A 1,153,433-nucleotide genomic window follows, 5' to 3' on the forward strand; every position below is an offset into this window, starting at 1 on the left:
GTACCTATCAGAGAACTGGACATGGCTGGGAAGAAAAGGTTCTTCATCCCTCCATCACGTTCATTATAGCAGCCACCTCACTTTACCTAATGGTAGGCCTGGCCCTGTTGGGCAGGGTCCTCCTGCTCACTCCATTGAGTAAGACCCGAGACTTCTGCCACAAAGGGACCGCTGCTCAGGATGTTGGGAGCTCTTCAAAGGCTCTGTGCTGCTGCAGTTGACCTGAGTGGATGAAAGCACAGCTAAGCCAGGACTGCGGAGCCTGACATCCTGATGTGAGCTTGAATGGCGTAAACCCACAGCAAACGTGGCAAAGAAAGCATTGCATTCATATTTTCCGCTCAAAAGCATATAGGGTTTTTAAAAAGCTGCTATACTATGATTCTGTAATTCTGTGACTCTAAGTTGGTGGCCACCACTGCTTCCTTGTATCTGTCCTAAATCTCATGTTTTAATGTATTTTTAATCTCCTGTTGGAAGCCAATCAGGAAATAGCTGCAACGGGTACTGATACAGCTTTTGTTTCAAGGGTTGTCATAGGAAGAGTGCGGTACTTCAGAAAAACAATTAGGGTATACATATAATCATGAGGCAAGGTTCTGACATATTTAGTGGTCATATTGTAGTGGAGAAGGAATGCCTGGGAGTGGAGCTCTAGGCGTGGCAGGGTAATTATCAGATGTAACCGACGGTGATATTGGCAAGTGAATGAGGTGATAATGAGGCTTTCAAGTTTGCATAGCAAACAAGGAATTTCCAAGAATAAGGATGGTGATGGTGATGACGATGATATTTGTACCCCGCCCATCTGACTGGGTTGCTCCAGCCACTCTGGGCAGCCTCCAACATATATAAGAACATAATAAAACATTACACATCTAGAGGAGGCCAGATATTTTTCTTTGATGGGGTCCATACATCCCATTAGCAGTTTAAACAGTAACACTTCTTGCCAAGTTTGCATTCTTAATTAAAAGCTACAGGTTGCATTTTAGCTGTCTGAAGATCTTTTGTTAAAGCTCAATGTGTTTTACAAGTCGAACCTCTGCAATCTGAAGTATGCACTACTGAATCCAAGAGCCCTTGCTCCCAGGAAAATAAGCCCAGGGCAGATGCAGTCATGTTGACCCTCATGAAGTTGGGTATATAATAATGGATCGATACAAAGCATTTCTGGACTTGAGGGGCTCTCCTGAATGAGGTCAACCTCTTCAAAATGTCTTACTGTTCCATTGTTCAGTGGAATTTACTGTATTCTGTTTAGAGCCAAGGGAATTGAAAATACCAGAGTCTGGAAGCAATAAGAAATGCTGTATCCACAACGAAAGAAACATCCAAAGTTGTTGATCACTGACAAAATTCTGCGCTTGATTGTCTTCCTGCTATTCACCTTCTGCTGCATTACAAACCTATGGGGATTCCCTAAACTGCAGGATTGTTTATAGAATGAATGAGAAGAGATTGCAAGAGAGGGATGCCATGATTTCCCCTTCAATGGGCAATTGAAAAATTCATTCTGGTGCTAAGACAGATGGATGGTTGCAAAATATAGTAGATGGATCATGTTTCAGGATTAACTAAATGTGGCAGTTCAGCCGTCTCAGCTGTAAGCCAGGGACTTTTCAAGTACATGATGGCTTTTCAAGATTCCCTCTGATTGCAGGATGTGTGCTCTCATTTCATTATCCCGTACCAGGCCTCACTTTTGCACTATTACACTGATGAGGTGCCGAGGCTGAATGGAAATTGAGGTTTGACTTAGAGCCAACAGCAGCAAGCAATCTCTTGCTGGAATCCACAATTTCATTTGAAAGGACGTCGGTTAGATCTTGCTCGCCAACACTGCTACATGCAGTGTGACTTCCAGATTCTGGGGGTCCTTTGGGCATGATGCTCTTGGTGCCCCCCTCTGTCCATTCATGTGTCCTCTCCCCATCAGAGCTGGAGAGCCTGTAACCTTCCAGATGTTACTGGAGGTCAACACCCCTTCTTCCCTGATCTTTGTCGATATTTGTGAGGCCTGCTGGCAGTTGGACTCAAGCAGGTCCTGGAGGGCTGCTGGCTCCCCAGTCCTGCTCTAGACTGATCCACACCACTGCCCAGAAGGGGAATGCCAAGTGCACAGAGGCTGCCACTCCTCCTTGCACTTGTCTCTGCAAGCGCACGTGGAGATGGCAGGCAGCAACTCAAAATAGGAGGAGTAGAGCCAAGTGGCCCCTTTGCTGGGCGTTGGGTTTCAGCAGATGCCCTATAAGGCCAGTTGTTGGTGATAGCCCTGTGTACATGCAAGGTGAAACCAATGAAAATCTGGGTTGAAGCCATTTTGGCTAGTAAGTAAGTAAGTAAACAAACAACAAACAATATTTGTGGCCAGTCAGGTTTGTGGTTTTATTTCTCTTGGTTTTATAGCAATTTTAAAATTGAGTTTTTAAATGTCCATAATTAAAATATGCAACAAAACAATCCCGTTAAAACATTGAAATATGAACACTCATAATTAAAATATCCCGAAAAAGAATCCCATGGAAACTGATGGAGGGATCAAGAGAATGCCTGGGTAAACATGTCATCAAAGAGTGACTGAATGCCCATACAAGTGGGGCCATGTGTAATTCATCAGGGTAGTCATTCCATAGCTCCACTGCCACAGGTGGAAAAGCCCAATTCTATGTCACCACAAGCCTATCATCAGTACGCTGTGGCAAGAGTAACTGTGTCTCATGGTGATCTTGCTGCTAAAACTAAGTACATATGCATGCTACTTAACGATCACTTGACCACCTCTTGCATTTATAGTATGCATTCCAGGCATTCTTCTCCTCTTCCGAAATGGCTTTCCTCCATTCATTCATTCATTCATTCATTCTCTTTTTCACCAAGTTCCTCCTTGTTCTTTCTCCAAGTCTTTCCCCATTTGTTTTCTGACTACATGGGAAGGGCCATAGCTCAGTGGTAAAGCATCTGCCTTGCATGCAGAATGTTCCAGGTTCAATCCCCAATATCTCCAAGTAGGGGTGGGAAAGATCTGGAGACCCACCAGCAATCAGTGTAGACCATACAGAGCTAGGTGGACCAAGAGTCTGATTCAGTAAAAGGCAGCTGCTCATGTTTCTACCTTGCTTCCATCTGTGCCCCCTTCCCTCCTTTCTCATCCTCTCTTCACCCTATTCTTCCTCTCCTCTTGTGAACATTCTACATTTCAGCTCTTTCTCATTCAACAGCTTGCACTCTTGACCCTTTTCTGTCATCTTTTTGGAATCTATCACTCCAGCTATCCCGTCTTCTCCAGATCAGATCTTTAAATCTTTCCTTAGCACTCAGCTCTTCGCCTTCTTGGACAATGTTTGCCCTTGTTGCTGTGAATCTTTTAAAGCCTTTGACCTTTTTTCTTGCTAACGAATATCATCTTATCTCTTTGCTTCCTTCTCTCTCTAGTTCTCGATCTGGTGGTATTACCTCAAGCCCTTTCGTCTTTATCTGATAATTCTCTTCGTGATCCCTGTCAGTTTGGATTTTCATCAGCTTACTCAGCGGAAACAGCTCTCACCTAGATTTCTGATTATCTTCTGGGTGATAAATATCAAGCTCTTTCTCTCGTGCTGATCTTTTCCTCCTCTTGGATTTCTCTTTGGCTTTTGATACCTTACACCATTTTCTTCTCTCTGTACTCTAGATTTCTCTGGCTGCTGTTATAATTTCTGTTAAACTCATTATCAGTGGGGTCAGTGTCACATGCAACCTGACCTCAAAGCTGGTAAGAACCAGTTGAGGAGGAACCTAAAGGCTGAATATTAAAGAAAACTACATATATGGTACAAGGGGAATTCTGATACATACAGTAAAAATAGGTTGAGTGAGTTGCATTTCAAGGGCTGTGGTTAGCTGAGAGATGGTGAGGTGCTGGGGTGGCTGAAAGTGGTTGGGTATAGGATGAAAAGCTGGCATACATTTTTCCTATAAAGTGTGTATCCTAATGGAAAGTTCTTGCAGAACTCTGTGCTGCAATGCATTACTGAATAAAGCCCCGCCAATTGGGGATTTGGTGTGGGCCTCCCTACTTGAAACCCCCAGGGAATTTCTTCCCACACTTTTCTGTTGCCTCTCGCATTGATTGTGCTGAAAATTTCTTCCGTGTCTTAGATCATTCTTCATCAATTACAGAGAAAATAAATTGCATTATGAAATGATCAACAGGGAAAGTAAATATTGCTGGAATTCTCATGAGTGAGATGCAGAATTTCTGCTGTGCTTACCTTACTTTTTTTGGCAGTTGAGGGGTTTGGCGAGTGCCTTTTCTTTCATTCTACAGATGATCTCATCAAAGGTCTGCACTGCGCAGACTTCTTGGGTGGGCACAGCCTTCAATCAAAGCTCAGGAGCTCTTAATTGTGTAAGGAAACTACCTGAGTCAAGCTGGCTCCCTCAAGCACACATTAAGCCCTCAATATGTGAGGAGGGGACAGCAGGACCAGCAGTGGGGACACATGGGATGTTGTGCAGCCAACAGACTTGTCTCTGCTCTCTCCTTTGCACGATGATAATCATGTGTGAGGATTGGAATGACTTAATAAAGTTTTGGTCTCACATCCAACTCCACAGAGAGCTCTCCGTGGTCCTGATCATTTGGTGCTTGACCTATACCCTTCCCACATCCAGTCAGTCAGAAAGACCATACAGAGCAAATCCTGTATGTTTTGACTTCCTACTATACTGGACAGTGGAGGAAGAAAAATGGGGGAAATTACTATCTTTGTTGCTCACCCATGTGAAGCAGTGACTATGCTTCCTTTAAAACAAACCGACAAAAGACATAATTTTTTCAGCTGGTCTTCAGCACAAGAGAGACAAGTGAAGTGCTTTTGCTTTTAAAGAAATAAGTACTGATTTTTAAAAAACAAAAATGAAATGAAGGATTTCACTTAAAAACAAAATCAGCAAGTGCGACCATCTCAAGTGCGTGGTAGCCAGCCTCAACGGATACCTGCACTTCAGTTAAAGCTCATTCCTCCAATTGAGCTGCAAACATCCGCTGGATTATGAAGAAAGCTAGAGAGTTCCAGAAAGACATCTACTTCTGCTTCATTGACTATGCAAAATCCTTTGTTGTTGTTTTTTATAAATATTTATTCAATTTTCCAATTTTATACAAACACAAAAAGAAAAATAAAAAGAAAAATATTAAAAACAAATCAATTTCCATATCAATTTTTCAATAACATGTTTCTTTGACTTCCTCATACCTCCCCTTCTTGTTTTCTAGTTCAAATTGTTAATCCAGCAAATTCTAATCTCTTAACATTCCTTTTAACTAACACCTTTTTTTCCAATCAACTTTTTAAATTTTATAACTTAAATAATACTAATCCTAGTTCTTTTTATCATAACAGCTAGAGACCACATAAGTTCAATCCAGCATCTTTCAAAGTTCATTAATTTTGCAATATTTCTGTAAATAGTCCTTAAATTTCTTCCAATCCTCTTCTGCCGACTCTTCTCCCTGGTCGCGGATTCTGCCGGTCATTTCTGCCAATCCCATACAGTCAATCAACTTCATCTGCCATTCTTCCAGAGTGGGTAGATCTTGCGTCTTCCAGTGCTTTGCTATAAGTATTATTGCTGCCGTTGTAGCATACATAAAGAAAGTTCTGTCCTTCTTTGGCACCAAATGGCCGACTATGCCCAAGAGAAAAGCCTCTGGTTTCTTCAAGAAGGTATACTTAAATACCTTTTTCATTTCATTATAAATCATTTCCCAGAGAGCCTTAATCTTTGGGCACGTCCACCAAAGGTGAAAGAATGTACCTTCAACCACCTTACATTTCCAACATTTATTATCGGGCAAATGATATATTTTTGCAAGCTTGACTGGGGTCATGTACCACCTTATGCAAAAGCCTTTGACTGTGTCGACCACAGCAAACTATGGCAAGTTCTTAAAGAAATGGGAGTGCCTGATCACCTCATCTGTCTCCTGAGAAATCTCTATGTGGGACAAGAAGATACAGTTAGAACTGGATATGGAACAACTGATTGGTTCAAAATTGGGAAAGGAGTACGGCAAGGCTGTATATTGTCTCCCTGCTTATTTAACTTATATGCGGAATTCATCATGCGAAAGGCTGGGCTGGATGAATCCCTAGCCGGAATTAAGATTGCCGGAAGAAATATCAACAACCTCAGATATGCAGATGACACAACCTTGATGGCAGAAAGTGAGGAGGAATTAAAGAACCTTTTAATGAGGGTGAAAGAGGAGAGCACAAAATATGGTATGAAGCTCAACATCAAAAAAAGGAAGATCATGGCCACTGGTCCCATCACCTCCTGGCAAATAGAAGGGGAAGAAATGGAGGCAGTGAGAGATTTTACTTTTTGGGGCTCCATGATCACTGCAGATGGAGACAGCAGCCACGAAATTAAAAGATGCCTGCTTCTTGGGAGAAAAGCAACGACAAACCTAGACAGCATCTTAAAAAGCAGAGACAACACCTTGCCGACAAAGGTCAGTATAGTTAAAGCTATGGTTTTCCCGGTAGAGATGTATGGAAGTGAGAGCTGGACCATAAAGAAGGCTGATCGCCAAAGAATTGATGCTTTTGAATTATGGTGTTGGAGGAGACTCTTGAGAGTCCCATGGACTGCAAGAAGATCCAACCTATCCATTCTTAAGGAAATCAGCCCTGAGTGCTCACTGGAAGGACAGATCTTGAAGCTGAGGCTCCAATACTTTGGCCACCTCATGAGAAGAGAAGACTCCCTGGAAAAGACCCTGATGTTGGGAAAGAGAAGGGGACGACAGAGGACGAGATGGTTGGACAGTGTTCTCGAAGCTACCAACGTGAGTCTGACCAAACTGCGGGAGGCAGTGGAAGACAGGAGTGCCTGGCATGCTCTGGTCCATGGGGTCACAAAGAATCGGACACAACTAAATGACTAAACAACAACAACTGTAGTTCAGGAAACACAAGTAGACAGAGAAAGACATGCATCAGCTACCAGCCACCTCTCAAAGATAATTTACTCCCAACCCCCATATACATGTGTGTGTGTGTCTTCTAAATAAATTCTAAACCGCCCTGTAAATGAAGCATGAAGCAGAAATCTTTTTCACGGAGGAAGAAAACTTTAGAGAAAATGGAAGCTTTGACACAGTAGTAGCTTATGTTCCATAGCTGGCATGCTACCCTGGGACAGATTTTTCTCTCTCTTTATGTACCCTAGCTCTTTTTTCAACCACCCCTTCCTTTTATCTCCAACACTAAAACTGTGCTGGTAATCTTCAGCGCTACCATTCCTCGTACCTCTCACTCTTTCTTCCACCCTTATGGAACATTTCTCATCAGTGATGGTCAGTGAAGTGGTTCACTGGTAGGAACCACCAGCTACTGATGCGAGGCACTCAAAAGGATGTGAATTCCTACCTTTATCAGTAACTATCTTGATGAAGCAATCATGGTGGGGACAAAAGGATGCCACAGTTAGAGCCATGCAAGGGCTCAGTTCCTCAGTGTTTTTGGCCTGCCCAGGTGGAGGGTAGAGAAACATCAGTTTGTATAGAAGCTTGCCTACTGTACAAAGGTAAAATTTGCAACTTCAAGCACTTTGGCCTCTCACCCACCCCTCACTGGCATGTGGTCCTAAGAAGTTTGCCCAAGTGGAAATGTGGCTGCTGGTCTGGAAAAGGTTCCCTGCCATGGGTTTGCTGATGCAGGATGCTGATCCGTGTAGGTCAGCCTTTCTCAACCTTGGGTCCCCAGATGTTTCTGGCCTACAACTCCCATAATCTGTAGCTCACAGGACCAGTGGTCAGGGATGATGGGAGTTGTAGGCCAAAAACACCTGGGGACCCAAGGTTGAGAAAGGCTGGTGTAGGTGACTAGCCAATCGGCAACCACGTACTTGCAGTGCTGATAACAGCAAAAGCAGCTAGCCAATTAGCAACCATACCTTTGCACAGTGCTGCTTGGGTGCCCCCTCCTGCCACCAACATCTCATGGACATTAAAGAGGGGGTGAGGAAATCCATCTCCTGCCTCCTTTGATTAACCCAGTGTGGCACCTAGCAGTTCTCGCAAATAAACTGGCTTCCATCCCTGTTTCTCCTTTCTCTTAACTTTCTCTAGGAAGGCTTCTCATATCTTAAAGATGAACACCAATAAAAATGTGCTAGTTTCACTCTTCTGCTCCTCACCCCTCTAGTGGATCATTCCATTATTTTTTCCCCCAAGCTTACAACCCCAGGGTTATCTTCGATTATTCTCACTTTCCCTCACTGATGCTTACATATTTCTGGTAGCTGAATGCTGCACATCTTCTGTGCAGAGAAAATCTGTTGCAAAAAAAAAATAAAATTAAGGAACTTATCTTTCAATGATGGGGCAATGTTGAGAGCGTGAGTGGGTAGCCTTGCACTATTTTTAAATCACTTTTTTTTCTTCTTCAGAGATTCACATATCTATTTCATCTTGCTAAAGAAAAAAGCTGGCAAAGCTTGCTTTAAGCCTTGCACTATTTTTAAATCATATTTTTAGAGAGAAACATACCCATTTCATCTTGCTAAAGAAAAACAGAGGATGAGCTTCATATATATATATATATATATATATATGCAAAAATGCTTTAATGATGCAGATAGGGGGGTGTTCCTTTGGTCCAGTGATGTCGTGGGTGTAACACAACAGGTGTGTCTGTAATAGCCAGCCTATGTCTTCATTCTGAAAGAAGGAAGCAACATGCTTTGTGGGGTTGGGGAATTCAACCTGATCTGGACTTTAGTGAAAATCTGAAGATCTCGTTTGGGAAGAGAGCACAGCAGGACAAAAACGTGTGAGCATTGCGGGTAGTGATGACCCATCAAATAGTAGTTCCGTACAGAAATCAGGTTTTTTTTTCTTTCTGGCTCAACCCCCCCCCCCTTAATGTGATCTTCTTAGGATGATCTCAATGTTCTTTTTCCAATGTTTCACCCGTGCACATAAGCACCTGTGTACAGTGGTACCTCAGGTTAAGTACTTAATTCGTTCCGGAGGTCTGTTCTTAACCTGAAACTGTTCTTAACCTGAAGCACCACTTTAGCTAATGGGGCCTCCTGCTGCCGCCGCGCTGTCAGAGCACGATTTCTGTTCCCATCCTGAAGCAAAGTTCTTAACCCAAGGTACTATTTCTGGGTTAGCGGAGTCTGTAACCTGAAGCGTATGTAACCTGAAGCGTATGTAACCCGAGGTACCACTGTATTAGTAAAACACTACTCAAGAAAAGCCTTGGTCCAGTCATCTGAAGAATCACATCAACATTTTCTCTCTCTCTGTGTGTGGAGTTTAGTTCATGCACACCTGCACATCAGCAACGCAGACTGCTGATAAGAGGAAAGGAAATATACCCGCAGTGCCACCTACAGAGTTTGTGGAAACACATGGAAGAACCATGGCTTTTGGGGAAGGGCTGTAGCTCAGTGGTTGGGCATCTACCTTGTATGCAGAAGGTTGCAGGTTTGATCCCTGGCATCTTTAGGTAGGGCCAGGAGAGACTGTCAGGAGTTCAGCCTACACTCGAGTAGGACCCTGGCAGAGACACATGCCCGACTGGCATGTTCTCTTCCTCCATGTCGATCGTTCGGGAGCTTCAGAAGCTTTCTTCAGCCTGAACATCACAGCGACCGATGCCAACCGACACCGGCACACTTAGGGATCCGCAGAGTTTGCGCAGTTGCGTAACAGACCTTAGCAACTCAGCATTTTGGCTAATCTACTTTATTTACATATAAACACACACAGAGCACTGCAACATGGCTCCCCCTCTCTCTAGCATCAGACAGCAAAGAGAAAAAGAACAAAGGACAATAGTCCCACTTCACGGAACACAGTAACACAAACATCCTGTCTGCGTTACTTCCCACTCTGTGGAGTCAAAACATATACCGTCATGTGATAGACAACAATCCCATGACTGCAATCATTGAGCAGGAATTCTAACAGAGACTCCCTGCCTGAACCCCTAGAAAGTTGCTGCCAAGTAGGCAATGTTGAACTGCGTAGACTAAAGTTCTGATGTAATATAAGGCAGCTTCCTGTGTTCCTGATGGTCTATTTATATATATATATATATATATATATATATATATATATATATATATATATATACACACACACACACACACACACACACACACACACACACACACACTTTTATTGGTTTTTGCATATATTTTCCAAACAGAACATATCATCTTATCTTATACATCATTTGGCTATTTTAGCCTAAGGCCTCCATCAACCACATCTAATGATTTTCAAACCTCCTCTTTTAATCTTACATTTATTGCCCTAACTATTACTTTTAATAGTCCATAACTTCTAATCCCTTCTCATATGTCTTTTCTGTAATATTTCATATAGTTCTCCTTACAAAAATTCTTGTAGTCCTACAAGCATAGTAAGTTGAGTACAATTGTCTTTCAAATAACTCGCATATTTACTCCAATCTTTCAAGAACTTCTGGTCCCACTGGTTTCGAATTCTTCCTGTCATCTTGTCCAATTCTGCATAGTCCATCAACCCGATGGTCCATTCTTAATGGTTCTGCCACCAAAACAAAAGCAATTAATTCCAAACTCCTAAATTTGGTGAGAATTTCTGGAGAAGATAATTTCAGAAGTGTCCTGTTTCCTGGGCTACCCCACCACATTCTAAGTTAAGAAGGACTAAAAAGAGGCTCTGTGGTTTAGACCACAGCGCTACCCACGTCCCCACTATGAACGAATAACAACACCCTAACTACATACAAGACCTTCCTACTCTGGCTTTAAGAATAAGTTACATGTGCCTGAAAGCAAGAGAAAGTCTGAATGAACAGATTTTGATGCAGAAGCTGGCAGTTGTCCCACTCACCACCACCCCCACTTGCCCAGAGCACTCTCTATGTGCCAAGGATCACTGTTCAATCATGCTGTGATTCACAGCAGGGTCACAATTATCCCAGCTGTATCGGAAATACGGGGTGTGGAGAGGCTCCCCGTGTTCCTAACATGCAAAAGATCACTGTCCAATCACTCTATGATTCACAATTGCAGCAGGCAGGGGGGCAGTTCGGTCTCTGCTGGATTAGGAGCGACTGGGGTCGGGAAGACTAAAGGGTTCCCACCTATCAATGCTTCTGACGTGCATAAGATTGCTGTCCAATTGCCCTGTTAAAGAAGCACATTAATAGTGGTCTCAGCTGGGTTGGAAGCGCTGGGGGTGGTGTTAGGCTGTAGCAGTGGAGAAAACTGACAACAACCCCTTATGCTCTTTGCATGTTTCTTTGCTCTTTACTTTGTTGTTACTATGGTGACGGAACAAAAATACAAAATTGTGTGTCATGGTTTACCGTAGGTTGATGATGTGTGCTTTTTTATCTACATTGGTGTTGAACGGCGGAGGCTTTCTGCTCATGCACATGTCCGATTCGAAGTAAACCCCACCTGATTTGCACCCAGGACATATGTCACTGGGGCCGCTCATATTCCGCTATTCAGTGTGTGCAAAAATAAATACAGTGAACGCTCGTGTTGCGAACGTGATCCATGCGGGATGCATGTTCGCAACCCGCAGTGTTTGCAACCTGCGTCTGTGCACGCGCGGGTTGTGATTCAGCGCTTCTGCACATGCGCAAAGCGCGATTTAGTGCTTCGGGGCATGTGCGACCTGCAAAATCCGGAAGCAACCCGTTCCGGTACTTCCGGGTTTCGACGGTCCACAACCTGAAGAAACGCAATCTGAAGCGTCTGTAACCTGAGGTATGACTAAATCCAGCCTCATTTATTGCAGGACTCTCCTCCATGAATCCGGATATAAATTTCATTTATTAATTTAAGGTATTTCTATACCACTTAATCATTAGCATTTCTAAGCAGTTTAAATAAAATTGCAAAAAAAAAGCTATGAAAGAATAAGAACAATAAAAATTCGTCACAAAACCAAAGAGTACCTTAAAAGGTCTGCTGAAATAAGAAAGTCCTTGCCATGCACCTGACATTTAGCAAGGAGGGGTCCTGTCTAATTTATTTTGGGAGGGAGTTGGGTCCAAAATGCTGAATGCACAACTTCTGGTAGTCACAAGCTATGCAGAAGCATGCAGGGGTGTGGGCACCAACAGTGACCCCCCTGAAGGCCAGGCAGGGGTACAAGGGACCAGGCAGTCCTGAAGGCACTGGGACCCAAGTTTTTAATGGCTTTGTAAATTTATACAAAAACCTTGAATCTGGCGCAGCTGACATGTTCTGGCAATTGTCTGTCTTCATCAGTATGCAGTATGTGCCAGGGTTGCTACTCTGAGGAGGCCTCATGTGGGTTTTGTATGAGTTAGTCCTGAAAAATAGTACTAGGGTCATCCGTGTTTGCTTAGTCAGTCAGTCCAATTTAGAAATATTCCTGTCCTTCTTGATGTGCAGTTTCAATATTTTCTGTGGACTTCCAGCTTGTTGTTGTTGTTGTTTAGTCGTTTAGTCGTGTCTGACTCTTTGTGACCCCATGGACCAGAGCACGCCAGGCCCTCCTGTCTTCCACTGCCTCCCGCAGTTTGGTCAAACTCATGCTGGTAGCTTCGAGAACACTGTCCAACCACCTCGTCCTCTGTTGTCCCCTTCTCCTTATGCCCTCCATCTTTCCCAACATCAGGTTCTTTTCCAGGGAGTCTTCTCTTCTCATAAGATGGCCAAAGTACTGGAGTCTCAGCTTCAGGATCTGTCGTTCCAGTGAGCACTCAGGGCTGATTTCCTTCAGAGTGGGTAGGTTTGATCTTCTTGCAGTCCATAGGAATCTCAAGAGTCTCCTCCAGCACCATAATTCAAGAGCATCAATTCTTTGGCAATCAGCCTTCTTGATGGTCCAGCTCTCACTTCCATACATCACTACTGGGAAAACCATAGCTTTAACTATATGGACCTTTGTTGGCAAGGTGATGTCTCTTCTTTTTAAGATGCTGTCTAGGTTTTCCATTGCTTTTCTCCCAAGAAGCAGGCGTCTTTTAATTTCGTGGCTGCTGTCACCATCTGCAGTGATCATGGAGCCCAAGACAAGAAAGTAAAATCTCTCACTGCCTCTATTTCTTCCAGCTAGGGAGAGACAAATCAGTCAATGTCATTTCCATTTAGCTTTTCTCTTTTTTCATATTCAGTGGGCCCCATTTCCATATAGATTTGCAACCCCCTCACCTCAAAAAAAACCTGTATACATTTTGAAACACATTTCCTCTTATAGAGGCAATTATTGCCTAATATACAGTCGTGCAAGCATTTCTCCCTTATATAATGCATTTTAATACTGGGGTTTTTTTTACTAGTAAACCTCATTGGGGTTTTTCTACAGTCAAGCAGCATATAAATTTTATGAAATATATAAAACAAAATAATACTATACACAGTGTGCCATACAGTTTTTGGTTGGAGAACAGGGTTGAGAAATTTGCAAAAGTGAAAATTTTCAACTGGCAGCTGCATTTCAGTTTGTGCACTGGTTCTGGAAGTAGATATTAGAGGGGCTCACATTGAAATGCAAACCAAATGAACTCCCCCCACCACGCATCCCTATCTCCAACCATGAACCACTGTTACTGCAAAAAAGTTAACAAGCAAGGGGAAAGATCATATCCTCATGCCATTAATAAATACATCGTTCAGTTCATTATCCATCTGTAAAAATAGCATTCAATTTGATGCTTGCATTTGGAGAGTCAGGGGAATTTGAGCAGGATGTAAAGAAGGGAGGGGGACCGGCATAAAGATGGATCGGAGCAATCAAAACATGATAAAAAACAAAGCAAGGAAGAGAGCAATGGGAGGGGAACGGGGTAGGAATAGATGGAAGGATAATGATGAATATTAAAGGGGCAAGGGGAAGAGACGAACAAGAATGGATGGAGAAAAATTACCCAAAACTGAGAAAGGTGGAGGGGCAGAGAGAAGTTGGAATGAGCAAATAGAGGAAGAACCTCTAATCCTCAGCAAAACGAGGAGATGAAAATGCTATTTGCTGCAAACTCTGAACGAGTTTAATGGGTTTATATATTAGCACGAAACCGAGACCATGTATTTGTGCAGGGAAATGGATGCTTTCATTTGGCCAGCAAATGCCTTGGTGTTATCATTTCTGAGTGCAGGTGGGAGTTCTCATGATTTACAGCTCCTCTATGGGGAGGGGAGAGGGACACGGGTGGCACTGTGGTCTAAACCGCTGAGCCTCCTGTGCTTGCCGATCAGAAGGTCGGAGGTTCGAATCCCCATGAGGGGTGAGGTCCCGTTGTTTGGTCCCAGCTCCTGCCAACCTAGCAGTTCGAAAGCATGTCAAAGTGCAAGTAGATAAATAGGTACTGCTCCGGCGGGAAGGTAAATAGCGTTTCCGTGCGCTGCTCTGGTTCGCCAGAAGCGGCTTAGTCATGCTGGCCACATGACCCGGAAACTGTACGCCGGCTCCCTCAGCCTGTAGAGCGAGATGAGCACCGCAACCCCAGAGTCATCCACGACTGGACTTAATGGAACAGACAAAGCCTCTTACTACAAGATACAGAAGCCCCACTCCTGCTAAACTGTTTATCATTGTCCCTGGAAAGCCTGCAAGCAGAATCTAAGTACAGCAGTACTTTACCCACCAGCGATTCCCAAGAGCTGGTAAACCCACTTTCCTCTTGAACAAGGGCTATATACCTGCAAGGGGGTGGAGGGAGAGAGAACACACTGAAAGCAGAAGCCCACCCTCATTTCACTTTAGCATATACCTGGTTCAAAAGGTTTCCTTTCCCCTCCTCGTGCTGCCTCCTTTTCATGTAAATGGAATTTTGTTTCTGTTCTGTGCTTCTGGGCCAAGAAGAGAAATGTTCCTTGTTTCTTTTTCCTTGTGCTGCCAGAAGTAATTTTCCAGAAATCTCATTTAAAAAAAACAAACAAAAAATATAAACAAACAAACCAAGCTCCCTTGTTTTACGTTTATTACCAAATTTGTTTTGTGGACTTATGTGGAATAGCTGCCGGACTCAGAACAATAATATACCCTACAATCCAGCATAAAGTGCAGGTTGGGGGGGGGGGGGAATACGGACCATAAACGTGTAATCTCTTTCGAAACAATTAAAGAAGAAGATAAACTTGATTATAATCTAAATTTCTTTTAGATATCAAGCACACACAGAGATCCAACCAACATAGGGTTGTCATATTTCAAAAAGTAAAAACCAGAACACCCCGAAGGTTGTTCTAGCTTTTTTTAGGAAGACCCCAAAGGTGTGTTTTTTTTTACAAAACCCCACCAAAAAGTGATTTTTCGATTGGCTTGTCTAAAATCCAGGACAAAGCATCATCTTTAGAAACCCCCCCCAACATATGGCAGCCCTAAACATTAGTCATACTTTAATTCCACTGTAGCCAATGTTGCAAACAGGAACACTCAGAAGTCCTGCTGAATTCAGTTGGGCCTATTACCAGGTCAGTGGGTTTAGGATTGCTGCTAAAGTATTATTACGAATTTCAGTTAAGGTAAGGGCCAATTTTTTGTTTTGTTCTTTCTTTTTCTTATCTTTTTTAAAAATATTTTTATTAGACAATTTCAACGTAACAAATTATCAGTCCAAATAATCAATTTCATTATTTTTCCCTTCCTCCCCACCAAGGACTTCCCTCAGCTCCCCTCTCTGGTTTGTTTGCACATATCATTCTCTACATGTTAAAAATTGGACCTATCATTGCCTTATCTATCATGTTGTTGTTGCTGTTGTTTAGTCGTTTAGTTGTGTCCGACTCTTCGTGACCCCATGACCAGAGCATGCCAGGCACTCCTGTCTTCCACTGCCTCCCGCAGTTTGGTCAGACTCATGCTGGTAGCTTCGAGAACAACCATCTCGTCCTCTGTCATCCCCTTCTCCTTGTGCCCTCCATCTTTCCCAACATCAGGGTCTTTTCCAGGGAGTCTTCTCTTCTCATGAGGTGGCCAAAGTATTGGAGCCTCAGCTTCACGATCTGTCCTTCCAGTGAGCACTCAGGGCTGATTTCCTTAAGAATGGAGAGGTTTAGTCTTCTTGCCATCCATGGGACTCTCAAGAGTCTCCTCCAGCACCATAATTCAAAAGCATCAATTCTTCGGCAATCAGCCTTCTTTATAGTCCAGCTCTCACTTCCATACATCACTACCATACATTCTTTTAAAGTGCCAACTTTTTGTTTGTGTGTCACACAAATGTTTTCTGAGGTTTGTCTTCCATGACTTCCAAGGTTAGGTACATGCTACACAACACCAAAACAAAAGTACAATGGAAGAAATGAGCTATGGTCCCAGGAAAGATATTCCCCATATGTGAGAGATCTGGGAACCTTAAGTGCAGCTAGTGACCAGCTAGTACTTGCTTGACTATTTTCCTCCTCTTCCTCCTCCTCTTCTACACACTGATTTACTCATAGACATATTTTTCATCAATATTTATTTGAAAGGGTTGTTTATGCTGCTGGCAAGAACCATGGATGTCTGGCAGATAACTTTATTTCACCAGCAGCAGCATTGCAGTCCCTTCCATGGCAGAAACTGCGGGATTCCTTCATTCTTTCTTTTTCTTCTATTCAGGGAGAAGGCTGGAGTATCAAATCTAGCCAGTTAACATATGTTTCTGCTAGCAAAGATTTAAAGTTCAACTTCTCCAAGCACGTACACACTCCTGGGTGCCACTGTGATCCCTTTACTTTCCCAATTCAAAGCTTCTTTCTTTCTTTTTAAGAATTCCTGCAGCCATGGATCCCAGCCTACCTTCTGTGCCTTGTCTTACACTCTGACGGACAGCTGGTTAATGGGCTGGCACAGGTTTCACATCCTGAGTTTGGAAAGAGAGAGAAACAGCTCTTTTTCACCTTCAGATGAAGGGTGGTATATAGATTTAATAAATAGTAAGAATAATTTCGAAGGGACGCAGGTGGCGCTGTGGGTTAAACCACAGAGCCTTAGGACTTGCCAATCAGAAGGTTGGCGGTTCAAATCCCCATGACGGGCTGAGCTCCTGTTGCTCGGTCCCTGCTCCTGCCAACCTAGCAGTTCCAAAGCACATCAAAGTGCAAGTAGATAAATAGGTACCACTCCGGTGGGAAGGTAAACGGTGTTTCCATGTGCTGCTCTGGTTCGCCAGAAGTGGCTTAGTCATGCTGGCCACATGACCTGGAAGCTGTACGCCGGCTCCCTCGGCCAATAAAGCGAGATGAGTGCCGCAACCCCAGAGTTGGCCACGACTGGACCTAATGGTCAGGGGTCCCTTTACCTTTAAGAATAATTTCAGACACACCCGCAGTATGTACTAGCAGAATGCTACAGAAGAAATGTGTTTTGTTCCAAACATTCTCCCCCACAGAAGAGACTTTATCAATATGCAGCACATACAAGTGGGGCCTGCATCAAAATGTTACACTTTGGGGTTTGGGGTTGCAGCTAGCCAACCATGCCCCTTTCAAAGAATGTTGCACAACAAGAATCGGCTGTTGTGCAACAAGCTTCCACTAGCACAACTGTTGCCTTGGATTCATTTACTGCATTTCCTAGCACAATGGCTCTTGAGGTAGAGAGGATGTTTGTTCTGCCAAAAGCAGGGGCACTTTTTGCATTCAGACAAGGCAAAGAGTCTACCAGGTCTGTTCCTTAAGAAACAAAATTTTATATACAGGCAGGATGAGAACACAAAAAAACGAGCAAACCAAAAGCTAGGTAGCTTGCATCCCTTTGGTCAGTAACAGCAATGGATGGACTCCTGTAATGGCCAGTTTCATGGTCTAAGGCAGGGGTCAGCAAACTTTTTCAGCAGGGGGCCAATCCACTGTCCCTCAGACCTTGTGGGGGGGCTGGACTATATTTTGGGGGAAAAAATGAATCAATTCCTATGCCCCACAAATAACTCAGAAATGCATTTAAATAAAAGGACACATTCTACTCATGTAAAAACACCAGGCAGGCCCCACAAATAACCCAGAGATGCATTTTAAATAAAAGGATACATTCTACTCATGTAAAAACATGCTGATTCCCGGACTGTCCGCAGGCCGGATTTAGAAGGCGATTGGGGTGGATCTGGCCCCCAGGCCTTAGTTTGCCTACCCATGGTCTAAGGGTCTATGCTGAGGGTCATGGGAGATAATTTTCAAGCCCCTTTTGTATGTTGCAAACATAGGCATTCTCAGGAACCGAGGGCTCATCCTGGCTTCCTTTTGTGACACGTTAAGGTCTGGGCCCAAAAGCTCTGTGTTCGAGCAGTTTTCTGCAGATTGCTGTTTGCTCTGATTCAGCAGTAAAATGTGAGTTTCACCAGGGAAGGCACTGGAACGGGGGAAAACAACACCCTGCTCGGACACAGAGTTTTAAAGTGTGGGCCTGGGCCTGGATAGCACGGCACAAAATGGAAGTCTGGATGAGGCCTAAGTGACTAGACACCAGTGCTCCTATAAAAAGTGACTCACCTTGAATCCCTTTCAAGAGCTGCCCATGACTCAGCCATAGATCATCAGTTAGCCATCTTATCAGCAGATGCCCAAGCACAAGTTAAGAAATGGGGTTGGCTAATTAAAGGGTCCCAGACTCCCCCCACCAAAGTAAAAGACAGGGTGGGCATGAGAGGAGTCACTGCTGTACACCACTAATGCCTCCCAATACAAAGGTCTTTGTCAGGATGCCATCAGCGACTCTCGGCTGGTTGCCTAGGAATTATAAAGACAAGGAAAAGTTTCTTACTGTCCTTTTTTTTATTTCAATCTTTACAGAGAGAGGTTCTAGAACCCAGCTTCTTGGATAATGGTGTTGTCCTAAGTGAATCTCCACCCCTGTCTCTCCCACTTCCTCATTCATCTCTTCTATGGGTGCTGGTACGTGCCCTCTGTCTTTGAGTTCTTTGCTCTCCTACTTTTAAGGCTCACCGGGTTCTGGGAGATGGAGGGTCTGGAATGCTTTCTAGTGACAACGTGTCAGCTGAGTGTTGTTCTGGCTCTCCCATATTTCCCAACTTTTCCTGTCATCTGCCTCTGAGCTGCTACCTCCCCCAAACCCCTGTTGTAAATCTATACTGTCTTCCTCTTCCTCCTCCCTGGAAGGGTCAGGATGGGGAGGCGGTCTCCACCATTCCTCCTCTGCCCAGTCCCTGACAGTCTGCCACATTCCTGCCTTTGGATACAACCCCTCGTAAACTGCTAAAAGTCCTTTTTTGCACTAAGCAATATGATGATGTTGATGATGTAATAAATTAAAAAATCAATACTGCATTGCCATTTCAAGACAGCTCAGGTCAAATGACTGAGGTGGCCACTGAGTTTATCCTAATGCTAGGGTCCTACTCTTGGACCCTTCAGCTTTGTCCTGCTTTGATGTGTCACATGTCACTCTCTAGCCAAACTGCACTTTCTGCTCTGACCATTCAGTCGGGAAGATGTACTTGTGATGCCCTCTCCAAAACAGAAAAGTGTCATGTTGAAAAATGACCTCAAAGTTATCTGTGATCATTTCTTCTCGCTGTGATTCTACCCTTGGTGAAGGTCTAGCTTCAACAGCTTGGTATGAATAACTATTGAAATTTACAAGACACCATATTCATTTCCCCCTGCAATTGTTGAGGTGAAAATGCACTGTTAAAATTAGAAGTGATATTTAATAAGATGGGTTTGTTTGTTTTTTACTTGTTTTGCAGTTACAGGTTGCTCAAACTTCCTACATTTTTGAATCTCGTGAGAGAATCTGTAGGCAGCACCTTTGCCAAGGCCAGAACTTTAGGAGAGAACTGTGATTTATGACTCCTCCTTGCATTTTGGAGGAGTAGGGCTGTGTATTGGAAGTGGCTGGGGCCCAAACCAAATTGGGCAAATCCGGAGAGACTCGGGCATCAGACAACTTGGGTAGGGACAGCCATGTGTTGGGTTGAATGGCCCAGTGCAGGCATGGCTGTCCAAGGGCAGGGCATCAGGCAGGAAGGAGAGGTAGACATTGGGTTGGAAACCTCAGAGGAAAAGTTGAGATCTAACCTGACTGCTGGCTGTGTATTCCTGGGGAAAGGGGACCATATACCACCTGACTCTCCTTCCTACTGGAGGCTCATCCTTGAAGGAACAAGTCATACAGGATTGGTGGCTCTGTCGGCAGAGGCAATGATCCTATGTAGCTCAGGGTACTCCTTTGCAAATGGCTTCCCTGCAGTGAAACTGTTTCCAAAGGAACAACCTGCAGAATTGATCCACCATGTTATCAGTCAGGAGTGCAGTGGAAGGAGACAGGACATCCCCCCCCCCCATCTCCTTCTCTGGCTGTATGTTTAATTTGGGAATTTATTTAAAAAATAACCTAATTAAAGATTAGCCCCTTGAACTAATTCAGAACTTGATCCAGGGTGGAGTAGTTGGCCCAGGGCAGGTTACCATGATGGGGGCCTTTTTGGGCAGATAGAGGGGCTGAGCTCAACCCTGTTAAGGAGCGGGGGGGGGAACTACTTACAATCTTGGAATGATCATTTTGCATGACTGATAGACAATGGCCAAATGGCTCAAAGCTGGTGCATCGGGCCCCACTCGCATCCAACTGCCCAAACAGCAAAAGGATTTTTATTTATTTGTTTGGACCTTTGCATCCCCCTCCTTGCATATTGAGGAGGCTAACCAAGTCACCCCTGAGGACTATTGGATGGACTTTATAGGCAGGATAGGATATATATTTTACAATTTATCCTTCCTATTACTCACGTGTGTGAGCGGAATGCTTAAACTTGAAACAATTAGTTAGCAGTGTTCTAAAACACCATCCCTTGTGGCATCAAAGTGGAAACTTTGGGACTAGGCTTTGTAGCCTTATTGCAAGTTATCCAGGCTGTGGTAACAGATTGGATTTTTGCCTCTTCCTTTTTAATTAAACCAATCATGGAGCAAGCTGTAAATTAAGCATAAAAATTGTGTTTACTTACATTAAAAAAATGCATTTGATTTCAGCAGTAACAGTGATGAAAACAAGACTGGCAAATACTACTTCTAGATTACTACTAGATTACAAAATAAATAGTTGAGTTCAAAATGAAGTATCCACTTCAAACGGAGACCAGACAGACATCTGTCTGCCTCAGAATCATGACAAAAAGGAGGCTGAGCTCTGAGGCAAGGAGAAGGAGAAAGGATTAAACCCTGTTGTCTTTTTCTCACCAGAGAACTCAAGGGAAGTGACCTCACACAGTGCCCTCTCTAGCAACCAGAAACTCTGTGAGTCTTAACTCCTTCAGCTCTTTGCGTGCCAAGGCCCCATGCCCTGCAGTTCCCTATTGATTAATAAACACACAGACATGAGTATTTTGGTTTATGGGCTAAAACAGACCACAACTTTATTGGTTACAGATGTGAGCAGTTTGGCTTAGGCATTGGGTGAAGCCAGACTATATCTCGAGTCCCGCCCATCTGCAGGGAGTCAAACTAAGGGTAAACCATCAAAAAGGACTTTGTGTGGGCAACCTTGTGTGGAGGACCTGTGCCACTTTTTATTGCAGTGCCTGTTATATATAGACCCAAGAGACCGATTCATAAAACCCCTGTTTCCAAATGGAACTCACTTGAATAGGGTGGAAAGGGTGAAATGGCTGCTGAGCGATACTGATGACTTTGTAACATAAAAAGTAGTACTCTATGCATTGGCAGCTAAGAAGATCAGGAGGAAAGAACTAGATAAAATAGCGGTCAACTGCAAAGGGGATTCGGATATTTAATTTGGCACATTTTACTAGAGAATCTTCTGCTATTCTATTTTACGCAACAAACCATCTTAGTAGTTGTGACTGTGGTTTATATTGTATGTGTGGTGCCTGATGATTTTTATGGTTCTTGCTGTTTTTCCTTTTGTTATTTTTCTGAATGATGACATGGCCTATGGCTAGAGCAATAAAAGTCTATGATGAGGATGATCAAAAAGGGGGAGCCCTCTGACTTACATGAAATAGAGGCACCCTGAGGGGTCCCGTTGGGGTCGTGGCATGGCCCTAGCCCATGTCTGGGCTTCAGACAGGACCCACACCCTTGGATACCTTTATCGAGGAGGGGCAGGCAGAGGTTACAACCTCCCCTCCATTAAACAAAGGCTTAAGGTAAAGGTAAAGGGGCCCCTGACCATTAGGTCCAGTCGTGGACGACTCTGGGGTTGTGGTGCTCATCTCGCTTTATTGGCCGAGGGAGCCGGCGTACAGCTTCCGGGTCATGTGGCCAGCATGACTAAGCCGCTTCTGGCGAACCAAAGCAGCGCACAGAAATGCCATTTACCTTCCCTTCGGAGCGGTACCTATTTATCTACTTGCATTGGCGTGCTTTCAAACTGCTAGGTTGGCAGGAGCTGGGACCGAGCAACAGGAGCTCTCCCCGTTGCGGGGATTCGAACCACCAACCTTCTGATCGGCAAGCCCTAGGCTCTGTGGTTTAACCCAGAGCGCCACCCATGTCCCTTTTAAACAAAGGCTTACCGAATGCCTAACTGCTACTTGAGCCCAAATGGCTCGCCACCAGCACCCTCACACCTGCAACCAACCTCTAATACCCTCTACAATCCAGGTATCATTTCCAGCATCGGAAAGGTGTACTCTATCATTACAAAACAAGGCCTTCTGGTCGAAAGTGATGGCAGGGTGACTCATCCCCTGGCCATTCAAGTGTTGCACCTTCTGCACCTCTGCACGATTAGCTTTCTTTCTAGCCCTTTTGATGGCAATTGCACCAGCAACACCACTCCAATAGCTGAGACCAAATTATGGGTTATTCCGGGTACAGGGCAGCAAGCCTATAACAGTCCTCTTTAATGTTCCAGGACAGGTCAATGCACTTTCTTAGAACCAAGTCGTTTTCACCCACTGAATGACCAACACATCAGGGGGGCCATGTAGCACAGCTCTAGATGTCACCGTGAGGGCCCGAGATGCCCGGCCTCACCACAAAAGGTGAGTGGTCTTATTTAGCAAAACACGAAAAGTAATTTTGACTGCAAATTCCCACAAGGACCCTTTAAAACCTCCTTCTTATTTTTTTTTTTTTTTTTTTTACAAATATAAATTTATAACCATACCAAATACACATCCATATAAAGAGATAACTCTGAATCTCAAGACTCCCCACCCAATCCCCTCCATGGGTCAACATTTTCAACTGCATATTATTTTGTAATCTATATTTAATATCTATACATATTGTCCATAATATCTGATACATTACAAGTGAGATTAAAATACTGCTAATGTTTTCATCTGCTTACAGTGGTCTCCTAAATAAATTATAAAGTTTCCCCATTCTTTCTTGAATTTCTTTTCTTCTTGGTCCCTGAGCTTTCTGGTCAGTTTTGCCATTTCAGCGTAGTCTAACAGCTTAGTTTGCCATTCCTCTCCGGAAGGGAATCTTTCTCCTTCCCATCTCTGGGTTAGTAGCATCCATGCTGCTGTTCTTTAAAACCCCTTTAAAACCTCCAATGATTGCTCAAAATAATGCGAGGTGGGGAGGAAGGGGAAAGGGAAGTTTTTCTCCTACTCCTACAACGCTGGAATGCAGGGTACCCAAAGAAGCTGAATGTTGGGAGATTACAGACTGAGAAAGGTTTTTCCTCACAGTGCAAGTCTAAAATTGTGGAATTTGTTCCTACAAGAGCAAGTGACTACCACCAATTTGGGTAACTTTAAGAGAGAATCAGACAAATTCATTGAGGATAAGTCTATCAGTGGCTGCTAGCCACAATGGCTATGTTTTCCCTCCATGTCGAAAGCAGCATGGTTCTGAATACTCCTAGCCGGAAACCTCTCAGACCACCTCCCTAAAGTTACTGTTGAGCAGAGGTAGGACATTACCCAGAAAAGAATCTCCATAATAGCCATCACAACAATCCCATCAAGGTGGCTTTTCTGCAGTGTGTTATCAGGGCACATTTGTAGTGGTCAAATTCTGCATGAAAAGAAGCGTAGAGATGTACAAAATTTTAAGCATTTTTTAAAAGTTCCTCTTGAATGTCACTCCAAATTGTTTAATATAAACACACTCCCACCACATATGATACATGGTTCCTATCTCTGTTTTGCATCTCCAGCACAAATTAGATTTTGATTTATAAATTATCGCCAATTTGACTAGGTGTGCTGGTCCCCGGGGGTTACCCAGAGGCGAGGTCCAAGTCCAGTCCAAGGTCGATGGTACAAAATGATGGCAGTCTGCAGAAGTTGAAGCTGGGTGCAGGGCAGGGCGTCGGGTGAGGTCAGGAGCTCTGGCAGGGAAGCAGGTCAGGGATCAGGCTGGAACTGACAACCAACAATGTTGCTCCCACAACTTGGGACTGGGGCTGGCTGGCTTTTATCTCCCCAGAGGCATAGGGTGGCCCCGGTCCTCAGGTGACTCGCCTCTCCTGGCCTGGAGGTGAGAACTCCTCCTGCGGGAACTTAGTTCCCTCCGCCTCTCTGCCCTGAGCCTCTGCAGGTCAGGAGAGGCTGGAGGGTTACCAGACCCAGCGGCAACCTCAGCTTTCTCTGACAGGGCTGAGAGTGGAGCACCTGCAGGCAATGGGTCCTCCATCACCTCAGGAGCCAGAGCAGACTCAGCTGGTGGATCTGCACCTGAGGATCCAGCACAGGTGAGGACCCTTCAGGCTCATGCCCCAGCCCCGGCTCAGCTGGTTCTGGAGGCGGGGAATCCTGTGCAGGCTGGGATCCCTCAGGTTCAGCATCCGAATCAGAATTCCCAGGCCATCACACCGGGGTTAAGTACCATTGATATATCATTTTCATTATATTTTCTCTGATTGTGACGCAGGCTGTGAATTTGATATCATATCTTGTAAAAATAAACAGAGGCGTACCTCTTGGGAAGTATATCGGCTGACATTCCTGCCTCTAGGAAAAAAGTTTTCTTATATGCAACCGCTGCGGCCAGAATGATTATAGCAAAAAATTGGAAGGGAGAAAAAACTCCCTCAATAAGAGAATGGCAAATAAGATTTTGTGAATATGTAGAATCAGCAAGACTTACAGCAGTGGTAAGAGGCCAATCAGACCAAAAACTGATAGAGGAGTGGATGTGCGTGAAGGAATACATTGTTCTGGTATTAATATATCAATATGAAATGAATGAAACTTATAGAGTAAAAAATTAAGAAGAAATTGGTATAGGATGAGATAGTCAAAAATAACATTGATAACACAGTGAAAAGAAAAGACACAAAGGAATCCACATATAGGTGCAGGGAAGTCAAAATTTATGTCTGTATGTTTAGTTTGTACGTTTGTTTTCTTTTTTTTGTAATCTAAGTTGAGAGGTGTATGTATCTATGTATAATAAGTTTGTTTAGTGTTCTGGTTTGTGTTTGTAAGTATTGCTTTTATCAATAAAAGTTTTTTAAAAATTAAAAATAAAAGAAATTAGACCTGCTGTGGATAAAGGGGACAGAAAAAAGTTTTCCTCTCTCACGACACTAGTATTCAGGGAGATCCAAGGAAGCTAAATCCTGAAAGATTCAGGAGAAAGAAATTACTTTTCACACTGTGCGTAAGCTACAGAATTCACTTCCTCAAGATGGCCACCAAATTGGATTAGACAGATGTATGGAGGAGGGGCTGCTGGTGGCTGTTCGGTATCCTTCTGAATACGATTTGATGGGACTCACAAGTGAGGACAGTGCTGCTGCACTCAGTTTCTGCTTTCAGGTTTGTCATGGGCATTTGGTTGGCCATTGTGAGAACAGGATGTTGATCCAACAGGGCTCCTCTTAGGTCCTTGTCTTGCTATAATCTCATTTTACCTTTAGCAAAGCTAGCGCATTCCTGGCGCCATTCGGAGTTACTTCATCCCCTTTGCCTATCCTTTGAGGAAGAAGAGAGAGTGCCACCTAGTGGTCTCTTCTCTGCAGGAGCAGGGTTGTTTTTTGGGGTTTTTTTTATTGTCTTTGATATACGTGTGAGATTTTACGCCTGCTGCTTTTGCCAATACAATCATGGTGTAGCTGTTTTCTGACTCATTGCTTTGTAGTCTGCTCAGAGATACTTGGGAATACAAAAGCCAAACATGGGTCATGAAGGTATAGCACTGGCATTCTTCTCTAATGGGCTTGTATTCATGGCAAAGAAGGGAGAAAAAATGCTCTCTGTCACTCGCTTACACACAAACGCACACACCAAAACGATGAAACCCCAGAGAGCAGGGCTATGTACAGAATGTGCAGAATTCCAGCTGTGCCAGGATTATTAGGTAAGGGTAGGAGGAGGGGATCCTATTTGAATGGGGGGGGGGAGAGAGTCATCCTTGAACATAGCAATCCATTATTCTGCATTGCACTAAACAAACAGCTCAGCTGGATGGCTGAACTTTGAAAAGCTCCAAGAGTTCTTCTAATACTCCTTTTCACTGATTCACAGGAACAGAAGAAGTTGTCTTATACCAAGTCAGACCTTTGGAGCATTTAGTAGGGCTACACAGATACTATTGGTGTTTCGCAACTTTGACCTGTTGCAGGTTCTCAGCCAGACCCAGTTGAACATAGCAGAGCATACGCAGACTTCCAGAAGCAATCAGTTGCAGGAAGGAAGGAGCAGGAACAAGGCGCTGCTACCAGTAACTTGATTACTTAGAGGTGTTTATTATTTACAACAGACTCTACAAGTTACTATAGACAAGAACAGATGCGGATCTTAACTAGCTCTCTTAACAAATGCCAAACAACTTTCAGAACACCACACTGACCAATACACTATCCAGTCAGGAAGGTCATGAGTCATCATGCCTGTGTGGAGACCTTAACCAATCGTAGAGCTGTATCCAAGGTCCCTTATCTCTAGGCAGATTAACTCCCTCTGCTCAGTCTTCTTGGCCTGCAGCCAACTCTTAATTGTCTCTGTGTAAAGCTGCACATAGGCAAAATTCCAACAGATACCCTCCCCCAAAAAACCCACACCCTGTGGCCCTAATCTGTGGCCCCCAGATTGGTCTGATTCACCCTGTAGGCCACCCATCCCAATCCTGCAACCATCTCCAAAGCAATTTGAAGAGTTTTGTAAACCCTGTTTTAGTGTACAGTTAAAATAGGGTTTAAAAATAAGGTCGAGAGGAGGTGCCTCAGCACCACACAGGATCAACTCCTCCCACTTAAGAGCTGTTAAGGATTGGATCCTGCACAGTGCTTGAGTGGCTTCTCTGCACGTGACGTTAGCCGATTATAAACGATCTTCTACTCCCAAAGGAGCAGCAACCAGCTCTGTGCAGGACTCAGAAGTATGTGAGGCAAACATGTTAGTTAACTAGAAACAGGGTCTTTTCAGTGGTGGCCCACCTCTTTGGAATCCCCTCCCCCACGACCGCATTGCTACTGCCTTTTAAGCAGACCTAGAAGGCCTTTCTGTTATTCTTGATGCAGGTTGCTGCATGTGCTCCCTGATGGGGGTGGTTTTTTGTCAACGGTTTATTTGATCGGATGTGATTCCATCCACCTTTTTGCACACCACCTCGCAAGGACTGTGCCCTCAATTTTAGCGAGTTAGAAAACACATGGAGGAGGGGTGCGTGGCCTGGCAGTGAACACAATGCTGCTGAAACATACAGGCTGGGGGTGTCATGCAGCAACATCGAGTGCACATTTGTAAACTGCTGACAGACTCGATTTTGTCAGTAGCCTGACGATCTTACTTAGAGACATTGATCTCCCTCACTGGCAACAGCAGCAGCTCTTCAAAAATTTATACATTATGCTACTAAACTTGCAAAATACATTCTTCTACTGCCAGGGGTTAGGTGGATGCTTTCATACTGGAAATGTCTGTGTGTGGTTATGAAACAGTTTGCCGAAGCACTAAATATTGGGCGGGGGGGCAGGGAGGAATCTTCTGAGAAGATCACGGAAGGAGCTAAGAACATTCTTCTAGCTTAGGAATGATGGAGGCATCCAGTGTGGTTCTGATCCCCAGCAGAAGTGCTGATATGCAGTGGTACCTCGGGCTACAGATGCTTCAGGTTACAGACACTTCAGGTTACAAACTCTGCTAACCCAGAAATAGTACCTCAGGTTAAGAACTTTGCTTCAGGATGAGAACAGAAATCCCACGACGGCAGTGCTGCAGCAGCCGGAGGCCCCATTAGCTAAAGTGGTGCTTCAGGTTAAGAACAGTTTCAGGTTAAGATCAGACCTCCAGAACGAATTAAGTTCTTCACCCGAGGTACCACTGTATACAGATAAGCTAATCTCCCACTGTCCTTTTTTAAAAATTATTCAATCTTTATTATTTTTTAAAATATACATTTATACAACACTCTGTTTTTGTTTGTAACAAAAAAGAAAATGATGGCAACTGAAGCAAAGATACTTTGTATACCTCACAATACACATGACACTACAATTTATGAAAAAAGGAAAGGAAAGGGGAAAGGAAAAGGAGGAAAAGGGGGGGAAAGGAAAAAAATAAAAATAAAGAAGAAGAAAAAGTAGTTGAGGTTTTAAAAAACACTTCCGAACATTCTCATTGTACGTTATCTATTAAATACACTTTTACTGCAGTTACTGAATATTTGAAGAACCATAGTATAAAGGGTAATCTCCTGATAGACCTAGACTGAGCCTTGTAGTATATAAAGGTGATTGACAATTTACATAGCTAATCCCCCACTGTCCTATGGTGTTGGTGGTGTTGTTCCATGAGTTTGCTCTGCCCTGCCTTTCAAGGAGAAGAAATTTCAAAATGGGTTCCAGAATGGTTGCATGCTCAGTTTGCCACTGGATTCACTTCATTTGAGTATGCAACTGCATTCTTTTTGTGCAGCGCTTTACGAATACAAATGTGCACTTCTGTGCATTGACAGAACACCATGAAACAGCCACCTCAACACGATCACACTGTGACGGCTTCAAAATGCTTTCTGTGTGGAGTTTACATGGGGCTCGAAGAGGTATTTGGTTCACTTTTTGCAGCCAACTGACCTGACTCAATGCTGCCAAACTTAACTGTGGATTGGAATGCAACTCCCATTGAGATCACACGTTTTTCTTGATGTTGTGATGCTGTTTCATGGGGGGTGAGCACAAACTTTTTAAAAGAAGTTTACAATCCATACAAAATGTGTATTTTACAATTAAAAAAGCAGTGAAAATGTGAATTTTATGAAAAAGTGTGTATTACATAAAGTGCCTGCAATGCCTGGTTTTTTTGTGTGTGATTATATATATATATATATATATATATATATATATATATATATATAATCATTTACTTTGTTTCATTTATGGATCACTTTCTATGAAATATCTCAAATCAGTTAACAGAAACAGCAGCAACAGAACAGCTCCATATCTAAACCCAGAGCTGAATCCTACTCAGAGTAGACACATTCAGACTAATGGACATGGCTAACATTGGTAAATTGATTTCAATGGATTTACTCTGAGTAGGGCTTCGTTTGATACAATCTACAGTGTAAACAATTTCATGTAGGGAAACAAAATGAATCCAGTGTAGACAGAGATTTTTTCAAAAACGCAGACTTTTTGTGCGTCGGAAAAACCCTGCAGAAAACAGCACAGAACAAACCTATAATTGAGCACCAGCAAAACTGTAGTAAGGTGGAATTAAGTTGCTCAGACCACCCCTAAACCTACTGCTGCACACATGACCTGCTGAGCACTCACAGAGAATACTGATAATCACCTTCACAACAAACATGTCAAGGTGGCTTTTCTGCAGCAAAGGGCCAAATACTGAAGACTAGAGGGCTGAAGTTCCCCATCCCTGCTCTTGCAAATGGAGTGGAAAGCAGTGGGGATGATTATCTACCATTAGGAAGAATGCTAGTGCTGTGAAATGTTGTTGTTTAGTCGTTTAGTCATGTCCAACTCTTTGTACCCCATGGACCAGAGCACGCCAGGCACTCCTGTCTTCCACTGCCTCCCGCAGTTTGGTCAAACTCATGCTGGTAGCTTCGAGAACACTGTCCAACCATCTCGTCCTCTGTTGTCCCCTTCTCCTTGTGCCCTCCATCTTTCCCAATATCAGGGTCTTTTCCAGGGAGTCTTCTCTTCTCATGAGGTGGCCAAAGTATTGGAGCCTCAGCTTCAGGATCTGTCCTTCCAATGAGCACTCAGGGCTGATTCCCTTAAGAATGGATAGGTTTGATCTTCTTGCAGTCCATGGGACTCTCAGGAGTCTCCTCCAGCACCATAATTCAAAAGCATCAATTCTTTGGCGATCAGCCTTCTTTGTGGTCCAGCTCTCACTTCCATACATCACTACTGGGAAAACCATAGCTTTAACTATACAGACCTGTGAAATAGGTGGCAGTAAAAAAAGCTAAGCAGGGGACTATTCTGTGCCCCTCTTTCCCCCACCAAGCCTCAAAATTTCAAACTGAGTGTTCTGCTTATGGCCACACACCTGCCAGCACAGCTCACTGGCCAGCCTTGATTGCTTCTTGGAGACTCAGCTCCCATCAGATGATGCACTTGGCAGCCCAGCTGATGAAGACGGATCCTGTCAACAAAATGGATAGTGATGGGCTCGCCGTGAATCTTTCCCTTCTAATCTCCGAAAGAAAGAAGATGAATGTTGTTTCTGTTTTGCCTCACTGATCCCCTGTCTTTCCCCTAAATCTCTGACACTTTTGAAAAGTAGGAATTAACTTTGAGGACCTTGCGTTTAAAAATAAATAAATAGCAAGCCAATGTCTTTTGAGGTATTTATAGGGTTCTAACAGGCAGTGCCACTGGAGATGTTCCTTTTGATATGAATGGGACAGGAGTTAGAGCCTAGAGAAGTGTTTGCTGCTAATTGTTCCAAAATTAAGTTCTATGGGTGGTTTTCAACTACATTGTACCTGGAGCAGATCCACTGAAATTAAGCATCATGATTAAGCTGTAAGGGAGTTTAGGTCGAGAGGCAGTGGCTCACCAAGTTCCAGATGGAGCACCTGTATCCTATGGTTTGGTTCCAAGACTCTATCTTCAGCATTCAAGGGTCCTACCTCACCTCACACCTGGGGTATTCAAGTGGTGCACTCCCTCTCCCACTGGCTTCTACCCAAGAGAGGCCTAATGCCCATCATTCTTGTGGGCTCTTCCCCCAATAACGCCAGCTAAGAACCTCCCTTCCTCACTCTCCCACCCAGCAAGATATGTTGCTCCAAGGAGGCTCCCCCAAGCAAGGTCCCAGAGGGCAAAATAGATATTTCTGTATACGTTTCCCCCGTAAAAATATGCATCTGTGTGGGTTGGGGTTGGGGGTTAGCCGAGCCTGCATTGCAAACTTCAGAGAAGTGCACAGAACTATGAAGTAGGTCAGTTCCCTTTAAAAATGCAGACTGAACAAAATTCTCCACCATTCCAACCAGGCTGTTAGTCATGAGACGGCCTTTCCAGCTCAAGTGGGAGAGAGGATGGAGAAGCCACTTGCCTGCTGCTTCCATGACAGGGCAGCTGTTCTTTCCCCCTCCCACTCTGCCTTCCAGCCTGGACTTTCCCCTGCATTTGGGGGCTTCGGTAAAGTGGGGAGTGGGGTGAGATCCTGCACCAACATTCTCCCTTTCAAGATTGAAAGGCATGTCGTCAACACATTTCCTCCAGCTGCAGTTTCACTTTTGCTGGCCAGGCTAATATATCTGCACACACACACACACACACACACAGTGTGGTTCCCCCCCCCCCCGACAGTTTGCCTCCTCTCCCTCCCAGCACAACCCAGCTCCATCTGTCCTCTAAAAATACCTGACTCTTTCAGAGTTAGAGACAGAGAGAAACTGTGCCAGTTTCTCATCCGCATTCAAACATGTGCTAGAGCTCTCCATGGCTACCCCAACAACCAGCGGAATTGCAGTACTTCCAACAAAGCACTGCTCCTGTCGAGAATGTGCTTGCTTTGTTTCTGCTTTCTACTTCTTGGGAGTCAGGGTGGCTTTGTGGTTTAAGTATGGATGGGGACTCTCAGGCCCTGGGCCCAAAAGCATTCTTCCTGGCCCCTCTCTGTCTGACCCCTGGAACTCTCCCAGGCTCCACCCCCTGTTCCTAGGACACACCTGTCAGAGCTGCCCGAGATCCCAGCTCACAAAGGACCAACGCCACTTCGTTGTTAAGTACGAAAGTCTTTATTGAAGTTCAGTTTCACTTCCAGAGCCGCAGCGTGCAGCTCTACGTCTCAAACTCTAGACCGCTGAAGCTCCGTCTGAATCTCCTCCCCCCAGACACCAGTTTAAGACTCTAGCCTTGCTCCACCTCTTCCTCTGCTCTTTCCTCCTCTGGTTCCGCCTGTCCGTCGGGGTCTCGCCCTTTCTAGACTCTTCTGACGCTGATTCCCCTGAGTCTTCCCCCTCCCTCCGGCGGGCTTTAGGAGCTGGTTCCCCATCCGGGTCTCCTGCTGTCCCTCGTGCCTGTACATTTGAACTTGGTGCGCGCGCCCAGCCGGTAACTTTCCTCCTGACCGTTTCACTGCTGCTGTCACTGCTTCCCCCTTCGGGGAGGCTAGCTGCAACTGACCTCCCCTCCGTTCCCCCACTCTCCGATGGAGGCGTGGTCAGCCCTGACTCATCTTCTCTCCCCGCTGGAGGAGACGCTGGTCCTGACACATGTGACTCTTCCCCCCCACTACGCTCTGGTGGGGAAACTGGTCCTGATCCCCCGCTGCTGCTTTGGGGGTCCCCGCTGGCTCCTTGTTTCTGGTGCGTCCCCCCTGGGACCCCCCTTGCCCTGACCATCGGCGCCCCCTTCTGGGAATCTTCTGATTCGCTGGAGAAGCTCATGGAATCTCTCGGGTCACTGTCATACTCCCCTACGCTGCCCTCGGATTCTTCCCCTTCGCTCTCCATTTCCTCTCTCCCCTGTGCTCCTGCTCCCGAGCCCCTGACATTCTTCCTGGCCCCTCTCTGTCTGACCCCTGGAACTCTCCCAGGCTCCACCCCCTGTTCCTAGGACACACCCCTCACTGCTTTTCCCTCCCCTGAGCATTTTTGCATGACAGGAATACATCTTTGAACTCTGGTAATGCCTCTTGCTTGCCTGCATGGTTGACAGAGAGGTGTGTGTGAGAGTGTGGCCTCCAGTGCAGAGATAACATATACATTAGTTGTTCTGCCCACATCTGCCTCTCACTCTGCCCACCACTGACATGTGACTCGCAGAAGGTTGCCCAGAAGAGAATAGGTACTGAGAAACGTTCTCCACTCCTATTCTTGTCCTGGTAAGCATAGTGCCACTGCTACCAATGGAGGGACAACATTGCCTCCCACTTCCTTTTTGAGATGATAGTCAGGACCCAAGAGCAAGTTAGGATGGAAGGACAACCCAGAGACAGGAGCAAAAAGCAAGTCAGAAGTCAGGAGCAAAGAACAAACATGGGCACAGCAACACATCAGAGCTCAGGAAGGCCTTGATTCTCAAGCAAATGGAGCAGGATGACCTCTTACAGACCATCCTGGCCAGGAGGACTCAGTGGCCAACCTGGGTGGGCGGAATAAGTCCCAAACCTCATTTAGAAACTGCCACCTGCAGTTCAGTGGCTCACAACATGAGGCTGCCGTCCACAGATTCAAGCAGTTGCTAAACAAACTTGGGTATTGGGTTCTTACTGTATAAAAGTGGGTACTTTTGTTTGCATAAGGGACGCGGGTGGCGCTGTGGGTTAAACCACAGAGCCTAGGACTTGCCGATCAGAAGGTTGGCGGTTCGAATCCCTGCGATGGGGTGAGCTCCCGTTGCTCCGTCCCTGCTCCTGCCAACCTAGCAGCTCGAAAGCACATCAAAGAGGTGCCGCTCTGGTGGGAAGGTAAATGGTGTTTCCGTGCATTGCTCTGGTTCACCAGAAGCAGCTTTGTCATGCTGGCCACATGACCTGGAAGCTGTACGCCGGCTCCCTCGGCCAATAAAGTGAGATGAGCGCCGCAACCCCGGAGTCGGCCACGACTGGACCTAATGGTCAGGGGTCCCTTTACCTTTTTACTTTTGTTTGCATGTATGGAATGTTAGAAGCTATGTTAGAGTCCCATTCAGAATAGGCCTCGGGTTCAAATCCCCTCAGTCATGAAACTTAGCAGGTAGATGCCAGGCCAGTGTCTTGCTCAACCTAGCTTACCTGACACAACTGTGAGAATAAAATGTGTGTGTGTGTGTGTGTGTGTGTAAATGTGTGCCTGAGGGATGAGGAACCTGTGACCCTCCAGATTTTGCTGGACCCCAACTCCCAGCAATGTGCTCAACTGAGGAGAGCAAACATTTGAGGCTCTGAATCCTCTCAGGAAAAAATGGGCATGGAAGAAATTAACACAGGCTGGTAGAGCAAAGTGCCCATACCCCCTACATCTCACTGGCTAAATCCTCATCAGATTGTTATAAATAAAGCATATGCATGCCTGGGATATTTTTAGCCCTCTCGCATCTGTCTAAGCAAACAGCGATGGCCCACAGCCACGCTTCAGCTGGCAGAGAGTGCCTTGCATAGCCAGGCATGTTTAGGCAATATTCAGAGGTCCACCAAGCAAAAGCTGGGCTGGGCTCTGCTGGAATTCTCATTAGATGTTCAATGGCTGGAAAAGGGAGGCAAAGAACCAGACCAAAACTAGATTTAGATTGACTCTTGGGACCATTTTGCTCCTGCTGACCTATGTAATCCTCACCACCCACACCTGCGATTTTGTGCCCATTCTTAAGTGGTGTTGTGAGAAAGTCTTAGCATGGGCTCAAACTACAGCTGGCCGCACTGCTTCCACTTAGGCTAGGCACATGTTAACAGCCTGAAATGAAGCAAGGTTGTTTCTCCACACTACGCCGCTGAATTTCAAGTTGCATTCTTGCATTGCTGTGCAGAGCAGAGGTTTGTTTCCCCACACCAAGCTCCAGTTTGCTGATGCTCTCAACTGAGCATGCAATGGCTGCCTGAATTGTACACACCTCAGCTAAACTGTGGCTTCCTTTTTCAAATAGGAGGGAACCTAGTTTGTGGGGAAATGCATCATAAAGGAACATTATGGTACGGCACCTTGTGGTATGGCACTTATGGTGGACCTGTCCATTGGTCAAGACTTTTTTGCACTGCAGTTAGCCCTCAACATATAGAGGCAGAGGGATGCAGGAATAGCAGTGGAGACAATAAGGAGATTGTGGGGCTATTTTGCCCCTCCTCTCTCCCTCATATGATGGTTATCATGCTTGAAGAGCTCTTTGATCTTGTATCTAGCTCCACATAGAACTATCCATGGTCCTGAACACTTAGTGTCTGGCCTCTACCCTTGGCACACCCAATGCACCCCAAGAGGACTCTGTTTTTTACTTCCTACCATGCTGGGACAATGGGAAAACATTGTTTGGCAGGAGGGGGACAACTGCATTATCCCCTTTGCTCACCTGTGTGAGGTAGTGTGGTCTTTCAGTTCTCTGTTGCAGCAGGAGGGATGCTACCACAGCACAAAGGAATCTAGGAATATTGGTTCCTCTGACTCAATATTGTCTATACTGATGGGCAGTGGGTTTCAGACTGGGGATTCTCCCAGCCCTACCTGGAGGTGCCAGGGATTGAATCCAGGACTTCCTGCATGCAAAGCAGATGCTCTACCACTGAGCTAGTCCTTCCCCCAACACCATTGCAATGCAACTATGCTGCCATAACGAAACATGATTGCTGGAAGACTTAATCTCCAGCCTGTCCTACTCAGCTGGTAAAACTGCAGGATGAGGTCATGCTGTAAGTTAGAAAGATTCATGTCAGGCAATGTGTGGTATTTCAACTCCATAAAAATCCAAGGAATCCGAAGAGAGTGAGATCTATGAGACCTCCCCACTAGATAAAACTTTTTAGCTCTTGTTTGTTTTAAACTTTGCCCATTTTTATGAGGAGTGCAACAGAAAAGAATGTGTGAGAAATTGGTTCTTTCCCCATCAGACTAACACACACCACTCTTCGGATTGGCCATGGAGATTTATTGAATGTCAGCTGCTGTGCAGAAGCAGTGAATTTCCATAAAACTCCCTTTATTGACATGTATCCCCTTGTCAGCCTTTTGTCTTTTTTACACTTTGGTTTTCCGGCAAGCTTTACAAGAGGATTTTGTTTTCATTATGAGGAATGATTGCCCAGCTTTCTCCCCGAATGAAGTCTCTGGAGTGGTGGGGTCTGGTTGGGTTGCTCTCAAATATATTATCAGTACCGGAGCAAGCCTGCCACAGAAAATTCCAGGGGGTGGGGCAGCTGCCTCCTTACCCTGACTCACCTCCATCAGTGGTGAGTCCCAGATGAAAGGAAGAGGTTAGCCTGAGGTTGTGTATCCATTGGTTCTGCACAGGAAGCCCCTGAGCAATGGATGTGTGTGTCAAGACTGTGTTGCGGGCAGCAGTCTAAGGTTATTCAGGAGCCATGGAACTCAGCAGCGAGTCAGGACTGGACTGCATCCCAGGAGGCAGAGTGAAGGAGCAAGGCAGAAGTCTGGACCAAAAAACAACAACTAAAGATACAGAAATGCTCAGGAAGATACAAGCTTAAAAAGCTTTCTTATACCCTGTCAAACCACTGGCTTATTAGCAGCAGTTCTCCATGATTTCAGACACAGTTCTCTCCCAGTCCTATTTAGAGATGCAGGAGAATGAATCTAGGACCTTCCACATGCCAAGTAGATGAACCACCCTAGGCTGTGGCCCTTCCCCTAGGTCTTGTTGATGAGGCAACAAGGGTGCCCTCTTCCTGTCTAAGATGAGCCAATGGCTAGCCAGAGTGGAAGGAGTCAGTCCGGGACCTGAAAGTACTTTATTGGGATTTCAGTGGTTCACTGCACAGGGAAGCTGCATGCAGATAGGAACTTAGGGATCTGCCTTCTACCGAGCCAAACCATTCATCCATCCAGCTCCAAATTGTCTACACTGACAGTCAGCAACTCTCTGCAGATTTGGATAGGATTCTCTCCTAGCCCTGCCTGAAAATTCAAGGGAATGAACCTGGGACCTTTGGTGTGCAAAGCAGAAGATCTATCACTGAGCTATGGACTTTTGTCTAATCCTATCAGTGAGGAAAGGGATGTGGGTGGCGCTGTGGGTTAAACCACAGAGCCTAGGTCTTGCTGTTTAGAATGTTGGCAGTTCAAATCCCCGTGACGGGGTGAGCTCCTGTTGCTCGGTCCCTGCTCCTGCCAACCTAGCAGTTCAAAAGCACATCAAAGTGCAAGTAGATAAATAGGTACCACTCTGGTGGGAAGGTAAACGGCGTTTCCATGCGCTGCTCTGGTTCACCAGAAGCGGCTTAGTCATGCTGGCCACATGACCCGGAAACTGTACTCCAGCTCCCTCTGCCAATAAAGCGAGATGAGCGCTGCAACCCCAGAGTCGGCCACGACTGGACCTAATGGTCAGGAGCCCCTTTATCTTTACCTATCAGTGGGGAAGCTAAGCCTTTAGCCAGTGGCGTAGCATGGGTTGTCAGCACCTGGGGCAAGGCAAGTAATTTGCGCCCCCTAACCTGTGGATTTGCGCCCCCTAACCCTAACCCCCAGATGTTGCGCCCGGTGCGGCCGGCCCCCCCTGCACCCCCCGCGCTACGCCACTGCCTTTAGCAGCATAAGACCCATCTGCACTATACATTTGAAGCTATATCATATTACTTGAAACAGCCATGGCTCCCCCACTCCCAAAAGAATCCCAGAACTGTAGTTTGTTAAGAGGGCTAAGAGTTGTTAGGAGACTCTGTGTCCTCCTCCCAAAGCTACAGTGGTCAGAGCAGCATGTGGAGCTGGGAAAGGCAAGAGGCAGCACCACAGAAACCAGCCTCTCCATCATAAAAGGTCCCAGGCTGGGTTACAATCATATAGAAAATAAAAGTTGAAAATCAGTTAAAACAATTTACAATAGAGATGGTCCTAAATATTTATGTATCTCAGGTGTCTAAGACCAGGATGAAGCAGCACATCTTCAGCATATAGCAGAAGCTCTACAATGAAGGTGCCAGCCTGTGGCGATCACACAGGGTCCCCGGACTTTTGACGGTCTATTGATCCCTGTGCCACCACTGTGATTGCTTCCCCGCTGCCACCAACCCATTTCTCTCGGGTACACACAGAGTCCAGACAGTTGTTAACATTAAGTCAAATAAGCAAGTTTATTTTATAAACATTAACAAGGTTATGGTTTCAGATAATTTTTCTTGTCAGATTCTTAATCTTAGTTTCTTTACTGACCTATACCTTCCTAATAACTTCTAACTAATTATCCCAACTGTCTATCTGACTCCTCCTCACAGTTTCTCTCACTCTCACACATCAAAACTAGACCAACCCACAGACCTATCCTCCCTCTTCCTTCTCCAACTCTCAACTGACTTTCCAACAACTCCAACTCTACTCTAACTCCTCCCCATGGGTTCCCACTGGCCAATCACTTCACACTCATTTAACCATTTTCTTATGACCCACCTAAGAGGGCGAACGCCACACAGCCTGCCAGGTATACCTCTCTGGGGAAGGAATTCCACAAATTAGGAGTTGCTGCAGAGAATGCCCTCTACTGAGGCATCATGACCACCCAAACTTCGAATGGAATTGGAAGCACTAAGAGGGTCCCCTCTGCTGATCTTAATGCCCAATAGTGCCTGCAGGGAAAGGTGTGCTATTTTAGATATTTTGGGCCTAAGTCATTTAAACTTATTGAATTGGGCCCAGAAATGAACTGGCAACCAGTGAAATGACCAATAAAGGTAAAGGTAAAGGGACCCCTGACCATTAGGTCCAGTCGCGGATGACTCTGGGGTTGCAGCGCTCATCTTGGTTTATTGGCCGAGGGAGCCGGTGTACAGCTTCCGGGTCATGTGGCTAGCATGACTAAGCCGCTTCTGGCAAACCAGAGCAGCGCACGGAAATGATGTTTACCTTCCCGCCAGAGCGGTATCTATTTATCTACTTGGACTTTGATGTGTTTTCGAACTGCTAGGTTGGCAGGAGCAGGGACCGAGCAACGGGAGCTCACCCCATCACAGGGATTTGAACTGCCAACCTTCTGATCGGCAAGCCCTAGGCTCTGTGGTTTAACCCACAGTGCCACCTGCATCCCAAAATGACCAGTAAGAGTGACTAATTCTTTCTCTCTCTCCATTGGGATGGAATTTAATTCTACTTCCATACTAGCAATATGTACCCCTCTAGTATGAAAAATGCACACATACATCGCAATTCACTTCTTATCTTTCAGGGTTTTTTCTTCAGAATCCAGGCCTTTTAACTGCTCAGAACTCCCCCCTCCCCACCCCAGGTTAATGGTAAAAGTTCTGTTACATGTGGATAGATTGTAAAGACTCTGCGACTTTGATGCCAATGTGATGATCTCTTGGAATGGTCTGTTCTGGTGCCTCCCTCTTCCATTGTTGCCATACAAGGACTGACTGGCACAAATGCAAGGAATTGTTTCATAAGCCTGTGTCAGGGAACTGCCATCGGAGCCAAGAGTGGAGGTAAGGCTCCCCAACGATGCAGGAGAAGGGACCAGCAGGGAGAGAGAGAACACTTCCTTTGGGGAAGGAAATCGGCGTGACACCAGGAAGAAAGGGGAGCAGGGAAGGACTTCGGAGACATGGCTCCAAGACTCTTCCACAGAGACCAGCGGGGAGAGCCCAGGACCTCCGCTGGCCACGCCCACTCTGCGCAGAAGACTTCCGCGCAGGGAGGCTAGGCGGAGACTTGGCGTCAAAGAGCTTTTATGTTGGAAGAAGTTCAGGAAACGCCCACTGACGGATTCTGCCAGTGACTGACACAGCCACGGAGAAAGGGCTGTCCAGCCAGGGAAAGGTTTAGCCAGACAACGTTGCCTAGAGCAGCAGCCCCCTTACGCACGAGCAACCCCCAATTCCCTTTACAGCCTGGTAGGGCATCCATCGCTCTCTGGCTCTGAAAATCAATCATCTTTACTTCAAATATACATCTTGGTGTGAGAGGCATAGATCTAACCTGTTTCTGCCTGCAGCTAGTTTTGTAGCCAGCTTTTCATTTATTTTAAAAAGCAAAACAAGGAGGGGGTGTGAGGGGGGACAGAAAATGCTTTGGAACCATGTTAATTTCCTACCTGTTGTGGCTATGGTGGAATGGCAATTATTTTGTTTGTTTATTTCTTTCACAATATTTACATCCCACTTGATTGTAATAAAAACTCAGAGCGGGTTGTCAAAAATAGCAAAACAGAATTATCAGTTAAAAAACGTGTTGTAAAACAAGTATTTAAAACATTAAAGGGAAATATTAAAATCCACAATAAATTAAGCAGAGATTGAAGCACATGATGACTTCTGCATGCATGGATATGCTTGCCTAAACAAAAACTTTTTAGCAGGCACTGAAAAAAGCACGGTGAAAGTGCCTGCCTCACTATGTATAGCTCAGTTGGTTAGAGTGTGGTGCTAATAACGCCAAGGTTGCAGGTTCGATCCCCGTATGGGACAGCTGCATATTCCTGCATTGCAGGAGATGATCCTCAGGGTCCCTTCCAACTCTACAATTCTATGATTCTATGTCAATCAGCAGGGAGTTCTGAAGTATGGATGCTGCCACGCTAAAAAAGCAACTTCTTACACGTGTCGGAGGAGTACTATTTGGCAATGGTAGCCCCTTGAGCTTGGCCTGGTGTGGGTGGCAGGTGAATGTGACCTGGCCGCTTAGTTGATCTGTTTGCACATGTAGCATTTTTTGTATTGACTCTTCCCCCCCCCCCCCCCCGATATTGTCATATTTGCAGACTGTCTCTCCAGAGTGGTGCATGCTCTAGTTATCTTCTGCTTGGACTACTGCAAGGTGCTCTATGTGGGGCTATCTTTGAAGGTGACTCAGAAGCTGCAATTAATCCAGAATGCGGCAGCTAGACTGGTGACTGGGAGTGGCCGCCGAGACCATATAACACCAGTCCTGAGAGATCTGCTTGGCTCCCAGTATGCTTCCGAGCACAATTCAAAGTGTTGGTGCTGACCTTTAAAGCCCTAAACAGCCTTGGTCCTGTATAACCTGAAGGAGCATCTCCACCCCATCGTCTAGTCTGGACACTGAGGTCCAGCTCCGAGGGCCTTCTGGCGGTTCCCTCACTGTGAGAAGTGAGGTTACAGGGAACCAGGCAGAGGGTCTTCTCAGTAATGGCCCCTGCCCTGTGGTACGCCCTCCCAGCAGATGTCAAGGCAATAAGCAACTATTTTACTTTTAAAAGACAACTGAAGGTGGCCCTGTTTAGGGAAGTTTTTAATGTTTGATGCTGTATTGTGTTTTTGATATTCAGTTGGAGGCCGCCCAGAGTACACATTATACACATTATGCTATGTGAATGGCTGTTGTTGCAAGTGCACACAGCTGATTTGCCCCATTGAGCTGGTTCAACAATGCAATGTGCCAACAACACATGCAAACAAATGGTGTGTGTTTTTACACACATGCACCTGTGCCTTGAAGCATCCTTCCCTAACCTTTGGCCCTCTGGATGACTCCGGCTCCCATCAGTTATAGACATCATGCCCAGTGGTCAGAGACTCCTATTCCCAGCTTTCGACAGTATCATAAGTTGTGCAAAGTTTCCATGTTGAATTCCTAGTGTCTCCAATTAATGCCAAGACAAGAAACCTGGTGCAGATATTCTTGGACTACATGCCTATGTTGTTGAACTCCCATCAGTTCCAGCAACAGTGGCCAGTGGTCAGAGACCATAGGAGTTGGTGTGCAAGTTATTGGGGAAGATTGTCTTGGAGTGACACTACATGTAAGGTATTGTGATGGACAGTAAAATGCTGCCTGGACCACTAATTTAGGAGCTTTGAGGGCATGAAAATATTACAAAGAAGCCATGGCAGCACTGGTGATGGTCCCACCCCCTGCAAAAGAATACTCCAAGAATATTGCATAAAAATTGTTCTCTTTCTGGGAGTGAATTTTGCTGCCTTTCCAGCTGCCAGCAGAAAATTCTCTTCTCTGGATTTTTGGCTAATCTCTAGGATGCTGCAGCCTCTGTTGTTGCATTTAATCCTGGCCATGCGCTGGGGCAAAGGAGCAATGTTCAATAACCAAGAGGGGGCCCCGTGCAGCACTTTCATTTCTTTGTACCTGCTGTCCCTTCTTTGTCCCCCCAAGCGATCGAAGAGCCTCTAAATGCTGAAAGAGACATCAGCCCCAATCCTGCCAAGCATCTGTCCCCATCTATTCTGCACAGGAGCTATAAACATGATGGACGGAATACATCAGGGAGGAAATAGAGGGATAAATCAAAGAGCCAAATACAGATTTGTATTCATTTAAAGTTTCTACCTTGCAAGAGGTAATGACTTTCTCTCCAAGTACGCGCCTGAATGCGGGAAAAGAAAACCAACAAGACAGATGCTCCTCCCTGTTGGCATTGAGGGGGTGGTATCACCAATTTAGGGTTGAAGACCTTGGGACCCAACTACTGCATGCTTGGTGTCAAGAACGACCCTCCAGAGGCAGAGAATGGTAACCAGAGGATCCCAAAGGGACGAGACAAGGAGCCATTGTCAAAAGCTGGCAAGGAGAAGAGCAGGAGTCCCATTTCAGTGCAATATGGCTCCCTGTGGTGAGCCACTAGGGCAGCCTTCCCCAGTCTGGTGCCCTCCAGATGGGTTGGACTATCAGCCTGAGCTAGTTGATTCCCATCAGCCTGAGCTAGCATGGCCAATGGCCAGAGAAGATGGGTGTTGTGGACCAAAACATCTGAAGGGCACCAGGTTGCGGGGAGCAACACTTAGGCAGAGATGCTTCTGGATCTGTGCACTGATAAGGGAGCTCTGGAATCTTCTGGTGGCTTTGTAGTATTTGCTTTATTTATTAGCATTCCAAGAAGCTGCAACTCTGCATCAAAGTAGATTGGTGGAATTCCAGTGTGGCAACCATGCACATGCCACGAGCCTTTCTATTTTCTGCACAGCATCTCTTGCAAACCCCCCATATGAAGTAAATGTAAAGTAGCAGAAAATTGTGTTATACCTATTGGAAGCAGTAGAAACCCCACATAAGCCCTCTTCACTTGTGTGCAGGCTGAATGCAAATGGGGAAGCTATTCGCTGACCCTACTCTTAACGTAGGCACTTTCACTTTGATGTTAGAATAGAAACTTCATGGATATGGCTACCTATGTACCTCCTTTTCTCGTTCTCTCCACGATCAGGAGCCCAGGTTTTTCAGGATTCTCAATCCTGTGGGGAAAAGCCTCTATGTGCACAGCAAAGTGTGTATGTATGTCCCAGCCTTGGAAGAATGCATGAGGATTGGGAAGAAGGATCTGCCTGCATTCTGCCCCACCCCACACACAGTGCATTCACAAATTGTATGGGAAAGGCTATAGATGAAGAGAAGAAGGTGTCCAGGTATAATTTTGTATGTTAATACAAGGCCCTATAAAGCACAGGGCCTCAGGCTACTTGGCTGACGGCCTTATCCCATGGATATCGAATAGGACGTTGGTTATCCTTAAAATTTCTCCTTAAAGTCTCAAAAATATCAGAATACTGCTCCAAAGTAACTCAGAGCAGGGCTTTCAGTGCAACTGCTCCTGTTTTGTGGAACGCCATCCCTGGTGAGATATGACAAGAGCCCAGTTTCTGTTCATTTCAGAAACAACTGAAGACATTTTGGTTCTGACAAGCTTTTCCAGTTGGCTGAAAAGGTCTCTGCCTTGTGTTCATTTTGCATTGTTTTCCAACTTATCTTTAGTTTAAAAAAATTAATTTTAGCTCTTTTAATGGCATGTTTGTAAATTGCCTCGAGACACATGTACAAGGAAATTCATACATACATAGGATGTCTATAGAGGCACACAGTTCTTTAAGTACGTAGCGACTAAAATATCATGTATAAATCTTGGCAAACCTTTTAAAATTCCTTCTTTACCAGGAGAGAGAAAGGTATTGGAGCCAGGTTGCTTTTGCCAATGCTACATCCTTCATCCACAGACACATCCCTGTTACTGAACATAAACCATTGGCAGCATTATTAGCAGAGATGGAAGAACAGGTGAGGAACTTTCTATCATCCCTCCAGCTCCATCTGTCAAAGGCAGCACATTTTCTGTTTGCAAACCAAAAGGTGAAATAGAAGCTCAAGATTTCTTTCGAAAATAAAGCTCACAACTCATTCCTGCTCTCACCCCTCTGGTCTAATGTGTTTATATCTTTTCATCTATCTGCCAGTTCCCAACTTCTTTATCTATCTCTCTTTCTCCCTCTCTCTCAATTATCTCCCTTGCCCTCTGTAACACCATTAATCTTACTATAATATCCTTTGCTTTCTATCTGGCTCCTTTGAACTGTCTCTGCCTTCTTGCTTGTATCATTCTCTCTGCATTTATATTACAGTCCGGCTGAAAAAAAATATCTGGGGGGAAATACTATTGTGAGTTTAGCCATCTTGATGACTGTGAATGGGCCTGTCATCAGATGAAAGAGAGGCCAAAGGCTTTAAGAAAAGAACTGTCACATTACTTGATAGTGAGAAATATGTCTACAGGTGTTGGGGTGAAATTCCCACCGGAACTTGCGAAGGTGACTCCTCCAGCTAGTCTACCGCATGAATTTGGGAGCAGAGATCTGGGAATTTTTACCTGAGATTAGCTAGCCTGAAAGTTTCTGGGGTGCTGTGAGAATCCACGCCGTTGCTGCCAGGGAATATGTCCTGGTCAGCTGGAACTTGGGGTTCGCAAGGGAAGTGGGCACAGTTAGGCCCAGTCTCTGCTGAGTATATCAATTCAAGGCAGGCCTCTTCAAGCAGAAATCAGGACCACGGATAGCTCCAATTAGGCACTGCTGGCTGAGCTATGGAAAGAGTTTGTCTTAACAAGGAGCTGAAGTCAACAAGAGCCTGTTCTCCATTAGGCCACACATCTTTTAAGGAGGCAGGTGTGTTGCCCTTGTCAGGTTTCCTATGCTTTGTTTTCTGCAAGGTCTAGGAGATAGAGAGGCTGCTGGCATCAGTGGGTGGTGGTAAGGCAATGTCCTCCAACTTGGAGGCCACGGATGAAGGTACTGAAGGTTCTCCTCTGGGGAAAATGAACTGACACATAATTAAAGCAGGTAGACAGCAGGGAGGGGGAGGAAGGAGGAGGTAATGCAGGCAAGGGACACTCCTTACTGTGACGTTAACATATGAGAGTACTGGAGGTGAAATAGTTAAACAGGTTACCCAATCAGGACCCAAGGGGGTGGAGTCAGAGGGAATATAAAACCCCTCTGGGAGGGGCAAAGGGAGGAGTTTGTTGGGAGTTGGGTGGTTGGTTGGAGTGGGAGTGAATTGGGATAGAGTCTGGTGGTAGGTTGAGTTAGTGTAGTGAAATAAGTTGAGTCAGGAACAGTTAGGAGCTAGGAAGACAAGTCAATATCTGAGAGGTGGTTTAGTGAGGGAGAGCAGGTAGCGGAAGTTATAGCTCTGGATAGGCAACCCATGATTGTAATTGACCGATACCGTTTATGAAACCACAGGCTTGTTAAACTGCAATAAATAAACAGAAGTTTATGTTCCAATTTAACCCTGACTGGACTCAGTATTGTACCAGGTAGGCCCTGGGTGGTGGCAGCGAGAAATCAAGTGGTGGCACAGGGATCAATAGATGGTGAAACATCCGGGGACCCTCTGTGATCGCCACACCTACATGATCTCATTCTTCCCTCTGCTCACCACCCAATCTCCTCCACTTTCGACAGCTCTGGATCACTCTGCTGAACCCAACCCACAGTGATCTAGGGCTACCATGACACCCACTCTGGACAAACCTCCGTTTAATCTGAACCAGCCTAATTAATCTAGAGATTGTCCAGAGGCATAGCTCAATTTTTTTACAGCCTGTAAATCTCCTGCGCATTCTCAACCAAAGGTAATAAGACCCCTCACTTTTTCCTCTGGACAAGTTCTCACAACTTGGGGAAATAAGAAAAATACCACACAGAGAGACACACAGACACTGAGGAATTGTCATGATTTTAAAAAAAAGATTGAAAAGAAAAGAAATGGAAAATTGCTTTGGAAATGTGGAGAACTGCAAACATTAGCTATGGCCTTTTAAACTGTGGGGATATTGTTTTTTGCATTGTTGATAGGTTTTGTTTTTTGTGTTTTTATGCTGTAAACCACCCTGTGATCCTCGGATGAAGGGGAGTATATTAATTAATTAATTAAAGATGGAAAAAGTGAGAAACTGAGAGAAACCATAATTCCTCCATCCCTACTTAGTTCCTTAGTCGCAAGTACTTAAACACATCACAAAGGTGCATAACAGTAATAAGACACAGAAGGAACTCAAGTCATAAAAGTATTAATGCTAAGCAACTTCCAAACTGCAAATGTAATGATCCAATTTCAGAACAAGCCCATAATAAACTGTGTATTCTAACTGACATCTAGTGTTGCTTTGAAATGTATGCAGAGAACTCTGTTCACCACATCATATTATTTGCTATTAGAAACGTTCAAGGTTCCTTTAAGTCGGCGGATGAGCTCAAAAAGGCTTGTCGCAGGCATCTCAGATTCATTTTGCTCACTTCTGACCTCAGTTTACTTTCTTCAGGCCTTCACCGGTCGGGGTGCCTGATAAGGAATCATTTTCCAGCCAGGGAGAGACATCCCTTATGATTGGATTTGTGGGTGTCCATATTTTACACGGGCATTTTGGAGTCCGGGTGGATGCTCTGGGCTCCAAAATAGGCGCCAATTGATCCAAAAGGTTTATAATCCTCATTGCACTCCTTAGGGCTTTCCTGGGAGGCACAAGGTCTACTAGTGTTTGAGTTTTCACTTCCTCTCTTGGAACACATTGTGTGCTCTTAATTGCCCTGTCATTCATAAATGATTGGCATCATGAAGGCAAACAGTGGCAAGCTCCAAGGCCTCTAGAACTTGGCACCCTCCTGATAATGTAATTGGGGGGAGGGGAACCAGGGTCTAGAAGCCTTCTGGAATTTTTGGGTCCTGTAAGGGAGTTCACAGATGATAGATGATAGATAGATAGATAGATAGATAGATAGATAGATAGATAGATAGATGATAGATGAATAGATGATAGATAGATAGATAGATAGATAGATAGATAGATAGATATAGATAGATATTAAAATATTTTTTATTTAACAAATTTAACAAATCAAATTATAAATTAAATATAACTAATTACATTTCCCCCTCCCTCTCCCACCCTCCAGAGACTTCCCTCAGCTCCCCTCTCTGATTTGTTCATACATATTATTCTCTGCATGTTGTGAAATTGTACCTATCATTACCTTGTCTCTCATATGTTCTGCTAATAAATTTGTGGATGTTTATTCAAAACCCGTCAAGGAGTCCAAATCCTTTTGTTGTCTTTTTAAATAGTTTGTAAATGCAGTGGTACTTCGGGTTACAGACACTTCGGGTTACAGACTCCGCTAACCCAGAAATAGTACCTCAGGTTAAGAATTTTGCTTCAGGATGAGAACTGAAATCGTGCAGCGGCAGTGGGAGGCCCCATTAGCTAAAGTGGTACCTCAGGTTAAGAACAGTTTCAGGTTAAGAACAGACCTCCAGAACTAATTAAGTTCTTAACCTGAGGTACCACTGTAATTCCCATTCTAGGAGTTCACAGATATTTTGAGTCCATAATAAGCCCCAGAACAAACACCAGGTTTGTTGGGAGAGCTTTGGTCTATTGTATCATATGGAATTAGGGAGACCAAATACTCCATCAAAGTACAGCAGTCAGCCTTGCAGCAGAAAGAGCACTTTACAATATACAGGTATCTCACATCTTATGTGAGGGTTCAGTTCTATGGGTCCACATGTATATGCAAAAACACATTATGCCAGGAACCCCCAGTACTGCACACACACCCCAAATGGCTGCCTACCTGGGCTTCAGGTGGGAGGGCTCTGGGATGCTTCCAGAACCTTTGTGCCCCCTTCCCAAAGCCAAGCAAGCCTGCAATCACAGCTTTGAACAGGTGGAGGGGAAAAATAAATTGAGAGTGGGGTTTCTCCACTCTCAATTTATTTATTTATTCCCCCACCCACCCACACACCTGTGCATAACTGTGATCACATATGTAAGGTAAGTGTAAGATGTGAGTTACCTGGATTCAATTATTCTGGTATGGATTTAGTGATTGTTCTTATGTTCTTTGGTGTTTACCAGTAATTTTATTTGATATTAAGAACACAGCCCCATGTCCCCCAGTTTCAGAGGATGAAAGTAGTATTGCTTATAATGGGTTGACACCCCCAGAGACTTATTCAGAGTCTTGCTAATAATGGGTTGGTGCCCCCCAGAGATGGATTTTGACCATGTCCACCTACCAATCTCCTGGCATCATATATTATGACAAGTGTGAGCAGGTATAATGTTGACTGGGTTTTGGATGTGCCCCTGATCAGCTGATTGGCAATGCTTCAGAAGCGCTGCACACCTGACTTCTGAAGGAACTTCAAAGGGCTGTGTGGGACACTTTGCAAGTCCCTATGCACCCCTTTGAAGTTCCAACAATCTGCTGGTTGTCAGGGCATCAAAGCACCGTATCCCCTGATGTCCTTGTGACATCAAGTGATTGACAGCTCAGTGGCCCTGCCCATCTGTCAAATTTGGCCCATACAAAGGGAGAGAGGAGATAACAAGTGGCCCACCACTCAGATCCAGTTCCCCAGTCCATCACAGGACTTGCTTTCCTTACCTCTGACCATCTCTGCTGCTCTCTGCACCCACTTCAGTTTCTCAATCTTCTTCTTAATGAATGTCATCAGACTGACGAACTCAGAGCTACTACTTTCTTGGGCTCAGAGGTTGCTGCTTCTTCCTGTCGCATATGAGGTTCAGGGGTGTACATCTGTGACAGCAAAGGAACACAGAACGGAACATGGTAAGGAACGTATATGAAGACGTTCCCTGGATTAGAAAGCACCGGGATGTTCTGTGTCTGGTACCGTCATCGAGTAAGCGGTTTTAAATTAGCAAATCAACAGCCTTCAAGAGGTGTGAAGAAACCATTTCTCCCTCTAGTAAGTGCTATAATGGAGCACCTGGTGGGACTTTGGCTAGCAAGACGCCAGCGGAAAAAGAATCTGTCAGCTTCTATGAAGCCAATTACGGAAACCTTTTTTCTTTCCTTTTCCTTTTTGCTTTTTTGCTAAGCGGGGATGCTGAACGGGCTTTCCTGCCCCCATTAACAGTGTGAGCGGACTTCAAGAAGCAAGCCTCCCGCTGGGGTGCTCTGCACTTGCTGAGTGCTGCCAGGTTGGGAGTACGATGAGAGCTGGATTACGAAAGAAAACCTCACAGCTTGCAGAGCACATTTCAAAGCCTGTTATGGAAATGTATTGTGGTTGTGGGGGGTGTCAGGGAAGGGAGGGGAGCTTTGATTAAGGACACTTAATTAGGCGCCCACAGGCAAACTACTGATCCACAGGGTCAGCCCAAGCAGTGCAGAAGCTCTTGCCCAAAGACTCATCTGGTGGCCAAGGCAGCCACCATCCTGTTTGTCCAGGAATAAAACACCATGGACGGTCATCAATGGATGCGCAAGACAACTTTGAAATTGTTTTTCGATTCATTTTAAATCTTAACTAGGTCAGGACAAGAAACCAGAAAAGTAGGGGGAGGAACCCCTCAGACTGGTGCTTGGAAATAGCAATTTATGATTACTTGGAAATTGCCTGATGCATTTCGAAAATGATGCTCCTCATGGACTGCCCACCTCCACACACACTTTCTTCTGGCAGGACAACAAGCGCCAGCTCTACAGCAGGGATGGGGAGCTTCTGGCTCTCCAGATGTTGCTAGACTGAAACTACCACCACCTGACTACCATATCTGGCTGGGGCTGATGGGAGTTGAAGTCCAACAGCATCTGGAAGGCTACAACTTCAGCATTCCTGCTTTACAGAGAAAGAGGCCGTAAGAAGCTGTCTTACACTGAGTACATCTATTTGTCTATCTAACCCACTGATGGGCAACCTCCGGCTTGCAGTCCATACAGCTGTGGAACTCTAAGAGGTACGACCAGCTCCTGACTTGCTATTATTTAAGCAGGCTCTAAATATATTCTTACTCATTATTGGGTTTGTGGAAGTTGCATAAGAGGTAGGGGCTTATGTTTTTATTGTTGGCAGACAGAACTGGATTAGAAGTGATTTTACAGGGACTGGGAACCTTTAACCTTCCAAATGTTGTTGGACTCCCATCTGTAGGGATGATCTCTGGGTGCAGAGAACACTCCCCGCCCGCGGGCAGCCTCAATTGCCTGCACGCGTGACCTTGGGGTGCGGGGCACACTCCCCCTCACAGATAAAGCCACAGCTGTCTGAATGAACATCTTGCCCTCTGTCTAACCTTTTGCGGTCTCAGTAGTCTGCGGTGTCCTGTCTGTGACCTTTGTCTCTGAGACCTTTGTCTCCTTCATCATACATTGTGCAAGGGGAAAATAACGCGGTGGGAACAGGTGCCAAAATAACTTTGTACCGCCCTACGATCTTGGGACTGGAAGATGTGTAATGGTTACAGCCCAAAATGTATCTGCCTGGGTTTGCATGTTGTGTCAATAAAAGGAGCCTCCACAGAGCTGGCCGGCAGCTTGCTTGCAGCTCACCTGTGTGCAGCTCACCTGCATTACCAACTCCTGTCTCATGTCCTTCACTTCACCCATCAGCCCCAGCCAGAATGGCCAATGGTCAGGGGTGATGGGAGTTGTTGTCTAACAAGATCTTGGAGGGTCTCTAGTTCACTGCTATCACTATTATTATTATTATGCATTCTTTGATATTTAATGTGATTTTTTTTGCCTAAAGAATCTTAGAATTGTAGAGTTTGCTTGGAAGCAATTGTTAGAACACCACCATATAAATGTGTTAAACCAACAAATGAATGAATGAATGAATTCTGCCTATACATTCCACTCAACCAAGCCATCTGAAAGATTTGCAAAACAAAACAAACTAATACCACCTTACAAATACAATGAAATCACATCACAAAACATATATTACAGCCATCTTAATGCGACACACACAAAACCCCACAAGAAATCAGCATGACTTGGCAAGGGGCTGCTGCCTCCCTAGGGCATGACAAGGAAGTGGGGAAACAAGCTATAAGGGGATGGACTAGATGTTCCCTGGACACATTTTGAAATTCAATGTCATTTGAGAGTCACCGCAATCCTTGCATTTCAAGCAGATTGTGTCCCCAGAGAACCCCACAGATTCTACTTTTGCTTCCGAAATAAAGAAGATTTCAGCACATCAGGCTCCTTAGTTCAATAATGGTGCAATTGAAACCATGATAGCCCTGGAAGTAATAGGAACTGCAGAAGGATTACGAGTCCCTCCGTGAGCCGTCCACGTACTATATCATTGTCTTCTACAGCAATACTTTTCGTTTAATATAATTATTTGGCAAGCGTTTCTTGACTTCACATTTGCATAGCAGAGCACATCATTTAAAAAAAAAAGGAGAGGAAAAACTGCAACAAAATGTTTTAAAGGCTCTGCTTTTTAATGAGAACTCCACATGCTAATAGCTTACATTCCTGAAATCTTTTCAGTGAGGTTTGCTTTGTTTCCTTGCTTGATGTCCCTTGGGAGCTGTTGGGGAAAAGAAATTGTCTCCATAGCTGCACGGCTGCATCTGACAAAGGGCCCTTTTTAGATGTTGTAAGGCCTAGCAGACTTCCAAAGGATTTAGGGCGAATGCTGAAAGGCACCAAGGGAACAGGGCTGCAGTAAGCAGAATTTGCTTTGAAAGCCATGAAAGATGTTGAGCTCCCCAAACAGAAAGAGCAGAAGAAAGAGGCGTGGTAGGAATGGGAATAGGAATTTCCTTGGTCCACTTTTCACAGCACGCCGGGCCCATTTGGATGCTCCCAAACTGGCTTGTAGTTTGGAGCACAGCTCCCAGTTGGATTACACACTTTTCCGGATTTCGCAAGGCAATTTCAGTGCAGACAAAAAATATTGCATTATGTGGTATCAGCTGATTGGCACTGACAGCAAGCCCTGCTTTGGCAGGGATCAGCTGCACCACAGCTGATTAGAGAAATTCAGGGAGGATAAAGCTGTCAGCTAGTCACAGTGGCTACGGTCTACCTCTGCTGTTGGAGGCAGTATGCCTCTGAATGACAGTTCAATCACAACTGTGCTTGAGATCCTCTTGTGAGCTTCTCATCACCATCTGGTTGCCACAGTGACAACAGGATGCTGTAGTAGATGAGCCTTCGGCCTGATCTAGCAGGGCTTTGCTTATATTCTTTTGGAGTCCCCAATCAGGAACTGTTTTCCCACCAAGTAACAATAAGGAGAATGCTTTCAGGGTCCTAATTGCTCCTTTTCAGCCACGCTTCTATGTGCCCCCCACATGCCTTCACACTTGATGTCAGGTGAGGCATGTTTTGGGGGAAATGGCCTCATCAGTCAAATTGGGGCCTTTGCCAGACCTAATTTGGCCTGTGGGATATAGGTGTGCATATTATGAAAAAGGTGCATACAAGATGCATATGATTTAAATTAATATTACTTATTTATATACTGCTTACATGCCAAAATTAGTGTTAGAAACTGAGATATGAAAGTTAGGAGCTAAATGGCACCTTAAACCTAGGTTATGGGTGCCACAATGGAGTGTTTAGGCGTGCTTTTTTTAATAACAAGAATACAAAGCTGAAAATGAACTGCAGCTAAAACCTTATGTTCATTTTTCACATGGTCTAGTCCTCATCTGAAGACTGCCAAAAACAAAGCCATGCTTCCCTTGCCCACCCCCCACCCCCTAATATTCTTATGAGGGTCCTTTCCCAGTCTTCAGAGAGTGACTGGAGGTGGGGAGGCAGAAAAAAGGTCCTCCTTTTCTTCCTGCAGTGGCAGTCTTAATCTGAAATCTTAGGCACAGTACTGTGCCCAGAGCTCAGAAACTGCTCGCATTAATGAAATTTCCTGTCGCAAAACGCGCCTAGGACAATGGGGGTTTCGAAAACAGGCCTAAATGCCCTGTATAAAAGCAGTTATAAAATACACACACCATTAAAATATGCAATAAAACAGTTCCCTCAAAGCATCAAAAGCATCCTTAATTAAATTATACTATAAAACAAACCGATTATTAAACATTACAACAACAGTGAAACGTTTTTCAAAATATATATACTAAATCAAGACGTTCAAATTCAGGGGAACACTTACCTAAACAAGAGAATGCCAATATGGATGAAGACACTCAGTTTGCAAAAACAAAATTACTGCCTTTTAGATACCAGACCAAGGTGCATCTCTTCCAGAGGGCATTTGAGGTGACCAGGTATTTGTTTTTCCTGGATGACTAGAACTATTGCTGCACAACACTGTTATAAGAAAAAAAACTGCTCTTTTTCCTTTATGGGGTACCCAAGATAAGGTTAACAGATGTCCCCATTTCCCAGGGACAGTCCCCGGATTTGCAAATCAGTCCCCATACAAAATCCATTGAAATTTAAAAGTGTCCCCGGATTCATTGAAAACAATCTGGTAACCTTAACCCAAGAACCCATATAGGGTCCTCTTTTTTGGTTCTCTATTGGTAGTAGAAAATAACAGAGGCCAACCAGAGAATATTGAGAAGCAAGGCAGCTAGTAAGCCTGAACTTTATTAAAGCTGTTGCAACAGGGTGCTCCCCACACACATGGGGTGGAACCCAGGACAAAGATGTGCAAGCCCTTATATAGACATTTGAAATTGCCCGCCCTGGAGAACAAGACCACCCCCAGAAGCATCCTAAATACATCACAGAATACATCACAGAAGGGGTGTGGCCCAGACCACCCCCTTAATCCATCAGAGAAGGAGCAGAAATCTGGGTGTGTTGTTTTTCCCGGCAGGTTGTTGTTGTTTAGTCATTCACTCATGTCCGACTCTTCATGACCCCATGGACCAGAGCACACCAGGCACTCCTGTCTTCCATTGCCTCCTGCAGTTTGGTCAAACTCATGCTGGTAGCTTCGAGAACACTGTCCAACCATCTCGTCCTCTGTCATCCCCTTCTCCTTGTGCCCCTTCCCAACATCTTTCCCAACATCAGGGTCTTTTCCAGGGAGTCTTCTCTTCTCATGAGCTGCCAAAGTATTGGAGCCTCAGCTTCAGGATCTGTCCTTCCAGTGAGCACTCAGGGCTGATTTCCTTCAGAATGGATAGGTTGGATCTTCTTGCAGTCCATGGGACTCTCAAGAGTCTCCTCCAGCACCATAATTCAAAAGCATCAATTCTTTGGCGATCAGCCTTCTTTATGGTCCAGCTCTCACTTCCATGCATCACTACTGGGAAAACCATAGCTTTAACTATACGGACCTTTGTTGGCAAGGTGATGCCTCTGCTTTTTAAGATGCTGTCTAGGTTTGTCATTGCTTTTCTCCCAAGAAGCAGGCGTCTTTTAATTTTGTGGCTGCTGTCACCATCTGCAGTGATCATGGAGCCCAAGAAAGTAAAATCTCTCACTGCCTCCATTTCTTCCCCTTCTAGTTGCCAGGAGGTGATGGGACCAGTGGCCATGATCTTCATTTTTTTTTTATGTTGAGCTTCAGGCTCCTGGCAGGTTAGCTGATTGGACTAAATGGCATCCTGACCGCTCTTTTTTTTATGATAACTAATTGCTGAATCTAAGTCACAGGTCACAGGCTCACACCCTGTTCATATCTTGAATGTGCCCTTAAGACAGGATTTGTGAGGACAGGACTTTTGAGGAAAGAGACAATGGGAAAGTTTCCCACTTTGACCTTGCAGAGAAATATTTGAGTTCAATTTGTTCAAGACCTTTTCTGTGGGGTTTCAGACATGTGGTTTATATATACAGTTATGAGCATTTATTTTTTTATATGTGACCTTAAAATTCTTATAACAACACCACAAGGCAGGCTTGGTGATTTCCTTAATATGTCATGTTCCTTCATCCTTTTTCCAGCTGCATTTCACTCCTGTGAAATAATGGAACAATTAGTCCGCGGGGTGTTTTGCACACTCTACATTTTGGCACAGGCTCTTAAAACAATGTCCACTGGATCTCATGAAGCTTTATGGCCAACAGAAAGGAAGTAAATCTCTCCTTCCATTAAGGCTATGCTTCGGGATTATTAAAGTTGAAAGCTTTTGGAACAGGAAGTGGGACCACTTTCCTTATCTTGTTAGTAACTAGGTGGTTTAAAACTTGACTTTCAACACCACATAATTGTTACTTGAAGGCTTATGTAACACACTGGCCAGGAAGCTAGACTAGAACTTTTGGGCTGTATTTTTATTTTTATTTTTTATATTTCTATGCCACTTTTCACTCCCACAAATCATATAGCAGCTCACAAAACAATAAATGGAAATAACAAAATAGAACATGCTGGGCAAAAGATTTCTGCATGGCTGGGGGAGAGACTAAATGACTCTCGTGGTCCTTTCTATACAATTCTATGGTTCCGTGAAATACAACATAAATTATGTAAAATAACAAATCATCAATGAAACAATTACAAATAATCCATAATACAACCACATTCTACAAAACACTACAATGGTACCTCGGGTTACAGATGCTTCAGGTTACAGACTCCGCTAACCCAGAAATAGTACCTCGGGTTAAGAACTTTGCTTCAGGATGAGAACAGAAATCGTGCTCCAGCGGCGTGGCGGCAGCAGTGGGAGGCCCCATTAGCTAAAGTGGTACCTCAGGTTAAGAACAGTTTCAGGTTAAGAACAGACCTCCGGAACGAATTAAGTTCTTAACCCGAGGTACCACTATATTAACATAACTAAAAAAAATAAGCTAAGCAGCAGAAACCACAACAAAAGTCATATTGTGAATTGCACCCTTTTGGGTGTGAATGGCGCCATTTTGTCTACATAAGGATCAGTGTTTGGACAATTGAGATTGGATTGGGATTTGAACTTTTTGTTCGTTTTAGGTTGCATTTCTATGCTCCCTTCCCTTCAAGTAAGTCCATCTGCACTGAGATTAGCTTACTTTTGAAAAGTGCTTTTTTCTGATGTTTATCCTTGTTTAATAGAACTGATACTGGCAACTCTATATGTTGGTGGTGTTGTTTTAGTCGGGGGGCAGAAGAGAGAAATCATAGAGTCATAGAATTGTAAATTAGGTTGGAAGGGACCCAGGGGATCATCTAGTTCAACCTCCTCCAATGCAGGAATCTCAACTAAAGCATCCTCGGAAAATGGCCACCCACCCTCTGGTTAAAAACCTCCAAGGAAGGAGAGTCCACAGTCTCCCAAGGTAGCTAATTCCACCATTAAACAGCTCATACTGTTCATTTCCCACTAATACACAAAAATGCAGATGTGCCTACCCAACAGAATAAATGTGGTGTCTTTTTAAACCCATACGGTTTGCCAACTCTGCAAACAACTTTTCTCATTTTCTCCGCGCTGATTGTGGTATCCATGCAGTAATTAGCTTCTTAGGTTGTCAACCTGTCAGCAGTAGGTTAATTTTTATTTAGGCTTTGTTAATTTTGCTCCCTTTGGCAATTTCACTTCAGCAACCTCTGCTCTGGGTAGCAAGGGTTGCTTTTAAAAGGAAAGGAAAAGAAAAGGAATTATGAACACTGAAACAATGCTTCTCACGTATTTGATAGCCGGCATACACGCCCCCCCTCCCCCACAAAATGTCAAGCACACAAGCTTAAAAGTGTTACTTTTAGAATTTAATTTTTATTTATGCATTTCACAGATATCTAGCCTGCTTTCCAGAGTACAACCACCTTTACGATAAAATTAACATGCTACTTAAGAGCCAAAACAACAGCAGTTGAAAACAAGAATTTTAGAGAAATGCAATTTTGTCACAGGAAGCCTCCCCAAAGCCCAGAATGGTTTTGACTTTTTTAAAAGTGTTATATCTATTGTTTATTTCTGTAATGTATTCATTTATATTATTTTGTTAATTGAGTTGCTCGCTTTAAATATAAGAATATATAAGCTTACTTGATACTTGTACATTTGATTTATGTATTTAATTGCATTGTTATGCATTACTTTCTTTTCATGTGTAAGAATGTTTGGATTTAACTAACTAGCTAATAAAAATAGAATAATCAAACCATAAAATCCATAAACGATGCTCATTAAAATAAGAAATAAGGCAGCAATGGCAGATCAAACCTTCATTCAAAGCATGGTGCTCTAGAATCAACCCAAGGCAATCTGGGATTTTTAAAAAGTCTTGAAAATCCTCTAAAAGGCCAGCAAAGAGTGGGCCAGATGCATTTTTTGGAGAGATTGTTTCAAAGATGTGTGGAGCCACCACAGAAAAATATCCTGACCCTGTTGCTCTCTAATCAACACATCGCTCATCAGCAGAGGAAAGAGCAAGGCCTCATAAACCAATCTCAAAGCTCATGCAGGCTTGTCCTTCAGGTAATCTGATCCCTAACCATTCTGTATTGGGCCCTGCCTATGTGTACCTCCTCTGTCAGAGGCATGGAGGGCAAGGATTCAGCACCCCAAGATGATGGAACTTTATCCTGGTGGGGAAGACTCATTTCGCCCTGACTTGAAAAGCTAATGCTATTCTAAACGGAATAAATGCTATTCTAAACTGTCTAGTGTTGACAGAAGCAATAGCACTAAGTCCAGTTCTAGGTGCCACAATTTAAGAAGGATATTGACAAGCTAGAATGTGCACAGAGGAGAGCAACCAAAATGATAAAAGGGTCTGGAAACCATGGCTTATGAAGAACAGTTGAGGGAGCTGGGTATGGTTATTTAGCATGGTAAAGAGGAGATTGAAAGGAGATATGATAGCCATCTTCAAATATCTCAAAGGCTGTCACAGGGAAGATGGAGCAAGCTTGTTTTCCCCTGCTCCAGAGGCTGTGACCTGAACCAATGGCTTTAAGGTACAAGAAGGGAGATTCTGACTAAACCTCAGGAAGAACTTTGTGCTGGTCCCATAGGTTACCCAAGAGGGGAGGTCCAAGTCCAAGTCCGGTCTGTGGTCAAAGGTGCAACGTGGAGGCAGTCTGTAGTAGCTGTAGCTGGGTGCAGGGCAGGGAGCCAGGTGAAGTCAGGAACAGGCATGCAAGTAGGGAGCCAGGGCAGGTCAGGAGCTCAGGCAGGAAAGCAGGACAGGGTTCAGGCAGGAACTATCAACCAACAATGTTGCTCCCGCAACTTGGGACTGGGGCTGGCCAGCTTTTATCTGCCCTGAGGCATAGGGCAGCCCCAATCCTCTGGTGACTCGCCTCTCCTGGCCTGAAGGCGAGCACTCCTCCTGCAAGAACTTAGTTCCCTCTGCCTCTCTGCCCTGAGCCTCTGCAGCTCAGGAGAGGCTGGAGGGTTACCAGACCCAGAGGCAACCTCAGCTTCCTCTGACGTGGCTAAGAGTGGAGCACCTGCACGCAATGGGTCCTCCATCACCTCAGGAGCCAGAGCAGACTCAGCTGGTGCCTGCACCTGAGGATCCAGCACAAGGGAGGACCCTTCAGGTTCATGCCCCAGCCCCAGCTCAGCTGGTTCTGGAGCTGGGGACTCCTGTGCAGGCTGGGATTCCTCAAGTTCAACCTCCGAGTCTCAATCCCAGGCCATCACAGTCTGGCTCAATCACTAGCAGAATCTGGGAGTGGTCAGTCTTTGTACCTCCCCCAGCATAAAAGTCGCATCACCCCCAGCCTTTTCCGCCCCTCCCTGCACTGAAGCCTACTGCGCAGAAGGGACGCTGGCAAAGGGGTACTTCCCTCCTCTCTGGTTTGCTCAGGCTTGGTGTTGAGGCTCTCCCTAGCATCCCCTGGTCCCTGCACCTCCTCTCCACTGGAGGTGGGGCTTCCCTCCTCACCGGAGGAGGAACTGCTTCTCAAGAATTTCAGAGGCTCCCTATAACACAACTGCCCTTCCCCCTCTCGCCCCTGAGCTGATGGCAGTTCCCTGACAATAAGGTAAAGGGACCCCTGACCATTAGGTCCAGTCGTGACCGACTCTGGGGTTGCGGCGCTCATCTCGCTTTATTGGCCGAGGGAGCCGGCATTTGTCCGCAGACAGCTTCCTGGTCATGTGGCCAGCATGACTAAGCTGCTTCTGGCGAACCAGAGCGGCGCATGGAAGCGCCGTTTACCTTCCTGCTGGAGTGGTACCTATTTATCTACTTGCACTTTGACGTGCTTTCAAACTGCTAGGTTGGCAAGAGCAGGGACCGAGCAATGGGAGCTCACCCCATCACGGGGATTCAAACCGCCGACCTTCTGATCGGCAAGTCCTGGGCTCTGTGGTTTAACCCACAGCGCCACCCGCGTCCCTATCAATAGCCATCTTCAAATATCTCAAGGGTTGTCACAGGGAAGATGGAGCAAGCTTGTTTTCCCCTGCTCCAGAGGTTGTGACCCGAACCATTGGCTTCAAGGTACAAGAAGGGAGATTTTGACTAAACCTCAGGAAGAACTTTCTGATAGTAAGAGCTATTTGGCAATAGAACAGACTTCTGTGAGAGGTGGTGGACTCTCCTTCACTAGAAATTTTTAAGCAGAATTGGATGGCTATCTGTCATGTATGATTTAGTTGAGACTCTTGCATCACAGGGGGTTGGAGTAGAAGACCCTCCACTCTACATGTTATGTACTGAAGTTCTCACCCTGGGCCAGCAGGGACATACTGTAGATAGTTCAGGTCCACATATGCAAATAAGGGATCAAAAGTGACATTCAGTGACTGGATAGTTACAGAAAATGGTTACTGTTGCGTTCTAGTGGAGCTCTATATAAGCAGGCTGGCTGAACCCTTCAGTTCAGTTCTGTTCTGGCCTGTGAATAAACAAGAGCTGTTTGAAGAATCGCTGTGTCGTCTGATATGTTCACCCACAATTTAACACTACAATTCTACACTCCCAGGTGTGTGCAGGAGTTTACCCCCTCTTCTCTTTTATTCTATTTCATATTTCTTACTGGATTGTCATTTTAACTTCATAATAATGTCTTTAAAACTAAAACAAAAAACCTGTATTAGATATGGAGCGGGTATTCTCGTTGATGAGCCACACCCCCGTATTACGGAGCCAGCTGCCTGTCAAATTAAGGTCTGTCAAATTTAGAATATTGGCAGATTTAAATGAGCTTCAGAGACCAGCCTACTGAGATTGCCTTTTGATATGAAGATATATACGTCTACTCAGAAGAAAATCTCATTTAATTCGGTGGGATTTATTCCCTCACGAGTGTGAATAGGATTGCAGTAGTAATGTGCAGTGGATTTTGGAGGTACGAGAGCACCATGAACTGGGTTCAGAAACAGCGCAAAATCAAATAAATAAATGCATATATTCATATCCCCTCTTCTCCTACTGCTTTTTCCCCCTTCCCCATTACCCACCCCTAAAGATTTGCACAAAAGCAAGCAGAGGCTGCAAAGCAGCAGCTCATTTCTGTTTGTCATTGCTTCATTTACAAGCAGCAATTTTTTAAAAAGATAAAAAGAGAAAGAGAGGAAATGCTAAGATGCAGAACAGCAGGAAGGTGTTGGGGTGATTTAATTCAGAAGAGATACTGGCAGTTTTCAGAAAGGAAAATGGCTCACCAATCATAATCCTGATTGATTTTTTTTTTTAAGGACTGCATCACGCTTTGGAAATGCACAGGGTTTCCCTTCCCACTTCTAAAGAAATGAATGTCCTTTTCATCACCACCTTTTTGCGCTCCCGGCATTTAGGAAGGGATGAGTTTGAGATGAATAGCATAACAACCAGGTTGGCAAAGGCGGAACTAGCAATTGTTTGAGCCTGGTCTAGGACAACGAAATCTGTTTGTTAACTTTATGTTAAGAAATCAATGGCAACCGGTGAGAAATGTTAATCTCTTGCAAACAAATGTAATGGCTTAGCCTACCCGGGGGCTAATGAAAACTGTCTGCAGAAGATCACCCACTATAAACCTTTGCCCTTCTCCATTGCAGGCAATACAGTAGCCAACTGGCTTGTGGGGAGAAGGGGGCTAGTCTGCTCTGTCTCTTAAGCTAATGGTCTCTTAAGCTAATCTTTTTCATTCCCTTCCAGGCAATCAAAGATGTTCAAGGGTCTGGAAATCAAGCCTTATGAGGAACAGTTGAAGGAGCTGGGTATGTTTGGCCTGGAAAAGAGGAGACTGAGAGGAGATATGATAGTCATATTCAGATATCTCAAGGGGTGTCAAATGGAGGATAGAGCAAACTTGTTTTCTCCTGCTCTGGAGGTGTTGTAAACAAAAAATCTGCCCTTTTCCCCTTACGGGGTATTCAAGAGCCCATATAGAGTCCTTACGTAGGTTCCCTATTGGCAGGAGAAAACAACAGAGGCCAACCAGAGAATATTGAGAAGCAAAGCAGCTAGCAAGCCTGATCTTTATTGATCTGTTGCAACAGGGTCCTCACTCACTACACGTAGGAGGGAGGAGGAACCCAGAACAAAAGTGTGCCTGCTCTTATATAGACATTTTAAATTCCCTGCCCTGGAGCTCAAGACCCCCCCCCTCCATACATCATACATACATCACAGAAGGGGTGTAACCCAAGACCACCACCCCCACAAACATCATACCTACATCACAGAAAAGGTGGTCTAAAACAGAAAATTGAATGTTGTTTTTCCTATCTGCCAGGTTATCTGGTTGCCTTTCCTGGTAGTCTGTCACTCATTAAAATGCTGATTACTCAATTCCTGAGACAATGGGAAGGCTCCCTGAGCCCCTTCCCTCCTTGCAGAGAAAACATTTGGTCAGTATGGGACAATGGGAATCAAAAATGGCTTCAGGTTGGTCTTCCTGTGCTGATTTATGTACCTGCTTGGTTGGTACACTTATGAACATTTAACATATATCTAAGACTTCAAAATTCCAATCACAGAGGGTAGGACTCAAATCAATGGCTTCAAGTTACGAGAAAGGAGATTATGACTAAACATACGGAAAAAAAACTTTCTGACAGTAAGAGGTGTTTGACAGTGGAACAGACTCCCTTGGGAGGTTGTGGACTCTCCTTCCTTGGAGGTTTTTAAACAGAGGTTGGGTGGCCATCGGTCATGGATGCTGTAGTTGAGATTCCTGCATTGCAGGGGGTTGGACTAGAGTACCTTGAGGGTTCCCTTCCAACTCTACAATTCAGTGATTCTATTATTCTGGTGTTTGGTAAATATATTGCAACAGTGTGCTAAAAGAAATTGTCTGGTAAGTCTGATGGTTCCAGGCATGAAAGCTACCATTTATTACACGTGGTAAACAAAGTCATTCCAGGTATCAGGCTTTACATATGCCCAGGAAGGAGCCAGTAAGTTAACACTAGTACATGGTTTGTATTAACTGAATTTGGAGAAGAAGCAGGAAGGTAGTAAAGCCTTAAAGGCTGTGATCAACTTTGACAACAAGTAGCTACTGAAAAAGAAGGACTTGCAGAGGAAGAACAACAGGATACCTGCCTATTGCCGCCTATAGTTAAAGCTATGGTTTTCCCAGTAGTGATGTATGGAAGTGAGAGCTGGACCATAGAGAAGGCTGATTGCCGAAGAATTGATGCTTTTGAATTATGGTGCTGGAGGAGACTCTTGAGAGTCCCATGGACTGCAAGAAGATCAAACCTCTCCATTCTGAAGGAAATCAGCCCTGAGTGCTCACTGGAAGGACAGATCCTGAAGCTGAGGCTCCAATACTCTGGCCACCTCATGAGAAGAGAAGACTCCCTGGAAAAGACCCTGATGTTGGGAAAGATGGAGGGCACAAGGAGAAGGGGACAACAGAGGACGAGATGGTTGGACAGTGTTCTCAAAGCTACGAACTTGAGTTTGACCAAACTGCGGGAGGCAGTGGAAGACAGGAGTGCCTGGCGTGCTCTGGTCCATGGGGTCACGAAGAGTCGGACACAAGTAAACAACAACAACAACAAAGTTCAGGTAGCTTATTGCAAATGTTGTTGATTTTCTCCCAACAGGGCTGGAGGCAAAAGTAAGTGGAGCAATGAATGTGGATCTTACCTTTGTGCAGTACAACAATGTCTACGCAGTTTCATGGATGGGAATATAATTTGGTTGTGCTAAAGTTATACTAGAAAACACTAAGGGAATCATATTGCCACACACACACGACAGAAAGACAGAGAAACAGAGAGGAAAGGAGATGTAGCTACCATAAACTGGCATAATGGTGAGGGTTACAGTTTGGCTGTTACGTTAGGCTACGGTAGATCTGAGAGAGTGCATGAGTTTAAATGGCCCTCTATGATCCCTTCTGTGGGATTTCCAGCCTCATATAACCAGCATGCTTAAGTCTAATTAATGCATGAAGGGGTTAATGCCATAGAGCAGGCTATTCTCCCAGGGTTAGCTAGGTCACTTCCCTTCACCCGGAGAGGAAGGTTATCAAGCCTATTGTTGTACTTCAGACTACCGGAGAAGCTCAAAGTGTGAGGTCTGAGCTGGTTGCTCCAAGTTCAGACTACATGGCTTTTACAAGCCATTCTTGAGTTCCTATACCAATAATCTAGGAACTTTCACCGCTGTAACTAAGCCAAGTTGTGCTGCCAGTGTTTTCTGAATGCTGTATGGAAAAGCACATGAATCTGACCTTTGAAGCGATAGTAAGTAAATCAATTTTAACTAATCAAACGTTTGCTCTTTTTCTTTGCTTGGGGGAGAGGAGACTATTTTGGAACTCATGAGGGCATATATTAAAGGTCTCACAGCCTATATTCCCACAATTTACTTTGCTGCATGTTTTGTGATTTTAAATCTCTGCTGAGGTTCTCTCACCAAAGAACACTTGCTCCAAACTTAGATCTTGGCATCCAGGAATTCTCCTTTTATACTCGGTGGGTTCCCCCCCCCCCCATACCAAGCAACATATTATTCCCCTCATTTGGCCCTTTCCCCCCTTGCCTGCTTTGCCTCTGTTCTGGTTCGGGTCCCTTCCCCCCTCAGCCTTACTTGAAGGGAAACCAGTTCATCGTTTTGAAAGGCACTGGAGGGTTCACTGTTTTCTTCCTTTGCTAGTTGTTATCAATAATTAAGATGTTGATTCAGGAGAAAATCATAAAAACAGACCTTTTTGAAAAAAGAAAAAGGAAGGAAGGAAAGAGTGCCAAAAGCAGAGCAGCAGAATTTGTTGTCTAGCAAGAAAGAGAAACTTTAGGATGGGGTGCTGCTTAACCGTTCCACACCAAATCACTCCCTCACCTAACTCAGTGACTGTTTCCCATGACCAAACTAATATTTCTCAGAAAAGGGATCTGAAGAACTAAGGCAAATAGTGTGAAGTAATAATAATAATACAGTGGTACCTCGGGTTAAGAACTTAATTCATTCTGGAGGTCTGAAACTGTTCTTAACCTGACGCACCACTTTAGCTAATGGGGTCTCCCGCTGTCGCCGTCGCGCGATTTCTGTTCTCATCCTGAAGCAAAGTTCTTAACCCAAGGTCCTATTTCTGGGTTAGCGGAGTCTGTAACCTGAAGCGTCTGTAACCTGAGGTACCACTGTAGCAATAACAATAACAATAATACCTGAGGCAAAGAAATAAAGACGCCCGCCATTTCTGTGATGATGAAGAAGAAGAAGAAGAAGAAGAAGAAGAAGAAGAAGAAGAAGAAGAAGAAGAAATTGTATCTCTGTGAAGGGAATCCTGAGTGGGGGGTGTGTAAAATGGTAATGATACTGTTATTGCAAATGAGGCTTATTTCTAGCTTTGCCTCCATCCTCTGCGTCTGGCTTAAATTGGTAGGGCATTCACCTTGATGGGCAAGTTTCCCTCATCTTTCTCATACCTGGCAGGATCTCCTAAGCCTGAGGGATGCATTCTGTCCCCTTCAATTAAATGCCTGCTCCTGGGAGGGGGGGGGCGTTCCTTTTCCAACCCTGCATCCTGTGTGTTCCGTCTGGATAGGGGAGGTAGCAGGGGGAGGCCACATGCTGTTTTGTCTCTGCACTGTAGATCAGTTGAAGTTAATTTCACACTCCCTCCATCTCAGGCCAATTTGATGCAAATTAAATTTCACGCTGATTGGCAGCAGCACCAGATGGAAATCAAGCAGTTGCATCAGATGCTGCGCGAAACTCGCTCGACCTCCTTGTTTGTGGGATCGCAAGCGGGTTCAAGGCTCCCCAATGGATTTATTCAGGTAGTAAACTGGATTTGCACAACAATGTTGCAAAATCTGCTGTGTTGCCCTGGATCCTAAGAATTTGCTTGCCCGCCCTTTTAAAAAAGACATTGCAGCTGTTGTTTTTTAAAAAACAAAACTCAACCAGAGCCAGGGCCTTTTCAACTCTGGCTCCGGCCTGGTGGAACGCTCTGTCTCATGAGACCAGGGCCCTGCAGGATCTGATTTCTTTCCGCAGGGCCTGTAAGACAGAGCTGTTCCACCTGGACTTTGGCTTGAAGCCAATTTGATTCCCTCGCCCTCTTTCTTTTTTCTTTTTCCTTTCTCTTCCTGTGATGAGGCTGCATTTTAATATTTTAATGTTTCAATATTTTAATGTTGTGTTTTAATCTTGTTTTTAAGTTGTATTCATTCAACTTGTTTTTATTTGTGCTTGTTAGCTGCCCTGAGCCTGGCCTTCGCTGGGGAGGGTGGGGTATAAATAAAAATTATTATTATTATTATTATTAAAACTGTCTGAACCTATCTGGAAATCCTCAAAAACAAAACAAGCAAAAACTTTTGAATTTGTGAGTCCAGGTAAACATGTGTAACAGTACAGTGGTACCTCTGGTTACGTACTTAATTCATTCCGGAGGTCAGTTCTTAACCTGAAACTGTTCTTAACCTGAGACACCATTTTAGCTAATGGGGCCTCCCACTGCTGTCGTGCCACCACCATGCGATTTCTGTTCTCATCCTGAAGCAAAGTTCTTAACCCAAGGTACTATTTATGGGTTAGCGGAGTCTGTAACCTGAAGCATCTGTAACCTGAAGTGTATGTAACCCGAGGTACCACTGTACTGCTTGTTATAAGCTATGAGAAGCCTGGACAGCAGAATTTTAGTTCATTGTGGGTCTGCTTTCATAAAGCACGCAGTAGCTGGGAAATGTTTGAAGCGAGCCCTCCGTTAAAGGCTTCTGTCAGGCTGCTTTGCTGGCACAGCAGTGACGGCTATTTCCAGACCGCAATTATATCTCTCTCTCTCTGCCTTGTTTCTCCCCTGCAACCTCTTCCCCTAGAGCACCAAGAGTGGAGAATTAGCAATAACACTTTCTGCTGAATAGGCCAGGCAAATGAAGAATTGGCTTAGCGAAAGGGCCCTCCCTTTGTGTGGGGCTGGGGAGGCACGGGCCAGCTAGGATGGATTGCACTGGGCTTCTGGAGCTGCCATGAATTCTGGGAGATCGGGAGGGGGGCCGAGAAAAAGTGCACTCCATCAAAAAGACCATGCACTTCTCAGTTAGGAGTCAAAAGATTTCTGGAAGATTTATATCGCAGTCTACTCCGATGAGCTCACTGCGGAAGTGCATAGCAGCTCGTTGCAACAGAGCATCAATTCCATCATAGGCCCGGGGGCAGGGGTAGGGAACCTCCTGACCAGGGGTGAAATGTGGCCCCACAACACCTCTGCATCTGGCCCTCGTGACTACCCCCAGGCCACACCCTCACTGGCCCAGATCTGCCCCCTCATGGAGCACTTTTGCCTGGCTGGATTGTGTCTTTGAACTGCGGCAATGCCTCTTGCTTGTCTGGATGGAGAGAGCTGTGCATAGATACTGGCGAAGGAAGAGGAGTGCGAGGGTAGCGCACTGCCCCGGCAGCGCAATCCCCAGGATGCCATCGCGCCTGCCCCCCCCCACCCCCGCAGGTGGCATGCCCCGCCCCCAGGATGTGTGCCCTGCCCCTGCAGGCAGCACGTCCCACCCATGGGACGCAAGCCAACTCTGCCCCCACCTGTTCTCTGCCCCCCAGTGCTGGAGCATGAAGCTCCACTACTGTGCATAGGAACCTCTGAACGGTGTGCAACTTGAAAGAAACCTTACTTCAAGAGTCACACCTGCTGCTCCACCCACTTTTGGTTTTTGCTTTTGCTTGTTTTTTGAAATATTTTTATTTGGTTTTACCAAAGTTAAATTAATTACAACACCAAATACATATCCATAAAATGAGATTTCTCTGAATCTCGAGACTTCCCCCCATGCCCCCCATGGGTCCTGTTGTCCGCATTTCCAACTGCATATTATTTCATACAGTCGTACCTCGGGTTAAGAACTTAATTCGTTCTGGAGGTCTGTACTTAACCTGAAACTGTTCTTAACCTGAAGCACCACTTTAGCTAATGGGGCCTCCTGCTGCCGCAGAAGTTAGGCTGAGGGGGAGTGACTGGCCCAACATCACCCAGTGAGCTTCAGGGCCAAGTGGGGATTCGAACCCTGGTCACCCAGCTCCCAGCTGAAAGGGATTTGCAATAGTTATAAGCCTCTCCTTGCTCTGTACTGCCCCCACCACACCCCCACTTCCCACTTGGAACCCGTTTGGGACATACGCCAGTGTATGTTCTGCTGGCTTGAGTTCTAGCCAGAGTGAGGGACTTACACCGGCATTATCTCCAGCTCAGCTTGGGTGAAATACTTTACAGGGATAAACCAGGCTGAGCCCTGGCTTAGCAAGGAAAGCTCAAGATCTGTCATCCCATCAGATCTTAGGTTTGGATTGCTCTGTAAAATATTGAAATGTAGAGAATTTTAAGTAAAACTTTGTTCTCATATTTCTATTGCCTCATTTCCATGTTGAGACCTTGGGGTTTTTTAAGCAGTGTGCCATTCTGTCATTTCAGTTGTAGGGCCATCTTACAAGAAGCCCTGACATCGAAATGCTATTTTTCTATATTCAGGGCCATCTTTACCCGGGGGTGCAAGGGGTGCGGGGCACCCGGGCGCCAAATTCTGGGGGCACCAGGCACCCGCCGCTGAAGCCACCTAAGTCCTAAGCATCTACCTGTTATGAAATAATAAATAATTTTGATCAAGCTAGAAAAGCAAAATACATATATACCTAGGTATTACCGAAATGTATACCTACTGTTTCACTAAAGGACTTTCAACTTTGTGCACTCATTTACCAAAGACGTCAGACTCAACGACAGTGCTTGTCATTCTCAATGGTGCCATGCACACAAAATTAACTCTTACATCAAAATATTATGTTATGTATCTGTCAGAGCTGCCCAAGGTCCCAGCTCACAAAGGACCAACGCTGCTTCGTTGTTAAGTACAAAAGTCTTTATTGAAGTTCAGTTTCACTTCCAGAGCCGCAGCGCGCAGCTCTACGTCTCAACTGTCAGACCGCTGATGCTCCGTCTGAGTCTCCTCCCCCCAGACACCAATTTAAGATTCTAGCCTTACTCCACCTCTTCCTCTGTTCCTTCCGCCTCTGGTTCCGCCTGGCCGTTGGGGTCTCGCCCTTTCTAGTCTCTTCTGACGCTGAGTCCCCTGAGCCTTCCCCCTCCCTCCGGCGGGCTTTAGGAGCTGGTTCCCCATCCGGGTCTCCTGCTGTTCCCCGCGCCTGTACATTTGAACTTGGCGCGCGCGCCCAGCCGGTAACTTTTCTCCTGACCGTTTCACTGCTGCTGCTGTCACTGCTTCCCCCTCTGGGGGGGCTAGCTGCAACTGACCTCCCCTCCGTTGGAGGCGTGGTCAGCCCTGACTCACTCTCTCTCCCCGCTGGAGGAGACGCTGGCCCTGACACATGTGACTCTTCCCCCCCACTACGCTCCGGTGGGGAAACTGGTCCCGATCCCCCACTGCTGCTTTGGGGTTCCCCTCTGGCTCCTTGTTTCTGGTGCGTCCCCCCTGGGACCCCCCTTGCCCTGACCATCGGCGCCCCCTTCTGGGAATCTTCTGATTCACTGGAGAAGCTCATGGAATCTCTCGGGCCACTGTCATACTCCCCTACGCTGCCCTCGGATTCTTCCCCTTCGCTCTCCATTTCCTCTCTCCCCAGTGCTCCTGCTCCCGAGCCCCTGACAGTATCGTATTGTTTTGAGCTGCTATGCGGCAGCAGGGTCAGCGGCACCTTTGACATGACTGGTCATTAGAATGCAACCGCTACCAATGTTTCTCCTAAGTAGGTGCCTAAACAATACTTATAAGTTTAAGTGTCATGGTTTTATATACTTAAGTATAAGTGTATTGTAAATAAATGAGCAAATAAAAAAGTTTCTTTTTTCCTCCCTTCTTTTGTAAACAAGAGATGAGGTGTAAGCGTGGTGTCTGATATAAGCTTAATAAAAGTTAATTTGGGGGCTAAACTAAATTTGGGGGCGCTGGGCAGATTTTTGCACTGCAGCGGTGCATATGCTAAAGACGGCCCTATCTATATTGATAACGTAAATATGCTCATGTGCTGGGATTGAGTCCTTCTTCTTTTCTATTTAAAGGTAAAGGTAAAGGGGCCCCTGACCATTAGGTCCAGTCGTGGCCGACTCTGGGGTTGCAGCGCTCATCTCACTTCATTGGCCGAGGGAGCTGGAGTACAGCTTCCGGGTCATGTGGCCAGCATGACTAAGCCGCTTCTGGTGAACCAGAACAGCGCACGGAAATGCCGTTTACCTTCCCGCCGGAGTGGTACCTATTTATCTACTTGCACATTGTCATGCTTTCGAACTGCTAGGTTGGCAGGAGCAGGGACCGAGCAACGGGAGCTCACCCCGTCGAGGGGATTCAAACCGCCGACCTTCTGATCGGCAAGTCCTAGGCTCTGTGGTTTAACCCACAGCATCACCCACGTCCCTTCTTTTCTATTTAGGTCCTTCCAATTCTTGGAAGGGAAGAGAATATGAGGTGGCACTATCACCATCAAACGACGAGGACTATTTTTGTAAGCCTTCTGGAACCACATGAAGAAATTCCTGCATGCACATTAAAGCTCATACCAATAACAAACTTAGTTGGTCTCTAAGGTGCTACTGGAAGGAATTTTTTTATTTTGTTTCGACTACAGCAGACCAACACGGCTACCTACCTGTATCTAGAAATACATGAAGAAAGTTGGGGTTTCAATGTTTTAAATAAGTAAATAACCACACACACACACCCAAAAAACCCAGGAGCATTACGGTATTAACAAAACAAAACAAAAAGAGGGGTGGTGATGAATACTCTTCACATTGTTAGTTTAAGACAGTGCAGCAGTTAAAACTGCTTTTGTTCCCCCATGTTGGAAAGTTTAAATCTAAACGAACTCTCTGTTCACCTCTCCAAAGCTTATTATGCTTATCTAAATTGAACACATCACACCGAATCCTATGGCATCTCTTCCTAGGAGGGCTGAGAGAGTGGATAAGGCACTCCAGCTGTATATCTCCAGCCTTTCAGCGGCCGTTCTCTATCTATAAAATAATAGCTTTGGGTTTGTTGGTTTTACAAAAACCCACCCTCGGTTTTTCTTGCGATGGGGAGAGAGGAGCATAGAGTCCCTGGTTGCTATTTGTGACATGAGTGTTTTGTTTTTTAAATGTTTATCTCTTTCATATCCAGTGGCGTAGCGTGGGTTGTCAGCACCCGGGGCAAGGCAAGTAATTTGCGCCCCCTAACCCGTGGATTTGCCCTAACCCCCAGATGTTGCGCCCAGTGCGACCGGCCCCCCCTGCACCCCCCACGCTACGCCACTGTTCATATTCCTCTTCCACCACCACCACCCCAGCTTCCATCTGTACTTCCTTTTCCATTTGGGTTCTTTTGTTCCTTTAGTCTGCTTTTATATCTGACTCTGGAGTAGAGGTATGTCTTTGAATTGTTGCCATGGTGAATTTTTATGAAGTAAGTGGGGGCATACAGATGCATTTTCTGTACGTTGTATCTTCCAGACACTTAAAAAAAAAACCAGCGCAGGGAAAATTCCTATCCTGCTTTTTAAATCTTGTAGACTGATTCCCATGCCACTAGGGTAGCTTGGCATAGCAGGCCAGCCATATAATTATTATTAAATTTAGTTGTTAGTTAGTTAGTTATTATCCTTTACCCTTCACCCTAAGGTCACAGCATTAAAAAAAACTTGCAAACAACTTTAAAACAGCAAAAATTCTGATAACATATGAATCAGCCCAGCATTTGAAGGAAAAATCCATCAAAATCCATTAAAAAATGCCCTCTTCCCCACCGCCTAATACTTACTGGAGTATAACTCAATATCATATGGAATCCTGTCTGAATTTTTGTGTGTGTGCAGAAGAGATCACAAGATCTTAAAATGGGGAAAATGAGAGGCCCAGTGATTCACAACTTGGGCACCAAAATTAAAGATTTAATAAAAGCATGAGGAAAATAATGCTGTTGGATTAGATCCAAGATCTATTCACTTTAGTGTGAATCAGGGCAGGAGACCAGAAGTCCTCCTGATGGACTCCATTAGTCTCAGCCAGCATTGGCAGTGTGGAGGAATGATGGGCTCTGACGTCCAGCAACATCTGCAGAATCACAGATTTCTCATCCCACAAAGCTCACAAACAAGGGAATAGTCCCTTTGAGGACCTGCAGAGATATGTAGATAGCTGCGCCTAGTGGTGAGCTACTGAACTACAGGTGGTGGATGCTCAAGGCCCTGGACTGAATCCACCCACTCAGGCTGGCCATTGGATCCTCCTGGACAGGCAGAAATAGAAAAAATACTTCCTGTTCCACTTGAGCCTTGCTTGAGCATCAAGGTCATTCTGAGCTCTTTCATATCCTTATATCCTTGGTGGCCGTTCTTCAATCCTGCCTCCTGATGATAAGAACTGCTTGACAGCAGAACAGACTACTTTGGAAAGTGGTGAGTCTTATCCTTCAACATTTCTCTGATGAAAATAGGGACATCCTATTCAATAACAATAACAAATGTTATTATTTCTACCCCGTCCATCTGACTCGGTTGCGCCAGCCACTCTGGGCAGCTTCCAACATATATGAAAACATAATAAAATATTAAACATTTAAAAAAACTTCCCTAAATAGTGCTACCTTCAGATGTCTTCTAAAGGGTGTATAGTGTGGGAATGTTCAGGGATGCAGAAGAGGATATATAGTTTGATTATATCCTTTCCAACTTGTGTTAACAAGTTCTACATTTTAGCAGAGTAACATACCCCCTTTTAAACTTGCACAGTGGATGCGTTTGCTCAGGCTTGCTAAAGCCTCTAAAATAAGTTACCTGGTAATTTCTCCTTTAATCCCTCATAAAAGAAATAGACACGATACAGTTTTCTATAAAAGTATAAAAAGAGTTTACTCACTCACTCATTCTGTTCACAGATGGATCCCAGAAGGCAGACTTAAGTAACAAAAGTAAAATACCTGGAATCTATCCCATAAGGAGATAGTCCCTTTGTCCTCTCTCGACTGGAAGCCAAGAGAGCATCTTAGGCTAAGCAGATATTGCTTCTTTGAGGAATGTAGTCAGAGAGAGAGAAATGGAGGCCAGTCCTATGCTTTTGTTACCTGCACAGGTGAGGCCATGCCCATCTCTGGTCACATGTAGAAGAAGTTTGTCCCAGCCTAGGAGGAAACAGGAAGTTCCAACTGGCTGGTCCAGACATCCCCTTTTTATGTCCACTCTAGGGATGTTGTACTTGACTGCTCTGTGTTTCACATCCCACATATAGCTACTTATCTCCTTGACTTGGGGGTCTCATAACTCCATACCCTCCAACATTTCTCCAGTGAAAATAGGGACGTGCTAAGGAAAAGCAGGACATTCTGAGATCAAATCAGAAACTGGGATAGCTTCTGTTAATCCAGGACTGTCCCTGGAATCTTCCTTCATAGGAGTTTTTATTTTTTTTAAAAAATAATATTTATTGCTTTTAAAGATTACAGAAAAAGAAGAAAAGAGAAAATTTAAAGACAAACGAAGAAAGAAAAAAAAACAAAAAAGTGAAAAAACACCACAATACAATACAGTATACAAATAATATAAACCCCAACCCAATCCCATTAAGCTAAACACATAAATAAATCTAAACAAAACAGTTTAAAATACATCTCTCCTTTTCCATATTCTATCCTTCATTTCCTTGTTTCCTCGACTTCCTCACATCTCCCTTTTTGTATTCCCATTCTTCTAATTATTTCAGCAAATCCTTTCCATCTTTCTCTGTTTTTTATCGTCTTGTAAATAACATATTTTTTAACCTTATTTCCCTTTAAGACTAAATTACTTATCTATTCTTAACTTCTTCTAACATTTCTACTAAATCCATATAATAACATTCCACGATTTTTCTAACAGTCATTAATTTTGCAAAATTTCTAAATATAAGCTTTAGCTTCCCAATCTTCCTCCACCCTCTCCTCTCCCTGGTTTCGGATTCTGCCAGTCCTTTCCGTCAAATCCATATATTCCATCAACCTGGAGATCTTATGTCCGAGGCTCTTAATTCTTTTCCAAGTCCCTTCTGCGGATCTTCTTCATATTCTTTGATGCTCAGGAGCAAATCTCGGGAAAACTCCAACCAAACAGAACTTTCGTTCCTTCTGAACAGCTCAGCCAAATTTCCATACTTGAAACTAAGGTCCATAGGGTATTTCAGAACGTATTTCAGGATTCCTCCAAGTCCATAGGCCCCCACAGCTTCAAGCTCCTCCAGGCCCCAACCCATGTCCCAGATGTCAGTTAATTCCTGGATGAAGGGGTCTTTCCAACTTTCGTTCTTCAGTCCAAGCCAGGGTCCCATCCTCAAGCTCTGGTTTTTGCTAAAATCAATCATGCAGGGCCTCCATTTGTAATCCTCGATTTGCCTCTGTAGAACTGACAATCCTTCTTGAGTTACTTTAAGTTTCACAACGGCATCTTTCTCCTTTTCCTCCACCATTTGTCTTGCCAAGATATTTTCCTGTACCAAGTCCATGTTGTTGCTTGCTTTTTGATTCAAGTTAGTCACTTTCTGTTCCCGGCTGTCAAGTTTGAAGATCATGTCATCTACATTTTTGTGCAGCTGTTCAAGTGAATGATTTATTTTGAGTAATGCAGTCACAATACCTTCTCCTATCAGCATTTTGAATAGTCCAAGGTCAATCTCTGATTCTCAGAGACTTTATCTTGCAGCTGGAGTTTACCCTGTTACACTCATGTAACAGTTTCACATGCTCCCTCTAGAGGGAAACAGTTTCAAATTGTATCAGTTCTTTCAGTCACAGAAACAGTTTCGATTTTCAGTTATTTTTCACCCTTTAATAAACTCAGAAGAGATCAATGGAAACAGTATCTTTCTAATTTTAAGTATCTGTCAAATCCATTCTGTCAGTGAACCTTCCCCAAACGTCATCAGGCAGACCGTCCCCAGATTCAGAGCAGTGGTAGTTTACTTTTCCCTCTCTCCTGCAGGTTCTCCCTAGGACCATGGCTTCCCCCCTCTTCTCCTGCTTCCAAGGGGGGTTTGATATTTTTAACCAGTGGAATTTTAATCCTTTATCCAAAAACTTTCAGAGACTTTAGTTTGTAGCGCCTTTGCTTCAATCTATTTACAAAAACGGGAGGCGGACTTCCTGTTTAGAGCCTTCCCGCTACTTTGCCAAATTAGAATATTTGAAGATCCAAATTTTCCAGTCTACTCACGGGTAGTTGTTTAAAGTCCAATTGTCCACAGGAAAAAGTCAGCGCTCTCCGGCAACAGCAATGCGGCTTCACTCCGTGAAAGAAGCAGTCGATTCAAAGCACCGCGCCACTCACCCCACGTCGCTCCGGATCCCCAAAACAGGGTTTCCCCGTGAGTAGGGGAGGCGCAAGAGGTGCCAGCCGAATCCCAAGTTCACAGGCTTCTCCCGCCTGTGATTTCTGTGGGTCTCCGCCTTCGCCGTGGCGGTCAGACCCTGCTTTTCTTTTTTTATATAAATATTTATTAGATTTTCCAATTTTATATAAACACAAAAAGAAAAAGAAAAAGAAAAATATTAAAAACAAATCAATTTCAATAACAATCTTTCAATAACACATTTCTTTGACTTCCTCATACCTCCCCTTCTTGTTTTCTAGTTCAACCTGTTAATTCAGCAAATCCTAATCTCTTAACATTCCTTTTAAAATAAGCCTAATTTTCATTCAACTTTTTTTTTTAAATAATAACTTAAACAATCTTAGTCCCCATTATCTTTGTCATAACAGCTAGAGACCACCAAAACTCAAACCAACATCTTTTCAAAGTTCATTAATTTTATAGTATTTCTGTAAATAGTCCTTAAATTTCTTCCAATCTTCTTCTGCTGACTTTTCTCCCTGGTCGCGGATTCTGCCGGTCATTTCTGCCAGTCCCATACAGTCAATCAACTTCATCTGCCATTCTTCCAGAGTGGGTAGATCTTGAGTCTTCCAGTGCTTTGCTATAAGTATTCTTGCTGCTGTTGTAGCATACATAAAAAAAGTTCTGTCCTTCTTTGGCACCAAATGGCCGACTATGCCCAAGAGAAAAGCCTCTGGTTTTTTCAAGAAGGTATACTTAAATACCTTTTTCATTTCATTATAAATCATTTCCCAGAAAACCTTAATCTTTGGGCACGTCCACCAAAGGTGAAAGAATGTACCTTCAACCTCCTTACATTTCCAGCATTTATTATCGGGCAAGTGATATATTTTTGCAAGCTTGACTGGGGTCATGTACCACCTGTATATCATTTTCATAACATTCTCTCTTAAGGCATTACATGCCGTAAATTTCATACCTGTGGTCCATAACTGTTCCCAGTCAGCAAACATGATGTTGTGTCCAAGATCTTGTGCCCATTTAATCATGGCTGACTTAACCGTTTCATCCTGTGTATTCCATTTCAGCAGCAAGTTATACATTTTTGACATAATTTTAGTTTTAGGTTCTAGCACTTCTGTTTCTAATTTAGATTTTTCCACCTGGAAGCCAATTTTCCTGTCCAAATTGTAAGCCTCCATTATCTGAAAATAATGAAGCCAGTCTCGGACTTTGTTTTTTAATTTCTCAAAGCTCTGCAGTTTCAGTCTATCTCCTTCTTGCTCCAAAATTTTCCAATATTTTGGCCAACTGGCCTCCATATTGAGCTTTTTCTGAGCTTTCGCTTCCATTGGTGACAACCACCTTGGGGTCTTATTTTCCAGTAAATCCTTGTATCTGATCCAGACATTAAACAAAGATCTCCTAACAATATGATTTTTAAATGCTTTGTGAGCTTTAACCTTATCATACCACAAATATGCATGCCATCCAAAAACATTGTTAAAACCTTCTAAATCCAAAATGTCCGTGTTTTCAAGAAGCAGCCAATCTTTCAACCAGCAGAATGCTGCTGATTCATAATACAGTCTGAAGTCTGGCAGGGCAAAGCCACCCCTTTCTTTTGCATCAGTTAGAATCTTATATTTTATCCTGGGCTTCTTGCCCTGCCAGACAAATTTAGAGATATCTTTCTGCCACTTCTTAAAACAGTCCATCTTGTCCACAATTTGTAATGTTTGAAACAAAAATAACATTTTAGGCAATACATTCATTTTTATAGCTGCTATTCGACCCATCAAGGAAAGCTTCAAATTTGACCATATTTCGAGATCTTTTTTCACTTCTGACCAGCATTTCTCATAATTATTTTTAAATAAGTTCCCATTTTTAGAAGTCATGTTAATCCCCAGATATTTCACCTTCTTCACCACAGACAGACCTGTTTCATTCTGAAATTTCTCTTTTTCAAACAATGTCATATTTTTCTCTAAAACCTTAGTTTTGGTCTTGTTCAATTTAAATCCTGCCACCTGACCAAATTCTTGAATTAATTCTAAGACTCTTTTGGTACTAGATTCTGGCTCCTGTAATGTCAAAACTAGATCATCTGCAAATGCTCTCAGTTTATACTGTTTGGCTCCGACCTGTATACCTTTAACCAACCGGTCCCTTCTAATCATATTCAGCAAAACCTCCAGGACCGATATAAAAAGTAAAGGGGAAATTGGGCACCCTTGTCGTGTCCCTTTTTCAATCTTAAATTGTTCCGTAACCACATTATTTACAATTAGTTTAGCCTTTTGTTCAGAATATATTGCACCTATACCATTTTCAAAACCTTGGCCTACCCCCATACCCTGTAAATTCTTTTTCATAAAACTCCAAGAAATGTTGTCAAAGGCTTTCTCCGCGTCCACAAATATCAAAACAGCTTTAGTATTTATGTTCACATCTAACTTTTCCAAGATGTCAATTACATTCCTCAAGTTGTCAGATATGTGTCTTCCCGGCAGAAAGCCCGCTTGGTCCTTATGTATCTCTTCAATCAATACTCTTTTCAATCTCTTGGCCAAAATGTCAGCAAAAATTTTATAATCCACATTTAGTAAGGATATGGGCCAGTAGTTTTTAAGTTGAGTTTTTTCAGTCTCTGTTTTCGGTATAAGTGTAATATAAGCCTCTTTCCACGATTCTGGTGCCCTTTTCCCTTCCAAAATCTCATTACAAACTTCCTTCAGAGGTTGTACTATCCAGTCCTTCAAGGATCTATAGTATCTGGAAGTCAGTCCATCCGGTCCCGGAGATTTGCCCAATTGCATATTTAAAATGGCACCTTCTATCTCCTGGTCTGTTATTTTACAGTTCAACAATGCTTTGCTTTCCTGTGAAATTTTTTGTAATCCATTTGTTTTCAAAAATCCATCAATGTCCCTTTCATTCTGTGGCCCTTGTGCATATAATTGCTTAAAGTACTTCTGAAAACAATTTCTAATCTCATTTGGGTTATTTATGTCTTTTCCTTCTACTTCCAAATTTGTAATTGTATTTAATTTTTGTCTTTTTTTCCAGTTGCCATGCCAGTAATTTCCCACATTTATCCGCCGATTCAAATGTCTTCTGTCTCATTTGTTTAATTTTCCATTCTATTTCCTGATTCATCAATTCCATATATTGTGTTTGGTAAATCTTTATTTCTCTCAGAATCTCTTGTGACTTCGGCCTGCTTCGGCCAGACCCTGCTTTTCACAGAGCAAGTCCCTCCCGATCAGAGGAGCTCCGCCATTGCCGGAGGCGTCAACCCGGAAGTCCCCTTCATAGGAGTTTTTAAACAGAGGTTGCCTAGCCACTTGTAAGGGATTCTTTAGCTGTGATTCCTGCATTGCAGGAAGTTGGACTACGTGGCCTTTGAGGGTATTTTCCAACTCTCCAGTTCTGATTCTGGTTTGTCTGTTGATCTTGACATTCTTTAGTCCTGACTACTGGCTGGTCCCAGAGTTCCCAGTTCATCTAGCCCATGGCTTTTCATCAACTGGTATCTTAGCCCCTTTAAATGAAAGAATCTTTGTTGCCTCTTACTCTAGTCTAAACTGTGTTCATCAGACATTTCCGCGAAAAGTTGGAGGAGGCATATTGTGATAGTAATTTACTGTTTGTGGGAAAGTGACAAAGCTTCCTTCTGCTGCAGGCTTGGGGAGCCTGTGACCCTTCTAAAGTTCTTGGACTGCAGCTGCCAAAATCCCTGACCATTAGCCATGCTGGCTAGGGTTTCTGGGAGGTGCAGCCCAGCAACAACTGGAGAGCTACAGGTTCCCTGGTCCTGCTCTAGTGGTTTCAATGGAGGAGGAAATTAGATGGTCTCTTCTGGCTGAAGACCATGCATATTTGGCTCAGACTCTGTGCTTGGGAACTATTCCCCAATCTAATTCTAAAGTATGTGAAATTAGGCAAGCATTGAATCTTCTGAACAGCATGGGTAAATGCAACATGCCACTAATGTCTAGCCTTCGAGTCCCTGGAAAGATGTCAATAGTCCTGAAAATGATGGGCAGTGCCTTTCTGGGTATATGAAAAGTAGATGGAGATTGCAACGTGTGTGCTTTGTTTCTCCCTATAGAGCTAATTCATCAATTCCTCCCTCTCTGGATCAGGAGTGATGTCTCCATGAGGCACTGAAAGCCAATTCTCTTTATTTATACACAGCGTCCCTGTACTTTGTTGAGATCAATGCTTTATTCCCTTCTTTACATCAACTGCCTGAGAGATCGATAGCTATTTGCTTTCAGAAATGGAGAGGTGTGGCCTGTCCAGTGAGATGTCTGTGAAAGAATGGGCATTCTCTCTCTTGGCTGGTGTGACACCTGGGGACTCTTCCGAGGCTTCAAGAGGATCTGAGAGGCCAGGATGGCAATGAAAAGCACCCCACGGAAGACAGAAACCTGCTGAAAGAGGATGAGCCATAGAACCCAGAGATTAGTGGTACAACATGAAAGCCATAAGCAAGGCATAGGCAAACTCCAGATGTTTTGGGACTACAACTCCCATCATCCCTAGCTAACAGGACCAGTGGTCAGGGATGATGGGAGTTGTAGTCTCAAAACATCTGGAGGGCCAAGTCTGCCTATGTCTGCCATAAGCATTCCCCAAGGAATGTTTGCGCAATTTGCAACACCTGTTCATATTCTGCTAATCAAAACTGCCATGTTGGTTTTTCTAAGTGTCTAGTCCTCATCATTGCTGGGGTAGGAGATATAATGACTGGATAGAATGATAGCAACTCTAGGATAAGCCTCTCTTTTTTGAGACCCAGTGCAAAGTCACCCCATTGACTATTCAGTATGACAATCTGTGATCTCTAGAGCAGTGGGTGGCTAAGCCAGAGGTGGTTTTAGGGTGGCACGACCGGTGCAGTTACACTGGGCCCCACGCTGCAGGGGGCACCAAAACAATGCTGTAGAACAGTGAGAGAGGTGGGGTGCATGCCAAATTTTAGCGTTGCACAGGGCACTACTGAAATTTGAGAGCCCTAAGCACCATTGGCTAAGCTATGGCCCCCTAGATGCTTTTGGACCCCAACACCCATTGTACCTTATACTTGGCCATGCTTGGCAGGGCTAATAGAATTTGTATTCCAACAATATATGGAGGGCCAACAGTTCCCCACCCCCGATTTAAGGAGGGATTTGAGTAAACGGATTTGAGTTTTTGTTACCATCAAGCTGTATATAAATCTTGTGAAATAAATGGGATAAAAATAGACAAGATAAGATAAGATAAAGACTTCAATGAGAGTAGTGAAATTAAAAAAGTTAAGGAAATTGAGGTGTGGTGGTAGAGAGGGATAGGGTAGGGTGATGGGAATTCATGAGGGGGGAAAGGATACAGTGATACCTCAGGTTACAGACACTTCAGGTTACAGATTCTTCAGGTTACAGACTCTGCTAACCCAGAAATAGTAACCCGGGTTAAGAACTTTGCTTCAGGATGAGAACAGAAATTGTGCGGCGGCAGTGGGAGGCCCCATTAGCTAAAGTGGTACCTCAGGTTAAGAACAGTTTCAGGTTAAGAATGGACCTCCAGAATGAATTAATTTCTTAACCTGAGGTACCACTGTAATTCCCATTCTGGAGTTCCCAGATATTTTGAGTCCATAACAAGCCCCAAAACAAACACTAGGTTTGTTGGAAGAGCTTTGGTCTATTGTATCATATGGAATTAGGGAGACCAAATACTCCATTAAAGTATTCACAAAGTATTTGAAGACGCAACAAACTCCTTGGCTGGTTTTGAATATACATTCACAAACTTTTTATTGGTAATAATCGGCTAAATAGCTTGAGGATCCATACAACTGTGTAACATGCAGAAAACAGCATTTTTAGAGAAATCAAAGACTGGAACTGAGGGAAGTCGGGGGGGGGTTCTGTAGGGGGAGGGAGGAAAAATGGGGAGAATAAGGATGATATATTTCTGGATAATATGCTTTGTTTTAATTTTGAATAAAAAGTTATTTAAAAAAATTCTTAACCTGAGGTAAACTATATAGGTTAATATATGTTTATGTTTATGTGTTTTTTTTCTTTTGTATTGGAAGGGTATCTTAGCCTTTTCTTTTATGTAGTATGAAAATTTAATTTTTTTAAATAGACGTTTTTGGCACAAAATCCTAGAATTGTAGAGTTGGAAGGGACCTCATGGGTAATCTAGTCTAATCCCTTGCAATGCAGGAAACTCAGCTAAAGCATCCATGACAGATGGCCACCCAGCCTCTGCTTAAAAACCTCCCAGGAAGGAGAGTCCACAACCCCCCAAGGGAGACCATTCCACTGTTGAAGAGCTCTTACTGTCAGAAAGTTTCCCCTGATGTTTAGCCAGAATCCCCTTTCTTGTAGCTTGAAACCATTGGTTTGAGACTTACCCTTCAGAGTAGGAAAAAACAAGCTTGCTCCATCTACTATGTGACAGCCCTTGAGATATTTGAAGATGGCTATCATATCTCCTTTCAGTCTCCTCTTTTCCATGCTAAACATGCCCAGCTCCTTCAACTGTTCCTCATAAGGCTTGGCTTCTAGACCCTTGATCATCTAAGTTGCCCTCCTTGGCACACATTCCAGCTTGTCAACATCCTTCCTAAATTATGCTGCCCAGAATCGGACATAGTATTCCAGTTGTGGTCTTACCAAGGCAGAATAGAGTGGTACTATTACTTCCCTTGAAACCAACAAAGCTGTCCCTCCCTCTGACTCTGGGCACCCGTTCCAGAAGCATATGCCTCAATGAGTAACACGCCTCCTGCTGAAACAGCAGCCATTTTGATATTTTATACTCTTGCTAAAACCAAGAGCAGTTGAGGATAGTGGGGAACTGTTTCATTATTTAGCTTTCCAGTGCATGGAAGAAAATGACCTTGATTTGTGCTGGGGCCTTGGAATATAAAGAATGACTGCAGCATCTTGGCTGCCCTGCAGGGAGGAGGTCCAGAGGGTGAGAGAAAAGCATGGCTGGGTAGCAGCGCTACTCAAAAAAGGGAAGCCGAGCTTGCTGCCAATGGCATACACTGAGATAGTACCTCCCCTGCTGGGGAGCAAAAGTTCCTTATTAAAGTGGTTAACTATGCGCCCCTATAAAAATGTCACATTGTTAGTGATATTGGCCACATCTGCTGCTTCAATATGTTCTTGAATGATAGCCAGGCTCCGTTCCTCTTCTAATGTATCCTCAGCCTCCAAATGCCAGGCTGCATCTGTCCCCAGAGCCTCTCTCTGCTTGCTCAATCCCAATCTCTTCAATCTTGGCAATCCTTGCTGGCTTGCATATGATGCAAGAAGATGGGCACGCATGCCCTGGCTATACCCAGGCTGGCAAATATTATTTGTGAGTTCAAATATCCCTCTTTAAAAACAGCAGCAGCAACCCTGCGAAGCCGGGATGGGCGAGAAATTTGATTGTGCTTGATTGTGTTTGATGAGAAACCCCCTAATTCACTTATCGAGCCAATACACGGCTGTCCTTTGAAATTTTCACTTCTCCCAATTTTGCAATGCGGCTTTCCTAACTAAACAAGGTGTACAAAAGTGCATGCACTTGGTGAAGTAAAGGTAAAGGGACCCCTGACCATTAGGTCCAGTCGTGGCCGACTCTGGGGTTGCGGCGCTCATCTCGCTTTACTGGCTGAGGGAGCCGGCGTACAGCTTCTGGGTTATGTGGCCAGCATGACTAAGCCGCTTCTGGCGAACCAGAGCAGCGCACGGAAACGCCGTTTACCTTCCCGCTGGAGCGGTACCTATTTATCTACTTGCACTTTGACGTGCTTTTGAACTGCTAGGTTGGCAGGAGCAGGGACCGAGCAACGGGAGCTCACCCCGTCATGGGGATTCGAGCCGCCGACCTTCTGAACGGCAAGTCCTAGGCTCTGTGGTTTAACCCACAGCGCCACCTGCATGTTTGATGGGAAACCCCCTAATTCACTTATCAAGCCAATACACGGCTGTCCTTTGAAATTTTTGCTTCTCCCAATTTTGCAATGCAGCTTTCCTAACCAAACAAGGTGTACAAAAGTGCATGCGCTTGGTGAAAGTAACATACAAAAATGCTTTATATTAGCAAAAATTCATTTGTAAAATTGTGTATATTAGTCAAAGCTGCATACAGAGATTTTTGAATGAGAAATTTGCACTGATGTACTGATAAATTTTGACTAGATATTATTTTTTAAGGAATTCACAGATTGCTGTAAATTCCAAATTGCTGTGAAGATGGAGAATGGAATTTAAGAGAAAACTGGAAGGGACAGATTCACCCATCCCTGCTGCAGGGTAGGGATGGAGGGGGGAATTTGTCCCCTTTTCATTTAAAGATGGTCTTGCCTAATTTGCACTTTCTGAAACAGTACACAAATCAAAGTGTTCCCATCCTTCAAAATCTGTACTTTTCTGAATTTTGCAATCCAGTTCACCAGCTAAGTAAGGTGTGTGAAAATGTGTGTACTAGTCCAAAGGGTATTGTCAGGGAACTGTCATCTGAGACGAAGGAGGTGAAAGGGCTCATGGAGGGTGAGAGAGACCACTCAGCGGAGGAGGGGACCAGCAGGGGGAGAAGTGGAGTTCCAAGGGAAAGTGAGTCGGAGGGAGGGCTCAGAGACACTTCAAGCGAGAACAGTGGGGAGGTTTCAGGACCTCCCGTAGGGACACCCACTCCTCGGCGGAAACTGTCACGCCGAGAGTCCAGAAGACGCGTTTCCGTTAAGGAGCTTTTATGCTGGAAGAAGTTCCGTAAACGCCCACTGTCCGATTCAACGAGCGATTGATGGAGCCATGCTTAAGGAGCTCCATCACAGACAGAGGTTTGGGAACTTAGCCAAACTCTGAGGGATCAGGATTTTACGCACAAGCAGCTCACCATCCCATCACAGCAATCGGACAGTCCCTGAAAGCAGCTTGTGCAGAGAGGCATCATGAGCAACCCAGCCGGAGCCGGAGGAGCAGCAGGAGCTGGAGAAAGTCCAAGTCTGGAAGAAAGGTACAGAGTGTTGGAACTCCAGCTAGCAATTCAAACGGCGAGGCTAGAAGAAAGGAGGGCGCAGGATGCAGAAAAGGCAAAAGGCGCTACACTAGCAAGAAAGATGCCAGGAATGGTGCAGAAGTTTGGGGGGGACCCCAGGAACTACCAAGCCTTTAGGACAGAGATGCAGTATGCTCTCAAACTGCAGTTTAACGACTTTCCCGATGAGGCATCGCGAGTGGCGTTTGTGATTGGCCATCTCGAAGGAGGGGCGAGAGACTGGGTCAGGCCCCTGATGGCAGGGAATAGTGACATGCTGAAGGACGCGAGGAAGTTTTTTCGCGCCATGGATTTGATGTTTTCCAGCGAGATTGAACAGGGACTGGTGCGCAGACAATTGATGGCTTGCAAACAGGGGAGCCGATCGGTTCGTGAGTACTGGACTGAGTTTACAATGTTGATACATAAATTGGGGTGGGACCTATCGGCGGAACCCATTCAAATGCTCTTTGAAGAGGGGCTTTCTTCGGCGGTGAAAGACGAACTTTCCCGGGCGCCCAGGGCGGAGTCTATGGACCAGCTGACCAAATCAGCGCTGACCATTGGAGCGCGCCAGGAGGCAAGAGCCTTGGAGAAGCGGGAGGGGAAAGGAGAGCGTTGGAGGGATTTCCGCATTCCAGAGATTCCAGAACCAAGTTTCCCGCCCGGAGAGCCGATGGAAGTTGGAACAGCGCGCGCGCGCGCAGTTTCAAATCCCAGTGAAGGGAGGAAGAAGGAGGGAAAGAGCGCCAAGAAATGTTATCTCTGCCAGCAGCCAGGTCACTTTGCCAGAGTCTGCCCGCAAAGAAAGGAATGGCAAGGGATGGCGGGAGCTGTTGGGGGGAAGGAGGAGGAAGTCCAGGAGCCAGTAAAAGCCAACGCCTGTCTGCCACTGTCAGGGCACTGCAGACAGGCCAAGGAGCAGTAAAAGTGCCCACTCCGGAACCTCCAAGACCAGCCCTAGTAATAGAGGTGTTGCTAGAGCTGGCAAACGGATACCCACTGAAGACCAAGGTGCTGTTGGACTCAGGCAGCTCCTGTAATTTTATGAGCAAGGAGTTTGCAGCTGAACACCAGATACAGACACTCCCTTTAAGCAACCCCCTGCAGGTCACCACGATCAATGGGAGGGAGCTGTTGGGGGGAGAAGTTAGCCTACAGACCGTCCCAATGGTTATGAGGGCGGCAAGGCACACCGAAAGGATAGCGTTCAATGTAGCCACCCTGGGAGGGGCGCCAGTCATTTTGGGAATGAGCTGGCTAGCGTTGCATGACCCGCTAGTGGGCTGGCATCAGAGAGTGGTCTCCTTTGGGTCAGCACATTGCCTGGAACACTGCAAAGAGGGGAAGGTGCCAGAAGGGGCAAAAGCCTCCCTAGCAGGGACGGAAGTGGCGGACAAAGGGAAGGTGCCCAAACAATATGCTGACCTGAGCAAGGTCTTCAGCGAAAGGGAAGCAGATAAACTACCACCGCATAGAGACTTTGACTGCCAAATTAACCTGGTCCCTGGGGCCCAGCTCCCCGTGGGCAAGCTGTACGCCATGTCAGACAGGGAAATGCAGGAGTTGAGGGAGTTTATTGACAAAAACCTGAAGAGAGGTTTCATCAGAGAGTCCAGAGCGGTGGGGGGCAGCCCAGTGTTTTTTGTGGACAAAAAAAACACGGATAAACCGAGATTGGTTGTGGACTACCGGCGGCTAAATGCCGTGTCAGAACCAGTGACTTTCCCCATGCCCAGGATTGATGATATTTTGACCAGGGTGAGGAAGGGAAAGATATTCACGAAACTGGACCTGAGAGGAGCTTACAACCTGATACGAATAAAGAAGGGGGATGAATGGAAGACAACGATGTTCACCCCCCTAGGGGCTTTCGAATATCTCGTTATGCCCTTTGGATTACAAGCAGGCTCCGCCTGTTTTCAATCGCTCATGAACCATGTACTGGGACCTTTGCTCTACAAGAATTGCGTGGCCTTCCTCGATGACGTGCTGATATATTCAGAGAATGAGGAGCAGCATGTAAAGGATGTCAGGGAAGTGCTGAGCCAGCTGCAAGCAAACCAGTTGTGGGTGAAATTGGAGAAGTGTCAGTTCCACACCAAGGAGGTGGAATTCCTGGGGTACCGCTTATCAGACAAGGGATTAGCCATGGATCCAGGCAAGGTCCAGGCGGTGCTGGAATGGAAGACACCGAAAACGAAAAAAGATGTGCAAAGGTTCTTAGGGTTTGGGAACTTTTACCGTAAATTCATCAAGAACTTTGCCCACTTAACGGCTCCCATCACGGACTGTCTAAGCAGCAAGAAGAAATTCGTTTGGACGGCGGAGGCGGAGCACGCTTTTGAGGAATTGAAAAAGGCATTCGCTTCGGAAGAACAGCTCCTGCATGTGGATTTACAAAAACCCATGAGAGTGGAAACTGATGCCTCAGACCGGGCGGTGGGGGCGGTGCTGCTTCAGCCAGGGAGCAATAAGTCGGAATGGAGACCGTGTGCCTTCTTTTCGCGTAAGCTGAACAAATCCGAGAGGAACTACACGGTATATGACCGAGAACTACTCGCCATTCACGAAGCGTTCCGGAGATGGAGACACTTACTAATTGGCGCACAGCATAAGGTGCAAGTGTGTACGGACCACAAGAATTTGGAGTATTGGAGAACGGCACGAGTGCTCAACCAACGACAAGTGAGATGGGCCCAGGAGTTCTCCAAATTCCATTTTGAAATCTGCTATGTGCCAGGTCCAGAAAACATCAGAGCGGACGCTCTCTCTCGCAAACCTGAATATTTGGAGGGGGAGGGAGCGCCAGAAGAGAGACATATTATCCCAGAGGACCACTGGGTGTGTGGTGCGGCCTGGGTGGGGCAAAGAGAACTGGTAGAGGGAACGGTAAATGATGAGTACGCCCAGGATAAGCTCAGAGGTTTAAGGAGAGAGGGAGAAGACCCCGGAGGTTTTGAAGAAAGAAACGGGGCATTGTATTACAAAGGGGCGCTATATATACCCGAAGGGGAATTGAGGGGGAGAGTACTCAAACAGCTGCACGACAATCCCACAGCGGGGCATTTTGGGAAACACAAGACCATGTGGTTGGTGACCAGGGAGTTTTGGTGGCCCAAGGTGAGGGAGGATGTACGGGAGTATGTGAGAAGGTGTGACCAATGCCAGAGAGCCAAAGGAGAAAGGCGGGCACCAGCGGGGTTATTAGTACCGTTACCCACACCAGAACGACCGTGGGAGGCGGTGTCGATAGATTTTATGACTGATCTGCCCAAATCCCAGGGGAAAACCGCCATACTAGTCGTAGTAGACCTGTTAACTAAGATGGGTCACTTTGTAGCTTGCTCACATGCAGTCACGGCGGAAGAGACAGCGAAATTGTTTGTAGAACATATTTTTAGGCTGCATGGCGCCCCCTTGAGGCTGGTTTCCGACAGAGGGAAACAGTTCACGTCCAGATTCTGGAGGAAGCTTATGAGCTTGTTGCACGTAGAGGTCAACTTTTCGACTGCCAGGCACCCTGAGACCAATGGGCAGGCGGAGAGGGCAAACGGTATCCTTCAACAATACCTGAGGTGTTATGTCAATGACAGAGAAAACGATTGGGTCGAAAAGTTGGCACTAGCGGAATTTGCTTACAATAATGCAGAGAATGTGTCCACCGGGATGAGCCCCTTTTTGGCTAATTATGGGTGCCACCCCAGGGCGTTTCCAGGGGAAGGAGGAGAGAGATGGAGTGTTCCGGCCGCTGAACTTTTTGTAGAAGAAATGGAAGCGATCCATCGTCAACTCCAACACAACTTAGAAAGGGCCAAAGAAGAATATAAGAGGCAGGCAGACAAGAGCAGAAGGGAAGGTGAAACAATTAGGGTGGGGAGTCGGGTCTGGCTATCAACCCAAGGATTGCCGTTCAAGGGGGGTTGCAAGAAATTGAGACCCAAAAGATTGGGACCATTTGAGGTCATCCAACAGGTCAACCCAGTGGCTTTCAGACTCCGGTTACCGAACCACATGAAACTGCACCCAGTATTCCACAGGTCATTACTGTCACCATACAGGGGGGAAGGTGAAGGGGTATCCACACGGGGGCCAGCCATAGAAGAAAGGGAAAGCCGCAACTATGTGGCGGAAATCATTGACTCCAGGTGGAAGGGTAATCAGGTGGAGTATTTGGTCGCGTGGGAAGGGGAACCGGAGTCGGAAAACACCTGGGTGAAGGCAGAGGAGGTCCATGACGAGATCTTGATCGAAACGTTCCACCAAAGGTTCCCCAGGAAACCTCAGCCAGTAGCGAGGTTCCGGAGGGAGTACTTTGGCACCACCGACGATGAGGAGGAACTGGAGGGATTCAGGGAATCGGAGTTGGAAGGAGGTACAGACTCCGAGGAGGAGGAGTACTTGGAAACCGGAAACAGCAAAAGGTGGAGGGAAGTGTTCGAAACTTCGGAAGATGAGGGAGGTTCCTTCAGGGGTTTTGCTCCCTCGCCTCCCGCAGAGGAGGGGAGGGAAGGGGGTGAAGGGGGCCCTGGAGGGGAGGTGGATGTCAGGGAACTGTCATCTGAGACGAAGGAGGTGAAAGGGCTCATGGAGGGTGAGAGAGACCACTCAGCGGAGGAGGGGACCAGCAGGGGGAGAAGTGGAGTTCCAAGGGAAAGTGAGTCGGGGGGAGGGCTCAGAGACACTTCAAGCGAGAGCAGTGGGGAGGTTTCAGGACCTCCCGTAGGGACACCCACTCCTCGGCGGAAACTGTCACGCCGAGAGTCCAGAAGACGCGTTTCCGTTAAGGAGCTTTTATGCTGGAAGAAGTTCCGTAAACGCCCACTGTCCGATTCAACGAGCGATTGATGGAGCCATGCTTAAGGAGCTCCATCACAGACAGAGGTTTGGGAACTTAGCCAAACTCTGAGGGATCAGGATTTTACGCACAAGCAGCTCACCATCCCATCACAGGTATATAAAGCAACCAATTTATTTGTCATAAAAATATGCAGTACTCCAGAATCTCGGACTGAAACAGATTCCAAAGTATATTAGGAAAATATACTTTGCAACAGAAAATTGGTATTTATTAATCAAAAGTGCATGCAAAAATGCATACAATGGTACCTCAGAAGTCTAATGGAATCTGTTTCGGAAGTCCGTTTGACTTCTAAAACATTTGGAAACCAAGGCACAGCTTCCGATTGGCTGCAGGAAGCTCCTGCAGCCAATCGGAAGCAGCAGAAGCCATGTCGGACGTTCAGGTTCCAAAGAACGTTCACAAACCAGAACACTCACTTCCCGGTTTGCAGCATTCAGGAGCCAAAACATTTGAGTCGCAAGGCATTCATCAACCAAGGTATGACTGTATATCAGGAGAAATTCACACAAATGCTGATTAATTTTCATATGATATGGAAATGTAGGGAACTAAACTTAAGGCTGGAAAAATAAGACAATGGGGGGAATGGAAATGGACATATTTACTCTTGCCTGCTGCAGGGCTACTGAGTAGTGATATCACTGAATTTCTTCACCACCTGACTGGGAGCCACTGGGAGGCAACCACCAAGAGGACTTCCACTGTGGCCACTGCCACAGGTATCACTGAAAAGCATGCAAATAATGCCCCAAACCAGTCAACATTGATCTTACCTAATGGAATAATGAGTGTTATTTTAATAAAAGAGTAATAGCACAATGAATGAATGAATGAACGTATGAAATGAACAACATCTCTTGCACCCCTCTGTTGGCCATGCTTAGGATTCATAGCTCTGGTGCTGTTGAGTCCACATCCAATTTCATCTGATACAGGCCAGCTAATGATTTTTTACACCTTTTTATTTTGTGTATTGGTGTTATCCCATTTCCTGTCTTAGCGGTTTCTGAACAGCAGCCAATTGTGCATTGATTAACCATTCATTTTGCTGGCCCTTGGTGAATCATCTCATTTTTATATAATTGTAACATGCCCTTGAAAGAGCCATAATGGGCCCCTGAAGAGGATGTACCAGCTGGGCAGCAGCACCACCATGTGGAGAAGGGAAAGCCATGAGCCTGAGAAAGGAATCCAAGGACAGCAGAATTTGGATGGGTCCTCAGAGGTCCTCAAGCCTAACCTCATATTACGTGCAGGAATCCTGCAGCTATAACATCTTAACAGAAGGCCATCCCACCTCTGCTTAAATCGTTCCAGAGAAACACAGCCCACCACTCGCCAAAGTATGCAGTTTCTTTGTTGAGCAGCTCATACCATTAGGACAAACTCGGTATTGTTTAGCTGAAAGTTCCTTCCCTGCAGCTTACATCAATCGATTCCAATCCTGCCCTCTGGTGTAACAGAGAATACTGCCTGCTACATCTTCCCATGAGCCAGTCTTTCAGACATTTGAAGCCAGGTATCATGTCTTTCCTTAATCTTCTCTTTTCCAGAAAAAAAAGATCCCCAACTCTTTAAACTGGATCCAGCCTCCTGTTGTCACAGTGGCCAACCAGGTGTTTGCGGGAAATCTTCAAGCATGGCCTGAGCACAAGAGCCAGACAGAGAGACCTATTCACATAGGCATATACCGTCTTTTTCGCTCTATAAGATGCACCAGACCATAAGACGCACCTAGTTTTTGGAGGAGGAAAACAGGGGAAAAAAATCTGAATCCCAGAAGCCAGAACAGCAAGAGGGATAGCCGCACAGCCTGCATTCGCTTCATAAGACGCACACACATTTCCCCTAACTTTTTAGGAGGGAAAAAGTGAGTCTTATAGAGCAAAAAATACGGTATATGTTATTTGTTTTTTAAAAGCCTGCTCTCCACCTGGAAGAAAAGTGGCTTGAATGAGCATCTGAAGTGCTAGACAGCTTCCTGGTCTTCATTTAGCTCCCTGTTTGAGGGTCTTGACCAACATATTGCACAAATGGCCAGCTATTGCTCAGCAGACCAGCCTCATCATACAATGTCTAGTGCAATAAGCCCCCCCTTCTCTTTTCACAGATCTGTCTGCCAGAGCTGTTTGGAAATCTTTTCCTATATTCTAGGTACTGATCTGCAGCTGCAAATAATGTGATGTTCTCAAACAATTAAAATCACGGATATTCATTTCATCCCTAGCAGACGGGGAAAATGAGCAAAATGTGTTATATGACGCAGGTGCTTGTCGGGCAAGGAATCCCACCAGCAAACACAAATCCAGGTGCCTGAAGCATGTGATCCATGCCTGAGATGCCTCTCAGACAGGGCTGTAAATTGGCTGTGCTGAGAAAAAGCACGACACTATACCAAAGTCACCCTGGTCTTGTGTCAACGAAAACCAAATTCTGCAATGCAAACACATTGGGCAGATTAAATAAATTAAGATATAGAGTTGCATATGTTGTGCTTCGTTTTATTAACTGGAACCTGCAGAATTGATTACATCTAGGAATGAACCACAAGGCACCCCCTCCCTCCACACATATATTCCAGCCATAGGTGGCAAAGTCGAGGGGCTTTTTGTAATTCCAGTGTGGGAAGACTCCCTGTGAATTAATTATCTCTGCAGACACCAGTTAACTGCAACCATTTCCCCTTCTTAATGTCCATGTAAGAGATGCTATGTCCTCAAACAGTATAGCCCATCCGTTTTTTTTCTGCACCTGACAAAGACATAGCTCTTTTGCCAAGGTTCAGACAGTGTTCTATGAGCTGAAAAGAAATGCCCCACCCAAATTTGCCATCCTATTTTCAGGAGTTGGTGAATTTGGGGTGCCTGATTTACTGGTTTTAGCTCTGAGGTGGGGCTGACCAGCAAAATTCTTCTTTAAGGGGGCAAGTTGAGTTTTCAACTTTATTGTGAATCATTTTGCAAGGTGGCCATGGGGACCTGTGAGTTGCCAGACTGCCCCCGAGCACAATGCAGCTCCAGGATCTTTTGTGTTTTAAGATGTTCGATATCCTGTTCTGCTGGGACTTGGAGAGGAAGTGGTAGCAATTACTTGAGCATCTTCCCACGCAAAGTCATACCAGACAGTTCAGGACCATGGGCAGCTCCCAACAGCCTGAGCTGGCTGAGCTATGGAAGGCAAAGTCTCTTCAGCAAAGAACCAGACTTACCTGAAGGTTAAAGACATTGCCAGCTCTGCCTGTGGTTTCAGTGGTGGCAGCAGCAGGCACAGAGCTCTGATTGGGGCTGTGCTTCTCTCCCTGAAATGGTACCAGTGTGGCAATGCTAGAGTGATTCCTTGGCCACTCTGCGAGAGCAAATATGATTGCGGTGGCAGTAGCACTGTTCCTGATGTTTAAGCTGCTGCCAGAATAAGAATAAGAATAAGAATTTATTTATACCCGGCCCATCTGGCTGGGTTTCCCCAGCTACTCTGGGCTGCTTCCAACAAAATATTAAAATACAATAATAAGAATAAGAATAAGAAGAATAATTTTTTATTTATACCCCGCCCTCCCCAGCCAAGACCGGGCTCAGGGCAGCTAACAACCAATAATAAAAAGAAGTTGATTAAAATACAATTTAAAAGATTAAGATACAACATTAAAATATTAGGATACAATCTCTTCATAGGAGGAGAAAGGAAAAAGAAAGAGGGGGAGGGAATCAAACTGATTCTAAGCCAAAGGCCAGGTGGAACAACTCTGTCTTACAGGCCCTGCGGGAAGAAATCAGATCCTGCAGGGCCCTGGCCTCATGAGACAGAGCATTCCACCAGGCTGGAGCCAGTGTTTAGAAGGCCCTGGCTCTGGTTGAGGCTAATCTAACTTCCTTAGGGCCTGGGACCTCTAGGGTGTTGCTATATATGGACCTTAAGGTCCTCCGTGGGGCATACCAATAGTCTATTAAACATTAAAAGCTTCCCTAAACAGGGCTGCCTTCAGATGTCTTCTAAAAGTCTGGTAGTTTTTTTCTCTTTGACATCTGGTGGGAGGGCGTTCCACAGGGTGGGTGCCACTACCAAGAATTGCCATGGTAAATGTCATGCCCCCAGAATGCTTCAGCTCCCAACCCATCTTCCAGATTTAAAGGTAAAATAGTGATTTGGGGAGAGGACCTCCCTAATCTAGCTGTGTTCATTTTATTACAATGATTGGATAATGGTTTAAATTGATGAAATTAACTGCCTTGTGGGTTCCTCTGAGGGCCAAAAAGTGGGGTAGAAATTATTTTATAAATAAGCAATTCACTGGGATATTCTGCCCCTCCCCCCACCATCGCCAAAAAGATGTCTCCTATTAGTCCTTGTAAATTTCCTTGTGAATGATTCTAGCATCCTTCCCAGGGCATTATGGGAAAATGATGGTGACTCCCAAAGTGTTTATTCAGTGGCTGTTGCCACTTCCAAGCAGCACTGGACATATGAAAGGAGCATGGGGTCAACATATACTAATTTTACTATGCAGTTTAAGCACAACTCAGCCTTTTCCCTTTCTTGGGAAGTGAGGATTAGGTAGGTTTGCATTAAGATGTGAACCAAACAAATCTCTCCCTTATTCCTATTCCCAGGCACCTTCATGCCCACATGATAGATTTAGCAACACATCTCAAGCTCATTTAACTCACATTTGCTAGCAAAGGAGTTCTGGGGACCAGAATTCTATGAGGACAGTGGAAATCTTCAACAAGGACCCTCTGAAGAACGCCAGCCTTATCCTGGCTCAGACTACTGCTCCATCTAGTTTAGTAGTATCTACCCAGGCTGGAAGCAGCTCTTAGGTAAGGGACGTTGCCAGGGTTCCAGGTGGGTGACATTCCCAGCCCTACCAGAGGATGTTGAGACTTGAACCTAGGACTTTCCACATGTAAAGCAGATGCTCCATCATTGAATTACAGGCCTTCCATTAAATTGTCCAGTTCCCAATATCCTTTGGGAGAAGCCATAGGACATGTCAAATAAGGAATCACAGTGCTGGAAAAGCTTGAGACCATTAGGAGGGACGCAATGGCATTTTGCCTCGCCTAAACTGAAGGCAGCTTTTCCTTGGCTTCTCTGCAAAGGAACAGAGGGAGAGAGATAGTCATGCCTGTGGACATTAGCGTGGCCTAGCTGTGTGTTTAGTTCAGCTTAAGCAAATTACAAAATTCTTTGATACGGCACGATGGGATTATTCACACACCAACTACTGGCCAGGCATAAAGCATTTTATTTTATTGTCATTTGGGGACATCCTATCTGAACACGGAAATATTCTGGCTGCCACTGAAATAAGATACAATTAGAAAGTGATTCCATGCCTGTAGCAATTTATCCAGTGTCAAGAAGCTCTCAAGTGTTGCTGTACGGAAGCTGGGAAGAGCACAGCATGGTGGGAACAGCTGGCTCTGCAGCCACTGGAACTGTGAAAGTGACTAAGGCTCCCATCAGAAGGCTGGCAAGTGGAGGCAGGATTAGTCATCAAAGGCTTCACGTCGCGGGGTCAGTGCCGAAGATCAAACGACCTCCGTGAATTACCAAGCAAGTTTCAAGATCTCTCTCTCTCTGTATGTGTGTATGTGTGATTGCTTTTTGATGTACATTTCCTCACAGTATCCTTTGAAGGATGTCTAATGAACTTGCAACAAGGCAGCTGGATTTTTTTCAGGCCACACAAACCGGTCCTGGTTGGAATTTCCAAAGCTGCCTTATACCAGGTCAGACCCAATAGTGTCTACTCCGACTGGCAGCAGGCCTCCAACGTCTCAGCCAGCAGTCCTCTCCATCCCCTGCTACCTGATCCATTTAAGGCGAAGACACCAAGGACTGAGCCTGGGGCCTGTTTTCTGAAGATGTTGTCAGGATTGCAACAGATATCCACATTTCAGTACTAGGTCACAGCAGAAGCAGAAATCCACAAGAGAGATGGAGGTATTTGGGGGGAAATAACTCTGCTCACTGAACCTTCTTCCAAGCAGCGCCAAAGGGAATTTATCCATCACAAAGAAGCGCCAGAAAAAATGAAAAAGAAAAGAAGGGGGAGATGAGAAGTGAGGCAACTCTCAAGCTTGCACTTGTGTACCCCGCCCTTGTGGAATAAGAATTGTGAGAAGCCTGCTGTCCTTTGATTTAAATTCTTCCTCAAGGGAAGTATCTGCTTTTTTTCTGAAAAGAGAACTCTCTTTTTCTCTCCAGAGAGAAATGATCCCAAGGAAGATTTAAGAAAAGAAAAGAGAAAGCATTGGGCTTCTCGTAACTTTTATTCCAGAAGAATAAGCTTTACCAGTTCAATTTGAAGCTTGCCTTTCTTCCAATTATATTTTTTCACCCAGTGGGTGGCCATGAAATGAGGTCTGTCACCCAGTTAATCTTACCCTGCAAGCCTCAGGTCCTTGGGAGGGCATCCCAGAGACCATAGGAAACATTGGGTCTCTCTCTTCTGCAGCGGTGGGTAACCTCTTTCATCTCTGCTCATCAGCTGGTGAAGGGAGGGTTCAGTCCTGCTGGGTTCTGCTTTGCAGCACATTCCCTGTGGGATTTGGTCCTGATCCAGCAAGTTTCTTCTTTCTTCACTGGCTCAAATGAAAATGCGAGTCAGAAAATGATTTGGGGAGGGGGTTCATTATGCTCACCCTATTTTTCTCCTTCAAAGGAAAGCACATGTTCTCATTGTTCATATCCTGAGCCAAGGAATTATTAAAATTGTTGACATCTCTGCTTTTTCATTGATCAAGGAGCTTTTAATTGATTTACTCACCCTTCTCCAAGTACGCACCTGCAGGAAGTTTTGCAGTATGATTTTCTCAGCCCCAACATGCAGAAGGTATTGGGTTCAATCCTGGCTTCTCCAAGTAGGGCTGGAAGCAAACCTTTCTTGAAATCCTGAAGGCAATACACTGAGCTGGACAGACTGGTGGTCTCATATGATACGAATTGCAGTCCAACAACATCTCAAGGGCTCTGGGTTCAAGAAATCTAGATTAACTTTGCCCAGCTAAACATTGCTGCCCCAGTTGAGATCCAGCCATGCATGGGCAGGGTGATCTTGTGGGATAGCCAGCCTCACGTAACCAACATACTTAAATCTAATTTATATTTTAAAAGCCTGTATTTCTTTATTTTGCTTCATATTTATTTTGCTTTATTTTGCTTCATATTTTGCGATTGTAAATCTCTGCTGGGGTTTTACACTCTGCTGGTGGAATTACATTTCCACATTCAGGGGAACTGGCCTCTATTTATGCCTATTTTTCCTTGCCCCCAATAGATCTCTGCAAGAGATGTTTCTACCTTTATAGCAACTGTATTTGAGGAGGCAAATAAGATAAAGGACAGTACCAGAATTGTGCTCCTTAAGGTCCACAGCATCCGCAGAGGCCCCTGTTATTTCTTCCTTTCAGAAACCAACTGGTGAGTCCTTCACCAGTTAGACCTGGGTGCCCTTCTCATAACAGGACCTGCAACATTGTTTCCCATAGTGTAACACTTCCTACACACAGCCACTAAGGTTTTCTCCATGGCATTCATCTCCTTCCTCCAGGGCCAGCCCAAGATATTTTGGCACCTAAGGTGAACCACAAAATGGCTCCCTCCTTCCTGCCAGGGAAGAAGGTGTGAGTGAAGATCTACATCAAGAACATGAGGGGAAATAAGGATCTGCTGCTGCTGTGGATCTTGCTACCTGAGGCTGTTGCCTCATGTTGCCTTATGGGTGAACTGGCCTTTCCCTCCCCCAGCCTTACACTTTAACTCTCCTAGCTCACCTTTGGGCTTACTAACCCAGGTCTGTTTCCTTGGCTTTTCCTGTACCTTGATCTCATCTCATAACCTGACTCCTCTCCTAATTTCTCTGTTTTGCTTTCCTTTCTCTGTAACCTGTCCACTGTCCTTGTTTGATAAATGCCTAAAATATCCACTTATCATGGATGGATGGATAGATAGACAATCCATTCCTGGGACCTCTCCCTGAAGTTCCTGCCTCCTGCTTCTTAAGCAGCTGCTGTGAGTGTCTGGAAGATGCTTCACAGCTTTTGCCATCACATCACGTCAACTCTGACTCAACTGTTTCATCAACTGAGCTAGCAGGGAGAGAAATAGCTCTGAAAGCAGCAGCTACTACGGTGCCCTCCCAACAGGAAGCCTTTGCCAATCAGGTGCCCTCCAGATGTGCTGGTTGGGGCTGATGGGAGCGACAGCCAAAAACAATGGCTCCAGACTGATGCAGGGAGATGCAGTTATTAGCAAGCAACACTCGTGATCCAAATCAAGCATTCCTTGTCAGGCTGTTTCATAAGGTTGCTGGTCTTTCTAGTTTGCTGTTATGTGTCCAGCAGGAACAGGGATTACAGTTTCCTTAAAGCATGTGCAGGATCCCTAACCCAACCCTGAGTAGTGTGCAAGACTCTCAAGAGTTCCACCTTGGCCAATAGGCTGAGCACGTATTTAACACATCCTCCTGCAGAATTAATTCATTTAAAAATCTATTGATTGTCCTTCCACCTCTTACCAGCGCTTCAAAATCAGCTAAAACCTTCAACCGATTTTCATGTTGCATTTTTATATTGGATCTTCTCTGTTTATGAACAAAAAGTCTTGGAATCATTTTGGCACCAGGCAGACATTTAGGCTTTCCTCAGCATTTAGGCAGCACCAGTGATAACATATTATATAGTCAACTCTGGGACGCAGATGGCGCTGTAGTCTAAACCACTGAGCCTCTTTGCACTTGCTGATCAGAAGGTTGACAGTACGAATCCGCGCAACGGGGTGAGCTCCCATCGCTCTGTCCCAGCTCCTGCCAACCTAGCAGTTTGAAAGCACAGAAGTGCAAGTAGATAAATAGGTAGCGCTGCGGCAGGAAGGTAAAAGGCGTTTCCGTGCACTCTGGTTTCCGTCGTGGTGTTTCGTTGCGCCAGAAGTGGTTTAGTCATGCTGGCCACATGACCCAGAAAGCTGTCTGTGGACAAACACCAGCTCCCTCAGCCTGAAGCAAGATGAGCGCCACACCCCATAGTCATCTTTGACTGGACTTAACCATCCAGGAGTCCTTTACCTTTTTCACCTATCATCTGTTTTTACAATGTTGTTATTGTATTATTATTTTTTACCTGCTGGTACATTATTTTGGAACTTTTTAGTGGGAAGCTATAAACAAACTTAATAAACTGAACCTAACCTAAATCTATAACACCTAGTATTAATGGGATAGGATTATAATAGATTCATCAAATTGTAAAATTGATGGGGATGCCAAGGATCATCTAGTCCAACCCTCTACAATCACAGCTGAAGAATTCCAGACAGATGGCCATCCAACCTCTGTTTTAAACCTCCAGTGACGGAGAACCCACCACCTACTGATAAATAGACCTTGCATTGGCACAGTGTTCAAGTCAGTTCTTTGGCACTGGTGTTGCATAAGCATCCAATGAGTTATTGTCAGAATAACAATGATGAACAAGAGCTTATTTACAGTCTAAGAAAGCAGGGGAGTATTGATGGTTGTCACCACTATCACATAGTATCATTGTCAAACCCTTCCTTTTGTGGAACACTCTGCAGTCAAAGCTGAGCATTAACGCTAAACACATAATTAATGTCAGAAGAACCCTTTGCACAAACCACACATAAATAATCACAAAGATGTTCATGTAGGGAACCACGATGGGGGGGGGGGCTTTTGTTTTTGACTGTCCATTGCAGGTGATAAATGTTAGGAGGAGGGATGCGGGGGAAATTCAATTCTCATTTAAAGGCAAACTTTGCACTTTCTGAAACAATACGTGAAGCAAAATGCTGTCATCCTTCAAACTGCCCGCTTCTCTGAATTTTGCAGTGCTATTCTGCTGCCAAGTAATGTTTGCAAAAGTGCATATACTTGGGGAAAACGTGAATAAAAATGTATATATTAGAGAAAATAACACAAAACAGTATATTAAGGGAAATTGCCTTGAGAAATTGGCATTTTTGTTAAAACCGCATAGAAAAAATGAGCATATAAATTTGCACTCAAATGCAGATAATTTTTATAAGGATTTTTTTTTAAAGAATGCAGATTGCTGCAGAAATATTCAGAACTAAATTGAAGACTGGGAAAATGAGTTTCTCAACTTTCCAATCTTCCAATCTTCTCCATCACTTTTGTGGGTTTTTTACTCCTCCTGAAAATTCACCAGCATTTTAGTGTATCTTTTCCTTAACATGCACTTTTCTCAAACCATTTTTTCCCAGTGTGATGTATTTTTGTATGCCGTTTTCTCTAAAGAATGCATTTTCATGAACCATTTCACTCAACATATGCAATTTTGTACAGATTACCTGGCTGGACAACTGCGCTGCAAAATCTGGGGGAGCGAGAATTTCAAAGGATGGCTGTGTTTCAGTTCTCATATTTCTTCAGAAAGTTCAAATTGGCTTTGTTGTTGTTGTTTAGTCGTTTAGTCATGTCCGACTCTTCGTGACCCCATGGACCAGAGCACGCCAGGCACTCCTGTCTTCCACTGCCTCCCGCAGTTTGGTCAAACTCATGCTGGTAGCTTCGAGAACACTGTCCAACCATCTCGTCCTCTGTCGTCCCCTTCTCCTTGTGCCCTCCATCTTTCCCAACATCAGGGTCTTTTCCAGGGAGTCTTCTCTTCTCATGAGGTGGCCAAAGTACTGGAGCCTCAGCTTCACGATCTGTCCTTCCAGTGAGCACTCAGGGCTGATTTCCTTCAGAATGGCTAGGTTTGATCTTCTTGCAGTCCATGGGACTCTCAAGAGTCTCCTCCAGCACCATAATTCAAAAGCATCAATTCTTCGGCGGTCAGCCTTCTTTATGGTCCAGCTTTCACTTCCATACATCACTACTGGGAAAACCATAGCTTTTACTATACAGACCTTTGTTGGCAAGGTGATGTCTCTACTTTTTAAGATGCTCTCTAGGTTTGTCATTGCTTTTCTCCCAAGAAGCAGGCATCTTTTAATTTCGTGATTGCTGTCACCATCTACAGTGATCATGGAGTCCAAGAAAGTGAAATCTCTCACTGCCTCCATTTCTTCCCCTTCTATTTGCCAGGAGGTGATGGGACCAGTGGCCATGATCTTCGTTTTTTTGATGTCGAGCTTCAGACCATATTTTGCTCTCTCCTCTTTCACCCTCATTAAAAGGTTCTTTAATTCCTCCTCAATTTCTGCCATCAAGGTTGTGTCATCTGCAGAAGTAGATGTCTTTCTGGAACTCTCTAGCTTTCTCCATAATCCAGCGCATGTTTGCAATTTGGTCTCTGGTTCCTCCACCCCTTCAAAATCCAGCTTGCACCTCTGGGAGTTCTCGGTCCACATACTGCTTGAGCCTTCCTTGTAGAATTTTAAGCATAACCTTGCTAGATTCACCTTTAAATGCAAACTGAATTGAATTTCTCTCCCCCATCCCTAGCTACCAACCACTATCTAGAAATGTGAGAGCAAGATTCAGCGCATTTAATTCCTACTGATGCCAACAAGCAACTTCCTTCACTTCACCCAATTTGACTGGAGCAGCTGCTATAGAGGGAGTGATGAGTGAGAAGCCCCAGCCTGCAAAAGAATAGAAGGATGGGTAGGGAGAGAAATAACTTTAAGATCCTTGAGAAGTTTTGTCTGCGTCACTTTGCTGTTGCTTCAGCCGCCCCACATCTTTCTGAACGACAATCTACGGGACCTTGATGTTGACAGCACACACCGAGAGACGTCCCTCAGCCGTCCCTGCGCACACAGCTCTGATCAGCATCTGATAGGAAGATCACATTTGAGATGACGATAAAGGAGGTAGAACTGAGAACACGCCACTCAGCGCGGCGGCTGAAAGGGAAAGCAAGATCAGTTTCCCTGCACCGGCGAGCTTTGGAAAAGAAACTTACGAGGAAAAGACAAACAAGACTCCATTTCAGTGCAGGTGGGAGTAAGAAGGGATAAAACAGTAAATGAATGGAACTACGTCTGATGGGCTGTGGCCTCTACAGGAAGGATGCTTTGATAGCATCCGTGCTACAAATGTGCTTTCTTTCTCTCCCTTCCAACAAAGGGGGCCTTGAAGCACAGTTTGTTTGTTTGTTTGTTTACATTTAGGGATAATGGGATCTGGAGTCCAATGGCATCAGAAGAACCACAGGCGACCCACCCCTGTGATCAGGAACACTGTGTTTTCTCATCCACTCTTCAGTTAGCCTATGGTTACCAGATTTTTTTCAATGAATCCAGGGACACTTTTTTTTTTTTAAAGCTGAGTAGCAACAGGGAGTCAGTAGTAGGGATGGTGAGGCAAAAGACCCCGGGCCCAAGCATACATGCATATTGTATAAAGGTGCAAAGCCCTTCTTTTGCACCCTGTGAAACATAAATGCACAGAGTTGTTTAAAAACTGGGCAACAACCACCCACCAGCGACTCCAGAGCCTCCCCCGATCAGTCAAAACAAAGGGGGAGGGGGCAGGAGATTGCACAAGACACATCATATGCGCACAAGACACATCATATGGGGACTGCTGGCAAGGGAAAATGGCGGGCGCCACGGCAGCGAGCAGCTCCTGAAGCCAGCCAGAGCCAACTGTGCTACCGGACTGGCTCTGGGCTGCTGAGGCTGCCGCTGCCATGTTTCCCAGGGACAGATTTGCAAATCTGGGGACATTCCGGGGAAGGAATTTGTCCGGGGACAGATTTGCAAATCTGAGGACTGTCCCCAGGAGCTGGGGTGACATGAACACTGGGACGTTGCAACTTAAATGGCCATCTGTATCCATTCACTGTTCACATAGGGAGCTTTGTCCACAATAAGGATAGAACCTATTAGGACTGGAGATGGTTCACATTTTTTACATGATCTTTTAAAATATCATGTCTTAAATCAACACAAGAAAAGAATAGACCAATGCCTTATTATACAAAAAGAAGTCAGGATAGAAATTTGGTCCAGTTCACATTTTAATGTGAATTTACCCACTTGTCACTTTCTGAAACAATACAGGAACCAAAATGCAGATATCCTGTCAAATTCACATTTCGCTGAAATTTGCAATAAAATTCTTCAATCAAAAAAAAGTGTGCAGAACTTTGAGGGGAGAGGATATGTTTTAAAAAATGCTCATGTTACTGAAAGTATTGTACAAAATTGCATTATATTCAAGAAAGTTGCTTGCAAAAAATTGTGTATTAGGAGAACTGCCCACTAAAAGGCTTGTGTTTAAAAATAAATAAATGTGAAAGTGATGGAGGAATGTGGTGAGCTGAACTTATGACTGGAAAGAAAATGAGAAACAGAGAAACCAAAATTGGCAGCTTCTTTCATCCCTAGAGACAACCTTACCCTTTGGCAAAGTGTAAGCATTTGCATTCTTGCACACATAATTTGCACTCTTGGTCAACGTTGGCATGATGTGCCAACATATCAGAAGGACACAAGTTACCATATAAACTTTAGAAAACATCTGAAGGCAGCCCTGTATAGGGAAGCTTTTTAATACTTAATGTCTTATTACGTTTTTGTATATGCTAGAAGCCGCCCAGAGTGGCTGGGGCAACCAGGTCAGACGGGTGGGGCACAAATATTTAAAGTATTATTATTATTATTATTATTATTATTATTATTATTATTATTCCTGTTCCAGGGCAACTATTTCTCCCCCTGAAAGAGGCAGGGACTCCAAACCCAAACTTCCCATTCTTTGGCACTGTCAGTAACACAGCTTGGATCCCTAGGCAAATCATTTCAGCCTTCTGTGCTTCAGTTTCTTCCTTAGAAGGTAGATATGAAAATACTTTTGAGATACTCCAGATGAAAAGTGCTGTCAAAATGTACATGAATTATTATTATTTACTCATTAATCTTGGATGAAAAGCAAGCTAGGAAAATGTGTCCCTGGGTTTAGGAATCAAAGATCTGAAGAAGTAGATCAAGACAAAGTCTGCTTCTTTCACCACCAGGTTGTCCCCAATGGCATGAAAGCAAACTCTGCTTGTGGGCTTCCCAGAGGCATCTGTTTGGCCATCGTAAGAACAGGATGCTAGACTAAATGGACCATTGGTCTGATCCAACAGGACTTGAAGGAATGGGTTTCTGTGCAGTCAGTTTGAAACTGACCCAAAATCCCCATTTTTCCTCCTCCAAGAGAGCATTTCTAAAATGCTCTAACTTGAGCTCTTGATCCAAAACCCAGCTGTATAAACAAGTGCTCAAAGCTCTCTCCCTTATGAGTCTGTGACAACAATGAGTGGCCTTGCCAGTTCCAGTAGAGCAGGGATGACGCATCTGGGTCTTATCTTACATCCTGACCACAAAGACCACAAAGACGCACAGACCTTGTCAAGTCTGACAAGAGACCCGGGAACGGTGCCAGGAGTTGGTGACAGGAACAACCTTTTATGGTCAAGAGTACAGGAAGAGGAAAACCCTTTTATGGTTAAGAGTACCAGAGCAGGAACATATGTGATGTCAACCTGCGTGTATAAGCTGACGTGGTTGGATTCCTGGGGAAGGGGGGAGAGGGTGCCTGGAGGATATATATACTGCATGAAATTTCTCATTTCTTTGGACTTGCTGTGGACTGACCACGCAAGTGCCTTCTGCTATCGGGAGAGCAGAATAACTCTGCTCAACTCTTTCTCTGAATCAACCTCGGTGTCATTTGACTTCCTACCTCCCTCCCAGGAGCAACGCATACCCCACCAGTCGGTAAAGTCTAATAAGGCTACAGACTCTTCTCATGTTCTTGGTATGGTCAGAGTGTTGGCTTGAGACCAGAGAGGCAGTGGTGCAGAATTTTGCTCTGCTGCAAAGCTTATGGATAAGAACCTGAGAAGAACCTGCTGGATCAGGCCAATGGCACTTCTAGTCCAGCATTCTGTTCTCACAGAGGCCAACCAGATGCTGTCAGGGCAGGCAGAAGACGAATGGTGGAGACCACCTCCCCAGCCTGACCCTTCCAGAGAAGAAGAAGAAGAAGAAGAAGAAGAAGAAGAAGAAGAAGAAGAAGAAGAAGAAGAAGAAGGCAGTTCAGAATTACAACAGGGGTTTGAGGGAGGTCACAGCTCAGAGGAAGATGAGGAGAAAAGCTGGGAAATAATGGGAGAGGAGGAGGAGGAAGAAGAAGAAGAAGAGGAGGAGGAGGAGGAGGAGGAGGAGGAGGAGGAGGAGGAGGAACCACCAGTAGGGCCACAGCTGACAGACACAGCATCTTTAGAAAGCATTCCAGACCCCCCTTCCCAGAACCTGGCGAGCCTTGAAAGTAGGAGAGCAAAGGGCTCAGGAGCAAAGGGCCCTCAGCACCACCCATTGGGGAGATTATAACCAACGAGGAAGAGGGAGAAAAAGGGCAGTCATTTGAGACAATGCCATTATTCCAAGAGGCTGTGTTCCAACCCTCTCTCTATTGAATAAAAAGCAGGTGGTAAGGACTTTTCCTTATCTTATCCATTCCTGGCAACCTGCTGTGGGAGCTGCTTCCTCTGCTGGCTGACAGATGCCTGTGGGAAGCCCACAAGCGGAACAGGAACACAAGAGCACTCTCCACTGCTGTGATTTCCAGCAACTGTCATCCAGAAAGATATTGCCTCCAACAGTGGAGACAGAGCGTAGCCATCATGACTTGAAGCCATTCATAGCCGTATCTCCCATCAATCTGTCTAATCCTCTTTTGAAGCTGGTGGCCAAGTTGGTAGCCATCACAGCCTTGTGTGACAGTGAGTTCCATAGCTTAACTATGCACTAGGACAGGATAGTAGTCTCAGGTGAGCCCCTCTCTCCTTCCACCTAAATGACTTCACAGGTGTGTTGGTAAAGTTCCTGGAAGAAGAACTGTGAGGGTAGAGACTCCATCAGGCAAGGCCTCCTTCCACCTGCCTTGCCCCACCCTCTAGTCTCTGCTTCTCAATTTGTATTGTATTATTTTATGTACAGTGGCTTGCCATTGTTTTATTGATTATAGTTTAGAAATTATTTATTGTAACTGTTGAGTGGATTTCTGTTTAACTTTTATATGTTGATATTATTATTATTTTATACTATCCTAATGATTCTTGAATGTTACTTTTGTGATGTAGGTTGCTTATTTTAAAGTTATATTTTGTGTTGTTTTTATGATGTTAGCTGCTCTGAGCCCAGCCATATTGTTGTTGTTGATGATGATGATGATGATGATGATGATGATGATGATGCAAGTTGATCTACAGTGGCTATCCGTGAAACCAAATAGGAATGTGGCCTTTATTCAAAACCCGCCAATGAATCATATCAATTGGGGGGGGGGAATTTTAGACTACAGTTGATTAACCTATTGCTTGAATAATATTTTTTAAAAAAGCTTGCTGCCCAAAGAGCAGTATTTCAAAAGTTATTTTTGGTGCAGCCTCAGGAGATAAATGTATAGCCATCTCAACATCCAGCTCGATGCAAAAGCAAGTTTCTTGATGCTATAGCATTGGAAAAAAAGTAGGTTGCTGATGTCAGGAAGAAAAGGTCTCATTTAGAGCTTCCTCTCGGAGCCTTGGCTCAATCTGGACACTAGACCCCTTCAAGTCTTTCAACATGACTGATGCCGAAGCAGCAATTTGAGAAGCTCCACGTTTATTATTTTTATATTTTAAAAAAAAAAATTCACTGGGAAAAAAATCATCCTCCCTCTTGATTTTCATCACTTGTGTTTCTTAACTTTTTGGGCCACATCCAACAGCTCCCTTAGAAGGTTAACTGAGGGTGACCTGCTTTTTTTTTTTTTAAACTACAGGAATTTTATGGAAATGAAGCCCACATTGATGGGAACTGCTGCAAAAATGGAGAAAAACGTAGAGGACAATTTAGAGATTATAATCTAACTATGTGATGGTGGTGGCTGGGTGTTATTGGAAATGTAGGTGGAGCCAGAGCTGATGATTATTGGCACTGTTGACTACTGTATTTTTCGCTCTATAAGACACACTTTTTCCCTCCTGAAAAGTAAGGGGAAGTGTGTGTGCATCTTATGGAGTGAATGCAGGCTGCACAGCTATCCCAGAAGCCAGAAGAGCACCGATCCCTCTTGCTCTTCTGGCTTCAGGGATAGCCACGCAAAGCCTCTTGAGCGCAGCGGGAGCGCTCCTGCATCTTTGCTCAAGAGGCTTTGGGTTGCTTTCTTGTTTCTTGTTTTCCTCCTCTAAAAACTAGGTGCATCTTATGGTCAGGTGGGTCTTATAGAGCGAAAAATACGGTAATTCTAGCTTTGTCTCCATCCTCCTCCCTGGTGGAGCCTACGAGGGCAAAGATGAGACTATGGAGGATGGAGCTGATCTCTCCACTCCTTGGACTGGTCGTAAGAAAGCAGACAGAGGCAGGCACACCAACTCTACATTTGTTTGAAGGGGGCCCAGCCCAATATTGAGGGGGCCTGGCGCAACATTGTGTGTCACCAGACACTGGGGGACTGGCGCAGCTACCTAAAGGTTGCACCCGCCTGCGCCATGTCTCCCATCACCTCACAGGCCTTTGCAGCCTTCCGATGGACTGCACCAGTCCCCGCTGTGTTCCCCAACACTGCCAAAACTGGTGCGGCCTCGCAGAAGGCTGCACCAGCCTGCATGGTGCCGGGCGACATGACACACCACTCACTATCTGTCTGATGTCACATACGTGCACCACACACCAACCCCTCCAGTCTTGGGGGCAACCCAGAGCCACTGGGCAGGGGTTGGTGGACTAGTGCCTCATTCACCTGAATGGGCAAGCCTCCACAGCTATTTGATAATTGAATTCTACCAAACACTGGGGAAAGGCAAAAACTGTATTTATTACACAATCCTTTTCTGTCTCTAGCCTTCTCCGTGACTGGCATGCAGCCCCCAGAAGCTTGCCCAGAAGGAAATATGGCCCTTAGGATGAAAAGAGTTTCCCCACCCCAGTTTTAGCAATATAAGAAGATGCGGGGATACATAATCACTGCTCTTGCATCCCACATCCCATTAAGTCTGGCCCTGATTCTAGGAGGTTATCAGTGTATATCCTACAAGCAGAAGTGAACCTCAAGAAATGACAAAACTTCAGCAAACTCGCTCCCCGCCCGTTTTTGGCTCTTGCACAAGGTTCCCTGCTGCTGCATCTCTCACCGTGGTCAAAACTGCTCGGAAAAGCAAGTTTCTTCAAGGCTTAATGTGCCAAATCAGCAACAGGGAAAGTGGAAAAACTTAAAATTCTGGAACAGCCTAATTTCCAGTCTTTGGACACAAAGCTCCATTAATCTTTCATATTCTCTCTCAAACTTGCCACCAGCTTGTTCAGGTGTTACTAGGAAATGTGCAGAAATGGGGGTAAGGGAGGCTGGGAGAGAGTATAGACTAGAGGAACAAACTTAGCAAGAGTAGATAAAGCTGATCTGCCCACATAACACCCGCTCTACTTTAGACAGTGATAGCAAAAAAGTTTTGTGTTTTTTTAAATTAAAATAACCTTTGTTGTTGTTGTTGTTGTTGTTGTTGTTGTTTAGTCGTTTAGTCGTGTCCGACTCTTCGTGACCCCATGGACGAGAGCATGCCAGGCCCTCCTGTCTTCCACTGCCTCCCGCACTTTGGCCAAACTCATGCTGGTAGCTTCGAGAACACTGTCCAACCATCTCGTCCTCTGTCGTCCCCTTCTCCTTGTGCCCTCAATCTTTCCCAACATCAGGGTCTTTTCCAGGAAGTCTTCTTTTCCCGTGAGGTGGCCAAAGTATTGGAGCCTCAGCTTCAGGATCTGTCCTTCCAGTGAGCACTCAGGGCTGATTTCCTTCAGAATGGAGAGGTTTGGTCTTCTTGCAGTCCATGGGACTCTCAAGAGTCTCTTTCAGCACCATAATTCAAAAGCATCAATTCTTCAGCTATCACTATCAGCCTTCTTTATGGTCCAGCTCTCACTTCCATACATCACTACTGGGAAAACCATGGCTTTAACTATACGAAAATAACCTTAATGTGCACCTAAGGGCCAAAATGCCTTGGGCCGTTCTGGCTGTGGGGGAGGCAAGGATCCAGCCCCAAGCCAACACCTCTTTTTGTGCAGTAGGCTGGCTTCTGCACACACACGCCCCTTTCTAGCCTCTACCCAGGCAGGCAACTGGTATTATCAGAGTTCAAAGATACCTTCCAATCAGCCAAAATACTCAAGGATATTTTGAAGCAGCTCTGATGGGGAGCGAGGTGCCTTGAGGAGAGGAGGTAAGGAGTGAGTGGGGAGTTTTGAGGGCCAGAGAGAGAGGGAAGGGCAGATCAGCACCGTGCTTTAACCAACCGAGCTATTCCTGGTCTTAGAGAAGACCATTTTTGGCTCCCATGTCCAGGGCCAGATTTAGGTTTGATGAGGCCCTAAGCTGCTGATGGGGCCCTTTATATGTCCAGCTGTCTTTTGTCAACAACAAATTGCCGCTGTTTTTTGTTGTTGTTGTTGTTGAATATGGTAATTTATGGACCTAATAGGTATCTAAAGCCATTTGCACATAACAAAATATATATTTTATCAAAGTAATTGTTGAACCGAAATACAATTAAGAAGAAGTATATTAATAGTGAAGTACAATTAAGAATAAGTACATTAAATATTAAATTAAAAGTATGATTAAATGTTGCTGTATGTAGGTTTTATTTTATTTGTTTTTCATCTTATATTTTGGAAATGTACATCCAGGTGTTTTTTCCTTTAAATTTTCTTGGGGCCCTCAAGAGAGCAGGGCCCTAAGTTATAGCTTTTTTAACTTATACATAAATCTGGCACTGTCTGAGGCTCCCCTGCACTTAAAAAAAGCTTTGTGAAACCCTAACTGGTATCAGAGCTATGATCCAAAATAAGAGGGGTTCCAACACTCTTCTCCCTCTAGCATTGCAATCCAAAACCGTTCCCCTGGAGACAATCTTAGGTGCTGATAGTAAAACTCAGTGTGCCTGTATGTTATCCCATCTAGGGAGGTGATTCAGACTAGGGCCAAATTGCAAAGGGGAAAGTTTAGACCTCCTCCCCCAAACACTATGGTCTCAATCCAAATAGGGACCCCTATCAATTGAGCCCCCTACTTGGTCATGCGACTGCTTTCAGCAGGAGCAAAGGACATTAGAAGATGCTATCAGAGAGGTCTTGTGTCTGCCACATCACCTAACAGGAAATATTAGCATTCTTTACTTCATAAATGTATGGCTATTCCTTTGCCATTCACCCTGCTGTTCAATAACCCAGTTGGTAGTTAATAGGCCAAATTTTAATCAATGGAGGCTAGTTAGTAACCTGGTCTCCTGATTGTTGGGAATCTCTTTATGTGTTTGAATAAGATACCCATCAGGGTATAGAGCAGGAGACGCCGCTTCTTGCTGAAGGAAATGGAAGAGGGATGCATGTGTTATTTTTGAGTTCTGATTTATCTGGACTTTCTACCCAAGCAGAACCTATGCATTAATAACTCTCTGCATCTGAATTTTGCAAACAGCGCTGAGCAAGTACCCTTTGCTCGAGTTCATTGGCATCTCTCATTTCCCCCGTGCCACTGGTGTGTCGTGTGCATTCCTAAATGCATCAGAAAAGCAGTCTCACTGTGACCACCCATATGATGACAGCAACATTATGCATAGTGGTTTACTAATGTGTCTGGGAAGGCATGCGCACAAGCCACACTGAGCAGAAACTGCTTTTGTGCAGTGTTGTATCCATGCACATGTGTGCACTGGTAACACAGAGGGGTTTCAGGAGATGCAAAGGAATCAGGAGAACAGAAAGCTGTGGCTAAGTGTGCATGCTCTAGTTTTGGAAATTCTCAGGACCAAACAAGAACTCACTAAGGCAGAACTCACTAAGCAGCGCCATGAAGCCAGGCATGGGTGCCCTCAGACCCTCCAGATGTTGTCAAACTACAACTCCCATCATCCTTGACCAATGGCCATGCAGGGTGTTATGTACTGAGCTTGGATCCTAAAACAATAGGCAAGTAGGATCCTAGAATGCAACAACTGGTTGGCTTGCAGGAAAAGACCAATCAGGCTCCAGGAGGAAGTTAATCAGCCTATTAGGCTGGTAGGATCGTAGAATGCAACAACTGATTGGCCCGCAGTAGCAGCTGAATCAGGCTCCAGGAGGGAAGCAGAATCAGCCAATCAGATGGACTCATTGTGTAAATAATGTATATAAAAGCCTGAGGCTTGGGGGGCATTTCATTCACTGTTTTACAAGCTGCAATAAAGAGCATGAAATCACTCCAAGTATATTTCACTGGCAATGAGGATAGGATACGACCACCCTGCTTCCCCGTTACAGGCACCCCTTGTGGCTGATGTTCGGTGAAATCCAACATATGGAGGGCTACTGTTTCCCTATTCCTGCAAGAAATAACATGCCACTCTGCCTTATGCTGAGTCATACCATTGCTCAGCATAATCTACACTGACCAGCAGGGTTTCAGACTGGAGTCGTTCCCAGGCTTGCTGGGAGATGCTGAGGATTGAACTTAGGACCTTCTGCAGGCAAAGCAAGTTGTCTACCACTGAACTGCAGCCCTTCCTCCAAATCGAAGATCCACAAATTCTTATGTGTGAAAAGAAACAATTTGGAAGGTCCAGAGGAAGAGGGAGACGAAATGTTCTAGCTGGAATCAGCTAGAACCAGGAGTGCAATCTTGGAGGGCACATGTGTCTTCTGCCTGCTGAATGTGTGCCTCTTTGCTGCTACCCATGCTTTGCAAATACTGCAAAGTCTCCAGCAGTCCCTCGTCTAAAGAATGGTAATCCCCATAATCACTGCTCCAGAATCTTTTCAGTGCACAGGGAAATGTGGAATGTAGCCCCAGCTAGGCTTGCCAAGATTTTGGACTACATGCGCACAAGTGAATCAAAATATAGAATAGAAAAAATTGCATCCAAGTAACCCAGTTCCACAAGCTGCAGGAATGGATGCAAGGCATTTCCAAGTGCTTGCTTCCTTGCTTTGCACAGTTCAAGCAGGATCTGCAACAAAACAGTGCAGGGTGGATAGCAACCATTCAGGGTTCCAGCCAGCCAAACAGCCATGTTCTTTTCCAGCATTCCATGCTGGCTGGAGCTGATGGAAACAGGAACACCATGGGAAGGACCCCAGTTTTCCCAATCCTGGTTTGGAGTATTTATTAAAGGTAAAGGGACCCCTGACCGTTAGGTCCAGTCGTGGACGACTCTGAGGTTGCGGCGCTCATCTTGCTTTAGTGGCCGAGGGAGCCGGTGTTTGTCCACAGACAGCTTCTGGGTCATGTGGCCAGCATGATGAAGCCGCTTCTGGTGAACCAGAGCAGTGCACGAAAATGCCATTTACCTTCCCACCAGAGTGGTACCTATTTATCTACTTGCACTTTGATGTGCTTTCGAACTAGGTTGGCAGATTGGGAGGACCTGGGACTGAGCAACGGGAGCTCACCCCGTCACGGGGATTCGAACCACCGACCTTCTGATCGGCAAGCCCTAGGCTCTGTGGTTTAACCCACAGTACCACCCATGTCCCTTGGAGTATTTATTAATTAGATATAAAAAGATGGTCCACAAGGACACAAAGGACACCAGGAAATCTGCATTTTAGTAGCTACATTGGAACGTATTAATATGATATGCTATATTATATTATTCATTTTAACAGCAGGGTAATATGGGGCCCTCTAGGTGCTGCTGGACTCCAACTCACAGCATAACCAATAGCCAGCAAAAGATGGGAGTTGTAGACCAGAAACATATCTATTTGGGCCACAGGTTAGCCATATGCATTCTACAAAGACTCCTGGGCTATAGACCGAACAAAGGTCAACAGCAATGTTGCCCACTGTTTGTTGACTTTCATCCCTAGCAACCTGAAAATTTAAGACACTTTCTCCGGCATAATCACATTGATAGCACCATAATTACTCTAAAGGAGCTTCCATTTTTGTTTATGGAAAGCTTGTATGTGTCCCCAGCCAAAACAAAACAAAACAGCCCCCCAAACTGAAAGGTGTGAAGAATTCACTTGGATTTGACTTTTACTGCACGGATATAAAACTCTGGCTTTACCTTTGCTTCTTTTATAAATGTAAGGAAATTGACTTGGGTGCTGATGGAGAAATAACTAAATAAAAAGGCTTTTAAACAATTTATGGGCCCATAAAAGGGTATGACAAAGGAGCAGAGATATCTCAGGGAAGGCTCGCTTTGTGCTTCGGCTAAAGGTGACCAAGGGGATTCAGAAGCCAAGGACACAGATAAGAATGTAAGAAGAACTCTGCCGAGTCAAGTCCAAGGTCCATCTAGTCCAGCACCTTGTTCTCATAGGGGCTAAACCTATGGGAAACCTGCAAGCAGGACCTGAAAGCAACAGTGTTCTCTCCACCTGAGATTCCCAGCCACAGATATTCAGGGAGATGCTGCTGGCCAGTCAAAATCCTGGTATGGATGGGCTTCCCTATTCTCTGCAATGACAAGGAGTGTTGTTTAAAATTAATGCACAGTCGAGTTGAAAAGATAAAGCTTTTCCTGTCAATAAAGTGAGTGGAACAACTCTCTGCACCACCACCTCCCTCTCTTTCTCTTCCCAATCCCACTTTGTTTTCTGTCTTAGTTTTGACTGAGAGTTGACATGAAAAAAAGAGGAGCATGCATCTTGAAAAACTGCACCTGCTGAGAGATGAAAACTTCTGTAATGGACTGAATCTTCCTAGGAAAAGACGTGAGGTTTTTCATATTTTAAAAAAAGAACAATTGGACTTGATTTGTCTACAAGAAACCCACGTGACCAGAGTACACCGAAAATTACTTATTAATAAAAGACTAGGACAAGAATTTATCTCATCGGACAAAGTGAAGAAAAGAGGAGTGGTGATCTATGCAAAGGAAAAGTTGGCCCCTAAATTAATTTTTAAAGATGAACAAGGAAGGTATTTGGCAATAGAAATTCAAGTTCAAGGAGAAAAATTACTGATAATAGGAATTTATGCACCAAATGAAGGGAAGTCAGAATTTTTTAAGAAATTGCATGAGACATTAATGGACTATTTGGACTACAATGTAATTTTGATGGGAGATATGAATGGAGTGGTCTCTACAAACATGGACAAAGCACAAAGACAGGTGGTCTCCAAGGATGGGAGACTACCAAAGACTTTTTTTGAAATGACAGACAATATGAACCTGATTGACATTTGGAGAACAAGGAACCCTCTTGAGAGGGAGGGAACTTTCTTTTCTGAAGCAAAAATGACTTGGACCAGAATTGACCAAATATGGATAACTAGTGGGATGGCATCAAAGATAAAGAAAGTGGAAATCTGCCCAAAGACTTGCTCCGACCATAATGCTGTAAAGATGGAGATGAATTCAACAACAGCTGGCTCCTTTAGATGGAGGATGAATGACTCCCTGTTTAGAGATGAAGAGGTGTATAAAAAGGCCCAGAAAGTGGTAAAGGACTACTTTGAGATAAATCTGAGAACAGAAGTGGAAAAAAGAGTAATCTGGGACGCAAGCAAAGCCGTTATGCGAGGATTTTTAATACAACAGAATGCTATAAAAAGGAAGAGACAGAATGAGAAGAAGGATAAGATTTTGGAAAAGATAAAAGAAGGAGAAAAAAATTGAGATCTAAACCAAAGTCACATGAAATTTTGAGAGAAATTAAGTTCCATCAGAGACAATATATGGAATTGATGAATCAAGAGATAGAATGGAAAATAAAACAAATGAGACAAAAGACATTTGAATCGGCAGATAAATGTGGGAAACTTCTGGCATGGCAACTGAAGAAGAGACAAAAACAGAACACGGTTACAAATCTAGAAGTTGAGGGAAAGAACATTTGTAAACCAAATGAGATTAGAAACTGTTTTCAGAGTTATTTCAGGAGACTTTATGCACAAGGGCCGGTGAATGAAAAAGAAATAGAAGAATTTCTTAAAAAATATGGATTACAAAAAATTTCTGAACAAAGTAAAGTGATTTTGAACCAGAAAATAACTGATCAAGAAATTGAGGGAGCCATTCAAAATATGCAATTGGGAAAATCTCCAAGACCTGATGGACTGACCTCCAGATATTACAAAGCTTTGAAAGAATGGCTTATACAACCTTTGAAGGAGGTCTGTAACGAAATTTTAGAAGGGAAGAAGGCACCTGAATCGTGGAAAGAAGCGTACATTACACTTATACCAAAATCAGAGACTGAGAAGAACCAGATTAAGAACTACTGCCCTATATCATTACTCAATGTGGATTACAAAATTTTTGCAGACATTTTGGCAAAAAGATTGAAAAGAGTTTTGGTGGGGGAGATTCATAAAGACCAAGCGGGCTTTCTTCCAGGAAGACATCTATCAGATAATGTGAGAAATATAATAGATATTATGGAGTTATTAGAAGTTAATATTAATACCAAGGCAGTATTAATATTTGTGGATGCGGAGAAAGCCTTTGACAATATTTCTTGGAGTTTCATGAAAAAGAATCTTCAAGGGATGGGGGTAGGCCAAGGCTTTGAGAATGGTATAGGTGCAATTTATTCTGAACAAAAAGCAAAATTGATTGTAAATAATGTGGTTACTGAAGGATTTGCTATTGAAAAAGGGACACGGCAGGGGTGCCCAATATCCCCATTACTTTTTATATCTGTCTTGGAGGTTTTATTAAATATGATCAGAGGGGACCAGCTGGTTAAAGGAATTCAGGTCGGAGCTAAACAATATAAATTGAGAGCGTTTGCAGATGATCTAGTATTAACTTTACAAGAGCCAGACACTAGTATGAGAAGAGTTTTAGAGTTAATACAAGTATTTGGTCAAGTAGCAGGTTTTAAGCTGAACAAACAGAAAACGAAAGTACTGGATAAAAATCTAACAGTTGCTGAAAGAGAGAAGTTCCAGAGTGAAACTGGTTTAATGGTAGCAAAGAAGGTGAAATACCTGGGGATTAATTTGACATCTAAGAATGTGAACTTATTTAAAGACAACTATGAGAAATGTTGGACAGAAGTTAAGAAAGACTTAGAAATATGGTCAAATTTGAGACTTTCCTTGTTAGGCCGAATTGCTGTTATTAAGATGAATGTTTTGCCGAGAATGTTATTTTTGTTTCAAACATTGCAGATTGTGGATAAAATGGATTGTTTCAAGAGGTGGCAAAAAGACATATCTAGATTTGTCTGGCAGGGCAAAAAGCCCAGAATAAAATTTAAAATACTAACTGATGCAAAAGAAAGAGCGGGGTTTGCCCTGCCGGACTTAAAATTGTATTATGAATCAGCGGCTTTTTGCTGGCTGAAAAACTGGCTGCTTCTTGAAAACACAGACATTTTGGATTTGGAAGGGTTCAATAACAGATTTGGCTGGCATGCATATATATGGTATGACAAGGTTAAAATCCATCAAGGTTTCAAAAACCATATTGTTAGGAAAGCATTATATAATGTTTGGATTCGGTATAAAGACTTGTTGGAAAATAAAACCCCTAGGTGGTTGTCACCAATGGAAGCTAAGGAAGTGAAAAAACTTAATATGGAATCCAAATGGCCAAAATATTGGGAAATTACAGAGCATGAGGAGGGAAAAGTGAAATTGCAGAGTTATGAGAAATTGAAGTTTAAAGTAAGAGACTGGCTTCATTACTACCAGATAAATGAAGTCTTCAAACAGGACAGGAAAATTGGCTTCCAGGTGGAGAGGTCAAAATTAGAAACAGAGCTTTTGGAACCCAATACTAAGAATCTGTCAAGAATGTATAACTTGCTGTTGAAATGGAATACACAGGATGAGACGGTTAAATCAGTTATGATTAAATGGGCACAAGACATTGGTCATGACATTATGTTTGCTGACTGGGAACAGTTATGGACTACCGGTATAAAGTTTACGGCATGTAATGCCTTAAGAGAGAACATTATGAAAATGATTTACAGGTGGTACATGACCCCAGTCAAGCTTGCAAAAATCTATCATACGCCCAATAATAAATGCTGGAAATGTGAGGAAACTGAAGGTACTTTCTACCACCTTTGGTGGACGTGCCCAAAGATCAAGGCCTTTTGGGAAATGATCTATAATGAAATTAAGAAGGTACTTAAGTGTACTTTTCACAAGAAACCAGAGGCCTTCCTCTTGGGCATGGTAGGCCAATTGGTGTCAAGGAAAGATAGGACGTTTTTTATGTATGCTACAACAGCAGCAAGAGTTCTTTTAGCAAAGTATTGGAAGACACAAGAACTACCCACGCTGGAAGAGTGGCAGACGAAGGTGATTGACTATATGGGACTGGCCGAGATGACTGGCAGAATCCGTGACCAAGGGAAAGAGACGGTGGAAGAAGATTGGAAGAAATTTAAAGTTTATCTTAAGAACTGTTGTAAAATTAATGAGTGCTAAAATGTCATGGGTAATGTAAAACAGAATTGCAACGATAAACGATTGGGTAAGAGAAAAAGGATTAAAGAAATTGAACCATAAGTAATTGAAATTAGGGGTTGCTGAAAAAGTTTAAAACAGGGATGCAGAAAAGGGAGGTATGGGGAAGTCGTTGAAATAAGGTTTAAGAAAAAAAGGTTATGAAATTATACGTGTTTATATGTTTGTTTGTTAATGTGTTATGTCGTGAATTGTTAGTTTTTGTCTGTTAATATATGTTGTAAAACCAATAAAAATTTATTATAAAAAAAAAAAGAGATGAAAACTTCTTTCCCCACTATGGAGATAGTTTGGCAGCCTCACAAAATGATGTGAAACCCTTCACCCTTTCAGAGTGAAGGCAGGAAGCATTGGCCACACTCCGGTTTGGTTTTGGGACAATAAACTGATATCATCATGGTAGCTTTGTGATCTGTTATTAGATGGCTTATATGATCAACAAAAGGAAGAAGGCAAGGTGCCAAGAAGCACAGTGAAGAAGAGTGAACTGGTGTGAAATAAGAAGTGTGCGTGCACATGAAAGCTCATACCAATAACAAACTTAGTTGGTCTCTAAGGTGCTACTGGAAGGCATTTTTTTTTATTTTGGTGTGAAATAGTTCACTCCTTAAAAATCATCTCTGCCCTAACTAATCCTTTCTCATTTATTAATAAGGTGGGGTCCTGAGAGAACCCCTTGATAACATGGGATGTAATAATAATAATACTTTATTATTTATACCCCGCCCATCTGGCTGGGTTTCCCCAGCCACTCTGGACGGCTTCCAATGAAGTATTAAAACCAACACAGCATCAAACATTAAAAACTTCCCTAAACAGGGCCACCTTCAGTTGACTTTTAAAAGTAAAATAGTTGCTTATTTCCTTGAAATCTAATGGGAGGGTGTTCCACTCCTGAGAAGGCCCTCTGCCTAGTTCCCTGTAACCTCACCACCAGAGGGAACTGCCAGAAGGCCCTCGGCACTGGACCTCAGTGTCCGGGCTGGACGATGGGGGTGGATACACACCTTCAGGTATACAGGACAGAGGCCGTTTAGGGCTTTAAAGGTCAGCACCAACACTTTGAATTGTGCTCAGAAACGTACTGGGAGCCAATGAAGATCTTTCAGGACCGGTGTTATATGGTATCAGCGGCCACTCCCAGTCACCAGTCTAGCTGCCGCATTCTGGATTAATTGCAGTTTCCAGGTCACCTTCAAAGGTAGCCCCACGTAGAGCGCATTGCAGTAGTCCAAGTGGGACATAACTAGAGCATGCACCACTCTGGCGAGACAGTCCGCGGGCAGGTAGGGTCTCAGCCTGCACACCAGGTGGAGCTGGTAGACATCCGCCCCGGACACAGAATTAACCTGCGCCTCTATGGACAGCTGTGAGTCCAAAATGACTCCTAGGCTGCACACCTGGTCCTTCAGGGGCACAGTTACCCCATTCAGGACCAGGGAGTCCTCCACTCCAGCCCTCCCCCTGTCCTGGGACTGCTAGAAAATAGTTAATGGGAAGATAAATGACGCTTGCACCTCAACTGTTATGTTAGTGAACATTCCATGACATAGCAGCAGTCAAGCCAATGAGGTCGCAGGTAACGGGCAATGAGAACATAGCATATATTATAGACAAAATATGCTTTCTGATTCTCCCACATCTGATCTTTCTGAACTGTTCTCTGGTAAACCAGAGTTTTGAAAAATTAAAAAATAGAGTGTGAGATTGGCTTCATTATTACCAGATAATGGAGGCATATAACTTGGATAAAAAAATTGGCTTCCAGGTGGAAAAATCAAAATTGGAAACAGAACTGCTAGATCCTAAAATTAAGAACTTGTCAAGAATGTATAACTTGCTGTTGAAATGGAATACTCAGGATGAAATGGTGAAATCTGCTATGATTAAATGGGCACAAGATGTTGGACATAATATTATGATGGCTGACTGGGAACAGTTATGGACCATATGAAGTTCACGGCATGTAATGCCTTAAGAGAGAATATAATGAAAATGATCTACAGGTGGTACATGACACCAGTCAAGCTTGCAAAAATCTACCATTTGCCCGATAATAAATGTTGGAAATGTAAAGAGACTGAAGGTACATTCTTTCACCTTTGGTGGACATGCCCAAGGATTAAGACTTTCTGGGAGATGATCTATAATGAAATGAAAAAGGTATTTAAATATACCTTTCTGAAGAAACCAGAGGCCTTTCTCCTGGGCATGGTCGGCCAATTGGTGTTAAAGAAGGACAGAACTTTCTTTATGTATGCCACAACAGCAGCAAGAATACTTATTGCAAAGTAGTAGAAGACACAAGATTTACCCATCCGGGAAGAATGGCAGATGAAGGTGATGGACTACATGGAACTGGTGGAAATGACTGGCAGAATCCGAGACCAGGGAGAAGAGTCGGTGGAGGAAGATTGGAAGAAATTTAAAGACTATTTACAGAAGCATTGTAAAATTAATGAATGTTAGAAGGATGTTGGAATGATGTCATGTGGCTTTAGCAGAAATGATATAAAGGATTTGGGAAAAACTGACTGTTAATTGGTGAAAGGAGGGAAAGTAAAGCTACATTATATTAAGATAAATTACAGGACTAAAATTTGAAAAGATGGAAAGGATTTGCTGAAATAGATAACTGAACTAGAATACAAAAAAGGGAGGTGTGAGGAGGTCAAGGAAATAAGCTAATGAAAGATAAGTAATGGGAAGATTTGTTGTATTTTTCTCTGTTGTTGTTTTTTGTTTGTTTGTTTGTTTAATGGATATTACTTTTCTGTTTTTTCTTTTTTATTTCATCTTTTTTTCTTTATTTATTGTGATGTGTTGTATTGTTTTCTGTTTAAAATGGTGTTTTTAACTTTTTCTTTTTGTAACCCTTAAAACTTTAATAAATATTTTTTTTTTTAAAAAAAAAATATGCTTTCTGATTCTCCCACATCTGATCTTTCTGAACTGTTCTCTGGTAAACCACAGCAGAAGTGCAGGCCCATTCTGCCATTGTTTGTGGATGACACATCAACTACATTATAATCACCTTGACACGATTAGAGCATCTCTCCACTACAAATGATTTGGGGGTTTTCAGGACTTGGGATTGGCCCCTGTTCCTTTGTCATAGGCAGGGATGGGGAAACGTTTTCAGCTCAAAGACCACATTCCAATATGGACAACCTTCGGGGGGGGGGCACGTAACATTGGTGGGTGAGGCCAGAGGCAAAAGCAGGAAGAGCAATGGATGTGAATCAGATTTCATGTAAAGGGCTGCAGCTCCTCCAAACACATTTCACTATTGTTGATCCAGAAGCATCAGTGCCCTTCAAGGACACATTCCAGCCAGGTGGAGCAGACACAGTGAGGGGTGTGGCCTGGAGAGAGTGGGTGCGTCTTCTGAGATGGGGGTGTAACTAGGCAGAGTCCTGAGGGCCATGCCTGGAGGGTTGCATTCAGCCTCTAGACCTGAGGTCCTTCAGGCCCACAATAAAGAACAGCCTTGTTCTTCTTTACACATGTTAAGAGGATGCTTGGCGTTCCCATCTGTCTTGTCTCATCTGCTGCGATCACTACCGTTGATGTCTACTGCTGCAGGTGTTGCAGCTGTTGTTTCTTATGGATCCTCCTCCTCCTTTTCCTTTTCTGTACCTTAAATCAAAAATGAGATGTAACAGGCACGGGCACATCTCTTCTGAAGAGCATGCCCGTCCCTCAGCAGCTGCAGCGTCAGTAGACACCTGTGATGCATTTGCTGGGCTGGTGACTGAAGGGATTTCCCATTTGGATTCCTCCGCCGTGGATGGCAAATGAGCAAGCAGTTGGGGCCTTTGCAAGAGTTGGGGATGGGCGGTGGGGGGGACAAAGAATCCATCAGAGAACATTCAACCAGAGAGACTGCATGTCAGCCTTTGTAACAATGACAGCTTTATTACAAAGAAAAAGCGGGCTCCCCCCCCCCCCACTCTTCATATTCCTTCAGGTCTGCTTCGAAGAAATAAGCTCAATGACTCACTGCCAGCATTTGCAACTCAACAGCAAAGCCTCTGGTCGCACCCACACCGTACATTTATTTTTAAAATTTTTAAAATTTAACTTTTACATGTTGTTCTTTAGTCGTTTAGTCGTGTCCGACTCTTCGTGACCCCATGGACCAGAGCACGCCAGGCACTCCTGTCTTCCACTGCCTCCCGCAGTGGAGTCAAACTCATGCTGGTAGCTTCGAGAACACTGTCCAACCATCTCGTCCTCTGTCGTCCCCTTCTCCTTGTGCCCTCCATCTTTCCCAACATCAGGGTCTTTTCCAGGGAGTCTTCTCTTCTCATGAGGTGGCCAAAGTATTGGAGCCTCAGCTTCCAGTGTGCACTCAGGGTTGATTTCCCTAAGAATGGATAGGTTTGATCTTCTTGCAGTCCATGGGACTCTCAAGAGTCTCCTCCAGCACCATTATTCAAAAGCATCAATTCTTTGGCGATCAGCCTTCTTTATGGTCTAGCTCTCACTTCCATACATCACTACTGGGAAAACCATAGCTTTTACTATATGGAGCTTTGTTGGCAAGGTGATGTCTCTGCTTTTTAACTTTTACATTGCTTTTTTAACTTTTACATAACAAATTTAAATTCAAACACATCATTCACCTCTTCATTTCAGATTCTCTGAATCCTTTGGCTTCCCTCCACCCTTCCATGGTTACTGTTATCAATCTTTTTTTCAACTGCTTTTCTTCTTTTCTCTAATTTGTTAAAGAAATACAGTCATACCTCGGGTTGAATATGCTTCAGGTGGAGCGTTTTCAGGTTACACTCCATGGCAACCCGGAAGTAACGGAACACGTTACTTCCGGGTTTCGCCGCTTGCGCATGCACAGACTCTCAAAATGACATCACGCGCATGCTCGGAAGTGGCAAAATGCGACCCGCACATGCGCAGACGTGCGGACGCGTGTTACGTTCTACTCAGGATGCGACCAGGGCTCCAAAACGGATCCTGTTTGCATCCAGAGGTACCACTGTAATAATCCATTTTTCCATAGTTTTTCGTACATTACAAGCATTACTCAAATCCTGCCAAAGTTTTTTGTTGTTTACAGTGTTCTCTTAAGTACATTGTAATTTTTTCCCATTCCTTCTTGAAATTCTTCTCTTCCTGGTTTCTGATTTTCCCAGTCAGTTTCGCCATTTTGGCATAGTCCATCATCTTCATCGGCCATTCCTGTCTGCTTGGAATTTTGTCTTCTTTCCATCTCTGGGCCAGTAGTATCCTTGCTCCCTTGGAATCTCTGTACCTAAAATGCCTAGCAAAAAACCCTGGTTTTTCCCACAAATGTCATTTTAAACAGAATGCTTTGGTTATCTTGCACGTCTACCACAAATGGTAGAAGGTGCCTTCTTTCTCCTTACATTTCCAGCAAACACTGGAAGCAGCTCTATACATTCTTGCTAGTTTTACAGGTGTCAAATACTACCGATACATCATTTTCATATAGGTTTCCTTCAACGCACAGCAGGCTGTAAATTTTAAGTCTTCCCTCCATAATTTCCCCCAAAGTGAAAATTGAATATTGTGCCCAATGTCTTGTGCCCATTTTATCATTACTGATTTGACTTCTTCGTTCTTAGTATGCACACTGTACATTTAAAGCACATGGCATCCCCACTCAAGAACCATTGGAACTGTTGCTTGTTAAAGGTGCTGAGAATTGGGTTGCTGTGATGAGGCAAACTACAGTTCCCATAATTCTTTGGAGGGGGCCATGTGCATTAAATGTGCTTCAAGTGGATGTGACTTCAATGGGAATCATATTGATGTGATTAGTTTCAGCGGTTTTGCTAGAATTGAATAAGACCAGCGGACAAACATGGCACAAAAATGCACAATGATCTCTCTGAGCCACATTGAGGCCAAAGTTAGGGAGTAGTGAATTTGTCAAGTTTTGGTTCTCTCCATTTTTCATTTTTCCAGTCTTCAGTTCAGTTAGCCATATCTCTGCATCCGCTGTCATTTTTTTGAAAAAGGAAATCCCTTATGAAAATTTGTTATAATAATCATAATTTATTATTCATACTCCGCCCATCTGGCTGGGTTTCCCCAGCCACTCTGGGCAGCTTCCAACAAAACACTAAAATGCAATAACCTATTAAACATTAAAGGCTTCCCTAAACAGGGCTGCCTTCAGATGTCTTCTAAAAGTTTGGTAGTTATTTTTCTCTTTGACATCTGGTGGGAGGGCGTTCCACAGGGCGGGTGCCACTACCGAGAAGGCCCTCTGCCTGGTTGGGATTTTAGTGCATATTCTCTCACCCAGTGGTCTCAGCGTTGCCCGGAACGCTGTCCTTCAGACATCAAACGCCCAGGTAAACAGGGGTGTTTTCAAATTCCTCCTGAAAGTCATTAATAATAGAGACACACGCCTCACCAGGGAGGGCATTCCAACAAACAAGGGACCACCACCAAAAAGACCCAGTCATGAATCAACACCAACCAGGCACGTCCATTAATTTCCACAGGTTTAATCTGAGTAGGACTAACACCGGCTACAATCTGAATGTCAGTGTTAGGCTTCAAAATACATATTGAGAGGAACCTGTCACTCTATTTACAATGCTTGAACCAAAATCAGAGCATCTCTTGGGAAGAACATTAGGACAAAAACGGTCAAAACAGAAGGAAATCAGATTTGTGCCAAATCCTTCGGCAGGCTTTTCTTTAGGACACTTTTTGCAGGCAGGCAGCAAATGAATTGCTTATCAGTTTTGCAGCAGCAAAGCTGTGCATTGATAGCAGCAGTTAGCTGCTTGGCCCTCGGTGCCTGGATGAAGCGCACAAGTCCCTCCCCATTCCACTCGCCTCTTGCGGGCACTAAATAACCAAACAATTCTCTCAAGCATTTAAAAGTGGAAGGAGAAGAATTACGAGAGAACATTAAATTTTGTTAACTGGGGAACATTAAACTTTGATGGCTCTGTGTTCGTTCTGTGCAAACCTGTGGGCAGAGACTTCTTTGGCAATTTCCCATTAATGCATCTTCCAGAGTGTTGCCGGGTGTGTAAACTTTAAATAGATGGCTCAGCAACTGAGAACTGAGCCTTTCATAGATCTCTTTGATAGAGCAGTTTTTTGTTTTGTTTTTTAAGGATAAGAGGTTTTTGAAAATACAGGCAGGGAAAGGAATATTCACCGCCTTCCATCCATTCAAGATGGACGAGGCTGTCAGAGAAGCTAAAAGAGTTCTTATGAATATGCTGGATCCATGAACTTGCAATAAGAAACTCACCAGCACCACCTCCCCTTTTACCTGGTGGCAATATTCTGCTTGGTCCATGGCTTCATTGTTTTCATGACATCTGGGCAGCTAGTTCCTTTGCAAGCTGTTTTCTTTGGTCAGACATTGAATCCTGCAAGACTGGGAACTGGGAACATTGTAAGCTGCCTTATATTGGCCCATTTTGCTCAGTATTGACTGAGACTGACAGCAGCTCTTCAGGAATTCAGGCAAGGGATATTCCCAACCCTACTTGATGTCAGGGAAGCACAATTTGCACCATCATATGTGATGCATGTCCCCATATCTATTTCAGTGTACAGTGGTACTTCGGGTTACATACGCTTCAGGTTACATACGCTTCAGGTTACAGACTCCGCTAACCCAGAAATAGTGCTTCAGGTTAAGAACTTTGCTTCATGATGGGAACAGAAATCGTTCTCCGGCAATGCGGCGGTAGCAGGAGGCCCCATTAGCTAAAGTGGTGCTTCAGGTTAAGAACAGTTTCAGGTTAAATATGGACCTACGGAACGAATTAAATACTTTTTTTAAAAAAATAATATTTATTATTTTTGAAGGTTACAGAAAAAGAAGATAAAAGAAAAATAAAGACAAGAAAGAAAGAGAGAGAAAAACAAAAAAGTGAAAAAACACCACAATACAATACAGTATACAAATATTATAAAACCCAACCCAAACCCATTAGATTAAACACATAAATTAAAACAAAAACAGTTTAAAATACATCTCTCCTTTTCCATATTCTATCCTTCATTTCCTTGTTTCCTCGACTTCCTCACACCTCCCTTTTTGTATTCCAGTTCTTCTAATTGTTTCAGCAAATCCTTTCCATCTTTCTCTGTTTTTTATCATCTTGTAAATAACATATTTTTTAACCTTATTTCCCTTTAAGACTAAATTACTTATCTATACTTAACTTCTTCTAACATTTCTACTTAATCCATATAATATCATTCCATGGTTTTTCTAACAGTCATTAATTTTACAAAATTTCTAAATATGAACTTTAATTTCCCAATCTTCTTCCACCCTCTCTTCTCCCTGGTTTCGGATTCTGCCAGTCCTTTCCGTCAGATCCATATAGTCCATCAACATGGAGATCTTATATCCGAGGCTCTTAATTCTTTTCCAAGTCCCTTCTGTGGATCTTCTTCATATTCTTTAATGCTCAGGAGCAAATCTCGGGAAAACTCCAACCAAACAAAACTTTTCTTCCTTCTGAGCAGCTCAGCCAAGTTTCCATAATTGAAACTAAGGTCCATAGGGTATTTCGGGACATATTTCAGGATTCCTCCAAATCCATAGGCCCCCAAAGCTTCAAGCTCCTCCAGGCCCAAACCCATGTTCCAAAAGTCAGTTGGTCCCTGAATAAAGGGATCTTTCCAACTTTCGTTCTTCAGTCCAAGCCAGGGTCCAATCCTCAAAATCTGGCTTTTGCTAGAATCAATCATGCAAGGCCTCAATTTATAATCCTCAATTTGCTTCTGTAGAACTGAGGATCCTGCTTGAACTACCTTAGGTTTCGCAACGGCATCTTTCTCCTTTTCCTCCACCATTTGTCCTACCAAGGTATATTCCTGTTCCAAGTCCTGAATTATTTCTGTATTGTTGCTTGCTTTTTGATTCAAATTGGTCACTTTCTGTTCCCGGCTGTCAATTTTGGAAATCATGTCATCTGCCTTTTTATGCAGCTGTTCAAGTGAATGGTTTATCTTATATAATACAGTCACAATACCTTCTCCTATCAGCATTTTGAATAGTCCAAGGTCAATCTCTGATTCTCAGAAACTTTATCTTGCAGCTGGAGCTTACCCTGTTACACTCCTGTAACAGTTTCACATGCTCCCTCTAGAGGGAAACAGTCTCAACTTGTATCAATTCTTTCAAGCACAGAAACAGTTTCGATTTTCAGTTATTTTTTTCCTCCCTTTGATAAACTCAGAAGAGATCAATGGAAACAGTATCTTTCCAATTTTAAGTAACTGTCAAATCCGTTCTATCAATGAACCTTCCCCAAACGTCATCAGGCAGACCGTTCCCAGGTTCAGAGCAGTGGTAGTTTGCTTTTCACTCTCTCCTGCAGGTTCTCACTAGGTTCATGACTTCCCCCCTCTTCTCCTGCTTCCAAGGGGGTTTTGTATTTTTAACTGATGGAATTTTAATCCTTTATCAAAAACTTTCAGAGACTTTAGTTTGTAACGTCTTTGCTTCAGTCTGTTTACAAAAGCGGAAGGCGGACTTCCTGTTTAGAGCCTTCCCGCTTCGTTGCCAAATTAAAATATTTGAAGATCCAAATTTTCCAGTCTACTCATGGGTAGTTGTTTAAGGTCCAATTGTCCACAGGAAAAAGTCAGCGCTCTCCGGCAACAGCAATGAGGCTTCACTCCGTGAAAGAAGCAGTCGATTCAAAGCACCGCACCACTCACCCCACGTCGCTCCGGATCCCCAAAACAGGGTTTCCCCGTGAGTAGGGGAGGCGCAAAATGTGCCAGCCGAATCCCAAGTTCACAGGCTTCTCCCGCCTGTGATTTCTATGGGTCTCCGCCTTCGCCGTGGCGGTTAGACCCTGCTTTTCACGGAGCAAGTCCCTCCCGATTGGAGGAGCTCCGCCATTGCCGGAGGCGCCAACCCGGAAGTCCGGAACAAATTAAATACTTAACCTGAGGTACCACTGTACCTACATTAGGAAGTCATAGCCAATTGCAAGCCGCCACAAGTTTATTAATCTCTGTGATTTTCCCCCTTGTCCCAACAGGTCTCTCCAAAGATGATCTGGAAAGTCTTAAATGAAGTGCTTTGCATTTAGCTGACAGCTGTCTACTCTGATTTTGTCAGGTGCTGTTTATGAAGTCTGACATGCCACCAACCATCAAATAGTGTCCATACCATTGTGTGGATCAAACCTGAGCATTAAATGCTATTTCATGTCTGCTATCAAATACAGGCAGGTCCTAATTGCCCTTCAAGTCATATATCAACCTCAAATGAAAGCTCGTTGTACATCTGATATTGAGCATTTGGGATATATTCACATCAAATATTTGACTATTCAGAGAATTCCCAGTGACTATATGACATCAGGGTTCCTGGTGGAAAACTGAAGGGAGACCTTTGGGAGCAAATTGGGTGTTTAGTTTTAGAAAGAAGACTGAAGACCTATTGGAAAGGGTAGAGCATGTGTTTGGGGTGAAGATGGTCCCAAATTCAATCCCTGGCATATCCAGGCAGGACTGAAAACCCTAGAGTGCTGCTTTTAGTCAAATGAATAGAGTACTGAGCTAGATGGACAAATGACCCAACTCAATTAGAGGACAATGAGCTATCACCATGATTTCATTGATGTTTTCCCTTGCCTAAATCAGCAAGCATATTGCTAATTTCTGTTTCTTCATCATCGTCCCCCCCCCCACATTGTTTGCAACCCAGTGATCGAAGCGCCAGTGGAGCCTGTGGAGGTCTAGTATCCTCTCCCATTTTGCTTTCTTGAAATGAACATTACTAGCAAAGTGCATTATTTTTCCATTAAAAATTCATTTTCTAGTGTATCACTTTCAGGGCAGGTAATTAACCAACAAGCAACACTGCCGTCTCCATTAACTGTCTCCAGAGTTTAAAGAGGTCCTCTGCTTCTGCTGTTTTCCCTCTTTTCTTCTTCATTTCCTCTTCATTTCATACTCTTCCAACCCATTTGCAATTTCTTTCAGCTTCTATGGCAAGGGTATCAGCAAAACTTCACCACTGAAGCTTCTTGAAGCCCTAAAAGCTTCACTGGTGATGGCATCATAATCTAATCTGATGGGTTTGGGGCCCACCAGATGCATCCATAAGCATCAATGAACCATTATCAGCCTCCTTTTAGGGCTCCCTCAAATGAACCACTTGTTATTTATTTCATTTATGAGCATTTATTGAGCAATCATCCTAATTTGCTTCCACGGAGTTTATGCATAAGTTACATTATATACTGCCTTTATTGAGCATTCATTCTGCTTCATTATACACTCATCCTGATTTGCTTGTGGGTATTTATGCATCGCAGAGGACGCAGGTGGCGCTGTGGGTAAAACCTCAGCGCCTAGGACTTGCCAATCGTATGGTCGGCAGTTCGAATCCCCATGGTGGGTGAGCTCCTGTCGTTCGGTCCCAGCTCCTGCCCACCTAGCAGTTCGAAAGCACTCTTAAGTGCAAGTAGATAAATAGGTACCGCTTTATAGCGGGAAGGTAAACGGCGTTTCCGTGCGCTGCGCTGGTGCTGGCTCGCCAGAGCAGCTTCGTCACGCTGGCCACGTGACCCGGAAGTGTCTCCAGACAGCGCTGGCCCCCGACCTCTTAAGTGAGATGGGCGCACAACCCTAGAGTCGGACACGACTGGCCCGTACGGGCAGGGGTACCTTTACCTTACTATTTATGCATCTACCTGTATAAATACCTATCATTCCTTCCGTACTCCTCAAAGCACTTCCCCATGGCTCCCCTAACCACAGTGTCAGGCAGCAGAGGATCCAACCCCCACAGCAGGTTGCCAGGAACAGATAAGACAAGGAAAAGCCCTTGGCATCTGCTCTTTATTCAATATTCACAGAGAGAGGCTTGGGAATGCAGCCTCTTGGAATAATGGTGTTGTCCTGGGTGAGTCTTCACCCTCCTGTCTCTCCCACTTCCTCATGCGTCATCGATATAGGTGCTGAAAAGTTCCTTCTGCCTTTGAGCTCTTTGCTCTCCTTCAATGCTTGATGGGTTTTGGGGGATGGAGGGTCTGGAATGCTTTCTAAAGACACTGTGTCTATCAGCTGTTGCCCTCCAGGTGCTTCCTCCTCCTCCTCCTCCTCCTCCTGTCCCATTGTTTCCCTGCTTTCTCCCTCATCTGCCTCTGAGCTGTGATCTCCCTCAAACCCCTGCTGTAATTCTGAAATGTCTTCTTCTTCTCTTGAAGGGTCAGGCTGGGGAGGTGGTCTCCACCATTCCTCCTCTGCCCAGTCCCTGACACACAAAAAGTTGGTTGTGCTTGGATGAGGTAAAGGTAAAGGGACCCCTGACCATTAGGTCCAGTCGTGGCTGACTCTGGGGTTGTGGCGCTCATTTTGCTTTATTGGCCAAGGGAGCCGGCGTACAGCTTCCGGGTCATGTGGCCAGCATAACTAAGCCACTTCTGGTGAACCAGAGCAGCGCATGGAAAGGCCGTTTACCTTCCCGCCAGAGCGGTACCTATTTATCTACCGGCACTTTGATGTGCTTTCGAACTGCTAGGTTGGCAGGAGCAGGGACCAAGCAACGGGAGCTCACCCCGTCATAGGGATTCAAACCGCGACCTTCTGATCAGCAAGTCCTAGCCTCTGTGGTTTAACCCACAGCGCCAACAAGACTTCAATTGCACGAATCTAAATTTCCTGCTTTGCACTTGAATCCCTTTTGCAAAGTATTAACATTTACCTTTGTGTCAGTATCCTCAATAGACGTGGCAACCAAAGGGCACACAAATAGGGATGTGTGGACCACAACTCACGCACAATCTGTACTTACCCATGTTGCCATTTTTACCAGTTTCCAAAGGAAGCGAGTCACTATAGACTATTCTATGATCCATAAGAACATAAGATGACTCTGCTGGATTAAGCCAATGGCCCATCTAGTGGCCAACCAGGTGCTAGTGGGAGGCATGTGATCAGAACCTGAGTGCAGTGGCTGCTATTCTCAGCAACTACTATTCAGCGGCATACTGCCTCTCACACGTGCATATCTGCTGGAATATCTATTGATACCTACATCCAGGAGACTCGCAAGGATCCAGCAGCAATGAACCTGATCTCAGAGCAAAGACAGGATTCTAAAATATACTCAGGTGAAGAGTGGCAAGAGGATTGTGGGTGAAACTGAAAAGCAAAAGGCTACAAACCAAATCTGTGTGATTGTAGGGTGTGCATCCTCAATGTTTGCAGAAGTATGGAAACAATTTTAGGAGAGAAAACCTAAAGGGCACTCCATTGAAAGAAAAGAAAGATAGCAGATTCATGAAGACTGAGCATTCTTGGTTGCCATGCAATGCTGTGTGTGTGTTGGGGGGAGGGAATCTTGGAAGATGACATGACAAGCTGGGACAGGAACCCTCTAACATTTTGTTGCAGGGCCCACTTGTACAACTCAACATGCCCAAGATACACACTCTCTGCATGTGCAAAAGCATCAGTCACCATCAACCAGGTAAAGCAAGCCTGCAGAAGGCTTTGCCCCTGGTGGAGGTAGGGTTGATGTTACACCAGCTAGTTTGTCTTAAGGACCGTGACCCACCTCATCCCACCAGTAAGCCACTTCTGCCCATTTTCTAGAGCAGAGATGGGTAACCTGTGGCCATCCAGGTGTTATTAGACTCCATTTCCCATTAGCCCCAGCCAACATAGTCAGTGGTCAGGGATGGTGAGAGCTGAAGTCAAGCAACATCAGGCCACAGGTTTCCCAACCCCATTCTAGAAATATAGAAACATCTCTCACACTAAGTATCTCCAAATGCCCTTGCCCCTTGAGAGAACATCCATTCTGCAAATCCTTTCTTCATCCAGTGACCTCATGCCTCTGTGACCTCATGCTACTATGGTAACCACTTTCAGTTCTGCAGGGGAAAACAGTTGACTTCATCTCCATGAGTCTCATTCGTTTTATGGAAAGACAGAGGAGAAGATCAAGGGAGCCTTTGGCTTCTCTAAGAAGTGTAAAGGGAATTCAAATCTGTTTGGTTTGGAGTGATATAAGACTATTTTTGTGGGACAATGCAGAAAGGGGTTTCTGCAGAAAAGGTTGAAGGCCCAACGTCCTCTGAAGAAAATATTGTAGGACTCAGGGCTTCTATCTCAACTCTACTGGTGAGTTCCCCTCCATTAGCATAATGAGGACCAATTGGAAGAGCTGGTGAAGGGAAAATCAGGATAAGGCATGATAACTGTCTTCAAATATCTGAAGGGGTGTCATGCAAGAAGATGGATCAAGCTGTGTTCTGTGGTGCTGCAGATGGAACCAAGGGGTGGGAATGGCAGGGAAGCATATTTTGGGTAAACATCAAGAGAAACTTCCCTGGCCATTGGCCAGTGATGCCCAGCAAGATGTTGTCTACCCATGGTGTAAACCATAATAAGCCAAATGGACCAGCATTCCGACTCAGTGCAAGTATATGTAATGGTGATGGTGCCAGCAAGGGCTTCCTGTTTGGCGTTGACACCCCCCCCCCTCCTATTTGTGTGCTCACCTGTTGGATTTGCATTGTCATCATGGGAAGCCTTGCAAATACCCAAGGCTATCAAGTTATCAGTAGGTATAAATGTAGCATTTTCCCCTAGCAGACTTTGGCCAGCTCTCAATTTCCCTGTCAATGATTTTTCAACCCGAAGAGATTCCTGTGCCTTGAAAATCCCATAATTTCTTTTTCAATTCCATAGGCCACAGAGCTTCTGTGATTCTGATGAGATTTGCTTAAATGGCCCCCTCTGCCCGATGTCATTGATTTTATTTCCTCAGTCCCTCTCATCAGGTTGTTTGTAACTAATTACACATTCAGTCTTGAAGCTTGTAACTAAACCTAAGTACAAATATCCCAGCTCAGGTGTCCCAATTGGAAAATGTACAATTTGAGAAGGAAGTGAGAAGAGATATATATGCACACAACATTTATATACTATTTGATTGTAATAAAACCTCAGAGCTATCATATAAACATTTTAATTGTTTTTTGTTTGTTTTTTTGATTGATTGATTGATTGATTGATTGATTTATATACCATCCTTTATCCAAACATCCCAGCGGAGTGTACAAAATTAAGTTCATAATTTATACAGCATAATACACATAATACAGCATAATACAATAATAATAATAATAATAATAACAATAATAATAATAATAACAGGCCCTCCACACCACATTTAACAAGCCATAGATTATTTAATGGCTGAAGAGCTGGGTAAAGAGGAATGTTTTCACCTGGCACCTAAAAAGAGGTAATTATGGCACCAGAACAGCCTCTCTGGGGAGAGCATTCCATAGATGGGCAGCCGCCACAGAAAAGGCCCATTCTCGTGCTGTCACCCTCCAAATCTTGGATGACAAGCGCAGGGTCCTGGTTAGTTCATATAGAAAGAGGCAGTCCTTAAGGTATTGAGGTCCTGAGCCATGTAAGCCTTTATAGTAGCACCGGCTCTTTGAATTGGGCCTGGAAACTAATTGGCAGCCAATGCAGTCAGGCCAGGATCAGTGTGATATGTTCAAACCATGTTGCTCTGTTGAGCAACCTGGCTGTCAAAATTTGCAGCAGCTGCAGTTTCTGAACCATCCTCAGAGGCAGCCCCACATATAGCACACTGCAGTAATACAACCTAGAGGTTACCAGAGCGTAGGCCACAGAGGTTAGGCTATCTCTGTCCAGATAGGGGCGTAGCTGGGCCACCAGCTGAAGCTGACAGAAGGCACTCCATGCCACTGAGGCCACTTGGGCCTCTAGTGACAGTATTGGATCCAGGGCCACACTCAAGATATGTACCTTCTCCTTAAGAGGGAGTGTAACCCCCTCAAGAGCAGGAAACCTACCATCCATCTTGTCAGGATGCTGTCAGCGGCTTCCGGATGGTTGCCCAGGAAAGTATAAAGACAAGGAAAAATTTATTACCACCCTTTTTTATTTCAGTCTTACAGGGAGAGGCTATAGAACCCAGCCTCTTGGATAATGGCGTTGTCCCGAATGAATCTCCACCCGTCTTCTCCCCCACTTCCTTGTTCGTCATTCTCACCATCTCATCTATGGGTGCTGCTACATGCCCTCTGCCTTTGAGCCCTTTGCTCTCCTACTTTTAAGGCTCGCCAAGTTCTGGGAGATGGAGGGTCTGGGATGCTTTCTAATGACAACGTGTGAGCTGGGTTTTGTTCTGGCTCTCCCATGATTTCCCAACTTTCCCCCTCATCTCCCTCTGAGCTACCTCAAACCCCTGTTGTCAATCTATACTGTCTTCATCCTCCTCCTCCCTGGAAGGGTCAGGATGGGGAGGCGGTCTCTGCCATTCCTCCTCTGCCCAGTCCCTGACAATCCGGTCTAAGGAACCACCTACTAACAGTGCCTCTGTCTTATTTGAATTGAGTTTCAGTTTGTTGGCTCTCATTCAGTCCACTACCTGAGGCAAGACAGCAGTCCAGGACTTCTACTGCCTCACCTGCAGATGTAACGGAGAAGCCGAGTTGTGTGTCATCAGCACACTACTGACAACATACTCCCAAACTCTGGATGACTCCACTCAGAGGCTTCATATAGACATTAAACCACATGGGGAATAAAATATATTTGAGGCTATTATTCGACTCCACAGCAAACTTCTTCTTTGACAGTTTTGCAGTACACTGTAGAAAATGACACGGCCCATTTGGAACGCTGAAAGCTTTTGCAATACCAATAGATCAGTCAATGAATGGTGAGGATCACCCTGTGGAAGGATTTAAAGCAATGCTCAGGGCAAGAATGGTTTGTGTAGCCACATATGAATTGCCACAAAAAGTGGACACAAATTGGCATACAATTTGCATTTGTGAATTTTATATGCATCTACACAAGTTATAGCTGAATAAGTACAGTAAGTCCCCTGTCAGGTTTTACACTGTAGGTTTTAAATCTGTATTTTACCTGCCCTAATTTGATATGGTTTTATTTAACAGAAGCCTATGCCACATACTCCACAGGAAGCCTCTAAGCAGTTTACAAAGAACAATTCAAATATTCATTAAAATAAAAAATACTGATAAAAGCAAGTGCTAAAAACAAATGGGCATAAAATGCCTGTGTGTGTTTGAATATTTGTTAATTTAACAGATTCCTTCTGAAAAGGATATAAATGCCAGGTCATGTCTTTTAATTGTGTTTATCTCAGTCTGTTAGAAACCATTTATTTATTTATATTTGGGTTTTAATGCACTGAATCAATAATTTAAAAAATTGCAATACAACAGCTGCAAAACAAATAGAGAACTCTTTCACACAGATAACTGTCCTCTGTTAAGTAGGACACAGGGCCACCAATGCAGATCACCTTCTAATACTTCACACTCTCTTATCATCCTTCTCATACTAAGAATTTTTGTCCAAACCCTTCTTTCCGTGACATATAATTGCTGTCTTCAGTGCCAGTACCTCCCAGCGGCATCCTCAGGCAATGGCAACATGTGGGACCATGAATTAACCCTGGGTGGTGAAATACCATTTTAATTCTGCAGTGTCCCCAATGTAGCATTGCTCCAAGGCACTGCGAGAAATTGAAATGCTAGGAACAATGGGGAGCTGCCATTTTAATTTCCCACAATGACCCCTATTCCCCACACAGAGCTACCTCTGGCATTGCTCACCCACTCTGGGAACTGTAGCTCTGTGCAAGACTATGGGGAGTCTCCTAGCGACTCTCAACACCCTTAAACTGCATCTCTCAGATTTATTTGTCGGAAGCTGTGACTTTTTAAAGTGGCATCATAGCACTTTAATTGTATGATTAGAAGGTGGCTGTACACCCCAGGGGAAGGTGAGCCTTTTTTATTCTCTTTTGATATATATGTATTTGCAGTTTTACTGGGTAAACCTCCCCCGAAAGGCAACGATTTGAAACACGCAAGTAAGTTTGAAAAGAACACTGCTGCTGTTTCCTCGGTGGAAGGAAGTAAAAAATATTAGATTGGAGTTACTTTGTCCTTGCAGAAATACCAGTATGTTGGGAGATGGTGCGAGACTATGGAGGGGTATTCTGGACAGCTGGCGTATTATGGCTCCGGTTGGCAGAAACCAAAAACGGAATTGCTGGAAGCGGACAATATTAGGGGAAAATATTTCACCAGAACTATGAAGATGAAAGTTTGAATAGACCAGTGGTTGCAAACTTAAATGAAAACTAGGTGGAGGATTAACAATGGAATGGTTTATTGACTAATTAAGACTAATTAAGAAATGCAATGTGATATTAGATTATTAGCATTCTGTGAAATTCAGGGCATGGGAAGTCACCTAAGGATATATAATTCGGCAATATATTTGGCTTTTTTTCTTTTCTTTTTTTGATTGTATTGTATTTTTGAATGTCATACTGTGGTTTTTATTGGATTATTAAATTGGAAAACTCAATAAAATATTATTTTTAAAAAGGAAAGAATGTAACTGTACACACCTTCTCCCAATATCTGCATCCCTACCTGTTTGGTATCCACACCATGGAGTGGGATATCCTGAAGTCCTTTTGCATTGCATCCTGGTGAACAGCAATCCTTTGACTTTGTTTCCAGAGTATGAAGAAATTGCCGATTGACAGTTCAGAATGGCAAAGTTATTTTGATGAGAGCGGCCAGTTACTCAAGTCAAGAGAGTTCATTTCAGCCAAAATCCTGGAGAGGGTGAGTGGTAGCTGGGAACCTTTGCTTGTAATGTGTGTGTGTGTGTGGTGTTTTTTATTTGCACTGTGGGCTTAGTTGTGTTTCATTTCTCATTTTATTTGCACATCACTTGGAGAGCTTTTTTTTATCAAGTAAGTGGACGCGAGTGGCGCTGTGGGTTAAAGCACAGAGCCTAGGACTTGTCGATCAGAAGGTCAGCGGTTCGAATCTCTGCGACGGGGTGAGCTCCCGTTTCGAACCTAGCAGTTCGAAAGCACATCAAAGTGCAAATAAATAAATAGGTACCGCTCCAGCGGGAAGGTAAACGGCGTTTCCGTGTGCTGCCCTGGTTCGCCAGAAGCGGCTTAGTCATGCTGGCCACATGACCCGGAAGCTGTACGTCAGCTCCCTCGGCCAGTAAAGCGAAATGAGCGCTGCAACCCCAGAGTTGGTCACGACTGGACCTAATGGTCAGGGGTCCCCCTTTACCTAAGTAGTTTATAAATCTTCTAAATAAATAAAGATACAAGACGGCAGTTTCGTATGTGCAATGTATACAGACTGAGGCAGTTTCCATTCTCATGCTTGTTGCTATCATTTGCCATTTTTTACATGCAATATTAGATCCACCCTTTAAATGTTCCCTTGCAATGCTGATGGTGTTTTTACTCTGGGTCAATATGGGGCATCGGTTAGCATGTTGAACTACAGCCGGGAAGGCCTGGGTTGAAATCCCCACTCAGCAATGAAGCTCTCACTGGGTGACCTTGGGCCCGTCACATTCTCTCAGCCACCCACACAGGGCTGTTAGGAGGAGGATAAAGGGGGGAACCATGTACACAGTGTTGACTTTCTTGAAGGAAAGCTAGGATTAAAAAAAGTCACACTCCCCATTGAATCATGTGCATATCTAGCACAGGTTCATTTTCTTACAAATTTGAAATAACTCCAAACAGACCTAAAATCAAAGGTCTGTCTCTCCACCCAACCTCCATTAGCCTGGAGCTGTTTTGTCTTCAGGAGAGACTTCATTAGCACACCTTTGTCTTCGGTGGCTTTCAAAGAAAGAAACACTCTTCAAAATGACAATTTGCAACTGAAGAACCCTCTCACATGATCTAAAGTTAAGCACCACGTGAGAGGTAGCAGAGCAGATACATTAACAGTTTATTAGTAACTGATAAGGTTCCCAGAGAGCTCTTCTTAGATTCAGTGGAATTTTCCGTGTTAAACCTTCAGCAATACACATTCAAACACAGTTCCCATTTCAATGTCAATTAAACAATTACTCTTAACATTTAAGACTGGGAAAATGTGAACCGCGGAGAACTGCAACTGTCAGATTTCTCCATCTCTAATTGTTGGACTGCTCAGTCACACTCAAGGCCTGTACTACTCTGTCTTCTTCAGGTTCTTGATCTTTAAACCAGACTTGGACCAACCAACCAAGTTGTGCTCAGTAAAGCAGACTCCCAAAGCACACACAAATACCCCCTTAGCCTGCTACAGCCCTGCATTTATTTATTTATATTTATTTTGCAAACATTCAGAATAATACTCAGAAGGAAGGTAAAAAATATAATGAAGCTGACATGGGAGAGTGGAGTGGTTTCCTGGGAGTATTGTTACATGATTCATCGCTTCAGATTTTTTTCTATAAGGAGGGGAAATAAGCCTTTTAGAGGCATCACTGGGGCAAGGACACGATGGCCTTGTTTCTACATCCCTGAATGGCCGAGTGGGACTAAGCTGTCTATGAGCATCTAATACATGTGAAAGATTTGTGACTTTCCTTCCACTAGCTCATTTAGCACATCTCCAGAGCCAAGGTGAGGTTGCCATGGTAATCGGAAGCCCCGGCAGCTTCGGAAAAGGATTCTTCTCCAGGGAAGTTTCTTTTCGTGGCAATGGAAGCGGTCTTGCCCAGCAGATGTGGGTTTGGGGTCAGAAGGATTTTCCGTTCACTGGCGTTCCAGCAGAACCTAGAGAGAACTGGAGAAATCCACCTTGGGGGATGATAATCATCAGTGTTGCAGAGCTGCCAACCAATTAAACTTGGATTAAACAGCTAGGCTTTAAACCAACTAAATAACATATGGGAGCAGCAACAAAATGTTGCCGTGTGGAGTGGTCCTTTTTTAGGATTCCTGCCATTCCCTCCCATTTCCCCCGACCACATTTTCTTCCCCACCCCAACAGTCACTCAACATTCCTTGCCCACTGAGTATGCTCATTCCTAATTAGACTTGAGTTTTGGGGGGAGGAGTTCCCCTCCCCTTATGTTCCCCCTGGCACAGTAATGTTTCTTTCTACTTCAAAAAAGCCCTTGGTTTCCTGAAGCCTGTAGAGATTTCTCTCTTGTTCATGGGTGATACTGTTTTGCCTACATAAACTATGGCACTCATAGTCTAAACTATGGGTAGGCAAACTAAGGCCCGGGGGCTGGATGCGGCCCAATCGCCTTCTAAATCCGGCCCGCGGATGGTCTGCCAATCAGTGTGTTTTTACATGAGTAGAATGTGTCCTTTTATTTAGAATGCATCTCTGGGTTATTTGTGGGGCCTGCCTAGTGTTTTTACATGAGTAGAATGTGTGATTTTATTTAAAATGCATCTCTGGGTTATTTGTGGGGCATAGGAATTCGTTCGTTATTATTTTTTCAAAATATAGTCCGGCCCCCCACAAGGTCTGAGGGACAGTGGACCAGCCCCCTGCTGAAAAAGTTTGCTGACCCCTTGTCTAAACTTTGGAAATATGAGAAATCATCATGCAGGCGCTCCACAAACGTTTTAAGCAGCATGAGTCTTGTCCACAGGCACACAGTTTAAACCATGGATGGTTCTTTCACATGTGGTGGACTTGTAAAAGGGTAAAAGAGTATTAGGAAATAATCCATAATGAATTGAAAAAAAATGTTTAAAAGTACATTTCCAAAAAAACCCCCCAAAAAACAACAACAAACAGAGTCCTTTTTGTGGGGATAATCCAGACAGAAATTCACAGGTGTCAAAAAAGATTGTTTATGTATGCCACTACTGTGGCCCATGTTTTGTTAGCCCAAAAATGGAAAACGAGCGAGGTCCCAACCAAAGAAGAGTGGCAAATTAAGCTGACAGAATATGCAGAACTCACAAATTTAACATAAAGAATAAGAGAACAAGAAGAACATACGTTTAGAGAAGATTAGAAAATGTTTATTGAATACATGGGGGGAAATTGTGTACAATTTGTGTAAATAAGGTTTGATGGATGTAATAATGGAATACTGAATGGTTTAGTTTTTGTAAAATATGCAGGGATTTAAGATATGTAAAATGAACCATGGAAAGATAAGAAGGGAAGTCATTGAGATTTTAAGGATGTTTCAATGGGTATTTTAAATGGTAAAACAGAAAAGATAATAAAGAGAGAGAGAGAACACCATGGATGGTTGTTGAACTCCTTCAGCTCCTGTCATCTCTGCCCATGACCCCTGGTTGTGGCTCATGGGGCTGAATTCCAACAGCATCTGGAGAACCATAGCTGTGGTCAAAACCTTTGCAATCCAACCCTCTACACATTGCCTTGAAATAATTCACATTAAAAACAGTGAGACGTGCTTCCAAGCAAGTGCCTTCTAGATGTTGTTGGACTTCAGCTCCCATAAAGCCCAACCAGCATAAGCCAATGGCCAGGAATGATGGGAGATCCAACAGTGTAATTTCCAACCAATCCATCTACCAATTAATCCGATGAAAAGCTTGAACATTTTGCATCTCCCTATTACGTCTTTGGCAAATTAGTTTCACCCATCATGCAAGGGGTTTTTCAAGCAGTCTACATGTTCTAAAGTTGTTTATTCAGTTGGTGAGAAGTGCTTTTCTACCTTCATTGGAGGGAAGGAGACAGCCACCAAAGCCCAGATGAACCCAGGGAAACCTAGCACTTCTGAAGAGAGCTGTGAAAATGTTCTCTCTCCCCCCTCAAGAGCTCCACAGTCTGTCATAAATGTTAGTCTTTGCCTTGATAAATTTAGCCAGTGCCATGACCTTGGCAGATCCCATTTGTCTCTCGTGTAATTTTATCAAAATTGCCAAGTTATTCCACATCTGCATCCTTTCCCCTTCTCATCTAAACCACAGCATCTGTCTTTGGGACTTGGAGAGTGCTTATTCTCAACCTCTGAACTTGTTGCTTTTCTACCTGGAAAAGCAGTTTGATTGCCACTGATTGCTTACTCAAGTTTAATTATTCTCTAGCGCTTTTAATTTGGCTTTGGGTGAAAGTATTCTATTGGTTAGTTTCTGCCGGCATCAAAACACAGCTAAGCTGTTGAGGCTATGAATGCAAGAAGGCATCATTTTCCATTCCAGCATTTATTCACATGCAGCACTGTTTCCATTCCATTGCAGTTCACCTCTCACTGGAAAGGACGTTCTTTTTTCACCGTCTGCTATAATGCAATTTACACGACATAATTTACATTGTTATTTTATTATTCCAACTCATTCATGCCAGTGCAAAGGAAACACAATGCAAAGGGTGGGCAGGATGTAATCATTTGCAGACTGAACGCAACAACAGTGAATATCCAGTGTATTGGCTGGGTTGGTTTATATTCCAAATAAAGGAATTAAAACTTCCGGAGGCGGCGCCAACGGCAATGGCGGTCTCCTTCTGAGCAGGAGGAGAAGCTCCGTAGAAAGTGGGTCTGTTCCGCTACGGCAAAGCGGGGACCCAATTTGAAATCGCAGGCAGAAAGAGCCTGCGAGCGTGGGACCCAGCAGGCACCTTTTGCGCCCCCCGTTTTAGCAAGGGAGCCCCGTAAGGGGTTCCGATGTGCAGCGGGAGCGGCGCAGTGCTACGGGTCGATTGCTGCGTCTATGGAGCGAAGCCGCGTAGCTGTTGCCGGAGAGCGCTGACCTTTTTCCTGTGAAATTCGGCTCTAAAGAGAACATCCGTGAGTAGGGGAATTTAAGAATTTCGGATTTGAAGAGTAAAAATAAGCGAATTTGGGCTCCGAAGCGGAAAGGTGCAAACAGGAAGTCCGCCTTTCCGTTTTGTAAAAGATCAAAGCAAAGACCTTTTTACGCTAGTACTTCAAAGTGGACCGTAAAATTTTAATTCCAAGCATCAAAAGAAAGAACTCCCCCATTAGAGGAGAGGGGGGAAGTTAAGAAAGTGACTGTATTTCTTCTGGGGATCTTCTGGGAACTTAATAGTTTTTTCTTTCGGACTCCCTGGGAACGGACTGTCAGATTAATGAGGACTGCTACATTTGAGCTCGCATTGACTATGGATACTGTAAATATCTAAGCTCTAACTCTGCAAGGAGACACATTCAGAGTCTCCTTTTAACTGGATACTTAGTTTTAATTAAAGAGGGGACACGGAAAGTTACAAAAAGACTTGGCTACTGACAATAACAATTTGGCTACTGAGAATCCAATGGCGGTTACTGTGTCCCCCTAGAGGACTACTGAAGTCAGTATCTGACTGGGGGAATTTTCCATTACTAACTTTGGGGACTTTCCATTGCAAGGCTTGACTCTGGGAATTGACCTTGACGGAAGATAAGGGGGAATGACTGAACAAAGAGCAACAAGAGCTAAGGTCAAAGTGCAACAGTCCACCTTAGCTTCCCAGCAACGCAGAGCATCTGTGCCTGGCCCCCCTGCGACTCAGGAGGAAGACGCAGGGCAATCTGAGTTAAAAGGAATGGCCTCAGAAGGGGAATTTACATCTGTGTTGAACAAAATTTATGAAAAATTGGAAGGCCTAAGTAAGCAGGTCTCTGATCAGTCAGCTGAAATTAAAGGGAACACAGCTAGCATCAACTCAAATACTAAAGCTATAGAAAAACTGTTGGAGGAATCTGCGACTACCAGGAAAATAGCCGAGGAGGCAAAAGAAAAAGCCGAGGAGGCAAAAGAAAATGCTGTGGCTGTGGAGGGAGAAATCAAACCAATACGTAAACAGATTGGGGACCACCAGGCCTTATTGTCTATGGTTGAATTGAGAGAGAGGCAGACAAACCTGAGGATCAGAGCGGTGCCAGAACTTGAGAAAGATAATTTGAACGACTATCTTTCACAGGAATTTGAGAAATTTTGGAATTTGGAGCTGGATAAAGATTTTAAGATAGTGAGCGCCTTTAGACTTGGAAGAGGAGGGAGGAAAAACAGGGTGAGAGACTGTTTGGTGACCCTCCGTTCGAAAGAGGAACGGGACAAAATACTGGGTTTAATTATTCTCTAGCGCTTTTAATTTGGCTTTGGGTGAAAGTATTCTATTGGTTAGTTTCTGCCGGCATCAAAACACAGCTAAGCTGTTGAGGCTATGAATGCAAGAAGGCATCATTTTCCATTCCAGCATTTATTCACATGCAGCACTGTTTCCATTCCATTGCAGTTCACCTCTCACTGGAAAGGACGTTCTTTTTTCACCGTCTGCTATGATGCAATTTACACGACATAATTTACATTGTTATTTTATTATTCCAACTCATTCATGCCAGTGCAAAGGAAACACAATGCAAAGGGTGGGCAGGATGTAATCATTTGCAGACTGAACGCAACAACAGTGAATATCCAGTGTATTGGCTGGGTTGGTTTATATTCCAAATAAAGGATAAGAAATGAACATTGACAATTTCTGCTCCTGTTTCTGTTTTCGTTGGAATTCTCTGACATTTCATCCCAGTGAAATGGGGGGATCCAGCTGTAGTCTCAGACTATGAAGCTGTTCCTTCAGGGGGAATGCAAGCCCTCCCAGGATAGGTCACCCACCTAATTTTTTGACACGGGAGCTACCTCAACCACAGCACCTCTGTCTTATCAGGATTCAGCTTCTTACATAGCCATTCACTTCTTGCCCAGACTATAGACCAGGCACCCCCAAACTCAGCCCTCCAGATGTTTTGGGACTACAATTCCCATCAACCCTGACCACTGGTCCTGTTAGCTAGGGATGATGGGAGTTGTAGTCCCAAAACACCTGGAGGGCCAAGTTTGGGGATGCCTGCTATAGACCCTTGTGGTTGGTGGGGGGTGAGGGAGATGGATGAGTAAGCTGCCTGACACACCTTTTTTTTTTGCCTCACCCCCTCCTTTGTTGTTGTTGCAGGGTTTGGATCCCTCTGTGAGATCAGAAGCATGGAAGTTTCTCACAGGCTATTACTCCTGGAGGAGTTCCTGTGACGAGAGACTGACAGTTGACAGCATGAGGCGGTATGTGGATAATGTCAATATACAGTTTAGTCACTAGATGGCACTAGACTTAGTTGTGGCTGGGTGGAGGCAGGAGCTTCCTGTGGCTGTTGTCTCCTCCCAGGAAGGAGACTATAAAGTTCTTGTATAGAGTCCTGTCTTAGATGACAGTAAGAACATGAAACAGGTCTGTTCTCCCCCACCACACACACACACACACACACACACACACACAAACACACACACACACGTAGCACAGATTGGTCCATTAGGGCAAATGGAGCAATGTCTCACTCTTCCCTCAGCCATGCCCACCAGCCTGTCTTCTTACCCACAGCCAATCAGGGTGTGGCTCTGCCTGTCCTTGGATCTGGTTCCACTTACCATTGGTCTCCCTGCCTTCTGCCCCACCAACCAATGGGCACCAGCCACTGCTGCACATATGAGCTTGGGGCAGTCCTCAAAAGAACTTCATATCAACAAAAATCCAAAATATCCCATGAGCAATAAAATCAGAGAGTGTGCTGAGTTAGAATCACAGAATCGTAGAATTGCGAAGGGACCCTGCAATACAACTGCCTGCAATGCAGCGATCTCGACTAAAGCATCCAGCTCGACTCCTTTCCTAAGAAGTGCCGCATTCATTTTAACAGACCTTTGTACAGGGGAGGAATGTGTCTGCTTTTAAAAGTTTTAAGGCACTGGGGGGAAGAGATGCACCTATGATGATCGTCCAGCTTCCTGTTCTGCCCCTGCTGCTGCCTTTGCCCACAGGAGCACAAAGAAGTGTGTCTTGGGAAAACAGATGAAGGAACAAGCAAGCCCAGTGGCAGCACTTAATTCACCAAGGCAGTGGCAGAAGTCCCAGCTGCAGGTCTGGCTGACAGTGGCAGCCTTTTTAATATCCCCACAATGCCCCCACAACATCACTTCAGTCTGGGCAGTGTAGGAAATTCAAACAGAGGAGGGGTCCACCAGAGGGCACTGGCTTATATTCTGTTCTGTGCAGTGACTATTTCCTCCCTTCCTTGCAGGAAAAGTTACGAATCTTTGTGCAACATGTGTGAAAAGATCCAACCTCTCCTGGAGACTGAGCACAGGGATTTCATGGAGGTGCGAAACATCATCAGTGAGTAGTCAGGAAGGCAGCAGTCAAAATGAAGGGAGCTTTCACAATAAATGGTATCTGGGTTTTAACTAGGTGGCTTAAATGCAATCAATGGGCATTAGGAAACTGACTGATCCTAGGTTAAACCATTGCTCCATCTAGGCTGGGGGTAATGAACATGATGCTCTACAATCCAGATGTTGTTGAACTCCAAATCCCATCAGCCTCAGCCAATAGTCAGGGATGATGGGAGTTGTGGTCAGCAAGATATGGCAGGCATCCTTTGCCTACCCCAAATTTAGCCCAATGTTTTATCGTGTTTTTAATATTCTGTTGGGAGCTGCCCAGAGTGGCTGGGGAAACCCAGCCAGATGGGTGGGGTATAGATAATAAATTGATGATGATGATGATGATGATGTTATTTGACTGGCAGCAACTCTTTGGCAGAGGTCTTTCTCATGACCTGCTATCTGAACCTTTCTAACTGGAGCTGCTGGAGACTGACCCCTAGACAAAGTACAGATTCTACCACTGAACTATGGCCCTTCCCCAGCCACATCTCTTGTAGGTCTAGCATAAACATGCTTTTATTTACCCTTGTCTTTGTTTTGAAAGCTTTCTAAGAAAGGTCTGTTAAATTGGAAAGTATCTCTGGCCACCTCCAACCACCTAATCCTGGGGCAGCTGCCATGGGGCCATCTCGATGTTTTGCAGTGCAACTCACATCCCTAACCATTGGCCATGCTGGCTGGGACTGACGGGTTTGGAGTCTGACAACATCTGGAGGGCCACAGGCTCACCACCACCACCATGATTGTTTGTCTCTGGCTTGAAAAGAGACCTCGTTTCTACAGGATTACAGCCCTATTAGTAGTGAAGAATTGTGTTACTGAATCACCATTACCTCTGAGTGGTCTGATAATTCTTTTCACCATCAGCACACCACTGCGAAACTATGGAGAGAAGAGAATCCTTTCTGTGTTCATGGTGAAGTCATCTTCATTGCAGATTCAGTGGTTTCCATCACCACAGGAACACACTTTGTCTTAGTTTTCATGGCTTAGTACGAATGTGTGGTCTCCCAGAGTTATGACTAAGTTGCTGTTTCTCGAGTCCTCCCATTGCCTTTTTGTGCGCTAACCCACAGTTTGGCTTAGCACATTGTCCAAACAGCCATGGCTTAGCCATTGTTTGGCTTAGCCACTCCTCTGGACTGGGTTATTGAAATGAAATTTTGAAATAAAAATCTGTTTAGATAAAAACAATTTTTAAAAATTGTGAATAAGTTTGAGAATACAAGAAGTAAGGTCACAGGAATCTCAAAAAGCAATTGATAAGCATAAAAAGTGATTTACAAAGAACAGTTTAAGACTACATATGACATGAACATACACACACACACACACACATGAATGATGGTTTCAAACACTTCAAATATTACATGAGATCTGCTGGATTGCATCCAATTTCATACTTCATCAGAAACAAAATGGATAATTTCTTGTAGCTGGCAGCTGTAGATCCCCCGAAAGCCAATTGTTTGATTTTTCCAAATTGTATCTTGTTCATCCAGTATGGTTCTTCTAAAACAGATATGTTCAACCTTTTCAGACCCAGGACTCCTTTCTGAAACCTTCACCCTATATTTGCCTGGTGGTTGAGCTCCTGATGTGACCCACCTTTGATCAGACGTGACCAACTAGTTGAAGACCAGTGTTCCCCAATACCTTAAATCATTGGAGCTCTGCTACAAATACTTTAATACAAATATAGTATTGCCAAATTTGCAAAGGAGCGATTGTGTCTTGCAGAAGGTCCCAGGGTCAATCTCAGTGGGGCTGAGAGAGACCCCTGCTACCGGTTGCTGTAGTCATTACTGAGCTAGATGGAGCAATGATCTGACTCAGTATAACACAACTTGCTGTGTTCCTACAGTGTTCAAAACATGTGGCTGCTGCTCAAATGATATTTCGCACATGAGTATCAGCAGTGTGGCTTTGTTTCTTTTCTCCGTCACTCTTGGGCTACTTCTCCTTCATTGTTTTGTGTGCATAAGGCTGTTTCGCTTGCCCATACCTGAAATAGAGCACCCTGAGCTTGTTAAGGGGCAGGAAAGGGTTAACAAAATGTAATTATACAAATGTAATGCACACATAAGGGACGCGGGTGGCACTGTGGTCTAAAGCACTGATCCTAGGGCTTGCCGATCGATGGGGTGAGCTCCCGTTGCTCGGTCCCTGCTCCTGCCCACCTAGCAGTTCGAAAGCATGTCAAAGTGCAAGTAGATAAATAGGTACCACTCCGGCAGGAAGGTAAACGGTGTTTCTGTGCGCTGCTCTGGTTCGCCAGAAGCAGCTTAGTCATGCTGGCCACATGACCCGGAAGCTGTATGCTGGCTCCCTCGGCCAGTAAAGCAAGATGAGCACCGCAACCCCAGAGTCATCTATGACTGGACCAAATGGTCAGGGGTCCCTTTACCTTTACCTTTTTAATGCACACATATGTGAGATAAGAGGGAGGCTCCACCTACACTGTGCATTTAAAGCAGTATTATACCACTTTAAACAAGCATGGCTCCCCCGCCCCAATAAACCCTGGGAACTGCAGTTCGTTCAGGGTGCTGAGAGCGGTTAGGAGACTAGTCTTCTCACAAAACCACAGTTCTCAGAGTTGTTTGACAGTCAATCCCCTCTTCCCAGGGAATTGTAGCTCTGTAAGGGAAATAGGGGTCTCCTCTCAGCTCCCAGGCTTTGTTGGGGTAAGCCATGACTGTTTAAATTGGTGTGGTACTGCTTTAAATGCATAGTGCAGATGGGGTCAGAGTTAGAAAATGATGTTCCCAAAGTCCAAGGCCACAAAAGCACCAAAGAGTATATTTTCTCACAAATGACAGGAAGGCAGCACGTAAGTGATTATTGTGATTATATTCAGATTCCCATGCAAGCGTCTCCCACTTGTATAACAAAAAGAATATTAAACGATACCGCAGAATTAATGTTACAAATCAATGTAATGGTCATAAATCTGGCCAAGTGAGCCTAGAGAAAGATTTACAGCTTAGGTGGGACCCAGGCGGGACCTTCAGAGGTAATAGATATTCCATCTCGGCAGAGGATTCCTTAAGCAGGTCACATACCCAGGGAAATGTTCCCCTTTATTACTGCCCTTCGTTCTCCCAGGAATTGGTCTAAAATGAAATCATTTCCCACTTTTATAGAAAAAGATAACGTGTTAGATAGCAGTTCCTCAACGATGCGCACTTCAAGGGCACTCGGGGTTTCAAGACATCTCACCTTCACCATTAGATTTTTGAAATTTCCTGTCTTGTTTTAAATCGCCTCACTGCCTTTTATTTTAGATCTCCCCCTTTTTACAATCAGTTTCTTCACTTGACTATGAACTCTTTAACCTCTAGATGTGTGGATGAATTAGCATACATAAATGAGCGGTTTTCACTTCTCTTGCTCTTCTGAGAAAGACAGCAACTCTATTGGTTGCTAACATATAAAGGTAAAGGGACCCCTGACCATTAGGTCCAGTCGTGGCTGACTCTGGGATTGCGGCGCTCATCTTGCTTTATTGACCGAGGGAGCTGACGTTTGTCTGCAGACAGTTTTTCTGGGTCATGTGGCCAGCATGACTAAGCCGCTTCTGGCGAACAAGAGCAGCACACGGAAACACCGTTTACCTTCCCGCCGGAGAGGTACCTATTTATCTACTTGCACTTTGATGTGTTTTTGAACTGCTAGGTGGGCAGGAGCAGGGACCGAGCAATGGGAGCTCACCCCGTCGCGGGGATTTGAACTGCCAACCTTCTGATTGGCAAGTCCTAGGCTCTGTGGTTTAACCCATAGCGCCACCCGCATCCCATACATAACATACGTAAAGGGTAAAGGGACCCCTGACCATTAGGTCCAGTCGTGACCAACTCTGGGGTTGCGGCACTCATCTCGCTTTATTGGCCGAGGGAGCCAGCGTACAGCTACCGGGTCATGTGGCCAGCATGACTAAGCTGCTTCTGGCAAACCAGAGCAGCACACAGAAACGCCGTTTACCTTCCCGCCAGAGCGGTACCTATTTATCTACTTGCACTTTGACATGCTTTCGAACTGCTAGGTGGGCAGGAGCAGGGACGAAGCAACGGGAGCTCACCCCGTGATGGGGATTCGAACCACCAGCCTTCTGCTCGCCAGTCCTAGGCTCTGTGGTTTAACCCACAGCACCACCCGCGTCCCAACATACATAACATACATAACATACATAACATAGCCATGCACTAATGTGTGGTTTTTTTTAATCAAACTGACTAACTGGGAATCATGGTGAGGAGGGAGTAGAGAGTTGCAACCCAGCTGGAATGGATCTGGAATGAATCTGCAGCTTTTGCCTGTGTCTGTCACTGGAAGTGGCAGTAGGGCGATCAGCTTCAACCGTAGCAGTAAGGGAGAAGGACTTCTGGTTGCAGTAGCCGCAGATCCATTCCAGCCTTTTTCTTCTCCCTAAATCTATCTCTGTCTCATGGCTCTGTCTCTATCAGAGCTCTACTCAACACCTTTCATGGACAGCAGTCTGTGGGGATGAGCAGTGCCGGATTTACATATAAGCTAAACAAGCTATAGCTTAGGGACCGACTCTCTTGGGGGCCCATAAAAATTTAACGGGGAAAAAACCTGGATGTACATTTCCAAAATATAAGATAAAAACAAATAAAGTAAAACCTACATACAGCAACAGTGTTTTGTGTTGTGTAGGTGCCTGTGATGTAAGTAATGGGCCCCGCCTGCTAGCCTGCTCCCTAAAATATCACTGCTTTGCTCATTTCTATATATAGGGTACCTACATTCTGCATGGACTGGTTGCATGTGTTTGCATTATTAAGTTTGTTATGAATAAAAAATCATTTTAAGTTAGAGCTTAATAATTATTTCACTATTAATATACTTCTTCTTAATTGTATTCCACTATTAATACACTTCTTCTTAATTGTATTTCAGTTCAACAATTACTTTGATAAAATACATATTTTGTTATGTGCAAATGGCATTAGATACCTATTAGGTCCATCAATTACCGTATAGGATATATTCAACACGCAAAAACAACGACAATTTGTTGTTGACAAAAGACAGCTGGACATATAAAGGGCCCCATTACCTTCAGTAGCTTAGGGCCTCATCAAACCTAAATCCAGCCCTGGGGATGAGGGGATGCTTTGTGGTGCACATGAAAGGAGGAGGAAGAGCTAGTTTTTATTTTTCAAGGTAAAGTTTATTTGTTAATTTCAAAAGGTATGTTTTCGTTTCAGCTGAACATGAGTAGGCATGCCACTTGACTAAGATCTCTACACCATCGTGTAGAACTCCTATGATTCTGCCTTTGACATTGTGCATAGCTGTCAACTTTTCCCTTTTCTTGTGAGGAATCCTATTTGGAATAAGGGAATTTTCCTTAAAAAAAGGGAAAAGTTGACAGCTATGCATTGTGCTGGTGGGTCCAGAGTGGCCCATGTCAGCAGAGGCAGAGCCAGTGCCATTGATTCTGCTGTTCCTTCTCAGTGCAACAGTCCAGAGGTGGGGGACCTAAGGCCAGATTCTCCCTGCAGTCCCTCTTGGGCTGTTCAGCTGACTGAGACACAGATTGTACAGTGGGCTAGATGCAGTTTAGGGAGTACAAATTTCACACTTCTGAAAAAGAAATAGAAAAGACCATGTTTCTTAGAGACTGTGCATTCTGGCTGATGAGTGTGCATATTGCCCAGAGAATGCACAAAATGCAGTTGAGATGTGTCATTCCCCAAAGCCTGTTGGAGGTCATACATAATGGCCAGATGAGGAACAAAATTCAGTCAATATATGCATATTACCCCAAGCCCTGGTTGGGGATTGTGCATAATGACTGGAGAATGTACTAAAACCTAGTCAATATATGGGCATTTGGAGTTGGAGGTGTATGGAACCTACCAAGACCCACACCTCACTTGGGTCCATTGTCAATCTGGGAGCCTCCTGAGCAATTGCAACAGCAGGGAGGGCACTCAAAAAAAGGGGGGCACTGAGAGAAGCTTGCCCTACCCCACAAACAAAAAACAAAATACCCTGGGGCCATTACTGAAATTAACAGTAGGTGACATTCATGAAAAGATCCAAAGATTAAAAGGAGACTGTTGGAATGAATTAGAAGGAGAAAGAGGAGATACTAATGTGCAAATGAGATGTTTTAATGCATGCTGTGAGACCAATCAGCAAGTGAATGTACTGCCTGGCTCACTGGCATCTACTACAGCATAAATTAGAATGGTTGAGATTGAATCCAGGTCTTTGCTTGCAGCAAGCTGGCAATATCACTCAGAGGGGTTGCAGCACCTTTCTCTCCTTGTACTCTGGCTTGGTTTGTGGCAATAGCTTCATGTGGCCATTTCTTTTCCCACAGAATCTGATGTTCAGAGGCTTTACATTAAAGATGCACAGGGCAACACACTTGTAGACAAAAGCCAGCTGGAAAAGATCCTTCTGCTGAACTATGTGTGCAATGTGAAAGCTGGTAAGTAGATGAACAGAAAATCCCATCATATCTGGCCTTTGTAGAGGTTAATTCTGATGCCATTCCCAACCCACGCTATTTTAGTTTTTTCTGGTTTTCCTCCCATTTTCCCCAGACCAGATTTCTGGCATATGCAGTTGTTGTTTAAATACAATTATATTTCCTACTTGTCTCATGGTAGACTGTTGATTTTTTTGTTTTGTTTTTAAGGCTACCATACCCTTAGTTTAAAATTTCCTGGTTGGTTGACCTGGGCTAAGTCTGGCAGGACAGCTTACTCTATGGTCTTAACCCCTTCATGCATTAATTAGACTTAAGCTTGTTGGCAGGACAGCTTACTCTATGGTCTTAACCCCTTCATGCATTAATTAGACTTAAGCTTGTTGGTTATATGAGACTGGTTATCCCACACTTGTGGCATGGGAGTGATGTGGGCTCTCCTGGGAGGAAGTCTTCAGAATCAAAGGAGGCTGGTACAGCAGTGTCCTCTGGCCTGGAAGGACAATAAGAGGCACCACATCAGTGGTGCTTGCGTGTGGGTTGTAACTGGGGACAAGCTGTAACAATGAATTATCTGGTTAGAAAAATGGGGAACTAGAATAATTATAGAACAAGAGTGATGGGCAGAACGTTTCATCTGTATCTCCCCATCCCACACTCTTTCTGCTCTCTGGCAGAATATCAGCAAGGCTTCCATGAGATGCTTTTGCTTTTCCGCCTACTTGTGGAGAAGGAGCATGAGATCTACTGGCTCTTCCAGTTCTTCCTCCAAAAAACAGTAAGTTAGTTGGTTGATTGGTTGGTTGGTTGATTGATTTGCACCTTGCCTTTGCAAGAAGAAGCGTCCAAAGCAGGTTGCAATATTTTTAACTATTCGAGAAATGTGCAAAAATCAGAATGGAGCCCATAAAAGAACTCACCAGCAGAAGAAATCAGAATACAGCAGGGAGACTAAAGACTCAAACAGAATGCTAAATGCTTGCTGAAAAGTACATTCTGTAAAGACCATCAGTGATAGTGCGCTTGGCGGCAGAGTTCCGCAGTCTGTATGCTGTTGTGCAGAAGACCTTTCTCCTTGCTTCTCACCAACCCTACAACAGCTGGTAAGAACACAAGAAGAGTGCTGCTGGATCTAGTCCAGGATTCTGTTGTAACCTTCTGGAAAGCCCACAAGCAGGGCCCAGGTGCAACAGGGGTTTCTCCACTTGTGATCTCCAGCAACTGGTATTCAGAGATATGGTTTCTATCAGGTACTGTTAGCCATTATGGGTCCACACAGTCTCCAGAATCAAAACACTTTAGAGCTGGTAGGGACTTTGGAATTTGTACTCAACCCTCCGCTCAATGCATGGTCTGCAGTGCAGGATTCTACAGAATCCCTGAGAGATGACTATCCAGCCTCTGTTTAAATGCTTGCACCAATGGGGAGCCCCCATCCCCACTTAATGCAATCCATTCCCCTGGTAGAAAGCTCTTACTATTAGGAAGATTTGCTGAAAACGACTTCCTAGCCAGTTCTACTCCTCAGTTCTAGTCCTGGAACAGCTGATAATAAGTCCATTCCATCTTCTACTGCATACTGAAATATGAGAGGCCCCATCAGTATTGGCATTCCACCGGCTCTTGAATACGCATGTTTACACAAGCATTCTCCTGACCTCCTGGCTGGAATTCCTGGCTTTGATTGTGGTTTTTGCTGTTACACTGTTTTAATAGGCTTCTTTACTATGTATTTTAATTGGCTTCTTTGTTAATGTATTTTAATTATAGATGTTTTAATGTGGTTGTTTTACTATTTATTTTAATTACAGGTAGCTGTATTTTTATAATTGGTTTGATACTCATTATTTGGCTGTGTGCTTTTATTGCTTGTGAACTGCCTCCGTATATCAGTTCTAATAACAACAACAGCCACCCTTCAGCTATTTGAAGACAGTATCCCACTTAATACCAGTATGTTGATGAGCAGCAAGGCAATTGTGCTTATACCCTGCTTGTGGACTTCCACAAGCCAAGCCACTGTGTGAAACAGCAAGCTGGATCCTATCGATAGACATGTATTCTGATACAACAAGGTTCATGTACTCTAACTCATTTATATATTTGTTAAGCCATCTTGTGGGTCCTGATGGATGGGAAGCTTGGGGTGGAAGTCTTTTTAAAGAGTGCATTTGCTTGATGTAGGAAGGTCTCTGAATTCCAAATAAATGCTGGAGATTTTCTTTATAAAACAAAATAGAAGACACGGGGCAATGCACATCTCCAGTTACAATCTCTTGGAGCAATGAGGCAAAGGACTTTCTGTTGAAGCAGAGGCACAGGAGTGCCTGTTCTGCATTCTGTGCTGGGGAACAGAAGCTAGCACATCCAGCATTTTGCTAGATATCCACAATAGGGACTTCTCCCATACAGGTCTGGGCAGAGTACAAATGTGTCCCTGGAACAACTATATATTTCGGTTTCCTGGGTGTCTTGGGGAGGACTTATTCCCATCATGTGGACTGACCTATGCAAGATCAGGACGCAGCCAGCCCGCACCATCTGGTTTCATCATGCTCCTTTGAATATTTTCACAGCCCAGGATTCTTGTTTTCCAGGAGAATAGCTGCATTATGAACGTTGGGGTGGAGAAAAACCTGATCATGCTTAGAGCCTTGATTGCATTTATGGATCCAACCTTTGCAAAGCATTTGGGTAAGTTCTGCCACCTGCCCAGTTTCTTCAGATATCACACCACATCAACATGCCTGCAAAAGTTTTGGGATTGCCAACTGCTCTAGCAGGCCACAATATATGGGTAGTGAAAAGTATTGTTGGCTTTAAGGATCAGAAGTTATACAGGCCAAGATATGTGTGCAAAGAGAGACAGATTCTTTTCCTGCTTTTCTTTTATTTATTATTTTCAATTTTATACATTTCAATAATTTTACAATCATTTTAACATTTCAAAACTCAGCTTCCTTGATCCTCTTTCTGCAGTTCCTTAAATTATTTTTTTATATTTTCTGCATATTCCAAATTAATTTAATTTACTCATTTATTCATCTACTTTAAATATATACTCTTATAAAACTGCAGGTTATTGCAACAATCCTGCCAACATTCTTATCTGTTTACAGTTTATTTATAGATACAGTGGTACCTTAAGTTACAAACGCCTCAGGTTACAAACGCTTCAGGTTACAAACTCCACTAACCTGGAAGAGTTACCTCGATGTGAGAACTTTGCCCCAGGATGAGAACAGAAATCAAGTGCCGGCGGCACAGCAGCAACAAGAGGCCCCATTAGTGAAAGCACGCCTCTAGTTAAGAACAGTTTCAGGTTAAGAACGGACCTCCGGAACAAATTAAGTTTGTAACTAGAGGTACCACTGTATTCCACAAACCATTTCCATTCTTTTTTAACAAGTTTATTATCTTAATTTCTTATTTTTCCAGTAAGGTTCACCATTTCTGCATATTCCATAAGTTTTTGTATCCATTCTTCTTTCGCTGGGACTTCTTCATCTTTCCATTTTGGGGCAAGTAACATTCTTGCCGCTGTAGTTGCATACATGAATAAATAGTTCTGTCCCTATAATTCCCAAAAGGAAAGCTACAGACAGATGTGTTCACGGTAAGAGCAATTGGATAATGGAATAATTTGCCTAAAAGGTTGAAGGTCTTCAAGCCAAGGTTGGACAGCCATCTGTTGAGAATACTGTAGCTCTGGATTTCCTGCATAGAGCAGGAAGCTTAAGCAGATGACCTACATGATTCTATGCTTCTACCTTCTGTCCTCAACACAGAAGGCAGCAGGACAGGAAGTCTTGTACCTCACTGTTCCAAGATGCCATCAGCATCATTGATTCACAAAACAACAATAGGAAGGCATTCCCAGGGGTGGTGGGTTCTCCTTTGCTGTCAGTACTTAAGCAGATGCTGGCTGGCAGGGCATCCTATCAGGGATATTGTTGTCGCATCCTGCACTGCACTGCAGATCCTACATGGATCAGGAAGTTGAACTGGATGAGCTTAAAGGTACCTATTTCTTCTGTTAGGGCAATCAGCCAGTCCCTCTTGGTTGAGATAGGATTCGTGGGTTCTAAACTTCTATTTCCTTAATATTTCTAGAAGAGAAAGGTCGAGTGGTACAGTCTTTGTTCCCTTGGTTCTGCCTGTTTTTCCAGCGAGTTTTCAAGTCTTTTGACGATGTCTGGAGACTTTGGGAGGTGAGTGGTTTTTGCTATGTACATGGCTGGAAGTTTATGCTCCTAAGAGACGCTGGATATAAAACACCCCTCAGTACCTGTTTGGGTGACTAAATGGACAAATCGTCTCACTTGGTATAAGGCAGCTTCATCTGTGCATCTTAATGCATTGGCATATTTTGCTTGCTACCATGCTGGCTAACTGGATTTAGATTGCTTCCACATGTCATTCCTAAGAGCAACAGTGATAGAGAGGCAGTTCCTAAAGCAAATGCATAATTAAATGAGAATATATATCTAGAGAGAGAAGGGGGGAGAGGGATAGGGAGATTCTCAGCACAGTCCTGGAAACCTGCATTCAGATTCCAGTGAGCAAAATCTTTTCCATGCAGCGGATGCCACAGTGGATTTTAAATGCAAAATCTGTTTCACTACGGCTGGCAGTTCTCTCCGTTTTGTTGACTCTCTGGGCAAAAATTAGGGGGCTTGGCAGCCATGCCAGACGAGAAACAGCCTCTCCGTGGTGCTGTGCCAGTTGCCTCCCTGATGCTGGCCAGTGATTCCTGCCAGCTACACAGCTGGTGCGCATTAGTGGTTGCGCCACAGCTCCTCTTAAAGCCTTTTTCTTTTTTTGCCTTTTTAAGTCGAATCCCAAATGGAGGCCAGGACTGCTGCTGTAGCAGGATGTTCTGACCCCGCCGAACAACAGCCATTTGTTTAGCAGCCTCAGCCGCCCCTCCTGTACCCCGGCGCCTTTTATTATTTCAATTAATATGTGCAGAGAATTTTTCCCTTGTGTTTGTCCTTCCTGCTGAGTCGGCTTCTGCACACCAGCCGTTTGCCGGTAATTATGTGGAAGGGAGGTGAAAGGGCAAAGCTCCATCTGGGTTGGGAAAGGAAAGTTCTTCGCTATCTCCAAAGAAGCTCAATTAATCCAGGCCATTAGGATTTGCGTTGGTGATATTGTTGTAGCAGGTCGGCCTCCTATCCAGTTCCTCTTGGGGTCTTTGGGCTTCAAGCAGTTTATTGCAAATGCTGAATATCCTTCCTAGGGTTGCCAGACCTCAGAGTTTGACCTGATCTTTTAATGTTTCAGGGTTCTTCTATGGGTCTCTAGTGGAAGGAGTAAAATTTCAGGGTGAAGGGTCAGAATCAAAGGGACAAGCTCATTTCCTTATGGCTTAAGAGGTTTCTTTTTTTTCTTTTGTAACCCCCTCTTCTCATACGTCTGTCAGTCTCTAGCACCAAGAAATCAAGCAAAGGAAGGACTGTGGACCAGTGGTGGGGCATCTGCTTTGTCAGTGTTTGAAAAGGAAAAGGTTCTAACCTCGTTTGTGAAATATACTCAGAGTCGAGAATGGATTTCATGCTCTTTATTCAGCTCATAGTGGTGAGGAGGAATGGAAGTTCCCCCAGAATGTCTGCTTTATATACATTATTTACACAATGGGCCCCACGTGATTGGCTAATTCCGGGATTCACCTGTAGGCCAATCAGGTTGTGGATTCACTTCCACCTGGAGCTGGATTGGGTGGCTCCTGTGGACCAACCAGACTGCTGCATTCTGGGTCTTATTGTTCTAGGACCAATCAGACTGCTGCATTCTGGGTCTTATTGTTCTAGGACCAATCAGACTGCTGCATTCTGGACCCTATTGTTCTAGGACCAATCAGACTGCTGCATTCTGAATCCTATTGTTCTAGGACCAATCAGACTGCTGCATTCTGAATCCTATTCAACTCAGTACATAACACTTTGCCTCCTTTGCCTAGTCCTTGAGAAAGAGTACTTTGCAGAATGCTGCTTTTATTCTTAAAAGTTGTCTTCTACAACCACGACCAACAGCTTTATACATATCAAACGCAACCAGCTTTCGACCATCCAACCAACCCACCGCACACACCATCAATGACCACTCTATATATACAGGCATACGCAGGTGAAAGGTTGTATGCGTCATGCAGGCTTTCCCAATTCATTGTAGGCCGCTGACTCATGCTGACTCAGTTCCTTTTGTATTAAAGAAACAGCGGCTAATTTTTAGCCGTTACATGCTTTGCATGTAGAAGGTCTCTCTGCCAATCAGTGCAGACAAATACTGAGCTTCCTACGTGTCTTAAGTAAAGCTTGTTCCAGCTATGCACAATCCTTTGCCCATGTCATAGTCAGGGCCGTCTTTACCCGGGGGTGCAAGGGGTGCAAGGCACCCAGGTGCCGAATTCTGGGGGGCACCAGGCGCCCGCCGCTGAAGTCGCCTAAGCTCTTAAATGTCTACCTGTTACGAAATAATAAATAATTTTGATCAAGCTAGAAAAACAAAATACATGTATACCTAGGTATTACTGAAATGTATACCTACTGTTTCACTAAAGGACTTTCGACTTTGTGTGCTCATTTACCAAAGACGCACCATGCTTGTCATTCACAACGGCAGCGCTTTTCAGACTCAATGACGGCGCTTGTCATTCACAAGAAGAGATAAGGTGTAAGTGTGGTGTCTGACATAAGCATAATAAAAGTTAATTTGGGGGTGCTGGGCAGATCTTTATATATATATATAATTTTTATTGATTTTTCCATGTATATTTCTTCTAACAATATATCTTTAACAATTTTTCATATTTCGACCCTCCTCCCCTGGACTTCCCTCATACTCCTGTTTTGGTTTATTTCCATATTGTTCACCCTGCATATTGTTTCCCCAAAATTTTCTCAATACATATAGTCTTATTTTTTGTTGTATACAGTTGTGATTGTTTACTCAAACCCTGCCAATGAGTCCATTTCTTTATGTTGCCTCTTCATATATGTTGCGGTGCATATGCTAAAGACAGGGCTGGTCATAGTCGGGTTACAGGCAGGCAATAATCAGGCAATAATCAGGGTTGAAGGACTCGCTGGAAAGCAGAGTTGAGGAGCAAGCCAGAACCAAACAACCACCAAAGAAACATGGGCACACTAGAGCACAAGAAGACATTCCTTCTCAAATAAAGCTCATCTTGAACAGGAGTCCTTTTATACTGTCTCCTGCCCAAAATGATCCAATGACCAGCCTGAATGGGCAGAGTCAACCCAGAGCATGAAGAATCCACTGAGAAGCTACCACCCGCAGCCCAGTAGTTCACCACACCTATCCAGATGTTCCTGAAAGTTTCACTAGGCTTCCACCCCTTCTGCACCAGCTGAGACCACCCGTCCCCTGAGCCACAGGAGACCTTAGTACAGGCTTCCTCAAACTCAGCCCTCAGGAATTGTTTGAGACTACAGTTCCCATCATCCCTGACCACTGGTCCTGCCAGCTAGGGATCATGGGAGTTGTAGGCCACAAACATCTGGAGGGCCAAGTTTGAGGAAGCCTACCTTAGAAGCAACCTTGTCCCTGCCCTCTTTCCTCCACCAAATAATGCCACATTAGTTTCCCCTGCACTGGTTTAGCTTACCTCTGTCTTGCTTAAGAAATAACCAAAGGTCACCTTCTCTGTTGTACTGGCTACATGGCAGAATTGGATTTAGCTAAGCTCTATTTAAAAATATGCATGCGGAAAAAACTTTTCAGCCCAGATCAGTCTGTGCTCCACAGGAAATCTGAGATTTTCTGTTCATAAAGGGCTTTGCTTCCCTTCCTGAAGGCTGGAGTGACTCAGTATCCTAATCTTGGGCAGGTCATGGAGTGGGAAAGGAAAATATGGGGGAGGGAAAGCACCTGAACAGTAAGTTATCTGGTCTCCTTCAAATCTTGAAGGTGGGCCTCATTGTGGCAGGATAAACCCACAACGGTCACAGCCACACCTAGGATTCTCATCTTCCAATTTTGTCGCTGCATTTTAGAGTTCTGGAATTGCCTGGCTTTGCGTCCAAAGTAGATTCAATGCATTCAGAATTCTCATTTTTTTTCTTGGTTTTTAAACTCTCCAAAGGTTGCATGTGCCACACACCGCATGCACATTCTGCTACAACTTTCGGCGACTCTGTTGCATTCACATCTTCCTCCCCCCCCCCCATCATTAATTCACACGCAAGCCTAGATAAAAGGTGGAACAAAAAAGCCTATTGATAACAACAATCATAAATAAGCTGTCCTTCATCCTAAGGTCCTAGGGGAGGTTACAACAATTAAAACATAAAATTAAAAGCAGTTTAAAACATATTGCATCCTAGAAATAAGGTGAGTTCTTAAAATATACATCCCACATGGCAAAAGTGTGGGTAAAGAGTTGCACCTTCCGCACCTAATTCTGTGTTGCAATGCAATAACTAATGAAGATTCTTTGGGTGTGGTGTTTTACTAATGCACAAGACCAAAGCCCCCCCCCAAAAAAACATGATTGATGTGCAACCACACCAAGAGAGCCATTTTGCAGTGTTTTGTCAATGTACCTGTGCACAGGGGAGGGGTCTAAGAGATGCAAATTCTCTGAAGGAACGGAAAGCTGTGAATGAGGCATGCTCCAATTCTGAAATGGTTGTTTGCCATTTTCCTAGTTAAACCAGAATCTGGGATGAGTGGCACGCAGAGCAAAACAAATCAGGAGAAAAACAAAGGAAGTTACAGAGGAAATTGACCCCTTTCTAAGGCTCTAGGTGCCTTGTGGTTCCTGCTGGCACCCAGCTATGTGTCAGACTAGACACTTCCTTGATTGGTGTGCTGAACTACTCCTTCTATACAGATCCTGAGAAGTCAGGGATAAGATTCTTTGCAGTGTGATCTTCTGGTGTTACAAAACAGGCATCTTCTATAATAACCGGGCATCGCAGTGTGGCTCATATCACCTTGTTGTCATCCTTTCTCCTTCAGACATAGTGCATGTCTTACACAAAACAACACTTGGGTGCACACATTGCTGTCAACCTAAAATGACTGATGGGGAAGAGAAAGTAGAATAAATGCTAAGCAGAGATTTCAAGCGGTTCAGCCCTCTCCCTCGCCCGCTTCCCCATCACATCCACTGATTCTAGTGAGGTACGCTGGAAGAATTCAGCTTCTGTGCATTCTGGTGCAAATTGATCTGATCTGCAGCAGCTCCCAGACCAATGTGCTGAGTGAGATGGAATAATCCTTCAGATCTTACACTTCTCTGAATCTTTCGGTACAATTTTCAGCTCAAAATGTAGCAAAGTGTGCCCAAAATTGCAGAAATGTGTTAAAATATGTACAGTGATAAAGAACACATACTTAAGTAAAAACTTTTGCCCAGATCTTTTTTAAAAAACAACAACAACAACCAGCAAGTGGCAAATATTTGGGTTGCAGGGAGCATTCTAGTCGCCACATATTCGGAAAAGGACAATCAATCCAGGGATTGCAGTGACTCATCTACGAGAAGAGGTTAAAGCATTTGGGGCATTTGAGATTAGAGAACCAGGCAAGGAAGAGGTGACATGCTAAGTTTATGGAATTATGCGTGGCATTGAGAAAGTGGATAGAGAAGGGTTTTCTCCCTCTCTCACAACACTAGAACTTGTGGGCATCTAACGAACCTGAAAGCTGGACCATAAAGAAGGCTGATCACTGAAGAATTGATGCTTTTGAATGATGGTGCTGGAGGAGACTCTTGAGAGTCCCATGGACTGCAATAATAATAATAATAATAAATTTTATTTATATCCCGCCCTCCCCAGCCGAAGCTGGGCTCAGGGCGGCTAACAACAATCAAAATAATCCAACATTCTAAAAACATTCATTATAAAATTAATTAAAATCAAATAAAAATCAAATTGATGGCAACCATTAAGCAAAATTCTGTGCAGATTGCCAGAGGAGGGGGTCAGGCTGTGCCCTGACCAAAGGCCTGGTGGAACAGCTCTGTCTTGCAGGCCCTGCGGAAAGATGTCAGGTCCCGCAGGGCCCTAGTCTCTTGTGACAGAGCGTTCCACCAGATTGGAGCCACGGCCGAGAAAGCCCTGGCTCTAGTTGAGGCCAGCCTAACCTCTCTGTGGCCTGGGATCTTCAGGATGTTTTTATTTGCAGACCGTAAATTTCTCTGTAGGACATACCAGGAGAGGCGGTCCCGTAGGTACGAGGGTCCTTGGCCGTATAGGGCTTTAAAGGTTAAAACCAGCACCTTAAACCTGATCCTGTACTCCACCGGGAGCCAGTGCAGCTGGTATAGTACCGGATGAATATGATCTCACAGCGAAGACCCCATAAGGAGTCTCGCCGCAGCATTCTGCACCCGCTGGAGTTTCTGGGTCAGTCTCAAGGGCAGCCCCACGTAGAGCAAGTTACAATAATCCAGTCTGGAGGTGACCGTCACGTGGATCACAGTGGCTAGGTCAGGGCGAGAGAGATAAGGAGCCAACTGCTTAGCTTGGCGGAGATGAAAAAATGCCGCCTTTGTTATAGCTGTAATCTGCGCCTCCATAGAGAGGGAGGTATCGAAGATTACACCCAAACTCTTAACGGACGATGCTGGCACTAATTGCACCCCCGCAAGAGATGGGAGTTGCCCCCTCAATCCCATATCGCTCCGTCCCAGCCAGAGGACCTCTGTCTTCGAAGGATTTAACTTCAACCGGCTCCCACATAACCAGGATGGCCATCCATCAACAGATAGAGTTGGGTGTCATCGGCATACTGGTGGCAACCCAGCCCAAAACTCCGGACAAGCTGGGCGAGGGGGCGCATAAAGATGTTAAAAAGCATCGGGGAGAGAATCGCACCCTGAGGCACTCCACACACCAAGGAGTGGCGCGATGACAATTCCCCCCCAAGCGCCACCCTCTGACCCCGACCAGAGAGAAACGAGCGCAGCCATTGGAGGAATGTGCCCTGGATCCCCACGTCGGCAAGGCAGTGGTCTAGGAGTTCGTGATCGACCATGTCGAAGGCTGCTGACAGGTCTAGAAGAATCAGCAGCCCCAACCCGCCTCGATCCAGCTGCCTGCGGAGATCATCTGTTAGGGTGACCAGAGCCATCTCGGTCCCATGACCAGCGCGGAAGCCGGACTGGAATGGATCGAGAGCCGATGTTTCATCCAGAAACCTACCAAGCTGTTCAGCAACCGCTCTCTCAATCACCTTACCCAGGAATGGAAGATTCGAAACCGGGCGGTAATTGGATAGATCTAAGGGATCTAATGATGTTTTCTTTAAGAGCGGACGCACCACTGCCTCCTTCGGTTCCCCTGGGAATATCCCGGTGCCAAGGGACAAATTGATGATATCACCCAGGGGGGGCCCACACCTCGTCTGGACACGCTCTAATCAGCCAAGGCGGGCACGGGTCAAGAGGACAGGTGGTGGGCTTTCCAGCTCGGAGGAGTCTGTCCACATCGGCTGGGGATATCCAGTCAAAGTGGTCCAATACTGGACCCGAGGACAGTCGAGGGGCCTCCAGTTCCTTTATTGTATCCAAATTGGCAGGGAGGTCATGGCGGAGCAACAGGACCTTCTCCGCAAAAAAGCTCGCAAATGCCTCACAGCTGTGTGTCAAATTGTTATTTAAATTTGGCTGTCCTTCAAGGGACGTTAAAGACCTAATTATACTAAATAATTGCGCCGGGCGAGAGCTAGCGGAGGCAATGGAAGCCGAGAAGTAGGACTTCTTAGCGGCCTTCACTGCCATCTTGTAGCTTTTCATAAAAACCCTATAAGATGTTCTTGAGGCTCCGTCACGGGCACCCCGCCATACTCGCTCTAGCCGTCTGAGGTCCCGCTTCATTTTCCGAAGCTCCTCGGTAAACCAGGGAGCCCGGTTTCTGCGGGGTCCCAGAGGGCACCTAGGTGCGATCTCATCGATGGCTGCTAAGAGCTGGATATTCCAGCCCTCAACAAGCTCAGTCAATGAGTCGCCAGGGGGAGCAAGGTCCCACAAGGCCTGACGGAATCTATCAGGGTCCATCAGCCTCTGCAGGCGAGCCCAAATTGGCTCGCCACCTAAGCAGGGTGGGGGTGGAAAATCAATCCTGGCTTTCAGAGCGTGGTGATCAGACCATGGCACCTTCATCGAAGGAGACATGATCACATCTATACCGGCGCCAAAGATCAAATCCAGCGTGTGGCCTGCTTGATGTGTGGGGCCCGAAACAAACTGGGAGAGCCCTAGTGTCGCCATGGAAGACACCAGGTCCAGAGCCTGTGAGGAGGGAATGGCATCAGCATGGATGTTGGTCCCCCAATACCAATGGGTTAGGGAACTCCAAGGCCCAGCCGGCCACCACCTCCAGCAGGCCTGACAGGGTGGCTGCTGGTGCGCTAGGTGGCTGGTACACCAGCCAGACAGCCAAGCTCACCTCGGAGCCCCACACTAGGCCAACACATTCAATGCCGGAAATCGATGGCGATGGTAGAGCCCTGAAAGAACAATCTTCCCGGATTAATAATGCCACCCCTCCCCCCCGGCCCACAGTCCGCGACTGGTGGAGGACGGAGAAACCCGGGGGCACCATCTGTCGTAAGGTAACAGTTTCCCCTTCGCGCACCCAGGTCTCCGTCACACAAGCCAGGTCAACCCCCTGTGAGGTGAAGAAGTCTCGCAGAGTGGCGGTTTTGTTGCCTATAGACCTGGCATTGCACAACACCAGTGACGGAGGTGAGTAATCCTTGCTCACCCTACCTTCGTCCCTCGGGATGGGGCGCAGATTGGAAGGGGTACGAGCATATCCGTATCTCGATCCCCTTCGCCTATGACATCTGCCCCCACCGCCATACCTCCCTCGCCCCACTACGGTAGCAATCCCAAGCCTCAAACCAACCTCCATTTACAAAATAAAAAACAAATCAAACCAAAAACAATTGTACCAACAAAACAAATCCCCACCCCACTCACTATCCAACCCCAAACCAACATAAAATGGAACAAAATAAAAATACAAACTGCGGGAGGAAGACAGGAGTGCCTGGCGTGCTCTGGTCCATGGAGTCACAAAGAGTCGGACACGACTAAACAACAACAACAATAACAAACCTGAATGATGGAAAATTCAGGACAGAGAAAAGAAAGGACTTTTTCACACAGTGCAACACAGTTAAACTCTAGAACTTGCTCACACAAGAGGCAGTGAGGCCACTAACTTGGATGGCTTTAAAAGAGGATTAGACAATTTCATGGAACATCAGGCCAATCAATGCCTACTAGCCATAATGGATACAGGTGGTGCTGTGGTCTAAACCACTGAGGTGGCTCGTTACATGGGTCTCCTGCTCCTCATTTAACCCCTGCAAAAACCCTGTCGGTGTCAGGAGCCGATACAGAACAACAAACCCCTGTGTTGCAAACTTAACACAACAAGCAACACAAGCAACACGAAGACCAGTATACTAGATAGCACTGCAATTCTTATTGCATAATATACAACAAAAACAAATTGTGTACACTTGTAAATTCTCCAATATATTTGAAATCAAATGAACACATATCTGTCAATCTTTGAAATTCCGTAGAAGTATAATAAGTCTATAGTTGAAACAAAGTAATAGATGCTATCCTGTGGGCTAAGCAGTAAAACATTTTAGGCGTTCATAGTGCTGAAGTAGTAATTGAATAACAACGTAGGACAGTGATCCCGGATAATCTGACTGTTTCGCTGGAATTTACAAGTGTACACAATTTGTTTTTGTTGTATATTATGCAATAAGAATTGCAGTGCTATCTAGTATACTGGTCTTCGTGTTGCTTGTGTTGTTTGTGGTGTCAGATGCCAGCCAGCAGTAAATGACACAGAGTTAAGTGAAGCTAACACTTCATTAGAAAAATCAGGATCGGCACAGGAGTGTCAGGCCTAATGAGCACACCAACTCTCTCTGGTAGGTCTTGCCCCTATGAGGCAGTTGTGGAGGCTGGAGGTCCCTGCCTTCACACAGCTGCCTAAGTGCCCTCCTCTCCCAGGGTTTCTGCAAGCAATCTGAGACTGCGCCAGCATGCCTGTCCTCTGCTCCTCCCACTTCATGCCTCTGCGGGTTCTGGGAGACCAGCGAGGAGAGGAGGCTGTTGCAGCAGCAGGAGACACCTGTGCCTCTTCACCAGCCAGACTCTCTGCCTCTTGGGCGCCTTCCTCTCCTGCTTCTGATTCTGGACTTCTCTCTGCCACAGACTCTCCCAGCTCACCAAGCCCTTTTACCCCTTTAGCTTTGTCGCTGTGGTCTAAACCACTGAGCCTCTTGGGCTTGCCAATCTCAGCCCCACTCACCTCACAGAGTGTTTGTTGTGGGGGAGGAAGGGAAAGGAGAATGTTAGCCACTTTGAGACTCCTTCGGGTAGTGATAAAGGGGGAGATCAAATCCAAACTCCTCCTCCTCCTCTTCATCATCTTCATCTTCTATAAAAGAATGGGAACTAGGAATTTGGCACAGGATTCTATGGTATAATGTATCCCATTATATGAAAATATGGGAATGAATGTTAAATAAGTGCAAAGATTTGTTAAAACTGTGACATAAGCTAATTTTTAAATGTCATAATAAATACACAAACACAGAACAAGCTGTTTTAGAGGTTATATAACAACAAAATGTGTTGGAGATAATATTCAAAATGTATAGTTCACACAAGAACAATCGATCATGTGTAAGCCACATTTGTTACAACACCCTCCAGAATATTTATAATGATGGTATTTTACTTTTCTTTTAACTTTTTTTGGGGGGAAATCTTCTCTGTCTATACAAAATTAGAGTTCAGATTTTTTTAATGAAAAAAAAATCACAGGTGAATGCAGAGATGGAACAGACGTATGAATGAGCACACATATAATTGGCACAAGCTGGGAATAGACTGTTCCGTTCACCCCTAATTCTAGCTTGTGTTGGTCTCCTCCAAGGTGTTTCTGACTGGGCTGCCTTGCAGAAACTTTCAAGTGATTGTAGCCTACACAATGTTGCAGACAGTGAGAGATCAGATCCTCAGAGAAGACATGAATGGAGACGACATTTTAATGGTGAGTCAGACTATCAGGACACCTAAAAGTTACATGAGATGGGATTTAAGCACCAGGACTATAATCCAGGGTACCCTGGAATTCCCACATAGGCAAGCTACCTACAAAAATCTTGGTGAACATTGTATGCTGCCCTGATATTTTACGATACAGTGGCATACACATACCCTTATAAATGAATGAATGAATGAATGCTGAATGGTGAAGTTGTAGGGTTGGAAGGAAAGCAACGGAGCATACCTAGGGAACTTCTAGATTTTTGCTGCTGCCTGCCACAGAGATGATAATGCACCAATACGACCTAACCGTATTCAGCAACCATGCTATAAACAAGGGGTAGGAAACCTGTAACCCTCTGGATATTATTGACCTCTAACACCCATCAGCCCCAGCCAGCCTGGTCAATGGTTAGGGATGATGGTAATTGTTGTCCAGCTACATCAGGTGTAGGCAAACTAAGGCCCGGGGGCTGGATCAGGCCCAATTACCTCCTAAATCCGGCCCGTGGATGGTCCTGGAATCAGCGTGTTTTTACATGAGTAGAATGTGTCCTTTTATTTAAAATGCATCTCTGGTTATTTGTGGGGCCTGCCTGGTGTTTTTACATGAGTAGAATGTGTGATTTTACTTAAAATGCATCTCTGGGTTATTTGTGGGGCATAGGAATTCGTTCATTTTTCCCCAAAAAATATAGTCCGGCCCACCACATAGACTGAGGGACGGTGGACCGGCGTATGGCTGAAAAAGGTTGCTGAACCCTGAGCTACATCTTGAGGGCCACAGATTCTTGCTCTCTGCTGCTGCCAATTGGTTACTCTCATGATAAAAGTCACCTTCAAGATCATCTTCAAGTCCATTCTCTTACATGTGCTTTTTTACTCTTTAGACTATATTGGGCAAAAAAGATTCCTTCATTGTGGGGAGTTAAACTAGACGATACTCATGGCCCCTTCCAAGTCTACAATTTTATTGTTCTGTGAAGTTTGTAATAGTTGGGGGAAATTAACAGATCACATTCCACTGTGTATGTGTTTTAATGTTTTATTAATATTCTTAAATATGCTTTATACATCAGCCCAGCAGATTGTAACAGCCTGGATCCTGGGGGAAATGCCAAAGATCATTTGGATGAACTTGAATTGAACTGTGAACTGAATGTGAATGGACTAGTTCATTTTGTGAAGGAACCAATATTCGTTCCTTTTTAAACATTTTGAAAACTAGTCCCTAAATAATAGCTTTCTAAGCTCTGAGTTTAATTCAGATATAACAATCAATGAGTGCACAGTCTGGGCACACAATAGTTGAGTAGTACAAATCAACAAGTCTAACCCTTTTATGCAAACACATGGACCTGTGTTTGGTGTAATGTGTGAACGAGACTCAATGACAGCAAAGAAGAGCAATAGCAGAGTCGGGAGGCTCCAGGGATTGGCGGTGCCATCCTGCAGGACGGTGGGCATCACTAGTGATGCTTCCCACTGGTGCTGGAGCTGACTGACTTTTAGTCTGATCACTCATCATTCTTCTTATATTCAAATATTTTCATATCAGAGACTGCAATACATTTGCAACCAAACAAAAATGGCAATATAATCTGTGAAACAGCAAGCCTGGTTGACTGATAAGCTGTCACTTTTCTTCTCTGTTACAGCTGTGCAATAACATCGTAGATCTGGATGCCGATGAATTGATCTCCAAATCCTGTAACACATATGAGGTTCTCCTGAAATATAAAGATAAGGTAAGGCGGGGGGACTGGAACTCTCCTTCCAATATAATATTTCTGGGTTCGGAGAAGGATTCCATACACAGGCTTAAGCTTTTTCTTTAAAAAAGAATTTAAAATCCTGTCCTCGCAATAACAAACAAAGGCAGCTCAAACTCAAACACAACTAGACTTTGTTACTAATCAGGCAAAAGCCTGAGAAATGTCACTGTTGGGGGTACAGCTGGTGCAAATACCCCTGTTGACCTTTGTGAGGTCATTTGTTCCCTGCCACTTCAGGCAGTTTCCCTAGTTAAATAAAGGGTGGCAGGAGGTGAACAATGACATATTCTCTTTGTTATATATATTTCTGATGTGTCCTCCATTTGTCCTCAGGTTCCGAAGGAGTTCAAGGAGTTCTTTGGTCTGTCACTGTAATAAAGGTGCCTTGTTATAAAAGTCAAAAGAGTCACGTGGCCTGAGTGGTGTTAGTGACACAGAATGGAAATCAACTGGGGGCAGATGTCCCCTCTCCGCTCCTATTGACATGGGTCAGAGCAAGAAAGGTAGACTAACTGCACGCACTGTTGCCTTAGCACCAAATGGAGCATCAGGCTAGTTGAAGCCAGACCAGATCCACAGACAGTGGATCCTTAAGAGGATACAATGTTCATAAAGATGACTGAAGCTGTGATGTGGCTTGCTCCCCTACTGCACATTACCGAGCATAAGGAATGGGCAGAGTTCAGAGGCAGAGTAACTCTGCACATGCAGAAGGCTCCAGGTTCAATCCCCTTGCTTCTCTAGGATGGCTGACAGTCACAATGGACAACACTAAGGTGGCTGTTCCAAGGGTCTGGTAGAGCAGCTTCCTCTGTTCCTCTGCACCACTTTATTTAAGATTCTGTTTCACATTTCCCCACGGCAGGATTACCTGGAAATATGTTAACAGCCCTCCTTTTGAGAAAGGGATCAGGTGGTGGCAAGGACCCATCTCTGCCTGAGCTCCCAGAGAGCTGTTCCTGTCAATGTAGACCAGGGATGAGGAAACTGTGATTTTCCAGATGTCAGCCAGCATGGTTTATGGTCTGAGATGATGGGAGTTGGAATCCAACAACGCTTGGAGGGCCACAGGTTCCACACCTCCAATGCTGGGCCAATAGGTATAATAACAATAATAATAATAATAATAATAATAATAATAATAATAATAATAATAATAATTTATTTATACCCCGCCCATCTGGCTGAGTTTCCCCAGCCACTCTGGGCAGCTCCCAATCAAGTGTTAAAGACAATACAGCATTATATATTAAAAACTTCCCTAAACAGGGCTGCCTTCAGATGTCTTTTAAGGATAGGATAGCTGCTTATTTCCTTCACATCTGAAGGGAGGGTATTCCACAGGGTGGGCGCCACTACCGAGAATGCCCTCTGTCTGGTTCCCTGTAACCTCGCTTCTCGCAATGAGGGAACCACCAGAAGGCCCTCGGCGCTGGATCTCAGTTTCTGGGCTGAACGATGGGGGTGGAGACGCTCCTTCAGGTATACAGGACTGTGGCCGTTTAGGGCTTTAAAGGTCAGCACCAACACGCTCGGAAATGTCCTGGGAGCCAATGCAGATCTCTCAGGACCAGTGTTATGTGGTCCCGGCGGCCGCTCCCAGTCACCAGTCTAGCTGCCACATTCTGGATTACCGTAATTGCAGTTTCCAGGTCACCTTCAAAGGTAGCCCCACGTAGAGCGCATTGCATTAGTCCAAGCGGGAGATAACTGGAGCATGCACCACTCTGGCAAGACAGTCCACAGGCAGATAGGGTCAACCTGCGTACCAGATGGATCTGGTAGACAGCTGCCCTGGACACAGAATTGACCTGCGCCTCCATGGACAGCTGTGAGTCCAAAATGACTCCCAGGCTGTGCACCTAGTTCTTCAGGGGCACAGTTACCCCATTCAGGACCAGGGAGTCCTCCACACCTGCCCACCCCCTGTCCCCCAAAAATGGTGCGGCATGGCAAAAAGTGGCTTCCCAATTCAAGCTGCTTCCATCCTCTGGACAAAAACTTCAGCACTTCTTTTGAGACTTTCCGGCTCTCAAGTAGCACGAAACGCCAACCGACTCCGTCACGTGCACTTTCATTTGAAGGGAGATGGGAGCAGGTCCTTGCCGAGTAAATGTTTCCATTGGCCTCCTCACCTCCAGCCCGCTCTTTCCTTCTGCCCTGCTAGCCTCTCCTCGAGCTGGAAGCGCAGGCATCGGTTTCTGTGGGCGCCTGGCTACTTAAAAGCCAAATAAACAAACACGAAAGGAAGAAAATTGCAAACGAAGTGGAGCGAGGCTGCCCGCCGAACTGTGACATGTTGAAAGTGACCTTGACAGACTCGGTAGAACCTTGATTTGACACTTATCAAATGCGACAGAGGGAGACGCAGCGGGAGGGAAGGGAGGGGCACCTTCTCAACATTCCCCCCAGGACTTGCTCAGCTCTAGAGCCAGAGTAACTCAGTGTGTCTTAGGATGCTGGTTGGAGGTTGAATCCTGACAAGACAGAAGTACTGTTTTGGGGGGACAGGGAGCGGGTGGGTGTGGGGGATTCCCTGGTCCTGAATGGGGTAACTGTGCCCCTGAAGGACCAGGTGCTCAGCCTGGAAGTCATTTTGGACTCACAGCTGTCCATGGAGGCGCAGGTTAACTCTGTGTCCAGGGCAGCTGTTTACCAGCTCCACCTGGTACACAGGCTAAGACCCTACCTGCCCGCGGACTGTCTGACCAGAGTGGTGCATGCTCTAGTTATCTCCCGCTTGGACTACTGCAATGCGCTCTACGTGGGGCTACCTTTGAAGGTGACCCGGAAACTGCAGTTAATCCAGAATGCGGCAGCTAGACTGGTGACTGGGAGTGGCCGCCGGGACCACATAAGGCCGGTTCTGAAAGATCTGCATTGGCTCCCAGTACGTTTCCAAGCACAATTCGAAGTATTGGTGCTGACCTTTAAAGCCCTAAACGGCCTCGGTCCTGTATACCTGAAGGAGTGTCTCCACCCCCATCGTTCAGCCTGGACACTGAGATCCAGCGCCAAGGGCCTTCTGGTGGTTCCCTCATTGCGAGAAGTGAGGCTACAGGGAACCAGACAGAGGGCCTTCTCAGTAGTGGCGCCCACCCTGTGGAACGCCCTCCCATCAGATGTCAAAGAGATAAACAACTACCTGACATTCAGAAGACATCTTAAGGCAGCCCTGTTCAGGGAAGTTTTTAATATGTAACACTGTATTGTTTTTAACACTTGATTGGGAGCCGCCCAGAGTGGCTGGGGAAACTCAGCCAGATGGGCGGGGTATAAATAATAAATAATAATAATAATAATTATTATTATTATTATTATTATTATTATTATTATTATATCTGGTTACAGAAATGGGCTGTGGCCTTGCTTGTTGTTGTTGCTTTTCTTACAATGAGGACACATCCTGCTTTTCAGGAGACAGCCCTCTGTTTCAGAGGTGAGCAATTAGATTTGGTCAGCAGGGTGGATCCTGATACCCCCCAACCCCTGTGGACCACTTTGACAGGTGATCAGCCCTGCCCACCTATCAATTACCTGATATCATTATGGCATCAGGTGGCAACGTCAAAGGGGCTCACTGCCAGCACCAATCAGCTGATTGGCGCTGACATTGAGCCCTTCTTTGTCCTTTTGCAGGCATGGTTGGGATTCACACAATGCCTAGAAGTGGGAGTTTTCTATCTGCAAGCTGGCAGATAGAAGGGAAGAGGGGAAATGTCCATTCGCAGTTTGAAGTGTGGTTCACTGTCATCGTCAATCAGCTGATCAGCACTGTCAGTGAACCCAGCTTGCTAATGAATAATCAAGAGCAGGCTCCAAACTCCCAGTTGTTCCTTTGTAGCTGCACTTTTACCTGCTGCATGCCAGATGTCATAGATGATGCCAGGTGTGAGGCAGGGGGACATGGTTTGGGGGAAATGGCCTTGCAGGTCAATTAGGATCCCTGCTGGGCCCAGTTACACCCTCAGGCTGGAAGTTCCCCACCATTTGTCAAGCAGTGGGTTCTCTCTATTTGAAGGACTATCTGATCCAAGTCTGGTTTGACAATAAGCAACTGCAAAAGGTGAGATCAGAGGCCTTGAAGTTGCCAGTCCACAGTTAGAACCTGGACAGCAAATGGAAGAGGCAGGCACACAGGCCAGTCTTCTGCACTACAATGAGATGCACTGAATTCCTAAATGAATTATAACAATTGCTTCTAAATTTGTAGCTATACATATGAATTAACTTGTGCAAATTTTATGCAAATCTCTTTCCTCTTTGGTGGTGTTTCCCCCCCCCCATGCATTCCCTGTTTTTTAGTGATGTGTCAGCAGCTAAGGTACTCCTGCTGATGTCTGTTTTTGTGCAAAGCAGACATTACTCAGTGACAGAGCGCATGTTTTGCATGTAGAGGATACACCCAGTTTAATCCTTGGCTTATTTGGTTAACAGATATCAGCTGGAGTCAGGAGTAGGTCATAAAAAACACCAATGTCAGTGAAGTTAACACTTTATTCAAAGAAATCAAAACAGCACAGGCCTACTGAGCACAGCAACTCTTCCCAGTAGGTCTTGCCTACTAATGAAGCAGTTGCGAGGACTGAAGGTCCCTGCCCTCCCAACCGCTCTCAACCCGCTTCCTTCCCCAGCAGTCTAAGCCTCTACAGGGGAGGGATGCAAAGCAGACTCTGGCCAGGGCGCCATTTTGACAGGTGGGCTGGGCCACCGTTTTTTGGAGTTTTGGAGTTTTTTGGGTTTGATATCCCACTTTATCACTACCCAAAGGAGTCTCAAAGCGGCTAACAATTTCCTATCCCTTCCTCCCCCACAACAAACACTCTGTGAGGTGAGTGAGGCTGAGAGACATCAGAGAAGTGTGACTAGCCCAAGGTCACCCAGCAGCTACATGTGGAGAAGCGGGGAAGCAAACCCGGTTCACCAGATTACGACTCCACCACTCTTAACCACTACACCACACTGGCTCTCACCGTGACACTATGTGACCCAAGCTTATTTTTTATGTAGCTGAAGATCCTTTGGATTGCTAACAGCAATTCCAGCTTACAGCAAGGGATGTTGGGGAATTCTGATGAAAAAAGAAACCGGAGTGGAAAGTGACAATGTTCCCTTATTCGCCCCTTCTCCAGAACAGAATTCAATCTGGCGAATCCAATCAGTATTTCCTGTTGTTGCTGCTTTCAATTGGCAAACGATACTTAATGGGTCGTGGTGGGCTTCCCCCCTCAATTTGCATCATTTCCCCTTTGCACTAAAATTCCAGGGGCCAAAGGAGGTGATCACAATGTAACTTACATAATTTATGTGATTAATTACGTATGTAAAGGTAAAGGGTAAAGGGACCCCTGACCATTAGGTCCAGTCATGGCCGACTCTGGGGTTGCGGTGCTCATCTTGCTTTATTGGCCGAGGGAGCCGGCGTACAGCTTCCGGGTCATGTGGCCAGCAGGACTAAGCCGCTTCTGGTGAACCAGAGCAGTGCACAGAAACACCGTTTACCTTCCCACAGGAGCAGTACCTATTTATCTACTTGCACTTTGATGTGCTTTCAAACTGCTAGGTTGGCAGGAGCAGGGACCGAGCAACGGGAGCTCACCCCATCGCGGGGGTTCAAACCCCCGACCTTCTGATCGGCAAGTCCTAGGCTCTGTGGTTTAACCCACAGCGCCACCCGCATCCCAATTACGTATGTAAGTTGCTGTAATTTTGCCACCACAGACAGTGAGACGAATAATGTTGTTTTTGGCAAAGGGCAGACTGCAGCAGAATGGAAATGGTGCTGCATGCGACGAATACAGGGCAGGGCAGGAAACAAGGCCTTCTTACATCACAACTTACCCCAAGCCACGCTTTGAGCAGGCTTCAATGAGGAACTCTGTGGGCTTGACATAACAGCCAATCAACATTGGCATTTCGCACCAGTCCTACTTTAGGCAGGCACTGGCTGCACTATGGAGTACCCAATGTTGTTGTTGTTGTTTAGTTGTTTAGTCGTGTCCGACTCTTCATGACCCCATGGAACAGAGCATGCCAGGCACTCCTGTCTTCCACTGCCTCCTGCAGTTTGGTCAAACTCATGCTGGTAGCTGCGAGAACACTGTCCAACCATCTCGTCCTCTGCCGTCCCCTTCTCCTTGTGCCCTCCATCTTTCCCAGCATCAGGGTCTTTTCCAGGGAGTCTTCTCTTCTCATGAGGTGGCCAAAGTACTGGAGTCTCAGCTTCACGATCTGTCCTTCCAGTGAGCACTCAGGGCTGATTTCCTTAAGAATGGAGACAATAGGGAGCACCAATCCCAAGGAGCTTGCTAGAAGTGTTGACCAGCTGGCTGTAAAAGTGCAGGGCCAGCCCTATCATTAGGCAAAACAAAGGAACTATCTCAGGTGGCAGATGTCGAGTAGCAATGGCGCATTGGACAACAGACCTGTGTGCCCCACCTACATTAAGCCAGATCCCCCCAAGAAGACACAGCACTGTGGCTGGCGTCAAAAAGTAAGATTCAACTGACATTCTGGTCGGCTTCTGTAAGTGGAAGGTGAGGAAAACAGTTCCATCTTGTCTTTAGCCTCAGACAGAAAATTGCCTTGGGCCAGTCCTGGAACCAGTAAAGCAGAGAGGGAACCCCTTCATAATTAAAATGACTTTTTGAGACATGTAGGCAGGTGTTCTGAATCCTATATCCTGGTGCATCGTACATGAAAGACCACCTCTATGAACAAACAGCTGGCGGCTGTGCCATTGCCTATTAGTGAAGCTGTTCATCTTACGTGATTCTGCAAGCATGGAATTCCATGTGGAATCGAGTATCTGGTACAGAATTTTAATTGATGAGATTCTTAACTTTACTGCTTGTTTATCCATTTGTTTGTTGAAAAATGTTTCCTCGTAGTTGTGGAGGGATGTTTGAACATGTGCTGGGGGATGCTCTTCAAAGGGAGATGCTGTACTGAGCAGAGCTGATTTATCTTTCTTCATGATCTCCAGCCATATTTTCTGACCCTTGTGTGAATTCAGCACATCTATTGCATACATGTCTTCTCCAGATGCTCCAGTGCTCCTTATGTACACATACAAGCATCTCAGCTGAGATCCTGGGTTCAATGTGCACCCAGGATGGGGAGCCTGTGGCCTTTCAGATGTTCTTAGACTCCAGCTCCCATCATCCTTGACAATTGGCTGTGCTTGCTGGGGCTGATGGGATTCAGAGCCCAACAATAATTGGAGAGGCGCCATATTGCCTACCGCTGTTCTATGTGGTACATTCCAGGCAGCCCCAGGATCCTTCACACATTTCACCCAACCTCACTGAGCAACTTATGAGTCCCAAGGAGGCACCAAAAGAGGGGGGTACGGTAGGAGATGTGTAGCCATTACAAGGTGCCTTGTGTACCCAAGCTGAAAATAAGTGCATAAGTGAAATAAGCCCATTCAAAGAGCTGGACTGGGCTGCTATTTCTGTTCCTGCAATCCTTAAGACCCTTCTTTAAAGGAGGGAGGGAGGATGAAATATACTCGGAGTGCTTAGTACATAATAGAGGAAAAGCTTCCACTTCTCTCCATTGATTAACACTGTGTTTTTAAAAGGGGTTGTGTATGGTTTCTTTCCCCTTTGCTGACTGCTGTTATTTTAATTTGCCATTCAGCAGTTTTAAGAGTTTTCTGTTTTAATGGATGCTTTTAAAAATTTCCAGGGGAAAAAGTTTTTGCATGTCACTTTGAGCACTCTTAAGCAAGCTGGGGAAGTGGTCCAAGATTTTATCTAAAAAAATACTGCACCCAGAGTAATTCCCCAGCTCTGAATAGTGTTGTGAGTCCCACGTTGCATCTTGCAAAGGCTGAGTCTACCAGATAATTCACCTCTGCTCTTACCTTCCATTCAACACATCCATTGCTACTTTTTGTTCTCCTTCCTGGGAGTCAAAGCCTTCCCTAGGGTGGCCATTTACCCATCAGCAAAAGTCTGTACAATTTGCATATAATTTACAAATACTAATTTGTATGAATAAATTTCCTCTTGTTAAATCTATATCCCTCCCTTCCTCCCAAGGAGCCCATATATGTGCATGGATGTACAATGAGAAACAATCGCGATGATTTTAATAGAAACACAATCCATCTCATATGAGGGAAGACTGCATGACCAGGTGACCTCTTTGCCTGCTCAGTCCAGAGTCCCTGTCAATGAGCAACTTCAAGGCCCCTCCTGCACTCTCTTCTCTGTTCTTTTCCTTTAACCCAGACTTGGATCAGCCAGCCCTTCAAATAGAAGACTCCTTTACATGGAGGACTGTCCTCTTCATAGAATAATGGAATTGCAGAGTTGTAAAAAAAAACTCCAAGGGTCATCTAGTCCAACCCCCTGCGATGCAGGAATCACACCTAAATAATTCCCAACAATTGACCATTCAACCTCTATTTATAAACCTCCAATGAAGGAGGGCCCACCACCTTCCAAAGTAGCCTGTTAACTGCCAAGCAGCTCTTAGTGTCAGAAAGTTCTTCCTAATGTTTAGCTGAAATCTCCTTTTTGCAACTTGAATCCATTGCTTTGATTCCTGCCCACTGGAGCAGCAGAAAACAAGCTTGCTCCATCTTTCATGGACAGCCCTCCAGATATTTGAAGATGGCTATCATATCACCTCTCAGTCTTCTCTTCTCCAGGCTAAATATTCCCTTCATTTTTTTTTTTTTTTAAATAATTTTTATTACGTTTCTTTTCATAATTTTGACAATTCAATACAATACAGAAACACCCAAATACAAGAAACAATTTTTGATTTTTTTAACAAAAAGGAAAACCATTGGACTTCCCCACACCTTCCAGATCTGCGTTCTTTGTAGTAGCAATATCAGCAATTTGTTACCTTATTTCAAACCTTGTTGGAACTTTCCATTATTATGTACCCATATTCAGTATATTGTATCTTAACTTTGTTACCTTTTAAAATAAACATAAAATGTTTGATTCACATTGACTTCTTTTCTCATTTGTCATTAATTTTACCATTTGCTTAATCATATTTGCTAAAGCGTAACCTTTCCAAAAACATGCACTGTCTTAAAGTTCATACAGCTTATAGTATTTTTGCAAATAGTCTTTAAATTTTTTCCAATCCGCCTCGACTGATTCTTCATCCAAATCTCGGATTCTGCCGGTCATTTCAGCTAGTTCCATATAGTCCATCAACTGCGTCTGCCATTCCTCCAACGTGGGTAAATCTTGTGTCTTCCAATTCTTTGCGATGAGTATTCTTGCTGCTGTGGTAGCATACATAAACAAAGTTCTATCTTTCTTTGACACTTTCTGGTCTACCATGCCCAGCAGGAAGGCCTCTGGTTTCTTGGGAAAGGTATACTTAAATACCTTTTTCAGTTCATTGTAAATCATTTCCCAGAAGGCCTTCACTTTTGGGCAGGTCCACCAGAGATGAAAAAATGTCCCTTCTGCCTCCTTACATTTCCAACATTTGTTATCAGACAGGTGATATATCTTAGCTAGCTTGACTGGGGTCATGTACCACCGGTATAACATTTTCATAATATTTTCTTTCAGGGCACTACATGCCGTGAATTTTATCCCGTTGTTCCATAACCTTTCCCAGTCTTCAAACATAATGTTATGTCCGACATCCTGTGCCCATTTTATCATGGCAGATTTAACTGTCTCATCCTGTGTATTCCACTTAAGCAGCAAGTTGTACATTCTCGATAATACCTTAGTTTTTGGTTCTAACAATTCTGTCTCCAATTTCGATTTTTCCACTTGGAAACCAACTTTTTTATCCAATTTAAAAACCTCTTGAATTTGAGCATAATGTAACCAATCTCGCACCTTATTTTTTAGTTTATCCTTACTCTGCAGTTTCCAGTTGTCTCCAATTTTTTCGATTATTTCCCAATATTTCGGCCAATAGGCCTCCATATTGGGTCTTTTTCGAGCCTTGGCCTCCACTGGTGATAGCCACCTCGGGGTTTTACTCTCTAATAAGTCCTTATATTTCATCCAGACTGCAAAAATTGATTTTCTGACAATATGATTTTTGAACAGTTTATGAACCTTAACCTTGTCGTACCATAGATATGCATGCCAACCAAAAGCATTATCAAACCCTTCCAGATCCAGGACATCAGTGTTTTCTAACAAAAACCAATCTTTCAACCAGCAGAAGGCTGCAGATTCATAATATAACCTCAAGTCCGGCAGGGCAAACCCTCCTCTTTCTTTCGAGTCAGTTAGTATTTTAAACTTTATTCGAGGCTTTTTGCCCTGCCAGACAAACCCAGATATATCCTTCTGCCATTTTCCAAAACATTCCACTCTGTCCACGATCTGTAGGGTCTGAAACAAAAATAACATTTTCGGCAATACATTCATCTTTATAGCTGCTATTCGACCCAACAAGGAAAGTTTCAATCTTGACCAAATTTCTAAGTCCTTCTTAATTTCCGACCAACATTTTTCATAATTGTCTTTAAATAAGTTCAAATTTTTGGAAGACAAATAGATCCCTAGGTATTTCACCTTTTTAACCACATTTAATTCTGTTTCTCTCTGAAACCCCTCTGTTTCTGTAGATGTCAAGTTTTTGGCCAAAACCTTAGTCTTTTGTTTGTTCAACTTAAATCCTGCAACCCGACCAAACTCATGAATAAGTTCTAAAACTCTTTTTGTACTGGGTTCTGGCTCCTGTAATGTCAAAACTAAGTCATCTGCAAAAGCTTTCAGTTTATATTGTTTCACTCCGACCTCTATCCCTTGTACCAACCGGTCCTCCCTAATCATGTTCAATAGCACCTCCAGGACTGAAATGAATAAAAGAGGGGATCAGGCTAAATATTCCCTTCAAAAAGGAGGCTGCCCTCCATAAAACACATAGCCACCTTAGGCCTTCCTTTTGACATACCCATTCCTACCAATTCTATTGCAGATATTAATATTGTGCAGCTTGAAGCAATAGGATGAATAAAAACTTGGAATAAAAATTGTCCAGACCCAAAATATGGTTTCAAAGCTTTGCTAACAGAACTTGCTTCAAACAGACTTAAAACAATAAATGATACATCCAAATCATTGCATAAAATCATATGCATGTCCAAGCACAGACTCAGCTTCTTACAAATATGAAATAATTCCAAACAGACCTGAAATCAAAGGTGTCTCTCTCTCCACAGCCTCCATTACAGCCTGGAGCTGTTTTCTCTTTGGGAGAGACAATAGCACATCTTTCTTCTACAGAAACTGAAGAACAAAGACTCCCTCAATGGCGATTTGCAACTGAATACATTACTCGTGATCTAAAGTTAAACACCACGTGACAGAGCAGAGCAGAGATATATTCTAACAGTTAATCATCAACCCATTAGGTGCTCAGAGAGCTCTCTAGCTCAATGGAATTTCTCCAATGTTCCCTTTAGCAATACTCATTCAGACCCATTTTTCCATTTCAATGTACAGCAATTAAATTTAACAGACCCTTCAATATGTTTCCTGCAAGGAGCAGCTTCTCATTGGATACATTAATCATGTATCCTGTGTGGAGAGGCCTGCCCTTTGGATGCTTTCAAGAAATGCACAACACTTTTATCTTGGCACAATCAGCATAGAGAGAAGGAACCTTCTTTGTACCAGGCCAGACCATGTTGTCAGACCAACAAAATCCAGAGGGCACCATCTCGGCTTCCCCCATCTACTCAGAGAGGCAGTGGCTTCCCAGGGTCTCTTGCCTTTCCCATCTCTTGCTATCGCAAATCCTCTCTGGGAAATCCTTGCAGTATGGCAGGCAGAACAGAAAAACTGCCGATATCATATTCAGAGCCACTAATAAGCTATGAAGGTGTCCAGTGAACATTAATATAGAGTTACATCTTCCTTTTTCTGGCAACTGGCTTTTATTATTCCGGACATTTTGCTGATGCCGGACTATTTGTTTTGCAACGGAAGCTCCCTGGGTGGGAATCAGGGGAGTCTCTGCTAATACAGCCTGACACATTTCATCTAGAAGGCAATACAAGTTGAGCAGGAGAAAGAGGCAGGAACAGGAAACTCCCCCAGGACAGAGGATCCGTCACATTCAACTCCAGGGTTGGGCAAAAGACATTGGATAGCCACACCATATACTCCAAATGTCTCTATTTGCCAGGAAGAGTATCTGTTTCCTCTTCTACCTTTGGCAAATTAGTGTTCCCATTATTTTGGCCCTTCATGCATCACAGGGCTTTTTGAGGGGGTTGCTGTGCAAGTTACAAAACGTGTTGTTGGATGGGGTTATGAGCAGGTTTGTGGTTCAGCACCTCCAATTCACTAAGGAATCAAGGAGTTCAGTCTCTCCACTGCAAGCTCCATTCTGACGTGGACTGATCTGGGCCTCAGACAAAATTGAGGGGCCATACAAAGTCCCTAATTAAAGATGCAGCCGTCAACATTGTTTTCTCCTCCTTCCCCTCCTGATCACATGCTAAATTGGGGTTTTAATTAAATTAGGCAGTGCACCACTGAATACCAGCTTCTGGGGTGCAAAACTAGGAGTAGCTTTTGTCTCCATGCTCTGTTTATGGCTGGGGTTGGGGGACCTCAAACCTGGAGGCCAAATACAGTCCTCCAAGCCTCTCCATCAGACCATCGAGACTCTCCCCCAAGAGGATAAAATGGTAAAGGTAAAGGACTCCTGGACTGTTAAGTCCAGTCAAAGGCGACTCTGGGGTTGCGGCACTCATCTTGCTTTCAGGCTGAGGGAGCTGGCGTTTGACCACAGATAGCTTTTGAGGTCATGCGGCCAGCAGGACTAAACCACTTCTGGCGCAATGGAACACCATGACGGAAACCAGAGCACACAGAAATGCTGTTTACCTTCCCGTCTCAGCAGTACCTATTTATCTACTTGCACTGGCATGCTTTCGAACTGCTAGGTTGGCAGGAGCTGGGACCGAGCAAAGGGAGCTCACCCCATCGCAGGGATTCGAACCGATGACCTTCTGATCGGCAAGTCCAAGAGGCTCAGTAGTTTAGATCACAGCTCCACCTGTGTGCTCCCCCAAGAACACACCCCAGGTAGACCCTCTTTTTCCAAGCCATTCTTTGCATCTCAAGTGATTTAGCCTGATTTGGTTGTATCCCTGAACTCTGAAATTGCCTCTTGCTTGCTTGGGTGGAGGCCAGAGAGGGCCAGGTGAGTCTGTGCAGAATCCAGGTGACTGTGCAAAGATAAAGTCTGCATGTATTATACCTCACAGTTTTGCCTCTGGCTCCACCCACCAGTGGCTTGTTGCAATAAGACAATGCAGCCCTCGGGTTCAGAAGAGTTTCCCACAGGATGCTGGTTACCACTGTGGGAAACGTACTAGACTAGGTAAGTCTTTGATCTCAATAGACCAGGTATGGGGAAACCTTGGCCCTCCAGATTTTGCTGAACTGCAACTCCCATCAGCCTTAGCAAGCATGGCCAATGACCAGGGACAGGAGTTGCAGTTCACCAACACTGGAGGGCTGCAAATTTGCCATACTTGCATTAGTCAGTGCTCTTCAATGCTAGTTCTACTCAGAGTAGACCAATAGAAATGCATGAGCCAAAGATATTCATGTTCATCAACTTCAATGGGTTAAATTCAAGTAGGTCTAGTAGTGGCTGCCACTCCTTCTGTTGACTGTGAATGTTTCCTGCCACTTTTCTTTATTATTTTAGCCACTAATACTTCGTATGCAATTCCTGAATATTTTCGTGTGAGAGAGAAAGATCTTGTCTGCCTCTCCCTTGATTGTTTGCTGCCTCGAATGATTAGGAAAGGTAGCAGTATAAATTGCTAAAGAAAGTAAATGTAAATATTTTTAAAGCGGTGGTGGTTTGTTCACAGCAGTTTTCTGTTCAGAAAATTCCAGGCAAACAGACTGTCCCCGAACCAAAAAAGCACTTGAAATCTCTGTGCAGTCCGACCCTTTGTTTCTGTAATTAAAACCTGCTTCTCCAGCTGTTTGGCATCCATGGGAGAAAGATTTTAATGAATGTAACTCTTTAAGATCTCAACAAGGGGGTTCCTTGTCTCTCTCCTCCCCTTGCCCTCCCCACAACACACACACACACAATCCACTGTGGGATAGACAAGAGGGATATATCAAAGTGAATTTTTGAAGGAGTCCAGTCCTGAAAAGGAAAAACAGCTTTGCTAGGAGATTCTCTATAGGTCCATCCAAGAGATAGATTTGGATTTCTGCATGCACACACCAGTCTCACCTCTGGCTATCTCCATCCCAGCATTCCTCAGATGCTCATTAATTGTTGCAAAGCATCCAGGCCCGTTTTAGTAATGGGCTCACCCTAACAAAAACCATTCTTCCCTGGCCCCTATCACAATGCCATCACTCCCATCTCTTGCCCTTGTAGCAAAAGACCATGCACAGCCACTGGGAATGAGGGAACGACTCGCGTGACCACCTTGTTTTCTAGCAAGGGTCCCGCTGCCTTTATCAGCCAACAATTAACAAGTATAACTGCTTTCATGATATACAGCCAGAGTAAGAGTAAAACCAGCACCAGTCGCGCAAGGATTTCAAGCATGCTTACTCCAAACACACACTTTGGACTCAAAGCAATCTAATACTGCTACTTTGTACCATTACCTCTGTCAGGCAGGAGAGGGTTTTCTGCAGGACTGTAGAAAACCCTCTCCTGCAAAGTTTCCTGGAAAAAATGGGACATCCCGTTTTTTCTCACAAAAGAACAGCGGTCATTTTTTATGCCATGATCTCATGAGATTTCACACCATGATTTCCCACCAAAAAATGACTTTTTCTGGGGCCGGAATCTATATAAAGCTGCCTTCAGATGTCTTCTAAAGTTTGTACAGTGGTACCTCGGGTTAAGTACTTAATTCGTTCCGGAGGTCCGTTCTTAACCTGAAACTGTTCTTAACCTGAAGCACCGCTTTAGCTAATGGGGCCTCCGGCTGTCTCCGCGCCACCGGAGCACGATTTCTGTTCTCATCCTTAAGCAAAGTTCTTAACCCGAGGTACTATTTTTGGGTTAGCGGAGTCTGAAACCTGATGCGTCTGTAACCTGAAGCGTATGTAAGCCGAGGTATCACTGTGTAGTTACTTATCTCCTTGGCTCAGGGGAAAAAAGCAAGAAAGCTATCACAATGAAACACAGTGGCGTAGCGTGGGGGTTGCAGGGGGGGCCGACCGCACCGGGCGCAACATCTGGGGGTTAGGGTTAGGGGGCGCAAATCCATGGGCTAGGGGGCCCAAATCCACGGGCTAGGGGGCGCAAATTACTTGCCTTGCCCCGGGTGCTGACAACCCACGCTACGCCACTGATGAAACATCAACATGCACAAATATATGTGGCATTCAGCAGTGCTATTTTTTCTAGAAAAAGAGGTGCCAGGGCCCACTATAAACACCTCCCTTGTTCTTTTTGAATGGCAATGGTGCCCACCTGAGAGGTACCCAAACCCACCTGAGAGGTGCCGGAACTGAGTTCCTGTGAACTCAGGGGGCAAACCTGAAAAAAGGCCTGGCATTCAGCACCAACAAATCAGTACCAGATGCCAGCAGGGAAGCTGTGTGCAGCTCTGGTAGTGCAATATTGCACATAATAAACACCTGGCAAGAGGGCTGTCAGAATCTCTCTTTCTCCTTCTCCCCGAACATGTAGGTCCATGAGTCTCCCCTTCCATCTTCCCAACAACCCAGCGAGGTAGGTCAGGTCAAAAGATGGGGACAGCTACATCTACCCCTAGATCTGGCACTCTTAGTTATCACACCATCCTAGATCTCTTCGCAGTCTCCCTTGCTGGAACCCCCAAGGGGTTCCTTAACTTTCTGTGCTTGGCACCAATATGGTTTTCGCTTTGTGTTTTATGGCCCTTTTATACTTATCCCCTTATTCTTCTGGCTGGTCTTCTGCATCTTGGAGAACAGGCCCTGGTTCTGATTTTGAAGAATCACCCAAACAGGAGAAAAATAAATTAAAATAACCCTTGTGACAGATCAATTATATGCGCGCTATAACTACACTGCCATAGCTCTGTCTTTTATATATCATGGTTTTATCACCCTGCAATATATTATAAGATGTACTTATAACAAGATGTGTTGTGTACATAATAGATCTGTCACATGGTTGATTGATTACTTTTCCCTGTTGGGGCGATTACTCAATATCAGGACTATTTCTTTCTTTCTGTCTTCTTTTGCAGCACTGAGAATCGCCTTTTTCCTTCTCGGTGGCTTCTGTTTTGCGCGGTATGCAAATATTCGAGAGGTGCAGTTTAACTGTATGGGTGGCCTAATTAACTTGGACAAGTGTGGCAATTTCTGACCCTCCAAGTGTCCCTATTTCCAAGGAACAGTCCCACATTTACAGGAACCGCCCTGGTTTCTGATTTGATCCCAGAATATCCTGCTTGTCCTTAAAAGGTAAAGGTAAAGGGACCCCTGACCATTAGGTCCAGTCGTGGCCGACTCTGGGGTTGCGGTGCTCATCTCGCTTTACTGGCCGAGGGAGCCGATGTACGGCTTCCGGGTCATGTGGCCAGCATGACAAAGCCGCTTCTGGCGAACCAGAGCAGTGCACAGAAACGCCGTTTAACTTCCCGCTGGAGCGGTACCTGTTTATCTACTTGCACTTTGACATGCTTTCAAACTGCTAGGTTGGCAGGAGCAGGGACCGAGCAACAGGAGCTCACCCCGTCGTGGGGATTCGAACCTCCGACCTTCTGATCGGCAAGTCCCAGGCTCAGTGGTTTAACCCACAGCACCACCCGCGTCCCATTGCTTTTCCTTAGGACGTCCCTATTTTCATCAGGTGTGTTGGCGGGTATGGAGTTATGCTCAGAAAGGAGTTGCAAAAAGGTTCCACACCCAGTGGCGGATGGTGCCCAGCCATTAGGTGTGGTGAATCCCTCCCCTATGGGTGACCTACGCAACCTGCCACCGCCACTGGCAGAGAAGCAGCTTCAATTCACCAAAATTGCACAAGATCTCGCCAGAAATCAAGGTTGATAGTGGTGGTGGAAGGGCAGGCGGCAGGCACACCATCGAAGGGAAGGCCAAGGGGCTGAGGCACCCCAAAATTTTCAAGGAGTGGTCGGGCCCCCTCAGTATTCCAGAACTTGTGACAGGCCTCACCAGGCCTACCCACAGCCACAGCCGGCCCTGCCAACCTCTTCTGTGGCTGCAACGGGCCCCAGGGAGGCCAACAGTAGGTGGCACCAGAGCTACTGATAGGTGGAGCCCACTAATTCTTGTGTTGTCTCCATCATCCTCCCTACTGAGCTCCATAATGACAACATGGAGACTAAGGAAGAGGAAGCTGACTGCTTGCGCCACCTGCTGGGCTCTGATGGACCAGCCGCCTCTGTTTTCTTCCCAATGTACAGCAAAACAGACATGGAGTGAAGCCTTCGGCAATGTGTGATTATGGACGAGGCAATGCACATCATGATCCATGGGAGAAAAAGAGGCATGTTATGAGCAGATTTATATTTTCATTTAAAAGGGACACGGGTGGCGCTGTGGTCTAAACCACTGAGCCTCTCAGGCTTGCTGATCGGATGGTCGGTTCAAATCCCTGCAATGGGGGCAGCTCCCATTGCTCGGTCCCAGCTCCTGCCAACCTAGCAGTTTGAAAGTACACCTGTGCAAGTAGATAAATAGGTACAGCTGCAGCGGGAAGGTAAATGGCGTTTCCGTGCACTCTGGCGTCTGTCACGGTGTCCCGTTGTGCCAGAAGCAGTTTAGTCCTGCTGGCCACATGACCCAGAAAGCTGTCTGTGGACAAATGCCTCGGCCTGAAAGCGAGATGAGCGTCGCAACCCCATAGTTGCCTTTGACTGGACTTAACCATCCAGGGGTCCTTTACCTTTACCTTTATTTTTAACCTGCTTTTCATCTGTGAAGCAACAGAGAGGGTCAGGCAGCTGTGGCGCCACTTCATTCAAAGGAAGAAGTAACTATCACAAAGGACAGGTTGGGCTTTAAATGGCTGCCCATCGCTGCTCTTTCGGAACAACGAATAGCTCTGACAAGGGAGAAAATCCTTTTTTCCCACCTCCACCACCTCCTCCCAGCAAACAGCCGCACAATGACCTGTTGGGATCAGGGAGGATTTATTGTACTTGCAGTTTTTGTCTGTGTTAATTGTATCTGGCCTGGCAGCATTGGAGGGAAATGGCCCTGATTTATTGTTTTTTGTTTTTTTCAGTCTGTGGGAAGGGGCGGGTGCAATCTCACCCTTTGTGATTGAGAAATGAACTGTGTGACAGCTGTGGATTTATTTTGCAGGTGAATGAGGAATTGTTCCAAAAAGAATTTGCTCATATTAATTATGTTCAATCCCCGCTGAGATTTTTTAACAAGATTATTCTGTCTGAGCAGAGCTGCTTTGCTTTTTTTTAAAAGAGAGAGAGAGAGAGGAGACAGAAAAGAGAAATTCTGGTGTGTTAGAGGTTTTCTTTTTAAAAAAAAAAAATCAATGGATAGGAATGGTTTTTCCCCCAGCTCTCCAAACGTGTAAGCAGAATTGAGGAGTGTGTAACAACTGCATGAAAGTTGAAATATGAACAGGTGTGAGACTGTCGAAGGGGGGAAATATATTGTTGTCGCCTGAAATCCGAACATTGCAAATTCATGCAGGGGCAGAAGAAAGGTTTAGAAATGTCTCCGGATGTTAGGGACTGGCCTAAGGAGGAAAGGTGGGGACTGCCCCCTTTCCTCCTGAACCTTCCCGAGGAGAGGACAGTATAGATTTACAACAGTGATTTGCAGAAGGTCATCGTTCAGAGGCTGCAGAAGGGAGAATCTGGGAAATATTGGGAGAGCAGCAGAAAGAAGAACCAGGGAAGAGACAGCTGACAGACTGTGTCTTTAGAAAGCGTTCCTGACTCCCCACCCCCACAGTATCTGGCGGGCATTGAAAGTAAGAGAACAGAAAGCTAAGAGGCAGAAAGCACAGATCAATTGACACAGGGATGACATACAATAGGAGAGACGGAGGGGGTGGGACTTTGCTTGCAGCAACGCCATTATCTGAAAGACTGCTTCCTACGTCTATCTCTGTGAATATTGAATAAAATACCTTGGTAAGAGGGACGCGGGTGGCGCTGTGGGTTAAATCACAGAGCCTAGGACTTGCCGATCAGAGGGTCGGCAGTTCGAATCCCCGCGACAGGGTGAGATCCTGTTGCTCGGTCCCTGCTCCTGCCAACCTAGCAGTTTGAAAGCACATCAAAGTGCAAGTAGATAAATAGGTACCACTCCAGCGGGAAGGTAAACAGCGTTTCCGTGAGCTGCTCTGGTTCACCAGAAACGGCTTAGACATGCTGTACGCCGGCTCCCTCGGCCAATAAAGCGAGATAAGTGCCGCAACCCCAGAGTCGGCCACGACTGGACCTAATGGTCAGGGGTCCCTTTACTTTTACCTTTACCTTTACCTTGGTAAGAGTTTCTTGTTTTTTTCCATTACTGGCAGCCTGCCGTGACGGAGGGGGATTCCCTGAAGCCTGACACTGGCCATACACTATTTGCTTGCAAAGCTTTGCCAGAATTGACTGCAGTCTCCGTCATCCTACAGCAGCAACAATTGTGAGTAGTAAGGCCAGAGTGGTATAGTGGACTCCAGGTCAAATCCACGCTCATCCTTGAAGCCCACAGGGTGATCTTGGGTTCTCTCTCTCTCTCTCTGCCTAACTCACCTCACAGGGTTCTTGGTGTTATGCTTGCATGCAAGAGCTATAAAGAAATAGCACTCTCCTGTTGTTCAGCAACATTCACACCATGCATTTGAAAGGCTATGATACCACTTCAAGGAGTCGTGGCTTCCCCCAATGAACCCTGGGAGCTGTAGTTCGTTAAGGTTGTTGATAGTTCTTGGGAGACTCCTATTCTCCTTATTCCCCAGAGTTCCCTAGGAAGAGGGGTTGATTGTTAAACCACCCTGGGAATTGTAGCTCCGTGAGGGGGAGAGCAGAGTGTCCTAACAATTCTCAACACCCTTAACAAACTACATCTCACAGAACTCTTTAGGCAAAGCCAAGACTCCTTAAGAAGGTATGACAGGACTTTACATGTATGGTGTAAATGTGGCCTTTGGCTGAAGGTCTCCAGAGCAGCAGATCTGCTTCCACTGTAAACTCCACCTTTACTGATAAGTAAAGATAAAAAGGTAAGACCAGTCAAATTTGACTATGGGGTGTGGCGCTCATCTTGTTTCAGGCCAAGGGAACTGGTGTTTGTCCGCAGTTTTCCGGGTCATGTGGCCAGCAGGACTAAACCTGATAGGTAAGAAGCAGTCAGTTCCGGCAATCTTTTGTTCTGACTGAGCAGAGGAGACTCTGACTTCACGGAGGGCCACTGCAATTGGGTCCTCGGAGTCAGAGGATGGCAGCAGAACATCCTTGGATACAAAGGACACAGAAACCATGAGCTCATCCTGCTGACTTGCCTCTGGGACTGACTCTGATTGCAGTTCCCCTTCACAGAGCCTTTAATCTCATCTCCTGAACAACGAAAATCCAGTCCCAGCTGGGAAGATAAAACTGAGGAGAGGGAGAATCTTAGATGCTGCCTTGACTTCCCTGGAGAAAATGTCATATATTTATATTTACTAAGAAGCAAACTCAAATCTCTGAATGTCATTCCTTATGTAGCCTAAATGATACCACCCGCTCACAAGAGGAAGGTTCTATCATACTCAGAAACACCCAAAAAAATATTTGGGGAATCCTCTACAGGACCTCCAAAAACAGTTCAATGAGAACTGAGTCTATTGTTGATGTTATTTTTATTGTTATGAAATCGGCAACCCTTCCAGCAGGAACCTGCAAGTAGGAAAAGGAAGTGCCAAGACTTTGGCGCCATCCAGATGAGCTGTTAATTGAGCCCTCGTTCCAATTTGTTTGCAGGGAGGTTAGATGACATCAGCTATTGACTGAGCATTCATTCTGATTTGTTTGCAGGGAAGGGCAGTAGCTCAGTGGTGGAGCAACTGCTTTGCATGCAGAAGGTCGCAAGTTCAAACCCTGGTATCTCCAGGTAGGACTGGGGATGTCTTCTCTACTGCAATGCACTCTACGTGGGGCTACCTTTGAAGGTGATCCGGAAACTGCAATTAATCCAGAATGCGGCAGCTAGACTGGTGACTGGGACTGGCCGCCGGGACCACATAACACCGGTCTTGAAAGACCTACATTGGCTCCCAGTATGTTTCCGAGCACAATTCAAAGTGTTGGTGTTGACCTTTAAAGCCCTAAACGGCCTCGGTCCACTATACCTGAAGGAGCGTCTCCACCCGCATCGTTCAGCCCAGAAACTGAGATCCAGCACCGAGGGCCTTCTGGCGGTTCCCTCATTGTGAGAAGTGAGGTTACATTGCGAGAAGTGAGGAACCAGGCAGAGGGCCTTCTCGGTAGTGGCGCCCACCCTGTGGAACACCCTCCCTTCAGATGTGAAGGAAATAAGCAGCTATCCTATCTTTAAAAGGCATCTGAAGGCAGGGAAGTTTTTAATGCTGTACTGTTTTTAACATTTGATTGGGAGCCGCCCAGAGTGGCTGGGGAAACTCAGCCAGATGGGCGGGGTATAAATAATAAATTATTATTATTATTATTATTATCTCTGAAACCCTGGAGAACTGCTGACAGTTGTAGACAATTGAGCTAGATGGACCAACCGTCTGACTCAGTATAAAGCAGCTTCCCACGTGCCTATAAAGTTAGGCACCTTTGCATCAAGGAAGTGTTATCCTACTTTTTCCATTTCCCATCACTTTCCATATTGCAAAATGTCAATTTGGGTGGGGGAGCAGAAATTAGCTTGTTGTAGAAGAGCTCCAAGTCACCTTTAATTGCACAACCTGAATTTGCTGGTGTGTGATTGAATCTGTCCCAGAATTAGTGGTCGCCTGGAAGCACCCTTTGGCCCAGCAGACATGTTACATCCAAATCATGATCTGGCCAACTAGAACAAGCAATGAGCTTGCACACATGCTCCTTCACCTCTCCTCCCTCTCTGGTGTGCTCTCCCTGGTTCACAGTAACCATAGCTTGCTACGCTTTGCAAATCAGATGAAGCACGATATGCCCCGAAACCCAGAGGAGAAGCCATGGCTTAAGGCCCAGGTCCATTGAAGTTTGTTGTTCCCAGGCTCTGATTACGACAGTTTGGGAATGACCCCCCTGAGTTCGGTTCTTTCTTTCCACCTGCTAATTTGCTTGCCGTTCCTCTACCACAGCCTGTGCTCTTTGGGGCTGATGGGAGTTGTAGTCCGAAACATCTGGAGGTGGATTAGCCCTGCTTTAGCAACTGCCAGCTGTGGGACAGAAAGGAGAAAGCAGTTTGAAGGAGGGAGGAAAGATGCTGTGGAAATAACCAAAGCTGTTTCCTGACTTTGAGGGGAAATTGATGGGTTATTTGGGGCTAATCCATTTCAAGCGAGAAGAGCTCATCAAAAACACCGATGTTTCTCTTCCTTCGGATCAGCCAAGGTGAATCTTTTTTTCTAAAAAAGCACTATGTAGAGTCCCTTTTTGTTCTCCACCTCCCCACAACCATCTTGTAAGATCCCAGCTATTCATGTCCTTATAACGCTTCAAATCTGCCTGGTGTTCGGGCAGCTTCATTGCCGACTGATAAGATACAAAGTGCTTTGCAGAATGGTTAATGAGGCGCATTCCATCAAGGCCCTTCGTCTGGATGCCATCAGAGTAAATCAAGACCATTGCAGGCAATTAAGCGGCAGAACACGTCGCAAATGCTGCCGGAGTGTGGGCAGCAGGAGGAATGTGCACGGCCTCCCTGCCTGCCTTGTCGAAGGCGACTGGCAGCTGCTTTTGCAAAGGCTTTTCCGGCTGCCAGCAGCAAGGGCTCAACGGTGTGGGGAACAGAGCAAAAGGAAAAGATGGGCATGCACACACACACACACCCTGCGCAATTGGCTCTGCAGTGATACCTTATGCTGTTCGGCATGGCTTTCAGTGGGGCAGTTGTATCATTTTAGACTTGGCTCTTGTTTGCTCTAATCTTTAGATCGGGGTGGGGAGCCTGAGCCCCTCCACAGGGCATTGGACTTCAGCTCCCAGCAGACCCCACCAGCATAGGCCAGCAGACCCTCCAAGTGTCCCTATTTCCAGGGACAGTCCCGGATTTACAGAAGCCGCCCCAGTTTCTGATTGGATGTTGGATGGTATAGAGCAGGCATAGGCAAACTCGGCCCTCCAGACATTTTGGGACTACAGCTCCCATCATCCCTGACCACTGGTCTTGTTAGCTAGGGATGATGGGAGTTGTAGTCCCAAAACATCTGGAGGGCTGAGTTTGCCTATGCCTGGTATAGATTCATCCAACCCCCGAGCCAAGGAGATAAATATCTGTCAACCTTTAGAAGACATCTGAAGGCAGCCCTGTATAGGGAAGTTTTTGAATGTTTGATGTTTTGTTAGGTTTTAATATATGTTGGAAGCTGCCCAGAGTGGCTGGGGCAACCCAGTCAGGGGGGTGGGGTATAAATAATAAAATTATTATTGTTGTTATGGAATAGGATGTCCCTACTTTCATCGACTCCTGCCAACCTAGCAGTTCGAAAGCACGTCAAAGTGTAAGTAGATAAATAGGTACCACTCCAGTGGGAAGGTAAACGCCGTTTCCGTGTGCTGCTCTGGTTTGCCAGAAGCGGCTTAGTCATTCTGGCCACATGACCCGGAAGCTGTACGCCGGCTCCCTCGGCCAATAAAGCGAGAGGAGCGCCGCAACCCCAGAGTCGTCCGCGACTAGACCTAATGGTCAGGTGTCCCCTTACCTTTACCTTTACCTTACTTTCATCGAAGAAATGTTGGAGGGTATGGGTCAGAGATGATGGGAGTTGCAGCTGAACAACTTGTGGGGGACCACAAGCCCCCCCACCCCTGCTTTAGGGGGTCATGCGTCCAACTCTACAATTCTGGGATTCTATGGTAAGGTAGACAAAATTCAAAGAAAAAGTCCTACAGGCTGAGCAGAGGAAGAGCTTGCTGTCTAAATTGTGCCAGAATTTTTTTTAACTGTGGCTGCTATCACCTATGCTATAGCTATACTTCAAAGCAAAGGGTGGGTGGGTGGGTGTCTTCAAGAGGGAGAAATGCCTTCTTTTTCTTTCTGACACTTAAAAAACGACGGCAAAACATTGCACGCAGAGGCAGAGCTAGGCGGGTGTGGTGGGTGCAGACCGCCTCAGGTGTCACCTTCGAGGGGGGTGACGAAATGCTGCACAGCAGTGTGAGAGAGGCTTTGGTGCTCAACAACTTTGGCTCCCCCCAAAAAGCTCAAGAACTCTGGCTGTGCAAAAAAAACTCAACTTTGGCTCTGTGAAAAGGGACATCTAAAGAACAAGTGTTCTGGGCTTCCTATCTCTCCCAATGGACAGGTGCAAAGTCTCTGAGCATACGGGACTTTTCTAAAGGCTCCATCCAGGACCGGCGAGGGAAGAGCCGAGCTTCTGGCGAGTGTAAAGGCCCTTCTTGCATTTCTAGATACGAGAAAGAAGAGATATGCTGCCGGTGCGGCTATATATCTCTCGATTTCTCCAATTTTATAGTTGGGGCACCTTGCGCAGTCCTGTTGTCTCTTGTGTCTAATATTCTTTGCCTGACTGTAGCTTTTGCCTGGCCCAAGCCCAGACTTAGAAGGGCTTGAGGGGCAAAACCCAGTTTCTGGAGGGTGTTCAGGACTGCAGTCTGCCAGAATTGATCGCAGAGGATCAATGGGGCTATCCCCTGGGGGAGCAGATTCAATGTCAGCCATTTGTAGATTGATGTTAGGCAGATGTTAGCCTCCACTCTCATCATCCCCGTTTCTAATCTAACCCATGCGTTTGAGACACATCTGGGGACTTGGAGGAGCGCTCTAAGAAGTCTGGGTGTCACAAGAAATTTTCCGCACTGGGTACCACCTGACCTTGCTACGCCACTGGTTGCATCTGAAAGAATATCACTACAAGGAGGGATCAAGTGTGCAAGAGCAAATTTTGATAAGCTGGCCTTGCTGCATTTGAGGGCCCTCCTACATGTTCTGCTTAATAGGACCCTGTCATTCTGCCTCATATGCCTGTCCTGACATCATGGCGCCTCCGTTTGCCAAGGGATTCCCCATTCTCTCTCCCACCCAGTGCTTTTTTTCATGGGGTACTCATGGGTACACAGTACTGGCACCTGTGTGTGTGTGTGTGTGTGTGTGTGTGTGTGTGTATTTAAAAGTGTGACACTTACTGTAACAACTTCATGGTGAGTACCAGCACCTCTTTCTCTAGGGGGGAAAAAGCACAACTCCAAACATTTTGGGACTGCTGCCATCCTACACAAACATGCCAAATATTAATTTGTCCGTTCAGTGTTGCCATTTTCTAGTTTGGGGGAGGGGCATTTTCCAATATGATCTTGGGGCTATATTTCCATTAATGAAGGGTGATTGTCAGAATTAATCTCCAGCTACTACTGAACACAACCGCCACCGTTCAAGGTTCTTTTTTCATCACAGAACAGCACTTAATGTTCCAGTAGAAGTCACCCTCTCCCTCTGCCTGATCATGTGAGTCAGCTCAGAAGTATATTGGTTGAAGAAGTAGACCAGGGGTCAGCAAACTTTTTCAGCAGGGGGCCAGTCCACTGTCCTTCAGAGCTTGTGAGGGGGCCGTACTATATTTTGAAAAAAAGAATATGAATGAATTTCTATGCCCCACAAATAACCCTGAGATGCATTTTAAATAAAGGACACATTCTACTCATGTAAAAACACCAGGCAGGCCCCACAAATAACCCAGAGATGCATTTTAAATGAAAGGACACATTCTACTCGTATAAAAACATGCTGATTCCCAGACCATCTGCGGGCCGGATTTAGGAGGTGATTGGGCCAGATCCGGCCCCCGGGCCTTAATTTCCCTACCCATGGACTAAAATGATCAGTCCCATATAAAGAGACTGAAAATCAATGCCCTGCATTTAAGAAGTGCATAAGCAAAGCATTTGGGTATCCAAAACAAGAGCAGTATCAACGTAGCTAACTTTAAACTTAAATCTAATAAGAACACTGTTGAATTTTTATTATGGTACTACAGGCCATGAGTAAGCAGTGGGGAAAGATGTTGTTTTTGAAACAGGTAAAAAGGAAAGACTTCCCTTCAAAACAGAAGCATTCAGGGGGCCAGTCCCAGGCTTATGCGTTCCCATGCTTCCATTAAAGCTCAGGGGACATTTTCATTAAGTAACTCCTTCCATGGGGCTTTTCAGCTCAGGAAGCACAGACAATCACAGAGGCTGCTGAGTGCTGGGGAAAAAAAATTTAATGGAAGGAGAGAGAGAAAACACCATTCTTGGCTACCTAGCAGTGACAAGGTACCAGCCAAGTCATGTGCAGAAAATTGCATATACTAGGGTAAACTGCATAAAAAAATAAATATATAATAATAATAAATAATAATAAATTTTTATTTATACCCCACCCTTCCCGGTTCAGAAAACCGGACTCAGGGCGGCTAACAACAAATTTAAAACACTTAATTGATGCAACAAAAAACAGCATAAAATACAGTATAAAACATGAATAACAATAAATTCAAAAATCAAAAATCAATTTAGGGGGGAAATCCATCCAATAAACATTAGATGGTCACCAGGGCTAGCTGGCTAAATTAGTCCTATTTGAGCCAGCAAGGAGACCAGGGGAGAATTAGCTGTGGGATCCCAGAGCGGGTAATCTTCATAAAAAGGCGAGGGGGAGGGAAGGAAGGGGAATAAAAGATCAGGCTAAGTTCAAGTTGAAAGCCAGGCAGAATAGCTCTGTTTTACAGGCCCTGCGGAAGGAAGTTAAATCCTGCAGGGCCCTGGTCTCATGGGACAGAGCATTCCACCAGGTTGGAGCCGTCACTGAGAAGGCCCTGGCCCTGGTGGAGGATAATCTGACTTCCTTACGGCCCGGGACCTCTAAACTATGATTATTCAGGGACCTTAAGGTCCTCTGCGGGGCATACCAGGAGAGGCGGTCCCGTAAATACGAGGGCCCTAAGCCACAAAGGGCTTTAAAGGTCAAAACCAGCACCTTAAATCTGACCCAATATTCCACCGGGAGCCACTGCAGCTGGAAATGCACTGGGTGAATATGCTCCCATGGCAGAGACCCTATGAGGAGCCTCGCTGCAGCATTCTGCACCCACTGGAGTTTCTGGGACAGTTTCAAGGGCAGCAGAGCGAATTACAGTAGTCAAAGCCTGGAGGTGACCGTCGCATGGATCACTGTGGCCAGGTCGGGGCGGGAAAATGCATTTCAGTGAACATAACCTTGAAAATGCATTTATATTAGGGGAAAATGCTTGCAAAAATGTGTGTGTTTCCATTACAAATACATGTTTGTTGGGAGAAATCCCCGCTAATATGTCAACAAATTTTCATTTAAATCTTTTCTTTTTGCATAGAAGTTGCATGTTATAATAAGAACATAAGAAGGACCTTGCCGGATCAAGTCAAAGACCCATCTAGTCCAGCATCCTGTTCTCACATTGGCCTGCCAGATGCCTCTGGGAAACCCCAAAGCTTCCATCTCACTGACTGAGATGAAAAAAATAGTGGATGAGATGTCAAACCTTCTCCATGCAAAGCAGATAGCCGGCCACTGAGCTACAGCTCTCTCCCTAAAAGAGGTACAGCAATAAAACTGCTAGCACATTTGCAAAGCTAAGCAGGGTTCAGCATAGTGCTGTCCTGCGTCCAGATTTTCCCAGAAATTACCAGAATTTCTTTCTTTTTTTTTTCTTTTTTTTTGGAATATATTTTTATTGAAGAATTTTAGCAAACAAATTATCAATCAGCATAACCATTTACATTGCCCCCCTTTTTCCCCCTCCCTCCCTCTCCCTCCCCCAAGGACTTCCCTCAGCTCCCCTCTCTGATTTCTTTGCACATATTATCCTCTGCATATTATAAAATTATATACAGTGGTGCCTCGGGTTACAGACACTTCAGGTTACAGACTCCACTAACCCAGAAATATTACCTCGGGTTAAGACCTTTGCTTCAGGATGAGAACAGAAATCACGCGGCAGCAGCAGGAGGCCCCATTAGCTAAAGTGATACCTCAGGTTAAGAACAGTTTCAGATTAAGAACAGACCTCCAGAACGAATTAAGTTCTTAACCTGAGGTACCACTGTATATCGTTGCCTTATCTATCATATATTCAACTAATAATTTTGTGCATGTTTATTCAAAACCTGCCAAGGCGTCCAAATCATTTTGCTGTCTTTTTAGATAATTTGTAAAAAAGGTCCCATTCTTCCTTGAAGTCACAATTGTCCTTATTACGCAGTTTGTATGTCAACTTAGCCAATTCCGCATAGCTCATCAATTTTTCTTGCCACTGTTCTTTCATTGGGATTTCCTTATTTCTAAGGCAGAAATGAGGTCCCGGGGGGATTTCCGAAATGTGGCTCTCTGTCCTGGATCTTAGGCAAGTCAAGCATGGTTTTTAAAAAAGCTCAATGACTTTCGGAGTGTTCTGGCTTTTACTTTTTGAAATATGGCAGCCGTAGTTTGGTATGGTTTCAAATTAGATGGGGGACCACATGCTGAGATTACTTCATTTCAGGGGGTAGGACTAGATGACCCTCAAGGTCCCTTCCGACTCTACTGTTCTGTGATTCTATGATAGTAAATGGGGTAAAGCGGACCCCTGACCATTAGGTCCAGTCGTGGCCGACTCTGGGGTTGTGGCGCTCATCTCGCTTTACTGGCCAAGGGAGCCGGCGTACAGCTTCCGGGTCATGTGGCCAGCATGACTAAGCCGCTTCTGGCAAACCAGAGCAGCGCACGGAAACGCCATTTACCTTCCCGCTGGAGCGGGACCTATTTATCTACTTGCACTTTGACATGCTTTCAAACAGCTAGGTTTGCAGGAGCAGGGACTGAGCAATGGGAGCTCACCTCGTCGCGGGGATTCGAACCACCGACCTTCTGATCGGCAAGCCCTAGTCTCTGTGGTTTAACCCACAGCGCCACCCGTGTCCCTTGTGATTCTATGATAAGGGTAGACAAAATTCATAGAAAAGTTCTTCAGGCTGAGCAGAGGAAGAGCTCGCTGTCTAAATCCTGCCAGATTTTTTTAAACTGTGGCTGCTATCACCTATACTATAGCTATACTTAAAAGCAACGCTAGTGAGGATCTCTCTCTCCCTCTCTTCAAGAGGGAGAAATGCCTTCTTTTTCTTTCTGACACTTAAAAAATGACTGCAAAACATTGCACCTGAAAGAATATCACCTCAAGGAGGGATCAAGAGTGGAACAGCAAATTTTTCCTCTATGTTATTTTCAGAATCGTATGATCAGAGAAAATCTGAAGTTGGCCTTTGCAAGCTTTTGGTTATTCTGGATCGAGTGAACCAGACTTTGGGTTCAGTCCTGCTACATTCAGATCAATGAGCGTTTTTGCCAGCAACTTCAAAGAGTGGGGAACATTTGAAGAGAAAGTGCCGTGACATGAGAAGCACACTGAGGGACGTCAAACTCTGCATCTATTTTTTTTTTTTTTTTTTTTTAAGAAATGTGGCTCCATGGTTGGAGCTTTCTGGGATATGGGTTCCTTAGGGTGATTTCAGGAAAGTCTCCTAGAATGTGGATGCCCATGTAATAAAAGGAACCTGGGAGGTTGTGGCAAATGTACTAATTTTCAAAAATGGTTTAATTTCATTTATTCAAAAGCTCTTTATCACACAACACATCAGCACATGTTCTGCTGGAATATATTTGCCATTATATTGGTGGTCTTTGCCGCCAAATGGCTGTGTCTCCAAAGTTTTTATACGTTCTACCAGTTCTGGTTCAGGTGAATAGCCAGGTTGATCTATCATAGTCATAATAAATAACAAAATGAAATATGAATTTTCATCTTTCATCTTGTTATTTATTATGACTGCCAGTTCTGGTTGGTGCCCATTGGCAAGGTGGAAACAGGGAGACCAATAGTAGGTGGAGGCAGAGCCAATGGAAGGAGGAGCCGACTAAGGGTAGATCTACACTGGTGGTTTATAATATTAAGGAAGGGTTAAGGAATGAGTCTCACAATGTAATGTTGTCAGGGGCTCAGGAGCAGGAGCACTGGGGAGAGAGGATTGGGAGAGCGAAGGGGAAGAATCCGAGGGCAGCGTAGGGGAGTATGACAGTGACCCGAGAGATTCCATGAGCTTCTCCAGCGAATCAGAAGATTCCCAGAAGGGGGCGCCGATGGTCAGGGCAAGGGGGGTCCCAGGGGGGAAGCACCAGAAACAAGGAGCCAGCGGGGACCCCCAAAGCAGCAGCAGGGGATCAGGACCAGTTTCCCCACCAGAGCGTAGTGGGGGGGAAGAGTCACATGTGTCAGGGCCAGCGTCTCCTCCAGCGGGGAGAGGAGATGAGTCAGGGCTGACCACGCCTCCATCGGAGAGTGGGGGAACGGAGGGGAGGTCAGTTGCAGCTAGCCTCCCCGAAGGGGGAAGCAGTGACAGCAGCAGTGAAACGGTCAGGAGGAAAGTTGCCGGCTGGGCGCGCGCGCCAAGTTCAAATGTACAGGCGCGAGGGACAGCAGGAGACCCGGATTGGGAACCAGCTCCTAAAGCCCGCCGGAGGGAGGGGGAAGACTCAGGGGATTCAGCGTCAGAAGAGTCTAGAAAGGGCGAGACCCCGACGGACAGGTGGAACCAGAGGAGGAAAGAGCAGAGGAAGAGGTGGAGCAAGGCTAGAGTCTTAAACTGGTGTCTGGGGGGAGGAGATTCAGACGGAGCTTCAGCGGTCTAGAGTTTGAGACGTAGAGCTGCACGCTGCGGCTGTGGAAGTGGAAGTGAAACTGAACTTCAATAAAGACTTTCGTACTTAACAACGAAGCGGCGTTGGTCCTTTGTGAGCTGGGATCTCGGGCAGCTCTGACAAATGTATTTTGAATAATGTGCTATTAATAATGTGTTATTAATATGTGACAACAGAGGGCGCTGCAGAGCAACCAGCCACCAGCAATAGGGAAACTGTGTTGTCAAAGGTAAGGAGTGTTTTTAATTTACCAGTATGCCCTGTGACGTTTTAGGACAATATTATTTAATTTAATTTAATTTCTTTTAATTCATTTCATTTATATACTGCCCTATACCCAGACGTCTCAGGGTGGTTCACAGAACAAGATCAACATATAAAACCACAATATATATAATCAAAATAAAAGCAACAACCCAATAACAGCCCCCACAAAAAGCCACATTTTAAAAGGGCATAGGATGTCCATCAGATCAACCAATGGCCTGGTTAAAAAGGAACGTTTTTGCCTGGCGCCTGAAGGTGTATAATGAAGGCGCCAGGCAAACGTCTCTGGGGAGAGCATTCCACAGATGGGGAGCCACTGCAGAGAAGGCCCTGTTCTTGTGTTGCCATCCTCCGGACCTCTCGAGGAGGAGGCACATGAAGAAGGGCCTCAGAAGATGATCTCAGGGTCCGGGTAGGTTCATATGGAAAGAGGCAGTCCTTGAGGTATTGCGGTCCTGAGCCGTTTAAGGCTTTATAGGTCAAAACCAGCACTTTGAACTGGGGCCGGAAAAGAAATGGTAGCCAGTGCAATCGGACCAGAATTGGTGTAATATGTGGTGTAATATCATTCTAATAATGTTTAAAAGGTCAGTGTCGATCCAGCCTAAGCCTCGTTTTGTCCACATCTTGCCCCATGGAGGACCTTAAGGTCCATAAATAGCAACACCCTAGTGGTCCCGGGCCCTAAGGAAATTAGATTAGCCTCAACCAGAGCCAGGACCTTTTCAACACTGGCTCCAGCCTGGTGGAACGCTCTGCCTCATGAGACCAGGGCCCTGCAGGATCTGGTTTCTTTCTGCAGGGCCTGTAAGACAGAGTTGTTCCGCTTGGCCTTTGGCTTGGATCCAATTTGATTCCCTCCCCCTCTTTCTTTTTCCTTTCTCCTCCTGTGAAGAGGCTGCATTTTAATATTTTAATGTTTCAATATTTTAATGCTGTATTTTAATGTTGTATTTTAATGTTCTTTTTAAGTTGTATTCATTCAACTTGTTTTTATTATTGCTTGTTAGCCGCCCTGAGCCCGGCCTTGGCTGGGAAGGGCAGGATATAAATACAAATTATTATTATTATTATTATTATTATTATTATTATTATTATCTTCTTCTTCTTCTTCTTCTTCTTCTTCTTCTTCTTCTTCTTCTTCCTCTTCCTCTTCCTCTTCCTCTTCTTCTTCTTCCCTGCTGAGTTCTCCAAAGGCAATGATGAAACTAAGGAGGAAACTGACATCCAGTGCCACCCCTGGGATTTCATGTAAATAAGAAGGCAAGCCTGTTGTCTTTGTCCATGGAGTTTTCTTGGCAGGGATACTGGAGTGGCTTGCCGGTTCCTCCTCCAGGTGGATCACATTTGGTCAAAATTCTCCACTATGACCTGTCTATCTTGGGTGCCCTGCTCGGCATAGTTCATAGCTTCTCTGACTTATTCAGGCCCCTTCGCCACGGCAAGGCAGTGATCCATGAAGGGGAGTCCCATGGACTGCAAGAAGACCAAACCTCTCCATTCTGAAGGAAATCAGCCCTGAGTGCTCACTGGAAGGACAGATCCTGAAGCTGAGGCTCTAATACTTTGGCCACCTCATGAGAAGAGAAGACTCCCTGGAAAAGACCCTGATGTCGGGAAAGATGGAGGGCACAAGGAGAAGGGGACGACAGAGGACGAGATGGTTGGACAGTGTTCTCGAAGCTACCAGCATGAGTTTGACCAAAGTGCGGGAGGCAGTAGAAGACAGGAGGGCCTGGCGTGCTCTGGTCCATGGGGTCACGAAGAGGCGGACACGACTAAACGACTAAACAACAAGAAGGCGAGTAGCTGGGGGTTAGCTGACAGCAGACTGAGACTGGTGGGTCATTGCCCCATTTGTCCTAAGAGACCAGCCTCCATTGCTCTCTGCTCAGGATTACAGACTAATCCTTTGGGATTGGAAGGACCATGTGACAAAAGGACGTCAGCTCCGGCCTTATGAGGGTGTCTCTATGCAAATTGGCACAACCATCCCGAAATGTGACAGTTCCGAGGAATCTTGAGAACAAACAAAAGTCCTGTTTATTGCCACCAGTAACCCGGTTCCCCACCCCCTTTGGCAACCTTGCAGAGCTCATGTTCCAAGTAATCAATCATCCAGTCGATGAGTCCTTCTCCGCCATAATGTAATTGATTGCATTAAAAAAAAATAGCAATATTGTAAAGATTAACATAATATGCATGAATACACAAGCGCAGTCACAAAACGCTCGGACTCATTAGGTGTGTGAAGTCTGCTTAATATGACATTGATGAAAGCCCTTCTCCTGATTGCCGCCGGAAATGAGGATTTGGTGGGTGGCCACCTAGGAAAGGATAAAGATTTGCATTTTGTGCCCATTTATATCCAGTGCATTAGGGTGAATGGAGCATTGCTTCACCAACCTCAGTCAGTTCTTAGCCAACTTGCATCTACCTGCCTACCTGGCTGACACCTTCCTCTTCCTCCTCCTGAGCAGGGGTGCCAACTTGAATAAAATGTTGTGGGGGCCCAGGTAAGCCTCACCCTGCACAATCAATCACATGATGCAGTGCACACACGGCATTTGAATGCGAACGCCCATCAACTTTGTGGGAGCCCGGCCCCCTCAAATATTTCACTGTGGGGGCCGAAGCCACCATGGCCCATAGAAGTTGGCTCCTGTGCTCCTGAGTCACAGTGTTCCCCTGATAGAACTCAGCAGGGGAAAGGAAGATGGAGACAATACAAGGCTTAGGAGGAATCTAGACACATATAAAAAAACCACTTTGAAAATGCCTTTTAAAAAAGCAATTTAACAAAATTAATGAATGTTAAAATGATGTTTGGATTGGAAATAAGTGGTATTTAGCAACAAAAGTTAATAAGAATATGCAAAAATGAATTGATAAATGGATGAAAATATAGAGTTATAATATGTTAAGACATAGAGTCAAGATAAATGAAAGAGGGTAAGGATTTGCTGATTTGATTATTTAAATGGGAATACAAAAAGGGGAGGTGTGAGGGAGTCAAGGAAACAAGTTAAATGAATTTAAAGTTACAAAAACGGATTTGTTTTTAATTTTTTTTGTATCTATCTGTCTTTTGAATTTTGTATTTTTATTTTTTATTTTTTTATGTATCTTTCTGTATCCTTTTTTATTATACGACTTTTTGTTTTATTTTTGTAAACTTTTCTTTTTGTAAAACCTCAATAAATATCTTATAAAAAAAAAAGCAATTTAACAAATACATTGAATTTTCCATAAGGCTCACCATCACTATCTAGTGTCACATTGTAGATTAAACTTAAAACACACAACTGCTTGCAGCCTTTCTCAACCTGTGAGTCCCCAGATGTTGTTGAACTACAACTCCCATCACCCCTAGCTAGCAAGGCCAGAGCTCAGGGATGATGGGAGTTGTAGTCCAACAATATGTGGGGACCCACAGGTTGAGAACCGCTGGAGAGGGACAAGTGGTGTTCAACCATCCAAGATTGAGCAATAACAGGTCTTTGATGCCCTTAGATGTCCGGGGCTGCATGCGCGCTACACTGACTGGCTCAGCGTCTATCTACCCTACGCCGACAGGTGCAGATAACCTGTTGAACCCCATTCATGATGGGAATCGGGGGTTGCAATTGTTCCCCATAAACAAGGAATTCCCAGTAAGTGCAGGTCATAAGCTTGCGTTGATTAAAACACAGGTTTTATTTGCAGGCGTATAGCTGAGTCCTCAGTTGGCCCTGCCTTTTCCGTGACTCTGTCTCCACCTTGTGTTTGGGCCTCCCTGCCTTCTGCTCTACCAGTTCCAATGCGTACCAGCTGCCACTGGTATAGACACAAATTTAGAAGCAGAATTGCAATGCATTTCCATTTAAACAGAAATGCAATGCAACTCACCACAGCGGAGAAGTTTATGAACCAACGGAGGTGAGAGTCTGCTCAAACTCATGTCGAGGTGGCCCAGGGGCAATTTCAAGCACCACTCTCTTTGAACGATTCTGGCAAAAAGGTGTACATTAGGTAAAACTGCAAGCAATAATTTGTGTATCAGCAGAACGTTGCACTAAAATGCTGACTAATTTTAAGGAAATAAAAAAATTCCTTCCAGTAGCACCTAAGAGACCAACTAAGTTTGTTATTGGTATGAGCTTTCATGTGCATGCACATGAAAGCGCATACCAATAACAAACTTAGTTGGTCTCTAAGGTGCTACTGGAAGGAATTTTTTTCTTTTGTTTCAACTATGGCAGACCAACACAGGTACCTACCTGTAATTTTAAGGAGTATTTTTAATAACAATAACAACATCATCAACAACAACAACAATGAATTTGCTAACCTGATGTTGAAATGCAGAGAACTGAACTTAATACTGGGGTGGGGTGGGATGAGAAGCTGAAATTGACATATTTGACCGTCCCTGGGAGAGGGTCAACAGAGGGTTCTTTACTGAGGGCCCTCTCACATCTTGAACCAGACACAAAGGGGATATGCCTTTTTCTGGTCCAAATGCTTTGCTTCAGCCTGAAACCTAGCTTGCTTCCCGAATCCACCTTGAAAATCGAAAACCCAGCTGAAGGAGAAGCCCCCAGAAAGTTACCGGAAGATTACAAAGGAGCAAAAGAAATGCTAGGAAGAGAAGCTTTGCCTTCCCTTGCGAAATAACAGTTTGATATTAAAATATTCATTGGATTTAAATCAGAATTGGAAATGAGGGCAGTGGATTTTCTGAACTAGGGAACAGCTGGGAGAAGGAGCGGAAAGTGCAAGGGGGGGAGACGACGGAAGATTGGCCTCCTCTTGCAAGTTTCATCTGGACGCAGGACAGATCATTCTGGTGTTTCTGTTTCTCTCTTTCTTTCTTCTCTGGTAGAAGGCTGCCTACCATCCAAACTTCCTCTATGCCAGTCACACACATAGACCAGATAAGAAAAGGGATGTGCCATAGCTAAAAGGAAGCCGCTACACAACCTGTGAAGCGGACGACAATCCTTGGCCCCATCTGCACTATGCATTTAAAGCAGGATACGATACGATATCTTTGTTGTCATTGTCCCATACAGAACAATGAAATTGAAAATCTACATAAAACATTCAAAAACCCCTAAAAACTCTGAAACCCCATTTTAAAATACAATATACTATAGAGACTCCTTATGCTGTGTTTAGAACCAGAATTGCATTTGCGTAGAAACTGTTTCTCACACGGCTAGTCCTGGTCTTTATAACCCTATATCTTCTTCCAGAAGGCAGAAGCTGAAAGAGATCGTTTCTGGGGTGCGTACTATCCTGCGCTATCTCTGCAGCTTTCTTATGGCACCTGGAAGCATAGATTTGATCTAAGGTGGGATTGTACTACTTTAAACAGTCATGGCTTCCCCAAAAGAATCCTGAGAGCTTTAGTTTGCTCACGAGGCTGAGAGGTGTTAGGAGACCCCCAGAGTCCCTTGCACAGAGGTGCCATTCCCAGAGTTCCTTGGGAAGAGGGATTGCTTCTTAAACCACTCTGGGAGAGGAACAGAGGTCTCCTAGCAACTCTCAGCCCAAAAGGTCACTAAACAAGGCAGAACAAAATCGGTGTCCTCCGTTTCTTAACAGCTAAAATGGAAAGTTGTCCAGATTGGAAAATGTGGGTCAATTTTCCAAATGTGGATTTCGAGCTAATGGATTCTGTGCATACCTGGAGGAAAGCATTGTCTCAGCAAAACAGGGAAGGGGGGTCCAGTTTATTAGTAATAGCAGTGATGATTTCATCTCTTTTCTAATTAGAAAACAGCAGATCTCCGACGTGAGAAAGAGGAAGCGCAAGTCTTCCATTAATCTTGCAAATGCGGGTGGTGAGTCAGACGACGCTGTTTCTTTAATGAAAGGTCATTGTGTTACCATTGAAGCTGATTTTAATGACTTGGCCTCGGGGTGGCTGTACAGTAGGCAGAGCTGAAGCAGTTTATTTTGAAAAAAAATCTTTCATTTATAAAACGTCCAGGCCAGAACAATTGACATGGTGACTTGGGTATCATTAGAGTGAGCTGTTGGAGACCCTGGCAATTAAAAACTGGGTATTAGACTAACACCATTCCTGTGCTCATGTTCTCTGCTTGCGCAGACATGTGCCTGAGTGCTTTGCTCGATTCACAGGGTCTTTGTTCAATTTCATGGTGAATGTGCATGATGTGCTCCCACAATTACTCTCTCATCTCAGATTTACTTGAGGAGAGACCACCATGGCTCAGATTTAGAGCATGCAAAAGGCCCACGGTTCATTTCTTCGCCTCTCCAGACTGATCTCCAGTCAAAGTAAATCAAGGGTTGGAAACTTGTGTCCCTCCAGACGTTGTTGACTCCAACTCCCATCAGCCCCAGTCACCAAGGCCAATGGCCAAGGATGATGGAAGTTGTAGTCCAACAACATTTGAAGGACCTTGGGTTCTCCATCGCTAGAGCCAGTGGTGGTTGGTGCCTCTTGAGACTCCTTAGACAGAAGACAGGGAGACCCAATAATAGGTGGAGCCAGAGCCAATGATAGGGAGATTCAACTCATTCCAGTTTTGACCCCATCAACCTCCCCATTGGAGGATGTCATCCTCTGAACTCATTTTGATTAAGAAGGTGGGTAGGTGGGCTGGCTGAGGTTGGTGGGGCAGAGCCCATTTGTCTTTCTTGATCAGCCTCCACCACCTGGAGTAGATAGCAAGATGGAAAAATAGCCTGACTTAGGATGGCCGTGCGTCTTACTCTACAAAGGATAGTCATCTCTTTGCAGTAGTCCTCCATTTGAAAGGCTGCCCATTCCAAGTGTGGTTTAAATATAAAGAATAATAAGATGAGAATGCTTTGGCGACCTTGAAGTTGCCCACCGACAGCACCTTAGGAATAGAGCAATCACACAGATTGACTAGTCATCATTTTATTCCTCATTACTGAGAAGTGCATGGCTTTTCTGTTTAAATGATGATGTTTATTTGTGTGGATTCCTATCTGGACATTTGGAAGGCTTATATTGATCAGTATGTTTCAGTTAAGATGGGTGTACCGATGGTTATTGTATCTTAATGTGAGCTGAGCATATATCTTTCTTTTTCTTCACCACGTTTTTTTCAGTTTTTCTTTGTTAAATTGTCATTTGGGGGGGAGATTATTTTAAAAGTCTTACAAAATATATAGCAATTTAGAAATATTGGGTTGTATCCAGTATTCGTCCCTGTTTAAGGGGCAATGTTATTCCTTCTACTGCGGATTTCCAGTTGTCCTGTGCTCATGCAAATATAGCCAAAACTGTACCACCCGTGCACAAGAGGGAGATGTCAGAAGACTCTGGGTGACCCTGAGATTTGCAGGGATGTGAAAAAGCTTAAGAAAAAGCTTCAAGGGGGTGAATACCCCCCCAAAAAAAATCCCTATAATAACTCAATGGCATTGAATGTTCGTAGACTGAGAACAAAATATTGACAAAGGGGTGGGAGGAGGAACAGAAAGAAATAACTGGACAAGGAATGATGAAGAGTAGACAGAACCCTCCCATTGTCTGGAGGTTTTTAAAAATGCCCTATGCTCCCAGGATGGAAGCCCACAGGCCTCAATGGAGAAATTTTAAAAGGTAACATAACTTGGTTGGAGCACAGGTGAGTCCATCGCTATGCTCCAGGGGGGAATGGAGATGGGGGGCCTGGCGGGGGCTGGAGTCTTGAACTGGTGTGCCATTGGATCCCAGTTGCTGGAATGTAACTGTGGGAGTCACTGCCGTCAAGTAGGGATGGGTGATTATGAATTTTGGCTTCTCTCCATTTCTCATCTTTCCGATCTTGAGCTCAGTTCTCCACATTAGTTTGCGATTTTCTTCTCAAGTCCTCGTGAAAATTTGTCAGCATTGAAAAGGCATTTTTGTCGGTCCCTTTCACTACGTACACACTTCTCCCTGGCATATGCATTCTTGTACGCTCTACTTGGCTAGAGAACTGCATTCCATCATTTGGAGAAGGGCAAATTGCAGAGGGTGGCTGTGTTTCAGTTCCCAGGTTGTTTCCGAAAACGTGAATTTGGCAAGCTCACCTTTAAATTTTTTTCAAATTTTTTAATTACATTTTCCAAATTTATAACAAACATAAACAAAAAAATCAAAAAACAAGCAAGCAAACAAACATACTATCCTAACTGTAAAAATTTCACTTTTGTTATCATTGTTGGGTGACTTCCTCGAATCCCCCTGGCTGAGTTTCCATATAAATCATTGTAGCAGTTTTCCAAAACTAGTTTCACATAAAATTTACTTGATCCATTAACCTCTTTCTTATCATTTTAACTTTTATCAATAGTACAGTGGTACCTCGGGTTACATACACTTCAGGTTACAGACTTCGCTAACTCAGAAATAGTACCTCGGGTTAAGAACTTTGCTTTAGGATGAGAACGGAAATTGTGCAGCAGTGGCGCAGCAGCAGCAGGAGGCCCCATTAGCTAAAGTGGTGCTTCAGGTTAAGAACAGTTTCAGGTTAAGAACAGACCTCCAGAACGAATTAAGTGCTTAACCCGAGGTACCACTGTATTCTACAACATCACATATTTAAATCCTAGGCCAATCTGATACTCGCAAGTAATTCTATTTAATTTATCTTAACATATTTAACTAAACAATCTTTGAATTTCTTCCATTCCTCTTGATACTACTCCTCCTTCTGGTCACGGACTCTTCCGGTCAGGTCGGCTAGGTCCGAAAAATCCATCATCTTCATCTGCCATTCCTCCACTGTTGGTACTTCATGTGATTTCCAATTTTTGGCCAGCAAAATTCTAGCTGCACCTTTAAATGCAAACAAGATCAAATTCATCCCTCCTCCCTACCTTCAAGCCCTTTTAGCCGGGTTCCCCAGAAGACTCTGCTAGGAAGTTAGACTCACAGGAAGTTAGACTCGATGGACTTTGGGTCTGATCCAGTAGGCCTCTTCTTCTAGTCTCACAGCCCCGAGGGAGATGGCAGCATCTTGTTGAGTTGGCCTGCTCTCTCCCATCTCCCTGTTGATGATGTAAGGCCAGGGACTGCAAGATCACAGGAAGAACATGTGTTATACATGATACGAGATTTAGCCCTCAGCATCTGTAGTTAAAAGGATCTGAGGTAGTCCGAGACCATTTAGAGTGCTCTCTTTAATTTTCCACTGTCAGATCTTGGAGCCTGTGAATAAGTGGTGCTAATATAGATTACTGCGCAACAGCATAATTCCTTTTGATCAGCCGCTTACTCAGAATGCCCTTTTCCTGCTGCGTGACAGGGACAGGGCGAAGAGTTTATTCCAAAATCCATCAACACGTCTTCTCTTTTCTTCACGCTAGGGTTAACTCTTAACCTGCTACTGGCAAATGGGCTTTTTGACAAAGTGTCGCTTATCACGGCAATGTCCCCTCCTCGTCAGTGGCCGCCACCAGCATCAAAGGCATATCAAGGGGGAGAAACTGAATTCTCTTCCTCCCTGACCAAAAAAATGCCAGCTAAGGAGTCGATGCATCTTTAACCGATAGACAGATATTCAACTTTTATAGCAGGTCATTTGTGTTTTTTGAGGGGGGAAACCAATGGGAACCAACTTCCTTCCGCAGGGCCTGTAAGCTATTCTGCCTGGCTTTCAATTTGAACTTAGCCTGATCTTTTATTCTCCTTCCTTCACTCTCCTCCCCTTTTTATGAAGATTACCCACTCTGGGATCCCACAGCTAATTCTCCCCTGGTCTCCTTGCTGGCCCAAATAGGACTAACTTAGCCAACTAGCCCTTTGGCCACCTCATGAGCAGAGAAGACTCCCTGGAAAAGACCCTGATGTTGGGAAAGATGGAGGGCACAAGGAGAAGGGGACGACAGAGGACGAGATGGTTGGCCAGTGTTCTCAAAGCTACGAACACGAGTTTGACCAAACAACAACAGCAACAACAATGGGAAGCGTTGCATTGCTTAGGCACATTTTTTTTAGTGTTTCAGGAGAGAGGGAGAGAGAGCAGTGTGTCATAGCGGTTAGAGTCTTGGGCTAGGACTCTGGAAAACACCAGGATTCAAATATGCCAGTTGCGTTTCCTTCGCCCTCCTGCGTGATCCCCCAGGAGGGCCGACTCCATCTGGAGTCCGACGGAGGCTTCAGATGAAGTGGGGACCAATTCTGCTAGCAGCGTCCAGGGCTGGAAGCGATGTAAGGGACCCAGGTGAGGGAGAGGAGAGAAATAATAATAAAAAAGCATGCAAGCAAAGGCAAGGTTCTGAGTTCTGAGCAGATGAAAGGAGGCTTTTCCAGCATGAGGGCCGCATTCCCGTCTGGGCAACATTCTGAGGGCCGCATAGTGGGTGGAGTGGGAAATGCAAATGATGTTTTTGTGAAGGAAGAGGGTTTCTACACATACATTTACATTACTATTTGCATTCGTTTCTCTATACAGGGCTCAGCAAACTTTTTCAGCAGGGGGCAGGTCCACTGTCCCTCAGACCTTGTGGGGGGCCGGACTATATTTGGGGGCGGGGGGAGAGAACAAATTCCTATGCCCCACAAATAACCCAGAGATGCATTTTAAATAAAAGGCCACATTCTACTCATGTAAAAACATGCTGATTCCCGGACCGCCCACAGACCGGATTTAGAAGGCGATTGGGCCAGATCCAGCCCCCAGGCCTTAGTTTGCCTACCCATGTTATACGGCTTTAGTCAAATTCACAGAAGATAGTTGCAGCCATGCCAATTAATCACAGTAGTGGAGTAGAACATCCATCTTCAAAGGCAGTTTACCTCCAAATAGCAAGAACTGTCGGGTAGCAAGGGGAAGACAATTACCTATATGACCTGTTGCCTGCTGACAATTTCCATTATGACAGATCCTGGAGAGATCTGTTTGATCGCCATGGGATGTAGGATGCTGCACAAGTTGTTCTGTGGAGGGCTTGCTCTTTTCCTTATGTTCTGATCAACTTGGAAATTTGTGGCTTGTTTACTTTTCATGTTGGAACATAAAGATTTATTTGTGGCTCCATCTGCTCCAAAATACCCTCTTCAACATTGACCAGATGCCTTCGTGGACCTTGATACGACCTTCATTTGCTTTTGGAGAGAGAAAAGGAAGCAAATGAATGACCCCTTTGCCCAGGACCTTAACTCAGCCTATAACTCAGTTGTAGAGCATCTGCTTTGGATACAGAAGGTCTCAAGTTCTGTTATGTACTGAAGTTCTCACCCTGAGCCAGCAGGGGGATACTGTAGATAGCTATGCAAATGAAGGATCGAAAGTGACGTTCAGTGATTGGATAGTTTTAGAAAGTTGCTACAGTTACGTTGTTCTGGAGCTCTATATAAGCAGGCTGACTGAGCTCTTCAGTTCAGTTCTGTTTCAGCTTACAAATAAAGAGCTGCTTGGAAGAATCGCTGTGTCGTCTGATATGTTCACCCACAACTTAACAAGTTCAATCCCCAACATCTCCTGGTAAGCCTGGAAAAAGACACCCTGTCTGAAACCTTGGAGAGCTGCTGCCCACCCGTGTGGGCAATAGTGCTCTAGAAGGCAGTTGTGAGCTTCTTCATATATGCCTCTGTCCTACATGGAGAATGTCACTGAGCCCCTCTCCCAGCCCACTCAATGCTTTCAAGGGCCCTTGCTGGTGTTTTGCAGCAAACATTCCCCGTGAAATCAGGGAGGAGGTGAATGCGGAGGCGAAGCGGGCCCACTCTGAGCCGAGGTGCCATTATTCACCGAGGGCTCATGCATAATTCAGCAAGCCGGGATTTCTGATTTCACACCCACTGTGGAACTGGAGGGGGTGAAGTAAACAGTTCCACAGGTAAGGAGCCAGAGAGGAGATGTTAATCTGAGTGATTACCTTGGGCCTTTTCCCCGGAAAACTGCGAGGCATACATGACAGCACTGTGCAATTTCTCCCTCCCTCGGATATGCGTGCTCTTATACCTAATCATCCAGATTGCCATCGAGTGTAAATTTAAAAGGGACTCTTCCCATTTCGATATTGCAAAAGGCAAGCAGCAGAGCCGGTCTGGATTTGGGCGGATTTTTTTTCTTTCCTTTTTTTTATTTTCTGAGCACCCGCCGCCATAGCAACAAGACTCCTCTATTCCAGAAAGGTAACACAAACAGAAAAGGAAGTTGCAGTCTCCTGTTCAGGGAACTACCCTGCAACGGCTTCATGAATCCGGGCTGAGGGGAGTGGGAGGGGGAGGGGGAGGAGGTGACAATAATTTATTCTCACCTAACACAAGCTTCTTTGTTCATTGATGTAAAAGGTAAAAAGGTAAAGGACCCCTGGATGGTTCAGTCCAGTCAAAGGTGCCTATGGGGTTGTGGTGCTCATCTCGCTTTCAGGCCGAGGGAGCTGGCGCTTGTCCAGACAGCCTTCCGGGTCATGTGGCCAGCAGAACTAAATGGCTTCTGGTGTAACAGAACACCATGATGGAAACCAGAGTGCATGAAAACACTGTTTACCTTCCCACCGCAGCGCTATCTATTTATCTACTTGCACTGGTGTGCTTTCAAACTGCTAGGTTGGCAGGAGCTGGGACAGAGCAACAGGAGCTCACCCCGTTGCAGGGATTCAAACCGCCAACCCTCTAATCGGCAACCCGAAGAGGCTCAGTGGTTTAGAGCTCAGCGCCACCAGCATGTATATCATGATCAAGGAAGCAGCCACTTTTCTGTCCTTCCCCAGCATTTTATCCTCACAAGAACCTAGCAAGGAGGCTTAGACTGATAGGGAGAGAATTACCCAAGGTCGCCTGGTGAGCTTCTGGGACAAGGCAGATTTGAGCACACCATTCTAGAATCAGGGCAGGGCTGATTTGGGGAACACATATCACAACTGGAGAGAGACCTGTTGGAATGTAATGTCAAAGTGCTGTCTAAAATGTATGTCATTGGAATGGGAGACAAAGGATGAGCAAGTAAAATCTTCAGTGAGACATTGGGCACTAGATATTGGTCATAATATAGACATGGAAGCCTGGGAACGATTGTGGAATATGGATATAAAATTTACAGCATGTTATGGTCTAAGAGAAAATTATATGAAAATGATATATCGATGGTATCTAACACCAAGTAGATTGGCAAAAATGTACAAATCTAAATCAAATAAGTGTTAGAAATGTAAAGAGAAAGAAGGTTCTTTTTATCATAAGTGGTGGTCTTGTAGTAAGGTTTAAAGCTTACTGGAAAATGATATATAATGAATTGAAAAGGATGTTTAAAATAATGTTTGTAAAAAAACCAGAACAGCGCCTCTGTATCTGTGGATGTCAGTCAGCTGCAAACACCAATCCTTATACAGGATGAGTCCTTTAAAAGAGGCCCCATGGATACTGAGTACACATGTTCCATGGGGCCTCTTTTAAAACACTCACCCTGTATGTTGTACTGTAAGCTATAAGAAATTCTGAGGGCTAAATACTTAAAGAAACCAATAGTTCTCTGGGGATATTTTTATATCACCCTTCCAGGAAGTTGGTTTTCATTGTCTGCAACCTCAAGCCTGCAAACTCCGTGCAAAGGCAACCAGATATTTCTCTATTCCAAACTCAGCTTTTATGACAGGATAGGTGGTGGAGAATCTAGATACCTTCGCTGTTTTCTGTATCCCATTTGGCCAATAGATCCTGCAAATTCCCTTTGGCTAGTCTGCACATTAGATGATAGGAGGGCTCAGTAAGTGAATCAGTCTTCAGAATTTTCGATCCGCATTGACATTTGATGGCTTGGAGTCTTTAGGTGAGGCAGGTGAGGTAGGAAAGTTAAATCAGGAATAATGAAGGTAAGCCCCTCCAGGTGTTATTGGACCACAACTTCCATCGACCTCAGCCAACATGGCCAGTGGTCAGGGATGATGGAAGCCGGAGTTCAGCAATGTTGAGGGCACCAGTTTGGCTGTCTCCAAGTTAAATAATTTCAGAGTACTGCTCCACCAGCCAGGATCAAACACCAGCATCTGAATCTCTTTTGTTGAGTTGCCCCGTTATTTTTCCTCCAGTTTCCCATCCGACAAACAAACAGTAAATCAGACTTGTCTTTGACAGCCAGGTGTAGAGTTGACCAGCACTGCTATTTGATCAAGCCTTTTAATGAGCTTTTCTCAGTCAATCAGGCTCAGCAAAGCAAAACCAGCAGGTTTTTAAAGAGAATGTATGGAACAACCACGCCATAGGCTGTTGTCTGTCAAGGGAAGCATCAGTGAAACATGACATGATGCTTGGCTGGCGAAATGGTGCGTAAGAATGAAACCCACCCCCAAGGAAGTCTAACTGTTCCCAAAGACAGTTCACATGGCAGATTTGATGTATCACCAGAACAGCATGCCTGCCTTTTCTCCATGGCCAGATCTCATACCTGAAGGATGGAGACAGAGTGTGGGGTGAAGATGGTGCCAAGGGCCAGACAGAGAGGCATGGAGGGCATCTGGCCTGAGGTTCTTCACCCCTGCCCTAGACCAAGCCAAGGGACCTACTTTGCCAAATTCCTCAGAACATGCCCAGTGGGGCTGTTTCCTATACGGTTTGCTACCAGTGGTCCATGTTCACTCCTGATAGGTCCCTCCTGTCTAACTATGATGCTCATGGCTGCTGAAAGTGGGTGGCTTATGAGTTGTGCGAGTATGCATTGTTGTCTTGGGAAATATTCATTAGGGCCAGTTCTGAGGTGGCTTCTAATACCTGTCTAGTTATTTTGCATCTTTCTTGTAGGACTGATGTCCAAAAGGGTTGGGTTTGGGGGCACTCCCACCACATGTGGAGATTGGGGACTAGCATGGGGACAAATAAAAGAAGACATCTTCACCCAGGATGGATCGACACACAGGAAAAAACCCTCTATAAATAGAGACTATGGAAAATCACTTAGGATTATTATTTTTTGCTCTCCGGCACCATCTGGTGTTGTATGTTTATAATACATTAAAAACACTGTTTTTTGACTAATTTAGCTGAGTGCCCAGTGTGGCTCCCCTTTATTACACACACAGCCCAACAAGACCACAAAAAGAACCCACCAACAGCATACAAATCAATATGACTAACCTGACCCAAAAACCACCCCCCTCACACATGAAACAAACTTCAATGCAGACAACTGAGAGCAACCAACCAGGCCCTGAGCCCGCCCCCCACAACCTCTCTCATTGCCAATGAAAGCTAACAGATGAATAACACGTGACACTGACACAAAAACCTTGCACATACACTATGTAAAAGAATGAAAGTTTACTGCCACAGCCTTGTATTGTCTACAACATTAATGTCTCACATCAAATATAACTGACCTGTAGAGCAGACTTTATGATCTGAAAACAGAGACAATTGATGTACTTTTGTAAACCAAGATAATCTTTAATAAAAGCAATTTTTTTTAAAAAAAACATGCTCAGTGGGGCCGTAACCCACCTGAGTATGCCCAGAATACAGTATTGAAATCTCATCTGAATCCCACTATCATTTGGACTTGTGCAAGATAATGTCAGGGACTGGGCAGAGGAGGGATGGTGGAGACCATCTCCCCATCCTGACCCTTCCAGGGAGGAGGAAGAGGAAGGCAGTACAGATTTACAACAGGGCTTTGAGGGAGGTAGCAGCTCAGAGGCAGATGAAGGGGAAAGCTGGGAAATCATAGGAGAGCCAGAACAACACCCGGCTGACACGTTGTCATTAGAAAGCATCCCAGATCCTCCATCTCCCAGAATCCGGCGAGCCTTAAAAGTAGGAGAGCAAAGAGCTCAAAGGCAGAGAGCACGTAGCAGCACCCGTAAAAGAGACAAATGAGGAAGTGGGAGAGACAGGGGGTGGAAATTCACTTGGGACAAAGCTATTATCCAAGAGGCTGGGTTCTAGAACCTCTCTCTGTAAAGACTGAAATAAGAAAGGAGGGTAAGAAATTTTCCCTTGTCTTTATACTTTCCTGGGCAACCAGCCAGGAGCCGCTGACAGCATCCTGACGGGTATAAAATCAAAGTACAGGACTTCCAGGTGGCGATGCTGAACTCCTGCTCCTCCACACATACCCCAACACACACACACACACTTCAAGGAGTGGACCTCTGCCTTCTGCACTGGGGCAGCCATGGGTTTGAGGGGTCTCTTAGCCAGCTGCCCAACACGCCCACTCATGTCTCTGGTGCCCAGGTAGTGGCAAAAGCAGTAACACTCTGATCAGCTAGGATCAGCCATTTTGCTTCTTCCACAACGCCCCCCAATGCCACAAGGGGCATTGTGGGAAATAAAAATGGCAGCTACCAGATCCTGCTGCCCAGTGCTGATCCGAGCAGCAGAAAGAAATCTTTCAAAGGGAGCCCAGGGCAGGCAAGTAGTTTTCACGGGGGCCCTGAAAGCAGCCCAGCGGAGCCATATGCTGACACAGGGTATAGTTTCATGCATTGCTGTAGTTTTCCCTCTGCGAAGACAGCTCCACATAGAGTGCATTGATGTAGGTAAGTAGCTAAAGTAGTTAAATGACCCACCGCTGGTGCATCCCCCATTTAGTAGGTTACTTGTGGTTTTATAAAAGCTCTCCCAGAAAGCGGTGTGAGAATTAACAAGGTTTTGCTCTTGGTTCGAAAGTTCAATGCGCATACCATCCCCCTCTCCTGCGATATCCCAGAGGCAAAACAGACACCTCTCTCCCCCGACGCCTATGTAATTGCTGGAGGCAGGGAGGCAGAAGTCTCTATGAACTCTATTTCTGCACAAGATAACAACCGTGGATTTGCATTTCAGGACCATTTTGCTACACTTCCCAGGCCGCTGAGGTCAGCTCAGCCTCAAGCGGAATGTTTTATGCAATCCCTCCCAGATACGCCGCATTTGCCCGCAGCCTACATCGCTGACCTGCCACCTCTCGCGTCTCCGTGCGTCATCCGTGGCATCGGGATCCAACCCAAATCTGGAGTGCGCTGTTGGATATCGGCAAGAGCAAAGAGGGGACGCTATGAACAGCAGCCCTGCCGGATCAGACAAATCCCATCTAGCACCACATCCCTGTTCTCACGGTGGCCAAGCGTGGGAAACTCACCAGGTGGAACGGAGCCCAACTCTCCCCACCCGTGATTCCCAGCAACTACCATTTGAAATGGTGAAGTGTGGATGGGTGTGGTTTGTGCCTGCACACACAGATGTGTGTGAGAGAGAGAGAGAGAAAGAGAGTGTTGTGTTGGCTGGTGTTTTGGTCTGGTCTGCACCTGTGAGTTTTTGTCTGTTGAATGTATGGTGCATGAATATGGAGCACATGGGAGAGAGGGTGTGGCCCACAGAGGGTTAGGCCATCTTTAAGGTGGTCCTTGTGCCATTCCTGCTCTAACCACTACACCACACAAGTGTCCCCCTCCGCACACCCAAAACTTGGTGCCCATTGCAACAGGACCGGTCACACTCCCCTAAATCTGCCTCTAGATCAGGAATGGGCAAAATTTAAGCTTGTAGGGTCTATGTTGTTGCTGCTTTTTTACTAGAACCCTAAGAACCACCAGTCAGTAAAGGTAAAGGGACCCCTGACCATTAGGTCCAGTCGTGGCCGACTCTGGGGTTGCGGTGCTCATCTCACTTTATTGGCCGAGGGAGCCGGCATACAGCTTCCAGGTCATGTGGCCAGCATGACGAAGCCACTTCTGGCAAACCAGAGCAGCGCATGGAAACGCCGTTTACCTTCCCACCAGAGCAGTACCTATTTATCTACTTCCACTTTGACCTGCTTTCGAACTGCTAGGTTGGCAGGAGCAGGAACCGAGCAACAGGAGCTCACCCCGTTGCGGGGATTCGAACCGCCGACCTGATTGACAAGTCCTAGGCTCTGTGGTTTAACCCACAGCGCCACCCACGTCCCTATTGCTTTTGCTTTTTTACTAGAATCCTAAGACGCTGAGGTCCAGCGCCGAGGGCCTTCTGGCGGTTCCCTCATTGCGAGAAGCAAAGCTACAGGGAACCAGGCAGAGGGCCTTCTTGGTAGTGGCGCCCGCCCTGTGGAACACCCTTCCAGCAGATGTCAAAGCGATAAACAACTACCTGACATTCAGAAGACATCTTAAGGCAGCCCTGTTCAGGGAAGTTTTTAACGTGTGATATTTTACTGTATTTTTGGTTTCTATGGAAGCTGCCCAGAGTGGCTGGGGAGGCCCAGCCAGATGGGCGGGGTATAAATAATAAATTATTATTATTATTATTATTATAAGAGCCACCAGCCAGAGACAGGTGCAAAAGAGCTACAGCCAGGATGAAAGAATTCTGCTCCCAGGAATCTGTTTTGAGTACCAGAATGGAAAGAGGCTCATAGCCCTTCCTCACTCAAAAGCATTCCTAGTTACCTTGTTCTGGCTTTCTTCCTTTCAGCAATATAATTTTGGGGGCTGGGGGAAGAAGCTGTTTTGCTCTTGTTCTCGTTAAACAATTGGCTGTTAGAAATCTTTGCTTTTCTACTTCAAGTCACCCCAGTGGCGTAGCGTGGGTTGTCAGAACCCGGGGCGAGGCAAGTAATTTGCACCCCTAACCTGTGGATTTGCACCCCCTAACCCTAACCCCCAGATGTTGCGCCCGGTGCGGCCGGCCCCCCCTGCACCCCCCACGCTACGCCACTGAGTCACCCAGAGATCAGGCAGAAGATCACGGCCAGTCTACCCCCCAGCCTTGCACGAGATGACTGGCTCAAGCCACACACAAGCTACAAGAAAGGAGAATTCTGACTAAACATCAGGAAGAACTTTCTGGCAGTAAGAGCTGTTCGACGAGGAAACGGGAGGTTGTGGAATCTCCTTCCGTGGAGGTTTTTAATCAGAGGTTGGATGGCTACCTGTCATGGACGCTTTCGCTGAGATTCCTGCATTGCAGGGGTTGGACTAGATGACCCTGTGGACCACAACTCTACAATTCTATGGTTCTAACTGCAGCTTTGAACATTGGCTTCAAGTGTGGTGTGGTGGTTACAGTATCGGACTAAGAACTGGGAGGTAAAGGTAAAGGTAAAGGGACCCCTGACCATTAGGTCCAGTCGTGGCCGACTCTGGGGTTGCGGTGCTCATCTCGCTTTATTGGCCGAGGGAGCCGGCGTACAGCTTCCAGATCATGTGGCCAGCATGACTAAGCCACTTCTGGCGAACCAGAGCAGCGCACGGAAACGCCGTTTACCTTCTTGCTGGAGTGGTACCTATTTATCTACTTCCACTTTGACCTGCTTTCGAACTGCTAGGTTGGCAGGAGCAGGAACCGAGCAACGGGAGCTCACCCCGTTGCGGGGATTCGAACCGCCAACCATCTGATCGGCAAGTCCTAGGCTCTGTGGTTTAACCCACAGCGCCACCCCTAGAGTTCAAATCCCCACTCTACCATGTAGCTCACTGGACAACCCTGACCTCTCAGACAAGCCCACCTCACAAGGTTAAAACAGGGCACAGAAGAGTTGTGTATGTCATTTTAGATTCCTGGAGGAAAAGGAGAGAGAGAGAGAGAGAGTCAGTGCTGGTTCTTTTGGCGCACCTGGATCTATGCCTCTGATTGAAGGTTTTTACTAATTCCCTTCCTGCCTCCACCCCCTGGAGAAGAATTATTTATGATACACCTCGTGCTGTCACCTTCCCGTGATCGTGGAACTCGGCTTTGCCTGTGATCTCCGGATTAGCGCTCCATGTCGCAGCAGCTGAGGATGTAACTTGGGAAAGGTGACAAGGGTTGGGGATGTTATTCTTTAATCTGGACCGGCGACTTGGGTCGCCTGAAAAGGAAGATTACATGTTCACGGTGGGATTAAGCAGCAGCTGCTGAATCGTAAAAGAAGGCACCGATAAGCAAACACTAATTCTGTCAGTAATAACAGGGGAAACAGATTATTGCAGGATAAAGCAGCTCTTTCCAAAGACTCCCCTGCTACTTCAGCCCCTCCAGAGAGGATCCAGCATTCGCTGTGAAGAGAATGCTATAATTAAGGCTGCAAAGGCTTCTTCCTGGAAATAAGTCTCAGCTTCAGCATCTTTTCAAAACAGGCTGTCTCTCTCTATATTCGTCACACCAGCTTGCTTTGGAAAAACAGCAGCTCGTAAGCATATTCCCTGTTGGATCAAACCAACCGTCCATCAACTGCAGCACCTTGCTTCTTACACTTGAGTAAGCCAAGGATGGGGAACCTATGACCTTCCAGATGTTGTTCAACTCAAACTCCCATCAGCCCCGAGGCATCATGGCCAATGGTTCAAGGATGATGGGAAGTGGAGTCCAACGAGATCTAGAGAGAGCTGGGCTTGTGGGCAGCAGTCTGGAATAAGGTAGAAGATGGGAACCCAGAGTCAGGTTCGAGAGCCAGATGACCCACAAGGTCCCTTCCAATTCTACAATTCTATTATAAGAATGAAAATAAAATAAGAATCTAAAATACCCATTTGCTATATTATATATCTGTTATATTTTATATATATATGGAGAGAGAGAGATATGATGATGGTAGATCTCACTCAACCCACCCCATTGAAAATATGAGTGGAAGAAGAGACCACAAGCATATCTAAAGGTAAAGGTAAAGGTAAAAGTACCCCCTGACTGTTAGGTCCAGTCGCGAACAACTCTGGGGTTGCGGCGCTCATCTCGCTCTATAGGCTGAGGGAGCCAGTGTTTGTCCACAGACAGCTTCTGGGTCATGTGGCCAGCATGACTAAGCCGCTTCTGTTGAACCAGAGCAGCACATGGAAATGCCATTTACCTTCCCGCCGGAGCGGTACCTATTTATCTACTTGCACTTTGCTGTGCTTTCGAACTGCTAGGTTGGCAGGAGCAGGGACCAAGCAACGGGAGCTCACCCCGTCACAGGGATTTGAACCGCCGACCTTCTGATAGGCAAGCCCTAGGTTCTGTGGTATTCCCCAAATTAAGGGCCACAAGCCTGGGTATAAATAAAAATGTTTTTGCCTGTCACCTAAAAACAGGCAGTGGTGGCACCAGGAGTAACAGGGAGCCACTACAAGGAAGGCCCATTCTGTTGTCACCACCCTCCAAAAGGGCCTCAGATGATGAACACAAGGTCGGTTGATTCATGTGAGTACAGTGGTACCCCAGGTTAAGAACTTAATTCGTTCTGGAGGTCTGTTCTTAACCTGAAACTGTTCTTAACCTTTAGCTAATGTGGCCTCCTCCTGCTGCTGCACTATTTCTGTTCTCATCCTGAAGCAAAGTTCTTAACCCGAGGTAATATTTCTGGGTTAGCGGAGTCTGTAACCTGAAGCATATATAACCCGAGGTACCACTGTAGAGGTAATCATGGAAGAATTGGGATCCTGAGACGCATAAGGCTTTCTAGGTGAAAACAGCACTTTGAATTGAACCTGGAAACTAATCGGCAGCCAACGCAGTCAAGCTCAGATTGTATTGCCCCGGTGACCAAACTGGCCACTGAATTCTGCCCCAGCTGCAGTTTCCACCTAAGCAGGCTTCAAAGGCAGCCCCACGCACAATGCATTGCTGTCATCTAATCCCAGACGTTGCCACGGCAGAGCTCACAGAAGTTAGGCTGTCCTTGCCCAGATTGTTGCATAGCTGGACCACCAGCCGAAGCGGGTGGAACGCACTTCTTGCCACCAAAACCTCCAGACGGTAGCAGAAGTCTCCCCCCCCCCACCAAAGCAACACACTCACTCCTTCCTCTTCCACCTTATCAGCACAACCATTGAACAAGCAACCTGCTCCTCTTTCTCCCCGGGCTTGTGCAGGTGGGGAGCAAGATGAGGCATGATTGCCTCCTGCTTTTAGGAACCCGGTACAGAGGAGCCTATTTGAAGAGCACTTGCCGTGTTTGGAGCTTGCATTATGCACCACAGGGCAGGGGGAGATGCAGCCAATTATCCTAATGCTGCTTTTGCGCTCTTGTTACGGAGAGTCATTGCTCACCCAGAAGCTATTGAATTAGATAAGTGCAGAACAAACAAAACTATTCATTTAAACTCCCTCCGTATTTATATACCTCCCGCCCTGTATAAATACCCACTGCATTCCGGACATTATATATTCTGTGCGAGGATCAAGACAAAAGCAACATTCATCAAGGCTGCAGGCATTGTAGCTTCTCGCAGCAGCTCTCAGGAAAATGAATGCGTGCACTTTTTTGTCCTGAGAGAGATGCCCCATATCTCACCATCCCGGCTGCATCGCTACAATTTGTCCTCAGCTTTCACAGTTCTTTGTTGTTATTATTTCTGTCCTCGTTCTGCCTTTTAGCTGCAGATATGCATCAGCCTGGTTCAGAATTCTCCCCAGACCATACTCTTTCTCTCCAGGCTACAGCCCCACACAGATTTTGCCTGGCTGGCATTTGTCCTTGAATTCTGAGGGTGCTTAGATGGAGGGTGCTTAGATGGAGGGTAGAGAGGACTGTGCGAATTTTACCACTGTTGTTGTTTAGTCGTTCTGTCGTGTCCGACTCTTAGTGACCCCCTGGACCAGAGCACGCCAGGCACTCCTGTCTTCCACTGCCTCCCGCAGTTTGGTCAAACTCATGCTGGTAGCTTCAAGAACACTGTCCAACCATCTCATCCTCTGTCGTCCCCTTCTCCTTGTGCCCTCCATCTTTCCCAACATCAGGGTCTTTTCCAGGGAGTCTTCTCTTCTCATGAGGTGGCCAAAGTATTGGAGCCTCAGCTTCACGATCTGTCCTTCCAGTGAGCACTCAGGGCTGATTTCCTTAAGAATGGAGAGGTTTGATCTTCTTGCAGTCCATGGGACTCTCAAGAGTCTCCTCCAGCACCATAATTCAAAAGCATCAATTCTTCGGCGATCAGCCTTCTTTATGGTCCAGCTCTCACTTCCATACATCACTACTGGGAAAACCATAGCTTTAACTATACAGACCGTAGTTGGCAAGATGATGTCTCTGCTTTTTAGGATGCTGAATTTTACCAAACAAAGGTAAAATCAATATTTGGGGCTCTGCCCATCACTGTGGCATGTGGACTGGATAAAGCTGCCCACCACGGAATAGAGTCTTCGGAAATGAGTGGCGGGTCCAAATGATGGAGTATCTGCAGTTGGCTATTGTAATGGCTTTAGGGGCTGCTTGTGCGTAAGTTACCGCCGCTCTGGGCTAGGTTGCCTGGTTAAACCGTTTCTCTCTGGACAGCCATCCACTCCGTGGCTGTTCAGTTCCTGGCAGAATCCGTCAGTGGGCGTTTCTTGAATCTCTTCCAGCAAAGAAGTTCTTTGACGCCCAGTCGCCGCCTACTTTCCCTGCGCGGAAGTCTTCTGCGCAGGGTGGGTGTGGGCAGCGGAGGACCTGTGCTCTCCTCGCTGGTCTCCTGTGAAGAGTCCTGGAGCCTCCTCTCTGCTTCCCCCATCGGCCCCCCTCTATCCCTGGTGTTGCGCTGATTTTCTTCCCCAGCCGGAGACCTGCCTCTCTCCCTGCTTGGCCCCTCTCCAGCATCGCTGTGGAGCCTCGCCTCCTCCCCTAGTTCCGATGGCAGTTCCCTGACAGCTATGATGACAGGGAGAGTTGGAGGGTATCCAATACAGAAAGGACAGAATGAAAAAAATGTAAAGTGTATTTGAAAAATTATTGTAACACCAACAATCTCCTGGCAGAACTCAAATGATTCTTGTGAAATAAAAAGTATAGATAACAACTCCTTTTTTTGATAAGAACAAAGAAAATAAATGGTAATTTGAAACTGTGTGTGAAACAATAATAGGAACAACAATACAATGAGTCTAATCGGAAGTCAAATTTATTTATTTATTCCTCCATTTTTCCTTTATTTTTTATTTTTTCTTTCCCTTTTTTCTTCTTTTTTTCTTCTTTTCTTTTTTCTTCTTCTTTCTTCTTTGTTATGTAAAATAGATAAAGTTAAAACATATATGGAATGTCAATCCAGTTGTTGTGACGTTTTGTAATACTATGTATTATTAAGGATGGTTGAATGTAGTGAATAGTGAATGTTGTGTTAGTTACTGTTATTGCTTGAATGTTAAATAAAAAGTTTAAAAAGAAAGGAAAGGAATAGAGTTTTCAGGCTGAAAAATATCCCCCAACCCTGTGTTAAGTCAGACCATGGCTTAACACAAATGTGGGAGCATGTGAGCTCCCAGAAGGGAAATTGCAGCCACTTTGTTCCTCTCTGGTCATTCAATTGTTGTGCTGTGCTTACCTAACCTAATCTGTAGTTCGGCTTAATTTGTTGACCGAATGTAAGCCAAGGGTTTCTCTCTCCTGAACAAACCATGAGCCATAAACCGTAGGCCAAACCTTGGAAACAGGTCATACTTTGGACTCTGCTACATTAGTAAAAAAAAATTAAAAAACACTTTGAATGCGTTATAAACATACAACACCTGATGGCACTGTAGAACAAAAGAAAATTATGCGATTTTTACATAGCTTTTTTTCTTCCTTAACTATTTAACTATTTCCTGCACCCCTAGTCTGGAAAGAGCTAAACCAGGTTCAGATGGCACATTGGCTGAGCACAACACAGGAGCAGAATGACCTGCAAAGACCAATCTGGAGAATATATATAGGTAAAAGGTAAAGGTAAAGGACCCCCTGGACAGTTAAGTCCAATCAAAGGTGACTATAGGGTTGCGGCGCTCATCTTGCTTTCAGGCCAAGGGAGCCAGCGTTTGTCCACAGATAGCTTTCCGGGTCAGGTGGCCAGCAGGACTAAACCGCTTCTGGTGCAACGGAGCACCATGACAGAAACCAGAGTGCACAGAAATGCCGTTTACCTTCCTACCATAGTGGTACCTATTTATCTACTTGCACTGGTGCACTTTAGAACTGCTATGTTGGCAGGAGCTGGGACAGAGCAACGGGAGCTCACCCCATCACGGGGATTCAAACCGCCAACCTTCTCATCAACAAGCCCAAGATGCTCGCTGGTTTAGACCACAGTGCCACCTGTGCTGTATACTCAAACATGTACACTAAGCTATGGTTTGGCTAAGGGTGGTGTGCAATAAGGCCATTGCCTTCTCCTCAGCCACCGCCTAGTGATGAGGCAGAGTGAGGTGCCTGCATCAAGTTGCACAGCCTCATTAAGATGTATCTGCATTTTAGTAAAAAAAAAATCAAATCTTGAAAACATTTTTCTATACTGTTTTGACCAGTTTCAAAGTATTTTTCCCTAATGGAATGCATTTTGCATGCTGTTTTTCATGAATATATGCATCTTGGCCTCTAGAGGACCTGCTCCCTGCCTTGCAGGCCCTTTCCCACCTGACCTGGAAGAGTGAGGCCCTAACTGATTCCAGCTACAAAAACTGAGGCTGCTGAAGAAGCCAGAGACCATCTTGGTGGTCTCAGACTGCAGATTCGGGTCATCGAACTTAAGCTTCCACAGCTACTGTCTGCCATGAGAAACCATTGGCAGGATTGGCAGCAACAGCAGCAATTATGTTCTGTGCTTAAGAAAAAAAATTATTCTCTTGCTAATTATGCTGTTTTAAATTAGCATGTTTTTTTAACTTCCTTTAGTAATGTTTTCTATTGAAATGTTTAAGATTTTTAAAAAGTTAACTTGGCTGTGTTAAATGTGTATTTTGCAGTTGACCTCCTTTGTAACGTTTTATTTTGAAATCTTTATGATAACATTTCAGCTTCCTGTTAATTACGTTGCTTTGAACGTATACTTTATATTTGACTTTATTCGGTGATGTTTTACTCTGGGTTATTTCAAATAGGTTGTAAATGGCTTTGAGATTATTATTATTTTCTTAAAAATATAAAGTGGTATTAAAATGAAATGATGATGATGATATGTTTATGCATGCTTTACACACACGTTTCTGTAAACAAGACTTGGCTGGAGAAGTCCATTGCAAAATTTAGAGGAGTACAAAGTCCCAAGGGGGATTGTGTTTTGGTTCACATGTTATTTTGGGAAGAACAATTTCACTAAGTTCACCTTTAGATGAGAATGGAATTGAATTTCCCTACTTGTGGGAAAGGCGGGAAAGTTTTAAAGGAAATAAAAGAGGCAGAATCACACAGGCATTCTGGGAGGCAGTTTTGAGGTGGTCTAAAAGGGAAATCAAGTTGTCTTTTGCTTGGGGTCTTTATTAGGGTCCAGGGAATTCACACTCATGGGGGTAGTAGATGGTTGGTGAGAGGATGGGAGGAGAAAGGGAAGATCCCAGATGAGAGCTGGGAGGGACCACTGCCTTCCATTGCAGCATGTTATTCTTTGAAGGGAAACTACTTGAAAATGATTTATAGATGGTATTTAACTCCGAGTAGGCTTGCTAAGAGGGACGTGGGTGGCGCTGTGGCTTAAACCACAGAGCCTAGGGCTTGCAGATCAGAAGGTCAGCGGTTCGAATCCCCGCAACGGGGTGAGCTCCCGTTGCTCAGTCCCTGTTCCTGCCAACCTAGCAGTTCGAAAGCACGTCACAGTGCAAGTAGATAAATAGGTACCGCTCCAGCGGTAAGGTAAATGGCATTTCCGTGCGCTGCACTGGTCCGCTAGAAGTGGCTTAGTCATGCTGGCCTCAAGACCTGGAAGCTGTACGCCAGCTCCCTCAGCCAATAAAGCGAGATGAGCGCCACAACCCCAGAGTTGGTCATGACTGGACCTAATGGTCAGGGATCCCTTTACCCTTTACCTTTAGGCTTGCTAAGATGTATAAGACTGAATCAGATAAGTGCTGGAGATGCAATGAGGCTGAGGGTATGTTCTTTCATATGTGGTGGACCTGTAAAAGGGTAAAAGAGTATTGGGAAATAATTCATAATTAATTGGGGGGGGGATTAAAAGTACTTTTCCAAAGGAAAAAGAAAAACGGAGTCCTTTTGTTGGGGATAATTCAGATGGAAATTCCCAGGTGTCAAAAGGTTATTTATGTATGCCACTACTGCAGCCCATGTTTTCTTAGCCCCAAAATGGAAAATGAGTGTGGTCTGAAGTAAAGAAGAATGGCAGCTTAAACTGATGGAATATGTGCAGCTTGCGGACCTAGCATATAGAATAAGAGAACAAGAAGAACAGACATTTAAAGAAGATTGGGAAATGTTTATTGAATATATGGGGGAAACACTTGAAACATGAATATATGGGGGAAACACATGTATACTAGAAAACATTGGCAGCATTAAGATAAATTCAACAGTGTAAACAAGTTTTGATGGATGTAATAATGGAATACTGAATGGTTTAGTTTATGTAAAATATGCAAGGATTTATGATATGCAAAATGAACCATGGAAAGAGAAGAAGGGAAGTCATTGAGATTTTAAGGTTGTTTAAATGAATATTTTAAAGTGTACGACAGAAATTTAATAATACACACACACACACAAACACACACACCCCTTTAGGAGAGGACTCTGTATTCTATTTTTACTTTTTGCAGCTGTTTTAGTTTTCTATACCTTAGTGCATTTATGGGGGGAAAACTTTAATAAAAATCTTAACACAAACAATAAAAGCACGAAATAAAAAAATAAAAGGGACATAATGTAATTATGGAATGAGAAACTTGTTGGGTGGGTGAGGGTGGTGGAGATGGAACAAGGGTAAAACAGTGAGGGGTGTATTTGTGTGTGTGTGTGTGTGTGGCTGCCTTATATCACAAGGTGACCTAGATCGAGAATCATAAAATATAAAGTACATGGTGAAAATAGCCAAATGATTTTCAAATAGTTCTAAAGCAATTACATGTGTGGTTAATGCCATAGGGGGATCTGGAGGCTGAAGCAAGCGCTTATAATAAACACATTTCTTAAATAAATAATCGCTTCCTGAAGTTATCCTTTTTCTCCTTGGAACACCCTGCCTTGCCCACCCTTAGTTGGATTAGCTAAGAGGACTTTTAGTATTAGTGGCACTCTTGTCGTTTTCTCCGAGATCACTTAAGCACGAAGGGCAATTGAATCTGAAGAGCCCTCGGGGTGTACAGTATCTTGGGTGGGTGGCCTGAGATGGACAGGTAAGATTTGCAGCATGATTCCTGCTCTGGGCAGGTGGGGGAAAGCAGCTGAGCTGCTTTAGGTATGGGGTAAAAGAATAGAAAATAAAAAGTCCTATTCTTTTATATATATATATAAAAGCTTTTGCTCTTGAAATCGAAAAGCATTAGAGCCAGGTCTGTTCTACCTTGGTCAGATCCTACCTGGAGTACCATGTCCAGTTCTAAGCACCAAAGTTTGGTGGGTATTATTGGGTTGTTATTGTTGTTTTGATCATATATATTGTGGTTTTTATGTTGAACTTTTCTGTGAACCGCCCTGAGACCTCTGGGTATAGGGTGGTATATAAATTCTAATAATAATAATAATATCAACAAACCAGAACGTGTGCAAAGAAGGGTGACCAAGGTGATAGAGGGTCTCAGAACCAAATCTTGCAAGGAAAAGTTGGCATCTTTAGCCTGGAGAAGAGAAGACTGGGAGGAGACCTGATAGTCATCTTTAAGTACCTGAAAGGCCATTGCATAAAAGGTGGAGCAAGCTTGTTTTCTCCAAGGACCCGAACCAATGGGTTCAAACTGCAAGGTGGTTTCAGCTAAATGTTAGGAAAAACTTTCTCATTATAAGAGCTATTTGACTGTGGGATGGGATACCTCAGAAGCTGGTGGGCTCTTCTTCCTAGGGGGGTTTAAAATAGGGTTACCAGTGTTCCCAGGGACACTCCCTGGATTTGCAAATCTGTCCCCGGGAAATGTGGCAGTGGCAGCCTCAGCAGCCCGGAGCTAGCTTGGTAGCGCAGTTGGCTCTGGCTGGCTTCAGGAGCTGCTCGCTGCCGTGGCGCCCGCCATTTTTCCTGAAGCCAGCCAGAGCCAACTGCGATACCAAGCTGGCTGCTGACTGCTGCTGCTGCCGCCACAGCCAAAGGGGAACCGGGGACATCCGGCGGTACAGATCTCCTGCCCCCTTCCCCCTTTGTTCTGACTGATAGGGGGAGGCTCAGGAGTCACGGGCGTGTGGTGCGCCATTGCCCAGTTTTTTAAAAACTGCGCATTTATGTTTCACAGGGTATGAAAGAAGGGCTTTGCACCTTTATACAATATGCATGTGTGCCTGGGCCCAGGATCTCGGTCCTGTATACCTGAAGGAGCGTCTCCACCCCCATCGTTCAGCCCGGACACTAAGATCCAGCGCCGAGGGCCTTCTGGCGGTTCCCTCACTGCGAGAAGTGAGGTTACAGGGAACCAGACAGAGGGCCTTCTTGGTAGTGGCGCCCACCCTGTGGAACACCCTCCCTTCAGATGTGAAGGAAATAAGCAGTTATCCTATCTTTAAAAGACATCTGAAGGCAGCCCTGTTCATGGAAGTTTTTAATATTTAACGCTGTATTGTTTTTAACACTTGATTGGGAGCCACCCAGAGTGGCTGGGGAAACTCAGCCAGATGGGCGGGGTATAAATAAATTATTATTATTATTATTATTATTATTATTATTATTATTATTATTATCTTTTGCCTCCCCATTTCCACTACTGTAACCATATTTTAAAACAGAGGTTTTCAGGGATTATTGAGCCGCGACTTCTGCATTGCAGGGGGATGAACTAGATGGCCCATCGGGTCCCTTCCAACTCTGCCGTTCTGTGATTCTCTGCAATAAATCCTGACGCTTGCCCGGTTGTTCTCTCCTCCGCTCTGTTGCTAAGCCTCCGTTCTCCCACTTCCGCAGCCGTGTTTGCCAGCCTGTCAGCTTTTGCTACTGCCTGGCTCTTTATCCATAAACATTGCCACAGCCCCGTATGCTCTGAGAGCCCCCCAAGTCATCAATATTCTTCCCCAGCCCGCGTCTTTGCCACATCATTTACTTTCTTCTTAGCGTCATCTGATCAGATCATTTCACCCTCTGTTTTTGTTATCGCAACCTTAAACCCATCCGAGGAAGTGAATACGCGGGGGGGAGAGACTCCTCCAGCAATCAAATCCAGACCGCTTATGCTCCCCGTTTGCTGAGCTCTGGCTTCCAAAACTCTTTTTGACATTCTGCGTCTCTTTCGATCGCCAAAACGGAAGGCTAAGCCTCTCCATTTGACTTGGAAATTGAGCCTGACTGCACCAGTTTGGAAAGGGTTGCAGAAAAGGAGATGCAGAGGTTCGGGTCATGAAAAGCAGGAACAGAGGAAGCTGATTTATGCAAGTCAAGCCTTGGGTTCACCTCACTTGGTATTCTCGACTCTGACTGGCAGAGGCTCTTCAGTGCTTCAGACAGGGGTTGTTCTTAGCAATTGTTCTTGGTGATGCTGGGGGTTGAGGCAGGGACTTTCTGTATTGTTATAGATTTGGGAGGAAGGACCCCCCCAAAAAAAAACACCAACCTAGATATTAACAAATGGTTGGATTTTGATTATTGGAGATCTGAAGGGAGAAATACAAGCTGCATTGGAATTCCTGAGCTAGCCTATGCAAAAAAAAAAAAAAAAAAGACATGGCCAAGCTAGGCCCTTTAAGAATCCATACAAGAGAACTGTCCTCCCCCCTTGCCCTGAGGTATGAACATACTGGAGATTTGGGAGGGTAACTGGGTGTGAGGTGACAGGAAAAGAGAGTCTTGAGCAAGGATTGCTGGGAAGAAGGAGGAGGAGGAGGAAGAAGAAAGCAATCCATCTTGGGCAGGCTGGCTGAAGGCTGGCTGGGAGAGATGCCTCAGACTCCAGGGCTGCACTGCTGTGGGGTACAAGACCCTCTTGAAATGAGCATGCTGTAAGATCTGGACTCCCTCCAGGAAGACTGAAGGCAAAACTAGGTGAATAAATCATATTTCTTAAAGCTACGACAGTCTCCACCATGTCTCAATTCCCCAAAGGACAACAGACCCTGGGGGAGTGCCTTGGAATCTTGCTTCAGCTCGGCAGAGAGAGGGGATGGCATCCAACTTTTGTAACAGTATGCAAAGCACATACTCTGCCACTGAACCGGAGCCAGTCCTCCTATGAGGCAGAGTGAGGCAGCTGCCTTGGGCGGCAAATTCTAAGGAGCTGAAAGTGGCTAAAAAGTTGTGCCATGTGATCTGCTCTGAGCTAGCTTGGCCAGAGCATCAATGAAGTGATCTGAGGCAACCAGCCCCAAGCAGCATGCTTCCCCCACCCCACTGGGGCATGGGCCCAGATGTAGTGGGGAGCGCTCTTGCCTCAGGTGCCGAAAGGTCTCCGGCTGGCCCCGCACTGAGCTATGGTCCTTCTCAACGTCATGTCCAAATTGATGTCCCCAAGAAGCATGGTGTCAAGGCTTCGGAAAAGCTATCTCTCCCCCGGTTGCAGCAAGAGCAGAGAAAACAAGGTAGAGTCCTTTTCAATGAGTTTATTCATTCATAGTAGTGAGAGACAACAGAACGCAACAAACCCTGACAATGGTGTTGCTCCAACTGCTCTCCTCCTTCCTTCCTTCCTAGCAACAGCATCTCCCAGTGGCGTTTGCCCGTTTGTTTAGAAAATGTCTGTACGGGGGGAGAGAAAGGGTTAAAATGTAGACCAATAGGAAAGCCGAAGGCAGAGCCTACCTGTTTATAAAAGGGCTTAGCCCGAGGTTTGAGTTAGTTGTTGGTGGGTAGTTGGTTGGTTTTAGTGGGTTGGTTGGTTGGGAAAAGCAGTTGGCAGGCAGTTGGAAATAGACAGTGCAGTTGGTTCTTGTGTGAGGGGAGGTAGAAGAGATAGAGACAGGATAAAATAAGACTAAGAAGGTAAAGAGTAACAATGTCTGGAATGCAGTTAAAGTTTGTTTGCGTCTGAAATAAACTACACTCTTCTTTGTTAACTTGAGAACCCGACTGAGACTAAGTGATTTACCAGGGAGGACCTGGTTGGTGGCAGCGGATTAGTGGTGTATGGGTCAATAGTCTGTGAGACGACCGGGGGCTCCGTATGAACGCCACACTCCCCTTACAGTGGCCAATTGTCTCTGAGTCCTTTGTTGCTGCACTCTCAACAAATGCCGAGTTCTAGGAGAAGGGGGGTCAGAAATATTCTCCAGTGACAAAGTGTCCGCTGGCTGCCCTGCCTCTATCTCCCCTCCCCTTCTTCTAACACTTCCCAACTCTGCTGTTCATCTGTCTCTGAGCTGTGACCTTCCTAAAACTCCTCAAACCCCTGCTGTCAATCAATGCTGCATTCCTCTTCTCCTACAGCGTCAGAAGAAGGGGAAGGTGATCTCCACCATTCCTCCTCCCCCCCGTCCCCTTGAGTCCAATCCCTGAAACAAGGATGTTGTGAGCAGGTCCACCTGGGGATGTCCACCTGGTGATTTGCACCAGGCCCCCATTCTATTGCCTGTTCCTCCTCCTGTTTTCTGACACATTTCCTAACACTAGAACTCAGGGGCATTGAATGAAGCTGAACACTGGAAGATTCAGGACAGAGAAAAGAAAGTACTCCTTGCAGTGCACAGTTAACCTATGGAACTTCCTCCCACAGGATGCAGTGGTGGCCACCAAGTTGTTGTTAGGATATTCCATTCCACCTTAAGTACAGGTATGACTGTTGTGTGTCACATGCCTGTTTACACTCCAGCACAGCTTGCTGAGAACTTCCATTTGTGTATAGCTGTTGCTTCTGCTGCTTGCTTGGACATGAAGGGGAAAAGACATGTTTTTCCTATTGCCCTGATGTTCGCTGAATAAACTGCTTGTAAATATGCTCAACACAGCCTCTCCCTGCCACTTCTGTTGCGCAGCGTTTACTCTGCTGATTAGCGCGTGCTCCAGCTTCTGAAGCTGGGGTTGCTGAATCTGCATCAAGGACTGGAGATCGCCCGGCACATCGGCTGGTGGGCTGGTACCAGCTGGGGGCTTGCAAATTGCCCCCGTTTCCTTGGCTGCATCCCAACAGTTGTATGGCTTTAATAAGTTTCTGGGAATCACTGGTGGGCAGGGTGCTGCTGCAGTCAGGTCCTGCTTGTGGAAGTCCCATATTCCCATATTCATCTGCTTGGCCACTGTGAGAGCAGGATACTGGGCTAGGAGGGCTGTTGGCTTGATCCAGCATGCTCTTCTTATGTTCTTAGGTTCCTCTGCCCTTCCTTATGCTAGATGGTATCAACTGGGGGCAGAGTGCTTCTAAGTACATGCAATAGCTGAGTAGGGTGGGGAAGGAGAAATGGGGGGAAGGAAGGAAGTGAGGGACTGTTGATGTTCTGGCATTGTCAGGCTTCGGGGAATCTGATCACTCCCACGGTGGCAGCCAAGAAGCAGATAAAAAGGAAGAGTTCTTACCAAGCCTTTTATTCAATATTTACAGAGAGAGAATGTTGGAATACTGTCTCTCCTAGATAATGGTGTTGCTCCGAGTAAAGTCCCACCCCCTACATCTCTTCTATTGTACAACATCCCTGCACCGGCTGATCTGTGCTTTCTGCCTCTGAGCCTCCTGTTCTACTACTCTCAATGCACGCCGGGTTTTAGGAGAGGGGAGGTCAGGAATGCTTTCTAATGATAACATGCCAGCCAGCTCAGGGCCGCTTACCCATAGACGCTAGGGGTGTGGGGCACCCAGGCTGAGAGTCTGGGGCCGAGATTTGGAGTCCAGGGATTAGGAAGAGCCGATAGCTGCTGCCGAGCAGAGCAGAGCCCATTGGAGCACCACAGCTCTTCTGCTGCACATGAGTGAGGCACTGAGGCTGCCGGCTGGCTCCGCCCTCCTTCACTCCTGGGATTGGCGGGCCATCAAGAGGCCCGTCCAGCACACCCTGCTCACTCGAGCCTTGGGCTTGACTGTTGTTTCACTGGGCTCTGATTGCCCCGACCACCAGGCGCCAGGCCCTAGCCTTGCTTTGCTGCCTCTGCTTCTGCCACCTCAGGCTCCTCTGTTGAAGCTGAGGCAGCTGACCAGGCCAGCTCTGCTGTGCGCGCCTTGCTGGCCTGCCCTAAAAAAAGGTCAACCTAAAAAAAGGTTGACAACTCTGGGCAACCTGGAGGGGGCGCTAGGTGGATCTTTGCACCCCCAGCACCACATATGCTTAAGACGGCCCTGAGCCAGCTGCTCCGGCTCTGCTGCTTCCCTCTCCTCTTCCATTATCTCCCAGCTTTATCCCTCTTTTGTATCAGAGTCATGACCTTCTGCAAACCACCGTTGTAATTCTATACTGCCCTCCTCTTCTCAGGAAGGTTCAGGAGAAGGAAGGGGGAGCTGTCTCCACCATTTCTCCTCCAGTCTCTGGAGAAGTCCCTGACAGGCATATTCTGAAGTGCAGACCTTCTTCTTTGCAAGCTCCATCTTTAGGTCCCTTCCAAGACTATAGAACAAAAACTAAATTTTGACCGGTGCAGGCATTATGGTGGACATTTTTTCAGCCTGAGGGTTGAATTCCTCCATCAGCAATCGTTCAGGGGCTGCTTGCCATGTGGGCAGGCAAGAGTCAATATGGAATGGATGTTGGCCACTCTGAGAACAGAATGCTGGACTAGACAGGCCTTGCCCTGATCCCCCAGGGCTCTTCTGGTGTGATTCTTACCATTGTGGAAATGGATGTGGAAATGTGTAGAACTGAATTTAGGGTTTGAAAAATGAGAACCTGAAAGAAAACAAAATCAACAGCTTTGCCCATCCATGGTTGTAGCCATCACTACCAGGCATTCCTGACGAACTCTGGAGCAAAGGTCTGAGCCCCTGTCCCCCTATTATTATTTTTTGCAATCAGGGTCTAACTTGGCTGAACATGAGAGCTTTCTAGATTTGCATGGTGCCTAGTGCACTTCCAGTTCAGCTCATCTCTGGTCTTCTCATTTCTCAGTTTCTGTAAATCCCAATTTCCTCGGGACATTGTAAATCCAGTATGCTCCTTTTGATGATTTCTGAAGCCTGACGCCCCACGTCACTATTCCCAGATCATTCTAAATCCTCAATGTGGATTTGACTGCCAACCAGGAGAGGTGGGTTTTTAAAAATAAAAATAAAAAAAGCCAAAGCAATGCTCCTAGATTCATATTAAAGCAATCACAACACCCATGGAGTTTTGCTAATTAGTAGTAGTAGTAGTAGTAGTAGTAGTATTCCACCCTCCATGGCCGAGGCCAGGCTCAGAGCAGCTAACATCATAAAAACAACACAATAAGAGAAAAACGGACATCATTTAATTAAAATACATCTTAAAATTAATTCAGACAAGTTAAAATCCGGGCAGGTGGCAATTATCAGGGTGGAATTGAGAGTGGTTGATAATTGCCAGGACCAACTGATCATACAAGGACCTGTGAGTGGGTTGGGGGCCTCCTTTGGGCTTGTTTTATACAAAGGAAAGTAAGTCAAACTGCATCCTGCTCAAAGGCCTGGCAGAACAGCTCCGTCTTGCAGGCCCTGCAGAAAGACGTCAAATCCTGCAGGGCCCTGGTCTCTTGTGGAAGTGCATTCCACCAGGCCAGGGCCATGGCCAAAAAGGCCCTGGTTCTAGTCGAGGACAGTCTAATTTCCCTGGGGCCTGGGATCTTCAGGGTGTTGTTGTTAGCAGACGGTAAGGTCCTCCATGGGGCATACCAGAAGAGGCGGTCCCATAGGTACGAGGGTCCTAGGCCATATAGGGCGTTAAAGGTTAAAACCAGCACCTTAAACCTGATCCTGTACTCCACCAGGAGCCAGTGCAGCTGGTATAGCACCGGGTGAACGTGATCCCGCGGTGAGGACCCTGTAAGGAGTCTCGCTGCGGCATTCTGCACCCACTGGAGTTCCATCTACTGGTCAGGATCCAGGGGAATATTAATCTCTTGCTTTGACTGATGTGATAGTTCTGCAACTAAAACTCCTGACATCTTTTTAGAATCCCAGAATAAGGGGTCGGGACACCTTTGTTTCAGCCTGAAGACCTCATACCCTCGATGACGATTTCCTGGGGACTTCATACCAGTAGTGGGTGTGGCCAAAGTGGGTGTGGCCTGACACACACCACTCCCCATCCTCCATGCAGGCAAGCAGGAGGTTCACAGTTCAATGACGCCTTCAAGCCAGGAAAAATTGCTAGAGGATGTCATGGAGCAATGAGGCAGTGGCTTGGGGAAGGAGCGTGGCCTGGGCAGTCCTGAGGGCCAGGTGGAGAAGGCCAGAAAGCCATGCAGGTTCTTGAGATTTGGAGCCAGCTTGCCTCTTGGTGTAGGAAACCCAAAATGGGAGCATCCTCAGCAGAACGTTCCTCAGCCTCTTTCTAAAGACCACCACTGGAGGAGAGCCCACCATCACTCTAGACCAGCCTTTCTCAACCTGTGGGTCCCCAGATGTTGTTGAACTACAACTCCCATCACCCCTAGCTAGCAAGGCCAGAGCTCAGGGATGATGGGAGTTGTAGTCCAACAATATCTGGGGACCCACAGGTTGAGAACCGCTGCTCTACACCAAGGTTTCCCAAACTTGGGTCTCCAGATGTTTTTGGACTACAGCTCCCATCATCGCTAGCTAGCAGGACCAGTGGTGAGAGATGATGGGAATTGTAGTCCAATACAGCTGGAGACCCAAGTTTGGGAAAGCCTGCTCCAGACCATTGGTTGCATCGTCAGACTCCTCCTTACTCATCAAGTTTCTCTTAATATTCAACAGAAATTAATCCTCTTGCAAAGAGGCCTCATCCTGCCTACTTAAGCCAACAGCATGGAATACTTTGCAGGCAGTGAGTGGCTTTTGAACCATGTGGGATAGTGCGATAGTCAGGTTCACGGAAGCTTCCTATTTCAAAATTCTCTAAGCAGCGTACACTGTGTACAATATAAAAACAATATCCGTTAAAGCAAACATGCAACCTGAAACCAATAAAAGAGCAAATTAAAACAAATTAAACAGAGATTTGGGGATTCAGACCCATAAAACAGTGTGCAGTCTCATGGGACAAGGAAAGCCTAGGCAAAAGAAGGTAAGTCTGTTGCAACAATTCAATGTGCTCCTTTTGTCCCTGTTTAGCAAATCATTGTGCCTGTGTTTGCCTTTTGGGAATGCCTGGTTCAACGGATGCCATCTGTTGGAGATGCTCTAACTCAGGATTTTCAGCACTGAGCTGGGATTTGGACTACATGGCAGACAAGGTCTCCTTCAGCTCTGTGGCTCCACTCTGTCTTGCTTCACGATGCAATAGCTCCATCCTTCACTGATCTGAAAGCCCACGGGTGACTGGCATTTTGTTTCTAGCAAAAGATATGCTTTCCCAACCTGGCACTGCAGATGTTGTGAACCGCAACACCCATCGTTGCTGACCAATAGCCATGCTGGCTGAACCTGGCAGAAGCCACAGTCCAACACCATCTGGAGGGCTGCAGGTTCCCATTCCATGACCCACAGGGAAGGGCCATAGCTTAATGAAAGAGTATGTGTTTTGCATACAAAAATATGTCACAAGAGACTAGGGCCCTGAGGGACTTGACATCTTTCCGCAGGACCTGCAAGACAGAGCTGTTCCACCAGACCTTTGGCCAAGGCACAGCCTGACCCGCTCCTTTGGTAATCCTCATAGATCTCTAGCCCAATGGTTGCCATTAATTTGATTTTGAATTGATTTTAGAATGAATTGATTTTAGAATGCTGTATTACTTTTACTGTTGTTAGCCGCTCTGAGCCCGGCTTCGGCTGGGGAGGGAGGGATATAAATAAAATGTTATTATTTTATTAAAAATACCCCGGGTTCAATCTTTCGCATCTCAAAGTAGAATCTGAAAACTCACCTCTCTGAAACCCTATAGCATGGGTGGGGGTCCAGATCTGGTCTAATCACCTTCTAAATCAGGCCTGCGGACGGTCCAGAAATCAGCATGTTTTTACATGAGTGGAATGTGTGCTTTTATTTAAAATGCATCTCTGGGTCATTTGTGGGGCATAGGAATTCATTCTTTATTTATTTTTTCAAAATATAGTCTGGCCCCCCACAAGGTCTGAGGGACGGTGGACCGGCCCCTGCTGAAGAAGTTTGCTGACACCTGCCCTATAGTGCTGCTGCTGTAGACCAGCTTCTCCTAGCCTTTTCCATGCTGTTAGACTACAAATCCCATCATCCCTAACAATTGACCATATTTGCTGGGGCTGATGGGGTTTGTAGTCCAAAGCATCAGGAAGGCACCAAATTGGGGGAAGTTGCATGGGGACTCTTATTGAGCTTATCTGCAATAAGTTTTTGACACCTCAAAATACATGCTTCCACCACTGTTTCTGTTTGAACCGGGCAGGTGTACACCTGCTTCATGGCAGTATTATGATGATAAACTCTGTGAGGGTATTTTCTGCGGGGGGGGGTGGAGAGAGAACCATGTGTACCGCCCTGAGTTTCTTGAAAGAACATGTAATAAATTCTAAACCCAATTTTAGAGGGCTGTGAGATTCAGGCAACTTTCTTGTATCTTATTTGATACTTGCCTTCAGCCATGAAAATATGCTGCGCTTGGGGACAGCCCAGAGCAACTTACTATAAAGTTTCGAGCCTGATTTGTAAAATTGTAGCCGGCTCCCTATAAATAAGCTCCTCCGTGGGAAACACGTTGCAGGCAAATTTAAAACATGTAATTATCTACTTTGCCTTGCTAATGAGTTCTTCTCTACCATTTCGGCAGGACGCAAGCAGGCGGGGGCGGGTGGGGGGCTCTCAGAAAGACGTCGGGGCAAAATGCAAAGGAGGCGACCCCGTCTGTTTTGACATTCAAAAGGTTAAGGCAGCAGGTGGGGGGCATAATGGGAAAGGATGCTCATCAAAGCACCTTGGGCATGTTTATCCGGGGGGTGGGAGGGATGCTGCAAATGCACTTGCGAGCCTTGTTCCTGGTAACGTGTATGGCTTGTCTCCCCTGTCAATGTGGAAATTGCTGCTAAACCTGGGCGCACCCAAAACCCCTTTGCTTTAGCATTCGGCGCTGCTAGGGAGAAATTTTTCCTGCCTGGAAGAGGCCCACCTTGCCTCGAGTTTGCCATCTCGTGGCCAGTCCTGGAAACAGCACTGGAATAAAGCAGTATTGTTGCTACCCTGCTGTAAAAAGTACTCTGTGAAGCTTCCTGGAGCCCATGGCAGTGGCATAGCAAGGTCAGGTGGTACCCGGTGCGGAAAATTTCTTGTCACACACACACCCATTGAATTTTATTATTTTTTTGGCCTGTAAAAATGGTTTGACTTTATTTCATATATTTTTTGGGGGGGGGACCAGAGTTGTTGAGCTTTTTATGGGGATCCAGACTTGGAGTCTGTCGGCCACCCTACAGCTGAGGGGGAGCCAGCGGTGTGACTATTTTGATAGTGCGAAGCCTGCGCACATGCAAAACCCACAGCATCTATCACAGACATTCCCTCTACAGTGGTACCTCGGGTTAAGAACTTAATTCGTTCTGGAGGTCCGTTCTTAACCTGAAACTGTTCTTAACCTGAGGTACCACCTTAGCTATGGGGCCTCCCGCTGCCACTGTGCAATTTCTGTTCTCATCCTGAAGCAAAGTTCTTAACCCGAGGTACTATTTCTGGGTTAGTTGAGTCTGTAACCTGAAGCGTCTGTAACCCGAGGTACCACTGTACAGGCAATTTTTTTAATGTTTAATGTTTTCTTATTTTTTATATATATTGGAAGCCACCCAGAGCAGCTGGGGCAACCCAGTTAGAAGGGTCGGCTATAAATAGTATGATGATGATGATGATGATGATGATGATGATGACGACAACAACAACAGTTATTATTGTTACTGTTGTTATTATTGTTGTTAAATAGGAGGTCCCTATTTTCATGAGAAATATTGGAGGCTATGTAGGAGCAGTGACCTGGAAACAATCCCTCAGGGCTGATAGAATGAAGTAATTCTTTCTTATTTATTTATTTATTTATTTATTTATTTATTTATGGGGGGAGCTCAGTCCTGCTTCATCGCTATCTCCCCCTGCCCAAATCCCATGGGCCAACTTTGACAGGTGGGCAGGACAAAGTTGGTCTGTGGCCGGGGGCGGGGTGGATAATAATCTGCCCCACTGGGCCAAAAACGCTCCCCGATTCTGGTCCAGATGGCCCATTGGCTTGACTCAGTATGAAGCTACCTCCTATCTTCTCCCCCCGTTGCTCATGTAAACACCCGTTGATTAATAGGAAACGGCTGCCGTTGGAGGGAGGGAGACTAATAAAGCTCTATTAATTATTGAATTTAATTTAGCTCCCAAGGAGGGAGTACAAGAGGCCTGGGGCGTGTGCCGGTTTTGCAGTGTCACACGCTTGCGCATCCCATTGCCACAGAGCCTACATTTCCCCAACAACCCTTTGCTTTGCCATGCCTTGGCTTAATTAATCTCCATTCAGCGCCAGAGCTTATGAAATATGCAGAGCCGTTGCATGTTAACCGTTCACCTATAAATAAGTTATTTCCTAGACGCAGCATGGAGTCTGCACATGGCCCAGGAACACGAGGTTCTGGAGGTGTGTTTTCTTTCCCTGTGAAGACTTCCCTCCTCTTTCTCCGCTCATTAATGGATCTTGGCAACAAACAAACAAATGATGGAGGCCAAGCACTCTGGCACTCCAACAGAGTTTGTAACAGCAACCTCCCTGAATGAGCGGTGCTGACAGATGAAGGCATGAAGTTGCGTTCTGTTGAGTCAGGCCACTCGTCCAACCAGCCCAAGGGTGGGAAAGGGAGTCCTTCTTTATTCATTCATTTCATTTCTATCTCACCATTTTCTCTAAGGAGCATAACAGGGCATCTTACATGGGTTTCCCCCTCCTCATAGCCGATCACAAGGTTGGCAGTTCAAATCCCTGTGACGGGGTGAGCTCCCGTTGCTCTGTCCCAGCTTCTGCCAACCTAACAGTTTGAAAGCACACCAGTGCAAGTAGATAAATAGATACCGCTGTGGTGGGAAGGTAAACGGTGTTTCCATGCACTCTGGTTTCCATCACGGTGTTCCGGTGCAGTTTAGTCCTGCTGGCCACATGACCCAGAAAGCTGTGTGTGGACAAACACTGCCCCCCCCCCGGCCCATAGCGAAATGAGCACCATGACCCGATAGTTGCTTTTGACTGGACTGAACCATCCAGGGATCCTTTACCTTTACCTTTAATCCCTGCAACAGCGCTGTTGGTGTCAGGAGTCAGCCAGCAGTAAATGACACAGAGTTAAGTGAAGCTAACTCTTCATTAGAAAAATCAGGATCGGCACAGGAGTGTCAGCCCTAATGAGCACAGCAACTCTCTCTGGTAGGTCTTGCCCCTATGAGGCAGTTGGAAGATCCCTGCCTAAGTGCCCTCCTCTCCCAGGGTTTCTGCAAGCAATCTGAGACTGCGCCAGCATGCCTGTCCTCTGCTCCTCCCGCTTCATGCCTCTGTGGGTTCTGGGAGACCAGCGAGGAGAGAAGGTTGTCACAGCAGCAGGAGACACCTGTGCCTCTTCACCAGCCAGACCCTCTGCCTCTTGGGCGCCTTCCTCTCCTGCTTCTGATTCTGGACTTCTCTCTGCCACAGACTCTCCCAGCTCTCTAAGCCCTGTTTACCTCTTTAGCTTCCGAAATCTCCTCTCTCCACCCCCCACAGTCTTCTCCCTCTGACCACTCATCATGATCCCACCACCAATCCCCTGATTCTGAGCCTTCTCCCCTTGATGTTTCCCAGCTGGCTCCTCCCACCATTGCTATGTGTCCAACGAGTCCATGAAAGTGAGGTAGGTTAGGCTGAGAGACTGTGATTGGTCCAAGCTCACCCAGTGAACTACATGGCCAAGTGGGGATTTGAACCCTGGTCTCCCAGGTCGTAGTCCAACAGTCTAACCACTATGCCACGCTGCACTTCTCAAGGGCTCAGGCAGAGAGATCTTTCCTGAGATAGCCCATTTTGCTGCCTTGTTTGGGGCAGGGAAATGAAGAAAGGGTACCCTTGTGCTGAAACGGGGCCTCAGGTTGTTGTCTATGAAGTAGACCAATAAATAATATTACTAATAACAATAGAAATGACCCTGTAATGGGCAGACCACATGCATGCCTGCTTTTTCATCTTCCTCCTCTCAGCCTAGCATGAAGCACCTGTATTAATTTTTCAAGAGGTCTATAAAACTGCAGATCCATTTTTAAAGAGTCTGGAACTCTTGTGAACAGCACGGGGCAGGAGAAAGGGCAAGTGAACCATCTGGCAAGATAGAGAGAAACCCAGCAGAAGGCCTGTTGCAAAGGAACTATTGTTCCATGGAATTTCAGGTAGGCTTTAAAATACACTGCTATGGGACCTCGTGGAGATAATCAGCCAGAGGTATTGAACCACCACGACCAGACACCATCTGCACTGCATGCACAAGGTCACAGGGACCTCCAGGTAGGAGAGGAATGTTCCCTGTCTGAAATCCTGAACAGCTGCTACGTAGGACACATTTCTCCTTAATATACACAGATTACAGTGACTAACTAAACAAGGGTATTATCAGGGGCGAACGAAGGCGTCGTGACACCCGGGGCAGGGTGTTGCTACGTAGGGTGCATGTGTGGCATGCGCTGTACGTAGTGATGCCGCACATGCGCTGTACATAGCGGTTTGCCAGCTGCGCCACTCCAGCGCCATACGGCCAGTGCTGGGATCCCTCCATCGCCACTACAGCCGAGAATGGAGGGTCCTCTACATGTGGCTGTAGCAGCGATGGAGGGATCCAAGCGCCGTCCATATGGAACTTGAGTGGCGCCAGCAGCAAACCGCTATGTACACTGCATGTGCGGCATCGCTACGTACAGCGCATGTGTGCGACACCGCACATGCGCTGTACATAGCGGTTTGCTGCCGACACTGGGATCCTCTGCTCACACCAGGAAGTGTTGTCCTGGGGACAGTGCCTAACTCTAGATAGAAAGTTCGGAGGGCTTTGTGTGGCCCTTGGACCAGACATGCCCCAGCCCTGCTGGAAGAACTATGGAAAAAAGAAGAACTATGGTGGACTCTTGATTAAAGACCCTGTGTAAGAGGCAGAGAAGAGAAGATCTCCCAGGGTGGGAGGGTGGGAAAAGAAAGGCCAGCTTCCAGGTGAGAGCTGGAAGGGTTAATAATAATAATAATAATAATAAAATTTTATTTATATCCCACCCTCCCCAGCCGAAGCCAGGCTCAGAGCGGCTAACAACAATAAAAGTAACACAGCCTTTCTCTGCATGGGACAAGTCAAGATTTATCTGTAAAACATTGTTTTGTATTCTTTTTCTCTTTCCTTTCCTTTTTTTTAAGGTTAATTTTTTTATTGTAATGTCTTAATAAAACTTTGTTAAAAAATGGAAAAGGAAGACACCAAGGTAAGCCTCTTCTTGCTTCTTAGGGCTCGTATTTCCTTCAAACCGCTCCATCTTCAGGAGGCGAGGCTTCAGCTGACACTTCCCGGGCAGGGATGGTTGGTACAGAATGCCCAGAGGGTTTGGAATCTGCAGGAACAAGATCATGTGGCTCCCTTCTTGCATGCTCCATGGCCTGGGGAGAGAGGGGGTGCCTGAGAAGGGTGTGTTGCATGGGCAGAAATCCTAAGTAATGGAAGAAGGTCATCTTTTTCCATGCTGTCCTGTATGCACTGAATGCAGTGCTGCTTCCATTGTGCTGCGGTTCATTTTCTGCAGTTCATTGAAAGCACTCCCCCCATCATCTCTGAGGATCACTCTCCCAGCCTGCAATGCCTTCATCCCCAGGGGACCTTTTTATTACCCTGAGTTGCCTTTTCGGTGGACAAATGCAAAAGTTTGCCTCTGTTCAAGACTTGACAGGGTGAGTGATGGCGAAAGCCAACGGCAAGTCAACTTGGATTATTGCTATGAGTCCAAAGTCAACCTTGGAAATCTTTTTGTTTTTATACGTGTGCAGAAGAAAGCCTGGGGAAAGGGAAGGCACTGTGGCCTTTTGTTAACAGCATGTACAGGTTCACGGCACACGGCAACTCTGGGGCTTGTTAAAACACAGCCATATTGGAGACCGGCTCGTAATTGGCATCTCAAATGTGAGCTTGCTGGACGCAACGCATTAAAAAAGAAAACCATACAGCACCCTGAGGACCATGTACTGATGAGCAGCTGGACAGCTCAGGAAGGCAAAAGCCCTTTATGAGAAGTCTACTGCTAAAGAATCCCAACAGAAGATGTCCAATAAATCAGGGCAGATTCATGCGGTGCTCTGAAATGCACAAGAAAACGAGGGCCAAAGGAGGTTCAGGGCAGGAGCGATGAGCCTCTGGGCTTTCAAACCTCTCTTTGTGGCCCTGTGAACACACCCCAGGTCATGTCCAGGATTGTGGATTGTGGATACAGTTCAACGCTAAAGAGTGAGCTTTTGCAGGGAAAGCACCAGGGCAAAAACAAAGAGAGGAAAGGTGGGGGCTTGGATAAGCACAGATCTGTGCCAAGAAATGCAGCACAGAATGAAATCTGGGTGAGCCCTTCGAGCATGTCCACCAATTTCCATTGTATCAGAAAGGGTTTTAAAGGTAAAGGGACCCCTGACCATTAGGTCCAGTCACAGGCGACTCTGGGGTTGCACGCTCATCTCGCTTTATTGGCCGAGGGAGCTGGCGTACAGCTTCCAGGTCATGTGGCCAGCATGACTAAGCCGCTTCTGGCGAACCAGAGCAGCGCACGGAAACGCCGTTTACCTTCCCGCCGGAGTGGCACCTATTTATCTACTTGCACTTTTGTGCTTTTGAACTGCTAGGTTGGCAGGAGCAGGGACCGAGCAACGGGAGCTCACCCCGTCGCAGGAATTTGAACCACCGACCTTCTGATCGGCAAGTCCTAGGCTCTGTGATTTAACCCACAACGCCACCCGCGTCCCTTAGAAAGGGTTTTACTAGCATCCAAAATAAGGGAATGTCACAACATCTGGGCTAGGAGACCTGTGGCCCTCCAAATACTGTTGGGCTCCAATTCCCACCAGCCCCCCCTGCATCCTGAAAGATCAGAGATGATGGAGCCCAACAACATCTGGAGGGCCAGCTCCATTTTATGATTTTAAAGCACAACTCTCTGGCCCAGAAGTTGTCTGATGTCCATTTATTTGAGGGGAACCCATGGCCCAGAGCACAAAATAGGAAACCTCATTACAGTAATTTGCCATCTATTCAATCCTGCTTTTAATGCCTACATTGCTTTAGCGGGATTGTTTGGTTGCATATTTTAATTACGGGTGTTTATATTTAAATGTTTTTAATAGGGTCTGCTTATTGCATCGTTTGATGATGGGTGTTAATATTTCGGTGTTTGTGTCAACTGTTTTAATACTTGGAAACCACTTAGAAGCCTACAATGGCATTAAGTGGTATATCAATAATTCAAGTAATAAATAAATTAAATAAATGAATATCACGCTTTGTCAGCCCACTGCTTGGTTTACCGGACATGGCACGCTAGACACTTCTAGCTTCTTGTGCATTTCAAATATGCATAGGCTGAGCCCTAGCCCAAAGTAGACTCCCTGCAAAAAGAAAAAAGGGGGGACAAGGGGGGATGTTACACCCCCAAGAGTGAATAATGGGAGGTAATGGTTCACCTAATTAGCTCCAACCACACCTCGCTGCTTCTGGAATGCCTAGGAAATGGGCTGCAGGAATAATGAAAGCAACCTCCTTTGCATGTGAATGAGCCCTCCTCTGTTTCCAACACCGGCATCTTGGCTGCAGCAGCAAAAAAACAAACCTGGCATTGCCAGGGCAAAACCAGGGCCCACATCTCACCCCAAACCCTAAATGGGCATCTCAGTTTCCTCCACGATGTGTGCGTTATCTTCTGTGTCATTTGGCTACTATGTTGATACTAACAGTAAGTGACAATTGGCGCCAGTCTAATATTGTTACATACCTTCCAACATTTTCCCACCCAAATCCAGGGCATTCCCCCCCCCCCACACACACACACCATGCCTCTGCCACCGCCCCTCGCCCGCCACCACCATTGCCCCAGCAGCTTCTGTAAATCCAGGATGCCCTGCTGAAAGCGAGACTAACAAGTGATAAGTTGTTAGGGGCCCTGGCAAGCATTTATTATTAAGCAGATGGGTGGTTAACAGCCCACAATCTCTTGGCTGATGTTTCATCAGTGATAACTATTGTTTAGGTCCTTGGATAGGTAGAACTCTTTCACATGCATGCATGCTAGCACACTAAAACTCTCTGGCAGCTCCAAATTAGGCCCCCTCCAGGCCCCTGCCTTCCTTTGTTAATCAATGACCTCCATGGGCCTCTCTCCCTTAGTGGTTCTGTGGGTGCCTCTGGCAGGGGCGGAGGAAGGGAGGTACAGTGTTAGGATATTCCCTTCCACCTTAAAAGGAACAGGCATGACTGTTGTGTGTCACATGCCTGTTTACACTCCAGCACAGTTTGCTGGGAACTTCCGTTTGTGTATTGCTTTTGCTTATGCTTGCTTGCTTGGACATGAAGGGGAGAAGGCATGTTTTTCCTATTGTCCTGATGTACGCTGAATAAACCGCTTGTAAATATGTTCAACACAGCCTTTCCCTGCCACTTCTGTTGCGTAGCGTTTACTCTGCTGATTAGAGCGTGCTCCAGCTTCTGAAACTGGGGTCGCTGATGCTGCACCCAGGACCGGAGATCGCCTGGCATACCGGCCGGTGCGCTGGAGCCAGCTGGGGGCCAGCCATTTGTCCCCGTTTCCTTGGCTGCAGGCCTCCCCCCGTGTCACTACTGAGTGGGGTGACAAAATGCCAGGCAGCACTCACCACGGCGCCTGCAGCGCACCCGACCCACACATCTCTCCTGGGAGAGACGCGGTGGCTTGTGTATGCACAGGCTTCGTGCTGCCCAAACAGTCCACCCGCTGCCTCCCCCACCATGGGGGGGGGGGTGCCACACATTTTTGTACACTATGCTTATCTGGAGAACCAAATTGAAAAATTCAGAGGAATGCAAATTCCGATGGATGGATTTTGGTTTGTCTGTTGTTTCGGATAGTGAAAATTGGGTAAATGCATCTTCAGAGGGGAACTGAATCAGATTTCTCCCCCTTCCCTGCTCTGGTCCGCCTGTGCAGCAGAGCCCAGCTTTGAGACTCGCCCAGGCTGGCTCTGTTGCCTCTTTTCGCTATTGCTCTCCCAGTGTATTCTCTGCTGCATTAACCTGATAAAACTGGGGAGCAGAAGAGATAAAATGTGACAGGATCTAAATAGCTTTGTTCTGCTGTTCGGTGTGCTCATTAGAGCAGGGTATGGATTTCTCCCCATCGCGCAGGGTATGTCTCTTTCCAGCGACAGTTCCCTAACTCTTGATGAATCTGTAGCATCCTTTTTTATTACCCCAAAGTTTAGACAAACACACCCAGCCCAAGGCAGCCTGGCTGCTCCCAACGTGAGATTGGATCAGTTGGAGATGTCGGCGCAACAAGGAGTTTGCAGCAGTCAACTTTGTTTCTCGGGAATCTAACTCCACTTCATCTATGACTTATTGGAGTATGGAGAGAGATTATCGCAGGTGAGAGCAAAAACGTCTGCAGGCAAAATTCAGTTTTTAGTTCAGTTTCCCATCCCTGAGGTGTGAATTCCTGCAGTTCTGCCATTCCTTCAGTATCACTAGGGCTGCCAGGATTTCAAAGGCGGAATTGACATCCGGGGGTGAAATTCTGAAAGGTGGTGCTTTCTCCTGGATCTTAGGCAAGTCAATTGGGAAATTGTATGGGGGGGGGTTGGCAGTTTTGTAAAAGAAAGCGCAACCATTTTGGTGGTTTCCTAAAAAGCAGCTCAACAATTTGGGGGCCTTCCTTAGAAAAAGCTCAACAACTTTCAGGGTGTCCTGGTATCATCTATCCTAGCATTACCCATTCAGATAATGGTCTCCAATTAGAGCAAGATGGGCAACTTTTTTCAGCCCAGGGCCACATTCGCGTTTCAGAAACCTTCTGGGGGCCACATGCCAAGGGCAAGTGGGGCTCAGAAGGAAAAGCAGACAGAGCAGCAAATGCACATTTTAGCTTTGTCCACCAGTAGGCTAGTTTCTACAAATACTCTCCTCCCTATCCCCCTCTATCATCAATTCAGGCAAGCAAGAGGCATGATCAGAGATCAATTATTATTATTTATTTATTTATTTATTTATTTATTTATTTATTTATACATACCCTGCCCATCTGGCTGGGTTTCCCCAGCCACTCTGGGCGGCTTCCAAAAAAACACTAAAATACAATAATCTATTAAACATTAAAAGCTTCCCTAAACAGAGCTGCCTTTAGATGTCTTCTAAAAGTTTGGTAGTTATTTTTCTTTTTGACATCTGGTGGGAGGGCGTTCCACAGAGCAGGTGCCACTACCGAAAAGGCCCTCTGCCTGGTTCCCTGTAACTTGGCTTCTTGCAGTGAGGGAACCGCCAGAAGGCCCTCAGCGCTGGACCTCAGTGTCCGGGCAGAACAATGGGGGTGGAGACACTCCTTCAGGTATACAGGACTGAGGTCGTTTAGGGCTTTAAAGGTCAGCACCAACACTTTGAATTGTGCTCAGAAACATACTGGGAGCCAGATCATGAACATTCCAGCCAGAGAAAAACACTCAAGGAGTGTTTGTGTCAGTGTGATTTGGATCTGGGTAGTTTAGCGGAGTTCAGACCAAATGCCGGCATCTAATGTCCTTTCTCCTAGATTCTAGGTGTCAAGTGAAGGCCATTTTATTCTCCCACATGTCCATGGGAAACTCACAAGGAAGCACTCTCCCCACTTGTGATTCTCAGCAACTCATGTCCACGTGTATATGGCCTCCAGCAATCCGATGTAATCTGCTGAGAGCAGTCAAGTACAACATTCCTTGTAATGCTAGAGAAGACATGTGGGGGAATGTTTGGTCCAGCCAGTCAAAACTTCCTGTTCCTCCTGGCTGGAGCATCCTTCTTTTGCATGTGATAGAAGGTGGGTGTGACCATACCTGTCCAGGTAACAAAAGGACGAGTCACACAGCACACCTCTCTCTTTTTTCAGTTCCTTCTTCGTTTGACCAGCTTTTAGCTAGGAATGCTCTCCTAGCTTCTCAGCTAGCAGAAGCACTGGGGTCATTCCCCCATATGGAGTAGATCCACATGTACATATTTGTAACTAAGTCTGCCTTCAGGAATCCAACCGTAAACTGATGTGAGTAAACTTCTTTTATTCACTTTGAATAAGACTGTCGTGTCTTTATTCTTTTAAGAGGGATTCAAGGGAACTTACCAGGAACATACAATTCGATCCGATACAGACTGAATTGTATAATAGTGAGCCTGCAACCAGTTATCTGCTGTGCATGTAAGAAAGGAAATTGTAACTCTGCTACATAAAGAAACTAGCTAGCACAAGTTAGGAAGGATATTAATAAACAATATATCCTGTCCTGCCACCCTGAACATTCCCACAGTGGCTGCCTTGCCCTGTCTGCTCATCAAAGTGTGTGCGGTGATTGCATGCTTTTGCTGAAAGGTGGGGAAGACTGTCCTCTTTCAACAAGCCTTTTCAATAGAAATCTTCATCCCGGTCTGCATCTAAGAACATAAGAAGAGCCTGCTGGATCAGGCCAATGGCCCATCGAGTGCAGCATCCTGTTCTGCAGTGGCCAACCAGATGCCTGTGGGAAACCTGCAAGCAGGATTCAAACCACGAGAACACTTTCCTCTCCTGCTGTTTTCAGCACCTGGCATTCAGAAGCATTACTGTCAATGACCACGGAGTAATGGCTAATAGCCATTTGCATCCGTATTAGAACCATACAGTGGACGCTCAGGTTGCGAACGTGATCCGTGCGAGAGGCACATTCGCAACCCGCAGCGTTCGCAACCCACAGCACCATGTCTGCGCACACACGGGTCGTGATTCAGTGCTTCTGCGCATGTGCAAAGCGTGATTTAGCATTTCTGCACATGCACGAGCGCCGGAACCCAGAAGTAACCCATTCCAGCGTCTGTAACCTGAGGTATGACTGTATACACACACACACACACCTGTTTTTAGTTGTTTTACACTTGTTTTCTTGTTTTTAAATGATGTTTTCCTTTTTCTCACTGTATATTTTATTGCTGTAAACCGCCCTGGAACCTTGTTGTGAAGAACGCATAATCTAATAAAATAAATTCTTCATTCTTTTAAATAACGGAATAGCTAAATGGCCAGCATCAGCCTTCCCCTCTCTGCTTGGGTTCAGGAGGACAGGTGTCCTTATGCTTCAGTTCTAGAACTTTTTCCACTTTCACTGAAGCGTCTTCTTGTCCTCCAAATGGGGCGGCCAGTTGAGTTGGATCTGGTGCATTCCCTTGGCTCCCTTTCCTAAGAGCTGTGTTGTATTGCAAGAACATTAAAGCAGCCCCTAGGAGGCCGAAAACCTGAGGCAGGAAGTTTGGTGGAGATAAGGGAAGGGATGTTTCTCAAGCAGAACCATTTATATTAGGGTGACATCTTTATTAAATTTACAAGAGCTGAGAGGAACCTCCAGCAAAAGCAGTACAAAGAGTCATTTTGCTTTGCAGGGCTCTGCCGTGCCACTTCCTGCTTCTTCCATTAAAAGTGTTCCTCTTAAATGTGGCTTCAAGGCCGAGCTAAATCCCATTAGTCTCAGAAAGAATTTAAAACAAATTATATATTCAACGATGGGGTTGGGGGGAAGAGGAGGTAGGAAACTTTAAGGTAGAATTGTGGCGCAGGCACTTGCATGTCTCCCGGAGTCTAAACGCAGACCCTCCAAGTGCCCCTGTTTTCCAGGGACAGTCCCAGATTTACAGAAGGCATCTCAGTTTGTGATTTGATCCCAGAATGTCCCTCTTTTGCTTAAAGGTAAAGGTAAAGGGACCCCTGACCATTAGGTCCAGTCATGACCGACTCTTGGGTTGCAGCGCTCATCTCGCTTTATTGGCCAAGGGAGCCGGTGTACAGCTTCCGGGTCATGTGGCCAGCATGACTAAGCCGCTTCTGGCGAACCAGAGCAGCTCACGGAAACGCTGTTTACCTTCCCGCTGGAGTGATACCTATTTATCTACTTGCACTTTGATGTGCTTTCGAACTGCTAGGTTGACAGGAGCAGGGACCAAACAACGGAAGCTCACCCCGTCGCGGGGATTTGAACTGCTGACCTTCTGATCTGCAAGTCCTAGGCTCTGTGGTTTAACCCACAGTGCCACCCGTGTCTTTTGCTCAGGACATCCCTATTTTCATTGGAGAAATGTTGGAGGCTATGGAGTTATGTGACCCCCGAGCCAAGGCTTCCAACATATATAAAAACATAATAAAGCACTTTAAAACTTCCCTATAAAGGGCTGCCTTCAGATGTCTTCTAAAGGTTGTATAGTTACTTATCTCCTTGGCTCGGGGGTCACATAACTCCATAGCCTTCGACATTTCTGCCTCAGGCAGAAAAATGTCTTGAGACTGACCTGCTCCCAAGCCTATTTATTTGGTAATACAGTGGTACCTCAGGTTAAGAATTTAACTCGTTCTGGAGGTCCATTCTGAACCTGAAACTGTTCTTAACCTGAGGTGCCGCTTTAGCTAATGGGGCCTCCCGCTGCCGTTGCGCTCCCACCACACGATTTCTGTTCTCATCCTGAAGCAAAGTTCTTAATCCGAGGTACTATTTCTGGGTTAGTGGAGTCTGTAACCTGAAGCGCCTGTAACCTGAAGCGTCTGTAACCCAAGGTACCACTGTATATATTTCTCTCTCTCTCTCTTTCTCTCTGAGTGTGTGTGTGTGTCTGTCTGTCTGTCTGTCTGTCTGTCCCAATTCTCCTCCTGCAAAATGGAGGTGCCCAAGCTGACAAATGAAACAGGACACACAAATAAAACCAAAAATACAAACTGGGATGGGCATCAATGAGATGTGATCCCTCTTCCAAAGCATTCTCAGTTGCCTAAAATTGTGTATGTGTGCCTTAGAGATTTTTTTTCCAACAGAGGGCAGTCAAACATAGACCTGGTGAGAGATTAAGCCAGTCATTTTTCAAGCCATATTAATATATTTCCGAAGATGAAATTTGAGAGCCCTGCTGATCTGTGGCTTCCTATGGCTCCGTCCTAGGAAATTCAATTTGGGGGAGTGCGTCTGTAGGTACTTCCAGACAGTTGCTATTTTCAGGTGGGATTCAATGACAAACCAGCAAATTCAGATTAGGCAACTGAAGTTGATTGTGCAGCAAATTCAGCCCACCACCACAACAACAACAACCACACACGTGAAATCTGACTTTGTGTAATATGGAAAGCAAGGGGAAACTGCACTGGAAACTCTGGGAGATCCCCTTGCTTGACACAACATTGTCTAACACCTGTACCAAAAAAAAAATAGAAGGAAGGCTCATCTATCCTTCCTGCAAACTGCTCAATAAAGCAGATGTCCAGGAGTGACCTACGTATGAGCACATGGCACTGAAAGGGTGCTGGTTGTATTTCCACTGAACTGGCAAAGCATTTCCCCCCCCCCCTTTATTGAGATGCAGGGATAAAGGTAATAAAGTGTGTTCCATTTAGGCTGACACACAAATGAGGTTGAAAATACATTGCCCTGCTGAAAACACTTACCGGCTGCCACGGCTGGTGTGTAGAGCTGAGAAATAGGGAAGCCTTGCCTTACAATAATGATTTTCTTGCAAGAAATCTTTACAAGTCATATTTCCCCATTGTCTTTCCAATAGGAAGAGTTAATGGGGTAGCACATGGCTGGGCTGAGAAGGCATTCATGCCCCCAGAAGGAAGGCAATGATCATCATCCCCAGTTAGGCCTTGTCTGAATCCTTGGAGAGGGGCTGGGGAGCATGTGGGTCTTCGGATATTGATCAAGTTCACACACCCCATTAGGCCAAACTAGGGCTGGATGAATCCGCCAGTTTTGGTTTCTCTCGGTTTCTCACCTTTCACAATCTGAGATTTTCTTTCATTTTAAAATCCTCATAAACATTTGTCAGCATGCTAATGCAAAGTTCTCCTAATAAAAACATTTTTGTATGCAGCTTTGGGTAACGTGCACATTTTTGCAAGTGATTTCCCTGAATACGATACATTTTGCATGAGTACATGCTTTTTTTATCCATAATATATGCATTTTTGTACAACTGTCTCACCACAAATTTGGAAACGTGCAGATTTTGAAGAACAGCTGTGTTTTGGTTCATGCGTTGGGTCAAGAAGTGCAAATGGGGCAATTGCTCATGAAAATGGAAACAAAATCACATTTCTCCCAAGAAGCGAGCTAGCAATAAATCACACAGTGCAAGTTGGAGTTAACTCTTTATTAGCAAAAAAACATGATCCGTCCAGACCCGCTGGAATACCAGGCCTAATGAGCACAGCAACTCAAGGTGCCTTCATTATGCTGATGACCCAGTTCTATTCCTCCATAATGTCTGAATCAGGTGAGGCTGTGCAGTCCCTGGGCCATGTCTGGATGCAGTGGCCAACTTAAAAATGGAAAGCGTAATGCTGGTGGTCAACAAAAGAGGTTTAGAGACTCTCTCAAGGCAAATCTAAAAAAAAAAAATGTAGTATAAACACTGACAACTGGGAAACACTGGCCTGTGAGTGCTCCAATTGGAGAACAGCCTTTTCCAAAGGTGTCATGGCCTTTGAAGACGCACAAACTCAGGACAAAAGGGAGAAACATGCTAAGAGGAAGGCACGCTTGACAAACCCTCACCGTGATCAACTCCCACCCGGAAACCTATGTCCCCACTGTGGAAGGACATGTGGATCCAGACTTGGCCTCCACAGTCACTTATGGACTCACTTTTAAAACAGTGTTCATGGAAGACCATCTTATTCGGCTACAAGGGATCACCAAAGAAGAAAGAAGAAGCAGTGGTGAAATGGATGGGGGAAAACAATACAAGCTTGAATCCTGACAAGACCCTGTTGGTGAGTCGTTCCTATGTCCAAGAAATTGGTCAGTTGCCTACGCTGGATCGAGTCACACTCCCCCCAAAGGAGCAGTTTCATAGTTTTGGGGATGCTTCTGGATCCAGATCTGTCACTGGAAACTGAGGTAGCCTCAATGCAGATCTATAGGAGCGCAACCAGTTCCATCGCAGCGCGCATGGAGCTTTGGGGGCACTGCAGCAAGCACCGCAACTATGAAATCCAATGGAAAGTGAGAGATGGAGGGCACTGGATTTTGGCATCGCCCAGGGTGCCACTGAAATTGAGAGGACAAGACCCGCCACTGCTCAGTGGCAATTATTATTATTATTATTATTATTATTATTATTATTATTATTATTCATCATCATCATCATATTTATACTCCACCCATCTAGCTAGAAATGCCTTTTATCAACTGAGGCTGGTTTGACAATGACGGCCATTCCTGCACTGGGAAAGCCTTGCCACAGTAGTTTGCGCATTGATTACTTCAAGAACGGATTACTGCAAGGCGCTCTATGTGGGGCTTCCCTTGTGCTTGATCCGGAAGCTGCAGTTAGTTCAGAATGCTGCAGCACAATTGCTGACAGGGGTGAGGCCTTGTCAACACAGTGGTACCTCGGGTTAAGAACTAAATTCGCTCTGGAGGTCTGTTTTTAACCTGAAACTGTTCTTAACCTGAAGCACCACTTTAGCTAATGGGGCTTCCTGCTGCCGCCGCGCCGCCGGAGCACGATTTCTGTTCTCATCCTGAAGCAAAGTTCTTAACCCAAGATACTATTTCTGGGTTAGCGGAGTCTGTAACCTGAAGCGTATGTAACCCGAGGTACCACTGTATATGGCACCGGCGATCGGAGATCTGCAATAGCTGCTAATTTGCTACTGGGCCAAATGCAAGGCAGGTAAGGGGCACTAGGCACTTTTTCCCTCCTAAAATGTAAGGGAAATGTGTATGGGGCGAATGCAGGCTGCGCAGCTATCCCAGAAGCCAGAACAGCAAGAGGGATTGCTGCTTTCACCGCGCAGCGATCCCTCTTGCTGTTCTGGCTTCTGAGATTCAGAATATTTTTTTCCTTGTTTTCCTCCTCCAAAAACTAGGTGCGTCTTATAGAGCGAAAAATCCGGTAGTTTATAAAGCCCTTGATGGCCTACAAAATCACCTTACCCCACATGTGCCCACACAACTGCTTTGATTGGCATAATTGGCACTACTACAGGTGACACATAATACCTGTTCCACAGTGGTAAGAGCGCGATCATTTTAGTGTGACAGCACCTACATTTTGAAACTCCCTGCCTATTGAGATCAAACAGGCACTTTCACTGTACTCTTTCTGGCGCCGCAAAAAACATTCCTGTTTAGACAAGCCTACGCAGATGCTTAGAACATTAAGGTAATTTTAATCTAATTTAGCATTTTAACTTTGGTGTGTTTCAAAGTAAGGTTGAGAGATTTTCAAGAGTGTGTGTGTATGTAATTAAATTTTATATTTTACAATTTGGAATACGCATTTAAACGTCCTTAAAATATCAACGACTTCCCTTCCTCTCTTTCCGTGGTTCATTTTGCATATCATAAATCCCTACATATTTTACAAAAACTAAACTATTCAGTATTCCATTATTACATCCATCAAAACTTATTTACACTGTTGAATTTATCTTAATGCTGCCAGTGTTTTCAAGTGTACACAATTTCCCCTGGTATATTCAATAAACATTTTCCAGCCTTCTCTAAATGTATGTTCTTCTTGTTCTCTTATTCTATATGTTAAATCTGCAAGCTGTGCATATTTCATCAGCTTACGTTGCCCCAGCTTCCATCAGCCCCAGCCAGCATGGCAAGGATCAGGGGTGATGGGAGATGGAGTCCTACAATATCTGAAGGACCACATGGTTCCCCATCCTCGTTTCAGAATTCTGCACATCAGGTTGACAAACCTATTTCGAGAAGGGTGGCGAGGATGGGTTAAATTTAAGCCCAGCTTGCCTCACCCCATGTGAGACTTATACGCGATACCACAATACTATGCCACAAATCATTGTTATTTTTTCCTTCTCTGGGTTTATTTGGGACTTCAAAGGGAAACACAAATAAATCGGGAGGGGGCTGGAAGTAGAATGGCAGGACTGCTGATGCGGAAAACAAAGCTGCCCTTTCTCTGAGTAATTCTCCATGAAATTGTTCTGCGGTAGCATATCTCGAGAATTAAATGGATCAGAAGGAAGTGGAGAAAATTCTGGGTTTTTTATTTTCTTTTAATCTTGATTGCGGTTTCTTTCGAATGCTTTTGATGATTGAGGTTGGTTCTTTCAGAACCGAGGAAGGGAAGATCAGAGCAATGGGAAAAGTAAGGTGGGGGGTGAACGCGGCCCTCCATGACTCTCTGTCTGGCCCTTAGAATGCTCCACACCTTTCACTGTCCCTGTTTTCTACCTGAAATGTTTGTTGTTGTTGTTGTTGTTGTTGTTGTGTTGCCTGGTTGTAATGTATCCTTGATCTCTGATCATGCTGCTTGCTTGACTGGAGGAAGAATGGGGAGATCTGTGTGAGTCTGTGTAGAAACAAAGGTCAGAGTTGCATTTGTTGCTTCTCTGGCCTGCACCTGGCATGTGAGACACACACACTCACCCCAAGGCAAAGCAAGATGAAGATAAATTGAACCGTGTAATTTAAAATACTCATTTTACATCCTTAAGATATCAGTGACTTACCTTCTTATCTTTCCATGGTTCGTTTTACATATCATAAATCCCTGCATATTTTACAAAAACTATACCATTCAGTATTCCATTATTGCATCCATCAAAACTTATTTACACTGCTGAATTTATCTTAATGCTGCCGGCGTTTTCAGCTGTACACAATTATTTCCCATATATCCAATTAACATTTTCCAATCTTCTTTAAACGTAGGTTCTTCTCGTTCTCTTATTCTATATGTTAAGTCTGTGAGTTGTGCATATTCTGTCTACTTATGTTGCCATTATTCTTTAGTTAGGACCTCGCTCGTTTTCCATTTGGGGGCTAACTAAACATGGGCCGCAGTACAGTGGTACCTCAAATTAAGAACTTAATTCATTGTGGAGGTCCGTTCTTAACCTGAAACTGTTCTTAACCTGAGGTACCACTTTAGCTAATGGGGCCTCCCACTGCCACCGCGCCACCGCCACGCGATTTCTGTTCTCATCCTGAAGCAAAGTTCTTAACCTGAGGTAATATTTCTGGGTTAGCGGAGACTGTAACCTGAGGCATCTGTAACCTGAAGCATCTGTAACCTGAGGCGTCTGTAACCTGAGGTACCACTGTATATCTAACTGTTGGCCACTTGTGTCTAATGGAGAGAAATATACCACCCCACCCTCCAAAGCAGCCATTTTGTGTCTGGCACCCACAGCACTTTCTCGAAATTGCAATTGTCTCCACTGGCCACAAAAGGTTGGCAACCCCTGAATTAGCTCATCAAGGAAAAGAAAGTGGGAGATCCTATTCAAAGATCCTCTGCACCACCATTTTGTTTGGCCTCGTCTCCCTTGCAGTAATGACATTCAGAAAGCCTTGTGTATTTGCAGCCTTTATCCCTGCTTGTTTCCTGCGGTCAAGATATCTGCAAGGTGATATTCTAGTTTGTAATGCTCCATATTACAGTCCAAACACCATCATGGTCTCCTTGCTGGTATCATCATTATTAATTATTATTACTTCTTACATTTGACTCTACAAAACCCCCTAGTAATTTGATAACATGATATCCAATTACTCGCCTGACTAGTTATTGCAAATTACTTCAAAATATTTAGGCAGTTAACTTGCTAAGTAATTGAATCACTTCTGATGTAAAGGAATGCAAAACACCAGCAATTACTTTAATTTATCAGAAGCTGTCAGTCAAACGGAAAGGCTGCCTGATCACAGTTTGATCATCACGCACTTTTACCTGGTGGTATGCACCTGGAAAAATGTCTCCAGGGTTTTGCTTTTAGAACAAATGCAGGTGTCATGATACTACACCTATAGTTTTGTTTTGTTTTTTTACTACTGTGCGTTTTTTAAAAAAAACTGATTTTACTTACTACTCTGGATTAAGTTTTGCTTTTTAAGTCATTTTTGTTTTTTCCAAGTGAAAGCACACACATAATGCCTGCTTTGCACGAGATGATAAGCCAAACAACGGCTTGCCAAGATTGTACAAACATGCAAACTCCTGGAATCTACAGCCATTTTGCTCCTCTCTGCCCCTCTTGGTTTAGCTTAGCATATTTGTTGTCTGAACCTGGGCTCATGGCTAAGCTCTCTCCTCACTAATCATTGTTAGCAACATCACTTAAATAATGTGAGCATTGGAAATGTAAAGAAAATGAAGGTACATTCTTTCACCTTTGGTGGACGTGCCCAAGGATTAAGGCTTTCTGGGAAATGATATATAATGAACTGAAAAAGGTATTTAAATATACCTTCCTGAAGAAACCAGAGGCCTTTCTCCTAGGCATAGTCGGCCAATTGGTGCCAAAGAAGGACAGAACTTTTTTTATGTACGCTACAACAGCAGCAAGAATACTTATTGCAAAGTATTGGAAGACACAAGATTTACCCACTTTGGAAGAATGGCAGATGAAGATGATGGACTATATGGGATTGGCAGAAATGACTGGCAGAATCCGGGACCAGGGAGAAGAGGCGGTGGAAGAAGATTGGAAGAAATTTAAAGACTATCTACAGAAATATTGCAAAATTAATGAATGTTAGAATGATGTTGGATAGAAATTAAGTGGTTTCCAGCTGTAATGCTTTAAGAATATGGAAGAAGGGTATAAATAGGTAAAAAAAAAATAACTAAAATGGTGTTGGAATGGAAATAAGTGGTATTAGTAACAAAGTTAATAAGAATATGCAAAAATGAATTGATAATGGATGAAAATACTGAGTTATAAAAGGTCAAGTTATAGAGATAAGATGAATGAAAGAGGGTAAGGATTTGCTGATTTGATTATTTAAATGGGAATACAAGAAGGGGAGGTGTGAGGAAGTCAAAGAAACAAGCAAATGAGCTTTAAGTTATGAAAAAGAATTGTTTTTAATTTTTTTGTATCCTTTTGTGTGTGTTTACTCTTATTTTTTTTCTTGTTTTTTTATTATGTGTTTTTGTATATCTGTTTTTTGTAAAATCTTAATAAATATTTCTTTAAAAAAATAAATAATGTGAGCATTCATTGTAAGGAGAGCTGAGCATCCTTAAGAGATCCTTAAACCCCTCTCTGAGCTACAAGTCCCCTTGGAAGAGAGATTGATTATTAAACCACACTGGGAATTGCAGCTCAGTGAGGGAAGTCTCCCAAGAACTCTCAACACCCTTAAAAAAATTATAATTCCCAGAATTCTTTGGGGAAAGCCATGACTGTCTATTGTAGTGTTATAAATGTATGGCATGGATGTAGCCCCAGATAAGACAGATAGTAATGAAAGCTCTATAAAGGCCACCTTAGGTACAGCAACATTTTGATCAGAGCAATTGACAAAGGCAGAAGCTGGAATGTTTTGCTATAACAGTTTAGCATTCAGGTTTTGTTAGCCACTGTAATATGATTATTCACATACACACACACAGCCCAAAAACCATGTAAAAATTTAAAATCAGACGATCCGCTAACTATTACGGAAGATATTTTCTTAGTGGTCAGCATAAGTGTGGTGGCATAAACAGTTTTTAAAAATTGAATCTGTAAAAATGACTTTAAGTTCAGTACAGATATTGACTAGGATTTTTTTAAAAAGTTATTAGTAGTTTAACTTAGAATAAATTCATCTGAAGTGGGGGGAAAACTGTGGGTTTTTTATGCATTCTCAACACAGCCAAAGAGGGGATGGGGGTTCCAGAATGTTCTAAAGTGTTCTGTGTGTTCCCAACTGCCGGATATATATTTTCCACAGAAGCCCCTCTGTTCCAGCTCCAGGTGGCCATAGGAAGAGGGAGCTCAAGGGAGCAAGAAAAGAAGGAGGCGCGAGTGAGGAGAGCACACCGAGAGGACAGGGAAGCATGCCTTGGACCACGTGTCGTGGGGATATGGTGAAGCGGCGGTACCTGTGGTGGGCTTTGGGCTGGCAGTTTAGGCAACTGCTACCACTGCCCTTCCTCGGCCGAAAAGTGCACCGCAGAACCTGGCAGGGCCCAAGCGGGGAATCGGTACTGAAGATCAACCAAGCCAGGCCATGGGGACGCAGGGAGCCCCCACAGGTCAGTCACAGAAGGATGGGTGGAGATGAGACTGAGGACGCCAACCTGGCCAGGCTGCACCACTTGTGGAGATGTGTGTGTGTGTGTCTTTGAATTCTACTCAGGGCCATCTTTAGCATATCCAGCACCATGGTGCAAATATCTCTCTGGCACACTCCCCATTTCCCAGAGTTTTTTTAAGTGGGGGGGGATTTCGGTCCAGCTTGTTTACATCATGTGGTCCAGCGCACACTCAGCGTGGCACGTAAGTAAGAGGCGCACGGATCATAGCTGTCAACCTTCCCTTTTTTTGTGGGAAATTCCCTTATTCCAGCACCATTTCCCGCTGCTTCCCGCTGCTATCCCGGATTGTTAGATATCCCGTAGACTGTCTCCGGGACAGGTGAGGCTACTGATCCCTTATTTTCAAATCTGAAAGTTGACAGCTATGGCCTCCGGGATCGCAGCCCAGATGGCCTTCCATGAAGCCTCCCTCTAAGTGCCTAGTGCCCCTTACCTGCCCTCATCCGGGGAAGTCTGTGCCACGTGAGGGCCAGCAAGCAGATCAGGTGGCTTCCCAGCTGTGCCATCCTCGCTCGGCACCGAGATCACGCAGGGCGCTTCCCTGCTCTGCTCGCAGACTCTGCAGGGAGGCGCGCAGGCAGTGACATAGCCAGAGAGGGGTGCCCCGCGCCCGCCCCCAATCACACCTGTCAGGCACCCAGGCAGCCCCGGTGGGAGGGGACGTGAAGGGGATTCCCTGAGCCAGATGCAGCGTGCTCCAATGGGTGGTTGAGAGGAGAGGAGTGGGCTGCCCCAGAGCAGGGAAGGGAGCGCACCCTGAATCTCCTTCCCTGACACTCAGCTTGTGGCGCCCTCCAAAATCTGGCGCCCTGCGCCACTAACGTCTATGGGTAAGACACCCCTGATTCTACTCAATATTGATCCAGAGCAGATTCCAATATAAAATAATAATTATTATTATTAATTAATTAATTAATTAATTATACCCTGCCCATCTGGCTGGGTTTTCCCAGCCACTCTGGGCGGCTTCCAACAAAAGATTAAAAATACATTTAAACATCAGTCATGAAAAACTTGCCTAAACAGGGCTGCCTTCAGATGTCTTCTAAACATCAGATAGTTGTTTATTTCTTTGACATCTGATGGGAGGGCGTTCCATAGGATGTATAGTTAGCATTGTAAAAACTTAAACATGTTGCCCAAAAAAATAGACCAAAGGCAATTATATTTCATCCAGCAGAGCTTTACTGCTACTGAAGACAAATGAGCATAATGGTCACAAATCCAATACATTCAAGATTGGCACTGTCCATAAAAAATCCAGTTGCAGCAGACTTAACTTAAACTTACAGTAACTTATAAAAGTTAGAAAGTTATAAGTTATATATATATAATAAGTTCAGTTCCCTGGAAGAAGGACTGATTCCTAACTTGCTGTGTGAACTGTAGCTCTGTGAAGGAAATGGCGGGGTCTGCTAGCAACTTACGGCACCCTTAGCAAGCTACAGTTCCCAGGAATCTATGCGAAAGCCATAACCTTAAAAGTGGTATAATGATACTTTAAATGTAAGGTACAAGTGTGGCCTTGGAGTTGTATTAAACCAAGTTTAATTCAGAGCCAACACACTGAAATTAATGGCCATGGTAAAGGTAAAGGACCCCTGGACGGTTAAGTCCAGTCAGTGGTGCCCATGGGGTTGCGACACTCACCTTGCTTTTCAGACTGAGGGAGCCGGTGTTTGTCCACAGACAGCTTTCCGGATCATGTGGCCAGCAGGACTAAACCGCTTCTGGTGCAATGGAACACCGTGATGGAAACCAGAGCGCACGGAAACGCCGTTTACCTGCTTGTCACAGTGGTACCTATTTATCTACTTGCACTGGCGTGCTTTCGAACTGCTAGGTTGGCAGGAGCTGGGACAGAGCAACAGGAGCTGACCCAGTCTCATGGATTTGACCCGCTGACCTTCCAATCGGCAAGGCCAAGAGGCTCAGTGGTTTAGACCACAGTGCCACCCACGTGCCATGACAAATGTATGGCAATCAATTCCCAATAGGTCTGTTCTGAGTAAATGTTAACTGATGACTACCTTTCATTTCCACTTCTCACATTCCTTAGGGAACAGAGGAAGCTGCCTTACACCAAGTCAGACCATTGGTCCACTTAGTTCAATGTTGCCTGCACTGACGGGCAGCAGTCAGGGGACATTATTATTATTATTATTATTATTTGAATTTATATACCACCCTATACCCAGAGGTCTCAGGACAGTTCACAGAAAAGACCAACATGAAATCACAATATAAATAATCAAAATGAAAACAACAACCCACTAGCACCCCTGCCCAAAAAAGAGCCACGTTTTAAAAGGGCATAGGGACATTCCTTGTCTTAACTGAAGGTAACTGTAAAGGTAAAGGTAAAGGACCCCTGGATGGTTACGTCCAGTCAAAGGTGACTATAGGGTTGTGGCACTCATCTCACTTTCAGGCTGAGGGAGTCAACGTTTGTTCACAGACAGCTTTCCAGGTCATGTGGCCAGCAGGACTAAACCGCTTCTGGCACAACGGAACACCGTGACGGAAGCCAGAGTGCATGGATACGCTGTTTATCTTCCTGCCACAGTGCTGCCTATTTATCTACTTGCACTGGTGTGCTTTTGAACTGCTAGGTTGGCAGGAGCTGGGACTGAGCAACAGGAGCTCACCCCGTTGCGGGGATTTGGACCGCCAACCTTCTGATTGGCAAGCCCAAGAGGCTCAGTGGTTCAGACCACAGCACCACCAGGGATTGAACCTAATACATTCTGCATACAGAGCAGATGTTCTAGCACTGAGTCACATCCCTTCCCCAAAAGGCCCGTCGCTTGATTTTCCCAGAACATTTAGGAAATAATAGCCATCCAAACTAACTCTTTAAGAAATGATTTCAGAGATCCAACACTCCACCAGTCCACTTTGACTGAGCATAAATGGGGCCAGATACAAATGGCTTAGATTGTTTAATGGAAAATAGTGGATGAGGTAAAGATTAGGAAAACGATATAGGGAGGGGGCACAGATTAAAGAAGAAGAAGATAGAGAGTCGGACGTTGCTGAGGTGATGAAGAGACGATGGTTGGCCAAAATTGCAAAAGAGCTAAAATGTAATTATTCTATTTGCAGGCTCAATTGTAAGAACAGTCTGACCATTAAGTTATTGATGGCACAACGGCAAGGTAGGTCATGAGTTTTTCTCTCCCTTTGAAAGTGTCAGGGTGTAGAGAGAAAATGATAGCTTCTAATCTTACCCAGAAAAAACTGTGTGGTACTGTCAACCACGTCTAGATATTTAAACTGCCACCTGCTAGGGATGCTGGAGTTGCAAGATTGCTGCACCGAGAAAAGAATTTGATTAGAGAGCTCCACAAGATCCCTTCCAACTCTACAATTCTATTGTTTTATGTCTTCATATTATTCTAATTATTGCTACTACAACTACTACCTGCAAAGTCCCAGGGCAGGCTGCAACAATTTAAAATTAAAAAATGAGAAGAAAGATGCAACAGATTATAATCACAGGAGTAAGAAAGCCCTGAGATGTCTTTTTATATAACTGGCAGCGGCAGCATCTTCAGGTTGGTAAGATTTGTGAGGCAGGCTAGGCAGAGAGAGTATGGCTGCCCCAAAGTCTCCCAGTGAGCTTTAGGGTTGAGTGGTGATCCCTCAGCTCACTGGCTCCAACTCTAAGGGGTCCCTTTGAGCCCCCAATAATACATCAGACTGAGCTCCTTGCAGTATAAAAATATAGTAACTAGAATAATGTGGGGACAGGATATTCGGGAGCATGACTAAAGACAAGCAGTACTGATGTAAAAAACTTAGGATTTTGGTTTGGGGCCCTAAAGGGGTCCGCTACAATCAGAGAAGACAGGTGATGTCCAAACAGGGAGAGAAAGCTTTCAAGAATGTATAACTTGCTGTTAAAATGGAATACGCAGGATGAAACGGTTAAATCTGCTATGATCAAATGGGCACAAGATATTGGTCACAACATTATGCTTGCTGACTGGGAACAGTTGTGGACCACCGGTATGAAATTTACGGCATGTAATGCCTTAAGAGAGAATATTATGAAAATGATGTACAGGTGGTACATGACCCCAGTCAAGCTTGCAAAAATATATCATTTGCCCGATAATGAATGTTGGAAATGTAAAGAAAATGAAGGTACATTCTTTCACCTTTGGTGGACGTGCCCAAAGATTAAGGCTTTCTGGGAGATGATATATAATGAAATGAAAAAGGTATTTAAATATACCTTCCTGAAGAAACCAGAGGCCTTTCTCCTGGGCATAGTCGGCCAATTGGTGCCAAAGAAGGATAGAACTTTTTTTATGTATGCAACAACAGCAGCAAGAATACTTATTGCAAAGTATTGGAAGACACAAGAGTTACCCACCCTGGAAGAGTGGCAGATGAAGGTGATGGATTATATGGAATTGGCGGAAATGACTGGCAGAATCCGAGACCTGGGAGAAGAGTTGGTGGAAGAAGACTGGAAGAAATTTAAAGACTACCTTCAGAAACACTGTAAAATTAATGAATGTTAAAATGATGTTGGACTGAAAATAAGTGGCATTAGCAACAAAGTTAATAAGAATATGCAAAAATGAATTGATAAATGGATGAAAATATAGAGTTATAATATGTTAAGATATAGAGTTAAGATAAACGAAAGAAGGTAAGGATTTGCTGATTTGATTATTTAAATGGGAATACAAAAAGGGGAGGTGTGAGGAGGTCAAGGAAACAAGCTAATGAGTTTAAAGTTACTAAAAACGGATTTGTATTTTAATTCTTTTTTATCTATTTGTTTTTTGTATTTTGTATTTTTATTCCTCTTTTTTCTCTTTTATGTATTTTTCTATGTTTTCTTTTTTGTATCTTTTTCTTTCTATGTGACTTTTTTCTATTTTGTAAACTTATGTTTTTGTAAAATCACAATAAATATCTTTTTTAAAAAAAACAAACAGGGAGAGAAAGAAGCAAGCAGCTTTTTAAAAGCAAAGTTTCTTTATTCACTTGCCACCAGATTCCCTACGTGAAGGTGATAAAAGGTACAAGGAACCCCGCTCAAAGGTAAGTCCAGAATTTTATACAGTCACAATTGTGGGTGGTCTTATTTCTTATAAGAAAAAACTTGCTCCTTTTCCCTTATGGGGTACCCAAGAGCCCGTATAGAGACCTTATGTAGGTTCCCTATCAGTAGGAGAAAATAACAGGGGCCAAGCAGAGAATATTGAAAAGCAAAGCAGCTAGTAAGCCTGATCTTTATTAACTGTTGCAACAGGGTGCTCTCAACCACACAGTGGAGGCAGGAGGGACCCAGAACATTGGTGTGCAAGCTCTTATATAGACTTTTGAAATTGCCCACCCTGTAGCCCAAGACCACCCCCCTGAAACATCATACATACATCACAGAAGGAGGCGGTCTACAGCAGAAATCATGTTTGACAGGGTACCGCAAAGAGACAATGGGAAGGTTTTCCCATTTTGAAACATTTGAGGTCAATTAGGGAGAAACTACCGTATTTTTCGCTCCATAGGACGCACTGGTCCATGGGGTCACGAAGAGTCGGACACGACTAAACGACTAAACAACAACAGGGAGAGTCAAAATGGTTTCAGGACTGATTTCCTGTACTGTTTTCAGACATGCGGTTTATACTGTATATATTTGAGACCTTAAATTCTTATAACATATTTGTCACAGATTCGTCAAATTACAAGGTAAGGGGGAGGTACATGGGTGCAGGGTACAAAAGGGGGGGTTGGGTGCAAGGTGCAAGGTGGGGTGCAAATCCTATCCACTTGAGTTAGGTAATACCTAGAAATCCAGGAAGAGATGGCAAATGATATGGTAATCCGTTTTTCAAGATTAGCAATAGGTATGAGAGTGTCATCCAACAGTTGGATTTTTCTCCCTACAGGGTCAAAGGAAATGGATCTGGTCCTCTGGCACTTTACCGAAGAAGGAAGGGGAGCTGAGTGGAAGTGATTAGTTTGAGGCTAAAAACAACATTTATACTTTCATGGTTACAATAAAGTGGTGCAATTTGAATACATGGGTTCCAGTTCTTATTTTCCTGAAAGTAGTTACATTCATTGAGAAGTCAAACGAATGCTGATAAGGCACAAGGATACAAAAGGGTCAGTTCCATTTGCAAAGATGCCGAATGTAACAATTGCAAAAGGGTCACCTTAGGGATTCACATTTACAAAGACACAATTATGAGAAAAATACCTAGATACAATTTAAAATTACCTGGATACAATTACAAAAGAATACTTGGATACAATTATTAAAATAGAAATAGGGTAAATTCAGGAAATAGGGTAATAGGCGGTGAAGGGAAGAAAGAAAAATGCTTTACAGTGGTACCTCAGGTTAAGAACTTAATTCGTTCTGGAGGTCCATTCTTAACCTGAGGTACCACTTTAGCTAATGGGGCCTCCTGCTGCCACCGTGCGATTTCTGTTCTCATCCTGAAGCAAAGTTCTTAACCCAAGGTATTATTTCTGGGTTAGTGGAATCTGTAACCTGAAGCCTCTGTAACCCGAGGTAGCACTGTATCTGACAGAAAGGAAAGAAGGGATTTTAAGGAGGGGAATAATGGGAGAAGTGAATTAGAAGGAGAGCAGACTAAAAGGCAAAATTCAGAACAAGGTTTATATATATCTCTTAGGTTGTCTTCATTTGGTTTATTTGGTCTTGGTTTTCAGCTTCTTTGGCTATTTTTCTACACCAGTACTTAGACAGGAGTGCATGAGATAGTCTTCCTGTCTTCTTCTCCATTCCTTCCATTCAGCTTTTGCAAAGGTGTTTACTGGTGCTGGAAGATTTCAGAGGCCCTGGAAGGACACAACCTCCACCCGTGAACCTGACCCACCGCAAAATCAACCTTAAAACCTAACAAAAGTTATCGTGGCATAAGCTTTTACAGTTTACAGTCCACTGAAGTGGCCTCCAGGTCATGGAACCTTATGCCAACCTGGTGCCCTCCTGACGTTTTGAACTATACCAGCTGGAGCTGATGAGAGCTGCAATCCATAACATTTGGTGGGCACCCAGTAGGCAAAGGCTGGCTTAAAAGGTAAAGGGACCCCTGACCATTAGGTCCAGTCATGGCTGACTCTGGGGTTGCGGCGCTCATCTCGCTTTATTGGCCAAGGGAGCTTCTGGGTCATGTGGCCAGCAGGACTAAGCTGCTTCTGGCGAACCAGAACAGCACACGGAAACGCCGTCTACCTTCCCACTGGAGCAGTACCTATTTATCTACTTGCACTTTGACGTGCTTTCGAACTGCTAGGTGGGCAGGAGCAGGGACAGAGCAACATGAGCTCACCCCATCGCGGGGATTCGAACCGCTGACCTTCTGATCGGCAAGTCCTAGGCTCTGTGGTTTAACCCACAGCGCCACCTGCATCCCTAAGCCTGGCTTATGCCATAATAAAATCTACCACTTCTTAAGGGGACACAGGACTCTTGGTTTGTAATGCTTTCAAGCTATCCATTTTATCCAGTTGTCAATTCATGCATTTTAAAACTGAGAAAAGAAAATGTCCATTTCAAAAAAATAAATAAATTAGGAACTACAGTGGTACCTCGGGTTAAGTACTTAATTTGTTCTGGAGGTCCGTTCTTAACCTGAAACTGTTCTTAACCTGAAGCACCACTTTAGCTAATGGGGCCTCCTGCTGCCGCCACGCTGCCAGAGCACGATTTCTGTTCTCATCCTGAAGCAAAGTTCTTAACCTGGGGTACTATTTCTGGGTTAGCGGAGTCTGTAACCCGAAGCGTCTGTAACCTGAAGTGTCTGTAACCAGAAGCGTATGTAACCCGAGGTACCACTGTATAGAATTGCTCTTCCTTTGAAAAAGCACTGTGAGACTTATCTCAGCTGTGGCAAATTCAGCCACAGAGACCACGTCTATGACTAGGTTTTGCTAACCTCATCCGTAATCATTAGCAGTCATGGATATTGCTAGTCAAGTAAAGCAACGCTGGGCTAGCGGCAAGGGTCCTGCCACCCTTTTTTCATTTCATTACCCAGTTTAATTGCGTTTTATAAAGGTTGCTGTATAGGGGAAAGCCATTACACATAACAAGCACAGTGGAATACCTTTTCTGCCTTGTCTCTGCTTGCACTTACACTCACCCCTGGTGGAATTCATTCTGCTCCTTGTCCCCTGGTGAGGGACTGGCTAAGATCCTCAAACTGAGCTGAATTTTCAGAAGCAGGGGAGCCCAAGTATCATAATTGAGATGATACACAATTCCTGTACCAACTGTTGAGAATTTCCATTCCACCTTAAGGAGCAGACATGGGATTATTACATGTCACATGTCTGTTTACATTCCAGCACAGTCTGCTGGGAACTTCCATTGTGTGTATAACTTTTGCTTTTCTCTGTCTCTCTGAGAAGAAAGGGAGACAACATGTTTTCTTTGTCCTGATTTTTGCTTAATAAATCTTTAGCTGTTAGTATGTTTCCAAAAGCCTCAAGCCTGTTCTGTTTGTGCAGTATGCTCTGCTAATATAGCATGCTCAGGCTTTTGAAGTCTGAGTCGCTGATTTATGTCGCACCAGAGATCGGGGGATCGTCATGGCTGGAAGGGCATGATCCAGCTGGGGGCTAGCCAGCTGGCATCTCGACCTCCGAAGGATGCTGACACCAACATGCTCCCACCAAAACATCATAAGAGCCCTTCTGGATGAGAATTTAGTCCAGGGGTGAGGAATCTGTGGCCCTCCAGATGTAGTTGGATGCCAACTCCCATCAACCCCTGCTAGGATGGCCAATGGTCAGGCATGATGGGATGGAGGTTCACAGGTTCCTCACCCTGATCAGCAGTCAGGGGGACACCTCTGGGAAGGTCAAAAGAGAGGTATGGAAGCAACACAGACCTCCCTATTGCTGCTTCCCAGCAGCTGACCTTCGGCGTCATACTGTGTCTTCTAATGCCAGTTCTAATGCGAACCAATGCCAAGAAGAAGAAGCATAGATCGCCAGTGTTGAAGCAACAATTCTTCAACATCAACTTCATTGGACTGGTCATGTTGTGTGGATGCCCGATTATCGTCTTCCAAAGCAACTACTCTACTCCAGACTTAAAAATGGAAAGCGTAATGCTGGTGGTCAACAAAAGCGGTTTAAAGATTCTCGCAAGGCAAATCTAAAAAAATGTAGTAGAAACATCGACAACTGGGAAACACTGACAACTGGGAAACACTGACAACTGGGAAGCACTCCAGTTGGAGAACAGCCTTTACCAAAGGTGTCATGGACTTTGAAGGCACACAAACTCAGGACAAAAGGGAGAAACATGCTAAGAGGAAGGCACGTTTGGCAAACCCTCACCGTGATCAACTCCCGCCCGGAAACCAATGTCCCCACTGTGGAAGGACGTGTGGATCCAGAATTGGCCTCCACAGTCACTTACGGACTCACTGTTAAAACCGTGTTCAGGGAAGATAATCTTGCTCAGCTACGAGGGATCGCCAAAGAAGAACTGTGTCTTCCCCTCTTTATTATTATTTAAAGGATATACATACCACTTTTGATCAGAAAAGGTCACTTAGCAGTTGACAAAGAACAGCATGGAACAAAAGACAAGAAATGAAACACAGGATGCCAAACAGAGGCTTAGAGGGCGTCTGCAGCCTTTTCCAATGGTGTCAAAAAATATACCCAATGTCCCTTAAATGTGCAGGGCCTCGGAATGTGACCCCTGCAAAAATGGGGAGCTGCCGGGGTTCACACTTTTCTGAACTTTGCAGTGCCATTCCCCAGCCAAGTAATGTGTAGAAAAAGGCATAACTAGGGTCAAGTGTGTATAAAGTGAAACTTTCAACAACCATCTGCTCCTGCTTGGGATATTTGGAATCACCCACTGAATGTCATATGCTGTCTACATGCTTCCTTTCTTCTGTGTTTACTGAAATTGTGGTGATCCAGATGTTTACTGCTTTACTTTGAGTTTTATAATGTGCATGCCAGGAACAGGGGAAGTCACTTAATCTAGTTTTATATGGTTTTCTCCCTTTCTCCATTCCTTCTTTCTCCCTTTTCCATTTTGCTCTTCTCCTCTGCTATCGTCTCACTGTCTTTTCCCCCTTTTTTTCTTTTTGGTATGTTGTCCCTGCTGAAAATACAATAAAATTTTATTTACCAAAAATGCATATATTAGTGAAGATAACATACAATAAATGCATTATATTATACTCACTTGCAAAACATATATATTAGGCAAAGTTGCATTTAAAAATGTGTATATTGGATGCAATTCACACTAAATTCAAAATCAGATGTGGAACTGAACTTAAGATTGGAACAAATGAGCAACAGAGAAAAACCGAAATTGACTGATTTGCCTATTATTACTGCAGCTTAAACCTATTGACAGGTTGTGGGGTGCAAGTTCAATCTTCTCATTTGGATCGAACCCTGTATATATATTTGTGTGTGTGTGTGTGTGTGTCAGATTGTTAGCCAACATAGCCAAGACCCCAGCTTTAAACTACAACATGAGCTAGAAAGAGAATTCCTCATTTAGCAATGGCAACCCAGCCTTTTCCTCCCTCTCCCCACCTCCTCTGTTTGAAAATAGGCTCACCCGCAAACAAACAAAAAGGAGATAACTTTTAGTCTGTTGCAACATCGGGACTCATTTCCAAAGTGACAGAAAGCTGAGCCAAAGGTATCATTATGCTGAGCCATATACCTTGGCAGAGTGTTGACGGCAGCTCCTGCAGAGTTCAAGTGGGCATCCATGGCGGGGAGGCCATTGTTTCTCTGAGAAGTAAACAACGGATAATGGATACCTTGCCCAAAGTCAGCTGAAAGCAGTGGTGTAGCGTGGGTTGTCAGCACCCGGGGCAAGGCAAGTAATTTGCGCCCCCTAACCCGTGGATTTGCGCCCCCTAACCCATGGATTTGCCCTAACCCCAGATGTTGCGCCCGGTGCGGCCCGCCCCCCCTGCACCCCCCACGCTACGCCACTGGCTGAAAGGTAATCATTTCCGCATCCTTTGACTGGCAGGCAGATTGCTAGCTTCCATACCCTTTCACAAAAGGAAAGGGAGATATAATTAATCTATTTCTTCTTAACCAAGTTAGGCAACTCATCGTTTCCTCTCTGTGTGTGGAAGCCAGCTATTAGGAGAAGGAGGAGAAGGAGGGTTGCACGCTCAGGGCACTTCAGACTAGTGTGCAAGCAGCAGACCTTCCCACAAAGGGCACTCATCCATTAGGACACTCTCTGGCACAGATTCCCTGTTCAAATTCCCCTCCTGCTTGCTTGATATGTTATCGGGGCAGGCCCAGAATGAAACAAAGAAGTCCCACCCTGTCAAAGGCAGCTTTCTCATCGATGGATCTTTCAACCAGCTGGACTAAACTGTTGGATTACGGCACCACCTAGTGCACCATCCTTTCCAACATGGTCAGTGTCCATCTTCGGAACCAAGGATGTTTTAGCACAGGAGGGGGAACGAGGGAGAATCCCAGGTCCCGGGAGCAGATGGGGACTTGCAAGCCTCTCTAACTGGCTCTTGGGACCCTCCCCAGGTCTTGCTTCATACCCTATCCCTCCCCCCAAAAAATGGGGAAGGGGTTTCCTCTGGGTGAAACGCATCCTTGAACTCTGATGATGCCTCCTGCCTGCGTGGATGGAGGATAGAGGTGTGAATGCATATGCGTAGAAACCAGCCTGCTGTAAGGTAAAGGTAAAGGGACTCCTGACCATTAGGTCCAGTCGTGACCGACTCTGGGGTTGCGGCGCTCATCTCACTTTATTGGCCAAGGGAGCCAGCATACAGCTTCCGGGTCATGTGGCCAGCATGACTAAGCCACTTCTGGCGAACCAGAACAGCGCACGGAAACGCCGTTTACCTTCCCGCCAGAGCAGTACCTCTTTATCTACTTGCACTTTGACGTGCTTTTGAACTGCAAGGTTGGCAGGAGCAACGGGGATTCGAACCGCCAACCTTCTGATCAGCAAGTCCTAGGCTCTGTGGTTTAACCCACAGCGCCACCCGCGTCCCTGCTGTAGAAAGCTACAAATCACATTGAGGCCTCTACCGAGTCTTGCTTCCTGCCCTACCCACCACTGGCCTATGACCTCCAGAAAGTTGCCCAGAAGGGAAAATGGCCTTCGGGTTCAAAAAGTTTTTCCACCCCAGGTCATATATACACCAATCACTTTTCCATTATTACATCCATCAAAGATTATTTGCACTGTTGAATTATCCTAATGCTGCCAGCATTTTCAGCTGTACACAGTTATTTTCCAGATAAGCAATAAACGTTTTCCAATCTTCTTTAAACGCATGTTCTTCTTGCTCTCTTATTCCACGTGTTAACTCTGCAAGTTGTGCATATTTTGTCAACTTAAGCTGTTTATTCTTCTTTGGTTGGGACCTCGCTCACTTTCCATTTTGGGGCTAATAAAACACGGCCCCAATTGTTGCATACATAAATAACATTTTCTGACACCTGGGGATTGCAGTCTGAGTTATCCCCAACAGAAAGGACTCGGGGGGGGGGGCGGGTTGGGGGAAAAGTAATTTTAAACATTTTTTTCAATTCATTATAAATCATTTCCCAATACTCTTTTACCTTTCTACATGGCCACCACATATGAAAGAATGTTCGCTCCACCTCTTTGCATTTCCAGCACTTATCTGATTCAGTCTTGTAAATCTTAGCAAGCCTACTCAGTTAGAGACCACCTATGAATCATTTTCAAATAGTTCTCCTGCAAAGAATAACATGCTGTAGATTTCAAGTCCACCCCAGGCCTTTGGTCTGATTCAGAAGGGCTCGTGTTGTTGTTGTTGTTCCTATTGTTGTCATATTTATACTCCACCTTTCCCCCTGATAACTTACTTCACAGTGGCTTGGAGTCCTTCCTCCAGCACTTTGGACTCCACACATCACAGTCTGAAAGATCCAGCTCCCCAGAGGCAAATCTCCCATTTCTAAGAACCTCCTTGCTCACTCTCTTGGCTGAGTTTCTCCTGTCAGCAAAATTAGGTCAGCAAGCTGTCCGCATTCCTTAGGAACATAAGATGCTGCCTTACTCTGAGTCAGAACTTCGCCTGGGGAATGACACCACCCGCCACCCCATGTTCTTCTTGCTCGGCAGACGACGCTTCACAGAACTATGATTCCCAGAGCAGATTAACGTACAATCCCCCTTCCCAGGGAACAGGGGAATATGGCTCTCCTGGAAATTCTCAGCACCCTTAATAAGCTGCATTTTCTTTGGAGGAAGCCATCAGTCTTTAAAGGGCTTTAAATGGAAGATGCAAATGCGGCCCTGAAAAAAGTGCCCATCTGTGATCTAAAGGAATGACCATATCTATAGTAACTGTTTTGGATCTTAAAGGTAAAAGTAAAGGTACCCCTGCCCGTACGGGCCAGTCTTGTCAGACTCTAGGGTTGTGCGTTCATCTCACTCTAGAGGCCGGGAGCCGGCGCCGTCCGCAGACACTTCTGGGTCACGTGGCCAGTGTGACATCGCTGCTCTGGCGAGCCTGCACCAGCGCAGCACACGGAAACGCTGTTTACCTTCCCGCTATAAAGCGGTACCTATTTATCTACTTGCACTTTTAAGGGTGCTTTCGAACTGCTAGGTGGGCAGGAGCTGGGAACGAAGACGGGAGCTCACCCCGCCACGGGGATTCGAACCGCCGACCATACGATCGGCAAGTCCTAGGCACGGTGGTTTTACCCACAGCGCCACCCGCGTCCTTTAGATCTGTGATCTAAAGGAATGACCATATCTATAGTAACTGTTTTGGATCTTAAGAGACCTATATTAGATCCTTCCTACTGCCACTAGCACATGGGTAGGCAAACTAAGGGCCGGGGGCCGGATCCGGCCCAATCGCCTTCTAAATCCAGCCCGCGGACGGTCCGGGAATCAGCATGTTTTTACATGAGTAGAATGTGTCCTTTTATTTAAAATGCATCTCTGGGTTATTTGTGGGGCCTGCCTGGTGTTTTTACATGAGTAGACTGTGTGCTTTTATTTAAAATGCATCTCTGGGGGGCATAGGAATTTGTTCATTTTTATTTTTATTTTCAAAATATAGTCCTGCCCTCCACAAGGTCTGAGGGACAGTGAACCGGCCCCCTGCTGAAAAAGTTTGCTGACCCCTGCATGTGGCCCCTGAAAACTTGCCCTGAAGGGAAAGCGGACCTTGGACCGAAGAAGGTTCTACATCCATGAATGGGAGATCTGGCTCACAAAATGATCTGCAGTACGAGACTAAGGGGCATTATAGCGTGCCCTTATTTCCATCAGCTGGGGGGGTGCCTCAGAGGCAGGAGTTCTGCCTGCCTGCCTGCCTGCCGTCCCCAAACTTCAGGCTCACTTGCAGTCGACTGAGCCTTGTGTCCTGTGTAACTACATGGGGAGCCCGGCTGTTGAAAGAAAACGTTACAAGAGGATTTTGTATCTTTAAACTCTGACCGTGTTTTAATTTATTTTCCCCCTGCTGCTTCCAATTCTCAGCTTGAGCGCTGGGGAATGGGGCCAGCTCAAGCAAAGGGAAGAGGGAGATGTTTGGAGGCCAAATGGAGCGCATTTGGGAAGGCCTTGTCAGGCCACCGGTTTCCTAACACCCTGGAGTGGGTTGCTGGCAGTGAGATCCTTCGGCCAAACAACAGCTCAGCGTTCAGGACCCCAAAGAACTTGGTGCCCTTGTGTGCTATTTTCCTGTTTATTCTCTCCCCCTCTCTCTTCCTCTCCTCCTCCTCTCTCTTCCCCCCTCTCCCCTTCCCCCCTTTCTCCCCTCAGGGATTGGAAATACCAGAGCTGATGTCACGAGCAGGCAGCACTCGCCAGAAATAAAATCTTGGATAAACTCACAGGCTCCAGCCAGTCCTTTTCAGCCCCTCTCTTTGCCATCTATATTCTCTTCCCCTCCCAGCGCCACTTCCCAACAAGATCTCAGTCTGAGCCAACCAACTTCCTCCCCACCCTCCCAGGAGGAAGAAATATATATTTTTAAAATGGCATTAAGGCATTTCAAGCAGTTGGTCCTAGAGGGCAGATCCCAGACCAGAAACCAGTTTTCATGTCAGAGTGTATGGACAGGAGTCACCGTGGCTTGTGCCCCGTAGCTGTGGCCCAACAGGTTTGTGGACAGCAGCCTGCTCACAGGGGTGTTGGCTAAGTACTTGAAAGAATCAGGGTACAGCCCCCTGACATAAATCTGCATATGCTAATTTATATATCTAGAGAGGTGCATATTTAAGGCAATGGATGGTTGGAGATCTCACTGGCAATGTGCTTTCTAAAATGCCCAGCAGCTTTACCATACATTTAAAGCCCTCTTATACCAGTCCTGGCTCCTCCAAAGAATCCTGGAAACTATATTTTATTAAAGGGGGTGTGTCCATTGTTAAGGGGCCACCACTGAGAAAGCCTCTCTTGTGCATCCCAGGGAAACCTCTAGATCTTTAATGGTGGGCTCCCAAGAAAGACCCCTGAGCTAGATCTTTATATATGGGAAAAATTATTTGACCGAAGATGACTGTTTAGATAAGTTACACCCATGCTGTTCAGGCTTTGAACAAAAGGGGGTAGGTATCTAATCTTTCCTTCTCTCTTCCTGCTCCTGTTGCTTGCAGCTCTTCAGCCTTGCCAAGTGATGCCTGTTACTGCGGACCAAATGCCATATGATAGAAACATGAGCAGGGCATGGCTCATATCAGTGGCGTAGCGTGGGGGGTGCAGGGGGGGCGGGCCGCACCGGGCGCAACATCTGGGGTTAGGGCAAATCCATGGGTTAGGGGGCGCAAATCCACGGGTTAGGGGCGCAAATCCACGGGTTAGGGGGCGCAAATTACTTGCCTTGCCCCGGGTGCTGACAACCCACGCTACACCACTGGCTCATATAAACCCCAGTGTCATCACACATCCTCTGCATGGGAATACATGCGGCCTGGATGACTCAATTTCTTCAAGCGTGGTGCTGATAACACCAAGGCTATAGAAAACTCAAACATTTATTTGGCTGGAAAGTAGCCTATTCTACAAGTGTCCTGCCCATCACTCTGCCCACTTCTGCCTCTGGTCCCACTGATCACCAGCATGTGATTCCTGGAAGTTTCTCCATGAAGGAATGTGGCTCTTGGGCTGGAAAAATCTTCTCCATTCCAGCCTTTGCCAGTGCCTTGAGTGGTGATGGTGGTTTCCTGACAGAAGGAGGAAACTGGCGGTGCAATTCATTTCCTACTCAGACATTAAAGATTCAACAGCCTCTGTCAGGAAAGGGAAGGTCAATTGTGAATCTGGGCTCTTAGTAATAATGTTCAGGAACATCTGGGCCAATGCCAACCCTCCCAGAAGAATATTCTAAACAAGCCAGCTATGTCAGCCCCTCAAATTCCCCTCAGGCTACAGCAGCATATTTATTGATGCTGGATTCATTCCTCCACGACGACTGATTTCCATAGCTTCCTCCATCCCCAAGGTACAATCTTCAAATTCAATTCGACGACCAAAAACACACACCTGGTTGCAATATTTCTTCTGTGCACAACTGGGTGGTTTCCATCCTGAGAAGCATCAACGCACTAAGAATGTGATGCTTTCAAAGCTGGGATAAAATCATAGGCAGAGACTAACCTCTTGAGACTGTGGCCTACAAATAATGCACAGTTGTGAGGGCCCCATTCACATCCACCCAGGGCAGCATGGGACCCTGTTCCCTGTGATGCAATCCTAAACCCTTGATGAAACCCCACCCACTCTATTTCCATCTTTCAGGTTGCATGTGCCATTGGTTATCGGGGCAAAAAGGTCAGTGGAAGCTGGAGTCCAGTAGTGTGTGAATGGCCACAGGTTCCCCATGCCTGTCTGACACAGCAACGAATTTCTCCTACATAGCAATGCTTCAACCCTTTCCCTTTACCTCCACCCAAGAAAAACCTTTGAATACAGAGTCAAATAAAGAGCAAAGTTTCCTTGCATGCTGGAAAACCCACGCTCAGCTGTATTTTCTGGGTATGTTGCGTGTGTGCATGTACACATTCATGTATAATCCTGAGGGCTTCATTTTGCCCTTCTATCATGGCCTGGCAAAACATAAGGACATGTTTCAGTTGCTCTGTCTAGTTCTTTAGGGGTGTTCACTGTTATCCCTGAAGATGGAGTTTGCTCTGAAACATTCGACTGAAGCCGTTTTGTCGAGGTCCTTTGAGAGTGGGGGGTGGGGAAACACTGAGAAGCTAACAAAATAAAAGTGGGCGGCTTTTAGGACCCTGCATACCAGACACTCGCAAAAGAGTCCTGAAACTTCCCAGCATTTTTTCAGAGCCTGTTGCTTATTCATTCAGACCAGAAGCAAAGACATTCAGCCAAGAGTAAGCAGGATCAACTGGCGTCCCCTGCGATGGGCAAAGCAGCAACGTGAAGACGACGACCAAGAGCAAGAAATAGACAAGGAACAAAACTTTCCAGGCTCTCCTGAGTTCTCAAGAGACTCGTTCATCTTCCTCTCTCCCTTTCTCTTTCTCCTCCAACAAGCTCAACATGAAGCTTGCGGGAGACCCCTGGAGCAGCTTCAAACAAACAGGGAATGGACAGAGTTGAGACCGATTCACCTAAAGAAGAAGAGAAGGCAGCAGAGAAAGAGAAAGGGGACAAGCTGTTGCCACAGGCCCTCCAGGCTGCTCTTCCACGACTTCCTCCCGTCAAAAACACCCATCAAGGTCATTGATCCCTTTCATCACCATGGCACCTCTCAGCTTCTGGGACCTGTGGGCTTTGATGGGCTTTGGGGCTGTCCTGCTGGTCCGGGGGCAACATCCACAAGGCAGCAACGTAGACGCCGGTCGATGGAGGCAGATGATCCAGTGGGAGAACAACGGCAGAGTGTACAGCCTCCTGAACTCAGGCTCCGAGTATGTCCCGGCCAGCCACGCAAGGACAGACAGCAGCGCAAGGGTCATGCTGGCTGACGCCGCCGCCAGCCAAGGCAGCAGAAGGGTCCCGGGGAACACCCGGCGGCAGGCTCCCACCTTGCCAGTCCGGGCAGGATCCGATACCATCCGGGGCCAGACACGGCATCCGTTTGGCTTCGGACAGGTCCCTGACAACTGGCGGGATGGGGCCACTGGGGACGGTCACTCCAGCTCTCCACGTCCCTGGACGCCCACCTTTCGGCAGCGTCAGGTGGGCTCCTCTTCTTCCTCCTTTGCACATTCCTCATTTGGACAGCTCTACCCGCAGGCCTCTTACCCACAGCCACAGCCGCCGTTCGCCAACCAATATGAGGCCTACGACCCGCAGGTCCCCCGTGCGTACGACGAGAGCTACACCTACTACCGCACCACGGGAACCGGAGGGGGTGCTGTCGCCGCAGCTGCAGCCAGCGCTGGGGTCGTCTACCCTTTCCAGCCCAGGGTGAGATACGAGGAACATGCCGAGGAGCAGAACCCCTACAGAGCCCAAGGATACTACCCTGCGCAGGAAAGACCCTATGTCCCTGTGCCCCAACAGCTACAGCCCTCGGACGGCTTAGACCGAAGGTACTCGCACAGCCTCTACCATGACACTGGGACTAGCTATGACCAAAGTGTCCAGGACCCTTATGCCCAGAACCAGCAGTCTGCGGGGCAAGGGGTGCCTGTGGCAGACAACTTGCACATCAACTCGGGGTCCCCCGTGAGTGCTGGGACCAGGTATGGGAACGAGCCGTGGGCAGGGCAATACCCTCCCTTTGGAGAGGCGCCCGCAGAACCCTACGTCCCTCCCCGCAACGTGGAACCTCAGCCACCTTTCCGACCCTTAGACCCCCATGGGGTGCCTAGGTCTGAGCCCTACCTTCCCATCCGGAACGCTGAGCCTCCCCAACAGATTCCAGACAACCAAGGTGTTAACCAGGCCCGGGTCAGCGTGGGCAGCATCTACCGGCCCAATCAGAATGGACGGGGTGAGTCACGGACCCCAACGATTGGTGGGAGGGGTGCTGGGGAGGAGAGGAAGCAGTGGGTTGTGGGGTGATTCCTTTCTGTAGACCTCTAGCGACGAGGCAGTTCAAGAAAGAACCTTCAGCACCTTGTCTTAGCTTGAATCCCTCCTACTCTTCTTAAGGAGACCAGCTAGGAAATGCCATGTCTTCTGGTAAAGCTGCTTGAGCAATGAGCCGCAAAGCTACTTGAGCTGCATATAGCTATAGGGTCTAGGAGAAGAGATTCTACTTCACACTGGGGCATATTTGTGCCATAGCTTCCTGAAAGTGTGAAACAGTTGTGTTGGTGTGCAGGGCCTTGCACATCTTCCCCTATGGAGGCTGTGCCATTTGCCATTATCTTACTCATTTGCTGGTGGCTCCTGCCAAGTTAACCTAATCGGCTAATGGCATTGTTTCTGGAAATCTCTTTAGATGACACCAAGTTGGGCAAAAACAGGGATGGGAAACAGATGGAGCTCTGGATATTGTTGGACTACAAGTTCCATCACCTGTGACAACCAGCTGTGCTGGCTGGGGTAAATGGGAATTGGAGTCCAACAACACCTGGAATGCCACAGGTTCTCTATCCCTGGGCAAAAGCAAATGATACCTAATTCCTAATAATTTGTATGGGATTTGCATAGGGGAGAGTTCCACCTAGAACAGGCATCCCCAAACTCGGCCCTCCAGATGTTTTGGGACTACAACTCCCATCATCCCTAGCTAACAGGACCAATGGTCAGGGATGATGGGAATTGTAGTCCCAAAACATCTGGAGGGCTGAGTTTGGGGATGCCTGGCCTAAAACGTCTGCAGACACTGGGAAAATGCAGGGACAATTTGGGCAACCAGAATATTATGGTTATGACCAGGGGAAAGCAAACGTTGTGTCTTCCTGATGTTTAGGCAACTCCCATCAGCCTCAACTATCATTGTCAACAATCACAGATGATGGGAGTTTTAGTCTACAAAATTTGCAGGGCATATTGGCTACCCCTGGTTCATAGGATCAGAAACAAGCCACAAGCGCAAGCACACTTTTCCTACTCTCTTCATTTCTGATGTGTGACTTCCCTTGCAGTTTCCTGTTTCGCATTAGCTGCAGTTTTCAGTTTCCAACATCCAAACCGAGAAAAAACATTTGCTATTGCTAGGATTGCTGTTTATTTCTTTCATAACAATTTCTACTTGCGTGGTGGTTATTTTTTTAAAAAAAAACCCTCAAAGTTGTTTACAAAGAGAATAAGACAAGAAAACGATCAGTATACCATAAATCAGTATATAAAATTATCAGCAACTATTTAAAACATTAAAAAATGGCAATAAAATAAAAACAGATTAAAGCATGCATAGGCATTCCACATGCCTGGGTAGGCTTGTCTGAACAAAAAATGTTTTTAGCAGGTGCTGAAAGGCACATAGTGAAGACGCCTGTCTGATGCTGTGGGGAATGTGCCAGAAATTCAACAGGCATAGCTTTCCCCTGTACTGGATATAGGGAGGTGGGCAGAGAAGCTGCCGTTTTTAATCTTGCCCTGCCTGTCATGCAACTGGCTGGACAGGGTTACGGAACCCTAGGCCTGGGGGACCAAATGAGGCCAACTGAGCTTCTCTGTTTGACCCTTGGGATGCTCCCCAGGCCACACATCCACACACCTGAGCCACACACCTGAGCCATACCCATCACTTGCCCTGCTTTGCACCTTGCTTGAGCATTTCTGCCTGGCTGGAGCATCTCCTTGAAACTTCAACCATGCTACTGGTTTGCCCAGATGGAGGGTAGAGAGGGGTGGGTGAGTGTGAAGAAACTGGCCCACCCTACAAAGGTATGATTTGCCTGGATTGCTCTGTCCACTTTTGCCTCTGTCCCACTAGAGATGGGAGAGAAATCAGATTCAGTTCACATTTAAAGCCAATTTATCAAATTGGCACTTTCGAGACCTGAAGCACAGCCCTCTTTCAAAATCAGCAGTGCTCCACATTTTGCAATGCGGTTCTGCAGCCCAACGTTTACAAAAATGCATACTCTATCAGGGTGGAAATGTGCATAGAATTAATATATCAGTGAGAGTCACAGACAAAAGACATTGTGTTAGGTTGCTTTACATTCCTCAGAATGCAAGCAAAAAGTGTGTTCACTGGGGAAAATCTGCACAAAAAGACGGGAGAATTTTCAGGAGGATTTACAGAATTTGTTGCAGAAATCTGGAGAAGTGCAGACTGGAAAAATGAGAAACAGAGAGAGAGCTAAAATGGACTGATCCTTCCATTCCTAGTCTCCACCAACAACTGATATGTGACCCCCCCAATAAAAAAGTTCCCCAGAAGGGAAGGTGACCCTTGGGTTTAAAAAGCTTCTCCAACCGACTTGTGAAAAACAAAGAAGGCTAAGACCCTTAGCACTATAACACACACACACACACACACACACACAAAATCCACCCTTCTCTCTTTCCTGGCCACAAAGAAGGCAGTTTCTGCACGAGCTGTAGAGGAAAATGAGGGGGAAATGGGGCTCATCAACATGGGAAAGTAGCCCATCTAGGAAAAGGAAAATGCTGATCCTAAATCTCCGCTGCCTTGTGGCTATACTCATCCCATCTTTGGGAGAAGAAAAGATTAAGGACTAAACCCAACACAAATTCAGAGTGGAGTCCCTAAGCAGTGGCAGAGCTTCATGTTCCGGCACCGGGGGGGGGGGCAGAAAGCAGGCGGGGGCGGGGCTGGCACACGTCCTGGGGGCATGGCACGCCGCCTGCGGGTGGTGGCGCCCAGCACGGATGGGGGGGGCAGCCACGATGGCACCCCACTGAGATCACGCTGCCGGGGGCCGTACGCTCCCCCCGCACTCCTCTTCCTCCGCCAGTGTCCCTAAGGCAGTTGGACAGCAACTTGTACGCCTCCTTCCGGCATCTCTTGCAGCCCAGCTGGTGCCAAATGTCTTGCTCTGCTTTTCTTTGGACCACATCAGCCTATTGTTGGAGTCAATATGTCCCTGAATGCCTGTTGCCAGCATGGGCCTAGACAGGATTTGGGGGGGGCAGGACTTTTGTTGGGGGGGCAGAACCGATATGATTGGTCAGTTAGTTAAGTATTTCTATGGTTTTACTTGATTCTGGGGGTGGGCAGCTGCCACCCCCACCCCATTGGCTGTGCTCGTGGTTGCCAGGAGTCACAAATGGAGAGCGTGTTTTTACGCTTAGGTCCTGCTTGCAGGCTTCCCATAGGCTTTCGGTTTGCCACTGTGAGAACAGGATGCTTGTCCACATGGGTCCAGCAAGGCTTTTCTGGTGTCCTGAACTTATGGAACTTTCTTAGCTCTGCAAAGCCAGCACCAATTACTTGTTCTACAGGGGAATGTGCAAAGAACATGCGCCTACAGCCTGAGGCTGTGTCTGAAGATCTGTGGGTTGTGGCAGTAATCTGCCCTTCACCATCTTGCATGTGGTCTATTCATTTCCTCTGCAATAACGCCATCCTCTGCTTCTTCAAAAGCCAAGAGGGTGATGTTTCTTTGGTTTGTTAAAGATACAGTAGGAAGCCAGGGTTGTCCTACAGTGTATTATTATCGGTTGGAAGCACAGTAGCTGCAGCTTGCAAAATGTCAGGCACTGCATGATGACTTACAGCACAAGTGTATATAGCTTATTCAAAAGTGAGGCCCACTATGTTCCATGGGACATACTCCCGGGGAAGTGTGCATAGAAGGCTGTTTTGCAGCTTTAGAGTTTGCATGCATGCATTTGCCCAAAGATGGAAAACCTGTGGCCTTCCAGTTGCTGTTGAACCAAAACACCCAACAGACCTGGCCAGTTTGACTAATAGTCAGGGATGATGGGAGCTGTAGTCCAGGAACATCTGGAGGGCCGCAGGTTCCTCATCCCTGCATTTACCTACATACCCAGTCAAATTCACCCTTATCTGGAACAAGTCCCATGGGATTCAATGGGGCTTACATCCCTGTAGACATGTAGATAATGCACCATTAAAAGGTAAAGGGACCCCTGACCATTAGGTCCAGTCGTGACCGACTCTGGGGTTGCGGCGCTCATCTCGCTTTCTTGGCCAAGGGAGCCAGCGTACAGTTTCCGGGTCATGTGGCCAGCATGACTAAGTTGCTTCTGGCGAACCAGAGCAGCTCACGGAAACGCCGTTTACCTTCCCGCTGGAGCAGTACCTATTTATCTACTTGCACTTTGACGTGCTTTCGAACTGGTAGGTTGGCAGGAGCTGGGACCGAGCAACGGGAGCTCACCCCGTCGCGGGAATTCGAACTGCCGACCTTCTGATCGGCAAGTCCTAGGCTCTGTGGTTTAACCCACAGCGCCACCTGCATCCCTTTATTGCACCATTATCCACCACCAATGCTTGAGAACAGAGCTGGACTTTGGACACTGACAGCTATAGCTAACAAAATTGAACCAGTACCTTGGAAGGCCCCAGGTTTACCAGAAGAGGCTTGTTACATCTGAACCCGAGAGAATTCCTTTCACGGTGCAACAAGACCATGCCAGAACTGTGCTTGAGTAACGGCAGGGCCAGCCTTTGGCTCTCTTTTTCTCTCCCAAGGCCTGGTGCCTCCTGATTAGATAACCCCTAGCACCGGAGTCACAAACTGTCTCTCAGACTGGTGGGAAATCCCAGTGGTCCATGAGGATGCCAAGCTCCGAGCATGTTCCTGAGATTAGACCTCCTCCTCGGAGTGCACTCCACGTTTCGTGCAAGCAAGAGTGAACAAAAGGCTAATTTCATTAGCTTGACCTCATCTGATTTGGGCCTGGCTCCAAGAGCTCTAGAGGCTAAAGGGAGCCATGAGTGTGAATATCCTTGTCAGCTCCCTCTGACATATGTTAGCTTCTCTAAAATAAAAACAAACTCCTACTTTACTCCCCTTCGTTCCACTGGTACTGCCCTTTGCACTCTCCTCCCTATATTAGCTCACACCAGTTAGGGATGATGCAAACCTTTCTCTTCAATCAAGCCCTGAGGAGAATTCAGCTGTTCAGCAGAATTCAGATTACAGGATGTGAAGCCAGGTCTGTCTTCAATGAGTCACATTCCTGAATGCCCCTGGATTTTATTTATTTATTATCAATTAACTGAGTACAGTGGTACCTTGGTTTACAAACTTAAGCTGTTCCGGAAGTCCATTCTTAAACCAAAGTGTTCTTAAACCAAGCCTTGCTTTCCCATAGCAGTGGGGGACTCAATTTACAAATGAAGCACACTCAACAGGAAGCAAAACATGTTCTGCTTCCAAGGCAAAGTTCACAAACCGAAACACCTACTTCCGGGTTTGCAGCGTTCTTAATCCAAGTTGTTCATAAACTAAGCTGTTCTTAAACCAAGGTGCCACTGTACCGTTATAAGACATCTCATCACCAAGCTTCTCTGGACATGGAACCATTTGTTATAAACAGACCCAAATATAAAACATTGACAGATCACTGCTCAGAAACCCAGCCTTTGTCAAACCAGAGCTGAGCAGAGTTCATTCCATTGCAGCCTGATTCAGCAGGGCTTTTCTTATGTCCTGAACTTATGGGACTTTCTTAGCCCTAATAATGCAATGCAAAGAGTCCTAAAACATCAATGCAGAGCTAAAACACAACATACAGCAGAGATGTGCAGCCTGTGGGCCTCCAAAAGTTGCTGGACCACAATTCCCATCATCCCTGACCATTGGCAGTGCTGGCTGGGGCTGATAGGTGGTAGCTCAGTCAGTAAAGCATGAGGCTCTTAATCTCTGGGTTGAGGGTTCGAGTCCCATGTTGGGCAAAAGATTCCTGCATTGCAGCGGGTTGGATTAGATCAGGGGTCAGCAAGGTTTATCTTGCCTGGGCCAGATCAGTCCCACAGAGATCCCTCTGTGGGCCGGATTGCGGGCATGCGTGAGTTTGTGCATGTGATGACCTGGGACTCGGGCTCGGAACTGGAGGAGTCTCGGTCTGCACCAGATCCTCTGCCTCAGGTGGCATCTGAACCAAGTCTGGGGCCTGATCCTGAAGAGCCCCAGTCTGCACAGGTTCCCCTGCAACAAGCACCAGCTGGGCTGAGTCAGGGGCCTGAGCCTGCGCTGGCTCCAGGTGCAGGGATTACCTCGTTGCCCTCTGCTGGGCAATCATGTGCAGCTGCTCCACTACCAGTTGGGTCAGGAGAGACTGAGGCAGCCTCTGGGTCCAGTAACCCACCGACGTCTCCTGAGCTGCAGAGACTCAGCTCTGAGAGAAGGAGAGACCTGAGTACTCACAGGAGGAGTGCTCGCCTTCGGGCGAAACAGGGAGATGAGTCGCCGGGGGATCAGGACCGGCCGTTACCCTGTCAGAGATAAAAGGCTGCCGGACCCTGCCCCAGATTGCAGGAGCAACGTTGCTGCTTGCTGGAACCTGCCTGTTACCCTGTGCCCAAGTTTGGTAGTTATTTTTCTCTTTGACATCTGGTGGGAGGGCATTCCACAGGGCAGGTGCCACAACCGAGAAGGCCCTTTGCCTGGTTCCCTGTAACGTGGCTTCTCACAGCGAGGGAACTGCCTTGGCCCTGTTGGACTGACTCCTCGTGGAATCCTTGGATTCAGGACTGGACCAGGACCGCATTGCTCGGGTTAACCCCCAGGCCCAGCACAGTGTGCCCATGATTTTCACACGATTTCTGGCACCGCAGAAGAGAGTCCCCGCACCGTGCAGTGCACAAGCAGGCAACAAGGTTTGGGGGCGGCTCGTGGGCCAGTCAAACGACCTCCGCAAGCCGCTTCCGGCCCATGGTCCTTAGGTTGCTGACCCCTGGATTAGATATCCTCAGGGACTATTTCCAACTCTACAATTCTATGATTCTGTGAACATCTGGAGGGCTACAGATTCTCCATCCCTGTCCTAAAACCACAGCAAGAAGCAGAGATTACTTTGCTAATATAAATGTGCTTCTTCTTTTTTTAAGCCTGGGATTTTTCTTTTAAATCTCTGTTTAAAGTACAGTGGTACCTTGGGATGCAAACAGGATCCGTTCCGGAGCCCCGTTCACATCCCGAATGGAACATAAGAAGCATCTGCGCGTGCGTGGGTCGCGTTTCTCCATTTCCGTGCATGCGCGTGATGTCATTTTAAGCGTCTGCGCATGCCCGAGCGGCGAAACCCGGAAGTAACGTGCTCTGTTACTTCCAGGTTGCCGCGGAGCACAACTCGAACGCGCTCAACCCGAAGCACATTCAACTCGAGGTATGACTGTACGCACTAGGTAAGTCTCCCTAAGAAGAGTGTTCTACAGTCAGGGAGCCAATACAGTGGTACCTCGGGTTACATATGCTTCAGGTTACATACGCTTCAGGTTACAGACTCCGCTAACTCAGAAATAGTGCTTCAGGTTAAGAACTTTGCTTCAGGATGAGAACAGAAATTGTGCTCCGGCGGCGCAGCAGGAGGCCCCATTGGCTAAAGTGGTGCTTCAGGTTAAGAACAGTTTCAGGTTAAGTACAGACCTCCGGAACGAATTAAGTACTTAACCCGAGGTACCACTGTACTGAAAAGGCCCCAAGGATATGTAACCAAGGTGCCAGGCGAGCCTCCCCGGGGAGGGCATTCCACAAGCAGGGAGTCACCGCAGAAAAGGCCCGTTCTCGTAACGCAACCCTCCAGGCTGCTCGTGGAGGAGGCACATGATGAAGGGCCTCACATCATCATCTCAGGGTCCAGGTTGGTTCCTATGGTGAGAGGCAGTCCTTGAGTAATGTGGTCCTGAACCATTCCTCTTGTTCTGAACCTATAGGCACAAACGTCTGTGCCTCTTCCCTTTTTCTTTCTTTTTTTCTTGGTGGCTGGTGCCTGCTGGAACTGGTGAGACAGAAGACAGGAAGTCCAACAGTAGGTGGCTGTGCTGGTCCCGGGGGGGTTACCGTGTGGCGTGGTCCGTGTCCGGTCCGAGGCTGAAGCGGGGTCCAAGGCAGGGAGTCGGGCATGATCAGGAACTCTGGCAGAAAGCAGGACAGGGTGCAGGCAGGAATAGGTAACCAAGGATGTTGCTCCCGCAACCTGGGACTGGGCGGGCTGGCCTTTATCTCCTCTGAGGCATAGGGCGGCCCCGGTCCACAGGTGACTCGCCTCTCCTGGCCTGGAGGCGAGCACTCCTCCTGTGAGAACTTAGTTCCCTCTGCTCTCTGCCCTGAGCCTCTGCAGCTCAGGAGAGGCTGGAGGGTTACTGGACCCAGAGGCAACCTCACCTTCCCCTGACAGGGCTGAGAGAGGAGCACCTGCAGGCAATGGGTCCTCGATCACCTCCGGAGCCAGAGCAGAGTCAGCTGGTGTCTGCTCCTGAGGATCCAGCACAGGTGAGGGCCCTTCAGGTTCAAGCCCCTGCCCCGGTTCAGCCAGCCCTGGAGACGGGGACTCCTGCGCAGGCTGGGATTCCTCAGGTTCAGCCTCTGAATCAGATTCCCAGGCCATCACAGTGGCACCAGAGCCAATGACACACACAGTCAATGGATTCTAGTTTTGTTCCTGTCCTCCTTCTCCTCCCTGCTGAAGTCTACAGAGTCAACACGGAGGCTAAGGAGCAGGAAGCCGACAGTCACCCCCTGGACTGGATGTTGTTAGGATGCTGCCAGCAGTTCCCGGCTGGTTGCCCAGAAAAGTATAATTTATTCAATAATTACAGAGAGAAGCTCTAGAACCCAGCCTCCTGGATAACGGCGCTGTCCCGAGTGAATCTCCAACCCCGTCTCTCCCACTTCCTCATTCGTCACTTCTATGGGTGTTGCTACGTTCCCTCTGTCTTTGAGCTCTTTGCTCTCCTACTTTCAAGGCTCACCGGGCTCTAGGAGAGGGTGAATCTGGAATGATTTCTAAAGGCACAGTGTCCATCAGCTGCCGCTCTGCTTATGTCCCATCCTCCTCCTCCTCTCCCATTATTTCCCATCTTTTCCCCTCATCTGCCTCTGAGCTGTGACCTCCGCAAACTCCTGTTGTGAATCTAAACTGTCTTCCTCTTCCTCCTCCCTGGAGGGATCAGGCTGGAGAGGCAGTCTCCACCATTCCTCCTATGCCCTGTCCCTGAAGAATAATAATAATAATAATAATAATAATAATAATAATAATAATATGTATACCCCTCCCATCTGGCTGGGCATCCCCAGATGTACATCAAAGGCAGGCTGAGCTTGATGGGGCAGGGCCCTGTGTTCAGTGGTGGGTCAGCCTGGGTGGGTTAGTAGGGGGTGTGGACCTACAGCCCTCAGCCTAGTTTCTGGCAGCCTGAATCTTAAGCACTCCAGAGACAAGGAGGCAAATACAGTGGTACCTCGGGTTACATACGCTTCAGGTTACAGACTCCGCTAACCCAGAAATAGTACCTCGGGTTAAGAACTTTGCTTCAGGATGAGAACAGAAATCACGCAGCGGCAGCAGGAGGCGCCATTAGCTAAAGTGGTGCTTCAGGTTAAGAACAGTTTCAGGTTAAGAACGGACCTCCAGAACGAATTAAGTTCTTAACCCCGAGGTACCACTGTAGGAGGGAGAGGGCTTTACAATCCAGCAACGTTGCAAACCCTGCCCATTTTTTACTCTGGCACCACCCACTGCCAGCATGCAGTCTTCAATAGAAGACAGAGAGCGGGGGTGGGGGGTGAGCAGTGCTGGACAGGGGTGGGGGGAGAATAAAGTTTCCCCACCCCCTGTTCATCGTGTGCCAGGTCGTATCAAAACAAGCCTAGACGTCTTGCCAAAGAGTTTAGGAACCATGGAGAAAGCAAACAAACAAACAATGGAACTTTTGAGGCTATGAAAAGAAAAAGTTATTAAATGCAACCTTACGAAGCAATAGGGGAAATCTGCCCATCTTGAAAGGCTTATACGGGAGATAGCAAACAGGAAGCAAGAGCAGGACACAATTGTTTCTCCCTGACAGGGACGGAACAGCAGCAGGAAACTCCTGACTCCACCCAGAAATAACTACATCTAGGGCCACCTAGTGGCTAAGCTATATAACAACAGTATCCACACGCTGCTCCTTTCATTTGCAATGTTCCTTCATTCAAACCTTGAAAGCACAGGAAGCTCAAACCAGCCAGGACATACATTTGATGTTTCTTCCACATTCTCTTGCATGTTGGTAACATTCAATAGCCCGAGAGTCAAAAACATTCAGTGTTTCGCCATGAGAAGCATCATTTTATTTGTTTAATAGGATTATTTAATATTAAAAAATGTGAAAGCATTTTTTAGCAGAATCTCCTCACAAAGTAGCAAACATAGGATGCAGCAGCAAACCAAATTGTAATCTTCAAATGTCTAAACATCAAATTGGGTAACACAGAGGGAAAAACCAGTGGCGTAGCGTGGGTTGTCAGCACCCGGGGCAAGGCAAGTAATTTGCGCCCCCTAACCCGTGGATTTGCGCCCCCTAACCCTAACCCCCAGATGTTGCGCCCGGTGCGGCTGGCCCCCCCTGCACCCCCCATGCTACGCCACTGGGAAAAACCAACAATCTGGCCAGCACAATTAAAAGCACTGCTTAAAATCACTTCATAAAAGTGTAAACATGTTGACTGGTACCCATTGAGACTGGTAGAGCAGAAGACAAGGAGCCCTCCAGTTGGTGGCGCCAGAGCCAATGACAGGCAGAGACAACTAATTCTAATTTGGTCCATTTCCTCCTTCCTACTGAGATCTAGGAGGCCAAAGAGGAGGAAGTTAACAGGCAGGGCAACCCCTGGACAGGCTGTAAGTAAGAAGGCAGGCAGGTAGGGCCTGGCTGAGGGCAAAGTGAAGTTGGTGAAGCAGTGTCCCATTTTCTGCTAATGGACCAGCCTCTACTGCACGACAGATGAAAAATTGTAGATGACAGCTGAGGAAGGAAGCTGTGCAGAACAGAGATTGCATGGAGATGTCAACACATGTCCAAAATGTGTGGATGTAGACTGTATATAGGTAGATGAGCTTATCAACATATGGAAAAAAATTATTAGTATTAGTATTAGTATACCCCACCCATCTAGCTGGGTTTTCCCAGCAACTCTGGGCAGCTTACAGCACATATAAAACATAGTAAAACATTAAAAACTTCACAATACAGGCTGCCTTCAGATGTCTTCTAAAATTTAGATAGTTGTTTATTTCCTTGACATCTGAAAGGAGGGTGTTCCACAGGGCAGGTGCCACTACCAAGAAGGCCCTCTGCCTGGTTCCCTGTAACTTCGCTTCTCACAGTGGGGGAACAGTCAGAAGACCCTCAGAGGAGGACCTCAGTATCTGGGCAGAACAATGGGGGTGGAGACGCTCCTTCAGGTATACTGGGCAGAGGCCAGAATGGGCTTGATGTTTATCTAGCCCTCCATACATTAATTATCCCCAGAACTGTCATCTGTGCAGGGCTCTAATCAGTCCATGCATACTTCAAACAAATTCCTAACAACATATTAAAACCAGCACCATTATGGCAATTCAGCTCTCAGAGCTAATCTACAGATCAGAGTTGCTGTTGCTGCTTTTTTTTTTTTGTCCTTCTACTGTGGTTGCACATTTTTCTTTGAACTTTTTCTCTTCCTTGTGTCCATTAATTGGCCACTGAGAAGCTGAGCTCTCGCAAGGAGCTCTGAATTGACATAGCAGGTTAGCTCTTGCAAAGCTGATCTTCTGTAAGCCTGCAGGAACAGCTTCCTCGGAAAACAAAAAGAGCAACACCGCAAAGCCACATGACAGTGGATCAGATCGAAAGCGGCCTAAAACCTAGACCAGGCCCTGCAGTGGTAATCTACCATTTTAAAAGAAAACACTTGCCTTCTATATTCAAGCCTGACCCAATGACCAACAGAGGCATTCTGCTTGAAGCTGCCTGCCTTCTCCTCTGCAGCCTCCACATGTCTCTGATTAGATTTATTTTCATTTTATTTCCGTATATGTATGAGGATCACTTAGCAACAGCTTGGCTTTGCATATTTGTCTTGGATTCCCACCGGGATTTTGATTCACCGCGTGGGCGTTGGGGTGATTTTTGTGCATGCCCCCCCCCTTTTTCCCATTTGCAAGTTGGTCTGAATCTCAGACCCGGGGATACTGGCTGCAAGATAACCAGGTCTCTACATTCCTTCCCTGTTCCCCATATGCTCACTTAAAGTGGATGGCGATTCCTTGGGTTTCTGCTGAGAGGTAACACCAAGGTCCTGACCCAGGGTGCCCTGAAAGATTCCTTGACAGTTTTCGCAGGCGGGAGAGGGAGAATCTGCGTCTCTTGGACGCTTTTCCATCTGAGTAATTCGTTTCTGGCTTATCGGAAATTCCCCGGGCAGTTCCAATTACCGAACTTCTTCTCCTATAAACAATATTTGCAAAGCACTGCTAACACAGAAGAGCTGTCCATTCCACTTAAGAAGGGGATGGGCTTAACATGCCCAGATGTTCCCAGGCTGTATAGGAAACCCAACAGTGCCCAAGCCTCATTAAGTGAGACCAGAGAAACTTGCTTTTAGGGCCCGTTTCCCACAAAAAGCCTCCCCTGTCTTGAAAGGCAAAGAGTGCCGGAAACTGCCTTATAAAGATGCACACACAGCATAAATTTAAAGCCCATCTAAAGCACATGCATTCCGCTAGAGAATCCCAGGGACTGCAGTTTATCCCCCACAGAGCTACAGTTCCCAGCACCCTTAGCAAACAGCAATCCCCAGGGCTTTGGAGGGGAAGTCATGTGCTTTGAATATATGGTGTTTACACAGGCAGAGTCTGACAACTGGTCCGTGTAGCATAGTAAGATTTATTCCAATGCAAATCACCCTGTGCAAGTTAGCCTAATTAGTCTAAATTAGCCTAATTTCCTGGAAAAAATCTACATATCCTTCCCTCCCACCCCGAAAACCCACATCACTGGTCTTCCTTCTTCCAGATCCACCGACTCCAGTCCATTCCTACCTGCTCCCAGTTTCCCATTTCCCCCCAAAATCAACAGTCGACATTAGAGGAAGCACCGTGGTTCAATGGCAGAGAATCTGCTTTGCATGCAGAAGGTCCCAGGTTCCATTCCTGGAAGGTAGGGCTGGGAGAGAGCCTTTCCTGAAAGCCCAGACAATACAATGGACCAATGGTCTATATATAAGGCATCTTCTTGTGCTCCTGTGTGGCAACTGCCCATGCTCAGTCTTTGTTAGGCTGCTTTTGCAGGTTCCCCCAAAAGCAGTACTCCTGAAAACCTTGGGGAACCCTCAACCGATGGGCATGGTTGGTGCTGTTTTCACTGTTTTAACTGAGTACCCTCTGGGCTTTTAAATTAGCAGAAGAGAGGCTATGTCAGTGTACCATACAGTAGGTGAAATACAGCCTATAGCAGGGTGAAATAGCAAACCTTCAAGACCAGGGTTGTTATATAAGCACATTTTCACCTGTAACACGTTGGGGTCCTGGTTGATTGCTACCAAGCTGTCAAAGCAAAAACAGGAACTGATGGCTCCAATACTAATCCAGGAAGAATGCAGGGCATTCAGATATCATGCATGCTGCAAAGGAATCCAGCTTTCTCCTGCTTCTGTTTCTAACCAGTTATTACAGGAATGGGAAACCAGAGGTTATGCCTTGGCCCCTGAATGGTTTCTCAAAAGTTTTGAATCATCTAGCTCAGTACTGCGACACAGATGGCGCTGTGGTCTAAACCACTGAGCCTCTTGGGCTTGCCAATCGGAAGGTCGGAGGTTCAAATCCCTATGATGGGGTGAACTCCCATTGCTCAGTCCCAGCTCCTGCCAACCTAGCAGTTTGAAAGCATGCCAGTGCAAGTAGATAAATAGGTATCACTATGGCGGGAAGGTAAACGGCGTTTCCGTGCACTCTGGCTTCCGTCACAGTGTTCCGTTGCGCCAGAAGCGGTTTAGTCATGCTGACCACATGAACCAGAAAGCTGTCTGTGGACAAACGCTGGCTCCCTCAGCCTGAAAGTGAGATGAGCATCACAACCCCACAGTTGCATTTGACTGGACTGAACTGTCCAGGGGTCCTTTATCCTTTTGTTTACCTTTTTTCTACACTGACTGCCAGTAGCTCTCTGGGAGAAATAAGAATGCCCTTGCACATCCACTTCCTTATAAATATATGTCGCTTGTAGTCCGACGCCAACCATTTGTTCTGCAGGTGGATATGGGCACTGTACCCCATCATGTGCAGCCCACTGCTGAATGTGAAGATCTCATGTTTTGGGGTCTCATGTGAGGACAGAAGCTCCAGGTGGAGTAAGGAATGCCAGAGGCATTTTTATGGGATATGAAAAGGGTCTCTACAGAGTACTTTTGTCTGAATCTGGTCAGGTGATTCTCACAAAATTTCTAGAGAGTGCTCCTGAACAGGAGAGAGTGATAGTACACACATTTCCCACAGAGGACAATTCAGATGATGATGATGATTTTACAGATTACAGTGGTACTGAGAGTGGCAGTGATAGCTCAAAGAGCTCAGTTGACACAGTCATTGAGAGGAAATCTCACACAATTGATAGACCTTCACATATCCGACAGAATATGTGAATGTGAAGGTCTGCAGGGTGGGGCACCACTCCAGGGATGGGCAACCTTTGCATCGCCCAAGTTGTTGCTGGACTCATCAGCCTTGACCATTGGCTGTGCTGACTGGGATTGATGCAAGCTGGAGTCCAGCAACATCTGGAGAGCCATAGCTTCCTCATCCCTGAGTTATTACAAATAAGGGGAGTGTGTGTATATATATATATGCATGATGACAAATCTCTCCCCACCCCCACCCTCTTAATGCATGTATTAAATCACTGAGTCATAAAGATCCCTTCTTCTTAAACACTGACAATCAGCTCAAGGAATTGGGGGGGGGGGGCGAGTCTCACGTTTCACTTTTTAAGAAGGGAATAGCTCAGTTAAAGAAACCGTTTCCCTTCCCCTCCACAACACCTCCCCCCCCCCCCCGTCTTCTCTTAATGTGAGAATCCCTTGGGGATTACATCAGCAGAAATGACTAAGCATAGAGGCAGGAAACGAGAGCCAATGTGGTGATGTGATTCCTCCGGGGAGAACAGCCCATGAAACAAGAAAGCATTGTTCTTTTTCACTCTAAGTAAAAATGAAAAAATGAAAAATGAAATCAGGGGCCAATGGTGCTCCCATTAAAATCTGGATCAGAGGAGAGCAGGCTTTCCCCTTGAACAGTCAGCATTCGTTTTCAATCAGAATCTCCATGGCCCATTAGCGGGTTTCACATTTTACACAGCAAGAGTGCATCAAGAGAGGACTTTGGGGCTGCTGAGGGGTGGGGGACAACCACAACAGAGCTGGCTCAGCCCACCCATGGTCATCTTAAGAGGTAGGTGTTGGAGACAAGATCATTACACCAGAGTTTAAGGCAGTGTGCATATTGCTGCTTACCCTGACTCCAGCATGTTCCCACTGCTAGGGGCAATGGCATTAGCCACAATCTATAGCTATCCTGTAGGTTTCTGAGAAATATTCCTGTTTGATGCACTTTCCTACAAACCAGCTTCCATCTGATTTGAAAGCAGAAGCTGCCGTTAAGTTGAGGTGTGTAATTTCAGGCAGCCGTTGCGAATGCTCATATGACAGCTTCAGGGAATGGGGAAACACATCAGGGAATGGGCAACAGAATGTGACTTGAAACTCTGCAAAGCAAAACCTTGCAAACCACTGGTATGAACATAGCCTAGAGTCACCACTGGGATGTCTTCACACTGATGGCAAAAACCACAGGACCCTCCATTGTGTTAAAGTTAAATGATGTTGTCTATTTAACGAACATTCACTTCAATTTGTTTGCGGGGCAGTCAGATGACATCTCAAAGCAAGTGTTATCCCACACATTCCAGCGGATTTTCCCCATCACTATCCTCACAGCAAAAAGCCCAATGCTTTTGAGGAAGTGGGAGAGAGAAAGGTTTCCCCCCCCCCCCCAAGTACATCCTATCAGCTTCAGTTGCATGGCCTGGATTCATTTGGTTGAAAATAACCATGGTCTGGAAGCACCCAATATCAGTAAATCTCCTATGAATATAGGGCTGGGCCAAAATGGCCCCCTCAATGTGGTGGCCCCCTTTGCAGACTGAGACATTGGGTGGGGGATTTTCAGGGTAATAACAACAATATTCAGGGCAGGGAAGGGAAATTTCTCACACGCTTTTATTGCTCCAGTCAGTGAATAGTAGTCCTCTCCCCATCCCTACCTGCCCAAATTCCCATGTTTTGAGGCTCACCCCAGGGTTGGCATCAGTGAGAGGCCACAATCCAATGTCCACAATCTTGCAGGGCATCCTGCCAACCTTTGGAGCCTGCTGGTTGGGCTGCTGCTCTTAACTTGATGTCATTGCCTGTTCACTTGAGGCTTGTTCACACATTACACCAAACACGGGTCAACACTGTCCATGTGTTTTTGTGGAAGTTTAAACAGAAATATAGTAGATCTCACCATACCAGGAAGAAGGCTTTGTCCAGGTGGACTAGGTGGCTTGTTCAACCCACTATGCAGGTGATAAGGCCTTTGAGGTCCCCACTTGCCCTTCTTGTGGTTCCTTCTCTTCAAGCCACACATGGGCAGAGAGAGCCCTTGGGACAGAGGACTCCTTCAAACAGGGGCCTGTCATCTAACAATCCTCTAACCTTAGAGAGAACGGTGACAGTAGGACTTGTAGCCACCCTGAGCTTACAGGGGGCAAAATCACCACAGATGCTCTGGATGGGGCCAGCCTAGCGAAATGAAAACACTTGATTTAATCAACTCCAGAAGAACAGCCAAGTGGTCTTGGACAAGGTACGTTTTTTATTTGCCAACACACACAAAATAAACTAAAACAGGGTCAGGCTTAGACAGGCAGGCTCTTTAGCTAAAAATGAAAGCTGTCTTCTGCTTTGAAATTTTTTATAGGTCCATCTTTGGCTGGTTGCTCTTGCACAGGGGTAGGCAACCTAAGGCCCATGGGCCACATGGGTCATTTAACCAGCCCCCGAGCTGCCCCCAAACCGAACCGCCCACTCAGCGAGTGCCTGTGTGCTGCACTAAACTGGCACTGCGCGGCGCGGGGACTCACTTCCGCGGCGCTGGAAATCGCGTGCACATGCCCTCATGTATGCGCATGATCCGGCCCACGGAGGGATCTCCTCTGGAGTGAACTGGCCCAGGTGAAGTAAACCTTGCCCGACCCCTGCTCTTGCACCTACATCACCACAGCTAACTAACTCCTGCCTCTCTCAACAGGCCTCCCTGACCTTGTTCCCGACCCAAACTATGTCCAAGCTTCCACTTACGTCCAAAGGGCTCATCTCTACTCCCTGCGTTGTGCTGCTGAAGAGAAATGTCTTGCAAGGTAATGTCCCTTCCTTCGGAACAGTCCTGTCATGGCTGCCTTCATTTCGCAACCCCCCACCCCTGAAACAACTTTCTGCTGTGCGGTTCATCTGTCTCATTGTTCATAATCAGATCTGCCATTTTAGGTTGCCCCTGGAAACATCCTTGTGATGCCTGTTTGAGCTCATTTGGAGGGCCTTCCCGGATGGGCCCACTTTTTCACCACTAATGTAGGAACATAGGAAACCATCTCATACCGAGTCAGACATCCCTCTGGCTCAATATAGCCTAGACTATGACTGGGACGCGGGTGGCGCTGTGGGTTAAACCACAGAGCCTAGGGCTTGCCGATCAGAAGGTCGGTGGTTCGAATCCCCGCGATGGGGTGAACTCCCGTTGCTCGGTCCCTGCTCCTGCCAACCTAGCAGTTCGAAGGCATGTCAAAGTGGAAGTAGATAAATAGGTACCACTCCAGCGGGAAGGTAAACGGCGTTTCCGTGCGCTGCTCTGGTTCGCCAGAAGCGGCTTAGTCATGCTGGCCACATGACCTGGAAGCTGTACGCCGGCTCCCTCAGCCAATAAAGCGAGATGAGCGCCGTAACCCCAGAGTCGGTCACGACTGGACCTAATGGTCAAGGGTCCCTTTACCTTTACCTATCTGGCAGTGCCTCTCCATGATTTCAGGCAGGGCTCTCCCCCAGTCAGTTCGTTACATCCACACTTAACTTTGCTCTGCGTTTCTGGGCACAGGTCTGGGCTTTCCAGATCTATGTTGGAGAACTTCTTTTTTTCTTCTTCTTTTCTTTTTTTCCTTTATTTTGCCCCACCACTTTCTCTGCAAAAACCCACTCTTTACAGCTAAATCGGAGCAAACGGCAATACATAGAAAACCCACATTGCTGTTTGTTCTGATTCAGGGGTAAAGAGTGGGTTTTCCTGGGGAAAGCAATGTGGGGGGGGGGGACTCAAAGTGCTCAGACATGGACTAGGAAAGCACAGAACTGTCCCTGGAAAGTGTGGGGCAAAATGTAAGTGTGGATAAACCCTAAATGCAGACATGTCTTAAAACCTACCTGCCTCTAGGCTCTAAGGTAGTGTTAAGATAAATGTGATGATACCTTTAAGGACATTTTCACTATCTAGTTTAGGAGGTAGACCCAAACATGAGGCAGAAGGAGAAAGTAGCTTAAGGAGAGAAGATGTGTTGTACATGGTTCTTTCATCAGTCTATTTCTTACTCAACTCCTCATTAAACAGAGTATGTTACAGATAGCAACCAATTCGCTAGGAAACAATGGATCTCTTCTCTCAACACCTGCCCTTGTTTCATCTGTCAGATGTTTGGGGAAATACTATATCGATGAAGCAATGTTTCACGACAGCAATATCATGACTTGCGGACCACAGACTAGCAAACCAGCAATTAATTTTTAATGCTTCTCTGGGTGTTTTTGATCGCCAGTCCAAGGCGACTAACCATCCAGAGGATCACTGAAAAGAAAGAGAAGAGCATTTTGATGGAAGATGCCTTCATGCACAGGTACAGCCTGCCAATAAGGTCTGTGCTGTGTGCATAAGTATGGGGAGTTTGTTCCATGGCTGCAGAAGATGGCACTGAGCTTGAATGACCTTGGCGAAGGGGCCAAGCTCAGTGGTAGAACATCTCCCTTGCTTGCAGAAGAACCCCTGATACAATCCCTGGTATCTCCAGGCAGGTCTTGAAGGAAACCCAGCCTGAAACCTGGGAGACCCACTGCCCATCTGTGTATAAAATACTGAGTTAGATAGACCAAGGGTCTGACTTAGTATAAAACAGCTGTCTTTGTTCCTAAGCCAGCCTGGGATCTGGATGTTCAATTTATTCAACAGCATGTCTCCAGCATTTGTGGTTACAGAGAAATTTCGAAACATCTTCGTGTTGTTTTTCCCCCATTTCCTCAATTCCCTCTCTATCACCCTTTCCTTTCCAGAAAGGTAATATTATATGAATCAATTATTCCTTATGGTCATCGACCAATAAAATTAAGCACACATTTAAAACCATACAACTAGATATAACAATTAAAAACTTAATATAGATAAACATGCATTTTTTAAAAGAAGACAACAAAATATATCTGCTAATCTGCACTGCAGAATCTTCTTCCTCTTCTTCTTCTTAATATTATTAATAATTATTATAATTGCAACTCTTAATGAGATGGAAGAAACAATACCAAAATCTTCCCAGTTCTTAACAGTGGGCGAATCAAGCTCTCTCTTCATTCACTATGCAAGTTATAATGCAAAAGGAAATGATATCAATATTAACACTAATTTTGAATTATTTTAACTCTAATCATAGAGGATTCCAAGCGCTTACATGGGAGTAAGCATCACTGAGGCCAAAGCGACTCACTCCCAAGTAAATATGCCTGGAATCACAGCCTAGGTTGTACAATAATAAGCAAGCCATGCTAATAGGTGCGAAGTACAGTGGTACCTCGGGTTAAGTACTTAATTCGTTCCGGAGGTCCGTACTTAACCTGAAACTGTTCTTAACCTGAAGCACCACTTTAGCTAATGGGGCCTGCTGCGCCGCCATGCCGCCAGAGCATGATTTCTGTTCTCATCCTGAAGCAAAGTTCTTAACCTGAAGCACTATTTCGGGGTTAGCAGAGTCTGTAACCTGAAGCATATGCAACCTGAAGCGTATGCAACCTGAAGCGTATGTAACCTGAGGTACCACAGTACATACATCAGTCCTTCTAACAGCAAACTCATGTGGCGAGTGCCAACAGCAATGGGGCCCACTGAAGAACAAGAAGGGGGAGAATCCTGATTTTTGCAGAAGTACAAAAGCATTGTAGCACCCTGCTTGTGGTTAACGCTTAGCTGGAATGAAATATTCAACGCAGCAATAGAAAAATTAAAATAATAATTTATTTGTCAGACAAATAAATGAGAGACACAGTGGTATATGGTTACCAAAGCTCTGCCCACTCCAGCCCTGATGGTCAGCACTTATATTTCCTCAGCCCAGCCCCCTTGCTCCTCCTTTGGCTGCCTCTGTCCAATCAGCCTGGTTGAAATTCCTATTGGCTGTTTGCTAGAACCAATCATAAAAGATACACCCATTTCCTATTGCCTTTTATGGGAGACAAAGAGCTATATTTCCTTCTATCTATAAATGGCAAATAAGTAGTCATATATCTTACATTTGCCTCTACAAGGCACCATAATTACCAGCTCACCTCTTGCCCTCCTTGCCCTATTGCCCTCCAAATCAGATGGCTAATGGTTTTAAATTTTTATCTTAAACAGAGGTCAGAGATCTTGGGTTCACATTCTCACACATCATCAATGAAAGATCTCCTTCTTTGGAGGTCTTTAAGCAGAGGCTTGACAACCATATGTCAGGAGTGCTCTGATGGTGTTTCCTGTTTGGCAGGGGGTTGGACTCGATGGCCCTTGTGGTCTCTTCCAACTCCATGATTCTATGATTCTATGAAATAAGAATCTAACATTTCTTACTTTCTAAATCCTTTGCATAATTACATTTAAGCCAATATATTTCATACATAACATATATAGATTTTTAGAAGCAAAGGCCTTTTCAAAGTAAAACTTCTTCAGTTTACACCCCCTTTCCTGGCCAGCTGCTTTTCCCATTAGCTCTTGCCCTTTAACCTGTGGCTCAAGTCTCTAATGGGAGACACATGGTAATTAGTGCTTTTGCAGCTTGATTGTATTCTGTAGGGTCAGTAACCTAGTAACCTTTGCTCTCAGCCTGTAATTCCCTTTTTACAACTTTGAGAATTTTGGCTCCTGCTATAAATAAATCAAGGGGGGCCTTTGTCCAGGAAGATAAACATCTGCCAGTCTTTTAGACAGCTGGTCTTCTGCCTGGCATTAAAACACACAAGCATCTGCAAATATATATATATATATTTAAGCTCATTTTAAAATACAAGTCTTGATCAGATGCCTCGGCATTTTTTTAAATCCAATGATCACCCCAAAGCTGGTGATGCTATTTTATGGCATGGAAGTAAACACAATCCCCTGCTCAAACTACAGCTTTGGGTGCACTTCGAAAGCTGGCAGTCCTTCCACATTTGCACCCAGGACTGATCCTTTCCCAGAAATCCTCTTACCTTGTCCTGCCACCTGCTTTAATGTCCTTCCAGCACCGCCTACACCCCTGAAGCAACAGACTACGACGTCCGAGTTCTCCTGCGTTTCCCGCAAAGGGTGAAGAACCAGGGCACAGCAGACTTCCTGCCCAACCGGGCCCGCCACACCTGGGAGTGGCACAGCTGCCACCAGTAAGTAGGGGGTGCTATTCATGGGACTCTCTGAATGGGGCTGGGAAAGGGCTGGGTGATCAACAGGGTTCCCTGTATAATCCCATTGCTCCATGGGATTTAATAAGAGTTTTTCATTTATTGATTACACTTTTATCTCACCGGTCCTCCAAGGAACTCAAGGTAGCACGCATGAATCTCTTTTTTTTTTATAAGATATTTATTAGAATTTTCCATTTTATACAAACAAAGAAAAAATTAAAAAGAAAAAATAATAAAAACACATAAAGTTCATAACTTATTTTTCAATAACATATTACCCTGACCTCCTCATGCCTCCCCTTCTTGTATTCCAGTTCAAATTGTTTATCCAGCAAATCCTTATCTCATAGCATTACAGTTAAAAAACCCCTTATTTTCTATCCATCTTCTTAGATTATTGTAGCTTAAACTTTTACTTATATACAAAGAAAAAAGAACCATTTTTTCATATTCTTTTGTACCATTACAGCTAGAAACCACTTAATTTCAATCCAACATCACTCAACATTCATTAATATTGCAGTGTTTTTGTAAGTAGTCCTTGAATTTCTTCCATTCTTCTTCTGCCGACTCTTCTCCCTGATCACGGATTCTGCCAGTCATTTCTGCCAATCCCATAAAGTCAATCAACTTCGTCTGCCATTCTTCCAGAGTGGGTAGATCTTGCGTCTTCCAATACTTTGCGATGAGTATTCTTGCTGCTGTTGTAGCATACATAAAGAAAGTTCTATCCTTTTTTAACACCAATTGGCCGACCATGCCCAAGAGAAAGGCCTCTGGTTTCTTCACAAAGGTATATTTAAATACCTTTTTCAATTCATTATAAATCATTTCCCAGAAAGCCTTAATCCTAGGGCACGTCCACCAAAGGTGAAAAAATGTACCTTCATTTTCTTTACATTTCCAACATTTATTATCGGGCAAATGGTAAATTTTTGCAAGCTTGACTGGGGTCATGTACCACCTGTATATCATTTTCATAATATTTTCTCTTAAGGCATTGCATGCCGTAAATTTCATACCTGTGGTCCACACCCCCTCTACCTATTTTATCTTCACAACAAACCTTAGAGGAAGGCCCAATGTCACCAGAAGTGAGCCCAGTGGGAATTTGAACCCCAAACTTCCAGATCCTAGTCCGATACTCTAAAACCACCACCCTAAGATCCAGGTCCCTTCCTTGCTAATTTTATTAATATATTATTAATAATAACATTTGCAATTTTTGTACTTAATAAGTGACTTCTGAGCCCAAGTCAACTGCAGATTTTTTTGAGGAGCGGTTTGACAAAATACCTTCTGATGGACTGCATTTATTGACTACAAATCACAGGCTTATCTGGCTGGTGGGGAAAGCTGCAGGCAGCAATTTTAAATTCCCCACCATGCCCTGGAGTGGGGGATTTTAGAAGGCAGTCCTCAGAGGGGCATGAGTCCTACTTTACAGAACACAATCCTCTCGGTGTTCTCATGTCCTCATCCTGTTTGTCTTGCACATGCTTGAAATCGAATCATAGAATCCTAGAGTTGGAAGGGACCCAAGGGTCATCTAGTCCAACCCCCTCCAATGCAGGAATCTCAGCTAAAGCATCCATGACAGATGGCTATCCAACCTCTGCTTAAAAACCTCCAAGGAAGGAGAGTCCACAACCTCCCAAGGGAGTCCGTTCCACTGTCAAATAGTTCTTACTGTCAGAAAGTTCTTCCTGGTGTTTAAAACTCTCTTGAAAACATTTTTTTTCTCTGAGGCCGTGAATCTGAATAGCTAGTTTTATTACCCCTGATGTAACGACTTGTGAATTGTACATTTTAAACTTTTGATTTTCACGGCATCGATTATTTGTTGTTTTAGATTGTGTGCCCTTTGGGGTAGAATATTTTTATTACTTATTCATTCATTTTTAATTTTGTGAAAAACTATGTACATTGATGGAACAATGAGGATGAGGATAATAATAATAATAATAATAATAATAATAATAATAATAATAAGAACAACAACAACAACAACAACAACAACAACAACAACAATTTGAAGAGGTGTCAGAGGAAAGTCCTCCGTTTGAAAGTGTCCTCTGTTTGAAATGCTGTCTGGTCCAAGTCCAGTTAAAGGATTTCTCCCACTATGGGGAGAAATATATTGCAATTCTATTAAAATTACAGCCATTGTTCCCAAATTTGCATGTATGCATAAAAATAGCATGTAGGTCTTTCCCCTTTGGTGATTTATTAGCGGCCACCCAAGACAGCTTGCAGACATGACAGCCCAGCACAGCTGCCCAATAATAGGGATGTAACAAGACAGCAAATTTCGCCCCTACCTACATTCGTCACAATCAAAGCTGTTTCCATTTTGCTGCAGTTCAGCTTCCGCCAAAAACTGTTATCCACCTCCCTGTCCACTATTTAACATAAGGTACCCAAGTTAAATAACTTACATGACTATTTACATAAAATGCATTCATTTCTGTGTAAAGGGAACACCAAAATATGGAAATAAAAGAAGTCTGTGGACTTAAAAACATCACATCGTGAATGAATACAGATTGCATTCCCTTAGGTGATTTCTGTTCCGAACCAGTGGCAAACTTGTGAACTGGAGCAATTTCCACTTCCTTTCCCGTTTTCACTGGGATTCTTTGACATCCCTACTTGAGAGTGGCAGGTACTTAGGGCTTTGGTAATGTAGAACAGTAACATGAAGAGGTGGCTCATATAATGATCTCTAGCATTAGTCACGAAATTAAAAACAGCAGTCACGAAATTAAAAGACGCCTGCTCCTTGGGAGAAAGGCGATGGCAAACCTAGACAACATCTTAAAAAGCAGAGACATCACCTTGCCAACAAAGGTCCGTATAGTAAAAGTCATGGTTTTCCCAGTAGTAATGTATGGAAGTGAGAGCTGGACCATAAAGAAGGCTGATCGCCAAAGAATTGATGCTTTTGAATTATGGTGCTGGAGGAGACTCTTGAGAGTCCCATGGACTGCAAGAAGATCAAACGTATCCATTCTTAAGGAAATCAGCCCTGAGTGCTCACTGGAAGGACAGATTCTGAAGTTGAGGCTCCAATACTTTGGCCACCTCATGAGAAGAGAAGACTCCCTGGAAAAGACCCTGATGTTGGAAAAGATGGAGGGCAGAAGGAGAAGGGGACGACAGAGGACGAGATGGTTGGACAGTGTTCTCGAAGCTACCAGCATGAGTTTGACCAAACTGCGGGAGGCAGTGGAAGACAAGAGTGCCTGGCGTGCTCTGGTCCAGGGGGTCACGAAGAGTCGGACACGACTAAACGACTAAACAACAACAACAACAACAACAACAACAACAACAACAACAACAAGCATTAGAGCAGGTGTGGTTGTCGCTGAGCTGTGACTCCCACCATCCTACACGTTCTGAGGCTGGTGGAAGTTATAGTTCAGCAGCAATTGTTGGCCAAAGGTTTTTGACACCATATTTAGAATCTGGATGCTCAAAGTACATCCCTATTTGCAAAAAAAACAACGGGTTATGTCTGCACTGGGCACACCCTAATGAACTCCTCCTGCAGATCCAGGGCCGGATTTAGGTTTGTTGAGGCCCTAAGCTACTGAAGGTAATGGGACCCTTTATATGTCCAGCTGTCCTTTGTCAGCAACAACTTGTTGACAAACCAGTGATATTTCAGGGAGGAGGCTAGCAGGCAGGGCCCATTACTTACATCATAGGAGCCTACACAAAACAAAACACTGCTGCTGTATGTAGGTTTTATTTGTTTTTTATCTTATATTTTGGAAATGTACATCCAGTGGGTTTTTTCCCCCTTTAATTTTTTGGGGGGAAGTTAAAGCAACCGACATAGACAGTATAGACTACCTATATCAAGATGGACATTCAGTCCATGCCCTGATCACTTTCACAGATCATAATCTGGTCAACTTCATCTTTAGAACAAGAAATCTATTTTTAAAGAAAGGAATAGATTTATTAAGAATCTTTGAAAACAGAGCTCCGCTAACCTCCCTACTGGCGGCCAAGGGGGAAGGGAGACCAGGAACAGAGGAACAAAACGATAGAGTGCCCTAAGCTATAGCTTGTTTGGTTTATACGTAAATCCGGCACTGTGTAGATATGTGTGTTGTATCCTCCTGCTACCGTCCTCAGACATTACCACAGCATGGATGAATTCAGCCACTATGACCTGCTAGATGCGGCCACAGGCAAGAAAGTGGCAGAGGGCCACAAAGCAAGCTTTTGCCTGGAAGACACCACCTGTGACTTCGGGAACTTAAAGCGCTATGCCTGCACATCGCACACCCAGGTGAGGACTGGGAGAGGGAGGTCCTCTGCCTCGGGACAGGTCCTCTGCCAGCTGTTGCTCACGAAACAATTTAACCCCTGTGTTGCAAACAATAGTCAGTAATATCCAAGGCAACACAATGACCAAATACAATGATACGATATAAATATACACTCTTTATATAATATGAAATATATGAAATCACATAAACAGAAAACTTATGAATCTCTGAAAGTCACAAAATATGCACCCTTAATGGATTCTCTTGAAAACATAAAACCAAATAAACGTAAGTCTTATAAGTCTCTGAAAGTCTTTGAAGACTATGCAAGTCTCTGAAAGAAGCAATGTATCAGATTCTTATCTGGTGAAAACAGGCTGTAAAGCTTTGTTTATGGCGTCCAACGCTGCCGAAGTAGTTTGCAAACAGGCGCTGTGAACAGTGATTCCGGATATACCCACTGTTTCGTGGAATTCTTCTTCAGCACAGCATAAGGATACAGAAATGCTTCATAAACCCATCTATATGTTGAATGGAAAGCATAACAACAATTGCTATGGAGCAGTGTATATTGATTTCGTATCATTGTATTTGGTCATTGTGTTGCCTTGGGTATTACTGAACTGTTGGTCAGGGGCATGCAAGTAGTGATGCCAAGGCCTCATGCTTAAGACTAAACCAGACATGTTGGAAAGTCCCAGGTTCACTCCTGGCAGTTTCTCAGGTAGGTCTGAGGGGGAAATCCTGAATAAAAACCTGGCCAGCCACTGCCAGTTAAGTGAAGACCAAGGATGGGGAACAAGATCCTGCCAGGAAGCTGATTCCTGACATTCCCATCCACCAAACACCACCGGGATGGAAGAGTGATGCCATCCATGTGTCTGTTGCCTGACTTTGCCATGGTATCAGGTAGAGCGTTTGCCTTTGCAAACTGGTTTTTCAAACCACACAGGCAAAAGACACGTCGAGCAAAACACTTCCTTTGTGTGCGCAGTTCAAAGTTAAACCCCACAGGCTAAGGAAACAGGACTGGCAGTCTTTGCCAATCAGTTGATTGATGGATGGATGCCAGCCTTGCTTTCAGCAGGGATCAACCTGGGTGAGTCCTAGGTGGACCCCATCCCTGTTTGGGCTTAATAATAATAATAATAATAATAATAATAATAATAATAATTTATTTATTTATTTATTTATTTATATTCTCTCCATCTGGTTGAGTTTCCCCAGCCACTCTGGGTGGCTCCCAACATCATCATCATCATCATCATCATGTGATAAAATATCAAATGTTAAAAACTTCCCTGAACAGGGCTGCCTTAAGATGTCTTCTGAATGTCAGGTAGTTGTTTATTTCCTTGACATCTGACAGGAGGGCGTTCCACAGGGCAGCTGCCACTACTGAGAAGGCCCTCTGCCTGGTTCCCTGTAGCTTCACTTCTCGCAGTGAGGGAACCGCCAGAAGGCCCTCGGAGCTGGATTTCGGTGTCCGGGCTGAACAATGGGGGTGGAGATGTTCCTTCAGGTATACTGGGCCGAGGCCGTTGAGGGCTTTAAAGGTCAGCACCAACACTTTGAATTGTGCTCTGAAACCTACTGGGAGCCGGTGAAGATCCTTCAGGACCGATGTTATATGGTCTCGGCAGCCACCCCCAGTCACCAGTCTAGCTGCCATATTCTGGATTAGTTACAGTTTCCGAGTCTCCTTCAAAGGTAGCCCCACATAGAACGCATGGCAGTAGTCCAATCAGGAGATAACCAGAGCATGTACCACTCTGGCTTTGTGTTTGGCGCCAAATTAAAGTTGTGTTTTCTGTGTTAGGGTCTGAGCCCTGGTTGTTATGACACTTACAATGCTGACATCGACTGCCAGTGGATTGATATCACAGATGTTCAGCCTGGGAATTATATCCTAAAGGTAAGTCGTCCTCTTCATTGTCTTTCTAAATCTGTCAGGACAAAACTGAGCTGGCCATAAAATGAAAAGCAATTTCTGTGTTCTGCTGTGCCAGTAATATTCGTAGAAGAGATTCTGCTTTTTGGCTGGCATTTTGGATGTTTCATAGCCAAAACACTTATCTCCAAATTTGCCATCTATCAGTTTCCATTCTAAAGGAAATAAAATTTCACAGATTGGGAGGAAATTTGAACATTTTTAAGTTTCTTTTTTAGAATTTTATTGAGCAACGAAAACAGACAATACACACAAAGAAAAGAAAACCAAGAACAAAATAATATAAGATAGGCATAAGGAGCTTTTGATAATAAAGCCAAAAGAAAAAAGCTAATAAAATGGATACAATTATTACATTATAAATTGGGTACAAAGCACAGCTATGTAAGAGCAGAAAAAATAAAATCAGAAGGTCTTCCTGTTTACAGACGCTGCCAGATAAAATAACATTTCTAAGGGATTTGACTATTCAAACGAATGATGGCTATACAAGACACCCAGTTCTTCATCCTGGAGACTGACTTGTTCTTTCTGCTTTGTTGCCGCAGGTTCAGGTGAACCCCAAATATATTGTGATGGAGTCGGACTTCACCAACAATGTGGTGAGATGCAACGTTCACTACACCGGGCGCTATGTCGCCACTACAAACTGCAAAATCTCACAGTAAGAGTTCTGAGAATCATAGAGCTGGAAGGGACCCCAAGGGTAATCTAGTCCAGCCCCCTGCAATGCAGGAATCCTTTGCCCATGACTTGAACTCACGACCCTGAGATTAGGAGTCCAGTGTCAACTGACTGAGAAATCCTAGAATTTTAGAGCAGCGGTTCCCAACTAGGGGTCCATGTAACCCACACAGGGGGTCTGTGGCACCAGTCACATAACAAAAACTACCATAGAGATATCAACATTTTCAAAAGTAGAGAGTCCGTGACTTGGCTTTGGAAAAACAGGGGGGACAGTACTTAGATAACTGGGACCCACTGTTTTAGAGACTAGAGGGGATCTTGTAGGTCATCTAGCCCAAATACCTGCTTCAGTACAAAAGTCCAATATCATCTGGAGGTACACAGCAGTGGTGTAGCGTGGGTTGTCAGTGCCTGGGGCAAGGCAATGCCCGCCAATAGGCTGCAATGAAGGGGCAGAAGTGTGGTGACCTATTGAGTGACAACCACAGCATCCTATGAGCATTGAGCAGGGCGGAGAGGAGGACAGGGGATTGGTCGGGAGCAGGCATCTTTCCAAAGCCCATGCGAAAGGCGCCGTAGCAAGCAGACGCTTCCCAAATCTGCTTCTCAGTCTACCTGCGCAAACATTGGGAGATTTTCTGTGTGAAGGGGAGGACACACTATTTTTAATTTGTTATTGCTGTTTTACTTTACTTTACTTTACTTTTGACATTTTGCACCCCTAAGAATTTTGCGCCCAGGGCTACCGCCCCTGTGGCCCCACCCACGCTACGCCACTGGTCCACAGCATCCTCATCCCTGAATGGCAGCATCCCTGGCAGATGGCCACCCAGCCTCTTCTTAAGCACCTCCCAAAGCAGGTCTCTTCCACTGTCAGAACAGCTCTCACAGAGTTCCCTAGGAAGAGGGACTGACAGTTAAATCAATCTGAGAATTGTAGCTCTGTGAGATGAACAGTGGGGAGGTCTCTCAGCACCCTTGAGAAACTATGGTCCCCAGGATTCTCTGGAGGAAGCCATGGCTGCATAAAGTGGCACAATACTGTTTAGAATGTATACAGTAGTACCTCAGGTTAAGAACTTAATTCGTTCCGGAGGTCCATTCTTAACCTGAAACTGTTCTTAACCTGAGGTACCACTTTAGCTAATGGGGCCTCCTGCTGCCACCACACCGCCGCTGCACAATTTCTGTTCTCATCCTGAAGCAAAGTTCTTAACCCAAGGTACTATTTCTGGGTTGGGGAGTCTGTAACCTGAAGCGTCTGTAACCCAAGGTACCACTGTATAGCTCAAATAGGGCCCAAGTCACTATGTCCCTTGAGATGCTCAGAACAAGAGGAGCTAGTGGCAATCGAAGTCCCCACCTCCGATCATTTCACTCATGACCACTAGCTGCAGTTCCCATCTTTCCTTTAGCCTCTCTGCATGTTTTGGTTCCTGAGGCTGACCAGAGTCAGCTTTTTCATGCTTCTAAAGCCTTTTCATGCTCCTAACCACATTCGCTGGACCGCCAGTATAAACAGGAGCCTTCCCAGAACTGCACTGCAATGCTTGTTGATTTTGACAAAGGAACTGAGAGGGGAAAGGAAGAGGAAGGGAGTGTTTTCCCCTAAAATTATGTAGTTGTGTTGCTGCTCTTTTTTATTTTTAAAAAACTCATAAAAATGCATTCCTAGGTTTGAATTCTCATAAAAAGTGCATTTCTAGTGTTTTGCTCCAACTTGGGTTTTGAATGGAAAAGCAGGAAGACGCCCGTGGTGGGTTGGGATTGGACCTGGGGATATGGTGGTGCTCAGAGCAGAGTTCCCTGAGCAGCCACAATCCTGGATTTGCAGGGGTGCCGATTCTGGCTCCCTAAATGTTAAGGAAGGAAGATGAATGGGAGTGGATCCACACTAAACCCTGCTGCAGACCATGTCAAACTGGCAGAGTATTCAAAACGGGACCTTTCGTGGGCTCATTTGGAACACTGACTTCTCCTGTTGAAGCTAAGCTGCTTTAAGAATTTAAATCCAACATAGCATTGGGAGGGGTGGCACGCCATGCCTTAGACCAGCGGTTCTCAACCTGTGGGTCCCCAGATGTTGTTGGACTACAACTCCCATCATCCCTGAGCTCTGGCCTTGCTAGCTAGGGGTGATGGGAGTTGTAGTTCAACAACATCTGGGGACCCACAGGTTGAGAAAGGCTGCCTTAGACTGTAATTGAGAGGTGTGACGAAGCCATGCACAGATGGGAGCATCCATTGGCTTACACACACCTGCTCAACACTGTATTCAACCGTTTTCGCTTCAGCCATGCTGAACTGCTGCCAATTGTATCAACTCCCCAGTGGGTTGTAAGCAATGTAGTTCTGAGTTAAAGTCACTCAGAGGTCTACTTTTGTCCCACTGACCAAATGATTTGCTCCAGTGGAACATTAATGCGCAAGGGGATGTGCATGCAGGTTGCTGGTAGCTTTGTGGCACAATAGCAGCAGGTTCCTGCGAGCACAACTTTTGTGTTGGATTCCTCTGTTGCACAACATAAAAAAAACTCACCGTTCCACTCATGCAAGACCCCACTTAATCCCCATACCATAGGAATATAGTTTAAAAGTGCATGAGTGTCAGGGACTGGGCAGGGGAGGAATGGTGGAGAACACCTCCCCAGCCTGACCCTTCCAGAGAAGAAGAAGACAGTTCCAAATTACAATAGGGGTTTGAGGGAGGTCACAGCTCAGAGGCAGATGAGGGGGAAAGCTGGGAAATAATGGGAGAGGAGGAAGAAGAAGCACCAGAGGGGGAACAGCTGATGAACACAGTTTCTTTAGAAAGCATTCCAGACCCCCACCTCCCCCAGAACCCAGCAGGCATTTAAAGTAGGAGAGCAGAGAGCTCAGAGGCAGAGGGCACATCTCAGCACCCGTGGTGATGATGCATAATGGAAGAGAGAGGGGAGGTGGAGACTCACTTGGAGCACTGTCATTACTCCAAGAGGCTGCATTGGTAAGCCAGATGGGCGGGGTATAGATAAATTATTATTATTATTATTATTATTATTATTATTATTATTATTTTCTGTTCCTGGCAAACTACCGTGGGGGTTTGACTCTGACACCTGACAATGAGCATCCACAAACATCAATGAAGTTGCCAGTACAAAACTGATGTACAGTTGCTGTCCGTAGCCTTAGACCTTTCTCCCTCACTCTTCCTTTTACAGGTCTTGATTCCAACCAGGGTGGTACAATGGTAGAGGCCTCACTCTTCCCATGTCCCCAGACCCTGCAAAATCCAAACATCTCTCAAGCTGGTAGCACACCCAGAGGAAACAGCTTGACCGCCACCAGCATCTGAGTGAGAGGACAACCGTTCGACTGCTTTGTTTTGAGAACACAAGTTAAAGAGTTGTCACTTTAAATACTTTTATAAATACTTTTGTCTTTAATCTCTGTGTCTGTTTTGCGCGAAGGTCATCAGTCATTTGGAGGGGGGGCATGTGATACGTGTGAATGGGACATAATAGTCCGCTCTTCGTTGAATATCTTCTATCCCAGAGCAGGGAACAAAGCAATAAGATAAACGGGGAAATGGTATATGGAAATTACAAAATTATATAAATAGGTCCAATAAACAAGAATAAACTTAACAATCCTGCCATGGTAAGCAAGCAAAACTACAAGCAGCCACCATAAGTAGCAATAATTTTGGACCTGGGCAACGTGGACCCATGTAAATTAATGGGCCCTTTACCTTCTCCTGTAGCTTTGCTCTCTTTCTGAGAGCCAGTGTGGTGTAGTGGTTAAGAGCGGTAGACTCGTAATCTGGGGAACCGGGTTCGTGTCTCCGCTCCTCCACATGCAGCTGCTGGGTGACCTTGGGCTAGTCACACTTCTTTGAAGTCTCTCAGCCCCACTCACCTCACAGAGTGTTTGTTGTGGGGGAGGAAGGGAAAGGAGAATGTTAGCCGCTTTGAGACTCCTGAAGGGGAGTGAAAGGCGGGATATCAAATCCAAACTCTTCTTCTTCTTCTTCTTCTTCTTCTTCAAGCAGAGAAGAAGCACTCCAACACTCGATTCAACTGAGCAGTGTTCACAGTGGATTCTACAGCACAGTCATCTTGCTACACATAAAATGGAGTCTCTCCTTCATGTGGTGTCTTTAGGATGCATGGTTTTATTTCCACATGCAGTCAAACCTCGGTTCCCGAACGGCTCCGTTTTGGAATGTTTCACCGAAACGCCGAAAACCCGGAAGTAAATGCTCCGGTTTTCGAACATTTTTCGGAAGCCGAACGTCTGATGCAGCTTCCGCTTGAGTGCAGGAAGCTCTTGCAACCAATCAAAGCCACGCCTCAATTGTTGAACATTTCAGAAGTTGAACAGGCTTCCAGAACGGATTACGTTCGACAACCGAGGTTTGACTGTATATAGAACCTGAGTGTAGGAGCATTAACACCCCCAACAGATCTTGGATCTGTATGAGGTTTCCAGGGGAGCCCCAAAGCCCAGAATGGAGCAAATATGTCTCTGTGTCTCTAGCTTCCTGCCTCCTTCCAACTCACTCACACACAACTCTGGCTCTGGTTTTATGTCACAGCTAGAACCCAGACCAAATTCTTTGCTCATGCTGAATCATGGAACTTAACCAGCCACGCTTGACAAAGGAACGGTTTTGGCAAGCTTTGCCCTGACAGATATAGGATCCCAAGTTTGGTAGGGAATCTGGGGTTTCATCCAGACTCGTAACAGCATTGACTGTCTGAAGGAAACCTGATGCATTTGTAACACATCGTAACACCCCGGCTGATGGCAAGGACCTCAGTATCCTGTAACTCCAAAGTGACATCTCTTGCATCAACAGAAGGTGGTCTAATTGCAGGCATTGTTCAACCTGCTGTTCGTTTGTTTCTTTAAGGTTCTAACCTTTAATAACTGATTAATCAATTTTAAGCTTTTTCAGTCAACTGAAAAGGCATCTGCAAGTCATCAGGAAACACATTTGTTTGTTTGCTGGCTTTGTTTTTGCATACCAGCTGGTTTTTAGGACAGCTAGCAACCTGGTAAACAATACAAACAAAACAGTATAAACATAAATGGACAGTGGGGGGGACAGGCTGCTTACAGTCAGAGTAGAACCAGTGTAATTAAAGGACATGGCTAACTTAGATGCATTCATTTCAGGTCTGAGTAGAACTTTGTTGGGTCCAATTCATTAAAGTCAGAAATGAACAGGGCAGCTCTGACCATGTCTGCTTATTTTATATGCCTGGTTGTAAGTGATCTGCCTTGATCTTTAATAATTGTGCTATGAATATGCATTTGTTTTTTTATTTTAAAATAATTTTTATTAAATTTTTCCTTTACAAATTCATCATCACAACCATGTTCACAAATTTCCAGTTTTTGTACTTCCACCAGCTCCTCCACCAATCATCCATATTTTCTATCTTTACGCATTTTCTATATTTAATATTGCCAATTAATATTATCCTTTCATTTCTGTTTCTTTTTTACAATACATCTTTAACTATCACAAAGCCTCTTTAAATCCCACTAGCGTTGTCTGTTCATCACATATGCTTTTCAGATAATCCGTGAACTTTCCCCAGTCCTCGATGAACTTGTGATCCCTTTGATATCTAATTTTCCCAGTCATTTTGTCCAATTCTGCGTAATCCATAAGTTTCATTCTCCACTCTTCAAGGGTCAGTAACTCCTCTTGTTTCCATTTTTGGGCCATTAATATTCTTGCCGCTGTTACTGCATATTGAAAAAGTTTATAGTCGTTTCTATTTATCTCTCTTCCTATTATTCCTAACAAAAAGGCTTCTGGTTTCTTTACAAATGTATATTTAAACATCTTTTTCAACTCATTGTATATCATTTCCCAGAAACTCTTTACCTTCTTACATTCCCACCACATATGGAAAAACGATCCTTCTTTTTCTTTACATTTCCAACACTTATTACATGTTTTAAACATTTTTGCTAACTTAAGCGGTGTAATGTACCATCTATATACCATTTTCATAATATTCTCCTTTAGCGCCATACATGCAGTAAATTTCATATATTCATTCCATACTTTTTCCCAATCAGCCAATTGTATATTATAACCAAAGTCTCTGGCCCAATGTATCATAACTGACTTTATCTCCTCATCCTTCGTTTGCCATTCCAACAACATTTTATACATTTTTGACATTATCTTATAATCATTATTTATTATCTCTGTTTGAAATTTTGATTCTTTTTCTATATATCCCCTCTCTTTAAAGTCCTTTTTAAACATTTCATTTTTTTTTTTTTTTTTATAATATATTTATTAAAGTTTTCAAATAAAGCATATATTAGATAAGCACTTATCATTGTCCATTTAACATCTCTCAATTGTTACATGGGACTCCCCCACACCTCCCGCATACACTTACATCATTATTAAATTAGTTTCAAACAAATTATCATTTAATTCATCTTAATTAGTAATCTTAATTTGGTTTGACATATAATTCAACCTTAAATCTAATTTAATGGTAGACAATTGTCTGCACTGGCATCCAATTCAGCACTCAGCCAAATTACAATATTTTTGTAAATAAATCTTAAATTTCCTCCAGTCTTCTTCCATCCTTTCTTCTCCCTGGTCTCGAATTCTGCCGGTCATCTCGGCTAATTGCATATAGTCCATCAGTTGCATCTGCCATTCTTCCACAGTGGGTAGCTCCTGAGTTTTCCAATTCTTGGCAATTAATATTCTTGCTGCTGTTGTTGCGTACAAAAAGAATGTTCTGTCCTCTTTTAACACACTCTGGCCGACAATACCCAGGAGAAAGGCCTCTGATTTCTTAGTGAAGGTGTATTTAAACACCTTTTTTAATTCATTATATATCTTCTCCCAAAAGGCCTTCACTCTAGGGCAGGTCCACCAGAGGTGAAAAAATGTTCCTTCATTTTCCTTACATTTCCAACATTTGCTATCAGACGAATGGTATATTTTAGCCAGTTTAACAGGGGTCATGTACCATCTATACATCATTTTCATCACATTTTCCTTCAACGCATTACATGCAGTGAAGTTCAGCCCAGAGGTCCACAACCTTTCCCAATCTTCAAACATAATATTATACCCAATATCCTGCGCCCATTTTATCATTGTTGATTTTACCATTTCGTCATGTGTGTTCCATTTCAGCAGCAAGTTATACATTCTTGAAAGTACCTTAGTCTTAGGTTCTAACAGTTCAGTTTCTAACTTTGACTTTTCCACTTGGAATCCTAGCTTTTTGTCATTTTTAAACACTTCTTTAATCTGAGCATAGTGTAACCAGTCTCGCACTTTGTCTCTCATCTTTTCTAAACTCTGCAATTTCCAGTTGTCACCATCCTTTTCTATTATCTCCCAATATTTTGGCCAGTTGGCCTCCATATTGGCTCTTTTCCGAGCCTTAGCCTCCAGGGGTGACAGCCACCTCGGAGTTTTATTCTCCAGTAAGTCTTTATATTTTGTCCAGACATTAAAGACTGATTTTCTGACAATATGGTTCTTGAAGGCCTTATTTATCTTAGCTTTATCATACCATAAATATGCATGCCATCCAAACGCATTATTAAAACCTTCCAAATCCAAAACATCCGTATCTTCAAGAAGTAACCAATCTTTTAACCAGCAGAAAGCTGCAGCTTCATAATACAACTTTAAATCTGGCAGGGCAAAGCCCCCTCTTTCTTTCGCATCTGTTAATATTTTAAATTTGATTCTGGGCTTTTTGCCCTGCCAGACAAATTTAGAAATATCTTTCTGCCACTTCCGGAAGCACTCTGTCTTGTCTACAATCTGCAGTGTCTGAAACAAAAATAACATTTTTGGCAATACATTCATCTTGATGGCAGCTATTCGGCCTAACAAAGAAAGTTTTAGTCTTGACCAACTATCCAAGTCTCTCTTAATCTCTGACCAACATTTTTCATAATTATCTTTAAATAAACTCAGATTTTTTGCTGTTATATTTACCCCTAGGTATTTAACTTTTTTAACCACATTTAGTTCTGTCTCTTTCTGAAGCTGTTCCAACTCAATATCTGTCACGTTTTTCCCCAAAACTTTAGTTTTTTGCTTATTTAACTTAAATCCTGCCACTCGACCAAAGTTTTGAATCAGTTGTAGTACTCTTTTCAAACTAGACTCCGGCTCCTGTAATGTCAGAACTAGGTCATCTGCAAAAGCTTTAAGTTTATATTGTTTCGCTCCGACCTGAATCCCTTCCACCAACCGGTCCCCCCTAATCATATTCAGGAGCACTTCCAGAACCGAAATAAACAGTAATGGGGAAATCGGGCAGCCTTGTCGTGTACCTTTTTCAATTTTAAACTCTTCTGTAACCACATTGTTAACTATCAGTTTAGCCTTTTGTTCTGAATATATTGCCTCAATCCCGTTCTCAAACCCCCGTCCCACTCCCATTTCTTTTAAATTCCCCTTCATAAATTTCCAAGAAATGTTGTCAAAGGCTTTCTCCGCGTCTATAAAAATTAAAACTGCTTTAGTGTTTATGTTTGTTTGTAAAAGTTCCAATATGTCTATGATGTTCCTTGTGTTAGTAAACATATGTCTGCCCGGGAGAAAGCCTGCCTGGTCTTTATGGATTATCTCACTTAAAACTTTCTTAAATCTTCGTGCCAAAACATCTGCAAATATTTTGTAATCCACATTTAAAAGGGAGATGGGACGGTAATTCTTGAGTTGTGTCTTTTCAGTTTCTGACTTTGGAATCAATGTGATAAATGCTTCTTTCCACGATTCAGGCGCCTTCTTCCCCTCCATTATTTCATTACTGACCTCCAACAAAGGTTGTATCAAATAATCCTTCAATGTCTTGTAGTAGTTAGAGGTCAGTCCATCTGGCCCTGGTGATTTGCCCTGTTTCAGACTCAGGATGGCCTGTTCAATCTCTTGTCGTGTTATTTTGCCATTTAAAATTGTTCTATTTTCTTCTGACAGCTTTGCTAATCCATTTCTCTCCAAAAATTGTGTAATCTCTATTTCATCTTGTGGCCCTTGAGTATATAACTTTTTAAAATACCTCTGGAAGCACTTTCTAATCTCTCCCGGGTTCTGAATGTTCCTTCCTTCAACCTCTAAGTTTGTTACTGTGTTTAATCTTTGTCTCCTTTTCAACTGCCAAGCTAGCAGTTTCCCACATTTATTTGCCGATTCAAAAGTTTTTTGTTTCATTATTTTAATCTTCCATTCTATTTCCTGATTTATCAGCTTGGAATATTGCGCCTGATAAAGTTTAATTTCTCTCAGAATCGGTTGGGACTTCGGGTTAGATCTTAACTTCTTCTCCAACTCTTTGATACTTTCCAGAATTTTATCTTTCTTTTCATTTTGCAGTCTTTTCTTTAAGGAATTCTGTTGAATCAAGAACCCTCTCATCACAGCTTTACTTGCATCCCAGATAGTTCTTTTTTCCACCGTAGTGTTCAAATTAATCTCAAAATAGTCCTTTAAGGTTTTTTGGGCCTTCTTTACAATTCTTTGATCTCTAAACAGGCCATCATTCATCTTCCATCTAAAGGAGCCGATTGGGATCAATGTCATATCCATTCTCAAGGCGTTATGGTCGGAGCATGTTTTGGGGCAGATTTCCACCTTCCTCACCTTAGGTGCCAGACTTCTAGTTATCCATATTTGGTCGATTCGTGTCCAAGTCAGTTGAGCTTCAGAAAAGAATGTTCCTTCTCTTCCCAGGGGGTTTCTAACTCTCCAGATGTCAACCCAGTCCATATTGTCAGTCATTTCAAAAAAGGTCTTAGGTAGTCTTCCCTCTTTAGTAATGTTCTGGTTCTGTGACTTATCCATATTTGTTGATACGACCCCGTTCATGTCCCCCATCATAATGACGTTGTTGTAATCCAGATAATCCAGCATGATCTCATGCAACTTCTTATAAAAATCCGATTTTCCTTCATTTGGAGCATAAATTCCTAATATCAAAATTTTTTCTCCTTGATACTGTACTTCTATTGCGAGGATTCTTCCACTTTCATCTTTAAAGAGAAATTTTGGTGAAAGGCTCTCTTTTGCATAGATCACTACACCTCTCTTTTTAACTGTATCCGATGATATAAATTCTTGACCAAGCCTTTTATTTATTAACACCTTTCTATGGAGCCTAATCACATGTGTTTCTTGTAAGCATATAATGTCCAATTGTTCCTTTTTTAGAATATGAAAAATTTTAGACCTTTTTTCGGGACTGTTACAGCCATTTATGTTCCAACTCAAAAGCTGCAGAGACATCCTGGATAGATCTGGTTATTCTTTCTGGGGTGGTACCTTGTTCTCCGGTCCTTGAGGATCCGAGGGGGCGGGCTCCCCTGGAAGTTCTGGCGTTGGCAATCCAAGTCCTTTGTGGAGGTCTTCTCCGTGTGCTCCCAAAAACTTGTCTCTATCTTCCACTGTTTTGATTTTGATCTTTCTCCCTCTGTAAGTAAAGGATAATCCTTGTAGAAACTCCCACCTGAAGATAATTGCGTTGCTTCTCAACAGTCTTGCCAATTCCGTGTAGTTAGATCTAAGGTCCAGCAACTGCTTAGGAATGTCCTTGTAGATTTCAATTCTCTTGCCCAAAATGTCTAGTGACTTTTCGTAGTGCAGGCCCAAAATCTTGTCCCTTTCCTCCTTTGATCTCAGTGTTATCAAACAATCTCTGGGCTTCTCTGTCCTTCTGACTCTGCCAAGCCTGAAAGCAGATACAATTTTAAAGTCTTTTTCCTCTAACTTCCAAAACTTGGCAAATTCCTTAGTTAGAAATTCAATAAAATTATCTTCTTCCACCTCTGGTATTGACCGTATCCTCAAGTTGGTCTCCCTGTTTCGCAGTTCTGTCATCAAAAAGTAAATCTGATGTTCTCCAACTTGTTTGCTGAGTGGTCTTACTTCTTTCTCAAGTTCTTCCAATCTTTGACTAGTATCTTCAGCCAGTTTACGATTTTCACCTACAGCCTCCTTTAATTCTCCAATAGACTGGGCATTCTGTGCAACTTGTCCAGTCAGCTTATTCAAGCTTTCTGTGTTCTGTTCAATTTTAGCTGTATGCAAATCAGCCTTCTTGTCCAGAGCCTCCAGTTTCTCCAAAATTTTCTCCAAGACAGAGCTACTTGTCCCTGAAGCCATATCTCCCAGGTGCAGCTCCTCTGTCTCACCCTCCCCTGCCTGTATTAGGGAGGCCGCCTCTATGTCTGGAGGCAAAGTGGAAGGCAAGGCCGGCACAGAAGATCTACGCTGTGAGGCTGCAGATAAAGTTAGAGTTGTTTGTTTAGTCCTTCCTCTTCTCCTTGCGCCACTCATTCCAAAGTTATCTGTAATCCAAGGTCAATCCAAGTTGTTCCCATGAGAAAGCAGAGTCCCAGATACAATAGTCAATCAGAGGCCGGGAAAGGGAAAGTAAAACAAAGTCACTGCTGTAAGTCCAAAATCCTCTAGAGGGAGCTTAATACGTCTTCAGGGAAAAGATCAAATCCAAGTTAAACTTATAAATTTAAATCCATGTCTATCGCCTCCACATGTATTATTTTTAGCAGAGTAAAACTTAAAGCAAAACAGTGTTTCTTACAGTGCCTTGACTGCAACAGTTTCAAAGTATCCAGTTCCAACTCAGAATGTTTCAAAATCTGAATTCAATGTATCCAAAGTTGCAAACTGGTGCTCATCCAGGCAGCTCCAGCATCAGAGATTCTTATTTATTTTATAATCCACTGGTGCCACAGAAGAAGAATATCAGTGCACCCCGAATATAACCAGCAAAAGTCAATAACTCAAAGTCTTTCACTCAGAAAACTGCTTTAACAGGGTGCCAGCATTTAGTTAACGCATAACTTTTTGTCTCCACTCCTCCTGCTCTTTGCTTAAAGTTCAGTATAGCGGGAGATGGGCTTCCTGCTTATCCTCACTCCGTTTTCAGCCAGATTTCAACTTTTTTAAAAAAGTTTTAAAAGTTTCATAAAGTTCTCAAAAAGTTTCAGAAAGTTGACAAAAGTTTCAGAAAGTTTTCAATGTCCAAATTTACTCACGGGTTGTAGTTTCCAAAGTTCAGAAAAGTTGCAGGAAGAAAGGACAGCGCTGACCGGCAACAGCAATGCGGCTTCACTTCGCTGTTTGCGCAACGACCCACAGCGCCGCTACCCCCTCCGCGATCCGGAGCCCCTTACGGGGTCCCTTCAACGTTTTGGGGGCTGCTTCTGGCGCCCGCCGGGTCCCGAGACCACAGGCTTCTGCCACCTGTGGTTTTCCTGAGTGGGTCTCCGCTTCGCCGTAGCGGACGACCCGTTTACAGCGGAGCTCCCTTCTCCTTACTCGGAGAAGGCAGCCATTTTAAACATTTCATTTACCTGAAAATAATGCAACCAATCAAACACATACTGTAGTCTTTAACTTGTTCATATGGCTTCATTTTCCATTTCCCCCCTTCTTTAATTACTAAATCTCCGTAGGTAATCCAATTCCCTCTCATGTTAATTTTGTTTACACTCATAACCTCTAGTGGAGACAACCAGTGTGGAACTTTGGGTTCTAATATGTTTTTGTACCTATCCCATATTTCTATTATGGAACTCCTGAAAATATGATTCCCCAAACCCTTATGACTTTTCTTCTTCTCCAACCATAAATAAGCGTGCCATCCAAATCTGTTGTCAAATCCTTCTAAGTCTAACAGTTTGTTGTTTTTTAGTTTTATCCATTCCTTTAACCAGCAGAGACAAGTCGCTTCATAGTATAATTTCAGGTCTGGCAGGGCAAAGCCACCTCTTTCCTTCGCATCTGTTAGTAACTTAAATTGTATTCTTGGCTTTTTGCCCTGCCAGATATATCTTGAAATTGTTATTTGCCACTCTTTGAAGGTCTTTGTCCCCTTAATTATAGGAATCATTTGAAACAAAAATAACATCTTTGGAAGCACACTCATTTTGATCGTTGAAATTCTACCCCAAAAAGAAAGTTTCATCCTTCCCCAAACTTCCAAATCTTTTTTAATTCCATTCCACACCGGTATATAGTTGTTTTGAAATAAATCAATATTTTTTGGAGTTAACCATATTCCCAAATATTTTACCTTCTTGGCCACTTCAATCCCTGTTTCTCGTTGCATTACCTCTATTATACTCTGATCCATATTCTTAACCATTACTTTGGTTTTTTTCTTATTTAGTATAAACCCGGCCACCTTAAATATGCATTTGTTTTAACTGTAACCCTCTCTCAAATTACAACTGCAATGAAGAGCAGGTAATCACAAGAGAGCCTAAACCAGAGGAAAAACCTACGCCCATGTATCCAACGTCTTCAACAAGCAGGAATCAAGTACTGATGGGCTTCTCCTTTCGCCTCATTGTAACCACCAACACAGCACAGTACACGGCCACCGACATACCTGAAGCCCTGCAACTATTGGAGAACCTCAGACTCGATTCTCTGCCAGAATGGCAACCAACAGACCCACCAACTGATAGCCATGACAAAACAACAGCAAGAGACTAGACAGCAGTCAAGAGGAAGAAGAAATTGCAAAAATGACACGACAACGCAAACCAGTACAGTCAAGCACAACTCACAGAACTGTCCCGCCGAACACACAACACAGGACGGCAAACCAACCTCAGCTAAACCAACATACCATAGATTGACAATCCTGAAACAACAACCACAGATGAATGAAGCATCCTGAAATCACCTCATCCTCCACAGAGGTCCCCCACTCCAATCCCCACCCCAATACCAACCCAGACAACACCAAACCATACTCCCCCAGCCATCCCAACAACACACAACACACACACTCAGCCCCCCATTCCAAGGACTCTACCCATAGCACAAAAAGAACCACACATACAAAAATAGACACCCCCCACCAACCGCTCTGTCTCCTCCTTCAGTACACAAAGGCAAAAAACAAAATAAGCAGGTAAAAGGAAAACAAAGGAAGAAAGAAACCCATACCAACTAAAACAATACCCCAAGCTCAATAAAACAAATCAAGAAACAGGCTAAAATCCAACACACAACCAGCACAATGGTGGCGCCAGAGCGTGCTAATACCCATATCCCTACAACAACAAACCAATAATGTTGTTAATAACACTGACAACATTGCTGATAAACCTTATACCCAACACAGGCATCACAAAATACTGCTCCAAAATCCCACAAACTCCCTTGACGTAATCAAGAAACAATGGGAGGATGACATAGGCTATGAGATTAACCCCACCTAGTGGACTAGAATGTGCTCTAAACCTCCCTTTAAATCCATCTCAGCTAAAAGAAAATAACTCACCCTGAAACTCACTTACAGATGGTACTTAACACCACGGAAACTAGCGCTGATACACCCAGGAACAACACCAAAATGCTGGAGAGGCTGCACCTCCACAGGCACATACCTCCACATGTGGTGGGAATGTCCAAAAACCCAACTCTTCTGGACATCAGTCATACAAGAAATATGCAAAATAACCAAGCAAGTATTAGAAGTCAACCTAGGTCCTACTAAACATCTTCCAAGATAATAATGCCCACTCACATTATAAAGAGCTCATAACCCACCTACTCTCAGCAGCCAGAAGCCTTATAGCCAGACACTGGAGAGACCTGTCAGGAGTAAGCATGGACCAATGGTATCAAATAGCATGGGAAACAGCCTTACTAGAAAAGCTAACCAATAAACTGGCACAGAGACAAATAGAAGAAGACTCCTTTACCCCAGTATGGCTCCCCTTTATCACATACATAGCCCAACAGGTCAACAACAAGAATCTGCCAACAGCATACGAATCAATCTGGCTAACCTGATCCAAACACATACATGCACCCCACTCACACACAAAAACAAATCTCACTGTGGCCAACCAAAGACAACCCACCACACCCTAGGCCACCACCAAGGAAATACAACAAGGAACTGTAAGAGAACCAATTCAAGTGACGCTGACACAAAACCCCACACATACACTAAGCAGAAGAATAGAAGCATAACCACCCCACCCCAATCACTATCCCCCCTCTTTTCTTCCCAACCTAATATTGCACACAACACTAATATCTCGCAAGGAATGAAACTGATCTGTAAAAAACAGAACTCGAAAAAAGAGACAATGCACGTATTTTTGCGAACGGAGAAATCTTTAATAAAAATATATTAATAAATAAATGAAGTGCAGGTAAGAAATGCAGCAAATGAATAAAAGCACAATAAATACTCAAGAGTAAGCCCTATTGGTTTCAACTGGACTTGCTCCCAGGTAAGTGTGCATAGGACAGCAGCCCAAGAGCAGCTGATTAAGGTTGCAAATCTATGCCTGATTACTAGGGGAGTTAAGTCCAACAGAACACAGCAACATTTACTTTTGAGCAAGCCTTAATAGGATTACACTGGAAATTGCAGTTCAGGCTCAGAGCTTAAAAGCTCAAAAGGCCCAGGAGAACAGAAAGGTCTACTTCTGGCACCAAAAAAAAGACGACAGCAAAGTGAGTGCCAAGACCAGACAAGCCTCTTTGGGGAGGGAGGTCCTTAAACATGGTGCTGCCACTGATTAATAGGGCTAAGCACGACCCCCTGACTATATCCCTGATCAGATCAACTCTTCCCTGGGCCAGCCCAGGGACCCCCCACCCCCACCGTGGATCTGGCCTGAATCAATTAAGGGGATGGAACTAATGTTCATGGGACACGGGTGGCGCTGTGGGTTAAACCACAGAGCCTAGGACTTGCCGATCAGAAGGTCGGCGGTTCGAATCCCCGCGACGGGGTGAGCTCCCGTTGCTCAGTCCCTGCTCCTGCCAACCTAGCAGTTCGAAAGCACATCAAAGTGCAAGTAGATAAATAGGTGCCGCTCTGGCGGGAAGGTAAACGGTGTTTCTGTGCGCTGCTCTGGTTCGCCAGAAGAGGCTTAGTCATGCTGGCCACATGACCCGGAAGCTGTACACCGGTTCCCTCGGCCAATAAAGCGAGATGAGCGCCGCAACCCCAGAGTCAGTCACAAACTGGACCTAATGGTCAGAAGTCCCTTTACCTTTACCTTTACTAATGTTCATAATTTTAAAACACTGACTAAATGAATAGTGGGGGGAGGGGCAGGAGAGGAGATGCTGTGTGAAAACAACATCCCAAAATGCAAAATCGCATACAACAATGTGCATATTGGGAGGAATTTGCATTTAAATTCTGCTGAATTTTAAATAATAATAATAATAATAATAATACAGTGATACCTTGGTTTGCATACGTCTTGGTTCGCATACGTTTTGGAATACAAACATGTCAAACCCGGAAGTGTGTGTTCCAGTTTGCAACCTTTTTTGGATTACAACCCTTTTTTCTTTTTCTTTTTTTTTTTGTGGATTACGAATAAATTTTTTTTGAGGCCCCATTGGCGAAAGAGCAGCTCAGATTACAACCTGTTTTGGTTTACAAACAGACTTCTGGAACGGATTATGGTTGTAAACAAAAGTACCACTGTAGTAGTAATAATAATAATAATAATAATAATAATAATAATAATAATAATATGGCAGCAAACTGGTGTGGAAATGTGAAGATCTGAAGACTGGAAAGATGAGAATCTGAGAGAACCGAAATGGAGAGGTTTGCTCCTCCCTAGGAGGCACCTTCAATTACGTTTTGTAGATGTCACATTCGGAAGCCCGCCAGGCCATTCTACATGCTTTCCATTCATCTAGCGCTCCTGAGATTAGACAGTAATCCTCCCCCCCCCCCCCGCCCTCCACCGCCTGCCCTCCCCAAGAAAGAGCAGCCAAGTTCCCAAGCTGCAGGGCCTGGGAAAGCAGGTCAGGGCAGAGACAGTCAGGAATGAGTAGAATGCAGTGGCCGATTCAGCACATTCCTCTCGGAGTTAACCCCTTGAAAGAAGCAGGAGAGGACACAACTCTGGTTTTATGCATAATCTCCAAAGCCAGACCTCTGTAACTGAATGTTTTAGGACAGCGATGAGGGATCTGTGGCCCTACACCCTTGTGCAAATTAATTGAAACAAAGTCGGCATGTTCAATGGCCACAGGGACAGAAGCTTCATGATTGCCACATCGATGAGTCTGTCAAGCACCCACAAAAGAAGATGTTTTGGGGGTGCTTCAGTTGTTATTTTGTCGGAAGCCTGCAGCCAATAGAAGGAATGATGCACTCGCCACAATATATTGAGGTTCTACGAAAGGGAGTTATTCCAGAGATGGAAAAGAGGTATCCTGGCAGTACTGGGATATTGCAGCAGGACCTAGCCCCCTGTCTCACATCGAAAGTGGTGAAGAAATTCATGACAGAGCAGCAAATACAGGTACAGTGGTACCTCGGGTTAAGAACTTACCGTATTTTTTGCTCTATAAGACTCACTTTTTCCCTCCTAAAAAGTAAGGGGAAATGTGTGTGCATCTTATGGAGTGAATGCAGGCTGCACAGCTATCCCAGAAGCCAGAACAGCAAGAGGGATTGCTGCTTTCACTGCGCAGCGATCCCTCTTGCTGTTCTGGCTTCTGAGATTAAGAATATTTTTTTTCTTGTTTGCCTCCTCCAAAAACTAGGTGTGTCTTGTGGTCTGGTGCGTCTTATAGAGTGAAAAATACAGTAATTTGTTCTGGAGGTCGATTCTCAACCTGAAACTGTTCTTATCCTGAGGTACCACTTTAGCTAATGGGGCCTCCAGCTGCCGCTGCGCCGCCACCATGCAATTTCTGTTCTCATCCTGAAGCAACGTTCTTAACCCGAGGTACTATTTCTGGGTTAGCAGAGTCTGTAACCTGAAGCATCTGTAACCTGAAGCATCTGTAACCCGAGGTACCACTGTACTTGATTGGCCAGGGAATTCCCCGGACGTAAATCCCATTGAGAATTTGCGGGCTATATGCAAAATATGCACAGATGCAGCAGAACTCCCAACTCAGATGAATCCCAGCAGCGTGGTCAGTAAGGATTTCAAAAGAGGCCGACTTCTGGATCAGGCCCTGTTCTCAGGGTGGCCAACCAGATGCCTCTTCTGGGAAGCCCACAAGCAGGATACGAGCACAACAGCATTCTCCCCACATCTGTTTCCCAGCAACTGTTGTTTAGAGACCTCCTACTGGCGCTGGATTGTACCCATCATGACTAGTAGGCACTGACAGCTTTATTCTCTGTGAATTTGTCTTGCCTCTCCAAAAGGGTATGGGAAGATTTGATGCTAATGACCAGGTGGGTGATCTACCAGGCTTGCGCGTTAAGCACACTGTTTTATGGAAGTGAGTCATGTGTTAGAGGGAACGTTCTTTCATATGTGGTGGACTTGTAAAAGGGTAAAAGAGTTTTGGGGAAAGATCCGTAATGAATTGGGGGGGGGGGAGTTTAAAAGTACTTTCCAAAAAAAACCGGAGTCCTTCCTGTTGGGGATAATTCAGACTAAAACTCCCAATTCATTCTGGCGGTCCGTTCTTAACCTGAAATTGTTCTTAACCTGAGGTACCACTTTAGCTAATGGGGCCTCCCGCAGCCGCCACACGATTTCTGTTCTCATCCTGAAGCAAAGTTCTTAACCCGAGGTACTATTTCTGGGTTAGTGGAGTCTGTAACCTGAAGTGGCTGTAACCTGAAGTGTCTGTAACCCGAGGTACCACTGTATTTAAAATGGGGGCTCATCACGGGCAGTTGAGCACATCAGGGTGTTGATGCCCTTTGACTTCCAAAGCACTACAGAGACACTTAGCCAGAGAGGATCCGCCCTGCCCCATACTAAACTCAGACGGCCTCCTTACCACCTCTGAATTCCAAGCAGAAAGCGCTTTGAACATGAAAAGGCATTCAAGCCACAGGGGAAAGCGGGTAAATATGGTGAGGAAATGGCTGTGGCGAGAGTGTGCAGGCAGATCAAAGAGCTTGCAAAGCACCTTTGGCAACGGCAAGCAAAGCCTGCTGAGCCCCAAAGCGGCAGGTGCAAGGTTCTTTCTCCGCAACTAAATAAAGTCACACGTACCTATTCCAATCTGTTTAAGTTACAGACAGAAATACACCCAGGCCGCATTTTGCACGTACAGTGCTACCTCGGGTTACAGACGCTTCAGGTTACAGACTCCGCTAACCCAGAAATAGTGCCATGGGTTAAGAACTCTGCTTCAGGATGAGAACAGAAATCATGCTCCGGTGGCGCAGCAGCAGCAGGCGGCCCCATTAGCTAAAGTGGTACCTCAGGTTAAGAACAGTTTCAGGTTAAGAACAGACCTCCGGAACGAATTAAGTTCTTAACCCAAGGTACCACTGTACTTCTAAACTCAATTCGGGATCTGTTCCTTGTCAGGTGACTACATGTTCTACTTTGTGGCAGACAGCCCTCCACTGGAAAGGCAGCCAGATTCAAGCCCAGGATGAAGATCAAGTGAGAAAGGAGAGCAGGAGGGGCCTTGAAATTGCTCATCAACCATCATGTGGAAGATGGAACAAGCTTGCTCCTGCTACTCCAGAGGGTAGGACTTGAATCAATGGCTTCAAGTTACAAGAAAAGAGATTCTGACTAAACGTTGTTGTTGTTTAGTCGTTTAGTCGTGTCCGACTCTTCGTGACCCCATGGACCAGAGCACGCCAGGCACTCCTGTCTTCCACTGCCTCCCGCAGTTTGGTCAGACTCATGTTAGTAGCTTTGAGAACACTGTCCAACCATCTCGTCCTCTGTCGTCCCCTTCTCCTTGCGCCCTCCATCTTTCCCAACATCAGGGTCTTTTCCAGGGAGTCTTCTCTTCTCATGAGGTGGCCAAAGTATTGGAGCCTCAGCTTCAGGATCTGTCCTTCCAGTGAGCACTCAGGGCTGATTTCCTTCAGAATGGATAGGTTTGATCTTCTTGCAGTCCATGGGACTCTCGAGAGTCTCCTCCAGCACCATAATTCAAAAACATCAATTCTTCAGCGATTTCTTTTTTTTTTTAATGAAATATTTATTAGAGCTTTTCAAATTCAATACAAAAAAAATCTAAAAAAACAAAAAATGCAAAAAAAGAAAAAAGAAAAAATTTAAAATTTACAGTTTCATATTTTCATTACCATATTTCCCAGACTTCCCCACACCTCCCTTCTTGCATTCCAATTCAAGTTGTTTGTTCAACAAGTTCCTATCCCCAATTTTTAACCTTTTTATATTTAATTCATTTTTTTTAACTTATTTTAACTTATAAACATCAATATTTGTACCTCAGTACACAAATCTTTTTCCTAAAGTCGACCCTAGTTCCATTCCACGAATTTCCCAATTTTCATATTAATAACCAAACAGTCCCTCTCTGCCGGTTTTTTTGATAGTCCTTAATATTAAACTCCAAATTTCGGAGGAGCTCTGTCTCAATAAGATCCAAATTTCTTCCAGCCAGGCCTCCATACTTAAAAACAAGGTCCAAAAGTCCATTTGTCACCAAGACTCCAGCTTCCACTTTAATCAGATTTGTAATCCATAGATCTTCCGGTCTCCACACAAAGGAATCTCTCCATTCTTCCTTCACCAATTTGAACCAGAATTTCATCATCCAGTACTTATTTTCCTTTGTAATCATCCTGTCAGGCCTTTGGTTTGATTTCTTGTTTCCCTTTATTAGCATGATGTCAGGCCTCTGGCTCGCCTTTGTCATTTGCAAAGTTACAGCTCCTCCTTCCTTCTCCTCAGGAACAACATATATCTCTTTCTCCACACTTTCAGAATTCTCAAAGTCCTCTTTTTTGTCCAGCTGCATGGGCTTCCTGAGTCAAGTCCTTATCAAGTTCCGTAATGTTATTTACTTTTAAATTCAAGGTTGTTACATTTGTAGACAAAACCTCAATTTGGCCTTGTAACTTTCCCAGGAGAACAAATATTCTGTCCAGCCCAGCCTGAATTTTCCCTTTTCCAGCCATTCTTGCAGTGTCCCAAATCCTCCTCTAGAGGGATTTAGTAACTTAGTATTCTTTCCAGTTAAGATCCAAAAGTCAGATTAATTTGTATCAGTTCTTACTTATTTTCAACAAAATGCAACCAGGTTGCAGCAACTGTATCCAGCAGAGACAGCAGAAACAAAGTTCTCTTTTTCCTTTTTGACAGCTAAATTTGACAGCTGTCAAACTTCTCTATGTTTCCTCAGCAGGCTCTCTCGCGAATCACTCCCGGGTCTGGGGGGGGGGGTGGAACTTCAACTCTCAAATTTAACTCTTATCCTCCAGCACAATTACTTATACTTGTATCGCCAAATCGTGAAATTGATATCTTTTATCGAAAAGACAAGTCTCTCGACTTTAGTTAACTAGTCCTTGCTTTAGATCTTTTACAAGGCGGGGAGGCGGACTTCCTGTTTGCACCTTCCCCGATCGTGCCAAATTCCAAAGAAATTTCCTTAAAAAGTCCAATTTCCGTACTACTCACGGGTTGTTACTTTTAGGGTCCAATTGTTCACAGGAAAAAGTCAGCGCCCTCCGACCATGGCTCGCGGCTTCACTCCCCAGGAGAAGCAGTCGACTCTCAGCACCGCGCCGCTCACCCCGTCCCCCGTTCCAAAGCCTTTAAAAAGGCTTCTTCACAGGTCGGGGGGGACGCAAATGGTGCCCGCCGAGTCACCAAGTTCACAGGCTTCCCCGCCTGTGATTTCTAAGGGTCCCCGCGTTGCCGCAGCGGCAAGACCCCGCTCCTGAAGAGCCGATTCCCTCCGGAGCTCGGAGGGAATCCGCCATTAGCCATTCACGCTAACCCGGAAGTCTCTTCAGCGACTTCTTGATGGTCCAGCTCTCACTCCCATACATCACTACTGGGAAACCCGACTAAACATTAGGAAGAACTTTAAGGCAGTAGGAGCTGTTCAGCCACGGCATAGACTCCCTTGGAAGGTGGTAGCCCCTCCTTCATTGGAAGTTTTTTTTAGCAAAAATGTATAAAACAGGATCAAATGCTTGTTGGAAATGTAAGGGAAAAGAAGGCACCTTTTATCATATGTGGTGGGCATGTAAGGTAGTAAAAGAATCTTGGGAAATGATTTATAATGAGTTGAAAAAATGTTTAAAATAACTTTTTCTAAAAAACCTGAAACTTTTCTTTTAGGAATTCTAGGTGCCAAAATCCCAAGGGAGCAGAAAAGACTATTTATGTATGCGACCACGGCTGCATGGATATTATTGGCCCACAGTTGGAAAGAAGATAAAGTCCCAACCAGAGAAGAAAGGAAGATTAAATTGATGGATTATGCTGAATTGGCAAAAATGGCTGGAAGAATCAGAAATCAGGAAGACCAAAATTTTAATAAGAAATGAGGGGAAATTATATTTTTTCTTAAAAACCATTGCAAACAGTTAAAACCAGTGCTTTTTCTGGGGGGATGTGAATCTAAGTTTGGCCTCATTGAGGGGCAGTGTTTCAGTAAGAGTAGGAGAATGAGAGTACCCCTAAACCCTTTTTTTTAGGGAAAAAGCACTGGTTAGGACTGGAATAACACTTGTAGTTTAATGGTGAATTTTGGACATAATGGAGAGATAAAAGATACGGATTTTTATAAAAGATGCAGGAGGAAATGATTCATAATAGAACCCACAAAGGGGAGGAGGGAAGTCCAAGAGATTCTTTGGAATCTTGTTTTTATGTTGTTTATTGGATATGTGATTGTAAAACATTGATCTGAAAACCAAATAAACAATTTTTTTAAAAAAGACAAGGTTGAGCTGGACAAACCAGTATAAGGTCACTTCCTACGCCTTCCAGTCACAGTGCGCACATTGGAATCCTGCACACGAGACAGCCTCCCGGTGGAAAACAGGAGTTTTGCTAATCTAATAAACTCCAAACTACCGCTAAGTGGCAGCCAAGGACAAGCTATCGCAGGCAATTTAGTTGATTTGTTAAACAGCAGCTATTCTAGCAGGAAGGCAGGAGAACCTCTTAGCTTAATGGAAGGTGGATAAACATTACTGGATAAAAACCATCCCAAGTGTCCCGCAACAGGCCCAACATGTGATTCATTATACGCTGACCTCCAGAAGCCTCTCTGGAGCATCAGCAGCAACGGAAGAGACTTCCGCAGTGATTTCAGACGCTCACATTGCTTTGCAGACAAAGTTCTGTTGCAATCCTTACAAACAGCCTGTAAAGGTAAGTCAGCTTTGTTTTCATCCTGCGCAGTTCAGGAAATAGCACCCCAAAATGGTTTCCAGAAGCAATATTCGGGATTAGTGTTGCTTGGGAAACTGAAACCAAGAGATTGCTGTTGTTTCATGTCCTATCTGACCCTTTTAAGGGTTCATAAAGCTGTGTAAGTTGTGTTTGAGTTCTACAAATGATAAGCGTGAGTCAAAGATGAGGAACCTGATGTCCTCCAGCTGTTTTACATTATATTACATTTTAAAATTACCAATCATCAATTATCATTATCATTTTGCTGCTTAATGTCGGCATATAAGTGGTTACAAAGTACAAAAAGCAGTTGGGCAAACATTTTAAAAAGAACATCCATGTTTTACTCACACAATAAAACTGGGGTGAGAAACATAATGCCCAAAAGCTGAAAGTGGCCTCCATTCTTATCTGGCCCCCAGAAAACTCTCCTTACCACCCCACCCTCTCCCCCCAGGCCACATCCTCTCATCACCAGCCCTGCTTCACACCCTCCTTGTGTGTTTTTGCCCGGCTGGAAGGTGCCCTTGAACTCTGATCATGCCTCTTGCTTGCCTGCATGGAGGATAGACAGCATGCACAGGAACTAGTCTAGTGTGCAAGGAAAAATTTACATTAGTTGTTCCACCCACTTTGGCCTTCCGAAGGTTGTGGAGAATGGAATGTGGTCTCTGCACTGAAAAACACCGTATTTTTCGCTCCATAAGACACACTTTTTTCCTCCTAAAAAGTAAGGGGAAATGTCTGTGCATCTTATGGAGTGAATGTCTGGTCCCTGGAGCCAAATTGCCCAGGGGCGAAAAGGAGGTCATGTTTTGTTTTTTTGTTTTTTTTAGAAAGAGGGAGGTGGGTGTTGAAACAAAGCCGCTGATCAGCAAGCGATCGGGAGGGAGATAAGGCTGCTGGTAAAGGAGGCTACCAGGGGAGGGGGGAGGTAACTTGCAAAAAGAAGAGACAGGAATACTAAAAACAAGCAATGAGAGAAATTAGAAGAAAAGGATGAGCAAAAAACTGCTCCAGCTAAGGAAAAGACACTAAGGCAAACAAGAGGGAAGGGGGTGTTGAAAGGAAGCAGCTGATTGTGATCAGGAGGGAGATAAGGGAGGCTAGCGATAAAAGAGGCTGCCTGGGAGGGGGGAGGTAAAAGCCCATGGATCCTCTGGATTTTTGCATTGGGTCACCCCAAATTCACCATCAGATCACATAGCATGTCCATGGCTACAGCCTGCACCCAAAAAAAAAAACCCACACACCCACTGTTGCGTGGGGCTGCAATGGTGTAAAAACGTGGTTACAAAGCACGGATCCACATGGATCCTCAGGACTTTTGCATTGGGCTACCCCAAACACACCATCAAATCACACATCATGTCTGGGGCCACAGCATGAACCACAAAAATCATATATCCACTGTTTCATTCAGAATATTTTTTTTCTTGTTTTCCTCCTCTAAAAACTAGGTGCGTCTTATTGTCAGGTGCATCTTATGGAGCGAAAAATACGGTATTGCCCTCCAATGCAAGAAAATAGATTATGCAGTTCATTTGGCAAAAAGGAGTCACTTCCATCAACTTAAAGCAAACAGGAGACAGATCTGCATATCAAAAGTTTTTATTTTCCTTTCCAGACAGATTATCGCTTTTGTACATCAATACTTCAGAGGATGGGTAGGACTGGACGTCCCAGGGCATTGTAAACATGCCAGCTCTTTTCCTGGCACCCCTTGTGCCTTCAAGAGCCACATGCCCAGCAGGAATTCACCATGCGGTTTGCCCTGGCACCAGGATGCAATTCTCATGAAGAGCTTTATCTGCTGATGTTCTGCTCTAGCCTGCAGATCTGGCAGCCAAAGAGTGAGCACAGCCAGCAGCTGTGAGCCACTCGGAAGGGATGCCAGCCCAGACGCTTGAGCGAGGGTAGGGATTTGGCAGGGCCAGAGGCAGATTAAGGGCAGAGTTCCACCGCGTCTTGCTCTTTGCCCTACACTCTTACTTCATTTCCATTCCTTGATTCTTTCTTCCCTCTGTATGCACTAGTTTATGGAACAAGTCACAACAGACCGGGTTAAATATGCTTCAGGTTGAGCGCTTTCGGGTTGCATTCTGCGGCGACCTGGAAGTAACGGAACACGTTACTTCCAGGTTTCGCCGCTCACGCATGTGCAGACGGTCAAAATGACATCACACGCATGCACGGAAGCGGCGAATCACGACCCGTGTACGCACAGATGCGGGTTGCGTTCGCTTCAGTATGCGAACGGGGATCTGGAACAGATCCCATTCATATCCAGAGGTACCACTGTATTTGTTTTGCTGTTATGCTTTATTGTACTGTTTAGATCATACAATATTCAATAAGATAAAAGGTAAAGGGACCCCTGACCATTAGGTCCAGTTGTGACCGACTCTGGGGTTGCGGTGCTCATCTCGCTTTATCGGCCGAGGGAGCCGGCGTACAGCTTCCAGGTCATGTGGCCAGCATGACTAAGCCGCTTCTGGCGAACCAGAGCAGCGCACGGAAACACCGTTTACCTTCCCGCCGGAGCGGTACCTATTTATCTACTTGCACCTTGACGTGCTTTCGAACTGCTAGGTTGGCAGGAGCAGGGACCAAACAATGGGAGCTCACTCCGTCGCGTGGATTCGAACCGTCAACCTTCTGATCGCAAGTCCTAGGCTCTGTTGAAGGGAAGCTTTGCTTCTGCACATGACTGTGTCATGATGGGAAGCTTTGCTTCTGCACATGGTTCTGCACAAACCGTTCTAATACTAAGACATTCCCTCATCACCCTAGAATGTTCAGTTCACATTGAGTTCATGAAAACATTGTACCCTGACCTGTTCTTAATGCATAGCTGACCACATCTATCGGAACGTAATTGTTATGTCCTTTTAAGTCTTGCTATATCAATCATTAGTAATTGTTTAAGTCTTGCTATATCAATCACTAGTTATAGTTTAATAAGGAGGTTTTCATGCCTGTCTAGTTCTGTGTTCCCTTTCCCACCCTTTAATCTATTCATGATTAATGCTTATATGCAACCTTTGCTTTGTACTTGTGTTAACCAATCAGCAATAAGCACATATGTGGCAATGCTGTAATATTCAATAAAAGGGACTCCCCGAGACTTGCTCGGGAGATGCCTCCCATATGACACTTGCTACTCGTCTGTCGTTTATTTCAACCCAACACTCTGTGGTTTAACCCACAGCACCACCCGTGTCCCTTATTCAATAAGATACACACACACACACACACACACACACACACATATATATATCATCATAAGCAGATTTTGTCTTCCAATATCGTACATCGGGCACGCCAACTCCAGGGGGTCATGTCTTTAGCCCCCTTGAAATCTTTGGACAAGGGGCTGGACCTCCTCAATATGTGATGTCACACACACACACACACACACACACACACACAGAGAGAGAGAGAGAGAGCACTGGTATGCTGGGCTCTTCAAATGGTGGACCTTCAAATGGTGCTGGACCTTTGGCATTCTGACACAACTCTGCTGACAAGTCCAGTGTGCCTTCCTGTCTGATACTGGCACTCTGGGCTCATCAGCAGGGTCGTACCAGATTGCCAAAAGTCAGCACTTTGGCATGACCCTGTGTATGAACCCAGCACACTTTCCCATCTCATCAGAGGTCATGCCAGAGTGCCAAAGATCTGGCACAATCCTTTGAGGGGCCCTTGCAATCTTGGGCACAACTGAGTGCCTCTGCAGTACATCACATTTAACTCCTTCTTCCCCTTTTCTCTTTTAATTTGGCCATTTGTCTAACTGTCCTGCAATAAAGGAAAAAGAAACCTGATCAAAGCATATCTGCTGCTGAAAACCTATGCTCAACAATTTTTAAAAAGAAAGATCTTACCCATGCACAATTACTTCTGTGTCACTTTTGCTTGTTTTGCAAGTACTAACTTTTTTAGCTACGATTCTATTGTAGGCCTTTTATAAACTTTTTCTACCTTTAAGTTCATTGATTTATTAACCATATGTAGTATATGTTATTCTAGTATTGCGCTATAGGCAATTATCAACACAAACAAGTGCCCATGGAAAAATGGCGACCAATATGACCTTGGCTTTCAGCACTTCAGCAGTGGAAGGAAAACTTGTGTAGATTTTGCTGAAAAGATAAGGGGGCAAGAGCTCTGGTTCCCAAAGTTTAAGGTCAGAGAGTAGTTGTGAGGTTCTAGAGCAGGATTATAACTTACCTGGGAGACCACTGTAAGCAGATGAAAACATTAACACCTGTAATGTAACAAATATGGACAAAATGGACTGGCATAACATATAGATTACTGAATAATATGCAGTTGAAAAGGTTGACAATATGACCAATGGAGGGGAAGGTGGGAAGTCCAGAGATTCAGAGAAATCTCTAAACAGGGATGCTGCTGAACTACAATTCCGATCAGCCCTACCAAACACAGTCAATGGCCAGGTATGTTAGTTGTTGCAATTCAACCTTGTGCACTGGCAAACCACAGAAGACCATTACAGTGGTACCTCGGGTTAAGTACTTAATTCGTTCCAGAGGTCTGTTCTTAACCTGAAACTGTTCTTAACCTGAAGCACCACTTTAGCTAATGGGGCCTCCTGCTGCTGCCATGCCGCCAGAGCACGATTTCTGTTCTCATCCTGAAGCAAAGTTCTTAACCTGAAGCACTATTTCTGGGTCTGTAACCTGAAGCATCTGTAACCTGAAGCGTATGTAACCCGAGGTACCACTGTATGGTTTTGAGGAGTTTTAGGTGACACACAGCAATGCTCCTTCATGCCTAGATATCTTGTGGCACCTGGGACCTTTAAGTACTTAATTCTGTTTCTCTCATTATTCTATAAAACACTATTCTCTCAAGGTTACTTATATATCAAGATGGCAGCACCTGGGAATTTTAATCTCTTGGATAAGCCCCTAGCAGGGCCTTACAGTCCCACCTGGCATAAAGCATATGGATGAACTTGAGAGATTTATGTGGGCTACATGCCAAGTGCAAAGGAGTCCTTTGCCTTACAAGAATGTATAAAATCGGGCTGCTGAACAATAACCTGAATACCAGGTGTGGTTTATGTAAACCTAACAGTATATAAGTCTGAAGAACAACTCTGTCAGGTAGAACCTGAGTGCAGGCTAGATTTGGAAAGTGATGTGTGCTGGCCAAGCTCCAGCTTCAAGAGTCCATTGCTCTAGGAGCTCCCAGCAACCAAAGGAAAGGCAGCAAGAAAATAAAGCTTTTTTAGCTTTCTTTCAGCTATTAACAATATATTCAGCTTTCACCTAATCTACGTGTTCACTGTGTTCTAAATCCAGAAATAACCTTTGCTCAGAAAAATATGGAGGGCCAAAGGTTCCCCCACACCTGTTCCAGGGGTGCATCTTGGAAAAATATTAACCTCTTATGACTGTAGAAAGAGAATAATCCCCTCTCCTTTTGCTCATTCTCGATTTAACTATCATTTCTTATTTCAGCTACCTCCAGAGATCACTTGGACACTCTTTAAACTACAAACCTACCCATTCAAGAGGTCCCCTAGGTTGGACAACACTGAGGTGGACAGATTGTTGCATCCTTTCAAGGTCAATAAAATAAAGCTCTGCCATAGATACTTGGATCTAGTGACTCCAGCCGCTGAGTCATGTTACTGAATTTGTAGACTCTAGAGAATGGAGTTAGCACAGTGTTATTTAGGGAGGGGAGGAAGTTGTCAGGGCTACCACACACTTTTTAGACATGGCACAGATGCCCATGCAACTCTTAGCATTACATTTGGACATCGCTTCAAAGCTCAAGTATCATGTGGAAATTAACAGCTGAGGAAGCTTCAGGGAAATTGAATAAGCCAACATGTGAATGCAGCTGTCATGAGTACACTGAGCAACTTAATTCAAGAGTGGGGAACCAGTGGCCTCCCAGGTGCCCCTAGAATGCACCTCCCATCATCTCCAACTATTGATCATGCTGGTTGGGGCTGATGGGCACTTTAGACCAATGGCTTCTTGGAGGGCACCATCCCACTGGCTACTCCAATTACATACTCCCCTTTCCATTACAGAAGAAGAGTGCAAGTCACAGTCCATTTCACCCATTTTTATTTCTATTTTATTTTACACAGCTTTTCCAGAAAGCTCTAAGATTGGAGTAGAATTGGAGTGGCTTTTTTTCTTGCAGGCACTGAGATATCCCAGAATCCCCAATGTCAAAGCTAGGAAGACAGTTGCTATGGACAGTCCTGCCATTGTCAACAGAGACATCTCATGGGTACCTGAGAAAGAGAAGTGGAGATTGAATATGGGCCCTTCTGCGTTTAGAGCATGTACACTACCATAAAGGTAAAGGTAAAGGGACCCCTGACCATTAGGTCCAGTCGTGGCCAGCTGTGGGGTTGCAGCGCTCATCTCACTTTATTGGCCGAGGGAGCTGGCGTACAGCTGTAATGTGGCGAGCATGACTAAGCCGCTTCTAGCGAACCAGAGCAGCACATGGAAACGCTGTTTACCTTCCCACCGGAGTGGTACCTATTTATCTACTTGCACTTTGATGTGCTTTTGAATTGCTAGATTCTCAGGAGCAGAGACCAAGCAACAAACCCCCGTCGCAGGGATTCGAACCACCGACCTTCTGATCAGCAAGCCCTAGGCTCTGTGGTTTAACCCACAGCGCCACCCACATCCCTTTACAGTCACCTACCATGGGCAAAAAGATTGCAGGGGGTTGAATTAGATGACCCTAACTCTATGATTCTAGCTCTCTAAGTGTCAAGCAGAGGTCTTTTTTAGCCCTACCTAGAGACGCAAGAGTTTGAACAGCAGACTTTCTACATGCAAAAAATGCCACCCAAGAGTGCAGCCTTACCTTCTTCCATTGCCCCTATGGTTCTTTGGTTTTCAGGAAAATGCCCCAAACTCTTTGGGACACCCAGGACAACCGGTCCTATTACCACGTCAGCCTCTGCTCTTCCCACCGAAGAGTCACCTGCAAAAGCATGAAAGCCTAGAAACTTATTTTGATCAGGTTCGAGTTAAGCTCCTTTTAACACATTTCCTCCTATGGGAAAATTATAGCCAATCTAGACACTGACGATGCAGAGGGGTTGGTGGCAGCAGGTGGGGGGGGGGGACAGGATGAGCTCTAATGGGGTTAAGTCCCAGGAGGAGGGTAGTCATTGGCTGAACATTAGGAGAAACATCTTGGATGGCAAGAGCAGTTCACTGGAACCAGTTGCCATTTCGTCCTCTGAAAAATTGGAGCCAATAGGAAGCTTTTTTGACCCATGCCTAATTGTTATTTAGGAAGCAAGGCCTCATGTCCTGGAGTCACCACCCCTGTTCCATAAGTCGCTCTGGACACAGAATTTACCATGCACAATAACAGGAGCATCTCTCTGGAAGCGTCCTCTCGTCTCTCTCCACCAGGGATCCATCCTTCCAGACCGGCCTCCAGGTGGCATACAGTTCCTCCTCTCACAGCAGCTGCAGATGTCTGCAGCACCTTCAATGGGAGTCCAGCTGCAGCAAAAGGGGGGTACAGGAATCACTCTTCCCCTGCTGCTCTCAGCTTCTCAGACAGCCCCGCCCTCCACAGTTCTCAGCTGCTTCCCTCACCTGTTCCTTGCTTTATTGAAAGAGCAAGCCTTGTTCTGAGGACCAAGAGGTTGATCAGCTGCTGTGACTTTCAAGTGGCAAGTAATGTAGACCTGGAGAAAGTAAGGGGGGAGAAAGTGAGGGGGGAACCCCAAAGAAAGACCATTGGACTTTCCAGTATTGCAGCCTATTGAGCAACTCAATGCTCTCCAAATGCCATTGGGCTCCAAGTCCCATCAGCCCCAGCCAGTATGACCAATGGTCAGGGATAATGAGAGTTCTAGTCCGTCCACATCTGGAGAACCACAGATTCCCCCAAACTCATGCTCAAACAGCTCTGTCACAGTGGCTTTACCAAGTCCAAAGAGCTAGTTCTATTATTTTATTTATATACAATATTGAATTTATAGACCGCCCTATTCCCAGAGGTCTCAGGGTAGTTCACAGAACAAAATCAAAATATAAAACCTCAAAATATATAACCAGAATAAAAACAACAGCCCAATAAAAGGCTAAAAACACAGCATGTAGCTATATCTGGTATCCATAGTGTACAACGCAGCCTCTCTAGCCATCAAAGTACAGGAGGCACAGGGAAGTTAGCTAGTTGTTGGCCCTTGGGAAGCACTGTGCAAGGGGCTTTTGCAGGCATGGACAGTCAGCTGACCGGCATTGCCTGCAAAGCCCCTTTCATCCATGTCCTGCTTTTCCTGTAGGTAGGGATGGAGGAGAAATTCAATTCTATACACATTCAAAGGCAAATCTTCCAAATTTGCACGTCCCTAAATAATATGAGAACTGAAATGCAGCTATCCTTCAAAATCTGCACCGATTTGAAAGTTTGCAATGCAGTTCTCCTAGAAACATAGAACTGTAGAGCTGGTAGGAACCACAAGGGTCATCTAGTCCAACCCCCCGCAATGCAGGAATCTTTTGCCCAATGTGGGGCTCAAACCCACAGCCCTGAGTTTAAGAGTCTCCTACTCTACCAACTGAGCTATCCCAGTTGACAATAATTACAAAACTGCACACATTAAGGAAAGTGGATTAAACCCCCCCCCAAGATATTAATGAAAACAACATACAAAAAAGCATTGTATTAGGGGAATGTCCTTGCAAGAATGTATACATTAGTCAAAACTGCATATAAAATGTATTTATTACAATAAATTCACACTAAAATGCTGGTGAGCTTTCATAGGGATTTTTTTAAAAAATGCCAATTGCTGCAAAATGTGCCAGATCAGGAAGCTTGCTGTGTTCATTAATGTCTCACCAAGCCTCCATTATCTCCTGCAAACTGGAAGGCATCAACTGTGAACTGGAGAGAATCTTGTCTGTGTCTTGGGGACACAAAGGCTGAACTGGAGTCATCTGATCTCCCATCAACCAGGCATCTAAGACAAAACACGTGGTTAGCAACATTTCCCCAGTAGTTGACAGCCAAATAAATGCAACCTAGAGATCCTGGCAAGAAAGGCAAACTTACCCATTGAAGTCAATTATAGCATAATTGGGAGAAGAGTCTCTGTCTGGGCTCAGTGTGGCCACACAGTTGTCAATGAAGAGCTTCAGAACCACGTGGTTCTCAGTGTTGACATCAGCCTGGATGTGCATGGCATCTCCCAACTGATACCTGTTAATGGTTCTCTCTGCACTCCAGTCATCTAGAATGGAAGCCTTATCTTAATACAGGGATGGGATAATACAAGTGCCCTATGCAAGCACCTGAAACACCTGGAATCTCACATCGCTCAGAGATTGGGGTAGCCTACTTTACAAAAGTTAAGATTTATGTTCATTACTCCACACTTTTGCCTCTAGCCTCACCCATCACTGACATACAGCCCTTGAAGGCAATGCATCCCTTGGACTAAAAAAAGGTTCCCCATCCCGACTTATGAAGCAGACAGTATTTTCCCCAAGGCTGCCACCTACCGTTCATCAGACGCAACGAGAAGGCCAACCTTGCTTCTGCAGAAATGGTAGAGCTAAAAGGAATCCACGTTGGCCTGATGGGCTTGCTGCTCACATTGTCTTTCCTGAAAGGGACAGCCTTCACTGATCAACCAGTTCTCCAAGGAACAGTCATTGGGAAGGTGCGATCAGAGAACAAAGAGCCACTCACCTTGGATAGTGACATTCAATAGGAACTTCAGCTGGGCTGGTCCTGATGATTTGAGAGTTACTTCCAGGATTAGGACTATAGTAGAGGCTTATGCTATAGACAAGAGAGTCTGGAGTCATCTGGAAGGAGAAGAGCAGTGGCAAATATAGATTCACAACAGGCTTCATCAACCTGGTGCTCTCCAGACGTTATGGACTCCAATTCCCATCATCTGCTCTAGTTGGGGCTGATGGGAGTTGGGAGTCCACCACATCTGGAGGGCACCAGGGTAGAGAAGGCTGCTCAAACTATTGTTGATTCATATAAACACATCATATTCCTAAAAATAAATGCCATCTTAAAAATATGGACTTGACCCTTGGATCTCTCCCAACTCTGCAATTCTATTATCATTCCATTGCTTGTTTCAATATATATTCCCTATTAAGTGTAGGGAGGTGCAATCACCCCAGAGGGATGTCCTCTCCATCGTCTGTTATAATGTAGGAGGATAGTGAGGGACCATGCAGAGGTGGCCTTGTGCAGGGCTTAGCACAAGGACACAAAGTACCTAGGACCACCCACATCCCTTTTCTCACCTTTACCTGCCCCATTAAAAAACAACACATTACCAAGCATTTTACAGTTCCAGGGTTTGTTAAAGCATTTATATTTCTGCAAATATTTAAAAAGGTAAAGGATCCCTGACAGTTAAGTCCAGTCATGAACGACTCTGGGGTTGCGGCGCTCATCTCACTTTACTGGCTGAGGGAGCCAGCGTTTGTCCTCAGACAGCTTCTGGGTCATGTGGCAAACCAGAGCAGCGCACGGAAACGCTGTTTACCTTCCTGCCAGAGCGGTACCTATTTATCTACTTGCACTTTGACATGCTTTCGAACTGCTAGGTGGGCAGGAGCTGGGACCAAGCAACAGGAGCTCACCCCATCGCAGGGATTCGAACCACCAACCTTTCGATCAGCAAGCCCAAGGCTCAGTGGTTTAGACTACAGTGCCACCCGTGTCCAATATTAGGGTTCCCCCAAAGCCATCAATACCTCCCTCTCATGCATGGGCAGTATCTTTTTAACCACATAAACAAACAGTAGCCACAGCCGGGACATCAGAAATATGAGGAGTCTTTCCACCCCCATTTTACTTCTTCACCCATTAGGCTTTTCTTGTTACTTTACGACAACTAAAAGAAGCTCAAGAAACTGAAGAAGAACGTGTATTTCATCAGTTCACCTTACCTGTAAGATGCTGCCACACTCATGGAGCCCAGCTTCAAAGACCACCAAATTCTCTGCATTGTCAAGGGAGGTGTATGGGCAACCAAGAGAGCCCAGGATCAGGTCCGAAGCTTGGATGAGCCTCCCTGTCCCAAACAGGTCCCTGTTCACAGTTACGACCACCTGAGCCTCCATGCAATGCACAGTCACGGGAGTCAGGAGGGATAAAGCCCTCAGCTGGGGAACGTCCACCCAAGCCCAGGGTGAAGACGGAGACAAGACTGAGCCACGAGGCTGTCCCACTGGAGGAACAGTCCTGGAAGGAGTTCTCCAAACTAGATCATCCCCAGACAACTCCCAAGGACCTGCAATGTCCACCACACCAATTACTACACACAACAGCACACCGCTAACAGAAGCTAACAGCCCCATTCTGACTACAAAATTAACCCACCACCCACTGTGCCCCAAAGAGGACCAGGGCAGGAGAGGAAGGCTTTAAATGCTGCAGAACCAGCCCCTTCACAGCTGCCTTACGTTCCAAGCAGCCTGGCCTCCCCTGCCAGCTGTAGAGAAGGAATAAGTGCAATGAGCCTCAGGTGGAGGCAATGCAGCTTGTCTCGCTGGGACTTTATCCTGTCTTTTTAAAAAAAAAAAAATCCTTATTGAAAGTGCAAAAAGCACATAATTATATGGGCACTAAACATGGTGAGATGTAAATAAAAGAGAGAAAAAGAGAGAGAGAGAAACAGAACCCGTGTAAAAGGGGAAATAAAGGGGGGAGGGGGAACCCAAAACTCTGTGTTTTACAAGGTTGTTACAGTGGTACCTCGGGTTAAGAACTTAATTCATTCTGGAGGTCTGTTCTTAACCTGAAACTGTTCTTAACCTGAAGCACCACTTTAGCTAATGGGGCCTCCCGCTGCTGCCGCACCACCGGAGCACGATTTCTGTTCTCATCCTGAAGCAAAGTTCTTAACCCAAGGTAATATTTCTGGGTTAGCGGAGTCTGTAACCTGAAGCGTATGTAACCCAAGGTACCACTGTATTGTACTTCACCAGATCTTAACCTATTACAGTATTTGTAAGAATGGATTCCACATATCAGTGAATTTGTCCACGGCAAGTCTGCGTTTATATGCAAGTTGTTCATATTTTGCAAGTTTGTATATAAGTCTTCCATCCAATTGTAGAAGGTATTTTATCCTAAAAACACTTAGCCCATGGGTAGGCAAACTAAGGCCCAGGGGCCGGATCTGGCCCAATCACCTTCTCAATCTGGCTTGCAGACAGACTGGGAATCAGCGTGTTTTTACATGAGTAGAATGTGCCCTTTTATTTAAAATGCATCTCTGGCTTATTTGAGGGGCATAGGAATTTGTTCATTTATTTATTTTTCAAAATATCGTCTGCCCTCCCACAAGGTCTGAGGGACAGTGGACCGTCCCCCTGCTGAAAAAGTTTGCTGACCCCTGACTTAGCCCAAGGGCGCCTCCGGATGCTTTTACTCTCAACTGCCATACATTAGTACATAGCTCTGAATAGACTCTCCAAAAGGTGAGGACTCTGATCACACAGGCACAGAGCAGGTGGAGTTCAGGGGGTTGGACTAGCTGACCCTTGTGACTCTACAATTTATGATACAATGATTCAGACTGCATAGTTGAACTATATTGTGTATTTCACACCCAATAATAATCTACCTGTGTTCTCCATGTTGCTGCAAGGAATAACCCATGAACAAGAGCTTTTGATTTAGTAAGTAAAACTTTTAAAACTTACTCAACAGTGTGTGGCCTGTGCTTTGCTAGAGGGGTAGAGAGCAGGGGCAAGACCTATAAAGCAGACTAAACAGGATCTGCAAAAGTGTTTAACAACTTGTATTCCACACTATGCTGCTGGTTAACTCTATAATAGTGTTTTTAACTTTGCTGGGAGCACTCTCCCACCAAAGAGTGTGCAGTGCCCCGTGTTTTGAATCTAGATGCTTAGCTGATTCTTTTGTTAATTGCCCACACACGGCTCGGATCTATTTTCCACTCCCACAGTTTGAACTTTCATTATGCAGTCCACTGTGCTTGTATTGACTTTTATTGGACTGCGACTGCCATAAATTGCTGTTCATTCAACTGTTTTCACAACCAAGCAAATCATTGCTTGAAGCATAGTCAACGTGGTGCTTTAGAGAAGTACATTTTATCTTACTACTAAGGTTTATATTAGGAACCCTTTGATATTAGAAATCCTTTCATCAACAAAATGCATGGATTTACTATAATTTTTATAATAATAATTTTATTATTTATGCCCTACCCATCTGGCTGGGTTTCCCCAGCCACCCAGGGTGGCTTACAGCACATAAAAAATGGTAAAACATTCGATATTAAAAATTTCCTGATACAGGGTTGCCTTCAGATATCTTCTAAAAGTCAGATAGTTGTTTATTTCCTTGACATCTGATGGGAGGGCATTCCACAGGGTGGGCGCCACTACCAAGAAGGCCCTCTGCCCCAATTATAATGCCCCACTACCACCAACACACTTACATGCCCCTTAAAGGGAAACCATGTACAGTACAGAACATCATTTATGTTACCACCCATCTGACAAGATCACATCAGAGGAAGCATAGATGGCATGGCAGCACACAGCTTGAGGTGACCCCTCCCGCATAAGATGATCCTGCCAGATTTGGCCAATGACCCAACTACTCCAACTTCCTGTTCTCACAGTGGCTGACCAGATACCTGTGGAAACTGATATTCAGGGGCATAGCACTTCTGACAGTGGAGTTAAGACATAGCCTGGTCTACCACGAATTTGCCTTTTTATGATTCTCAGTTTTATACATTTCAATAATTTTACAATCATTTTAACATTTCACAACTCGACTTCCTCCCCCCCCCCTTTTTGCGGTTCCTTAAATTTATTTTTAATATTTTCTGCATATCCAAATTAACTTAATTTGCTAATTTATTTACAATAATCCTGCCAATGTTCTTATCTGTTAACAGATTGTAAATATTCCATAAACCACTTTCATTCTTTTATTAGAAGTTTGTTATCTTGATTTCTTATTTTTCCAGTAAGTTTTGCCATTTCTGCATATCCCATAAGTTTTTGTGTCCATTCTTCTTTCGCTGGGACTTCTTCTTTCCATTTTTGGGTGAGTAACATTCTTGCCGCTGTAGTCACATACATAAATAGATTTCTATACGGTTTGGGTAGTTCTGTCCCTATAATTCCCAAAAGGAATTTCATGAATTTGCTTAATCCTCTTTTAAAGCTGACCACCACAACAATTTGGAATATGCAGAAAATACAAAAGACAAATTTAAGGAATCGCAGAAAGAGGGCAAAGGAAGTCGAGTTTTGAAATGTTAAAACGATTATAAAAAATTTAAATGTATAAAACTGAAAATCATAAAATAATTGTGGGGGGGGGGTTGACCACCACTACCTTCTGTGGGTTAAACCACAGAGCCTAGGGCTTGCCAATCAGGTCGGCGGTTCGAATCCCCGTGGTGGGGTGAGCTCCCATTGCTCCTGCCAACCTAGCAGTTCGAAAGCACATCAAAGTGCAAGTAGATAAATAGGTACCACTCCGGCAGGAAAGTAAACAGCGTTTCTGTGCGCTGCTCTGGTTCGCCAGAAGTGGCTTAGTCATGCTGGCCACATGACCCGGAAGCTGTACGCCAGCTCCCTCAGCCTGTAAAGCGAGATGAGCGCCGCAACCTCAGAGTTGGCCACGACTGGACCTAATGGTCAGGGGCCCCTTTACCTTTAGCTTCTGTGGGAGCAGGTTCCACAGTTAAACTAGAACTGAAGAACTTCCTTCTGTTGTGACTCCTCCTCCAACATGCAGCTTCACTGGATGTCTAAAAATGCTAGTTATGAGGGAAGATAATCTTTCCTTCTCCACTATCTCGATGCCATGCATAGTTTTATGGAGATCTATCATGTCAGAAGGGGTGTGGTGGCCTTAGACTAGCAGCAGTTCTCAACCTGCGGGTCCCCAGATGTTGTTGGACTACAACTCCCATCATCCCTGAGCTCTGGCTTTGCTAGCTAGGGGTGATGGGCGTTGTAGTTCAACAACATCTGGGGACCCACAGGTTGAGAAAGGCTGCCTTAGAGGCAAAGAAGCAAACTTGTGAATGGTGATGCCATGGACTGGTTAGACGCAGATGAATGGTGAGAGGTACCAGGTGGGAAACTCCAAAGGGTGGAAGGCTCAGAGCCCAGGGAGTGGTGGTGGGACAACGATGAGTGGTCACAGGGAGAGGACTGGGAAGAGGAGGTGTTGGAAGCTGAGAAGGTAACAGGGCTTAGTGAGCTGAGGGAATCTGTAGCAGAGAGAAGTCTAGAATCAGAGGCAGAAGTTGAAGTAGGAGAGGAGAGAGGGCAAGAGGCTGAGATGAGTCAGGCTGGTGAAGAAGCACAAGCTCCCCTCCTCACTTGTCTCTCAGAACCAGAAGAGGCATGAAAAGGGCACAGTCTCCAATTGCTTGGGGGGAAAACCTGGAAAGGAGGGGGCTTAGGCGTCTGTGGGAAGCAGGAACCTTCAGCCTCAGAAACTGCTTCATTGGGGCACTGTGGTCTAAACCAATGAGTCTCTTGGGCTTGCCAATCAGAAAGTTGGCGGTTCGAATCCCTGTGACAGGGTGAATTCCCATTGCTCTTTCCTAGCTCCTGCCAACCTACCAGTTTAAAAGCATGCCAGCGCAAGTAGATAAAGTGGTACCACTGTGGCGGGAAAGTAAATGGCGTTTCCGCACGCTCTGGTTTCCGTCACTGTGTCCCGTTGCGCCAGAAGCGGTTAAGCCATGCTGGCTACATGACCCGGAAAGCTGCCTGTGGAGAAACACCAGCTCCCTCAGCCTGAAGAGAGATGAGCGCCACAACCCTATACAGTGGAACCTCGGGTTGCGAACATGATTCGTACGGGAGGCACGTTTGCAACCCTCAGTGTTCGCAACCCACAGCACTGTGTCTGCGCACACGCGGGTCACGATTTGGTGCTCTGCGCATGCGCTACCACCGAAACCCAGAAGTAACCCATTCTGGTACTTCTAGGTTCGGCGCAGTGCACAACCCAAAATCGCATAACCTGAAGTATCTGTAACCCGAGGTACCACCTTTCACTGGACTTAACCATCCAGGGATCCTTTACCTTTTTTTACCTTTCATCAGGGCAAGAGCTACTGGAGAGGAGTTGCTGTGCGCATTAGGCCTGACACTCCTATATCGATCGTGTTTTGGATAATAAAGGGTTAACTCCAACTCGCAAGCTGTGATTTATTGCTGGCTGATGCAAGTGAAAACTAGAGCAGGGTTGGGAAACCTGTGGCCTCCAGTTGGTACAGTCTCCCAATTCAGTCTCAGCAAGGGCAGCCAATGGTCAGGGATCCCAGGAGTTACACATTATGTGTTCTCTTGTTTTATTCTCGTTTTAAAGGCTTTCAGAAGAATCTTAAGTAACCTGCTTATTTTTGCTATTTCCTAAAGAAAAGCTATGGTGTAGTCAGCATGGTGCCTTCTCATGGAGCTTCTACCAATAGGGGGGGGGAAATATTATGAACATATGAAGCTGCTTTAACCCCCCACCACTGCTGCATCTAGTTCAGCAGTGTTTCGTATCCACACTAGCAGCAACACTCCAGCATTTTGAGCAGGATTCTCTCCCAACATACCCCACAAAGACTTTTCCAAGACAGGCTTCAAAAAAAAAGCTGTTACAGTTTATTCAGAACTATATTTTAATACATAACATCATTCTTTGGAAATAATGGCAATGAGCCCAAGGGGAGAGGGGAGGAAATATATTGTGTTTACTAACCAGGTTCAACTTAATTACTTTAAAAGAAAGGCACTTCTGCCAAGTGATTTGGAGGGGAAAACCATTTGCCAGGGATAAAAGCCAAAATGAGGTAAAAACTGATGCTCCCTTGGAAAGGCAATGTGAGCAAAAGATACTGCGTTTCCTCAGGAGGGACCTTTTAAACCAGAGGCAGGGAACCTGTGGCCCTCCAGATATGGATAGACTACATCTCCCATCATCCCCAACCATTGGCAATGCTGGCTCAGGCTGATGGGAGTTGGAGTCCAACCCCACTCCCAGTTTAAACGAGACATTCAAAAAATACAGACATAAGACACCTCCGTTAGCAAACGTGTGAAGCCAGGGATAGACATCTTCCTCAAAGCTACTGAAAGAACCAGATTCCTGCAGTAGCAAAACTGAAGCTAAAGATCTCACCTGGAAATTAGTGCACCTACAAATAAAATCTTTTGGATCCCAAGCTGGGCTGCTGAAATGCATGTTATAACAAGTTGACTCTTTGGGATCACTGGCAGTCTGTATCAGTTTCACCCTTGTGACATCCTAGCTAGAAAATTGAACTAAAAGCGCCTCTCAAATTCCTCATGCTATAGAAACCACCTGGGTTCTGCACAAATTTGGAGGAATAGCAGCAAAGAGGCACATACTGTCAAAAGAGAGGTGTGTTCAGAGCTTCCAAGTCTACAGGTTGTTCAAGAGAGACTGTTACCATCAGATACACCCAGGGCTCTATCTGCCCCCCACCCCAAATCTGCCTACCCCCCCCCCCACCCAAGACACCTTGAGTTCTTATCCCACCAAGATCTGGTCAGGAACAGTAAACATCCAATCAGGAAAAACTAACAGAAACTAGCTTCTATGCCCTAAACATACAAAGTAATAAGAAATGTTTTAAAGACATACATAAAAGATCAGCTTAGTCATAAAAAAAATACGAGACTGCTTTGCTGGTTTGGGAGGAGAGAACTTTACAGTGAAGGCCTCAAGCATGGGCACAAGGGAAAGGTATAATAAACCTTTTGACCTGTGTGCTTAAGTTCTGGGGCCACCCTTGCTCAAAGCTACAGAACACAACCAGCTACTGCCTTGCACTCTCGTTCTGGACCATTTCCTGGCATTAAAACCTCAATTCTAGTTTTAAAGAGATGCCCAGTCAATTGAATGTGGAATTTACAAAGGGAAGCCATTACACACTCCCCTCTTTTTAAAAAAGTTTCGTTGCTTCCACAATCCCCCTTCCCAATTCTGTTCAAGACACTATACAGGAATTTTGCGTTGAGATCAGTATTTGCATTTCTTCTTCTTATGACCAGTCACCGGTAGACACCTTCCTGCATCCTCCGCCGCTCTGGCTCAGACACCATTTGATATCACATCAGCAGGCAAAAAGGCCCAACTCAGATGGTATGAAAACATCCCATCTTCATCCCAAGCCTTTGATTCTTCTAGTCGAGTGATTTTGTAGAAGACTAAGAGCATCTGGCACCATCCTGTGGACAAAAGGCAAAACAGAACGCTGTCAACTCCAGAAGCCCGCAAACTGGGAGACTTTCAATGCTGGACGCACTGAAATCCGCCATCACTATTTCAACATTTCTAATCTGCTAGAATTTAAAAATCTAAGCTACATCAAGAGAGTGTGCCTTCACAAATTATTTTGTTTTTATTCAGAAGCATGAAAGCCTGATGTACTCTGCTCATAAAAAGGAAAGACGGTGCCTTGATTAGTATATTCAGTTATCAGCACACTGCCAATTCAGATGTTGTGCTTTGGCAATGCACAAAGAAGTTTTTTCATGGCAGAAACCCTGTCCCCCCCCCCAAAAAAAACCAAGGCATGTAGTGCCATATAACCAAAATACCAAAGATTTCTAGATTCTTCAAAGGCCAGTTTGGGGAACTTTCGACTCCTTTGGAGCTGGCTGCACACTCACATTTTTCCATATGTTCTGACAGTCTGGAGTATACCTCATCCGGAGTTGGGTAGAATCCTGGGTTATCTAGTTCAAATGTCTCCACACACGCTTCATGGTCACGCCACCTGTTGATAATAATCTTGTCTCTCCGGCCACGCACCTTTCGCTTAGGAGAAGTTAGTAGAGCTGGTTAAGGGACTGTAGCCTAGCAAGTTGCCAGTTAGAATAATAGAACTGTAAAGTTGGAAGGGACCCTGGTTCAACCCCCTGCAATGCAGGAATATGCAGCTGTCCCATATGGGGATCAAACCTGCAACCTTGCATTATCAGCACCATGCTCCAACCAACTGAGCCACCCAGACTTCCAAACTAAGTGGCACTCAATGGAATAGGCTGCTCATAGTACAAAAGAAAGCTGCTTCCAGAAGGCTGGAGCAGGCATGCTCCTACCAAAGATGTACATCATTCCTACATCATAGGATCATCTGAAGATCTCGCCTAATACAAGATTAAACCTTTAGTGCTTTACCAAACCACATTCTGCCTGTAGACCAGGGGTGCCAGTTGGGTGCTCCCCAAGATGTTGCTGAACTACATCTCTTGTCCCCGGACCATTGACCAAACTGGCTGGGACTGATAGAGAGAGGACAGCCACAGGTCTCCCAGCCTTGCATGGCCAATCCCTGCAGAAAGCAGGATTCAAGTGATGGCCCACCAGCAGATAGGCCTGTGCTGTGCTCTGAAGTCTTGGTGATCATCACCGGATGTCCCTGTGCCATCAGGTGACTGACAGGTGGATAAAGCTAAAAGGTAAAGGACCCTTGGATGGTTAAGTCCAGTCCAAGGTGACTATGGAGTGCAGTGCTCATCTTGCTTTCAGGCCAAAGGAGCCGGTGTTTGTCCACAGACAGGTTTCCAGGTCATGTGGCCAGCATGACTAAACCACTTCTGGCACAACGGGACACCGTGACAGAAACCAGAGTGCACAGAAACGCCATTTACCTTCCCGCCGCAGATTTATCCCCCATCACTATTTCAACATTTCTAATCTGCTAGAATTTAAAAATCTAAGCTACATCAAGAGAGTGTGTCTTCACAAATTATTTATCTTCTTGCACTTAGACGTGCTTTTGAATTGCTAGGTTGGCAGGAGCTGGGACAGAGCAACAGGAGCTCACCCCGTTGCGCAGATTCGAACCGCCGACCTTCCGATCAGCAAGCTTAAGAGGCTCAGTGGTTTAGACCACAGCACCACCCGTGTATCAGGTTGGTGGCACTGGCCAGCGAGGCACAGAGGAGAAAAAGATCTGGTCCTCTGTCCAGATCAGGTTCTGCACCTCGGTCTTGCAGTTTGCTCAAGAACCTTATTTTCAGCACACTTTGCCTTCTACATGCCAGACTCAGAAGGAAACAATCAAAAACATTTTGTGATATAAAAAGTGATTCCTGACATGGGTGAGGGAGGAGGGGAACTCCATCAAGCTCCCACCTGACTTGGTGGGCATTCCAACTGCCATCAGGTCAGCTGCCTAAGGGAAAAACTGAATAGCAGGACCTGCCTTTGAACCATTGGACATTGTCACCTATTCTGACCCTGGTTCTGACTGGGGCGCAGGGAGGGAGATGCTCTTTAACTAGGGTAGTGTTTCATAAACTCAAGTCTCCAGATGTTTTGAACTACAGTTCCCATCATCCCTGACCACTGGGGTCCTGCTACTTGGGAATGATGGGAGTTGTGGTCCAAAACCAGCTGGATGGAGACCCAAGTTTGGGAAATGCTGATCTAGGGCAAGACAAAGCCAGAACCCTTACAAGGGAGAAGAGCAATGCAAAAAAGAATGATTGTATGGTTCATGTGAGATTCTTACCAACAGAGCCAGGATAGGAAGAGCAACTATTGCAAGGACACAGAGCACAATGATGGCTACCACATAGCCAGGGACACCTCGGTGTATAACAGGAGGCTCCAGCCCATCACCTAAATAAATATTTAAAATGAAGAGCAGTCACAGAATCATCGAGTTGGATGGTTCCTAGAAGTTCATTTAGGAAGTTCATCATCCACCACCCACTGCTAACTGCAGGGGGAGAAAGCAGATTATAATTCAGAAGTGCTTTATTGATCCAGCTTCAGATGGGGTTACAGTTCCTCGGAAGGAGCAGGTTTGTAGCTTGGGGGTAACTCCTGGATCCTTTGCTCTCACTTGAGGCTCAGATGGCCTCAGGAGTGCCTTCCATCAGCTTCGGCTGGTGGCCCAGCTATGCCCCTATCTAGACGAGGATAGCCTAACTACTATTGTCTATGCTCTGGTAACCTCAAGATTAGATTACTGCAGTGCTTTCCCTTTAAGGCCCCTTTCTGAAACTTATACTGGCATACCTGCTACAGTAAAGGAGAATGGGTCCACTTGGAGATCTGAGGAGTCCAGATAATCCTTTGGGCCAACTGAAAGAGCAAGCGTCTGTAGGACATCCTTGCTTGTTGGAGCTGGGTGCTGGAATATCACATCTCCATGACATATCAGGGATCCACCGCTGCAGTCAGGACAAAGAGATAGGCTTAAGGATAGGAACCTGTAGGAACTGAGTTTTCAACACTACCCTAGTGTAGAAACTTGGCTAAATTCCCAGTTGTGAAGAAGGGGCAGACCAGGCAAACTTACAATTGTGGAGAAGGGGTCACACAATAAGAGGCGCAGCTAGTGGGAGAGTCACCTTGGTTTTAAAAGAGATAAGCTTAGCCTTTAAAAAACAAGTCCAGTTTACCTAGGTTAAAAAGGCTGTGCAGGCTTTGCAAATGAAAGAAAGACTCAACTGTGAGTCTAGTCTTTCAGTGCCTAGTCTGTATTAGAGCAAGTGAAAATCAAGACAGAATTACTTACGTGATGTCTCGGATTGCCACTTGCAGGAGGTTTTTGTACTTCCCCAGAATATGCGTTAGCTGGAATAATAACAGTAATAATAATAATAATAATAATAATAATAATAATAATAATAATAATAATAATAATAGATGTTTATGTTGCATCTTTTTTCATCATCCAGTGGTTTCCTGCTCCTTCAAGCAATTCCATCTTACATCCCTTGCTGTTGTTAAAGCAGCAGTTCAAGTGCTTTTACCTATCTGGAATGTGTCTTTAGAGGGCAGGATGGAATGGGGCTAGTGAGAGTTGAAGGGCCAGACAGAGAGGTCTGAAGGGCCACATCCAGCTTATGGGCTGGAGATCCCCTGTCCTTGTATTAGAGACCCTACCAACCATTAACGTTTAGTATTAACATCTCATGCCTACCACATCAGATATATCCTTGGCAATGTTCTGATGCTCTACAGAAGAACGATCCATCATTCTCTCATTGAATATCCTGTTGGTTACCAAGAAAGACACTGGAAAGACCTGGAGACTTAGGCGTGACCCTGTAAGCAGAAAGCATGGGGTTAGGAGCAGAGAATTAAGCTTCCCACCTACTGCCATCATCATCCCTAAAAGCAAGCCAGACGGAGAGCGGCTACTGACCATTGATGGAGAGAGATGTGAGGTCCACAGAGTAGTTTCTAAGCCCCATCAGTGCTTTTAGAGCCCAGTCAATGTCCACATGAGCATTGGTCTCAATATAGACATCTCCATTTATATCGACACCACCTTGGCTATATCTGCAAGCAACAGAAGTTGTGTTACCCTGTGCACATAAGAGTATCCCTACCTACCCCCAAGTGGTGCTACAATACACCCTAAGGAACCCAGCCAGATGGGTGGGGTATAAATAATAAAACTGTTATTAAGCAGGCACCTGGCCAAACATGTTGAAAAACATTGACTGTTTTAATACTTGGGATTGGTTTTGATCAGGCACCCAATCAGAGGTCTTTGAGGTCCTCCTCAAAGTTACTGGTGAAAAGCATTTTATTCCTAGTCAAGTCTAAAGGTTCCATCAATACACACCAAGACTACAACCAAGGGAAGGTTATCCAGTTTTGACCAGCCTAGGCATTTAGGTACTAGATAGCTCATACCTCCAGCTCAAAAAGTATACACCAGCACTTTCTAGGGTTCAGATTATAAAGTAGGGAAGAGGAACCTGTGAAAACATCCAAAATATTGCCGGACTACAAGTCCCAACCATTGGCTATGCTGATCTGGACTGATGGGAGTTGTAGTCCAACACTGAGGACCGCAGGTTCCCCTTTCCCCATTATACAGCTTTGCTGAGAGACAAGCTGTTTGCTTGAGCCAGTACAAATCTAGTTTAGGAGATGCCATGACCACAGATTTACCTTCTTCAAGAATGGATCCTTCCCACTAGGACACAAAACAGAAGCAGACTCTTGTAAGCTGCCAAACAGCACCACTGCCCAGCCCCTAGAAGAGATTAACTCATGTACATACCCGACTTGATTAAGAGAGATATTCTGGACTGTGTACCGAGTTCCAAGCAACAGGAACACCTACAGACAAAAGTCAATGTTGTTCTTACTCAGAATTCATCAGTATGCAGATGCTAAACCTCAAAGCTGGAGCCATCACCGCCGGACAGAATCATAGAATTGTAGAGCTGGAAGGTTTGGATCCATGACCCTGAGATTGAGTCTCATGCTTAGCAGAGTTTAGGGTTTCCATGGAAAACAAGGGAAGATGAGGCCACAAGAACCCTGTGAGAAGAGCTTGGGGGAGATTCCTCTTCAATGTGCCACAACGTTGGTGGTTCAGCTGGAAGGTGAGCCAGTTGGACTGGAAAGGATAAAGCGGGGGGAGCCTTGCTGAGGATGCAGCACTGCTCTGCCCAACAGAGGATAATGGTGGGATGAGAGATACATTGGGTGTGGATCCCAGCCACTAAGTGAAGGGAGAATGGGGAGAAAGTGGGAATGTATAAGGAAGCATGAAATGGAGGAGGAACAAGCAGAGATGAAGGGAGTAAATAGGGGCAGGAACAGGGCAAGTAAGAAGAGATGAGAGCAAGGTGCTGACTGAAGCAGAAGTAAGGAGAAAGAGCAGACACGGGGTTCTGAAGGCACTTGGGACCCACAAAGAGGTAAGACAGAAATCTTCCCAAAGCCATTCAAGCCACGTCCTCCTCTGCTTCCCAACGAGGGCAAGACCTGACCATGGTATGTAAAAGCAGCACCTGACTCCAGGTGAACTTGCCCATTCATCCATTTGAAGGCCTTTTCAGATGCTGCCACTTGTGGAGGTCAGGCAGGTGCCAGTCAGAGGGGGCCTCCTCTATGGTGGCATGCCATCATTCATTCATTCATTCATTCATACCCTGCCCATGTGGCCGAGCTTTCCCAGCCACCCTGGGCGGCTTCCAACCGAATATTAAAAACAACACAGCATCAAACATTAAAAACTTCCCTAAACGGGGCTGCCTTCAGTTGGCTTTTAAAAGTAAAATAGTTGCTTATTGCCTTGACATCTGCTGGGAGGGTGTTCCACAAGGCAGGCGCCACTTTTGGGAACCTTTACTGGCAAGTTGCCCCATTTGGAGTCCACACGCTTCCGTGGCGCCTCTGCTCCCTCCGGGCTTCCAGCTCTACCAGTTAGCAGAGTAAAGTACAGCGTCAGAAGCAAGCAGCCTTGTGTGCTCAATAACTCAGGCAGACGCTCGGTTTCTTCCTTATCTTACAAAGAGCTTTAATCTCGTACAAAAACAACAGATCGTTAATCTCCCGGTGACATACAGCTCATCTTCCCGGAGCTTCGCAAACTGCGTGTGTCTCTCTCTCTCTCTCTCAGAGATACTGACCACTCCCACTTCCGTGTTCTAAACACACCTCTAGGAATGTGAAGCGTCACTCAGAACTTCTTAACCCTGTAAGTTCTGACTCTCTCAACAGCCACTACCAAGAAGGCCCTCTGCCTGGTTCCCTGTAACCTCACTTCTTGCACCGAGGGAACAGCCGGAAGGCCCTCGGAGCTGGACCTCAGTGTCCGGGCTGGATTATGGGGGTGGAGACGCTCCTTCAGGTATACAGGACCGAGGCCATTTAGGGCTTTAAAGGTCAGCTATGTACTTCCCTCTAGATCAGGAGCAGGTGCCCAAGAGATTATGTTTCGACCCCCAGCTCCCATTGGCCCCAGACAGCCTGTTTGATGGTCAGGGATGATGGAAGCGGTGATCCTCCTAACTTTTGGGACTGCAGGTTTCCCAACACTGCTTTAGACATGACTTCTGGGCTTCTTCAGCACCACAGATGCCAAGCAACCCAAAGCACTGCTTACAAAACTTCATTAGCTGCAATCTATTCCTTCCTTTTATTCTGCACCCTTTTTTCCTGCCTTTTGCTCCCATCTGGTATTTTTAGGTGGCTTGCAATTCACTAAAACCAGGGTCGAGAGCTATTGTGGGTAAGAGGGGGGTAGGTTTTTCTAAGTTGTCACCAGCACCAATAAGCTTAGGCAGGATGTGTCAGCCACTCTTAAAAGATTAGGCTACACTGCTACAGCCACCAAACTACATCTGAGAATGAGAAAGGTAAAGAGAGAATTATTTCAACCAACTCATAAGGAGAACAGCATCTTCCAGACGTTAAGTCTCCCACACCTGAAGCCAAAGGGCCTTTCACCCCCAAATTACCTTGCCTCTTAGCTTTTCCATATGTTCCAAGTTCATCATGCCATCAAGTTCATCATGCCATGCTGAAGATCCCAGCCCCAGAACAGTGAATGATATAGCCAGCTTCTCTGGTTCTAGGTTTTTCAAGCTGAACCCTAGTGGAGATACAGTTAACATTCAAGGGACATAGCAATTAATAATAATTGCTTTTATTTCTAATGTTTTCTATTTGTTTTATAATTATTAATAGAAAAAGGAACATGCTTTCTTTCTTCCTCCCTCCCTCCTCTAGCTTATCAAATGACTGCTATCACTGCTGTATAGACTGCGGTTTTTTTTAAAAATAAATTATTTATACTTTTCAAGTTTATACATTTCACTAATTTTTATACATTTCACCAATTTTACAATCATGTTGACATTCTAAAATTTGACTTCCTTCCCCCTCTTTCTGCGGCTCCTTAAATTTATTTTTAATATCTTCTGCATATCCAAATTAACCTAATTTACTCATTTATTCATCTTCTTTAAATATATAGTATAGACAGTTGATCTTGAGACAGCGTGTGTGTGTGTGTGTGTGTGTGTGTGTGTGTGTGTGTGTGTGTGTTTAGGGAGAAAACTGGAGTAGAGACCTGGGTTCAAACCCCCTACTCAGTCACAGAGCTGACCTTGGGCAGGCACTCTCCCAACAAAATCTACCCTGCAGGGCTGTTGTTGAAGCAGGACCCTATAGGACCCTTAGGCTTATATATATATATATATATATATATATATATATATATATATATATATATATATATATTATAAGATATTTATTAAAGTTTTTTTAAAAGTACAAAAAGAACATCAAAAAACATCCTTTTAAACAAAACAAGATGAAATACAAAAAAGAAAAAAGAAAGATCAAAAAGAAAAAAACAAAGAATTAAAATCCATTAAACAAAAAGAAAAATCAAGAAAAGAATACAGCAACTCTTCCCATTTGTTTTCTTTCATTAGCTTATTTCCTTGACCTCCTCACACCTCCCTTTTTTGTATTCTAGGTCACTTATCCATTTCAGCAAATCCTTTCCCTCCTTTCAAATTTTTGTCCTGTAAATTTATCTTGATATTAATATAACTTTACTTTCCCTCCTTTCACCAATTAACAGTCTGTTTTTTCCTAAACCTTTATAACATTTCTGCTAAAATCACATAAATTCATTCCAACATCATTCTAACATTCATTAATTTTGCAGTGTTTCTGTAAATAGTCTTTAAATTTCTTCCAATCTTCTTCCACCGACTCTTCTCCCTGGTCTCGGATTCTGCCAGTCATTTCCGCCAGTTCCATATAGTCCATCACCTTCATCTGCCATTCTTCCAGGGTGGGTAGATCTTGTGTCTTCCAATACTTTGCAATAAGTATTCTTGCTGCTGTTGTAGCATACATAAAGAAAGTTCTATCCTTCTTTGGCACCAATTGGCCGACCATGCCCAGGAGAAAGGCCTCTGGTTTCTTCAGAAAGGTATATTTAAATACCTTTTTCATTTCATTATAGATCATCTCCCAGAAAGCCTTAATCCTTGGGCATGTCCACCGAAGGTGAAAGAATGTACCTTCATTTTCTTTACATTTCCAACATTTATTATCGGGCAAATGATATATTTTCGCAAGCTTGACTGGTGTCATGTACCACCTGTATATCATTTTCATTATATTCTCTCTTAAGGCATTGCATGCCGTGAACTTCATACCTGTGGTCCATAACTGTTCCCAGTCAGCCATCATAATATTATGTCCAACATCTTGTGCCCATTTAATCATAGCAGATTTAACCGTTTCATCCTGAGTATTCCATTTCAACAGCAAGTTATACATTCTTGACAAATTCTTAGTTTTGGGATCTAACAGTTCTGTTTCCAATTTTGATTTTTCCACCTGGAAGCCAATTTTTTTATCCAAATTATATGCCTCCATTATCTAGTAATAGTGAAGCCATTTTCTTTTCGCACTCTATTTTTTAATTTTTCAAAACTCTGCAGTTTTAATCTGTCTCCCTCTTGTTCCAAAATTTCCCAATATTTCGGCCATTTGGCCTCCATATTGAGCTTTTTCTGAGCCTTCGCTTCCATTGGTGACAGCCACCTTGGGGTTTTATTTTCAAGCAAATCCTTGTATCTTATCCAAACATCAAACAGTGCTTTTCTGACAATATGGTTTTTAAACACTTTATGTGCTTTGACCTTATCATACCACAAATATGCATGCCACCCAAAAACGTTGTTAAAACCTTCTAAATCCAACACATCAGTGTTCTCAAGAAGCATCCATTCTCTCAGCCAGAAAAAACGGCTGATTCATAATAAAGTTTTAAGTATGGCAGGGCAAATCCACCTCTTTCCTTAGCGTCGGTTAATATCTTAAATTTTATTCGAGGTTTCTTGCCCTGCCAGACAAATCTAGAGATATCTCTCTGCCACTTCTTGAAACACTCCGTTTTATCTAATATTTGCAATGTTTGAAACAAAAACAACATCCTTGGCAATACATTCATCTTTATCGCAGCAATTCGGCCTAGCAATGATAACTTCAGGTTTGACCATATTTCTAGATCCTTTTTCACTTCCATCCAACATTTTTCATAGTTATCCTTAAACAGATTCACATTCTTGGCAGTCATGTTAACCCCTAGGCTTAGGCTTTTCATATAATCAGCTATTCATATAATCAGTTATCAGTTATCAATATATTCACATATGCTCACATATAACCAGAGTTTTACAGTGATTTTAATAATCCTTTTAAATCATAAAAGCTTTGCCTAGTCTAACAGCAAACTGCTTGAAACCGCAAGTTCAGAGATGGACCTTTCCCCCAGTGCTTTCTTGCACCCTAGAGAAAGGGGAAGCAATAAATCAGAAGACGCTGGTACAACTCACTCCCTCTAGTCCAGACTAAAATTGTACACGAAACAGGAAGGGCTGACCACAATACCCCTACATGAACAGATGCACGGGGGAGTTATCGTCAGGAGATCCCCTCCTAGCCGAAATTTCAATTCCCTGTTCCGTCAACTAGGGAAAAGGTCAGACTGTACAGACAAAGGAGAGCAGAAGTTGGGAGTTGTACTCTGTGCACGGTCAAGAGCATGGCAGAATGCGTGCTCATTGGTTATTTTTCGCTGGCGTTCGTGATTGTCTCATGATCTGTGATGCTGCACTCAGGTATATAACTCCTGAACTTGAATTCTTTGGGGTCCCAGTCTTTTGGAAAGGATTCCAACTGGGTCCATTATTGCTCAGCAATAAACTTCACCTTTTTCTCCAAATTGCTGTGTCTGTCAATCCTTTGTCTCCACATAAGTGGGTACCACTGCCTAAATTTTGCAAGATTGTGAGTATAAAAGAGAGACCATGCACACAACTAAAATACTTGCAAAGCAAGTATTACAGTGCACAGGTAACATATCAAAGCGCTTGAGTGGGCAAATATGGTGTACAGCTATCTTACAAGTAAACTGGCCTCATACTGTTAATATAAGGCTGAACATACTGTAGTTGTTCCAATATTCAACAATTACTATTCCCCCCCCCCCAGTAAATTCATTTGCTACACGTCCTTCAATTACTCATCTATATAATACACAGGTTGTGTCAACTATGCTACATCCCATATAGTTTTATTCCATTGTAAGATGTCAAATGCTTTATCAGATTTTCAGTTTCTTGCTATGACTAGTCTGGCTGCAGCAGTCATAGCTGTTGCAACTTCCAGATTCTTTATGATGGCTTTCAAATATTCCAACAGAGCTCACCTTTTGACTGAAGAGATTTCACATCCACCCTCCAGCCAAAGAAGGTGTCCATTTCCCGCCTCTCCACCTCTGTGACAATTGTACGGATGATGTCCGAGGGTGTGGGAACAGGGCCTCCAGTCTGGAACACAGCCACAGCCTCAGCGATCACAGAACCATTCCTGTGGAGAAGCCAGAACAACCACGATGTATTTGGCCACCTCTAGTAGACCTCCTAGCATAACACCATTGCAAGGAGGAAAGAATCCACCAGCCTCTGGAGTGCCATCAAATTGATCACTATGATCCCCTGTTCCTAGAAAAGCAAGTTTAGATGACGTGCTGTGACTTACCATTTTAAACTCTACTTGGAGAGCAAAGGTTTGGCCTCCAGGCATTCTCAGAATGCCAGGAGGAAATGGGCCCTGGAGTGTTCCCATTAAAATACTCATTTAAACATCCTTAAAATATCAGCGACTTCCATTCTTCTCTTTCCATAGTTCATTTTGCATATCATAAATCCCTGCACATTTTACAAAAACTAAACCATTCAATATTCCATTATTGCATCCATCAAAACTTGTTTACACTGTTGAATTTATCTTAATGCTGCCAACGTTTTCAAGTGTACACAATTTTTTTCCATATATTTCTCTAAACGTATGTTCTTATTCTCTTATTCTATATGTTAAATCTGCAAGTTGCGCATATTCTGTTAACTTAAGTTGCCAATCTTCTTTAAGTGGGACCTCGCTTATTTTCCATTTCTGAACTAACAAAACACAGGTCGCAGTAGTGGCATACATAACGAACCTTTTCTGACACCTGGGAATTTCAGTCTGTGTTATTCCCAACAGAAAGGACTCTGTTTTTTTGGGGGGGGGGGGGAGTAATTTTAAACATTTTTTAAAATTCATTATAAATCATTTCCCTATACTCTTTTACATTTTTACATGTCCAGCAGATATGAAAGAACGTTCCCTCCGCCTCTTTGCACTTCCAGCACTTATCTGATTCTGTTATTTACATATAGACTCTTCCCATTATGCAGGCTCCCCAACTTTGGGGAGAACTCTACGCCTGATCAACCGAATGAGAAAATTGAGACTTCCCCATTGAATGTGTGACGGTTAGGATGGAGCTGGTAAGCATGGGCCTCCTTTATTCGTCCGCCTCTGTTTAGACCTGGTGCCCCTCCAGATGTTTTGAACTGCAGCTCCCATCAGCAAAGCCAGTGTGGGCAATGGTCAAGGCTGACTGGAGGTGCAATCCAGCAGTATCTGGGTGAGAAAGTCTGGTTCAGATCCTCCATGTCTTAGTGCCACTTGCATTTCCAAACCACCCAATGGTATTTGGAGGTAATTCACAGGCGCATTGGTGGTGAAGACCCACCTGCTCTATACACTCAAAGCAATAATGTATTACTTAATACAGTTGTGATTTCCCCCTCCCTCAAAGAATTCTGGGAACTGTCGTTTGTTATGGGCGTTGAGAGTGGTTAGCAGATCCCTCTTCCCCTCACCATGTTGCAGTTCCTAGAGTGGCGTATCAATCAAGCCCTCTTCCCAGGAACCTCTTGGAATTGTAGCTCAATGAGGGGAAGAGGGTCTCTGAACATCTCACAGCACCCTTAACAAATGGATTCCCAGGATTCTTTGTGGGAAGCTGCAAGTGTTTAAAGTGGTAGGCTAGGCTACAGCTTGAAATGTATAGCAGTGACCTGCTGAAGAGTGTAGGTCAAGTTGCACCAAGAAACATGGATGAGGAATGAATTAGTTCTTTCTTTCTCTCAGCTTGAAGTGCACCTCAAAAAAAGGCCTTTTTCTACATTGAAGGTGAATCCTAAGTTCACAGCTAAGCGATGTGTGATAATGCTCAAGAAATGAAAGCCAGGTACTTTCTGAACAGGCCAACCTTTTTCTCTCTGGAAACACAACAGTGTGGTCGATAAAGAGTAACTTACAAGAAGCGGAGAATGGTTGCTTGAAGAAAGGTCTCATAGGTAGATAGCATCTTGTTTAACTGAAAGCAGAACACAAAGATGCTTATTTGTGCAGGGACTGTTTGCCCAGAAGAACATTTAGAATGCAGAGTTCCCACAGAACAAACAAGCAGATGGAGATGAAGCTCAGTGTTTGCTCTTCCTGGACAGAAAGAGACAAATTGGACCAGACACATAACGATGCTGTTTTCGCCTTAACAGCAGAGGTGGAGAACCTTTTCCAGTTCAAGGGGGATGTTCCCTCCTAGGCAATTTTCCAGGGGCCACTTGCCAGTTTCAGAAGAGCCAGAGCACAAAGAGAGAAGAGCAACAAGTGTAGATCTTATAGTTGTACAGTAGGCTTTCTGGCCCTCTTTAAAAAAATTAATTGCCAAGAGCATAAAGCTGAGTGGGCGCAAGTTAAATGCACGTAAGTTGCAGATCTGCTGTACAATTGTGCAAGTAATTGACTCAAGAGGCATAAAAAGAATAGTACGGATTCCTAGAGTTGGCCTCACCCATGGGTAGAGGGCCCACCACCAACAATCCTGTAGGACAAAGTGGTGGAAGGGTAGATTACCACAGTGATAATGTAAAAAATGCACCAAAATCTGATCCAAAGTCAGTTAAATAGGTGTGGTAGTGTTTGTTTTTTTTAAACCATTGTCTAGAATACTTACAGTCAACTTTACTTCTTTCTCCAGCTTCTTGTAGCTTTGAGAGGACTTATTCTGCAAGGATTCTTCATAATCAATTCCAATGAGACGGAACTGCAGAGGCAGATTATGCACAGCCAAAACAGGTGGCGTAGATGTTCTCCAGGTCAAACTCTCCTTCCTGGTGAACTGGCTCAGTGCTGGAGCCTCGAACTTTGACACTGGATGCTTTGGAGTGTTGCCGTCTTGGTTTCCAGACACCATTTGTGTAGTTGTGCTTATCAGATGCTCAGGGATGGTCTTCTTGGTGCCAAGAACTGCACTGGTCCCATTCTTCATGGCATCTGTTGACCCCAGTAGAGTAACCAAAAGTTTTCTAGTCATGAGTGCTTGGGTAGTAGTGGGAATCTGCGTTGATGCACGTTGAGACAGAGTGAAAGATGATGGGATGGTGCTCACTGTACAAGGGGCATTCCTGCAAGCTGCTCTTGACAACTCACCAGAAAGAATTCTTGGGCTAGTCAGCAGATCTGTTGTAACAGATGACACAGGGACAGCCTGGGTAGATGTGGTCTCTGGGAGAGACAGATATGCAGGGCCTTGAGAGGCAGTGGAACTTTCATACCCTGAGCTGCCAGTGTGCAAAGCCATTGTGCTAACTACTTGTGGGACAGTAAAGGCATCTGTGATCTTGTATCCTAGTATGGTCCCCAGTGTAGTTGCTACAGCAGAGACATTGAAGTCAACCTCAGAGGCCCCTGTAGACAAAAGTGTGGTTGTATCTGTAGTGTTAGCTGCTGTTTGAGAAGAAGCGGTGGCTTTCAAATCATGTGTCCATGCTTCTGCACTGGATGCAACGGGCAGCATTGTGTTGGTAGGTGTCCCCTGCTCTTTCCACCTGCTCATTGGGCCCTCAGTAGCCTCATCATTTATCTTCAAAATTGACTCAGGGACGCTGCTCCTAGAGGAGCCCATTGAGATAGAGCTTGTAGATACAGACCCACGGGTTGGAATGACCAAAAATCTTCCTGATTCTGTTATGTTTCCATGTGAAGCTGTGGCATGAGATGATGTTGGAATGGCAAGCTTCCATCCCTGGGAAGTCACACTGAGAAATTCTGCTGCAGACCTGGTTGTAGCATCTCCTGTAGAGAGATCAGCATGTACCGTACCATCAGAAACATCTCTATTTGGCAGGGTAGCCTCTGCTGTTTCTAGGTATGGGCTAGAGAAGCGCATAGTGTCACTTCTTGCTGTAAATGTGTGCACAGTGGAATCATTAGCCATCTTTGTGGTCGAGGACACTGTTAGAGTCTCTCGCTCAGAAGGCTCCTTGGACTTCAGCACAACCCTCGACGTGGCAAGAGAGGTAGAATTTGGAGAAGGGGTTGGCATCAATCCACTCCTCCTCCTGGGCAAAGCATGGTGCTCATCTGTCAGCTGAACTGGGGACTCTGCAGAAGTTAAGCTAAAGACCAAGTCTTCAGCTGGAGTACCTCCTGAAGCCATCAGTGGGACCTCCGAGGAGAACATAGGCATCAGTTGAGCAGCAGCAGTTATTTTATGGGGCTCCCTGTAACTGGCAGTGTTGGTTACACCTTCCAGTGGACCAACATTATATCCTGCTTCAGCATCCCCAGCATGCAATGTGCCAAGTGAAGAACTTGAAGCTTGCCAGGGTGGGGAACTAATGCCAAAGTTGGTCGTGCCACTTTTGCTGTTTGAGATGGTGCCATGTGTAGAGGCCTCATTGAAACCAATAAGCTCCTGTGGTACAGGAGAGGGGTCTTCCTTAAATTCCAGCCTAGCTTCTTCGCCTGCAGAAGTGCTTCTCACCCCAACAGTGGCTAAAGAGTCCTCTTCAGTAGTACTAGGAGATGGCGGCAGAGATGTGACCTGCTCTTTCATCCGAGAACTCTGGGATCCAACAGACAGGCCAGTTGCTGCATGAGTGCCAAGGCCGAGTGACATAGCGGCAAGAGAAAGGCTGAACGCTGCCTCCCCATCTGCTGATGAATGAGGAATATGTGTAGTAGTCTCCAAAGCCAGCTTGTTAACACTGCCATGAGCCACATCAGCAGAAGACACTGCTGTCAAACTATGAGAAACAGGTAAAGTAGGATTTCTAGCTTTGGACCACGGGGACCTGTTCATGGTGGACTCTGTCATTGTTGGTTGGCTTGAAGAGCTAGTCAGAGCAGCTGTAGATGGTAAGCTATGGATGGGCAGGATTGTGCCCTTACCCTCCCAATAAGGGAAGACTGAATTCAGAGGGACCTCAGTGTAGTTCTCTGGATTGACATGGGCTCCATCAGTGTCAGCCGACAGTGAAGACACAAAAGGAGACTCTGTAGTCATGGGGATAGGTCTATGTGGAGAAAAGCCAGTGCTTAGGAGTTCAAGCTGCTGCGGAGTGGGAAACCCTCTGGACTTTCTAGAGCCTGTGAAGCCTGCCAAAGTTGTAAAAGCAGGGAAAGTAACAGCTGGCAAAGCTTCATTTGAATGACTAAGTGAGGGCCAGAGGAAAGACTGGGACAAAGTTAGAGGAACAGCTGTGGGGGGCCCTCTACTCATTGATTCAGTGGTATCAAGTTTCTGGGCATTGGACACAACATTTGGCTCAGAGTCAGCCTTATGTGAACTTGCACCAGAAGACTGTGAAGAAGAATCAGGCAAGGTATTGGCAGGAGTGTGCAGCATGGAAGCCAGAGAACTATGGGATGCATGCCCACTACTTGGGTGGAGAAATTTCATCCTTATATTAGTGGTTCCAGGAGAAGTTGTTCCAACAGAAGAGGTCATTGAATCTTGATGAGTGGTATGCAGTGTCTCATAACCTGCAGATGTTAGGTCTTTCTTCCTGTACTGCTCACTGAGGAAGTCACTATGGGTAGAAGTAGCTGTGCCAGCATACTCAGCCATTATCCTACGTATACTGGTTTTGTAGACCGTTTCAGTTGAAGACAACAACGTTTCATGTAGTCCCTGCGCATCCCTGGTGATGTGCTCCAGAGCAAGTGGGCTTCTTGAAGTTAAGACCACAGTGTCAGCAGCAGTTGGCTGATCAGTAGCAGCAGTATTTTGGAAAGCAGGTGCAGACTGGTGTGTTGTATTTGGATCCAACGGCAAGGAGCTGCTCATGTCTAGAAGAGGCAATATTGGGGACAATGTAGGAGTTACCCTTATGGTGTACGCAGTCTCCATTTTTTCAGGTCCTACTGCTTGTGATATGAGAGACAGAGGTGCCGTGGTAATTTCTAGCTGCCCAATCCCTTTAGAAGCAAGCTTAAGAGAAATGCTTGTAGAATCAGGCGCGAGTGAAGTTGCAAGGTCCAGAACATTAGAACTGTTCTCGTCCATCTTCAAGACAGTGGAGTCAACACTCAGGGGTCCTTGCTCACTAAAGTTTAACTCCATATTTCCAGAGACATTACTTGAATCCCACTGGGTATTTGCAACAAAGGACCAGTCAACAGTGCCAGCCGTGCTGGCCGATAAGTTTGCAGTATACAGATCTCTCCCTGTAGCAGGAAAACGTGGTCGGCCACTGTCAGACCAATTTTGCAAGTCTTGCCTAGTCAACTGCTGCCCATCAGTAACGTTCTGGAAAGGCAAGGAATCTGAAGACCCTGGTTTTGTGCCAGGTGGAGTCTGGTAAGTCGCAGCTAAATAGCTTTCGTTATAAGCAGCAGTGCTGGCAAAAAGAAGAGGAATGATGGACAAGACAGTTTGCCATGTCTGTCTTTGGGCAGTTGTTGCCAAACCCAAATTAAAGTATGAGGATGTTCTCCTGGCTTTACTTGAGCTTCCGGAAGGGGCCAGTTTGCCACCAGGTGGTCCTGTTGTTTGACTTATCATAAAAAACCCCATCATGGTTGCTTGACTGTGAACTGGAAGGAAGAGATGATTTATTTAATCAGGAATAAAAGTATGAGAACAGTAGTTCTCCTAAATTATAAATCCTATAAGCTAATAAGGATCCACATTTTGTAGCCAGAACAGCACCAGCCATGCAAGGGATTCTGCAGATGGGTGCCATCACTGAGAAGTCTCTCTGCTGTCCAATCACCTTACTTTGGATGGCAGCAACACCTGTGCTCCATGGAAAAAAGGCTCATTAAAATGGATTTTAAAAGCATATTCCCCATCATTTTAGAATATGGGGTAAATTGTGTGAATGGGCCAAGGGATCAGGACACCAGCTCTGCCCACTCATAAAAGCCAGTGTGGAGCAGTGGTTAGAGCAGGGTTTCCCAAACTTGTAGTTCAAAAACAGCTGGAAACTCAACTCCAACCATCCCTAGCCACCAAGACCAGTGGTCAGTGATGATGGGAATTGTAGTCCAAAAAGAGCTAGAGATCTAAGTTTTGGAAATCCTGGTTTAGAGCACTGGATTAGAACCTAGGAGACAACGGTTCAAACCCCCACTCAACCATGAAGATCACTAGGTGACCTCAAACCAGTCACTGTCTCCCAGTCCAACTTACCTCTCAGGGGTTGTGATGCTAAAATGGGGAGTGGAGGGAGATCCACATATATGCCACCTTGGGCTCCTTGGAAGAAAGGCAGGATAGATTAAGAAAAAGTACTAGTCCGAACAGAAGAGAGGACTTCCCTCTTCTAGAAGCCCATTTGATTTCTATGCCAAGCACAGAGGATGGGTGCAATGCTCCATCCATGCTGTGCCAGCCTGCTCACTCGCCTACATGCAATTCCTGGTCACCCATTGCTACTAAGCACGTACTTAAGTGCAAGGTTGGAATAAGACAGCTCCCTCTGGCCCTCCAGATTTTGCTGGACTCCCACCAATCCCAGTCAGCATGGTCAGCGATCAGGGATGATGGGAGCTGCAGCCCAACAACATCTGGAGAGCCACAAGTTCCCCACCCCTGACCAAATGGGACCCACCTAGTTTTCCCCAATCTAAATTGCACACTCACAAACATGAAGTGACAGCCAAGGCCATAGCACACTTGGGGAACGGGTGGTAGAGCATCTACTTTGCATGAAGAAGGTTCAATCCCCAGCATTGCAGGTAGGGCTAGGAGAGACCCCCATCTGAAAGGATGACAGCTGCCATTGGTTGTCATCCAAACGATCTCGAGGGCACTAGGGTTGGCAGGGGAAGGCTGCCCCTCAGCTTATGCTCTGCTGCTCACACCAAGACCCAGAGGCAAAGGACCTCTTCAAAGCAACTGAGGTGTACTTAGGGGAAGGGGCTGCCTGAGGAGACTGGAAACAACAATACAGGCCAACGGATTGGGTCCTGAGCTCCCCCACTGCCCATCCCATTTCCCCATCCCTACCACAGACTGCTGAAGATACAACAAGGCTTCAAGGAACAGTTCTTCCTCATCACAAGATATTACAACTACCTCCTCAAGTTCTTCTAGACCCCCGTTTCCCAAACTTGAGTCTCCAGCTGTCTTGAGACTACAGTTCCCATCATCCCTGACCACTGGTCCTGCTAGCTAGGAATGACGGGAGTTGTAGTCCAAAAACAGCTGAAGACCCAAGTTTGGGAAACACCATTCTAGACTTGCATTCTGAGGGCTTGCCCACATGCAACCATGAGCAAGCCATTAAAGTTGTAGGGTGGGCCCTCAGCTACTATTTACTCTAAACCAGGGGTCGGCAAACTATGGCCCCCAGGCAGGATCAGGCCCACCTGGGTCCTAAATCCGGCCAGCACCCCAAAGCCAGAACCCATCTCGAAGCCGAGACTCCGGGCGATGGCAACGGGAGGAATAGGCCAAGCGGCGGTGGCTCTGCCAATCAAACGTCGCGCCTGGTTTACCTCAGTGGCATTTGATTGGCAGAGACATCCCCGTGCTGAGCTGAGGTAAACCAGGCATGGCATTTGATTGGCAGAGCCACCGCCACTCGGCCTCTTCCTCCCATCGCCGTCACCACCCTGGTGCTCCTGTGGGCCAGAAAGCGGAGCAGACAAGCTCACTCTGTCTACCTGCTTCATGAAAAGAAGAAGCAGCAGCGGTGGTGGCGGCAGCAGCCCCTGAGAAGGTAAGCACAGCACGGCCTCAGTCCTGTATACCTGAAGGAGCATCTCCACCCCCATCGTTCTGCCCGGATGCTGAGATCCAGCACCGAGGGCCTTCTGGAGGTTCCCCCACTACAAGAAGTGAGGTTACAGGGAACAAGACAGAGGGCCTTCTCGGTAGTGGCGCCCACCCTGTGGAACACCCTCCCTTCAGATGTGAAGGAAATAAGCAGCTATCCTATCTTTAAAAGACATCTGAAGGCAGCCCTGTTTAGGGAAGTTTTTAATATTTAACGCTGTATTGTTTTTAACACTTGATTGGGAGCCGCCCAGAGTGGCTGGGGAAACTCAGCCAGATGGGTGGGGTATAAATAATAAATTATTATTATTATTATTATTATTATTATTATTATTATTATTTCTTCCTCTAGGCAGGGAGGAAGCCCATTTCGCGCCACTGCCACCAGCCCTTCGGCGAATGAGGCTGGCAGGAAACCGAGAAGGGGGCCAGGGCTGGGGTGGAGAGGAGGACTACTTGCCCCTCTCACAGTGTGCATAGGAAGATAGAAGATAGATGATAGATAGATAGATGATAGATAGATAGATAGATAGATGATAGATAGATAGATAGATAGATAGATAGATAGATAGATAGATAGATGATAGAAAGAAAGATGATAGATAGTCTGGCCCTCCATAAGGTCTGAGGGACAGTGGACCGGCCCCTTGCGGAAAAAGTTTGCTGACCCCTGACCTAAACATCCCTCAATGAGAGGGATTAACTCTCTGCAAGACCACAGTTCCCCCATCAGACTACTTCCATTCTATATGCACTAATGGCATTGGCACCAAATCATGCTTTATTAATCACACTATTTGAAGATGAGGCAAATGGATGCCAGCCATTTCTAGTTAGCTACCTAATGAAAAGCTGAGATGATGCACTGTTTAAAACGCCTAACTTTATTAAAACAAAAAACACCATGGTGGCTTCCCCACTGGAGGTGATATCTCCCTTAAAAGAGAGAGAGAACTGATTGGGCAACTGATAAAGAATTATTAATGGAAGTAAAGGTAAAGGTAAAGGTACCCCTGCCCGTACGGGCCAGTCGTGACCGACTCTGGGGTTGCGCGCCCATCTCGCTTAAGAGGCCGGGGGCCAGCGCTGTCCGAAGACACTTCCGGGTCACGTGGCCAGCGTGACAAAGCTGCTCTGGGGAGCCTGCACCAGCGCAGCACACGGAAACACCATTTACCTTCCCGCTATGAAGCGGTACCTATCTATCTATTTGCACTGAAGGGTGCTTTCGAACTGCTAGGTGGGCAGGAGCTGGGACCAAACGACAGGAGCTCACCCCGCCGCGGGGATTCGAACCGCCGACCATACGATCAGCAAGTCCTAGGCGCTGAGATTTTACCCACAGCGCCACCCGCGTCCCGCATTAATGGAAGTAGAACATGAATTAAAATTAAAGAGGTTGGAAGATATAAGAGGACTATTAACTTATCGGTTACAATACCATCAGCTTAATGATATCTTTAAGATGGACAAAAAGAAAGACTTTTCTAATGAAACCTCTAACTTTGAAAAAGAGCTGTTAGAGAATAGGACTAAATTGCTTTCTAAAATGTATAAATTAGTATTAGAACAGCATGCGAAAGTCGAACAGGTCAAATCAGTTATGATACACTGGGCAAGGGACTTTGGACATAATATACAACTTGCAGCATGGTAAAGAACTTGTTGAACAAACAACTTGAATTGGAATGCAAGAAGGGGAAGTGTGGGGAAGTCTGGGAAATATGGTAATGAAAATATGGAATTGTAAATTTTATGTGTTTTTAAATTTTTCCTTTTTTATTTTTTTGGTTTTTTTGTTTTTTGTTTTATTTCTTTTGTATTGAATTTGAAAATCCTAATAAATATTTCATAAAAAAAAAAACTTGCAGCATGGGAGAAGTTATGGAACTGGAATTTAAAGTTTACAGTACAGTGGTACCTCGGGTTACATACGCTTCAGGTTACAGACTCCGCTAACTCAGAAATAGTGCTTCAGGTTAAGAACTTTGCTTCAGGATGAGAACAGAAATCATGCTCCGGCGGTGCGGCGGCAGCAGGAGGCCCCATTAGCTAAAGTGATGCTTCAGGTTAAGAACAGTTTCATGTTAAGAATGGACCTCTGGAACGAATTAAGTACTTAACCCGAGGTATCACTGTATGTTATACTCTGAAAGAAAATTATATAAGAATGATGTATCGCTCGTATTTAACCCCTAGCAAATTAGCTAAAATGTATAAAGAAAAGTCAAATACATGCTGGGAATGTAAGAAGAAGAAAAGGCACCTTTTACCACGTGGTGGACTTGTAAGGTAGTAAAATAATTTTGGGAGATGATAATAATGAACTGGAAAAAAATGTTTAAAATAACTTTTTCTTTAAAAAACAAAACAAAACCCTGAAGCTTTTCTTCTAAGAATTCTAGGTGCCAAAATACTAAGGAACCAGAAGAGACTATTTATGTATGTGCCCACAGCTGCCCAGGGAAAACAGAGCCCTTACCAGAGAAAAAAGGCAGATTAAATTGATGGACTATGCCAAAATAACAAAAATGACCAGAAGAATTAGGAATCAGGAAGACCAAAATTTTAATAAGGAATGGGGGAAATCCATAATTTATCTTAAAAATCATAGTAAACAATTAAAATTATCAGTAGGATTGGAATAATACTTGAACATTGGGCTATGGTTCTAATGGAGATTTAATAGAATTGTATTAATAGAGAAAATGGGGGGGGGTAACGTAAGAATCCACAAAAGGAAGGCGGGAAGTCCATGGGAATTTATTGAATTCTCTTTTTGTTTTGGTTGTTTGACTATTGTATATGTCAAATTTTGGGAAATTAATTTTTATTTTTTAAAAATGAATAAAACACCTGACCTAAGAATCAGAATTCCCTGGCTCAAATCTGCTGTCCACCAGGAGCTCTTTGAAGCAAGCTGCTCTCAGCCTCAGATCCCTCCATCTACAATATGGAGTCAGGAGAAGGATAATCATTAGAGCTGTTGGCAGGATAGCAGCCAGAACAAAGCTTGTGTGGCACTTTCGGAAACTTGAATAAGCTCAGTACAAATAAAGTGGTACCTCGGGTTACAGACGCTTCAGGTTACGGACTCCACTAACACAGAAATAGTACCTTGAGTTAAGAACTTTGCTTCAGGATGAGAACAGAAATCGTGCTCTGGCAGCATGGCGGCAGTGGGAGGCCCCATTAGCTAAAGTGGTGCTTCAGGTTAAGAACAGTTTCAGGTTAAGAACGGACCTCCGGAACGAATTAAGTTCTTAACCCAAGGTACCACTGTACTAAAGCACTATTTGATGTGGCTCTACCTTTGCTGCCTGGGAAGCACCCTGCAAACTGATGAAATTGGGGCGGGGGGGGGGGGGAGAAAGAAGACTCCCTACACATAAGAAGGCAAAAGGCTAGAGTAGGGCTCACCCATGGCAGGATTTATTTAGGGCATACAGGCAGGGTTGGATGAAGACCTTTAGAGGCCCTAAATCAGGCATAGGCAAACTCGGCCCTCCAGCTGTTTTGAGATTACAATTCCCATCATCCCTGACTACTGGTCCTGTTAGCTAGGGATGATGGAAGTTGTAGTCCCAAAACATTTGGAGGGCTGAGTTTGCCTATGCCTGCTTGTACTTCAAAGATTTTGGGGGGCCCACAGATATCCAATTCAAAATATAAACAATAATAAATCGTAAAATAAAATTTTCTTTTTCAAAATGAAGCAAAACCTACAGTAAGATGGAAAATAAAGTTTATATTTCTATAAATAATGTTTATTTTTGTTCAGCTGCACCATCTAGTCCATGGTAAATCTGGCAATGGAAAATTTCTGGAGTGCTTCCCTTCCCTTGATGCCCTAACCATGTGCTTATTTCGCTTACTGGTTAATCCAGCCCTGCATACAAGCACACCAAATCATGCAAATACAGACTTAAGCAGGTACAGCCCATGCACCAATTTACGGGATAGTACAAAGATTGTGCAAATATTAGGCTCAATATTTTTTGTCCCCCCTTTTGCTTATGCAAGGAAGTGCCTTCACACTCGTGTGTGCGTGTGTGTGTGTGTGTGTGTGTTGCCCTCATCCGAATTCCCCATCAATTCTGGCTAGCTGGCTTCCTTCTCTGTTTCACACAAAGGATCCCATTCAGGCAACACTCTGCACCCAGCCTTAAGGCCCCTTGTGGCAGGCCAGCCTCAACCCTTGCCCTCCAGATGTTACCAGATCCTGCCATCAGCAAGAACAATGGTCAAGGATGACGGGGAGCCCAACATATCTCAGGCCCAGATGCCCCATCTTTGGCAGGGGTGGCCAACATGGTGCCCTCCTGCAAACCCCTTCATCCCAGACCACTGATCCTGGCAACAGAAGCTGGTGACAGTTGTAGTCCAAATACATTTAGATGTTGCCTCCAAGTTAGAACATTGTGGCTCACAAACCAACCTATAGCAAACAAAAGGTGGAGAGAAGGAGGAAGGTGAAGAGAGGGGGAGGGGAGACCCATCAAGGCTTTCAAAGCTTGGCATTCATTGCCCCTAGGAATTGATGTAGGAATTGGTGCCAACTGAGGTTAGCTTTTGCTGCCCAACTCCCCAAGGGACTCGGAGTCCCCTAAGTCCGTGATGGGTGAAAGAATGGATGGAGGCAGGAACCAGCAGAAGGAAAACCAGGAAGATCTTTATTTTCCTGTTGCAACAGAGTCCCCCCCCCCCTTTTTTTTTTCGACAGGAGAGAAAAGAACAAAGGCAATGCCCTGCAAAAGCCAACCCCAAATTTTTCTACAACAATTGCAAGGCAAGTGCGGGCCCTAAACTTCAATGGAGGAGGAAGAGGAGCCAGGTATGTTTTGGTGTGCTCCAGTCTTCCCTTCATGGATCACTGCCTTGCTGTGGCGAAGGGGCTTGATTAACTCAGAGAAGCTATGAGCTATGCCATGCAGGGCCACCCAAGATGGACAGGTCATAGTGGAGAGTTTTGACCAAACATTATCCAGCTGGAACAGGAACCGGCAAGCCACTCCAGTATCCCTTGCCAAGAAAACTCCATGGACAAAGACATTGTGGTGCTGGAGGAGACTCTTGAGAGTCCCATGGATTGCAAAAAGATCAAACCTATCCATTCTGAAGGAAATCAGCCCTGAGTGCTCACTGGAAGGACAGATCCTGAAGCTGAGGCTCCAATACTTTAGGCCACCTCATGAGAAGAGAAGACTTCCTGGAAAAGACCCTGATGTTGGGAAAGATTGAGGGCACAAGGAGAAGGGGAGGACAGAGGATGAGATGGTTGGACAGTGTTGGACAGTGTTCTCAAAGCATGAGTTTGACCAAACTACGGGAGGCAGTGGAAGACAGGAGGGCCTGGTGTGCTCTGGTCCAGGGGGTCACGAAGAGTCGGACACGACTAAACGACTAAACAACAACAACAAGTCTTCCAAAAAAGCTCAAGACAACATGTCCCGATGGTGCTCATCCTCCTTCCTCAGTTCTCAACAACCCTGTGAGGTAGGTTAGGCGAGAAGCAAATTTCCAACACGCCTTTACCCAGCTGAGTGGGGGATTTGAACCTGGCACTCCTTACCTCGCGATTTGTAGAAGCTGCATCTCTCTGAACTATCTTTCTGGGCAGCCTTACAGGCGTGGCAAGGAGTTTGCATTTGCCAGCTTGTTCACTGACTTAGAATATTCCTCTACCACCACCACCCGTTAAAAAGATAAGGGCAATTCAGCCCAGTTCAATACTGCTCCAACGACAGCACAGCATTAAACTGCAGGCCATCATCGTCCTTCATTTATTATAGTTATTATTAGAAGGGGGAGCAGATTGGGAAGAGGGAGTTCTTGAGACAGGGCTAGAGCAAATCAGGTCGCCTACTCCCTCCCCTCGACCCATTTCACAGAAAATACCGCCGCCGTTTACTTACCTGCAAGGAACTAATCCAAGCACAGAAACGAAGACTTGCACCCCAGCCTGCTCCTCCGCGCCTCCTGTTATTGCATTTGCCCCTGGAGGGGCGGAGACTGAGATTTCCCAGAAACCCAATGCCTGCTTCAGGTTGCAAACCCAATTAACACCTTTTTGCAGGAGATAATCGCCTCCAGGCCTAAGGTGGGTCCATCTCAACAAAGGTTTTGCAAAACAATCGCGGCCACCCGGCGGGTCGTTTTTTTTCTGGTGTTGACGCCTCCCCGGCTGTCTGAGCAGGTTTTACTCATGAGGAGGAAGAGGAGCCAGATACGTTTTGCTGTGCTCCAGTCTTCCGAAAAAGCTGCTGTAAACCGCCTTGAAACTTTGGTACTGAAAAGCAACATGCGGGTTGCAAAACCATCACAACAGCGACACTGTAACAGAACATATGCGTAAGAGTAAGAACAGTACAGTGTTGCCAACTTTTGTGCTGCTGTGTTTTTTGTTGTTGTTTTTAATATAATTTTTATTAGTTTTTTTAACATATCATTTTCAACAGTAATTAAACATACTTTTACATCTTATTGAAATTTTTGACTTCCATCAATCCTGTCTGAAAATTTTCCAATCTAATCTCTCAGTATGCATTTCTTATCTTCCCTATTACATTTCAAACTCATAACCAATATCTCTATCTTTTTCTACTTTGTAACACTTCGTATATTTCTCCCTACAAAACTTCTTGTAGTCCTTCTAGTGTAATTTGCTGATTACAGTTGCTCTTCAAATAATTCATATACTTCTTCCAATCTTCTGTAAATCTCTGGTCCCGCAGGTTTCGAATCCTTCCTGTCATTTTGTCCAATTCTGCATAGTCCATTAATTTCATCTGCCATTCTTCTTTCGTCGGAATTTCTTCTTGTTTCCATTTCTGGGCTAACAATACTCTTGCTGCAGTTATTGAATATAAAAATAATTTAACATCTTGCCTATTAATGTCCTGACCTATAATAACAAGTAAAAATGCTTCTGGTTTTTTTAAAACCTGCTTGCTCCTGCTGCTGTGTTTTTAAGCAGCAGGAGCAAGCACTGACTTCTCTGTGGACTTCCTCGATGCCTATTGCAGAGTACTTTCACAAATAATTAAATCAGCCAAGGAGATGGATTTTGCAATTTTATCTTTCTCTTACACCAGGGGCTTTAATTTAATTTCCCCCACAACAACCCTATGTGGTAGGTTAGGCTGAGAGAGATGTCAGCCAATGAGCTCCATAGTCAAGTGATGATCTACCAGGTCTAACTTGCTAACCACGGCCTTTTCTGACCTACTGCCCTTCAGATGTTTAGAGTAGACTTTGCCACACATTTCCTCCTAGGACTTCTATTGAGCAAACCTGGTTGGGGGGGCATGTATTAACAGGGTAGGGCTCCTGTGGGATATGGCTCCTGTGCCTTTAAGTAAAATGTGATGTTTAGAGGTGAAATATGGAGCCGAATAAAAAATGCAGATCACCTGCTAATTGCTGCAAATGGCACTCCTGTTAAAAGAACAGCCTCAAGGAGGGATTCCAAAGTTCATAGCCTTAAGGAAAGTCATTGCTACAGGTCTTTTATGGGGGAAACTGCAAGACAAAGAGAAAAAGGCTGTCAGCTGTTTGGATGCAACAATAACATCGTGTCTTTCAGCATATTTTACCAAGTCAAGCTAGCTTTCTTCCTTGTTAGACATTCCAGGGTGTTAAATCCAAAAGAAAGGGAAGGTTGCTTTGGAGAAAAATGTGTTTATCTCATTTTATATGTATATGCTGATGTACACCATCTTGATATTTTCTGTCAGTGAGTAGTATACACAGATTTTTTAATAAATAAAATAACTTCCTTCACAAATGAATATTTTACTTGATAACAACAATTTGCGGGCCACTTTTAGCAACAATATCTAAGCAGTTTGTCACATTTTTAAAAACCCTAGCCTTGAACACATTCCAAAAAATAATAATTCTGGTATTGAGTACATTTTTTAAATCAAAAACTAAAGTTTCAGAGAAAAAGTTAGAATGCCCCCACAAAAAAAAAAAATCTGTGTTGGAATGTTATAATCATTTTACACGTTGACCAAAAGCTGGGTAAACAGAATCATAATGTTGAAAGGGACCTCTATGATTCTAGTCCAACACACACACACCCCCGCACAATGCCGGAATCTTTTGCCCCCCCCCCCCACTAAGCTATTCCAGAGCAGTAAATGACATGCCTATTGTAGCAAGGTAGGGAGCATGTTACAAAGTTGTAAAGTTTGTATGTCGATCACATTGTCATTGTATCTTGCATTGTTTTGTATTTATAATATGTTGCGTAATAATTTGTATCTATTTCTGTTGCATTTATATCCCACCTTTCCTTCAAGGGACCGAAGGTGGCAAAGATGGTTCACTTTCTCTTCATTTTATCTTCACAGCGACCGTGCGAGGTGGGTGAGGCTGAGAGAAGTGACTGGGCCAAGGTCACCTAGTGAGTTTCACGGCTGAGTGGGGAATTTGAACCCTGGTCTCCCAGGTTCCCGATCCAACACACTAAGTGCTACACAACACTGGCTCTCACACTAGGTATGGAAGAGACCCTGTTTGTAAATTTTATTATAGAGTGTGTTTTGCCCCCAGACCAGTATGGTTGCTTCTGGTTTTTGTCACCCAAAAGCAACTGTAGCTGTGTCAGCCCATGTAGAAAAATTCCAAATTCCAAACCAAGCTGTTACAAAATAAAGTGTGCAAGCTTTTGAGTTTCCCAGAATGCTTCATTGGACAAGAGAGACAACAGAAATGGAGGGGGGACAATGTCACATTTAAATGAAGCTCTGTGAGGTGTTTTCCACTCCACCCCACCCCCGCATTCCACCTTAAGACTGTGTGTGAATGCAAATTCCCTCTATGTCATGGGTAGGTAAACTAAGGCCCGGGGGGCCAGATCCGGCCCAATCGCCTTCTAAATCCAGCCCTTGGATGGTCCAGGAATCAGCGTGTTTTTACATGAGCAGTATATGTCCTTTTATTTAAAATGCATCCCTGGGTTATTTGTGGGGCCTGCCTGGTGTTTTTACATGAGTAGAATGTGTGCTTTTATTTAAAATGCAACGCTGGGTTATCTGTGGGGCATAGGAATTCGTTCTCCCCCCCCCAAAAAAAAATAGTCCGGCCTCCCACAAGGTCTGAGGGACAGTGGACCTGCTGAAAAAGTTTGCGGACCCCTGCTCTATGGCTCCAATATCAGCCATCCCACCACCACCACCCTCACCCAACCCTTTGTATTGTTTACCACCCATATACCCAAACTTTTACAGTGAAGGTGCCTGGATGTTAATAGCCCAGAGATGGAAAGAAGAGAGAGTCCCTACCAGAGAAGAATGGCAAATTAAGTTGATGGACTATGCAGAAATGGCAAAAATGACTGGAAGAATCAGAAATCGGGAAGACCAAAATTTTAATATGGAATGGGGAAAGTATATAACACCTTAAAAACCATTGTAAACAATTAAAATTATTAGTAGTAGGAGTGGAATAACACTTGTAGTTTAATGTTGAATTTTGGTTATTATACAGTATGTAGATTTGGATTAATAGACAAGATGCAGGAGGAAAAGGTTAATATAGGGACCCACAAAGGGGAGGAAGTCCAGGATATTCTTCGGAATTCTCTTTTTATGTTGGTTATTGGATAATGGTTTGTAAATTTCTAAAATCTGAAAAGCTAAATAAATTTTTAATAATTTTATCATTTTAATTTTTTTTAAAAAAATTACAATTTAAATTTTAAAAAAGAGAAGAAAATCTGAATGTGTGCACACTTACATTGTCACTGTTTTGGTTTCCCTAATAAAGGTGGATTTTATAATTGGTGTGACTCTCCAAGCTCTTTGCAAATGTATTCTCTTAGTGACACTGGAAGCTACCTTATCCCCAATCTGCCAAGACAACAAAGGGGGGGAAATCCCCAACCAAACAAAGCTAAAGAAACAAGACCAAAATCCATTTTAAACATGGGTCGCCCTTCCCTTTAGGAATGTGTTTCCAGAGGTGCCCAGACCTGCCGATGGGATCCTTCCCCTGGCTGTTATATACATCAAATGTGAATGGTGCTATCATTTTATTGCATTGCCCGTTCCTCATGTGAGACTTGTTTTCTGCAAACATTTTGTTCCTGTCCTGCAGGAAGGGAATAGTTTTGTTCACAACGTGTTGAAAAGCTTTTCTTTTAGCATACTGGTTTTGTTTCTAACAGGTTGGTTATGTATATAAGTAACAGTAAAGGTAAAGGGACCCCTGACCATTAGGTCCATTTGTGACCGACTCTGGGGTTGCGGCGCTCATCTCGCTTTATTGGCCGAGGGAGCCGGCGTACAGTCATGTGGCCAGCATGACTAAGCCGCTTCTGGCGAACCAGAACAGCACACGGAAACGCCGTTTACCTTCCCGCCAGAGCGCTACCTATTTATCTACTTGCACTTTGATGTGCTTTCGAACTGCTAGGTTGGCAGGAGCTGGGACTGAGCAATGGGAGCTCACCCCGTCACGGGGATTCGAACCGCCAACCTTCTGATCGGCAAGTCCTAGGCTCTGTGGTTTAACCCACAGCGCCAGTAAAACAGAGTAAAAAGCAGTGTTTTGTTTATTTGTTTGTTTGTTGCATCTCTATCCCTCCTTTCCTTCAAAGGGGCTCAAGGTGCTGTACATGGTTTGCATTTTAGGCCAAGTAGTGAGCTTCATGGCTCAGTGGGGATATGAACCCTGGTCTCCCAGGCCAACTTCCTCCACCCACTATTGTTTCTTGCCCCCTCCCCAACGCACACATTTATAAGTGTTTCTGGAAGGGGGTTCAGTCTTTGGGCTGGAAAAGCTCTCCTTCCCGTACCTTACCTGCCAGTTGTTCATGGATTTCTAGACCAGGGTTTCTCAAACTTGGGTCTCCAAAAAACAGTTGGACTACAATTCCCATCATCCCTAGCTAGTCAGACCAGTGGTCAGGGATGATGGGAATTGTAGTCTAGCTGGAGACCCAAGTTTGGGAAACCCTGTTCTAGAAAGGCCAGTTGTGTTCTTTTTATTCATAATGTTATATGTTTGGCGGGGACCCACCCCCTAAATCCTAGAAATTAAGAAACGATAGGGCTTTATTTCACCTGGGTCAAAGACCCAGTTTGGCACCAGCCAATGGACTCTTCCAATGTTCTATTTGTCCTGGAAGCATTCAAGTTCATGACAGGCCATTTGGGGGATTTTTTTAAAAAAATATGTGTAGACTTGCACTAGACTAGAGAGTCACCGAGGTCTGCTATTAAACCGAACGATGAATGAACACACAAAGAGAAGACAGCAACACACCAGTTCCAAAACAAACATTTTAATCTTGGTGAAGCACCTCTTAGAAATTGTATCCTTACAAAACTTTTTTTTATTTAAATAAAAAGGCCAAGGTGCTCTCGTTGGAACTCTGTACAAAATATACAGTATCAAACACTTGTTTCCAAATGGCTGCACAGTACCTAAATGAGGCGGAGAAAAGACCCCTTTTTAAATTGTCTGGCAGGACTGCAAGGTGGGGAAATAGCAGGCTTTCCCCCGCCCCTTTCCAAACCGATCTGCACACTCAGTGCACCACGGAAATAATAATATTAATGACAATAGCAACAACAACAATAACGAGGAGAAAATGGCAAGCGGTGCTGCCTCTAGATACTATCACATGAGCACAAGGGGCATCGCGATGCATCCCTCGCCTAAGATTTGCTTAAGATAAATCGCTTCCTCTGTGACCCAGCTTGTGGTGTTGTGTTCTGTACACACATCTAGTCTCTGAATTCTGTCCGGAGCTGGCTGGAAAGGGACTTTGTCATATCCAAAGCCTTCCAGTCCGCTGCAAGTTTCAATGTGTGGCAGGGAGAGGGCCAACTGCTGTTAGACACCCAACTCTCATAGAATGGCCAATGGCCAGGGACGGATGGGAGTTGCAGCCCAAGAACATCTGGGCAGCACCACAGTCCTGCCTTAAAACTATCTTCCATTACTGCCTCACGTCTCTTTTTCAGAACAGTAATTTTGCCACCAGCACAAACACATCTTCAGGTGTCTTGGACGATTTGCACATGACAGAGCTAATCTGTCATTCATACTTTCCTTTCCGATTCCCTTTAATATGCACAAGAGCTTCTTTAAAAAAATAAATGATCTTAAGTCCACAAACAGTACCAAGAACTGCTTTGAAAACCTGCACAAAAATAAAGTACCAAATTTGAAGCCTTTAATAAAAAAAAATTAGATCTGAACGCAGCAGCAACTCCTTATAAAGGGCAAGCTGTCACATTTCTAAAATGTGGTAGTTTAAGCCACAAAAAAACCAAACATTTAAGTACAGGAGCCATGTCCCCACTGACGTTATGGAGAAACCAGGACTTTTCAAACCTGTCTTCCCTTTTTTTAAATACATATACAGGAGGGAAACTGTCTTTTAAAAAAAAATGTATCAAGTGGTCCCCATTAGAATTAAGCATGGGTCACTGTTATCACAGAAAGCAGGTGAAATGGTGAAGTTATTCCCAGGCTGATTCTCTTCTGATGGTGACGGGTGGAGGCCACCAAGACTGAATGCTTCACAAATCTCCAGCCTCAAAAAGAAAAGGAAAAACCTGCCGCACTTAGAAAAGTAGCACATCAGGGGGAAATAGAACCATGGCCTGCTAGCTTTCTATGTGCGGTGATACTTTGCATCCATACGTATTGTTGTATGGAAGGCGTATTCAGTAACTCAGAAAACTGGGCTTCCACCTCACCTGCATGGTTTGAGCAACTGAATTTGGCAAGAGAGGCATCAAAAAAAGAAAAAGAACCAGAGTCGGGTAGGTAGCATGGCACCTCCCATGAGTGAAATTCATCTACAGGAAAAGGAAACCCATGAAATTCAGCTCTTTCTGCAATGCCAGTGGGGGAGGCAGGACTCTTGAAAGGTGCTGCCCATCTCTTTTTGGAGGCCTCAAGAAAGTAGGAAGAAGACGAAGCTGCTAGTACAGCAACAGCTCCCGCCTCCATGCTGCAAGGATCCGTTCCTCTCTTCCACCCACCCACCAGTCTTGCCTGCTGCCTCAACAAGCAAATCAACCGAACTGCAGGCCCAATCCACACTTTGTGGCAAACCAGGGTGAATGGCTTCTACTGCGAACATGATGATCTGGGCTGCTTTCTTGCACCCCATTGGGAGAAACAAACTGATGATTCTGGGCATAGCATTATGTCTCAAACTATGGAATAGCGGTCTTTTTTCCACTCAAGCAAACCCCCGAGAGATAAGCCATGAACAAACCTCAGGTGCTGACCATGGTTGGTTGGTTTTTGAACAAAACAAACCATGGTTCTTGACATGGACATAGGCTTGGATCCAGTGCTAGTCCAATTCAAAGCCAACCCGCTGAAATTAATGGACTTAAGTCCATTTATTTCAATGGATCTACTCTGACTTAGTTGGCAAGAATGCTGATCCCCAGGGATCATGGTTTGTTTCTCTCCTTGCAACAGCAAGGGGTAGCAGAGCAGCTAAAATCAATGTGTTCACAATGAACCATTAGCTATTGTTCACCAGGGTGAGCAAATAGGGCCAGTGGTCACAGATGAAGTTCATTGCCCTCTGGTGCCCCTGGACCAGTAATGCTGGATTCTCTCTTTTTGTCATGGGTGTGGAGGCAGCAGGAAGGAGAATGAACTACAAACTGCCAAGCAAAATCTTTTCTCTCCAGCACCCAAACTGGCAATTGCTTAAGAATTGTGTCTGGACCGTTTCAGAATACACGGAAGTCTCGTGGTTTGCAAGGGATCCAGGGATCCACCCCTCCTTTTTTCTCACTGGCCCTCTGAGCAGTGCCAGGCAGCTTTTCCTTTCCCACAATGCCCCTGACCTGCTGTCACTCTGGAGCACTGTGGGAAATTTAAAGGGTGACAGCTGTCTGTCACAGCGGCCAGCTATACTTGCCGGTGCCCACCAACACAAGAGGAGGCCCACCAGTGGGAAACAGACCAAGGGCATCCTCAAACCTGGACCTCAACCCTGAACGGAGGAGTTTTAAAAGACCAGTAGCCAGCTGCCTCATTCAGCAGCAAGCGCAGTGTGCTTTGGTGCTGGGAGGAAGAGCACAGAAGCCATCTTGTGAACTCTACGTCCTGTTCCCATGTTCCTCCTTTGACATGGCTGCCACCACAAACTACCGCAATATGCCAAGGTTTCCTGAAGACATGTGGAGCCCTGTGGCATTTGGCGGGCTCCACGCCACCAGAGGAACATCTGGAGAGAGTCCTCATCAGCCTCTTCAAAATGCATGGAGATTAGGCCTGGGAGATGCCCAGGACCATGGAACATAGCTATGCTTTCAGGCACCTTGCTAATGGGGTTCCAATCTGCCAGCAGGATGACCCAATTGGACATTATCTCACTTTCCCCACCCACACCAAACACACACACACTCTCACTCACTCATCCACCTCCAACCAGCCTTTCTTATAGTCCTGCAAAATCTCGAGGTAATATTGCCAATCAGGCTCACTGTCATATTGCACCGCGAAAACTGTCTTCAGAGGGTTCTTGTGGTATTTCTGAATCCGCAGCACCACTCCCGGATACCATGCTTCTGTCTTGTCCTTCTCCTCGTACAAGTGCCTGATCCGCTTGCCAACAAGGTCCGGATACTGAGGGGGCAAAGCGTAGGCCTTTGTAACACCCGGCGCCCGATGCTTGAACCTCTTCAGGAGCACTGAAGGCGGCTTTCTCCTCTTCTTGCGTGCAGCTTTTGGGGCCGGTGGCCCCTGGATATCTCGAAGGGCGTTCTGGAATTTGATGTGGACCATAGATTTCTTACAGTGATGGAGATCCTTTGAGGTACTGGCTGTTTTCCTGTCATCCGATTTGGCCAGCTTCACCTTAAGAGCCCCGGGGAGTTTAAGGGCTGGCAAAAGCTGCTCCGCAGCCTTAGGGTGAAGCGGTAGTCCTTTGGTCCTCAAGGCCACAGAGGCAGAATCTTTCTCAGGCTCCAACTTTGGTCCCTTTAATGCAGCGTCCCTTTGGGTAGAAAGTGAGGAGGGTCCCTGAGACATATCATCATCTATTTGATGGCGGGTCTTGGAGGGCAAACAAGAAGCCAATCTATATTTTTTGCCTAGCTTATGCTTCCTTGCGAAGTGTTGGGTGAGAGACTGGGCTGTCATGCCCTGTAAACATCTGGTTGCATCTGTTGACTTCAAGCCGTCTGGTGATAAAGCTTCAGTGTCGATCTTTGGGCTCTCCTCTGCAAGATCACCTGTGGAAACAGAAAATTAATAATAAACGTTCAGCCAAATTAGTGCCTGCGCCCTCAACAGACAACCATCCATCGCAGTCCTATAACCTGATCAGAAAATACACAGCCTTCACTCAGAAGATGCAACAGACTCTCACCTGGACTCCCCCAGTAGGTGGGACTGTAGATAAAAAGGTAAAAGATCCCTGGATGGTTAAGTCCAGTCAAAGGTGACTATGGGATTCTGGCGCTCATCTAGCTTTCAGGCTAAGAGAGCTTGCGTTTGTCCACAGACAGCTTTCTGGGTCATGTGGCCAGCATGACTAAACCACTTCTGGCCCATGGAACACCGTGACAGAAGCCAGAGCGCATGGAAACGCCGTTTACCTTCCCACCGCAGCGGTACCTATTTATCTACTTGCACTGGCATGCTTTCGAACTGCTAGGTTGGCAGGAGCTGGGACAGAACAACGGGAGCTCACCCCGTCACAGAGAGTCAAACCACTGACCTTCTAATTGGGAAGCCCAAGAGGCTCAGTGGTTTAGACCACAGTGCCCCCCGTGTCCCTAGGTGGGACTGTACACCTGATCTAGCTCCTGCTCTTAAGCCATGGAGAAGGAAGAAGGTCAACTGGAGTCCACTGGACAATTTGCAATGGAATACTGGTTTCCTTGCAAAGAAACTGGGGGCCAGGTGAATCTTGTTCTTGAACACACAGCTGGGGAACCTGGAGCTCTCCAGATGTTGCTGGACTCCACACTCCCAACAGCTCTAGCCAGCTTGGCCAATGGTCAGGGTTTGATGAGAGTTGTGGCCCAGCAAATACCTGGGATGGCCACAAATTCCTCATCCACGTTCTTATGCAAGAGTGCAGACTCCAGGATAACAGCATCACTGCAACCTTTTGAAATCTCCATCACAGAGGTGGCACCCGTTGATGCCCACACTTGCAGTGCTCATGTCAGGTGGCAGAGGAACCAACCCCCACGGCAGATTGCCAAGAAAGAATAAGACAAGCAAAAGTTCTTACCATCTGCTTTTTATTCAAAATTCACAGAGAGAAGCTTAGGAATGCTGCCTCCTGGAATAATGGTGTTGTCCCGAGTGAGTTTCCACCCTTCCGTCTCTCCCACTTACTCATGCATCATCGCTACAGGTGCTGAAAAGGGCCCTCTGCCTTTGAGCTCTTTGCTCTCCTACTTTCAATGCTTGCCAGGTTCTGGGAGGGGGGGTAAGGAATGCTTTCCAAAAGGACTGTGTCCACCAGCTGTTGCGCCCCCGCTTGGTGCTTCTTCTTCTTCCCAGCTTTCCCCCTCATCTGCCCCTGAGCTGTGTTCTCGCTCAAACCCCTGTTGTAATTCTGAACTGTCTTCTTCTTCTCTGGAAGGGACAGGCTTGGGAGGCGATTTCCACCATTCCTCCTCTGCCCAGTCCCTGACATCTAATGCTTTAGGACAGCTTATCACCACTTGCATTTTCCAATTGATTTCTTCAGCACCCTTCACCTGCTGAGCGGCGAGGCGACCGGCGCACACATGCCGAGGTGGCTGCAAGCCGACCATCTCTGCTCCAGGCAATTCACACTGGAACAGCGAGGTTCAAAGTATGTTTTCAAGCAAGGCTGGCATTGTCATCTGGCACCTTGGGACAGCTGCCGCAGCCCCAGCCCCTTGGGACAGGGCGCACCGCAGCCTGCTCAGGGACACCCCCACAACAAGGCTGGCTATGCACTACCATTCAAAATTTCACAAAGCGCCAGAGTAGCATCATTCCAGGGCAGACGGTAGGGCATGTCTTTCTCTTAAGGGCTGCATTGCCTTGAGAGTAATCTGCCAGGGGCAGCTGGTTGGCAGAGGGTGGGGCCAAAGGCAGGCAGGAATCTGCTTTTCTGACTTCTTCCACCAACCCCTTCTCTCTCTCTCTCTCTCTCTTTCTCTCTCTCTCTGACACCTTGAACCAAGATGCCTTGAACCCAGCCACTAGTCCATTTAACTCTGATCAGTGATGAATCACTACAGTGTTAGGACTGGGGTGTGTGTGTGTATTTTTCAGCACTCGCTACCTTTGAAGCTAAAACTTCCCACTACCCCTGCCTATTGGGTCATGCTGCCTGGGGCTAATGGGAGCTGGAGTCCAGCAACATTAAGAGTGCACCCAGTTTCCCCATCCCAGTGCTAAGCGTCAAAGCCAGGGTCCTTCAGCAAGCAAAGCATGGGCTCTACTATTTAGGGAAAGTGCAGGGGGGACATTTGGCCCTCCAGTTGTTGCTGAACTACAAACCCCACCATTCCTGGTGGGGGTTGCAACTCCCATCGGCTCCAGCCAGCATACCTGCTGGTCGGGGATTATGGGAGTTAGGAGTCCAAGCACCCCTGGAGGTCCAGAGGCCGGGGGCACCAGCTGGTCTCCACCACTATAAGCAGCTGCACACCACATAAACCCACACAAAGAACAGATACCTACTTGGAGGTATGCAGGACAGCCTGTGAAGTGGGACCTGGAAAAAAATAAAGTTACGCAAAATCATCTGGTGTGTTAGTGAAAGGGTCGGTCATAAAGTTGGCTGGCAGTGGGTGTTTGGTTGGAGCTAATCTAAGGGTGACAACCCCCTCTGCAAAAAGAAGACTGTGCCCTCTCTCTCTCCAAATATATACATACAATGGAACCTCAGTTTTTGAGCATCTCGGGAGCAGAACGATTCGGAAGCTGAACGCCGAAAACCCGGAAGTAATTCCTTCCGTTTTCGAACGTGCCTCGGAAGCCGAACACCTTCCGAGGCGCATTTTTCATATTTTTCCCCCCATTGACTTTGCAGCCAACCCATTGATCCTTGGTTTTTAAATATTTCGGAACTTGAGCGGTCTTCCGGAACCTTGTAAACAGAGGTTCCACTGTACACACATTAGGCTGCCATTTCACATCCCCCGTGTGAGGAGTTGTAGTGCCTGGATTTGTCATGAGGAGGGGGAACAGGCTTGGAAGAGCCGTGAGGCTATGGGGGACCAAAGGAGCTGTTAAGGGATGCAGCGTTCGCATGAAGTGTAATGTGGGGTGCTAGGATCGGTGAGCAGCACAAATAGGGCCACCAGCCCCTAATACCCTCCCCCCACACACGTGGATATAGACAGCTGCCTTTTACAAGGTCAGATTGTCCACTTAGCCCAGTATTGCTCTCCAGGGGCTCAGGCAGACGTATTTCCTATCAGCTGCTTCTTTGATCCCTTGGCTGGGGACTGAACCTGGCATCTCCACCATGAGCCTCGGGGATATTATTCAACACTTTGCGGAAAGGCAAAAAAGCCCACCGGGCTCACGGCGGCTTCTTTGGACCCTTGGTGTAATGGCAGGAAAACAGATTCAGAAACCACCGGTGGGGGAGGCACGGCCATGCTGCAACCAGGGCTCTCCACGAGAACCAGGTATCCCGATGGTGGCAGAGCCCATTCTGCCCCTGCAGGCTGCTTGGGCATGATTTTCACCTGCATCCCCAAGGCTAGGGAGCAGACGGAATATCCTGGTGTGCAGTGGGTGTTGCATTCAATAACTTTCTGACTGTAGGAAGAAGAAGAAGAGTTTGGATTTGATATCCCGCTTTATCGCTACCCGAAGGACTCTCAAAGCGGCTAACATTCTCCTTTCCCTTCCTCCCCCACAACAAACACTCTGTGAGGTGAGTGGGGCTGAGAGACTTCAGAGAAGTGTGACTGGCCCAAGGTCACCCAGCAGCTGCATGTCGAGGAGCGGGGAAGCAAACCCGGTTCACCAGATTACGAGTCCACCGCTCTTAACCACTACACCACACTAGCTTCCTCGGAAGGTGGTGGACTTTCCTAGGTGGTTTTTAAGCAGAGGTTGGATAGCCATCTGTCATGGATGCTTTAGTGGAGACTCTTGCATTGCATAGATTGGACCTTCCCGCCACAGCAATACAGGTTTATCTACTTGCACTGGTATGCTTTCGAACTGCTAGGTTGGCAGGAGCTGGGACAGAGCAACAGGAGCTCCCTCCATCGCGGGGATTCAAACTGCTGACCTTCCAATCGGCAAGCCCAAGAGGCTCAGTGGTTTAGACCACAGCGCCACCCACATCCCCCGGATTGGACTAGATGAGCCTCAGGGTCCTTTCCAACCCCATCTACAATTCTATGATCCTATAATTCTGACAGGTAGAAATGTTTCTGTTTAGGTAAAGGTAAGGTAAAGGACCCCTGGATGGTTATGTCCAGTCAAAGGTGACTATGGGGTTGTGGAACTCCACTGAGCCTCTTGGGCTTGCCAATCAGAAAGATAGCAGTTCGAATCCCTGTGACGAGGTGAGCTCCTGTTGCTCTGTCCCAGCTCCTGTCAACCTAGCAGTTCAAAAGCAAGCCAGTGCAAGTAGATAAATAGATACCACTGCAGCGGGAAGGTAAACAGCGTTTCCATACGCTCTGGTTTCCGTCATGGTGTTCCATTGCAACAGAAGCGGTTTAGTCATGCTGGCCACATGGCCCAGAAAGCTGTCGGTGGACAAATGCCAGCTCCCTTGGCCTGTTTCTATTTTTTTCCAGCTCAAAGATGTGCGTATGCATATGCACACATGGAGAGAGATTTCCCCCTCTCCCCCTAACAATTTCACCGTTCCTTCTGCCGACCTCCCTGCAGCCTAAACCAGCTCCTTTCTGCCCTATCCAAATCAAGAGGCTGGAATGGTCCGAGATATTTGCACCCACACCCCACCAGATTCTGAACTAGACAAGAGCTCCCATCCTACATGTCACACTCACAGTCATGCAAATGCCTAGACTTCACATCCCAAAGGAGAAGCAGCTGAGCGCAGGCACGAAAACCCAAGAGTACAGCAGATATATCATTTTGCTTCAGGGTAGAGCGGGGAGAGAGCTCCTTGCTGAAAAGCAGGTTGCATGCCATCGTTAGCTGCACTTACCAAGCTGTTGCTTGACGCAGTCGTGCCAGTGGAGGTTCAGAAGGTCTGGGTAGATATCGGGCAGCTGTTTCAAGGCCAGCAGTTTCAGCATCCGGGAGGTGCAGCTCTTTAGCTCCAGGTCCCTCAGCAGCCTCTCCTCGGATAAGGTTGTTGGACGTAGCTCCACCCTGTGGTCCTGCAGCACGTGGTCAACAGAGGAGCTGGACAGGTTGGGGAAGAGGGTCTCCTTCACCACGTGGATGGGGATGAAGATGGTGCCCGCTCGGATCACGTGAGGAAAGGGGCACCTGCGAGTAAACAGGATGGCCTCCAGCTGAGACAGCAGTTTGTTAAGGAACAGCGCCATGTCCTTGAAAGCCAGCCAGATCTCCTTGCCCTTGGAAGGCATCGGAGCTTCAGAAAACTTTGAGCCGTTCTTGTGCTTCGCCGACCCTACTGCCTTCCCTTGGCGATCCCCTTTGGACTTGGTCTTCTCCAGCCACTCCTTGAGTAGCTCTGGAGCGGAGGTAGACACGGAGCAGGAAATGATGGCGCAGATCGAAGTATGCAAGGCAGTGAAATGCTGCCTGGGGGAATGTTGCTTATCGGGCAATTCGCTGCTGGTGGAAAGCGAGGCACCGGTCTCTTCCAGGGCAGGAGACGCAGCAGGAGGCGGGGCTTTTGAAGCATCTGGCAGCTTAACATTAAAGCAATTCTGTGGCAAGAGTTGAGTTTCGGGCTGAGTCACCGCCTGCTGAAGGCTTTGCTGAACCGGAGACATGTTTTGCTGAGTCGCCGAGTGTGGGAGGCTTTGCTGAATTGGAGGCGTGTTTTGCTGAGTCACTGCATAGGGGAGGCTTTGCTGAACCGGAGGCACGTTTTGCTGAGTCACCGCGTGTGGGAGGCTTTGATGAACTGGAGGCGTGTTTTGCTGAGTCACTGCATAGGGGAGGCTCTGTTGAACCGGAGGCACGTTTTGCTGAGTCGCCGCGTGTGGGTGGCTTTGCTGAACCGGAGGGGTGTTTTGCTGAGTCGCTGCATAGGGGAGGCTTTGCTGAACCGGAGGCGTGTTTTGCTGAGTCGCCACTTGCGGGAGGCTTTGTTGAACTGGTGGGTTGCTGTGCAGATCTGTTGCTTGCCCAGAGCCTTCTCGCAATGTAGAGACATCACTGGCCTTAACAAACACATGGGAGCTCGGCTGCAAGGAGGAAGAGTCTTGTTGCACTGCACAATCTCGCCCAGCTGCATGCGATTTTTGGATTTTGAATTTTTTGTACAAGAATGCTGAAGAGCTGTGAAAACTGCTCTTTCCCGCAGGGCCGCTTTTCCCGGTCAACTCTGCCATTTGCACATTAGATTCCTGCACAATCTCCTGTCTCTTGGGCAAAGTCTCGCTCGCCTCCTTCCCTTTGCTCTCTGAACTTTCCCTTCCAACAGCCTCCATCTTCCCAGGTGACCTCCGAAGACTGGGCACTTCTGCCAAGCCTTCTGTTTTAAAGCTGAGATCCAGGGCGTGGTCTTCTCTGGCCCCGGCACTGTCATTTATACAAGCTGGTGGGGCCTGGTGACTGGGCGCAGGCCCACTGGGAGGCAAGCGTTTGACCCGGCAGCTCTCCCAAGTCCCAGCATAATCTTCACGCCCTCTCACAACCCCTGCACGGTTGCTGCTTGACTCCCTTTCAACAACTTTTGCCATCACATCACGAGCGGTTTCTTTCCTTCCGGGCAGCGGTGCCTGAGACACTTCCCCTGACCGTACAGGGTCTGGCTGCGGTGGGCTCTGAACTTCCATGCATTTGCCTGAGTTTCCAAAAGAAGTCTCCTGGGTTTGACAGCTTTTAGAGAGCGAAATCTCCGCTGACTCAGAATCAGCCAGGTAACGTTGGTAAGGCGCCAAGCTAAAGACGTTGTTGATAACAGGCATAGGAGGGGAAGAAGAGGGGAGGGGTTCCTCGGGTCTTTTAGCACCCCTTCCTTTGTCCTCTGATGGCTGCAGCATTCTTTGGAATGAGGAACCGGAATCCTCAAGGATGTTTTGGAGGAGATCTCCTTTAGGGCAGGAGTCATGGGACGCAACTGGACTGTCCGAAATCACTATACACTTTCCTGATCCAGTTTTGCAAGCCCAGAAGTTCCTTTTCTTGGCTTCGGGTATTAAAGCGGACCTTCTGGATGTGTCACAGAGTTCCTCTCCCTTAGCGTTGGCCTCTTCCGAATGGCTCCGACCCGCCCTGCAGGCAGCCTCTTGCATGGACCGAAACCTACTAAGGAAGCCAGGCAATCTGTCCGCAGGGTGGTGCATCTGCGAAGGCTGGCGTTGAGGAGGTGCCCATTGACTCGGAATGCTCTCATTGCTTAGCTTGGCAACGTGATCGCCCTCGCGACAATCCGGGAGGCCATCTCTGCTGGGGAAAGAGCCACAATACGAAGCCTTTTCCGACAGGGTGCAGCTGGAGATGGGAGCCTCGTGAACCAAGTCCGCTTTGGTCCTCGCGTTTGCTTGGGGCTCGTGTTCCCGAAAAGGCTGGTGGCTTGGCGGGGTTGCCGCAGGAGGAGGAGGACCAAGTGACCTGTAGATATAGCTGTCCAAGTGACTAGGATAATAACTCTGTGGTGTTAAGTAAGATCCTGGGAGAAGCTGGGGATCTTCGCGGCCCGGAGAGGCAAAGCCTTTGCAGGCTGGCAGAGCAAAGAGGGAATTGGGTTTCTCCGACTGCACACAGCTCTGGTGGTACAACAGCATCTGTTCGTGTGAAGTCAGCGGGTAGGAAGTGAGCGGGTAACAGGCAGGTGACCTCTCTTGATACATCAGGTTCTGGGGATTGGCCAGTGGGCTGGTAGAAGGAGGTAGCTTTGACCAGGCATGTTTGCGAGGACTTCCGCCACGAGCCTCAGGGATATTCGGCGGGCTGTGGTATGTGGCCTGGCATTTCTCAAACACTTTGCGGAACGGCGAAAAGCCAACAGGGCTCACGGAAGTGTCTTTGGACCCTTGGTGGGACGGCAGGTAACCTGATTCAGAAACCACTGATTTGGGGGGCATGGCTGTGCCGCAACCAGGCCTCTCCATGTGAACCAGGTGTCCAGATGGTGGCAGAGCCCATTCTGCTCCCGCTGGCTGCTTGGACATGCTCTCCACCTGCATCCCCAAGGCTAGGGAGCCTTTCGGGCTGTAGCCGGACTCGGCACAGTAACTGTGGTTCCGATACACCGGTTTTGGCACCGCCAAAGTCGAGAAGCCTGCCGCTGTTCGGGGAGAATGCTGTGCCGGGTAGCTGTGCACCCAGGCCTGCTGAGCAAGTCCTGTATGGCCCATGTAGTTGGCCAACTTCTCCTGAGCAGCCATGCACTTGCTGCCAGCCTTCTCGTGCCCAGAAATTTGACCCCGTGCCCCAAAACTTTCTGCTTCCGGTCTGTACAGCATGCACAGGGCTTTGTCTGTCCTCGGGGGGTGGCTGGCCGCAGCACCCGTGCAATGGGCGTAGGTCTCGGTGGGAGTCCAGGGAGACAAAGACTTGGGCCCTTCGTGGCATTGCAGGGGGTAGGCAAAGCACGATCCCTTGTAGCTGTAATGGTTGTCCGAGGTGTAGCCAGGCAGGGCGCTCGACCTGCACAAACCCGACGAGAGAACGTGGCCTGCCTCCACCTCCAGTCGAGGGTGCTTGCTGTAACTCAGGGCCCCGAGTGGCTCCAAACGTCGCTTCTCAGCCATTACACTGCCCTCACCACCTCCGGTCTTGGAGAGTCACTCTGGATACTCTGCAAGGGGACGAAAGAAAAGGCAAACAATCAGGGATCCAAGCCTACCACACTGTTTTCTTGCTAGGCAAAGATTTGCTCGAATGGCAGTTGTTAAGTTGTGGGCGAACATATCAGACGACACAGCGATTCTCCAAACAGCTCTTGTTTATTCAGAGGCCAGAACAGAACTGAGCTGTAGGGCTCAGTAAGCCTGCTTATATAGAGCTCCAGTACAACGTTACTGTAGCAACTTTCTAAAACTATCCAATCACTGAACGTCACTTTCGATCTTTCATTTGCATAACTATCTACAGTATCCCCCTGCTGGCCCAGGGTGAGAACTTCAGTGCATAACAGCAGTCATCTGCACACCAAGGCTCTCCAGATGTTGATGGACCACAATTCCCATCTTCATCCCTGGCCATGCTGGCTGGGGCCCAGGAGAGCTGTAGCCCCAAAATACTTGGAAGCCATCCGCGTTACCTATCCCTCCATAGCTGGTGCTTCTCTCTTGCGAGTGGGTGATGCCATTTTAGAGACACAAGCAACAGAACTCACAGCCTCAACCTCAGAAACAGAGGGAATTACGTTGTCTCCCTGTTTGAGTATGTAAAACATTGGGGGTATATAACCTATTGCAAATTGAGTTCTCTGGTTATGTCACCAAACTGGGAAAATTATGAGAGAAGGAGAAAATTCTCTCTTGCACTTTTCCCACTCCATTCCAGATTTCATACACCACAGTCATCTTCTTTTTCTTTTGAACTGAAAAGGTTGCAGATAGATCTGACATCTTTCCAGCAGAGGGCACACAGAGCCAGCTGCTCAGGCACCGAGAGAGGAAATCCCCTTTTCAGCACAATATAACAGAGGAATTGCTTTGCCTATCTACCAAGCTCCTGTCGTTTTTTTAACCTGGCAGTATTTTGTATAGAAAACATTTATCGAGGAAGGTTAGTTTTTAAAGGGGGGGGGGAATAATCATAAATGTACACATTCATTTCATCTTTCATGATTTCATTCTGCTTTATTTCCCATAGCCCCGAGGGGCAAAAGTCCCCTACAGTAAACCTGCTCAGATTCATCTGGCATCATCCACACATTTTCAAGATACATTCACTGTCTTAAGGACTAGAAACTTGGGTTTTTTTTAAAAAAATGAAACAAATCATGAAAGCGGAAATTCTCAGAGTGCTATGCTAACTGGCCAGTTTAGCATGTTTATTTTATTTGTATTTAGTGAACAAATGCAATATTTGGCCAATGCAATATTTGGGAAGCATGGCAGTTTTGACTTTTCTAGCTTTGTTCACTAAATACAAATAAAATAAACATGCTAAATTCACCCTCTGGTGAAAAAGTTCCCGATGCAAACTGCCATCATTTGCATAGGAACAAATTTCCATCTCCCCACCTAGCTGGAAGGTGTCCTTGATAACTTCATGGTGTCTCTTGCTTCTTGGAAAATAGAAAAGGCTGAACATGCCCAGTGGGCATGGTACACTGGTTGACTTTTGGGGTGGGGAGATGGAAAACCAGGGGGGAGGCAGAATAGAATGAAATATCCTAGAAAAGGATAGAGCTGGCTGGAATGTAAAACAGGAGCATTCTACACTAATGCATTTGGTTGGTGATCCCACTGGTCCATACTCTGATTTTTCAAAGCAGATGACAACTTTTGCAGAGGGGGTTAAGAGGAGGGGGGAGGGAGTCTGACTTAAGAGAGAAACAGGCTCTAAGCCCTGCTGGCTCCTGTTTCAAATCTTGCATCACTTAAGTGGTCCCCCTGCATTCGCATCTTTGTGGTTACACATCGCTTAAGTCAGAAAGTCAGCAAATCGACCAACTAAGAAGGAACCGTCAAACAGCACTAGGTCCCTGCGTGATTCCTTGGCAGGGCCAAAAATGTCTAGGAACTAAATATTTCAGGCTTCTCAGCAAATGCAGAGTCACCACTAAACTGTTTGGAATTTGGGATTCTCACATTAGGAAGGAGGCGCTTCTTAAAGTATCCTCTATTTTTCTTGGAAATTTCAAATCTGACCTCCAACACCTGCTCTCCTCCAGGCCTCTGAGTCTGCAGAAGGTAAACAACTTAGATGGAAACTACTTTGACAGAGCAATCCTGTGCATGTCTACACAGAAGTAAAGTCCCATTTACTACTTACTTGCTTACTAGGGAATAAGCTTGAGCAGGCTTATTCGCTAGTAAGCAAGTCTGCTTAGGATCTTAGTCAAGTTATAAACTTATCCCACAACTTGGTCACCCATGACAAAAGATGTTTGGAAGCAGAAATATAAGATTGAGAACATTCTGCTCTTGCAATTTGTTTATTGTGGACAGATTTGTTTATTGTCTCTCCACAAATTGTTTATTGTTCTGTTGGGGCTACAGTAATTTTTCTCAAACTTGGATTACCAGCTGTTATTGGACCACCATTATCCCTGACTGAGGCATCTGATCAAGGCCTGTATTTTAAAATGAGCTTAAAGATATATTTGCAAATGTTTGTATGTTTCATGCCAGGCAGAAACCAGCTGGCTAAGTAGTTTGGCAGTTGTTTATCTTCCTGCTCTCCTGAACAAGGGCCCCCCTGATTTATAGTAGTAGCAGGAGACAAGTTTCTCAAAGTTGTAAAAGGGAAATACAGGCTGGGAGCAAATGTTACACTGACCCTACAAATTACAGAATACAATCAAGCTGCAAAAACACTAATTAAGAGTTGGTAAATAGTAAGATTTATTGTTTAACAGAAAATAATACCATGTGCCTCCCATCAGACTCTAGCCATATTTTCCTAAGGTTTAAGGTATACTGTGAGAGTTAAAGGGCAATAAATTTTGGGAAGAGCTAATGGGAGAAGCAGCTGGCTGGGAAAGGGGGTGTAAACTGAAGAGGCTTCTTTTGAAGCTGTTTTTACTGAGTTCCTTTTTTTCTTTGCAAAGGCCTTTTCTTCTAAAAAGCTATCTATGTAATGTATGAGATTTGTTGGCTTAATGTAATTATGCAAAGGATTTAGAAAGTAAGAAATGTTAGATTCTTATGTTAGATTCTTATTTCATTGATGGTGTGTGAGAATGTGAACCCAAGATCTCTGTTTAGATAGAATTTAATACCACGAGCCATACAGACTCAGATTCCAAAGTTCAGAGCTGGATGCGAACTATCTTTCCTTTCCACCTCCCTAAAGAGATGCTAATTATATACCTCTCTCCAAAGAACAAACCAAGATTAGCTGTATGCACCGCGGATTGGAACTATTAACTGCGGCAAAACAGTGTGTTTGAAAAAATATATCTGGGGAGTTGAAGTGGAAACCTGCATGCTGAATCTGTGCAAGATGATAATTATAATCATCACTCACACACACACGCTGCTGTTCATCCCATGGGAAAAACACACAGGTGTCCATAGAAAGGGGTAGCCAGGTGCAAAAGGCCTTTCAGCAGGTGAAATTCTTCTGCACAATCAATAAAGGTGCAGCTCTTTCTTCCCTTCCATCCTGCACCCCTGCCCCCCTCTCCATACAATGGCCATATATTGAGCTCAAGAGAGGAAACAGAAGATGAAGGGGGAAAGATATCTGTTGAGGGGGGATACCGATACAAGAGTGTGGAGTTAATTCACGACAAACTAACCCTCCCGGCTCTATGCTTTTCACACAGGAGAACCCGCCCCACATCTTCCCACACATCTTTTCTATTTGTACTCCAAGAAACCCTTTCAGGGTGTGTTTTTTATAAATTTTATTTCGTTTTCCAGATTTTGAAATTTACAAAAAAAAGTTAACGAACAAACATATAAAGAGAGCTCTGAAGAATCTCCTGGACTTCCCTCCACCCCTTTGTGGGTCCTTATATTCACCTTTCTCTCTTGAATCTTGTCTATTAATCCAAATCTATTAAATCTTCTTTATAACCAAAATTCAACATTAAACTGTAAGTGTTATTCCAATCCTACCAATAATTTTAATTGTTTACAATGGTTTTTAAGGTAAGTTACACATTAAGGTAAGTTACATATTTTTAAGGCAAGAAAGTATACACTTTCTCCATTCCTTATTACAATTTTAGTCTTCCTGATTTCTAATTCTTTCAGTCATTTTTGCCATTTTGGCATAGTCCATCAACTTAATCTGCCATTCTTCTCTGGTAGGGACCAGAGTGTGCTTTTTAGCAGGGGGTGAACAAAGCGTGGAGGATTGTATCATTCTGGCCTGAATATAAGCCTCACTTTTTCCCCAAATTCCAAGCGTGAAAAGTTAAAGCATGGCTTAAATTCATGACCTTACATAAATGGGCTTTTATGATGTCGCTGCTGAAACAGACGTACGGTAAAACGGAACAAAAAAATGTTTTATCGCCGATTTGCGAGCTTGATACTGTTAATTTGTCATTTATGGGTGTGAGTGCCTGCGGAATTGTGGCAATTGAAGAGCAATTTGTGATTTTAGCAATTGTACGGTAACTTTAGTAGGCTTGCAAGATTGGGCTTAAATTGGCTCGGAGTTACAAGTCTACCAACCGCAGCAATTTTCAGCCTGTAACCCAATTCAAAGGGAGTGGCTTATATTCGGATATTGTCTTTTTTTCCCCTTGAATTTTAAAGGTGCTGTTTATTTGCGGGTGCAGCTTATATTTGGGCCAATACGGTATGTGTTGTTTTTTGTTTCACTGCTCCTTTATTCCTTACATTTTATATCCCATCTTTTCTCCATCTTCCCCGCCCCCCCACCCCCCGTTTCTCCTCACGCAGCACTGTGACGTAGACTAGGCTGACAGAGACAGGAAATGCATTCACACACAGGAATTGCTGTGTTTGTTTTTCCTATTATAATGCTAGCATTTCTATCCCAGATTCTAAGGCTCCTTTTACAAAGCATTAGCCATTCCATTCTGGAACTCTGGCTTTTTTTAAAAAAAAAATCAACATACTGCTAAATGTAAAATGGCACGAAAAAATGTACGTTGGAATGCCAACAGACCACATTTCATAGTATGGAATTACAATAAATTGCCATTTTCAAAACTCTTGCAATTTTCCAGGTCGGCTGGGTTGCAAACGTATGTTTTCCGTAAGCAAATAACATAGAAATAAATGCAAAACTTCCACTCGGTTTTGCTAGGTTTCCAGAAGCGACTTTTGCATCGTGAGAAAGATCACGTGAAACATGGAACTTCTCAGATGAGGAAATGTCACCAAAATGGAATAAAGTACAGGAAGAAGCACCACAGACAGAATAATTGCCACACACAGGAAGAAGAAGGATATAGTTTGAGTTCCTCACTCATGGTTTTATAAATCATTTAATGTGTCAACACGAATAGAAGTTATTAATATTGCAGTTGTTGTCCAAGGGATTATTATTATGACTGGAATGTAATGGAAGTTAATAAGATTTTGGAATGCAGAAATACAGTGGTACCTCAGGTTAAGAACTTAATTCGTTCTGGAGGTCCGTTCTTAACCTGAAACTGTTCTTAACCTGAGGTACCACTTTAGCTAATGGGGACTCCTGCTGCCACCGCCCCACCGCCACACAATTTCTGTTCTCATCCTGAAGCAAAGTTCTTAACCTGAGATACTATTTCTGGGTTAGCGGAGTCTTTAACCTGAAGCGTACGTAACCTGAAGTGTATGTAACCAGAGGTACCACTGTACAGCAAATAATCAAGCCATCAATTCTAGCACATGGGGGGCACCTTATCTAAATTATTTAATTTGGTATTTGAACTATTGTCATTAATAATTGTATTATAAATTGGTATTGTTATAATGTGGCCATTATTGGATTGCAATTGAAAACTAATAAAAATTATTATCGAAATGGAATAAAGTGCGGTCTGAATGCAGCCGGGAACTGGCCCAGGGTCACCCAGCAAACTTCATGGCTTCGTGGAGCTTTGAACTTTGGCCTCCCATGTCCTAGTCCCAACACTCAAACCACAATACCACACTGGCTTTCAGCCTGGGTTAAGTGTGACATACAATATCTATAGTCCAGGGGTCAGCAACCTTTTTCAACCGTGGGCCGGTCCACCATCCCTCAGACCTTGTGGTGGGGTGGACTATATTTTGGGGGGGGGGAGAGAACGAATTCCTATGCCCCACAAATAACCCATTTTAAATAAAAGCACACATTCTACTCATGTAAAAACACACTGATTCCCGGACCACCCACAGGCCAGATTTAGAAGGCGATTGGGCCTCATCCAGCCCCTGAGCCTTAGGTTGTGTACCCCTGCTATTATCCATTGCCTGCAAACAGAAACCTATCATGCTATAGCCAGAAGTCCTGGGATGCTTTCATAGGAGTCCACTTTTCCTGTTTACTCCACCCACCCCATAGATCATCCACTCTCGGTGTCAGAACTCATGGGGCCACTTATTTTGGCAGTCCCCTTTCCTGCTGCAGTCCTGCATGCATTGAAAAATGCGTTGATAACCGCAACTTTATTTAAATGGTTTTGCTCGTGGCGTAACTTTGGACCACACATTTCTAGGAAGAACTCATTATGAGAACACAGTTGCGCCACCAGCCTGTTATGCAATGAGGCAAGCCCATGGCAAAGGCAGCAGGCTGTACACACTTAATATGCACAGGGAGATAAGTAGGCACAGTACCTACTGAACTCATACAAAAGGTATTTTTGCCCAAGCTGCCAGTACATAGTGGCCCGACATCAAGCCCTGAAAGATTGCAGCTAGCAATGATCTCACTTGGCTAGCACCATTACGCTCAGGTTTATACTTTATAAACAGCCTTTCTCAACCTTGGGTCCCCAGATGCTTTTGTCCTACAATTCCCATCATCCCTGATCACTGGTCCTGTGAGCTAGGGATCATGGGAGTTGTAGGCCAGAAACATCTGGGGACCCAAGGTTGAGAAAGGCTGCTTTATAACAAACACAAATAAACATCTGGCATGAGAAAAACACTCATCAGAAAGCTGCCTCAGGGCCTGGCCTCTTTAGAGCTTGTGTGGAAGACCCAGGCAGCAACTGCTCCAGAACCTGGCATACTGGAACATGCATAACGATGGACTGGACTCCCCAACATCACATCCTTCTTTTCTTACTGCTAAACAAAACCTCCTGCCATAGAAGCCAACTCCTAGGGGCTGAGGAGTCTTCACCCGCCCCCTGATAAAATATTTGAGAGGGCCACACACAAACACCCCAAGTTGATGGGTATTGCCATTCTTTCTTTCTTTCTCATGCTTTATTGAAGATCTCATATAACATATATAGCAGATATGATGTACATCATCTTGAATATACAAAAAGAAAACAACTGTATAAACAAAATCCATATACAATTAATATTCCACATATTTACAGAACTTAAACTTAGGTTGTATTTGTAGTATCTCTTGTATTCTTATCTAATTACTAACATAAGATTAAATGTCTTACCTGATTAGTAACATAGATTAAATTAAATAAACTAAAAATTAGACTTCCTATCATTTCCCGGTGTATATTCTCATTCTAATAGTGCATGTACATATCATTATTATCATATTCTTTTTGTTTTTTTCTAATACATCCCTACAGCAATTTGTACCTTTTGTCTTCCCACCCCCTCATATTTGTCTTTAAACAAGGGTCATTCAAATGCTCCCATAGACATTATGCTTCTGTTATTTTTTCGTAAATATTTCTTCTATTTATCCCATTTTTGAACAAATACTTGCCTAGAGTTGCCTTTCAAACTGTTAGTCATTTTTGCCATTTCTACATATTCCTGTAACTTCTTTGCCAATCTGATATAGTTGGGACATTTTGCCCTTTCCAGTTCATTGCTACCAGCATTTGAGCATAAAGGAAGAGCTCTCTAAAAAAATTTGGTATATCATTGCCTAGAATACTTAACAGAAATGCTTCTGGCTTTTTAAAGAATGTTAGCCCCATAATGTTTTTTCAGCTCTTCATAGAAGAGACACCAAAACTCTGATCTTTCTGCATGACCACCATATGTGGTACATGTCTTCATTGCTTTCACCACACCTCCAACAGTTGTTCACTATGTTTTTGTACATCTTTGAGAGCTCTGATGGTCTAAGATACCATCTATATTGCATCTTTAGCATATTTTAGCATATTTTATTTGATGTTGTAACACGCAGTAAACTTCATAGTTGTATTCCAAAGACTTTCCCACCCACTCAGCAGTATAGGGCGCCCTATATTAGTAAATCCATTCTTTTTATCTTGTCTAAACGTCTCGTGGAGTTGATGATATTCTAGCCCTCCTGAGAGATGATCTTTAATTTCCTCGTATTTTCTAATCTTAATTTGGCTACCATCTTCTATCAGTAGTGACTTATATGTTAGCCAGTTTCCTCTCATATTTTTCATCTTTACGGCCTTAGCCTCTAATGGAGATATCCATCAAGGGGTCTTAGGTTCCATCAGTCTTTAGTATTTTCCCCATACCTTAAATAAGGCATTTCTTACTATGTAAAGACCTGTAAAGGGGTAAAAGAGTATTGGGCAGTAATTAATAATGAAACCTTTATGCACTTTAGATTTATCATAATTTAGATACGCATGCTAACCGTAGCTGTTGTTAGATGGGCATTGCCATTCAAATGATGTGCATGCACTGAGTCATATGATCGGTTATGCAGGGTATGGCTTACCTGCCCCCCCCCCAATATTTTATTCCACTCAAACAGGACTGGAAAAACTGCATCTTGCATCAATCTGCACCTGAAGCCTGAGGGTTGTCTTTGCAAGAACGTACGTTCATTCATATTTACCCTGTAAAGGGGTAAAAGAGTATTGGGCAGTAATTCACAATGAATTGAAAAAAATGTCTAAAAGCACTTTTCCAAAAAAAGAAAAGAAAAACCCAGAGTCCTTTTTGTTGTGGATAATTCAGACGGAAATTCCCAGGTGTTAAAAAAGGTTATTTATATATGCCACAACCGTGGCCGGTGTTTTGTTGGCCCAAAAATGGAAAACGAGCTAGGTCCCAACTAAAGAAGAATGGCAACTTAAACTGATGGTATATGCACAGCTTGCAGATCTAACATATAGAATAAGAGAACAAGAAGAACATACGTTGAGAGAAGATTGGAAAATGTTTATTGAATATATGGGGGGAAATTGTGTACACTTGAAAACGTTGGCTGCATTAAGATAAATTCAACAGTGTAAATAAGTTTTGATGGAATACTGAAGGGTTTAGTTTATGTAAAATATGCAGGGATTTATGTTATGCAAAATGAACAAGAGAAGAAGGGAAGTCATTTGAAAGAGAAGAAGGGAAGTCATTTGATATTTTAAGGTTGTTTAAATGAATACTCTAAATTGTATATATATATATATATATATATATATATGCACACAAAATGGGGGGAAAGAGAATTGTCTTTGCATAACAGTCTCTATAATGCAGCATCGTAACATTGGGTGGTATTCAATGACGTGTTATTCAAAATAGACGGACCTTACTTAATTTCAAGGGTGTACTCCGAACAAAACTTAGTTGAACATCACCCATCATCTCTGAAACACTCTCTACAACCTCCGTGTGTCCCCTGTGGGTAGCTTGAGGCTCCTCCGCTACTTTGAAAACCTGGCTCTGGAGCTGGTGACATGGGAAGTTCGGTACCATCCCTGGTGCATTCTGATCCGGTAGTTCCACCTCGTCCAGAGGCCCAGGATAGAGTCTCGTTAGAAGTCCAAAGTGGGATACATTTGGGGTGACTTTATTATGTTTTTGCTGTGCTGGAATCATAGTTCCTCAAATGCTTATGACCTTGTATGGCTTTGGTATATAAGACAGAGAAAGTTTGCCTTGCGATCACCAAATTTTTCACCAAGGGTTAATCTCCTGCTTGCATGGTTGGCTGTCATAGGGTTCTGTGCTTCTCAGTATTCTCCATTTATTTTTCTTTTGGCTGGCATGTCTTGCATCCCAATCCTGCCATGCTGAGCTGGAACTGTAAGTTCTGGCATCAGACATCCAAAAAGTATGGTTGCTGGGGAAATCCTTAGAATATCTCAGCTTGCCCCTCACTGACAATATTGCTGAATTCAGAGAAATCAGCTTGGTTTCTCAGACATGCACAAAGCTCATCCCTGCATTCTCGCTTCTGTCTGGCCTGGCATAACTTAAAGGTAAAGGTAAAAAGGTAAAGGTATCCCTGACCATTAGGTCCAGTCGCGGACAACTCTGGGGTTGCGCACTCATCTCACTTTACTGGCCGAGGGAGCCGGCATTTGTCCGCAGACAGGTTTTCCGTGTCATGTGGCCAGCTTGACTAAGCCGCTTCTGGCGAACCAGAACAGCACACAGAAACGCCATTTACCTTCCCCCGGAGTGGTACCTATTTATCTACTTGCACTTTGACATGCTTTCAAACTGGGAAGGAGCTGGGACCAAACAACAGGAGCTCACCCCGTCGCAGGGATTCGAACCGCTAACCTTCTGATTGGCAAGCCCTAGGCTCTGTGGTAAAGACCACAGTGCCACCTGCGTCCTGGCATAACTTATACATCTCAAAATCTGTGTTCTTCTTTGGACGATAGTACTTTGTCAGTGCACTCTTCCCTTTCATGTAACCATCACCATCTTCTGCAACTGGGAGGATGGTAAAGATGTCACACACTCTGTAGCATAGAGCAGAAGGAGAGCATATTCCATTGTGTTGCATTCCATTACCACAGCACGGAACAAAATTTCCAGTCTGTGGCTCCATTCATCCCAACAGAGCCCTACGGTTGTGTGGGAAACATGAGCATCAGTTGAGGGAAAGTCAGAGGGAGCAGCCATAGCAGGTTTGGTTTTCTATTTTCCATCTTATACAAAGCAGGAATACGAAAGGACAAGAAAGAATACACACCTATTTATACACATTTATACACACCTGTGTACCTGAAGGAGCGTCTCTACCCCCATCATTCAGCCCAGAAACTGAGGTCCAGCTCTGAGGGCCTTCTGGCGGTTCCCTCATTGCAAGAAGTGAGGTTACAGGGAACCAGGCAGAGGGCCTTCTCAGTAGTGGCACCCGCCCTGTGGAACGCCCTCCCATCAGATGTCAAGGAAATAAGCAGCTATCCTATTTTTAAAAAACATCTGAAGGCAGCCTTGTTTAGGGAAGTTTTTAATATTTAATGTATTGTTTTTAACATTCAATTGGGAGCTGCCCAGAGTGGCTGGGGAAACTCAGCCAGATGGGCAGGGTATAAACAATAAATTATTATTATTATTAACTTATGAGCAGGCATATAGAGGCTTTTGTCTGTGAAGTAGACCTCAGCCAGCACCCCAAAATCCATGTGAGTTCGTAAGTCTCTTGTTGCCATATTCTTGGCACAAATGACAGTGACCAAAATACTTTATAACAAAAAAGGCATGAGAAAAAGCCCACCGGAAATCTACAAATTCAGCTGCTTCAGGGCCTGGTGTCTCTAGAGCTGGTGTCTAAGACCTAGTCTGTAACTGCTCCAGACCCTGGTGAATTGAAACGCACATAAACCATGGACTGGACTCCCCAACATTACAATAGCTGAGAACAGAACCTCTGTTTTCAGGGGCAATCTACCTCTGAATTTCAATTTCTGGGGAGCAACAGCTGCTGGGGCAATTGGTTTCAAGCACTGATTGCAGGCTTCCTGGAGGCATCCAACTGGTCCCATAGGGAAATACGTTTGTCTAAGTGGGTCTTTGGTCTACGTTAAGGTAAAAGTACAGGGACCCCTGACCATTAGGTCCAATCATGACCGACTCTGGGGTTGCAGCGCTCATCTCGCTTTACTGGCCGAGGGAGCCGGCGTACAGCTTCCGGGTCATGTGGCCAGCATGACTAAGCCGCTTCTGGCGAACCAGAGCAGCACACGGAAACGCCGTTTACCTTCCCGCCGGAGCAGTACCTATTTATCTACTTGCACTTGCATCTGAACCAGCGATTGTGAACGGGAAGATTCTCTTATACAATTGATTGACTGCCCCCCCCCTTGTGGAACAATTATCAGGGATATTACTCATTGGGGATCCTCGGGATATATGTTTTGGTCTTGGTGGTTCCCCATTTCTGTCACTGGGGGAATTATATTGGGGCTAATATTTTTTTGTTATCACAATAAGGTAATCTTTTGTGGAAGGAATGCATATACTAGACATCAACATGATTTTATTGTTAATCCTGATCCCTTGGGAAGGGGAAGGGTCCTTGAATCTGACCAAATTTGCTAAATATGGATTCCGCCATGACCACAATATGTGGGTAGGCTTAGCTGAGATGGTAGCCAATGTTACAAATAGGACTAATTGCCTTGTTTGCTCTCTTGGGCCAGATGATTCAGAGGGAGGTATGCCCTTATTACCAATACCATTAAATGCCATTGGTATGGTAAGCGAAATGCCACACCAAACAGAAGTACAGAATTTCCCCGGATGGAACTCAACTAAACCAATACGAGTTATACCTGTGCAAGGGGAATTCTGTGTACATAAATCATCAGATGCAGCTGATTCTACCATGGTAGGCTCTTCTCATTGCCACTATACTTGGGATTATATTAAGAATAGTCAAACCTGGGCAAACGGTACTACCTATCGAACTCGGAATACCTTGCCCTGTGCACCTCTTTTTATTCATGCATGGAAAATGGTGTGGAACATAACTGTGACAGCAAAAGGCAATCTAACATACTGCACTGTGAACTCTATACCCCTTTTGATATTTCGCCTTATGCACTCCACGTACCAAAAACCTCAGACCCGATGGTTGTGGTGGATATGTGGAGAATGGGCATACAAGCAACTCCCTTTCAAATGGAGTGGGACTTGTTTCCTGGGATGGGTATTACCACCAGTGTGGATTATGCCCACTAGTTCAGCCAAGCGTACACGAAGAAACGCTGATATTTCTCATATAGCAGGAGAAAGTACCCAAAGTTGGAGCGATACTGATGATTGGCCACCAGAGCGCATTATAGCCTATTATGAACCTGCCTCCTGGAATCCTGATGAGCTCAGACAAGGGGCACGGGATCCTATTTATAATCTAAACAGAATAATTTGATTGCAAGCAGTAGTGGAACTTGTAACCAATGCAACGGCCCAGAGTTTGAGACTTATTGCACAACAGTTGGATGAAAGTAGAGCCGCCATTTTGCAGCTGAAAATGGGAATGGATTATGTACTTGCCAGGCAGGGAGGCCTATGTGGAGTCTTGAACTTGACAGGGAATGCCTGTTGCTTTAACATTTCTGATAATGGTGAGGCAATCCGTGTGTTGGCCACAAAGATGGAGAGTATAGCACATGTCCCAGTACAAACATGGGAAGGATGGGATATGGGATGGCTCACCAATTGGTTACCTAATGTTGTGGGACTCAAAGGGATACTATTGTCTTGCTTGTTTTTCTTGACGGTAGTAGTAATGGTTTTATGTATGGTGCCATGTATCATTTCATGTTTTAGAAGTACAATTAGCAAGATGATTTCAAATGAAACTCTACCTCATATCATGGCCCTATACAGAGCTTTACCTCAGGAATATGATGAAGGTCAAGCTATCAAGGACACTTGGGATGAAGGTCCTTGAGCTTGAAAGGGGGGAATGAGGCATCTGATCAAGATCTGTATTTTAAAATGAGCTTAAAAAATATATTTGCAAATGTTTGTATCTCTCATGCCAGGCATAAAGCAGGTGGCTGAATACTCTGGCAGCTGTTTATCTTCCTGTTCAAGGGCCCCATTGATCTATAGCAGTATTTCAGGGTTGTAAAAGGAAATTACAGGCTGGGAGCAAAAGGTCACACTGACCATACAAATTACAGAATACAATCAAGCTACAAAAACACAATTAAGAGTTGGTAAATAGTAAGAATTATTGTGCCTCCCATTAAACTTGAGCCACATTTTCATAAGGTTAAAAGGGCAAGAGCTAATAGAAACAGCAGCTGGCTAGGGAAAGAGGCTTCTCTCTGAAGCTGCTTTGAAGCTTCAGAGAACTTAGAGAACTTAGCTTTTACTAAGTTCCTTTATACTTTGAAAAGGCCTTTCCTTCTAAATAGCTATATATGTTATGTATGAAATATATTGGCTTAAATGTAATTATGCAAAGGATTTAGAAAGTAAGAAATGTTAGATTCTTATGTTAGATTCTTATTTCATAGATGGTGTGTGAGAAGGTGAACCCAAGATCTCTTTAAGATAAAAATTAAAAAAAACCATGCACCATCTGTTTTAGCCATCTGTTTTGGAGGGCAATAGGGCAAGGAGGGCAAAAGGTGAGCTGGTAATTAAGGTGCCTTGTAGAGGCAAATGTAAGATATATGACTACTTATTTGCCATTTATAGATAGAAAGAAATATAGCTCTTTGTCTCCCATAAAAGGCAATAGGAAATGGGTGTACCTTTTATGATTGGTTCTAGCAAACAGCCAATAGGAATTTCAGCCAGGCTGATTGGACAGAGGCAGCCAAAGGAGGAGCAAGGGGGCTGAGCTGAGGAAATATAATTGCTGACCATCAGGGCTGGAGTGGGCAGAGCTTTGGTAACCATATACCACTGTGTCTCTCATTTATTTGTCTGACAAATAAATTATTATTTTAATTTCTCTATTGCTGCGTTGAATATTTCATTCCAGCTAAGCGTTAACCACAATCAGGGTGCTACAGTCTTTGTGGGCAAATTAGGACTTCCGGTTAGCGCCAGCAACTGTAATGGCGGATTTCCTCCGATCTCCGGAGGAAATCTGCTTCGTGGAGCTAGGGTTCTACCGCTACGGCGAAGCGGGGACCCGAAAAAAATCACAGGCGGGGAAGCCTGTGAACTGAAGGCTCGGCGGGCTCCATTTGCGTCCCCCCCCCCGCTGCAAAGGAGCCTTTTTAAAGGCTCCGGAACATACCGGGGGTGAGCGGCGCGGAGCTGAGAGCTGTCTACCCGTCTCCGTGAAGCGAAGCCGCATGCCATGGTTGGAGAGCGCTGACTTCTTCCTTTGAAATTTGGACTAAAAGTAACAACCCGTGAGTATTACGGAAATTGGACATTAAAAATCACCCCTTTTTTATTCGGCACGAGCGGGGAAGGCGTAAAGAGGAAGTCTGTCTCCCCCTTTTGTAAACATCTTAAAGCAAGGACTAGATAACTAAGGTTGGAAAAAAAAAACATTTTCTTCGTGGGAAGTCAAAAGTAACTAATTTCACGTTTTGGCAGTATAAGTGAATGTGCTGGAGGATAAGAATTAACTTCGAAAGTGGATTGATACCCCTCCCCCAGGACCTGGGAGCGATCCGTGAGGGAGCCTGTTGGAGGGATTTAAAAGACTTTGACAGCTGTCAAATTAGCTGTCAAAGCTGAAAGGGAAAAAAGAGAGAGAACTTTGTTTCTATTGCCTCGGCTGGTTATATTGGTTACATATATGTAACAAATTGTCGAAAACCAAGGAAAATAAAGGACTTTTGGATTTACAACTGGAAGGAATACTAAGTAACCAGCACTCCCCTAGAGGGGGCTCTGGGACATTACAGAATGGCTGTAAGTGGAAAAATACAGACGGCACTTGAGAAGATATTTCGAAGCTTGGGAAAACTTCATGAACAAAGCATTGTTTTGGCTAAAAATGTCATAATATTGAATGAAAAAGCAAACAAACCTGTGGAAATTGGAAGGGACTCGACTCAAGTCTCTGTACCAGAACAAAAAGACTGTGCCCTTGAACTAAAAACTCTTGCAGCTGAACAAGAAAAGGAACTTGAGAAATTTGAAGAAGCTACATATGACAACCTAGAGGGAAAGGAAGGAGGAGCTATAATGCAGCAGAGGATCAAAGAAAGAAGCAAAAAACAAGATTTGGATTACAATCATAAATATGGAGACCTGGCAGGCCAGAGGCCTGTAAAGATGGACTTAAAGGGAAAGATAAATTTGACCAAAGTGGAAGCAGGAGTTTTTGGGACATTTGGTCTTAAAAGAAGTAAAAAACAAGATTTGGATTACAATTCTAAATATGGTGGCCTGGCAGGAAGAAGTATGGACCTTATGGGGACAGAGCTTCTCCGAGATCTGGCGTTTAACATAAAGGACTATCAGAAAAACCGGCTGAGAGGAAAGGAAAGAGATTTAAGGGCCTCGGATGTGAGATCACCAGGCTGATACCAGATGGACTGATGGACATTGGTTGGGGATTGAAACCGGGAAAAGTGGGGAGTGGGGTTTTGGGTATCCAAAGGCGGTATAAATATATTCTTTTTTGTAAATAATCTGTTTTGCTATTTTAGATTAAAATAGGGAAATCGTGAAATGGAATTAGGGTCGACTTTAGAAAAAGATATTAAGAATAAGATTTGATGTATCAAGATTGAGAATTATGTCAAAATTGGTTAAACAAAAGGATTTAAATATAATAAGGTAAAATTTGGGGATAGGAACTTGTTGAACTAAAAATTGAATTGGAATACAAGAAGAGGAGATGTGGGGAAGTCAAGGAAAAATGTTAATGAAAGATATATGTTTGCTTTTGGTTTTTTTTTGTGTGTGTGTGTGTGTTTGTTTTTTTGTTTTTTTTTAACTCTTTTGAAAACTTCAATAAATATTTTATAAAAAAAAAATACAGTCTTTGTGGGAAAATTAGAAGTGATTGTTTCATAAATTCTTGGGCGTGACCCAGGAAAAGTGGCTCACTGTTACCTATGATCCATTTGCTCACAAAGAATCTGGGTTTGTGAGCATGGCAAAACAAGCAACTGAGTGCCTCTCACTCACCTTCCTTGTTTTCAGGGCAGATCTTGATCTGGTTCATACGCAAAGAATAAAGATCTTTTCCCCTGAAGACTGCCAACTTTTTTAAGCTGGCAGGCTCTGCTATGATAAAGCACTTTAAGGAGAACCAGGTGTCTCTATTGTAGAGAACACACCCATACAAACAAGTAGGCAATCTTCAGAGAACAAAAAAACTTTTCATAGTTTCATAGTTCTTCTCAAATCGCAGCCAGGGCTGGCTTCGGCTGTTGGCCTCATTGGCAGTTTAGAAACTCAGATATACAATCTAATTGCCAAATGGCACCTTAAACCTAGCTGCAGTCACCACCACGAGATGTCTAAGTGCTGTGGCTTTTTTGTGCAACAGAGATGATGACAATGAAGACGGTGATTCATTCCATTTCAATACCACTTTATATTTTAAAGAGCAAATCTCAAAGTGGTTTACAACACATTAAAACATCAAATTAGACAATCCACAGTACAACAAACGCATGCTTCAAGGAAAATATTTCAGATCCTTCTCTTAAGTGACATTTTGTTTCCCAAAATTGCTTAACAACAGTTAACAAACATGGAGACATATGCTATAATGTTATTGTTTTAGTTAAATAAATCATTCTTAAGGAAATGATTATTTTTCTCCTTCCGGTAAAGTACAGCAGAAACATTGTCCAAAATATAAACAGTTAACTTACTCAACCTCACAATAATTTCATAATTATCTGTCTATGTATTTCTAATAGTATAACCAAATCAGTTAATTTTTGATATAACTGTACAGGAAAAACTACTCTGAAAATTTATTATTCCAAAAATGAAACCTTCATCTGGTTGTCAATATTAAGATTGTACCAGCAAGAATGAGTCTTTCTGTAAAAAAATAAAAAAAAAGATTTAAATCAAGTCTTACTAGTGATTGAAATCGATTTGATTTAAATCAAATCCACCCTGTTTTAAAGCCACATTCCCTTTAACCTAACCAGGCAAGTAAATGGGCAGCAGCAAGAACCATGAAGATGTAGGAGGCCCAGTGAGGTCATCACCAAATCCTGGAGCCAGCACCAGTCCCCATTATGCAGGTGCAAGAAGCCCCCGTCTCTTAATTAAACTTCCCTGGCTGCCAACATCATGAATTGCCAGGGCCAGCAGTAGTTCCCTGGACTGGCTCTTCCTCTATAGCTTGCCCACTCCTCTCTTGCACCAAGAATCCTGAACCTGCACCTCCCTGCTACAATTCCCCGCAGCCCATCCAGTTTAAAGCACCAAGCATTTATTCCCCATTCTGAATGGTCCAGTTATTTTATCTTAAGTTCATAGCTGCCCACCCACTGGAGCAGGCTCAAGGATCTTTTTGTCCCAGAGAACTCTAATTTTGATTTATTATGGTTTTGGCAGGACACCAGCTCGTTAGAAAAGAGGAAAGGAGATAAGTGCAGGAAAGTAAGCCAGGAGTTGCGGCCAGACGCCGGAGTGCTTTCGGTTTTGGAGAGGCAAAAGGGAGTTGTAGCGTACTTAGAAATGAGTTTTCGAAGGAGGGGCAATGTTGAAGAAAGTTGATTAATTGCAACATGAAGGAAAAGAAGAAGGTAAACAAATATTTCACACAGAAACTACAGGATATAAATTCCCACTGCAAGTTAACGGATACGGATTTATTAAATACGAACAAAAGTCATCATACCAGTGGCTGCTAAAACAAAGGATTAAGACTGGAATTGTGGGATTTGGACTAATTAAGAGAATTGGAGCAGGACCGAGGATTAATATCAGCTCCAGATAACCAGAACACGGGAAGTCACCCAAAAACATTGAATTCAGAACTGATTAATTGGCTTTTTTATTGTACTGTGATTTGGCATGATTTGGTATTGTATTTATGTGGCCTCCATTGGGTTGTTATTAATGAAAAATAACAAAAATTATTATTATTATTATTAAAAAAGGATCCTTTTGTCCCCAGCACAGCTAGGACAACAGAAGGAAAGGAAGCAGGGAAGGAAGGGGGAAAGCGAAGAGAAAAACAAAAACACCAGGAAGTGGGGGAAGAGAAGAGGAAAGTGATATGATGCTAAAATGTAATTGATGGAGGAGGAGCATCACTGAACATCTCAACATCTTCTATATTTATTAGTGATGGGACTAAATTTTTTCATTGCATGCATCATTTGGTGCTTGAAGGAGGGAGGGAACACAAGCACTTTCATACATGCCCAGAATCTTTCTTGGGCAGGAATGGGGAAGTGGTGGCTTTCTAGATATAAATTGGACTCCCAGCTCCCATCAGCCCCAGCCAGCATGGCCAATGGTCAGGGATGATGGGAAATAAAGTCCAAAAACAGCTTCCCCATCCCTGCTCTAGGGGAAGGTTTATCTGGCATCCCATCTGCGTCATTCTGACATTGCTCACACTGGCAAAATTGATCTCATCATCTTCTTTGAAACAATCTACTAAGTATCAGTTACAGATAGGTAGCCGTGTTGGTCTGCCATAGTCAAAACAAAAAAATTTTTTTTCCTTCCAGTAGCACCTTAAAGACCAACTAAGTTAGTTCTTGGTATGAGCTTTCGTGTGCATGCACACTTCTTCAGATACACTGAAACAGAAGTTGCCAGATCCTTCTATATAGTGAGAAGGTGGGGAGGGGTATTACTCAGAAGGGTGGTGGGAATGGGTGATTGGCAGATAGCTGTGATGAGCCTGTGATGATGCAGTCGTTAAGAGTCGTCAACAGGCTCATCACAGCTATCTGCCAATCACCCATTCCCACCACCCTTCTGAGTAATACCCCTCCCCACCTTCTCACTATATAGAAGGATCTGGCAACTTCTGTTTCAGTGTATCTGAAGAAGTGTGCATGCACACGAAAGCTCATACCAAGAACTAACTTAGTTGGTCTTTAAGGTGCTACTGGAAGGGAAAAAATCTACTAAGTATGTTATGGTTCTAGCCTTTGCTGTGGTGCCTCCTTATACTCCTCTCTGTCTCTTATCAGATATACAGTGGTACCTCAGGTTACATACGCTTCAGGTTATAGACTCCGCTAACCCAGAAACAGTGCTTCAGGTTAAAAACTTTGCTTCAGGATGAGAACAGAAATCGTGCTCCGGCGGCGTGGCAGCAGCGGGAGGCCCCATTAGCTAAAGTGGTCTTCAGGTTAAGAACAGTTTCAGGTTAAGTACGGACCTCCGGAACGAATTAAGTACTTAACCTGAGGTACCACTGTACCTCGGGTTACAGATGCTTCAGGTTACAGATACTTCAGGATACAGACCCGGAAATAGTACCTCGGGTTAAGAACTTTGCTTCAGGATGAAAACAGAAATCGCACGGTGGCAGCGGGAGGCCCCATTAGCTAAAGTGGTATCTCAGGTTAAGAACAGTTTCAGGTTAATAATGGACCTCCAGAACGAATTAAGTTTTTAACCTGAGGTACCACTGTAATGCCATTTTTATTATCACTGACAGAGCTTCCAAGGCCCCATGGAGACTGTCACTTGGCTTCAGCCCAATTTCCAAGCGGCTTACACAGAACAGGACTTTCTCATAGGTTGCCATCCATCAATAGCTCCTCTGGTGTTTTGTCATATCCAGTGGTTCCTGGAGAGCCTAGAAGGGCTGGTTTACCATAGTTCAGAGATAGAGTATGCGCTTTACAGGCAATTGATCCCCAGTTCAGTCTCTGGCATCTCTGCGTAGAAGAATGAGGTAGCATGAGATGGTGGAAGACCTCTGCCCAGGACTCTGGAGACTAGGGTTGGCGATATCTGGTTTTCGACATTGTGATATATCACCAGCTCAACATCTCAATAAAGCGATATATCATGACCGCATCATGATTTATGTGGACACCTGCTCTTGTGATTCGCTGCTTCCTGCAGAGCTGAAAGAGTTAACAGGGGCTGCAGAAATTTAGAGAAGCATTGGTCAGCTTCACGGGTTTTCCCACATTGTGATTTTTTCCCCAGGGCAGGGCAATGCAACTTTACTCAGAATAGCATTATCAACGTAACACAGCACAACACAACACACACAGTGCCAGGCTCCTGAGCAAATACTGTACATTATGGTCAAAAATCAGCAGTCTTTTTTCCTGAAATGGCAATTCAGCAACGGGAAATGTGATTTCTGCATAGCACGCGGGTGTGCACACACACACGCGCACACACACACACACACACACACACACACACACACACCATGTTTCGTGATGTATTGTCAGGTCAAAAATTATGAAACTGACACCACAATATTGACTCCAAATCAGTTTTGGACAATACATTGGTACCTTGGTTGTCAAACGTAATCCGTTCCAGGAGTCAGTCCGACTCCCAAAACAGTTTGAAAAGCAAGGCACGTCTTCCAATTGGCTGCAGGAGCTTCCTGCACTCAATCGGAAGCCGCGGAAGCCGTATCGGACGTTCAGCTTCCAAAAAATGTTCACAAACTGGAACACTCACTTCCGGGTTTGCAGTGTTCGGGATCTGATTTGTTCGGGAGCCAAGCCTTTCGAATACCAAGGTACCACTGTACAATGGTGCTTCGTGTTAAATACGCTTCAGGTTACATACGCTTCAGGTTACAGACTCCGCTAACCCAGAAATAGTGCTTCAGGTTAAGAACTTTGCTTCAGGATGAGAACAGAAATCAGGCTCCGGCAGCGCAGCAGCAGCAGGAGGCCCCATTAGCTAAAGTGGTGCTTCAGGTTAAGAACAGTTTCAGGTTAAGTACGGACCTCCAGAACGAATTAAGTACTTAACCCGAGGTACCACTGTATATCAATATATCCACAAAGAAGCTGGAGGGGTGTGGGGGAGCTGCAAGGAGTGGAGGTTTCCCAGGGACGAAATTCCTGGCCCTTGGAATTCTCCCCAAGCAAAACCCTCCATGCTTTGCATCTTGAGCATTTTTACCCAGCTCAAGTGCTCCTAGAATGTCTGTTGCTTGGCTGGAGGACAGGGGCAGCAAGAGAGTGCGCAGGAACTGCCTACTGTACAAAAGTGAAATTTTCAATTGTTGCTCTGCCCACGTTGCCTCTGCACCACCACCCTGCCACCAAAATGTGGCTTCTGAAGGCTGCTCAGAAGAGAATGTGGCTCTCTGACTCAGAAAGCATCCCCCACCAACCCACCCACCTCCGTTTCCCCCTCTTGTTTCTTACTAAAAATGAAGACCAGGCTAGACACCGTCATCACTTTGCTGAGCAAGGAGGAAAGATGCAGGGAGGGTGGGGAGGGATGCTGAAAAAGAAGGCAAAACTCTTGCTGGTATTTCAACACGTGCAAAGTTCTCTGTTAGCGATCTCGAAACCTCGCTGCTTAGGTAAATAAAGACTTGTTCCTGTTTTTAGACGGGATTTTCCCAGAAGCACCAAAGGGGAGCAGCTGCTCTTCAGAACCAAACAAGAGGCTGCGTGAGCCACAGACCAAATCGCAAAAGGCTCAATATTTGCCAATTGCAGCCTGGGGTTATCCGGGGGCATCGAGAGTCACAAAGGCCAGGGGTGGGGAGGAGATGTTTTCACCGCCTTCTTGCTTCCCACCCCAGCTACCCCTCAGCTCCTGAAGCAAGAAAACCTTTTAAAAAAACCTGACACATACTAAATCACCCGAGCCAGCAACCATGAACTAGGAAGTCCTTTCGCAATGGTACTGTCACTTGTTGAGGTCAACAAAATGACTGTCTAGCATCACTTCAGCCCTCAGAAGCCTGGCAGTCACGAGGCATTGGCACAGATGAGGCCAGACTTCCTCCACATCAGCAACAAATTTAGACAGGGGGGGCTGTCATCCCTCACCCTGCCCTTTACAAGCTAAAGTAGGCAAGGCCCTCACCACCAGCTGATTATTTGAGCTTGCAAAGGGTGATGCGTAGGGCTCAAAGAACTACAATTCACAGGGGGTTATGGTCTAAACCACTGAGCCTAGGACTTGCTGATCAGAAAGTCGGTGGCTCGAATCCCCACGACGGGGTGAGCTCCCGTTGCTTGGTCTACCAGCTCCTGCCAACCTAGCAGTTCAAAAGCACGTCAAAGTGCAAGTAGATAAATAGGTACCGCTCCAGCGGGAAGGTAAATGGCGTTTCCGTGCGCTGCTCTGGTTTCGCCAGAAGCGGCTTAGTCATGCTGGCCACATGACCCAGAAAAACTGTCTGCAGACAAACATCGTCTCCCTCGGCCAGTAAAGCAAGATGAGCGCCGCAACCCCAGAGTCGTTCGCAACTGGAGTTAACTGTCAGGGGTCCTTTACCTTTTTATTCATTCATTCATTTATATTTATTTCATGTATAACCCACCTTTCCTGCATGGAGCTCAGGCTAGCATGGAATTCCTTCCCCATGTTATCCTTCACAACAACACTGTGAGGTAGTTTCAGCTGAGAGTGACTGACCCAAAACTGGAAAGAAGAAGAAGTCCCAGCAAAAGAAGAATGGATACAAAAACTTATGGGAAACGCAAAAATGGCAAAACTTACTGGAAAAAATAAGAAATCAAGATAACAATTTTTTTATAAAGGAATGGAAATGGTTTGTTGAATATTTACAGAGAAATTGTAAACAGATAAGAAACTTGGCAGGATTACTGAAATAACCTGCAGTTTTATAAGAGTGTATGCTTAAAGTAGATGAATAAATGAGCAAATTAAGTTAATTTGGAATATGCAGAAAATATTAAAAATTAATTTAAGGTCCCGCAGAAAGAGGGGGAAGGAAGTCGAGTTTTGAAATGTTAAAATGATTATAAAATTATTGAAATGTATAATATTAAAAATCATTAAGAGAGAGAGAGAGAGAGAGAGAGAGAGAGAGAGAGAGAAAGCGCTTCGTGACTAAGCAGGGATTTCAACCCTGGTCTCCCAGGGTCACAGTCCAACACTCTACCCACTACCCCACACTGTTTCTCTGAGTTCTCTGGGAAGAGGGATTGGCTGTTAAACTGCTCTGGGAAGTGAACAAGGGTCTCCTAACAACCTCTCAGCACCCTTAACAAGCTAGTTCCCAGAATTCTTTAGCTGTTGTGCCCATGCCTGAGTCCAGGGGGATATTTGGGTGGGGGAGTTAGCCTGTTCCCAGCTTTCCGCTTCTCCAGGTGTTCACTCTTGGCTGACCTATGCTGGTGCCCTGGGTCAGCGCTACCTGCATGGCAGGGAGCTAGTCGAACCAGAGCCTATGCAACCACTCACTTTCTGTAATCAATAAAGTTGTGGCCTAAATTCTGCCAAAAACCAAACCAAAATTTTGAGTCAAGTGTGAATTTATTTAGGGGGGAGGTCTCTGGATCTGAACACGCAAAATAAATAATATGGTAAGAAGGATAGGGCTGGGCGATATCTGGTTTTCAACTAGCTATAGCACGATATCTAAAATAAGGATGGAACTATGTAGAAGCAAACAGCAGGGCTGGGTGATTTGTGGTTTTCAACTTGATATATAACCAGTTAAAACACTGTGATATTGAGGCATCTGAACAACGCCTGTATTTTAAAATACAGATATTAATACAGATATTTAATACAGATATTAAAGATATATTTGCAAATGTTTGTATGTTTCATGCCAGGCAGAAACCAGCTGGCTAAGTACTTTGGCAGTTGTTTATCTTCCTGCTCTCCTGAACAAGCCCCCCCCCCAATTTATAGCAGTAGCAGGAGACAAGTTTCTCAAAGTTGTAAAAGGGAATTACAGGCTGGGAGCAAATGTTACACTGACCCTACATATTACAGAATACAATCAAGCTGCAAAAACACTAATTAAGAGTTGGTAAATAGTAAGATTTATTGTTTAACAGAAAATAATACCATGTGCCTCCCATCAGACTCTAGCCATATTTTCCTAAGGTTAAAGGTATACTGAGAGAGTTAAAGGGCAATAAATTTTGGGAAGAGCTAATGGGAAAAGCAGCTGGCTGGGAAAGGGGGGTGTAAACTGAAGAGGCTTCTTTTGAAGCTGTTTTTACTGAGTTCCTTTTTTACTTTGCAAAGGCCTTTTCTTCTAAAAAGCTATCTATGTTATGTATGAGATTTGTTGGCTTAATGTAGAAAGTAAATTTAGATTTAGAAAGTAAAAATGTTAGATTCTTATGTTAGATTCTTATTTCATTGATGGTGTGTGAGAATGTGAACCCAAGATCTCTGTTTAGATAGAATTTAATACCACGAGCCATCTGTTTTAGCCATTTGTTTTGGAATGCAGGGGGAAAGGGGCAAAAGGTGATCTGGTAATTAAGGTGCCTTGTCGAGGCAGATGTAAGATATATGGCTACTTGTCTGCCATTTATGGATAGAAGGAAATATAGCTCTTTGTCTCCCATAAAAGGTAATAGGAAATGGGTGTATCTTTTATGATTGGTTCTAGCAAACAGCCAATAGGAATTTCAACCAGGCTGATTGGACAGAGGCAGCCAAAGGAGGAGCAAGGGGGCTGGGCTGAGGAAATATAAGTGCTGGCCATCAGGGCTGGAGTGGGCAGAGCTTTGGTAACCATATACCACTGTGCCTATCATTTATTTGTCTGACAAATAAATTATTATTTTAATTTCTCTATTGCTGCGTTGAATATTTCATTCCAGCTAAGCGTTAACCACAAGCAAGGTGCTACAATATACTGATGAATCACAATGTCTGCAATAAGGATGGAACTATGTCGAGCCATCGGCTGGTATCACGGTTCTTCCCACATTGTGATTTCTGCTTAGCACACAAACACGCATCATGCTTCATGATATATTGCCAGGTCATGTCCTGAGTGCAAGAGCACTCTCCCTACTGGTGTGGCCCTATTACGGCTAGTGGCCATTGATTCCCTTCTCCCCTATTAATTTATCTAATTGTCCTTTAGAGCCAATCCATTCAGGTTGGGGCCATCAATATATCTCTCAGGGGCAGCAGCATAAAACAATTTATTTATGCATGCATGCATGCATGCAATTTATAGCCAACCTTTCCTCCCAAATGAGCCCAGGGTGGCGAATGCATCGTTGTTGTTCGTTGTTGTTGTTATCATTATCATCATCAACAACATTTTTAAAAAACTAAAAACTTATAAAGACTTATTTTATGCCTAGTGCTCTTCAGCCATCAAACGCCTATGTAAATAAGAATGCTTTGAAATGTCTTCTTAAAGTGACTAATGAGACAGGCATACCTCACCGGAGGGGGCATTCAACCAACAGGGAACCACCACTGAGAAGGCCCTGTCTGGGGGGGGTCAACGCCAACCATGAAGCCCCCAGTGGCAGCACCACCAACAAGGCCTACCCCCTCCAATCATAGAATCTAACAGGGTTGAAATTGCAGAAGGTACTCTTTTAGGTATATGGGGGTAAGCGGTTTAAAACTCAATAAACGGCTTAATGGATTTTTTTTCTTTAAAAAAAAGAGGGGTGGAAAAGTTCTAAGGGAAAGAGAATTCAACATGTGGGGCCAAGTCTTTTAGACTGCTGAACTGCAGGGGGTTGGACTAGATGACCTTTGTGGTTCCTTCCAACTCTACAATTCTATGATTTCTATGAAAAGGCCCTGTTTCTTATACCTGCTAGCTTATCAGCCTTAGTTGCCCCAGGCTGCTACAGCCAACCTAGGACCCAGGTAGGTTCACAAAGGAAGTTATTGAGGGTGTGAGAACACTTAACAAGAGCAGCAAGACATCACAAGTTTCTGGGCAGATTGTGTCCCAAGTCTGTTTATTTATGAAAATACTTCTATATGACAATCTCATTAAAAACTATACACGTTTGCAACGACTGTGCATATATGCCATAAAAACCACGTAAGAGCATCAGAGATCAGCAGCTGGCTATTACAGAAGAGGCTTTCCCAATTGTCTACGGAGGTTTGGCAGCATAGAGAAGTTTTCAGCAAACAAGGAAAAGTTAAAACAGAAGGCGCCCTGCTGAATCTCTGTTGAGTTTTCCACTGATGGCATTCAAGACTTGGACCTATTCAGAACAAGTGCGCTCAGGTGCAGGCAATGTTTCTCTGATGTTTGAAAGCCACACCGTGGCTTGGTGGCACTTTCAAAAGATTACGAGGCAGGCCACAGAAAGAGTCATGATTACACAGGAAGGATGAGGAAGCCATCGAGGGAGAAAGCCATTTTGTAAAATAAAACGCCCCCAGCCAGCCTTCTCAGAGGCATGTATCCAAAATAGGCTGATGTTAAACATTACAACGACGTTTCAATCTTTTTTCAGACGGCCAGCCAGCCCAGCGACACTTGATGAACTATCTGGCATTCTTAAGCATGTTTACTGGGAAGTTCATGTCCCTCATTCTGTAGAATTTTCCTGGAAAATGAAGCTTAGCATCGCAGACATATATTGTGTGTGTGTGTGTGTGTGTGTGTGTGTGTGTGTGTGAGAGAGAGAGAGAGAGAGAGAGAGAGAGAGAGAGAGAGAGAGAGGAGAGAGAGATTTTCTCGGCACTAAATCAGAATTTCAGGAAGCCGCAAAGTTGGTACATAATGTAACTATGATGCCATTCTGTCAATGCCAAACGCAAAGCCTGCGGCTGCTCAAAATTACAACTGCCATACATTCAGACATCACCAGTACTTCAATGGCGTAACTGACATCTGGGGGGAAATTTCTGAAAAGCTTTGTCCTGAATCTCAGGCAAGTCAATCAAAAAGAAAACCTCAACAACTTTGGGAAAGCACAACAATTTTGGGATGTCCTGGTTTTTATTTTTTGAAATATGGCAACCCTACGTCCAGATTCCACAACAGTATGCGGTATGGTTAGACAGACAGCCGACAAGGCAGGGAGGCAGAAAGCCAGCATCTGTGGTGCACAACAGCCCCCTCTTAAACACCGCCACATGAGTGAACCAGAGATAGGAACCTCAGGACCCAGGGACAAATGCGGCCTTCCATACCTCTCCATCTGGCCCTTGGAGGTCTCCCAAACCGCACACTCCTCTTCCACAAGCCAAATCCCTTGCCAGCCCCACTTTGCACCCTCCTCAAGTTTCTTTGTCTGGCTGGAATGTGTCCTTGTACTCTGATTGTGCTTTCTGCTTGCCTGGATAGAGAGGAGTATTTAAGTGTGGGCGAAAACCAGCCTCTAAGAAATGTACTCCAAAGCCACTCTGTAGTACTTTGGAAAAATTTCAAGCCTTTTCCATTTCTAGTTTACAAAGTGGTTGCACGCGTGTAATTGCAGCTGAGCCGGTTTTTCTAATCAATCAGTTAAAAAAAAGTCACTGTTTTCATGGGGTTTTCCTCTAGAATGGATTATTTAAGGCACAGTTCTATTCTGCTTCTGTTCCTCCTAGTATTGGCAGCTGTGCAGCATACATACTGAAAATATTGTACGTGGATCTCAAACATGGATTAGTTGCTCTACCCACATGCAAGGCAAAAGTCTGGATCCGTTACTGTCATCACTGAGATTTTAGTACCATATGGCTGAAACTTTGCACTACCAAAATCATCTCCCCCCAAAAATCATTGGTTCTGGTGGTGTTCAGTTTTAAAGTTTGTCACAACAGTAATATGACACAACTGATAGTTTTATTAAAGGGGTGCGAGTTAAGCATTGCGTGTTTGGGAAATCAGAACAACTCTGTTTGCATTTCCAAGAGCCAAAACTGGAAGTTTGTAAATGATGTTTAGGAATGGCTGTTCTACAATGAGGTTAGCATGAATAATCTATCAATCCTAATTTAAATGAACAGTTGACAGACACAGTCCGTGTGTACAAAAAGTCATCTCAATGAGATTGATGATTGATGTAAACCATGCATTCAATCATAGAAAAAGCAGTGAGAAAGGATTTCATGGGAGGTTTTCAAGCAGCAGTTAGATGGCCATCTGTCGTGGATGCTTTAGTCAAGATGCCTGGATTGTAGGGGGTTGGAGTAGATGATCCTTGGGGTCTCTTCCTGAGGCATCTGATCAAGGCCTGTATTTTAAAATGAGCTTAAAGATTTGCAAATGTTTTATGCCAGGCAGAAAAGCAGCTGGCTAAGTACTTTGGCAGATGTTTATCCTCCTGGACAAGGGCCCTCCTGATTTATAGCAGGAGCCAAAATTCTCAAAGTTGTAAAAGGGAATTATAGGCTGGGAGCAAAGGTTACACTGACCCTACATATTACAGAATAAAATCAAGCTGCAAAAACACTAATTAAGAGTTAGTAAATAGTAGGATTTATTGTTTAACAGAAAATAATACCATGTGCCTCCCGTTAGAGACTAGCCACATTTTCCTAAGGTTAAAGGGCAAGAGCTAATGGGAAAAGCAGCTGGCTGGGAAAGGGGGGTGTAAACTGAAGAGTTTTACTTTGCAAAGGCCTTTTCTTCTAAAAAGCTATCTATGTTAATGTATGAGATTTGTTGGCTTAAATGTAATTATGCAAAGGATTTAGAAAGTAAGAAATGTTAGATTCTTATGTTAGATTCTTATTTCATTGATGGTGTGTGAGAATGTGAACCCAAGATCTCTGTTTAGATAGAATTTAATACCGCGAGCCATCTGTTTTAGCCATCTGTTTTGGAATGGAGGGGGAAAGGGGCAAAAGGTGATCTGGTAATTAAGGTGCCTTGTCGAGGCAAATGTAAGATATATGGCTACTTGTCTGCCATTTATGGATAGAAGGAAATATAGCTCTTCGTCTCCCATAAAAGGTAATAGGAAATGGGTGTATCTTTTATGATTGGTTCTAGCAAACAGCCAATAGGAATTTCAACCAGGCTGATTGGACAGAGGCAGCCAAAGGAGGAGCAAGGGGGCTGGGCTGAGGAAATATAAGTGCTGGCCATCAGGGCTGGAGGGGGCAGAGCTTTGGTAACCATATACCACTGTGCCTATCATTTATCTGTCTGACAAATAAATTATTATTTTAATTTCTCTATTGCTGCGTTGAATATTTCATTCCAGCTAAGCGTTACCCACAAGCAGGGTGCTACATTCCAACTTAAGGATTCTTTCTGCACATTATTCCACGAGGTGTGGATCTGGTCACCTCCTATAGGAATTTGCAAAGATCAAATTCCACAAACATGCCTAGATTTACATGGAGGTAGAGCATATGGCTTTGCATATGCAAAAGGTCTCACAATTTATCCCTAGCATCTCCAAGCAGAATCAGAAAAGGCTTCTGTCTGAAACCCTGGAGTCAGTAGCCGCTGCCAGTTTTGATCTAGATTATGGGTAGACAAACTAAGGCCCAGGGGCCAGATTCAAGCCCAATCACCTTCTCAATCCGGCCCGCAGTCTGGCCCCCCCACAAGGTCTGAGGGACAGTGGACTGGCCCCCTGCTGAAAAAGTTTGCTGACCTAGATGGACCAATGATCTGATCTAGCAGAAGATAGCTTCCTATAACCTGTGTGGTAAGCCTTTTATTGGACAAGTGACTGCATCCTGAGCATGAGAAAGATTCAGAAGTTTGCCTCCTAGCTGCTGTTTGCTTGGGCCAGAATCTTCTGTCGAACACAGCCTTTGCCAGCCTAATGCAGCCAAGATATTTTTCTTGGACTACAAATCCCATCAGCACCAGCCAAGGGTCAGGAATGATGGGTGATGTAATCCAGCAAGAGCCAGGTTGGAGGAGGCTAGTCTAACAGGTTGTATCAGAGGTGTTGAAAGGAGAGCAGAGTTTCCTGCATGTAGGGGGGGTCCAAAGTTCCCCGGGAATAAAGGCTGATTGGTTAAACTACTCCAGGAATTGTAGCTCCGTGAAGGGACCAGGGGTCTCTTAACAACTCTTAGCACCCTTGAACCACAAATCCCAGATTCCCTGGGGGAAGCAATGGCAGTGCAAAGTGATATAATACCGCTTTAAATGGGGTCCATGTGCCCACGCTGTGTGAAAACCTATGGCCAAACCCTTTTCCGTGGCATGTGCACCAGAGGGATTTGCTGTGCCAAAATTTTAAGTTTTGTCCCATGCACATGTTAAAAATATAACAGGGACAGTGTCGACAGCTTATCTTTCACAAGATTTCAGTAATACATTGCCTATCCCAGGGGTCTGCAACCTTTAAGACAAAAAGAGCCACTTGGACCCGTTTCCGAAGAAAAAAAAACTGGGAGCCGCAAAACTCGTCATTATAGAAATAACTTTTTTGTCACTTTTTTATTATTTCTTTGTTTGACCCCTCAGAATTACTCTTCCTCATAGAAATAAACGTTAAATTAACAAGTTACCTTTTTGTGTGTGTGTGTTCTTCACTCCCCTTCAAAACAGTGACCAGCGTACATGCCCCCTTTCAATGCAGTGACCAGCGTACATGCCCCTTACAATGTAGCGGGCGGGCGGGCGGGCGGGTGACGTCGGGACGGTGCGTGACTACTAACGCACGCACCGCCCCCATGCGACGTCACAGCCAGTACAGCGCCCACCACAGTGGGGAGTGTCGGGGCGCACAATGCGCCTCCTCCCCTCGCTAGTATCCGCCCCGGAGCCACGGCAAAGGTGTAAAAGAGCCACATGTGGCTCCGGAGCCGCGGGTTGCTGACCCCTGGCCTATCCACAAAGTCCAGCTTCCCATCACAGGCCTGAATAGTGAGACCTACCCACATTTTATAAACCCTGACTAAGCAAGCCAAAAAGTTTCAGTCTCAGAGAAACACACATTTGGTAAGGCCACTGGCATAACCACTGGCATAACATTCTGCCACGTTTGATATCCACTCATAGCCAAACAGAAACATTTCAAATAACACTGGTCGGATTTTTCCTGATGGGCCAACATAGTTACCTGCCGCCTTTATCTGTAACCAGGCAGTGCTTCTGGTTATTATTAGTGACAAAAGCCACCCGTCGCCTCGTGATACTGATTTTCAGTCTTATAAGAGCTGAGTACAACATAAACAGAAAATGCCTTCCTCCAGTTTCATGGCCATTCTGTTGCATATTATATAAATACAGGCGTACAACTTATAAAGCACTTTTTTAAAATTTAAAAAGACCTCCTTTGTCAGGGGAACTCTACCGGCTGGCAACTCCATTCATGTTGCCTTGCTTGAGAGTTCCCTTTTGTCTCTGAACAACTGTGTTGTTCAATCCCAAACTAGATTAAGGTGCACACAGCACATCATCCATTTTACTTGAGGTTCCTCTTAACATCAAAGTGACAAAGTCTATAAGGTTCCAGCACTCACAAGCATTTCCAGGCTGCTAGAGACGTGCAACTCTCTTGCTGACTCTAGCTCACAATACTCCACCAGCATTGACAAAATACACACAGCTAGGCATAACCATAGTCATAATTACTAGGGAGTTCAGAAGGATGTAACTACCACTGATCATAGGGGAATAACTCAAATACACCAAATACCACTGGCATAACATTCTGCCACGTTTGATATCCACTCATAGCCAAACAGAAACATTTCAAATAACACTGGTCGGATTTTTCCTGATGGGCCAACATAGTTACCTGCCTTCTTTATCTGTAACCAGGCAGTGCTTCTGGTTATTATTAGTGACAATTTATTTGAGCTATTTTTATCCTTCCCTACATCCTCAGATCACTGTCCAGGTCACAATACAATCGCTAAGTCATCGACGTCTCAGTTGAAAACATAGGTTGCAGGAGGTGACAGGTGGGGGCAATGAAATCAACCTACGATCTAGGAGGGGGTAGCTGCATCCAATGTCAGTCCTATCCATTAGGCCCTTTGAAATCAGCCAACAAAACTAATTAAGACTTGTTAATTTCAATTAGTTGAATAAAGCTGTGTGTGTGTATCACTCTAACAGCACAATCCTGTGCGTATTTTCTAATGAGCGGCACTTTTTTAAAGGGAAAAAGGTACCAGTACTATGAAGTTGTCACAGTAAGTGCCACACTTTTAACATGGGGGGGTACCCTTGAGTACTGTCAGAAAAAAGCACTGCTAATGAGTAAGCTTGCCTGTGTTCAACAGGGCTAACTTCCTAAGTGTGCCTAGGATGACAGCTATGACTTACCTGGGACAGCCCCCATGGAACGCAGAGAGAAAGTTCTGATTAAATATTGTTATTGTTATCTATCTAGTGCCATTAGAAACTACCGGTACTCTATTCCGAACTTTAAAAAATGGAAAGCATAGTGCTGGTGGTCAACAAAAGAGGTTTAAAGATTCTCTCAAGGGAAATCTAAAAAAATGTAGTATATACACCGACAACTGGGAAACACTGGCCTACGAGCGCTCCAGTTGGAGAACAGCCTTTACCAAAGGTGTCATGGGCTTTGAAGACGCTTGAACTCAGGACAAAAGGGAGAAACGCGCTAAGAGGAAGGCATGCTTGGCAAACCCTCACCGTGATCAACTCCCACCGGGAAACCAATGTCCCCACTGTGGAAGGCCATGTGGATCAAGAACTGGCCTCCACAGTCACTTACAGACTCACTGTTAAAACTGTGTTCATGGAAGACAATCTTACTTGGCCACGAGGGATCACCAAAGAAGAAGAGATGGTGCCGTTAGTGTGAATGGTGCTTCCTAGAGGAGTGTTTTTCAACCTTTTTTGGGCAAAGGCACACTTGTTTCATGAAAAAAATCACGAGGCACACCACCATTAGAAAATGTTAAAAAATTTAACTCTGTGCCTATATTGACTATATATAAACTAATTATCTTGAAGAGGAATCAAATAAACACAAATCAAATAAACACAAACACTTAACATCAGTGGTGGGATTCAAAAATTTTAGTAACCAGTTCCGACATTCAAGCATGGTTTAATATTTTTTTCTTTAATGGCAAACAAAAACGTTGCGGACCATTCTCTGCTCAGCAGGGATCAATCCGCTGATCCCCGCTGAGCCGGAGGATGACAGCTCCGTCTCCGCACTGTGTGCGGAGAGGGAGATGTCAGAGCCCCGCTGCTCTCTATGGGGAATCGGATGAGAGCAGACCGCCTGTCCGCTCTCATCCGATCCCATCCGATCTGATCCCCACCCAGGACGGATGGAAAATAGGGTGGACACAGTCCAGCGCCCACCTAGTGGGCGAAAATTTGACTTTTTAAAAAAAAATCTTTCAAATTTTTCAATTTTTCCCACGGCACACCAGGCAACATCTCGCGGCACACTAGTGTGCCGCGGAACAGTGGTTGAAAAACACTGTCCTAGAGTACAAGGGGGAGGGCGTCGCTGTCTCAGAGAGCTTACAATCCAAAATGTGACACAGGGAAAGGAAGCGCAAGGATAAGGACGCATAGGTTGGGGTAAACGGGCAAAGTGCGCTGGACAAAGGCCATAGCTTAGCAGCACAGCGCATGTCTTGGCATGCAAAAGATGGAAATCCATGGGCACTGAACTGAGAATAATAAACCCAACTGAACTTGGCAAGGGGGGGCTACTTCCAAGTAAACATGCATAGGGCCCCCCCACAATATACTACTTCAAAGGCATTAAACACCCAACCGAAACCAGTGGTGGAATCAAAGAACCTGCGCCTTTCAGCTGGCGGTTGTGCTATAGCTCCCCAACCATCAGTCATGCTGATGGGAGCTCAGCGGCATGTGGTCAGTGTTCTAGGGTGCAGCAGTGAGTTCCACAGGCTTAGGTTGGAAGGTCAAACAAGACTACAGCCATGAAATTGAAGCAAACCAGCAGCCAGAAGGCCTGATCTTTATTGATGCAACAAAACTCGTTACAAGGGGGACTAGGCCCCCTAAATGTTCCCCTGGCACCTCCTTTCCAAGCCTGGGAAGCTTCTGCCTGGCTCAGGGAGGGAGTTGTGATGCTCACATAAACAACTCCCTGCCCCCCAAATCGCCTTCGCAAGCTGGTGCCTCTGGCTCTAACTATCTCCCTATATCAACAAAAACTCGCCACACATCACTGTGGGAGTTGGGGTCCAGCAACATCTGGAGGGAAGCACATTCTTCACCCCGGTTTGGTGCAACTAAGAGACACACACATCCCTTTCTTTGTCGCCGGACTTTCTTACTTCATTCTGGGCATCTGCAGAGAAAACGGAGCCAAACCGTTCCTCCATGCCTCTGCTCCAAGCATCACACACTCACTCACACCAATGGCATTTCCTAAACTCTGCCCACTGAGCGCATTTGTGTACACGAGCACTATAGTTACCGCAAACACGAGCTTTCAGAACAGAGGCGATCCGTTGCCGCAACGCATGGCTTTTCAACCGGCGCTGACCACGTGCCTGCAGAGCAGCAGTCTCCAGCCCCGGACATGTGTGCGCATGCAAGCACTCCTATAAACCACACACACAACTTAGGCAATCCATAAATGGTCACAAAGCCCCTAACCAGAGCCTCAAGGCCCTTATATTTTCATAAGCATCCAACAAGAAACAGATGATCTTGTGGGAACAAGTTGTTGGGGTTTTTGTCAAAGGAAAAATCCCACCCTTTAGCAAATGAGAAGGGAGAGAGAGAGAGAGAGAGAGAGGAGGAGGAGTGTCAGGATTGAAAAACACAGCACACTTTTGTCAGCCCTCCTCTAGGGGGGTGGGATTATGTTACCTCCTCCTGCTGCTGAAAGAGAAAGCCCACGCTTTGCTTACTTCCTTAGCTCTTGTAAGAAGGCAGCAAATCTGAGAAAAACCTGCTTGGCGGTTTGGGACCCAGAATTCTAGGCATGCTACCCCCACCCGACCCCCAGAACTTAAGCCCTCACCCCTGTCTTCAATGAAGCCTCCACACAGCTAAAGATTGAAGCCTTAATTTTCCTAAATGCTCCTGTCTCAGGGAAAACAAGACAGGGCACACACAAACAGAAAAATAACAACAGAGGAACAGAGTTCCTCCATTCATGCGCAGAGTGCTTTGCAACCAGCTTCTGTATTAGAAGTCTCCAAGGAAACTTAAGTGGTAAGGCAACTCTCGTTTTAAATAACAACAATAAATTTTTGTGTTTTCTTTCTTTTAAACAGACTAGATTGCCCTGTGATTTTTTTAAACCAGCACAATCTCCTGTATGGTTCCAAGAGAACTCTGCTTGGTAGAGCGAGAACTGGTCCCTGGCATCCAACGTACGATCCCTTCTTGGGATCGAGTCCGCAAAGCGCGTTTGGGCACCCTTCCAAACGCACCAACAGACTAAACAACGCTTGCTTGCTTTCCCCCTTCCTTCCTTCTTTCCTTCCTTCCTTCTTCCTTTTTTTTTTTTTAAGGCTCTCTGTTTATCTTGGAGGAGACGCTTCTCCGCCAGACACCAACCCAAACACCCCCCTCCCCTCCGCACAGCTGAACACCTGGGTGCTTTTGGAAATGCGCCCTGGCCGCCTCCCCAGGCCAGCAAAGTGATGCAATCCCAATGCTTATCATTCCGGGTTTTGTTCTGGCTTACTTCTGTCTACATTGGGGAGGCCAGGTTAACAAAAGGCCGTTTCAGACGGGGGGCAGGCAGCCCTCCCCAACACACGCACGCGCGTATACCTCCTTCCCAAACCTCCGTGTTTACTCGCGAGTAGGACCCACCCAAACTCCACGGGGCTTCTACTCCCATCCTTTGACAGGGATGCAGCCCGGGGCTACCATCCTGACACAGACTGACTTAATTTAGTGGGCGCAGCGGGGCTTACTCCCGAGTAAAGATGCCTCTGGTAAGTTGCAGGGAGGGAGGGAAAGTCATATATATATCAGTGTATGGAAACAAACAACCCTCTGACTTTTAGAAGGCAACATCTGAAGGCAACCCTGGTTCAGGGGGGAAATTGTGTCTAATGTTTTACCATTTTTAATGTGCTCTAAGCCGCCCAGAGAGTGAAACCCAGCCAGATGGGCAGGGTATAAATAATAAAATTATTTATTTTCTATGAACCGCCCTCAGACCTCCGGGTCTAGGGCGGTATATAAAATCTATTATTATTATTATTATTAAGCCACGATCCCCCATGTATCAGCGAGTTGAGATTCCTTCATTGCACGGCGTTGGACTAGATGAACCCGGGACCCCTATCCAACTCTACAATGTTACGCTTCCAGCGCGCCTTTTGAGCTGGTTTGAGGCAGCCGCCGTTTCTCCATCGCTGGAAAGCGGGCTTAAATCTTGCGCGGAGAGGAACCGATCTTACCTGGAGCTGCCGGGGTCGGACTCCGTCGCTCCCCGCAGGTAAGGCTGCCCCCCAGAAGCGCATCTTAGTCCCCCGATAGGGTGGGGAATCGCTCCGGGAGGCTCGGGGCGGGGGAGCAAGTGGTAGCCGAGGACGAGATGGTTTCTCTGTTTAAAAAAAGAAATAGAAAAAGGCAGCCTCGCAGGAGGTAAAAGTTGCAAACGCAGGGCGCACTCGGATCCGAGCCGGCCAAACGAACTCCGGGTGCCTAGAAGAGGCAGGCAGCAAATAGAGGATCCAGATCCGTAGCGAGCGCTGATCCGGACTGATTTCGCTTCTTCTCCTTTTTTAAAAAGGGAAAACTCACATCCGAGCTGCCCAGGCCTAAAAACTCTGTCTGGACTTCTTTTTCCCCGCCGTCCCCCGTTGGTTCTCCACGCGCCAACAACAACAACAAAAACACAAAACCACTTTGCAGAAAGGAAGCGACGAGAGCTTGATCCGGAGCCGCTGCTGCTTCAGTCATCTGAAAGGATCTCTGTGTGCGTGTGTGTCTCCGGTCCCTCCCCGCCTCGCGGGAGGAGGAAAGGAGCGAAGGGGAGTCCGGAGGATGAGGGCGCGCGAGGGAGAAGGGAGGAGCCGGAGAGGCTGAAATGTGATGGCAACCTTCCGCGTAATCCGGATTCGGGACGAGAAGAGCCAATCGGATCCCACGCGGAGAGGTTGCATCAACAGGCGGAAAAGAAAGAGGCTAGAAAGTTCGCAAAGATAGAAAAGAAGCCAGTAAGATCAAGAGCATGCGCGTGGAGCCAAGTCCTGTGCATCATCATCATTATCTTATTCTTATTACCTTTTACCCTTTTTGATTTACTTCTTGTTGTTGCTCATTCAATTCCTTTCAACAATGAGTTCATAGAATCATGGAGCTAGAAGGGGCATCATATTCTAGCCCAACCCCCAGAATGCAAGAATCACAGCTCAACTCGAAGGAACATACATAGGCCCCCTCCCTTATTCTCACAACAACCCTGTCAGGTAGCCAGTTCTTGGAATGGGAGAAAAAAGGCCCAGCTGTCTCCCCACCTTTTAGGTTTTGGAAAGCAGGAGCCAAGACTGTGATCCTAACCAGCTGGAAGTAGTGCTACTGAATTCAGTGGGGTCTGTGGGTTAAACCACAGAGCCTAGGACTTGCCGATCAGATGGTCGGCGGTTCGAATCCCCGCAACGGGGTGAGCTCCCGTTGCTCGGTCCCAGCTCCTGCCAACCTAGCAGTTCAAAAGCACGTCAAAGTGCAAGTAGATAAATAGGTACTGCTCCGGCGGGAAGGTAAACGGCGTTTCCGTGCGCTGCTCTGGTTTCGCCAGAAGCAGCTTAGTCCTGCTGGCCACATGACCCGGAAGCTGTATGCCGGCTCCCTCAGCCAATAAAGCAAGATGAGCGCCACAACCCCAGAGTCGGCCACGACTGGACCTAATGGTCAGGGGTCCCTTTACTTTTACCTTACTCTCAAGGAAGCAGGGTTTCTGTGCTGTGATATAGGTACTGGAGGTCATGGGCATAGCCAGGGGGGCAAGCTGCTCCCTCCCTCCCCAAAAAAACACCCAAGTAAATAAATAAAAATACTTAACTAAAAGTAGAAATTATAGGAAGATTTTGACAGGTTTTTCTGAGCACTCGGGGTCAAAAGAAAGGAATTTAAATCAACTGTGGTTGAGACATTTTATTCTGAATCTGCTAGGCAGATGACAGCAGGTGGGTGTCCTGGCCCCCCCCCAAAAAAATAAATCCTGGCTGTGTCTAAGCAGGTCTCCCTACTCTGAGGCTGCAGTCCTTGTTAGTTCCTCCTGGGAGTAACCCCCACTGAACACAATGAGACATGCAAGGGCTTCCACTGTAACACCTCAGGTCCCAAAGCAGACCATAGAGGGTCGAATCTCACCTTTATTTCCAGATATGCATGTGCAAGGTCACAGCTTTATATCGCAGTTTGCCAGCTGGGAGCTCACAACCAACCCCAGCGAAACTTTGCGAAACATGGGTTAGAATGACATCAGAATCCAGTTGTTACAGCTTTAAGAACTCCTCCCCATCAGTGGCGTAGCGTGGGTTGTCAGCACCCGGGGCAAGGCAAGTAATTTACGCCCCCTAACCCGTGGATTTGCGCCCCCTAACCCGTGGATTTGCGCCCCCTAACCCATTGATTTGCCCTAACCCCAGATGTTGCGCCCGGTGCGGTCCGCCCCCCCTGCACCCCCCACGCTACGCCACTGCTCCCCATTAAGGGGGGTCAGAATATAAGTACGGCAACTGTCTGACAAAAGAACATGGGGGGCACACCATCCCTTAAATTCATCTTTGAAAATTTCCCCAGAGTCCTCCCTTCTGAGAAGTCATTGCCTGTTCTACATCATCACATATTTCTAGATGATCAGTTGATTGTGTAATAAGGGAACATTTGTCCTTGCGTCTTATCTATTTCTTAAAAATAGGTATATCCTGCCTTTCCATCCTAAAGGAAGAAAGCCACAGGCGATAACATCTGACATCAAGACAATAAAACACGAACTATAAAAACAGAAGCCAGGTATTAACCACTGACAGCATTGCCCGTTAAATTGAAGAAGAGTTTGGATTTGATATCCCGCTTTATCACTACCCTAAGGAGTCTCAAAGCGGCTAACAATCTCCTTTCCCTTCCTCCCCCACAACAAACACTCTGTGAGGTGAGTGAGGCTGAGAGACTTCGGAGAAGTGTGACTTATTGGCAAAACCAATTTGACGTTTCATGACTTTCTGACTAGTTGCAGGACCTTACCCAGACCTAGCAGAATAAACGCAGAATCCACGGAAGCAATTGGTACCTTGGCTGCAGACAGGATAGACAAAGCAGGAACCAGGAACTTGTAGTTAGGTGTTCATTATATCCAGTGGACTATTTACAGGAACAGAACACGGATCTTTAGCTAGCTCTCTCTCACACAACTCACAATTCCTACACTGACACAGAACTCTGAACTCACGAACCCTGAACTAACACATTCCAGTTAGTGGACCATTAATTATCACTCCCTTGAGAGAGCTTGACCAGTCAGAGAGCTGTCTCCATGCCTCTGTTATCACCAGGCAGACTTACGGTACTCCTTCACACGACCTTCTGGCTGTCTGCCAAACCTTAATTGACTCTGTGTGAGTAGCTGCACGTACACAGTTTCCCAAGACCCCCTCACAGCTCTCACACAGTGCAATTAACTTCTGAGCACATACAGAGTATTTTACCCAACTTTGTTCTGCAAACCCAAGCTTTCACACATTTGCTTGTTCTTTACAAACGACAACGGTTTTGTAAATATGTCAGCAACATTTTCAGCCCTCTGAACATATTCACATGCAATGACATTTCTCTGTACACTACATAACACATTTTGGTATTTTACGGCCACATGTTGAGATCTGGATTGGCAAATTGCATGGCAGTGGAGCGTGGATCTGGGCCTTCTCTGACAAGCAATGCATGACAACAGCGGGTTCATATTGAGGGCAGAGAGGCAGTGCTTTCAATAACCACATCCAAACTCTTAGAACTTGAAGGGTCAAAATGAGTCCTTTGAATTGTCCAGGAAAGGGAGTACCGTACTTTGGGTTTAAAAAGGCCACATTGCTTTCTGGGAAACCTGCCAGGGGCCACGTGCCCGTGGTGCACAGAGCCAGAAGCAAAAGTGGGTAGAGTAACAGATATGAGTTTTACTTGAGATCCTGAGGCTCAGGTGCTCTACAGGCACTCGGGCAGCCCTCTCTATCGCCCATCCAGGCAAGCCAGAGTCATCGCTGGAGTTCAAAGAAGCCTTCCAGCCAGCCACAAATATCCAAAGAGGGTGGGAAGTAAGGGATGTGTTGAGAGTTTGAAGGGCCAGACAGAGATTCCCAGAGGGCCACATTGGCTTCCTGCTTTGAGGTTCTGCCTGCAGCTGCCTTTCAGAGACATACCACCTCCAGTAGCCTCCATAATTCTGCCTAATCTCCTTTTAAAGCTGCTCAAATTGGTGGCATCCCTTTGGAGAGAATTCCATATTCTGCAGTGCACTATTGTGCAGTCCTTCCTTTGACCTGCCTGCATCTCCTACCCTTCAGCGTCATTGAGACACCCTTGGTTCTAATATTATGAGGGAAAGATAAAAACTTCCCTCTATGCCCTTTCTCCACCCCACACATGACTGATTGATTGATTGATTGATTGATTAGTTCATTTAATCCTGGTTATGAATCACTTTCCACAGAATAACCTGAAGGGATTCACTGTAAAAACATCAGCAGTTAGAAACAACTCCATATACGCAAACTATTAAAACAATTTCATATGTGAAAACGATTGCAAGTCCAATAAAGACGCAGACTGCTATCTTAAAAGCCCCAAACTCTGTGACCTTTCCTCATTGCAGGAGTTGTTCCAGGTCTATGGTCATGTTCATTGTCCTTTTCTGCACAACTCTTTCCCTGCGTGCTTTAGGAAATTTATAAGAAGCCAACTTTAAATAAGGAAGGGGGCCCCACAAAGGCACAGTCATTCTCCCTCATGATTGCCAAATTGCCAGAAAAAGAGGAAGAGTCAGTCTGAATCTGTAGATTTTCAACAGAGGGTTGATCTCAAGGCTGGTGTCAACATCTGTCATCCTTGCCAGGGCCTCAGTATCCTGCAGGGCCAACTGCTCATGCTTGCCTGAGGCCTTCATTTCATTTCATTTCATTTCATTTTTCCTCTCCCCTCCCCTCCCCCAGCCTGGTGCTTCAAGCATAGGCAGACAACTAGATCTATGCATCCTGACTTCCAGGGCATTGTGGGAAATTGAAAGGGATGGCCAAAACCTCCTTCCAAGTGCTGCCATCACAACCTGGGAAGTCCATCAGGGCCCATGGATAGAGGAGGGAGCTCACCGGAGGACATACTGCCAGGGCCCCCTGAAACCTGGTTCTGTTTGTCTGGCATAACACTGGCTGGTGAAGCTCACCATGACATCGAGATAAGGCAGTCCACTTGAGCCTTTGAGAAGGGCTGTTTCTCAGTGGTTAGGGCACCTGCCTTGAATGCAGAAGGTCGCAGGTTGAGTCCCTAGCATCTCCTGTCTAGCAAAAATACTTGAGGAAGGTGCAACTGGGGATCAAGTGTAGCCTGGGGAGCCCCACCTGGGCCTGAGCTTCCCCACTCCTGGATTCCAGACTTTATAAGAGAGAAGGAGAGAGGGAGAGGGAGAGAGACTGACTCATCTTTCCACCAGACACCCTTTGAAAGAAAATTCAGCTAGCCGAACTGTAGAATAAGGCATTTCCCCTCCTCTCCTGTTGTTCCTCCTCCCCTCCCCTCCCCTCCCTCCCTCCCTTCCTTCCTTCCTTCCTTCCTTCCTTCCTCCCTTCCTTCCTTCCTCCCTTCCTTCTTTCCTCCCTTCCTCCCTTCCTTCTTTCCTCCCCTCCCCTTGCCAACCTTTGACAACAAGGGAGACTTCAGTGAATGATGCAAGAACCTTCTGGCTTTTGATGAACTGCCAGCTCAGAGTGGAAAGTTTCACCTAACAAGACCCATGGGTAGGGAAAGCGTGAAAGCCTGAACAGAAGCGAGCAAAACACCTCCACAAAGCCGAGAGAGAGAGGGGAGGGGATGACCAGATATCTAGGTTCTTATGCCTTGCGTGGAGAAGGGAACCGTCAACAGCTCTTCTCTAAGAGCTGTTCAACAGTGGAACGGCCTCTCCCAGAAGGTTGTGGGCTTTCTTTTCTTGGAGGTTTTTAAGTAGAGGTTGGATGGCCATGTGTCATGGATGCTTTAGTTGAGATTCCTTCATTGGAGGGGGTTGGACTAGATGATCCTCAGGGTGCCTGCCAACTCTCTACAATTCTACGATTCTCCTTCAGGAGCATTTCCCTAGCAGCCCAACCCTAGCTTATTGCCTACCAGAGCCTGTTGAAATCAACTGGCTTAATCTAATTCCTGCCTCCATTTGCAGTGATGGACTGAAAGGGCATCCCTGCTAGAGCAGAGCAGAGCCCTGCAGATGTTGGACTCCAACTCCCATCAGTCTAAGCCAGTGTCGCAAATGGTTAGGATGATGGACATTGTAGTCCAGCGGTATCTGGAAGGCCACAGGTTCTCTTGTCTTGCTCTGCAATGAATACTAGCACTGGCTGTCCAGGGTTTCATGGAAGGGTCTTCTTCAGCCATACCTGGAAATGAACCTGGAACCTGGAGGGGGGCTCAAAGCATATTCTCTACTACTGATCTATGGCCCTTTTGCTGAAACATTTTCCTTTCCTCTCTGAAGGAAGCTAACCTGAAAGGAGGCAACCGTCCCAAGGTCACCCAGTGAGCTTCATGCATAAACAGATTAAGCTTAACTAGAAGGTCAGCAAGGCTTTTTGTCAATAGCAACCATAACTGCAAGTTGAGACCAAATGAGCTCTGCTAGAGCCTGCCTTGCTCCAGTTGCTCAGAGTTGTCTCTCGGCCTTAACATCCCTCACCTATAAAAATACAAGTGCTAATTAAATGTATTAGATATGTATCCTACCTTTCAAAGAAGGCAGCACACATGATTCCATTGGCAATCAACCCTCGGAGGTAACCTGGGCTTAGTGGGCGGAGCTGGCCCAAGATCAGTCTCACAGCTGATCAGGAATTTGAACCTGGGCCTCTTGTGAAACTGGAACTGCTGCACCAGGGATGAGGAACATTTGGTCCTGGGGCTGTTGTTGAAATACAGTTTCCATGTATTTCATCTGCCTGCAGACTGCCTTGCCAGAGTAGTGCATGCTCTGGTTATCTCCCGCTTGGACTACTGCAATGCGCTCTACGTGGGGCTACCTTTGAAGGTTACCCGGAAACTACAACTAATCCAGAACGTGGCAGCTAGACTGGTGACTGGGAGTGGCCGCCGAGACCATATAACACCAGTCTTGAAAGACCTACATTGGCTCCCAGTACATTTCCGAGCACAATTCAAAGTGTTGGTGCTGACCTTTAAAGCCCTAAACGGCCTCGGTCCTGTATACCTGAAGGAGCATCTCCACCTCCATCGTTCTACCCAGACACTGAGGTCCAGATCCAAGGGCCTTCTGGTGGTTCCCTCACTGCAAGAGGCCAAGTTACAGGGAACCAGACAGAGAGCCTTCTCAGTAGTGGCGCCCTCCCTATGGAACACCGTCCCACCAGATGTCAAAGAGAACAACTACCAGACTTTTAGAAGACATCTGAAGGCAGCCCTGTTTAGGGAAGCTTTTAATGTTTGATGTATTGCAGTATTTATTTTAATATTTTTTTGGAAGCCACCCAGAGTGGCTGGGGAAGCCCAGCCAGATGGGCGGGGTATAAATAATAAATTATTATTATTATTATTATTATTATTATTATTATTATTATTATTATCACCATCATCCCTGACCATTGGTCATGCTGGCTCGAGTTGATGAGAGTTGGGAATCCAACAACACCCTGAAGGCCAGAGATTCCCCGTACCTGCAATGGGTATCGTTCAGCTTTTGATCTTTGACTTGGAAGCATCCCTGATTATCCTGATATACATCTTCAATGGCCTCCACCCTGCCCATTGTCTTCTTTTCTTACCTTGGCAGGTAAGATCCTTGGCAGCTGTGTGATAAGATGAAATAAACAAGGAGCAGGTCCTCTCATCTTTCGGTTGAAAAAAGCTGCATTTGTTGAATGATGGTCTTCCATGCAATTATTAAAAGCAAAGCCCCAAGGCCTTGGGGAAGGAGGGACAGAGGGGTCACCTGCTTGTATTTCCGACCTTGTTTTGCATGCAACGGTCTTCTCCAAAAACTAGGCAAACGACCTCATTTTGTATGAAAATAGAATCATTGTTCCAAAATATGCATTGGCAGTTAAGGGATGTCGAGTGATTTCTCTTTACTGAATACCTCTCCATTATTGACACAATTGCTCACTTCCAGAAAAGGCTTAGTTAACCAATGCTTGCATACTTCTCATCTCCTAATTGTCCTTACCCTAAAGGGGAAGAGCAAAGCATAAGCGAAGTAAAGAATTTTGGAGCGCACACACCTGCAGAATGAATGAAATAATATAAACCTGAGCTGCAGTGTAGTTATAGCAGAATAAACAAGAGACAAGTGGATTATGGTGATGCTTGATTTAAATCTGGGATAGGGAGCCTGAGGCCCTCTGAATGGTGTTGGGCGAGGTCTCCCTCCTAAATAATTCCTGATTATTTGTCATTCTGGCTAGGGCTAATGGGAGTTGGGTGAGTGGACTAGTGGGTTGCGGTACCAGGGTGTGCCCTCTGGAAATTATTTCAAATGATAACAGAATGTGTTTTCAAGTGTGATATTGCCTCTTGCATTCCTGAGTAGGGGAAAGGGGTGTGTCCGGAGAAACCAGTGACTTTTGCATAGTAGGATGCAAACTGCCATAGGAAGCTCAGAATCCATCCAGCACTCTGCCTTAGCTTGGGCCCTTTCCCTGCCCATTTTGGCTTTGGCCCCACCTAGCATGCAACCCCCTGCAAGGCCACCCACAAAAGACTGGAAAGGTTCAGCACTCCTGCTCTAGTTAGTTTTGACTAATGCAAAAACAACATCGGTCCCATCTCCACCATATGTTTAAAGTGCTATCATACCACTTTAAATAGTCACCAAAGAATCCTGAGAACTGCAGTTAAGGGTTCTGGGCATAGTCAGGAGACTCCTGTTCCCCTCACAGAGCTATAGTGGTTTAGCCATCAATCCTTCTTCCTGGAGAAGTCCAGGAATGGCAGCTCTGTGAGAGAAATAAGGCTCTCCTAACAATTCCAAGTACCCTTAGCTAACTATAGTTCCCAGGATTCTAGTCCAGCATCCTGTTCTCACAGTGACAAAACAGATGCCTTTGGGAAACCAGGGGAAGCAGGATTTGAGCATAAGAGCCTTCTCCCCCTTCAGCAACTGGTATTCGCAAGCATTGGAGCTTCCAACTTTGGTGGCATAGTGCAGCCATCGGTAGTCGTCCATGTTGAACAAGTGGAGGAAGGAACCATCTCTGTGTCCATAGTAAGCCCTTAACTATAGTTCCAGTTACAGATAGGTAGCCGTGTTGGTCTGCCATAGTCAAAACAAAAAAAAAAAATTTTCCTTCCAGTAGCACCTTAAAGACCAACTAAGTTAGTTCTTGGTATGAGCTTTCGTGTGCATGCACACTTCTTCAGATACACTGAAACAGAAGTTGCCAGATCCTTCTATATAGTGAGAAGGTGGGGAGGGTTATTACTCAGAAGGGTGGTGGGAATGGGTGATTGGCAGATAGCTGTGATGAGCCTGTTGACGACTCTTAACGACTGCAATAGGTCTTACAGGAAAAAGCAAGGGGTGAGAAGGTGAAAAATGGCTTTGTCATGTATAATGAGATAAGAATCCAATGTCTTTGTTCAGACCAGGTCTCTCCATGGTTTTAAGTTTGGTAATGAGTTGCAATTCAGCAGCTTCTCTTTCCAGTCTATTTCTGAAATTCCTTTGTAGTAATACAGCTACTTTGAGATCTTGTATAGAATGTCCTTCTCACTATATAGAAGGATCTGGCAACTTCTGTTTCAGTGTATCTGAAGAAGTGTGCATGCACACGAAAGCTCATACCAAGAACTAATTTAGTTGGTCTTTAAGGTGCTACTGGAAGGAAAAAAAATTTTTTGTTTTGACCCTTAACTATAGTTCAGGGTGACAGTAGATGTGCTTTTTTCAGAAATGGGTTCTGCTTATTATTTGCCTTTTGCAATTGTGCCTTGACGCAGAGATTGTGGGGAAGGATTTTCAGCCAGAAAGCCACATTCCCTCATGGGAAACCTTCCATGGCAGTGGTGGGCAGGGCCAATGCAAAAGCAATCAGAGCAATATGCTGATTGTGTGTATGCAAAAGTCAGAAGTTTCCACATGCCTTCATCTTCATCCAGGAGAGCAAGAGGTATTATGTCATGGACTGGTTGGATTCAGAGGAGTGATGGGAGATACTAGCTGTGGAACACCCAAGGAATGAAGGCTCCGTGTCAGGGGATTGCTGGTGGGATGACAATGAGTGGTCAGAGGGAGAAGAGGGAGCAGACTGGGAGGAGGAGGCATCAGAAGCTGAAGAGGTAGCAGGGCTTAGTGAGCAGGGAGAGTCTGTGTCAGAGAGAAGTTTTGAGCTGGAGCTGAAGCTGAAGCAAGTGAGTAGGATGACCAAGACCAAGTGGCACAAGTGTCGCCCCCTTCTGCTGCGACAAGCTCCCCATCTCCCTTGTCTCCCAGAACCAGAAGAGGTATGAAGAGTGAGGAGCAAAGACAGACCAAGACAAAGGAGCCTCAGACTGCTTGGGAAGGAGCCAGGGATTTAAGGAGCTGTGGGAAAGCGGGGACCTTCAGTCCTCACAACTACATCATTGGGGCAAGATCTACCGGGAAGGGTTGCTGTGCTCACTAGGCTCCTGAGCTGTTTTGTTTCTTTGAGTAAAGAGAGTTAACTTCACCGGCACCATGTGAGTTACCGCTGACCTGTTCCTGACACCTACCCTGACACATTATCACAATCCAAACACACATTTGTGGCCAGGCAAAAGCACTTGAGGACGGTGCAGAGCCCAGGGAAGAATGTGTCCTGAGGAGAACCTGAGGGCCAGAGAAATGACTGTGATGGGGGCCATATTTGGCCCTTGGTCCTGAGATCCTGAGAAACGGTTGTGCGTTTGTGTAGAAATCAGTGCACCTATTTTTAGTGGGAGCAGTTTCTAATTTGAAACAAAAACCACCTAGCATTGTTTATGTAAGTTCAGCAGTCGTTGCTAAGATCCTAAGGATGACCATCTTATCGCTGCATCAGCCCAGCAGAACTGCAATTCGGTTAGCTTCATGTCATGTGAGACAAGCCTCAGATCGAGTCTGTGATAAGGCATCAAATCTGCCTGTAGAAACCACAAGTTCTGTAGAAAAATGTTTTGTGTGGGAGCACTCCAGCTTTCGCTTTTGAAATCAGTCGGGATCAGGTTAATGAAACAGCTGCATTTGCAGCTGTAGTTATCTCCATTCCTGTGGCTAAGGGTTCCTGTGCAATTTCTACACCAAAGCAGCTCTGCTATACAGTACATCGACTGTCAGTTTTATTTATTTATTGCATTTTTTTCGCATGCCTTTGGCCCAAGGACCCCAAGAAGGCACACATGGTATGTAGTTCTGACTAAGATGCACATTTTTGCAAGCAATTTCCCTTAATATAATGCATTTTTCACTAGTAGCTTTCTTTTATGCACCCTCCCCTCTAATATGTGCATTTATAAAGACTGCTTGGTTGGAAAACCACATCTCAAAATCTGGATAAGATATTTGAAGGATGGTTGTGTTTTGGTTGTCGCATTGTTTCACCAAGTGCAAATTTGATAAATTTTCCTTTAAATGAGAACAGAATCAATTTTATTTCCCTTCCCTAATTGAAATGAGTTGTATGTACTGACAAACGAAAGAGTGAATAAAGCATAGAAAAGGCATTATGTGTCTCTCATCTCATCCATTCATAAAAAGAAATACTAGTAGTGACTGGTGGCTGAAAAACATCCTCATTTAGCACGATCAGGCACACTAACCTTGAAAACCTTACAAGATTTGAGGAAACCAATATACAGTACAGTGCTACCTCGGGTTAAGAACTTAATTTGTCCAGGAGGTCTGTTCTTAACCTGAAACTGTTCTTAACCTGAGGTACCACTTTAGCTAATGGGGCCTTCTGCTGCCACTGCATGATTTCTGTTCTCATCCTGAAGCAAAGTTCTTAACTTGAGGTACTATTTCTGGGTTAGCAGAGTCTGTAACCTGAAGCATCTATAACCTGAAGCATCTGTAACCCGAGGTACCACTGTAATCAACAGTTGCCAATAGGCAGGGAGTTCCAAGGTACACTAAAAGATTGGTTTCTTGCCATTTGTTTATTGAGAAAAAATTGCACTAAAACGCTGATGAATTGCCACGAGATATTATTTAATCACTAATTGCTGCAGAAAAGAATTGAATTTAAAATTGGAAAAACGAGAAGCTGAGAGCTCCGAAATGGACAGATCCTTCCATTCCTAATTTCATCCCACACACATCCTGTTCTAATACACTAAGCAAAGAGTTGATATGCTCCCATTCTAATCCAGCACGAACCTTTCTAGGCTCGTTGTCCAGGCTAGCTTGCCAAATTCCTTGGTCAGCTTGCCAAATTCCATGCCAAAATGATCAGGTGGGCCTCACCTTAAGTGTAGATCATGGTGTGCTGGACCCTTGTGATCAACCCATGCCTTCCTGCTCTCACCATGGCAGACACACAGTATGCCTTGCTATGATTTTGTCTCCAAATGTGCCCAGCCTTGATACAATGCTTTGCTGTTCTGTGTCACTCAGTATTCTTTTGAGACATTTCACTTAGCTTACATGAAAAAAGCAACTAATAAATGCTAAGAAGCCTAACAACAACATTGCGCGCACACCCAAACAAGAGATTTCAGGGGTTGCAGTGCTTACCCAGGGTTTGGTTTTCCTAGAATGAAGACAAATGGACATTATGGTGGATTTATTTACACATACATACAATCTGAGTACAGTGTTATGGCTTGAAAGCCAGACTAAAGCCATCCTGAACCAAACAGATGCCATTTTGGTGTAACATAATTTTTGTTTTAATCATGCTGTAGCGCAAGCTAAAGAGAGGAACAAATAAAGAACAGATTTGTGAAGAAAGGGAAGTTATGGAAGCTTGCAAGGGCTTAAACTTTGGATATATAAACAGGAAAATGCCTAGATACCATAGCTCAAGTGTGAAAACACCTGCCTTTGTGGCTAGGGTGACAGTTAGACCATACCTCCGGGTGTGTTGAATGTCTGAACTGTATTGAAACAAAGGTCAATGTTATACTCTCTAATCGAGTCCCCAGTTGCTTGCTGTAACCTTGCTCAAGTAAGAAATAAAACTTTGCTTGTTAATGAATTATCGAATGTCCCTTGTCCTTGCTAGTGGGATGGAGGGGCTTACAGCATTCACACAGATCTTGCCTCCCCATTAGGTATCCAGGAAAACCCCAAGTCTCAGCTTTGGATCCAGCACAGAGCAAGACATGCCTCTGTCTCTCCCACTTCAAGCGTCAGCCAAAATTCACACACACACACACGCAAAACCTCCTTGGCCTCTTGTTCCCCAACCTAGGATGATGTTGCATCTAGCGAGGTGAGGAATTGTTGTGAGAACAGACCCTCCAAGTGTCCCCATTTTCCATGGACTGTCCCGGATTTATAGAAGCTGTCCCAGTTTCTGATTTAATCCCAGAATGTCCTGTCCTGCTTTTCCCTAGGTAAAGGTAAAGGGACCCCTGACCATTAGGTCCAGTTGTGGCCAACTCTGGGGTTGCAGCGCTCATCTCGCTTTATTGGCAGAGGGAGCTGGCATACAGCTTCCGGGTCATTTGGCCAGCATGACTAAGCCACTTCTGGCGAACCAGAGCAGCGCACGGAAACGCCGTTTACCTTCCCGCCGGAGCAGTACCTATTTATCTACTTGCACTTCGACGTGCTTTCGAACTGCTAGGTTGGCAGGAGCAGGGACCGAGCAACGGGAGCTCACCCCGTCGCGGGGATTCGAACTGCCCACCTTCTGAGCGACAAGTCCTAGGCTCTGTGGTTTAACCCACAGCGCCACCCGCTTTTCCTTAGGACATCCCTATTTTCATCAGAGAAGTGTTGGAGGGCATGGAGTCATGCAACTCCAAAGCCAAGAAGATAAGCAACTATACAACCTTTAGAAGACATCTGAAGGCAGCCCTGTAAAGGGAAGTTTTTAATGTTTATGGCTAGGACAACCCAGCCAGATGGATGGGGTATGGTATGATATTATTATTATTATTATTATTATTATTATTATTATTATTATTATTACCCTATTTTCACTGGAGAAATGTTGGAGGCTATGAGAGAATGCTACCACTTAGCTCACACTTTGTGATGCAAATGAAAGGACTTTACTGGCCAGCAAAGGCCATGACCTTATGAAATGACTGGTTTGACTGGTTCAACAGTTGCTTCTACTAGATTCTAACCTTTACTGGAGACAGACTCTCAGGTCTGGAAGGCTGCCCCCACCCCCACCCCCACCCCCGCAAGGATGGCATGCAAGCCGACACCCCAAACTCATAGCAATATAATATTTCTGCTATCATCTACTTAACACTTTCACACTTTGCTTAACCTACACTATGTCAGCTATAACTTCATTCCTATTCTTCCTCCTTATAATGAGTTTTCTCCCTGAGAGGGTCAGCATTTCTGACATGTGTTATCACTTTTCCCCTTCACTGGATTTTTTGTCCGATACATTAAGTCACCCGGAGGTCTTTCCATAGAGCGTAATTATGGGGTTTCTCCTTTTAAGGTTCCCAGCCTCTTGATACATGGGCACAACTTCACATCTTCTTTGTGCCTGGCTGAAAGGTGCCCTTGAAAGCAGACAATGACTCTTGCTTGCCAGGATGGAAGATGGGGCCAGGGTGAGTGAATGTAGAAACTCGCCTCCTGCACAATGGTAAAATTCACATTTATTGCTTTGCCCACTTTTGCCCCTGGCATGCACCCACCCTGAACATTGCCCAGTGGAGAATGTAGCCTCACCCCTGTACTAGAGACAAGATGTGCCCACTCGCCACTCCAGGAAATAACTTGCTGCAGTGCAGTGCAATTTTACCCGCGTGTTGCAATGCAACAATTAAACAGAACATTTAATTAAATGGAACATTAGTTGGCTCGCTTGGAGAATGAAATCAATTTTGCCGTGGGAGCTCAGAGCAGCAGGGAAGCACAATTCGGCCTTTGCCATCAACCCTTGGGAGAGAGCACCTCTTTCCTCTAAGGAGGTACACCACAGCATGTGGGAGACCTGCTTGTTCCCATCCATCAGTCAGAGAAGGAACAGCTGCTGGGAGCATGCCACCTCCCTCCAGCTGACCTGGGAAGGGCTGCAGTTTTGGGGGGGGGCAGCTCAGTGGTAGAGCATCTGCTTTGCATGCAGAATGCCCCCGATTCAGTCCCTAGCATTTTCAGGTAAGCCTAGGAATATCCCCACTCTGAAACCCCAGAGAACTACTGCAGTGTGAAGAACACTGAGCTAGATGGTGTGACTCAGTATAAGGCAGTTTGCTGTGTTCTCATCCATGGGACTGTACAGTTCTGTGCCACGGAATGAGAATTTCCAGGAAATTCCCTGAAAATTTCTGGCCTCTGTTGGGTTGAAATAACGACAGACGGGTAGCGAGTGTCATCTGGGAGGCATCTCCTGAGCAAGTCTCAAGGAGCCTTTTTTATTGAATATTACAGCATTGCCACATATGTGCTTATTGCTGATTGGTTAACACAAGTACAAAGCAAAGGTTGCATTAATCACCAATAGATTAAAGACTGGGAAAGGGAACACAAAACTAGACAGGCATGAAGACGTCCTAATTAAATTATAACCAATGATTAATATAATAAGACTTAAAACAATTACTAATGATTGATATAGGAAACTTAAAAGAGCATAATACCGTATTTTTCGCCCTATAGGATGCACTTTTTCCCCTCCAAAAATGAAGGGGAAATGTGTGTGCGTCCTATGGGGCGAATGCAGGCTTTTGCTGAAGCCTGGAGAGCGAGAGGGGTCGGTGTGCACCGACCCCTCTCGCTCTCCAGGCTTCAGGAGAGCCGCAGCGCCAGCCCCACAAGGTCGGGGGACAGCGGGGAGGCGCAGCGCGTCTTCCCGCTGTCCCCGGACCTGGTCTGCAGGCGGGCGGCGGGGAGAAGAGCGCTTCTCCTCGCTGCCTGCCCCGCAAGCTCCGGGGACAGCTGGGAGGCGCAGCGCGTCTTCCCGCTGTCCCCGGACCTGGTCTGCAGGCGGGCGGCGGGGAGAAGAGCGCTTCTCCCTGCTGCCTGCCCCGCAAGCTCTGGGGACAGCTGGGAGGCGCAGCACGTCTTCCCGCTGTCCCCGGACCTGGTCTGCAGGCAGGCGGCGGGGAGAAGAGCGCTTCTCCCTGCTGCCTGCCCCACAAGCTCCGGGGACAGCCAGCCCCACAAGCGCCTGGGGGGGAAATAAATTTTTTTTTCTTTATTTCCCCCCCAAAAAAACTTGGTGCGTCCTATGGGCCGGTGCGTCCTATGGGGCGAAAAATACGATAATCACGTTCCGTAGATGTGATCAACTATGCATTAAGAACGGGTCAAAGTACAGTGTTTTCCTGAACTCAATGTGAACTGAACATTCTAAGGTAGTGAGTGAATGTCTTAGTATTAGGACGGTTTGTGCAGCATTATGTGCAGGAGCGAAGCTTAAGAGCAAGACTTCCCATCAGGCCACAGTCATGTATAGGATCATAGCATCCAGCATCCCATCATCTCCCCCTTTCTTTTTTTATTTAATGGTGAGTGGGACAAAAATACATCGGGATACGTGGTTTGCCAGCGCATACCCGAAATAATTCCGCCCAGCGATGTTGTTATGTGAGTTCAGGGTGAATGGGACAAAAAATACTTCGGGATACATGGTTTGCCAGCGCATGCCCGAAATAATTCTGCCCACATGTCCCCTAATGTTTACTGGTGGTGCTGCCATTTCGCAAAGTAGGCAGCAATAATTTTATTGGGTGGCTGAGGAGGAGAAAAACACTGAGACCAGGTCCGGGGACAGCGGGAAGACGCGCTGCGCCTCCCAGCTGTCCCCGGAGCTTGCGGGGCAGGCAGCGGGGAGAAGCGCTACATAAAGACTGTCCACCACCAGATTAATTGGCTGTGAAGAGAAATGATGCAGAGCTTTAACAGCAGCTGCCAACTCAGAACGCTGAGCTGATTTTTGTGGGAGAGTATAGAGACTGTGCCATTCCCCATTCTGTTGCCATGCAACTACCCCCCTAGAGGGGGCTCCGTCAGTAAAGATAGTAGGGGCATCCAAAGGGGCAGGAGACAGTATAGAAGAAAAAGACAAGGAAAATTGTTTGCCCATCTGCAGGCGAGGGTCGGCAGGAACATGACATCCCACCTGGCCAACAAAATCTGCTAAAGCGCACTGCAAATCCATGCTAGTGGAAAAAACAGTTTCCCATTGTTCTAAGGGCATGGCATGGGCACAATAATTTGGCGGCAATCGATGCCAAAGAGGCTTTTGCATCGGCGGCGACCCTTGCTGATGAGCTGAGCAAGGAGATCCACTAAAGGAGTCACCGTGTTCTTTGGTTGGACAGCGGGGGCTGAGTGGTGTGGGTTTGTGCATGCATGCGAGAAGGTGGGATACTATTGCAAAGAATTGTAAAGCGGCATGGTAGGAATTGTCTTAATAAATAAATCTGGCTTCTTGACCCTCCAAACCCTAGTCCTTATCTTCACTGCCATTCTTCACCTCTCTGCCACAATCACTTAACTCTCTGCTTTTATACCCCAATATATCGCTGCTCGTAGGGATGCGGGTGGCGCTGTGGGTTGAACCACAAAGCCTAGGACTTGCCGATCAGAAGGTCAGCAGTTCGAATCCCTGCGACGGGGTGAGCTCCCGTTGCTCAGTTCCTTCTAGGAGTTCGAAAGCACATCAAGGTGCAAATAGATAAATAGCGGGAAGGTAAATGGCGTTTCCGTGCGCTGCTCTGGTTCGCCAGAAGCAGCTTAGTCATACTGGCCAAATGACCCAGAAAAACTGTCTGCAGACAAACACCGGCTCCCTCGGCCAATAAAGTGAGATGAGCGCCACAACCCCAGAGTCAGTCATGACTGGACCTAATGGTCAGGGGTCCCTTTACCTTTATATCGCTGCCCTGCTCTTTTGAGAGTCACATGGACTGCAAGAAGATCAAACCTATCCATTCTTAAGGAAATCAGCCTTGAGTGCTCACTGGAAGGACAGATCCTGAAGCTGAGACTCTAATACTTTGGCCATCTCATGAGAAGAGAAGACTCCCTGGAAAAGACCCTGATGTTGGGAAAGATGGAGGGCACAAGGAGAAGGGGACGACAGAGGACGAGATGGTTGGACAGTGTTCTTGAAGCTACCAGCATGAGTTTGACCAAACTGCGGGAGGCAGTGGAAGACAGGAGTGCCTGGCGTGCTCTGGTCCATGGGGTCACGAAGAGTCGGACACAACTAAATGACTAAACAACAACAACATATCGCTGCACGTGATCTCTGCTCCTCCAGCTGTGATAATGGGGCCCCAGGTTAGGTGTGCAGAAGGACCGCACCTCTGTATGATCCTGATCCATGGGCCCAAAGGAGGGGTTGTGCGACTGGTTTGGTGCAGGGGTTCCAAAGAAAGATGTTGAAAGCGGCAGAGTGATTAATCCTAGTGCTTTGTTATGAAAAGGCGAAAACCTGTGATGCAGTGCCAGTTACAGCCTCAGACACCAAAACAGTAAGCATTCGTCAGGACTGCCCATGAGAAGCTAATATGTTAAGCGTTACTTATACGAAAAGCAAGCTAAATTAGCTGGCAACAATAGCCCAATTAACCACTCCTGGCTTAAAGGCCTGTTTGACATTCCCATCCATCTCTCAGATAGGGAGCAGTTGCTGGCAGGCAGTGAGAAGCCTCCCCTTTCCCAACTAAAACCAAAACTCAAAACTTCAAAGCTTCAAAGCAAGCATATATGATCTCATTTTACATCTTCCACCAATTAGTCCCGGGGTCATCTCAGCTACCAAGATGCTGTTCACAGGCCTGCCAATACATTTGCACCATTTGGATGGGGGGGGGGGGGAACTGTGACTGTTGACTGAGTTGAACCCTCTGAATGGCTGTTGGAGCACATTTATCTACATGTGTCCTTAGGAATAATTTGCACGTGGATATGTGTGCAATTTCTATATCAGCTAAGAGCAGGAACCAGAAAACATGGCCTGTCTCTGATACAGTTGGGATAGGTGAAGGATATTAAACCTCATTACTATAGGAATGGAGAACCTCTAGGCCTCCAGATGTTCTTCAACTCCAGCTGCCAGCATCCCTGATGGTTGGCTGTGCTCTCTGGGCTGATGGGAGTTGTAATCCAACAACATCTGGAGAGCCACAGGTCCCCCCACCTTTGCCCTAGAGTGTGATCCTATCTATGCATGTTTACTCTGGAGCAAGTATTCACCTAGGCTCACCTCTAGGTAAGTGTGCAAAGGAGGCAGCCTGTATTCTATGAATGCAGAGAATTAGCTCAAGGCTTTATTGAGCCTTGCAATCCGTAAATTCATTTTTTTGAAAGAATTATACTCATGATCAGTGCCGGATTTACATATAAGCTAAACAGGCTATGGCTTAGGACCCCACTCTCTTGGGGGCCCCAAAAATGTAAAGGGGGGGAAAAACTGGATATAAAAAAAACCTACATACAGCAACAGTGTTTTGTGTTGTTTAGGCTCCTATTTGATATGTGCAAATGGCTTTAGATGCCTATTAGGTTCATAAATTACCATATAGCATATATTCAAGGGAGGGTGGAAGTCAGAGAATTCGGAGAATTCTATATTTTTTTATTGTATTTTTCTTTTTTGTAAATGAAAAACTTAATTGTAAAACTAATAAAATCATTATATAAGAGAGAGAGAATTGCCTGCAAAAATATGTATATCACTCAAAACTACATACATCAATGCGCCTATTGGGAGAAATTTGCATTAAGTGTCAATGAGGATTTTTACAAAAATAAATAAATTATGAATTGCAGCAGAAATATGGAGATGTGAATGTAAAACTGGAAAACTGAGAAACTGAAATTGCCACATCCATCCATCCACCCATCCCTTGTCTCAGATGTCCCATTAGACCACAACATGGAAACAACTTTCGAATTACAGCATCTAGATATCAGCGTCATTTATCAAAGTAGTATAAAAGTCATTCATGAGCTTAGGTCTATGAGCATTCGGTGGTCTAGAGTCTCAGGATCATGAATTCAGAGCATTTATACCCCACTCCTGGGGTGGCTTACATACCAATCAGAAAAGAAATAGAACATTCCCTACTTCAGGCTTACAATCTAAAAAGTCATAACACAAAATGAAAAGGGGATGGGAAGGGAAGAGGAAAACCAAGTCAGCTCAGGTACCAAATCTTACAAGATTCTTATAATGACAAACTCAGATAAAAACTCTTCACAGTTCAAAAACAGGCTTTGGTGGCTCCTGAAATATAGTCCGGTAAGGTGAGCCAACCTTTCTGGAAGTGGCTATAAAACAACTGGAAGTTGTTGATCTTTCAGGGTGGGACCTCAGTTTCCAGGAGCCTAACTGGAATCTGCCTGAGCCAGCCATCCCTGAAACCAGAGCTCTGAATCCAAGACTATCAGGATGTGTAGGCAAATACCTGCTGGAGCTATTTAGTTTGCTTTGGAACAGGATCGCTGTTGAATCAATGAGATTTCATTTGCTTTGACCGAGGTGGGCGGATACTCTGATGATTTAGATAGAGAATGAAAGGCATTCAATGTCCTGTAGCTCTCGGGGGAGCAGAGGGGGCAGCCTCCCCCTCCCCAGTGCGACCGGGACAGCGTAGACAGGCAAAGTGGTCACTCAACACAGCACATCCCTCCCCCACAAAAAATGAAACGAAAGAGGACACAGATCTGCATAAAATGTGTGCATGCTAATTTTTATGTATTGTTGCACACCACCTCGTTCCAGGTGCTTATCTAGGGCTTGTGTTTCCTTTTGGCATTGAGGCACAACAGAGACTGTGGCATCTTTATTATGCATGGTTTATTTACACAGATCATTAACATCTTTTTATGCAAGCTGAGTCTATGATGGTGTCAGGGACTGGGCAGAGGAGGGATGGTGGAGACTGCCTCCCCATCCTGACCTTTCCAGGGAGGAGGAAGAGGAAGGCAGGATAGATTGACAACAGGGGTTTGACGGAGGTAGCAGCTCAGAGGCAGATGAGGGGGAAAGCTGAGAAATCATGGGAGAGCCAGAGCAACACCCAGTTGACACATTGTCATGAGAAAGCATCCCAGACCCTCCATCTCCCAGAATCTGGCAAGCCTTAAAAGTAGGAGAACAAAAAGCTCAAAGACAGAGGGCACGTAGCAGCGCCCACAGAAGTGATGGATGAGGAAGTGGGAGAGACAGGGGGTGGAGATTCACTCGGGACAACACCATTATCCAAGAGGCTGGATTCTATAGCCTCTCTCTGTAAAGATTGAAATAAAATGGACAGTAAGAAACCTTTCCTTGTCTTTATATTTTCCTGGGCAACCGGCCAGGAGCCGCCAACAGCATCCAGGCAGAGGGAGGGGTTCCTAGCATAAGCACCTCAATAGGGTCTTTTTTCTCCCATAGGTGCAGAGTTGGATCCAAGCAAAAATCAAACATTGCTTTCAAACATTGCTCTGACGCTCTCTCCGGCTTGCCGCATTACTTCTTGGTCAGATCACACCCACCTCCAACTGCAAACTCTGGCTTTCTCTGTTGAACGAGGGGAAACCACCCATTTGCCTCTTCGCACCACGCCCCTTAGTCCCCCTTAATGGCTCATCACCCAGACTGTCGACTCACCAGGAGACTAAACTGGCTATTCCAAGATTAAATTATAACACTTGCTGGGATTAGAGGGGTCTAGCACCCATCTTAACACCTCAAACACATAGCAACATATTAAGAAGCAGTTACAGTGGTACCTTGGTACTTAAGTACTAAGTACTTAATTCGTTCCGGAGGTCCGTTCTTAACCTGAAACCTGAAACTGTTCTTAACCTGAAGCACCACTTTAGCTAATGGGGCCTCCTGCTGCCGCGGCGCCACAAGAGCACGATTTCTGTTCTTATCCTGAAGCAAAGTTCTTAATCTGAAGCACTATTTCTGGGTTAGCGGAGTGTGTAACCTGAAGCGTACGTAACCTGAAGCATATGTAACTCGAGGTACCACTGTACTGTAATTCAAACAAAAACACAACAGATCTTGTCATTATTATTGGACTGTATCCAACATCCTGCCAAATTAAAGTCACTTTGTGGTCCCCTTATTATGCTTGTGAAATGCCGTTGTGCAAGGAAAAATGCAAGTACGTTATCCATGATTGCAGCACAATGGATTGCATGACCATAGTCAAGCTGTTGTATGAAAAGCTTCCGCTAGCACTACTTCTGCATTGTATTGTTTTATTGAACAAGCTATAAACTCTGCCATGCACCAGCACAAGGCTTCCAGTTGCCACCAGTCTTCGCCAGCAAGGTCGGAACAGGTGGGTGCTGGAATTTGGAGGGCACCAGGTTGGGAAAATTAAGGGAAGGTCTTCACAAGTTACATGGCCACTGAGTCGGGAGGTTGGGTTTGGCTTAGTGCAAGGCCTTCTCAGTTGTGGCGCTTGGATTGCACAATTGCTTCCCTTCTCTTGAGTTTTAGGAGGGTATCAAAGACTTTCCCCCTCATTCTACCAAACATTTGATCTGTCTAAAACAGGCATGTCCAAAGTCTGTTTGGGGGGCCGTATCCGACCCGCCAGTTAGTTTAATCTAGCCCCTGTGGAAGTTTATTTCCTGGGGTAAAATCCCCAAGAAAGCTCAAAGACAACTTCAATCCTTTGGGGAGTAAAATTGTAAAAAAAGCACCAAAAAAAAAAATACTCAACAACTTCAATCCTAAAAAAAGGTCAACAACTTTGGTCTCTGAAAAAAGTTTGAGCACCCCTGGGCTAAAAGCAACTACCATGGGCAGAAATGGGTGCTTCCAGATTGTCAGTGTTTTGTGGGAGGGATTCAAGAGCATACTGGAAATCTAGGTTTGTGTAACAGATTTGAAGAGCTCCATTGGCCATACAGAGGGCATACTGGGCCAGAAGAAACAATCTTGATAAGCTCTTTTGAGCATTGTGTAATTTAATCTGGGTTTCCTCATTTCCTCCTTTTTCAGGGCAATTGTGTGTTTGCCCTTACATGTTTCACGCCTGCAACCTCTCTGCCTTCCTTCCACTGTGATGTCAAACAATGCCCTCTCAATTCCTTGGAAGGGCAACCAGAGAGTTCAAACTAACTAAAAGCTCTGTGAGTAATCCAAGATCTTTCCCAAGACATGCTATATTATTTCGCTTGCGCTGTTACGGAGGCGTTGAACGGGAGACTGATAGTTTGGATGCAAAGCACTGATGGTTTATCTCAGATTATCTAAATCCGAAAAAGCATACAATGTACAAAGCCACGGGGCTTGCAGGAACTTCCCAAAACAATTCGTTGAAGCAAATTAAGTAAGCTGTAAGGCATCCATATGTATCAGCATGTTGTTTTATCCAGAGAATTCTTTCTGAATTTCACATTCCACCCTGGGATCCTTTGGGAGGGAAAACAGGATATAAACCAAAGAAAGATTTTGATGATGGGGGTGATTCCACATTACATTCAACAAATATACTATCTGTGTTCAGAGCAGTTGAGCTGTACACCTGTAAAGTTATTCACATGTAATGTTTAGTGAGTGTAGTCCCTGTGTGTGCCACTGCTGAGCTGTACAAATCAACTAGTGTACACTCTCACACAAACCTTTGCACAAGTGTTGTGCCTGAGCTCAGAGTAATGTGCGAAGCAGTCCATTGTTATGCCCTATCCACTTCTCCAGGCAATGGGGGAAGGGCAGGGGCTTACCTTGATTTCATTTCCTGTTAAAGGAAGCCCTTGAGGCTTCCTGGTGTTTTGTAATACGTTATTTATTCTGTTTGAAAGACTTACACCCTGCCCTTTTCTTTTCTTTTTAAAAGCGAATTCAAGGCAGTTTACAAGACACAACCGTGCTGCAACAAAAAAAGCACATGGTGGATCATCTGTATGAACCTCTGACCAGGGCTGGCCCAGTCATGAGGCAGGCTGAGGCAGCTGCCTCGGGCAGTGGAAGACCAGCACCTCCAATGCTGGTGGAGAAACAGCATTGGTAGCCCCAGCATTTCCAGTGAGATCTTGCCAGAACCAGTCGTTGTTGTCGCAACTTGGCAAGCACCACCACACCGGCCAGATTAATGGAGGCTTTGGCGGGAGCAGCAAGGCCCTCTAGGTTCAATCCCTTGTATCGCCTACCCAAGACCACCATGCAGAGCTTCTGCTATAAACAACACTTGGTGACTCAGAAACTACAACTAATCTGGAATGCGGCAGCTAGACTGGTGACTGGGAGTGGCTGCTGGGACCGTATAACACCAGTCCTGAAAGACCTGCAATGGTTACCAGTACATTTCCATATATATATATATATATATATATATATATATATATATATATATATATATATTATTATTATTAACAGGCCAATCAAATCACATTAATTCCAAATCACATTAATTCCAAATTATACAGCCAGATTTTTAAATTTTTGTTGGGGGTACCCATACATCAAGCTCCGAAAGGGGACCAAACATCACTCATGTTGCTGCTTTAATTAAACAGTTCTATCCAGTAGTCTCTTTATTACTTTCCTCATCTTCTTATTGTTATCATATATTCCTTTCCTTGCGATCTCTGATAATCTTCACAAGCGGCTTGAAAACAAACATCCTCTGTGTGGGTTTTACAGTCTCCAAAAATCATATCACATAAACAACAGACGCCATTTCCACACCTCCGTAAAGAACATTCCCTCCGTCTGTCCGTGATTTCCCCAGGCTTGCCCGTACATTTCCAAGCACAATTCATAGTGTTGCTGCTGACCTTTAAAGCCCTAAACAGTTTTAGCCGAGTATACCTAAAGGAACATCTCCACCCCCATGGTTCAGCCCAGACACTGAGGTCTAGCTTGCAGGCCTCCAGCAGTTCCCTCACTGCGAGAAGTGAAGTTACAGGGAACCAAAGAGAGGGCCTTCTTGGTGGTGGCGCCAACCCTGTGGAACGCCCTCCCTTTAGATGCTGAGGAAATAAAACCATTTTAGAAGACATCTGAAGGCAGCCCTCTATAGGAAAGTTTTTAACATTGGATGTTTTATTGTGTTTTTAATATTCTGCTGGGAGGTGCCCAGAGTGACCAGGGAAATCCAGTAAGATGGGCAGCATATAAGTAATAAAATTATTATTATTATTAGCCACTCACCACCCAAAGAGCCTCCAAGCGACTTACAAAATGTTAAGACCATAAAGTGTAACACAAAAATAAAAAAGAATAACACTTTTCAATAAAGAAATACAAAGATCTATAAAATGCACGCAACAAACCAGCAGCAAAAGCTTCTGCAGAAAAACATACAATCAATAAATAGCAAAACCATCCCAATTCATCAGATGTCTGGGAGAAGAAAAAAGCGTTTTCCTAGTGCCAAGAAGATGTTAATGATCATGCCAGGCAGCCCTCAAAAATATTCCACAAGTGGGGAACTGCATCTGAAGAGACCCTGACCTAATCATTTCATGCGTGTTCCTGGTCCCACTGAAGCCTTAAGTGCTCAAACAAACACACCAGCCAATCAGATTCAAGTTCTTTCCCATTGAAGCTCAAGATCCCAAATGAATGCCACGTGGGAACCAACCGAGGCCTGCTGGCTTTGGAACCAGGTGGCAGGGAACTTAACTCAAGTGGGCAGGGAACCTGTAGCCCAGGTGTTGCCAGAACCACAACTCCCATCATTCCTGACCATTGGCAATGTTGGCCAGAGCTAATGGAAGCTGGAGTCCAGAATACCTGGAGGGCACCAGGCACCCCCTTCCTGGTTTAACTGCTATTTGACTACAGGGACTAGGAAGTGATGGTTTCTTTGTGGCTCAGTGCAATGCAACCCTTTCCCCCTCCTCGCTCCATGGCTGATTTCTGCATATTAAGCATGTGTGAAATTTGCAAGATCAGGCTTGACCAGTTATTTCCTAGTCGGCTGGCAACCCTAAGGCAGGCATGTGCCAAGCAGTGCTGATTAATATGCATATTTAAAATAGTTAATATTTCGAAGTCCCAATGCACTTGGTTATCCTGACCTGGTTCAATATGTCCTGTCCTTTTGAGTGTTGAAATAGGGAAGAATTTTCAGGAATCTAGTTGCGTTAGTCTGTTGCGGCAAAAGCATCAAAGAGTACTGGGGCAATTTAAAAGACAAACACATTTTTTTGATGGATAAGCTTTTCTGGGCTGGAGTCCACCTCATGAGATGCACAAAGTATGATCCTAAGTTTTCACACAGTTGGAACGGGAAATTGTAAGCAGCAAGGCTGGATGGATAGGAAATGCAAAGTGCATCTTCATCATTGTCATGGACTGGTTAGACACAGCAGAATACTGAGAGGAACCAGCTGGGGAACCATCAAGGGAAGAAGGCTCAGAGCCGAGAGAGTGGTGGTGGGGCAATGATGAATGGGCAGAGGGAAGAGGAGGCGTCAGAAACTGAAGATGTAACAGGGCTTAGTGAGCTGGGAGAGTCTGTGGCAGAGAGAATCCAGAAACAGAGGCAGAATCTAAAGCAGGAGGGAGGCCAAGAGGCAGAGATGAATCTGACTGGTGAAGAGTCGCAGGTGTCTCCCCTTCCTGCTGCAACAAGCTCCCCACCCCACTCATCTCCCAGAACCGGAAGAGGCATGAAAAGGGCACAGAAGAGGTTGACTTCACACAGGTATAGTCTCCGATTGCTGGGAGAAAGCCCTAGAGAGGTGGAAACTTAGACAGCTGTGGGGAGGCAGGATCTGTTGGTCTCAGCAACTGATCCATGGGGCAAGACCTATCAGGGATATTTAATTAAGCTATTGTTTTAATTAAGCTATAGTTTTAATTAAGCTATTAAGGAGGGATTTAAAAAAATCAGGGAAGGAGGGACAGAAAGTTAAGAAGAAAACGTGTAACAAAAAATCCCTGATATATATGATTGGAGCGATGTAATAATTTGGAAGATGTGGATTACGCGGAGTAGCAGAAAAGCAAAGGAACCAGGAAGAGTGTGGAAGGGAAGTCATATAGTGTATGTGTACATGCTTTATTTGGTACGAAGTTGTAAGTGGGACAGGGGGAGGGGAGGGGGTTAAATATGTTCTCTGTTCCTGTTTTTGAAAATGCAAATAATTTTTTTTAAAGAAATAGAAAGCCCCAAATGCTGTAACCTCTCCTCATAGGAGCTGCTCCACCTACCATTCAAGGCACATGCAGGGAGTGAGTTAAGTGAAAGTCACATCCCCAATTTGTGAGATGCCTGCCGTTGGAAGGGCATGTGTACACAGAGGATAAAACAAACAGGATGCATCCCTTTATCTCAACCTGATTATCGCAGGGAGCAAGGCAGGATTCAGTCACCCAAAGCTGATGTTCATAGCAGAGCATTACAGAGCCCTTGCTAGCAATCAGCCTAGAAGAAAAGGAATTGCATCTGCTGAGCAATGCTCCCAGACCACAGGGGGCACAATTACTGGTTTGCAGAGGCATTGAGGGTGCCTGCTCCTAATGAACTCCCTTTGGTGTCATTACCAAGGGGTCACAGAAAGGTCTAGGCTAAGATTCACCCTGATGCAGTCACCAAGCGGCGGCAGGGGGTCTCTTAAGCACACAGCAGGCGCCCCCAGGTCCTCTCAAAGCATGTGGGGAAGACAAAGCTTTCAAATAGCTACCAGTGAAAGGGAGGTGCAGACAGATGTCCTCTCATTTAGTAGCTGCTCCTCAAAATCCATTGCTTCTCTACCTGCAAGTCGTCGAGTGCAACGGGCATTGCACTATTCCTTCCCTTTCAAAACCAGGCACCTGTTTTCCTCCTCCATTTATAATTGAGATTTTTTTTTTTAAAAAAAGGGTGATGTGGAAAAACACCTATTTTTTGCACAGAAGTCTCGTCGCATAATAATGAAAGCTTCTTGTATCAGTGGGATCTGCAACAGAATGCAACAGTATAATGTCCTTGTCTCTTAATAGGAGAGCTCTTGTTCAGTGCGACAGCCAAGCCAGTCATGTGCTCCTCTGGGATGCGTCATTCAGCTCCCCTCCCCTCCAGTTTTCTGTTCTTCTTTTCCAGATGATCCTCAACATCCTGTGGTTCCTGGCAGAGCTTAGAAAGTTCATTCTGAGGAGGAACTAGGTATAGTTCAACACGTCCCAATGAGAACCAGCTCCAATTTATGTTTGTCCCTTGACAAAATGAATTAGTTTGTTTCATGGGGAGTTTACTTCATGTACGTACATCTGAATGATCGTCAGGAAAAAAAACACAAGAATAGAAACCCGGCATTCAATGAGGTCCTGTGCCGAAGTTGAAAATATTCTTTTTTCAAAACTATTTTGTGGTTATCTTGCCAACAATACAATCAAACCAAAAATTTAAAGAAAGCATTGTTGAGATGCCTTTTCTGAACTCAGCTTTCCTCAGCTCAAGGTACTGAAAATCCATACTTAAGATTTGGAGGTATTTGATATAAAACTACAACAGTCAGTGAACTAACTCCACTATGATAAAGCAAAATCAAATCAAAACAAAACAAAACAAACAAAAACCAACACCGTCTCTATAATTATGTTCTCAAAGTTTAATGCAACAAGTTAGATTTTTCATCATATACTTAAGAAGATTAAGATGACATCCCATGCCAAAAGAAACTTAATTCACATTCAAGTTCAGCTAGAAATTACAGGAATTACCTTAAGACGCTGGGATAGTTCTGAAGGGAGGGGGCTGCCATAAGAGATTTTCCCTTAAAGATTTCTTGCAAACTTGGAGGAGGGCCATAGCTCAGTCCCAGGTTTGATCCCCAGTTTCTCCAGGTAGATCTGGGAGGGGTCCAGTGTCTGAAATCCTGCCGGGCTCCTGCCAGTCATAGAATAATAGGATTGTGGAGTTGGTAGGGATCCAGAGGATCATCTAGTCCAACTGCCTGCAATGCAGGAATCTTCTGTTCAACGCAGGGCTCGAACCCACAACCTTGAGATTAAGAGTCTCCTGCTCAACTGATTGAGCTCTCCCAGTTAGAAGGTGAAATATCAGATAATACCAAGCTAGATGAACCAATGGTCTGACTTAACATATGGCCTCTTCGTATACTAGGTAAAGGTAAAGGGACCCCTGACCATTAGGTCCAGTCGTGGCTGACTCTGGGGTTGCAGCACTCATCTCACTTTACTGGCCAAGGGAGCCGGCGTACAGCTTCCGGGTCATGTGGCCAGCATGACTAAGCTGCTTCTGGCGAACCAGAGCAGCGCACGGAAACGCTGTTTACCTTCCCACCGGAGCGATACCTATTTATCTACAGTGGTACCTCGGGTTAAGTACTTAATTCGTTCCGGAGGTCCGTTCTTAACCTGAAACTGTTCTTAACCTAAAGCACCACTTTAGCTAATGGGGCCTCCGGCTGCCTCCGCACCGCCGGAGCACAATTTCTGTTCTCATCCTTAAGCAAAGTTCTTAACCCGAGGTACTATTTTTGGGTTAGCGGAGTCTGTAACCTGAAGCATATGTAACCTGAAGCGTATGTAACCCGAGGTACCACTGTACTTGCACTTTGACGTGCTTTCGAACTGCTAGGTTGGCAGGAGCTGGGACCGAGCAACGGGAGCTCACCCCGTTGCGGGGATTTGAACTGCCGACCTTCTGATCGGCAAGTCCTAGGCTCTGTGGTTTAACCCACAGCGCCACCCGCGTCCCATACTTCCTATACTATGTCTCCTCAAATATGCCAATCCCTTCCTTTTGGGCTGCATAGCTGTCAGCACTCACGTCTAAGTTTGCTATTAGAGGGAATTATAGTGCTTGTTGTTATTTTCTTCAATGCGGGGAAAATACAGGGTGCTCTTCAAAGCAACACCAATAAAACAGATCTCAGCCTTAAGGAGATCATCACTGATGTTATAAACATTTATTAGGTGTTCTTGGCTTTCAGGGTGATGTACAGTATAAAACAGAGTCGCTACCCTGAACACCATAACATGGCAAAAACAAATAATGGCAGCATCAAAATAAAAAAATTAAATGCGAACCTTTTGAAAAGTCATTGCAAAAATACAAAAACACTTTACCCCTTGATTGGTGGTGTCACCAAAAATGGATATTACAGGTTGACAAATCTGTCAGTTTTGGATTCTCATTTTTTTCGCCCTCTTGAGTTAAGTGTGTCACATTCTGGCATCGCTTTGCCATTTTCTAAATGAAAGAAAAAAGTCCTTATGGAAATCTGTCAGCATCTGAGTCTGCATTTCTCTTAACATACTCAGTTTCTGTATGCTGTTTTGCCCAATAAATACCCCTTTGTAAGTAGCTCCTCCTAATATTTATTTTTTAAATAAAAATTATACAGTGCTTGATTGTAAAAAGAAGACCTCAAAGTGGTTTACAAAAATGCATTTTCATTAATATATGCATTTTTATGCATCCTGACATACACTTTTTCACATGCTTTTATTTATTTTTCTAGTTTGAGAACTGCATTGCAAAATTCTGAGAATTGGGGATTTTGAGGGACAGCTGCATTCAGGTTCATACATCATTTCAGGAAGTGTGAATTAAGTACAGTCCAGCCTCCAGCTCATCCATGCAGATCATGGTTCGCCTCTCAACCCTTTACTTGATGAATCTCATGAGTAGAGAGGGGGTGATTTGCATCCAATTTGCCACAGAGATCTCCCCCACTTTGCATACAATCTGCCACAGAGGGAGGCAATTTGCCTGAGAAATATCTAAATGCAGCAGCTTACATATTGTGGCATACAAAAGCATATGCCACAAGAAGTACATTATGCCTCAAAAGAGGCACCACAGGGCCCTTTTACTGTTTTGCTGCCGTGGGCGAACACGACCTACCTCGTGAATTTGCATGGGATATATGGCTGTAAGCTGCTTTGAGAAGGCTAAGAATCTCTTAAATCCATAAAATAACCCTCTGGAAGATTTGGCAGGGCAGGTTTCCCTGTGACGCAAAAAGATCACAGAATCTGATGCATCATTGTTGTTCTAATATCTGCTTTTGAATGTCCTAGAAACTATCTAGAGATAGCGAAAGCAGCAACAGTTTCCCTCAAGGCAAGCAGAATGACGTTCAGAGACTGTGGCCGTTTGCCCTCCTAGGTGGGTCATAAGGAAAGGGTTAAATGAGTGTGAAGTGATTGGCCAGTGGGAACCCAAGGGGAGGAGTTAGAGTTGGAGTTTTTAGAAGTCAGTTGGGAGTTGGAGAAGGAAGAGGGAAGATAAGTCTGTGGGTTGGTCTAGTTTTGATGTGAGAGAGTGAGAGAAACTGTTAGGAGGAGTCAGAGAGAAAGTTGGGATAATCAGTTAGAAGTTATTAGGAAGGTATAGGTCGGTAAAGAAACTAAGATTAAGAAATTGACAAGAAAAATTTTCTGAAACCATAAACTTGTTAATGATTATAAAATGAACTTGCTTATTTGATTTAATGTTAACAGCTGTCTGGACTCTGTGTGCACCCAAGAGAAACGGGTTGGTGGCAGCGGGGAAGCAATCACAGTGGCGGCACAGGGATCAATAGACTGTCAAACGTCCGGGGACCCTGTGTGATCGCCACAGAGACCTCTTTCCTGGTCAGATGCAAAGCCCAGAAGGTTCCCCCCCCCCACTTCTGGTAGTTCTTCAGACTCTACCCCAGCCAGTAGGGTGGGTGTGGGGAGTGTTGGTTGGGGGGCAGGTGGCCACCAGCCACCAAAGGCCGTTTTGCTAGCAGACAAAGAGATGCCTGCAATGTCATTCCTTTAAGAAGGTGCAGAGACGTCAACCTGCTGGGCTGCTTCCATTGGCCTTCAGTCGGGGAGATGGGCACGAACCACACCTCCTTTTCGCCTGCCGCAAGAATGCTGTTCTTTTAAAGCCATAAACCCTTGCTATGTCCCCGCCTTGGCCCACCCTCCTCCGCAGAGAAAGCAGCACGCTTCTCTTGGAAGGCACCAGGCAGGAGACAAAACAAGCTTCAGGCTGACGTCTCCCACCTGTACAGCTGCCCTGGGGGAACTGACTCGGATACCAGACACCATTCTCCGCCCTCTTGGGGAGGGCAGGTAATGTCAGATGGAGTCACCTGCCTTGCAGGCATTCTCCGAGTACCTTCCTTGTAAACTGAGCTGACCTGGCTTGTTAGCTTACGCTCCGATGATTGCCACTCCAGGAAAATTTTGTACAAACCATTCCACGCTGTCACCTGTGTGTTTTCATATCGCTTCTTCTTCTTCTTCTTCTTCTTCTTTGTCGATCCCTTGTAGCAGAGTAAGATTGTCTTCCATGAACACGGTTTTAACAGTGAGTCTGTAAGTGACTGTGGAGGCCAATTCTGGATCCACACGTCCTTCCACAGTGGGGATATTGGTTTCTGAACAGGAGTTGATCACGGTGAGGGTTTGCCAAGCGTGTCTTCCTCTTAGCACGATTCTCCCCTTTGTCCTGAGTTCGAGTGTCTTCAAAGCCCATGACAACTTTGGTAAAGGCTGTTCTCCAACTGGAGCACTCACAGGCCAGTGTTTCCCAGTTGTCGGTGTTTATACTACATATTTTTAGATTTCCCTTGAGAGAGTCTTTAAACCTCTTTTGTTGACCACCAGCATTACACTTTCCATTTTCAAGTGTGGAATAGAGTAGTTGCTTTGGAAGATGATAATTAGGCATCCAAACAACATGATCAGTGGAAAGAAGTTGATGTTGAAAAATCATTGCTACAACACTGGCGATCTTTGCTTCTTCCAGTACAATGGCATTAGTTTGCCTGTCTTCATATTGCATATGAACCTACTTGAACATTTTTGCCTGTGTATGTGAGAGTCTGAGGGATGCTCACTTGGGCATAAGTCTTGCAGAGTTGCTCCCCCAAAAGAAGTGAGGGCAGGATTACTAAGTCTGACTAGATCCTTGACATCTGAAGGCAGCCCTGTCTAGGATTTTTTTAAAACAAATAAATGTTTAATGTTTTATTATGTTTTTTATATATGTTGGAAGTTTCCCAACAGCAGTGGCTGGGGCAACCGAGTCAGATGAGTGGGGTATAAATAATACAAGTATTATTATTATTATTATTATTATTATTATTATTATTATTATTAAATAGGACATCCGTATTTTCTTTGAAGAAATGTTGGAGAGTATGTGTCCTTACTCCAATATCAGAGGCAATAATAAAAAAAAGGTCAAGGTAAAGGACCTCTGGATGGTTAAGTCCAGTCAAAGGCAACTATGGGGTTGCGGTGCTAATCTCGCTTTTCAGGCCGAGAGCGCCGGTGTTTGTCCACAGACAGCTTTCTGGGTCATGTGGCCAGCAGGACTGAACCGCTTCTGGCACAACAGGACACCGTGACGGAAACCAGAGTGCACAGAAACGCCGTTTACCTTCCTGCCACAGCGGTACCTATCTACTTGCACTGGCGTGTTTTCGAACTGCTAGGTTGGCAGGAGCTGGGACAGAGCAACGGGAGCTCACCCCGTCACAGGGATTTGAACCCAAGAGGCTCATATGCCTTCCTGGGACCGGCAATGAGAAGAGTCCTTCTTCCAGGCTCCACACAGGCCTCTGGGTGGTCACTGTGGGAACAGGATGCTGGGCTAGACAAGCTTTCTGGATTGCTGTTTTATGTTTTATGCTCTCATAGAACATATGGTTTCTCTTATCTGCTGTTTCCGTTTAACAGCCATTTGTTAAGGGTTTATTGTTTTAATTGTTGGTGAATCGTTTGTCTTTCAAACTGACATCAGTAACTTTTGAGAGAGATAGCAGAGGATACGAATCTCCTAAATAAAACAAAATTAAACGTTAAGGGGAAATGCTTATCAGCCAAGAACCTTGGGAAGATAGTACGTCAAATGTCACCTTCGGTCAATGGAAAGCAGGAAGGAAGGAAGGAAGGAAGGAAGGAAGGAAGGAAGGAAGGAAGGAAGGAAGTTTCTGAACTGCCTAGCAAAAATGGAATGGAATGTTGCTGATCCTTGTAAGAAACATAGAACAACTGTCAATGTAAATGAGAAAGTTTAGAAATCTTACAACCTGCTTAGTGGTTAAATAATTAGAGCCCTCAGACAAAATCATCAACAGAGACTCTGAAAATCATCCTGGGGACTGTGGAACAGGGTATATCAGTTTCTCTAGTCCTCTGCTTAAAAAAAACCACCCTACATTTTAAAAAAGAACATGCAACATTGACTCTTCAATATTACAAGGCAGTATCTGTAACTTACAGGAACTTTGTTAACATTGCCCCCCTAAAAGGTTTGCAGGTTAAGCATTGCCAGAGAATTCCTGAACCAATATGCAAACAAAAATATAGCTTTTTAAAAAACAAATTGTGATGCAGTTTTCCAGCCAATGAATGTGTACAAGAAGTATGTATATTAGTGAAATGTGCAAGCAAAATGCATATATTAGTGAAGATAATCAAACAAAGATGCACAGCCTTGCAAGGGAGTCCATTCCACTGTTGAACAGCTCTTAATACCAGAAAGTTCTTCCTGATATTTAGTCGGGATCTCCTTTCTTTTAACTTGAAGCCATTGGTTTGGATCCTACCCTTCAGAGCAGGAGAAAACACAATTGCTGCATCTTCCATGTGACAGCCCTTGAGATATTTGAAGGTGACTCTTCTATCTCCTCTTATTCAGGCTGTTGTTGTTATTGTTTAGTCATTTAGTCATGTCCGACTCCTTGTGACCCTGAAGACCAGAGCATGCCAGGCACTCCTGTCTTCCACTGCCTCCCACAGTTTGGTCAAACTCATGTTAGTAGCTTCGAGAACACTGTCCAACTATCTCGTCCTCTGTCGTCCTCTTTTCCTTGTGCCCTCCATCTTTCCCAACATCAGGGTCTTTTCCAGGGAGTCTTCTCTTCTCATGAGGTGGCCAAAGTATTGGAGCCTCAACTTCGCGATCTGTCCTTCCAGTGAGCACTCAAGGCTGATTTCCTTCAGAATGGAGCGGTTTGATCTTCTTGCAGTCCATGGGACTCTCAAGAGTCTCCTCCAGCACCATAATTCAAAAGCATCAATTCTTTGGCGATCAGCCTACTTTATGGTCCAGCTCTCACTTCCATACATCACTACTGGGAAAACCATAGCTTTAACTATTAGCTTTAACTTTGTCGGCAAGGTGATGTTTCTGCTTTTTAAGATGCTGTCTAGGTTTGTCATTGCTTTTCTCCCAAGAAGCAGGCGTCTTTTAATTTCGTGACTGCTGTCACCATCTGCAGTGATCATGGAGCCCAAGAAAGTAAAATCTCTCGCTGCCTCCATTTCTTCCCCTTCTTTGCCAGGAGGTGATGGGACCATGATCTTTTTTTTTTATGTTGAGCTTCAGACCATAGCTCTCCTCTTTCATTATAAATTATCATTAATCTTTCATTAAGAGGTTCTTTAATTCCTCCAGGCTAACTCCCTCAACTGTTCCCCATAAGGCTTGGCTTCCAGACTCTGGATCATCTTTATTTTTCTCTCTTTCCTTGATTTTTTTAGTCTTGCGCCTCTCTGATATGGCATTATTTTAATAATTTTCTTTGATTATCCCTAATTGGTATATAAATGCTTTTAAGTAAATCTAAAGACCAACATCTAAAGACCAGACCATTAAATCCAAAATATAAAAGTGCTTCCAGTGCATCGTTGAGATTGGCCTCTGTAGGAAACAAGGACCTGGGTTCGATGAGCCAGCAAGACTCCTCCTAGCTTCTTACACAAGTCTCTGATGGAAGCAGGAGTTTGACTGCAAAGGAAGGTGAGATCTGGTTTCTGACGGACAAAATAAGTTCGCAATCCCACAGCACATGCGACAAATCCACTGTCTTTCCAGCATCGCCATAAGGGCATGGTCTCTTACTCTATAAGGGATTTTGCAACATGTTAAAAGCAAGATTTGTTTTCTATCGTGATCTACATTATAATTTATCTCGGTCTGGTAGCCATATGTGCCCTACGAGGGCTTCCATTCTGAAACTGAACTTTGGCACCGAGCATTTAAAACCTTAAGTACTTTTAGACTGCTCCTGGGAGCTGGATAATAAATGGAGCAGTGTGACAATGGTAAGGGGGAAAAGGTCAGGTGTTTTTCATTATGAAGTGATTATTATAAATTACTTGTGTATATAGTGATTCATTAGAGGAAACCAAATATCCTGGAAACAAGGATAGAAAGTTTGGGGTAATGAAAAGGAAAGATTACCTTTTTTCCCTAATGCATTATCAGGGGTCAGCAAACTTTTTCAGCAGGGGGCCGGTCCACTGTCCCTCAGACCTTGTGGGGGGCCAGACTATATTTTGGGGGGGAAATTAACAAATTCCTATGCCCCACAAATAACCCAGAGATGCATTTTAAATAAAAGGACAGATTATACTCATGTAAAAACACACTGATTCCCGGACCGTCTGCAGACCGGATTTAGAAGGTGATTGGGCTGGATCCTGCCCCCAGGCCTTAGTTTGCCTACCCATGATCTAGGCCATGGGTTTTGAAACCTCAGTGTGTATTCATATGTTTTGACCTCGCAGAAGCCAGCAGAATTTAATCAGACAGCAAATCTGGTGGAATCTGGTGAGAAGTCTGTCTTTAATGACTAAGAGGTTCTGTCATCGTGTTGCCAGTCCAAACGCAAGATGCTGTTGAAGAAGCACAATCTGAGCCCCTTGTAAAGCAGGGGGCACAGAGGCCATTACCCCTCACCCCCCCAAAAAAACTACACCAACCTTCCCTACCCTCAACCTCAAGTGTGAGGCAGACGGCTGCTCTCGCTTCAAAGTCCATTTGCTAAAAACCTCATTCTGCCCCAGTACTAAACCCTGCTTCTCCCAGCACCCAGTCTAAATTAGAAACCACCACCACCCCACACACAAACATGGGTGCTTTTTGAAACATTTAAAAATATGGCGCATGGCCATCTCTTATCTGATTTGGCTCATGTAGGGAGCTAGAGTTGCTATACCCCCAGGGCCACCCTGAAATCTCTAGGTTTTTTTCTGCCTTCCCCTAGGTGGCTGGAGGAGGGCTTGAACCTCCAGGTGGGCAGGAGAGCCTTCTCCACCCAGAATCTCTAAGCAGGTAGAAAGGAATGATCCCCTCCCTGCAGCTGGACCTGGAAACAGCTCCTCCTGCAATAATAATAACAACAACAACAACAACAACAATAATTATTATTATTATTATTATTATTATTATTATTATTATTATTATTATTTATTTGTACCCCACCCATCTGGCTGGCTTTCCCCAGCCACTCTGGGCGGCTTCCAACAAAGATTAAAAATACACTAGAATATCACAGATTAAAAACTTCCCTGAACAGGGCTGCCTTAAGATGTCTTCTGAATGTCAGGTAGTTGTTTATCTCTTTGACATCTGGTGGGACGGCGTTCCACAGGGCAGGCGCCACTACCGAGAAGGCCCTCTGCCTGGTTCCCTGTAGCTTTGCTTCTCGCAGTGAGGGAACCGCCAGAAGGCTCTCGGAGCTGGACTTCAGCGACCGGGCAGAACGATGGGGGTGGAGACGCTCCTTCAGGTATACTGGGCAGAGGCCGTTTAGGCAAAGGTTTCTATTTCCAACCAGTGACACATTGGCTCATATGTTAGGCTTTGTGTTTGTCGTTTGAACGACATATTGTCAGTGACGCATAGCCTCCAACATTTCACCAAAGAAAATAGGGACGTCATGTTTAACAATAATATTAATAATAATAATAATACCCCACCCATCTGACTGGGTTGCCCCAGCCACTCTGGGCGGCTTCCAAGATATATAAAAACATAATAAAACATTAAACAACTTCCCTATACAGGGCTGTCTTCTAAAGGTTGTATAGTTACTTATCTCCTAGGCTCGGGGCTCGCATAACTCCACACCCTCCAACATTTGTCGGATGAAAATAGGGACGTTCTAAGAAAAAGCGGGACAATCCAGGATCAAATCAGAAATGGGGGTGTAAATCCAAGACTGTCCCTGGAAAATAGGGACACCTTGGAGGGTCTGTGGTTAATGCTTAATGTGTTATGCTTACTGACATCACCAGGGCCTGACCCTCAGGTTTAGGTCCTGAAATCTCAGAGGTCTGGGATATCCCTGTCCTGGACACCCTACAAGGAGCAGAATCCTGCATAAGAGCGATAGACTCATAATCTGGGGAACCGGGTTCGCGTCTCCAATCCTCCACCTGCAGCTGCTGGGTGACCTTGGGCCAGTCACACTTCTCTGAAGTCTCTCAGCCCCACTCACCTCACAGAGTGTTTGTTGTGGGGGAGGAAGGGAAAGGAGAACGTTAGCCGCTTTGAGACTCCTTCGGGTAGTGATAAAGCGGGATATCAAATCCAAACTCTTCTTTATTTAAAATCAATTATATGCCGTGTAATAGTTTAATAATCTCTTAAAGCCATAAAGTCTAGAAAAACCCTCAAATATATTCTTAAAACAAGAGCACAACCTAAAACCAGTAAAACAGCACCATAGAAAAGAAAACATAAAAAACATATAAAAGAGAATAAAACAGAAACTAGGAAGATTCACGGACAGCCTGGGCAAGATATTAAAATGAAGAAAATGCTGGTTGGATATATACACGACTGCATCTATAGATGACCAGTAGGAGCTAGCAAGTAATAGCATTTAGGTTTATGCTATAGGCAGGGTCCCCAGCAGATTTCTGCATCTTGTTAAGGACATGTGTTTCCTTTTTTTTAGTCTGAGTTTTTAAAGTTCCATATGGCTCAGGGCTGGTCTGCAATTCCCATCATCCCCCTGGGCATCCCTGCTGGGACTGACAGTGTCCATCTGCATCTTCAGGGCCACAGGTTCCCTCACCCCTGTAGATTTATTTATACAAAACTCAAAATTTAAAAAGGAAATACCAGAAATCTTACGCCACTTTTGCAAAAGGCTGATCCAGCTGGCTGGTTCACAAAGCGAGAGAACTCAGATGTCAAAGAGCTACTTAACCTTGAAACCACAGCATTTTTGTACCGTTTCTGTTTTTAAAAGTGCATCATGTTGATGACATTTTTAACGTAGCTTAACTGTCCCCTAAATCATCTGCCCCATAAATAATCGCAATTATTTTATTGTTGCCGAAAACTCCTATGAGATTAAACATAAGGAAGGAGACTGTCACATATAAATTCTAAATTAACTTCTGCATTTCTTTTTCTGGAAGAGATAGGACAGGCCTTAATTCAACAATACCATTATCTTAACAGGAGGATATATCAATTTTATAGTTTATAAACATTTCCCTTACACAATATTATTTACTGATCATTCACAGATAAGCAAACTTCAGGAAAACCTTTTAATCTTGAGCAATAAAGTTTTACTGCCCAACGTTCCCTACTTTTTAAATTGCTCTTTGTCCAGAACTTGTTTGGAATGGCACCTAGCACCTTCCTTTAACAGTCTTTTCATCTATGCAAATTTCAAGATGCTCAACTGCTTCTTAAGTACCATTTCCGATGCCTGCAGTTTGCAGTGGAGAACGCATGACATTTTCTGTCTCTTTGCTGAAGTAGCAGCTGAGTTTCCAGATAATATTCTCAGCAATTTCTGGAATGCCACAACCGTTGGTGCAAAATATGTGGCAATATCAACACTCTGATAATGGCCCAGGAGGAAGCACATGGAGAAGGAGGCAATAATGCATTCAAATTCTGCTTGCTGGCTCACAGGCATCTCGTGGGCCACTGTCAGAACATGATGAGCCACAGACCCTGAAAGTGTCCCTATTTTCCCATATATATATATATATATATATATATATATATATATATACACACACACACACACACACATTTTTATTAATTTTTTAACATATCAGTTCCAACAGTCATACAACATAACTTCTCATCTTATACAATATTTTTAGACTTCCATCAACACCTCTGATGATTTTCCGTTCTTTATCACTTATTATGCATTTCTTAATTTCTATATTACATTTAATTATCCTTAACTAATAATTCCCTTCATAGTCTTTCTTGCAATATTTCAAATAATTCACCTTACAAAACTTCTTGCAGTCCTGCTAGCGTAATTGGTTCATCACAGTTACTTTTCAAATAGTTCATATATTTACTCCAGTCTTCTAAGAATTTCTGATCCCGCAGGTTTTGAATCCTTCCTGTTAATTTATCTAATTCTGCATAGTCCATCAACTTCATCCTCCATTCTTCTTTCGTCGGTAGTTCCTCTTGCTTCCATTTTTGTGCCGATAATATTCTTGCTGCTGTCGTTGCATATAAAAACAACTTACAATCCTATTGATATCATTTCCTACAATGTCCTATTTTCCAGGGACATCCTTGATTTAGAGAAGACACTTTCACCACCCCTACCATCACTATCAGTGCTCCCCCTCCTCCCGCAACCCAGAGCGTTGCCCACCTCAAACCCTCAGGTGTCCCTATTTTCCAGGGACGCCCCTGATTTAGAGAAGCCATTCTAGTTTCTGATTTGATCCCAGAATGTCCCACTTTTCCTTAGGACATCCCTATTTTCATTGGACAATGTTAGAGGGTATGGAGTTATCCAACCCCCCCAAGCCGTCTGAAGGCAGCCCTGTATAGGGAAGGCTTTTTTAATGTTTAATGTTTTATTATGCTTTTATATTAAGGCTACCAGACGTCCCCATTTCCCGGGGACATTCCCCGGATTTATACATCAGTCCCCATACAAAATCCATTGAAGTGGAAAAGTGTCCCCAGATTCATTGAAAAAAATCTGGTAACCTTATTTTATATATGTTGAAAGTCACAGGGGCAACCCAGTCAGGTATGCGAGGTATAAATAGTAAAATTATCATTATGGAATGGGACATCCCTATTTACATCAGAGAAATGTTGGAGGGTATGGAGCCATTGGCCTGATCCAACGGACTCTTCTTATGTTCTTGATGTCACATCGTTCCAACCTGACCCGCTGATCACTTGGTCACCCTAAACAGCATCAAGTGTAGGAATCTGTATCCATGTCTCCATTGTGAAGGGTAAAGATACGTACACACAGTGGTACCTCGGGTTACATACGCTTCAGGTTACAGACTCTGCTAATCCAGAAATATTACCTTGGGTTAAGAACTTTGCTTCAGGATGAGAACAGAAATTGTGCTCCAGCAGCACAGTGGCAGCAGGAGGCCCCATTAGCTAAAGTGGTGCTTCAGGTTAAGAACAGTTTCAGGTTAAGAACGGACCTCCGGAACGAATTAAGTACTTAACCCGAGGTACCACTGTACATTAAAACATCAGTCATTAAAAACTTCCCTAAACAGGGCTGCCTTCAGATGTCTTCCAAACGTCAGATAGTTGTTTATTTCCTTAACATCTGGTGGGAGGGCATTCCACAGGGCAGGTGCCACTACCAAGAAGGCCCTTTGCCTGGTTCCCTGTAGCTTTGCTTCTTGCAGTGAGGGAACTGCCAGAAGGCCCTCGGAGCTGGACGATGGGGGTGCAGACGCTCCTTCAGGTATACTGAATATTAAAAACACAATAAAACATCAAACATTAGAAACATCCAACACTGAAAACTTCCCTGAGCAGGTGAATGATGTTCCTCCTGCCAAGACACCCAGATGACCTTCACACCTTAATGTTTTTTATCACTGATGTTCTGTAATGTGTTTTTAATGTTGTACACCACCCAGGAATCTTCTGATAAAGGGTAGTACAGATGATGATGATGATGATAGTGATAATAATCATAACAACAACAACAATAGCGTAATGTATTGACCCTCCTGGCATGACATTCTAAAAATTACAAAGTCAACTATCGGACACTCTATGTATGACAAGCAGCAGCCTGAAGCTTGGGTTTTCCTTCTGCAAACCATTTGTATGAAAGTTGTGTGTGTTTGTAAAGTCTCTGTGTGGCCTCCTCTTCAGGATACTTTTGAAACATGCCCGGTTTTTCAGATTTGAATTTCAAGATCCACTGACCAGAGCCAGGTGCAAAATTAGGCTCTGGGAATGGAGGGGGGCGTAACATAGAATTAAGGACCAGGCTGCCTCTCAGCCCAGGAAAGAGAAGGTGGTACTCTCTAGATGCTGTTGAACTACAACTCCCATCAGCTGCAACCAGCTTAGCCAATGAACAAAGGATGATGAGAACTGCAGGCCAAGATCTTGAAGTCACCACATTGGCTATCCCTCTAAGCACATGCTCAACCCAAGAATTTGTTTTCAGTACCAAAACTGAGTTCACATGCCTGTCACACAAAAATCTATTCCTGGTCCCCGCCCTTAAACCCTTGATCTCAACAGCCTCATTTAAAAGGAGAGAGTGGGAAAGGCCATGTTTGTTGTTAAGCAATTGGGCATCATAAATCCTTGCTGACCTACTGCAAATTACCAAACAGATCTACCAGTAGATCCCAATCTAACCCCCCTCCTGCTGTGCACGAACTCTTCTCCCCAATATGTTAGCCTTCCATCTGCAATGTGCGATGTGTGGGTCTATTTTACTATGTGATTGCCAGGTGACACTCCAGGATGGCATAATCACAGGGGGGATTGCCCCACAAGCTTTTTCTAGACGTGTAGATTGGGCTCCAGTCTCAGCAGGTTCTGCATTTTGCCTCCCCTGAACAAAAACACAGGTCAGCAGGTCAGCCACAGAAATCAGAAGCCCAATGCATCAAGTCAAAGAGAGGAAGATGGTTGCATCCTATCACAGACTAGGCCACTTCAACTCAGGCTCCGGTTCTGGGGTGAGGAACCTGCAGCTCAAGGGCCATAGGTGGACCTCAACCCAATTTCTTTTGGCCCTCAGCATCATCTGACTCTCAGGATACTGCAGGCCCACACTTGGTCTCTGAACTGTGCATGTACCCAAGAAGTAGAAATGTGGAGAAGGAATAGGGTGGCACAAGAAGGGAGATATGAGCTTCACTCACCAACAGCTCTGACTCCCTGGTTGGTTTTTTCCATGAGTCAATGGCCATTAGTAGGGGAAAGGGGGTGGGAGGCCCCATTAGCTAAAGTGGTACCTCAGGTTAAGAACTGTTTCAGGTTAAGAACGGACCTCCGGAACGAATTAAGTACTTAACCCGAGGTACCACTGTACCACAAATAACGAAATAAAACTGAACTGATTGTCCTCTCAGATTTTCCACACAAAGTCCAAATCGTTTTCACAATAGAAAGACCACAGCTTGGGAAACAGCCATTCAGCATAAGGCGTCTTTCTTTTGCTCCTATGTATCATGAATAATTTTAGGGAAGGTCAGTAGTGGAGCATTGACTTTGCATGCAGAAGGGCCCACATTCAAACCCTGCCTTTTCCAGGCGGGGCTGGAAATGTCACCTGACTTAAACCCTGCAGAAGCCACTGCCACTCTGTGTTGACAACCCTGAGCGATATTGTCAAGGCTGCCCAAGGTCCCAGCTCACAAAGGACCAACGCTGCTTTGTTGTTAAATACAAAAGTCTTTATTGAAGTTCAGTTTCACTTCCAGAGCCGCAGCGCGCAGCCCCACGTCTCAACTGTCAGACCGCTGATGACCCTTCTGAATCTCCTCCCCCTGTACACCAATTTAAGACCCTCGCCTTGCTCCACCTTTTCCGCTGCTCCTTCCCCCTCTGGGTCCGCCTGCCCGCCGGGGTCTCGCCCTTCCTAGCCTCTTCTGACGCTGATTCCCCTGAGCCTTCTCCCTCCCTCCGGCGGGCTTTAGGAGCTGGTTCCCCATCCGGGTCTCCTGCTGTCCCGCGCGCCTGTACATTTGAACTTGGCGCGCGCGCCCAGCCAGCAGTTTTCCTCCTAACCGTTTCACTGCTGCTGTCACTGCTTCCCCCTTCGGGTGGGCTAGCTGCAACTGACCTCCCCTCCATTCCCTCACTCTCCGATGGAGGCGTGGTCAGCCCTGACTTACTCTCCCTCCCCTCCGGAGGAGACGCCGGCCCTGACATATGTGACTCTTCCCCCCCACTACACTCTGGTGGGGAAACTGGTCCCGATCCTCCACTGCTGCTTTGGGGTTCCCCTCTGGCTCCTTGTTTCTGGTGCGTCCCCCCTGGGACCCCCCTTGCCCTGACCATCGGAGCCCCCTTCTGGGAATCTTCTGATTCGCTGGAGAAGCTCATGGAATCTCTCGGGCCACTGTCATACTCCCCTACGCTGCCCTCGGATTCTTCCCCTTCGCTCTCCAATTCCTCTCTCCCCAGTGCTCCTGCTCCTGATTCCCTGACAGATATGAATCAATGGTCTGACTCTGTGTAAAGCAACTTCCTATATTCCTCAGTGCCAAGGCTGAGTGATGCCCATAAGAGCCAATACTGTACTGGCGTTCAGTTTCTACCCAAAGTTGAGGCTAATTGTGATTCTTGCTGCTTTCTATCTATGCAAACAAAATGGGTACAAAGTGAGGTGTTCCTGGTAGTTGCTCACCAGCTTGGAACCTTGCTTCCCCTTGAGGTCTGCCAAAAAACTTGAATACCTTCTAGGGGTAATGTAAGGCTCTTCTGTTTGAACAAGCATTTCATGCTCATGCATGCATAAAGATTTAATCTAACAGTATTATTAACCACGCTGCCCTGTTAATGCAAATTAGGCAAACAGCTTCCTCTACAAACCAGGCATCGCATCATTATCTCGTAGGAGTCAATGGGCACAATCAGCTATTCATCCCTTGCATCATAGCAGCCTGCAATGGGGGGGGGGCTAAAAGTTTTGCCTGGCGCAGGGGGAGAGTGAAGGGTGATTTTTTTTACTTTAATGTGTTGGGTTCACCTTGATACAAGCACTGACAGGCAAGCCCTGGCTCACCTTGATACAAGCAATGTACTGGCATCAGGACCCTATAAGGCTCAACCTGTAGATTTCTAAATAGATTAGTTAAATCAGTAATATTATTTAAATATCCTATTCAAATTGGTTTCTTTTTTTTCTCCCTTTGTATATTTGGGTCTGCATTCAATGTTCTCTATCTGCTAGCACAAAGCAAATTTCACAAAGCAGGTGTGCTCAGGGTTGCCATATTTCAAACAGTGAAAATCCGGACAGCAAAGTTGTTAAGCTTTTTTAAGTTTTACCCAAGGTTGTTGAGCTTTTCGGACAAGCACGCTTTAAAAAATGCTGGTTTTGAGATTTTTTTTTATTTTATTTCATTTTTATTTTTTGAAAACAGCCATACATCCAGATATTCCTGGACATTTATCCAATTTCTGCCCAGACACATATGTATGGGGAAATCTGGACATATGGCAACCCTAGGTGTGCTTTAATGCTTTCATGTTGTGCGAAAACTGTGCGAGTGGCAACTCTTTTGTACAACGGGTGGTGTAATCTGTTGTGCAACCAAGTTACCAGCAACTTGCTTATGAAACTACTTTATGTTGGTGCAAAACATCTGCCAGTGGCACATGTATACGACTCAGGGCCTGTCCATACCATGGCTTCATGTGGATCATGAACCCCTTAGATTCATAGAATGGTAGAGTTGGAAGGGATCCCGAGGGTCATCTAGTCCAATCCCCTGAAATGCAGGAATCCTGTCCACTCCCGCCGCCTCCTTGGAGTCCCCCTCATCCATGCCCTGTTCTCCTCCAACTGCTGTTGCCCCCCACTTTCTCCTCACTGAATCCAGAGATCCCCTATGCTTTGAAAATCTGAATAGGAGAACTACATTGATTGTACAGTGGTACCTCAGGTTAAGTACTTAATTCATTCTGGAGGTCAGTTCTTATGCTGAAACTGTTCTTAACCTGAAGCACTACTTTAGCTAATGGGGCCTACTGCTGCTGCCGCGCCGCCGGAGCCCAATTTCTGTTCTCATCCTGAAGCAAAGTTCTTAACCTGAAGCACTATTTCTGGGTTAGCGGAGTCGGTAACCTGAAGCGTATGTAACCTGAAGCGTATGTAACCCGAGGTACCACTGTATAGGGAATCTCTGGATTTAGGGGGGGAGAAAGTGGGGGACAGCAGAAGTTGAAGGGAAATTCTAGGGGGTTGATGTGGGGGGGATGGTACAGGGGTTGGTGTACATAGTGAGTTAGGGGTACATTCCCTAGTAATATATATTACAGTGGTACCTCGGGTTAAGAACTTAATTCGTTCTGGAGGTTCGTTCTTAACCTGAAACTGTTCTTAACCTGAAGCACCACTTTAGCTAATGGGGCCTCCCGCTGCCCCCGAGCCGCTGGCGTGCAATTTCTGTTCTCATCCTGAAGCAAAGTTCTTAACCCGAGGTACTATTTCTGGGTTAGCAGAGTCTGTAACCTGAAGCGTCTGTAACCTGAAGCATCTGTAACCCACGGTACCACTGTATTGTGTTGCAAAATTTCAGGATTCTTCATAGGAATCAATTCACAAAATAGCAACATCATAATAAAACTCATCTCAGTGGGCAGCAAATAAAAGATAAGTCATATCAGCAGACTAGCAAAGGTTCCCAGTGTACCCAACTATGCCATATTTAGAGTTGACCTGTTGACGTTAAAGGACCCGAGATACCGGTAGCTGTGTCTGTTAAGCTCAGTGAGTCTCCTAAGAGAAGGACTGACCTTGTATACAACCGGGACTTTTTATACTGCCTGACTCTCAGCAGATGTTTTTGAAAAACAACAGAAGGTGGTGACCGTGACCATGACTGATGATCTGACAGCAGTTTTGAGCTTCAGCAGCTTCGCTGGATGGGTGAAGTTTTGCAACTACAGCGGCAAGAATGTTACTTGCCCAAAAATGGAAAGAAGAAGAACTCCCAGCGAAATAAGAATGGGTACGAAAACTTATGGGATACACAGAAATGGCGAAACTTACCGGAAAAATAAGAAATCAAGATCACAAACTTTTTATAAAAGAATGGAAATGGTTTATGGAATATTTACAGGCAAACTGTAAACAGATAAGAACATTGGCAGGATTATTGTAATAACCTGCAGTTTCACAAGAGGATATATTTAAAGTAGATGAATAAATGAACAAATTTGGACATGCAGAAAATATGAAAAAATAAATTTAAGAAACCGCAGAAAGAGGGGGAAGGAAGTCGAGTTTTGAAATGTTAGAATGACTGTAAAATTATTGAAATGTATAAACCTGAAAATCATAAGAGATAGATAGATAGATAGATGATAGATAGATAGATAGATAATAAATAATAAATCTTAATTTATATCCCGCCCTCCCCAGCCGAAGCCGGGCTCAGGGCGGCTAACAACAATAAAATAATACAACATTCTAAAATCTTTTCATTATAAAATTAATTCAAATCAAATTGATAGATAGATAGATAGATGATAGAGATGATAGATGATAGATAGATAGATAGATAGATAGATAGATAGATAGATAGATAGATGATAGATAGACAGATAGATGATAGATAGATAGATATAGATAGATAGATGATAGATAGATAGACAGATGATAGATGATAGATTTTCAGATCATCAGTCATATATATATATATATATATATATATATATATATATATATATGCTGATGATCTGACAGCAGTTTTGAGTTTCTGCAGCTTCTCTGGACAGGCAAATTTTTGTTACAACAACACACTGTTGGTTGCTTTCTGCCTGGTGCCCGAGACGGAGAAATCTAATAAATGTAGATGAAATTAATTCTGCACATGGCCTTGTTAGAAGGTAGCACCAGGCGGTGAAGAAAAACAATAATCAAAACAGCTCCCAAAGTGTCCCTGAGGGGAGCCTTTTACAGAGCTCGATATCCTTCTCTTGACAAATAAGGAACAACAAGGAAGGGACCTTGGGAATTCTCCAGCCTCTTGATAACGAGGGCCATGATGAAACTCTCAGCGAGGCTTGCAGGAGGTTGCAGCGAAGGCGCGGCATCTTCTTTGCCTCCTTGTGCTGCTGACTGGCACTGAGTTCTTCCTTCAGCAACAAAGGCAGCTCATTTTCTCTCCCAACACGTTTCATTTGGAGCATCGTGTTTTTCTGGAGTCCAGTAACCAAAGTTCTTGAGGCAGGTTACTAGTATGAGTACCATGCAGTAAAATAATTAAGAGGTAGTAGACCTAGGGTTAAATACATCCTCCGCCCTCTGGCCCTCCCCTAGTTCTTCCACGAAATATATTGAGCATTCACCTTGAATTGCTTGGAACAAAGTGACATGGAGATTAGATGGATTATATCTGGTCTTTACTGAGCATTTGTTCTTATTATTTTTTGCAGTGGCAATTATTATTTCTACAACAACAAGTCCTCAACCTGAATTCACCCTGATTTGCTGGTGGGATGAAGAGATGGATCTGCCAACTTCAGTTTCTCATTTTTCCCCATTTTAAATTTGTTTCTCTACCATTCTACAGTGTGTGTGTGTGTTTAAAACCTTCCTGAAAATTCACCAGCATTTTAGTGTGCATTTCTCCTAATAAACACATTTTTACATGCAGTTTTGACTCATGCACACGGTATTGTAAGCAATTGCTTCTATTGTAATGCATATCTTGAATGCTTGAGTTGAGGTTCCTGCATTGCAGGGGGTCCCTTCCAACTCTACAGCTCTATGATTTTATGATTCTATGAATACCAGTTGTTGGGAATTGCAGGTGGGCAGAGGGCTATTATGCTCAGGTCCTTGCTTGCGTGCTTCCCAAAGGCAGCTGATTGGCCACTGTGAGAACAGGGAGCTGGACTAGGGAGGCCACTGGTCTGATCCTGCAGGCCTCTTATATTACTATATTAAGAAATCGCTGGAGTCCAGCAATGAGGAGGAGAGGCAATCTGCTTTGTGGGTGGAGGAGGGCAGTCACTCTCCCTCCTGGAATGTTGGGGAATTCCAGTGGAAACAGGAACAGGAATTTCCAGTGTTTGCTGATTTGTCCTATCTCTGGAATCCAGTAAATATGATCAGTGTGCACTGCAGTGGTTATTGGCTTGCAAGGAATACTTGATCCATGACTTTTCCCCATTTTCTTTTTTCTTTTTTAATTTTTCTTTACATAACTAAGAATAAAAATGTGTGCCCCACCACCGAGACCATTCCATTGTAACTATCCAGCCTCCCAAAATTTCAACACCTCTTGCGATGGTTTGACCCCCTTTCCCTTTTAACAGTACAAATTCTACAAACACCCTCCATATTTCCTCAGAATCATTTCTCCTGCATATTTCCCCGTCTTACCTTAATGGCACATGTTAATTTATCATTAATAGCTATATCCCACACCTCTTTATACCATTCTTCCTTTTTATATTTTGCTTGCCCCTTCCACTTCCTAGCTATAATAATGCGTGCAAATCAGTCTCTTAAGCTTAAGCCAAGAAATAGTATTCTTTATGAAATTGAATATCAATATACGTACCAAGGCTTTGAGATTAGACCACTAAAGAAGCCCGGAAAACTACCTTGGGAATGTGCTACCTTCAAGCCCCAGTAAAAGGGCCCCATCGGGGGCAAACAGCAGTCTTACTTGGACTGCCAGGGCGAAACAGGTGCAAAACGCCAGCACCCTGTCACAACTTCATTAACATCCATCTACAACTTCACTAGCATCTCTCAGTATTGTGAACAACACCGAACTTACCCTTTGTTGGTATCTTCATGAACTTACCTGAAAAGGTAAAGAAAACAAAAGATTGAGTTAAGCATTTGAAAAATCCATTGAAACCAGACGTTATAAGCTCATCTTTGGTTGAGTAGTTCATAAGTCTCTGTGGCTTTGCACAAGGTTTTGTATTTTTCTCAGAAGACTGATAAAGAATGTATAATTATTGTGTGTATATTAGTTGCCAACGTGTTGCATGAGTCGTACTGCTTCTATCAACAGCACAGGTTGCATTTTTCTAGTGTTAATAAATTTGTGAGCAAGTCATTCATAGCCTGCTAACCTTCCACCCCATCGTAAATTGATAATAATGCCACTTTTGGTTAGCTTTAGCCCAGGGACTTCTGTTATCTCCTTAAACACCCTTTGCCAGAAAAATTGTACATATTTACAATTTCCCCATTTTCATTGTGTTTCTTTACCATTGAAAAGAACGACACTTGCAATGACCCTTACTAAACGCTTGGGTTTCATAAATGTTAGGATTTAATTAGAGTCGAATCTGAGAAGTAGGCACACTCAGGTGTGTACTAGGGGTAGTAGGAAGTGTGCTTGACCCACTGATAAGAATCAGTAATTAGCATGCATAAACACAAATTAAATTAGGCAGATTTCTGAAGTTGTGTACAGTGGTACCTTGGGTTACAAACACCTCAGGTTACAAACACTTCGGGTTACAGACTCCGCTAACCCGGAAGTAGTACCTCAGGTTAAGAACTTTACCTCAGGATGAGAACAGAAATTGCACACCGGCAGCAGTGGGAGGCCCCATTAGCTAAAGTGGTACCTCAGGTTAAGAATAGTTTCAGCTTAAGAACGGACCTCCAGAATGAATTAAGTTCGTAACCAGAGGTACCACTATATTAGGACAGTAATCCTAGCCAATCAACAAGTTTTAACTCGGTTCTGGGGCTGTCATGATCTCTTCCACACCTCCAAGATGGCGCAACAGGACCAGGGGGAGAAGGAGAAACCCATGCGGGAAATGCACACCCACAAACTTTGCCTGAACATCTGTGTTGGGGAAAGTGGAGACAGGCTCAGCCGGGCAGCCAAAGTGCTGGAGCAGCTCATAGGCCAGACTCCTGTTTTCTCAAAAGCCTGATACACAGCCAGGTCCTTTGGGATCAGGAGAAATGAGAAGATAGCCATTCACTGCACTATATGCTGGGGGCCAAAGCTGAGGAGATCTTAGAGAAAGGGCTGAAGGTGCGAGAATACGAGCTGAGGAGGAATAACTCTTCTGACACCGGCAACTTTGGCTTTGGAATCCAGGAGCACGTTGATCTAGGGATGAAATACGATCCTAGTGTTGGTTCTGGGCAGGCCTTGCTGACAAGAAGCACCGAACTGGTAGCATTGGGGTCCAGCGCTGAATCAGCAAGGAGGAAGCCATGCGTTGGTTCCAGCAGAAGTATGATGGCATCATCCTTCCTGGTAAATGAAAAGTTTCCAGTCTAAAAAAGTAAATAATCCAATATAAAAAAGTGTTAACTCAAAAGACTAATTTCCGCCTGTGGAGATAGACCATTTAATGTTCAAAGCATTGAAAGGGCTAAGTGTGAATAGGTATGAAAAGCTAATCTCCTGTGAGGTAATGAGCTTTAGCACATCAAAGGAAGGAACTTCCCCTGGGTTATGAGACAATAATTTTGGCTAGGGGCAGAAGCTGTGGGGTTAGGGCTGGAGTGATATAACCAGAAAGTTGTATTGTGCCCTGCAGAGAAAAAATGGTGCTGGGCTTATTGTTGCTGCTGCGATGGCATAAGCTGGTGTGTTTTTGGGTACTGCTGCTGTATGACGCTCCATAAGCAGGCTCAGCTTGTATACATGTGTAAATAAACCAAATATCATGAAGACACCACAGTCGCCATTGTGCCTAATCTTCCAAAGGAAACACAAATCCTGGGTGAGTGCCTGGAATCCTCAAAGTCTTGCGCACTGATTGGGGTGGCATTTAACAATGCGTTGTGGAATAATGTAATAGTGCAATTAATGGTGCGAAATTCTGCCACACAGGACCATGAGACTACAGTGGTACCTCGGGTTAAGAACTTAATTCATTCTGGAGGTCTGTTCTTAACCTGAAACTGTTCTTAACCTGAAGCACCACTTTAGCTAATGGGGCCTCCTGCTGCCGCCGCGCCACCAGCGCGCGATTTCTGTTCTCATCCTGAAGCAAAGTTCTTAACCCGAGGTACTATTTCTGGGTTAGCGGAGTCTGTAACCTGAAGTGTCTGTAACCTGAAGCATATGTAACCTGAGGTACCACTGTAATGGCATTTTTTTTGGTTGGAAGCCAAAATGCAGCAGAACAGAAACAGTGCTACATGCAGTGAACACAGCCTGGAAAGGAAATAAACGCCTCCTCACATCCCTAGTTGCCCAAAGAGCCAGCAAACAAACACAGAAGTTCCACTAAAGGCTAGCAGTCACAAGGGCAGGTGTTGCCGGTGCCTAAAGTATTATAATGAAGGTTCCTGGCAGATATCTCTTGGGAGGGACAGCACCACTTGGAGAAGAACTACAGAAAACATATTCAATCTGGTTGTCACCCACCCAGCCTCTGCAGGCAAGGGCACCCAGAGATGGGTGATAGGAACACAGCAAGCTGCCTTATATGAGTCAGGCCACTGCTCCATCTAGCTCAGCATTGTTCGCACCTGGAGTAGCCAACGTGGTACCCTCCAGCTGTTCTTGGCCTTCAACTCCCATTAGCCCAAGCCAGCATAGTCAATGGCCAAAGAGTGATGGGTGGTGAGATCCAACAACATCTGAAGGGCGCCATTTTGGCTGTCCCTTGTCTACACTGACTGGCATGTCAGTGAGGATGTCAGAGATGGAATTCAGGACCTTCTGCATGCAATTCATGTGTTCTGTCGCTGAGCACATCACCCTCACAGCTTGGACGATGACCTCAACTGCTGGGCAGAATCACATGGGGTTATTTATAATAAGTACCGGTGCAAAATGTGCAGTTCCGTTTTCAAAGCCTGCTTTCACAACATGTCCCAACTTGCTGGGAAACATCCTTGGGAATCTGCATCCTGACCTTGAAGCTTCCAGGCTGTTATGGCTGAAGCACACCCAGGTCTGTGACGGTTTCTGATAAGACCATTTCTGTTGCCCAGCCTCCATTCCTGAACAAAATTCCTGAGTCACTTGTTTAGTAGCAGGCTCCTGAGAAGCTCTGTTTTAATCAAGACTCCCCAAGTCCTTGATGTATCTTGAGTACATCTTGCTAACTACTTGCACTTCTGGGAATTCCATCCATCGAAATATCTAACCAAAAGGTCAGGTCACAAAATTTTGCTGGTTATGTGGTAAAACAACGATGAGAGCTTACTTCTCCTTTTTTCTTTCTCTGGTGATTGGTCTTGTTAGGATGTTCTGGTGGGTCACAAGCACGGACCTCCTCTGCGCTGTAACCACCATTATAAGAAGGCCATGTGGGACTCAGATATGGAAGCTGCACAGAATCCTGTTCAGGGTTCCAGTCAGGCAGTTAGGTCCTATTCCAGGATACTCTGCATGCGTGCCACATAGTCAAAGCACATGGCTTCCCCCACATAATCCTGGGAACTGTTGTTTGTTAAGGGTGCCAGAAATTATAGCTCTGTGAGGTGCTAACTACAGTTCCCAAGATTCTTTGGGGGGAAGTCATATGCTTTAAAGTTATGGTGTGTACCCAGTCAAGTGTTTGTTCCAATGCTCCATACCCATTTTCTATTGCACCCCTCTAACATTTCATGTCCACTGGGCATGCCCAGTACTTATTGAGCTGTTTCTGGTCTAGCACAGTTGTGCTTCTAAATATTTTTTGGGACTTCTGCAAACCCTGAAGTTCCCACTAAGTCTATCAATGCCACCTTTTTGTTTATGAATAATAGTTTTATCTACATGAAGATCCACACACTCTCCTGAACTTTGATGTAGAAGGAATCAGGGCTTTTTTCCTGCCGTAACTTGCTGTAACTCCATTCCGGAACCTCTCAGGTGGGCGCCATTCTCATTATAAGAGAACAAGGGAGGCGTTCATAGTGAGTTCTGGCACCTATTTTTCTAGCAAAATAGCACTGATAGGAATTATTTACAGTGGTACCTCGGGTTACATACGCTTCAGGTTACAGACTCCACTAACCCAGAAATAGTACCTCATGTTAAGAACTTTGCTTCAGGATGAGAACAGAAATCGTGCTCCGGCGGCGCGAAAGCAGCAGGAGGCCCCATTAGCTAGTGTGGTGCTTCAGGTTAAGAACAGTCTCAGGTTAAGAACAGACCTCCGGAACGAATTAAGTACTTAACCCGAGGTACCACTGTATTTAATACATTTGTTAGTCGCTTTATCTTGCCCTGAGCAACCCAAAGCAACTTGCAACCAACCACAAATAAGAATAAGCATGGCATATTCATTTTCATATTCATATTATTATTATTCATATTATTATTATTATTATTCATTCAAATTATATCCTGCCTTTTTCCCCAAAGGAGCTCAGGGCAGCAAACGTATCAGTACTTAAAAACATTCCAAAACCAGTTAAGGACATTCTAAAAACAGTTAGAAACCGTATTTTATTTATTTTGTGAACTGCCCTGAGACCTCCAGGTATAGGGCAGTATATAAATTCAAAAAATAATAATAATAATAGTGGTAGTAATAACAATAATAATAATAATATATTTCCACCCGTGATTTTAAAGTTGCCAAGAACAATATCATTCAGCCATCAAATGCCCAGGTGAACAGAATTTTTTTATTTTTTTATTTATACATTTATTTAATTTTCAGATTTTGAAATTTACAATCGTCAAGCGACCAAAACAAAAAGAGAATTCCATAAATTCCCATCAACTTCCCTCCTCCCCTTTGTGGGTCCTTGCGTTAACAGGAATGTTAGGATGAGGAAGATACTGCATAATTACCAGGCAAAGCGTTCCACAGGTGGGGAATCTGCCACCAAAAAGCCCCTGTCATGGGTCAATGCCAACCGGGTGGTTTCTGGGGGCACCATCACCAACAGGGCCTTGCCTTGGGTCCACCAGTCAATCTGATTTCACAAATGCCTAATGAAATATGCTTGGCATTGCCATAAATCTCAAAGGCTTAGTTGTTGTTGTTGTTTAGTCGTTTAGTCGTGTCCGACTCTTCGTGACCCCCTGGACCAGAGCACGCCAGGCACTCCTGTCTTCCACTGCCTCCCGCAGTTTGGTCAAACTCATGCTGGTAGCTTCGAGAACACTGTCCAGCCATCTCGTCGTCTGTCGTCCCCTTCTCCTAGTGCCCTCCATCTTTCCCAACATCAGGGTCTTTTCCAGGGAGTCTTCTCTTCTCATGAGGTGGCCAAAGTATTGGAGCCTCAGCTTCAGGATCTGTCCTTCCAGTGAGCACTCAGGGCTGATTTCCTTCAGAATGGATAGGTTTGATCTTCTTGCAGTCCATGGGACTCTCAAGAGTCTCCTCCAGCACCATAATTCAAAAGCATAAGGCCTTGCCAGGACATTTAGGAGCATTTGTGATCACCACCGCAGTCATTATGAGAAATCTTACATTCATTGCATGCCCCTCTGCCTGTTCACAGCAACCCGCAAAGAGTCTTTCTGAACGACGACAGTTCTCAGACCGTCCAATTTCTGCAATGAAAACGAATAAAAGCAAAAACGAGGGATCCTGTATATTTCTGCAAAGCAGATCTCAGAGAGCAACCGCAAGTGGGGGCCGCACATCTTTTCCTGACATCAAGCTGAGCTGGGCACTTGTAGAAGGAGCTGAAACCAGTGTGCAGGTGTCAAGAGCGGTAGCTGAAACGAGATAAGGAGCCTGAGGAGAGGTGGGAATCCCCACCATCTCAGGAGAATCAAAGGCACTCAATGCCTTTGTTACAAAGGGAGGAAATGAATCAAACCAGAATCGGTCTCTGAGTCATTTTCCAGTGATAAGAAAGCTTTTAATCACGGGCGCTGTAGCAAAGCAATAAGTGCTGGAAGCCTGCCAGGCCAGCCTATCAGCAGAAGCTGTATCTCAGAGCACGATTCAACTCCTCCATCGCCCTGTCCTTGACCCACTTGAGATCTCCTTGTACCAGGCTGTGGCTTCGTGTGTAATTTGGTTCTTTTCGTGTTGCTCTGCACTAGAGCTGCCGCCTTCAGAAGAAGAAGGGGAAACCCTGGCCAGGTTCCAAAGAATGCCGTTAATGGTAGCATGCCGGTCAGAAATTCAACAGATGAAGCTTCCCCAGCGTACATATCTCCATCCCTTGCCAGAAGAAAGCTGGCAACCCTACCAAGCACATGGGTGTGGGTGTAGACACAAACATACACACACACAACCAGGTAGTGCCAGGTGCTGTCCAGGTATTTTATGGGAGGGGGGAATGTGATTTTTATAGCTAGAGTAATTTGTGAGTTTGGACCTGTCAAGCCAAAAGTCATGTGAAGTCAAGCCAAAGTCACATTTTGGTCCGCCAACTTGATTCAAAATGGCTCCCTAGAGTACATGGGGCACAAAGCACATTAATAGTTACACTACACATTAACAGTTACACCAACAAGTGCTCATATCCCCATGTCAAATATTATACCATAGCAACAACCCGTAACTCACTGTATCTATATCTATCTATCTATCTATCATCTATCTATCTATCATTTCATAAGATGTATACACTGCTTGATTGTAGAAAACCTCAATACCTCAATTACTATCATTCATATAAATGACAAGTGCAGCACAAAAATAACATAAATAATTAAATACCTTTTTAATAATGGCACGTAAATATTTCAACTCGCATTAATCTCATCAGTGGCACAGATGCTGCAAATAAATTCCTTCCGCACCACAATATTTTAATGCCATCCATAACACGGGTCTCATGAATTTAATTGGGGTCATCTCATACATAAATAGCAACATGCTATTATTAATTTATTTGATAGGGTGTTAGTCATTTGTTCTGTTTTTTTATTTATTTACAATCTTACAAAGTTTCAGTTATTTCACAGCACACCACAACAAAGTTTTTAATGAGCTGGCGGTTTATAAATAAATAAGACGACGGTGATGATTAACAACAAGAACAACAATAACAATTCAGTTTATATCTCCATTCCTATCACTGCCTTCACTTCAAGGCAATTGTCCAGAATACCAGGGCTACACAAAGTGCCAAGCAATTGCCAGACACGACTTTCTGCTGCCTCCACCATCACATTTTGGGCCCTGGCATTGCCTAGTGGGAGGTAAAGAAAACATTGTGGTCAATTCCCCAAAACTCAAGAAAGGGCATCCAAGACCAGAGGCTTCTCTGTGGAACCAACATCAAAAGTTAAGAGCTGCTGATTCAGGAGAACAGGAAGGCTAGAAGAACAGGGAATGAGAGCAGGATTGGGACATCACAGGTGCAAACGCTCCCAGCATGTGAAATATTTGGCCTAGTTTTAGTTGGCTTTCCTTTCAGCGTCAATTTGGAATGCGGTGTGCCAACGAGCACCACTAGGGCAAATTATTATTATGACTATTAAGCATTTCTCACATACTGTATTGGCCTGAATATAAGCCTCACTTTCCCCCCAAATTCCGACTGTGAAAAGTTAAAGTGCGGCTTATATTCGCGACCTTACAGTATGCAGCCAGGAGCGTGGGGAGAACAGCACCAGGAACACAGCAAAGCAGCACCCGCCATATGCGTAGTCTGCCGTTCTGTGGGAACCAGGGCTGTCTTAAGCCAGGAAGGGAGAGAGGAAGGAAGGGGAAAGGCCGTCGGCAACACAGCGCGGCTCCCCCCCCCCCCGAAGCAGCGAGGAATGGAACGGTTTAAATTTGGGGGGGGTTCATTTTTTTCTTTGCCCCCCTCCAATTTTAAAGGTGTGGCTTATATTCGGGTGCAGCTTGAAATTGAGTAAATAAATTATGGTGCTTCAGGTTAGGAACATAGGGAACCATTGCTCAATATTGTCTGCAATGACTCTCTCGAGGGGTTCGGACAGGTAGGCACACCATGAACGTATAGACTACAGGCACTGTGCGGCTCATAATTTGTGGGCTATGAGATCTTTCTGGGACCTGCTGGCAGTCATAGCTTGAGCTCAGTTATTTATTTATTTAAAAGCATTACCAAACCGCTTCATATTTTTTTAAAAAATAAAAAAAATCTTTAAGAGGCATCCAAGAACACAACATGGAAAAACAACACAACTGTTTCCTAACAACAGAGATACAAACGTCACCCCAACGGTCTTTCAAAATCAGATTAAAAACAAAAAGTTCCGTGAAAACAGGGCCCAATCTTATGAGTCAGGGGAAAGCCTGGGCAAAGAAGTTATGTCTTTGCAAGTCTTCTGAAGCAACTGGTGAATGGTGCTTTGTGTATGAAGTGTGGGAAATCCTTTCTATCTGAAGGACCATGTTCCCAGGTGGCATACATACCCTTCAACATTTCTCCAATGAAAATAGGGATGTCTCATTCGATAATGATAATTTTACTATTTATACCCCACACAGCATACTGGGCTGCCCCAGCAACTCTGGACAGCTTCCAACATATATAAAAACATTAAACATTATGGGGAGGGGGAACCCTTCCCTATACAGGATTGCCTTCAGACAGCTCGGGCGTTGGAAAACTCCTTACCCTCCAACGTTTCTCCAATGAAAATAGGAAATAGACATCCTAAGGAAAAGCGGGACATTCGAGGATCAAATCAGAAACCAGGACAGCTTCTCTAAATCAGGGATGTCCCTGGAAAATAGGGAGACTTGGAGGGTTTGTGGTGCGCAACGCTCTGGGTTGCAGGGGGAGGGGGCACACTGGTAGCTATGGTAGGGGTGGCAAAAGTGTCCATGGACAGACAGACACACCTCCATCCTCAATCGAAACAAACAAGAGATGTTATCAGAGTTCAAGGCACATTCCAGCCAGGCAAGACCACCAGAGGAGGGTGCCGAGAACAGGTGTTTGCCTGGACAGAGGAGCAAGGGCCACATAGAGCCCAGACACTGAGATCCAGCTCCAAGGGCCTTCTGGTGGCTCCCTCACTGTGAGAAGTGAAGTTACAGGGGACCTGGCAGAGGGCCTTCTCAGTAGTGGCACCAGCCCTGTGGATCGCCCTCCTGTCAGATGTCAATTATACGACTTCATGTAAATTTCTGAAGGTAGCCCTGTTTTAATGTTCAGTGTTTCATTATGTTTCTGTATATTCTGGAAGCTGCCCAGAGTGGCTGGGGCAACCCGCTCAGATGGGTGGGGTAGAAATAATAAAACCGTCATTATTATTATTATTATTATTATTATTATTATTATTACCTGGAGGGCCTCATTTGGTCCCCAGTCCCCACCCGTGATTTACATACTGGGTTGGGCAGCATAGCAATCCACAGCTCTAAAGCAAACAGCTTTCATCCATTCTGTGGACCTTGTTTGTTTTCCTTTACAATGCCTGCAGGCACTTGGCTGCAAAGTGTGCTAACCCATAAATCAGTTTGGGTGGGCAGCCTTTGTCCTCCCTCTTTTCTGGCAGGTGGCAAACAAGGCAAATGTCGAAAGGTTTCGACACTCGCTGAGACTGACGCCTGAAGCCCGGGCTTTCACATTCCTTTATAGTCAAGGCGGGCCCAGTGAAAATATTTAAAAACTGCTGGCGGACATAGACGGAGAGCCCTGTCGACGACGCAGGCAGGAAGTCACGTGGCGACTCCGAGGCAAGCGTCAATCTCTCCACCGCAGCCCTCCGTCTGCAGGATGGAGATAACTGATCCCAATCTACCTTGCAGGGTTACTCTGAGGTTTACAAGATAATGTATGTGAAATTCTGAGAATACTCGAAAACATCTCAGTGGGGGATGGTCGTAGCTCCATGGTAGAGAATCTGCTTCATGGCCGACAGCCCCAGTTTCAATCCCTGGCATCTTCATATAGGACTGGGAGAGACTCCTCATCCATGGGGAGCCTCTGTCAGTCAGTGTAGACAATACTGACCAATGGTCCATTTCAAACCTGCAAACCTTCTCACTTGGGACATCAATGGGGCGGAACTGACATGCCATGTCTGGAGGAGGTAAAAGAAGAAGAAGAAGAAGAAGAGTTTGGATTTGATATCCCGCTTTATCACTACCCGAAGGAGTCTCAAAGCGGCTCATAATCTCCTTTCCCTTCCTCCCCCACAACAAACACTCTGTGAGGTGAGTGGGGCTGAGAGACTTCTGAGAAGTGGGACTGGCCCAAGGTCACCCAGCAGCTGCATGTGGAGGAGCAAAGATGTGAACCCGGTTCCCCAGATTACGAGTCTACCGCTCTTAACCACTACACCACGCTGGGTCTCTTAAACTTAAACACATGTTGCAGAGTTCCCCACAAAATAGACCAGAGGCAATTGTACTTCATCCAGCAGAGCTTTACTGCTACTGAAAGCAAATGAGCATAATGGTCACAAATCCAATACATTGAGGATTGGCACTGTCCATAAGAAATCCAGTTGCAGCACTTACAATAAAACTTACAATGCTTAAACTTAACACTATAGCATACAGAACACCAGATCAAAGAGACAGAAAGAGAAAGTAAAAGACCCAGGCCCCTCCTGGCCTCTTATTATATTCAGCATGGCCTTGGCAGAAAGATAGCAGAATTGATTTAAACCAGCTGCACTCAGCTTCTCAGAAGGAGTAACCAAAACAAGAAACGTCTGCCAGTTTCTTTCACATAGGAAACTTTCCAAACGTTCCAAAACACTCTTGAACCAAGCAGAAGGGGAAAGATCTCTACATATCAGATCAATACTTTCTGTACTAAGAAATGCAAACTGACAGGAAGCAAAGGGGAGAAGGAGCATCTCTCCTCCGCTGGGCTCTGGCGTGTGAGGGGAGGTACGGACAGCCTCTGTAGGGAGAAGACCCTTGCAGCACCTGCCGTGCCCGTGGCTCCTGCAGCAGGTGGGCCAGAGCTGCAGTCACTGGGCACTGGGCTTCACAATGGCAGCCTATCGTCTTCCGCCCATTCTCCAGCAACCGCTATGAGCTGCAAAAGGGCAGCAGCGGCCATGGAGAGGCTCAACAGGTTCATCCTACTCCCAGAGCTCAACAGCTGTTCTGGAGGGGGGAAGCAGGACATTCCCAGATCCAAAGCTGGAAATGGTTTTGTGAATCCAGGATGTCCCGGTAAAATCAGGGCAGTTGTGGAAGTCTGCAGTATGGGGCAGCTGCCTATGGACTCTTGCTTTCTCTCATGCTTTGGGAAGCTGGGGAAATGCAGGGCTCTTCCTTCGGGGCCACCTCGTGACCCAAACGCTGTGGGGCTGTGCTCAGACTAATCCCAAATAATCCCAAAGCAGGTGAGTGGGTTGCAGAGTGCTTCTCTTTCTTTTCTTTTTTAAATAAATTTTTATTAAGTTTTTCCTTTCCAAATAAATCCGTACAACCATGTTTACAAATTTCCAGTTTTTGAACTTCCACCAACACATCCCTCAATCATCCATTTTTTTTATCTTCACGCATTTTCTATATGATATTGCCAATTTACTATTATCTTCCATCTCTATTTCTTTTTTACAATATACCTTATACTATCACAAAGCCTCCTTAAAACCCACTAGCGTTGTCTGTTCATCACAGATAGTTTTCAGATAATCCGTGAACTTTCCCCAGTCCTCGATGAATTTGTGATCTTTCTGATATCTGATTTTTCCAGTCATTTTATCCAGTTCTGCATAGTCCAAAAGTTTCATTCTCCACTCATTCAAGGTCGGTAGTTCCTCTTGTTTCCATTTTTGGGCCATTAATATTCTTGCCGCTGTTACTGCATACTGAAAAAGTTTGTAATCACTTCTATTTATCTCTCTTCCTGTTATTCCTAACAAAAAGGCTTCTGGTTTTTTTACAAACGTGTATTTAAACATCTTTTTCAACTCATTATATATCATTTCCCAGAAACCCTTTACCCTCTTACATTCCCACCACATATGAAAAAATGATCCTTCTTTTTCTTTACATTTCCAACACTTATTACATGTTTTAAACATTTTTGCTAACTTTACGGGTGTAATATACCATCTGTATACCATTTTCATAATATTCTCCTTTAACGCCATACATGCAGTAAATTTCATATTTTCATTCCATACTTTTTCCCAATCAGCCAACTGTATATTATAACCAAAATCTCTGGCCCAGTGTATCATCACCGACTTTATCTCCTCATCTTTTGTTTGCCATTCCAAAAGTATTTTGTACATTTTTGACATTGTCTTAACATCATTGTCAATTATCTCTGTTTGAAATTTCGATTCTTTCTCTATATATCCCATCTCTTTAAGGTCCTTTTAAAACATTTCATTTACCTGAAGATAATGCAACCAATCATAAACATGATCTTTAACTTGTTCATATGGCTTCATTTTCCATTTCCCCCCCTCTTTAATTACTAACTCACCATAGGTAATCCAATTCTCTCTCATATTGATTTTCTTTACACTCATTACCTCTAGTGGTGACAACCAGTGTGGAACTTTCGGTTCCAATATATTTTTATACCTATCCCATATTTCTATTATGGAGCTCCTGAAAATATGATTATCAAAACCCTTGTGACTTTTCTTCTTCTCCAACCATAAATAGGCGTGCCAACCAAATCTATTATCAAAACCTTCTAAGTCTAATAGTTTGTTGTCTTTTAGTTTCATCCACTCCCTTAACCAACAGAGACAAGACGCTTCATAATATAAGTGCTTCTCTTTCAACACTTGCTGTTGTTGTTCTTCTGCATTCCAGTAAGAGGATGCTGCCTCTGTTGAGCGCTGGAAGGAAAGGTGCCCTTGTATAAATACTGTTAAGTTGTGGGCGAACATATCAGATGACACAGCGATTCTTCCAAAGCAGCTCTTTATTTGTAAGCTGGAACAGAACTAACTGAGGAGCTCAGACAGCCTGCTTATATAGAGCTCCAGAACAACTGCAACTGTTGCAACTCTCTAAAACTATCCAATCACAGAACGTCACTTTTCTATCCTTCATTTGCATACAAACCATCCAATCACTGAACGTCACTTTCGATCCTTCATTTGCATAACTATCTACAGTATCCCCCTGCTGGCCCAGGGTGAGAACATCAGTACATAACAAATACGGGACCCAGAGGGGCAGCTGGAGGCTTTGACCCTCTTGGTCTCCATTATCTCAGCAAGGTTCAGGTTGCAACCTGTCTGGCAGACAGGCTGCAGCTTGAAGAGCATTTCCTCCAGCCAGCCAAACCAGAGCAGGAAAAAAACACACACTTCCTGGATCTGTTTCACTCTTACACCGCTGCCTCCTTGTCTCCTGCTGCAACCACTGTTGTGTCCAGCCTGGCTCTGAGTCTGGGAAGTGATCAGCCGTGATCTGCAGGAAAGCTTTTGTGTAAAGGTAAAGGGAGCCCTGACTCCAGTCACAGACGACTCTGGGATTGCAGCGCTCAGCTCACTTTTGTGTAGTCAGTCACTAATCACCATCAATTTAAATTGAATTCATGTTCTTCCCCCCTGCCACCCCCAGATTATGTGAGTAGAGAGGGAACATAGGAATTCAAATCTGATCAATATGGTTCAGTGCTGTCTACACTAACCGGCAACGGCTCCCTAGGTTTTTGCTGCAGAAATGTGGAGAGATGAATTTAAGGGCTGGGGGAAAGTGAGTATCAGAGAGAACAGAAACGGACAAATCCTTCTATTCCTATATGCAATTAGAAAAACGAGTGAAACAATTCAGACAAAAGCAGCAGAGTATAGATCACGGGTAGGCAAACTAAGGCCCGGGGGCCAGATCCAGCCACTTTCTAAATCCAGCCTGCAGACAGTCCAGGAATCAGCGTGTTTTTACATGAGTAGAATGTGTCTTTTTATTTAAAACGCATCTCTGGGTTATTTGTGGGGCCTGCCTGGTGTTTTTACATGAGTAGAATGTGTGCTTTTATTTAAAATGCATCTCTGGGTTATTTGTGGGGCATAGGAATTTATTCATATTTTCCCCAAAAAATATAGCCTGGCCCCCCACGAGGTCTGAGGGACAGTGGACCAGCCCCCTGCTGAAAAAGTTTGCTGACCCCTGGTATAGATTCAACAAAAGAGACATGGTGGGTCCCATAAACTGCCCAAGGTCAGGCAATAGAGGTACCCCTTCAGCACACAACAGAAGCTGCACAATAAAAGTGTTGGTTGCATCTCTATAGGGAGGGAATCCCACAATTTAGTGCCTGCCACAAAGAAAGTCTTCCCCGTTTATATACCTTTCCTTATACAAATGATTCAGTCCCCAATTAATTACCCCGATTAGGCCTTAACAATAGAGCAATCCTTCTTCTATATAGCTTTGACTCCTTTCCAACTGGTTTTGACACTCTTCCAGCAAGTCTTGGTGCCTTTCCAACAGAAGCCAGCCCTCTGAGGGATGGCGCCATATTGTTTTGGACAAGCACAGATGGGCCTGGAATGCAGGCAGGACGCATAGTGACCTTATCAGGAGCAAAACTTGCAATCACTTACCCAAACCTCCTAAATTAACTACTGGTTGGTAAAGCAGATCACTTCCTTTCAAGCTTTAAATTTCCTGCTTCTTCTCCAAGATAGTTCAAGCTAGTTACAACATGAGCTAGGAGCATGCAGGGCTGGCCGATATCTGGTTTTCAACATCGTGATACATCACCAGCTAAACATTGCGATACACTGATATATCACAATGTCTGAAATAAGGATGGAGCTCTGTAGAGGCATTGACTGGCTTCACGGTTTTTCCCATATTGTGATTTTTGACACACACCATGATTCGCAATATACTGCCAGGTCAAAATGAGGAGTTGGGTTACAGCCAGCTAAGTTGTACTCAGTGTAGACTCACTTAAATTATGAGAGATTAATCATGCTGATTAATTCCCAAGTCTGCCTCTGACATGCCAGCTCCTATAGAGTTGCCATTTTCACCTATGCTGCTCCCTTACTCAGCAGGGATTTACCAGTTCAGGTTTCAACTACAAGCCAAAAACCAAGAACAAATTGTCTTTGGCTAACTTCTCCTTTATGTTATCTTCTGAAAGAGCCACATATGTTGAGGAGGAAGCTGCTCTAGCCTTCCGCACATGGCTCCCCCACCCATCATTCCATCATGCCTAAAATTACCTTTGGAGTATTGCTGGATTGCGACAGCCTTAACATCTGCTTTTCTGAAGCCAACCCATTTCACAAACTTGCTCACTAAAGACCAGCTGGTAGCAAGTCGCTGCTGGCAGCCTCTTGTGCAACTGGCTGGACAGAAATCTGTTCTAGTCATCTTGACCTCAGTAACACTTTGGCATGCAATGTTTGGGGTCTGTTCAAAGCAGACATGTTTTGCCCAAAGTTCTGCTCAGCAAGAAGGGCCACAGCAGTGACTGGGGAAGTGGATAAGAATCTGAACTGGCTGAGTTCAGAATGAAAGGGAATCTGAAATGACTTGATTCAGAACTGTCTCATCCGTGCCAAGCTTTTTTGGAGAAATCTCAGGGAAAGCGCTGGGTTTTACAGAGAGTTTTGAGTTTTGCACCCTTCCAATTCTGCCCTGCCAGCCCTCTACTGCTTTCCATCTACCTGGGACCCCAAATTTCCCCTTGATCCCATCCCCTCCTTGCCTCTGAAAACTGTACCCCCACAGGGATGGGAGAATATCATAGAATTCTGAGGATCATCTAGTGCAGGGATGTCCAACAGGTCAATTGTGATCTACTGGTCGATCTCAGGTTCCTGGTTGGTTCCACCCCCCAAAAAAGCTCAACAACTTTGGCCCTTCCTCCCCCAAAGAAGCTCAACAATTTTGGTCAATCCAATGGGTAGATCACTGCCAGGTTTTTTTATAGTGGGAGTAGATTACAGTCCCTTGGGAGTTGCCCATGCCTGATCTAGTGCAACCACCTGCAGTTCATGAATATGCTGCTTTCCCATACAGGGATCAAACCTTCAATACTGGTGTTATAAGTGTGGTAAATTTTTGCTTCTCTCTATTTCTCATTTTTTCCAGTCATAAATTCAGTTCTCCAATTTCCATATCAGTTTGCGAAAAAAATTAAGTCCTCATGAAAATTCACCAGAATTTTCCTGAATATTATACATTTTTTTACATGTTGTATTCAATCATAAGGGACGTGGGTGGCGCTGTGGGTTAAACCACAAAGCCCAGGACTTGCCGATCAGAAGGTCAGCGGTTCAAATCCCCGCGACGGGGTGAGCTCCCGTTGCTCGGTCCCTGCTCCTGCCAACCTGCAGTTCGAAAGCACGTCAAAGTGCAAGTAGATAAATAGGTACCACTCTGGCGGGAAGGTAAACGACGTTTCCATGCGCTGCTCTGGTTCACCGGAAGCGGCTTAATCGTGCTGGCCACATGACCCGGAAGCTGTGCGCCGGCTCCCTCGGCCAATAAAGCGAGATGAACGCCGCAACCTCAGAATCGGTCACAACTGGACCTAATGGTCAGGGGTCCCTTTCCTTTACCTTATTCAATCGTATGTGCATTTATTTAACCTAGAGTGTGCACTTTTTGTATTGCAAAATTTGGAAAAGTGCAAATTGGGAGAAGGCAGTGCTTCAGTTTGCATATTGTTTCAGAAAGTGCGAATTGAGTATGTTCATCTTTAGATGCGAACTGAATCGAATTTCTCCTCCATCCCTGCTCTCTGAGTAGTGGTGACCAGATCATGAAAGGGAGATAAGTTCCTTGGGCTTTTATTAGGCATCAAAGGTTTACCAACAAAATATCCCAGTGCAAAGATGTCTGGGAACTGAAGTTTGTCCAGGCTGCCAAGTTTAAGGACCCTGAAATTCTGGCAAACTTCAATTCACAGGGATTTTTGCGCAGAGAACTACCCATTGGTAAGGCTTTGGAAACTCATAAAGGTCTGAGGAGCAGCCCTTTGACTTGTGCCCTCGTGGTGGGTAAGTTTGGGGACAGGAGAGCGAGAATAAGTTGGCCTGAGCTTACTTACAAGCTGATCATAAATCACCTCGTTCTTCCCAACATACTGGATTTTGTGTGGCCACTTAGGCATTGCAAAAATAGAAGACAGAGTTTTGAAGAAGAGTTAGGCTTGTTCTATTGCATTTATATATCATTTCCCACAAAAAAAGGTCCCAAAACAATTTAATACCAAGTTAGAAAAATACAATTATGACAAATGTGTTTAAAAAAATAGAGCTAACAAACAATTCAATTCCCTAGTGCTGCCCAGGAAAATGCCCAGGAAAACAAAAGCATCTTTGCCTGGCACTGAAACATTGGCAAGATTGGCATCTCCTGGAGGGGGCATTTCGCCAGTGCGGGGGGGGCGGTGCGTGTTGAAAGAAAATGTCAAATACGCTATTTTATATGGGTAGAAGCCATTTGGAAATAATTACTATAATTTCAAATAGACGCGCAATGCACCTCTGGACTCTTGCAATGGGGGCCGGGCAAGAGTAATGTAAATAAATAAGTAAACAAACAATAACAGACTGATTTATGCCAAGATTGACTGAAGCTTCGTTCAGTTTCCTTTGCAGGGTGGTGATGAAGAAGGAAATTGCCCTGCCATTTCGATATTTGTCTCTTGTAACAGGAACGTTATGCTTCCTTCGTTTCCAAATGTTCTTTGTAAACTGCCCTGGTCTGATTTGATAAGGGAAGGTGGGGTTCAGATTATCTGACATAAGCATGACTTTCCTGGGCCTTCCCTGGATGCCACAGGTTTTCCCCTGGCACGGGAGAGCTCTGCGGCTCACATTCCTGTGGCTTTGGGTAAAGCACACAGCCTGCCCATCTTCCGCCAGGGTTCACTGAGATGCCAGGCACAATGGCCCTTTGATCTTGTAGCTCCAAGACATCTGTGTCATTTTTGCTCTGTGAGCCAAGAGGATCAAATGAATTCCTTGTATACGCATCGCATTTGCAACCACCAGTACCCAGGAACTTCCTGTTCAGGAACAGGGTGGGGAGACACAAAGCGATTGTGTTCTGCAAGGATGAGATCGTTCACCCTCCACCTCTGATTATCTGCCCGGCCGCCTCTCAGAGACTGCATCCCTCATTTCCAGAGAGAGACTCGAGGTTGCCTGTGGCAGCAGAAAGAACAAAGAGTCCCGTGGCACCTGAAAGTCTACCCAATTTATTATGGCAGTGTTCCCAAACCTTTTTCACCACTGACCACTTTAAAATGGCTGAAAGGGGTGCAAACTCGAATAAAATATATGGGGCAGGTAAACCCCACCCTGCAAAATTGATCACAAGAAATGGCACATGCACACCATTTGAATGGCAATTGCCATCAATTTTGGGTGCGGAGGGAGGCCCTCAAATATTTTAGGGGGGGGGCAAAGGGCCCTTGGCCCCTAAGAGTTGGCACCTATGCTGTCTGTCAAGCTCAGTCATAATGCATTGTGCCAGAGGCTGTATGATTTATTTTTAATTGTATTTTTATTGCTTCTTTTACTTATTATAAATTGTGTTTTTTCTGCATTCCATAGAATTCAAATCATAATATAACAAAATGCAACATAATAGATGAAAGAAGCAAGTAATATGCATTTAAAAATCAGTACGGATATTTAACTTTTGGCGGATGTGCCACCTGATGTTTTCAACCACAAATCCACAGGTACGCTACCAACCATTCGAATGAGACTCCTGGACGACTTGGCCACAGTTTAATAACTTTATTGGACCACAGTCCATCAAATGCAGGAAGTGTTATTCTCAGTTATGGGACACTGACGGCATTTATATGCCACCTTCCTCAAGGAGCTCAAGGTGGCAAACATCAGAGACAGGTTTAGGGGTAGCGTGACCAGTTCAGGTGCACTGGGCGCAGACCTTCAGGGGACGCCCTAATTATGATGCAGAATGGAAGGCAAGAGGTGAGGGTGGGAGCCAAATTTTGGCATCACATAGGGTGCTGCTGAAATTCTTAGATCCCAAGGTCCGTCACTGCACACACAGTTCTCCCTTTCCCTGTTTTATCCGAAGAACAACCTTGAGATAATAGCCAGTCAGATAAATTAAGGATCTATACAATTTTGTAACATGCAGAGAATAACATTTGATAAACCAGAGAGATGCTGAGGGAAGTCTGTGGGGGGAGGGGGTTACTTTATGGGGAGGGGGGAGGGGGAAATAGGGGGAATTAAGGAATATATGTTTTTTGATAAAATGTTTTGTTAAAATTCCTAATAAAAAATATTTAAAACAAAAAAAACAATAAAAAACTAAGAACAACCCTGTGAGTTAGGCTAGGCTGAGACACAGTGACCAGCCCAGGGTCACCCAGTGAGGTTGATGGCTGAGTGGCAGTTTGAACCCTAGCCTCCCAAGTCCTAATCTGATGCTCTAACCACTGCACCACACTACTTGGAGCAGGGTTGCCCCTAGGGTGGCACAGGGCCTGGGGCAAATCCCACTGTGTATTCCCCCCCCCATTGCTTTCACCCACCCCCTTCTCATCGCTGCCACTCCTCTTCTCACGGCGATGGCTCTTCACCCAGCTTACTTTTTGCTGTTGTTTTGATCTGTCTTTAATGTTGGCGACCTCTCCCCCATCTCTCTGACTTACTCCTTCCCCCATTTGCCATTGTTTTAGCAGTGCCAGCCCCAAAGGAGCCCTTCCCCTTTCCTCTTGGTGTCTATCTACAAAGGCAAGAAGTGGAGATCCTTTCCAGGTGGTGAGATGCAGAACAGCTGCTGGAAGAAGTCATAGACACCAGCATCACTGCACCTGGGGTGGGTGGGTGCCCCAAAGCATGGGCCCTGGGGCAGTTTCCCCTAGTCCCCTCCCCAGAGAGGACCCTGGGTTGGGGGTGGAGAATTATAAGCAACAGAAAATGAAAAGCAGAAAGTACCGACGGTGATAATTGCATTATTAACAGTAGTCGTTCTCAACACAAACCCAATTTATTGATACCATGGACATCCTGGCATTGAGAAGCTAATTCACATACAATGCAATTTTTAAAAATAACCTTTGTGCTGATTCAGTCTTCAGTGGGTTGTAATTTATTGCCTCCTAGACTCTGTTTTTTGACTCATCAACCTTATTGCGCCTTTCCTTGTCTCTCCCACATTCAAGCTATTTCTCTTCTCTTGCTTCCTGTCTGTCTCGCTCTTTTCTCTTCCCCTTCATTTCAGTCTGTACTGAGGATGCCTCTGTCCCAGGATTCCAGCCAAATTCCACAGAGGATGAGACTAGTTTCACCATCCTCCTTTCTTTTCAAGATTCCTCCTGGCTGTTCCTTTCTAACTTCCCAGGATTGTGAAAAGTGATCTGTCCCCCTTTCCAGTTCCTGACTCATTTGTCTCCAGCAAATAGTTCCCACCTGACATTCCATCTTGGGAGAAGGCATTCCCAAGGATAACAGCCAGGTCAAACCAACAAACGCTGGGCAGTTTTTCTTCATTCCCTCCGACAGACAGTCGTCTCCCACTTCCCTCACCCGTTCTGCAGGCTCCAGGGAAAACCAGGATGTTTAGAAAAGTATTGGGGGGGAGTCAGCAGCAAGCATTTCTAACAAAGAAGTTCCTTACCTAACTCTCTTACACATGTATCTCGGAAAATCTGGCGTGCATATGAATTGTGCAGCAAAAATTGCATATTGCAAACCACCATGGGAGCCTTAATAATGGACGAATGGCAGTGCATCTCAGTGCTTCAGAACATTTAAAGGTCGCACATTATTTTTAGGTAAGGACTCCAAATCACTATTCCTAGGGATATTCCTGTGGGACCCTGAGCATTTTGCTGTCAGATCCCTTGATAATGTGGTTAACTTAGCGTGTCTCTATGCGTGTGCTTGGACGCAATGAAGAAGAAGAGTTTAGATTTGATATCCCGCTTTATCACTACCCAAAGGAGTCTCAAAGCGGCTAACATTCTCCTTCCCTTCCTCCAACACTTTGAATTGTGCTCGGAAACGTACTGAGAACCAATGTAGGTCTTTCAAAACCGGTGTTATATGGTCTCGGTGGCCACTCCCAGTCACCAGTCTAGCTGCCGCATTCTGGATTAGTTGTACAGTGGTACCTCGGGTTAAGTACTTAATTCGTTCCAGAGGTCCGTTCTTAACCTGAAACTGTTAACCTGAAGCACCACTTTAGCTAATGGGGCCTCCTGCTGCCGCCACGCTGCCAGAGCCCGATATCTGTTCTTATCCTGAAGCAAAGTTCTTAACCTGAAGCACTATTTCTGGGTTAGCGGAGTGTGTAACCTGAAGCGTATATAACCTGAAGCGTATGTAACCCGATGTACCACTGTAGTTGTATATTCTGTCAACTTAAGTTGCCAGTCTTCTTTGGTTGGGACCTCGCTCATTTTCCATTTTGGGGCTAACAGAACACGGGCCGCAGTTGTTGCATACATAAATAACCTAACTATTTTGACATTGAATTATGGCCCTTCCCCAGAAGTGTTTAGGGGGCCATAGGACGTGGGCTGACTGAGATGGAGTGGCTGGTGTCAGACAGGGTGGAAGAGAGAATGGACTGGAATAATATGGAGGAAGAATAGCTGACTGGCTGGGGCAGAGAACAAGCACAGCAGCTTTTTGTTGCAGCTCCCAAAATAGGTATAACACAGTGTAACCTGTCATTAATGGATAAAATTGGATAAAATGTTTCCTGATTTGGGGGCTGATTTGGGGGTTTATTCACATCTCAGAGATTTCCCCTCCCTGCCCCCCACAAAAGCTTCAGTGCTGACAGCGTTCATTCTGAGGGAAGAAAGGTATCCAGTGCGGTGTAGTGGTTAGGAGCGGTAGACTCGTAATCTGGTGAACCGGGTTCGCGTCTCCGCTCCTCCACATGCAGCTGCTGGGTGACCTTGGGCCAGTCACACTTCTTTGAAGTCCCTCAGCCCCACTCACCTCACAGAGTGTTTGTTGTGGGGGAGGAAGGGAAAGGAGAATGTTAGCTGCTTTGAGACTCCTTCGGGTAGTGATAAAGCAGGATATCAAATCCAAACTTCTTTTTTTTAATCCAAAAACTCAGCCAACTGAGCAACTAGTTCCACGTGCCAAGAAAGACTTTGAACTTGCAGCTCTTAAACAGCGGCTTTGCCCAAGGGACAGCAACAGGACAGCAAACTGCACTGGAAAACTTGACAGAGTTTTTTCAAAGTTCTCTATGATGTGACATGGGAGCTCTGCTCTAAGAAAAGAAGAAACTAACTGCACTGGGAATACAAAAACTCTTGGGAAAACCTATGTAGATAATGAAGAGGGAGGAGAGGACAGTACCTGAATCTGGGAACAGAAAGGGAGAAGGGACTTGGCCTGATTTCTCATTTGTTCCAATGAAAAAGTAGTTGCTGACCATGGCTGCAGGAACTGGCTGCCTGGGATAGGGCATTTTTTTGTCAGAAAAAAACCCTTATATTTATTTGATTTCATATAATAATCTACATAGGCAAGGAAAAAGACGAAGAGAAAAGAAGAAAACCAATATATTAATTACAATTTGTGCCTCAATCTAATTAATATAACCATAATCATAATAATACCATTCAAATTTTGAATTTTATAAAAGTGCAATTTTAATGCAATGCATATCCTCTGTCCTAAAAAATATTTGTGATGAATTTATCACCTTAACAGGAGAAGAAGTGATTAAAGTTACCCAAATTAATTTGAGAATAAAGGTAAAGGGTAAAGGGACCCCTGACCATTAGGTCCAGTTGTGGCTGACTCTGGGGTTGCGGCGCTCATCTCGCTTTACTGGCCGAGGGAGCCGGCGTACAGCTTCTGGGTCATGTGGCCAGCATGACTAAACCACTTCTGGCGAACCAGAGCAGCGCACGGAAACGCTGTTTACCTTCCTGCCAGAGTGGTACCTATTTATCTACTTGCACTTTGACATGCTTTCGAACTGCTAGGTTGACAGGAGCAGGGACCGAGCAACGGGAGCTCACCCCATCGCAGGGATTTGAACCGCCGACCTTCTGATCAGCAAGTCCTGGGCTCTGTGGTTTAACCCACAGTGCCACCCACGTCCCCAATTTGAGAATATGTTGTGTTAATTTCAATAACAAGGTGCATAAATACTTAAATACTCAAAACTTTTTAATTTTCCCAGGTCATTTTAATCCAACATTGAATAAATAAGCTCTACTCCTTTACAAAAACGGCCCTCTCTAACTTAAGATCAGATTTGTTCATTTTGCCACAGACTTTGATCAACCAAGAATCCATAGAGGGATAGAAGTTGGCACATTTCAGTCATGTTATATGTGCCTCAGCCACATCCGGATTTGATTACTGCATTAAGCTCTACATGGGGCTGCCACTGAAGCATGTTTGGAAAATTCAGATATTGCAGAAAGACACAGCAGCATTATGGCAGGCCAGACCATTTTAATGTCCAGCCCAGTATTTTATATTCAGACTCCCCGCAGCACCTCTCCAGGGTCTCAGGCGACAGGTCTTCCCCATTACCTGCTACCTGATTCCACTTACTCTGTGGTGATGAGGAACCTTTTCATTTCAGGGACCCCATGCAAGTGGTGGGGGGGGGGGGCAAGAGGCAAAAAAATGGGTGGAGCAATGGATAAAAATATTACCTTTGTGCAATTTCCTAGCTTCTTCACACTCACACGCTATCCTCCATCCAGGTGAACAAGAAGCATGGTCAGAGTTCAAAGACACATTCCAGCCTGGCAAAAGGAAAAGGTCCCAACTCATAGGGACCTGGGACCCTCCAATAAAATATTTTAGCCCCCCCCCATGAACCTCATCTTGTGATTATGTGGGGCAGGGCTTACCTGGCCGCCTCCCAATATTTCATTCAAGTTGACACCCCCGGAGTAATCCCACACCAGCTAAAGTTTGAATCATTCTGCACGTCCTGATTCTGCCTGATCCTCATAGCCAAGAAGACAAACAGCGTTTATGAGCCGTGTAAACAAACAGCCAATTAACACAAGAAATAACTCTTGCAAGGTCCCTAAACCTTCGCATATAAACACTACCCATGCTGGAGGGTATCCAAGCCGTCCGGCCCAGTAGGGCATGCAGTTTTGCTGCCGCGTTGAGCAATTAAAATTCTCCTGGGCTAGGATCTCTCTTTTGTTTTCTTCACCTTTCCAATGAAATCTGAACCACAGGAAGCTGCCATTTGCCGGGTCACCTCCGCACAATACGTTTAAAGCAGGGGTCAGCAACTTTTTCAGCCGTGGGCCGGTCCACCGTCCCTCAGACCATGTGGGGGGCTGGGCTATATTTGGGGGGGGGATGAACGAATTCCTATGCCCCACAAATAACCCAGAGATGCATTTTAAATAAAAGGACACATTCTACTCATGTAAAAACATGCAGATTCCCAGACAGTCCGCGGGCCAGATTGAGAAGGCGATTGGGCCGGATCTGGCTCCTGGGTCTTAGGTTGCCTACCCCTGGTTTAAATATATCAAGAAATTCCATCTTATTTAACATTACCCCTGGTTTAAAGCACTCTGAATACTGTTAAGTTGTGGGTGAACATATCAGACGACACAGTGATTCTCCAAACAGCTCTTGTTTATTCAGAGGCCAGAACAGAACTGAACTGAAGGGCTCAGTCAGCCTGCTTATATAGAGCTCCAGTACAACGTTACTGTAGCAACTTTCTAAAACTATCCAATCACTGAACGTCACTTTCGATCCTTCATTTGCTATCTACAGTATCCCCCTGCTGGCCCAGGGTGAGAACTTCAGTACATAACACATACCACTTTAACAGTCATGGCTCTTCCCGCTCGCCCCCCCCCCCAAGAATCCTGGGAACCATGGTTTGTTGAACCTGATGGGAATTGTAGCTCTGTGAGGGGTCACCTAGCTCAGTGGCAGGAGATCTGCCTTGGCAGATAATATCTCTTACTTCTCTGGATAGAAGAGTGTGTGCATGTGTGTGTGGAAACAAGCATACTGTACCAAGACAAATGTTACGCTCATGGCTCCATCAACTTTCCCCTGTGGGTCTCAGAGTATGAATGGAGATATGTTTGTTTTGAGTATGATTAAAACCAGATTGTATGTGACTCTGAAGATAAAAATAAAGAGACTGTTTGATTCTGAAGATGAAGGTAGGGACGGTTTGATTCTGAATGGACAAGCAGGACGTGCCAAAGGTTTGGATGAGTCAAAGGACATGAAGGGGACAGGTTGAGACTGTAGCACCCTGCTCGTGGTTAACACTTAGCTGGAATGAAATATTCAACGCAGCAATAGAGAAATTAAAATAATAATTTATTTGTCAGACAAATAAATGATAGGCACAGTGGTATATGGTTACCAAAGCTCTGCCCCCTCCAGCCCTGATGGCCAGCACTTATATTTCCTCAGCCCAGCCCCCTTGCTCCTCCTTTGGCTGCCTCTGTCCAATCAGCCTGGTTGAAATTCCTATTGGCTGTTTGCTAGAACCAATCATAAAAGATACACCCATTTCCTATTACCTTTTATGGGAGACAAAGAGCTATATTTCCTTCTATCCATAAATGGCAGACAAGTAGCCATATATCTTACATTTGCCTCGACAAGGCACCTTAATTACCAGATCACCTTTTGCCCCTGTTGCCCCTGCATTCCAAAACAAATGGCTAAAACAAATGGCTCATGGTATTAAATTCTATCTAAACAGAGATCTTGGGTTCACATTCTCACACACCATCAATGAAATAAGAATCTAACATAAGAATCTAACATTTCTTACTTTCTAAATCCTTTGCATAATTACATTAAGCCAATAAAGCTCATACATAACATAGATAGCTTTTTAGAAGAAAAGGCCTTTGCAAAGAAAAAAAGGAACTCAGTAAAAACAGCTTCAAAAGAAGCCTCTTCAGTTTACACCCCCCTTTCCCAGCCATCTGCTTTTCCCATTAGCTCTTCCCAAAATTTATTGCCCTTTAACTCTCACAGAATACCTTAAACCTTAGGAAAATATGGCTAGAGTCTGATGGGAGGCACATGGTATTATTTTCTGTTAAACAATAAATCTTACTATTTACCAACTCTTAATTAGTGTTTTTGCAACTTGATTGTATTCTGTAATATGTAGGGTCAGTGTAACATTTGCTCCCAGCCTGTAATTCCCTTTTACAACTTTGAGAAACTTGTCTCCTGCTACTACTATAAATCAGGGGGGCCCTGTTCAGGAAGATAAACAACTGCCAAAGTACTTAGCCAGCTGGTTTCTGCCTGGCATGAAACATACAAACATTTGCAAATATATCTTTAAGCTCATTTTAAAATACAGGCCTTGATCAGATGCCTCAAGACACGTAACTGTTCTCAGAGGACACGCTGAGACAAGTCACCTCTGGGTTGACCCAGAGGAAGAGCCGGGCTGTGTTTTATGTGCTCGCCTGGCCCAGCAGACAGCGGTCACTGTCCTCAAAAGACATCTTGGGACAAATAACTATTCATAACTAAGAGTCCAAAGACTCTTAAAAGAGATTGATCACCTTTTTTTAGTGAGTCCACCCATCTGGTGAGTATGAATGAGAGGAGTGAATGAGTTCTTATTAGTTATTACTTGATAATCAATAAAGGGTTATTTCTAAGAAGATTTGGGTCATTTTGTTTCTTTTTAAAAACACTCTGATCTAAAAAGAATTCCATCACCAGTCTTGTGACACCACTGCCTTGTGGCATCTGGGCGTTTTGCCCAAAAGGAAAGGCAGCTCTTGGGTCTGAAAAATGTTCCCGCACCCCATTCGAAAGCTTGCTTTAACTATTCCATGGTTAACTGCATGGTTCTCTGCTGCCCACCCCCAGCACCTAAACTTCTTTCCCTTTTTGTGTGTGTGTGTGTGTAAATAGGGAAAATAGCTGCTACAGCCAGCTTGGGTTGTCCATTTCCTGTGTCACAAAGGAATATTCCTTATCTGTCTGCAAAAAAACCAGATAGAGTCCAGCTGAGTCTTTCAGCTCAACAAGTCGCATCAATTGATGAGGAGCGGAAACAAGAATTTTACGATGAAGAGCGGTATTCAAATTCATAACCAAAAAAGATAAGCAAACAGAGCTTTCTGCTAACTAGCATCCGTAACATGTGGAAATCTCTCCTCCAAGAATTAAAAACTTTCTTTCCCAATAGTTAACGGGTGGGGGAAGATAAGGCAGGGATAGGGATGTTGTTGTTGTTGTTGTTGTTGTTTAGTCGTTTAGTCGTGTCCGACTCTTCGTGACCCCATGGACCAGAGCACGCCAGGCACTTCTGTCTTCCACTGCCTCCCGCAGTTTAGTCAGACTCATGTTTGTAGCTTCGAAGACACTATCCAACCATCTCGTCCTCTGTCGTCCCCTTCTCCTTGTGCCCTCCATCTTTCCCAACATCAGGGTCTTTTCCAGGGAGTCTTCTCTTCTCATGAGGTGGCCAAAGTATTGGAGCCTCAGCTTCACGATCTGTCCTTCCAGTGAGCACTCAGGGCTGATTTCCTTAAGAATGGATAGGTTTGATCTTCTTGCAGTCCATGGGACTCTCAAGAGTCTCCTCCAGCACCATACTTCAAAAGCATCAATTCTTCGACGATCAGCCTTCTTTATGGTCCAGCTCTCACTTCCATACATCACTACTGGGAAAACCATAGCTTTTACTATACGGACCTTTGTTGGCAAGGTGATGTCTCTACTTTTTAAGATGCTGTCTAGGTTGGTCATTGCTTTCCTCCCAAGAAGCAGGCGTCTCTTAATTTCGTGGCTGCTGTCACCATCTGCAGTGATCATGGAACCCAAGAAAGTAAAATCTCTCACTGCCTCCATTTCTTCTCCTTCTATTTGCCAGGAGGTGATGGGACCAGTGGCCATGATCTTCGTTTTTTTGATGTTGAGCTTCAGACCATATTTTGCGCTCTCCTCTTTTACCCTCAATAAAAGGTTCTTTAATTCCTCCTCACTTTCTGCCATCAAGGTTGTGTCATCTGCATATCTGAGGTTGTTGATATTTCTTCCAGCAATCTTAATTCCGGCTAGGGATTCATCCAGCCCAGCCTTTCGCATGATGAATTCTGCATATAAGTTAAATAACCAGGGAGACAATATACAGCCTTGTCGTACTCCTTTCCCAATTTTGAACCAATCAGTTGTTCCATATCCAGTTCTAACTGTAGCTTCTTGTCCCACATAGAGATTTCTCAGGAGACAGATGAGGTGATCAGGCACTCCCATTTCTTTAAGAACTTGCCATAGTTTGCTGTGGTCAACACAGTCAAAGGCTTTTGCATAGTCAATGAAGCAGAAGTAGATGTCCTCCAAATCCCATCACCTCCATACAGTACAGTATTCAGAGATTATGTGCAACATTTGGATAGCCACTGGTTCCCCAATACTAATCTTAGAGTTGAATTGCCACTGATTTATTACCTTAACAGCCACTAAAAGACCAAAATCTTCTAAAGATAAAAAAAAATTGAAATTCTTGATTGGAAGAGATTGTCATTTTAAATCAGGATTTGGGAACCTGTGGGTCTTCAGACGTTAGCCGGAATACAACTCCCATGATCCCTGACAACTAGCCATGCTAGCGGAAGCTAATGGGAGTTGGAGTATGGAGGGACACAATCTCACAATCCCTGTTTTAAAGGGGCGGCGGCAATTGTCCTAAGAACTTTTCCCTTGACCCATTATATAAGGGAGCGTTCTCTGTATGGGACAAGATATACCTGTAAAAGAGGACATTGCACTCTCCTCTCTTTCTTTTTTATGTTCTTGTTTAGATTAGTTGATTTTTCTATTGTAATGTACTGTATTATAAATGTCTCGACAAAACTTTATTTTGCCATCATGGTATCTGGATATAGTTTGAATGCTTCACCTGTAGGTTTATAAATCATTTAATGCGTCAATACAAATGGAGGTCGTTAAAACTGCAGTTGTTGTATAAGGGATTGTTATTTTGACTGGCGTGTAATTGAAACTAATAAGATTTTGGAACGCAGAAATGAAGTAAATCTTCAAACCATCAATTCTAGCATACGAGGGGCCACCTAAATTATATAATTTGACATCTGAATGATTGGTATTAGTAACTGTATTATAATATGCATTGTTATAATGAGGCTCTTATTGGATTATTGTAATTGAAAACTAATAAAAATTATTATCTGAAAAACAAAACTTTATTCTAAAAAGAGTGCTGTCATACCACATGGAAGGTTATCACTTCTTCTTTTTAAGTAAATATCATCAAAATATATTAGCCCATAGAGTTTAGTTGTTATTTTTTTATTTTTTTTGGGGGGGGAACAACCACTTTCTGCATCTTGCTGTACCGTTTGCATATATTGGGCTCTGCTCTTGACAGACTATAGCGCCTTTCTAAGGGGTTAATGGCTGATGAAACCCTGCAAGCCAGTTGCTTGCCCTTCTGGAATTTGCCAAGAGGTGGCAAGTCTTTGGGGAAAATAATACACAATTCCACAAGGCCAGCAGGCTGGCAGAGTTCTCCACCTCTAATTGCCATTCCGCCCCTGCCAGGCAGCCAAGGTGTGCCTATAATTAATCAGCCCAAAGGACCAGGCTTCACATATAGCTCCTTGAAACTGATACAAATGGGAGGATTTAAGAAGCCCAGCACACCGAACTCCACAGATCCTTGGTATACTTTGGTTCATCTCAAACCATCCATTCCCCTGTGCGCATCCTGGGACGACACAGGTCAATGTGAAGACTGTACCACTTTGTGGAAGCTGGTCCGATAGGGCAAGCAGGGCACTGCCCCACCATCCTCAAACATCCAAAAAACCAAAGTGCTGCACCAACAAGTACAAAATAACCACTCAGCAGTGCCACAAATCCAACTCAATGGTGTAATGTTGGAAAATGTCGATCACTTCTCCTACCTAGGCAGTTGTCTTTCCACAAGGGCCAACATTGATGCCGAAATCCAGCATCGCCTGAGCTCTGCGATTGCGGCTTTCTCCCAATTGAAGTGCAGAGTGTTTGAGGACCGGGACATTCGCAGGGAAACCAAAATGCTTGTTTACAAAGCTATTGTACTACCAACCTTACTGTATGCTTGTGAAACATGGACCACTTATAAACGCCATCTCCAACTCCTCGAAAGATTCCATCAGAGGTGTCTCCAAAAATTTTTACACATCACTTGGGAAGACAGGTGAACTAATACCAGTGCACTGGAAGAAGCAAAGATCACCAGTGTTCCTTCAATATCAACTTCATCGGACTGGTCTTGTTGTGTGGATGCCTGATTATCTTCTTCCAAAGCAACTACCGGTACTCTATTCCGAACTTAAAAATGGAAAGCATAATGCTGGTGGTCAACAAAAGAGGTTTAAAGACTGTCTCAAGTCAAATTTTTTAAAATGTAGTATAAACACCAACAACTGGGAAACACTTGCCTGCAAGTACTCCAATTGGAGAACAGCCTTTACCAAAGGTGTCGTGGGCTTTGAAGACACTCGAACTCAGGACGAAAGGGAGAAATGTGCTAAGAAGAAGGCACATTTGGCAAATACACACCGTGATCAACTCCTGCCCGGAAACCTATGTCCCCACTGTGGAAGGACATGTGGATCCAGAATTGGTTTACACGGTCACTTACGGACTCCTTGTTAAAACTGTGTTTATGGAAGACAATCTTACTCTGCTACAAGGGATTGACAGAGAAGAAGGAGCCCAGAGGCCTGCCATTGGCTCTGGCTCCACCTAAAGTTGGCCTTCTGCTTCCTGCCCTACCAATCTCAAAGGGCACCAGCCACGGCCAGTGCCATGTCAGAGGGTTGTGTGCAATGTTACTTAGAGGAGCCTCATTGATATTAATGGGCATGGCTAAAAAAAAGGCCTGTTAACAACCTCAGATATGCAGATGACACAACCTTGATGGCAGAAAGTGAGGAGGAATTAAAGAACCTTTTAATGAGGGTGAAAGAGGAGAATGCAAAATATGGTTTGAAGCTCAACATCAAAAAAACGAAGATCATGGCCACTGGTCCCATCACCTCCTGGCAAATAGAAGGGGAAGAAATGGAGGCAGTGAGAGATTTTACTTTCTTGGGCTCTATGATCACTGCAGATATTGACAGCAGCCACAAAATTAAAAGACGCCTGCTTCTTGGGAGAAAAGCAATGACAAACCTAGACAGCATCTTAAAAAGCAGAGGCATCACCTTGCTGACAAAGGCCCGTATAGTTAAAGCTATGGTTTTCCCAGTAGTGATGTATGGAAGTGAGAGCTGGACCATAAAGAAGGCTGATCGCCGAAGAATTGATGCTTTTGAATTAAGGTTCTGGAGGAGACTCTTGAGAAGAACAAACCTATCCATTCTGAAGGAAATCAGCCCTGAGTGCTCACTGGAAGGACAGATCCTGAAGCTGAGGCTCCAATACTTTGGCCACCTCATGAGAAGAGAAGACTCCCTGGAAAAGACCCTGATGTTGGGAAAGATGGAGGGCACAAGGAGAAGGGGATGACAAAGGACGAGATGGTTGGACAGTGTTCTTGAAGCTACTAACATGACTTTGACCAAACTGTAGGAGGCAGTGGAGGACAGGAGTGCCTGGCATGCTCTGGTCCATGGGGTCACGAAGTGTCGGACATGACTAAATGACTAAACAACAACAACAACAACAGCCTGGATAAGAGGAGATAGAAGAGCCACCTTCAAATATCTCAAGGGCTGTCACATGGAAGATGCAATTGTGTCTTCTCCTGCTCTGAAGGGTAGGATCCAAACCAATGGCTTCAAGTTGTAAGAAAGGAGATTCCGACTAAATATCAGGAAGAACTTTCTGGTATTAAGAGCTGTTCAACAGTGGAATGGGAATGCTTGGCCAGGGGTCAGCAATCTTCTTCAGCAGGGGGCCGGTCCATTGTCCCTCAGACCTTGTGGGGGGCCGGACTATATTTGGGGGGGGAATATGAACAAATTCCTATGCCCCACAAATAACCCAGAGATGCATTTTAAATAAAAGCACGCATTCTACTCATGTAAGAACACACGGATTCCTGGAGTGTCTGTGGCTCGGATTTAGAAGGCGATTGGGCCGGATCCAGCCCCCGGGCCTTAGTTTGCCTACCCATGGCTTGGACTATGCCTTGCCGTTTTCACATAGACTGCCACCCATGTGCAGCCTGAGGGGATATGATCCCGTGAGAGGACTGCACTATGCCAGACATGGCATAGCCAAAATGACTCGTAGGCCCAGACTTTACATGTCCACATATCTAACATTCCCAAGTTCAATGTGCAGGTACTGCTGCACAAATACAGCTATACAGCTTGGGACCAGCATACGTAAAATATATTTTCATCCCCTATATACCTAGTCCATGACTATGTTCTGCAGAAGGCATCCTGCAGAGAGCACTCTGTTCTGCACAATGTTGGAATCAAGCCTTTTGTGTGGCAGAGCCTACCCTTTGGAACTCCCTCCCACTGGATATCAAACAGGTGCAGTCTCTATTTTTGGCAGCTGATGAAAACATTTCTCTTTCAGCAAGCCTTCTCGGTGGACACATCTGGCACCAGTACTGCGTGCGAATTAGATGGTGTGGTGTTTTATATTGTCTTTAGAGGTATAATTGTTGTTTTTTTATGTGCAAATGTTCTGTGCATGTTTTTATTGAATTGTAAATCACTTCAGGGTGCTTTGTGGGAAGCAACTCATAAGGAATAATAAGAAAATAACTTGTGCCACAAACTTGTGTACAGCTGAAAATGTTGGCAGCATTAAGATAAATTCACAGTATAAATGAGTTTTGATGGATGCAATAGTGGAATACTGAATGGTATAGCTTTTGTAAAATAGGCAGGGATTTATGATATGTACAATGAGCCATAGAAAGAGAAGAAGGGAAGTCCTTGATATCTTAAGGATGTAAAAATGAGTACAGTCATACCTTGGTTTTCGAACAGCTTAGTTCTCAAATGTTTTGGCTTCTGAATGCCACAAACCCGGAAGTGACTGTTCCGGTTTGTGAACTATTTTTGGAAGCCAAACGTCCGATGGGGCTTCCACGGCTTCCAATTGGCTGCAGGCGCTTCCTGCAGCCAATCAGAAAAACACACTTTGGTTTCCAAACGTTTTGGAAGTCGAACGGACTTCCGGGACAGATTCCATTCGACTTCCAAGGTACGACTGTATTTTAAATTGTAAAACAGAAAATTTAATAAAAATTATAAACAACAACAACAACAAAAGAAAATAACTTGTGCCCAATGGCCATTTGGATGGGAAAAAGCAACTTCTGGCAGAAAAGGCCAAAGTGAATTGTTGGTACCAGTGTCCAGCACAGGTGGAGGGCAGTGCCAGATTTATTTATAAGCTAAAAAAAGCTATAGCTTAGGGCCACACTCTCTTGGGGACCCCCCAAAAAATTAAAGGGGGGAAAACTGGATGTACATTTCCAAAATATAAGATAAAAAAACAAATAAAATAAAACCTACATACAGCAGCAGTGTTTTGTGTTGTGTAGGCTCCTATGATGTAAGTAATGGGCCCCGCCTGCTAGCCTGCTCCCTAAAATATCACTGCTTTGCTCATTTCTATATATAGGGTACCTACATTCTGCATGGACTAATTGCACGGCAACAGGTGCAAATGGCTTTAGATACCTGTTAGGTCCATAAATTACCATATAGCATATATTCAACACAAAAATAAGTGACAAATTGTTGTTGACAAAGGACAGCTGGACATATAAAGGGCCCCATTACCTTTGGTACCCCACTCCTGGTACCAAATATGTTATCAATAAAATATAGGTCCTTTTAATCTGTTTAGGTGTTTAGCATAAATGAGACTCAACATGCTCCAGGGAAAACGCAAGTAAGCACGGAAAACCAATATATATTGGAATTTCTCTACAACATAATTTATTATTAACAAACATAACATATACCAAGACAGGGAACATGCACTTAGTTACGCACACAACCACACACTCATCCATACTCACCACTCTTCACTGGAATTGATCAGTTTCCAGTAAGAGTTATGGGTGGCAGACGGCAGCGCTGTCGTATGTCTGGCACACAGACCTATCTGAAAAGTCTCATCTTATATAGTCCTTTTGGGTGTTCATCTGAATCCTAGCATTCCTGACTGTCTTTGGCATGTTCTTGGCAGTCCTTTGTCCTTAGCATGTTCTTGGCATATCACAACTCTCATTGTTCGAACCTGGTGTTCTGTACCTTGTGGCGTGTTACAACACTCATTGTTTGAGACTAGCATTGCATAGCCAGTCTTTACGCTGCTTTGCATGCGCCATTCACCTGGCCACAACATGCACATTCCAGTAGCTCTTTGATCAACACAGTTCATTCTTAGTTTATCAACAGCATCCATTTTGTATGGGCCATCTTGCGGCCCATATAAACATGGCATTCACTACAGTAGTTTAGGCCTCATCAAACCTAAATCTGGCCCTGGTGGGGGAGGAGGAAGAGGAACATTTCCTTGCCGTAAATAACCTCTTTCCCTGCCACCTTTCCCCTGAAGTAATTTCCCCCAACATTGTTGTTGTTGTTTAGTCATTTAGTCGTGTCCGACTCTTCGTGACCCCATGGACCAGAGCACACCAGGCACTCCTGTCTTCCACTGCCTCCCGCAGTTTGGTCAAACTCATGCTGGTAGCTTTGAGAACACTGTCCAGCCATCTCGTCCTCTGTCGTCCCCTTCTCCTTGTGCCCTCCATCTTCCCCAACATCAGGGTCTTTTCCAGTGCGGTGTGGTCTTCTCTTCTCATGAGGTGGCCAAAGTATTGGAGCCTCAGCTTCAGGATCTGTCCTTCCAGTGAGCACTCAGGGCTGATTTCCTTCAGAATGGATCGGTTTGATCTTCTTGCAGTCCATGGGACTCTCAAGAGTCTCCTCCAGCACCATAATTCAAAAGCATTGATTCTTCGGCGATCAGCCTTCTTTATGGTCCAGCTCTCACTTCCATACATCACTACTGGGAAAACCATAACCATAACATGGGATTCCAAATGCATGTTGGCCAACCTTTAAAACCCAATGGTGGCGGAGGAGAAGCTCCTTGGGGACATGTGCTTTGGAACAAGGAAATGGCTGAGCTGCACCACCCATGCCTGACTGACCCCTATGGAAGAAGGGCTGCCTCCAAACGGTTAGTATTGTTACAGATTTATAGGTGCTAGAATTCAATTAAGATCTAGCAGTACGGTAAGTTAAATAAGCAGGGAGACAATATACAGCCTTGTCGTACTCCTTTCCCAATTTTGAACCAATCAGTTGTTCCATATCCTGTTCTAACTGTAGCTTCTTGTCCCACATAGAGATTTCTCAGCAGACAGATGAGGTGATCAGGCACTCCCATTTCTTTAAGAACTTGCCATAGTTTGCTGTGGTTGACACAGTCAAAGGCTTTTGCATAGTCAATGAAGCAGAAGTAGATGTCTTTCTGGAACTCTCTAGCTTTCTCCATAATCCAGCGCATGTTTGCAATTTGGTTTCTGGTTCCTCTGCCTCTTCTAAATCCAGCTTGCACTTCTGGGAGTTCCTTGTATAATTTTAAGCATAACCTTGCTAGCGTGTGAAATGAGTGCAATTGTGCGGTAGCTGGAGCATTCTTTGGCACTGCCCTTCTTTGGGACTGGGATGTAGACTGATATTCTCCAATCCTCTGGCCACTGCTGAGTTTTCCAAACTTGCTGGCATATTGAGTGTAGCACCTTAACAGCATCATCTTTTAAAATTTTAAATAGTTCAGCTGGAATACCATCACTTCCACTGGCCTTGTTATTTGCAGTGCTTTCTAAGGCCCATTTGACTTCACTCTCCAGGATGTCTGGCTCAAGGTCAGCAACCACACTACCTGGGGTGTACCAGCCATCCATATCTTTCTGGTATGATTCCTCTGCGTATTCTTGCCACCTCTTCTTGATGTCTTCTGCTTCTCTTAGGTCCTTACCACTTTTGTCCTTTATTATGGTAATCTTTGTACGAAATGTTCCTTTCATATCTCCAATTTTCTTGAATAGGTCTCTGGATCTTCCCATTCTGTTGTTTCCCTCTATTTCTTTACAATGCTCGTTTAAGAATGGCCCTTATATAAGAATAGCACTTATGAGTGGCCCTCATAGTCAACAAAAGAGTGGCGAAAGCTGTACTGGGATGCAATCTCAAAAATGATAGAATGATCTCGATACGAATCCAAGGCAGACCTTTTAACATCACAGTAATCCAAGTTTATGCACCAACTACTGGTGCTGAAGAAACTGAAATTGACCAATTCTATGAAGACTTACAACACCTTATAGAAGTGACACCAAAGAAGGATGTTCTTCTCATTATAGGGGATTGGAATGCTAAAGTAGGGAATTAAGAGATAAAAGGAAAAACTGGCAAGTTTGGCCTTGGAGATCAAAACGAAGCAGGGCAAAGGCTAATAGAGTTCTGCCAAGAGAACAAACTGGTCATCACAAACATGCTTTTCCAACAACACAAGAGACGACTGTACACATGGACATCACCAGATGGGCAGCATCGAAATCAGATTGATTATATTCTCTGCAGCCAAAGATGGAGAAGCTCTATACAGTCAGCAAAAACAAGAACTGGAGCTGACTGTGGCTCAGATCATCAGCTTCTTATAGCAAAATTCAAGCTTAAACTGAAGAAAGTAGGAAAAACCACTGGGCCGGTAAGATACAATCTAAACCAAATCCCTTATGAATACACAGTGGAAGTGAGGAACAGGTTTAAGGATTTAGATTTGCTGGACAGAGTGCCTGAAGAACTATGGATGGAGGCTCGCAACATTATACAGGAGGCAGCAACAAAAACCATCCCAATGAAAAGGAAATGCAAGAAAGCAAAGTGGCTGTCCAACGAGGCCTTACAAATAGCGGGGGAGAGAAGGCAAGCAAAATGTGAGGGATAGTGAAAGATACAGGAAATTGAATGCAGATTGTCGGGGTACCTTTACCTTTACCAAGCAACCTTTCTATTGCACATTCATGATGATTTGTGCTTGTGATGCCAATGGGGCAGTCATACACGATCCTGCTTTCAGTACTGTTTACACTGGTCAAAACTGCTTCATTTCCAATCTGCATATCCCATAACTTCCTGCCAAAATCCAGTAACCTAAGGTTAGCAAAAAAAAAATTCAATGAATCCAGGGACTTTTCAACTTCACTTTTCAACTTCAGTCGGAATGGATGGATTTTGTCTGGGGACTGATTTGTAACGGGGACGTCTGGTAACCTTACCAAAACTTTCTTACCGGAACTGTTTGGTTGGGGTAGGTTGTCCAACTTTCATCATGAAATTAGTGCAAGGGGTGCAGTAACGTTTGGAGAAGCGTCACAGAGCAACTAAGAAAGCAGAATGAAGCTACCACTCATTACTGTGTAAAGAACAAATGACTAAGGGGAAGGCAAGTAAACACCCCATAAGTAAATCAGGATAAATGCACTCATCATATAACCATCCTATAAACATATAAGGAGGAATGCTCAATAAAGACCAGATATAGGCCCCATCTGCACTAGACATTTAAAGCAGTACCATACCACTCTAAAATAGTCATCACCTCCCCCAAAGGATCCTGGGAACTGTAGTCTGTCAAGGCTGCTGAGAGTTGATAGGAGATCCCTGCTCCCTTCATAAAGATACATTTCTGAGAGTTGTTTACAGTCAATTCTTCTTTCCTGGGAATTGCAGCTATGTGAAGTCACCCTACCTCTCTCTGAATCTCAGAGACTGCCACCACCTTTCTCCAACTATGGGAGAAGGTGGCACGGATGCCAACTTTCTACTCCTCACTCCCACAGGAAAGGGCAACATGGGTGGCGGTGGTAAAATGAGCTGCAGACACAGGCAAGTAGATTTAAGGAGCAGCCTGTGGTATATGCACTGGTACTTTCACTTCCTCCCTCCCCTCTCAAGTTTCCCCATTTCACTAGGGTGCAGCTCTGCAAATGCAAAAACGTGGTATTGTTTTTTCAATGAGGTAGCAAAGGGTGGAATTTTAACTCCAGTAGTAGGAAGAACACCACAGAGAGAGAGAGAGAGAGAGAGAGAGAGAGAGAGAGAGAGACATGAGGCACCCAAACATTAAATTCTAGAACCAGCAGAGATGGCTATTTGTTTTTTTCTGTGTAGTTAATAGGAAGATTTCTAAGCAGGCAAAACTCCCAGTTCATCTAAACCAGTGTTTCCCAAACTTGGGTCTCCAGCTATTTTGGGACTACAACTCCCATCATCCCTAGCTAGAAGGACCAGTGGTCAGGGATGATGAGAACGGTAGTCCAAAAACACCCAAGTTTGGGAAACGCTTATGCAAAGCTATGCAAGCTTTGAGATTTTGCATTTCCCCTTCAGTACGGCATTTCATGCATTCCAGTGGAATTCCACGTCTGTGAGAGCATCTTGTCACAGCTCAGACCCAGCTTGGTTACTCAAAAAAGTGCTTCAGACCCAGATTCTGTAACCCATGGATGGTGGAACCCATTGTTCTCAAGATATGGCTGGACTCCCAGCATCCCTGGCGACTGGACATGCGAGGTGGAGTCTGCCAACGTCTGAAGGACCACAAGTTCCCCACGAGTCCTGCTGCTACTGATAGCTGGGCTATCTTTGACCACACTTCCAGGCGGCATCACTAGATTTCAACGGGATTAGATAAATGCAGAGAACATGCCTATCAGTGGCACAGACGTGTTGCATCGTGCTCCTCCCTCAATTGTTACCCGTGGCAGCCATTCCATCAGATGGGGGGGGGGAGTTGGTGCCGCAGGACCTCACCCCTGTCTCTGCTGAAAAAAAGCAACTTTTGGCTCCTCTCCAAAATTTTACCATTTCTGGTTCTCACCACAATATCTCTGCACCTAAAAAGTCACACCTGAGCTTGTCCCTCAGATTGTGAGTCTGAGGGCATGGTCTTGACTTTTTGATAGTTTTCGGCTACTTCGGGAGCCCCTTCTTGAGGCTGAAGAGTGGGATGGAAGAAAATGCTCATGCTAAACAAACCGATGGTGATGATAGCCAAAAGGCTACTCTCCATGTTCTGAGGCAGTGTTATCTCCAAATACCAGTCTTTGGGAAGCAACAGTAGAGTAGGGTTATCACCTGCACCAGGGCTTCCTGTGAGAAACTGGGTGCTGCCCTAGATCTGAATGGTTTGTGCTCTTAAATAACAAGAGAGAGAGGCTTGGGCAGGCAACCACAGCAACGGAAGATTGAGATCAGAGGGTCAACAAGTGCAACCCAGCCTTCTCCTTTCTTCCACATCGCCGGAGTTGTCTGTAATCACAGTCAGTTTCACTTCCGCCCCACGCATTCGTTCCGGCTTGTGAAATCCGACAGCTCAACATTTCTGTCTGTTTATTCGGAATTCGGTCCCTCCAAGTTCAGCAGGACTTGCTCCTGAGGAAAGGTGCACAGGGCTGCAAGATCTCGTTTCAGTTCCTCTTCAATCGCCCTTTTCAACCCGCAAGGCCCAAGTGCTTCAAACCACTTCTATTCTTGCGCTTCCTGGCTTTGGCCACAAGACACCCACCCCCACGTGCCTGCGTCTTACAACAGCATCTAAGGGTGTTCCTAAGAATTAGGCTGCCAACTGCCAAGTCCTTTATCTGCTCTTCTTGTTTTCTTTATCAGTATTGTTTTTGCCGCAAGCTTGGAATCGCGTATTTCGTTGATGAACGACATTTAAAGGAGGAAATATGAACACTCCAGATAGAGTTGATCAAAGTTGCATCCAGTCCACACATCCTGTCCCTCAAGGTAGCCAGCAAAATCCATCCAAGGAAGGAGGCAACCCCCAGCAAGACTTTTCACAGGTATGCTATGGGATGGAAGTTTCCAGTTCTCCACATTTTGCAGCAAATTGCATAATGGTGTTTTTTTTAAAAAAAAAATCCTCATGGAAATTCATCAGAAAATGCCTCCTAACTAACACATTTTTATATGAGGTGTACACATTTGTACACAAAGTGCACGCAATCAAATTTCCCACGTATAATGGATTTTGGTATGCTATTTTCACTAATATCTTCATTTTTTACACACACCCTCCCCAATACAGGCATTGTTTTGCAAATGTTGGCTGGGGGACTGCATCAAAATGATCAGAAATGTGCAAATGTTGGAGGGTAGCTGTGTTTTGATTCACATATTCCATTCAAAAGTGCAAATCTGATGGATTCAGCTTTAAATGTAAACTGAACTGAACTCCTCCCCCATCCCTTAGGTATGACAACACTATTAGTATCACTAAAAATGTCAGTAAATCTTACAAATTGGAAATTTGGACTGGTGCCTTTTAGTATAAGCATGCATGCATGAAAAGTGCTTGTGAGCTTTGATGGGTAGAGGGACTTACCTATTTGGGAGGAGGGAGCAGGGATAACTATTAACTAAATTCCCAGGTGTCAAAAAAGGTTATTTATGTATGCTACTACTGCGGCCCGTGTTTTGTTAGCCCAAAAATGGAAAACGAGCAAGGTCCCAACTAAAGAAGAATGGCAACTTAAGTTGACAGAATATGCACAACTCACAGACTTAACGTATAGAATAAGAGAACAATAACATATGTTTAAAGAAGACTGGAAAACGTTTATTGAATATATGGAAAATAATTGTGTACAGCTGAAAACGCCAGCAGCATTAAGATAAATTCAACAGTGTAAATAAGTTTTGATGGATGCAATAATGGAAAACCGATTGGTATAGTTTTTTGTAAAATATGCAGGGATATAAGATATGTAAAATGAACCATGAAAAGAGAAGAAGGGAAATCATTGATTTCTTAAGGATGTAAAATGAGTACAGTGGTACCTCAGGTTACATATACTTCAGGTTACATACGCTTCAGGTTACAGACTCTGCTAACCCAGAAATAGTGCTTCAGGTTAAGAACTTTGCTTCAGGATGAGAACAGAAATCGCGCGCTGGCGGCGTGGCGGCAGCAGGAGGCCCCATTAGCTAAAGTGGTGCTTCAGGTTAAGAACAGTTTCAGGTTAAAAACGGACCTCCAGAACGAATTAAGTACTTAACCCAAGGTACCACTGTATCTTAAATTGTAAAACAGAAAACTTAATAAAAATTAATAAAAACTATTAATAATGAAGATGCAAAAGCCATGCACACACATACCCTGATGTTCATTTGGGTGCATAGCTCCTCTGATGAGCAACAAAATATTTGACCAGCATGACATTCAGCGAAAAGCTCTCCACTACCATTTGTTCCACAGCAACGAAACTCAGGGCAGGGTAAAGAGGGCGCCCAGGCACTTTCCTACACAGGTGCTGACCAGACCCAGGCCTCTTCAGCTTCAGCAAGGTTGCTGGCCTTGCATGCATTCAAGTCCTGGGTGGACTAGAAGCCTGAGAGCCTCTGGGGTTCGTGGGTTATTATTCTAGGACGATGTTGCTGACTCAGTACTGCGTTCTCACAACATAAAAGACAGACTCCCAAGCTCTGTTCAAAGACTTAATTTGTCCTTAGCAAAGCAGGACAGGAGGCCTGGCGATGCATTAATTAAAACTCGGCTTTTTCCCATATACATAAAGGTCAACCCCGGGGGGGGGGAGATGCGGCCAGCTATTCATTACCACGTACCAAAAGTGAAGTCCACATACCCTTGACAGATACATCATCTTCTCCAGTGATGATAGTGCCATAATAATAATAAAATTAATCACTTCCTTAATTATCACGAGCTTCCATAACACATTAGCCATCATAACCCTGCCCCGGGCCATCACAGCATGAGAAAGACTCTAATATTTATTTAGAAGACCAGTCAATTTTTAGTTCCACTCATTTAAATTTATTATTTTTTTCATCCCTTCTTTCAATATAAAATATGGTCAAGGCAGCTTACAAATTAAAGGCAAATAATAAATTTCATTGACTTGATAATATTGTAAGCCGTCCGTTACCACATAACTAACATCTTCCAGCTTCTTCAATCTGATCTCTTATTGTGAAAAGTCCATATCCATTGGCGACATAGCTGTCAACTTTCAGATTTGAAAATAAGGGATCAGTAGCCTCAAAAATAAGGGATCAGCAGCCTCAACTGTCCCGGGGACAGTCTACGGGACATCTAACAATCCGGGAGAGCAGCGGGAAGCAGCGCTGGAATAAGGGAATTTCCCGCAAAAAAAGGAAAGGTTGACAGCTATGATTGGCGATATTCTCAAGGATTCCGCTTCCACAGGTGAGAGCCAGAGTGATGTTTTCCTTTCAAGCAGGTTTTTGTATTTATTCCTTACTCTAAACAATTTTTTCCTGACTACATAATTCAAGAAGCTCTTATATATTTCAGCTTTATCATACCATAGACATGCATGCCAGCCAAATTTTATATTGTGTCCTTCAAGATCTAAAATGTGTGCATTCTTCAACATTATCCACTACTTTAACTTTGCTTAAAGTTGAAGACAAGAAAAATGGGTTTGTGACACAAAGTTCACAATTTGAAAGGGAGCTTATAGAATCGTCAGGAAAGTTAATTTCCAGGATGTATAAATTATTGTTGGAGTGGGAGACAAAGGACGAGATGGTTAAGTCAGCTTAACTAGGTGAGAGACATAGGACATAATATAGAATTGAGTGTGCGGGAAAGGTTGTGGAAAAAGGAATTAAAATTTACAGCATGTTATACCCTTAACAGGCAACCAGTCCAACAGACCACTGTAGACAGTTTGGGTGGCAAAGCCAAAGCGCCCAGTGGAAGCCTGAGAACCTTAAGGACATACCAGGACCTTTCCCTGAATGGTTCAGCTTTCATTGAAAATAATAAAGAAAGCCTCTGCCCCTTTTGTTTATGATGGTGAAAAGTACAATAGGGGAGTATTTCTATCCCATCCTTTGCTAAGAAGCAATTCAATTAAGGAACTCTAAACTACCTGTTCTGTCTGTTCTACAGCGATATCTTGCAACATATTCGTCTCCGAGTTGCTGGGTTGTTAGCCAAACAGAAAGTACCTTGAGTCACACCCACCTGCTTAGTGGGGTTAGTCTGGAACCGGTTTATCGAGACTGAAACACTTCATCTAAATGGGTCTTCAAGTCACATGACAGAGCACAAGTGGTCAACCCACACCATGTGACCCTGTACCAGAGCCTCTCTTGGAAAAGGCAGAGAAGAGAGCAACTAGAGCAGGCATAGGCAAACTCCCCCCTCCAGATGTTTTTGGGACTACAACTCCCATCATCCCTGCCCACTGGTCCTGTTAGCTAGGGATGATGGGAGTTGTAGTCCCAAAACATCTGGAGGGCCGAGTTTGCCTATGCCTGAACTAGAGACTGCAGCCCAATGCACACTTACATGAGAGTAAGCCCCAATGATGCCCAGAGGGGCTTATTTCTGAGCAAACATGCGCAGGATTGCACTTTTGAACAATTCAACTCATACAACGGATACGAGTGGCAGACACTTCCATGGAAAACTTACAAGAGCAATCGCATTAAAGATCAATATCAGAGGTTAACTTGGAAGTTTTGCAGATGTGGCAATTTTTTGTGTGCACTGGGCAAAATTTGTTTTTGGGGGTTGCCAGGCCTCCACCGTTGGTGGTGGGAGGGCAGACACGACGGGGCACAGAATCCCTCAGTGACGAAGCCCGAGTAAAAGTGCACAGCTGCATGCTGTGTCTGTACTGCCATGCAACATGCAAAGCAGAGGAGTCTCCCAGGACTTTTATCTGCTTGGCCTCGCTGGGCATAGTGAGGCAAGCAAGCTTCTGTCAATATTTATAAATGCAGCTGGTCGCCAATCTGCAAGGCCAGTTTGCAAACATCGATGTTGCGCATGCAAATTGTCATTAAGCACCACCTTCCCCTGGCCCTGAGCTTTGTACGGCAGCCATTGCACAATGCCTATAAAAACCCTCTTCGACGGCTCACATTAGATAAACAGGCGGCAGCAACACTGCTGGAAACACCGTTGGTCCAGCCAATTCTGCCACAGAAAATCCACGGTTGGTTTGGCTTAAAAGCAAAACACGCATGTACATAGGGAGAGAGAAACCGTTTTATACCAGGTGAGACTATTCGTCCATCTACCTTGACAGGCAGATTCTCCCCAGGAGACAGGACTTTCCCATCACCCTTTTTGTCCAAGATCCCTTTCATTGAAGGTGCCAGGAATTAGAAAAAGGGACTCTTTGTATGCAAAATACTTACTCTACCTACTGAAATAATAGGAAATGTGTCTGGTCTTTTCTCCTATTTCCTGATCAAAACTGTCTTACTCCCCAAGCTACTAGCACCATTTTGGTGGTTGGGGGAGAATACGGACACAATGCAGGCACTGGGTTGGCTCAATGGAGCTGATAGCGGAGATGGGGGGGAGGTTGATCATGAAGAGAAAACTGGTTGACACTCCTTGCCACACCATTGCTCCTGTCAAAATCAAGCTTGTCTTCAAGGGGCAGACACTATCCAACCATTTTGTCCCCAAAAGCACAAAGAAATATATGGCCTGTACAGTGGTACCTCTGGATGCGAACAGGATCCGTTCCGTAGCCCCGTTCGACTGCGCATGACGTCATTTTGAGCGTCTGCACATGCGCGAGCAGCGAAACCCGGAAGTAACGTGCTCCGTTACTTCTGGGTCACCGCAGAAAATATTCATCCCGAAGTTACTTCAACCTGAGGTAGGACTGTATAGGCAAAGAAAGTTGTGTCTATGGGTCAGCTTCCCAATTGCTGCAGTGAATTGGGGAATTAATCCAGCAGCAAATTTAGAATACAGTGGCACCTCGGGTTAAGAACTTAATTCATTCTGGAGGTCCGTTCTTAACCTGAAACTGTTCTTAACCTGAGGTACCACTTAAGCCAATGGGGCCTCCTGCCACCACCACCCGATTTCTGTTCTCATCCTGAAGCAAAGTTCTTAATCCGAGGTACTATTTCTGGGTTAGCGGAGTCTGTAACCTGAAGCGTCTGTAACCTGAAGCATCTGTATAACCCGAGGTACCACTGTATACCAGGGTATCTTTTGTCCTCTCCTAGTTAAGGCAAAGCAGCAGCTCTTCTAAGAGTAGCTGGGTGGGGTGACAGTACAGTGATGATACTTTTGCCCCCACAAGTTGAGTATGGATCAGTGAGGGTCCTCAGTCAGGGGTTCAAGCCACCCAGGTCTTGGCTGGTGGAGAGGAAAAGGCACTGTATGCTTCAGGGCAAAGAACCCATTCTCCCTGGAATTCCCTGACATCTTCAGCAATGCTATCCCTGCAGTCTGAGAACCAAAGGTTGAAGGCAAGAAATCACCCTCCATTGTTCCATCTAACTCCAACTGGTCATGGCTCTCTCAAGGTCACCCCTGCCTTGCCAAGCTGCCGACTTGAGAAACCAGAGGCTCTTTCTGGTTGCAAAGTTTGTGCTCCGTCTCTGAGAGATGATGACCTATGGTGAATCTCATGCCCTTAACCCCCGTCCTCCATCCCCACGCAGGAAGTAGTGTCCCTGCGACAAGCTGGAAGGCAAGGTGGGAAAACTACAAAGAGCTTTTTATCTGTAGGAAACGGACAAGGATCCAATGTTTCTCTTGTGCGTAGCAGTTCAAAGTTTGCCCTTCATGCGCCATGTACGTTTTGTACCAGGCGCTCCTGTTTGTGCAGAACCTGCTTTGGTTTTAAATGCACTCTAAGGACACGAGAGCAAACTGTGTTTATGTGACAGGCCACTGACCAGGCAGGCCAGTCCACCAACCCCACCTGACATTGGCCCACCGGCAGGGATCAAAGGGATAGAGACAGGCCTGGAATGGATCTCCTCCCACCATCCAATCCCGGACTGCACCACCCCAACTCTTGTGTAACAAAGCTGTTAATCAATTGTGAGTGTTTGTTTAGCCCGTTTCTCAGCAAAGAAATTCCCAGGCCATCGCCCACCCCAGCCCCAAATCAAGGTGCCGAAAGCACTACACAGCAGTAGCAAAGCCTGACAAGACCTCTCCTGCAGAGGGTCTGTTTCCTTGTGTCTTTGATGTCAGCATTCCTGAGCGTCAGCGGACATGGGGAGCAGCAAAAGCTAAAGTCATAGGGCCCCTAAGCAGACTTACTGATGGAAGCCAAACCCCAGGAAAGTTGTGAAACAGCTCCCATTCTAATCCTGTGAACTCCCTGGTGCAAAGGCTACACCTAAGAAACCGTTATGAACCTCTACTACAGCTGCTCTCCTGACTTTTTATGAACACCCTCTCTTGTCTGCAAGGTAAACGCCACACCATTAAAACTGCCTGGCATATTGTGAGTTTACAACTCCCTCTTCAAGCTGGAACAAACACCGGGGTTGCAGAAAAGGAATTACAGAGGCTCCCCCCTCCCCATCAAAACTCTCAAGTTCAAGTGCAGCAGGTCTCCAACCATGCAGAGACAGAGCTGCCAGTAAGGACTGGCTCCCGTTTTTGTGGTCTTCACTTTCCCTCCCTGCTCTTTCTACCTTCATAGTCCCAGAAGGAGAAAGAAATGCTGTCCGTTCCTGGGGATCAACTGTGTGCCAAGAGGCCCCGCTCCGACAGGGTCACCTTTACTTTCGCCACAATGGTTGGCACTTCTGCCATGGCGCCACGACCTGTAAAGCGAGGACAGAAGCAGGGTGAGGCCAGCTCCTCCACAGGGAGAGATGGTTCTCTCCTCCAGCTCTCTCCTCCATCTCCAAGGCTGCATATGCCTTCCTTTTGACCAGGGATGGGCAACCATGGCCCTCGAGATGTTGCTGAACTCCAACTCCCATCAACTCCAGCCAGCATGGCTAATCATCAAGGATGATGGGAGCCAGAGGCATCCAACAACAACTGAAGGACCACCTTTGAAATTATTAATCAGATAATCAAACTGATGATGGTGGTGATTAATTGAGCTTATATACCGCCCTATACCTGGAGGTCTCAGGGCAGTTCACAGAAAAGATCGCAACATATACAATTAGAATAAAAACAACAACCCAATAACACACCCCCACCAAAAAAAACCCCCACGTTTTAAAAGGACATAGGATCAAATCAACCAAAGGCCTGGTTAAAAAGGAACGTTTTTGCCTGGCACCTAAAGGTGTATAATAAAGGCGCCAGGCGAACTTCCTTGGGCAGAGCATTCCACAGATGGGGAGCCACTGCAGAGAAGACCCCGTTCTCATGTTGCCATCCTATGGACCACTCGAAGCGGCACATGAAAAAGAAGATCTCAGGGTCTGTGTCGGTTCATATGGAAAAAGGCAGTCCTTGAGAAATTGCGGTCCTGAGCCGTTTAAGGCTTTATAGGGCAAAACCAGCACTTTGAATTGGACCTGGAAGCTTAATTGGTAGCCAGTGCAGTTGGACCAGGATAGGTTTAATATGCTCCAACCATCTTGCTCCAGTGACTGACAGTGCAATCTTAGACATGTCTGCTCTGTGGGGTTCAAGGGGAATTACTCAGAGGTATATGCATATAAGATTGCACTGTAAATATTGGAAGCTTTCTTCAAAAGAATGTGTAGCAATTTCTGGATGTTCCTGGAGTGACTCAAAGGAACCCAGCAGCATCTTTGAAAAGCAGCATGGGAACCAGCCCACAGAGGCAGGGTTGCGTACCTCCTGCCATCCCCATAATTTCATTTAAAGGGAAGGAAGGACGAAGGGAAAGTGTGCTTGGCTATCTACCAACCTTCATCTCCACAGATGAGTTTCTTCACAATGCAAGGAATTTCCACATAGCCAAAGCTCTTGAGCCGATCCACCTGCTGAGCAGTGATGGGGTGCTCCCACATGGCGGTGTTCATGGCGGGGCAGAAGAGCAGCGGCTTGCTTAGATCCCAGGCGCGGATGACGCATGTCTGCAAAGGCAGGCAAAGCATTGGACAGCCTCTCTTGCCACATGGGTAGTGCATCTGCACAAATGCAAGCCAGGAAGGAATGGCCCATCCCAGTCCTTGGGTGACAAACTAGAAACGACCACAGATGAGTCATGCTACTGTTCGCTGTGGCTTCGGGGCCCAAAGACTCCCAAAGCGATAAGCAGCATATTAATAAATTGGCCCACGACAATAGCTTAAAACAATTCATAATTGGGGGGGGGGGGAGAAACAGAAAAACAAGAATGAAATATGAAAGGTGAGTTGAGTATCTGAATGCAGCCAAGAAGGAAGTAACAGAGCTTAGTTGGAACATATCTCCCTGAAAAGCTTGAGAAATCAAAGCAAAGTTTTCGACTAGCATCTAAAAGCCAACAAAGGTAGGCACCTGAGACATGGAAGTCCCAGAGCTTGGGTGTCACCACAGAAAAGGCCCTGTCCTGAATAGCCCCCACCCCAGAGTCGTCTTCATCTTAGTGTGACTCAGAGTAGACCCACTGAAAATAATGGTGTTACATTAGCCATGCCCATTAATTTCAACATGTCTACCCTGAGGATGACGAACGCTGGATACAACCAAAGTGCAGGCAGGCACTGATGCAGGTACTGTGCTGGCTGGTACTGATGGGAGTTGAAGACCAAAACATCTGGAGAGCACCTGGTTGGGGAAGGCAGGCTTGGGGCTTTTAAGGGTCAAAACAAGAACTTGGAAGTATTGCCTAGAAACATGGTATTAAACACACAGGATGGAATTCAACTACACTAGACCTACTGAAATTAATGGCTCTAACTTAGCAACGTTCATTCATTTCAGTGGATCTACTTGGAGTCAAACTTAGCTGAACACTACTCATAATCATCATGTAATCATTAGTACCCGAAAGATCGTCTCACCCCATATATACCCAATTGATCACTGTTCTCTGTAGCTGAGGGTCTCCTGCAGATTCCATCTAATCAGGAAGTGCTTTCCACACAATGTAGGAACTGGGCCTGTACAGTGGTGGCCCCTTCCTTTTGGAATACCCCCCCTTAAAAAGGCACCATCTCTATTGCCTCTCCAGTGCCTACAGAATACTTTCTCTTTTAACAAGCCTTTTAAGTAGAGATCTTTCCCAGTCTGCACCTGTATCAGAAATGTTTTTCAATATGTTTTTGCTGTTTTATCTCTTGTTGTTTACCATCCTGAGCACCTCTGGGAAGGGCAGAATATAAATTTAATAAAATATTAATTGCATTAAAGGAAATTAAGTAGCTGTATTCCACCAAAAAATGATGAAATGGGCACACAGGCAAAGAACAAGGGCATGGAGGTATGAATCTGAAGCAAATTCTTTAGTTTCTTTGCAACACATTCTAGGATTTCCAGTTCAATACAAGAAAGTGTAAACCTGAGCCTCAAGCAAATTGACAGAAACAGAAGCTTGGCAGATACAGGCAGGCATCAGTGATGGGGACATCTGCATGAAGCATCAGACGAAGCTTGCAGAAACTCACCAGTAAGTTGTCGCAGAGGCCATTGGCCATTTTGGCCAGGGTGTTTGCATCCAGAGGAGCCACCAGCAAAAGGTCAGCCCAGCGCCTCAGGTCAATATGCAGCACAGGATCCTCACGCTTTTTCCACAGCTGCAGAAAATACCCTCAAATCAGTGAAATCACCTGGTATGTTTAAGTACATTATATGCACAACACACTAACAGACACCAAGCCCCACTGCATCTTGCAAGATATCTGAAGGTTATGTGGAATGTTTAGGGGCAAGGGAAATTCTCACCTTAGAAAAATGCAGAACGGAGACAAAAGGACAATACGAGTGGACTCTCCGTGCCCTTATCACAACAAAAAGACTGATACTGATGAATTGGAAAAATAAAAATGCAGCTCTCTTCTACAGTATGATTGAAGACTTATACAAACTCGCAACGTGTGAACAACTTGCATATAAATGCAGACTTGCCATGGACAAATTCAATGATATTTGGAATCCATTCTTACAAATACAGTAATAGGTTAAGATCTGGTGAAGTACAATAACAACTTTGTAAAGTATACAGTTTTGGGGGTTTTCCCCGTCCCCCCCTACTTTACTTTCCCTTCTACATGAGTGCTGTTTCTCTTTTTCTCTCTTTTATTTACGTCCCACCATGTTTAGTGCACATATAATTAGGTACTTTTTAACTTTCAATCAAGATGAAATTTAAAAAAGAAAAAGAAAAAAGAAAAATACAGAACAGAGACAAGACACCCCTTCTCTCTCTCTCTCTCTCTCTCACACACACACACACACACACACACAGAGAGAGAGAGAGAGAGAGAGAGAGAGAGAGAGAGAGAGATTCCATTGGGGGGGGGCACCTCCATCACGTAGAACATCCTGTGCTCTGTAAAGTTGACATGGTACAATTAGACCATACTTGCAATTCAAATAATACCAGATGTGCAATGCAGGACACTCTGCCACCTGCCCCGAAGGAAAGCAAATTCCAAAGGTGAATTCTGCAACCTGAGAAAGTTATTATCCTTTTGCAGAACACTGTCTACATACATGGGAATTGGGGTGCAAACCAGATCCCCTTTCAGCCAAAGCTCTATCTGGGAGCTCGGATCTGCTGCATGCAAAGAATCGCATGAGGGAGGCAGCACGCTAGCTCCAACCCCTCCATCGCTGACCCTGTCGCCCTCCAAGAGTTGGAGGGCTAAATGTAGGGAGACTGCCCTACATTTAGTTTCTTTGCAACACAAGGTAGAGGATTCTCAGGTGATTTGCAACTCTGAACTTCCAGGGTCCTCAATCATGCAGGGAATCTCCACACACTGAAAGGGTTGCCGGCTGCAAAGGGATGCCCTTTCAATATGGGAAGGTGCTTAAACCTGAGAAAGGGATGCAATCAAGAGCGTAGAGGCAATGGGCTCCTCTCCTCTCTCTCCCTCATCATGCAAGGCTTGAACACCTGAAGACGCAAGCAACACTTTGCTCTTTACAAGAGCAAAGGTGTGCAGGCAGGACACTCGCAGCCCTGCAAAGGCTGGCATGAAGTGTGGCAAGGAGCTTCTGAGCAGCCTTTTGGGGGGTGGGCAGGAATGAATTGACAGTCTTGTTTTCTCTACTTCCCTCCACACTCTTAAAAAAAACCAGTATGCTTCATTTTTTTAAAAGGATGCTGACTTGGGAGAGGTGCTGTAGAGAATGTGCTCTGCCCTACACATGCTAACATCTCCAGGTAAGACTGGGAGAGAACCCTGCTTGAAATCTTGCAGAGCTGCTGCCGTTCAGAGTAGGGAATACTAAGTTGAATGGAGACCAGTGGTCTGACTCAGTATAGGACAGCTTTCTATGTTCCTAACTGAAAAGTTAAGTGGCACTGAACACCAACCTGCCATTCATCAGAATCGCTGTAGAGGGTCACAGGGACCTCCTGGGGGTTATAGAAGTGTTTTCCATTCTCGGTAGTCACCACCCGCACTTCCACCTGAAAAGAAATAAGAGAGGCCTATAATTTGGACAAAAAAATTTGGCTTCCAGGTGGAAAAATCAAAATTGGAAACAGAACTGTTAGATCCCAAAACTAAGATACTTCCAAGAATGTACAACTTGCTGTTAAAATGGAATACGCAGGATGAAACGCTTAAATCTGCTATGATCAAATGGGCACAAGATATTGGTCATATCATTAAGTTTGCTGACTGGGAACAGTTGTGGACCACCGGTATGAAATTTACGGCATGTAATGCCTTAAGAGAGAATATTATGAAAATGATATATAGGTGGTACATGACACCAGTCAAGCTTGCAAAAATATATCATTTGCCTGGATGTTGGAAATGTTGGAAATGTAAAGAAAATGAAGGTACATTCTTTCACCTTTGGTGGACGTGCCCAAAGATTAAGGTTTTCTGGGAGATGATCTATAATGAAATGAAAAAGGTATTTAAATATACCTTCCTGAAGAAACCAGAGGCCTTTCTCCTGGGCATAGTCAGCCAATTGGTGCCAAAGAAGGATAGAACTTTCTTTATGTATGCAACAACAGCAGCAAGAATACTGATTGCAAAGTATTGGAAGACACAAGATTTACCCACCCTGGAAGAGTGGCAGATGAAGGTGATGGACTATATGGAATTGGCGGAAATGACTGGCAGAATCCGAGACCTGGGAGAAGAGCTGGTGGAAGAAGACTGAAAGAAATTTAAAGACTATCTGCAGAAACACTGTAAAATTAATGAATGTTAAAATGATGTTGGATTGAAAATAAGTGGCATTAGCAACAAAGTTAATAAGAATATGCAAAAATGAATTGATAATGGATGAAAATATAGAGTTATAATATGTTAAGATATAGAATTAAGATAAAAACAAAGAAGGAAAGGATTTGCTGAATTAACTATGTGAATTGGAATACAAAAAAGGGAGGTGTGAGGAGGTCAGGAAACAAGTAATTGAAATATAAGATATGAAAAGATTGATCTGTTTTTAATTGTTTTTTATTTCTTCATGTATTTTGTATTTTTCTTTGCATTTTTGTATCTTTTTTCTTTTTAATTGTTATTTTTCTTTTTTTATTCTGTAATTCTCTTTTGTCTGTAAAATTTCAATAAATATCTTTAAAAAAAAAAAGAAAAAGAAAAAAGGGGGGAGCACAGAGGAGGAGGAAAGAAAATAAGCCATTTGAGATAAAGAGTTTAAATCTTTTGAAGCTTAACTTTTATTTGTACTCTACTGAGCTAGTGGAAGAATTGATGCTTTTGAATTATGGTGCTGGAGGAGACTCTTGAGAGTCCCATGGACTGCAAGAAGATCCAACCTATCTATTCTGAAGGAAATCAGCCCTGAGTGCTCACTGGAAGGACAGATCCTGAAGCTGAGGCTCCAATACTTTGGCCACCTCATGGGAAGAGAAGACTCCCTGGAAAAGATTCTGATGTTGGGAAAGATGGAGGGCACAAGGAGAAGGGGACAACAGAGGACGAGATGGTTGGATAGTCTTCTCAAAGCTACCAGCATGAGTTTGAGCAAACTGCGGGAGGCAGTGGAAGACAGAAGTGCCTGGCGTGCTCTGGTCCATGGGGTCACGAAGAGTCGGACACGACTAAACAACAACAACGAGCTAGTGGAGGTGCAGTCAGATAGGGCCACAGAACCAGATTCCAAGCAAAACACACCTGAAAAGTTAATTCCCATCAGCCTTGCAATTAAGCACTCACCTGACAGGTGACTAGGTAGGTGAAAAGGAACTGGCATTCAGGTGAGGGAGCAGGCTGAAGGAGGAGCGATGGAGCAGCACCTCCCTCTATGCACAGCAAAGAACTGCAAAGGGTTACTGACGAAGGGATGGCATTCTCCATGCCTCTTCAGACAGTCCCCAGCAGACGAGAACATTTCTCTGCAGGTTAAATCGCTTCTGTGGACTTGGTTCGAAGGCGGATTGAAATCACAGCGGGCCAGGTTTAGAGAACCATTTTCATACCTTCTGGGGGCCACGTGCCAGTAGCGAGGAAGGCCAGAGGTGAAAATAGGCACAGAGACAAGTGTGAGTGTTACCTTTGTGCAACAGATTGGCTTTATCTTTGTACGGTAGGCTAGTCTCAACATATTCCATCTAACACCCAGACAAGCAAGAAGCGTGAACAGAGTTCGAGGACTCAAGGAGGGTAAAAAGCAAGGCCAGAAAGGAAGGTGGCTGAGGAAAGTGTTTGGTAGGGAGAGTCCTAGAAGCCAAACAGAGATGTCTGGAGGGCAGGATTTGGCCCCTGGGCTGAAGTTCCCCCTGTAGACAAATGGCAAATACGTACAAGCTTGTGACCATGATAGAAACGTAGCACGAAAGAATAATATGTCCATGAAAAGTGAAAGAGAAGCATATGAAAGACTACACTGTACTAAAGCATAAGGTGAATATGACTAATATATACAATTATTAATGCATAGGATTGCATCATGCAGAAAGAACAGGGAATTGAGGGACAGGAAGGCACAGTATACTTTCCAAAAACAGCAACAAGTTGAATACTGCCATCCTTCATTGCCACCTCCTATACTGGTACAGAATCTTTCTAAGGCTCCCACGGTTACCTGGGAGTAAGTCCCAATAAGATGAATGAGACTTATTTGTCTGAGTATGCATGTATAGCATCTCACTATAAATTCCTAGTTGTTCTAACATCCCGCCATTTTAACGTAAATATCTAATGAAATGCATAGCTACCAATCAAGAGCAGACCTGAAGAAGAAGGAGAAAGATTCATGTGGGTCTCAGGTAAGAAGTAGTGAAACACAGAAGTGGTCCTCTGGTGAAAACTAGGAAAAATCTGAAAACAGGTCTCATTCCAAAGAATCAGAAGGAAATGGAATGCCAAAAAGGAAGCAATAAGGACTGAAGAAAAAGAAGAAACAAAACATTCAGTCCTGGAAAACAGAAGCTTTCCAAGAACTACTCCAGTGTAAACATTACCCGGGGCATGTATAATAAGCAAGAGGGGAAATCAAAACATGAAGCCCCTTTCTCCTCTGTAAGAGAAATGGCAAAAAACTGGAGTCCAGAAAAGACCCTCCCCAAAACTGCCTTAAAAACAAAGTGAGATCTGGTGAATAAATGACTTCTCCTTTTCTATACTTCCCTTTGTCTATCTTTCTCAACCCTCCCATAAGTCACTTTCCCAATTAAAATTCATTTCTGTATAGATCAGAATTGGGGAGGCTGTGGCTGGACTCCAACTCCCATCAGCCCCAGCTAGCACAGCCAACGATCAGGGATGATGAGAGTTGTAGTCCAACATCTACAGCTCAATTGCCAGGCTATGAAAAATTTGCAACATCATTTAGACCAGCCTTCTTCACCCTCCGGCCCTTCGGGCGCTGCTGGACTAGAACCCCCACCAACCCCAGACAGCAAGATCAATGGCCAGGAATGATAGGAGTTGTTACTCAACAGTATCTGGAGACCACAGGGCTGGGGGGAAACTGAATTGGACAAGTTTCCCTTTGTTTGCTTAAAGCAGGGAGACCGGCACATTATAGGTGTCTTATCAGGGAAACATTCCAGGCCAAAGCCATGAAGATTTCCCAGCTGCTGCCGACCAAAGAGAATGTACAATATTGCTGTTGTTGTTCATCCTAGTCTATTATTTAATGGCGGAACAGGGCCAATGAAAGCCATTAATCAGCCTCCCTTGCATTCCAGCATCAAGGTCGAGGGAGGCTCAGCTCTGCTATCCAAGATGGAATGTAATCATGACTGTTGATGAGCAACATTCTGGACGCAGGAAGCCTTTTTTCTTCCCAGTACGCCAGAATCCAAAGAACCAGATGGACTTTCTTAGACTGCAATCCTATAATCAAATAGTCTTTATATTGTGGAGAGAGAGAGAGAGAGAGAGAGAGAGAGAGAGAGAGAGAGAGAGAGAGAGAGAAGCACCCCTGGATTGCAAAACAACGAGTCTGATGGCACATTACGGCAGCGATGAAAAAACTGTGGCACTCCAGGTATAACTGGACTACAACTCCCATCATCCCAGGCCATTGGTCAGGCAGGCTGGAGCTGACAACAGTTGGAATTCAACAACTTCAGGAGGGTTGCAGGTTCTAATCCCTGGATTAAGGCATTTCTTGAGGTATTATTTTGTATGCATGAAAATTTATCCCCAGTCTCTGCAGGCAGTTCTGCACAGGAACGCTTCCTAGCAGGTAACAAATTAAGCAGCCACTGGAATCATAGCTCAACAGGAGCCATCTTGAATCAACTGACAATGTATTTGGTTTTCCCATCGGTCTTTAACTGCAAACGTTTATGCTAGTCTTCGCCAACCTGACACTGTCCAGATAATTTCAGACTACAGTGGTACCTCGGGTTAAGAACTTAATTCTTTCTGGAGGTCCGTCCTCAACCTGAAACTGTTCTTAACCTGAGGTACCACTTTAGCTAATGGAACCTCCTGCCACCGCTGCACGGTTTCTGTGCTCATCCTGAAGCAAAGTTCTTAACCCGAGGTACTATTTCTGGGTTAGCAGAGTCTGTAACCTGAAGCGTCTGTAACCCAAGATACCACTGTACAACTCCCCTCAGTTCCAACCAGCACACGGTGACTGGGGCTGATGGGAATTGTGGTCCAAAATGTTTGGAGAGCACCAAGTTGGCTAAGGATGTTTTATGCTAGCATAAATAGGAAAAGGGCTTCATTTAGAAAGATCTCTCTCCTGCTTCCTTCTCAAACAAAAAAACCCTTCCTATTTATCTAGGAAATGACCTTTATGTGTCTTCTGGTGTATTATCTGGGAGGTGAGGGAAAGAGGGAGTTTGAGATGATGCACACAGGGGTATTAGGAGGTACCATCTCAAAATAGCTATTCCCCATTCTCACTCTTACAGGAATGAATGCCTCTTCTAAGACAATGCTTGCCCCCTGCTGTTTTATAAGTACTGTACTTGTCTTTAAAATAACTTTTAAAAATGAAATTTGTTGCCATATTAATTGGGGGGATGGGAGCTTTTAGTTAAACATGGTTTCCATGTATTAACTAACAAGCAAACTATTATACCTCTAGAAACTATACGGCCCTCTTTGGACTGTGAAAGTATTTTTAAGGGCAGGGATTCACAATGCCACAAAAGGATTTCACTGGTGTCCCTGGACTTTCATTACTTTTTAAAATTAAGTTTTCCCCCACACAAGTCCCCACTAGATAATCTGCGGTAAATTGTATAAATTTGTGCAATTGGTGTACCATGAGGTGGGTGCACTATATTTAATTGGGGGAAGTTAGCGGGAGCGGATCCACTGCATTATAAATTGGTGGTACTAAGTGGTGGGTCTGCTACAAGGGGCAACCACAAATAAGTTTTTGTGTGGAAGACCTCTGAGCGCCATTCAGTTCTGGCTCTCAGACACCGTTCCTAAGCATCAGAAATCTTCAATTCTAAATGTATGTCTTTTGCACTGTTATAAGAGTTCTAAGTTCTCAAAAATAAAATAAATATGCATAAATGTACACATATCTAAATATATAAACAATTACAGATAGGTAGCCGTGTTGGTCTGCCATAAAAACCATGGAGAGACCTGGTCTGAACAAAGACATTGGATTCTTATCTCATTATACATGACAAAGCCATTTTTCACGTTCTCACCCCTTGCTTTTTCCTGTAAGACCTATTGCAGTCGTTAAGAGTCGTCAACAGGCTCATCACAGCTATCTGCCAATCACCCATTCCCACCACACTTCTGAGTAATACCCCTCCCCACCTTCTCACTATATAGAAGGATCTGGCAACTTCTGTTTCAGTGTATCTGAAGAAGTGTGCATGCACACGAAAGCTCATACCAAGAACTAACTTAGTTGGTCTTTAAGGTGCTACTGGAAGGAAAAAAAATTTTTTGTTTTGTATATAAACAATGTGTCTGAAACAGTACAGGAGAGCAATCCTGAAGCCATTTTGACTCTCCCAATGACCTCAAATATTCCTCTGCAGTAAAGGAGGCAAATGGGGAAAGCCTTCCCATTGTCTTTCCACTTACAAATCCTGTCTTAAGGGCATATTTGTGTATGAATAGGGTGAGCCTGTGACCTGGATTTAGGAACTAAAGTATCCATCACAAAAGAATGGCCAGGCTGCCCAGCGAACATTATCAAGTATCCTGGCAGACAGGATTTAAATACGATAAATCCGATATTCTTTATTGTCATTGTCCCATACAGAACAACAAAATTGAAAAAATCTACATCAGACATTCAAAAACCAACAAGCCCACTATCCCTGCTATTTCCGCTGTAGATGCCTCTTATTATGTATGTATGATGATTTTAGGGTGGTCTTTGGCTAAGGGGATTGGGCAATGTCAAAAGCCTTTAAAGGTTCCTACATACTTTGGTTCAGGGTCTCTCCCTCCTTGGAAGGAGGAGAGTGAACTCTGTTGCAACAGAAAAATAAATATCTGCCTTGCTTTCCACCGGATCCTACTTCCATTTATTTTTCTCTGACCGATCATGGACTTAGGGGACTCCGAGTCCCATGGGGAGTTGGGCAGCAAACGCCCAAACCCCAATTTTTACATCAGTACCAAGCTGGAATCTTGCACACCTCTGGGTTTAACAGCACAATTCTCCTGTTGGATGCAAAGTGTCCTGTGTTCAGTTAATAAACAAGGCTTTTACAAGAAAAGACACATGCATGAAGGAAAGAACAAGGCTACCAGCTGCCACTAGGAACAATGGCTTTCTTGCCTAGCTTACAGACTCCCCACGGGCCTCTGGGTGCTGACAGTGAGAACAGGATAGGGGACTAGGTTGGCCTGATCCAGCAGGGTCATCTTATGTTTTTAAGGCCCTGGAGTAAAGACAGGTCACACCTCAGTGGAAGGGCCATAGCTTGTTTTACATGAAGAAGGTCTCAGGTTCATTCCCCAACATTGCCTGGTGAAAGGATCAGTTAGCAAATGATGGGAAACACTTTCTCTGCATGAGATCCTGGAGACACAAGGGACACAAATTGCTTGGCCTGGGGTAAGCCAGCTTCCTATGCAAACAATACTTTTTTATAGTGCTTAAGGCGCAATCAGACTTTTTTGTGTGTGTGCTAGTTGAGGGTTGTATTTCAAGCAAATATTTGGAGTAGTAACTCATGAACCGAGTCCCTCTCATGAGCTACAGTTGTCAGCCATGAATGCAGGCATCTCTAGTAACTGCAATTAGCAAAGGATTCTTGAAAGTTATTGAAATATACTCAGAGTCGCAAAGTGATTTCATGCTCTTTATTCAGCTCATAGTGGTGAGGAGGAATGAATGAATGTCCCCTCAAAGTATCTGCTTTATATACATTATTTACACAATGGGCTGCACATGATTGGCTAATTCCGGAATTCTACTGTAAGCCAATCAGGTGGTGGATTCACTTCTATCTGGAGCATGATTGGGTGGTTCCTGCCAACCAATCATACTGCTGCATTGTTCTAGGACCAATCAGACTGCTGCATTCTGAATCCTATTGTTCTAGGACCAATCAGACTGCTGCAGTTTGGATCCTATTCAACTCAGTACATAACAGTTATATTACAACAAAGGCACCAGGAGAGCAATGAAATTTCTCAGATGAAGTACAGTACACCTCTTCCAAAAGATGTGGTCTAGCATCCATTCAAATGGAATGCAAATCATCTTAGATGGGCATAAATAGGCTCACAGGTTACTGCAAAAGCCAGGGCTGTAACCTGAGCCTAAAGAGGAAAAAAAACACAACTTATTAAACCCACTCAGCCTTGGCTAACAGTGACATCTACTGATCAGAGGCATTACTACATACAACAGCTCAAGGGATGATATAGCGGCAAGCATGTCTGTTCCCATGAAACCTCCCAACTCTATTCAGAGTAGCCTTCCTAAACCTGAACTGCATGAGGTGTAACTTGACAGAAAATCCTGGGATCTGGATACCTTAAGGCATGGGTAGGCAAACTAAGGCCTGGGGGCTGGATCTGGCTCAATTGCCTTCTAAATCTGGCCCGCAGACAGCCCGGGAATCAGCTTGTTTTTACATGAGTAGAATGTGTCCTTTTATTTAAAATGCTTCTCTGGGTTATTTGTGGGGCATGTGAATTCGTTCATTTTTTTCCCTTCAAAATATAGACCGGCCCCCAACAAAGTCTGAGGGACAGTGGCTGGCCCCCTGCTGAAAAAGTTTGCTGACCCCTGCCTTAAGGGTTGCTTTATCCTGTGCCTTCTGATCAACATCAGAGGCCCTGTTCTGTCACTGGGATATGATCTCTGGCCTCTGCCATTATTATTAATTACCTGCCCTTCACCCTGAGGTCCCAGGGCTGGTTACAACAATTAAAACACAACATTAAAAACAGTTTAAAACAACTTACAATCACAGGAAATCAAGTGGGTCCTAAAATATACATCTAAAGTTTCAAAAGTCAGGGTAAAGAGCGTGTGGTCTAAGGACTGCTTTGCATGTGTACTTAAAAGGAAGAAGGTCACCAATCCAGATCAGAGGATCCTACTATCCTGCTGAGGTTACTGGTGGCTGAATTTGCTTGCTTTCCTCTTCCTTCACAATTTATTTTGTATCATGTTAGTGAGTCTGCAGGTAGGGGACTACAGTATCTTTCTTTTAAACTCTACAGAGCACTTCCAAACAATTTTAGACATGTTACAGGCACTAATCAAGAACAATAGGTAGATGAGGTATGTTCTTTTACATAGTGCCTTGAGAAACTCTTTGCCTAATTATTAAGTCAGTTTGTGCCCAATGCAAAAGGACACAAAGAAAAAGAAGCAATGACCCATTGTAAATACAAAAGCCAGCAATTTACTCACATCAGCCCAGGTAACAACTACTCACCCCAGGTATCTTTAGAAGCTCTGATACAAGAATAGGCAACTTTAAAGCAGCCACACTTCCAGTAACACCAACCAGGATGTGAGTGTTCTTCTGCATGGGATCCATTTCAACCTTGAGAACCATCACATTCTGTATGCAAACAAGGAAAACATGGGACTGTTGTTGCTTTCAAACATCATTTCAGGAATCTGTGTAGGGCCAGATTTTGTTTATTTATTTCCTTGATTCCGTGTATGAATCGCTTCGCATAAAATATATGAAAGGATATTTTATTTTCAGTAAGCACATAAACAACAAAAACAATTCCATATGAAAAAACAACTCCATATATACAACTAAAAGCAATTCCATATGTAAGGACAAGTTCCAACACAGTGGCATAAAGGTTTCCACTTACCTCATGAAAAAGGAAGGTCTTCAGTCGGGACTAAAAAGACAATAGAGACAGTGCCTGCCTGGGGGGAGTCCCAAAGGGTATGTACTACCACGCTAAAGGCCCAATTACTATATTGTATGGAATGGACCTCCTGATGAGATTATACCCTGTAGAGCACAGTAATCTATTGGATATAATAAGGGGTGAGCTGATCTTTTAGGTATCCTGGTCCCAAACTGTATACCGCTTTGTATACCAGAACCAACAGCTCAAACTTAGCTTGGTAACTAATTGGCAGCCAGTGCAATTCTTTCAACAGCAGTATAGCACAATGTTGACAATCAGCCCCAGTGAGCAGTTCAGGCACTGCATTCTGCACTAGCTGCTGCTTCTGGGCCAACCTCAAAGGCCAGCCCCACATATAGCACTCTGCAGAAATACAACCTGGAGGTTATCAGCACATGAACAAAAGTGGATTCAATGCACAATGACTTACTAGTCTACTTTCCTACAGAAAATGCCAATTCAGGACCAAACACAGGCTAAGCAATCTCTGAAATGGCAGGTGTGTATAGGAGAAGGAGAGTGATGGGACTGCAGGACCTCTCCATGTAATCTGCTGAATGGTCAGGAATTTTTGGCTGCTCTCTTTTAAATATTTCCATTCAATCTTTCCAGTCCATGCCAATAACTCCATAACTAGGATAATATCCAGCTCATTAAAGACATACAAACTTTAGAAAAATACATACCTGATGAATGTACATATCAGGCTTGAACATTGAAGCGAATGGACAAAAGCTGACATGCCACATTTGTGCAACTAAAGGGAATTCTAACCCCCACATTTTCTAGAATGTGCGGCAGTGTTAGAAACTCAGAAATATAAACTGGGCACCAAAAGGATGTCTAGTTGTCATTTGGGGGCAAGATGGACTGACTGTGGTTGAATTATCTTTTCAACATGGGAACATTGCCTTGCAAATCAGCCAACGAAGGGTGCAAACCATGTCAACTCAGAAGTAATTCCCATTGAATTCAGAGGGGCTTACTCTTAGGAAGACGGGTTGAGGATTACAGGTAAAAGTGCCACTCTCCTTAAAGCCTCTTCACTCCTGCAGGAGAAGAGAGGAACCAGGCAGAGGGCCTTCTCGGTAGTGGCACCCGCCTTGTGCAACGCCTTCCCTTCAGATATCAAGGAAATAAACTGCTATCTGACTTTTAAAAGACATCAGAAGGCAGCCCTGGATCGGGAATGTTTTAATGTCTAATGTTTTACCATTTTTTTAATGTGCTGTAAGCCGTCCAGAGTGGCTGGGGAAACCCAGCCAGATGGGCGGCGTATAAATAATAAAATTGTTATTAAGTGACAATATAGCCCTCCCAGTCTTTATTACGCCTTTCAGCAGCCACGCCATGTGCACACGGCGAGGAATACATGTGTATGTATATATGCATGTCAGGGCGTGTTTGATATAGCTTTAATACCTGGCGTGTTTGATATAGCTTTAATACCTGGGGATCAGATCCCCAGGTAACTATTATCTTGGCCCGATCCCTCCCTCTCTCAGTCTGGCCTACCTCACAGGGCTGTTGTTCGTGAAACCCAGGCTGCGATCCTAACCGCGCTGCTCTGGGAATCAGTCCCACTGAATTCAAGACGTTGTTAGGATTGCAGCCTAAAACGGGGGGTGGGGTGGCGAGGAGAGAACGGGGTACGATGCCCTCAGCCTCCTGGAGGAAATGCAACTAACATTAAAAAGCATATAAATAAGCAGCGACTCTCGACCTTCCCTTCCCCCAAACTCACCTGAGGGAACGAGCCGTCGTCGGAACCTTTCAGCGAGGGACGCAGGAGCACGGACACTAATGGAAAAGGACCTTCCGCTTCCTAGACGGCTGCTGCAGGCGCATTTGAGCGGTACTCGGAAAACCACTTCCGCTTCCTTCCATAGACGTACTGGACAGACTGACGAACTGTGCAGCTCAACTTCCGGTTCCTTTCTCGAACGAATGTAACCATAGACTTAAAAGTAGAGTGGCGCGCAAGCGTCAACTTTTACTCCTCCATTCCCCCCCCTCCCCCAGGATAGAGGAAGCCGGAGATCCTCATGGCATTTAATGGATGATTCCAGGATTTAGGAGATTTTTTTAAAAAAGGAAAGAAACAAATCAGCCAGGTGTTGTATCTCTTAATCCCAGCATCTCTAAGGGCAGCCTGCATAGGACATAGGAAATCCCACAACCATTTTTAGTTAGTTACTGATTTTTTTACTCGCAAATTTGCAAATTTAACAAAGAAACAGAAATTAAATAAAAAATACCATTTAAAAACTGCTAATAATAACAAAAACATAGCAATCATCTGTTCACAAGCTGAATGCAATAATCATCAGTACATACGTCTTAAGTTACTATAAGCCCTCCAAATGCCTATTAATTCTGTTCCTGCTCACAATCCATCTTAAGACTGAGACCAATGCAGACTTTATAGCTTTAACACCAAACCAGTCTCCCCCCCCCCTGCCCTCACCACCTTGCTTAACACCAGGCTTTGATGAAGGGCTTCTGTAGAACTCAGACCTCTGTTCACTATTTTGAGACATTTTAATTAGCCGAATAAAGGTATTGAGCTACTATGGGTGCCACTGCCATTCCAAGAGGAGGGAGGTGTTCATGATGAGTTCCAGCACCTTTTTTTCTAGAAAAATAGCACTACTGAAAACAGCATTTTAGTGCTAGTTATCTGAACAAACTCTTACGTTCCCTGAAGAACTTCCTTTATTGAGCTGCATTTCCAAGTGATGTCCAGTGTAGTCTTGGATGGCTGCTACAACAAGGTCCCGCATGCAGGCAGACTTTCTGAAACCTTTGTTCACACAAGCAGGCAGGTACACCTTTGCAGAAATGGTTCAGGGTTTTTTGAGTGACAATAATAGCTTTGTAACACACAGTGACTCTATGTGAAAACCGCAAAAAAAAACTTCAGGAAAAAGGAGTTAGCTAAAATCGCTGTAAATTGTTGCGGTGATTTGGAGGTTTAATCTGAAAATAAGCTAGATTTTGGCAAATTGGTTTCTCTGTGTCTTCACTCTCTTACATAATGGATGTTGGCTTATGTTATGGGTATATGTTCTGTATTGTTTTTATTGGTACTATTGCTACAAGTATGTCATGGCCTTTGGCTAGAACAATAAACTTGTGAAGTGATCTAATACTCAGTGATGATCAGTTTATGAAACTGTGTTAGTTAAGTAACTAAAAGGCATGGAGTATTTTAAAAGATGCAAAGGATTACCTGTTTGAAAATGAAGATGGTCTAAATTAAGGTGTTTCAATATTGCCTGGGTATTTTGTTTCAAGAATGGATACTGAGGGCATGCAACCCTTATGTAATTTGTATACATGCTGTTCCTGACGTTGCCTGTTTTTAAGTGCTTAATAAACACATAAACCTAATGTGTCTAATTCCCCCATTTTTCAAACTGCACATTATCAGCTTTCCAACTGCACACCAAAAAAACCTCCTCCCCCAGCCCCGCAACCATACACTTGCTGACTACTCACCCAATTAGCAACCCATGCAAGAATCTATATCCACCCACTTTCTTGCCTGTCTGTCACAGCTATCTGGCAGTCTCTCCCTCTCTCTCATATCAGCTTCTCGAACATTTTTGTATTCCTCTTCACCATCTCTGCATCTGACTCCTCTTTTCTCTTGCCATTTTCTTTCCGATGAATTCTTCTCCAACAATGCACCCATTTTTTATTTTATTTTTGTGGTGATGCACCATCACAATACAAAACCAAACCAAAAGCACAACCTTTGATATAATTTGTTTTATTAATTAGTCTCCAGGTTGACACCATTTCATCAGGGACAGACATGGAATGACTGAATAATCACAAGTGGTCCCCATATTTAAAAACCCCACCCCTTGCTTTTCCCATTTGTTCTCTATATAACATTTGTTTAAAAACTCTGTTGTGAATTAGATACATTGAGATGATTACTTATGGCACCACAGCTATTTGAGGAGTCTCTGAAAAGAAATGCAGAACAGGATTGCCAGTGTCTCTCTCTTCTTTACCAAACAGAAGCTCAGCGGAGGAGAAACCTCTGCCCTGCCTAAGCAAGGGAAACTCACAAGAATTCAATGCACAATGATTTAGAAGCCATTATATTCCCTTTTTGAAAAATAAATTATTACAAATGCATTCAGCCCACAATTGTTCCCTATCAGATTGAATTTTTTCCCATGAGTAACTCAGTCCAGCCATCAGCATCCAGCAAATGAAAACCCTTCTAAGACGTTACTGTCTCAAGTGGCAGCCCATAAGCAACACCCACTACTTCAAGGCCTATTGGTGCTACCATTTCAGCACACAGTGGACGCTGGAAATGCAGCTGCAAGATGGCCTTGGGGGACAAGAAGCCAGAACCCAACTAAGGAGGAAAAAGCAGTGGGAAGCTAAACGTCAGGACAGATGAACAGAAGCTGGTGCTGGTAACCGTGAGGTTTGGTGCATGAGGTTTGTGAATGCAGAAGACATCTATGGCTTACCATAGGTGCTGGGAGATGACAGCAAGCAATGGAACAATATGTAATTGCAGATGATGGGACACCACAAGCAGAAAAGCCCTGCTGGATTAGACCAAAGGCCCATCAAGTCCAGCATCCTGCTCTCACTGCGACAAGGCCAGATGCATATGAAAACCCCACTAGCAAGACATGAATACAACAGAACTCACTCACTCTTGTTCCCCGGCAGCTGTTATTCACAGTTACATTGTCTGTGACACTGGGGGTATCCTTTCTGGTTCAGCTCCAAGCACCTCTTCTCCAATCCATCTCAAGGAGGCATTCTTTCAGCACCTCCAATGCCTGCAAACAGCAAGCTGGCTGGCACAGAGCCCACAGTCATTCCCCACTTGCATGGTCTCCATTTGGGAGAGCCACAGAGAATGAACAAATTCTCTAGCCTAGAATCCCTGAGATGCAGTTTGGGCACAAGATTTATCTGTACTAAAAACGCGCCTGCCGTTTTGGCTTACAACAAAACCTGTGAACAAGGGAGGATAGATGCTAACACACACACACCCTAGAGCTGATATCATTTGGGTCCTGTTATCACCAAGCTGGTCAACCTGGGATGGGACTGTATTACTTCCAGCTGCAGGTGTGATTTCACATGATGGAAAGCCCCTTCATTCAAAAACAACAACATCTCTACATGAAGAAAACTAGCACATCAGGGAGATAAATCCTGGCTTAGCCTTCTCACTGCTTGCTTTCCATGTACAGGGATTTTTTTCATTTTTTAAAGGAGGAACATTTACCTGAAGTACTGTTGGGGAAAAATAAAAAATTGTCCAGTAGAAGAAGAGGAGTTTGGATTTGATATCCCACTTTATCACTACCCGAAGGAGTCTCAAAGCGGCTAACATTCTCCTTTCCCTTCCTCCCCCACAACAAACACTCTGTGAGCTGAGTGGGGCTGAAAGACTTCAAAGAAGTGTGACTGGCCCAAGGTCACCCAGCAGCTGCATGTGGAGGAGCAGAGACGCGAACCTGGTTCACCAGATTACGAGTCTACTGCTCTTAACTACTACACCACACTGGCTCTCACAATTTAATTTAATTTAATTAATTTATTAAAAGTAGCAATTTAATTAAATTTTTTTGACTGCATCAGACCAACCTACCTGAATCTGAAGTACTGTGTTCAGTTCTAGGCACTGCAGAGGATACTGATAAACAGAGCATGTCCAGAAGTGGGCAAGAAAGATGGCTAGAGGCCTGGAGACCAAGTCCTTCAAGGAAAGTTCGAAGGAGTTGGACATCTCTAGCTGGAGAAGAGACAATTAAGAGATGATGTGATAGCCATCTTCAAATACAGTGGTGCCTCGCAAGACGAAAAGAATCCGTTCGGCGAGTCTCTTCGTCTTGCGGTTTTTTCGTCTTGCGAAGCAAGCCCATTAGCGGATTAGCGGATTAGCGCTATTAGCGGCTTAGCGGGTCAGCTGATAAGCGGCTTAGCGGATCAGCTGATTAGCGGCTTAGCGGATCAGCTGATAAGTGGCTTAGCGGATCAGCTGTTCAGCGGCTTAGCGGATCAGCTGATAAGCGGCTTAGCAGCTTGGGAAAAAGGGGGGGGAGGAAAAAAACCCCGCAGGAACTCGCAAGACATTTTCGTCTTGCGAAGCAAGCCCATAGGAAATTCGTTTTGCGAAGCACCTCCAAAACGGAAAACCCTTTCGTCTAGGGGGTTTTCCGTCTTGCGAGGCATTCGTCTTGCGGGGCACCACTGTACTGTGCTGGTTAGAGTATTGGGCTGGAGCCTGGGAGACCAGGGTTCAAATTCCCTACTCAGCCATGAAGTTCACTGAGTGACCTCGGGCCAGTCACAATCTCTCAACCTATCCTACCTCACAGGGTCGTTGTGAGGATTAAAATGGAGAGGGGGAGAACTGTGTGTGCCACCTTGCGCTCCAGAGAGGAAGTGAAGAAGTGAGAGATAGTCATGTAAAATAATAGAATCACAGAATAGTAGAGTTGGAAGGGGCCACGAGGGTCTTCTAATCCCACCCCCTGCAATGCAGGGATATTTTGCCCAACGTGGGGGTCAAACCCATGACCCTGAGTGTAAGAGTCTCATGCTCTACCAGCTGACCTATCCATGATGATAATAATAATAATAGCAGAGGGCTGAACTAGTTGATTTTGAGGTCCCTTACAACTCCTTATGATTCTACCATTCAAGATTCAAGCTAATGAGCCGTTACGTGCAAGCTGAAGGAATACTTCCCCAAAACGAATTCACCACTGCAGAGAGAATTGCTCATCATGTATACCTGAAGGGCATTTTCCCTCTTGGGGATCAAGAGCTACAGATCATCTTCAAACCACATTGTTCCCCCCCATTCCCTTCACAGACTCGACCAACTTCTCTAATCCCAGAGCTGCAAGGATCATTACAGAGCACTGCCAGGCACACTCAATGGGAAGCAAGTTCCCCCCTTCTTGTTGCTGCATTTGAAAGCAGGGCTCCCTGAATTTCTCAAGTCTGACTCCTCCGACTGATGAGCGAGATGAACAGAGGCCAAGCTGTTCCAACTGATTCCATCTGCTCAGAATGACAAAGCTGGCTTCCCATCTTCGAGAACAGGCCGGCCTTTGCAGTTTTTAACGAGAGAAACAGGCATGCACTGAGAAGGTGGGTGGACTTCTACAGGGATGCTTAAAAATAGCAGAGTTTAAAAAAACCTTGCTGCTTCCCCCCTGCCCCACCAACACATACATTAACCCATTTCACAGAACCAACACAGGAGCAGGAAATATGCTCTTGTGAAGCAGAAGGAGGAAATTGCAGGTGATGGAGGTGAGGGGAGAAAAGGGAGGTAAAAAGCTTCAAGAAGGGAGGAAAAGCACACCACCAATCTGAACGAGTTTTGAAAGTATTCTTCTTTGGTGGTCTCTAATCCTACGGGATTAACCCACTTTTATTAGATCTAACACAACAGAGGAAGAAGTTGCTGCAGGTAGCCAAAGAGAATGGCTGCCCATATAATAACTCCATTCTGGAGGACCCACCAAAATTAAGGTGAAAAGAATGTACTTTTACCAAAAGTCTACATTAAGTTCTGAAGGCAGACAAGACTCTTTTAAGTGTCTCTGATTCAGTGGAACTGCCAATCTTTAATAAACCCTGAATGCACACACACACTTGTGAGGCCGAACAGTAATGATCTAGCGACAGAGAATACAGCAAGGTAAGATGCAGGGGCAGAGGAAGGCATAAACATACTTCACAGCCACTTGAACACCAGGGAATATCACGTTCTCTTATTCAAAGCACACAATCCCATAAAGCAAACAAACAATAGCCCTGTTCAAGCACCATGGGTACCAACCCACTTAATGAGCAAGGGAGTGAATATGGTGACCCCATCTCCCAACAACTCCATCCTTATCCACTCAGTCCCTACACCCTTCCTGCATTGACCTGGGAAGACCTAGAGGAGGCAAATGCAAGTATAAGTCACCCACCAGACCTTTCCATCTCAACATGCAAAGGTTGGGAACCGAGGGGAGGAGGGGCAGGGTCCATGGGGGGGCACTGGGAGCAGGGCCTGCACACATAACCCTCTGCCTCCTACCTGGGTTATATTTCCTGTTCAGGTGTAGCACTGTATTTCACTTTGGGAAGGACCATGACTCAGTGGCCGAACACCTGCTTTCATGCAGAAGGTCCCAGGTTGAACCTCCAGCATCTCCCAGTAGGGCTGGGAGAGACCCCTAGCTGATACCTTGGAGAGTGGGAGTGGCTGCCAGTCAGTGTGGGCTATACTGAGCCAGATGAACCAATGGCCTGACTTGGTATGAACCAGCTTCCTATGTTCTGATGTTGGATATGATGGGGAAGAGGGTGTTCTGGCCAAGGAAACCAGAATGAGTTGCCGAATTATTTGTTATTTTATTTTTATTAATTAAATTTATATGCTGCCCTTCCTCCATAGATCTCAGGGTGAGTTAAAATACAAGATAAAATACAAGATCCATACTCAGATCAAGAAAAAGCATTGGAGATTGAAGTGAAAGTCTGCTCAGGATGAAGTAGAGGCTTCCATGTTCTGAAAAGCGCTTGTCCATGTGTGGTGGCTCTTCACACAAGACAGCCTGTTATAGACAAGCTTCACATTAATTCCTATACAGAAGCATCTTCTGTGCCTGCATGTTTTTTAAAAAAACAAAAATCCATAGAGCAGCCTTGTGGCTCTGTGGAAATACTGATACAAATCAATGAAAATACAATTACTGGATGCTGGGCCTTCTGGCACCACCAGACAATTCAGAAACATTAGGAATTGTACTACAATGTTTCGGCCAAGGAAAGAAAAAACTCCACTCTTTATATTTAGTTGAGAATTGCCGTGTATTAGTGAGCCAATGGAATTTGGAACGTTGTTCATAGAAGAAGAAGAATTTAGATTTGATATCCCGCTTTATCACTAACCGAAGGAGTCTCAAAGCAGCTAACATTCTCCTTTCCCTTCCTTCCCCACAACAAACACTCTGTGAGGTGAGTGAGGCTGAAAGACTTCAGAGAAGTGTGACTAGCCCAAGGTCACCCAGCAGCTGCATGTGGAGGAGCAGAGATGCAAACCCGGTTCACCAGATTACGAGTCTACTGCTCTTAACCACTACACCACACTGGCTCTCATAGAATTATAGTGTTTGAAGGATGCCAAGGGCCCTCTAGTCCAATCCCCTGCAATGTAGGAATCACTGCTAAAGCATCCATGACTGATGGCCATCCAACCTCTGCCTAAAAACCTCCAAGGAAGGACAGTCCACAACCTCCTGCGGGAGACCTGTCACACAGCTCTTGCTGTCAGAAAGTTTTTCTTGATGTGTAGTCGGAATTTCCTTTCTTGTAGCTTGAATCCAATTGTTTAAGTCCTACCCACCAGAGCAGGAGAAAACAAGCTTGCTTCATCTTCCACGCAATAGTTCAGATATTTGAATATGGCTATCATATCTCCTCTCAGTCTCCGTAAAATTATGAGGTCATGGAACCAATTGCCTGGTTGGGGGGAGGCTCTCGCTGACCAGAGGTCTTCGAGCACAAGTTGAACAACCACCAGTTGGTGATGCTCTACATCTGGGTTTGTGGCATCAAGCAGGGGCTTGAACTATATGGCCCACACAACGGGGTGGGGAACCTCAGACCTTTTGGCCCTTCCCCCAGGCAACACCCCTCACTTGACCCTGTTACTTACACACACACACACACACACACTTTTCATGATTTTGCCTGGCTGGAATGTGTCTTGAATTCTGATTGAACTCTTGCTTGTCTAGATGGAAGGCAGAGAGAAACTAGCCTGCTGTCCAAAGGTAACACAGGCGTTCATAGCTCCACTTGGTTTTGCCTCTGGCCCTGCACACCACCAGCACATGGCCCTCGAAAGCTTGTCCAGAAGGGAACAAGATCCTCTCCATGATTCTAGGTATGGGGCTTCTGGGGTTGGGGGCATGTTTGGAATGTGGTTCACACTGAACACAGAATTCTGCTCCAGTTCAAACAGGGCAGCTCTACAGCACTGCTCATAACTTTGTTTTTTAAGCCACACACTAGCACTGCCTTCCTATTGATACATCGGAAGAGTAAATGGACTTGTTTATAATACCGCACGTTAAGGTAAGTGGTAACCTCTGGTGGATCAGCATGGAATGAAAAGGTTGAGCTCTGGTTTTGAGAGTGGAGAAAGAGTGTGAAAAAGAGCAGGGTTTAAACGCTAAAAAGCCAGCAATGCCCTACGTCAGAAACATGCAGCCCCCCCCAGGTGTTGGATTACTACACCCATCATCTCTGACCATGCTGGCCAGGGCTGATGGGAGTTGGAGACCTTAACACCCAAAGGGTCACAGGCTCCCTAACCCTGTTCTATACAGTATAAGTTGCAAATAGCTGAGACAGAATGAACCCAACAAAGTTCTTGCAACAGGCAGCTATTGTGAACTGGGTTATTCATGAAACCCCCAGAGTGTCCCTTTAGTAGCTCTTGAATGTTTGGGCTCTCCACGCTCACCCCGGCTGATGCAGCTATAATATCATCTACCACCACAGTAAAATTTAAAAACCACCACTGTACATAGTTTCACAAAAGGGGGAGGGAGACCAGCACACACATGTACAGTCACTACAGCACGGCACAATAGTCCTGCATGTCAATGCAACAGCTTCTTCAGATTGGGGGGAGTGGGAGAGAGAGAACAAATTATCTCCAAGGACAATTATCCTAGAACGAAGTCAAAGGGTGGAGGAAGAATAACAATTTTGACATGCCTCCATCCCATCAAGGAGGCTATTATACAGCCAGCCCTGTGCCAACCCTCCTATACAGTGGAATTTACATACACAGAGAAACACACACGCTCTCCTCCAGTTCTTCCTGCCCACTTCAAGTCACAACCCTCTCAGGTTCACATCTCACTCGGGAAGTTCTAGTTGGGTGGGGAAGGTCACACCTCACATGTCATTGGGGTAGTTATAGTTAGGAGTGGCAGAATACTGCGTCTCGTGTGGCATCATGGCTCCCTGCGCAGCACCGACCGCCACGTTCTGAGCTGCCTGCTGCACGTGGGGGTTCTTCCAGGCTCCCGTCGTCCACTCCTCTTGCGCTTTGCTGATACTCCCACCGCTTCCCCGGTAAAATTTATGGACCTGGAATGGGGGAAAGAAAAACAGGGTCGTTCATCACCTTTTTCAGTTGAGCCTTGGAAGGACAAACAAAGGAGTCAAGCTCACAGTTGTTTCTTTGGGGAAATCATGTAGCCATCTAACATCAGAAGAGCTCTGCATGATCAGGCCAAGGGCCCCTCTAGTTCAGCATCCTGCTTTCACCAGACCCCCATGGGAAGCCTGCAAGCAGGACCTGGGTGCAACAGCACTCTCCCCACTTCTGAATCCAAGTAACTAGTATTCTGAGTACCCATTGATAAGCCTTTATTCTCCATGAAACTGTATAATACTCTTTTAATTCAAGTTGGTGATCATCCATAGTTTAACTGTGCACCATGTGAAAAAGTTCTTTCTTTTATCTGACCTGAATCTTGCTGGTGGCTGCCCAAGATTCTCCAAGTACGTGGACAGATACTTCTGAGGCACACATTAAATATATAGGTGTGAGGTGCACACAGAAAAAAATGTAAAAGCAGCTTCTTGGTGACTGATATACACCAATCAAAATCCATGCATACTGCACGTCACTTGTGTGAACACAGTCATGTCAACTCTGGCCTTTGGAAACAGAAGGATCAGCCAACAGGAGTCTCCTGGGCATTCTCAGCCAATAGAGTGTGAGATATATCTATGTAGCATCCCCATGCAAAACCTTTCCCACATCTTACCATACTGAGGGCAATGAAGGAGAAGACAGACATGGCTGTGAACATGATGGTGGGGATGAGCATCACGACAGCCGACCCCACGTTTGTCCCAAAGAAAGATATTGCTGCAATCCAGCCACTGCAGAGAAACAATGAGAGTAAGGGGAAACATTGTGAGGAAGCTATGGAGCTGCTACTGCCACCACTCAGAACCACTCCTTTGAGTCATAACCTGGAGAAAGGTCATAGTGCAGCGGCAGAGAGCCTGCTTTGCATGCAGAAGGTCCCAGGTTCCAAGCTCAGAAGGTGGCCTCTAGGTCGTTATATCAGTTATATTTGCCTTATAGGATTTCTCAGCTAAGGCCAGTTCTTGAGCCAAGCTTGTTGGGTAGTTAATATTTTCAGAATCTTGTTGGAGCACTTTAAGATGAGTTGACCAATCCAGAACAGTGGAAGGAGGAGGAGGAATGGCCTCATCTAGAATTAACTCATTCAGCTCCCTCTTACCCCCCTCCTTTTGGAGAAAATAATGTGTGGTTTTGCTCTGTCTCCTTCAGGGTTCTGGGGAGCTGATTAACGAATCTGGCATAATTCCCAGAACTTTGCAGTTCTTTCTAGTAAGTACCATAATAATTATGATTATTCTTTGGCAGTTTGCAGAAGTCAATTATCTCCATATGTGGTGGCCTTGAATTTATGAGTCCGGCGTCAGTGCCATCCAGCAGAAGGGAGCATTTTGGAGACTCTCTGCAGCTGCCACCTGGGCTCACTCATCCAACAGTTCTGATAATCAATATGTTTCTCTTCCTTAATTTATAACTAGTACAGTGGTACCTCAGGTTAAGAACTTAATTCGTTCCAGAGGTCCGTTCTTAACCTGAAACTCTTCTTAACCTGAAGCACCACTTTAACTAATGGGGCCTCCCACTGCCGTCGTCGCACAATTTCTGTTCTCATCCTGAAGCAAAGTTCTTAACCCGAGGTACTATTTCTGGGTTAGCGGAGTCTGTAACCTGAAGCGTCTGTAACCTGAAGTGTCTGTAACCCAAGGTATTACTGTATCTTGTAAACTTTGGCTCAACCTTGCGTTTGGCACAGTCTAGCAAAGTGCTCCAGCTTCATGCAGCCTCACAGTTTAGGGGAACAATAAAACAATGGGATAAAACAATAAATTAAAACAACAAAACGAAGCACTAAAAGGTGTTAAGAAATAAAATGGAAGAGAGGATAAAAACAAATGCTATGGGTTGGTTATAGAGCAGAAACTTGCCTTACAGTTGACCTTAGAGCTCAAAACCCTGCCTCAAGCATTCGGCAGCCACCTTCCCCTCTCCTACACAGCAGGTATGAAGGACAGAAAGGGCATTCAATCCCTGGCATCTCCAGCTAACGAGAACATAGGGCAGTTCCCTATCCCTGATCTAGGCCATACAGTTAATTGCCTAAATATTTATTTTAAGTGGATGGCTGCTCTTGTTAACACCTTAGATGTTCAACTTACCAGACTCCCCAGCCGGGGATCCCGACTGCCTGGATGATGCTGATCACCAGCTGAGCCATGAAGGTGAAGAAGAAAGCCATGAAGCTGAAGGAGCTGTCTGTCCTACAAAAGAAAAGAGCCCATCATTGTTGCTTTCTCCACTGCTGTTACTGAAAACCAGTCCAACAACTAGGCAGGTCTCCCACCAGCAGTCAAGACTCAAAAGGAAAGAGAGAGTGCTCTTTTGTACTTTGAAAAGAGACCTGTCACCAAACAAGATGACCCAGCTAGGATGTAAGCAGCTTCCAGAAAAAGACAGGAGGGAAAGCACCTATTTATTGATGGGTGAACAGAGAAAGGATGACCAAGCTAGCATTAATTTGCAGTGCTAATTTTAAAAAGCTTTCCCCCATTTCTGCATGCCTAAGAACATCGAACACACACTGAAGATGACTAGGACTGCTTGGAAACGGAGAGGACATACTGCCACAATGCCTTTCCTTATAGTGATAGTGATCAGACACATGGCTTAAAGTCATGGGCGGGGGCAAGGATGGATAAGAGAAGGAAGGGTGATGTGATTCGCAGGTGAGAACTACAGAAGCAGAAATGTGTCGTAGAAGCTGGAGACCACCATCGGTTATTCTCTGTGCACAGGAGAATAAAACAGCAACTAAGAAATGGGTGGATATGGAGGGGTTACTGAACGCAGTAGCAAAGGGGTGGGAAACCTGTGGCCTTCCAGATGTTGCCGGACTATAATGCCCATCATCCCACACTGTTGATCAGGCTAGCTGGAGCTGATGGGAGTTGAGAGTCCAACAGCAAGTGGAAGCCATGGATTTCCCATCTGTGCAGTAGGACCTAGCCAAAAGAACTGAGGAGCACACTGGGGTGGGGCTGGAGAATGAGAGAGAGAGAGAGAGAGAGAGAGAGAGAGATAAGCTGTGCCTATCACTTACTTGAAGGCTTTGTAAATGGGTCTAAACCAGCAGACATAGGAGCAAGGCGTAAAGAGAATGAGCCAGAGAATTGCCAGTCCAAAGTTAACTGCTCCACCACCTCCGATCATCCACGCAAGGCAACCAATCAGATTCACTGCCAAGGTGATGCTATTCACTGCAAACACATTTATCGAAAGAGACACACAGAGAGAGGAGCAAAAGTAGCAGATCACACAGCAAGAGCTGGACAAGCTGAGAATGGGAAAGATAAACGAGTTCAGAGCTTCAATGAAGAATAATAAGTGCCGCTTCCACAATTTTCTAAGGGTGTTTCCAGACCATAGCTATTTTCAGGTATGATTCAACCACATGCTGGCAAATTCAGGTTATGCAATTAAAGCTGAGTTAGAGGCCTTGCCCAACAAACCCACTTCTCCAAAATGACAGGAACCTAGCCTCCCAACTCTTTTACAAACAAATCAGTATGAATGTTCTATAAACACACATTGTCTGGAAGTGCCCCTAGTCAGGCTTCTCACATTCCCTTTGGGAAAGGCAAGGAAGAGAGACAAAGGAGTAGAACAACAAAAAGGAACCAAATAAATCTACCCTCTTAACAGTCAACAACTACCTACAGTGTTGTTGTTTTAAATTGTTTTTATTAAATATTTTGAGACTACACTGACGACTGAGTTGGCCCTTACGGAAACAGAAACCAGGAACAAAGACAAAGGCTGGGACTGGAAAACTGTTTCATGCTGGCCAAAACATTTTGTCCAGATCTGAAGAATTAATACTCTATCTGGACATGGTTCCACTCATATGTCTACAAATAATAACCTAGGATTGCCATATTTCAAAAGGTGTAAATCCAGACACAAAAGTTGTTTCCTCGGCCCAGTATACCTGAAGGAGCATCTCCACCCCCATCGTTCAGCCCAGACACTGAGGTCCAGCTCTGAGGGCCTTCTGGAGGTTCCCTCACTGAGAGAAGTGAAGTTACAGGGAACCAGGCAGAGGGCCTTCTCGGTAGTGGCGCCCGCCCTGTGGAACGCCCTTCCATCAGATGTCAAGGAAATAAACAACTATCTGACTTTTAGAAGACATCTGAAGGCAGCCCTATTTAGGGAAGTTTTTAATGTCTGATGTCCCTTTTCTTCAGCCATTGTGACCCTTTTCTTAAATAGCAATTAGAAAACAAAATGGCAGACAGACTATTGACACCACATCAGTCCACTGCTTAAAATCTTGCAGACTGCCCATATGTTACCAGGCCAAGGTCAAGTTCTTGTCTTAATTTACAAAACCTTTAACAACTTGAGTCCAGGATGCCTTTATGACCACCTGATGCCTTCGATATCCAGGATCTTTCAGGGTATATCTGTTGGAGGTCCCCCAAGGCTAAGATTGGCAGCTCATATCTGCCAGGAGCCCCACATTCCGCATTGTGAGCCTAATTCTGCCTCTCTGGCCAAAAAAATTCTATCAATATTGAAAATAAATTAAAATTTTAAATTCAGATTTGTGGAAAGGGAAATGAAAGAGTGGGTCCCTTACTGCTTCTGGTCCATGCTTCCCCACTTACACCCACTGGAATGCTGGCTTGCCCTTTTAACCCTCCAACCTCCACAACTTACACATCCAGAGGTAGTAAAGACGTTTGACTGTGGTTCGGTGTAGGGGTGGGATTTCCTCATCAAAATCCTGGTAAAAGCACGGTTTCAATGGGATGAAATGAGGGAGAGGAGGGAAATTGTTCATTCTTTCTGCAAGAAAAACAGAAGGCAAGTTGTTTCTTTTCCATTTCCCTCCACAAGTAATATTCAGTATTTAAGCAGGGACGTTTCTGAATGGTTCAACACTTTTGTACACAATGATTGTATACAAAAGCTAGGCACAAAACCATGGCTTGCACTAACCATATTAAACAACAATGGCTTAGCAAAAACAAACCATGGTATTGCCATTATGTCTGAACCCAGCATATATCTCTGCCACCCTTGTAACAACCCTACTGTGAAAATACTATAGGCAAGGGATGGGCATTCTGTGGCTTCCCATATGTTGCTGAACTAGCATTCACATGGTCCTTGGCCACTGACCATGCTGGGGACAAATGGTGTTGGAGTCCAACAATATATAGAGTGCCAAGTTCCCAAGCCCTGTTATAAGCAAAAAGCAGAGATAGAACAGCTTGCCTTGAGTCACTCAGTGATTTCATATGTTCAGACTGGGGGACTTCCTGGTGTACAGATGACGCTCTTGATCATTGCAGCATTGCAACTTTCAACTAGCCATATTGCAGATCCTCTGAACTTACTTTGTCCATGAGAATGTGAGTGCAAATGCACAGTAGTTTGATATGTGTTTCAGAAGTGACTGCATTTTCTAAAAAAGAACTCCCCATTCTGCTTCCAAGGACAGTTCCATGAATAATGTAAATACTTCTCTTTTCGTCGGTCCCCCATCCCCAAAGCACACTTATCTGTATGTAAAGTTAGCAACCTCCTTTGCACCTGTTCTGTGACAAAGATAACACAGAAGCTGATGCCCCAGACAGTGGGGGAGCAGAGAGAAGAGGACATTCTAACAAACCATTACTGGTTGCGATGACTAAATTAATTATTCAGAATCCCCAGACAATGAGCTGTGCATCTTATTTGTGACAATTTGCTTGAGGTGAACAGGAGCAGTTCAATATGCAATCCTAAGAACATTTGCCTGGAGGTGAACCTGTGGAAAGAAGATTTATTCCTAAGAAGGGCCTGCCCAAGACAATTTAGCACTTTAGATATAAAATCTAAATGGCACTGTTTCATGCCATCACCTCCCAGCAGTAAAAATCCAATAATAAATTAAATGAATGACAATGATATCCCAGGTCTGAGTCAACAGCCCTTCTGCCTAATGGCAGATTTGGCTTAACTTCCAAGAAAATACATTCATGATCAACAGCATAACATATTGATTAGAGGGTAGGGAGGGCAGAGAAATGACAGAGGTCTATAGAACTATGTACAGTGAGAGGAACTGTTTCCCCCTCTCTTGGTGCTCTGGGGTTCGTGGGACTGATAACAGCCACAATAATATAAAAGGCTCATTTGGGTGACTTTCAGGTCAAGGGAGAAGGGCGACTGACATACAGAAAAGGGACCACTAGCATTCCAATGATGAGTGCCATTAAGAAGTCTGGAAGCCTTCCCTATGCAATCAAAATCCAGAGTGTATAATTGGGCTGATTTCCGTCGACATCAAGGGTGGGGAACCTCTGGTTCACAGGCTACACCCCCTGGTACTCCTGCCAGGGGTACCAGTTTGGCCTTCCCCCCCCCCCCACACACACACCTGACATTACAGTGGTGCCCCGCAAGACGAATGCCTCGCTAAACGAAAAACCCGCAAGACGAAAGGGTTTTACGATTTTTAGCGGCTTCGCAAGACGAATTTCCCTATGGGCTTGCTTCGCAAGACGAAAGCCCATAGGGAAATCTCCGGGGACAGCGGGGAAGTGCTGCGCTCCTTCTCCTCTGTTCCCGGACCTGTCCTGAAGACTTGCGGTGGGAGGAAGGTTTTCCTCCCCACCGCCAACATTCAGAACAGCATTCTGAATGTTGGCGGTGGGGAGGAAAGCCCTCCTCCCACCCCAAGCTGCGGATGTCTGCCCGGCGCAAGGGGCTCTCTGCTTAAGAGCGCCCCTCGCGCCGGGCAGCAGGCTGCTATCCGCAGCTTGGAGAGCCCTGCGGGGAACTCCTGCAGGGCTCCCCAAGCTGCAGATGTCTGCCCCACGCGAGGGGCGCTCTGCTTCAGAGCGCCCCTCACGGGCAGCAGGCTGCTATCCGCAGCCTAGGCAGCCCTGCCGGAACTCTTCTGAAGGCTGGCGGCGGGAGAAGGGCTTTTCTTCCCACCGCCAGCCTTCAGAAGGCTGTTCTGAAGGCTGGCGGTGGGGAGAAAAGTCCTTCTCCCCCCACCCCCCGCCAGCCTTCAGAAGAGGTCCGGGGACAGACTGTCCCCGGACCTGGTCTGAAGGTGGTCTCCATAGGAATGCATTAATTGATTTTCAATGCATTCCTATGGGAAACCGTGCTTCGCAAGACGAAAAACTCACAAGAAGAAAAAACTTGCGGAACGAATTAATTTCGTCTTGCGAGGCACCACTGTATAGGTGATGTTAGGTGTGGCACTGGTATTCATATGGCTTCAAATGAACAGTTGGGAGCTGAAAATGAACTCCTGGTGGTTCCTTTGCTGGAGCAAGGCATGCTTCCACTGCCCACGAATGGAGGAAGGAGGAGGAAGTGATTTCCACTGAAACACTTGCTAATATGGATAGGCCTTTCTTGTCCATTTTAACAGCATTTTCAATGGAAACTGCTTTCTGCTCCTGAAGCAAGGTTCAACACAGGGCTATTTGAAAGCCCTTTTGCAAGCAGCCCTTGCTGTAACTCTACATCACTGAGGAATTGTGGGTGACTTCTGCCATAGACCATTCTACATATCAGTGACAGCCAATGTAGCATCCCCCAGATGTTCTTGGCTTCCAGCTCCCATCAGTCCCAGCTAACATGGTCAATGGCCAGGGATGATGGGGAGTCAACAACAATGGGAAGCGACCACATTGGCTATCCCTGGCATATACTCATGGCAATCTCCTTCTCTGAGTGTGGACTCTTGTGCAGTCAGAACAGCACCATCTACACACAAGAGAGAGGCATCAGCAGACTCAGTGGAACCCCAAGGTGTGTGGAAGTACAGACACACACACAAATCTACAAGAAAAGGGGGGGAAATGGAGGAAGAGTCCCATAAGCACGCTTTGTGGGAATGGATTGTTGGCTGACTGCTGTGGTGGGGCAGAGGAAGAAGGAAATTGAATATCCTGAAAGAAGGCATGGCCAGCTGGCTGCCTTGAACAACAGGATTCAAGACTGCAACAAAATCTGTGTTTCCTGAAATTAACCAAATAAGAGCACAAAACTTATTACCAGTGCCCTACCTGACACTGCTAAGTATTTGGGGCAACCAGAACAAATACAGTCAAAGCAAAAGTTGGCTTTTTAATGGCTGCAAGACTATTAATCTCTAAATACTGGAAATATCTGAAGGGCCACTCTATAGAGGCTTAGTATGAAAAGCTATTGGTATTGGCAGTTTCAGAGAAGATTATCTCTCAAGTACGATTATTTGGAGGACAAATCAAAGAAGCCAAGTTTTGCACCATTTGGTCAGGCTTCATTGATTATTTAGCTAAATTGAAAGATCCTAGTGGAATACCAAAATGGTTTGCATTCATATGGGGCCAATAATCTCCACTACGTATTCTTTTCAAAGTCCAGATACCTTTGATGGGTACAAGAAGTTGTGACTGGAGATTTCTGTGAAGCAACAGACGGGCATCTCTAGACTGGTCCCACTTATTGCTGTCTATCTTTGGCCATTGGCAGACCACTGACAGATCAACACTGTGAATTGCTATGAAAGTGGGAGCTCTGTCCATCAAAAGTTGTCGCTGTGTCAAACACAGGCATCTCAGGAATACTGATCTTGTCATCAAGTCTTGACCCACTTCAGCCTCCCAGTTCAGGCTTGAACATGGGAATATACAAACTACTGTCCCAGGATAAAAAGTGTTGATAGAACCAGGCCTTGCTCAGAGCATCAATTCCTCACATAATGAAAGCTTTAGTTTACAAGGAAATCTTATTGTCATCTTACCTCCCATGATGTCGCTCAGTCTTTATTTCACAGATAGACAGAAGAACTTGTCACACCACCAATAAAGCTGAAATAAATCAGGGAACAGTTATGTGGATAGCATCATTATATAGTTTTGCCACCAGATGACACTGAACTTATTTGTATCTGATTGGAGCCAGGCACTTCCTGCTTGTTTGAGAGAAATAATCAAGTACTGGGCTAGCTTTATGACTTGTGTGTGCTCCCAAGACTTCAATGACAACAGATATGATGTTAAAGGAAGAGACATGGGATAAACATGTCCTTGACATGCAAGCCTTTCCACTTCTGATAGACCCGGCCTAAGTGCAATTTGCTTCCTTTGCTGGCTCAAAATCCAAGGGAACATTTGCAGTGGCTTGGCACCACTCAAAACAAAAGCATCACCACCTCAGTAAACATAAGAACAATGTAAATAAGGGGTGGGGAACTTTTTTTCCAGCTGAGGGCCACGTTACCTTCTGGGCAAGCTTCTTAGAGGCACAGACCAGTGGTGGACAGGGCCAGACACAAATGTGGGTGGAGAAATGAATGCAAAGTTTATAGTTTGTACACACACTCCTCTCTAGTCTCCAGACTAACAAGAGGCATTATTCCAAGGACATATTCCAACCATGCAAAAACACTTGGGGGGGCAAGGTAAAGGTAAAGGTACCCCGACCATTAGGTCCAGTCGTGACCGACTCTGGGGTTGCGGCGCTCATCTCGCTTTATTGGCCGAGGGAGCCGGCATACAGCTTCCGGGTCATGTGACCAGCATGACTAAGCCGCTTCTGGCGAACCAGAGCAGTGCACGGAAACGCCGTTTACCTTCCCGCCGGAGCAGTACCTATTTATCTACTTGCACTTTGACATGCTTTCCAACTGCTAGGTTGGCAGGAGCAGAGACCGAGCAATGGGAGCTCACCCCATCGCGGGGATGCGAACCGCCAACCTTCTGATCGGCAAGTCCTAGGCTCTGTGGTTTAACCCACAGCACCACCCGCGTCCCATTAAGGGTTACAGCATGGAGAGAATTCCCAGGGAACCAGATATAGAAGCCTGGAAGGCCACATTTATTTCCAAACCATTATATAAAGAGTAAGGCCTTCTTAGCTATTTTAAGCCTGATATATTTGCCGCCCTGGGCTCCTTTGGGAGAAACAGGCAGGGGGAATATACATTTAATGGTATAATAATAATTGTGCTCATCTTCCTATTCTTTCCCAGTCAATTAGAATCCCTTTCCTAAGTAGATAAATTGGAAATGCACAAGATCTGACCAGCAACTGACAGGCAAAGCTGTTAGAGGCATCCATAGCCAGCGTCCAGCAGAAGCCTGTGTTGCTAAACAAACCGGCTTTAGCCTAAGAAGTTAAAAAAGGTTCTGCAATGTAGGACAGACATACTTAGCCTCTGGCTCTTCCTGAGTAACCTATGAGTGACCTACACTGACCCACACTACTCTCTAATCCACAGATACAGACCTGGACAGGAAGAGCCAGAATAGATCTACAAGGACAGCCAGCTTGACTGTAGTAGCACTACAGTCCCATACTTTGGCTCATGTTTTCTGAAGGATGTATCCAAAAAATCCAAGCTTCTGCCTTATGACATCCAGATGAAAATACAGCAGAATGCATTGTCCTCATAGAGGATTATCTCCCTGTTTTCTTGCAGGTATTGGTTTGGTGCATTCCCAAGGACTTAGAGCAGGTGACTCTATAGCTGCATACGCACCATATACTTAAAGCATGTGGCTTCCTCCAGAGAATATTGGGAACCGTAGTTTACCCACATAGAGCCACAATGCCTAGCACTTCCTGAACATACTACAGTTCCCAGGATTCTTTGTTGGAACTATTGTATGTGCTTTAAATGTATGGTGCACAGACACACCTATGCTAAGCTTAGAGTCTTCTGCACAAGGTCTGCACAAACCAGGATTGCAAACCATAGTTTGAACACTCTTTGCAAATCTATTGTTTCATTTGATTCCACTGATACCTCATCTTTCTTCCAAGGAGCTCAAGGAGGTTACACAGCACTTTCTCCTTCTACAGTGGTACCTCGGGTTAAGTACTTAATTAGTTCCGGAGGTCCATTTTTAACCTGAAACTGTTCTTAACCTGAAGCACCACTTTAGCTAATGGGGTCTCCTGCTGCTGCCACGCTGCCGGAGCACGATTTCTGTTCTCATCCTGAAGCAAAGTTCTTAACCCGAGGTACTATTTCTGGGTTAGCGGAGTCTGTAACCTGAAGCGTATGTAACCTGAGGTACCACTGTATCTGTAGTCTCACAACAACCCTATGAGGTAAGCTAGGCTTAAAGACTGGCCAAAGGTTACCCCAAGTAGCTTCATGGCTAATCAGTTCATGGACATGGTGATAGCTCAGCACCCACCTCCAATTCTGTGTAGGGACCCTCTGTGTCTTGCGGAAAAATTGAGGTGCTGTGACCCCTAAAGGTTCCAGATTGGCCTCCACCGTCTTACTGCCCAATGGCCCAGCTTGTTCCTCTGTAAATGTGCTTTGGGGAGTGCCAGGTCCTCGTCTGAAGAGGATTTGTCCAGTAGGCCGCATGACAGTTAACAATAACTTAAGAGGTACACAAATCAATGCCACTTTGAAAGGTTCGATCCACTATCTTGATTCAAAATAGCATTCAATAGTATTGAAATATATACAAAAAAAACCTGCCCCTTGATCTCAGGAACCATCATGCCAAGTTTGGTGACTACACCTCAAGAGGTGTCTGAATGTAGAGAGAATAGACAGAGGGGCAAACAGCAACTTTCCAAAATATACACCAGAAGAAAAGAAGATACTGTGGGGGAGAGGGGGATGACAGAACCAAAATATGCAAATCCTGTATTTTTTCCATCTATAAGACTCCAAATTAAGGGGACTCCAAATTAAGAAAACACCCCTCAGCACTACCCGTGTATAGGACGAGCCCCAAATTTAAACCTAATTTTTTGGCAAAAAAACCCCTAGTCTTATACATGGAAAAATATGGTACTTATATGTGCTTATCCCATACTAAATGTTTTCAGAACTGGTTCTCAGATTTGAACTTATAGATTACATGGATTAGCATGAAAAACCATTTACAGATCTTTCCGAGAACTAATGTTTCCGTTTCATTTATTTACTTAAATGTTTTAATGTCACACCCTACATTGCAATTAACACTTAAAAACTAATGACAACCATATTAAAGCTAGCACAAAACAATAAGCGAAAACAAAAACAAAATTAGCATTAAGTGGCTTTTTAAAAAAAGCCAGAGCAAACAAGGTCTTCTCTTGGTGGCAAAAGGATTTTAAATTCAGTGCCAGGGAAGCTTTCTTGGGGAGAGAGTTCCATAAATGCAACAAGGGAGGCTGTCCCAACCTGATACCAGCCCAGTGTTTTGGACTAGAACCCAAGTGATGTGTCTTTTCTGAAAAATGTCAAAGTTGCATAGGGGAATTTTCAGTTTGCAGGAAATGATTCTGAGCAGGGGTGGGAACTGAATCTGACCAGTGGGGCAGATCCCCAGGCCACCTTTAGAAGATGGATTGGGCTGCAGCCCCGTCAATCACCTCCAATCATCTTATTAGGTGACAACTTTAGAGGGACTCACTAACCAACTGATTGAACCCCTTTGAAGATGTGCTAATCAGCTTATTTGGGTTGAGAGAATGCATTCAGTGAGGCTTGCTGTAACCCCGAAGCAGCTGATTGGCAGTTACGGTATGCCCTTTTAATGTCAGCTTACAGGGGTGATTTGTATCAAAATGCTCTTGCAAATGGACATTCTTCCTCCCCAAACTGGCAGTTGTAAAAACTTTCATGTGCTGGGCAGCACCAAGAGTAACTCCCATCAGCTGTGCTAGAAAGTTCCCAGTAGGAAACTCCCTAGTGCAGCCAATCCCAGCAGGTCTCACAGATCAGTGCTGTCAGTGAGTGCCACTCACCAAGAAATGGAATACAGGTGTTAAATCAATTCAAAACAAGACATGATCAGGAGGAAAGTTTAAGTTCCCAATTGCTCATTTGCAGCCAAATATTTACCTGCCCCACACCTGGCATCACATATGTAAGGTGTGGGGCAGGTGAGTGTGGTTAGGGGGAAATGGCCTGGGGGACCCAACTGTGACCTTTGCTGGGTATAATTAGGCCAATAGGTTGGAGGTTCCTCAGTGCTGCCCGAAGGAATGATCTAATCTAGCATGTCTATTCAAACTGCATTTAGTAAACAAAGCTAAACACTTTGAAACTGCCAAGTTTGTCTAACGAGGTATTTTCACTTAGAATCCATTCACTGTTACTAATACAGTGGTACCTCGGGTTACATACTTCAGGTTACATGCGCTTCAGGTTACAGACTCTGCTAACCCAGAAATAATACCTCGGGTTAAGAACTTTGCTTCAGGATGAGAACAAAAATCGTGCTCCGGCGGCACAGCAGCAGCAGGAGGCCCCATTGGCTAAAGTGGTACCTCAGGTTAAGAACAGTTTCAGATTAAGAACGGACCTCTGGAACGAATTAAGTACTTAACCCAAGGTACCAAGGAAAAATAAAAGCACTGTGAAATTTTCTTCCCCACATCACTATTAGAACCGATCCCTTGTGACCATTAGCCCTGCTTGCTGCAACTGATGGGTTCAGGAATCCAACAACAGATAGAGGGCACCAGGTTGGGAAAGGCTGGAATAAATACCAAGCCTTGTGCAAATGGGCATTTTCAGAATCTTAAAATGTGAATGATTCAAGCACAGTTATACAAGCTGCATAGGAAAGCTGCCTTATAACAAATCAGTGGCAGGCTCCTGTCCCAAAACATGGATGGCAACGACTCTTAATTGTCGTTAATTGTCTTAATTGTCGAGGAAGAGATAACTTCTCAGGCTAATAGTGGTAAAGGCTCAGCAGGAAGCAGGGGGTCCAGAGGTCAAGGTTCCAAGATGCACAAACAAGGCAAGTGGTTCATAACGAAATGGAAACTACACAGATGTCCCAAGAGTTGACACATCCCTTGTGTCAAGTTATTAAAGAAAGGATGGGGTGAGCTCACTCAGGGGGGACTCTTGTCATACGAGGCTGCTGAGTGTGCACGTATCTGTTCTGAGTGGGTGCATCTAATCCCACCAAGGAAGGGGGTGCCTGGTTCTTGACAACAAAACTATCTCCTGCCCCTCTGCCTCCAACTCTGAAATCAACTCTGGCCATAAGAAGCTGCCTTATAGTGAGTCAGGCCAATTGGTCCATCTAGCTCAGTATTGACTCTCCAGGGTTTCAGGTAAGGAATCTTTGTTGAGAGAGTCAGAACTTACAGGGTTAAGAGTTCTGAGTGATGACGCCTCACATTCTGAGGGCGGGTTGAGAACACTGGGAGTGGCCAGTATCTCTGAGAGAGAGAGAGAAAGACACACACAGTGTGCGTGTTTGCTCTGAGGGAGAAAGGAGCAACATGGGCGAACTGTCGCCAGGCAGAAGATTTACGATGTGTTGATCTGTACGAGAATAAAGACTTTAGATAAGGAGACTGCTGTGTTTCAGCCTGAGTTATTACCACACGACAGAACGTTCCTGCTTCTACTTCTGCTGTGTTTACTCTGCTGGAGTCAAAGGTCTTTGAGAAGGGTCAGAGCTGCGCGAGGGAAGTGTGCCGGACCCCCCGGACTAAATTGACTTCGAATAATCTTTTCCAGCCTGATTTAGAGATGATGGGGATTGATTGAACCTGGGATCTCCTGCATGCAAGACAGGTGGCTACATCCCTTTCCTAAGGAGGTTTCTCCTCGAATTTAGCAAAAGTTGGCTTCCCTGCAATTTCCACTCATTAATTTTATGGATGTTATGGAACGAGACTTAAGTTTTCTCTCTCTTTCCCCACACCACCTCATAACTTTGTAAACCATGGTCATATTCCACTTAATATTCTTTCTCTTTAAGCGCAACTTGCCTAACATGTTCTGCCATCTTAATCATTTGGGTTGTGATTTCTGCACCTCTTCCAGCTCTACAATAGCTACAGCATGTTGTTGTTGTTGTTTAGTCATTTAGTCGTGTCCGACTCTTCGTGACCCCATGGACCAGAGAACAGAAACCTCCATATACATTTGCCATCACTCGAAAGTGTAAGACAATAATCTGCAAATGCCCACAAATTCTGCTGTTCTCATATTACAGGTGACAGCAGCCTCTCTGCTTCCAGCCAGGTGACTGGATTGGGAACAGAGGAAGCTGCATTGAACAGTCAGTCCACTGATCCACTTAGCTCAGTACTGTCCATCCTGACAGTGGCTCTCCAGGGTTTCAGACAGCAGTCTTTCATGGCCCTATCCGGAGATGCCAGGGATTGAACCTCAGGTCATCTAAATGCTCTATGAAGAAGCGATGGTGCTTCGGCCTGAGATGGTGCCACCAAGGAAGGACTTTGGTGCAGAAACACGTCCAGGGCCTGTCCAACAGAATAAGCGAGGGGGGTGCAAATGCAGCAGAACAGGCTTACTGAAATATTCTGAAATAAGTGAAGTAATACATATTGCCACTTAAAGAGCACCCACCCACACCTCATAAGTCCATTAAGTCTAGGGTCTAAAATGCCAGCTGCACCACTGAGAGTAGACCCTATTTTGAGTAATGTGAAGGAACACCAGGTAGCCTTGTGTAAGAGAAATAATAAGAAAAGGCATTTCATTTTCCAGCTGAGAAAGACAGACTCTGCTGCTACCTAATTTCCAAATGTAATACCCCTAGGCTGGGTTTCAAACTGATTGATGCACACTCAACTGCCTTTCATCTCAGGAGGACAAGTAAACATGCAAAGGATTGGACTGAAGAGCTTGTGCATATTTTAGGACTTCAGTCCAACCCAAGCAGATATTTCAGCATTGGTTGGACCCAACACTTTTGACCTTATAAATAATAGAAGTCCCATCTTCATCCAAAACATCATTTGCAGATGAATGGAGCCTGAACATCTACCCTAAGGAGTTTATGGTTGTTTCTCTCTCTGAGGGTTGCTCTCTGCTTATTACTATCTCTCTTTCTAATGCAAATAAATGCCCATACTTCTGGGAGATAAAATCTAGTTATAAAACAATGCCATTTTTGTTTTCTTTCTACATATACACAAGTACATTGATTCTCAAGTCAATTTTTGAAGTCCCCAGGAAACAATTGCTTATACTTTTGTGAGAATGGGTCCATCTGAATGACTTTCCCAAAGAAAACATCATCCTACACTAACCTTCCCCAACCTGGTGCCCTGCAAATGTTGCTTGGAAATGGGAGCTATAAGCATAGACCATGCCTAGAAAGTACGGAGATGTAAGTGCAGGTAAGCCTTGTGTTAGAAGTGCCAATGCGCTTGATTCAACACAAGGCAGCTACGTAGGTTTATTGACCTGTACTAGCTGGCGTGTTCAAGTCCCCCGCTCTGTACTAAATAACACTGTTAGACAGTTACAGTGGTACCTCGGGTTACATACGCTTCAGGTTACAGACTCCGCTAACCCAGAAATAGTGCTTCAGGTTAAGAACTTTGCTTCAGGATGAGAACAGAAATTGTGCGACGACGGCAGTGGGAGGCCCCATTAGCTAAAGTGGTGCTTCAGGTTAAGAAGAGTTTCAGGTTAAGAATGGACCTCCAGAACAAATTAAGTACTTAACCCGAGGTACCACTATATATCATTAATTATATTTATTTATTTCATAAATTTTGTACACTGCTTGATTGTGACAAACCAAACAAGTCTCAAAGTGGTTTACAAAAAGATAAAAACAAGAAAATCAGGGGGGGGGGAATACAATACTATAAACAGACAGAAAGTTAAAATACTAAAACAGATCAAAATTCACATAAGCATTTCTAAGCATCTGGATAGGCTTGCCTTGAACAACAATATGTTTAGGTTAGCCACAGATCCTAGGCCTCTGTTAGCAAAACGGAAGAATCAGCTTGAAAGAAATGAACCTCATACTTGAGCAGCCACATCATAAAGGTGACAAGATTATGTATCAAGTCCCTGGCTTTGGATACATTTGCAGCCAAGATTCCAAGCGAGAAATGATGCATAAGAGAAGGTCAACACAGGCTGTGTACACACCAGACCTTTAAAGCACATCCGAAGCACACACATCACAAAGAATCCTGAGAACTGTGGTTTGTTAAGGGTGCTAGGAATTGTAGCACAGTGAAGGGTAAACTACAATCCCCAGGATTCCTGAGGACAGGTTATGTGCTTTGAATGTACTTTAAAGGTATGGTGTAGGATGCTGCCTTATACTGAGGGCTCATCCTGACTTCCTTTTGCACTGTGCTTTCCAGGAACAGGTCCATGCTTTAAAGCTCTGTATCCGACCAGGGTGTTTTTTTGTTTTTGTTTTAACACTTTCCCCAGGGAACCTCACATTTTACCACTGAATCAGGCCAAATGGCAATCCACAGAAAATTTGAGTGCTGTTTGCTTCAATTCAGTGCCAAAAGGTGAATTTTCCCAAGGAAAACGCCAGGACAAAAAAATACCACTTGGACACGGAGCTTTAAAGTCCAGACCTGTGACTAGAAACACAGCACAAAAGGGAGTCTGGGTGAGCCCTGAGTCAACCATTGGTCCACCCAGCTCCATATTGCCTATGAGACTGGCAGAGGTTCTCCAAGGTTTCAGGCAGGGATGTCTTCTTGACCTATCTGGAGATGCCAGGGGCTGAACCTGCAAATTTCTGTATGCAAAGCTGAAGCTCTACCACTGAGCTGTGACCTTGGATAATACAGAATCTAGGTGATCTTATCCAACTTCCTGCTCAGTTAAAGAATCCAGAGCTGAAGCATCTCCAGCAGATGACTGTTCTGCCTGCCTCTGCTTGAAGACCTCCAGCCATGGAGAACACACCTGCCCAGGTCATTGCTTTCATTGGTCAACTGCTCTTACCATCAAGAAGTTCCTCCTAATGTTCAACCAAAATCATTAGATCACACACACACACACACACACACACACACACACTTACTAAGGCCTTCTTAATGCATATAACTCCTCCTCAACACAAACCTGCCCTTAAACTCTCTGACAGCGCCATCCTATTATCTACCTATTGAAAGTAAATCTTGCTTATTTCTGTGGCGTTAACTGGCAGTCAATTGGTTTTGGCATAGTGGAGATGTAACCCACAAAATTTGGAATGTTCAGGGTTAACCGTGGAAGAGGACAACTGCCTTAGGGAAGATGCTGATTGGATGGAGTTCAGCAAAGCCCTTGGTTCTACAATACCATAGCTGAGGTCACTCTGCAAACACATTTTGTCTCTGTTGGAATATCTTTGCACACTCATGCACTCATTGGAGGGGTGGGAAGAGAAGGAACTTACCGTTTTACATAAATATAACCCATATAGAGCAGAACAGTTTACACACACTAACCACAGACACATATCTACCGGAAGGCCTCAAAATGCAGGAACCCCCGCTCCCCACCAGCACCATCAGTGTCAACAGCTTGCGGATGGAACCTGCACAGTCTTTTGCCTCTAATCCCTTTTTCCTTTTTGCACGGCGCTCCTGTTGGGGGAGGAGCCATGCATCTTGCAAAGGTTCGCAGAGAAAAGGGAAAGCCAAGAGGTAGCTCCCCTGATCCACGTTCCCCCCCCCGCCCCGTTTTTTGTTTTTGCAAGGGTGGAGTGCGGAGAATGAGGGGAAGAGACGCGCCGGGGAAAGGCTCCATTGCACGTATCCTCTCCAGGAAATCGCACTGAAGGCCCCATTGCTCGGCCCCGGGGAAAGCTAAGCACAACCCCGTCCCCATCTCCCCGAAGGCACCACGCTAACATAGCGCGGGGAGGGCAGCGGACTGGGAAGAGGAGGCCTCTTTGCCCGGGCGTCCAACGGGCGAGGCCTCCGCCCTTCTCCATCCCCCGCTTTTAGGACTCACCGCTTCGCTGCCCCGGTCCTCGGGCCCCGCCGAATGTCTCCCCCGGATCCTGACCCGCAGCGCCCACCGGCGCCTCCTGCTGCAGCGGCCGCAGCTCTCGCGAGGCTCCTCCGATCCTCCTTCTCCTCCCCCCGCCCCGCACGCACCCAGGGCTGGGTGGCTCCGGCGGATGAGAGAGGGGCGGGGCGGGGCGGAGGCGGAGATGTTGCCGCTGTCCCCGGTGCTGAAACGTCTCTGGGTGCGGCGAGCAGCCGGAGAGGAGGAGCCGGGATGCAAGGCGGAGGAGATGCGAGGCTGCTGGTGCCTACAGTACCAGGAGGCAGTGGCGTAGCGTGGGGGGTGCAGGGGGGGCCGGCCGCACCGGGCGCAACATCTGGGGGTTAGGGTTAGGGGGCGCAAATCCACGGGTTAGGGGTGCAAATTACTTGCCTTGCCCCGGATTCTGACAACCCACGCTACGCCACTGCCAGGAGGAGGACTTCAGGGCCTGCTCAGCCGAATGAGCAAGCCCCCTCCAAGCAGAAGGGCTGGCTTAGCGCATACTGACGCGCACATTTATTTATAAAACCATGCCCTCTCATAAAATATCAGGGTGCAGTACAGCAATAGAAGGGCATCGTTTTTAGAAAACATGCACATTAAGAGCAGTAAAGAACACTCGTTAAAATGATCGGCCACTTCAGAAAACAGTGAACTTTAAACAAGGTTTAAATGTTTTAAAAGCTGTATAAGCCTGTCAACATTATATTAAAAATAAAACACCTGTTCAAGAGACACCTGAATATCAAAACTGAGGGTGCCTGCCACATCTCTGCTGGAAGAGTGTTCCACAACATGGGACCAGCAACACTAAATGGCCAACTTCTGGTTGAGGCTGGTCAGGACTCTATAACACAAGGGGCAACTAATTGCGCTTATCTCTGTTACCAGATTGAGCTTTAAGGGTTCAGGTGGTCCTTAAGGTATCCTGGACCCAAGCTGTGCCAGGCTTTGTACAGTGACACAAGGGCCTTGAACCTGGCCCAGCTGCCTATGGGCATATGTTGCCATCTAAAGAGCACTGCTTACTACCAAGACCATTAAGTCCAGAGTCTAAAATTCCCAGTGGGTAGCCTTTGACAAAGGAAGTTTTAGAACTGGGCTTCCCACTCCTATGAATCTGAAGAAAAACATGCATGTGTTCAACTTAACCAAAACTTTGCAGCTCAGAGTGGAAATACAGTCCAAACTCAGGCATACATAAAGCAAAGAGTTGTCAAACTGTGGTCTGCAGACCACTGGAAGTCCATGAACTCCATTCAGGCAATCTTCAGAAAGGCTAAACTAAAGCTGAATATCCATTCTTTATCCTGCTTATGTTTTTTATGTCTACAGAAATTGAGTGATTTAAAAAAAAACCAAAACCTGGGGTAGATTTAGCAAACAGGCTGATTACAACCATGTAGACCATGGGTAGGCAAACTAAGGCCCAGGGGCCGGATCCGGCCCAATCGCCTTCTAAATTTGGCCTGCGGATGGTCCGGGAATCAGTGTGTTTTTACATGAGTAGAATGTGTCCTTTTATTTAAAATGCATCTCTGGGCTGCCTGGTGTTTTACATGAGTAGAATGTGTGTTTTTGTTTAAAATGCATCTCTGGGTTATTTGTGCGGCATAGGAATTTGTTCATTCCCCCCCCCCAAAAAAATAGTCCGGCCCCTCACAAGGTCTGAGGGACAGTGGACCGGCCCCCTGCTGAAAAAGTTTGCTGACCCCTGATGTAGACAGTGTGACAAACTTACATCCATGAGCAGCACTGATTCCACAGTAAACCTCAATCTGTAAGCACCACATGTGGCAGGGGATCTACAGGATCTGAGACAGAGACCTTTTCCCAGCCCTAGTGAAAGGTGCCAAGGTGCAAACTTTTCACACTCTCTATGGAAAGTATGTGTTCTACTATCACATTTGGATGTGTTGTCAACTGCATATTTTTACCTCACAAGCTATACCAGGAACGAGAACATAAGGGCCTGCTGGATCAGGCTGCTGGCCCATCTAGTCAACCAGCCTGTTCTCAAAGTGGCCAACCATATGCAAGTGGGAAGCCTGAAAGCAGGACCTAAGATTGGGCTGCTAAAACTTATCGCCCTGCAATTCAGAATGCTTCTCCTTGTATTATAGATGACCTTTGCAAGCAACCAAGGCAGCTTCATTGAAAAGTAGACACACACATCTGTGCAGAAGTAGTAATACTGAAACCATTGCTATTTGGCTTAAGTAAGTTCTAGTAATAGGAAAGAAATCCAACAAAATTTTTGGTAGTTCTGAAATTATAAATTATTTACAGAATTTAACTGTTCAAATTCTAAAGTATCGTGCAGGACAAAACTTTCTAATGTAAATTTGGCAATCCTTTCAGGAGAAAATTCAGAGTAAAGCACATCTGGAAAATTAGAAATGAGAATCACAAGGAAGAATATGCAGAGGCAGGATGTGTTTGTTAAACGTTACTTATAACTTCCGTTTTAATTTTGATTTTCGATCAGAGAAAATACTTGTTTCATTTGGAATCCAGTATGCCAAGTAATCAGAGCAGCCAGGAATGAAATCCTGTATTTCTCCAAGGAATTTGTTCATCTCTTTAGCAGAAGGATAACCTGTGAAGTAAAGGTTAAAAAGTACACATTTCACAATCTCAATATTGTTTTTAAAAAACACAGAAAGAAATGTTGCAAAACACAGAAAGAAATATTGGAAGGCCTTAAGTAGCTCAATTACAAAGCAATTTTTTTTTGGTGGCTGTGCATACATGACTTTAAGAGGAACCCTTGTATTTCAACTAATGGGACACAATTAGCAACTTGAGAGAAGGTGATTTAAACAGCACAGAGGAACAGGGAAAGAGTTTTTAAAAGCCCTCCATTAGCCCAACAATCCAATCCTACACACACCTGCTCTTAAAATAATGACATTTTCTAAGAGAGACAGAAAATTCAGGGATAATTCTCCAGCGTCATATTTCATTTTGTCCTGATCCCCATATGGGACAGCTGCATATTCCTGCATTGCAGGGGGTTGGACTAGATGATCTGGCTGGGTCCCTTCCAACTCTACAGTTCTATGATCTGATGTCATAACCCAAGGACAGGAATATGAAGAGAGAGAGATATCATTAATTTAAATTGTGTGTATTTGCATGAATAAATGTAATATTATTTTGACTGCAGCTTTTTAAAAACTATTAAAACTGGATGAAAAGGATTGCTTCTGGATTGTAAATCCAATTCAATTTTAATATCTGAAATCAATAACAAATTCACTTCAGTCCTGTCAGAAACTGTTGGCAAAACAGATGAAATGAAATGAAATGAATCATACTAATTAAACCCACACTTCACAGTTTAAAGGTACACTGAGATCCAGTCTTGTCACTAGAGATGGAGGTTTTCTCTGTGGCATGGAGTGCCTTTTACCAGAAATGTCTGGCTTGCCAGCTATGACCACTTCTGAACAGCAATACAGTGGTACCTCGGGTTAAGAACTTAATTAGTTCCAGAGGTCTGTTCTTAACCTGAAACTGTTCTTAACCTGAGGTACCACTTTAGCTAATGGGGCCTCCCGCTGCCGCTGCTCCGCCACCACACAATTTCTATTCTCATCCTGAAGCAAAGTTCTTAACCCGAGGTACTATTTCTGGGTTAGCGGAGTCTGTAACCTGAAGCACCTGTAACCTGAAGCGTCTGTAACCCAAGGTACCACTGTAATCTGGCTAGAGTGATGGTTGGATTATTGCAATGTGAGTTATGTGGGACCGCCCTTGCAGGAGGTTTGGGAGCTTCAGTTAGTAGAAAATTCACCCACATTGCACCAATTCTAAAAAGATTAATTCTTTGACTTTGCTCCTGGGCCCAATTCAAGATGCTGCACTTTACCTAACTAAACTTTGACCTGAGTTCCTAAAGAAGTAGCTGTCACAAAGGACTCTGGTCTCCTGCCATTTCTCTAAGCCAGGCTGTCACATATCTCCCACCAGTTCTATTCAAATGCATTTAAGGATGCATGCCTGTAGTGCAGTTTGTGGAGCGTGCTGAGAATTGTAGCTCTGTGAGCCATTAAGCACAGTTCTCAGAATTCTTTGGGAGAAAGAATGTCCCTTCAATTTGCTTTAAATGTATGGTGTGTACTGTTTACAGAGCCTGTGTCTCTAGGAAAACCACAGTTGTTGAACCAGGGGTTTAAATATATTTTTAACTTATCTAACTGAGCAAGTTATAATTTGCCATTCATTGATGAAGATCAGATTAAAATTTGCTGCTTTTAATCTTTGTTTTGTGTTTTATTGTATAGGCTTTATGCTGTACTTAAAACTGAGGTCATGTGCATTAATACTGTAGTGATAAATCCTAAAAGTGATAAATCCTAAACTACGCTTTGTTCTTACCTATCACCATATTGCTTGCTGGATAATCTTGTAGTGGAATATATGCCATCTTCACTGTTTCTACTGTCCCTGGGATTTGATTGTCTTCACTGTAATTTCAGACAGATATTTTGCTATTATTTACACTTTCAAAAGCCTTTTGTTTTTTACAACAATCAATATAACACCAGAGAAGTCTTTTAATTCCAGATTATTATTTTTGTTTTCCATCAGCTTGCTACTCAAGGGACAAGAATCTGCCCTGAAGAAGGAGATTTACAAGAGCATAATTTTTAACTTGTGCTGCTTTGTATTTTATAGACCCAGCCTCCAGCTATGATTCATCAGACATTTATATTAATGAAGCAAACAGGTTCAAACTGTTAAAAGGCAACCTCTCTTCATAAAGATTCTTGGAACTGTCAATTCCCTGGAATTACTTTGGTTGGTAGTCATGGGAGCTTACTACTGTGAACAGGTTGTGACTTCGTATGGAACATACACTGAAAGCACATAATTTCCCCAACAAATCCTGGGAACTGTGGTTTGTTAAGAGGGCTTTGAATTGTAGCTCTGACATAAACTGCAGTTCCTATGAGTCTTTTGGGCAGTCACATGCCAATATATATCACCGGTGTACACAACCAGCGATATATTCTAAATGTGTTGCCAGAGATTTTTTAACTTACAGGATTTCCCCCAGAATGGGAAAATCAAGATGAAGTGGGGGAGCATACAAGCTGGCATTTTGATGCCAATAACATCTTGCAGACACAGAAAAACAAAAAACAACAAACCTGCATTCATGAAGAGCACTATTCCCACAAACAAAACCTGTCCAGACGCATCATATGATAAAGTGGAATAAAACCAATATAACTGACTTCTAGTAGAGACTGCCCTGTATGACTTCTAGTATGCACTGCCCTGAGACCTCCAGGCAGTATATAAATTCAATAAATAAATAAATAAAATAATAGGCCAAGGCAATGGAACAAAATGCATTAAGTAACCTGATGTAGACATCTTTTCTGGCTGTGGGAGCTCATTTCGGCAGACTAACATTCTTTGGTTCAAATTACTTCCCTTCTGTGAGGGGAGCTAATTAATGCTTTCATATCGGGTATCCAAGCTCAACTTAGAGTAGACTCACTGATATTAATAGACTTAAGTTAATCATGTTGATTAATTCCAGTGATGATTAACTCTGGATACAACTCTGGGCATTGTTGATAAAATTACTGTTGGTGGAGTGATAATGATAGAAAACACAAGATTTACCCACCCGGGAAGAATGGCTGATGAAGCTGATGGACTATATGGAACTGGCTGAGATGACTGGCAGAATCCGAGACCAAGGAGAAGAGTTGGTGGAAGAAGAGTGGAAGAAATTTAAAGTTTATCTTCAGAAATATTGCAAAATTGAGGAATGTTAGAAAGATGTTGGGGGGGGGAATTATGTGGTTTTAGCAGAAAGGATATAAAGGATTAAGTAAAAATGAATTGGTGAAAGAGAGAAGGTAAAATTATAATATGTTAAGATAAATTATTAGGATAAAAACAAAGTTGGAAGGATTTGCTGGAATATTTAATTGAATTAGAATACAAAAACGGGAGGCGTGAGGAGGTCACAGAAATAAGTATATGAAAGACAGGACATGGAAAGATTGAAATGTTTTTAACTGGTTTTTTTTCTATTCTTTTTTGTATTTTCTATCCCTTTGTGTTTTTTCCCCCTTTTTTTTCTTTTTTCTGTCTTTTTTCATATTTGTAATTCTGTTGAAACTTCAATAAATAGTATTAAAAAAAAAAGATAATGATATTGGACATTTCCAATAAAAAAATAAGAATTGAGAACTAGCTGGGAGAACTGACTTTAGCTAATCGACACTATCACTGAACACATGCCACCACCAGTGTATTTTAGCTACTGCATAAAACAACAGACATCCAACAATATCATCTGATACAAAATATACCTTTTATCCAACCCTCTCTTGGCCTTTGTCTCTTCTTCCACCCTGTGGCACTTTACATCAACAGGTTGACTGGGCTGTGGATATAAAAAAATGGCAGCTCTAAAGGAAGGAGGAAACTACATACCAAGTTCATGCTTTCAGCAAATTTCAGTTATTTCATTTTGGAGTACTATTCCATACTGTACATACAAATGCTGTATGTGAAAATCTAAAATAAAAAAGTTACAGACCAAAACAGATAACTAAATTAAAATCAAAATCATGTAATGTACATTCGATATTCTTCTTACCTGCAACTTCAGAGGGTTGGAAATCTGCTCCCATATAAAGCTGCCGTTTTTTCCCCTAATTTCTGTCGGGATTACAAAAGGAAAGAGAATCAGGCTTTCAGTGCAGCTTTATCACTTGATGCAATGTAATGGCCATCACTTAACTAACAATGTTTGCCTTTGAAGTACTTCAAGGACCCATTTTAGTCAGGCAAAAGCACTTGAGGCAGGTGCTCAGCTGGGTTGGTGAGGGATGTGTGGCCAGGTGAGAGTGCCAAGGGTTGGACAGAGAAAACTGAAGGACTGCTTTTCACACATACACACACACCATGCCCAAGGTTTCTACCCCTGTCTTAAATAACAAGTTTAATATTGAAATGGGGGGGAAATACTTGTGCCCACACACCTTGCTGCAAGCAGACAGGTAGAAGGAGGAAGTGCCCTAATGCTGTTGAGTTTTTTGTTTCAGAGTTGACACATGCCGTAAGATAAGAAGAATGAAAAACAGTGACTCTGTCTTCTAGATAATCTAAGCTCTGGTGTATTCTAGAGGAAGAGGAAGGGGGTTACAGAAATGAATATGAAACATCCAAACAATTGTTTTAATTACAGCTTTCAATTAATTCTCAAGCAGGATGAATTCCTCCAAAAATCAGCCAAGGTAGAGAGGATTTGGAGGCATTCTTAAATAGAATTAGTTTGTTTGTTGCTATATTTTTTACCACCACAAGGGAGTGCTGCTAGGATATTTTGCCTTGGCAGCAAAATGCCTTCGATCAGGAGTTCCCAAACTGTGGTCCATGAGCTTCATTCAGGTGTTCTGCAGCCCGTATGTGGATTTGTGGTTGGAGACGGCGCATCCAGCACATTAAATATTCATATTGAGTTTTAATTGCATTTGCATTGTTTATTTCCCACACTGTATTTAACAGTTTTCCAATTTGAAGATAATGGAATTCAAATTGTAATACTATAAAATACATAAAACGATATAGCATCTAGCACAGGCAGCACATGACAATTGCTACAGTAATCCAGAAAAATCATTAAGTGGTCCACTAAAAGCCTCAGCAATTTTCATGTGCTAGTGGGGGGTGGAGAGTTTGGGAACCACAGCCTTACATCATCTCCATTCTCAGGTATATAGGCAATATAATCCACAATATATGCATATCCTCCACCCCCAAGCTATTAAATATCTGTGAGATACCTCTTGCATTTCCAATACAGAAGGATATTCTAAAGCTGATTTACATCCCAACGCTTCTCCTTCCAGAAATTAAGCAGTAGAAGCAGAAGCTTCTAGTGTACAATGCCCAGACTTCAGATCATGTATGGTATTGATAAAAACTGAGCTATAAAGCCAGCTACAAAATATACCTTTTTGTGTCAGGGTGGGACGCATCACTGCTGAACAAATAATCAGCAGCATCCTGGTTTGTGATCACTCCTCCTTCAGCAACTGCAGAAAAATGCCACAAGGGAATAATCTTTCTTCTTCAAAATATACTTACTCGTTGAAATATGGGTTTTGAAATTTGCAAACATGCATCCCTTGCATTGAACTGTTGTTGTTTACTAATTCTTTATTAAACCTTTTTGAAGATGCAAATTAAAAATGAAGCAAATCAGAATCAAGGAGTGAGTTAGTAGCATAACAGGCTTAAGGCAGCTTAATAACAAAACATAATGGCATTCTTAATACTTTCTCCTTTATGTTATCTTTACAGGAATTTCTTTACAGGGTGTTTCTTGACAGAGTGCAAGGTGAAGAGATAACTCAAAAGGTTCATGGTTTATATTGAGGGTTGCGGGGCCAACATTATTCTTTATACTGGTATAGTCTCTCTTGCCTCCTTGCTAGGAGGGGAGATAACTCGGTTGAAACAGAAAAAAATAAAGATCTGCCTTGCTTTTTCAGCCTCCTGCCTCCATCCATTCATCTCTGACCGATCATAGACTTAGGGGACTCAGTCTCTTGGGGAGTTGGGCAGCAAAAGTAAACCACCCCTATTTTTTCTATACCAATAGATGATATAGATAGATAGATAGATAGATAGATAGATAGATAGATGATTGATAGATAGATTGATGATGATAGATGATAGATAGATGATAGATAGATAGATAGATAGATAGATAGATAGATAGATGATTGATAGATAGATTGATGATGATAGATGATAGATAGATGATAGATAGATAGATAGATAGATAGATAGATAGATAGATGATAGATAGATGATAGATAGATGATAGATAGATGATAGATAGATAGATAGATGATAGATAGATAGATAGATAGATGATAGATAGATAGATAGATAGATAGATAGATGATAGATGATAGATAAATAGATAGATGATAGATGATGATAGATAGATAGATAGATAGATAGATAGATAGATAGATAGATAGATGATAGATAGATAGAGATAGATAGATAGATAGATAGATGATAGATAGATAGATAGATGATAGATAGATAGATAGATGATAGATAGATAGATGATAGATAGATAGATAGATAGATAGATGGATGATAGATGTTTGCTGTGCCAGAGCTCTCCATCCCTTCAAAGCTAGCTGCTCCCACCAAGCCCTCTCGATCCCATCTCCCATAGGAGCCAAAATAAAATATTTGAGGGGGCTGCCCCCTCCCCCCCAAAAAAGTTGATGGGCATTGTCATTTCAAATGATGTGAGTGCTCCGTGACATGGGATCGATTTTGCAAGTCAGGGCTTACTTGCCCACCCACCCCCACCCCACAAAAAAAATAAAAATATTCAATTTGGCACCCATTCCAATTCCCTGCCCTCAATGAAAACAGAGAGTTTGACTTTCACCCTCAACCTTCTCCTCAGGCTGAGGGATATAAGATCTTCCGCTTTCCTTCCTCAGAGTGTCATGATTTCCCCTCACCCCAAAGGCCACGGAGCTCATGGCTGACGCTTTGAGAAAACCAAGCGCTGCAGCCCCTGAACATCCTGTTGTGAGGTAAAGGGTGGTCCTGACAGGCCTCCACTTTCCCGCCTTTTTTTTTTGATACAGTGAAACCAAAATCCTGCAGAGCGAAGGAGGGAGGAATATGTCTCCACCCTCTTTCCACAACTACATTTGACCAATACGTGCACACGTTTTCCAGTGTATTGCGCACAAAAGAGAACCCACAAAAAATTGCTTTTCCTCACAGGAATTCGTGGAGTTTTGCACACAGAGGGTGTCCCAGGCAGTCTCTGCCCCCACCCCAATATAGGCTATACTGACTTTCCAGCATTCCTGTCAGAATTCAAATCTACCAATTAATCGTGAACAAGGCCAAATCTAGGTTTTGAAGGCTTGTGCGCAAAGTCTCCATTGCTAGGCCCCTACTCTGTTGGTGGGCCTTGCTGGGACTGCCCAGCTATGGCAGGTTGCAATAATGTGAAAGAGGATTTCTGATATATTTTGGCTGCCAGTGCCCGTCTTGGTAGCATAAAGGGCAATAAAACGGAAAGCCTACTTGAAAACATCTTACAACATGGGGTCATGGTGAAATTAGGGACTTGATTTTCCACCGACAGTTATGTATATCTATCACAATAAGGGATGGATGAATCTGCCAGTTTCCCCAGTTTCTCATTTTTCCAATCTTACATTCAATTTTCCACATTTTTGCAGGAAATGTTTTAGGTTTTTTTATTTAAAAAAATCCTTATAGAAATTGATCAGCATTTTTGTGTGACTTTCTCCTTAAAAATAGCACCCTTCAACCCCAGCTAGCACTGCAGTAGGGTAGTGTAATGAGTGCAAAACCTGTGTAAGCCAGATAATAATGGTCTACAGACATAAACATTTACCTTTCTTAAGACTATTATTTGAACTTTATTCAAGAGCCCAGCAGCACACTGAAATTGATATGAGTATTCTTTTTATTGGATTTCATCAAACAAATACAAAAGGACACACCAAAACATTTTTGTTGGGGAACAAGTTTTATCCCAGAGTTATTACTTATTAACCTTTGCTTCTGCTCATTGCCATTTCGAAGCTGAATATTTTTCTAATAAATATACATGTGGACAATTTTATACATGTGCTAAACTTGTGCTACATTGTGAACTTGAGAGGCTTTTTTTTTAAAAAAAAATAATTTTAATTTTTTGCCTTTCAGGGGAAAAATATGTAATTAATCTCTCCTTACAAGTTTACAATTAGGAGTGGTTAGTGTAAGAATGCCGTAGGCCTCAACTGCGATGCCACTTTTAGGGACCTACGTGGGATCCTGCTTTTCAGACATGGCAGGGCTGTGTAGCAGAATTGAAGCTGGACCACAGGAAGGGTCAGGATAGCTACCAGGGCAGGTCCCAATGATAGGGCCAGAGTTAAGTCCCAAAAGAAGTCCAGGGGCACCTGCCGTCCCCTTTCATTGACAATGGGATCTTAGCACCGGATCATGTTAGTTGTCTGTATCTAAATAGCTCAGGGTGAAAGAGATCTATTTTACACTAGGTGCTCCTTCTCACCCTGGCTCTATAAGTGAAAAGCAACAAGTCTCAGGGGCTCACTGTTTTGTCCTGCGTCATTCAGACATGGACAAAGGTATGGGTAGAGTTTCTCTGCGAAGTTGTCCATGAAAGTGTAGATGTGAGACATATTGTCTGCATTATAAAAGGATACCTGACCACCCTCATAATCCAAGAACACCCCAATTCTAGAGGGAATTTTGGACAGGGCCAGAGGTTTTGATTCCATGTCTATGGCTTTAAACTCATTCTTATTCCTTAGCTTTATAAGCCAGTGGCCCTCTTTGGGTGACAGTGGGTAGTTCCCTTTACGGTTAATGCTCTCTCTCACAACCCCCAAGGTCCATTTGGTCTTGTTCCATGTCTCCACTTCCCAGTAGTGTCTCCCAGTGGTGAACCCTTCAGCCGCCAGGACAGAAACGCTGCAGTCAAATCTCTCTGGAATGTCCGGCAAAACTAGCTTTGTGTCAGTATGTCTCACGCAGGTCATCCTGTCGGAGAGAACCAAGTTTGGATGTGCGGTTTTGGGGTCCAGAGTCAGGAAGGAAATGTCTGGTGGGATCAAGAAAAACATGACTATTGTAGCATTGGAGACATTTAAGGACAATTGTAAAAGTGTAAATACACCCAATAAATAAGACCCTACTGTCAGAATGTGTTATGCAAAAAAATTGATTCCTCAATATATGATGTTCTCTTTAATGCACCAGCTAAGATCTTAGTTCAACAGCTTTGCTGAAGCTAAGCAAGTCTGGGTTTGGCGAATGTTGAGTTTGGAAACCATTAAGAATTCTGTTTAGGCTGTCTTAAGTTCCATAGTGGAAGAAAAATGAGATATAAATACATGAAAAAAATTAAGAAATGTTTTTTCTAGATGTAAAGATATGCAAGCTATTCATGAAAACCTGCATTCCCTGTCCCAACAAAAAAGTAATACAATGTCATTTTAAATTTTGCCACTTTCATTTTAAAGTTTGCAGTCCAAATGCCACTTAACTCACTAATGCTGAACGGCAGTATCTTCAGCTACAGCACCTTTTAGTGTCTATTTATAGACTGTAGGCATTGAGTAACTAGATATCTCCAATATTGCTAAAGGAAATAGTTGGATATTTGTGTAATGGTTGTTGAGAAATGTTTTTGGAAATGTTGTAAATTGGATTTTCAGAAACTTGTTGATGAATGAATAGAGCATTCCATTCACCTCTATTCACTGAAAAGTTGCTTCAGCATCTATATGTAGTGATGAAGCAGAGATTTAAAACGGAGATTAATTCAGCAAAAAATGATGTTCCATGTATATTGGACTCCACAACATTTTTAGAGAAAGGAATTTGCTAGTTCAGGCAGATGCTGGTGATGTAACACTGAAAACACCTCTCTGAGGTATCTTCTTTTAGGTTAGAAATTATTGTTCATGTTAACTTTGTTTTGAAGAAATTGATTGGTAGATGTTTGCACTCTCTTAAATTATATTCCTGTGCTGTGGGAGACTAACAGGAGACAACAACAAATGATCCTGCAAGCCCTTATTGTGGTGAGAAAGAGGAATCAGAACACTTATGTGAAGCTCAGTGACTGCCTGTCTTTTCTCTTAAACCATTTTACAGCACTGTCTTATACAAATTTATGGTGCCTTTCCTGCCTTTGACCACAATGCAGTGCCAAATTTTCTAATGCCTTGCTGCAGTATCTTTAGAATTACTCAGAAGTTAGTTCAGTGGGGCTTACTCCCGTGTGTGTATAGAGCTGCAGCTTTTGTTTGATTTAAAGATGAGTAAGTGTTACAGGACACAGCTTTACCTGGGCTGAGGATGGATTTCATTTCCTTCCATACGGCATAATGTATGGGCCCTTTGTAGTCCCCTGCATTCAGAGTTCCGATCACTAGTTCACCCAGAGATGAATTTTCCGTTTTCTGTTCCATCCTGCACAAATCATGAATTCACATTCCAGTTAGCAGGAAGTGATACTGCCTGAAAAAAGGGTTCTGTAAACAACCACTGTAGTGGTTCACATATCAAAACAAATCTTCATTGCTTAGCCAAAGGTCATCAAAGCATTCAAAAGTATAATGACAATGTGGGATGCACTGCTCAAAATATACTTAAAACATGTTTGTATAAGATAATGCATTACTATATTCAGTATTGTTGACAGTGATTAAGAACTGTAAGAGGCATTGCAGAAATGGCTACAATAGGACCCTATAAATGAATAAAAATAACAATAATGGTGCAGCAGTAGTTGGAGCAAGGGAGGAACGGAAAGATAAATTTTCAGCAGCATGTACTAGTATGCTTCATGTTCACATTAAGCCATAATTTGCCTGAAGATACATTTGTGACCAATTAAAATATAAGTTCCCTATGTTTCTCATATTCCGAATATTAAATTCAGTTCTCCACATTTCTATAGCAGTTTAATATTCTGTCCATCCCCCTGCTCCCTAAAAAAGTTCTTTAAAATTTGCCAACATTTTTGGGTGCATTTCTCCTACTAAGGACACATTTGTATGCAGTTTTGACAAATGTACATATTTTTGCAATTAATGGCCCCTAATATAATGCTATTTTGCATGTTATTTTAACTAAAATGTACGTTTAATTTGGATGCAGAACTGCACTGAAAAATTCAGAGTAGTGCAAATTTTGACGGCTAGCTGTGTTTCAGTTCAGAAACTGTTTCATAAAATGTGAAATACTGAGGTAGTTTTTCCTCAAAATGCAAACAAAATCAAATTTCTCTTCCATCCCTACACTCTGACATATGCCAGCAGAAGAGAAGAGCACACGAGCCCAAGGCTCGTGCTACCTCATTCCTGTAATATTAAATTATGCTACAGGCAACTCTCAACTTATGTGAAGCTTACGTTCCGGAGATAGCACACAATGCAAAAATTGAGTATAGTCAAAAGACATTAGGTGCAATGGTGGGGGAAATTGCCAAAGGTTCCCCCCCCACCCCCGCCGCCCAAACATCACCCACTTTCCACCCACTATGTGTGTGTGTGCCTGGAACCCAAGCCTCAATGTTCACAAGTTAAATAGGCATAAGTTATGAGTTATCTGTATAGTGTTATGTCTGAACCAGGCCCTACTCTTCTGTAATATGAAATATCGCCCTTAATTACATATGGCGAAACTTATTTAGCATCCATAGAAGATACCAAGAACCAAGGTATCAAGAATGCATAGCCTGGTCCCCTGGAGAACATCCTGCCACTGGCACACATGCCAACTTTCAAGGTCATGGCTAGTATACTCATTCCTGCTACCCACCCTATCACACTCACATTTGGTACCCACACCTGAATAAGGCTTGTCCCCTGACTGATTAAAGAAAGCCTGCCTTACTGTTTCGATAACACTTGCTCACAGACTCACACTTACTTTTCCATGAAAGCTTTTATTCCCTGTCAGAGGAAAGGAGAGAGAGGGGAAAAAACAGTTATTTACTAATGGTCTTTGGGACACACTTTCAGCATATGTGGAACCTAGCAAACCCAAACAGGACAGGTGGTTCACTGTGCCAGAAACCAATCGATGCCCCTCACAGCCTGCCTGTCTCCTCTCCCAGAAGGTGTTTCTTTTCTCACAGATGTTCAAGGTGATCTAAAAAGCTGCTTTCACCAAATCTCTTTGCGAGGCTATAAAAACATACTGTTGTTGCTGTATCCCACATTCCCTTCTTCTGTTTTCAGCTTCCATTAATAAAGGGGCAAAACAACTCTATGTGGGGACAGGGAGGAAGGAAAGCAGTAGATTAACTGCCGCATCCTAAATCCTACCAGCCAACTAGTGTGAATTTTCTCCTAAATCTTTGCTATATCAGCTGCAGGCTAGCATAGGTGTTAAGGCCTAAGTATCAAAGCCTTTTGGCAGCAGGCATTGTGGGGTAGTGAATTGGCACACAACACACACACTGAAGGCCACTGCTCACCTCATTATTAGTTTGGCTGACTGGCTTCCTGCCTCACCTCCATGTAAGAGGGCCCAAATAAAATGTGTGCTTTAGCTCATAGAAATTTAGGGCTTCTTCCTGTGCCACAAATTGCTGGACATTTTGCATCTCCCTGGTCAGGACCTTCAGAGCTCAAGTGATGCAGTCAAGGGGAAACACAGGGTAATGCAACACGGGGGCTTTTTTCGGAGCAGCAGTAATGGCATCATTTCCTGCAGCTGGAAAACTCCCTTTTTTCATTAACATATTCCTTATTACTATGGGCTGTTTCCTTATACTAAGCATGCAGTGACTGGACTAGAAATCTCTGAAATAACCCATGGACAATAACCCAAACAATGCTGTACGGTTAAGTCCAAATTCCTTACTTTCAGGAAGCCAGCAGAATTCTGCTGGTACAGACGGGCCTGGATGCAGACCAGGGTATCCTTAGCGCTCTGTGTTTGGTCTTGGAGTTTGTTTAGATTTGCCTCCATTTCTTGGAGGAGAATTTCACCCTCTTCTTTTAACTGATTGATGTACATTTTCTCCTTGCCATGAAGAAACTGGTGCAGTTTTAGAAATTCCAAGGAAATATGGTACTGAAATTGCAATCTGTTCTCCTGGAAAAAAGGTAATTTATCAGACAAAGCAAAGGGTACTCTAGTAGCTGATATAAGTATTTTTATAAATAAGTAAGATCTTCTCTTTTTTTGAAAACTGTTGTCTATTACTGCTTTGTGATATTTCAGTGACCCTTTCGCAGTATTAAGACCCCATCTGGAAGCACACAATTATTAAAATAGCAACATTATTGTTGGGGGGATTCTCTAGATTTTCTTTTCCTCTTTAATAATAGGCAATCAAGAGCAAATTCGAAGTGCATCAAGTTACAACTCCAGACAAGCTTACTTTTATATCAGGGGTTTGCAGACTTCAGGCGTGTCAAATTTATTTTATTTATTTATTACTAAAATCACATGATCTGTCAACCAGACCTTGTGCAATTAAAGAACAAGGTATCTCTGAGCACATCCTGATATTAGAATTTGTTTTCAGTACCAGAACTGAACAGAGCTCAGTTAGCTTGGGCTAAATTAGCTTGGGCTAGATTAAAACATAGTTGGGGCCTTTCCCCTCCACTGGGTTTCAAATTGCATTTGCACATCATTGATAATTATAATAATGATGATGGTGATAATTTCATTACATATTGTTAAGTGCCTCAGTATGGCTCGATGTGTTTCTAAGTAGCCTGGTGTCTGTTGACACCATTGGATGGAGAGAAGTTGCAGGCTTCTTGATATTGTTCAAATAAGATTGAAGCTACTTTGGGGGGAAATGCATCAAAACACAAAACTTCTCAAGAAACTACAGAACAGATGTGGATTGTGACTAACAGCATGTGTACATGGTTTCACAAACCAGTGGTGGGAGCACATTGGGTTCAGAGTAAACTGAAGTATGTGCACAGCATTCTAGTTAGTTAGTTAGCTTCCTTCATTCAACTGATTTAATGTAGGTATGGAAAACACTAGTGACTGGGAACAGCCGCCGAGACCATATAACACCGGTCTTGAAAGACCTACATTGGCTCCCAGTACATTTCTGAGCACAATTCAAAGTGTTGGTGCTGACCTTTAAAGCCCTAAACGGCCTCGGTCCAGTATACCTGAAGGAGCGTCTCCACCCCCTTCATTCTACCCGGACACCGAGGTCCAGCACCGAGGGCCTTCTGGCAGTTCCCTCACTGCGAGAAGCCAAGTTACAGGGAACCAGGCAGAGGGCCTTCTCGGTAGTGGCACCCTCCCTGTGGAACGCCCTCCCACCAGATGTCAAAGAGAACAACAACTACCAGACTTTTAGAAGACATCTGAAGGCAGCCCTGTTTAGGGAAGCTTTTAATGTTTGATGTATTACAGTATTTTAATATTTTTTTGGAAGCCGCCCAGAGTGGCTGGGGAAGTCCAGCCAGATGGGCAGGGTATAAATAATAAATTATTATTATTATTATTATTATTATTATTATTATTATTATTACTATTACTATTATCCAGTTTAAAGTGGATTCAGTGCATTCCATGTGTGCCTGTTTTTCACACAATGTTATCCTCATCCAAGGGGCAGCCTATACTTTCCCTAATTATAATTTGAATTTTCCTGAACTATGGATTAAGCAGTGAAGCGGTGGGGTGGAATCTAATATAAAATCTCGTGTTACCCAGTTGTGGGTGTACTGCAGTTCACTTTGCGGATGGATGGCCGAGTGGGGCATTTTTTACATGTATGACATTTTTCTTGGTCCCATCCATTTCCACAAACCACTATGTCCAATGGTGAGGCACTCCTTAATGGCCTACTACTGGCGTGGCTAGGCTCACATGTACATTTTAAAAATTGCATAGCCTCCAACATTTCTCCGATGAAAATAGGTACGTCCCATTCCATAATGATCATTTTACTATTTATACATCATACATCTTACTGGGTTGCCCCAGCCACTCTAGGTGGCTTTCAACATATAATAAAACAAAATAAAACATTAACCATTTTATAAAAAAATCCTTTCCTATACAGTATTGCCTTCAGACAGCTCCATACCCTCCAACATTTCTCCAGTGAAAATAGGGACATCCTAAGGAAAAGCGGGACATTTCATGATCAAATCAGATACCGGGACAGCTTCTCTAAATCAAGGATGCCCCTGTTAAATAGGGACACGGAGGATCTGAAATTGTTTGCCTCTTTTGTGCAAGTCTGGTATATCTGATGACTTGTACCTCAAAAATAAAAAATAGGTCATGCACAGGTAAACAAATACATGGAGGCGTGCCCACTATGGTCTTCAGGCTTCCAGAACTCTGGGAGGGTTGGGAAGTGTTAACTGAAAGGAGAAGTCGGAAGCTCATAATGCAAACACACCTCATCAAACACCACCCACAAGTGTGGATGGGAAAGCATTCAGACAGAAATCAATTGAAAGAGCTCGTGTGTGGACAAACATGCACCAAAGCTACAAGGAAAAAATCGGATCTGTGAGACCCACGTGTGCATGAACACTCTGGTGTATAGACAAAGTAATTCTGCTGCTGCTATTCTTAAACACAAATTAATGCTACTCACTTTATGACTAGAAATCTTCTCCTCCTGAGCATTTTTCAACATCTCAAGTTTCATCATGATGGACCTCAGCTGCATTCTCATCATAAGCAGTTTTTCCTGGAGGGGGATAGGAATAATTCTATAATCTACAGAATAATTCTATAATTATAAAAAATAATTCAATCATTCTATATCCAAGGAAGGTGATCAGTCCCATTTAAGTTTGCCAGCAGCATTACCAGAATTGCATGTAACTTTTCCGTGGTGGTCACTGCATTTCACATCTTTCACAAGCATATTACTATATAGATAGGCACTGTGCTTTTTTTTCTTAAAAAATGTTTAGGGGTACTCTCTTTTTCCTACTCATATTGAAATAAAAAGGTAAAGGTACCCCTGACCCTCAATGAGGCCAAACTTAGATTCACAAAATGTTTAGAGGTATGTGTACCCCTGTGTACCCCCCAGAAAAAAAGCACCGGATAGGCATATACTGTAAATATGTGCTTCCTATAACTCTCTGCAACATGCAAGGAGTCCATGACAGAGAGGCAGACATTCCTTGGCAGATGAGTTAATCTGGAAAAGTGTTACTTTTAGTACAGCTAGAAATTTAGAAAATCACTGGCAGAATGCAAGCTGTTATGTAGGCACCATCTCTGTTCTTTTTGAGCTGTGCCAATCAGGAAGTATCTTTGCGTCATGGCTGAGGTTCTTTGATGTAACAGTAATGCCATCTGCAACTAAAACCACGTAAATCGCAATACTAAGTAAGCCAACTTCCAAGTACTGTAAATATATGCACAGGATTGGGCAAGACCTGCATTTCCCATCTTCATGCACTAGAGGGCGACTTTAACTCACATGTCATCCATTCACCCCCACAGAAAAATTAGAACTTAAGTTCTAGAAAGTCCTAGAACCATAGGGAGGGGAAGAATCATAGGAAGGGACCACAAGGGCCATCTAGTCCAACCCCCTAACGCAGGAATATTTTCCCCCAACGTGGGAACTCGAACCCACAACTCCTTCAAGTCTTGTGATACAGTTCTACAACTCAAAATGGTGTAAAAACATGTGCATATATGGGGAAAGCATACACAAAATTTAGATAATAACATACAAAAATGCATGGTATTAAAGAAAATTGGTTGCAAAAATACACATAGTAGACAAAAAATGTGTGTATCCGGAGAAATGTGCACTAAAATGCTGATGAATATTCATTGCAAACTGATGCAGATATATGGCAAACTAAATTTGCAACTGGAATAATCAAATTTGACAGATTCATCCACATATAAAAAAGAGGAGAAATTCTTTTAAAAATATTTTTAAAAAGAAAAAAGTACTTTTAAAATGTTTTCTGACACAGATGCTGTTTTGCTCATCATCAGGAGTGACATGGGTGCTACCCAACATGTGTTTGTGATACTCCGCACGATTCTGCACATGGCAGCCACAGTTGCAGTTGATACATCATCATGAGTGGCAATAGGCTGTCCTGGGTACATGGAATTTTCCTTCTGCACAAAATGCAACCATGAGAACAGCAGTCCATGAAGCAACTAATCTGTGCCACTTGTGTGTGATAAAGCTGTTTGTTTGTTTGTTTGTTTGTTTGTTTGTTTGTTTTGTAAGGCTCTAAGCTGCATCCAGTTAGCAGAAAAGTCTATTTGAGCTAGAGGGCTGCTTACTGAATGGAAGCATTTTAAAATGTTTGTACAGGATCATCTCCATCCATTGCTAAAACATTATCCAACCAGCCAGGAGGTTGTGGGTGACGGGAGCAGGTGGCCCAAAAACTGGATCTTTTGAGCTGGGCCCCCAATTTCCTGACCCTTCCACCTTAAAAAAAAACAAAAACTTTTTAAACAATGTTTATAGGGCAGCTGAGCATGCCGCAAAGCAAGATGCTGGTGGAACCTCAACCACCCAACTTCATTTTCCCAGAGGAACACTATACATTCATGAAAATTTGTGTCACAGGCAGGTACTTTTAAGTCCTTAGCAACGCCCAGCTAACTTTAAAACATATATACACACCTTTGATTTCAGTGGACCTGATAAGTAGGTACTTAGGTGTTTCCCTGTGAAACCAGCATAGTTTTAAAAAGCTTGGGTTGTATTTAGCTAAGGGCTTGTCCACACTTACCTTTCCTCCACTCTTTCCAGGTAGGGGCGCATCCACTTTAAAACTCAGTGTTGAGCACCTCTTCTTCTTCTTCTTTTGTTCCTGAGATTTCCCCTCAAAAACCCGCTCATTAAAGCTGAATCAGAGCAAATGGCAACCTGCAGAAAGCCTAAATTGCCATTTGCTCCAACTGAGCACCAAAGCGCAGGTTTTCGCAGGGAAATCTGGGGCGAAAATAAAACACTTGACACAGAGCTTTAAAGCACAGAGCAGTGCCTGGGGCAAAAAGGTAAGTGCAAAACAGCCCAGAGCCCTACTCCGAGTTGACCCACTGAAATTAAGAAATCCAAGTTAGTAGTGTCCATTAACTCCAGTGGGCCTGCTCTGAGTAGGACTAGCATATTTCCACTTGAGTTTGGCTGGATCATTTCCCATGTTTTGATCAGGCCTTGGTAAGATGGTTACCGTATAAATCTGGACAGCATCTGGGATAAGGAGAAACTGGGTGCTTTGCTCTTTGGGTTGTTGAGTTTCTCGGCAGCTGAAGCAGGCAAGCTTTTCTTGCGGCTTCCAGTAGAGGGTGTAGGGCTCGCTGTGTTCTATGCACTTCTGTTGCTGGCACCCCACATGAAAGGTCTTAATCCTTTCCGCCATTTTCTCCAGTGTTTTGTTTGCTATGAACTTTCGCTCCGGAACGCTCGCGTGGCATTGTGGACAGAAGACTCCCTTTTTCCCCCATACTGCCTCTAGACAATTTTTGCAGAAGTTATGGCCGCAGGGCAGAATGACAGGCTCCTTAAACAGCTCTAGACATATAGCACAGGATAACTCCTTGGTGAAATCATCTGCATGTATCTCCCAAGAGGTTTCAGAAGAACTGGCGCCGGCAGGTTGGGCTTCTTTTTCAGTTGTAGTAAATGAGGTAGTTGAAGGGTTTTTGCTTGCGGGTGTGGACATTATAGCAGAAAGACATGCCCTAAGGCAGCAGTCAAGATAGAGCCATCCTGTCAGATGAAAAAGGAGTTAAATGAGCTTATCATAAAGCATAATAATCAAGGCTGGGCGGCAGTTATGTGAGGACATCCTGCACTGTGGCAAAACTCTACTCGATGTGAGATCTTTCAGTAGAGTCTTCCCTCCCAGGGCAATATCATTGCTATTTGTACGTTTCTGAGAACAATTCAAAGTGTTGGTGCTGACCTTTAAAGCTCTAAACAGCCTCGGTCCTGTATACCTGAAGAAGCGTCTCCACCCGCATCGTTCAGCCCAGACACTGAGATCCAGCACCGAGGGCCTTCTGGCGGTTCCCTCCCTGCGAGAAGTGAGGTTACAGGGAACAAGACAGAGGGCCTTTTTGGTAGTGGCGCCCGCCCTGTGGAACGCCCTCCCTTCAGATGTGAAGGAAATAAGCAGCTATCCTATCTTTAAAAGGCATCTGAAGGCAGCCCTGTTCAGGGAAGTTTTTAATGCTGTACTGTTTTTAACATTTGATTGGGAGCCGCCCAGAGTGGCTGGGGAAACTCAGGCAGATGGGCGGGGTATAAATAATAAATTATTATTATTATTATTATTATTATTATTATTATTATTATTATTTAGTTTGCCATGTGTTACCCAATTAACTCCAAGTGACTTAAAGCAAAAGGAACTAGACAACTCCTATAGCAGCCACAGGAAGCTTTTGGGCATAGTAATAGCAAACAGTATTGTCTTAGTCAATCAAAAGCCTGGGGGGAAAATATAAGTCTTTAAATGATGCTGAAAAGATGTCACGAAAGGTACCAGGCACATAGCACCAATAGGGAGTCACAACTGAAAAGACCCTCTTCCATGTCACCACTATCCAAGCCTCCCTCAGAGGGGGTCCCTGGAGAAGAACCTCAGAGGAAGGTCTAAGGCAGGCATAAGCAAACTCAGCTCTCCAGATGTTTTGAGACTACAGTTCCCATCATCCCTGACCACTGGTCTTGTTAACTATGGATGATGGGAATTGTAGTCCCAAAACATCTGGAGGACCGAGTTTGCCTATGCCTGGTCGAAGGGTCCAGGTAGGTTTGTATCAGGAGAGATGTTCTAGAAGATACTGGGGTCCTGAGCCGTAAAGAGCTTTCAAGGTCAAAAACAGCACTTTTAATGGGGCTCGGAAGCATATGGGCAACAAGTGTAGGGTTCACCTTGAGCCTGGTAACGGTCACCGCTAATGCTGCCAGGCAAGTGTGGGGCACAGAGGGTTCGTGGGGCTGCGATGCGCCCCCTGCCTGCCTGCCCACGCAGGGGGAAGTCCAGCTGGCAAGTCAATGCAGCCTTTGGTGGGTGCATCCCTCCAACGTTGGGTGGGCAGCCATTCGGTGAGTGGGTCAGGGGCACTGTGGCAAGACCAGGCTGGGCTCTAGGGCCCAGAAGGAGGTCGTCGTCTGGGCAGCCCAGGACATCCATCCACATTGCCCAGGCTTGCGGTTCGATTTCACCCTGGAGGCACACTCCATTACCTCTCAAGACAGGACAGGTGCCAGCAATAAGGTTACTGCTGCTGGGATGAATATAGCCTCTTCACACAAGGCGTATGGTTTACTCAATACATACACAGTATCGCCAGGAATTCTGTGTTGTTTGTGGAAAATAGCTTTTGTCAGTACCAGCCTTCTATCTTTTCACACCAATACCACTTTCCTGCTCTGGATCTCCCTTTCAAAATTACCGACAGATTGAGAGTGGCATTCTATATTAAAATAGCTTCCCGTTGCCACCATTTTTCTAAGCAGTTGATTCCCAACTCACCTATTTCCCAGAAACAATGTGTTTCAAGGAGCTATTGTTTCTCTTCCACCCTACCTCATTAGACAGCTTTGCCGTCCTGGCTGATAACTGCCACTCACCAACTGTTTTCCTCTTCCAGAAGATTCCATCTGTGTTCCAGTGAAATTATTTGCTCTCAGATCCAGCCATCAGGCTCTCCAGATGAGATCAAAGCTTAACTTCCATCAAAACAGGCCTGTTTTTATTGTTTCCTCAGCACTGCTGTCCAATTCCTTTATGCCGTATAACCAGAAATCTCTCTCACATGGTATCCGTGGTCACTAATTACTGATGTATGCTTCTCCTCTAGTTTGAATACAGAAAAAAATCTACTTTTGCCTTACATGTGATAAGGTGTTTGAAAAACATTTATAATCTTGGTAAAATCAGTTGTTTACCATCAGTTTGATTCCCTCTCCACTCTGGAACTGTGGATGTTGGCCCAGAATATGCTTTTGTGGGTTATATGGTGTGTTAAAACGACGAGTCTTATGACACCTTAAAGGCTAATTTATTATGGTATAACATTTAATGGTCTACAGTCTAGTTCATCAGATGATCCTGAGTAATGGGTGTATATATACACAAGCACACAGCAATTTCACATTCCAGTCTTCCTTTGATGTTCCTGTCCTTAGGGTGGCTACTTTTAGATAATATAGAGTCTCCTGGAAGGTAGAAATGTTCCCCTACTTGCTTTTGAACGCTGTCATTTCTAATGTTAGATTTGCAATCATTTATTCTTTCACAGAAGGAATGACCTGTCAGAGAGAACTCAGAAGGGCATATAGCTTCTTGCTTGGGGTGTGTTTAGAAACCTGTTTCTGGAATGCAGCCTATTGCAAAAGGTAAAAATCCCATCCATTGCCCATCCCACATTTGCCCCTTCAGGAAGATCAAAGTGTTTCTGATTGGTCCTGCCTTAATCCAGGGGTCGGCAACCAGCGGCCCCCAGGGGTCGTTTAACCGGCCCACGAGCCACCCCCAAACCGAGCGGCCTGCTTGGCGAGTCCCCACACGCTGTGCTAAAGTGGTGCAGCGCAGCACAGCAACTTGCTTCCGCGGCACCGGAAATTGTGTCTGAGCAGATGCAGGTAATCGCAAGCACTCACACACACCCGTGATCCAGCCCACGGAGTGATCTCCGCTGGACTGAACCGGCCCAGGTGAGGTGAACCTTGCCGACCCAGAGTTAATCCTTTGCTGTCAGCTCGCCTCTTCTACAGACCAATAATTACGGTATTTATCATAAGCAGAAAGCAGTGAGACAGTTTGCTTTGTTCTGAGCTCTGCAGTTTGTTTTTAGTTTAGTTTTAATTATTTTTTAAGAAAATGTTACAGCTTGCTACATATGGGTAACAAGCATCTTTTACTTATCTTCTTTTTCACAAAGAGTTATCTGGGACTCCCCCCCCCCAAATCATGCAACGTATTTTGAGACATTGGGATTTGAGTTCTGATACAGATATAATTTGAGGCCTATTTTGTGAAGGGAGTGCAGTGTGATTTACAATCTCTCTCCTTATTGATTCTGAAAGCTCGCTTTTAACTGCAATTGTGTAATGACAGAGGAGAAATATAATGCCGCTTATGATTAGAACATGTTTGTGAAGATCAGTTTCAGTTTCAGTCAGTTGTGAAGATTTGTTGACGGATGTAATCCTGCATTTTGTATGCAATCCTGTTTACACTTACCAAGCATAAGGCCTATTTAACATAATAGGACTTACTTATGAGTAAACATGCGTGGGCATGCCCTGGAAAACCAATAAATCAAGGCCACCAACTGTTACAAAAGGAAATATTGGTAGAAGTACTTTATTAAGGGTTTAATAAATGCCAATACTAATAGCATTACAAGTTACATTCCAGACAGGCCAAATGAGAAACTAATTCATACGCAAAAAAGTGAAATATATACGATACTCAGAATAGATCCACTGAAATTAATGGACCAAAGTTACTCAAGTCCAATAACTTTAATGGCTCTATTCAACGTATAACTAGTACGTGATGCAACCCATAAGCCTTTCTACTTGCTTCTTTTTGGAAAGATTCAAATTCCTACAGTATAATAAGAAGGGTGGGAAGGATTGTGTTGATGAACACTTTTATTGTGTAAATAATGTTGTCTTGTCTTTTCGTCTTTTGATTTTTTTGACTTCGTATCTTTATTTTTTATTTTTTTCCTTTACCTCTTTTTTGTTCCTTTAGAAATTTTCTATTTTCTACATAATTTTCTTTTTCTTCATATGTAAAGAGACAGCATATGTTTGTATATACATGTAATTTTTTAATCAATAAAGAACAATATTTTAAAAAAATTCCTGGAAGATTTCGCTGATAGAAGTATTTGAAAAATCAACAGAAGGTTACTTTTTTTTTTATGAAGCATACTGCAAATCACTGAATGTTACAATAAATGCATGACTGATCAGATTTCCAAGTCAATCTTCAATTGTCTGCTTGTAGTGGACGCACATATATGAAAGCCCACGTCATACACTTCAAAGCACAGCCCATCAGCAGGTCTCATGGTGGAAAACTATCCAGAGAGCTACATAATCAGTAGAAAAGCAGGAACAGTGCATGAAGAATGCTCAAGGATCAATAAAAGGCTCTTTGGACCTGGAGAGGAAAAACATTAAAAAAAACTTTTATACCGACTCATATGTGGGGGGGGGGGGAATCCAACAGTGGATCAAATGCTGCCAAACTAAAATTAACCTCAATATGGTCTCGAGCATCATTATTGCAACCTAATCTTGCCTGTTGGTGGCAGGGGAAAGCAGGATAGATATGTAGAAGAGCACTTTGAACAGTGAGAAGTATTGGGAGAGCTAACTAAGGGCTGAGCTGCAAATCCAGAAATCTCTTGGTTCATCAGGAACTCACTGGGTGGCCTTGACCAAGTCACCCCCCCTTAGTCCCAAGCCCCACCCCCTCCACCCCTATATAGGTGGCAATACTGATTTCAGAAGGGTTGAGGAGCATGTGGTATAGTGGCTAGGGTGTTGGACTAGGGTCTGGCAGTTCAGGGTTCAAATTCCCAAATCAGCCAAGAGCCTTGCTGGGTGACATTGGGCTAGGCATAGGGCCTTCTGGTGGTTCCCTCACTGCAAAAAGTGAGATTACAGGGCACCATGCAGAGGGCCTTCTCGGTGGCGGCATCCGCCCTGTGGAATGCCCTCCCATCAGATGTCAAGGAAATAAGCAAGTATCTGACTTTTAGAAGACATCTGAAGGTAACCCTGTACAGCGGTACCTCAGGTTACATACGCTTCAGGTTACAGACTCCGCTAACCCAGAAATAGTACCTCGGGTTAAGAACTTTGCTTCAGGATGAGAACAGAAATCACGCAGCGGCAGCAGGAGGCCCCATTAGCTAAAGTGGTGCTTCAGGTTAAGAACAGTTTCAGGTTAAGAACGGACCTCCAGAACGAATTAAGTACGTAACCAGAGGTAACACTGTATCGGGAAATTTTTAACGTCTAATGTTTTACCTTTTTTATGTGCTGTAAGCCGCCCAGAGTGGCTGGGGAAACTCAGCTAGATGGGCGGGATATAGATAATAAAATTATTATTAATTTTTTATTAGTAGTATAATAGGGCAGGCTGAAAATTATGCGCTGTGGCAAGTACAACAAAATGGCTGCCTGCCACACTCCTCCTTCCTCCTTCCTCCTATTGCATAAACAGGAAATGTGGTTGGGGAGGAGGGGGAGAGGGCAGCAGCAGAGGCAGTTGTATCGTGCCTCTCCCCGAGAAAAGACGAAGTCTGAGCTGGAGAGCATAAGATGCAAGGGAAAACTAGCTGTATACAACCAGTGGTGGGTCAGGATGGGAAGGACAGAGGAGTACATATGGTTGGGGGGGAATAGGGTTATAGCCACCCTGCTTTGGATGCAGAATTCCCCAGGTTCAACCCCAGACATTTCCTGGCAAGGCTGGGGAAGACCCCTGGAGAACTGCTGCCAGTCAGTGTAAACGATGCTGAGCTAGATGGACCAATGGGATGACTCACTAAAAGGGTGCTTTCAGTTTTGCATTATACCCCAAGGGGGTATAATATGTTCAATGGGATAGTCATCACAGTGGCTGCTCCCCCTGACCTGAATGCTGATTAAAAGACTTGAGGGTTCGCCCAGCACCTCAGAAGTTAACGAGAGAGGTCTGGGGCTCTTGAGGGCTTCCCACGTTCTCATTTACTCTGCCCAACAGATTTCAGATTCTCACAGCATTCTAGTCTTCCTTTCCTTATGATTGTAGCCAGAAAAAAATATTTTAGCAATAAGCAATTCATTGGTGGGGAGAAACCACCCACAAAAGCAAGGTGACACCCACGGCAAAAGTTCTAACAAATGTGTGCTTGAGCTGTGATAGATTCAGTTTCCTGATATACGTCCAAGCCCAACTCTTGAATAAAAGTCAGAAGAGTGGCCCCAAAGGGCATCTGCACTGATGAATATTGTGCTACTCTTCTGTTCCTTCTGAAAAAGGTTGGGCTTTAGGCCCTTTGAGAAAAAGAGCCATGGGGAAAATACAGAACAGGTATGACTGACTGGGTGCTGGTAGTGTGTGGATGCCTTGTACGAAGGGAAGTAACAAAGCATTACCTGAGAGTAAGTCCTACTGAATTCAATAGGACTTACTTCTGAGTCTACATGGTTAGGATTGCACTATAAATGCCTAACATGGAAACACTGAAGAAGCCTTGTGTCCCGTCCCCCCCAAAGTTAAGTCTTGGAACCCTCAGCATTTTGAAATAATTATTTTATATTAAAAAGTGTTGTATTCAGCTTTTTATTTAACTCAGAGTAGCTACACTGAAATAGCTACGGCTAACTTTGCTCCATGAATTTGAATGGCTCCACTCTTGAGTAAAAGCTAGCTGAATAGAACTATTTTATGAATTTATGAATCACCTTTCATGGGAGTTTCAAGGTGACTAATGGAACAGCTAAAAACAGATTCAAAAGCAATAAAATACCCCCTCACACACTATAAAGACATTTTTAAACAATGTGAGGAAAGGGGGCAACGATAGTCTTTGATCTCTCCACAAAGTATCATCGCAAGGGGTAAACCTGTACTATAGTAAGACGCTCAAAGGCAGAGTTCTGGAAAAAAATGGTCTTGCAAATTTGTGGAGAATCTGGCATTACATGGCACTGATTGGCTAGTACCTCAGATGTCACAAACCCATCTACCCTCTAGAGCAGTTTGGCCATCTGAAAACACTTCCATATTTCCTCAACCAACCAACCCCCTCCGACAAATAAATGTCTGGATGGCAATTCAATTTTAAAAAATAAAAAATTAAAAAAGGCAAAATGCCCACTGGAATAGTGAAGTAGGTGGGCCAAACCAAAGATCGATTCGCTGCCAGATACATCCATCACAGTAACTGCAGCTGGGAGTAAAAGATATGGCTCAAGAATTAGGTGCAAGTTCCTTTTCATATTATATCTGTTTTCACCCACAGTTTATAACTAGTCCAACACAAAATTGATTGATTTGTCCCTTATGAGAGAAAGGAAAGGTATTTCTTTAAATTAAATAAAATAAAATAAAATTATCATTCATTAGTTATTTTTGTAAAATAACTACACTTTTGTAAAAAGTGAAGATTAAATTAAATAATAATCATCTCTATCTTACCTTTCCTGCTGAGGGGTCATTTGGTTATTACTCTTGCTCTGTAGAAGAAGAAAACAAGTTAAGTGTCTCTCGGACATAAATTGGTCCAATATTTTATGACAGTGTTAATCTGAAGCGCCTACAGATTTCTTGCAACTTGCTGAAAGATTATGGTCTATGAATGTCTACTGCTCTTACAAAGGATGACTAGGTGTTCATGACTACCTGTAGCAACGTACAGATGCAAATCTTAGCCTGTGAATGTCATCTGAAGATGGGTGTTTTCTGGAGGGACTACAGATGGCAGAGAACAGCTGTTCATGTTTCAAGACTTGACAAGAAAAAGAAAGGGAAAAGAAAGTAGACCACAGTGGCAGATACTCACCCCATTTGACAACTTTTGGGCCAACAAGGGTGCTGTGTTCCACTCTGCAGGCAACATCTTCTCCATCTGGAATGACCTTGGCATAGACAAGGCGATTGAAGGCCCAGGTTTTATCAAAAGAAAGGTCAGACTGTTTCACATCTTCAAGTGGCTTCCCGCCCTTCTCAATTGTGATGTTGATTTTGGGAGGGTGGAAGTTGTCCACATAGCAATTCACAATGTTTTCTTTGCCCTTCTCCACAGGATAGCGGGAATAAACTTGTACGTTGGGAGTTCCTGTAGGAATGGGTGAAAGAGGCAAGGTTTAAGGATACATCTGCCATGCTTTATTAGCTGCACACTCAAGGGCTATATCCGACCTAGGAGATAAATTAGCTACCTGGACATTGCTTCCATACAAGAAGCTGCATGTATACAGCGGTACCTCGGGTTACAGACACTTCAGGTTACAGACTCCGTGAACCCAGAAATAGTACCTCGGGTTAAGAACTTTGCTTCAGAATGAGAACAGAGATCGGGCGGCGGTGGCAGCGGGAGGCCCCATTAGCTAAAGTGGTACTTCAGGTTAAGAACAGTTTCAGGTTAAGAACGGACCTCCAGAACAAAGCAAGTTCTTAACCCGAGGTACCACAGTACAGTGGTACCTCGGGTTACATACACTTCAGGTCACATACGGTTCAGGTTACAGACTCCGCTAACCCAGAAATAGTGCTTCAGGTTAAGAACTTTGCTTCAGGATGAGAACAGAAATCGTGCTCCGGCGGCATGGCAGCAGTCGGAGGCCCCATTAGCTAAAGTGGTGCTTCAAGTTAAGAACAGTTTCAGGTTAAGTACGGACCTCCAGAACGAATTAAGTACTTAACCCGAGGTACCACTGCACTGTCAGAGACTGAAATAGCCCATGTGCCCATTTTGTTACATACACATAGAACAGGAGCCCACTAGTCCAAGGTGATACCTGGTTTTCAACATCTAAACATCACGGTTTAACGATATATCACTGTTTGAAAGAAGGGTGGAGAAGTAGAGTCATTGGCTGGTTTAACGGATTTCCCCACACAGCGATTTTTTGCTGGTGCCTCATCCTGTGATTTGCTGCCCCCTGCATGTCTTTGACTTTCTGTGGATACATACAAGTGTCTTTCTAGCCTTACCTGTCCTGGAGGTGCCATGCATTGAATGCAGAATGTTCAGCATGCAAAGCAGATCTGCCCTGCCGCCCTTCTCCCGACCTGTGAAATCTGTGGTCCTCTAGATTTTGTTGGACTACAACTCCAATCAACCTGGATCACTAGCCATTGCTAGCTGGGGCTGATGGGAGAAGGAGTCCAACAACACATGGTGGGCCACACGTTGCCTATTCCTGCTCTATGCCGTTCATCTCCCCCTACAGGGTTGCAGCCTAACCAAAAGGTGGTTCACAACAGCACTCTACCAGTGTACTAATACACAATAAAAAGAGGGGGTCCCCAAATGCATGTTTTGGGGCTAAAGATGTCCTAAAGGTAGGTTCTGGGCCTGAAAAACCAGAAGATTACTGCATACGTGCTAGGAGAAAAGGGAAATAAAAAGTGAAAGCAACATTTGATCTGCACTCATAAAAGACCAAGACACCATTTCACTTGCTTTTCTAGCTGCATGTGATAGTAATGAAAACAGAACTGGTCAAAGGCCAATGACTAGTCAGAAAGTCCCTGGAAATGAGCCAGCAAGGGGCAATGGATAAATTATATGTTAATAACCACCTTGAGTTCCACCGCAGAAGAAGTAGCAGATATAAATGTAGGTCTCCACTGTTTATGTATTTGAAATTAAAGGGACATTCTAGTGTGTGTTTAACTCCTTCCCTGCTGGCCACCTCCGTGCCACTGCCTTTCACTCCCCACCCTCCCCAGTGTTCCAGATGAATGTTTTACATCTCTGGAAACTTAAAAGCAAAGCAGCTTGGGGCAAGGATTAAGACACACCCCGTCCTCAACCCTAGACCACAAAGTGCAATGGATCACCCACCCTTCATTTTCAGACAACGGCTTCAACTGCTGAGTGGAAGGACAATTTCAGGGACAAGATTTCTAATTGTCCGTCTACTCTGAGGCAAAAGTGGACCAGGAAGTAGTATCCAGGAACTTGGTCCATTAGTGCAGGGATTTACACTTGCACAGCTTCCCCTCCATTCCCACACTATGGCACACCCTTCCCAAATCCACTGCAGAGGGTTGAAGTAACCCACATAACAGATTTAGTTCAGATCCACAAGCATAAGCACTTAAGCACACTTCCACTTGTCCCATGCCTATAAAGCACAGATCCAAGCAGTTTTTCCTTTGCCTTGCTGCCTTCCCACTTCCACTCTTTAGTGCTAAATCCAAACAAACCGTGATCTGCAGAAAACTTAACTAACCATTTGTTCCAATTTGATACTAAAGGTCAGGTTTCCCCGGGGGGAAAGCGGTGATGCAAACTGAGGTGCGGGTGTACCCTTAATCTTTGCTCTACCAGAACAAGCTACCATATTTTTCGCTCTATAAGACGCACTAGACCACAAGACGCACCTAGTTTTTGGAGGAGGAAAACAAGAAAAAAATATTCTGAATCTCAGAAGCCAGAACAGCAAGAGGGATCGCTGCGCAGTGAAAGCAGCAATCCCTCTTGCTGTTCTGGCTTCCGGGATAGCTGCGCAGCCTGCATTCACTCCATAAGATGCACACACATTTCCCCTTACTTTTTAGGAGGGGAAAAGTGAGTCTTATAGAGCAAAAAATACAGTACTTAGTGCTGTTAGATACAACCCACCATTATTTTGACATAAAAGCAGCTGCGGGTGTGCTCAAGTTTCATCAAAGCAGCAGTGACTAAGGGGGTGTTTTCTGGTCCAAGTGTCCTCTCCTCAAACTGCTATTAGCTCTACAGTGGAAATAAACACCAAGGTGTGTTCTTCTGTGGCAGAGGCTTCAGAGGGGTGATGGGATGGGAAAACAATGTCAGGCCAGAGCCTCAATCTAAAGCACTCCTGCACTGGCTGCTTTTAAGTAAAAATGAAAGCACTGGGAGATCTTGTGGCAGACTTCCTGAGACTTGTGTAGCTTGGCCCTGTGAGTCTCTTTTTAAGTTTTCCACTATTGCCCTGGCAGCATTTCCAGCTTTCAACACAAGCTTATCAAGGGCTTTTTTATGACAGTACTCACTGGTGCAGAGTACGGCCAACCCTCCCTCTCTCTCTTGTTGCCCACAGCAGCCATTTTGTGATGGCACCCATGACACTTTTATCAACATACAAGTACTGGCACCTCATTTTTGACCCCAAAAAGTTCTAAAGCTGACCCTTTGCGCATACATGCGCTGGAAGCCCAAAACGGGAAGGAGATTTTCAGGAAAGCAGTAGGGGGAATTGAAATGGCCCCCAAAACAAGGGTTAGCACATGTGGGCTTCCTTCTCCTGAGGAATATCGTTGGGGGGAGAGAGTATCATGTAGGTGCTGTCACTATGTGGGGGCGAAATTGGGCACAGAGGGCAGCAGCTTTTGGGGGAGGCGGGTGTTAGCTGGCTCAAATACCCCCCTTCTTTCCCCTAGGGAGATGGTGAATATGAGCTCTCACTTTCTCACAAAATGGTCGTGGGGTATGCGTGTGCATGAATTTACCTGTAAACTGCCTAAATTCACATTTTAGAAATTCTATTTTTTTGAGTTTAACAGCTGTAAAATCCTCTAGTCTACAGTAAAGGGAGGAAGCACTTCAAGCTTAGCTTACAAAGAACAGCACCACATAACAAAAAGTGTTCCTTCTATCAGGATGTTACTGTCTCATTGGAATCAGCCGGTACCTTGAGCTCCAAAAAATCCCACTGAACAGACAATACTTCCGCCCTCCCTCTTCTCGAGTCAACTCCCATTTTGCACTCTAGAGCTAAGACAGCATCTGTTGGGAGCGCTGCACTTGTGGTTTGGGCCGGAAGTGTGACAAAGGAACCAACGATGTTTTAAGAAGTTAGAAGCACAAAGGAAGACGAAAAAAGCTTCTCAGATGCAGAGAAGCCATCATGAGCCTTTGTTGTTTTCTACTGACTCACTCAGGTCAGCTGCTTCCTTCTGCCCCATCAGCTTTGACAAAACACGGATTAGGCCCCCCACAAAAACCCCCCCAAAATATCAAGGAGGCACTCTTAACTCTTTTAATCACCCCAATTACCCAACAGGATGAACTAAAACAACACAACCTATATGTGTTTACTCAGAAGTAAAACAACATAGATCAGTTGGTTAGGGAAAAAGCATGCTTAGGTATACAGGCATATGCAGGTTGTAGGTTCGATCCCCATAAGGGGGTTAGACTAGATGATCCTCAGGGTCTCTTCTAACTCTTGGATTCTATGAAAAACCCAGTTGGGTTCGAAGCGCTTGCTTAATATGATGTTTAGGATCACAAACACTAAGGAACACTGGAGCACCTTTAAAAGCTCAGGCGGAAAACTTATACAGGAGTAGGACCACAGTGGGAAAGCGTAATTAGGTTTGTTCGCCAAGGTCACCAACCTTATTTCAGAGTAAACACACTTAGAATTGCGGTTTAACAAATTCAGGATAGCACAAGGTTTCTTAGGTTAAAGCCTGCTTGACATATCCCACGTCGGCCACTATGGATCTTTTAATTCTTTAGCAGTGCAATGCTACATACGCGCCCACCGCGTATATAATTAAAACCCACCGAGTTTCACGGTGCTAAATTTTGGGCCAGTGGGCACAGGGAGAGGTAACCCGTGTCCAGCTACTCGTGAGAACGCGCGCCTCTTAACCCGTTCTACGCCTGGAAGACAGCCGAAGCGGGAGAGGGAAAGGGTCGGGCGGGCTGCAACACAGCCTTACTTACTTGGAGTGGCCTCTAGGACGCCGACTAGGAGCACGAGCACCAAGCACGACAGCATGAGATTCTTCGCCATGGCAAAAAGTGACTCGCTGCGTCCGCTTCGGAGTCTCGAAACTCGGCGACTGAGGCGGCAGAGTTCGGCCGAGGGAACTTCACGCCCAGAAATCGCTCCTCGCTGGCCAATCACAATAACGCACAGGTCACGCATCACTAGTAGCCGGGGAGATGTCTCAGCGCAAGCTGGCTGGAAAGGCCCCGGGGACTTTCCAGCACATGCGCACTCCCTCCGCACGATGATTTATTTACTTTCGGTTTCCGTTGCTTGGAAGGCAGGCCAGTTCCGAGAAATGGGAGAAGCGCTGCTGCGGCAACAAGATAACAATTGAACCAGGGCCAGAGTGCAAGATGTTTTTTATTATTATTATTATTATTAATGTTCCACAGGTTCAGATAAAGCCTGATACCTGTTCAGAACCTGTGGCATATTGATAATTAATAATAATAATAATAATAATAATAATAATAATTGATAGCACAGAGGTGCTGTGATGGGGCTCCCTTTGAGGAAAGGTTGCAACGTTTGAGACTTTTTAGTTTAGAGAAAAAGCAACTACAGTGGTACCTCGGGTTACAGATGCTTCAGGTTACAGATGCTTCAGGTTACAGGCTCTGCTAACCCAGAAATATTACCTCGGGTTAAGAACTTTGCTTCAGGATGAGAACAGAAATCATGCTTCGGCGGCCCAGCAGCAGCAGGAGGCCCCATTAGCTAAAGTGGTGCTTCAGGTTAAGAACAGTTTCAGGTTAAGAACGGACCTCCAGAACGAATTAAGTACTTAACCCGAGGTACCACTGTAAAGGGTGACATGATTTGTTGTTATTGTTTAGTTGTGTCCGACTCTTCGTGACCCCCTGGACCAGAGCACGCCAGGCACTCCTGTCTTCCACTGCCTCCCGCAGTTTGGTCAAACTCATGCTGGTAGCTTCGAGAACACTGTCCAACCATCTCGTCCTCTGTCATCCCCTTCTCCTTGTGCCCTCCATCTTTCCCAACATCAGGGTCTTTTCCAGGGAGTCTTCTCTTCTCATGAGGTGGCCAAAGTATTGGAGCCTCAATGGTCAAATTTGAAGCTTTCCTTGTTGGGTCGAATTGCAGCTATAAAGATGAATGTATTGCCAAAAATGTTATTTTTGTTTCAGTCATTGCAAATTTTGGACAAGATGGACTGTTTCAAGAAGTGGCAAAAAGATATTTCTAGATTTGTCTGGCAGGGCAAGAAGCCCAGAATAAAATTTAAAATACTAACTGACACAAAGGAAAGAGGTGGATTTGCCCTGCCGGACCTTAAACTTTACTATGAATCAGCAGCATTCTGCTGGTTGAAAGATTGGCTGCTTCTTGAGAACACAGACATTTTGGACTTAGAAGGTTTTAATAATGTTTTTGGGTGGCATGCATATTTGGTACGACAAGGTTAAAGCACATAAAGCATTTAAAAACCATATTGTCAGGAAAGCATTGTTCAATGTCTGGATAAGATACAAAGATTTACTGGAAAATAAAACCCCAAGGTGGTTGTCACCAATGGAAGCAAAGGCTCAGAAAAAGCTCAATATGGAGGCCAATTGGCCGAAATATTGGGAAATATTGGAACAAGATGGAGACAAATTGAAATTGCAGAGTTTTGAGAAATCAAAAGATAAAGTGCGAGACTGGCTACATTATTATCAAATAAGAGAGGCCTACAATTTGGATAAAAAAATTGGCTTCCAGGTGGAAAAATCAAAATTGGAAACAGAACTGTTAGATCCCAAAACTAAGATGCTTTCAAGAATGTATAACTTGCTGTTAAAATGGAATACGCAGGATGAAACGGTTAAATCTGCTATGATTAAATGGGCACAAGATGTTGGTCATAACATTATGTTTGCTGACTGGGAACAGTTGTGGACCACCGGTATGAAATTTACGGCATGTAATGCCTTAAGAGAGAATATTATGAAAATGATATACAGGTGGTACATGACACCAGTCAAGCTTGCAAAAATATATCATCTGCCCGATAATAAATGTTGGAAATGTAAAGAAAATGAAGGTACATTCTTTCACCTTTGGTGGACGTGCCCAAAGATTAAGGCTTTCTGGGAGATGATCTATAATGAAATGAAAAAGGTATTTAAATATACCTTCCTGAAGAAACCAGAGGCCTTTCTCCTGGGCATAGTCGGCCAATTGGTGCCAAAGAAGGACAGAACTTTCTTTATGTACGCAACAACAGCAGCAAGAATACTGATTGCAAAGTATTGGAAGACACAAGAGTTACCCACCCTGGAAGAGTGGCAGATGAAGGTGATGGACTATATGGAATTGGCGGAAATGACTGGCAGAATCCGAGACCTGGGAGAAGAGTTGGTGGAAGAAGACTGGAAGAAATTTAAAGACTATCTGCAGAAACACTGTAAAAATAATGAATGTTAAAATGATGTTGGATTGAAAATAAGTGGCATTAGCAACAAAGTTAACAAGAGTATGCAAAATTGAACTGATAATGGATGAAAATATAGAGTTATAATATGTTAAGATACAGAGTTAAGATAAACGAAAGAGGGTAAGGATTTGCTGATTTGATTATTTAAATGGGGATACAAAAAGGGGAGGTGTGAGGAGGCCAAGGAAATAAGATAATGAGTTAGGGTTACAAAAATGGATTTGTTTTTATTCTTCTTTGTCTTATTTTATGTATTTTTCTATGTTTATTTGTATTTTTTTCTTTTTATATGATTTTTTAAATTTATGTTTTTGTAAAACTTCAATAAATATCCTTTAAAAAAAACAAAGTATTGGAGCCTCAGCTTCAGGATCTGTCCTTCCAGTGAGCACTCAGGGCTGATTTCCTTCAGAATGGATAGGTTTGATCTTCTTGCAGTCCATGGGACTCTCAAGAGTCTCCTCCAGCACCATAATTCAAAAGCATCAATTCTTCGGCAATCAGCCTTCTTTATGGTCCAGCTCTCTCTTCCATACATCTCTACTGGGAAAACCATAGCTTTAACTATACCGGAGTAGGCCTGTGAACCTTCTCAATCTGGTCCACGGACGGTCCGGGAATCAGCGTGTTTTTACATGAATAGAATGTGTGCTTTTATTTAAAGTGCATCTCTGGGTTATTTGTGGGGCATAGGAATTTGTTCCTTTCCTCCCAAAAAATATAGCCTGGCCCCCCACAAGGTCTGAGGAACGGTGGACCAGCCCACGGCTGAAAAACCTTGCTGACCCCTGAACTATACGGACCTTTGTAGGCAAGGTGACATGATAGAAGTCTATAAAATTACTGTGTTCATGGCGTGGATAAAATAGATGTAGATGAACTCGTGAACATCCAATGAAACTGAATGTTGGGAGATTCAGGAAAGAGAAAAGAAATTTCTTATTCACATAGCACATTGTTAAACTGTGGAACTCACTCCCACAAGATGGTTAGAGGCAGTATTGCTTCTGAATACCAGTAAGAACAGGATGCTGGACTAGATGAGCCCATTGGCCTGATCCACCAGGCTCTTCTTGTCCTCTTACCTAAGGTGGATGCACCTAAGGGAATACAGATGTTGCAAAAATGGAAGGTGGCGAGATTTATATACCACGATAATAATTAAAAAGCTGTTTACATACAATAGCATGAAATATTCGTTAAAATAGCAATGAAGCCGGACATTCAACATTGTAAAAATAAAATTACCAAATACAGATAAAACCAACAGCTTTAAAATATACATACTAAAATATGTCATAGCGGATAGTTCAATGAAGGTGTCGAGCCAGTGCCCAGCAAGTGTGGAAAATGAGAATTCCATAGGGATCATAAGGAATGAAAAGACAGCTGCCAATATAATGCCATTAGGCGAATCTTTGTTGTGACTGCGTTTTAAATACAGAGTGCAATTCTGCGTGCAGCACCACAAAAGCCTGAGAGAGTTTCCAAGCAGGGAAGCCAAAATGTGCCAAGAAGCTGGGGCTACTTCCCCGAGGACAGCTTACTATATTAATAATAAATCAATAAATATTTATACCCCACCCATCTAGCTGGGTTTCCCCAACCACTCTGGGCAGCTCCCAACAGAATAGTAAAAACACAATAAAACATCGAACATTAAAAACTTCCCTAAACTAGACTGCCTTCCGATGTCTTCTAAAAGTCAGATAGTTCCTTATTTCCGTGACATTTGATGGCGTTTGACATTGGGCGTTTAACTCTCTTCTTTTGGCACAGGATGCCCTACAGAATCATCCAATGGTAGAGTTGCAAGGGATACCCTGAGGATCATCTAGTCCAACCCCCTGCGATGCAGGAAATCTGGGGCTCGAACCTGCAACCTGGATCTTATCAGCTGAGCGAAGCGTTGGTTTGGCTCTCCTTTTATTCCGTACAGGGGCTTTTCGGTTTTGCATTTTTATGTTGCGGACGCAAAAAACGACAAGAGTGGGAAGATTTCGCCCGGAGCCTAAAAGATAAATAAGCGATGGTGCAAACAGCAACTATAGCGGTATATTTTTAAATGAAGCCCAGCAGCTGCTGCCCCTCCCTTAACGAGGCCTCTTCAAAAAGAGGCAGGAATGGGAGACGCCGTCGAGGGAAACACGCGTCCCCGATGGCGGAGGGAGGGGAAGCGGCGGCCGGGGCCGCGCAGGATCTGGTAAGCGATTGGCGCCGGAGGGATCCCCGGCCTCTGTTGGCGGCCTGGAGCTCCACCTCCTCCTTGCTTTCTGTGTTTGCAGCTCCTTGAGAGCCGGAGGGAGAGAGTATCTGCTGGAGCCGCGTTCAGACGTTCCACCAGCGGCTCTGCTCTCCCTTCGCCCTCCCTCTCTCGGGAAGCGACACGCGTGTTTCGCCTGGATGCTTAATATTGTTATTATTTCGGGGCAGCGGAAGGCGAAAAGCATCGGGCGGTTTAAGCACGCTTGTTTTAACGAGTTTTTTTCCGGAGGTGGGGCGGGATGAATCCAGTGGGGTTTACACGCGTTGTACACGCGCACGTCGGCATGAGCCTCGCTTGAACACGGAGGTGGGGTTTGCGGGAGGAGTAAAGGCTGGAGCTGCAAATCGCAGCGAGCTGTTGCGCGGGTGGGGGAAGCACCTGCGGAGTCACGTCTCTCTAGGACTCACTCGGGTGCTCTTTATTTTTATTTAATAATAATAAATTTTATTTATACCCCTCCCTCCTCAGCCAAGACCAGGCTCCTGGAGGCTAACACCAGGTATAAAAACAATTGATTACAAAACAATTGATTAAAAACAAGATTAAAATACAACATTCAAATGCAGCCTCAATTCAGTAGAAACTCAAATCAACAACTTTTGGGGGATGAAAACATCAAATCTTCACCAAGGCCAACTATCCAGACTGGTCCTACATGGGCCAGAAAAAAGCCACACCACGCAGCCTGATTATTACCTGAAACCAGTGATTGCTTTCTGGGGGGGGGGGTGCAGCGGGACGTATACCCCTAAACATTTTGTGAATCTTAAGTTTGGCATCATTGAGGGGCAGTATTTCAATATGAGTAGGAAAATGAGAGTACCCCTAAACATTTTTTTAAAGAAAAAAAGCACTGCCTGAAACACTGTGTGTGGGGGGGGGGTGTTCCTTAAAATCCCTGCAGGCTTACTGTAGTAAAAGCCTTCCTGCCACATTCAAATCTGCTAGCTTTTAACAATGCAAGTCTACTCAGAAGCAAGTCAGGTAGAGTTCCGCAGGTGTTCTTGATGGTAGCTGTACATTCTTGTAGCTTTGGCTTATTTAATTAACAAGATTTGCACGTTGCTTGATGGTAAGAAAACCCGAGCAGTTTACAAAAGCACAAAATGAAACACAAGTTCTCAGTAGAAAAAGGTCCTTTAAAACATTCTAAAGAACTTTGGCAGGCAACGTGCCTATAAACAGTCAAAGGGGACAAGGGTAGGGTTTTCTTGGACTGGTCACCTTTGAAATGACCCATGGCTGTGTATGAAATGGTAAGGGGTGTGTGTGTTTAATTTATTAATAAATCAAATTTCTATAGCATTCTTCATCTGATGATCACAAGGTGGTTTACAATATAAAAAGTGACCAAGAAGGTTTAAAGAGTGAGAAATGCATTTCTGGCTGGGTGGTGGTGGCGTCATAGAAAATGTTATGTTGGTTATTGTGACTAGATGTTTGAGAGGAACTAGTGTACACTGAACTAGGATTGCCATATTTCAAAACAGTGAAAATCTGGACAGAAATTGTTTTGTTTTTTGCAAAGTTGTTTAGCTGGGGGGGGCGGGATGTCCAAAGAGGAGTTCAGCTTTTTTTGGCAAGGTCGCAAATTGTTGTTTTGTAGCTATTTTAAGGAGAAATCGGCACTTCTGGCATGGGCTACCATACATCCGGATTTCCCCGGGCATTTGACCAATACAGTAATTGTGAAGCTTTCCCCAAAATCTTGGAGCAGGGCATGTCCTCCTACTTGAGACTAATACCGTATTTTTCACTCTATAAGACGCACCTAGTTTTTGGAGGAGGAAAACAAGAAAAAAAATATTCTGAATCCCATAAGCCAGGACAGCAAGAGGGATCGCAGCTCAGCGATCCCTCTTGCTGTCCTGGCTTATGGGATAGCCTTTCCCAGGCAGCAGCATGAATTCTCCCCCTGCCCGGGAGAGGCTGCGCATGGTTAAGGCTCCCCCAAGAGCCACACTCCCTTTAAAGAGCGTGTGGAGCGTGTGGGGGCCCCAGGAGCCACACACACACTCCATATGTCTCTTTAAAGGGAGCGCTGAGCAGAGCCTCCCGCCTGCATTCGCTCCCTAAGACGCACACACATTTCCCCTTACTTTTTAGGAGGGGGGAAAGTGCGTCTTATAGAGCGAAAAATACGGTAAGTCTCAAGCCTCAAGTCAGTGAGGGAAACTTAACAAGTAACCTGTTGCCGAGGGGAGGCCAGACATCTGAGTCTGAATATGGGTGGGTTAGAAACCCAATGTACTTGCTGTGTTCACAACACAGTAAACCACAGATAATGATTTACCATGAATGCATAGATGGCTCCTTTCCCACCCCTGTGTGAACAGAGGCAAGAAAAAACAATCTCTAGCTTAATGTTGTGTTGTGTCTGAACTGGAAAATGTTTTAGTTCCAAACTGTGGTGTGAAGCCAGGGTTTCTTCTTGGCTTACCAATCACGGTTTGTTTGAAGTGAAAGAACCCTGATTCTGTTCTAACACTAAGCCAGGGATTGCGGTTTATTGGTTCTGATAGGAGAGGATGATGTTGGAGCCATACTTGCATTCATGGTTCATAGTGTACCGTGATTGCAGGAACCGGTGTCGTTGGGTTTGGTTCTGTGTACTTAGTTTTGGAAGAGGTTTCGATACTGTCCATCGATTTCTCCCACAAGGGAGTTGACAGCACGATGAGTCCCTTGTTGTTTCTCCATCTCCAACCAGATCCTGGAGGATTACTTTATGATGGAAGAAGAACCTTTGGGTGACAAGACAGCTGAAGAGGAAGAAATTGATCTTTACGTTAACTTGACGTTCACTTCAACAGGTAAGAAAATATTTAAACTGTTCCGGAAATAATAGTATATTCCAACAAAAGCAAAGCCATATTTTCAGTTTTTAAAACTCAAAGTCCCCTCAATGCAATTCAAAAAAGCGGCATTTCACTTGAATAAAAAGCTTCATACACCCCACGCATTTAGTGCAACCCCAAATCCTGAAAACTAGTTCATCGCTCGCAGAGCTATCATTCCTAGCACCAGGGCCGTCTTAAGTATATCCGGCTCCGTGGTGCAAAGATCCCTCCGGTGCCCGCCCCCCCATTTCCTGCGCCCAGCCTCCGCCTCTTCCCTGGCGCCCTCCAGGTCTTTGATGCCCTGGCGCCCTGCGCCACTTGCCTCTATGGGCAAGACGCCCCTGCCTAGCACCTTTAGCAAACTACAGCTCCTACTATTCTTTGAGCGGGTAATATTCTTTAAATGTCTGGTGTGTTCACAGCCAAAACAAAATTCCAAAAGAATCTACCAAGATTGACAATGGCAGTGGTGTGTCTCTTCTACAGTGTGTGATTTTTTTGGCTGTCTAAGGCATGGGTAGGCAAACTAAGGCCCGGGGGCTGGATCCGACCCAATCCCCTTCTAAATCTGGCCCGCGGACGGTCCGGGAATCAGCGTGTTTTTACCTGAGTAGAAAGTGCCCTTTTATTTAAAATGCATCTCTGGGTTATTTGTTGGGCAAAGGAATTTGTTCATCCCCCCCCCCAATATAGTCTGGCCACCCACAAGGTCTGAGGGACAGTGGACCAGCCCCCTGCTGAAAAACTTTGCTGACCCCTGGTCTAAGGGCCTGCTTCCTGCATTGTAGCTGATTCGCTGTGGCAGGTAAAATGTTGCTGCCCTCTTCCTAAGATCCCTCCTTCTTCTGCTGATCTGTTCCCCTCACTTCTAAAGCTTACCTGGAGCAGACTAGAGGGAAAGTCATGGAGACAGATGCAGAGCAGGCTCATGTGGGTGGATTTGAGGAGGTGATGGTGACTGTTGGGGAAGAGAAACCTGAAGCTACTGAGGTAGAACCCATGCTAGAAGATGCGGCAGAGAATGAAAGCCTTCCCACTGAGCCGCAAACAGCTTATGATGATCATGATGAAGAAGAGGAGGAGGAAGGGGAAGAGGAGGAGGAAGTGGCAATGGCTGACCAAGATGAGGAACCTGCATGCGAGAAGGATCATAAAAGCAAGGAAGCTGGAGAGCCAAACAACCTGGGAGACCCAGCAGTCATGAGAGCTGTGCGTGGCCAACGTACGTTGGAGGTAAGATAGACTTAAGGTGTGCCACACAAGACTTCTCTTACAGTCTTGCCAGTCCCTTCTGTTCATTTGGTTTTTGCAACCAAACGGGCAGTAGGTTTGGTAAAAGAGTTGGATCGTATGACTTGGGGTCCCTAATATGGATAGGGAGAGCATGTGACGTCTGTTTAAGGTTTTTTGAGAGCAGGTGTCAGCTGGGGCTGCTGATTAATTATCTGTGTAAAATATAAATACCCCTTTTGTGACTTTTGTTACGTAGGAATTTACTTAGTAACCCAGCCCAGCAGCTATAGAGGGCACCATTTTGAAAATGGCTGGTGTGTTGTTTTCACTGCTTCATAGAATGAGCTTACATCCCAGGTGCATAAATCTGTCACAAAGTAGTAGCACAGCATAGCTTTTCTTGTGAGGAATCCTATTTGGAATAAGGGAATTTCCCTTAAAAAATGGGAAACGTTGACAGCTATGTAGTACAAGTGGTACCTTGGGTTACGAACTTAATTCGTTCTGGAGGTCCGTTCTTAACCCAAAACCATTCTTAACCTGGGGCATGCTTTTGCTAATGGGGCCTCCCGCTGCCACCGCGCCGCCAGCGTGCAATTTCCGTTCTCATCCTGGGGCAAAGTTTGCAACCCGAGGTACTACTTCCAGGTTAGCGGAGTTTGTAACCTGAGGTACCATTGTAGTTTTGCTATTAATTAATATACCACTTACATAGCAGCATGCAGTTAATCATAAAATCCATACGTAATTAAAATACACCATAAAACACGTCCATTAAAGCATTAAACATCCATATTTAAAATAAACAAAAAACAAGCCCATTCAAAAATATGCATGTAAAAACAGCTGGATAAAAAAGTTCAAGTTCAGGGCACTGCTTACCTGCCTGAATAGGTGTGTCTTCAAGAGCCAGCAGAATGGCGGTACAAATCGAACCCATCATATTTCTTCTCTAGCTTTATGTGTTCTTGGACGGAAGAGATAGCGGTGGGGAAATGAGTTTTCTTGCCTGGCTCACAGCCAGATAACCCTCCCCATACTGAGAAACTAGAGTTCTGTCTTTTTGAAAGTCCAACCTCCTGCGACTAGTATCAGTTGCAGGTAAAAGTCAGATCTTTGTATGTGCTCCTGATATGACAGGTTTTGGCTGCAAAGGGTAATAAGAACTTCAAGTCTTGCCTAAATCTACATCCCCTGGCCTCTGAAACCTTTGCATATTTTTAGAAGTGCTCATAATTAAAGACTAGTCACTTTCTAGTTAAAAATGAGACGAGATGAGGATTTTCAGGCCTCACCAAGTCCCACCTTGCTTCAGTGGCACTCCCAGGCTTTCTCAACATGTGGGTCCCCAGATGTTGTTGAACTACAACTCCCATCACCCCTAGCTAGCAAGGCCAGAGCTCAGGGATGATGGGAGTAGTAGTCCAACAACATCTGGGGACCCACAGGTTGAGAACCGCTATGCAATATTTTAGATGTTCTCTTTTAGGCTCATTTTTTGTTGGTTTTGCTTTGCAGAGAGAAGATTCTGCTGTCCTAGATAGCAGAGTTGCCAACGACCTCTCAGATTATCCTACTGATTTCTTGGTAAGACTGCTTTCTCTTCCCCCCCTCCCCTTTAAGATACAGCCTCTTGTACGTTCATTTTATCAGTGTTTTCTGATACATCAGCTGCAGCCGTATTGGGATAGCCTGGCCACTGTAGTCCATGCGCTTTTAACCTCAAGACTAGAGTGTGCTCTCTTGTGGGCCTGATCTGGAAACTCCAGGCAATGCAAAATGCGGCAGCTAGACTGCTGGTGGGTGCAGACAAGTGACAGCATGTGGCACCTCTGCTAAAGCATCTATATTTTATTGGGTTGGGTTCAAGGTTCTCATACTAATATAACAGTACAAATCCCTGAGCATCCTGGGTCCGGGATACCTTAGACTGCCTGAGCCCTTAGATCCAAGCTCAGTCACTGGGATAATCTGACAGAACACAGTTGGTTGTGCCTCTAGTTTTAGCAGCCCAGCTGGCTTCAACTTAACAGCCTATTGCAATCCTTTCAATGTGCTGAAATTGGGTTTGAATTACTCAGTCATTATGATTAATCATAATGGCTTGCTTGCTTGCTTCTTTTCCTTTCTCATTTTGCTTGATTTCATTGAACAAATCTCTCTGATCCAGGGGTAGGCAACCTAAGGCCCAGGGGCCGGATGCGGCCCAATTGCCTTCTCTTTTTTTTAAAAAAAACATTTTTATTAATTTTCCAATAAAAACAGCCAATTAACATATCCATCAAATCATAATCATAATCCAATTAAAAACAATAAACTAAAATTTAAAAACTTATTACAGTCCAAATTATTAATTATTATTTTTTCCGGGCTTCCCATAGTCTGGACCTCTGAAGTTATCTCCAATATCTTTGTTCCTGCCTTCTTGTTGTTGTTCCCATATTTTCCACATTCCGATCTTAACGCTTTAAAGTTCTCCGTCCCTGGCTATGCGATTCTCAATCATGTCAGAAATCATATATCCTTTCATCCATTTGAAATTTGAAATTTTGGCCCAATCACCTTCTCAATCTGGCCCGCAGACGGTCCGGGAATCAGCGTGTTTTTACATGAGCAAAATGTGTCCTTTTATTTAAAATGCATCTCTGGGTTATTTGTGGGGCATAGGAATTTGTTCATATTTTTTTTTTTCAAAATATAATCCGGCCCACCACATGGTCTGAAGGGACGGTGGACCGGCCCACGGCTGAAAAAGATTACTGACCCCTGCAGTCTGATCCCTTTCAGACAGCTTCAAAACCTTCCATCTGGAATTCTACCCGGAGGAGAGTCCAGTCGCTGTCTATGATGGAGGTAAGGCTCATTCTACACCACTTTTCTGCCCAGCAAAGGGAATGATAACAGCGCTTGCCCTGTCTTTACCACAGAAGCAGCTTAGGGTCAAGTCTGCTGTATCCAATGGCATCTTGCCTCTACTCATATTTGATCCTTTGGTGCACTCAGCACTGACGTCTCACAACAAATGCCAGTGCTATGTTAGAAAGAATGTACAACCTGAAAAAAGAGACAAGGCATGTACTTCTGTAAACCAATAAAATATTTAATAAAAATAGATTTTAAACAGAAAGAGAAACTAAAGACCAGCCTTTTTAAGGCTACAAGTTCTTGAAACCAATAAACCAATTAACTCCTGATCCGTATCTCACACCTGTATAAGCAATTAGGCTTCTCTCGTAGGTTTCTGGAACATTCTCCAGTTCCAGTTAACAGAAGCTTACTCACTCAAACAGTTTTCTGCAAAATGAATGATCAGTCTCCCAACACTCCCAAACACTTTAGGCCAATATCTGCATCCATGTACCGTGTCACTTAAAATCTGAGTTGGGAGTCGCTTCAGAGCATGAACTGAGAGCAAACCAGAAATTCATCAAAAATAAAAATTTCTCTGGCTACCGAGATGGTGCAATGTGCTTCACCACAATATCCATGGGGGATTAATTTTGGATTTAAAGGTGAACCTACCAAATATACTGCTTCTGTAACAATACATGAGGAAAGCACAATCATCCTTTGAAATTAAATTCTCTATATCCAGGCAATGTGTACAAAACTGTGTTTGCTAGGGTAGTGTGCATAAAAATGCATAAATGAGTGAAACTAACATGCTAAAATTCAGTTATAATTAGGAACATTGCTTTGTAAAAATGTGTATATTGCCATAAGGGCATGAAAATGTATATTAGAAATTTGCATGAAAGCTCTGATGAATTTTCATGATTTTCTAACAAGCAAATCGTGAACTGCTGCGGGAAATGGAGAACTTAACACAGGAAAAAATGAGAAACCAAAATTGACGGATTTATCCCATCCCTAACCACAGTATAATCGTATTAAATATTACTGTTGCCTCTTATGCCTCAGGCACTGGACAGGGCTTCTATGTCCCGGGTCAACCTAGATCTTTTGGCCTCACCGGCGCAGAGAAGCTATCTAGACACATCTGGCCTGGAGCGTTCAGGCTTCCATGGGAGAACCTTCAAGCCCTCTTCTCAGCGCTTCGTGCGGCAGGTAAAGTGGCTTCATCACCCGGCCCAGTCTCACTTCCGCCCCCCGATCCTCAAACCCTTGATCTTGCTAATATCATTCTGTGCTACGCAGAGCTAATTTTCCAACTGCTTGTGTCAGAACGACAAAGCAGTTGTCTGGGTTTACTAGTCTGGAGTAACAGTTCTATACAGTATGCAAAACATGCACCTAATGCCTTGGGATACCTGAGCTGCTTTGGTTATGCCCACCCTGTAGAACAACCTCCCCTCAGGTGCCAAGGAAAGAAACAGCTATCAGACATTTAGAAGACACCTGGAAGCAGCCCTGAATAGGGAAGTTTTTAATGTTTGATGGTTTACTGTGTTTGATGTTATACCGTATTTTTTGCTCTATAAGATGCACCAGACCATAAGACGAACCTAGTTTTTGGAGAAGGAAAACAAGAAAAAAAAATATTCTGAATCCCAGAAGCCAGAACAGCAAGAGAGGGATAGCTGCGCAGTGAAAGTAGTAATCCCTCTTGCTGTTCTGGCTTCTGGGATAGCTGCGCAGCCTGCATTCGCTCCATAAGAAGCACACACATTTCCCCTTACTTTTTAGGAGGGAAAAAGTGAATCTTATAGAGCAAAAAATACAGTAATTTGTTGGAAGCTGCCCAGAGTGGCTGGGGCAACCCAGTCAGATGAATAGAAATTATTATTATTATTATTATTATTATTATTAATAATAATAAATATTTTTAATTGTCTTTGCTACTGTCCTGTCTCACAGCAATCTCCCACGATGTCTGGCTCTATGAGATCGCCTTACCTGTTCACTCCACCCCGCAGAACACGGCGTGTACTTGGCCTTAATCAGGTAATGTCATGTGTCATGTCGTCTGTGTTGGTTGCCAAGCTGTTACCAGGTCGATTTCAAGGTATTACTATTGATAAAGAAAGCCTTGACTGGCTTGGGACCAGTTTACTGGTGGGGCTACCTTAGACAATATGTGCTCACTTGTTCACTTTGATCTACAGAACTTTCACTGTTATAGGTGACATATATTAATTGGTCCACAATTGTAAAAAAGAAAACAAAAGGGATATTTCAGTGTGGCAACACCTATACTTTTAAACTCCCAGCTTATTGGCACCTGTTTAAAACTCTTTGTTTAGGCAAACCTATCCAGCTGCATAGATGTTGATGTATTTTAATCTATTTTACTATTTTAATCAGGAATTTAACTGCTCTTTTAAAAAAAACAAAAAACATTCCTTGTAAATGGCTTTAGAGTTCTACAACAGTCCAGTGGCATATGAATTTTGTTAAATGGATAAAAATTAATGTGTAGCTTAGCTCCGTTCTCACAGGAAACTATTCCACCTGCATTTCCTCTTTTAAGTTTAGATGTGCCGTGACTTGTGATTTCCTTTTACACAACCCAAGGCACAAGATTGCAGTTAGTATATAATACTAATGGACATCTCACTTCTGAGTGCTGACCCAGATGTAACCGAAACATCACTACTCACCCATAAGGGCAGAGTTGGTGGACTTTGCAGGAGATCCCAAGGTTTGCAGAAAGAGATATTTAGAAAAACCCCTGGGGTTGGGGAAAACTCAAAATGTGTCGGTGAAGACTGAGCATGCCCAGTGACAGTGGAATGCTGGCTCAGGGCAAGGGATGGAATGGAGTATCCTGGAGCAGGCCATCAGCAGGAGTATCCCACAGGGCAAACATTTTGTTGCAGTTTCCACTTGTTTTCTTTTCTTTTCAAATCATCTTTATTAGTTTTTCAATTAGATACTCCACATACACATATTGTATTACATTTTACATTTATACTTGCTCTTCAGAGCTGACTTCCCTCCTTCCTTCTTCTGGTTTTTTATATCACATATTATTTTATCGCATTATTTTCTTCCATTTTGTATATTGTTATTCATTTTCCATATTTGTCCATAGTATAAGGTAAAGGTAAAGGGACCCCTGACCATTAGGTCCAGTCGTGGCCGACTCTGGGGTTGTGGCGCTGATCTCGCTTTACTGGCCGAGGGAGCCGGCGTACAGCTTCCGGGTCATGTGGCCAGCATGACTAAGCCACTTCTGGCGAACCAGAGCAGCGCACGGAAACGCCGTTTACCTTCCCGCCGGAGCAGTACCTATTTATCTACTTGCACTTTGATGTGCTTTCAAACTTCTAGGTGTCCCTCCCTCAGTCCCTCAGCTCCCTCAGTCCCTCAGGAGCAGGGACTGAGCAACGGGCGTTCACCCCGTCGCGGGGATTCAAACCGTCGACCTTCTGATCGGCAAGTCCTGGGCTCTGTGGTTTAACCCACAGCGCCACCCGCATCCCTTGGCCATAGTATATCCATAAACAAATAAGTCCTCATGTTTATACAATTCTTGTTGTCTGTATTCATTTACAACTACTGTTAGTTATATTGGTTTCCTTGTTTTCACCTGAGAGAGCGAAGTACAGATTTCTTGGACCGAATTCTGCCTGGCTCCAAACATTTGTCTCAAACCGTATCAAGAGGTTTCAAAGTAATTGGCAAAGAATTCTTGGCATTCGGAGCAGCCCTGTGCTATCTCCCGCCAACAGAGGGACACTTTACGTTCAATGGGAGATGGGAATCCCCACATTATTATTATTATTATTATTATTATTATTATTATTATTATTATTATTATTTATCACTACAGAGAATAGTTTACTGATGGCAGAGGGCATGACAAGTCCTCAAGGGTTTTAAAAGGCAGGGTTACAGAAAGCTGATCAGGAGAGGGTCGGTTGCTAATGCTCTACTGTGTATAGGAGAGAATTTCTCCTGAACGGGATTTAACAGTTCAAGTGTAGGTTTTGGAAAGTCAGAATTCACAACTTGTTTCCAGTGTGTCCTGACCACAGGAAACTGAACATATACAAAGCGGCAGCCAAGTTGTTAGGAACAGTGCTTTTTCTTCCTGGGGGTACACAGGGGTACGCATACCCCTAAACATTTTGTGAATCTTTGTGCTTTTGTCCATTTACTGTATTTATTTTCCCCGATCTGAACTATAAAATGGTGGTTTTCTTGAGTCAAAATGGGAGTACCCCTAAACATTTTTTTTTGGGAAAAAAAGCACTGGTTAAGAATATATAGATATTTAACTGCAAAGTATCAAGCTAAACCTTAGATATGCAGGCAACGTATGCCTTTTTTGGGTCTCCAGGTAAGAGCAAGTTATTTGCTTGCAGGACTCCTCCTTCCATTAGCTGCTATTAGGATGCAAAGTAGAGAGAATTGTCAACTAGAGGGCTAGAATGCCCCCAAGTGGTTAGATGTGGCCGGGCAGCTGCATTTTCTCAATCGCCAGTTATAGTTGCCTATCAGAAACCACCAGAAGTTGCTTCATGAGCACTGTTAACAGATGTCACATACCCGTAGTTTTCGCTCTATAAGACGCACTAGACCACAAGACAAACCTAGTTTTTGGAGGAGGAAAGCAAGAAAAAAATATTCTGAATCTCAGAAGGCAGAACAGCAAGAGGGATCGCTGCGCAGTGAAAGCAGCAATCCCTCTTGCTGTTCTGGCTTCTGGGATAGCTGCGCAGCCTGCATTCGCTCCATAAGATGCACACACATTTCCCCTTACTTTTTAGGAGAGAAAAGGTGAGTCTTATAGAGCAAAAAATACAGTATTTGTTCTGCATCTGTAAGAGAAAGATCTTTAAGTGACAGCATCCGAAGTTTGGAACTCCTTGCCTATTGACATCAGGTTGGCACCTCCACTGTACAGTACTTTTTTCCAGCTCCTGCTAAAAACACTTTTGTTTAGGCAAGCCTAGCCTGATATGTAGAATATTAACACATTTGTTTTTAGTTTCTCGCTGGTTTTACATTTTTAAATGTTTCAAGTAGTTGCTTTTTTATCAATAGTTTTATTGTTTTGGTTTTTTGATTCAACTACTTTGACATTTTTTACAATCAAGGGGAATATCAAACTTAATAATAATAAAAATCTCCTTTCCTCCCTCTTCTCTCCAGACATCTGCCTATGCGTCTCCACCTCCATATAGGCCCTTTTCCCCAAATGTCAATAGCCCAAGCTGGGCTATGGCCCATAATCTTGATCCTCCACTCTTCAGTCCAACATCTGGCAACCAGCAGAAGTTCAGGTATAGAAAGCATGGGTGAGATCACCTTGTGTTTGAGAGGATGCAGCCCTTTCAGGAGTCCATCTCCATCTGCGGTTTAGTACGTGGGATTAGAGTTGTGACAGGGTTATTTTGACTAGCTTGGAGAACTATAATCACAAGAGTTTCTTGGCATGCTCTTGGATCCCTGCTATGACACCTGATTGATTGATTGATTGATTGATTGTTGGCATCCATGTGTCTCAAGAGACGATGGAGTGCACCTCCGGGTGCAAAGTCAAACCACTTTGTTAGCAGCCCCAAAGTGACCTCTCTGGGACGCAAGCTGGACAAGTGGGTATGGAGGTCCTGGGCCACCCAGATGGCAAGACGCCCCTCTTGGGCTTGCTGATGGGGTCCAAAGGAGAGCAGAGCAATACGGTTGGCACCAGCTTGGCTACAGGAGTTGCCGGAAGGAGGTGTACAAGGCGCCATCCAACCATCTTAGGGACTCCACTCTGAATTTGTGTATTTATTATTACGGTCACAGAGCAGTTCCGGCTCACTTACAATATCAGAAAAATCATAAAACACAACAGGAATACATTGAATTGCAACTGGGTTTAACAGAGACAATTCAGATATAACAGCAGTTTAAAATATACATTAAATCTTGATCACTAAAATATAACCTAAAATTGACCACTCTGAATTTGTGTAGGGTTTTTTCCTTAGCCTTTTCTTCTCCTGAAGATACCCTGCAAAGCAGCGGAGGTTTAGGATCAGAGTTTTCCTTCTAGATGGGCTACCTTCCCAGGTGATTGAGCCCCACCTGCCCCTCCCTTCCCTCCAGGGCACAGGCAGATACCTCCTCCTTGACTACTGCACCCCACTTGCTAGTCCCAGGCAGATAGCACAGCCAAGTGCTCAAAAGGCTTTCTAGAATCCCTGGTTCAGCGCAGACTACAGATTTGGAGTGTTGATCGTGATCTGCAGGCTCTGTTTGCCATCTGTTAATTCAAATAGTATTTGGGGGGAAAGAGGACATCCAGCAAATAGTTTGATCAGGGTTGTTGCCAGTAATTGAGTCTTAACTTTGGAGTAGGGAACTTGACATGCAGACTGAATATTTGAGAACTGTGGGCAAGATCTGTACTTGCAATTTGGGATGAGGAGAAAATCAATTCAGTTACCATTTAAAGGTGACTTGCTTTAAGTCAGGGGCAGAGGAAGGGCAGTGGGGCCAGGCCATCCCAGGTGTCACCACTGAGGGGGTGACAAAATGCCGGGCGGCACTCACCGTAGGGCCAGCAGAACGCCTGAGCCATGCGTTTCTCCTGGAAGTGACACAGTGGCTTGGGCGCCCGCAGGCTCCACGTTGCCCCAAACGGTCTGCCCGCTGCCTCTCTCTCCCCCCCCCAAGCTGTAGGGCAGCTGAGTGAGAGGAGGCAGGCAGACTTCTCAGAGGCCCCACGGAGCGTCCTGCCCCAGCTGGCACTGCCCGCACAGGCAGCTGGCACCGCCCCTGGACACAGGGCACGCATACCGCCCAAGGCGCCCAATCGGATTGCTCTGCCGCTGCTTTAAGTCACACTTTCTGCCACAATATGAAAACCAAACGTAGCCCATCTTCGAAAGCAATTCTCAGCTTTTCAAACTAGTTCTGCGGCCAATAAATGTGCACAGAAGAATGTATACTGAGATAAAGCATGCATAAATATAGCACGTTAGTAGTAACAAACACACTATATTAGGGGAAGTTGCTTTGCAAAAATGTATATATTAAGCGAAAAAGGGTCCTAAAGGCATGGGAGACGGATCCTGGTACCTCACCTTTGTCCTCTGTTTTATTACAGTGTTCCCAGTGCCATGACGCAACTTCACCCCCTGCATCAACGGATCCTGACCCAAAGACAGCGAGGGCAAGAAAGGAGGTAAGTGAGGGCAAATGAAGACAACTTAATATGAACATTGCTACAATCTTTATGTATTTATGTATTACCTTTATATACCACCTTTTTTTCTCCAAGGAGCTCAAAGTGGCATGCACACTTCTCCCCCCCTCTCCATTTTATCCTCACAACAACACTGTGAGGTGGGTTACATGAAGAGGCAATGACTGGCCCAAGGTCACCCAGTGAACTTCATGGCTGATTTGAACCCTGCTCTCCCAGGTCCTAGTCTATCACTCTTAACCACTGCACCCCGCTGGCCCTCATGGGATCGTTTGGTGACTCAGTACAGTACCTATTATAATGGCAAAATTAACTTGTTATATGAAGGAAAGTAAAGGGAAAGGTAAAGGGACCCCTGACCATTATGTCCAGTCATGGCCGACTCTGGGGTTGCGGTGCTCATCTCACTTTATTGGCCGAGGGAGCCGGCGTACAGCTTCTGGGTCATGTGGCCAGCATGACTAAGCCGCTTCTGGAGAACCAGAGCAGCGCACGGAAACGCCATTTACCTTCCCTCCGGAGCGGTACCTATTTATCTACTTACACTTTGACGTGCTTTGGAACTGCTAGGTTGGCAGGAGCAGGGACCAAGCAACGGGAGCTCACCCCGTCGCAGGGATTCGAACCGCTGACCTTCTGATCGGCAAGTCCTAGGCTCTGTGGTTTAACCCACAGCGCCACCCGCGTCCCATGAAGGAACATAATACACATCATATTTTTGTGTTAAAATGGATTAAGCTTGTGGATTACTGTAGATAATGTTGGCTATTTTCTGAGGGCTAGTTATAGATTTTCAATGTTTTGATGCGCATTGGAGATCATTTAGTGTTTTTCTTTTCTCCTCTCCTCCCCCCCACCCCAAACTTTTTGGTACGGTATGGAATATTGAATGAAATAACTAAACTGGAAAAATACAATGAAAGCACCAACTTCATTCAGACTTCTAAAACTTAGACAAGCTTCTATTCTGAATTATTGAAGGTATTCAAGTTCGGTGCTGTTACCTTAGATGAGACTGCCAGTTTTCATTTCTTAGTGCAGAAAGTATGGATCTGATGTGTAGAGATTTTTCCTATTCTGATTAGTTCAGGAGGATTCTGTAAGGTTTATTTCTATATGAGAGAAACAGAAAGAAGGTTTCTGATGTTTTGTTTATTTCTCTGGGAAGCTGATTATAGCTGGTTTAAACTGGTTCTGTTATGTTTCTTTCAAGGCCGTGCAGACTATAATAATAAGGCCAGGAGGAGCCTGACTCTCACTTTCTCTTTCTCTTTGTTCTGGTGGTCTGTTCTGTATGCTGTTAAGGTTTAAGTCTTATTATAAAGTTTGTAAGTTTTATTTTAAGTGCTGCAACTGGATTTTTATGAACTGTGCCAATCCTGGATATATTGGATTTGTGACCATTATGCTCATTTGCCTTCAGCAGCACTAAAGCTCTGCTGGATGAAGTACAATTGCCTCTGGTCTATTTTTTGGAAACTCTGCTTCGTTTTCTTACTCCTCTGGCCCTGACGTGACAGAGCCCTTTTTAAAAGCAGTTCAGAAGAAAGAATACAGTCGTACCTTCATTTTCAAACTGCTTAGTTCTCAAAACATTTTGGCTTCCAAACGCCGCAAACCCGGGAGTGAGTGTTTTGGTTTGCGAACTATTTCTGGTAGCCGAACATCTGACAGAGCTTCCGATTGGCTTTCAAGAGCTTCCTGCAGCCAATCAGAAGCTGCGCTTTGGTTTTGGAAGTCGAACGGACTTCCGGAACAGATTCCTTTTGACTTCCAAGGTACGACTGTATGTGACCACAGCAAGGCATTGGTGGTATTCTGGACCAGTGCAGAAGCCTTTTCGTAAGCAAATTTCTTCTTCTCTTAAAGAATTCCCCGTATGAAGCGCCAGCCGCCGAAGGAGGATCCCTATGCTGTGCTCATGACTCCGGTAGAAAAAGAGTGGGTGATAAAGGTGCAAATGTTGCAGCTTCAGAGTGACAACCTTCACAGGGATGACTATTATTACCAGGTGAGTGTTGTTGTTTAGTCGTTTAGTCATATCTGACTCTTTGTGACCCCATGGACCAGAGCACACCAGGCACTTCTGTCTTCCACTGCCTCCCGCAGCTTGGTCAAACTCATGCTGGTAGCTTTGAGAACACTGTCCAACCATCTCATCCTCTGTCGTCCCCTTCTCCTTGTGCCCTCCATCTTTCCCAGCATCAGGGTCTTTTCCGGGGAGTCTTCTCTTCTCGCGACGTGGCCAAAGTATTGGAGCCTCAGCTTCAGGATCTGTCCTTCCAGTGAGCACTCAGGGCTGATTTCCTTCAGAATGGAGAGGTTGGATCTTCTTGCAGTCCATGAGACTCTCAAGAGTCTCCTCCAGCACCAGAATTCAAAAGCATCAATTCTTTGGGGATCAGCCTTCTTTATGGTCCAGCTCTCACTTCCATACATCACTACTGGGAAAACCATAGCTTTAACTATACGGACCTTTGTTCACACTTTTCCGTTCCAGCCAAGTAATGGTTATGATACATATGCCTGTATAACATGTGCAGTAAAAATTCACATATTACTGGAAATATTATACAGAAATGCTTTGTACTGGGGGAAATCTACTTTGTGAAGAATACATATATTGGATGTAATTGCATACAAGGGAGTATATTGGGATAAATTAGCACTACAATGCTGGAACTCCCTCCCTGAAGAAGGTAGACTAGCTCCTGACTTGTCCTTCCACGGACAGGTAAAGACCTCCTTGTTCCAGTGGGCTTTGGGGAACCAGCTGCTTTTAATGAAAAGGGTGGTGCCATGCTGTTTTTATTGTAATTATTTGTAGGTTTTAAACAGATTTCATATATGTATTGAGTTTGAATTCTATTGGGGTTTTTAAAATTAATTTTCTATGTTTTTAGTGCTTCTTTTATTTAGAGACTTTGAGTGCCATTAGGGAAAAAGTTGGGGTGTAAATGACAATAATTAATAATGATGATGATGATGGTACTAATGAATTGTTTTTAGGATATCAGAATGTGGAGAACTGAACTTAAGACGCGAAAAATGAGAAACTGCCACTGATAGGTTCACCCACCCCAAAGCAAGAATCCTAGACTGCTCTTGAGAGGGTGGGCATAGCCTTCCAGTCACAAGGCTTGGGTCTGGGTCAGTTCTGTCTCTTGCAACTGCAGACCTGCTCTCATATGATGGGCTGCATTCTGACAACCATATTCTCCACCCCATGGTGGAGCTCGTTTCCCTTGGGCTCTGTTAGGTTTGCCCAGGAAACGGAGAACTATAGTTCAAAAGGTGTACGTTAATCACTGTCTGGCGAGGATGGCTCGGGGAGAATTGCCATCTTGACAGTTTTGGATGCTGGAGTTGGGGTGAGTGGGGAGCAACAGAAGTGCTGTGTGCTTCCACTGGCTTTGGTACTGAGCTGTCCTTTCCTCCCCACCCCCCAGGAATATTATCGCAAGCTGGAGCACAAACAGGCAGAGAAGGGGCTTCTTGGAGGGTGCAAGACTGAAGTCCCCAAGCTAGTGACACCGTATATCCAGAAAGTGGAGGCATACGAATCTGGTAAGCGCTCTGCAGAAAAGAGGCTCTTCCCCAGATGTTAGGGATGCTAGGCACCTCCTCACAATGGTTTCCTCCTTCTAGTGGTGCGGATACCGGGCTCCCTGGGCCAAGTGGCAGTGTCTACGTGCTACAGTCCCCGCAGGGCTATTGATGCCGTGCACAACATCCCACTGGAACAGGTAATGCACCCGTCCTGTTGCCTCTGGCTTGCCAGAAGCTGGGACTCGACTCCACCGATTTGCTGCGTGTGGACATGAAGTCTCTTGCGTATATATCATCAGTGGGACCTTCCAACCCATGGGCCTTGTCTCGCCAGGCCATTTGGGCTAACCATGCCTGATTTCCTGGGCCTTGGAGTCCCATGAATGTTGGGCATGGGAAAGTTGAAGGAAGGTTCTTCATTTGCAGTTGTCACCAGAATTCAAGTTGGGGATGCAAAGGAAGAATCTTCTCTGCAGCTGCTGCTTGAACCGCCTGACACAAGATGATTTATGGTTGGGCGGCCCTGTTCACCTGTCAGTGGTCCACAGCGGATGGTTGTTCCCCACCCCCTAATAAATAGGGCACGTTATTAACTGGCAGGTGGACGGTATAGTCTATTGGCTTTTTCCTCCTGTTTTTCACGCCACCTCTAATTGACCAGTGGAATTCTGGCCACCTTGTTGTATTCCGTAAACGGAAACGGCCCCACTGGAAACTGTATTGCAGAGCCCCCTGAGCTGTTAATGTAGCATCCAGGGATGCCAAGCTGGTGCTGGTTGCTCTGCTGTTGAAAACTAACACCTGTTCCCCCTCCCCTTTTTTATCCATCTTCTGAAGGCCGTGGGTAATCAGCGACTGCAAGTGCTATATGAAATTGAGAAGGTGAGTCACTGAGATAGCTTCGGAAGGCAGTTCTGTATTTGTTTGTTTTTTAAGCCAGTGTCCTTGGAGTGCGGCAAGGCCAGTACCAGAAGGATTATTGTTGATTAACTTTTGTTTGGCTTCATATTTATGTATTTAAACATTGATTTGGGGGGGGGGAGTGTTTGGTAATACAGTGGTACCTTGGTTCCCGAACGGCTTAGTTGTCGAACAAATTGGCTCCCGAATGCCACAAACCCGGAAGTAAGTGTTCTGGTTTGTGAACGTTTTTTGGAAGCCAAATGTCCAACGTGGCTTCAGCGGCTTCCGTTTGAATGCAGGTATCTCCTGCAGCCAATCAGAAGCCCCGCCTTGGTTTTCAAATGGTTTCAGGAGTTGAACGGACTCCCGGAACGGATTAAGTTCGAGAATTGTATTGATATATTCTGCATTTGTTGAATTGTTTGTTTTTGTCATGTGAATTTACTAACACGTTCTGTATTTTGTATGTTTGTATTTTCAATGTTTTGATGCTTTTGAATGTTTGTTGCAAGCTGCTTTGGGTACAGCTCATTGTGCAAAAGCAGCGTATAAGTAAACCCCATCAATCTCTGTTCAGTAAGGCAGTGTGTGCTCTTCTTCCTCCAGTCACATACCCGCCCCCTTTGTCCCCACAACAAAGAGCTTGACAATATGAAACTCATGATCATGACATTCCAGTAGAGCACATTCCTAGTGTGCCGTATCCAACACAGGCAATGTCATGACTACAGATGATGATGATGATGATGCATAGAAACTCTTGCAGAGTTGTTAGCAAATAGCTCTGTTCAGCTAGAACTCTGCACATTCCTCCAGAACTGAGTGATTTGGCTGTGTTAATGAAAAAGTCATTGTAGAAATTGAGAAAAGCCCCTGCGGTGTGAACCAGTCACAAGTACAGTGGTACCTCTGGTTACGAACTTAATTCGTTCTGGAGGTCCGTTCTTAACCTAATAAGGGATCAGCAGCCTCACCTGTCCTGGTGACAGTCTACGGGATATCTAACGATCCAGGATAGCAGCGGGAAGCAGCAGGAAATGGCGCTGGAATAAGGGAATTTCCCGCAAAAAATCGGAAGGTTGACAGCTATGGCTAATGGGGCTTGCCACTGCCGCCGCACCGCCACCACACAATTTCCTTTCTTATCCTGGGGCAATTTCTTAACCCGGTACTACTTCTGGGTTAGCGGAGTCTGTAACCCGAAGTGTTTGTAACTCGAGGTGTTTGTAACCCGAGGTACCACTGTAGTAGATTGCAATTGCCTACTTGATGGGAGTTGTAATCCAGCCACATCAGTTTGCAGGTTGCTGGACAAAACTGCTGCCTGCCCCCTAGTGACCCTGCCAAAATATTTTACATTGCAAAAGTAAAAACTAACTAAAGTATAATCCCTTGGTGTGGGGGGAGGTACATATACATGCCTGTGGTGCCTGAGAATGTGATCCTTAATGCTAGCACCAAATTAAGGGTTTGACCACTGTTTGGAGAATAGTTGATTCATGCTCCTGAACTTGTGGCTTTGTGACACTGCTGGCCCTAAACAAGTTTAGGAGACTCCGTGGAAAATGGAGGCATGGATTTCTCTACAGTTCCCATGAACTCTAGGTAAGAAAATACTATCTGCTGCCTTCCCTTTGCCACCCCTCCCCCCAAACAATTGGCAGATGGGAGATAACAGGGGAAACAGCAACCACCTAGAGAGCACAGCTAGACGCTCAGCAAATATACCATATTTTTCGCTCTATAAGACACACTTTTTCCCTCCTAAAAAGAAAGGGAAAATGTGAGTGCGTCCTATGGAGCAAATGTGGGCTGCGCAGCTAAGCCAGAAGCCAGAACAGGGAGAGGGAGCGCTGCGCAGCGCTCCGTCTTGCTGTTCTAGCTTCTGGCTTAGCTGCACAAAGCCTCCGCAGGGCAGCGGGGTGCCTTCATCCCGCAGCCCTCCGGAGGCTTCACGGGCTGTCCCAGAAGCCTCCGCAGGGCACGGGGATGAAGGCTCCCCGTTCCCTGCGGAGGCTTCGCGCAAAGCTACACCAGCTATCCCAGCAGCTATCCCAGAAGCCAGATCCCTCTTGCTGTTCTGGCTTCTGGGATTCAGATTTTTTTCCCCTTTTTTCCTCCCCCCCAAACTAGGTGTGTCCTATCATCTGGTGCGTCCTATAGAGCGAAAAATACAGTAGTTGGCTAAAGAGCTGCCCTGTCAAAGACGGTAGTTTTATGGATCTTGTTGGTGTGTTCCTGAAACAGATGTACCTGCAGCTGCTGGATATAGAAGATGGTCAGCGGAAACTGGAGCAAGTGCCAGAGGAGGAGCACCTCCACTTCTGTGAGAAATTTGCGCATGAGCTGGGACATATCTATCAAGCCCTAAGAATCGAAGAGCAGAATTCGGAAAAGTGAGTCCAGGGGGAATATTTGCGGCCGTGATGGTACATGAGATGTGTGTTAGGATGAAGAGGACGATGGCTGTTGTGGCCACGTGTCTGTGGACCCACCTCTGTCCATCAGGCCAGCTGCCTACTTAGGTTATCAGGCCGCTGACAATTTCTATTCCTTGGGTTCATACCATCCTCCCTCTCTAGCGGAAGAGCCAGGAGATGTATAGAGCTGTATAAAGATCTGCTGAAAGAATACTCTACACAGATAAGCAAAGAACTTGAGCCAATCAGAAATTTCCTCTCGGAATGTTTGGGCCTGCTTACTTCCCTGACTGAGCTAATTAGGAGAAAAGAAGGCTGCCATCCCCATAAAGCAGTCAACAACAAGCCAAATGGAAATTTAATCCAGTCAGGCACGGAAAATAGAAAAATAACTAGAACTAAACCAGGACAGGTGGAAAAACCACTTGCCCCCAAGAAATCTTCCTTAAAGGGAAAGTGTTCAGTGCACAAGAAGAAGAAGAAAGAGCCAGGAGATGTTCTGTTCTGTTAAACAGCCAGGTCTGAAGTCCAGACAGCACTAGGTAGAACATAACCATGGGCCTTTATGTTTGCGCATTGGGTATGTTTTAGGCCCCTTTCCCCTTTCTAGACTCTCATGGTGCTTTGGCAGTGAGATATGTGTGTGGACCAGCTAGTCTTTTCCTTCCAGGGAAGCCAAAGATGAGTTCCTTCAGATCCTGCTTGTGGGAAAAGGGAGGAGGCTGGTGGCCCGTCTGTTGCCACACTTGTCGCAGGAGCAGGCCAAGCAGGTCCTTGTCAGCATCACCCAGCACCTACCGTTTCTCCTTCAGAAGGACATGATGGATGAGGTATCCGTCCTGTGTGTTCCACTTCTCCCTAAAACCATCTGCATCATTGATGACCTTGTTATGAGGCTCCCGTTATAAATTGACTTTTGGGGTGCAAAAAGGGCTTGCACTAAAATAAGACATTTAAATTGGGTTGTGGGGGGAGCTAAACTGCATTGCTTGCACAATTTAATTTCCTCCAGATTTTCTTGCATAACCAGACCCGAGCAGGGCAGTGAAGTCTTGCCCCAAGCTGCGAGAAAACTGAAATATGTGCACAGCTTTGTGGAAGCTGAAATGTGTAAGATGGGCTGTGTCTTTACTGAATGAACTGAAAATGTTGCTTGAATCCTGTTCGGCTGAGAGTCAGGCTGCAGAATTTTTCAGAGAGCAGCCAGTAACCCTTGCTTGATAGGTTGTAAGGGTTTGGGTTAAATTTATCAAGCCCATCCTGTTCTGGGAGTAGAAACTTCATTTCTCTTAACAGGCTCAGTTTATAGAAATAAAGACCTATAACTCTTAACACTACTTCCTATGGTGTTAAGAGTTCTCTATCCCATAGATTAGGTTTATTAACTCTTAAAGGACAAGCAAGCTTGATATTAACATTTATCCTTTCAATTTACTCCTTCCATGTTCTGTGGACTTGGTAGTCTCTGCCCATTCTCTACGGTCCTCTCTGTGATGTCATTGAGCAGTTGACCTTCAGTGAGATGATAGACCTCTTACAGGAGCTAACCAGATTGCAGCCGGAGTCTGTCCAGCAATCGCTTGCTATGGTGTTTGGGAACAAGGTAAGTTTGGGGTCAGGGCTTTGAAACTTTCCTGGGGGTCCTGGCAGAATTTTGTGGTAGAGCGACAAACGGGGTGAGAGGGGAGACTTTAAAATTACCTTAGTATTTGCCAGTATCAGGGTGGTTTTATGCCACCCTACCTCGAGGTTGGCATTGAGTGAGGTGGGTTCTATTGCTGCTGTTCCCTTGCTAACATTTCGTGCTGTGTCATCTTCTCTCCCTGCCTCTCCAAGTTTGCCATCTCACTTCTATACCTTCTGCTGAGTCACGGGGAGAGATGTCTCTCCTCCGGAATGCCCTTGAACCCCCGCAACGGAGACTTTGAAAAATGGTAAGGTGGCATCTGTTGGGCAGGGTAGTCCCAAGTAATTTGTGTCTGCAGACACCAAGCCTCTTAACCATCTCCGTCCTTTTTTTCCTTCCCCCTCTTCCCTTTTCTTCCCCTTAGGGTGGATACAGTGCTCCTTGTTGCTAGGGAGCTGTCTCAGGTACCCAAGGCATTGATGGTAGAGCCATTTCACCTCCCCAGCAACCTCCTTTTTCTCTTCTGCCGCTATGTAGACAAAGACATGGCAAACCACTTAGATGCCAAGATGGAGTAAGTTTTGGGCACTGACAGAGAGCAGGTAGATAAGTACTTGGAGGGGTGGGGGAAGAGCATGTCATGTAGAGTGGTTGGGGAAACCCAGCCAGATGGGTGGGGTATTAATTATTATTATTATTATTATTATTATTATTATTATTATTATTATTTCAAGTGAACTCTTACATACAGTGGAGACGGTATTAGTTTGAATGGGGTACTGTCCCACCAATCTCATCTCAGTCAGACGACTGCCTGTCTCCTTAAAACCACCCAGTGGGGTAGCCCTGGCTGTCAGGTTCCTCCTCACTCTGTTTTGCCGTTTGTTAATTCGGCAGGGAGAGTGATGGGGGCCAAACGAGAACCAGGTGGTCCCATGTCTCATTGGCTCTGGCTTCATCTGCTGTTGGTCTCCCTGTCTCTCCACCCCGCCAGTCCAAATGGGCACCAGTCACCACCGCTGACACAAATAACATGGCAGAACCCAGATGTAAGGCAAAGCTGCAAAATGGAGCATAGCAGGCGACTGCAGAGAAAATTCTCCTACAGGAACATGTCCTTTTCTAGCTGTTTGCTTTTGGTCTCATCTCCTGGTGGATCCCTGTTTATGATGGCTTGTTGCTCTTGGAAATGAAGGGCCCATTATGGGCAAGATGAGTTCATTGTTTTCCCTACCAGAAAACTCACTGCTTTCACAATGCTTATTTTCATGTTCCGCATGCTACACTGCACTATAAGTTAGACCATTGGCCCCATTATTTCAGTATTGTCTACCCTGACTGCCAGAGGCACTGTTGGGTTTCAGATGATGGTTTCTCCCAGACCTACCTGGAGATGCCTGGGACCGTCTGCTCTACCACTGACCGCTGTCCTCTTAACATTGAAGGACCCTTGCTATTGTTTGGGTTTACTTGTTGCCACCTCCTGGCAAGGAGACATGGGTGGCGCTGTGGGTTAAACCACAGAGCCTAGGACTTGCCGATCAGAAGGTCAGCAGTTCGAATCCCCGCAATGGGGTGAGCTCCCATTGCTCAGTCCCTTTTCCTGCCAACCTAGCAGTTTGAAAGCACGTCAAAGTGCAAGTAGATAAATAGGTACCGCTCCAGCGGGAAGGTAAACGGCGTTTCTGTGCGCTGCTCTGGTTCGCCAGAAGCGGCTTAGTCATGCTGGCGACATGACCCGGAAGCTGTACGCCGGCTCCCTTGGCCAATAAAGCGAGATGAGCGCTGCAGCCCCAGAGTCAGTCACGACTGGAACTAATGGTCAGAGGTCCCTTTACCTTTACCTCCTGGGCCTGCCAAGAGATTGCATATATTGATATGTGAGATACTTTGGGGGCCTTTAGGCTGCTGTGAGCACCATACATTTTTGGATAGCGATGCTGTTCTCAGCAGAACTCTTCCACATTGTAATTTCTTTTAGGTGGGCTTCCTTCAACTACCTGGCTGAGAACCTTGATTTCTGAGTAGCAGAATGAGAGATGTGGAATGGCAGCAAGCCCTGGTCAAATCAGGCTGGGGAAAGCTATAAGAGCCCCTGCTCAAGTGCTTCCTTGTATGGTTCACATTCTATGCATGCAAATGATGGGCCCATTATGAGCTGCTTTGCTAAATAAAAATGGGAGGCAGGGTAGTAGCTAATGGTTGGGTGGCCAGAAACTTGTGTAAGCTTCATGTTTTGCGAATATAATTGTGGAACGGTTCCTTGTAGTTGGTAAAATTGGATAAAAGGAGATTGGAGAGAGCTCTTCACTGGGGACGCCACAGAATAGCTGAAGCCTTGCAGCAGGCATAGCCAAAGTGGTGCCCTTTCAATGTTTTGGACTACAACTCCTGTAATCTCTTGACCATTAGCTACACTGGCTGGCGCTGATGGGAGTTGTGTTGCAAAACAATATGCAGAGCACTACATTGGCTAACCCTGCTTTACAGAAAGCAGTTGGCCACTGATGGGAACTAATTTTCCCCTTTGATTCCTGATTTGCTTTCCTTTATGTTTCAGGTGATTGGCTTCTGCCTTCATGAGCTATCGCAACACTTGGAGCCTCCTTTGTTGCTGCAGCGTGATCTTCGGTGGTAGTATCAGTCTTTGAGAGGCCTGGCTGTAGCTAGAACACAGTGGTTGTTTAAAGAAAACGATTATTTAATTCACAAATTCTGCTTTTGTTTGTGGTACGACGTGGTTCCCCACAGCCCAAACTGCTCTGTGCCAATTGTAGATATTCAGTGCTAGCTCAGCACGTAAACTCAGCCTGAAATGAGTGAACACAGGCTTCCCTGTACAGTAAATACTAGGTTGTGGGGGATGAACTTTGATTTTTACAATATCTTGTGTACAGCACTTATACAATAAAAGCAAATAAAACTAGTTTGAAATATTGAATCTTGGAGGTGAGGTGCTGCATAGTTGCCCTAAGAAAGATTGTGCATATTTTCTTTGTTAATATTTAACTTTTCCTACAGATGTGGGTAGGAACCCAGAGACCCTTGAAGGCGATAGAACTCCTGCCAGTGCCTTGAACAGGATGCTAATTGTATCACTTGAACTTCCATGTTTCATTTTTTTCCCAGTCTTTTCATTAGGACTGTGGGTGGGTTAACCATTTCCTCCCCCATTGTGGTCCCTATTAAATTGCCTCTACGCTGCTATGAAGGCCAGTGGCAGCTTTCACCTGGGACTATCATAGTGCGGGAGGAAAGGTTAAACCTTCTTGCAGTCCCCTCCACCTTTTTTTCTTTTAATAAAAATGAAAATGCAATTTCCCCTTCTTTTCTGCTCCTTTATTCTCCCCACCCCCGTCCTGGCCTGTTAATAGTAGAAGAGAGAGAAGACATTTAATTTCAAGGGCTGTGTTTTTCAGTATTATATGTAAGTTGGTCCTTTATATACATGAACTGCAAGCACTGGTAGAGATCTGGCTTGATGCTACATCAGAATGAGTTGTTGATCTTCAGAGATTGTTAGTGTCTGTAACTGGAGCTAGATGACCACTCTTTTTCAGAATAGAAAGGGCTTGCTGCTTTCAAATGTACAAACACATCCCATTTTTATCTCTGTTAAACAGACTTTTTTTCAAAAAGTACAGACACTTGTGTGCTGCTGTCTAGTTCTGGTATACGCGGTGGGTCCTAAATTCACACAGAGAGAGAGAGAGAGAGAGACCTTGAAAATTGCTGGATGTTTTGGAACACTGCTTTATGTTGTTGCAATTATTAATATGCTATGCCAGATGCTGTAGTAAATTTCAGTGTATTTTTATTGCTGCTGTTATTTATTACATATTTCATTTCATTGTTTTGCAAATAGAATTGCAGTACAGTTAGAATATACAAAATAAAAGCAGCAATAAAAATGCAATATCATTATTTAGTGTGATAAATGTGCTGCTTCTTGCCTTCAACTACAGATTCACAGACACAGTATGGTAACTCCTTCAATCCTGGCCACTGCAAGCTACTGTAGTCTGTATACTTGCGTATTTACAATGTGGCTTTCTCCTGTACATTATCGTGGTTCCTGAACTCCTCGGACAAGAGAACTGCCCCTAAGCAGTTTTGCATTTATCCACTGAGCTAGAAGTCGCACCATCTCAGCCTCTGTATTACTAACTAAACACGACATTGTACTCTCTGCCATCTCAGTGCTACAGAAAGCTAGTAGGAATTTTACCTACAGTTGCAAGCAATGGACCAGTGTAGAATTCAGTCTTTTTCATTTCCTGTGGTAGCCCTCTGAGCCTAAGAGGTAGAATGCTGAACCACATATTCTTGATACTTTGTCAAACGAAAGTGCTTTCAGCTCCAAGTACAGTGTTACCTTGGGTTACATACGCTTCAGGTTACACACTCCGCTAACCCAGAAATAGTGCTTCAGGTTAAGAACTTTGCTTCAGGATAAGAACAGAAATCGGGCTACGGCGGCAGCAGGAGGCCCCATTAGCTAAAGTGGTGCTTCAGGTTAAGAACAGTTTCAGGTTAAGAACGAACCTCCGGAACGAATTAAGTACTTAACCCAAGGTACCACTGTAAGTGTTAGCTTTGTTGTCTGTGTTTAGTAAACATCAGAGCAACTGTGTTAAGGCTGTTCCAGTGCAATTGGTGCCAGATCCTTGCAGAGGTGGGGCAGCCAGGTACACTTGGTCCGGGACCAGCTTTTTTTGTTGAGTTTATAACTTTATTCTAGCAAGACTCCTGCCCCAGGCCTCAAACAAGCTCTGCATGGACCTGGTTGGTGTTTTATCCTTCTGCTAAGTAAGTGTAAGGATGAAAATGGGTTGCAATGGGTAAGCTTCTACAAATGCTGTAAGATACCTTAGTACTAAATACACCCAAAGTATTTTTCTATAAACAGTATCTTGCTATAACTGCCCACTTCCATCATGGCTACAGTTACTGTATAGGAAATCATGTGGTAGTACACCTGTTTACTGGTGAATACAGAAAAAGGAGAGGGTTTTGTCTTTGGCTGGGCATGAAGCCATTTCTGTTACAGCCAACCACTAAAGAATTTCCTTTGCCAGCTAAAAGGCAAGCCTATCAGCTAACTTCATAATGGGATTAAGTAGCTATACAGCTGTAAGTAACCTAGGTGTTCTAGTGTTACCAAGTACTAGATCAATAAAGATTAAATCTCGTGTCTAGCATGGCAACAGTTCAGTGGGATCAAATGCTGCTTTATATAACAAAAGGCTTGACATCAGTATTTGGCAATCTGCAAAACTAGGGTGGAATAAAATTTCCTTCTACTCTTCCCACCCCCTACACCCTGCTCTGCCCCATATATAAGGCAGATGATCTCCTTTTGTAGATATGAGAAGAGGCAGAGTAGTAATCAAATCCTAGACTAATATAACACATAAAATACTATTGATTTATAAAATGCTTTTATGCATACTGTGTAGTGGTTAGAATCTTGGACTAGTACCTGGGAGACCAGGATTCAAATCCCACCTCTGCCATGAAGCTCATGACTGGGCCAGTCACCCTCTCCCCGCCTAACCTACCTTGCAATGTTCTTGGGATTAAATGGGTCCATGTATGCCACCTTGAACTCTTTGGAGGAGGGATATAAATGCAATAGATAATAAATATACAATGTGCATTATCAGGGGTGCCAACTTGAATAAAACACTGTAGGGGCTCAGGTAAGCCCTGTTGTTGTTGTTTAGTCGTTTAGTCGTGTCTGACTCTTCGTGACCCCATGGACCAGAGCACGCCAGGCACTCCTGTCTTCCCCTGCCTCCCGCAGTTTGGTCAAACTCATGCTGGTAGCTTCGAGAACACTGTCCAACCATCTCGTCCTCTGTCATCCCCTTCTCCTTGTGCCCTCCATCTTTCCCAACATCAGGGTCTTTTCCAGGGAGTCTTCTCTTCTCATGAGGTGGCCAAAGTATTGGAGCCTCAGCTTCAGGATCTGTCCTTCCAGTGAGCACACAGGGCTGATTTCATTCAGAATGGAGAGGTTTGATCTTGCAGTCGATGGGACTCTCAAGAGTCTCCTCCAGCACCATAATTCAAAAGCCCCGCATAATTGGTCACATGATGCAGTGCACACACCATTTGAATGGGAATGCCTATTAACTGGGTGGGAGTGGCCCCCTCAAATATTTTATTGTGGGGGCCGAAGCCCCCACATCCCCTAGGAGTTAGCCCCTACGTGCATTATACAAAGTAGCAAAGCGCAGACAAATTTGCACATTCATAAGTTTCATAATTTGCACATTCATAATTTGCACGTTCATAAATTTGCACATTCATAATTTGCACGTTCATAAATTTGCACATTCATAATTTGCACGTTCATAAATTTGCACATTCATAAGTGCATGTGACAAATTCGGGAGGGGTCATCCAGTTAGATTGTAATGCACTGCTTTTTTGGGGGGGTGGGGAGGAATCCCCCCCAACCGCCCCACCCTATCCTGTATTTTGCCAGAACCAGGTAGCAACCCTACACGACGGAAGAGGCAGGATCTGTTGCCCCTGTGGGTCTCGCCACCCCACATTGCCTCAAGCGAGCCGTGTAGTAGGCCGCCTTGCGCTCCTTGGAAAAGCAAGGCGGAACCTGCTGCCCAGCCCCAAGCATGCGTCTACTCGGGAGTAAGCCCCCCGCTCAATTCCACGGAAGCCAAGCGAGGTGAGACCAGGCGTGGGCGAGGAGGATGCCAAGAGGCCACGCCCTGCTCCTCTCTCCCCCGCCCTGATTGGCTGCCCACCCACCCACCGCCGTCCCCCTCTCCTCCCCCCTCCTCACTCTTTCCCAGGGGCGGCTCCGGCTCCGCCCCTTTTTCCCCTCTCCGAGGCCCCGCCCCCTCGTTCTGGCGCCGCCGCGGGCTCCCCTCTCCCCATAAGCCGCCTGTTGCCGCTTCCGGCGGGGCTGTGCGGGAGCCGGAAGTGGCCTCCGCGGGTGGCGGCGGCGGCGACATGGCGTCGGGAGGCTCCCCTGTGGACCGGCTGCCTCCGCCTTTCCCCGCGGCGGAGCCTGCGGGCGTCCCGGAGGCGGGCAGCGACTCGGACGGGGAAGACATTTTCACCGGCAGCTCCGTGAGTGGCTTCCTCGGGGGGGCGCCCTTCCCTCCCCCCCCAGCAGAACCCCCGCCTTGTCAGGCGTCGCCCTCCTTCCCCTCAGCGCCGCCTTGAGAAGTTTCTGCGGACTTGGCCAAGGGCGAGGAGGGGCCACGGCGGCTCCGATGCTCCCGTGCATCGTCTCGCTCGAAGCGGAGCCTCGCAGGCTTCAGTGGGGCTTTGCTACCCCGGAAATCGTGTGTGTGTGTGTCTGTGTGTGTGGAGCAGAAAATATTAAAAATAAATTTAAGGAACCGCAGGGAGGGGGAGGGAGTCGAGTTTCGAAAGGTTAAAATGACTGTAAACTCATTGAAATGCATAAAACTGAAAATCATAATTATATATATGTATATGATGAGAAATTGTGTGTGTAGGATTGCAAACTTAATGGCAGTGCAAGCTTTCGGAAACGGGCTGCAAACTGCCCACTTCTTTACTTTCCACGAAGTTGTTCAGCAAGGGTGTGGGTGTATCTTTCCGTGCATGCGAGCGGGAAGGTGCGGTTGGTCTGCTTGTGTTGTTTTCGTCGTGCATTTTGTGTTGTGTTTCTGTGTTGTAAGGCGCCCTGTGACCTTCCAGTGAAAGATGGTGTACGAATTCCATAAAGAATCATGCATGTGGGGCTGGAAGGGCTAAATGGCGAATATCTTACCCATTTCCCCTCCCCTTTCCTGTATAGGCACCTGCCTTCCGAGGGTAGCCCATTTATGCAGTCTTCCTGTACTCTGTTCCTTGAAGATGTGTTATGATAAACCTGGTGGCATTTAAAGGGCCACAAGGTTCTTTATTGGTTTTCCTGCAATAGAGTGGGCATGGCTTCCTCTCAGAATGCTGCAGATTGATTGATTGTAAGGATATGGTGATGGGAAATCAAATCTTGGGCTTATGTTATGAATCTGTTGCATGGTGGAGGCTTGGAAGCAGTTTAAATCTAGAACATAAAATCATCTTTGCCCCCTCTTTTGGATGGCCGGAGGTCCCACTGGTGTTGACTGTTTGATCAAAGTTCTAGACTTGGGTTGAGTTCAGGTCTAGGTTTCAATTCAACTGCCCTGAGCCTGGGGAGGGCGGGGTATAAATAAATTATTATTATTATTATTATTATTATTATTATTATTATTATTATTAATTCCCAGTTTTGTCCATTGCATTAAAGCAGCAGCCTAATATGTTACCTCTCTGTAGCTACTTAATCTATTATCTTTTCTCTGTTTCACAGCCTTTCTTTGCTAATAAGACTTCATAGGAGGCTCTCTAAATCCCATGCTGCATAAGTGCATATATTTTGTATTCTTCCTAAGAGTTGCTGCTACTGCTTGTCTTAAAATGAATGCTGTTTACTTTGAGGCTTGTTTTATGTTACACTTCTGCTAGAATACTAGGTCATACACTTGATTAGTCCTTAAACACTCATTTGTCACTTTTGCATCCTGAGTCAGTGGTATGTTTTCCACTGAACAGTTACCCTCTCCATTAGTCTGAAAGGACTTGAATTTACTTTATGGTTAATTGCTCAAAAGGAGGATAACTTTAATCTACTGTCCTCAAAAGGAGGATAACTTTAATCTGCTGATTCACATTCTTACTGTTGCCGATAATGGCAATTTTTACCTGTTCTTATCAACAACATCCTGAAAAGCCTTTCTTACTGCATGCAAAAAACTGTTCCCATGTTCATTCAACCATCCTTTGACCAGTCCTGGGGATGTTCATCGTGTGATGGAATATAATTGATGTGATGGGGAAAGTTTGGTGCATTTAAGTTTTTAGCAAAATTGTCCTATCCTGATTCCTTTTTTAGAAGTTTAGAACTTAAGTTAATGTGAAGGGAACTTGTAAACTGCAAACAGGGCATAGAATTCTGCTTGAGGAGCCCCTTTTTTGCAGTGGATGTCCTATCTTATCTAGATGCAGCTAATTGGCTAAGAGTCATAGTTAGTCAATGTTTACCAGGTCTTATGTTTCCAGAAAGGAATGTTTCTTTCAGGTAACAGTCTGTGGGATAAACTGCAAAACCTAAAAAGTGAATGGTTTTGAGATACCTACATAAAAAGATATGAACCTGAAATTCAGATTCCTGGTAAGGGGATGAGGAAGAACTCTGTGGCACCAATTGACTGGAAAGAATCAGTAAGCATGATGCCGGAAGTTACTCAATCTCTGTAGAAATCATGCAAAACTTGCAAAACTTCAGCAAAATGACTAGAGCTGTTGGAAAGGCTAGATTTACTCTGCTCAGTATTGGTAACTTCTAAGAATTCTCCGTGGATAATAGTATGTCTACTTCTGATCTGATTTCCCGCCCACCCCCATAGTACCATATTTCTAGCTCTTACTGATACAGAAATGCAAGTACCAAAGCAGAAGAATGGACTAAGGCTCACAACACTGTATTTTGGGGAACAATACAGCCTTATTTAACTGTAGGGCCGCATGTTGCCATGAGCTGTGCCTTTTCATACAGAATAAAAGAGTGCAGAAACTTGCAGCCTCAAACTTCCAATCAAGTTTCTGCAACTTAGAACTTCAGGGAGCGCATGAAACATAAGAACTTCTTCTGAAGCAGTATGGCTCTGGCAGAGCTGCAGGGGGCTGAAGCCTTCCAGGGATTTGTTTGTCGTCAGCAAGCCTTGCTCCTGCAGCTCATTGCTCTGGCAACAAAGAGTCTGACTTCTAGCCTCAACAGCTCTGTCCATGGTGCCTCTTGGGTCTGTGACCCCGTTCATGCTGCTATTTTATTTATTTATTTTGAAATTAGCAACTCAGCCGTGCAAACAGTGTCAGGGCTGTCTCCAGATACCAGAGCATTGTGTCTTCAGAAAGCTGTTGGGAAACAGTGGGCCTCTATAAGCCAGCACTACAATGACAGAATAGTGTAAAATGCACCAATGTATGCATTATTAATTCCGCCCCAAAGAAGCTTTTTTTGACTTCTATTCTTCATAGCTGCTGAGAAGAAACATACTTAATGTACTGAATTGGGAAGGTTTTTTTAAAAAAAGTAAAGGTTTGAAAAACATTGGGTTTGCAAAATAACTTTACCTTTGGTAAAGTTGGCAGAGTTTTGTGAAACCCATGGCATCCATGTGACTGAAGGCATGCAATATATTTTTTCAGGCTTCTGTGGGCATATACTTCAATAACAGATTTAACTTTGTAACATGTATAATAACTGTTATCTGTTCTTCTTAGAGCAAGCCAATGTCGCCTAAGAAAGAGTCGCCTGTACCAGTAAGAACTACCTCCACAGAAAATGGTGTTCAGGAGGAACAGGATGATCAGGACCTGTTCGCAGGTATGTCTTCTTACCAGGTGTGATGGTGTAAGTTCTTAAGAAAGCATGCACTGCTGTGGATTCTCCAGTTGCACAGGAGAAGAGGTGCTTTGTGTTAAGGTGTTACAAAGTTGCTAGAAACAAACACCTTGACTTTGCAAGCAAGCCTGTCTGCAGATACTCTTCTGCTAAAACCCATGTAGCAGTTACAGCAGTCTTTTGCTGTTAACCCTTTTGCAGAAATGGGGCTTTAGATCTCTCCTATAGAAAATCTCTGGACACGAGCTCAAAAGTTGTGCTGTAGTGGCACTACAGATCAAGAAATCTCCACTTTGAATTTTGCTTTTACCAGAAGCTCAAGTAGGTGATCTCAGCCTCCGTGCCCTCATCTGCAACATGGGGTGGGTGGGAAGTAATAATACAGAGTTATCTTACATGGTTGTAAGACTTACAGCATAGCGCATGTGAACATTTGTATGAACATTTATATGAACGCTAAGTAGATAATATTAGATGGTGATAATATTAGACACGTAAATCTGAGCCAAGGAGGATCATTGGAGATTTAAAACCAGGTAGAGTATTTAACTAGCTGAAAGCTAGTTGGAACAAATGTATGGTATTTCTAATTCTGGTAATTCTACATGTTCAAATTAGGAGAGTTTTGTGATAATTGCATGTTCTCCAAGGAGTGTGCTTATGCCCAGGCTAGTAGCCGCTCTGTGTTTAGGTTAATTAAAGGAAGTGAAATTAGCAGGCCCTCAAGTCTTTGTACTAAACTATACTTGAAACACGAAAGCTCCCAAACAGGAAACCCAACCACCTCATCTGTCATACGTGTGCCTAGATATGTCCCTAGGTCCAGACCACAATTTACATGTGTTCCTCTTCTTTTTAAACTGACAACTGGCCATTTGTTTTCAGATAGTTTGGGAACTGATGGGACCTGTTTGCTAACAAGATGAAGTTTATGCAAAATGAAGTTTATTCTTGTTTTGGTATTTTGAAAAGGTCAATAAAATAAGTTCGGAGAAGTAAACAAAGTTTATACATAACCTAAATGACAGCTTTCAGGTGGCTTCTCAGTGCAGTCCTGACCTCTACTGCTGAAGGCTGCACACTTCTGGATGACCGTTGTTTGGACCTGCAGGAGGGGAGATTGCTGTTGCGCTCAGGTCCGGGTTGCAGTCTTCCTTGGGGCATCTGGGTAGCCACTGTGAGAACAGGATACTGAACTAAATGGACCATTGGCCTGATCCAGGAGGCTATTATGTTCTTATGGTATGCAGTATGACTTAGGCAATTATTTCACTATAAATCCATCCAGAAAGAGCAGGAATTGGTGTTGTGGCCTAGTACAAAGAAGGAGTGCAGCAGCATTATAGTTGCATATTTATATTCCTTGATCAGATTTGATTGCCAAAGATTACGGCGAATCTCTAACTTGAATGCCAGCCACACAGGCTGGAATTGGGGAGGATAATGTCTAGTAGCTCTTCCTGATACATTTCTTCTGGCCTAGAAAAACTCAACATCTTTCCTGATTCCTAAACCATTCCAGATCTCTGCCCCCAGTTATAAATCTTATCCTCTTTCAGATGCCACTGTAGAATTGTCTCTTGATAGCACACAAAACAATCAGAAGAAAGAGATGGCTACTGTGATCAGCCCTGTCCCTTCTTTAGAGAAAACAGCAAATTTGCCTTCTAAGCCACAGTCAAAAACCTATGAGGAGGTAAGTGTTTCTGTGATTGTCTAGTCATATAGTCAGTTATATATTGTATATCAACCTGGGAAGGGTGAATCTTGGTGACTATTGTGAATAGCCTGCTACATCTCTAAGCTAATTTCATACCCACATCTAATATTTACAATACATATATCCTGCCTTGGAACCTAAAAGCTTACAACATTTACTATTTTGTCAATTATATTTAAATAATATTTTTTTTGGGGGGGAACCCTATTGAACCTGACAAATAGGAAAAAAACTTACAAAAATGAATTTTTTAGGAGACAACTTTTTAGGAAACAGTAGATTCCATAGAAATGCTTTTGGAGAGGATACTTCAGAGCTGTGGTACTATGTTAGAAATTATGTTTTTATGTATTGAACATGAATGAGCTCTACATGCTGTAGCCTTCAATCTATCCTCTAACTCTTTTAATATTCACACAATATTTAATATATATACAAATGTGAATATTATGTTGTGCCTGATACACATCCTGACAGAAGTCCCTGGGTTAGCTGACTTGAATGTACTTCTCTTACAGTTGGAAGAAGAGGAACAGGAAGACAAATTTGAACTTTCAGTGGAAGTGAGTGATCCTGAGAAAATTGGTGAGTCACTATGAAATGGAAATTACTTGACATAATTGAAGGGGAAAGCTGCATGGGTATGTGTTTTGCCTTCCGGACTGAGGCAAGGCTGGTAATAAAGTTCTGCTTTCGGTGGTGGAGCTCAGAACGGCACTGATTGAACTGTCAACCCCCATCACTTACTGTTATGGATCAGCTTCAATACTCTGCTCTTGCTTCTTGCGTAGAACGGCAGTGCAAGCTTCTGCAAAAGCTTCTTGTTTCTGAAGTTTTTCCTGTTGCCAAAAATGTGATAGAAGAGTACTGTCAAGGGAAAAACTGCATAAATTACTGTGTTAACTTCCCACTCCCCTTCTGTGCCATTGTGGGTGATAGTCGGCTATTAGCAGCATAAATCACCTGGGTTTCTTAACTTGTATACGTTCAAGTGTAATACAATAGATGCCTATTCTGAAGCTGGATGGTCTCATATATTGTGTTCTTGACCAGAAGCTTAAGGCAATTGTGTTCTGTTACTGCAGGTGCTGAAGTCATTGCTTCAAGCAGTGATCCTTTTTAAGTTATACTTTGTGTCTGTTGAGTAATTAATGACCTGAATATTTAGATTTTAATCTGATTCTATAGAGGCTTTTGACTGATGCACAGCTCTATAGAGGGGTGAAGCAGCAGTACAGCAGTTTGTTCAGCATCATCCCTCTCACTCCTGAATTTCTGTGGTGCTCTTTAAACTGCTCAACATTTTTAAAAGGCTTTGTGCTTTAAAAAGCAACTTGGGCCCTGAATACAAGAGCTTGTCTGAAACAATACCTGCACTTCAGCTACTCTTGTGCCCGAATTCCCAAAAATGCTACTTAAATGAGAGACAGCAGTTTGTTGGGAGCTGGTGTACAGGAACCTTAACATTCAAATGTACAATGTACAGTGGCTTGCACCTTCCTTGCAGCTGTTGGTTGAATGCACACAACCATTCTCTGAGGTCCTGACTTAATACAACCAACTTCCAATTTACTGGCATTCAAAGCGTGTGCACCATTTTCACCTAGCAACACCAGGAGTTGACTTCTTGGAGAGGAATATTTCAAGACCAGCTGAGATGCAGCTATTTTGCATAATAGATAACTTGGCACATATCTTTTATTGCAGCTGCACAGATCCTGCAGATTTTATTACTGGAAAGGATTCTGCAAAAAGAATTCTGTATCTATTTATGCTACTTGCTTTTAGACTTTCTATGCTCTGAAAAGCAAGCCGTGTGCAGTGAAGGGATTCTTTGGCCAGCATCCTGTGTGTGTTCTTTTTTTTTTTTAAATGCCTTCAGTGCCATAACAGCCACTTAATTGTTCAGCCTGGGGCAGATGTGCAGAGCTCTCCCAGATCCCAGCAGTATAACAAGTCACTAATTATTATGTTAGGCTCATCTTTGTAGGAAGTAGAGACAGTACTTGGCACCACTGAGGAGCCACTATTGTGTAAGCTTCAGCTGTCAGCATCCTGTAGCTTGTATGGTTGGATAGCTGATGGAGACCTCCTGGATCATCTGAACCACCTCCATACATGGGGGATGACTAGCAAGATGGAAAAATACTCAAGTGGGGCTTATTTATTCAGTGAAATGGGAAATGTTCAGAGTGTTTCATCCTTGACCGGTTAACTGTTTTCTTCTTTGCTTGCTTGCCAGGTCTAACACTCTGTTTTTAGTAAACTTTACTTACAGTATTACAAACTACCATGCTTTTCTAAAATCTTCATTGCAAACTTGTTTCCGGAGTCTACTATGGTTCACTGTTCCCCACCCCACCCCCACACACACTCCACAACAAAATCAGCTGATGCACATATTATTCCAGCAGTAGCCTATTGAATTCCAAATGTTTTTGATATAGGAAACATGAGATGCAGCCCAGAATTCTGCATGCCTTTGTTATAACATCACATGGCTCAGCTTGTGATTCACTCTGCTGCCCGGAAACTTCTCGGCCAGAGCTATTGCTTAACTATCTCACTTTTAAATTGATTCATTGTTTAGTGCTTATAACTTTTCACTTCCTGCCATTTTTAGCTTCACATCCTTTTTTCTATACTTGCTAGTTTGGTAAGTTTACGTTCAGCTTCAGGTAAATTGTGTCACCTTGCTAGGCTGAAATATAGTTGCCCAGTCATTGTGGAAGTGTGAGTTGTTGCAGGTAATGTTGAATTCAATATTGGAGGATTGTCTTCCTGACAGTTTTCTAAAAAGCAAAATTCTAGGGTCTCACCCAGTAGAATAGCATACGCCATTTGGGAGCTAAGCAGGACTTCTGGGAAGGTGGATACTGGGCTACACTGCCTATTACAGCTTTTTCCAACCCCGCCCGCCCAAAAAACAACCCTGATTCTTAATTTCTCGAGGTCACTGCATGCCTTGAAATGGTATGGAGTTCAGTATGCTTCAAATGTGCTTTGAGCACATGTAAACACCACGATTGCACTAAGAACCTTGCGTAAGGTACACAGGCTAATCCACAGCCATGTGATAAGATCAAAGCTAGTTTGCAATAGTGGCATGACCCTCAAACAATCAGCAGAGATTCTTCAGCTATCCTGGGCAACAGCCTCCGTTAATCAGTTTACCAAGAGCCCACTAGGAGGAGGCATCCCCACAGCTTCGGTATGGCAGTTTGCTAGAGACAACTGAATTTTTCCTTCCTTTCTCCTCCTTTCCATAGGAGATGGTATGAATGCCTATGTGGCCTACAAGGTGTCAACACAGGTATGTCTCACACTCTTTCTTGGTTGCACCAAGTCCAGTTAATGCAAAGTTCCTTTCAGTTGGCTTTCTGCTTAAATTGCCTTTCCATTGGTATTGCACTGCAAACCTTGGGTAGTCAGTGCACTTTTCAATTGACTGATTACACACCGGTTTCTTTTCTTAGGGTAGCGCAGTAATTTCCCTTCCTACCCTTCCTGTATTGATTGGTGCTGGCCTTACAGGGAAGTAGCAGAGGAGTCAGGCTCCTGTGGCTTCCAGAGAGTACATTCAGAAGGAAAATACAGAAAACACAGTAAGAGGCATCAAAAAGTTCAGAGGAAAGGCCTTCTCCCAACCCCAACCCCAACCCCCAGACACACACATCAAAGCATGATATAGAAAAACTGAACTTCTTAATAATAATAAAAATATTTTTGCATGATTGGAAAGTATTTTGATAGGGGTGTGCAACCTCTTACACGACTCTCTTCTTCAGCATGACAACATTCCAGTTAATGGCTAAGAAATAGAACTTGAATACCAGCAGATTGTTTAACTACAGCTTTGCTTTGCTCAGCTAAGGCCAACTTAAATTTATGGAGCTGAGAGTTAAAGGACTTTTTTATGCTCACTTGGTTCTGGGTAAATCTCAGTAAGAGGGAAGCTCCTAACAGAAAGCTTTTCTTAATATTTCCCATGAATATCTCGAAGCGTCCCCTCTGGAATCTTTAGTCACATGCACATCTCATGGACTCAGTTTAGTTGATCTGTTAAAAGACAAGGAGTTGGTGAGTTAAATCTGCTCATCCTTTTGCAGCCCAGCCACAGTGCTGGTGGTTTCTGTTTCTAACCTGTGTTTCTCCTGTTCCTGCAAATGAGTAAACATATACTGGGCAGGATCCAAAGAGTTTCATGAGAGTCTTGTGATTCTGAACAAAACTTCTTCATGCTGCATGGCAAACCATTTTTACAAGTTTTCTGGGGTGGAGGACAATTTGATATGGTATACTCAAAGGGAAGCAAAGTGGCATGTGGCATAAACCAGGTCACAGCCTTATCTCAGTAGAATTATTGTATCCTGACCATGCCTGGGAACCTCTGGAGGGCAGCAGCTCCATCTCCATCATTGTCATTTTGTCTGAGTAAAAAAATCAAGAAATATATAATTAATAATGTGAACTGTTCACTACCTTTACTATATGTAGTGCCTTTCATATTCTTATGGTACAGTCCTAAGTATGTTTTACTCAGAGTTCAGTCCTCTTGTCTTCAAAGCGGTTTACTCCCAGGTAAGCAGTCAAAGGACTGCAGCATGTAAAATTCATGCTTGCCAATGTTGTGTGTTTTTCAGTTCTTTCAAAAAAAAAAGTGTGTGTGGTGGCAGTACAGCAGTGGCAAAGAATAGTTCATTTTTATAGCTTCAAGAATTCTGCAAGCAAAGCATCTCTATGCACATACTTGTGTTTGTAAGATATAACGTAATACAGGATGCTTCCATGTTAACGTGATGTCATTGTGTCCTCCTCAGACCACTTTGCCAATGTTCAGGAATAAGCAGTTCTCTGTGAAGAGGAGATTCAGCGACTTCCTGGGCTTGTATGAGAAGCTATCAGAGAAGCACGCACAAAATGGATTCATCGTCCCCCCACCTCCTGAGAAGAGTTTGATAGGTGAGGTTGGTCAGTCGCTCTGCCAGCAACATCTCTGCAGACCTCTGCTCTCTGTTTTCAGTGCATCGTTGTAACTGAGGTGCCCTTGATACTGTGATCTTAACCTTTCCAAGGTTATTAACACTTAAAACATGCCAATGGACTTTTAAAAGCATAACACTGTGCAGTAAGAAAGCATCATCAGCCCACCTTGTCCTTGTGTGCCTTGAGCGTGTAATTGTTGGTTGCTCTTTGTTTTGCAGAGAGCAATAAACACATAAGGCATACCTGACTTCCTTCCTAACATTGCATCTCTGATACTGGTGAAGTTTCACTGCCGGCTTCCATCTGCAGTTCTCTACTACTATACTAAACCAATACTCCATGTGCCTCACTCAGCCTCTTGTAGCACTTCTGCCTTTGGGCTCTACACAGAATGTTGTGGCTTTCTATGGAGAGCAATGCCCTTCTGGACGCACAGTGTTCATGTGACCTGTGCTGTTGTCATAATGCATTTCTGGCTCTTTGACTTGCTCTGCAAGCACTGTTGGAGTCCGTTGCGCACAGTGCTTGCAGAGTGGAGAGCAGTTTTCTTCACATGGGTGCTCAGGTGCTGCACCGAGGACATGTTTGTCCTATTAAAGCCACCGCGAGAGCAAGCTGAAGGTGCAGCACAGGTACAGCTGACCATATCGCTTCCTCCTTGTTCCAGGAATGACCAAAGTAAAAGTTGGGAAAGAAGATTCTTCCTCCACAGAATTCCTAGAAAAACGTCGAGCTGCCTTGGAAAGGTAATCGCTCCGTGCATGTAACTGTCTGCTGTAGTTGACCGTTGTCAAAGGCCACAGTAAGCTGTTCACTTGGCCTACTCTGCTATGTAAAACTCTTTACTGAGGAAAAACTGCCATATATGGAGTCAGTTCATTGGTCCCTCTAGTATTCTCTGAATGGCAACAGCTCTCCCAATTCCCAAGCAGAGATCGCTCTGAGCCTTCCTAGCCATATGCCTAGGTGGGGGTGATGGAAGTTGCCACCCAAAATATCTGGAGGGCACCAGGTTGGGGAAGGCAGCCATAGAGCTTTAACCCTTCTCCTTTGTGTTGTCAGAGGAGCAAATATTGAAAGCTTTGGAAGAAGTGCCTGAAATAATTCATAATACAAAACGCAGCCTCCTTTTCGTTCTTGACTTCTGAGAAGAAATCATCTGACTTCAACCCAATAAAGAAAATATCTCCTTTGCTTTCAAGCTGACTTTAACAAAGCATGCTTTTTCTTAAAATTCCTCAGGGTCATCATCCTGTGAATTTCCATCAGTTATAAAACATTCTCTGTAACCATACCTTTTAAAACAAACAAACAAACCTCTTCTAGCATGATCCTACTAGCTGAAGTTAAATTCTGATAAAAACGGGCTGGCAAAGATAATTAAAATCGAAAGCAGGTTCAGGTATCTCTCATTGGATAGGGAAGTGAGAGAGGAAGCAGGCACCGTTCCAGTTCTTGTTCCACCTTGTTACACTTTTGCTATCAGTGATGCAGACTGCAAAAGGGTCACCTTCCTTTAAGACATCACATGTTTTGCTCTATTACCTTTCCTTATCTAGGAGTGTGCCTCTCAAATGAGTTGGAGAGCAAACCTGCTAGCCAGCAGTTTTGCAGAGGCTGCACCCCATAGTCTTTCCCTGAATAAGTTACCTCTCTTGATGTTGGGAGTGGAGATGCCTAGAGCTTGGCTTCTGAAATTCAGCTCCAAAATGTCACCCTTGCACATCTTGCCTGATGCAGTGCTTTCACCAGCATTGCTGCTCCCCCAGTCTCCTGTCTCCTCCGCCAAGAGCAATCACACAGCTCGACTCCATCACCTGATTCTAAACCCAGAATCCCGCTGCTTGCCGTCTAAAGAGCCGTTTTCAAGCTGAAACAGGCATCTTGCCCATCATGCCAACCTAAACATCCCTGTCATTCAAGTCTCCTTCTCCATTGACAGCTGCCACCACACATTCTACACCCTCCTCCCTTGGTTGTGGATCCCGGCAAAATGCAAATTCCACACATTCCAATTGTCCTGAATGTTGTGATGTCAATGTGCATTCCCCGCCCCCTTTTTAAAAAATAAATGCTAAATGAAGGGAGCCTGGCCTCATACTTTCCTCTCCCACAGGTATCTTCAAAGAACGGTTAACCATCCAACCATGCTGCAGGACCCAGATGTCAGGGAATTCTTGGAAAAAGATGAGGTTGGTTTGCTGCCGTACCTGAGTGCACAACACTTGTCTGCAAAGTGTTTCTGCACTTGGGGCCCGGTTTATTTATCTAACATGGTTTATTTGGTAAAACTCTTGAGGAATTCATTTTGTAGATGTTCTCAGTCGGAACGAACTTGTACTCTCGGACACATTGGTGAGCTGCAGAGGAGGTAGAAAGGCACAAACCTCTTGTCACAGCTTCTGTCAAAACAGAGAAACCACTTGTGTGTTCTCCCTCTGGTCAGCTGCTCTTGGGCCACTCAGTCTTGCAGCAATTTAGTGAGCCACATGTGACACCTGATACAGATTGACTGGGACTTACTCCATGCCACTTCAGACTGTTCTTCCTGGAGTGGGGCTGAGGAGTTTCTGATGGCATAGGGATTACTAGATGCGTATAACACTGAGGAGAGGTTTGTTTGTTTTTTAATAGTCTTGTGCTCCAGCCCTAAGCTCTTGAGGTCCCTTCCTTATGCAAGCCTTGTGATTCTTTTTTGTCAGTATTCTTTGGGTGGTATTCAGCAAAGTTTACTTGGAGCAGAGCCATTGAAATGAATGGAGCTAACTTAGTTAACTTTCTCCTTCTGCAGTTGTGTAGGGCTAATATGGGACGCGGGTGGTGCTGTGGGTTAAATCACAGAGCCTAGGGCTTGCCGATCAGAAGGTCGGTGGTTCGAATCCCACGACAGGGTGAGCTCCCGTTGCTTGGTCCCTGCTCCTGCCAACCTAGCAGTTTGAAAGCACATCAAAGTGCAAGTAGATAAATAGGTGCCGCTCCAGCGGGAAGGTAAACGGTGTTTCTGTGCGCTGCTCTGATTCACCAGAAGCAGCTTGGTCATGCTGGCCACATGCTGTGTGCTGGCTCCCTCGGCCAATAAAGCAAGATGAGCGCCGCAACCCCAGAGTTGTCCGTGACTGGACCCTAATGCAGGGGTCCCTTTACCTTTACTAGGGCTAATATTAGACACTTCAATGCATAGCATGGCCACAGCTTCTTCTCTTTGTTGCTCTCTGTAGTTGTAACCAACTTCTCAGCAAATAGGCCTAGTTTCAATCCTCTAGTTTCATGCTGAGGCATCATGGCTTGTTTCTGCTTTCGTTGCTCACTTGTTCTTGTGTGAAATTAGGCTTTCCAGTCAATGTGTGGTTTTTTGGTGAATTCTCACTACAAAAGTTGCCTAGTTGTATCATGTTCTCCTTTTTTTAAAAAAGGAAAGAAAGCAAGTTCTAGTCGCTATGCACAGTTCACAAATCATAAATAAGTACCCGTATGTTCAGGGAACACTTGGAATGTGTTCTAGGAATGGGACTGTAACAATATCCCTCCATTACTTCCAAGTCGTGGGCTTGTATTCCTAGCAGCTCCAGAAACATGTTTTATAATTAGGTCTACTGGTTTTACTTGTTTCCCAAAGGCGTCTGGGCCACTTGGGGTTTACCTATATACCTGAAGGAGCGTCACCGCTCCATCGTTCAGCCTGGACACTGAGGTCCAGCTCCAAGTGCCTTCTGGAGGTTCCATCAATGCAAGAAGTGAAGTTACAGGGAACCAGGCAGAGGGCCTTCTCAGTAGTGACACCCACCCTATAGAACGCCCTCCCATCAGATGTCAAACAGATAAACAAATATACCACTTTCCAGAGACATCTGAAGGCAGCCCTGTATTGGGAAGCTTTTAATGTCTGGTATATTTTGTGTTCTTTTATACTCTGTTAGAAGCCACCCAAAGTGGCTGGGTCAACCCAGTCAGATGGATGGGGTACAAGTAATTACTATTACTATTGTTGTTACTGGGTTGCATAGGTTGTTCACTGAGCAGACTTATTGGAGGAGGATGCTAATCTTTAGCAGGCGATTGGATCAGATGAGGTCTTGATGCCTTCTTGTACTCTGAGAGGCCTCCTCAGCTGTTGGGCCCAGCTATCATGAAATTGGAAGAGAACAAGATTAGAACCTTATAAGATTTCAAGAGCTACTCCAGTGTCCAGCACAATATGACATGTTAGCAGCTGCACAATAAACCCCTCTTCCCACCTGGTGGTCCATCCCAGCTGACTAGTATATAGCATGGAAAGAAAACAGCAAGTGGGTCAGGCAGTCTCTTTCCAAAGCAGGGACCCGGTCCTAGGAGGCAGTATCTATATGGGAAGAAACACTGTTCACAATTGATGGGCCTCAGAGCTCATTTTCTGTTTTACAAGAGGCTTTTCCTAGTGCAGAATACAGGCTGATGCTTCCATTTTCTGAACTGTATGGAATTTGGGGATATTTTCTGCCAAACATTGCTGCCTGCCTCTGTTTGGAATCTCTCTGGTACCCATTTATACTTCATGCTTCTTTCATGGCCTCTTAATATAAGACTTCAAGTAGCTCAGTTTGTCAGTGCTGTAGATCAGGGGTAGGCAACCTAAGGCCCGGGGGCCGGATGCGGCCCAAACGCCTTCTCAATCCGGCTTGTGGACAGTCCAGGAATCAGCGTGTTTTTACATGAGAAGAGTGTGTCCTCTTATTTAAAATGCATCTCTGGGTTATTTGTGGGGCATAGAAATTCGTTCATTTCCCCCCCCCCCAAAAAAATATAGTCCGGCCCTCCACAAGGTCTGAGGGACAGTGGACCGGCCCACGGCTGAAAAAGGTTGCTGACCCCTGCTGTAGATGATCAGGCTTTACTCTCCCTACAGTTGCCACGAGCAGTTGGCACTCAGACCCTGAGTGGAGCTGGACTTCTGAAGATGTTCAACAGAGCTACTGATGCCGTCAGCAAAATGACCATCAAGATGAATGAGTCGGACATCGTAAGTTTTTAACAGCTGTATGTTTGACTTAAATGTATTTCTTTGGGGGGTGTTTGTGGAAGTGAATACCTATCTCAGGGGTTGCCAGCATGGCGGCTTCCAGATGTTGGCGGACCACAACTTGCACAATCCCAGAGTATACCATGCTAACTGGGGCTCATGGGAGTTTAACAGCATCCAGAGGGCATCACACTGGTGTTTCCAGGCCTAGCTGGATATCGCATTGACTTCCCTTAAAATGAGACCTTGGTGGTTTTACCTCTTTCAGTGGTTTGAAGAGAAGCTTCAGGAGGTGGAATGTGAGGAGCAGCGCCTGCGGAAGCTACATGCTGTTGTAGAACTGCTAGTTAATCACAGGAAAGGTAACATCACAATTCGCTGTCATGGACTGGTTGGGCGCAGGTGGGAGGAGCCAGTTGGGGAACCACCAAGCAGAGAAGGCTCAAAGCCCAGGGAGTGGTGGTGGGACAATAATGAGTGGTCAGAGGGAAGAAGACTGAGAAGAGGTAACAGGACGTGGTGAGCTTGAGAGTCTGTGGCAGAGAGCAGTCCAGAATCAGAGGCAGAAGCTGGAGCAGGGGAGGAGGGAGGCCAGGAGGCAGAGATGAGTCAGGCTCATGAAGAGTCACAGGTGTCTCCCCCTCCTGCTGCAACAAGCTTCCCCCCATCTCCTAGAACCAGAAGAGGCAGGAAAAGGGCAGTGGAGAGGTTGGATTCACACAGGCACAGTCTCCAAGTGCTTGGGGGACACCCTGGAGAGGAGGGCACTTAGGCAGCTGTGAAGAGGTGGGGGCTTTCAGTCTCTGCAACTGATCCATAGGGCAAGATCTACCAGGGATGAACTGCTGTGCTCATGAGGCCTGACGCAGATCATATTTTTGCTAATAAAGAGTTAACTCCAGCTTGCGCGGTGAGATTACTGTGGGCTCACTCCTGGCACATACTTTGTAAAGCTGAAAAACTATGCAAGACTTCTATAGATCTCTGTGCAGCATCTTGAGCATGCTGCAAATCAGGGCTGGGCAACCTTTTTCAACCCAAACGTGCACATTCCCTTCTGGGCAACCTTCTAGGGGCTGCATGGCAGTGATGGGTAATAGCTACTGAAGGCAAAGAGCTTCCAGGGGCATGGGAGGCTGCCACATGTCAAATAGCAACATGCAATTATTGGCATAACATGTGGCAAACTGTAATCCAGGTCCTTACTTTCTGTAGCATCTTCAGTCTCCAGCTGCAGCATATCCCAAAATACCAAACGGTGAGGTGCAGGCCAGTGGATTGTGTAACCAATTGCTGCCTCTCCAGCAGTGATCTTTGGCTGGCTTAGTTTCTCACGTTTCCTGCTGCGCTTAATGCTTTCTGTTCCACCCACCAGAACTGTCACTGAATACGGGTCAGTTTGCCAAGAGTTTAGCCATGCTGGGGAGTTCAGAGGACAACACCGCCATGTCCCGGGCGCTCTCCCAGCTGGCTGAGGTGGAAGAGAAGATTGAACAGCTGCACCAAGAACAGGCCAACAGTGACTTCTTCCTCCTGGCTGAGCTCCTGAGTGACTACATTCGCCTTCTTTCTGTTGTGAGGGTGAGAATGCCTTGGCAAGAAGCTGAAATGTGTTGATGTGTAATGCCTATGTTCCCAGCCATGGGCTTGAGGGCCCCAGGCCTGCTGCATTCAGAATGCTTCCAGGCCTGGCCCCAGGATCTTGAGATACAAACAATAAGTCTGTGCTCTGAATAAACCCAGGTGTGTTGCTGTACACAAGTTAGAACCAGGCAGAGGGCCTTCTCAGTAGCGGCGCCTGCCCTGTGGAACACCCTCCCATCAGATGTCAAAGAAATAAACAACTATCTGACTTTTGGAAGACACTTGAAGGCAGCCCTGTTTAGGGAAGTTTTTAATGTTTGATTCCATTTTTAATATTATGTTGGGAGCCACCCAAAGTGGCTGGGAAAACCCAGCCAGACGGGTGGGGTATAAATAATAAATTGTTGTTACTGTTAATTAATTAATTATCTGCTTTTGCAGTGCTACCGTTGTTGACTGGGCTGTTCAGCTACCTAATATTAGACAAGGGCATTTTAAATTGCCTCTAGCCATTCCCATGATCCCATCATTCAGATTCCAGAATAGCAATGAGTCTGTGGGTAATCAAAATAACAACTCTCTGCTACTCTGGCATTGATGACTGTGGAACACCCAGGTCTCATCCTGCTGTTCCACTGTCTACAACATGTGTTGGAGGTGGAGAGGGAGTGCCAATTTTTGATTTTATTTTTCAAATTTATAATACAACAGCGCCAAATTAAAACTAATTTAATACATTTTTTTCAAAAACTGGCTTCCCATTCTCTCAGGTATTTCCATTATTTCCCCTGTTAAATGCTGCTTATTTTCCAGATTTATCTCTAATTAACATCCTTTTTTTAGCGAATTTCTCAACCATCAGCTGTCCCATTACCGACTCCTGCATATAGATAAAACAAAATTATATCAAATAACAAGTGAGGTTATAGTAATTTAAATCTTTCATTTGTCTTTCTAAGTTTCACGTAACTGCATTTTCTTATCCCTGGAAGTTACTGTCCTCTGCCTGCTTGCACAGTCATTCCCACAGAAACTCTTCTTTTCCATCTTAATTTATATGCAAACTCAATTCTCTCCTTTTCAACGTGTTTTCATTTGAGTTACCAGCCTCCCAAGGCCATTTCTTACATTCCACTGAAGATGCAGCATTTAGAGCCGGCCATTGTGTTGGAAGTGTACCATGCGCTGGAGGGTCTTTTGATGCTCTGATTTAACCCGTTGTTGTGTGTGGTGTTGCCTGGTGGAGGAGAGACTCGTTCTGAAGGTGTGCCCTTCCCTGCCAACAGGGTGCCTTTGACCAGCGCATGAAGACCTGGCAACGCTGGCAGGATGCCCAGATCATGCTGCAGAAGAAACGAGAAACAGAGGCTCGGCTGCTGTGGGCCAACAAACCCGACAAGCTTCAGCAAGCCAAAGAGGAGATCTCAGAGGTGAGAGGGACACCCAAACCTGACAGGTCTCCTCTCTCCATCCCTGTTGGTATGTGTCTCCCTATCCTAATAAGCCCCGTGGAACTCAGAAGGGTTATATGAACCAAATCTTCATCTGTAAGCAAGGAGAGATGGTGTGGTTCTTTCTGAGATGAGCCCTTCCAGTTAGTGGGGAAACCCGATGGTTTTAACAAAAGCCTTATCTTTATCTATCTGCTTACATGTCTGTTCTAGGGTGTTAAAACGTGTAGTGCCAAGTTGTGTGTAATGAAGATGTACACACACACACACACACTTCTGCATCATGACAATCTGTCCTTTTCACATTTCTGCAGTGGGAATCTCGTGTGACGCAATATGAGCGAGACTTTGAACGAATATCTGCAGTTCTCCGGAAGGAGGTGTTGCGGTTTGAGGTATAGAACTTGCGTTAAGCGCATTGGAACCCCTTTAACTTGACAGTTTAACACAGTGCTGGCAGACCGGGGAACTGGTTTCCTACCACTCTGAACTGAGATATTGCTGGGTGGGGGAAGTTGAGAGGTCTCATAACTAGGTTTGACTTGGATGCTGCTTTCACTGCCCTTAATTTGATAAACTTTGCCCTAAAGCAGATACGCAGTAGTTGGTAGTCTCTGTGTCAAGGAAAGCTAAAGATTTGGATATGACTGAATGCTTTAACATGGAGGTTTCAGTTTCCGTTGCAAAGCAGCTCTAGGAAATGCTGGTCAGTCTTCCTGTGATAGCTTATGAGACTGGGCTGCAGGTATTTAGGTGGCTTCAGAATCTAGCGTGAAACAGACCTGTTGGCTTGATTTTGCTGGGCAAAACTGCAACAGGAGTGGGCAGCAGCTAGGTGTGAATCTATTGTTGGATCTTTTGGTGATTCTGCAGTAGATAAGCCAAGGTTTCTGGTGTAAGTTTAGAAGGAACAACAGCAAAAAGCCTTTTTCTAGATTGGGCTGCTTTAAAAGAACAGCACTGCTTTGGGGAGAAGCTGGTGTAGATGCTCCAGTGTAAGTTCTGAGCTTCTGTACTAGTACTAAAAACCAGTTCCTCGGCACACACCCTACTAGTTCTGAGTACATATCTGCCTCCTTATCTAATTGCTATTGTGCACCTGCCTTTGGTGCAAGGTTTTGGCTAGAAATCAGGTAGATCTGCAAACCGTATGCCTGCCTGTTCCTGCTGCTGTTCCGTTACAGTAAGATAATTTCTGTGGCATCTTGGGGGTTGATTGGTTTTGTGGCATCAATAGGCAAAGCTTGTTTTTGTTTGTTTAATTGGGCATGCAGCTGTTTACAAAGCAGGGTGCCTTCAGTATCAAGCCAAATCCTAGTGCCTGATGTCTCATAAGAGACTTGCTACAACCTCCTGTTGGGATGGTTAAGTCTTCATTATTATTATTCTTTTACATCCTTTGTCTACAGAAAGAGAAAACAAAAGATTTCAAAACTCATGTGACCAAATACCTGGAGACGCTGTTACATTCGCAGCAGCAGGTGAGGGAGCAATCAGCCATGTACATCTTCCCTTGACTTTCATCATTTGCCGGCTATTTATCCCAGGAGACACCTTGCAGAACAACGCAACCCAGTGAAATGCTCATCTGTCTCGTTAGAGTTGCCCTGCTTTTGCTCCTATCCAGTGCATAATGCCAGTGGGGTCCCATATGAGAACGAAATCCAGTGGACCACAAAGTATAGCTGCCCTGTGGCACTTCAATACAGACTCTCTCCAGTGCATTACACAAGGCAGAGCACAGCTGTATGTTCTTGCCTAAAGAAAGATGTCCCAGCAGCTTGCAGGGCCATGTTGATTACCCACTTAAAAAAATTAAGGAAGGGAACAAAGCCCTTCAGTGGCCAAAGTCCTTGGTGGGTGGTAAAAGGGGGTGGCGTTACCAGATACTTTTAGATGAGCAGCTTGTGTTTTCCTTGCTGACATTTCCTCCTCTTTCTTGTGTCCTATGCAGTTTGTGAAGTACTGGGATGCATTCCTACCGGAGGCAAAGGCCATCTCCTAACCAGGCCAAGCAAACTCATGCAACCTGGACTGATTCTGCCTTTACTACATTATACCTCTTGGCCTTTCAGATGGATCCTGCAGAGCTGATAGACTCCACAAGCAAAACAGCAGTTTCCCCAGCTAGTAACTCTTCTTCTAACTGTATATTTTTTCATTTAGGTTCATATATATATACACACACACAAACACACACACATATATATATTTTCCTATTGAAGAGACTAGTCCCCTGCTTTAACAAGCCAAGACCCGCTGTAGGGAGCGGAGAATGGGCAGGGGTTACTGTGTATTTTTTGGACTTTGGTATTGGGCCCAGGAATGCTTCCTGTGACTCCTGTGGTGCCATGACGACTATGTAATAAAACTTAAAATCAGGGCTAATCTGTTTCTTATTTCTGCATTGTGGTAGCTCCTGGCAAGGAGGTGCAATGGAACAAATGTTACTATCGACTGAATAGCTGTGTTCTGGGGAAAGCAGTCATCTGCCAGAATCTGCCTGTCGCTTGGTGCCACAAGCAAACCCCTGGCATTCTGCAGGGGTGAAAATTCAGCCTTACGTACTTTTCAGTCTACCTACACTTTCCCCTTTTCTCTGTATCTACCAGCCTCATCTTATCCCAGGTTGCAAACTCTCCAAACCTTGCATGCACTTCTAGCGCAAGAGCTGCTTCTGCCTGAGCAGCTTGTTTTGAGAGGCTCACTGTTGGAATCAATCCTGGCGCTTTGGGGAAGAGCCATAGCTCAGTGACAAAATAGATGCCTTGCATGCAGACGGTCCCCTAGTCCCATCCCCAGTAACATCTCCGGGTAAGGCTAGGAAACCTCTTTGGAGATTTGCTGCCAGTCAGTGTAGACATTACTGAGTTAGATTAACCCTATGGTCTTGACTCTGTTTGAATGCAGCTTCCTAGATTCCCTTGATTTGCAGGTGGGGAAGAGAAGATTGCTGGCCAGTCTTTCATCATCCTTGGAAAAACCTGATTTAAATACTAGCAGCCAAACATTGCCTAGTGCTTGCTAATGCTCTGTAGTTTTTAGTTAAGCTGAAAACACTTGATTTCTTGCCTGCTCAGAGTCCTTGGCTTGATTTTGTTCTCCCCCACTCTGAGACATTGGTGCTAAAGATTCAAAATTAGCTTGACCACAACCATGCCCTTAAAAGCCTTGTATGCATTTTTATCTGCCTTCTGCTTTCAGTTCTAATAAGCTGGGGCTAGAAGTCTCTGCAAACTAAATATCAACTGATATTAAAGAGGAACCTGAAAGTCCTTTGTTTCTATGCTATCCCGTTAAATCTGTATCTGAAAAGATTCCCTGTTCCTTGCTCTTCCATGTAGCCTGCAGAGCAGCAGTGGGTACTTAATCCCTTTTGCAAATATATATTTCTGTTTTGTTCTTGTTGGCATAGACTCAGATTGGGGAAGTGGGTTATAAATCCCGCAGATGTTCTGTGGACTCAGCACAAGGAAGCATGAGGTAGTGTCACTTAAGCCAAAATGATGGGTTTACCAGGGGGTAGGGGAAAACTGTATTGAGCCCCCAAGGTATTTGTTCCAGACTCCTATACCTAAGAGAGGAGAAACTGGAGCAAGAGTTATCCAGAAGTCCTTCTGTTCATTCAGCCACTGACTATCAGTTCCATTCGCAGGCTGTGCAATGTATGGCAAACTGATAAACTGGGTGGCACCCTGGTACCTACAGGGCGTGGAAAAACAACCACAGATGCCACTGAGCACACTTGCCCAAGTATGTTGTATTTGGGTTGGTCAGCCATGAAGTGTAGTCCTAAATTGGCAGCCTGTCTCAGGGAACCTGTGCTGCTCCAGATGTTGTTAAACTATAATGCCTATCATCCCTAGACCCTGACCATTAGCTATCCCGGCGGGGGCCACACTGTTTCTACCCCAGTGCACAAGAAAGACAGGATACAGGTGTTTAGGGAAGCTTTTAATGTTTGATGTATTACTGTATTTTAACATTTGGTTGGAAGCCGCCCAGGGTGGCTGGGGAAGCCTAGCCAGATGAGCGGGGTATAAATAATAAATTATTATTATTGGTGAGCTAAGCAGATGTGAGGTCAGGAGGAAATAGAACTTTGCCCATGATAAATTGATGTCTTTAGGGGGCTGGAACACTCCTTGTTTTGTAACTGGCTGTGACTCTCCAAGGTCTTGCTGGACAGAAGCATTTCCTATTGCTCTGTCATCTAATCTGGGAGATGCCAAGGCCAGCTTGGGGAGAGGGGTCTCCTCCACCATATAAATATCATTGTTGACTTTATAACTAGTCTATACCATTGGCTCTTGTAGTAAATATTTAAAAGAGGGGAAGTTAAAACAATCCAACCGCTGAGTAACTTCTTATCTGTGAAATACCTGAGTATTCAACTGGAAGTCTATAATACATCCCCAATCTTGAGAGAAGATAACAAAGATTAAAGCTTGCTCATTTCAAGTGCCAGGAATCTGAATCACACACTGGCAAGCAACTAGGGGCTCATTCATGCTGTTGCTTAGCATGGCTAAGTAAGCTTTCTGTTATTCCATTAATTATTTGTGGTCCATACTATATTCTCTCCAGATTGCGGCTTTCCTGCACATTCCCCTCCCTCTATCCATTATTATTATTATTATTATTATTTATTATTATTTTATTTGTATACTGTGCTATACCTGCAGATCTCAGGGCAGTTGCAACATAAAATCACAATATTAAAAACACAAAATAGACAATAAAAACAAAAACAACCCAATAACCCTCCCCTCCCCAACACATTTTAAAAGAGAATTGGATGTCAACCAGCCAAAGAACTGGTTAAAGAGGAACTTTGCCCCCTATGCCTGGCGCCTAAAAGAGTTTAATGAAGGCGCCAGGCAAATCGCCCTGGGGAGAGAGCATTCCTCAAAGGGAGAGCCATTGCAGAAAAGGCCCATTCTCAAGTTGTCACCCTCCAGATCTCTCCTGGAGGAAGAAATATAATAATCTTTTAATACCCCCCATTTTTTCCTAATATTTCTTGATCATTTAATAAGTTCTCATTTAATCTCCATCTCATTGGGAAATTTTGCCCTGTTCTTAATTCCGCAATAATAGAGTTGTGATCTGATAACGTTCCGGGTAAAAATTCTACCTTCTTTCTCTTAATGTACAAATCTCTAGAAAGCCATACAGAGTCCATTCCGCTCGCAGAATGATCCGCGCTAGCATAAAATGTGAATGGTCGTGGAGGAAGAAAAGGGAGCGGGTAAGAGGGAAGTAGGATAGAAGAAAGTTTGGGAAGGAGGAGGGGAGCTCTCCACTTTACGCGCAGCACTCACGAAGCCTCCGAAGTGGCGGCGCTTGGGAACTCCGCGGCGGCGCGGCTGGAGCGCGCAAAAGGCGGCGGGACCCGACGGGGCGGGTCTCCGCCGAAGAGGGCGGAGCGGTTTCAACAAGCCCTGAATGAGTCCGCGGGGGCGGCTAGTCTCGGCTCCGAGGAGGCGGCATGCAGCTGCAGGTCGCGGTGCCCTCGGTGGGGCTGCAGCTGTCCGAGGGCGACCAGAGCCCGGAGAAGGCGCGCACGGTGAGTGGCGGCGGCGGCGGCAGCCCGTCGGGTTGCTCCCGGAGCGGGGCTCGGGCTCTTTTGCAGCCGCGGGGCCGGGAGGAAGAGCCCGTCCGCCGGTGCCTCTGGAGGGGAGAGCGGCTTCCAAGGCAGCGGGTGCCGTCGGTGCCCGAGGCCAGCCTGCAAGCGCCTTTGGCAGGGAGAAAGGGGGCGCTGAACTTGCTGGTGGGGCTTTGCAGAGGCCGGGCGAGCCAGGGAGGGGGTCCTCTGCGGCGTCCACCAAGGGAAATGAAGGAAGGAGCCCGACACGTGTAGCCTGGGGACCCTTCAGAAGTGAGGAGGCGCGCGAACAGCCTGCTTTTGGCGTCTCCAAGGGACGCGAGACGCGATTGTAGTTCTTCCAACACCGCCGCCTTTTTGAGTCTGGGTGAAAAAGAAGAAAGCTGAAAGAAGAGACGCTTGGAGGAAGGACGGACCTCGAGACTCCCTTTAGCGATTGAATGACTCGAGTCTGTGTCCTGTGTCCCCCAACAAGCGCGCACACCACCGCTCAGAAAGGGGGGGTTATTACAGCCTCTGTGGACCAGAGATGTGGGATATGGCAGGTATAGATAGAAAGAAAAATGTTAGCTGTGAGGTCGGAGAAGAATGAATAATAGACCCTGATAATTGTGCTGAAGCTTAAAAATGTCCCAAACAAGTACAGTGCCCCCATCGCATGGCAGAGTTGGTGAGACCACCAGCCTCCTGGCAGAGCCGTAGCTATGGAGGGGGGGGGCAGCCAGTTTTTTTGGCCCAGGTGAAGCCTCCAGCAGGGCGCTATTGAGGCTCCCAGTCGTGTGTGTGTGTGTGTGTGTGTGTGTGTGTGTGTGTACACAAATGCACACGGGGGAGCATGAAATTGGGTCTTTGACCTGGGTGAAATAAAGCCTGGTTTTGCCTCTGCCTCCTGGCACTGATGAGCTAATGAACAACTGCAGTGCGATTAAACAAAAACCTTATCTCAATTCAAGGCCACAGGTGATAGAACCAAACATCAAAATACTTCCTTCTCTGGGAAGAAAGTGCACACTATAGAAAGCACTTGATTAAATATATCCTCCTTGTTTCATTGTTTAAGCAGAGTTCCCATTGGCATCATCAGGCAGCAGTTATAAGTTATAAGACGGGAATCCTGTCACACACACACACACACACACACACACACACACACACACACCAGAAGTTGTTTGACTACAATTCCCATCATCGCTGATGCGGACCATGCTGGCTGGGCCTGCTGGAGTCAGAGTCTCACAACGTCTGAGGGCCACAGGTTCCATGTTCCTCTAAGAAGGCTTCCAAAAATGGGGTAGCTGGAAACACATTCATTCCGCGACGTTTCTCAGTGTCTCTGTTCTGTTAAAAGATAAGAGCTGGCATGGGAAGCCTGTCGTCCTCTAGATAATTATGGAGTCCATCAATATCTGGAGAACCAGCCGTTTCCTACCCCTGACTTAAATAAATGTTTATGTTGCTTGAAAGTATACCAGTTGAGACAATAATACACAGAATACAGGAATAATGTGTTTTATTAAAATGATGCATATTGTTCCAGTAACCTGCCCCCCCCCCCACTCTGTGTTTGGGGGGAGGGAACAGCCACTCCTCACACTGTTGCCACAATAACACACACACAAACACACACCTACCCTGTAGGAACAGGCAGAATGGCAGTTGTCATGCCTCTGCTCCTTGTAGAACTAGAAGAAACTCAGAGGTTGCTAAGATTTGTAAGGCAAGATCTACTTCACTCACATTCACACACTTTAAAAAATCCTTCTGGCCACAAGGAGCCAGAAGGCACAGAGTAACTGCCGCCAGTACATTTTGGCACCTGAGGCAGACCCCAAAATTGCACCTCACCTCCCCGCCAGGAAAGAAGACCTACATCCAGAACAAGAGGGTGCAGAGGAAGATTGGCATTGGGATCAGCTGCCCCAGTGGATCCCTTTGCCTGAGTCAGTCACCTCATCTTGCCGCATGGGTGGGCCAGCCTTGAGTGCAGTACAGTGGTACCTCAGGTTAAGAACTTAATTTGTTCCGGAAGTCCGTTCTTAACCTGAAACTGTTCTTAACCTGAGGTACCACTTTAGCTAATGGGGCCTTCCACTGCCACCATACCGCTGGCATGCAATTTCTGTTCTCATCCTGAAGCAAAGTTCTTAACCTGAGGTACTATTTCTGGGTTAGTGGAGTCTGTAACCTTGAGCATCTGTAACCCGAGGTACCACTGTACTTAGAGATGACAGATTCTCATGTGGCACCACTGTAGGTCATTCTGGGGTACTGGGGGTGGGAAACTATTTAACCCAAGAGTGGGGTGGGGATCAGTATGGTGTAGTGGTTAGAGCATCGGATTAGGACTTGGGAGATCGGGGTTCACATCCCAACTCGGCCACGGAGCTCACAAGACAACCTTGAGCCAGTCACAGTCTCTCCATCTGAAATACCTCATAGGGTTGTTCAAAAATGAAGAGACAGGAGAACCATATACACCACTTTGAGCTCCTTAGACGAAAGGTGGGGCATATATATAATAATCAGGCCATCCCTCCCACAAAGCAAGCTGAGGCGACTGCCTCTGGTGGCAGGATCCACAGGTGCAGCAGAACCCAGTGGAGATCTTTATTCCCCACCCATTCCAGATGTAGATCCTTCACTCACCCCTTCTTTCCTGGTGGGGAGGTACGCCTCGGGTGCTAAAATGTCTTGGGATGGTCCTGGTAATAATAAATAAATAAATAAACTGTATCGCGTGGCTATAGAATGACTTGGGTTCCTCTAGGCCAGTATGATAGACTCTGACTGGCAGCAGAGTTTTCTCCACCGTCTTGGACAGAGGTGATCCCTTGCCCTAAAATCTGAGATCCTTTTAAACTGGAGGCAGAAGAGGAGCCTGTTGGATCAATTCAACGGCCCATCTAGTCCAGCATCCTGTTCTCACATGAATTGGTCTAATCCTCTTTCAAAACCATCCAAGTTGTTGCCCATCAGTGCCTCCTGTGGCAGTGAGTTCCATGGTTTAACTGTGCATTGCATGAAGAAGTCCTTTCTTCTTCTTTTGCCAATTAATTTTTATTAACTTTCCAAATTGTTAACAAATTAACAACAAATTAATTCAATTTAAAAGTTGACTTTCCACACCACCCTTCCAAGATGCTTCTTTCCCCTCCCTCCTTTGCTGCTATCAATAAAACCCTTTATCTTAATTTTGGATCCTTTTGCATCCATTCTCTGTTTCCATTGACTGTTTATGTTCAATTCCTGCTTAGGCTTTTATTTACTCTTTTGCCAGCTAATCGAATAGAGTTAATCTTTTATCAAGCCATGTAAATCATTCATCATAATTTTAAATCACATGTCCTCCAATACGACTTATTCATCATGGCTTTATTTTATCCATCCTGAATCTTCCAACATTCAGCTTCACTTGAATGCCCGTGAGTTCTAGGGTCTAGAGATGTGAAGGTTTCAACCTGGGATTTTCTGTGTCCCAAAGCATGTGCTCTGGGAAATCTGAGAAGCCCACATAGATCAGATTTCTGTCGTGCATCTAGCAGTGCTAATGTCAAGAAGCCCAAGCCAAATTAAGAGCAGACACTTAAGACAGGATTCTGGTAAATTGGGACATCAGCTGTGGAATGACCAGCCTTGTTTTCATGGAGGGAAGTGAACTTTGAGTGGCCTGTCTCCAGCGCACACTGAGCGAAGCATAAACATCAGGCATGGCATCTCTTGGGCACAGAGTTTCCCGGTTTCCTTATTGGCTGGCAATTCTCTCTGTTTAGTTAAGCTGGGTGTGGTGACCATGGTTCTGTATTCCAGCTGGAAGGAGCTTACTTTGCTTGTGCCTTTATGGGGAAACTATGATTGGAACATAACATGCCTTATGTGGCAGGATATTTTTGGCCCAAGGAACCTAAGAAACCACCTACCAGCCATTGGTCCTTCCAGCTCAGGCAGCAACTCTCTGAGTCGAAGGTCTCTTCCAGCCCTGCAGAGAGATGCTACGTGGAACTGAACATGGGGGAGCTGAACATGTCGGATTCTATCACTCATCCATGACTTTTCACGAATGAATCCGATTTTTTCCTTTTTAAAAAGCAAGCTTCTAGACCTCATGGAAAGCAATGATAGGCTTGAAGGCACGGGATCAGGACCTTGTGCAATTCCAGGAAGCAGAGGAGGAGTGACACAGCGATCCCACTGGCCAGAGGGTTAGACTTCAGTGCCCTGCATCGCTTCTTCCCTCCCCAACCCTATTCCATGGTTGTGGGAAGGAAAGAGAATAAAGGATATGCATGCAAATTGGTTTAAAGTAGATTACAATGTGATTTTTCTAGTTGCCAAGTGCTCCCACTGCTGGCACAGCAGGGCTCTTGTATGTGTGCCTAGATGAGGAAGAGAAAGCAGCGTATACTAAAAATAGCAGTGTGTGTGTATACACACACACACACACACACACACACACACAACCTGCTACTGTCATTACACAAACTTTCTGTGAGTAGACTGCTTTTGACATTCTGGGGGTGCTCCAATTCTATTTTTTATCCTTGTCTTTTCCTCATTTCATTTTAAATTCATATACCATCTTTTTCCATTGCTGACCCCAAGACAGTTTGCAGCCCAAGGTGAGGACTATACCATGTGTTTTCCCCCTCCCCCAAATATTTGGATCTGCTGCGCAGAGGAGGGTCTGTTGCTGCAGCTGCAATTCATGGTGAACAGAAGTGAGTGTTGGGTGTGTGAATAGTTGCTTCAGCCGGGTCAACTGAGGCCTGGGCCCAGGGGCTTTGGTTTGTCCCCCCCCCCCCCAAGGAGCTTGCCCCTTTGGTCTCCTTTTCTCTCTCCTGAACGACTAAGTACACAAAACTTGTGGGGCACCTCTGCTACATCTCGGGGGCATCTGGGCACAAACCCTTCAAGAGGAGATATGTGCTGCATTACAATCTATGCTTTGCTGGAGTTGTCTGAAGTGTATTCACCGCACTTCAACTGCACACATTCCTCAGGTCTGACACGGAGTCTTCTGCTGGGTGTTCTTTTATGCAGAACCGAGTTTATTCAGTATTCCTGCCCGCCCCCCTGCTCCCATTTGGCACTTTTGAGAAGCGCGGCCAAAGGCTGATTTCAAAGAGGCTTTTGTCAAGCGGTGTTTGTTTTGGGGAGAGACTGGACTGCGGTGCATTGTGGGGGAAGAAAGCAAGATGACTGCCCTGCTATTGCAGAGAGTTAAGACAGATCTCATCTGTTCAGCAGCAGCAGCAGAGCTGTTTTGTGGTGTGGGTGGGGCACGTCCAGGTGAAACTGACGAGCTTGTGCCTAACCTTTCAGGTGTTCAAGGTGGAAATCCTGTGGAACGGGAGGAAACATTGCATTGAGAAGCGCTACAGCGAGTTCCATGCCCTCCATAAAAGGGTAAGGTGGGTGCATGAGAGTCGGGGGGGGGGGGCGAGCTTGTGGCCCTGCAGGGTGTCATTGGACTACAAATCCCATCATCCTCGACAACTGTCCATGCCGGCTGGGACTGATGGGTGTTGGAGTCCCACCCACTAAAGAAGAATGGAGAAGTAAGGGGATGGATTGTGCAGAACTGGCAAAGTATGTTACGCTAAAATAAGAAAATAAGGTTTTATGGAAGAATGCAAACCCTTTTCGGATTACAGTGGTACCTCTGGTTATGTACTTAATTCGTTTCAGAGGTCCATTCTTAACCTGAAACTGTTCTTAACCTGAAGCACCACTTTAGCTAATGGGGCCTCCTGCTGCTGCCGCGCCGCCGGAGCACGATTTCTTTTCTTATGCTGAAGCAAAGTTCTTAACCCAAGGTACTATTTCTGGGTTAGCGGAGTCTGTAACCTGAAGCGTCTGTAACCTGAAGCGTATGTAACCCGAGGTACCACTGTACTTAACCTGAGGTACCACTGTACATGTAACTGTGAACCTGAAATACAGCTTAGCTTTTCGGTTTCCTAGAGTGTCACATTAAATTTTGCTGCTTTGGGCATATGTCTCTGCTCAAGGGAAGTGCAGAACCCTCGGTTTCCATGTTGTGTCTGTTTATTTTTGGAGGGGGGATGGAGGAGTTGAAGAAGGGCGGCCCCATATTACTGCCTATGGCCATAGACACTGCACACACCACACATTTAAAGCACACGCACCCTAAAAAGAATCCTGGGAACTGTAGTTTTCCCCCCAGTCCCCAGCACCCTTAAACTACAGCTCCCAGGAGTGGGTATACGGTTAGATACACGGTTTTCCTAGCCATAGTATCTGTGAGCAAGATTAGAGGGGAATGTAGAAAGGGAAGCCCTGTTTGACTGTTGCTTTCAACAGTGTGTGGCAGGAAATTTCCCACTGCTATGTCTCTTTTATAAGTTAATTTAGGCACTGTTCATTGGGTGTGCTAAGCTAATGCAAGGAAAGTCTTGCTCAATCACCATGTCTTCCTTGCAAGTGTTCTGATGAAAATAACATTCAAATAAATCTTTGAATTTGCTTGAGTACCATATTTGTGCCATCTTGAGGATGCTCTGCTGAATTCTCTCCCTCCCTCGCTAGTCAATACCTCAGTCCAAATACTTTTAGGGTGGGTGTGGAGGGAGACTTAAAATATATATATATTTATAAAGTAAAATGAATGCAGTGTGGTTTTTTGCTTACTGAGTATGGGTCAAATAAACATGCCAGATCATATACCCATGGGTTTTGGGCAGTGGCAGCAAACTGGTACCCCTCCAGATGTTGTTGGATTCCAGATGTTGTTGGACTTTCATGCCAGCAACATCTGGAGGGCAGGCACCATGTTTCAAATGCCTGCCCTTGCTTTCGGGGCAATGGATTTTTCCTCCTGGGTAAATTCTATATTCCATATTTTCTGTAAAGCCCACATTGCAGGTCTTGACCCAAGACTTCCAGACTTCCAATTGGGGCTGACCCAGACTGCTTGCTACCTTGATGCAGAGGACAAGATGGTTCTCCCTCTATCCATGCCCTGTTAGGGTGGGGGACTGTTTGGGCCCCAACAGGCCAGATCCTTACCTCCCCAAAACCCACTGCCCAACTTGGACAGGTGTGCGATCCACCCATCTGTCAGAGTTGACCCATGTGGGAAAGGATCCGCTTTGCCAACGCATTTCCTGCAGGAAATGCACTGGCAAAGCACTGCCCGGAAGGACTGAACTCTACTCACCAGCCGATGAACAGAGGGTTTGATCCTATTCTCTGCTTAGGTCTACTTTGCCTGCATGTTCCCAATAGGGAACAAAATGACAAAGCGGTACCCAGCAGGATTGCTATCGCCCAGCGACGTTAGCTGATTGACAGGTGGGCGTGGTTTGGAGAAGTGGTTTTGTGGGTCAAATTTGACCCCTGGTGGGACGAGATTGCCCCACAGGCCATAAGTTCCCTATACCCGATGCACAGAAATGGACCCTGCTGGCAGCTGAGCCTGACTTCAACACTCAGCGGAGAGCTGGCTAGTTCTGGGGTCGTAGGACAGAGCACCTCTCCTCCCAGTGCCTCTCTGACATTCAGCATCCACTGCCAGAAGCAGCGGCTTCCCTCTGCCTAACAGTAGGACCGGCCGTGGGCCTGGTGGATCCTGGAGCTCCTGTGATGTCCATGCAGCTTCTCTCCTCTCCCCAACCCCTACAGATCAAGAAGAGATGCAGAGTCCCAGACTTCCCACCCAGGCGTGTCCCCAACTGGATGACGAAAGTCCTGGAGCAGCGGCGGCAGGGCCTGGAAGCTTACCTCCAGGTAGGATGCGAGGCTGGCAGCTGAGTTGAAAACAGCCTCCCTTCCTCCCCAGCCTGCTCTCACTGATCTTGGTTCTTCTGTCTCCTGCAGGGCATCTTGCTATGCAATACAGAGCTTCCCAAGGAACTTTTGGACTTCCTGAAACTCTGGCAGTTTGAGCAGGAGCACAAGGCAGATCTTGGGTGAGTGTTTGGGTGAGCCGGGCGGGGGAGATTGAGCAGGAGCAACACTTTCCCCCTTTGTGCCACCGTCTGGTGCAGGTGGGGAGAACCTTTGGCCCTCCAGATGTTTCTCCAAACACCTCCGTAATCCAAGCATCATGATGAGAATCTCTTTGAAGTCTGAACCTAAACCCCCAGGGACTGTACACGTTTGCAGGTTTTTTCTTAAGATGCTTCAATCCAGTCCATGTCTATTTATTGTCCAAATCTATTCATTTTTTCAAACACATGTTCCCAGCTATCCCATGCTCTGTGACCCAGTGTCCTGCCGCTTGCACCTTGATGCAGGTCGGCAATCTCGGACAATCCGTGGTCCTACAAGACAGTCCTCCCCCACCCTGGGGAGGTTGCCAGGGCTAATTACCCCCATATCAGCCCTGAATTACCGGCACAGCTGGAGTCTGGCCGTGTGGGAGTCAGCCATTTCCACCGCCAGAAACAGGAAGCTCCCGGCCCTCCAGATGTTTCTCAACTACAATCCCATCCGCTACAGCCAGTGGGTTGTCAGGGCCCAGGGTCATGTTGGTTCCAGCTGCCATCAGCCAGCATGGTCTGGGATGATGGGAGTCCTGCAATATTTGGAGAGCCACAGGTTCCCCATCCCTGCCTTATAAGCTCCCAGAGCCACCCGTTTCCACACACCAGCTTTTGTACGGAAAGGCTGCCTTTGTTACCACTGCTGTTTGTGAACAGCCTGTCCTGCCGCACCCAATGTTCTTCCCTGGGCGACTTTTCCTCGCAGGACACAAGGCAAGTGCTTCACTGCCCCAGTGCTTTGTTTCCACCAGTGGGAGGGAGTCAAAACAGTCCCAACAACAGAAGGGTCCAGTCTTTGTCTACTTACTCCCCAGGGGATAAATGTGCTCATCCAGCCATGGAGGCTGGCATTTATTTTCTCGCTCCAGGGGAATGGGCACTCCCTGCGGCTTGCTTGCTGCTACAAGCGGCAGGGAATGCTCTCAAAAGGGTCTGCTTTGTGCTCTTGCTGGCCAAGTTGCAAGCGCCTGTTCCTTTTGCAGAGACACAGAGCGCACCCTCTTCCGGCACTGCAGCATAGTGGTAGAGCACCTGCTTTGTGTACAGATGGTCTCAGGCTCAATCCCCAGGTAGGGTTGGCCAGGAGAAAGGCTGCTGGGAGGCGTTATTGACTCAGTATAAGACAACTTCCTATGATCCTTTGTTCAGAGCAGCAGCACCTGCCTAATACAGAGTTAGGCCATTGGTCCATTGCCTACATTATTCCAGTGTGGGGTGAGGCTCTCCTGTTTTTGCACTTTTAGCTTTCCTCTCCCTCTTAGGTTCAGGGTGGTGCATGTTGATCCTCCCTTCCACACATGCATTTTATTCTCACAACCACCTTGCGAAGTAGGCTAGGAGCTGAAATGGACAGATTCTAACCCAAACGGTGGGGCTCAATTCTCTTTGCAGCCCCGGTTACCTGCTGTCCCACCGGCCAGTCATAACTTTCCAAAGTGATCCATACATCTTCCCAGCTTCCACAGGTAACGGCTTCCTAGTAAGGTTTTTGGGATGGTGATGGAGGGGAGCAGAGCTCTGGGCTGGTTAAGGTCTGTTATCAAGCAAGGGTCTGGGGTGCATGTCGACACTTTACCCAATACAGAAACAATTTGTCGTGTAGTTTTCGATATGGGTGATAAGAGAGCCGGGGTCCCTCACCTGCCATCCTGGACTGGCAGGATTGGGGGAGCGGATGGAAAACAGTTCTTGTTTTGCTGAAAGGCACCTGTGCAAAACCATTGCAGTGTTAAAGGTAAAGGTAAAGGGACCCCTGACCATTAGGTCCAGTCGTGACCGACTTTGGGTTTGCGGCGCTCATCTCGCTTTATTGGCCGAGGGAGCTGGCATACAGCTTCCGGGTCATGCGGCCAGCATGACTAAGCCGCTTCTGGCAAACCAGAGCAGTGCACAAAAACGCCATTTACCTTCCCGCTGGAGTGGTACCTATTTATCTACTTGCACTTTTGTGCTTTAGAACTGCTAGGTTGGCAGGAGCAGGGACCGAGCAACGGGAGCTCACCCTGTCGCGGGGATTCGAACTGCCGACCTTCTGATTGGCAAGTCCTAGGCTCTGTGGTTTAACCCACAGCGCCACCCGTGTCCCCTTATTGCAGTGTTAGAGATGCCCAAACGCTCAGGTTTGGGGTAGTTAAGCAGCGTCTCCTGCAACTGGAGGAAGCGGTGGATGCTGAAATGATGAAACACGGGATCGCAGAGTCCTAACATGAGCCACATTTGTGCTCTGGAACTGAACCGTGTGCTAGATCTCATGTGAGTGCCAGGTTGAAGATGCCCCTTTGCCCTCTGCCGGGGGCAGCATTGTCCGTCGGCCCATCTCAGGGGGCTTAGCTTCCTAGGCCAGAAAGGGAAGACAGGAAGAGGCCTCGGGGGCTGCTTTCTGCTCCCACCTTTTAAGGGTTGATTGAATGGGTTGCCATCGTTAATTCCCTCCTCTCCCTCTCAGACTTGCTTCCCGACGTGATCCTGAGCGGAGTGCTGCAGGGTTTCTATGCACCCCGGGCGACCTTCTGCCTGCAGTCAAAGCTCTTTGGGGCTCTGCCACCCGCCGACTCGGCGTCCTCTCCTTTGCAACCGGCCTAGGGAACACTCAGAGGATTGAGTGCAGCTCTGTTCGTTTGCGGAAAAGCAACTGCCGGCTTCCTCCTCGCATTGTACATTGGAAAGAAAGAGGTTGGGGACAAGAGTACACCTGGGGGAGCCACTTCTTGAGGCAGGCACTGGGAACGAAATGCAGTAGGTTGCTTTGTTAGGCTGCTGAGCTCCAGTAGAGTGCAGCTAAGACGAGCAGGGCTCCTTGCCACTTCTGGCAGAGCTGTGGCTCTCAGGTGTTTCCAGGTGACAGCTCTTGTCAGCCGATGTGAGTGACAAGCAGCTGCGAGTCAGGGAGGTACGCATACCTTCCTCCAAGCTTCATGGGCTGGAAGCAAGAGCGGCACAACACCAGCTGGGGGCAGGTACTGACTCAGGTCAGGTGCTGACAATGCAAGATGCTCCTAGTGTTTGTGTGCACAGTGACGCCACATTGATAGTCTCCCAGCCTTCTGTCTAGTCCAAAGGGAGGCAGCAACTGCTCCCTCACTGCAGCGGCGAGAAACCACTGCCAACTTGGCATGGATCTGGTCCAGTTGGCACCTTAATGCAGGTGTAGCCAACGTGGTGCCATCCAGCTGCCAACAGCCCCCCAACTCCCATCAGCCCCAACCGGCTGTGGTCTAACAACACCCAGAGTGTATCAGCCTGGGGAAAGCTGCAGTGATGGGACACAGGTAGCAGAGCCCTCCCAGAGGAGTCCGGGTTTTTCTACAGCATGGCGGGAGACCAGCAGCTCCTCTAAGCTATCCCGATAGTTTGGGTCATTCCTGCTGCAGAAGATAACTGCTTTCTCAGTGGGGTAGATGGTCTACTTTAACAAAAATGGCTATGCAATAAAAAACACTTCCACTAGAAATATTGAGTTGGTTTTGAAACTGCTGTAATTTGAGGGATGGGGTGGAGGGGAGAAGAAGACAGTTTCTGACATTGCCAGTGGGCTGGTTTGTGGACAAAGCTTCTTAAACCATGGTTTACTCTTACACTGAATCAGTATGCTAGTGCTTGGGGGTGGTGGAGCTGAGCCAAATCATGGTTTAGTTGCAAGAGAGGCTTTGTTCTTCCTGCTCTGTGTTTGCAATGGCTTGGAATAGGCCCCTTTATAAACATACCAACCTTTCGTGGGATGCTAGGATTGGAGAGCCACTTGCCTTTGTGTTCCGAACAGGGGAGCAAAGAGCTTTCTGAACGAATTTGGCAATGGCTAACAGAGAGAACTTTCCTTGGGGAAGTAGTAAATTTGTGACATTCGCTCCCTAGAACACCCCTCTAAATAAATGCTGGGAATTCATAGTTGGGGTGGGAGGACCTAGCTGTAGCTAATAAAAACAACAACCAGGCAGTGCTACAAAAACACAATGGTCACGTTTATTGGTCCATGTGCTTTCTTACAAAACGGAATGGGACACCCATTGCCCCCACCCCACCCCTCAAAGCCACTTGGATGACCAGTGGCTGATGGAATGAGTTGTTACAAGAATGGAGACCCCCCACCCCCACCCCGAAGTGTGTAGCTGGGGGAAGGGCGGACAGAAAGGGAGCAGCAGTGGCGGCAGTTCACCTGCTGTGGGGCAGTGATGATGCGAGGCCTCCGTGAGTGTGTAGCCCCCTCGCAGCCCTTTGCAAGCCAGAGTCTGACCCTCCAGCGGCCACCTGGTTATTCTTTGGCAATGGCAAATGGCTTCTCCACCTCGATGACGTTGCAGTCGGCAATGGTGACGTCTTTGAGAGGTTTGTCCCGACTATCGGTCTTTGTGTTCTCCACTTTTCTCACTACATCCTAAGAAAGGGAAGCAGGGATAAGAAGGGAGGAATGTTGGAAGTTAGCCAGGAGGCATTTTGCTTCTGGTGTGGGTCCAACTGCAGCCACATGGAGATCTCTGGATGCCAGGTTCCTGACTGACATCTCCACCTGGCTGGTCCCTCCAGCTTTCTTAAGCAGGTAAGCATAAGAGCTTATTCATTGCATTTAAATCCCACCTTTTCTTCCAAGAAGTACACGGTTCACCCCTCCTCTGGTTAATCTCTACAACAACCCTGTGAGGGAGGTTAAGAGGCTGTGACTGTCCCAAGGCCCCCCAGTGAGGATTTGAACCCTGATCTCCCACGTCCTAGTCCGACACTCTAGCCACTACACCACACTGGCCTCCTACAGTTCTTCTGCTATGGGGCAGCTACATAAATTAAGTAGGTAAATAAAAACGGGGAAAGCAAAATGTCACTGAGAGAAGGTTCTGAAATACTTTCCTCGAAGCCTAAATTTATTTTATTCTGGATTGTTTTATTTGGTGTTTTCATATAGAGTTGGAAGGGCCCCGAGGGTCATCTAGTCCAACCCCCTGCAATGCAGGAATCTCAGCGAAAGCATCCATGACAGGTGGCCACCCCACCTCTGCTTAAAAACCTCCAAGGAAGGAGAGTCCGCAACCTCCCGTTTTAATGTGTTGCAAACTGCCTTGAGGTTTTTTCCCCTTTAAAATATAAAGTAGGAGATAAATTAAATGAATAGTCATAATGATAAATCTTATTGTTGTTTTTTAAAGGTGCCTAGACATTCCATTGTGGGGACTGTAAGCTAGGTTTAAGGTGAAATTTGCTTATATATCTGAGTTTCTAACACTTACGATACGTTATACCTGTGGAGGGCACTTGGCAATGCCCATCACATGGGCATTTCTAGCTGCTCCATTTTGCCCTGTAATGCAGCCTGGAGAATGGCAATACAGTCGTACCTTGGAAGTCAAACGGAATCCGTTCCGGAAGTCTGTTCAACTTCCAAATCGCGGCTTCTGATTGGCTGCAGGAAGTTAACCAATCGGAACCCCCGTCAGACATTCAGCTTCCAAAAGAACGTTCGAAAACCTGAACAGTCACTTCCGGGTTTCGATTGTTCGGGAGCCAAAACGTCCCGAGTTCCAGGGTGTTCAACAAATAATGTACAACTGTATGGGATTCCTGTAGAAAGCTCTCTATATATTCGCTCTTAGGCACTAGTTATGCCAATCTTTGACACTATGTGCGCAGGGCTGTTTCCCATACACAGAGGGAGGCAAGACGTTGTCAAACTCCCAGCTTCCATCAGCTCCAGGCAGCATAGCGGATGGTCAGGGGTGATGGAAGTTGTGGTCCCTCTTCACAGGGAGGGCCCTCGGTTCTCCACCCCTGCAGTTCAAATGTCAGAATTGGCATTACCAGATAAAAATTCAAGTCCACCACAGAGATCTAAAAAGCCCAGGAAGCTGCACAGATTTGTGCCCGATGTCAAAAGAGACAAAGAACTCAGCACCAGGCAAAACTATTGTTGAGGGACTCCAAAATTGGGCACCACCCCAGAAAAAGCCCCCCCCCCCCCCGCCCTTCCTACAGCAGCAGGATCTGGAGAAGAGCCTCCTTAAGCCCATGAACTGCCATGACAACAATCTAGGAGGCAGTGAAATTTTAATATGCTCCATTTGCTTGGTCCTGGTCCGCGGTCAAGTTCCCATTATTTGGAACCAACAACTGCATTAGAAATCCAAGTAAGGGCCCAGATGCTACTAGGCACAACACACACACACACACAAAATTCCGCTCACCATCCCTTCCAGGACTTTGCCGAAGACAACATGCTTGCCATCCAGCCATGACGTCTTGACGGTGGTGATGAAGAACTGAGAGCCATTGGTGTCCTTGCCAGCGTTGGCCATGCTCACCCAGCCGGGCCCATAGTGCTTCAACTTGAAGTTCTCGTCGGGGAAACGGTCCCCGTAGATGCTTTTACCTGGCAGTGAGCAAAAGGGAGAGAATAACACCATCTTCCAGTGTCCAGCTTTGTTTTTTGAGGGTTACTCCTGCCCAGAGGAGGATCCTTGTCCAACCCCATCCAGAAGAGACAGAATTGACTCGGCCCTCACCTCCTGTTCCATCTCCCCGGGTGAAGTCTCCTCCCTGGATCATGAAGTCCTTGATCACACGGTGAAACTTGCTGCCTTTGTAGCCAAACCCTTTCTGAAAAGGAAGGGAGTTTGGTAAGAGTGAGGACAGTTTGCAGCACCACTCTGGGAAAGGCTTGGTTTAAAGTCCTTTCCCGAGCAGTCCAGAACCAGACAGTTTCGGAGCATCAGCTGTAACCTCTCCCATCTGTGGGCAGAAGAGGGTCACGACTGGTGGAAAAGGGTCCAAGATACTGGGGAAAGCAGAATACTTTGCTGCTGCAATGCAAGTGAGGCCTCAGCAGTTTCTCCTCCACCATCACCAACCCCCCACTGCCTGCAAACCCTAATGGGAGTCCAAATGCTTAAGGCTTTAGCCTCCAGCGGGTTAGCCCATTACTTGAGCAATAAACTTCTTAATGGGCTCAGCTCTTGCTAATCACTAGCAATCCCTTGTGGTTCCAACTACTAAAAGGGCTCCATCATGGGGATCAGCAGGGTTGGGGTTTTTCCCCCTGGGCGGGGGCAAATTGAAACACTGAAAGGAGAGTGGGCTAGTTGCTCGGGAAGAAAATTAGAACAGTTCCTATTTTGTTCATTTCAAAGGCAACACAAATGCTGGAAACTTCTAAAATATATAAATGAAAGCTGGGAATCTGGGGTGATGGTACATCCAGATAATTTTTTTGAGCAGGGGGAGAACGACTGCCCCAACGTGCCACCCTTCCCTAGTGGAAGCCCAGCGGCCCAATGAAACATCTGGATTCACAACACCTGATCCAGTGCAGAAGCATATGGGAATTCACATAAGTACCGTATTTTTCGCCCTATAAGGCGCACTGGCCCATAGGGCGCACCTCGTTTTTTTGGGGGGGGGGAATAAATAAATAAAAATATTTTCCCCCCCCAGCCGCGGGGCTGGGGAAGCCCAAGCTTCCCCTGACCCCAGCCCCGAGAACAGGCTGCTGTCCGCAAGCCTTGCGAGCCCGCGGGAACTCCCGCTGGGCTCGCAAGTCTTGCGGATATCTGCGCGAAGCACGGGGCGCGCTCTGGAACACGCCCGTGCTTCGGGCTACAGGCTGCTGCCCGCAAGCCTGGAGAGCCCGGCGGGCACTCCCGCCGGGCTCGCAAGGCTTGCGGATAGCTTCCTGAAGCCTGGAGAGCGAGAGGGGTCCCCATAGGACGCACACACATTTCCCCTTCATTTTTGGAGGGAAAAGGTGCGTCCTATAGGGCGAAATATACGGTAACTTGACGGTCATATTTTGAAAGTTAAAAGCAGCAGTGAGAGGGCAGAAGCTTAATCATGGCAGCACCTCATCTTTCTCTGTGCTTAGCTTAGAGAAGAACATTCCCTCTCCAGCAGATCTTCACTCAGTTTCCAAATATTTGTGCAATTCGGCCAGCAGCAGCAGCAGCAAATGGAGCGCACTGGAGGCAAATCCTGACATGCAGCCAGTCAGGATTCCTTCTCCCAAAGGCCAGCAAAAGCAAAAGGCTGTAGCACCCAGACTTTGGCCTTAAGGGTTTTCCAGCCTCTCTCCACACCAAGGCTCTTTAGATGAGCAATATTATTATTTCACTTATTCAAAATGGGGTAAGCCAGCCCTCCTGCGTTTGGGGCCCTTCCTGTTGTGTGGGCCTCTGGATGCGTGCCCCACAGTCACCCCATTTGGCAGCCTTCCTTCCGCACCCTTGTAAGCAGACTGACCTACTGAGGACTCTGACCCAACATTTGAACTCACCTCTCCTGTGGACAAGGCGACAAAATTCTCAACTGTCTTCGGAACTGTCTTTCCAAAGAGGCCGATGACCACTCGCCCCACGTCTTCATCCCCGATCCGCAGATCAAAATACACCTGGTGAGCAAAACAGGCTGCATCATGGAACGGCTGCAGAGTGGAGCCCCCTTCCTGTTCTGACATCAGCCTCAATATGCAAGAGTCCAATGCCTGCGGGGAGTTAGGCTGTCTGCAGCAAGGCTGATACGTAAGGAGCCACCCATGGAACTGTACGGCTAGTTTTATTGGGATCCTCCTCAGGTTATGCTCCATTCAAGTAGGAGGGGGAGAACCACATCCTTGGGAGAAAAAGGTGGGGCATAAATTCAATAAATAGAATATTTGTCCACCTAGACAGGTATTGTCTTTTCTGACCAGGAGTCCTTCACTCTCTCTCTCTCCCCAAGGCATAAGCAAAGGTCTCAACCTTGCAATTTGATTCCACCACCCCCAGGCTGCACCAACACCAGCAGTGCTCTGAACTCTCCCCAAATGCAATGCATTTCAGACAATGCCTAGTGCTTGCTTGAACTGAAAGGTCTGTGTGCACTAGAAACCTCTGGGATATATGTGGCTGAAATATAGCCCACTGTACAAAGTAGAGAGACATATCTATTGCCCCACCCACACCAGAATGTGTCTCCCAAAGGTTTTCGGGCTGCACACTCTTCCTCCTCCCTGCTTCTGAAGTGTGGCAAGTGGGCTCTGCCTGACAGTTCATGTTTGCTGGTCTGGAGTGGGATTCTCACTTTTTGCGTGAGTACGTCCTGGGTTCAAATCCCAGACAAGTCCATGCTCCAGAGATGGGTAGGGGGGAATCTTAAAGGGGAAGGTCATTGGTTCAATTCCTCACACTTGCAGCTTGAAAAGGATCTCCTCCCTGGTACAGAGGAGAGATGCTACCAGCTGCAATAGGAAACATCCTTGATCCCTTCCCTTCCCAGGAGTTTGAGGAAGGGAAGGGGCCAGAATGCACAGACAGAGAATACTTTGTATGTCTGCGGTTCCAGGCTGAGTCTCTGGCATCTCCAGCTGAAAGGTTCTTGAGCAGCAATAGCTAGTGGTGCTGTCAGGACAAGTTTTTGGGTTCGGCCAAAGGAGGGAGGGACCCCAAACACAGGAGGGCTTTTAAAGGAAGCAACATAGTACAAACTGTTTTGGAGCACATATAGACCATTAAGTCCAGAGCCTAAAATTTCCCACTGGCTCCACCTCTCTGGAATGCATTGCCGAGACCCCAAAACCCACCTGCAGTGTTCTAAACTCCCATTGTTCTAGGCGCATTTTGCGACAGGGAATTTCATTAGTTCAAGCAGTTTCTGAGCTCTGGGCGCAGTACTGCGCCTGAGATTTCAGATTAAAACTGCAGAGTGGAAGGAAAGGAGGACCTTTTTCTGCCTCCCCACTTCCAGCTACTCTCCGGAGAAGACTGGAGAAGAGACCCTCTTAAGAATATTAGGAGGGCAGTGGGCAGGGGGAAGGCTAAACCATGTGAAAAATGAATTATTTTAGCAGCAGTTCATTCATTTTCAGCTTTGTATTCTTGTTATAAAAAAGTGCATCTAGACATTCCGTTGTTGCGTCCATAGCCTAGGTTTAAGGTGACATTTAGCTCCTAGCTTTCATATCTCAGTTTCTAACACTGCCCATCTGCTCTCACTGGCCTTTGCTTCAGATCACACATTGCTTTGTAAGGTTTTTATTTTAGTTTTTGGCCGGCCGGCTGTTTTTCTTTCACTTTATGAAGTATCCTTTGGTGTCTGTAATATTACAAGCTATTTTAGGAGGGCTTTTGCTCTGAAAGACGGCCAGGACAATTTTTTTAAGCCAAGAAACTCAAACAACAAAGCTTTCAGTGGCACCATCAGATTCCTTGTGCCGTAAGAATGCATGTTAGTCTCTAATGTTGCCGCAAGACACTCTGCTAATTTTGGAAGTTGTCTGATAAAATGATACAGTAACAGAAAAAAACCAAAGGTCTGGCTCAGCATAAGGCTGCTTTGTAGAATGTGGGATTTCTTATCCTGGCCAAGGGTTAGTCACAAAACCTAACCCTTTCTGCAGACATCTCTTTTCAATATGCATGACAACTGCCCTAATTTACCAGGGGCAGCCCCTAATTTCTGACCCTCCCTAAATCTCTCTCCTTTCCTAGCCCTGTGCCTATGAATACTCTATCACTTTGGGACCCCCCCCCCCAAGTCAAGGCTCCTAATACCTAAGTCTAAGCACACATACCAGGAAGTTCTATTACGCTCAGTTGTACTTCCTATTGAGTAATAACACAGCAGATGCAACAAAAGCACAGCCTGTGTTAAACTTGTTGGCCTTTAAAGGAGCCGTAAGATATTTCTGCAGTGTGAGACAAGACATGGCTGCCCCACTGCGGCCTCCAAGCGATAACCACCATGCTTGGAATCAAGCATGTTAAGAGTGAACTTCTTATTTGCTGATGTTTTGGGAGTTAATTCTATTGTGTACTATTCTAATAGATTGCTGAATATTACTTTACTTGATATAAGCGGCTCCATTTTAAAGTTACGTTTTAGTATGAATTTTTGATCTGGATCTGATCATTATAAGGCGCGTGTTCCTTGCTGCATATTTTTTTTTTGCTGCAAATCGCCTTGCTTATAGCAACATAGAAAGGCGGCATAGAAATTAAAAGCCAAATGAAATGAAGCCGTGCATCCTCGGAAGGGTCTTTCCATCGCGCATGACTTTATGCGCCCGCCTGGCCAGCTAAGACCCCACCTCCCAATGCTTCTTTCCACCCCTCCTTGCACACCACATCCCGATATAAAACAAGACTATGGTCTATTGAAGCCTTTGCCATACAGTGGTACCTCAGGTTACATACGCTGCAGGTTACAGACTGCTAACCCAGAAATAGTACCTCGGGTTAAGAACTTTGCTTCAGGATGAGAACAGAAAGCAGGAGGCCCCATTAGCTAAAGTGGTGCTTCAGTTTAAGAATAGTTTCAGGTTAAGTCCGGACCTCCGGAACGCATTAAGTACTTAACCTGAGGTACCACTATATAGTCTTTCAAGGAGCACACGCAGGGGACGAGGTTCAGCTCTGAACGGGAAGAAAAATCGCCTCCCCGCTGCCTGGGTGCACTGGCCATAAATCGCCTTTTAGGCTTTTTCAGCAATTATCATGTTAAGATAAATCCAATAAATTATTATTATTATTGCACAGAATCGGGCTAGAGGGCTTCTGCTGCTGCGGAATAGAGGGGTGCAAGCGCAACAGGGGGGACGCCCAGCCTGCAGAGAAGTGCAAGGGGGAAGGGGCTGCAAAGAAGCCCCCCTCCCCCGCTCACCTTGGCCGTGACCTTGGGCCCCTTCTTGCGCTCCTCCGCGTGAGCAGCCGGGAAGAGCAGCAGCAGCAGAGAGCCGCCCAGGCCCAGCAAGGCCGCGGCCGCCAGCAGCTTCATCTTCCTCCGCTCGCAGCCCCAGCAGCGCCAACCCGGCCACAGAGCCCGCATCCGCCCCCTTCCCCTCTCGCCCGCGCTCGTCCTCCCCTCCCGCCTCCCCCGCGCGCAATGGTACAGCCCCGAGCCGGGCGGAGCGGAGTCCTGGGCGAGAGGGATTGGCCGCTTCCATCTCAGGAGAGGGGGAGGGAGGCCGTTCCCCACCCCCACCCCGGGGGGCGTCGGCGGCTCCTGCGACAAAGGAATGCCACGTTTCCAGCCTCCGATTGGGCGGCGAGCTCGGCCAATGGGAAGCGGGCACGAGAGGCGCCGCCTGAGGCGGCTGCGCGCCGGTTGGGCCAAGTGGCAGACAAAGGAGAGGAAGGACGCGCGGGGCGGGGACTACATTACCCAGCGAGCAGTGCGCGGCCGCCGGCGTCGTGCTCTTCGCTGAAGTTGCCGCCCTTCGCCTGTAGGGGGCAGTGCAACTATCTGGATAGGATGAAGGAGGATGCTCTGTTTGTAGCCCTTTGGAAAAATGGTTGCGTGTTAAAGGATCAGACGTGTATAATTCCCATCCATAGCCAGATTTCCAGGGATCTGGCCCTGTTATGCTGCAGTCTAGTACACACTTTGTAGTTGTTGTTTAGTCGTGACCCCATGGACCAGAGCACACCAGGCACTCCTGTCCTCCACTGCCTCCTGCAGTTTGGTCAGACTCATGTTTGTAGCTTTGAGAACACTGTCCAACCATCTCGTCCTCTGTCGTCCCCTTCTCCTTGTGCCCTCCATCTTTCCCAACATCAGGGTCTTTTCCAGGGAGTCTTCTCTTCTCATGAGGTGGCCAAATTATTGGAGCCTCAGCTTCAGGATTTGTCCTTCCAGTGAGCACTCAGGGCTGATTTCCTTAAGAATGGAGATGTTTGATCTTCTTGCAGTCCATGGGACTCTCAAGAGTCTCCTCCAGCACCATAATTCAAAAGCATCAATTCTTCGGCGATCAGCCTTCTTTATGGTCCAGCTCTCACTTCCATACATCACTACTGGCAAAAAAACATAGCTTTAACTATACGGACCTTTGTTGTACACACTTACCTGCTGCTTAGTGTGGCGTACTGCTACACACACAACGTATTTGCTCAATTCGGTGCAAACAGAGAAGCACGGGGCTATTAAGATGCAAACTGGGTTTATGACTTACTTTGGCTTAAGACACTTGGCACATTGAGAAAGCAAAGGTATTAAAAAGCAAAGCAAAACATCTCAAAGATCCAGCTTATAAAAGGGTAAAGGGACCCCTGACCATTAGGTCCAGTCGTGGCCGACTCTGGGGTTGCGGCGCTCATCTCGCTTTATTGGACGAGGGAGCCGGCGTACAGCTTCCGGGTCATGTGGCCAGCATGACTAAGCCGCTTCTGGCGAACCAGAGCAGCGCACGGAAACGCCCTTTACCTTCCCGCCAGAGCGGTACCTATTTAACTACTTGCACTTTGACGTGTTTTCAAACAGCTAGGTTGGCAGGAGCAGGGACAGAGCAATCATGGGGATTCGAACTGCCAACCTTCTGATCAGCAAGTCCTAGGCTCTGTGGTTTAACGCACAGCGCCACCCGCGTCCCTTCTTATAAAAGGTCATGCCCTAATAAAATCTGCCATAGCTATCCCTCAGGACTTGGAACAGGTTCAGACTTCAGAGGATACGCCAGTCGTCCTTAATTTAGCAACAAAAATAAATAAATGGCTGCGTGATCCTGACACAAACCCCCACTCACTAGGCAACAGAACGAAAGAACCATGCTCCCCATCTCTCCTTTTTTCCCCAGCAACAAGGTGTCTATGACAAAAGTGTCTCTCACTAAATGTAAACCAACTGAAGAACTGTGAATCTGAAGAAGTGTGCATGCACACGAAAGCTCATATGAATAACAAACTTAGTTGGTCTCTAAGGTGCTACTGGAAGGAATTTTTTATTTTTTAATTTGTTTTAAACGAACTGTGAAAGACTACAAATTGAAAGTGGAGGTGATAGATGTACCTTTCCCGTGTTTATCTGTTTCGTAACACAAAAAATCCAAAATGAAAACTATTTTTAAAAAATCTTAGTGCGTTTAAGCTTTTTTGAGCTACACCTTTTGTCGGCCCCAAGTACTGGAATCATGTTTATAGCACAGAAAGTTGGCATTTTGAGAGTTATGGAGTGACCTTTTTGTAAACATGACTAAATTTTGACTAGCAGCAATGATGAATGGATCTGTGTATTTTTCTAGTATTGCTTTTGCACACATTCACTCATAACTGTTCCAGACAATTTCTGCATGAATCTGCAAATTGTTTTTTTAAATGCAGTGTCTCATCACAGGAGTAGCATCCTCTTTGTTTTCAAGATGCTAAGTGTGATGGGACATGGCACCCAAGAGAAAATAAAAAGGACTACACAGATGTGAACAGAGCAAATTTGATGTTTTATTTTACATTAAAAGGGTGCAAATAGGGGAAAGGGGGGTATTTAAGGTACACAACATTTCTTGCAATGTCCCATTAAAAACAGGCACATCAGAAAAGATCAGTAGCAGGACCCAATTCCTGGCAAAGTGAAATCCAACTAGCGCCAGAGGAGCTTCCTGCACATCGTGTTTGTGAGCCCTTATCCTGAACCGTTTCAAATGCATTTGAAATTGACATTCATGTTAAAAAATACTACGCTTCATGTTCACTGCCAAGTTCCAAGAGCAGTGCCAGGATTATATGAATAAAACATTGCATTACACATTTAAAATAAAAAGATTAAAAATCAAAAGGCATTTCAACAAGAATCAGACATGTGCACACAATACTTTAAAAAAGATTTTTCACAGCTGATTTTCTTTACAGTAACAAGAGTTGCACTCATTATCCCAATCATCCCATTTTTAAAAGCACAAAAGGCCTACATTAAAGAAACAGACTTAATAAATTATACATCACAAAATTTCCAATGGGAACAAGCCACTTAACTGTGGTTTCCCTGTTTGGGGAAGATACAATATTTGGTATGGTCCACCTGCCCCCAAATGATAATTCTCTTCTCTGCTTGGTAATTGCAAAGACAGACTTATCACTATCAAGTTGCTTTTCTAACTGGAGAAGATTAACCTGTTCCCAAGTTCCACAAGGTAGCCTATACAGTTATGCAGCAGTTATGCGGTTTGGAAAAGCATTTCTTAGAAAAAAGTGATCATTTTCCTGAGACAGTCTTAAGAGGATGAGAGAGGCTATTTAAAGCCATTTTCCTGCCTGTGTTTGATTGGCATGCACCTGTCATTTCGGGGGGGGGGGAGGATACTGAACTCAGAGCAGGCACTGGAACCAGGTGCTCAATGTAAGAGTGTCCCAGTCCCTCTCAGAAACCACACCCTCCATAGGAGCAGTATTCTGGGGCAACAACTCCAGAACTAAATCCCCATGAGGTGCTGAAGTGGAGGTTCCTACTACATCACTAAGCTGAGGCAAGGGCAGCCTGGTCAGAGACTGAGGTTTCCTCGCAATTAAGAAGTTTGGTAATAAAGCATGCAGACTAAGCTGCTGCTCATCCTCAGACCCAAGGCCTGCTGCATAACAAATACTGAAGTAAAGATCTGCACCCCCTCCAGACATTCACACAGCAGAGAGTAATTCCTATAGTGGTTCATCTACACAGCACAGATAGGAAGCCTGTGGCCCTCCAGATGTTGTTGGGTTCCAGCTTCCGTTGGTCCCCGCCAGCATGGTCAGTGATTAGGGATTATGGGAGTTGTAGTCCAACAACATCTAGAGGGCTAGAGCTACCCCACCCGAGACCTGCAGTAAAATTATTAAGGGAGGCTTGAGAAATCAGTTCCCTTCCAGTCACTTACTGGGATATGCATAATACAAACATGGCACTGAGAACTGCCAAGGCAAGCAAAGTAGCCTGGCATTCTTAGGCCCTTTAACTGCTACACATCATGCCAACATCAAGACCTGCAAAAAGAAAAGGAAGCTCAATCAGTGAGGCTCAAAACCAATGGGAAAAACTAGCATTCTAAGCCAAACAATGGGTACTTCCTTTAAGGCCTGATAAGCAATGCAGAAAGCATATTTTCCCTCTTCCCCCATCTTTAGTATTTTGAGAAAACGGGGCTTATGGCTTTGTATTTATAGGGAGGTGCATATTTGGCAGTTCACATCCAGCAATACAACACCATCTTCAGACTACATACAAAGAAATGCTCACCATGGCAGTTTACCTTCCACAAAGCATCGCTCATAAAAGCTCTTGGGAGAGCTTACAAGTTCCATTCGTCAAGGAGCAATATACATTTTGTTCCTCCATCCTGCAAGCCATTAAACCACGGATGTGGAAAGATTTAAGTCATGCATGCCTGTTTTGGACTACAGGGGCACTGGGCAGGTCATTTTTAAGAACAAGCGTCCCAGGAAGCAATAGTTTTTGAAGATAAGTTCATGGCGTGTGTTTCAAAATATAAGATTAAGGCCTGAAAATTGAAAGGGAGAAAGAAATTCAAACCAGCCCCAAGGAAAAGAATTTTCTAATTCTGCCACTGGCAATTTTCAGAGTGATATAACTACTACATCACAAGAAAGCTGCTTTTATAGAGACTAATGCAGATTAGCTATTTTAATTTCTTCCACCCTAAAAGGAAAGGCAACTGTTTGGTAGCAAAGTCATGATCATGACTATTTAAAATTCAAGAGGGCGGAGGGGTCTACAAAGGATTACCAGTCCATTTTACAGACACCTGCCTTTCCAAGCGACAAAACTGAAGGTAGATTTTGAATGAGCACTTGGAAGAACTAGCCATGTCTTTTTTTAAGAATATGTGCTGACATGTTATTCTCTGAGACCCAGAGAACGTTAGAGGCCAGCTAGTCAGCTCCTGAAGCAAGGCAATCCTCACAATTAAGCAGATTTGGCCTTTAATAATGGGAAAGACACACATCCAGTGATGAGAGGGAAAGGAGACCTATATAATCTTACTCGTTCCTATTCACTAGCTTCTGACCGTTTGTTTCAAAATAATCAAAGACAATACCATCAGCATTGTTTTGCAAAGGATGGCGCTGATTTAGAACTGGAAGCTTAGAGAGAAGGCTGTAGTAATTAGCTTGTAGTATTATTGATGATCATAGTATTCTCTTCAAAGCAGCTAAGATTGAATAGTTAAGAATAAAGTGGGAGAAAGTCATTTTTACCACTGACTGTTCTCTGGAAAAAATTAGCACATTTCAGAAATGGAGAAGAATACTTGAAGACGGCTTCAGCTCCATGTTGCTTCATTGGAAATGGGAGGCTGCAGAAACAGCCCTGATATGAAGACACTGTATGGAAGCACTGGGAAACTGGGAGACTGTTTTGATAAAATGGGCCAGCACTTTGCATACATTCTCCCATATAGATGGTTAACAACTGAAATGTTCGCTTGCAGTAGAAGAGGGTCCTACAAGTAATCCAGACCAAGTTAGTTTCTCTTGCTCCTTACCATGAGTCCACTAAATCCAGACTTTTACTCAAGTATCCCTGCTGTGAGACATTTCTTACAGTTTGGTTTCTGAAGAGCTTCAGTATTTGACCAGAATGCAAAATCGAGTTTGGATATTAACCTGCTTCAAGAGCACATGTTCCCTATATGCATACAAATATTTTCATCCAGAAGGAAGCTAGATCTCCTGAGCAATGGAACAGAGAAGCAAAAGCAAGATGGATTTCAACCATCAGACATTAAAAATAATGAAGACTTCTAAAGAAAAACAATTTGGGGGGGAAACTGTTTATTGTGTATTTGCAAACTGTCCATTTGTCCATATTGTCCATTTGCAAATTCTAAGATGCTCCTCAGTGGAAGAGAACTAGACTGCAAAAGGACAGATGCGTGTGGTGCAGCTGGGAGCACAAAGGTCAAGTTTTCATGAAATCTTACATCTCATATTTGATATTTCCCATGCCAAGAGCGGGAAACAAGGCTCATTTTAGCAGGTGGCCTTAGAAACATTTAAAGAGAGGAATGGGCTGAGAAGTTTAAAAGGTCTTCTGAAAAACAAATCCTTCTAATCAATGACTGATGGTGAAGAGTTCACTCCTCTTATCTGCATCTTAAATGCAATAAAAAGGCAATTGGCCACACTCAGAAAATGGATGCACAACTTTCTAGGATGGGATGGACAGTTCATGAGCAAAAAACAAGTCTACCTTTTGGCTCAAGGGTTGAAGTAGTGTTGGGGGAACCAGGGAGAGGAAGGCAGTCCAAAGCTCAGCCAAGCAAAGCTAAAAATGAGGCTTTTAGATTAAGAAGAATACTCAAGAAATTGACAGGAACCAAAGGAGTTACTGCAGAGAGAGTTGCTTCTTCTCCCTGAGCAGGTTTCTTCTGTCTGTAGGCAAGGAGCTCCCAGAGTTTTCCCCAACAAGTTAAGAGGGTTATGGTCATGAGATAACTCCCTCCCCAAGGATTACTGTCTGAACTACAGCATTGTGGTGCCACCTATTAGGGAAGATGAGACACAAGATTTCAGGTATCAAATTTCTGAAAAGGAAACATTTTCAGTTCACTTCAAGGCAGTAGGCAGAGGGCACGTGGTATGTCCTGGCCTTTGGGGCCAATTCCCTCAAATTTCCAATTATTTGTCTCAAGCCATATCCACAGAAGATCTGCAGTTCACAATCTCTGCCTTGGAGCACACTGAATGCAGAGCGGCCAATCCCATTTGGAAAGTCAGAATAAAACAAAGTTATCCAATTGCCTGGGGCATGTTAATAAGGAGCCCTGACTGCATAACAGAAAGAATCATAGGTAATACACAGACTGCTCTGCTGGAAGCCACATGCTATTCTAGTCTGTATAGATGGCCTTGAACTTCTAAAAGGCCTGATAAAATATGTCATCTAAGGCAGTGGCAGTGTCCTCTCGCTGATGAAATAGCTTTGCTCCCTTTAAATGGCCAAACTGCCTCATCCTTTCCACTTTCGGTTACAGTAGTCTGCATTTGCATTTCTGTGACCTGCCCAGAATTCAGCCCAGCTGACTTTTCTCCTTCCTGCCAGCAGAAAGACTTCCAATTCCAAGCAGGTTATGTCAGGCACCATGGAGAAAAACCACAAGAGGGGTGTTCACTGACAGCTGGAAAGGGCAGCTGAAAATTCAAGTAAGCTTCAGTGCACAACCAACAGTGGGGTATGAAAACCCCTGAATAGTCCCAGGGGATTCCAAATGTGGTGGACAGACTAAGTCAAAGGGAGGCTTTGCACTCAAATACAAGCTGAACATGTGTGCTGGCATCATTCACACCCACAAGGGGGGGAAAAACACGCAAGTACAGCATACGCATACATAATGCTAAAAATAATTAAAAGTGCAACAACGTAAGTTCCTTTAGAACAACTGACACTTCTCTGTAACCATTCTGAGAAGGGAGATGCCACAGAAACCAGTAAATCAAGGCAACTGGAAATGTAGATTGCAGTTCTCTCGCCATTGGCTTACTATCATGGAATTCGCTGGAGTGCGATTAAGAAGGATCAGGTCTAAGCTGCCAGTGTAGTCAAAACTAAGCCGTTTGCAGCAAGAGGAGCTGGGTCCTCTTGAGAGCATCCTCTCTTCACCACCATCTTGACCCCGCAGTTCATAAAGCCCCCCGCAGTTGGTGGAGGGGGGAAAGCATGTCGAGAACAAAAGAGAAAGGGAGCAGGAACAAAAGCACATCCACCAGGAACGCCCTCTTTGCTGAACTGCTGTACAGACAGGAAGGTAGCCAGCCAACCTTCCAACAAGGGCAACGAGTGCTGGAAAGGATGCAATCCTGATTCCAAAAGGAGCTTCAAGCGTGGAGTGAGCAAGCGAGACCATTTAGGGAATCCACCTGAATGTTTATTTTGGAATTTTCCCCCCTTCCTCTCTTTTTGGTTTAATATGTCCCTTGTTTCTTGTCCTCTCCCCAAGAGAAGCCCCATTCAATAAGACGTGGCAGGAACAGCAGGTAAACAAAGTCCCCCAAAGACCTCAAGGAGACGCCTGTCATTTCTGGCGTTGGGAAGACTTCTTCCTTTTCCTCTTATAGAAGCAGCAGCACCTGGAGCACAAAGAACACAGCAAATCAATAGAGAGTACCGGGACCTCCAGCAAGCCCTCTCCTTCCAACACAATGCATGTGACGTGGCCAACTTCTTCACTCTCAGAAACACACAACACACATGCTCCCAACACCCACCCTCTCCTGCAACAACAGATAAACTCAAGACATTCAAACCATCAAAGTAGTCCAATAATCACCACCAGGAATCGCCACCATGCTCTGGAGACCCATGTGATTTTTCAAGGGCTGTAATAACTTGAGGGTTACCCTGACCAGTTCTAGCCTCTAGCTTTGGCATTATTTTCCAAACCAACATCATTTGCAACTAACGGGGAATGTGAACATGGCCGATTCCGTCTGAAAGGCACACAACTCAGAATTGCCACCCCCACCACTGGCAGAAAGCTGCAAGAACACACACTTTTAACCAAGTTGCTTTCACCAACACAGATGATACATTTACTATACAAGAAACTATGAACAAACAGGATGCTTTTAGAGTGGAACCGTGGCTAACAACTCCTAGGATAATTCTGAGACATGAAGAACCCTGGCATGGGATGCTGCTGACACAGATGGACCTATGTAGTATAAGATGAGAAAATCCACCTCTGTTGCCTAAAAATACAAGAGGGATTGAAAAGAAGTGTGGAAAAATTACTTAAACAACACGGGTTGGAATTCAACTGCTAAACACAAAGTGGTCCTGATCTGAAGTTTCCAAAACACTTGAAGTAGAATTCTAGAACAGTGGCTTGAACAAGAAATCACCCTTGCTCTAAAAACAGATGGAAAAAACATGCTTTATAGGGAAGTGGATTTCAAGCAATCAATTTAATCTATGATTAATCAGAAATAAAAGTTGTAGTCATGACGATTTGCAGAAGATAATTTTATCAATTAAAAAAAAATCAGTTATACAGGGTACCCAGATTTGTGTGCTTCCTCTTCTCTGTGTCAAGCTTGATGGGAAAAGGTTCATTTTCTCCCAAGGTTAGCAGGTATTTTTTGCCTTACACCACAGATTTCCTTCTAGCATTAAAAACCACAGGAAACTGAAACTTACGGTTGGATTCAATGCAAGTAAGTCTTTTAATTCTGTATTATCTTAAATGCTGGTGGGGTCTGAAATTGTTCAAATCTTGAAGCCATTTTTATTCTGGTGTGATTGTCCATAATATCCTGTAATCCTAACTCTCAAAATGATACAAATAAAGATGTTTTTCGCCACTTTAGAAATGAGAGATAGGTTTTATCTGTTATTTGCTGTCTCATGTTGAAGAGGCACAGTGCCTTTCTGCCAAAATCGATCAAAAGCCAAGGTAGAATCAATTATTTTTTTAAGCACAGTTTATAATTGATAAGGCAACAAAGATAAAGCAGGTGGATTTAACAACACGCTTAGAGTAGATATTTTTGCTCTGAAGTAAAATGTATCTGGCATATGCATGAAAGCTGGATAAAACCTAGGCTTGGCTAAGCATGATCTGCAGTAAAGGTGGACAGGCTTCATGACTTGTGAGGTTACGTGGTTCTTTACCAGAACCCCAAGATCTACTAACCAGAGCCAGGTGCCAAAGACAGAAACACAGAATTAAAAAAATTATGAGGCCAGACATTTGCGTGTGTTTTTTCTTTCTTTTTGAGTACCAGAATGAAATGAAATATTTAAGTCATTCAATATAAAAAGCCCACTCCAGGTTATCATTTCAACTGCATAATCTAGATCAAGAGAGTGTCATTTTGTTGTTAGAATGCTTAAACAGTTGGGAATCAGAAATCCTTGCAATCAACCTTCTTCCCAACACCACCCTACAAGATTTTAGGAGATTATTTTTACAAATATCTTGAGAGACCAATAAAGACACAAGCAGGGAGGCAAGGCATTCCCATACTTCAGCGGCTAGGAAGTTAAGCATATAATTACTAAATTAATAGTAAAATACAGTTCACAAAGAGGGTGTACAAGATCTGAAATTCTGATCTCCAATAACTTAAACTTTAAGTTAAATTTATAGCATGGTGGCAAATTTGCATTCAACAGGACATTTCTCTCAGATAACAAACATGGAAAGATGATTTAATGATATATTTTTTTTACAGATAATAGAGCCCACTCCATGTATACATATTGTGAACAGTTTTATATCAACTGTATTTGAGCAGTAACTGGCACTCAAACTTATGCTCAAACACAAAATGAGTATTGTAGGGTAACTCCAATGGATTTCTCAACTCTTTCAGTTATACCCCAAAATAATAAATGATTGAATCTCTATCATAGCTGGGGTGTTGTTGTTGTTTTTTAAAAAAACACCACATAGGCGGCAGTTAGTCAATGAACTGATTGGTCATCTTCCTAGGATCTCAAGATTACATATTTATTAACAGCAACACAACTGGCTATTAGTCATAAATGAAAGAAAATTAACTTGCCCTCTATTGACCCCTGGTGCTTGAGGGTATGGGCATGGCTTATTCAATTAAACTCACAAACGAGGTAACAGGGGAGGAAAGCAGCAAAGTGATTTATTGAAAGATTGAAGGTTCCCTCACCCCTCAATACTGGAATAATGAAGTCTATGAAAGATTGAACTTTTCAATCCCACTACATTCTGGGAATAAGTTGACCAACAGATGAATATCTGAATTAGCTAATTAAAAGCAAGTTAATACTGTTTAGATCATGATTTATTGTCATTAGATTTAATTAATATTTTTGTCTTCATTTGTTATTTATGTGTACTGTAATGTATAATTATTGTGGAATTATTGTGGAAGAATTGCTTACATAATACTTAGTAGAAATAATATTTTTTTCAAAAAATTGCCGTGTTAGCAATTTATGGCCTAGAAGCCCTTCCCTGATAGGTCTCCTGCCCTTTGTGGTCAAAAAGGAATCACCCATTGCCTTCTCACAAATTAGATTATCCTCCAGGAGTTTTTCCTCCTTCCTTGTAGCATGTTGCTTGCCTTCTTACCTGAGCCACCTGGACTTGCCTGACAAAGTTTACTAGACAGAAGCAGCTTTCAACCTGCGTCTTATCACCCTTGTACTCCCTCTTTCAATAACTCAAGGAGAAAACTATTAGTCATCCCGGCATAATGAAGCAGAACAAGGACAGATGACTTTTGAATGTTGCCCATTTTCATCCTCGAAACAGGGATGAGAGAGGAAACTTTGCCCACATGTGACCATGAGGAGCTCTCCATGGTTTGGAGAAAGACACCACAATGAACAGCCCATGCAAAGCAATAAGCCATTGTGTTGGTCTCACAGAGCTGTGAATGATGGGGAAGAAGGGGGAGGAAAAGAAAAGGCGGAGAACTCACTGTGTTGCACTGAGCTACAATCAAAGGTAACATTAGCATCTGGTCACCCACTGCAATATCAAATGCCTATAGTGCATGGCCTGCCGCATTAGAACAGAGCTACAGGCACTGCTAGCATCAGCACAACTATGTTTCTCCCACTCTCAGTTTCTGGATCAGTTACAATCTATTGCACAATGTGTGCGTTTTTAAAGGAGACTCAACCAATTTGGGAGAATATCGCATGCTGGCAAAATGCTCATCAGTACAAATGGACTGTATGTGTCCTTCCCTTTCCAGAGAAGTGAGTAGTTTTTCCACTAACAATATTTAGCGTTACGGATTCCACTACCTTTTACAGTAATAATCAAAGCAGCTGCAATTGGAGACATTGCAGGGAGTGGACAAAACTTGATCTCCTCCTTGGGCGCTGGCAATCCCTGCAGAGCCTCCTATGCTCCATCTCATGGATGAAAAGAATGCCATAGCCCCAACCTTGCTTGGAGCAAAGAAGAAAGGGCAAGGCAGTACTTAGAGGTACAACTGGTACTTGCATAAACTTCCACTCCACAATTAATAACTGTTTACCTAACCAAAATTTCTGTAACACAGACCTTACTAGAAAATTATTATTCACAGAAAATCTGCATCTTGAAAGATCGAACTAACTTAATCTGCTATAGAGAGTTGCTTATTTTCCATAATTAATTTTAGGTGTAAAATCTGAATCCTTGAGTACACAATTTGATTTACTTTGCATAGGTAGCCCCATATAAGGCATGTGATCTCATTAGTGGATAAAACCTCAGAGAGAAAAGACAACTCTATAATAAAACAGGAAGGTGACATATCTAGGTTTTGACATGGTGTATTTTAATCAATGATAAAATGAACAACATAAGTGAAGGAAGTTGATCTGTAAAACCTGGGAGGCATGCATGAAGCTAGGGTGACTTATGCTGCACAGATGGCTTCCATTACAGATGACACAGGCTGGATGGTTGACAGAACCAGACAAACCAGTCTCTTATGAGAAGCCTGGAGTGGACACTGGGTGGCCTTCACCTATGAAATTAATTCACTATGAAATGAAGCAGAGACAGAGAGAGAGAGTCACAAAGACTGATGGAATACGCGATATATTCCTTAAAAACACCTATTTCCTACATTCATTGTTTCCATCTATACAAACAAGTGGCAGAAGTAGATATGCTAGTGATTACTTCTAATGTTTCCAACACCTCAAATTTCTAAGGTGGAGGAGTTGCCATAAAATGGTTTCCCCTCCCAATAGTCACATGGCAAAAGCGTCTTGTGAAATTCACTATACTGTAAAATTTCTGGCTAACCACGTCCTGAACATGGTTTTTCAGAAATAATACAAGGAGATTTACCCCAGTTCTGACTTTCCCACTTAAGAAAATGGGTGTGTGTATCAGCTCTTAATGCAATGCAAATGTTTCCATAAATGCTAATAAATAACAATGGCCTACCACTCATGTCAATGGAAGATGTACACTTTTGAAATATGCAGCTTGTCCAGTCCAACCAAAATATTATGACTGAGCATGGTACGTAGAAAAACACACAGAAGTTGAATAAAATGCACCAATTATGCTAGAAGGCCAGCATCATAATGCAAAGCCATTTGCATATTTCTAAACACACACACTACTCCCCAGATAGATAATGATGTTGCAATGCTGCCAGACAGCACAAATATTCTGCAAATTGCTGCCAGCAAAAAACTTCACTAACTTCTCTGGTTTGCTCTGAGCAAAATTTAAAGTGCTGGTTTTACCCTATCAAGACCTAAACAGCCTAGGACTTTTAACGGCTAGGTGGAAATTGTTATTCAGCAAAACTTTGGAATGGGTTTAATTATAGGGGCTCCCAGATGCCCAACTGCTTAAGTGACACTGCGTTTGTGTGTGTGTTTTTATTTGAATTTATTTTTTAGTTTTGTAAGCCAACTTGTTCCTAAACAGTAACAGAAGTAGAGGATAATATTTTGAAGACAGTAAATACAGGCTGGCAGACAGATTGCTTGTTAAGGTATTTTAGCATTTTAAATGCTGCCCAAATATGAGAGGAGGGTCAAATGCCTCCAAGGGATATAACCTACAAAATAAGGTAGGGCAGTAGGGGACACCACCAACAGGATAGCCTTGGATTTTTAGTTCCATAGCCTATTGCAGCATTTCCCAACTTGGGGTCTTGCAGTTGCTTTGAACTACAACTCCCACCAGCCCCAGCCAAATGGGAGTTGTAGTCCAAAACAGGTGCAGGGCTGGCCTATTGCACACGTTTGGTTTGGTAGCAAACAGATATCTAACATAGTTTTCCTCTCTTTTAAAGGATCAGACAATGTTACAAAAGGGTGATCTAAGACTAAATTCTTGAACTGTGGGTAAAATTCCCTGGGACAGTGAGACTAGTGATCCACCATTGCCAAGTGTCAAGTTCTCCACCGCCCAGAAACAAATGGACAGAATCATATACTCTGACCCCAGCAAGAACTCAGCAAACAAAGCCAGGGGAGGAAGCTACTTAAGCTACTTAAGTTTGTAGGGAATGCAGGTTGGCCCTAATCCGAGATATTCTCACAAGTGTAAGAGATGCACTCCTGCTGAAATCTCCAACGTCACACACTCTGTCCTGCTACAGGCAGACACCAGGCACAGGGTTAAGAGAAGTTCCCCCAGGCAGCTTATGTTTAGAAGGGGAGACCCTCTGAAGCACACACAGAGTATTTATGATATTTTATTTTTTGTGTAAACCACTTACGATATTTTGGTTTGAAGAAGTAGGCAAATAAGAAATAAATAAAGTGCCCTTCCTACAGCTGCAGTGGGGAGCTATTCCAAAAGCAACAGCACATGATGTGGCTCAAAAGACTGCAGATACATACTCAGGAACTCTGAACTCTTAAAACACACACATACACACACCCCTTAAAGAGTCAGGTGTGGCCAAGTATGTCTTAAGACTACAGAACTGCTAATAACCATGGACTTTATGGTACACCTTATGGTGCACATCTATTGCTATCTATACCTCTTTAGGGGGGGGAATATATACACACTGGGTTGTATGCAATGCAGTGCCAAGTTAAAGTCACTAAGCAGGATACTTGCCCTGCTGGTGAAATGTTTTGCACCAGTAGAATGTTGTTGAATCAGAGAATGCATACGCAGCCCTTTGGTAACTTCGTTGCATGACAGACAGCACAATATATTGTGCAATGAATTTCCACGTGTGCAGTTGTTGCATGGGATTCACCTGTTGTGCAACATTAAAACTCATCCTTGCGCTAGCAGACAGAGAACACTGGATATAGACTATTGTATTTTACGAGCCTGCTTGTTTGTACAGTTTATATTTAAAACAAAAAGGTAGCTACAGATAGAAATGAATGAATATGCATCTGATATGAAAGCCTACAGTTTAATCAGGAGCCTTCTGCAATAGTCAGATCAGGAAGGAAAAATATAAGCATCAGCATCTCCATGTTCTATCCATGGAGATCCATGTTCCATTCGGCCAACCAGACTTCAATAATGGCCTAATCCACAATCATAGTCCAAACATGACTATTTGCTCAAACTACTTCCACATTGATGACAGAGTAAATATTTGGCATATATATAGTCCAGGTCTGAAAATAACTTGAAGAAGGGGCAACGGTACACAAGGAATATACCCGTGAAAAGGTAAAGTAAAATACACACAGCCTAAAACTACTGGAAAATTCATGCCTAGTAGTGAATTCAATAGGCATGTTTATCCTAGCCTGTTTATAATAGCATTCAGCTCAAGACACTCTAGGTCCTAAAGTGGGGACACTTGTACAACTCTCTAAAAATAGAGGCCATGTAGCATAGCCCAAAATAGTTAAAAGTACTTGCATACCACCCAGAAGTAGAAATTTGGTATGCATACAGATGCCCCAATTACAGTTGTACCTCGAAGTCGAACAGAATCAGTTCTGGAAGTCTGTTTGACTTCCAAAACGTTAAAAAACCAAACTGTGGCTTCTGATGAGAAGCCGCAAAAGCCCCATTAGACGTTCGGGTTCCAAAAGAACGTTTGCAAACCGGGACAATCACTTCCGGGTTTGCGGCATTCAAGAGTCAAAACATCCCGAGTTCCAGGGCGTTCAACAACCAAGGTACGAATGTACTAGAAAAGTCTGAAAGAGGACCATTTTAACACCCAACAGTCAAAACTCAAGAATGGCATTTGTTCTCCAGGACAGAACACACACAGGACTGAATGTTGGGTTGTGAGAGTTCTGTTGTTCTTTCACACACTCCAATAATTAACTTATTTTGTTGTGGGAGCAGGAATCATTACCAGTAGCAGCTGGAGATAAGCAATCCATTATTGCAGAATGTAAGCTACATTAGTAACATTTGCCTCTTGCAATGAATACATGATCAGAAGCAAAGGTACTGCAAAGCAACAGGAACCTGAGCTAAAACATGACTCGACTCTACTTTTCACTCTAACAATCTCAATCTTCTCTCTCTCCAGTGCCATCAACGCAGATGCAATTCACAAACGCAATTACAACAGGCTGTGTTTTCAACAGAGATTACAGGCAAATGAGACTTCCTTCAGGAAAGGGCTCATGATTTCAACCCCAAACCTGTTAAGATTACTACCATTTTTCTCCACTACAAGGTATGCAACAGTTATCTGCCCTTTCTTTCAGCTACAACAGTAGCAGGTCCTTATAAGAAAGAAACATGTGTACAAAAGACATATAAGCTGGGGAAGGAACAGAGCAGCCAAAATATTCTCAGGGCTCTAGATTTCATGGGTTAGAACAGTAATTTCTTCCCCTGGTGGAAGTGCCTCATTAACCTTGACTTTTAAACTTTGAATTTGATGTTTTATGCAATAACCTTTATAGTTTATTTGACAATAGCATAGAATCATAGAATTGTAGAGTTGGAAGGGACCACAAGGATCATCTAGTAGTACAACCCCCTGCAATGCAGGAATCTTTTTGTCCAGAGTGGGCCTTGAACCCACAGCTCTGGGATTAAGAGTTGCATGCTCTACAAACTGAATTAGCCATCTTCCTTTGGCTGCTTTCGTTCCATATACAGTGGTACCTTGGGTTACAGACACTTCAGGTTACAGACTCTGCTAACCCAGAAATAGTACCTCGGATTAAGAACTTTGCTTCAGGATGAGAACAGAAATCGTCCCATTTCATAAAAAATGCATCCCTTCCTCTACAAAGCCCCGGAGAAGAGAGAGACACTAATCTACGTTACCATTTCTTCCAAAGAGCATCTAGAAGTCACCCTCTTGGAGTGTCCCCTGCCCATTTGGTGAGTAGGACACCCAACACCACACAGATTCCTCTCCACTGCATTTTTCAAGCAGAAAAGAAAGAGCAGGACCCCTACTTTCTCCATATCCCACACAATAAGAGAAGACAGAAAATACAGGAGTGGGATTGGTGGCGACTATAAACTTTGTGGACCCTAGCCCCAAATCACACATCACTGCTCAGAAAGGTAACAATTTGTTTAGCCATTTGCAGCAGCATTACAGACATCACTGCAATAAAACCTTAAGGTTATCATTTCTTCATGAGAGGGTTCAGGTTAAAATGTATGAGGGCGACACCTCTTACACAGAAAGGAGCATGTAGTGTTTTACAACTATGAGAGCCCAGCTAGAAAGGAGGAGGAGTGGAGTTGGTAAGCTTGGTGCATCAGGACAGATAGGGGAGGTTTTACCCCTTGTTGCCATGTCTAAGTGACCCTCAAAACTAGCCAGAAAGCAAGTAAACCTATCTCCATAGCCATTCAGCTGTGACTCTTGGTTTCTGCAGCTCGGACAAGGAAACTTTTGCTTATTCTGGCCCCATCAGGGCTCAAAATAGGTGTAAGACAGAATTGTAAAAATGTTTGTACCCTAGCTTGCCTTTCCTCTGTTGGGGAACAACACATGAGAATCCCAGGTGGTCATCCATACAGGACCAGACCCAGACCTGCTTATCTTCAGTAAGGGAGTGGACTCATGTGCATTCAAGGTTATACTCTGGCATGAAACATTATGGATGCCTTTTGTTCACACACACTGTTTGAGAGAACAGCTGCAGTTTGGGGCACACATAAAAACAAGTATCAGCGATAATCACAATGGTGAGAGTAGTAGCTTTTCTCCAACTTGCAAACAACCCGCATCACATAGGTTGCCTCCTTGTCCTATCCTCACCCTCTACAACAAAATATGAAGCTCTAACCCACCTTCCACAACCTGGTGCCCTCCAGATGTTTCAGAATACAGTATGACCATTGGCCGACAGACATCTGAGTTCAAAACACCTGGAGGGCACCATTTTACAAGCTGAAGCTATAAACTAACTCTTCCCTACAAACTGCAGGAAGCCACAGGAAGTCAAGTACTTTGATCTGTGCCTGGTATAAGCAGCCTAGATGTAGTTCAGAAAATAGTTTATTGGTTCCCAGTCCAGAATAAATACTATTTTCTTACTGTAGGAGCCTAGCTCTGGAAATACCAAGCAAAGGGCAACACCCACCCAAGCCACATTTTTACCATGAAGCTGCTGACAGAAATCAGGATTGAAAAGAGCAGAACTCTAGCTCTGTAGCAAGTGCAATGCTTTCAGGACAGTTGTGCCTCTGCCACAAAAATCTGACAACTGACAAAAGTGTGCAAGTAGAGAGAAAATTGCATAGGAAATTTATTGCCTCTAGCTCTAAGCACTTCCTAACTTCAAGTATTTGTTCACCCAAGTAAAACTTAAAAGACAAGTGTTTGGTGTGTTAGGGATGACAGTCCAAGGACTCTGAGCAGCTCACCCACCCCTTCCGTTAATTTCATTTTGATTTGGCCAATCATGGCCTAGTCTGGTTCACGCCCCCTTGTATGTGAACCAGAGAGAGTGACTCACCACAAGTTGAGCATTTTCAGGCAGCTACAACAGACAGTGTGAGGAGAAAGAAAGAAAGACAAATAAAAACACAGAAAGGTAGGGAGACATTAGTTCAGAGGCGAGATGGAAGCATGTCATGGCAAGTCATGCAAACATGCAGTGCAGATCTGTGATACACACGACGTCTACCTGCCTTGTCAAACCTGGTTCCACCTGAACCTTCTGCAACTAACCAGGAAAGAGCTATCACAAGGGATTGTTGCTTTGAGACAAAGTTTTCACAACTGTCTAGGACAACTATGTTAGAGCATCAGAAAATCATCATTGACGGGAATGTGCTCTAGAGGACTTTGGCAGATAGGAGCAGCAAGAAGGTTTCTGAACCTTTTAAGTTGCAAGGAAACTCTAGAGATAGCTGGCTAAAAAGGCTCAAATGCAAATACCTTAAGTGCTTTGATGGAACATGGCAACTGATCAAAACAATACCCCTACATTTCCTTAACTTCATTTATCATTTTGAGAAGGAGTTAGTCTCCCTACATCCCTTGGAAATAAATTATTACCACCACCACTACTGTGTTATTTAAGTTTCAGCATGTGCTGGAGAAAGCAGAAGTAACACTTCTGACACAAAGGATTTACAGTCTAACTTAGGCAGAACATAGGGGACAGTGGAAAATGTGGAAGAGAAACCAAAATAGATTGGACAACATCAAATGAGCTTATGGTCTGGAGCAAAATAATGGAGAGCCTTTAAATTTAAAGGCTACAAAAGACAAAGCTGGTGTGGAAAGGAAGCTGGAAAAGAGATTTAAGACAATGGGTGACTTTCAGCTATGGTAGCCAGCAGAAAGAGGATGCAATACCATGGATGATGGTTTAAAATAGTTTTAGAGGTGGAAACAGTAGCAGTATCAAGACAACAAGAAAGGGAAGCATTCCATGTCCGCAAGTTTGCAGTCTTGGGAGATTGGGAAAATATCAAATTTCTGCCAGCAACAGAAGTAGGGACAGGTAGTCAGGAGAGGAAGTATCTGAGTGAAAAGATCCTACCTCTGAGAATCAGGGGCAACATACCTCTGAATACTAGCTGTTGAAAAACAACAGCAGGAAAAGACTATTGCCCGCATGTCCTACTTATGGGCTTCCCATAAACGTCTTATTGGCTACTATGAGAAACTGGATGCTAGACTGCATAGGTCTTTGTTTTGATCCAGTAGGGCTCTTCTTAGGTTCTTAAGATTGATATCTGAATTCTTACCATGTTGTTTAGTTTGGGATACAGGAGTTGTTAGCAATGCAATTAGAATAAAATAATTCATTAGAAGTTGATAATCACAAGTTTTAAAAAGGGAGAATTTTTATCTGTTTAAGAGTAGTAAGCACAAGCAATGAGAGCTAAATGCAAGCAACCAGAGGCAAATGGCTACATTTTGAATGGAAGTAGAGCATATTATGAGCCAGGGAATGAGATAAAGGAAAAGGAAAAAAGAAGTTAAAGAGGATCAAGAACGGCAAAAACAACATATTTAAGGGAAAGTTGACATGGTTGAAAGTACCAGATTGTTTAAATAGAATGAAAGCTACTCTAAGGTTTGGCCAGAGGAAGGTATTGAAAACTTTGGTAAAAGCAGTTTCAGTGAAGTTAATCTAGCAAAAATCAGATTGAAAAGAGTAAAGGAAGGAGTTGGAGGTCAAAAGGTAAACATGATCATACGGAATGCTCAACAAATTCTGCACTGAAAGGTACTGGATGACAGCTGAAAGTGGGGAAAGGATGAATATAAGGAGGAAATAAGGACTGAGAAATATTTGTATGTCTGAAAGCCCACAACAAGGAACTAGGCAGCACAGAACAAATGAAGATAGCTAGAGAGAGAAATCAGAGGTAGGAAAGGATGGATCAAGAGATCAGGTTGCATGATTGAAGGTAGTGAGCATCTTTCATATATATATGAAGGATACAGAAACTGATGAATGACAAAACTAGGGAATTCTGCATATGGAGGAAAATAGAAAAAGGTTGGATAGAAATTCACAAAGAGATCTTATATTATTCGAGCAGGAGATTCACAGCAAGAAAAAAAAAGAGCAGACAGAAAGGCTTCACTAGCAAGAATAAGTCTGGAGACACACAGACACAGCAGGCTTAAAAAATAACGAAGTCACACAGCTTGAGGTAGACAACATTTGAATGGTCTGTTAGAAGTTGATGGCTTAATAAGTAAATAAAGATCATCCATGGCTGGGAGATGAACAGGCAGAAAGGAAGAGTAAAAGGCAGAGTGAGGAAAGAGAAGAGACAGCATCTTGTCTAGAGGAAAGTAAAACTGAAACGCCTTTTTCAGCTTTCCAAATTTTACTATACAAGTTAAACACACACACACACACAACATCACCCATCAGTTCTATACATAATTAATTGCCCCTAAGCCCTATGAAATTAATAAGATTGTGGTATCAGTCATTTCCTTTGAATAGCTGTACTTTTCAACTGAAGTATCATGTTGACTAGAAGTCTGTGTGAATTCAAATGTCTTGGAAACTTTTAGCATACCCAGGAAATTGTGGGTAAAGCTTGAATGTGCAATTTCCATGGAAAGGTCAAGTGCAGAGGAGATATGGTACACCGTGTTGTAACCACAGGACCTTCCCCAATTCCACAGTCAACATTAAATGTCCCTAACTTTCTTATTTGCTGCAGAAGAAAACAATTATTCACATAGCTCAGCTGTAAAATCAAAGTCAGTAATGGTATTTTAGTGGCATCTCCCACTAAGGGGGCAATCCCAAGCATGCTTACTAGGGAGTAAAAAACCTCAATGAATGTACTGTGATTTATTTTCAAGTTAGCATGCAGAGATATTGCCGTTGTCACAGCTGCAGCAACAAGTCCACCACAGGAGAGTATGTCCTTGGGGACATTCTGGAGTCTTAATTTTTAGGCTCCATGGACATGGCCTAACTTAACTAAGCTGATGCTGTAGCACCAAAGCAAAGGCTGCCTTGCATAGAGCAACAAGCTGAACAATTTATTGAAAGCTAGCATCCAAAGCGAAGTACAAGTACCGAAGCCCAGTTCACTTGAGCAGCACTTGGTGGAAGCTAGTCTGCTGTCGAAAGAAACTCAGGCAGAAAGCTCTGTATCAGATAACAATAAATATCCAAAGTAGTTAATATCTCATCCCACCCCCATCTGCTGAAATATATTGTTCCCCTGCAGAGGAACAGAGGCTCAGCTGGGAATGCAAAACACAATTATTAAGTTTGCCACAAGGACCACTCAATTTTATTTAAATACATTCAAATCCTGCATTTCCTGCAGCTATGAAGCTCTCCTTATGGCTGAAGACAGAAATGTTCGCAGAACGATAACACATTTCTTGGGTAATGGAGTGCTAGGCAACTACTTCTCAGCTGAAGATTCACACCTGAAGCACAATTAGAGGTATTGCATACACTTGCTTTTCTCACAAGCAATTTTAGGCTATTTCCAGCCTAGGAAATAAAGAATCACAATGCTTGCCAAGAAGCCTATGATTGCTGAGACATTCAGTAGCCACAAGACAAGTCAGTCAATCTGCTATGCCTTGATCTATGAAGCCTTTGTGGAACCTCCTTCCCATAATGCATTAGGTGTGTGCTGACTTCATTTATAAAGAAAAGAGGACTGCTGATTACCTAGAGAAGATTCCACATCATGGTTCATGTAATGGTAGAAGATCATGCAAAGTGCCACCGGATGGTGGAGATGGAAAAACAGCCAAGGCATTATTCCCTCAACAAAATACCTTGCAACACTCAGCAGGCAGCTTATAAAGTTACCTTACGTGTTTCCATAGCAAAAAAAGGAGTTACTCACAGTCTGACAGGTTAACCTAAACTTGCATAGGCTCAGACTTCAAGAATGAGGGATAAGAGGGACTCTGCCTTCTGCAACCCCAGCGCTAGTTATGCGCATACAGTTTGACAAACAGAAACTACAGCCCTAACTCAGAGGATGTTTACTATACATGCCACTTGCAAATTCTTCTGAAATACTAATTTGCAATGCATGCTCTGGCCAACAGCAACATTACCTGGGCAGTGCAAGTGAAAAGAAGCTGTACCATCAGCAGCAGCACTAAGGATAACATGCAAAAACAAAGCATCTGATAGCAGGTTATGGATATAGGCATCAAACACAAGAACACACAAACTGATCTGACACACAAATGATGCGGGGGGGAAACTGCTTTCACGGCAAACATACTTAGCTTCCTCCACTACTTCCACCTCAGTACGTGCTGCAATTTGTACATTGGAAGGTGCTCCTGTTGGTTCATCGATGTTCAACTCACCATTGGTCGAGTTTACCACCTTAAAAAAATAGAAACAAAGCCCCGACATTAATATGAAAACATAGCCCCGGTTTGTGTCACACGCATTGGCACATTAAATTAAGTGAAAAGGAAACTTGGTGCTCAGAAAGGAAGTTCATTCTATGACCTGGGTTGTAAGTTCTCTGCAAACATTCTAGCACTTTTTTTCTGATTAGGATATACTTAAAAATGTGTGAGACATAGAATGAATTCTGCAGACTACTAGTTTATGACTCTTAAGGCATTAATTTTTACACCTCTAGCCTAATTTGGGATCAAGAGGGTTCCAGTGACAGAGAAGATCCACAGTGCTCTGAAATAATCAGTGGAAGCATCATCAAAAAGAAAGAAAGCAGTGCAGGTAGTCAAAATATACATACTGTATAGTGTGCATGACCAAAGTTTGCCTGTATAAAACTGTCTGAGGAGTGATGGCTTGTCTCTCTCTCTCTATATGTATAACATACACACTCCAACTACAGAGTGAAATAACGACTGAAGCTGGGACCTACATGTGAAGCACATGGTCTGTCCACAAGTTTTGCTCTGCTTAGGGGGGCGGTTAAGGATTTTGCTTTGCTTTGCTTTTTTCACATGTATGAAGGTAAATGGACTACTAAGAATCTGTGGGCTATTAGTTTTGTTTGCTTATTTTCAACACTACCTTAGAAGCACTGATTTCTCTTTACCAAATGTTCAAGCAATTCTGATTGGTAAGAGGAAGAAGCATATATCAGGGTAGCTGTAGCCAGATACCAGACAGCAGCAGCCTCCTTGTATACTCTCCACAAATTCTCATCTATTTCCTTATTGCCTATTTTCAACTTGCTTCTATTATCCTGGCCACTTTCAGATTTCTTGTCTCTCAGTTCTAAAACAGACTCTGCATACTCATGTATCTATTTATTGCAGGGAGGTTGTCATGTAATTCCACTGAAGTCTCAGAACAACTGCCTTTCTGGGTCCTCTGGTCTGAAACTTTTTGCTCCCAAGGTTTGAGGCTTTTTAGTTTACTTTTTAAAAAGTGAGTAAGTGGGTGGGGAAATCACAAAGTTGTATAAAATCACGCATGGCACGGACAAAGTGGATGAGATGAACACTAGGGATCAACCAATGAAGTTGTCAACAATAAATGAACAGTCAATAATAAATAAAGTTCCTGGTACAGAATAATAGAATACAAGAAAGAGTAAATCCTATTGTGCTATTGAGTGAAATTTAACTCTTAAGAAAATAAAGGTAATAGCTTTATGAATAGTTCTAAACTTCTACTTTCCTCTTTCTCCCCCTTTCTAGCTACATAAATTATTATTTTTTTCTTTAATGATAATTACACCTTATTTATAACTTTGTTCTACCCGATACATGTATTTATAGCATTTGTTTCTAAGACACTGTGGAAATACCATAAGCATGGTAATATTAGTTACAAAATAAAAGTATCTGGAAGACACTAAAACAAAATCTGGAAAAAAGAAACAAACTCTGTCTAAAGAATCAACATAGACAAATGGTGACATCACACTTGCCTACCAAACACTCTCATACAACACCAAACTGAGGAAATCTGTGTCCCGGAGATATTCTGAGTACAGACAAAGTTCTCATACTGTGCTGCCTCATACCTTGTGACAGGCAATTCACACATTTTAGCTGAAGCATCAAGTCAACCAAATATGCACCAGAATGTGGTGCATATGAACGTTACAAGAAAGTGACTGCGGTAGAAAAGATGTGTGGAACAGAGAAGGACAATACCTGTACTGATCCCCCATGCCGATCTGAAGTTAAGTGAGATTGCAGAAACAAAGCATTGGCTTGTCGCATTGGTGCCATTTCCCATTCTCCGCGACGTTCTGATGCAGACTGCATAGGCATTTGCAAGCACAGAGCAAAAAGACAGGAGGGAAGGCAAAGGTAAACCAGAGCAAAGCAATGCTTTATTTTAAAAAGCACATTGTCAGCTCGCTGCAGGGTGGGTGCCGAGAAGCAAAGCAAGGGAGAAGTATTAATTTTGACAAGTCTATTCTCAACCGTTTGCACAGAAGCCAAAAGCAGTAAATACCAAAGTGGACTTCCTATGGGGGGGGGGGGGGAATCCAGGGCAAGTCTCTGTTATCAAACATTTTAAAGGTTAGCCAAGCCTACTGGCAGTCACACAACCTCTCACACATGTGTACATAGTTTATAGATATATACACACGCATCATAGGTCCAAGTATAAACCTCTCTTCTCAGCCCAGTGCTGCAGTGGAAATGCAGATCATTGCATTACAGCGATGGGTAAAGAGATTTAAAGCCATCCTAATACTGCAATGGGGAATAAAGTCCTATCTTGCAAAAAGAGTCTCTCCTTTCTTCAAAGCCTGACATTCACCATTATATATCACTCATTTCAAATATACAGTAAAGCAGATTAACAGGGAAGATTCTTAAATACAGGATAATATTAATTAATCAGCCTTCTTACCACTCCAGCCACCCAAGAAACAGAATTAACAGTCTTTTCTCTGTATGTCCCTCTTTATAAATTAAGGTTTCAGTAAAGATTTGAATGGAAAGTTATAGTTGAAACAATGTTATGCTAACAAACCTGATTTCGGAGAGGCTGCATCGATGATCGATCCCTATGTGCATGGATGTCTCTTGTTACAGATGGTCCAGACTCCACATGCATGGGCCCCACTGGAGTGGGCTGGAAAAGAAACACACACACAAACAGAATTGACCCACCAGGTGACTCTCAAACAATCCGTTGACTTAACAACTAGAGCAGATAATTTTTGAGTAGAAACCAAACAGATGCTGCCCCCCTATCTTCAATTAATGAGCTTGCTGCTTTCAGCCAGTAGCCTACAGCTTCAAGACAAAGAGCCACACCTGAAATCTCATGCTATCCAGCTGGCCACTAAAATGCACATATTTAACATCTACATGAATGTGGTAAATGCCACAGTACTGTTCTGAACTTCTCCTTGTTCTGGACACTCCCCCACCTTCCTGGAGGTTTAATCTTCCCCTGGTAATGATGGACAAATGTCTCCTCAGAATATATGAGGTTTGCTCTTCGACCCCCTCTTGGTCCGAGAGGAGAGTTTGGCAATCAGATTGATTCACCCACCCTCACCCACTGGTCACGTTTGACCCTCTAGAGGGTGGGGAGATAACAATCTGCCTGCAGCCTGGAAAAGTTCCTCAATGCTGCCACACATGGCTGAAGGCAGGGAACAGATTATGTAACATGAAAATAATCTTATGGCGAATTTAGTTGATAAGGGAAAGGAGAAAAGGCAACTAAGTCATACTAATAAAGAAGTAGAAATGAGCACAAACAGTTACAATCGGTCATATCTGACAATCTACGGTTCTGGAGGAGAGCCAAGAAAATATGCATTCTGTCATTCCTCCAGTCACAATACAAGAGCATCAATTGCACCTACATTACAATACCACTTGTTCGGAAAGACACATTTAGTAACTTGAACAAAGAAAAATGTTTGGAGCCTTGAACACGTATATGGCTTTGCAGTAAAGTTTTCAATGTACAGCAAAAAGGTCATATTGTGTTCTCAGTTCATCATGAAGTGATTACTTGCAATGCAACTGGCATTTAAAAGGGACATTATAGAAAGAGCAACAGTCAAGAAAAAAAGGAATATGTCACTCAGCTCCAACATACAATTGGCCTGCCAACCCAGTCGTAGGCGTAATCAAAGGTGAATCCTCTCTTTTCAAATAACTCTGTGAAGATTGTTCGTAGATAATCATAGTCTGGTCTCTCGAAGAAGTCTAATCGTCTGACATAACGAAGATAAGCTGCCATCTCCTCTGTTAAAGGGAATTAGGAAGAAGCAACATCAGATAATCTGTTCAGAAAGAAGTAGAAGCAGAATACATTTCAACATTACCTACTGGTCGGATTAATCCCCTAAGATATAAACCTACAAAAGTAGATGAGGGGGTCAACAAACCTGTGCCACTGGTAGGATGATATGCAGTCACAATTTCCAAATGGTTCTCCTTAGCACACTTGAGGCCATTTAGACATATGAAAAGGCAAACTTTCAGGTAGCAAAAATATATACTGGAGAGCTGTTTAGAGAGGAGGAAGCATTTACACCAGACCTCCCAATTCTCTCAGTGGACATCAACATAAAAATACTCATTTTTTCAAGTGTACTACCTCAACAGTTCAGGGTAGGTTAAAGCATGAAGGGTAGGTTAACACTGAAGGGGCGCTGCGCAGAGAGGGAGAGCTGCGCAGCGACCTTTCAGTGAAGCGAGAGGAGAAACGGAGCCCCTTCCATTTCTCCTCCCGCTTTGCTGGAAAGGTGCTGCGCAGAGAGGGAGAGAATATTTTTTCCCTTGTTCTCCTCCTCTAAATCCAGGTGCGTCTTATAGAGCAAAAAATGCGGTATATTAAATAGAAGGGCTCCTGTCTTCAAAACAAGGGCCCACAAGCCAAGTTACAAAGAGAGACAAAAGCAAATGAAAATAATGAAGAATAGCTGCATTTTAAGAGCTATTTGAATCTAGGTCCTTGCCATAACGTTCTGTAGAGGTCATTGTGCTATAATCAGATGCAGGGAACAGAGCCTACACTGCTAATCTGGAGTCAGTAATAACCCAAATAAGGCCACAAATGTTTTGAACAATAGCTCAACATACTGTATTCTTCAGTGTATAAGACACTATTTCCCCCCTATTTTTTCAAGTTTAAAATTGGGGGTCGTCTTATACAGAGATAGTGCATATGGGGGATTTCTTTATTTGGAGTCCCAAAAAATGGGGGTCTTGTTATACACAGGGGCATGTTATACACAGAAAAATATGGTATGCTGCTCAGAAGTTTAAAGGGCTACTTGATTTAAATCAGTCACAACCTGCTGGTCTTGAATGTTCTTTGAGGTACAGCACCTCTGCTGAGCTACATATATATAATAACAAGCAATATGACAGCTATCAAACAGCAAAGAGGTATTTCTTCCCATTGTTAATTATGTTGCACTTGCATGCTTGACTAAAAGAAAGAGTGGGTGCAGGCAATTCTCTCCCCGACCCTCCCCGATGACATCAATAGCAATCAGATTGCTTGAAGTCCATATAAGTATAAAACAGAGTATTTTCAGGTTAATCACACTTATCCAATGACTCACTGACTTAAGAAGCCTATTCAGAGCCACTACTGCCTCCTTAGGATTCAGTGAAAATGAGACAGAGTTGGGTGCTAGTGTGCTGACAACACCACACACCTAGTCTCCTAAGAACCCAAGGAGGACTGGAACCACCAAAGGCAAAGCCCATGAGGTCCACATTGGAAGATGTCCCAGATGGACCCCAGCCCCAGTCCATGATATTGGATATTACCACTGAGAGTTCTAGAAGAAACAGCGAAGAAAAACATTCCTCCCAATTCATTTTCCAGCAATCAAGGCACTTTCTATCCTTGAAATGGGTCAACAACCATGTTTGCTAACTTGTCACTCAGCTATTCACATCACCATTCTAGGGCTCTACCTATCAGAAATAATCAATTCCAAAGAAGCGCATGGAGGACTGTAGCCATATGCAGGCTACAAATGAAAGCAGGCTCTCTAGTACATAGCAGAGTTGTTGTGGACTTGACCAGACTGATGTACTCTGTGCTAGGACTGGCACTTATCATTAGCCAGGTGGCTGCAAGCAATCATTTAAAACCAGGGAAGGGTAACCTGTGGCTCTCTGGATGTTAATGGACTCCAACTCCCAGAAGTCACAGCCATTATGGTCAATGGTCAGGAATGATGAAAATAGTTACCCAACAACAACACTTGGAGAGTCACAGGTTAAACACAAGTATCACTGAAATTTATAGCCAACTCTGATGTTAGCCATACATTGAACAAAGAATCCAAGCATACCAGTAGGAACACATTTGTTCCAACACTTGAAATGCTGCTTTAACAAGAGCCTGGTTCCTATTTTCAGAAAGCACCTTGCACAGAAGATACACCACCCACTATGAAACTTACCTGGGAAGTTCTCACAGAGAACATCAATTGGAGTGTTCCTCTTTGTGTCCCCAATCTTCTGGTATCTCTCTTTTAATGTATCAGCCTGTGTAAGGCAAATATATATTTTAAGAGGGTTAGGCTATGCAGTAAGGCAAGCCACTCTTTTCCTCTCTCTGCCTCCCATGTGCAATATGGTGATAATATTGACCTATTTTATCAAGTTGTTGCAAACTAAGATTATGCAAAGCTATTTGAGCACTATAAAGTGCCATATACACATTACTTGTTACTACTATTGCATGAACAGGTCTGCATGTGCAAGCTCGCACAACATGGCTTTCCTGCCAGCTCCTTGACCCATTACAGCCAGTCTGCACCCTCTCCAAAGCTCCTCTTTCTACACAGCCCAGAAAAGGGGTGTTTGAAGTTATTCTGAAACGTGCTCTTTACAAGAACATTTACACTAAGACCATTACTATCTATAATGCATGATAATCAGCAAGTTGAGAGCGACTCTACTAAACTAATTATCTCCTTCACCCATTAACTCTCTAACCCTTTGCTGTATTCATCCTGACAAAGGACTTCCATCTGCACCACAGCACAGCTCATTTAGCATCTGTTTACAACAGAAGATCTAAAAAGGATAGGAGCCTGATCCTTCCCACCCAATAAAAGCCTATTCCAGATCTTTCTCCTTTATTTGCACACTAGACCTCTTTTATGTTACTGTTCCTTAATGAGGTTCCAAGAACAAAACAAGGGGAGTTGATGCTAAACCTCTGTGTGGGAGGCCTCCTCCTTTGTGGGCTGACAAATTGGATGTGAGGGACTCCAGCTGTGAAGTGGACAGGAGGGGCTAGGCAGATGAAGAAGGACTATACAGAGAAAAATCAGGCAAAATGAAAACGGGAACTAAAGGGAAGCTTGAAAATGCAGGTAGGTAGCTGTGTTGATTTGCCGTGGTCGAAACAAAATAAAAAAAATCCTTCCAGTAGCACCTTAGAGACCAACTAAGTTTTTTATTGGTATGAGCTTTCATGCGCATGCACACTTCTTCAGATACCTGAAGAATATTTGGTCTCTAAGGTGCTACTGGAAGGATTTTTTAAATTTTGTTTTGAAAATGCAGTTCATCTGCACTGGGGCAAAATGAGGATAAGAGATGCAGGAGAAGAAGCATGACTTGCAGTCATATTTAGCTGCTCAGTAAGGAATATGTCAGCAATTAAAAACAAAAGGGCAAGACATGCAACTTCCCCTAGCTGACTATCAGGATTAAATTCAAAGTTGACTAGCAAACTGAAGAGTATCATAGTGAGTGGAGCTTGGGCAATGAACCAATCAGAGCCAGCTTTCCCATGAAGACGGGTGAAATGGCCGCCTCAGGTGGCAGAAATGCATGAGGTGGCGCCCCACCTGCCCCACCACTTCCACTGCCATAAGGGAGACGTTCTAGCATCCAAACATTGCCTCTCATCTTCCCCGCACCTCTGGGGAGGGAGAAGCCAAGCGGTAATGCTTTGAGGGGTGCCCTGGTTCCTGCCAAGTTTGGCAAGATCAAAGACATTTCTGTGTGACATGCTGCCGCTCGGCTCCCACCTCCCCAATGAGGAGGGAGGAGAAGCCAAATGCCAACACTTTGAGGAGTGCCCCAGCCCCTGCAAAGTTCAGTTAAATCCAAGGCACAGAAGTAGTATTGGTGAGTGAGGAGTGAAGACAGGAGGTGGGAAATCCTATTTTGCCTCAGGTGGTGAAACAGGAAGAGCCACCCCTGCCACCAGTTATCACTGCCCAAAGCCATGTTTTCTTAAAAACTGTACAATCATACCTTGGTTGACGAACGTCTTGCGAGTCAAACGTTTTGGCTCCCAAACACCACAAACTCGGAAGTGAGTGTTCCAGTTTGCTAACATTCTTTGGAACCTGAACATCAGACACGGCTGACGCAGCTTCCGATTGGCTGTAGCCAATCGGAAGCCGCACCTTGGTTTCCGAATGTTTTGGAAGTCGAACGGATTTCCAGAACGGATTCCATTCGACTTCCAAGGTACCACTGTACAAGTAAATCTGAATCCTCAGAGAAGAGAGTAAAGCTCTACGTCAAACAGGAAGTATCTGCCGGCAGCTATTATATTGAGCAACACACTTTAGCAAATACCTTAAGGCCTTGCCAGGGCAAACTGCCTCGAAGGAAATACATGAACATATGTCCAAGGGCTTCCAAGTCATCTCGACGACTTTGCTCTGAAAAGATGTAAGAAAATGCACCACTGCTTTATCCGCTCTATCAGAAATGCCTACTAAACTACATTCCTAGCTCTGGCACAATGTGGAAAACATTTGTAGGCATCAGGGAGCACAGAAGGGGATATTTGTCAAAGACTCCTGATTGGCCATGAAGTCTTAGTGTAGATTTATTCTCTATTTACAAAAAGACATCCCTGCTTCATGCTCTATGGATGAACTGGCTCCAAATCTAGATACAGCTATTTCATTAAAGTGGTCTTTAGCTTATTGCAAGTCAGGAATAAAAACCCCAGGACTATGGTAAAAATAGGATTTACAGTGGTACCTCGGGTTAAGTACTTAATTCATTCTGGAGGTCCGTTCTTAACCTGAAACTGTTCTTAACCCGAAGCACCACTTTAGCTAATGGGGCCTCCTGGGGCTGCTGCGCCGCCGGAGCACGATTTCTGTTCTCATCCTGAAGCAAAGATCTTAACCTGAGGTACTATTTCTGGGTTGGCAAAGTCTGTAACCTGAAGCGTATGTAACCTGAAGCATATGTAACCTGAGGTACCACTGTATAGGGTTGCTTATGCAACCTCTACAAGATGGATAAATGTGTCCTTTCAAGTATGACATAGCCTATGCTGTGAAGCTTCCAAGATATTCAACGGAGTACGGTGTACTCTACTAGTGTGAGGACAAAGCATTACAGGGAATGAGAAGTCAAGATTGCAAGGACAGTAAAACAGTAAAAGCTCCAAAGAAGCCCATGTGGATCACGCAAGTGCAACTAAGGCATTTACATAAGTAGCCAAACAAGAAGCACTCTGGAAGCTAAATAATGCTTTGGGTGTTTTCTGCTAGAGCTGGCTTACAGGTTGACATAAAACAACACAAACACTGATTTGCTAAAAATCTATTTCAGAGTTTCAAAAAGCTATCAATACCAAAACAGCTAAGGACAAAACTGTGTGTATATGGGCAAGAGCAAAATCCAAATGGAACTAAAAAAGTGCAAGGAAACTATTGAAGAGCTAGTCAGATGAAAGCCATTAATGGACAAAATGAAAAGCTACTGCTGTTGGTAGGTTTTCATTTGGTCTGGTAAAGGCTATTTTATGTATATTATTTGTAATCAACATACCGTATTTTTCTGTGTATAAGATTATATTTTTTCCTAAATTTTTGAAGTTTAAAATAAGGGGTCGTCTTATACATGGATAGTGCATAGTGCATTTTCTTAATTTTGAGTCCCAAAAAATAGCGGGTGTCTTATACACGGAAGCATCTTATACACAGAAAAAGATGGTATTTATTAATATTCTTAATAATGAAATTTAAATATATTTGTAAAAAAAGGTGCTACTGATAGGTAGGCACGCAAAATTATGCAACAGTAGCAACAATATGTCTTTTAAATTGTAAGCCTGAGGACAGAGTCTTCTTCCACTTAAGAGCAGGATTAAAATGCTTTGAAAACACACAAAGAGCATTAAAATGTCTCATTTTTTATAACATCTGAAAATGTTTTAATGGCATAAGTTCTGTAGAAAAGAGCCTGAGCTCTTCCGCTAATACAGATGAAATAATACATAATACAGATGAAGTAAGATACAAAGGTATCGTAACAAACCTTTGCCAAGATGGGTGTTGATGGACATATATCTTGCTGTTCCAGTTAGACTCTTGTGTTCCCTGTAAGGTATGTGTTTTTGGGTTTCAGGATCAATGTACTCCTTGGCCAGTCCAAAGTCTATTATGTGGATGATGTGTTCTTTCTTATTTCCTTGTCGTCCAATAAGGAAGTTTTCTGGCTTGACATCTCGATAAATGAGATTCTTTGAGTGCACAAATTCCATTCGAGAGATCTGTAAGACAAGACAGTATTTAAATGCCTTGAATTACAAAACTGTCAAGAGTTTGTCAGTTATTCAAGAGCTAGTGTACATTAAAGTGTAAGTTAACATCATTCCCAGATGTTAAAATACCTTAATAGAAAAGAAATAATGCAGTGTTTTTTATAGAAGAAAACCATCTGCCAAGGAACCCTCAAGGTGTTCCAGAAGATTCTGAAGTATGATCTACATAAGAGAATCAGTTCATGAATGGCTCTGAGCAAGCCTGTTGTCATTGGTGCCCCACATGAACAGACAGGCAGCTTGACAGCAATTGGTAGCAAGCCAACTTCTAGGAGCTACTGATAGGTAGGCATGCAAAAAAAACTTCTAGGAGCCTTGTTCATCATTACTCATCTCACTGATAACACCCCTTATAAGCTTCAAGAAATCCCAGTGTTCCATACAAGTTTGAATGCCACTTCTCTAATCCATGTTCTGCTTTCCATCATCATCAGACTCTTGAATACTAGAAGTTATCTAGTGCAACCTACTCTTCAACTCATACACATTTAACATGATGCACTTGCAATCAATCTGACCAGCTTGACACATGTACCACCATTTGAAAGTGCCCAAACTCTATTTTGGGAACCGAACCTCACGCACAGGATCAGCTAACTTGCATTTCCTTGTCTGCCACCAACAACAAGGCCTGGTAATATAATTGTAGTCCATGCAGTAGTAACCTCAAGGCTGGAATACTGCAATGCACTCTTAGGTGGAGCTCCCTTTGGCCTGGCTCAGAAGCTCCAACTGGTGCAGAATGCGGCAGTAGGACTGCAGATAAGCACCTGACAAACAACATGTGACACCATTACTAAAACCTCTACACTGGTTGCCCATTACTACTGAGCCAGGCTAAAGGCCCGTGTATTAGTTTACAAAGCTCTTAACTATTTAATTCCAGGGTGTCTTTGGGACTGCCTGATCCCTTACATCCCAGCTCGATCACTGACACATGAAGAGGAGTTGTTGGTCATTCCCCAAGTTTGTGAGGCTCATTTGACTGCAATAAGAAACCAAGCCTTTAATACAGGGTTTGGCAAACTACGGCCCCTGGAACGGATCAGGTCCACCTGGGTCCTAAATCCGGCCCACGCTGCAAAGCCGGAACCCATTGCAAAGCCAAGACTCCCAGCGATGGTGACGGGAAGAAGAGGCTGAGCGGTGGCGGCTCTGCCAATCAAACACTGTGCTTGGTTTACCTCAATGCAGCGACATCTCTGCCAATCAAACGCTGCACCTGGTTTACCTCAGCGGCATTTGACTGGCAGAGACGTCCCTGCGCCGCGCTGAGGTAAACCAGGCATGGTGTTTGATTGGCAGAGCTGCCGCCACTCGGCTTCTTCCTCCCGACGCCTCCCTGGTGCTCCTGTGAGCCAGAGAGCTGTGAAGACGAGCTCACTCTGCCTACCCGCTTCACAAGAAGCAGACGCAGCAGCGGCGGTGGTGGTGGCGGTGGCAGCCCCTGGGAAGGTAAGCGCAGAGCCTTCTTTCTCTGGGCGGGGAGGAAGCCCGTTTCGCGCCACTGCTGCCAGCCCTTCGGCGAATGAGGCAGGCGGCAAACCAAGAAGGTGGCTGGGGCTGGGGCAGGGAGGAGGACTACTGACCCCCCTCACAGTGTGCATATATAGTCCAGCCCTCCACAAAGTCTGAGGGACAGTGGACCGGCCCACTGCGGAAAAAGTTTGCTGACCCCTGCTTTAGTAACTATCACCAGCTCAGTCTTGTGGAATACTCTGCCAATAGACTCAGCAGGCCCCTTGACTGTATGGGACTGGCAGAAATGACCGGTAGAATCCGCGACCAGGGAGAAGAGTCAGCAGAAGAAGATTGGAAGAAATTTAAGGACTATTTACAGAAATACTACAAAATTAATGAACTTTGAAAAGATGTTGGATTGAACTTTTGTGGTCTCTAGCTGTTATGATAAAGATAATAGGGATTAAAATTGTTTAAGTCATTAAATTTAAAAAAGTTGAGTGGAAAATAAGGTGTTATTTTAAAAGGAATGTTAAGAGATTAGGATTTGCTGGATTAACAAGTTGAACTAGAAAACAAGAAGGGGAGGTACGAGGAAGTCAAAGAAATATGTTATTGAAAAATTGTTATTGAAATTGACTTGTTTTTAATATTTTTCTTTTTCTTTTTGTGTTTATATAAAATTGGAAAATCTAATAAATATTTATATATATAAAAAAATAGACTCAGCAGGCCCCTTTCATTTCAACTTTTGAACACCTGTTGAAAACTTTTCTATTCTGTCAAGCTGAAATAGACGATTATGAATATATCTTTCCATAATACATAGTTGATTTCTAATTTTTATATTTTTAATTGTCTTTTTGTATATACTGTTGTAAACCACTGATTTTTTCACAACCACTGGATATGCTGGCTGGGGTTGATGGGATCTGGAGACCAATGACATATGAAGGGCCACAGGTTCACCAGACCGACATATGCAATCAATAATCCTTTCTAAACATCAACAAGAACATAAATCATTCCATTCAAGAGGTCAAGGGCATGCAGTTCTTGATATGTTCAAATATTGTTGTCTAAAGTGAACAAAGCGTAGTAAACAAACCATTTATACTGACTGAGTTACTGAAGATTAACTCAATTAAGTACAACTAAGAAGCAAGAAAAAACCCAATGAACTAAACAAATAAATCACACACAAACACTTACTTTTCTTGAAAACTGAAAGTTAGCATAGTGCAAGGGAAGCCCATTCCCATCAGCCCAAGTCAGCACAGCCAATGGTCAGGGATGATGGGAGCTAGAATCCAACAACATCTGGAGACACTCTGTTGGCTACTCCCCTTGTAAGGGTTAATATGTAGTTTCCTGAATCATTTGTTAATATTAGGAAATCATGCAAAATTGTAAACCAAAGACTGCGAAATCAGCACAAACTATTCTTTTACTCACCAGCTGGATTGCTATCATTAAGACTGTCTTCAGAGTGAATGTTCTATCACAAAGGTCAAATAAGTCCTCCAAACTTGGACCAAGGAGCTCAAGCACCATGGCATTGTACTTTCCACACGGCCCATAGTAAAACACCTGGGGGAAGCCTTCAACTGAAAGTATACAAAACATACTTTTAGAATACATCCAGATGGTTGCAGTAGCATCATTACTATTGTATGAGAACTCCCAAATTTTACTTATGCCAGTCAAATTCTGTCACAAAAATGGTTCTGAAATATATCTATCAATTGTTCTCCCCACCACACCACATGAAACCTTTTCAATTAATTTGTGAAGGGGTGGTGGTGGTTGTGTGTTGCTTTTTTGTAGAGATGGTGTGCACTAGGACAGTAATAATCACAATCCATCAAACTTTACAGCTGGTATCTAAGAGCTACTTGGATGGGTGCAACAGTTCCTTCATGCTGACCAGGATATTTTACCCTTCTTTTATTTAAGCAAACCATATGACGTCACAAAACTGCTTTTCAAACTCCCCCACAAATTTCACTTTCAGAAATGGCTCACAGAGCATGGGAAGATGCTATCTGAGAAATCAAAAGCTTAAAGCTCCCTTGGGCATACAGAACTGACTGATCCTAACTAGTTCAGTCATATCTTGGTTCTCGAACAGAATGTGTTTTGGATCCTAACTAGTACAGTCGTATCTTGGATCTCGAACAGAATGCGTTCCAGGAGTCCGTTCGACTTCCAGAACTGTTTGAAAACCAAGACGTTTTCAATCAGAAGCCGTGGAAGCCACACTGTACGTTCGGTTTCCGAAAAACATTTGAAAACCAGAACACTCCCAGTTTTCGATCATTCGGGAGCCGAAACATACGAGTTCTGGGGCATCAGAGAACCAAGGTACAACTGTATCTCTGTTACAAGAACAAAAGAGCCACACTGGATTAGACCAAAGCCCAACTATTCCAGCATCCTGTACCCCACAGTGGTTTATCAGATGCCCGTTGGAAGCCCACATGTCCTCAGGACATGAGGACAAAAGCACTTGCTCACTGTTGTTTCTCAGTGACTGGTGTTCAGAGACAAGCTCACTCTAATCCTGGCGGTAGAACATAGTCATGGTTAACAGTCGTTGATACCTCATCCTCCAAGAATTTATCTAGCCCATTTCAAAGCGACCCAAGTTCTGTTTCACGGACCAATTCTCAGCCATAAAATACTATCCCCAAGCAAAGCTTCCAGACAATAGGTTTCCAGTCCTGGAAGTCAATGCCACATGTAAATTTAGTATCTACTGCTCTGTTCTTTGGCTGGGCTGTGAAGATCAAGTAGCATTTTCTTTATTTTGATGCCTACCCTACCCTACATAACGTCTTCAAAGAGCATGCCTGGTCAAACAAAGGAATTTACCGCAGCAAGATGCAGTGGCATCCATTGGCTTAGATGGCTTTAAAAAGAGGGTTGGGCAAACTCATGAAGCATAGCACTATCGATGGCTACTAGTCATAGCGGTTCTACGCTACCCTCCATGATCAGAGGCAGTATTCTTCTGTGGAAAAGAGCTACTATCCTGCTTGTAGGAAGCCGTCTGGTTGACCACATCTGGAAATCAGATGTTGGACTAGAGATGTTCTGATCCAACAGGACTCTTCTGGTGTATCTTGTATCACACATGTGTTATGGGAGTCACATCTGTTTTCCAGTATACCAGCTGCAACCATTAAGTCAGATCTATTATACGTGCCTTCTACATATATTTGCTCAAAGTTACCTACTAACAGAATAAAATGAGTTCCCTTTATGCTTGGAATACAAAGGTAAACAAATCTTGAGGACTGTGGTAGTGCATCAAAATTGCAATTGTCAGATCAGCCAAGGACAAACAGTGGTCTCCAGGAATGATATTAATGGTGTTTCAAATACATCAAGTTAAACACTCTCCTTTTATTATCATTTCTAGCGATGAGATTACTTACCTGTGCAGCCAATGTGTTTATAAAACCTATACTCTAAATGCAGCTGTGGGGCACGAGATTTTAATGGCTCCTACAAAAACAGAGTAAAAAAATAGTCAAATTAAATGGAACTCTATGGCAGCCTTAGCATCTCTCAAACTTGGAAAACCACCAAGGACCAGGATTTTATTTGACTGGCTTTGAAGAACTGCTATTCAATCCTTGCCCTTTGACTTTCCAACACAAAATATCAGGTGTGAATTCATGAGAAGCCAACTTCAATGTAGGCAAAAACTGAAGATAAGCAGCTACATGGTCACATTGTCAGATAGGAAGGAGCCTAATATTAAGCATCTGTCAAAGAACTTAATTTGGGTCATTAATCTGAATTACATACATGATATTTTGTATATGTATGTATGTATGTATGTATGTATGTATGTTACCTGCCGTAAAATCTGTGGATGAAGGGAAGGATATAAGTTAAATAAATAACTAAGTTAGAAAGAAGTGGCCATTCACTAAAAAATATTATTAAGATACATGGCAGGTTAATATCAAAACAGCTTTTCAAATCTCTTTATGGAAGCATTTCGTGAATGTGTTTACAACAGGGAAGTGTTCTACCAGAAATCTAAAAGACAGCAGTTTACAGAGATGTCCAGGAAAACATAGTCTAGATCAACGGGAGAATAATCTAAACTCCTAATTTGCTTAACACTCAGAATTTCAGAGATGTTTAAAAACTGCACATCACTCACCAGTTTGATTGCTACGTATTCATTTGTATAAAGATTTTTGCCTGCAATGGAAACAGAGACACAATAAACATCACAATGGTGACAGGTAAGTCAGTATTGCTAGTTTTTCAGGTTTCCAGAATGAAAAGAGGTTTACTCCAGTCTTCACCAACCTGATCTCTCCAGATATTAGGGCTACAAGTACCATCAGCCCCAGTCAACACAGCTGTGCTGGCTGGCACTGATGGCAGTTGTAGTCCAAAACATCTGGTCTGCTGTATAACTGCATCAATTAAATCTGACTACAGTCGTATTTTGGAAGTCAAACGGAATCCGTTCCAGAAATCCGTTGAACTTCCAAAATGTTTGAAAACCAAATTGCGGCTCCTGCAGCCAATCAGAAGCCGCAGAAGCCCCATCAGACATTCGGCTTCCAAAAATAGTTCACAAACTGGGAAACTCACTTCTGGGTTTGCAATGTTTGGGAGCCAAAACATTTGGGAACTAAGCTGTTCAAAAACCAAAGGTGTGACTGCATGTTATTATGAGTACATTTTTAATGTGCAAAAATGAATTCTATTCAATATTAGAGGGGATAATGTGCAAGTCACCTATTCTTTATCACCCCTTGTTTTAGAACTTAAATTATTCAAAGTTTTAATGTTTCTTTTATATACATTTAATAATACAAAACTATTCAGAGAAAAGTATGACCAAGAATGTCCCTATGTGGGGGGGGGGGGGACCAAAGAAAATTGTTTAAAATGTATTTTTTTAAAGAAAACTGAGCCTAAACAAACTTAAACAAACCCAAGTTTCACATAAGCACAAAGGTCTTGAAATTGTCAGCTAGATTGCCTACTTCATTTATATACTATTGCTAAAGTTTAAAGTGTATGCATGGTAGTCAATTGAAATATAATTTATATCCAACTTTTATATGAACTACCTCGTGCTTATACTTTTCTTCAGAAGCATAACTGAAATCTGAGTTTAAATAAAATTCCTCATTCTTTTGAGGCTCAAATAAAATCACGATAAATGAAACCCTAGTGAGGTTTATTTTACTCGCCAACTAAAACTTGTTGTAAAGTCTTTCCCAAGTCGTGTATCAGCTATAGAGTAAACACAGAGTTCAACCTCTTTGGGGTGAGGGGGAGAAAGGTGAAGAAAGAGCATTCATGTTACGAGGAAGCAACAGTCAAAATTAGCAGCTGCCTACCTGCCCTTTGGTGTTTGGGGCAGGAGAAAAATTAAAGGTCCTGGACAGAGGAGGAAAATATAGGCATGTGTCTTGAATTCAGAATATAAGATTTAAGTTGACTGAACAAGCAAACCACTGATTAGATGTGCAAATCAAACAAGTTATTGATTAGATTTGCATATGGGTAAAAGTATATCAGAAGCACAATTCATTTATTTTTAGATGATGCGCATGTGTCATAGCAGAGACCTTAGCATTTCTTTTATGTGTGAGAAAATAGAGAATGTATGGAATTATGGCTGGACAAACCTGAATAGCTAAACTGCCTCATTAACATTGAGCATTTCAGAGAATTATGGATGAATAGTATCTGAATACATTATAGCTACCTAAGATGTCTTATATGGTGAGTAGCATGTGCTGTTGGTGTGGACAGGGGAAGGCTGACTTTGTCCTTAGCTGGTGGTTTTACCCAGAAGCAAGAAAGTTTAGGAATAATATTGTACACACGGATCCCGCTATCAAAACACTTGTTATCTGAAATCTCAGTTATCTGAACACAAAGAATTATACGCAAACTTCACTACATAAGGCTGGCTCAGATATCCGAACAACTGGAGTTTGCCTACCTTCTTACTTGTTTGTGTTTTGCTGGTTGGAAGAAGCAATTTTAGGCAGAAACCATGTGGGGGAGGGGGAGGGAGAGAGATCAGGCAAATCAGTTTTTCCTTTGTTTGCCTTTAGCTGATTGGCTGCTGCAGTTTCAGGCAGAAAGAGTGGACGGAGGTAGCATGGGTTAGAAATGTTCCCATAGGAAATAATGGATATCATCATCTCATTAAAAGAAACAGCATTCTCCAGCAACCAGTTAAACCAGTACAAACTGGTGGGTATTATACTGGGCTTTAATTCTTTTATCTGCTCTAAAAAATAAAAGCAAAATAATTGCTTGTTTATATGGGAAAATTTCATTTAGCAGCATTATGGAACAGAAAATTATATACTGTGGAATTCTAAAAAACAGCCGCTCGAGAAAGAACTGCATTAAGCATTGTTTATTAATTTATATAAGCTTCATCATTTTCTGTATATATGAAAATTATTCAGCTAAACCTAGTTATGTATAGTAAAAAATAGCATATTAAAACTTCCTGAGCAGAAAAAAGGGGGTAAAGAAAGATGTCACCCAGGTAAAGAAGTGTTAATTATAACTTTCATATGAAACAATATGAAAAACATACGTTTTGGATGAGGTATGTATATACTGCAGCAAAAACTGCCTTAGAAAGGGCATCCCCCTTACACAGGAGACAGGGAAATGCCTTTCCTAAGGTGACACCTGCTATCTGAAGTTTTGACATGTACTGTACATTAATTGCAAAATTAGGGACACCTTTTTAGCTGATCAAAAGATTTTAACTAAATAGTGTAGCCCTGTTTACAACCTATGAAAGTTATATGCTCTTACCTAGCCTGAGCTCTCCGAAATTTCCACTGCCTATCTTCTTGCCAACTCTGAAATTGGGCCCAACCATAAGAACACCAGAGGCTGAAGTGGAACTTGATGCTCGGGAACTGTGTGAACTTCTTGCTGGATTTCCTTTTCCGGTTCGCCTTTCATCTTTCTCCCTAGTAAGATGGTCCATGATCTTAAAATAAAAATATCTTCCAGTGAGCAGGATTTGGACTTTGCACTTATTCTTGAAGAGAGAAATATATATCCAGAAGAATCATTGGGTCAAACTATAAAATCATTTGGAGATCTTTTGGCACCATATCCAGGTTATTCGTGTTCTTCCACCGAACATTCGATGGGCAACTCCAGAGTCCTCCACAAGGTAGGGGAGAATCTTATATAACCTACAACAGAAAAAAGGGCAATTGTAAGATCAAAATCCTATTTGTAAAAGAACAAGCTGTTCACTAAAATAGAATTCAATGATAGCTATTTTGGAATCAGCATTTTCATCAGGTTGCCAGTGTCAGTGTAACCATTTGTTGTTTCTCACTGTGGAAAATATAAACTTGAATAGAGATGGACACTATCCATAGCCATTCCCAGCTATGGAAACGGCAGTTTTCCTCCATTCCAAAACTTTCACACTTTTCAATCTAAGATATTAGAAGAATATCTTAGCTTTATATCAGGTAACAAAGAAGTGGATCTGGCTACACTTATGAACAATGTTCATGAGTCTAGATGTACAGAACAAAGTGACAAATAATGCTTGACAGAAATAACGCCCAAGAACACAAATGCATTTGTACATCATACAAATCACACAGTTTGTCAGCTAATGCTTTGGGTAAAGTAAGGGTAGCCAGAGTTTAATTTTTAGGTTTGTTATATGCAAGGCTTTTGCATTTCTACATTATGAATACAATTTCAACATTATATTTTACAAAATTAAGATTACGAATTTTAAGCATTATATGTGCTATGTAGAATTCTACAAGGCAATCTCAGTCAAACCCCAGAGTTCTCTTAAAGTTTGTTAAATCTGTCTTAATGCAGAAGTGGTTGCTGCTATGTTTTGTAGCATTTTAAATAGTATTTAAAACAAAGTAAGTATAAATACAATTTAAAATGCTACAATACATAGCAGCAATTGCTTCTGCATTAAAACAGATTTAAAAGACTTTAAATTCTATATTGTAAGCAGCCCTAGAAGTTTTCAAACTGAAGATGGGGTATGAAATGTTTAACATAAAGTTGGTTTCAAAAGCAGACATGATAAAATTCTTCAACCTAATGCTGATTATATTAAGCATTGTCACAGCTTCAGTTTTTAAATGTTAGAAGGAAAGTCAATTTTACTCACACACACACACTCAAACACTTTTAAATGCCTTATTCATCAAACTGGCATAAGAGAGGCAATACTTCTTTGCCTAACAGTGTACCCTTCACACTTAGCCCCACTAATCATGAAACAAATTTAAAGTCTGTCATTACCGATGGTTACTTGCCCAATCCCCAGCCAAGAACACAAAAGCTAAGTCCTCAGATTCTGGAGACATCACAGACCCAAAACATAATGTCTATTACTGCCAGCTCTAGAGATAGTTGTAAACATTCTTGGTAAATGTATCTCACTAAGAAATAGTTCATATCCATGTACTTTTAAATTTTTCAGCCACATATCAAGTTCTCTGTATCACTATTGCCTAACATTTAAGAATTGTCTGCTTGATATAAAATACTTCCTTTGAGGGAGATTTATAACAGAAAAGTAAAAAAAATTAATTAAAATAGCTCCTTAACAGGCTGGGATACTTTTATCTTTAGACTGACCAATTATACTTGCACTTTGACATTAATATGCACATTCAAAGAAATACAGAGCCTTGTTGACTTAATTTGAATACACCATAGGAATCAGACTTCATTGAAGTTGTGCAGCTTATTTCATATAAGTCAATTTATAAAACAAAACATTAGAAATGACAAGGTTTTATCTTCCTAGGGGCCTGATAACAACCTATTACCATGAGTTTGGATTGCTTCCCTATTATAAAATTCCCTAATCCTTCTCGTGTATTAAAGCTGTACATTCGGTTTGACTCAAATTACTCTGATTGCATTAACTTGTATTCCTAATTATATGTACTTTTCTGCTCATCACAGCGCCTCTTCTGTAATACAGTCCTGAAGATTGTCAGAAACTTTTAAGATACAAATAAACTGAGGCTGCATAATAAAGACAAGACAACCTAGTGTCCATGCACTAAACTAACATTACCGTATGGGAACAGTTCTGCTCTAAAACATAATCTCAAACAATAGCCATATCCAAATGAATTTTTTAAAAATGAAATAGAAATAGTTAGTAATGTATTCTGTTATCCTAACATTTTACTTGCCATATTCTGCTGTTTGACAACCCTAGAATGTATTTTCAGAGCTCCTGAAACCTTTACTTAGTTCAGTCACTCTTTAACTTGCTTAAAAACAGGTAGAGATGGGGGGTTTTAAGTCTGGTACCCGATATTTTCACTAAAGGATAAACTATGTTATATGAAGAAAAGAAGCTGTCATATACCAAGCCCGAACATTGGTCCATCTTGCCTAGCCTTGCCCGCTCTGACCGACAGCAGTTTCCCCCAGCTCTACTACCCGAAAGCTAAAAACTGATACTGAACCGAAGAACTGATTCATGAAAAGCATTTAGCCTTCCAACAGCGGGACAGGAGGGAAAGAACTGGGAGAGAACCCATATGAACCATTTTCTCTTTTAGAATAAATAATGTGTGAAATGCTTTTTAATAAAGAGTTTTAAAGTATTGTTTCAACAGTACTTTAGACAATCAAAAATAATGTAATACCTTTGTAACACTCTAACAGTATTAGGCAATTACCATTCTCAGCATCGGATTTAGGGAGGTTTAGACAGTTCCCCCCAAAAAGGTGCCAGGCCAAAGGGGTGCATAACAACAACAACAACAAAACAACAATAACAACCACCTATATTTACACGAGTACCTACTCAAACTTAAGGGGGGCATCACATTTTGCCCTTGCTTAAAGGTAAAGGGACCCCTGACCATTAGGTCCAGTCATGACAGACTCTGGGGTTGCGGTGCTCATATCGCTTTATTGGCCAAGGGAGCCAGCGTACAGCTTCTGGGTCATGTGGTCAGCATGACTAAGCCGCTTCTGGCGAACCAGAGCAGCTCACGGAAACGCCGTTTACCTTCCCGCCGGAGCGGTATCTATTTATCTACTTGCACTTTGACGTGCTTTCGAACTGCTAGGTTGGCAGGAGCTGGGACCGAGCAACGGGAGCTCACCCCATCACCGGGATTCGAACCACCGACGTTCTGACTGGCAAGTCCTAGGCTCTGTAGTTTAACCCCTGCTTATGGCACCATATTACCAAAGCCAGCCTCTGACTCTGTACACTGCAGACATGTACAACTCAAAGCTATTTCTGTTAAGATGAGAAAGCCTACTGTTTTCCCCACAGGAAAATTCCACATCTGTTGAGGGAACAGCACTTTTGCTAGAACAAACTTCCATATACATTCATTCCAATTAATAGATTTTTGTACACAGCTACTAGATATCTGTCACTGCACATGAGAATCTCCTCACGCTCACCCACTAAAAGATATTTGTTGTTGCTGGGCAAGGCAGTGGTGGTGACAGCAGCTCAGATAACTTAAGATGCCTCCACAAGTTCAAAACATGCAAGACAAACTAGCTTAAAATATTGGTTAATGGCCATTCAAGCTCACCAATCAGTTGGCATTTTACTGTCCAGTCCATATGTGGATATTGCACCATACGAAGTATAAGGTGGCTTTGTGATCTCATTTGGATGGAACTGAGAGGCCACTGCCAGTCAGAGTAGACAATACTTCACAAGATGGATCAACTGTCTGACCTGGTATAAGGCGGCTTCCTATGTAAATTATGTATACCCGGCTGCAAAAGCAAAAGATAAAAAGCCCAAGTAGAAAATACAAAAGAAACAGAATTCCAAAAGAATTTGCTTCATTTCCGTCTAGGAAAAAGGTAATGTCAGATGTAGTACTGTAATGCAGATATGTTTGAAAAACTGTATGATCTGATTTTGTGAAAATTTAAGGCAATATCTAATATTTCCGTATTTTTTTAATGGCTGCTATAATAGGCTATTTTTCTAACTTCTATCCTCTTAGACTCCCCGTTAACCTAATTATTTCGACATACCTGGCTCAGAAAGGATAGGTACAATAGCATTTTGTCGTTTAACCCAAGAAAAATCTTTATGTTCCAAGTTACATGTCTTCTGTAAAACCCAATTGGCTGGTTGATGTTGAGAAGCTGAATCACCCTAGAATGTGAGAGACTCATAGAACTTAGGTGGCTGTGATAACATAATGCCGTTCAAGTGTTATTCAGCAAGTATAATCACAACCGTTAGGAAGGCAAGGAGTCCTCATGTTGAAGAATATTTTGCCATTTTAAAATAGTAAGTAATAATCGAAAAGTCACGTGTATTATTTTGAAGTCATGTGTATTACTCTTAGAATTTACTGAGCACTTTAAAAACTATGGGTTGTAAGTTCTACCCTGAGTAGACACACTGAAATTAAGATATCTATATTAGTCACATCCAATAACTTTAGTAGCGAGCATGACTAAAATTGGATACAATTCTATTATGCACAGCACTGACTCTGTCCAACAAGATTTATAAATCAATACATACTGGAATTATTCTCTTTCTGCAAGTTCTTTAGCACTTAAAAGAGCTCTGTGAAGGAAGAATAACCCTAATATTTCATATGTCTACTTTGTGTAGATGACCAACCAACCAACAGCTCCTCTTTCTGGTCTGTAGAAACAGATATCTTTCTGCTCATATTCAGGCATGAAAAGACAGAACACAAAACTATTAATGTTTAGCCCAGAATAAAACAGTTTAATCACTTGGTGTCAAGAATGAATGAGAAGTATGTCTACTGGGGCTGGAGAGGTATTTGGAGCCATGCTTTAGCTATAGCTGCATAAAAAGCTGGGACCAGAGCAATATTCCAAAAGTTTCAGCAATGACAAGCAAGTCTTCACCAGAGGTACTCAATACCGTGTTAGAAACTCAGATATGTAAGCTATTCACTAAATGGCTCCTTAAACCTAGACTATGGGCGCAACAACAGAATGTCTAGTCACCACCGGGGGGGGGGGGAGATTGTGTATATTGTCAATGTTAATATATTTTACAATTCAGTCACACATTTTAACAATTACGGTAATCTTTTTTTCAAAACAAGTGAACTAATATACAATTCACATCAATGACTCATTTTTAATATCACATTTTTCATGGCAATTATTAACGGACCACCAGAAACATTAATGGGGGTTAGCCTCAGCAGTAGTGGACAATCATAAGTCATTTGAACAATTAATATTTATAAATACGGGTATGTACATAGATACTCTTAACCAAAAGTATTAAGTCGCAGATTCATCAAGTACTGCAGTCACAGTTAAATATGTTTATTATATCAAATTCTTGGAAGAACAGGCCTAACCTCAGAATCCTAAACATTTCAACACAGAAATAGATCCTACTGAATTCAAAAGAGCCTGCTCTCAGGCAAATGGGACTGGGATCATAACCTAATTCATTATTTTTCAGCAGTACCTCTCTTAATAGCATGCATATGAACACTCCATTCGCAAGATAACGTGTTTTGCAGGACTGCCTGTACAGCTGAGTCTTCAGAATCTTGTTACCTAAAAGGTTTTGGGTACTTGGGATGCCACATTTCTTGTGGCATGTAAGCTCAGAGACCAGGGGCAGTGGTGGCTGTTGTCCAGTGGACTCCCAAGGAGAGAGGAGAGAAGAGGAGGCCGAGGGAACACTTCACAAGGGAGAGTGTTCAAAAAGAGGTGAGGGGCTGCCCACAGGCAACAGGGGAGCTGCAGAAAGAATGGTTGGTCAAGGGAGCAGTGGACTCAGAAAGGTTGAAAACCTCTGGTGTACATGATCAACATCCAGCTCAATTGTCTACCAGCTTGCACTGCTCAGATTAGAACTCTAACACATATGTTACTATTATTATAGTTGTTGTTTTTGTTGCTGTGGTAATTTTCAGCAAAGTTCCATGATTCCTACTGGGGCAAAACCCTAGCATGTGCAAGCTTGACTCAACAACAGATGGCAACATTCTTTCTTTAGAACTTAGGCAGCAACCCTATGGAAAACTTCACACATATATTTTAAAATCGACTAAGACTGACATCCTCAGTCCACTTATCTGTAAATAAGCTTCAATGAATTCAATGGGATTTGCTTGAGTAGGCATGTATAGGATTGCATTGTAAATTTATCTATACCGGGGAAGTAAAATAATTGGGAGCTGAGTCCTGTGGTATGGAGTACGATGAAATACTTCCACCTTTTCAACTCTGTATCCATACTGAATGAACTCTGATTTCAGTAAGCAGCACTGTATAGTGCTAAAGTTAGGGTGCTAAGTGGCACTGGTACACTCAAAATATGAAACAATAATTATCATAAGTCTTTCTTTTTCAGAAAACAAATAACAAATGTATCATGTCAGGGGCTTTCATGGACCACTGTTCAATCCAGATGCATGAAGTTTTTATCCCAGGTTGTAAGTAAATGTGCGTGGCATGGTATATTTGTATACAGACATATACACATGTTAGGTAGGTGGAGTGTAAACAGTGAGATTAAATGGAAAAACTAAATCCAGATTTTCCATATTTCATTTCCCTCTGATTTCACTGTTTACAATAAGCACCTGATAAATTTTGGGATAATACTAATATTAACAGTCTTCCAACATTTATAACAGGCCTCTGTCTCCTCAGAAGTAATCCTCTCTGGGCTCTAGAGGACTTACTCTCAAGGACCGAAGTCTTATTTTACTAATCCTGAGGGAAAGAAGAAACTTTACAACTTCTATAATGAAAGGAGAGTCAAGCCCAAATTCTTAAAGAAGGAAAGTAGGCAACGGAGGTGGGAGGAACAGAAGCTTGCATAATCTCCTCTCTTTCTTCCAAATGTCCTCACCAGCTGCTATTTCTGACAACAGAACAAGGGGGCAACAAAATATATTATTTGGGGGACAAGTTGGTGATGGTAACCCACCTTCCCCTTCCATGTTGTCCTCTGCTCAGTTTTCAAAAATTAATTTGATAAACACACTCACTGACATGATCTTTCTGATGTTTGGCGGCACTTCATCTTCAAGTCCACCAAGCCTACCCCTCTCTCTCACTTACAAACCTTTCAGGCAAAGCATAAAAATATTATAAAGGCAAGCTATAGCCTGCCACACTCACACTCTTAATGTAGCTCCTCTGCTCTCTGAATGAATAGAAGATAAAGATTGGGAAATGCTGCAAACTGGATTGGTTGGAGGCATTAATTGGAACCACCCTTTCTCTACGGTATATTGCTCTGTCCTGAAGGCCTGCTGGATGTTGGGAGGGAGGGTTAATAGAGGGGTGCTCCATCCCAATGCCCTCCCTCAGGTTTTTCTGTGTATGAAGGAAAGAGCTGATATGGGGGGAATTGTCCCCACCACAGCAAACAGGGGTGAGACCTAGCAACACATCATATAGCGATTGTTCAATGGATGCATGCATGCTGAGGCTTGTAGCTGCCTGGCCTTCAGAGGAAGACTGAAAATGGAGTCCAGAGAGATTGAGAGTAATTTGGTGAAGGCCGGGTGGGGGCAAAGAGTGGAGCTCTGATGGGGGCAATCATCATAATCTAAAGTGAAATCCCCCTTGAGAGATGGATTAATGAGTGTGTGTTGCAGGGAGAATAACAGAGACTGGGTTCTTCTGGCTTTAAGAGTTCTGGAATTATTGGGAGAGCAATGCTCCACTTGTGCGAACTCACCGTCATCCCCAACACTCTAAACCAGAAGAACAAAGCAGAAGCAGAGCTTAGAATTTGACTGGGGTTTGGAGTCTTGCTCTGAAAATGAACAAGCCAAGATGAGTTCCACTTCTCTGGACAGGCAAGCAAATGCCGTGACCTAAATTTACCAACCCACCATATACAGTGGTACCTCGGGTTAAGAACTTAATTCATTCTGGAGGTCTGTTCTTAACCTGAAATTGTTCTTAACCTGAGGTACCACTTTAGCTAATGGGGCCTCCCACTGCTGCCATGCCGCCGCTGCCCAATCTCTGTTCTCATCCTGAAGCAAAGTTCTTAACCTGAGGTACTACTTCTGGGTTAGAGGAGTCGGTAACCTGAAGCGTCTGTAACCTGAAGCATCTGTAACCCGAGGAACCACTGTATATCAATGTCTATAAACATTTTGAATAAATCTGCATAGTTTAGCCACTTATTTGTAGTTCAGTCAACAGCTAAAAGTGGTTACCATGGATGCAGTTCACAGTTGTACCCACGCATCAGTGCTAAGAAACTGAACAAGTAGGTGGCTACAGGATATCTGAACCCTGATAGCACAAAGGGGCTGGATTTTTTTTTCAGCAATAAGTTCTACTGCACCCATAAATCATAGGTTAGAATAAATTATCTTAATATTTATGCTCTCTCCAGGTTACATAAGTTTCCCAGTAATGAAAAGCAGTGTAATAGCAAATGCCACACAGACGTTCTACCATGGCAGGCATCACTCCTCAGTCATTTTGTGTTTATAAAGCACCTACAATAAGCCGTATATAATAACTAGGTAAAATGGTAACCAAGGCCTTGCCCACCTATTTATCATAAAAGTGTTCAGAAGACAGCACCAAATGAAGCTTTCTGTTTTTTAACATGAAACAAAAGCTTCAACTATTTTAACTGGTCTTAGACCCCACATACAATATATGGAAACCTAATACATACTCATCTGTACTGTAATCCAAACCAAGGCTACCAAGATATCTAAAAGCATGCCTAACAGAAATGTTACACAGCCTCTAGATTGAGTTCAAAGCATTTCCCTGGGTTTTCCATTCCAATGAATAATAATAATAATAATAATTTATTTGTACCCCGTCCATCTGACTGGGTTGCTCCAGCCACTCTGGGAGGCTTCCAAAGTATATCAAAACATAATAAAACATTTAAAAGCTTCCCTTTACATAATAATAACAATAATTTATTATTATGAGCAGATGACCACCTTGAAAGGAGGCTCCCACTGCAGTTCCCTAACATTTTCTCGATCTGCATGTGGGTTGGTAGCTGTTCAAGGTACAGTTGAGTTTACATTTGCAAGGTCTGTGCCATAAACAGCTTTATAAAAACAAACACAGTCACTTTGAACTAGTCCCAGAAGTTAATACGGAACCAATGTAATGCTGCAACACTGGTAGGACCAATTTCCTCTTCCCAGTATCAGTTAGGTAGGGCAGGATGCAGCATTTTGCACCAGATGTTCCAAACCACGCACAGGCAAACTCGGCCCTCCAGATGTTTTGGGACTACAACTTCCATCATCCCTAGCTAACAGGACTAGTGGTCAGGGATAATGGGAATCCCAAAACCTCTGGAGGGCCCAGTTTGCCGTTACCTGTTCCAAGCCATTTTCAATAATAACTCCATATTAACAACAATGTAGCAGACAATCCTATAAATTACACAATGAATAAATGACTTTTGCAAACAAAGCGTTACAGAGATAAGAAAGATTCATGATTCAGTACAAGGAAACCTCTACGTGGCACATACCCTGCACACACACCCCAACACCTCTGTCACCACTGGATTCACTTTCACTATCCCCTCAAAAATAGCTACCAGGCATTAGTTTAGAACTGGCACCACTATTCTAACTTGTAGTTTAAAAATGACAAATTGAACTTAAGTGAGTTATTCAGTGATCCTGTATTCTAAATCCCTAGTGCCTCCAAATAGATAGCAAATAACAAAATCACCTTTCTGAAATGTGCTGGATTCTATTAAAGACAACTCCCTAGTGCCTAAAGATATAACTCTGCTACCTCTCACTTGCAGGAAACTGACTGCTAATTTAAGTGTAAAAATCTGTCATTTTCAGCTACCAGGTGTATACTGCAGGCAGAAGTTTGGAAGTTTGCAAATCACATGGGAAGAACACCCTTACTGCACAAGTAGAGCAGGTAAGTCTAAGCGACATCAATCCCATAAATTAGCCACGGCTCCAGTAATTTATGAACCTAACATGTTTGATAAATCAACACTAGTACCACACACTGCTAAAAGAATTTAGTCACATTCCAGTACAGCGGTACCTTGGTTTGCAACCGCTTTGGTTTACAACCGTTTTCTATTACAACCACGTCAAACCCGGAAGTGTGTGTCCCTTTTTTGGGGGGATTACAACCAATTTTTGGGGGGGAGGCCCCATTGCCGAAAACACGCCTTGGGTTACAACCTGTTTTGGTTTACAACCAGACCTCCAGAACGGATTATGGTTGTAAACCAAGGTACCACTGTAATATCAATGATGCTAACTCCTAGATGTGTACTTAAACGTCAGGCTACCAGAATAAAAATTGCTAAAATTTTATTTTTGCTTGTGTCTGTGAAATTTGCTCTATTTCTGAATCATGCAGCCTTCAGTTTTAGTAACAATTTTTAAAAAATCTATTCTACAGCTTTCTAACAGGAAGACAGTGACCATTTTAGGAGCGCCCAATGTTTGTAACTGCTCACGCGCACATTGCATCAAACCCGGAAGTGACCCAAAAACATTACAAAAAGAGGTGGAACAGGTTGGGGCGTTTGCAGGCTTTTTCAATGGTGTTTCAAATATACACAATGTGTGGTGCCTTGGAACGAAACCCTGCATAAATTGGGAGTTTCCTGTAGATGCAGAGTGACTGGTCACCCACAGTAGTGGAGATCGAAACATCTTCTGGTAATATACTTCATATACCACATATAAGATTCACTCAGGTCCTAACAAAGAATTAAACAAACTTGCTGCTCCCCCCCCCCCGAAATAAACAAGTTGTATTTTATAAATAATGTAGTGCAGAAGCATATGCAGGCATTCCATCTGCACTACAATAAGACAGCCAAACTTTAAGCATGACTTGAGAGACTGATTTAACAAGACCTAGTTTCAAGTAACTATGTTTAAGATTACCTCTGGTTTTCAGCTGCATATTTTTAACAAACACAGAGATACACTAGTATAATTTTAGCACACATCTCAGCATCCTTGCACACCATATGAATCTTGCACACATGGTAGTATCAACTGGACAAACACCAAATACACTATTTTTAAAAAAATTACAAGCTAATACAATCCTAACAGCAAATGATTTTTCTTCATACAAACAATCCTCTTTCAGCCCCACAACTAGTAAAATGCAGAAACAAGGCATATTAAGAAGCACAGCAACAGATCAGCATTAGTTTAGATCTCTACATAAAGGGTAATAACAATAAACTGCTGCATTTTGTCTATGGAATCATCAAGGCTTAGAGAAGAAAAACAATATGCTCAACAGGCCCATAGCAGAAAGAAAGCAGAAAAACTTCCAAGTTCCTTTAATGGAGTCACATCCTTACTCTTCCTAAATTGTTTAGCTTGGCTTCCTACACAGAGGAGCAAAAGGCTGCATGCTCCGGAGCATTTCAAAATTCCAGGAACTTGACTCATAAACACTATGTGTGACCCCCAACAGGTTTAAAGAAAAAAAGGCAAACCATGTTTTCCACACCATGTGCAGCTAGCAGTGTGTTTCATGGGAAGTGTGTTTCATGGGATTTGTGCGTCACAACTCTGTATCAGAAATATCTTTTTAAAAAAGACTGACAAACATACAATTTCCTAATCTTTGGCAGGATTATTTTGTATAGTGCCCCTTAATTTACCAATGCCGCCCCAATATGACCAAATCTTGTAGACAAAAGGCTGAGCTAGACAGACCATTGGCCTGAACCCCTAATAGCAATTTGGTCTCCTTTGACGGTAGGAAGCATCATAGCAGCGGCACTATTGTCTTCTCCAAAGGCAGAGCTGGTCGGAGGGCAAAACCTGGAAGCTACGAAACTAGGAGCCTCTCTCTTTCTCTCACACACACGCGCGAACTTTTGGATCAAATACCCCTTAGGAACCAGTCCTTCGTGGTGAGCAGCCGCTCAGCATTTTGCTAGAGTACATCGAGTTAGGGCAAATACAATCATCACCATTATTATTATTCTGAAAACAGGTTGCAGCGGAAAAGCCAACACACACACACAAAGAACCCTGGAAACACCTGCGCAAAAGCTCCTGCATGGCTGAAAAGGCTCCGTTCTTCAGCATGGAGGGTGAAAGGCGAAACTCTGCTCCAGGCATCCCACCCCCCCCCCCAAAAAAACGGGGCACACGCAGCCTCCACTTTGGGCAACCACAGCATACGCGCTTCACGCCAGGCGCGCCAAGGGTTATCCGGGAGGCGAGGCCTGGGCAAGTCAGAACATGCCTGAGCCGAGGGAGCGCCCCCCTCCCCAAATCCCCCCTGCCTCTTGCCCTGCCTCGCAACGGCAGGCCCCGTCGACCGCCGTTAATGGCACAGAGAGACGCCCCCCGCGCCGCCCTCCTCGGAGGTAAAGCGGCAGCCTGAGGCGCCTCTGCGCTGAGGGAAAAGTCAACGCCGCAAACCAGCGCTCTATAACGCCGCTATCCGCCCTGACCTCCTACCGTCCTGAGGAAAGGCCGCTTCTCCCGGGGTGGGGGTGGGGGTAGGGGGGCGCGGGAGGGGGCGCGTACCCCGAGCCACTGCCCCCTCCTTCGTTGAAGCACTCTCAGGAGGGGGGGGGGGAGAGCGGGACACCCCGGAAGCTCTTGCTGCGGGCTCACGCCCTACGCCCAGCCGGCGCCCTATAGGAGGGAAGCCAGCCGGCCTGAGGCGCCGTCACAAAAACTGCTTCCGGGTCGCGGGCTCCGCGGACGCGCCTTAGCAACCGCGTTCGGTTACCAAGCGGAAGCTGGAGGGGATTTTGTGGCGAGAGGGGGATCACGTGACTCAGAGAGGGAGGAGTCGTTTGCCTTCGCGGAGCAGCCGCTGATGGTGAGGATGTGGAGACACGTGGATTAAAAGGAACCGGAGGGGTGAAGGCGACGCATTCGTTCCAGAGAAGTAGCCAAGTTAATGTTTCCAACAAAAGGGTTGGCTGGAAGCAGAACTGCTATGTCTACTCTAGTGCAAGCCCCCATTCAGTTCAGATCCCTGGCCTGCTCCTGGGAAAGTAGGCGTAGGGTTGCAGCCAATAATAATAATAATACATTTTATTTATACCCCGCCCTCCCCAGCCAAGGCCAGGCTCAGGGCGGCTAACAACCAATAATAAAAACAAGTTGAATGAATACAACTTAAAAACAAGATTAAAATACAACATTAAAACATTAAAATGCAGCCTCATCACAGGGGGAGAAAGGACAAAAGAAAGAGGGGGAGGGAATCAAACTGACTCCAAGCCAAAGGCCAGGCGGAACAATTCTGTCTTACAGGCCCTGCAGAAAGAAATCAGATCCCGCAGGGCCCTGGTCTCATGAGAAAGAGCGTTCCACCAGGCCGGAGCCAGTGTTGAAAAGGCCCTGGCTCTGGTTGAGGCTAACCTAACTTCGTTACGGCCCGGGACCACTAGGGTGTTGCTATTTATGGACCTTAAGGTCCTCCGTGGGGCATACCGGGAGAGGCGGTCCCTTGGGTACAAGGGTCCTAGGCCGTGAAGGGCTTTAAAGGTCAAAACCAGCACCTTAAATCTGACCCTGTACTCCACCGGGAGCTGGTGCAGCTGGAAAAGCACTGGGTGAATATGCTCCCATGGCAGAGACCCCATGAGGAGCCTCGCTGCAGCATTCTGCACCCACTGGAGTTTCTGGGACAGCTTCAAGGGCAGCCCTGTGTGGAACGAATTACAGTAGTCAAGCCTGGAGGTGACCGTCGCATGGATCACTGTGGCCAGGGCAGGGTGGGAAAGGTAAGGGACCAACTGCTTGAAGCTCCCCCACCTGCGTGCTTCATCACCTTCGTCATTCCTGCCCAATCTTCCCCTTCCTCATTGAAGGCAATGCCAGCTGCCCTCTTGAACAGACTTGAAGAGTTGGAAGGGACCCCAAGGGTCATCTAGTCCAACCCGCTGCCATGCAGGAAACTCAGCTAAAGCACCCATGACAGAGGGCCGACCAGCTCTGCTTAAAAACCTTAAGGAGAGTTCATTCACAACCTCCCGAGGGAGACCGTCCCACTTAGCTGCGGATTTATCTGACTCTTCTTTCTGCTTGAAGATCAGAAAAATCCTCATTTGCATCAGTCACTAGCTGTAGCCAATGCTTTTTTTCTGGGGGGGATGCATACCCCTAAACATTCTGTGAACCAAATTTGGCCTCATTGAGTGGCAGTATTTCAATATGTGTAGAAGAATGAGAGTACCCCTAAACATTTTTTTTAGGGAGGGAAAAGCACTGGCCGTAGCAATAAAATAAAACATACTGAAGATAGAGATAAAAACTTTAACTATACAAAATGCATTTTGGAGGCTTACATCAATAATCAAATCATTTTATTACTTATTACACTTATTTACCACCTTTTCTTCCAGGGAGCTCAAAGTGGTGTATTTTCCTCCCCAGTTCATCCTCACGAGCCTGTGAGGTAGGTTGGGGTGGTGACTGGCGGAAGGTCACCCCGTGAGTTTCATGGCTGAGTGGAGATTCAAACCCTGGTCTCCCAGGTCATGGTCCAGCACACTAACAATTTCAATACACTGGCTCTCAAAAATGCATTCTTTGTCCCTTTGGTCACTGCTCATTTCTCACCTAGTATGAGCTGTTCTTTTCTATCTTCTATCCCCCATGCCTATCCAGCTTTCTGCTGCCATAATCAATCATGGCACCCCTGCTTAGATCCCTACACTCGTTCTCCTCTCCCTCCTGCTTGCAGGTGCATCACAGCCACCCTAAGCCTTCTATCTATCTATCTATCTATTGTTGTAAATAAAAATCGACCTTTTCCCTTATGGGGTATCCAAGAGCCCATATAGAGTCCTTACATAGATTCCCTATTGGTAGGAGAGAATAACAGAGGCCAACCAGAGAATATTGAGAAGCAAAGCAGCTAGTAAGCTTGATCTTTATTGATCTGTTGCAACAGGGTGCTCCCCTCACCTGCAGGAGAGAGGAGGGACCCAGAAAAATGGCGCGCAAGGCCTTATAAAGACTTTTGAAATTGCCACCCTGTAGATCAAGACCACCCCCAGAAACATCATACATACATCACAGAAGGGGTGTAACCTAAGACCACCCCCCAGATACATCATAACTACATCACAGAAAAGGCGGTCTTAAACAGAAATTTGAATATTGTTTTTCTCCTGTTGTTGTTTATCTCCTGTCTGGCAGGTTACTTGATTGGATTGCCTGGGGAGCCTGGCCATTCTTTTGTAATGATAAATATTTAGTTCCTGGGCCAGGTCACAGGCTCACACCCTATTCATATCTTAAATGTGTCCTTAAGACAGGATTTGTGAGGAAAGAGACAACGGGGAAGTTTCCCACTTTGACCCTGCAGAGAAAACATTAGGTCAATTTAGGAATCAAAATGGTTCCAGGTCGGTCTTCCTGTGCTGATCTATGTACGTGCGGTTATGAACATTACCATACATCTTAAGACCTCAAAATTCCTATCACACTATCTATTTTAAAGATTTATTGGTTTACAAAAGTATGTGCAGCATCTCTTTTTTTCAAGTTACATTTTCTACAGGTCAGTTTCATTTGTTGAGACTCTTCTGAGCCCTCCCCTGGCCTTTCCCTATCTCTTCTCTCACTTTGCTTTCATGAGCTTCACTTCTCCACCTTGACTGTCGTCTACTGCCTCATGGGTGCCTGCTCTCTGATTCTGCCTTACTGATTTCTTCTTATTTCCTATTACCCCGTATGTTTAAAACCGCTCTCCAAAATAATTGCCTTCCAAAATATATTCAGGATACCACCTCTTCCTTCAAAGCCAATCTGTTTCATGAAATCTTGGACACAATCCTATTTCCATACAAAATACTTCTGACTGAAATAAGCATTCTTCCTGTTTATTCCCATTACTGCTTCCCTCAAAGTGCCACATTTTAGACTGCAAATTCCTCAATGCAGAGAGCTATCCTTTTGTACAGTTGTTCAGCTATTAGAACACGAGAGTCTAATTTCAGGATGCTGGGTTTGAGCCCCATGTTGGGCAAAAAGTTTCCTGTATTGCAGTGGTCTCTTCCAATTCTACGATTCTGTGAAACACCAAGCATACTGATGGCACTGCATAAATAATAACTCTCAGTTCAAATGGGACCTATCGGTAATTGTGTTTTGCATATTAACTTTATTATGACAGCTTTCATGGATTAGAGCCCACTCCACATTAGCAGCTAAAGCATTACTCTCACTCAGCAGATGTTATATGCAAGTACAGAGACCAAAGGCCATAACACACTGGTGGTATTTGAGCCCTTCGTATAGTTCTAGGTATAAAATATAAGGTGTCGTATCAATAGCTGCGAAGCACAGCTAATGGGTAGATTTAAAGATTGGTGAACATGCAAATATACCCTTAAGTCAACTGAAACTGCTGGATTATGAAATTTGACATTTTAGCTACACTTTAAGGGTGGGATTCAGCTAAGATTTACTCAAAACAAACCCACTGAAATTAAAGGATCTAACATTTATCCTCATTATTTCACTTGGTCTACTGTGAATAAAAGGTAGCTGAATACGACCCCTAGAGCAGGAGTGGCAAATCCACAGCCATTTGAAGTCTGCAAGTCCCCAGCAAAATCCTTAACTTCTTCTACTTCTTGCCCCTTCTTCTACTTCTTGCATCCTCCCATTGCTACCAGGTCAAAGCACACTTTCCTGTTTTCTTACTGCCTGAAACCTTGCATCACCATAATGCAAGATGTCTGCAAAAAGCATCTTCCTCTGCCTCACAGCACAATGCGGAGGAAAATACTTTATATCTGCTAATCAGATGCTTAAAGGTCCTGCATCTCTTAAAACTGCAGTTCTCAGATCTGAAAGTGAACTATAATAATTAATAATAATTATTTATACCCCACCCATCTGGTTGAATTTCCCCAGCCACTCTGGGCGGCTCCCTATCAAGTGTTTAAAACAATACAGCATTAAATATTAAAAACTTCCCTAAACAGGGCTGCCTTCAGATGTCTTTTAAAGATAAGAGAGCTGCTTATTTCCTTGACATCTGATGGGAGGGCGTTCCACAGGGCGGGCGCCACTACCGAGAAGGCCCTCTGCCTGGTTCCCTGTAATCTCACTTCTTGCAATGAGCGAACCACCAGAAGGCCCTCGGCGCTGGATATCTGTGTCTGGGTTGAATGATGGGGGTGGAGACGCTCCTTCAGCTATACAGGACCAAGGCCGTTGAGGGCTTTAAAGGTCAGCACCAACATTTTTAATTGTCCTTGGAAACGTACTGGGAGCCAATGCAGAGCTCTCAGGACCGGTGTTATGTGGTCCCAGTGGCCACACCCAGTCACCAGTCTAGCTGCCGCATTCTGGATTAATTGCAGTTTCCGGGTAACCTTCAAAGGTAGCCCCGCATGGAGCGTATTGCAGTAGTCCAAGCGGGACTACTACTACATCTTTGTTATTTTTTTTATTCACCAAGAAGAAACTTTTCAGTAAACTTTTGAAGTTTCTGGTAAAGCTATTCAAATATTAACTGTCTTGGTCAGGGAATTCTTGGCTATCCGGTGAAACCTCCTTTAAAAATAATCCAGCTCTTTGATTTAGCTAGCAGATTTTTCATGTGCCTATTTCTAAATGTGGCATATGGCTTATTATAGCATGATTCAAAATAATTAAAATAGAGCAGGGTTACAGAAGAAGCAGGTTGCCAACCCTGTAAACCAACATCTTATCTTCTGGAAAAGGAAAAGCTATTCCCTTGTGTTGACTATACAACACCAGAGTGGCTAACCCACAGCTTGTATCCTCAAGAAATCCCAAGTGATTTCTCATGACTCCATAATTTGTCAGCAGCAGCAGCAAATAATTTTCTTTCTTTTTCTTTTCCTGAACTCACTTCTTTGTGTGAGATGGTGATGTCAGTCTCCCTTGTGCTGGTTTGGGCAAAGGGTTTCAGTCTCTGCCCACCCAAGGGCAGCAATGAGGGTGCAAATCTCTTCCTCACCCTGCTCATCAGATTAATCCAGTGAGTCTCAAACTTTTTTCTCTGGGTCAATACATCTCATTCTATTCCCACTATACCTTCCCTCCATACATGTTAAGCACTGTCTCATACTGTGTTAAAGCATAAGAACTAGAACACTGACATGAGTCGCAGTATGTGAATAAGCAAAGTATATCCTGAAAGTGCAGGGAAGGAATACACAATGAAAGAATTTGAATATAATTTGTTTCAGTGGCATTTACCTTATATCCCTGATGTTATCACTACTGCCATTACCAACATACACTACTGCCTCTGGACCACACTCTGGCTCTGTCAGAATAAAAATGCACAATATAGAAAACTCAGGAAGTTATTTTATTACAAATTATACTTTTTGGTGTTCCCAGTTTAAATAGCTGGAGTTTCAGTTTCACCCTTTTCGAACACTCAGAAAGAGAGGCCAAGTCATATCAACTCAAGGTAATGAATTGCATCAAAATACAAACAGGTTTTTTAAAAAGGTAATACAGTCATTTCAACACTCATATGGCACAGAACTTTAGGGAGTGCAGAAAGACGTAAACCACACCATTCAACACAAACCCCATGATTACTGCTTACTCAACACTGCAGTGCTCGATTGGTAGCTAAGCTCCCACAAAATACTAGTTTTCTCAATTCCCTTAGAGTCATTCAAGTTTTAGGTTATTTTAGTAAACAAAACAGCATGCTAGGCTTTTAGAGACCTGTACTCAAACCAAAACACATGCAATATATACAGATTTACACACAAAGCTGCCTCAAACATTGAGCATGGCAAGATCCGTCAAAAGAAGAAGAGGCAAGGCATCTGATCACATCTGATCATCTTCAGAAGGTGATCCGTCTTCAGCAGGATGAGGAGACAAAGGGCGAGCTCTGTGGAGAGGAGAGATTTTTATCATCAAAAAATCAACTGTACAGTGGTTTATTTATATATTAGATAAGTATATATGGAATTGTTAACTCCTATAGTGATATACCTTTTTTCTTTTTATTAAAAACAATTAAACAATTTAAAGGGTTTTTAAAAACTTATTTTCAAAGTTTCTCATTTCGTATAACATGGAAAAATATATATTAACATGGTAAGTCTAGGCATGAATAAATGATCAAGATTACCAAGGAGTCACAACCTCAAATTATTTAAGAGACTGTAATATTGATGACCACACTGCAGATGTTTCCTATCAGAACTATTAAAAATCAACACAATGTTTTATCTGTTGTCAATGTACCGCTACATATTGGAGAAAACAATCATTGTGGAGACAAAGATTTCTGTGCTCTAGATGAGATAGGTAATTCTGCCCAACTGCCAGCCAGAACGTTTTGCCTGATGCTGTATGTCTGCTGAGATGATGATGATGATAATAATAATAATAATAATAATAATAATAATAATAATAATAATAAAAAATTTGTACCCGTCCATCTGACTTACAGCACATATAAAAAGATAGTAAAATGTTATAGGGAATCCACAAGTCCTGGCACTTTTGCAAACATTTAAGTTTATAACCCAGGTTATTTTTGAAATAGGCTAGACAGAACAATTCATGGCCTGCATTCTCAGCATCCCAGTACCAAAACATTGTGAATGCAAATAGATGGGGCCATGCAAAGCATTAGAGATTTTATGAACAGTTTCCTGTATCAGTTGCCACATTCTACATCTCCAGCTACCAATACCAATTGCCCCCATCTATTTAGAACAAGTTATTCATGTTTCATGTTTCTCATTTATTAAAATACCATACATCCAAGTCAGCTATATTTAGGAAGCTAGTGCCCTTTAGCAGGGATTAAAGTATCCTAACGCAGGGTGCTCAGCCCCTGGAATCTAGATTCTAACTGAAGATAACAAATTAGTTTAACAAGATTATTCAACAGCCCTCCTTTTGTAATGGAATGGATACTGATGATCATGATCATCATGACAATGGACTCAGAAAGTGACTGCCAAAGGCTTCTTCCCTAGTATGGAATCATTTAAATCAAACCCAGCCCACTTCTGCATAAAAGGCTGCCTTTCTTAAATTCTGCTGGGAAACTATGAATGTGTTTTTAAGAGCAATACATAAAAAGCAACAAAGCAAAATTTATGTGTTCTTTATATGTGGAGTAACTTAAAAACCTAAAATTTTGCTCCTATTCTCCATGATTCCCAACAGCTTTTACCAAATGGTCATGCTGAGGAAGGGAGTTTAATTAGGACAAAGATATAGTTTAACTAATGGTCCTTCTTGCTATGGATAACAGGGAACCTAAAGCTAAACCTGTTATCTGTGGGTGGAAGCAGAAGTCTCTGCAAGTGAGCAAATTGGGAATGCTTGTTTCAGATGAAAATTGCAAACTTTATATCAGCTCAGGGCAAGCCTGTCCAGGAGGCAGACTGAGGCAGCTGCCTCAGGCAGCAGAATCCAAGGGGCGCCGCCATGAGTAGACTCCCCCAGCACCACCAGAGAAGTGGCTGCAGCAGCTTCCTGCGAGATCATAGGAGAGCCGCATAAAATTGAGCAGAGGCCTTGTACGATCTCACCGAAAGCCACAATCACACAACCTTAATAAGCGAGACTTCAGCAGGGACAAGGGGAGGTGGGTGCTGTGCAAGGCAGCCCCTTCGCGTTTCACCCCAGGCAGCCCCTGTTTCAGCTTGCTCAACAGCTAAATTTGAAATGGGTCCTTCAGTCCCCATAGGAATGTTTCACAGCTCAATAGAATACATGGCTTATCACATTGCACTTTCCAGCTGCAGTATTGTTTTATTTTTTGCAGATCTCCTTTCTTACTTTCTTCTGTGCTTTCCTATTCCACTGCATCCCGGCTCCTCAGGGACCTGGTTCTCCTTCTCCAAATGCTTTGGGGACTGTGTGAAGAACTCCCCGATTCCTTTTTGCCATGGCGGTGTTGGCCTCACGCACACTGGGTTGCCACCAGCATATTTACTTTCAGCTGCAAAATGTGGTTAAAAATACTTCAGCGCTGAACAATCATAAAGCACTCAACACACCCAAGATCATGAACTGCAAAAGCTTCAATCCAAAAATGAAATCTGCATAAAAGACAGGAAACCTAGGGCATGAGAAATAAACTGCCAGGTGGTTTTACCCATTTTCAGTGAAGTCTTAACGAAAGAACACTGATTAATATGACTATTTGCCAGATTCTAACATGTTTGTCAGAAGCAAAACTCAAATGATTTAAACTGCATAATCCCATAAAAGTTTAGTCACTAAATGCCACAATTCACAGTACTGCAGTCTGTCTTTTACTCAAGTGCCTTAGGACTGCAGCCTAGATCTCAAACCACAATGGATTCCTTGGGGTCAGTGCATACTTGGGTGGATGGTACACAACAGATACAAACTATTCAAGAAGTAACATTCAAAGGGGAAGAAATGCAACTCATCAACTGAACGTTGTATACAGAGCACCAAGGTTTCTCAAGCTGCTATGCTTTTGAAACTGCCTAGTTTGTACTATTCTGTCTTTGCAGTTGGCATCAATTCATTGTTGCTAATGAACTTACAAAAGGGAACTTTTTGTATGGAAAAATGCAACACTGGAAAATCAGTTACGGAAAGTAGTGCATGAAAATGTTCCACCTCACTCCACTAATTAAAATTATGCAAGGCCAGAGCAGGGAAAACACAAAAGCAGCTTCTTCTGTTGTTGGAGAATTCAAGCACACTAGAGCCTTTAACTTATTGCAGCACTCTTGCATCATGACAACTGGTTCTGGAATTAACTGCCCTGTTTGGTAAACACGAAGTCCTTGTGTAGCAGAGCACCATCCAGTCAGAAGTTAACCAAAATTAGGATATCAGCCGCATTAGCATTACATATTTACCAAAGTGCTGTCTTCCAGACGTGACGAAGGAAGTCGCTGAGCAGAGATCAAAGAATCCCTGTTTTTATTTTTAAAGCAAGTAATCCACAACACATGCCCCAAGCCACACAAAAGGCAGCCAGGACTCAAACTCTGCTGTCCTCGAGGACCCCTTTGCTCACCTTTCCGTGAAGTAGGAGAGGAGCCCACATCAGTGTTTCCGGAGCCCAGCACTTTTCGTGGAGCCCTGGCAGCCACCACTAGGGTTGTAGGAGAAGAAAAGGGTTAGATATTTTCAGGAACTTCACCCACAAAAAAAAAAAAAGAGATTTTGATTCTAAAGTCTACTTGATACCAGCACAACAAGCCTTTACCCTAGGGGTCTGGCTGTAGTTCATTTAAACCACAGTAAAGCTATAGGTGAACAATAAACCCCATTACCAAGCATTACCCTAGCACAAATGGAAGCGCTACCACAATCGCCATCCCTAAATTTAGATATCTACCATAAGAGCCAACCTAGCGGAGAGGATAAGAAGCTAAACATGTCCAGAAGTCTCCAGTTCAGGGCTCACCTCGGTTACTGGCCACATTCACACCATACTGTTATGAGTTGGGGGGGAGGGAGGCTGAATGCCTGGGCCCTCTTCTAATTTCTGGATCCAGCAGAGATTCAATTTCTGGAATAGCAATGCCAGCCAGGTAATAGCCCACTAAGCACTCAGCTACGTTTGCAAAGAAAAAAACACTTTATATGTGTTGTTTATGCATTCTAGCACTGTGACACCAGAAGGCGCTGTGGAGTTCTGTTTTTGCTAACCCGATTTCTAATACAGTACAAAGTTTGCAAACTGAAATGCATCTTTGATGTGTCTAGATCCAGCCTAAGTATGAGAACAAGGGGAGTGGCTCTGTGCCAGAGGGCAAATGGGTGGGGGCCCCTCCCTCAACTATCTGTTAGTTAGAAAGTCAAAAGGCCTCCTGATTAGACATTTTAGCTGTGGGATGTTGAATGTTGTCTGTTTTAAACTGTTTCCCTGTTGTTATAATTTTTATTTAAACTATGAACCAAGTACTTGTACATTAACCAATAATAATGTTGTAGAGATTCCTTCAAATTTATTGTGCCATTTCTGTGGTTTTTAACTTACATGAGACTTACTCTATTTATCTGTATCATTTATAATTCTTGTTTATAAAACCCAATAAAAAGTTACTTTAAAAAGAGAGTCCTGTTTTGATCCAAGACTGTGGCTATGGGAGAAAAAAGACCCCTTCAGGCTGCTGATGCTGTGTACCCGGTAGGCTCAGGCTGTATACAGATCTAAATAAACCATTTATTCTAAAGACACCACAGTGTCCGCTGTGCCTCATTCCAAAAGCAAACACAAACCCTGGAACTCCTGGAATCTCAAACTGCTCAAAGATTGGGGTGGTGTGCAACAACACATTTAAAGTACTGGAATACCACTGTTAAACAGTAATAGTTCCCCCCAAAGAATTCTGGGAGCTGTAGTTTGTCAAGGATGCTGAGAGTTATAGCTTTCAGAGGGGAATAAAGGGATACTAACAATTCCCAGCCTTCAATGTAAAGAGGGATTGATTAAGCCACATTGAGAATTGTACTTCTGTGAGTGGAATAGAGGTCTTCTAACAATTCTCAGCACCCTTGAACTACAGCTCCCAGAATTATTTGAGGTGCACCATGACTGCTTAAAGTGGTATCCCGGTGCTTTCAATGTTTGATGTGAATGTGGACGTTATTTCACTAGCTGACCTTAGGCCAGTTGATAGGTTGCTGCAGAGGTCCCAATAAGACATTTATAGTGCAGATATTTGCCCTAAGCCTCCAACACCAACTGATTTAAAAAAACAGTTTAATGAATCTCACAATGCTCCAGAATGTATCTTAATGAGGTGTCTAGAGCACTACAGGAAATTTAAAGCGGAAGCTCATAGCACACCTGCAATGAAATAAGATCATGTCCGCTGACATAGGAAGGAACATGCAGAAGACACTTGGCCAAAGGCAATGGCCCTTTCGAATCCTATATCCCGCCCTATGGTAGTCCATCTCAGCATCAACTTTTCCAAGGCCAAGTAGGAAAAAAAAAAAAGAATGCCAACTAATCTTGCGGTAAGGATTGCAACACAGCTAATGCACAGGAAACACTTGGAACCATAAAACGCTGAAGATTATTCATTTCCTACCATCCCACAACTTGCCATACTCAAATCTCCCCAGGGCTTCAAGGTTAATGCAGGAGTAATGCAAGTCTCGGCTCCAGAACTGGAGCTTAGTTCTAGAAAGCTGCAAAGAAACCCGCAGTTTTAGCTAACGATGCTTTCGAATATTTTCTTGCCACGGCCAGCGCCCCCACGAATGCAGGAGGAAGTGGGCCGGTCCGAATATCCGAGCAGGTTTAAGACAAACTACTCCAAATATATTCCCAACAATCTCCCACCCCCCCCCAATCCCGGTCCAGTAACAAGACTCTCTCTCCCTGTCTACTTAAAAACCAAACCCAAGAAAAGGACTCTTTAGCAACTTGGCTAAAGTTTTATGCCTTCCTTCCTCTAAAGATGCTCAGGGTGACACGTATGGTTCTTCCCTCCGTTTCATTCTCACAACAACCCTGTAAAGTAGGCTAGCCTGAATGACAGCGTGCAGAAACCACCCAGGCGCAGTTGCACGGCTGAGCAAAAGCTGGACGCCGGGTTTCCCTGCGATGAGCACAGTGGTTTGCAACCCAAGTACACTAAAACCTATGCCCTACCTTTCCGGTAGGCTCCACCGGTCCCGCCGCAGTCCGCCTTGGTCCGCACCATCCTGCAACGGCCGCTCGCAAAAGCAGAATCAGACTGCAAGATGCAGCAGCAGCAGCAGCAACGCCCGTTATAACTGAAAAGACCCGCGCAGTCTTCTAGCTTCCGAGACTTTCAAGCTGCCAAGTTTTGTCCTTCCCGCGCGCGCGCCCCGCTCCCATTGGCTCTAGCGGGAAACCCGTTTGGCCAATCGCAAGCAAACCCGCGGCTGGCGTTTTGATCAGAGAACGCCGTCGCTTTTAGAACTTTGGTACATGTAACTCCTTTCGCCGAATCGCGGCCTGACCAATCAGAATTGCTGCTCCGCTGCGCGTGGGCGTGGCGGGGGGGGCGCAGCGGGGGTGAATGGGTCTCGCTCGCCATTCATTCTTTAGAAAAGGCGTTCCAAAGCCTTTGACTCAGAACTTGCCCTGCAAGTTCGATATCTGACCGTTTGGGCATGGATCGAAACAGCGGGTGCCTTATCCCACTGGTGGTGTGAACTGGCTCAGCGGCGGAAGAGTTGTTGTGGTCTCAGCCACGACTGCTGCTGAAAGCGGGCGGGCACTGAGGTTGTTCTGCATACGTTTAAGCTTTAACTGTATTCTCCCAGATTTACGTATAAGCTTAACAAGCTATAGTTTAGAGGCCCCCTCTCTTTGGGGCCCCCCAAAAAAAACTAAAGGGGAAAAAATGTACATTTCTAAAATATAAGATTAAAAAAAAATATTTCGTTACATGCAAATGGCTTTAGATACCTATTAGGACCATAAATTACCATATAGCATATATTCAACACAAAAAAACAATTTGTTGTTGACAGAGGTGAGCTGGACATATAAAGGGCCCCATTACCTTCAGTAGCTTAGGGCCTCATCAGACCTAATTTCGGCCCTGATTCTCACAGTTTATCTTTTGTTTCATTTCATTGGAATGTGACCCCAACGTGTGTATAGAACTTAGAACACTTCGTGTATCTACTGGAATGGTCACTAGTCAATGAGAGCTTATGCCATAATAAATGGGTGGGGCATTTTTGGGTTGTTTTTATTTTGATTGTGATTTTGTATTCTGATTTTGTTCTGTGAACCGTCCTGAGACCTTCAGGTATGGGGGGGCGTATATAAATTCAATTTAAAAAAAATAGATTTGTCAGTCTTAAGGTATTACAAGACTTGTGCTTTCATTGCAAGAGTTGTAAAGCTCTCACATGCTTGGGAGCAAGCCACGCTGAACTCAGTGAGACTTCTGCAACTAGACGCATAAACCCTACATCAAAGGATAAATGGACATAAATCTGATATCAGGAATCACAAGACAGAGAAACCAGTAGAAGAACACTTCAATCTCCTAGGACATTCTATACAATATCTCAAAGTAGCTGTCTTCTTACAAAAGAATTTCAGAAATAGACTGGAAAGAAGTTGCTGAATTGCAACTTATTACTAAACTTAAAATCATGGAGAGACCTGGTCTGAATAGAGAGATTGGATTCTTATCTCATTATACATGATAAAGCTATTTTTAGCCCTTGCTTTTTCCTGTAAGACCAATTGCAGTCCTTAACAGTCGTCAACAGGTTTACCACACCTATCACCAATCACCCATTCCCACTGCCCTTCTGAGTAATACCCCTCCCCGCCCTCTCACTCACCCTCACCCTCTCACCGCCCTCTCATATATAAGGGTCTGGTGACTTCTGTTTCAGTATATCTGAAGAAGTTTGCATGCAAATGAAAGCTCATACCAATAACAAACTTAGTTCGTCTCTAAGGTGCTACTGGAATGAATTTTTTGTTTATTGGCTACCTACCTGTAACTAGAACTATAAATGAAATTTAAACATGAATTAAGGCTGGTACAAGCACCTTCCTGATTTCAGCTGTGTGCATCCCTGCTTGTTACTGAATACAAACCTTACAGGTGCTAAATACTTACCATTATCTATCTTGAATGGTTCCATTCAAAACTAAATACAGCTGAGCTAATTAGATATAAAGCCAATTTAAGCTCACTTTGGCATTCCCATTATTTTGTTAAACTGACTTAATTGGTATTAGAGCACTTTAGTGTCGTTTACCAAAGAGTAATTGTAGTAATCTGCAGCAACAAGATTACAAGAATAACAATTGTATTTAACTTGCTTGTTGTGGAATGAGCTGCCCTTAAGCAACACGTTCCATCAGAACCACAAAAGTGACTGAAAGAGGAAGAGATAAGCAATCTATAACACACAGAGAGAGAGCACATTGGAGATAGAAAGCAAAACGAACTGATTGTCGGAACACTACAATGCACAGTCAAATACAGTATGACAATTTATTTCTGTCCTTCTAATTCAAGACCTGAGAAATAGGGTGCTTTTTATTAATGGCTAACAGTTTTAGTTCAGGGCAGATAAAACAGTTGTTCTCACAACACATTCAACAACATTTTGGATTTCCTAGCTCTTAATGTAGATGCTCATTTAGATGCTCGTTTTGAAATATCCTTCCAGTTTAAAGTGTAATATGACCTAATGGTTTGAAAGCATTATATTCTTATTTTTCTATTTTGTTGTGACTTTTTACAGTAGTTAAGCCCTCACAAAGCGACATATAAAGCATGAGACACAAGGTACAAGAGAAAAACAGTCACTGCAGAACGCATGTACAGATTAGAGGTACAAATAATTAATAATAATAATACCTGTATAAGAAGGTGCTCTGGGGACACAAACTATTATGGTATAAATTAATGTTACCCATGAATAGGCCTACCCAAATGCCATAGCTGGAAGCAGCTCATAAGAAGAGTCCTGCTGGACCAAACCAAAGACCTACCCACTAGTTTAGCATCTGCAAAGTCCTCAATCATGACATGAGCACAGTAGCCCTCTCCCTCTCATGTTTCCTAGCAATTGATATTCAGAGGTAATACACTAGTTTTGGGGCCACCATTACAAAAGCCCCATCTCCTGCACATGGCAACCAATCAGAAGTTAACAGCATGCACTCAAAAAAGGACCCTTGAGGTACATCTTCATGTGCTGTCAGGATGATACAGATTAAATATCATATGTTGGTTCCTGCATGGACAAAGGGATTCCCTTCTTAGACCATAACAGATCTGCAGTACGTCATCGCTATGTAACACTGCCCAGTTTTTATTTGGTTGACCTGGTGCACCACCTAAAGTTACTCTCCAGCTTTAATTGTACTGCAGTTGATAAATCAGCCTGAGCTGCAATGTTCATTCAATCATTCAGTCTCTCTTCCATGTTCTGTCCTGTGTGTGCATATTAAATGCACACCTGGCACAAGGCATGCTAGAGAGGGATGTTAGTACTGTTTGTGTGTGTGTGGAATCTAGGATGAACTTCCGCAAAGCTCACTACATAGCCTTGGACAAGTTGCTAACTCTCAGCTAACTCTCACATTATTATTTTCAGGATAAGGAAGATAAGAAGAGCCCTACTAGATTAGACCAAATGCTGTCTGTACCAGCATGTTGTTTCCTACAGTGACCACTTCAGGCTTTGGACCTACCCTTCCCTAGACAATAATCAAACCATTTTGGAAAGAAGCACTGTGCTGCTACAGTTCAAAGTTGGTAGGCAGTATAGTTGAGTGGGTTGACTACTGAACTGGTTAAACATCTGGCATGTGGAATATATTGCCAGGGTGGCTATCTATCCACATTGCCTACCTTACCAGGTTGCTATGAGTTAAATACAGGAAGAGAATCACCACTATCCTCCTAGTGCAGAGCTTTCAAAACATTTTAGTGTGTTGGCTGCAGTTGACAGGTGTGTCACATGAACACTCCCCACACTCTTCCCAGGGCTGGAAAGAGGTTAATTTAACCTCTGGCGGTTTGCTAGTAAAACTGAATTATTGTGTTGCAAAATGATGCATGTCTAAAAAGTGTGTCACCAACATGAAAAGTTTGGAAAGCTCTATCCTAGTGAAATTCCTAAGGAGTTTTCAGAGCGGGGTGGTTTTCAGACTGTAGTGATATGCTTGTAGGGGGTAGAACCAGGGGTGGAGAAAGGGGGTGCGGTCCGCCCTGGATGTCTCCACTGAGGGGGGTGACAAAATCTCAGGCAGCACTCACCGTGGGACCTGCAGCGTGCTCTAGCCACGTGTCTCTCCTGGGAGAGACAGTGGCTTGGGCCCGCACAGGTTCCAGGCTGCCCAAACGGTCTGCCTGCTGCCTCCCCCCCCAGCTGTAGGGTGGCTGAGTGGGAGGAGGCAGGCAGACTCTGGAGGCCCTGCAGTGTGCCCCGCCCCTATGGGCGGCTTGCCCTGCCCCTGGGCGCACCACCCCAGGCGCCCAAGCGCCTTCCTTCGCCGCTGGGTAGAACTAAGACGTACAGTGGTACCTCTGGATGCGTACGGAATCCGTTCCAGAGCCCCGTTCACATCCTGAAGCGAACGTAACATGCGACTGCAAGACTGCGGGTCACGTTTCGCCGCTTCCGTGCATGCGCGTGACGTCATTTTGAGTGTCTGTGCATGTGCGAGCGGTGAAACCTGAAAGTAACGGGCTCCGTTACTTCCGGCTCGCCACGGAGCGCAACCCGAATATATTCATCCCGAAGCTACTTCAACCCGAGGTATGACTGTACTGAAAATGTGGTAATGGTAAACTTGCTTCCCATTCATTTAAAATGACTTTGGAGTCGAAATTTGCTTGCTACATTTAGCATATGAATACAGTAGTAACATTAAATGTTGCTTACTTAAGATGTATACATTTGTTCCAAATTTATTTCAGCTCCTGTTTCAATAGCCCATTCTATACAGGAAAATTACTGTCATATCTCAATGTGTGACATGCACAAAAGAAAATTGATATGAATTGACAAAAAAAAGAGGATAAAATAATGCTTTTGTCTTTTTGAACTTTACACACTAGCACGTAACAATAATATTGCTTTATAGACTGGGCTGATTAGAACCAGGCCAGAAAGCACTTCAGAGCAGTGAATCACGAATCAAGCAGTTACTCTTTGTATATGTAACAGAGGAGGTATACAGCCATTTTAACCAAGTGGCACAGACAATGCTTTGAAATATATGAAGGGAAGGAAACCACAGGAGGCCTCCTTTTCCCCCTGCTAGTGTTGCTGCTGGTTTCAAGGCCAGCTCAGCCCACAGATCACTGTCTCCTTTGTGTATGTGAAAAAAAAAGAAAGGCAGCTGGAACATCACACGACACAGGGCACCATTCCCCCCCCCCTCCTTGCAGAATATGGAAACTGCTTGAGCAGAACTCTGAGCCTTTGGAACTGCACCAGGGTAAGAACTTGTGGGAATGGCATCTCCTTCTGTGGGATTTTTATCCCAATTTTCTGCTTCCATTTCTTCATTATCTATACATACGATTGCCTGTTCTTTTCACTATGTATTTATCTTATTCTTCCCCCTGCCACATTTCTTTGTCTCTCATTTCCTTTCCTGCACCCACTTGCCATGTTTGAACTTTCTTCTAACTTGTCCAGAAGACAAATTTACACATTCCCACTTTTACATATCTACCCCTTCCCAGGAGCATTGTCGCCCTGAGTCTTTTGCACTGGGCTCCAGATCGCCTCCCGCTACACTTCCTTTTAAAACTTTTAAAAACAATGTTTTCACATTGCTGACAAGGCTGATAGACATGCTGCAAAGCACAGTGCCGATGAGACCCCAGCCAGCCACCATCTTAATCTACTCGGAGACCTACATTTGTGTCTATACTGTATATACAGATAAGCAGGTGCACATTTTATGCAGAATTTATGTCATGGCCTTAGATCTTTTAAGTAGCTAGGCAACAACTCTGTCTGCTAGCAGGAAGGACCATAGCTCAGTGGTAGAGTATCTGAGGTCCTAGGTTTAATCCTTAGCACCTCCAAGTAGGGCTGGGAATGTCCCCTGCTGCCCATCAGTGTAGACAGTGGTGAACTAAATGGTCTGACTTAGTATAGGGAAGCTCGTTATATCCCCCTCCCTCACTTGTCCTTGTTTTCAACCTTCCCTCCTAGATCCCAGTTATGAGAGAGCATAAACAAGATCATGATGGGCGTCTTCACGTGAACCTGCTTTGAATAACTATAAAGCCTGGGTTTTGGACTCACAATTCCTAACAAATCTGAATTCTACTCACACAACGCATTGGCCGGAAGCAAGAAAATGATCTAAACGTTATAAATGACTAACATAAAATATATTCTTATAACGTTACATGTATGTTGATAAGAGTCTGAACTGGCAATGACTAAGCACTGCAAAGAGATTTTAGGATCAATGACATTCTCAGTTCGGGGGGGGGGCAATGAAAATGTAAAATGTCATGCTATTATTAGAAATGGGACTGACAATAAAAATGTCATCTGCAATCCTGGCTTAACAATGAGGATTTTAAATAAATTTGGAAAACTGGGTAAAATTTTAGACACTCCACCTCAGAAGGGATACTGTAAGCCTGGAAAAAGACTTCCCAAATGACAAATGGTTCATAGCATATTCTCTTAAAGGAAAGGCTAAACTGGGGCTTTTTAGGCACACACTCTTTAAAAAAAAATATTCACTACACCCTGTGAGGTAGGTTTAGGATGAGGTGGGATTACTGGCTCAAGATCACCCACCCAGTTTGCTTCCTGGTTTAGAGAAAATGAGAATCCAAGTCTCTTCCACCCTTATTTATCACTCTGTCTCCTAGATAAACCACACTTTGCTTATGTTGGGATCAGAGGTACAGCTGGGCAATTTTAAACCCTAAGTAATGGTCTTCTAGTGTCCGCCGTCATTAGGATCTAAGACGGTCCTGGGACCTGACGGCCACTGACGACTGCTAAGCGGACCCAAAGATCTGTTCTTCCGGATTAATTCAGAACCGGAACTATCGATGCACAGCCCTAGTTGCGGAGCCGAGATTGTTCGGCGTGGCACCAAGGTGCCGCCGGCTTACGGAGAAGGTGCACCCGCTCTTTCCTTCCCCCAGCACCGAGAGGAACTCGGGCAGAAGCCAGGATGGAGGCCGCGGCTGGGGCGCTCGTGTCGTGGTGTGTGGGGCAGCTGCGTGGCGGCTTCGGGCTGGACGTCGGCGAGGAGCTTGTCCAGTGAGCTGAGGGGAGAGGAGGGGAGGGGGAAAGGATCGATTCGCCGAGCCGGTTACCCCGCGCGGTGGTTGTGGAGAGAAAGCGCTGCCGGCGTTCTGACAGGGAGAGGCTAGTCGTCCCCTTTTCGCCTGGCAGGCGAGCGACGCTAGGCCCGGTGGGACTCCTGTGCCTTTAGCACAGGCATAGGCAAACTCCGGCCCTCCAGATGTTTGGGACTACAATCCCCATCATCCCTTGCTAACAGGACCAGGGGTCAGGGATGATGGGAATTGTAGTCGCAAACATCTGGAGGGTTGGCGTTTGCCTATGCCTGCTTTAGCAGCTGTAGGAGAGGCAGAAATGCCAATACAGTCATACCTTGGGTTACAGACGCTTCAGGGTGCACATTTTCGGGTTACGGACGCGCCGAAACCCGGAAGTACCGGAACGGGTTACTTCCGGGTTTCGGCGCATGCGCAGAAGCACTAAATTGCGCTTTGCACATGTGCAGAAGCACCGAATCGCAACCCGTGTGTGCGCATACACGGTGCTGCAGGTTGCGAACGTGTCTCTCACACGGATCACGTTCGCAACCCGAGCGTCCACTGTACAGCCACCGGAGTTGACATGTCTGTTATTATTATTATTACAGTGATACCTTGGTTCTCAAACTTAATCCGTTCTGGAAGTCCGTTCCAAAACCAAAGCGTTCCAAAATCAAGGCGCGCTTTCCCATAGAAAGTAATACAAGACGGATTAATCTGTTCCAGACTTTTAAAAACAACTCCTAAAACAGCAACTTAACATGAATTTTACTATCTAACGAGACCACTGAGCCATAAAATGAAAGCAATAATAAATGTACTATACTATAAAACAAATAAGACAGCGTTGCAGATGATAAAAATTAAAATTAAATTTTTTTCTTACTGCACTGATGATAGTCATTGCTTGGATGTGGGGGCTTTTATCCATTTCCGCAGTCACACAATCAATCAATCAGTAGCTGAACTGGGTTCCACATGGTCACAAAAACAAATTAACCAAAAAAGCCTCAAAAACAGAAACGCAGAATAAATAGCAAAAACAATTCCTAGCAAATCTGAATTCTACCCACACAATGCATTGGCAGGAAGCAAGGAGAATGGCAATAAATTGATGTAATCGTCATTAATCACTATTTTTAAATTTTCATCAAGCAAACAAATAAAACAATTTCCATAAGTTCCCTTGGACTAACCCCCTCCACTTTTGTGGGTCTTTATGTTAACTTTTTCTCCTGCACCTTCTCTGTTAATCCAATTCTATTTAATCTCCAATAAAACCATAGTCCAACTTTTAACTACGAGTGTCATTCCAATCCTACTAATAATTTTAATTGTTTACAATGATTTTTTTAAAGATAAATTGTATATTTCCCCCATTATTGAAATTTTTGGGGTTCCTGATTCTTCTGGTCAGCTTTGCTGTTTCTGCATAGTCCAGTTTAATCTGCCATTCTTCTCTGGAAGAGACTGCCTGCTTTCCATCTCTGGGCTAATAGTGTCCAGGCAGCAGTAGTCAGATACATAAAAAATCTCTTCTGGTCACTTGGAAGTTTGGCACTTACAATTCCTAAAAGAAAATCTTCTGTTTTTTAAGAAAATGTTATTCTAAGGCCTGTCAAATTTCTGCTTGTCCTGTTCAGTTAAATCTATTTACCGTTACTTACAATAATAAAATCCTGGCAACTTTTGCTCCTGGCCTGTAAAAAGTACTGTTAAAGTCCAAACAAGAATGGCCATCTGTCATGGGTCTTCAGTTAAGATTCCTGCATTGCAGGGGGTTTGACTAGATGACCCTTGGGGTCCCTTCCCACTCTACAATTTTATGATTCTAAGAATAAAGTTACAATTACCGTAGTTCAACAACAACAACCTAGTTAGGAGATTACTGTAGATTGCATGCATGTGTCTTCGATTTTATTCTACTTGTTCAAGTAAGGAGGTCCTATAGATGACCATTTATCACAGTCAGACAGGAGAAAACAAATGTATTTCTGTTTGTCTGTGCGCAGTTAAAGGCATAGGAACCCAGTAGAGTGGGAGAGCATAAGCATGTGTCAGCCCTAATTGAGTGATACTGATATTTTGAGTTGACAATGGCAGCTGTTGCCAGTCGATATAAAGAATATAGACAATATATCTTAAGTTAATTGTTACAACAAATGCAGTTATCGAGGAAACGAAGGACCTACACTGAGAGAGATGGAAGTCTCAAAGGATGAAAGAACTTTATTTTATGTATATACAAATTTATTTTTTAGTAACATTTTACTTTCTATATAACATATTTTTGTTAACCGATGAATGGTGTATTTTCTTTTTAATTTTATGATGTAATATTCAAATTCAATTATACATATATGTGCGCAGAGGGGGTGGGGGAAGACAACAGCAGCTGTTGTAGCTGCTGCATATATCTGTCCTGTAAAGTGCTCCACCTGCTGATTTCTGCAGATCAAAACACTGTTAAAAATACAGGCAGAGGCTAGAATGGTTCCCTTTCCCCTCCCCCATCTAGCTGACAGCCTTGTTGGCACCTCAGTTCCTTGGGCACCACTGCTTTTGACTGTCTCTTTTTTTAACTAGGAGAAAAAAATATTAATAACAAATCATGTTTTAAATAATAGGATAAAAAATAATAAGAAATCACTCTTTTAGACCAGCAGCGCCCACACGTTGAAACTCCCTGCCTATTAACATCAGGGAGTCACTTTTCCTATACACTTTTTGGTACCTATGTAAACATTTTTGAAACATTTTTGTTTATGCAAGCCTATTCAGACAGAGAGAAGTTACATGTATTTCTACTGTTGATTTTAATGATATCTTGAATGCGTTTAAATACTTGCTTTTAACTGTTTTATCAAGAATGTTTCATTTTATACTTTGTAAACTGCTTGGATGTTTTCTTGTAATCAAGTGGTCGATAAATTTTGTTAAATCAATAAGAAGGGGGTGCACTGATCTTTCTGAATGTGGAGTTTGTATATTATTTCCCGATGCATTCAGCCGTAACTCTAATTTGCTACTACGTTGTCTCATTTAGTTTTTTATTTTGCCCCAGTGCCCTTAGAAGTCTCATTATACAAATAGCATGTTGAGAAATTAAGTAGCAAAAGCATTTAGCCCTCATGTTGTCTTTTGAACAAAGCACTCCTACAAGCTTCTGCACTTTCTGTTCCTTTATAGATATATCTTGTCTATTGAGGATGAGGAGGAGATTCGAGATTATGTCACTGACCTAATCCAGGGGGCAGATGGCAAGAAGAAGCACTTTGTGGATGAGCTGGTAGCCAGATGGCAAAAGTCCTGTCAGCCAACTTCTGACCCTTTGCCAATATATCGGAAAAAAGATGGTAAGTGGCAGTATAATGAGGCAGTAAGTAGAAGAAATAACTGTTTGTTTGCTAGATTGCAACATTTTTAGATTACCATTGAATCCAGTTTCATTACTGAAAAATATGAGATCTTAATCTGAATTGTTCTTGGTGCTCCTCTTGAAAGGTGCTGATGGTAAATTGTTGCACATTGACTTGTGCTGATAATAATAATAATAATAATAATAATAATAATAATAATAATAATAATTATTATTTTATTTCTATCCCGCCCTCCCCAGCCGAAGCCGGGCTCAGAGCGGCTAACAACAGTAAACACTTGCCACTTGTTGATGGCAAGTGATGTGGTGCAGAGAGCAAGTGACTGTTACAAGGAGAAGGGGGAGGGGAGTGGCAGGAGCTATTGAATTTTTCTTTACTGTACATTCTCTTTTAGATAGCTCAGAGGTTCTTCGGCCAGGAGACCAAGTCAAGAGGGGAAGACGCAAGGGGAGAAACAAACAGGAAGCACCTGTTCATGTTGAAGTTGAACAGCCTGTAGAGGAAGTAAAAACACCACTAGATTTAGCCAAGGTAGGTGCATTTGTTGTCCACCATTGGGTCAGATTGACTTTGTGGGTGCTTTATCCAAAGACAGAAGCCTAATCTTCAAAACAAAAAAGCATTGGTTGTAAGTTTTTACTTGAAGAGCATAAAGGGGCCGTTGTATTTCAGTTGTGGGGACTGATAAGGAGCCTGCTATTCGGAGAGTCAAATGTTTCATCTTTTATCGTGGAATGCACGAATAAATCTGTCATCAGTGAGCAGAATCTTTCCACATGCTTTTTAAGGACCTAAGGAAAAGTTAAAAAGGGAAATCACCTGAAGCCCAAATTAGAGTTCAAGGAGTTCTGACTATTGATTTATTACATACTTTTCTTGTTGAGAATTTAAACAAATATGCAAAGTCAGTGTGTGCTGTTCCTTTTTCTTCTGTGGCTAAAATTTACAAAGGATTAATGGCATACTTTCTCATTTAGACTGCTTTGTTTGTCTCAAAGTCTTCCAGAGTATGCAGTCCATGCTATTTTCTCTCAAAAATATTTTCCACTCACCAGGTTTTCCAAGTTTTGCTGACTTGCAATAACATTAAAAGTGGAGAGAGGGTACAATTTAGCTGGATCAAACTCTGAGGTGGTCTTCATCTGCTTCCCTTTCTCTCCTGGAATCCTTCTAACAGGGCAGATGGTAATAGATAGCCCAGCTAGAGCAGGCCCTAATGTATTTGCTGCCTGCCTCTCCTGGAAAGTTTTCCATAGGGTCCTTTGTGATACATGGCACTGTAATCTCAGCAGATCTCTTGGCAGCTGAATAAGTGTTGCCTAATCTTTTACCATAAAAATCACAGTCAATAAAGCCATTGAAATGGATGAAGTTACTAATGTTTCCAGATAGCTGAGGCATTGGTTTTTGTGTTCAGATTTTTATTCACAACCAGAAATATATGTATATGTATATTTTTAAAAAGAGTATGCCACTGTTTCTTTTATTGAATACAGTGGGAACACTTGTGACCAACAGCTTTAACACACAATTAGGCTTTGCAAATTTCCCACCATTTTGATTCTGCACGTTCACGCTAACCTTTTTTTTTAACACAATTTATTAAATAATTCACACCCTGTTTTCCAGTTTGTTCAAAGCAATTTCCTGTGTATATTTAAGTACAATTTAAAAAACCATATCGGTACATTTTATGAAAGCCTAGCAGACCCATTTGATAAAATGTAATCCAGATACCAATCAGGTGCTCATCCTCTCCAATGGCCACCTGTAAACTTTCATTAAGACATCCTTTCCTGTCTCATAGGAGGTTCCCCACTTAACTAAACTCACCCCACACTCATACGGTGGAGACCCCACCTCCAGCCCACCCCATATTCAACCTTTTGGTTTCCATGCTCTCTCACAACTGGCCACCAACTTTCTGACAGATGCACATGGAGTGGGTGTTGCTCCCCCATCCCTCTGCTGTCAACCATCATAGGCACTCATGGGTCTTTTCAAGGCAATGGGGATACAAAGTTCTGCCCCTCACAAATGAAGTTAGAACAAAAGAAGAGCCTGCTGATCAGGCCAGTGGCCAATCTAGTCCAGCCTTCTGTCCTCACAGTGGCCAACCAGATGCCTCTGGGAAGCCCATCAGCAAAACCTGAGTGCAACAACACTCTTCCCACTTCTGATTTCCAGCAACTGGTATTCAGGGGTGTATGGACTGACAGTTGAGGTTTGTTGGCATTGTGAGGGCCATGCCAGCTTTCTCTTCTTTCTCCCAAGTAGGGTGCCTTAAAGATCTGTTCATATCTCATGAAGGCATGGGACGAATCCTTGCAATCAAATCTCAGAAAGTTGTTTGCATGGTTCTGTGCTTGGCAGAAATAGTTCTGCTGCCACGATTCCCTATTCTTATAATAATTCGATGATACAGATGACATGGCTTCTCCTCGTCCTGCATGATAATGTAAGTTGATAAAGTTAAGCTAGAGATAACTGGAAGACTTCCCTGATAGGTGAGGCACAAAAAACTTGAGTACCAAACAAACTCTGCAAGAGGGGACAACGATTAGGTTCTTTTGTCCCGAGGGAACCTTCCGCAATCTTTACGGTGGTGAAAAAGAAGTGGAAAAATAGATAAGGCATTCCAGTTCAGAAGATTCTCACGCCAGTTGTTCTCTGAAATGTGTTTTCTTCTCCCCTCCTGCAACACCTCCGCATAACTCAGGCCCAGGAGATAAACAGTGGCAGCTCCTCCTGCAAGAAGAAGGCAAAATACGTCAATTTGTACACGAAGGAGGGTCAGGACAAACTGACAGTCATGCTCCCGGGGCGCCACCCTTGTGAGTGCCTGGCTCAGAAGCACAAGCTCATCAACAACTGTCTGACATGTGGGCGCATCGTCTGTGAGCAAGAAGGCTCTGGGCCTTGCTTATTCTGTGGGACACTGGTATGTTAACAACCTCCTGTATATATTTGCATGCCCCTCAATTTCTACCTTGCTTAATTATATCAGGTTAGCACTATATTGTTCAGTATCCTGTATAGTACACTAAGCTATCTCTGTTATACTTCTCAGGGAAAAGAGGAAAGACTTATCCCTCTTTGCTGTTCAGATCTAAATCTCTCATCAAAGAGGGAGCTGCTTCTCATGTGACATGGATGCATGTTCTTAGACCTTCTTTTGAAGTTTTATTCTAAATATAGTTTGCCTCACAGACATAAGCTGATTTAATGTCCCGACATCTTGCTTTGAAACTTCATAAACCAGTACCATGAGAAGCAGTTCCAGGACAATTACAAGGGCTGTCATGGAAGCTGCATTTCAGAACTCCTGGTGGATTTTGATCAGGGAGCAGGTGAAAGGTGGTGTTCAATGGATTAACCCCACCTAGCAAATTGAGGTACAGTCTGAAACGGGAGCCATGGGAAGCAGACAAAGACAGGAGTGCACCTCGAATCTTCTTATGGCTACCCTTTCATATATGCACAGTGCTTAGAAAAAAATTAGGCACTTGATAACAGGTGTTATTAATAGTGTGTAGAAATTTCATTTTCAGGATCTGGATGGCAGCCTGTGAGCAGCAGAGGTGGGGCATGCTGCTTGACACCTTGTGGAGTTACTGCCACTCAGTGTAGACAGCATTGGGCTAGAATCAGCAGTGGCCCAAATATGTATTTGTGGGCCCATTTCTTAATTTATTATCATGTTTTCAGACGGTGCTAGTGCTGTTAGTGTGACTCCCCTTAGCTCAGGCTGTGACCCAGTATTGGGTTCTGACCAATGGGCCATTTGAAGAATAATGGGCTAGATGAGGATGGGGGTCTTTGGATGCTTGAAAATTGTGAGTCTTGGACCCAAACTATTGGGTGCAGGTGCATCATCTGGAACATGGTGATGTTTTAGATGCTACTATTCTATATAAAACGGATACTATGATTATTTCTGTGTGTTTCCAATGTGTGTGTTTTTTTAAATTGTTATACTTATTGCTCATTTGAAATGAGATGAACCACCTTAGGCATAATTCTGTAGGAAAGCGGCATACAAGTCAGCAGATGGTGCTGATGAGCCAACCGTAGAAGGCAGTTGCATGGCCATATGTTCCTGCATGGAGAGAGCAGATCTCATAGTTCTCCGTTCTCTTTTAGGTGTGCACAAAAGAAGAGCAGGATGTCTTGCAACGAGATTCCAACAAGAGCCAGAAGCTGTTGAAGAAGCTCCTGGCAGGCTAGTAGCTTATTTGGGGGCGGGGGGGGGGGGAGACTTGAACACAGACCTTGTTTACAGGATCAGAGAATTTTGCTAACTTTAAAGATTTGCAAGAAGGCAATCCTTTCTTACACAGGTTAGAGCATTTTAAGTTTTATTTAGAAGGGTAGCTAAAAGTGTCCTGTCCATAAGTTGTTTTAACGCCACTTCCTTCTGGATAACCCTGGCTGGGTTGGACGTTGCACTTGCAGCAGTCTTTGGTGGCTGTTGTCAACCATTTTTATTTGAGTGACTTGCTTGGTCCCCAACTATAAATGCACTTTCAAAGCTAATCAGAGACCTTTAGAAGTCTGATTTGGATTGAAACCACTTCCTCTGCTGAGGGGGAAATGAATGCTCTATTTGCCACGGATCCAAACTGCTCCCCCCAAATGGAACATTTGTTCCTCTGCAGAAGAAGTGGTTTGGATTCTCTTCCTCATCTTATATCAGAAGTGGGCAGCAAGTAGCAAATGGTTACCAGCCCAATTTTATGTGGGTGGCAAGGCAGGGGGCAAATGTGGGAGAAAGGGGGATGGCTTTGCCCACTTTTGGCTCTGGTCCACATCCTCCACCAGCTTCACCCCACCCATGTGCCAAGGGAATGCATCCCTTGACAGATGAAAAGGTTCCTCATCCCCTCTTTGTGTGTTGGTGTACAGGCAAGCCTATGCAGAAATTATTCTCAAAGTGCCTCCAGTGCAATCTGTGCCAGGTGGATGTGTAAATTGATGCATGGAGTGCAGGTCGCAATGAACTCTTGTGGATTTCAGGCACTGAGAGTTCTGGAAAGGTGGATATAAGTGGCAAGGACATACTCCCCCGCCAGGAGTCTCGACTCAAGGCAGGTCTGGAGGTGGCTGTGAAGCACAAGGACAAGCTGCTGGAGTATGACAAAACAAGGTATGTGACAGAGCGAGTTAGACATGTGTCTAGATCCAAAGACTTCCTGAGAGGAAAGATCCTCCAATCCTTCTTTATGAGCAGCCTGAACCACAAGCTGAACTCTCTCTGCTAAAGCTTTGAGGACCAATTTCCAATATTAATATTTGCAGTTTCTGTCCTTGGCCCTGTTCTTGCACTTTCTCTTGTATAAAGCACACGTGTTTCATTTTTTACTCAGCAGGTTGCTTTTGACAGAAAAACCTTGAGGTTTTCTTTAAAAGCTTTGATGTGAAGATGCCCACTGTGCCAATTGCTGAATCTCGACTAGCTGGATTTGCCTTTTAGCAGGAGAAAACCAGCAAGGGGGTGAATTTGACAACTTCAGATCCTCAGATTGAGAGAATAGAAACTGTGCCTGCTTTGCTTCCGTCCCTAGCATATGTGTGAAGCAGTGTTCATTGGGTCACCTTTGTCCCATGCTGTAGACTAGGGATGGGGAACTTGTAGCTCTCTAGATGTTGCTGCATTGCAGCTCCTATTAAACCTAGCTGCCAGACTTTGGGCTCTCACATTTCAGCGGCACCCTGTGTGAAGCTAAAATTCAGTCGTTGTCGTTGTCATCCTTACACTCCATTCTACAGCATAGTTGTGGCACCCCCTGCAGCACGGCACCCAGTGTGGCTGCAGCAGTTGTGTTACCCTAAAATAGCCTCTTCTGCCACCATGGCCAGTTGTTATGAGCAACTGGCCATTGGTTGTCTCTTACTGCCCCAGGGTGTGGTCCAAAGGCACATGAGCCACTGCCTTGCTGACGTTATGCAGGATTGGATCTAGTGAGTGTGTGTGGCCTGGGAACCACGTGTATGCCAGGAAAAAGGTGGACTATAAATGTAAGAAAATAAGTAAAGGAATATAGGACTTGTAGTATCTGACATCAAAGATCATCTCTGTGCTACATGGCAAGAAGTAGTGTGCTAATGTGTTTAGGGAAGTCTTTAATGTTTTATCTTTTATCCCTTTATTTATTATCATTATTATTATTATTGTTATTATTATTATTATTTATTACCAAACATTCTGATCTCCCTTTAGAGAGTTCCCATCCAATTTCTCTTGACTCCAGTGTGCACCCACAGATTATTTTTTTACTTACAGATGCTGTCATGGGCTGTTAGGTAGTAATAGCTTAGTGGCAGATCACTTGCTTTGCATACAGAAGATCCTAGAAGGTTTAGTCCCCAGCATCTCCAAGTAAGGCTAGGAGACAACCTCGTCTTATACCCTGAAGAGCTGCTGCCAATCAGTATATCTGTAGACAGAACCAAGCCAAATGGACCACTGGTCTGACTCTGTATAAGGCAGCTTCCTATGTTCCCTGACACCTGCAGATAAAAAAGGAGTCAGATAGCAGGTGATGGGAAAGACCTCTCCCTGAGCCCCTGGAGAGGGGTGGGGTATTCCCCCCTTTTGTCTTTTGAGGGCTGCAATCCCTGTTGCAAACTACATGTAGGCACCGAGCAAGATGAAAGCCAGAGGTTGGCAAGCCCTTCCTTCCTTCCTTCCTTCCTTCCTTCCTTCCTTCCTTCCTTTCTTTCTTTCTTTCTTTCTTTCTTTCTTTCTTTCTTTCTTCTCTCCACTCCACTTTCTGCCCTCCTTGCCACTTGCATGAGAATAGGCTGAGAGCTACATGAAATGAGCATGAGGAGCCACAGGTTGCCCACTCCTGAAGCAAACTGTGCAGGGCTAGAGGAACAAATCAGTCCTTTGTAATGACACCGTGTTTCCCTCGGGGCTGCTGGGTGACCGTCTTCTGGTTTTCATGCTAGTGCGCGCCGAACTCAAGTCATCGATGACGAGTCAGACTACTTTGCTACCGACTCCAATCAGTGGCTCTCAAAACAGGAGAGGGAAGTACTGGAAAAGAGAGAGAAGGAGCTACGGGAGCTGAGGCATGCTTCTCGACTCTCCAAAAAGATCACAATCGACTTTGCCGGACGGCAGATCCTGGAGGAACAGGATGGCATGGCAGACTATCACAGCAAGTGAGTATCATGGCACAGTAGGTCAGGGTGGTGGATTCACTTTTGACAAAGAGGAAAGCTTGGTGGCTACAGAAGCAACTGCTCCTTTTTTGGTCAAATGGATGTAATGTTTAAGGCTGGTCTTTCCCCCTTGTCTCATCCTTCTCCCCTTTAGGAATAGGACTTGTAATCAAGTAGTTGCTCTTACTGTTGATGGTCTTCTCACTTCCACTTCCTGTTTTGTGACATCACAGTCACATGCACAAACAAGGACAGAGTGTGTGTGGAATCGAACAGGCGAGGCTCCCAGGATGGTACTTCTTTGCATCTGCTCCTAGTGATGAATGTAATAGCCTGAAGTGAAATAGAGCAGGGCTTGAATCGCGGTGCTGTAAGGATTTGGTGAAGTACCCTAGCCTCATTCATTTTGATCCTAAATGCACCTCCTGGGAACATTTTTCATTATTAATAATATAGACTTGCACGTAAAATATTTAAGATCAGAGTTAGTTTGCTAGGACCCTTGCACCAGAAAAAAACTGGCTTACTGAGTGGTCATTAAACTTTTCCTTTGTGTGAAAAGAAGAATTGCTTTGCTGAATTAAGCCAAGGTCTGTCCATCTAGTCAAGCTTTCTGTCTCTACAATAGCCAGTCATGTGCTGCTGGAAAACTCACAAGTGCTGCATGTTGCTGACCATCCCTTGTTGATTGTTGAAATTCTACAGCAGTCAGAGGGTCCATTAACCTTTCATGGCAACTGGTGCATTTCATGAATTGGTCTTTTTATCACCTCACCACTGACATTGCAATTCCTATGGTGGAGGTCTGCTACAGTTGTGTAGCCAATGCGCTTATGCACAGTGTTTTTATCTTTCTCCAAGCAAAGAAGTTTCATGTAGCAAAGAAGATGAAGGGAGCCTGGAAAGGCATTTTCAGTTGGACAGGTGCAGGGTAGTTTGCAAAGACTAATGTAAAACTGGTTGGCTCTCCTTGCAGACTGGATGAAACAATTGAAGCTATCAGTAGGGGATCCTTGACCAAGCCAAAGCAGAACCCTGAAGGAAAATATGAAGAATCTGGAGTCTTGGTGAACCCAAAACTTCTCCAGCCAGCTCCTGTGGTCAGTACTCTTCCTCCTTAACAAAATTCTAGATCTCTGATGGGGAACCTATGGTCTTCCAGATGCAACTGGTGTTGCAAAGCTAGTATTACACAGCTTCAGCCAGCAAGTAGTTGAAAGGGTGGAATACCAAATATGAAAAAAGCACAAGTATTCATACATTTACAAGCAAAGGGGCAGTTATGTCCATATATGGCAGTAATCCTTTCACTAGCTTCTTCTAATCACAAGGCATAGCAACTTTCTTATCTTTGGCTCCTTCCTTTGTCCTTAACAGCTATAGCATGAGCTCATGCACAACTGTCGCTCTGTCCTTTTCTCACAACTTTCACATTCCGACTTTCACTCATTCAACCTTTCTCACACACATCTCAACTTTTAATTTTTTTTTATTTCTATAACTTATACGACAGCAGAGTCCAGCAATGCACAGTTTGGCCATTTATTCTCTAAATAGTGTTGCTTGAACAAGGGCCCTTTTGCCACTAGTGAGGCAGAGAACCAGCCGTGGGGTCTGTCCACGGTATCTCCTGTTGGAGGCCTAGTGAGGTTTTCTTATGCTTTTGTATATGTTGGAAGCCAAGCAGTGACTGGGGCAATTAATAAATTCCTATTATTCCTGGGCAGCAGGATCTTCTGGCACAGTGGAACCTCAGGTTGCGGATGTAATCCGTGACGGAGGCACGTCCGCAACCCAAAGTGTTCGTAACCTGCAGCGCTGCGTCTGCGCATGCGCGTGACGCAATTTGGTGCTTCTTCTGTTCATACACGAAGCGCGATTTGGCGCTTCTGTGCATGCGCAAGTGGCAAAACCCGGAAGTAACCCTTTCCGGTACTTCCAGGTTTCCCGCAGTCCGCAACCTGAAAAAACATGTAACCCGAAGTGTCTGTAACCCGAGGTACCACTGTAGTTGCATGGGGTTGTGTATGCTTCCCCAGATCTTCAGAGTCCTCATTGGAGGATTACTTGTTGAGGTTTGAGTCTGGGCTCAGTATAAGAGTCACAAGCAATGCTGTCCCCTGGAACCTGATAGGATTCTTGCTCCGTACTTGCAGTCATGGGATTGGTTTTATCACATGACGGTGTATGTTTTCATTCCACAGAGTGGGAAGTGACGGAGACAGGATGTTTATACTACTGTGTTCTGTGATGTAGGACTCTTGTCCTTTGTTCTTTCTCTTTGCTGTCTGATGAGAAAGAGGAAGGAGCTGAATCCGAATGCTCCAAGTGTATTATATGTAAATAAAGTAGTTTAGCCAAAATGCTGTGCTGCTGAGTCTGTTACGCAAACTGCTAACACTCTGAAGGATCCTTAAGTGTGTTGATGCCTCTTGGTATCAGTCGCTGTGGTGTTCGGGCTAGAGGAAGCTTTTGAACTCCCGAATGACCAACCAGGAGGGAGAGAACATGCCAGTCGGGCATGTGTCTCTGCCAGGGTCTTACACATGAGTAGGACGATCCTGATAGAACCTACAAGCTACAAAACACATGAGACACACTTTCACGCCTCCCTGTTTTGCAGTTTAAATGGAGAAATGTTAACCTTTTTGTATGTTCTTCTTGTTTTTAGTGGGTGGAGCAGACTGGTTTGCTCTTGCACAGGAAAAATATCCCTTCTGCAGAGGCTGGAAGTGACGCATGTTTGGAAAGAAGTCGCTTACGAATTCAGGACCGAGAGATACAAGAGATCTCGGATGATGGCTGGTGCCTTAGCATGCATCAGCCTTGGGCCTCATTGCTGGTCAAAGGGATCAAAAGGTAAGCAGAAGACCTGAAACTGGGAGCATTTGAGACAGGGAGCAGCTTGTTTAAGGGAAACCCTTGTGCAGTTATCTGTTGAGGATGATTTTCCCTTAAATGGAGTGGCCTGTCTTATCTAATGAGCGTTATCCAGAGCCTCTTAATTTTCTGTGACAGTAACTGCAATGTATAAATAACAGGGACATGAAGCACTTTTGTCCTTCCTGCAACATAAGAGACACAAGAAGAGCTTTCACTTGCATAAATATTCCTTGGGGCTTAATTTTCAGTAAAGGCTTATTCATGTAATAGAGGGTGAAAGGAATCTAATGCATCAGCTACAGCATTGAACTTAGACCTGGGGACAGGTTCAAATCCCTGCTTGGGCTGTCTCACAGGGGTGCTGTCAAGATAAAAGGGCTGGGAACGGTCAGCTTCTTGGAGAAAGTGTGTAGTAAAATTAAATGTTACATATTTTTGAAAGGATCAGCTTCTAGTGATTAAATTTGACCTATACTTACTGGCTTCTGGCCTTAAAATTTTCACTTCCCATTTCAAGTGTTAGGTGGCAGTGTTTTCCTCTATTCCTCTGGGTGGAAAGGAAATAACCTTTTGAACAACTGCTGTATTCACTTAAATGTAGATCAGAAGACTGAGGGTTGTATCTATCGCTAGTCCCACTCAGGGCAGATCTGTTGAAGTTAATGGGTATAACTTAGTCATACAGGCCGTGGCCATTTTAGGTGGCTCCAACTGAAGCACAGGTCCTTTTGGACCTGGAGGAGGGCAGAATGGGGGTGTGGTGCAGGGCTTATGCATGCTCTGCTGACATGCACAGGAGCTGGGAATGGAACCCCCGCACAAAATGGTCGTTGCCTGTATTTGCTAATTTCAATTGGACTTCTGTTACATTAGATACAATTCAGAGTATTCAAGTCTAGGTATTGTTGCAAATTGAGTTTTGTGTTAACCTTGAATTTATTATGAGCCAGCATTGGAGACAATCGGGAGGTTTCTAATGCTTGATGTTTTATGTTTTTAGATATGCTGTAAGCCGCCCAGAGTGGCTGGGAAAATATTATTATTATTATTATTATTATTATTATTATTATTATTATTATTATTATTACCACTTCTGATGTGATCAGGTTGCTGCTTGGCTGTGGAACAAGCTAAGTGTCATTGGGCAAGTCACTGTTTCGTAGCCTAAGCTGCCTCACACAGTTGTGGAGCTTGTTTCTTCGTCCTTATTTGCTCCAACATTTATCAGTTAAAAAAAAAAAAATCCTAACTGCTATTCTATTTATATGTTGTTGTTTTTTTATCCTGGTCTGTGACCGTAATAAAGTTCATTCATTCATTCAGTTGTGGAGCGGGTAACAAGGGTCAATGCCACTGTCAGGGAACTGACATCGGAGCGAGAGGCGGAGGCAAGGCTCCCAAGCGATGCTGGAGAAGGGCCCAGCAGGGAGAGAGGCAACTCATCGGCTGGGGAAGGAAATCAACGTAACACCAGGGATAAAGGGGGGCAGATGGGGGAATCGGCGAGGGGGCTCCAGGACTCCTTGCCGGAGACCAGCGGGGAGAGCACGGGTCCTCCGCTACCCACACCCACCCTGCGCAGAAGACTTCCGCGCAGGGAAAGTAGGCGTAGACTTGGCATCAAAGAACTTCTTTGCTGGAAGAAGTTCAAGAAACGCCCACTGACAGATTCTGCTAGCGACTGAACAGCCACGAAGTGAATGGCTGTCCAGACAGTAAAGGTTTAACCAGGCAACCTAGCCTAGAGTGGCGGTAACTTACGCACGAGCAACCCCTAAAACCATTACAGCCACCTATAGCATCTTGAGCTCCTCAAAGAAAAGGGGTGATAGAAATTTGATCACTTAATATGGGGACCACCTCACTGCTTCCTTGCTGTATTTGACTCCTGTGCTTTTGAGACTGTGGAGACTGCATGGCTCTTCCAAGCAGTCTTGGGCTTCAGCACCTCTTTTGCAAACTGACTGTTGCTCAACTCACTCTCTCAGGCCCCCATCCCCACCATACTTTTAAAGCAGCATCATGTCACTTTAAACAGTCATGGTTCCCCTCACAAGAATCCTAGGAACTGTAGTTTAAGCATGCTGAGAATTATTGGGAAGCCCCTATTTCCCTCTCAGAGGTCTAATTCCCACACTTACTTGGGAGTAATAATAATAATAATTTATTATTTATACCCTGCCCATCTGGCTGGGTTTCCCCAGCCACTCTGGGCGGCTTCCAATAAAACACTAAAATACAATAGCCTATAAAACATTAAAAGCTTCCCTAAACAGGGCTGCCTTTAGATGTCTTCTAAAAGTTTGGTAGTTATTTTTCTCTTTGACATCTGATGGGAGGGCGTTCCACAGGGTGGGTGCCACTACCGAAAAGGCTCTCTGCCTGGTTCCCTGTAACTTGGCTTCTTGTAGTGAGGGAACTGCCAGAAGGCCCTCGGCACTGGACCTCAGTGTCCGGGCAGAACAATGGAGGTGGAGACGCTCCTTCAGGTATACTGGACCAAGGCCGTTTAGGGCTTTAAAGGTCAGCACCAACACTTTGAATTGTGCTCGGAAACGTACTGGGAGCCAGTGTAGGTCTTTCAAGACCGGTGTTATATGGTCTCGGCGGCCGCTCCCAGTCACCAGTCTAGCTGCCACATTCTGGATTAGTTGTAGTTTCCGGGTCACCTTCAAAGGTAGCCCCACATAGAGCGCATTGCAGTAGTCCAAGCGAGAGAGAACGAGAGCATGCAACACTCTGGCAAGAGAGTGCGCAGGCAGGTAGGGTCTCAGCCTGCATACCAGATGGAGCTGGTAAACAGCTGCCCTGGACACAGAATTGACCTGTGCCTCCATGGACAGCTGTGAGTCCAGAATGACTCTCAGGCTGCGCACCTGGTCCTTCAGGGGCACAGTTACCCCATTCAGGACCAGGGAGTCCTCCACACCCGCCCACCTCCTGTCCCCCAAGAACAGTACTTCTGTCTTGTCAGGATTCAACCTCAATCTGTTAGCCGCCATCCATCCTCCAACCGCCTCCAGACACTCACACAGGACCTTCACCGGTTCCGATTTAAAAGAGAGGTAGAGCTGGGTATCATCCGCATACTGATGAACACCCACCCCAAACCCTCTGATGATCTCTCCCAGCAGCTGCATGTAGATGTTGAAAAGCATGGGGGAGAGGATGGAACCCTGAGGCACCCCACAAGTGAGAGCCCAGGGGTCTGAACACTCATCCCCCACCACCACTTTCTGGACACGGCCCAGGAGGAAGGAGCAGAACCACTGTATAACAGTGCCCCCAGCTCCCAGCCCCTCTAGACGGTCCAGAAGGATGTTATGGTCGATGGTGTCAAAAGCCGCTGAGAGATCCAGCAGAACTAGGAAACAGCTCTCTCCTTTGTCCCTAGCTCGCCGGAGATCATCGACCAGTGCGACCAAGGCAGTTTCAGTCCCATGATGAGGCCTGAATCCCGACTGGAAGGGATCCAAATGGTCTGCTTCTTCCAGGCGTGCCTGGAGTTGTTCAGCAACCGCTCGCTCAATCATTCAAGAGAATGATTGTTAAGCCACTCTAGAGAGGAGAGTGATCTTGTGCTCAAATTTTGCATGCGGGGTGGCCACTGTAAGACCAGGATGCTGGACTTGAAAGGGCTAATGGCCTGACCCAGCTGGCTCTTCTTTTGCTCATATGTCGTTGCCGTCAGTATGGCGAGACTCCAGGATGAGTTCAGAGAACGTCAGCTTTGGAATAAAAGTAAAAAGTTTGTTTCTGGCAGTGTATTGTAGCTGGGGGGAAATGTGTCAGCAGTTTATGGATAAATGGGGAAATGTATAAACTTTGGTGCTTTGAAGATCATGATTCCTTAAGCCGGTCTCTTAATGCCTGAGGCCCTTTCATGGATTTTCAGCTTGCAACTTTAATTCTGTCACTAGCGCCTTCCTTTTGAAAGGACTGTCTGTGCCAAGGGTGCTTGCCTCCCCCAGAATATACAACTTGGATACTAAAACGGCAATTCAGTGTTCCCTGAAACATGTGGGTGCCAAAGAAGGCATACCTCCTGGAGATTGAATCTGTTTCTGTTCCTCCCTCTCCAGGGTAGAAGGCAGGACTTGGTACACATCACACCGGGGTCGATTGTGGATAGCAGCTACAGCCAAAAGGCCATCCCCTCAGGAAATCTGTGAGCAGGAGGCTACCTACAAAATACTGCTTGGGAAAGGTGAGCCCCCCCCACCTCTTAAGACCTTTGGATTGCCTGCCCTTTTACCTGAGTCAGGGTGTTTTTCCTTGGAGGCCAGCTGGCTAAATGAAAATTAGTTTGTGAGCTTCAGAGTGAGTACTGTTATACATGTTCTGATTATTTATATAGTGCATATATGTGTACATAGATGAAAAGAATGAGAGGACAGGTTCCTGTCTCCTAAGGGGCTTACAGTGTGAAAACACAATTAGGGTATCGAAACAGGGCCATTTGCTATGCCAGCTGTGGATAACGAGGGATAAAGTTCAACAACGTCTGGGGACCCAGAGTTGAAGAAGTCTGCCATAGCTTTATTCTGCTGCCACTGGCTCTTTTCTCCTTTGCCTCACATTTTTCTTTTCTTATTCTCATTTTAAATACTGCAAGAACTCAAATTCTTCAGTCTGAATACAGCATTTGAATTGCATACAATGTGTTCTAACCAATTAGAGAGTTAGAGTTCTTCTTGCCAGTGAACCTGGACCGAATGTAACATTTGACCTTAGATAATACCTCAGCAAGGCCTGGGGCTGATCTTTGCACTGGCTGGAGGCATGTTAATGGAGCAGATTAGAAGGCCTTGGGAGACCGAGGTCCTCGTGGAGAAATGCTTTCCCCAGGATCAGAAAAGCTTCCCTAAGCAAACGTACTTTTGTCCAAACCATGAAATTAGCTGTATAAAACAGTGTGGAGAGAGCTCACGCAAGGCAGTCGAAGGCTAATCAGGACCATGTGGAGAATGGCAGGGCGCTGCATCACATGTCTGAGCTTGCCTAACAATTTTCTCTCTGGCTTGCCATAGATTTGGAATTTCCCAAAGATTATCCCTCTGGCTGCCTCCTTGGCTGTGTGGACTTGATTGACTGCTTGTCGCAAGAGCAATTTAAGGAGCAGGTGAGTGAGCACCAAAAAAACCCCAACCTGCTCGGTTTTGTGAGTGTTGAAGCTGGAGCACATTATTTGGCTGCCTTTGGCAAAAATGAAGGTCCTCCGTTCTCCTTCCTCCCCCCTAGTAGGGTGGCAAAATTATGCTACTGCTATGATTTTCCAGACTGGAGGTTTCCAAAGGGGCTGTGAGTGTCCCTTTCAAGTTCTGCTGCTTCAAGCATAGGAGCATGCCTTATCCTAAGTCAGGACTATTTATCCATGTAGCCTACCCAGTGTTGTGTATTAGGTTTTCACTGTCCAATACTTCAGGCTGCAGTCTTTCCCATCATTTGCTGCTTGGTCCTTTTAGGCAAGGGAATTGAGACTGGGGACGTTCTGCATGCGGCGCGTGTGCTCTGTGGTCTTCTCTCTAAAGCAGAGGTAGGCAACCTAAGGCCTGTGGGCCAGATGCGGCCCAATCGCCTTCTCAGTCCGGCCCACAGATGGTCCGGGAATCAGCCTGTTTTTACATGAGCAGAATGTGTCCTTTTATTTAAAATGCACCTCTGGATTATTTGTGGGGCCTGCCTGGTGTTTTTACATGAGTAGAATGTGTGCTTTTATTTAAAATGCATCTCTGGGTTATTTGTGGGGCATAGGAATTCGTTAATTATTTTTTTCAAAATATAGTCCGGCCCACCACATGTTCTGAGGGACGGTGGACTGGCCCATGACTGAAAAAGGTTGCTGACCCCTGCTCTAAGGCAACAACCTGTTCCTCTGGTAGAGTTGGGCAGGCACCAGCAGCTTGCTTTTCCAGAAACGTAAGAGAAATCACCATAAAACAAAGAGTATTAATTAAAATTTAAAGCAAGTCTTCTGCACACAGGCCGCAGGTTTGTTGCAGATGATACCTCTCGGATAGATCTGTTCTCGAGCTTATGGTGGAAGCAGAGGCCGGGGGGGAGTGTCTGACTGTGTGTGGGGGGGTGCACTTATCAACCTTGTGTGTGGCTTTGAGCGTCACTCTTCTCTCTCAGAGCCATGTCAGTTGTGACCTGTATTTGTTTAACCAAATCAGTCCTGAGTCAGGGAAATCCATTTTTGAATAGGGCTCCTGGCAACCAGTTGGTTGGTTATTGATTTACAGAGGCAGCTGCAGCTAGACCAGCACACCTAGTAGATTCATAGCAGTCCGTTGGCAGGGCGGGAGATCTTTCTCTATCAGACAAAAGCAGCCGCCACTGCTTGTTTACCCATGTTTGGTAATGTTCTGCATAGAGGCAAAATCTTCTGTTTGTGAACTCAGAATACTCAGTAGTTAAAATGCATACCCACCCACACCCTGGTGTTTCATTCACAGTTTTCTCCGAGGGAGGCTCAGTAAATGGCCTTTGTATCTGAGCTTCAAAGGATCCCTCTTACTATCACATTCCTGGCCTGTATTTAATAGGTTGTATGTATCTAGTAATGGGATATCTGGTTTTCTTTTGTTATGATGTTATGTATTTCGTGTTTTTATGTTGTAAACCGCCCTGTGATCTTTGGAGGAAGGGTGGTATATCAATTTAATAAATAATAATAATAATTGCACCTAAACTTAGGCCCCTCCTGCAGTGTACATTTAAAGCACTGATGCCACTTTAAACAGGCGTGGCTTCTCTCAAAGTATATTGGGAACTCTTGGTTTCTTAAGGGTTCTGAGAATTATTAGGAGTCACCTTTTTTCCCCTTCTAGAGCTACAGTTCCCAGAGTGCTTTAACAATTGATTTCTCTTCCCAGGGAAATCTGGGAAGTGCAGCTCTTCTAGGGGAATAGTGTTGCTCCGTGATGGGAGTTATAGTTCAAAACACCCAGAGGGCACCAGGTTATGGGAGGCTGGCACAAAGGTACAGCGGTACCTGTACCTTCCTGCTGGCAAGATTAAGCTAACCATGATGATTCACCTGGAGAGGTCCTCTGGAGTGGGAGAGCCTTCCACTGTCCTTCACTGCTTCCATGAGTAATGGTTTGGGATATGGCTGCATTGGGTTGAGCTCTGCAGAAAGGAGCACTGTCTTTAGAGTGGCTGAGCAGTGGTGTAGAGCCAGGCATGGTTTTGTCACAGTGTTCTGTTCCTGGACCTCACCTGTGGGCATGTGACGCAACCGCTTTACTGAGGCTGAGCAGAGCTGGGTCTGGTCATTGCCTGGATGGGACGCCATGATTGAGTTTCCTGATTGAAGGAAGGTAGCAGGATGTATATGTGCTAAAGAAATGTGGCACGGATGGTTGGCTGATAACACATGTTGGATTCCTTCTGATGTAGCAAAACTTTCTGAAGTCTTGCATTCTTCAAGCCAGGTTATCTGACTTTCAGGTTATCTTCTTCTAGGCAGCCAGCTCTTCAACCACTGACAGACCTACCTATTACAGGTGTATATAGAAAGCATGGGTGGGGACCCCAGCCCAGGCCATTAGCTGGGTGCAGCTTGCAGCTGGATTTTACCTTGTCCTTCTGGGTGCTCTTGTGTCAATTAGCTGTTCTATGGGCAGCAGCTGAGAGGGGAAAAGGGCTTTGATATATGTGCAAAGTGTGCACACTGCCATTCTTAGAATTTTTCTGTGGAAAATACTAAGTTGCTTTTGACTTTTATATGGTCAGGGCAAATAAACGGTGGTGGGGAGGATTTGTTGTTGTTGTTGTTATTTATTAAACAGACTTTGTAAAATAAAGTCTATGGAGAAATGGAAGGTTTAAGAATTAAATATATGTTTCTGCTTCCATGGGAAATATCTATATGTTTTGTTTTTTTAAAAAAATATGATTTTCAATTTTATACATTTCAACAATTTTCCGTTCATTTTAACATTTCAAGACTTCCTTCCCCCTTTTTCTGCAGTTCCTTAAATTTATTTTAAATATTCTCTGCATATCCAAATTAATTTAATTTACTCATTTATTTGCCTGCTTTAAATATATACTCTTATGAAACTGCAGGTTATTACAGTAATCCTGCCAATGTTCTTATCTGTTTACAGTTTGTAAATATTCCATAAACCATTTCCATTCTTTTATAAAAAGTTTCCTATCTTGATTTCTCCCCCCCTTTTTTTTGTATGCCATTTCTGCATATTCCATCAGTTTTTGTATCCATTCTTCTTTCATCGGGACTTCTTCTTTCCATTTTTGGGCAAGCAACATTTTTGCCGCTGTAGTCGCATACTTGAATAGATTTCTATACAGTTTGAGTAGTTCTGTCCCTATAATACCTATATGGTTAAGGGTATGAGATGGTGTATGGCTCTGGCCCATTCCTGGAATGTGTCCCCAATAGCTTTCCACTGGGTAATGTGGTCCTCAGATGGCAGAAGACTCTCCACTCCTGATATAAAGCAAACCTTGATCATACCTGTGTGACATAGCATAGGGGAAGCTCTGTGGCTCTTAATGATGTGCCTTCTGCCTCTTTGCTCTCTTCTTGCCACCAGAGGGACACCCAATACTTTGCAGTTTATTTACTCAGGAACGGGAGGACTGCTAGCCAAGCTCCTGGTCTTCTGCCAGTCGCTTCAGCTCCCTTCCCTTCCTTATCTTCCATTAATTTGAAACCAAACAGCCTAGCCATCATGGAAGGACACCCAACCCTCAGGTGTTATAAGAATCCAGTCAAGCCCAGAGATCTGATTATTTGAGAAAATTCTCTTTATTTGAGAAAAGGGGGGGGGGGAGGAGAGAGAGGAAAAGTAAGGAGAAAGGCAATGAGTGTGCACAATAATAAAAAGGAAATAAAACATTACACCAGAGCATTGGTCTGGCTCTTGGCTAGCGAACTGGTGACTCTCCAGCTCTTGCTAGACTCCAAACAAATAAATTTCCCAGCAGTGGAGGAGGTGAATAGAATATAAGCCATTCCACATTGGAAGCCAGAAGACTGCTTTTGAAAATGAGAGGCAAATATATTAATATGCATCCGTTTTTTTAAAAAGTGTCACAGCAGAGCTGCCTAGCATCTTGATCAGAGGTAGGAAACTGGTGCTCTTGAGCTGCTGCTGGACTCCGGTTCCCATCTTTTCCAAGCTACATGGTCCATAGTCAGGGATGATGGGAGGGGTAGTCTTAACAACATCTGTAGGGCCATAGATTCTCTACTGCAGATCCTGATAACCAATAGACAGTTTGTGTTAGAGAAACCAGATGCTAGTTCAAACTAGTTAGCTTTACTCTGCTTCTCAAACAAAGTGTACGTAATCTTATGCTTGGGAAGAAGCCTGTAAGGACTTGAGTCCAAATATAAATCTCCGCACCACACTGCCACATCCCTGACCATCAGCCATGCTGGTTGAGGTTGGTGAGAGTTGAAGTGCCACAGGTTCCCAGTTCCTGGTCAACACAGGTCGGTCCTGTGGATCAGTTTCTGGATGCATGCTGGCCTCCCTCCTCTTGTGCAACTGTTGAATAAAACAATGCAGAATGCCAAAAAACTCTAGCCTGAGAGAAATCATATTAAGTGCTTCTTTCGTTAAAAACGACATCGTTACTTCCTGAAAAGGGAGCGGATTGCTTCCATAATTTCATTTCAGTAGCCAACATATATATTTTGAAACATCATTTATGTTTATTCAGTCACATCTCTATGCCCGTACTTACAGAGTTAAAATAGATAATACTGCTATATTTTTCTGTTGGTAAGCAATGCCATAAATAATACATGTCAGTGTGGCTAGATATGCTCAGTATCTGGTCTGGTTGCCTTTAATTAAAAGCATTTTGCCTGTTTTCAGAAAAAGTGTGCATAAATCACACCCTTTTCATTAATTACGTATAGAAGACAGCTAGCAACTATCCAAGAGGATACACAGCTTTCAAGCAATGAGGAGGCCATTTAGAGCTGAAGATCAAAACTGAAACAAGAACTAATTATACCCATTGCTATCCACGTACATTCTACACACTAGGGTTTTATTTTATTTTTAAACTAGATAGCTGTGTTAGGACAAAAATCCTAAAGTAATAGTAGGCAGCACCTTAATAATGCCCAACTGAAATATTAGGAAGCGAGCAAGCTTTCAGGTTCGACAGAACTCTTTGTCTAAGCAAAACAAGCGAAAAAATGGGGTCAGGTGGAATCAGTATGTTAGACTAGATGAGAAAAAAGCCTAATTTGCACCATGTTGGTAAGTCTTAATTCCCCCTTTACTGAAAAGAGGGATGGACGGTTGAGGGTGATGCCTGATAGCATAAATTCCAGAGCTGCAGCATCTTGCCCAGCATTTAAATGTGAACTATCAACTCACTGAAAAAGTCTCATTGATGTGATCGCTCATTTGGTAGAGCATGAGACTCATAATCTCATGGTCATGGGTTTGAGAGCCCTGTTGGTCAAAAGATTCCTGCATTGCAGGGGGTTGAACTAGGTGACCCTCGTGGTCCCTTACAACTCTACAATTCTATGAATTGTTGTCACTGCTGCTGTTGCTTTCCTTTTGCGAACCTTTTGAATGTTTTATTATTATTATTATTATTATTATTATTATTATTATTATTATTACAGTGGTACCTCGGGTTAAGTACTTAATTCGTTCCGGAGGTCCGTTCTTAACCTGAAACTGTTCTTAACCTGAAGCACCACTTTAGCTAATGGGGCCTCCTGCTGCCGCTACGCCGCCGGAGCACGATTTGTGCTCTTATCCTGAAGCAAAGTTCTTAACCTGAAGCACTATTTCTGGGTTGGTGGAGTCTGTAACCTGAAGCGTATGTAACCTGAAGCGTATGTAATCCGAGGTGCCACTGTAGTAGTATTATTATTATTATTATTATTATTATTATTATTATTATTATTTATTGCTTGTGTTTGTAAACTGCCTTGGAAAATATTTCCTTTTCAATGATAGGCTATAAAAAATGAGAAAAGTCCGGGTTGTTCCATCTGTGTCCAACTTATGCAAGGATATACATATGTAGCACAGACCTGGAACTGTTTGCCAAGCCTTTTGTTGAGAGAGGGGCATGGGCTGTCTCCCCTGCGCCCCCAAGGTGCCTCCTTTGCTGCTACTCCCGACTTGATCATGCTTGCAACTGATTTCCTGCTCAGGGTGGGCAGTGTGAAGAGTGACAAGGAGCTTGCATAAGTGCGAGATGAAAGGGAAATGAAGCAGCCTGGCTAAGATGCGTCCATCTCCTCTTCAAAGCAGCCAAACCACTTGCCAGCATGTTTCTGTTATCTGCAAGCAGCAGATAGAAGCTCTCAACAGCCTCCAGGGAAGATGTTGCTTGCATTCAGCAGCACAGTAGGGCTGTGGCTTGTAACCTCAGCAGTTGAGGCAGTTAGTGTGTGTGTGTGTTTCTTTTCCTTCTTAGCAAAGCCATTTTGATTACCAAATCCATGACTATTAGCGACAGTGGTTTTGCACAGTTCCTTTCTCACCTGTCTCAGCTTGACCTAGCAGACTTTCACACCACAGGCTGTGTGGCTTTTAAAAATCTCACCCCATGGCTTTAAATGAATGCAATGGAGCTATTGCCTTATTTGTTTGTTTGTTTTTATATCCCACCTTGGTTGTCTCTTCCTTTCTATTTTATCTGAGCTTAGGCCAGGAGATCTGGTTTGTTTGTTTTAATTCACTGTGCTTGTATCCCACCTGGTCTCCAAGGAGCTCAAGATAGTGTACATGGTTTGTATGCTTTCTGTCACACAAAACACCCAGCCAAAGAAAAAGCACAGTAACGCTGCATTCCTCTCTAGCACATGTGACCTTTTCTAGTCCTCTGGAGAATTCGCAGTATAATGTTTTATTATTGTGCTTGGAAGGGTGTCATCTGCATGATCCTGTTCATCCTTACATCTGTCTAAGATGTAGATCAGTGTTTTTGCAGGTCCGTAGGATGGCAGCCTGGGATGCGGGTGGCGCTGTGGGTTAAACCACAGAGCCTAGGACTTGCTGATCAGAAGGTCGACTGTTCGAATTCCTGCGACGGGGTGAGCTCCCGTTGCTCGGTCCCTGCTCCTGCCAACCTAGCAGTTTGAAAGCACCTCAAAGTGCAAGTAGATAAATAGGTACTGCTCTGTCAGGAAGGTAAACGGCGTTTCCGTGCGCTGCTCTGGTTTGCCAGAAGCGGCTTAGTCATGCTGGCCACATGACCCGGAAGCTGTACGCTGGCTCCCTCGGCCAATAAAGCGAGATGAGCGCCACAACCCCAGAGTCGGCCACGACTGGACCTAATGGTCAGGGGTCCCTTTACCTTAAGACGGCAGCCTGGTGGTGAATCTGCAGCTGAGATTTTGAATCAGGGCAAAACAAAAAAATTGATAGCTATATCTGAGAAAGAGGGTCTTGTTGTATTCAGCTCTCTAGACGTAGTGCTGGGCTGCAGTTCCCTTCATCCCTGAGTTTTGGCCATGCCAATGGAGTCCAGTGACATCTGGAGGGCTTCAGATCCCCCTGCTCTGCTTTACTGAATCTGTGAATCTGCACAAGCAGCCAGTTGTACCCACTGCAACATTACTTCACTTTGTGTTGGAGAAATTGGATGTTGGCTCAAGCCAGCTGGCTTTGCCCTGCTTCTCAAACAAAGTGTAGTCTTTTGCTTGGGAAGGCTATAACAATTTGAATCTCTGTTTAGATATCTACACCAAGAGCAAAAGATTTGTGGCCTCCAAATCTTGCTGGACTACAGCTCCCATCGTCCTTGACCATTGGGTATGTTGTCATTAGCCGATGGGAGTTGTAGTCCAGCAACATCTGAAGGGTCTCAAATTCCCTGTCCCTGATGTAAAGGCTATTGCCACATCTTGTGGCAGTGAATTGCATAATAGAAATTATGGATTGAGTGAAGGAAGTTAGCATCTTTTGGAGAGGAAGAAAATGGAGAGTTGGGTTAGAATGTTGTGCCACGTGGTATGTTGGATCTATGCAACAACTGGTTACTCTCCACTGTGGCATCCACTCCCAGCACACAGCAGAGATGCCCAAGTATTGAAATATACCAATTCAGCTGGTATCTGCTTGCAAAAGTGTGCATGCCAGCAGTTTAATGGCAGGCATTCCAGGGAAGGAAGAGTTGAATGGCTCCATCTAGCTGGAAACTGTCCCATGCTTTTGGGAGGATGGGGAAGACCTCCTGCCAGGGACAGCCAAAGAGAAGCAAACTGAATGGCCTAGTATCTAAGCTTCCTTACTGTTTGGCGATCAGAGAGGTATGTGCATTCCCCATGTTAAAGGCAAAGCCAGCTTAGGTGTCATCATGACACCTTTGGAGATTAACAGATTTATTGTGGCAGCAGCTTTCCCAGACCGGAGCCCACTTCATCCGATGCCATCTGCAAAAACCCGTTTCCCGGCTGCAGGCATGAGTTTTAATGCACGCTTACAGCTGCTCATCGCACAGCTGGAGTGCCAGCACTGGGAAAAGCACACATTTCTGACCCAGATAGTTGCCAAGATAAGCTTTAGCAAAGTGAAGGCACTGGTAAAGAAGAAGGGCTTCGAGTGGCTATGCGGAGAGCTCTTTGCTTTCCCCCACAGCTCTGAGTGCAATTTGCCTGCCCTCCTCTGCCTTCCATTGCAGCACTTTGGCATTAGGAGAGAGCACTTCACGCTGACATAATTATATACATTGAGTAGTAGTATGCTTCTCGAAGATGGCTTTGTGGCTACTGATTTTTTTAGCAAGCAGTAAACCAAGGTCAGGTTTCTGGCTGAAGCAGGACTGCATGCATGTTGCACATCTCACAAGCATGAGTTTGGATATTGGGCACCAAATTGGGTGCCCTGAATAACAAAACCTCGATTTATTTCTCTCTCTTTTAAATAAAAAACCCCCACAAGCTCTAGCCCTTAAGGCTGTGGCAGTGGACTTGAAAATGTGTAAGCAGTAACTGATTAAGGTACTGATTAATATAGCTTTGGAGATGTCTTGGGAAATGCCCACTTCTTGGTCACAACCCTACAACAGTCTATAGGGCATTGTGCTTCTAATAGGGTTTCCCTAATGACCTCAGTGATTGAACTGTTCTGCATAAGGGGCAGTGATCTTTCATGTCATCTGGTTCTTAGTTGTTCAGGGCTTTGTCAATAATTGGAATGTAAACGTGGCCCAGCAGACGGCACCCTTCCCTTGGGACAGGTGTAATGTGTGCACATCCAGACGCACCAGTCAACATGCAGGCAGCTTCTGGATCCGTCTCAAGGGAAGCCACTTGTGAGGTTACCTATCTTGAGGCAGCCTTCTCCAGCAATAACAATGATCAGGCATGATGGGAGTTGTAGTCCAACAGCATCTGGAAGGCACCAAGTTGGGGGAAGGTTGATTTATTGAATTTATATACTGCCCTATACCCGGAGGTCTCAGGGCGGTTCACATAACAAAATGAAAATATAAAACCACAAAATATATAATCAAAATAAAACAACCCAATAACCCCCCCAACCCCATTTTAAAAGGACATAGGATGTCAATCAGATCAACTAAAGGCCTGGTTAAAAAGGAACGTTTTTGCCTGGGGCCTAAAGGTGTATAATGAAGGTGCCAGGCGAACTTCCCTGGGGAGAGCATTCCACAGATGAGGAGCCACTGCAGAGAAGGCCCGTTCTCGTGTTGCCATCCTCTGGACCTCTCAAGGCACACAAGAAGGGCCTCAGATGCTGGTCTCAGGGTCTGGGTAGGTTCATATGGAAAGAGGCAGTCCTTGAGGTATTGTTGTCCATTGCCCCATCTTTCCCAGTATTTTCTCCTCTGGCTAGCAGCTGTTCTACAGGGTCTTAGCCTTAGGTTTCCCCTAGTCCTGCTACCTAAGATCTTTTTAACTGGAGCTGTCTCAGGTCTTCCTCAGGAATTTGTGGACTGTCCTTCCTTGGAGGTTTTTAAGCGGAGGTTGGATGGCCATCTGTCATGGATGCTTTCGCTGAGATTCCTTCATTGCAGGGGGTTGGACTAGATGACCCTCGGGTCTCTTCCAACACCATAGTTCTGTGATTTTATGATTCTGGGAATTGAACTCAGGTTCTTCTGTATGGAAAGCATTTGCTGTGCTCCTAAACTATGTTCCTTTCCCCGTTGGATTTCCTCCACTCATTGGATTTTCAGAGAGTAAGACACTGGTGTCCTATATCGTTTACCATGCTCACTTCTGACTCACCGAAGTAGCAGAAATTATGCAAAAGCAGCGTATGTATGCCGCTGCATTATTTGTTTCATAAATCATACAAACTCAACAAGGTGTGCAGTTCCTTTATATATGTTCAGGTTTATTGTGGCAGAAGCTTTTATAAGACTAGAGCCTTCTCATCAGACACAGGTGTATACACATAATACACAGATCTGGAGAAAATGAGCACGCGGGTGGCGCTGTGGGTTAAACCACAGAGCCTAGGACTTGCTGATCAGAAGGTTGGTGGTTCGAATCCCTGCGATGGGGTGAGCTCCCGTTTCTCGGTCCCTGCTCCTGCCAACCTAGCAGTTCGAAAGCATGCCAAAAAAGTGCCAGTAGATAAATAGGTACTGCTCTGGCGGGAAGGTAAACGGCGTTTCCGTGTGCTGCTTTGGTTCGCCAGAAGCGGCTTAGTCATGCTGGCCACATGACCCAGAAGCTGTATAATAAAGCCAATAAAGCGAGATGAGCGCCGCAACCCCAGAGTCAGCCACGACTGGACCTAATGATTAGGGGTCCCTTTAACTTTAACTTTATGGAAAAAATCTGGGGGGGGGGGACTCAAACACCATGAAATGCAAGATGTACGGTCTGGACTGAGGACTCTGGACATCTCTGTGCAACCCTCAAGTGCATTTGAGATAAGCATAATGATTGTATAGAGAGGCAGCCCTAAGTAATAACACAAACTTCCTAGCTTTGCTGTTCCCATTTAATACCTATTTGCTGTGCAAAGTATGTACAGCTGTTCATAACTTGTTAACCCATTCAGTGATCCTGCCGAAACCCCAATCGTCCTTTTTTCTGGGTTATTGCTTTTGATGCCTGGTGAATAGCTTTTTCTTTTCTCTGGCTTCTCAGTCATAAATATTGCTAGATCTATTGCACCAGTGCCACTCTGCCCCTGGTTTTGTCCTGAATTTTTGGATTTATTCTTAACGCTGTACTTTATACTTCTAATTTTTTACTTGTAAATTGCCCAGAGAATTTTTTTGCTGTAGAGAAGTGTAGCAATGTTAGAAATAAATAAAACCACCTAGCCCTTCTGTTAAGTACTTGTGGGGTGGGGGTGGGGGCCTTGGTATGCTAGAAAACATTTTTGGGCTGGCCATCGGACATCCTTTAATTCAAGGATGGGAAACTTGGAACCCACTGGCTTCAACCAGCATAGCCAGTGATCAGGGATGATGGGAGTTGTAATCTCCATCCCCATTTCAGTGGTCTGCACGTACTGAGCAAGAGCTCAACCACTGAGATTGGACCTCTTTGTTGCCTTTAGCCAGCGCCTTTTCTCTTGGGCATTTTTGTCACTCAGTCCTCATCACTCGGTCCCCGGCGATTCTCTGCGTTCATCTTTATTTAGCAGGTTTGCTTTGATCTAGCTCACACATCAGTGTCCTTTGCTGTTTAGTCCTCAGGCCGGCTCTCCTCAGCATACTGTGGGAAAGGCCAGTTGTGAGGTCTGTCTAAGAGTCCATCCCTTTCTGGTCTCCCCTTGTGAGAAGTGAAAGTCAGATTTCTGAAAGTGCTACGTTCTGTACTGAGCGTGCCATTCCACGTCCCCCTTGGAGATCTGAAAGTAGCTTGCAGGGGCTGTTTGATCTGCTAATATTTCACGTGGCTGCATTTTACAGCGCAGTTGCATGTACTGATGGCTGAAAGACACTGTTCCTGGCAACCCTGGGATAACTGTTTTTAGATTATTATTTTTCTGGTAATTTTTACATTATTGATGTGTTGGCCACCCCAGACTCCTTGAAGGGTAGTGTAATGGTTCTAGGGGTTGCTCGTGCGTAAATCGACACCACACCTGGCTAGGCTACCTGGGTGAACCCTTTCTGTCCGGACAGCCACTCACCCGTGGCTGTCTCAGTCGCTGGCAGAATCCGTCAGTGGGCGTTTCTTGAACTTCTTCCAGCAAATAAGCTCTTTGACACCTAGTCGCCGCCTACTCTCCCTGCGTGGAAGCCATTTGCGCAGGGAGGGTGTGGGCAGCGGAGGACCCGTGCTCTCCCCGCTGGTCTCCAGCGAGGAGTCATGGAGCCACCTCACCGATTCCCCCATCTGCCCCCCTTCTCCACTGGTGCTACGCTGAATTCCTTCCCCAGAAGATGGGCTGCTTCTCTCCCTCCCGGGACGCTCTCCGGAACCCCTCTGGAGCCCTCCCTCTCCCTCGGGCTCCGATGGCAGTTCCCTGACAGGTAGGATGTAAATTAAATAAATAAATACGAAAGTAAATACTCTGAAGTTAAGTCCCTTTCAGCTCAGTAAGGCTCACTCCTAGGAAAATGTGACTAGGATCACGGCCATAAATAGGGCATTCTGAAGGGCTGGCTTCTGCCACATCAAACTGCCCGATCAAACAGAGCTATGCCTTCGTGTCACAGAATTGTAGGCAAACATTTTGTGATGAGAGAGTCCCAAGGGCATGTGAGAGTGAAGCTGGAAATGCAGAATAGCCAGGTAGCCTAAGGTGGTTATTTAACTGTGTTAAAATTCACAGCGTCTGACTTAATAAAATTTTAAAATAAATGCCTAGCCCTCAGTGACCATTCTGATTCCTTTTGTGCTCATTCTGTGATTCTGTGTCACTGACGAGAACACTGATAGGATTCCTACTGAGCAATTAGATAGAATTCCACCTGCAGGCTTTTTTTCTGGTGTCTTTACATAAAATGGCTGGAGACTGCTGCTACTAAGACTTATGTTTTTTCTTTGCTTTTGCTATTGAATGAAAGCTAACAAACCTAAGGAAAATTTAGGTTAGGGGCATGGAATCTCCCTGAGGGGGTCATGTCGCCTTAGAGCAGCAGTCCTGTTATGTAAGATCTTTTAAAAGCTCCATTTCCAGGCAAATAGTTCCTGTCTTAAGAAGTAGCTGCTTGAATTTGTCTGTATGCAGCGCAGGTCCGCTTACACCTGGGCTATTCTCTAAATAAACCTCAAGAGCTCTTCGGGCCAACGAGCTGTTCCCTGCAATTAAATTCTAAATTGCTCTATGCTGCTTCAAGCATATTTTTGCTGATCTGTGTAACTTTTAGACATTCAATTCTCTCTCTCTTTCTCTCTCATAATTCATTGCGGTGTTGCTAACCCATTTTGTGTGTTTTGTTCTTTTCTAGTATCCACAGATGAGCCAGGAGTCAGCTTCTCCGTTTGTTTTCATCTGTTCTAATGCCCAGGAGATGATTTTGAAGTTTCCCATCAAAGGCAAACACAAAATCTGTAAGCTCTACTTCTCTATTCCACATTGCAGGGCATTGGGGGGGGGGTGGTAGGCTGATTATTGCCCTTCTGGTGGTTCCCTTCTTTCAGGCTTTCCTGGCAGCAAATTATTGCATAAGGAGTGGTCGTCAGTAACATATATTTATATTTATATTTATATTTATATTTATATTTATATTTATATTTATATTTATATTTATATTTATATTTATATCCTGCCCACTCTGGACAGCTGGGTTTTAGCTGGCCTGGTTTTAGCTGTTAACAATATGAGTTCGATAAACCATAGTTTATCGGACAGAATGAGTCACGTTTTTCCTGCCCCTCCCCTCTTCTCCTTGAGCATCCCGCTTCAAATGGAGGCAGTGTTTAAATGAGCTTCCTTGTTCAGATGGCACAGGAAACTTTGGCTTAACAACCCACAATAGCCTGAGGGAAGGAGAGGCGTCTATGGGGCATGTTTGGGCAATATGGACCAAGATTGTTATGTCTGAACCAAGCCAATAGCTTCTCATAATGGATTTAGTGAGCTGGTAGCTAATCTGCAAAGAACAATGGAGTGTTGTATATTTTGGCCTGAGGGCCTGGGTGGCATGTGTGTTGTGACTCAGGGCTTGGCATGTTTTCTAGCTCCTGGCTATGTCATGCTGAAAGGACTTTGCAAGGGCTTGGGTTTCATCTAAAGGAATGCCCTCCAACCACTAGCTATTACTACCCAATTTAGCTTCTTTTGATTCTGTACCTACAGCATTGTCTACCATTAAGGGCTGCCACATATTTTTTCTTCTGCTTTCAGCTTTCCAAAGGACCCAGAGAGTTGTGATTAGGCGTAGAGAGAGGTTATTTTAAGATTATAACATGTCACAGGCTGGTCCCCTACCAGCACTGAGTGTGAGGAAGGGTAATGTGAATGACAAAAGCTGGCATAATTCTTTATAATTTTCAGTTGGTCCTAATAAATTGGGTCCTGGTTAGATTTCCCCCCCCAACCCCATGGACCAACACAGCCCCTCCCCTGCCAATGTTAGTGTAATCCTTGAAAGCGTAGCTTAAAATCATTGCCATTCCCCACTGATGGTTAAACTGCTATTGTATCCCTGTAGTGTTTTGCCTCTTTCTCACTGTACATCCTTGGATATACAGAGTGTGAGCAAATTATTCACACTCATGTGTTTACAGTAGAAACAGAGCTGAATATGTCTTCATGTGGGTTGGTTTCCTGGCTTATGCCACAGCATTGTTTCCCGCAAAGGGAGTTGGCCTCTTGCTGTTGGAACAGATTTGGCAGCTGTGGCTGCACAACCCTTAAGAGGGATGCACCTGGCAAGGAGGCTTACCTCAACGTATTTATTGGGGAGGGCTAGACGAGCTGGAATGGTGGTTTTGGGAACTTACTGTGAAATCAGCTTCCTGCAGGCACCAGGTTTAAATGTTCAGAGCTTTTCGGTTTGGCTCTGATAATTTTTGGGTCTTGCCTGCCCTCCATCCCTGTGGATCCATTTGCATTCTAGAAAGGAGTTTGCTGTTGGAAGTCCTGCATGAATGGCATTAACCAAGAAGGCCAGTTTTGAAGGGTCCTTGGCAAAGTGCCCTCTCCTAATTTGGCTGGCTCCCATGGTAGGTGCTAGCAGTGCTCTAGATGAGTGTTTAAGCAGCTGGAAGCGGCTTTTTTTAATTTCCCACAATGCCCCAGCATAGCATCACTTCAGGGCATTGTGGGAAATTATAATAACAGCTTCCAGGCGCCCAGTGCTTTTCTTTTTTTAAGGGGGGGGGTCGTGTACAGGACAGGTGCCAGTGGTTGGTCTTGCTTGGGGCCCTAGCAGCTGCCTAAGGATCTGTGTGCTGGCACCAGGCCTGTCCATCAAAGCGGCTCCTCTTCTGCTGCTTGCTGTAGACAGCCAAGCATGAGGTTGGGATCCCCCACCCCCACTTCTGTGAAGCAGAATGTGCACTTCTGCTGCCAGTACAAACCCTTCTCAAGTATGTCACAGTCTGTCCTTTCCAAAGCGACAGTTTCCTGCTCGAGGAGGGATCAGCCTAACAGACTGGAAGGAGATTGCCCGTGCCAGAGGCTGCCTGAGTCCCCTGCTCCCTCATCACTTTCCCTAGGCTTTCTCCCTCTTGGGAGGTTAGGCAACAGGAAAGCTTGTTGTTTGCAGGGAGAGGGTGGTGGTGGTTGGTCATTCCAGGCCATTCAAGAATAGTTGGTGATAAGGCTATGGGATGGTGAATCCTGTAGATGTTATCACAGCAATGCCCTGTTGTTTGTTTTACTGTGGCAGAGCTGCAGTAGGAAAGAGTTCAATTCTGCGTGGATATTAGCTCAAAAGTCGTTATTCTCATGGCATCCATTTGCCTAGTTGAATCATTCAGGCAATGTTAATGTTTCCTTGTTGCAGCATCCCTTGCCAGCCGAGTTCAGACAATGACTAACATTCACATCTTCTCACATTTGGATATGATCCATCAGTTCAAGTCCAAATGAAATTAGCAAGGATTGAACAAGAGCTTGTGAACAGGCTCTCATGCAGCTCCTGCTTATCTGAAATGGATTTGCAAAAGCTGCACACCCCACCCTGTCACTCACACCCGCACATTGTGTTTGCTCCTTTTAAGCAGATGGGTTTGCAAACATGTTCTGCTGTGCTGCTCGGTTGCTTGTGAAAGGTACATTTGCCCCAAGTGGGACTGCAGGTGAACACATCACATGGTATGGCATTTGAGGAAACCAGCAGTGGGGAAATGCATTTACAAGTACGATTTCATGTATCTAAGTAAAAAGCATCCATCAAGAATTGGTATTGATGTGACTGGTTTGGTACTTCATGCCAAGGACCTGAGGTTCTCTGCCATAAAGCAGAGTTGTTGCTGAACGTCAAGCCAGGACCATAGGAAACAACCTTTATTTTTTGCCTCAATATGAGTGTGCCTTGGAGGAAACCTTCATTTCTGTGAACAACATGGGCATGAAATGGTTGGTTGAGCATGAAGTGGCCATTCCGTGCCATCCATAAAGATCTTTTTGTTGCCTGTATTATAAAAGATGCAGGCACAATAGCAGACTTTTAAAGGGACTGGGAATGCTGCAAGTTGAAAATTCTGAATGCTACAGATATTTGAACAGTGCATAGTAGTGGGCTTGTGGGTGTCCCAAGGTGCAGTATCTTTGATTTTTGCTTTGACATGCAGATGTGCAGTACAATCCATTGATTTCCTGTGCCTAAGACACAGGTCTTTCATTCTCGGATATCTGTTGACCTTAACAGCTACCCATTTAAATTGGGGTTTACCAGGCTTTTCCACATCCCAGCTATCAATCTTGGGACCAACTTACATGTTCAGATTGGCTGATTTGTGGAGGAAAATACTACTATGTTTCTGCATAAGTATGTCAAAGGAAAGGCCTTCCCTACTCAAACCTTTGTGTCCTTCCTCCACCCCAGGATACTTGGCTGGTTTTCTTTTCAGCTTAGAATTATTGTTCTTAAGCTGCTTTGAGTGTTATTTTTTAATGCAAAAAAAATAATAAAAATCTCGTATTAAAAATCTAATCACACACCTTAGAATTTTTACAACCTCAAAATCAAGGGTCTGGCATGTGTTCCTTTGCCATTTTGGACATTAACTCTTTAACAGAGAAAGGCTGGTGACGTTTGGTGGTGAGTGCAAGGAAACGTTAGGTCAGGGGTAGCGAACATCCAGCCGGCAACTCCTTTTGCCTGATTGGAATCGCTTTGGCATCATTATGCATGGACTTGCTCTCCGTTTCCCACGCTCAGTTGAGCGGTGTCCCGAACAGTATGAGCTATCAGTTTGTCTAGCTCAGCTTGTACAGTAGCATGTGCATGTCTGAGGGGTGCAGAGGCAGCTAATGAGTAACTGCTGGTTATGGATGAGTATGTCTCAAGTCAGCCGGTGCCCTGACCAAGCCGAGAGATCAATGCAAGCAGACTCCTCTTGACAAATGTTCCTGTCTAGAGCAATGGACGGCAAGCCAAGGGCAGCTGCTGCTTCAGACTGATTAAGGAGTACAAAATAGCATCAAACAAGAGGTGGCAGAGCGCATGCTTGAGCTGTAAAGACAAAGGACAGGGCTTGGGTGTAAAGGGCAGGGGCTTACTGATATGTCGCTGGGTCTCCCTCTCTCCTCCATCTTGTCCCCTCACTGTTAGAGTCAGTGACTCTGCAGTTGATCCAAGCCTGGCCAGGGAGCTCATATGAATTTGGAACTGGTTCCATCTTGGCAACAGAAGCTGAATTGATCTGCTGTGCAGAGCTGCATACGATGGCAGTGCCATCTTGCTAGCAGTGGGGAGAGAGGAATTGCTAATCCTGTTTTAGCCAGTAATACTGTGGCTATTGATTCTGACAGCTCCGTCTGAGAGGATCTGAAGGGCTCAGGTGCTTCTTGGCTCAGGAGCCCTAATAGCTTGCGTTCACTATTCCCAGCAGTTCAAGGGCATGCCCCTGAGATGGTCTTGCTAGATTCCTATGCTCCTCTTGATCTCTCAGCCACCCACCACATCCGCACTTCTCGTGCAAAGTGGGGAACTTCAGGCCCTAGGGGCCCAATTAAACCCTGCAGGGCTCTCTTTCTGGCCTTTGGGACTCAGGCCACATCTCTCACTGGTCTTGCTTCATGCCTTCCTTGAGTTTATTTCATAGAATCATAGAATTGTAGAGTTGAAAAGGACCCTGAGGATCATCTGGTCCAACCACCTGCGATGCAGGTATATGAAGCTGCCCCATACAGGGATTGAACCTTTCAACTTTGGTGTTATCAGCACAATGCTCTAACCAACTGAGCTATCCAGGCTGACCCAGTTGGAATGTGTCCTTGAACCCTGATTGGATGGAGAGAGGGATGAGAATGGGTGTAGATGCCATAGCCTACTGTGCAAAGGTAAAATTTGCAGGTGTTGTTCCCCCCACTTTTGCCTCTGGCCCCAACCAGCCATGGGCAGGGGCCCCTAGAAGGTTGCACAGGAGGGAATGCAGCCCTCAAGAGAAAAAGGTCCCCACTCCTGGTCTAGTGATGGCACAGGGTACAGGCCTGACCGGAAAAGATGTTGCTGTGCCTCTCCTTCCCTCTACAGTTGCTCTGCCCTGCAGGTGTGGGTCCTCATGGAAAAGAGCAGCCACTTCCGCATTTCGGAGTTGTAGGTTTCCATTGCTTTCTGCTTCCCATAGCTGGAATAGAGGTTTCATTGGTCTCTATTATAAGGTGGTTTCTTGACTGAAGTGCTCATGGTCTCTGAGATGGGACTATGCATCCAGGAACATGGATAAGTCTAACTAGGGTTTTTCCCCCCTTAAGGTGATAACATTGCCTACACTTGATTCCCCACCCATAAACCTGCCTCGAGGGCCTCTCACTAAGGATAGAGCTCAAAAGCCTGCTCTGCTGCCAACAGGCTCCTGTTGTATCCTATGCATTATCTGTGGTGCAGAATTTTATCAGGAGCAGCAGCGTTTTCACCCTGTTCTTCAGCCAACAAAAGCAAATTTCACTGGCAGGGTCTGTCTACCTGTCTAGTTTGTCTCCCTCCCTTCATCCATGGATCTTACAGCCTTATGTGGCAGATTAGATTGTGGCTTTTCAAGAGCTTCCCAGTGAGCTTGGTCGCTGCACAATAACTCGAACCAGGGAGGTGACTTCAAAGCTGCCATTAATGTAAGTAGGTTCTCATGATTGGAGTTGCCAAGGGAAAGAAGATGAGACGGAATTGCAGGATCACAGCACCTGGCATGCTGGGCTTTCAGGCTGTTATCTGTGCCCTTAACTAACAGGTGTCGAAGCCTTTTGTCCTGAGAATGGCCATGCCTGTTTCCAGGATGCTCTACTGCCCTCTCTCTGCTCACGGCCCTGGATAAACTTGCCTGCCTTGCCCACGCCTGTCTTTCAAAATGTCTGGCAATTGTCCCTTAGCTTTCCCAGAGTGTACCAGCTGGCTTGTATCTTCCCCTCAAACAGAGATTGCTTTCCTCTTTGCAGCTGCGACAGCAGAGGAGGTGGTGGCAGCAGCAGCGCTAGCCGCACTCCCCTCTCCAAGCCCCTGGATTTCTTTTTCTCTCCCCAGCGCTCGACACAATGCTTCACAGCTCCTTGCGTCACAGGGCAACAGCGGTGGGGTTTGGAAATGCCTGGCTCCTGAAGCAGGAAAATTGGATGTGACAGCAGCACACTAACAGGGGGAGACCTTGTTGCCTTCAGCTGATTTACATTGCAAATAACCTTTAAAAACAAGTACTCATGAGACTCCTCCCCCCTCCTCCCTGCTTCTTTCCTTTTTTGCAGGGAAGCTGGATTCGAAAATTCATCAGGGAGCCAAGAAGGGATTAATGAGGCAGAAAGCAGTGGTGTGAGCCGGAGGGCACAAACACCACCCACCCACCCCACTCCCAGGCAAGAGAAGAATGGATCTGAACCCGACCACTGAGGCTGCTGGAGCGGAGGCCCCAGATATGTGAAGGGGGCATTCTGAAAGTGCAGGCACTGACAAAGACGGATCCATGAGCAAAGGAGGGATTGCTGTTAGCTTGCATAAATATTAACAATCAAAGAGAGAAATTGGGTGCCGAGTTGTCTGTGGCCAAAGAGCACTGTGGGGAGCCCTGGAGGAGGAGGCCAGGATTATGGGCTAGCAGTATGTCTTCCGCCTTTGGCTGGCTTCAGGCCAAGCCAGAGGTGCTTTCGGAATTGGCCCTGTGCCAGAGCTTCAAATCATCACCCTATGCATTAAAGCTAAGCATCGTTTGGCTTTGTTTTCTTCTTGGCCTTGTTTCTTGCTGGGCACGGAACAGACGAGATCACTTTGCAGCAGGAGGGCTGGGCCGCTAGAGCATCCTCCGGCTAACTGGCTTGGAGGAAGATGTGCTGTAGGTGCCTGAAGCACTGGCTTGGCATCAAGGCCTGCTGCAGTTATCTCCCGCGTGGGGCCAAAGGACTTGAGCTACGTTTCACCCTCTTATTAATTCCAAGCCTAAGGACAGGGCAAGGTGTCAGGGATGGAATGTGGTTGACTGCCAGCTCCTTGCTCTCTTGAGTTCTTGAACGAAACTGTCATCTTAAATCACCACTTCTGGTTTTTTATGTGAATGAACACACATAGACCACTAGCACTAGACAAGTAGACAGAGCTGAGTAACTGGTCCCTTCTCATCTGGGTGCATAAGTTTTAATCCTACATATTGCTGCCTGAATAAAATGGATGCCCCCCCCCCCGTTCTCTTTAATACTTTATATTTAGCAAACTGCAGTTGTCCTTGCAAACTTGTTCTATCTCTGTTACAAATGGTTCTCTCTCCTGTGAATTGCCCCTATCTCGGCATTGTCTTGAGTGTCAAATGCTTGTATAGCCCAACATTTTTCTGCATGGATATTGCTACCATTGCTCTCCTAAACAGATAGCTGGCACTGACCAAGAGCGTAATTTTTGGTACTTTTGGCTTGCAACAAAGGCTATTATGCCAGCCGTTCTGGTAAAGTGTGCAGAGCTGGCCTTTGTTCCTATCATAGCCATGTGGCTGGCTGGTCTTATATCTGGGCACTTGGTTCTTTGCCTGCGTACCCTTACAGTGCCTCTGTTCCGGCTACTCTTACAGCCAGGGTGGGAAACTCTTCCTGGCCTCCTCATGTTTTCTTGAAGCCACACTCACCTGCCCCCACCTCCCACTTGCCTTCATATGCAACATCACATGTGGGGCAGGTAGCGATACAGCTGGATCCTGCAGTTGGACATCAGGGTTGAGCCCCCTGAACATCAGCTGATGGGCAGGGAGCTTGGCCCTGCTTGGTTTGTGTGTGCCAACAGGTAAGTCTGAGAGAAAGGACATAGTTCAGTAGTAGAGCACATGCTTTGTGTTCAGAAAGCCCCAAGTCCAATTCTCTGCATCTTTAGGTAGGGCTGGGAGGGACCCCTCAGTTTGAAACTGGAGAGCCTCTACCAGTCAGTGTTGTCTGTACTCAGCCAGATGGAGCAATGGTCTGACCTCGGTATGAGGCAAGCTACTAATAGTGCTGCGTTCTCACTGTGCTGTATAGCACTCCAATTGATTTCTCTTTACCTCCTCCTGCTAACTGCCGCCTTGGCATCTGTAAGCTCACTACACTGAAAGCCAAAATTTGTCTCCACAAAGGACTGTTAAAGTCACCCATTCCAATCTTCTCAGCTCAGCATTTCTGCCAAGGAGCTGTTTGGAGAACTTATCCCATCTTCTGCTTCCAAGTTGTCACATGCCTTTTCACCTCCTCTTTGTCCATCCTCTTACAGTCATCTTGTTTTCAACCAATTATCTATAAGGCCCTCTTTCCAGCACTCCTCCCACTGACGTTTCTCCTCCCTCAAAGCTCCTGTTTGGCTTCTGGTGTCTTGCCCTGCAGTGCAAATCTTGACTTCCACCTGCTGAGCAGGTGTGGGCTAGAGCCATAAATGTCTGGAAATCCCCTGTGTGGGTGCATGCACTGTTGATACATGCAGAAATGTGTAGCCCTTTGTGCTAGTGAGACGGCCTAGCAGCAAAATGCTCCTGCTAAGAGCCTTCAGGGCAGATGGGAAACTGCCTAGAACAAAGCATGATCTAGCACCTCCTTTTAGCAAAGGAGCGGATTACTTCTCTCTCTCCTTCCCTCCCTCCCGCCCCGTGTGTGTGTGTGTGTGTGTGTGTGTGTGTGTGTGTGTGTAAAAGGGATTCTTTAACAGTTCGATTTCACTGCTGAATGATTCAGTCCTTGAGCAAGTGTGTAAAAAAAGAGAGCAAAAACTCTAGTGTTTTTCATGAACATGTGCACCCATACACAAGCTGAGACTGAATTGTTTTTATCTAATGTCTACCCCACTTTTCTGTATAAAATGACCAAAACGGCTTAGTGCTGAAAAGGCAGTGCTAACAGGCAGCATTTTAAAAGCTAAAGCAAGAGACTAAAACAACCATTTTAAACCACACCAACTGAAATAAAAAGGTATTCAGCAGCGGTCCAAAACTAGAAAGAAAGAGAACCCAGTGGATCTCTACTGTGACAGTTTTCTGTAATCTTGGTGCCAGCACTGAGAAGGCCCCGTCTCGTACCCATCCATCCAATCTCATGTATGGATGCTACAAGGAGCTGTGTCAGTTCCTACATGAGTCTTGCAGTAGCCTAGAAGCTGTCCTTCCACGGCAGGTCCCAAATCTTATTGGGCTTGTAGGGACAGCTGCAGATGAGGGTTGGCCCACCCATATGAGGCAAAGTGAGGAGACCACATCCGCTGGGGCAGCAGATCCTGATACAGATATTTGTTCCCCCCTTGCTACTGATGTACATCTTCACACTTCTTCCTTGGCAGGGGGTGGCATCATTTTGTGGTTTGCCTCAGGTTCCAAAACGTCTTGGGCTCTGCTGGAAATAGAATCTCTTTGGGAACAACATGGTTGGGATTCCTCTTTGCATTCTACCTCAAAGTTTCCTCCATCCCTTTCTCTGTCATATCCCAGCCCAGCTGTACAGATCCTTCAAAGAACTACGCTGACAAATCTTCACTCACAGGCAAATGAAGTACATAAAAAGTGAGTGGAAAACAAGGCAAGGTGGGAATCTCTCTGATCTTCCCTTCACTCCAGCACCACAACCACTGTGACAGAAATGTCCCTCTGACAGAAAGTCAGTGCAAGAGGCACACACACTGCTAGCCCTGAGGACTTGTCTCTCGGAAGGCAACATATCAGCTCTGTTCACCAGGAATGTCTACCTGAGTGCAGCGCTTGGAGCCAGGAAACTGGAGTCGAAGGAGGAATCTGACCCTTTCTGGAGATGACTGGTGATAGATACATGTGCACTGCACTTCTTGTTTTGGGATTTTCATTTCCCCCTCTTCCTTTCAAAGCTTTGATGAATCACTGTGAAATCATCATCTTTCTAACAAACCCTCCCCACCTCACATGCTGCAACCCTCGTACAATATCCCTCCTTGCATAGCATAAATACTGTATTTATTTAATATGTTCATATCCCTACCTTTTTCTCCAAGGAGCACATGGTTCTCCCTTTCCTCAATTAACACAACCCTGTAAGGTAGATTAGGCTTAGAGGCAGTGACTAGCCTTAGGTTACCCATTGAAATTCATAGCCAAACTTGGTCTCTTGGGTCCTAGTTTGACACTAACCACTACACCACACTAGCTTTCTTTGGTTTAGTTTATTTGATTTAGACATCAGACCCAGGGGTGGGGAATTTTTTTCAGCTGAAAGATTGTGTTCCGGGTAGGCTAATTTCTACACACACACACACACACACACACACACACACACACACACACCTTTTTATCCTCCATCTAGGCAAGCAAGTATTCAAGGTTACTTTCCAGGTAGGCAAAACAAAAAAAAAATTCTTCCAGTAGCACCTTAAAGACCAACTAAGTTAGTTCTTGGTATGAGCTTTCGTGTGCATGCACACTTCTTCAGATTCAGAAGTGTGCATGCACACGAAAGCTCATACCAAGAACTAACTTAGTTGGTCTTTAAGGTGCTACTGGAAGAAAATTTTTTTTTTTGTTTTGACTATGGCAGACCAACACGGCTACCTATCTGTAACAGGTAGGCAAAAGCACTCAAGGAAGATGTGATGCAAGGCCAGTGAGTGGTACAACCTGGAAGGAGAGGGTGTATCTATGCAGAGACAGGGGCCTGAGAAAGGCACCAGCTAGATGTGGTGCTGTTGGTTGCAGGTTTTACCTTGTTTCTTGGCTTTTTCCCAAATAGTGCTTCTTTTCCCAGAGACAAGTCAGGACACCGATGATCTGATGACCTCAGATGTAAGAGGGAGCAGCTAGTGATGGAACACGCAAATGCACAGTCTCCAGTACCCTCAATTGTAAATTACTTTTGAGATGATCCCTTGTGTCATCTGGTCCTTCCTGCAGTGAACTAGCAATCTCATGTTAATTTGGAACTTGATGCATCCTACCCACTATATCTCAATTGGCATGCGATGCCAAACCATGGTCTGGCATTACATGAGCATGCCTTGCGTTTGAAGAACCCTTGCTCCTCTCACCTGCTATGATTCTGTCCCCCTTTCAGGGTAAACCAGAGTTTCCCATCACACCTGAACTGGTAAACTATGGTTGTGCTTCACATCCAATAGGTGAATTGGGGCCCTTGATTCAGTTATGCTTCTGAACTTTGGCTTGGGGGACAAACCATTGTTTTCTGCTTTGATGATTATGAAAAACTCTGGTTTTGTTGTGAAGCAGGAAGGAAGGACGCCAGCAGGGAGAGGAAGCACACAATCCCAAGGCTTGTTCGTGTACTGCTGAAACATGGCTTGGTGTCATATGTGACCTGAGCTAATCATGCAGTATTACTGGGATGTTGGTGGAGAAAATTGGCATTTGGGTACAGTTTCAGTTGTAGCAGAAAACGCCTGCATCTGTGTGCTTAGAAGCTCCATATCAGGATCAAAATCTATTTGGCAGTTGAAGGCTGTTTCAGACTATCAAGAAAGACAGAAAGAATCACGAAGGAGGTGCCAGAAAGAGAAAAGCCATCTCACAAAATGTTTCCAGGGAAAACAGTCTGCTTGGATTCTCTAGGACTTAAATTACAGCATGGAACTCCAGACAACAGGGTTGCGTTGTATATTTTTTAAACTAGCAAAGAAGAACAGGAGCCAGAGCAGGAGCTCATTCTCTTGCGCTCTTAACATCTTCTGAAACAGAATTCCTGAGAATGGAAAATAGATTTACTGCAATGATAAATGAATAAAGCCCCATGGGCAGAATAAATTCCTTAGCAAAGTATTTTCACAGCTGGGAACTGAAACATAGGTATCTCTGCCTATCTTTCCATGGTGGGGATCAGGAGACGGACTACATAATATATAATGGTTTGAAAGACCAGCCTAATCAAGAGAAGGAGAATCAAAAGGGTTCCAAAACAGCCAAGAAAATAAATTTATTATCAGCTTAGTACCTTTTATAAGCAATAAGATTCTAAGTTTTAAGCTACAGGTTTGCCTATTATGGTGCTGTGTCCCATCATCTTTCCTGACTGCTTGTGATGAAAGTGGCCTGAGTTCATGAGCTTCCTCTGAAACCCAGCCAAACCCCTGATGGGGTTGGCAGAGTGTGGTCAGTCAGCCTTGGCTTTTCAACCAGCTGTTGAACTGGCTGCTAGCATCCATGCCTTAGTGGGTCAAATAGAAGTCCTACCTCCACTGTTGTAGGCAGTTGTTGTTGACATCTGTCTGTCTCAAGAAACAATGGAGTGCGCCTCCAGGAGAGAAGTCAAACCACTGAGTTAGAAGCACCAAAGTGACCTCCCAGGGCGCAAACCTGGGCATTGTGTGTATGAAGGTCCTGGGCTGCCCAGGCAACAAGACCCGCACTCCTCAGCCTCAATGATGTAGTCCAAAGGAAAGTAGACCAATAAGTTTGGCACCAGCTTGGCTGCAGGAGGTGCTGGAAGGAGGTGTACAAGGCGCCATCCAAACGTCTTAGGGACACCACTCTGGATTTGTGTAGGGTTTGCTCCTTAGCTTTTTCTTCTCCTGAATATATCCTGCAAGGCAGTGGAGGTTTGGGATCAGAGGTTTCCTTCTCCTAGATGGGCTGCCTTCCCAGGTAGATCCACCCCTTATTTTCACCCACAGCATGTGCAGAAACCACCTTCTGGACCATTTGACTCACTGTTGGTCTTGTCTGCTCAATCCACTGCAGCCGGTCTTCTCCCTAACTGTCTGATGTTTTGAAACCCATCAGCTACCTTCACCTGGTTTAGCCAGCCTGTCAAAGCAGTTTCCTGGAGTGCGGACACTGTAGCACGCTGACAGCTGGGAGTCACAGGTGAGAGCTATATGATAGGTGGGGACCAAAGGTGGACAAGCTACCCCAGAAGGTACTACCCCTCCCCTAACACCCCACACACCTCAATGTCATAGGCAGTATGCCCCTGAATACCAGTTTGTGGGTATCACAAATAGGGAGAGTGCTGTGGTCCTCATATCCCGTTTCTAAGCATCCCATGGGTATCTGGTTGGCTACTGGAAGAACGGGATGGTGGACTAGACAGGCCATTGGCCTGATCCAGTAAGCCATTCTAATGTCCTTAAGAACCTCCACATAGATCGCTACAACCAAGGGTGGTCCACTGAAATATGTGGGCCTCTATGCGTGCCCAGCCCTTTGCATACCACAGTTTTAATACACCGACATTTTAGGCAACTATATGAATCTCTGCTGTCTTGTCTTCCTCGCTTCTCCTTGCTACAACCACTTCTTTGTCTGCACATAAATAGATAGGTTTCCCCACCCTTTCAGCTTCTTTGATCTTGTTCCTTATCTTTCTCATTATCAACAGGAAAGCAAAAGGACGGATTTTAAATAGTTCTGCAGAAGCTCGGGATTGAAACAACAGGGACATAATCTAATTATGATGAGCTTCTTTTCATCCCAGCAGTTTCTTGCCGTCCACAGAACCAACATGTCTGTACTGCAGACACATATTTGTTTGCTTATTAATTTGTCTCTATTCTGTAATGAGGGGAGAGTTATTATAAATTGTTATTAGTAATAGTATTTTTTTTAATGCTAATCTACTGATAAGGAAAAAAACAAATTAGGTATGCTGCACTGCCATTTATTTTTATTCCGTCTTTTCTCCAATTATCTCAAGGAACATATAAGGTCCCCTCTCACTTTATCCACAGAACACCCCTGTGAGGTAGGTTAGGCTGAGACATTGTGAGTGGCCCAAGGTCACCCAGTGAGACTTATGGCTGAGGGGGGATTAGAGCACACTTCCTCAACCTTGGCCCTCCAGATGTTTTTGGCCTACAACTCCCATGATCCCTAGCTAGCAGGACCAGTGGTCAGGGATGATGGGAATTGTAGTCTCCGAGGTTGTAGGGCCGAGGTTGAGGAAGCTTGGATTAGAGCCTTGGTATCCCTGGTCATAGTTCAACACTCTAAGTTTAACCACTACACTACACCTCCTATTGCCTTCCCAACACTTTATCTAGAGATCGTAGTACCTTTCTGCAGTGATACATGTCTGGTTTTGCTTGTAGGTGTGTCTTCCAAAGGAGTCCCTAGTTACACTGGTCTGCATCTAGCTAGACCAGCAGAGGAAAGGAAGGGGTGAGGAAGAAGAGTTTGCTCCTTCCCCCTTCTCTCTATTGTTACTCGTGCCAAGCTGGGCTCCTCATCAGCTGCACCAACAGGGACACAACTGCCATTTTGGGCCAGCCCAGCTCGGATATAGGAACAAAGGTGCCCGTTTGAAGTCCAGATGGGACAAGGAACACTTGTCCAAAAATGGGGCGATCTCATTTTTCTAGGGACGGGTGGCAACCCTTTGCAGGTGTGATGGGAAAGACATTTGTCCAATATCCTGAAAATCCACCACCTGTCCAAGAAGGCAATAGCAGGTCAGATAAGTGAATAGTCTGACCAGGCATTGGGCAGCTTCCCTCTCCACCTGCGAGTACACGTATCCACCTGTGATATTTGCTGCAAGAGAGACACAGACTTACTGCAGTCTGGAATGTAAAGAGCTGATCTGCCAATAAATTACTGCTTGACAATTCCTGCTGTGCGCCATGCCGCAGGTGATTGTTCTGCACTAGAATCTGGCTGTGATCCCTCTAGGCCACTTCACACTGATGCCTGCTCTTGACAGCTAGCAATTGTTTCCCTCTGAAATGTCCCAAGTGCACTTTGTGCAGAGCCAGTCATTGTTCACTTCCCCCACCCATGTTGCTGGGAAACTCAAACCTGCCAGCCTTTTCTTACAAAGGACTAGGAGCCCAGGAAGCACAGCTACCTGGTGAAGGAAGAGGAATACCTTGGGGGTGTGTGAGAAGGTGATCCTTAAATCTTTGGATGGGGGGACCTGCAAACCTCCTGCTATTATTGGACTCCAACTCCTACCAATCCAATCTGGCATGGCCAATGGTCGGGACATGGGTGGCGCTGTGGGTTAAACCACAGAGCCTAGGATTTGCCGATCAGAAGGTCGGTGGTTCGAATCCCCACGATGGGGTGAGCTCCCGTTGCTCGGTCCCTGCTCCTGCCAACCTAGAATTTCGAAAGCACGCCAAAGTGCAAGTAGATAAAGAGGTACCGCTCCAGCGGGAAGGTAAATGACGTTTCCGTGCGCTGCTCTGGTTGGCCAGAAGCGGCTTAGTCATGCTGGCCACATGATCCGGAAGCTGTACACCAGCTCCCTCGGCCAATAAAGCGAGATGAGCGCCGCAACCCCAGAGTCGGTCACGACTGGAGCTAATGGTCAGGGGTCCCTTTACCTTTATGGCCAATGGTCAGGGATGATGGGAGCTGAAGTCCAGCAACATCTGGAGGGCCACAGGTCCCCATCCCTGCTCAAAGCAATATATGCACACTTTGGATGGCATGCAATACCGAAAACCAGCCGTTCCTTAATTGGATTGCTGCCTTAGGCTCCTTTGGGAGAAAGGGCAGGAAATAAATTTAATTAATTAAATCAATAAATAACTGCTGTTTCTCACACAGCTGCTCGACTCTAACAGCCCATCTGCACTGTCAGACCACTTTAAACAGTCATGGCTTCCCCCAAATAATTATGGGAACTGTTGTCTGTTAAGAGGGACACCTAATATCAGACAGCTGCCATTTTCAAAATGCCTGGGAAGAGGGGTTTATTGTTAAACCACGTAGATCTGCGAGGGGAATAGGGATCTCCCAATAATTTTCCGCATCCTTAGCAAACTACAATTCCCAGGATTCCTTGTGGGAAGCCATGACAGTTTAAAGTGGTAAGATATTGCCTTAAATGTATAGTGCAAGTGGGTCCTAATACTGATGTTAAAAGTCAATTTGGACTTGCAGCCCGAAGCAGGTCTCCATTCTGAATATCTGACGGAGAGCAAAACTGACATTCCTTGAGTAAAACCCACAAATGTGTGAGAAATAGGCAGAGAGTCTCATCCAGGGAAGATGGTGGAGGAGAAAAACCCTGTAACTGCTTGGCAGGCTTCCAGATTACTGGCCTCTTCATATCCCCCCCCAAGAGCTATCTGAAGTCCCTCAAATATAATAGGAGGTTCCTCCTATATAGGATTTTAGATTATAGGAGGTTCCTTATGTTCTTCAAAGACTGTAGGAGTCTAAGCAGATAAAATGATAGGATATATGCTGGACTAGATAACCCTATGTATTTCTTACAGTGATCTACTAGATTCCCCCAGTAAGCCCACAAGCAGGACATGAGTGTAACAGCCTTCTCGGGTTGTCGTTCACAAGCAGCTGGTATTTGGAGACAGAATGCTAGCTAAAATTCCTTAAAGATTATAGGAGATGTTCTTGCTCTCTTTTCTTTTCTTTCTTTACCCTGAAGGAAAACTGAATCTCTTCCAGACTCTGCCAGTCAGTACGGTAAGGCCAGGTCTATTAAGTGACCTTTCACAGCCATTTTTCTTCCATTTTAAGCGTCTTAGGTCTTACACAGAAGGGGGGGGGGGCAGATCTGTTTGGCCACTCCTGGCAAATTGGTGAGTGAGGTATGAGAGAGTAAAGAGAGAAGAATGCAGGAAGGGGAGTGCCTACAAATATTCACTCACATGGTAACTACCAGGGCAGCAAAGGTGGGGCAGAAGCTGTAACGGAGAAACAGGGCTGTGTTTATTTCAGTCTGCTTAAGTCTATGTGTGTGCACTCACATACAGATTGGATGCCCCCTTCAGTGCCTGCTTCCATTCGTTCAGGTTTTACATAGGAATACAGGTATAGGAAACTGCCTTGTATTGAATTAGGCCCTTGATCCACCTGGCTCGTTGTCTACACTGACTAGCAGTGCCTCTCCAGGATTTTGGACATGGTCACTCCCACAGTCCCACCTCTACCTGGAGATGCTGAAGATTGCACCTGGGATCTTCAGCCTGCATAGCTCTACCGAAGAGCCATAGCCCCATAGATTGCATTTCGGCAACCCATTTCACAGCTTCCACGCACCCAGTGCAGTAGACTAGTTGCTACACACACTTTCACCCCTTTGTCCTCATTCCAGGCAAGCAAGGGTCACTATCAGAATTTAAGGACACATTCAAGCTTGGCAACAAACAAACAAAAACACTACTTAAGCTTCAGGTTATGAAATGAGGCATGTCCTGGGCAAAAGGGGAGGATGTGGTATGGGGTAAAGTCCTGCGGGCCAGTTAAGATGCATGGAGGGCCACATTTGGCCCCTGAAGTTCCATACTCCTGGCTTGAGGCCATGATGGAAATTTCAAATGGTGGCTCCCAGACCCAGCACTAAAGGAAAACAAGTTGTACCCACACACTTTGTTTCAATAAAGGTCCAGAAAGTCTAGTTTAATACGATGATTAAAAACTATTCAGAGCTACCATTTTATATTTAATACTACCTGCTTGCTCACCGCGTTATCCAACAGGTCTTTCAGCACTTTTATAGAATGCTACCTGCTTGTTTGCCACCTGATCCAATAGTCTATTACATACTGTATTTTTCGCTCTATAAGACGCACCAGACCACAAGATGCACCTAGTTTTTGGAGGAGGAAAACAAGAAAAAAAAATATTCTGAATCTCAGAAGCCACAACAGCAAGAGGGATCGCTGCACAGTGAAAGCAGCAATCCCTCTTGCTGTTCTGGCTGCTGTGATAGCTGCACAGCCTGCATTTGCTCCATAACACACACACACACATTTCCCCTTACTTTTTAGAAGGGAAAAAGTGAGTCTTATAGGGCAAAAAATACAGTAATTAAGAGTCAATTGCTAGTGTTGAAGGACTATTAATGGAGTGGCAACTGCAGCTCTCCAGAACATTAGCATGATTTGACCCAGATCTGGTGAACGTATCCCAGAATTGCATATGTCACTTTGGAAAAGTTAGAGAGGCTTATTCTATCTTTTGTCCCCTCCCCACCAGCAGAATAAATGATTGAACAACCCCACAGGAAAAGTGACAGTCCGGACCCTTCCATTTTATAATACTAGACTGTATGAAGATACTTGAAGCAAAAACACTAACTCAGTTTCAACAAATGTATATTACAATACTGAAAACAAAAACATTTTTTTTAAAGGATGAAACATTTTTAGGATCTTGAACATACCCTTTTCTCTGCCTGCCAAGTGTAATCATAGAAAGTGTACCTCTTTGGCCATAGGCCAGCTGCCACCGAGTGCATCTCAGTTCTGCAAATTGTCTGTATCCTTATGGTTTTCATTGCTGCTAATGGTGTACAAATTGCAAAAGTATCGGTTTCATTCCAAGCTGCAGCTGGCATTATGAAAAGGCTTTTGGTTTTTGCAGGGAGGCCCAATGAGGGTGCAGTCTTACTTACCTGGGAGTAAGTCCCATTCAACTCAGTGAGTCTTACACTTGCATTTATAGGATTGTGCTGTTAAGTCCTAAAAAGAAAATATACTATTGGTTGTGTATATTGTAGAAACCAAAACTGCACTCCTTGATGCTTTGACTGCCAGCCTGGTTTGGAACATCCAAAACAGGCCTGGGGAGGCTTTGACTCAAACAGCTGCAACAAGCCAAGAGAGCCTATTTTGTGGAACTAGACATATTCTGAATAGCTCTCCCAACAGCTGTGAATGAGATAATGTACTGCAACCTGAAGCCAAGCCAAGCCAGGCCTAATCTGCAGAAGTCTGATGAAGTTCTTGAAAGGCAATAAATCTCCCCTGGTTACAAAGATGCATGTGGCTGTGGGTCAGACGGCCTGCGCTATTCCCCTCACAGGCGTAAGCAGTTTTATTTATTGCATAACTGGACAGAACAATCTAATCAGCAATCAGTCTTGTAAATCATGACACAGTGTGGAGATGGTGGGCTCTCAGCTAGGCACTGCTTACAGCTGAGTAAGGAAAGCAGATCATTCCCTTGCTGCCTCCCTTTTCTTCCTTCTCTCCCCAATTCCAGTGCCAAGTCTAGAGCAGAGAGCATAAATGCAATGAGCAGCGCAAGTTGCAGTGTAACATGACATACCTATTCTGCAGTCACCACAAGATTACCCTCTGCTCCTTCTAGGGGAAGAGAGAACATGTCTCTTGTCAAGCTTCCATTTAATAGGGTGTGTGCTGAAGAAGGTTGTAGTAATTGGTAATTATAGTTATATGTTGTCTCCAGTTATTATATGTTGGAATTACGACTCCACCCTTTAGTTTGCTACTGCGTCAGTATCATTTTCACAAAACAATAAATAATCAATAAACAGCTCCCTGTTCTGGGCCTACAATGTGTGTAACCTTGCCTAATATTAATTAATCAGTGGTGACTAGAAAAACCTGATTGTGTTGGCTTATGGGGAAATTGAGAAAATTTAATCCAGAAACAGAAGAAGGGCATCAATATGTAGAAAGACTAGGCCCTCCAATCACTCCTCCTAACAGTGAACTCTGATGGTGAGTGTCAACAGGACTGGACCCAAAACAAAACACAGGAACATAAGAAGATGCCTTGAAGATGCCTGTTTAGGGAAGTTTTTTTAATGTTTAATGCTGTATTGTGCTTTTAATATTTGGTTGGAAGCCGCCAGAGTGGCTAAGGAAACCCAGCCAGATGGGTGGGGTATAAATAATAAATTGTTGTTGTTGTTGTTGTTGTAGTAGTACTGGGGGCAGACCATTGGTCCATCATTTCAGGACTGTTGGCATTGTCTGGCTCTCCAGGGTTTCAGCCAGGAGTCTCTATCAGAGATGCCAGGGACTGTAACAGCCTGGGACCTTTTGCAAGTAAGATAGATGCTGTACACTTGAGGTACCCTTCCCCTGAGATATGAGGGCTGCTGAGAAACAAGAGTGGGGAGTGATAGCATGCTCAGTAGAACCCTGATGTTTGCAGAAGTACAACACAACTTTGAAAACACACACAGGGGTTAAATAAAAGCCTAAGGTGGACTGAGTATGGAGGATTGAGCAAGGAGGAGTGTAGCCATGGAATTGCTTGTTGTTGTCAGGGAAAGAAAGGAGGAGGGGTGGAAGAAGAGCATTTCTGGCTAAAGAGGCACTCCTGTAAGGGTGTGAAGGTACTCTGCAGCTTATTGCAGCAGGTGCCACTTCTGAGTCACTTCCAATAAAATATGGTTAGACTAAGGCTTGCTCTACACACAGTAAAGAGTAATTGAGCTGTGGACTGCAACTGAAGAACGTTGTGTCCCCTCACTTCAAAAGCCCCTGCCTGTGGAAAACTAGCTTCCAAGTTCAGAGTTATTCAGGCCTTCACCATATACTCAAGGTCAACAGCTATCCTTTGGGTTAATCCCAAAGAATGATCTCTTCCTTGTTTCACAGTCAGGATAATAATTAGAGTATACTGTATTGTTATTAGGATAGTTGCAACACTGGGCTGATTAATTGATTAGATTGGCTGAGAAAGCTTTTAATCAGCTAAAAAGGTGCTCCCAATTCATTGAGCACTAGGGATGCAGTGAAGTCCTAAGCCACTCCTACTATCTTCACTGGGTCTTATTCTTTATAGCAAGTGGGCTTTAGGGCTACAAGCGAGGATTCTCCTTCATATAGTTCAGGGGTGGGGAGCCTGTGGCTCTCCTGGTGTTAGAATCACAGAATTGTAAAGTTGGAAAGGACCATCTAGCTTGCAACGCAGGCATCTTTTGTCCAACAGGGGTCATGAACTCAAGACTCTGAGATGAAGAGTCTCGGGCTCTACGAACTCCTGAGACTCCTGGTTTTCAGGTGTAAAAATGGCGTCAGGGAAATGTCAGGGAAAACCTGGATGCATGGTAGTGATGGGAAAAATTATGGGGTCTTCCTTAAAAAAGCTCAACAACTTTGCAGGCGTCAGGAATTTCACTTGTTGAGATATGGCAGCCCTTACCACTGCCGCCACCACACTACAACGTCTGTAATCGCTGACCACCAGCCATGCCTTCTGCAGCAGAGGGGATTTGTAGTCCAGCAACACCTGGAGGGTCGCGGGCAGCCCTCCTTGATCCAGTCCGGCTCGTCAGGTAAGGCTGCACAGCCGATGCACGCTTACTCGAGAGTAACCAGCCTTGCACTCAGCACGGGCAAACTCTGAGCGCCCTTGCCTTGAACTGGGTTTTTGTTGTTGTTTTGCAAAACGGGATCATTCCAAATTAAGTGGCCCGCGCAGCCCGCTAGAAACTCGCTTTGTAGCCTTCTGGAGTTGCGGATCATCCCCGCTCCGCCCCTTTTCCCTTCCTCTTCCTCGCGCAGGAACTTTTCCTTCCGGAGGGTTGTCACCCCTTCCCTTTCATCCGCGCTCCGGGTTTTCCTTCGGTTCCCAGGAGGAGCGGCGCATAAAAGCGAGCCCTTCTCCCGGCTTTTCCTTCCCGTTCCCGACTCCTGCCTCCGCGTTTTCCTGCCACCCTCAGATCCGGGGCTTGAGCTCGGCGATACTCGGCGCCCCTCAGCTGCCCCCTCCCTTTCTGGCGGCGGCGGCCGCGCTGAGGGAGGGCCGAGCGGAGCCGAGAGCCGGGACTGCGGCGCGCCAGACCTCCCCCTTTCCTCGCTTCTCCTCAGGCGGCCATGGCGGCGGGGCCGGGCCCTTAAGGCGACGGCGGCGAGGTAGTAGCGCGGCTCCATGGAGGAAGCGGCTGAGGGGCGCGCCCGGCACCGGCCGGAACCCGAGGGTGAGTCTGAGGAGAGAAAGAGACGGGGGGGGAGGGGAGGGAGGCAGGGAAACGGCAGAGGCTCGTGCGCGGGGCCGGGGAGCGAGCGGGCGGGCGGGCGAGAGGGCGCGCTGGGGCTGGGCTGCTCATGGCGGCGCCACACCAGGCCCCGGGCCTCCTTCCACGCTTCTTGTCAGGCCGGAGGAGCCAGAGTCGGTGAGGAGATTCGGCCCCCCCCCGAAAAAAACAACAGCGGGTTAAGATCCCTTCTCCAATCCAAGTGGATCGCGACCTCCTCGCTCGCCCTCCCCTCGAGGACCTGCAAGAGGGGGAGGGGGAGCCTTTCTCCCCGCCTCTTCCATGATGGGCGCCCGTGTGTGTGTGCGTGTGCGCGCGCGTGTAATGGTGGTGGTCTATACCTGCTTCTCCACTTTCCTCGCCCCCCCCCCGTCCTCCGTGCGCCCCCTCCTCTCTCGCCCCCCCCCAACACAACACATTTGGAGTCTCGAGACCAGGTAACAGTTCCCAGAGTGGGGGGGGGGAGGGGGAGGGGTGCTAAGTCTCTTGCATCAGCAACAACAAAAGGAGCCTTGTGGCACCTTGGAAATGTTGTGGTGGCGGACGGCTTCCTTTCGGGCTCTACGGCGGACGGGCTCGCGTGGAGTTGCCGCCGCCCGCGCACTCGCTCGCACAAAAGCGGGGCTTGTGCTCCTGAGCACATGGGGTTCGTCGGGGGGCAGCCCCGTGTCAGCCAGGCGTGGGGTGGCCCGAGAGAGAGAGAGAAAGAGAGATGGATGGATGGACCTGCACTGAATGTGCCGGCACCTAAAGTCCGACAGCATGCAGGTCCAGATGTGGGGTTAAAACTGTTACCGTGAACGCATGCATGCACACATGTATGTGGGCATCCTTGCGGCGCATCTGGAAACTTAACAGATGGGTTGGGGCAGAAGCTTGCTTAGACTCCAATGTACACAATGGTCTGGAATTGCGTGTGACCTGGTTTCCTTCATGCTGAATGTGGAGCCTTTTGTGCACAGAGGGCATGGCCAGGGTCACCATGAAATGTCACTGGAGGCTACCACGATTAGCAAACTGGTATGAGTAGTCATACATTTGATAAGAGGCAAGTTACATGTTTGTGTACGTGTGTGCCATGAATCCTTATCGTTTGGGGGTGTTTCACAATAACCTCCAGTTTCCTTGGGAGCATCAGGGTCTGCTTTTGCGTTATATTCAGAGTAGATTTATGCAAACAGCCCTTGGGTGTGTGTGGGTGTTGCCTGTACAACTGTTGTGAGTTCTGCAGTCCCTTGATGGGACTTCTCAGAGCTTCTGCTGTTGTAGGGGTAGTGTGAAGCATCGTCATGCAAGTGATCTGTTAAGCATCATGCACAAGCTTGTCACAAGCTGGTCCCAAACACTTCTGAGGTGAGTACCTGGGGGCTGTTGTGCTGTCAACTGGCAACTGATGACTCATCTTGAGCATATAATTGAAAAGCATTGTGTCAATAGATAGAAATTTCTTATGGTGTTTTACATGTGATTGGGCACAGATTCAGAGAAGTTGCCATTTGGTAGTACAGTCATCAGGTAAACCAGTCCAAAATCAGCTTCAGGTAGTTATTTCAAGGTACGTTTGGTATTATAGGTTCTTGTGTGTGTTTCCATATAGACATCTGTTTTTGCTTCCATTTTCTGTTTACTACTGGGTGTTATCAAGATGCCCTACTTAGCCTGAGAGATAAACCCAGCTTTGCCTGACATACCTGTGGGATGTGTGCAGTGCAAGTGATGCTCTTGCAAACTTCTTGCCTAGAAGAAATTGAGTGGTTGACCGTAGGCTGGTCGCTCCAGTAGTAAAACCATGCAGCTACTTTCAATATTTATTAGAATGGTACAAAATCACAGATGGTGTTCTGAATGAGTTGTCTTACTGTGTAATGTACAGGTTGGTTGTGTTTCTGAACAGTGATGCATTGAGAACATGGTTTTCAAACCTGTTTTATCCCTGCAGTGTTTCTAGATGTCCTTGCTGCTTCTGTGCCTGAATTATGCCTGTCTCTAGAGTGCGAAATGACAGCTCCTCATTGGTGCCCTGGATGGGAAGAAGTGAAGGCTGCTTAAAGACTGCTTTAGGAGGAAATGAGTGGGCAGGTTGAAATGGCCTGTTAAAATGAATCCAGGATAGTATGTGTCTGATCCCTGCTGGGTGCTTAAATTTTTCTGCCTACGTTTGTGATTTATACTTCTTGAGATGGCTATTTGACTGGTACATAAGAACACTGTCAAGGTTTCCTTCTTCTATAACTATAGCCATTGCTGTGTAAAAATGGCTATTTGATGTATACCCTTCACTATTTTGTGGGCTCAGCACAAAATCCTTCTAGGAATGCATGGGTTGTGAACCCCTGCAAGAGGTTAATAATCTTTAGATTACGCTGTAACCATAACACATGGGAAAATAGGAGCCATGATTATTTCCAAAACCACTGTTTTCAAGTTTGAATTTGTAAAGTAGGTGGTTGTGGTGCTAGTAGCTAAAATATTATGTTGCCCTTCTGAGTGGTGTGACTGTAATGTGGTTCTGAACAACTATAATGCATGACAGTGATAGACTTAGCTCAGTATCCTAATACTGCAATCCTAAACTCTTGCTAGTGAATAAACCAAATTAAAGAAAGTGCAATTTCTGAGTAAGCAGGCATAGAATTATACCGTAAACTTAATCGATGACTTTGCTTTTGCAATTCTTTGGTATCCTTTGGACTTAAAGGGCAGATCATGATCAAGGTTTGGTGCGAATCCTAGTGAATGCAGTGCTGCCACCTTCATTGTATAAACCAATCACTTAAACTATTTTACAGCTAGTGGTTGTTCTGGGGGGGGGACATTCCTTGTTAAAAGGTTTGCTTTGAAAGCTAGTGTACTAATTAGATAATTCATATTAACATATTTTAAGCATGTTAAATATTTGTGACCTACACTTTTGCTTTATGTTTATTCACGTGTTTACCCACTTTATTGTTAATAGTCTGTTTGTCCCCTTGCTTGAAGTTCAGGTCAGACTCTAGCATTTCTAGGATTGTGTTGAAAATCTTACTAAAAAGGAAAATCTGTATTAACTATTTTCTAATCATTTGGTTCAGAAGCAGATTTCAAGGGCTAAGTATTGGTGTCAATAGTTCATTAATGTTACCTAATATTTTGTTTGAATTTCTAGAAGTTAAGAATGAATGAAAATCTTGTCTATGTGGCTGTGTGACATTTTTTCAGATTTGGCAGTTGAAAAGAATCTTAGAGATACTTTGTTTCAAGATGTAACGAATTTTGTAGCTTTGTTTCTTGCAATGTCTCCATTGTCCAAAATGAGAAATTGCAGACCTTGGATGTCTAATGGCCCTGCTGATTCTCTGGCAGGCTTCCATTTTCTAATAAATATGAAGAGAGCTGTATCTTGTATTCCCCCCCCCAAAAAAACAAAACCTTTAGTTAGCTCTTGATTATTCTTCTTGGCAATCTAAACTCTCTGTGGTTTTCTTCATTAAGATTGTTTCATGTTTAAAAGGATGTTCATATTTTCTAATTTTTTTATGCTTCTACTATTGTTGGTATTGGCTGCATTCAGACAATCTTGACTTAATAAGCTGAGATATGAAATGATGCTTTTGGCTGTGCACATAAGCCAGGATATAAAGCCAATTTAAATCCATGTTTTAATATCCTAGCTTATTCTAAAATTGTTAAGTTTCCTGGTTCAGACAAAATGGGAACTATAGTTAACGGAAGGCTTCCTGGTTTGTTTGCTGACTTGCACAAAGGGTTGTAGTGTGTAACCAAAATATCTTTCATGTCTCTGTTCACTAAGCAAAGAAATTATCATCCAAACATGACCATTATTTTAGATTTTCTATTGCTTTTGGTAAGGATTGCTAATGCTCGTAATCCATGAACATGACATCTTTATGGTAAAATGCAATGTGATCTGATGCATCACTACCTACCCAAAACCAGGTAAGGAGGCACTGGGCTTTGGGAAGAAGGTGCAAGGCTCTGACAGGGTCCTAGAGTCCTCCTTCCCAAAATCTAGTTCTTTCTCAGCTTTGGAAAGGAGATGGGAAGGATCTAAGACCCTGCCTGATCCTCGTGCCTCCTTCTCAAAGCCTGATGCCTTGCTTACCCAGCTTTGGGAATGCAACACGCATTTCCATGTCAAAATTACTCCTGTAGCCCTCTTGGTATGAAACGTTGGACCACCCTGTGATGGATCATCATAGAATTTTCAGGTTTGAAGGAACCCAAAGGGCATCTAGTCCAACTCCCTGCAAAGCCGGAATCGCAACTAACAAATCTCTGACAGATGGCTATCCAATCTTCTTGTTAATCTGAAACTGTAAGGTTGCCTGTTATCCTGAAAGTTGTTTATAAGTACAGTCCATGTTGAATCAATTATACAAGGAATCTGATTCATATTCCTGAGGATTTTAGTTCTAACATAATTTCTCTAATGGTTGTGGAGGTGACATTTCAAAGCACGTGGGTAGTGGTAAATTCTAAAATTTTCAGGGGGACCTGTACTGCTACCTTTTCTTCCATATATCTGATCATAGCATCATACTTATCTCCAAATATTTCAGAATCTTGGGTACCTCTTCAAAATAAAATGTGAAAGATAATCAACATGGTGCAGAATAAGCAAATTCTGATAAAATGCTGTATTTAACTTGCAGTGTTAAACACAGTGTTAAATAGTGTGTAATTTGAGGGTGGCAGAGTGACAACTAGAACTTCCACCAATAGTAGTTTTGGACAGGCATGCATAAGATGGCAACTGAATAGGTGGTTGTCTGCTCTGTCTTAGTAAGCACTAAGAAGTTTCCAACTGGTGCTGACACTAAAAATGAAATTGGTGCCCAAGCCCAATACTTTGGGTTATTGTTGGGCACTGTAAGCTAATTTGCTTGTATTTATTGAATCAATACCCTGCTATCCTGCTCTTCAATAATTTCAAAGCGAGTAATCACAAAGATAAACAAAGTATAATTAAGAACCACAGAAATGCAGCAATAAAGCATTTCCATCATGGTAGCATGAGAGTGGGCTTTTTCAGGGTATATTGCCTTGTGCCATCCGTACCTATTTTCCCCCAGACCTTTGGCCCTTAATTTGAAGAGTTTTAAGTACTTACAGATTCTTTTAGTGGGGCTGGATCTGTAATATTTGTATTGATGTGCTTTTAGGTTTTTATTGATGGTTTGTTTGAACTGGTTTGATTGTTTACACTGTGTTTGTAAGTCACCTTGAGTTGCATGTAAGGAAAGTATTCTATCTATCTATCTATCTATCTATCTACCTATCTACCTATCTACCTATCTACCTATCATCCATCTATCTATCTCCTTAGACATCCTGGACAAATAGAGGTTGTCTTTAGGTGGTAGAAATCCATCAAAATGAGTTTCAGGAGACTAATCCATGGCACGGTGCCACAACCAAGGATTACTCTTTCCAGCAATTTCCTGCTTTGGAGGCACCCTCTGAAGGACCTCTAAATATGAACTTGGTGTACAGATAGGTTCATATAGCTGTACATGATCTGGTAGATGCTTGCAAACTTTGAAGTGTACCCTGTATTTCTTTGTGATAAATGGTTCACTGTTGGGATTATATTACAGTTTGCTTCTGGGCAAACATTCACCAGGAAGTTATGCTGAAATATTTCTATCTTTTCACCTTGTTTAGGTGTCTTAAATCACTAGATCAAAGTTGGGGAATTGTATCCATCCAGTGGGTCACATTCCAAAATCCTCCAACCCTTGCAGGTCACAATTGATAGGTGAACAGGTCCACCCAGCTGTCAATCCCCTGACAACATAATGACACCAGGTGACTGACACTTGTTAAAGTTCAAAGGAAAATGTTGTAACCAATGATCAGCTAAGTGGTGGTTACCACAATCATATTCGAAGATGTGATTTCAGTGCCAGCCATCTGATTGGCACTAGGAATACATCTTCTAAGAGACTTGCTCTGGAGAGAAAAAATGCTCCATTTAAAAACTACATGTTTTTCCTTCTGCAGAAAAATCGTCTAGTGCTTTGACCCCAAACCACTTCCTCCATCCCCTTTGACTGCACTTGTGAGTTCTTGACAGGAAAGCCTCTAGTGCACGGGTCGGCAAGGTTTACCTTGTCTGGGCCAGTTCACTCCAGTGGAGATCTTTTCGTGGGCTGGATCGTGTGTGTGTGAGAGAGAGAGAGCATGTGCAGCCGCGATTTCTGGCACCTGCATCTGCGCAGACACAATTTCTGGTGTCTGCATCTGCTCAGATGCGATTTTTGGTCTCTGAGCATGCGAAGACGCAATTTTCGGCATTGCAGAAGTGAGTCCCTGCACCATGTTGCGCCGGTTTAGCGCAGTGCATGGGAACTCATTGAGCGGGCGACTCTGTTCAGAGGTGGCTCAGGGGGACTGGCGGAGGAAGAGGAGTGTGGGGAACACACTGGATCCCGGTGGGGTGACCCCCTGCTCACGCAGGGCACCATGCCCCCCGCAGGTGGCACGCCATGCCCCCAGGACGCATGCCAGCCCCGCCCCTGCCTGCTCTCTGCCCCCTGGTGCCAGAGCATGAAGCTCCACCACTCCTCGGGGGTCGGTTAAACAACCCCCATGGGCTGCTTGTGGCCCATGTGCCTTAGGTTGCCTACCCTTGCTCTAGTGCATCAGATTCCAGGGAGGCTGTCAGGGCTGATCAGCTGACTGGCACTGAAGGGCAACCCTGCTTGCTAAGGAACCATCAGGAGCTCCTGATTTTTCCTTTCTAGCCATGTCTATACCTGCCCACAGCTGACATCACAGATGATGTCACGGATGGGGCAAGTGGGGTGTGGTTTGTGGGAAAACTGTCTTGTGGGCCAAATTGGGATCTGTGGTGGGCCTAATTAGGCCTGCAGACTAGAGGTTCCCCACCACCTCTTCTGTGTATAATCAGTAATAGGGTCAACGTCTTGGTTAGTTACTTAGTGTAATGGGCCCTGGTCTTGTTTGGAGTGCTTTCTCTCGATTTGAAAGAAACATAATTCAAACAAGCCTTCTGTCTCTGCTGCTGGAGCTCTTGTAAATATAGCATGCTTATGATTTTAAGTGAGCTGCTGCAGGAAAGAGTTATGAAAAGAACATTTCTTTTAAGGTGTCTGGCTGGCTTTATGAAAGGCTTCAAGCTGATCACGTGGTTGCTGGCTCATTGAAAGGGTGGGAGACCCTTCTGTGACCTTTGCAGAAGCAGGTTAGTTTTAACTTGGATCAGTTGCTTGTACATGTTAAAGAACAACAGAAGCTTGCTGAAGAGCAGTCCTCAGTGCTTATTCAACGGGGAGGTGGGGCAGGAGGCCTGGGCTGGAGCCAGGTGATTGCTGGGTACAATGGAGGCTGCTTTTGTTTGTTTGAAATCTTTTGGTGCACTGTAAGACATTGCTCCTTTTGTGCTATTCTCTCCATGTGCATTCCCACTTCTGAGAAAGATTTAGCATATCTTTGGAGACTCACTGAAGGATCCGGACAGATATTTTGAAGCCATTGAACTTGGAATATATGCATAAGAGCTTATTCTCTCAAAAGTGCTGGAAGACAGACTGTTCTCCTACACTTCACTCTTCTGTATAATGTACAATGAATGATTGGCTTTTAAAAATTATAAACAATATAAGCAGCTGTTTGCCAAGATTTGCTAAAGCATTTTCTGTTCCTTAAAGTCTTTGCTCAAGTGTTGCTTTGGTGTAAGCTGCATATAGAAGAATTATATTCTCCAATAAACCACTTCAGCTGCAAATCCTAATAGACAGTTACTATGCTGTGATCATGGGACGCAGGTGGCGCTGTGGGTTAAACCGATCAGAAGGTCGGTGGTTGGAATCCCCGCGACAGGGTGAGCTTCCGTTTCTCGGTCCCTGCTCTTGCCAACCTAGCTGTTCGAAAGCACGCAGTGCAAGTAGATAAATAGGTACTGCTCTGGCGGGAAGGTAAACGGCGTTTCTGTGCACTGCTCTGGTTCGCCAGAAGCGGCTTAGTCGTGCTGGCCACATAACCCGGAAGCTGTACACCGACTCCCTCGGCCGGTAAAGCAAGATGAGCGCCACAACCCCAGAGTCGTCGGCGGCTGGACCTAATGGTCAGGGGTCCCTTTACCATTAACCTTTATGCTGTGATCAGACCAAACACCTAACTCATGAAATATGCTATTTAGTTCAAAAAAGAAAGAAGGAAATAAGTTATAGCTGCACTGTTGAGGTTCTGGGGCCATTATTAATTAAATACCTTGATCAGCAACACAGAGAGCACTTTTCAGAGGCTTTTGAACTGGGTCCTAGAACTTGCTGATAAGGTTCCAGGTGAAAATACTTGGAAGGGCATGGACTGGTAGAATTAAACAAAGCACCAGCCTAGCCACCAGGCACAAGCTTGCAGCAGTTGAAATCTGTGCCCAGGGTGCTTTATGCTTCCACAGCAATGTGCACACCCTTTCTGCTGCTTCTTGTCCTTTCAGGTTCTGGATGTATCTCCCTTCTCGCACGAGAAGCAACCCATCTCTGCAGTCAGTGTGGATTTGTAGCAGGAAATACTACTGGGTTTCAGGGCAATGTTTGTTCTGAGTAGCACTGCCTGCTTGCCAAGGCTTTTCCCATGAAACTCTAAAAGGAGTAGATTGAGAGCAGTTGCATGAAGGGAAGGAGTTCACAGAAATTTCGGCAGACCAAGGCAGTTAAAAGACTTTAACTTTGTGGGTTGAATATTAGCTTTTCTTGTTTTTGAGGCATTTGATAGATGTACAAAACAGCCTCTGTCACTTCAACAGCTTTGAAAAGTTAAAAACATATATATCAAAATTAGGCAGAGGAGGAGCTGCCATCTTCCAAGACAAGTAATGTAAGAAAGAGCTCTAAGCTTCAGATGGAAGCACAATGTATGTGATGTTAACGCCCCTTCTCTTTATATATTTTTAAAAGTTATCGTAAATAATAGCTCTTCAAAACTGGCCATACTCTGTACATTTTTCACATTTAAACACCTTTCAATCCCACCTTTTGTAACTATCTGATAAATCTCTTGGTTCTATGGAAGTGACCAGCTAAAATGTACTGCGATGTGGAAATTCATATTTCTCTTTCATAATAAATTATAACTATTGAAAAAACAGGTTTATTTCCTATGAGTACATGTTTAATTTCTGCAATAATGTTCGTAAACACATACATCTCAGAGTTCATACGCACACACACACACACGCACAGAGACATACACACACACATATACATATATATACACACACATATACATAATCTCAGAGTTCATAAGCTTTTGGCTTGGATGAGAAAAAAAGGAGGCTAGTTGAGTAGACACATGGGAATAAAAGCTATGGGAAAATGCAGGAAGTGATGCTGTTCACTCACATCCTGTCCCTAGGTATTGGAGACAATACTTTTAATGTGAGTCATTCATTGCATATATATGAAACTATGACAGTTGTGTTTGATGTTTTACTTAATACTAAATTAACTTACTGATAGTTAGAACTTCATTCGTGTAAGATGATTAAACGATACAGGTGGGGCTCCCTGCAGTTACGTTTTGGTAGTGGTCTGGTGCACACACGCCAGTAAGCCATTGTCTAAACTCTAAAACAAAGTATGACTTTACTGTAAGTGCACCAGTCATTCTAAACATTCTTCCAAAGAGCAGGTACTTAACACTGGATTCGGTGTAACATATTCTGTGTCTGGACATGGTTGATCAGGCAGAATTGTTCTTTGTGCCTTAGTGCAATGGGACATGTGCACACATGTTGACATGTGTACCATTCTTTTAAGATGGTAGGACCCATGCAGATATGGTAGGGAGGATTAGTGACTCTATTTGCCTGCAGGTAGTGTAGAGGAAATGAATTGTATCCTGTGAATAGGAACTGAAGCCTCTCCAAGCAAAGTTTACCATACTTCCTATGTGGAGATGTTTATATAATGCTTCTTAAGTGCCTGGTTGTAAAACTTCTGTGTAGTTTTTAAAAACAAATTAATGCCACAGATGTTACAGCTGCTGTCCACATCTGATTAAAGCTTCTTCTTTTTTGTGGCTTGAAATGGGGTATTGGTGATAAAAGGTCCCTTTTAAACCTATTGGAATGTCAAGGTTATTACAAAAAACTTTTAAATAATTATTATTTCAAAAAGTCATAAATGTATTTGTGTTGCCTGTTGAAAAACACAACACACATGCTGAATTTTATGTTTACTTCAAGGAAGCAGTATAACAATTCTCAAAGTGTTGCCTTTCTCTGGGAAATGTTTTGATTTGCTGAAAGAGGGACAAAGCAGCACTAACTTCTGTTGCAATACTTAACTTGAAGCAAAAGTGACTCATGTTACCCTCTGTACATGAAGGGTATGTGCTTTTTTCTGTCACTGAGAGAAACTGCATACCTTGGTTTAAGAACAGCCCTGTTTAAGAACTAGTCGGTTTACGAACTCCACAAAACCGGAAGTAGTGTCCCGGTTTGTAAATTTTACCACAGCCTAAGAACGGAATCTGAATGGTGGAAGGGCACCGGTGGCAGGAGGCCTCATTAGGCAAAGCGCGCCTCGGTTTAAGAACGGACTTCCAGAACGGATTACATTAGTAAACGGAGGTACCACTGTATTGAAAAAGTAATGTGTGGAGCGACCATCTGGCATCCTAAGCCATTGGAAAGAGCAGGACCTGGTCAACCACAGCTCTGTGAGCTGCTGAATCCAGATAAGAGGCTTGTTTCAACACTAGTGCAGGGCAGACCTACTGCTCTGGGGTGACAGTGTAATATGAACCTTTTTATCCCAGTTGTGAGGTTAACACATGACAGCAGAAGAAATATTGCAAGTGCAGGTAAGCATTCTGCCACATGCAAAGCCCCATCTAGCTCCAGCATGCCTTGCTTAATTAGTTATTGAACGCTTGGAACTGAGGCCATTAGCCCATAAAGCAAAAGCCCATCATGTTTAGAATCTGAGATATATATATATATATATATATATATATATATATATATATATATATATATATATATATATATTGTCTCCAGTGGAGGCAGCAAGGCTTCCAGAGCTGCCTATTCATAGTTTCCCTGGGGAGGCCCTTAGTCCAGTCTGTCTCCTGCCCAAATGCACTGGGGGCCAGGAAGGAAAGAACAAGCCATGCAGCAGACAGCACCCAGTGACCTTTTTGAGGAGCCAGGCCATGAGGTTAGGGTAGAGGTCACTCCCTGGGCATTCTAGGCCATTGTTCTGCAGATGCCCCCCCTGAATCTGGCCACAAGGTTTGTTTTCCAGAGGTTGAAGTTATAGGTGTTGCTCATGGTTTATTTAGATTGATCCAGTTATATAGTCTGCCTTTGTTAAGAATGCTTTGAAGTTTTCTTTAAAAAAGTGTCCTGTAATAATTGCTTTTCCCTGGGTGCTCATTGGTGTGGAACAGGCATTTACCTTCAAATTCCACAACCGCATGAGGCAGCCACCCAGAATACTAAAATTATAGGTGGATCAAATTGTTCCCAACAAATCCCCACCCCACCACCCACATTTCAGTAGTGGGAGCTGAAATAATATTTGAACAAGCATTTTGCACAATTGGAGAGATCTAGTTTTGTAGAACAATCTTGCTATAAGCACTTTTTATTAACCCCCCCCCCCCCCCATAAAAACACCAAAGGTTTGCTGCTTATTCCAGAATTGGCCAGAGTAGAATTTATTAAAGGTTGTGAATCCTTTTGAGAACAGACTTTATAATTTGATGTGCTTAAACTGTTTGGAACAATGAAGTTTAATTACTCTGGGCCACCTGAATAATGGAATGGGAACACAATACTATACACATATCGACCAGGAAGTAAGCACCATAGAGCTCAGTGGGGCTTATGTCTGTGTAAACATGCTTAAGGTTGCATTGTTAATGTGTGGGAATTCTGAACAGGACCATTGCACTTTTGAGTAGTGATATATGAGGTTTGCCTTTTCATACAAAACTCTGTATTATTTAGGGTGTGCAGTGTTAGTGGACTTCCAGAGGAGCCAAGAGCTTGCTTTTGCCTGCTCTGCAGTTTCAAGCAGTCTTTCATATTTTATTGAAGGGTCAGAATGTCCAAGTTTAACTCTCTGTTGCTTGCATACCAGTTGTGGTTATGGGTTATAAGACTTAATATATTAGGAAAATGTGCAGCAAAGTCTATTTATAATTTAAGATTCTTAACAGATATGAATGCTTTGTGGTCTTTCATTCTAATGCTGAGCTGACATTCTTCTGGCACTCATATCTGAAAGGGTTTCAAAAATGTATGTCACAATGTGCTAGAAGTGGGTCATTTACTTTGTCAGGCACACAGGTGCTCAGGACCAGTTTTGATGGAACCGTGCATTATTTTTGGAGGAACATGTTAACTTACTAGACTTTAGCTTTTATGTAACTTAGAGCCGTATTGACTCAAATCTGCTTCTTCTGCCTGTGGCTCTTCTGTCTTGTAATACTTGGGAGGAGGAAGGTCTTGATTATTATCTACTATATATTTTGGAAAGTGGTTTCTCTGTCTGTCTGCCCTTCTGTCCTCCATAGGTTCAGCTGCCTCTTGAGATTTCATTGCCAAACTCAGCACAAACCTTCCTGAGCTGGCAACTATGGTCATCGCCAATGTTTGGATGCCAGATGCCATACCAAAATGTGAATTTGACATGACTTTTCCCATTTTTCAGCATAGGTTCAGGCACCTTGAGGTATCATCAGAAAACTTGGCACGAGGGTGCCTGAGACAGAGGCGGTGAACTTTGCCACCATTCAGATGCTGGATGCTATTTTATATTTTAATTCAAAAATAGCCTTCCTAAAATAACAGAACGGTCAAGAACTTATCTGAGCTATATATACTTAAAATGTATATTGCGTGATGCATTTTAATCCAATGCCTTAGTTGCAGTTTATTAGGGCTTTGAATAGTTTTTTCAAAAAATGCCTGGTAGTTTGTACAATAAAAAAACCCTCTTTTGAAGTATATGGCCTAGGTTGCTTAGTTTTGATGCTATCTTAGCCATATTGGGGCCTTTGTACCTTATTCCCACTCAAGCTTTTATTTTGGTTGAAAAATAAAGGTGGTTCATTTAATCTGATTCATTTTCTACTACAGAACACACAAGCTAAAAATAGACTTGATCTGAGATCCTTTTGAGTTTTTTTTTTGCCTCCTGTATTTCTTTACTACAACTGAATATTGTGTAGACCTATTTAAAGATGTGAATCCCCAAAACAATTTTAATTTTTTGGATTCTGATGCTTCATTTCAAGCATTATTAGGTAATAATAAATAGAATAATAGAATTGCAGAGTTGGAAGGGACCCTGAGCCTCCAGGATGGTTAATGTGGGTATGTATATTCCCACAGAGGCCTTCCCTGGTGCCTGCAGGGTCCTGTCCCTCTGCCACTTCTCTCCATGTCCACATACACAGCTGCCTGAAAAGAAGTCTTTTGTGTCCTCTAAAATACTTTTTTCCAAGCCTAGTTGTTGCTGGATGGTGCATTTCTGTGTTGATTTGGTTTGTTCGTTGCATTTGTATCTCACCTTCCTTCTCCAAGGAGCTCAGGGTGGTGTGCATGGTTCTCCCCCTCCTCCTCTCAAGGCTTGTGAGGTTGGTTAGGCTGAGAAGCACTGATTGGCCCAAAGTCATCCAGGCCAAGTGGGGATTTGAATTGTGTTCTCGCAGGCCCTGGTCTGACATTTTAACCACTGGTACCACACTGGCTTTCTTTTTTCCTGGAGATTGCACTTGGGGAGTAAAGGTTAGAACTTGACTCTCCTGCTGCACCCTCCAGGAAGGTCACACACCACACCAACATCAGGCTGTGTGGGAAAGCACAATCACTTTTTTTCAAGCCTAATTGTTTGGGTTGGAGGAGTAAGTGAATGTGTGTGCATGGTTGTAGTGTTCCACAACACTTTTCTCCAATTCACGCATGTGCTTGCAACATTTTATATTACGGCTGTGCATCAGTACTGTAGAGAAGACTCATGGGGTGGAGGGAGGCAGCAATAGCACATTTCTGTTGTCTGATATAGTCTTCCTAGGATAGGGAGAAGCAAAGATGCCCCCTCCCCCTGCCAGCAGACGTTCCTTGAACTGAAAGCAGCTAGTTAGGAAGCTCCTTTGTGCAGATTTCTCATCTCTTCTTCTGGCTGCCAGCTGGCTTTCATTCAACATTGTTTTCATCATTGGAGAGAGACAGAGGAAGAGAGGAACATCTTAAAAAGAAAGCTACGAAAGGATTCCTGTTTTTTATGGCTTTCTTTTTTTAAAAAAAAAAACCAAACCTAAACAAGGCAGCTGGAGAGAGCACAGCTCTGTAGTCTGAGTAGCTAAGAGCACTGCAGCTTCCTCTGCAAAGCAAGATACATCCCTCTGGGTTTCTTTAGTCATAAAAGGAAACAAAAAAGGATCCTGTGTAGAGGTAGTGTATAGAAGAAAGACATAGGCTGGCTGCCAGCAAGAGATGGCGGGAGGAGCGGCTCCTGAACACAGCAGCCGCTCATGTTTCTGCTCTGACCTCTGGAAAAATGGACAGTAAAGGAACTGGCTGGGGTTTAACAGAGTTTATTCCTAGGTTTCCCAGGTAGAGTCTGCTATATTTTTTTCTGACTGAGATGTTGCAGCTTGAAACTTACCCTGTTCTGCTCCAATTGCTCTGATTGTTCCTGACTTATTTTCCCAGGGGTTGTCTGGAGCCAGAAGGCACATATGCTGTCTTGGACTGATCCCAGTAAAGCAGAGCAGTAATCTGAAATCCTGTTACCTTTGCCATGCTCTAGAGTAGCAGTTGCCTGGTGCTGGAGATTTTCCACTGTTTCTGCTGTTCCTCAGTGCAAGCATTCCTGAAAGTTAATCAGGGTGAAAATTGCAGTCACTCATGTCTGGAAGCAACCAGAAGCTAATCCCAGAGTCTGCAGATTTGAACAGACTGGTAGGAGACATTCTCTTTATATGCACTGAACTTTTAATGGGATCAATTCTCCTTTGGGTGTCCAGTCATTCCCAGTTAGGTTTTCTCTGCCTATTGTTTCACTACAAAAGGTCAGAAGTGTAATGCAAGCTGTTGTGGCTAGCCTGGGAGCAGCCACTGTGAGTTAAGGCACGATGAACCCTTGGTTGCATACTGATCTATGTGCAGTGCTTTCCTGAGGGTTGCCTTATGTGATTTGTTAGAAGTGTTTTGATAGGGGCTGCGAGTTCAAAGTGAACTCTAATGACATGGCTGCTTCTAGGAATGTAGATGTGGTTTATAGAGGTTGCAGCCCTTAATGGAGCTGAATTATTTATGTCGGGCCACTGCATGTGTACAGTTTTCCAAGTGAGAAGCCATTTCCCTTAGTATTCCTGTTCCAGGGCTTCTCTTAGAATTGCCTATTGGAAGATTGCCAACTGGACAAGTGAATACATGTACTTTCAGCTGTGTATCGATGAGTTCTGTGTGGCAGGGAGGAAGTGGAGAGGGATTTGTACACTCGGGTGGGGTTTTTTCCATCTGGTTTTCAGATGCCTTTATATCTTTTCTCTCTACTGAACACTCTGTGAGGCAGGGTGCCAGGAGCAAGTCTGTGGTAGCCAATATGATGCCCTCTGGAGGTTGTTGGACTTAACAACATAATCCCTGACCATTGACTATGTTGACTGTGACTTAGAGGAGCTGTCAACAGCACCTGGCCTCTATGTGGGGGGCTTAGTTAGGGTTTATTGTATAATACTGCTATAATTTTGAATGAAGCTACATATTTGTTGGGACGTGTAGTATTCTTTTTCTTTGGCGTTCACTCGTAGCAAAGTAAGATTGTCTTCCATCAATATGGTCCTAACAGTGTGTCCATAAGTGACTGTGGAGGCCAGTTCTGGATCTGCACATCCTTCCACAGTGGGGACACAGGTTTCCAGGTGGAGTTGATCACGGTCAGGATTTGCCAAACGTGCCTTTCTCTCAGCTCATTTGTTCCTTTCATCCAGATGCCTTGCAGGCAGGGCTTGTGTTTTTTTGTCACTTCCAACTGACTCATGCAGCTGGGCTCTGGCATAGTGTGTTTTCTGTAAAGCAAGATAATATAAAATGTTTATAGGGCTTTCTGTCTTGTATTTTCTCTTATTTATACGCTTCTCTCCATCACACACAGGGAGGCAGGCAGGCAAATAGAAACACTCACAAACACACACATTCTCCCTACTCTGTCTTTAGTTAGAAGTGGAATAAAGATTGACTTAGTCAAAGCATCTCTATCTTGATTGTAAAAGGTCCATCTTGTCTGTTACTTTCTTTGATATAAGAGGTGATGACGTGCTAGATTTAAATACATAAATCCCACCTAGGAATCTGAGGAAGGACAGGGTACAATTTTATAAATATTAATCGGGTGTTCACACTGCTTAATATAATTTTGCAGGCAAAAACATAAGATACTTTGGCCTAAAAGGTATTACTGTACAATTATATTTGGGGGTGGAGTTGGAGTAGGATGAATGTGAGCAAATGCAGTTTCATGGTTACAGTTGGAATGAGGATTAAGGGGTGAAATAGTGATGAAAGTGGAGTTGAGAAATATTTGCCATTTGAGAGCCATCAAGTTTATAAAATAAGTAGCACTGTAAGTGCATCACTCAGCAGGTGAGCAGGATGAAGTGGAAGTCACAGGAGGAGGAGACACTGCCTTCCTCAGAGGAATAAAGGTGAGGCTGGCAGCAAGAAGAGGGAAGGAGGTTGACGAGGCACTTGAAGGGAGTGCTGACAAATACTATAAAGTTGACAAATATTACTCTATAACACAGTGGGCATATCCATTGCATTAAAATGTTCATACTATTTTAAATTGCATTTTATTCCTTTTTATTTCTTTTATTTCTTGTTTTAAAATTTGGTATGGAGGCAGCCAGGTGTGGGAGATGAGAGCTATGCTAGCTTTTATAGGGCAGCTTTGCATACTCTTCCACATGTGCAGGAACAGTTTTTTTTTGTTTGGGGGCAATAGTTGTAGGTTTGCGTGGGTTGAGTCACCACTAGTTTGAGATGAGCACAAGGATGCTGTTTAAGTGTAGCTAATTTTGCCTTTGTAATCTGTATGAAGAAAATCAAGTAGCTTTGGATATATGCACTAATATGTAGTATCAAAAACATTAGATTGTATAAATGCATGTTTCTGTTACACTGATTCACTATCTGAACTTAGTCTTCTGGAAATCTGGAGACATTCAAGTGTATCTTGGTGTACAGTCATACCAGGTTAAATATGTTTCAGGTTGAGCGCTTTCGGGTTGCACTCTGTGGCGACCTGGAAGTAATGGAATGCGTTACTTCTGGGTTTTGCCGCTTGTGCATGCGCAGACGGTCAAAATGACGTCACGTGCATGCTTGGAAGCAGCGACTCGTGACCTGTGCACACGCAGACGCGCAGCACGGGTTACATTCGCTTCAGGATGCGAACGGGGATCCGGAAGGGATCCCGTTCGTATCCAGAGGTACCATTGTAGATTGTAATTGCAAGGAAAAGTTAAAAGTTGAGAAGTTAAAGTTTTGAAAATAAGAGTTTTACTAACCTCAATTTGCACCTTGATTTCAGTGTGTCACTTTTCTGTGGTGAGTCTGTATGTGTTTACTATAGAAACGGTTTGCTCAGTATTTTTATTATTATTATTAGTAGTAGTAGTAGTAGTAGTAGTAGTAGTAAAAAGGTAAAGTGACCCCTGACCATTAGGTCCAGTTGTGACCGACTCTGGGGTTGCGGCGCTCATCTCGCTTTACTGGCCGAGGGAGCCGGCGTACAGCTTCCGGGTCATGTGGCCAGCATGACAAAGCCACTTCTGGCGAACCAGAGCAGCGCACAGAAATGCCGTTTACCTTCCTGCCGGAGCAGTACCTATTTATCTACTTGCACTTTGACGTGCTTTCGAACTGCTAGGTTGGCAGGAGCTGGGACTGAGCAACAGGAGTTCACCCCGTCGCTGGGATTCGAACCACTGACCTTCTGATCAGCAAGTCCTAGGCTCTGTGGTTTAACCCACAGTGTACCCTGTACTAAAAACATAATAAAAAAGTGCCTATACAGTGCTCCCTTCAGATGTCTTCTAAAGGTTGTACAGTTTCTTATCCATTTGACATCTGGTGGGAGAGCATTCCACAGGTTGGGTGCCAGTCCCGAGAAGGCCCTCTGCCTGGTTCCATGTAACTTCACTTCTTGCATTGAGAGAACCACCAGAAGGCCCACTGGTGTTGGATCTCAGTGTCACTCACTGAACACTGGACGCTGCCCAGAAGGAAGGAGTGGAACCATTGCATAACAATGCCCTCAGCTCCCAATCCCCTTAAACGGCCCAGAAGGATACCATAGTCAATGGACTCGAACCGATGGCTCCAAGTTACAAGAAAGGAGATTCCAACTAAGCATCAGAAAGAAGCTGTTTGACTATGGAATTGGCTCCCTCAAGCGGTGGTGGATTCTCCTTCCTTGGAGGTTTTTAAGCAAAGGTTGGATGGCCATCTTTCTTGGATGCTTTAGTTGAGATTCCTGCATTGCAGGGAGTTGGACTAGATGACCCTCAAGCCCCTTGCAACTCTATGGTTCTATGAGCACTATAGTTAGTGTTTCAACTTCTTCAGATGAAAAAAGTGAGTCATACAAGGTTGGTGTTCAAGGAGCTCTTAGTGTGTGTAGGCTGGGGATTGTCTGCTTTTTTGACTGAGACCATCCTCTTGTTCTGTGATGACGAAGGGAGATGAAATGGATTGATCATTTTCCTCTGACCTTCCTTCAGACTAGCCCATGCAGGAGGGAGGTTGATTATGATCTCAGCTGTGGAAATAAAGGCTCAGTGATAGTATCTTAACAAGCCAGGCAGCCAAAGCATTCCAGGGTGGCAGGTAGCACTAAACTATGGTTTAGTGCAAGGGGAGGGCTCAACAGACTGTAGATTTTGAAAGCTGCTTCTGACTCCACAGCTGCATGAAACATTCCCCTGAGTTTACATTTTCTTTACCATTAAGATAATAAACCCTATGTTTGGGTTAGAACAGAGGCTGGTTCTGTTGCATTGGATGGGGAAAACTTGTGGCTTTATACACATTTTTTTCTGACTCTTTGGGAGAATTCTTTTATCACCAGTTTTTGGTGGCTTTAGTTAAGCTCTCACAAGACTTTGATGTTTTTCATTTCTTCTTTTTTCCCCATTTACAGGAATCCTGATTAGCAAACTTCAACAGTTATAACAGTTGGGCACATTGCTATGTTAACAGTTATGACATCTGCAATGTTTTATAAAAGCAATTAATTTAATAAAATCACTATTGTGAGGACTGAAAAAAAGAGAGATAAGAAGTCTGTATATCATGCTCAGATAACAAGCATTGGCTCATGGGGTTAAAAATCTATAATGACCTGTCAGGGGGCAAATTATTAGAATTAAGGAACCAGAGATTCTGTAGACAGTGGTTGGAAAAAGCTTGGCTATCTCAGCCCCTCAGATGACTTTGACATGGCTCAGGGTACCTGTTTCTGGCTATATACTGCCAAGCAACCCTTTTAGACTCCTTTGAAAACAATGTCAGCTTTAAGTGTTTCCCATTTGTAAACATGGCAGATCATCAGTCTCCTGTGTGCAGGATGGAGGAGCAGAAAATCAAAACACTTAAAGGAGACCCAAAGCTGGTGGGGCAGCCATGGGTTTCAAAGGTGTACCTGAAACTACCTGTGGCGATCACACACAGGGCCCCCGGATGTTTGACGGTCTATTGACCCTGTGCCGCCACTGCAATTGCTTTTTCCGCTGCCACCACCCCGTATCTCACGGGGACACACGGAGTCCAGTCAGTTGTTAACATAAACAAATAACCAAGTTTATTTTTAAATGCAGGAACAAGCTTATGGTTTCAGTTAATTTTTCTTGACAGTTTCTTAGTTCCTAACAACTGATTATTCCCAACTATCTATCTCCACCTAACAATTCTTCTCACTCTCTCACAATACAATTCTACCAACCCACACCTAATCCTCCCTCTTCCTTCTTCAGCTCCCAAACCTCCACCTCAACTTTCAAAACCTCAACTCAACTCCCAAACCTCAACTGCCTTTCAAAACCTCCCACTCTAACTTTTATTCCCCCCTTGCATTCTCACTGGCCAATCACATCACACCCATTTTAACCCTTTCCTTATGACCCATCCTAGGAGGCAAACACCACACCACCCTTTGGTAGAATTTGGCTCACTGCTAGGAAGAATGCCATTTCACGTGTTAATTATCTTTTGAAAATATAATTGCCATATACTTATCTTGTGGAGTGACTGGCTTGCTAGTTTGTAGCCTCCAGGGAAATACTTGATGTACAGTGGTACCTCGGGTTAAGAACTTAATTCATTCTGGAGGTCCGTTCTTAATCTGAAATTGTTCTTAACCTGAAGCACCACTTTAGCTAATGGGGCCTGCTGCTGCGCTGCCGCTGCACAATTTCTGTTCTCATCCTGAAGCAAAGTTCTTAACCCAAGGTACTATTTCTGGGTTAGCGGAGTCTGTAACCTGAAGCGTCTGTAACCTGAGGTACCACTGTATAGAGTCTTCATGAAGATAGTGTGCTTGGTCACTTAGTAATTGTACCATAGCGTGATGGGGACAACCATTATGCATTTCATGCATTACTGTTTTGTGTACTTTTGGTCTTCACATGTTGCATATCTGCACAGCTCTATCTAACCTTTCCCCATAGCTATTTGCCAGAGCCATAATCTGAGGCCCTTCACTGCATGCCCGACTAATAGATGCTTGGAGGGTGTCAGTGAGAGAATGGGCCTTCTCAGTTGCAGCTCATGAAATACTCCCAAGAAAAGCTTGCAAGGTGCCAACATGTCATCTTTTTCATGCCAGAGCAAAGGTTGTATAGTATTGTTTCAATGAGTATGTGTACTGAATTCTACTTTTAAGTTGCTTCAAGAATACCTTGGTTGTGAGAAGTGACAAGCAAATTAAGAATAACAATAATCTACTTCTTCAGCCATCAAACTGTGTATGTAAATTTGGGTTTTCCTTTTTATTGCTAGCAGTGTTAGAAACTGGGATAGAAAAGCTATTCACCAATGGCTTCTGGAGCCTGGGTTATGGGTGCAAAAACAGAATGGCTGGTCACCTGCCTATTCCCCATGCAGCAAGACTTTCCATTTATTTTTTCAAAACGCATGAACACAGTTCGCATCAGTGACACATTGTTAATATCACATTTTAATAACAGATACTCTAACCACACTGGTGAGAACCTTTTTCTTTCAGTTTGCAACAGTCACAGCTTCTGTGATAGGAGTTGCCAGTGAGTGACATTGTCTTACTGTCCACTTATGCTCACATAACATGATTATTTTCAAAGTTCAAATGTTTTTATTTCTATAAAGGAAAGCACTTCCCTGGTACAGGAGCACTGATGCAAATATTTATAAAAGTAGTGTGATGCTCCACCATTTTAAGATCTTTGGTTTCTTTGAAGGTTTTTCCTCCACCCCAAGTTACCATTGCAGTTGTAGTATGTTAACTCCATGAATATGGAGGAGAGGAAGTCTGTGGGAAATGTTTGCACTTAAAAAAACCCCCACCCTTCTATATTGATAATTAGGATTTAGCATGAAAATCCTCATTGGTTGTTTACACAAACCCTAACTTATCATTTATTCTGACATAAAAAATGAGGTTTCCCTAAAAAAATGAACTCCTGAATGCATGAAGCGGGGAAAGAAACAAAGTGGCGACTCATACTGGAGAGATGGGTGGCACCTTTGAGCAGGTGCAAGGGTTGCCCCTGTTCAGGTGCTTCCGAGCCCGGCTAGCCAAGGCAGTGCAGCACCAAAAGAGGCATGTATTTTGGTTCCATGCTGCCCCCCATACCAACTGACTGGTGTGGCATTGCAGCCACAGCCAGCCAGCCAGTTGAAGATATTAGGCAGTAGACCTGGCGGCCAGACATCTCCACTTCCTCACAAAAGGCTGGTTGCCTGTCACGAAATGGATACTTTTAATGTTTTATTATTATTTTTATGACGAATTCCATTGTGTATTTTTTTGGTGTTGTAAGTCGCATTGAGTGTGGTTTGAACTGTGGGAATCCAGCATACAAATAAAATTGTATGCATGTATGCAGTTTTACAGTTATGGTGCTTAAAAAAAAATATTTTCAATGTGTATGACAATGTAGGACAGATTGACAAGCAGCATATTGCCTTAATACTTTGGGATTTGTGCTTCTCTCTGTGATGTTCTAACGTAACAAGGCCCGGTATGCTATTTTAACTTTGGTGCCTTAATTTGACCATAAAAGTACTTTGGTGTGGGGAAGGGAACTTAGCTGTATTATAGTCCACCTACACATTGCAATTATATGGTAGTATTTTACCACCAGTGGCATTGGTGTAGGCCTTTTCATGTTAGTGTAACACCAGTTGGGTAGTACAAGTATGGGGAACAGATAAGTATGGTATATGCTTGGCTGGTCTGCATGTATATCTTTATTTGTCTGAATGTGAACACTTTCCCATATATGCTTGTGTACTGGTTCTTAGACCCATTTCCTGAGTAACTGCAATGTAATATCCATTGTTCTTGCTTTCCCTTTCAGCAATTATGTTGTCATCTGGGCGCACCTTGATAACTGGAGGCTTGAGAACATAGCCGAAGCTGCTACTTCATACCCAAAGGCTGAGGGAGCAGACAAGAGGCTTGAACCTTGAGGTGGGTCGTTAACTCTAAGATGTCCTTGAGCAGTGGAGCTTCCGGAGGGAAAGGAGTGGATGCAAACCCAGTTGAGACGTATGACAGTGGGGATGAATGGGACATTGGAGTAGGGAATCTCATCATTGACCTGGACGCGGATTTGGAAAAGGACCAACAAAAATTGGAAATGTCAGGCTCCAAGGAGGTGGGGCTACCAGCACCGAATGCTGTGGCGACACTGCCGGAGAACATCAAGTTTGTGACCCCAGTGCCAGGTCCACAGAGCAAGGAAAGCAAATCCAAGTCCAAACGGAGTAAGAGTAGCAAGGACAGTGGCAAGGCTGCCCCAGGATCCTCCCTGTTCACTCCAAGTGAAGGGACCAGTGGCAAGAAGGAGGTTCAGGGGCGACCTGGTGATGGCGTGAACTCTAGTGGCTTGGTGGCTGCCATTGCCCCAAAGGGCTCTGAGAAATCGGCCAAGGCTTCTCGAAATGTGGCCAACTCAAAGAAAGAGAAGGAGGGGGGTTCGTCCAAGAGTAAGAAGGAAAGGAGTGAGGGTGCGGGTGCTCCAGCAGAAAAGGAGCCCAGTGTACTCCAGCCTCTTGCCTTGGCTGTTAGGGTTGGGCAGTATGATGGCGGCCAAGGATCAGAGCCTGCTGCTGCTGCTGCCGCTGCTGCCGCCGCTGAGCAGCTTGGAAGTATAGCTATTGACACAGGATCTGCACTCAATCCTTTGGGAATTAAGACGGAGCTGGAAGATGGTGACAGTGAGTGTCGACAGCTCAAAAAGGTCAAGGCAGAGAAGGTAAGATGTGGGCTGGTGGCTGGGCCTGGTAGGGTACTGCTGCTGGAAATTAGGGTCTCCACAGTAATGCCAAACACTACAGTGTTCTTCTTTGCTGTAAAGGGCATATTTTGTCCCATAGTGTATGATGGGCTTGTTGTTGGTCATGAGCTGGAAATGAAGGCAGATTCTTACATTTTACTGGGACTAGGCTGATATTTGTACCAAGGAAGGCTAAATCTGCTTATAAATCTGGAAGATCATTGGAAAGAAATGATTATTTTGCTGTTTAAAAACTATCAAAACTCCTGTGGGGGACACAACAGCTGTGACCTTGTCGGCTGTATGAGATGTAACTGATCAGGTGTCTGTTGAACCTCCACATGTAGATGTTTGCTGGGGTATATCATCTCTTAGGGAACAAATATTCCATCTTTGTCCTAACAAGCACTCTTTCAAGGTAGGGTCATATTGTTGTATAATGACTTGAAATTGTAACTGTTTCATGCTTGATAAAAGTCCTACATTGATACTGCTTCTGTTAAGAGCTTGAATGATAACCCACATAAAGATGGCTGCATATGGTTAATGTTTTGCCACAGATATGTGTATGTGACTTCAGTTGGCTGGGTTTCTGCAATATGGAGATGCAACAAAATATGTGTTTATCACATGTGACAATGTGTATATGTGGACTATGTGCAGTTTCCTACATGAGAATTATGTCCATATAAAAATGAATGTGTGAAGTAGTCCTTAGAAATAATCCACATGGAAATGAATATTCTCCATTAATTGTGTGACACCATTTCTCATCCTGACCTTGTCTAGCAGGTTCAGGGCTTGTGAGACTTGCTCAGATTATTCTTGCTTAAGGTTATTTATGAAAGTGGTGACTTTCATAAGGGCATGGGCAGTTGGGTCACAATACAACCTCAACATTTGTTGGTCACCTCCATTGTCTTTGTTATACTCACTTCTAAAAAAGCTGGTTTTCTCGGGATTGGTTGCTTAAAGTTGCAGAATCATCTCTGTGCTATGTGCTCATTGTTTTTTGCTGTTGGATTGGAGCTAGTCAGAAAGTAGGCCATGGCTAATTTTCAATGACCCCAGTTACACCTGTTTCCTTGGATTCTTGCCAAAATAAATGCATTTTTTAAAATGCTGGGTTAGTATAAACATTAGTCTGATACTAACTTGTTTAAGTTCTTAAGCAAGAATTCAGAACCTGGATTCCCCTGACATAGATTAACTGTACTTCTCCCCCCCCCTTTTTTTTAAAAAGGTTGTATGCCCTTTTTCTTTTTAAAACAGATTGGATCAATCACAGTTATTCTAATTGAAGCAAAAAATGTTAAACATTGAATATTGGAATAGAATAGTCAAAATTAGTGTTGACACACTAGTAGCAAAGAAATGACAAACTGTGTTCTCTGATATACCATCTCAGAAACTGTGAGGTTAGAAATTAAATTGGTATGTTTGGACCTGCAAGCAGTTTTGGGAGGGGGATTTTCTGCTTTCCCAGTGGAGTCCTGACTTACTTGGATTATGTAGATTTAAGATCCTGTCCTATTTCAATCAGTTTACAACTCCTTAGAAACAAGTTGGACTGAAAGGTTTTTTGAAGTTGTTCAACTGGGCTAAGGTTGTAGGATGCTCTTGTGCTCATCCTTGTAAATTCTATGACAAATGCTTTTAAAGGAAAATGGGATGTTCCCTTGCTTCGGCTGACTGCCCTGTCTAAGTAGGTGGTTAGGTTGGGTTGGGTTTTTTAGTGCTGCATTGTGCCACTTACCACAGTGTTTTGGTGGTTATGAGCTGCTTTCTTTGCTCGCAAGGGCTAGAGAACCAAGTTCCTAACCTGTATCTCTTGACATGTATGGTAGTTAGGCAGAAACACTGTAACCTGCTAAGGATGATATGGGTGTGGCCACATTGCCACCTTTGTTTTGCTCTAGAGAATAAGATTTTGCTTCTCCCATTGCACCCTAGTCAATTTGTTGCTAGTCACTTATCAAACAGATAAATTTCTCGACTCTCTGTTGTGTTTATTATATGGTTTCTATTTGTGGGACTGTAGGGACCTTTTCTGCTCTGTGGCTGTGGCTTATTATCCTGTTCAGGTGCATGAAGAGAATGGAGTCACCTCTGCTAGAAAGAACAGAAGGAATAAACAGATAAAGCTCCTTGGGGAATTACAAGGTTTCATGAATGGGCTTTTGGCCTAGAAACTTGTGTTGGGGCATAATTTGATAAATTCCTGCTGCTGTATCCACCCAACAAACCTACAATGTGCTGCTTCTCTAGTCAGATGTTTAAAACAGTGAGCACAGATTTTGCGGAGAAGGAAGCAGGGTTATGGATTGTGAATAATGCTGCAATATTCACCTGGCCTTTCCAAGGCTTCCCCCCCGCCCCCTCTAGGAAATGTTCAAGATTTTGTGGGTCATATTAGTAAAGATGATCATGCCGACTAGCCTAATTGGCCAATTGTTTCTAACTCGCTCCTGAAAATAGCAAGTGTTTGTGTGACTCTCCTGTGCCTAGTAGTTCTAGGTGTGTGACAGCTCATTGCATCATAGTGGGCAATGATTTTGTATGCTAGAGATATAAATTGAAATGAAGATACTGATGTGGGGAAAAGGAAATAAGAGTGTTTACGTACTTCAACAAGAATGAAAACCTAGGACTTGGATTTACAGTGAGTGGACCAGAATCTAACAGGATTTACCAAAAGGGAAATAAAGCTTTCAAGCTGTAGGGGATTGAGGCCTTGCTTATGCTTTTAAAAAACGATTCAGTGTTCATTTTCTCTGAAGAGCTGTCAAGGTTCATCACCTTCATATCATGAATTTTATGGCAAGAGCTGTTTGCGGAGAGAGATGTGCTCTGGTTTTAAGTGCCACAGAAACCTATTCATAGCTACTAACTGAAATCTCTGCATTTCTAGGATACTAGTGTAATCAGAAAGAAAAGCAGAAAAATGCATAAATAGGTTATTCTCTTTCCCTTTCTGTTGATTCCATGGGCCAGAAATCATTTGGGTGGGAGTACATAGCCTGTGATGAAGGGGATTGGTTGCTTTGTGTGTTTTTAAATATAAGGGAAGAAAGAGTGCCTTCATTTGGCTGTTTTATTGTCATATTGCAGAAATAGCTTTAAATTCCTTCCTTCCTATTGATTGTAGGTTAGGGATTTCTTGAATTTCCATTGAGATATATTATACTTTATTGGTATACACAGAGAGACTGCTTTGCTCTTCCTCCAACCCCAGCCAGCTCGCTTGTACAATGAAAAATAACAGCAACATAATATGTAAAATCTAGAGTCCAAGGTCTGAGCCAGCTTCTGAAACAAATCCTGGAACTTCAAATTGACTGTCCTTGTCAAATTGAGCATACTGCCTGGTCCACCTTTTTATAGTTGTAAAAATGGCCAATAGCAAACTTATGCTAATTGAAAAATATGCTTTGTCTGCTAAATAAATGATATAGTCTTGTATCTTTGTAAAATGGGAGCAACAGTATTTCAAAAACTGTCTTTCAAGTGTTCTTGCAGTGCCCTAAGTCTCAGCTAGCTTCTTATGTATATTTGGGGGGTTTTTTTGGGGGGGGGGAAGGGAATGGCAGTAGATGTTTGTGACTTCAGCAATTTGATTTTTTGATGCCTCAGATTCGCCCTACATTTCCTTTGTTAGGAAACTTTGAGCTTGCAGTGATCAGGGAGGATTGCTTTAGCTCTGACAAAGTTTGAGACTAGAATGAGAAAATAGTATGGGATTATTTATTGATAGATTTATTTCCTGCTCTTCACCCTAAGGTCCCAGGACAGGTTACAACATTAAAACACAATATTAAAAGCAATAGAAAACATCCTATCATCATAAAAATAAGATGGGTCCTAAAAACATATACCTCAGGTGTCAAAAAAGCCAGGGTAAAAAGGTGCATCTTCAGCATTCTACAGAAACTATATAATGAGGGTGTCAGTCACGCTTCTGTGGGGACAGAGTGCCACAGAGAATGCCCTCTCTGAGGGCGGAGTAGCTGACAAGAGGGCTGCCAACCCCAGCACTCCTAGGATGTGCAGGGAAAGAGGTGGTCTGTCAGATATTTGGAGCCTGAGTCATTTAAGGCAGTAAACATCAACATGAGTACCTTGAATTGGGCCCAGAAATGAAGTGGCAATCAGTGCAGCAGCTGTTTTAAAATGGGGTTATATGAGATCTAAATGAAACCCGAGTCACTAATCTGGCTGCTACATTTTGAACCAACTGAAGTTTCCAAGTTGACTTCAAGGGAAACCCCAAGTAGAACGCATTTGCATCCAATCTGGAAGTTTTCAGAGCATAAGGTACAGCAGCCACTGAGGCTACCTGAGCCTCCAGTGATGGTGCTGAATCCAGGAGCACTCCCAAACTATGAAACTGCTCCTTCCAGAGTAGTGCAAGTTCAACCCTGGCCAGGGCAGCCCCCCCCCTTTTCTGGACATGGGAATCCAGGTTTCAGCTTCAGTTTATTGGCTCACATCCAGCCAGTCACTGCCTTCAAACACTGGTCTAACATCTCAACCGCCTCCCCTAATTCAGATGGAAAAGAGAGATAGAGCTGGATGTCATATGTGTATTGATGACACTTCACTCCAAATAGAATCATAGAATTGGAAGGGACCTTGAGGATCATCATCTAATCCATGAGTAGGCAGACTAAGGCCCAGGGGCCGGACCCGGCCCAGTCGCCTTCTAAATCCGGCCCGCGGACGGCCCGGGAATTAGCATGTTTTTACATGAGTAGAATGTGTCCTTTTATTTAAAATGCATCTCTGGGTTATTTGTGGGGCATAGGAATTAATTAACCCGCCCAAAATATAGTCCAGCCCCCCACAAGGTCTGAGGCACAGTGGACTGGCCCACTGCTGAAGAAGTTTGCTGACACCTGATCTAGTCCAACCCCCTGTAATGCAGGAATATGCAGCTGTCCCATATGGGGATTGAGCCTGCAACCTTGGCATTATCAGCGCCATGCTCTAACCAACTGAGCTATCTCTTGATGACAGCTCCCAGAGGCTTCATAAAGATGTTAAATAACACGGCGAACAAGATGGAACCCTGTGGGACACCCCAGGGTAACCCCCATGGTGCTGAACAGTAGTCTGGAAATGGCCCTGGTTGTAGGAGTGGAACCACTGAAGTAAGGGAGCACCAGCAGATACCATACTAGCTTATGATGAAATATACTGTGGTCAAGAGTATCAAAAGCATCCAACAGAGCAAGGAGAAGGTCATGATTGCACTCCCTCAATTTATCTCTCGATAAATGTCATCAACAAGAATGACCAATGCAGTTTCAGTACCATTAACAGACCTGAATCGTGTCTGGAGTGGATCTGTGTAATCAGCTTCCTCCAACCATGCATGAAGCTGGACTGCTGCCACCTTCTCAAGTACCTTGCCCAGAAAAGGGCTGTTTTCCATGGGGCGAAAACATTTCTAGGTATGCAGAGGTATTTTTAAGGAGGGGAATACCATTGCCTCCTTCAAGGTAGATGATAGTTTCCCTTCTCCATTGAAGCATTTTGTTGTTGTTTAGTCGTGTCCAACTCTTCGTGACCCCATGGGCCAGAGCACGCCAGGCACTCTATATGCCTGTTGTCTTTGTCCATGGAGTTTTCTTGGCAGGGATACTGGAGTGGCTTGCCGGTTCCTGCTCCAATTGAAGCATTAATCACTCCCAGAACCCACCCAGACAAACCCCTACAGCTAGTTTTAAGAAGATAAGATGGGCAAAGGTCAAGGAGGCAGGTGGCTGGCTGCACTTCTTCAAGCTTTTCCATATCTTCAAGCTGCAGTAATCCAAACTGATCCTTTGTAGATGGAACAGAGTGTTCTAGACACTTCCATTGGACTTGCTCTAACTGTGGCATCCAAGTCTATCTGAATCTGAGCAATCTTATTCCTAACGTGCCCTGCAAATTTGTTTCAGCAGGCCTCAATGGATGTCAGAGCAACTGTATTTTAGTCTGATTCTACAAGCCCATGCACTATTTGGAAAAGCTCTGCTGGATGGCTGCTTGCAGACATAATAGTGGCAGAGCAGAGTAGGCTTTCTTCACTGCAACCACTGCCACGTGGTAGGCACAGTGGTGCAGCCTCACCATGCAAAAGACATTTGAAACCAGGTGCCTGAGCTTGGGAGTGCATGGGCCCTGCTGTTGCTATAAACTATTCATGGCAAGAATTGGGATAAGAAGACCTAGTACTAGCAGCTTGTTTTTGTGTGTGGCAGAGTATAAGAATTGAAGAGCTTTTTGGCAAAGGGTGTTTAAGGAGATAACTGAAATCATTGGGTTAAAGGTGACCAAAAGTAGCATTATTATCAATTTACGATGAGGTGGAAGGCTCACAGGCTATGAATGACTTGCTCACAAATTTATTGACAGCTGCACGCATTATTATAGCTAGGAAGTGGAAGGGGCAAGGTGAATATAAAATGGAAGGATGGTATAAAGAGGTGTGGGATATAGCTATTAATGATAAAATAACATGTTCTATTAAGGTAAGATGGGGAGTATGCAGGAGAAATAATTTTGAGGATAGATGGAAAGTATTCATAGAATTTGTACTGTTAAAATGGAAAGGGGCCAAACCATTGCAAGAGATGTTGAAATTTTGAGAGGTTGGATAGTTTTAATGGAATGGTCTTGGGGGTGGGGTGCACATTTTTATTTTTATTTATTAATTATTATTATTATTTGTTAAAAAAAATTGAAGAGCTTGGGAAACTGCTTTCTACAGTGTTTGTAGCCATAAAGGTTGCAGTGGAGCTTGTAGTAGGAGATGGATGAGCAGAAAGCAACACCCATCTCTTCCTCCTCCCAAACAGAAGTTAGCAGTAGTTGTCTTCTCAAAATCCATGTGTATAAAACTTTATTGCAGACATTTAGCAAACAGTGTAACACATTAGTTGGTTGTCTGAGGGATGCAGTTGACTAGGTATCATTCATACATAAAAGGTAATGTAAGGTAAAGGATCCCTGGACAGTTAAGTCCAGTTAAAGGTGACTATGAAGTTGTGTCACTCATCTCGCTTCAGGCCAAGGGAGCCGACGTTTGTCCACAGACAGCTTTCTGGGTCATGTGGCCAGCAGGACTAAACTGCTTCTTGTGCAACAGAACACCGTGATGGAAACCAGAGCATATGGAAATGCCGTGTACCTTCCCGCTGTAGTGGTACCTATTTTTCTACTTGCACGGGCATGCTTTCGAATTGCTAGGTTGGCAGAAGTTGGGACAAAGCAACAGGAGCTCACCCTGTCATGCAGATTGAAACCGCTGACCTTTCGATCAGCAAGCCCAAGAGGCTCAGTGGTTTAGACCACAGCGCCATCCGCTCCCCCTTTACCTATTCATACATAAACCAGAGCTTATTTGGTATCATTCTGTTTTCCCCTCCAGGCAAACAGAGGAGGAAGCCTATCTGTAATGGTGAAGGAAATGGCTGATTTGGCATTTGTAGGGAAGACTTTGCAGGTGTGGGAAGAGCTAATCTAATTCAACCCTGAAAACCTGCACTTCACATTTACATTAATTGGTAGACACCTTTTAGAAAGTAAATGTTCACTAGTCAGTTCTGCTCAGAGACCAGTGTTTTTCACCTCTGCTAAAGCCTGACCCACTCAGGTACATCTGGCAACGTCATTATAGGGTTGACAACATATGCTGAAGACACATCTCTTGGACATCTGAGGTAGGTGTTCCAGCCCCCCCCCCTTCTTGTGTCTGAATTGTTTTTAATATTGAATTTTAAATTGTCATAACTTGCTCTGGAATCTGCTGCTGAAGGAGATGGGTAATAAATTGAATAATAAATATGGGGATGATCACCTGGATCTTGGAAGGAAGGTGCCTCACTTCTGAACATAATGCTACTTAAGTGCTTCAGGTTTTTCCTTCTGTCAGCTTTGAGTCTGTGTGGTTGGCAGCTTCTGATGCTCTGGTTGTGGTGCAGCTTTCTCAGATAATAACACTATAAATGACAGGTTCTCGCTGTGTGGCAGCAGCTCCTGTTGCACCTGCAGGAATGGGAGGTGCAGTCTAGCAGACTGGAAATTCCATCTATTGTCAGCACTCTCTGCTCTTCCTGCTTGGTGTGATGCTTGATAAGTGAAGGCAGAGAATTGAGCAGTGGACTAAATGGCTTCCCTCTGTTTCACTCCTCTAGCTTTATTAAGAGTGGGAACATGCATCTCTAACATGTGGGATACTAATGTGATGCTACTTGGCAGGAAAGGGGACTTTAGGAAGCCCCGCTTGTTAAGAGTTCCAGACACACAGTGTTCTGAATGCATTCCTTTTCACTGTCATAGACTGGAGGAATTCTTACAAGTGGAGTAATTTATACTCCTACTTAGATTCATATCCAGGAAGACACACCAAAAAGCTTGATCTTGACTGGTTTTCAACCAGGGTTTTCACTTTAACCATCTGTAAGTTGTTATTTATAGCCTTGGTCAGACAATTGCAGCAAGCCTTAAGTTTGCATATTCTCCGCCTTCTATGCATGTGAGAGGAAGAAACATTTACAGTGAAGTATAGTTCCCATTACATAGGAACTGGGACTGGTGGCTTGTTTTAACCAGCAGTAGTTTAAAATAAACAAAAATAAAATTGTTGATATGTCCATTTGATGTTTGCTTTAAAGTCAGGCTTCTTTGTCTGATGCATACTGCCAAAGGACACATACTAATTTATATTAGTTGATATTATACAGGTATATGTACCCTGGAAGGAAACACTAATTGGATTGCTGCTGTGGCACAGTGGCATTTAGACCTGATTCCTAGCTCCAGATAAAGTTAAGGTCTTCTGTATTTCATTAAAGTTAGGGTATTTTCTATATACAGTGGTGTCTTGGGTTACAAATGCTTCGGGTTACAAACTCCGCTAACCCGGAAGTAGTTGCTCCGGGTTGCGAACTTTGCCACGGGATGAGAACAGAAATTGCGTGGCAGCCGGAGGCCCCATTAGCGAAAGCACGCCTCATGTTAATAACGGTTTCACGTTAAGAACGGACCTTCGGAATGAATTAAGTTCCTAACCCAAGGTACCACTGTATAAGCATAGAATTTTCTCCAATTATATTTCTGACAGTTTGAAATAAACCTTGCAGCAGAGTCAAATGTAAATTTAGGGAGAGAATGGAATGTGAGATATTTGAACAGGAACTTGTACTAAAATTTTGATTGTGTCAATTCTATTTTGAACAGAGACTACATGTTTTATGGCTGTTACAGAGATATGTAGCTGTTACTTCTTCATTTTTGAATGCTGTGCATAATGGGACTCGTATACTGTAGATATTTCTTTAAATGAAATTTGAATGTTCATGTCCTCTACTTGCTTATAACTGACTATCCAATCTGCTTCTGTCCATTACTACATTTGATCAAATATGTTTCATCTACAAAAACTCTTGAAAAAATAAAAATTAAGCTATTAGTCAGATGGTGCTACTTCACTCTTCTCCTGATGATTTAGTGTGATGTCCAGTTTGGCCACTATATTGATATCATGCCTTGTTCATTCTGAATGGTCAGGTTGAACAAAGGATTACTTAACCAAAATATTTAGGGTTTTTTTAATGCAGATGTATTTTTTTAAAAGTGCTAACTTCTGAAGGTAAAAATAGTGTAAACATAAAATGTATTTGTAGGCTGTGAGTCCATCAGCTTGTATTTCAGGTTGGTGATCAAGACAACCTTTGGTATCCATGAATTGTAACTTTCCCATATTGTGTCATCAACCCAAATGTATTTGGATCGTGCTGAGATGGTGTTTCATACAAATAAAAAAGCAGGACCCTATATGATATGAAACAGTGTGATTCATCACTTTTAGAACATCTTTTTCATGGTTCACATGAGAACCAAGCTAGTTTCTAACTGGATCAAATAGTCAAATATGCAGATAAGTTAACAGTGAACACTATGATTTTTCTTCTTCTGACAATCTTGGAGGTACTGTAAATCCCATAGGTGTTCTTAATTAGGCTGGGTGTGAGAGTTATCTGGCCTGGAAGGAAAGACTTGGATGCAGAGCAAAAACATTAATTAGTTGACAGAGGGCCTGATCAAAAGGAATAGGTTTTGCCATTGAATATTAATTGTAGCTTCATTTACATTTCAGCTGACACACAGTCTGCTGGGAGCAGGGTTGGGTTTTTAAAACAACAAAACATGGAGACCTTTTTGGAAAATGGATAAAAAAAGTAAAATACTATACAAGTTTAACCTTTACATTGCAGAGAGAATCACAGTTCCATCTCTTCCGCTGTTGGTTGGTAAAGATAGGAGGCTTCAGAGATCTGGTAAAAGCAGATGCAAAATAATGGTGGTTCTGGGTGCAATATGCATTTGAAATATAGTTCTCTCCAGCCTACTAGTGCAGAGAGTTCAAGGATGGCCTGCTTCTATATTTATTTATTTATTTATTTGTATTTAAAATATTACTCATAGCCAAAGACTGCTTATGCACATATGAAATAGGGATTCTTGAGGAACTCAGTCAGTTCTGATGCTTATTGACCTGATCTGAACAGCTCCTCCTGGACTAAATTACGTTGCAGAACTTTCATTATCCCACCAGGTTGAGGCACTGAAAGTGACATGAACTGGAAATAAATAATAGAATCATAGAACTGTAGAGTTGAAAGAGACCACGAGGGTCTTCTAGTCTTGCCCTCTGCAATGCAGGAATCTTTTTGCTTAACATGGGGCTTGAACCCATGACCCTGAGATTAAGAGTCTCATGCTCTACTGACTACTCATTCCTAAAATGAACACTCCTGACCATTAATAATCTTCTGAGGGTCTACTTCCCTTCTGAGGTGAGGTGGTTGACAACTAGAGATCAGCCCTGAAATTTGTGGTGCTTTGTCTTCAAGCTCCCACTCAGATTATTTGTAGAAAATGCTACTTTTCTATTTAGCTTTTAATGGAGTTTTATTTGTGGTACTGAAATGGAATTGTTCACTGCTTTTATTTGTTCATTATATGCTGATGGCTTTATCCAGCCGAAGAATCCCTGTGATTAAGGGGTGTTGGATAAATATTTAAAACCATCAGACTAATATTCCTAATAGATGGTGTCTTTGCCAAAGACCTGTGTGATGTTGGGACCTTAAGTTCAACATAAATCCTCTCATTATGCCCTAACCTTGTATAGGTCGTTAGAGAGCCTAAATATTATAAATCAGATTTTGATATTCTACAACCTAAGCCCAAACTATTCGCAATTCCCGCAGCTTCACTGCATTAATGTATGTCTGTAGTTATTTCTGTGAACAAGTTAGGTATGTGTCAGCTTGCAGAATAGCTGGAATTGCTTAAGCTGATGACTTAGTGTAGCCTCCAAATCCTGAATGGAGTTGTATCATTACGGTTGGGAATCACAACATGCAAACTTCATAGATTTGTTCTCCTGGTATTAATGCGGTTGTCCCATCCGAGGTCCTGGTCAGATGAAAGAACTAGTTAAACATACAGTGGTACCTCCGGTTACATATGCTTCAGGTTACATACGCTTCAGGTTACAGACTCCGCTAACCCAGAAATAGTACCTCGGGTTAAGAACTTTGCTGAGAACAGAAATCGTGCTCCCGTGGCGTGGCAGCAGCAGGAGGCCCCATTAGCTAAAGTGGTGCTTCAGGTTAAGAACAGTTTCAGGTTAAGAACGGATCTCCAGAACAAATTAAGTACTTAACCCGAGGTACCACTGTACTACAAAGAAAGGTATCCATGTTGCAGAGACCTTAATGCTGGCCCCCTGGGTTAGGAGGCTGTCCACTACTGAGGCCTTGAAAGGGGTGGTGGAAATAGAAAGCATGTGTGTCCTCTCTAGACTCTCCTCCTACATTTTTAAAAATTTCCTTTACAAAACACAATAAGCAAAAAACTTTCAAACTTCCTGAGTGCCTTTGCATTATTCACTCAACTGCTTCTGAGTCTCTTTATAGAACAAATTGGATATAAAAAGGTAAAGGTAGAGGACCACTGGATGGTTAAGTCCAGTCAAAGGTGAAGATGGGGTGTGGCTCTCATCTTGCTTCAGGCTGAGGGAGCTGGTGTTTGTCCACAGACAGCTTTCTGGGTCATGTGGCCAGCATGACTAAACCGCTTCTGGCACAACAGAACACTGTGATGGAAGCCAGAGTGCACAGAAACGCCGTTCACAGCGGTACCGATTTATCTGCTTGTGCTGATCTAAAAACTGCTAGGTTTGCAGAAAGTTTGGATATTGAAAGCTATTGGGAAATATCAAATAGTTGTAAGGAAATAGCAGTTCAGCATTGCAGGCAATTTATGAGGAGATACGCGGGTGGCGCTGTGGGTTAAACCACAGAGCCTAGGACTTGCTGATCAGAAGGTTGGCGGTTCGAATCCCTGCGACGGGGTGAGCTCCCATTGCTCAGTCCCTGCTCCTGCCAACCTAGCAGTTCGAAAGCACGTCAAAGTGCAAATAGATAAATAGGTATTGCTCCGGCGGGAAGGTAAAGGGTGTTTCCATGCGCTGCTCTGGTTTGCCAGAAGCGGCTTAGTCATGCTGGCCACATGACCCGGAAGCTGTACGCCGGCTCCCTCGGCCAATAAAGCGAGATGAGCGCCGCAACCCCAGAGTCGGTCATGACTGGACCTAATGGTCAGGGGTCCCTCTACCCTTTAACTAACTGCTAGCTCCACTTCATATTCTGTGGCATGGAATAGATGGTATTTATGAAAACGTAAGAGATGAGACATCTTGGCAGCAGCAACTCTGAATGAGAGAAAGCCGAGGTGAGAGAACACCATGAGCCTTCTATCTTATTTTCACCTTTAGATGGGTCAGCAGATATGATATATGTGTCAAAGTCATTTTCCTCAGCTGTCATCCCCTCTCTCCTAGCAAGTCATTCACTTTTAGGGGCTGAGGACCAGGCAGCTAGAGCAGAAGCATTGTCAACAGCCCGTGGTACATGCTTGTCTTCCTGCTTCCTTCCGTCAAGCAATGCCAGGCAGTTTACATGATTGTAAAGGTATCATCAGGAGCAAATGTGCCAACTCCTACTGGCTGCTGTGTTGGTAGCCAGTAAATAATAAAGTCAGATATTGAGAGCAGCTGATATTAAGGACATATTCTTCATGCTTCCTTTTCATCCTAGCCTTAATGGTGAGGACATGTGGACATTGATAATAAAGGTATTATTATTGATTGATTGAGCGAATACAGCACGCACTTGTGGTTGTTTATCATCTACATTGAAGGGCTAAGACCAGGACAATGGAGAGCCATAAGTGCAGTTGCAAGGATGTTGTCTAGTCCCTGTCCCAGAGGAGTGGCAGCACATTTTGGCAGTGCATTTTGTTGGTTAGGTGATGATTGGAGAGCAATTACTACTCATCTAAGGTAAGGTGATGACAAATTGCATGTAGTAGCTAATGAATGGCATCTGTGGGAGTGGCCAAAGTTGCAAAGAAAGTTGTTTGTCAGGTCAGCAGAGTGTTTCCACACATAGGGTTATGGCATGAAATCCTCAGATTTCTATCTACTCTATACAAGCAAGTTTGCATGTGTTATTGCCTCTCAGTATTCAAACCTTAGGACATTTCCTTGTTTCTAGGGTGCTTGGCATTTGTGAAGTGGTAAGAAGGGGGCTTGGATTGAAGACTAATTGTGCCCTTATGTAATGCATGAGCATGTACAAAAATCTCCCAAAGAAAAATTGCTTGCACTAGTTTTTATGATGTTTTTTGTAAGAGCCAGCTACGTGTGTATAAAACAAAGCAATGCCCAATGAGATCTTTTTAGGGCAGGGATGAATAATTTGTAGCCCTCGAGATGTTGTTGGACTCTGTTTCGCTCAGCCCCAGCCGGCATGGTTAGTGTTCAGGGATGATGGGACTTATAGTCCAATAGGATCTGGCGGGTTCTCCAGCCCTCCTGAAGTGAATTTTATTCATGGCTATTAGACGCTTTCGTACGTTTTATGTATTTATTAAATTTCTATCCTGGCCTTTCTCCCCAAAGAGGAAGTGCTATCTTGCAGTGCTATATTGTTTATTTTAGGTTATGGTACCTGCTTGGTGAATCCAGTCTAAGCAGCCAAGACTAAGAGTTTCTGTCAGGCATTGGAAAGTGTTTTTTGGTATTAGAGCTTTCCAGCTGCTGCCATTCATTTGTGTCTTTTTCCCCCTGTGGTTTTCCACTCGTGAGATATGCATGAATAAGCTCATGACACAGCTGCCTTTGGAGGACTTGCAAAGTAGAATGTTCATTTCCTTATCATCCACTGACCTACAGTACAAAGCCTTCTGTTGCAGAAACCAGGCAAGTACATGGCATATGGCCAAGATGTCAAGAGTTACAAAGGAGGAAATTGGACTTCCTTGCTTAAACCAGTACTATTAGATTTCGACATTTTGTATGTTGGCACATGTGACTTTGATTGCTAAATGAGCTGAGGCAAATAGCTGCCTTCTTCTGATGTGCCTGTTCTTGTGAGTAGAAGGTGCTGGCAGTATTGATCAATGAAGGGCAACCAGTTTAACGTATTTTTTGGGGGGTTTTTTTATCCAATGCATCTACTGCCAGCTCCTCTCTCTTCCAGATAGTTCTGTTTTTGGAGCTGTTATCCAAGTCTTCACACTAGCAGATTTGTGCGTGCTCAACAATATATTAGAACAATGGTAGCCAACATGGTGCCCTCCAGGACTGGGCAAGCAAAATCACATGTGCCTATAAACATCCCCCTTCTCCTTTCCCTGGGAGCTTGCTGGGGCTGATGGGGGTCTAACAACATACGGAAGACATCACATTGGCTACCCCTGCATTAGAAAGAGGCACATAATGGGGAAGGGGGGAGGCAAGAGTAACCATCTTAATAATGATAGACTCAGACTGTACACAGAAATTCCAGTCTTATTTTTATTGATGATGTGTGTTAGGGCTGGGGGATATATCGTCCCAAACCAGTTTGAACTCCATATCTTAGTATCTGTTTAATAATATTTAATCTGGCAATATATTGTAAATCATGATGTGTTTGTGTGTTCTATGCAAAAATCATGTTATGGAAAAAAACGTGAAGCCAGACAATAACTTTACATAGCTCCATCCTTATTTTGGACATCATGATTTATCGGTATATATCACAATGTTGAAAACCAGGTGTGTGTAAATCCCCAAGAATATGGATGCTTTTTTGATTTCCTGGATCTACAGAGGTGTAGAGGTATCCACAAGGAATTAGGCACATACAATCCAACAGTTTACTGACTTGTCCTTTTACCTGTTACAGCAGTCAAGTCCCACCCCTTAAAACCAATGTTATACCATTTTTATAGTTACTTTTGCTTTGCTTCCAGTTTCCTTGAAGACCATGTAATAATCTTTCTGCCTACCCTGCCCTCAACCAAATTTGTTCATTTGCATAAGCAGTAAAAGTTCTGATTCTCTTCATATTCTTTTTCCACAGTCAGCCTCATTCCTTTATTTTACTTAATGATGCAAATTCTATTGCGAGGTCAAATATATTTCTGGGTCTGGTGATACAGAGTTCTATTCTAAACAGTCATTGAACTCCTTCATGTTTGCATCCCCAGCAGCAGGGAAGCTATTTTCCTATGGTGTAATGCTGATCTCAAGCTGCTGGGAATTAATGTGTGTAGGCCTGACTTCGCTACAGGGGGCCAGCAAGTTAACTCAAAAGTGCAAAATTCCAGGATTAAGAATTTAGAAGTTCCTTTTCCTGCATTTTAATACTTCAGCATGGTTTGGAGGAATTGATGGTAGACATTTGGCTGTCATTAGAACAGCCAAGCACAGCACTCCCTTATTTTCCATCCTGTTTTGTGACTTGCTGTTTTACATTTCCATATCCCTTAGGCCAAAAAGCAAATGTGGTGCAGACGTTTGTACTGGATGCAGTACACATGTTGTTTTTGTATTTCCAACATTTTTTCTTATGAATTAGACTTGGTGTGCTCAAAATGAGGCTGCTTACTTTCTGAGTGACTCTAATAACTGTCAAGGAAGGACTTAATGCACTCTCACCTCCCACTTCCTCTGATGTGACCACAAGGACGAAGCTGGAAGAATTTACTTCTCTTTTTAACTAATCTCAGTTTGCCTTTCTGTCCAAACTGGTAGATGAAGGTAAAGGACCCCTGGATGGTTAAGTCCAGTCGAATTTGACTATGGGGTGCAGTGCTCATCTCTGCTTTCAGGCTGAGGGAGCTGGTCTTTGTCCGCAGACAGCTTTTCTGAGTCATGTGGCCAGCATGACTAAACCACTTCTGGTGCACGGAAATGCCGTTTACCATCCTGTCACAGTTTTTTTTTTTTTTTAAAAAATATTTTATTAAGGGTTTTCTTGTTTTACAGTGTAAGTGTAATGCCTCGTATTTTTTTTCCTTCCATGTAACATTTTTACAAATCCATTTCATTTGATGAGGCATTAGGGAGAGAAGAAAAAAGAAAGAAAAAAAGAAAGGGGGGTGGAGGGAGGGGAGATGGATGGGGGTGGGGTCGGGTAGCGGTGTTTCTATTATGCTTAATGTATGTAGCGTTTGGTGTCAGCGTGCTTGTGTTGTTCACTTGTGTTCCTTTGGTGGTGAGAGAGGTTGGGGTTGGCTTAGGGTGTGATTGTTTGTTTGTGATTGGCTGTGGTGATCTTTGTTTACGTGTGTGAGTGAGGTGGGTGGGTGTTTTAGATCAGGTTAGCCATATTGATTTGTATGCTGTTGGGGAATTATTGTTGTTGTCCTGTTGGGCTGTGTATGTGATAAAGGGGAGCCATACCGGGGTGAAGGTGTCTTCTTCTGTTTGTCCCCGTGTCAGTTTCAGTTTATTAGTTAATTTTTCTAGTAGGGCTGTTTTCCATACTATTTGGTACCATTGGTCCATGCTTACTCCTGACAGGTCTCTCCAGTGTCTGGTTATGGTGTTTCTGGCTGCTGAAAGTAGGTGGGTTATGAGTTCTTTCCATCCTGTCACAGTTGTACCTATTTATCTACTGCCAACCTAGCAGTTCGAAAGCATACCAAACTGGTAAGTTTAAGCCACTAATAGTGTGGTTCCTTCCAGATCTTGCTGGACTACAATTCCCAGAGCCCATGCTGTCTTGGGGCTTAAGGAAATTATGCCCACCAGATGACGATGATGAACTGTATTTGGCTACCCCTGGTTTAAACAGTGTCTTGCCTGAACAAGACAACTCCAACCCATGCTTTGTGATCCCTGACTTACTTGTATACACCTTAGTTAAAACTGTGGCCAGTGGATAATGGAGGCAACTACTTCTGTTTCTTCATGGTTAAGGAGGAGGTGGGGAGAAGACACCTGAACCCAATGCCAAATTAGCATTGTGTCCAGACCAGCCTGCAGAACTGTTAAGTAATGCCTGATTATTGTCTTCTCAGAAGGGCTCTGCTTCTGGTCTTTTCTACTAGTCAGGAATTAGAGCTAAGCACTTGGAGCAGAATGCATTAAGGATTTATAAGCACAGGGAGATAATTTTGTCTTAAGTCAGGAACCATTGTGGCAAGCAAAACATGGAGATGTGGCTTTAAGAATACCGTATTTTTCGCACCATAGGACGCACCGGACAATAGGATGCACCTTGTTTTAGAGGGGGGGAGAACAAGAAAAAAAAATTCTCCCCCTCTCTGCCCAGCGCCCCTTCAGCGAAGCGGCAGGAGGCGCTGCGCACAGAGGGGGAGAATTTTCCCCCTCTTGTTTTCCCGCTCTAAAACAAGGTGCCGTTTAAGGTGCGTTCAGGCGGCTACCTTGGAAGCCTGGAGAGCGAGAGGGGTTGGTATGCACCGACCCCTCTCGCTCTCCAGGCTTCAGGTTCCTTTCGACCTGCTCTTTGGGGCTGGCGGGAAGCCCACCACCAGCCCCAAAGCGCAGGTCAGGGAGCAGCGGAAAGGCGCAGCGGAGAGGCTGCTGCCATAGTCGTGCGTCACCTCTCCAGCCGGGAGAGGGTCGTGGGGGGCTTCTTTAGCCCCGTGCGCGCTCTCCCGGCTGGAGAGGTGACGCTCGGCTATAGAGGCTCCTGCCATAGCCGCGCGTCACCTCTCCAGCCGGGAGAGGGTCGTGGGGGGCTTCTTTAGCCCCACGCACACTCTCCCGGCTGGAGAGGTGACGCACGGCTATAGAGGCTCCAGCCATAGCCGCGCGTCACCCGCGTCACCTCTCCAGCTAGGAGAGGGTCATGGGGGGCTTCTATAGCCCCGCGCGCGCTCTCCCGCCTGGAGAGGTGACGCGCGGCTATAGAGGCTCCTGCCATAGCCGCGCATCACCTCTCCAGCTGGGAGAGGGTCGCGGGGCTATGGCTTCTTTAGCCCCGCGTGCGCTCTCCCAGCCGGAGAGGTGACGCGCGGCTATAGAGGCTTCTTCCATAGCCGCGCGTCACCTCTCCAGCGGGGAGAGGGTCGTGGGGCTATGGCGTCTTCGCTCCATAGGACGCACACACATTTCCCCTTCATTTTTGAAGGGAAAAAAGTGCGTCCTATAGAGCGAAAAATACGGGGTGATTTGTTTCCACTGGATACCATCTCAGTCCGGTGCATGTTTTCTTGTGCAGCAATGGGGAGTTGATATTGGTAATGGTTGGCAAAATAAATATGAATGGTCAGTCCTATTTTGTACGTCAGGCACGTCCAGCAGGCAGATCACTGGACGACCGTGGTAGATCACTGGCTCCCCCCAGAGAAACTCAATATTTTTGCCCCGCACCCCTCCCAAAATGGGGCTTTCCTTCCTTTAAAAAAAAAAAGCTCAACAACTTTGACCTGAACCCCCCAAAAAGGGGTAGATCGCTGCCAGTTTTTCTGTTTTCAATGGAGATGAATTTATCCAATCCCCCAAGAACGTTGGTCCTTCTGGTGCATTCCACTTACTTGCTGCCAAGAACTAGAACTAATTTTCTTCAAGGTGAATCTGTAGAACCTGATTTCTAAAATAACAAAGCTTTAGAGCTTTTAAAACAAGGTTTTTAAAAAGAAAAATTGCATGTTTATTGAGACTTGAGCAAGTGTAACCTGACATCTCAGCATTGGGGATGGAATCTCCCTCCTCCGGTAGCAAGGTTCTAAAAATCCACATCTCCTAACAGCCCCATTCAGTTTTCAGAGTTCTAAAAGCTCCAAGGCAGGCCCAGGATGTTTTGCTGATGTTGGCAAAATGGCCAAACATCACTCCCACCCACACGACGATGTCCTTCCTCAGATTTAGGCACTGGCCTGCTCCCTCCTGGCAAAGAGAGGAAGAATGGAAGAAAAAGGGAAAGGGGGAGAAGAGGAAGAGCTGGATTTGATTGTGCCAAGAATCCAGGGGGCCATGCCACCACACAGGGAACAGGCTGCCATCAGACAAGCTGCCTACCCAGCCAGAGGGGATACGCTGGTGCTTCTTGGGGAAGAGGGCAGGCACCCCTTCCAGCTGCCCATTGGTGTGCTGGTCTGCCTGGGAAGTGGAGGGAGTTGAAAGCATGGGCTGAACTATTCTAGGCTGAGTATAAGGGGAGCAAACATTGACACTGATGCCAATAGCTGCTCCCTAGGTTAAGTAACGTAGTTTCCCCATTGCAAGCAAGCAAGCAAACCCAGGCAGTGGGAGCAGCGAGGACAACAGTAGCAAGTGGGAAGCCTGGGCAGGGTGGCAGCAGCCACCTGAGACAAATGGCTTCACCTCACCTCATTGACAGGCCACCCCTGAAAAGCTCTATCTTGCAAGAGGGGGGTAGTGCAGGATCATCACTTCACAGGCTTTGCTAGGTTATGCATGGTTTGAGCTTCTTTTAGCAATCAATGTGACAGCTATGTGTTAGGGTACATATAAAGTGCAGCTTCCTTCTGCTCTAAGCTGTCTCTGGCCAGGAGTTTAGGAATGGAAGATGAAGTTCTAAATTGTACCCCATTATACAGCCTGTATTTTGAGAGAAGACCTAAACCATACCTATTTGTCACGAATGACAAGTGGAGCCGAATACATTTCTAATCTCCAAAGCAGGTTATTGGGATCCTGCACCAAATATTTACAAATTTGTTCTGGGTAGAAGGAGAGTGGGATTCACTTGCATAGTGTTAAAAACACTCTGTGCTTTTAATGTAAATATGCATGTTTTGGTGCATGCTACTGAAGAGTCTACTCCACTCCTTAACTGCTCATGGTGCCAGGCACCAAGCCAGATTCTGGCATATTGTGAAGCCTGCACCTGGGTTTGTGGTTTCTTTACCATCAAGCAAACCACTATCAGTAAGTGAGGGACAAACCTTATTTACCACTTGTGGTTTGTTTGAAGAAAAGCAAGCCACAAGCCCAGGTTTGGACGTCAAAGGCTTGCTTCCTGGCAGCGCTAGGGAGGAGCAGAGAGAACTTTTCAGCCACGTGCAACAGCACCCTAAGCATTCATATTTAAACCATAGCCTATTTTTAACTGGTTTAATGTGATGTGTAAATTGAGGCACTGTGTGTTCAATTTTGTACAAAATTGTGGAGCTGATTCAAGTGGAACTTCACCCCCCCCCTTTGTGAATTTCTGTTGTTCCTCCTATAACTTATGATGCAATTTAGTTTGAAGGTACCTTAAGATCTTTCTGTTGGTCTTTCTATAGAAATAGCATCACTTGTCCTTTGGGTGTCTTCCATACTTGCTACTGTGGTTCTGTGCTCATCTGCATCTTGCATTAGTATGCCCCTGCAGATGTTGCATTGATGGCATCAGATACTCCTGGCAGCCATTAAAGCAGATGACTTTTGTTCTGCTTTTCAAGTTGCATGACAGTACAGGTGATTTTGAAGAAGGGTTTGATATGTCAGTAGATGGAAGTGGAAAATTGGTGCCTTTACCCATGTCTGGGAAGTGGGCCATTACTTGGATTGACAGCAAAAGCAGAGAAATCGTAGGAGCTAACTGGTGCAGCTGAGACACTCTGGCAAGCTACTGGGATGCTGACCAGAGAGATAATAGCAAGGGCACAACACAAGGATTTTCATCTAAACGAGGTGTGCTGTGTTGTTCTTGTAGGGAACCTTGGTTTCTGTCATTATTTTTCATGATCACAGATTGATGTAATAGTCTCCATCAAATGCAGTACCACTGAATATAACAAAACATTGGCCTTGGATTTCATCTACTGGGGATTTGGGGTCTCTGGCTTGAAAATTGTTCATAAATAGGTGTGGCATTTTGGCTTGGTATGCGTGTATTTTACAGCCTACCCTGTCTTAATCCTGGCAGTATTTTCCTTCATACTTATCCAGAGATAAGTGTGCAATACAAATTTAATACAGAAAGACGTACAATTAAAATACTGATAAAGCAGAGTGTTTAAAATATAGCAGCCTTCCAGTGCTTAAAATACAAGCCATTAAAATACCTAAAAGAATAAAAATGTCTTAATCCTGCATTAAAAGATGATAAAGTGGGTGCCTGCCAAGCCTCCTTGGTGAGGGAGTTCCATAACTGGGACCCCAAAAAGCCATCTTAGTAGCCACTGCTTTATCTATGAAGACAGTGACGCTTTGAAAAGGTCCTTAGTGGAATATATTTGTTTTTGGGCAAGTTAATATTAGAGAGGGTGATACTTAAGGTACCTGGTTCCCAAGCAGTGAAGGGCTTTAAAGGTCAAAGACAGCACCTTGAATGTCAAAGCCATTCACCTACCAGTGTAGATCTCAGAAATGTTCTCAGAAAGCAATGTTCTCAAACCACACTGTGCCCACAAGTACAAGTTCCTGGGGGGAACAAGAGCAGAAAACAGCTAATTAAAACTATGATGCAACCTTCTCTTGCCCTTACATTCCACTGGAAGTGATCTTGAATGCATGCCCTCTGAACTGCCCTTCCCAGTCCCAGTGGGACATATCTCTTTATAAGCTGTTGACTTTCACTGACCCACTAACTGAATCACTCCTGCCTTTCTCATCACCCCACAATGCAGTAGTGTCCCATGCTTTTTATAATACAGTGGTACCTCCGGTTAAGAACTTAATTCGTTCCGGAGGTTCGTTCTTAACCTGAAACAGTTCTTAACCTGAGGTACCACTTTAGCTAATGCGGCCTTCTGCTGCCACCGCACTGCCAGAGCACGATTTCTGTTCTCATCCTGAAGCAAAGTGCTTAACCTGAGTTACTATTTCTGGGTTAGCGGAGTTTGTAACCCGAAGCCTCTGTAACCTGAAGCATCTGTAACCCCAGGTACCACTGTATGTTTATGGGAATGTATTTGTGTGTAAAAATTTTGTAATATGTGCATGTCATTTTTAAAAAGTCCTAATTATAAGAACTCCCAGGATAATTAATTGCAGGTGCACTTTAAATTTGTATTTCTTTCCAGGTTCTTTGTGACTCCTTCCCCATGCTACCTCATTGAATGAAAATTTACAGATAAAAAAAAGTTGTTTTTCACATGCCCCAAACAGTACTCATTCATTCATTTTGCCAACCTATTTTTCTTTTTAATATTTTTTGTTATTACATCTTGTATCCTGACTTTCCATTTCAGAATGAAACTCCCAAGACTGCTTACATTAAACTTTGAAACAATCAATTAAAAAGTAAGCAATCAAAAACAAACCAGATGCAGCAAATAAAACAAAAATCAGTAGTGGAATTAGGCATAATAAATGCAGATGCTCGCCTGCCCAAATGCCTGCCGGAACAAAAGAAGGCTTTGTCATTGAACACCATCAACAATGGCCAGATAGATTTTTTGGAGCAGGCCACAGCCTATACGTTACAATGGAAAAGGTTGTACACCAGCAGTACTTAAGATGGTGGCAGGAGGCATATAAAAACAGCTTCAGCTGAACTGAGTGGGTGAAAGGGCTTGTGGGAAGGGAAGGGTCTAAGTATTCTGTTCTTAAGTCAGTTAGGCTTTAAAGATAGTAACCATCACTCTGAATTGTACCCAGAAGTCAACTGGAAGCCTTTAACAAAGAGGGTTTGCCTGTTCCAAGAACCTGGTTCTGATCAAATATATAGCCACTGCAATTTGTACCAGCTGAAGTTCCCCAGTTGTTTTCTGAGGCAGCTTCATATGTAGTGTGTTAAAATAATTTTCCGTAGGGTGAAGGGCAGGAAACAAACAAAGAAACAAACATACATACAAACATTCAGCCTTGGTGTAATTATAAGGCACATGTGCTCCCTCTAGCTGTTCTGGCTTCTGGGGTAGCCCGCGAAGCCTCCGCAGGGCAGCGGGAAGCCTTCATCCCGCTGCCCTGCAGAGGCTTCGTGGGCTACCCCAGAGCTGCTCAGGAGTGCAGGGCACCTGCGCGCAGCCTGCCCGTGGCTCCCAGGGCTGGCGGGGGAAGCCGCCCCCCCCCGCCTAGCCCCAGGGACCACACATTTGCTCCATAAGACGCACAGACATTTCCCCTTAGTTTTTAAGAGGAAAAAGGTGCATCTTATGGAGCGAAAAATACGGCATATTCTTTCTGCGCTCTCCTGTGGGGGAACATGCTCCTAGCCTCAGAAGTCATGTCACCCCTTGACTGCAGGGCTGGCAGCCCCTCACCCCTTTTTGAACACCCTCTTTTGTGGAGTATTTCCCCAGCCTCCTCTCCTCTCCCTTCTTCTTGGGAGTCCTCTGGGCAGCAGCTGCCACCGCCTTTGGTCTCTGAGCCTCCCCCCACCTCACCCAAAAGACAGAGACTGGCTACTAAGCATAGCAGAAAGGCTCCCCTTTGGCACTGGACACTCAGTTCCTAGGCAAGCATTCCACCCAGCAAGCAAAAGAAAAGCCAGTGTGGCGCCTGCCTGCCCAGCCTCCCACTTGTCTGTCCATTCCCAACAGCAAGGACTGGTGGACTGGCTGGCTGGGCTCCCTCACCCACTTGCTTGCTTACTCTGAGGCTGCCTCAGCTCCTGGCATGCAGCACCCGATAGCCAGCCCCAGAGGCATCATTCACCTGGGGAGCTTGTAGCCAGGGCCACTGCAACAAACATCCATGCAAACCTTTGGGAGGCAGAGATGCAAGAGGGCATTAGAAGAGGGAGAGAAGGAAAGAGGAACAGTAGCTAGTGTTGCCTGCGGCACCCCAACCCATCATTCAAGGCACCCCAGGGTGCCACGGCACACTGGTTGAAATCCACTGGGCTAGAGAAATAAAATTGTTTGTTGTTATGTGTTTGCTTCTGTTTGTACACACATGCGTGCACACACCTCACACACCTTGTTATCACTATATTTTCCAGGAGCAGAAGTGAGCAACTGGAGCATATATGGTGGATGAATGCTCCTGAGGATAGCATTTCTCATGCATCAAGTCCTCGTTGGAGAAGCCTAAGAATTAGCTTGCTCTCAGTGCCAAAATGAGTTTTACCAGTAGCACTAGGTTTTAATATTACAACACAGCTCATATTGTGCCAGATTCAGTGATGGATTTGGTTGTGAAGCATCTGAAATGAAGCTTCATTTCTCAGCTGAAGGAATGAAAGGCCAGTATCTGGATCACTAATGAGTAAACAGAAGCATGCAGTGAAATCAGATATTAATTATGTGACAGTTAAACAGGCTTTGCAGAAGAAAAGGTAGCAGGTAAGCTGTTTAAGTTAGCAGTGCTAGGTTTTCAGTGAAGACACAATTAGTGTGTCCAACTTCTGAACCATATAGCCCACCCTTTTACATGCATAGGTGGCTGAAGGGGGAAATGTAAATGGGGAGGCGATGAATGGGCACATCCTGAAGATGATGAGTGTGCTTGTGTCCATTTAAATCTAGAAGAGCCAGTCCTGAACATACCTGTTTGAAAGTAAGTTCTGTTTGTGTTGGTATAATGTATATGATATCCATAAAAGGTCTGCAGCCATATGGATTTATTTTGAGTGCATATGCATTTTTAATGCAGCTTTTGTGTAATTTTATTGTACGCTGCTTTGAGGGTTTGGATCACCATTAGCCTGCATATAAATATGAATTGGACATATGGGAATGAATTTATATTATTTATGTAATCTATATGTTCTCATTATAGAATTAGTAATGGTGTGGATTGAATTTGGAACCCTTTACACATGCAAAGCATGTGCTGAACACCTAGCTAGGGATGGTGTGTTCAACATTCTGTTTTCATTCAGTCATACACTAGCTAGGAGTGTAGGGCAACATACACAGTGTAGTACATTGTACAATGCTGTGCTCAGAATGGGCAGAATATGCCAGTCCTAGAAATTGGCAATGCTTTAAAACTTGCAAAAATTCCTTTAAGCTCTATTATTAAGCCTATGACAGGGTATATTTTCTTCCATTCTCAAATCTCTGCTTAATCGTTTCCTGTCCTTTCTCTGTCTTGTTGCCCAGCCTTTCTTTTTCTTCTTCTGTCCACTACCTGAATTCAGCACAGGGGTCTTATAAAGACCTATTTATTTTCATTTTAACAGCTATTACTTGTCAAAAGTGAGTTCCTTCCCTGTTCTCAGTCTGGACTTGAAAACTAGGTGATTTCTGAGAAACTGGAAAATACTGTCATTAACTATCTCCAGACTTTGTCAGCAACCACAGGAGAAATATATTTTAAACTGATAAATTAATAATTCCTGTGTGTGACTGTGTTTGGGCGGTGGGAGGGCAAGGTTGAATAGATATTTCTTCGTGTGAAGCAATTGGTGTTTAGTGAGGCCTGTGAATTTTGAAATTGAAGAGATTTTACATTTTAATTTGACTATCCATTTAATGACAAAAGCTGCATGGCCTGTGGATTTGAATGATAGCAGCAACTTGCTTTAACCGTGCACCACATGGTTAGCTTCTACTATTCTTTGTTCAGTGGATCATCCTCTTACATCTGCTGAACAGATGGAGATGTTTTGGGTTGTTGTTTTTTTGCTTTGGAATGAACTAGCTGCCTTTTTTAAAAACAGAACCTCTTTTCACAAGTGAGGCTTCCTTAGGTGGCAAACATCCTTACAAGGTGTGTGTTGCAATGAGTTTCCAGTGAAGTGTGTATGCCTCCATATGTGATAGTGCAAAAAAGGGTCTTTCTCATATTTCAGCAGAGAATCTTCTCTCTTTCCTGCATCTCTGCACTTAGAAACAACAACCCCTTTATTGGAAAAAGTGTGTTTTACCTCTTGAGTGCAGAATGGGAGAAGGCTTATTAAAATTATTTCCAAATATGTATTCTGTTTGAGCTCTCTGTGTTCTAGTTCTGAATGCCATGGGCTTTACTTGCTTTTGCAGCCAGAATGCAGGGTCCTTCCTGTACAGCTAAGCTGTCACCCCCTTCCTCCAGACAGTCTGCCAAGTAAATCTCTGTGTGGGAGAATGTGAAAGGCAATTTAGCAAGGGTTGGAGTTGTTCAGCAAGGGCCAGGCAGTTGGATAGAGAGACAGAGACTGCACCAGAAGCTGCCTAGTTGAAGGCCTTAGGAAGTTCTGTTTTGAAGTCTGAAAGGATCCTGCAGGAAGGGGGTACGCTAGGAGCCAAGCAGCTCTTTGAGGTGGTGATGTTGAACTCATAAATAAGAAGAGCAGTTGTGTGGCCAGTAAAGTCTTTTCTCTTCTCTGGAGAGACAGGCTGACCTGGAGAATAGTCTGGACGGTTATTGGAGGCTATTTGATGTTCTTTTCTTCAGAATTCTTGTGTCTATCATATGGTCAAGCATTTTTCTAGCAGAAAACCCTTTCTTTTTTAGTATTAACACTTGAAGGTACAGGAAACATATACAGTGGTACCTCGGGTTACATACGCTTCAGGTTACATACTCTTCAGGTTACAGACTCTGCTAACCCAGAAATAGTACCTCGGGTTAAGAACTTTGCTTCAGGATGAGAACAGAAATCGTGCCCCGGCGGCGCGGCGGCAGCAGGAGACCCCATTAGCTAAAGTGGTGCTTCAGGTTAAGAACAGTTTCAGGTTAAGAACGGATTTCTGGAACGAATTACGTACTTAACCCGAGGTACCACTGTATGTGTTTAGTGTTTATGGCCCCTTCAGGAGTAGCTATTAATCTTCAGTGCTTTGCAAGGTGGGGAGACAGCTCTAGCTTCAGGAATCTGGGCTGCTCCATCTTGGTGAGATAAGGACTTGAATTCTAATGAAGAATTAAGAGCTTGAGCTCTTTTCTTAGTAAATTTGTTGCAAATGATACTACTTTATCCAAAATTGCACATATTGGATGGTGAGATCTGTGGATACTAATACAGTAGGGGCAGGTTTCCCATTTGTACTTTATGGCACTTGTTCTTGGCATCAGTCAATGGAGTGCTTTCTTTCTTTCTTTCTTTCTTTCTTTCTTTCTTTCTTTCTTTCTTTCTTTCTTATTTATTGATGTGGATGATTTTGTGTGCCAGTATCTGTTATCATTTTGGCTAATTTCCCTGTGTTTCCAAAATTGAAAGCACAGATATGTCACTCTCAAAGTGCTTTTTGAAAGCAGTGGGCTAGTATGAAGGGGGGGGGAGTATATTTACTATTCATTAGTATCAAGAGGTTTTTGAATCTGAGTGTAGAGTTTGAGAGTTTAAGCATTATCCTGATAACCTTCCCCAGTGGCTTAAATAAGCAGCACAATTATGGTTGTTATGGAATGGAATCAACAGGATCAGATACCCCTGCAGCAGGAATGGTGTCTTCTGCCTTGGCACGGCTTCATTCTTCCACTCAAACCAGCTTTGTAGTCGACCCTGGGAATCCTGAGACTTGGATTACTTTGCTAAGATGTGTAACAGGATCTCCTTGGATGATGATGATAATAATAATAATAATAATAATAATAATAATAATAATAATTTATTATTTATACCCCGCCCATCTGGCTGGGCCTCCCCAGCCACTCTGGGCGGCTTCCATAAAAACCAAAAATACAATAAAATATCACACGTTAAAAACTTCCCTGAACAGGGCTGCCTTAAGATGTCTTCTGAATGTCAGGTAGTTGTTTATCGCTTTGACATCTGCTGGAAGGGCGTTCCACAGGCCGGGCGCCACTACCGAGAAGGCCCTCTGCCTGGTTCCCTGTAGCTTTGCTTCTCGCAATGAGGGAACCGCCAGAAGGCCCTATAGTATAGCTGACATTTTCTGCTGCACTGATTCTTGAAATCGGATTCTAAAATATTGAACCTGCAGGGGTAGAAGGTTTGCATGGTGTTTACATAAGCATAACACTTGCTTTGTTTTGCCATTCCCATGTTTATGGTGTAACCCCCCCCCCCCATTATTAATACTTGAATCTGGAAAAGCCTTAAGTACTTTCTTGTATAAAGATCAGTCACTATTCTTGGGGGTGTGGGGCCAACCTGTCAGCCCAATGATAGAGAAGTGTTGGGAGTAGGATGAACAGACTCTTCACTTATGATCTGTCAGAAAGCCAGCTGGCATTGAACACAGAAGGTTAGAATAGCTGCTGTTGGGTCATTTTGTTCTGGTGCCAATAATTTTTAGAGGTAAATTGATCCGTACTGGAACTGGACTGCTGTGGTGCTTTAATGATAGATTTATGATAATTGGCAGTGGGCTTCTTAAGTGGCCAGTGGTGTTTTCAACAGTTGGTTCCTTGCTCATGGGGAAATACTCATATTTTTCCTGGAGTGAAACTCAAATCTCAGTTTAGAGTTGCTCTTTAAGATTTGTTTGTTTTGTGTTTTTGCTGTTTCGTGGTTGGAATCTTAAAGCTTTCAGTGATGTGCTATGTGCTTCTGTTTTCACAAATTGTATATCCTCTTGGAGAAGGAGAAAGATAATGGTCAGACCATGAACTAAACTGGTTGAGCAAACAAAATTATTGCTACCAGTTCATTACTTAGGTAACTTAATGTAGTCATTTGGTGGTTAGCTAGTCATTTTTGCACTAGTTTAGGAACTCAGGGAACTGCTACCACTGTACTCTGTTTAGATCCCCAGAATAGGAAAGAATATTATACTTGATGTATGGTCCCCTGGACATGTCCCTTCTTCTAATGTAAGTTATCTACTTAACACATGAACCAAGCAATAGAGGTTTGTGTGGACTTGGCCCCACCTTCTTAATCTCAAAGTTTTCTGTGGTATTTTTAATGGTCCTGTACTACCCTTGAGATAAACAAGATAAAAAAATACACATGCTAATTTATGCACTGGTTTAACTTAATTATTGTCGTCCTGAAGAGCGTGTTTTAATCAGTTTCATGCAGGTATATTTAAACTGAACCCTAAGTATCATATTGGTTGCTACATACTGCAGAATACTGGAGTCTGGCAGGGAGAGAGGATGTGCATAAAGAAGAGATAAGAGCAGCGTTTGAGTAGGAATTAGGAAATCTCAGAGTTTAATATTTGAGTTAGCATACATTGTCTCCATGCTCTAGATGATAAGGCAAGCAAAATTTTAAGGTTGCATTCTGACTCCCACTCTTTCTAACTTTTATATTAGTGATTTGGTGCCATATTTAAAGGTAAAGATAAAGGGACCCCTGACCATTAGGTCCAGTGTGACCGACTCTGGGGTTGCTGCGCTCATCTCGCTTTACTGGCCGAGGGAGCCGGCGTACAGCTTCTGGGTCATGTGGCCAGCATGACTAAGCCGCTTCTGGCGAACCAGAGCAGCACATGGAAGCGCCATTTACCTTCCCACCGGAATGGTACCTATTTATCTATTTGTACTTTGACGTGCTTTCGAACTGCTAGGTTGGCAGGAGCAGGGACCGAGCAACAGGAGCTCACCCCGTTGCGGGGATTTGAACCGCCGACCTTCTGATTGGCAAGTCTTAGGTGCTGTGGTTTAACCCACAGTGCCACCCGTGTCCCTTGGTGCCATATTTAGCCAATGCTAAATTGGCCTCCTCTTAATTAGGAACAGAACGATCTCATTCTTGATGTATGCTCCTTTCTCTTCAGAACATACTGTAAACAAAAAATCCTATCTTTAAATTTCTCTAAGACCCAATATTGTGATTTTTGGCAGATACAGCCCTAGGCATGGATGTTGATTGGATCAGCAGGCTACAGAATAAACTTGCTCATTTAGATACCTGGGTGTGCTCCTTAATGAAATCCTCTCTTGGAAGTGTCACATGTAGGCAGTGAAAGTAAACACAGAAAACCATTGATGAATAGGGGCATTGATGAAGTTCTGTTACAATAAGGGACGGCAGCTGATTGAACCTGCCCTAAAGATATTTGGTAGCAAATATCACCTTGAAATCTGGAGCTCTGATTAGAATTCCATTGAAGTTTTGGAAACTGCAGAATATTTCCCCCTGGAAGCTATACTTTTTACCATCAGGAATATCAGCAGCTCTTCTTCGTACAGAATTTATGTGGCTAACAATTAAGGCAAGAGCGTGCTTTGCTCACTTAAAGATGGACTGATCAAGTAGTTCAGCAGTAAATTATAATGCTAAGGACTTGCTTAACACAGCAAAGCTGTTTTGGGTAACGGAGCTTAGATGTTTTGTGAACATCAGTTTTTACATGCCCAAAATTGATGTGATCAGTACTGGTGTTCAGGCTTTGGGGGTTTGTGAATGTATTCCAAGAGAGACAGGGATAACTTAGGTAATTACTTTCAAGTTTTTCTGCACTTGAACCTCTGCCAGCCTGTCCTTTTAATACAATACAGTGGTACCTCGGGTTAAGAACTTAATTCGTTCTGGAGGTCCATTCTTAACATGAAACTGTTCTTAACCTGAGGTACCACTTTAGCTAATGGGGCCTCCCGCTGCCGCCGCGCGATTTCTGTTCTCATCCTGAAGCAAAGTTCTTAACCCGAAGCGTCTGTGACCTGAAGCATCTGTAACCCGAGATACCACTGTATGTTTTTGTTTATTTTTAAACCTATTTTGTTAATGCTTTAAATGTTTTCTGTGTCATTCAGGGCTAATGGTTTGGAATAAGTACTGTTTATCTGTTTTTGTTTCCCACAGTCCCACCTTTCTTCCATAGAATGTAACTCAGTATACATAGGATTTTCTTTGTATTCTCTAAAATGTTAGATTTATCTTTAATCACTTAGGATTTGGGAATGTTTCACCCCCCTGTAAATTCCCTTCTCTCAACAGATGCTTAAGGGACATGGCGCTGTGGTCTAAACCACAGAGCCTAGGGCTTGCCGATCAGAAGCTTGGTGGTTCGAATCCTCGCAATGGTGTGAGCTCCAGTTGCTCGGTCCCTGCTCCTGCCAACCTTGCAGTTTGAAAGCACATCAAAGTGCAAATAGATAAATAGGTACTGCTCCTGCGGGAAGTTAAACTGCGTTTCCGTGTGCTGCTCTGGTTGGCCAGAAGCGGCTTAGTCATGCTGGTCACATGACCCAGAAGCTGTCTGCGGACAAACTCCAGCTCCCTCGGCCACTAAAGTGAGATGAGTGCTGTAATCCTAGAGTCGTCCACAACTGGACTTAACGGTCAGGGGTCTCTTTACTTTTACAACAGATACTATGTAGTAATCTAAAGTTTGTACTCCTGTTGGCCCAGTAAACTTATTTGGCCAGCACTATGCTGGTCATCTTTGCAGTTCCTGCACATTGCACTTTCCTGTGTGCAAAACAGACTCTGTACCTTTCCTGCTGTCTCATACCCTTTAACTGTCCACCTTCTGCAACTTGTTTCCAAATGCACAGGTCACTATCAGGTTTTCCCCCCAGTACTTCCAGCACCAAAACTATATAGCTAATCCTTCTCTTAAATCCGTTAAGCTATCAGCTAACAAATCCCTCCTTACACTTCTATCACACAAGTCCTTGCTAGGAAAAAACTTGGCCTTAAAACCAGGGATTATTAACCTTCCTAGGTACTCAATCATCAGCCCTCACCCTTCAGCTCTTTGCTGTGCTAGCAGTCTGGCACAGTCAATTGTTCAGCTGATGGCTGGCCAGAAGCAATGTCTCTAGCACAATCTGTAAGTGCCAGTGTAATCTTTCTTTGATCTGTGTGACCAACCAAAATATGGAACTAGCTAAAATGTGGAACCGTCTTGTTTCTCATGAGGAGTCATGTTTGCGAGTGCCCATGAGTTGCAAAAATGCAGTTCACATGGCCTTCATAAAAAATGAAGCGTACAAAGTTTCCAGCATTCTGTTTCTCTAGGCTGGGCTGACTTCATTAGGTATTGTCTGAAGTGTGAAGATGATATGGCCTTGTGCTCTGATTTTTGATAGTGACTTTGAAAATATAAAAAGAAGAGCACAATGATCCTCTGACTTTTGTGCAGCCTAATATATTTTTTCACTGAGCACAGCCTAAATGAATCAAGCCTATGTTACAATTTCCTCTTTCTATTCTACTACAAGGGTTTTTAAAATTTTGCCGAGCTAAAATTTCTTCCATCCCCATCCAGCATAATAAAGACTTTGAAATTAAAAGTTACTTGTTAGTTGGTACCAAAAACAGTACTGTACTCTTTCTAAGGGCCAGATAGTATTAGTGCTTTCTGATAACCCAAAGTACCACTGTACTTATACTGATACTTAATATAACATCTGATAAATGAAAAAATTGTCCAGTAGCACCTTACGAGACCAACGAAAGCTTATACCCAGAACAAACTTAGTTGGTCTCTAAGGTGCTACTGGACATTTTTTTCGACTGCGTCAGACCAACACAGCTACCTACCTGAATGTAGAATCTGATAAATGAAATAGCTTTGGGGGCTACTCTAGACCTAGGTAATATCATTAACAGTGCATTCTCAATGAGCTATGATGCTTTCCCAGCGCTTTATAACTTTGTTCTTGGTAGTTAATGAGTAGGAAATGTGGCTATATGTGTGTGTGTGGTTTAAACAAATAAACAAGGCACTTTAAAGAAAATGCCTTGACTTGAGTTATGAATTCTTGCTCGCAGCCCTTCATGATCTGCTGGTATGGAGAAAGTGGCCATTGGCAACTTAAAATCTGTGTACCAGGAAATGGTTTGCTAGGCATATCACCAGCATGTATTACATCTATTTTCTTCAAGTCATTGCAATAGGCAAGGATACATTTGTATCTGCTGCATCAAAACATATGGTTGCATGTAAGCTATTTGAGTTGTCTTCATCATAACTATTCTGGTTGTTTTTGTGGTGTTGCATGTAGAAATATCATCAGCTTCACCTTAGCCCATGGAAGAAGCAATTATCCTATCAATAGTATCTTACTTTTAAGATTAACTTTGTGATATCACATATGAAGAAATATATGATCATGAGTTTTGGGTTCTTCATATTGGATGATGAACTGATTGATATCTCTGCTACTCAGTAGGTCATAGTTTGGTAGAACTTTGGTCAGAGTTGCGTGTTCAACTGCCCCCCCCCATGTTTCCTGTTTTGGTTCTTTGTACTTCTCTATACAGTTACATTTATTTATAAAATAAATAACTGCTCTTTTTGACATGCCCCATCCAGCATCTCACAACATCATAAAACAGACACAAACTATATAAGGCACTGGTGTTAAGAATTTTTGAAAAGCCTGGTCTAATTACTTTACAAATATCAATATAAATTTCCACAAAACCAACAGAACCATTTGTACTAAAATATCTAATTCTGAGAACATATTTTAAGATGAGGTGATCCAAAGAGAAATGTTTTTACGGCCTGCTTAAACATCAGCAGTGATGAGGCCAAATGCACTCCTGGCTGGGAAGGAGTTTCGCGGTCTGGAGGCCGCTACAGAAAAGTCTTGGGGCAGCTGAACTGTCCTGACAAGCTGGAACAGACATATGAGCAGAGCCTTCTAGGGAGGTTTTAATTCTCAGCCAGGCTCATATTAGTTTCTTAGAATACTAATATAGTTGGCCTTAGAATTCTAATATATTAATAAATACTACTACTGTTTAGCATTTATTCAAAACATATTTATTTATATCTTCATTTTCTTCTGTGGAACTCAAAGCAGCATGTATAGTTTTCTCACATGGTACTTATTGAAAACAAATCTGCTTAGTTTCCACATGGATGCTATATCACATGTACTGTATTGTCTTAGTAAAATTGCAAGGAAGTCTGATTCTTGTATCAATACAGCAAGTATTGCTCTTTGTTGCTTGCTACAGAAAGTATTGCTCTTTGTATTGTACTTTGTTTCTTAGCCTGCTTCTGAAATGTTTGGCTTTTGGACCTTGCTTGAGGAAGTAATAGCAACATCATAGAAAAGAATAGAAAAGAATTGGATGGTGCTGATTGTCCATGGTTTGCTATGGACTGTGCCCATTCCATCAACAGCTGTCTGTGAATAATAGATCTGGAAGGGCAACAGGATTTCCTAATAGTCCCCTGACTTGGGGAGGTTAAATGTAAGAAGCAGGTGTATAGATGTTTTCTTTCTCTATGTTTCTTACTCTAAATTGGTGTGTGTTGAATATATTTCAGTTTCACAGTATTGATGAGCTAAACAGCATAGGGGATGCAGAGATCAAATTTATTTTAAAAAGAATTAATTACAAGAAGGAAGATAGCTGATCTTGATTTCCCATTTGAAGTAGAATGAAATGAACACATTTATTTTCCTTCATTTCCTTTATTGGAGAGATTATTTCTCTCCTCCCAATTCATAGGTACCTTTGTAGCCAAGACAGCATCCAGTCCCTGGACCTCAGGACCCTGTTTCTGAACATCTTGCTTCCAGTGTTAGAAACTGAGATATAAAAGCTAGGAGCCAAATGGCGTCTTAAACCTAGGTTATGGTCGCCACAATATGTCTAGGCGCATTTTTAAAAAGCAAGATCACAAAGCAAATGAAGATAAGATGGGGGATTTAGCTGAAGATGGAATAAATGCTCTGCGTGAAAGACAAATGCTTTTAAAAAACAGAAGCAATCAAGTGGAAAAGCAATCTAGAAGAGATGTGACTGCAGTTTTATTCTAGCAAAGGTAAAAACCAAACCTCTTTTGCTCAATTAGAGGGGGTTGCTTGCCAAAATCTGTATCGTTATAAATCTGTGAACAACTTTGCGTAGGTAATTTGTTTCTTTTTACAGTTTGTGGTGTTTGGAGGGTTATAACTGGCCATTGCAAAACAGGTCATACACAGAGCAGAGTGGGACTTACATTTAGGCATGTATAGGACAGTGACATCCAGTGAACATGGTTGAGTGGGGATTTGAACCCTGATCTCGCAGGTCCTAGTCCTACAGACACTCTAACTACTACATCACACTGGCTGTTACTGGGGAGAACCCTTTTTCTTTCAGTCTGTAGGGTCACAGCTTCTGTGATAGGTGGAGCTGCCATTGTCTCATTCTATCCATTCATGCCCACATAACACAATTATTTTCAAAAGCCTCATGTTTTTATTTCTGTAAAGGAAAGCACTCACCTGTAAATGGTACAGGAGCACTCATGCAAATCTTTAAAAAGTATCTTACTTTTACTGTTTTTAAAGGTAGGGTGATGCTTATTATATCCTTTTAAGAGATGTGGTGACACAGTATTCCAAGTGTAGCTGCATCATATTGTGTAAGGCCATTATATTTCCAATTCTGTTTTCAGTCCTTTTCTTAATGATCTCTAAAATATAATTCCTCCTTTTTTACTGCTGCCACAACCTGGTCGCTATCTTAATTGAGCTATCCACTATGATTCTGAGATCTTGGTTCTTGTTGAGTCACTGCCAGCTCAGACCTCACTAGCATATATGTAATGTTAGCATATCCCCCCCCCCCCGGCAGCATCCATCACTTTACACTTGTTGACACTGAATCAGATTTATCATTTTAATGCTCATTCACTCAGTTTGGAGAGATCCTTTTGGAACAGCCTCACAGCCTCTTTTAGTTAAAAACTACCCTGAACAATTTGGTGTCATCAGCAAACCTTGCTAACTCATCTCCAGGAAGGACTAGAAAGACGCTCTGTCTTATGCTGCAGACCTGGGTTCAAAAAGAAGACAACACACATCCAGTAAATATCACTCACTGTCACAAATGGGCAGGATCGGAACCCAGAACTAAACCAGAATGGTTTTCTTATCTGTTTCAATAGATAAGAATATTTATTCTACTTAAAGTTCTCCCTCCATACCAAATATGCCATCAGATATAAAAAAGCAAACTTAAGAATCTCAACTTGGTTGTCAGGTGGCGCTCCTGAGTCACAAAAAACAACTGACAACCTGTTAATTTTGACTCCTTGCTTCTGTGTGAGGTCAGAGATAAACCCCTGCTCTCTTGCTCCAGCTCTAAGTTTGGAGCTGGAGAGGGCTGGGTGGGCTGAACAGTTCTTGAAGCCCAACTGTACACTTAGAATAGAGGAAGGGCAGGGGATTGTTTTGTCAGTGAGTGGGCAAGACATTCTGAGCACCCCCAGTGCCCAGCCCCAAAACAAGTCCCAGCCTTCAGGTTGGAGTTGGAGAATGAGGTGGGGATTTTCTCAGGAGTTATGCTTTGCTGAAGCAAGGCAAATGCTGTGGCAGTTTTCAGTGGAGCTTATTATTAGCTAAAACATGTTCCTTGGCTTGAGGGGGTGGGAATGGAACTCTGACAGACTGATTCCAATCTAATTAGAGCAGCGTAGGCCATAGCTAAGCAGGCAAAGCCTGGAGCATGGAGAAATTGCAACAGGTGCAACAAATGCTTGTAACACAGTAAAGAGGGACGCAGCAGTAGAAATAAGAAGTTATTAAACCATGAAGGAAAAAGTTAGTTGCAATCACAATGGGTCAGATGCTTGACAATTATTACAAATGTTTCCCTGTTGGGTATCTTCCTTTCCTGCTTACCCAACTTGTTCTGTTGTGATCCAGTACACACTTTGTCTTTGATTTTCCCTTTCTCAGAGTGACACTTGGCTCTGTAGAAGCTTTTCTTGTATGTTGGGAAGTAGAAAGCTGTGATAGTTTCCTTTTGACAGAGACAGTAACTAGTCTGGAATTACTTATTTATTTATCATCACCACCATCATTAAATTTCTATACTGTACCATGCTTCATCGGAGGATTGCAGGGATAACAATAGAAAAGCACAAAAAGACACAACACAGTAACAAACAAAACAATAACCTTCCCTCCATTTAAAAGGCCATAGATGGTTTAATTAGCCAAAAGGAATGCCATAGACTGATTGAGTTCAGTGGCTCCAGAATCCAGAGCATGGGTTGCCAATTTGGTGCCTCCTTTGATGTTGTTGGTCTACAACTCCCATCAACCTTGACCATTAGTGGTATTACTGGCAACGATGGGAGTAGGAGGCCAGGAACACCGGGGGAGCACCACTTTTTCTACGCTTGGTCTAAAAGGAAGTCAGCCTTGATGAATCATGAATTATGTGCAACTGCTGTTGGCTTGTCCAGCTTTTGATGGTTTGCTGAGTTGATAATGCTAATAGTGGACCACCCATGCTCACCAAGTGTGGCAGGCCCTCTGGTGAAGGATTGTGTATATTTGGAGGATTGTGTTCATCACTTATGCATGCATACATGTGTGCCAACATATACATGTGCACATACATATTTGTACACATATATGTGTGATGATTCTACCTGCTTTCTGTTTCTAGAGGAAAAGGCTTAACTCTTTGGACGTGGACTTTGGAAGTTTTGAAATCACAATCGTGTATTTTTAGTTGAATCAGAAGTTGGCACAGTTAACTTTTTGGATGCAGAAACAATTAAAATGGAGTGTCAGAAATCCTGTTATGCATATTAATTTCTTTCTTACTGGAGTCATTTTGCTTGTACCAAAAGACATACAAATGAAAAACTATCTTGGCTTAGCAGGTAAGTGTCTAGGTTTGAGTTCCAACCATGTGCTTTGTGTTTCACCTGACTAGATTTGGTTCTATTGGAAGTTTGATTAGCTTGGCAACTATAATTTATTGGTTTATCTTTGTACTGGCTATTCCTGAAACATCAGCATTTGGTAATGTTTAAAATGAAAACTTGAGCCAAGAGCTCTTACTAGTTTTAAATCATGCGTGTTGTGATATCCTTTATATACTAAATCCGAGTTGTGTATATAAAAGTGCATACCTTGGGGTACCTTTCTGGGTTCTTTTTTAGTACAGAGTCCTCACTGTAGACATGAAGGTAATCTTTTGTATTTCTATTTACCATCCTCCTTCTGTTTGTCTATAACAGCTGATGCAATTCAAGTAAGATGTGTCTGCAATATAAGCTCTGCTGTCTTGTCTGCCTCCTGGGGCTGCAGAGGTCTTCCTTTAACATATTGCTCACCAGCCATTTCTGACTACGCACTGCCAGTACCTAGTGGTGGTGGGATCTATATGTGTCTGTTTAAATGATTAGAACATCTGAAGCAGGCGACATGCAACCCCAAATAGAGGTGCCTGCTGTGACTACTAGAGATTGAAGTACCAGCATGTTTCTGTTCTTGTGATAGCTGCCTCTGTGCCCTTTTATCCTCTTCTGCTTATCCTGCGGTTCTTGAGCTGCATTATAGTAGGAAAGACACTTCTAGGCTGGAAAAAAAAAGAGCAGCTGAAATGATCAAGGAATTGGAGCACCTTCCCTATGAGGAGAGACTAAATGTCTGAGATTTTTTATGATAGATAAAAAGATAATTAAGGCAAGACAAAATAGAGGTTAATTTTTTAAAATGCAAATATACTTACTCAAGTATATTTTGTTATCACTTTATCACTATAGTAGCCTAAAATTGCCAGGTGCTGAAAAAACATTTTAAAATACAGGCACTGCAGTTGAGTAGACATGAAAGAAAAGAAGGTTGGGAATGGAAGAGGAAAATATGCAAATTCAGATACCAATTCTTGCAGTTGGGATCAGCCAAGGTTATGACATGGCCCTTGCTGACATGCTTCTCCTCCTGATACAGACAAAATGTAAAGAAATAAAACTTGCAGCAGAACAGATGAGAGAGTACTTCAAACAATGCATGATTAAATTATACAGAATTCCATGCCGTGGGAAGTGAGTGGTGCTGCTAATTTAAATGGGGATTAGATGAATTCATAGAGGATAGGCTATTGACAGCTGTTAGACATGAAAGCTAAATAGAACCTTCATATTTAGTGGAAGTATGCGGCATGTTTGTTGTTGGCATAGGGAAGACAGCACAGCAGGCAGTACTAGTGATTTCATGCTGTGCTTGTGGCTTGGAGGCATCTAATTGGCCACTATGTGGAAATGAGATGCTGGATGAGACGGACTCTTGATTTGACCCAACAGGCTGTTTGCTTGCTTGCTTATTTATGTATTTGTGGATTTTCTAACCTAACCAGTGTTAGAAATTAGCCAGAGGCTAGGTGTGATTTCCTAGTGTTGTGCTGGTCCAGTTGTGACCATGTGGAAATCTCGGGATGCCATCTTGGTGACTGACTTCTCCATCTGGCTGGCCCCTATAGCTTTCTTAAGCAGGTAAGCAGAAGAGCATTTATTGCATTTATACTCTACCTTTTTCTCCAAGAAGTGCATGGTTCACCCCAATCCTCAGTTAATTTCTAAAACAACCCTGTGTGGTAGGTTAAGAGGCTGTGACTGTCCCAAGGTCCCCCAGTGAGCTTCATAACCCAGTGGGGATTTGAACCTTGATCTCCCAGGTCCTAGTCCAGCACTCTAGCCACAACACCACACTGCTTCCTAGATACTTCTGCTATGGAGCAGCTACATAAATTAAGTAGGTAAATAAATTTGGGGAAAGCAAAATGTTACTTGGAGAACAATCTGAAATATTTTCCTTGAAGCTTGAATTGGTTTTATTCTCTGTTGTTTTATTTGATGCTTTATTGTGCTGTAAACAGCTTTGAGATTTTTTTCTTTAAAATATAAAGCGGTATAGAAATGAAATTAATAGGAATAAGAATTCCCACTGAAAAAAGGTGCCTTATTGAGAGAAGGATAGGGGGAGTGTGACCCTGTTACTGTTTCCCTCAGCAGCTTTTTTTAATTATCAACCATGGTGTACTCCTGACATGGCTCTGCAAAAAGGGAATAAAGAGGACTGTTCTTCAGTGGTTCCATCCCTACCTGCCAGGTTGTTTCAGATAATAGCACTGAGGCCTGCCTGGCCCCTTGGCAACTATGCTATTGGGGTCACATGAGGTAGTTCTATAAGTGCAATGGGTTCATATAATTGGGGGAGAGTATGGTACCCTATGCATAGCATAGTTGCCATTTTTAAGGCTAGTAGTTGCGTGTGATTTCATTAAGTTTATTCTTGCTGCATTTTGTTTTTAGTAGTGCTTTATGCCCTCCTTCCTCAAAGTCTCTGTGTGAGACTTAAAAATTAAACTGAGTTTTGTTTTTCATGCAATCAGCCTTCAGTGGTGTGTGCGCTTCTCCATGACTGCCATAGTGAATTACTTAATCTCTGTCTATATTATGGTCACACAGTTTAAGCAGTAATCAGTCACACACCCCTACCTGTCCTACATTGTCTGCGATCATAAGGCAGATGTGCTCATGGTGCTGGTGGGTCTGGTAGTGGACATTTGAGTTCTTCCCCTACCAAACTGAAACATACGCTTACCATTGCAGGCAGGTGGAGTAATAATACAACAACAGATCCCTCTCCCACATGGCTGACAGTACTAGTAAGCTGGAGTAAGCAACAGAGCCTGGGATCACTTTGAATTGCCAATGGATCCAAGGTATGCCAACTGCCTGACTGCAGGAAACAGCTGAGCATGTGGAAGGTTACAGGGCACTACACCACCTTAAAATGAACCTGTCCAAAGAGAGTCTGAGAAGTTGGGCATAGGCACAAATGGCTGAGTGAGAACGCTCTCTCTCTTAGTTTCACCCTACGAAACAGAAGAAGGTGTAGCTTTGGGAGGCAACTATAGAAGATTTGGGGTGACGGAAGTACAGCACAACAAGTTAGAAGTTTCCAACACCATACCAGATCCTTAGTCATGTTGGTGTGCTGCTGTGTCCCGCCACAACTGCAAAGTATCATAAAAACCAATCACAAGCAAATGGTGGGAGAAAGATTTGAGAAGAGCCGCAAACAATACAGTCTGCCTGGGGAGACCTGAAAGCATTGTGTGTTCATATGGGCAGGCAGCTCTTTTATGATTTACTTCAACAGGAGCAGCTCATTTCAGAATTTTTTTTCCTTTCTTTGGTATGCATTTCTAGTCACAGAGACAACAATATGGGCATATTTCATTAACATTGGTGGTATGAATAAATAAACCTGCTGCATCATTCAGACGCTGTAAATATTGGGATAACAGATGATTTGCATCCTGAAAGAGTAATGCATATTCTCCTTATTCCCAATAGCTGCTGTGAAGTAATGCGAATTCATTCCTGGTGTTGTTATGTCCATGAGTGAAAAGAGCACCAGCCTGTGGTAAATCTACTACAGGCTTTACTATACTGGATCAATAGCTGAGGATATATTTGGCTTTCATCCACAAGGTGGATTTCTGAACCTGTTTCCAAAGTTGTGAGAAATTGCAGCAGGGAAGATATAAGGAGGGGGGAAACCTCTCTCACTCCGGGCCATAAGACAGCCTGCCAGCCAAACAACAACAACAAAACAACAACAACAACAACAAAAAAGCAGACTGGTGATGGGATGGGGAGAGTAGGAGAGTTCCCTATGATTGAGGGCGAAAAAAATTTATCGCTTAGGCGGACTCATTGTTAAAACTGTGTTTATGGAAAACAATCTTACTTGGCTACGAGTGATCGCCAAAGAAAAGAAGCTAGTAGGAAAGTCTTACACTGACACCGGCCAGTTAGTCCCTTTGTTCTCCAATTGTTTGTGGTGTCAGGTGTCAGCAAAACTTCTGACAGAACCTTGTTTTTGTTTTTGTCTCCTGAACTTTAGGAGAGCACCCTACATTGTAGTATTTGCTTGATATTAACTTGTAAATAATTTAGGAGAGTTGCAGACCAATCCCATACACATCTGCCCAGAAGTAAGTCCCATTAATTGGTGCAGAACTTACTTCTGGTTAAGGGTACAGCAGGATTTCAGCCTTGTCAAGGAAAATAGCAACATTTAAATTATGGAATTAATGAACAATGTAGGTAATCTCATTTTTTATATTTACATTACTGTATATTATTTTATTATTTTTTATTATATCTTATTTGAACACCACCCTTCATCTGACGATCTCAGGGTGGTTCACAGAATAAAAATATAATACACAATAAAACCACAAAGAAGAACAAAACAAACCAATCACCTCTTCTCACAGAACACATTTAAAAGGACATAGAATGTTAATTAGCCAAAGGCCTGGTTAAAGACGAACTAAAGATGTATACTGGTGCCTAAAGATGTATAATGAAGATGCCAGGTGAGCCTTCCTAGGAACAGCATTTCACAAATGGAGACCCATTACAGAAAAGGCCCATTCTCATGTTGCTGCCCTCCACACCTCTCATCCTCAGGTGGTGATTGCAGGGTCCAGGTTGCTTCTCATGGGGAAAGGCAGTCCTTGAGGTGTTGTGGTCAAAATCAGCACTTTCAATTGGGCTGCCAAATTCTGCACCAGCTGAAGTTTCCAAACCATCTTCAAAGGCAGCCCCACATATCACACATTGCAGTATTCTAATTTAGAGGTTACCAGAACATAGATGACAGACGTTAGGCTATCCAGAAATGCCTCCAATTCACGTACCTACTCCTTCAGAGGGAGTGTAACCCCATTAAAAGCAGGCGACCTCCCATCCATACAGTCTAAGGAACCCCCCATTTACAGTACCCTAGTCTTATCTGGATTGAGCTTCAGTTTGTTGGCTCTCATCCAGTCCATTACTGAGGCAAGACAACAGTCCAGCACATCCACTGCCATACCTGTAGATATCAATGAGAAGTAGAGCTGTGTGTCATCAGCCCATTGCTGACAGCATACTCCAAAACTCCAATAACCCCATCCAGTGGTTTCATGTAGATGTTAAATAGCATAGGGGATAAAATCACACCTTGATAAACCCCACATTGAATGCTGCATGGGGCTGAAGAGCACTCCCCAAGCATCACCCTCTGGAAACGACCACCCAAGTAGAACCGGAACCACCGCAAAGTAGTGTCACCCACCCCAACTCAGGCAGCAGCTCCAGAAGGATATGATGGTATGTTCTGTCAGTTTTTGTAGCAGACTGGAAGTCTTTGATAATGAGATTCAACAATATGCATATAAACTAGCCAGAAGTATAGAAATAGACTTTTGAAGTAGAAACAAATTCATCTCAGTTTGTTTGTGCATCCTCAGTAGACTGTGAGTCACAGTTTGACACAACACTTCCTCATGATAGATCAAGAATGGGGAATATGTGGCCTTCCAGGTGTTGTTGGATACAGCTCCCATAGGTTTTGATCATTTACTATGTTGGCTAGAGCTGATGGAAAGCAGGAGTCACTGTGTCCCAATCCCTACACTAGATGATTCTAAAATCTTTGTTCTCCAGGTTGTTTGAGAATTATACAAGATTGGCTCCCCACCCCATGGCTCTCCCTATCAACATAAATTAACCTGTGTAAATGTTGGAACTATTATTAATTACATTATGCAGAATTTTTCAGAGAGCAGATTTACATGGGATGCTTGGCTACATTTCAAGTTAACACATGCAAATGTCTAATGGTGTTTGCATGCAAACAGGAAGTAGATATAGAAGGCACAGTAAAATATGGTCTTGGTTTACCACTGTAACCCACAGTAATTTCCAGGCAGCATTTTCAGAAATGTACAAATCTTGTTTTCTGCATGCCAGACTTAGTTCTCATCCGCAGTACTCACATTTGAAAAGATCTCACTTTGCATTGTAGCTGTTGTTCTGTGTTTATAGATTGGTAGTGTTTTAGTGTAGCAACTTGAAGCAAACGTGATTGTTAATTTAGTATTCAGGTGGTAGTCTTGCACTTTAGGAATATTCACTGCAAAGCAGCGTCTCTGCTCACTTGGTGGGGGGAAGCATTCTTCAACGTTTCACAAGAATTGTTTTAACCTATCAAGCCACAGGTCCTTCTAATCTGACCAGTGACACTGTGCTCTGCCTCTAGAGTTGAAGGCAGTATTGCTTCTGAATACCATTTGCTGGAAACCTCAGGAGGGAAGACAGTTCTTGTGCTTGGGCCCTGTCTATGGGTTTCCCACAGGCATTTTGTCTTGCTCTAATTAAGTAAAGTAGCAGCAGTGGTAAACATGCAAGTCAGCATGATAAAGGACAATTCAGTGGTGTCTGGGGAGGTACTGCTATTTTACATATTATTTTGCACAGATTGTTCCTTGGTGCTGTACAGAATGCAGAAGTAACATGCTGCTGAAGTTAGTCTCTGAAAGGAGAAAGCAGAGCATCTTGAGAGAATATTGTCCACCATGGGACAACTGGTGTGAGGAAGCATAGAAGGAATCTGTCTAGTTCCTGAAAATGCTCAGCGCACAAACTTGGGGGGCTTTTGCAAAGAAGAATTTGGAGAAGGAGGGGGAATTAGCTTGGTGAGAAGAGTGGAAGGCTGTCCAGGTGAGAGCTGTATGATAGTTGCATAATTAATTAATTAATTAATTAATTTATATACCGCCCTTCAACCGAAGATCACATCCATATGGAGAAACTGGAATCCTTAAATAAAAGGGTCAGGAGCTAGAGGAGCTAGGGTCATTGAGCGCTGGAGTATTTACCTTAGATGTGGGAGATCCAGGTTGAAATCTCTTGTGAGCAGTGGACCTCACTGGGGAATCCTGATTAAATGTCTTAATTTAATCTGTTTATGGCTATTGAGCAGCAAAAATACTGTGAAGGGCAGGATCCAATTGTAGCAATTCATTGGGTTATGATACAGAGACTTACGGAAGGATTCCTAGATGATGATGATGGATAATGACCAACTTTAATTGACAGGAGGAAAAATGAGAAAACAGCAAGTCCCAGCATATTGCAAGACGAGTTTTCTTGATAGAAGGGTAGACGTGAGGCAACTGAACAGGATTTTGTGTACTGTACCTTTGAACATACCATTGAAATACTGGTGGGGCTTCCTGAATACTACTCCATTTCCCCCCGGCACCAGAGGTCATCTTTATATATTTTTTTTCCTGTGCATGATGTGTACACCAGAATGCATAATTCTTTAATAGAATTTCCAACAAGATATTACGGGCATTGGTTTGCTTGCCTTAAAGGAGGTTTATACAAATTATTGGCAAAAAAATAGATTACTAGCGATAATAACTATATGCAGAGATCAGTAAAGGTGTCTGAACTTGGCTGCCAAAAATTATTTCTGCTAGTCACTAAGCCTGGGTGACATACCAATATATTGCCCAGGACCGGTATGAGGAGCAGACCGCGATACTGGCTTCACCCGGCGGTATATCATTGGTGAAACTGCCACCGCACCTGAGTCCCTCTGCTAGCGACTTACTCCAGCAAGCGTTGCTAGCAGAGGGACTCAGGAGTGGTGGCAGTTTCACCAGCAATATATTGCTGAGTGAAATTGCCATCCCACTCTGCCCTCATACTGTGCAGAGGGAGGGGAAAAAGCTGCATTGACGAGGCACCAGTACAGCTTGTTCTTCCTTCTGCATCTTTAAACTGCTTGGCTGAGGAGTGTGCGGTTGCTGCTCCCCTCAGCTGAGCAGTTAAAGGATCTCCCAGCCCAGCACTGACTAATGTGCAAGCTGGGGGAGCACCAGGGATGGGAGCCCTCCCCATCCCCGACAGAGCAGTGCAAAGAACTGTGTTCTCCCTGCTCGTCCACAAGTGGTGGGAACACCTGGGATGGCTCAGCTGCGGATCGGGAGCCCTCCTGCCCCCCAGCTGAGCCGTACAAAATTGTCCCAGCCCACTAGGCGCTAGGGTGAAACTGCCTCAGCTCCCTCAGTGAGAGCTGCAGCAATTTCACCCAGCACCTCGCAGGCTGAGGCCAACGCAGCTTGTTTTTTCAACACCGTGGTATATTGCCAGACTGTGATGTTTGGTGATATACCGCAATGTTGAAAAGCTGATATTGCCCAGCCCTACTAGTCACTGGGAATGTAGTAAAAGTGCTCCTGCACACAATAGATTGTCTTCCTCTCTCCTCTGCTTTTGCTAGTGTATGAATAACTAGGTGCACTTAACTGTGCATGAATTCAGGCTGTAAGCTTTCACACTACACAGTCATCTGGCCTCTGAGCATATTTGCTCACCAGGAAGAAAAACATTGTTTTCTTGTCTGTGTTGGTGAGTACTGCTGAATACAGTGGTACCTTGGGTTAAGTACTTAATCCGTCCCAGAGGTCTGTACTTAACCTGAAACTGTTCTTAACCTGAAGCACCACTTTAGCTAATGGGGCCTCCCACTGCCGCCGCGCCACTGGAGCACGATTTCTGTTCTCAACCTGAAGCAATGTTCTTAACCTGAAGCACTATTTCTGGGTTAGCGGAGTCTGTAACCTGAAGCGTATGTAATCCGAGGTACCACTGTACCTGTTTGGTGGGGAACAGTATCAGAAGTGGGCTATTGCCATCAAGGTAGGCCCTGCTAATGCTTCTGTGTATCTGCTGTAGGAAACAGGATGCTGGGCTACATGAACCTTTGGTCTTATCCTAGTATAACTGTTCTTATATACAAATTTGAAGATATATGTTTCCTGGTTTTCCTCCATGTTTGCTCAGTTAGCTGCTCAGAACCATATTCGTGATGAGAAGCAAACTGGCTCTCTCTTTGTAACTTTAAATAAAAAAGTAGTTCTTCGAGGAGAAATGAGAGCAAGCAAACAAGCATTCTCCTCAGTGGTATACAACCTGTGAGTGCTGCGGCATGCACACAATAACAAGTTAGAGGCTTTAATATTTAATAGACTGGAAGAAGATGTCTCTTCTTGCCTGAGGGATAAACAGCTCTAAAACATCTTGTCTTCCCCACTTATCATATCTAAAATACACACATATCTTCCTTCAGAAGCCAAGTATCCTCTAATCTCTTGCCATACCTGTGTACAACATGTTTGCAAACAATTGCAGCAGTATACTGTGTTACTATGTCCTCTCCAGGTCTCTACTTGCATGAGGCCCCGTGTGGAAAATACCTTTATAATTGCTACATACACAAATAAAGTATCTCAAGAACTTTATTGTGTCAGAGCTCTCTAAGGTAGATAAGAAGAGATTATTTTTAATTGGACTTTCAGAACATTTTATATCAGATTATAATGGGTTTGTCAAGCTTAATTTGGTCTTTTGTGACCATGGCGTTAAAGGACTGCTTTTCTATATAAAATAAAACAATTGCAGGGTGGAGGGAATACCTTCCGCTTGAGGTCAGTTATTACATGAACTGCATTACTGAAGACACACAGATAATATATTTATTTTAATTGACTAGATATTGCAGGGTAGGGACTGGCAAGCCATCATAGCAGATGGAATCTAGCTTTAATAGATGTCATCCAGTATTCACTGACCGCCCTGGGGATTTCACACTTCTGTTGATCTCCTCTTAACTTGCATGAGCTCTGCAACTTACTCAGAATAGTACATTTCCTCAAGTCATGAATTTTTGAGTATGTCGGCCACCCTAACGACACATACTTCTCGCCTCAAAGAAAAAGCACCCTTCTAGTCAGTCTACTAATTTTTGCTTCTGGACAGTTTGGCAGGGTTGGTGTCCAGGTAAATGGTCTGGTTCATGCATGTGTACTTATCTTTATCTTAATACTTATGCACTTTATTAAATCATACAGTATATGTGCTTGTAATTAGTTGCCAGCTTCCATCCTAATGCAGCTCAGCACAAATAATAAATATTTTTTTCTGCACAAGTGAAAGTATTGCTTAATCATTTAAGCTGTTACATATACTTAATGTATATCTTCCTAAATAACATAAAGACATCGTTTTGTTCTAAATCAGCATGTTTTGAAGCAGGGTGGCTAGTCTTCTTTGGCTTAAGGGCCACAATGACATTCAGCTACCACTGCAAGGATCAGCGCCTGCACATAACCACACAGTCACCATATGTACAGCACACACAAACATACACATAGCAGTTCACACATTAACCAGACATGCAGTCTCACACAACTCTTTGCATACATGCCTACCCATACACAGAATATTTTCAGCCCTTCCTACTGCACTACTGGGCTGGATATGGTTGAAAACTGCCTTTTACTCTGCATAGAAGCATCTGTACAAAGTATAAGGAAGCATTTCAACTGCAGCATTGCAGGGAGGGGGGAATGCCGTTTTTTAATCTTAAAGAGCAGGCAAGGGGTTTATCACAAATACTGACACTGTGCCATCCCCCTGTCTTCTGTGGACATCAAGATCTCCTAAAGCACAAAACAAAGGGTTTAAGGTTAAACAAAGTCCTTTCAATCCCAAAACCAAAATCCTTTACTGTAATAAAAGGAAGAAATGGCACCTAGATATTCCATTGTGGCAACCAGCAACATAGGTTTAAGGTGCTATTTGATGATTACCTTATATATCTGAGTATCTAACACTGGATAAAAGCTGTTTCTAGGTGGAACCTGGTTTTCCCAGTTCTATACATTAAGATTTTAAACTATTATGTTTGTCTATAGCCAAAAAGGAACACCACCGAATGTTTGGTTTCATGTGCTCATAGTTTCCTACATTCGATCTCCCCCCCCCCCCGCCCCCACCAGTGGAACTTGTTGTTGCTGAGTTATTTCTGTACCACTTTATATTTTAAAGGGGGGAAAATCAGAGCAGTCTATAACACATTAAATCATCAAATAAAACAATCCAGAATAAAACAAATTCAAGCTTCAAGGAAAATATTTCAGATCCTTCTCTAAGTAACATTTTGCTTTCCTCATATTTATTTACCTACTTAATTTATGTAGCTGCCCCATAACAAAAGTGTTTTAGGAAGCCAATGTGGTGTAGTGGTTAGAGTGCCAGACTAGGACCTGGGTGATCAGGGTTTAAATCCCTACTTAGTCAGGAAGTTCATTGGGTGACTTTGGGCCAATCATAGCCTCTTAACCTACCTTGCAGGGTCATTGTAGGGATTAATTTAGAAGAGGGGTGGTGAACCATGGAGAAAAAGGTGAAGTATAAATGCTCTTCTGCTTACCTGCTGAAGAAAGCTAGATCTCAGTTGCCAACCTGTATCCAGAGATCTCCATGTGGTTGCAGTTGGACCCGTGTCAGTCACAAAATGTGCCTGGGGAATTTCAACACTACTTTTATCTCCCCTCACAAAAGGTTGCGCGCGCTCTCTCTCTCTCTCTCTCTCTCACTCAAACACACACAAACACACACGACCATTGCATGCACTAGCATCTCTAGTGCTGTGCAAAGCTCAACTTGAAATGGTTACACAGCTTTTGAAATGTAAATTAGGTTTTTCCTTTCCCTTTAATTCATTTGTGCTCCCAACCAAGAAATCTGCATTTGGAGGGAAAGTGTTCTGCCACCCCCTAGAGAAATTGTATACCAGGGAAGTAGATTATGCAAGTTCAGGTTTATTTGATGGTGCTTTCTGACCCCACATCCTCATTTCAGGATAGGGTCATCAGAAGAAATGTCTGAACCAATTTCTTTATAGAATGTGTGCTCCAGGTACAAAACTTAATTTAGAAATTATCTTTAGTTGTCTATGCTTACTATCAATTTTTACCTGGAGATAGCTTCTTATAATAAACAAGCAGGAAACAGGTTACCGTATCTGGAGTGTGTGTGTGAGTTATGTATATTTTAAATGTTTCTTTGAATCTTCTCATGAAGGAGGAGTTAAAACAAACATTTTATATATGTATAACTCATACATCTATCACAAGGGTAAATTGATGCATGAATACGTAGCTACCAGAAACTATATAGGGGTTAGTTACGTCCAGTAGCCAAGAAATTCCTTGGCTGTTAGCCCAGCTTAAAAGGAATCTAGACACCACGCCCTGGACACATTCACAGATGGCTGAAGTTGTCCCTGCCTTGCTGAAAGCTTGCAAAGTGATAGCTTTCAGGTCATGTAGGCTAACTGGATCCTGGCCCAAGGACTTGGCCTGAAATGACCTGTCATCCAGAAATTTTGCAGCTGGTTCCTCCAAATCATGTTCTTCCATAGCTTAATAGCTCCTGAAGATGGATCAGCCAGTCAGAAGTGGAGAAAATGTGGTAATTCCAGGGCAACAAAAGGAAATATATTCAAAATTAGCGGTTATGTCATGTTTGAGTTGCAAACTAGAGCAATTTTTCTTTCATGTAACCATTTCCATGCTAAACTTTTGGAGACCAACATACTGTGCACGTCTTGTCCTTGTCATCCAACCAGCCCCAATCATTTTGCAGGTATCCAACCTTTGGCTTTGCCTTTCTCTAGGCAACAAGAATAATGCTAGGACTGCATATATTTAGTTGAGTTTGCTAAAAGAGTCTCTGATTCATCAAGGGCACAGAGAACTGAGAAGTGACATGCCTGCTTTCCCAGGGCAATTTTAGACAACCATTTTGTGTTTTTAAATTATATGTATCTCTTCCATGATGGAACCTTCTCCTTTACTCCAAGATAGAACTTAAGTAATTAAAGGCATGTTAGCCCATCTATGAAAATTTCTTGGTGAAGGGATGCTAGATCTATGTTCATGTAGAAGAAATGGCCGACCTGGAGTTCTATGTAGAAGTGCCATGCAGTGGGTGTGAGGAGTTGTCACCAGTAGTGGAAAAGGAGCAGATTGCAAGATGGAAAGCATACTTTTCCAGATTTGTCTGCAAATAGGATTCCTGATTTTCAGCAGCAGAGTTTTTGACCCCAGAAATGGGAGATATATTAGAGCTCTAAGCAGTCAGAGGGATTCTAAGTTGCAAGGGACTGCTTCATTCAGCAATACCTTTGTCTAAAATTAAAGTGGGGTTGTGGCCACATTCTCTGAGATGATCATTTCTCTCCTTCACTGTCCTTCCCTTACCTTCTAATTTCAAAGGAATCAGATTCCTAGATAGTAAGAGAAAAACTAACATTCTGGGAATTGAAACAAATTTATTTGCTACAGCATGAAAAGTGTTTTAGCTCTGGTACTTGGCACCAGCAAAGAGCATCATTTATCTTTAGCTCTGAAGTGGAAGCAAGAAAATTCTGGCTTCTGCTCTGCTGTGATGGATACATTTCAGCCCAAAAGGTGGCTCTAGTCTTTCATGAGGGGCACTGTAGGTGCTTTGTGCTGTTTGCATGTGAAATATATTTGATTCAGTACAGCTCAAAGTTTGAGTAACTTTTTGAGATGCAGCCAGCTTAGAGATGTTTGGATTTGTCTCCTGTTCCATGGTGTTTACTGGCCCATACAAGGCTCAGTCCTGACAAATCTGGTCTTTCTTGTAAGGAGTTATTGTGACTGCTGAAGCCAGTATGCTTACTAGAATTGTGCAGCCTGCCCCATCTCACAGGCTCGAAGTAATTTCATCTTGCCAGTGAACTGACTGAGTCCACTTCTGCAACTCCTGATTGTAAGAGTATTTATTTTGGTCTGCTCAGAAGAACACTCAAGGAAGTAGTGGGGAATCTGGGAGTTCAGTCAATAGTAGGAGGACAAGGCTGCCTTACATCCTTGCTGGGGTTTGAGGCACACAAGCAGCGTTAGAAACTCAGATATATAAGCTAGGCACCAAATGGCTTCTTAGACCAAGTTTACAGTCTCCAAAACGGAATGTCTAGTTGACATTTTTTGGTAAGGCACTCTAAAGTCTTATTTTTCAAATAATGGACTGTGTTAAACGTTCTCAGTTAAACATCTGGCTAGTTCAGATGACAACCTTGAGCTAGGTTAAGAGCTTTGAGAACTTAAAGAAGAAAAGCCACTTGATCCAGGGACAATCCACATATTTATTGGCCTATTCCAAACTCTTTTTCTTAATGGTGACTGCTCCTGCCAAGCTGCACAGAAAAAGCATTTTGGTTCCAGAAATTCATTCTGATTGTGCAGATAAAATATAACTGATAGAATTCTACAGGACTGAGCATAAGTGTGTGAAAACAGTCCAGATCCAATGATCCCCAGGCATGCACCTCCAGATAGTAGAGATGTCAGGCCCCATCCTGGTGCTCAGGCACCTTCACTTGGTCTCAAATGATCAAAAGCCAGGTGGAAAATGCGCCTGGTGCCTGGCTAATTTTGAACACTGCACACAAGGTATGAATAAGGAATTTGGTTGCCTTGGTGCCTACCTTGCCTGCTGCTGGTTTGCACAGTACCTCATGTCACTTCTGGATGCTAACACAAGCTCTGCCATCTTAACACTAGACGACAGAATTCCTGCAGGTGAGTTCCTGCTGTGGGGACCTCTTTTGCTACCTGATTGGTTTATCTTCAGTAAAGTGCATTGCTTATTAGTGACTGGTACTTATTTGCAGGCTTGCGGAGGCAACTGAAATGAGGAAGACCTTGGGTTTTTGTGTTGACCACCTGCCCACCTTCTTTGGGGTATTCATTCTCTTCTGCCCATTTCAATGTAATTTGCACTTCTTGCTTTTCTCAGTCAGGCCATATATCTCTTGCTGAGTTGTGTCCTAAACATCAACTATTCTGTAAGTGACAAGCAGAATCAGCTTTAGAGCAAGTGTGATAATGACAAAAATGTAGAGTGGCTGCTTTATGGGGTAAGGTATTGTTTCACTAAGGGGAGATATAGGCAGAAATAATTGTTTCACTAGGTCATGGATGGGAACCTGTGGTCCTCCAGATGCTGTTGAACTATTACTCTCATCAGCCCAAGGCAATGTGGTCAATAGTCAGGGAAGATGGGAGCTGTAGCTCATAGTCCAGCAATATTTGGAGAGTCATAGGTCCCCCACAGACTTTTGATCTGACCTACCTCTAGATTCCTATTTCTTTGAAAGCAGGATACAAAATATATACTAATTACAACCACGTTTATGATGCTACACATAAGCATTATGGAACAAGTTTGTTCTATTCTTGAGCTATGGTGATTGAAATGTGTGAAGTTAAGATAAACTACAGTTGTTTAGTGAGATGTGGTTCCAACCACATGTGTCTTGAGTGCCGCGTTGTCACTAAGAGAGTAGTGCTGTTGGAGTACCCCTGCTCTAGGGGGAACCTTTTCCTGTTTGGCTACTTATGATGTTTCATCCATAGGCAATAAACATCTAGGCAGGTGGGCTGGAGTGTGATGCCTTTGTGTGTCAGGGTATTATTGATGCCAGCAGTGCATGTTTCGTAACTTCAGTATCTGTGGTGGAACTGAAAGAGAGATTGTTGTCAGCAGGCTGGTAAGGATGTGTGACTAGGAGTTTGATTGCATGGTTTCAGCAGTAGCCGAACCACTGCTGAATAATCAAGAATGAAATAAATTTACATAGAAATATATATCCAGATGGCTTTTGCTTTTGTTTGGGGCTGGTGAGCATTCTTGATTGCTAAGGATCTGGTACTTAGCCAGCTTCAGAAAGGCTATAGCTAAAAAGCATTGAGGATTTATGAGGCATTGCTATAGCTTACTTCAAGGTGACATTCCTCTGCTTCTCAAATGTTGTTTTATGTGTGCTGCTTTTACATGTTGATTTTTTTCCCTCCATGGAAAATACCATGTAGTCCATAACTTTTTTGTTCCTTATGTATGTACACCAAGAAGCTGTTTCACAACACAGTGACCTAATATAGACCTAATATAGAATAGTGACCTAATATAGCAGAGATGAAATCCTTATGCCTCTTACAGTTGTAAGCACTCTATTGATCTTTCATATTGGGATCAGATAGATTCCGTTTAAGGCAGTGGTTTTCAACATGGGGTGCCTTGAATGGGGTGCCTCGAATGATGGTCAGGGGTGCTGCGGGCTACACTGGCCTCTGTCCCGCTTTCCTTCCCTCCCTCCCCTGATGCCCTCTTGCGTCTCTGCCTCCCAAAGGCTTGTGCAGCTGTTTGTTGCAGCAGCCCTGGCTACAAGCTCCCCAGGCAAATGGTGCCTCTGGGGCAGTATGAGGAGACACCTCTCTTTGGGGCAGAGGGGACAGCTCAGCAACCAGGGTGGCAACTGCGGCTGCCCAGAGGACTCCCAAGGAGAGGGGAGAAGAGAGAAGGCTGAGAAACACTCCACAAGGGAGAGTGTTCGAAAAAGGGTGAGAGGCTGCCAGCTCTGCAGGCAAGGGGTGACATAACTGGGCTCCTGTGCCCGACAGGGGTGCCACAGAAAGAATGCAGTTGGTCAAGGGAGCCGTGGACCCCAAAAGGTTGAAAACTTCTGATTTAAGTAATAGTTGGTGTTTCTTGTGGTTGTTTTTTTTTTTAATGAGATGCATTCAACTCTAGTTTAATGGGAAAATACATACATTTGTCAGGCAAGGATACTGTACAGGGGTCCATGAAGACCCAGTGGGCACTCACAAATTTCTGGTATCTTAGTCATGCATTTTTCTCCTCAGTTTTGTTGCAGGTAGTATGTTTCTGCCTTGCTGTGAATTGGTGCAAGCATGAAGTTATCAGCCTTTGAAAGTCATCCCATTACTTACTAGCTAGTGTTGAGAGATGAAGTCTGTATGGCACAGTCTCTTATCCTGAAGGACTAGTTGCCTTTGCTTGCTAGTAAGATACTTTAGGGTTGCTCAGTATCTTTCCTGCCTACCCTAGGGATCAGAGTTTTTAAATATATAGGATCTGTAAAGTCCTTACAGAAAGTAGAAGGATGGGAGTGTTTAAAAATTAAGCACTGCTTGGTTTGATACATATACAGTGGTACCTCGGGTTACATATGCTTCAGGTTACAAATGCTTCAGGTTACAGACTCCGCTAACCCAGAAATAGTACCTTGGGTTAAGAACTTTGCTTCAGGATGAGAACAGAAATTGTGGTCCAGCGGCGCGGCGGCAGCGAGAGGCCCCATTAGCTAAAGTGGTGCTTCAGGTTAAGAACAGTTTCAGGTTAAGAATGGACCTCCGGAATGAATTAAGTACTTAACCCGAGGTACCACAGTGTGTGTGTGTGTGTGTGTGTGTGTGTGTGTGTGTGTAAATAAGGAGAAATATAAATAAGGAGAACAAGGGAGAAATAAATTTCAATGTATGTTACATTGCTGGTATACTAAATTTATGTAAATACATGAGATGTAGCATTCTTTTTAAACACACCTGCTTCTCCAGTTCAATTGTGGTCTAAGAGTGGACATTTCCAGTATATAAATAAATCCTTTCCAAGTTGTCTTTCTGCTGGCTGCTTTGTGTTAATAGATGAGAACCTCTCCTAAAGAGTGTAAAAGATTGACCTCATTTCTTTCCAGTTATGTCAAAATAATATATAGGTGTTTGGATGAATGTTTGGAGCTTGCTTTAATTTTTTGTGTTTTCATCTGTGTCGTTACAGTAGGCAAATTATATCAGTGCTGTAGGGTTCCTCACTTCAATTTGATGTAACGGTTGAGAAAGAACAAAATTAATTCTAAGCAGTTATAATGAAAGAATGTTATAGTGCACCTGATGGAAATACAGTTGTTACATGAGTGATAGTTTGGAAACATAAATATTAATCTCCTTACTCCCTTTGCATTTTTGGAACTCCAGAGACATGGAGTATCTCCTGCAGTCCTTTATGATTTAATTGGTGGTGAGGAGAGAGTGTAGTTGGGAGAGATATTTTGGGAGGACAAAGCATGGGGTCTGGGGGTGTTTGGTTTTTAAATAGCCTGTATACACCTGCAGGTCTTGGAACTGAGAGCTGTCATTCCTGCCTTGACTGTCAGGTGGCACAATAATCAGCGGTCTACAAACTTCGACATGTCTTAGTAATCAACCTAGACTCTTGCAGGGTAGGCTATTCTGCTCCTAGCTCCACAGAGGCAGATGTGGTTTTGTGTCCATTGCCCAATCAATGGGTTTTACAGAGGAAGAGCAGCAGGTGGGATTTGCATATATGAAGGGGTAATGACTCTTTTTTAGGCCATGATACTGATTCTGTGTCCTAACAAAAAAACAGAGGAAACCAGAGCATGACAGATTTTTTGAAGTGACACTCCATTCCCACCTTTGTTGGCAATGGTTCTTTTAAAAAAAATATAAAAGTTGCTTTCCTGGACAGTATATTTTCTTTTATGATTGCCAAAATTTAACTTCTGGTCACCATTGACAACTGCATTTTGGGACCCTCTGGCTGGGATACAATCAAAACAAGGTAGCTGACTACTTGATCAAAGGCATCCTTATCGTCATAGAATATGTAAGTGTGGACTTTTATTTATTTTATTTATTGAGTTTATATCCCACCTTTTCTCCAAGTAGGTCAAGGTGGTGTACATGGTTCTCTCCCTCTTCATTTCATAAGCCATCACTTAACCTGGCATCTTAGTTTAAGAGAAGCCCTTTTGTGAAGTCATATTCTATTTTTGGCTGTGGGTTGAATCCAGTATCAGTCACAACCCTGTGTGTTTCTGCAGATGTACTGGGCAAGCAGTCGTATCAAAAGTTCAACACTATTGGTACTTGCACTTCATTGGTGTATTTATTTTGCCCTAGCACTTGAGAGTTATTCACTGAGTGCACCTGTTCAGAAGGATGATGCAAGTCTGGGCAGTGGAAAAGGAGTGTGTATGTGTGGATCGTCAATGCAGAATTTTGGATGGATGGCTCCTGAAGATTTTGAAGAAGAGATAATGGCTATGTTAAGTCCAAAAAGATTCACTTTCACTGAGAGGGTCCTAGATCCCTTGCTATATGTTCATGACCTAGTGCATGAAGCTTTAAAGGGACTTTGAAGTTGGTGGTAGTCAGGTATGTGCCATTTGACATTATAACACACTAACACAGCTTGCTCATCTGGCAGTGGCTGATGTAATTTTTTGGGAGACTTTTTCTCTGCAGTCCAACATTTGCACTTGCCAGTAGTTTTCATTGCATGTCTGGCTCTGACAATCTGTTTAGTTCCTGAGCCTAGCAGGAGTTTTTGCACAGGAGGAGAACACAATGTAATTACTACCTATAGGGAGATTAATGATTCCCAGCTCTCTTCTTTCCCCATCAGCCTGTCTCTGGTATTTTATGTTGAGCAAATACACTGGTCTTGTTTGCAGCTCAGAAGAGATGCAGAGGCTTGCCATTGAGAGATGTGAAGCTAGGCTTCAATTCTTCCCTTTTCTCCCAGTACTTCCTCTGACATGTATTCTGGTCAGCAGAGTATATTCTCTCATGGCCTTCTTTGAAAAGCTCTTTCTAAGATTTTCCTTCCTTCCTTCTCTGGCTTCAAAAGCTGCAGGGAGGATAGAGCTACACATGCTCTCCCTTCCTTCTGTCTCCTTTCTTCACCCCGACAGCTGATAAATGATACTACATTTGTTCCATGGCAGAGTGAAATATGAAATCCCATAAAGCTACCTCACTTATTAGATGGTTCTCAGCAAGCTGCTTATTATGCTCTGTGGCATAATGCAGATTACAAATGTGACCAAATGATAATTAGCAAAGCTGGAGTGGCAATTAGTGTTCTTCTGCTGAGTGCTGATTACCTTTCAAAGTAGAAAGCAGCTGAAGGGTTTGCAAGCCTGCAACTACCCTGACTCTAAATGCACCAAGAAGTGCCCAGATCTGTATACAGGGTATTTTGTGGTGAAACAGTTTCCATCTTCCAAGATGAAGTGACCATGGTTTCTTGCCAAGTATTTTGCTTTAATATGTGTGGGGGGGGGGGAGGGAGCATCTGCTCAGGATTAGAGAGCAGGGTTTTCTGTAGCAGCTTGTTAGTTCCATTCTCTGTTCTCACAAGCAACAGGTAGAGGTTTCTAGTGTCTTCTGTGGCAGTGTGACCTTGATTCACAACTTTAATTGATAGGACTCCACCTGGGAGCTCTTCAGAGGGTGTCAGTCCAGCTGGCAGAAATTCTGAGAAGTGTAAGCCTATCATGTTGGGGCTGTACATGACATTCCTTTCTAGGGTGGTGTCAGAGCTGTTGCCAGAATCAAGGCAAAATGTGCTTTAGATTGTTGTGAGACTGCTCTAGGGAATTGTCCCAATAAGCAAATTCTCTCTTAGTCAGAATAAAGGGGTATGTAGCCACCACTGAGACCTTTTCTTGCTCCCAGACACCTTGGGAATCTTTGCAATCTTTGCAAATGCATTGTGATTACAGTGTAGCTACTTAGTCTCTAGGGAAGTGGGTGGCACGGTGGGTTAAACCACAGAGCCTAGGACTTGCTGATCAGAAGGTCGGCGGTTCGAATCCCTGCAACGGGGTGAGCTCCCGTTGCTCGGTCCCTGCTTCTGCCAACCTAGCAGTTCAAAAGCACGTCAAAGTGCAAGTAGATAAATAGGTACCGCTCCGGCGGGAAGGTAAACGGCATTTCCGTGCGCTGCTCTGGTTCGCCAGAAGTGGCTTAGTCATGCTGACCACATGACCAGCTGTATGCTGGCTCCCTCGGCCAATAAAGCGAGATGAGCGCCGCAACCCCAGAGTCGGTCATGACTGGACCTAATGGTCAGGGGTCCCCTTTACCTTTTTACTTAGTCTCTGCATGCCTGTTTCTTTTCTGTCTCCATGTCAGTCTTTATCAGAAGGCAGTTCCTAAGCTTGAAACTAAGCAAACTGGCCTGATTTCACAAATGCAGTCATTGGGGCCCTGCTCAGCAAAATGTGACATACCCCACCATGCACAGAAGACTGCACTTCTTTTGCCAGGAGACATTTTAAAATGCAAGAGATATAAGCCAGGCTCAAAGCCTCATCCTCCCAAGCATGACTTACAGCAGGGATGACTAACCTGTGGCCATACAGATGTTTTTGAGCTACAGTTCCTATCAGTCCTAGCCAGCATGGCCAATAGCCAGGGAAGTGGAGAACTTTAGTTCAGCAACATCTGAAGGGCCAAAGAATAAGCAGCTCTGGTTTAGAAGATTGATAACATGAGCTGAATGTTCAACCATGTTCTCCCTCCTCTATTTGCTGGTTTTACTTTACCCATAGTTTGACATCAATCAGGCAAACTATAGTTGGTACAAACTTCCAAACTATGGGTTGAAGTAGATTTGAAAACCATGGTTTGGAAATTAATACTAACCATAGTTACCTGATGGTTTGAAGGGTTGTCTTGGCTATGTGGGAAGTGTACTGAGAAAGTGGTACGTCCATATATACAGGTTAGATTTATAGCCTTGTTCTAACATGCTAGAAATGTGTAGGAATGTTTTTTTTTTCCTGCAAGAGAGCATTTGGTCTTGAAGTGAGGGCTGAGGGAACTGGTACAATCAAGATACAGACTTACTGCCTCTGAGAGAACTAGGCCATAAGCTTTGCTACCTGCCTGGGCAGATACATCCAGCTCAGTCACTGCAGATTAAACTGGCATCCAGTATTAAATGTTGATGAGATTGGATTTGCTTTGTTCAGCTGTCCAGAGCAAGGATATACACAGAAGGAGAAGGAGCCAAATGCAGGCAAGCAGGCAAAAGGCACTCTGGGTGTTTCGTTCTGCTATGTTAACATGACTGGAAGTGAAAATCCATCCCCAGAGCTCAGCATTGCCCACGTTCTTGGGCACCGAACCTTGCCAAAGGGGAGGCAGCTGTTTCCCTCAGTTATTGCTTGTGTGATGGGGAACATTTAATGAGAATGTGTTCACTGAAGGATAAACATATGAGGGCTTTTGCCTCCTCATCCTCTTTCAGGGGCACTAGCTAACATAGAATTTGCCCTTTCCCACCATTTTCTTACTAAGTTTTGGACACAATTATTCCTGAGAGTTGAAGGGAGCTCAATATATTTGCAATGATACTGTACAACTCTCCCCTCCCAAGGATTGTTTTTGGAACATTGTAGAGATGTAATTCTGATGTGCAGCACTGGGCACACAAGAATCCACTTGCTCTCTTTCGTTGCATTTAATTACTTTATAAAAAGACATAGCTAGTTGGGGAGGGGGAGGGGGAGAGGGATGGCATCAGCTAAGGAGGATTATCTGACAACTGTTCAAAAACCAGAATTAGTTTGAATGTGTGTGTGTGTGTGGCTGTTGGCAGTAATGTTCCATAAATAACTCCTGATTTTATGTACATGAATGCCCATGGGAAAGAGAGTGTGCAGGGTATCTTCTGGCAAAGGGGCTTGGAGATTTTTGCTTTTGGTTCATCTGAGACCAAGAGCAGCAGGCTATAATTGCCAGCAAGCAGGCAGATTTCCCAAAATGACAGCTTGAAGCCTTTATCCCCCTGATTGGAATGTGTCTGCTCTTACCAGAAGATACCCAGGGCCATCACTTGAATGTTGAGTGGCATTTGGAACAATTTTTGAATTAAATGATTATTTGAGGCAGCAAAAGCCAAATTGGAAACCTTGTACTCAAAAACTGATTCTGTCTGAGCAGCCAGCATCTTCATGCTGCAGATTCTCTTTCAGGGGTGGCTGAGGGATTTCCTTTATAAGGTGGTTACTTTAATTGGGAGAGGGAGATAGTTCTGCTTTGAAAAGAGATGGGCAGGTTGGATAAGGCCCTGAAATTGCCTTTTCTTCATATGTGACATATGACCTGCGTATTAGTGGTGATTTTCCTGCTCTTTGTGGTAGCAACGTGATCGCTTGGTGGCAGGCTTCAGGGGATAACTTGCATCTGCCATATCGGAATCTGTTTCTATAGAATACACACTGGCCAATGACCAGGCTGACTTGTGCCTAGTTCTCACCAAGGCGGTAAACGTATGTCTGGCTTGTACCACATCAGACTACAGATGCAGGACTTGTGTGATTTAATGCTCCTTCCTACAAAAATAACTCCAGAGTTGGGGAGGGGTAATCCTTAAATATCAAGGAGAAAGAGGTCTAGTCCATCCCTCTGCCCATTGTGCCAGTTTTAAGTGTGTGTGTGTGCACGCACGCGTGCACACACACGAATACATGCATTCTGGCCATATGAGGTCCCATCTATAACCCAGAAAGAAGCTTACTTACCTGGGTGAGAGCTAGGCCTTGGTCTCCTTTTCCCTTTTAAATAAGAGCTGCATGTTTAAGGAGGCATATGAGGAGGAAGGCGCTGGATGAGTCAAAACTTAATTTGTAAAATGCTATAATTTCCATTCACAAGTTGGGGGTGCAAAAAGCACCTAGATTCTGTCCTCCAGTGCTGAACATATTGAGTAAGAACTTGTGACATCTGCTCCTAAAGCTAAGATCCAAGTGGCAAATACAGGGCCTAAATGCCAGACCATCTCAATTTGAGGGTGTTGCAGACATAAGGAAGACCAAGCTGCCCTTATCCATCTGTATTCATTTGTATTTTCTCTTTTTCCAGATGGAGTCTCCAGTGTCCACCCCTGCAGTGCTACCATTGCATCTTCTTGTTCCTGTTGTCAACAGTGATATCTCATCACCATGTGAGCAGATAATGGTACGCACTCGCTCTGTAGGGGTGAACACATGTGATGTGGCTCTTGCTACGGAGCCAGAGTGCTTGGGCCCCTGTGAACCTGGCACCAGTGTCAATCTGGAGGGCATCGTATGGCAGGAGACAGAAGACGGTAGGTGTCCTTCAGTATGTTTGTTTTAAGAGTAGTGCTGGTCAACTGATGGTTCAAATGCTGTATCCCAGCCTCGTTCAATTTGTGTGGATTGCACAAAATAAATGTTGCCCCAGAGGACTCTGCCATAATGTAAATTGCTCTTAATTTGTTCCTTTGGAAGTGGTGTAGTCCAGGGTAAAAGCTGCTCCAAGAAGGCTCCTCTCGCTAGGCAAAATGAGAACACACTGTAGAGGCTTCTGGGGTGTACCACCTATTCTTGCATCCTATCTTCTTCAGCAGTCACACTTCTTCACAAACAGTGAAGCAGCACTTAGGTATTGAGATAAAAGACTACACCACGTCTAAAAACTTGGTCATGCCTGTTGCCTTGATTTTGCTGTTCTGGGTTCCTGTATTTAGGCACATGAACGATTTTCCCCTTCACCTTTAGAGTGCCTGTTTTACTCTGATTATAAGCTAAAGGGGGCGGGGGGGGGGGGAAATCACTTGATCTAAGGGCAAAGCATCTTACCTGCTACATATTTGCACCTTGTTTGAATTCTATATTCTGCCCACTTCCTGACCTTGTATTTTCTAAAGCCTCCTCCCAGGGCCATTGTTCAGATTAGTCTTTTAAGTTGGAGGTAGAATGAATGTTTGCCAGGTGTGCCTGCTTCTAAAAACAGTGAGTGCATTTTCTACCCCGGCAAGCCAGTCCATGTTCTGCCACCATCACTAGCCCATTGCCTCTACTCCTTAAGAGATGTGATACACAGACAGCCAGTAGAAACTGGGAGGTAGGCAATTACCTTGAGTGAAAGTGTTGCAAGGACAGCATCTTGCTGAGAAGTAAAATATATTTCCTTGGCCTCTTACATATCCATCTTAATATGATGCCAGGCAGAGTGGAATTGACAGGTTCTAAGCAGTTATTATTTGAGACGAAAGCCCTGACAGGTGCTCTTTCTCAGATTGCTAGGTCTGCACACTGGTGTCTCCAGTGCTTTTTGTGGAAAGGCTGAAAGAGATGATCAGTGAGCACTGGATCACCTATTATTTGCTTTTTGTAGTAACCTTCTCTTGATTGATGCTACCCACCCCCTTTCTTCTACACTCTTATATTTACCAGGCACATATCAAAACTTTGATGTGCAGAGGATTTGCCACAGGGACTCATCCCTCTGGAATATCAGAATACTGTGGGACATGCCCATTATTCCTCTGGATGCTGTGGTAGTGGCACCCATAATTATGTAGTTTACATATCTCATGATATGGCAATGTCCAGTCCTCCTATATGTGTTTCAGAGAATGCTGCTTTAGGAGGCAGGCAGAGTATGGCAGTTGTCTTATGCTGCTGGCTGCCTTCCCTCTTGCTCTTGGCTTTTAATGGTTTTTGCAGCCTGTCCTTTCATGTTAGTCTTTTTTCTTTTCTTCTTTAAAGATCAGCTATGATTTCAGGACTTGCCTAGGAGGTATGCTGTGATTCCTGTAGCTCAGCTATTTTTAACCTGTACTCATTCAGTGCAATGTGTGCAAAGATCTTGCCTGTGAGGCTACTCTTGGCTGCTGCTTGGTCCCTGCTGTCAGAAGTGATGATTTTCTCTCACATCAGAGGCTGTGCATCCTTCAAAGCAGTTTGGAACTATTGCATCATTGGCTGACTTGAGTATGTGGAGTCTGGTTAATGTATGTGGCAAGAGGTTCCTGCCACCCTCCCCACTTAATGGATTTCAGGTTAATGTTTACAATTTTGCTAGCTTAGGTCATTTCTCTTACATTGTGTTAGATGCTGAGCCAAAATATACATATGACAAATAGCAGAATTTTATTTCCAGTTATTATCAAAAGGAATTGAAAGATACCAATAATAATAAAAAAGAATCAACACCAGGCTTATCCTTCTTTGGTTTCTTAACATGTAAGCACACCTTTCTCATGAGTCCTAGTTCTCTTTTCTGTGTACAATGCTGTTGGTGCTCTAGTGTCCCCAGCTGATGTTGCCACATAATGGAAGCTGGTAGAAGTTGAAATGAACAACAAAGCAAGGAGTAGCCATCTTAGTACTTCATGAGAACAGATAAAAACTCTCCACAGGATTTCAGCAGGTTTGATCAGTGTGGGCGGGTAGCCCATAAACTAAACAAGGTTAGTTTATGAGAACACGTTTTTTTAATGACCTCCCATGGGTATTTTCAGGTTTGTACTCTCACTTGGTTGTCTGCGGCAGGTAAAAAATCCCTTTCAGGTTGTCTGGCAAGGAAGGGTAAAATAAACTGGTACATTCTGTCCTTTCAGACCTCTGTGTCACAAATGACTGATGTCTGTATTTTTGTGGCAAGGTGAATTGCTACATTTTTTGTGGAATTGTTTGCATGGCTGGGCTACTATCTGCTTCTGAGGCCGTCAACTTATGCAACAGTTGTAGCACTTCTCTATGTTCCATAGGCAGCTATCTGCTTAGCATGGCAGCAGCCTTCTAACTTCTGCTTGTTCCTTCTGCCTGCCTTTCACAAGGATATGTTGTGTTAAATACTTCTATGGACATTTTAAGACATTTAAGACAGCTGTCTTAGCAGTTTTCCTAATTCTGTTAGGTGTGATTCTGATCTGCCGGGATCTTTAATGGATCTAATTATACTGGAATGCAGCACACCACTTGCTGCCTTATGAGTTGCCAGGCTCCCATTTTCCTTTTGCTGTGATTAATGCCACTGGGGGTTGGGGAGGAGGGAGAAGCCTTGTAACTAAAGAGAGCCTCCGGTCTCTCCAGACCTGCTCCATGTGGGGGAGGTCCAATTTCAACCAACCCCTAAAACTGATGATTCAGGCACCATCACTGCTCACCTGGGAAATATCTCAGCCAATAGCAATAGTGCTTAGAGCTAAAAAGCTATTGTCTGACATGGAGATCTTCATAGCAACAAGGATCACTGCATGGCAACAGCAGCTGCTGCACAAAGGAAACGTCAGAAGCGTATTTTCCTGAATCTCGTGCCTTTCGTTTTATCTTGGGGTTGTGATGTTCCCTTTTTTTGTTTTGAGAGGGGTTCTTTTTTGTGAAAAAAGGTGGCAGTTCACACAGTCTCTGGGTAGAAGAAGGCAATGCCATTATGGTGATTTAGTGCATACAAAACCACTTGAATTTTGCATTACTGAAAACTCAAACTTAGCAAACTGAGTTGTATCCAAATTAGAGGATATATACAATTTTGAAACCTTGCATCGCCCTAGCTGCCACAGTTTTAACATCTTTTTTTTTTTAAATGAAATACAGTCCTCTCCCTGCACCCCCACCCCAGCTGTCTGCCCTAGGGGCTAATGATTATAAGTCATGGGAAACAGAAAATGATAGGTTTTGTGAAAGCAGACAATTTGGAAAGGAAGAAAAATGTTTCTTAAGCTGTTGCTTCTCTTCATAGCAATGGAGACTTGGGGCTGGTTAAAAAAATATGTGGAGATGTGCACTTCAGTATTGGAGTCGGTTAATGTACATTTATGTATTTATAACTATTATTTATAGCTATAACTAGATATTTTACAATCCAAAATAATCCTGCAGGTTTACAGTCTAATAGATATCGAGACATAAGGAAAAGGGACAAGGATGAGGCAAGAGACTTGAAAGAAACAAAGGAAATGTGGTGGATGCAAATAAATGAATGGAAAATAAGTAACCTTAAAAATGTTGGCAAAATGGCACCTGGGAGGTGAATGCGTGTCATTTATCCCCAGTGATGTCATGAGCATTCAGGGTCTGTGATGCTTGTGTAGTCACATTCCACGCAGTAGTCATTTTCTCCATATGTGTGCCAGGGAAAAATGCATTATGCTTGCAACAGAAATGTTTCCTTGGGGAAACCTTTCTGGATACCCCTACAACATCTGAGTTACAGCTGCATATCTATTACATACAAAAACAATAGTCTCAAAAGACTCTTGGTCTGAAAACAATCTATGCATCTTAATAGTTGCCATCCCTCTGCATCTGAACTTGCCACCAGTAAAAGGGCTGCAGTTTGGAGTCTCTGACCAAGGAGTCTTGCCTCAGCAGCTGGATTTGTGATTTTTAGATGAGCTGCTGCTGCATCTCTTTGGCCCTATAAAAGTGGGGATTATTATCCTGATTTGCTTTTAGAAAGCACTAGGGATGAGCTTAGGAATAGCATAAAAAAGCAGGGTTACTGCCAGAACATGGTAGGTTTGTAATGCTTTGATAAGGTCTCTCCTTCTCCAGTCTTACAGCAATTCCAAATGCCTTAATCATAGTTGGCTCCGGATTGCTAGTGCTGGCTGAACATAGCCCTTCCACTTCTCTCTTTCCCCCTCCCTCCCCAACTAGGGTGGTTCTTCAGAGGCAAAGGCTGCATCGCAAATCATCTTGCATTTCACAAAATAATTCTGAATGTATTTGCTGGGAGGGATTTTTTTTGTGTGATTGATTGAGGTAGGTTAAATCTAGGACACGGTGTGTTGGGCAGGAGTTACAATTAGTCTTGTGCTTTGTTTGGTTGCCAGAGCAGCAGGCAAAGGGAGGGGGCAGCTCAACCACCGCTGAGGTCTCTGCTTTACAGAGCTCTTCATCTTTCTCCTGTGATCATGGCAGCAGGCAGACTGCCAGAACGTCCTTCCTAATCTGACCTGCCAGCTCCGAGATGGAAGCAGCTGCTGGCGTCTTGCCACGCAATTAACTTGTAAGGCTCTGCAGGAAAGCAGTGTGTGAAGCCTGAGCATAAAGCTTTACAAAGCAGCCTTGCATTGAAGGGCCGGAGCCTGCTGGATGATGGTGACACCTGCAGGAAGATAGATTCTGGAACTTCAGGAAGGATGTTGGGTGGAATGGGAAGTGGTGTGGGCGACAGAGAAGCCAAGATGTTGGGAGCTTTCTGAGGAGCCAGGGAGCCTTCTCCAACAATTAAAAAAGTAAAAAAATAAAAATCAAGGCTTTGTCTGCACTTCCTAACATTCTGAGTTTCACAGTCCCACAGTCAAAAGAGCTCTCACCAAGACAGCCAGCCTGCCAATGAACACATTGCAGACCCCCAGTCCCATTGGTTTCCGGACCCTTGATCATGTAGGTCGCCCTCCTCTGCACCCATTTCAGCTTATCAATATTCTTCTTGAATTGTGGTTCCCAGAACTAGACACAATATTCCAGGTGTGGTCTGACCAAGGCAGAATAGAACGGTACTATTAGTTCCTGTGACCTGGACACTATACTTCTGTTGATGCAGCCTACAATAGTATTAGCTATTTTTGGTGCTGTGTCACACTGTTGACACATTAAACTTGCTAAGACCCCTAGATCCTTTTCACATACACTGCTGGCAAGCTATATGTCCCCCATCTTATATTGGTGCAGCTGGTTCTTCCTGCCTAAGTGTAGAACCTTACATTTGTCCTTATTGAAACAATAATGTTCAGTTGGGCCCAGTTCTCCAATATTTTAAGGCCATATTGAATCCTGAATCTGTCTTCTGTGGCATTAACTACCCCTCCCAGTTTGGTGTGATCTGAAAATTTGATGAGCATCCCCTCAATTCCTTTCTCCAAGTCATTTACAAAGTTGTTGAACAACAACGAGCCCAGGACAGAACCCTCTGGCACCCCAGTTTTTGTTTTCCAGGATGACAAGGAACCGTTAGTGAGCACTCTTTGGGTTCTGGCAGTGCAAATGGCAGATGTTGGTAGGGACCTGGAAGAACAGACTCAGATGCTTCTGTGGTGAAACCCAGAAACTGTAGGTCATTAACAAGTGCTTGCTTCTGTTTGAGAGAGAATTTTTGACCCCAATTTGAAAATGAAGATTACAAAGGTCGCTATATTTTTCACAGCTGGTTATTTCAAATATTTGCTCCTTCTGAGACTTCATTATTGACCTATAAACTAAGTCTGCAGACAAAGAGTATCCTGAGTGAGCGCTACAAATTTTGAAACTGGACAGCTGAGCACAGCTGGCCTAGGAGTGCTTATGAGTCTATTCTATACAATCAATAATCCTTTATTGAGATCCCCACTCCTGTTTTAATATTTTCTTGACACGGGATTAGAGAGACTAGTTCCTCAGTAGGGCATGTGTTGTCTAGTACAGAGCCTTTACCCCCCAGGTTCTGCTCCTAAAGAGAGAGGCTCAAAATGAATTCAGGGTGGTGCAAGTTTCAGCCCTCAGAAGTTGTTTGCCCTTGGATGGGGTTTGAGCAATATTGGAGAATCTCCAACATATGGACCTGACATCTTAAAGCATTAGCTGTGGGACAGTTACAGTCACAGCTGACAGGAATACTCCTGATTGTTCATTTACAGTGGGGATTGCATTTGACACTGTTCAGATTTGACACCAAGGATAAGCTCCATGGTTTTCCATGGAGAAAGCCATCTAACATCATGAAGTCAGGTGTGTAGTCTCACCTAGCTGTTGGATGTGGCCCTCAGAGGGTTGGCCATATACCGTACTTTTTGCTCTATAAGACTCACTTTTCCCCTCCTAAAAAGTAAGGGGAAATGTTTGTGCGTCTTATGGAGTGAATGCAGGCTGCGCAGCTATCCCAGAAGCCAGAACAGCAAGAGGAATCGCTGCTTTCGCTGCACAGTGATCCCTCTTGCTGTTCTGGCTTCTGAGATTCAGAATTTTTTTTTCTTGTTTCCATCCTCCAAAAACTAGGTGCGTCTTATGGTCTGGTGCGTCTTATAGAGCGAAAAATATGGTATTTATCAAGTCTGCAAAATAAAAGTGGTGCCCCACCTGTGGACTTGATTCTTCTGTAAATGCATGATCCATCATATGTTTTGGGGAATACAAAGATGAGGTTAGTGGATGTGTTTATAAGCTCTTCAGCTGTTCAGTAATAGAGCTACTTTGGGCACCAGCTTTTGGCCAGTTTGACTGGCAGAGAAAAAAACGTGTTGGAGTGGTAAAGGTACCTCTTGTATTGGACCTATACATGTGCCCAGAGGCAGGGGTTGGCCGTAGCTGTGAATTCCACCCCACAAGAGCACCTGTGTTTCCTAATAATACTGCTTTCTGCAGAATTGAAGATACGACCAGTGCATTAAATAAACATAGTGCTGTTTATGTGTGCTGTTTATAGTAGCAATATTATCAGAATCCTGACCTTGAGGACTATTCTGAACCGTCTACAGCCACGCAACAGTAAGGTGGGGGTTCTTCAGTTGTATTGATGGCCAAATAACTAAATGAATACAAAGCCCCAAGCAAGTGCTACCTGAGTTCTGCTGCAGGCTTTGGTAACTGTCTCCACCCACACTTGTTCTGACCTGTTCAGCAGGATGTTTCTGCATTGTGGCTAAGTTGTAGGCTGAGGATGCGGCAAGATTTGCAAGAGAACTGAGTGTTCACAATCCTCCCTTTTGCTCCTGCAGGTATGCTGGTGGTGAATGTCACCTGGAGGAATAAGACTTATGTGGGGACGCTACTGGATTGCACGCAGCATGATTGGGCACCACCCAGGTAAAGCATAAGGCAAAAAGGCTCTTCCTGTAGTGTGCTTGGTGACTTTTTCCTCTCACTCATTATGGGATTCTGCTAGAGGATGGATACTTTGATTTTGAGCAATGCTGAGAAACTGTCATACTGTAAGGAGAAGGGAATGTATAGGCACATGTAGCAGGCTGGAATAAGAACTAAAGCAGTTGCCCTGTTCTGTCCTAGGCAGGAAGAATTATTCTGATTTAAATTTGAAGTTCTCTGTAACCAGTGTTGCTGTCCTATCTGATTACCATGCAGTTTGCCACTGATGCAATTTCTCCCTAGAGAAACTGAGTTCAGTTACTGTACCTCATCTCCTTTGAGGGAGTTTAACTGTTGCACTCCTCTTTGTATCAGTATGGTTCCTAGGGACAATCATCTATTAATTTGGCTTGAGTTCACATCTTGTTTTAGAAGTTGTGGAACAGTCCTTCCATTTTTAAATGCTTGAAATAGATATGTTAAAAGCTAGAAGTCTCAGGATACTAACACGGTTCTGCAGGTGTCTGAAAAGAACCCTAAGGGCCATACAGTCTGCCTCCTCCTGATTTAGAAAACAGTGTATGTATGCCTCCTGCTTGTCTACTCCTGGGAAACCCAGCCAAGGATGTGTGTATATAGTAGCCTTGCAGATAAGAGCAGGAGAATTGTGCCAGAGACTCTGGTGCTCTCTCAACCACTTTGGGGTAGCTTTTGAGGCAAGAGCCAATTGCAGAGGGTGGGCATGGCTTGAAGTCTAACCTTGAATGTTCCTAAGCCATGTTCTATTATCTCCTAGGTTCTGTGATTCTCCCACCAGTGACCTGGAGATGCGAAATGGTCGAGGGAGAGGCAAGCGCATGAGACCCAACAGTAACCCTCCCATGAATGAGAGCACAGCAGCCTCTGATAGCAAAGGGACAAGTAACAGCAGCAAGACTCGGGCAGGGGCCAACAGCAAGGGACGCAGAGGCAGCCAAAACTCCTCAGAGCACCGCCTCCCACCCAGCGGCACAACTGAGGATGTCAAGGCCAGCCCTTCGTCAGTGACCAAGCGGAAGAGCAAGCCCCTTTCTGACATGGAAGTGAATTCAAGTTCTGAGGACTCCAAGGGGAGCAAGCGTGTTCGCACAAACTCTATGGGTTCAGCTGCTACACCAATGGCTGCGGCAGCGGCAGCTGCTGCAGCAGTTGCCACAACAGCCGTCAAGGTAGAACCCACCATTCTCGATAGGAACTGCCCCTCCCCCATTCTCATTGATTGTCCCCACCCCAACTGTAGCAAAAAGTATAAGCACATCAATGGACTCAAGTATCACCAGGCTCATGCACACACAGATGATGACAGCAAACCTGAAGCTGATGGGGATAGTGAGTATGGGGAGGAGTCATCTCTTCCAGTTGACCTGGGCAGCTGTAACGGTGCTTCTGGTAGCCAGAAAGGCTCAGTCTCCCCGGCTCGATCAACTACCCCCAAAGTACGGCTGATGGAACCGCACAGTCCCTCACCATCAAGCAAGTTTAACCCCAAGGCTGCTTGCAAAAAGAAGCTTGGTGGTGAAGGAGACCCTGACTCTGGTGCTCTGTCCAATGATGGCTCTGAAGATGGCCCTCTGGTAGCTGATGAGACAAGCAATGATGGCTTTGACTCAGTGGAGAAGAGGAGCAGTGACAAGGAAAAAGCTAAAAAGCCTGTCAGTGTCAAGCCTGAGAAGATATCATCAAAGAGCATCAAGTCTGCTCGACCCATAGCCCCAGCCATCCCACCACAAATCTACACCTTCCAAACAGCTACATTCACTGCTACCAGCCCTGGCTCCTCCACTGGCCTCACCACCACAGTGGTTCAAGCCATGCCCAACAGTCCCCAGCTGAAACCTATTCAACCCAAGCCAACTGTAATGGGAGAGCCTTTCACGGTCAGTCCAGCACTTACTCCTGCCAAGGACAAGAAGAAGAAGGATAAGAAGAAGAAAGAGTCCAAGGAAATAGAGAGCCCCTTGACTCCTGGGAAAGTGTGTCGAGCTGAGGAAGGCAAGAGCCCCTTCCGGGGAGAGCCCAGTGACCTTGGGACAAAAGGGGAGAGTCTCTTGAATGGCTCATCTGACCCCCACCAGAGCCGCCTTGCCAGCATCAAGGCTGAGGCAGATAAGATCTACAGCTTCACTGATAATGCCCCAAGCCCATCCATTGGGGGTGCCAGCCGACTTGATAGTGCAGCACCCACGCAACCCATGACTCCGCTTCATGTTGTTACTCAGAATGGTGCTGAAGCTAGCTCTGTGAAAACAAATAGCCCAGCCTATTCTGACATCTCAGATGCAGGGGAGGATGGTGAAGGCAAGCTGGAGAGCATGAAGGCAAAGGACCCTGAGCAGCTTGCCAAGGAAGGGGCCAAAAAAGCCCTCTTTCCCTCGCAACCTCAAAACAAGGACTCTCCCTATTATCAAGGATTTGAGGCTTATTACTCTCCAGGTTATGCACAGTCAAGTCCTGGTTCCATTAATCCCAACAGCCAAGCCACCATAGACAGTCAGGCCCTGAAACTGAAGAAAGATGAGGAACCACCTAGCCCAGAGGTAAAAGTGAAGAACGAGGTTTGTGAGGAGAAGAAGGCAGACCTGGGTCCTTCCAGCCAGCAGCCGTCTGTCATCCAGCAGAGGTCCAATATGTACATGCAGTCTCTTTACTATAACCAGTATGCCTACGTGCCTCCTTATGGCTATAGTGAACAAGGCTACCATGCCCATCTGCTCAGCACTAACCCCACCTACCGTCAGCAGTACGAAGACCAGCAAAAGCAGCGCCAGAGTCTGGAACAGCAGCAGCGTGGGATTGACAAGAAAGTAGAGTTGGGGCTAAAAGAGAGAGAGGTGGCACTCAAGGAGGAATGGAAGCAGAAGCCGTCTCTACCTCCCACACTGACCAAAGCACCCAGCCTGACTGACCTGGTCAAATCTGGACTGAGCAAGACCAAGGAGCAGGGGGGTGATGTAGCCAAGTCAGTCATAATTCCCAAGCTGGAGAATTCCTCAAAGCTCCAAGGCCAAACTGTAGAAGGCCTCAAGGGGAAGTTAAGTGAAAGCCATCTGGGGAAAGAGACAGAGTCAAAGGCAGGTTTGGACTGTGGACGGCAGGCTGAGGTGGACCCAGTACTCTGGTACTCACAGGTAAGCAGGGGTGTGTGTGTGTGTGTGTGTGTGTGTGTGTGTGTGTGTATGTGTTTGAGTGGCTGAGATGAGAAGAGCAGCCGCCAAGACAGTGAGCACTCTCTGAACTAGGTCCTAGAATGTAGCTGCCTATTGCCAGGGGAAAGAAAGGAGGAGTGTGTTAGTTCTCATTGATGCTTGCTCAGTTTCCTAACTTTTGGATCTTTGCATATATGAATGTAAGCTGCAGAACTATATGGGCAGATGGAGCAGGCACACATACCATTTGATGGTGGTTGATTCCTATTTTTTCTCATCAGCATGTGGCCCTGAGCTTTAAGACAGTCAGTTTAACCATGAATTAACATCAGTGGTGTTTTAGCCATTTTTAAGTGACTGTGGTGATTCCTGCTGATGGGCTAGTGTGTCTCTATCTTACAAATTATTATACTGTTTCTTTTTAAAACATGAGGGCTTTTGGAAATGCAGAGGAGAGAACTGGTTGGTCTCAAATAATCTTTTGGGGAGATGCAGTCTAGCTGTTCTCTAGATCAGTGCAGTAATACTGAAGAGCACAGGGCTTCAGACTGGTTCTCAGAGACAGTTTGCTACTTGGTTGAGTCAGACATACCTTCCAGTGGGTATTGTGTTGGACCAGTGGCCGAACACTGGAACCAGAGTTATCCCACTTTGCTAATTAGCAGTGTAGTGGCACAAACTGGATTAGGGGACAGAAGCAGACTACTGGAAAGTCGAGTTCAGTTTTGGGGGGATTTTGACATGTGGGGTGAACATTGCTGGGTTCTGTTCAGATTTTGTTGAGGCTCAGAGATGTGTTACATGGAGTGAAAGAGGTTTCAAAAATATCTCTAGCTGAATGAGCTATATGTTAGTCTCTCTTGCCTCCCCTCCCCTTCCTCTCAATCAATAGGGATCTTGAGTAATGATCACATTTTGATACATGATATGGGTGGAGTAAGTGGCAGCTGCCTCTGTGTTGCTTAACATTGTGAACCGTTCACACTGTCATGCAAGAGGCTGCAGAGAGAAATATTCTGTGGGGAAGGGAGGGCTAAGCCAGCCCAAATGAGATTGTTCGTGTGTTTTTCATACTTTTGTTTCTGTTACCTCTTGTTCCTTTGCGGTTGTCCATCCCCTTACTCATACCTAGGCCAGGGGCAGAGTGATTGTGACTGAAAGTGATGAAGTTGGAATTTCATTGCCAGCACTGAATGAATTGACATGTTGCTCTTGGGCAAGTGTACTTGTCTGGGTTTGGGGGCCTGCAGCCTAGACAGTGGTGAGGGCTATGAGGTGTGAAGCTTTCCTCTTTCTTTGGTCAGAACCAGTGCTTTTTTCTGGGGGACGCAGGGAGACGCATACCCCCTAAACATTTTGTGAATCTAAGTTTGGCCTCATTGAGGGGCAGTATTTCAGTATGAGTAGGAAAATGAGAGTACCCCTAAACATTTTTTTAAAGAAAGAAAGCACTGGTCAGAGCTTCAAAATCTATGTTTTAATAAGATTGCTGGGATAACTTGATGCCCAGTTTCTTTTTAAAAAAACCCCAGCTCTGCCGACATAATTCCCACACTTTGGGAGTGGTAACAAATTCAATAAGATGATTCGTCAGTGCTCAAGAATGAGTAAAGAATGTTTACCTAAGCTTGTGCATAACTTGCATTCTAAAATTTGTAGGAATGCAGAATATCAACTTCTGGACAAGGATTTGGGTGATGTCAGGAAAGCACAAAAGAGGCTGCTGTAGGACAACAGTAACAAATAGTTAAGAGGAAATATGTGGAGGGCAGAAATCTTGCTCATTGTTCTTTCACTGGTGAAGCTTTGGTGGATGCTACCTGTGGAACCCCCCCCCCCTTTAATTGCACCCACAAAGGCCCTTAATTTTAAGTCAAATCTGAGATTTCCAGGACTTCAGAAATGCCTTTGATTCTAGACACCTGACATCCTTGACTGTATGTTGCTACAGGAAGCTGAGCCTCGCATGTGGACTTACGTTTACCCTGCTAAATACTCTGACATCAAGACAGAGGATGAGCGGTGGAAGGAAGAAAGGGATCGAAAGTTAAAGGAGGAGAGGAGCCGCAGCAAAGAGCCCATTGCTAAGGAAGATGGGAAGGAGAGCACAAGCTCCGACTGCAAAGTGCCCTCCAGTGAGGAATCGCGCTTAGTGGTGAAGGAAGCCAGACCCAGCACCCATGTCCCAGTGTCTTCACCCCTCAGCCAGCATCAGTCCTACATCCCTTACATGCACGGCTACTCCTACAGCCAGTCATACGATCCCAACCATCCCAGTTACCGCGGCATGCCCACTGTTATGATGCAGAACTACCCAGGTATGGGGGCTTGAGGTGGACCCTGAGACTAGCAGAACTGTATAAATCATAATGGGGTGGGATCTTCCATGGGGAAGGGGCCATCGTTTTCATCCTTGGAGATGTTTGATAGCTGGAAATTGGAGTGAATATGTCTGGTATAGTGTGGTGACTATCCAACAACAAGAAGATGCAGAAGTGGTACGTTTGGGTTAGACCAGGGTGGGTAAGTTGTGGCCCTCCTGATGTTGCTAGGCTACAAGTCCCAGAACCTCTGACCATTGACTCTGCTGGCTAGGGCTAATGGGAGGTGGGAGGGCCACAGGTTCCCCATCCCTGGATCACAGACCAACAAAGCAGGTTTTAAGATCAACAGTGCAATCGCACTGTATAGCTATTAAATTATTTTGCAAGTTAGCTTGCAAAATGTGGGTTAACTTCCAGAATAGTGTGTGTAACCTGTACGGCCTTCCAGAAGAGAACCTCTATAATAAATGTAAAAACATCAAGAATGTGTAAGCTTGAGAGAGAGAGAGAGCATGCAACATAAAATAAGATTTGAAATTCAGATGCAAACAGAGCTTATTTAAAATGTTTTCCTTAAATAAAAATCCATCTGATCTAATGTTTCTGTCTAGCTCAACACAAAACAGGTGTCAGGTATTGTAGCAAGCCTGGATAATGAAGTTAAAAGTACCCCATTGAAATGTCTACATCCCAAAGACTGCATTTATTATCAGCTTCCCCAGTAAAACGAAATAAATATACTGGAACCAAAATGAAGAATGCATACTGAAATAGAAACCTCCCAGATACACAAGCTGATGATAAACAGTGTTAATATTTGAACCGTGAGAAAGTATCTAAACATATGGAGTCAGACCATCTAGCTCTGTTCTGCTGGGAGTGGATCTCCTGAAAGTCAGGCAGAGGGTTTTGGGAGTTGTATTATTGGAGGTGCTGGGGAATTGCACCTGGGACTTGCCGCAGACAAGGAATGTGCTTTGCCACTGAACTACAGTCCTTCTTGTTTTTAAAAAGAGAGGGGAGTAGGCAGACTTGTATATATTTTGTGAATTTTTCCTGATGTTACTGTTTCATCTTTTGTAAAGTGCTTTGAGGATTTTTTTCAGCCAAGTGGTATATAAATTTTATGAATCAAAAAAAAAAATAATATTTGTACAGTTTTGCTGATGCCCAAGCAAGTAATGCTAGTTAATTGTAATAGGCAAGATAGTGTGCAATGCATCATCCACTCCTCCAGGTACTAAATGTTCTACCAAGGGGTCCTTTAGGCTTCTGAATCTGCTATGGATGGAGCAATGGCTGCTTTAAACTTGTTACTGCAACCCAAAATAACTAGGAACATTTTTTTTGGGCAGGATTGAGATGCCAAATTCTCTTGGATCTGTGTGCAGTATGCATAATCCGCTTCTAAACTTCTCTCTGACAGAATCCCTGGTTCAGGTCTTTCAACTTCTCGCCTCTTCCGGTTAGGGGATATTTAAGGGCAGTTGGTCTCTTTAATAGCTTGCTCTTCTGTCGTGTGTGGGAAAGTCCTAACCAGCATCTCCTCCACAGGCTCATACCTGCCCTCCAGCTACTCATTCTCCCCATACGGCAGCAAATCCTCTGGGAGTGAAGAGAGTGAGAAGTCCCGCGCCAGCCCCAGCATTGGCTGTAAATCCAGTTCTGAATCCAAGGCCCTAGACATCTTGCAACAGCACGCCAGCCACTACAAGAGCAAGTCCCCAACGGTAAGTGGTGTGCTGCAATGGGAAATACATATTCAGTGCTGTCCTTGGCACAGAACTATCCAGGTGTAAATGCCGTACTTTCCAGGCTGATTCTGGAACCAGGAACTAAAGCATGTGGGCTGTTGCCAGGGATTCCCTAGCTTTTTATTTCCTGGAGTGTGAGTGGGTGAGTAACAAACATGGCTTGAAGGAAGCCACAGAAGAGCTGGCCTCATTTAGGTACTTGGCTGGCCTGTTCTTGCAGATTCATGTCTGGGCTTCAGCATGTCTGTCTGGTTACTTTTACAGATAGGCGACAAGGCCTCTCAGGAGCGCTGTGGGGTGGGAGGAAGCAGTGCAGGCTGCAGCGGTGTAGGGGGCGCCAGTGGTGCTGAGAGAAGCGTTGACCGGCCTCGCTCCTCTCCTTCACAGCGTCTGATGTCCACACATCACCATCACCATCACCTGGGCTATTCATTGTTGCCGGCCCAGTACAACCTGCCCTATGCAACAGGTGAGAGCATATGGGGCATTGGCATTGGGGTGGGTGGGGAATCCAGAAGCACTGTTGGTGGGAGTTGGGGGCTGTGGTGGTGGCAGAGGCAGGTGCCCTAGCAACTGTTAGTCACACCTTCCTGGGTGCCCTGCTGCTGCTGCCGCCTTAGCCAGCCCTTGAAGCTCTTCGGAGGCACTGTGCAACATCTCCACTGTAAACCTGAGTCAGCCCTGTGCTGGAAGCTGCTTTAGTACCCCTCACACCATTGTGCATTATGCTTCTGCTTCTCTGCAGGTCTCTCATCTACAGCCATTGTTGCCAGTCAGCAAGGCTCTGCTCCTTCCCTATATCCCCCGCCCCGGAGGTGAAAAAGGTAAGGATGCCCCTCTTATGTCATTGGCTTGGGGAAGGGTATGAAGAGAGGCAACATCACAGGCTGCTTACATTACAGCCTGCAGGCAGAGTGGGTCTCTTTCTGGAATCTAAAGTAGGCGGCTAGATGGCATCTTACGATTAGTAACCAACAAGTAAAAGGGATTGGCGATTTACAGTGGCACCAAAGTGCCATACAGAAGCTTCTTGTGCAACCTGCAGCCAAGACATAGAGCTAAGTGAAACATGCCACAATAAGCACTGGGTCTCATGCAGCTCCGTTAATTACTTACATTCCTGCACTGTATGTATGTGTGTGTGTACCTACCTACCTCCTGTTGGTCCTAACCCAGTATTTCAAATTTCCCAGCTGTTTCGTGGCTACAGTAACTGTGTGTGATCTGTAGTGTTTTGCTTCTTCTCTGCAAGAAGCCTTCTGAGTCAAGTGCTTCTCCAACTGAGGATAAAAAGATTACTGAAAAAACTCCTAGTTTCTGGTTGCTGTTACTCCAGCACCATCATGTGGTTGAAACTGAAATTGCTCGAGCAGAGTTACATTTCTCCTTTTTTCCCCAACAGGACACATGATCGGATAACCTAGGCTATACTCAGTCATGTGACTGGCTCACATGAGGAAGCGCTGGAAATTGCATTAGACATCAGTTGAATGGTGTTGATTGTTCTGCTTGACGGTCCTGCCACAATGTGAGGCAGACTCTGCCCCCTCCCCTACCAAACACAAGCTGAGCCCTGTACGTGTGAGTTGTGGAGCTGGGACTTGCAGAAATATTTATTCACCTGACTTGGGGTTGACTGGCCAATTTCCAGAACTCCTCTGGAGCAGGGACTTTGTGGTGGTGGGCCAAGCAGTGTGGCATCACGGGACATTTGGAATGCTGGGGAGGGAGGACACATTAGCCTTGGGTTCCATCCAAGGCTCTTTTGCTCCTGTGCTGCAGCCCAGATGGCTACTTGGGTGTTGACGGAAGGTGAGAACATCCAGATTGATGTATTTATACTTGTGATAAGTGGTCATCTGGCACAAGCACATATATGGGCACCTGCAAAGAAGACCACAGGAAAGAGACGATTCTGTTGAGTCAAGATGTCCTGGGAAATGTGGGGGCGGGGAGGGGGGAGGCAGCAGGGGCTGCAATGAGCACAAGCCAGCTATGTGCTCCTTTGGCAGGAGCAATACTGAAACCGTAGCACTTTGCCTCTAGGATTGCTGCACCCTGAAAAGCCCTCCCTTCCATTCACTGTTTTTCCAACACCTCTCCCTGCTGGCAGGTCATGTGTGTTGCAGTGGCAGATGCTTCTTTTGCTCTGCAGCACAAAAAATACACCCAGTTTGCATAAAATAGGGCCTTTTGGCAGGCTGGCCCTGCTCTCATTGGGATGGGTCTCTACTGCTGCCTAGCAGTCACCTGCTTCACTCTGCTGGAAGGTTACTGGCTGCCTGTCCCTCCTGTCTTCCCCAGCCCCTGCTTTAAAACAAAACACATATTTTGTGTTCATAACAAAAGAATGTGCTGATGGGGCTGGTTGAATTTCAGACATGCAGTTCTTTATTCTCCATACCTTGCAAGACCTTCCCTTCCCTGCAGGGAGTGAAGGGATGGATGTCTTGGCCTGCGATATTTGGATATGGAAACTCTTGGTCATGCGGAGATGGAGAAGCAAGCCTAGCAACTGGCTGCCCACCTTTTGAAAACCTGCAATGGGTGCGAGCTGTACTGGCCCAATGCCGTCAAAGAGTGACCTCTTGTTAAATGTCCCATGCCCTGTTCTGGTGCTAGAGGAAGCCTTCCCCTGTATCACAAGACGATTGTCTGGATTTCTTTCCCTTGGTCTGTTGCTTAGTGTTCCTTGCTGAAGCTTCTGCCTGGAGCACTGCCCACATTTATGGGAATTTCCTGCCCATTTCTTGCAGGCTGGTCAGCTTGAATAGCAACTGGGAAGGTCTGTTGTGCCCTACCTAGCTGATTTGTGTAAATCAGGTGCTGTGTGTCCCAACAATGCAAGCCTCCCCAGCTCAGTCTTTCTGTTCCTGTCTGTATGTCGTGTGAGGCCACCCTCTGCCTCTTGGACTTTGTACATACTGTAAAAAGGAATTGTTTGAAATCTGTTGTTTTTTTCTTTCTTTCCCAGCCTGGGAGTACTTATAGTTCCATTCATGTAGAAGTAGCCTCTTTGAGCTTGGGGAGAGGTTGATCCTTCATGGCAAAGCCTTATTTGCCTGCTGCCTTACAAAAGAAAGCACATGGTGACCTTTGACTCCAGGAAGGAAGTGTGCTGTGAATACCATCTGCCATTCCAGACCGTGCCACTCAAGCACATCCCGAGAGCTCTGCCTACAGAAGCTCCTCAGTGGTGACTGGCTTTGGTATCCAAACAGGAAGTGCCATGGGAAAACCTTAATGTGGTCATGGGAGATACACAGTCTGCTTTGAGGAGTGTTTTTCTCAGAGGTTACTATCTTATCAGCATGTTGTCCTTTTACTGCCATGTATCAGCTGTGTAATGACCTGAAGCTGAGATAAGGCTCCAGTGCTTTTAAGCTTTGCTCAGCATACACAGGAGGATACAAAAATTGTTCTCAGAATGCAAACTTCCAGGCTGGTTTTCAGCTATGAAAAGGGGACATACGATGCCCAGCTGGTCTGAATGGATTGGTGCCCTCTTCATTCCTTTTAGTCCAGAGTGTAGCAGGAGGAAGGTTTCTACAGAAGCACCAACTTGTAATCATTTCTATGCTGCATTCCTCGTGGTTTTAGGAAGTCACTTCCTCTGTTCAGGTTCCCTTTTGCCTTTCACTTTAATTAGTACATTTCTGACCCTGGAAAAATGTCTGCCTCAGCATCAAAGTCTTTTTTTCATTGGAACTGGTATGCTAAGTTTTCATTTAGAACTTGAAGCCTATGCTCTATAAAAAAAGTGTACGTTATTTGCTAACATTTGGGTTTTTTATGCACACTTAAACCCACACCACCAGTGCTATGGGCCTCTGTACATGCAAGGTACTGAGATCAAATAGAAGAGATAATTACAGACAAAAGGTGGATCCTCTTTTGATCTCTACTTCTCTCAACGCTGAGGAGTCTCATTGCCTTTTAATTTTTTACTGTCCTGGCCCTATTAAACTGGAGCCAGATGCAGCATTGACTCTAGACTGAGCCTAGATAGCTTAATCTAGATGGGTAAGCACTGTGTACTTTGTGCTAGAATGACTGCATCCATCCTTATTTTTATAGAATTATTCTATGACAGATGGAGATTTAAGGAGCAATGCAGGGTACTGACTACTGGATACCTTTTCAGTCACTTTTTTGATTGCACTAAATTGCCCACACATTACCTACAGTAAGGGATAAAACCATTTTATATATAAAAAATGCAATCATTTCAAGCTCTGTTCTTTTCAGAGTACATGCAGCCCTAATGAGGGTTCTGTGCTTAGCACACAGTGCTCAGGGCTAAGGTGACACTATGCTACTTTTAAAAAGATTCTTAATGAGGTCTTCAGCAATCAAAATGAGGTGGAATGGTGCTAAAACTAATCAGATAGTGCTTTATCAAGATGAAAAATTGTTTCTGGACAAAGGTGTAGGAGATGATAGAGAGCCATCCGATATCAGCATCATGGAGGAACTACCTATGTATTAAACCTCTGTACTGCAACATGTGTACGATGGTAACAAAATCAAACAGCAAAAGGTAATAAAAGAACAAACTTTTTCAGGGATAAGGTAAGTAATGTTCTTCAGTGATCACTGTTAGGGCCCTGTTTTGCAGTATTTTTATTGCTGACCTAGGGACACAGAGGAATGGGTTGAAGCTTGCAGATGAAAACATAATACAGTAGCACCAGTTCAGAAAAACGTATTTGTAAAACCACACAAGACTATCAGGACAATCTCTCAAACTAGAAAAATATGAATGGGATTCTCACTAACTAAGCATTTGGTGGAAGTAAGAGGAAAATAAAATTTGCTGATTACACCCATAGTATTCAAATGGAGACATGGGCCATTTGAAGAGGCAAATTACTTTGGCAAGGGAGCTGAGACAAGTGGAACTTCTCCTTTTGCAAAACAAGCTGGTACATTAAGTAGATTGCTTTTCCAGTGACCTCATCTTCGTAATCAAGCAGCTGCTTGGTTATAGAGAGGGTTTGTGTGTGACTTCTATACTTGTGCCTGCAGATACTTGCTCAGACTGGATACAGTAGAGCTAAGGGATGGGGACCGAAGCTCAAACTGGATTACATACAGTGTACCACTAACTGGCAAATACTCATTAGCAACAAGGAGGAAGGGGTAATTAACTGGCTGTTGTAGCTTGCCAAAATGACACTAGAGGGTAGCAAGAAAAACTTTCTTGTTCACTGGATTTGTTTGTTTTGCTTTTTAAAGATAATCATGTGTATGAACAGAGAAGTACTTTAAAGTTGCAAGATCAGTGAGTCACTAGTGTAATATTATTACGAGAAACAAATGCAATTTAGGATCTAGCTGATCACAAATTACTACTAATAGAAGTACTGGCATTTTTATGTACCAGCTGCAGCAAGGACACAAGTGCATAAAATACAAAGTGAACAGAAAATAATTTCGAAATGCCAGAAATGCATTTTGGCAGTTCTGACAACCAGGGGCAGGAGGTTCTGGAATAGGGCCTCCAGAGCAAGATACAAATTGTTTCATAAGGGAGCATAATAAATTTCATGTCCTCTAAGGAACCTTACCTTTTCCCATAGTTTTAAGAAATAGGCTGAATGCAAATATGTTCATGGACCAATTAGTAACTTACTTAGCATGTTTCCTATGCCCTGTATAGGGATTCATCTCCCTATTTACACAATATTCACCAAGTGCTTATAGTCCCACATAAAGCAAATTACCATTTGTATTTACCATCTTTTCTTTTTCACCAATGAGCATCTGTGTATGAATTACTTCTGAAAACCAGATCATGGTAGACATGGAGAAAATGTGTACAATGAGTACCTGGACTTTTCTCTAATGCACTGAAAGTACCAATGCTTAGCGTTGCAAATTCCTTGGTAGACACCTAATCCCTCTCTTTACTCGTAATACAATGCCAGCTTCCACTGGGTGGGAGGAGACAACTTAAGTTTATTCCCATACATTCCTCTCCAGAACCCCAATTTAAACACTTCCCATTTCAAGCAGTAGCCCCTTACCTAGGTGAGAAACATACTGGCCACTTCTGGGGTAAGACCCCATAGGATTCTGCAGAACTCCACCTATGAAGACTAAATAGCAGATACCTAGCTACAAAAAAAGCATATTGCACATGTATTCCCTCCTAGACTGTCTATATTTTTGCTTTTTTGTAACAGTTGAATCATCTTAGCAAAAATCAATATAAGCAAGTTTTGGATACCATTGTTTCACATTGACATCAGCTAAACAGACAAGGAAAGTGTTTGAATCGTATGTTATGAATGAAGCTTGAAGGAACTGGCTGTTTTAAGAAAATATAAGCAGGATAGATAGTTGTCTTCCATTCTACAAAAGAAAGCCATTAAGGGAAGAATGAGATGAAGCTTCAAGCACCAAATAGTTTTCAGAAAAGTTTCCTAGTAGTTTATTCAGCATTAAGCACTAATGCATGCAGTAGTGCTTAATTCCTAGTGGGAGAGCATAGGATTGCTTTGTTTATAAGCATACTGCAATCCATTCCTAGGTTTCTCAAGAAAAGCTGGCTGCAAGGGCATCAGAGCTGCCAGCATAAAATTTTCCCATCACCAGCTGGGGAGGCTAGATTTGAGTACTTGTTGCTTTATCCTCGAATTATAATTTTCACCCATTTATTCAAAATCTCCACTCAGAGTTTTACATTCACTTCCACTACAGAATGCAGTGAAAAACAGCAGAACTATTGCAATTCTGGGAAAGGGGTGATTATGCAGTTCTTTCTCTCTAAAAATCAGGGTCAGCTTCGCGTGTTTTTTGAATGCCCCTTTTTATTGAAAGCTGTACTAATGCAGTGTTAATACTAACCTAATAAAAAGGCTAGAAAGAGCACAAAGCTTCTCAGGAACCCACAGTGTTGGTTACTCTAGAGGGTACCACCACCTAGGCTTTGCTAACAGTGTTACTGTTCCTCACACCCCTATGCCCAAAGCATGCCTCCTGCTTAAGTCTGAGTGAACACAAAAGTATACAGTTATTTAAAATGAAAGCCAAATAACCAAATGAACAGAAAAGCCCAACGCTAATTTAACAAGTCAGATCTGTGTCCCTCTTCACCTCTGAGCTCCTTGCCCCATTGGGTGGCTGGACAGGATGTCTGTCCACTAGGCTAACCAGCAGACAACAGAGCTGTATGAAAGGGCTCCATTTACCTTCCATTTACTATTGTGCGATTACATGTGCAGACTTTATATTATTCACTAGGTAACACATTTCAATGGAAAAGTCAACTCAGAAGATATACAGGTCACTCTAACAATAAGAAATGCAGTTTCAGTCCAGAAGAATTTTGTTTTTCCTTTCCTCCGAAGAGGAGTTTTAGCCCCCTCTCGTCTTTGAAGCATGTTCGGGTCCCACTGAAGTGCTGCACTGGGTCTAATCGTCATCAGAAGAGACCTGATCCAGGGGGTATACCATGAACAACACATCTGGTCGTGATGGGACACAGGGATGGCCAGGCCTCACAATTTCAAAGCCCAAAAAACTGAATGTCTTCAGTAATGCAGCTGCAAAGACAAAGATTGGCAACATCAGATAGGTGTGGTTGTAAACAAGCTGTGCTCCTAATGCAAATTCCATAACTTTAATTGTATACAGAAGAAACCATTCAACAACAGTCTGAAGGTTGAAAAAAAGTTTCTGGCTCAGAATTGTCTTGTAGGTCTTGCCATATTTCATACCCCTTTTCTTGTCCATTCTGTGCTGCAATCCTGTTGGTTACTGGTTCGTAATACCTGTCATCCTACCCAACAATAGTTCAGTCATATTTCTTACCTCTCCCCCACTCCTGCCAGCCACCAAAAGGAAAACACAATGTTACACTAGAAAGAAGCAACTTGTTTAGGTGGGAATGATAGCCAAATGCCAACCATTAATGTCAAGTTCACACGTAATACTCAGCCAGACCTCGGCAAAGTGTGAACATTCACTTTTCCCCGCCATTGCATTCCACAGAGCTAAGCCATCGTTTGGCTTAGATCTGGACACAACCTAATAGTCTGCCTGCCCCAGACAAACCATAAGCAGTAAGCCAGGAATGAAGTTTGGCTATAGCTCATGCTTTGTGGGGAGGCAAGCCATAATTCAGATGTAATGCTAAGGCAGACCATGTCTTAGCCCTGGGCTCTGCAACAGGGATGATCGGGGAGGAGTGGCTGGAATTTTACTGCAAACCCTAGTACACTCCTATGTTCACACTTAGCTGTGGTTTGGTTTAGGGTACATGCGGATCAGGATTCAATAATTACATTGACGTACAATCCTCTTTTTAAATATAAAGTCTGATTTTGAAACTGATAATCTAAATGCAAACCTGAAAAGACCAGAGTCCTGGAGCCAGATTCTAGACTACCTCTAACAAAAAACTCCTCAGAACAGTTTTAATCAATATGCAATTAAATTCCTTTGCTTCTAAGATAAGCTTACTGTGAACAGGTCACTCAATGCACAAAAGAAGCAATTCAGAGGAAAACTGGCATAGAAAGGATTTGCAGTTCCTCTTATAGTACTGCCACTGTTACAACATGCACCTTCAATTAGTAATTATATGCTTTACACTAAATCCGTAAACTTCCTTGATTTAATCTTCTATCTATAGATGCTTAACGCATTTTCTTAAGGTCTGGAAGAGGACAGAGGCATTGAAAGTCCAGTTCATCAACCTCACTTAAACCTGATTTAAGAACTTGGGCACCCAGCCAAATACAGCTATTGCACAGACATGCAAAGCTAACAAGAGAAAGTTACTTCCTTTCTCATTTGAACCAAAGAATTGCAGTATTCTGACTGGAAACATACGTAGCAATCTTATGTATAGTTAGCCAGGAATAAGCCCTATTTTGAGCATTCTGGGTAAGTTGCACTTAGTCCTCCAATATTTCAAGAAATGCTATAACACCATTCGGACTATCCCCAGCAAAGCCCTTTAAAAAAACAACACCCCACACACATTAGTTTAGAATACCACACTTGGCACCTGCAGGAAAATTCACCCCCAGAAATTTACCCCCAAAAGTAATGGCTACTTTTGCTACTTTGCAAGCCCCAAGGTTAAGCTTGGTGGGGATAAGAAGAGGCTAAAGCACTAACCTCTGTCTTCTCTGCTTTTTCGGAAGCAAATAAAGACATAACTTGCTTTCATTTTTTCTTCAGCAAATTCCAACAGTGCTAATAATCTGCCAGGGGAAAAGGAAAAAAAAAAATCACATCATACAGAGACAATTTCCCTGGATAATTTGTTAGCTTATTGGAGGGTCTTCAATGTGACTGCCACTCACCCCAACTCACCATTTTGCCAGACTGTCAGAGAAAACACAGAAGTGCCAAGAAAAAGACCTTGCATTTTTTTTGGGGGGGGGGTCAAAAGTAGAAATTTAACATGGCTGCTAATGAGTATATGTACAGCAGCACACAGGTGGAAGGCAAGATGTTACACACAGGTCCCATGAGTTGTATATATAAGTTCCAGAAGGATCTGTTATTGTCACTAAATCCTTCAATTTCCTTGGAAGATCCCAGAGCGATGGAATCTGTTGCACAGGTGGGGATAAATGTGACTAGACTCAGGTCGCTTTATTTCAGTAAAGCCAGCACAAAAACAATGTAAAACCACTTAAAACATCACAGCATGGACATCAAGTAAGCAAGACTCTTGGGAGGGTATTCTGTAAATGGGGTGCCACTACTGAAAAGACCCTCTCCCTAGTAACCACCTCAAGCTCACCCTTAGACTGGAGCAATGAAATAAGGGGAGCAATGAAACCCAACACATTCCAAAATACTGCAAATTCAGGGGTTGGTCTACTCTGCGTAACCCTCATGCCAAATTCTGAAATACTGTACAAGCCAAAGCACAGGGTGACCTCAGCCCTAGCCCTCTGCTTAGCCAGGCAACACTTGCCATTGATTTAGCAAGCTGCAGTTAAAAATCAGGCTTTAATCATTGCTTAAGTGAACAATGGCCACAAGAGTCAAAAGCAGCAGCAAGCAGAGATTAACTTGGAAGGGATTTTGTTAATATGATAATGATCCATTTTAATTATAACCTTCAAGCTGCTTATTTTAGCTGGCTAAAAATAAACAGTTATGCAATTGTACTGAAACCATGCCAACAGTAGAAGTACTGTCAAAAGAGTGCTGTTAAGAGGATAGGATGAATGGGCTGACACATTTCTAAAAAGGAAATATAAAGGATAATTTGCCGTTAAAAATTGTGTTGTTACCTTTTTTTTTTGGATATCAAGTTATCTGTGTACTAGTAGAGCCCATGTGCAGGAATCCAGGGAATCCAAAGAGGGAAGAGAATGTCTTCCAACATTCGCAGAGAAATATGGAGCAATCAGACATATCCCTCCTTCCACAGCACCCAAGTACAAGATAGTGGGGTGCTCATTTCTATACTTACTTCCCTCAGCAAAACACAAAGACCAGCAAATCCCTCCCAGTCATCACCTGGAGGGATAACTGGTTTCCATTTCAAAGCAACTGAGATGGGAAGGAAATGGGTTCTACAATAACACCCTTTGGTGAGCTGTCTGAACACAAATTTCTACCCCCGCTCTCCAGTCTGAATTCTCCACGGCAACTAGGGGAAGGGACAAACCAGGAAATACTTTCATGAGTTCTTAATCGTGCTCCCTCTCCTTGAACCTGAATTTCAGTGTCTTAAATCATTATTTCAGTCCACCCAGCAAGCAAAAACAAGGATAGGACAAAGAAGGAAAACAGATTACCAATTCTCATCTTGCCAACCAAGGGTGGAATCCCAAGTTGGGCAAGCAGACTTCTTCTACTTGCACAATGAGACTTCAATATCCTCTCCTCCCTGCCAGCACACCACTATAATGTTCTCAAGGTTCCCCTCCACCTCCGGGAGCAAATTTTGATAAATATGATAAATTCAGCATCTGTCAAAATGGGTAAATTCATTAAGAATCAGTTACCTCAAACTCAAGAAAAACTACTCTGGCAGGGAACAAGAAGGTGCTGTCTCTAAATTAATCCCTCCGAGGCAGATACAAGCAGCATCAGATGTGGAGGGAGAAAATAAATGAATATATTTCAACACTTAGATCTGGGTTGCTTGATTTTAGAGGACACCAATGATACAGTGTTAGAAACAGATATGAAAGCTAGGAGCTAAATGGCACATTAAACCTAGGCTATGGGCGCTGCAACAGAATGTCTAGGCATGCTTTTTTATAACAAGAATACAAAGATGAAAATGAATGAACTGCAGCTAAAGCCTTATATTCATTTTTCACTGCCAAAAACAAAGCTAAACTTCCCCTGCCTGCCACCCTAATATTCTTATGAGGGTCCCGTCTTCAGTCATCAAAGTGGCTGGAAGTGGGGAAGCGGAAAAAGGTCCTCCTTTTGTTCCAGCAGTGGCAGTTTTTATCTGAAATTTTAGGTGCAGTACTGCTCCCAGAGCTCAGAAACTGCTCGCGTTCATGAAATTCCCTGTCACAAAATGTGCCTAGAACAATGGGAGCTTCAAAGGCTGCATAGATATAATGAGTGTAACAGAAACCTGGTGGCAGGCTTTATTCCACCATGCAGCTGGACAAATTTTTGTACAGTGTCAAAAATAAATTGTACAGTAAGAAGTTAGTTTTTGCAAATTAGGCAGATGGGATTTAATAAGGAACTAAGTAGTTTCTTTAAAAAAATAATGAGAAAAGACAGAAAATGAAGATGAATACTGGTGTCTTTCAAATCATCAGAACCTTAACAGTGTATTATAGTATATTATAGTATATAATGAGGCTAACTACTTAACTAGTCAAAGGCATTGATTCATAGTGAATTCTACTTAAACAGTATATGTCATTACATCCCAGCAGAAAATTGCCATGGTGGTTCCTTTCACATTATGCTAAGCATGTTAAAATTTCTTTTGTTTCAAGATGCGGTAGGGGAGGTTGGAGGTCAGCTTCAAAGTTATGGTTTGTGGGGGAAGGAAGTCTCTGAACCCAACTCTAAGTTAAGTAAGGAGGATAACTTATTCCCACCCCCATTCTTTTCAAGGCACCTCTATTTTTCTTAGACTCGTTGTCCTTCATTTTCACAAATTTCCTGTCTTTTCTTCTTTCCCTGTTCTTTTTTCCTTCCTTTCTGTCTCTCTACAAAAAAGTCGGGGGAGGGCACTGTGCTGGCCACTTGTACAGTTGGGGGCAAAAAGCTTAGAATAAACCCTAGTGTTTGGGGTGAGCAGTGAGGCAGCCAAGCATGCGGATGACAAAATTTGTTTAAAGTGGTTAAACAAAAATTGCAACGCGCTAGCTCCAAACATTTTTCTCCCATCTGGGTGAATGGGCATCAGAATGGCAAATGCAATTTAATGTAAACATGTGTAAAGTGATGCACATAATTTCCACCAGTTTTCCTGGACAGATGTTCTATATTCCTGGATCCCTCTTTCAGCAATTTCACACCAAAATTCTTTTTAAAATGTTCAGGTGGATGGGAATCATGCCTGTCCATTCTTTATGTCAACAAGGCCTGGAATTTTGCCTCTTGTCCCCACTTTTTGCCTCAGACTCCTTTCCTGAGAAAGTTAGTTTAAGCAGAGGGATCTGTACTACATTTTCCACTGTAAAGACAAATGCAAATAAATTATCCAGCTTCTCTGCAACTCTCCTTTTCCCCCTTCAGCACACCTTTGATTCCTTTGTCTACAAGCACTTTAGTAGAGTATGAGACTCTTCATCTCAGGGTCATGAGTTTGAGCCCAACATTAGGCAAAAGATTCCGGCATTGCTGTTGGTTGGACTTGATGACCCTTCTGCTCCCTTCCAACTGTACAATTATATGATTCTATAATACCATGATAGCTATAGGCTCAAACACTTACCCTTCTTTACTCCCATCAGCTAATACGCCATCAGGGATTTCCACAAAAAGACTCTGATTGGATAGCACTGCATCCCAAGAGGAGACCTTTACTTCCGTAACTTTGTACTGGAAGTGGACAATGTGTGGTTTCCCATCGTGCACTGGAAGATCTTGGTTAACAGTGAGCTTCTCATCCTTAAAGAGTCACAGAAAAAGATTTAAAAGTGTTAAAAGGAAGTGCCAACGAGAATATAATATTCATTTTTTCTTCATTGCCATGAGGACTAAAACCTTAAAGTACTATATTTTTAAAACAACTACGGAATGTCAGTGCTTCTACTTAATTAGAAAGTTTGCTCAGTTACAGCTAAAGTTAATTTTCATAAGGCACTATTACATATGTTGCTTTTGATGACGCAGTCCAACATCTCTGAAGACTGGATCTTTTGATCCCCAAATCAAAGTCCTATCCCCTGGGCAATCTTCAGGTGGGTACACCTTACAAAATAACTTTCTGCCAAGAGAATTATCAAAACCTGAACAAACTTATTTTGCCCTAAACCACTAGACATTCTCCTGGGTAACTTAATTTGTGGCATATAGAACTGCACAGGGAATAGTTTAAAGGTCTGCTTCTTCATGAGCATGGGATCTTCACTTGTTCAAATCAGAAAGCAGGACAGCAGCTACAGAGCAACTATTGTCAACTGTGTGTTGTTGTTGCTTTTTAAAGAAAAACAGCCAAGCGTATTTTTTTCTCCATTTCTTGACTGGATACAGAATATGATCCAACTATGAACTTGACAGATAGATATGTACATTTTAACAGAATCTTATAATCTGCATTGTATAATAAGATTAGCGAGGTCCAGACCAGTCACCCCTGCAAGTTAATTAAATATTAATAAAATAGGTTGGGTTACAAAATTAATTTTTGTATGAAGACTTCAAGCACCATCTTAGAAAATGCACTCCCACTTCTGGAATAGCTCTTCTAAGACCACACCAGCAGTGATTTCCGAGTATTAACTAAAAGCAAATATATCATCTTCAAGATTAGTTTAAATCGTATAAAAACCCAGAATTAATCAACCAAATTAAAACCCCCGCTATCAACTAATTTTTTTTTATTAAGTGTATTTTAATCCACTGTGTGACTAACACCCTAGTATTACAGAGATTACTTGAATGGCAACTCTCCATTTCAGGAGAATCTCACTCAACTGCTCTTCTCACCATGTTTTTGTAGTACAACATACTGAACAAAATGAGTGTTGCTACTATGCAAGCATCAAATGATGAGTGGTGGTGGTGGTGTCAGAACAATATTTAAATGAGTTGTGTAGGGAAGGTGAATATTTCCCTTTGTAAAGACACAAATATAAGGAACCATTTGCAATCAAAGAACTGCTCAATTCAACATGGGAGGCCAAAAAAAAGAAAAGAAAAGAAAAAAGAAATCACACCAGCAGCATATGATAACCAATATTCACAGGCATTAAGAACTAGTAATAGTCAGCCAGTATTCTTTGGTGAGATCCAGAGATAACTATGAATAGGCCTTTTCTACAGCAGAGCTTCAACACCATAGCTTACTGTTTAACACTGGCCTACATTCCATGTTTGCAAATATAACTCTTCTACTCCTGGAAAGTAGGAAAAAGCAAAACTTCAGAGACCAGATGGCAAAGGCTTGAGATTTGCTAGTCACAGATTTATCAGGATCCACAGTACAAAATGAGAATGGTGAACAGTGTCAACCCGTCAGAATCAGCTGTGGCTACTGGTCTCTTCAGATTAATCTATAGATGGCTCTGCAACTGCCCACCCTTTTCAGTTTCTAATCTGAATACTGAAAAGAAATTCAGTTGCCTCTTTATTCCTTTTTCATGGCAATAAAACATTCAGAAACCCATTCTATAAGTCAAAACACTAGCTTTGTAAGTGTTATGGAAACACAACTCTGGGGAGAAGAGCAGTTGGGTAATTATTTAGAGCAACCCAGAGGGAGAATTGAAACCTAGTGTTGTTTTCTCCATTATACACACTCCAAATCGGTACTGGCTTGGTGCAGACTGCCATTTCGCTATGCTTCCTAATTTGTATCATAAAAAGCAAGCACTGGGGGTGCTGAGAAAGGGTACCCAAAGTCCATTATTTGAAGAAATAGCCCAGACTACAGTACTGGAAGTAAATGCTTGACCTATTCTGTTTGAAGAGCTTTGAATTTAAGAATATCCATTGCATTCTTTGATGTGTGTATTCTTGAACATAAGTACACTCCCTCAAACAAGGCTTATTTAACAACATCCAAAGACGACATCCCAACCACACAAAAAAGCTACATCATACAAAGGCAATCAGTCTCTAGACATTAAACTAGGCTCACCTTATATATCAAAGCTGAGAGAGAAGGATCCCTGCCAACCCCTCGCCCACCGGGGATCTTCGACAGTGGGTGAGGGGCATCAGGAGCACCACAGAGGCCCTGGGACAATGTGCCTGCAGCACTGTAGTTGGGGGCAGTTACTCAAAGGCAAAATACTACTGGAAGAGAGAGAAAAAAAGCACAAGGTTAGATTTGCAAGGCCGGACAGGATTCAGCTGAGACTCTAAGCATGTCAGCTTAGGCTGGGCCCAATGCATTCTGCAGGGCCGGCTGGCCTGCCCATGAAGTGAGGTGGGGCTTTTGCTTCAGGCAGGGGCTGCTGCGGCTGCACCCTGCTGCTGCACTCTCCCCGCTGCGCTCGGACTGCTGCTGTGGTTGCAACCTGGCTGCCAGACCTGCAGGGCACAGCAGCAGGAAGAAGGGTGCAGGACCAGACATGTCGGGTAGGGGGCAGTGGTGGCAGGGTGTTTTTCCTCAAGCAGCAAAAACGTCCCAGGCCAGCCCTGGCATTCTGGGTAGGCAGCTCTTAGACAAGTGGCAGAGAAAATGATTCCTACTGAGCAGGGAGTGTGAATAGCAAACCCCTTCTATTGGCAGAAGTCCCAGATGACTAAAAACACATGATCAGATGAGCATACGTTTTTCAATAAACAACTAGAAATAGAGCGACAAGATTCTTGAAGGAGCGGGCTTAGGTTTCATGTTTTCAGAAAGGGAAAGAGAAGAGCGCTGGTACTTCAAACCTTGTAACACATTATTCTAATATTAGTGCAATGCTGCCACTCACAAGTGATCTTATCTGATGTAAATAATAATAGATGTGGTCCCTTTTGTTACATGAAGGCATGAAAGCAAAGGGGAGGGGAAGCATGCCAGTGCGATTTCAGATGTTATGAATTATTCCTGGATACTGCAGGTGCCTCAGATGTGGGGACTGCCTGAATCTCCTTTTTAAAAAAGTCTACCCAAGAGAGCAGAGTCAAATTAGTCAAACATATTTTCTGTCCAAATGGCTCTTCACTGGGAAAAAATCAAGACATGTGTTGTTCACTTATCTCTCTGAAGGTTTCTTTTTGCCTAGCACACATTGAATAAATTTGTCTCTGCACCCTCCTACAGGTTTTTTAATGCTTCTTACAATGTTTGAAGCAGCTCTGAAATTAGGAGTTTTCTGTCTTCACTTTAATAAAACATGAACAGCACACTTCCCATTTGCAATTTTGACATGGTGAAGTTACCAGAATAATATAATTAGCATTTCTTTCTAATCAGTTCCTAGCTCCTGTAGATATTTCACAACAGCAAATGCTTAGTGTTCCACCTGTTCTTTTACCACTGTACTCAAACAAAGCAGCACAAGATTACCATTTAATCATTTTGGTATGCTGGGCCCTGACATAATGCTAGGTGACAATAAAAATAATACACAGCCAGTAAGAAAATATGCTCAAGCTGAAATAACTATTGCATTTCTTGTTCTATTAGATATTTAATGATGCCAAATATTTTGGCCCACTTTCTGCCCCATCCCATTTGGGGAGTGGGATGGTATTTGTCCCAATGTCTTGACACGGGGAGACTATGAAGTGAGAAACCTGTGTTCATGGGTTCCATTTGCAGAAGCACACCAGTGGACACCTTGTGGGGCTTGCTGAGAGTTGTCTATTCCTGCCACATGCGTACATGCATGTTGCATGTCATATGGGGCTCTTCACAATGACACTGTTGTACTTGCATTTGACATTTGTGTTTTCCAGTTATGGCAACAAAGGGGAACCTTGACCCTGGCACTGAGGTAATACTGCCAATCAATGCTGCCCCTTCCATAGCAGACCAACTCATTTGGCACCACATAATATCTATACAGGTATGGCTAAATAGCAGCAGTCCTCTGCACTCATATGGAGGGCAGTCCTTCCAACTGGTGCAAGGCCATTTAGCATCCTATACATCCCAGACACTTCTGTACTAAATAGAATTAGGGCCTTTCCAGCACATGCTTTAACTGCTTCCATAAATTATCTCATTTTTTTTGACAAGACACCTGTAATTTATGCCAATTGTTTATCATCATCATTTTACAGAACACTTGTTATAACACAGAGACAGAACAGTTCTTTCCTCCCAGGATGGGCAAAACAACCCCCTATTGAAGGAACATGAGCCAACCTACTAACTGGTTTACTTAAGGCAATGTTGCAAATTCGCTACCGAGGAACTTTCAGACTCAGAGATCATGCTTCTGACCACTGAAATAGGAATGACTTAAAGAGTCTGAAGGTATCTGCCATACTATGCTGTATTTCCTAGAACGTTTGCGGAAAAACAGGCAGCTTTTCAATCTTTCACTCTGTTCTGCAGTAAGAATACTTTCTATCTGAAAACTTCCCAAACCAGTTCCCACATGCCAATGTCAAAGGGAGCTGCACATACTTTACAGCACTGAGCAGAGCTCAAACAAGTTTCAGCTAGAAAATGCTGTCCTCACATGCCAGCTATACTAATTTCCAATACTGGAGCCCCAAGCTAACATACCCTGAACAACAACTAATTAACTTTACTGAAGCCAAGTTAAATTGACTGTGTGCCCAACTTGAAAAGCAAATTGCTTGTACAGAACAAACAAGCATTCTTACAGAAGTTAATTCTGCCCATGAAGACTGATCCAAAGCAGCTGTATTGAAAGTGCCAGCAACTGAACTTGTATACATTAACTCGGTCTGTCTTCATCACCCATATACACTGCAACAATTAACTGACAAGCAGCTCTTCTTTTGTGCTGGTGTCTGGTAGAGGCTGGTGTGGCGAAACACTTGACTGTGCATCTCTTCCCATCCCCCTTTGGCCTCCTAATATGGCTGCCAGATGTGCTTGTTTTCGCCAGTCAACAATACAGTATTATTGCTGCTGGAGGAAGCTTGAATAATCTAGTGAAGTGGTGAAAATCAAGGTTTGTTTCCCCATAAAAAGCAGTTCATTCTTGAAGTGCAAGGTCGTATAAAGAACCTTGGAGAGATGGATTCATCACATCTCTGACTAAAAGATGTGCATGTCCTACATAGGCACATATACCTACATTGAAGTTCCTGCAGCCCAACGAAGGGCAATTCTGCACCAAACAGTAGCTGTACACATTATGCAAATAAGTACAGTACATCTGCATATTTTGTGGAATAGTCTCCTTCTGCCAGTCATTGGGGCAGCTATGCAGAACAATGAAGCCCCACCCCCTGACTAATGGGAATCTTGCTCAGCCCTCTCTGGCTTCAAAGTGTTCAGGCAAGGCCCATAAACTTTCAAACTCACCTCCATAAGAAATTAAAACTTTTTAAAAGGAAAGCTGAAATTTTCAGGATACTAAATGTTTTGTCCAATGATGGTTTCTGTGCTTTTACAGTGTAAAATCCACAGAACCCTGAGCTTCTTCAATAAAAGGGACATATACCACCATTGTTGTGAACCTGTATGGAAGTACCACCTAATCTGTGGTATGTATCGCTTACTAGTACACCTTCGTATCTTTAGTCCAAAAAGTGGAACTTCATAGCACTTACACTGCATGCTCACCATTAGAAAAGCACAAGAAACGTCTATCTCACAAGCAGAAATAAAAGAATCAGAACTTAAATTACCCTAAGGATAGAGGTGGAGTTAAAGGGCGTGTTATCAAGCCATCATTGAGAACTTCTCCTTCATGAACCCTCCGGATTACAAACCTTTTATAGCCTTTTATAGCCTTTTATAGCCGTCTTTTTACCTGTTTTTATTAGACTTTTAAATCATTTTACCTTTGTTAGAAGTTTTAATCGTTTTACTTCTATGGTTGGCCAATATACGTATCAACAAGGATATTCAAACCTTCTGCTGATTAGTACCGCCGCCTTGAAGATTGGGTTATGCTGAGCAGCGGAGGAGGAGTAGCAGAGGAGTTGCAGCCATAAAAGATAAGTTCTCTTTTGTCTCCGTTTACCTCTACTTTGAACCTCCGTAGTCAGTGAGACAGCGACAAATGGGTCATGGCAAGCGACCAAGATCTGCTGAGAAAGGTTGTTCTCCTCCAAGAGCAAAGCAGTCAAAGCTTGAATCCCCCCCACCATCTACTAACAATAACAGCAAAACGGAGCAAGTAACTGTTTCTGCGGTCGAAACATACAACCGCTTCTGGCCTCTGTATGATCAAGGAGAGTTGGAAAAGCTGGCTGATTCAGCGGGGGATGGAAGCCATAGGGAAGCCCTCCTCCCTGACACCTTAATTACCCCTCCGTCACTGAAACGGGAAGCATTAGGGCAAACTGCCCATGATTTAGTACCTGATCAAATACAACTGGTAATCAGGACTTTAAGCTTCATTTTCAAGGAATTGGAGGGGATTTCTTTGTCATTGAACAAACTTTCACGGGCCCTTCTGGCTCATCTACCTTCCTCAACTGAACTATCTAATTTGCATCAATCTCCTGTGCAGCTTGTAAGTGCCTTAAAGAGACAACTTGATCAGAAATCTCTCCTTAAGGGCCTAAGATGCAGGCTGCCTCTGCTCCAAAGGAATAAGCAATCTTTGATTTTTCAACCTAACAAAATATGTTTATCCATTTTTTCCCGTGACGCCCCCAGTCTTAGGTGGAATAACCTGAGGATGGCTAAAGGGTACCTTCGTGATTTGTTAAGCCATCATTGACCATGGTGGGTGTACATTTCCCCATTTTAAGGGGACATTGTAGTGTTTCAAAACAAAAATCTGCTAAATATGTTTGGCCAGAAAAATAGCAAAATCAATCACACAATCTTCAATTCTCTGAAAAAGAGTAATGTATGGCTACAGCCTAAATAATAAGCCATACTGTGTTGATCTGCCATTAATTCAACAGTTTTCATACATCACAAGGATATGATCAGCCTACCCTAGTCAACCTCCAATCCCTCTTATTGGGATACTGGAATCAGAAATTACAGGAAAAAACACTGTAGACATTATATTCATGCCTTTGAAAAAGGTCTATATTCTGAAACAATCAAGATGAGAAAATCTGTATATGATACACTTGGATATTTGATTGCATAGATTCATCCCAACTGGCAATTAATGTCATCTGATATATTCATTCAATGATGAAGATAAAAAAAAAGTCAAGTATTGCTTCTCCAAAGAAGGGCTTTCATATCATAAAACAAGAGGCAGAAATTCCAAGGTTCCTGTAAAAAAGCAAAGCTGAAATAACTGGGTCAGTAACAAATTAAAAGACTGACCACAGATTACGTACATCATATCAACTGGAAACCACCAAGTGACGGAAAACAGCATACAACGGAAATTGTAAGTGGCATGGACAAAGAAGCCCATGTGTATGAGTGAACAGAAGGTTCACTGGAACTCCTTCCCTTGTTTCAAATTGTACCGCCTAGTGTTCAGAAACTCATTCTGAGATGCAACACCACACGCAAGAGTTAACCACAGAAATAATTACCAAAATGACAATAGTATTTACACAAAGAAATCAACCAATCTATCAGCTAATCAAGACCTAGGAATCGAAGTAGAGAGGATAAAGTCCTATCCAAAGTAATATTGATTCTGTTTTATCCGCAATAGCATAAACTGCATTCATAATAGCAGCAGACAATCTAACCAAGGAAAACAACAATACCAATCCCGTTGTAGGCTACATCTAGGAGAGTGCATGTGACTCCCCTGCCTAGTAGCCTGTGAGGATTACTGCTAGGTAGAGAAATTGTTTTCCATATACCACACAAAGAACGTAAGTAGACAAGTGGACTTGTACCACTGGGGATTCGTTTCTAAGGCTGTTTCAATGTTCTTATGAGGAGCTCTTCTGCACACTAATGTAAATAATCACTATTAGGCTGTAGCAGAAAAAGAACTTTTGAGCCTTTTGTTAACACTAAAAAAAAAAGTGCTACTCCCAGAATGAAAGAAAGAGGAGAGGCCCAGGAAACTGATAAAACACCAGAATGCCACTGAGTTAACTGTGGGGACTTCCATTATGGAATGCCCTATCATGACTCTGATAGTTTAAGTACTGTAAACAGAGTTGCAATTGTGAGCTTCACAAACATCCTATTTGTGCACTCTATGAATGTTACAGAGTACAAATTATACAATTTTGCTTGCATACAAATACCAAACCTGGAGCACAGAAATGGTGAGTATAAAGAATTGGAATCATAGAGTCAGACGAGACAACACAGGTCATAAGTCCAACCCCCAGCTGATGCAAGTAATCTGCTGTTACTGCATTCCTCATAAGCAGCCATCCAACCTCTGCTTAGAATCCTCTAACAAAGACAAAGACCTTCCACCATAATTTGTTCAATTGTTGAAAAGGAGTTCTCCTTGATGTTTACCTTAAGTTCCCTTTCCTGCAAACTGGAACCTGTTGGTTCAGGTCATGCAAATTTGCCCTATGATAACAGAAAGAATGGGGAAACTCAGGCCGAGGGGCTCAAAGCAGCCCTCCAGGCCTTTTTGTTTGGATCCTCAAGACTCCTCTCAAGCCACACACCCTCTTCCTACATATTCATTCAGTCCTAGCCTATTTCTTCCTTGAGTGTTGTCACCTGTCCAGGTGTTCTTGAACAGTGATCATGTCTGCCTAGAAAAATGATAACGGAATAGGCCCCTTGCACTGAAAAAGATTCACCATCCTGATCTATGTGAGAGCCCTTCAGATATTGGACAATTATCTTACCACTTCTTAATGGTCTCTTCTCCAGACTAAGTATACCCTGTGTGCAATCCACACACAGAGTTGACTCTGTATTTTTCAACATCTACTGATACATCTTTTCAATAAGATACATACAAGGGTACAAGCAAAAGCAATATTTACCGTAACTGGAAATAGAACACTAGGTTCGTCAGCCAGCCAAAATTTCAAAAGAAAAAGCTAGCTGTGCTGCCAGGTAAAAATACATTCTAGAATGCAGTAATGTTTTGACATACTAAACTTGATGTTTTTACAACAAACATATTATTTAAAATAGGAAGTCTAACATTAGTTTTAAACTGCTTTAAGGCTTTATTTCATGATGCTCTAATCTGCCCTGGGACCTTCTGGTGAAGAGCAGGTAATATAAATCAAACAACAACAACAACAGGATCTTACACATTGAAGCGAGAGTGATACATGCAAGGCAGATTGTTCATAAACTCCAGTGTATGTTAAAGAGGATCACTACCACACACCACTATTGCTGACCTAATTTCTAGACCTCTGAATGGATAGAATTACTTAACCATTTACATAACACAAGAGGCCTTAAGTAGATTTTTAAAAACATCCTGATGAGTCCCTTATGTTCATCTTACTCAAATTTAACAACACATCAGAGCCCCTTATTCCACTTTGCTGTACTGTACATTCTGAATAATGGAGAGTAAAATAACTTTAAGATTGGATTTGTGCTTCTTTGGAAGTTCAGCTGCATGTATGTCTTGGACAAAGCTAAGAACTCCTTCCTTTGAACAGCTGTAAACAAAGGGCCTTCCTGTTTTGCAAAGCATTGAGTTTTTCCAGACATGCATGTAAGCACTTGCCAACTCAAGTGACAATCTGACTTCAAACTTTTAACTATCCAATTTCAAATTAGAAACTAACATTTCATGTTGGAGAAAAGAAGCTGCATGCCTGAGAAGGCCGTTCCCAGTATAACTTGCTGCTGAAATGGAATACACAGGATGAAACGGTTAAGTCAGCTATGATTAAATGGGCACAAGATGTTGGACATAACATTATGTTTGCTGACTGGGAACAGTTATGGACCACCGGTATGAAATTTACGGCATGTAATGCCTTAAAAGAGAATATTATGAAAATGATATACAGGTGGTACATGACACCAGTCAAGCTTGCAAAAATATATCATTTGCCTGATAATAAATGTTGGAAATGTAAAGAGACTGAAGGTACATTCTTTCACCTTTGGTGGACGTGCCCAAAGATTAAGGCTTTCTGGGAAATGATTTATAATGAAATGAAAAAGGTATTTAAGTATACCTTCTTGAAGAAACCAGAGGCTTTTCTCTTGGGCATAGTCGGCCATTTGGTGCCAAAGAAGGACAGAACTTTCTTTATGTATGCTACAACGGCAGCAAGAATACTTATAGCAAAGCACTGGAAGTCGCAAGATCTACCCACTCTGGAAGAATGGCAGATGAAGTTGATTGACTGTATGGGACTGGCAGAAATGACCGGCAGAATCCGCGACCAGGCAGAAGAGTCAGCAGAAGAAGATTGGAAGAAATTCAAGGACTATTTACAAAAATACTACAAAATTAATGAACTTTGAAAGATGCTGGATTGAATTTATGTTGTCTCTAGCTGTTATGATAAAAAGAACTGGGATTAATATTGTTTAAGTTATAAAATTTAAAAAGTTGATTGGAAAAAAAAGGTGTTAGTTAAAAGGAATGTTAAGAGATTAGGATTTGCTGGATTAACAATTTGAACTAGAAAACAAGAAGGGGAGGAAGTCAAAGAAACATGTTATTGAAAAACTGATATTGAAATTGATTTGTTTTTAATATTTTTCTTTTTCTTTTTGTGTTTGTATAAAATTGGAAAATTGAATAAATATTTATAAAAAAAAAAGAGAAGGCCGTTCCCAAAAGCATTTTAAGCAGCCTCCTTTCTGTTTTAAAATCTGGGCTCTGCTGCCAGGTGGGCTATTCATACATTGGCCTTCCCAAAGAAATATTTGCCTCTTTGAGTCACCTGAAGACATTTTTGACTTTCAATTACTTTCCAGTCTACGTGTGTGCAAGTGCACATACATACACAGATGAACCCAGAGCTTTTTCAAATAGCCACTCTTGGGGAATATACATGGTATATAAGAGCTAGCAAATCTATGAGCATATCTGGCAAATATCTGCAGGTTTCTGTCTTGTATAAAGAGTTATTTATCAAAATACAGTGTATGAGTAGCTGTAGTGCAGTTTGGAGCAGGTTTGTGCCTACATCTAATCGCAATTTGATTATTGACCAATCACCACAAGCAAAATGTGGGGTGCAGGGTGAAAACTATCACAAGACCCAGAGAAGAACTGCCTACTCTAACTGGTTGTTAAGAGTCTGTCTTCACCCTCCTAGTGCTGAAGACTGAGCACACTAAAAAAAAACAACAACCCCCTCATGTATTGCAGTTATTAACAGCCTTAGTATAGCTATCCAGTTTTGGGGGTAATTCTGTGTTTCCACAGTAGTACAGTAAACATTATTTAGGCATACCCTAGGGAAGCTGGTTATTCATCAGCCCCAGATACCTAACTATTCAATTACAGAACCAGACCAAACCACAATCCCAAGAGTGTGCGTCCACCTAACTTATTTGTGCATCCACCTTTCTGAAACACGGAGCATCCATGAATAACACAACTAAGCACCCTGATGCTGTTTGGTGTTCTTACAGCCATTTTGAATGCAATGTGATGTGCTGTCACAAACCTTCCCAAAGTCTTCTGACCAATGGTGTACCAAACCATTATCTGAGTTCCTGGTGCAAGACTTCTATAATCACTATACCTGTTTCCCGTACCATTTCCTTATCTAGTTCCCTCCTATTGATTTTGGACTTATTCCTCCTAGTCTGCACAAATTTGCCCCTTGCTCTAACTTGTTCACCCTGGATTTGCTTCTTTGTTAACATAGTATGAGTGCACCCAGTGAACAGTCTGGGAACACCTGATGCTTCAGTGAAACTAAGCATTAATTCCTGAATGGGGAGGCTGTAAGGGAGTCCCCACAGAGGTAACTGTGGTATGCCATTTTAAAATGCAGAGTCACCCCATGGATTGGGGATTGGAGAGTGTCAGGATCTTAGCTTCAAGGGGGCACGGGGGGGGGGGGCAAAAGTGGTTACAGGATTTAACAGTGGATTGCAGAGACGGGGGTGGGGTGGAGACGGGATGGCAGTGGGACAAAGCTGCCTCTACCCATTTACCAGAGGCTGAAAAGGGGGAAGCGAAGACGAAGAGGAAAAAGCTCTCTTCGAAAACAAAGTCCTGCGATCGCGGTGACAACAAAACACCCGCCACTCCTGGACGGTTCTGGGGTAGACGTGCAAATCTGCAGCAGGCGCCCCCCACCCTCCCTCGGTCCACTGCCGCCCCCCAGCCCCACCCGCCCCTTCTGCACGAGCGCGTGCAAAGCGCCCCGCGCTGCAACCAGCCCTCCCCACCAGCGCGGGCGCGCGCCCACAAAAATAAAATAAAATAAAAGCAATCCCCGCCGCCCCCTCCCCACACGCATTTCGCTCTCTGGCAACTCCACCCCCCTACCCCCCTCCATTTTGTATCATCCGGGTCTATTCTGGGGTTACTGAGGGTAGGCCGCTTCCAAAGGAAGGCCACGATCCTGAAGGGCGGCGACGGGAGCGGAGCGGTGAGGAGAGGAGATGCGGGGCGAGGTCCCCCCCCCGTCCGCCGCTTCCTTCGGGGTCCCTGAGGCGACGTAGGCCGAAGCCTCCCCTCCTCCGCCCCCTCAGTACCTGTCCTGGGTGTTTATCATCCTCGGGGCTCGGCAGGGCGGAGGCGGGGGGGAGGTCGGGAGGAGGCGCTCGCTTTCGGGCCTCACAGCAGCTCCTCCCTTCGCGAGCGCCCAGCTCCGACTGACGGACTGGCAAACCAGGAGCGCGAGCCGCCGCCGCCGCCGCCTATGATGCCTCCGCCCGCCCCGTTACTCAATCTGCATAGCCACGCCCCTCCGCCAGGCTGCCTGGGAAACAGGCCGCTCGAAACAAAGGCGCGCGCGCGTGGCGGAGGGCTGCGGCCGCGCGTACCGCGCAGGCGCGAAAGAAGTTGACAGGCGGCACGTGGACAGTTACGTGGGCTTTTTTTCATTCAGGGGTCGGTAGAGGTGGGTTGTCGCCTGCGCGCGCCTTACCTGTTGCTCTGTGATGCCACCTGTTCTTATTATTCTGGATAGTTGGCCTTGGTCAAGATTTGACGTTTTCATCCCCAAAGAGTTTTTGATTTGAGTTTCTACTGAAATGAGGCTGCATTTTAATGTTGTATTTTAATCTTGTTTTTAAGTTTTATTTTCATTCAGTTGTTTTAGACCTGGTGTTAGCCGCCCTGAGCCCGGTATTGGCTGGGGAGGGCGGGGTATAAATAAAATTTATTAGTGTTGTTGTTGTTGTTGTTGTTGTTGTTGTTGTTGTTGTTATTATTGCTGCTAATGCAGCAATAAGTCGCGTTCTCAGGCTGGGCTGTGCTTCTTTAGTTCGAGAGCTCGCCTCTGAGCAAATAAGTGCAGGGGTCAGGCACATGTCGCTGCGCACCATAGCTGTCAACTTTCAGATTTGAAAATAAGGGATCAGCAGCCTCGAAAATAAGGGATCAGTAGCCTCACCTGTCCTGGGGACAGTCTACAGGATATCTAACAATCCGGGATAGCGGCGGGAAGCAGCGGGAAATGGCGCTGGAATAAGGGAATTTCCCGCAAAAAAAGGGAAGGTTGACAACTATGCTGTGCATGCAGAGCTCACGGCCCATTAAGTTGAATGGAACCAACTCCCAAGTACTTGAACATAGGTGGCTGGGTGGCCACGCGTTATACTTTTTAGAGGGCAATCCCGTATTTGAGGGCATCCCCTGTTTTAAGGGCTGTCTGCTCAAAGTCCTTTTTTAAAAATGAAGGGAGAGCAGGAGGGGCCTTGGAGTTGCCCACCAGCAGTCAGCACCTGGACAGCACACTGAGCAAGCACACAGGCCACTTGGTCAAAGTATTCTCTGTTAAGGGGGGAGGCGACGTGCATATATTTGAATTATAGTAATTCCCCCCCCCCCATAATGTGGCTCTTTGGGTATAAATTAGAATGTGCAATTCAAACATGCAATTTTAATGCAAATCTGTGTCACCCTTTCTCCCCCCTCCAATGCCTTTCCTCTTTTAGCCACCCCACGTAATATAGTTTTACACTGCCATAATCACCCTCTCTTGTTTTAGTTTGATGTTTCCTTGCCAACTACCTCAAAAAGCTAACTAGACTAAGGTTGCACACATTTAATTAGGTTGGGACTGGGAGTAGGATCATCTGAACACAATTAAACTTCCCAGGAAACATGCATAAGCTTGTACTGCCTGGCTGCAAAGCTATGCACGCTTCACTTTGAGCATGGCTGGTCTTTCTAAAGTTGCATAGGATTAAGCAGCACAAGGTGAATCACTGCAGGATGTGACCTTTGCCCCGCTACTGGGTCAAATGTGCTGTGCAAGCAAGCACTTGTCATGGGAATCCCTCTTCCGTCCCTTGACACCTTCCACTGAGCCACAGCCAGACACTAAAAATGCCTCTCCTTTAAATGCTGACGATACAAACTGACTCTTATAAGAGCTGAAGGCTTAACGGTGACAAGCGAGACAAAGGCTTCTCCCATCACAAGAGATCAACAACCTAATGCCTAATCCTATTTGCCATGGGACAGGGAGGAATTATTTAATGGCCACTCACACTTATTACATAATAGAATTTGCTAAAAATATATTCTAGGGGGTATCTGATCTCAGATGAAACCACCACAGGAAAGATGTGTCCTGTTGCTAAGAAGAAAGGAAGGGGAAAAGGGAAATCTACTAGGTCTTTAGAATAAGAGATTCCAATAACTAAAATAGGAGACAGGAGCAGGAAAGAAAAGAGCACTAAAGGGGAGAATAAAACAGTTGTTGAGGACCACAGGGATTGTAAACCACCATGCGATCCTCGGATGAAGGACAGTATAGGAATTTAATAAATAAAATTTATATATGTGTGTGAGAGAGGAGAGAAAGAGAGAGAATCACATACAGAAGTTCACTATATTGGGAGAAAATGCTGGTCAAAAGGTGTCCATTTGTCAAAACCATACAAAAATATGTTTATTAGAGGAAATTTGCATGGAAATGCTGAAGAATTTTCACTGGATTTTTGTTCTTTTATGAGGAGATTCATCAGTTGCTGCAGAAATATGGGGAACTGGATTTAAGACTGGAAAAAATGGAAAACCAATAGAAGCAACATTGACAGATCCTTCCACCTGTATTAGCTAGGATAGCTGTCTTCTACAATGGTACCTCTGGATGCGAACGGGATCCATTCCGGAGCGGCGAAACCCAGAAGTAACGCGTTTTGTTACTTCCAGGTCACCACAGAGCGCAACCCGAAAATGCTCAACCTGAAGCAACTTCAACCAAGGTATGACTGTACGTCCACTGTCAGAGGAAGATGTCTGAGATGCCTTTCCCAAAATCTGCCCCTGAGCACAGGCTCCTCTGTGCTCACACCCACCCCAATGCCAACTGTATCACAGGTGACTTTTTTTCTCACTTCTTTAGATGCTACAAGTCTGCTTCTCCCTATGTAACAGCTTGTTCACTCTGCAGGAAGTCAAAATCAATTGGAGTCCGAGTTCAAAAGAAGCCTATTACTGTCATTCTCCCCACCCTCCTTCTCATTTAATGTCCTTATTAGAGGAAGAGCTCTATTTATATTGCTCAGGAAAAACAAAACCAGCTTTTCCCACAGAGGCTGCTGATTGTTACTAAAGGAAGTTGGAATGTGCTACATATTATTTTTAGGATTCACATGGGAAAAAAGCTTGTACTGTTTCATTTCCAACCACGGGGAAATAAGAAAATGGTATCAAGTGCGACATGTTTATTTGATACCAGACTTCAGTCTGCTTCGTACTTTACAGGAGTGTTAACAAAATAAAAATGTTTCTTCCAGTAGCACCTTAGAGACCAACTACGTTTGTTATTGGTATGAGTGTTGTTGAGGATTGGGTTTTGGGGGGGGAGAGGAAGAAAGAACCAGGTACTTTGCAATGAGCTCCTTGGAGAAAAGGTCTGGAGGGATGCCATAAATCAGAAACACCCTAAAACCTTAATGCAGATATAGCCAAAGTGCTGCCCTACAGGCGATGCAGGTTTTGATGGGACTACAATTCCCATGAGCCCCAGTCAGCATAGCTAATGGTCAGGGATGATGGGAATTGTAGACCAATGACACGGCTGGGATAGCTCAGCTGGTAAAGCATGAGACTGTTAATCCCAGGGTGGAGGGTTCAAGCCCCATGTTGGGCAAAAGATTCCTGGATTGCAGGGGGTGGGACTAGATGACCCTCGTGGTTCCCTCCAAATCTACAGTTCTATGATTCTGTGACACCTGGAGGGCATCATATTGGCTACCCTGGCTTTAATGCATTATTGTGCAACCCTGGAAGTAAGTTATATTGAAATAAATGAACCTTAGTCTCTGTCTCAGGTATGTGAGGTTAGGACGGCAGCTTTGTACTGAGCCTCTTGGGCTTGCCGATCGGAAGGTCAGCGGTTCGAATCCCCACAAGAGGGTGAGCTCCCATGCTCTGTCCCAGCTCCTGCCAACCTAGCAGTTCGAAAGCAGGCCAGTTCAAGTAGATAAATAGGTACCACTGCGGCAGGAAAGTAAATGGCGTTTCCATGCACTCTGATTTCTGTCATGGTGTTCCGTTGCGCCAGAAGTGGTTTAGTCCTGCTGGCCACATGACCCAGAAAGCTGTCAGTGGACAAACGCCGGCCCCCTTGGCCTGAAAGCGCAATGAGCGCCACAACCCCATGGTCACCTTTAACTGTACTTAACCATCCAGGGTTCCTTTACCTTTTTTTTTTAACTTGGAGCAGAACTATTGAATTTAATAGCTCTAATTAATGATAAACTTAGATGTGCCCATTAATTTTAATGGGTCTACCCTGTGTAGGGCCAAAGTTGTATACACTCCTTTGAAGGTGACCCGGAAACTACAACTAATCCAGAATGTGGCAGCTAGACTGGTGACTGGGAACAGCTGCCGATAGCACATAACACCGGTCTTGAAAGACCTACATTGGCTCCCAGTACATTTCCAAGCACAATTCAAAGTGTTGGTGCTGACCTTTAAAGCCCTAAACGGCCTCGGCCCAGTATACCTGAAGGAGCGTCTCAACCCCCATTGTTCAGCCCAGACACTGCGGTCCAGCTCTGAGGGTCTTCTGCCGGTTCCCTCACTGCGAGAAGCGAAGTTACAGGGAACCAGGCAGAGGGCCTTCTCGGTAGTGACGCCCGCCTTGTGGAATGCCCTCCCATCGGATGTCAAAGAAATAAACATCTATCTCATGTTTAGAAGACATCTGAAGGCAGCCTTGTTTAGGGAAGTTTTTAATGACTGATGTCTTAATGTATTTTTAATCTTTTGTTGGAATCCACCTAGATTGCTTGGGAAACTCAGCCAGATGGGCAGGGTATTATTATTATTATTATTATTAGAAATTGTTCCAGGACAGTGCATTGGTTAAAATGCTGGATTAGGACTGAGAAGACTTGGGTGCAAATCTCCACTCATCTTTTAGGCTACGTTCACAGAAGCCTAGTACCCAGATCATGAGAGAAGTCATTGTTTTGTCTACTCTGCATTGGACAAGCTGTACCCGGAATTCTGCTCTGGGTGCCACATTTTGAGAAGGACATTGACAAACTGGAGCGGATCCACAGCAGCACATCCAGGGGTCTGGAGACCAAGTCCCACCAAAGAGTGGAAGTGAAAGAAGTCAGTGAGGGAGAGCTGAACATTTGGCTGCAGCTGCAGCCAGCTGCCTGGCGAAGGAAGGGGATGGAGCACCACATACAAGAGAATTGTCTTGGGGATGTTGTTACAGTGCAGCTCTCTTCTTATCCTAGCCCCCACTCTGATCATAATTTCTTAGAGTCTCTTCCAATGGCCTTCTGGCATCCCCCCAAAGAGCTGCTGCAACAGGAAGGGCAACGGGCCGTGGGAACAGATCCTGTGAGACAGCTCGCGGCAGCGGACAGAGCCAGTTGCTTCCCCTCCTGCCACCCCCACTTTCCCAAGCCCTGTTCAGCACGGAAGCTGCAAACAATATGCCAAACGTGAGCCAAGCACTGGCAGTCCAAACAGACGCAGAATAGACGCACGCGCTGTGCCATGCACCCTGCTTTGCATCCAGAGGTGCCCTTTGCACCTTTCCACAGGCTGCATGTGCCAAATGCGCTATTTGTGCCACACTGTCCAGCCTGAATATCCCACACCAGTCGTGGGCATTGCTAAGCATGTTTTCACGCACAAACTTTAAAATTGCAGGCAGGTTTGAACCAGCTGCAGTGGTACCTCGGGGTAAGTACTTAATTCGTTCCGGAGGTCCGTTCTTAACCTGAAACTGTTCTTAACCTGAAGCACCACTTTAGCTAATGGGGCCTCCTGCTGCTGCCGCGCCGCCGGAGCACGATTTCTGTTCTCATCCTGAAGCAAAGTTCTTAACCTGAAGCACTATTTCTGGGTTAACGGAGTCTGTAACCTGAAGCTTATGTAACCCGAGGTGCCACTGTATTTCCTAGTGCTGATCACGAACTGTCACGTATCCGTTTTAAAAGGTTGTGTGAACTAAATGATCAGCCGCCCAGTTTAGAACAGGTCAGCTGATGGTTTTGCTGACCCTGCCTTTGCCTAGAAACTGTGCTGGACCTAAAGAGGCCTACAAGGCTTCATGGGCACTCTATGCAGCAGTTCACTCAATATACCTTGATGCAAACTTTTGGGTGGTCGCTTACACATGAGCCAGAAAAGAGAAAATGCATAGCCGAAAAGGAGATCCATTTGCATTAAAACTGCATATGCTATTTTGCATGTTTAGATGCAAATTTAGAACCAGAAATGTTGTAGTGGGGCAAACCATATGTCCTGTTCAACCATGTGCTTTCTCAATCTCCTGTCCGAGTGCAGTTAATTGGTGATAGGCATCTTCCAGGCCCTTCTTGCTCTCCATTCGTAGACTTTTTAAATCTTTCAACCTGACTCGGACCAGAGAGAGAGAGAGGACTCCTTCAAAATAGAGGACTGTGCTTTGCAAAGTAGTAAACATGACTGATCCCAGTACAAGCTAGACATTCAGACTGTGTCCCAAAGAACTTGTAGAAGTTCTTAATATCTTCCACTTCTAGCAGTGGAAGGCAGGCCCTATCTGCACTCTATGTTTACAGCACTTCTATGTCACACGGAATAGTTATGGCTTCCCCCAAAGAATCCTGGGAACTGTAGTTAAGAACTGTTCAGAGACCCCTATTCTCCTCACAGGGCTCCAATTCCAGAGTGGTTTAGCAAGCAATCCCTCTTCCCAGGGAACTCTGGGAACTGGAGCTCTCTGGGTGGAATAGGGGCTCTCCTAAAAACTATTGACACCTTTAAAAAGCTACGGCTCCCAGGATTATTTGGGGGATGCCATAACTGTTTAAGGTGGCATAGTATTGCTTTAAAAGTACAGGGACGATGGGGCTTCAAACACACCTCACCAGGAAGGGCATTCCACAAGCAGGGAGCCACCACTGAGAAGGCCCTGTCATGGGTCAACAGCAACTGGGCACCCACCAGTGGAGCCACCACCAAGCATCCAAGATAGTTGATATTGGGGGAGGCGCTCTTTTAGGTCCCCAAGCCATTTAGGGCTTTGTATGCTAGTAGTAACACCCATTGAGAGTCAGTGAAATGCTTTCAGGACCAGTGAGCCTCACTGGGCTGCCCTACATATCTTCCTAGCAGCTGCTAGTTAAAAACTGAGATAAGGTCACCTAGTGAGCTTGCTTGCTTATTTATCTATTTTTCAACTTGTAAGTCATTATCTTTAAAACAAAAAGTAACACAAAGTGACTTAAGAAAAATAAATTCATATAAACCACCATAAACCCTAAAACAGAGTATATACTGAAAACACATCCGTATTTATGAAAAGGTAGCACTAACATCCCACCCACTGAAGGGAACCACAAATAATTAAAGGCCTAAGGTCTGGTGGAAGAGGAACATTTTTGCCTGGCACCTGACAATAAATAGATGATCAGGAACATGCTAGAGAGTAAAACCTATTGAACTCAGTGGGACTTACTTATGAATAAAAATGCTTAGGATTGCAGCATAAGGATGCACAGTCTTTACCCAGTAATCTGGGAGTAAGCTCCATTAAATACAGCAGGACATACTGGTACTTCATAGTAGACAGTGTAAGGCTCCATTTACAATAAAGGAATAAACACTCCACACATTTTCTTTAAAAAATGGCTGGCTGCCATAGCATTGCAATTAAAGAGTTTAAAGTGTATACCATATGCAGGGAGCCAACTCTGAAAGGCCTGTTCTCATGTCGACACCCTCTGCACCTCTCTCAGAGGAAGCACACAGAGAAGGGTCTCGGATGATAAATACAGGGTCCAGGTTGGTTTGTGTGAAGAGGGGCAGTCCTTGAGGTTTCATGGGAAAGTGAGAATTTGAACCTAGTGCAAACACTCTAACCACTGCACAACATTGCTGAAGCATCAGCACTGCAGGTCACAGTGTTCCACGGATGGTCAAGTACTTCTTCAGCTTGCTCAAACAGCCATTGTCCCCACACCACTGGCTTGAAAGGTCTTATAAAGCTTACCGGTCAAGCTGGGCCTTTGTCTGTTTATTTACAACAAAAGCTGTATACTGCCATTTCATTTTTAAAAGTTACAACATTTATGTCTATATCTATACAATAATAACACACATCTCTCTATCCTTCACCCAGGCAAGCAAAAAGCATTATCAGAGATCAAGGGACCAAGTCTAGCCAGGCAAAAGCACTCAAGGACGGTGTAAGCAGGACTGGTGAGTGCTATAGCCTAGAGCAGGCATAGGCAAACTCGGCCCTCCAGATGTTTTGGGACTACAACTCCCATGATCCCTAGCTAACAGGACCAGTGGTCAGGGATGATGGGAATTGTAGTCCCAAAACATCTGGAGGGCTGAGTTGGCTTTTGCCTGGCCTAGAGACCTAAGGCCAGACAGAGGGGTCTGACAGGCTGAATACAGCCCCTGAGTGTAAGGTTCCTAACCCCTGATTTCCCCGTGCCTGATTCCTGGCTGGCTCACAACTCCAAACAACCTAAGGATTAGGTATTAACTTTGTGGGTTTCTATTGTGGAAGCCTGAATAGGTCATCTTTCTCAACAAAGAGGCTGTGCCAAAGTGCCAGATTTCGAGGAAGACCTGGGCCTCTTTTTTATTGCCTAGTTTGGGTCTTGTCAGGGAACTGCCATCAGTGCCGGAGGGAGAGAGCAAAATCCAGAGAGATTCCAGAGAGTGTCCTGGGATTGGGAGAGGCAGCCCATCTTCTGGGGACGAGAATCAGCGTAGCACCAGTGGAGAAGGGGGGCAGATGGGGGAAGCGGCGAGGCGGTCCCATGACTCCTTGCCGGGGACCAGTGGGGAGAGTAGGGGTCCTCCGCTGCCTACGCCCTCCTTGCGCAGAAGGCTTTCGCGCAGAGAGAGTAGGAGGAGACTAGGCGTCAAAGAGCTTCTTTGCTGGAAGAAGTTTAAGAAACGCCCACTGACGGATTCTGCCAGCGATTGAGGCAGCCACGGGTGAGTGGCTGTCCGGACAGAAAAGGTTCACTCAGGCAACCCAGCCAGGTGTTTGCACCGGCTTACGCACGAGCAACCCCTAGAACCATTACAGGTCTCTTCCGCATGCCCTCAATGAGAGAAGAAAAGCATATGCCTACCTCTCGCCAGTAGATGGTAGCACAGGCTTTGGCACTGGAAAGGCTCTTGGCTATTGTTATTTGCAGCTGTTGCATTGGATACAGTGGTGCGCTTGCGAAGGGGAGACGTTCAGTTTGGACACCCATCATTCTTGTGACTGCAGATCTCCATGGAAGTCTGTTCTCCTGCAAACTAGACCGGGCATAACAATAACATATGAGTCTTGCTGGATCAAAGTGAAGATTCGTCTAGATCCATCATCCTCTTCTTGTTCATAGTGGCCAACTAGACTTACTCTTTAATTTTGCTTATTAAAAATATTTGTAACCCCTTATAACTATATGGATACCAGAGCAGAATGCAAGGCATGGCATAAAATGAACAGATGATGCAATAGTGGAAATACTGGAAAGTGTGGGATAACTCTTGCTTTGATACAAGGCCCTGTTTCTTTTGGAAGACAAGCTGGATTACACATAACTTGGAGAGTGAATCAGGCCCTCTTTACTTCATCTTAAAGTCTAGAGCAGTTCTTAGGGTAGGAGGTGTTTTTCCAAATGAATGTGGCTTCATTAAGATCCCCATGTATCTCAATCTGTCCATACTTTTTCACTGCCCTTCCTCCCTCACCTAGCTTATCTAGGGAACTGAACCATCTCATGGCTATTAGTGGAGCCCTGTTGTGGTCTAAACCACTGAGCCTCTTGGGCTTACTGATTCCAAGATTGGCGGTTTGAATCAGTGTGACGGGGTGAGCTCCCGTTGCTCTGCCCCAGCTTCTGGCAGCCTAGCAGTTTGAAAGCATGCCAGTGCAAGTAGATAAATAGGTACGGCTGTGGCAGAAAAGTAAACGGCATTTCCATGCACTCTGGTTTCCATCACAGTGTTCTGTTGCACCAGAAGCGGTTCAATCCTGCTGGCCACATGACCCAGAAAGCGGTCTGTGGACAAACGCTAGCTCCCTCAGCCTGAAAGCGAGATGAGCGCCACACCCCATATTCGCCTTTGACTGGACTTAACCATCCAGGGGTCACTTTCCTTTTTTTAAACCCCCCCCCCCTTTATACATTGAAAGCAATATTATGCCACTTCAAACATTCATGGCTTCCTCCTGTTATGTATTGAAGTTCTCACCCTGGCCACCAGGAGTATCGTATATATAGTTTTCACTCAGGTCCACGTCAGTTACTTTAGGCGGGACACCCTGGGTTGTTGTTGCTACAATGTTGACAGCCGGCTGCCTATAAAAGCAGGCTGGCTGAACTGTTTGCTGTTCAGTTCTGTTCCAGCTTACAAATAAAGAGCTGCTTTGGAGAAATCGCTGCGTCGCCTACTATGTCTACCCACAACTTAACACCCCCCAAGAATTCTAGGTGAGCCCTGTAGTTTGTTAAGGGTGCTAAGAGTTGTTAGAAGACCCCTCTTCCCCTTAAAAAGCTACCATTCCCAGAGCAATTTATCAATCAATTCCTCTTCCCAGGGAACTCTGGGAATGGTAATGCTATGAGGGGAATAGGGCTCTCCTAACACCTCTCAGCACCCTCAAAAAACTACAGCTCCCAGAATTCTTTGGGGGAGTGTCAATGAGAGAGAAGGTGCACATATCCCCTAAGCTAGCCTGCTGCTCTAGGGCACAGTGAAGGATGCTGTTCCATCACAAGGTGGTGGTGGTGGAATTAGACTCAGTGTACTTTAAACTGAAATCTACAAATTCACACTTTCTGAAGAAATACTCAAACTGAAACACAGCCATCTTTTGAAATCTGCACTTAACCAATTTTTGCAAATGCAGTTCCCCAACCAATGTTTACAAAAATGCATCTATTTGGGAAAAGTGTGCATAAAATTGAAAATACCAGTGTAAAATATTATACAACAATCCATTTTTAGGGTGGGGGGTGGCGTTCAAAAATATTTGCATTTCGCAAAAACTGCATATAAAAATGTTTTTTTTGGGGGGGGGAATCTGCACTAAAATGCTGATGACCTTTCATGACGATCTTTTTAAAATTGCAAATCGCTGCAAAATGTGCAGAACTGAATTTAAGATGGGGAAATATGAGAAACTGAGAGCAATAAAATTTAAAAAAATCTTCCCTAGTCCCTAATCCATCCCTATCTGCCCCTATCAGTCCAGGTGGCTTCTGTACCTAGAATGGGGACACCCACCCACCCGTACATGCCATTATCTACTTTGGTTTAAATCAGAAGCAGATTTAGGGGAGCGCAACCGGTTTGATCACACTGGATGCAGAGCCTTGGGGGTGCCCTAGGGGATGCCACAACTATTATTTAGAGTGTGAGAGATCAAGGTTGCTGCTGCAATTTGAGACCCCAAGGTCTGCCACTGGAGGTGTGGAACCTTTATGCCTTAGGGTCAAATGTGGCTCTCTAGGTCTTGCTGCCCAAGCCACACCCACTCTTCCAGGCCACGCCCCTCACCAGCACCTTGCTTCCAATCATCCTTGGGGATTTTTGCCAGATAGAAATGTGTCCTTGAATTCTGCTTTCTTGTGTGGATGGAGAATACAGGTTGTGCATATGAGAGAACGGGTGTGTGTACATACCCTCAAACACCTCTCCAATGAAAATAGGGATGACCTATTCCATAATATTAATTTCATTATTTGTACCCCGGCCATTTGATTGGGTTGCCCAAGCCACTCTGGGCGGCTTTCAGCAGATATAAAAACATAATAAAACAAGGCTGCTTTCAGATGGCTCAGGAATCAGATAGTTCCATACCCTCTAACATTTCTTGGATGAAAAGAGAACGTCCTAAGTGGAACATTCCTGGATCAAATCAGAAACCAGGGCGGCTTCTGTAAATCTGGGACTGTCCCTGGAAAGTAGGGACACTTGAAGATTCTCTCTGTGTGTGTTGAAACTACCCTACTGTACTAAGGTAAAATTTGCATTCGTTCCTCTGCCCCCTTTTGTCTCTGGCCCCAAACACCACGGGAACACTGCCTAGAAGGGAACATGGCCCTCTGGTGAAAAAAAATGTTCCCTGTCCCTGCTTTAGGCAGCAAATGTCTTGTTTCAGCCCTGGCCACTGCTGCCGTCTCAGCTGTAGTTCTCTGTGCCCTGCTCTTGAGAGCAGTGCTGGCACCTCCGAAGAGAATGGCTGCGCTTGTGGATCTCAGTTTGGAAGAAGAGCAAAAGGAAGCATGTGCCTCCCCCCTCTGCCTCCTCCTGCCTTGGACCCAGCATCACATCCCATCATCTCAACTTGAGCAGAGACCGGAGAGCCTGCTCAATATTTCATGATGCGTCTCCTGGCGGCCTTCGTAAGTCACATTCCCTCTCCCTGCCACTCTGCATTTCTTTCCATGCCCTTGCTCCTCTCGGCAGCAGGAGAACCAAGGAGGGGACGGTTGGAGGCTGTGCGCTCACTACCTTTAAAGCACATTCTTCCTCCATCCGCCCAAAGAATCCCAGGAATGTTGTTGATCCCTCAAAGAACTACATTTCCCAGCAACCTTGACAAACTGTTGTTATCAGGATTGTGTGTGTGTGTGTACGCGCATTTGCTTGCTTGGGATGTGATTCAAAGGTTTGTTGTGTACACAGCCAGAGTTTAACAAGGATGGAGCTCTATGAATACAGTGGTACCTCTGGATACAAACGGGATTTGTTCTGGAGCCCCGTTCGCATCTAGAAGCAAACATAACTAGCGACAGCATGTCTGCGCATGCGCGCGTCGCTTTTCACCGCTTCTGCAGATGCGCGTGACGTCGTTTTGAGCGTCTGCGCATGTGCAAGCGGTAAAACTCGGAAGTAACGCGCGTTTGAGTTGCGCTCCATGGCAACCCGGAAGTAACGGAGCGTGTTACTTCCGGGTTGCTGTGGAGCGCAACTCAAACGCGCTCAACCCGAAGCGCATTCAACCCGAGGTATGACTGTATTAGGAATAAACAGCTCCCCCCCACCTCACCTCCCTTGCTAAGAAGAAGAAGAAGAAGAAGAAGAGTTTGGATTTGATATCCCGCCTTTCACTCCCTTTAAGGAGTCTCAAAGCGGCTAACATTCTCCTTTCCCTTCCTCCCCCACAACAAACACTCTGTGAGGTGAGTGGGGCTGAGAGACTTCAAAGAAGTGTGACTGGCCCAAGGTCACCCAGCAGCTGCATGTGGAGGAGCGGAGACGCGAACCCGGTTCCCCAGATTACGAGACTACCGCTCTTAACCACTACACCACACTGGCCCCTAGCATTTTTCAACAACGGGGCTGGGTGGAAGTTAGATGAAAACAAGGGTCAGCAAACTTTCAGCAGGGGGCCCGTTCACTGTCCCTCAGACCTTGTGGGGGGTCAGACTATATTTTTTTGTGTGGGGAGGGGAATAAACAAATTCCTATGCTCCACAAATAACCCAAAGATGCATTTTAAATAAAAGCACACATTCCACTCATGTAAAAACACCAGGCAGGCCCCACAAATAACCCAGAGATGCATTTTAAATAAAAAGACACATTCTACTCTTGTAAAAACACACTGATTCCCGGATCGGCCGTGGGCAAGATTTAGAAGGTGATTACCCGGATCCGGCTGCCAGGCCTTAGTTTGTCTACCCATGGATCAGAATCTACTGGTAGATCACTGGGTGATCTGTTGCGGATAGGTAAGGGTCTCTGACTCCGACAGCTAAAAGCTTTCACCCCATCCCACCCTCAAAATTAGGCTGCTCGGGGAAAATTAGGAACATACAGTGATACCTCTGGTTACGTACTTAATTCATTCTGGAGGTCCGTTCTTAACCTGAAACTGTTCTTAACTTGAAGCATCACTTTAGCTAATGGGGCCTCCCACTGCTGCTGTGCCGCTGCTGCGAGATTTCTGTTCTCATCCTGAAGCAAAGTTCTTAACCCAAGGTACTATTTCTGGGTTAGCGGAGTCTGTAACCTGAAGCATATGTAACTTTAAGTATATGTAACCCGAGGTACCACTGTAGATAGCGCCTGTATAGTGAGTCAGATCATGGTTGCATCTAGGTGAGTACTGCCTACCCCAGGTGTGGGGAACTTCTGGCTTGTGGGCCCATTTGGCCTGGGATGCCATTTTCTCCAACCCCCCCTGCCCCCCCCCAATGTCATATATGATGTCAGGTGTGGGGCAGGTAGAGACATGACTGCACTGCATAGCTGATCACTGGAGAAAGGAGTGTTGAAGTCACTGCTGGATCAAGCCTGCTAAGATCAGCTGTGCAGCCAAGTTCTGAGAGGGGTATGCTGCAGTTGCAAGGATTTTTTGATGAGGGAAGCCATGTGCTTTAAATGCACGGCATGTACAGAGCTAGAATGTTGACCTGTTGGGAAAATAAACAACCCAGGTACAGCAAATGTCCTATATGTTACTTGCAAAGCAGTCATAATTAACCAACCAGATTTTCAGAATTCCTTAAAGAAAGTGGAGTTTGCAGTCCATATTTTCAAGGGTGGGTTGCTGTTTTTTGCCTCTGAAGCAGCCAACCAAGGATTTAATCACCAGTCATTAAGACAAATATAGTGGATTATGTAGACATACCAGGACAATGAGGTTTGTTATTTTGAGGGTGTCCATCATCTTGATGAGGTCAACACAGCGTTGAGCAACCCACAGGACAGTGGCACCATAGTTCTTCAACTACAGAGGATTATGAATCAAACAGAACCATCCATCTACACTTACTGCTCACTTTGCCACAAAATTGCACACTCACCCTGATATGTATCTGGGAAGTTACGTATCCTATATTATAGTCCTGTATTTTAATGAGTTCTGCCTGGTCCAAGTCAGCTTTAAAGATAAAGCATCCTAAAAAGGAGAACCAGAAACTTGAAGTTGTCCAGAGAATGAGCAGGTACACAGTTCACCTCTTTGCGGTTTCCTCCACTACGGCGAGATGTATTGCATTACTATTGAGATTCTAGCAACTATTTCTAAACTTGCATCTGTGCATCTACACTTTTTATGCAAACCAGTGTCCCCTTTTGCCTTCTTCCTTGGCAATGTAGTGTAACCCACTGGAGTCACTGCAACAGACTGAAACTGCTCCAGCCTCTACCAGCAGAGGGGAGCAATGCATCTGTCCCTACTTAGATCACTGATGGATGGGTAAAGAAGGCTGAGTTCTGTTTTGATGTGGAAGCCAGGCACAAAAAAGTGCTTTTGAGCATCTCATACACTGTTTGAATCAAGTATGATTTGCTTTTTAAAATAGGAAACACAAGACTTGATGCTGCTGCCGCTGATAACAGAATATAACAAAACAGAGCGAAACATCAGACATGGCTTTGACATCTGACAGGAGGACGTTCCACAGGGCGGGTGCCACTACCAAGAAGGCTCTCTGCCTGGTTCTCTGTAACTTCACTTCTTGCCATGAGGGAACTGCCAGAAGGCCCTCAGAGTTGGACCTCAGTGTCTGGGCTGAGCGATGGGGGTGGAGATGCTCCTTCAGGTATACAGGGCTTGGTCCATTTAGGACTTTAACAGTTAGCATCAACACTTTGAATTGTGCTCAAAAATGTACTGGGAGCCAGTGTAGTTCTTTAAGGACTGGCATATGTGTGTATACTAGTTTAGCTGTGGTATTTCATAGACTTATAGAAACCATAGAGTTGGAAAAGTAGCCCTAAGTGTCATCTAGTCCGCCCCTTGCTATGCAATAATCTCAACTAAAGCATCTATGACAGATGGCCACCCAACCTCTACATAAAAACCTCCAAGGAAGGAGAGTCCACAACCTCCCGAAGGAGTCCATTCCACTGTCAAACACTGCTTACTGTCAGAAACTTCTTCTTGGTGTTTAGTCGGAATCTCGTTTTTGCAACTTGAAGCCATTGGTTCAAGTCATACCCTCCGCAGTGGTTCTCACCCTGTGGGTCCCCAGATGTTGTTGGACTACAACTCCTATCACCCCTGAGTTCTGGCCTTGCTAGCTAGGGGTGATGGGAGTTGTAGTTCAACAACATCTGGGGACCCACAGGTTGAGAAAGGCTGCTCCAGAGCAAGAGAAAACAAGCTTGCTCCATCTTCCCTGTGACAGCCCTGGAGATATTTACCAGCTCCATCTGGTACGCAGGCTGAGACCCTATCTGCCCACGGACTGTCTCGCCAGAGTGGTGCATGCGCTAGTTATCTCTCACTTGGATTACTGCAATGCGCTCTATGTGGGGCTACCTTTGAAGGCGACCCAGAAACTACAACTAATCCAGAATGCGACAGCTAGACCGGTGACTGGGAGCGGCTGCTGAGACCACATAACACCAGTCTTGAAAGATCTATATTGGCTCTCAGTACGTTTCCGAGCACAATTCAAAGTGTTGGTGCTGACCTTTAAAGTCCTAAACGGCCTCAGTCCAGTATACCTGAAGGAGCATCTCCACCCCCATCGTTCTGCCCGGACACTGAGGTCCAGCGCCAAGGGCCTTCTGGCGGTTCCCTCACTGTGAGAAGCCATGTTACAGGGAACCAGGCAGAGGGCCTTCTCGGTAGTGGCACCCGCCCTGTGGAATACCCTCCCACCAGATGTCAAAGAGAAAAACAACTACTAGACTTTTAGAAGACATCTGAAGGCAGCCCTGTTTAGGGAAGTTTTTAATGTTTAACAGACCACTGTATTTTAATACTTTGTTGGAAGCCGCCCAGAGTGGCTGGGGAAACCCAGCCAGATGGGCGGGGTATAAATAATAATAATAATAATAATAATAATAATAATAATAATAATAATAATAATTTTATTTGAAGATGGCTATCATATCTCCCCTCAGTCTGCTCTTTTCCAAGCTCAACATACCCAGCTCCTCCTAAGTCTTGGTTTCCAGATCCTTGATCGACTGACGTTTGTGCTACACACACCCAAAAAGACATCACTGGAGTTATAAAACTCTTTGGTGCAGTTTTTGGGGAGGGCAGCTTATCTCCAGAAATTGCATCTATTTGCTGTAAAAGTGCTCGGAACATAACCACATTTTAAAATTTAATTTTGATGGTGGGATCCTTCTTTGACAGACAAAGCTTCAGGAACATAGGAAGCTACCTTAGATAATTGATCCGTGTAGCTCAGTATTGTCTACAAAGATGGGCATCAAATCTCCAGAGTTGAAGTTATTTAACCATATTACTTATAACTATAACATTTAATCATATTTCTTTTTAATAAAAAGAGGTGTTTGTAGGTCATTCCTCTGCCTTTGCAGTGGACGGTAGTGCTGTGGATCAAGCATTACCAAGTTTGGAGTTTTTGCCTATGGTTCCATTCCTGTCCCATTTTTCTTGCAGATTTCTGTTGTTCTAAATAAAATGGAGATGGGGAGATTAGCATATGCAAATTTTATCCGCACCTGTGTCTTCTCTTTTTGCAATGAACATACGGGCATCAACCCTAGCTGCCAATCACTTCTTTTAAAGTAGCGTAAACATACTGGCTTGAGGAGGATGAGGTCCTGTCCTGTCCCATAATCCTACTGCAGCAACCCTTGTTAAACATTACTTTCTTGTGGGAATAACATTTGGATTTGCTTGTGTTTTTTGGGTTTCCTACTTCCTATGCCATTCATTAACTTGTTCAGTCACATGCCTGGAAAGACAGCCTCTATGCCATCAGGCCATCCAAAGGTCCAGCCTGCTTCTGCGTGCAGAGGTCATGATCCTGGCACAGAGACACCTGTGGGCCAGTTAGCACCGTTCCTGCTGTAATCTGGTGCTGTATAATTGCTGCCAATAACAAAAGACCTGCATCCAGAAGATGAGGACACCGTCCTGGGAGGCTCCCTAAGGTCAAATCACCAAGTGGTCACTTTGCAATGCTTTGCCTGGGATGTTTACTGCCTGTCTGCCTTCTCGCTTACCTGCAGCCAACTTCTGTGCCACTTTGGTCTCTAAGCTCCGGGGTCTTTACAGACTCTGGATACCACTTTTGGAGGATCACAAACAGGGCATCCTGGAAGCATTTGGTTAGCCAGAATCCTGGACTAGGCAGGTGTTTGATTCGATCCAACAGGGCTGTAGTTACATTATGTCCAAATAGAAGAATAAATAGTGTTACACATGCTCCAGTCTCCAGGCAGTAAGACATCTCAGGTGTTCCAGTACGTACTTGGGGTTGGGGTTCCTATGACCGCCAACATTTCTCCAGTCAAAATAGGGATGTCCTATTCCATTATTACTATTATTACTATTATTATTATTATTATTATTATTATTATTATTATTATTATTATTATTACTGCTGCTGCTACCACTACTACTACAGTGGTACTTTGGTTCTCAAACACCTTGGTTCTCAAACACCGAAAACCCGGAAGTAAGTGTTCCGGTTTTCAAACGTTTTTCGGAAACCGAACGTCAGATGCGGCTGTCAGCTATTGTTTCCGGGGTGCCTGCACCAATCAGAAGCTGCACCTTGGTTTTCAAACGTTTTGGAAGTCAAACAGACTTCAGGAACGGATTAAGTTTGGCACTTTTGCTTTTGCTATTTATTTTGCGTTTTTGTTTTTGAGGCTTTTTCGGTAAATTTGTTTTTGTGGCTGTGTGGAACCCAGTTCAGCTACTGATTGATTGATTGTGTGACTGCAGAAGGGGATTAAAGCCCCCCATCCAAACAATGACTATCATCAGTGCAGGTAAGAAAATTTTCTTTTTAAAATTTTTATCATCTACAACACTGTCTTATTTATTTTATGTAACGATTTGTTGGGTCTCTGGACCGTAATAAAGATTGATTGATTGATATTTTATTATACAGTAAATTGATTATTGCTTTCATTTTATGGATCAATGGTCTCGATAGATAGTAAAATTCATGTTAAATTGCTGTTTTAGGGGTTGCTTTTAAAAGTCTGGAACGGATTAATCTGTTTTGCATTACTTTCTATGAAAAAGTGTGCCTTGGTTTTTGAACACTTTGATTTTGGAACAGTCTTCCGGAACTGATGAAGTTTGAGAACCGAGGTATCACTGTATTATTATTCTATTTAAACTCCACCCATCTGACTGGGTTGCCCCAGCCACTCTGGGCAGCTTCCAACATACCGTATTTTTTGCTCTATAAGACTCACTTTTTCCCTCCTAAAAAGTAAGAGGAAATGTGTGTGCGTCTTATGGAGCGAATGCAGGCTGCACAGCTATCCCAGAAGCCAGAACAGCAAGAGGGATCGCTGCTTTCGCTGCACAGCAATCCCTATTGTTCTGGATTCTGAGATTCAGAATATTTTTTTTCTTGTTTTCCTCTTCCAAAAACTAGGTGCGTCTCATGGTCTGGTGCGTCTTATAGAGTGAAAAATACGGTATATAAAAACATAGTAAGACATTACTACTGGGTTCCTTCTCTGGGTTCACCAGAGGCTGCCAGCCTTTTCTGTGATCTAAGTTTTATTTACACAAATTTATCGACTGAGAATAAGATGGGACGGTTCACTCATACAGATCCTGCTCCCCACTGCCCCAGGTTTCTAGGGATGAGTCCTAATGCCATACTCCTGGATGCAGCACTGAAACCGTCTTGTCTCTTTCAGGGGTGCCAACTTGAATAAAATTTTGTGGGGGCCCAGGTAAGCCCCGGCCCGCATAATCACAGGACGCAGTGCACCCCCCCTATTTGAATGGGAATGCAAATGAACTTTATGATGGGCTGGCCCTCTCAAATATTTTATTGTGGGGGTCAAAGCCCCCACAGCCCCTAGGAGTTGGCTCCTATGGTCTTTTTCCAGCTTCAGTCCCTGAAATGACTGTCCTATGGTTTCTTTCAGACACAGACCTCTTGCAGTTTATCACCTCCAGCCAGTCTCCAACTATTCGTTTCTGTGCCAACTCATTGCACCAGCTTACATTACAAAGCAGATATGCAACAGACCTGGCTAGGCTATTGACTTAAGATTGATTTGACCTCTTTAGCAGTCTCTTTTTTTCTCCAGCATCTAGTGTTGCAGCTGAAGAACCCACAACACTGATTATTGTGCATATGTAATTCAACATCACCCTTGGACATCTTCCATTCTTTTCACTGAGTGAATGACATTCAGAAGTTGCTGGATCTGTGTGCAGCCAAGCCGTGTGGCGAATCACTGATTTACAACTGTCAGCCTTCTCAGTGAAGAAGTGCTGGCTCCACCTACTGAGGCTGCCCAGGAGCCAGCATGAGAGGGCTTTCTGTTCCAGTTGAGCCTAGGACTTGCCGATCAGAAGGTCGGCGGTTCGAATCCCTGCAACGGGGTGAGCTCCCATTGCTCGGTCCCTGCTCCTGCCAACCTAGCAGTTTGAAAGCACGTCAAAGTGCAAGTAGATAAATAGGTACCTGTTATGTACTGAGTTGAATAGGATCCAAACTGCAGCAGTCTGCTTGGTCCTAGAACAATAGGATTCAGAATGCAGCAGTCTGATTGGTCCTAGAACAATGCAGCAGTATGATTGGTTGGCAGGAACCACCCAATCATGCTCCAGATAGAAGTGAATCCACAACCTGATTGGCTTACAGTAGAATTCCGGAATTAGCCAATCATGTGCAGCCCATTGTGTAAACAATGTATATAAAGCAGATACTTTGAGGGGACATTCATTCATTCCTCCTCACCACTATGAGCTGAATAAAGAGCATGAAATCACTTTGCGACTCTGAGTCTATTTCAGTACCGCTCCGGCGGGAAGGTAAATGGCATTTCCGTGCACTGCTCTGGTTTGCCAGAAGCGGCTTAGTCATGCTGGCCACATGACCCAGAAGCTGTACGCCGGCTCCCTCGGCCAATAAAGCGAAATGAGTGCCGCAACCCCAGAGTCAGCCATGACTGGACCTAATGGTCAGGGGTCCCTTTACCTTTACCTTACAGAGTTTGCAGCCCAAGCCCTGCACAGAACTCTCCAGGTTGTCACTGAAGCCTCACCTCCACACTGCTCAGGCCGTTGCTTAAAAGAGAACAGGTGTGGTTCTATATTATTGGCCATTCTTGGATTTTGAATTCTGGCTTGCTCCTTCATCCTGCCTCCTGGTTCATCCTTTGGTCCTGATTACTACTGACTTTGTCTCACAGTTCATACTATTGACCATGTCCCAGCCCGGTCAATGGCATCCCACTCACGTGCATGTTTCCTTCGGATGGTATCAGTGACTGCTATTATTGTTGCAGGTACACATCAAACCCCATCGTTTATAGGAGAAAGATTTTGATTGCTAGAGGCTTGAGGAAAAACAAACGGTTGGCCAATGCATTCTTGACAAATGTAGTACAGCAGGAAAACAGTTGCAAAATGCATTAAAAATAAATTCTGCTATTAATAGTAATAATAAATAAATAAATAAATATTTATTTATTTTAAAAATAAATGTTTAAAAATGTCACAAAATGGTACACATGGGGTGCAAGACTTTTTGCAGTTAGGAAAGTGCCAGGGAAAGGCACTGAAAAGTGAAATGTACTGATGATCAATGGGATGATGTATAAACACCTCACAAGCAAATGATGAATGATCCTGCAAACAAACCGGAATGAATGCTCATTAAAGACAAGACATAGTCTGACCCCTAAATAAGATATGTATAAGCAAATCCTCAATAAACAGATAATCTGCAGGACTTATTGTGTTATTTGTTATCCGTGATGTTATAAGCACTGTCCAGCACCTGCCCACGATGTTCATGCAACCACATTCCACACAATTCTCTAACAACAGGTGTAGAAATTTTTTTTAATAGTTTGAGCACCAGGAAGATGCAATATTCTCAAATCAGAAGGGCTTCCTTGAGTGTAGACTAGTTTGTCTTTTTCCCTGCAACAAATGAGAAACAATTCTGTGTGTTTCACTTTGTCTGAAAAGGCCCCTTTTTTGATTTGCTTTTTTATATACTTTTAATCCCCTTTTTAAAATGCCTAAGCACCGATAAGAAGCCTCGGAAGGTACTTTGGCGACAAGCTTAAGGAATAACTTATGCAGGCTGTGCAATGATCTTTCATTCAGAGAGCAGGTCCTGGGGCTGGAAGGCAAGCGAAGAGGGGGAGCCTGGAAAGGCAGGAGGCCTGTTCCTTTAACTGTACCAGCTGGAGAAAATTCCAGGCTCTGGGAATGCAGCTTTCGCTCAGTGAGGCGAAGGAGCTGGGAGCAGGGTCTAAGTGCTTTGTGGCTGCTGGATGCTGATGGGATGTGATGGCTGCAGCCAGGCGTGCAGGTGGAGATTGCACTCGGCTGCTGCCTCTGGGATGGGGGTGGGGAGAGGTGAGCCTCAAAAAGCAGCGGAGATGGAAGATGCTACAGAGGGAACGACAGCATTCTCCGGCAGGCACCTGCAAAGGGTGCCTGCTCCTTCCCCTCTGGCACCAGCCAAATGAGGGCTTTGCAGGCCATTGTTCACCGGGTAGAAGGGAGAGGGGAGAAATTCAATTAAGGTTCGCTTTTACATGCAAACCTGCCAAATTTGCACTTTCCAAAAATATGAAAAATAGCCATTCTTTGAAATTTGGGCTTCTCCAAATGTTGCAGTGCAGTATTCCAGTTTTGTAACGCGTACAAAAATGCATATGCTAGGGTAAAGTGTGCATAAAAAGGCATATATCAGTGGAAACAGCATGCAAACCTGTATTATATTATGGGATATTGTTGTGCACACACCACACGTTTTAAGCACATGACTTGGCGCCCTCCGTCAATGAGAACACCTGGTTCCTCCTTTCCTCATGATAAAGCCTCTTGTGAGGAAGTGGGAACTGTAGCTTACCCAGCCACAAAAAGCTACAATCGCCAGCACCTTTAGCAAACTACAGTTCCCAGGATTCTTGGAGCTGAGGTCAAGTGTTTTAACTGTATGGTGCGTATGCAGCCTTTCATTTGACTTTTCCAAGACCTAAGCAGAAGAAACAGAGGGCTGCGACCCAACAGCTCAGTCAGTAGAGCATGAGACGGTTGATCGCAGGGTTGTGGGTTCAAGTCCCGCATTGGGCAAAAGATTCCTGCGTTGCAGGGGGTTGGACTAGATGGCCATTTGTGGCACCTTCCAACTCTACAGTTCTATGAAACCAATGTTAGGTCTACTGGCATTAATGAGCCTATGTTTGTCACGTCCATTAATCTCAATGGGCCTGAGTAGGCCTAACATTAGCTGCAACCCAGGTTCTCCACCTTAGCATTGAGAGAGAAAGCACTTTTCATTGGCTGCTGCTCTGAAAGTGCTGCATCTTCCCTCTCCCTCATTAAATACGCCAACTGAGGAAGCAAGGGTACACAAAGGCAATATCTGCTGAGCTGCAGCCTCCAGTGGATTTGCAGGATGCTTTGCTTTGTGCTGTGTCTTGTACTCAGAGCCAGGCTGAGGGAGAGGACAAAAAAGAGGTGGCTCCCATGTGGTGAGCTAGAGATCATCATCATCATTTTTAATTTTCTATCTTACAAATAATGTACATCTTATAACAATCTAATGCAATACAAAAATGTGATAATAAAACATAACTTTAAAATAGGCAACCTACATCAAAAAAGTAACATTCAACAATCATTAGAATAGTATAAAATAATAATATCAACATATAAAAGTTAAACAGAAATCCACTCAACAGTTACAATAAATACAGTGGTAAAAGGTAAAGGTAAAGGTACCCCTGCCCATACGGGCCAGTCGTGTCCGACTCTAGGGTTGTGCGCCCATCTCACTTAAGAGGCCGGGGGCCAGCGCTGTCCACAGACACTTCCGGGTCACGTGGCCAGCGTGACAAGCTGTATCTGGCGAGCCAGCGCAGCACACGGAAACGCCGTTTACCTTCCCGCTAGTAAGCGGTCCCTATTTATCTACTTGCACCCGGGGGTGCTTTCGAACTGCTAGGTTGGCAGGCGCTGGGGCTGAATGACGGGAGCGCACCCCGCCGCGGGGATTCGAACCGCCGACCTGACAATCGGCAAGTCCTAGGCGCTGAGGTTTTACCCACAGCGCCACCCGCGTCCCTAATACAGTGGTACCTCGGGTTAAATACTTAATTCGTTCCAGAGGTCCGTTCTTAACCTGAAACTGTTCTTAACCTGAAGCACCACACTAGCTAATGGGGCCTCCTGCTGCTGCTGCTGCGTTGCCGGAGCACGATTTCTGTTCTCATCCTGAAGCAAAGTTCTTAACCTGAGGTACTATTTCTGAGTTAGCGGAGTCTGTAACCTGAAGCGTATGTAACCTGAAGCGTATGTAACCCGAGGTACCAGTGTAATATCTAAACTATAATCAGTAAAACAACAGCAAGCCACAGTACATAAAACAATACAATACACATTGAGAAGCAGAGACTAGAGGGTAGAGCAAGGCAGGTGGAAGGAGGGCTTGCCTGATGGAGTCTCTCCCCTCACAGTTCTTCCTCCAGGCACAGCACTCTGAACCAGCCCCGTCTGTGAAATCAGCCACCCCAGTGAGCCTAGGGACCCTAACCCACCCTTTCCTGCAGAAGGACTAAATCAATCTTTTCAGTCCTCCTGTTCTGCCAATAAGGATGGAAGAGAAATTGGATCCAGGTTGTATTTAAGGGTGAATTTACCTAATCTACTTTTCAGAAAAAAGAGAAGGATGTGAATCAAAATACAGCTATACTTCAGAATTCACCCCAATTTTGAGTTCTCCAGCCAAGAAATGAGTGCAAAAATGCATATGCTCATGTTAAGCACGCATATACGCATATCTATTATTGAAAAAAGCATATCAAAATGTGGGGAAGGTTATACTGGTCAGAACTGCTTGCAAAAATAAATGTGTTTTCTAAGGCAAATTCGCACTGAAAGGCTGGTGAACTATCAAACTCAGTAATTTGCAAATGGCTGCAGAAAGGCAGAGAATGGAATTTAGAAAAATGAGAAACCAAGCAAATCTGTAATTGACAGATTTGTCCAGCTATAGCTACCAGGCAGCAGCGAGCTTCAGCCATGTTGAACTGCCTTCATGCACTGATGAAATGAGACCCCCACAATCCCTACTTTCCCCATGATAACCCCTGGAGAGGAATTGGAGCAGATCCATTGCTGTACCAGCACAGTTGAGGGATGCTGAGAGCCCATCAGCCACTGACAGGAGAGCTGAGACAATCCAGGCATGGCTGAAGTGAGAAGCGGGGCCTTTTATGGAGAGGAAGGCCCTGGCAGGAACCTTTATCTGCCCCCGTCCCCCAGGGAATGCAGCCCACTCCGCTTTCTGCTGCTGCCAGATAGGGCTATAGACAAGGCCCCTGGAACTTCCTTTCTCCTCAGCTGCCTGCAGCAACTGTGCAGTCAAACAGGGAGAGGGACTCAGCCACTGCTGAACTCTGGGGCCTACAGGAATATTTTTGGGGCAGCAGGAGGTTGGCAAAGTAAATACTCTGAATAAACAAATGAATAAACACAACTTTTATCAGAGAGCATTGGATTGTTTTCTATGGGGCAGCAATCACTTTTCCACCAGGGAAGACCAAAAGGAAAGACTCAGAGCCCCACACGGACTGGGGCTCTATTGTTGGGTATATTCTGCAACACGTTCTTGAAGCAATAATTCCGCATTTTGCTTTACTTCGTTCTGAGATGCTTCCCCATTGCAACCCCATTATTGCTGTCTGGAAGGGCTATAGCGCAATAAAAGTGAGGGGGGGGGGAAATGAACTGGAACATTTGTGGTGTAAAAAGTTACAGGATTTCAGCAGGAAGTTGCAGGGCGTGGTGTAGATACATTTTATGAAATAAATAAGAAAAAAAAATTCAGGGGCAAGGGCAGTTGCTTGCCTTGACACCCACCCACACAACCACATCAGACCCTCCAACTGTCCCTATTTTCCAGGGACAGTTCCGGATATACAGAAGCTGTCCTGGTTTCTGATTTGTTCCTGGAATGTGGCTTCTAGAAGCTGTCAACATACAACAGCGACCACAGCCCAGGAAACGGCTTCAACTGGCTGGCTAAACCAGGTGAGGGTAGCTAATGAGTCTGTTATGTACTGAGTTGAATAGGATCCAAAATGCAGCAGTCTGATTGGTCCTAGAACAATGCAGCAGTATTATTGGTCCGCAGGAGCCACCCAATCCAGCTCCAGGTGGAAGTGAATCCACAACCTGATTGGCCTACAGGAGAATCCCGGAATTAGCCAATCACATGCAGCCCATTGTGTAAATAATGTCTATAGAGCAGATATTTTGGGGGAACTTTCATTCCTCACTACTATGAGCTGAATAAAGAGCATGAAATCCACACTCGACTCTGAGTATATTTCAGAGTCTCAAACTCTTGGTGAGTTAGGAACTTCTCCTGAATGCAAGACAGGCTCTGGCGGATTGAGCAGACAAGACCAACAGTGAGTCCAGCGGTCAAGAAGGCAGTTTCTATACGTGCTGTACAGGGAAATGAGGTGTAGATGGGCAGAGCCGTCTTTCCCATAGGGCTTAGTGGTGTGTTGCGCCAGGGCGCCGGCCTCTCAGGGGCGCCCCAACGAGTGGGGGAGCTACTAGGCTTTGCCGGCAGCCTCCCCTTTACCTGCACGCTCACCAGCTGTGCCTTGTCAACCATATGGCTGGCGGGCGTGCAGCTTGCCTCCCAAGCCTCTGCGGGGATTGCTCTCCTGCAACAGCATGGGGGAGAGTTGCACCCCCCAATGGCTGGCAGTGCGCAGCTTTGCTCCCCCCCCATCCGTGGTAATTTGGGGGCGTTGGGCGGATATTTGACCCCGGCACCGCATCTGCTAAAGACAGCCCTGTAGATGGGCGTCAGGAAACAATGGAGTAGCCTCTGGGGGTAAGGTCAAACTGCTGCACTGGCAGCACCAAAGTGACCTCCCTGGGGTGCAAACCTGGGCATTGTGTGTATGAAGGTCCAGGGCTGCCCAGACAATAAGGCCACCCTCTCGGCTTCACAGATGTGGTCCAAAGGAAAACAGAGCAATACCTTTGGCATACACTTGGCTGCAGGAGTTGCCAGAAAGAGGTGTTCAAGGTGCCATCAAACCATCTTAGGGACTCCATTCTGGATTTATGCAGGGTTTAAAGGTAAAGGGACCCCTGACCATTAGGTCCAGTCATGGCCGACTCTGGGGTTGCGGCGCTCATCACACTTTACTGGCTGAGGGAGCTGGCGTACAGCTTCCGGGTCATGTGGCCAGCATGACTAAGCCGCTTCTGGCGAACCAGAGCAGCGCACGGAAACGCCGTTTACCTTCCCGCCGGAGTGGTACCTATTTATCTACTTGCACTTTGATGTGCTTTCAAACTGCTAGGTTGGCAAGAGCAGTGACCGAGCAATGGGAGCTCACCCCATTGCAGGGATTCGAACCGCCGTCCTTCTGACCGTCCTAGGTGCTGTGGTTTAACCCACAGCGCCACCCGTGTCCCCTGTGTAGGGTTTACACCCTAGCTTTTTCTTCTCCCTAAGATAACCCACAAGGCAGCAGAGGTTTGCGACCAGAGTTTTCCTTCTCCGAGATGGGCTCCCTTCCCAGGTTGACAAGCCCCATCTGCCCCTCACTTCCCTCCACAGCACATGTAGAAACTGCCTTCTTGAACCCACTGATGGTCTCATTCACTCAGTCCGTTGGAGCTTGGAAGATAGAATACTCATCTAGCAAAAGGGTATTCGTTCTGATCAAGCAGTGCTTATCTTAAGTGATGTTCTCAGATGACCCTGTTGCCAAAGGCGAGATAAGAACCTGCATCACACCAGGTTAGACTGCTCCTCTAGCCCCTATATTGCTTTCTCTGGCTGGTAGCAGCTCTCCAGGGTCTCAGTGAGAGTTGCTTTTCCACCACCTGCCTGTCTGAACCTTTTAACTGGAGATGTCAGGGACTTTCTGCGTGTAAAGCGTGCGGTCCATTAGTGAGCTATGAGCCGTTCTCCTGCTAAGCCATTCCTCCCCAAATTATGATCAAGCAAAACCACATCAAGTCCAGAAGCATGAAACCCCACCCCCCCAAAAAAGCCTTTTATGGTATATGGGGCATGCATATGTCCAACTCAAAACGTATGAAGCAACGATGAAAGTGGAATAGTGGAATAACCGCCCCCAGTACTGTCACGAGCACAAACTATTATGAATGCACAAAAGAAAGGACATTTGAAGGTGCCCCCAAGTGTGGAAGCCCCAAACAGGGAGGCAAGAACATCACCTTCCAGCCATTTTAGGCACACAGCAGAATGAAGGAGTCCTAGGATGTGTTGGCTGTGGTGGGAAGTTTCATCTTGGTGAACGTTCAGGTTGCATTTCTGAGAAGAAGCCTTTGCATCATCTGGCTGGATTTGCAGAGATATGTGGCTTGTGAAATATTCATCATATCTCTCTACTCGGGACATGAAATGGCTCTAAATTACTCTAAATATTTCATTGTCGGGGCCGGGGATACAATCTCATCACTTGAGGGCTGACACGCAAAAGCAGTGTGCGATGTGTGTGTCCTAAAGGCATAAGCTATACTGGCTGCCTCAGAAGGGCCTCGGCCTCTCTTGTTGTGCAGTTGGGCATGGGTAAGCTGAGATGCTTACGGGAGAAGACAGGGGCATTCTGGGAGAATTTGGTGAGGAGGGAGCACCTGCCAGGTGTTGTGAAAGGCCAGGCACCTTTCCCTTTCACCATTCTCCTTCTCTTCATAGTCCTTTCATCTTTCAAGCTTCATCCTTTCATTTTCTCCTCCCCCTCCTCCCCCCCTCATTTCTCCCCTCGCCCTGCGCTGAGCAGCTCTCGTTAACGCGTTGTGAAAGGAACATTCCTGGACCCATGTCTTGTTGAAAGCAATTCTCCACCACATTAAATGTGTAGGATCTGCAAGATGCCCTGAACAACCAAGTTTATTTCCAGGGCTGAGGGGGGCAAACAGGCTGTGCTTAACAGTGACTGCAGCACAATCTCTGGGTTTGTACAAGCCATACATTTAAATCCCATTCCTCACAAGAATCCTGAGGACTGAGGTTTGATATGGTTGCTGGGAATTGTAGCTCTTTGAGGGGTAAACTACAGCTCCCAGGATTCTTGGTGTGTAGTTGGATGTGCTTTAAATGTATGGTGTGTATGCAGTCCAAGGCTGTGATCCTAATCCCATTTCTGTGAGATTAAGCCAGGCTTTCTCAACCTCGGCCCTCCAGATGTTTTTGGCCTACAACTCCCATCATCCCTAGCTAGCAGGACCAGTAGTCAGGGATGATGGGAATTGTAGTCTTAAAACATCTGGAGGGCCAAAGTTGAGGAAGCCCTACCGAATTCTATAGGACTTTTTTCTGAGTAGACATTGTTAGGATTGCACTGTTTGTGTATTTTATTTCCTCTAGATCAGGGGTGGGGACTCTGGGTCTAGGGATGGATGGATGTACAGTGGTACCTCTGGATGCGAACGGGATCCGTTCCGGAGCCCCATTCGCATCCTGAAGTGAACACAACCCGCGTCTGCGCGGATCGCGATTCGCTGCTTCTGCGTATGCGTGTGACATCATTTTGAGTGTCTGCGCATGCGCGAGTGGTGAAACCCGGAAGTAACGCGCTCTGTTACTTCCGGGTCGCCGCGGAGCGCAACCCGAAAATGCTCAACCCGAAGCCACTTCAACCTGAGGTATGACTGAATCCATTTCTGATTCCCTCTGTTTCTCATTTTTACAAACCTTAAATTCAGTTCTCCACATTTCGACCATTAGATTAGGGGATACAGCTCTGCAAAAAATTTGATCTTGGGCAAAACTGCATGCTAACACTTGTATGTCAGGAGAAATTTCCCTTAAAATACTGGTAAATTTTCAATGATGTATCAGTGGTATTTGACACCTGTAAAACTAGCAAAAATGTATAGAACTGCTTCCAATGTTTTCTGGAAATGTAAGAAGAAAGAAGGCACGTTCTACCATATGTGGTGGATGTGCAAGATAACCAAAGCATTCTGGGGAATGATTTACAATGAGCTGGAAAAAATGTTTAAAATGACATTTGTGAAAAAAACCAGAGGCTTTTTTGTTAGGCATTTTAGGTACAGAGATTCCGAGGGAGCAGAAATGACTATTCATGTAAACGATGACAGCAGCGAGGATATTACTGGCCCAGAGATGGAAAGAAGACAAAGTTCCAACCAGACAGGAATGGCTGATGAAGACAATGGACTATGCCAAAATGGCGAAACTGACTGGGAAAATCAGAAACCAGGAAGAGAAGAATTTCAAGAAGGAATGGGAAAAAATCATAATGTGCTTAAAAGAACACTGTAAACAACTAAAAACTTTGGCAGGATTTGAGTAATGCTTGTAATATAAGTAAAGCTGTGGAATAATGGATTGTTATTATTTTTAACAAATTGGAGAAAATAAGATAAGCAGTTGAAAAAAAAGATTGATAACGGTAACCATGGAAGGGCAGAGAGAAGTCAAAGGATTCAGAGAATCCGAGATGAAGAGGTGAATGATGTGTTTGAATTTAATTTTGCTATGTAAAACTGTGTGTGTGTGTGTGTGTGTGCGGGTAAATTTTCATGAGGACTTCTCAGGAAAAGGTTGTCAGCGAGGCTATGTCTCTAATTTTATGTTATGCCATGATACCCTTGGCATTCATTTTTTTGCTTTGCCACCCCACTCATTTTGTGATTGAGGCCTGCAACACTCTCTTAAAACTTGAAATGTGTCCAGAAATGTTGTTGGCCCCTCATCTACACCAGTGTTCCTCAACCTTGGGTCCCCAGATGATGCCGTACTACAATTCCCATCATCCCCAGCCAGCTTAGCCAATAGTCAAGGATGATAGGAGTTGTAGTCTAATAACAAGGTTGAGAAGTGCAGCTCTGCACTGACTGGCAGAGTCTTTCCTATATCTCAGGTGGGAATCCTTCCAAGCCTTACCTGAAGATGCTAGAGATTGAACCTGAGACCAGCTGCTCTGTCACTGAATTTCTGTCCATTAGGCTGCCGTCACTAATGAATAAATTAAAACTCATTGGATAAGGTGGTTTTTTAATGTGTCATGTTATGTAACAAACATAACTATAGGAGGATCTACTCTGGGATCTGGTTTTTGCTCCTAGTGGGTCCTTTGGTTAATTTAGCCCAAGGTTTCCCAAACTTGGGTCGCCAGCTGTTTTTGGACTACAGTCCCCATCATCCCTGACCGCTGGTCCTGCTAGCTAGGGATGATGGGAGTTGTAGTCCAAAAACAGCTGGAGACCCTGGTTTGGGAAACCCTGGTTTAGGAACAAGTTAAGCACAAAATCATACCTGCCATTGAACAAACAGCTGTGTCTTTTCCTTCTTGTAAGAAGCTGGTAAGGCTGCCACCCTAGGTAGGAGCTGGCAGTCCTGTTTTGCAGGGCAGGAAAGTCCCAACAGGTTAAGGTCAAGAGAAAACTTTTCCTAGCCTAGTAAGGCTCTGGCTTGCTCTGTGAGTTCCCCCAGCGCAGGCTCCCTCCCTAGAGACCTGGGCTGCTGCTGCTGCGTCCTCCCTTCTGTCTCTTGGGCTTTACTATTTAAGGCAAATCTCTCCAGGCTCCCAACCCATCTCCATCCTCTTTTTAAAAATAACTTGCTGGGAATAAACAGCTCACAGCACAAGCCTATAAATCAGGTATTCCCAGGCCGCACCCAGCCAAAGCACATGGAGAAAGCGGGGAGAGATGGTCTCCAAAACCAGAAAGGAGACCCATGCTTCCCCCGGTCCTAATTAGGATTGTCTTAATTGGATGGGTAAAGCCAGTTCAATTGCTATACTTCTATGTTGGTTGATGTTTTGCCTGTTGAAATTTCTGCCTGTTCCATGGCACTTAAATGCCCAGCTGGCCTAGCTGCAGGGCAGCAGGGGGCAGGGGCAGAACAGCTCCAAATTGGGTTGGGATTCACCTAGGACTGACCTCATCCATTTTTTTTCTGGGCCATGGGCACATTTGAGTTTTGGAGTGAGCGCCATGGATGCCCTTCCCCTCTGGTTCTCGCTGTCCTGGATTACACCCATCTGAAGATCACACACACCAGTTTGCCAAAGGACCTGGGTAAGATCTGGATCTAGCGGAGTTATTCTGAGCCTTTAAAAGCCCACAGAGCTGGAAGAAGAAGTGGGAAAAGAGCATCCTGTTCCCAGCTTCCTCCTTCACCTCTATGCATTTCCAGAAAAGGAAAAGTGTTATGTACTGAGTTGAATAGGATCCAAATTGCAGCAGTCTCAATGGTCCTAGAACAATAGGATTTAGAATGCAGCAGTCTGATTGGTCCTAGAACAAAAGGATCCAGAATGCAGCAGTCTGATTGGTCCGCAGGAGCCACCCAATCCAACTCCAGGTGGAAGTGAATCCGCAAGCTGATTGGCCTACAGGAGAATCCCAGAATTAGTCAATCATGCGGGGCCCATTGTGTAAATAATGTATATGAAGCAGACATTTCGGGAGAACTTCCATTCCTCACTATTATGAGCTGAATAAAGAGCATGAAATTCACATTTGACTCCGAATATATTTCAGAAAGGCAGCCACTCTTGCCGCTTTGTGACAAAAAGGGCAAGCGCAGGCCGCTCCTAGGCTCCGTGAACACCAGGGAAAGGCCTCATGGACTTTCCACGTTGGTGACCCCTGGCGTAGGGTGAGAGCTCAACTCAGAACACAGATTGGGTTTCTCCATCGTGATGAGCAGGTTTACATATCACCTGGCAGCAGCCATTACATCATGTCTGTGACAGAGGGGGGAAGAGAAGGGAAGCAGGGCCATTAGCTCGGTGGAAATGCCTGATTATATGCATTTCCATGGGAAACCCCTGAAAAATCCCCTTTCCCCTGGCTCCAAGAATAAGCCCCACATGGTGGTGGGAAATGGCTGGAAGAGGTGGTTGTGGGAACAGGGGTGGGGAGAAGGAAGGATCAGCACCCACTTTCTGCCCTGTGTTTTTTTCACCTTCAATAACCCACTTCCTAACTTTAGACCATCTTGTCTTGGCCCAAGTCCTAAGTTACACAAGCGTTTACTGTATCTTTACTTACTATCTCAATTACCAGAAGCTCCCATGTTGTGCTCATAATAAGGTCAAGCTGAGAAATGGAGACTGATTCAAGTTTCATGGCTGAGCAAGAAGTTGAACCTGAATCTGCCAGCTCTACTCTGATGTTCTAACCATTGCACCACATTGACTCATCATTGTTAGAATTCCTGCTCTATGATTGCAGTCATGGGATTGTTGTCTTTCACATGACGGTATATGTTTTGACTCCACAGAGTGGGAAGTGACGAAGACAGGATGTTTGTGTTACTGTGTTCCGTGAATTGGGACTATTGTCCCAATTCTTTTGGGGCCTTTGTTCTTTTTCTCTTTGCTGTCTGATGCTAGAGAGAGAGGGAGCCATGTTGCAGTGCTTTGTGTGTGTTTATATGTAAATAAAGTAGATTAGCCAAAATGTTGAGTAGCTGAGGTCTGTTATGCATGATGCGCAAACTCTGCGGATCCCAAAGTGTGCCGGTGTCTGCAGGCATCGGTCACTGTGATGTTCAGGCTGAAGAAAGCTTATGAAGCTCCCAAACAATCACACAGGAGGAAGGGAACATGCCAATCGGGCATGTGTCTCTGCAAGGGTCCTACTCGAGTGTAAGCTGAGTTGAGTAACCTATGTGGTTCTCCAGATGCTGCTGGACTTCCAACTCCTACCAGATTAAACCAGCACACCCAATGGTGAGGGATGATGGGAGCTGCAGGCCAGCACTGTCTGGAGTTTCACAGGTTCCACACCCCTGAGTTAGACCCTCAGAGGCAAGTGGTGGGAGTTGCACACTGTCATGGACTGGTTGGACAGAGGAACGATGGGAAGAACCAGCTGGGGAACCACCAAGGGAAGAAGACTCAGAGCCCAGGGAGTGGTGGTGGGATGATGATGAGTGGTCAGAGAGGGAGAAGACTGGGAAGAGGAGATGTCAGAGCTTAGTGAGCGGGGAGAGTCTGTAGCAGAGAGCAGTCCAGAATCAGAGGCAGAAGCTGAAGCAGGAGGATGGGGTGAGAGAGGTCAAAAGGCAGCAACAAGTTAGGCTGGTAAGAAATCACAAGTTTCTCTCTTTCCTGCTGCAACAAGCTCCCCTCATCCCTGGTCCTCCAGAACCAGAAGAGACATGAAAAGGGTGGAGGAAAGATAGTTAAACACAGGCACAGTCTCTGCTTGCTTGGAAAAAGCCCTGGAGGGGGCGGGACTTAGATGGCTGTGAGGAGGTGAGGTCTTTCAGTCTTGGCAACTGATTTTCATGGAGTAAGACCACTGGGAATGAGCTGCTCTGCTCAATAGGCCTGACACACAACCAAGTCTGTGGTGATTGTGTTTTTGCTAAGAGTTAACTCCAACTCTGAACTGTGTGATTACTGACCTGCACACTCCTGTGACACATACCTAGGATACAGCCGCATAAATCTTTGCAGCCAGTATAAACAACATTTGCCTCTTCAAGAGTGCTCTCGGAATGAACTCCCTGGTGGAACAGAGATAGAAACTTAGGTGGAATCTAGACACCTATTAAAAACGCTGTGAAAATGCTTTTTTAAAAAACGTTTTGGAAAATATATTGAATTTGCCATAGCTCACCATCGCCATCTAGTGTCACATTTGTATAATGCACACAAAACGTTTTATTTGAAGCTGTATAGCTGAGTCCCTGGTGTCAGAATTGAAAAGCCACATGGAGGAAAGTTTGTTCAGCAGGACGCGAAGCCCATGTGGGTTTTCAATTCTGATATCACGCTTCCCACATGTTTCTCTCTCTCTCTCTCTCTCTCTCTCTCTCTCTCTCTCTCTCTCTCTCTTGGGAATCAATCTGACAGCATTCTCATAGAGGAGAAGATTTTATTGGAAAAGACCTGGGCCTCTAGAGCCATCACCCCGACATTGTGTTGTGCTGCCCCTGCCCAAACAATGAGAGGTTCCAAGCAGCCTTGACAGGTCTGTTTCCTTTGGAGGAATGAGATCACTGGGAAACGGATGCTGGTTTTATAAGCATCTGTTTATTTATTAATGTATGGATTGGCATGACGGGGGCACAGAAAGCAGCTCAGAGGGAAGATGGTGCAAGGCCTGAACAAGTCCCCTGTTTGCACCATGACTCAGCCACAGGCATCTGCTGTGCGGGAATCAGAGCCAGAGAACAAGCCAGGAAGCGGGAAATGCCTTCACTGCCCAGACCAGGGGTGAGTACATATTGGGTGATAATGTGCATTCGGTGCTGAGTGCAGGCGCCTTTTCGGGGTGCTGACTGTATACACAACCTCAACCCTATCCAACCCTATTTGCCAACCTAAAGTGCCTTCTGCTGGGACAGTTATAATCTGTTTTGTGCTAAGAACACACATCTGCTGCAAACATGTGTACACAGAGTGCTTTGTCAAGCCACCTCCTATTGGGGCAGGCCTACTGCTATGGCAGGGCTGTGCCACGCTCCCCCCCCCCCCCATTTAACATCTATGTGAAAGTCAGTGGCGTAGCGTGGGTTGTCAGCACCCGGGGCAAGGCAAGTAATTTGCGCCCCCTAACCCGTGGATTTGCGCCCCTAACCCGTGGATTTGCGCCCCCTAACCCATGGATTTGCCCTAACCCCAGATGTTGCGCCCGGTGCGGCCAGCCCCCCCTGCACCCCCCACGCTACGCCACTGGTGAAAGTAAAAGGCAAAACAGGAAACAGTGCAGTAACTTAAAGGTAAAGGGACCCCTGACCATTAGGTCCAGTTGTGACCGACTCTGGGGTTGCGGCACTCATCTCGCTTTATTGGCCGAGGGAGCCAGCGTACAGCTTCTGGGTCATGTGGCTAGCATGACTAAACCGCTTCTGGCGAACCAGAGCAGTGCACAGAAACGCTGTTTACCTTCCTGCCAGAGTGGTACCTATTTATCTACTTGCACTTTGATATGCTTTTGAACTGCTAGGTTGGAAGGAGCAATAACTTAGTCACCTCTTTAAACCAGTATATATATCCTCTGTATATCAACACACTACTTTCTGGCCACTCTCTTTGGATAGACTGTTTCTTAGCCAGTTCTTGATCCACAAGAAGACTTAAGGATGCATTCAGATGTGCAGATTATTGCTTTAGTTTTCCTCTTCTTTTCTTTTTTATAAATTTTTAAATTATTGAACCTATATTCAGCATAACAATTTATCAAAAACATATCAACCTCATCCCCCCCCATAAATTTCCCTCCCCCCTCCCTGAAAAAACCCTCCCTCCCACCCCCTCCCGGACTTCCCTCAGCTCCTCTCTCTGGTTTTTGAGCACATGTTACTCTCTGCATATTCTAAAATTGTAATGATCCTTAATTTATCTGTCTATATGTTACCAATAACAAATTTGTGTCAGTTTATTCAAAACCTGCCAAGGAGATCAGTTCATTTTGTTGTTTCTTTAAGTACTTTGTAAAAGGTTCCCATTCTTCTTTAAAGTCACAGTTGTCCTTGTCACGTAATTTATGCGTCAGTTTCGCCAGTTCCATATAGTCCATCAATTTCCCTTGCCACTGCTCTTTTGTCAGGATTTCTTCATTCTTCCATCCTTGTGCTATTAAGACTCTTGCCGCCGTTGTAGCATACATGAATGTGTTCTTCAATATCCTTGGCAGGTCTTTTCCTACAATCCTTAACAAAAATGCTTCAGGCTTTTTTACAAATGTTAACTGGAACATTTTCTTCAGTTCATTATGTATCATTTCCCAAATTTTTAAAATTTCACTACAATCCCACCACATATGATAAAAAGTTCCTTCTTTTAGTTTTCCTGATTATGATGGTGGCACTTCTGTCCCAGGTTCTAATGTTCCTTTTGCACTGCATTACATGTTGTGCTATGGAACTGTGGCTTTTTGAGCAATATACTCCCATGACGCTAAATTTTAAATTTCAAAATCAGGTTTTTTCCCCTGCAAGCAAATAACATGGAAATTAGCACTTAACTTCCCATAGATTTCCAGAAGTGGCTTTCCTAACATGTGAAAGATCACATAAAGTGTGAAAAACCATCAGGTAGAGAATGTTTGGGAAATGGAATAGTTTGTCTGAATGCAGCCTAAACCTGTACAGAGACAACAAATTCAGGTAACTTGGGTCCTGGTGTTCATAACTACTTTCCTTGAGCACCCCAGCATAATACAATATGTGATGGATTTGTAGCCAACAACCAAGCCTTCTTGGCTGAAAACTAGCCTTCGCCAGCTCAAGTAGCCCACCTTTGACTGGAAATCTGGATCTTCAGAGTCAGTTGCAGGCTACCTAAATTGTAGCAACTGTTCTTGCACTGCCACCCAAAAGATGCTCATTCAGCCTCCCTGAAATGTTCTCCAGTTTTCTGGCTCAGTGGTGGATTTACCTGAACCTGTGACCTGGAGACTTTGTGAAATATACTCAGAGTCGAGAGTGGATTTCATGCTCTTTATTCAGCTCATAGTGGTGAGGAGGAATGGAAGTTCCCCCAGAATGTCTGCTTTATATACATTATTTACACAATGGGCCCCATGTGATTGGCTAATTCGGGGATTCTCCTGTAGGCCAATCAGGTTGTGGATTCACTTCCACCTGTAGCTGGATTGGGTGGCTCCTGTGGACCAATCAGACTGCTGCATTCTGGGTCTTATTATTATAGGACCAATCAGACTGCTGCATTCTGAATCCTATTGTTCTAGGACCAATCAGACTGCTGCAATTTGGATCCTATTCAACTCAGTACATAACACTTTTCCTTTTCTGGAAACAGGCTTGGTATTACAGTGTTCCAGGGCCTTCTGTTTATGTGTACAGGATTTAGAGTGGAATGAGACTGGCCTTGCTGATCAGTTTCAGGATCCCATCAGAAATGGGTTAGCCTGGCTGGACATATGAAATATACTCAGAATTGATGTGAATTTCATGCTCTTTATTCAGCTCATAGTAGCAATGAATGAAACTTTCCCCAAAATGTCTAGCTATATATACATTATTTACACAATGGGCCCCGTGTGATTGGCTAATTCAGGGTTGCCTCTGTAGGCCAATCAGGTTGCGGATTCACCTCCTCCAGGAGCCTGATTGGCTGCTCCTGCAGGCCAATCAGGTCACTGTTTTACTTCCAACTGGAGCTGGATTGGGTGGCTCCTGCGGACCAATCAGGCTGCTGCATTCTGGATCCTATTGTTCTAGGATTCAGCTCAGTACATAACACCATATCTTACCAGACTTAATGCATTGCTGTCTATGCATTTTGCCACAACTGCACTGTCATGGGTCTGATAGTTCCACCAGGATTTGGCAGTGGAGGAGCAGGAAGGGGAGAGGCTGGAAGGCTGGCACTCAGAGATGGCGGTCCTCCCCTTGTGACTCTAGGGGAAGCAGATCTGCCATCCATCTCTCATCAGTCTCATCAGGGAGACAGGAGGCCTTTCTCCAGGTGGCAGCACCAGAGCTGGAGGTGGAGGGACAGGACACAGTTTTGTCACTAAGAACCAGGTGCTGCCTTTGTGATTGGGGTCAGACACACACGTCCAGTTGGAGCTTGGCAGGAAGGGCACGTCAGCTGTTGGGACGCCTTCGTAGCTTCCATTCAATTCTGAACCTCTCTAGCCTTGCTCGTGTACCTTGGAATCATGACTTCTTGACCTTGTGCTTGCTGCTGAGCCTGTACCACTATTAGCCTGAGTAAAGATCTCTGGCTTACTTTCAAATGTGACCCACTGTCATTGGGTTTGGGGATGGGAACATCACACACACATACATGTGCCAATAATTAGGGCCGATAAAATGCATTTTAGCTTCCCTTCAAGCCTAACGGTGGGCCTGATCTTCCTGGAGACTGCAGCTGGGAAGGCAAGAGCCAGCCTTTGTCAAATGCTGCCCTCCAGATGTTTGGACTACAACTCCTATCAGATGCCCCAGCCAGCACAATTGTCCGAAACATCTGGAGGGAGCCAGGTTTGCAAAGGCTGGTCTAAACTGATACTGCCCTGTGGCTGCCTCTTGGTCCAAAGGGAGCCCCTGCCCTCTGCAGCAGCCTTTGGGGTCCAGCATATTCTCATCCAAGCCCCATCTCCTCCTCCCCACCTGGCTTAATCTCTCTGCTTATCCCCACCCCCCACCCCGTTTCCTCTTAGTGGGATTTCTAGGACAACCTCTTCCAGAACGATGCCTCGTTTCGCTCTCATCTCCCCCAATTTGTTAATCCCCTTGTTAGCCACATGACTGAGGTGAGGCCTTCAAAGTTCAAAAGGATACTGTACGGTGTCCATTACGGATCGGATTGCATCTCTTCAAGAGAATTGTGAACTTCTCCAAGGCGAACACAGGAGGAGGGAGCCTAGCAACCAACTTCAGGCACCCCTATTCTAGACTGACGCATAGAGAGGGGCCTGATGGATGGAGTTGGGGCCCAATGGGGGGGGGTTCAGGGTGTAGGGGAGCTGTTTGGCCTGAAGCTGGAAAGGGACCACTAATTTCGACATTTGTTAATTTTTTGACATTTGATACGTTTCCCAACTTGCTTTTTTTTTTTTTTTTGCTCACAAGACCAAAATGTGTGACACACTCTGCCAGCTAAAGAGCTGCAAATTTAAGGAAATAAGAAATGTGACTTAGTAACAGACATAATATTTGTTGACTGATATAGATTTTGTTATGTTAAAAACTTCATGTTCATAAATATTAATAAAAATATACAGTATTAGTTCTCATGGCATAAGATTAGACCATGATGGATGTGTCCTCTCCTATCAGCTGATTATATAAACAATGCACTTGCCTTTTTTTTGTTTCATGTGTTTTTTTTTATGGCTATGGACCTCTCTGGACCAATACTGGACACACATGCATAAACAAAGTATCCCATGAGTACGAGAGCTATAAGCGCTGCAGAGCCCTGCATGACATGCAGAGGGAACTATAAGCAACATCCTGACTTCGGAAGCCCCACATGGTTGAGAATTCGTAAGAACAATGTAAGAACATCTAAGGAGAGTCCTGGTGGATCAGGCCAATGGTCCTTCTAGTAATTCATTCTGTTCTCAGAATGGCCAACCAAATACCAATGCAAATTTACACTCAGCTCAGGTTGGCCTGAGTTCCAGCATTTTGGTGTTTCTTTCAGGGAGTGGGCTTCCGTTCCACTGTTTGATATGCTTGCTTGGTTCAACCGAAATTTGTCTGTAGTGAAGAATCATTATTGTGCTAATAATAATTTATATGCTGCCCATCTGACCGGGTTGCTCCAGCCACTCTGGGAGGCTTCCGACAAATTGCAAAGCCACAGTAAAACACCAAACATTAAAAACTTCCCTAAACTTGCTATTTTCCTATTATTGACGTCCTATGCTGTTTATTTGCTACAAATTTTATTATTAATCATCTTCCACACATATCTCAAGGTGATGTACAAAATGCAAAATAAGTAAACAAATAGCTTTAACAACAGTTAAATGTCATACAAAAAATAACAGCAGATACATTTAAGAAAAATACAAAATCGATATCCCTTTGACAGAGACCTGGGAAAACTTGTGTCTTCTGTTGTTTTGTGGAAAACGCAGAAAGTGAGGTTCTTATAGTTACATTTTTCCAGAACTCCCATAACCCTCTGACAGTAACTCCAAGCTCCCTGATTAATGTGACTGAAATAGTTTGCGATAACTTTATATAATGTACCATGTAATGGTACTCTGTATTCTCAGTGTTTGAGTGGAATTCCCTCTCTGCCGGCTGAGTGCTTAGGGTCTCATGGTTTACTGATATTCACTGGAGCAAACTATGAAGAGAAGTAGGGGTGTCTACAGACCCACGTGTCAATGTGACCACGGACAGAGTTTGTGACCCCACTCTTTGGTTGTCTTTGGCAGTACTGCAGCTATGTCATTTTAGACTCTGGGCTTAATGGTTTTACAGGCCTCTCCTTTAGATAGTAATGAGTATTTGTTTACTTCAAAAGGCAGCTCTACAACATTTGGGGGCCCACCTGCCTAGTGGGAGCCTGGAGCGCCCTGGAAAGTCCTACCCCAACAGTAGAGATGGACAAATCTGTCAATCTCGGTTTCTCTCGGTTTCTCATTTTTTCCAATTTTAAATTCAGTTCTCCTCATTTCTCAAGCATCAGTTTGCGGTTTATTTATTTCTAAAGTCCTCATGTAATTTTACCAGCGTTTTACTGAAAATTTATCCGAACATACACATATTTGCATGCATTTTTGCCTAATGCACACATTTCTAAAAACATTTTCCCTATTATAATGCATTTTGTATCTTATTGTCACGAATATATGCATTTTTATGCACACTTGGTATGTGCATTTTTTTCTGTACTTGCAACTTAGCTAAAGAACTGCATTGCAAAGTCTGGAGAAGTGCAAATGTCAATGTGATTTAGGTAGGATAGTTAGGTTTTAAACTGAACCCGGTTCCTTTCCCACCCCACCCCTACCTGATAGCACCTCTGGGCTAGGAAGCTGGCACAAAGTGTGAGGCTGCCAAAGAGCAGCATTCATCAATCTTTCCATGGCATAAAACCCAGAGGGAACAGAGGTGGAGACTCAGCCTTGATGAATATGCCCCAATGCTAGCCAGAACGGAGTCTGTCGGAGGCGGAGAAGGACAGATCTGGAGATCATCAGCTCCACACTGTCACCACAGAAGTGCTGTGTGATGAAGTGGAGGCTCATGTTATCAGAGAGTAACCGCTAATAGCATGGCTGTCAGGGCAGGAAGGAATGCCGCCAAGTGGTACCAGGACCAAGAAGCTCCCCATGCCATTTATAGAGGCAACCAGTTTCCTATAGAAGCCTTTCGGCTAAGGTTTCCTCTCTTATGAAATGAGCTTTGGGCACCTGTGTGATATTATCTCAGTTTGTTAAGGGTGCTAGGAACTGTAGCTCAGTAAGGGGTAAACTACAGTTCCCAAGATTCTTGGGCAGGGGGAAGCCATGATTGTCAAAGTAGCATAAATGTGCTTTATATGTATGGTGCAGATATGACTATGCAGAACAGCGGAGTTCTGTCTTTTGGACCCCCGCATTCCCTGCTCCCTCTAATTTTGACTCCTTGGTCTGTGTAGTAACTTAGATGGCAAGTCCACTCCCCTTCCCTGGGGGGCGATGTTGTGGGCTGGCATCCAGGACCCTCCAGTGACCCGGCTGGAGGGTGGAGTGATGCCTTCTCCGGCCGTCCAATTGGCACGGCTGGGGGCGTGGCACAGGCTGTTTAAGGTTAGGCATTGGATAAGTCTTTGTTTATGGGAGGGGAGGTTGTAGCCTCCACCTGCCCCTCCTTGATAAGGATATCCTGTTAAAGGGATCCAGCAGTGTGGATCCTGTCCAAAGCCTGGTTGTGGGCTAGGGCCATGCCACGACCCATCGGGGACCCTGGGCTCCCCAACTTGTGGTGTACCCTTAGTGTGACTCCCTGCAGACGGGCAGGAGTCGGGATATACTGTAGTCTAGTTTCACCCAATGCCTAAGCCAAACTGCTCACATCTGTAACCAATGAAGCTGTGGCCTATTTTAGCCCATTAACCTAAAATATTTGTGTCCATGTGTATTTATTATAAGGGAACTACGGGGCCCAGGATCTTGTCACACAATTTGTGCTTGTCTATACAACCCATCCCAGTACAGTAGACCAGTGGCGTAGCGTGGGGGGTGCAGGGGGGGGCCGGCCGCACCGGGCGCAACATCTGGGGGTTAGGGTTAGGGGGCGCAAATCCACGGGTTAGGGGGCGCAAATCCACGGGTTAGGGGTGCAAATTACTTGCCTTGCCCCGGGTTCTGACAACCCACGCTACGCCACTGCAGTAGACGCTCGGGTTGCGAATCTGATCCGTGCGGGAGGCACCTTCACAACCCGCAGCGTCCGCAGCGCCACATCTGTGCACGCGCGGGTCACGATTCGGCGCTTCTGCGCATGCGCAAAGCGCGATTTAGCACTTCTATGCATGCATGAGTGCCAAAACCCGGAAGTAACCCGTTCCGGTACTTCCAGGTTTCGACACGTCCGTAACCCAAAAACACGCAACCTGAAGAGTCTGTAACCTGAGAATTAACCACCATTTTCCATGTGGCTCCAGCTGATATTTTGAAGTTCTTATAAAAAGGAAAGTAGATCCTGCAAACCTCAATTCTTCCCATGCCTACATTAGATCACACATTCCAGCTACCAATCTTGCTCTTACGTTCATGTAACAGATGCAGGAAATCTGAGTGAGAAAGAAAGAAAGAAAGAAAGAAAGAAAGAAAGAAAGAAAGAAAAGACAGAGCATCTTAAGCATCACAGTTGTGAAAACACCCTAAGACATGGCCTAGGGCACTTCCAGAAGACCTGCATATTGAGCATTCATTTGTTTGCAGAGAGATTCAATGACGTTGGCTGTTTAATTATTTGTGATTTGTTCGCAGGGAGGTTAGATGATATCACACCAAAGCAAGTGTTATTCCACCATTTCCACTGCATTTCTCACCACTTTCCTTATCACAGTACAGTGCTGTACAGTATTTTGAGAAAGCGGGTTTGTTGTGCAAAAACACCCAACAAACAATCATTGTGCAACCTAAATTTCTGGTGCGCGATTGAACCCCAACACCTGAAAACAGTGGTGGTTTGGAAACACCCGTAATAAATCCCAAACCTCTTTTTAGCCATCAGTATCACTAACATGAATTCATTTCCCAATGCAGCGCTTGCATTGGCCGGCTGTGGGAAACCTGCAAGCCAATGCAGGCACCTGGGATGCTGACTGCTGTCCTGGTCTCAAGAGCATCTTAAAAGGTACAGGGGCCCCTGACCATTAGGTCCATTTGTGCCTGACTCTGGGGTTGCGGCGCTCATCTCGCTTTATTGGCCGAGGAAGCCAATACAGCTTCCGGGACATGTGGCCAGCATGACTATGCCGCTTCTGGCGAACCAGAGCAGCACATGGAAACACCGTTTACCTTCCCGCCGGAGTGGTACCTATTTATCTACTTGCACTTGGCATGCTTTCGAACTGCTAGGTTGGCAGGAGCAGGGACCGAGCAACGGGAGCTCACCCCGTCGCGGGGATTCGAACTGCCGACCTTCTGATCGGCAAGTCCTAGGCTCTGTGGTTTAACAAAACTGTTAGCCTTTTTTTCTACTGAATATTGAGGATAGCAGTCGGAAGTGAGAATTTTCTAGTGGAAAAATCAGATGGAAGTCAGATTTCCCACATCTTAATTGCTCTTTTCCCACATCTTATTGCCCTCTCTGGGGAGGGAGAAGGAATAATATCCCCTGGTTTCTTTTACAAGGTTTCCTGTGAGAAAAGCATTTTATGATGGGAAACATCTAAAGGGGATTCCACTCCCCCTTTCTTCGACCTTTCCGTCACAAGAGTCTTCCCACTCCCACTCCAGACCAGCGTTAGAAATGTCGTCCTTTCCTCCTCCTTGCTTTCTCAGCCAAAGTGCTGCTGGAGAGAGATTAAGGGAGCTTCTTGAGGGTCTACCCTAGGTGAGCAAGCTGCAAAATGTCACTGCTAATCAGGAGGAGGTCTGAGGGAAGACAGCCGCATCTGCAAAGGCTCAAAACATGTCTGAGATGTGTGTGTATGGGGAGAGGGGCAGTTGGCGTGGAAGGGAGATGTTGCTGATTCTGCTCTTGCTGTTTTCCCCTGCTTTAAAGAGAGAGAAATGCTTAAGTTTCTAATCCAAAGGTCGCCTACTTGGAAGTAAGTCCCACTGAAACCAGTAGGACTTGCTTCAGAGGAGGGATGAACGGATCTGTCCATTTTAGTTCTCTTCGTTTACCAGTCCTTAAATTCTGCGGCATTTTAAATTTAGAAAGAACATCCTCACAAAGATTCCTCAGTGTTTCCCCAATAAACAGCTTCTTATATGTAGTTTTGACTAATGTATGCATTTTTTTTCAAGCAGTTCCCCCTAGTATATTGCATCCCTGGATATTATTTTCACTAATATCTTCATTTTTATGCACATTCCCCAAATAAATGCATTTTGGTAAATACTGTTTGGTTGGAGAGGTGCATTGCGAAATTGGGGCAAGTGTGAATTTCAGGGACAGCTGTGTTTCGCTTGGCATATTGCTTTGAAAAGTGCAAATTTGACAGGTCCGGACTTAAATGCAATCTGAATTGAATTTCACCTCCATTCCCAACACTGGCCGCAACTTGAGAGCCGCTGGGTGCAGAAATTCCCTCTTAAGCTACTATAAGCCATGAGAGCAGCATATCTATTCTAAACAAATGCTGCTGCTATCAGGAAGCGCTTGAAATACCCATAAAAGCAGATTTGTGTGATGCCTTAAAGTATCTGAGATAACCCCCTTCTTCCTGGCTTAAAATTGGCCTCCAAGGAAGGTGACTGGAAGGGTTTGTGGGGGGCTGGAATTTTTAGCAAAACAGTCAGTAAAATCCCAGAGGTAAAGAAATATGTAACTGAAGCATGGACTCAGATGGGCATTTAGGCTTTCCCCTTGCTTTTTGCTGAGCTTGCAAGGAGGAAAAGTACTCCCTGACCATGTGCAGAGTGCACCGCTCACCATGCCATTGCACTTAGCCTCCCTCCACACAGAGCGTCAGCTCTAGATAACACTTGCCCCCAGCGCCCCCACCCCTGTTGCCCAATATTTTAAGTTTGGTTTCAAATTAGGAATATTATTTATTGGTGTAGCTGAAGCCATTACAAAAAAACAAGATACATAAAACTAGTGCTTTTTTCTAAAAAAAAATGTTTAGGGGTACTCTCGTTTTGAGTCAAGAAAATCACCATTTTATAGTTCAAATCGGGAAAAATAAATACAATGGTACCTTGGGTTAAGTACTTAATTCGTTCTGGAGGTCCGTACTTAACCTGAAGCTGTTCTTAACCTGAAGCACCACTTTAGCTAATGGGGCCTCCTGCTGCCGCTGCGCCGCCGGAGCATGATTTCTGTTCTCATCCTGAAGCAAAGTTCTTAACCTGAAGCATTATTTCTGGGTTAGCGCAGTCTGTAACCTGAAGTGTATGTAACCTGAAGCATATGTAACCCGAGGTACCACTGTAAAGTAAATGGACAAAAGTACAAAGATTCACAAAATGTTTAGGGGTATGCGTATCCCTGCGTACCCCCTCCAAAAAACACTGCATAAATTAAAACAAAATACATTACACAGTTAAAATAATTATTAAGACCAGGCATTCTGTCAGATAAGGGTTTGCTCCCCTGAAGAATTTAACTTATCATCCCCATAAACCTTTCTCCTTAAGACTGCCGGTCTAAAGGCAAAACAAGCCACTATGAAAGAGAAAATGGTTATTATTGGGAATATTCTTGGCTCAAATGGTCATGAGCTGATCCAGTTTGATTTAACTAGACTGACAGCTGGAACCAGAACTGCAGCTGAGGCATTTGAATTTTGTTTTAAAGTCAGGTTTCATTAAACTAGCAGGGTTGCTTAATGAGGTAAGTTGTGTTAGAGAGAATACAGTGGTTTTAAATGCTGGAGGTGATTGGAATGTCTGGGTTATGTCCAAATTAGTCAAACTCAGAGTAGACTCATTGAAATTAATAAGCACGCCTAACTTAGGTCTGCTCTGAGTAAACACTTATTGAACACAACCTGCTATGCTTAATATGCATACACTTGAAAAGCACATTTTTTTGAACTAACCTGAAAACACAAATAAAATCTCTGAGGTCATATTGTAGCAAAAATGGAGAAGTGATTTTAAACTCACACACACAGTGCCACAAATGCCCTATGCATTTAAAGCGATATCACACCGCTTTAACCAGTCATGGCTTCCCCCAGAGAATCCTGGGAACTGCTGTTTGCTAAGGCTGCTGAGAGAGAGACCCCCATTCCCCTCACAGAGCCACAGTTTCCTGAATAGTCTAACAATCAGTCCGTCTCCCCAAGGAACTCTGGAAATTGTAGCTCTGTGAGGGAGGGAAATGCGGCTGACAGTAGTTGACAAGTAAGAATGGGAAAAACCAGTAACCATATAGCCATCGAAGGGTTAACTCACACATAGGATGAGCATTGGGCCAATGCTGTTTGCTCTGACTGGCAGCTGCTCTGCAGTGGTTCAGAGCTGGGAGTTTCACTTTGATTACTCAGAGCCTTCTCTGGTTTTCACGCTGAGCTTTCGAAATCACCACCAGCATTTTCCAAGGGTTGACAGCAAAAAATAGATATTTGCAAACTGAGTGTTAACTTTGGTCGGATTCGTATTGCAAAACATCAGGCCTGAATGCTGGCACCTCTAGCGCTGAGTAGCTCCACAAAAAACAAAAACCGAAACAACAACAAAACGGGGTAAGAGGGCAACATTTTTCTGCCTAAATAGATCTGAGCACGCCTTCCCTCCCACACAGGCAGCCCCCAGTAGCATTTCTGGCCTGACCTTTATTTGCCTGGGCAACAGCTAGCCTCTTGCTCCTTCCTCTCCCTGCTGCAATTTGTTTGTTGAGCTGTTTGCCTGCCTGCTCGCTTGCCCTTCCACCTGTATCCCAGAATACAAAGACCTCCTCTCTGACCCTCACTCTGAGTTGTCTGTACTGCACTAGACTTGCGTGGATCTGCTGTGCAAGACTGCAAACGCTATCTTCCTTCTGGAAGCAAAACCAGCTCCTGGTTCTGTCTGTATTCAGTTCACCCGAGGCCCCGATTAGAGGAGTCCAGGCGACCTATTTGTTGAGCCTCCTTGTGATTTGCTTGCACAACGCTGATGCAGAGGTTAGATTAAATTAGTCTTCATTGAACGTTCATTTTGACTTGTTTGCTGTGTTGGTCCTGATTTGCTTGTGGGATATTCATACGTCTTCACGTTCATTCGTTCATCCCATACTTTTTAGTGCATTTCCCTGCCACTTTCCAAACTGCAAACATCTGATATTTTTGTAAAGTGGATTTGTGGTGGTAAAATTCATTTAAATGGCACAAATTGACAGTATACGTTTGATTTCCCCCCAATGACTAGACTGCACTAGCCTCCGTATGCATAGTTAAAGGACTCTGCGTAAGTGTGTCATGCCCAGAGAAAACTGTGACAGCACTGTGCTGTGCAATTTTCCCAAGAAGAAATGGGGGGGTGAGTGGGTGGGTTAAGGCTGTGCAAAGGCCAGTCTGGAATGGAACATTCAGCTTGGGGGCTGTGGCCAGTCTGTGCTGTATTTCCCAAAGGAGGATATCCTGCTCCTGTCACCGGGAGCCATCTGGTAGGTGCAATATACACAACCTGTTAGGATGTGCCATCATCTCCCAAGGCAGGAATCAAGAGTTCAGGTAACTATTCGTTGTGTGTGTGTGTTATGTGCAGTTGAATCATTCCACAAAATAAACGAGTGAAACGTGACAGCTGTCCCTAGCTACTACCCCTGGAAAAGTGGTGATGGGGGGGGTCATCAAATTCTGCAGGTACAGGGAACCTCTGGTCCTCCAGATGTTGCTAGACTACAACTCCCATCATCCTTGGCTGCCGTCATGCTTGCTGGGGCTGATGGGGATTGTAGTTCAAGCAACATCTGGAGGGCCAAGGTTCCTCACACCTGATGTACTGGGAAGTTCTTCCGTGCATGTTCCCCGCTTGCCCGTGAAATCAACACGAGTTGTGTTCTTGTGCAGTTGTGCTCTTGGGACAGTTGTGTTCTTGCACAGCTCCTCTTCATTTCTAAGACTTGCATGCTGGAGAATTTTCTGCTTGATTATTATGCCCTAACTCTTAATTCAAGCCAAGCCTCAGCTTAATCAACTTCCAGCACCGATGCTCATCTTTGGCACACACTTTGGGGGAAGGCTTTCCAGCCAGAGGATGTGGTTTTACAGTGTGGCTCAGTCCCCAGTGTTTCTTTTCTCTCTAAAGAAAATAATCCCCAGAGCTGCCAATTTGGCACACGGCAGAAAACAAAAGGCAGTGTGACAAAAGGCAGTACAGGAAAATGAATGAGAAACTAGGAATTAATATTAAGTAGCATTTAAAAAAACAACAACCTGGATATTGTGTGTGTGTGTGTGTGTGTGTGTGTGTGCACCTTTTGTCCTTTTTGTGGTTAATTTGTATGAGTGCACACTTGTGAGTTTTTTTGTGTGAAGGCTTGGATGGATTATTTTCAGTGCATGACGACAACCACGTAAAAAGATGTGGTAATGCCGGAATTCTAAGCCATCACGTGCGAATGTCAGTGTGTCTGTATTATCTGCCTATGGTTATATACAGTGACACTGAGTAAAAGTGATTTTCCTGAGCTTCAGCGTCCCACCAGCTTTCTCTGGAGATTGGGCACTGGGTAGGCCAGGCAGCATCCTTCAGGTCGTTGTACATTAAATTTGGCTCAGGAATCCTTCTGTTGCTGACTGCTACTGCATAATCATTCCTTTTATTTTATTTAACAAAATGTGCATGCCACTTATAACTGTAAATAAAAGCACTAAGCAGTTTCTTGTACTTATATTAAAATTTTAGGAAACCTGTTGGACTCAGCGTTAAGAGATTCAAAACGAGCAAGAAATCCTCACATACATATACGATCTGCGGAACTCCCTGTTACAGGAAGCAGTGACTGATTGCCATTATTATAAGTGGTGGTTTGTTTGTTTTAAAGAGAGAAGTACACACAGCACAAAGCAATACATAGTGTAACAATAGCTGTATTCTCTGTTTTATTGAATTTGTATGTAGCTATTTTACTGCATTTTCAATTAGAAAAAAGAAAAGGAGAAAAAAACAGGACCGAAAGGTGAAAAAATGTTATGCAGAAAACCAAATTAAAATTTAAAAAGAGAAGTAAAGTTATCAGTTCTATAGCTACCAACAAAGACTATTAATAGGGTCCACATTCACTGGTTCCAGTAGTCTGAGGTACACCAACATCTAAAGTCCCTGACAATGGCTATACTCGCTGATGGGAGATGCTGACAGCATCCAGAGGTCAGAGGTCCCACACCACTGCAACGAATTCTCGTGTGGATAAATGCTCATTGGTTCAGTGTAACATTTTAAGAGAATGTAGCCTTTAGCATCACCTCCCTGTTTGAGCCTTGAAACAGCAAGGAATATAAGCATAAATATAAATTATAAATTCCTGTGCCCTGAGACACAAGGCAAGATGGACTGGACCTCTGCTTTCCCACACAGTGTAAGGCATGGGTAGGCAAACTAAGGCCTGGGGGCCGGATCCAGCCCAATCGCCTTCTAAATTCGGCCCACAGACGGTCCAGGAATTTACATGAGAAGAATGTGTCCTTTTGTCTAAAATGCATATCTGGGTTAATTTGTGGGGCATAGGAATTTGTTCATTCCCCCCCCCCAAAAAAAATATAGTATGGCCCTCCACAAGGTCTGAGGGACAGTGGACCGGCCCCCTGCTGAAACAGTTTGCTGACCCCTGGTATAAGGGGTAACAAGCCCAGATTGGTGCCAGAATCAATGTAGACTTAACAGGGACATCTAGTAATGACAGCACATAGCTGCACGAGAAATCTTAATCTGCACAATCAAACGTCTCTCTGCTCTCATTGAGGTTTTGTGCTGGGGAGTGAAAGGCAAGACCAGGGTGGGGAAGAAAATTAATGGCGGGTTCATTCGGGTCTGGATTCCCTGAGAAGCTACCTGTACGCTGGTTGCTTTCTGGGAAGGGGGTAACAGGAACGAAATTTGTGTCCTGTGATTTGTGGCAGCAAAGAGCCCCCCCCCGAAAAAAGCCCTCCTCCTCAAACAAGCAAGAAGAGGAATGCAGCACCTCTCCCATGGACTCCCCACAAATTTCTTTATATCGGTGAGAGATGTGGACCAGAAGGATGCTGAGCAGACAAGCACCTCCACACAAGTAGTCGCGTTCCCCCGCCCAATATTTGTCCTGAAATCTAACACATGGGGAAAAGCTCCCGCCAGCACTGCAGAAATGCATTTTACCCCATCTGTGAATGCAGGGCCAGACCGAGACATTTTGCCACCTGAGGCAAACCACAAAACGGCACACACACACACACCTGCCAGGGAAGAAGCGGGGAGTGAAGGAACAAGCGGGGATCAAAACAACTTCACCCAGCAACTGAACTGGGAATCAATGGCTGTCACAGGGGAAAAGGGGCCCACTCAGAAGAATCACACCGGGTGGGTGCCAGAGCGCAGCAGGCCCTGCCATTTCCTCTCCAGGCGTGGGGTGGGGAGACCAGCAGCGCCTCCTATTCACCAACAGGCCGCTGTGAAGGCAGCATGGGGGGCTTCCAAGGAGAGTGGGCCTCCCTTGTGGATCCTGCCACCCGAAGCCATCGCCTCACCTTGCCTCATGGGGGCGGGGGCAGCCCTCTGTGGATGCTATTCGGTGCTAGTCCTACTCAGAGTAGAACTGCTGAAGTTAGGTTCTAACTAACTTAGGTTCATTGGTTTCAAAGGGTCTGGTCTGAGTAGGACTTAGCTCTGAGTCCCTACAGCCCTCCCCCCCCCCCCCCCGCAGGTAATATGTTTCCTGATCCTGCCACTGACAGCAGCAGGAAATTAGGTATTAAAGTTGAATCTACAGGTAGTCTAATTTCCCTCCTGCCAACACACACACACAGGGCTGGATTTAGGTTTGATGAGGCCCTAAGCTACTGAAGGTAATGGGGCCCTTTATATGTCCAGCTGTCCTTTGTCAACAACAAATTGTTGCTGTTTTTTTGTGTTGAATATACAGTGGTACCTCGGGTTACATACGCTTCAGGTTACAGACTCTGCTAATCCATAAATATTACCTCGGATTAAGAACTTTGCTTCAGGATGAGAACAGAAATCATGCTCCAGCAGCACGGTGGCGGCAGGAGGCCGCATTAGCTAAAGTGGTGCTTCAGGTTAAGAACAGTTTCAGGTTAAGAACAGACCTTAAGAACGAATTAAGTTCTTAACCCGAGGTACCACTGTATGCTATATGGTAATTTATGGACCTAATAGGTATCTAAAGCCATTTGCACATAACAAAATATGTATTTTATCAAAGTAATTGTTGAGCTGAAATACAATTAAGAAGAAGTGTATTAATAGTGAAATACAATTAAGAAGTAGTATATTAATAGTGAAATAATTATTAAGCTCTAACTTAAAATGATTTTTTATTCATAACAAACTTAATAATGCAAACACATGCAACCAGTCCATGCAGAATGTAGGCATACAGAGGTACCTCGGGTTACATACGCTTCAGGTTACAGACTCCGCTAACCCAGAAATAGTACCTCGGGTTAAGAACTTTGCTTCAGGATGAGAACAGAAATCGAGCAGCGACAGCGCGGCAGGCCCCATTAACTAAAGTGGTGCTTCAGGTTAAGAACAGTTTCAGGTTAAGAACGGACCTTCGGAATGAATTAAGTACTTAACCCGAGGTACCATGTAGAAATGAGCAAACCAGTGATATTTTAGGGAGCAGGCGGAGCCCATTACTTACATCACAGGCGCCAACACAACACAACACAACACAACACAAAACACTGTTGCTGTATGTAGTTTTTATTTTATTTGTTTTTTATCTTATATTTTGGAAATGTACATTCAGGTTTTTTTACTTTAATTTTTTTGGGGGGCCCCAAGAGAGTGGGGCCCTAAGATAGAGCTTGTTTATTTTATACCTAAATCTGGCACTTCACACAAACCTTGGGAAAGGGAAAAAACATGGGTTCAGCACAGCATTTACAACACAAACTTCCACATGTTTACTCAGAAGCAAGCTCCACTGTGTTCATCGTGGCTTAAGCTGCGTTAAGTTTTGCATACCATGGCAGCGACCTTCTCTCCTGTTTACCCGCCCCCTTGTAGCAAAAGTCGAGGGCGGGGGGAACCTACATTTCACAAAAAAGTAGACGAAAGAGCGGAGAGGGAAAATTTGAAAATACTAATGCATCCCTTTAAGCGGGTGCGGGGTGGCATGGAGAAATAAAATTGTATCCAGGAAGATAAATTATACCTCGCGATCCTACCGCATTCATTACTTGTCAGTGGGGCGGCCGCAGTAAGTATTTTCCGACATGCAGCTGACACAGCGAGTCACAATCCTCGCATCCACGTAGTGGTGCTGCATATGCGACTACGGCAGTGGTTCTGAGCATGTACAGAGTGCCTTCCCCTTTCCTCCCAAGTAACCGTTGCAGGCAGCCACTGACAACAACGAAGCGCTAATGACAAAGCAGAACATCTGCTTCAGGGAATAAATAGTTCGGCCACTCGGATGGTTTCCCCCCCCTTTAACCACTGGTCATGCTGGCTGTGGGGCTGGTGGAAGCATCTGCAAGGGCCATCGCTGGTTCCCCAGCCCTGGTTTTCAACAAGCACTTTGCGTAAAGTTTCTCCAGGCCTGAAGCATGTCAGCCCACGTGGACGTATTTCTTATATACGTGTGTCTGTGTACGTCTGAAAGCTTTTCCCACGAAGAAAGCAGGAGTCCCTCGCTTTAAAATAGCACTTCGTGGGAAAAGCTGGGCGTGCTTGTTGCCGTGTTTTCTATATAAAGTTATTTGTTGGCTTTGTTTTCGTGGAGGAACATGCAAACGTCTGCAGTCCCCCCCCTCCCGCGGCCCTTTCCCCCCGGAGCCTAAAAAGTTGCGCTCCAGGAATAGCTGTGCTGCTTGATTCTGCTGATTGCATGAAGGGGTCAGGAAAAAAAACACCCCCAAGTTGGGGAAGCGGGTCGCCGTTTCCTCGGCCCATGGAGGAATCGGATTCGGCGGCGTACGAAAGCCCCCTCCCTTTCCCACCCCCACTCCTAATTCCACGCAACGCCTCGTTTACTGCACTTTCAGAAAAGCCCGAGCCCCCCACCCCTAACTAACTCCCTCCCAGGACCCCAACGCACCACCCCGGGCTCCTGCAGTGGCTGGGCTTCATCACACGTCGTCGAGGCAGCCGCGGGGGGGGGGGGCGCGGACGAGGTTTGATGCTTCGCAGGGTCCTGAGCGGACGCATCTAAGTAAACGGAACAAGGTCCAACGACGGGAAGGGCGGAAGGATGAGCCCCGCCGGAGATCTGGGATTTGGGTGGCGCTCGAGGGGCGTGGATTGGTTGGCCTTCAGCGCCCGCTGTACACTTCCGATGTTTTGGCATCATCATCATCATCATTATTCCAATAGATTTTTTAGTGCTTTTCAAAAACATATAATTAATTCAAATTTAATACAATTGCAAAAGTTGCCTTTTAATAGTTTTATACTTCTGTTGCATTTATAGCCTTCCTTTTTCTCCAAGGAGCTGGAGGCGGCGTAGTACATGGTTATCCCCCCTACGAGATAGGTTAGGGTTAGGCTGAAAAAAAGGGAGTGACTGACAACAAGGTCATACACACACACACCCAGTGCGCTTCGTGGCTGAGTGGTGATTTGAACCCTAGATTCCCCCAGATTGGATGGCCACCTGTCGTGGATGATTTAGTTGAGATTTCTGAGTTGCAGGGACTAGATGACCCTCGGGGTCCCTTCGATTCTATGATTCTACAGACTCCCGAAACACAAGTTTGGTGCATGTTGTCTCCGCGCCTCCCACCTCGCCCCTCATTTCGCTGCAGCATTTGGGTCGCTCGTCCTCTGGCGGCCCTCGAACAAAACATTGGAAAAAGACGGTGTGCGCCCCCTGCTACGCCCATGTACACACGTATTATTATTATTATTATTATTATTATTATTATTATTATTTGTTGTGACATTATTATTAATTTTATGCAGCCTTGTTGCTTTACATTTAATTCTCTGCGTATTTTAAATTCTCAGCGTATGGTTCAATTCTAATATGTAAATTTAAAAGTTTGAATTCTAACATGTGCATTAAAAAGTTCGACGGAATGCACCAATGGAATGCGGGGGAGAAGGGCGCCCTCCAACTTCCTTCCGGGGGGAGTTCTCGGGGCGCCTGTAAATCCGCTCTCTCAAATAGATTTGGGGAGCGGCTGGCTCAAAATGCCCTCCGGAACCCTGGGAAAGGGCAATTCTCTGCCTCCACCCCGAAAACCAGAAGAGTCGCTTGTCCCGTCCTGCTACGTCTATCAGAAGCAAAGTGATTTTAATTTAGACATTTAAATACTCTTAGAACGGGGGAGACGGCTGCTCTTTAGACGCCACTTGCTTTGCGTTACTTTAAAACGCGTTTTACCGCTGTCGCCTTTTGGGGAGGGCGCGGGCTGTGTGTCTTTCTTCTGTTTGTTCGACTGATGGGTGTGGGGGTTGGGAGGGCGTCTTAGACGGTCTGCCCCAAAGCCCTGATGGCCCCTCACTTGGTACGGACTGGTCGTCTGCAAAGCGCTTTGCACAGGAGAACTGCCTGCCTGCCTGTCTGCCCTGGGCGCCGACTCCAAGGGGCCTCGCTCCCACCCCCAATAAAATATTTGACGAGGCTGCCCTCCCAAAGTTGATGTGCCAGTCAAACGGTGTGCCTCTGCTGCGTCTTGTGATCGATTCTGCGGGGCGGGGCTTCCCTGCACACCCGCCCCCGCATACTGTATTCAAGTTGGCACCCAGTTGGCTACCTGCCCACCTGAGGGGGTCCCTAACGCTGGGAGTGGGCACTTGGCTCGCCCCCTCGGGGAAAGGAAACCCCTCTGAGGAGACGGGAGGGGGAGAAAGAAAGAAGCGCGCACGAGCCCTTTAAGAAAGTTCAATCGGGCGAGTTCATCAAAGTTTAAAAAGTTTCGCGGAGGAAGGAGCAAAGAGAGGGGGGGGGGAGAGGGAAAAATGGACACCCGTCGAGGGCCGAAGAAAGTTTGCAGCCGGCGGCGGCGGCGGGGATTGGCTGGCGAGTTCCCCTGGCGACGGTGATGCAGGGCGAGGGGCTGGGCTGGCGGCCCCGCCCCGCCCCGGCCGGGCCGGGCGCTCCCTGTGGGTGCGCGCAATCGAAGAGCTGAGGCGAGGAGCGCGGGCTGCGCGGGGCCCGGCAGCAGCTGCAGCTCGTTGGCCCCCTTCGCCGCTCATTGGCCGGCGGCGCGAGCCAGCTGGATGTGAGCCTGGGGCGCGTCAAATAAGCCGCACTTCCCCCCGCGCCCACCTGCACAGCACCAGCGCACGTCGGGACCCCTTCCTTCTTCCTCAGACACCCCTCGGGCACCTACCTACCTGCGTCCCCCCGCGTCCCCGGCTCGCACCAGGCACCTGCCCCACCTTATCCCCGCTTAAGGCAGACCCTCGCCCTCTCCGCTCCCCTCTGAGGGGAGGATAAAAGAAGGGGGGAGAAGGAGGAGGAGGCGCAAAGGAAAGGAAGAAGGCGAGGCAGCCGCCCAGGACCAGCACGCGAGCCCCCCTGCCTTGCTTTCCTCGGACTTGCCCTGCACCCACCATGAGCAACCTGCCCAAGGAGAATGAGCACAGCAGCAACAGCCTCGAGGAAGAGGTAGGGGTTTTTTGGGGGGTGGGGGAGCCCCGTCGGGGATGCGCCTTCCTTTGGGTTGGCCAAGGTCTGCGGGCTCGGAGGGAGGAAAGGCTGGGCTGCGTGGGGAGGAGGGTGGCCGGTTCGCCCTGAACTTTGCCTCTTGTGTGCGCGCTCTTTCCCTGGGCCAAGCAAAATGCCTCTTGCTCCCTTTTTGCGGTTTCTTGACTTTGCGAGCAAAAGGCCTATGGCCGTTTTCTGGGCTGGGTGAAAGTTTGTTTTAAAATGCATCCGCTATGGGAGTGGTAAAAGAGGAATGCATCCCTTTTCTCCTAGTCTTCCTAGGGAGGAGGAGTGCTGTTGGTTCTTGAAGTCTCTCCTTTGTGCACGCAGCTGGTGGCGGTGATTGCTGCCTAAGGGTGGCTTTACTGTAAAAAAATGGAGGGTTTCCGAAAGCCTGTCTGCCACCTCCTTACTTAACCTGTGGCCTCCTTACTTAACCTGTGGTGCTTCTCTTTAACTAGTAGCAGGAAGCCCAGACCTACTGAGCAAACAGCCTTTGGAGCACCAAACCTGCACTTCCTACTCATAAAACCCTGCAGTGCCTGTTAAGACTAGACGCTGCATGGGCGTCTCTGCTGATTTAGAGCTTGGCTTTGGACCTTGGCGTAGATTGGAAGAAGCAGACGGATGCTTGGCTTTCCTCTTCCTCCTCCACATCTAGGTGTTCCTTGTTTCCTCTTGTGTAGTCAGAATCCAGATGCAGTAGTGTATATTTTAAAATTTTTATTAACATGTTATAACAAAAATTGAAAAGAATATCCCAAACTAACAAAGCAGGTCACTTCTGCGAATGTTAGAAATTCAAGTCATGCCTCTATCCAAGTCTTAAGTTTCTAGTTTGGAACTAGGGAAAGCTTTGGAAACAACCACCCTAACGCAGTTTAATTCCATGCAAAAGTGGCTTCTGGACTCGGCTTTCAATGGAGAACCTGTCATTGGCTTCCCTTCTGCTTGCTCCCGTCTTCCATCCAGTCTTCTGCATTTCTTGTCTGCATCACCACCGCCTTGTGAAGACGACTATATGTCCTTGACTGGCCATCATAGATCTGAGCAAGTCGCACAGACACCTCATTAGGTAGTGCAGGTTCCCTGTGAAAATTCCTCTTTGTGGCACACTCAAGCTTTTGTGGTTTTCTACACCTGTTTGTGCAAAGTAAGTAGCTGTAGCATGAGCCATAAGAAGCTGATTTTATATATATATTAGGACCCGGTTGCCTCCATTTTGTGTGCGTGGCTATTGAAATGCCAAGAAACCTCAATTCCCCTTGGGCTGCTGCAGTCAATTACTTGTCTTCCTCCCCACCCCCATCCCTCTGAAAAATAGCCGTGTAGGTTTCTTGGCGCAGAATGGCGGCCATTCTGGTCCTAAACCCTTCCAAACATTGTAAAAACTCTACAGTACATTCTTAGTATGCGTACAGAAGAAATGGGACTAACCTATTGCTAATACTCTGCTTGTGCCTGCGATCTAAGAAGGTTGGTGGCTCTCTCCCCCCCCCAAAAAAAAATCCTTATTGAACTCGTTATGTGATATGCTTCATTTGGGTTGGCTGTCCTCCTTTGATGTTCTCTCATAGACTAGGTAACCCTGTTAAAACAGTACTGTACAGTGTCTTAATTCTATTGAAATAGCAGCATGCTTATATATGGCTTGGAGGGCTCTGGGACCAATTTGCTGGCAAAGCCTCAAAGGTTCATGGTAGGCTGCTTCTAACACTTTCTGTATCTTAGCTGCCTTACTTGTGCGTACTGGAGGCAGAAATGCCCCCCTTGGTCCACAGGGCAGCAGGTCATTGCTAAGCCGTCTTTCTGCAAGGTGTTTATGTAGGGCCACAGAACAGTAATATGATGGATTGGGTTGAAGCGTGTTAAAAACAACAGCAGCCAGAATGGTCCATTGCATCTGGGATTGGAGGATACGCTTAAGCCTTCAGTTTCCATTGCAAATGAACTTGGTGGCAGGTCCTAGATTAGAACTTGCAAATCGTCAAATAAACGCCTGGCAGTTCAGAGGTTTTTTGCTATAGGCCAACCATGTAAGAGGCACAATTCTGATTGTAGGCATTTTGCGTTAACACCATTTATAGTTCTGTAGTCTTAGGTACTTTAAAGCAGGGAATGGGCTGGATGGAATAGTAGCCCCCTGGCCAAAGTGGGCAACTGGCCAATTTCTAGCATATTGCTTAGTGTCTGCTGGTATACTGGGATTCAAGCAAAAAATGCATAGTAGGTGGATTTTGATGTCATTTTATTTTGCCTTCAATATATAAAAGATGGCAACTATGAAATACATGAACTGTACAAACTTAAACGAGTAGCAAAAGTTTTAAATACAAATTTAGATCATTTGTTTTTCTTGCGTGAAATAGGTTAAATGAAGTGATGAATAAAATGTTCGGTTATATTATGTCATTGTGGACTTGCCCAGTCATTCAAGTGAGACTTTGGAAAGTTCTCCGTAAATCTGAAGTGGCTCTTGCCTCCCGTCTCCAGTATACAGTATTAAGTGGGCTTTAATCTCATTCAGGAAGGCATTTGTGTATTGCCGTGACTATGCATTCAAATTTAACTTAATCTAGATTGCCATGAGCATGCAGTCCTGCTTTTCAAATTTAACACATTAGAGGGCACAGGCGTTGTAATAAAACTTAAGTGGACCAAATACTTGACCCATCCCTGCAATAAACTTAGCATGTGTGATTCTCTAAGGGAAGGTCTTGGTGCATCTGCATTGCTTGCCAAAGATGCCTGGTTCAGTCCCCAGTATCTCTAGGTTGGCCTGGGAAGAGATCCCTTCTGGAATCCTGGAGAGGCACTTCCAGTTGCTGCAGACAATACTGAGCTTGATGGCAGATTGCTTTGTTTCTTACATAAAGTTAATTTTTTTGGGGGGGGGAGAAGGTAATTGAGCATTCTCAGGCACATTAACAGATATGGCTTACTCTTATGTGCTCTGTAACCCCCATTCATATTGGTAAGAAATTCAATAGTTCTGATTGAGCTGTTCCTAAAGATGTGGAAATGCAGAGGTCAACATTTATATATTTGAGAATGTTTTTCTGCATTTAAGTACCAAGTGGTATGCATGGGGGATCGCTTTGTATGTTGCGCCAAGTGAACTATCACTATTGGGGTTTAACTTGATTTATCTGGAAGGAAAAGTAGTATGAATTTATGACTGATGCTATGATTGAGATCAGTGTTATTTCAATATGACGTGCTGTGTGTTCACCACATTTTATTTATTTTTATTTCAGAGGGTTCCAAATGCTGTCAAGTATATCGGTAGTAGCTTTTCTGGTGCAAATTGTGGACAAGTGATGTGGTGTGTAACTGCTGGGGGTTTGTATCTGTAAGTGGAGGGAAAACGGATTAGCTAAAGGAGTTCTCTGCAGTTACTGATGAACAAGAGGAATTATGTGGACATGCTCACCAAAGAAGATATTTGTGTGCTTGTTTTCTTAAGTGCACTACAAGTGTATTTACATATATGTGGGTCTCATTGCTGGTTGCGAATGTTATGCAGGGACCCTCCCTGCCTGTTGTACTGCATCTTTAAATCCTTCTCCCCCACCTTGCTGCAGAGATTCTGCATCTGTCATTGAAGGCATGCAACTGCCCCTCCCTGGCTATGCAGTTAAATTCCCCAAATGGTGCTGGTCTGACTCTTAACTACATGATGAAATATGGGAAGATTGGCTGTGCCGTCACCCTGCCCTTCTGGTTGGCTGCTGTGGGAGGCAGGGTGCTAGACGGGATCGGCCTCTGGTCTGATGCAGCAATACTCATGTTCTCTGGATGCAAGTGGGAACCTGGTGCCCTCCAGATGTTGTTGGACTCAATTCCTCTCAACCAGTATGGCTAGTGGTCAAAGGTGAGGGGAGTTGTATGGTCCAGTAGGATTGGAAGAGCTACAGTTCCTCACCCCTAGAGTACAAAGGAAGGATATGTTGTTGTTTTTAATGTGATGGGTGGAAGCCTGGAACTCCAAGAAACCTTCATGAATAGGGAAGGACTAATTCAGGCTTCAGATAACGTGGTCACCTTAGATGGAATTGCATGGATAATTCCAGGAAGGGTGGAATGAACCACAATGCTCAATATGTTTCAGATAAGGCTGCAATCCAAACCCCACCTTACTTCCAAACCTGGAAGTAAGCACCATTGAATTCAGCAGGACTGACGTGTTTAGGATTGTGCCTTAAGCTTTTATAAAGTTGAGACCCTTCCCTGTAGGGCAAGGGTCTCCAGTGGGCAGCAGGGTGCGTGCCATTACCCCCCACCCACCCACCCACCCATGATGCCCACAGAAGGTCTTTGTAAATACCACTTCAAAAATTCCCAATGCTCAAGAGATTGTTGCTTTTCCTTCTTGTTGGGACTGGCTCAGCCTCTTACACCAAATGTCTCTTCAAGCACACCAACATTTATTTTGATATCTGAAGTGGAAGCCATCAATCCATCTGTCCTGAACAGAGGAGAGTTTTAGAGCGGCTCTCTCTGTAAGTGTCTTTTGCCCGTTCATGGAACGGCTGATCGTGTGTATGTGCACAGGGGCACAATTTTGTGTTTTGGCAGCCATTTTATATTATGCCACACCTTTCCCCCACTGCAGCCATTTTGGGGTCTGCTGCTCACTGCCCTTTCTCAAGGTTCCAGATGTTCCACTGGCCCCAAATAGTTGGCATCTCCTGCTGTAGTGGGAACACTGAGTTTTCTACAGAATAGGCTGGTCCTTCTCCCTGTATGTATTTGGGGCAGGGGTGCACAGCTCATAAGGGTGGTTTTCTTCCACCACATCGTGGAAATGACCCTGTTGCACTAAACGTTTTTACACCCTGCAGAGCCAAGTAGGCACACTGTCTTCTTCATTCTTGAGGTTATCTGCTATAATGCAACTCCTAGTGAAACCAATTTGAGGCCCATAATCTGGTTTGGTGGAGCTCCTCCCCCCGGAAAAAGATATATAATAAACAGTAATACCAAATGTTGTTCTGAATGTCCAAATAATACATTCTTAAGTGCCCTATACTTACCATTTGCTGTATTTGTAGCTTTTAAAGGGGTTTGGCCAGGTAAATATACATTTTTCCATTCTCCCAGGAAACAACAAGTGAAACAGTTGGAGAGGGAGTTGAATCTTTTGCCTGCAGAAAAACTCCTTCCATGGAAAGAACTCTGGGGTGGCGGTACCTAGGTTGCTTGTTCTTGCTATACAGCGGTTCTCGGGGAACCTGCAGGTCTTTGGGTAGGATCCATACCGTACATTTAAAGCACTGACTCCCTCCACAACAATCCTGGAACCGTAGCTCCCACCACCTCCTAGAGTTGAAATTTCCAGTACCTTTAAACTAAAGTTCCCAGGTGTGTGTGTGGATCATGCGCTTTAAGTGTGTGTTGGATATGCTTTATATATATGTAAATATTGTGTATTAATTAAATCATTATGAAATTTGTTTATAGCCTTATACCGATAGATTACGGGGTGGTTCACAATTATGGCTTTTGTAGACCAGAGTATCTGATGGAGTGTACTTTAGTGCTTTCTACAGATACCTCTTTATTTCATTATTAATTGCTACCCTTTACTGTAATTTCCCTGGGTGGGTTACAACAATTGAAATACAGTATTAAACTCCAAAGCAGCTTGAAATCACAGAAGTAAGGTGGGTATCTGTAGAAGTTTGTAACTTAACAAGTGGAAAGGGCTTTGTCAGCATTGTTGGCCCTGGTTTTGGAATATTATTATTATGTTTGCTATTTATACCCTCCCTAAATATGCTTCCCTGGCAGTTGTGTTGCAGACCTTTTGGCCTTGGCCAAAAAAATCATCTGCGCACACATACATGTGAACTTGAAGGTTTTAAGCAGCTTTGTCTGTTATTGTAACTTGTACAAGTCATTGTAAGGTAAAGGGACCCCTGACCGTTAGGTCCAGTCGTGGCCGACTCTGGGGTTGCGGCGCTCGTCTCGTTTTATTGGCCGAGGGAGCCGGCGTACAGCTACCGGGTCATGTGGCCAGCATGACTTAGCCGCTTCTGGCGAACCAGAGCAGTGCACGGAAACACCGTTTACCTTCCTGCTGGAGCGGTACCTATTTATCTACTTGTACTTTGACATGCTTTCGAACTGCTAGGTTGGCAGGAGCAGGGACCGAGCAACGGGAGCTCACCCCGTTGCAGGGATTCGAACCACTGACCTTCTGATCGGCAAGCCCTAGGCTCTGTGTTTTAGACCACAGCGCCACCTGCGTCCCAACAAGTCATTGTACCCACCCTGAAATCCTAACTGGAGGATGATGGGTGGTATATAAACGAATCAATGAACACATCATTTTTATTTGCAAGTCAACATCCTATTGCACGCTGTGCTGTAGTATCTATTGTCCATGAACAATTTATTGTGGTACAGGATGCCAAGTCTCTAAAAGGAGCCATAGTATGCTTCCTTCTGTGGAAAAGCTGCTCATCTTTTGCTTTCTACAGAAGGAGAAAAAGGGAATAGGAGAATTGAGAGAAGGGACGTGTGGTGACTATGAAGGACTGGGGAAAGGGAGAAGACCGTTCTGTCCACTGGACTGTGTCCTTCCCATTCCAGGAAGATACTTACGTACCAGAAAAGGCTATATCTTCTGAAGTTGGGACAGCGAACAGTCTCCCACTGCAGGTCACAGGCAGAATTGGAACCCTCTGTCTGGAAGCGCTTCTAGGCTGTGTATGGTGACATTTTCTGGTGTATAGGCTGCAGCAGAAGAGTTGCTGGACCCTGAACATCTTTCAGAAGCAATATTGGGACTAACTTAGAGGCAAGTCTATTGTTTCCAGTTCTTGTGTAGCTAGCAGACATTCAGAAACACAAGTGATGCCACGTCAAATTTGTAGCCCAACCTCTGTCTAACAAACTCGGGGAAGCATACATGGAGCTATCACAGTTCATTGTAGCGAACGTAATGGAGGTTAGTCTTGGCAATGGTAACCTACCTATATAGCAGTTTAGGCTGAAATCCTAACCATGCTTTCCTGGAAGTAAGTCCCATTGAATTCAGTAGGGCAGGGCAACAGATAGGAAACCTTTTTCATCCAGAGGGCCACATTCCTTTATGGGCAACCTTTTAGGGGCCACATGACTGCTGTGGGTGGGGCCAGAGCCAAAGTGAACTGAGCAACAAATGTGAATTTTATCTTTGCACAGTGCACTAGATTCTAGACAAACTTGTCCACCCTTTTCTGTTACCCTTCCAGACACGCAAGAGGTCTAATCCTCTTCGAACACCACCCAAGTTCCAGTGTTACACGAGAGGGAGAAAGGCTTTTCTCTATCCGCTTTCCCCCTCCACACATAATTTTAAAAATTTCTATCATGTTGCCCCTTATTCAACCTTTCCCTAAACTAGAAAGTCCCAGGAGCTGGAACCTTTCCTTATAGGGTGCTGCTCCATCTGCATGGTAATTTGGTTCCCCTTTTTCTGAACCTTTTCCAACTCTACAATATTCTTTTAGAGGGGTGGAAATCAGAACTGTATATAGTATTCCAAATGTGACTTCAGCAATAGATTTGTTTAATGGCATTATATCTTCTTAGGGGGAGGATGGCCTGGGAAGGTTCCGAGGGCCAAATAGAGAGGCTTGGAGGGCCACATTTTGCCCCCGGATCTGAGATTTCCCTCCCCTACCCCTGCTAACACAATGCCATTGTTTCTTGGTATAGACAACACTTGTCCTAGGTTCTGACTTCAATGTGGCTTCCAGCCCTTGGCATGGCTTGATCTCATTGGATACCAGCTAATGCTTGATCCCTGTTCTCAGTATATAGCTCTGACAAGCCTCTTGCCGTTTCCCTTCGGAGACGTCACTGAAGTGTCCTGTTCATGCTGACATGATGTGGATCCAGCCAGATGAGTTGGATTCCGTGTAAAATGAGGCATGTGGCTGGCTGCAGGCTACTGCAGCAGCAGCATACATGATGCTTTTAATGGCATTTAATAATTAAGACCTGGATCCCGTCTGCAAAGAGCTTACAGCGTTGAACTGCAATGGTAGGAGAGCACCATGCAATGAGGGGAGAAAAAATAGGCCATTGAAGAAATGAAGGAGGGAGAGCAATTTCATGTTGTGGCCTTCTAGGCTTTGTTTCAGCTGGGATGAGAGTTTAGGTTTGTGGAAACGCCAGGTTTCCAGGAGAGATTTGAAAGGAGGAAGGTGACCTTATAGAGTGGCATCGCATTATGCTGTGACACTCAGCTCCTTCAGATGTGTATCTTATGGTGTTGTGAAAGCTGGACATGTGCTGAGAACTGGGTGTGATGCAAAGTTCTGCATTCTTACTTCCACTATGCACAGAGTCAGTGCACATCATGGCTTCACCTCAGTGGTGTTGCGTGGGGGGACACGACATAGGGGCAGTGTTTTTTGAGGGATGCGTTTTGCTCCTCACGCTGCCCTGGCAGCCCAATTTGCAATGGCAGCTGCTTTTTGCTGGCGAGTGAGTCAGGGCTCCCCCTCACTGGCTGCTGCTTTCTCTTTACTGCTGTGAATGCAATCTAGAGACTACCAACATCATAACTGGACAACGTCAGTTTATTTTGTAACAGATAAAATGCCCATCGGCATATTCCTTGTTCCAGTTTTGTGGGTACGAGAGTCATGCTTCTGCATACATGGATCAAAAAAATGGTGTACGGAATGGTAGCACGCAATGGCTAACACCTGCGATTCACTGGAACACACAGATCTCGGGCTGCTGGGAATCTCATGAGTTCATACTTAATTGTATTGGAGGCCGGTGGTCTCTACATTCGTGAAACACGAATGTAGAGCTTGTATTTTAACCCACTCCTATGCCCTCTCAAAGCCGTCACCCTGAGGTTTCTGGTGGTGCTCCTGGCCACAAGGGTGCTGGCTTGGGTGGGTGTCCATTCACCAACTGAGCCCCTATGCACACCCTGGCACCTCCACCCCAGCTGCCCAGTTAATGGGGGATAGGGAGCGTAACACTTGCCTCACCCCGGACGTCGGCAACCTATGCTATGCTGCTGCTTCACCTTCGGGTCATTGTAAGCAGAGGTGTGTAAATCATCCCTCATAGGGTATTTTCACCATTTTAAGTTGCCAGGTTTTGAGCTTGGTTTTGCTGTTGAGTTCCTTGTTAAACCCATGTCAGGGTTAGGGCCTAATTATGCTGCCAGGCCTCTCCCTAATTGGTCCAATTGGTTCACCCACAACTTAACAAAACCCATGCTCTTTAGAAAAGGAACAAGCTTTGAGCTTGTGATCACCGAGAGTTGTGCCAGTGTGACGCTATTTTGCGCCCTAGGCAAAGCTAACTGCACCCACCAAAATAAATTGCTAGCTTCAATTTACAAAAACAGTTGTCTTGTAGAAAAAAATAAAAATATCAGAAATGAACAGCTATAAGAAAAATAAATCTGGATAAAACTGTGCCCCTCAAAGGTCAGAGTACTGTGCCCTTCTGAGGTCTGTGCCCTTGGTGGCTGCCCAGTTGGCTTAACGGCAGCACCTGCCCTGTGGGTGAGGTACTAGCGGCCAGTGGCAAAGTTACTTAATTTTAGACTTTGGGGCTTTATGGTCTAGCAGCGGGGACTGGGAGCACTCTAGATTAGGATGTATAAAACTTGCTTCAAAACACTGCTGCATTTGGGTTGCTCTTCCTGCTCACACAGTTGAGCGGGGACTGAGATGTCCGCCTCAAAGTGCTTGACCAGGCACAGTCCTGAAGACCTCGTATCAGCAGAAGACTCACCTATTAGTAGGGCTTGAGCACATTCTGAAATTTGGTGTGAAGGTAAAGACGGATATAACTTTCTTTATGTATGCTACAACAGCAGCTAGAATACTCATTGCGAAGTACTGGAAGACGCAAGAACTACCCACACTGGAAGAATGGCAGATGAAGGTGATAGACTATATGGGCTTGGCAGAAATGACGAGCAGAATCCGAAACCAGGGAAGAGAAGCAGCGCAAGAAGAATGGAAAAAATTCAAGGACTATTTAAAGAAATATTACAAAGTTAATGAAAGTTAGAATGATGTTGGACTGGAAAGTAAATGGTTACTATTAGTAATGGTTAAGACAAGGAGAATAAGGAAGAATAGTCTAAATTTAAATTAAAATAAGGGAAGATTTGCTGAACAATCGATAAGAATTTGGAATACAGAAAGGGGAGGCATGAGGAAGTCGGGGAAGATAGGATATGAAATTAGGATATGAAATGATACATGTTTTTTGTTTTGTTTTTGTCTTTGTATGTTTATGTTTGTTCTGTTGTGTCTATATGGAAAAATAAAAATATTATAAAAAAAAAAAAAAGAAATTTGGTGTGAAGGGAAGCAGCATCTTAAAATCTCTGCTTTTACTCCTGAAGCGCAATGTCTAGCAGTTATGGCCGAGGAGAGAGGCTTGGAAAGTTTCTGGGTGATGGCAGCTGCAGCATCTCAAAAGGGACATCATTGCTTTGCATGCTTGCTCTGCTTGTTTTATGCAGGTCATGAAATTTGGCTTTCTCTTGGCGCAGAATATTATGTAATCTGCGTATGTACTGATGCATTGCGCACAGCTTTGCCTTGGGAAAAGTTGGAAGCCTTGATATAGCGCAGGGTGTTGCATGTTAAGCCCTGCTGCCCAAATTAATCTTACCAGATTGCTCTTTGCTTCAGAACTGTTGGATTTTTACCACTACCTTAAGTTAAAACATAATTAAAGGAATCCACTGCCCGCGTCGGGGAACTCATAGTACGGATGAAGACAACAGGTTGACTTGCAAGAGAGACAATATTCCCCACTCACAATGCTCTTTTGGCTTCCAAGTGAAAGTTTCTTCTATGGACTTGGTGTCCTTTGCTCTGCAAAGCTCAGTATTGTCTGTGTCTATAAACATCTGTCTGATTTCTTAACTGCAGATGCTGTGAATTGAATCTGGAACCTTTAACATACTAAGCTCATGCTTTGCTCAGTGCAGAACAACTATAGCTACATCATTCATGCATCCCTATACGGACAATCTCTAAGTTTATGCATTGTATTTTGTGGTGGGGGGGGAGGGGAGATACAATATACAGTCATACCTCGGGTTAGGCGCTTCAGGTTGTGTGTTTTCGGGTTGCGCAACACGCCGAACCTGGAAGTACTGGAACAGGTTACTTCTGGGTTTTGGCGCTCACGCATGTGCAGAAGCACTAAATCGCGCTTTGCACATGCGCAGAAGTGCCAAATCGCAACTGACAGTGCACAGATGCAACACTGCAGGTTGCGAATGTGCCTCCAGCACGGATCACGTTCGCAACCCGAGCGTCCACTGTATTGCAGTGAAAGGAGGAGTGGATTACCTAGGGGTGAAGGCTAGTACAAAGATGCATCTGGTGACATCAGTGTTCAAAACTAGCCAGGCACGAGGCATGTTTTGCTACTGACATGGGTCCAGTTGTGACTATGTGGAGATTTCTGGATGCTAGGTTGGCAACCAGTTTTAAAACCTCTGTCTTAGTCCTTAGTTAATACTATTTCCATTTCCCCTGTGTGTGTTTCTCCTTCTTGCCTACTGGAACACGTGACTTGTTGTAAGAGCAAGCTACCGTCAAGCAATGTAGTTGAGATCAACAGAATCATAGAATCATAGCATTGGAAGAGACCCCCAAGGTCATCTAACCCAACCCCCAGTGAATACACATTCCATTTTGACGACCCATAATCCAGGTTTAAGGTGCCGTTTGGTGCCTAGCTTATATACCTGAGTTTCTAACACTGGGTGGCATGATTGTAGCTCAGTGGTTAGAGCATCTGCTTTGCATGCAGAAGGTATTGAGCTCAATCCACAGCATCTCTAGTTTGGGAACCCCTGAACCCCTGGTGAGCCACAGCCAGTCAGTGTAGACAGTACTGAGAGAGATGAACCGATGGTCTGGCTCTGTATAAGGCAGCTTCCTTTCTATGATCTTCTCATTACCCTGTGTTGTGAGCAAAAGATATATGTGGACCCAATACCTAGATTGGCACTTGCATCTTGATAGCATGTATCAACCATGTGCCATTCTTCTAGGCCAAATAGTAGAACTTGAAGTACACAGGCTCCATGGCTAATCCTTGCTGACCTCTGATGGATACTTGCTCCTGTTGGTCTACAGTGCTTATCTTTACACTTATAGCTGTTGAGCTGGCTCTCCAGGCATTGCATTCTTGGGATATATTGGTGGCAAATACCTTCCTGTTATGGGATTGTCGCCTGTTGTATTGCATCTGGAAGACAAACGTGTTTGTGAGTATCTTCAATGTGTGCCAAATGTACAGGTGTTCCTAATTCAAAAAACAACTATCAACTGTTCATGAGAACAGTTCTGGTTCTAATTAGAATAGAATCATAGAATCATAGAATCATAGAGTTGGAAGAGACCACAAGGGCCATCGAGTCCAACCCCCTGCCAAGCAGGAAACACCATCAGAGCACTCCTGACATATGGTTGTCAAGCCTCTGCTTAAAGACCTCCAAAGAAGGAGACTCCACCACACTCCTTGGCAGCAAATTCCACTGTCGAACAGCTCTTACTGTCAGGAAGTTCTTCCTAATGTTTAGGTGGAATCTTCTTTCTTGTAGTTTGGATCCATTGCTCCGTGTCCGCTTCTCTGGAGCAGCAGAAAACAACCTTTCTCCCTCCTCAGACCTTGTTCAGACCTTGAATCCCAAGGCAAACCATGTTTCAACAGCTTATTGATTAAACAAAACAAATTAATTAAATCAAAAAGTGTGCCCCATGACTAGTTGGATGTTTCCTTTTGTAAGAATGCTAGAACGTAGGAGTTGAGAGTTGTTGTTTTCATCGCAGAGATCTCACAGCTAACTTTGCAACTGGATCACAATTCTTTGGCTCCTATCTCACAGCTAGGCTCTTGCCTAGCTGAAATAATTGCTATCTGCTTGAAAACAGAGCTTGAATCCACATTTCCCGGTGGTTTACTAGCAAGGTTGGGAAGGAGAATAGGTATGGGTGAAACTTCTCTCCCTTTATGCCAGACAATAGGTGCACACCTTTCAAATTTGCTGAGAGTTGCTTATTCATTTTGACTAACTCAGAAGCTGTGTTATATTCACTACAGAGAAGCACCCATTTCTTTTTCAGTGGTTTTTTGCCTGTAACACCACACTCCTTTATCTCGGCTCCTGAAAACCCTTTTCCAAACCCCATCGGTTTGCTTAAGCCTCTTCTGTGCTCTCCATGCTGAGGTCAATGGCAGTCGTGCACAAGAGTTTTGCTCACCCAGAAAAGGAGTCCCAAAGGATGCATCAAATCCACCATGTGGGGAGCCACTTTAAGTGTATTAATTGGAAATTAATTGGCATTGTTCTAATTGGGTTATTATTGGGGAAATATTGGAAAACCAATGAAAAATTATTTGGCCGGGGGGTGGGGGTGGAGTCCCAGGTCTTCCATACAGCTTTGAATCCAAGGAGAGTCACAATCACATACATTGTAGTTTGTTAAGGGTTGCTGGGAATTGTACCTCTGGGTGAGTAAACTACAGTGCCCAGAATTCTCTGAGAAAAAGAATGTGCTTTGAAGTTATAGTGTACACACAGCCCGAAAGCTATTGAGGTTTGGATTTGAATGCAGGTTGTTTTAGCATCTTCTGTCCATTCTTGGAAGAGCCAGCCTTCATGTTCAAAACTTCCCCTTGTCAGGTCAGTGATTTCCCCCCCATCCATATTCTGGTTTTAATTGCAATAGCAAGACCTGTTGTGATTTGGAAAAACAAGGATGGTGGTCCAGCTTGCCCACCACCTCTGCAGCCCTCAGTTTTGCTGCTGTTGTTTTGCTGTTGCCTAAGGCCACATTAATATCGTACATTTCAAGCACTACAGTACAGCAGGGGCAGAATTTGGCAAAAAATATTACTTTCACAACAATTGGCTTTTATTTATTTTTATTTTGTGCCCCTCTCGGCTCAGTGCCCTGTACAAGGGAACCGCCTGCACCGCCCTAAATCTGGCACTGGGTACAGCTTTAAACAGTCATGGCTTCTCCTAAAGACTTCTGGGAGCTGTGATTTGTTAAGGGTACTGAAAGTTGTACAGAGACCCCTATTTCCCTCCACAGAGCTGGAGTTATTTGTGTGTCCTCGACTGGTTAAAGTGGTACCGTAGTGATTTAAGTGTATCGTGTGAATGTGGCCTTGGTAACAGCAACAGGTGGGCAAGGCTTGAGGGTAAAACATTAACCAAATTAGTGGGGTTTGGGAATCCAAAGGGTGTATAATTATAATCTGTTTTTTTATTTTGTTTTGTTATTAGTAAGAAAATTGGGGAATTCGTGGAAGGGAATTTGGGTCGACTTTAGAAAAAGGTTTTAAGAATGAGTACTGGTGTATAAATATGGATGTTTATAAGTTAAAAATGTTTTTTTCTTTAAAATGAACTAAATATTAAAAGGTTAAAAATTGGGGATAAGAACTTGTTGAACTAACAATTTGAATTGGAATATAAGAAGGGGAGGTGTGGGGAAGTCAGGGAAATATGTCATTGAAAATACGGATTGTAAACTTTATGTGTTTTTTATTATTTTTTTCTTTCTTTTTTTGATTTTTTTTACTAAGATGGAAAATTTTAATAAACATTTATTTAAAAAAAAAAAAACATTAACCAAATTAACTGTTTCTTCCTCAGCTTGGTGAAGTAAAGAGAGCAGAGCCAGCCTTGGCCCTACTTACTAGTTTCAACTTTGAAAAGTCACACCTTACAGGAAGGAATCACCATTAGTCTGGTGACGTGTATGACTGATTCAGAAGCTAATGCATCTTGGGTCACATACACAGCATACATTTAAAGCATTCTTATGCCACTGGGGACACGAGTGGCGCTGTGGGTTAAACCACAGAGCCTAGGACTTGCCGATCCGAAGGTCGGTGGTTTGAATCCCCCTGATGGGGTGAGCTCCCATTGCTCAGTCCCTGCTCCTGCCAACCTAGTGGTTCAAAAGCACGTCAAAGTGCAAGTAGATAAATAGGTACCGCTCCGGCGGGAAGGTAAACAGTGTTTCCGTGCGCTGCTCTGGTTCGCCAGAGGCGGCTTAGTCATGCTGGCCACATGACCCGGAAGCTGTACGCCGGCTCCCTCGGCCAATAAAGCAAGATGAGCACCACAACCCCAGAGTCGGCCACAACTGGACCTAATGGTCAGGGGTCCCTTTACCTTTACCTATGCCACTTTAACACATGGCTCCCTCCCTCCATGTCCTGGGAACTGTAGTTTAAGGGTGCCGGGAATCATAGCTGTGTGAGGGGCCTCCTAAGAGCTCTCAGCACCCTTAACAAACTACAGTTCCCAGGGATGCTTTGGGGGAAAACCATGACTTGCCCTGACGTGGAATACTTTAAATCGTTTTTATATTAATAATTGGTACACTCACACAATGGTGTTAACTGGTTTTTATACATAAATGGAGTCCTATGGGGAGAAGGGCAGTTTTAAAACTTAATAATAGTTGCAAATTGCTTCAAGACCCTCCCTAGATGTTGTGCTACAATTCCCATTACCCCCGCCCATTGGCCATGCTGGAGGGGGCTGATGGGAGTTACAGTCCAACACCTTTGGAGGACCTAAGGTTGGGAAAGGCTGCAATAGGGCACAGCAACTCCAAACAAGGCAGCCCTGACCTGAAGTGCAAAGCTCTTGGCTCTGGAGATGTGGTTTGGCTTGGCTAGGAGTGGGGCTCAAATCATCTGTAAAAAATTGCCATGCTCCGGTGTAATCCAGAGCAGTGAGTGGTCTAACAGCAGCTGGAGGCTGAGGTTTAATTTACCCAAAGCCGCCATACCAGCTGATCTGGGTCCCATCCAAAGGTTCTACATAGTTCAGATGAGTATCTTGCTTTTGCCACTGACCTCTTGCCCCATTCTAGAATGCAGCTTGGATACAGGCACAATATGCAAGCAAGCTTCCATTTGCTCTTATTTTCCTTCCCTCTCCACTTGTCTGCAAATGATGACCATGTATGGCGAAGGCATGAGCCAGAAAGGGCATGTAACTCCCTTCCAAGGCCTCTGCTTAAAACCGATAAAGCCATCTGAACAGAAGTTCCTTCTGTTGTTCCGATGTTCAGTGTACAAGCACAGCACCCTGGGAGACCCAGCCAATGGGGGCATCTTCTTAAAGCAGTTCCTGTGGGGCAGGTGACACTAACCTGATGGCAGTGCTTGTGCTGACCTCTGGACTCTTTCAGCGGGGGGAAAATCCTAGGAGGACACCCCTCACTTGATCAGTTTGTTTAAGGATACACTGATGGAGGCAGGAAAATGGTGCTCCGTCTGGAATTTGCTTCCCTGAAGTGACCACTAGGAAGACCAGACCTTACAATGACTGACCATTGTTCCATGTAGCTCAATACTGTCCACCCTGCCTGAGACTGGCTCTCCAGGGTTTCAGACCAAGGGTCTCTCCCAGACCTACCTGAAGATGACTGGGATTTTACCTGGGTCTTGCAAGATGCAAGGCATGTATCTTAACCTCTTCTTTTATTGTGGACACTTGAGTGCTCTTATCACTTTATGTCTAAGAATTGTTTGCTGGCATGTGCAGGCAGCCCTCAAAAAGCAAGTGACCTCAGTACTCCAGGGATGATCTCAATTTGGCTCCAGATTAATCCCTTTAACCATGTAAACACATCTGGTCAAAGCAGTTTGCTGTGGGGGTGTGTGTGATCATATAAACAAGCTGCAGCATGTAGCTATGAATTTTAAAAGCGTCTCCTGACCTAAAACCTTTTCATGCTCAAAGCGCAATAGTGCTAATGACCAACAATCATGCTTCCCTTTTCTTTAAAAATCTAGGCTGAATTCTGTTCTTGTAGGGTCATCTAAATGGCAGCTTCAACATATAAGGTTTATTTCCCCCAACCTGCAGACCACCAGATGATGGGACACCCACCTCCAGTCATCTCTGATCACTTCCAGACAACCTGTTTCATTCAGCGTTCATCTTGATTTGTTGCACAAAATTGGTGGGAAGATTAGATGATGATGAGTCAAGCAAATTCACTCCACTTTGCAGTGCATTCCCCTGTCTTTTTCCTTATTATGAAAAGTTTGGTTTGGGGAGGGCGGGGGGGGGGTAATGGTTTGTTGCACAAGAATTTCAAATCTGCTTCAATTGCACAACCTAAATCTCCCAGGGGGATTGTCACTATTTTGGAGTGGGATTCAGTCTTGAGGCGCCCAAAGTCATCAGGGTGTACCAGGTTGAGTTTGGCTGCTTTCTGGCAAGAGCTTGGCTCTAGACTTCTGCTGGAGAACCTTTCCTGGAACTTCCCTTGATCAGCTTATTTTAGGGCAGAATATAAATGCCAGATGGTCTCTGCTAGTTAAAGCTTGCAGGAATCCTAGGTATCTGGTAAAGCTCACAAACAGGGAAGGGGTTAGCTGAGATACCTCAAGTGTTCATGACTTAAATTTGTAGCCTGCTCCATCCCAGAGACTTAGAAGTGGGTAATGGCAGTGTCTCTCTTCATAGTGTGTCAAGAAAATGAGAGGATGGTCCCCACCCTGTGGGTTTGCCCACCAAATGAAGACTTCTGAATTTAGAGAAGCTTTTGACTTATCAGTACAGCTGGCAGATCAACCTATATTCATTATCGCCTGGGTTCTTTTTTTATGTGGTGACCTTTTTCAGATTGTTTTTTTCCTGTATTCATCTTCTATTTTCCTATGGATGTGTACCATACCTTGAAAGCACATTCTTTCCCTCCCAAAATTCTGGACATGGTAGTTTATTAAAGTTTGCTGGGCATTTTAATTCGGTGAGGGGTAAACTGCAGTACTCAGAATTATTTGAAGGAAAGAATGTGTGTTTTGAATGTGCTTTAAATGCATAGCATGTGCACAGCCTAAATTGTTTGCTGCCTTGAGTGTCATTGGTGGAAAAACAAGCTATATATTGTAAGAAATCTTCCCCAGTTTTTACAAGATAGAGTTGCCATATTTCAAAAAGTGAAAATCCAGACACAACTGTTGTTGAGCTTTTTGGAGCAACATTTAGACTTCTGACATGGGTTGCCATACATCTGGATTTTCCCACCCGGAACAGCTTATATTCCAGCTGTGCCCAAGAAATTCCAGACGTATGGCAACTCTAGGTTATAGCACATCAGCACTACAGGCAGAGGAATTCTTGAAGGCATGCTTCTTGATCCAGAAAGAGTTAATAGAAAACTAGCTGGGATAGGAAGCTAGGCTAGAACATTTCCTTTGACAGGCTTGGAGGCAAGTTGTCATGTGAGCTTGCATCTGTATCCTGAAGGTGTGAAGCCTGAGCCAAGTAAAGTTTACTGCCTTAGGAACACAAGAAGGGCTGTTGAGTAGAGTGCGCTACTTCAACATACAAAATCTGATATTGTTATTTTCATGTTACTTTCCATCTTGCGTAGTACTATGATTACTGTCTAGGTTGTTCTTTGTTTTCTGTACCATTGAGATGGATGTCCCTTTTTCACTAGGAGATGACTTTATCTTCAGCTTCAAAACTTGAAATTATCCTTTTTAAAGGGTTGCTCTGTCAAAGTTATTATTTGTTAATCATTGTACTTGTCAGTTTTTCTTAAAGCAACTCAAAGCTCTGTTCTAAAAATGAGGAAGGGAGAGCAGAGACCATGAATTTGCCTATCAGTCACCACTTGGACAGTAGACTTAGTTTCATCAATTGGCCATGATGACTGGGGTCGATTGGAGTTTAACAGTATCTAGAGAGCATCAGGTCCCCCACCCTTGTAACATAGGACAGGGAAGCAGCATTTTGCTTGTTTGGTGCTTGCTGTGACTTAGATCAAGGTAAAGCTGCAAGCTTGACAGAAATCTTGTTAAATCCTGAAAGAAGCTGCGGGTCTTCATATGCGGCATGCAAAATGTTTGCAGAGGTTAGGCTGGGATTTGGTCAAGCATAAAGTAGCATAGGTAGTGGTCAAGGATCAGCAGGATCTCCCTACTGCAAAGTCAAGACTTGTGCAGCATGGCTGGGGGAACCTGTAGCACCCCAGTTCTCATTGAGCTATAACTCCTAAGGGAAGGGCTGTTTCTTTGAATGCAGAAGGTCCCGGGATCAATCTCCAGATAGGATCAGGAGGGAATTCTGCTTGAGACCCTGGAGAAGCCACTTCAAGTCAGTGTTGACAATACTGAGCTAAATGAGCCCAGTGGTCTCATTTGGTATAAGGCCACTTCCTATGTTCCCATCACCCCTGGACAATGGCGATGCTGGCTGTAGCTGGTGGGAGTTATGGCCCTCCAGATGTGACAAAACTCAAATTCCCCATCCCTTGTGTATAAAGGTTAGAGAACTCAGGAGCAGAGAAGCTCAGAGCTTGCTCTAAAAAGATAACAGATCTTCTTAAGCAGCATAGATCTCTCAAATGCGCAAAGGATTGTTCTTGCCGTGGACACAAAAGCCCTGCAGAACATCTGGCACACTTAACTAATTTACGTAGCCTGTTCCTGTTGAGCATATTTGGACCAAGTTGTGTTGAGCTCTGACAGACAACAAGATGCAGGGCAATATTAGGGCTACCTGTTGCTAATGTCCAGGTATTCACTAACTTTTTATTCTTTTCGGATTAACCAATTCTTTTGCCTTGAGCAAATCACACCTTTGCTGCTATTACTGCTGCTTTGGGATGGGCAGGTGTTATGCCAATTCACGAGGATAGTGATGTTATTCTCTTCCTCCCCCATACCCATAAAGCACTCATATTGTCTGGTTGCAAAAATATTGCAAAAAATAATATGGTGACAAATAGGGATGGAAGGATCTGTCCATTTTGGTTTGTTCAGTTTCTCATTTTTCCAGTCCTCAATTCAGTCAGTTCTTCACATTTTGGAGAAGTTTGCAGAATTCTTCATGAAAATTAATCAGCAGTTGACTGCAGCTTTCTCCTAACAAACACATTTTTATGTTGTTGTTGTTTACACATTTTGGCAAGCAGATTCCCCTAATGTATTTTTGCATGTTATTTTAATCAATGTGCTCGTTTTTATGCAGACTTCATCCTAACACGTTTGTTTTTTTAATATAAGATCGTTTGGTGAGCTTCACAATAAAATTTGCCTAGTGCGAATTTCAAAGGATAGCAGTGTTTTGGTTCACATATTGTTTTAGAAAGTGTGAGTTGAATGGGTTTTCCTTTAAATGAGACTGGAACCAATTTCCTCCCCCATCTCTAGTGACAAAGCAGCAGATGGCTTCGGGAGGGCTGGAGCAACCAACCTCCCTTCCAACAACTAAAGACTCACCCACACTTCCACTTGACCCGCTGCTTCCCCCCAGGAAACCCTGCTGTTTGCCGCTGAATCGGAGCAAATACCAATTGGGTTTTTAGTGCTAAAGAGCAGGTTTTCTGGGGGAAAGTGGCAGGGCAAAGGCAAAACCACTTGGACCCATGCCTAGAGAAAACGGGACAAGAGGAAAACCACTTGGACTTGTGCTTCCTAGGCATGAGACAAGCGAAAGTGTGGATGAGCCCTGCAGTCACAGCTTCCACCCTAATATATATCTATACCCGCACTTTGACTACCTATCTTCTAAAAACCTCTGCTGCAATAATCAAGTCTCTCTATTCCGTTCTACAATCCTGCAGGGGAAGTACTTAGCTGAGTGTGTTTGGGTTTTAAGAAAGCAAAGGAACACATTGTCTATATGGTTTAACTGTGAGCACTATAGTTGCGCTTCCTGGTGCAAAGTATAAATTCCTGGCATAGATGCAAGCGGCCCTGGTCATAGGATATCTTGGCCAATGTGCTTCCTGCTCCTCCATGTCAGAGCCAGTGTTGGCCTTAACTTTCCTAGTGGCTTGGAGCGCACACTTCCTGTTGCAGTCATAGTGGTTAAGCATGGGTGCTAGAATAGTCTTTCTTCCTTGCGGCAGGAGGAAGTGTTTGAAAGACAAGCTGCATCAAACCATTTCCACCCCCACCTTCCAAGGAGCTAAGGGAGCACGCTGCTGTCTCCTCCCCACGTTCACTGCTGGATGCCTTATAGCTGGGCATACCTCTTATGAAACAGCCTCTGCTCCACCAGTGAGGTCCTGCACTCACTCAGGAAGCCCAAAATTGGCATGTTCTCAAAGGGTGGCCTTTCTCAAACTTGGCTTCCCAGATGTTGGACTACCACTCTCATTATCCATATAGCCTGCAGGGATGATGGGAGTGGTAGTAGTCCAACATCTGGAAACCCATGGTTGAGAGAGGATGTTCTAGGGCAAGGGTGTCCAGACTTTTTTCAAAGAGGGCCAGATTTGATGAAGTGAACATGTATGAGGGCCGTCCAAAGTTGTAGAGCTTTTTTTGGGATTTCCCCCCCAAAGTTGTTGAGCTTTTTTTAAGGATTTAATACGATTTTACCCCAGGAAATAAACTGCCACAGGGGCCGGATTAAACCAAACGGCGGGCCGGATTAGGCCCCTAGGCTGCACTTTGGACATGCCTGTTCTAGGGTGTCTGTGTGGAAGCGGGGGGATTACCTCTGCCTCGGTCTGCCACTCTCACCCAGAAAGTGTTAAAATGTGATTCATGGCTGGTAGCACAAAAAGCCTTGACTGTTGCAAGTCATAAAGGCAGAATGTGCAGAGTGCAGCATACTTGGCTCCCTATGCACCAGTAGGAAATATGGGAAGCTGGCCCATAGCAGAGGTGGGGAAAAGCAGGTGTCTAATCAGTGTCTGCTTTTTCCCTTCCTGTAAGTACCTTTAGGATTGATGCTCAGTACTGGTAAATAGGACCATCAGTACTGCCGCTGAAACCAGGGCATTGTTTATAAGGATCACCTGTCCTGGGGTGGTCTGATTTATCTTTCAGATCCTACAGCATCAAGATCTGGGGGCATAGTTGATGGTTTCACTGTGGCACTGGCAACCAAACTTGGGAGCTGGAATTTCCCTGCTCCTATCCTGCATTCGCCCCGAGGAGCCAGTTCTGAACCAGGCTTGACACCTCTCATCTGTCTTGCAGTTCAGTGATATTTCATGGGCTACATTAAAATCTCTGCTTTAGAGCTGGGCTTGGAAAAACCATCATCTGCTGATGCCTATGAACTTGCTCTACAAAGGAAGATCCTTTGTGTTCATATAGGACACAACTCTGCTGCATGGCGGGGGATAGAAAACATAGGAAGCTGCTTTATTCAGAGTTGGATCATTGTTCCAGCTTGGTAATGTGTACACAGACAGGTTCTCCTGGGATTTAGGTGGTTCTGGGCAAGACTCTGGTCTTGAGAGATGCCAGGGTTGTTACTTCAAGTATAAAGCATGTGTTATACAGCAGCTCTTGAAAGAGAAGCATTATCATTCTTGGTCTGGATATGCATACTCTGTAGACCAGGGGTTGGCAAGGTTTACCTCGCCTGGGCCAGTTCACTCCAGTGGAGATCCTTCTGTGGGCTGGATCACACATGTGCATGAACACGCGGGGCCTCGATTTTTGGCATCTGTGCAGACGTGATTTTCGGCATCTGAGCATGTGCAGACGCGATTTTCGGCACCGTGGAAGCAAGTCACCATGCCACACACACTGGTTTAGCGCAGCGGGCGGGGACTCGCCAAGCGGGCGGCTCGTGGGCCAGTTAAACGAATCCCGTGGGCCGCTGGTCGCCCATGGGCCTTAGGTTGCCTACCGCTGTTGTAGACACAGCAGCCACTATTTCTCTGCAGCTAGGGAAATGGAGCAGTTCTGTAGAAGCTGCATCTATGTTCTGTTTGGCAGCAGTGGAAAGGCCCTTGGGCCACTGAGAGGCAATTGTTAACACTCACCAGGTGAGTGCTTGCTAGGAGCACTGCCAGATTTTAAGGGCCTCTTGCCCTCTGCATGCTGAGCTGCCCTGGTTGCTTTGCTCTCCTCATCACCATAAGCTTTACCAGCCAGTGTCAGGTGGAGGGTCCTTTTTTCTCGAACCTTTAGAAGGCTTCAGGTAAGCCAGAGAAATGAAGCTGGTCAGTGTGACTGAGGCCTTGGGAGTCCTTAATTGCATAGTGCACTGCTCAACACCTTTAAATCTACAAAGAGAGAGAGAGAGAGAGAAGTTGTAGCAACCATTGCCAGACCCAGTTTGCCTATGCTGGCTGTCAACACCAGTCCTGTTTCCCACTGCGCCACTACCCTGGTTTGCCACAATCCCTGGTGGCTTGATGTCCCCGCTGCCTCGGGCTGCTGGAGCCCAGTCCTTTAACCCTGAAGTTCAGCTTTAATGATGCCACTGATGTTTACGAGGCTAACCTAAATTAATAGGTGCAAAAAAGCAGTTATATCTGTGGATCCTTTTGGGTGAAAGATGGCACTGTTTAAACTGGTTTGGTTTCTTGAGTTTTGCTGTTCAGACAATTTATTTCTCAAGCTGTGTATACCACCCTTTGCACAAGCCGTGCAACAGTTTACAAGTGAGGCAAATAAAGACATAAAACCCCATAAAATAACACAAACCTTTTTTTAAAAGCATATCACTGAAGAAAAATTACTAATGGGTGTGACAGCAGCAGCAACGGGTCTCTCTTCCACCAAATGCCTGCAAAAATATCCTCCTGGTGTTGTTCTTGTAGGCCTCCCATTGGCATCTGGTTGGCCATTGTGCAAACAGTATTAGATGGACCATTGGCTTAAACCAACAGGTTCTCAGGTTCCTAAAGGTGCATATTAACTGCCCACCTAAAACTAGAGAAATGGGGCTAGGCCTACCTCAGTAGGGAGAGAGTTCTTTGTCTGAGGAGCCATCACTGAAAAGTCCCTGTCTCAGCCTGCCATACCACATACCCAGCCCCTGGTGGTCCCTCCATAGTACGAGGTATCTGACCAGAAGAGAGCAAGGACCTTGGATGCAGCTGGTTTCTCAGCAGCTTTGCTGGGCTTCTACTCATGCCTACTTTAGTCCCACTGGATGCCAAAGAACTCTTGTCGTGATTATGAAGCGTTGAGAAAACACCGGGGATGAAACCCTAAAATCTAAGGAGGCAATGCCTTGGCAGTTGCCATCTATGCCCTTGAACCAAAGGTGCCCCAAGCCCTTGTTCAGTTACTATACTGTCCAGCCTGCCATTTCATTAAAAGACCCAACTTGTCTTTTCCAGCCTGCCATTTCATTAAAAGACCCAACTGCTATTCTCTCCAGGACTGGCAGTTTAGGAATATGCTATTAGCAGCTAATATTCTTGAAGGTTCCAAATGTTCTCCTTCCTACAACTCCCCCCCCCCCCCCCGCAAGTGCTCTTTGTGTGTGTTTTGATATTGCTCAGTGCCTTATAAGTCCTGGTGTTTAAAACTGACTGCTGCAGCACAGCATTCCATCTGGCTAGCGTCAAGGGGCTCCAGCTGCATCTTATCCTGTGTCTCTCGGGATCGACCTGACAAAAGGCTCTGGAGAGCAAAAGATTGCTCTCCAGAGCCTTGATTCGTTGTGACCAGGAATGGCTTATTGCAGGCTGTGCCCAAGCTCTGCCCCAGATAAGACACGATTGGAGAGTGTGCTGCTTTTGCCCCGTTCCAAGTCTCAAGAAGGTATGACATCTACACTGTGTTTAACTGATGCTGTCAACTCCCAACAACAATTCTTCAGCAAAATGTCTGGTATACCATTCAGTCTGGGTGAGCCATGAGATCCCTTAGCAGTACAGGCTGCCATTTTTGCCCCCTAGCACATAGGCGACCAGTAAAAACCTCTGTGCTCTACAGCGGGGGGGAGGGACCAGGGACCAGTAGCCATCCAGATGTTGCTGATGTTCCCAGTTCCCATCAGCCCCCATGCAGTATGGCCACTGGTCAGGGATGATGGCAGTTGGAGAGTGGCTGCTTTGTATTGGCAGAATCTCCCAGATTTGGTCTGTGGCTTCTTAGTAGACCATAAGCTTAACATGAGTCAACAGTGTGATGCAGCAGCAAAAAAAGTTAAGGCCAGGGGTCAGCAAACTTTTTCAGCAGGGGGCTGGTCCACTCTCCCTCAGACCTTGTGGGGGCCTGGACTATATTTTGAAGAAGGGGGGGGGGAGAGAACGAATTCCTGTGCTGCACAAATAACCCAGAGATGCATTTTAAATAAAAGCACACATTCTACTCATGTAAAAACACGCTGATTCCCGGACCGTCCGTGGGCCGGATTTAGAAGGCGATTGGGCCTTAGTTTGCCTACCCATGGCTAAGGCTATTCTAGGCTGCATCAACAGAAGTTTAGTGTCCTCTTTAAAGGAAGTAAATGTACAGCGCTATTCTGCCTCTGTCAGACCACACCTGGAGATACTGTGTCTAGTTCTGGACACCACAATTTAAGCTGGAATGGGTGCAGAGGAGGGCAACTAAGATGATAAAGGGTCTGGAAACCAAGCCTTAGGAGGAATGGTTGAGGAGTTGGGTGTGTTTAACTTGGAAACAAGGAGACTTCAAAGGGCTGTCACATAGAAGTTGGAGCAAGCTTGTTTTCACCTGCTCCAGAGGGCAAATCCATCTAATCTGCACTTTCCAAAACAACATGAGAACCAAACCACAGCCAGCTTTGGAAATTTTGCACTGATCCAAATTTTGCAATGCAGTTCTTAAACCCAACAGTGTTTATAAAAATGCATATTAGGAGAAAAAAGTTGCATCAAAAGGAATACATTCGTGAAAATAACATATGAGAATGTTTTTTCATGTGATTTCATGTGCATTCTCATGTTATTTTCTTTAATGTATTCCTTTTTATGCACCCTTTTGTTTTTGTTAGGAGAAATTAGTATTAAAATGCTGGTAGATTTTCATGAGGGCTTTGAAAAAACAAAATTGCAAATTGTTGCAGAAATGTAGAGAGCTGAATTTAAGATTGGAAAAATGAGAAACTGGGAGAATTGAAATCGACAGATCTTTCCATTTCTACTGCCATCCATACCTGGAGATGCTAGGCGTTGAACCTGGAACCTTCTACATGAAAAGCAGATGTTCTACCACTAAGCTGCAGCTGCTCTTGCTTCTACTGCATTGTTACTCTGGTCCTGTATGCTTCTACAGATTGTTTCCTAACACTGAGGGCAGATGCAATAGATGTGTGAGAAGTTGGGCCGATTTAAGCTAATATATTTTAGCAGTTCAAAAGCACGTCAATGTGCAAGTAGATAAATAGGTACCGCTCCGGCGGGAAGGTAAATGGTGTTTCTGTGCGCTGCTCTGGTTCGCCAGAAGCAGCTTAGTCATGCTGGCCACATGACCCGGAAGCTGTACACCGGCTCCCTCGGCCAGTAAAGCAAGCGCTACAACCCCAGAGTCGTCCGTGACTGGACCTAATGGTCAGGGGTCCCTTTACCTTTATCTATTCTTTGATTTTAAAGGCTTACTTTTATTCTGGACCTGGAATCTGCTCTGCAGTACAGGTCACCAGCTCTACAGCGGCCCTTCAAGCCGAGAACACCATATGTGCCTTTGATGAGACAGAATATGTGCTGCCTCCTGCCTCCCAAAAACAGATTCAACGGTGTAGAAGGTTCAGTTGTATATAATAGATCACACTTCAATTAGTTTCCAGAGTGTACTCAAAAGAAATTTTAGACTGTGGACTTTTTGCAGGCCCTTCTCTTTAGATGGCAGTGTGTATTGTTACTTCAAAATGTGGTGGGCTAGACCTTCTGGACTCTGGACTTCTGCTCTGATGGCACCACTGCCAAAGTAATTTAAAATCCTCTGCAGCAGAATTAAAGAATCTCCCTTGCTGCTGCAGCTAACTGTGCGCTGCACAGAACACAGTAGTAGGTGTTTGTTCCCAGAGGTCTTGGCCTACTTACAGTAACCTCACGAAGCCCCTCCCCACTAGCAACACGGCCGAACCTGGGAGTTGCAAGGAAGTGGGTGAAAAACAGCAGAGTAGACCCGACCAGTATATTTAAGTCATTAAACTGAAGGCTAGTTCGTAGCTTGTACAAAAGAGACAGTTGTTGCATTGGCTACTGCACCAGCTGGGTTCCAGTGTACAGTGCTGCAAATGCATTAAGAAGGGTCCTTGCAGTGTGCAGAGAGCCTCCATGTGTAAAAACTAGATGTTGGGGAATGGAGTGTGTCCTAGCCTAGCCTTTTCCCTGAAATGTTACCTTTTTATATGCAAGGAATATTTTTATTTGTAGGACACCTCTTGTAGCACAAGAGGTCACTGGCCAAACATAGCCTTGCCACCTTGCTGAGAACTAAGCCAAGGTTTTGTCTTGGAAAACAGTGCACCTTTTGCTCTACAAGCTTTCTGCAGTACCTTGGCAGATATTGAAGGACATCTCTTTATGCTTAAAAGTTTGCCGCTTGAATTGCACTCTGTCTGCTCGGAAATGCAGGTTGGGTAACTTTAGAGTGTGACACAGGTGGTCTTGAAGGCCCCCATCTAAAGAAGGGAAATGTTTATTACTTTACCCATCCTTGCGTCGTTTTGATGGGGGGCTGTTGAGTCGAGTCCTTGGCCAAATCCTCTGTGATACTACTTTAGCCATCATGCCTTCCTTCAAAGAATCCAGGAAACTGTAGTCTGTTATGGTTGCTGGGAGATTCGGGCTAACTTGGCTAGCTCTAGAGTGTATGTGTGTGTGTGTGTGTGTGTGCAGTATTCTGCACATTAATGGCAAACTCCTTCTCCAAGTGTGAATTCTTATGTAAGTGGCATTGTCCATGCACAAGTAGGAATTGTTAGGGGGCTTATGGAGACTCCAAGGCTTTCGGAAGTACAAAAGATCATTGGGAGTAAAATTAAACGGTGGGGAGGTAGTAAAGGTTGGGCATGCTCTGTAGACCCAGAACGCTGACTGGGCTGTTGGGAGAGAATGGAAATAGAATGGCAGAATAGAATGGAGTAACCTGGGAAAGGGCATGGCTAGAACCCTGATGAGGAGCCCTTGATGTGTGCTAAATCCCCATCATGCTTTGTATATTTTCATCCTACCCGAATGTTGTTTTATTTGTGCCTCACCTAGAAATGTGAACATTACAGGTGGGTATATAGATAATTTTGAAGAAAATGGAAAGCATATCAGTAAAGCATTTGCTGAGGAAGCTGCAGGGTGATTCCTGGAATGCTGACTCAAGTTCTGAAGCTAACAGGTGCCAAAGTGCCTTGTTACAAGCGTAGCAAATTTGCAGGCACAACCAGCCTACAATATTGGCGGACGGAGGCTCCAAATGGTGCAGAGTGACCGTCGTGCCAGTTCGCCCTAGGCATCATGTGTGTGGTGGAAACTCTGGAAGGCTCCCTATTTGAGAATGTGGATCGCAGGCTGAGAAAGGGCCCCCATCCTTGCCCTAAACGGTTAGGATCCAGAACCATCTTGACAGGGGCGGACTTTGGTAATATGGTGCCTTGAGCGAGGGCAAAATTCCTCCCCCATTCCCCCCTTATTTTCACAATAATTCCTTCGGCTACTTTGAGTAGCTACCCAAATGAGTAAGGGTAAAGGTAAAGGACTCCTGGACAGTGAAGTCCAGTCACAGACGACTATGGGGTTGTGGTACTTTTCTTGCTTTCAGGCCGAGGGAGCCGGCGTTTGTCTATAGACAGCTTTCTGGGTCATGTGGCCAGCATGACTAAACCGCTTCTGCCGCAACAGAACACAGTGATGAGTGCCAGAGTGCACGGAAATGCACGCTACCTATATAAAGTTATTATTTTATTTTTATTACTTATTGCAACCCCTTGGCTCGCTTCCTATGGGGGGAACTGTCTGCACTACCCTAAATCCAGCACTAATATTGACCTACCAGTACCTTAAGATCTACTTCTGAGGTTCTTTTGAGATGCCAGCCCGTAATAAAAGTTAGGACGACAAATAGAGAGAACAGGGTTACTTCAATAGTGTGCTGCAACCATGTAATCTGGTTCCAAGCGAGGTTGAAGAGGCCCCAACTCTCACTAATTTTAAACAGACCTTGGAGTGTTATTAAGATATATACATTGGGTTGTGGCCAGCTGTTTTACTCGGAGTAGACCCACTGAAATCTATGAAGATTAACTTCCTTACGGCCGTTTATTTCAGTGGGTTTACTCTGAGAAGCAATAGCCCTGGATGTTGTGTTTAATCTCGTTTTCCATTGAATGACATGCTGGTCTGTGCCCCTTATATGGAAATAATATTTTAAATATTCTGTTGGGATTTTGTGAGTTTGTATGGCATACTGTTTTAAACTTTGAAACCACCTGTCATCTGGAAATGCCAGGGTGGTTTACAAAACATTAAACAAAGTAAACTAATAAAACATAATGAAAAAGGCACAACACGAAAAAAATTATAGAATTCATTTGGCAAGATGTGCAGCAGTAATTCAGAATAATCATAAAACTTTGGGCAATATGATCAATGCCACCAGTGGCCTGGATAGAATGGATGTGCGTTAAAGATAATTAAATTAAAAATAAAAGGTGGGGAGTCATAAAATGGCACCCACAAGGATTATAGTAAATTTATGCTGAGCTTCAACTGGTGTAGACAGGACAAAGCAGGATGTACACAGGAAAAACCCACAATGCACCCAAGTAGTATAGCAAGTCAACTGCAGTTCTACTTGGGCTCTTCCATCCTTCCTCCTCACTATAGGAAGAAAGTTGCTTCTGAACTAGGCTGTCTTATGTTAGTTTTAAAGGAGCATCTCCCTGATCTGCCACCTCAGTCTTTCCCTAGAAAGCATGAGGGTTTGGGTTGCACTGTCAGGCAGATGTATTCAAATATGATACGGTCTAGATTGGTCACTGCTCTTGTTCCAGCAAGTTTGGGCACTGTGGGTATAGAGCATGGGTAGGCAACCTAAGGCCCGGGGGCTGAATCTGGCCCAATCGCCTTCTAAATCCAGCCTGCAAACGGTCCAGGAATCAGCATGTTTTTACATGAGTAGAATGTGTCCTTTTATTTAAAATGCATCTCTGGGTTATTTGGGGGGGCTGCCTGGTGTTTTTACATAAGTAGAATGTGTGCTTTTATTTAAAATGCACCTCTGGGTTATTTTTGGGACATAGGAATTTGTTCATTTTTTTCACCCAAAATATAGTCTGGCCCCCCACAAGGTCTGAGGGACAGTGGACCGGCCCCCTGCTGAAAAAGACCCCTGGAATAGAGCATACTAGCCTGAGATTTAGTGGGCAGGACATTTTTTGCTGGTTACTTCTAAAGGGGCCCGGTGCAGCAGTTTCAGACAAAGAGTGCTCATTTCTTCAACACTGCCATCTCCCAGAGAGCAAAGCAAGATGTGTACATGTTGAGCCTAGTTTGTGCTAGGTCACTTTAGAGGCCAGGTGCTTTTATTTCAGCATGATCCTTCCGAGCAGTCATGGGGTCAGAAGTAACATGGACAGTGTGTCGTTCTGGATGCCTGAGTTGCCACAGAAAACGCAAACTGCTCGGTCATCTAAGGCCAGCTCTGTTTCCGGATCTGGGAATATTGCTGCAATAGGAGTTGTTGATCCCCCCTGAAGAAGGAACAAGTTGTTTTGACAAGATATTGGTGTAATTTGAAGCAAATTTCACTGCTATATCGGGACAGAAATTAAAATAACTAAGTTATCAAACTGTGGCTCTAGTTTTATTTAAAGTGGGCTTTTGTTTATGAAGCACTTCCCATAAGACCACCCCAAATCAATTTACAATATAATGAAAACATAGAGAACACTCATATATAAAAACTGTTAAAACAAATGAACATATAGAAACAGTTTTATAAGGCAATTATATTTATAAAACCAGTTTAAAACAACAGCAGTAAATACATCAGTTCAAAGTCAGAGAAATATCAGCTGGGATAAAGACTGCCATTTAGAAGGTTTGTTGAAAGAGGAATGTATTTTTCAGGAACCAAAAGGCAATAGAAAAGGTTCCTGCCTTGATAGATGTCTGATATGGAATGCATTTAAGGGCCAAATAATAAATAAATAAAGTAAATAAAAAAGGTACTGGAGAAATAGAGACTTTACCAAAGACACAGAGATGGCATCCACTTTGCAAGGGACATCAGAGCAAGCACTGCTGTGAATTAAAACTTTCTCGCTTTGCTCTTTTGAATATTCTAAAAGTTGTGCTTTCCAGGTGTAGAAGAGTAAGAATTACAAAACCTACTTAGTTGCTGCTCTGGGGGGTACCACATGATTGGAAGGGAGGTCGGGAGGTCAAGAGCAGCGATTCAGCAGGCAGCCAGTTTTGAGAATTGCACTTCAGTTATTAAATTTATATCTTGCCCTTTCTCTGAAAAGTTCACAAGGATTGTAAATTACAATACTAGCAGTTTGCTGGTGAACAGCATGGGGAGGAATTGTGCATCTAACCCACTAGTGCCTGCTCTGACTGACAGCAGCTGTCCAGGAAGAATTTTCCCTTTAAATCTGCTTCTTGATCTCGTTAACTAGAAAAGCTTGAAATTGAAATATTGGACATTATGCATACAAAGTATTTGCTCTGCCACTGAACTTTAGCTCTTCCCCAAGCTCTTAGAAAAAGAAAAAGAAAGATAACGCCATCTTAATACCCATGAATGACTGGGTACTTCACACAGACCATGCTCAAAGCATGGAAAACAGAAATAGGCAAACTATTCCCAACCCCATCCCCACTAATTCCCCTGGCGTACCACCCATTATTCCATCATGCAGCACAAAACCTCCAGATAAAAACCTGGCAAACCAAAGGCTTATATCGTCTAATAGACTTCTGTAAAAATAACAAACCTTTGTCAACACAAGAAATACAAGACAAACTAGAAGACACCTAAATGTCCTGGTTAACACATCACCAATTACATGCCCTCTTAAACAATCCAGTAGTAAAATCAGCAGCAACTAGGCCCTTAACAACCTTCGAAAACCTCCTCCTAACAACAAAGGGACACGGTAAAGGGATGGTATCCACAGTATACAAAATACTACTACAAAATCCCACAAACTCCCTAGACACAGTCAAAAAACAATGGGAGGATGACATAGGCTATGGGATTAACACCACTCAATGGACCAGAATGTGGTCTAAACCCACCTTTAAGTCCATTTCAACAACAACAACAACAAAAAACCTCACTCTGAAAATCACCTACAGGTGGTACCTAACACCAAGAAAACTAGTGCTGATATGCCCAGGAACCTCACCAAAATGCTGGAGAGGGTGCACCTCCACAGGCACATACCTCCACATGTGGTGGGAGTGTCCCAAAATCCAACTATTCTGGACAACAGCCATACGAGAAATATGTAAAATAACCATGCAAGTATTGGAAATCACCCCAGAATTGGCCCTACTAAACATCTTCCAAGACAGCAATGCCCACTTACACGACAAAGAATTTATAACCCACCTACTCTCAGCAGCCAGAAACATCATAACCAGACACTGGAGAGACCTGATAGGAGTAAGCATGGACCAAGGGTACCAAATAGTATGGGAAACAGCCTTACTAGAAAAATTAACCAATAAACTGAAGCTGACATGGGGACAAATAGAAGAAGATGCCTTCACCCCGGTATGGCTCCCCTTTATCCACATACACAGCCCAACAAGACAATGACAAAAATCCACCAACAGCATACAAATCAATATGGCTAACCTGATCCAAAACACCCACTCACACATGAAAACAAAGACCACCACAGCCAATCACAAACAAGCAACCACACCCTAGGCCAACCCCAACCTCTCTCACCACCAAAGGAACACAAGTGAACAGCAGAGAACCTGCACAAGCGACGCTGACACAACCCCACATATATTAATAGAAACATCACCACCTGACCCCACCCCCACTCATCTTCCCCCCCCCACCTCTTTCCCCCTATTCTTCCTAATGTCTCAACAAATGAAACCGATTTGTAAAAAAAAAAGTTACATGGGGGGAAAAATACGAGAGACATTGCACATACCTTTGTAAATCAAGAAAATATTTAATAAAAATACATTTAAAAACAAAATACTGGGTACTTAGTAAGGGAAAGACTCCACATACTAGTATTTTTTTAAAAAAGGGTTCATTGCTAAGTACAAAAGTGAAAAATGACATCTAGGGCTTGCAGTTACATTTCTAGTTGACTTTGGTTAAACCACATTTCAAAAAAGCCAACTGGCAAACTGCCACAGAAAATATTTTACATCTCTCCATCCTCTGCTAGATTCAGGGATCTATTGCTATATATACATATGCAGGTATCTAGTCTAAACAAACAAACAAACAAACAAACCTCTAATCAAATAATCCTACCTACTCTCCAGCTAGAAATGGGACAGAAATTCAATAACATTTAAGGCAAATTTATCAAATTATGATTTTGTGAAACAATATGAGAACCAAAACACTGCCATCCTTCCAAATTTGCACTTTTCTGAATTTTGTTTGAAAATAGCGTACTTTGTGATTTGAAAATATGGCGTTCTTGAGTGAAAATTGTGTAGAAAAGTGTGTGTTGGAAGAAATTGACCTGAAAATGCTGAAGAGTTTTCATGAGAGCTAAAAAAACAAAACAAAAAACAAATTGCTGCAGTAGTGTGGAGAACTGAATTTATGATTTTAAAAAATGAGAGAACCAAAACTGACATATTCTTCCAATTGGACAGTCTCGCAGTCAACAGTGGCTATTAACTCTCTTGAATATTCTTCACAGAATGATTGCACTCCTGGATTTGTCAGTCATATGACTTGGCGCTTGAACCTTGGACTGTGATTAATAAGATACCCAGTGATGCGGTACAGTGATCTCTAAACCTGCTTGGCATTGTTCCACCTCTTCTAGGTGCGGACACTTTTTGTCAGTGGCCTTCCTGTGGACATCAAGCCCAGAGAGCTTTACCTGCTTTTCCGGCCATTCAAGGTAAGTAGCAGCACACGCACCCCAACAAGCAATTGTGTCCTTAGTCTATTGATATGGCAGCCTTGTGCCCTGTTGGCTATAGAGAAGAATCATAAAGTTGGTTCAAGGTCACCAGGGAGCAGGGCTGAGCATGTATTCAAGCCCAGATTCACCACCACCCCTCCAACTCCCAACCCCCAAAAGTCATAGAATTGGAAGGAGCCTCAGAGGTCAGCCAGTCCAACTCTGATGCAGGAAATACTTCTTGAGCATCCCTGACCAGCTAACCAACCACCTTCCCGGATGGATGGGCCAATGGTCTGATCCAGTGTAGGAACCTCCCTTTAAGTGTGTAGCTGCCATTAGTAACTAATGGGATTAATATTTAGGGATGGCAACATGTCGGGATGCAGGTAGAATGTCCTCTGTCCAGCATTTGTCAGTTAGCCGGCTTTTAGTGGCAGGGTTAGGAAAGGGTTCTGCTTGAACCCTTGAAGGAACCGTTGCCAGTCAGACATTGTAAAGGTAAAGGGGACCCCTGACCATTAGGTCCAGTCATGGCTGACTCTGGGGTTGTGGCGCTCATCTCGCTTTATTGGCCAAGGGAGCCAGCGTACAGCTTCCGGGTCATGTGGCCAGCATGACTAAACCGCTTCTGGCGAACCAGAGCAGCGCACAGAAACGCCGTTTACCTTCCCACCGGAGCAGTATCTATTTATCTACTTGCACTTGGACGTGTTTTCGAACTGCTAGGTTGGCAGTTCATGGGGATTCGAACCGCCGACCTTCTGATCGGCAAGTCCTAGGCTCTGTGGTTTAACCCACAGCACCACCCGCGTCCCTAGTCAGACATATAGCAATGACTTGACTCCATATAAAGCAGTTTCATAGGGTGGAAGGGCATATATAGTCCATTTGTGGTGGGGATGGTGGTGACGGGGCGAAAGTGTTTCTAACATAGTAACTACGTCTTAATGTTAACTCGCTTTTCAGGGCTGCAGAAGTATTTCTGGCACTTTGTTTAAGGGTGCTGGCCTGGCCTTGCATCCTTTTCTTTCCCTTTTAAGGAATCCAATAACTAACTTGCTGGCTTCTCTCTCCTCAGGGTTATGAAGGATCACTGATCAAGCTAACATCAAAACAGGTAATGCCTCCCTCAGTCCTCATTCTGGCAGCTTCCCAGTTCTGCCCTTAACCACTTAAACTGTGGATCAGATTCCCTAATTAGGAAGAGGGAGGGGGGTGCAACCCTAGGATTACAGTAAAGGGATGAGCAATAGCACACACTCAAATATAGCTGGGGCTGCTTTTATCTAAAGCCCCTGTCTGAAGGCTGTTCAGCTCTAACTGTGCTACATGGACTGGCTGACACTTTCTGATGGTCTGCATATTGCATGTTTTGTGTGTGCTCCTGTACATAGTTTCCCTTTCCCTACAAAAGTGCAGTGTCTTTCCCTAGACATTGCTTTATTGTACAGATATGGAAACTATGGCTGGAGTCTGGGTATTGCTGGACTCCAGGCTCCCATCAGCCCCAGGGATGATGGATAATGGAGTCCAGCCCAATGATCTGGAGTGTGCCACAGGCTCCCCATCTCTGCTGTTCTAGCTAACAAAAACACCCACATCTGCCAACACGGCAAAGCAGCAAACCTTATCTTAAGGTGTCCTTTGTGCTGCTGAATACCCTGTCGGATGCACCCAAAGCTGCAACAGAAGCTAGCCTGCCTCCAGTGCAATGAACAAGCTGGGCTCTGGCCTCAGCAACAGCAGGTTCTTCACATCTCCCATCCCTTGAAATGGAAGCTTGGCAAGCTGAAAGGCATAGAAGAACTTGCTGGGGCACCAGGTCCCTTGCCAGGCTGCCTGTTTGGAGCTACCAGCTCTGTGAAGGGCACCTGGAATGGATTGGAAACAAAACGAAACGAAACCATCACCACAAGCTGTACTCAGCAGTGTGGCTAGATCAGTTAGTTCCAAGCACACATCATGCACATGTTTAAACCATGTGTTCTTTTCCCTAGCCGGTTGGCTTTGTTACCTTCGACAGCCGGTCTGGTGCGGAAGCTGCAAAGAATGCACTGAATGTGAGTATTGAGGACCATGCAGTTCAGGTACTTGCACAGCCTAATAGCCAGAATGACTTGGACTCAGCATGCAATTCCATCCCATCTCATATCCAGTAACTTCATTGAAAGGGAAGTGCTGTAGATCTCCAGCTACTTGGGACTCATACCAATAACTGTTATAACACATACTTGCAAACTTTGCAAGTTCTCCTTACCACGTGGTGGAATGATGCTCAGAGCAAGTTAATCTGGAGTTGGAGCACTTCAGGGCATTAGTGAGCTGTGTGGGTTAACTGTGTTGCACTAGTTAAGCCCAGATGACATGGCTGCCATGTGTTTTCTGCCCTTCAAGGCAGGACCGGCCCAAGACATTTTGGCACCTGAGGCAGACCCCCAAATGGTGCCCCCTCCCCTCCGCGAGGGAAGAAGGGGTGAGGGGATATCTACATTGGGAACAAGGGGAGGAAAGAAGGATCGACATCGGGATCTGCTGTGTCTGTGGATCCTACCACCTGAGGCAGTTGCCCCACCTTGCCTCATGGTGGGTCAGCCCTGCTTCAAGGGTAACCTAGGAATCTGTGGCATCTGTTGAGATGCATGGAAAGGTCTTCTTTTCCTGGCTCTCACTTGTAAGCTATTTCATGCAGGAATAGCTTTCGCAGTGGGGTGGAGTCGCAGCAATAGCCTCCCAAGAGAAGAGTTGCTTCTGTTGGACAGGAGGGAGAGGGGATAGGCTTACATCCTCGTAGTCCCAACTTCACTGTGCCGGTGATGACTGTTGCCACAAGGCTCTCCCCAACCCCAACAGGCAAGCTGCTGCCAATGAAATGAGCTGGGAGCACAGCTGGCAAGGGCCAAACACACACAACCACTCATGGACTGCAAAGGCCAATTGATGCTCTGTTGTGTGTGCTGCTTTCCGGGATACTTCAAAAACTCTTGCCGGCAGTCTGAAACAGTAGGCTCTGTTCCTGCTACCAATACTGCTACATACATGGACCCAGCCTGATCCCTGGGAAAGGCGCACAGACAACTTCTCCTTCCCAAGCTTTTGCATTGACAAGAAAGTACATTTTATGTATGGGCCTTGCGCATTTTATGTACCGCTCTTCAGCCAACCTGTGTTCCAGCGTGGTTTCCAAGAAGATTGACTGCATGGCTGTTATTCCATTCTGTTCTTTCTTTCTTCTGCCGCTGCAGGGCATCCGCTTTGACCCGGAGAACCCCCAGACGTTGCGGTTAGAGTTTGCTAAGGCCAACACCAAGATGGCAAAAAGCAAGCTGATGGCCACACCGAATCCCACCAACCTCCACCCTGCCCTGGGAGCGCACTTCATTGCACGGGACCCTTGTGAGGAATATTGTGGAGCAGGGGGAGGGGTGCAGGCCTGTGCTGGGGGGTTTGGTGCCCTAGATCAGCCTTTCCTAACCATGGGTCGCCACATGTTATGGAACTACAACTTCTGTCGGCCCCAGTCAGCATGACCCCAGTGGTCTGGGATGATGGGAATCGTGGTCCAACATTATCTGAGTGGTTGAGAAATGCTGCTTTAGATGACGGCGCAGGCTGTCATTTCCTGCTTTTGCTGAGGGTTTCCTCACACGTGGTAGCAAATGTCTTCCCCAAGTGAACACTGATGGGGTCAGCTGTAGCTCCTTTGGGAAGCAAAACTTTTGTATTAATTGATAATAGCATCTGTATGCAAAAAAAGAGGTGTTGAAGGGGCTTAAAACCCAAGGAGATTAAAATCAATGTATGCCTTGTGGCAGCTATGCCTATGCATAACTCTTTTGTTTTTACTGTGTGTTTAAAACTGTGTGAAGCAACCCTTAGCAAAACACCTACATCTGCTGCACATGGAGGGGAGAGTATCTGAAAGAACTGGAGCCCAACCTCCTGGTGCGCCTGGGCCCAACTCCCATTAGCCCCACCCAATGTGATCAGTGATGGGAGTTGGAGTGCAGAAGCACCTGGAGGCAAACAGGCCAGGGGACGGGATGGGATGGCTGCCCTAGATTCATCCCTCGTCTTTGAGTGTGGGGTAGGAGGCAGCTGTGTGCACACACCTCTGTGAGATGCTTGAGCAGGGCTGCTTGGATGGATGGATGGATGCCACTGGGTGGAAGCCCTTTGGTCCTGAGCTGGGGTTATGAGATGTGCAGATGTGTGTATTTGCATCTTACCTTGCTGCTCTTTCCACCAGAGGTGCTGCTGCCCCTACACAACCCAGCCTGTTTGGTTTATTTCCCTCTCTCTCCGTCCATGTCTTGAGTGACGTGCTGTTGCTCCCTCATGTCTAGATGACCTGACTGGAGCAACCCTGATCCCAGCATCTCCAGAGGCATGGGCTCCCTACCCACTCTACACCACGGAGTTAACCCCTGCCATCCCACATGCTGCTTTCACATACCCAGCTGCTGCCGCTGCTGCTGCACTTCATGCTCAGGTGAGTCCATAATGCCACCCCCACCCTCTTTTTTTGATGAGCAGGAATCTGTCTCCTTCCCCCTCCAGCTCCAAAATAGCCTGCACCTTGGTCCTGTCATTGCAACTGCAGGGAAATGCAGGACCTGGAGCCTGGTTGGGGTTTGAGAAGGTTACTAAATTGTCATTCCCCTCCGCTGCTCACCCAGACAATACTGGCTTGCTTTGGGAATCAGCGGAGAGGATCCAGTTTGGTGACAGAGGAGCTGTCCCAAAGGAAAAGCTATCCCTTAAGGAATCCAGTACCCTAAGCCCTTCAACTGCTAGTAGTCTACAAGAGCGGCAGATCTGCATTAAAATAGGTGGTCTAGTCCCTCTCAGTGCAGTGGTAGGGAAGGGGAAGAAGACTTGTGTTGGTCTGATATGTAGAGTTCAGGAAAAGGATCTGGCCTAGAATTTGAAAGCATTGAAATGAGGAAGATGAGATGCAGATAGAAACACTGAAAGGCCTGGGAAGTGCTTTGCTATGTTGCTGTACTGCTGGAGGCTGTCCCAGTGAGGACTACATAGTGCAGAGAGCCAAAGCCCTCTGTCTTTGGCCAAGCTAATGGCTTGCACTCGATTGAATTAGTATAGCCTCTTTTATAAAGGGGAAATAGATGTCAACCTTTTGGCTCTACAGTCTCGCGATGCTCTTGCATTGCCTCCCATAGAATAGCATAGCATAGCATCCTGGCTCTTTTCTCCCTCCATAAGGGATCCCAGAGTCGAGGAGAGTTCTAGAATGCATTGCTTTACACAGGCCAAATCCCCTCCATGTGACTCTTAATGTGCTTGCGCCTCCCTGGTGTGCAACTCTGTGTGTGTGATGCTTCTACACCAGGTGTGTCAGATTTATGGTATCTAATATAATAAATGCATTTGACTACATTGTATGGCTTGTGCAGGCAGTGTGTTCAAAAGTTGAGTGCCTCTTTCCTGGAAGAATACTGTGCCTGTTGCAGGATATGAGCCGGGGACAGTGCTGGATGTGACGCTTTGCTGCTCCTGCAAAAGGGGGAGCTCGGAACAGTGGTGTTTCCCCCTCACCCCTCCTGTCCACTTGGGTAGATCATTTCCCTGGAATGAACCCAGCAACTCGTCCTCTGAAATGAATGAATGTGTTACTCATAAAGCTTTTATAGAGTTAAACATTACTTCGCCCCTCCTTACTAAACAACTGTCAGCGCAGCATTCCGCCCAATACGTGAGGCTGGAAGCCTGGTGTGTGAATGTTAAGGATGGGAGAAGTTTGCTGACAGGTGTTGGAAGGAAGCCTAACCAGGAGATACTTGCCAAGCCCTTCTGCCTATGTGGTTAAAGCAGCCAGATGAGGTGTTTTGTTGCAGTTCCACGTAACACAACAAGGGTGAATAGTCTCCCCAAAGTGGCGCAACTTTGGCGGGGACAATAAAAACCCTACCTCTTAAATGCTTGCTCCCATCTCTGGCAGCTTATTGGGGCATTTTTCTAACAACTGTATCATCGTCTTCCTTAGTCAGAAGTCAAATCCCAGGCAGCCAGGCATCTTACAGCGAATGATGAGATGTTGTTGCAAGACTACAGGCTTATCTGCACTTACCTGTGTCTGAGTGCTCTATTTTTTTCGCCCTGGAGCTTTCCTCACAAAAACCCACTTTTTAGCACTCAATTGCAGCAAATGTCAATTTGGATTTTCCACGGAGTGCTGTTTGCTCCAGTTGAGCTTTATAGAGCAGTTTTTTGCAGGGGAAGCTCCAGAGGAAAAAAGTGGGACACAGACATGGAGCTTTAACACACTCACCATGCCTGGAACAAGTGGAGGAAAGTAAAATGCAGATAAGCCCTATCTAGACATTAGATTGATCCACTTTCTGCTGCCGCTAAGGACAAACACAGCCAATTCGGAAAGAATTTGCCCTCGCTCTGAACACATGCACCCTTCCAGTGCAATCGCCAAGGAAGCACTTGTGAGTCCTCCCATTCCATTGCTTTCAGCTCAACCCTAATCAGAATTGCTCCTGGGCTGTGAGAAAGAGTTATGCAGAGAAGCTACTTGTAGAAAGGTACATGAAAAGTGGGCAACTGCCAATGACTACAGACTTGCTGGAGTGTCTCCAGTACCAATGTTTCCCTCTACTAAAACACACCACTTTATTTCTGGGGTGGGAAACCTGTGTCCACATCCCCACAGGTGGTTGTGCTGCAAGTCAAGTCATCCCTGAACATTTGCCTTGCTGGCTGGGGCTGATGGGAGTTTGAGTTCAGTAACTTCCGGCAGGCCACAGGTTCTCCACCCTCTCCGTAGCCAAATGAACTAACAAATGACAATGCAAGAAATCTTCCTCTGTAGCCCTTCTTGCAGCCCAAGAAGAGAAGAGGCATCTCTAGATGGGTTGTTCCAGTGGTTTGAACAGCGATGACTACGGATTCTGTGTTTGCCCCCGAATGCTGATTCCCGCCCCCTCTTCCCCGTCCCACCAAAGCTCCTGGCAGGACCTACAGGTTGTCATGATCAGTGGCAGCTGCCAACAAAATGCCTCTTGCCCCCTCCCCCGCAAGGGGCTCCCACAGCGGCCAACTGGTGGTTGAAATGATCCCTCCTTTGATGTCTTCAGTGACCTGCTGCCAGGATGCCTACGCAGGCCAGCCCTGAAGCTCAAGGCTGGCCCTGGAGGTGTGGGACACCATAGTCCTGGCTTGCCCCTGCTAGAGTGGAGTGGCTGTACAACAGCTTCATTCCTAGAAGCCTTTAAGGATGGTGGGTCCCGTCTCTGGAAAAAGGCTGGTAAGGTAACGTCATCTCTCTGCCATTTTGGGCACAACGGGGTTTTTTGCAAGCTTCTTTTTTTTTATTATTTTTCTGCCCCATCTCTTCCTTGGCAACCCAGTGCATGGGCCTCCACGCTATCCACCCACCAAAAGCCCAGGCAGGATGAAATGCCAGGTATTTCTCTAACCCACCTCTTGCCAACTTGGCACACATGACATGGCACCACAGCATGGCACCCCTTGTGTTGAAAGTGGCCCCACTGAGCAGGGATGGATTGGTCCTGCCTGTGGGAGGGGAGGAGCCTCAGCGGGTGGCAATCCTGCCACATGGTGCTGTCGAGCGGGGGGTGGGGGGCTCCCTGCCACCTTTTTTCACTCACCACAGTCACGTGGTGGGAGGGGGGTTGAGATTGTAGTCGTAGCAACAGCACACACGGATTTAATTTCCCCCGCACAGCCAACTGGTGCACACACACACATCAGTCACGCTATGGACTCTGTCAAGGAAGGGACAACCCATCCTTGACAAGAGACCAGAATATCCTTCTTCACACTCTTTCCAAATGTAAAAAAATCCTGATTTCCTTTAATATAATTTTGTTCTTTTACTCCTTCACTCCAGTCTGATACGGTTGCTGCCTATGTCATAGAACTTCATAGGAAAGGGGTGAGGAAGATGTTGGAGAGGGTGGAAGTAGGGTTGGACAAATCTGTTAATTGTGGTTTCTCTTGTTTTTCCAGTCTTAAATTTGGGTTCACATTTCCACTAGTGCGATTTTTTTTTAAAGGGAATTTATCCTAATATATACATTTTTAATGCAATTTTGCATAATGCACGTCTTGAAAACCATTTCCCCTAATAATAATGCATTTTTCTTCACATGTTTTCATAGCTACATGCACTCTTGTGCACATTTTACCCCATTTTGTACATATTGCTTAGCTGAGGAGCTGAACTGCAGACTTCGGAGAAGTTGAAGTTTTGAATCATAGCTGAATTTCAGTTCCCATATTGTTTCAGTGAAGCATGAGTTAAGAAAGTTAGGCTTTAAATGCAAGCTGAACTGAATTCCCTCCCTTCCCTAGGTGGAAATTAAGGCTGCAGTGTTTAGTAAAACAAAGGGTTATGCTGATCTGACATGCAGATTTTTTAAAAACTTTACAGATTTCGTAAGAACTTTAGAGGATGAGAGCACCAGTCTTATAAGACATCTCTCTTTATCAGGGGATACCTCTAAAGGTGATGCAGGCATCTTTTTAAAAAGTGTGCTGTTTCACAGTTGCTTACTCATGTGCAAGTGTGATCAGTTGAGTAGAGTCATGTGATGGGCCCTCGTGATATGGACTGTTAGCCACGGTCCGTATGTATCCTGTATCTTCCCTGTCATTGCAAATCGAATAATTGTGTTTTGATGTGTTTCCCCCCACCCCACCAGCCAGCTTTGGTCCAAATTGAGAAAAAGAACACCCTAGCTGCCTTTTTGAAGCTGGTAATATGTACACAGCCCATATGTAGAAGCAGCTGGCTTACTAAAAACACTCTGGAGAGAGAACTGCCCATTCCGCCAATGCTCTCAGTCTGGTCAACACAGATATCGAAGCAGCCTTGAGATACACAATTGTCATCTTAGCACAGGCATAGAGCCAACCTCTTGCCCTTCCATTGGGTTGTATGTGCACCTTGGGTGGCTGTCTCTCTCCTGGCAGGATCCTGCAGATCTAGCGACTGGGGGTTTTCTTTCCAGGGTTAAAGAGCACTGCACAGCCCGGCCAGGGAAACTTCCTGTTTCCATTCAGTTGTTGAGCAGAAGGAACAAAACTAATTCCAGATGTGCGGGGGAGATGGATGTAGGAATCTGGGAAATGCTTAAGCTACAGCTTGGGAGTGGTGGGAGTTTGTGGAAGGGCAGAAATACAAAACATGACAATGCTGGTGGCTGCTATCAGGTGGGAGAACTAAATGCAACTTTTAACTTGCAAGGAAGGATAATGGTAAGAAAAAATTGAGGTTGGCAGGCATGCTGCAGAGCAAGCCGTACTCACAGACTGTGCAGATGTTGGAGGGAGTAAGAAGTCCAGTCCCCCAGATGTTAATATTGGCAGCAGATTTTATATATAAATTATAGTGCATCTAGTAGTACCAGTACAAAGGTGTGTTAATCTTCCTGAGCAACTTTTATATTATATCACATCCACATTGTATATTTGAAGCACTCTTACATCACTCTTAACTGTTAATGGCTTCCCCTGAAGAAACCTGGGAACTGTAGTTGTTGAGTGGGAATTGTAGTTCTGGGGGGGGGGAATCACCTAAGTCTTGATGCCCATAACAGACTTCAGTTCCCAGGATTCTTTGGGGGAAGCTATGATTGCTACAGTGGGTATATAATTTAAGAGTACTTTAAATGTATGTTGTGGATATAGTCTAAGCTGCGAAAGGTCTTTAAGCAGAGACTGCAGAATGCTCTAGCTCTGAATTCCTAGCGTTAAAACGGGGATTGGACCTTCAAGGACCCCTCCAACTGCATTATTGGGTGGAGCACATATAGTACTAATTATATTTACATTGGTCCTACTATTATGCCTTATGAGGAGGGCAAAGGTTCAATTGAAACTGCCTTCATGAATCCTCAAAGATATGTTCCTCTTGATTCCTGTGCAGTAAGAAATTTCTATTTGCTTTAGCTTGGGGATGGGCAACATGCAGCCCCTCAGGTGGTCCTAGGCTGCCCCAGCTAGCATGGCCAATGGGCAGGGATAATGGGAACTGTAATCCAGCAATGACTGGATGCCCACAGGTCCCCCATTGTTGCTTTTTCAGATCATGGTTGTTGGGTTACTTCTGGACCAAACGCTGCTGCAGCTGTCCAGATGTTACCTCTTCTCCCCTGTTAAGTTGCCCTAGGCCCAAAACTTATCAGCATTTTGCAGCTGTCAAAATAGGGGCTCTTGTACATTTGATACCTCACTATTCTCACACAAAGGGTCCCTGCGCACAAGCCTCGCACACTACTGCACATTTTCAGGCTCTGCTTGCTTTATTTGTTTACTCTGAAGCAGCCTCCTCTGCACCGAATTCTGGAGTAGGTGTGTCTCGTGTGCAAGAGAAGGCTATCTGCAACAATTTATTCATTGTAATAAATGTTGTAAGTTTTTAAAAAACCAAAACTTAAAAAACCACCACACCTTAATCTGCCAGTGGTTGTACTTGTAAAATAGCTGCAACTTGAAATGTGGTTGGTCATGTTGACTAAGTGGTTAAGTTGTTTGGGAAGCAGTAGAGATTGGAAAGGAAGCAGGTTGGAAGTGTTGCACATGTGATCGATTTTTAAAATCTCAAATAGGAACATTTATTTACCAGAGACTTGGTTCCAGACGAGAAGAACCAGCTCTGATAAATGTGGACAGTTGGAGCACATGAGACCGCTTTGGTTGTGATGGCGAGGAACAGCCAAGAAGTAAAGAATCACTGCAGAGTTGTAATGTGGGGCAGGAAAGAGGCCCATGAGCTGTAGGTTGAGTCTTAAGACAGCCATTGTTGCCACCATGTCCTTTTTGTGGCGAAACCTACAGCTCTGCAGGTCATTCATCAAATGTGACCTCCAAGGCATAAACTTCCTTAGAACTGGGAGTTGAGAAAAGATGTATCAGTTGCCTTGAAGGGGCAGGGGCAGAGAAGACATTATGGGACCTTACTAATGTTGAGTATGTCTCCCTGTGTCAATTATTCAAAAGGTTGCAGGGAGCAATACATGATGCCAGAAAAGAGTGGCAGTCCAGTTTTCCAGAGGATCTTGAGGAATAATGAGCAACCTAAGAGAAGTAGCTTACGTAGAGTTTTTGGGAGCACTGGTTACCTTCATTGGATGCACTGATATTTCCCCCTCCTCTATCACACTCTGTCATTCTCTTCTAGATGCGCTGGTATCCGCCCTCTGAAGCTACCCAGCAAGGATGGAAGTCTCGTCAGTTCTGTTAGTTTTAGTGAGTATCTGGCTTGGATGACTTGGCTCAAAAATAATAATAATTTATTATTCATACCCCGCCCATCTGGCTGAGTTTCCCCAGCCACTCTGGGTGGCTCCCAATTGAGTATTAAAAACAATACAGCATTAAATATTAAATACTTCCCTAAACAGGGCTGCCTTCAGATGTCTTTTAAAGATAAGAGAGCTGCTTATTTTATTGACATCTGATGGGAGGGCGTTCCACAGGGCGGGCGCCACTGCCGAGAAGGCCCTCTGTCTGGTTCCCTGTAACCTCACTTCTCGCAATGAGGGAACCACCAGAAGGCACTGGATCTCAGTGTCTGGGCTGAATGATGGGGGTGGAGACGCTCCTTCAGGTATAATCTCTCGTTAGTGGGGATTGGATAGTTGGACGTCAAGTATAATGATCTTTGTTAGATAAAACACAGACGGTGGGCATAAGTTTTAAATTGGCAGCAGAGCCGCCCCTACTATTAGGCCAAGTGAGTGAGGTGAGCTGCTGCCTCAGGTGGTAGATGCATGGAAATATGTGGTGCAGGAGACAGGGAGACATGGAATCAACCAACAAGTCCTTTACATTCTCTTGAGCTGGTGACAGTAAAGCTACACTACAGCCTTAACGTAACTATGTGGAATGGAAGGGTTACATATTATTGCCCGCACATGGGAATACCAGTGAAAGCAAGACTCCCTCATGGCAGGTCCCGCTGCCCCCTTCAGTCATAATGTTCAGAAGCACCTGCCATGTGAACAATGTGATGAATTTTGACTGATGTCGCAGGTGAAGTGGGAGAGGTGGCAGACTCCGTGGTTAGGGGGGTATTGTCTTTTTCTTACTGTGTTATCTATTTTGTGTTTGTGTTGCAAACCACCCTGTGATCCCTGGATGAAGGGCGGTATATAAATTTAATAAATGGTGACAATAGTAATGTTACTCTTTAGGTTAGACTCTTGGGGTCTGGGGTGGAGGATTCTGTCCTGGTTACAGTGTTTGAAGTAAGGTTCAACTGATGGTCTTCTGTAGGTAAAATGCAGGAAGTAGGAGCCTTTTGTCTGCCCTGGGCAGACCCAGATAATCTCCACTAGTGACTGCTGTTTATATATACAGCCCAGGAGCTTAGGTTACGTCCACCAGTTATCATATTTTAACAGAGTTTTGACTGGTGTTCCGTGTAAGGCGATGCCTCCATTTATAATTCAGTCACTACACCACAGACCTCCATTTTTTTTGAAGGCTGGTCTCCTCTCTGAGCGAACAAGCAATGATAGGGAGGATGGGGGTGGAAGCTACCCTCCTTGCATCATAGTGGGACTTAGATGAAGGGTGTTCTCAGCAATGCTCTCTCCCTTGTTTTTTCAAGAGCTGCCTCTTGGTCCACGTTTCCCCCCTTTGTCTCTCCATGGAGTGATGTGCCAGGGATGAAGTTATCTGGATCGCTGGAAACCTTCCTTCCAAGCCCTTCTTGTGGGCACCAGCAAGGTGCTCAACTGCAGTAACTTGTCCTTCTTGTGAACGAAGATGTGGGCTTTCCCGTCCAGGACTGTGAACATAAACTGCCCACCCCCTCGCCCAACTCAGTGGACTCTGCATGGTCTGTGTTTTCGCTTGCCTTCCTGCCTGCCTGTCTCGCCCTCCGCTAACTCATAGCAAACTTCCATATCTGAGTTTCTCCTCCTGCTACGCTGAGGCCTAGTTGGAGAGACTCGGTTTTGGTGACAGACCCTTTTTCTCTTCTCGTTTTTTTCCCCTTTTTTCTGGTTTCCAGCTGGGTTCCTGGCACAAAAACGTGGTCTAGCTGTGTGTACGGTGCAATATCCAGGGCCTTCTTATCCTAAACATTGTTTATGCAGTTCCGCTGGAGGAAGCGAAAGACAATCAGTTTTGCATGTTTTCTGGCATGAATTTAAAACACTTTAACTTGGGTGTGTGCGTGTGTGAGTGTGCAAAGCTTGTTTTTGTTCTAGCATTTGTGTAACCATAGCAACGGGTCTTGGCCTAGCTATTGATCACTGAAGTTTTTCATCTTGCTTCTGTGAAGACTTTGCTTCTGGAAAACACTATCCTAGTTTTTGCCCTGTCTCTCTCTGTTCCCCCCCCCATCCCCTTGGCTTTCTTTTTCCTCCAGTTTTCCCTTTCCAATTTCTGCTTTGACTAGAATTTGAAAAAGAAAAAAAAGTTTCTTCTCGAAAGTACAATGCACTGGGTTTCTTGTCCATTTGCCCTTCTCCAGTTAAAAGTCAGGGTTGTTTTTGTGTTTGTTTTCAGTCAGACTTCTATATATAGAACAGCTGTAAAATATTTAACCTTTTTTTCCACATCCCTCTGATTGGAGAGAATCCAGTCTTGCCAAATAATCAGCCATCCTTATGGGAATACCGAACAAAGATGTACGAGTATTTTTGTACCATGTGTAATAAGGAAGTATTTATGCATCATAAAAGATTTTGTGGTTTTTGTGCAATTAATTATTATTAAAGAGAAACTGTAATCTGTAAGATAAGTTAAATGTTTAGTTAAAAGCTTGAAGAGAAAAAGACTTTTTTCTGTAACTGATTCAGTCAGGCATAGTAACAAGAAGTTGTGCAATTTTTGTTAACATTTTATTGCTTGGTATTTGGAAGTGCTTTAAGTATTATTGGACCATGGCTGTCTCGCTTGTATTAAGATTCTTGAGAAATAAGTTGCTATATCCTATGAGAATGTGAAACTGGATAATATATGAATTGTACTCAGTGGTGTGTTGACTCTTTAGTGTGGTGGGGGCAGGGGTGAAATGTGGCTATTAACTTATAGAGCTCACAAACCTGTCCTGTTTTGGAAATGTGGCATGGGGTTACATTTGCGCCACACCTTCAAAGTTCTATCCTACCACTTTAGCATCCATAACTTCTCACAAAGAATGCTGGGAAATGTAGTTTAAGGGTGCTGAGAGTTGCCAGAAGACTCCTATGCCCCTCTCAGAGTTAAAATTCCCAATTCAGACCCTCTTCTCAGGGAGCTCTATGAATTGTAGCTCTGAAGGGAACAGGGTTTCCTGACAATTCTCGGCACCATTAACAAACGACATTTCCCAGGATTCTTTGCAAGAAGGCATGACTATTAAATGTATATATGTATGCTGGATGTTGTGCATCTGTCTCCCTCACCCCTCAATCCTCATCCTCACTGTGAGTAGGACAGAATTGCTAGGCCACAGAGGGAATCATACACCAGAGGAAATTTGGACAGGAACATGTATCACACCCTCCAACATTCCTCGGATGAAAATAGGGACATTCTATTCTGCATTGGTATCACTGCTTGAGCATATTTCTCCTGGTCAAGTGCTAAAGTTATTAGAGGAAACACACAAAAGGGCAGTATGTTAAGCACAGAAAACTTTCTGTTCCTATCTCTAGGAACCGAAGCTGTGTACCTCTGAACTACCAGTTGCTGGAAATGCCCTGCTTCTGAGCTTCCTTTTGGCAGAAAAGGATGCTGGACTAAACAGACATTTGGTCTTGCTGATTTGGTGGTCTGTGCTGCCCCATTTCAGACTGCTTGTGGGACTCAGTGCCCTTTGTATCAGAGTCCTGCCATGTAGAAAACTCCTGTGTTATGGGGGGAAAGTCCCTAGTTTTTGATATGGAGAGAATTTTACATGGGGTAACACCTAGAGCCAGACTTAGCTGCTTTGTTGAGAACTGGGCCTCACTTCTGCATGGCTGGAACGTAGGCAGCCCTCCACCTGCCTGCCCAAATGTCTACCTAACAGCCATCCAGTGACTGGTTTTGGCTTTTGGCTTCTTCCTTCCTCATCTCTCTGTTGCCTTTGTAGTCCTCAGCAGGGAAGATGATGGGGACTAAACTGGAATTAGTTGGCTCTGGTTCCACGTGCCGTTCGGGCTCCTTGTCTTCTGCCCTGGCAGTCTGAATGGACACTTAACCACTGCAGAGCCTAGCCATATGATCAGTTCTCATACCTGCCCTTTCCTTGAATGAATTCCACTTTTGTGTTTTATAGCCACCTGACACGTGCCTGGTCATCTGCTGTCCCTGTCCTCTTTGCTTTTCTAGTGTGGTTGCATCAAAGTCCAAGCTGCCATGACCAGTGCCCACCAATTTGGCACCTCTGGAGGGGGGAATGGTCTTCCCTTTTGCCTGCTGTGTGGATGCACCTGTTCCATTAGAGGGGCAAGATGCGCTGCCGTCACCAAAAGGCAGGGACTGTTTTCATGAATAAATGATAACAAGTAAACCATTCATGTTGAAACAACTGCTCAGCCAAGCGACATTCTCCCCAGCACCAAATAACTCTTCCCCACCCCCCTTCCTGCAGTGCAGGTGTCTCCCTAGTGGGCAGGACTAGGAAGGGGGAGGTTGCAGGCAGCAGTTGGAGGGAGGGTTGAAGTGTTTCCGCAAATGCAGGTAAAACTGCACGGCCCCTTTCCCAAATCCAAAGCAGACATTGTGTCTCCCAAATACAAACTATTTCAACATTCGAACCCAGACTTCTATGCATTCTCCATGTTATTGGGAACATCAGTCACTGGATTCTTCTGGTTATAATAATAATAATAATAATAATAATAATAATAATAATAATAATAATTATTATTATTTATCATTTATACCCCGCGCATCTGGCTGGGCTTCCCCAGCCACTCTGGGTGGCTTCCAACAAAATATTAAAATACAGTAATGCATCAAACATTAAAAGCTTCCCTAAACGGGGCTGCCTTCAGATCTCTTCTAAAAGTCTGGTAGTTTTTGTTCTCTTTGACCTCTGACTGAAGGGCATTCCACAGGGCGGGTGCCACTACCGAGAAGGCCCTCTGCCTGGTTCCCAGTAGCTTTGCTTCTCGCAGTGAGAGAACAGGCAAAAGGCCCTCAGTACTGGACCTCAGTGTCCGGGCAGAACGATGGGGCTGGAGACGCTCCTTCAGATATACTAGACTGAGGCCAGTTGTGTTTGATGAGACATGGGTCTGCAACCCTGCTGTGTCTGGTGTAAGGATGGTTGATCTTGACTTTGGCTGTATTCCCTCTTGCTTGCTTAGAAGTGGCATCTCCATCTGCCCCCTTACCCTTGCTGCTGTTGGCAGAGGCGTACCCACAGCTTGGTCAAACCAGTCCCTGCCACAGGCACAGTGCGTAAAAAAATCACCGTTCTGACTATGGGAAGTTGTCGACGTAACACTGCTATTGCAGTGAGATCAGACATGGAAAAAGCTTTCTGTCCTCTTCACACCATGGCACAGAGGCACACATTATTTTGTCGCCTTTCATCCTCTCCTCGCCCTCTGGATGTTTCAGTTACCTGGATTGTGTAAAATGTAGTAATAATTTCTAATGTGGCTATTGCGGTAAAGTGGCTTTTCAGGGGGCACTGCCCATACAACTCCTTGCCAAGGGCCCCTAGGTACACCTTAACTTTTGGTTATCTTCTCCACATTCCCTACCCCTTTGCTAAATCTGAAGCCAGAGGGACAGCATTGCTTACGAGAGGAAGGCAAGGCAGCAATTAGAGCAAAAATCCCACGTTGTATCTAAGAACAGGCCCCTTTCTGTCAAAGACCTTTCATGATCTGTGTTTAAGAAAGCAGAAGGCAAATTATTAATATATGGATCTCAGGGCAGTTGACAACATAAAAATGCAATATAAAAGCACAAAATGCATAATAAAAATAGGAACAACAAAACAAAACAAAACACACAGCCCAATAACCCCCCTACCCCATTCCACAAACATATTTAAAAGAAGTATATGGTGCTACTCAGCCAAAAGCCTGAATGAAGAGGAACATTTTTTTGCCTGATGACTAAAGGTGTATAATGAAGGTACCAGCCGAACCTCCCTGGGGAGAGCATTTCACAAATAGGCAGCCACTACAGAACAGGCCCGTTTTCGTGTTGCCGCTCTCCCGACCTCTTGAGGAGGCATGCGAAGAAGTACCTCAGATGGTGGTTGCAGGGTCTGACTAGGTTCATACGGAGAGAGGCAGTCCTCAAGGTATTGTAATCCTGAGCCAAAATTGACTTGCCACCTGTATACTAGGCTTTTGCCAGAAAGGCAAAAACTATTTTTTCTGGGTGGTGGTGGTCATTTTCTTGGAGCTAGAGCAAAGAGTCTAGCTTTTGGTTTCACTTGATCTTGTGTGTCAATGAGGGATATCCAATGATGATGATGATGATGATTTATTGCATTTATATCTCACCTTTCCTTCAAGGAGCTCAAGCAACATCTGGAAGGCCAAGGGTTCCCCACATCTGCTCCAGATTATTTAAAGGGAATGAGAACATATTTTTTTAAATTAAAGTACAACCCATGGGACATGGGGTCTCCATTCTGCCTGTGTTATGAAATAAGGGCTATATTGGAAGGAGTGAGCTACAGTCTGTGGGTCACCTTTCCTGACAAAGCTCCTTCAAGAAGTCGACTTGGCTGCCCTTTGGTTTCCAGGAAGCTGTCCTATACCTGGCATATGTTATTAATCTCAGCATTGCCTGCACTGAGTGATGGCAGCACTCTGGAGTATGACAGATATTTCCCCAGCCTTACCTGTTGATGCCAGTAGTCAAATTGGGGACATTTGCAGTTGGAACATATTATGTACTTGCCATATATGCAAGCCACCTTATACCTGCCAGTGGCACTGTGATCTAAACCACTGAGCCTCTTGGGCTTGCTGATCAGAAGGTTGGTAGTTCGAATCCCCACAATGGGGTGAGCTGCTGTTGCTCTGCCCCAGCTCCTGCCATCCTAACATTTTGAAAGCAGGCCAGTGCAAGTAGATAAATAAGTACCACTGCGGCTGGAAGGTAAATGGTGTTTCTGTGTGCTCTGGTTTCTGTCATGGTGTTCCATTGTGCCAGAAGCGGTTTAGTCCTGCTGCCCACATGACCCAGAAAGCTGTCTGTGGACAAACACCGGCTCCCTCTGCCTGAAAGCGAGTTGAGCGCCGCAACACATCGTCGCCTTTGACTGGACTTAACCGTCCAGGAGTCCTTTACCAGCTTCTTTGCCCATCTAGGAATTGTCTGCAGACTCCTAAGCAACAACAGCTCTCCAGGGTCTCGGGCAGAATTCTCTCCTATACCTGCTCCCTTGTGCTTTTAACTGAAGTTGCCAAGGGCACATGTTCTACTGCTGAGCTACTGTTACACCCTCTGTCCCCTTCATACAGGTGGGGTACCTGTGGCTGTTCAGCTGTTGTTGAACTCCAGTCACCATCACTCCACCAGCCAGCACAGCCAGAGGTCAAGGATGATAGGTGTTGTAGACAACAATACCTGGAGGGCCACAGGTTCCCCATCCCTGAAAATGTTGCCTCCCATTTCCTTTCTTTTTACTCCAGTGGCTTCTCTCGCCACCAGCACCTGCTCAGTCTCTGCATTGATTCCTGCTGAATCGTTTCCCCCTCCACTCCAGTCTGTCAAACCAGCCACAGTACTCAGCTTTGCTCACCTAAGCATGAATGGCCCCTGGAGACCACTAGAGCCAACCGTGGGAGCACCCTGCCCTCTGAATTATAGACGAGATTGTTTAAATCCTGCATTAACATGGGCTGAGCATGAATAATTCACATGCTCCGTGCTTGCAAAGGGGTCTTGCGCATGTGCGCACACATCCTTCATAATAATCAAAGTAGGTCATAGCAGCAGCCAGGGCCCTAGAACAGAAGCACACTGCAATAAACCCGTGTGTGTGTGTGTGTGTGTGTGTGTGTACACACACACACACACAGCTGTGTTGACAGGCAGAGCAGATTCTGTCTTAATCTGGTGCGATAACCAGCTTGTTGGGAGGCAAACTCCATATAGCACAATGGCTATCTGGTTTTGAAGACAGAATCTCCCCCTTCTAAAAACAGACACAACAACCTGGTCAGCTGTAAGTTGTTATTCACTTAAACCAGGGTTGGGGGAAATTTTGGGGTCAAGGGCCACGTCCCCCCATGGGGAGCCTTCTGGGAGCCACATACTAGTGGGGAGCCAGAGGCATCATGAGTTGGCAGAGCAATGATCTTTCCAGCGGAGGAGGAAGGACACTGGGCACCTGTCCGAGGCACCATGCCTCCTTCCCAAAGTCCAACTCCTTGCTTAGCCTGCTTTGGGAAGGTGGCAGGAGGGCTGGGCTAGATGTCAAATTGGGTCTCACTCCCACCACCGGTGTGACAAGACTATGTTCCTCCTGTGGGTTCCATGTTGAAGAACTACTCTGGCCCACCATGGCTGTAGCCAGGATTCTTGTTGGAGGAGGGGCAAAAAGATCATGTGTAAAAATACCCCACAAAAGAGGACATTACGGAGGGCTGGCTTTTGTTAGGGGGGGGTACGACAGATTTCGGGGTCCCCCCGCAAAATCTCAGTTAACTGAGTATTTTAAATGCTTTTCAATCATTTTTTATGATTTGGGGGGCACTGCCCCCCCCCGCTATGCCCATGCAGCCCACTTGGTATGAAAAGTTGGCCACCCTTATGAAGACACTTGGGTCTTCCTGGTTTTATGAGAGAAGTCTGGACATGGCTAGGGCGCCATCTAGGGGAAGGCTTCAATTCAGCAGTCCAAGAACTATGTACAGTGGTACCTCTGGTTAAGAACTTAATTCGTTCTGGAGGTCCATTCTTAACCTGAAACTGTTCTTAACCTGAAGCACCACTTTAGCTAATGGGGCCTCCCGCTGCCACCACGCCGCCAGAGCACGATTTCTGTTCTCCTCCTGAAGCAAAGTTCTTAACCTGAGGTACTATTTCTGTGTTAGCGGTGTCTGTAACCTGAGGTAGCACTGTAGTTAAATGAAGGCCTGAGTCTAGCGTGAGAGGTGTGTGTGTGTGTACACACACACACACACACACACACACGCACATATGTGTACAGTGGTACCTCGGGTTACATACGCTTCAGGTTACATATGCTTCAGGTTACAGACTCCGCTAACCCAGAAATAGTACCTCGGGTTAAGAACTTTGCTTCAGGATGAGAACAGAAATTGTGCTCTGGCGGCGTGGTGGCAGCGGGAGGCCCCATTAGCTAAAGTGGTGCTTCAGGTTAAGAACAGTTTCAGGTTAAGAACGGACCTCCGGAACAAATTAAGTACGTAACCAGATGTACCACTGTAGAAGGCTTGCCAATTGGAAGGTTAGCAGTTCGAATCCCCGTGACAGAGTGAACTCCCATTGCTCTGTCCCAATTCCTGCCAACCTAGCAGTTCGAAAGCATGCCAGTGCAAGTGGATAAATAGGTACTGCTGCAGCGGGAAGGTAAACGGCGTTTCCATGCGCTCTGGTTTCTGTCACAGTGTTCCATTGTGCCAGAAGCAGTTTAGTCCTGCTGGCCACATGATCCGGAAAGCTGTCTGTGGACAAACACCGGCTCCCTCAGTCTGAAAAGCAAGGCGAGTGTCGCAACCCCATAGTTGCCTTTGACTGGACTTAACTGTCCAGCGGTCCTTTACCTTTACACATATACGAGCATATTATCAAATAGGAATGGACACAGCTGTCAGTTTTGGTTCTCTCTTTCTCAGTCTTCTGATCTTAAAATTCAGTTCTGCTATGTTTATGCAGCAATTTCCAAACGTCCATGTAAACCCCCTTATGAAGGCCTCAATTAGGCCTCAAGTTGAGAAATGTCGTTAAACTGTGCATGGGAATGCGGCCTTTTTTCAAAGGGAAAAAGCAAACTTTCCTCCCCTTGATTTTGCTAGTACTAAAATAAGAACTGCATCCTCCATTTCCTTTTGCTGCCTGGGAATACCTGTGGCCTATAGGTCATTATGTATATAAAAGGAAAAAGACAAGGTTGTTGTCCCTTCTCTCCTTTTTTTATTCATTCTAGCTCTGGAAACATTAGCAATTACAGTAAGAGAATAAAATAAAATAAAAAGAGGTGCAAAGATGAACAGAAATTGCGAGAGACTCATATTCTTATTATGTTTAATATATAGTTTTAAAATTCACAGAGTCTATACGATCTTTAACAGAATTAGTGAAACTTGCAACTGAATCTAAATGTTTAGTGTAATATGCATTGAATAAAGTAAAAGCAGAAAATATGGATATAAATGACAGCAGATTCCAAGAAAAAAATTGATTATAAGGTATTGGTGGTGGTGATCCCATAAGAATAACAAATAAGAGCAAAACACACACACACACACACACACACACACACACACACACACACACGGCAACTGGCAATCTTACAAAGCAATGTGAGAAACTGTATCTTTTTCAGGCCAGATTGCCTGAAGATTTTTTCAATTCATTTCAACATTTATCAACCGAGATACTGGCTCAGCAAATTAACAAATGGCAGTGTCTTCTCAAAAATCGTTTGGAGCAAGAAAAAGCCAAGAAATAAAGGGGGAGAAATATGCGGGATAAAAAGAAAAAAAGCTGTCATCTGTGGGTTTCAGACCTAAATCTGTATTGTATTATGTATTGCAAATTGCATTAATTGGCTCACTGAGCAAAGTGACACTGCACAGATCAATCCAATCTCTGCCCAGGGAGAAGCAGGTTATGCCACCACCTTATTTGAAGCCCTGCAATTCATACTAGCCAGGGTGATGATGGGTATATCTTCTTTTTCTGTCACAGAAGAGATGTCCACATCAGGCCCCTTTCTGGGAGCTGGACTGGCATAATATGCAGCATTTCCCTGAGACGATGGTGGCATTGCCTCTGCTCTGCTTTCTGTGCCTGCAGCAGGGACCTCCATAGTGGTGGCACCCTGTCAGCCCACAGGAACATCTACTGGATCCTAACCAGAAGGTTAGGCTCAAAACCTAAGAGATTTTACAACATTTGATGAATTAATTAAAAAGGCTGATACTAATGTATCATCCAAAATCTACAAGTTGCTCTTAAAATAGAATAGTGGGCCAGAAAAAGTTAGCAGATTAAATGGTAAAATGAGCTCAAAAGTATTGCCGGGGGGGGGGGGGAAATCCCACGAGACACATGGGAAATTTTGTGGCACAGTCCATAAATGTTATTTCAACATGATGATAAGGGAGACTTGTTAGACAAATATACTATTTTAACACTGTTTTATGTGCTTATAAGGGATGATGCAAAATCCTACAGTTCTTGGTTTCAGAACTGACTTGTATCCGAAAAAAGGAACATAAAAAGTTATTTCCAGTTTCAATTCCTTGTGGACACATCTGTATACATAATTACTTCCTACTCTCTCTCTCTCTCTCTCTCTCGCACACACACTCTCTCTCTCATATATATATATATATGAATTTAAGACAAAAAATAGTTTCTTTGTTACAGCACACAAATAGAGCTCCTGTGACATTCACTTATACAGTGCTTCTCCAATTTGAAATATTGGCTTTATTGATTTTAATCTTGTTCCATACTCAAAGCATGTCTACTGGTTTCTCCCTTGTGTGAGCCCTGTGATACTTAATGAAGCTCTTTCTTACCCTGAGAGCTAGGGGACAGGGGATCTGGGGCCTTCCAAATGTTGTTGGTCCACAACTCCCATCCTCGGTGACTGCTGGCCATGCTGGCTGGCGCTGGCGGAAGTTGGGGGTACAACGTCTGAATTGCCGCAGGCTCCCCACCCCTGCTTGACGCATCTATTTGGCTTCTGCCTCGTGTGAGTTCTTTGGTGAGAGGTGAGGCTTTTCCTCACACTGAAGCTCCTTCCACACTCCAGACATTTGTAAGGTTTCTCCCCTGTGTGAGTTCTTTGGTGAGTAATCAGGCTTGTGCTCAAACGGAAGCTCCTTCCGCACTCCAGACATTTGTGGGGCTTCTCTCCTGTGTGTATTCTTTGATGAGAAGTGAGGCTTGGTCTCACCCGGAAGCTCTTTCCGCACTCCAAGCACTGATACGGTTTCTCCCCTGTGTGAATTCTCTGATGGTACATGAGGGCCGAACTCTGACTGAACCTCATTCCACACTCCAAGCACTGATACGGTTTCTCGCCACTGTGATTTCTTTGATGGTATGTGAGGGATGAATTATGACAAAAGCTCATGCCGCACTCCAGGCATTTATATGGTTTCTCCCCCGTATGAATCCTTTTGTGTTTACTTAGGTATGAGCTCTGGCCAAAGGTACGACCGCACTCCAAGCATTTATACGGTTTCTCCCTTGTGTGAGTCCTTAAATGACAAGTCAGGCTGGTGTTCGAACGGAAGCCCTTCCCGCACTCTGAGCATTTATATGGTTTCTCCCCTGTGTGGATTCTCTGATGAGAAGCAAGGTCATTCCTCTGACTGAAGCTCTTCCCGCACTCCAAGCATTCATGTGGTTTCTCCCCTCTGTGGATTTTTAGATGGGCAGTCAGGTGAAAGTTCTGCCTGAAACTCTTTCCACACTGCAAGCATTTATATGGCTTCTCCCCGGTGTGCATTTTTTGGTGCCTATTGAGTTGTGACCTCCAACCAAAGTTCTTCCCGCACTCCTGGCATTTAAATGGTTGCTCCTCTACGTGGGTTTTGCCGTGAGCTTCATGGTTTGGGTTCGAATCAGATCTGTTCTGAGACCCAGGGCAGTTGCTAGTTTCGTTTCTTTCACCTTGGGTTGCAATTTCATAGCAGCCGCTGGCTTTTGAAGCAAAGGACTGACTCTGACACAGCGCTCCCTCATTCTCCATATCTCGGATGTCACCTTCTAGAACGAAAACAGGGAACTGATAAGAATTTGAGTTAGGCCTCGAGTCTCGTATCACCAAACCACGTCAGATAACTGTTCTGATAAAAGAAGAGCTGAAAATACTTAGGTGTGAGGCAGTTTTCCAACCTCTTCTATCTAACGTTGACTGAAAGCCAATGCAATTCTGGGCTGCATCAATAGTATAGCATCTAGATCAAGGGAAGTAATAGTGCCACTGTATTCTGCTCTGGTCAGACCTCACCTGGAGTACTGTGTCCAGTTCTGGGCACCACAGTTCAAGAAGGACACTGACAAACTGGAACATGTCCAGAGGAGGGCAACCAAAATGGTCAAAGGCCTGGAAACGATGCCTTATGAGGAACGGCTAAGGGAGCTGGGCATGTTTAGCCTGGAGAAGAGGAGGTTAAGGGGTGATATGATAGCCATGTTCAAATATATAAAAGGATGTCACATAGAGAAGGGAGAAAGGTTGTTTTCTGCTGCTCCAGAGAAACGGACACGGAGCAATGGATCCAAACTACAAGAAAGAAGATTCCACCTAAACATTAGGAAGAACTTCCTGACAGTAAGAGCTGTTTGACAGTGGAATTTGCTGCCAAGGAGTGTGGTGGAGTCTCCTTCTTTGGAGGTCTTTAAGCAGAGGCTTGACAACCATATGTCAGGAGTGCTCTGATGGTGTTTCCTGCTTGGCAGGGGGTTGGACTCGATGGCCCTTGTGGTCTCTTCCAACTCTATGATTCTATGATTCTATGACTGCTGGTGTGGTGTAGAACAAGGGGTGGGGAACAGTATATTGGCCATCGGGCCAGATCCTTGCCTACCCTCATGGGCTTTAAATGAATAGTGCAGATGGGGACCTTGAGGGAAACTACAAGACTGTATAAAGATATTTCCAGATTTGTTTGGCAGGGCAAGAAGCCTCGAATAAAATTTAAGATATTAACTGATGCTAAAGAAAGAGGTGGATTTGCCCTGCCAGACCTTAAACTTTATTATGAATCAGCTGCTTTTTGCTGGCTGAGAGAATGGCTGCTTCTTGAAAACACTGAAGTGTTGGATCTAGAAGGCTTCAATAATGCAATTGACAACTTTTGAGAATTTGGAGAAGGAGACATATGTTGTCCCTGAAGAAAAGGGAGGAGGAGCTGTAATTCTGCAGATGATGAAGGAGGACTTGAGGTCTGACATGATGGTAATGAAGGAAAATAAGAACTTGATGTGGAAAATCTGGCCTGAATTGGAGATTGAAAAAAGGAGAGATCTCCTTATGTGGAGATCTGAAGACCTAAGGATTACAAATTTGCTTAAGGTGGAGGTTGGAGCCTTGGGGACATTTGGACTTGAAAGGAGTAAGAAACAAGATTTGGGCTCCACTTTTAAGTATGGAGGACTGGTTGGAAGAAACATGGATCCTGAAGGGCCAGAGCTTCTCCGAGATTTGGTGTTTAATTTTAAGGACTATCAAAAAAACCGGCAGAGAGGAATTGAGAGAGAATTAAGAGCCTCGGATGTGAGATCTCCAGGCTAATACTAGATTAAGACTGATGGACATTTGTTGGGGACTGAAACCGGGAAAGGGTGGGGTGGGGTTTGGGAATCCAAAGGGTACATAATTATAATGTGTTTTGTTTTTATTTTGTTTTTGTAATGTGTATGAAAATTGGGAAATTTGTGGAAGGGAATTTGGGTCGGCTTTAGAAAGAATGTTTTAAGAATGTGTATTGATGTATAAGTATTGATGTTTAAGTTTGGATAAGGTAAAATTGGTTTTTTAAAATGAACTAAATTAAATGAAAATAAGGTTAGCAAAAATAAATTGAGGAAATGGATGAAAGAGAAAAAGTAAAATAATAATATGTTAAATTAAGTATAGAAATAGGTTAAAAATTATGGATAAGGATTTGCTGAATTAACAATTTGAACTGGAATACAAGAAAGGGAGGTATGAGGAGGTCAGGGAAATATGTTATTGAAAAATAGGTATTGTGAACTTTATGTGTTTTCAATCTTTTTTGCTTTTTCCTTTTTGATTCATTTTATTTGTATTAAATTTGAAAATCTTAATAAATATATATTTTTTAAAAAATAATAAATAATGCATTTGGCTGGCACGCATATTTGTGGTATGATAAGGTAAAAGCACATAAAGTGTTTAAAAATCATATTGTTAGAAAAGCATTGTTTAATGTTTGGATAAGATATAAGGATTTGTTAGAAAAGAAAACCCCAAGATGGTTGTCACCAATGGAAGCGAAGGCACAGAAAAAACTCAATATGGAGGCCAAATGGCCGAAATATTGGGAAATTCTGGAACAAGATGGAGACAGAATAAAATTGCAGAGCTTTGAAAAATTGAAAAACAAAGTGCGAGATTGGCTCCATTATTACCAAATAATGGAGGCATACAATTTTGGGTACAATATTCAATTTGAGGAATGGGAAAAATTGTGGAAAGAGAATATAAAATTTACGGCATGTACGCTATTGAAAGAGAATGTGATGAAAATGTTTTATAGATGGTACATGACACCTGTAAAACTAGCAAAGATGTATAAGGTTGATAACAAATGTTGGAAATGCAAAGATAAAGAACGGATGTTCTTTCATCAGTGGTGGGAATGTAAGAAAGTGAAAAGCTTTTGGGAAATGATATATAATGAAATGAAAAAAATGTTAAGATATACTTTTGGGGAAAAACCCGAAGCTTTTCTTTTAGGTATTGTAGGAAAGGACATAAGAAGAAAGGACTGTAAGCTTTTCCAATATGCTGTAACGGCAGCCAGAATCTTGTTGGCCCAGAAGTGGAAACAAGAGGAAATACCGACGATAGAAGAATGGAGATCAAAACTGACAGACTATGCGGAACTGGATAAATTAACTGGGAAAATTAGATATACCAAAGACCAAAAGTTCATCGAGGACTGGGGAAAATTTGTGGATTATCTGAAAAACGTATGTGGCGTAAATACAACGCTAGTGGGATTTCAAGAGGCACTGTAAAAAAAAAAAAGTATTGTTTATTAGAAATAATGGGAGTAGGGAGGAACAATGGCAATACAAAAGAAGGGAATGTGTACTAAAGTTATAAATATGGATGATTGTCAGAGACGCTGAAGGAAGTCCAAAACAGTCACAATTTGTTGTATTCTGGATAAAATGTATAACTGGATGAAAACTAATAAAATTTATCTTAAAAAAAATGGAGGCATACAATTTGGACAAAAAAGTTGGTTTCCAGGTGGAAAAATCAAAACTGGAAACAGAATTGTTAGATCCAAAAACTAAGAATTTATCAAGAATGTATAACTTGCTGTTGAAATGGAACACTCAGGATGAAACGGTGAAATCAGCTATGATTAAATGGGCACAAGATGTTGGACATAACATAATGATGGCTGACTGGGAACAGTTATGGACCACAGGTATGAAATTCACGGCATGTAATGCCCTAAGAGAAAATTTAATGAAAATGATTTATAGGTGGTACATGACACCAGTCAAGCTTGAAAAAATTTACCATTTGCCCGACAATAAATGTTGGAAATGTAATGAGACTGAAGGTACATTCTTTCACCTATGGTGGACATGCCCAAGGATTAAGACATTCTGGGAGATGATTTATAATGAAATGAAAAAGGTATTCAAATATACCTTCCTGAAGAAACCAGAGGCCTTTCTCCTGGGCATGGTCGGCCAATTGGTGTTAAAGAAGGATAGAACCTTTTTTATGTATGCAACAACAGCAGCAAGAATACTCATTGCGAAGTATTGGAAGACACAAGATTTACCCACCCAGGAAGAATGGCAGATGAAGTTGATGGACTATATGGAACTGGCGGAAATGACTGGCAGAATCCGAGACCAGGGAGAAGAGTCGGTGGAAGAAGACTGAAAAAAGTTTAAAGACTATTTACAGAAATACTGTAAAATTAATGAATGTTAGAAGAATGTTGGAATGAAGTTATATGGCTTTAGTAGAAATGTTATAAGGAATTAAGTATAAATAGATTAATAGAATATTAAAGGAAAAAATAAGGTTAGAATGTGTTAAGATAATTATAGGATAGAAAACAGAGGAAGATGGAAAGGAATTGCTGAAACAATTAACAGAAGTGGAATACAAAAAGGGAGGTGTGAGGAGGTCGTGGAAATAAGTGAATGAAAGATAAGATATTGAAATTGTTTGATGTGTTTTAAACTGTTTTTGTTTTGTTTTGTTAGTTTAATGTGTTAGTGTTATGTAGTGTCTCTGTATTGTATTGTATTGTATTGTTCTTTGTTTTTGTGGTGTTTAAATTGTTGGAAAAGTAATAAATATTGTTTAAAAAATAAAACAAATGAATAGTGCAGATGGGGACCTTGAGGGAAACTAACAAGACTGTATAAACTCGTCAGAAAAATATCCACAAGCCTTCTGAAGCAGCAGAGACCAGTGTGTTTGACCTTGGACTGTCTCATATTCAAGCCACAATGGATTTTGAGGTGGCCGGGGCAGGTGACATCACCTCAGATTCATATCTATTTTGTGGCGAATGTACAGCTTGACTTTTTACTAGCTAATCTGTAACATGGATGGTGGCAACGAAAGACATTTCCCCACTCCTCTTACAACACAGGTGGGAAACCCTTTTCCAGATCAGGAGTCACATTCTCTTCTGGGCAACTTTCTGATGGCAGCATGCCAGTGGTGGGCGGAGCCAGAGGCAAAAGTGGGTGGAGCAAACAATGTAAATTTGACCTGGTTTCTACACACAGACTCACACACCCTTCTTCACGCCAGGCAAGAGGTATTAGAGTTCAAGGACACATTCCAGCCAGGCAAAAACACCTGAGGCACAGAGAGGGTCCAGTGAGGTGCATGGCCTGAGGAGAGCTCTGGAGCCAGACAGAGAGGTCTAGAAGGCTGCATTTGCCCCCTGACCTGAAGTTCCCCACCGCCTTACATTATACCCTCAATAATTTTGTCCAGCAGATCTTCCTCAGCAGCGACACCAAAGCTGTGCAACCTTTTCCCTAGGAACATATGACTCCCTCCTCTGTCTTTCTCACTGTTGACTTTTAGGCAGTAAACAATGACAGTGTGGTTCTGTTAGGCAACTGCAATTCTAAAATGGCTCTGGTCTATATTTCTATTTATTATGGCTCTGAATATACCCCACTGTCAATGACCTGACGCTGACCGAAAAGTAGTTTTCACTATGCTGTAGCTTTAACATTGCGTATTCATGTCTAATTATTGTTATCCCCTTTGTGGATTTCAGTTAAATGGAAATGCAGGGTATACCGTATTTTTCGCTCTATAACACGCACCTGACCATAACACGCACGTAGTTTTTAGAGGAGAAAAACAAGAAAAAAAATATTCTGAATCAAATGTTATACTAAACTATTTAATAAACAACCGGTATATCAGAATCATATTACAACCATGTAAAGTGAACAGCAGTCAACAGTGGCATTAAGAACCATCATCACTGTCATTAACAAATGAAGAGAGAATTTTAGGTTCGAGTACTCTTCTAGTCTTCTGTGAACCCCAAGAACTCATCAGTGCCAGAGTCAGAATTTATGAAGTTCAGTTGCTCACAATCACTGACATCACTTTCTTCGCTATCTTCATATAAAATGTCATCTTCTTTTGCATCCAAACCATTGATAATGCCACATTTTTTGAATGACTCTGCAACGATTTCCTCCTTCACCAAGTGCCATGATTTTTTCACCCATTCACAAACTTGAGTGATAGTGGGCCTCTTCATTCGTCCAATAGGTGTCAGATCATGATTACCAGCAGCCATCCATTTGTTCCACTCTTCTCGCATAAAGACCTTAAATGGCTTGTTGATGGAAACGTCAAGAGGTTGCAACTGGCTGGTAAGGCCTCCAGGAATTACAGCTAGATGAGTCTTCGCTTCTTTAAAGCACTTTTTTGTAGTTTCGCTAATATGTGCTCTAAACTGGTCCAGTACTAATAAGGCAGGTTTTTCCAAAAGCCCTCCAGGACGCTTGGACCACACTTTTTCAACCCATACTCTCATTCCATTTTCGTCCATCCATCCTTTCTCATGAACATGTACAACAATTCCTTGTGGAATCACTTCTTTTGGAAATGTTTTCCTTTTGAAAATTAACATGGGTGGCAATTTGGTGCCGTCTGCACAGCAAGACAACACAACCGTGTAATGGGTTTTCTCATGTCCGGAGGTTTTCACAGCAATAGTTTTGGCACCTTTCAGATCAACAGTCCTATTAGATGGCACATCCAAGGTTAGCGGGACCTCATAAATATTCCCAATCTGGCCAATTTCAAATCCATTTCTCTTCCTAGCATCAATTACAAATTTATGAAAAGACAGAATCTTAGATTCATATTCTTCTGGCATTTTTTGTGCAATTCTAGTTTTAGTGCGCATAGCAAGGCCACATCGCTTCATAAATCTGTAGCACCACGATGGTGAGCCAGTAAAATCATGAATGCCTTTCTCTAAAGCAATGCGTTTGGCTTCATATATTATCATTTTTGTGGAGACTGTGAAGCCATTATTCCGGTGATGTGTGATCCATTCTTTCATGGCCACGTCCAACTGTGGCCACTTTGCAGCACTTCCACGAAAAGTGTGCTTGCTTTTATCTGCTTTTTGCAGCTGATCCTCCTGTTTCCTCCAATCTCTTATCATTCTTTCTGTTGGAGGTGGCCCAAAATGTCTCTCTGCTGCTCTGTTTCCATGCTCCTTAGCATATTTTACTACCTCTAGTTTAAAAGGAATCTTATATACTAGTCTTCTCTGCTTTATCAGAACGGGGGAGGTTTTCTGCAAGAAAATAGAGTTTTCTGCAAGAAAATGATGAAGGAACTGTCAGTAATGTATGGTATCTCCAATACAGTGATGAAGGAAGAGGAGGGGGGAGCTCACACTTGTCCTAGGCAAAGCAGCCAACTCCTATAGGCCTAGGTGCCTTCACCCCCCCATTAATATTTGAGGGAGTCATCCTCCCCCCATGCTGTTGGGCATTGCCATTCATATAAGGTACCAGTGTGCATGAACTTTGTCTTGAGATCATTGCACTCTGTGAGATGGGGCTTACCTGTACCTGCCCCCCCAATATTTTATTGAAGTTGGAAGAGGGAGGGAGGGAGGGAAGGAGGAGAGATGGAGAGCTCACATTTGTCCTAGGCAAAGCAGCCAACTCCTATGGGCCTAGGTGCCTTCACCCCCCCATTAAATATTTGAGGGAGTCATCCCCCACCCCCCATTGTGGTATGCGAGGTGGGGCTTACCTGGCTGCCCCCCAATATTTTTTGAAGTTGGAAGAGGGAGGGAGGGAGGGAAGGAAGAGAGAGGGGGAGCTCACATTTGTGCAGCTGCCTTGCCTCGAACCGGAACAAAAAGAGGAGGAGGAGACGCAGGGACACGAGCCTTGTAAGCCGCTTTGTTTGAATTTACCGGTGAGTTGCTGGGGGAGGGACGGAAGGGGATACCTTCTTTGTCCCTCCTTCTAGCTCATTGTAAAGAAAGCAGAGTAAGAGCCACTTACATGTGTGTAAGGGAGAGCCATAGAGCAGGCAGACACTGAGGAAGAGAGGTTGTCTCCCTTCTCCCACCTTGGCTTTTACCCGCTGCGTGCAGCTCTTGCCGGCTTCCAAGCTGCGTCCCTTCTCCCACCTCGCCAAAAAGCCATAGAGCAGGCAGACATGCTGCGCTCAGCTGTTGCCGGCTTCCCAGCGAGCCAAGCTGGAGGAAGAGAGGCTGCCGCAAAGCCAGCAAGAGCGGCTCCTCCCGCCCGCATTCGCTCCATAACGCGCACACACATTTCCCTTTACCTTTTGGGGGGGGGGGACTGAGTGTTATGGTGCGAAAAGTACGGTAAATGCTTTAGTAAATAAAAATACCGATAGGTCCCACTAGACCGGGTGAAAGGGAGCTGAGATGCTGAATGGCAAGAACTGTGCCAAAACATGTTAAGAAATGTAAAGAGATGTTTTCATCATCTAGGAACTCTTAACTCCCATCATCCTTGCCCATATAGGCTTGGGCTGATAGGAGTTACGAGTCCAAAAAGCGCCTGCAGAGCCACAAATCCCCCAACCTTGAACTAGGCAGCCTTACCAAGAGAGGCCACAAGTCCACAGCTCTCCTCCATGACTTGCTTGTGCAGAGCTCTCTGGTCAGGATTCAGCAGAGCCCACTCTTCTTCAGAGAAATTCAAAGCTACCTCCTCAAAGGTCACCAGGCCCTGAAAGCAAAAGAAAATGTTTCCTCCTCATAGATAAGGCAGTAATATCCAAAAGGCCAGTTATGGCAGCGGGACAGTGGGGAAGATGGCTATTATCTTGCAGGATTTACACCTTTCACGAGTTGCATTCATAGATTTCCTAGTGGACAGCTTTGAGAGACACAGACAGAAAGAGAAAGATTCATCGAGGTCCAGAAATGTGAGCAGGAGGACAAAGAAAACCAAGCTTCCCCTTTTGTCTCTGCAGAGAGTCTTGCCCCCTACCTGTTTAGGTCTCACAGAAGCCATTTCCCATCTACCACAAAGTCGAGTTGGCTGAGCATGTTTTTTTGGCACCATTCCATTACCTGTAAAAAACACACACATACACAAAGATAGTGGGAAGCTAGTAGAATATAAGCAATGCATATCCAAGTACACATGGGCATTACAAAGGCCTGCTTCCCACATCATGCTAATCCAAACCATGTTGTGATGCAAACGGGCAGGAGACATTGATTATGACAAAGTTCCTCTGCAGAGAGCTAAACTATGAACCAAACTTTGGATGCCATGCTAAGCCAAGCCACGGCTGAGCTCAGCTCAGTGGAGCACAGCAGCAAAACGACCAGAGAGAAGCAAAGCAGTCATGATCTCCCAACTAGCAGCCTCATACTGTGTCAGGTGTGGGGAACCTTTGTCCTTCCAATTGTTGCTGCACTACAAATCCCATCATCCTAGCCATGCTTGCTACGGCAGATGGGAGTTGTAATTCAGCACCATCCAGAAGCCCTAAGGTTCCCCAGGCCAGCACTAAGCCATAGCTTGGATTAGCGGAACAAGTAAGCAAGGCCCATATATTTTCTGTTGAATGGATTTTGGATGTGAGCACCCATTTCAGCTGGGGGGGGGGAATCCTCTCATCCACTCAATTCTCTCCCCCAGCCTAAAAAAAACTTGGGAGCTCTTGGCTGCAATCAAAATATGTCAAAAACTTGAGGCACGCTAGGGATTTCTTGTGTAATAAATAGGGGCAGACCAAGTTGAAATATGCCCCATTAATCCTTACACTGTAAGGTGGTCTCCTGCATGACCCCTCTTCCTGGTGGACTGTGTCTGATGTCTGATGGAGCCTCCTCTGTCTCGGGGAAACCAGAGCCCACTTCTGCAAGCAGTTCCAGCTCCTGAAACAGCAACGAGAAGCAAAGACACAGAATGGGAGAAGGCTTAGAAAAAGTATGACCAGAAGCTTGGGGTTGGGGTCATCTCTCCTTGGATGATTTTCCCAAAGAGAGAGGCAATTAGTGGGGAGTTTTAGGGTATCCTCTCTCACATTCCTGGGCTCATGGAACTACCAGGATGAAGTGCTCTCACCTGCTGCTTTTCTGCCTGACTGAGGAGAAAACCTTCTGCCAGGGCGACTGCCTGGGAACTGGTCTCTGCTCCACATTCTCTGACCCAGCGCCCCATCTCTGCTGGAAGGATGGTCAAGAACTGCTCCAGGATCACCAAGTCCAGAATCTGATTCTTAGTGCGCTGCTCTGGCTTCAGCCATAGGTGGCAAAGATGGTGGAGCTGGCTGCAAACCTCTCTGGGCCCCTTGTCATCCTGGTAGCGGAACCGCCGGAAGCGTTGGCACCTTACAACTGAGCTACTTGTGTCCTCGCCCAGGGTCTTCTGCACCACCATTCTTTCCCAGGATCTCCCACTGCTCCCATTCCTGATGGCATCGAGGTGGCCTCTTCCTTCCTTGGGGCCGGCTGACTCCTTCTTGCCCATCTTGGATTGGTGCTCCTCCTCTTCCTGCAAGAGGATCGCTTTTCCCTCCTCCCAGTTTTTGCCTTGAGGTAAAGATGCCCCTAACTGGTGCCGTTACCAAGGCCTGTAAAGCCAAGACATCATTCTGTAAGTGCATTATTACTTTGTCAAGGCAGGGAGATTTCCCATAACCTCAGAAGCAACCATGTCTTGTCCCAAAACTAAAGGCAGTGAATGCATATTGTGAGAAACAGGCTGGGATGAGGAAGAATTCCTTCACTTGAGGGCTATAGAATAAAGCCCTTGTTCTGACTGAGGTTCAAAAGGTGCAGAACCTGTCACACTAGTCCAGCTACCAACTAATACTTCTACTAGGAAGAAAGGGAGCTGGTAAGGGGAGGCTGAGAATTTTAAATGAACTAAAGTCTTGAGAGTTTCTTGCACTTAGATTAAAGCATCCAATGTGATTGAGGGTCAGAAGATGGATCATTCCCCGCTTCCTCCCACCTTGGACCTTTCTGTGGTGGCAATGGTCTCCTCATTTGAATAAGGCTGCTGAGGGGTGTGGTCTGGGGTGAGTCCTGAGGGCCACAGAGAGGCCACATTTGGCTCCCCACTTCTGACGCATTGAAGTATCCTGTTCACAACAGTAGCCAGACACTACTCCCAAACTTTGTGCCCATCAGGAACAGGAAGTTTCTCTTCCTCTCCTGTTTTCATCTCAGTGTCTTTCTCCCTATCTAGTGCAACCCACGACAATGCAGAAATCCTGCCCACAGCCATCCCTGCAAGAGCGGACGGTCCATGAACTCCACCTTGCGCTCCCTGGTGGAAAAGTGGGATATACAGTACTGTAATAGCAAGCAAGCAAGCAAAGGATACATTCTCTCTGCAGGATTTGAGCCTGGGAAGCTTTTCCAGAATCAGGATCCCCCCCCCCCCCGCTACTCACCCACCGTTCCCTGTAGCCCCGAGGCTCCCCTTTCCCCAAACGCACAAGGGCGGAGGCTCACCAGATCGCAGGAGGAAGGAAGCGCCGTTGCAGCGCCTACGGAAGCCAAGGGGCCACTTTCCGCTCCTGGAAGAAACAGGGCAGGAAGGGGCGTCCAGGGGTGGGGCTGCCTTTGCTCCAGGGTTCACTTCCTCTCTCCCTCCTTTCCCCCCCCAATAAAATAAATTCTCTCTAGGAATCCGACTCGATTCATTTAACCCAGCGTTTCCCAAACTTGGGTCTCGAATTGTTTTTGGACTACAGTTCCCATCATCCTCGACCACTGGTCCTGCTAGCTAGGGATGATGGGAGTTGTAGTCCAAAAAAAGACCAGCTGGTGACCCAAGTTTGGGTAACCCGGATTTAACCCTTTGAGGGCCCCGCAACAGGAATCCTCTCCCTGGAGCATCCAAAACGCAAGCAAGCAATGCGCACTGGGCAGGTGGTGCTTCTTGATGCTCCATCCGTGCGCGCCAGGCGGGGAGTCCAATAGGAACCCGGAGAGGCGCCGCCGCGTTTCTTTTATCGTTATTTCCCGTGCCGGTTGCCCTTCCTGAACGCCCCTCCTATCCCGCAACCCATATGGGGAAAGGGGCGTTTGGCTTGTGCAAGGCGATGGAGGGAGGAGATGCTTGCAGGCTGAGATGGTGGGAGGAAGCAGGGCTGGCCCACCCATGAGGCAAAATGGGGCAAGCTCTTCTGGCAGCAGGATCCAGAGAGGCAGCAGATCCCCATGCACATCATAGAACTGGGACCCTGAAGATCATCTAGTCCTGCCCCCTGCAATGCAGGAATTTTGCACCCTTCCCGTGTTCCTGATGTAGATCTTCACTTACCCGCCATTTTGAGGTTCACTTCAGGGCGCCTGTTATGTACTGAGTTGAATAGGATCCAAACTGCAGCAGTCTGATTGGTCCTAGAACAATAGGATCCAAAAGGCAGCAGTCTGATTGGTCCTAGAACAATAGGATTCAGAATGCAGCAGTCTGATTGGTCCTAGAACAATGCAGCAGTATGATTGGTTGGCAGGAACCACCCAATCATGCTCCAGATAGAAGTGAATCCACAACCTGATTGGCTTACAGTAGAATTCCGGAATTAGCCAATCATGTGCAGCCCATTGTGTAAATAATGTATATAAAGCAGATACTTGGAGGGGACTTCGATTCATTCCTCCTCACCACTATGAGCTGAATAAAGAGCATGAAATCACTTTGCGACTCTGAGTATATTTCAGCGCCAAAATGTATTGGTGTAGGTGGGAACCTTTTCTCGCTACTCGGTGCAACCCAAGGCAACCGAGACTCCGTTATTCAGTCCGCAGGCAAGCCTGACCCTGCCGAAGTTTCCCGTAGTGGAGTGTGTGAGGAGGCAGAGGGATAAAGTTGTCTTAAGGCCCCATTTGCGCCGAACATTTCAAGCAGCATCATGGCACTTTAAAAAGCCAGGGCTTCCCCGCAAATAATCCTGGGGACTGTAATTAGTGCTGAGTGTTGGCAGGAGACCCCCATACAGTGGTACCTCGGGTTACAGACGCTTCAGGTTAAAGACTCCGCTAACTCAGAAATAGTACCTCGGGTTAAGAACTTTGCTTCAGGATGAGAACAGAAATCGTGCTCTGGCGGCACGGTGGCAGCGGGAGGCCCCATTAGCTAAAGTGGTGCTTCAGGTTAAGAACAGTTTCAGATTAAGAACAGCCTCCGGAACGAATTAAGTTCTTAACCCGAGGTACCACTGTATTCTCCTCAGAGAGCTACAGTTCACAGAGTTTATTGGGATGAGAGAGACTACAGTCTCTGTACGAGGGTGAGCAGGAATACCTGCACAGTATTTGGAAAGAGGCTTGTCTCTTTTCTTCCTGGGGCCTTTGGAAAGGCTAATCTGCTGATAATTTAGGTGAGGATACAAGGCGGCACAGTGAATTTAATTCGACTTAAAGAATTCCAGTTACCAATATAACCACTTACTATTCTGTGTATATTCTTGAATAATATGGGGCAACAAAATCATAACACACAGGTCTCTGACCAGGGGATCTTACAGCCTAAATTTTGACTGGGAGGAAGAATCCACAAAAGCAGCTAAGAGGGAGATCAGGGTAGCCAGATGAAGATGGGAAATGCCTTTCAAATCTGTGTACAGGTGCCTCTAAAAGGATCTTGAGCCTCTTCCTTTCTCCTGGCACGTACAGGTGGATGACAGAAACACAGTTTTAAAATGCACATTCATCCGGTCTAATTGGAGCCATGTAGGAAAGTGGATTTTTAATAGCAATTGGCCTTACTGAGTTTTTTGTGTCTACTTGTAATGTCTTGTCACCTGCATTGAGACAAAGATGAAAAATGCTAAGGAGTAAGCCCTACACAAAATCAGAGTGGAATCCCTAAAATGGTTGGATTGTTGGATTATGCCTCAATTTGGCAATTCCAACTGCTGGTGCCAATTGTATGCTCTGCTTTCTTTTGGATCACGTCACCAAGGCCGTGAGCAGGGTCTTGTTTTCTGGGCAGTCTAGGACATACTCGCACACTGCCCAGACTAACACAGCAAAACCAAGCACAGGAGGCAGCAGTTACGAGTTACCAGTCTCTGCAGCCGCAGAGATTCGCCAATGGTTTGATTTCGCCTTCTGGATGGGCACTCCATTGTATCTCGAGACTGATGGAATCCAACATTTCATGTTAATAAGCCCACCAATGCCAGGATGTTTGTGCTATCAACACTGCTTTGTGAATTTTTACCAAAACAAATGTGCACACCTTTAATGCAATTGTCCCAATGTGCACCTTCTTACGTATTCATATAATCTCACTCCTCCCATAATGTATGGATGTATGTGTTCCTGTTACTTGAGGAAAACACCCCATGCAGCTGATGAGGGATAAGGCTTTCAGTGGCTACTACCACAATGGCTGTCAGAGGCAGCATGTCTCTGAATGTCTGTTGCTTGGAATCACAAGATGAAAGAGTGCTATTCTCCTCAGCTCCTGCTTGCAGGCTTCCCATGGGTATCTGGTTGGCCCATGTAAGAACAGGATGGTTGACTAGATGGGCCTGGGGCCTAATCCAGCACTGCTTTTCTTACGCTCTAATGAACAGGACTCTAGTCTGTAAGCCTTTGTGCCATCATAAATCTGTGGCCCTTTAAAGTCCTGCACAACTCTTTGTTGGAGCTTCAGAATTCCAGCACAGCTGCCCCTCATGAAACAGGAGGGAGAAAGTGGTAGCTAAAGACAATTCCAGGTGCCTGCTTATGTCTCTCCCCATGCCATAATAATTAATAATAATAATAATAATAATAATAATAATAATAATAATAATAATTTATTATTCATACCCCGCCCATCTGGCTGGTTTTTCCCAGCCACTCTGGGCGGCTCCCAACAGAATATTAAAAACATGATAAAACATCAAACATTAAAAACTTCCCTAAACAGGGCTGCCTTCAGATGTCTTCTAAAGGTCAGGTAGTTGTTTATTTCCTGTAACCCTCTCACAGGGAGGGAACCGCCAGAAGGCCCTCAGAGCTGGACCCCAGTGTCCAAGCTGAACGATGGGGTGGAAACGCTCCTTCAGGAGGGCCATTTTTAAAGTTAACCACTAGCAGTGTGAAAAGTGCTTGAAAACACAATGGAACCCAGTAAAGTTCTTTCAGTATTTTTATTTTTTTTATTTTAAATGGTTTATTTTATTTCAACAGGTATACAGCACTGAGTAAGAGAAAAAAGGAGGAGGGAAAAACAAGACGAAGCAACTAAAATGGTAAGTATACATAAAAGTGAACGAGCAGTATGTACAGGGATTACGATAAAGGGATAGCAGCGTAAAACATGTTCATAACAAAGCTAGTAGGGTATGAAAGCATTTGCCAAGATACATAGCAAAAAGGTAAGTAGCTAGGGTAAAAAAATCAGAGTTATTTCCAGATAAACTCATACTTAGCAGGGACCATATTAAAGCGTGGGCGGTTATTGACATAGGTCATGGAAGTCCACCAAACAGCTGCGTAATCTTCTGGTTTCATAGTACCGTGCAAAACTGTTGAGTTGGTGAGTTTTTCCGTAAAGGCAATATGCGTTGCTTCTTGAAGCCAATTTTCATTTGCAATGCTTGAACCATCTTTCTATCCCTGGGTAACCACAAAGCTGGCTGCCACCGGCGGGTAAAGGACCAGCAGTTTCAATACAATCGAAGAAGTGTTGTCTCTAAGTATAGGAAGAAGGAACTAAGCCACGTCCACTTTTGCTACAAGTACCAATGATGGTGCCAATTTCTACTGCCACAACAGACCAAAAGCTGCAAACTGGACAGGCAGGATCACTAGAGTTGCCAGAAAGTCCCTAAATTCCCACAATTGCACCAACACAGTGTCTAATTCCCGAGTTTTGTATATTTGACTTCTATGAATGACCACCATGAAATTATCTCTGATAAAGTTCATTCAATGGTGGAAAGATTATTTTCCTACTGACTGGTCAGTCAATAGCTTGGTGTACGTATCTATCTGCAAGTTAAGTCTCCAGCGCTTAAAAATATGGGTGGGTGGGTGTGCCGGTACTCACCATGAAGTTGTTACATACACTAAGTGCCACACTTTTAACATTTGGGGGGGGAGGTGCCAGTACTGCACACCCTTGAGTACCCCCAGAAAAAAGCACTGGTCAGCGCTTTGAACTGGAGTACAAAGTTCAGGTATGGATGGTTATAAGGCACCTAATATTTACTAGTTCTCTTGGCTCTTGTTCCAGGGAAATAAGGTGGTGGCAACATCTGGATTCCTTTTTTTGAACAAGCACCTTTTTTGAAGCTTTTTCTTGATGATAACTTGAGATCTATCCTGCAACCTTCTTCCCCAAATAGCTTCTATATTGCACCATAATGATGCTCTTTATATAGTGTTATGTGAAAAATTGGTCCTTAGGTGTTCAGCCAGACTGAACTAGCCACAGTAAGCAGATTACACTTCAGTTTTCCCAGCGGTGCAGTTTACCTGTTGGTTTCCAGGTTCAATGTAAAAGGTTGGGCCAAATATATACTACAATGCTACCAGTAAAGGTACAGAATCAGGGTGTAAAACAGACCTTCTGGAGATTCTCAAAGTCCTTCTTAAAAAAGCAGCAAGTTTCTAGCTTTTATTACTTAGACAACGTGTTTGAAAGTGGGTGGTCAATGCCTGCTGAAATATATTCTCAGGGTATCACCTGAGTAGGAGCTCAAGTGGTAAAGAGAGAGGACTTCTGTGCCCTGCTATATTCCATGAAAAGTCCAGAGAGCAATTTTATAAGTCCATGCAACTGCCTCCTGCTGGGAGAAGGTGTTCTGAAATGGCAATAAGGTTGTTTGCTCTCAAAATAGTTTCCCTTTTTGCAGTAACCTAGGGTTCTAACAAGAGTAGTTAAGAATCCTCTAACCCTATGCTGAAGGGTATAATATTGTGTAACCTTTTCGTAGAAAAGCAGAGAACCGCACCACCATCCCCAGTTAAGTTTCCCTTTTCATATGCTTATAAATGAGCAGATAGATCTCTTTCACATTGTTGAAGGTGTTTGTCTTTGCTAGTAACAACTGGTTGAAATCTTCTATTTGACAGTTTACCAGTTTTATTCCAAAGTGCCTGTAGCCTGTGGCGACAGATAATTTTGGGAGAAGACTTTTACAAAATGGTTTAACAATAACTTTTTTAAAACAGAAAGAAGATTTTTAGAAAGTGGTGGTGGGCACTGAATTACAGCTACACATCTGCTTGAGTTGAGCTTGGGTTTCTTGTGTTTGCAGCACCTTTGAATAAACAAAACAAGTAGGATCAGACTGCATAGGAAATTCCTCAGCAGGAGTGTTGGAAACTCAGATATATAAGCTAGGCATCAAATGGATCCTTAAGCCAAGGTTATAGTGGCCAAAACAGAATGTCTAGTTGCCATTTTAGGGCAAGATGGCTCTAAAGGCTTTTTTTCAAGCGATTAACTGACTGTGATTGATTCTCAGTTAAACATCTGGCTAGTTCAGATGACAACCTTGAGCTAGGTTAAGAATTTTGAGACGTTGAAGAAGAAAAGCCACTTGATATAGGGACAGTCCACATATATATTGGCCTCTTCCCACTTCTTTTTCTTAATGGTGACATCGACCATTCATAACGTAGGGATATTCTTCACAGCTGTGAGCAGGGCAATGGGCTGAGGTAAGTGAAGACAAGCTACGATTTACTATAATGTTGTTCACTGCTCTTGCTCAGGCTGCACAGAAAAAAGCATTTTGGTTCCTGAAATTCATTCTGATTGTGCAGATAAAATATAACTGATAGACTTCTACAGGATGTGGTATTAGTGTGTGAAAACAGTCCAGATCCAAGGATTCCCAGGCATGCACCTCCAGGTGGTGGAGACGTCAGGCCCCATCCTGGCGCCCAGGCATCTTCACTTGGTTGTAAGTGGCCAATAGCCAGGTGCAAAATGCACCTGGCACCTGGCTAATTTCAAACACTGCTCAGCAGTAAATGAAGTCTAGCAAAAATAGCATAAACCGATAGGATTTGTTGATGTTTATGGCAAATATTTCTCTAGCCCCACTGAAGTTCTTTGGGCTTCCATATCCTTAGCCCAATATGAAGAGTAGGCAAGCAGGATAATAATTATACAAAAAGCAATAAGATAGCTGTGTTAACCCATAAGAAACATTCCCAAAAGTTCTCTAACTGCTGGATTTTGTATTTTCAAAAATGGGGAATCAGTCACGTGTGTTTCTTTATCCTAGCATCTCTTGGTGTCACCTAAAGCCTATGTAGCAGCTGAGGAAGCTTATTCGAGTAAGACTACACCTCTTCCCATACTATACTTAGAGCAGGCCTCACCTGCTCTAAACATTGAAAACAGTATCATGCCACTTTAAACAACCATGGCTTCCCTCAAAGAATTATGGGAAGTGAAGCTGGTTAAGGCTGCTGGGAATTCTTAGGAGACCCCTATTCCTCTCAAAGAGCTACTGTTTTCAGAGTGGTTCCCTCTTCCCAGGGAACTTTGGGAATTGTAGTTCTGTGAGGGGATTAGGAGTCTCTGGGCAACTCTCAAAACACTTCTGAGAGTTTATTAGCTACAACTCCAAGGATTCTTTGGCAAGCCGTAACTCTGTAAAGTGGCATAATACCGCTTTCAATGTACAGTCGTACCTTGGATCTCGAATGCCTTGGCTCCCAAACAAATCGGCTCCCAAACAATCAAAACCCGGAAGTGATTGTTCTGGTTTTGAACGTTCTTTTGGAAGCTGAACGTCCGACATCGCTTCCGCGGCTTCTGACTGAGTGCAGGAAGCTCCTGCAGCCAATCAGAAGCTGCGCTTTGGTTTTCGAATGTTTTGGAAGTCAAACAGACTTCCGGAATGGATTCCGTTCAACTTCCAAGGTGTGACTGTATAGTGCAGATGCAGGCTGAGACCAATGCAGTCTTTGGGACACTAAGCTAGCTCCCCACCCGCTTTGCTTAACACTCAAGTGTGGTGAAGCAGTCCGGAGAACTCAAAAGCTCGCTCGCCGTTTTTAATGACATTTTGGTTATACCTGGGCTGAGTTACTGCAACAATATACACCCACGGTCACAAGTAAAATGATGTATTTAAGAGTGATATATCAGCTACAGTTGAAAGGAAACACAGCATAGAAAAGAACAGAAGCCACTGAAAATAACCAAATCAAAGCTAATGATTAATACAAAGCAAGCACACCTCACATAAATTGTGCCACTGCTCCAAGACTAATGTGAAGCCTGGCACTGCATGTCATCTGCAAGCTTGCTATAATTGGGAGTGTACGACGAGATGGCTGCTCTCAAACAGTCATCCAGATGCTTAGGTGTCAGCCGTGTTCTGTTTTTTGACTTGATAAACTTTCTGGCAGAGAAAAGGGACTCGCACGGATAAGCTGACCCAAAATAAGAGTTTACCTTTGCAGCAGTCTTTTTCAACAAAGGGAACTTCTGGGAACCAACCTGATTCCAAAAGTTGTCGTGGCCTGAATGAGACTTCAAAGCCAAGTCATTTTGCAAGTCCACAATCTCCAGCTCTATTTCCTCCAGCCCAGCTTGGCAGAGTTCTGCAATGGCCATGGCAGTCACTGTGACATCGATGGAGTCGAACGGGTTTGCAAAAAAGGACACGACAGGCTCGATGTCAATGAGCTGCTCAAACTGAGTAAGGAACTGCTCCTCCAGGATCTCCAGGTAGCCCACAAACGGCACGCCATTGAAGTCGTTCTCTCCAATGACTTGCTTCATTGAGGGGAAGTAAAGGAGCGATTTCCTTTCCAGGTGTGACTTCCACAACCTCAGTTTATCTTTGAAGGCATTGACTGCAGTGACCATCCCAGAAATATGTTTGTCTTTACCTTGAAGCTCAAAGTTCAAAATGTTCAGTTTTTGCATCAAATCAGCAAGGAAAGCCAAGTCCATTAACCAAAACCTGTCGTCAAGTTGTTCAACATACTGATCTTTAGACCTAAAAAACTCCTTAATTTCTTCAATCAGGTTTAAGAATCTGGCCAGAACTTTTCCTTTACTCAGCCACCTGCCTTCAGTGTGCAAAAGGAGATCATTGTGCTCAGCATCAACATCTTCCAGAAGGGCTTTATAAAGCCTGTGTTTTGAGGAGACGGCCCGGATGGAGTTTATTATCTTTTTAACCACATCCATTATGTGTTTAAACCGGAGTACTTTAGCACATAATGCTTCCTGGTGAATGATGCAGTGATATGAAACAAACTTTGGAAAAGATTCGTCCTGCTGGCACTGGGCGATAAACCCACCGATACACCCCGTTGCTGCTCCCTCGTCAGTGGTGATAGATGATAATTTGTGAAGAGGCAAATTTATTTCCATGGCAAAGTCTTTGAAAGTCTGAAATATATTCTCACCTCTTGTTTTTCCTTTCAGAGGTAGTATTCTGAGTAGCTCCTCTATCACAGAAAGATCACTCAAAACCATTCTCGCAACAACTGCCATCTGAGACGGGTCTGTTATATCTGTCGATTCATTAAACTGAAGTGCGAACCAAAGGCAATTCTGAAGATCACTTTGCAGCTGATAATCCAAGTCTCTGGATATAGACTCAATTCTTCTTGTGATGGTGTTTCCAGACAGCTGCAATTTTTGAATCGCTGCAAGTATTTCTTTTTTATTAGGGAAACCTTCGAACATTGAGTCACCGGCGGTCAAAAATATCTCTTTCAACAAGTCCCCATCCACAAACGGTTTTTTCCTCTTTGCAAGCAAGCTTGCAATTTTAAAAGATGCCATCGTATTATTCTTGGATTGCACCACAGGTCTGGTGGCCGGTGTCGGTGGAATCGCCAATTTGGATTTCATTTCATGGACCTTTTTTTTCCGAAGTTCGGAATCTAGGGGATAATCTTTTGCAAAACTGCTGTGGTTTCTTTCATAGTGTCTCTGGACATTGTGCTTCTTTGAGACGGCAACAGTTGAGGAGCAGACTAAGCAGACGCACTTGCCATTCAGATCCACAAAGCAATACCTCTCTTCCCACTCCTTGTTGAAAAAGTAAGTCCTCTGCCTTTTAACGGTTGGCGGCTCACTTATTTTAATAACAGCTAGTATAGCAGGGGGAGGAAAAGAAGAGAACTTCAGTTCAGCTACTACTCACATGTATGGCCAAACTGCAAAAAATAAAAAATCCTTATTAAAAAGCAAGAGTACCGTATTTTTCGCTCTATAAGACGCACCTAGTTTTTGGAGGAGGAAAACAAGAAAAAAAAATATTCTGAATCTCAGAAGCCAGAACAGCAAGAGGGATCGCTGCGCAGTGAAAGCAGTAATCCCTCTTGCTTTCTGGCTTCTGGGATAGCTGCGCAGCCTGCATTCGCTCCATAAGACGCACACAAATTTCCCCTTACTTTTTAGGAGGGAAAAAGTGAGTCTTATAGAGCAAAAAATACGGTAATTAATACCGGAATAACTGATATAGGAGCAAATCAAGTCTCTGAAAACAGTCACCAAAGCCAAAGAAATAAATGACTATATGAAAAAGCAAATAACTCTACAATAACAACACACCCAGGAAATCAGAGTCCAAATTCTACTGCTGCCATGGGGTCCACTTTGGCTGTGCCTCTCACACGCACCAGTGGTGGTTGGTGCCCACTGAGATTGGTAGGGGGAAAGGCAGGAGGACCAACAGTAGGTGGAGCCAGAGCCAATGACAGGCAGAACCAATTAGTACTAGTTTTGTCCCCATCTTCCTCTTTGCTGTGTTCTACAAGGGCAAGACTGAGCCTACGGAGGAAGAAGCTGATAGGCAGAGAAGCTGCCTGGACTGAGTGAGGGTACAGAAAGCAGGCAGGTAGACGGAGAACCTTGTGGGTGCCACGCACACCCCGCTACTCTTGAGCATGTTTACGTTTCCTCCCCTGCACAGATTATTTCCATGGGTAGTGAGATGCATACTCACAATTACGTTCTCTCCACACCCCCGTATTTTAAATCATTTCTCTCCTGTGCAGATTTTGCAACAAGCTTCAGGATTTTAGAATTTTAACTCCCCCCACCCCCAAACACGGCACTTACGTTTTTCGTTTCTTTTCCTTATTTTCCCTATTTTCCCTTGGACTGTGATTTCATGATAGTCGCCGTCTTCAGAAACGGGGGATTTAGTTCTCCTTTTATGGTTTATTTCGGTCTTCCTTTTCTGCTCTTCACTCTTTTTGCACCGCCCTCTTTCTGGAGACATCCCTCGCAGTTCTCCTTTACTCTCCACTTCCCATCTTTCGCTTCCTGGAATAAAGGCAGGAAAGGGATAAGCGAGTTTAAGAAATGGGCCCCCAAAATAATTGAGCTGCAATTAGCCATTGTGATAAAGGAAGGACTAAAATATTAGGTGGGAGATAGTTCCTTACGTTAAGTGATAGCTGCCATGATATAATTGGACTAAGATCATGGAGACCAGGGTTCAGCTCCCAGCTAACCTTGGATCAAACACTGGTTAAGGAAACCTTTGCCAACCTCCAGTGCCCTCCAGATGTTTTGAACTACAACCCATCAGCTGTGCTGGCTGGACTGATGGCAACTGTAGTCCAAAACATCTGGATGGAGCCAGGTGGTTAAAGGTTGGGCCATCAGGTTAGACACAAATGTTATTCTGAGTTTGTAACCATGTGTCAGGGCCAGTGGTGTAGCGTGGGTTGTCAGCACCCGGGGCAAGGCAAGTAATTTGCACCCCCTAACCCGTGGATTTGCGCCCCCTAACCCGTGGATTTGCGCCCCCTAACCCTAACCCCCAGATGTTGCGCCCGGTGCGGCCGGCCCCCCCTGCACCCCCCACGCTACGCCACTGGTCAGAGCTGCCCAAGGTCCCAGCTCACAAAGGACCAACGCTGCTTCTTGGTTAAGTACAAAAGTCTTTATTGAAGTTCAGTTTCACTTCCAGAGCCGCAGCGTGCAGCTCTACGTCTCAACTGTTAGACCGCTGATGCTCCGTCTGAGTCTCCTCCCCCCTGACACCAATTTAAGATTCTAGCCTTACTCCACCTCTTCCTCAGTTCCTTCCGCCTCTGGTTGCGCCTGGCCGTTGGGGTCTCGCCCTTTCTAGCCTCTTCTGACGCTGAGTCCCCTGAGCCTTCCCCCTCCCTCCGGCGGGCTTTAGGAGCTGGTTCCCCATCCGGGTCTCCTGCTGTTCCCCGCGCCTGTACATTTGAACTTGGCGCGCGCGCCCAGCCGGTAACTTTCCTCCTGACCGTTTCACTGCTGCTGCTGTCACTGCTTCCCCCTCTGGAGGGGCTAGCTGCAACTGACCTCCCCTCCGTTGGAGGCGTGGTCAGCCCTGACTCACTCTCTCTCCCCGCTGGAGGGGACGCTGGCCCTGACACATGTGACTCTTCCCCCCCCACTACGCTCTGGTGGGGAAACTGGTCCCAATCCCCCACTGCTGCTTTGGGGTTCCCCTCTGTCTCCTTGTTTCTGGCGCGTCCCCCCTGGGACCCCCCTTGCCCTGACCATAGGCGCCCCCTTCTGAGAATCTTCTGATTCGCTGGAGAAGCTCATGGAATCTCTCGGGCCACTGTCATACTCCCCTACGCTGCCCTCGGATTCTTCCCCTTCGCTCTCCATTTCCTCTTTCCCCAGAGCTCCTGCTCCTGAGTCCCTGACACCATGTCTCATCATCAACCAGGGAAGAAGAAACATTACCTAGAGGGGCCATGATCCCACAGTTCTTCATCATGAGCTGCCTGTGCACAGCTCTCTGTTCTGGATCCAGCAAAGCCCGCTCCTCCTTAGAAAGGTACATAGCAGCCCCCTTCAAGGTTGCCAGATCCTGGGGGGAGAAAGATAAGAACCTTTCCTTCTTAGGAATATAACAAGAGATGTTATCTTTCAGCAAAAGCTAAAAGCCAAGTTAAGGGGAAGTAACTGGGCATTTTGTGCAAGATTCAAACCTTCACTGAGTGGCATCAACAGATGTAAAGGGGGACACGACAGCGGTTTAAAATGATGCACAAAGTGACCTTACTGGAAGAATCCACGATCAGAAAGAGGAGGAACATCAAGAAGAGTGGAAGAAATTTAAGGAATACTTAGCTAAATACTATAATATAACATAAGTGGAAATACTTGCAAGCACTTAATTTGGCTTAGGATTAAAGTATGTTGTACTGTATAATATTATGGATTGAGAATATTATGAAAAGAAAAGAAGTTAGTAATTTAAACAAGTTAATTTTATTAGAAAGTGGATATTGGAAATGCTAAAATGAGATTTAATGAAAATCAGTTAGGAAGGATTTGAAGAAGTCATTTAATAATGGAATTTAACTTGGATTTTTAACCATAAGACCTTTTGTATGTATGTTTGTTTGTTTTTCTTTTTAATATGTTTTGTTATTTGTTTGTTATTTTGTGTTGTGTTATATCTGTTATAAATTTGGAAAACTAATAAAAAAAATTGGGGGGGGGGGAAATAAAAATAAAATGATGCACGAAGTGGAGACAGTGGAGGGAGAGAAGTTTTTCTCCCTGTCCCATAACACTACAACTTGCGGCCATCCAATGTAGCTGAATGTAAATTCAGGACAAAAGAAAGCACTTATTCTCACAGCAGAAGATGCAGCCAACTGGATAGTTTTTTTTAAGGGTTAGACGAATCTGTGGAGGACAAGCCTATCAATGGCATGTTCTGCCTCCTCTCTGAAGGCAGTATGCCTCTGGGTACCAGTTGTTGGGCATCACAAGTGGGGAGAACACTGCTGTGCTCATTCCTACTTCTGGGCGAATGTGAGAGCAGGTGCCAGATTAGATGAATCCAGACGGGCTCTTACACCCATGAGAGATTTGTTCAGGTCTAGGGAGGTGACAGGACAGAGGCACAGAGTCCATCTTAAACCAGCTTCCTCAACAATCCTCGCCCCCTACCTTATCAGGTTGCCCGGAAGCCGTTTCTCGTCCACCGCACAGAAGAGATTGCTGAGCACGTATTGCTGGAAGCATTCCATAGCCTGTAAGAGACAAAGTGGTGGGAAGCCAGTTGCACACGATGGAGAACCTGTGGTCCTCCAGGTGTTATTGGGCTCCATCTCCCACCATCCCTGGCTATTGGCCCTGCTGGCTTGGGAGCTGTAGTCAGACATCATCTGGAAGGCCACCCACATCACTGCAGTAACGTATCATTGCTTCAGAGATTTACCGTATTTTTCGCTCTATAGGACGCACCCGACCATAGGACGCACCTTGTTTTAGAGGGGAAGAACAAGGGGGGAAAAATTCTCTCCCTCTCTGCGCAGCGCCCCTTCAACGAAGCGGCAGGAAAAACGGAGCCCCTTCCATTTCTCCTCCCGCTTCGCTGAAGGGGCACTGCGCAGAGAGGGAAAGCTGCACGGCGCCTCTCCAGCGAAGCAAAGCCAGGAGAGCAAGAGGGATTGGTGCGCACCGACGCCTCTCACTCTCCAGGCTTCAGCAAAACAACGCAAAGCCTCTGGAGCGCGATGGGAGCGCTCCCACTGTGCTTCAGAGGCTTCACGTTGCTATTGCTGAAGCCATGGAGCCTGCATTCGCTCCATAAGACGCACACACATTTCCCCTTAATTCTGGAGGGGGAAAAGTGTGTCTTATAGAGCGAAAAATACGGTAAGTGGTGCATGTCGAAGCACACACAAGGGTTACAAAATGTCTTGTCAAAATACATTTATACCCGTTTTATATTTAATTTGGGTGAAAATGCTCTTCCCCCATTTCCATCTTGGGCACAAATCAAAGTGCTGGCAAAGTCTTCCAAATCCTGAGTATGAGCACATTTTTTTTTGAATTATGCAAAAGACTGGAGACTTGGGAGACCCAGGGAGGCACAAAAACAGCCCACAGGTTTCTTACATCCTCAATAGGGGAGACCAGGTTCAAATCCATACCTTGCCAGCTGGTCCCACCGTCACCCTCTGGCATGATCCCCTTTCGTAGGGGGCTGTGTTTGGTGTCTGTTGAAGTCTTCTCTGCCTCGGAGAAATCAGCACCAAACAGCCCCTGCCCCTGAAAAATCAACAAGATCCGAGACTCTGACTAGGGAGAAGACATTGACTAGAGAGAAAAGGAGTGATCAGAAGCAAAGGCCTTGGGACTGCAGATATTATTTCCCCAAAGAGCTGGGCAATTAGTGGGGAGTTTTAGGGTATCCTCCCTCACATTCCTGGGCCCCTGGAACTACCGGGACAAAGTGCTCTCACCTGTTGCTCTTCCTGCTTCTTCTCTTCTGCCTGAGTCAGGAGGAAAATCTCTGCCAGGGCGACTGCCTGGGAACTGGTCTCGGCTCCACATTCTCTGACCCAGCGCTCCATCTCCGGTGGAAGGATGGTCAGGAACTGCTCCAGGATCACCAAGTCCAGGATCTGGATCTTCGTGTGCTGCTCCGGCTTCAGCCACTGATGGCAAAGGTCGTGGAGGCGGTTGCACACTTCGCGGGGGCCCTCGGCATCTTGGTAACGGAACTGCTTGAAGCGCTGGTGCTGCACATCGGCTCGGAGCAAGTTCTCGCTCAGAGTCTTCTGCATGGTTTTCTCCCAGGATTCCCCGCTGCTCCCAATCTTGATGTTTTCAGGGCTCCTTCCTGATTCAGAGGCAGCGGAGTCTTGCTCTTCCATCTTGGAAGCCTCCAGCGTGAGAGAAGGCTTGCGTCTTTTGCCTGCCAGCTTTTCGTCTCAAGGCAGAGATGTCCCTAACTAGTGATGTTACCAAGGCCTGCAAAGCCAAGACATCCTTCTGTTAGGTCCATTAATGCCCCAGGCAAGGAAGGAAGATTTCCCCCCCAACAAATATGGATGTTTCCTGCTACCAACATGGACTCATCCCAGAAGGAAAAGCGGTGAATGCCTTTTGCTGAAACCCTGAACCTCCTTCACCAACTTTCCTCCCTCTGGAAACCCCTTTTCCTAACTGCCCTGTTCTCCTTAAGCCTGTTACTCTTAAACTACTGTGAAAATAGTTTAAATTAAGGCTGCTGCTTGATGGTTGCAGGGTGGTTGTTGTTGTTGTTTTAGCAGAAACTTGGGAAAACTGAGTTCCCTTACCTTTTTAAAATTAAATAATAATTATTATTTTGTCTGGGGATGCTGGAACAGATATACAGTGGTATCTCGGGTGAAGTACTTAATTCGTTCCGGAGGTCCGTTCTTAACCTGAAACTGTTCTTAACCTGAAGCACCAGTTTAGCTAATGGGGCCTCCCGCTGCTGCCGCGCCACCACAGCACGATTTCTGTTCCCATCCTGAAGCAAAGTTCTTAACCCGAGGTACTATTTCTGGGTTAGTGGAGTCTGTAACCTGAAGCGTATGTAACCCAAGGTACCACTGTACACCCAGTGCCTGAACCAAAAAGCCACCTAGATCTGTAATCAATAAAGTTGTGGCCATTTCTAATCCAGATCATTGCCTGCTTGAGTTTATTAATCACATTTAGCCCCTGCCCGGGCGTGAGGGTGGGGTGGCGACACTGTGACTGGGGCCACAGCAAACTTACTTTCTGGTGAGTTCCCTCACCATTTCTCCAGGAAAAAAAAGCACTGGATGGGTGATACTGCGCTTCATTAATTATCTGCCTTTTCATCCAATGGAACTCACAGAAAACTGCCCATTTCTAAGGAAAATTCATTTTATTTTCTCTATTTTAGTTATATTTGGAGAACAAAGTAAAACAAAGTAACATTTCTCTGGTATACTGGCTGGGTACATACAGGTTCTCTCTCGCGCAGCTGAGAACTGCCTTGTGAGAGCAAGAGCAAAGGTTTGCACAGGAAAGTAACCAGTTCCCAGCAGTGGAATCCTCAAGCTCTGCAGCAACCGAGACCGACCACAGAATTGGAGAGTTGCAAGGGACCGCGAGGGTCATCTAGCCCAGCCCCCTGCAGTGCTGGAATCTTTCGAACCCGCGACCCTGAAAGTACGGTAAGTATCTCATGATCTACCGACTGGGCTCTCTCTCTTCCCTCTTGATTTCAGCCTTCCCCTTTAAAGGAAATTGTGTTCTGCTTAAAAATACCCCCTGCTCTGCCCCCGTGCAAAAATGCACCGGAGGAGGGGAGGTTTGTTCGGTTTTCAAAGGGGGTCGCTCATTCTAATCGAAGTAGAGGCATATATAATCGAAGTGCCAGGTGGGTTCGTTTTGCACCCATTTTTAAAAATCGCCGAATTCAAGAGGCCTGCTTGTTTTTGCAGAGAGGACGACTGAAAACGGATTCCCCAATACTGCGGGGAGGGGGGAATGTTGCCCATTTTGGGGCGAAACAGAGAGCTAGGCTCGCCTCGCCCTTCCCAGCCCTGCCAAGGACCCCTCCCAGTTTGCAAGCGACCCCCATTTCTTGCGCCTTTTCTCTCCACTCACTGGCTGGGCTCTGGGCCAAGTATCTCCCTCTGGGTCTTCCCGCCCCACTCCTAGCTCCCCCCACCTCCTTGCAAGCCTCCCGGGGGGGGGGGCTCCCCTTCGCCCAGACGAACCCAGCGCCTCTCACCAAATCGCCCCGATGCAGCTCTCGGCAAAGACAAAGGCCGCCTTCTCTCCCCCAATGGTGGATCCGGGAGGGGAACGGGCTTCGTGGGGACGGGCATTGGATATGGAGGACGCCCCTCCTCTTCCCTCTCCGCCCCCCTCCGAAAAAATAAATAAATCAACTCTCCACTCTAGGAATCCAGCTCCGTCGAGCTAACCCTTAGAAGGCGGTGCGGCAGGATCCTTCCTCTGCGCGCATTTAGTGGTCGACGGGCAGGAAGCGAGCGAGCGCGCTCCCTTTCCCCCTGCCACTATGCAGCGTGCGCGGCGCAAGATGGTTGCTCCTCCGCCTGTCTTGGTTTGCAAGGAGGAAGCTGGCAGCGCAAAATACAGGACGGGGTAGGGCGGTTGGTGGTGGGGCGATTAATCCCCCCCTCCATCTCGTGCAAAAGTGACTTCAAAGTGATATAGGAAAAATAGAGGTGGTTGGCTTTTGCTCCCCAAGGGACTGAGCCCCCCAAGTCCATGATGGATCAGAAATGAATGATGGAGGCAAGATGCAGTGAAAGCAAGGCAGATCTTTATTTTTCTGTTGCAACAGAGTTCCCTACTTCCTAGCAAGGAGGCATGAGAGACCCAGAACCAAGAAGAAACATCTCTTTTAAGGGTTTGCATTTTGGCATGGAGAAGGAGGACAATCCGCTCCACAAGCAGTCAGAAATTCATCATGCCTAAGGTTGGGGTTACTGTGACTCAGGGAGGTCAAGGGGTGATATTCTTGAGGATTTAGCAAGCTTTATATAGTTCCAGACACAGTTTACACAAAACGTTAGCATTTGGTAAGACCATCGGGATACCCATCAGACATCCCTCAATGCAGAACATCTGGGCAAACAATTACATTTAATACAAAGGAGGTTCATATACACAGGAGAGGGATCCCTTCTGGAACTTCTGAATGCTTTCTGCTTACCTGTTCTCAGGCAAGGGGGATTAAGGAGGCAGAGGAAATACTTAAAGAGTCTTTAGGAGAGCCAAGATGGCTTTTGGATTGCTCTCCTGTACTGTTTTAGACATGTGGTTTATATACTTACATATGTGTGTTTACCTTGTGCAATTATCAACATTTATTCTATATTTAAGACCTTAGAATTCCTATATCAAAAGCAATCCATTACAATCTATTGCAGCCTAACTCTGGAATTTGTCACACTCATGCACCCATGCACACACATGGACATGACTTTGTAAAATCTGTGCTTGGCTACCCAGAGCGTAAATACATGGCTTTTCACACACCTTTCCAAACACATGCATATGGAGGGGATCCCTAACTTGGTGGCGTGGGGGACTTGAAATGCAGGATGAAACTGTATCAGTACAGGACACAGAATTTTACATCGACATAGGGGGCAATCCTGTATTATACAGGCGCTGCTCTGGGTTTGCTCTGCCCTACCCCCAGCAAATCCCACCTTGTTGCGCCCATCCAGAGCGCAATTCAGTGGCAAAAGTGGGAAGAAGATCAAAAAGCAAAGGTGACCCTACCAATCCATGCTGAGAGCAGAAATCTATAACTGGGCAATACCTTTATTAGGGCTGACCTCAGTTTCACAAACTGCTACGCAAAGCAGGCCAGATATGACACACAGCAGGGAGAAAAAAATAATAATAAAGTTCAAAAATTAGGCTGGATGTTGTAGCTGTTTGCAGTCCTATGTTGTTAGTGTGGTTTTAATTGTAAGAATACCAGTTGTCAGAAGAGACATATCACTTTGTTTTACATTTAATAAATAAACATCTAAAATAAAGGAACAAACTGTTTTCATCAGGAATGTAGGGTTTTTTTTGCATTATGTGAATTAGTTGGACAATGCATTTTGACAAGTCAGAGAATTAAGGTTTTTTTTAAAATTCAAGTGAGTTATAGTAAAAACAAACAAACATCTGGAGGGCAGCAGGTTGGCAAATAATCCATGGCCCACAGCTAAAGGAATCCCCCCACTTCACTTGGCAGTCACCTCTTCCTTCCCTGGTTGCTAGCTGGAGTGTTCCACATATGCTTGGGGCAAGCATTTGTGCCCTGATGCACCTCACTTAACAGAATAATGTCTTGGACTTTCCAGGCTTTGGTAGCAACAACAATCATCTTTGCAACAAGCAACAAGCATATTTTCCTTGAAACAGAGATTGGTGTCTCTTCTTGGAGAGGAAACAGCTCCTACACACCAGCTTTTTTGGATTGTCCTATTACATAACTGGGATGCGGGTGGCACTGTGATCTAAACCACTGAGCCTCTCAGGCTTGGCAACATGGTAAGCTCCCATAGCTCTGTCCCAGCTTCTGCCAACCTAGCAGTTCAAAAGTACACCAGTGCAAGTAAATAGGTACCACTGCGGCGAGAAAGTAAATAGCGTTTCCCTGCACTCTGGCACCTGTTAGTGTCCCTTTGGGCCAGAAGTGGTTTAGTCATGCTGGCCATGTGACCCAGAAAGCTGTCTGTGGACAAACGTCAGCTCCCTCAGTCTGAAAAGCGAGATGAGGGCTGCACCCCATCACCTTTGACTGGACTTAACAGTCCAGGGGTCCCTTACCTTTATGCCTTTCATGTTTTCTATGAGAAAGGAACCTTTTACTTTGTTTCAGGGTCTGTTGACCTTTGCAGAGGCTGGTGTATTTATTTCACTAAGCAGAAACAGGCTGTGCTTGGGTTCTTAGCAGAGAGATTGCAGATGCAAATGATGGAGAACAGTGGGATCGTGGCCATTCCTGGTAAATCTCCCTCTTGCTTTCCCTGGTAGATGATCATATCAGTTTACAAGATTAGCAGGGGCTATTTTTATTTCCTAAAACATTTATATTCCACTGTTCCATATAACAAAAAATGACATGGGAGCTAACAGTGATTAGACACCAACACAAAATGTTAAAACATCAGAAGTATAGTAGGAAAGGTTGGGAATTATGGGAGATCAGTGAACAAGTGACAGGCAAGTGTGAACTTCTGTCCAGGGGGAATGGGACAGATTTTATCAGTTAAGGATTGTTTACATGTAACATATATAAAAATACACAGATCTGTGTAGAGCTGAAAACTTACAAAATGTTGCTTGAAAATTACTCATATTCTAACTGTATTTTTATCACTCTAGTTAATACAGTGGCATCTTGGGTTACGAACTTAATTTGTTCCCGAGGTCTGTTCTTAACCCGAGGCGCACTTTCGCTAACGGGGCCTCCCACTGCCGCCAACGCACTGTTTCCGTTCTCATCCTGAGGCAAAGTTCGCAACCCGGAACAGCTACTTCTGGGTTAGCAGAGTTCGTAACCCAAAGTGTTTGTAACCAGAGATACCACTGTAATCTCATCTTCAAGTGTGTCATCTGCTTGTATTCTTTAGTACATCTCATCTCAGATGCTTGATTTGTCTTCTCCTTAGTTTTTTCAATAAATCACTTGGGAGAAGATCCTGACCAGTGAAGGCTTTTAAGGTAACTCTCCGAGCATTGTCCATGTAAAACATAAATTTAATTTCTACCCCCCCCACACACGCTGCAGTTCTCCAAATATTTATTGAGTTACATATATTTTGCCTTTTAATGTGAGCATTCACAAAACAGCCTACCACTGGCCTTACATAATTTTATTCCATCATCCTTTGGATCATGCATGCTGGGGCTGATGGGAATTTGAATCCAACATCTGGAGAACCAAAGCCCCCCAGCACTGGTACAACGAACACATCCATATGGCAAAGCTACAATGAACACAGGAAACTGCCTCCCACAAGGTTTACCACTGGTCCAAGACAAAAGCAACTGAGACATGTCTTGACTGACCAGCTTGTGAACCTTCTACCCTTCCTCTATCAAAGTAGTTCTTACGTTACATAAAACCTCCAAGATTCAGCTGCGAGTCCAGTGGCACCAATGGGCCTCGTCTGTTTTGACACTGCAGAACACTTTTTGGCCTTTTTCTGTAACACAAAACTGGGTTCTCGGTTTCTCTCACAGAATGGGACACACCACATACCACTGTTCTGGGTATGTAATAATCTCTGATCTGATCCTCCACTAATTTAAGGGGGAAGCGTTTTTCAAGTGACATTGCACATTCACCTTCCTAAATGCCCCTCATAGTTAATCCAGCAGTGTGCTTAGTTTGTGCATGAAAACCCCTCTTCCCATGGGCCCCCGTAAGCCAGATCTTGGCCTGGATTAAGAATGTCCACAGCAGAGCCACTCCGCACAGTATTGTATCAAACTTAGGTGATGCAAATGTGACGCACAAGAACACAAGTCACAGCTTTGTTTCTATATATTTATTTTAAAAGTGAAAATTCGGCAATGGATTCAAATGGCGCCTCTTGGGGTTTTGAAGTTCATCCCTACAGTAGGCTGTGTGACCTGCAGGTTGGATAGGCTGCCGAAGTCCTGGAAGAAACACAGAACAGGGAACACTTAACAAAGACACACCAAGCAGATTTCAGTGTTGATAAATGAAGAGGGCATTCCTTTATCCTGACTAGCTGCAGGAATAATGTCATTTAGCTTATGAGACTAACTTAAAAGGTGCACAAAACTGACACAATAAACGACAGCACTTTGTATTTGTGGAGAACACAATATTTATCCCCCCAAGCAGTCTGGTTTAGCCAACAAGATCCAATGACCATTTAACACTGCAGCATTCAAGAAAAATACCCCCAAGAATACTCTGAATACTGCTGCCTGGCAGTGTGACTCTTGGTACTAAAAAAAAAAAAACATGCACAGAGAACATTGCATTGACAGTGATTCTCAAGAAGTAGCTAGCTGACCGTTAGAAGAGCAGTTCCTATTGGGAGCTGTGCCAATCCCCTTGCCCCACTCACCAGGAGCTTCAACATCTCCTTGGTATCAGGGTCCACTTCAATGATCTCCTGATCCAGGGCAGAGACCTGATGGGGAAAGAGGTAGAGGTTAGATTTGGTTTAAATAGCAGTCAACAGATTATAAACACAATTAACACCAGGACAACACAGCCCATGTATGTGATACAAACATTATACCAGACAATGGTTCTGTAGTCTGCTTGAGGCCACTACTGATGACTGGCTTAAAAGAAAAAATGGAGGAGGAGCACCCCAAAACAGTGTGCCAATAGCAATATCAAAATATACACCAGTCCACGAATATTATGACACTGGAGTGGATTTCTCTGGTATGGGAATGGGCTCTGTACAATCATCTCCCAACTTTACAGGCAAAAGTTTTCATTCTGTGGCCATCAGTCACACTAATCCCTTAACTAAGGGAACACATTTTAGGATTGTAACATATATATGACAATTTCCCTCCACCTATGTACAGTTACCATTAAGTACACTGTGACACCAACAAAGGTTGTAAGCAGACAAATTCATGCGTAACATGCCAGTAGTACCAAATTAGATGGAGCTACAGTCAAAAACTTCAAGGTTTGGGCTGCCTTGCACTATCTTCTGCAACTTTCAGAAGAAAATGCAAATGCCTAAAAGGAGGAGAATCTTCTTGACAAAAGCCTATCACCAGCAGCTACAGAGCTCTAAGAATAGATCAGGAAAGGGAAGTGACAGGAGACAGCACTTGGCCAACACACACAAACACACCCCAGAGTATGGCGACTGGGAAAGTATTTCATAGTTCATCCAAGTAACCAGAAGGACTACCGTATTTCTATTGCTCCATTAAATACCCAGATTCTTGGTCTACCAAGCATACACAAGGATTACCCATGACAACTGCTCAAGGTTTAATAATCTAGGCTTATATTTACCAAAATACTAATTAGAAACATCAGGCAATGACACATTTGAAACGTGATTTTACATAAACAGAGGAGCCAGTGTGAGAACAGCAATCTTCAGTACATGGAAGCAAATTACTGGGCAGGAAATATGCACCAGACACTCCTCACATTTCAACTTCCCAACTGCATCCTAGAAGTCATACCAGTGGTATCCTAACTAGGTGGATAATCCATCAGAAACAACACCAAGTCCCCAGGAAGTGACCCCAGTCTTGATTCATTCCAAAAGTACCCAAGGTCTGTCGATTACAGGCTTCTTGGATCTTGCTTTTTTAGCCAGAACAATGGTAAACATTTCATAATACTTCTTCATGCTACATTTTTAACAAGGCTTGTATTGTATTGCTTGTATTGGCTACTCTCAATAGGATCAATAAATACGCTGCTTTAAACTGTGAAAAGGCAAGTTGTGAATGAACAAAAGCCCTTGGTCTTGTTCCTACAAACACTCATAAGAAATTCAGCCAATGCCAATGCAGAGCAAGGGAGAAACTAGCCCATTCCTCCTATGCAGCTTAAGTGAAAATCCACATCAATCAGATGGGTAGTGCCTAAACAAAAGTGAAATGGAAGCCTGTATTCAGTCCTAGCCAACTAGGGTTCTGGCCTAGAATTTGGCTACAAGCAGTCAGAAAAGACACTGACATTGAAAGTTATTCAAAAAGAAATGGAGTGTTTTACTGAGAGGTTGTGTACATAAGCTGTTTTGCTCTGATGCTTCTCTGCAAAGAGATTACCAGCCACTAGTTTTGAAAATCAGGAGTAAAGTTCTTGTCATGACACAGGTAGATAGAGTCCAGCAAAACTGCCCCTTATTACTAAGAGGCATTAAAAAAATAATACAAAAAAACACACAGCATTTGAGAAGTCTCAAGCAGTGAACACCACACTACTGCATTAAGCACACACAAAAATTGTCTGAAAAGCTCAGGGTTTGGAAGGGATGGAAAGAAGCCCCCCAAACACGGGAAATGCTTTCAGGAATTCTCTGCCTGCAGTATCAATGATCAGGCCACAAGCAACAGGCCACAATCACTTTCGATGCAGGTTTGTCAGTCCTTCTCCATGTCAGTGAACAAGCACAGCATATCCTAGCTACTGGACACAAGCTGCTGAGTGCCATAGCTCAAGCTTCCATGATATTCCACCTGCTAGTTACCTGAGGCTACAGAGCTGGAGAAGCACATTCTAGCCTCTGCCAGTAGCCAGGTGATCTAGGGCCAACTAGACGGCTGCACCCCTTGCCTTCCAGAAAGATCATAGCAAGGGGAGATCAACCTACTCCCATCCATTTGCCAGTGAAGAAGCAACTGTTCTGAGGCTTGCTTTCCTCTTCCCTCTCCGTTCCTTATGTAACATTTCTATTAACTATGGGCCTGTGGACAGGGATTGTCTCAGCTAATAATGTAAGTACAGCACTTAGAAAATGGTAGGAATTTTGTAAGTGTTACATAAGATTACAGACAGCCTTTATTAGACTAGGTTCTATACTCTTACCTAAATCTGTCCAGTTCTCAAGGACCAACTCAACAACAATATGCAATGCTAGTTTCAGATCCAAGTATGCCATCCTAGTGTCCCTCACCCTTCTGAGGCATTCCTAACTGGCTTTTAGCATTATATTCATGTCTGTTTCAAAGTTGCAGTGTAATATATGTCTAACAACGTCACCTGTGACCTGGTTTGTTCATTGTTACATCACTGGGAGATAGAAGTTGAATCAGCAGTAAGGCCACCCAGGTGAATGCTGCATTTCTTAGCAAACACGTACAGTACGCCAAGTGTGCTGGACCAAGAATGTCAAAAGAATACATGCAACTTCTCAAAGCATGCAAAAAAAAAAGGAGAGGCAATAGATTCCTTGCTATCTGAAGAGAGTTGAGAATCTATGCACCACAAGTAACTCATCTGAGCTTTCAAAACCTACCTCAGGGACATAGTTGTCTCTTCTTTCTCTTTCCTCTTCCTGCAGTTTGATGGAGATGCCCCTAACTGGTCCTCTTTGAATGCGTTTCATCAAATGGGTAACATACCTGCAAAGAGAGGGGTGTCTGATTAAGTTTGACTGTGATTCTCTCAAGTCCCATTAAGGAAAAACTGAAGACACACACAAGAAAGAAATAATCTTCCACCCATTCTAACCTTCTGGCTAATTAAGGAGAAGCCCACAGGAGTGTCTGAGAAGCTCAGGGTTTGATAGGGATGAGAATTAACCCTCCAAACACGGGAAATGCTATCAAGAATTCTCTTCCTGCACTATCAATGACCAGGCCACAAACAAGACCAAAGTCACTTTCGATGCAGGTTGTCAAGAAAGGTGTCTAGCTCACTGGAACCTCCCCAGAGCAGTTGGCTGTAATATTTCCATCGTGTCTCCTAGCATGTGCTAACAGATCAGAACCAAACAACCTACCCAGCAACTTTATTGCGCAGCTTTTTGCTAGGGATGATGGCGATCTCCTCACATACTCGCTTGTTTGTGTGGAAGTCATTCCCAAGACGGGTATAGTATTTTTCAATTATGACCCGGGCGGCCTTTTTCACCGTCTTTGTGCGCACTCGTCCCTGGGAGAGTCAAAGGGGGGGGGGAGAGAAAGCAAAATCAGCAAGATGCAACAGAATGACTACACAATAAATTTTGCAAGGGGCTTAAAATCTTCAGCCTAGCCTTTTCTGTAGCAGCCTTTCTCAACCTGTGGGTCCCCAGATGTTGTTGAACTACAACTCCCATCACCCCTAGCTAGCAAGGCCAGAGCTCAGGGATGATGGGAGTTGCAGTCCAACAACATCTGGGGACCCACAGGTTGAGAACCGCTGCAAAGAGTGGAAGAATCCCCAGGCAGCTTCCCTCTCAATGGCCCTACTATCGACACACTCAGGTCCAGAACATGGTGCACTGGAAACAAATATGGAGCAGGGGCAAGGTGGCAGATGTGTGCAGCCTTATCTCAAAAGGGTTCAGAAAAGGTGACATTGGTAGAAACAGTCCCTTTGAGGCAGTCTTTCCCAAACTGGAACTCTCGGATGTTTTTGGCTACAACATCCATCAGCTCCAGTCAGCATGGCCAAACACCAGAGATCATGGGAGTTGCAATCCAAAACACCTGGAGAGGATGGGACTTAATAAGAACATGCTAAGGCTTCACATTCACAGCTTTTTGACTGATGCTTAAACACAACTTCTGTCAGGAGTTCATGCAACTGCATTTAATAGAATTCTATTAAATAGAAGGGAAGCTTCTTTACCTGGCATACGTTGCACTGTGCTACATATTATGCCTTGTGTCACTGCTTAGGCCATGGTTTGGCAAAGATGAGACAGAAGCCTCTAAACTTGGGGAGCAGCTTCAGTAACTCATATGGCAAAGGGTCAACACTACCCATGCATGGCCAGAAAACATAAAAAAGCTACACTACCCCCAGGCACAGAAGGGAAAAGGTTCCAAGCTTGCTGCAGGAAAGTCCCTGCCCAGCCTTAAATTGTCCACAAATCCAGGTGGGTCACATCCAAATGAAAGGGTGAACGAACCTTAGGCACTTTGGCAAGGGGAGGGCAAGAGTCGGAGTGAGCTACTTTTCAACAGCATTTTTAATGGTCGGGCAGCTAAGGTCGAGGAAGCCTTGAGGTGAGAATATCATATTTAAGAGACACACTCCAGACACCTTTTCTCCTATACCTGAATCGTAAGCCTAAAATCCTCTGGAACCTTTCTCTGGTACGCAGATGCATTGCTGCACACATATATACACATGCTGCCCCAACACGCCAAAGGGAAACTTGATTCTGCCGGATTTCTCACCGTCTGACAGGTACTCGGGGATCAGGGCGCCCCAAGGTCCAGAAAGAGAAGGCGGCCGCCCTATACTCGGCTCCTTCCCAACCCTTCCTTTCCATTCCTCTCCCATCGCGAGTGAACAGAGGCCTACGAAAAGGTTGCACAGAAGGCCTCCGCCGCCATGACAGAACCCGATCTCCCACTGGATCTCCCAGCCGCCGCCCCGCAGCCCCCCCCCAAATGCATGCAAGGCCTGGCGGGCCTAACTACGGCCTTGGAGCCTCACTCAAGGAATGCAGCCATCTCTATACCGGAAGAAACAGGGCACCCCCACCCCCCTAAGTCGGGTTCAGCCCGCAGGGACAAGAAGTGGGGGCTTAGCCTCTGGACTACCGACCGGGCGACCTGCAGCCCCCTCCGCCGGTGCTAGTTCCACCCCGCATTCCCTTCCCAATGGCCCCCCGGCGGCGGATGGCTTCGGATTCCGCCGCCCTCCTGCTCACCATGTCGACGGCGGCCGGTCGAAAAGAGGGCAAAGCATGCCGGGAAGAGAGCTATAAAGCGCTGGGGGCTAGAAGGACCAGCCAAGGAAAACGACGCCGCGCGTCTCCTCAGCGCCGCCTAGCGGCACGGAGGGAGCTTTTTACAAGCCGGCGTGATATAGAGGGAGAGAGGCTCGGGGCGTTTTGCAGCAAACCTTCACTTCCGGCTCATGTTGGACGAAGGTGACTGAAGTCCTAGGAATCCATTCAGATTAAATTCCCGCTTTGCGTTGCGGTACTTGAAATTGCTGGCTGTTGTCTGATTTCATTTATTACTTAAGATATTTATAACCCGCCTTTCTCCCGCGCTGGCATTCCCTCCAGAAAGGTCCGTTTCTCGCTTAATCATCGAATCATGGGACACCCCGGGGTCATCTAGTCCAACCCTCCTGCAGTGCAGGAATTCTGCCCACAGCCGTCCCTGGGTGGGCTCGAACCACCAACTGGACACACTGTACCACTGTGGGCACTGGCAAATGGATGAGTTTACTCGAGGCAGAGCCCGCCCAAGGCATTTGGGCACCTCAAGCGAACCCTAAAATAGCTCCCCTCAGCTGCCAGGGAAGAAGGGGTGCTTGAAGATCTACATCAGGAGCAAGGGGGGGATAAAGATACACATCGGGATCATGCTGCCCCTCTGGATCCTGCCACCTGAGGCAGTTACCTCGCCTTGCCTCATGGATGGGTCGGCTCAGACTGCAGATGAACTACAACTCCCATCAGGCCCAGCAAGCACAGTCAATTGTTAGGGCTGGTGGGAGTTGCAGTCTTGAGCTGCACGTCTCCCCGTGCTGTTTTAACTGCCGCTTAATAGATTTACTGCCGAATGAATCTCCACGTCCTGACAATTTGGTTGTCAGGAGACATTTCAATGAACAGGAGCCCAATCGGGGCGGGAGAGGGAGTGGCAAATCATCCCCATCTAACATAATTTCAGTTTTAGGAGTACAGGGTTATTTCAAAGCCTTGCAATAAAATCTAAAATCTGCGGCCCTTTACAGTCTTGACAAGACAATTAGTTCATTCAGTTAATTAGTCACTCGGTTTATCAGTATCAGCCCAGTTACTCTTGTTCTCTGGGCAGTACATAAATATATTTTAAAAACAATTTCAAACCAGTGTGTGTGTGCGTGCACACACAAATACACAGTGCTTTTTTTCTACTCATTTTGAAATAGTGCCCCTCAATGAGGTCAAACTTAGATTCACAAAATCTTTATATATATATATATATATGAATAATTCTATAAAGCACCACTAAAACATATTAGTGTGGTATAGGGGTTAGGGTGTTTGATTAGCACCTGGAAGGAAAGGGTTAAAATCCCCATTCACAGAGAAAGCTCACTGGATGATCTTCAGCCAGTCACTACCTAGCCTACCTAGATAAAATGAGGAGCATACCCTCCAACATTTCTCCAATGAAAATACGGGCATTCTGAAGAAAAGTGGGGCATTCCAGGATCAAATCATAACCCGGGACAGCTTCTCTAAATCAGGGACCTACCTGGGAAAGAGGGTCTGGAGGAGGGAGAACCTTGAGCTCTGTGGAGCAAAGAAATAATAAATAAAATTTTATTTAAAACAAAATAAAGAAAGGCTTCTTTTTTCAGGGCAAAAGGAGTTCCGTTGTTCTTCTAACCCTACTGCTGGGCAGTGGATGTCCAAAACATTTTTTGTAAATTATTTTCCCCCACTTGATTCTTTTAGCCATAGGCTGTAGCAACGATGTTAAACCATAAGACTTTTTATTTATTCAATCAACCATTCCATCTTTAAGAATAAAATTCTTCCAAGGTGGCTCACAATAACAATAAAGTCACCAAAAAACAAAACGAAAAAAACAAACTCACCACAAACATGCATGATTAAAATGTAAAACACAGTCAATGTAAGATGAGAAATAAAGTATTTACTCCACATCTAAAGACTACAAGAGAGGTTGACTTGACTGAATTCCTTGGGAAGGATGCCACACAACTCTGGAGGTGCCACCACCCAGAAGGCCCTGACCTGCTATCAGCCAACCTAATTTATATTGCTGACAGACAGAAGAGCCTCTGAAGTGGATATTAGGAGCTGGGTACATTCATATGTCCAGCTGTATTTGATATCTGGAGGCCATGAAAGGCACATGGAACTTGGCCACACTACTTTCTGATCTAGTGAAGTATTGTTTAGTCTGACCTGTAGAGGCTTTCCAGGGTCATCGTAAGAGAAGGGGTTTTTCCATCACCTTTCAATGGAAGATATAATGGACTTAACTGGGAAACTTCTGGATGCAAAGCTGTCACTGAGCAACAGGCCAGAGCTGCTTTCATGCACCTTGGCCAAAGAATTTCGCCAAAGCTTTGCAGAGGAGATGGAGAATCTGCTCAGTGCTTCACCTGATGTACGGCAACACCACTCAGGATATTTCCCAAGTGGTGGCTTATAGACACTCGACAGGCACTGACACCCAGAAGATGGCTTTCCCTTCAAAGGAGGGAGCCCTCCCAGTCCTTCTGCAGCAAGGTTAAATGTTTTTAGTGGATGAAAATGCTGCCTCCTTCTCCATGTTCCCTGAAGCAGCCATCAGGCTGGTCTCCAAAGGTCCGAGGTTCCCCCTTAAGCATACAGAGGTGCGAGGTTTGCTGCTGATCATCACTGCTTCACCTCTGGGCTTTTCAAGAGAACCTCCCCCTGCCAAATCCGTCCTGACCAAGGAACCATCAGCATGCCTGGGGCAGAAGCCTCCAGATGCAATCTTGGCCAGCAGAGAAGTCTCTTTGCTGAGCTGCCCGGCCACATCTCTTTTTCCCAAAGAGGATGGTGAGCATGTGGCGGTTGTTATCTCCTCTTCTTGGGTGGACTCACTCCCACTTCCCCAAAAGCTCTTGCCCATTCTGCTGTGATTCTTGCTGTTGAAAGGTTCACGGGTCCTGCTGGGGTTTATGCTGGGGTTTCTCCTGCCAGAGGCTGAAAGGGGAATATGGTGGTTCTGGCATACCTGCCTCCTTCTCCCATTCCTTGCCTGGGAAACACAATGCTGATGGTTAGGCACTTCTTAGGTGTGCAGATGAGACAGAAACACAGTGGGCTAGTTTTATAAATGAATGAATGAATGAATGAATGAATGAATGAAATAATTGTCCTCTAAGGTGCTACTGGACAATTATTTCATTTATTTATTTATTTTACCATAAATTCATGTCTCTGCGATGGTGAACTCCTAGTTTGTAGTGGAGTAATGCAGGGGTGGACGCGGGTGGCGCTGTGGGTAAAACCACAGTGCCTAGGACTTGCCGATCGTATGGTCGGCGGTTTGAATCCCTGCGGCGGGGTGAGCTCCCGTCTTTCGGTCCCAGCTCCTGCCCACCTAGCAGTTCGAAAGCACCCTTAAAAAAGTGCAAGTAGATAAATAGGTACCGCTTTATAGCGGGAAGGTAAACGGCGTTCCTTGTACTGCGCTGGTGCAGGCTCGCCAGAGCAGCGATGTCACACTGGCCATGTGACCCGGAAGTGTCTGCGGACGGCGCCGGCTCCCGGCCTCTAGAGTAAGATGAGCGCACAACCCTAGAGTCTGTCAAGACTGGCCCGTACGGGCAGGGGTACCTTTACCTTTACCTTTAATGCAGGGGTGCAGAAACCAAATCAAGGAAAATTTTAAGATGGCCGCAGACCAGCATAAATAGAACTAAAAATGAAATTGAAACAATAGATTGGCCTTCTTCTAATCTTACATTCTGGTGTGGGGCAACCATTTCAATCTGATATGTGTTATTTATAGTAATAAAAAGCATGCTGGCCATAAGAGTTGGGGGAGAAAATCCAAGATCTACATCGCTAATATACGACCTTGATCACTGGGATCCTCTGATGGGGCAATTCAGGTGATTCCCCGCAACCCTGAGTTTCGGTTGGCCTTCACTAGGTACCACGCCTTTAGCATGGCAGCCTCTGCCCTGTGAAACTCGCTACCTGTAGAGGTTAGGCAGGAAATGCCCCTGCCTTATTTTAAAGCTGAATTGTTTTAGGCAGGCCTTCACAATACGTATTTTTTCTTTATAATCTATTGTTGTTTCATTGCTGTTTCAATTGTGTTTTACAGATATTTATTGATTGATCTTCCTGGATTTTATGTTGTAAACCACCTTGATATATTTTATGAAAGTGCGGGTTAGAACTCTTAAAATAAATAGAAATAAATAAACAAGTATTGGTGGGCATGGGGGGGTGTTGGCAGCCCCTAGGCTAGTGTCTATTAATTTTCCTCCTTCCACTTTCCACGACTTGTGCAAATCCAACCCTTATTACCTGGCAGCTCACTGTCTCACGGGGGTAGCGGGCAATGCTGCTACGGATAAGCTGCTCCTTGTGCCAGTCTTGCTGCCAGTGTTCCTGAGCAAGTTCTGACCTCCTTCCTTCCAGACGCTTCGCCAGCTCTTGGTTCTCCCAGTAGATGCGTGCAAGATCGCGCTGCCGCTTCCCCCAATTCAAGCTGTACGGGGAAGAGCAGATCACAGGGGAGGGGGTGGTCTCTTTTAAAGAAGGAAAGGAGGAGCTGTGGACCTCCAGAGCTTGTAGGACTCAACTCTCATCAGCCCCTGCCAACATAGCCAATGGCCAGCGATGATGGGAGTTGGAGTCCAAAGCGTACAGAGATCTACAGCTTCCTCATTCCATCTTGAAACCCTTTATTCTAGATCTAGGTTTCTTGCATTGCGTCCTGGCCCCCTTTGAGCCACAGCATCTGAATTCAGATGGCATTTGCCTCCACCACCTTGCTGGAAATAGCTTACTGATGTCAGGAGGTGCCCTTTGGCCAGGGGTCAGCAAACTTTTTCAGCAGGGGGCCGGTCCACTGTCCCTCAGACCTTGTGTGGGGGTTGGACTATATTTTGGGGGGGAAAAATATATGAGCGAATTCCTATGCCCCACAAATAACCCAGAGATGCATCTTAAATAAAAGGACACATTCTACTCATGTAAAAACACGCTGATTCCTGGACCGTCCGTGGGCCGGATTGAGAAGGCAATTGGGCCGTATCTGGCCTCTGGGCCTTAGCTTGCCTACCCATGCCTTTGGCATTACAGTGGTACCTCGGGTTAAAGACGCTTCAAGTTACAGACACTTCAAGTTACCGACACTTCAAGTTACAGACTCCGCTAACCCAGAAATAGTACCTCAGGTTAAGAACAGTTTCAGGTTAAGAATGGACCTCCAGAACGAATTAAGTTCTTAACCCGAGGTACCACTGTATTTTCCCTACCACTATCAGACTAGAACTTGGGTCCCTCTCTGCTGAACCTGCCCTAGTCACTGTTTAAACCAGGGTTCAGGAAACTTTTTCTTTTGTCAAGGACTCCATTTTCTCTTGGGTGACCTGCCGAGAACGACATGCTGATAGTGGGCAGAGACAGGGCTATAGGTGTGCAAGACTTGTCCTCATCCTCGTCCTCCTCTCTCCCACCCCATTCCCTCTTCCTTGTCCCCCCCCCCACCCACAATACTTGTCTGAGGGCCACTAGTTGCCCATGTCTAATTTAAACCCACTGCTTACAGACCTGTGAATGCAATAGAAGTTCCAGTTGTCCACCCGTCCCGGTGACTGCTTGATGCGCCAAAGTCTGGCAGAATGTGAGTGGTTTTCCTGGTCCTGAACAGCTTGGCGTTCTCTTTCCAGCTGAAAACACACAACATGAGAGGCTGATGACAATTTAATTTTCCATCTGGAGATTTGTTTGGCTGAGCCAAAAATATGTGAGCCCAACAATTGCATTCAGTTCTGGAGTGCAGAAGACCACCTTTCATTCATTAGACTAATACCATGATTTGTAATTGCCCCATCAAGGGTATATGTCTGGTAGATCTTGAAATTATTTGTTTGCATATGCAAGGGGCAGTTATCCCAGGATATCCCCAACCCTCTTGGATATAAACTTCTGAATTGTGACTGCATAAACAAGCCCACACTGAGCATCCAGTTCAGTCCATTCCACAATACCTGGAGTTTCTTCAAATTCACCTGGAGATGCAAAGGTGTAGGTGGGGCTTTTGTGTTGATCACAGGAACTGCTAGTTCCACCTGCAAGGTTGAGAGAGTGTCAGGAATATCTGAAGCTAATGATCTGGATTCACACTGTTTCTTGTATTTCTTTGACCGGTCAGTTTAGATATGATGACAGCATTGTTACAGCTCACAAGAGCTAGACATGGCTACAATTAAATATTTTAACAAGACACCCAGATCTATAATGTCAGCAAATCAGGCTCAAAGATAGGATGACAGGAAGCTGTGCTATGCCAAGTAACTAGAACATTGGTATTACCCAAACTGTCAAGGAATGGTTTCAAACAGGAATCTTCTCCCAGACCTGTTTGGATCTGCTGGGGATTCTCCTGCAGCATTTAGGTACAAACAGCAACAAAACCCATGAATCCTGGGGCTATTAAATTGCACCCTGCCATGGGGACTAGGTCACCCTTTGAGTCATTCCTTGGGAGAGCTGCAGGAGTTTGGAAAGCTCATCTTGGAAGAGGTTTTTTAGGCATTTGAAATTGTTTTCATCCAAGTCCAGCTTCCTGAGACCCAGAGTGAGAGTCTGGTGATTTAAGCCACACTGACCTTTCTAAAGGAGGAAGTGGAACAGAAGAAAGCATAATGATAAGGCTGCAACATTTAATAACTTCATTATCAAGTAAAACATGTCCCCAATTAACTGAGCAGCAGATTTCAACCACTTTATTTTTTTAATGAAGTTATTGTAAATACTGCTGATGGAGAGCTCTGTCTTCCAAGAGGCATCCCTTCCTGCAAGGGGAGGAGAGAGATGTCTCTTCTACATTTACACCTGCTGTAAAGTATCCTCTAAAACAGATGGCTCTCCATATGTTGTTGGACACCACCTCCCATCAACCCCCCAGTGAGTATGGCCAATGTTCAGGGATGATGGGAGCTGTAGTCTTAACAGCACCTCAAGTGCCCACAGGTTCTCTTCCTTAAAAGTCTTTACCTGTGCACCTGCCCACCACCCCACCCCACTCCCTACAGTTTGCTTTGGGGGTACAAGTGAGGAATATGCCAGCTGTAATAAGACACCCCAACAACATCCCTTTTGTAGTCTATAGTGTACCTTCCTGCAGTGCTCCTGATAACTGGCTTTGTCCCATTTCTCCTGCAGGTACCTGTTGGTTGCTGGTAGGAGAGGCTGGTAGGCTCGGTACATGCCTCACACAAAGCCCTGTATAACTTGCTGACAGCACTGAAGACAGCACTGAAGACAAATGGCTGGAGTGACCCAGCTGGGAAAGAGGCAGGCAGCTCCACTGGGTCCTAACCTCCACCTCTTTTCTGGGATAGTTGATGCTTCAAATGGCACCTGCACAACCCTGAAATATACTCAGAGTCGCAAAGTGATTTCATGCTCTTTATTCAGCTCATAGTGGTGAGGAGGAATGAATGAAAGTCCCCTCAAGGTATCTGCTTTATATACATTATTTACACAATGGGCTGCACATGATTGGCTAATTTCAGAATTCTACTGTAAGCCAATCAGGTTGTGGATTCACTTCTATCTGGAGCATGATTGGGTGGTTCCTGCCAACCAATCATACTGCTGCATTGTTCTAGGACCAATCAGACTGCTGCATTCTGAATCCTATTGTTCTAGGACCAATCAGACTGCTGCAGTTTGGATCCTATTCAACTCAGTACATAACAAACCCTCAGCTGAAAACAGAGCATGCCTTCCTTTTCATAGGCCTTATGACAAGTCAAGCTGGTGGCTTGGTCCACAAGCTTTGTTCAGGTGGTCCGGGGCATGTCCCCTTTAAACAAAAACGTTGATTTTAAATTCTTTCTTATACTGTGTTTCATTGCCTTAGCATTTGAATTCCTTGAATGAAGCTATCTGGTTCTAAAGTGCACAGAGGTTTGGCCAGCTAGATGCCTGTTGGCAACCCACAAGCAGAACCGGAGGACAGGAGCTGTCTCTCCTCCTGGGGTTTCCATCAACTTGTACGGAGAAGCATTACTGCCCCCAACCATGTAGGCCCAACAGTCTTCATAGCTAGCCTTATGCTACAGGAATTTGTCTAATCCTATTTAAAGGCCGTCCAAGTTGGTGTTCATCACTGATTTCTGTGGGAGTGACTTCCATAGTTTAACTTCCAACGTTCAGGTGCATTTGCTGTCCACAGGTACCAGTGTTTTGAGACAAAAACTTTTCTCTATCCACTTTCCCTATGCTATGCAGAATTTATGAACTTCCATCATGCCAACTCTTACTTGCTTTTTCTCAAAATGTTATACGTGGGGCTGCATCTGAAGATGGTTTGGAAACTTCAGCTGGTGCAGAATTCGGCAGCCAGGCTGCTCACCAGGGCAAGATGTTGAGCATATTACATTGATCCTGGCCTGACTGCCAATTTGCTTCCGGGCCCAGTTACATGTGGTGGTTTTAACATCTTACAAGCCTTAAATGGCTCAGGACTGCCTGCAATACTTCAAGGACTGCCCCTCCAGATATAAACTGACCCAGACCCCCAATCACCATGCGAGGCCCTTCTTTGTGTGCCTCCTCCATGAGGTCTGGACGGTGGCAACATGAGAACCGGCCTTCTCTGCAGTGGCTCCCTGTTTGTGGAATGCTCTCTCCCCAAGTAGGTTCCTCTGGTGCCTTCATTATAGACCTTTAAGTGCCAGGCAAAAACATTCCTCTTCAACCAGGCTTTTGGCTAACATCATATATCCTTTTAAATGTGTTTGTGGGATGGGGTTGGGAGAGGAGGAAATTGTTTTGGTTTTTTAAATTATGTATATTGCATTTCTATATTGCATTTTTATGCTGTGAACTGCCCTGACATCTATGGAGGAAGGGCAGTATACAAATTTAATAAATAATAGTCATAGTAGTAGTTAATAACAATAATAGGCCCCAAGTGCTACCACCTTTCTTCATAGGGGGGTTACTCCACTCTTATTTTGGCTACCCCTTTCTGAACTGTTACGGAAATTACAGAATTTTCCTTAACAGAACATACTCCCAACTCTACAATATTTTTTGAAGTGAGGTGGGTAGGATTGTACACAGTATTCAAAATGGGGTCAACACCAGATTTGCACAGCAACATTATGAGAGTTTTATTTTCAATCCCCCCCCTAACGATTCCCAGCATGGAATTCACCGTTTTCACAGCTGCGGCACACTGGGACCGTGCTGAATGCCAGCTGGATATGCTTCAGTTTGTAGATTGCTGACAGCTTTTGAAGCACTATAGTCACCTGAAAAACAGCTTCTGTTCTTAAGTAGTCTCCAGAAGCAGAAATGGGATCACACTTCCATCACATCCTGACATGGCAGCCAGCAATTAGGATGTCATGAAACAGTAGCATTAGGATGATGGCTTTGTTTTCTTTATATTACAAAACCCTACTAAAACTGTATAAATTAAAAATTGTCCACCTTGTTCTGACCAAAGCCACTCTTTTTAAATGCTCTTTTTATGTATGCCTGGCCCCAGAGTACACGGATTAAACTTAACTTTTGTCTGGGATGAGTTGTTTATTTGCCAAATGTAAATGGCAGACAATCACTCTCTTCACTTATCTTAACGTCTCATCCGTTTCTTTGATGTGCTGAGAGACAAGAGCTATATATGAAACTAGGATTTGAGCCAATACATAATTTGAGGCTTTGCTGCTATGGAAATTATATTGCCTTGTCCACCTGACCGATAGACCCTTTCAACCAATTCCACTTTTTGCCCCAACCTTCTTGCTCCCTATTGTATTCTGTAATGGCAACACTCCAATGAAAGTTCCACCTGTACTATAATTTTGAAGCATTAAACAGTCATGGCTTCACCCAAAGAATCCTGAGAACTGTAGTTTAACAGTACTAAGAGAGTAAATGCTGCCCTGTTCTCCTCACAGACATACAACTCCCAGACTGGTTTAACAATCAAACCCTCTGCCCAGGGAATTCTGGGAACTGTAGCTTCCGGAGAGAAATGGGGTCTCCTAACAATGCTCAGTTCAACCACAGTTCCCAGGATCCTTTGCAGGAAGCCATGCCTGTTTAAAGTGGTTCAATGCTGCTTTAGAGAGAATGGTTTTACAGAATGAAGGTCTGCTTTCACAAGAGCAAGGATGCCAGGGAAGTAGCCAATGGTCAGTCACCACCACACAGAGCAGGCTTCCGACACAGGGGACGTGACAGCTGGCTTCCTCTGCAGGGTCCGCCGGCAGCCTCCCCCACGGTGATGCTGCAAAGCCAGGTGTCATCACCATGGAGCGTTCCTGGGCTTCATCCATTATTCACATGCAACTCGGGTGGAAACTTGATGCCTTTGCTGGTCTAATAATCCACAGGGAACAATGCAAGCCTTTGAAAGGGACCGTAGGCCAGAAAAGGCAGAGGCTGCTTCAGTGCACCCACCCGCGTGTAAATAGATTCTGGTTGCTTTTGTACTAGCCCTTTCCTCTAGAATTGCCAGCTTTTGTTCACTTTCAAGTTTCCATTTGAGAACTCGGATGATGCTGTTGCCAAATCGTTTGGGGGTAAAGCACCACAGAGGCATGGCAGCTCTTGTGCGTTTTAGATTTCCTGTTGGCATGGTTTGTACAACGCATTGCTTCTTGCCGAGTATGGTAGTGGGATTACTGCAGTAGTGCTTCTGAATGGCTCTCTTAACACTTTCCTTTAATTTACAGTAGGATAGTTTCTGTGGCAAGGGGAGGGGGGGGAAGCCATTCAAATGAAATGAAAGACGAGAATGCTATTTTCCTACAAAGGTGTGGGGGGAGATGTATTTTTTTAAAAAATAATCCTATATAAACTGCAAGTGTAATGAAAGGGTATTCAAGGGACCATTCGAATTACAATATTTTGCATCAGGAATCCCACCATGACGTGCAACAGGAAGCAATAAAATAAGCAGTACTGAGCAACAGGAAGCATTCAATTAACATTGGAGAGGCCCTTTTGCTGAATGGGACTTGATTGCTCATAAGCATCAGAAAGGATCTTTGCCATGGTGAAGTGCATCATATTAAGGTGCAGTGGAGAAAGTCCAGCTCATTACACATTACAGTGCTAAAGGTCTCCCAAACAACCTGGTGTGATTACTCCAACTACTGTAGGGTCCAGCTGGGAGGTTATGATGAAATGAGACACATCCCAAGTAGTGTATTTCCAGTGAGGAGGATGCAGCAAGGCACTTTAGGGGTGCTCAAACACTGCTTGCCATCTGGTTGGCCACTGTGAGAACAAGATGCTGGACAAGACGGGTCACTGGCCTGATATAGCAGTCACTCGGTTTATCAGTGTTTGCTCTAGGGAAGGGTTTGTACCAACACCTGACCAATGAGGAATTTGCCAGCAAATGGCAGAAAACCATGGCTAAAAAAGCCACCTCTATTGGTCTGTCACCCAACTGTATTACCTGGGTTATGAAGGCGCCCTAAAGACATTAAAGCAAAGATTATGGGACAATGCACACAGTGACTTGTGATCTCGATCACACGTAGTCTGTAGTCCGCTGGCAGTAGGAGTACAATATGGGCATGTCTAAGTTAACATCTTACATTATTTTTTTTTTTTTTTATAATATATTTATTAAAGTTTTCAAATAAAACATATATCCAATAAGCACTTATCGTTGTCCATTTAACATCTTTCAATTGTTACATGGGACTCCCCCACACCTCCCGCATACACTTACATCATTATTAAATTATTTTCAAGCAAATTATCATTTAACTCATCTTAATTAATAATCTTAATTTGGTTTGGCATATAATTCGACTTTAAATCTATTTTAATGGTAGACAATTGTCTGCACTGGCATCCTATTCAGCACTCAGCCAGATTACAATATTTTTGTAAATAAGTCTTAAATTTCCTCCAGTCTTCTTCCATCCTTTCTTCTCCCTGGTCTCGAATTCTGCCGGTCATCTCGGCTAGTTGCATATAGTCCATCAGTTGCATCTGCCATTCTTCCACAGTGGGTAGCTCCTGAGTTTTCCAATTCTTGGCAATTAATATTCTTGCTGCTGTTGTTGCGTACAAAAAGAATGTTCTGTCCTCTTTTAACACACTCTGGCCGACAATACCCAGGAGAAAGGCCTCTGCTTTCTTAGTAAAGGTGTATTTAAACACCTTTTTTAATTCATTATATATTTTCTCCCAAAAGGCCTTCACTCTAGGGCAGGTCCACCAGAGGTGAAAAAATGTTCCTTCATTTTCCTTACACTTCCAACATTTGCTATCAGACGAATGGTATATTTTAGCCAGTTTGACAGGGGTCATGTACCATCTATACATCATTTTCATCACATTTTCCTTCAACGCATTACATGCAGTGAAGTTCAGCCCAGAGGTCCACAACCTTTCCCAATCTTCAAACATAATATTATACCCAATATCCTGCGCCCATTTTATCATTGTTGATTTTACCATTTCGTCATGTGTGTTCCATTTCAGCAGCAAGTTATACATTCTTGAAAGTACCTTAGTCTTAGGTTCTAACAGTTCAGTTTCTAACTTTGACTTTTCCACTTGGAATCCTAACTTTTTGTCGTTTTTAAACACTTCTTTAATCTGAGCATAGTGTAACCAGTCTCGCACTTTGTCTCTCATCTTTTCTAAACTCTGCAATTTCCAGTTGTCACCATCCTTTTCTATTATCTCCCAATATTTTGGCCAATTGGCCTCCATATTGGCTCTTTTCCGAGCCTTAGCCTCCAGGGGTGACAGCCACCTCGGAGTTTTATTCTCCAGTAAGTCTTTATATTTTGTCCAGACATTAAAAACTGATTTTCTGACAATATGGTTCTTGAAGGCCTTATTTATCTTAGCTTTATCATACCATAAATATGCATGCCATCCAAACGCATTATTAAAACCTTCCAAATCCAAGACATCCGTATCTTCAAGAAGTAACCAATCTTTTAACCAGCAGAAAGCTGCAGCTTCATAATACAACTTTAAGTCTGGCAGGGCAAAGCCCCCTCTTTCTTTCGCATCTGTTAATATTTTAAATTTGATTCTGGGCTTTTTGCCCTGCCAGACAAATTTAGAGATATCTTTCTGCCACTTCCGGAAGCACTCTGTCTTGTCTACAATCTGCAGTGTCTGAAACAAAAATAACATTTTTGGCAATACATTCATCTTGATGGCAGCTATTCGGCCTAGCAATGAAAGTTTTAATCTTGACCAACTATCCAAGTCTCTCTTAATCTCTGACCAACATTTTTCATAATTATCTTTAAATAAACTCAGATTTTTTGCTGTTATGTTTACCCCTAGGTATTTAACTTTTTTAACCACATTTAGTTCTGTCTCTTTCTGAAGCTGTTCCAACTCAATATCTGTCATGTTTTTCCCCAGAACTTTAGTTTTTTGCTTATTTAACTTAAATCCTGCCACTCGACCAAAGTTTTGAATCAGTTGTAGTACTCTTTTCAAACTAGACTCCGGCTCCTGTAATGTCAGAACTAGGTCATCTGCAAAAGCTTTAAGTTTATATTGTTTCGCTCCGACCTGAATCCCTTCCACCAACCGGTCCCCCCTAATCATATTCAGGAGCACTTCCAGAACCGAAATAAACAGTAATGGGGAAATCGGGCAGCCTTGTCGTGTACCTTTTTCAATTTTAAACTCTTCTGTAACCACATTGTTAACTATCAGTTTAGCCTTTTGTTCTGAATATATTGCCTCAATCCCGTTCTCAAACCCCCGTCCCACTCCCATTTCTTTTAAGTTCCCCTTCATAAATTTCCAAGAAATGTTGTCAAAGGCTTTCTCCGCGTCTATAAAAATTAAAGCTGCTTTGGTGTTTATGTTTGTTTGTAAAAGTTCCAATATGTCTATAATGTTCCTTGTGTTAGTAAACATGTGTCTGCCCGGGAGAAAGCCTGCCTGGTCTTTATGGATTATCTCACTTAAAACTTTCTTAAATCTTCGTGCCAAAACATCTGCAAATATTTTGTAATCCACATTTAAAAGGGAGATGGGACGGTAATTCTTAAGTTGTGTCTTTTCAGTTTCTGACTTTGGAATCAATGTGATAAATGCTTCTTTCCACGATTCAGGCGCCTTCTTCCCCTCCATTATTTCATTACTGACCTCCAACAAAGGTTGTATCAAATAATCCTTCAATGTCTTATAGTAGTTAGAGGTCAGTCCATCTGGCCCTGGTGATTTGCCCTGTTTCAGACTCAGGATGGCCTGTTCAATCTCTTGTTGTGTTATTTTGCCATTTAAAATTGTTCTGTTTTCTTCTGACAGCTTTGCTAATCCATTTCTCTCCAAAAATTGTGTAATCTCTATTTCATCTTGTGGCCCTTGAGTATATAACTTTTTAAAATACCTCTGGAAGCACTTTCTAATCTCTCCCGGGTTCTGAATGTTCCTTCCTTCAACCTCTAAGTTTGTTACTGTATTTAATCTTTGTCTCCTTTTCAACTGCCAAGCTAGCAGTTTCCCACATTTATTTGCCGATTCAAAAGTTTTTTGTTTCATTGTTTTAATCTTCCATTCTATTTCCTGATTTATCAGCTTGGAATATTGCGCCTGATAAAGTTTAATTTCTCTCAGAATCGGTTGGGACTTCGGGTTAGATCTTAACTTCTTCTCCAACTCTTTGATACTTTCCAGAATTTTATCTTTCTTTTCATTTTGCAGTCTTTTCTTTAAGGAATTCTGTTGGATCAAGAACCCTCTCATCACAGCTTTACTTGCATCCCAGATAGTTCTTTTTTCCACCGTAGTGTTCAAATTAATCTCAAAATAGTCCTTTAAGGTTTTTTGGGCCTTCTTTACAATTCTTTGATCTCTAAACAGGCCATCATTCATCTTCCATCTAAAGGAGCCGATTGGGATCAATGTCATATCCATTCTCAAGGCGTTATGGTCGGAGCATGTTTTGGGGCAGATTTCCACCTTCCTCACCTTAGGTGCCAGACTTCTAGTTATCCATATTTGGTCGATTCGTGTCCAAGTCAGTTGAGCTTCAGAAAAGAATGTTCCTTCTCTTCCCAAGGGGTTTCTAACTCTCCAGATGTCAACCCAGTCCATATTGTCAGTCATTTCAAAAAAGGTCTTAGGTAGTCTTCCCTCTTTAGTAATGTTCTGGTTCTGTGACTTATCCATATTTGTTGATACGACCCCATTCATGTCCCCCATCATGATGACGTTGTTGTAATCCAGATAGTCCAGCATGATCTCGTGCAACTTCTTATAAAAATCCGATTTTCCTTCATTTGGAGCATAAATTCCTAATATCAAAATTTTTTCTCCTTGATACTGTATTTCTATTGCAAGGATTCTTCCACTTTCGTCTTTAAAGAGAAATTTTGGTGAAAGGCTCTCTTTTGCATAGATCACTACACCTCTCTTTTTAACTGTATCCGATGATATAAATTCTTGACCAAGCCTTTTATTTATTAACACCTTTCTATGGAGCCTAATCACATGCGTTTCTTGTAAGCATATAATGTCCAATTGTTCCTTTTTTAAAATATGAAAAATTTTAGACCTTTTTTCGGGACTGTTACAGCCATTTATGTTCCAACTCAAAAGCTGCAGAGACATCCTGGATAGATCTGGTTATTCTTTCTGGGGTGGTACCTTGTTCTCCGGTCCTTGAGGATCCGAGGGGGCGGGCTCCCCTGGAGGTTCTGGCGCTGGCAATCCAAGTCCTTTGTGGAGGTCTTCTCCGTGTGCTCCCAAAAACTTGTCTTTATCTTCCACTGTTTTGATTTTGATCTTTCTCCCTCTGTAGGTAAAGGATAATCCTTGTGGAAACTCCCACCTGAAGATAATTGCGTTGCTTCTCAACAGTCTTGCCAATTCCGTGTAATTAGATCTAAGGTCCAGCAACTGCTTAGGAATGTCCTTGTAGATTTCAATTCTCTTGCCCAAGATGTCTAGTGACTTTTCGTAGTGCAGGCCCAAAATCTTGTCCCTTTCCTCCTTTGATCTCAATGTTATCAAACAATCTCTGGGCTTCTCTGTCCTTCTGACTCTGCCAAGCCTGAAAGCAGATGCAATTTTAAAGTCTTTTTCCTCTAACTCCCAAAACTTGGCAAATTCCTTAGTTAGAAATTCAATAAGATTATCTTCTTCCACCTCTGGTATTGACCGTATCCTCAAGTTGGTCTCCCTGTTTCGCAGTTCTGTCATCAAAAAGTAAATCTGATGTTCTCCAACTTGTTTGCTGAGTGGTCTTACTTCTTTCTCAAGTTCTTCCAATCTTTGACTAGTATCTTCAGCCAGTTTACGATTTTCACCTACAGCCTCCTTTAATTCTCCAATGGATTGGGCATTCTGTGCAACTTGTCCAGTCAGCTTATTCAAACTTTCTGTGTTCTGTTCAATTTTAGCTGTATGCAAATCAGCCTTCTTGTCCAGAGCCTCCAGTTTCTCCAAAATTTTCTCCAAGACAGAGCTACTTGTCCCTGAAGCCATATCTCCCAGGTGCAGCTCCTCTGTCTCACCCTCCCCTGCCTGTATTAGGGAGGCCGCCTCTATGTCTGGAGGCAAAGTGGAAGGCAAGGCCGGCACAGAAGATCTACGCTGTGAGGCTGCAGATAAAGTTAAAGTTGTTTGTTTAGTCCTTCCTCTTCTCCTTACGCCACTCATTCCAAAGTTATCTGTAATCCAAGGTCAATCCAAGTTGTTCCCATGAGAAAGCAGAGTCCCAGATGCAATAGTCAAACAGAGGCCGGGAAAGGGAAAGTAAAACAAAGTCACTGCTGTAAGCCCAAAATCCTCTAGAGGGAGCTTAATACGTCTTCAGGGAAAAGATCAAATCCAAGTTAAACTTATAAATTTAAATCCATGTCTATCGCCTCCACAGTGTGTTATTTTTAGCAGAGTAAAACTTAAAGCAAAACAGTGTTTCTTACAGTGCCTTGACTGCAACAGTTTCAAAGTATCCAGTTCCAGCTCAGAATGTTTCAAAACCTGAATTCAATATATCCAAAGTTGCAAACTGGTGCTCATTCAGGCAGCTCCAGCACCAGAGATTCTTATTTATTTTATGATCCACTGGTACCACAGAAGAAGAATATCAGTGCATCCCACATATAACCAGCAAAAGTCAATAGCTCAAAGTCTTTCACTCAGAAAACTGCTTTAACAGGGTGCCAGCATTTAGTTAAAGCATAACTTTTTGTCTCCACTCCTCCTGCTCTTTGCTTAAAGTTCAGTATCGCGGGAGATGGGCTTCCTGCTTATTCTCACTCCGTTTTCAGCCAAATTTCAACTTTTTTTTTAAAAAGTTTTAAAAGTTCCATAAAGTTCTCAAAAAGTTTCAGAAAGTTGACGAAAGTTTCAAAAAGTTTTCAATGTCCAAATTTACTCACGGGTTGTAGTTTCCAAAGTTCAGAAAAGTTGCAGGAAGAAAGGACAGCGCTGACCGGCAACAGCAATGCGGCTTCACTTCGCTGTTTGCGCAACGACCCACAGCGCCGCTACCCCCTCCGCGATCCGGATCCCCTTACGGGGTCCCTTCAACGTTTTGGGGGCTGCTTCTGGCGCCCGCCGGGTCCCGAGACCACAGGCTTCTGCCACCTGTGGTTTTCCTGGATGGGTCTCCGCTTCGCCGTAGCGGACGACCCGTTTACAGCGGAGCTCCCTTCTCCTTACTCGGAGAAGGCAGCCATTACCGGTCGCGCCGCCTCCGGAAGTCCAAGTTAACATCTTACATTAAAAACCTGACAGTACCAAATTATCGAAGGCTTTTCAACAAAGCCAGACTAAATGTCTTTCCTTCTGCAGTGTTGGATGGCAGGTTGAGAGGAGCTCCCTACCAGGGCAGACTTTGCTCGTGTGCTCAAGACATCGATTTCATAAAACATATTTTGTTGCACTGTGCAAAATATAAGCAAGCCAGGGCTGAACTGATATTACCCTTGCCGGTACCTTTCCTGGGAAAATCAGAGGCTCACTATGTCAGGTTCCTATTGGAAGACCGGACAAAGGCTAGAACATTAGCAGTGGCAAAGTTTTTATCGGTGGCTGCAAGAACCAATGATCCCTATATTCTGAACAAAATGCTTGTTTAACCTGGAGGTAGGCTGTATGAATTGTGTATTGCTTTGTAACGATTTGTTGGGTCTCTGGACCGTAATAAAGGTTGATGATGATATAGCAGGCTTTTATGTTCTTAGCATCCTATTCTCACAATGACCAGCCAGAAGTCTGTGGGAAACCCTCAAGCTGGGCTGGAGAACAAGTGTCCCTCCCTCTATCAATGTCATGTTTCTCTGTATCAAAAACACGAAAAAGAAAAAGAAAAAAAGTGGCTTGTTTTGTTAAAAAGCCTGTTTGGAAGCTTCCAAGACACACACATTCTCTCTCACACACACACCCTCAAAGGAAAAAAGGGCACCTGAGGATTTGCTGCAACGTGTTTATTATGTGCCAAGAACATCACAGCTTACTCCACGCATCTGTAGGAGAGTGCAGTCTTGCCTGCATATACTACAATGAGGTAGAGACTTCACATACTGCTTCACAAAACCCCACAAAGAGCAGCTGGAATATGCAACATCAGCTCAGCAGGAAGAAGGGAGAACTTAGGACACTGGTTCTTTGGCACACAGCTTCCAAAAGAGGGGAAATAATAAAACAAAATCAAAACTTCAACTCCCAGCACGATCTATGGGCTGTGCTGCTGGCTTGACTACATTCCTTAAGGGTACCCTCTTGTTTCTTGAGAACACAAAAGGGCTCCCACTAAAGCACAGCCCTTTAAACCAGCTCAGTTATAAAAAGAAAATTGAAGTCTTGGAACTTTGTGATTAAAAACCTTTATCAAGCCCCCTTAGTGCAACTTAAAGTGCAACGAACTATATACAGCAGCTCGAAGTTCCGTTTATCCGGTCCAGTTTCAAAATCCAAAAATCCTATCCTTCTGGGTTGCAAATACTGCTATTCACAACTGGTAAACTTCATTTTTTTTTTTAAACTTGAACAGCTCCCAGACACAAGTTGCAATGATGTTAAAAGCTGCCAGGAAAGAAAAAAAATCTCGTCTCAAACGACTTAAAAACCATTTCAAGAGTGTAAAAAGGAACTGGTAAAAATCCTGGAGCATAAAATATGAAATATGATTTGGTTTAAGTGAAGAACAAAGTCTCCTTGTTGTTACAGTAAAAAACTCCAGCTGAACAATCTGTGTATTCCGTTCAGATGGGGGGGTTAAATGAATGGAAAGGCACTGTATGGCAACTGCAAAAAAACTGAGCCAATGAGACCTGCATTATTACCATCAGTATTGCAAGGAAGATAAAAAAGGGCCCTTGATAAATAAGAAACCGAGGCGAAGGCATCTGCATTAAACACCTTCTCAACACATGGTCCTTGGCGCTTCTCAGCAGCAACAAGGAACCAAAGTCTGGGAACTGCAGAATCATTTGAGGGGCCCTCCCCTCTGAAAAAATCCCCAAACAAACCCTCGACAAAAAAAAATTCACTGTGCATTAGTGCAGAAACAAATAAAGACCAGCAAGTGCAAACGTGAAGGCAAGATTCCCCGTTAGTCCTTCCGACGGGCACCCCAAGCCTGGGTGTGGCACCGGCAAACATCTCCGGGCTCTCTTCCGGTGGCGGGTGAACAGGAGACCTTCCTCCTGCAGCGACTGCAGTGGCTCCTGGTGCCCCCACCTCTGCTCTAGCTGGAGTCTCTGTTCTTCTGGTTGCGCATCAGTGGGCGGTGGTGATGCAACATCTCAATGGAATGTTTCCAGTGCCAGCAGGTGCGACAGAAGTACTTGAAGCAGACCTATGCAGAGGGGTGGATGGGTGGGAAGAGAGAGAGAGGGATCAAGAAGCATCAGCCTGGCTCCATGAGATGCTCTGACATGCAGCAGGAACAGGGGGTGGTGGTTTTAATCGTAAGATTATAGAATTTTGCTTAAACATCCCCACACACCCCAGGGATATAAAAGGAACTTATTTCAATTTCTGGCTGGAATGCCAACAAGGTTACCTTATTATTCTGGAATGCAATTTATCAAGAGCTATCAGATAATTAGAGCACATTCAAAAATCTCCTAAATGTGTGGACAGATACTAGGAAGGCGTTTTGCCAAAAGGAAGTTCTGACATGGGAGCTGCCCACTGCCAGGATCTCTATAGCACAACAACAGAATGGTTAAGACGCCTAAATATCCTGGATTATAGATAGGCTACCTTTCCAAGCCTATCTAGGAGAAGGATAACTCTGATCCTAAACCTCTGCTGCCTTGCGGGAGAAGAAAAGGCAAAGGAGTAAACCATACTCATATCCAGAGTGGAACTTCTAAGGTGGTTGGATGGCGCCTTGAATGCTGCCTCCTGGCAACTGCTGCAGCAAAGCTGGTGCCAAATGCATTGCTCTGCTTTTCTTTGGATCGTATCAGGCAGCCTTGTCCTGGGCTGCCCAGATGACCTGCAGAACATTGCCCAGGCTTGCGCCCGGGGAGGTCACTTTGGTGCTGCTTATGCAGCGGTCTGACTTCACCCCTGGAGGTGCACTCCATTGTCTCTTGAGACAGACGGATGCCAACAACTCCCAAGAGCCCCATCAAGCATGGGCCAATGGTCAGAGATGATGGGAGTTGCATGTCAACACCTGGAGGGCCAGACGTTCCCCACACCTGCTAGACATGTATGCCAAAAGCTTGCCTCCTACCATCACAAAACAAAAGGTTTGGGCTGGGAACTAGCAAGACATCCAGCTCTTCATCCATGAAAAGCCTGCCAAGAAGTTAAAAAGAGGCTGCTCTTGGGCAAGTGGAGACTATTCTCATCTACGTTGGTTGTTGTCCTTTGGAATATCTGAGGTTGCCTTATACAGCGTTGGGACGATTCGTCTTTCTAGTTCAGTACTGTTTACAATGACTTACAGTAGTTCTCCAGGGTTTATGAGAGGGACTCTTCCCCAGTCCTATCTGGAGATGCCAGGGGTCCAACTAGAGACCTTTGGCATGCAATGCATGCTACCACTGAGCTACAGCCCTTCTCCCCGCTAATTAAACAGAACACAGGACACCAACGACAGCTGCTTCACCTGTACAACAGAGCAGCTTCCACTCACTCCAAAGATGGTGAAAATGGGCAAACATTTTAAAAGGGGGCAAAGGGGAAGGAGCCCTCAATAACTTTGTTCTGTGCACTACAGGAGAGTGGGTGGGGTAGGAAACACTGCCCCTTCAACCAGGTCTTAGGTGGACGGAGGAAAAACCCAAGAGCCTTACCTGGTCTCTGCAGAAGAAGGGACCTGGTTGAGACCTGCAGATCTGACACATGGCATCTTCCAGGTATGGATCAATCTGAACCTGCCCCGGAGGTTAGGAAAGGAAATTAAAGCCAGATAACAGACTGGGCCAGAGGGAAGGAGCCCAGGGGACGAAGCAGCACAGCTGGAGTTCACAGTGCAATCTTAATGGTGAGAGGGGGAAAGAAGAAACGGGGGCATGCACTTCAGAGGAAACAAGCAGGAGCAAAGGCTGAAAGAGTTCTGAGTCTCCTATGAAAACAGCTGCAAGGGCTTGATGCTGAAGAAGACCAATGCTACTATCAGAGTCATCTGGCTAAAGCAGGCATAGGCAAACTCAGCCCTCCAGATGTTTTGGGACTACAACTCCCATCATCCCTGACCACTGGTCCTGTTAGCTAGGGATGATGGGAGTTGTAGTCCCAAAACATCTGGAGGGCTGAGTTTGCCTATGCTTTGCTTTCACTTCATCCACTGGAGAAGTCTGCCCCTTTCCCCAGAAGAGGACCACAGGGGTGGTGGTCTCTGCACGGAACATGAAAATCAACTAGGTGCAGCCTCCCATAATATGCATCCCACCCCAGCCCTGCATAAGAGTGAATAGTTTGTTTATACACATTCGTCATAGTGGCTTCTGAGGAACTAAAGCCAGTTTGGAGACTGACTGGCAGACTTGTTTTAGTAACTGCGTAAGGAGAAAAAGATCGCCCTTTCCCAGCCTACTTGGAACACAGAAAGCTGCCGGAGTCAGACACATGGTCCATCAAGATTGCAATTGCCTACAATGACTGGCAGCAGCTCTCCAGGTTCCCTCCCGTGGGGGATTGAACCTCAGACCATCTGCACGCAAGGCAGATGCTCTACCACTGCGCCACAGCCCTTGCCTCTTCTACTCCCACCATTTCTTTGCTCAAACAGGGTTTTCTGCAGGCTTGGGGAGGGCCTGCCACAGACTCCATGTACAAAGGCTGCTCCGGAAGGAGAAAAACTGCTCTTTTTGGTGCCTGTTATATGAAGAACCGGCTGTGCTTACTTGAGGTTAATGCATCCTTTTTTGAGGCCTTATTACAACGCGGCTGCTTTGGTAAGATTTTAATCAGGAGCTAAGGGTAATGTTTTGAAGCTTAGCTTTCTTAACACAGCTATTCTCTGCAATCCTAAATTATGAAAGGGATGATAAGTAATTTCTTGAAATAAATGCCTTTACAAGCTTGCTAGTGTGGATATAAATATATTATGAAATATATTTGATGTATTTATGACTGTTTCTGATGCACCTATATATTGATCTGTTTACTGTTCCCACGAGCTATTTAAGAGCACACTTTGGAAAACCAGCATATAATAAGCTTGATGATGCTAAGATTCCTGGAATATCCAACCTCCTCTGCAATGCTGGAAGAAGATCTCTGCCAGGAAGAGACAGTACTGAGATAGGTGAACCAGTGGCCCAACTCCTCGTGCCTTATATCTGCTATTTCCCCCCCCAGCTCCCTGCTTACTTACTGAAATCAGTATTTAGAGGAAGAAGTCCTACTAGCTAGAATCTCTGTTCCATTTCTAGGGACTATGCAACAGCACCCACTTTAGGGATCCTTGCCGATAAGCACAACACAGCAGCTTGTCTTTTCCTTTCGTGCCTCTCACCTTTTTTGTAAACTTGGTTGTTTTGATCTCCACAAATGCAGCACTCACAGCTTTCAGATAGCTGCGCTGGTTGTTGAAGGTGACACGGCCAGATCCTGAAACAAAACCCAGCCCATTAGTGCAGTGCGCAGCTCCAAGGAAAGATCCTGATACGTATCTACCAGCATAGTAATGCAAGACTTATGAGTCAGCACGAACGTGACTTGCTTGCCAAGGTCTACCACAGCAGGAAGGGAGAGGGGGTTCAGAGGTTAATGGAGGGGAGGGATGCTTGAGGAATTCAATCTTTGCAAATTCCTATACGGAACGTCCTGATCTGCAACCCACAGACTAATGTGTAGATTGGAACCTAGCCACCAACAGATTTCACACGACAGCAGCAAGGCGACCCGCCTCTCCACTTTATTCTCACAACCAAGCGGAGATTTGAACCAGAGTCTTCCAAGTCCTAGCTCTTAAGTGCTACATTACTCTTTTTTAAGTGATTTAGACTTCCTCAACAGTGCAGATTAATGTGGAAAAAGAATGAAACTATGGGTAAACACATGAGAAAGTGACACTGGCCCGAAATAGTCAGATTTATCTATTTCCAGTAGCAGCCTGCTGCCTATTCATCTTGATGAACTATACTCAAGAGACTTCTAGTGCTGAATGGACGGTTCAAAGCCTTTCAAGTTAAAAGCCAAAATAATGCTGTATAGATTTATAGCAAGGGAAGCTAACCTGTGACTCTCCAGTTATTGTTAAGATTTCAGCTCCCACCAGAACCAGCCAGCATGGCCAATTGCCAGGGATGATGAGAGCCATCAAGTCAAACAACATCTGGAAGGGCAAAAGTTAGCCACCCCTGGTTTATACCGTCACCATCCTGATAACCTGAGGCAGAGATCAAAAGTTACAAAGACTTGCCGGAACAGCCTACCCAGAGGGAAATAGTTCAGTTTAAAGGGCTGTTATCCAGCATTCTCTGTCCACTAGCACTAGCGGGTGGCTGAGTTTTAACGCTGCACAACAGAGGAATCACATGCAGCAGCTGCACTAGCAGAAACTCATTGCCTTGCAGAATGTGCAATCTGCTGGGAAACAAACTTAACAACAACCTTCTCATGCATTGTCTTGCAGAACACCATCCCGAAGCCACAAAATACTGCCAGTGGAACAAGGGAACCACCAAGTGTCTTTAACTTAGCACTACGTGGAATACAACTCAAAGTGACCACCAACCTTTTCCCCAGTCATGCTATCCAGCAGTAATATGTCACCCTGTGCAAGGCCATTTGACACCCTTCCCACAACCCTCATGGCACTGGCTTAAGCCAGGCTTGGGGAAGGAGGCGTGAGACACTGGCAGGGTCCCAAAGTCCTCCCACCTCGGTCCCAAAGCCTGATAAGTGCTTGCCCAGCTTTGGGAAGGAGGTAGGAGGACTCTAGAACTCTGCCAGAGCCCTCATGCCTCTTTCTTTCCCAAAGTGGACAAGCACTGAGAAGGCACCCTTTTCAGCTGCGCATCTGGTGCGACCGCACCACTTGCATTGCCCTAAAATTGCCTCTGTATCCAGGGTCTTCAACTTCGCCATTCAACATCCTTTTCATTTACAAGGGACAATCTGTACCTATTTTTGGCCATGGTAGGGTACCGCCAAAAGGCCCAGAAACGAACAGAATATGAATGAATAGTCATTGATTAGCCTCACTTACCAATAGGGTACTTGTGCTTGTCTGTGTCGATACCTGCATACACAACGCCAGCAAACAGGTCATTGAGGATCCCTGCTAAAGCTTCGGCATTCAGCATCCCATGAAGAGCTCCCACGAAGACTGTTTTGCCAGGGTCAAGCCTCTGGGTGGGGCTGCGCACAAAGTTGCTGTCTGCCAGGACCCATGGGATCACTTGTACCTGAAGTCACCCAAGAGTAAACTGTGTTCGAGTCGAGTCCACAAGCCACGTATGCCCCCCCTTTGAAAAACCAACTAACTTATTTCTAAGTGCACCTTAAATGGTCTTCCCATGCCCTTATGCCAAGTGCACTTCAACCATTGTAACCTTCCAAACCGCTGAGTCAACACACAGATGGCTGCTCTTACATTCAGACTATCTGACTTTTGTACAACAGGCCTTTGGGTTAAAGGTGTCCTGTTGGGATCTGAGCTGTTAAGAGACACAAACTAAGCTGATGGGAATTGTAGTCAAAACCCACATTGCGGAAGGCATAATGCCTAGTTCTGGGCACCACAATTTAAGAAGGATGTCGACAAGCTGGAACATGAGCAGAGGATGGCAGTAGGAGCTGTTCAACATGGGAATGGTCTCGTTTGGGAGGCTGTGGACTCTCCTTCACTGGAGGTTTTTAAGCAGAGGTTGGATACAATCGGTCATGGATGCTTTAGCCAAGATTCCTGCATTGCAGGAGGTTGGACTAGATGACCACTGGGGTCCCTTCCAACTCTACTATTTGATGATTCCATGGAAGCCAGGAGATGGCTAAAGAATAGTTCTTTTATTCCAATTCTGGTACACTCTGGTTCACTACTCTATTTCAACCAAATTTGTGTCCTGTTAACAAGGGGGCTGTCATCTCCTTTCTGTTCAGTTCCTCTATGCAGTTAAAAGCATATTCTGCCTTACAGACTGCATTTATTATGCATTCCCTGTGAACAGCAGGGTTGGCATGACCCAGTGATAACATATGCTTGCACCATGGAAACAATACTTTGCAAGCAGTACATTTATGCAACACTTGCCCAGAGTATAGTAGAGCCAAGATATGTGACTGAAGCAGCAACACAAGATGTAGTCATAGCCCTAATCCTTTGTGCACTGCCCAAACCAATCTCACAAGGGTCACGCCATCTAAATTGTGCATCCCACTTGAATTCAACTAGGGACAGAGGTAACTTGTTATAGATGTGTGGTGCTAGTATCTTAGGGATGGTTTGCTTAGCAGAACACAACCTCGCCCTTAATTTGGGACACGCAAATAAAACACAGAAGGGTGACTGAGCATCCTGCTGGTTTGTTTGCAGTAGATAATAATTTTATTATTTGCAACCCGCTCATCTGACTGGGCTACCCCAGCCACTCTGGGTGGCTTCCAACAAAATATAAAACACAGTGAGACATCAAACATTAAAAAAAACTTCCCTATATAGGGCTACCTTCAGATGTCTTCTAAATAAAAAATATTTGTATCTTTTGTGGCTGGTTGCCAGGACATATCCAGCCATCTCTCTGCAACCACAGGCACCAGAAACAATATTTAAAGAAGCTATCTTCAAGATGATACTATACAATACATGCTGAATACACACACACCACTGGCAATGTCACATGGCAGGAAAGCAGAAGCCAACCAGCAACGGGATGCATTCTTCATGGTTTTACTGCAGCCATCCTTCAGCAACAAAGACCTCTTACTGGAGAAGATCAATGAGGAGCCTTGCTGCCAATTCTGTCAACGCAGAGTCACAAGCAACCTCTTCCAGCATCTTTCACACTCCACAACACATTACCCATCCTCTGATCCACTGGCAACACAAACCATGTGCTTAGAGACCTTCAGAACCAGCACTTTTCCAAATGCACCACTCTCTATCCCTATCTCTCTTCCTGTCTAGCTAAAAGCTGCATGTGTTTGGAGTCAACAACTATGCAACATATGGCACAATCAGCCTTTGTGCAAACTGGGAGCAATTCCACCCATCACTGAGGGTAGCTGCCTATGCAGAAGTCACCCTGGAGAAAGAGAGGCCGCTGCCAGCGCTTCAAAGGCAACACATGGCTCCTAAATAAAGCAATACGATGTTATAGCCACCCACCTGGGTGCTTTGTTTGGACTGCACAGCGGCACATCCTCTCACCTCTTTGCAGCGCATCCTGCGGCTGGACATCTTGAAATAGTACTCGCTCAGGCCACTGGGACTCAGCACATCACGGGAGCAGTTCTGGAGCAGAGCACGCACAGATTTCTCTGATTCAAACACCAGATATGCATAGCCTTGGGTGGAAGACAAGAAATTTACTTAGAACGCAGGGTGCAAGCATGTTCCTTTCTTCCCTCGGGAGTATTTTTGCAGTGCAGTTTGTGTTAAGAATTGCCCAGTTGTACTCAATGACCCGGCTTAGTTCAACAGCGACCAGTTTGATGTTTTGGGGATGCTCAAGAGCAATGCCACTCTCCCGCCTGCCTGCTGGTTCATCAGGCAGGCTGCCTCTGAACATCGAGGCTCCATTTACATCAGTGGCTCATGAGCCCTCTTCTCAATGCTTTGGAAAGTGCAGGATCAGAGAATGACAACCTTTTGTCTATATACCACTTTCACAAATACATAGCAAGTTATTTCCACCACTGCATAGAGATGGGGGGAAATAATGATATTATGCTATCTTCTTGCAATGTACAGAATCTCATTCCTTTTCACCGCTTCCATTAATGGAAGATGGAAGAGTTGGGTCAACTGAGCAATTCTTAGGCACAGCAGAGATTGAAATCCTCTACTCCAGACCGTCGCATTTGCCAGAGACACAATTTTCTCCCCATTAAGTACTCAAATGGTGCACAAAGACTGCAGTGCCAAGCAATCCAGGGTGCTTGCAAACCATAAGAAGTGAGCTTTTTCGTTTTGCTAACACAGTGCTATTTCTAGACCCTGTTCTGAGCTAACAGCAGAATACAGTCCCTGTGGGTGGGATAGCCAGGGTGGGATGGCTATGCTGGGGAAACCACTGGTATGTCCGACTTCCCATGGCAGGCAGTTGGGGGGAGAGAACAGAATATACTTATCAATGTACTTTTCCCAGAAAAGAGGGCTTGCTATTCCAAGCAGGAGATTCCCCGCCCCCGGCCAGAAAGGAGTGTGCACACACTAGCATTGGAGAGAGTCAGCACATAATTGTGTACTTTAAATCAACAGAGGTGTATGGGCTACACTGGTGTGCATGTGCACACACCCAATTAATGTGTGCATGAGCTGAGCGGTAGTAGCCATAGCTCTGTCCAAACTAAAGGCAGCTCCCTCTGCCCTAACAGCACCCACTTCCTTCTAAGTACAGCCACCATCACCCCTCTTGGGACCTGCTAGATGTCCTATACGTCATCCCGAACTACTGGGCATCCCTATGGGTCATCCTGGCTAAGCTGATGAGAGTTGTAACCCACAACATCTGGAAGGAACCAAAGGGAATGCATCTGAACCTCCCAATGAGTGAGGAACGGTGCCAAAATTGGAGAGGGGGGAAGGGAAAAAACAAAAACCTAGCATGGAAGTACTCCAGGTTTCTCAAGACTGAACATTAGGGCTGATGCATCTTGAACAACAGAAGACAAGTCACTTCCCCAAATGCCTTAATGGCAAAGCAAGGTTTTCTGCTTGGCTCAGCAGAAATTCAAGCCTTAATACAACTGACTGGGGAGAATGGAGACGACAGCTACGGCTTCCTCAGCACAAATAAACACAAAGCTCTTTTCTTTTCCCTGTGTGACTGCCACCGTGTGAACACCGCTGTGTGCAGCCCCGCACCCCGAAAGAGCTGGCAGATTACATTAACGGAAAGAACCTGTGCGCCCGAGTGAGGCCTGTAATCCTATGGTGCTCTACCTGTCCAGACACCACCATGCAGCCATGCCAGCCCAGCAGCCCTCAGTGCTCTCTATAGGTAGCATGGATAAAAAGGTTCCTACCATGTCTGTATTACCTTTAGGCATATTACCTTTGGGAGGGTAGCGGGGGTGCTTGCTATCCTTACCAGGCCACTCCACTCTCAGCGAGCCAAACACACGGAAAGTGCTGATCAGACCCGCTGCACAAATGAGAAATTTAGTTTCGAGGGGTAAGAGAGAGAGAAAACCCCAACTCCCGTGCATGGAGTTATGCTTTGTGCATTTTTTTTAAAAAAAACCCAGTAAAATACAAACATACAGCAATGTAATTCAATAAAACTTCCCCATGGTTCCATCAAACATTGCATCAATAATGGTTGGCTAATAGATGCGGGTGGTGCTGTGGTCTAAACCAGAGACTAGGGCTTGCCAATCAGAAGGTTGGCGGTTCGAATCCCCGCAGCAGGGTGAGCTCCCGTTGCTTGGTCCCTGCTCCTGCCAACCTAGCAGTTCGAAAGAACGTCAAAGTGCAAGTACAATGGTACCTTGGGTTACAAATGCTTCGGGTTATGTGTTTTCAGGCTGTGGACCGCGAAAAACCTGGAAGTACCGGAAAGGGTTACTTCCGAGTTTCGCTGCTCGCACATGCGCCAAATCGCATCACGTGCATGCGCAGAGCTGGTTATGAAAGCTGCGGGTTGCAGACATCACGGATTACGTCCACAACCTGAAGTTCCACTGTAGATAAATAGGTACTGCTCTGGCGGGAAGGTAAACGGCGTTTCCGTGAATTGCTCTGGTTTGCCACATGACCCGGAAGCTGTACGTCGGCTCCCTCGGCCAGTAAAGTGAGATGAGCGCCGCAACCCCAGAGTCATACCTTTAACAGACACATAGGAGTGACAAGCACAGGGGAAAGTTTCCTGGCCAGCACAGAACCTCAACGGAGGACAATTATCAACTTGCACCACTGGTAGGAGTGTCACTTTAGGGGGTGGAACTTAATTTTTGCAAATTTCTCCAGTGAGGGGTCTTAAAAATATGTTTTGGGATGTAAGGAATTCAAATCTGATATTTTTGTGACTGGACAACATTTAGCTTGGTAAGTTGACGTTGGACGAAGAAGCAAATGAACTGCTTTCAGAGTACCAAAGACGTATAAATTTTATCTTCTGAAAATGTCAGTTAACGCCAAATAATAACTAATGATGGTGATCTACAACATAACCGCAGGTAATTGATTTGTATGCTATTTTATACACATTTAACTTGCCAATTAAAACTAAATTATATTAATTTTACCAAAATCTCTTTTGAAATCCCAAGCTGTGTTACAACTTTTTAGCACCCCCTCATTTTTGGAATGTGAAAGCTGAAAAACTCCATTGCACTAGTAATGTACGAGTTGGTCGGGTCAGTCGTTTGGCCACTCAATGGATTTTGGCAAACTGTGATTTGCACTTCTATTATCCATAGCCAACCCAAATTCTATTCACTACTCCTGATATGCATTTTCTGCCTTCTCATATAATGACACTTGAATCATTCCCATTTTTGTGCAATTCAGTACAGCAGCTCTGATATTTTAAGTGGCATTCTGTGAAACACATAATAGCAATTACGTGGGGGACTCCACTGTCAGTGTCTTAATTATTTGCAGAGCCCACACACTCCACGGGAACCTATCTTTATCTTGACTTCCCTTGTAAAGCAGCCTGGGGAAGCCACAGAGAGAGGAATTTACTTGATATTATCTGTGACTGACTGGTCTGAGTTTGCTCAGCAAGCTTCTTGTCCAGCAGAGGCTTAAATCTGGCTGTCACCAAGCCAAGTCCAATGTTCTATTCACCACAATTCACCATCTCATGCTCAGAGCATAAACAGCACACTATGCCTCTGTTCTAGGCCACAGACCAAGGAAGACGAATATAAGAATATACTTCAATGCATGAAGCTGGCTCGTATGGCCTACTTTAACTGGCACTAGCTCTCTCACAAAAGTCTTTTCGGTGCCAAATAATGGTAGATAGCAATGCCAGGGATTGAGTGTGGGACCTGCTGTGTGCAAAGCGAAGAGGCTTAGTACTGCACTATGGGGTGTCTCGTGTAATTGGTGAACTGCTTCTGGAATTCATGTGGTGCTTTTTGGTGTGTGTGTGTGTGTGTGTGTGTGTGTGTGTTTTCTGTGCTTTGTTCTGCTTTGCAGCAATTTTCATGCTGACGTTTCTAAATGCTGCATTATTTTTGGTATTTTTTTGTATGCTCCTGGGCGGGGGGGGGGGGGGTAGCTTTGCCCCCCCTCCAAAGTAGCTTCTAAATTAAATAACCATAGAATTGTATAGTTGGAAGGGACACTGAGGTCACCTAGTCCAATATCCTGCAGTGCAGGAATCTTTTGCCCAACATGGGGCTCTCTTGCACCACTGAGCTATCTCCAGGTTTTCAGATAAGCAACACAATGCTTTATACTGAAAGCACACTAACTTTAAGAATAGCTAGGCTGAGCAAACAATTGATAACAGAGGCAGCTGTGCTAGCTAGCATTGTCAATCAACTAGCTCCAAGAGCAGTTGAGCTGCATAGGCCACATCCCTTGAGGCTGTAGATTCTGTATGGGGAGCCTGATGTTGATGCACTAAAAATCCCTTCATCCCTGGCCAGTGCTTATGCTGGCCGGGGTCAACTGTTCGAGTTTCCAACACAACCTGGGGGAGTCACATGCCCTGGTGCCCTTGAATAAGAGGTAGATCAAGTCAGGATGAGCTGTTCTGAGGACAGACTGTGGAAACCCCTTAATCTTGCTCTGAAACATTAACAACCACCTTCAGACCAGGAATGGGAAACCCGTCTCTCTCCAGACTTTGCTATCTGCGACTCCCATCATCCCTGACCATTGGCTATGATGGCCGCTGCGGATGCAAGTTTTAGTTCAGCAACATGAACTAAACGCATGTGCTTGTCGTCCGAGACTCTTCTGTGTCCTCCCCCCCCCATTCCACAGAAAGGTTCAGAGGGTGGAAACAAGACAATGGGTCTTTTCTGTGGTTGCTCAAGGATTGTGGAACGCTCTCCTCAGAAAGGCTTGCCTGGTGCCATCAGTGCATGTCTTTAGATACTAGGCAAAAAATTCCTTTTTCGAGGCCTGTGGCTATTAAATAACCTATGGTCTGTGAAAGTGTGGGGAAGTGTAATTATTATTTTGTTATTATAATTATTATTTTACTACAGTCATACCTCGCGTTGAAGTAGCTTCGGGATAAGTATTTTCGGGTTGTGCGCTGCGATGACCCGGAAGTAACAGAGTGTGTTACTTCCGGGTTTCGCCGTTCGCACAATCGGTCAAAATGACGTCACGTGCATGCACAGAAGCGGCGAATCACGACCCGCGCAGACGTGGGTTGCGTTCCCTTCTGGATGCAAACGGGGCTCCGGAACGGATCCCGTTCGCATCCAGAGGTACCACTGTATTTGTCTATCTGTCGTTACGTTTTTCAATATTTTTTATCATTGATGTTCTGCAGTGTTTTTAATGTTGTACACCCCCCTGAAATCTTCTGATAGAGGGCAGTATATAAACTGAATTAACAACAACAACTGAATTAACAACTGTTAACTGTTGTTAATTCAGTTAATTCAACAGTTATAACCACACCTTAATGAAGTGGGGTGGGGAAAAGAGCTAGAGAAGGCCAGACCCTTCACTCCACAACCTGCCTTAGCAGTTACTTGCCTTCTGTGATATCCCAGGGGACTCCTCCTAAGAACACCTTGCAGGAGTAGATTGGATTCTTGTAGTTTCGGGGCGGAAGCTGCCCACTCCATGTGCAGGTTGCCTCGTTCACAGCTGAAGACAAGAACCAAAAGAGAGAGAAGCTTCGTCTAAGAGCTCAGCATTCATCTTGCACCCAACTCTCCCCCGTGCCAATCTCCCCATGCAAGGGGAGATCTTGCACCCAACTCTCTGACTCACCCGCTGCCTGCTTGTGAAGCCTGGCTTCCCTTTCGATACTGAACGGGTCGTCCACGGAGTCTTGGATGCCCCAGGAAGGCCAGGTAGATGCTCCAGACCACTGCTTGGGGATGCTGGTTGGGGTGGAAGTGACTGAAGCAAGAGTAGCTTGATCTTGATCCAGGTGGGATCCTGCTCCACTTAAGGAATCCCTGGGAATGCCACCAAGAGGCAGGAATGACATCGGTGGGGAGATCCGGAGATTCGACTGCAAGAGAAACGTGTTAAGAAACACAGTTTGAAGGAGCCAAGTATGTATAATTTCAATGCAGCGGTTAATCTAAAGCATCCTAAGATCTCTCATCTCTCTCTATGATCCCACCTTAGCCAATGGTAGGAAAGCTACAATTATGAATTCAGGATACTTAACAAAAGCAAGGGGTGGTGGTGGTGGAACCATTTCAAACTATGAAAGGACACAGTATCTTTTTCAGGCTTTGAAAGGGTAAAGGTAAAGGTACCCCCGACCATTAGGTCCAGTTGTGACCGACTCTGGGGTTGCAGCGCTCATCTCGCTTTATTGGCCGAGGGAGCCAGTGTACAGCTTCTGGGCCATGTGGCCAGCATGACTAAGCTGCTTCTGGCGAACCAGAGCAGTGCACGGAAACGCCGTTTACCTTCCCACTGGAGCGATCTACTTGCACTTTGACGTGCTTTCAAACTGCTAGGTTGGCAGGAGCTGGGACCGAGCAACTGGAGCTCACCCCGTCGCAGGGATTCGAACTGCCGACCTTCTGGTCAGCAAATCCTAGGCTCTGTGGTTTAACCCACAGCGCTACCCGCGTCCCTTTTTTCAGGCTTTACCGTGTACCAAAGGTGATAGAACATCATGGACTCCTCATATATTTTCTCAGCTTAATATAATGAAAGTGTAAGGAATGTCTTGAAAGGCAGGTGGGGGAGTCTGTTTGAATCTTCAAGGTAAAGTATTAGATTACCAGAAGATTATCCACAAGGAAAGTACTAAATGACCCTAATGGATGAGCCAAATGTGCGATTTAAGGCAATCTAATGGGTTGAATGCTAGAAAATTTCTGCTTTTGTCTACGGCATGCTTCTAGTCGTGTGGGAAGTTTCTGTGCAAAGCACAGTAAAAAAGATACTTAAAAACCCAGAAGCAAGGTTGCAACATTTATTTCCTTCCAAGCTTTTTCTCCCCATCCTTACCCAAACTGCTATGCATCTATTCTTTCTTTCAGAGCCAAAATGAATATCATGTGATTTTAGAAAATATGGCTTTTAGCTGATATTGCACGCTTGTATTTTAACTTGTTAAGTGAAGTCACTCTAAGACTTCTTTGTATAAAGTGACAAGCAAATGCTGCTAATCATAAATAATAATAATGGGCAAGAATTCCAAATCTACGTTACCATGGGAGGCATAATTAACTATTTTGGCAGCTGCCACATTCATTAAATTATATGCAGCTTGTATCGACACGCAACAAGAATAGGCTCATTAAATGCAAGCTTCCAGAGCTACATATATGGCTGGCTAAGGCCCTGCACATGAAGCAAACAACGTTCATGTTAACACTGACAGCTTATTGCCATGTTACTTCTCAGACCTATGGCAAAAGTGACAGTGCTTGGTATTAGGCTAGTATACCTGTTTTACAAAGCCCTGGACAACTTGGGTCCAGGTCACCTTAAGGGCTGCCCTCTGAGCCCTGATCTCCCAGACTGATCACTGAGATTAGGGAGGCAATCCTTGCTTTGGACTTCCATGCATCTCTTGGAGACTTCTTTATGTCGGACAGAGCTGTGGTTATTTAAAATTTTCTTGCATAAGTGGTCATTTTGATGATTCTCTTATGTTACTTTTGACGGTTTCTGTGTGGCTGTATAGTGCCCTGATGTTGTGTGAGAGGGTGGCTTATAAATACTTTTATCAACTACATACAATCAATAAGGGGGCCAAAAAGTCTTCAGCACAGAATTCTACAACTCTCTGCACAGTTAAAGTTAAGTTTCTAGCTTCAGGAAAGGCTTCAAGTTGAAGGCAGTGACAACCAACAGCTCAGAAGCCTGTGTGTAACCAACAGCTCAGAAGCCTGTGAGGAGGGTAAGTCAACAGGAGGGATAACCTTCTGTATCCAGCTCAGTCTCTGTACTCCTACTAACCCGCTAAATGATGTCTTTCCTCGTCTTTCCTCTGCTCCCTAATGAAAAGCGATTTGATGAGTTCTATCACCAGAAGTCCATCCAAAGATGCGCTGCATTTCACAACCTGTTTATTTTGCAGCAGTTACAGAATACAGTCGTACCTTGGTTGTCAAACGCCTTAGTTCCTGAACAAATTGGCTCCCAAACCATCAAAACCTGGAAGTGAGTGTTTCAAACAGTTTTTTGGGAAGCCGAACGTCCAATGTGGCTTCTGATTGGCTGCAGGAGCTTCCTGAAGCCAATCAGAAGCCATGCTTTGCTTTTTTTGGAAGTCGAATGGACTTCCGGAACAGATTCTGTTTGACTTCCAAGGTACAACTGTACATCCTGCCCCCCGCCCAATTTTCAGATCCTCTATTCCTTCTTAAAGCTATTTTGCCCTAACCAACGAATTTAGTGCAGAAAAAAATATCCCTTCCGACTTTGTAATGAGCAGGAAAGCAAGTGTTGTGGTGTATCTTGCACAAGACCAACAGATCAATGATCAGTAGACCCAGCGGAATGTGCAACGCTTATTTAAATTGTGAGCAGATCAGGGTCCAGCAGTTTTGCAGTCACAGGTTATTTCTCCAAGAATACAATCTGAAGCAGGACTCTGATGCTTGTAAAAAGCTATAGTTTGGGAAAGCAGAATAGCTTAAATCCACCTGCAGCTGCTTGCGTATTCTCCCATTTCCTAGCGACTGGATGGGGAGTCCGCAGCCAGACCATGTTCTCCGAAGTGCCATCAAATCAATTTAGAATTTCAGAGTACCCACCTGCCCTGCCACAACCTCCCCACCGCAAGGATACAACCTCCCCAGCAACTTACAAGAAAGTCTGAGAGATGGTCAGAACCAGAGCTGAATCCACTGGTGTCAGAGTCTGAGGGGCTGCTGGAGCGTGAATACAGGAACGAACGGGCGTTGTCCAGGCGGGAACCCCTCAAAGGGTTCGGAAGGCTATCAGTCAGCTCAGAGCCAATGGGATCCATTGTCAGGAAATTCACAGAGGGCTTCCCCAGGGGATTGCTAAACACACTAAGAACTGCAAAAGAGAAAGCGATGCTTTATGCACTCTTCAGCCCTGGTACCCTCTGCTCCCCTTCAACCAGATGGTACTTGTTTGCTCTCAAAAAGAAAAGAAATAATCAATTTGGGGAAAAGACCTCGAGGATTATAAATCACCATCCATTGCTGTGTCAGGGAACTAAAGGACTGCCCACAAAGATCTGTGCTAATTGCTCCAATGCAGATGCCCACCTATACCAAGCACACTGGCACCAATACTTCTGAGTGAAAATAAATATATGGTGACCTGTCCAAGCTTTCATTTGCTGTCCCACGACTCCTGCTGTTCCACCAACTACTGCATGCAGGACCCTGCCATCTGTGGCTTTGCACACAAGGGGAATGGTGCAGACCATTTATGAGATGCCTCATGGCCACATGAACATCTCAGGCAGGGACATCAGGAGGTGGATCCACTGGTCCCATGAACATGTTTTGCTCTCGAGAAGCACAACATGCCAGACAAAGCTGCAAGCAGAGGCAACGTGCAAGTTATGTACGATCTCAAATACTTCAGTGATATGGGACCTCCCAAATCTAATTGTCAAGGCTGCCTCTTTTTTTCATCTCACTGTGCACACAGACTACATTAAACCATGTGTTCTGCTTACACTAGGGCCTGTAAGCAGAGCCACTGTCATCAATAATGCTTTCAGCTCAAAGCAGTTTACACAAAGGGCATTATCCATGACAGTGGCTCTGCTTATTGTGTGCTCCCCTCGCAGATAAACCACGCCCAGTCCTCTCCAACACACCAATGGACTCTGTATAGTTACACACAAGCAAATGGGCAAATCACCAGACACAGAGAGATTGTGTTGCTTTGAGAAGCAGAAGCAAGAGCTCTGCCACGATGTTGGCATTTTCCTTGCCTACATCTTGACTGGGCTTCTATGTTTGTATTTTCAAGTAGAATAGCTAGAGAGGCTTTACTTGCAGTAAAGAGTAAGAAAAGAACCTCTGCTATGCTAAGCTGGTAAGTAGGCACCTGGGCACGTTTGCGGAGATAGGAGAATTGTACCCTACCTTTTTAAAAAGAAAAGTTGCCGGCCCTCATGATTTCAAGTATGCACTTGAACACATGCAGAATCCTTTGTTGTTGTAATATTCAGCAAGTGGAGCTCTGAGCCCTTTATGAGTATACTCCTTAGTCCTTCACCCCAGGTAAATCACCTAAGCAAGGATGCTCATCTATTAGCACTCAGGTTTTAGGAAACTTAAAACACAAATGGGAAAATGCCAACATGTATTAACTATAAATAGCCTAAAATAGAAGAGTCTTGGGGTCTCCTAATTAATTAGTTCACATTCTTGTCGAGTTCAGATGTCTTATCTGTCCCTGTGTAAACAAAGTCCCTACACGGTCTTCTGTAAATACATTTTTATCCATGCTATCTATCATCTTTATGTCCAGCTTAACACTGCAGAGGCAGCACTGGATTATTGTGCTGGCAGCTGTTTTTCACTCGCAACAGATGGAAGACTATGCTGGCTGGGGGGCTGCTTACACAACTCATGAGTAGCCTCACTGCAGAACGTATAACAGGTGAAGTCAACCTGCTAGCGTTCTATTTGCATGATTTATTATGGGTTCCAATCTTGAAGTATGGGTATCGAACGTGGATTTCCTTAACATGGAAATCTCAGCAAGAATTGCGCTGAACCAGGTGATTCCTGGCTTTTACAGTAACTTAAGGCAAACCTGATAGGAGAGAGACCTGCAAAGATAAGCTGTGCACTGGTGGCTGTGGTTCTTGCTTTGATGAGTCTTAAGGGACAGTTACCGTGCAACTGGGTATCAAATGAGTATTTATATCTGGATGCTAATGCAACATGTTTTACCTCTGTGTTAGACTCCCTGCCCTGCTGAACAGCTTGTCTGAACATAAGAAACCCAAACGGTAAAGAGCTTCATATTCTAATGCCTTCTTCTCCATCATACCAGCGCTGGACATCCTTGTCCAAGCAATCTGATGGTGTGGTTTCCTATAATGCGAAGGTGGTTTGGAGGGAAGCTGATGCTATCTTAGAGAACCATCTTGTTCGGGATGCTTATTGCTCCTATGAAAATTAACTGGCGTCTCCTCACCAATGTTGGCTTCATAGCCAACGAAACCCTGCCTGAATTTAATTTGTCCCATTTTTAGAACAGATTCAGGTAAGGTGGTATTCAATTTTAACAGAATGTGACGACAGAGACACTGTCTAGGAGACAAGAAGCAGTACGATGCTCCTATTTGTTGTAATTACTTTTATACTGCCCATCAACTATATTCTAGGGTCGCTTATAAAAAAGAAGTGTAAAATCCATATAAGCTGTAAGCCACAAAGTCATGAAGTAGCTAAGAACAGTAAGCAGGATTAAAATTACATTGGAAAAGATTGGGGATGGCATTGTTCAAAGGTCCTTTTACCTGAAATCAGGCAATGGGTGTCAGTGGCAAGGCAAACTTTTCCAGAGAAAGCATTCCATAACTGGTGCCTCCTTTTGGGTATCTACCTGCCTCACCTCAGGTGGAAGCTTACTCACACCATCTTTGGTTTAAGCATTAAACAAACACCAACTGAATGCTTCTTTAACTACAGAGGACCAGATACTAACACCACCCACACACAAAGCAGATTCTCAGAACTCTACAGCAACAGCAATATTCTGCCTCGGAAGCTTCAGAGCTCGATGTTCCAGGCTTCATGGTGGGCCTGCAATCCTGCCAATTTCTAGATACAAGGGTTCTAAAGCAAGGTGGCCTCCTATCTGAAAAAAGCATTTCAATATTATAACAAGGTTTTTGTGGTGGTGGTGGTGGTGGTGGTGGTGAAACCAAGGCCCTCTTAATTCTGCAAGTTGTTTCCAAAAATTGGCCAGCCAGAATGTCAAAAGGAGCTTCCAAGCACCTTGGACAGAAGGGGCAGGAATGCTGTCACACAACCAGAATCTAGAGATACCGAGTATCATATTCTGATTGTGAGAGGTTGCACACAGGGTCAATTTCTGTTCTGCTATGGTAGCCTGGATGGCTATATTCACTGAGAGGTTACACCACTTGTACAATCACTTCCTGACTCCGGCCAGTCTATGTGGACATCATGAACTCCCTCTTGAGACAGACAGGAGATACACTTCCACCCACAGCTGCAGCAGAGAGGCCTCCTCCTGTAGCACTCACAGAGCAAATGTCTCCTGGCGTTTGATATGTGTTTTTGCTGTCCAAGTCAGGACATATCTCTGCTTCAACAGATCCACAAAGACCAGAAGATCCTTGAAGACGACTCTCGACTCCCAACTATTTTTGTGGGGATTTGTATGCTCTATTGCCCTTGCAGAAAGCTGGAGTGGCATGTTTTCCTACCAACTAGGGATGGGCAATATCTGGTTTTCAACACTGTGAAACAAATTGTATGCTTTTTAAAATTCTATTGTTATCCACCCCTGCCAAGATATCTGGTAATTTGCCAAATGTTGAAATGAGCACAGCTTTCACACAGGCAAGACTAAATGACCTTCCGTTAGCAGATTGGATGGGCCGACACAAAGGAGTTCCTAAGGAGGACAGAGTTTGCAGCTGCAATTCTGTGTCATAACTCATGTACTCCTTGAATGAGCTTTTTATAATGACCTTAGAAACAAATTATATCCACCCATTGTTAAGATTGCAGAAGGGAAGGACGTCTCTTGCAAAGTCCTTTTTTGTTGTTGTCTGACGTAGAGAGGTATATAACCTTTAGAACATCCAAACTGCTTACCGAGGCTTTACAAATTCATGTCATAAAACTGAAAAGGGGGAATGGGAAATGATTTACCCTGTAATGGTTGGGGAGTAGAAATGTAAACCGCTATTAGCAGTATTCTTGTTATTCTTGTTTTTATTTGTTTAATGGCTGCTTGCAAAACACAATAAATCGAACTGAACTGAACACTGTGATATATCACCAGGTAAACATTGCAATATACTGATATATCACAAGGTCTGAAATATAAGGAGGAAGGAAAAAATAAGGTGGGAAGGGAGAAGCAGCAAAGTGTCTATTCCTGCATGTGGACTTCAAACCAGTTAGGGACGGAACATTGCCCAGCCCTAGCTAAGAGCAATGTTCTTCTACAGAACCTTATTTGCATCTTCTTTTGGTATTGGTGGCAATCGCTCTTTAAATACACACACACACACACACACACACACACACACACACACACACACACACTGCCCAGTTGTCCAATCACTGAATAAGAGGTGTGTATTTTAGTTTATTGCCGATTTTAGTTTTTTCAAAATTTTAATTTTTTAAAAAATTGTTCTATCTTTTTAGCTTATCTGCTTTTGAGAGTTTAAAAAAGAGAAAACAACAAATAAATTACAAAATAATACTAACTAACAATTCCTGCCTCAACATCCTCCAACATGCCCCAAAAGGACCAGGAACCATTAACCCAGCTCTTCTATTGGAAGCAGTGAAGACTGGGAACGGGTAGGAAGATTCACTGATGTTCATAGTAAACACCTTGTTTTAACCTTGCCTTCTAGAAGACGTGTTAACCACATATCCTGCAAGGCTCCATTCCTCAGCTGACCAAGAAATTACCTCCTTTATTCCCCTTGCAGCTAATAATTTTGAAAGCCTCTATCATGCCCTTTCTTCAGTTATTTATTTTCCTAGTCTAACAAGTCCCAAATGCTTTAGCATCTCAGTGTGAAGGTGTACCAATCCCTTGATGACTTTTCAGCTGCCATTTTCTATATGTTTTCAAGCTCCATCTCCTTTGAGATGGTGCTGTTAGAACTTTTGCACAATATTTTCAATGTAGCTGCACCCAAGGATTTGGGATAGCACTAATAAGCTTATAGGTTTGTTCATATTTTTCCTACTAGTTCCTTAACACTGGATTTGCTCTTTTCACAGCAACAGTACATTGAGGCAAACTTTTCCTTTTGCTCTCCACAAAATTCAAGTTCCCTTTTCTGAGTAACTACTTCAAAATCAGAACCCCATCAGCATGTACCATGTGGGCCCGAATATAAGCCGTACCTGCAAATAAGACGCACCTTTAAAATTCGGTGGATTGGGGGAGGCTTGGGAGCCACAGACGGGACGGGCATCATTGCCCCACACTCCCTGGCTGCTTGGGGAGGGGGAGCTGTGTTGCTTTGCCAGTGCCCCCCCATTGCCCACACTGCTTCCAGGGGGAGGGGGGAGCTGCGCCGCTTTGCCAGCGGCGTAAGCTCGCAAATATAAGCCACACTTGACTTTTCACAATTGGATTTTTTTTTGGGGGGGGGGAGTGCGGCTTATATTCAGGTTAATATGGTATATATGATTTTTGATTTTGCATGTGCTCACACCAGTTCTGCAATTCCATTGCCTACTTGCCCAGGTTCTGGAGCTCTTCAGTCTGTAGTTTCACTATATTGAATAGTCTGTAGTAGTCAAGTTTGCAAATTACATCAGGGTTCACCTAACTCCAGGTTATTTATAAGTAGATTACACAGCATTGCTCCAAATAAATTATTTCTTATTCTTTTTTCCTAGTGGGAGAGATCCATTGTTTTATTTCCCCTAATTCAGAAGAAAGTATGCTTATTTATTTCTAACTTTTATTTCCTATTTCCAGTTGGTATCTGAATTGCATCCAAATTGATTTTATGTATGCATTATTGTTGTTTTAAATATATAAATAAAATATATAAAACAGTTTTTAAAATTGGGTTTTAAAAACCATTGCTTGCAACTGTTTAAAAATAGTGTATTTTAAACCCACCTGGGGACCTACACTCCTGTGAAACTTCCACATATAATAGCCAATTAGCAAATATTCACTATGGGGCAGACGTAAGGACAGAGAAGGAACATGTTTCTCCATTCAAGTAAATAGGAGAGGGAATACACAATTTGCATGGAACCCCAGTACAGGACTGAATTAAAGCTTCTCCCAAAGACATGTTAAGACTTTCTCAACTGTATCCTTTTATCATTTAGCAACAAACATGGCCAAATGGAATGGAAGCAAGGAAACTGGCTTGAGCCAGTGGCGCAGCTTAATCAATGTAATGCTTTAATGGCAAAAACCTGACAGCTCAATCTTAGTGAGACAACGTTCTGCCTCTTATTGCCAGCCTGAGAACAAAACTATGTGAAGCAGACAGCACTCTCAAGAGTGTACCACACAAGCTAGTGACAACTGACTACAATGGGACCCAAACAACTGATAAAGGAAGATACAATTTACTGAGATGGCTGTGTCTTGGTATGTTCATGTGCTTGCCACATACAGCACAATGCACAATGACAATTTTTAATACTTCTGTCCCCTAGACAGTGGCCTAGGAAAGTTAATATTCATGAAGTGGTACCTTGGTTCTCAAACCTAATCCATTCCAGCAGTCCGTTCCAAAACCAAGGCACACTTTCCCATAGAAAGTAATGCAAAATGGATGAATCCGTTCCAGACTTTTAAAAACAACCCCTAAAACAGCAGTTTAACGTGAATTTTACTATCTAACAAGACCACTGATCCATAAAATGAAACCAATAAACAATGTACTGCAGTCACACAATCAATCAATCAGTAGCTGAACTGGGTTCTACAGAGTTACAAAAACAAAAACACAAAATAAATAGCAAAAACAGACAGACCTCGGTGTAACACTGAAAACGGAAGTGTGGCACTCAAATCAAAACGGAGCACATTCGGCTTTCAAAAAAGGTTCGCAAACTGAACACTTCTGGGTTTGCAGTGTTTGGGTTCCAAGTTGTTTGAGTACCAAGGCGTTGAGAACCAAGGTACCACTGTACCTAGGAAGACTGATGCATTTAAGGTTCAGAAGCAACACCAAAGAACTCAGCAAGGAGTCAGAGACTGAACTGCACACGATTTTGTGAGTGCTATCTGCAAAATAAGCTTGAAGAGAAACACAAAGGAATGGCCGCCTTAGGTGGTCTTAATCCAGCACAGCTCACTCCAGAATGGCATCGCCAAAGGAGAAGAATTAAGCAAATCTTCCTCTACTGTAATTCTGTTGCTCTGTCCAAGAACTGCCACTCCCAAGCTGGCAATAGCCCACGCATCATCACTTGTGACTCAGCTGTTCTATTAAGCACTGGAGAGACCCTCTCTATGGAATAATCTGGTGGAACTTTTTCTTTTCTATACCAGATCAATAAGCACAGAGAAGGACAATCTTCCCTCTTTCTAGGAGTAAATTGACTCCACGGATTCAGAGGCCAGACAGCATACTGGCTCTCTATCCTGTCAAAGAAGACAGCATACGATTAGAAAGTCTCACAGCTGTTAACACTTGTATTCCCACGCCTCTCATAAGAGCATCTAACAAAAATATGCAAGAATACTTCTGAGCGAGGAAATAATATAAAAAGGGAGGGGTAGTTCCATGGGACCCATTGTAAAAGCAGCTAGGGCTGTATAAACATTGCAGAGGTAAAATCACAACAAAGGTAATTATTTCTCTCAATTTGGATAGAAGCTGTTTTGGGAGGAAACACACCAAAATGCAGTATTCCATAGGAAACGATTAGATACAGAACAGATATGGATTGTGGCTAATGTCAAAGCAGAAGCAGGAGCACACTGGTCGCAGAGTAAACAGGAATGTGTACACAGCCCAATATAAAAAAAGACTACCCAAGCCTTACATAGGTGGGGTGCGAAGCTTAGGAAATGCAGACATGGGAAAATATTTTACACCAACACCCCTGTCCTCTGTACAAAGGTCTCTGCAGAAATAAGCCCCACAGACTTCAAATGGGGCTTACTCCAGAGCTTACTCCAAGGATGACGTGCAAATTTGTGAAGCATTCCATTAAAAAAAAAAAGTTGCTTGGGAACTTTGGGGCCTTCTTGGTGGTGGCACCCCAATTAAGGGACTCCCTCCTTGCAAAGAGATCTGGCGGTTAACTGCATGCATTTTGGACACCAGCTGAAAGCAGTTCTGCTCACAGCTGGATGCTAAACATTAATGCTGAGCCTTTGCTGTTTTAGTACTACAGAAAGCCTCCCGGTGGTTTAAAAGGGTTGATTATGTATTGCTGGCTGTGTTTGTTGTTTCGCTTCAAGTTCTGCACCCAGCTCTGGGATTGCCTGTGGCAATAAAGAACAGCCAACAATATAATTTTAAACAAATGTCTACACGGAGCTCCCTTGTCACAGCAAACAATGTGCTGTATTGACCAAATCCAATGCCCTTTTAAATGTGTTGTGGGAGAGGGATTATTGGTTTGTTGTTCTTATTTTTACTATGCATTTGGGGGCTTTTTATATTGTAACTTTATGTTGTGAACCGCCCTGGATCTGCAGGTGAAGGGTGGTATACAATTTCTTTAAAATAAATAACTAAATAAATAAATAAATAAATAATAATAATTATTTCCCTACATTTTTACAAACAAAAAGCAAACTCAATACAGTAGCTACCAACCACAATGACTAGATTCTGCATCCACTGTCAAGAGGTATTGCGTCCCTGAATGCCAGCTGTTGTGTTCCATCTCCAGCCTGCAGGCTTTCCACAGGCATCTGGTTGGTCACTGTGAGGATAGGATGCTGGAATAGAGGGGCCTCTGGCCTGGTCCAGCAGGCTCTTGTTACATTCTTAACTAGGAAGAGCGACTTGGAATGTGCAGGTGTACACATCTGTACAAATCCAGCAACATGTGGGGAGGAAACCGAATGGGAAGTCAGAGAGAAGAGCTCCTAGTTCATAAAGCATGAGGCTACGATGGGCCTTCCAGGCTGTTGCGGGGGCTTTCCTCACCAGGTGTATTCTACAACATGGATCACATCCACAGCACACATTTGAAGCACTTGTAATAATTTTAACAGCCGTGGCTTCCCCAAAAGAATAACGGGAACTGTAGTTTAAGGATGCTGGGACCTGTAGCTCTGAGGCGTCTCCTAACATCTCTCAGCACCCTTAAGCTACAGGATTATTTTGGGGAGGGCAGAGCCATGACTGTTGAAGTGTTGTAAGAGTACTTTAAATGTATGGCACATATCCAGCCACATTCCCGATACAAATAATAGTGCATTAGTGGTGAATTTATACTGGACTATTTCCACATCTTACTTTTTTGGTTGTTCTCTAAAACTGTCACAGGGGCATAACAAAAACAGTCCCGAAATTCTGCAAAAATTTGTGGTATGGAAAGTTATGGGATTTCAGCATCAAGTTACACGATATGCCCCAACTGTAAGTAGTAGTAGTAGTAGTAGTAGTAGTAATAATAATAATAATAATAATAATAATAATAATAATAATAATTTATTATTTATACCCCGCCCATCTGGCTGAGTTTCCCCAGCCACTCTGGGCGGCTTCCAATCAAGTGTTAAAAACAATACAGCATTAAATATTAAAAACTTCCCTAAACAGGGCTGCCTTCAGATGTCTTTTAAAGAGAAGATAGCTGCTTATTTCCTTCACATCTGAAGGGAGGGCGTTCCACAGGGCGGGCGCCACTACCGAGAAGGCCCTCTGCCTGGTTCCCTGTAACCTCACTTCTCACAATGAGGGAACCGCCAGAAGGCCCTCAGAGCTGGACCTCAGTGTCCGGGCTGAACGGTGGGGGTGGAGACGCTCCTTCAGGTATACAGGACCGAGGCTGTTTAGGGCAGTTGTTAAAAGTGAAGCAGTTGTTAAAAGGTAAAGGACCCCTGACAGTTAAGTCCAGTCGCAGATGACTCTGGGGTTGCGGCGCTCATCTTGCTTAACAGGCCGAGGGAGGCGTTTGTCTGCAGTCAGTTTTTCCAGGTTATCTGGTGCAACGGAACACCGAAACCAGAGCAGTGCACAAAAACGCTGTTTACCTTCCCACCGGAGCAGTACCTATTTATCTACTTCCACTTTTTGGCGTGCTTTCGAACTGCTAGGTTAAGACTGAGCAACAGGAGCTCAGCCTGTTGCGGGGATTCGAACCGCCGACCTTCTGATTGGCAATCCCAAGAGGCTCAGTGGTTTAGACCACAGAGCCACCCGGGTCCCTTCGAAGCAACTGTTACCACCCCAGAAACTTTTCCAGACAGAAACGGTATTGAAAACAAGATCACACTATGACCACCTCAGTAGCATCATGAGCACAAATAATCATGACTGCGGAGTAAACAGGGATTATCTGAAGGGGCTCTGAATGTTTTTATCCTCTCCTTCGTTACACTTGACTACTACTAAAAGCATTATCATCACAACATTCCATATGGAGTGTTAAGAGACAGGACTAACTGTACTGGTAACCCTAGAGAAGTTAACTGTACACAGCCATTCGCACACCACACCAACATTTCATACCTTAGGCCAGGAAATCCCTATTCAGCACCAAATTAGTAAATTCAAAAGCAGCTTGGACAACACACTCCAAGTTTCAAACACATGTACAACCTAAACTTTCTACTGTAAGCAGCATTACTGATAATGGGGGGAAAGGGCACATCTCTGTACTGAGCCACAATAAATCCATCCTGTGAAGAATTTTCTGCCTACTGCTGAAAAAACAAAGAAAATTCTGCAAATGCTAATTGCACACTGCTAATATACCTTGCAAATTAAGACCAGGAACTTGCTTTTTGACTGAATTATGCTCTGCCTGGAAATCAGATCTTGAATGAATTGCACATTAGCAGGTTTAATTACAAGGGTCAAGCATACCATTCTTCCATATCAGAGAAGCCAAATTGCATTCAAGGATACAGGCAGCAGATTTAAGGGGGGGGGGGAATCTTCATGACCTGTTGCTATGTACCAACAGCAGGAAGATTTTTATTTTTTTTAAAGGACTTGAGGTTTGAGGTACAAGAAAGCAAGTTAGATAAGGTTGAAAGCAGGCTCAACGTTACCATAAAGCTATTCTTGTTCAAGTTCCCATTGGACAAAAGTAATTAAGGCATTGGTTGTACTTATAGGAAGTGGCAGAATGGTAGGGTGGGTTGTATCACTTAAAAAAAATCCTGATAATAAAAAGAAAGCACAGAAAACAACAAGCGTTTCCCTGCTATATTAAACTTTCTTTTTGCCATGAGTTAACATGGAGGGGCGTTCAAAACTAGACTCCCCAGAAGTGGAACAGTCCATTCAGCTACATATCTAGCAATAGTTTAGTTTGGCCATGACAAAACGATTCCCTATATTCTGCTTCAGTGTCGAAATACCAGAAAATAAGCAAAACATGACAAGCCTTTAGAGTTAATGGATATACCCTGACTTGGGGTCAAAAAGTGTTCCTACCAGTTACATATTGCTTATAATTCCAATTTCCGATGCAGCAACAGAGAAAGCAAACATCATATTCCAATCTAGCCTGCAAAAGGGAGCAGATGTTTGTCAACACACAGCCAGACTATGGTACCATTGACAATGGCTTATATGACCCCATTTATATTCAGAGAAGAGAAAACCTGGGAGTGGGGAACAGGAAAAAATGGTGGGGCTCCCCCCCTTACAAATTGGCAAATTTTAATATTACTAATATGAAATATTGTATTTTAGACTGATGAACAAAACGTTAAAGACAATATGTTCATATATTTAGTACCCCAGAATGGTTTCTAAAACTGAAAGACTATGTACAGTATCAGCTCATTACAATTCCTGTACACTGCAAACAAGGAAGTCTTGCATTGTACACGGAGAGCAGAATTCTCTCTCTCTTTTTTGATACACCAAAAGACAAAAGAGAAAAATGAAAATGAAAATAGAGATAAACACAGTATTAATTACAAGATTATAAAGCAAAAAATGGTCTTTGGACTGTAGACCTGACCTCCCGTCTATTCCCTCTTTCAATTAGGTTACTTGTTGCCAGTACACACTTTTATCATAGATTGACTAATTCTTAATTTATTTTAGATCTCATATCTTTCTTAAAGCTACTACTGAAATTATTCAAATGCTGCGACAGAGTTTAAACTGCTGTAATTATTTTGCAAATAAGCTTTGAAGACCTCCCATTTCGAAACAAATTCCTGTTTTGGTTTGTTCTTTATTTTTTCTGATAGGCTAAAAGGAGAGAGGGAGCGCACAGAATTCTCAAATACAAGAGCAAGACGCACTTTGGCCTCTTGGAGGGCACTGTCGTTGTCACAAGAGAAGGATTTGATGCCTTCTTTGCTGCGGCCTCCCTTTTGCTGGCATAGTTAAGTAGACCTGTTTCTGACCTCTTGACTGGGCCTCAAAGGACTCAGGAGTGGAAAAAGTACAGAGAAACATAATACCACCCAAATTCATGCTGCTGCAAATTGTTTGGATCCATGTCAAAGGCAGAAATACAAGTGATGATAGCACAGATTGTATTCCTCCTGCAACATGGTGGCCAAGATCTTTGCACAACACAACCTCCAACTCCTCTTGCTTCTTGCTTATTTCAGATTCCTCCATCTTCTAAAGTGCGTGGGGCCGGGAATAATAATAATAATAAATTATTATTATTATTATTATTATTATTATTATTATTATTATTATTATTTATATCCCGCCCTTCCCGGTTTAAAAACTGGGCTCAGGGCGGCTAACAGCAAATATAAAACATTGATTAAAATGCGACTTAAAAACAGCATAAAACAGCATAGAATACAACCTAAAATGCAGCATCAATATCAATAAAATTCAAAAATTCAGGGCTCATTTTTTTTGGGGGGGGGGGCCAGTCAGTAGACATCGAACTATCACCAGAGCTAACTGGCCAAGTTGGTCCTACTAGGGCCAGCAAGGAGACCAGGGAAGAATTTAAATGTGGGATCCCAGAAAGGGTTTCTTCATAGAAGAGTAAAGGGAAAAGGGAATAGAGGATCAGGCTAATTCAAATTGAAGGCCAGGCAGAATAGCTCTGTCTTACAGGCCCTGTGGAAGGAGATCAAGTCCTGCAGGGCCCTAGTCTTGTGGGAGCTGTCACTGAAAAAGCCCTGGCCCTGGTGGAGGATAGTCTGGCTTCCTTAGGGCCCAGGACCTTTAAGCTATTATTATTCATGGACCTTAGGGTCCTCTGCAGGACCTACCAGGAGAAGAAGTCCCATAAGTATGAGGGTCCTAGGTCTATGTTTGGAACTACACTATTGGAACTACACTACTGATTGTTTCTGCTTTTATTGATTTTTCCCTGCTTCTCATAAACTGGCAAAACCAAAGAGATGCTGGGTTTATTATAGTTCAGCAACTTGTAGCTTCTGGGTAAGGTGCAAGGATAATATGCTCACCTACAGCATATTACAGTAATCTAGTCACAAGGTTATCCTTACTTCCCTGTCCAGGAACAGTTGCAGTTGGTGCACCAAGCGAAGCTGCTAATGAGCCACAAATGGTCACCAGGGCTTCTAGTGACAGCAACGGATTTGGGTCTGAGCCCACCAAACTGTCACCCAGGACAGGTAAACAACCCAATTCCGAGACCTAGAAACCACCCATAAATAAAAATCATTTTCAAATGGTATGTGCTGCAGCAATCTAAAGGAGGTACCTCGCATTTCTAGTGATGCTGTTATGCTAAAGCATTGCAAGGCTGGAGTACTTCTTTCAACAAGATTCCCATTCACAACGACACTGAGAAATTGTATTGCTCGTTATAGGCAGACCATGTGCTATTTCTGGGTTTGAACCTCTTTCTCCCATTGTTGCTCCAACTGAAATTGTGCATTTCTGTGACCTTTACACACGATGTGGCTGCAGACATTGCATTACCATGATGCAGGATGCAGGGAAATTGGACGACTGTTGCCATACCAATAAGGTATCCTTGAGCTCAGAAATGAACGGCAAGTAGAATACAAGTTGCCAAATTAGGAAATATTCTTAGTATACTAGAGTTAAGAGGGGATGGTGTCAGCATCCCTCTCCCAAAACTGGCCGGCTGGACCTTCTGTATACCCAGCTGCCCATTCCTATTCTGGCAGAATTTGTCTTATGCCGCTGTCACATCCATGCTATACATTTAAAGCACTCATATACCTCCGGTACAGTCATGGCTTCCCCCAAAGAATCCTGGGAACTGCCCAGAGCTGTTACGAGACCCTACAGTGCCCAGGTTTCTTTGGGGGGGAACCATGACTGGTATGATACTACATTGAAAGTATGGTGTGCATCTTACCTGAGCCATTTATCCCCCTAGGTCAGTATTATCTACTCTTTAACTTGGCAATGGCCTGGTAAAGTTATAGACAGGACTTCTTTCCCAACGCTAACTGGGCATACTTCTACATGCAATGCATGTGCTCTACACCAGTGAGCTACGGCTCCGGACAGTGGCCAGGGCGGTTAACTCAACTGTTGACTCAGCAACTTGCCTCCCTTTCCTACTGTGTTCTGGCTAGCCCTTACCAGCATTGCTGCCTTTCTTCCTTGCTATATGGTCTTAACTGCAATGCAAATGGTCTGCAACCTCTTGCGCTCTCAGATCACTTCAGTCAAACTCTGGAGGGTTGGCTGGGCAAGTTGCTTCACCTCCTATCAAACTTTCAACCAGTGGACAAGTCCTAGTGCTCCCTGCCCTAGCTCCCAAGAGGTGGTAGTATTTGACACTCTACAGCCATGGCCTCTCCACCACAACCAAGATGCCACAACTACATTAACTGCTTAAACCAGTGTTCCCCAAACTTGGGTCTCCAGCTGCTTTTGGACTACAACTCCCATCAGCCCTAGCTAGCAAGACCGGTGGTCAGGGATGATGGGAACTGCAGTCCAAAAACAGCTAGAGACCAAAGTTTGGAAAACATTGATTTAAACAATTGGCTTCCAGCACAGTTCAGTACAGTTCCAGGACATGGGTGGCGCTGTGGTCTAAACCACAGAGCCTAGGGCTTGCCGATCAGAAGGTTGGCGGTTCGAATCCCTGCAATGGGGTGAGCTCCTGTTGTTCGGTCCCTGCTCCTAGCAGTTCGAAAGCACGCCAAAGTGCAAGTAGATAAATAGGTACCGCTCCGGTGGGAAGGTAAATAGCGTTTCCGTGCGCTGCTCTGGTTTCGCCAAAAGTGGCTTAGTCATGCTGGCCACATGACCTGGAAAAACTGTCTGCGGACAAATGTCGGCTCCCTCGGCCTGTAAAGCGAGATGAGCACCACAACTCCAGAGTCGTCTGCGACTAGACTTAACAGTCAGGGGTCCCTTTACTATGTGCCATTCCCTGCAACTAAATATACCAGAGAAAGGTGGTCACTGAGCCCAGCTGACAAATCTGCAACAGAGGAATCACTTTCCTTACCTGGTGAAATAGAAGGCTGTGGACTATATACTTCAATGAAAGCCGCACCGCTGTAAGCAATGCATAATAAAGCTACAGATCACACAGCCTTTACCACTGTGGATGGTGAGAGCGAGTCACAGAGGAGCTGCATGCCGATTTAAAGGAATCACAGCAGTAAGTACATGCTTGGATTCAGAACTCATCAGTAGTCAAACACTGGCACTTCAAGAGTGCAGATCAGCAATAGTATTTTTAGCATGATTGCGAACTTTTTGCACTTTCAGCCAGCTCCCTGTAGATTTGTACAGCTGAGTCATTACAGAAGCTTCTAAACTGCTCAGAACCAACAGCATAGCCTGGTACTTGGCAGGGCTTGTCCCTCCCAACCTACAGGCTGGGGCCTTGAGACAAATCTGGGCAATGCTGCAGTCCTGGTGTCCAGCACTTCGCCAAGATGCCAGCTGCTGCACCAAGACATGGCAAAGGAAATCTGACTCTCGACAAAGCATCCAGTCTTCGCTTATTAAAGCAGTCAACTCAAGGCGATTTCTTCCTTTGCTGAATGACGCACTTGGGAAGGCCATCTACATTGCTACTTGCTTTTTAAAAACCTGTCTGGAACCCTGGAGAACCAATGCCAGCCCATGCAGAGAATACTAAACTGCGTGGACCAACAGTATGACTCAGTATAAAGTTGCTTCCTATGTTGTTCCTACGCTTCACAGTTTTAAATTTTGAACTCCTTCTCCAAAATAGGCTTTTCCATACATAGGCAAAATCAGCTCTCTTCTGCTGTTCCTCTGGCTCTGCAGAGTCATTGTAAAGCAGAAGAAACAGTAAGGGGCAAGGGAGGCTAGAACAGTGAACATGCAATAGCAGAGTTTTGCATGGGAACGCAGACACCCACTGCTGCTTCCTTGCTGTTCAGCCCCTTCCAACACTTTTTTTTGCTGAAGGTGGTGGTGGGGAGGCCACCCAAGCTCAAGCACAATTCTGCGCTTGGATTGAGAATCAAAGTGGTATGTGATTCAGAGCTGACTTAAGACCACGAGACGACAACACACCCATAGTTCAGTTTTTGCAGAGGAGTTAATGTAGCTGCATGCACCAAAAGGCACACAATACTGCCAACTTGGGCCTGGTGTCAGCCTTTCCACCTGAGTACCTGTCCCCTTCTGCTGAAAGATTCTCAAAATATCCAATGCCCTTCTTTATCCGCTCATGCTCCATTTCACAGAACCACAGAATTGTAGAGTTGGAAGGCACAATGAGGATCATCTAGTCCAACCCCCTGCAATGCAGGAACCTTTCACCCAACATGGGACTCGAACCCAGAACACTGAGATTAAGAGTTTCATGCTTTACCGACTCTATGTAGATTTCAATTTTTTCCCCCTTTTTATTATGGACTGTTTATGTAATTATTGCTTATCGTAGGATGAAATGTGGGGCTAACTGTTTTTTTTAGAAAAGTAAGTGCTTATACACACACAGAACACCCTGAATGTTATACAATCCCTGCCCTCTAGGTGGGTTAATAGATGTGTGGGTGTTGCCACTCGTCCTATTTCTAATATGACTTTTCTCACATTGGGTATGGTCTGAAAATATCTTGCTATGCATATTGTCTGTTGAACTTAGCTACAAATTCAAGCCCTACATTGACACTGGTTAACTTAATGGATTTATTTAACAGGTTATATACATAGCTTGTTGGTAGCACTTCTAACAGACCTATGCAGAACATCTTCTGGCCTTAGGGATGGGAGTAGAGAAGGAGTCACAAAGCTGGGCTGTACACTTCAGGGAACAATGCACAGTTAATTTACTGTGTCCACATGTACAACACATGATGCCCAGACTGAACTGGTGCTTGGGCCCATATGCAATGCTATTTCTGCCCTATGTCTCATAAATATGCTCCCAATGCCAATGGGATCGTTCTGCATTGCAAGAATGCCTCTAAACTGCACGCTCATAGTCAATGGAAACTTATCTAGGTTGGTGAAATCTTAACTTTTGTGGTCAGGGCAAACTGTGGGCATCAGAGCAGACTTCTGCCATGGGCAGAATTTGAGCAAGTTTTGCATTACTGTAAAGAGACTCAAGCGGGATTTGCTTTGCTCGTCGGGGCTCCCATCCGAGGGAAGTTATTTTTGCAGCAGTATCTTACAGCTGGTTGCAGTGCAGTTAAGAAGTACTGTAGTCATATATTGCTGCAATACAATGGAGTCTAGTGCAGCAGGTCTACAGTACAGAAATAAGTTACGGAGCACGCTTTGTTCAGGTAGTTGCCTAGGCATGTCTGGTTAATGCTGGGCCTCTTTGAGGCCTTCTTGATCACATGCACACTGTCTGGAAATCCTTACTGATGTGTTACCCCTTCACACATTGCCTCCCTGACTTGTATTATATGCACTTTTAATGGAACATTGGGTACATCCAGCAGACCACATCATTTCCTTAATCACCACAGTCCCCCCCCCTCCCCTGCAGAGACTGTCAAAGTGGCACACAGTTTTTACAGATGGCTACAGTTGAGCAAGTGCCAATACTGCCCCACCTTAAGATGTCTGCACCAAGCTCTTGCCCCAGCCCACTGCGGCCATTATTCTATTGCAATACAAGCAAGCCCGTTAAAAGCACAATATATGCCCAGCAGAGTTAATGGCTGCATTTACAGGGCTCTTTGGGAATCAGTTTGGTAGCGCAGATGTCCTCTGAGCAACCAACATCTTCCACTAATGCAGCCCTGCATTAGTTTCCCTACAGAAACTAGTTGTATTAATGCAACACATCTGTTGCCAAAATGAGCACAGCCCAAAATGAAAACAGTGAAGGAATTAAAGTACTTCTCTGACAGGCAAGGTTTGCAATCGAGACTAATAACATAAATGGGCCTTCTGTATGTGGTTTCAAGCCCACCCGCCCCACTTCCTGGGAACACCCACCTGTTCCCCACCCACCCCCATTACATGGGCAGGAGAGGCACACATGCCTTTTCTTAAGCCATTCTTGCTAGAAGTTTGCAGAACCACTCAGAAGCTATTTAAGATGCTGATGCCAAAAGCATTTACAACAGCCTGACGGGACCAGCAAAAATACTGGCGAAACATCATACTGATTTGTCCTGCCACCCATGTCAAAGCCAGTGGTAGTTTCTAAGGCTTTAGCAGGATAAAAATACATTTTGGTTTCTTCTGAAAAAGCCAATACAACACACATTCTCAAAGAACTGTACTGAGTATCATTGTAAACTTTGAGAAGCCCAGCTGAGCAAAAGCAGAATAGTTTTCAGAGGGCAGTGACTAGACTATTTTGGGTTTCTTTTACTTAGCTTGGCTTCTCCAAAGTTTCATCTTCCTGACTCATCACAGGCTGGCAAATCACAGAAACTCTGCAGTAGGAGAGGACAACACTCGAAGAAACAGGTGCAAATGCTTGGCTCCCCCATGAAGGAAAACTTCAAAAGGATAATGGAATGTGAGAGTTTAGTGCAATCACATCCAACCAGAGATACTATCCTAACCTGGCAGATACAGATCAGTAATCTCACAATAGGGATAGAGGCATCTCTCACAGGCCCTTGACCCAGGAAGAGGTACCACCCACTGCCTAGAGTCAAGATTTGGGCATCTGCTAATGAGCCTGAACGAGGCTCCTTTCCTTTGTTTTTACACCCCCTGCAGGGGGCAGCTTCAATTGCTGTGGTAACTTCTGGTGGGTTGAAAAGCACAGTAAAAAACAACAACAGTCTAAATAAATACAATTAAACTCCTTGCCATCATCACCTACCCACGTTGCAACAGCCTAAAATATTACAACAGCCCACGATTCGAAGCCACTTTGGGGAGCACAACTTTAGCCCTCCAACCAGCTGGCTCTACAGGAGCATCACAGAAAACACTACTACTGCCCCCGCCCAATATTTACCATTGCAATCTCAATGCAGTATCAGGTTTAGAAACTTATCGCTCTCTATTAATTGGGGAGGGGGGCAGCTACAGTTTCCTTTCCCCAAAAGGACTCACTTAGCGCCCCAATATTACGCTTGAGGGAATGGGTGCCTTAGTAAAACAATAACAACAATAATGTTAAGAAAGAAGCTGTCGGGAATAATCAGAACCTGCCGTTATGCCAGGAACATCTCCTGGTGACAAAGCTGCAAAAAAAGGCAATCCGGCAACTGTTGCTGTGCGTCAGCAGAGTCACTCACCAGACTGCAGGCTAGGCTGGGCTGCAGCATCCGAATCCTGGGAGCTCCATGGCCTGTCCCACCCTGGCTGGCTGAGAGACTGCAGCCCAAGGCACAGGTCAGTGGTGTCTGGGAGACCACGCGGACCTTCCTGCACAGAAGGTGGGAAGAGCATTCTGCTTGCTGCCACTCCCTTGGAGTCCTGGAAGTCTGCTCAGACAGGGGGGAAGAAAGAAAGAGAAACACACAGAAATAAAAATACACTCACGCACAAGCTCGGGAGTTTAGGAGTTTTGCAGAGGGAGAAGCCCAAACCAGATCTCACGATATTCAGCAGCTATTATTTCTACAGATAGTGATGACATGGAGGGGTGGTGGGGAGGAGAGGAGCAGAGCACCAGATGGCCTGCGCCCAGACCCACGTCCACCCTCCTATCCCGCCGGCACTAGTGACTGGGCCGGCATGTGATCAGGCTCTGCTGATGCTTACCTTTCTGCCAGAGACGTCACTGGGCCATGCAATATAGCCACATCTTCGCTTACATGATAGAGGTGGAGAGCAAGCCTACCCATGGGAGCCGAGGCAGCATGCAGGAGGGGAGAAGAGGCGAGGCCAGCGGACACAGTTAAACAGGGAGGTGTAGCTTAGCTCTGAGCGGGGAGGTGGCTGGAGGCAGCAGCCATCCCCCTCAGTTAAAGCAGAGCGGCAGAGGCAGCAGCACAGCGGCACAGAGAGAGAGAGAGAGAGTGTGTGTGCGTGTGTGTTTGTGTGTGTGTGTGTGTGTGTGTGAGTGAGAGAGAGAGAGAGATCACACTGTTGGCTTGGTGCTCTCCAGCTCCCCTGGCCCCGCCTCCCCACCCACAACCCCCAAAAAACCCTTTCATCCTGGAATGCTTCCAGCTGCTGGCGCAAGCCCTGGAAGCAGCAAAATGCGAAGCTGCACAATTCTGCTAGCATCGTCTGTTTGCTTTAAACTTGGCTGCCATGAGACCTCACAGTCTCTGCATTGTTTACCGCTATGGGTAACCTTCAAATAAAAGAAAGATTCTGAGCTACGCGTTGGAAGGTGCATACACACTTAAGGGGTAGTGGTAACAGAGCCTGACGTTTAAACAGTGCTAAGGTTAAAGTCAGCATCCCCCTGCCTTAATAATAATATAAAAAAACTATTTTGGAGGGGGGGACAGCCACACCCAAAGCATAACCTGTCACTACACTGCTTTCCCATCTAAAAAAATATATCTCTGAAATAAATGGCACAGGGCTGTAGGAGGAAAACACAGCTATGTTTTGCAAGTCTCCAAATTCCAGCATAATGCAGAACAGGGTGGGAGCCAGACCAGAGAACCTTGTCTCCTTTGAAGCTCTAGTCATAAGGTGTTCCAGCAGTAACATCCTGCTCACACTGCCACCCACCTGAGATTTAACAGCTGGAACAAACACCAAAGAGCACAGCTACCTGTGCCAACCTCTGGAATTGCTAAGAAATGGCAGTTTCATTCTCAACTTAGACCAGACATGATGCCTGAAACCCTAAAGGGGAGTTACAAAGCAGCCACATTTTTAGTACAGAATAAGGAGGATCTTCGATGATGCAAAATTAGCTTCTTGTTGAAATCATCGGGGGGGTGGGGTGTTGGAGGGGTGAGGGGGAGACAGCCAGTTTTCAGTAAACCATTTATCATTTTTCATGGTCAAGTATTACATGAAGTCAACACCACACTTATGTAGGAGGCAGCTTGCATTTTATGCATTATCACCTGATAAAATCCTTCCTCTCCAGCCCAGCAAGAATCTCTACACACGAAAGGACCCCTCCAATTTAGGGATAAGGCATTTGCTGCCTTGCATCATAACCACAACTCATGTTCTGAAAAATTAAGCTGTATTACACTTGTTTTGAGTTTTATTGTAAATGAAATTTGCAACAGTTGGAGTTGCCCTTAGGATGCTAAATGAAAACCAAAGGTTGCTGGATCCCAATATTCCTGACATTTATAGTTAACTATTCATGAAAACTTTATTAGCTATTGATAACTGGTTACATTAAGTTTAGAATAGTCCTGTGTTTTTTTGCTGGTCTCCCACAGCTGTGGAATTCTTTTCTCTTCCCCCTCAGAAGTTTTTTTTAAAAAAACTGATAGAATATTTAAAACCTTGCAATTTAGGTTGTCATTTGTTGGCTAAGATTAAATTGGAGAGATGTTATTGTAAATGGATCATATTGCATGTTATTTACATTTTTTAAAAAGAGTGTGCTCTGAAAGTTTTGGGACAGAGGTGAATGCAGATTTAGACTAGGAAGTCCTATTCTGGAACTCATGGGATTTTATAAAAAGATATGACTTAAACATGCATGCTAGGAGGGGGGCCACTAGGTGGCGCATTGGAAGATGGCTGACAATAACATCTCTCCGACCCACATGAGGTAATTTGGAGGCTATGATGGGGGTAATTAGCCTCCTTAACCCCCCCAGGATTGTGGGGGGGATGGCCCTTGCCTGCTGTGCCCTATACCACCCCCGAATTTGTGGGGGTAGGGGCACTAGGCACAAAGCCCTCCTGTGGGATTCCGGCACTCCTGGACGCCGTCCCTGATTCGCGCCGCTAGTTGCAAGCATCTTCAAAAGAAACAATTTGGACGAGATAAATTGCACATGCTTCAAGGAAAAAGGGGAGTAAAGACTGCTGACAGAAGAGATCTCTGATAACAAGACAAGAATAAAATATGAGAAGATACGTCAAGATACGGTATGACTGAGGGGGGAGGGGGGAAAAACCTGCCTTCCTTTTTCTTATGTGATTTAACAAGAACCCCCTCCCCTAATGAGTCAGAAACTAAGGACTTAAGCTGTGGATTTAAGGCTGTGTGGAGATAAACTTTCGAACCAAAGCAATGTTTCAAGATGAAGCTGGAAAGCTAAGAGTTTTGGAATGACGCAGTTAAAAATGCCGTTGCCATTTTGGGAGGCATTGTTGGAGCTCTTGGGTCTGGGAGGAGAAAGAGAGAAATAGAGTTGTTTACATATCGTGGATCAACTTCTCGGTGGGACTTAAGAGCGACAAATGCCAAATTTATGATGGAAAGAGCGATGTTATCTACGAAGGAGATATATGGAAACCATCTGGACTGAGTGGAGGAACGGGAAATCCACACAGGATTATTATTTTGCTTATCGGCTTAAGGAGACTAACAGAAGAGATCGTAAAGGAAAAATAGAAATTATATGAACAAGATATGATGTGGAAACACCAAGATAAGACTGGATAGAATTATGAATTTTGTTTGGACTGATTGGGACTGATTTGGACATTAACGCAGTAATAAGAAGATGATCTGAATCCCCCTTTGGATCTTGAAGTATGGGTTCCCCCAACAAAATTTAAAAATTTGGCTTTGTAATTTGGAATTTATGTGATGTGATTTAATTTGATGTGATTGGCCAGTTAATAAAAATTATTAAAAATAAAAAATAAACATGCATGCTAGCTGGGTAGAGATTTTATCAAAACATTGGGGGGGGGCTTGGATTAGTTGAGTGGCTGAATTGTACATGCCTTTAGAGCGCTTCTTGCAAACACAGAACACTGATTAAGGATTCTCTATTAGACACAGCAGAGGTCTACAATATTTAAAAAATCTGCACAAAGTGGCATTTGATGGGCAATATTGGTTGATATATTTCTTACAGAAGGGAGAAAGGTGAACACAATTCCTTGTTATCTATGTTTAGAATATGCCTAATAAACTATATGCTGCAACAGCAATGTTTAAAATGAGAAAATTGCTTGGGAAGGGCAGATGGTATAAGGCAGATCGTATAAAGTCCCCACACCCTGGCGGGCAATATTTAGCCGTGTGTTTTCGCCAAACCACAGCCCAGAGGTGAAAGTGCTCAGAAGAACATCTGAATCTGATCACAGTCTGTATAATTAAAAAAAAAAATCATTTGTGGCTGTATTAGGATGCCACAAATGGTGCACTGGGCTGACCAGCGTTCAACATGACTTGGAGAATTTGTGTCCATGATGGAACTTCAGCATAAGGCTCCAAGTCTGAGAGCGAAACTGGTAATTACCTAAAAACTGGAGAATAGACTTAGTAGTGTGACTGCTGCAGGTCCATGCAGGCACAGGGGAAAAACCCACAGAACACTACAGCAGCACAAAACTGTTTCCTAGGAGTTTCAGTTTTTAGCAAGAAAGCAGCAGTCTCATGGTTGCCAAGATATTCTTGAATGTGTGGGCAATGTCTGAAGTCTCAGAGCCAGAGGGAATGCTGAATAAAATTTATACTATTCCTGGGGAAAGAGTGAAAGGCAGGGCTTGGGTGCCCTCACATGGCTTTCCAACTTTCTTGTGGTTGCAGAATTATGCCAACTGCAAAGTACTGATGCAAACTTGCACCGATATCATTTACACAGTTCACAGTAGTCCGATTTTATCACTTGTAACTCTTGGGGTTCTATCAAATCTACTGCTAAATCAAAGTCGCTAAGCGGTAGATTTGCTGCATTGGCAGAACGTCGTTGCACAAGGGAAAATTACGTGCACTACCGAAGATGGCTGTGCAATGGGTTGCACAGCTGTTTCACAACTGTGTTGGATTCCTTTGTTGTGCAGCCTTTAAACTCTGCCATCTCCTACAACCCAGGTTATGTCCACATGAAACATGCTTTGTGATTACAGGGCAATCCTATGCGTGTCTGCTAAAAGATCCACTGAGTTCAGTACATTTCACAGACTAGGTGCTTTCATGCAGGAACCTTTTGAACTATATCTGCACATAAGGGCTACACTGCAAGTGTGGAATACAAGCCTATTCTAGAGCTATACTCTCAAGAACAACCATTTCCTTAAAATGTAGAGAAACGAAGCATATATTTGTGAATGTTCACTCAACATGATCTCCTTTGCGGGAATAATATTCCTTTAATCTGAAAACCTGTTAAACATTAATACTATTCTCAGAAAGGAGTATAACTTAAATCTTTTTAACAAGTGCCAGCTTATTCCCTTGGAGAATAAAGCCCAATCTTCATTTGCTGAGGGAACATCTCAATCAGCTGGGTAAAGCTACCGAATTGGGATTCTGTGTCTTTTTCTAAACCCAGAACTCACCCTAAAACTTCATATTTACTTTTGGCAATATAAGGGCCACCTTGTTTTTCCACTTACAAAGGAATCAGCATGTTCCACCAAAGGATAGAGGACAGACCTAGGCATTTGCCCAAGTAGTAGTAATAGTAGTAGTAGTAGTAATAGTAATAGTAATAGTAATAATAATAATTTATTTATACACTGCCTAATAATAGTAATAATAATTTATTTATTTATACACTGCCCATCTGGCTGGGTTTTCCCAGCCACTCTGGGCAGCTTCCAACAAAAGATTAAAAATACATTAAAACATCAGTCATTAAAAACTTCCTTAAACAGGGCTACCTCCAGATGTCTTCTAAACGTCAGATAGTTGTTTATTTCTTTGACATCTGATGGGAGGGCATTCCACAGGGCGGGTGCCACTACCGAGAAGGCCCTCTGCCTGGTTCCCTGCAACTGCTAGTTTATGTTTGAGCACTTCACTTCCCAAAAGGTCTATGTTTTCAACTGTCCATAGTTATGAAAACCTGGACAAACATCACTTATTCAAAACACAGTAAACCAATTATTCTAAAACAAGCTGCTCTGTCGGTAGAGCATGAGACTTTTAATTTCAGGGTTGCGGGTTCAAGCCCTTCCAATTCTATGATTCCTGTGTAGTACCACAGAACGATGCAGGGAGGACAGCATGCCAGTCTACAGAAAACCAGGCTTCTTCTTGTAACTCTAAAACTATGTTTTTGTGATATCCCTGGTTGCTTAGTGGCTGTTTGTGGGCTGAGATGTCCACTTGGGCAAAGGGGTCCACTTGCCATGCTCATTTTCAACCTGCCTAAAATACGATGGTCTTTTTAAAGGAGTCAATATCTAGGCGAGAGGCTCTCTTAGAAATTAACCTGGTATGAGCTTTGGAAGCAACCCCCACCCTCTTCTATGATTTTCAGATTGCAGGCTGAATAGTCCTATAAGCATTTACATCAACAGGAGCAGGTGGTATTCCCCAGGTGTCTGCAGGAGATCAAGTGATATTGCTATGAGAATGATGCCAGGTTATAAATCCTTCAGAGGCTCATGGCAGAGAAGGCAGTGCCACTGGGATTAGCAATTAGTATGACTGGAAACAGTGGGTAGATGCAGCCAATAAATTTCACCAAGTCATGCCCACATGCTTGATGAGATCCCGCCTGAGCAGAACCAGTCAAATGCTTCATTTTATGAAAGAAGGCTCAGCTCCTGCAAAGCTGTTGTTCAACCTCCCAAGAAGTAATCCTCTTAAAATATTCAAAAGACCTTGTTAACCCAGGTCTGGATTGCACAATCTGAATTTAACTTTCATCAAAAGGGTCTGGAGATGGCTACGGGCAGAGATTTAAGGCTCCATCAACAGTTTTACTGACCCAGGAACAGCATTTTCGGACGAATGCACTTTAAAGCTCAACTTCTCAAGGTCAAAAAACTGCACGCAAATTACTACTGTGGGTATGTGATAAGGGAATATACCACATGCATGGTGGTGGGCTACAGTTCTATGTGAGCGTAATACTACCAACATTAGTTAGAAGACATCATTCCCACGTTATAGTTACGTGTTTCAAGATTAAGGCTGACCCAACAGCAAATCCATACAGCCCCATAAAATTTGTTATGTAATGAATGCTCTGAAAAGGTAGGGCCTTGAGTGCTGGAAAGAACTCGTCTATTCTATCTTTCTAGGTGGGTTTTTTGTTCTGTCCTGAAGCAGTGAAGAACCTTTGGCCCATGGGCCAAATTATTATTTATTTTATTTAAGTTTATATCCCACCCTTCTTCCCACAGGAGCCCAGAGCAGCAAACAAAAGGTGAAAAAACAAAAAAGCATATTAGAAGGCATCCTAATCTGGTCACCAAGGCAGGCTTTCTTTTTTTTCAAACCATGCACACCTGAAATCATGTGTTACATCAAGTGTGGAGCAGGGAAAGCCGTGACTAGAAAGAAACAACCATGAACTCTATAAAAAAGGGTAAAGGTACCCCTGCCCGTACAGGCCAGTCTTGCCAGACTCTAGGGTTGTGCGCTCATCTCACTCTATAGGCCGGGAGCCAGCGCTGTCCGCAGACACTTCCGGGTCACGTGGCCAGTGTGACAAGCTGCATATGGCGAGCCAGCGCAGCACACGGAACGCCGTTTACCTTCCCGCTGGTAAGCGGTCCCTATTTATCTACTTGCATTCAGGGGTGCTTTCGAACTGCTAGGTTGGCAGGCGCTGGGACCGAAAGACGGGAGCGCACCCCGCCACGGGGATTCAAACCGCTGACCATGTGATCAGCAAGTCCTAGGTGCTGAGGTTTTACCCACAGCGCCACCCGCGTCCCAAGAACTCTAAGTACACTCTAAATTGATCCTTGGTGAGTGAGTGTTGCTGTTAAGTTCCAATAAGCTTACCAGGATCCTACTGCATTACAGAAATCCTGATCAGAAACCATACGCAGCCAATCCCTGCCGGAGGTAGGGCTTCCTGTCAGCATCAATCAGCTGATGGGTACCAAAAGCAAACCCTACAGGAAAACATTTCCTTTGCTAGCATGGTTTGATTTCAACCCACCTGGGCAGAAGGTAAATGTAAAGGGACCCCTGACCGTTAGGTCCAGTCGCGAACGACTCTGGGGTTGCGGCGCTCATCTCACTTTACTGGCCAAGGGAGCTGGTGTACAGATGTAGTAGTATATATAAACTTGGGGAAAGAAAACAGTTCACCTGGCATTGCAGTGACATCAGCTAATGAACAGGTGGGCTTCCCCACCCACCTGTTGAAGTGGCCTGGTATATAATCTCCAATCAAAAGGACCTAAACAGCACACAGTCCGTTATCTGTGTCCTAAAACAGGATTTGTTATGGATAATTCACAGCCATCTGGATATTTATTATCTAACGTGTGGACCCAAGAAGGTCCACTGCCTCCATTTCCCCCAAACATAATGCAGGGGAGCATTTTGTTTCTCTCTAAATACTATTACCAACTTTGGGCTCGAGCTTTGGGAGATTTATAAATCCCTGGCTGCTTCCTGCATCCAAATCCTCAAGGCTGCAGAACAAGACTCAGATCATTTTCATAGGCTTGCTCACTGTCCTTGGATTAGTGTCTTCTTCATTTGCTATCTGTAGATTTAAGGACTAATTTACGACTAATTTAACACTGACTTGCCTGTTATACTGGCACATTCAAGAAAAAGAGCACTTCGGCTACACAACTACAATGTAAACTGAAGCTTTTCTAATTTTACAAAAACTATTTATGCCTGCAATTCTGATTTATTTTTTGCACTGCTCATTACAACTACAAAATGAAAACAAATGTGTGCTTTCAGACAGGGCCAATTTTTAACCATTTAGAAGCATTGGGTAGTAGCATTTGTTTTATTTTAATGATGGTGCACTTTGGCTTGTGTTTTAATACAACACTCTTTACCTATGGAATGGGTCTGGTCATGCGGCAGAAAGTAGGGAACAGGTGTGCTTGGGAACTTGAAGTTTACCCACAGTACCAGGAATATAATCCTCATCCGACTCTGCCAGCTGCTGTTCCTCCAGATCGCACACCTTGCTACCAACTTATTTGCTAGCTATTTAAACCGTCAAGGAAACTCACACATTGACTGTAAATATTACAACTCCATAGAAGCCTGCAGACTAACACGCCCCATATGTTAAAATATTATAATCAACTCATTAAGTCACCTGATAATAGATCTCTTTCTTTTGCAATGGGTGTTGTGCAGACTCCCTTGAAGTCAAGTGAGTTCCCCAGCATGCCGTTTATTTGTCGGAAAATCTTTGCGTTGCTGCACGTGGTCAAAGCTGGAACATCAGAGTTGTCCCAGCAATCTTTGATGGTCCTTCCAGTACTGTCCTTCTGGAAACAAAAGCGACCATATTAGCACCACAGAAGGGAGGGGGACCTTAGGTCAGAGAGCCTGAATGCAGTCCTCCATGCCTCTCCATTTGGTCATTGCGTGCTTGTTCACATTTGGACTACTCTGGTGTAATTTGAATGGAGGGGAAAGAGTAGTGTACAAGGAGCAACTTTGTGGTCTTTCCCATTCATAATAGTAGATGCTCCCTTTTGTGTGTTGCCCCTGGCTTTGGTGTGTTGATTCTATGCAAATTAAGTACTGACAGTGCAGGAATAAAGATAGCTGTATACATACCTCAATTCCTTTTTTTAATCTCTACCCAGGACCTACGCAAAAGCACACAGGCAACTGTAAATTCTCATCATACATTTTTGCAGTTTTCCGGTTTTGTACAAATTCAAGGGCCAGAATGTGCAATATCCAAGGCAGAATTTTTGAATTTGGTTTGCTTGTGTAGTTTTCTGGTTTTGGTACAAGTGTTTGGGATCAAGGTGAGGGAAATATTGCTCCATTAAGGAATGCACAGGAAATAGGTACCAGAATGGCTGGAAAAGGAATGAGAGCATTGAGGAAGTACTAAGTGTGGAAATAGGGAGTATCAGAATGTGACAATGGATCCACCCACCCCAAAACACTGAAACAATCTGCAAGCCTAAATGGAGAGGGTTGGAGCCCAATTTATCAGATCATCCCTGTACTGAGTTATTCCTGAATTTACAGAGGAAAGGCATTGAGACTGTTGTTTGAGAGTAACACCATGGGGACTATGCAAATTAAATGGAAACACAACTGCAAACACACAATAAAACTCCGCTCTACACAAGCTCCAAGACTCTCTGCCCTGTACCAGTCACCAGCTTCACACAACATCCTCAAGTGCTTTTGTCTGACAAAGGTTATCCTTGAACTGCCACCCTGCCTCTTGCCTGCCTGAATAGAGAGGTGTGAACATAGAAAGGCACCTTTTGACTTTTCTATGGCTGGAATATAGCCTACTGTACAAAGGCAGGATTATTAGGAAGAGTTTGGAATTGGTATCTCACTTTATCACTACCCGAAGGAGTCTCAAAGCGGCTAACATTCTCCTTTCCCTTCCTCCCCCAGAACAAATTCTGTGATGTGAGTGGGGCTGAGGGACTTCAAAGAAGTGTGACTGGCCCAAGGTCACCCAGCAGCTGCATGTGGAGGAGCGGAGATTAACCACTACACCACCGCTGGCTCTTAACCACCCACCTTGGAACGGCATAATGAAAGTGATGCTGCAAGCGACAACTTTTAACTGAACGCTTTCAGAATGTGCTTAAGGAGTCAGCCGCAACAGCTTTGGAATCAAACTATTTGCGCCACACAATGGTAATAAACCAAATACTTAGCATACTCTCAAGTTAGCATTTCCAAGTTTGTGTGAGTGGGTGATTCAGAGCTAGGGTCATTTTCGCTTCCTGTCAATGTAGTCTTTTCATACCATTAATCAAATGATTCCAGTGTCCTCTACTTCACCAACCGCGCCTGCTTAAGGCTTCATCCTCCACACACCAACACAGGCACACAAATGTATGTTTTCAGATATTGCCAAGAACAGACCTGGAGACATGGGGATTGGGGCTTGACTGCTTAAAGTGCAGCATATTAATAAAGCAGTGGCTGCAGACCTAAACTCGCACCCCGTAACTCTTGCAACAGTTTCTTAACTTCTGAGACTCTGTGCTTGAGTCTCCAATGCTTTCTGCACCATGAGGACTAGAACGCTTAATGAAATCAGGACTCGGCAATGTTGAATTCCAGCTTCTCCTAGAACACACAGTTGCAGCTACTGTGTGGTAATCAGCAAGCAGCACGACCACCAGCAAGGAAAAAACCTGAACACAGCAGTCCTTAAAGTATCTGTACTATCAGAGAACACACCACAGACAGCCCTTCTAGAGTCAACAGCTAATGAAAACAACTGACTGAGTTTCAGGCAATTGAGAGGATAACACCATCTAGCTAGTATTATTCCTGACTCCACCACCCCTGTTCCTTAAGTTTAGGGCCAACAATGAAATACAAAATCAGTTAAGCTATCCAGCCTTTTTTTAAAAAAAGAAACTTGTACAGTGGTACATTCTTATTAAGTTTCATATGCACTACACAAGCAATTTATTTATTTATGCACTATCAATTCAAGTATCCTCTCCAGTTACAATTTCCAACAACCCTAAAACTACAGTGCCCAGAATCCTTTGAGGCAAAGAACGTGCCTCAAACGTGCTTTAGAAGTCCCTTCTCTTTGCGGGGAAGTTTGAGCTATCTCAGAATTTCTAGCCTTAGCGTCCACTAACTCACCTCCAAAGAACTTATTCTTTCTCTACTAGCAGAAAGGGTATTTTTTCCACCATGGTACAAACTGAAACTGTGAGCGTTGGGTAGAAAAGCACTTCGAAGGAAAGCACGCCCTCCCTCACAAAACACAGGATAAAATAACTGAAAAGCCAAGCAGATTTCATTTAGTGGGTCAGAACCAGGGCTTTTTTTCGGCAGCATTGCACAAGAGCTCAGCTCCGGCACCTCTCAGGTGAGCCCCATTATAAGAGAACAAAGGAAGCGTTCATGTTGAGTCCCGGCACCGCTTTTTCTATAATAGTCCTGGCCAGAACCCATACAAGCAATACCACCATTTTTATCATTTTGCTGTTTAAAAACTTTTGTAGCGAAAGAAGCAGAAAATGGGGAGGAAAGATGTGCAATTTATTGCACGTGCGAATACTTTCTACTCGAGTCCCACCGAGTTCAATGGCCCGTATTCCCAGTCATTTGTACACAGGTTTGCAAACTAGTAGCGTGCGCCTAGCGACGCCTACTCAGAAGTAAGCCCTGCTGAATTAAATGGGGCTTACTCCTAGGTAACTGGGGTTAGGATTGTAGCCTAAAGGGGGGGGGGTCCCACCGACTTCAATGGCCCGTATTCCCAGTCATTTGTACACAGGTTTGCAAACTAGTAGCGTGCACCCAGCGACGCCTACTCAGAAGTAAGTTTTGCTGAATTAAATGGGGCTTACTCCTAGGTAACTGGGGTTAGGATTGTAGCCTAATGGGGATGGGGGGACGGCGGGGGGGTTGGGAAACAGAAAAGCGGGTGGAGCAAGAGAAGCGGAGAGCCAGCTAGAGAAAAACGAAACCAACGGGGAAAATGCAGACAGGCACGGATGCGCACAATAAAAAAGGGAGGTAACTCCACGCCCATGTTCCTCGGAATTAAGAGCAACTTCGCTTCTTAGAAAGCAAAGCCCATTAGTACACAAACCGAAGTAGGGGAGCGGAGACGAGAGGGAGGGTTGCCGCTCCTATGCGTCCCCCTCTATACAGCCCTTTTTATGTGCTTACGATAATAGTCAATATTCACGCTGAAGGTCGTGTGAACGCCGCCGCGCCCCGCTAAGGGTCCCCAGGGCGACTAGCTCTGGGCGACTCCCAAACCGAAACGAAACACCTGCACGTGCACGCGGACGGGGCGGAGAGCCAGAAGCCGCGCGCGGCTCGAGCACGTGAGAACGCTGGGGAGGCCAGACCCGCCCCGGCCACCCCCTTCCTAGGCAGGCGACGAGGCCGCGTCTTCCCGCGTTGCAAAGCCCTGGGGGGGCCCCGCCCTCCGCAGCCCTCTGCCCACCCGCCGCGGTCACCGAGGGGGTTTTGCAATCCCCGCTTGGAGCCTCTCGCTGCGCCGCCGTTGCTTCGCCCGCCTCCTTTTCCCCGCTCCTGTCTCGGTCCAGCCTCGGACTCACCGGGACCATAAAAGCCATCCCAAGGCAACCCGCTCGGAAACCCCGCGCGAGCGCTGCACGCGGGAAACTTATACCTGCGCGTCCGCACGTGGCTCCCGCTCCCCTCCTCCACGGGGCGGGGGGAAAGGCGCGACTTAGGGGGTCGTCGTTAAAAACAGGGAGAAGCAAAGCCCTGCGCGCGCGCGCTTCCCCGGGGGATCGGGCGAAGCGTCGCCGGGTCTGCCCCACCCTCGCGTGCAGGAGTTTGCAAACGCTCCCTGCCCGTGAGAAGGGAGTAGTTTTCAGCACAGGAGGCCGGCTAATTAATTAGCCGTTTGCCTCAGTGCATCACGTATACTTTTGCACGCTCGAATGGCCACGCAAAAGCTTAAATTAGATTTATTTTTAACTGCGCAACGCCACCCATAGAAATGCACCAAGGCTAGCAAGCTAACCTGTTTATTTGGAAACACAACAACACATGCATATGTGCTTTATTCCGTTGCTGTCGGCCTCCCCACCCGGTGCAAGGCGGTTTGCACGACAAATTTGCAACAGCTGAGGGTGCGCACCTCGCTGATTTGGGAGCAAGACCCGCTGGATACAGTAGGCCTTACCTTTGAGTAGAGGCTGCACTGTAAAAAACCTTAAAACGCCTTGCCAAGAGCCCCCCCAAGCCAAACAGATAAAACAACTATGGTTTTTTAAAAAGACATCTGAAGGCAGCCCTGTTCAAGGAAGCTTTTAGTGTGTGGTGGTGTTTTTGCTATTATTTTAGTTGGCACCTGCCCAGAGTGGCTGGGGCAACCCAGTCAGATTGGTAGCATACAAATAATAAAATTATTATTATTATGAGGAAGCCCCTGCATGCAGAGACCACAGCTGTGGCGCCCTCCCAATAGCCAGCTAGATCCCTCTGGGAAAAACACGGGACCAGTGCTTTTTTCGGGGGGGGGGGGACGCAGGAGTACGCATACCCCTAAACTTTTTGTGAATCTAACGGGAGAAGAGACTAAAATTCTTTAAAAATTTAGTTTATTCTCTAGCACAGTGAATCGTCAGTTCTGTTGCTACCCCTGATGTCCATTTACTGTATTTAGTTTTCCCGATTTCAACTATAAAATTGTGATTTTCTTGAGTCAAAATGAAAGTAACCCAAACATATTTTTTTTAGGAAAAAAGGGCTGCAAGGGACATAAGAGTAACAGGACGCTTCCCCTTTATCCCATCTCCCCCCCCCCCCCAGCAACCAGTAATCAGAGGCAAACCATCTCCTCCTGTGGAGGTAGACATTGGCTTCCTCCTCCTCCAGCAATATATCTAATGCCCTTCTGAAGCCATCCAAGTTGGAGGCTATGTGGAAGCATGTGTTATGTGTTGAAGAAGTGCTCCTTCCGTCTCCTTTGTGTAGTGTGAACACCCAACCTCACAATCCACACACACCTCTGTTCATAGGAGCCAACTGCTGGGGGCCGATAAATAAAATGTTTGAGGGGGCCGGGCCCCGCCCTGCACAATCGATCACATGATGCGGTGCACACGCATCATTTGAATGGCAATGCGCATTAACTTTTAGGGAGGGAGGCCCGCTCAACATTTTTATTGCGGGGGGGGGGGAGGGACCATGGTTAAAAAACACTTATAAACCAGTTAACCATCAAGAGGTGTAATGGAAAGCTGGCACGGTTAATTCCATAATTTGCTAGACTTGGGGGGAGTTTATTATTTTGCAGTTTTTATACAACTGCATACAGTAGTAAATCAGCTTGCAGCCTAAAAGTCGGGTGTCTCCGGACGTCCTCTCCCCAAAACCAAGGCAATTCCAACTAATACAACACTGGCAGTAGCAACCTAGAGTCTCAGGCAGAGGTCTTGCACTTTACCTGCTACCTGCCCCCCCCTTTTTTAACTTGGTGAGAACTAAGCCTAAAACCATCTACATGCAAAGCCTGTGCTATACCACAAGGCACAGAGAGCTTATTAAAGAGAAAACTACTGTAGTTGTTCAGCATAAATGGGCAAACGCCCTGTTCTGCTGAGCTGCACTGTGTGGTGTAGTGGTTAAGAGCGGTAGACTCATAATCTAGTGAACCGGGTTCGTGTCTCCGCTCCTCCACATGCAGCTGCTGGGTGACTTTGGGCTAGTCACACTTCTTTGAAGTCCCTCAGCCCCACTCACTTCACAGAGTGTTTGTTGTGGGGGAGGAAGGGAGAGGAGAATGTTAGCCGCTTTGAGACTCCTTTGGATAGTGATAAAGCGGGATATCAAATCCAAACTCTTCTTCTAAGCAGGGCCCATGGGATAGCTGTACCTAACCGTTCATTGCTGCTGGCCTCCCCCCAGGTCAGAGAGTACTAAAAAATGTTTTAAGAGCCTCAAAGGACCAGCCTTCCTTGCCTGCAGTGTTCTGGTGTCTCTCTACTTCTGCAGCCAGTATTGTGCCCTCCAGGGATCATCATAGCAAGTGTCTGCTAGGGCTGGAATGGTTGGTTCAGCTTTCCTCATTGGACATGCTGGTTGCAGCTGATGGGAATTGCATCTGATGGGCACCAGTTTGAGGAAGGCTAGGTTAGTTGAATAGTCAGTTTGATGAGTTTTTTAAAAAATCCTTTGAAAGACTAAGCACGTGCCCCATTTAACCGAGAAGCATATTTTATATTTTTAATACTAGCGCAGACTAAAGCTGCAGATGGCAAGATCTGCAGATATTGGAAGCATTCTCCCTTCTCTCACAACAGAAGCAGCGTCTCTTCTAAGAAGATGATGCCAGCTACAAGATTATGCACAGCATCATAATTTCTGTATACTGTACTGCAGACAAGAAAGTCCTGGGTGGTGTGCTCAGAGTATGACTGAAATGCAATGGCAAGAGGCATTTCTGCCTTATGGAGGGAACTGCCGTCACAAGAGAAGAAGGGTTTAAGGCCTTCCTTTTGCTGGCACTTACATATCTGCCCTCTTGACTAAGTCTCCAAGGACTGGGAGTGGGAGAAAGTGCAGAGCAACGTAATTTTGTCATCCAATTCACACTGCTGCAAATCCGTTGGGATTCCAGATTGAATGCTGCACTGATTCTGCATTTAACCAACAAGCACACTTGGAATTTCTTGTTGGAAAGGTCCCCCCCCAAAAAATGTTGCGGAGTACAGATCATCTTCCGGTATTTGGCCAAGGAATGCTGTCAGGGATTCTGCCAAGCATATCCCTCCTGCAACATGGTGGCCAACGTTTTTGCACCACACAACCTCCAACTCTCCTTGCTTCTTCCTCCAACTTCTGAAGCATGTGAAAGAAACTGGCCTATGTTTGGAAACACACCAGTTCAAGAAATAAACTGTCACGTGTAAGAGCTTGTTTCAATATGGGCAAACCTGCAGTTTATAGAAGTCCATGGTATATATTATGATAAATATGGGAAACATAAGCTCATATGATAGCTTAGAACAGTGGTCCCCAAAAGGGTGTGGCAGGAGATGACAGCAAGCATGGCAGGAAGATTCAAAGCCAATCAGTATTATATTTTGGGAATGATTCATGTTCTTATGTAGCTGCATTGTTTTATATCCTCTGGATGTCCCATGGTCGTATTATAAAGTAGTTGCATTCTATGTTATAAATCAAATACTGCTAGTTGTTATTTTTGTTTTCCAATATATTTTCTATAAATAAAAAAATTGGTGTTTTGCAAGCAAGTTTTTATTCTGAAAGTCTGGCCCAGAGAAAAAAGTTTGATAACTACTGGCTTAGAAAGAGGGACTGATTAAATTTCGTGTAACGTTCATGAGTTTTGTTCCCCCCTCCCCTCTTTTCCTCAGTTCTTGTTATAGAAATGAGTGCTTTATATCTGACTGATGCTGTGGAGAACTGGAGGAGACACAATAATTTTCAGAATATAATTTTTTAAACTATAATGTTGATGGTTCCTTTAAAAAAAATTTGCCTGCTCCTCATGAACTGGCAAAACCAAAAAATATTCTAGTTTCCTTATAAATGGAGCTAACAAAAATGTAAAAAAATAAATTCAGTTTGTCATTATTGCCTGAATAAATTATACTTTTAATATATCAGACACGATAATTCTATGGTAAATTTATATGTAATGCACTTTTTGTTCCTAAAGTAACAGTTTTTTAAAAAAAATTTCCCCAAAAAAAGTGTTCATTCCCC

General features: G+C 44.6%; 24 protein-coding genes, 7 long non-coding RNA genes and 1 pseudogene across 90 annotated transcripts; 16 read left to right on the forward strand and 16 right to left on the reverse strand.

The window, feature by feature from the left end:
• The first annotated feature begins 129,657 nt into the window (after positions 1–129,657).
• TBC1D21 (TBC1 domain family member 21) lies at positions 129,658–166,523 on the forward strand. The gene is made up of 11 exons (XM_083586928.1): positions 129,658–129,929; positions 134,363–134,470; positions 141,554–141,657; positions 142,671–142,765; positions 149,174–149,284; positions 149,962–150,062; positions 151,882–151,978; positions 153,398–153,495; positions 164,233–164,349; positions 166,004–166,093; positions 166,454–166,523. Exons 1-11 carry the CDS (start codon positions 129,837–129,839, stop codon positions 166,493–166,495), a joined length of 1,056 nt encoding a protein of 351 aa, XP_083443054.1. The 5' UTR covers positions 129,658–129,836; the 3' UTR covers positions 166,496–166,523.
• Positions 166,524–171,776: 5,253 nt separating this feature from the next.
• On the forward strand, positions 171,777–172,966 carry LOC310748747. The gene is made up of 2 exons (XR_014541351.1): positions 171,777–172,094; positions 172,409–172,966. It is a non-coding gene; the product is annotated as an uncharacterized lncRNA (long non-coding RNA).
• A 63,355-nt stretch (positions 172,967–236,321) lies between these two features.
• LOC310749827 lies at positions 236,322–521,584 on the forward strand. The gene is made up of 2 exons (XR_014541826.1): positions 236,322–236,522; positions 520,228–521,584. It is a non-coding gene; the product is annotated as an uncharacterized lncRNA (long non-coding RNA).
• Positions 256,680–263,135, forward strand: LOC310749746. Its single transcript, XR_014541708.1, has 3 exons — positions 256,680–257,029; positions 260,198–260,250; positions 263,005–263,135. It is a non-coding gene; the product is annotated as an uncharacterized lncRNA (long non-coding RNA).
• LOXL1 (lysyl oxidase like 1) lies at positions 274,319–308,004 on the forward strand. Of its 2 annotated transcripts, none has more exons than XM_083586603.1 (7): positions 274,319–276,027; positions 293,238–293,346; positions 297,497–297,634; positions 301,802–301,958; positions 303,758–303,853; positions 304,438–304,595; positions 307,780–308,004. In XM_083586603.1, the coding sequence occupies exons 1-6, from the start codon at positions 274,827–274,829 to the stop codon at positions 304,555–304,557; spliced, it is 1,821 nt and encodes a 606-aa protein (XP_083442729.1). In that variant the 5' UTR covers positions 274,319–274,826; the 3' UTR covers positions 304,558–304,595; positions 307,780–308,004. The 2 variants fall into 2 exon arrangements, with proteins under 2 accessions (XP_083442729.1, XP_083442728.1); XM_083586602.1 differs by having other exon boundaries at positions 274,326–276,027; positions 304,438–304,553.
• On the reverse strand, positions 333,826–339,296 carry LOC310749566 (zona pellucida sperm-binding protein 3-like). Its single transcript, XM_083586758.1, has 9 exons — positions 338,665–339,296; positions 337,436–337,554; positions 337,246–337,349; positions 336,797–336,974; positions 336,584–336,704; positions 335,329–335,420; positions 335,084–335,232; positions 334,580–334,699; positions 333,826–333,989 (listed from the first exon to the last, which is right to left on the reverse strand). The coding sequence occupies exons 1-9, from the start codon at positions 339,073–339,075 to the stop codon at positions 333,832–333,834; spliced, it is 1,452 nt and encodes a 483-aa protein (XP_083442884.1). The 5' UTR covers positions 339,076–339,296; the 3' UTR covers positions 333,826–333,831.
• On the reverse strand, positions 345,839–357,018 carry LOC310748708 (uncharacterized protein; the record flags this gene model as incomplete). Its single annotated transcript, XM_083584549.1, has 10 exons — positions 356,757–357,018; positions 352,978–353,111; positions 350,787–350,845; positions 349,917–350,053; positions 349,692–349,816; positions 349,284–349,342; positions 348,782–348,936; positions 348,270–348,379; positions 346,348–346,567; positions 345,839–345,975 (listed from the first exon to the last, which is right to left on the reverse strand). Exons 1-10 carry the CDS (start codon positions 356,806–356,808, stop codon positions 345,839–345,841), a joined length of 1,188 nt encoding a protein of 395 aa, XP_083440675.1. The 5' UTR covers positions 356,809–357,018.
• Positions 376,728–426,682, reverse strand: LOC310749381 (uncharacterized protein C15orf39 homolog). 4 transcript variants are annotated; one of them, XM_083586178.1, is made up of 5 exons: positions 426,008–426,682; positions 386,537–389,322; positions 385,585–386,446; positions 383,121–383,154; positions 376,728–380,677 (listed from the first exon to the last, which is right to left on the reverse strand). In XM_083586178.1, the coding sequence occupies exons 2-5, from the start codon at positions 389,273–389,275 to the stop codon at positions 380,674–380,676; spliced, it is 3,639 nt and encodes a 1,212-aa protein (XP_083442304.1). In that variant the 5' UTR covers positions 389,276–389,322; positions 426,008–426,682; the 3' UTR covers positions 376,728–380,673. The 4 variants fall into 4 exon arrangements, with proteins under 4 accessions (XP_083442304.1, XP_083442303.1, XP_083442302.1 ...); XM_083586177.1 differs by having other exon boundaries at positions 385,585–389,322; positions 426,008–426,681; XM_083586176.1 differs by lacking the exon at positions 383,121–383,154 and having other exon boundaries at positions 426,008–426,677.
• LOC310749806 lies at positions 401,217–414,571 on the forward strand. Its single transcript, XR_014541805.1, has 2 exons — positions 401,217–403,557; positions 414,239–414,571. It is a non-coding gene; the product is annotated as an uncharacterized lncRNA (long non-coding RNA).
• Positions 425,937–430,398, forward strand: LOC310749819. The gene is made up of 2 exons (XR_014541819.1): positions 425,937–426,045; positions 428,476–430,398. It is a non-coding gene; the product is annotated as an uncharacterized lncRNA (long non-coding RNA).
• Positions 476,236–476,797, forward strand: LOC310749726 (large ribosomal subunit protein uL5-like; annotated as a pseudogene). Its single transcript has one exon. The product of its transcript is annotated as a large ribosomal subunit protein uL5-like (transcript).
• Positions 521,501–537,753, reverse strand: PPCDC (phosphopantothenoylcysteine decarboxylase). 2 transcript variants are annotated; one of them, XM_083587082.1, is made up of 6 exons: positions 537,611–537,753; positions 535,425–535,553; positions 526,464–526,559; positions 524,587–524,715; positions 522,903–523,071; positions 521,501–521,829 (listed from the first exon to the last, which is right to left on the reverse strand). In XM_083587082.1, the coding sequence occupies exons 2-6, from the start codon at positions 535,545–535,547 to the stop codon at positions 521,744–521,746; spliced, it is 603 nt and encodes a 200-aa protein (XP_083443208.1). In that variant the 5' UTR covers positions 535,548–535,553; positions 537,611–537,753; the 3' UTR covers positions 521,501–521,743. The 2 variants fall into 2 exon arrangements, with proteins under 2 accessions (XP_083443208.1, XP_083443209.1); XM_083587083.1 differs by lacking the exon at positions 537,611–537,753 and adding an exon at positions 537,382–537,544.
• PPIB (peptidylprolyl isomerase B) lies at positions 536,905–678,091 on the reverse strand. Of its 2 annotated transcripts, none has more exons than XM_083587059.1 (5): positions 677,600–678,091; positions 674,238–674,351; positions 672,475–672,568; positions 672,135–672,341; positions 536,905–536,915 (listed from the first exon to the last, which is right to left on the reverse strand). In XM_083587059.1, coding segments are annotated over exons 1-5 (582 nt in total). In that variant the 5' UTR covers positions 677,765–678,091; the 3' UTR covers positions 536,905–536,913. The 2 variants fall into 2 exon arrangements, with proteins under 2 accessions (XP_083443185.1, XP_083443184.1); XM_083587058.1 differs by lacking the exon at positions 536,905–536,915 and adding an exon at positions 669,928–670,361 and having other exon boundaries at positions 672,157–672,341; positions 677,600–677,891.
• On the reverse strand, positions 542,119–565,900 carry SCAMP5 (secretory carrier membrane protein 5). The gene is made up of 8 exons (XM_083587049.1): positions 565,758–565,900; positions 555,834–555,900; positions 551,759–551,887; positions 550,140–550,296; positions 549,199–549,300; positions 547,719–547,836; positions 543,948–547,032; positions 542,119–543,817 (listed from the first exon to the last, which is right to left on the reverse strand). Exons 2-7 carry the CDS (start codon positions 555,838–555,840, stop codon positions 546,838–546,840), a joined length of 708 nt encoding a protein of 235 aa, XP_083443175.1. The 5' UTR covers positions 555,841–555,900; positions 565,758–565,900; the 3' UTR covers positions 542,119–543,817; positions 543,948–546,837.
• TERB2 (telomere repeat binding bouquet formation protein 2) lies at positions 568,233–576,174 on the reverse strand. 6 transcript variants are annotated; one of them, XM_083587054.1, is made up of 7 exons: positions 576,044–576,174; positions 573,787–573,868; positions 572,813–572,952; positions 572,428–572,489; positions 572,138–572,211; positions 570,180–570,268; positions 568,233–568,395 (listed from the first exon to the last, which is right to left on the reverse strand). In XM_083587054.1, exons 1-7 carry the CDS (start codon positions 576,057–576,059, stop codon positions 568,250–568,252), a joined length of 609 nt encoding a protein of 202 aa, XP_083443180.1. In that variant the 5' UTR covers positions 576,060–576,174; the 3' UTR covers positions 568,233–568,249. The 6 variants fall into 6 exon arrangements, with proteins under 6 accessions (XP_083443180.1, XP_083443181.1, XP_083443179.1 ...); XM_083587055.1 differs by lacking the exon at positions 576,044–576,174 and adding an exon at positions 575,925–575,952; XM_083587053.1 differs by lacking the exon at positions 576,044–576,174 and adding an exon at positions 575,910–575,952.
• On the reverse strand, positions 576,301–588,995 carry TRIM69 (tripartite motif containing 69). The gene is made up of 7 exons (XM_083586726.1): positions 588,869–588,995; positions 586,556–587,094; positions 583,978–584,073; positions 581,244–581,477; positions 580,305–580,327; positions 578,716–578,840; positions 576,301–577,464 (listed from the first exon to the last, which is right to left on the reverse strand). Exons 2-7 carry the CDS (start codon positions 587,045–587,047, stop codon positions 576,920–576,922), a joined length of 1,515 nt encoding a protein of 504 aa, XP_083442852.1. The 5' UTR covers positions 587,048–587,094; positions 588,869–588,995; the 3' UTR covers positions 576,301–576,919.
• Positions 590,691–599,997, reverse strand: B2M (beta-2-microglobulin). The gene is made up of 4 exons (XM_083587110.1): positions 599,778–599,997; positions 594,912–595,187; positions 594,548–594,585; positions 590,691–591,514 (listed from the first exon to the last, which is right to left on the reverse strand). Exons 1-3 carry the CDS (start codon positions 599,980–599,982, stop codon positions 594,575–594,577), a joined length of 492 nt encoding a protein of 163 aa, XP_083443236.1. The 5' UTR covers positions 599,983–599,997; the 3' UTR covers positions 590,691–591,514; positions 594,548–594,574.
• Positions 604,329–630,527, forward strand: PATL2 (PAT1 homolog 2; the record flags this gene model as incomplete). 5 transcript variants are annotated; one of them, XM_083586448.1, is made up of 19 exons in its annotated part: positions 604,365–604,466; positions 607,240–607,342; positions 608,244–608,602; positions 610,121–610,189; positions 611,390–611,455; positions 612,524–612,670; positions 613,421–613,507; positions 616,664–616,794; positions 618,609–618,686; positions 620,577–620,718; positions 622,157–622,274; positions 622,356–622,453; positions 623,094–623,138; positions 625,407–625,555; positions 626,250–626,409; positions 627,042–627,182; positions 627,416–627,513; positions 627,631–627,780; positions 629,767–630,527. In XM_083586448.1, 19 exons carry the CDS (start codon positions 604,422–604,424, stop codon positions 629,768–629,770), a joined length of 2,190 nt encoding a protein of 729 aa, XP_083442574.1. The 5 variants fall into 5 exon arrangements, with proteins under 5 accessions (XP_083442573.1, XP_083442574.1, XP_083442576.1 ...); XM_083586450.1 differs by having other exon boundaries at positions 604,459–606,275; positions 606,678–607,342; XM_083586451.1 differs by having other exon boundaries at positions 604,466–604,835.
• Positions 634,052–654,766, forward strand: SNX1 (sorting nexin 1). Its single transcript, XM_083586707.1, has 15 exons — positions 634,052–634,307; positions 637,521–637,623; positions 639,201–639,337; positions 639,880–639,946; positions 642,631–642,674; positions 644,182–644,323; positions 645,015–645,093; positions 646,464–646,539; positions 649,230–649,343; positions 649,612–649,705; positions 650,719–650,924; positions 652,214–652,357; positions 652,693–652,773; positions 653,788–653,859; positions 654,333–654,766. The coding sequence occupies exons 1-15, from the start codon at positions 634,188–634,190 to the stop codon at positions 654,381–654,383; spliced, it is 1,530 nt and encodes a 509-aa protein (XP_083442833.1). The 5' UTR covers positions 634,052–634,187; the 3' UTR covers positions 654,384–654,766.
• On the forward strand, positions 657,717–669,440 carry SNX22 (sorting nexin 22). The gene is made up of 6 exons (XM_083587098.1): positions 657,717–657,947; positions 663,306–663,389; positions 665,628–665,732; positions 665,823–665,914; positions 667,382–667,455; positions 668,436–669,440. Exons 1-6 carry the CDS (start codon positions 657,870–657,872, stop codon positions 668,570–668,572), a joined length of 570 nt encoding a protein of 189 aa, XP_083443224.1. The 5' UTR covers positions 657,717–657,869; the 3' UTR covers positions 668,573–669,440.
• A 2,038-nt stretch (positions 678,092–680,129) lies between the features above and the next one.
• On the reverse strand, positions 680,130–731,679 carry CSNK1G1 (casein kinase 1 gamma 1). Of its 16 annotated transcripts, none has more exons than XM_083586801.1 (13): positions 731,518–731,679; positions 718,805–719,196; positions 716,154–716,194; positions 715,414–715,483; positions 713,429–713,580; positions 710,227–710,461; positions 708,523–708,608; positions 706,380–706,464; positions 704,048–704,196; positions 702,962–703,063; positions 702,127–702,234; positions 700,260–700,366; positions 680,130–685,770 (listed from the first exon to the last, which is right to left on the reverse strand). In XM_083586801.1, the coding sequence occupies exons 2-13, from the start codon at positions 718,980–718,982 to the stop codon at positions 685,716–685,718; spliced, it is 1,368 nt and encodes a 455-aa protein (XP_083442927.1). In that variant the 5' UTR covers positions 718,983–719,196; positions 731,518–731,679; the 3' UTR covers positions 680,130–685,715. The 16 variants fall into 16 exon arrangements, with proteins under 16 accessions (XP_083442927.1, XP_083442926.1, XP_083442913.1 ...); XM_083586800.1 differs by having other exon boundaries at positions 731,449–731,664; XM_083586787.1 differs by lacking the exon at positions 731,518–731,679 and adding an exon at positions 723,032–723,155.
• Positions 723,315–729,592, forward strand: LOC310749759. Of its 4 annotated transcripts, none has more exons than XR_014541748.1 (4): positions 723,315–725,448; positions 725,653–725,816; positions 728,827–728,908; positions 729,407–729,592. It is a non-coding gene; the product is annotated as an uncharacterized lncRNA (long non-coding RNA). The 4 variants fall into 4 exon arrangements; XR_014541749.1 differs by lacking the exon at positions 725,653–725,816 and having other exon boundaries at positions 723,315–725,090; positions 725,367–725,448; XR_014541747.1 differs by lacking the exon at positions 725,653–725,816 and having other exon boundaries at positions 723,315–725,458.
• A 5,621-nt stretch (positions 731,680–737,300) lies between the features above and the next one.
• On the reverse strand, positions 737,301–743,757 carry PCLAF (PCNA clamp associated factor). Its single transcript, XM_083587157.1, has 4 exons — positions 743,582–743,757; positions 740,987–741,064; positions 739,765–739,927; positions 737,301–737,851 (listed from the first exon to the last, which is right to left on the reverse strand). Exons 1-4 carry the CDS (start codon positions 743,631–743,633, stop codon positions 737,788–737,790), a joined length of 357 nt encoding a protein of 118 aa, XP_083443283.1. The 5' UTR covers positions 743,634–743,757; the 3' UTR covers positions 737,301–737,787.
• Positions 743,758–750,532: 6,775 nt separating this feature from the next.
• On the forward strand, positions 750,533–789,363 carry TRIP4 (thyroid hormone receptor interactor 4). The gene is made up of 13 exons (XM_083586613.1): positions 750,533–750,696; positions 753,909–754,075; positions 754,494–754,630; positions 756,819–757,040; positions 758,243–758,321; positions 759,116–759,245; positions 761,054–761,269; positions 762,246–762,369; positions 763,941–764,128; positions 768,235–768,359; positions 769,183–769,274; positions 782,501–782,603; positions 788,905–789,363. Exons 1-13 carry the CDS (start codon positions 750,608–750,610, stop codon positions 788,970–788,972), a joined length of 1,740 nt encoding a protein of 579 aa, XP_083442739.1. The 5' UTR covers positions 750,533–750,607; the 3' UTR covers positions 788,973–789,363.
• A 14,479-nt stretch (positions 789,364–803,842) lies between these two features.
• Positions 803,843–906,689, forward strand: ZNF609 (zinc finger protein 609). Of its 4 annotated transcripts, none has more exons than XM_083586210.1 (10): positions 803,843–804,213; positions 826,876–827,775; positions 888,804–889,029; positions 896,392–896,479; positions 897,276–899,646; positions 901,616–901,982; positions 903,543–903,718; positions 904,130–904,211; positions 904,488–904,566; positions 905,145–906,689. In XM_083586210.1, exons 2-9 carry the CDS (start codon positions 827,008–827,010, stop codon positions 904,559–904,561), a joined length of 4,152 nt encoding a protein of 1,383 aa, XP_083442336.1. In that variant the 5' UTR covers positions 803,843–804,213; positions 826,876–827,007; the 3' UTR covers positions 904,562–904,566; positions 905,145–906,689. The 4 variants fall into 4 exon arrangements, with proteins under 4 accessions (XP_083442336.1, XP_083442334.1, XP_083442335.1 ...); XM_083586208.1 differs by having other exon boundaries at positions 803,845–804,213; positions 904,007–904,211; XM_083586209.1 differs by lacking the exon at positions 803,843–804,213 and adding an exon at positions 804,238–804,408 and having other exon boundaries at positions 904,007–904,211.
• A 1,652-nt stretch (positions 906,690–908,341) lies between these two features.
• On the reverse strand, positions 908,342–919,448 carry OAZ2 (ornithine decarboxylase antizyme 2; the record flags this gene model as incomplete). The annotated part of the gene is given in 6 exon segments (XM_083584560.1): positions 908,342–911,292; positions 912,875–912,960; positions 916,641–916,816; positions 919,011–919,091; positions 919,093–919,168; positions 919,342–919,448. Coding segments are annotated over 6 exon segments (657 nt in total). The 3' UTR covers positions 908,342–911,161.
• A 64,843-nt stretch (positions 919,449–984,291) lies between these two features.
• Positions 984,292–1,033,484, forward strand: RBPMS2 (RNA binding protein, mRNA processing factor 2). Of its 5 annotated transcripts, XR_014541699.1 has the most exons (10): positions 984,828–985,673; positions 1,019,422–1,019,499; positions 1,020,584–1,020,622; positions 1,021,503–1,021,565; positions 1,022,748–1,022,898; positions 1,023,849–1,023,994; positions 1,026,609–1,026,783; positions 1,027,385–1,027,429; positions 1,030,679–1,030,746; positions 1,032,113–1,033,484. XR_014541699.1 is itself a non-coding variant. In XM_083587071.1 (8 exons), the coding sequence occupies exons 1-7, from the start codon at positions 985,620–985,622 to the stop codon at positions 1,030,739–1,030,741; spliced, it is 594 nt and encodes a 197-aa protein (XP_083443197.1). In that variant the 5' UTR covers positions 984,292–985,619; the 3' UTR covers positions 1,030,742–1,030,746; positions 1,032,113–1,033,484. The 5 variants fall into 5 exon arrangements, 2 of the variants coding, with proteins under 2 accessions (XP_083443197.1, XP_083443196.1); XR_014541700.1 differs by lacking the exon at positions 1,027,385–1,027,429; XR_014541701.1 differs by lacking the exon at positions 1,027,385–1,027,429 and having other exon boundaries at positions 1,026,609–1,026,778.
• A 24,501-nt stretch (positions 1,033,485–1,057,985) lies between these two features.
• On the reverse strand, positions 1,057,986–1,071,563 carry LOC310749453 (protein FAM200C-like). Its single transcript, XM_083586396.1, has 7 exons — positions 1,071,320–1,071,563; positions 1,069,044–1,069,554; positions 1,068,732–1,068,849; positions 1,067,743–1,067,825; positions 1,066,522–1,066,648; positions 1,064,905–1,065,111; positions 1,057,986–1,063,931 (listed from the first exon to the last, which is right to left on the reverse strand). Exons 2-7 carry the CDS (start codon positions 1,069,455–1,069,457, stop codon positions 1,062,085–1,062,087), a joined length of 2,796 nt encoding a protein of 931 aa, XP_083442522.1. The 5' UTR covers positions 1,069,458–1,069,554; positions 1,071,320–1,071,563; the 3' UTR covers positions 1,057,986–1,062,084.
• LOC310749774 lies at positions 1,067,824–1,069,288 on the forward strand. The gene is made up of 2 exons (XR_014541769.1): positions 1,067,824–1,068,014; positions 1,068,459–1,069,288. It is a non-coding gene; the product is annotated as an uncharacterized lncRNA (long non-coding RNA).
• Positions 1,071,564–1,075,604: 4,041 nt separating the features above from the next.
• On the reverse strand, positions 1,075,605–1,081,546 carry RPS17 (ribosomal protein S17). The gene is made up of 5 exons (XM_083587113.1): positions 1,081,407–1,081,546; positions 1,079,541–1,079,692; positions 1,079,055–1,079,160; positions 1,076,172–1,076,237; positions 1,075,605–1,075,731 (listed from the first exon to the last, which is right to left on the reverse strand). The coding sequence occupies exons 1-5, from the start codon at positions 1,081,407–1,081,409 to the stop codon at positions 1,075,651–1,075,653; spliced, it is 408 nt and encodes a 135-aa protein (XP_083443239.1). The 5' UTR covers positions 1,081,410–1,081,546; the 3' UTR covers positions 1,075,605–1,075,650.
• A 1,648-nt stretch (positions 1,081,547–1,083,194) lies between these two features.
• On the reverse strand, positions 1,083,195–1,091,037 carry LOC310749654 (uncharacterized protein). Of its 2 annotated transcripts, XM_083586975.1 has the most exons (6): positions 1,089,143–1,089,178; positions 1,088,562–1,088,807; positions 1,087,433–1,087,513; positions 1,086,993–1,087,111; positions 1,085,742–1,085,925; positions 1,083,195–1,084,458 (listed from the first exon to the last, which is right to left on the reverse strand). In XM_083586975.1, exons 2-6 carry the CDS (start codon positions 1,088,652–1,088,654, stop codon positions 1,083,961–1,083,963), a joined length of 975 nt encoding a protein of 324 aa, XP_083443101.1. In that variant the 5' UTR covers positions 1,088,655–1,088,807; positions 1,089,143–1,089,178; the 3' UTR covers positions 1,083,195–1,083,960. The 2 variants fall into 2 exon arrangements, 1 of the variants encoding a protein (XP_083443101.1); XR_014541694.1 differs by lacking the exons at positions 1,088,562–1,088,807; positions 1,089,143–1,089,178 and adding an exon at positions 1,090,712–1,091,037.
• An 8,797-nt stretch (positions 1,091,038–1,099,834) lies between these two features.
• Positions 1,099,835–1,149,517, reverse strand: CPEB1 (cytoplasmic polyadenylation element binding protein 1). 18 transcript variants are annotated; one of them, XM_083586637.1, is made up of 12 exons: positions 1,149,361–1,149,517; positions 1,145,350–1,145,524; positions 1,136,551–1,136,739; positions 1,116,929–1,117,143; positions 1,113,913–1,114,159; positions 1,113,673–1,113,786; positions 1,110,053–1,110,142; positions 1,108,204–1,108,340; positions 1,106,044–1,106,242; positions 1,104,346–1,104,440; positions 1,102,679–1,102,759; positions 1,099,835–1,101,222 (listed from the first exon to the last, which is right to left on the reverse strand). In XM_083586637.1, the coding sequence occupies exons 2-12, from the start codon at positions 1,145,420–1,145,422 to the stop codon at positions 1,101,112–1,101,114; spliced, it is 1,551 nt and encodes a 516-aa protein (XP_083442763.1). In that variant the 5' UTR covers positions 1,145,423–1,145,524; positions 1,149,361–1,149,517; the 3' UTR covers positions 1,099,835–1,101,111. The 18 variants fall into 18 exon arrangements, with proteins under 18 accessions (XP_083442763.1, XP_083442775.1, XP_083442772.1 ...); XM_083586649.1 differs by having other exon boundaries at positions 1,110,038–1,110,142; XM_083586646.1 differs by having other exon boundaries at positions 1,149,287–1,149,496.
• Between the last annotated feature and the right edge of the window lie 3,916 nt (positions 1,149,518–1,153,433).

The sequence above is a fragment of the Podarcis filfolensis genome (genome assembly GCF_964270895.1).
Source record: "Podarcis filfolensis genome assembly, chromosome: 14".
Lineage (NCBI taxonomy): Eukaryota > Metazoa > Chordata > Lepidosauria > Squamata > Lacertidae > Podarcis > Podarcis filfolensis.

Bases quoted from the DNA above. Each gene is read 5' to 3' on its own strand.
- TBC1D21 (XM_083586928.1), top strand. From the start codon at position 129,837: ATGCAGAAAGGGGTTTCTGCAGAAAAGGTTGAAGGCCCAACGTCCTCT. The intron at 129,930-134,362 runs GTGAGTTCCCCT...CTTTGTTTCCAG, and splicing joins CTTCTATCTCAACTCTACTG to AGTATGAAGAAATTGCCGAT. The intron at 134,471-141,553 runs GTGAGTGGTAGC...TTGTTGTTGCAG, and splicing joins CAGCCAAAATCCTGGAGAGG to GGTTTGGATCCCTCTGTGAG.
- LOXL1 (XM_083586602.1), top strand. From the start codon at position 274,827: ATGGCACCTCTCAGCTTCTGGGACCTGTGGGCTTTGATGGGCTTTGGG. The intron at 276,028-293,237 runs GTGAGTCACGGA...CTCTCTCAACAG, and splicing joins GCCCAATCAGAATGGACGGG to GCCTCCCTGACCTTGTTCCC. The intron at 301,959-303,757 runs GTGAGGACTGGG...TTTCTGTGTTAG, and splicing joins CCTGCACATCGCACACCCAG to GGTCTGAGCCCTGGTTGTTA.
- LOC310749566 (XM_083586758.1), bottom strand. From the start codon at position 339,075: ATGGGGCTGTTAGCTTCTGTTAGCGGTGTGCTGTTGTGTGTAGTAATT. The intron at 337,555-338,664 runs GTAAGGTGAACT...TTCTCCTTCCAG, and splicing joins AGTGTGGCAGCATCTTACAG to ATGACTCCAGACTCTCTTGT. The intron at 334,700-335,083 runs GTAAATTCTGTG...ATGCTTTTGCAG, and splicing joins TGCTCCTGTTATTGTGCATG to GTGACTCTTCGGTGGGAAGA.
- LOC310749381 (XM_083586175.1), bottom strand. From the start codon at position 389,275: ATGGCTGAGAAGCGACGTTTGGAGCCACTCGGGGCCCTGAGTTACAGC. The intron at 380,678-385,584 runs GTAAGTGCAGCT...CTGTTTCCACAG, and splicing joins CTGCGTCAAGCAACAGCTTG to GTGATCTTGCAGAGGAGAGC.
- PPCDC (XM_083587082.1), bottom strand. From the start codon at position 535,547: ATGGTTCTCAAGGTTGAAATGGATCCCATGCAGAAGAACACTCACATC. The intron at 524,716-526,463 runs GTTGGTGTTCAG...TATTTTCTGCAG, and splicing joins GCGATTCTGATGAATGGCAG to CTGTGGAAAAAGCGTGAGGA. The intron at 523,072-524,586 runs GTGAGTTTCTGC...CTGCCTTTGCAG, and splicing joins GCCTCTGCGACAACTTACTG to ACATGCGTCATCCGCGCCTG.
- SCAMP5 (XM_083587049.1), bottom strand. The intron at 550,297-551,758 runs GTAAGTTGTGGA...ATGTGTTTGCAG, and splicing joins TCTTTACTACCTCTGGATGT to TGAATAGCATCACCTTGGCA. The intron at 547,033-547,718 runs GTAAGATGTGGG...CCCCCATTCCAG, and splicing joins CCTTCATTGCCCTCAGTATG to GTCCATAAATTTTACCGGGG.
- TERB2 (XM_083587050.1), bottom strand. From the start codon at position 575,350: ATGAGCTCCGTGGCCTTTGGGGTGAGGGGAAATCATGACACTCTGAGG. The intron at 573,869-575,247 runs GTCAAACTCTCT...ATTTTTCTGCAG, and splicing joins GGAGAAGGTTGAGGGTGAAA to TTGCTGAAGGAGGAGTGATC. The intron at 568,396-570,179 runs GTAAGAACAAAG...TTTACTTCACAG, and splicing joins AGCAAGCAATATGGTGATAG to GTTATCCTTCTGCTAAAGAG.
- TRIM69 (XM_083586726.1), bottom strand. From the start codon at position 587,047: ATGTCCACACCCGCAAGCAAAAACCCTTCAACTACCTCATTTACTACA. The intron at 578,841-580,304 runs GTAAGTGTGAGT...TGATTTGTGCAG, and splicing joins ATAAAAGCTTTCATGGAAAA to GATGGAACAGAAAACGGAAA. The intron at 577,465-578,715 runs GTAAAGCTGTGT...TGATCCCACCAG, and splicing joins GAAATCCATCCTCAGCCCAG to ACATTTCCTTCCTGACTCTG.
- B2M (XM_083587110.1), bottom strand. From the start codon at position 599,982: ATGCGTGACCTGTGCGTTATTGTGATTGGCCAGCGAGGAGCGATTTCT. The intron at 595,188-599,777 runs GTAAGTAAGGCT...CCATTCCTACAG, and splicing joins CGTCCTAGAGGCCACTCCAA to GAACTCCCAACGTACAAGTT.
- SNX1 (XM_083586707.1), top strand. From the start codon at position 634,188: ATGGCGTCGGGAGGCTCCCCTGTGGACCGGCTGCCTCCGCCTTTCCCC. The intron at 634,308-637,520 runs GTGAGTGGCTTC...TGTTCTTCTTAG, and splicing joins ACATTTTCACCGGCAGCTCC to AGCAAGCCAATGTCGCCTAA. The intron at 645,094-646,463 runs GTAATCGCTCCG...CCTCTCCCACAG, and splicing joins CGTCGAGCTGCCTTGGAAAG to GTATCTTCAAAGAACGGTTA.
- SNX22 (XM_083587098.1), top strand. From the start codon at position 657,870: ATGCAGCTGCAGGTCGCGGTGCCCTCGGTGGGGCTGCAGCTGTCCGAG. The intron at 657,948-663,305 runs GTGAGTGGCGGC...CTAACCTTTCAG, and splicing joins GCCCGGAGAAGGCGCGCACG to GTGTTCAAGGTGGAAATCCT. The intron at 663,390-665,627 runs GTAAGGTGGGTG...CAACCCCTACAG, and splicing joins TCCATGCCCTCCATAAAAGG to ATCAAGAAGAGATGCAGAGT.
- PPIB (XM_083587058.1), bottom strand. From the start codon at position 677,764: ATGCGGGCTCTGTGGCCGGGTTGGCGCTGCTGGGGCTGCGAGCGGAGG. The intron at 674,352-677,599 runs GTGAGCGGGGGA...TTTGCTCACCAG, and splicing joins GGCCCAAGGTCACGGCCAAG to GTGTATTTTGATCTGCGGAT. The intron at 670,362-672,156 runs GTGAGCGGAATT...TCCCTTTCTTAG, and splicing joins GCAAAGTCCTGGAAGGGATG to GATGTAGTGAGAAAAGTGGA.
- CSNK1G1 (XM_083586801.1), bottom strand. From the start codon at position 718,982: ATGGACCATCTTACTAGGGAGAAAGATGAAAGGCGAACCGGAAAAGGA. The intron at 715,484-716,153 runs GTGAGTGATGTG...CTGTTTTTGTAG, and splicing joins AATACGTAGCAATCAAACTG to GAGCCATTAAAATCTCGTGC. The intron at 708,609-710,226 runs GTTTGTTACGAT...ACATCTTTTCAG, and splicing joins CAACACCCATCTTGGCAAAG to AGCAAAGTCGTCGAGATGAC.
- PCLAF (XM_083587157.1), bottom strand. From the start codon at position 743,633: ATGGTGCGGACCAAGGCGGACTGCGGCGGGACCGGTGGAGCCTACCGG. The intron at 741,065-743,581 runs GTAGGGCATAGG...CTACAACCCTAG, and splicing joins CGGTGGAGCCTACCGGAAAG to TGGTGGCTGCCAGGGCTCCA. The intron at 739,928-740,986 runs GTGAGCAAAGGG...CACATTTTGCAG, and splicing joins CTCTCCTACTTCACGGAAAG to CTGAAAGTAAATATGCTGGT.
- TRIP4 (XM_083586613.1), top strand. From the start codon at position 750,608: ATGGAGGCCGCGGCTGGGGCGCTCGTGTCGTGGTGTGTGGGGCAGCTG. The intron at 769,275-782,500 runs GTGAGTGAGCAC...GTTCTTTTCTAG, and splicing joins AAGAGCAATTTAAGGAGCAG to TATCCACAGATGAGCCAGGA. The intron at 782,604-788,904 runs GTAAGCTCTACT...CCTTTTTTGCAG, and splicing joins CAAAGGCAAACACAAAATCT to GGAAGCTGGATTCGAAAATT.
- ZNF609 (XM_083586208.1), top strand. From the start codon at position 827,008: ATGTCCTTGAGCAGTGGAGCTTCCGGAGGGAAAGGAGTGGATGCAAAC. The intron at 889,030-896,391 runs GTAGGTGTCCTT...TTGCTCCTGCAG, and splicing joins ATGGCAGGAGACAGAAGACG to GTATGCTGGTGGTGAATGTC. The intron at 903,719-904,006 runs GTAAGTGGTGTG...TTACTTTTACAG, and splicing joins ACAAGAGCAAGTCCCCAACG to ATAGGCGACAAGGCCTCTCA.
- RBPMS2 (XM_083587070.1), top strand. From the start codon at position 985,620: ATGAGCAACCTGCCCAAGGAGAATGAGCACAGCAGCAACAGCCTCGAG. The intron at 985,674-1,019,421 runs GTAGGGGTTTTT...CACCTCTTCTAG, and splicing joins GCAACAGCCTCGAGGAAGAG to GTGCGGACACTTTTTGTCAG. The intron at 1,023,995-1,026,486 runs GTGAGTCCATAA...AGCTCCTGGCAG, and splicing joins CTGCTGCACTTCATGCTCAG to GACCTACAGGTTGTCATGAT.
- LOC310749453 (XM_083586396.1), bottom strand. From the start codon at position 1,069,457: ATGGAAGAGCAAGACTCCGCTGCCTCTGAATCAGGAAGGAGCCCTGAA. The intron at 1,066,649-1,067,742 runs GTAGGGGGCGAG...TTCTCCCCCCAG, and splicing joins CTTCCGGGCAACCTGATAAG to GATCTGGCAACCTTGAAGGG. The intron at 1,063,932-1,064,904 runs GTAAGTGCCGTG...CTGCTATACTAG, and splicing joins AAGGAAAAGAAACGAAAAAC to CTGTTATTAAAATAAGTGAG.
- RPS17 (XM_083587113.1), bottom strand. The intron at 1,076,238-1,079,054 runs GTAGGTTTTGAA...TTTCCCCATCAG, and splicing joins GAGACAACTATGTCCCTGAG to GTCTCTGCCCTGGATCAGGA. The intron at 1,075,732-1,076,171 runs GTGAGTGGGGCA...TGTTTCTTCCAG, and splicing joins AGGAGATGTTGAAGCTCCTG to GACTTCGGCAGCCTATCCAA.
- LOC310749654 (XM_083586975.1), bottom strand. From the start codon at position 1,088,654: ATGTACCGAGCCTACCAGCCTCTCCTACCAGCAACCAACAGGTACCTG. The intron at 1,087,514-1,088,561 runs GTACACTATAGA...TCAACCTTGCAG, and splicing joins ATCAGGAGCACTGCAGGAAG to GTGGAACTAGCAGTTCCTGT. The intron at 1,087,112-1,087,432 runs GTATTGTGGAAT...GTGTGTTTTCAG, and splicing joins TGAATTTGAAGAAACTCCAG to CTGGAAAGAGAACGCCAAGC.
- CPEB1 (XM_083586635.1), bottom strand. The intron at 1,114,160-1,116,928 runs GTAAGTTGCTGG...TTTCTCTTGCAG, and splicing joins ACCATCTCTCAGACTTTCTT to TCGAATCTCCGGATCTCCCC. The intron at 1,113,787-1,113,912 runs GTGAGTCAGAGA...TCTTGTCTTCAG, and splicing joins GCTTCACAAGCAGGCAGCGG to CTGTGAACGAGGCAACCTGC.